This window comes from Ischnura elegans, chromosome 7 (genome assembly GCF_921293095.1).
Source record: "Ischnura elegans chromosome 7, ioIscEleg1.1, whole genome shotgun sequence".
Lineage (NCBI taxonomy): Eukaryota > Metazoa > Arthropoda > Insecta > Odonata > Coenagrionidae > Ischnura > Ischnura elegans.
Window position 1 is genome coordinate 49,242,429 of NC_060252.1, and position 1,153,433 is coordinate 50,395,861.

Sequence of the window (1,153,433 nt, forward strand, 5' to 3'; positions counted from 1 at the left end):
ATATAATTAGTAATTTCTTAAAATAACTATTTATCTAGTGTAAATTGGATACCCCCGTTGTCCCCAATCTGTATCCACCACTGATGCAGAATAAGGCTTAATTAATTTCATTCTTTCTAAAAAAAGGATATTCTCTTTCTTCCCCTCCAAAGCTTACCTAGAATTCCTCCCTCTAACACTACTTTTAAGAACCCTTCCCCGCTCAGTACTTGGCAATCCAAATATTCCGTGTCCTTCCGTCTAGAAGTTTCTTCTCCTTACCCATCACGTCCACCACTTTGTCGTTCCTCCTCCTCTCCATAGAGAACTACCTGAATCGGTAGAGAACTATAATAATAGATGCATGTGATGCCAATTTATGGAATGATATGTATTTCGTGGAATAAGGAGATTTATTTTGTTATTCCTCCTTTTTTGTGGATAAAAATGTTCATTTTACGTGTCTCCTTATCCGTAATGGTGATGGAAGCTGTCGATTCACTCCCGATGGACTAATTTTCTCCTTATGTTGAAAATATTGATGGAATACTCCATTTTCAGAGAAAATTAGTTGGTACAAAGATCGAATGGACATCTTCTTCCATTCCTCCTTGATTGATAAGTGTACAGGGCAAAGAAATAAACACTCCTGACTATCCTTTCCACGCTCAATTTATTCTGCGATGAGAATAGACGACGATCAATTAATCACATAATATTCTTGTCTCTCTATCGCTGTTTTCTTCGTAGCGCAACGCTCTCTCGTTTATATCCTGTCGAACTGTCATTGGCGAACTTACACGCCTCTTCCGGCTCTTTCCTTCGTGCTTTGTTATTTCCTTCTCAAATCCCTCGATTGTACGCTATTCCAGTCGTTTCTTTTGGTGGTATTTCCTGTTTTCCTGCGGTGGAAATCTTGTAGCGCGAAATAACAGCCAATTTTGTTCCATTTACGACCCAACTCTCTATTTCGTGGAAATTGTTAACCAACAAAGTGTTTTTGTTTATTCCAAAACATATATATGGTAATAGTAGGTACTTCACGATGGAGTTAGACTAAAAAAATGCAACTTCAGTTTTTCCATTTGACTTTTACTCCGCCTGAGGCACGTGTATGCTTTCTAGAAACCTTAAAAGCTGCTCTTGTTTGGGCAACCCAACTATGCAAAGTTATTTGTACCAATAAAAAATAAATAATGTGTAAACTTCAGGCTTAACGTTGTGGAAATATACTGTAACTCAAATGAAGTAAATTGTTATCGCATATTTTGTTATCAACCGATGGTTTTAACTTTTAAGAGTTGAAATCTTACCTTAAATAGCCCTGAAAATAGGTCCACGGTAGAAACCATTATTAGTTAAAAAATACTCTTGTGTTATATTATGAAGTTTAACTATTATTTGCTTCGATTCACAATTATTCTCCTCGTTGCATTTCCATGATGCATTTCATGCACTGTATCACTCATCCATTCCTTCGTACCAGAATCTTATGCTCAATGCTTCGTGGTCTCTGTGATAATTAAAGCTCATTTTATGGCAAAATAAAATAGAAATAAGTTATATGTTTTTGGACGAAGTCCATTGATACAAGAATTTACAATTAAATGTCATCAAGGGGAGAGATATATCACAATATGAAAATACATGACGAAAAATGGAGGAATAATTATAAATATATTTATCATGAATAGCAAAAGAGACGGGTTAAAAAATAGATAGCTTAACAATACCGGGACTAGACACGGTTATAACTTTACGGAGTCACCCACGGAGGTTGTTCAATTGTTTACATAGGTAGTTTTGCAACAACTCATGAAGTCATGGTATGAGCTAGAGATGATGTCATTTTTTCTATATTATATTCGTGGCCCTTGCTGTGAGCAATTAAAATATCTACAAGTCCAGTCGTAGCGGTCTTTAGAACATGCTAGCATTACCCAACTTCAGCGTTGTGTGTAACGGAAAGGGCAAACTGTCTGTAGATTATGTTTTCAGTTTTTAAAAGAGTGTCATCATTTTTTCACAATAACGGTGATGGAAAAAAATTTGCCTTGACCGGAAATTGAGCGCGAGTTCTCTAGCCTTCCAAGCCTTTACATCCCCACAGATTCCGCAGATTACATCCCCATACACGCTCTTCACTTCCCCTGCTATGCCCTCGCGGTCCATCAAGTATTGTAACGCAACGGAGAATGAACTTCAGGGAGATCACAACCACTTAAAAATACTATACAAGCGATAAAACCATATTTGGCGTAGGTCAATACATGTGCACAGTAAAAATAATCTCAGTGAAAATAACGTTTGATAAAGAAATTTTGAAAGAGAAGGGTAATAGTGGCTGCGGACTCCCTTTCACATGGACTTGGAGTCTACTTCAAGGATCCGTGCTCATTGAAACTAGTCGCACCCACCTGGTGAGTGATAATGTGTTGGAGACCAGATGGTCTTCTGCTCGAAAATGTCAGTTTATATGAAAAACGAGATGAAGAGAGGAGAATGAATCATAATGGGGTGGAATAATAGCCAAGAGGTTCCAACCTTTCGTCTTATCCTTAATTACGAATCGTTTATAGCTCACCACTGCATACACGTGATCTGACCGACCTGGGTGTCGAACAATTTTATTTTCCATCGAATTTCGTCAAGGTTATTAAAATAGGGACAGTAGTAGGCTGAGAAGGTCAAGGACCTCATGCTTGCTTGTTAACGAGTCAGGGTATCTCCAGAACGTATTAACTATAAAGTTTAAGGGCTAATAAAAGAGATTTATTTAACGTCTCGTAGAGAGAAAGTTTCATTGCCGTTGCGTGGATGAAGAAATAGTCGCTTTATTTTATCGTCATGACGCTCATACATTTTCTCTTTTCTAATGATATCAGGTGTGTGCCACGCTCGTTCATTTTCAATCGTGCTAGTCACGCTTATCATTCCCACTTCTTCCATGACCTTAAGCTCCCCGCCTTTTCTCTTCGTTCTTACCCAATCATATGTTAGTTCACTCGGGCTGTATCCGACATGGCTAGAAGTCCTTCATGTTTCCAAGAATAATAATCGTAGTTAATTTTACTCGAAGTTGTCGGTAAAAAGACGATATTGATCGTAGTATGTCACCAGAATTTGTAGACATAGAATTGGTGCAATATATTTTACTACAGAATTGATTCATCCTTCTATTACTGAGAGTGTGGTAGTTATTCCTCATTACATTTTTTTTCCCTGTGTTCTTCCATCTTCACGGTACGACAGTTGTACTCGATTATTTTTGTATATTTATGTGGAAATTAAATTATTTTTTTGTCCCCGAGCTCCTTTTGGTTTCTTATTGGAATAGGGTTTAAGTTAGAAAGATTTCAGGTTAACCCGGTGAGTTAAGTTGTGTGATATACTCCGGGCTTCTTACCGGATGAGATTTGTATCCAAGCTGACGCACTCACCCCGCTATCGTCCTCAGGGGATGAAAAATTTTCACGTTTAATCCTTAGTCTTCCATTTAAAACCGTTCGGATGTGAGATCTGTGAAAGGCGGACAGTGTCAATAGGACGCCATTGGAGTTTACTTAGCCGAGTTTTCTTCACTCTAACACGCCCTATCGTAAAACTCTTCCATATCACACAAATTGCATACAATTCGGCCACTGGAAGTAGATTTACTTGTCATATTTCCGATGAATCCGTATCATTTCTGGGCAAAGCAAGCTAAGGATATTCTTGTTTTTTAATATGGAAAGCTTGTCGAAAGTCCATATACTTGAATAATCCCGGACATTATATTATTTCTTGATGGAGCATTTATTTGTATTCTTTCGTCCCTGCTTCGCAACAGAATGTATTTTATCCTTCTAATCCGTCGGAGGTAGAGCAGTAAACTTCAAGTAAATTGGGTTAGCGTCTTAGTATATCGCTCTTTAAGTACTCGTTGTTGCCCCTCCGAAGTATCCGTTAATTTCCGTATATTTATCTGCTGTCGCACTGTGTGTACATTTATTCTGATTATGCGGTAGTTACTGGGGGAAAAATGCCTCGGAGAACGATCTTTCTCGGTTATGAAAAACTAACTTAATCGGTTGCACAGGTCATAAATTGTGTCGCAGCTAGAAAAACGTCCGTGCAACGTCGAGAGTCTTAACATGAGACTTCTAGGGCTGTACGATTATTATAATTTTTTACGATTCTTCTCGTTAATAAAGTGCATTTGGGTGTAAAAATTCTGCAATTTGATGTCTCTTATCAGCGAGTACCTACTTCTTTGAGGCATTTTTTCCGGTTGGAGGTCACTTACCGCTTGAATGGGAAAAGTGGAAAAAATTTACCTACTGTACGGCCTCAGACATGAAAATAGCCTTCGTTTACCTGCTGATAATCTTCCTTCTTGTACCTTGGTTTCCTATGAGGGACGAGTTGTCACTTTATTTATAGATGGAATAAAAGGGAGTTGGTCTTGTTGTGAATGAAAGAGGGATGTCCGTAATGAGAGGGGAGGAAGTATGAATATTAAAAAAGTGCTTCATGTATGATAACGTATGTTTACTTCGTAACTGTTTACATTATTTAAGTATAAATGATTCGGAGCTTTTAGCAGCCTCAAAGGTACAAGCACCTGTATCGAGACTACCTTCCATGAATGAATACATGACATTGTTGGTGTTGTTGTACAACAACTGATATTTTCCGAACATATATATGAGTATACACAATAGGACCATTTCATTTATGCCAGTTTGTGAACAATGAAAGAATACATGCTTTTTTACAATACCTCAAGCTGTACCATATCAATGACTAAGTTCTAACAACACGTATCTCAAAATTTGGCCGGTTTGAAATAAATTTCTTAAACAAAGTGTAATGACATTTAAAAAATGAAATTCAAGCAAAAAACAACTATTTTTCTGCAAACGTACGCCTCTTTTTAAGTTTTATGACTTTTTCGTTTTTAATTTCATTGTACAATAAAAACATAAATCGTTTCTTATCGTTTCCTGAAAAGTTGCTATTTTTTATATACGTGTTTTTATAACTTAGCCATCAATATATACGACCAATTTATAATCAATATTTTCTCGTACAATTATCATGGCTAGTAAAGTTAACAGGTCACGTAAAACACAACTGCTCCCACTCCGTACTCCCTCTATTTCCCTGTCTCCTCCAATATCTCTAATATATACAGCCGCTTATGTTATATCTACCCAGTCCACTTCACCGGCACTTCGTCGTTCCTCTTCGTCTCCTACAATTTCCCCTTTTCCATTTTACTCCACACCCACATCTCGAACGGCTCCTCCTTTCTGTCGTCCTTCTTCCACGTTCTCACCCTGTGAAGAGCAACACTCTTCACTATCTTTCCTCTTCATTGCTTTTTCCAGTCTATTCTTTACACTGATTTTTCAACTCATTTACATCGATTTCTCTAATATTTTATGCTCGTTACCCTTTGCAGATGATAAAAGTCTGATTTCAGCATACGTGGATGACTTGAACCTCATGCTTAGGAAACTCAAGGATACGTATGAGCAGTATGGGCTCACTATCAACAAAAAAGACAGAATACTCGGTAGACGACGACATAGTGAACAGGTTCGCCTTGAAGCCTGCCTGGAATTACTCTATAATTGCTATTGTAATGTAATTTGCGGTATGGAGTAATAAATCCTATTATTTTTATCATTATTTGTTATATTACGATGCTCTCGACAGCTCTTTCGTATCATGAATGCCTCCTTTTCCTCCGCAAATGTCTTCCTGACGACCTTACATCAGTGTCCGTTTTCCTCTGAAGCCTAAATTGTGGAACTCATGATAGACAGAATACCTCTAATAATAAGAAGTCCGTCTGGATGCGACGTAATGTCTCGGGATCTGCCCATGCCTGGCACACGGTTATATTTTCCCCTCGCGCATGTTCGGGCTCCGGAAGTTAAGGACAAATGTCGGCGGTGGATTGTTTATAGTGTAGAATGGCGAACAGGTGGGAAGGCGAGACGGCCAGCCAGCCTTGGCGGTGAGTGCGTCTCCCGAGATGGAGTCTCTCCTGTCTGCGGGTTTGTTTTTTCTTCCCAAGCTTCCGTTTCCACGACCGACTCGCCCGCAGGCGCCGTATAAGCGCCGTGGGAAGACGCATTTGTACCAACCGTTGATTTTAACTTGTTAACTTCCGAATAAGTTCAACAGATTCAGGCTTCAATTGGTGGAAGTTAGACATGTTTAAATAAATAAAAATGTTTGCTAACTTCCATGGGTTTAGGCGCGCTTCTTTGGGAGATGGACGCAGACATGAAGTTTTGCTCTCAAATCTATTGACAAAAATGCAAAGGGTGAAAAAAAGTGTAACATATTGTCATCGTCATCTTTCAACAATAGTACGATGGGTTTGACGTTCCTCTCCACTCAATTCTCCTATCAGCTGATTAGTATTTCTTCTTTTCTTCATCTGTCTAATATATTTTATCTTAGGTATTTAATTTCCGTTCAAGCCATCCATCTGTCCCTCGACGTGGGTCTTCATCAGGCCATCATTCCTCAAGATATGTCCGATCGTGTTGTTCCGTTTTCTCCTCAAAGTTTTCATAAAATAATCACCCATCATACTCTTCTCAGTACTTCCTTATTCTCTTTTTCGTTACATTTAGTCTTCATCATTCTCCTACTGCACATAATTTTGAATACCTCCTGCTTTTCTTCTCTGCTGCTAACAACGCCATTGCCTCAATGCCATTGAAAAGCGTGCTTTAGTTCTAGGTTCTGATGAATTCCTTCATTATTTCAAATTTTGACTAATAGTATTGGTATGATTTCAAAAACGTGAGGTTTATTTAGGAGAATGACATTCTGTGAATGAAGTCTGTCTGTAAGCTGGTAATGAATAAGAAAACGAGAAATTTCAAGATCTCAAAATCCAAGAGATTGGTCTGGTGGGAGAAAACCTTGAGCAAGATAATAGCGTAAGTTAGTCGCCAGAGCGTACCGAGGATCAAAACATGGGGGGGCAAACCATGGTTGTTCAAGTTATAGGTAAGATTTTAGCATTGAAAAAGGGAATGAAATAAACATTGTAAGGAAACTGCAACAGCTCTTCATTAGTTTCTTAAAATTATTTGCTTGAAAAAATATTTTTTTCCTTAAAGATATTTGCGATTTTTGCTTCTAGGCCTGGTCCTCGCTGGGTACGCCCATGAGTAGTCGGTCACCGAAGAGGACCGGTTGGGCAAGAGCTACATATCATCTGGACCGTTATACTTTAATAGCAACAATGTCTTTGACTCTGAATGGTCTAACGTATCAAGTGTGATGTATTTGTTCAATTTTCTGAACAAGTGTGGCGGAGAGAAATGATTCGGACTTGGAGCCTGTGTTTGGGTGTCGTCGGCAGTGGGCTGTAACCTCTCTCTTTCTTCCCTGTTTCCCCTCCTTTCCTTTGCTTTCTCTCGTCAACCTCCCCAGCCATCCTCCTCCTATCCGTCCCTCGCCCTCCCCTCGTTTTCAAGGTCTTCAAATCTTTCCTCTCGCTCGAGGCGACTTGTGTCGGTGCCTCGATTCGTCTCGCAGCAGATGCCACCGTCTGTTCGACGGAAGATCTACGTTCCATACTGTATTTGAAGATAATTTCAACGTGGGACTATGGTATGTTATTCTGGCAGTACGTAGGGGTAGAATCCAGCTAAATCTGAACTTAGTAACAGGATCCTAATGCTAATATCTCGTTTAATTACTTAATTACCCAATAGGATGGTTTCCTATTATTTTTTATTGCCTAAATCGAAAGATTATTACTCCTGGAGTACGTATTTCACGCTTTTAGATTTTTAAGTAACGATATCTATTTTTCGCGGTTAAATGAAAAGTGAAAATTTTCAAGCGCTCGAAAACGCGACGGGTACCTAAGTATGAATGCCGGGAAAAACTCCGTGTGACGTCGTTCTGGTTCCCGCTGCCGCAACTGAGGTGACCTTGGGGCGAGGCTCTGAGCGCTGATGCGACGCAGAATGCTAGCAGGTAGCAGAGTACCATGCTAGCTGGTAGCGCTTGGCTTAAATTAGGATTATTAAAACCTTATCAACCGAAGAAAACTTACCGACCTTAGCCAGTTTTAATAGGTGATTATTAAGACATGTTTCCCTGAGCTCTTTGCCTCATGCATGAATTGGTAATCTCAGACGAGGTAAACTACTATCTACTCGTATAGAAACCAGGTCCCTGTGACGTCACGTGGAGTGGCATCGCATGGGCGCCAATCTGGCCTTTTTCAAATGAGGATAAAATTGACCCTTGCCATTCGTCTAAACCGGTATTTCTAAAACCAAATAATTTCTATATTATGAATACACTAATGGTGGGTAACGAATCGCAATCAATGCCTTTCGTTTTCTTTGATGAAGAAAACTACCCTATTGGGGTCATCATTTTTTTTTCTCTTCAGTTTTCACGGAGTTTTTTTTTAATGTGCAGAGTACGGATTCTCACCAAAGTAACTCTCTTTACTGTTCTGTTGAGTTGAGAAATTGTGGAATAAATCATTATGGTTATTATTAGGTATTATCATTATCACTGTAAATTAGTGGTAGTTCACCTTAGATAGTCATTTAGTCTAATTCAGTAGTTGTTAAGTATCTGTTATTATTAGGGATAGATTACACAATTAAAATATTAGTTTAGTTTTTCGTAAACACCAGAGAGGATGTCAGCATTCTTGCTCGAACACAATCTAATTAGAGGAAAAATTTAATATAGTCTGTTCGTTGCTACTTTTGTCCTGCGATGAATACTAAACCATGCAATTGGATTTGTAGATAATAAGCTCACCTAATCAGACATCCGCAATCCGATATCCGTCATTTAATTCAAACCAATACTTAAATAATGGCCCTCGATGGTGTGTGGTAAATGATTATTTATCGTTTTATGCTGGTATGAATATGTTTTTGGTCGTATACTAAATTATAATTATGTATTTATTTCCCCAATATTCAGCCATAGTACTTGATTAGTCCTTCACAAGATGGTCAGATATGCAATTTCTTGGCTTTACTGAAAGATTATTATTGCTTAAGTTTTCTGCCGATTAAAGTAGACTTCCATGGAGTACTTAATACGTAATCTGGCAGCCATTCTTTTATGTACTTCCCTATTCAATTCATAATTAGGCTTTTTGCCTTTCCCTGAAGTATATCAGTGTTAATGACATGTTAAGTTTTGAAAGCAGTTGGGTGGTTGTATGGAAAGTTACTGAGCAGTTACTACTTCCATCATAACTATTCCATTTTTTAGAGTACTGACCACATACCATTGACTGACCTTGCTGCGATCACAATCTCCGATCTATTCTTCGACATTTCATCTACCGCCATCGCATGCTTTTACTAACTTCTCTCTATCTCTGCCCCACCTTTCATGCGGTCATTTGTCTTCCGAGCGAAAAGACCTCGTAATATTTCTGTCGGACTCCTCGGCGGAAGTTGGGCGTTCTCTCAGTTTTCCGAATGAGTCTCTTCTTTTTACTCGGGAGGGGCGCTCAATCGCCGGAGTCTGCAACTTTGCCATCCATGTCTTGCGTTCCCTTTCTCTCCCAATTCCCTCTTCCTCTCCACCGAATAAAACGAAAATGTTTCCTCCCGAATTCGTATCCCTCCAAACCCTTTGTGTCAGTCACTTGTTCCGTGTTCCATTCCCACTCGAAGTACCGGGATGAAAAGAAAGAAAGAAAAAAAAATTGCCGAGCACCACCGAAGTGGATGCTGGCGAGTTTGGAAATGTGTTTGTCCCAAGTGAGCCGGGATGCAAAGCTAATATTCGGAAGATAAAGGACCCCTCGCGGGTTATTCGAGGGTTTTTTTTTTGGTCGCCGGATATATTTTTTTTCGACAGCCATTGAGAGGAATGAAGGGTATTTTTAGACGGGATTTGCGAGTGACGCTCGCAATGAACCCTTTTGTGTGACGGATTAAAGCGAGGAGTAATTATTTGATTCCCGTCGGGGAAATGCGTTGAATTAAATGTTTGGAATTTGAAATAAAAATCATATCATTTTACGTATTGCATTCAAATTCATATATATGGGATAGAAGACGAGGCGCACAGAGGAATAAGGACAATAGTTAGGTGTAGATAAGAAAATAACGATGTTGGAGGTATTGAACTCAAAACCCCACCAAATGCACACTTAAATCCCCACCTGTAGATGGGGAAATTTTTTCTCAAGAAACACTTTTTTTAACTACACCGATGAAATGTTATTATTTTTTTCGGCTACAATGAAGCTGATGTAGCAAAATACATGTGTTAATATATAATCAGAGCAGTGTTAATAATCAATATGGTATTTACGTAGTAAAATTTTTATCTTGTCACCATTATTTTCCAAAATCATTCTCTGTTACCGATGGTTACAAACAGTAGAACCAAACTAGGAAAGTGTGTATAAAAATTATTTTATAAATCTTAAAATAAATTCGGTGTGTTATGTTTATGTTATTCAAAACAAATTTGCAGAAATACTTGCCTCCATTTCGTAGTCATGATAATTGCGGCTATGTTGATATTTACATATTTTCATAATGAATTAGGGAGAGCAGTTTCTCATAATTTATCCATAATAAACCCTCCAAAATGGTGTAATTAGAATTATGTTTTAAATAATGTCTGCAAAAATGTTTACTAATATGAACATGTTTTTATCTCTCATTTCAGGTAAGGAACTGAAAGGAACGAGAAAGGTCTCCTAATTTCTAATCGGTGCGGAACTGAATGGGATAGTGGGCGATTCGTTACAATGCTTGATTGCGACTGCACCTACTGCGGTAAGTGAATTACTGTTCTATCTCCCCCAGTAGCATATCCTTCGTTTACCGTTATACTTTGGAAGACGTGATAACGAGAAGAATCGTGACTCAAAAAAGTCATCTGAAAAAGACCAGGGGAAGTAAACCGAAGGGTTCCCGTGACTCTGTGATGACGATTTTCATCGATTAAGCACCATTAAGGTATTAGCAACCACAATGCGTACGATTATTGAATGTTGCCGCTCTTAGTTATTTGCTATCTTAGTTGTTCATTTTTTTAAAATACTCAAACCACCGAATACAGCTCCTATTGGCTATTTTGTATCGGAGTATTCAACAAATTTAACAGTAAAATGTACACGAACAACCATGCCCTGGACAGGGGAAATCTACCCAGGCGGAACTCGCGACCTCTTGTTTGGCAGGCGAGGACGTTACCCCGCCGCCACCGAGGCCGGCAAATCTCATCATCAACTTCACTTTAACATTCACGGAACGCTTATTCTGTCATATCCAAACGTTTTACTTCGCGTGGAGTATGCCCATGTTGTGAAAATTCAAAGACTAGAGGTGACTCGCCGGGTAAAACGTAGAAATAGAAATACTTCTTCATTCTCCCTCCTAATTCTCATCAAGTCCTGCTTAACATGTGGTTGGTGTTTTTGAGGGTAGAATGCCCCCTCCAATCTTACCGTGAGACGAGAAATCGTACAGTTTGTCGTTTATACATCCCCTATATCCACCTGCTACCAGGTTATTTTCTTTTCCTTTTAATCGTCCGCCCTGTTCTTGCGCACCTTTTTTTTCTCTCTCCCATATGTCTCCACCTTAATATTGGATTACAACCGTTAAAGGTTGGGCCCTCTGCGGAAAAAATATAAAAATGTCAGTGGCATGTGATGGTTGAGTTGTTCGTCGGCCCAGCTGGGCCGGTTGGCGCGATTCTGGTTTTCGTTTTCCGCAGGACGCCCCCCCTGTGAGCGACATTCGGTACATATGGTATCCTCCCTCGGTCTTCGCTTCATTCGCTCGCGTGTGCGCTTATATCATAACCTTGAAACCTTACGGGGAGAAATTTCCCGAAAGGAAGTTCACTGGAGGAAGGAGTACCATCGTGAATTTCCTGTTTTTACCACCGTTTTGCCAGTGACTTTTTTGATCGCGAAGTCAAGCGAAAAACCGGTTTATTTTTGCTACACATACCTGTTTGCTACATATATTGATATGATAAGCGATTTCGTTTTTTATTTTGATTGTAATTCTCTTATCCTTTCTTCCAATATAAAAAAATAATATTGGGATTATGAATGCCGGTATTTTGGGACTTGGTTAAGTTACAGCTGCAGCTGAATAACCATTTTGCCAGTTCCTATTTCTATTGCGAAGTCAAGCAAAAAACCGTTTGTTTTTGCTGCATATATTGATATGCAAGCAAGCATTACGTAACCAATACGTTTAACAACCGGTAAAATACTTCAATAAAAAATTATCTCTTGGTGGAAAATCGGTGAATGGGGAAAGAAACGGTGCTTTGTACATTCTTCACCTCATTTTTACGGGCTATGGTTAAAGCTTTGAAATACTTCAATAAACATTATCCCTTGGTGGAAAACCGCTGAATGGGGAAAGAAACTTAGCTCCGTACATTCCACACCTAGTTTTTACTTACTATGGTTAAAGATTTTATAAGTCTTGATTACTTCGACTCCCTAAATGATATGAAATGTCTAATAAACATAACTTCACCCTTGAGGAAAGCTACATATATTTAAATGATAAGCAATTGTTTTTTTGTTATTTTAGTTGTAATTATCTTATCCTGTCTTCGAATATTTTCAAAATAGCATGGGCATAATGAATATTGTTACTATCGGGTATGTTTAAGTTTCAGCTGCAACTGCGCAAAAAAATAAATTGTGATATTGATGAAAAAGTAGTGATTATATTTGAGGATTCGAATCTGGTTTGTTATACAAAGCCTACGCTTTGAATATTAATTCGAAGTAATTGCTGTGCACCGGTCTGTAGATATTTTTCGATTCCAACGGATTTACGCCCACAAACTCGTCCCCCCATTGTTCTTGCGTTGCTCTTTCCCGCCCTCTGCTTTACCATGTGGCGTGACTTCCCTGCGTAGGTTTCGCTTGGTCGGTCAAGCTTGGACCATTGCATACGTTGCCGCCAGCGTTTTGGTCTCCTTATTAGATCCTCTCCGATTTGCTCCCATCGTAATTTATGCCATTTTATCAATACTGCTCGCCTGCGGGAACTATGCAAGCAGTTTTTTTTTTACGAATATTCCATTAGCCTGTACAGAAGCTTTGTTTTCTTCTTCAATTTCCTCTAGGCATTTCGATACAAACGGTTTTTTTTGTTTAGTAGTTCTTTATTCAGTTGTAGAACCCCCTCGCTAATTATTTATTACTGGTAATAATAAATCCCCAGGGTTTTTCTGTCCATATGTTATGGTTCTTTTTACTAAAGGGCTACTACCAGTTAACCTGCTGAAAGAGACTGCAAAAGTCATACTTTAAGGAAAGACAGGCGTTTTTGTGAAATAAAATAATCTATATTCACTCTTTTTTGAATGGATTGTAATACCAATGCAATAGTCGACATATGTGGAGGACAATCTGAGGAATATAAATTTATCTTCGTAAATGCTTGGCAGTGTGAGTTTTTGAAGTAGTAGAGCAGAAAAAATCAACCTTAAATTTTTGGCAGTTGGTCGCGCTTTTTGTTGGCAGATTATTTTATCTGCTTGAGTAGTGCTTCAGGTTAAAAAGTGATCGAGTTGAAATTATTTAAAAAGTTTGTGTTCCTCAAAATCCTCCATAGAAACCTATCTTAACCGTTGAAATACTTCAATAGAAATAATTCCCGAATGAAAAAATGAATAGAATGAGAAAATTGGGACATATTAGAATGATTACTTTAGGAATCATGCAGAGTGCAACTTGGAGCTTCACTAACTCCATATTTTAAGGTTTGAGGCCATTTTTGTGGAATCTATGGATGACGAAAGAAACTTTTTTCTTACTTTCCTAGCCTCATTTTTGCTGACGATGGTTAAAGCTTTGATTAGTCTCGATTATGATTAACAAAGTGAAATTACTTCTATTTCCTAAATGTTATCCAATTTTTAATGGGCATAATTTCACCTTAACTTCGTAGTATTTAACTACCTAGTCAGTGGCGTAACTATGTGGGGGATGTATCCCCCCCAAACCCTCAGAGAAATCAAAAATATATTTAAAATCTTGTCTGGATTTGATGTTTAATAACTGCATCTGCTTTAAATTGAATTTTATGTGCCAAAATGATGTAAAATTCATATTCAGGCATGTTATTTTTCAATTTTTTTCCTGAAATTCCCGATTGCTTGGGGGGGGGGGGGGATTAGCCCCCACTTACTCCTCTCATCCCCCTCCAAAGCATATTACTAGTTACACCACTGTACCTAGTGGTGTTTTTACTGTCCTGGTCTATTTTATGCGCCCTCGTTCTGCGTCTCGTAAAAGAAAATATCGATATTCCAGGAAAATTAGCGAACTAAAGGCTACTCACTTCTGTGAACTCAAATAGTTATCATTTGGTCCTTCTTGAGTGAAAAATACCATAGCCTTCTTTTTCCCAAATTGCAGTGAAATCCAATCTTATGAGAGCACCATTCCGCTTACCCACGCGCCTTTACTCATGAGGTATTTTCATGCGAGATGGAAAATGTAGGCGGATTATCCCGTGGCAATTGGCCTGCCCTTAAGGAGATAAGACCCATTGGGTTTATCGCTGAGAACCAATATCTTGTGCATCCCTCTACCCCGTCATCGTTTTAAGGTCCCCTTCGGTCTTATCCAGGTTTTATTCTGATTACTTTTCGTAGCCATGATGATTTTTATCGATTAAGCACCAAATTTTAGGCGTTGGCAACCACATTGTGTACGATTATCGAATATTTCCTCTCTTAGGTATTGGTTGATCATATTCACTTCATTCATATTCATTAAATCCACTTCTACTTTCACGAGACTCTCATTCTGTTGCATGAAAACGTTTTACTTTGTGTTGAGTATGCCCAGTTTTTCATACTTAGTTACTCTGCAGTTTGGAAAAGTAACTTACATTTCGATTGCTATTTTTTGCGCGATCAAATTTCCTCTCATTGTATGGGCTGGTGTTATGTTATTCTGTTGTTCTAGGAGCCTAATTAAACGATAGCTTTGAACGAGAATCAACAATACAATTAAGCCATCTCACTTATTTTGAGATTAATTGTTTCAGGGAATTGTAGTCGCTCATTTTCGTCCAACTATAATTATTTGCGACCCCTTGTGTATTGGACAAAAAAAGCTTAAAATTGTCTACCCTACCTCCTCCTGTGGTATTGTAGATTCATCCTGAAGCGCCCTGTGGAAAGATAGGCAACAAGTCTAAATGGTAGTTGAGGTGGGAAGTAATATTGAAAAGGGGGAACAGGCGGGTTGATTCGAAAAATGTTTCATGTAAGCGCAACCTAATCGGTTGAATGCCTTCAATAATAATCGGGTAATAATCGTAAATAACCGCATTTACAGGTAACTACGTGAATAATATTAAATAATAACCGTTTACCTCTGGTTATTACTCAATCATTTTTCTTTTAGTATTGCCCTCCAAAACGAAGAAGTTCAGGGCATGGTGAGTGAGGAGAGTTAGTTTCTAGACGAGATATGGAGGAGACAGAAAGTATTAATTGAAGACGTACTTCGCGAGATGAGGATGTTTCAAACAGTGTTAGAGGGTAGATTGTCAGGTAAGCCAGGGAGAGGAAGGAAGAGAATTTTTTTAGATAGAATGAAAGGTAGTAGGCCTTATTCTGAATTGAAGAAGAAAGTCCTTGAAGAAAGGGGAATTTATCAACATGATTCTCAAGTACTCGGTGGAAACCTACTTTAATCGATAGAATACTACAATAATAAGATAAGTTTTTGTTAGTTAGGTATGGATGGAGCGAGTACTTAGCGGAAAGGGGATTTTGAAAACAGTGTTAGAGGGTAGAATGTCTGGTAAACGAGGGAGAGGTAGGATAAGAATAGGGTATTTAGATAGTATGAATAGGCCTTATTGTGAATTTAAGAGGAAAGTACTTGAAGGAAAGGGAGGCTGCCAGAATACTTTTTAAGTACTCCATTGAAACTTACCTGAACCTAACCTCGGTAGAACACTTGAATATACTGTCCTCTAATTTTTCTGGTCACTTTTCAAACCACCCCGAATGAGTCCTTCTCCTTCGCAGTGATTTATACTCCCCCTCAATCCTCCACCCCACTCCAGTTGCCGTTGCCATGGAGACAGATGCTGAGTAGCTCGAGGGCCTCCTTCTCCGTGCTTCCCTCTCGTACGCTCTCGACGGCCGGCTTAACGGGATTTCCGAACCATCGAGGTGACCACTCACCTAAGGGCTTTCTCCTTCAATAGAGAACTGCTCTTTTATTCCACCGACTCTTTAAACTCACAAGCTTCGCGCCTCATTGTCACTGCCATCTCGTTCACGCAATGTCCTTGCTCTGAGACACACACAAGCTTAGCAGCTGCACCTTAAGGTATACATATTATGATTTAGGCCGATTGATTTTATCGCGGTCGAATATTATTTCATCAATATTCACTCTATCGCTGGACATCGTGGGTGAGGAGAGGCAGGTTCTAGATTAGATACGGAAGAGACACAAGGTACGAATCGAGCGAGTATTTAGCGAGGAAGGGATTTTGAAAACATTGGTTGTGGGTAGAATGTTGGGTAAACGAGAGAGAGGAAGGCAAAAAAAGGATTTTTTGATAGAATTAAAGGGAGTAGACCTTACTGTAAATTGAAGAGGGAAGTGCATGACGGAAGGAGATGCTGCTAGAATGCTTCTTAAGTACTCCATGGAAATCTACCTTAATTGATAAAATACTTTGTTCATAATAATAGTAATTCACTCTCTCTCTCATTCGGTTAATTACCTAACCACATTGGCTCAACATTCCCCGCGTTATCAACGAATTTAAACGTCATTCCTGTGCATCTGGCGGAGGCACATCTAACCCTGCGAATTTTTCCTCTCATTCGCAATTTATACGTAGTTCCCTATTAGGCGCATTTAAGGCATGGAATGAGTTTTTTTGTGCGATTTCCTTTTCGCTTAAAAATAAATTTCTTTGAGGACCGCCAAATTAAGACGTGTTTTGGAATGTCTGGGTTTATCATTTGTTAGTCATATTGTTGCCTAAGAAAGTAGATCCCGCGATGGCTCACGAACGGAAAATGTGCTTAATTGTTAATTTTTACTGATAATAACTCACCCATGCATTTGAGGTAGATTTTTTCAACTACCCAAATGTGTATTTTGAGTGTTTTTTGAGTGAATAATGAACATGTTTTCGTACAAGCTAACACAACCAGTGTTGGTTCTGTAGTTGCACTGCAATGTTAGTATTACTGTGCGCATTATTATCCAATCTGAAGGTGAGAACTTAACCAGATGAAATAATCTCCCAGTGAAGTAGAGGACATTTGTCTGTGAATCTATCTCTTCCTCAACAGCTGCTGCATTTTTACTGTGCCTCCAGGCTAGACACGGACGATATCACCTCGGTTGTTCGAGTTTACATTATGTGCTTGATTTCGTTTTATGGTCGTAGCTCGAATTTTTCCTCCGGATCTGTTCGCCTTTGGGGCTAAGGCGTAACTCTTACGTGAAAGAAGGAGAGTAGGATTGGATGGTGTAGCTGATGCACCTGGTCCCCGTGGACGATATATAGTCATCGGTTCCGCAATCTCTACCACCAGTCGGTTGGGTAATTCGAGGACTCTCTCGAGATAAAATTCTACGTGGTATGAAGATGAGGTGGTATGTATTTTATCATGCATGGTCTTCATGCGTCAGGAAATGTCTGGTTTTGATCGTTTTCCCCGTATGGTTTTGTCTGAATGACTGTTATGCGATATTCAATGCTTAAAACAGGTGCATTTTCATTATCTCAGTTTTTCAACCTCGGTCGCTCAATGTCTCTTAGCATTCTCTAGGTTTATATTCTTGCTTGACCAGTGTCATTGTTGTAAATCTCCGTGACTTTCAACATAGTTCCTAGAAACGAGGTGAACATGGCATTGCAATTAATGTATATAGCTGTCCCTATACCTCGCGTTCTTATACTGAGGAGAGCCTTAATATCTTTGAATAGGTGTCCATCAATTATCTGAAAAAAGCCATTTTAAAATACTACTACCATGATTTTATGACACTTATGATAGTTAAAATTTATATATATCCCGCTGTCTTGTTATCCTGCAGCGGTCAAAACTTCTCTCTTTTTATTTCTTATCAACGGTAATTAGAGATTTTTTGTTGCAAGTTTACGTGAGGACATCATTTTGAGCAACGATTCGATTCAAACTTTTGATAATGGACAATACTTGGGTTGGGTTGCCAAAACAATATCACGTCCTTACAGTTATTAGAGCAAATCTCGCGTGGTCTACGTCAATCAGCTGGTCCATTATTTTGAGAAGACATGATTAGAGCTTAAGAAAGCTTGTCCCCTTAATCGTATGTTTTCCTCGGCAAATGGGGGATATCTCTACCGTCCTTCAGCCCTTGGATTAACACGCAGTCTTCCGTTTCCCTTCCTTGAGTAATCCTCTTAGCTTCCTTCATCTCGATTTTTCTTCGCACCCAAATGGCATGCGGGGATGAGAAAAGGACGGAAAGCCAAGGGGACTGCGCAGAGAAGGCCCAATTCCATCATTTATAAGGCTTATTTCTGTTGCCACTTCGGTCGAATTTTATCGAATCAGCTTTCAGAAATGTCCGCGACGTGATAATGAGTGAAATGCGATCCAACATTTTCCAGTATAATGTTCGTACCTAATTACGAGGAATGGCATTGTAAAGTTATGAATTTGATGTATCACGTTTTCATTTACATATTTTGGTTAATACCCCTAGCTTATATTACTTGAACAATTGAGGAAAGGCGACACAGAGAACATCATCTTATATAGATCCCCACCATATTTCCAAGTCCGACAGAAGCGATACATTTCTTGATATTTTACCGAACGGATAGATATAGGGATTCGTTTTTCCCCCGAACCATGAAGGGCTTTAATAAATACTAGTCGTAATTGTGTTTGAGTATTTGCTTATTATATGTAGACGGCTGGTGTCTTAACACCCTCTGCCACACAGTAGCGCAGCGAGGATGGTTTTGGAGGATTACATCTCCCCAGACTTCAGAGAAATTTTAAAATTTAATCCGTTTTACTAAATTGGATAATATTATTTTTAGAATAGTCTAAGGATTAATAAAATATCCCTCAGACAGCCGTAAAACTCACCATTTTTAACCATTTACCTTAAAAAATTTCTGGGGGAGAGCACCCGCACCTCCTGTATTCCATAACGCCCAGTATTAGTAGTTCCCAACTCCCCCCTTCACCCCGGTCTTAATTCCTCGCTGCGCGCCTGCTGCCACACGCCTGTTTAGGTGGTTTGCGGGGTAGTATGTAGATGTACTATCATAACTTATTTTCCTGTAAACCTTGGATCATTATGTCCGTGAGCGACGCGAGTGGCAATTTTTGTTATACCATATAAACGCGCGGTGGGTGGCAAAACATTTAGAGGCCGACTTTAAAGGATCCTTTTGTAATATTCGTGCGAAAAGCGGAAAATTACGCCGTGAGATGACGAACACGGCTTGTGTTTTGGGATGCTGGACCGCTGGGCGCAAATGACTGCCTCTGTTTCCTGGACTAATGAGATTTTCATACCTCGAGATCTTTTTCAATCCCGCCCGCTTCTTCCATAAGCGGAAGCCCTCCCACGTGCCGGTCTAAACATTTGGATTCGAATTGGAAAACGTTCCGTCCTTAAACGTGGTCGGGCCGAAATAAAAACGTCCCCTTTAACCGCTTATTAAATCTTAGGGAGCAGCCGATTTCGGAACGGCGACCACCTGGTAGTCCACACAGGAAGGGATAAGTGCACTCGACGAACACCTGTGCAAAGCTTCCCCGTGATTGATTGTAATCGTATGCCGGATACGAGAGCCTGTTTCTCGAGGATGGTATTTTCCGTTAAAGATGCGTTAGCGTGCAGGTTGAATTAATCGTACGTATTCCCTTTGACTCCTTCGTCCTATCTCCATTAACAATGAGCGAGAAAGCATTTCATCATAAGCCTTTGAGGTCTTGTGCAAAGGAATATGCAAAGAATTGACGCTATGAATTCTTCAACATCTCAAGTCCATATTGCTAACCACTTTTAAAGTGCATCCTCTTCTGAGCTCCCCGAGCCATCAAGTTGACTTTTCCCCTTAACATAAGGATTAAATAGAAAACATGCGCGAGAAAAGAGCTAATTAAATTAGTGAAGAAGCTATCGATTTGAAGATACTGATGCATTGATTCTCGTACGTTTTTGTTTTCTTGCTTGAAAATAATTGTTTTAAAAACATTTTCCAGAAATTCTTTCCCCAGTTACATTGTCAAATTTTTTCTGATATTCATATACATTTAATATTAATGAAATTTTGTCTCTCTACAATTTGACTATTCCTATCACAATTCTTTTTTTTCGTTATCTACTTTTCTAGTTTGGTTCATAAACCAAGAATTTAAATAATTCCGGCATGTCGTTTTGTGCTAGATATCAGATGCATTTATTTTATTTAAAACCTTTTGCTCTGTGCCAGAAATTGAACGGAGCTGAACGGTCCATTATCCTGTGTTTCATTCAATGTTTTCAGCTAAAGATCTGGCCTATCTCGCTCCATGGGAACGCATCCGTCCTCTATGCTGCTGGTGATGAAACACTCTCTAAAAGAGAGTTTTTCTATTCAAGAATCGGAGTCGAAAGAAATTTTTTGATCTCCTATCAGATAAGCGCTTCTCTGTGCTCCTCTTTGTGTGGACAGACTTTTTTGTGTAGACACCGCCTCATGTTGACGCTTCTACACATTTATGGGCTGCGTGTGTTTTCACGCAGGTATTTTTTACTCTAAACCCTGGTCGCTTCCTCCAATATATGTGTCGTCATTTGTAGACAGTGGCTTGCCCAGCCAACGCCCACAATTTTGACGGTCGAGCCCAGGGAATTGTCGCTTTCCTTCCAGTCAAATGGCGCTCCCCAGCCACCGGCGCTGCAGAGCCCCATTTGACCACTGGTATGGTAACAACGAAAGCCGGAGCATCCGTGTGGAAGCGGGAACTCCTAGACGGCAGTCTCTTCGGGTTGGGACGCAATAAAATTGTGGGGGGAGTGGGGAAGGAAGTGATGACCCGAGAGTTTTTTATTCCTTTTAAGGCATCCTAGGGCGATGACAATTTGTTTACCCGAAACGGCAGTTTGGTGTCCGATCCAAACGATCGCTTCTGCCTTCCGGAGGGGAGAGCGGAATCGTTACCGCCACTGCTGCTTCTACGACCCGGGTCGTTTCTTCCAGCCGAGACTACCGGCCGTGTGGGCGTGGTTGTCCACGCCGACGATTGAGGTGTGAATTACGACAGAAACAGCTCTGAGCCGAGCCGGAGTTTTTCCTATGTAGGTAGCACTGTGCGTAGAACGCCTGACCTGAAGGCTTGTCAAGCGTCAACGAGTTCACAAGCCAGGAAAATATCACCTGTCGGGAGTTAATTTTATTGCGAATGGTTTCCTTGTAATTTAATGAATTATGGGGGAATAAGGAGGAGACAGAAGGTATGAATGGAGTACTTAGCTTGGAGGAGATGTTGAAAACAGTGTCAGAGGGCAGAGTGTTAAACGAGGTTGGCAGGTAAACGAGAGAGAGGAAGGAAGAGAATAGGATTTTTGGATGGAATGAAAGGGAGAAGGCCTTAATGTGGATTGGTTTGCTAATATATTTGATCTTCTATGCTAACCACCTGGAAATATCTCTTGATCGGTCTGTTTTGGTGACAGTTTACTCTCGTAAAGCTACCATTTTCAAATGTTCAATATTTACGGAGGCGACATAAGGTCGAGTAGGTACTTAGCGGTGAGGGGATGTTGAAAACAGTGTTTGAGGGTAGAATGTTGGATGAACGAGGGTGAGGTAAGACGAGAATAGGATTTTTAGATAGAATGAAAGGTAATAGGTCTTATTATGAATTAAACGGGAAAGTTCATGATGGAAGAGGGACCTACCAGAATATTTCTTAAGTAGTGCATCGAAACCTACCTTTAATTAAAATAACGTCATGAAGGTAAAAAAAAACTACTTAGATCTATGAGACATAATGGTCTGATGAAAACCATTGTAGAAGGACAGGTGGAAGGGAAGAAGGGCAAGGGACGCCCCCGAAGGAGTTACATAGAACAAGTTATAAACAATGTAAAAGGGATGAAATACTTCGCTGTGAAAAGGTTTGTTTACATTAGAGAATGATGTACAACTGCGCCAAACCAATCTAAGCATTGTTGACTAATATGATGATGGATGGATTATATGGTGATGATTAAGAAGATCTTGATTTTGAGGACACTTGCCTAGTTTACGAATGCGCCAAGGGGTTTCATCGAGCTCCGGAGCAACCTCACCTGCCTCATCTTGTGTCGTGACCTCCGGACTTTCCCAGTCGCCCACTCTATTCGTTCAAATCCTCAAGCGTGTTTCATATTTGCTTGTTATTATTCCAGCAAGGACACCAAGCGTGCATGAATTAGCGCGCGCAGATGTCACTCCACGCGCGAACTTTCACTCGTGCCTGCCGACCTCCAACGCCTTCGATTCAACTGCATTTTACCCGCTTCGTACCGGTGACAGTCATCCATTGCGTCGCCGTCATAATTTTTGTCAATGGTGCTTAGTTACGCATGCTCCAATGAAAGAATCCAAGGATGGCCGGAGGTTGGTGAATGGAGGAGAATGATGGAGACTAGAAGGATGGAAAAGGGAAGACCCACGAGAATCATACTCGTATCGATGTCGAAAGATTTATTTTGCAAAGCCGCAGAAGCTTATGTTATATGAACCGGTAAGCCCCGTAAACGACAAATTTAATTAGCGTAACTTTACTAATTATGAACTGGACCAACTATGAACTCGCAAATCAATCTCGATCTTTCGTGTGTCTTTTGGTGACGTAACTTCCTCTATCACCTTGAAAATTTTAGACTTACAGAGCAAAATTGCGTTTACATTTTCCTGGTTGAAAAAGAAATTTCCTATGGGAAAATATTGAGTAAAAGTTTTCAAATCTGGGATTCAGGCAAATGTTGAGAAGGGTCATCTTTAGATATATTCCCAGAGAATTTCAGCATGAAAGCTTATGTTTTATACAATTAATCCGTCACCTAGGATGACCAATCGTGTCGTAGGCAAGCGTTCTTTTACATACGTACTCACGTCTTGACTGTATACTCCTTCAAAGTCAGGACAAACCATTCATCAATCGATAAAGTTGATTTTAGAGGAATCAAGATAGTTTTTGCATCTCTCGGTACACCAATATATATTGGTTACAGTAATTTTCCTTTTTACTTGTTATTTTCGAGAAAAATGTGGGTATTTCCTGACTAATGAATCGCTTTCCTTATCGCTACTCTCCGCTTTGTTTATCCTTGTAACTAATACGTTTATGCTAAGAAAGGAGGTGTGACCTTTAAATCAAAAGAAACTCGGGAGTCGAGTACTTTACTAGAAAAATTAATTATGAAAAAAAATCTCGAATGCTTTTTCTGTATTAGGTATGAAAGTATTTATAACACCTTGCCCGTCTTATTACAGCTATCCTTCATGTGAGACCTCGTCGCTAAACATCATTTGTGTTTTTATGACAACCTGTACAAGGGTGGATATACGATATCCTGTTGGGGTAAAAGTGATTGGTAGCTTGTGTCACGACTATAACCGTTGTCAGTCAAGGTTTGCATGGATTATTCTCTGATTGTTTTCTCCCAAATCGGAATCTTTCTCCCCAGGGTATGTTTTATAGGCTTTTGTTCCACGATGCACGTACGAAAGAAGTGAAAAGAACTTAACCCCTTAATCGCCCAGCTAACCCGCAATACTCGCTTTCACTGCTATTATTACTTTTTTGAGAGGAAATCGCTTCTCGTATTTAACCTTTGGTTTTTTTATTGTTTCCCTTTTTACGTGGTGTAATCAATCAAAGGATAATTTGACGTTTCGCTCCTAACCGGAACTATTTCTCCGGGCGCTGTAATTACAAAGCTCGATTCCCAGCAACCCCTAACGGTAAACTCCGATGCCTGCCAGTCCGATTTGCGGTGAGGGCTTGCTCATTATTGGGCAGTTTGAGAGAAGATGAATGCCTTTCGCGCATCCACTAGCGGATCTGCATAAATCGGTCAGAGGGAGGAGTTTCGGAATGGCGTCGCTTGGATTGCGCCGTTCCGTGGAACGTTGTGTTTTGAGTGCGAAGCAGTTTGGGAATTTGGATCGGTGGTCGGAAATGATGTGACCGTCGACCGGCCGCACAAGGAAAATGGCTTGCTGGTTGTTTTGCATGTGGTGGTGATTATTTCCCATCAGCCCCACGTGAAGATCTATTTTTTTATTCATTTTTTTGTACGACTTACGAATATTTAGTATGCTCGCATTGGCCTCAAAATTCCTCCGGATAGAAGTACCCATATTTTTGCCTGTTCTGGTTACGACATAATGCCAGGTTTGGGAATAAATTTGCGTAATTTTTGCAACGGTTAGTTTCTTTCCTAATCCCCCTTGTTGCATTTCCCATCAGCCCCACGTGAAGGTCATTTATTTTTATTCATTTTTTTTGTACGACTTGCGAATATTTAGTGTGCTCGCATTGGCCTCAAAATTCCTCCGGATGGAAGTACCCATATTTTCACCTGATCTGGTTACTACATAATGCCAGTTTTGGAGAGGAAATTGCGTAATTTTTGTAACGGTTAGTTTCGCTTCTAATCCCCCTTGTTGCATTTCCCATCAGCCCCATGTGAAGGTGTATTTTTTGTTAATTTATTTTTTGTGCGACTTGCGTATACTTAGCATGATCTCATTGGCCTCAAAATTCATCCGGATAAAGATACTCATATTTTTTCCTGATCGGGTTACTATTTAATGCTAGTTTTGGAAAGAAAAATGCGTTAATTTTGTAACGATTGGTTATGCCTGAGGCATATTCTGTTATTAATCCACTTATTCAGCGAGTAAACCCAAAGGTTGGCTTGTAAAGGTGTAGGTAGAGCCCTACCCCAACAGGCGTGTGGATTACATGCATTTATTGATTATCGATCCATCGGCCCTACATGAAGATTTATTTTTTTTAAATCTATTTTTATTTGAACCATTTGCGAATACTTAGCATGCTTATGCTTGCATTGGCCATAATATAAAATTCCTCCGGATATAGATACCTAGATTTTTGCCTGATCTGGTTTCCATTTAATGCCAGTTATGCAAAATATTTTGATTTTCCTTTATGACGACACGTTGTGTCTGCAGGATATTCCGTTATATTTGTCACTCAGTCAGTGATTCAACCAGAAGGTTTGTTTGGAAAGATGCAGGTAGAGCACTCCATATACTAAACTACTATACTGATATAAAGGCCGTATTATACGGGGCACGTGCTAGCGCAATATGACGTGTGTACTAAATGTGGGCGGGCAGTCAAAATTGCGTCGTGTAAAGCGGTAAATTGCTAGAACAAATGCGAGAATGCGTGGACGTGAGATGGCAAAACAGCCCCTGTTATAATTTCTCTCTTGCATTCGCGCAATTCCACGCCATTGTAGAAATTAATGGAGTTGTAACCTGTGAAGTTCCGTGCCCCCGGTCAAAAGTGCCTTAACAGGCGCAGGGATTTCATATATTCGTTGGGTTGTCCGAAGGCTTCACAGGGGACTTGGATACGGTACCCCTTGATCAGCCGCCCAACGCTGTACCTACTGGGCTACCGCACTCTCCATTGCTGTTGTAAAAAGAGATAAACTGTGTACCATAGTTATTCCCTTTAAGCGGAAAAGCCAGTCACAATCTCAATGCTAATTGTAAATCAACTATATTCATATTTTGTGAGTGGCTGTATACAGGTCCGTGATGGTGACACACGACATACCTAACTTCAATCCATCCAAACTTTTTAATGATACTCTAAATCCTAACCTGTTTACTCACCAACCTTACCTCTGTAGCATTTGTTTGGCTTCCTCCTATTTTTAGTGTACAATCCATCCACACTTTTTGTTTCTGTTTTTCGTCATCAACGTCCTTTTCTCACACGTCTTGTCGAACATTTCTTCGCTCTTTGTCAACTCTATCCACCTCACCTTTTCCTTCCGCCTTTTCCTGTACTAACATTTCTTAAACCTTACGGCCAAGCTGCTTTATCTGACTTTAAGGTACCCTTTTTCGAAATTTTCATCTTTGAAAAGGCTTCATGGTTATTTTTTTCTCGGGTTATTTTTTCACCCCTTCCCTTACTCTTCTTTGCTGAACATCTGATGCGTAAAATTATATTTCCTTTCAGACGCTGATGAAGCTTTTAAGGGAGTTTCTAAGAAATTATTTTTGTCGCTTGTCATTTTTGCTTAGTCGAGGCTTAAATATAATTTTGTTTTTATTAGGAATGACTCTTTTCAGTAGAGCTCGCATTATTTGATTGGAAAAAAATACTGGTAGTTTTTCTTTTCAACCGCGAAATTCTTCTGTAATCTTTCAATTTTGGCGGACGAGTTTCAATTTTTGCTCTAATCTGTAGGACCATGAGAAATATAGGTACATATTTCAACCCCTCCATAATATTGAATGGTGTGAAAAAATGTTAATGCCATAATTTCATTCTTGCTACAGTAGTATGCCTAGATTGAACCATAATTGACATTAATTTATATGATAAAATATCAAACTTGCATCAATTAGTTTTTTTGGGAGCATTTCTCAGTCTAGGGCATAGTTTTCCTCACTCTTCTACTGTACTATTGAAAAATTTATTTTATCTCGGATGCATTTCCTCAATTGTGGGGAATCGCGTACGTCGCCGAATTTCTCGTAATTTTAATTTTTTTATTCTTTCCTTCATCTCGGTAAAATCATGTCTAAAGTTTCGAAATTACTTTTTATATCCAGATCGGAAATTTTAGGAAGAATTCGTGAATTAAAACTTCCCCATAGGAATGTTGAATTGGGCTACCGCGATCGTTTTTGGGTCACCGTTGTCTTGAAACTGATTCCGTTATCATCATCTGTGGAATTACTTCTTCTGTGGACTTTTTACTGTTATTTTTTGATCCCGGGAAAGTTTGGTTTCTTTTTTCGTGATTTTGGATTTATTCTCCCTAGGAACCGATTCAAAATTGAATATGTTCCATCCTCGGAGTTTCAACATTTCAAATCTACTTATATCCGAGAAAGTTTTTGGCGCTGGCATTCCTCGAGAGATGGATTTATGTAGCTGTACTTACATGCCTCCCTTTGGCTAACAAAAGGAAGTGAAATGATTTTGAGAACAATCCGCCATAGTGATAGGCATTATGCCTTACTATGTAGAGAAATACATTTTGGAACTTTTAGTAGGACTTTACTATGTAATGTTTGAGAAGGTGATGAAAGATAAGATATTGCTTCTACTGCTATTATTCGCTCGCTTACTAGTAGTCCCAGTTTACCTTAGAGTAAAATTAAATTGTATCCTCTTTTTAAAGCCGCTAATCATCATCAAGAGTCAACAATTCTAAGATTACTTTGACGAATTTCTCTATTCCGCTCTCCTAACAACTACACTTTACATAGTGACATCTATTCTCCTTTGTATACTTGATAACATGTGTTTTTTAACTCATTCGGGGCCGTCCCTTGTCCTTTTTTCTCATCAGCCTGTAGTTGGCGATTGCTTTCATTAGACCATTATATCTCAAGATTATTTTCAATATTTGAACCAAACCTAATCGCAAAAAAAATTCTTTCGTATCTTTATGTGACTTGGGGTAAGTTCGGCCGTGGTTAATTTAATGTCAAGCCTCGCATTTCTTATCATTAATTAAATGAGACATTACAATAGTTCCATGAGATTTATTTGAACTGGACGCGGTTCGTTGTTACAACAACATTATCAATTTTTGCTGAAGTCAACGAAACTCGACGTGTTCAAATAAATCCTTTGGAAATATTGCAATGACTCATTTAACTAATATTAAGTGCTTTCAACATATCGTGCCACATATCATACAAGATACTCACATTCATTGGTGGATTTAGGGGGGCCAAGGGGGCAAATTCCCCCCACCCCAGACGCTTAAAAAAATAGGCTAGATTTTTAATACGGTTACCTAATTTTTAATATTTTACGTTCATTTTTTTGTATATTGCGGAGCCTTAATCGTTTAACTTCATATTCATAACTTTCATATTGCAATAAAGAGAATATTTCGCATAGTAATCGTTGTATGTTATTAATAATCTCAACAATATGAAGGCCGTCTGCCTGCCAGGCCCTTGTGCAACAATTATGGATCCGGCCTTGCTCACAGTCCTTGTTCGCGACTCTCTGCTTAACCCCATTACTTTCGCCTAGTCAACTGTTGATCAATTTGCTAATGGGGAAAAATCCTGAAGATTATTTTGAGGATAGTCAATGTTGACGTAACTAAGAGGTTCTGCTCTATTTTCTTGTTTCCTGTGTCCTCGCGGAATGACCTCCGCTGTTGCGTGTGACTTCTGGCAGTCGCAGAGCGAGTTGTGCTCATGCAGCAGGGAGGAGAGCCGGGATGAAGTACTTAGGCCGAGTTTGTCCGCTCGAGGTCATATCGATTAAGGGCTTCTTCTTCGTCTTCACTTCGGCAGCATTCCTTAATTGACGGATGTTGTGGTCTCGCCCGAAGGTGCCAGACGACGTGAATGCTAAGCAACGCGTTTAGCATGTCGAAAGGTCAAGCCTCTGTTCACGCAAGTGGACACTTTTGGGCTTCAGGTCTGTCGTATAGAGATGTCGAATTTTTATGTTTTTTAAAGATTGTTCTCATTTTTGCGCCGCGTAAACAGCTGTGTGTGTGTACAAAGACTGTTCTATTAGTGAATGGTTCATGTTTATACACTTCTAGTTCCTTTGATTGATGACCTACAACTTGTTAGATTTATTCAAATCTGTTTGATAATGTGTGTCTCTAGTTCAATTGTTTATAAGTTTCTCTTTATTATGGTTATTTGAGTATTGCGCCGGTCAAGGTTACACGAAGCCATTTATGAATCATAGGTATAGGTATTTGGAGGAGGCGACCGACAGCTGAGGTCATTTGCGCCATGAGGAAAGGGTGTGGAAGGAAGGATGGAGAGAAACCCGGCGTCGGCATTAGCCTGCTCTTAACGAAAGGCGCCAAGGAGACCACGGCTTTACGTCCCGTCCGACGGACGGAGTGTTGCGCTTGAAATGTCCTCCACACAACATTCAAGCAGGGATCGGGCAGTCTCTGAACATTCTCTGCCACTGTCGGGATTTGAACCCGAGCCCGCCGGGTGGGAAGCCAAAACACTAGCCACCACACCAACCCGATCCCTCTTATGAATCATTACAAAACGGCACGTTCTCTTCGTGTACTTTATTCATTTTTTTCTGGGCATATCCCGATACCAATTGCTCTCCCTCCTCCATCTCTGCTTACTTATCATTCTACAAATAAATAGTCTTCATCGCCCCCTTGTATCACCTCCCATATTATTACTCATTCCATCTAAACCGTCAATCTCTTGTGAATGGAATCTAAAAAGTTATTGAGTTAGCAGGGGTAAAGATTTGTAGGCATCTGGTGAACTGAAGTGATGATAGCAAAGGACGTATTTTCATTTTTGCCATGCAAAGTAATCGACTGGTTGTATACTAGGGTGCCTCGTTTTGGCACTTAGGAGCGAATCGTAATATCCGGAAATAGTTGCGTACTCGGATGGGTATTAAAAATATGATTTTTTTTCAAAATCGGATCGAAAATGCAATGTATACTCAGCCAAATCATTACGAATATCAGGGGAACTCATCGAATAAATAATGACTTCCACTGTGACAAAATTGATCTGAAGTACAAGTAGCAAGGCTGGTAGAACCATAGCAGTTGAAAAATGAGTTAAGAAATGTTTTGTCGAATAATTTCATGAATGTTAGTGATTTGAAGTAAAGCTGGGTATTTTTTTTTACTTAAGAAATGCTACGCAGTCGATCACCTCCCATATTATTACTCAGGAATTTACTCTTTTTTTCAGGAATGTTTCCCTGATGTGATTGCCTTTTTTAGGTTGATTTCAATGACTTCACGAATTTCTATATTCTCTCTTATGTCATAGTATCAGGGACCATCCTGAAAGAATTTCATTCCTCTGGCATATATGTAGGTACGCAATGCGCTGTGCGTTTTTTCCTCTCTCCTTTTTCCATCATTTCTGCCTCCATCGAGGCTTTCCTTGAGTACCCTTGAGGGGTCTTCTATATTTATCTTTGGATTCGAAGGCATGAACTTCCGATCACAATGGTGTACGCAGCGACGATTGCTCCAGTATGGTATGTTTACTCAAGTGCTTTAAATATCCGAAAAGATAAATATCAACCTGCTCTCTTATTCATGAGACTTTGATCGGTTCCGTGCGTAAGACGACATTGGATGACAATGCATGTTTCGTTGTGTACGGAGTGCATTTTAAATTTACATTAACAGCGCGCACGTACATGGGGGTATGTCAGATTCTCATATATTCTCAATTTCGTACACTGGACTGCATGAACGGAAAGTTCAGACAAAACTTTGTGAAAATTATGGTTGATCATCTTTCTGTCATGAGATATCATGGTAACATACTGGTAACTCTTATGGCCGGCAGGATGTTTACTGTTCTCGTGTCAAAAATTCGGAAATGAAAAGCAGGAAAAAACAAATGTTTGGGCAGGCAATGCTTTCCTTGAGAACAACTCTGCCATGTTTCATCAATAGGAAGGAGCTGATTAAAGGGTCATTATAAAAAAGTATGAAGAAATTAGAAGTGAATATTGTTCTGAAGCATAGCACTTTATGGTACAGAAATATGGACGCGGAGAGAAGTGAACCAGGAAGGACTAGAAGCGTTCGAGATGAGAGAGTTGAAAAGAATGAAGAAGGTGAAGTGGTAGGATGGGGATAGAAATGAAAAAGTGATAGACACGGGGGGCAAGGATATGATACGATTTGTTGAGATACGGAGGAGTGAGAGGGTTTTGACAAAGTGAGTACTGAACGGGGAGGGGGTGCCAAAAACCGTGTTGGATTTAAGTATATCAGGTAAGCAGGGAAGGGGGATAAATGGGATGGGATTAATAGATAGGCTAAACGGTCATATTGATTTCTCTGCTGCCGTCTTCGTTCAAGCTTCTTGGACATACGTAGCCGTTATAGTCTCTTATTGATCGTGGAGAATACGAAATACTGAATTTATCTGTTCTACAGTCTATCTCCCTTATTTTATTTATATGATCTGCTCTACCGTAGTATGTTGGCGTATACACGATATGGTTAACTTCGTTGAAAAATACACTCTTTTCATGCATTGCAAAACATTGATGCATTTTGGAAAGCAAACAGTGGTTGCGCTACCTGCACGGCAAAGAGGTTTCTTCGCCTTCGGAGTGAGCCGCCTGATTCTTTTTGAGTCCCATGTGGAAGGGACAATGATTTTTTCTGCATTTTTCGCCTCCATAATCGATCCGTCCCTCACGGAGCCGCCTACATCCATCCATCCCCACTCTCCCGTCGTATTTACGGCTCTAAAAATATAAACACAAACCGATAGACTCACCCGCCGGGCAGAGAGTTCTTTCTGATTTTCACCCCACCCCGCCGCAGTGCCACCTACCCGCGGGCTTGGGAGTTGCGTGCGGAGAAAATGAGTTGCGGCAGCGAAGTCGATGAATCATGCGATCTATCCCATTTTTCCTTTGATTTTTTCCTTTGCTCCATTAATGTGTGTGCTGTTCATATACGCTTTTTTTCAATGTCATGTAAATTTATTTCCATCGTGAAATGATCAATAAGCGTCACGGTGAATTATTTCCTTGCATCGGGAATCGAACCTTTCGAAATTTTGTCTTACGCGGATAAGCAAAGGTCCCTGGTTCGATTACCGGTCCAGGGAAATTTTCGTTTTTTGCAATAAAAATATCAGGAAGATAATTGCGTTTGCAAAGGAGGCACTCATAAACAGGAAGGAGCTTATTGCGATGATCATTATGTGATAGATGGATATCGAGGTTATATGATAGAAGATGATCGAGGAGATAGAAGGTATATAGGGAGCAGGTACTGAGCGGGAAGAGGATGTTGAAAACAGTGTTAGAGGGTGGAATGTTAGATATACGAGAGAGAGGAAGGAAGAGAATAAGATTTTTATATAGAATGAGATCGAGTAGGCCATATTGTCTTATGAAGAGGGAACTCCAAGAACGTAGGGGAGGCTACCAGACTGCTTCTTAAGTACTCCATGGAAACCTACCTTAATCGGTAAAATATTTTAATTATAACAACTTATAATTTCTCCGCCGTTCACGCAGCAGGTTATGCATATATCACCACCAGTGAATTGACCGAGAAGAAAAATCCATGAGGAGCGAAGACGGAGAAATATATCGATAGAGAAGACGAAATTGGGTGAAGACATCCTGGGTTTCCCACTGATTTTTTACTCATTTCTTCTTCCTACGTTATGAATGGATACTCGCACATCGCTTTTAATGATTAATAAAATCAAATTCCTAGAAAAATAGACTATTCATAAAATATCAAAATTTTCTAAATGCATAAAAATTGAGCGTCTATGGGAAAATCTAAGGATATCGAGTGTTATCCATTTCAGAAAAACCCACAGCATGAATTCATCCACCCAAAAAGAGTTGAGTGAAAAATCTGCTAAATATTATTAAGAGAGAAAGCTATTATTGCATACATTTTTGTAAAAACAAAACAGGTACAACTATTTTCTGCAGAATCAATAGAGAAATTGAAATAATAGGCGATGTTATTTATTATGTCTTACTACTTGTGTTCGAAAGATGCCACATACCACGTTGTTGACAGCTAACAAGTTCTTGCCCCAGTTTCCCTCATTCATGCTGGCATTACGTAGGATGAAAGAATTTAAATATACTTTGAAATTCATCCTTTGATTATTAATTACTTCTCACGAACAATGATATCATTTATATTTTCGTTCTATTTTTCCGCTTTCAGTTTTAAGCCCGCGTGAAATATGCCGCCTTTTCGGTGTTTGAAAAATAAAAATGCTAAACGCCACGATCTCTGTGCTCTTACCGCTGCCTTCGTACCGAGTGTTCCATTCTAATACGCCGAACTTTATTCATACCAATCCGCTTACATCCCCCGGCTTCGTTCCTCGTTTCCCTCCATGCATAATTTTTGTGCATCGCGTTCATATATATATTTTTTTCGGCTAAAATAAGGCTAGGATAGCAAACGCTCCATTTTCAAGGCAGCGCGTTCTTGGGAGATTCATTAAACTTGGTCCACATCGACCCGTAAAAGCTTCTGTTATGTCTAGGTTGATTTACGTTACGACGCGCTTCCTTTTGGCGATCGTCATTTATTTTTATTTTTTCATATTTCCCGCCATTTACGGTATGGATTCGGCTTCCCGAAAGTTTTTTTTTTTCATTTTTTTATTCTGCCGAACGGAATATCTTCTCGGGATGCATCGCTAGCTACTATGCACAAAGGACATTGCGAGTATGGAGTGCACATTGCGTCAGTTGTTGTTTAGAATGCACGGGACCATCTCTATCATTTGCGATTGCGGATGCTTTTTCCATATGACGCCCCAGACTTGTGCCGTAGGTTTTTATTGTCTTCGCGTGAATGTTGGTTGAATAAATAAACCTCTCCCTTCCATTGCTAGGAACGCATTATTCCTCCCTGCTTTATTCCGTGAATCGGCTTGTATAGGTGCTATCTTTTCGTTTTATTTTCGTTAGACGCCGGATTTTTATCCATTAAATTTTTTTGCTTGCACGATAGAGTGTGAAAAATGTACATATAAGACTATCAAAAAGTGTTTTTATTAACATTGAAATGGATGGGCTTGAATATAAAAGACCATGAATATTTGATTCTGTCATATCCTCTCTGTAATGTGTTGGGTCATTTTAAAATGTAAGTTTCCGTGTCGAGACTTAATAGGATATTGATGAGGTCGATAATAGCGGTGCTGTTTTTATCTGTGCACGTATTCCCCATGCGAGAGATATTTTGTCTGAAATGAATGGTTTATTTTTTTTATTTTCATAGTTTCAACTCTCTGAGTAATAAAGTGATAATGCTGACTAGCTGATGATGTGAATTCCTCTTCTTTTTACGACATTTTTAAATGTGAGTGCCACTCTAATAACGTAATTCATGGAGTTAAAACCTATTCATTTTGCATTTTGAGAAAACTTTTAAAAATATTGGAAGGAAAGGAAGGCTCCCAGATCACTTTTTTAGTACTCCATGCAAACCTACCTTAATCGGTAGAATACTCTAATAAATAATAAATCTCTTATGTGACCAGACTATTCTATGCAATTTTTACCGTGTAAAAATGACGTTTTCCGTAGGAAAAAAATCATTTTGCACACACTATCGTAGGGAAAAACGTTGAGAGGAGTGAAGAAAGTGGCTATTACTGCTGAAGTATGGTTAATATGGGAGTAATAAGGGTGGTTATAAAATATCAAAATTTATCTTGCTATATGAGATGCATTGGTTTTTGATTCATGCTATGACTTTGAGAGGGAGATGTAAAATACGTAGAAGAGCAAGGGTCTTGACATATGATCAAGTTTGTAGTAGTTTCCGTGACGTTGGTAGAATATGAATGCTGAGAGAAGACTGGAAACATTCGAGATTAGGGTGTGGTGGAGAATGTAGAATTGGACGGAAATGGAAAAAGAACGAAGAAGTGCTGGGCATGGTGGGTGAGGAGAGGCAGCTTCTAGATGAGATACCAGGGAGACAGAATGTATGGATGGCGCAAGTACTGAACGGGAAGGAGATGTTGAAAACAGTGCTAGAGGGATGAATGTTGGGTGTACGTGGTAGGATAAGGAAGAGAATAGGATTTTTTGATAGAATGAAAGGGAATTATGAGGACCTTATTGTGAATTTTAGAGGGAAGTGCGTGAAGGAAGGGGAAGCTGTCCTACCTTAATCGGAGAATACTTTGATAATAAAAATAATTATTATTATTGTATTTTCTATTAAAAGCTGCCTGATTGTATGTTATTTTATATCCACAGGTGTTTTTGTGTCACGAATTAATGTTTACTCGAAAAAATTCGTATCAATTACCAATTTTCGTGTGGTGCGTGAAACAATTAATGATTACTTATCAATCGTTCAGATTCACCTATCTTAGTTTTACGACATTTATTTTAGATGCATCTACTTTTGTTCTAAATGCACTCAAGGATAGTAGAAATGTAACGGTTCATTCATCCTTCCCATTCACGGTCATCCATCGAGCTTAGCGTACATTTTCGTGTAGTCTCTGAAGTATCCATTCTTTGACCATATGTAACCAATGACCGTATATTCGAGCCCAATTCTAGAACTCCGACACATTTCCTTGGTCATGCTCTGTCGCACGTTCACGGAGGAATAATAGGCGCCGATGCAACTTTTTTCGGGACTAAACGCTCATACCACCGGGTTTCTTGCTCGAAACGACTCAAGAGGTTCCCGTCCTGCCCCTCATTTCACGGAGCCAGTGATTTCGGGCGGCGATCTATGAGATCCTCCCGCAAGGCTCGTCGGCAATTACCCTGAGTGCTGCTCCGCTTCGATTTGGAGTGCTATTCGATAAGCCCCTATTACCAATCCCCTTCCCTCGTCTGCGAATGCATTCTGTGCCATCTATGTCCAACGCGGAAGAACCTGTGCAACGGACTTAAACGAAAGCTATTCGCTTGACAATTGTCTTCCGCGGTGTTCTTCTCTGCACAGTTCCTCCTTTCTGTGTATAACATCCGAAGATCCAATCATGATGGAGTGGAAATGAACACTTGAAATTTTCCGTGATTATTAAATTTATTCCCGACCTAGGCTTCGATATAACTACCTACATCATCGTCTAGGTACAAAATGGTTCCAGTACCATTTTGTTTCTTGGTACCTTTTCATACCACGTACCAAGTGGTACCATTTTATACCTTGAATAATATGGGAATCTACATCTACATACTACCCCGCAAACCGCCCAAAAAGCGTGTGCGTAAAAGGCCCAGGACACCAGCCGTTTACACATAAATAGGAAATGCGAAATTATGATTAGCATTTATTAAAGTCATTTATGGTTCGGGGAAAAAACGAATTCCTATATCTATCCGTTCGGCAAAACATCTCTCTTAATTTATCGCTTCTGTCTGACCTAGAAATATAGTGGAGCTCTAATATTATGTCCTCCGTGTCACTCTTAAAGATATCTATTCTCTATCGTTCAAGCAATCTAAGCTTTTCTCGCAGCCTCCGAGTCTCTAGCGACTCCCAGCCTAATTAGCTTAACATCTGGGTGACGCTCTCTATACACCCGCAGCAGTTTTGGACGATTCGCGCAGCTTTCCTTCGTATTTTATTCAGTCCACAGATTTAGTCTTTCTGCACCGGATTCCAAATGCTCGCTGCATATTCAAGGTGTGATAGGACGAGTGCGAGTCGTTCTTGCATTTTCTCATCCGAAAATCTTCCCACAATACGCTTGACGAATCCTAACTTCTTCAGGGCGCTGCGACAAATATGTTTTACATGTATTTGCCACGATAAATTCGAAGTTATCGTAACTCCCAGGTAATTCACTTCGACTGTTGCCTTTATGTCAATACCATCCACAGCATAAACATTGTAAATAGCATCCTTCCCACGTATCGCCAAAATCCTCTCTTAATGTGATGTTATAACTCCCTCCTCAACTATTGTAACTCCCTCACTTTTGTTGGTTTTCCCTTTTCCAAAGCCGCTTTTTTGTATGCTAAGAAGATGGTAAGAGGTGCGTGAGATTATTTAACGGCTGGAGTTTAAATGGTGCTAAAGATACTTAAATCATTGGAGCTCGCGGATGATCAGGTGATGATTAGCCTGTTGACGATAGGATTGTAGGCTCTCATGGATATGTTACGTCAGTGGTCAGTGGTGCGAATTACAAAAGACGTACATAAACGTTTTAATGTTTTTTTTAACTTGGGATGTTGAAAATGGTGTCAGATGGTAGGATGTTAGGGAAACGAGGGGGGAAGGAGAATAATGGGAATTTTAGATAGATTGAAAGGGAGTAGGCCTTACAGTGAATTGGAGAAGGTAGTGCTGGAAGGAAAGGGAGGCTCCCAAATCACTTCTTTAGTACTCCATGGAAACATACCTTAATCCGTAGAATACTATTATAATAATTCTTTTGAAAATTAGAACCTAACGAGACAACCTTAAAGTACTATAAGTAAACTTGGACATTGCAATATTTCCACTGAGTTTTATTTTGACACTACGCGTTTCCTTTTTACAAACAACGTTATCAAGTGCAATATAAGTCTAAAGAGTTCTTCCTTACATAGGTCTTGGTGCAGGGGAGGGGGTTAGGTGGCAGATAAGGTTTGGGTGTCGAGAAGTGGGGATATTGAGGGTTGTGGGAGAACGGGTCGTTTTTTAAGGGTTTCGGAAGAGAGTAGGGTGGTTCCAGGGTGTGTGAGGGTACCACGCACGTCTTCGCTGTCTTCTTTCGCGTTGTGCTCGTTCAGATGTAGTCCTCGTCCAGATGATCTCCTTCTCCTGGGTGGTTGACCCCGTGTCCTTCTTCTATTGCTCTTATATGATACAGCATTTGGGAGAGGTTATGCGTAAAGGGTTTGTGTAAAATTTAAAACCCTTTGGACTGTAAAAAAAACCTCGAAAATCTCAAAATTTTCCTAACCTCCCGGACCCCTACTACTGCTAGGAGGTTACCCTCCCCCCCTGTCCCCTCACCTGTCACCTCCCTTGTCTCTTTCATAGATCCGCCACTGAATGGAGTGGGTCACTATTCCCCAGGCAGTGTTCCTTGGTCTCTTCCTCTTACGTCAGTCCACATTTCGAGAGATATAGGGAGAAGTTCTCTCTCGCTGTCCGGGCAAGGTGGGAGCACATTGGTCTCTCTGCCCACCCCCTAACATTTCGTTGGCCGTCGTGTCGTCGCTGGGAGAGATCTTCTCTTCCGAGCGTTTACTCCGTCTCCGTCCTCTACTTCAATCCCTGTCCGGAGAGGCTGGGATTGTAATTTCGAAGGCACTCTGCGGAGATATCCCTCCCAGCCCTTGCGTCCGGCTTTGAAGCGACCTCCTTCCTCTCTCCCCATAATTCTCCGGGACCCGGCTGCAGGTTTAATATCGTCTTAAATCCTCTAGCTCTTACCCCCTCCCTCCCTTGCATTTTATATCCACTTCCAAGGGCCGGGCGTCCGGGCGTCTTTCTCCCTTGCATTACCGGACCTCTCTCTCTCTCCATCGAGCACCTCCACCTTCTGGAGGAAGGTATTATCGCTGTTCCGATTAATCGACACCGAACTTCAATAAAATCGGTTGATCGAATTATCGCATCACTGGTGACGCATGTTAAGTGTGATATATACCTACATATTTTTATTTTATTAGATTGTTGTTGACGAATATATTTTTATGGTCGACAGTACTTCTAAAGTAAACGGTCATTTATCAACGGTCAATATCATCGTTATTCAGTTGCTTGTGATGAAACAAATGTCGTTCAGCAATCAATATCTATTTAATTGGGGATGGCGACAATATTTTCGTATTTTATTATTTTCATTTCATTTTTCGTGTTTTGTTCAATGTATTATTTCATATCTCTGATTTCAATTATTAATTTTAAAGTAAACCATCGCAATTTTGCCCCCGACTTCTTGAACTACCATATGTACACTGCCACTCTTTGCTGTTATTTGATAATACTGTTGAATGTCATTCTGTTCATTGTTGTTTACGTTTTGCTAACTATTTATTAATGTTTTTTTTGTTACTATGAATCCTTTATAAATGTCTTTGTGCTGTTTTTTTCACCGCATTCATTTAATAAATAATCAATGACTCGGAAATTGATTGTTCGATGCCCAGCATCTCCACCGGGTTTTTCTGTCAAAAATCTAAGGACAAACCCTTCGTCTAGAAGACCCTCTAGGAGTGCGTTATGGCCCATAGATGCATACGAGGATGATTTATATCCTTCTAGTACGCACCATAGGATGGATGAGTCCGTATTATAGTTCCTCCGGCAGAATTTCAGGTTGATCCGCGGAAACCGTGAGTAGAGAGCGCCCGTCTATCCTCTTTTCCGAGAAGTACGGAAGTCATTTTGCTCAACTGTTTCATTTTTTCACCGTTTCCAATACCATCCGGCTTTCTTCATGTGTCCCTGGAAGTCCATTCGACTCCACTTTTATCCTCTTGCCTTAAATTGTCCTAGCGTAGCATGCAAGTGTAGCGTGAAATAATCTGGCCACTCATTCCATCATGGCCGATTCGTATCCATATAGCTGTGCCTTATGCAGCAGACCGTTGTGTAGGCAGATGAGCTCCGAAAAAAAGAGAGGATTATATGAGTTTTCCATATCTTGAATACAGATTGGGACTGTATAGTTTTCAGAATATATTTTTAACAAAGTAGTCCTAACTTATTGTCTGTGAGTGCTATGGTTTAGCATAGGAGTATGTCAACCTTACTGAAGTTGAAATGAATAGTGGAGGCTGATACTTTTGGGAAGTCCATTGTGGGATATGAAGTAAAGATACTTTGCACTTTTCCACATAAATATTTATTTAAGAATGAGTCAACAAGTGTCATTCCACAGCCGCGTCGTCAGTTCTGTAACAGTAAAAATGTTGACTCATTATTAAATAAATATTTTAAAATGGCGGCTCCGATTTCTATTTGGACTAAAGAAGAGCAACGTTCAGTGATCCGTTTTTTGCGGTCGGAAGGCGTGATATTAAATTCATCAGAGAATTTGGGTACTGTACGGGAATAGTGTTTTGCCACAGCGGAATGTCTACGAATGGATTGAAAAATTCCAAAATGGTCGCAAAAGTGTCACGTTAGATGAAGGAGCCGGACGACCGTTTACCGTCACTAATGAAGAAAACATTGAGCGTTCACGTGAAATGAATCTATTGCACAGACGAGTAACTATGGAGGAATCGGAAAATCGTCTGCAAATTAGTAACGGTTTGGCAGTAATGTAGTATCATATATGTAAAATTTTATAGCTACATTACGGATAATCGCAAGCAGGAAATTTGAGACTCAAGGTAAAAGTAGGTGGGGAAAAACTTGAGCAAGTACATGAATTCAATTATTTGGGCAGCACTTTAGAAGAAAACGGTTACAGTAGTGAGGACATCATATGGAGAATTGCATTAGCAAAGGAGGCGTTCGAACAGGACGGAGCTTAAGAGAGGGTTGTTGAGTAGCAGTTTAAAGAAAAGGTTAGCGAAGAGTTTGATCTGGAGTTTTGCTGTATACGGTTCGGAAACGTGAACATTTAGAAGAGAGAACTATAGAATACTGGAGGCATTCGAGATGTGTGTGTGGAGAAGAATGGAGAACGTGAAGTGGACGGAGAGGATGAGGAGGAACGACGAAGTGCTGGACACGGTGGGTGAGGAGAGGCAGCTTCTAGATGGGATACTGCGGAGACAGAAGGTATGGATGGAGGGAGTACTTGCAAATACTAGGAATCATCGGTATAATTAGATTCAGCTAGAAATCGTCAGCACAAATTGCACCACGAACTGAGTTCGTAGAGCCAGGGATGTTGGAGCGTTTTGGTTGAAGGCTCATCATTCCAGTGGCTTCAATAATGAGGGAAAGTTGCGAAAGAATGACTGGTGGTACCTACTCCACGCCCCACCCTCGTTCATTTTCATATCCCGCGGACAAAGGATGCGACCTTTTCGCCCTCATCTCCTTCTCTCGCCCTCTTCTTTCCTTCTTCATTCTTCCTCCTCATATTCCTCCGTCTATCTTTCTCTGCCTTTCAGCATTCTTCCACTTCGCCGAACTCGCTCCCATCTCTATACCGTGAAGATTTCGCTCCCTTCTCCTCCAGTTTTCCTCGAGTACCCTCCGCAGTTCTTCTCATCTTTAATGATCATGAGGGCTGCCCTCCCTTCATTACGAATCTCCTCTGGGAGTTTGGGAGGCGGGTGGGTGAGCTCCCTCCGCCTCGATGCCTTTAAGATCCTCGCCAGCATCGATTTCTTCATCCGTTCACGTGTCTTGTATAGATGTGCCCAAGTATCCATGATCGCTACCAAGGGCTCGGTACTTCGGATATTATTCGATACTTCAAAACTAAAGTAAATTCTGAGTACAAGAGATCGTCAGTGCCGGCGGTGAAGTCGTAAAGTATTCACACCTTCTAACTGAAGGTTGGGGGTTCGAATCCCGCCTGATTGGTTTAACCCCTTATCAGGGCATGAATGTTTGCGCTCGTCCATTATTATTTGCTGTGGACAATGTATTTAATGGTCCATGAGGGCTATTTTCGGGGTGATGAATATAAATAATTAAATAAATAATTAAGTGGAGGTAAGGATAACTAGGAATCGCGAGTATAAGGAAACGTCATTGGGAATAGTTACAGATAGGGATTGCAAAGGCAAGGAATTTTTCCTGGACGTGAACACATCCAGGTATTGATAATACAAGGAATCATCAGAAGCATTAGATTTAGCAAGGAGTCGCCAGCACAAAGAATTTTTACTCAGTAAGTTCTTAGTACTAAAATTTACAAGGAATTTTCGATGGAAGTGAAATACATTTAGGAATCGCTAATACCGGGAATCATCAGTAGAATTAGTTTCAGTTTGGAATCCCCAGCACAATAATTTGTTTCTTAGTTGTTACTTAATACTTAAATGTACCAGGATCAATGCACTCCTCAGAGCACACAAGCAATGATCGGACTGTCTCTGAAAAATCTATGTCGCCTCTGGGATATGAACCCTGACCCACGGAGTGGGTAGCCAAGACTGTAGTCACCACACCAACCCGAACCCCAGTTGCCGACTTCGTATATAACCCTTTTATTAGCACCATCCAGAATATTAGAGAAGGAATGTGTTGGAAGAAAAGTATAAATGGTTGAAGTAATGGAAACGTAGCTGTAATCTTTGTTAAAGGGTGTTATTATGACTAGAGATCGGAAGCCATTTGGTGTGAACGTTAGTAATTACGGTGATAAATGTATTTAAAACTTTCCACTACCATATAACTTCTGCTATATTAAGCCTTGCTCGTATAATTTTAAATACTAAAGGCGTACAATAAAGAATAACTTAGAGTTTTCTATTTTTTTAAACATGAAGTAAAGGGTTTCGGAAAAGCGTGGAAAATTAGAGTAACTTCCCTTTGCAGTTTTAAAAAAACGGTGGATTAACTAGCCCTACTGAGTCATTAATGATGATAATGAGCCATTAATGGTACTCCTTTGAATTTTTTTTCACTGGTTAAGTGATAATTAGAAAGCTGTTGAAGTCACGAATTAGGAAGTAGTTTGGGTAAAGGATTTCTTTGGTGAATCTGGTGTACTCAATTTTCTAGTTAAAATACGTGTAGATAATTTATTTTGGGTGTGATTTAGTCACCTTAAAATTGTTAAGACAGATTTATAATGTTTGCATTTGTTTTTTTTAAATGAAAATTCTTCTACTTCTAATTTTCCTCATTTCATCATGAATAATTTCCATTCCAGAATCACTTAATCTTCATTGCGCAATAGATGTGCAGTTGTAATGGAAACTTGTTTTTAGCCCCTTCCTGTTCAATTTATTTTCTGAAATCATGCCCTTATCCTATATTTATATTTTCTGTGGTTCTTTTCAAATTGAATGGTAGGTAATGAAATAATATTTTGTAGTTTGCATACAACTTACAACTGAGAAATAAAAAGTGATAATTAGAGAGCGAGAACACAGCTATCGCTACACGTATAAAATCATTTTCTTCCTTCTAATCAGTGGCGCAGCGAGGGGGGGGGGGGCAAGTAGGGGGTTTGGGGGTTAAAACCCACCCAGAGCTCAGAGAAATATTTAAGCTTTACCCATTTTACTTAATTGGATTGATATTACTAATATAATAGTGTAAGGATAAATAAAATATCCCTCAGAAAGCCGTAAAGCTCGCCATTTTGAACCGTTTATCTTAAAATTCTGCAATTAATTAATCTCGCACTGCTTATCCTGGTGGGTATTCCATACCTCGATACACTATGGTATTAGTTGCACCTAAACCCCCCCAGCCTCAATTCCTGGTTGCGCCCCTGCTTCTAATGCATCGTATTTCTTCAAACATTAGTTCTTTATGCACATGGATATGGATGACATAGTATGGATTTCTTAACAGTGCTAAATTTTCATAGTAAATAGTGCTAAAATTATGAAAATCTGTGACGACCTACCCTCGTCATTGCGAGATTCGGCCTCGGAAGTTCATGACGAGCTCAACTCGTTTCAACGCAAAGAGTTACCTCATATAAAGAACAATAGGGTAGTTTCTTTCATCAAAGAAAACGAAAGGCCTTCGTTTGATAGGGTATTAATAATCACTATTTAAGCCAAGCGCTACCTGCTAGCAGGGTACTCTGCTACCTGATAGCAGCTTGTATCTTTGCGGAGCTCATAGCCTCGCCCCAAGGTGGCCTCACACAGCGGCAGCGGGAACCAGAATGACTTCACACGGGGTTTTCCCAGCATTCATACTTAGCCGTCGTGTTTACGCGCGCTTGAAAATGTTCACTTTTCATTTAATCGCGATATCGTCATTTAAAAATCTAAAAGCGTGAAATACGTACTCCAGGAGTAATAATCCTTCGATTTAGCCAATTAAAAATATAGGAAACCACTCTATTACCATTGTCCCATAATATAAATTTCTGGTGAGAAAATTAATATCGATCAGTCGTCTGTTTTCTCATATCGATAGCTCGAACCTTTCTCTCCCTCTTTTCGACCACTCTCTATATCCCTTCCTTGTGGAAAAGACGAAATGAGGCAAAATGGAAAAGGCAGCCTTTATTGAGAGGGATGGGACAAGTAAATAAGAGGGAAGGACACAAATGGGTTGAGGAGATTGGATGCTCGGATGAAAAGAAGGGTAATGGTCTCGCTGGTGTATGTGGGAAAGATAGAGAGAGAAGGGATCCTTTGACAAAGGGAGAGCAGAAATAATTTCTTTGCGCCGGGTTAAAAAAGTCACTGGGGCGGGGTCACGTGACTCGATCTCCAAAGATAGATTTTTTTTCCTCGTCTATGGGCTAATGCGTGCAGGATTTACCCGATCCTGCAGAGGCATAATTGGGAAGGGCTTTAAAACCTAATTCAGGTGGACTCTTAAGTGTGTTTTCTCCGAAAACGATAAAGCTTCTAAAGGTGGGTTCAAAGGGGATGCTTCATTTCGTCGTAATAAGCCGAGATGATGTTGACTCTAACACGTCATGGGTCTTAAAATGCATGTAATTGCTACAGAAATATGGTCCATCAAAGCCGCTCGGGCGCACAAATATTGGATCTTAATATCTCCTTTTATTTTCCCTTCCCTTTCTTCGTGGATGCGTCTTTGATTTTATGAGGACATCTGAAAAATATTTTATTTCCCATGAAACCGGTTTATCTCATGGGATCTCTCGTGGTCTCTGGCTGAATTTTATGACCATTCTTTTCAAATCAAATAGTCGTGAATTCATATCAGGATGTTCCATGTATCTTAATTGTTCAATTCGCTAAAAGCTCGGTTCGTGATCATAAAATAATGTAATTTACATACCGGTGTTAAGAAGTAGCAAATTCATTCACCCGAAAAAAAGAAAATAACTGTTTCTCCATTTCCTTGTGCCGTATAGCAAGCATATTGTTTCCATTAGATATAATTCGCATGGGGTGGGTTTCGTTGGGAGAACTAATCAATAATAAGGCCCTGATAGTCACCAGTCGCTAATAACTAGAATCCTGAGTTCTCGTGTATTGAATTATAATTCATCGTTGTGTATATTGGACATTTCTACCCAAGTACAGAGAGTGCGCAGGCCTTTTGCTTTAATACAGATTTAAAAAAATCATAATGGGATGTCATCCACTATTAAGGTAAGGTACCTCGAAGCAGATTCTCAAAATTATTTTTAAAGTGCGTCCCAATTCTTTTTACCAAAATCTACGAATAATATGCTATTTTGCAGTTTTTAAATAAAATTAATGAAGGCGAATCCACTGTGTCATCTTTTGTTATATTTTGCTGTATTATAAGTGAAAAGTTGCATCATATTCACGGGTGCTGAGGCATTACAACGATATAAGTACATAACTATATATGTATATATCGTACATTAGCATATCTTTATTTGAATTTGATTATGAGCTTGGCTCTCTACTTGGCTATCTGCATAATAAATCTAAGAAAAGAGTAATTCCAATGTATCTCAAATCTAAGTATTTGATAAAACCAATCAAGCTTTTAAAAAATAAAATATAGCTCCGCAAGCATAGGAAAAACTTAAAGAGGAATGAACTATTAAAGAATTCGTTCAATTGTATTAGGCTCAACTATGTGGAAGTTAAAACACGAAAATAAAAAGAAGACTTCTTTGATTACTTCCACTCTCTCCCCTATCCCCTTCAAGGATTATATATACTTGCTTACCATTCAAATTTGTTGTACTTGATAATGACCTCTACGGTTCGAAACATGTCGATGGAAGAAATAAATCAGTGGAAATCAACGAAGTCTCCTTTTCATTTTCATAACTATTAAAGAAGCTAGAAGGTTACGTAGCCGGACGAATAGGCATGGGATTTTTCCTACTCCGAAAAATTAAGAACTTTAATAAATTCTTACTTAAACACTCAAACTTAGGCGGTCAAATTTCTTCATGAATCCCAAATCTCTTCAAAAATCTCTTTTACTTCGATTTTCCGAATGAATGCGTACCCTGTCGGTATCAGTCTTGTTATTTCTTTTAGAGCATTAATGTTTATTTTACGACTTTTGTTTAGTTATTAATTTAGTCTTAGACTTTAGTTTAATATGCCCAATACTTGCTAAAGATGATCACATTAGTATGAAAATTGGTTAATTGCGTTACATGGCGTTAGGTTTTAATACACTTTCGCAGCTATTAAATGTCTTATGCGTGTGATTTGGTGAACGATGGAGAGCATGTAGGCTGTTACAGGATGAAACGTTGGCTCCTGCACCATGAAATAACCCCACGCCGAAAAAGTTCCAATTCCCCTGGGAAAGACCTCCTCCACTATTTCCCTTTAATCTGCTTCCCTTAGTCGCGAACCTTTTACGAAAAAATCTGCCGTAATTTCCCGGAAGGAGCCATGTCCCTTGAGTGTGTCAGGAATGGGTCTAGATTCTGTGTTTTTTTTCGGTAATTTGGTGCTTAGCAAAAATTTGGGCCATGTCGCCTGGTTCAATTTTATTTTGATACGATTGTCCCATATAAAGTGTTTTTTTGGGCATTGTTTGGTTTTATGGATGACATGTATAAATTAAAAATCAAATAACGCTCTCTTATTCTTGGCTTTAAATACTTGGGCTTAAGTTTTTCGTGATATGAGTGAATTTGAGCGCTGTTGACATGGTTGTTGGTAGCAATCTTTGTAGTAGGGGGTAAAGACCTTGTTTGCTGATCGGGGGTCTCGGTTTTAAGGCCTAGGTGAAGCTTTTGTGCTTTTCAGATCAAAATCCTCATAGTGCGATGTGTTCTGGGGAAAGGAAATTGCCGTCATACTTCGAATATGTGAAATTGGCACGTCCAAGGGTCAGTCTGGGATGAAGTCTACGCACACGTATAACAACAATGTTCAAGTTGAATAACTAGAGTGCTAACATTCTTAGTCAATGCTGGCCTCGGTGGTGGAGGGGTAAAGTCCTCGCCTGCTACACTGGAGGTCGCGGGTTCAAGTCCCGCCTGGTTGTACCCCTTATCATGGGCATGGTTCTTTTTGCACGTTGAATTGTTAGCATGTTAATAGCCCGGATGTAAAAGGCCGAATAGAGATGTTTACGGTGGTATGAAAATTAAAAAATGTTGTAAAAACAAAATTCTTACGGCTATTATCAGGCATCGCTTAGTTTTATTTCTTTTTATTACATCAATTTTTTTGTAACGCGGCGATCGTTTTCCCACAATTCTCCTCTTCCTACGTGGCACTCCTCTTACTCCACTTTTGAGAATTATTTTAGCGAAAATCACTTCATTTAATTCCACAGTAATTGAGAAATTAAAGGTAATAAAATTGAAAGAACCATAGCTAAAGGTACATGAAAGCTGTCTTGAATATTTAAAGACGAGCCATTTTTATTGCCACTTTCCCCGAAAGCATGTTTTGCACCCGTTTTAATGCATAAAATTTCGGTTTCTTCACTTCGCCATTTCGTCTGCCGTGCTGAGATCACAAAGATAAAAGCGTCTCCGTCCACTGCGTGATGAATTGTATGTCTCATTAGTATTCTCTCTTGGAGCCATGTCCCGGGATTGTAACTTTTATTATTTTACCAGCCAGGTAACAAGCTTTGGTCTCGTTTATAGTGCAAGCAATAATGATGCACGCGTTGGTATTGCTCGTTCCCACCTCTGGGTACTGGATTCTGGATACACTTTACGGAGTGCTATAATCGCTAGAGTAATTGGAGGCACTGTTTGAAAAAGGTGAGAACGAGGAGAGAAAGCCATTAAAGATGAGGTCTCTCGTTTGTTCAGCGCCAACAAAATGGGGAAAATGGCAAAGAGCACGGAATAGTCCCTATCCGTGTCTCGCTGTAAACGAGATGGGAGCGGCTTCCTCTCTTTCCGTTCCGTGAGCCATTATTTTTCAACCGATTTCGAATCGACAATTAAAAATCCTTTTTCTTGCTCCTGCGATGTGTTCCTTGGTGTTCGAATCCGTTCTTCCGATTGATGGTGGGGTGTACTATAAGTTAAACCATCAATGCATCTTCTTCCAAGCCAAATTACTTGCATTGCTTTACCTTCTTCTCTGTAATACGTCAAAGATGTATATAATTCGCAGTGTCCGGCGATATCTGGTGTAAATATTTTATATCCATGAGAATAAAATAAAATGGTAAACTTCCCATCCTTGTAATATTGAGATATTCTACCTTATGAGCGGCGCTCATTGATTGGTGCGTTTATTGATTCCTCGAAGCCGAAAAATATCGACCGGTTTCCCAACATCTCAAGTAGAGTGGTGATGTAGCCTGGAGTAGTTGAAAGAAGTCAGGATAGCTTAGTAGTCAGCGTATTGCCCTGGAAAGCAAAAAATCAGTGATTCGATTTTTTCTCATGGCCATTCCTGTGATTATTAGGAGTGATTGGCTTTATTTACTTGCATTGGATATCAGTTATGGTAAACTTTTTTCCATCTGAAAGTGAGGCAAATGACCTAGCTGTTAAATTTAATTCACCGTCCATCAGGTTGTTGAAAAAGTTGCTACTGTCTCTCTTGGCAAGAAAGGGAATTTAAAGGTGGGGCGACGGAAATATTACCATCTGTTGGTTGTACCTGCTTCTCTCGATTTGAATGAAATCTTTCAAGTTTTGATTCCATTTTAGCGTAAATTATAGCGGGGTGTTTTGACGGTATTTGATTATAAACATACTTCGTGGGCAGTGGGGTAGCGAGGAATTTCGTTCGAGGGGGGTCCAAAACTGGGAGGGGGGGAATTGTTGAAAAACAAGGTAGAGGGTTTTAAACTAATTTTAACACTCTTCATGATCGAATTAACTTCATTTATCCAAGAATTCTTTTTTAAATTCATGACCTTTCAATAATTTGTTTTCTTTTAAGAAGGAAAATAATTGTGTTTATATATTCCAGAGGGGTAGGGGTACAGACCCCCGGGCGTCCCCCCGATACGCCGGATATGCCACTGTTAGTGGGACTTATTTTTGACAACTGGATTCTCTGTACTGGATGATGAATATTGCCGTGAACTAATTTCATTGATTTTCATATTGAAAGATGTGGATTGGTGAATACCTGTTTGTGAAAAGTTGCATGATTGTGATGGTATCAATGTTATTTAATTTAACTTCATGTATTAATGTTTTCTTTCTTATTTTCAGGTAAGGATCCTTTGATTTCTTCACTGATTGGTATCCTTTTGGCTATGAGTTAATTAATTAGCCATGCCTTATTCGTAAGTGGTTACTCTTTTTATATCTTAAGTATATTAATCTTTTTTAATTTGATCTTTTTGATATTATATATTATTTTACTGCTGTTTTAGGACTGGTTTTTCTATTCTTATCTTTTCTTCTTACACTGGTACTTTTCAAATTCCTTTTTTGCTGTTCGATTAGGGCCATATCATATGCATGATGGCTTGTATTGCCACATAAATTTGACCATCATCTGTGGGTACCATCTTGAAGGCAACTTAGAGACAACTAATTGCCATACTTTGTCGTGAGACTTCTCTTATAAATTGAAATTATACAAAATATTTGGTTTTCACCCATTGATGACTAATCTTATTGAATGTTAGGTATCAATGGCGTAAATATGGGGGATGAGGGGATGCATGGCCCCCCAAAGCCTCAGAGAAATCAAAAAAATATTTAAAAACCTTATCTGGATTTGATGTATAATAAATGCCTCTGCTTAAAGTTAAATTTTAAGTGCCAAAATGACGAAAAATGCATTTTCAGGCACGTTTTTTTTTTTTTAATTCTCCGTAAATCCCCGTTTCCTAGGGGGAGGGGGCTGCCCCACATCCCCCCCAAAGCAGATTCCTAGTTACGCTGCTGTTAGGGATTCATTGCAAATTATAGAGTCCAAAGGGAAGTCCACGAAGGAAGCGGAGAGTGTCCGAACGCTTTTTAAATACTCAATGGAAACTTATCTTTACCGGTAAAATACTTTAATAACAATATGTCTGTGTTACATCTAATTTCTTTAATTGACGGTGTTCATAATTTATTATCTTCATTAGGGAAGGATTTAGGTGAATATAGGCTCTACACTTGTTCTCGCTAAAATTTACACCGAAGGACTAAGTAGTTCAGTATTGAAACTTCGCTTTACATTTTTACTTGCTTGATAATTTTATTTTGAATCAACCTGTTTTTAAATACTCATTTGCGATTTAGAAGGTGATTATTCCGGTGGAGACTGACGTAAGAACTAAGAAACCGGTTGAGGTGGCGATTAAAATTTGTTCTATTCAAATACAGGGCTTTTTGGCTTATACAATGGAATCATGCGTGACGAACCCGTTAATCATTGACGTCGTGGATTCCTAATACTTCCAATCCATCATCATGTCATCCCAAATGCCTAAATTTTCTCCGTTAAAAATTTTGCCTGTAAAGCGGTCATACTTTTTTATTTTTTTGTCTATTCATGTATTATATTCTCCATTTTTTTAAGTTTAATTTATTTAAAATTTAGTTTCATTCGACATCATTTCGCAATTCTCTCAAGCATTTCACAGATTCTTCCTTTGACTTAACGAACTTTCATTCAGACATCCAAGATTCGCTGTTAGGTCGGTATGTAATTTTAAATTCTAAAGTCAGCATTTTCCATTAATTTCACCACTTTAACGTGATTAAAAATGCATTTAAATAATTTAACTTTACCCATATGCATACCCTAAGAAGCCAGATAAAAAAATAATTGCCTCGCCTTATTTCCTTTGGTACATGCGTGTTAATACATGTTTATTTACCAGAGTTTCTTTAAGAGTTATAAATCTTCTTCTATATATTTAATAATCCAACTTTGCTTCTATTTTGAACTCCTTCTACTCTCCGTCTTCAGTTCCTGAATAATTTATTTTTTTCATTCTCTATCATGATTCTTAAAAGCCACAAATGACAGACCTTTGTCCCGAACTCTACATCGTTCCCTATGATAAACAACTTTTTAAAACCTATTTCGCTCCGTTTTACCATGGCGTGCGCTTTTATTCCCCCCAGCTGTGCGTTTTGAATGCATTTTTACTAGTGCATAGTGGGAGGTCCTTGTTTCTTTTTGGTATCTTTTACGTTTTCTCTGGTGACCGCACAATCGTCTGGCATAGCGGGTGCATCTTGCGAGGTTTATTATAAACACGGACCGGGATATTTTCCTGCGGCTTATGAGCCGACTGCATTCCTTCATGTGAACCGCCACTAAATATTTAGACCAATAACAGTAATGGAAGAAGGACCTCCTTGTACTCATCCCGGGAAAGGCTAGCCTTATTCCCTCAAGCTGGTTACGAGAGCCAATTCATCTCGCTGAGCGCCTGAAGCCTTTCCTCTGCTGAAACCTCGACGCGGGACTAATATTTTCCTTCCTCCGAATCCAAACTCAAGTGGCATAACAGAGTCGCTTTATAGCTCTCTCTCTTCCGCACGAGGCTGATGTAGCGCGCTCCTAATAACCAGCGATCCGTTTCATCAAGGGTTAATTATTGGTCTGGCTCAGCTTTATAAAGGGCTTTTGAGAGAGGCCCGCTGTTGAGGAATGCACGGTGCGATTGCAGCGTTGAAGGGACCCTTTGATTGTCTGGGCGTCCTTCTGAGAAACGCCTTCCATCTCAGCCACCTCGAGGAGATCTGTGATGCCCACGAGACGCTACGCTCTGTTGTGTCGGGTTCCAAGAAATCCTAGCTATAGACACGGTGCGAGCGATTTCTTTCCTGTCAGTTTCAACCTTAGCATTGAGGATGCGTTTACATCCTTGCTATGGTTTGGCATAGCTCCTGTTGATTCCTATTAACTGCTTTTTCAAATCGATTAGGGTAACTTTGTTTTCCCATACAAAGTTATCACAAAGCCACCTAGATATCGACGAGGTTCGTCATTATCAGACCTTCTATTGAAACCGAAACATAGAGGGGGAAAGTAACGTCAATTGTGGTAACTTTGGTCCAATGTTTCATGATTTCTTGGAAACAAACAAACAAACTAATTTTAAAATTAATAAACAATGTTTATAAAGTGGTAAAATTTTTGACGGGTCATGTACCTTCAATTTAAGGATTTCTCTACCTTTTACTATTTTAAGTTATAATTTGTTTTATTCCGGAAATACAGAATAACCCCTTCGGGTGTAAAATTGAGCGAGAGTGAAGTTGAAGTTGTGCGGTGTGAGTGAGGGTCGCACCGTATGACTGAGACTCGCTGTGTGCGGAGGGCGCTCTGTAATTGCGTACGGGGACACTCTGTGAAGGTCCACGCTTATCTCCATCCCTTTGAGAGCCATCTGCCGACGGGTTCCCCCACATTTTGCTCGTCTTCCTTCTCTATATTCTCGGCGTGCATCGAGATTATGTTAGGCGGAAGAGTGGTGGCATGCGAGATTTGGTTGTGGAGAAGAATTGTGAAGGTGAAGTGGACGGAGGGTAGGAGGATAAAAACGAATTTCTGGACACTGTAAATCATCGAGTGCTAGGACTGAAGGTAAAAATTGGTGGAGAAAAACTTGAGCAGGTAGAGCAATTCAAGTATTTAGGCAGCACATTAACGTAAAATGGATTCAGTAGTGAGGACATCATAAGAAGAATACAATTAGCAAAGGAGGCGTTCATGAACAGGAAAGAGCTTTTCAGAGGATCATTATGAAAAAGTTTAAAGAAAATACCAATCTGAAGTGTAGCGCTTTACGGTGTGGAAACATGGGGATTTAGGAAGGAGGGCGAGAGAAGACTGAATACTTTCGAGATGTGGGTGTGGAGAAGAATGCAGATGGTGAGGAGGACAGAGAGGAGGAGAAACGACAATGTGCTGGAAATGGTGTGTGAGGAGAGGCGGCTTTTAGTTGAGACACGGAGGCCATAGAAGTTATGGATGGAGGGGATGTTGAAAACGGTGGTAGAGTGTAGAATGTTTGGTATGTGTTCGCGAGGAGTGATATTAAAGCGAATTTCATCGTATGTTGAATCGGCTGGATGAGTATTACCGAGAGAGAATTCAATTTCAAGAGCATCAACGCGTGTTAATTTTGCTATGTGATAAAATGTTTTTCGTAAAAAAAGTCACAAATTAAAATAATTGGGGACATCGCGCGAGTGGAAAAAATCGGCAAATCTTGAAATTTGTAAAAGCGCGTTCAAAGTCAGCTCAGATTGCAATTTCTCCATGTTTCCGGTGCAACCGCGTCGGTTTGTTGGTGATGACAACAGTTTCGCTGGCACTGCTGCCAGCGTCTTCAGGTCATCTTCGACCTGAAGACGCTGGCAGCAGTGCCAGTGAAACTGTTGTAATCACCAACAAACCGACGCGGTTGCACCGTAAACATGGAGAAATTGGAACCTGAACACCGCGGAAATCTACGTAGTCACATCAGCTCAGATTGAATGCCGAATTCATTGCAAGTCGAACCCATTTCCGCCCACTGTAGCCATATGGCCAAAACTTACAACCTGCAAGGACATACAAGTTTTTTTATTTAAAATATATTTTAAAATATCTTCAGGATAATAATGTGTTCACAGATATTCGGTTCGTTATTTAGATGAGATACGGGTGAGACAGAATGTATGGATGGAGGAAGTACTTAGCGGGGAGGGGATGCTTAAAATGGCTTTAGAGGGTGGAATGTTAGGGAAATGAGGGAGGGGAAGGAAAGAATAGAATTTTTAGATATATTGAAAGGGAGGAGGCGTTACAGTGAATTGAAGAAGGCAGTGCTGGAAGGAAAGGGAGGCTACCAGATCACTTCTTTATTGCTCCATGGAAACCTACCTTAATCGGTGGAACACTATAATAATAATAATAATTTCAAACAGAACTGAGAGTAGGCGGTGCAGATAGATATGGTTATAGATATGATCTCTTCCGGTCTCCTTATATTTTCCTCCTCCTCAGAGGTCCCATCTTTATGGAACCACCCGCAGTGTCGACTCATCTCTTCAGCTCACCCGTCTCCTCCTTTCAGGGACTTTCTCCTCGAGTCGGTCCTTATTTTCCTTTGCCCCAGCATCTTCTCCTGCCTTGATCTCTCTCTCTCTGTTTATATTCCCGGTCGGCCCTTGTGTCTGTTTGTACGGGTGATTTTATGGCTAATTACACCTCCACTTCCGCGAATGGGAAAGAGGGTAGATGCCGCTTTAGAGATTGGGAGCGTTCGCGCTCAAAGATAGCGGCAGGGTTTTCGTCTCGTGATGCGATGGAGAGAGAGGAGGATTAGATGCACCCTAGGCACCTCGCCTTGAAATGATATTAAGGCTGATGAAATGGTCTCAGCGTATAGAAGAGACGTAGCTTAATAACATTTCCAATGGTAATTGTGATCGTCAAATATATAGTTTTGATACATTTACGGTTTTAACTGATGCCGAGGGGTATATCTAAGTTCTATCTATGGCTAAGTTCTAACAACACGTATTTCAAAAATAGCAACTTTTCAGGAGAGCAAAAAAACGATTAATTTTTTTTACTTTCACACTAAAATTAAAAACCAAATGTTCATAAAACCGAAAAAGAAGCATTCATTTGCAAATAAAGAGTTATTCTTTGCTAATATTTTATTGTTTAATGTTATTACACTTTTTTTTTTAAGATACCCGTCTCAAAACGGCCGAATTTCAGATACGTGTTATTAGCACTTAGCCATCGATATATCTTAAATTCTGGTAACGCACATTGCTTCGAAGTTTCTGATAACGTCAGAATTTACTCAGGGAAACCTTTCCATTGTGGAAATAAAAGTAAGTCACTTCGTCAAATCACTTTTTTTTTAATGGTCACGATCCTATGTTCAGGATATATTACTTCGTCAGGTTACCGATAGCATTCAAAATTTGCTGCGAATGCCAGTGAGCTCATTGACTAAGACTGAAATAGGAAAGTTTCAATTAACATTTTTAACGTGTTACATCACGTAATCAGTTTCGAGTAATAACCAAATGACGTTTTACTTATTTTATTCGTATTTTCTTTTGTGATTGAATTTTATGTTCTCATTTTTTGTACAAAAACGGTCAATTTTTCCCGTCCTTATTTATTTATTTTGTTGTTTTTAATTATATGTCGTAATAATCTAGATATATTTTGTCTCCAATGTCAATATAAGCGATAATCGGAGGAGTTACTTTTATCTGAAAGATATAGGATAGGCACAGGGGACTGATCATGGTTACATCCGTATTTATACAAAATCGTGAGTATGTTACAGGGAATGTGCGAGTAATATTGCTGGGAAGGAGCGATCTGGAATAATCGTGGCGTCCGAACGGGAAACGGAAAAAATATGGGTCCATTTATTTTACCATGTTTTATTTTACTTTATTTTACTTTCTTGTTTGTCCTTCCGGGAAAGATCTTGCCACTCAATTTTCGACCATTCCCTGATCACCGATAGCGCTGAAATTTACAGGATAGGTCAGAACTGGATGATTATGCCATTTTCTCTTTTACTACGATCGGAACAGTATTTCGTGAACTATTTAGAAATAAAAATTAAATCTGGAGTTCCAAAAATGATCACCAAAATGCTGGCGCTGCATTTGTTATAGCTGTATTTAACTGACTTTAGAGCATAACTAGAACTACATATGCCGTCGACTCTCGAACAGCCTTTTTATGTCATATTTTTGTTATTTATCTTTAATAGAAGGCTGTGATTTGCTCTTTCTTTTCTGATTTGCCCTGAAAATTGTTTTTTGCTGAGTGGGTGTTTTGTTGCTTATTTTTAATAGAAATTACAAATAGAGAATATAAAATTAATAGTTGCTGGTCAATATACATAAGATTTTTCTCCTAGCGAAAGCGAATGTAATCTTACATGGGCACCTAGTTTTTCGTTTTAGATATCTGAAATATTCTTCTAAAACTTATTTTACTTTCTCATCAATCATATTTGAAATGTTCAATAATTTTAGAGGCCGTAGGGAGTTATTTTCATCTTTTTAGCAAAACGTGGTTTTGAATGCACGTATTAACCGAAAATAAAAATGAATTGTCAAGCGAGCACCTTCCTGCCAGGCTTGTCATTGCGTCATCTCTTAAGAGCTCGAGTGAAATGGTTGCGTACTCATCGTATTGTAAGGAGCGATTGCGTGGTTTGACTGCCGGGTCTTATTCCTATGATCTCGTCCGCCTCTGTATGAGGTGCCTTGGGGTTTTTTCGTTCGAACGTGAGGTTGTGTCGATCCATTACTCCAATACCGCAGTCCTTGAAATAGGTACAGATGCAAAGGGTGGATGTGTTTATTTGTCGGTCGGATAAAAGGTTCGATACCGCCATGAGTAGCATGCTATGTAATATTTATTTGCCCTCTTGTAGTATCGCTGGTTCTATCGAGTATCTATGCTTTCTTACGCAAGTGCCCCATTTTTCTACATCCGGTGTCGTGGGATTTGTATCGTGAAATGCCAACTCGAAGGCAGTCTTAGAATACAAATTGGTTGCTTTACTGAAATAGCCGACTCACAGGAAAAAAATGCTCGCGTAATATGCTACTTAATCGTAAGTGCTCTCAAAATTGCGACTGCTGCAAAAGAAAATTGCCCTAAAAATGCGCTCCTCTTTTTAGTGAAGTATTGAGCTATCATGTCAACGATATCTTTATATACGTAAGAAGAAAAGAACCTTTACTTTGATCTTTACTTGATTTTCGTTGGACATCTCATTGGAGTTACGAGAGAGCTATTTCTTCACCGCTTTGTTTCTTTCCCACTTCGTTGTTAAGCCATCGTACGAATTGGACCCGTGCAATTTTTGCATTGAATGAGTTAATTGATCAAAAGTAAACTATCGGCTTTTGTAAGGTTTCATTAAATCAGTCCCTATCATTCCAGTAACTAGTGAAAGAGACTCACCGGCATAAGAAGTTTTTAATGAAGGGCGTGCTTTTCTCGTTGTCCTTTTTAATACATATTTATTACAATTATTCATATTTCTCCGAAAGGCTAGGATATTTTCTAGTTTTCTTAGACGTAATATGTATAAGTGAATGGCTTATTTCTTTAATTTGCCTTGTGGAATGGAAACTAATTTTTATGGTTATTGCAAGCTGGTTGGACCTAACGTCTCGCTTGTTCGACTTCTTTAAAGTGTTCAAAGTTACAGTTATGACCATCATTCCTGCATTCTCCTCGGCAAGGTCTATTTTTCCTACTCTTTCATGATATCGCACCCATCTTCAGGTTTATCGGAAAAGAGACAGTGATTTTCGCGAGTTTCCCTCCGCGTTTATCAGTTTTTACTGAAGCGACCTGGGGAAGAGGGCAGGAGTTCACTTGAGTGAACCTGATGAAGCCAACTGGCACGCTGGCGAAATGTATATTCATAGAAAAGAGGATGCCTGTTTGTAAGTCCGCTATGCGTTTCCATACGGCTGCTCGGATTGGGACCAAAGTTGATGAGTAGATGTACCTCATGCTTGCGGACGCCTTAGTTCTACTTTTGGTTGCATACGATGCTTCCTTTTCGTCGTATCTTCAATACCGTTTGTTACGTCACGTCCGTCGTACAATCTTTGCGGATGGGCATCCTGACGGATAGGCACACCTCTTGACACGCTCAAAGAGCATTCGCAAAAATTCTATGTGCTCATGAAATCCAAGCTCCAATTTTCCACTTCTCTGAGTACTGCCCTTCCCGAGCAACGTCGGGTGCCCTGATGGTTGTCCAGATAAATGGATAAACGCAGGAGGAAACATTGAAGAATCACTGCCTACAGGCAAAATCTCCGCGGACGCCTACATGGAAACATTATCGGAAAGGAGTCCAGACCGATTGTCACCGGAGGAGAGGTTTTTAATAGCGCCTTTAGCACGGTGTCAATATCCACCGCTCACGAAAGGATTCTGAAAACATTTTCGGGCAGAAGCAAAGCTTGGGTGGGCGGTAAGTCGCGCCCAAGTGGTGAGGAAGGGATGGCATTCTTTTTTTTTTGGCGTCGCACGGTCTGAGCCAGTGCGACTGGATGCAACTGGTGGGTCTCTGCGTTCGAGGGTGGAAGACAGGTTTCGCCCATGGCCTCCAAAGCAGTCTCCCGATTCTTCCCTCACAATTTCACCCTACCCTCATTTCTGGCGTTGAAGTTGGCTGTTACGCTCGTACTTTGCGAGTGAACACTGTTCTAGTGAGCTGAGGAAATTTTTACCAAAATATTATTTTTTGTTAGAATTTAAATAGTGATTGCATTTTGACTTTGTTTGTGATTCTGAGCGTGAAGTGGCGATCCAGATGAGGGCTAAGGGAATCTGTTGCTCCCTTGGATATCTAATTCACAATTCACTCTATACATAGATATAACGGTCATTTTGTCTTGAACCCCACTACTGCTGGGAGGTTAATCCCCAGTACCCCCACCTAGACCTTATTCTGGATGACCCTGTGAGCGTATTATGTGCCGTATTATTATTATCATCAGCACAACACCACTATTCTACCACGTAAGATAGGTTTCCATGGAGTACTGAAGCATCTGGGAGCCTCCCTTTCCTTCCAGCACTACCCTCTTCAATTCACTGTAAGGTCTACTCTCTTTCAATCTATCTAGAGTTCCTATTCTTTTCCTTCCCCTCCCTCGTTTCCCTAACATTCTACCCTCTCACACCATTTTAAATATCCCCTCCCTGCTAAGAACTCCCTACATCCATCCCTTCTGTCTCCTCCGTATCTCATCTAAAAGCTGCCTCTCCTCAAACACCAAAACAGCACTTTGTTGTTTCTCCTCCTCTCCATCCAACTCACCCTCTCCATTCTTCGCCATACCCACTTATCGAATATCTCCAGTATTATCTCCTCCTCTTTCCTAACCTTCCACGTTTCCGCACCGGAGAGCGCTACACTCCAGATCAAAATCTTCACCAACCTTTTATTTAAACTCTTACATAATGGTCCTCTCATAAGCTCCTTCTTGTTCATGAGCATGTTACGTCTAGTGATGGAAAAATGTATTTCAATTAAAATCGAAATTCGAGTTATTATATTTATAGATCGAAGAAATTGATATCGAGCCTTGATCCTTCGTGTTTCGATCCAAACTCGATTTTTCAACTTCGACCTTGAGCATTTAGTTGGATATCATCAGCGTCGCTACCGCCCTATGATAACTTCATCAGTCCCACGTCAAATGTTTTTCTTTAAGGTTTGTAAAATTGGAAAGGCACGCCTTCGATCATCAAGATGACATCTCAATCAGTTGATCTTTCGTAAAAAAATTATCTGAGCCGAGTAATTATGAGCGTTGATACCAATACTTCAATGTTCGTACATTTATAAATGTTATTCCTAATAATTCAATAATTTTTGCTGAGGAGACACTTTGGGATTTTTTCTACCAATCAAATGTGTATTTTAGGTGTGTTTCTGGATTGAATAACTAACATATTTTTGTAACAACTGTATTTTTTCTAAAAAGATAACACTCTATTTTTCGGTTAATCGATGTATTTGTTAAAATTTCGATTTCTGTTGAAAATTCGAGCTTTCCATTTGTGATTAAAAATCGACTTTGACGACATTTTACCTTCGCAAGTGCGATCCATATTTAAACTATAGATTGAACGTATCTGAAAATGATTTAATACTAGCAATTGTTATCGTTAATTACTCTCTGACGGGCGTGAATAAATCAAGATCAGTATTTCCAAGTTTGTACTCTCCTTCATTATTCCCTCATTGTCCATCCTGTTTTATTCCAGCGTTTCTCCTAATATCAAAAATTATCATCGCCATCCCAGGCTCGCAAACACCATCTTGCCCGTATAGCACCTTCGTAAATTAATTTATGCGTTCTTTTTTTTGCAAATTCTCTGTCCTGCGCTTATCTTCTTCGCTATCACCCCATATGACGGCCCAGAAGCTGTCTTGGCGTGGTCGCGTTATAATGGATGAAATTTTTATGCAGATGAATGCGTTACGATAATTTTGAAAACAACCTTGCTTCGGGAAACGGGAGCGAAACAACTAATGGATGGAAATTCCAAGTTTCACTGAATTATTAATGAGGAATCTTCTTCTAGTTAGAAAGAGCTTGATTCCGAAATGAGAGCCTGAGTTTAGCCCTAGACCTTCTTGTGTAAACGTGGGAGTTGAAAGAGTTTTGAAATAGGTGTCTGCCTCTTGGAACCAAATAGTATTTTTGGTTTTGAGTAGTAGTTTGCACATATACATCTGCATAATACCACATTTACAGCCTCAATAGGTATGTTGTGGGAGTTGTTAGGAGACTAACTGCTACCCTGTAAAATAATGTAAAAAAATGAGGTCTGCATTTTGAGATATTTTACTGCCCAAGCTCGACCATGGCTTAGTTAAGGCTTTGCTTTATTCATTGTGAGAAATAAACTTGTATGAAGGAGGTAGGTTTGAGATTTCACACTCTCTTCTTGAATCCTTTTTGTCTTTATTATCGTCAGAGATGAATGACGTCTATCAAGGCCTATCAGTAAAATGAGATACAGAGGATGGGGATAATGCAATCCTTTATATTTTCACTATAATTTCTCTCAAGAAGTAGTTCTGTAACGTGTGAACATTTTACTTTCATCCTTATAATTATGTCGAGTATTATTACATGCTTTTGTCAAAATCTAGCATAAATTCTTTCAGTACTTACTCTTTCATCCGTGCTTACGATCATTCGTGCGATCGTTAGCGGAAATCGTCGGTACATGCATGACCGGACAGCCCTAAGCATCTTTCGTATGTTCAGACAAGCGAACACATTAGAACCTGTATAAAATTGATGATTATTATGTGTAATTCCTAGAAAAATTAGCGCGGAAAGTCTATTATGTAAGGTCGTCAAAGTACTTAAGATTAAAAATTTAAATTTTGAAGTTTTTGTTAAAACTACAAAGGACGGTCACAAATGAGTTGCATAGGATAGGTTATAAAGGATGTAAATTGACGAAATACGTTGCCATTAAAAGGCTAGCGGATAAGAGTGAGGAATGAAGAGCTTCATCAGACCAATTTAAGGAAATATTTTATAATTGTGGAAAATTGCAAGTTCATTTCAACAAGGAAAAGTTCCACTCCGTTACTTTGAATCTTCGGATTTTAATCAATTTAAGAATTTTTGAGTGATGGCGATGACATATACCTTAGTTTTTTTGACAAACGCCCTTAAGAAATCGTTAAACGCGTGAACCAACGTCACCATCGACCTGGTTTGCTCATGTAATGCCTCCGCCTCCGTGCGATGGAGTTTTTCTTGGTTCGTGCTTACATTTCGTGCCTACACCGCGCGAAAGTGGGTACTGTTGTTCTTGTGTGGCTTGCCTACGGATTTAACGTCTGCGGAAAGTTTTCCGAAACCTTGGGGCTGCTTGAAACTCTCAGTTGTCGGCGGGGCCGGAAGCCTAGAAAATCCCAGGGGGGGTGGAGAACATCTCTACTGTGGCGGATCCGGCTTATCTCGTGGCGCGAGCAACTTTGGTGCGGCCGCGAAAATAATTAGAGAAGGCACAAATCAGGCGCGCGGTTCGACGTATTAATCCATCCCGTCTAGGTTGGCGATCTTTTCTCGGGGCGCCATTTGAGGGGCTTTGTATCGGCGAGTAGTGGGGGGGGGGGGGGGGGGAAGTTGCGGCGGCGAACATTGAAGCCCTGCTAATTGCGCCGTCGATGTTGGTGTGCAGACGTGCCGTTCGCGGATGCGCCAACCGGGCGCCTCGCATGGCTTCCGTCCGGGAGGGATTGATGAAATCCATAAGACGCGAAAGCGAACTATCGCTGAATAGAAATCATTTCCCTAGTCACAACTGCTCGTACTCCAAACTGAGTGATCGTCCAGGCTGTCAGGCAATATTTAGCACTATTACAGGCACTTCCATGTACAAACTGCCTCAAATTGCTCTTCTTTGAGTCTTTCGTGAGTCTTAACCTCCTTCTAATCAATGGTTATAAGTAATACCTCCGACTCCGACACCTTCGACCTGAAGACGCTGGCAGGATAGCCAGGGAAACTGTTGTCTACAAACAAGCTGACGCGGAAGAAAACCCTGAAGAAATGCAGTGGTTATAAGTAATGTTTTATCTTAAAATAATCTGAATAAATGCAATAAAAAATTACTACTTACTCTATGATGCAATGAAAAAATAATTAAATGAAAATGAAATTGATAGATTGGTAAGGCAAGGAAAAATAATAGAATTGCCCCAAAAAGAATGAATCTATTGATTGCTTGCTTTTAGTTATCATTGTGAAATCATTTCTTGATTCTGTTCTTACTCTAGTGATTTCATTTTCACACAAATATTACATTTTGCTCCCAACGGATACATACGTATGATATTTTTATTATCTTTGTAAACTGGCTGGTTGCGGTGAGTTTTATTCACCGCTACAGCAATTGAAAACGCGCCTTCGTCGCGGACAATGACGTGAGAAGATGAATATGGCATGCGGAAAAGCGATTGAACTTTGTTTTCCCAGAGAACGTCCACGGGTTTAGGCACGTCAACTAACAGAATTTTAAAGGATTATGTGAGAAGAAACGGCCGGAGTTGTTAGCAAAAGATCCATGCCTTCCAAAATTACCTTAACCTGTATAATGCCTTTATAATAATGACTAACAAGAAACATAACATAATTTGTTAATAAAGTATTCTACCGATTAAGGTAGGTTTCCATGGACTACTTAAGAAGCATTCTGGCAGCCTCCCTTTCCTTCTTGTACTTCCCTCTTCAGTACACAATACAGTAAGACCTACTTCCTTTCATTCTATCTAAAAATCCTATTCTCTTCCTTCCTATCTCTCGTTTAACAAACATTCTTCCTTCTAACACTGTTTTCAACACCTCCTTCCAGCAAATTGCTCGCTCCATTGATAATTTCTGTCTCCTCATTATATCATATGGGCCTCTCTTCGCCCACCATTTCCAGCACTTATATCAATTATAGATACTTACAATAAATAATGAAACAATAGGGAGGAAACACATTTAAAGGCGATATGATCTGCGAATGACACTCTGAGTCGGTGGCATAATTATGTGGGGGATGAGGGGATAGGTTCCCCTCCAAAGCCTCAGGGAAAAAAAAATATTGAAAACTATTGCCCTTTTCGATATTTAATAACTGCATCTAATTAAAGATAAATTCTTGGTGCCAAAATGATGTAAAATTCATTTCGAGGCATGTAACGTGTCAAAAATTTATTTCAAATTTATCAAAAAGCGAGAAAATCCCTGACCCCGTGATTTTCTCTCTTGGGGTCGCCACCCCAGACCATCCCAATCCCCCCAAAGCATATTCCTAGTGACGCCACTGCTCTGAGTACTCCTCAACGTTTTAAATAAGTCGCTAACCTAGTGCGAGCGTGGGCTGTTGACCAATTCCTCTTTGGCAATTAAGTGCAGGGATTTCAGACGGAATGGGAGCGCTACAGATCTCAGCGGGGCGTCGGGTGAACCATTCAGCCAAACACGAGGGCCCATTTCCTCATTCGCTTCCCCTCTGGCTCCCCATGATCGACCTAATAATCTCCTCCCCAGATTCGCCCCTAACCTCTCCCATTCCACAGTTTCGATTCGGTGGTGACGGTTGCGCAACGTGGGCAAAAGGAATGGAGTTCAGAGGACCCGAAAAGGCCTCGTTTTTTTTTTATTTTTGTCATATTTTTTTGCCTCGTTCCGGTGCGGGAAGTCGAGAGGCGAGGAATTTAGTACTATATCCTCTGATGGGCTTTCATTTGCCTGCAACCGCCATCTGACTCGTGGTAGGCTCTGTAAAAGAGTCAATTGTTTCTGACCAAACTTTGTGGATTATCGTCATTATAATGGGAGTAATATTATAAATGTATTCTACCGCTGCATTTAAAGTGAGTGAGGAAGTCCTAAGAAGAGTAGTAAAGAATATAATCTTCATTAAAATCTTGAAAAGATCACGGAACAACCATACAGGTCATATCTTGAGACGTGGTGGCCTGATGAAGACAATCGTCGAGGAACAAGTAGATGGCAAGAACGGAAAAGGAATACCTCGAATGTTATAGGATAAAGATAAGAAATATTTAGGTGTAAGAAGTTTAGCTGATCGAGTGGAATCAGATCGAGAATTGAGTGGAGAGCTGCGTAAAACTAATTTTAGGATCGTGTATACGTGATGATAGTGATTCTACCGATTAAGGTGCCGGAACGTATCGTAAGTAATTCTACTGAATTACTTACGAAGCGTTCCGGCAGCCTCCCCTTCCTTCGTGTATTTCCACTCTTCAATTCACAGTAAGACGTACCCCCTTTCATTCTATCTAAAAATTCTATTCTCTTCCTTACTCTCCTACATTTCTCCAACATTCTACCATGTAACACTGCTTTCAACATCCCCTCTCCGCTGAGTACTCGCTCCATCCATACCTTTTGTCTCCTCCGTATCTCATCTAAAAGCCACCTCACCTCGCCCACCATATCCACCACTTCGTCGTGTTATCTTCCTTGTAGTGCATTTCACCTTCTTCATTATTCGCCACTTTCACATCTCGAACGCCTCCAGTATTCTCTCGTCATCCTTACATTTTTTCCATTAATCATATCTTTTTTTCATTATACACGACATGGTTTTTGGAATTCCTTCGCATTATTAAAGTATTCTACCGATTAAGGTAGGCTTCCAAGGAGTACTTACGAAGCGTGCAGGCAGAGCCCAATACTTTGCGTACTTCCATCTTTAGTTCACAATAAGGCCTACCCACTTTCATCCTATCTAAAAATCCTATTCTCTTCCTTCCTCTCCCTCGTTTGCCCTACATTCCACCCTCCAACACTGTTTTCGACATCCCTTTAAGTGGAAGTAGTGATGGCTTATCTTAGTATTTTTCCACGCGGCGTTCATAACCCAATCGGTTTCGACACTTTCTGTGTCATTGTCTTTGAGGAATCCACTAAGTTGGTCTTGAAACAAAATATATTCCGGGAATGATACTGTTTATTGGTATAATTCAGGTAGTATCAGTGGTGTAATGGTGCCGGAACGGGCCGGAACGCCGTTCCGGCACTGGTTAACAAAAGATATAATAGTCAAATAACCCTTTAAACAAATTTATTGCCTCAAAGTTACTAATGTATACATTCGTGACCAAAACAAAAATTTTAGTAACAAAATTTAAATAATAAATTGAAAAAAAAACAAACAGAGTTTCTAAAAACGTTAATGGAAATGCGTTCCGGCACTGACAATTTTGCCATGACACCACTGGATAGTATGAAAATTAAGCCGTTCTATCGAAATGATCTAATATGTCATGAAAAGTGCTGCCCATTCTCTTGCTTGTCTTAGCGCTATTCGTCTGAATTAGTCGCTTATTATTCTCCTATTATTCCTTCTCTACTTATTGCAGACCGTGTGACACCTCCGTGTCATTAATCATTCTGAGCGGATGGGTCCACGGCTAATATGACCCAAGAATAGCGTTTACATTATTTCTCGCCGATTCAGCAGATAAGATGCACGAGTAAACAAGCGCTCTTTTATACTGTTCTATGCTTTGCATACGACCCACAACATGCCGGAGATGAATACTTACCTTTGGAAATTTTCACTTCATGTAGGTACCTATGCTTTAGAATGATGAATATAAATCTTTGTTTTCCGCCGATTTATTTGGTTGGGGAAAACAAGTTTGAGTCCGTGATTAAGATAGGTGCACCAAGTGTAAGTATATTGCTGAAGATTTAAACTATATAATTTCCCGATATATAAGGCTAATGTGTGTTGTTAACGGTGGTTTGTAAATGGAAAAAAATAATTGTAAAGTTTTTGTGCATGCATGTTTTATTTTAAGCTGAGGTTCATTATACTCTTGAATACTCTAGTGTGTTGTGCATATAAACAATGGATTGAAGATTTTGCTAGTTTCCATCGTGTCATAGGACAACGAAGTATCCGTTATAAGGGTGGTCGATTGGAAATAAAGGATGTTGATTTGACTTTTAAAATCTATTTTCCATCTTTTGCTCTGGCTGTAGGTAAATGTTGGATTGATAATTGCTTGATAAACAAGCTGTTTTTTTGTTTACCTATAATTGGTACTTCCAAGCATCATCAAATTTGTGGATCGGTCATTTAAAAATATCTGTTCACTTTCATCTCTATTAGAGATAAATCTGAGCTAAGAGTTATGTGTTTGGTATAATGGAACTCTTGAATGCTATATATGCTTCATATATATCTCTTAATTAGTATAGGAAAATTATCATCATCATCATCACTAGTCAACAATCCTAAGATTGGTTTGAAGCAGCTCTCCACTCCATTTTCTTATCAGATAATCTTTTCACACCTACATATTTCTTCTCTTTCACATCCTTCTTTACTGTTTTATATATTTTGGTCAAGGTCTTCATCAGTGGCGTAGCGAGGGAAGGGGGTCCGGACACCCCCCCGAAATATAAAGGGACCCTTACTTTGCATGACGAAATCTTGAATTTAAAAAAGATTTCTTTTGAAAAATGAAGTTTTTTTCGATTATGTAAAGAGTTAAAATTAGTTTAAAACCCTCAACTTAGAACCCTGTTTTTCAAAAATTCCCTCACCCCCCTCCCCCCGAACAAAATTCCTGGCTAAGCCACTGGTCTTTCTTATTTTCTTTTCATGACCTGGCAGTTTATAGGTGCGTACCAGCTTTCGTTGAAGTCGATACCTTAGTACAACGAGGAGGTACACCATTATTATAGTTACGTTTATGAAATGATAAATGGTCAAATTCGATTTTTCTTGCTATTGACTCTCGGTTATAATGGGTCAATAATGATAGCGCGTCTCCTCCGACCTTCAAACTATCCTATCCTTTCCCTATTCTGGCCAGCTCCTCGTATACCTCCTAGCCCTTTTTTATGCCGGCTCACCCTTTTCATTGCGTCATACCTTTTTTTTCTCACTTTCCCTCCTATCCGCTAACCCCTTACTGCAATATGAATGCGAGGAGGCATCATCCTCCTATCCTACCCCACCCTGGGTCCGTCCCCTTTCCTATTTTGGCCCACACAGAAGAGGAGAGAGTGGGTTTGGAACTAGGGACGAATCGATTCCGCATCTCGATTCTCGGGCACGGAATCGAAATCTAGGATCGATCGCCTAAAATCGATTCCGATTCCATTGATTTCAGGAAGATCAATATTTTTCGAGAAAAAAGAACGTAAATCCAAAAGGTGTTAAAAACGTATCTCATTGCTGGCCTAACTTGCCTGTCATACTGAAGGTCGTGGGTTCGAGTTCTGCCTGGGTAGGTTGCCCCTGCGTGCGAAATACTGTGATAGTCGTTGTTTTATGTTATTTCCCATGGTGTAAAAGTCCTTAAATGAGCTATTTTTGGGGGCAATGAAGATAAATAAATAAACAATGTATTTATAAGACTTACAAATGTAGCATTTAAAAGTATCCAAGTATTCCTCTTAGCTCCGTGAAAGACTATTCAGGATAGCAGTGTGTATATGCGATACAAAAAGAATTAGAATCGAGCCTTACATAGCAAAGATGCTTGTTTTATTCAACAAAAATATGGAATAGATTGTCATTTTCATTGAAAATTCTCATCTAATTTTCACACTCATGAGCTATATGTTTTATCTATAATAAGGCGTAATCGCCTTTGTAATTTTATTTTATTCAATGATTAAATTTTAATGGCAGAATTCCTACTGATAAGTCAATATTCCACCTGTTAGTAGGAATATATAGCGATTTGATCGTTGGATTATTCTTCCTCGTAAGATAATCCTATAAAATTGCTGGCACATTAATGGCTTTGCCTGGTTTCGCTATTTAGTTGGGCCCTTTTCGCTTCTATTGCGTTGAGGTGTTTTTCCCCGTCCCGTCCCTTCCAACTCTTTCCCTACCCCAGAGGCGTCGTCGGGCTCCTATTGCGGCGGCGCCTCTTTCCTTTTCCCTCCTCTCCTCCCCCTACCCGGGTGATCGGGCGTATAAGTCTCTGACTTGGTTCCCGGCCCCGGTGTGCTGTATCCTCGAAGGGCTCCCCTTGAGCCCTCATTCTCTTTGTTAGTAGGAATATGAATCGATTGAATTGAGAATCGATTTGAAAGAATCGTTATCGAAAAAAGTTGAATCGACTCGTCCCTATTTAGAACCAAGGGTTCGTTCGGCAGCGCGTGCGAACGCTTTTTTTCTCGCTCAAGGACGGAGGAATGCGGTGGAAAGGGAAAGTGCGTACGTGTTGGCACGTCCCGCCCTTTCTTTAGCTCGGCATTAATACCCGACCCTGGCGGCGTGAATGAGTTGGGAACGAGGGAAAAAATGGTTCAGCTCGGATGCATGGGGTAATGATAAACGCGTTTTTCGGCCGGCATTATCGTCGCGGACACGCTTTCCGTGGGTGGTGGGTGGGCTGAACGATGACGCTGAAGTAACGCGTCCGTGAACTTAAATAGGGACGTCCGTGGTATAGATCTCGTGATGGGAAAGGATTCAACGAGGTAAATGATGCGGAAGATGTTGATCGATATACCTCTGAAGAGGGAAGGTAAATACTGGACATGGGGTCCTTCACTATAAGAACTGAAATAGCAATTCTTCTTTAGGATTAAGTAGATGTAAACGGAAGATCAGTTAATATTTTTTTCGCGGCACTTTTGATGGTTTCATGTGAGATACGGGTTACACCAAGCACTCTCGTCTCTTTATTCAGAATTTAAAAGTTTTTTACTACTCGCTTAGTATTTAAAATTGCTGATTTCTGTATCGTAAGGAACAAGTTTTTTGGTAACCCGATATTTTTGAGTCCTTGATAGATTGAGTGAGGCACTTCACCTGTATCAGAGATAATAATTGGTATGATGTGTACTTTGTCTGATATCAATAATCTCTTAATTTATTATTACTATTATTATTAAAGTTATTCCTAAGCTTAAATATAAAATTAACATCGATTCCTTTCGCCTTTGGCTGAAAATTCAATGTTAGGTACACTTGGCAATAACCATGGGTACTATAAATAGTTTTTAAAAATGGGCCCATTAATGCGTAATGACTGGAATCAGAAAGAAATTTTACGATATCCCTTGGCTATCCTAATTTGAGGCTTAGAAATTTTTCACGGCAGTATGGCCTAAAATAATAATTAATCATACAAAGAGACAGTTGTGTCCGCACGTGTTATTTGTTACTTGTTACCCTCTCTCTAATTGCTTCCATCAAATGAAAGGAAATACAATTTTGGCTAACGATGGATCTGGAGTAGAGCCAATAGTGAACATGTACATGATGCATGAGTCACCCTACGTATATGCCAATTTGTTTCCACGCCAACGTAAGTTCAAGGTCAGAGCGTGAATGGCAGATAAAAAGCGAAAACTGAACGAATACCGTTCATTCTAAATTATATCATCAGCACATTACGTTGACAGAGGACCTTAATTCTGTCTGAGAATAGCTGAATCGTTCTACCCCTGAAGATTATGGTATGACTTTAGCAATTGAAGCGTTGGGACCACATACCCAAATCACCACCCGGTGGGAAACCTGAGAACATTACCTCCATATTTTACGGTTGTTTCTATATAGAATGCGAGGCAAAATATTGAGTAAAATTTCAAGCTTGAAAAACAGCAAACTGTTATCAATGGTTTACTCCGTATCCGCTGAGAAATTTAGTTATTATTTATTATTATTAAAGTATTCTACTCATTAGCGTAGATTGTATGGAGCTTCACGAAGCATTCCGGGATTCTTCCCTACCCTCATGGACTTAACTCTTCAATTCAAAATATGGTCTACTCCCTTTCATTCTATTTGAAAATCCTATTCTCTTCTACTTCTCCCTTGTTTCATACCTTCCCACCCCGTACTTATCCAACGTATTACCCTCTAGCACTGTAACCCACATGCCCACCTCGCTAAGTACTCGCTCTATCCATGCCTTCTGTCTCCTCCGTATCTCATGTAAAAGCTGCCTCTCCTCGCCGACCATATCCAGCACTTCGTCGTTCCTTTTCCTTAGAATTTTAATAAGGTAGCACAAATTTAAGCTACTTACGCATCACGAAAAAAGACTCAGATCAAGTTGGAGGGATGTATCTTCTTAAGCGGGCGTTCTAATCCGGGAGCTACCCCGTTCCATCGCTCGGTAATGAACCGATGAATTATTCCCAACCGATCCGCGGATTCCTGACGCACGCCTGCCTCCAGAATGCACGACAGCCTTCGGCCGCAGACCGCCTCGCGCCTGCTCTATTCGAGACGACTCCTTGGCCCAACCTGTCAATACAACAGCGCCGCATCTAAACCTCGCTCACGCACGGCTGGGCTGCCAATCCCATCGCGGAGGCATTAAACACTTGGGGTAACCGACGCATCCCAGGGCTCGAAGAACGTCGCATCCCGGGCGAGATAAACCGGAATACCCCGGAGAGAATTAGTCCATATCCGAGCTCACCATCGCCTGGGCATGGATTAAAGACCGGGATTATCGCGGGTGCTGACCGATGAACTAAGGGTCTCTCTTTGAAGAGATTAAAGCTATTGGTATGAGAATCATTCGTATTTTATCGTCCTCTTTCCTCAACGTATGAAATAGTAGAAATATAGAAAAATCTGAAGAGGGGGAGCGCAAAAGATACCTTGAGTTCTCTTTACTTTTATCGTAATGAAAAATAATCAAGTTACATGCAAGAAGTAAGAAAGTTTTACTTGAAATGATTGTTCAAACATATAAGACAATTCTATCTTATGATATTAAAAAGTTGCAATTGTGGTTATGCTATGTTCGGCAACGCGGGCGGTGCCCTTGCGCCGCCCATATGCACCGCCACTGTTATGAAATACATGCCTTAAACATTCCCTCTTCCGAGTGAGTTAAACCGATTCAGACTTATTTTGGTGGAAGTTCGACTTATTGAAATAAAAGATAGTTTCACTTTTCAACAATATTTTAATGCGTGCGACGTGTTTCTTCTCACAAAACCATCATCTGGTACAATAAATTCCTCCACCTCATCCTTAAATGTATAACTGTGATGACGTCATCTTCTGTGATATTTTGTACTGATAGTGAGCCGAAACGCGTCGTACGTATTAAAGAATTTTATGAAAAAGTGAAACTACCTTTTATTTCAACATTTTCCGCGTCAGAAAGTGTACGCAGTCATATTAATCGAAATGACATTAATTACGACTAATAGGGTACCTTCAGTGGTGTAACTAGGAATATGCTTTGGATAGGATGGTCTGGGGTGGCGATCTGGGTGGAGGTCAACGGCAAATTTTTGAAAAATGACACGCCTGGAAATATATTTTACATCATTTTGGCACTGCATATTTAACTTTAAGCGGATGCAGTCATAGCATGTTAAAACTAGACAATATCTTTAAATATTTTTTCATCTCTCTGAGGCTTTGGGGGCGATCGATCCCCTAATACCCCCTATAGTTAGGCAATATATCTGAACAAGAATAGCGTTAGCAAATGTGTCCTCTTCAAACTGGAATACCACAAAGAGTATTAGTGCACATATCCACGCTCGAAATTACCTGGATTAAGATTATCAAGATTAAGGACTGGGATTGTCAAGGGTCCTGGAGATAAACTTAATCTTCCCTTTAAAGTTATTAACGTTAACCCAAATCAACACCCGGTGGCAAACCTGAGAAACATGGCTGCACATTTTAACTTAAATTGATAAATCAGGTAATTTGTTCGAATTATTTTGGAAAATTTGCAATGGAATTTCATCTTCCATTAAAATAGTTTTAATTTATAACTCAAAGTTTTCGCTGTAATTGAATATGGCTTTGTAACGAGAATATTCCACTTTTTCCGGATTTAAAACTTTGATATTAAATCAGCACGTATTTTTTTAAAACAAACTTATTTTAAATTTATGATGACGAATTAGATGAACGATTTTAATTGAGCGTGAATTATTGATTTCGTTATGAAAGGGTGAAAATATTTAGCGAGTTATTGAGGGGAAAAAGGTGACGAGATTGATTGGTCATCACCGTTGGCTCGTAATTGGTTTTACGTAATTTCGGTTTTACGTTTAGTTAGAAATATTATTCTTCTCCATGAAACTTCATTTATAACCGTTTTTACCTCCCGTATGCTGTTGGGAACACTTTTTTGGTTTTGGCTTTAAGTGACGCTATTTTTAAACGAATAAACTTGCCAGGAAGGCCATTTTTATTGTGATATTATTTTTAGATTTAATGTATTGTTTGAAGCTGTGAGCACGCATTACCTAGAGGTCATTGTCTCACATATGTACGACACGGGTCTGAACATAGGTAGAATCTAGCTGTTAAAAGAATCTAAGTTAGGTTGATTTAGGTAGTTTTAAACTTATCGCGTACCTGGTTTATTCTCATTGAAAATTGAGTAATTTAGTTTGTAGAAATTTAAGGAATGTGACGTTGACTTTGGTTTATCTGTGCTATTTTCATTATCATCATCATCACTCGTCAACAATCCTAGTATTGGTTTGACGCAGCTCTCCATCAAATTATTCTATCAGCCGATCTTTTCACACCTACTTATTTCTTCTTTTTCACATCCTTCTTTACCTGTCCCAAATATTTCATTCGAGGCCTTCCTTTTCCGTTCTTGCCATCTACTTGACACTCAACGATTGTCTTCATCGGGCCATCATGTCTCAAGATATAGCGTATGAAGTTGTCCCGTCTTCTTTTCAAGGTTTTCACGAGACTTCTCTTCTCTCCTACTCTTAGGACTTCCTCATTACTTACTCGTTCTATCCATTGGTTCTATTCCATCACCCAGAGATGGCGTGTGTGTAATTTTTTTCAAATGATTGCATTGAAATATTTTTCTGTACACAATTTTGAAGTGTTACTATGTTCACAGTAAGCCATAGTCGTCATATTTGATGCTACTTTTTAATTCGCATTCTCAATCAACATTTTCGTCACGCGTATGTTTTCTCCGTTTTGTCTGAAACATCAAAAGTGCGCTGGTGCCTCGTGAAAAGGTATTATTCCTACAGTTACAAGAAGTTCTTCATAATTAACTTTTAGCAAGGGTTATAGCTTGATGGAAGATAATCGGCCCGTGTGAGTGTCTCTTTGTTCTGACAGACTCTCGCGAACGGAGCGTCCCGATAAGTGGTTGTGGCGTTTCATGGCCCGAGGAATATAGGGAGCCATACAGCGGACGAGCTTGAGAGTGAAAGATCCCATACACCACTTTTCACGTCGTGCAGGGGGAGAGATCTTCGTCCTCTCTCCACCTAGCGCTAATGCACCTCTTACATCTCCGCGCCTTCATCTCGTGTGGTAAGAGATGATTCTGCCGAGTTTCATTCTGCTAGTAGCAATGGACGAGAATGGAAATTTCTTTTTTCAACTCTTTTCATATTCGTTTTGGCTATCATTGGCACCTTGCTGTCCCTTCAATACCCTCTCTGCCCCCCCCCAGTCTTTTGTGTTTTTGGTTCGAATTTATTTTTGGGGGCTCAGTTTAACCTCCTTCTTTTTAATGACCAAGAAATTGGTGAAGTACGATATTGTAAACCCTTTCTTTCAGCGGGCGATAATAACCCATGTTTTTTCGACCCATCCAATCGATTGCGAGAGGCGTTGGAGGAGATGATATGACCCACTCATAATTTCACCCGGAGCATATATTCTCGAGTTTCATTGCATTGCTTTGAACTCAAAGATATCTTACTATAATAGTGATCGAGGATATCTACTCATCAAGAGAAGCTTCTCTACCAAAGAATAGCATTCACGTGAGAGAAAATATTATAAATCTGATTGTATTTTGATGTATTGGTATTTCAGCAAATAAATATGTATGGTCTACATGAGAAGAAAAAATTAACTTCAATGCGGGGAGTGGATAAGGATCAAAATGACCAATAGCCGGCATTACAGCTGTTGCATCTATTAAAAAAATCCATGTAAAAATGAGCATAAAAATCAATGAGCAATTTCGAAGATTCCTTTCTGCATTATTAAAATATGAGAAGTAGTACATGTACACATTCTCTGAGTTCGGAAGAATAGGATTAAAAAATTAGTAGTTTAATTGGAAGCCGAATGTAATGTGTCAAAATGATTGTTTCTGCACTTCCATTGGTAGTTTTATCTAAATTATTTTGTCTTCCCATTTGTTTCCCCAGTAACTTTCTTTCACATATTTCCTCCTCGCACTCAGTAGCCGTTTTTATCACAGGTTCCGCTTAATGAGTATAATTTTTTATATCGTTCCGTTCGAATCAACCGTATGCTATTACTTCTTTCGTTTCTTCAGCGCCTCCTCTTGATAGGACGGCAGGTTTTTAAGGGCTTTCCACTTTTTTTTTCATTTCATCTTCGTCAAAAAATGTTGCCGTTAATAAATTTTTTTCAATCTCGTTTATTCTTTGTGGAGATCTGCGAAAAAAATCATTATGATGCAGCATCTCTGTACCCTTTCATGTCTCCCTTTAGCGCCATTTCGCGTTGCAATTATAAAAGCCTTTCGTTTGAGGCGTCAGACGTATGCTCTTGAGTACCAATCCGTCTCAGTGCACTTGCTACGGCTTTACTCTTCACAAAATGTTATTTTTTGTTTCCCTCGCCGACGTGAACGCAATCCATTGTCATCAATCACTTTTCGTTTCTTGTTGAAGGGTTACACTGAGATTATCCGAGTTAGTGTCGTCTTTGGGAGGGCTTGGCGATAATTTCTCCGAAATTTTTATCTTTCAAATCGATTACTTAGGTCGAATATTGAGTTTGAGATAACTATCCATTGTCATTAATGTCGTTTGTATTGGATTTAAAGAGAAAAATCCCTATCGTCTTCACAAACTCGGCTCTATCTTGCCTCTCTTATCGTACGTAACATCACTTCCTAAACATTTCTTGCCATTCTTCCGATTTTATTTATGTTTATGTAGCTACTTGTTTTTTGTATTTGATTCTCGTTATATTTGATGTATTTGCATGTTATTTTTCAATTATGCACACTCTAATTGGGAAATATTGATCTATTTTCAATGAAATTAAGATTTTAAACATCTCACACTCATGCAATCATACGAAGAACCAGCCCCAGTCTAAGACATAGGCGTTTAAATAGTACACATTGACGGTACGTACTCTAATTCAATTGATCCTTCATGAATGCTGGAATGAGTGCAGTCCTCGAGAAGTTTTCGGGATTGTAAACATGAGCACGAGCAATTCACTGGACCTTTCTTTTCCCATCGATTCTAAGTTTGGTTGGCGGCATATTTCCGTACGTTTCGGTACGATGTCACTGTCTAGTTCACATCTATCATACCTGTATTCTTCTGATAGAGATTTGAATGTTACGAGAGCAGTTATCCCCATAATACGATGTGGTGCTTTGTGACCTTAAGTAAACTTATTACTCCCGGTCAATAGCAATGGTAGATTTTAATGATAGCCAACAATCACGCGGTTTTCCCCAGAGCTGCGATTCTAGTAGATCAATCCATTTACGGTCAATATTTATGGTATAATATAATCCAACCTCGAGGAATTAAACTGTAAAGTAATGCATGACATAGATCATACAGCTCTAATGTTGTCTTATTTCCCCGTAAAAATTAGGATTCAGCTACGCGATTGGTGACTTTTGCGAATCCATTTAAATGCGCGGCGGATGACGACGCATGTCCTAGCCGTCTCTAGCAGTGACCTACTGGAGAATCCCTTTATTATAATAGAGGATTCTACAGTATGTACGCTGCGGAGCTGTAAAACATAGCTACCAGAAGCTTCCGCTCGCGGTAGATCGCCGTCAAACAATTTAAAATGGCTGGCTGGAATCTCATGATTGCTACGCCCTCATTCGGGTCCAGTGGTACACTAGAGGGCGTGTTTTAACTTCTTCGAGAGTATCCTACCGTGTGGTCGATCGCCAAGAATTCAGCCCACCCAAGGGCGTCAACCAATGATTCCGGCTAGTTGAAGAGGGCTCACTGCTTCGATAAAAGCGTAGCTGACGACATCGCAATATTTATGGTCGTATCCCTAGGTTGGCCTTTAGGCACTTATTATTGTGAAAGTACTCTACCGGTTAAGTTAGGTTTTACAGATCACCCCATCATGGTGGTGTTCCAAAATCTCCCTCAAGACCTCATATTTCGGTAGCTTGCGGGGTAGCATGTAAATAAAGATGAAGTGCATAATTGAGGGATATTATGCCAATAATTGATTCAATATTTCGCAACGATTCCCGAAAATAGCTATTATTTATAATGGAGTCTCACACAGGATTTAAAATTTGAAAAATAATAAAAGATATCGTTCTAGCTACACATTATTTCTTGAATGTATCATAAATCGTATGCCTGCACGAGCAAAATCATCTCGTGAAGAATGGAAGCTGTAGAAGCATGCAAAATATGGTGAGTACTGCGTCCTCGTGTGGAATACGTGAATGCATGCGTCATATATTTTTGACTTAATGTTAATGGATTCTTCCGCGCAGTGGTGCATTAGGCGCAGGTTGGCTTCCGGGTTGTCCTCCGCGTCGATCCATCTTCGTAGGCGACAGATTCGCCGGCGTTGCAGCAGGCGTCTTCAGGTTTGAAGTGGAACTGTCATACTAAGATGAATCGATGCGGAGGAGATCCGGAAGTCAAGCTGCGCTTTTTGACTTAAGTTTCCTGAACAATGATAATGAAAATATTACTCGAAACACAGGTCCGTATTTTCAAATATTTATTTCACAGCATGCATAGTGATTAGATAAGATTCAGAGGAGACAGCGGGTATAAATGGAGCGGGTGCTTAGCAGAGAGGGGATGTTGAAAATAGTATTAAAGGGTAGAATGTTAGGTAAACGAGGGAGAGAAAGGAAAAGAATAGGAATTTTAGATAGATTGAAAGGGAGCAGGCCTTACTGTGAATTGAAGAGGGAAGTGTTTGATGGAAGGGGAAGCTCTCAGAATTCTCCTGAAGTACTCCTTTGGAACCTATCTCAATTCGTAGAATAATTTAATAATAATAATGCATATTGAATGCAGATTGTAAATTGCTTCTTGCACGGTTATAGGAACGATGTTTGCAGCTACTAATCGAGTGTTACACTTTTTGCCGAGGTAACGTGTTCCCCTTGAGGCTCTGATGAACGATGCTTCCGTGGTAGTAAGAAAAATGATTGGACATATCTGAAGTTTTGGCGGACCATTATTACCGTGAGGCATCATTCTCTTTTCGAAGGAAGTTCAAGTGGTCGTAACGTTTGAATGTAAATTGGAGAACTTTCCCATGAGTTATGGCGACTCCAGTCGTTCAGTGGGTTTCCCAGAAGGAGCCGTAACTCAGTTGACATGCAGACCAATTTCATATCTCGCCGAGTTGAGGTGAAGGGAGATGGATAAAATTTATGAGTCCCGGTAATTATTCTTTCCCAAGCCCTTATCCTCCGTGATTGATTTTAAAAGCTCGCAATGCCGATGACGTTGTTAAAGACTGCTGGAAAGTTGAGATCGTACCGGAAAGTTTTACCAACCTCTTGCACCAGTCGTAATAATTTTATTGCTGCAATGCCTGTGCGAACGAAGTCTTTTAATTTTTTCTTCTCGAATCGGTGCTTTTAATTATTTTTTTCCAGGCCCAATTAAAGTTCCTTCATCCATTTCTTCCAGCGATTGTCGCCTGGAATTGGATCACAACTTTTTTTTTTCTCCGTTCGTCTACTTCGCACAGGGCTCTCATCTAAGGGCCGGAAGGGACTTAATTATCTTCAATCTTTAGGTCGTCATTAATCTCGCTGCAGAAATCCAATCCATGTCTCTCCTGGTTTGGTCTCGCTAGATACGACCTTCTTTTCCTATTAAGTCTTCCTAATCATACATCCGCCTCGGTCTAATTTTTCGGTGATAATGCTATCGCAGGCTGCACGGACGCTTGTCGTTTTCTTACGGAACAGGAGAATGAGATTAATGATCAGTTTTGAAATCTATTGCTGATGATTTCCTAATGCCAGATTTAATTATGTTTTGTCGCGGTAATTATCGTTGCCGATCCCGTTGAGATATTTGAAGTGGATGTTAAAGAAATTACCATCACCATTATCATCTCTGGTCAACAAACGTAAGAATGGCTTGACGCAGCCCTCTACTTAATTCTCCTATCTGCTAATATTTTCACACCTTCGTATTTCTTTTCTTTCACATCCCTCTTTACATATTTTAACATATTCCATATATTCCCGTGAAGGGTGGCTGAAAATTAAGGAGCGTTGAACACTTGCAGTGCTGCAAACCGGGTGGAACATTTGGAAGCACTGTGTTCCATCCTTCATCCACAACAGCATGGCTCTGCTAAGCGATATCCACACGTGATACACGCAACATGGAGGAAATAAATTTCTGGTTCCAATCCATAGGTCCTCGCGTATGGCGTGATCATTCATATGCACCTTTGCCCGCTGATTTAACGCCCTGTCGGATGACCAGATACGCGACTGGTCAAGAACGAAGATGATCCGACAGCTGGCAAAAAAATACAATGTGGCCAAGCTACATAGTAATATTAACTATCGGCCATCATATAAATTTTTTTCTGATGACTGTATTCCTTTATTTCCGTAGCTATAACCTTGTAAAGAGAGCCCTGATCCAGAGGAAGAGGGGGGCGGATTGTGGCCTCATCTGGGCCAGGTAAAAGAAATAAATCAAATCAAATATTTTGTTCGAGGTCTTCATTTTCCGTTCTCACCTTCCTTGTCCATCGACGATTGTCTCCATCAGGCCATCATGTCTCAAGATGTGGTCTATAAGGTTGTTTCGTCTTCTTATCAATGTTTTCATAGGAATTATCGTCTCTCCTACTCTTCTTAGGATTTCCTCATACTAACTCGGTCGATCCATTTTAAAAGTTACTGGTTGAAAGAAAATGATTCTCTTCTTGATCGTACTCCTAACTGAGCATGCTAGAAGGTTGAGAAAGAAAGGGCTGGCTGGGATATAGGTCAAGCAGTAAGCCAGAGCTAAAGAATACAACAAAAATAGACTCAATAACAAAAGAAATTTCAAACATGTACCAGCTTACTCGTTTATCGAAGATAAACGAATGGGTCAAATTTCTACGTAGGTGTAAAACACGCATGCACTCCGATTTACTAGGTTTTTACCCACGTCAGCGACCGCATTCGCATCTATGAAAATACAGAAGAAATAATGTCACACGCTCAATCGCACACCTCGCATATTTGCTCTCAGGAACAAATTTTCACCTACGCCATTTTCCTCCGCACCAACGCCCCTAATCCTATCGTGCATCCTTGCATTATTAAAATTTCTTTTATTAAAGTATGTTACCAGTTAATATTGGCTTTCTTACGAATTTCGCGTATTAACCTGGTATGCCTCCCCTTCCAGTCAGAGCTTTTGCAAGGCTTCCATTTTATACTTTTCCTCAAGCACTTCCTCGTCATTTACTCGCTCGATCCACTTCATCTTCATTAATCTTCGGTAGGGCCACATTTGAATGCTAATGAACCATTTATTTATGTTAGTGTCTTAACGTGAGCTTATATTTCCTCTGAGAGTCTCAGGTTATGGCGTAAATAAATGATAAGTCTTCAGCTCAGATCGATTGACACTTCATCTAAAGACAAATTACACAAGAAGGTATTTTTACCGAGAGAATATAAGCAAATAGTTAGGTCGCCAGTCAACGACGATAAAACATTAAAGATAAAAGTAAGCATAGAACACAGCTGAAAATTATAAATTACTACAATTTACTCTTTAACACAATGTTTTGACTCTTAAAACCTAAGTTATGATATTTCACAATGCTCTCCGAATAATTCCCCTCCCACCATTTTATATAAATCAACACACCAATGCCTAAAGAATTTTTTTGACAATTTTCATCAAACCTTACAATGTTTCTCTCCAAGGTACCTTATTTCGGGAAAAATAATGTTAAACATATGATGCGAGTGGAAAATTAAGTTACCATCAAAGATCCACAGTTTAGATAAGTGTCACAAATACAATACGCGAACAGCAATAATTTTTCACTGTGGCATTAAACGTAAGCGCATACCGCAGCAACATTCAAAAATACGAAAGGCACGAAGGTACATTTTCTGTCAAGCTCGAGAATGACCGCTTTTGTACCCTTCACAGACTATCAGACAGACAGATGTGGTTACTCTAAAGGCCTGGTTACACGGTACATTAACACGTACAAGTTAATGTACGTTTGCGTGAGTGATTTTGGTGGACCGGAACGGAACATGTACGAATGCATGAACCAAATTAGAACAGGTTCTATTTTCCGTTCATGCATTCGCACAAGTTGGCTGTTCACACGGTACATTTTCGTGTTCATTCAAACGTTCATACATTTAGACATTAAACCGTACGTGTTGATGTATCGTGTAACCAGGCCTTAAGGTTTAATAGCAGGGTAAATGCTGACGTACCTCGAGAAAGGAGAGAGTAGAAAGCATAGAAAAGAAACAATCGGTAGTGTAAGACTCATATTGGGGGATATTATTATTATAGTACTCTACCGATTAAGGTAGGTTTCCATGGAGTACTAAAGAGGTGATCTGGGAGCCTCCCTTTCCTTCCAGCACTGCCTTCTTTAATTCACTGTAAGGCCTACTCTCTTTCAATCCATCTAAAAATCCTATTCTTTTCCTTCCCCTCCCTCGTTTCCCCAACATTCTACCCTCCAACACCATTTTCAACATCCCCTCACCGCTAAGCACTAACTCCATCCAAACCTTCTGTCCCCTCCGTATCTCATCTAAAAGCTGCCTCTCCTCGCCAACCATATCCAGCACTTCGTCATTCCTTTTCCTCTCCGTCCATTTCACCCTCTCCATTCTCCTCCATACCCACATCTCGAATGCCTCCAATCTTCTCTCGTCTTCTTTCCTCAGTGTCCACGTTTCCGCACCGTAGAGAGCTACACTCCAGATCAAACTCTTCACTAACCTTTTCTTTAAACTCTTACACAACGATCCTCTAAGAAGCTCCTTCCTGTCCATGAATGCCTCCTTCGCTAATGCGATTCTCTTCCTTATGTCCTTACTACTGTATCCGTTTTCCTCTAACGTACTGCCTAAATAGTTGAATTGCTCAACCTGCTCAAGTTTTTCTCCACCCACCTTTATCTTGAGTCTCACATTCCTCGCTCGTGATGCTTTACAAAACCGCATTACCTTAGTTTTCTTGTGATTAATCCTCATCCCAAACTCCTCGCAACGTTCGTATAACGCATCCACTAGGGCCTGAAGCCCCTTTGCTGACTGACTGATCAACGCCTGGTCATCCGCGAATCTCACTGATTTGAACATCATTCCTCCCACTTTTATCCCAGCTTTTAACTCATCCCACGCTTCCCTTACCATCTCTTCAGCATACACGTTAAAGAGCAGTGGCGATAGAGGACAGCCTTGCCTCACACCTCGGCCAATGCTTGCCCACCCAGATTCTCCGTCCGCTATCCTCACTTGCGCAGTCTGGGCCATATACAGATTACAAATCAGTCGTCTATCCTTCCAGTCAATACCTATTCTCTTGAGAATATCCATTAACTTTACCCAGTTCACCCTATCAAACGCTTTTTCAAAATCCACGAAACACACATATACGTCCTGCTCATATTCTAGGTTCCTCTCCACGAGGGCCCTCATTATTGCTATTGCATCACGAGTTGACTTCCCTTTTCTGAAACCAAACTGATCTTCGCCCAAATACTCGTTTGCCCTCGCCTCCATTCGTCTGTTCAATATCCTCAGCACTACTTTAGCCGCATGGGATATTAGGCTGATAGTCCTATAATCTCCGCATTCCACAGCTTTCTTCTTTTTCGGAAGCGGAATTAAAACCGTCTTCACGAAATCCTCCGGCCAACATCCCTCCTCATAGATCTTGCGCACTAGTTCGAAAAACCTTTTCTTACCTTCCTTCCCTAGATTCTTCAGAAGCTCACACGGGATGTTGTCCACGCCTACTGCTTTCCTAGCCTTCATATCACGGAGTGCTCTCTCTATTTCTGAATTTAATATCTCCGGCCCAAGATTATCCTCCTCCACTGCACTTTCATCCTCTAGAGTCAATCTCTCTGGTCTGTTCGCTCCGTCATACAGGTCCTCCACGTATTCCTTCCACCTACCCTGTACCTCTTCCCGCTCGGTTAGCATCCTCCCATCTTTAGCCTTAATTTTAGACATGGCTTGTCCTCTTTTGCCGCCCGATAGCGACTTAACTTTGGCGTACAACGCGCCTACTTCTCCATCCTTCTGGAACTTTTCCATTTCCTCGCACTGTCTTTTCCACCAAGCCTCCCTTGCCCTCTTAGTTTCACGTCGTAATCGATTATTCAATTCCCTATACATTCTTTTGCCCTGTTCTGTGTCCACGTTCTTCCACTTCCTCCTCTCCTCCATTTCATTAACCATTGCCTCCGTTATCCACGGCTTCTTTATCCTTCTACTGTCAACGTAACCAATTGACTTCTCCGCCGCTTTGACTATTCCCGTTTTTATATTATCCCATCTTTCCTCTACCGTCTTGGTACTTTCAATCTCCCGTATACTAATGTCCACTAGCTCCTGATATTCTCTCCTCATACTCCCCTTCAGGGCTTCTACGTTCCATTTCTTCGCCTTCCTAACTTTCATAAGTCTTTTGAATCTTACGTTGCATTTCATGAGCACTAGATTGTGGTCCGAATCCGCATCCGCTGCAGGGAAGCTGCGCGAGTTTTTCACACTATTCCTAAACCTCTGTCTTACCATAATGTAGTCTATTTGATATCTCCCCGCATCCCCTGGACTTTTCCACGTGTTCCTTCGCCCTTTATGATGATTGAACCACGTGTTTGTGATGAATAATTTGTTTCTCCTACAAAATTCTGCTGCTTTCTCTCCCCTGTCGTTCCGTATTCCTAGACCAAAATCTCCTATTTCGTTTCCATTCCTCCCTTCCCCGACTGAGGCGTTCCAGTCCCCCATCACTACCAGATTTTTCTTACCCGGTGTGTCTCTAATTATTTCCTCGAGCTGTTCATACACCTCGTCTACTTCTTCCTCCCTATGATTGCTAGTGGGCATGTAAACCTGGACCACCACAAGGTTGGTGGGCCGCGCCTCAATTTCTACCACCACAATCCTATCGCTTACCTGGTCTATACCTACCACACGCTTACCCATCTTCCCGTTTATTACTAAAGCTACCCCTCGCTGGCTTTCTTCCCCTCCACTATATATAACCCTATACCCATCACTCCAATAATCCCCCCCATCCCTCCACCTCACCTCGCATAATCCTAAGATATCTATCCTCCCTTTATCCATTTCCCTTTTGATATTTTCTAACTTTCCCGCCCTCATCATAGTCCTCACATTCCACGTCCCCACATTTATAGCAGACTTCTTCTTCTCCATCTTCTTGGTCTTCTTTTCTTCTTTCTTCCTTGCTGCTGCCACTGATGTTGATGATGATAAGTCTCTGCAAGGATTTCGCATGTTGGCGACCCCGAGGACCTTGCCGACCTCGTTGCCGTGCCCGACACCAGCCCTTTGCGGACGGGTCCCGGGCGATGAGATTCCGAGGCTCATTTGGTTGTACTCCATGTGTTCAGGGAAGAGATAGTTGGTAGGGTTTCCCACTTCCATTCCAACAGTGTTTTTTACGTGACACCATCACGCGGACTACCTTTCGTCTGGCTCCTACCCTTCGACCTATCTGGCATGGGTGGCCCTACCGGGAATAATTTAGAATTAATCCCGCCAGTGCAGCTCTAGGGGTCATAGGAGCGCGCAAGCCTTTCCACCGCGACAAGGTTGTAGCCCAAGGGAAAGGATTGGGGGATAAAAAAATTTAAAAAAACTAGAAAATATTTTGGTAACTTAGGTTGTTAATGCGTGCTAATGGGTTGATTTGATGAGTTCATTTCATAATTCCAAATCCTTCTAATACCCCACCCTAATCCATTGCTTATGATTCACAAGTGATTATAATATGGTTGCCAAAACTGTACGTGATGCAACTCTTCTCTGCTTTCCTATCGCTATCTCTCTCTCCTGCGGACTTGATGGATTAACGCATTTTCGGTGCGCAGCCATCGTTACTCATGCCCTTTCCGCATGCAGTTAATAAAATAATAAATTTGATTTCCTCTCTTACTAATTTGAATCGCTCAGGTGTAATTTGCGGTGATTCATTTCCGAACTGGAGAGCTCATCTTGGTTTTTAAGCTTAACAGGCTGTGAAATCGGAAAATAAAAATTATTCGTGACCAATCAGTTATAATGTCAGCAAATTTAATTACTTAAGTTTGGCCCCTTTTTCATGGAGAGACGGTGCTATGATTTTTATCTGGTTTCCGATTTACCGAGCGTGACATATTATTGTGCCTGCTATGTTCATTTGACCGTCCGTCGCTCGTCGGATAATTAAGTCGTCATGAGTTCTCGCGCATTTAATAAAAATATTTGTAATTAAAGTTTGGTCCTTTTATATCGTTTTTTCTGTTCCGCTAAATATTTTTGATGACCTTTCCTAGTTCAACTCAACTTATTAACGTTCTCAGAGGTCCACACAAGATGTAATTTATTCCATTTTACTGAAGGTATATTTCATGGTAATTATCCTTTTATTGGGGAGCGTGGTAACCGATTGGGTAGACCGATTTGGTGACAATTGAAGGATCCCAGGTGCAAATATTGTGGTAACTTTTCAATTTTTATTGTTATACTAGCTGACCCGACAGACTTCGTCCTGTCAAAAAAATTTGTAATGTGGCAGTGTTTTGTTCCTACCTTTTTTATATTCTTTGCACAAAATTATCCTGAACAGAACCGTCACCCTGGTAATAATTCTGTGTGAATTAAAAATAATTAAATAAAACACTATAAGCATTTAAAAGTAAGTAATTTTAATCATGTAAATCATAATTATTAACAAAAAAAAATCAGTTCTATTTTCATTGTAGTGCTTTGTGATAAACGATGTTTTTTGTTTGATTACCTGGCGCATAGACAAACAAATCTGATGGTTTTCCAATACGGGAACAGGCAACATACAATTGACCATGTGAGAAACATGGGTTTTCCAAATTAATACCACAAACACTTAATGATTGCCCCTGGGACTTGTTTATGGTCATAGCAAAAGCAAGCCGCACTGGAAACTGTAGTCGTTTAAACTCAAATGGCACATCAGTCGGAATCATTGGGATGCGCGGTATGAGAACATCTTCTCCTTTATACTTTCTTTTCAATATAGTTGCTTCTATCACGTTGTTTAGTAGTTTTTTTATCGCTAACCGTGTGCCGTTGCAAAGGCGCGGTTGGTTGATATTTCGCAACATTATAATTACCGATCCAACCTTTAATTGAAGATTGTAAGGTGGCAATCCTGGCAAATCCAGCGAGTTTAAAAATTCCGGTGGATAGTTAACTACATCGTCTTGGTTAGTTGCCGAATCAACTGATTTATATATCCTCGATTCGCCTGTAATTTGTTCTTGAATTTTGAAATTTAATTCATTTACATCAATGTTTTTGGCTGCCAATATAGCTCGTTCGCTTAACCAATCATGGTTTCTGTAATTTTGAGTAACATCTGGAAATACCTTCTGAATGAGTTCTTCTTTTGATTGAGTTAAATGACAAAAACTTTGAGGAAAGTTAATGCATCCAGTCAACATGTCAATAGGAAAATTGCCATTACCAATGTCAATGAGTTGTTTAGAGAATATGTTTCCAGATTGGTCATTTTGCAACTCAACACGCATATTCTTGCTTAAATGAAGTACTTTGACATATTTCCACAAATTGGATGACTTTAGACATGCGTTGAGTTCATCAGCTGGCGTTGATCGTGGAATCACTGGCAATGTTTGACGAAAATCTCCTGCTAATAAAATCATTGCACCACCAAATCGGTTCTGATTGCTCCGTAGATCTTTTAAGGTTCTGTCTAAAGCCTCCAAAAATTTTTTATGTGCCATCGTGCATTCATCCCAAATGATCAATTGACATTGCTGCAAAACCTTTGCCATTGCAGAGTTCTTCGAAATGTTGCAGGTTGGAGTTTCATTGCTTTGCATATTTAATGGCAATTTTAGTGCTGAATGGGCTGTTCGACCACCTTCAAGCAAAGTTGCTGCGATTCCCGACGAAGCGAGTGCAAGTGCAATTTTATCGCGAATCCAATCAAGTTGTTATTATTATATTTTGTGACTATTCAATTTGGTCGGGTCCGCGATCACTTTTTTTTAGTTTCGGAACGCGACATTAAATCCTCCAACGACGTATTCTGTGCTCCAATGCACACACGCACACTGTTTTGATAGATATGATTGAATTCGAACTTTGTATAGCGGTAAGAAAGTGCAAATTTACTTTTTGACGCTAGGAACACACCTACATGTCTTAGATAACAGTGAGTGCTTGTAATTTAATATGAACTTTATATAATAGCAATAAAGCTCAATTGATTCTACGTTTTAGTTAGAAAACGTTTGTATGTGAAAAAGAAAAGGGCTGTTTTTAGGGTTTTCCCGGCAATTATTCGATTTTTTCTCGCCGTAAGAACCATCCTTGGACTTCAACGAACATTTTAAAAAAGAATTGGCCAAATTGGTCCAGGCGTTGTTGAGTTATGCGCTTACCAACACATTTTGCGATTCATTTTTATATATAAGATTATCCTACCGAATAAGGTAGGCTTTTATGGAGTGTATAAGAAGCATTCTTGAGCCTCCCCCCTTCTTTCAAGCACTTTCAAATCACAATAAAGCCTACTCCCTTTACTCGTTCTACATAAAAATCCTATCATTATCCTTCCTCTCACTCCTTTACCTAATATTCCACCCTCTAACACAGTTTTCAACATCTCCTCCCCGCTAAGTACTCGCTCCATCTATACCTTCTGTCTCCTCCGTGTCTCATCTAAAAGCTGCCTCACCCACCATGTCCAGCATTTCTTCGTTCCTACACATTTCCGCCCACTTCGACGTCTCCATTCTTCGCCACACCCATATCTCAAATGCCTCCAGTCTTCTCTCCTCCTCCTTTCTAAATGTCCGCGTTTCCGCACCTTAAAGCGCTACACTCCAGATCAAACTCCTCACTAACCTTTTCTTTTAACTCTTACAACGCGATTCTCTCATACGATCCTTCCTTTTGACTTTTCGATTACACACAAAAACATAACCTCGAAGTTTGGGGTGGCTCATGGAAAGAAAATTACCCCCTGAACTTAATGAGGAAATGAAAAACACCATGTGACATTGTCCGTGGTGAACTGAACACTCACCTAGCTTTACCAACTACTCTCCTTCGTATTAGAATATGTGTTAATATAATTCAATTATTTTGAAATTTACCACAAGGCCTATTTCATTTTAATGCTGCTTGATCCCTTTGTAATATACTTTATCTAATCATTACGCTATGAAAGGATCTTGGTGTGAGTCCATTCATATTTTTTCCTTACGGTTAATATATATCCCATCCTTCATTATTTTACCCTTTCATCCCCATTTTTTCATTGCAGCGGCTCTAATTAGTCGCAATTTTTTACCTGTTTTTATCGTATTTTTCTTGTTTTTAACTTGATGATTTAATTCCCTTTGAGCGCTAATGCCTTTTTTCTTTCATTCCAGGTGAGTAGCGCTTCGTTGTCCATTGCGGGAATTCCGTGTTGGTATGTATCTAATCCATTTAATGAAATTTTTTAGCCGTTAGGTACTACGCGGATATTTGCCTCTAGGCTTTAGTTTTTTTTCGGATTTGGATTGAGGTCAGGTAAAATTCTGTGTGGGAGGATAATTTCCACGCTTTTTATCTATCATTTCATGAGTCCTTCCGCTTTATTTGGCATATGATGTAACAATAATTGTTGTTGGCCTTGTCCACAACCATTTAACTTTCTGCAGCTTCCGCATTGAAGTAGGAAACAAACTGCATGATAAATTTCTCTGTGGCACTTAATTTCCGACCATCGCTTCGACACTGTTATGTCAGATGATTTCCTCGTTTTACTTAGTAAAGTCACTAACTATAAACAGTGCGTGGAGTTGAAAACTCGAAAAGAGCGCATGTTTCTGTCAAGAACTTTAAATGGCGCTTCTCGTCTTAAGGTAGTCAAAAGATGAGAAAAGTTCCTGTTTTCTGCTTGGTAGAAAAAATTGGGTGGTGCACTACTAATAGCTCAAATAATTGTAGATATTATAATTACTATTATAAATAAAAGAGTTTGATCTGGAGTGTAGCTCTCTACGGTGCGGAAAGGTGGACACTGAGGAAAGAAGACGAGAGAAGATTGGAGGCATTCGAGATGTGGGTATGGAGAAGAATAGAGAGGGTGAAATGGACGGAGAGGAAAAGGAATGACGAAGTGGTGGATATGGTTGGCGAGGAGAGGCAGCTTTTAGATGAAATACGGAGGAGACAGAAGGTATGGATGGAGTTAGTGCTTAGCGGTGAGGGGATGTTGAAAATGGGGTTAGAGGGTAGAATGTTAGGGAAACGAGGGAGGGGAAGGAAAAGAATAGGATTTTTAGATAGATTGAAAGAGAGTAGGCCTTACAGTGAATTAAAGAAGGTAGTGCTGGAAGGAAAGGGAGGCTCCCAGCTCACTTCTTGAATGCTCCATGAAAACCTAGCTTAATCGGTAGAATACTAATAATAAATAAATTATAAATAAATCAGCAGTCTGGCTATGTTCACATCAAGGAAGAGCCGGCCATTTTCGCTATCAGTCTAGAGATTTTGCCATCGAAATACGATATGTACCCCGAGCATCGAATAAATCTCTTTTTATTCTTACTCTTCATTCGATGGGAAACGAAGGTTCGAGTGTTGCGAGGAAATTTCCTACCCTTCAACCCTTGGTGTGACGCGTTTAACGAATTAATTCCTCGCTCTCATCAGCTTCTCCGACCACGCAAAATCATCCCGCCCACGCTAATTTCCGACTTTTTTTTTGCTGTCTCTCCCTCCGAAAACACTTGATTTTTTTCACCAACTTTTCACCGCCCACCAGACCTTTACCAAAAAGCACCCCTACAAGCAACTAATTCTCGACCATCCCTCGCCGCTCACCACCTGTGCTGTATTCGTGAGGTTTTCTCACGAGCAACCTCACTCGGCTTCTTATATTTAGACCATTGGGTGAAGTTGTGTGGCGGGCTCTCGTGTGACAAGTGTGGTCACCTCCAACAATTTTGAAAGGGTGTTCTATCAGGATAAAATATATATCCATGATAAAATATGAACGACAAATGGTAATTTTCTCAATTTACATGTCAAAGTGGAAAGTGTGGAAATTACTATTTGCTGCTTATAGTTTATGATGGATACATCGCATTTCCACCGTGTCAAGCCTGAAACGAGTTATTATGATATATCAGAGCCACTGGATTCCACTTGGATCGGGTTATGATAGATTCATACATCAAACAATCTGTAATTAATGTGGGGGCCGCCGAAGGAAATGCTTTTCGCTTCCAGTTTTTTTGATTTTTTAAACTATAACTATATGCCTATCCGACAACAACGCTAAAAACAAAAGTGTTACGGTATAGTGAAAATTTTATAAATACGAGCTCGAATTGGGTGCTTTCCCACCCAGAAAGACGAAGTGCTTGACATGATAGGCGAGGAGAGGAAGCATATAGACCAGATACCGAAGAGAGTGAACGTTTAGATAGAGGGAGTACTGAGCGGGGGGGAGATGTTAAATCCCTGTTAGATGGTCGTTATAATGTTGGGTAAGCGAGGGAGGGGAAGGAAGAGAATAGTAGTTTTAGGTAGAATAATAGCGAGCTGGCCTTATTTTGAATTAAAGAGGTAAGTCCATGAAGAAAGGGGATATTGTTTTATTACTTCTTAAATACCCAATGCAGACCTACCTTAATCGGTAGAATAGGTACTTTATTATAATAATTATCCCTATAATTGGTATGTCAGGGATGATGCTTTATTGCTTCAACGAAATGAAGATTATGTTGCCATTTTCCATTGATGAATGTGTTCATACGTTCAGTTTTCATTAATGCATCTCATCGATTATCTTGAAAATTTCAGTTCAGTATTGCTACGTAGACTCATTTGGTGCATATTCCTGAAAATCATAATTTAAAACTTTGCATTATATCCTGGCAAAATGTAAGGGAGTCGAGCTTATTTTGAACAGAAGAGGGTGCTCCATTCTAAGCTGATTCAGCTAACTCTAAAAAAAACACCTTATGTTAACCTACTCCAACCGGTAGAATATTAAAATAGAATATTAACTTACCTACCTTTTCTCTCGTTGACCCCAAATTGGCTTTTTTTCACGTGTGGTAGCGCCAATGTCGACGCTCAAAATCTCTCGGGAGCGTGCCAAATGAATCCCATTTCACACCATTTGTGACCAGCGGAAGTCTGTAACCAATTACTCCCGCATTTGCCTCTAGCTCCAATCAGCTCGCAAAAACCCACACGCCTACATCCGCTAATTTGCTCTCGCCACCAGGGCTCGCGTGTGAGGCCTTGCCATTCGTGTTGTGTGCGTGTGGACCTTTTTTAATTAGGATTCCCGTGAGACGATGAATTTTTCGGCCAGGAAAGACCCGTTGACGTCCCCTTCCCCTGCTGCCATTCACTGCTGGCTTCCTTTACTTCCCCCTCCCCTCTCTCTACCTCCCCTTCTTCTCACCTTACCACAGCGAGCCACCCCGCTCAGTCAGGCCGTCGCAAGGGCACGGTAGTATGCTTTCGCGTCAAGAGCGAACAACACGTGGTCTTCCTCTGCCGCTTTTCCCGCCCATGCGGTGCCCCTCCAGCCCACCCGCGGTCTCCCAGACTGGCGTTCGCTTTCCTCCGTGCCCGGCGTCGAAGGTTTATTCTTGTCTTCCCCGCGCCTTCGTTGTGTTTCAGTTTTGTTCCGCGTGATCCAGCCGTGCTAACATATAGCCTACAAGATGGCCAATACGGTTGGCTGATATGCTGATTTACCTTCCCCGCGGATGTTTATAGATTTCAGTGTGAGAGATTCAATCGCTGTCTGTGTTTGTGAGAGGAGTATCTAGGTTTGTGTGTATACGGGTTATTCTATTGACAGTACTGTGTTCATTTTGGGTTCGTCTATTTATTTCGTATGAATTCACCTGTATTTGGACAAATGGTTGAGGCTGAAGCATTGTTTCAGCTTTGTCCCACCTAAATCAACGGTGCTAACATAGGGAAGATGACCTATCCGGTTGGGAGTGTGAGTTATGTGCTGATGGTGCTGATATACCTACACCATGGATGTGCATTGTGAGAGATAGGATCCTTGTCTGTGTCTGTGGGAGGAGTGCCATGGTTTTGTGTGTGTTCGGATTCTTCTTTTGACAATATTGTGTTTACACTTACCGTGTTGACCTTAACAGTGTGGATATATACCCCAGTGCTGGCCATTTGCAATACTTCTGTGCTGTCTTAACAACCCACCTTTGATGCGAGGAATACGTGTTTGGTGTACTTTTAAAGAATGAATTTGGCTTTTGTTTTTTCCATTTATTTATTCAGATCATTTATTTTCCATTTCCATTTATTATAATTCCATTTTGTTAAAAAAAAAGGCGAACTAATAATTTTAAAACAAGACGGATGGCGTAATATTATGCCCGTAGAAAAAGCGAAGGATATCACGTGACGTTACATTTCGCTCGTAGCACGCAAAGTGTTAATTTTGGGTTAATTTATTTGATTTTAATGCTCTCACCTATATTTGAACGAGTAGCTGATGCTAAATTGTTGTGTTAACCAACTACAGTGTTTGCTGTGTAGAATGATTTGCGGTGTTGCGTCTCATTGAAAGTACGGGGGATATTTTTATGAAGATACATACAGTTTTTTTAGTGCTCCTTAGTGGCTATATTTGCTGTGAAACAGTACCAACGCCACTGGTGCCCTATAAAATATTCAGTGATCTTATATGAAGTACTTGTACGTACAGAATCGAAGGAAATGTGTAAGTGTTTTGTTATCTGATGAGAGTTTTTGTGTAACAGAAGAGTTTGCAGTTTTATGTACCGTTAGCCGGTTTGGCTGATTCTTTATGTGATTGGCAATATTCGGAGATGTAGATATTATAGAGGACGCACTTGCAGTGAAACTGTACTTATGTTGAAATTGATCGCGTAGAAATTCTGCGATCTCTTAATTGAAGAATAAGTCAATGGAGAATTGAAGAAAAGTTTTAAATATATCATTCGGTTAAGACCTGATTAATGATCATTCAAATTAGCTCTTCACTCAAGCCTTCTATCGGTTATAATTTTGGATTTTGTGTAAGCATATCTTCTCTTTTACAGTGACTCGATCAAATGAAGTTTGTTCACTTGCCTTAAAGTTTATCCAGTGATTTCACTGTGTTAAGAATTGTGTTTATGTCGTTACCTATAGTGCTACTCACCTTAATACGCCGTTGTATCACATATTATCTGCAGCTTTCCCTATCGTCTGCTTTACTCCTCCAATCTCCTCTGGTTTTCTACCCCAAATCCTCCGGCGGAGGAGACCGCATTGAAGCTATTTTCCCGTCCACATTCAAGATCGCCCGCGTGGAGTCAATTCGTCGGTCTTTTGTGTCGATCGAGAGGTGCTTTTGCGACGGTTTGGCGTGCCAGTTGAGGAGTCCCGCCGTGAATCAGCGTCGGTGAAACGGAGTGAATGGCGTGAATCCTGCTTATCCTGAATGGAAAGTGCGGCGATCTGACCATCGCTCCGGGAGTCCCTCCCATTGAAGGCTCTAATCCGCTGTTAAAGGCTATGAGCTTGTTTGAAACTGGCGTTCCTTTGTGCTATCTCGTGGTGACTAGTGGTGCTAAGGGAATACTTCCGTTTGAGGTAAGTTCCAACGGTTTTCATCCACATACTCCGATTTTCCATGTTTAGAAGCGTCTTGTATGTACGTGAGAGCTCCCTGGTGAATAGAGGACTATTTTCTTTTATAGCAGTACTTTTTCTTTTGTAAAAAAGAGGCCCTGCCTGAAAATCTGCATTGACTCACAATCGAATTGTTACGGAGTCATTTCCACTATTACTGGTATCCTAATAATATCGACTGTTGTTCTCGTAGTGAAACACAACATCCTCATCTACGTATTTCTGTGCTTAATGGCATTATTAAAGATTCCTCAACGAATATCGTATCGTTATTAAGGTCGGTTATCGCAGAATGCGAACTGTTCAATAGCTATACGGAAATGATCACAATAATGGAATATTTTTATACATTTTTGCATCTTGCCGTATTTATTGGATCCTAAATTAGTGTCCTTATCAGCCATTTCGGTATTTTGGTGTCCATAAAATGAATTCGACGTGAGTTTTCACACCTTAATGGGATTTAATCTGCTACCAAGTACGTATTAATAAAGAAAACACGAATAAATGGAGTGAATAACTCCCTACGTCTCGTAAGAGGGTAGCCGTGGTCTTCTTTGCGCCTTCAGTTTGTGGTCGACTCCCACATACAAGGGATTTCTATAATCCCTTTCTTTTTATTTCTTATTGTCAGGTGACCTTCCCCTATCGTCCTACTCACCTGTCCTCAATGGTGTCAGCTCACTCACGTCCACCGTATCCTTGCAATTGCCCAACATCCGCGCTCATATGTCACTTCGAGTTAAAGTGCGTTCTGCGTTACTATATGTATCTTCTCCATTCATTACCACAAGTCTCTCTTATCGTTAGCCAACATTCTTTCTAAAATTAGGCTGAATGGGACGACGCTTTATTATTTCAAAGAAATGAAGATCACCTCGCCGTTTTCCATTGATAAGTGGGCTCATACGTTCATAGTTGACATGATGGTATCATATCCATTGTCATTGAAAGATCAGTTACGGCTCGGTATTACCTACTACGTGGACTCCTTCATTGTGGCCTTCCTGAAAGTCACAATTAAAAATTATTGATTATATCCCTAAAAATTTAAGATTCTTTCCCCAAAACCTCTAAATATGCGTAGGATTTGAAGAAATTGAAAGTTCGCTATTTCTTCTACAATTATTATTTATTTCCGGCCAAAATATATCCTGATAGGGGAAGCGTGTTAGCCTAGTGCGTGGAATGCCTGACTGCTGATTGAAGGGTCCTGGGTTCATACCCCGAGCGAAGCCCTCGGACACCCCGGACAAAATCCTTTAAGGAACTTGCCTCCCCAACCCCGAATGAGTGATATTCACGCTCCTCCGGCTTACTTCGGGGTGATCTCCACCCCCATTCACCCAAACTAACCTTCTGGTCGTATCAGTGTGAGAAAGAGGAAATAAATTGGTAACTTTTTTCTGCTACGGAGCCATGGTCGGAAAGAATAAAATCACATTTAGTAATTGCCAAGTTTTGTTTGTCCAAATTCTATGATAATTTCTACGAAGCCCCGTCCGACGCCATAACTTATACTAAATAAGCTTTGCAAATAAATTGGTAGTACAATAGTTTGTGTTACCGTACATAGTCTACTAATTTATTTGGAGAATGTGTGCGTAAATCCTAAGTAGAAATAACGATCGCGTATTTGGCATTTACCTAAGATTGCGTTCTTCAATAATTCGATAAAATTTACCCTGTGGTGGATGACAGCCCTTTACACTTTTTCGAGAAAATCGTGACTTCTCCTTCGTTAAGAAGTTAAACTTTGTCACTGAAATATTAACATCAGGGTGATGTATGATAACTATTGTTTTGTTGTGAAAATATTATGCCCCGCAAAATACAGTGTGCCATCATTATCGTAGGATGTGTTGGAGGGAAGGAAATAAGAGAATGTGAAGGGGAAGATGTGAGTTGATCCCCGGGGGTATAGAATACTGTCGACTTCTCGAAGAGGCTAGTTTCTTCCCACCGGAAAATCTATTCAATCGCTCACAAAAATAAATATCAATTTCGTTTAATCCAAAATGTTTCCGTGTAGATAAGTTCGACGTTTTCACTCCAATGAGGAGAATGAATTTGAGCGGAGTAGCGAGGAAGACAAAAGAAATTTTGCCTTTAAAATTAATGGTGGAGATTTGAGGGAGAGAGCGGAAATAGGTTTTAGGCGTAGGTGTATCTACTGGGGTGTGAAGCCGCATGGAAGAGGAAGTTTGTATTGGAGAATTAGGATTTTCAGCCAACATTTTCCAAATTTTTAGGCCCAAGGGAGCCATTAATTTTGAGTGGCTGCAATTGATTTAATAGAAAGTATGTCTATGCACATTTCCTTGAGGTAGTGAATACGATCTATTGTAAGTATGTTTAAAAATAGATTAAATTGAAAGATTGGGGCTTAGCTGTTATAACGCGGTTCAATGGTCGCCAAATATTTAGTTGAACGCCTAAGATCTGCTTCAATTTTTCCTAACACAAGGCCGAATCTCTAGTCGGTAATTTGGGATGGCTTATTTGGTATCCCAAATCTTAGCTGGTTATAAATTTTGTTTGAAATATTAGCTGGTTATTTAGAATGAGCACAACAGATTCCACACGTTCAATTTTCACTTTTATTTTCATAATTAATTTAGGACTGAAAAGGAATCGAGGCAAATGAATTTTTAAGGAATGCTAGTATTTCCCACGTTTTAGTTACTTACGAAAATTTGTTATTCACTACGAGTTTCGACAAATAGCGTTATCATCAGGTCGATTAAATATTTTGTGAATCGCAAATTTTCGCAACAATGAAGTGTTGAGTACGGAAGAGTTATTTAATTCTTTTATCATGTTTTTTCGCCCGCATTTCCACTGTTAAAGTTGATTTTTTTTAAAGTTAGCGGAGTTTCATGAAAACTTGCAAAAATAATCCATTTGAATTAGGCGGGAAGTGAGGGAATCGCATAAAACTGGTTATTATTATTAAAAGTATTATCCCATATAAGGTAGGTTAACATGCAGCATTTTGTCACGAATAGCCATGGTATTTGCCCTTCCACACTGAATATCCCATTCATTTTCTTAATTGTTTCAATACCTCCTAGCATCATACTCCCTCTTACCTTTCGCCCAACATGTTCGCCTCTAACACGGTGTTCAATACACCTCCCCGCTTAGTACCTACCCGGCCAGGCCAAACCTTCTGTCCCTTTTCCTATCAAAGATATAACATTTTAGTAAGTACGTGAGTGGAAAGGTATTACAGAATCTGAAATTAACTTCGTCATCGTTGGAAAAACTAAAAACAAAAAGAGCAAACCGCAGAATCACTGCATAATGGACACAATGCCATATTGCGTGTGAAGAAAAAGGTGTTTCTCAAAAGACATACGGTATGTATTTTGCCCAGTGGGGCATTCGGGTGTAATTTCCACAGTGATGTCAGTTCCTCTTGAAAGATCTCATTTCAGCTAGGATCCTATTAAAGGTACTATATATCTCTCGGCGGTTTGTCCAATGCTATTAGTTTAAGATTCTTTGCAAGCCTGTGCTCGTCGATGGGATTCGTACTTTGTACAACCGCGTGGCACAAATGCGGAGGGAATGACGTTAATTCCATTTGTCCGTCTGACCTTATTGAGCCGATGAATGGGATCACTGGTGCGGCGGAGGAATTGGGACGAGAGTTCTTCTTCGTCTCTGCCGCATCTCCCTGCAGCCACGTACCAGTCCCACTCACACCGCCCGCTCTTCTGTGAAGCAGGCGATATGAAATTCCTTGGCTCCCGCGCGCGCAAAAAACCACGGGGCACAAACAAGTGGAGGTAGGCCGTGCCCCATTTGACGAGGGCTCGTTGCGGTCGCGTCTGGAGAGAGCATTGTCGACTCCCTCGCTTCCTGCCAAGTCTTCCATTCATTCTTACCTTCACGTCTGCGTGATCATGGTGTTTTTGAGAATGCGGGGGTGTTATGGTCTTGCTTTCGTGCAAAGAATGGAGCGTATGTTGAAGGCTTGGAGGAGAGAAGGCGGTTCTGAGCGTGAGGTCGATATCAAAATGAAAATTAATTTCAATGTTAATTCAAGAGAAGGTGTGAAGCCAGTGATGTTTTTGAGGACTTGGAGAATGCTGGCGTGCTATTGTATTGGTTTCGCGAAAATAAAGGAATAATAATTGATGGCTTTAAGGAGAGAAAGTGGTTTTCTGTACTTGAGGTTGGTATTAGAATGAAAATAATTTCAGTATCAATTCAAAAAAATTGTCATCAAAATGAAGATGGGATGTTAGCAGTATTCTGAGGATTGGAGGATCCAATCCTCAGAAACAGTTTCACGATAATTGTCAGAATGTTCAACGTGTGTTGAAGGCTTGAAGGAGAGAAGGCGGTTTGCTGAAAGTGAGGGCGATGTCCAAATGAAAATTAGTTTCAATATCAATTCAAAATCAAAAGTTAAATTAAAATGAAGGCGTAAAGCTAGTGGTGTTTCTGAGGATTGAGGAATGTGGGTGTGTTATCGTCTTTTTTTCACGAATTCCGAGTAAAATTTTGTTCGAAATCTAAAATAAAAATGTAAACCAACAGGTGTACTTTGATGTGATCGAACGAAAGATTTACGATGGCTTTTTGCCACAAACCATATGGTATTCGCAACGCAATAACAATGTTGTTTACACCTAAGGAAAGATTTTTCATTGCAAAAATCACTTAGTTTCACCGGGATTCGAGCTCAGATTACCCTTTTCGGCCAGGTAAGCTATCAGTAGCACACATATATTGCAGCACAACACTGATTTGTGATAATATTTGCCATGTGATTGGTGCTCTCTTTCTATATCCTATTTGTGAGTTTGTTTTATTTTGAATCGTTCATCAATCCATCGTGAGTGTTTCCTGGTGTCCCCGCTACTTGAAAAAAAAACTCTCATTCGAATAGCAGAGCAGGTCATAGCCCAGGCGTAATCGTCGCAGATGACCAACTGGCGGGCCTGGTTCGTGTAATATCGTTTTCGGTCCAGCGGTCGGGTCGCTCGTCAAACTCAACCGCCCTGTCGCTCCGAATGGACAGCAGGTGTCATTAAAGGGATCCCATCCCCCCTTTATCGGCCATACGGCCATCGCAGCCAATGGGATGGCACTTCTGCCTTGGGTCCATCCCATTCGCATCCCAGCGTGCTTCCAGATTCTGAATATTTCGATCGCCCGGAGGAATATTTCCAACGATCCATCCTGGGACCAGAATTTAATTATCTGGTGGTCCAATGGTTTCTTCCATGGTTGCACGCATACCTATTGCTGCTCAAGGAGCCTCAAGGGTGTTTGAAAGGGGGTTAGTCATCTGTGACACAAACATGCACTGTTGTATGAAAGGTATTCGCTTTCGCTTGCCACCGGAACCCCTCCTCCCGGGAAAAGGCTTGCGGCCTTTTCTGGTCACTCTGCCAGTTTTTACTATTTTTGTTGAACCCTGTGACGAAAAACCGTATCTACCTCCGTTGTTGATTGTGAGATAAATTACGAAATAGTGAAATTGCTAGTTTTAGCCGAAATGAAAAATGCTCCGATCGGTCTGAAATCTGTTTTTTTTTTTACTTTGAATTTGAATTTTGATCTCCAAATACACAAAAAGTAGAGGTATAGATGGAGTTAAATCGATGTATTAGGTAGAAAATTAAGTGTTTCGACTACTTTTCCAAGGGTTTCAGACGATTTTAAGGGGGTTATTTTATGATTGATTGTCCTATCTCGTCTCTTCCACCTCAAACCATGGTAGAATATATGTCATATTTTATGTTATATTTATGTTTTATTATGTTAGAATGGCATATTTTATTGATGTGGTGGTAAAGTAACGTGGAGCATTGTGGCTCTCCGGACGATGTGAAGTCGATTTTTGGCCAATGCATCAAATAAGGTTGAAGACCCCCACTTTAGTGAACGAAGTCGATCAATTCCTTTCAGATAATTTTGGGATGGAAAATAGTTTATTGACGTATATTTTCGCCATTTATTCAAATATTGTGTTTAAATTGTGAGCGTAATGTAAGGTTTATGTGTCATACGAAGTTTAGTAAAATTCCTTCCTGGGAAATAAAAGGAATAAAGTGGAATTGGCGGACAAAAAGGGTTATATCCTCCTCTCCGGGCATCTCCTACCGGTCCCTTCCACAGGCCTTTCTTCCGCTGACCTACTTCGCCTGTCACTCAAAAGTCCCTTTCCCGTAATTCGGCATAAAACGGTTCATAGAGTTATCAGGTCGGACCCGTTTTTCCCTTTAGCCTTTTCCCTCTTATTTTCCCTGTGACGAATGGAAAGGGTTTGAGTGGTCGAGGCCGCGCCAGTCAAAGTCTTTTTGAGTGCGGTCGAGCGTTTTCTTCGAGTGATGTGGAAGAACAGCCTCTTTCTCCCAATCCAACCCTTTAAAACTTCTCTTAAGAGCGTCTCTCTTTGTTTCCAGTGGGCGGGCCTGCGATTGATTCCCTTCTTGAAGTGCTCTCTATCTCTCCGCGTGCGAATAATCTAGCTTTCAAAATTGCGGGGCAAGTACCTCTCCGAGTTTGATGGGATGGAGTACTCAGAAATATTCTTGGGGTATTGTGGATGGCTAAGGAAAAGGAAGCTGCCACGATGCTTCTTAAGTGCTCAATAGAAACGTACGTTTATCGGTAGAATGCTTGAAAAATAATAATTGTCGATAAATGGTATGGTATTTAGAGGAGGCGACCGTCATCTAAGGTCATTTGCGCCATAAGGGAAGTGTAGGGAGGGAAGGGTGGAAAGAAACCCGGCGTCGGCATTAGCCTGCTCTTAACGAAAGGTGCCAAAGGGACCACGGCCTGACGTCCTATCCTAGGGACGCAGGGCTGTACTTGAAGTGCCCTCCAGAAAGCGCTCTAAAAGGGATCGAGCAGTCTCTGAAATCTCTGCCTCCGCCGGGATTTGACCCGGAGCCCACTGGGTGGGAGGCCAGTACTCTGGCTACCACACCAATCCGATCCCCTTTTGGATGGAGTAAAGCTCTGGAGTGTAAAGGAGGAATCCGTTTTTGATCTATCATCCGTATCTGTTAATGAAAGCGGAAGGAATCGATATTTTTTACATCGTTTATTGAAGGATATTTTTTGTATTGTTTATTGAAGGGAGTTAGTTACAACCTAACTCTTGATTTTACCTTTCATTTTAACAATGAGTATTTCAAATGAAGAGTCATAGGCTCGACCGATTGTATTTGTTTTTTATTTGTTGACGCATATTGTGCATCCTTTCCCTTGGGCTGCATCCTTGTCGCAGTGGAAAGGCTTACGCGTTCCTATGACCCCTAGAGTTGCACTGGCGGGAGAAATTCTAAATTACTCTCGATAGGGCCTTAATTACGTGCATAAGACTTACGATACTATTTTGTACTTTATTTATGGAGATCTCATGTCAATAATCTACCGTATCTGAAGTGTAAAAATTTACACACTGATGCAAAATTTTAAATATCATCATCATAAATGGATGGAAATATTGATAAGAATGGTCTGTTTCATCCACTACGCAAATTTAAAGATCATTACGTAATCTTTAAAGAATGCAACGAGTTTTGAATGTATGCAAATAGTAGTACGACATGATAAAAGGCCGTACCAGCGATAACGACGCATCTTCTCAAGCATATTTGAGGCTACGTGGCTGTTGCTTGGGAGTCCTGTATATCGTATATAGGCAACGAGGAAGACAACGACAATTCTACCCTCGATGTGAAATCCCTCAGCGATATGAAATAGTAGATTTGTAAACAGCCGTGGGTTGGACAGTGGGACGTGGGTCGGTGTTATATGTAGGACTCCCGCTTTAATAGGTCATCCCTCTCACCCATGAAGGAAAGTGTCACCGTCTCGCGAAAAGTCACGATGTAGAGATAGTGAGGTCGTCAGGGTGATGAGCAATGGCCACAGTTGTCGCTCCAAGGAGACGAGTCTCGACACGGGCGACAATGACGTTGGGGCTTGTTTGCCTGTCCTTGGGTTTCGATCGAGGTAAACATTTCGCTGGAAACCAACCACTCTACAGCTTCCGGAAACTCAACAAGGCGAGTGCATTGCTAGTCATCTCCCGGCCTTGGCTCGTTCTAGCCATGCTCGTCCCATGTAACCCTTTCATCGTGATTTAATGGCTAATTATCATTCATGCATTCGCTTTTACTGTCTCTAGTTTTGTGTATGAAGCTGCTCGAGTATGATGTCATGGTGGACGATCCATTTTTCCGTTCAACATATTCATTGGTTACTACATGTGGACATTCTGTTCTTGAATAAATAGTGATTTTGCGTTTTTTCCCTCGTTTAATTTCTTATCATATTTTTTTTAGATTTGTTCCGTTGAAAGATAAGAATTTATTGCATTTCTGTGTATAAGGAAAGCATTCAAGGAAAGTATAGTACTTAGACCCATTTGACGATCATTTCTGCCCATTATTGATTTTTCAACTCAGGAATATCTATTTGCTTTTCTATAGTAATGCCAATTTCATCTTTGCTCTCATTTATGATGCCATTGTATGATATGGTTCACTTTTGGTTTCTTCTAGGCAATTATTTAGAGAAGGACGTAAGAATGTCAACATGAAAAGGCATTATTATAGAAATAGCCAAGGAATAGAAGAATTTACCTTGAGTATTGGGAGAATGCTTTTTTAACGACTTTAGAAAGAATGAATTATAATTTTAACCAACTACTGGTTCATTATCCGATGCCGATTAACTATCGAGGACATTATGATTTTGTTATCACTGGATGAATTTCGCAAAATTATGTGGCTGAAACTTAGAGTAAATAGGATGTTAAAATCCGAGGTAGAGGAAAAATACTTGTTAGACAGGGTAAGGGGAAGAACAAAATAGGTGTTAAGAGTGAAATATGACTTATTGTAAGGATCTTCCCTCCGAAAACGAACCTGCGAAACGGCTGGAATTGTTCGCAAAATCTCCATGCAAACCTACCGTAACTGGTACATTATTTAAGTATACTACCGATTATGGTAGGTTTCCTTGTAGTTTCTGGCGGCCCCCTTTTCCCCATTTTCTTCCCTCTTCAATTCAAAATAAAGCCTACTCCCGTTACACTTCAATGTATGTAAAATACGATGTCTGTTTGTCTGTCCGCTACGCATTTCCATACGGCTGCACGGATTGCAGCCATAGTTAATAAGTAGGTGCATTTCATGTTCCCAAATCTACTACTTCTGGTTAAGTGCGACTCGTTCTGTGCGTCGTTTTCTCATTACCATTTTCATTTCACACTCGTTTCTCTTTTTTTTCCTCCTTCTTATTGGTCCACATCTCCGCACCGTAAAGCGTTACACTCCACTCTTCGCTAACCTTAACTGCTGGATTACCGTAGTAATAATGACTCATCTTTCCCTTTCAATCAGAGGTGTCATGGTGCCGGAACGCCGTTGCGGCACTGGTTAACAAAAGACATAATAGTCAAATAACACTTTTGTTGCTTCAAATTTTCAAATATGTACACTCGTAACCAAAACAGAAAATTGGAATTAAATTTAAATAATAACTTAAAATGAAAAAACACAGTGTAATATTTCACTTATAAAAAAAGTTAACGAAAGTTCATTTCGGCACTGCTTATTTTGCCATGACGTCACTGCTTCCAACTACCGAATTATTTCAACAAATTGCGACTTCGGGTTTTTAGTTAACGATACCATCACTGCATTTATCCTTTTATTAATCTTACTTTTGGTAGGCATAGGTATTCCATCTCTTTATCTATTTCTTCGCTCATATAGTGACTATTCTCATCATTACGTTCTATCTCCGCTCATTCCGCCCCGCTTCCCTATTCTTCGCTTCGACCTGAAACTTTGGAGGAGCTGGGGAGATCCTTGTACGTTTTAAAAACAAACTCGACTCCTCAGCCGCGCGAACTAGAGTGGGCCCTTCATTCCTCTGGATTCTATTCAACCTGTGGGAAAAAAGGAGGAAATGAAATTGTGAAGGGGATTTTTGGAAGCCTTGGGGTGCGGGTGCCCTGGCTTACACCCCCTCCGAATCCGTGAGTGGGTAGATTTTTTTCTCAATTCCTTTTTAAAAGTTTTGTCTTTCCTTAAAGAAGATAAGACGAGTTTACGAGCTGTTGTTTTTTCTTCTACCTACGGGAATACACTAAATTAGGATGGGTGGTACCAAAAGGCGTACAGGTATATATTTTTTTAAATTAAAATTTTAAAATTATTTTCGAATTAGGACATTAATAAATAGATATGACAGTACTCGCCTGGTAGTGCCGACAAAAATATATCGCGTAACTAGTTCTCTTTCATGATTCGTTAAACATATTTATCAACCAGTTACTAAATGATTAATACCAAAATCTGATACGAAAAGGTGAGGATAGAGCTCACTTCAAACTAAGCTACAGGCGTGAGAATGAAACACATTCAGGGTAGGTAGGCCTTTTCTTTCCTTAAGCCCTGTTGCACTTCGAGGATTTTTGTTTGGGGTGTTCATAGGCTTCACATTGGATTTGAACCCGGGTCTATTTGGTTAGGAGCACATCGCTTCTCCCTATTTGCTACGTACCACACTCCCATTGATTTATTAATTTTAAATTGATTTTATATTTTTTCGGTACATGAGTATATCTATCTCTTTAAATTTACTAGAATATCTCATGTAGTTTGTGAATCACATTATCAGGAAAATCAGTTCTGCCGGTTTGATCTTTTCCTCTGATTCAATTCTTCCAGACATTGGCTCAAATACGCCATCGTAGCTAGCCATAATTGTATAAATAAGGTACGTTCGGGAAGTAATTTCCATTTTGAAATTAGAAAAGAGAAAGTACAGATATTTCAAAGAAATTTTTTGCACTCATCTATACTTCTATTACACTATTTTTGACGTCTAAGATCCTATGATTCTCCATGTATTTGTCATACCGTGGCACAACTTTTTGTACACCCTCTTCGTTGAATGTTGCCGCCAGTGTAGTCATCCATGAGGTAACATGTTCTTTTAGCTCCTCTTCGCTGTTTGTCGATGTTTTTGACAATCCTCCGTACAGCCTCGAACTTGCTCGCTCGACGAAGGGCTGAGAGAACATGTCACCTCATAGGTGACTACACTTGCGGCAATATTTTACTTCAAAAATAGTGTAAAAGTAGAAGAAATGTGTGATATACATTTCTTTGAAATATCTGTACTTGTTCTTTTTTATTTCAAAACGGACCGTACTTTCCGAACATACTTCGAAGTATTTGAATATATCTTGTGCTACTTCTGAAAAATAGAGTTGATTTTAAAGTATTTAAAAGTCGATGGACTCTTTATCATCTTGTATTAATCTCCACAGACATGCACCCTTCAGTATCCACTTTTGAGGCTAATATTGCCTTCTGAAAAAAATTCCGATTACTCTCCTGCTAACGGATCAAAATCAACCTATTACCCAGCACTTACGAATATCGTTGTCTTAGTCCATCCAGAAATAGACATTGAGAGGAAGATCTCATGTCCGCTATGAAAAAGAGAGTATTACTTATCTTTAAAGAGAGAGATAGTGACTGTGTACGATGAATAAGAAGAGTGGTACGATTTTACTGGAGGGACGAAGGAGAGGCGTCTTATTTTGTGTAGTATAGAGGAATTGTTTTGGCCTTCGGTTGTAAAATGTTGGCGAAGTGTTTCTTCAAGCTCTTGGCTTTGGCTTTTAACATTGGCTTTCGTTCTGCCGCCAACATATTTTTGGAAAATTGCCTCGTGCGGAGGTAATTTTTCGGTGAATGCTGTCTAGTACTAGTCGTAAGTGATCGTGGATCTATTCTAGACGTCAAAGGCATGTATAAAAGCCTTATAGAAGAAACGTATGCTTGCATTCAATAATAAAAGAATTCTTGCATGACCCAGGATGCTGGGCAGTTAACCCAGGATGCTGGGCAGTTAACCCAGGATGCTGGGTAGTAGATGTCAGTCGCTTGTGCTCGTGGAAGAAATAAGAGGATTGTGATTGGTTGGCGATATTAGCCCTCAAGTAAAGGGTCTGTCAGGACTTTATTAGATACAGGGTTTCAGGGTGGTCGTGGTGTTACGGTGATTGAGGACCTTTGTTTATATTTCACTATTCTAATGCCTGTGCTACTTTTCCTGATGTGTTATATAATGGTGAGCAGAATGTGGGACTTAATTGATACAATGGGCGCCTGGCGACGTGAAGATGACTAGATATTCCATAGTAATAGGATTATTTATATTTGTGCTTTATTGTGATCTATTTTTCCTTTATTAACAACACTATCGTCTTGAAAAGTTCGGGTTATATAGCGTACACCGTTGAAAAAATATACCAATTTCTCAAATGTATAAAAAATTACATATTAGAAAATACCGAGGTACCATTTTCTCCTCTTGGTGCAGTAAAATGCTGAGGTATAGTACTCTATATATACCCTGAAAATGATATAATTAGTGTTTAGCATGTTACCTTTTCATTATTTTTTCGTACTTAATGTTTTAATATATCTTATCTAAAGTTTTTGTTTCTCATCCCCTCGTTTGATTCTGTTTGTTCTTATTGTTTATTTCAGTTAGTTTATGCATTCGGTGTATTGTTTTTGGTTTTTGTTGAACATTGAATTGTGCCAGGTAAATTTTTTATTTCTGTTTTTTGAGCAGAAAGGTTTATGTTTTGTATATTCTATTATGGGGAAATCCAGAGCATTAATAAAGTTAAATTTATTCGTTCATGCAGGGAGATTTTAAGTTGAATATTCCTTCCTAACCTTGAAAATGTCAAGATGAAGTCGTACGTTTGATGGAAGTAACCTGACGCCTGAAAATGCGGGTTAAGAGTAAGGTATAGAGCCCTCATAACAATATCAGCCAACGCGTTTGATATCCCTCCGAATTTCTAACTCTTGAAAATCACTCATTTTAATGCAATTAGATCTCTTTTACTTTTCGTTTCGCTCACATCCTCGCACATCGTCTTAAACTCGTGCTGCCAAGCTTAATCGCGCCGCGAAATGCCGCCCGGAACGGTGCGCGATGCTTTTTTCTCTCCGCCTCGCTCCGAAATAACATTTCGTTGGCTTGACTACGTGCCAGTAATTGGGAAGGAAAGTAATTCCAGTTCCCTCTTAGCCCTCCTTCGACTTTCCTCCTTTCTTTGCCTCTCCTCTCTTTTCGCACCCGCTACTATCCAAACTCTCTCTCCTCCCTCCCAGCCGAGTCCCCCTCACCCCGCCACTCGGCTTGTTCAATTACGCTGTGACCCATCTCGTTGCTCCATTCCCTCCGTCTGAATCTTCATTTGGACCCTTGTTTCCACCGACTCCCAACTCTGCTTACAGCTCCCTCCCAGCCTTCGCCACCCACCACCGCCCGGCATAGTCTCTCGGCGAACTTTTTTTTCGGCCCAATTTTTTTTTCTCTCTCTTTGCTTTCTCTCGCAGGCTATTAATTCTTCTTATTCCTCTCACTTCTCTCTTCATGTTCCCTTCCCATGTTGAAGAGCATATATTATTTCTACGGTATATATTGTTTCAATCGATAGAATGACAATGAGTTGACCTTATTTTGAATTGATGAGGGAAGAACCTGAAGGAGAGGGTGGCTGCCAGAATGCTTCCTAAATACGCCATGGAAACCTACCTTATCGGTAGAATAATAAAATTATAATTATATGGTTACAGAAATTCCATTATTTGTGCTGCACATTAGAGGATGACAGATACAACTGTGAGGACATCAGGAAGAGAATTGCGTGGTAAAAGGAGGTGTGTGTGAACAGAAAGGAGCAGATGAGTGGATCGTTGTGCAATAGTTTAAAAAAAAAGGTTAGTGAAGGGTCCGATGTAAAGTTCTACGTTTTATGGTTCGGAAACATGGGCACTTAGGAAAGACGACGAGAAAAGACCTAAAGGGTTCGAGTTGTTGGTCTGGAGAAGAACGGAGATAGTATAGTGGGCAGAAAGTTGGAGGAACGAGGAAGTGCTGGGCATGGTGGGTGAGGAGAGGCAGCTTCTCGATAAGATGCGGAAGAGACATAAGGTATGGGTGGAGCGTGTACTGAGCGGGGAGGGAATGTCGAAAATATTATTATAGGGCAGAATGTTGGGTAACCAATGGAGAGAAAGGAAGAAAATAGGGATTTTAGTCAGAATGAAATGAAGTAGACCTTATTTTGAATTAAAGAGTATGAATTGTTGAATATTTTGTATAGTAATCGCTTCTTTGTTATGTGTAAAATTGTTTACGCGTTAATTTACAAGTTTTTTATATTTTTAGGACTAATCTTTATTAATCGACGTCTTTATTGTAATTTTTCAACCAGGTGATCAGCTATATTCTTATTTTCATATCAAAGTTTCAAAAGCTCAAAATATGTTTTCTTTAATTCCGTGAAGGGAGGGTAGACTGCCAGAATGCTTTTTAAGTAAGCCATGGAAACCAACTTATTATCAATATTCACTTAACAGTAGTTGAATTCGTGAGGAAAACATCATTGAAAACCTATGAATTCGATAGATCATATCATCCTAAATATAATAATTTAGTGCAATGGATTTAACTTAAAAATTTATCTGAAGTCTGTGTGGGGGTTTCATCCCCAAAAACCTCCCCCTCGCTGCGCCACTGATAGTGTTAGTCTGAAGCCACTGTCGAGAACTATTTAAAATCCTGCGTCAAGTTTTAGATAGTCTTCCATTGGATATCGCTACAGGATGTTTCCAAAACACACTTGCCCCTTCTTGAAGTCCGTGAATATACCCTCCACTCCGTTGCATTTCGTGAAGTTCCAGTGAAACGTGAATCTCTCCCACGCCCCTTTTTTCTCCGCGACTCTTTTTCTGACGACTGGACCTCTTTCTCTCTCACTCCAGCGAATCCTCTTCCGCCACGTGCTCTAACGTGGAAAAAATAAAATAAAATTGACGGAAAACTTATGACGAAAAGGTCCGTGATTCTGTTCGATATTCGAAATGGAATCGGCTGAATGGCTATGAATCAGAGACGGGAATCGCAGGACTTCCACTGAATACACTTATTGGATACTTTGAGAAATGTTAAATTGCGTATACATAGAATATGATTGAAGTAAATGGAACTTTCTTCCCTTAAACTCCATAACCCCAAGAGTAATTAATTTTATTCATTAGACCAGTTTTATTTTGTATAGCATTCGCTTCATTTTAATGTGTAAAATTATTTACGCGTTAATTTTTCAGTTTTTATTTTCAATATTTTTTGAAGACTAATCTTTATTTATCGACGTCTTTATTATAATTTTTAATCCATGTATACAGCTCCTCAGTCTCATTTTAATATCAAAGTTTCAAAAGTGCAAAATATGTTTTCTTTTGAAACTAATTTAATTTTTTTTAGGACCAGCCGATGTTGATCATATTTTTGTACACAGTTTCCCCTTATTTTAATTTAAAATGTTCAAATTTAAAATCAATATATTTTACTTATATTTTGCGGGATAAGCTTGTCGTTGGACTCAGGGATGCTTCAATTCTCCTTAAAAAATGAGGTTCCTCAACTGATAATTTAGTTGGGTAAGCTTAGTTTTGAAATTTCAAAAGATAAACTACGTAGTGAAAAAGTGAACTCCGTTGTGAAAAGTTGCAAACATTGTAAGTCTCAGGTTTAGAATTTTTCTGCGGCGTAGGTCTTTTTAAATGGTTGAAGTGTACTCACTCTGAAACGATGTAATAGTCAGCCTTCACATAATTAGCGTTTTGTAATATTACCTAATGAACCCTATTAAATTACGCACGCTATTGCTTCTTATTAATCTTCATTCACCGCTTTTTCTGAAGTTTCCATGTAAAGTATACTGACTCCTGAGATTTTTCTAAGCTATTGCCAATTATGGAAGGCATCCGGAAGTTTTTCCTCCCGGAAAAGTTTCGCAAATTCGTCTGGATGGTTTTGATTATTTTTCTGGGATGGCATAGGAATGGAAATGAAAACGAAAAATCCAGTGGTCCGTGAGGCATCTCGATAGTTGGGATATGATCGGTTGAATGGTTCTATGTGGAAGACGCGCGCTCTTCCTGAGTCCCTGAATGCACGCCAGTGCGGACTAAGGAAGGGAAAATACCTATATGTAGAGAAAAGAAGTTGGTTTTAGTGATGATTCCCATCGATAGGAAGGTCTTCCCAAGTCTCGGAAGTCTCTACTTTTTTCACAGCCGATCGGTTCCAAGAATTCGCCTATTCCTCCTCCGATTTCCTCTCCCGTGGCCGACGAATAAGCGAACTTCCAACTCTCACAGACCCGCTCTGTACCCTTATCCAGGGTTGATCGATGTCTCCACTGGACCTCTTCCTTGTTTAGCTTGTTTGAAAGCTCATAAAAGAATTCTTAAGCGTAATAAGTAAAAGAATCCCTTTTTCTACCTCGACGAATACATTTCATTGAAGCACATGTAAACGGAATGAGGATGGTGATCCACGAGTGAGGCTAGTCACCGCCACCACGCGGCCGTGTATTGAGTGATAGACTCATCGGTATCGATATCGTGAAAACTATTACGCATCGATGCCTGAAACAGTCCTGGGACAGGTTTCCATTAAACGTATCATGCATTCATGCATAATTATCGGGGCACCTTACCTTGAAATGCTCGTAAACCTTTGACTAGCTTTATTCTGAAAGATGACAAACATACTACATATCTTTGGTATATGATGTGTATAGATACATCGCATCTCATCCTTGGATAGCAAAAACGTATCTTCTCGTATGTATCTCCCTCACGTCTCCCTTTCATCCCTCTCATCATCGAGCGAATATCAATCCGCTCCAGTGACATATTTTTTCGATGTATCGTACGTCATATCGGTATATCGTATCACATTCATGATTCGCCAAATAGCGGTGTATCTCCCTCCCGCCTTCCTTCTATGCCTCTCATCATCAGGCAAATCTCCATCCACTCCAGTGACACTCTTTCGATACGCTATTAATATCAAATCGATGCATGTAAATTCATCGTAATCATTCATTCGTTCATAATCGATGCATCATATCTCCCACCCACCTTCCTTCTATCCCTCTAATTATCGGTCGAGTCTCAATCCACTCTCACACTTTCGATACGCTATGTAATTCGAATCGGTATATCGTATATTACGTCAATATATCGTATCTCACTCATGTATCGCGAAATCGTTGTCGCATCCTCCCACCCTCCATCCATCCCTCCCATCTTTTCGGCCGAAACCCATTCCGCTCCGGCGGTCGCGTTCGTTTTGTTTTCGTAGTATTTTTTTCCGCAAGCGCGCGCTCCCCCTCGCCTTCTTTCATTCTCCGCATCGTTCGCTCGCTCTTTCTCTCTCCCGGCCTTAGTTTGCCGGGAGGACTTCTTAAGAGTGTGAGTGAACGGGCGGGAGAATGTAGAGGGGGTAGGTATGTGAATGGAGGGAGTTGGGGGGGAAAAGGCCTTAAGGAGGGTGGGTGGCACGCGAAGAATCATCTCCCGGTTGATCTTCATCTTAAAGGGGATGGAGCGTCTCCAAGCGTTTTCTGTGTGCGACTCTTCGTATGCTCCACTAAGTAGTCTCAGAACTCCCGCTCCAATTATTTTGTCTTGAATTACTTACATACAGCAAGCTATACAACAAGCTATACAACCTGAGAATTTCAAAAAACAAAACAAAGACTATGGCATTTTTAGGAAGCAACCCGATAAGAACAAAAATTGTTATTGAGGATCAAGTCCTGGAGCAAGTGTCGCACTTCCAGTACTTAGGATGCGACATAACATATGACGAGGAAAAAGATATTATGAATAAGGTTAACACTTTCCAGAGAATATGTGGCACTATCAGAAGAACTCTGAGGAACAAAACAAGAAAAGAAACACAAATAAAATTTTACAAAGTGATGGCAGTCCCTACTGTACTCTATGGATCAGAATGTTGGGTAACAAAAAAGAAGGAATTAAGGCAGATAGAATCGTCTGAAATGAAATTTTTAAGATCAGTTAAAGGTTGCACAATATTGGATAAAATAAGAAACACTCAAATAAGAGATGAACTGGGTGTCCAAGCGGTCACTGACAAATTAAAAGAATACAAACATAGATGGAAAGAACATCTACTTCGAATGCCAAATGAAAGAATTCCAAAGCAAGCAATGGAATATCAACCATTTGGCAAGAGAAGTATAGGAAGACCAAGGAAAAGATGGTGATGTGGAGCCGGAACAGGCTTAGTAGCCTAATCCTGGAAGGAAGAAGAAGAAGAAGATTACTTACATATTTGAGGGCGTTCATTATACACGTTAGTTGATTTTGGGGATTTTTAAACCCCCCCCTTTCCCCTTTGGTGAGATTTCTTGAGCTTTTCCTCGAGCTCCTCATTCTAATCTCACGTGAGATTTTTCAGAATGCGTATTTTCGGTATAAATGGTTAATCTATACTTCATTCCTCTGGATTGTTTAATTATTTTTATTAAAGATTAGCTAAGACTAGTATTAAAGATTGCTTAGGTCGCATTTTTACCCTGTTTCTTGCGGAAAAAATTACGTGATACTTGGCAGCAATCCCCATCTCCCCCACGTGAGATTTAGTGAGATTCGGTATGACCTCCTCCACCCCCCTAAACGCCTCACGTAATCAATGGATGCCACCTTATGAGTTGAAAATTATGTCACCATCTTGAAATTTGGAGTGTGCAGGATTTATGGATTGAATATAAAGGAGTATGTATTATTTACCACTTTCCCGTCCAAGAATATTATTATTAAAGTATTCTAGCGATTAAGGTAGATTTCAATATAAGACACGGTCTCAGGCGTTACTTTGTGGAATTTCTTCATCATAGAATTAAATAAAATAAAATTAATTTATTTTATTCCATACTATATTTTAAGTAGCACGACCCGGATTTCAGCATCTAATGCTATCATCATGCTATCATCAGACCTGATGATAGCATTAGATGCTGAAACCCGGGTCGTGCTATTTAAAATAAAGTGCGGAATAAAACAAAGTAATTTTATTTTATTCTATAAGATTTCCATGGAGTACTTAAGAAGCCTCTTCTTCATGTATGAATCTCCCTCTTCGATTTATTATAAGCCCTACTTCTTATCGTTCTTAATCGGTGGAATACAAAAATTAATTATAATCACCGTTTTCAGCTTCTCCATGGAAACTTTCTCCTTATTTTTTCTGTCTTTATTTTCCTTTTAGTCTTGAAGGTAGACTTAAGTAAACTTTTAAATAATTTCTCTGTTATGTCTTTTTTAATTTAAAATGATTCTTTTCCTTTTGATCTTCTAATGCTTATAATTTGTTTTTACTATATCCATGACACGTTCTAATATCTATATAATAATTGCAGTATTTTTTCATATCACTTACTGCAGGAGCGTATAAAAACATTTGCAAGGGAGCAAGGAACTACGGAACTTGGTCAAAATGTTGTTTCCCTATCCCTTCCCTCCTCGTTGCGTATGAAACTTCAAGGAGCTCGTTAACCAGTGCCTCAGAACTGCCGCAATGACTTTCATGGGGAGTTAGTACGTTGAAGATATCACCGAATGCTCGTGGGACAAAGTTCGTGCCTGGTCTTCGTCTCTCTTTGCGGAATTGACTCAGGCCTTTGATGAGCGCGAACCGAACCTCAGCAGCGTTCCTTAAGGCTCCTACCCTACTCGGAGATCAGTGACTACCATTTTTTTCGCCTCAAGAGCCCGTACTCACGTCCCCTTTGATATCGGGAGAAGGCTACAGCCTCTTCCTTGGAGACGTTTGATACCAGTCACCGTTCACGTTCAGATTTTCCAAGAACCCAAGTTACTTTTCGATATGAGTGACTTATATGACTCACCAGAACAGCCTTTAACTTCAACTCATACATACAGTAATAAACTTAGCGCTAAGTTTAGAGAACCATACTTTTTAAATGGTCCTACGGTAATTTTTATAAATATTTTTGTGGAAATTTTCCCATTAAAACAATGAATAACGTACAGTTAGTAATAGAATGTATGAATATGCAATTTTAACTTGGCATAACGTCACATTGACATCAACGACCCTAAATTCTCAAGCATAACGCGGTAGTTACGCATAGTGTTTTTGCAAAGTTATTGTTAGAAGTCATTTGATACGAATTGAACAGAAATATTTTAAAGTCCTCAGAATTAATTATTCCTATTTACATAACAATCAGTTTTGAGACATTCAATAACGAGGAATTTTAATTTTAGCGATTATTTCCCTTAAAGGATTTGTTGGCGGCCTAAAACTATATCTTTTTCATCTGTTCTGATATTTGAACCAATTTTCATTACCGTTTATCTTCTGAATTTGGTGCATTTAATGGAAGCTGGTAAAATTATGCATGATCCTTTGGTAACAAACCTTGCAATGTTTTCGTAGAATCGGAAGCATAGCTAATGCTCTGCCACCCACACATAGTAAAAATAGTACCCGGAATGACTGTGCGTGAATCTACGACACACTTATAAGAGAGCATTTTTGGTGGTCGTAATCACTTAATAACGAGTTATATATCTGCAAAAATGTCCTTATAATAAAAAATATATTTTTATTTCGTTTTCTAAGCAACGGCTTCATGGAATCGACTTAATACAATGAAATGTAAAAAAAACTTTCCACATAAATTTAATTCTGTACCACTTGGGTATCGACGTGACTCGTCATCATCTGGTGATTTAAGCATCTGGTAATAATTAAGTGCCACATAGAAATCTTACGAAGTATATTAACTTTTCATTATATATTTTTAAGACTGATGGACTGAACGAGAAAACGCGGTCTTTCCTCACAAGCAAGCGAAATTTTATGCGGAATGAATTGATTGGTGGAAGTTTTGTGTGGCTGGAATTATTCCAGGTGGTCATAAATTGAAATTTGCTGGTTGAGAGAGGATATTTAAGACAGGGGTTTAGAATATGGGAATGATTAACTTGAGTTGAGAGTGAATAGGTACACGAAAGGATATCGATTCGTTCACAAGTGACCCTAAAATGACGATGCAGATTATTGTGACGATATGGTGCTGGCCTCCTTATTGATTTGGCACGCTTTTCGTCACTTTGTTTCATGTACGTGAACTTATTTTGGCCATCGCATGTCATCTTTGGTGTCGACAACTTCCTACGTATTGTCTGAAACTGTTATTATTGCTCGCTACAAGCATCTAATTGAACTGCATCAACTCGTATGCTCTTCTTTTTAGACTTCATCGACTGATGCCCACAAAAAGAAACATTCCGTGGTAAAAGACCTTTAAGAATTTGCAAATCCGATATTAAAGACGAGTCCTCATGGTCCCTCTTCTGTAATAAAAGGAATTGATTTCTGTTATAGATGGTGTTATTTTATTATTATAGTTATCACATATATTTGGCAAAAACTAATATATTGTTCGATATATCATAGGAGTCAAAATAAAAATTTAATACAAACACGTCCTCGTTTTACTGGTTAAGTCATTAGCCTATAAGTACTGTAATTGAATTGAAATTACGGTAGTTCCGTGAAAATGGCGCTAAGGTCGACTCTAATAACTGGGAAAAAGTATTACCTAAGTAAATAGTGATTGAATCATCTGCATGCTCTTTGCCCTCATTTTGAATTTTGACCTCTGTGGGTGTCTCCTACGATAGCTAAAGATTTTTCAATTACAAAAGCGTTAAGTATTTGTTTTGAATCGCGCATCTGGGTGTTATTTTATTATTATAGTTATCACATATATTTGGCAAAAACTAATATATTGTTCGATATATCATAGGAGTCAAAATAAAAATTTAATACAAACGCGTCCTCGTTCTACTGGTTAAGTCATTAGCCTATAAGTACTGTAATTGAATTGAAATTACGGTAGTTCCGTGAAAATGGCGCTAAGGTCGACTCTAATAACTGGGAAAAAGTATTACCTAAGTAAATAGTGATTGAATCATCTGCATGCTCTCTGCCCTCATTTTGAATTTTGACCTCTGTGGGTGTCTCCTACGATGGCTAAAGATTTTTCAATTACAAAAGCGTTAAGTATTTGTTTTGAATCGCGTAGTTGCCAAACGTGTCCTTATGCGGCGAGATGCACTTGAGTAAGCCTGGGGAACCCTATTCAGAAACCTTCTGTGAGTATTCTCGCGTGTTTTCGCGAGGACTTTTGACTCTCGGTAATGCGGGAATCGATTCTGCATATCTTCTGGGTCCTCGAGATTCATGATTTTCGGAGTTCCTTTCCATCTCTTTTTTGGTTTCCATATTTTTCGCGTTCCCCCGACACAATAGTAGAGTCCTCGAGATGAGAGAACCGCTCAGCTGCCGTGTCTGGCGAATATTTACGGATTTTCGTTCGTCATTTGGTTTTTTTTTTCACTCTCCCGCGGGCCGCGAGAGTCAACAGTCATCGGGGAATGGAAACAGTTTTCGTTCAAGTCGTGTGTCCTTTAAAGGAATACTCTGAATGCACTCGGTCTTTTTAGCGGGCATCTTTCCGTGATAGTGCTGGGTCGTTCTCGGCTGTTAGATGAGGGCTTCGAGGTCTGCGGACTTGATTGGAACCTTACCACCCTACTGCAAGAGTACGGGGACCTGATACCTGACCTGCACTCTTAGCCAAGCCCCGGGCAGGTTGACATGTGCTCTTCCCGTTGATGAATGCCTGAGGCAATCGGAAAACAGTTTTTGGAGATTTTTATCCTCCTAACTTTAATTTTCTTTGATTTCCTGTATTCAGGCATATTCATTTAACCCATTTTCGTCTAGAAAACGTTTTGCCAACGATTGTAAAGATATTTTGGCAAGCTACTCCTATGGTCTTGGACTTTAATATGCATTTTATTAATTTAATATAAACTTTAATAGTCCGCTGAAATATTATTGTGAAACATCAACTTGTTTCTTCAGAATGACCCGTAGCCATGTGTGCTACACTGGGTGGTAACGTGGTCTGAATCTAATTTTGTACAATTTCTGCGAGTGATCTCGATGGAAAGGATAAATGTTCAGGGGTGCAGTGGCGCCGACTCCATGGGGCCTGAGGGGGCCCGAGCCCCCTCAAAGATTCGTTTGGGGGGGCGGAGCCCCCTCAATAATTCAAGAAAATAATTAATTTATATTATGCTTTGTGAAATCACATAAATATATTTGTTATTTTTATTTCCCATGTTTGACGATAGTTACCTTTTAAAATAAATTCAACAATGTGTGTTGAAACAAATAATTATATGGTTAAGCAGGTTAACTGAATCAAGTGGTGTGAATCATGGTAGTGTTTCGGTGCTGCGACACACTTTGAATTTAACCTCTTCCCGGGGCAAGACCTCCGATATGGGCCCCCCAATATTTTTTATAAGTCGGCGCCCCTGCAGGGGTGGTCTGGCGAGGTTGGCTGGTCGGCAATCGCCGAAGGCCCCAAACTATGGGGCTCCCACGACGCTCGCGTCTATTGTGCAGCGTAAATGAAAGGTGTAATAAAAAGGACTTACAATTAGATAACTTGAACTTAGGTTTTTTGCAATTATAAAATTCTGTAAAAATAATTGAAGGTGTCATAAAATAAAAGAGATCGTCATGATTTTTGAAAGGAATAAGCGAATTGGTTATTTTATAGTTTTTTAAAAGATTTATCTAGATCATTCAGAACATTTATTAATATTATTACATAATATTGCAGAAAAAGCACTGTTCGTTCGTTTCCCGAGTGCTTTGTTGTACCAATTTATTCATTGGCATAACTACCGTAAAATGTCACTAGGGCAGAACGAGCGACAATTTCCCTTAGTTGAAAAAATCGTACGCTGCTTATATAAGCAAGTTTGCATACCGTTTGGGGTCATTAGCCGTGGCTTTCTGCCTAAATATATTTCCTTTGCATGCGTTAACCACTTAATTTCTCGCTTTATTTCGTGAAATGCATGAAAGTATAAATATAGGAAAGATTGCGGTCGTTACGGCGCAGGATTCCGTGCTTGTATAATTCTGCACTTAGCATTCGTGCGTTGTTGCGTTACGGGATTATATTTCCGTCGTGTTATTCGATCAGGAGGGATAGATTTTTTCGATAATTGTTCTTAAATTTCTCCAATCCTCGTGAATACCCGTTTTTTTTTATCCTCCGCCTTTTTCGTTTATTTTTTTGGGCTGATTCATCGCGTAAATGCTTCTTTTCTCCCCCATCATTCCTTACGGTGAATTATTTTTGGATTGCGGTAGTCACGCAATACGAGCTGTATAATGATGGAAAGAAAAAAAATACCCTGGAAATATACGTGTTGACGGTGGAGCGTTGAGGAAAACTCTCCTGCCGTGGAATAAAGCTGCCGTTTCTCGAGAACATAACGTTTAAGCTGCCCACTTGTCACTGTATTTTGTGTTTCAGCTATTCTTTCGCTTTAAAAGCCGATGCATGTATTTATTTCAGTATCGCGGAATGTTTTTCTTTAGTGCTCTCGTATTGTGCTGTGACTTGCTGTCGTGCATTTGAGTTTCCTTCAAGTTTTGCAATGATTTGCACTTAAAAGTAAATAAGCGCGTGACGGAACTGTACTCCTTGTTTCATACCATTATAGAGGAGGATACTTAGGGACAATGCTCAGGGTAGACCGAAACTTTTGGTAAATAAAAGAAATCGATTATGAATAAATCAGCGTTCTAATATCAAGTGCATGTTCCGGCTTCAATGCGAAGTTATCGTGGCTACTAGAGAAGGTTATGTTGATGATTCATGAAGTAAAAAAATGTAAATTAAAATTAAAGTTATCGGCTTTTTGGAGAGAAGGTGTTTTGAAAATTTATTGGTCTTTTTGTAGAATTTGAAAAAAAAGGAAGTGGCATTAAAATTTATTGCTATTAAGTTGATGATAATTATGATTTGATGCTCTACAAGTATGTAATATTAGGAGAGAATAGTTGGAAGACATGGTAATAGAAACAAAAAAATGAAAGGACAGGTGATGTAGAAGGAACTATTTACGGTTTATGTATATGTTGAAGAGATTTAGAAAATATTCGTATGAGTGAAGTGTGGAGTGTTTTCGCAATTCACGTCCTTGAGGAGGTCGTAGAATAAATGCGATTCCGTCAAATCCACCGGTACCGATCGATAACTACTTGACATGATATTTTCTTCTCAAAATATTTGTATGCGCGTATGTCTTTCGGGTAATTTCCTCTGTTACGTGTTTCTTATGTGACACCACCGTGAAAAATGCTTGAATCAGCCCTTCTTGAATATGCATTACGATGGTAACTCAGCTGACACAAATCCACGCGACCCATACCCTTCCCTCCGTCTCCCCTCCATTTCCTCCGCGTTTTCATTTCGAAGCGTTCTTGTTTTCCGCACCCGAATTGATTTTCTTCCGGTGCGGCCTTCTCTTTCCTTGGCGTGACCGTATGCCACCTTCCCTATTGTGTTATACGAGAGCTCCTACCTATCGGTTCCAGCGATGGTAATAGTATGCATAGCTCAGGGTTAGTCCTCTTCCATAGTAGCAATATAAATATTTGTCGTAGTCGAATTATTCCTTACACCTTATTTTCTTTATTTTATGTAAGATTCTGTCAATGGGGATTTAATCTTAGCTATCGTCCTGTCAGTTACCTTGCGAGAAACCTCTTCGATTCGTAGGCTTTCACTGTACATTTATCATTCCTGAGTTCAAATCCTTAATTCGAAACAATTAATGGAAATTTTGCTTTGTAATCACTGTTTTTTCCCCGGAGAATGTAGGTAGTGAAGATTTCTCGGGCTTCACGTAGGGTAAGGTTCTCCTTATCTCCTTCCGACGTTTCGATGTGCTGCTCGCCCATCATCCTCAGGGATTGAGGAATACAATGATGTAGATAGGCTCCAGTAGATGGACTGGTACCTATTCCTGCATCCCTGCATTATGCATTTCTTTGTATTCGACCTATGCATTTTATTCATACTTAATGAAAAGGAAGACTTTTTAATTTGTTACTAATTGACTCAAGTATTGTCACAATATGAATGTTTATCGCAGTCTATTTGTTCCTAATACCTGATTTTCTTCCTTTTTAGGTAAGCTCCAGAATCTATCAGTGGGATATAATACATGGATCTGTTGTCTGAGTAAGTCCTGGAAATATTTTTTTAGACAAATTTAATCTTACAAAGCCAGTTTTACAATATACCAACAGCAAAAAATGAAATCAAAACCTTATTATTAACCATAACAGCCGAGGAAATAGGTTTCCATTACGGTGTCGTTTTAATGAATTCATTTTAATATTGCTTGCTGATACCCTTTATATTCTTTGGCATAAAGTATTGTAACGTATATAAGTTGTTACTAAGTCATATGCTCACTAACAGGAAGCATCTTTTAAAGAGCGAAATCGTTGGTTTAATTGGATGTAAACAAAATATATATTGTGTCTTAGAATATGATTTATTCCTTAGAGTGTTTAAGTTTTCTCTTCGTTAATAGAAAACTCCAAGAAATTTATAGATTTATTTTGCCAAATATTATCTTCCATCAATTATTTTTACCGGCTCGGATTTATTACCGTTTCGGAGTTTGGCCCGGATTGATTAACTTAACCTTTCATAAAAAGAATAGTTACTTATATTATGGTTATAGTAGGATAACCAGATCAAGATATGTAGGTTCGTTACAACGGTAAATAATGTTTTCTTGCAATCATAGTCACTTTTGATAATATTTCGTACACATTGAAATGCGAGGCGTGATGTAATACGTGCATGACAATTCACTGCGTTTGCATAAAAAATCGGTATTAATGAACATTACTGAAATTTTTTTTGTTAAATCGGTTGTTCTTTCAGCATTGTATGTCTACTAATAAAAATGCTAACACTCATGAAATAATTGCCTAAAAGAATTAAATGAACGATAATCTAGCTCGCACTAATCGAGTCGCAGCGCTGGATGGAGGGATGCCAAGTATTCGTCTATGTGAATGCGTGTTTTCGTTTTTGTCTTCTTTCATTGTTTCCCGCTCTTTTCATTATTTCGTCTACCCGAGTCATTCTCGCGCTGAATGACCAGCCGGGTCAACCTCCGTGACGAATTGGTGCGGGCCCTTTTCCATTAATTACTGCGAATTGCATCGAATTCGTTATTTTTGTCTTATTATTTCAATCTACATTTCTCTCTTTCTCCCCTCCTACGTAGCGCCGACTCGTTCAGAAGTAAAGGGAAATTTAGAAATAAAACAGTGGAGAATCACGGAAATCGCATCTGCAAACATGTTTGTCTCGCCTGGGGTCAGATTTAGTGGAGGGTCACAGGGGGTCATGAACCTCCCCCCGCAAATTTTATGAATTTGCAAAAAAAAATATGGTTTCATAATTATTATAGCCTTCAATGTATAAAATTATTTTAGTTCATCTGTTAGTTATAATGGAAATTAAATTTTAGGCTCCAAAATGCGTAAAAAATGGATATTATGAAAAAAATGCTCACGGGAGAACGCCCCGGTCCCCCGGAGGGTAATACACACTATCCGGACACACGCTGAACCCCTCCCCCAAATCTGATGCTAAAACCTGTGTTTCGTTACTGGGAGATATCTTAATCAGGACTTCATTTAGGTCTTTTGAGGATTTTTCTTTTTTAGGGATTTGAAAAGGATATAGTAAATTAAATAGAATAGGTAGAATATTATCATTGGTATTGGCGTATTCTGAAAGAACAACTTTGAGAATCGCGCAATTCAGTGTCCTACATATCGGTTAAAATTCTCCTTCTTGACTATAGTTACTGTGTTGCGTGAGTACGATTGCTCGTAGACCTTTCACGTTTATTCTCACCAGTAACGCTGCATAGTACTTTTTTGCAGCCATTTTCCAGTTCAGTCTCTTGTTGTGCTTTAACTGAGAGGGTTTTAATGTACTTGGAATAGAAACTAAGGAATGAAAGAAAAAAGTGTTTCTTCGTACTTGATTTTGTGAAAAGTATTCAATTCTTATAGGTAACATTTAGTGGTTGCTTCAGTTGGTGCATAGTTACATGAAGTGTAGGTACCCAATCATTAATCAAATCGAAACTTGAAGCTTGCACTTGGTGGAAGGGCTCCATATTATCAATAAAATAAACTTTGCTACTTCCACAAAATATTTATGAAAATTTCTATATTATGACCGATTTCGGCAGTTACACCATTATCAAATACAGAAAATATTGCTTTGATAATGGTGTAACACCCAAAACCGGTCATTAAATAGACATTTTTATAAATATCTTGTGGAAGCAACAAAGTGTCTGTTATAGATGAGTATTAATCAAGTTTCTCAGGAAATATAAAAACTCGAGTAGGATGCTGAAAAAGAGGATAGTACTTCAGCGAGGCAAAATGATTTAATTTCGTGGAAAAATAATATACACCAACTATTGAATAGTGCGAATGTATAAATTAATTAGAAAAGCGCGATATTGTAAATACAATATTGTAACACCTTGAGTAAAAATAGCTGAAATTTTACTTCCATTCTCTCTGATCTGACCGTGGGGCTTGCTGCATGAGAAATTTCATTAACAAAGTCGCAGCGGCAGTGGTTTCATCAAATTAATTACGGGAACTTTTATCTCTCGGCCATCAACGTGAACAATTTTTGCTCTTCTCATACGTTTGCAATCACATTATTTTCCTGACTTCCTGGTCTGCACTGTACTTCAATCTTTCGTGTTGCATTCGCAAACCATGCACATACCTCATAAATCCAAGTGCCAGAACGGAAAATTTAAAAAAATAAATAAAGTGTCTTTGTGCTAGGAAAATGCCGTGCTCTCTCTGAGATTGTTGTTTTTTTTACTGTTTATACCTTCGTACATTGTATGTGTGTCTCTCGCGGAGAGATGAACTCCTGCCCCGCCGTGTGTGGACTTGAGGGAAGTCGGTCAGTCAGTTTGTTTAGCAGAAGGGAGTTGTGAAGCGGTGTATCCCTCTCTCGTGGGGGGGAGCAGGTAATTTATATGTATGCGCGCCCGTTTCTCTTTTTTTCCTAATCCCTTCTCTCCTCCTCTTCCTCTATCTCCTGACGACCCTCAGGGTCTCCAAGGGAGGAGATGAATAAACAGGGGCTGTAGCTGTTGCTAGGAATACAGCCACCTCGCTCACTCCTCCTCTGTCTTTTCTCTGTGTACACACACATACAAATTCACCTTCGCTACCCCATAGTTTTCCACGGGTGGTTGTCGCTTTTACCGCCGCGAGAGCGCCACCGTACAACACGCCGGGGAACACAGAAAGCTTCAAAAGGCAACTGCACAAAAGGACTCAGGAGGAGTGCTCCCTCTCTTTCCTTTCCCTTTGCGTCGCGGGACAAAAGGACTCCGGGGAATTCGAGAAAAAAATGTAAAGCCCGAGTGTAAAAAAATGGGTCGGAGTATTTTTTTTAACCATTCTGGTCTGCGGGAGAGTATAAGGTGCTTGTTTGTCAAGGGGCGAGCGGGGAGATTTGGCATCGAATAGTGTTAGCGGATGGAATGGAAGGACTAGGGGAAGGACCAGGCGGGTTTGTCCGCGCCTAGTTTTATTTTTTTTAGTTTGTGTACGAGGCTTGTGAGATGCGGCTTTATTTGTGGGAAATTAACACTCCTCCTCTTCCTTCATTCTGTTCGCGAGCTTCCCTGCCTTCGTCTGAAACCTCTTTCCCAGCTCCTCATTATGCGCCCGACCCGTCAACTGCGCTGACCGCGCCGTTAATATAAAAAGTTGGGGAAAAAGTGACGCGCCTTATATATATTTTTTCGGTGCGTTTGGGTCGTCGCGAGGTCCAGCCTTCTGCGGAGCGCCTTTCCGGCGAGGAATCCGGGAAACGTTTTTTCCGAAATTCCCCTTGCGGAGTGTGATTAGGGATGGACCTTCCTGTTGTTTCTTCGTCTTTTCATCCTGAAAAATTATTCCCTGTTTCCTCTTCGTATGTCGGACTACCTTATTATTCGCCTTGGTTTGGGTCACGCTCGCTTCAGGTTTCGCCCGAAATTTATGCGAAAATACATGCTGGAGAAAATTGTGTGGCGAAATTATAAACCTGTGTAGCTGATGCAATTCATCACCATCATTACTCAACAATCCGAAGATTGATTTGACGCAGCTCTCCATTCCTCTCTCCTATCCGCTAGCCTTTTAACAGCGAGGTATTCATTCCCTTCTAATCCTTTATAACCTGTCCTATGTAATTCATTCGGGGCCCTTGCCCTTCCTCCCATCCACCTGTCCTGCTACGATTATGTTCATCAGGCCATAATGTCTCGTAATGTGGCCAATTAAGTCGTCCAGTCTTCTGCTTAAGGTTTTTAGAAGACTTCTCTTTTCTCCCACTCTTCTTAGCACTTCCTCATTACTTACTCGGTCGATCCATTTTATCTTTATGATTCTTCGTTAGCACCAGATTTCGAATGGTTCCACTCCTGACTTCTCTGCTGCTGTCAGCGTCCAAGCCTCGCTTCCACAGAGAAACATATTCCATATGCCGCTGATGCAAGCAGGAATCAACATTATTGATGATGTTTAGGTCGATAACGCACCATTTTCAAACTACAGAAACGTTGAGCGAAGCGCTCCGATTGGACGCGAGTTAGCCCTGTTTACGGATGCATAGGATGTATCGTGATCTCCAGCGGGCAAAGCGTTCAAGTCATGAGTAGTCGAGAGCATTCAGCAGCAGAGAAGACACGCGGCCAATTGGAGCGCTTGGATCAAAGGTTTCGTTGTTAAGAAATGATGCGTTTTCGACCAAAACATCGTTTGTATTTATGGTTCCTACTGGCATCAACTATGCTTGCAGCTTGCATCTAGCGAATTGATCGTTGGATTATTCTTCCTCATAGGATAATCCTCTAAAATCGCAGGCACAGAAATGGTTTCGCTACTACTAGGACTCGCCCGCCTCTATGACAGTGCGGAATTCCTCTTCCCCATCCCTTCCAACCCTATCCTATCCCAGGAAGCGTCGTCGGGCTCTCATCGCGGCGGCGCTTCCATCCTTTCTCCTTCCTTGTCCTCCCTCTTCTTCGGTGCAGATGTAAAAACCTTGCTCTTACACACCCTGCCCCAGGACTGTAACCCTGCGAGCACGCCCTGGAGTCTCGTTCCATTTGGCATCAGCTATCCTTTTCCACTATCCTATATGGTTCCTACTGGCATATAGTGGGCCCTTTTCGCTTCTATAGCGGTGAAGTGTTTACCCCGTTCCTCCGTTTCAACCCCATCCCTATCCCAGAGGCGTCGTCGGGCTCCTATCGCGGCGGCGCGGGCGCCTCTTTCCTTGTTCCTTCCCATCCAAACCCCTCCCCGGGAGCGCGGGCGTATAAGTCTCTGACTTTGTTCCCGGCCCCGGTGCGTTGTAACCCTCAGAACACTCCCCTTGGGTCCTGATTGGTGGCATCAGCCATCTATTTAAATTTAAAATTTCCTGACAAAATTATTCTCCAACCTGGAGAGTTGCTCTCTATGGTGCGGAAACGTGGACTCTGAGGAAAGAAGACGAGAGAAGAATGTCAAGTAATTCTCTATTCGGTTTCTTACCATAAGAGGACTCAGATTATCTTGAATTATTCAGGGTAACCATACCCTTCTGAAGTCCAAGTGTAGTTAGATTCTAATTAATTGCAAGCCAATTTCATGCTATGAATAGCTCATTACATTAAAGTGTTTTTGCTGCAGGGAATAAATGCTGAGTACGAGAAGGAAAAGTTGCTATGCCTGGCTGAAAAAGAAAATTCAACTTCGGAACGGTGATCTGTGATACAGGTTTTCTGTTTCATTTTGAAACCAAGTATCCCAATTGGTCGTTGCCTTTCTTGCCAAAATCTTTGAATATAAATGTAATTTTAAGCATTCTAGTAATTACGAAAAATGAAGTAATTTCTGTAGCCAGTGGATAAGCTTTTAATTAACAGTTTTCAATCACATAAAGCCATAGGACCCAGCAACATCTCATTTGAAAGCAGTGCAACAAAAGTTCCATCGCCTCATGCATAATGTTTTGTTTTCTCGGAAAATAAATGGTTGATTTGGATAAGTGTGTAAGGTAATGCTTATGAAATTTCATTTTAACATCATTTTGAGCGGTTGATGGAAGATATTTTCAGCAATAGGCTATCTTGACACCAACAAAAATAAAAAAAGTATTTTAAGGCTGTGAATTTTCATCGCGCATGGAAAGAAAAAAAATGAACGCTACCTCTCCGACTGCGAAAACTCCATCGCCAGAATTGGGTCGTCTGTGCCGTAAAAATTTCGGTGATGATCATGCCGCGCTTCTCCTCTGCTGCTCTTCTTTCGGTTTATGACGCGAGGTGCAGGCACCCATAGAGGCAGATAAAGAGACTAGCGTCAATGAAACAAAAAAATAAAGAAATTAATGGAAGCCTTAGCTAGGGAACTTGAAAAAAAGAAACGGAGAAGAACTGCAAAAGAGCAAAAAAAAGGACAGTATTTCAGCGAGTTGGAATCATGGGGGTACATAACTGGGTCAGCCAATTAAAACCTGCTCCCTGCGTTGTAGGATGAGTCGAGGAGACTGACAAATATACCCGGGGAAGAGTAGTGACTGTTGTGTATGCGAGTACCGTTTGTTTTATTGTGAGGAAATCCTAGCAATTCATTCTATTGGCTCAGTAGGCTACACTTTTATAAAAGTGCTTGGTATTTGATTATATAAATGCAAGGTAACCTACACCTTTTCATGACATATTTCAAAGCATGATGTCAGCAAAAAAACTCATTCAATGAAGCCATTCAGTAATACAATAAGTGATTATAGGTGGATAAAATGACAAAATTTGCTGATGTTACTCTTAAAAATAAGAAATTTTATGTAACGCTTGGTGGAAAATTATGTAATAATGCACCTACTGAAGTATTTCAAAAAATGGTGGCGGAATATATTGAACATTTGTACGGAGCTTAGGGAGTGGAAATCCCAGGAATTGGCTCGGTGCGCTACAATTCCGTAGTAGTTCTTTAGCAGTGCCTAGTGTTAGTTTAATTATTTTTATTTTATTTTACTTTTCTTGGCCAGCTTTAATTAATTAAGTAGTTTTATTGATAATGCGGAACTTGTTCTCTGACAACATGACCCAATCTTTTGCTGGCGTTTGGGCATCTTTAAAAGAAATCTTCAAATATACATTATTAGATCTAACTTTAAATTTGGTGAAGTTTCCGAATAGTTTGAGGCATGGGTGAGTTGTGTCAAAGATTAAAAGTCTCAGACCTTTCTAATACGCTTCTGTAGTGCGAAATTTGGGCAAGAGAATAGGTTTATTTGATGAGTATCCGAATTCCAAAATAAAAATAAAGATAAAACTTTATTTTTAAGGCCAATAATCTAATGAAAATTTTGCCAACGTATTCGATTGCCATGCAATGGGCGTCTTATGAGACCCATCTAGAACCCTAAATAACCGAGCGTTTATGCTCCGGCTACTACCACCTGAGCGGATTCGTATTTTTGGGCTACAAGATTGTTTAGCGTTTTTGAAGTGGAGGTATCGACGAGTCGCCCATTGCATGGTAATTGAATGCGTTGGCAAAATTTTCCTTGGATCCTTTGCCTTAAAAATAATACTTTATCTTAATGTTATTCTGGTATTCGATTATTCATAAAATAACATTTTCGTTGCTTATCAATCATTCCAGTGTGAGTTGAAGTTCGATGTGTTTGTTTCTACGGGGTAAACTGAGGTCATATACACGTGCGCTGTCGTTCATCTTGCGTAGGCGTGATAAGGGCCCGCTGACGTCATCCAACTCATCTCCTCTTGGACCCTTTCATGTGGCCTCGAGTCTCGTACCTCGTTTGCAGCCGAACGATCGCACAGAATGACGTCAAAAGACTGTTTCCCTCGCTGACAGCAAGTGGGCGTTGGACTAATGTATCCGTAATTGTTTAGGGTGGGCGAATATGAGGAGATGCTCAATTATTTAGCGAGAGTTTTATTTCGGCTTAAAATATTGAAATTATTTTTGAGTTAATGTGGAATTCATGTGATGAACTAATGAAGAAATGCAATGTGGGAAGAGGGACAGGGGAAATTGATTTTAAAAGAGGCGTGTCGTGTTCCATGTGAATCTACTTCCGCCGGTCGATTTTATTTAACTGCATATATGTTTCCTGTATTGAATGCATCAGGTTGCAATTTACACAGGCTGTACATCAGGCAGCAATTAGCTTAATTATTTAGCCAGAGATTTATATTGTCATAAATTATTTATTTCATTTATGAGATAATTAAAATCAAATGTCCGTATCGAAGATGTACCTATTAAAATGATAAAACTATTTTCTTCACTTTGTAATTCTGCATTGATTTATCAATAGAAAGTCAGACATTTTTTGGTATTTTTGTATTTGGCGTATTATTTGCTTAAAACTTAGCTATCTTAGTGAAATTTTCAGGGCACGTAGAATAGACACTCTTCAATGTGTATTTTTATCTCATATTTTATCTGAAAAATTTCTCAATTGGCTATTTTTATGCTTGTGATACAGTGAAAATGTTTGCAAAGTCTTACTTTATATTCCCTAATATTTTTATGATGACAGCCTTGTTTGGAACAAGCTATTAGTCGCGAAAGAAGACAAAATGCGACCGGCTGTTCGGTAGCGATGCTTCCTCTTTCATGTCTATTGCCTGCTCATTTATCCGAGCGAGCCGAATTCGCGTTTGGACTGCAATGGGAAGTCCTCCTATGTTTATTCGACGGTGCATGAATGGTTAAGGGCGAAAGCACTGGTGCAGTCTGAAGAAATTGAGTCCATTTCAGTCCAGAGGGGAGAAGAATTGGGAGACATCTGTAGGCAGAGGAGGGAATCATTGAGGGCTTGAGCCGGAGGGTCTGGGAATGGTATCTGGAGCGAGGCTGCCTGGGTACACTGGTTGCATTTTATTGCTCTACTTTCGACGATATCGCTCCTCATTTGTTTTTATCCTTCGAATCGATGCATTTAGATGCTCCGAACTGCGTGAGCCTCGTTATTTTGCTCTCTGCTTCGGCAACACGTGGCCGCGTTTCGGTTTTATTGGAGTCATTGTTTCGTACGTAATTCGGAATCGATAGTCCTCCGTTTGGTTGATTCGTTCATTTTTTTTCCTTTTTCCTTTCATCCTCGTCAGATTTTTTTTCTTCGCATTCTCTCTCTCTCTCTCTCTGGGGTCTTTCGAAAAATCGGGAGATAGGAGAACGCGCCCTTTCCATAGACTGGGTTCCAAGTGGAACGGTATATATCGCCATTCGATCCTTTGGAGCAGAAACTTGGGTTTTCGTTCCGTTTTATATCGATGGAGAAAATTTGTGTGAGTGGGAGTATCCAGGTTCTTTTCGCCTGATTCACCGGTAAAAGGTATAGCTGGGATTGGAATTTTCGAGTTCGGACGCGTAGCGTGAATTGGTGTCACGCATCAATGTCTGGGGTGATATCTCATCGACAAGTTTTCCGTTAATGCGAGTTCCTGAAACGATCGCTTTCATGTTGAAGTTCGCGGATATCTTTTTTTTCCCATGCTTAATCTTCTTCTTATTTACTCGGCTTCTTTTAAAGAATTTTTTCTATATTTTTATGTTTCCATTTGATAATTGCATTGATTTGGGAAATATTTTTAATGGCGGAAAAGATATTTTTTCAATAAAAAATGGGCGCTTCATTTAATTTTCTTATGAATTGGTTATTTATCATTTATAAAATTTAGGAGTTCAACTCCTCAATAAACACGTTGGAAGGGCAATATAAAACGGCTTTTAATATTTTTACGATTGCTTAAAGCTATTGGGCATGGTGTTTTTTCTTGAATTACAACCAAGTTTTCCTCTTCATATTTCATGAATGTGTTAACTGTAAGTTAGTGAAAAGAGATTTTTATTATTCGTGGATGTCAGACAATTTAAAGGCCAACCAATAAATCGTGAAAAACACAAAATGTACTGTAAAATATTTGCATTGTTTTTTTCATTTTCACTTCTCTATTATGCTTTACTCTCACGATTCGTGGTAGAGTTCTTCAACTTAATTTCAAGTGTATAGAAATCCACAGTAACAGTCTTTTTACTGCTTTGGGAGAAAATTTTTGTGATCTTGGAAGCAAATTCCTTTACTCCTCTAATTTAGGAAAATGACAGAATAACTGTAATATTTGATTTCCACCGATTTGTAATTGATGATCAATGGGTCAAGGAAATATATTACATACCTAACCAGGTTACTTCAATGCCTTTGGACCGATATTCTTCTTCGGTTGAAACTGCTAAGTGAAATTTTTAGAGCACGTGGAATAGAATAGAATAATATAATAGAATAGTATAAGAGAATAAGCCCTAACCTAATTACTCCATTCATAATTCATCGTTCCTACTAAAAAATGGATTATTTTTTTGCTCACATCTAATATTCTTGACGGTAACTGTCTTGTCCATCGCATTTCGTCGTATTTATTTTTTATGGAAAATATTAATTTCTTTTTAAATTTTAAATTATGCGTGGTTGTTAGGGTGGATTTTGTGGATCTTCATAAATATTTTACGGGAACAAATTCATGTAGGGCATTTATAAGGAAATGATTTCATTAATTAGGGAACTACTCAAATTTGAAAGTAAAGCACGTGGTTAATCTCTCAGGAAATGGAAAATCTCAGCGTGGAGAAGGTGTTCCCTCCCAAAACTCTCTTTGCTAACAGTCTTACGCCCTTTGCCCTTATTAAAATGAATTAATGAGATTAAAATCCAGTCGAGTTTGTTCTTAGGATTCTCTTTAAATAAAAAAGCACGAATCAATGAAACTCCCGCATGTACACAGTTCTGCGTATCAAATTCAGTCGACGCGGCATGTCACAATGATATTTTATCTTCCACCCTTCCTCTCTCACGCCCTCATATACGACGTGCGTTATCGTGTTTTTGCCCACCCGAGGGGAGTGTTTTCACCCTTTTATCGGGTGGCTTCGCGAATTTTTAAAAGTTTCCCCAACCTCTACACTACTCGTCAACTGCCTTTCTTTCGTGCATTTTTCTTAGGGCCGCTCTACACAGTGAAAGCTGAATAATGCTGAATGATCGCGTGATCATTCACAGGATCATGCGAGCAAAATAGAACATGTTCTAATTTTCACTGAATGATCATGCGCATGACGGTTCATTCGCGAATTTTTCTGTTATACAAGGCGAATGATTTCATTCGCATGATCATTCTTATGATCATTCAGCATGATCATTCACCGGGGAAAGCGGCCTTTAAACTTTTGTGAGTAGTAGTAATTCGTCGTCTCGGTCCTAGTGAAATGTAAAAAAAAAATGTGCTTCCACAAAAAGTGAATGCTGTACAACCTTGTATTCGGCATTTTGACTTAGGCAATACTATCTTGTGATCAGTTGATGATGTGCTACATTGAAACCTAGGGGAACAGTAATATATTAATGTGGAATTACAATTTTTTTACATTTCATTATGTAGTGTAAAAGTAACTAAGAGTAAGTTTAAAAGTAATTAAGTTTTTTCATCTCTTATTTATATTTAAAATGGTCTCTATATTAGTAATGCAATTAATGAAATTAAAGGGAAAATATAACGCAGCAGTAGCGTCTTACGTCAACAGTAGCGTAGCCAGAAATTTTTTTCGAGGGGGGGAGGTGGATCCAAAACCGGGGAAAATTTTTGAAAAGCAGGGTACTAAGGAGAAGGTTATAAACCATTTTAACACCTTTCATAACCGAAAAAAACTTAATAAAAAATATTTTGTAAAGTCATGACCCTTCTGAATTTCGTTTTCTTTCATGACGAAGCAAAGTAGGTAGTTGTGTACTTAAATTTCGGGAGTTCCAGACCTCCCGAACCCTCCCCTTCGCTACGCCACTGTTCGTATGGATCGTTTCTGGGATTTTTTTCTGAGCATTGTTCTAAAGAAAGTAAATATACTTGATTATTTCCGCGGATATAAATGAAGCCGACCGTAGTCGATCGTTTTTCGGTGTCATCGGGAGTACATCAGTATTGATTGGCCGGAATATATACAAATGAGAACAGATGGGTAGAACATTTATGTGATAACGGATAGTGGTTGAGAAGATAGGAGGGTCAGTGGAGCATAGAGGAAGGAGTGAGGGAGGATAGAAATGACGAAGTTACCCGCGTGGATTTGGGTCATATGCAAGAGCAAAAAGGGTTTCAGAGGAGGCGATGCCATGAAAATGTCTGCAAATGATCGAGCGTAAATGTATGTTGTTTTTATTAGATTCTTACCTTACAGTAGAGGCTAGCACTATAATAGACTTCAATTTAGGGTTTTCGGTGACTACATCCATTCCCTGGATAGGGGCAGCCTATCCGTGCTGGACTTAAACCCGCGATCTTCAGGTTGCCAGGCGAGCACGCCGCCACCGAGGCCGGGAAATGTGTGATGGCAAAGATGACCAAGTAAAAGAGCAATTTCAAAGCACAAAATTTATTAATTTATTAATTCTTATTTATTTATTTACTATTTATTGATTAATTCTACCAAGTTTTCCAGCTAACCATTGAGTGCATCATAGCCTTGAAGTACCAATGCTCTTTTCCCGTCACCTTCAACTCAGGAGCGCCGAAAAAATCTCAGGAAACCTTGACTAATGCTTGATTAAAAATTGTACTTATTCTCATCCTCAGTCACCCCACCCCTAAGCAACTACGTGGTTGATATGCAATGGTTCATTCCTTAACTCACCCAGCCCACGCTTGTGTATCAAAAATCGACTCTTCGTAATAACACGTAACGATGCATTTTCTCTGTCAATTGGAGTCGTCCTCCGCTCATGAGATAGAAAGGGAATATTCCTAGAGCGCTATTGCTTTTGATATCTCGAAATCGATCCTTCCCCTCAGCAATAAGTGCTGGTGATTTCTCTGAGGACGTGTTGGTTATAACTATTCAGATAAGCGAGCTAGCGAGAAATGAGCTCTACGGTTATGAGTGCGGCTGAAATTTTACCCATATCTCTCTTTCGGCGCAGAAAACGGTTCGATAAGGGAGGGGAAAATGTGAGGGCGAAGCTATAAAGTACGAGGGAATGGGTAAACTGGTTGCGGGGTAAGTAGAAAATCTTTCAAACGATGTGCCTTCAGCTGTAGATACATGTTCCCTTCCATTATCATCGTAATCCATTATTGTGAAAGATAATCTAACAGTCGATGTAATTTTTCTTAGAGGTGGTATACCGCAGCGTTTAAATCACTAGAAATTTCTTGGAGGCTAGAGGTAGTATACCAATAAATAACCAAGTTAATTTAAAAACAGACTTTTTTTCCGAATTAAAAAGATTAAAGTATACCACTCTGCATCTACCCAAGGCTTAAATTTTACTGATGAGAGACTACATTTTCTAAACCAAAAAACGTTGTACGTATTCGCTTTACATACCTACATTGGAGTGAAGTCATCTGAGAAAAAGTTAAAATGGAGCCATGAAAGGAAAAAGTTTAGCTCGATGAAAGAAATTTTCTGCCCACTTTCGTATTTAATTACTTGTTTATTTATCACTTACTTCGTCATACACCTGGTGACGATGCCGAAGCGTTGAATCGCGATTAAATTAAATTATTACGGTGGAAATTTATGTATCTTCGTCATTTATTATTTCATCATGCAGTTCCACTATTTATCACCAGAAACCGTAGAATGATCAAGATAAGTACTAAAGAGGATTGAGCTTTAGGTGGCGTTTAGTGTACGGGACATATGGAAAGTAATGGTGGATAATGGGAAGACAATGAAGGCGATTCAAATTTCGGAATGAAGCGTGGAAGAGGGATACAGTTTTTTCGTTCAACTTGTATTGGTGGAATGGGAATGTAGGGGTAGGAGGCAAATTGGGATTTGGAGGGCGGACAGTAAGTACGTGAGGGGAACGTGATTGGTGGTTAAATGCGGATTATTTATTATAATATTTTCTTTTCAAAGAAGATTTCTAATGGAACCCAAACGGACGTAGTTTTTTTGTCATCTCTGGGAGGTTGGTTCGTTCGTTATTTGATTCTAGGTGGATTCCAATTTGCTGTATTTTGGCTATATAAGTATGCATTTTTACGAAGAGGTAGTATTTTAAACTTATCTCTACGTTGGTAAGGATGCCATTTGTTTCCTTGTACACGGAGATAGCCATAATTTGGACCTAGATTCAGCGATGTTGAACATTAACTAACCCATTCGGGTTCACTCTCGCCGAAGCTCGTTTTGATAGTTCAATCTTTCGGAAGAGAACGAAAGCCTCCGCGCTCCGCCGTCATTTGTCTTTCATTCGAAACTCACATAAGTTACACCCTTGGCGTGTGGATGGGTACTTAAATTTTATATGCCCATCCAGTTATTCCATTTACCGCAGACCAACACGGAATTCTCCCTTCGCTACAGGCATAAATTCTTCCTTCTCCTTTCCGCAGTTGTTCCTGCCTCTTTGAGGGTGTAAGGCTGAAATTGGAGGCAATGGGAGACTAAAGAAACTATTCCTGTATCCCAAGCCACCAGTTCATAGTTGCGTGTACCCAATGGTGGATACAGGATACGGACAAGGGGGGATAAGTGGAGGGTAACCTCCCAGCAGTGCTGGGTGTACGAACTAAATTTATATTCTATATAGTGTAAATTGGATACCCAAAGGGGGCGTAGCCCTTCTCTGATCTGCCACTGGATTGTATCATACCAAAATCGTGTAAAATAGGCCCTAAGTTTAGAGCTAATTTGTATTTTAATTCGCTAAATTAGGTAAATATATCGGAAAATATAACCAAATAATTTTGCAGAGTTGAAATGGTAGTTATTTTCACTTTTCTACAGAAATTTATTTCCTATGACCCGTTTTGGCTCACAGAACTATAAGTCTTTCACTGGATGATAGCTTAGTGAGCTGAAACGCGTCGCACGAATTATATTATTGCAGAAAAGCGTAATTTCCTTTCATTTCAAGATGTGGAGCTTCTACTATATAATATATGAATCAGTTGAACTTTTGCACAAAGTGGCAACCTTCAAAAATTAATTTTCTCTAGTGTGGGTTTCGACCAAATTGGGAAGGGGCCTTATAGCCCCCCCCACTCCCCATAGATCCGCCACTGCGTATTCCATGGACATCAGTAGGATCTTGATTCCTCACCGCAAACCCCCATGGTTCCGTGCCCGGGAACATGCCAGTCGCATTATTACGAGTTTTCCGATTCACGGATAGCTGCACAATTCCCCCTCTCTACATTATTCCGATAGTGCGACGGTCGTGGGTGATTTAAGAGGGTGCTGTTCTCGTTATTGTTGGGTGTGGAGCGACCCTGAGGAAGACTCCGGGTTATTACGAGCGGGCTGGAAAGTGATGCTGGCCCTGAAAAATGCTGTAGGCGATCATTTAAGTCGGAGGGAGCGTTTGCCGGGATATAAATGCGACGTTCAGAATGGTTTCTTCGTTATCACAACGAGTGTGAGCACATCTCTCAATCGTGTCGTAGCTTCTAATATCTAAGCAGTCGCCAAGATGTGTTCTTTGCTTTTGAGAGGGTTGTGGAAAACTTGCTGAGCTCTGGTGGTAGACGTTTGGAAACGTAATAATTTATGTGTGTGGTGTAATCGCGTCGAGGCTTTTAATATTTAAGCAGTTTTCTTTGTTTTTATTAAGATGTGGTCTTTGTTTTTGAGAGGGTTGAGGATTACTTGCTGATCTCTGGTGGCAAATGTTTGGAAATGTGTACGAATTATTATCTGGGCGTTGCCTGAAGGAATACCGTTTCATTATCGACGTTGAACGGGGATGTGAATCTGGATACTTATTTACTGGTTTCATTATCTTTACAGTGCAAAGAAATGTAATTATAGCTATGAATGTATCCCGTGATCTTCAAATTACGTGTGATTCACAAACGGTGTAAAATTGGTGTACCAGAAAACGGTGTAAAAATTCAATGTGGACCAGATATGGTATCCATAAGGTACTCTTTTGCCCGTAACCAGTCTCAGTAGTGGTGGTATCAAGTCCTAGGTTGCTTATTGCGGAAAAATAATGTCCTTTCTTATTTCATACATTTTCTCTAATATCAGCTGTGTATTGACGTCGTATTGTATTTTCCAAAGGTCTAACTAATTACATAACAAATCGCAGCAAAGTATACCTATTGGAATTGCACCCTTTTCTGTCTTATCATATGTTCACGCGTTTTACGTCATCTAGCCTTTACATGTGAAAGTAATCTCCTTTGTATTGCTCAGAATATCATTGCACGAACTGAAAGTGAAATAGGGAGGTTGATGGATGACGGCATCATTAAAACGCTTAGTATTTTCCAGAAATTTAAATATGCTAAAGAAGAAATCGCACTTACTAGTGCGATTAAGTGCGTAGTAAGTAAACGCTTTGAAAGTATGCCCTTCATTGTCTATTTCATATGATACATACGTAAGTGCAACGTCGCTCAGTCTTTGTATCTCGTAGGTAATCCCTTTGATACCGCTCTTTATGTCACTACTCTTCTGCCTAAAAATATGTATCCTCTTCCTTCCTCTCCATCCTTTACCTAAAATTTTCTCCTCCAACACTATTTTCAACCTTCCCTCCCCGCTGAGTCCTCGCTCCATCCATACCTTCTGTCTCCTCCGTATCTCATCTAGAAGGTGTCTCACCCACCATGTCCTGCACTTCGTCGTTCCTCCTCCTTTCTATACACTTTACTTTCCCCATTCTTATCCACACCCACATCTCGAACGCCTCCGGTCGTCTCTCGTCCTCCTTTCAGAGTATGCAAATTAAATACAGAAATATTCGTATTAAATTCATGATGGCTGACATAAATCAAGGCTGAATACTTTCAACTCATGATGTATGGATGTAAAGGTATTCCATTAGTTAAGGTAGAGTATTTACGAATCATCCTGGATTTACGAATACAGCATGAATCTTTCAGAACAATGCCCTTCACTACCTCTGTCCTATGATGTATTCGTACTTTCGACGTCGCTTAGTCCTCAAATATCCGAAATACTCTCTGTTATACCGCTCCGGATAGCACTATGCGTGTCGAAAGTGAAAAAAGGGCGGCTTTAGGACACAGTAGGCCGAGGAATCCTCCGATATACGACTCCCTCTTCCCTCCAACGACCTTTCCCTGCCTCGTAGCTGCCCGTTCTGATATTTGAGATAGGAGATCGCTCCCATACCGGAATTGGATTCCCTCGCCCTAAATCAGAAATCTTCGAGACCTTTCGCTTTTTTTCACCGCCCAAACCATATTCCCTGTCCTCTTCTTCACCAGGCGCCGTTGACCAAGGCGGCTCGGACTTAAGGCGTCGGATAACATGGAGATGAGAATAGGAAGGTCGCGTTGCCAGGCCAAATTCTTTCCGCGAATATCTGACGTGCTATCGGAGCTTGAAAAGAAATCAATTTAAACGGCTCCTTCTTGTTGCTGAGTGTTTTTATCTCTCCTGCCGCAGGGCTACATCTTGGGTCGGGGATAGCTTTTGTGGAACAGCTCTTGATCCTGAGTGTTTTTGTCTCATCTCATCTTCATGCCGTTTTCTTCCTATGGTATATATGAAGGTTATAATAGTCGTGGAGTTGAGTTAAAGGCGTTTTATTCTTAATCTATTGAGGGTCACAAGCGTGGATAGCCGACGAAGAAGTAAGAATTGGCCAAGGGGTGATACAAGTCTATTCACTATAATCCCTACCGTGTAACGTAGTGATACAGGGATAAACTAATAATAATAATAATAATAAGATGTCTTTATTCGGGCGAGGTTAAGGCTAAGAAGTCCCCTCTTCCACTAACCCCTCGAGAGTGTCAATGCAAACATATTTAAAAACGGTAGATTAACGTTTACAATACAAAAAATATACAATATACACTATTTGTGAAATTTAAAAAAAGATTAACAAGTATATGTGAAAATTATGTGTAAAAAAGGTTTCTGTTTTTGAGAAAAAACATGAGGATTATGGTGTAGTATTCTTCTGCGAAAAAAACACTACAGGAAAACGCCCACACAAGAAGAGGGGCGTGAAAAACCTGCGAAAACCTACTGAGTGAAAGCTAATGTTATGTTACATGTAAGTACATAGTAAGTAACATTATGGGGGGAGGGGGGAAAAACATCGAGTTTTTTTATTTTGTCAATATATCCATCTTTTTCATCAAAATAACTAGAGCAAAACATCATTCAAATTGAACTATTGTGTAATACAATCTAAACGGTTAAGATAGGTAGTAAGTATCATTGGTCATTTGAATGTAACCAATGTGGAATTCAACAGGCCTAAGATTAATTCAATATTTTGCGTTAAATCTTGCTGAACTCTGTACGGAAAAATCAAACTGAAGAGTTTAATTTCCAGGATGGTCCCATAAATGGTTTTAAATAAATTAAATAACTGGGCAGGGAGACCGTGGCGTAATGGTTAGCGTCGGTGAAAGTGGGACTAAGTTGTAAGGGTATGTAAGGTTTGATTCCATTTTAAAGCAAGTAGGTAGTTTGCTCACAATAACCGGTAGAATACGTTTATAGATGGTACACAAGATTTTTGCTGAAGTGGAATTCAAGGTTAGTGAATTGCTGAGAAAGTCCATGGTGGGTGGAGAGAGACTGCCAAAATAATTATTAAATACTCCATCAAAATCTACCTTAACTGATAGAATATTTTAAATACATGCACCTTAAATTAAAAGTATTCATACTTGCTTTATATCGGCACTATATTTAATTATTTAATCGAGCACTTTTCTGCACCTATACATCGTTAAATATCTGAATGCGGTCGTATTTTAAATCTGTTACCAACTGTCCGCTGTCAAGTTAGGCCATGGTGTATTCTAATTCACTTCAAGGTGCCATGAATCTCTCATTTTATGTGTTAATATTTCGTCCCTAGAATCCCAGAAGCATAAATTTCCCAATCATTCAGTATTTATAAACTAAAAAGAAGTAAATGGGATGATTTATATTCGCTAAAAGCAATTGTTTTCTCTTTGCGCATGAAAATATTTCATCGAACCGTATTTTTTATTTACGTGATTTAAGTCTGTTTCGTGATGCTGGAATTATGATGCCGGTTGGCGTAATCTAATGATGATAATTTTCGTAAACCGAAATTGTATAAATTATTCATTACTGTCGTGAATAACGGTGCTTTGGAAAGTTTATGTGGGCGAATGTTTACCGTTTTTTTCGCGATGATGCAGATTTAGCCGCAAAAAAGGAATGAAACCTGCAATAATTAACCGTTTTGAGCCTCTTAAATAAAATGGTCACTTTTTCATCGACTCTTTTAATGGATTGGTCAATAACCCGCAGTTCATTATCATATCCGTGAAAATGCTGATGTGATGAATATTTTTGCTGCTGCTGCTGAATGAAATCCTCTACGCGATTATTTTTATCAACATGGAAATATAAATCCCCGTGGAATTATATTCCTGCGACCTATTTTATTCCTCTGATCGTTTCATCACTTTGAAAATTCAATTTTTTTGTTTTTGAATTTTAAATCACGATCTTGGAAATTTTTTTCGACCTCGTTATTAAACTGGCCATTGGAATTCAAGTACTATTTATTATAAATAGGGCAAGGTTTTTTTTATTTTACGTAACCCATTCTGACCTTAGTATGGAAAGACCCCAATGAAGAATTTTATTTCCAGATCGGTCTCACATAAGGAAATGAGACGAAATTGAGGAAATAAGTAATTATTTGAAGTTTCTGTAAATTGTACGTTAATGAGGCCAATATTAATGTGTTCAGGTGAGTACTCTATTCAAACTAGCGGATTAAAAATTTTAAGCAATCACTTGCCAATCAGCATTCAGTTCATTCGATCGCTATACTTTTTTATCTCATAATTCGGTTTCCTCATTCCAGTGGACTTGTTTACCAATTATTTTGTTTAGATCATTGATTGTGATTGAGTTTAAAATGTTAAAAGACCGGTATTTATTCGTTTCTTGATCGGACATCTACTTGCCGAGATATTCGTGATGAAAAAATGACATGGTTAATCCTTACGGAGATGATTTGATGACGTCACACAATATGACCGAGCGGGCCGCCGGCCTCAGCTACTCCTCGATTCGGTCTCGCGTGGTTCGTTGTTGTTAACACTTTTAAGGGAGAGTCCTTTCCACAATGGGAGCTTATACTTGAATAAATTAATGAACTGGAACAGAAAGGACGTCACCAACTCATAAAAAATCGGAGTGATTTTCGTGTTTGTGTTCGTTTCAAGCGCGTGAGAGAATGGCTACGAACCGTTTTACACAGGGCACGTAATTGCGCCGGTTATGACTGAAATTTTTCCTCGGTATGGCGTGGATTTGCGCGAATGCACAAACGAAATTAGAACGGCCTATTTTGCCATCTCACGTCCATGCATTCTCGCATGCGTTCTAGCATTTCACCGATTTAGGTGACGCAATTTTGACTGCGCCTTTGTAGTGATTATCAAGTTGGTACACACGTCAGATTGTGCAAGTAGGTACGTGCTAAACGGAGCGTTATGCTTCGTAACTACCTTCCATTCTATTTACCGAATCCTTTTATTGCAGATAGAGGTTCCAGTGAACGACATGATGGTGTATAGAGGCGGATCGAGGAATTTTTTTTTCTGGGAAGGGCACAAGAGTCAGACAGCAACGGTCTTCTTATACTTGAGAATAGAGACAAGCTACAACTACTGTATGAAATATTGTATTTATTACAGGATAATATGAAAGTTATTAATGTGAAATTAAATGAATGAGACTCCGTTATAGACTAAACAAAATGAGCGTGGTGATATAAGTATGAAAAAGCTTTTGGGGGGGGGGGGGGGGGTGCTCACGTGCACCCCCCTAAATCCGCCTATAGTTGTCTAGGAGTCTATCCTTCTCTCTCGCGCGCCCAAAGTTTGAGATGTCCCCACTTCCATGCGTTTTGCATCGGGCGAGATTGGTGGCATCTCTCGTGACGCGCGAGCTCGCAGTTGACCGCGGCTTTATGCGTGGCGAGAATGACTGTCGCAGGTCGGGGCGCGGTAGGTGGCGCGGGAGTGAAATGGGACCAGGTGGGAATGCGCTCCAGGGAGTGCGAGAGCAAAGAGATGGCGTTTCCAAATTTGCGTCGAGCGGTCATGTTTACGCGTCGATGGAATGCGTGGTCGGAACGAGCCATATTATCCCAGGGGGCGCTTCCAGGCCAGGAAACGGCAGGGTCCCGTTCTGCTAATTTTCCTTCTTAGCACGGTGACATTCTAATTACTATCAAAGTATTCTACTGATTAAAGTAGGTTTTCATGGAGTATTTAAAAATCATTCTGGCTGTGTACTCCCCTTCACATACAAGTAAATTTTAACATGAATAAATGCAATGTCGAGTTGATTTAAAGAAGGTTAGTGAAGAGTTTGATTTGGAGTGTAGCTCTCTACGGTGCGGAAACGTGGACACTGAGGAAAGAAGACGAGAGAAGATTGGAGGCATTCGAGATGTGGGTATGGAGAAGAATGGAGAGGGTGAAATGGACGGAGAGGAAAAGGGACGACCAAGTGCTGGATATGGTTGGCGAGGGGAGGCAGCTTTTAGATGAGATACGCAGGAGACAGAAGGTTTGGATGGAGTTAGTGCTTAGCGGGGAGGGGATGCTGAAAATGGTGTTGGAGGGTAGAATGTTAGTCGGTAGAATACTATAATAATAATTTTAACAATCTTTCAATGATATCGATTATTTTATGTTAAATATTTTTTAACGTAAGTGTTAAGTAAAAATATTGTCACTGGTGGTCGATGAAATTTTGTCAGACAGTCTATCCTCAATTTATCATATCAGCAATGATTGAGGGATTTATGTAATGTTTATTGACATTATCTCGAAGTGATTCAATCGACATCTTAGCTACAGGGTAAATGTGATCGTAATACATTGCTTTTTAAGACAGAATAACACAGGGGTCATGCATTTAAGAAATGTCTGTAGCCTCTTAGTACGAGGGTGGTTCTTTATACTTCCGGTCGCCCAGAAAAAATACTATGCAAGCGACAGGCGGGTACTGAGCGAATAGGGCAATTGCGCGTCCTGCGCAACACACACTCAAGTAATTTCTGATCGTAAGTTGTTAGTTTAAAGATAGCAGCAACTTAATTAATTACACTGCCTCAATTAATCGCCCGCCAAGTGTGCACTGCGGAGCGGCAGCCAGAAAACTCGCCGAATGGCTTCAGTATTGACATGTCTTGAGCTTCATGCCGATAAAAGAGAATTTTTGTAATGCACTGTGGCTAGAGTGTGAACCAGGATGAAACATTACGCGTATTCCCATTCAAAACAAAAGAAGAGACAAGCTGACTTCTAGAAATGCTCTGATGCATCACAACGACCAGCACTAGTGCAGCCCAACCGCTCCTGGAGCAATCTCAATGGGACATTTTCGATCACCCGCCGTGAAATGCGAATCTTGTGCCATGTGACTTCCATCTTTATGCTGAAATGAAGATGTGTCTAGGAGGGAAGCGTTTTTAAACGGACAATGAGCTTCAGCGCACGGCCAAATTCATTGGAAGTCATTGGCGGCAACATCCTATGAAGAAGGTATAGTAAAGCCTGACCTCAGGCACGACCAATTCCTCAATGGCCGAGGCCATTATGTCGACAGGACAGCAAAAATGTGCTCAATATTTAGCAAACAAATTATTTATAATCAATCACTTCGTATTCTATTCATGATCCATCGGAGGTTGAAAAAATCGCCCTCGTAGATTAATAGATATGGAATTTATTTCTTGGAAAATGGCAATAGGATACCAGTGATGCGATCTGTGAGGGAATTTTTGCTTTGAGAATATTTCGATTTCAAATCACATTTACAATTCTCCTTATTGAATATAATGTGCTGCCTTTTGTCATATTGGAAAAAACATCTCCTCCCTTATTTCAATCCGTTATTGCTTTCAGCTTAAATCGAAACAGAAAGGCGCATAGCATTGAGTATTCCAATATAGTAATCACGAAACTCCTTCAATTCAGCGACTTTGTGCCCTCCGAACGGTGTTTTAAGCTCCGGCAGAGTATTTGAAGTTCTGTGCACATTCACAAAGGACGGATTCCCTATGTGATCCCTCGCTCTCATGAAGCGATCCATCCTTTTCTTTTTATTTTCCCTAACCTAGAGTAGCGGAATCCTCATCGTTTCATGTCCCCATGACTCTCCGCCGAGAGAGACTGAATCTGGGTATCGGTAAATACCACTCCCCTTCCCCGGGATGAGAGTAACTTGTGCCGCCGGGCTCTCGGAGTCATAAAAACCACGACCCCGGCAGAAAACGATATCGCGCGTCAGAAAATATCTCCATTTTTGCCCGAGATCCAGGGGAAAAAGGAGTTACGAAGGATTACTTCACGTCGGATGGTCTTCCCCTGCCCCTTTCTGCGGTCGGGAGGCAAAGACACAATATCTCTCGTCGGGTTGACGTCTCGACGGGGGAAGGCATCGCTCTTGGGGATAAACTCATTGCCCCCGGGGCATCATCCTGTCCTGAACCTCATCTCGTGAATCCAATCCACCAGATGGAGCAGCCTATTCGTGAATTCAATGGCCGATGGCCTCAGCACCTTCACAGGCGAAGAGTTGATTGGGTGAAGTCGCCCTTACCTTTTGTCGACTGTGTTTCTTTCCTATTAAAAGTGAGCAATGGCCTCGATCATTGGCGTAACTAGGAATATGCTTTGGGGGAGATGAGATGGCATGGGGAAGGGATGAGATGGCCTTAGGGGGGGATGAGATGGCCTTAGGGGGGGATGAGATGGAAATTTAAAAAAAATGACATCCCTGAATATACATTTTACATCATTTTGGCACTAAAAATTATAATTTAAGCAGATGCAGTTGTTATATTTCAAAACTAGGCTATCTTTTAAAATAACTTTTTTGTTTCTTTGATGCTTTGGGGGGATCTATCCCCTCATCCCCCCCCCATAGTTACGCCACTGGCCTCGATAATTGCAGTATTTATGATTAAATTATTCTGCTGGTTAACGTAGATTTACATGGAGCATTTCGCTGACAACCCTGCCTGTTTCATGTCACAACTTGGACTCTTCAATTTAAATAAGATCTTTTCCTTCTCATTCTACTTGTAAATCCTATTATTTCCTTACCCTCGGTCATCTAACATTCTTCCATTAAACAATGTTTTAAGAATTCCTTCTCCGTTCAGTAATCGCTATATCCATGCCTTCTGTCTTCCCCGAATCTCATCTGGCAGCTGTATTAGAACCTTCCTCCCCTCACCCGCCATCAGTGATGGAAAAATCGATTTCGATTAAAATCGAAAATGGAGTTTGAGGTACCTAAGATCGAGGAAATAGAGATCGAGCCTTGATCTAAGATTTTCGATGAAAACTCGATTTTTCGATTTCGACGATGACTGTGTCGTTCTCAGCAGGGTCACTACCGGCCTTTTATAATCCCATCCGTCCCGAGTGAAAGACTTTTCTCAAATGCCGGTAAAATTGGAAAGTACTCCCTCGGTCATCAAGAAAGCATCGCAATCAGTTGATCTATTGAAAAAAAATTATCGACGCCGAACGGTTCCAGGCAGTGCACCCAACCGCGGTTATCCCAAAACTTTAAAGTGTGTTCCTTTTTTTAATGTTTACTACTAATAATTCACCCATATATTCCAAGCAGATTTTTTGGAATTTGTTTCTATAACTCAAATGTGTATTCTGAGTGTTTAAAAAAATATATAATCAACATGTTCTTGAACTAATTGTATTTGAAAAAAGAACAGCTGCTTTTTTCGATAATTCGATTTTTGTTGTAAAGTCGATATTTTCATTTCCATTGGCAATCGATTGCTCGAAAAATCTATTTTGAGCGAAATTTCACCAAAGCTGCCCGCCACTTCTATTTTCCTCCTCCTTTTCGACCAACTTTCTCCTCCTCCTTTTCCCTCTCCATTCTTCTTCACACCCACATATTGTCTTTATTAATTCGGCTGTTTTTTTAATTTTATTTGTGATGTAAAGTTACTTACAGGCATAAAGTGAACTAATGCCTTCAGGATAAGCTACGTAAAAGCATTACGGGAATAATGTTTTTTTCAAAGTTTTTTCGCCAGCTTGTGTCACCCTAGAGAGGAAAGGAAAGTAGGGACTGAGCTATTAGAGGTAACGTTGTGAGGGCCAAAGGTGCATGAGTTGGGAGGAGGTGAAACTCAATTAAGATCAAGAGATAAAAAAAGAGACTTTCGACTCCCGTTTATTCGGCCTCCAGCTCTTAGAGTTTTAAATTAAGTTTTCCTAACTCGGTAGTTTCTGAGAGGAAAAAAAAGTGGTCTTGCAGTTTTCATGAGTGTGTGTAGTGTATTATGTCTCTCAACTCAGGGCTCGCCGGTTCACCTCTTGTGCTACGGTCGTGATACGTATTTTGTTTTAAAAGCCATATGTTGCTATCGCATGTTTGAATAATGCTTCTGTATCATCGAACCTTTTAAGCTTTTAATGTCTATGCCTGCATGAAATGTTTGAGTGGTTTTTGAGAGGCCTGTGAATAGCCCGAGTGAATAGCTTCTTAGTGCAGGCATTGATTTATTTTCATAGTTATATGTAATGATTTCAGGCTTAACTATGTGAAACCTTTCCACTATGGAAAATGAAAGAATAAAATTTGTTAGTATCACTAATATATTTGTAAAAGCTCGGCCTGGGTTTCATAACATAGCTACTTACATCGTCAGGTCATAGTATAGATTTATTTTCGCAGGTGTAACTGTTGATTTCAGGCTTTACTGCGTGAAACATTTCCATTTTTGAAAATGAAAGAATTAAATTTGTTAGGTTAATTACTGAGTATATTTGTTAAAGCACCACCTGGGTTTTATGACATATAGGACTTGATAATGTAGCTAAGTTATGAAACCTGGGTCGTGCTTTCACAAATAAATTAGTGAACCCAACAATTCATATTCTTTTATTTTCCATATTTTCGTAGATATTAGCTATAGTTTTGAAATCCTGTCGGGCCATCAATTTAGACCCCATGACCTGGAAAATGGAATGAGGGAAGAAAAATCTTCAGGTGTGCTCGGGAGAGGAACGAAAACATTTTGAATTAAAATTCTACGCATTGAATTTTCTTTTTCCTCAAGGAGGCTATGAGTGACCTGGATTTGGACGGTACTCTGGTTGACGCGATTGATAAAAAGCTGGTAGTAATACTGCAGTGCAAACGAAATAGTCCCCAACATGGTGGGATTAGTAGTATTTGATATTTTTGTAAAAAACCTCTTAAAAATATTCAAAACAAAGAAAGCGGAATTTTAATTCGGCTGGTTTTAGTAAACTGCATTTAGGTTTTTGGGATCATTGGAATTCATTAAAAAATATCTCTAATGATATTAAATGACTCCATTTGCTCTTTAATCAACGTTATGCATTTTGCAGTATATTCTGACAGTCATACCATTCCGTTCGTTTTCATTGTAATTAGTTCTTCTTTTACCCCTTAAATAACTATTAGCCACAATATTAACGTAAATAATGATCCTATTAATCTCAAATGATACAAGTCGTTGTTGTCTCTTTGACTGATCGATCTTATCCTGTAACTAATCAACAACTCTTGGCCTTTGACAGCCCTTTTGCTTATTTTATTAATTTAAATTAGCAATTGATTAATTCATTGACTTCAACAGATTTTTTTTTGGGAAACACTCCTTGATTATCGGCACCGGGTAATTATTTAAACAGGTGAGGGAAAGACGAGTTTTTGCGGTTGATTTGTCATAGGATTCCTAAAATACGTATACTCAAACAGCCTTTATTATAGTTTGCAAACATGTTTTTCTTTCTTGCTGGCCTACTTTAATGGTGTTAGAGGATAACCTAAAGAGTTTTGATAAATTTAGCGCAATCCCCCTCCAATAAAAATGACAACCCTTGCCGAAGCCATTTGGGTCAATACGGGGGGTGGGTAATCTTTTCGCAGAAGCAGTAAACCGAGGTTTGAATGGATAAATCTCATTGGCAGGGAAATCCTCCCGCTTGGACGTCGGCAGAAATCGCCATTCCTATGTCTGAATGCGATTTATTTCATTGCTGCCTCGCGCTTCTTCTTCCGTTTCGTTCTTTTGCTCGTCCAGGCAGTCAGGCCGTGCATTCGCTTTATCGGAAAATGCTTCCCGGAGAACGGAATCGGTGGCGTGACAAACGCTGCTTGGCTCGGTACTTCTCGACGGTCATCCTAGGTGTCTATCGTGGTTTAACAAATCGCACTCTTACCAAGTTTGTTCTGTGTGGTGCACAAGGGTAGGCATGTGTACCAACTTCATGGCATAGGATATGGAGTTATACACTGTAGAATTAAAAGCGATACATGGGCGCTCAGGAAGAAGGACGAGAGAAGACTCGAAGCGTTCGATTTTTTGGTATGGAGGATAATCGAGAAAGTGAAGTGGAGGGAGAGGAGGAGGAACGACGAAGTGCTAGACGTGGTGGGTGAGAGGCAGCATCTAGATAAGGTACGACGGAGACAGAAGGTGTGGATGGAGCGAGTACTTAGCGGGGAATGGTTGTTGTTAATAACATTACCGGGTAGAATGTTGAGAATACGAGGAAGGAAGAGAATAGGATTTTTAGATAGAATGGAAGGGAGTAGGAATGGAATAAGGAAGAACATGAATGAAGAGGAGGCTGCCAGAATGCTTATGAAGTACTCTTAGGAAATCTACCTTATTCGGTAGAATACTTTAGTAATACTCAAAAGCGATACACCGGTTGAAGTTTGCCGGCCTCTGAGGCGTCGGGGTAAAGTGCTTGCATGCCAAATAAGAGGTCCCGGGATCGATTCCCGCCTGGATTGGTTGCTCCTGTCTAGGAAATGGATGTTCGTGTACGTTTGTTTGTTATGTTAAAAATCCCGGTCTGTAAAATCAATGGTGCCATTTTCGATGGTATAGGAGTAAGTAAATTATAGTCCTGTCCTGTCATAAAAACTTACGGTGAACTCTGGAAAAATGTATTAAACTGTTTGAAAAGATATTCCCTGAAGGAGGGAAGGGAAGATTTTCTGCTGATTTCATATATATGGTTCATTGAAATGCCAAAATATAAGTTTGAAAATCTTAAATAATTAAGAGTGAACTAACTAGTGACTTTTTATAGAAACAGGATTATTTATGTTCCAGTGCAGGTCTTTTGACAATTTTCTTTTGTATCGAAGAGTCTTCTTTGCAGGCCTACGCTGGGGCTCTTGCATTTATTCTGCTGTGTTGCAGTATACCTCCTTTAAAGACGAATCAATAAACTCGAGCAAAGAGCGCTGGAGCTAGGAAAGGCGTTGTAAAAAGAATGTACGCGATAATTTAGTGTACGTTGGGCACAGTGAATAACGAGAAAGCGCGCGAGAGCGGTAGAATTGAATGGAGATTTAAATCTACCTATAACATGCGAGCAACCTCTTAGGTGTGTGGCGAGGGGTATTAAAACATAGTATTTATTGTGGGGAAGTTTGTTGAGTTTTTAATTATAGCCATAAGGTATTTACGTTCTGGTCTGTGGAAAAACATGGATTCCTCCACAAAAGTTGGCGTGTATAGCAGGGTAACTCTTGTCTTGGGTTGTACGTAAGAGGATAATAGATACATAAGTAACGGTATCAGGAAGAAAATGGGTTAGCGAAGGAGACGTTCAGAAATAGGATGGAACTCATCAGAGATTCATTTTGCAAGAGTTCAAAGAAAAGGTTTGAGAAGAGTCTAATCTGGAGTGTAGCGCTTTATGGTGCGGAAACAAGTGCTTTTAGGAAGATGGATGAGAAAAGACTAAAGGCGTTCGAGATATGGGCGTGGAGAAGAATGGAGAAGGTAAAGTGGACGGAGAGGACGATCGACTTTATGGTGGACATGGTGAGTGAGAAGAGGCAGCTTCTGGATGAGATGAGGAAGAGACGGACGGTTTAATGAATTGACTGAATGTGGAGCAGGGAGGGGATTTTGAAAACTGTGTTAAAGAAAAATGATTGATGAACGAGGGAGTAGAGGAGAGAGAATAGAATATAGTATAGCTTTATTATAATTACCACCAGCCAATAACGTCCCGTCGTGACGCGTCGGTGGGTTTACGTTACTTTCGATGGCACCACATAAGTTTTCACCCATAAAATAACCTCATCGAATTTCATAATTTTGTGAGATGTGGAGGAAAGTTAAATTTCATGTGGAATTCATGCTGGGAAAATATTTCGATCTCCGAAAATGCCCCATGTCTTACAAGAGCATTAAAATCATGCCACAACAGATATATTACCTTGATTGAATATTCCTTTAGCTTTAAAGTTCCCACTTAATATTCATCCTAATATGGTATATTATTCACTTTTCCGATTTGAAAATACATCTCTAAAAGTGACGTCGGGTACTGAGCGGGGATGGGATGTTGAAAATGGTGTTGGGGGTAGTGTTTTGGATAAACGAGGGTAAGGAAGGAAAATAATGGGATTTTTGAAAGAAAGAATGGAAGGGAGAAGGCTTTATTATGAATAGAAGAGGGAAGTCCATGAAAGGAGGGGAGACTTCCGGAATACTTAAAAAAATATGCAATCCTACCTCAATCAGTAGAATACTCTAATGATAATAATTGTCTCCCATGGCCACATCTTACTTCTAGTCGCACCACTTAAGTAAGCTTTCTTAAAATAGACTAAGCGAATTTCATAATCGTGTGAAGTTCGAAAACAAGTTCAGTTTCATTTGGGATTCAGGCTGGGGAAAAGCTTCGAATTCAGAAATTGTTCCATATACTACCTTTATCGATAAAATCCCTTGCATAAATATTACAATCACACCCCACCCAAATAACCTTGATTGATTATATCTTTAGCTCCAAAGTTTACACTTGCTATCCATCCTAATCTGGTATATTTTTCACTTTTCCTCTTTCTCCTTGCATGCTTCGTAAATCTTCGACTTACCCTGAACTTCTCCTCTTTTGCTTTCCCGGAGGGACTGCTGAGCTTTTTCTTCTTGGGCCGTGCTGCGAGATGCTGCTTGCAAATTTTTTCTCCCTTCGCGCCTGAAATGAGGAGTTATTGCCGATCCTCCGTCCTATTCATGTGTCTCACCCGCATTCAGGCCCGTGCCCTGAGACTTCGCACTGCGTCTCCCGGAGACAGCGGTGGAGAAGGGGGCCATAAAGTCATTTTTAAATCGTCTCCCCTTTCTTTTCCGAGGTGTGTGGCTCGTGCATCCACGAAGGATGTGTGCCTCATCTTAGATTTCTCGACGCGAAGTAGAATGTACTCGAGGAGTCCTTTAAGCTGCTAAGAGATGGATAGTAAACATTAGTTCAACCGTTTCAGGCGTGATATTGTGGAAGTGATATTGAAATGAATGTTAGTTGAACTTTTCCACAATCATTTAACGCGTACGACGCGTTTTGGCTCGCAGAGCCATCATCTGGGACTAGACAGTTTAGTACTTGATAACATCACATTAATGCCTTTGAGGATAGGGTGGTGTAAGATTTGACAAGTTAGAGGAGGGGATGAGAAAAAAGCCTACAGTGGGGAGACAATGAAAAAACATTCCAATAAAGAGATACGGAAAAACCCTGGTTAGAAGGAGGACTCTATTCATAACTGTAGAAGAATGGCTCTGGGGAAAGAACCTCAGACACGGTAAAGCCAATGAGACGAATATATAGGGCAAGGTGACAGAGAGGGAACATACTGGAGTTCAATGTAGTAATAATGCTGGATGTGGATGCCATTTTGTTGAAGGAGCCTGTCAATCTGTTTCGTCTGTGGCATTGAATTTTCGTGATTCAATTTTGTTCCCTTGACAGGACTTAAACCAGGTGTCGTAAAGCAATCGCTCCTCAGTTCACGGCCCTCCGCGCATGCAGTGCTATCAAAGCATATGCTATGCCTTCTAATAAAAAAGCCAATATATGGGACAGATATAAAAGAACAGTATCGTGTCTTGAGATTTAGGCAGGGGAAGGCTACACGCGGAAATGAAAAAAGAAAGTCATTGCGAAAAATCGATAAAAATTCGATGACAGCAAATTGAAGCTGATTTTCTGCAAGACACACACGAGCAGTAAAAAAGCTTGATGATGCACAGGGTTGAAAATGGTCGCAACAATTCTATGTTGTGTTGAATGTCGGAGTTTTTCTTTTCTTGGACTCTTGTTGGAGTTCATACTCACACGTTTTTTTAACGCTAGAGTTGCAATGCGATTTAAACCACGACCTGCATTTTCTTCTTTGCCATGATGGTTTAATTTTGCATTTCATGCTTTCATTATTGAAAGATGGCGTTGCTCGGCGTATTAAAATTATAATTGAGTATTTAATTTACTATTAATGCCGCAGCGTCGGCGGTAATGTGCCGTGCAACGTCGTAGGGTTATATCGACCACAGAGTTTTTCAGGCTTAAAATGGTTGTATTGTATCATAGCTCATGGTTTTTCGAAATATACTCCACCTGTATTTTTCAACCAAAGTTGCAACATCGGCGTCCTAATCGACTGGCCTCCTTTAAGTTTCGTAAATAACATCAGAACTTCTTCTGCGCTCTTAGAAAAGGGAGAAGTACGTATACAAAGTTATGGTAGGTGTACTACCTCGCGGGGCTTAAGTGATTGAATTATCACCCTAAGATGATAGACTACCTTTTGTGCGTTGGAAACTTCCGTTGAGTACGAACTAAGCACTGCTCTCCTCATTTCCAAAGTAGGGCATAGACATTGTTTATGGGCTTCATTACTTCTTATCACGCCACACTGTTTCACATATTGCTCAATATCTAGCTGGCAGTGTTTTAAAAGCTAGAGGCTTTCGAGAGATAGAGAGGGTGAATTGGACGGACAGGAAGAGGATCAACGAAATGGACGACTGGACATGGTGGGCGAGGAGAAGAAACTTCTATAGGTTATACGGGGGAGAAAAAAAAAATTGGCTGAAGAGAGTACCAAGCACGGACGCGATATTAAAAGCCATTTAGGAATGGATAAGGTTTATAAAGCATTAACGGGGAGGAAATGAATACGATTTTTGAATGGAATCTAAGATAATATGGTTTATATCCCAAGTGATTCATTTGGACACCCCAAAACAAGAAATTCCGAAGTGCTAGGTGGCACAGGTAAAGTAATTGGTCGCTTACCCTGAATTTGTTAGGTGTTAGGTCTAACTTCGCCTATCTATTCCAACTTTTGAGTGAACCCATGACTAAGGTTGTGAATTAATTAGTACTGGTATATAAGTACTCTTGATTATTATTTAAGTACTCTACTGATCAAGGTAGGTTTCCTTGAAGCACTTAAGAATCATTCTGGCAGCCTAGCCTTCCTTCATATTCACTTCTCTTTACAATGACGCCTACTCCCTTTCATTCTATCCAAAAAACCTATTCTCTTCCTTCTTCCTGGTTTACCAAACATTCTACCCTCTAGCACCGTTTCCAACATCGCCTCACCGCAAATTAATCGCTCCATCCATACCTTATGTGTCCTTCTGAACTCATCTAGACGATAGTAATCGTGATAGTGTTTATAATTACTCCCGGCCTTTGGCATCATGATGAAGTCGCTTGATATATCCATGAAGTAAATCAAGGAAATAACTTGGTTCATACCGGAGAGAGAGGTTTTAGATATCCAGGAGTGGTTTCCCGTCAACTTGGTAGTTTGGTGACACGATTTTCTTTTGATACCTTCCGGATTAAAGGCGCTGGCGTGCCTCCATTTTTTAAGGGGGAGCGAATAATGTGGAAATGACCTCAGGGTCTCCGGTTCCGCAGAAAAATAGGGAGTCGCGTCATCCATGAGTGGTGGCCAGTCCTTAGCAGCCCAGTTCCTCTGTCACTCTCATAATCCGCACTTGCCTCTTCTTCTTCTAGGCGGTGTCGTAATCCTTTGTTTTAACGCTTACATCCTCCTTCCTCGCTTCAGTGTGGGACTGTATGGGTCTTGCGAAGAAGTCAATCTTTACTCAACTATGTCTGTAGGCCCAAACGATATATCTAGTTGCCATATAACGTAGCAAGAACTTCTGATAAATTTTTTCCTTCTTTTAACTGAATACGAACCACGCCTGTAATGTTTTAGTTACAATTTTCATCCGGTTTTCATTAAATGTTTTCTCATATTTCTCCACTCTGTCCTTTCGTATTGTATTCACGCTTTCAGAGGATAGGTCTCATGAGAAATTTGGCTATTATTTTGTACCTACTTCATTCGATGTAACCTCATTTAAAATTTTTCGTTGATTTGTATACATACGAATAAGTACCATATTTTACTTGTAATTGTGCTATGAATATAATTAGTCAACGACTTTTCCTTGCGATTTATAAAAATCATTATATAATGTCCTGTTAGAATGATTTTCTGTCTCATTTCATTCATTTTCAACTCTACTTATTATTCCAAATTGCATTTTATGCACCGTTCCCCTTGTAATAAAATGATATGTACTCATCTTTCAAATTGTAAACCAGTTTATTTTAGCTCGATTATTCTTGCGCTCCCTGGTGAGGTAGTTTTGAATGAATAAATTCACATGCAATTCCATTCATGCAGCCTGGCGAATCCAGTGAGTAAATTCAGTTGAAAAATGTGGGCAGAAATTTTTGAATTTGGAATTTATTTTTATTTCGAGTTAGTGGACCTACTATCAATTCCGCGTCGAAATGCCTATCTCTCTGTTTTTAACTACATTAGATAAAATAGTGAATCTGAACGCACTGTCTAGTACCTACAACAACTAATGCCATTTAAATGGTAGAAAAACTGCCGCGTTGTTCAATTCTTTTCCATTTCTTGAAAATCTCATTTGCTGAATTTATTTTTAATGAAAATAGCGACTGGATTAAATCCCTTTTCCTCTGGTGAATTATATCCACCACGGTCAAATGAGTTTTCCGTGAAGCAGAAAATTTCACAGTTGGATTAAAAAAACGTTGCTATCTACTGAATTCAGAAATAAAGAAGCACTAGGGATTACTAGATTGCTTTATCCTATAGGTGGAGATGACATGTATTATTTTGTGTGATTTTTATAAAGCATTCCAACTCATAATTCCTCATGGGAGAAGAAAAAGACTTCAATAATGAGGTGAATGCCAGCTCAGACTTGTATGCTTCCACTGAAATATACCTAAATGCGTAAATGATATTTATTATTATTATTATTATAGTTTTCTACCGATTAAGGAAGGTTTGCATGAAATATTAAAGAAGTTATCTGGGAGGCTCCCTTTTTATATTCATGGTTAGATATAGATATAACGCCTATTTTCATGGTTAATAGGGTGGTTTCCTATTATTTTTTCATTGCCTAAATCGAAAGATTATTACTCCTGGAGTACGCATTTCACGCATTTTGATTTTTAAATGACGATATCTATTTTTAGCGATAAAATGAAAAGTGAAAAATTTCAAGCGCGCGAAAACGCGACGGCTAAGTATGAATGCTGGGAAAAACCCGTGTGACGTCAGTCTGGTTCCCACTGCTGCATTGTGAGGTGACCTTGGGGCGAGGATGTGCGCCGCTGCGATGCAGGCTGCTAGCAGGTAGCAGATTACCCTGCTAGCAGGTAGCGCTTGGCTTAAGTAAGAATTATTGATACCTCATCAAACGAAGGAAACTTTCCGACCATAGGCAGTTTTAATAGGTGATTATTAAGAGATGTTTCCCTGAAGTCTGTGCCTCATGCATGCATTGGTAATCTCAGACGGTGTAAAACTCATATCTACTCGTATAGAAACTAGGTCCCTGTGACGTCACGTGGAGTGGCATCGCATGGGCGCCAATCTGGCCTTTCTCAAATACAGTTAAAATTGACCATTTCCATACATCTAAACTGGGATTTATGAAACCAAATAAATTGTATATTATGAATACACTAATGGTTGGTAACGAGTCGCAATCAATGCCTTTCGTTTTCTTTGATGAAGGAAACTACCCTATCAATCAGCTTTCCTTGGCTATTCTAAGTCACTTCAAATGTACGTTTAAGACAGTTTTTTTCATGTAATTATACATTTGAGCACGACTAATTTTATTTCTTTCACTTACAGGTAAGAGCTATGATTTGCTGTTGACATTCTGACGGCGCGTCATCTTCGTGGTCTCGACATAGAGAATAGAAGTAAGCACTATTTAGTACATATTACATTTTCATTGACTAATCCGTCATACTGCACTAATAATCGTATAAGGACTTTCTGTATTGTTTCTGAGTAAATTGGGTAATATTCAATTACTCTTGACGGAAATAAATTTCGAACGGTGGCGATAGAGGCTAGAACTGTCGCAAAGGTATACAATAATTTCCTCCCATGTCGTTGGCGAAGGCAGAGCTGGGAAGTGCTCTAGACAATCCCTTGAAACCGTGTTGGAAAGGTTGACCTGGTTGCCGTGCAATTTGCGGGGGACGCAAACTATAGTCGGCGGAAGCTTTCCCGAACGCGAGTACGTATGACACCTCGCCGCGATGAAGGTGTGGAGACCGGCTCGTTTTAATGTCTCCGCCACGCCCTTATGCCAGGCAACAATTGCGAAGGCGGTCTCCCTTGGTCTGCCTTCTGCTTTGTCCCCTTCCCTTTGTAATCGCCTCTCTAGTGGAAGTCCTCGTCTTATAGTTAGTGGCTCTATCCTGCCTACAGCCCTTCTTTTTACTCATAGTTATACCGTCTGGTACACTAGATTTTTAGCTATGAATTTGTAAGAGGCAGAGGAGTTATAACAAATTAAGCAGTGCCGGAACGCATTTCCGTTAACTTATTTTCCAAGAGAAATATCACTCAGTGAGTTATATTTATTGCATACTACGTCTGCATTTTTTAAAATTTATATGCCTTTGTTTTATCTTTATTTAAAGTGGTTTATATCATTTCTGTTCATAAGTATGAGAAAAGAAGACAAATTAGGCTAATTTAAACGTTTTTGAGGCATAAGCGGAACCCTTTGTTGTAAAATTTAAAACACACAATTACAATGAACAGTTTTTATTTACATTACCTACTATCATATATACCCTAAAGGAAAGATGCGGGACGCCATGTTAAAAATCGCGTAGTAACCTCGATTGTAGCGGCGCCAATCGTTCCAACATGACAACCATATAAGACATAGTAACCAAAGGTAACCATATTAACCATTTGCTCCCCTTGCTAAGGGGAGGAAATGTTGGATGCCTGTATATGCTTCGGATGCTGGACTGAAATATGAGGATTTCCGTCGAAAATGTTGAACAGAAACCACGATTTCCATGAGAATTAGAAACATTTTTGTCCTTTTCTCGGTTTTCCGTTCTTAATTTGGTGAATGCGCACATGCATTGTCGAATGATATAATAAGGTGGGTAACTATTCCTTTTCTTTTTTAACGGGTTACTTGTTGCAATCTAATGTCTGTGCAATCCTACCTACAGCGTTGTATTTCTAATCAGGGCGTGGCGTCGTCGTCCACACGATTGTCCCTTTGGCACGAATTGGCCACGAACGAGTTCCAAGTTTGCGTTTCAATAATGAAGAAGTCCAAAACTACGATAAAATATTAAGTGTGGTTCCAAAAAATGAGTATATTATCGATATTTACGCTCTTAATTTCGACAGACTGGGCGTCACCTCCACGGCTTATACTATATATTTTATGGTCTCGGCAGGGTCCACATCTACTTCTAAATCCATTGTATTGGATAGAATAGTCATGGTGTTGTCCTTCTGATTATTATCAGTTTGCTTTTTCGTTCATTTTCTTTGTAGAAAGGGGTATCTTTTGTATGTGCCGTTCAGTGAGGAATTGCTTTCTCGAATGATCCCACGGAGCAGTTGTGTGAACTTGAGGAGAAGAAAGAGACCGATAGGTGTCCAGCTTTGTCGCTCACATTTGTTCCCCGTCCCTAAATCCTAAGTGGCTCCGAGCCGAGCGTGTTCGTCCTGTTTGTCCGCTCCGTCGTGTGTTTTGAACCCGTCAGGCGCGTGGGCGAGGGCCATTCGACCGTAAAATGGATCGCAGCCCATTCGGGACGACCAACCGCGTCGTGTGTGCGTACGCTCGCGCGGGAAAAGGACGGGAACAAATGACACGCGACATCCGTCCGCCCACGAGGCATATTCGGTATCCTCCCGCTAAATGAATATTGAACCGGCAAAATGAATGTGTGTGTGCCGGAGGATGGAGTCAGCGGCCATAAGGAAACTATACGTAGCAGTTAGGGAAGAGATTTTGCTGTGGGTGAAAATGAGAGATGGGTATCATTTGTGTAATAAAGGCATTTGTTTGTATCATTGGCAACATCTGGCAAAAGAACTGCTTTTATTTTTTTTGGGTGCGATGAAGTCAGTCTGGGGAATCTTCTGTCACCAAACTCCTAGTTCTAGTCATATACTTCGCATTTTGTGTGGATTTCGAATTTCTCCTTTTTTGAACAATATGAATTGAAGACCGGATCGTTGGCTAAATTGTGGTTTATATCCATGTTGCGTACATATTGGCGTCCTTTGCTTATGCTTACTTATTCACATTTTTTTGTGATTGTTTCTTATGTCATTGCGAACTGTATCTCTGGGAAAGGACACCAAATGCTAAGCATTATCCCATGCGCATTCATTATGTCTTTTCATCGAAAATAAGAATAAGTCGTGCACTGGGATTAATCAATGTATTTCATTTCGCAAATCCGCAATGTGTTTCGATTGATCATGCCTGTTGGCTAAGTTAAATGTTGCCTATTGAAATTGTCACACAGATTTTAATCACAAGTTATGTTATGAGCATAACTAATGTGGACGATTGTTGAAATTTACAAGGCTATCGATCCTCCTCTTCCCTGGCCCAGAGGAATGGCCAATTTTTTAATCTATCACTATTTAAATACCGATACATTACACATATCCGTTCGTACGCAAGAGCCATAAATGTAGTGTATCGTCAAAATAAGACGCTAAATGCAAATTTGGTGGGAACGAAGACACAAACGAAAAAAATCACTTCAAAGTGACTTCAAATCACTTTTGGCCTGGCCCTGGTTGTGGCCTCATCTGGGCCAGGTAAAATAAAGCTCTAGTCAAGTCTTCTCTAGAGTCAGTTTTACGAATCTAAAGTCTATTCACCTCAACCCGTGTCTAATATTCACTGAAAGGGCCAATTTTCTACGCTCTCTTTGCCTTTTGAATGGCTTTCCTTTAATCCGCAGTGGTCGTCAAACCATCTATTCCTACACGAAATGGGAATGTCTGAATATCAATCGTGTGTACCCTCTGGGTACTACCCAGCCCTCTTTTTGCGTCTTTAACGTCACCCTTGATGCAACTGGCGGATCAATATTCCTTGTGCGTCCTAAAATTCTTGATTCCTTTTCTACTCGAGGGTCCATTTTTTTGATTTTTAGGAAAAAATCAATACACTCAAAAAAAGGATTGGATGTGGCATCCAATTTTTATTGGGTAAGTGAAAGTTGGATGCAGTATCCACTGCAAAAGACACGGCAGCCAACGCGATTGGGTGTACTATCCAACTAAATTGGACGCTCGCAACTTGGTTGTAGGGTCCACGTGTTGGTCCCTACACCAATCTTGAAGAGATCGCTCATCCAACAGTTGGATCCCACAGCCAACTCAGTGGTGAATATTGCTTCTACGCCAGAGCCATCTAGCGATAAAATGCCATACAGTTCTTAAGTGCACATGTTTAGCGTGCTTGAAGGTAAGTAAATGGTTTTTCTGTTTGCTCTAGCATTTGTGAAAATATAGCCATCCATTGGCATAATACTTTTTAAATTCTTAGAACACTTCTTCTTAGAACAAGAAGACGAGAAGATATGGATAATCAAACTAGGGATTTTCTTGATACTTTGGACCTGACCAGTCTCGCGGGAAAATTTACTGGTAAGCTTGCTAATTGTACTTCCGTTACTATGCGCAACTCTTATTATATTTCGCCGTTAAAGGTTTTACTTTGTTATTTGATGTTATCCTCAGGTTGGATTTTGTGTTTTTAACCCTTGTTTTCTCGAAAATAATTCCGGTCAATTTTCAACGACTGCCATATAAATTATGGTTTTTGTTACTAAATGAATGAATACATTTTAACTTGCATTTAGTACATGTGTAGCACTATTACTAAATGATACATTGGAATTCTCAATTAATCCATTAAGGAAAATTTTCAAGCAGTTTTCCACAAATTCAATATCCACTAAATGTGTGTCAACTCGAGGATCATCACCAGAAGCCAGACTCTCATGAAAGATGTGATATCATGTGACTCAAAAAAGGCTATAATGAGATAAAAATTTGTGAAAAAGTACTTGATAGTTATCATTTGGATATGGATTTCATTATCAATGATAATTTCATGCAAACTATAGCTTGAGTATCACTACGCAAGGTGAAATGCAGACACTTGTATACTAATTATTCAAGGCCTGTACTCTAAATGCATACAATATCATGCGTATGAGCTGCAATTCAGAACTGTGTATCACGAAATTTAGAACTCAGGTCGATATAGACCTTTTCTGCCCGTATTTGAAGCTGTGTAACATATCACAGAATTTTATCTATAATTTTTCTCCTGATATACTAACTCTTGATGTTTACACGTGCAAAAAATGGATGCTGATTTATCTAATGCATTAATGGCTTATGCTAAGAGTAGGAAGTTGCTGTCTTTTCATGTATAACCTAGGCAACTAACTGTAAAAGAGGAACCAATAAACGAAACACGTATTTAATGGTGTAGAGATTTTAAGTATGGTCAATAAGACTATTTAGCAAGAGTATTACCTTTCTTTGATCATCATTCATTCATTAAACAGCATTCTTTCTTTGATCTCAGAAATAATTAAAAATGGAATCTTAAATAAGCTCTTTTTCCAGCATGAGTATTTTTAATGGCATAGTTATTTCTTTTTGCAGATGAATACATTGACTATACAAACCTAATGATGTTGACGAGAGAGGACGTTGAATGTCAAGTGCCTCCCATTAGGCCTTCAGAAAAAGTAAATGAAAGGTGATAAAATACTTCATGTTCGGAAGCACGAAGGTAGTATCATTTTAAAAGGATATAGACTATCATTTATTATTTGAATTGACCTTAATGTATTTATGAATTTTGTGACTATTGAAAATCTTTCATCTCTTGAAAATCATTTGATATATGTACGTGACTATATATCATCAAAAATCTATTGTGAGTGTGTAAGGCAACTGATTTTTTCTGCCCCTTGCCAAGATTTGCTACATGTCAAATTTGAATATGCTCGCGATACAGTGATGGCTACAGTATAAATTATGTTTTCTAAGAAATTTTGAGGGACTACGATGTTTGCGTACACATACGTCTTCATTTATGTTTAGCCTCTAATAAGTGTCCTTAGCAAAATATGCGTTACACGTGCTCATACGTTGCCTCCAGTATTACATTAATTAGATGTATTTAAAATATCTTGGGTAATTTTATGTGATAGACATCGGAAAATTAGTGAAACCTCCAGCTCTAATGTTTATAGCATTCTAATCATTATTCAAAATTTATACCATGGAATTTGGACTACCACTTATTAAATTTGTACTTACATTTTGCAGAATTTTCATCTTCCTGATATCTATTCCCGATATTTGGCTGTTGAACTGTGTATATGTCGAAACAGGGGTTGGAATGACCGGGTTTTTGGGAAGTTGTTAAATATTATGTTATTCACTTCTCCCTGAAGTTATAGGAGGTAAATATTCCACTTAAGAAAGAAAAGGACTCTTTTGAATTACATTAACTAGAGGTGACATAAAATAGGGAGTCTAAAAATGCAAACAAAAATAACAGGCTACCTGAGAACAGAATGGGCACAACTTTTGCCTATTAAACCACACTTTCAAAGAAAACGATAAGGAACACACACAACTTAAAACCATTTGATTGTACAAGAAGCACTGAAAAACTTCATCTTCGACACATGAATCCAAAGTACGCACAGTTAATTCCTTGAAAATCGAGTGTGAACTCATTTCACTCCGTTCTTCTCGAGAATCTTGCCGTTACTAGAAGGAGGATTCAAGAGAGATATTCCACTAATGCCATGGTCCACTAAGACTGATTCAGCTGAGGGACGAAATTGAGGTCAAAAAAATGCATTTAAGTAAACAAGAGACGTCACGGTCCATCTCCTTGAGAGCCTAATATTAATGTGTGGTAAACTCACGAGACACTAATGGGTCTCATAGGTCCCATGCGGATATAAATGACCACGCCTGGAGCAATCACGTCTTAAGTAGTCACGCCTTCGTCATAGTTGCCATGATGAAAAAGAAAATAAATTCCGGATATTAAAAGTAGAAAACATTTAGCCTCAGATGGAAGCAGTTAGAATACCCGCTCTCATATGAGCTCTTCGAAGCCACTTAAATCATGCCCAAGTGGAAATGTAAGATAAAAGTCCCTTTGCCGTTAGGGAGAGTGCGTCACAGGAGAATAATGTAGATTTTTTTAAGTTGATGAACATGAAATTAGTAAAAGGACGGCTAGAAGGTGAGGGGCACTTATACTTCTATGTCTCGCCACTAAACACCTCATTATTAGGAAATATCTTTTTAGCCCTCCTTTCTCATTGTACAAATAGAAAAAATACAAAAACTCTAAGGTCTTTAACATCCTTGTGGAAGGCATAAATTGTATGCATAGGTATGGAAATGCCTATGCATACAATTTGCTTATGCCTATGCATACAGAGGTTGGCAAGGAGAGAATTCTTTTTTCTCTCTTTGGAATTCTTGAAGATAATTTGGGGTTAAATGACTTATTGGGCTTTGTTACTACAGTTTAAAGCCAATTATTTCTGTCATTGATGTAAAAGTCAAAAGCAAGTCACACATATTTGCATGATAGGAAGGAAAGTGTACGGAATATTGATAGCTATGATAATGAAGATGTCTTGGCAGGATTGATAAATCTGGCATTGTAGAATGTTCTGTTTGGAAAAATGCAGAAAATTTTCTTCAGTACTTTTGGCATATGTATGTTTTTTTTAAATTTCTTTATAAAAAGTTTCTTCCATTTTTTAATAAAGGCGTATATTAAAATATCATTGTTATCTTTTATTATATAACCTACATACAATATTTAACTGGTGTCACTAGTAATAATAATTATAATATCCGCTAAAATATTACCCATTCATAAACGCTACGGCAACAGTTTCGCAAAGCTGCGGCATCCAATATAGATGGGCATAAGACGCAACGACGCTGGCTGTGGTATCCAACGATTTGGTGGTCACAGCCATCTCTTACCCAGCCATTTAAAATGGCTGCCTCATCCAACTAATTGGATGGCGCCCCAGCATCCATTTAAATTGGGTGTGGGATCCAACTCTTGGATACCACAACCAATTTTTTCTTTCAGTGTAGGTTTTGCATGTATCATTTCAATGTTTTTGTCTTTACGTGATTCGCCGTCTTAACTACATTTTTGAATGTTATCAATTTATGTGCTACAGTGCAAATAAGTTTTAGAATTCGTTCCTTAAAGCATCTTTGAAGTGATTTTTTTCGTTTGTGTCTTCGTTCCCACCAAATTTGCATTTAGCGTCTTATTTTGACGATACACTACATTTATGGCTCTTGTGTACCAACGGATATGTGTAATGTATCGGTATTTAAATAGTGATAGATTTAAAAAATTCTGTTTCGATAATTATCCCTTCGCCATCGATAATTCGCTAATTTTCAAATGTTGGTGATCAACAAAATAGCATGTATTTTGAAACGTTAATTTATATTAATTTCCACTTTCCACTTCTGGGAAAGGACACTAAATGTTTATTGTAAGTATTATCTCATGCTCATTCATTATGTTATTTCATCGAACATAAAAATTAGGCGTGTACTGGGATTAAATAATACATTTAATTTCAACTTTAATTTATATTAATTTCCATTTGGGTAATGGAAGTTAGGGCATAACGGAGGTAGCCAATTTCTTTGAATTAACACATTAACTTGTATCAGTTAACCTGGCATTCATGTTTCCCTGTTGTCCGTGTCATCCAAAACCTTTAACCATGGATAGCGCCTTGGTTTTTCTGAAGTTGTCGTCAAGTTAACAGTAACGCCGTTCCCGAGATAAGGGTGGCGAAGGTGGCTGCGGGATAGGACGTTTAGCGCTCAAAGCCAACATTTGAGGCAGCTCAGGTAGTTCGGCTTTAACGTTTTATAGCGGTAGGTGCTCGGTAGAAGTTTCGCCCGCGTCAATGACGCCGTTGCCGCCAACGTGGTAATTAATGCGTCCCAACTACCTTTAGCATGATTTTATATCTCCGCGTGGGGTAACATTTCACTCCATATAGTCACTGCGGGACCCGTATACCTCACACTCCCCGACTAGTATTGCTCGGGTCGGGCCCTGCTCTCGTCCTATCGCCTTTAAACCGATTCCAGGGTTTACCGCGAGAAGGCGATCGGCTTCCTCAGGGGCGTGCCTGCCGCTTTATTTGCAAATGGAACCAAACCCTGCCCGTGATATTTTAGCGTCGTTCTCGAAGCTTGATTTCTTCTTGAGAAATAAACCACATGCATCACTAGTAATCTTTTGCTGCTCATACTGTGGTTTTATTTATAAAAGAAAATTTTCTCAATTTTGGTGCGATTACTATACGTAATAATTGAGGATAAAGACCAAACGGTACACCTTTGTTCGTTCTTCCTCAATTGACCAATCGTTGCTTGCTGTACAGGTATTTTTACGGGTATAGATTTTGACTGCTAGTGTGTTTTATGACTTTGTGTTCTTCAAAATTTTAAAAATGGTTTTAATAAAGAGCTGAATGGCAATAAAGATATCAGTTGACACTCAGGCATTTTTAGTTTTCAACGCTTGGCTATGTTTGGATATTACCGCCGGCAATCCATTTTCTCGATTTAAAACATTTTAAAGTATGTTACTATTGAATTTTTCTCTTCTTACGGTGTTATTTCTTTTGTTTCTGCAGTTTCACCGCAGCATTTAACTAGTAAATTATCATGTGGAGGCTACCTTCAAATGTAGTGTATAATATTCAGTGCTTCGTTTCACGCATAATTATGCTACCAACAGAAGATTATTTGGCGCAGTATAAGTATTTTTCACTGTTTCTTCGTCTTTCCTGCGTAAAGATTCCGCTCTCAGACTTTATGGATCGAAAATTTTCATTTCGCTCATTTACTGAACTTCTGCCTGAGCGAGAGCATTTATTTATACTTTAGGCTCGAAATAAGAGCGTGCCGTTAATCGATTTGTCGAAAAATGCCCGTACTAGCATTCGACTTTCTGATTCGAGAACTTGTTAGCTCACGGCGAATCTGATAGTCAGTCATTTACCCAACGAATCAGGGGTCCCGTGGGTAATATATCATTTGTTGACTTTGCGAAAGCCGAAAATTTTTCAATCCAAAACGTTCCCTCCCCCTTAAGGTTACCCGGGAGGATTGGTCGAAAGTTTCATCTAGATATGCGTTAACTTTTTTTTGTTATTTATGCGTGTGCCTTAAATTAATTTTTGGTATCAAGCGAGTCAATCGCCGGAATAATTCAAATCTCTTGCCTTGTCATCCTCGCCCGATGCCTTTCCTGGCGATCTTTACAGCTTAGTTTTTCCTTCCCCCGTGACTTCGGCGTGTCGTTGGGTCCATTTTTAATCAACTCCCGGCGTCTTCTTCGATGTTGACCGTGGGTTGTCCTGTTTTTTCCCCTCACCGTTTCGAGCGTTATTAAAATTAAAATGGGACAAAGGGCACGCCCCTAGGTCTCAGCCCTACAGTTTGTTTCACTGTTGAGAATGGAAATCCGTGTGTGGCCGAGATATTTAGTGAGGTTCGCAGTCCCCCGGGGCCCCATCCATTGCAAGTTCCTACTTCTGTTCCCTTTTACGGTTTTCTCAGGGAAAAGTACATATAATATTTATCCAAAGGAATATGATAATAATTTTTTGCTGGTTTTTTATGTTTTTTTTCCTTGCTGCAGAATGAAATCGTTCAAAAAGTGGTGTTGCTTCTAGTTTTGAATCAATCGATATTTTCGTAGCATCCTGCTGGCTTCATCAGGTGTTTGTCTATGTAAATATATTTGGCACGTTTTCAATATTCCCAACCGTACTTACTCTACGTCACACCTATTGCTATGAGAGGTATTGCTCCTATGCATAAGACTGAGTTGAGCTAAAACTATTTCTTGAGATAGAAAATGATTTGACAATCTATCTTTTGTTTTTCTCCTTTAACGCTGACAAGTGACTCGATTTTGTCACTTCAATGTGCCTAATACCCCTTCTCTATGCATATTTAGCGCCTTGTCTTAAATGATGATGATACAAGGAATCTGAAACTGAATTCATTCCGAATAGTTGATTGGTATTAACTTCTCTGACAATTCCCAAAATCACGAAATCATCGCATTAACTTACGGATCGCGTACATCGGAAACCGGTTTATAGAGGTAGCGCAGTGTGTTAACGCGTCTGTTTTACGTAAATGAAATAAGCTATGCATCAATAACATCCGCTTTCACTTTTCTTCCGTCGCAATCATAAATGATATTTACCAACCTGAATTGAGTTCCATGGTTACCGATATTGATAAGTCGATGATTGAATTTAAAGCTATTGTTCTGAAGTTATCTAATTACTTGACCTGTATTATATGTACCATGTAATCCCGTACTAATTCATAAAAATGCTCATAACAATATCAAAACAAAAAATTTGAATGCGCCAGTTACTCAATCACTTCAACAGTGTATGAATAGCTCTGCCTCTTATAATATAGTTTTATCGATGTGAAAATATTTCGTTATTCGCCATTTTTATTCCACGACTTGTTGAATGAGTGAAATGGAATTATGTCTATAGAAATAACTGAGGCATAAATAATTAGCGTTGTTGAAAATTATTGGGACATGCAATTGGGGGTTTCACCGTTGCAGGGAAATTTATAATTGGCAATTGTGTAAATTAGCGAATTTAATATAAGTGGCATTTTCCCCTTATAAATGTGGGGAAACTCAATTACTGAAGCATTAAAAAAAAGCATTTAGCTGTGCTTAATCAATGAAAACTGATTCCATTGAGGGTGGAAATGAATTCACTGCTTAAAAGATTTACTTTTATCTTTTCATTGTCCTGGAAATTCCTCAATGTCACGCTGCAATTGATATTGTTTTTATAAAATCGTTTCAGGCTTGATTTTGTGGAAGATCTATGTTCTATATCCATGATAAAAACAGAAATGGTAATTTCCACACCTTGAGTGTGGAAATTACCGTTACAAGTTTCGAGGACCTTGAAAATGACACAAAGTGTTGAAACCATGGTCGGTCGTTGAGTGTTAAATTAAATAGCGTGGAAATTACCCATTGTGTTTTATCATTGATATTGTTTTGTTATTTCCAACAAAGTTCCATATCTATTAGTACTCGGTCAGGTATATATATAAGTTCCTTCTAAATCCATTGATTTGATTAGTTTATGTGTTGCTTGAAGCTATCCAGCATATTTTTGACGCTGACGGAGGGCCAGGAAATTTCAAATTACGTAAAGCAGTATTTTTTAAAAGTTGATTTATCTATCCGAATTCATACGAGTTATACAAACCTAAGTGAGTTAGTTTAGCGTCTAAAATTTAGAGTTTTTTAAAGGTAGGTGCACTATTGTTTTAGTATCAAAGCAATAACTTTAAAGTTTTCAAAAACCTGATATATTCAATGAGCTCTTACAGAAACAATTTGTGATGTTAACGATTAGTGGATTGAATTTTTGCAAATGATCATGGGCTACGAATCTCTATGGTAACCTCCACCATTCAAAAGTAATTACTCTCGACATTGATTTGGAATTCCTAGGGCGAATGAAAATTTTATCTGATGTATTCTGATTTTAACATTTCTTTTTTCCCTTAGCTTTAAAAACTTGTAAGAGATTCCCTGCAGTTCACACCTAATGATGGTAAAAAAAACGATGCAAACAACAACTTACGTGAGTTGTCATGCTGCCGTCTACTCTCTTGAGCCCTGCAGTGTAGTCGGTTATTCCAATGCCATTAATTAGCAATTAATAGGCCAAAGCGTAAAGCCACCTTCACAACATAATTATCAATACTTGAATTATCACGAACGAGAGCATTTAATATATTCCTTAAGTTACAGCGCTGCAACCATGTAATATTTTTTAGAAGACCTACGATTTTTATAATACCTCTCGTTAAACAAAGCTATCATACTTGGCTATTGGTAACTTCAATGAATTATTGAGCTTTTCTCGACTAATTGCTATCCTCAGTCAAGTCAACAACATTTTAAGCCGTAGTGAACCAGCAAAACTTTATCTGGTCCTTCTATTGGTAGAATTGTAGTCCCTTTCCCATGTCCTACTCTTCGCATCGTTGAAATCTTTCTCTCTTTTTCCGGCCTGGACGTATTCCTGCGATGCCGTTTCGGTATATCAAAGTCTCGTGGGCTCCCTATCCAAACGGCGGCGTCGGAAGACTAATCAATCAATCACTTTTCTCTCTTCCGCCTCTGTGTTTTTCCCCGCGGTTCTTCCGGCTACCAATCTACCAATCCATTCTCGTCTCTCTTCCATTCTCGTCATCCGCTTCAGTTGTCTACTCTGTCGATGCAGTCTTACTGTCTTACTTTCCCGTATTCCGAAATTTGAAATTTTGGTAGGGGAAGAGTGTTGGGCAAACGAGGGAGAGGAAGGAAAAGAATCGGATTTTTAGATAGAATGAAAGAGAGTAGGCCTTACAGTGAATTGAAGAGGGAAGTGCTTGAAGGAAGTGGAAGCAGCGAGAACATTTCTTAAGTACTTCATGGAAACCTACCTTAATTGGTAGAATACTTTAAGGACAATAATACTTTTTGGGCCTCTATTTCATTCCATTCAACTCTTAAATTTAATGACAGCAAGGCTACGGATGAATCAATATTTCACCTTTTAGTATGAAAAATAATCGATGGAATCGGAATCGTGAATCGATTTGAAAGAATCGAAATTTGAATCGGAATCGACTCATCCCTACTCGGAACCAAGGGTACTTAAAGGAAGCGGAGGCTGCCATAACGCTTATTAAGTGCAGTATGGAAACCTACCATTATCGCTAGAATTATTATTATTATAGTATTCTACCGATTAAGGTGGGTTTCCATGGCGTACTTGAGAAGCATTTTGGGAAAATGCCCTTTCTTCAAGCAATAATGCCTTCTCTTCAATTCACAATAAGGCCTACTCATTTTCATTCTATCTAAAAATCCTATTATCTTCCTTCCTCTCCCTCGTTTATCTATCATTCAACCTTCTAACAGTGTTTTCAACATTCCCTCCCCGCTAAGTACTCGCTCTATCCAAACCTTCTGTCTCCTCCGTATCTCATCTAAAAGCTGCTTCTCCTCACCCACCATGTCCAATCGATAGAATACATTAATACAAACAGATAGTGCCCAACATGAGTGCGGAGCTCAAGAATGTCGCAAATTCCTACATAAAATGATCGACTAAAGTTGATGGTCTGGTTTATTATCCCGGTTGTAATTGTCAACGTTCCGCGATCCAACAGCCTACGTCAATAAAGAAGAAGTTTTTTTTTCGTTTAAAATATACGTAGTGTGTTGCGGACTATGTTTGTGGCCGACGATCTCTAGACTCATTTTAATCGAAGATGATACCTATTTGTCCCTGCGTGAATAAAGTAGCCTAATATTTATACCCACCTTCTGTTTCCTTCTTATGCCCTATATCAGTTCCTTCTCCTCTTCTTCTGCGCTTAGCTTCCCGTGATCTGGACCGACTGGGTTCTTCATAGGAAATATTTCAATTATATTATTTTTAGGAAAGTTCGAGTACTCGAAAATTCGAGTCGATTCGAGTAGTTGGTACTCGACTCGAGTGATTTGGGTAGCATTACGAATGTCGAGTCGAGTCGTTTCGGTTACAGAATTATCGAGGCCAGTAAGTTCAAAAATCTGCCGACAGGAAGCACTATCATGAAGCATTATTGCATGATTCAAATGCTTTTACTAAGGGCGGTTTCCGGTAGTTTGGATACATTTATATCAATTAAATTGACCACATATTACTAGGAGTAAATTCATTTCAATTGTGCTTATGGAACTTTTCAAAACACGTGAATTTTCATTCATCTCCTAATACAAACACAATTACCTTCAGCATTCCTCATTATCTTTTCCTTTTAACATCAAGCTAAGCATTCATAAAAGAAAATTCACAAAGGTATTTGAAAATGAGAATAAGTTGTGGCATTTATATTAGCAAATTGCCAGATCCAGAAATGATCAATCTCGACTCGACTGGAGATCAAAAAGCACTTCTCGCACATCCCTAATTATTTTTTTATCTTACGAAAAAATGAGGGATTACGTGGAAAAGAACCTCGCTTTTTGAGGGCTCATAATTTCGACCGGAATTCGCCTTTTACGTTTGATTATTTTTTTAATATTGACTATTATGGCTTCATTGCACACAATATATCCCTCAATGGATTCCATTAGTGTTTTTCCCCTCAAGAAATGTTTGTATTTTTTCCACACCGTGAGATGATTGACAAGTTCCGACGACTTTGTCCGCGTTCCCGTCCAATAAAAATGCGTTCATTTATGTGGTCCCAATTTTTAGCGTTCTAAATTTCGCATTGCTTCTTTAATTTAATGCGGACGGACTGGATATTTTATGAAAATTTTTCGTCTATAGGTGCTACTTAAAATTTTTATGCCGTACATGATGGGTTTCATTTTAATTAAGCCGGCGAGGAAATTGGTGACTACCTGTTAAATTATCTCTGCGCCGTGGTCAGTCTAAGCGTTCATGCATGCATTATTGCGGTGTCGGCCATACGGGATTTTTTATCCATTACAATTTCCATCAAGTCCCGAATACAGTATTTATATCAATACCAGTTTGACCGCAGCTCCAGTGGGACGATTTTCAATATGCTGGTGTCCATGATTTTTTGATGAAATGATTATTGGTACTCGTTATGTTTCGTTGACGTTGGTTGACGGATCGCTGAGCGTTTCAAATATAATTTGCATCGCCAAAGTTTTCAATCCCTCTTTCAAGCGGGAGAGGAGAAGTGGGATAAGTAAAATGGATGGCATGAGTAGAGTTGGGTGAAATATGGACGAAGTCAAGCAGAAGGCAGAGTTAATAGGTTGCAGCCGTTATAGTGCGGAAATAGTCGTTTTACTTTCAGAAGAGTAAAAGTAAAACTTTCTATCATGCATTTCGCAGACTGTTAAGACGTTTTTTCGTGCAAAATTGGAGTAGTCTGTGATGTATTCAGAATTTTTTTTGTGGAGGGTCAGCCATGCTCTGTGCACTCATTTCAATGGAGGATAATTGCCAGAGTACTTTGGTTATGTGTCACCGCGTATGTAAAGGATTCAATTATTTATATCCGCATTTTTTCTCCTGCTTATATCCTACATCAGTTTCTTCTTTTCCTCTACTGCGGGTAGCATTTCTTGTTTTTTTCCTCTGTCCATCATACTTTCTTCATTACTTTTTATACTCTGGCCTAATTATCTTAAAGCCTCACTTAACTTTCTACCCCAGTGTTTACCTTTCCGGTGCGTCATACTTTCGACTTTCATCTTGCCTTTTTTCACCTTTCCACACAATTCTCACAACTTCTCTACACATAAGTATGCCTTGATAAAGCTAATCTCTGCATGATATAGGCAAGTATTTCTTTGTCTGTTCTCCTTTAATGTATTCCCCAATTAATTCAATAGCTCCTCTGGTCAATATTCTTTTTTATGTTAAGGCTTATTTGTATACAGAGGCTTTACAAAGTGGACTTGTTAGGGCACTGACAAAGTTCAGGGATATTGAGAGTGAACACGAAGATGACAATTTATTTATTATAGTATTCTACCGATTAAGGTAGGTTTCCATGGAGTACTAAAGAGGTGATCTGGGAGCCTCCCCTTCCTTCCAGCACTGCCTTCTTTAATTCACTGTAAGGCCTACTCTCTTTCAATCTATCTAAAAATCCTATCCTTTTCCTTCCCCCCCCCCGTTTCCCCAACATTCTACCCTCCAACATCATTTTCAACATCCCCTCACCGCTAAGCACTAACTCCATCCAAACCTTCTGTCTCCTGCGTATCTCATCTAAAAGCTTTCTCTCCTCGCCAACCATATCCAGCACTTCGTCGTTCCTTTTCCTCTCCGTCCATTTCACCCTCTCCATTCTTCTCCATACCCACATCTCGAACGCCTCCAATCTTCTCTCGTCTTCTTTCCTCAGAGTCCACGTTTCCGCACCGTAGAGAGCTACACTCCAGATCAAACTCTTCACTAACCTTTTCTTTAAACTCTTACACAACGATCCTCTAAGAAGCTCCTTCCTGTTCATGAATGCCTCCTTCGCTAATGCTATTCTCTTCCTTATGTCCTTACTACTGTATCCGTTTTCCTCTAACGTACTGCCTAAATAGTTGAATTGCTCAACCTGCTCAAGTTTTTCACCACCCACCTTTATCTTGAGTCTCACATTCCTCGCTCGTGATGCTTTACAAAACCGCATTACCTTAGTTTTCTTGTGATTAATCCTCATCCCAAACTCCTCGCAACGTTCGTATAACGCATCCACTAGGGCCTGAAGCCCCCTTGCTGACTGACTGATCAACGCCTGGTCATCCGCGAATCTCACTGATTTGAACATCATTCCTCCCACTTTTATCCCAGCTTCTAACTCATCCCACGCTTCCCTTACCATCTCTTCAGCATACACGTTAAAGAGCAGTGGCGATAGAGGACAGCCTTGCCTCACACCTCGGCCAATGCTTGCCCACCCAGATTCTCCGTCCGCTATCCTCACTTGCGCAGTCTGGGCCATATACAGATTACAAATCAGTCGTCTATCCCTCCAGTCAACACCTATTCTCTTGATAATATCCATTAACTTTACCCAGTTCACCCTATCAAACGCTTTTTCAAAATCCACGAAACACACATATACGTCCTGCTCATATTCTAGGTTCCTCTCCACGAGGGACCTCATTATTGCTATTGCATCACGAGTTGACTTCCCTTTTCTGAAACCAAACTGATCTTCGCCCAAATACTCGTTTGCCCTCGCCTCCATTCGTCTGTTCAATATCCTCAGCACTACTTTAGCCGCATGGGATATTAGGCTGATAGTCCTATAATCTCCGCATTCCACAGCTTTCTTCTTTTTCGGAAGCGGAATTAAAACCGTCTTCACGAAATCCTCCGGCCAGCATCCCTCCTCATAGATCTTGCGCACTAGTTCGAAAAACCTTTTCTTACCTTCCTTCCCTAGATTCTTCAGAAGCTCACACGGGATGTTGTCCACGCCTACTGCTTTCCTAGCCTTCATATCACGGAGTGCTCTCTCTATTTCTGAATCTAATATCTCCGGCCCAAGATTATCCTCCTCCACTGCACTTTCCTCCTCTAGAGTCAATCTCTCTGGTCTGTTCGTTCCGTCATACAGGTCCTCCACGTATTCCTTCCACCTACCCTGTACCTCTTCCCGCTCGGTTAGCATCCTTCCATCTTTAGCCTTAATTTTAGACATGGCTTGTCCTCTTTTGCCGCCCGATAGCGACTTAACTTTGGCGTACAACGCGCCTACTTCTCCATCCTTCTGGAACTTTTCCATTTCCTCGCACTGTCTTTTCCACCAAGCCTCCCTTGCCCTCTTAGTTTCACGTCGTAATCGATTATTCAATTCCCTATGCATTCTTTTGCCCTGTTCTGTGTCCACTTTCTTCCACTTCCTCCTCTCCTCCATTTCATTAACCATTGCCTCCGTTATCCACGGCTTCTTTATCCTTCTACTGTCAACGTAACCAATTGACTTCTCCGCCGCTTTGACTATTCCCGTTTTTATATTATCCCATCTTTCCTCTACCGTCTTGGTACTTTCAATCTCCCGTATACTAATGTCCACTAGCTCCTGATATTCTCTCCTCATACTCCCCTTCAGGGCTTCTACGTTCCATTTCTTCGCCTTCCTAACTTTCATAAGTCTTTTGAATCTTACGTTGCATTTCATGAGCACTAGATTGTGGTCCGAATCCGCATCCGCTGCAGGGAAGCTGCGCGAGTTTTTCACACTGTTCCTAAACCTCTGTCTTACCATAATGTAGTCTATTTGATATCTCCCCGCATCCCCTGGACTTTTCCACGTGTGCCTTCGCCCTTTATGATGGTTGAACCACGTGTTTGTGATGAATAATTTGTTTCTCCTACAAAATTCTGCTGCTTTCTCTCCCCTGTCGTTCCGTATTCCTAGACCAAAATCTCCTATTTCGTTTCCATTCCTCCCTTCCCCGACTGAGGCGTTCCAGTCCCCCATCACTACCAGATTTTTCTTACCCGGTGTGTCTCTAATTATTTCCTCGAGCTGTTCATACACCTCGTCTACTTCTTCCTCCCTATGATTGCTAGTGGGCATGTAAACCTGGACCACCACAAGGTTGGTGGGCCGCGCCTCAATTTCTACCACCAGAATCCTATCGCTTACCTGGTCTATACCTACCACACGCTTACCCATCTTCCCGTTTAATACTAAAGCTACCCCTCGCTGGCTTTCTTCCCCTCCACTATATATAACTCTATACCCATCACTCCAATAATCCCCCCCATCCCTCCACCTCACCTCGCATAATCCTAAGATATCTATCCTCCCTTTATCCATTTCCCTTTTGATATTTTCTAACTTTCCCGCCCTCATCATAGTCCTCACATTCCACGTCCCCACATTTATAGCAGACTTCTTCTTCTCCATCTTCTTGGTCTTCTTTTCTTCTTTCTTCATTGCTGCTGCTGCTGCTGATGGTGATGATGATAAGTCTCTGCAAGGATTTCGCATGTTGACGACCCCGAGGACCTTGCCGACCTCGCTGCCGTGCCCGACACCCGCCCTTTGCGGACGGGTCCCGGGCGATGAGATTCCGAGGCTCATTTGGTTGTACTCCATGTGTTCAGGGAAGAGATAGTTGGTAGGGTTTCCCACTTCCATTCCAACAGTGTTTTTTACGTGACACCATCACGCGGACTACCTTTCGTCTGGCTCCTACCCTTCGACCTATCTGGCATGGGTGGCCCTACCGGGAATAATTTAGAATTAATCTCGCCAGTGCAGCTCTAGGGGTCATAGGAGCGCGCAAGCCTTTCCACCGCGACAAGGTTGTAGCCCAAGGGAAAGGGAAGATGACAATAATATAAGTTTTTCCTTGTGATGAGGATGATCTCTGTGATTTACATCGCTGACCATGGGGATCGTATACGCAAACGAGGAAAATCCATCTGTCACACCCCCAACTTGAACCTTGGGAAAGTGCACACGGGTTCTGAGGAAGTCAAAGAGCTCATAGGAACACCATGCCTCATAGAAGTTTAGGGGTGGGATAGGAAATGAATGGAAGATAAGGTATTTGATGGAGGGTCCGCGCGCTCGGCCGGTTCCTTCCACGCTATTCCCGACTCTTCGGCCCATTCAAACGATTTTACGTCCCCCCATTCAATTCCTCTTCTTCCCCATTCTCTCCTTTTACCCCTCTGCGTCGACCAATAGGAGCACGGCGAGAGAGTGAGAGAAAGCATGATTGCCGGCTGTGGAAGGGGAACCCGGAGAAATATTTCCCATCCCGATCGCCCCACCACCTGGCGGAGTGAGAGAGAACTAAACCTTTCGAACTCCATCTTGCTCTCTATTCCTTCATAAAATAACCCTCTCTTTCCCAATTTCATAGTCCTTCTCCCACACCTCGATCGTTACTCATCCCAACTCTTTTGACTCTAACTAGGTATAGCTAATACCGTTTATACTTATACTAGCACGCCATACGGCGTTGCTCTGGAATGATAGTACCGAGGGAAGCGGGAAACCTGAAAGTCATGGTCATATTACAGGATTTTGGTAAAGGAACGAAGCAGGTATGATGGTGGTATAAATATGTGATATCAAACAATGGAAAAAACGATTTCCGCACAAAGCGTATGGTATCAGCTTACACACTGCTCCACGGCATTGATCATTATGTGTGTCCTTAAGTGTAGAATCATTTTAGTTATGTTTTTCTCTTTGAGCGAGTGAAGAGCTGTACCAACCCGGCAGGATTTCTAACCACAGAAACTGTATGTCGTGACGTAACAAACGGTAATAAGAAAACGACGCAAAGGACGCTTCGGATACAACAAGAAGTAGTAATACCGGCTTAAGGAGCATGAGATGCACCTACGTATTAGGTTTGGTTGCAATCCGTTCATCCATATTGAAATGCAAAGCGAACTGACGAACAGACATCCTCTTTAATACATATAGAATATACTCTTAGGCCCTTCTCACTGCAACCTAACTTGGAGTAAACTGACTAATTTTACACCAGAAAATGGGATGATAAATTTATTTAATTACAGCAGAAGGCGCGCATCTGCTAAGTTGAGTCTAGCTATTTTAAACTGACATAGTGAACCAATAAGACATCTTTTTGAGTTTTTTTTTACTCCATAGTTACGTCTAGTTTAGTCAAGTTCTTGCGGCGGTGGTTTTATTTTTCCTCTTAAAGGGTATGCTCCAAGTACCTTGGCTTGGAGATAATAATTAGACCCCCCGGAACTCCTAGGCGCACCTGAGTGCAATGAACTCTCAGCGCAGTCCATGAGATGTACATGCTTAAGAAAGCCAACCCATGGCCCAGAGAACAATTCATGCGGCTTGCCTTGGGGTGAATATGCTATCTCATAGATATGACATTATTGGGTTGTCCTTTGCTAAGCAACAAAATTAGGAGCATTAGTTCTGAATTCAATTTAACACCGCTAGAGGGTAGAATGTTGGGTAAACGAGGCAGAGGGGAGCAATTTTCAACTTCAACGACCTACCAAAAATCGTCTAACCTTTACTATAGAGTGAGTATATATACTACATAGAGTAAGTATATATACGTACTCACTCTATGGTAAAGGTTAGACGATTTTAGATAAGTCGCTAATGTTTAAAATTGCTCACTTATAAAATTTGATTTCAAAGCATAGCCAAGTTTTTCCCCATGAACGTCGATGCATAGCAATAATCATGAGGTGTTGTATAGAGGGTTAAGGTGGTAATATTATCACAAATTTTTTAAATGAACTTGAAGGGATTTGATGGAGCGATTACTTGACAGAAATGGAACGTTTAAAATAATCTTAGTGGATCAGATATTCGTAGAATGGGGAGCGTTAAAGTAGGAGTTATAGTAGTTATAATTAAAGGGAATAGGTCTTATTGTGGATGGAAGAGGGAGGTTTATTTTGGGGAGAAGGGCAGTCGGGGTGTTTCGCAAATGATCCATGTAAACCTACCTTAACCGGTTGGTTATCTCTATTAAGGACAAGTTTTCCCCAATTGGACTTCAGTCATATTTCTCTGATGAGATAAAAAGGTTATTCCAGGAGGGGATCCGCGTAAATTAGACTTTCCATGGATAAAACTCCAATTTATTTAACTATCGCCGGCTAATAATACTGCAGAAAACTACATATTAATGGTACAAACGAAATTTATCTTCATTACACCTCTCACTCCGTAAAAATCAAACTTGATTCTTCAAACTGTGGCAACAAATTTCATTCCTTTAAAACGTTGCTTGTGCTGCCAGTTGTGGCCGAGGCCTGAAGAAGTTAAGATTCTATAAGCGCATTATGGGAAGATATTCGGATGAGAAAGTAAAAGAAAGGTGCTATTTCGCACTCGTCCCAACACAACCTGGATATGCATCGAGCATATAGGATCCGGTGCAGAAAGACTCAATCAGTGAATGAATGAAATACAAAGGGAAGCTGCGCGATTCGTCAAAAACTGCTACGGGCGTACAGACAGCGTTACCCAGATGTTAAGTGAATGAGACTGGGAGTCTCTGGAGACTCGGGGGCTGCGTGATAGGCATAGATTTGCTTGAGCAATTAAGAATAGATATTTTAAGGAGCGACGCGGATAACATCTTAGAGCCCCAACATATTTCCAGGTCCGACATAAGCGATAAATTAAGAGAGATATTTAGCTAAACGGATAGATATGGGAATTCGTTTTTCCCCCGAACCATAAAGTGCTTAAATATTATATTAAAAAAATAAAGGATAATAAATGCTAGTCGTAATTTCATTAGATAATTTCCTTTTATGTGTAAACGGCTGGTGTACTAAGGCCCCTACCACCCGCCTTTTTTGGAGGCTTGAATGGTAGTATGTGATGCAGATGAGCTCAATTGGACTGACAGTGGAATTGTTTTGGATGGGGGGGCACTGTTATCCAGGGAAATCTTGGAGTGATGTACGTTGCGAGAAGGAATATCATCCACGGCTGAGGGTCTTCAACGGCGTGTTGCGTTTTATAGGCGAGAATCTCGGGGACAGAGGAAGAAGGTTGATGAGGCGTTCGAAGTGCGAGTGCGGAGGGAGATGGAAGAATGATTGTGATGGACTGAATGGAGGATAATCGGGGGAGGACTAGATTCGGTAAATGCAGATTAGGACGACCTGGAGGGAATCGCTGAGAGGCTAAGTGGGTAATTAAGGTGCGAAAGGGCGCTGCTGAAAGCCTTGCCATAGTATAGGACTTCAAGCAGCCTAGACCAGGGAGAGAACGAAGATGTTTTTAGCCCTATTTGGGGTAAGAATATATAAACGGGGAAAAGGGAGGTAGGGAATAAGTTTTATGGATAGAATAAAAGGAAGTAGGCGAATTCTGCGAATTGGGAAGGCAATTCCACATTGAAAGTGGAGGCAGGGCAAGGTGATCGGCAAAATACTCCATGTTTACCTACCTTAGCTGGTAAAATACCTTAACTAATAATAAAAAGGGTAGAGAAATTGCTCTACTCTCATAGAAACCTGCATTAACACAAGTTCTAGGGCGCAGTTAAATTGACATACATGTTCCTGATACATCACCTAAATGAAGTAGAATTGGGGTCTTACAACGATATGGGTGGGTCTATTCGTACCTTAACCCAGGTACTGATGTGCGATGTCTACAGGACGCAGGCAGATTTCACATGTGGTTGGCACAGCTTACCTAGAGAGGCGTTAGTGCTAGGGAACGTGAAGAATTGCCCACTAATTGTGCAGTCTCATCTAATTTACTGATAGAATACTTTGAATGAGTATGTGGCAGAATACAAAGGAACATCGAACGGCAAAAAGACGTACACCTCATGTTCAATCAGTCTTGTTTGGTGATTTATTATTCTCTGAAGACTTCTGCAATGTTCTTGAAATTATCAAGGGTTATTAAGTAGACTGTTCTCAACATTTTTCCGTGATATGATTTTGAAAATTTAACCTTATAATTGATCTGTTATATGTAATTTATGTTTGCAATACATTTAAATTGTGAACTCTTGTTGAATGCTGAAATCTACTGTGCTTACCGCAAACATTTCGAGATTATGACCTACATTTTACGCAAGTAATCCGTCGCAAAAAATACCTGTCTAGCGGGTGGTATTTTCTTTTAAACGCGAGAGAAATTCGTAGGTCTTGCCATTACATGTTCCTCTGGCCTACTATTCCGTCACATACTCTTTCAAAGTATTCTATGAGTTAGATTATATGATTGCAAGGTTGGCTGGGGCTGTTCCCAATCACCCATGTGCTGTCATCCCGCGAATATTCTTTCCAATCCCAACCTATCAGCGCCCCCTCCTTTCCCACCCCACTCCACTCTCCAATATTGCTCCTCTTCCACCCGCGATGGTGCACGCTTAACTGCAGGCTCAATTTTCCTCGCCCATTTATTCGCAAAAACCCCTCATGCATATATACATGTCCAAGTGAGGCAGAGAGAGAGAGAGGAGAAACGGTCCCTGTCCTCATGGCTACTTTCTTTCCCATTTCTGTCTATTTCGCTGTACTCGGTTTCTCTACCCCTTCCTCCTCGACATTTTCACAACTCCCGACTGTAACGGATCTTTTATTGATCCCCAGCCCATATTCCTCTCTCCGTGATAACGCTATAAGGATCCCACTTTCTCGTTTCCATCCGCCCGGAATAAAAATGTTATTTTTTTTATTCGCTTCCCGCTCCTCAAATGTGGCCATAGCGCGCACGCCGTTCGTCATTTATTCCTCGTCCTCTCCATTTGCCTCCTCCTCCTCCCCTTCGTTCAGTTTTCCCCTCATCGCTAGGAACTTCTTCGCCTCCTTTTTCCCCTCATTTCCATTTCGGGAGCACTGTAAAGTACACCTCGCCTGAAGTGGTAAAATATATGTCCATCCGCCATGGTGTTGATGAAGGATTCTTCTTTGGGAAGTGGAAGTGAAGCAGGATAAGTATTTTTGATACTTTTTTGTGTGTAGGTACAAAATTTAAAATCTTTCATTAAATGATTCATTTGTTCATTAAATCTTTCATATCTGGTGTATGTCAAAGATTCTTCCTTGGGAAATGGAAGTGGCGTATAAAAATTATTTTCGATGCTTTTTAGTGTGTCATTCCTCTATTTAAAATCTTTCATTGAATAATACATTCGTTCACTAAATCTTTCATTTATGGTGTTGATCACGGATTCTTCCTTAGGAAATGGAAGTGATGTAGCCAAAGTATTTTGGATACTTTTAAGTGTGTAAATCCACTATTTTAAATTTTTCATTAAAATTATCATTCGTTTATTAAATCTGTCAATCATGGCCCGGCCTTCTCGTGTTGAAAAAGTGTGATGAATTGTTTTAATGTTTTAACAAGGTAGTGATAGAGGGTGATATATATTTCCAAACTAGTGCAATATGTAGTAAGCAAGGAGGGGAATAATCTTAATGAGATATGGAGGAAATGGAGGTTATGGATATATCGAGTATTGAGCGAGAGGGTCTGCCAAAAACCCTATTAGAGGGAAGAATGTTTGTTAATAGGTGAAGGGGAAGGAAGATAGTGTTTATCGATTGAATGAAAGGGTATAGGACTCATGGAAAACTTGGTGAACCGTTTTTGTGCCATCTACTTGGATTTGCAATGGAAAAAAAATTCCTTAGTTGTTTTAATTAAATGTAATATCATCGAGAAAAATGCTGTTACGTTATTTTTTGGTATTTGAAATTTTACTCTTATTATATTAGTTTTTATTTGTATAATTAATCCTGATTTATATTGAAGAATTGATATATAATGTACTTGAAAAATGAACTAGGTACCTCAAAGCCGATATTTCGACTCGTGGCATTTTTCGACTAAGAAGCAAAAGCCGATATTTCGGCCCTCGGTAATAAGAGGGTTGAATTCTTAGTTTATATGAGACGATAAATGGTTTTTGTCACTTGCTAGTCAACTTAAAAAGCAAATCATATTCAGGTCTTCGAGGAAATTAATTTCTCCGAAGAATTGTAAGACCCAAACTCGGTACTTGAAGGCTTTGCTCACCAATTATATTCCATTATTCCCCACTTCTTAAGTATGGGTATTGTGAGTATGGCCATTTTCATTTATCGCTCAGCCTTTTTCCTTCTCGCCGTTTCGCAGACTCCTAGCACACCCTGCCTCTCGTTCCCTACCGATATGGGCCCTTGACGTATTCCGTGCCGGCAACGGAGACAAATAAATGTCCATCATCCCAGATCCATCCTTTTTATTGTAAGCCGCTCGGAAGAGTTGGCAGTTTCGTCCTCTATAAGGGAAGCCCTTTTCACGCTCCCTTCCTTCCGTATAAAAAAAAGAGTGAGGATGGTGCCATCTGTGGGAGGAATTCCTTTCCAAAAATTTCGCCTTCGCTGTCTTCTTCCTTTTTCTTTCTCCGTCGCGCGCACAACCGTTGGTCACCGCGATGTGAACCGAATTTCTCAGTCGGCGATATCTTTCTGGGAGCCTTAGGCGGTCGTTTAGTGTCATCTGGATCTGTGGCAGAGTAGAGTGAGTTTTCTTATTTCGTGGAATCCTTATTTTCACTCGGATATATATCCATCAGGGTCCATCGAAACATACGTCGAGATGTGAACGTGAGAATGGATTTTGGATTGAAAATAAACTTCTTCGCCTCTTCGTCTCTGCTTTACAGGCAGGGTCACTACGAGCTCGTATTTTTGTGGTTCCGTTGTGTTTGAATTTTTTCCTGTGTGTCTAATTCACTTACATGCGTTCTCGTATTGAACTTCCGTCTCCTTGTGGAAATTACGGTGGCAGTTTACAGACCATGCAGAGTAATATTTTAAACATTTATGGACTATTTTTGGTGGGATAATCTCTAGTTAATATTTGGCATTTTGTATGTTTTATTACCTTTGAAGTTATCCCTGCCTCTGGGAATAATTCCTGGTTCAGCCCAATCCATTTTATCTCGAATTATCTTTTTTATTTAAGAAACAAAATTTCGAGGTCCCACATTTTTCACCTTAAAATCCACTTTGAGAGTAGAATATACAAATCTTATTTTGTTTATGACGGAAAACATCCAACGTATCTCACAAAATATCTAATGATCAATAGTTTCCGGAGTATAGGTCAAATGATGCGAAACACTTTTTGCATTATTTGACCCATACGAACTTTTGATCATTAATTAAACGAGGTCAAGACAAGAGGAAAAAATATTAATATATTATCTCATTTTTTTATTGTGTAGCCGTCAATTTTTCTTTAAAAATAAACGCACATGGTGTTGCATAGCCATTCGCAGCTGGTGGAAATAAAGATATTTTCTGATGAGTGCTACGGCGTGGTGTCTACCAAGTGTTTAAAGAACAATTGAAGCGGTTGTGCAATAAATCACGTTGGGGCTAGTCGGAAATTGTGTCCCTTGACTTGTAGAAGTCGTACGTAGACGGAAGGAAGTCTGACTCATTGCCACTTGTGGTTTGTTGAGAAATTTACGTGCCCAGGAATTCTCTTGGCATGCGTTTAACTACGGGTGCTTTGATATTCTTGCGTGTTTTTTTTCGGGTAAACCAGAATTAGGCTCATCTATTTCACCAGCTCTTGCTTCTCCTTTTTCTGACATTGAATGCTACTTAACCCATTTCCGCCCAGAAAAATTTCTTCTTGCGTTTGTGAAGGTATTTAAGTACACTGTATCTGCGGTCGCCATTAGTTATCCGGTGAAATGTTTTGAGGATTATCTTTTTTATTCAGCCTGACCCGTAGCCATATAGGTACATTCTCTTCGCTAACCATTTCTAGTGTAGTGCTGGAAAATTTTCGGTGAAAATGGACTTTTCGAGCGATCGATAGTCAAATGTAGAACCTCAACTTTTCAACGAAAAACGAAACTTTAACGGAAATATCGATTAACTGACGGTTATTTTTCATTAGAGGATAGTTATGCAAGAGATTAAAGGAAAGGTTAGTGAAGGGTTTTGTCCTGGAGTGTAGTTATTTACGGTGCGGAAACGTGGACGCTAAGGAAGGAGGACGAGAGAAGACTGGAGGCATTCGAGACGTGGGTGAGGAGAAGAATGGAGGTGGTCAAGTAGACGGAGAGGAGCAGGAACGACGTTATGGTGGACATGTTGGGTTGGGAATGTTGAAAACAGTGTTAGAGGGTAGAATGTTGGCTAAACGAGGGAGGGGAGGGAAAAGAATATTTTTTTTGGAAAGGATGAAAGGGGGTAGGCCTTATTCTGAATTGAAGAGGGAAGTGCTTGAAGAAAGGGGGTTTTGCCTGATCCCTTCTTAAGTACTCCACGGAAACCTACCTTCATCGGCCGAATACTATAATAATAATAACTGTCAATACAAGAACGTGTCTGTTAAACACTCAAAACAAACAAAATTAACATTTGAGATGCAGAAAAATTCCCAAAAATCTACTGGTAATAATTTGCAAACGCAAGCTCATTTAAGATTTGGGATCACCGCCTTTAACCATTCGGCCTCACTAAAACTTTTAAGAATGTTCAACTGATTACGATGCTTGATTGACGATCAGGGGGTGATTTTATATTTTTATCGGTGTTAAAGAAGAGTCTTTCACAAGGGACGGATGACGTTAACATAGGTCAGTAGTGACGGTGCAGAGATAGAAAGATACGGTCAAGATCGTAGTTCAAAAAATCGATTTTGAATCATAACTTGAAGATAAACTTGATCTTGATTTTATCCATTTTTGACATTTAAAACTCGACATTCGATTTGAATCAAAATACATTTTTCCATCACTTGTCTAGTACTTCGTCGTTCCCCTTCATCTCCGTCCACTTTTCTTCCATCCTCCTTCGCATCTTGAATTCCTTCAATATTTTCTCATCCTGATCCTCTTAGCGCCTACGTTTCTGCACCGCCATGCCCTAGAATCCAGATGAGACTCCGATCAAGCCTTTTCTTTATACTCTCGCTCGACGATCCTCTCTGCTATTCACGAATGTCTCCTTTTCCAAAATATTGTCTTCCTCACGTTCTTGCATATTTTTTCGTTTTAATCTAATCAGCTTCCCAAATAGTGAAAGTGCTCTACCTACTCAAGTTTTTTGGCAAAGTTCTTTTGCTTCTCGGCAAACGTTCCCTCCTCACGAAGCTTTATGATTGCGAAGTCTTCTTGTCATCACGAGAAGGACGAAGTCAAAATCAGTGGACTAAAACCGCTTTTAAGTATGAAAGAAATTCAAAATGGAAGTGGAGCATATTGCCGTTATATCAGGATAAATAGCTTCTTAGTGATGGGATTCATTATGCGAGTCTATTCAAATTATTATTAAAGTATTTTACCGATTAAGATAGGTTTCGATGGAGTAGGTACTTGTGAAGAAATCTAGCAGTCTACCCTTCCCTCATGAACTTCCCTCTTAAATTCGCAAGAAGGCCTACTCCCTTTCATTCTATCTAGAAATTCTATTCTCTTCCTTCCCCTCCCTCGTTTACCTAACATTTTACCCTCTAACACTGTTTTCAGCATCCCCTCCTCGCTCCGCTCAAACCTTCTGTCTCCTCCGTATCTCATCTAGAAGCAGCCTCTCCTCACCCACCATGTCCAGCACTTCGTCGCTCTTCCTCCTCTCAGTCCACTTCACCTTCTCCATTCTCCTTCACGCCCAAATCTCGCACGCTTCCAGTCTTCTTTCGTCCTCCTTCTTTAGGGCTCATGTTTCCGCCCCGTAAAGCGCTGAACTCCAGACCAGACTCTTCACACCTTTTCTTTAAATTCTTACATAACGTTTATCTCAACCATATTCAAATAAACGAAATGTTCATTTTTACTTTACTTATGGAGATACAGGGTCTGTATGGACCAAGCACGAAGTGGGGAGGGGTCGCAAAAAAATTGCATTTGAGGGAAGAATGTTTGGAGTGCGGGGAAGAGCTTAGGGTGGAATGAATGGAAATAGGTCGTATGGCGACTGGCGACCCACCCGGTCGGAATGTCCCGCCTATGAAATGTTAAGAACAGAACTGAGAATAAAATTACAATAACACCACCTTTCATGGACTCATAAATAATTGACAAATAATGAAATACTAAAAACTACCAGGAGAACCATGAATTAAAACCCTGTCATATAAAAGAAAAATGAACCAAAATGATAAAGAATAAACTATAGAACATCAGCCAAACAAAGAGAAGTCGACTTCCCGATGAGCCTTGCCCAATAAGGTCAGGGGAGGGGGCTTTGGCCCAATAATAATTTGGGAAAGAAACTCTAACACCGATTAACAGTCGATAAAATTCACTTAGTTCAAGGAAAGCAGCCTCCCGTTCATAAGTCCACGACTTGATAGCGGGAAGGGTGGATAAGGGTCTGCGGGGGCATTGCCCCCGAATCCACCATGTCCAGCACATCTTCGTCCCTCTTCCTCTCCGTCCACTTCACCTTCTCTATTCTTCTCCACGCCCAATTCTCTGTGATGGGATAAATGATGATAGACCTAGCTATCTAGGACATGTGTGCATGCATCTTCTCTCTTTCTGCTTTTGCGATCGATGTCGACGAAGCAATTATTCCTTCCACCGTGGAAGTTCTCGGTCGAGAGGGCTCGAGGCTCCCTTGCCGCAGCAAGCGAAGGAAGTTACCGCACACAGAGACGAACCCTGTCCAGGCACATCCTCAAATATCGCCTCGGGCATTACCCGTGTCCTTGCGCGGAAAGGACCGTACGCCGCGCCGGGCAAAAATCTTTTTGCTCCAGCAGAGAAGCTTCGTAGAGTGTGCGTCGGGGGCATTTCGTAAGGACGACTTCTCGAGTGTTACGCGAAGAGAGCAGTCTTGTAAACTCTGGCGCAAAACTTGTGCTCGGAAGCCCGAGTAACGAATCTTCTTTGTGGGACGCGAGAGAGATGCAACTCCGGCAAAGACCAATTTTATCTCTTCGGCTTTGCAAGCTTCAGCCAGCCAGCGTGGTCGGAACCCTCTACGGAACAACTGCTTACTCAAAGGGCGTCACCTTTGATGCTGCCGCTGTTAAATGTTTTAAAGTTCCGCTTTGACGATGACGAGGCTCGTGCCGTCGCGTCGTGAGTTATTTATCCTTCCACTGAACTCAAGCCGAGAAACCTCTGGATTTGCGTAGGAAATAGCTTTGTTTGAATTATATATCCGTGGTACGTTTTGCGCTTGGATCAGGGATGATATGCTAGTCAACTATAGTCAAAGCCGTCATCCATTATTTTAATTATAGTGTTTGATACGTTGTGTTCACCGATTTATGTTCTTTTTCATCGGTAACTTCTTTTTCTAAACGTAAAAAAACTAGTTCTCGTTAAAAAAAATCAGTAGAGGGCTCTGTCACTAGCAAATTTTTCATCGGTGAATGTAAATGTGAAAAAATCTTGGAAAATAAATAGTTAATCACTGGAGGATTTTAATCCCTGTCACATTCAGTAACTATTATTTTTACTGTGGATTAATTGAAAACCTTATTTGCGATGACATGATCTAGCAAATCCATAACTATGCTATTCCTCGTGAGTGCAAATACTCCATTGCAAATATTCAGCGTAAATGGATTGCTCTACACTCATAGCCGCGCAACATATATTTTGATTTAAATGCGTCAAGGTGGCAACATAAATCAAGTGTCAATGGGACAGACCTGGGCGTCCTGTACGTGGTCCTCTCCGTATCCTACCACCATACCTTCTTTTAGCCGGTCTTCAAATAGAGCATCCCATTCCGTGGATCTCAGTAGCGGAAAGTTGGCTAATTTCTACACTCCCTGTGATTCTCTGCTAACCTTTATTCTACGCTTTTCGCTGCATCTCCAATTACTCGCTCGGTTCGGCCTAATTACTCGCGTCTCTTTAATTGTTCCGGCGGTAACGGGGCACTCGTACAGCAAGTGATGGACCGACGTGACTAACCGCATTAGGCTGGGTTCACGTCCTTTGCACACTTTCTGTGGCCGTTTTGATCACTAATTCTCTTTAAACCGTGTCAAAATGACGCAAAATAGGGGAGAAGGAATTGATGCTCAGGTCCTTAAATCTATCAATGCGTTTCTCTTTGCTCTCGAAATTGAATTCTCCCGCTTCGTTAAGTGATCCTTTAGTGTGAGAATCACTACACCGTACTGTAGAGAAACTTCATGTCTTAACGGGGTGTGAAATAATTTTCAAATTGGTTTCAGGACATAGTAAACGCCCGAGCTGGCTCTAAATATGATCTTCAATACGTATTCCCTCGGATATATTCGTCAGAAATAATGGAGTTATGCAAATGTAGCACTTTAGAAGCTGCAAGGAGCGGGTAAATTGGAACAGTCTAACGATTTAAATAAAAGGAGTACTTATTTCATAATTATAGAATGCCAACACCCGACAGTAAACTTAAAAAAAAAACCTTCTCAAATTTTTTAAATAAATTCGTATTGGATTATTTTAGTGCAAAATTATTTGTCAATTGTGACATTATCGGGCTTTCGGCTTTCTTATTAAATATTTCTTCGGAAAGTTTGCTAATAATTCAGGTCACATCTCAAATTCATTATTTGTGAAAGCTTGGAAGAACTGGGACCTCAGCGATGAATCTGAAATAGACGAGGAGGGTAAATAAAAAATTGCGTCGCGCAGAGAAAGTTTTTTTTACATTTTAAGTCACGATTAGTTAAGAAGGTACATCATCATTTATTGTGTTCTCCTCAATTTTTATTTTCAAATTGAGTCACTTTCGTATAAATTCACTCTCCTCTTTCTACTTCTCAAGCCCAGGCTTTTTATGGCAAAGGCGAGCTTTGTCCCTCATTCCGCCGACAAGTGCAAAAGGCTTCCCGACAAAGGTAAAGCTCTTCAGGCATTCGTTTCAGGATTCAGTGCTCAGACGTTTCGTTCTAAATCCCTTCTCACATTACTTCTCTTTCCCTCTCAAATTTCCTCGTTCTCCTGCGAAAGTTGTTTCTCCTCTGCTTCGTCGTTTCCTTCTCCCGACGCACTTTCCTCTTAATCTCTCCAATCTGGATTCCTTCCTCTTATTCTGGCGTAAACTTATTTATTCTCGCCCGTAACCGATGCCTTCCTTGTAATCCTCGATCCCCGGAAGTCCCAGGGCTCAAACATGACTCCATTTCGAGAGGATCGGAATGTTTATGTATCCCTTCTGTCCTTTCGGAGTAAATATAAACAAGTACGAATTTCAGTTTTTGTGCGTGTGATCAGGAGCGAATTGAAAACTCCCAGTTTATTCAGTTCGTCTTTAAACGCCAATCCACTGTTTTCCTCAGGAAAACTTGCTGCTGTGCTGTTAGCGCATGATCGTAGGTATTCGTTCTTCGCCTTTATTTACGACTCGTGCAGATGTGTACCGGGTTTGAAAGTGAGTTTGAAATCGCGACGCTCGGGTTAGTTACCGTGTGGGACTGTCTTAATAATTATTTAAATACTCTACTGATCAAGGTGGTACCTCACTTGTTGTTTGATTAGTATCATATTAAGCATTGGCTCTGGTGAGTGCTGGGAGTATGGGAACAGTGAGGCACCTCTAGTTCGGCCCATGTGGTGGATTGGCCCCGGCAGCGACGTTGCCGCCGGTAGCCGCGGGTCTCGCCGCCATGTTTAGGCAAGCGGGGAAGAAGGCTCTTGGCCGTCATGGGTCAGCGATCACGGAGCTCGCGGATCCTCCCGCCATGATGCCAGCGATGCATTCGCAGTCGTCCTCGCTGCATTTCAGGGTTGCCTCCTTGTGTGGAACGAGCACCTTCGTCCCCGATAGTTTTTCAATGCGCGCGCCTGCTTGCTACTATTCCCATTCATGTCGTGCACATGATACCCTATTCACACGACGTTGGTACTCACGAAGGCTCTGCATTGCTTACACTTAGACCAAAAACGCCATGTGAATGGATATCCTTGCGCGCATCTCTCGTCGTTCCTAACTCTTCCGTATTAACATCGCAAGCGCTGTCATCGTAGGCCAAACTAGAAGAGGTAAAGAAGAGTGACACAATATAACCATTTTGCGACAGCATTGTGACGTAAGTTTCAGCGAGATACCACCATGGTTGAGATGATACCCGACCACATGGTCAGCTTGTAACTATTTGTTTAGTAATAATAATAATAATATAGGCAAGAACTATGCATACGAGGAGGTTTGTATACTGATATAGACTGATACCCTACTAAATGCAATTTCTTCATTAGTGCCCCATAGGTGAAGAGAAACTCATACTCTCCTATTAATTCCTGATGTTTAAAGTCCTCCTATAATCGAATGCAGATTGCGGAATCATTGTGTTCATTTTAAAGGTTTCTCAATAAGAAATATGGTTAATGTATTTCATATAAAAATGCGTAACGCTTAATATGCTTCAAAAATCATAAAATGAATGTATATGCATGATGCTTTATCTCACCACGCTGGAAAAGAACATTGTAGACTAACTTTTAGCTTGGACTTTGGTAAAGGCCAGAATTTAGTCGTTGGGTGTTAAATCCATTATGTCACGTTAAGGGCAGCACTACTATGGTAATCCCGAGGCGGCGGCTTATCACTCGCCAGGACAGTGTTCACACTTTGTGAGATTCTAGCTCTCTAGTTGGTCGTCATTTTGACTCAAACACATGTGCTTTGTCGGGGACAAAGTTCAGATATACAATGCCAGAATATGCCGTCAGTAATCCATGTGTATTTTGCGTGCTATTTCGAACTTTTGGAAAAAGCGGAAAATTCTTCGCTTAGCTTGTAACTTAGGGTGCATATTGAGGTCTTCAATTAATAATCTAAAGCGTTCGAAATTCACAGAAAAGATTAATTTCATCGTAAAAGGGTTTTCCCAAAAACAGAATTAATAATTCATAATTCACATGGATTTTGTTGCTGGCAATGTTCATTGTTCGGTATGGTAGCGTTATGCCACCAAAAATGAATTTAGGAACGCCTCTTAAAGCATGACAATGTATCTAAACTGTTGTCATGAGGTGATAGAATTGGATTGTTTTTCGTTAAGCTTCATGGGCGGGAAATCAAATGAGGCTTTAATGTTGGGCTGTGAAAATTTTGCGCGGAATAAATCGTGAATAATTCGCGACGCTGGAGTGAGATAGTAATTACCAGACCCATGTCGAGAGTTTATTGAGCAATGAAAGAAACCGTATTAATGCATATATATGTATTAAAAGCGTTCGGATGTTTTTTGAAGATAAACAATGAATTCGCGTTTCATGATATTCCTCTGGGAATGGGAACAAATTCTGTTCCTGCCACTAACTACATTAGATTATGTATTACTTATTTCATTAAATTTCGATCGACTGACAACCGATAGGCAATATTTTTTCTAAGTTTCCATTTAGCATTCGGATCTCGTATTTTTTTCTTTTTAAAATTTGTGATCTACCTTCAAAATACTCGAGGTCTCCTTCTCGCTGACAAGTTATGGTTCAAGAAATGTGAGATAAAAAGTGAATTCTTGTTATTTGATATTCTTATGGAGATGGGGAAGAAGTCTGCTCCTGTCATTAACTGCATTAGCTCATGTATTATTGATTTAATCAAATTTTTGATCGACTGACAACCGAAAGCCAATAGTTTGTGTAAGTTTCCATTTAGCATACTAATTTTCTTATTTTTTCTGCATGAAATATGTGATCCATCTTAATAATAAGCGAGGTTTTATTCTCGCTGTCAACTTGATAGTTTAAACCATTTGGTTTGAAACGGTAATAATGGCATATTTTACAAATAGCGATTGTCGTATGTCCTGGTGCTTCATCCAACTCCTTCTATATAGCTTTCTCTTGTCTAGGCCTGTATTCGGACGACCGGCATGGAGGAAGCAATTACAGCGTTGTGGTTCTTGGATCAATCACAGTCCCCATTGTCCCACTGGCCCAGCGATGGTTTCGCGACCTTGACCTGAACGCTGCGTGCCACTGGTCGTTTTCCCGGTTCCCGGCACGATCACTTTGGTTAGCCTCGAATGGAAGCATTCCGATGAGAAATAATCAATGAAGCAATTGGTACCGAGTTCTGGGTAAATCTCAACGTTTTGCTATAGCTACTCGTGGTATTCATTATTTTGCTCTGCAAATACCATACCATCTGTTTTAGATGAGGGAGTAAATATCCTGGAGAATATACAACGGGGAAATCGGATGTTGTGGTAGTTACAGCGCCTCGGTAAAAGTAAAAATTATTTGATGAAACTTTGGTCACATAATTTTTGAAAGACTCACTTCCTATTTCCAAGTAAAAATGGATTGCGCCGTTTTTGAGATATTTGACGGAAAAATTAGGATACTTTAACGTGGGCTCTTATGGAGAAATACAGTTTTTTTTTCGAGATAGCAAGCTGTTTGTATGAAGACGTTGCTGATACGGCACTCATTAAAAGCAAAATTTTGTGACAAATTAAATATGAACGGGAAGGTGTAAGTTCGTGATAAAATAAGACATAAATTTGCGAAAAAACTGCCTTAAACTGGCAAGGCGGCTGGGAATATCTAGTACCAACATCGCAAAACGAAAACCACTACACCGACATCGCCTAAATTACGCAAATATATTTGGTTTCCTGGCATTTGCATACGTCTTACATATCTTTTGTTTACAAATAAATATATTTATTTAGGATTTACCACCTAGTTTGAGAATATTTAGTCAAAGTGTGTCGTCAGCAGTTCATTGTGCGAAGGTTGGAAGTAGTGTTGAAACTAGTCAAGTTGACTACTGTAAATACCTTTAAAAAAATCTTTTTTGACGCTTTAATTGTGCTGAGGTGCAAAATAGCACTCATATTTCATTACTAATTATTTTTTCTTTTGTTTGATATTTTTTGCGACTCATTTGCGTAAATAATAGGTAGCCCAAGTGCATCACGTGACCTCATCTGATGCCGCTGTAACTACCTTAAAAGGCGGGGTTCAGGAAAGGACGTTAAGTTGGCGAGGAAGAGGACGAAGAGAACAGGGCGTTGATTCTCGTTCTCCTTTCGCCCGGGTCTACGCTTCGCCAAGGCAACTCGAAGCGAAGCAAACATAATCTCCGCGGTTATTCGCGTTCTTTTCGCCCCACCTATCGCCTCTGTTCGGGGAACTTCGTCCTCCTGGCGAAAGATTGTGACGTAAGCAATGACGAATTGCCCATAAGTCAATGGGCATAAGATAATTTCAACGATCAACACACTTCGCCTCCGCAGTCCAAAACAATTGAACGGAGCAAAGCACGCTGAAAAGTGGGCTAGAATCGAAAAAAGCTGGCCAAAACCTAAAAAACTATTTGTTTTAGCTAGGAAGTTAAAACCTCGCATGCATATGCTCAAATAAATTTTGCATAAGTTTCCAGATTCATTTTCTTTCCTGTGCCTTCACGTTTACAATATATTTGAGGTCTAAGTTGACCAAATTTGACTTGAACGATGAAGCGAAAAATGACCACCCTCAATTTTTATGAAAATTGCCAACTTCATCCTCGTGCAGTGGTTTCATGAATAGTTTTATCGGCAAAAATGTGTGTTACGGTAAGTGACGCCAATGGATTCAGTTCAATATGCTCTGTTATGAGATTCAAGTTCAAGAGTGTGTTAATACAAAGGTCTTCTCTACCTCTATTTTAGGAGTCTGACAAATTGTGACGATGAGTGCGGTACGGAGTAAAAAATGAGGTATCATCTCGTAACAGCTGTGGTACATTAAAACTCTTCGAAACGACCTTGCCGCGAAAATTGATTTACGGTCCAGGTGCAGTCATAAAATTTTGATGAACTTACTAGCCCCGCACCGCCATTTTGACACTAAAATATTTCTTTGTGGTGAGTTTGTAAGTCTTGCAGTCCTTGCCTCTCCTCCATTTTTACTAGTACCTTTTTAGAGGTAAAATGATACGTAGATCAAAAAATGTTGCACGGTTAAATATTTTAATGTGCCCAATAACTTATTTGTTTTAATTTTTTAAATAATTATTGTGAAGCATTTTTTTAATTACTCAACAGTGATATGTTTTCCGAGAGAATACTCGGTGCATTTCTTTAATTAAGTAGGTGCTTTACAGTCAACTCAGGTCGGGTGTGTTAGAAATTTAATAAATTGCTTGAGATGAGTTTCTCCTCAATAAACGTGCCACATTAATATTCACAATTGTGAGAAATTTACGAGACCATATCGCGCTGCGACGTCTCCTTGACATCTTTTCTCGTGAATGGATGTGACCTTTACATTGGCATGCGAACTAGTGACTGTGCTTTTCGCGGAGATACTTGGTTCTGTCTGAGCACTGATATTCATTACCTGCTTCTAACGCTTGTTTTCTGGTAAAACTTATTTAATGAATACCATTTCTCACTGGAGTAGCATGTGTTTGTTCGCTGGAGAAGTAGAGTGAATCGTCGGTTGCGTAAGGAATTACCGAAACAAAGAGCTGGAGGCCTGGTGAAAGAATTCCTGTGCGCAATGTCACATTCTCTGACGGACTATTTTGCTGCAGTAAAGTTTTCTCGGGTTTCGCACCGGGTCATGTCCTCCATATGTAGGGAGATATAAAGGACCTGACTGAGAAAACTTTACTACAATTGTTCGCCGGGAAAAAACCAAAAATGTTATTTTGCTGCATTTCGTAACAGCCTTCAACAAAGTGGGTTATAATAGATGGCTTGAATTATGTTTCTTTCGTTGCTGAAAATTAGACAAATTACGAAATCGATATTTTTGCCATGGTATGAATATGAATACGGATTTTAAGTTGAAAATACTAAAAATTTAGTCCAAAGTATATTTTGTTTAACCTACTCCGTGAATATGCGGAGCTAATGCGTTACGTAAGGCGGTGTCGCGAGGGAGTGACTAAAATCATGCTGATGGGCAAGGGATACTACGTATAAATCACGATAAGCAAAGAAGTTTTTTGTAGCTGGAAGAACAGCAAGTTAGTGTACTTATGCTAAAGGATGGGGTGAGAACAGGTTAGCTGCCCACGCAGGTGAAATCAGAGATAAAAGTAGAGAACTCAGTGCATAAATGGAAACCGGTGAACTTTCTTTATTTGAGACTTGTTGGATAACCTAGATGAAATCAGTCTCGAAAGTAAACTCTTCCTGAATTTATATTAATGCAGAAATGCTTATTGTTAATTCCAAGCAACTTGCCAATATATGTTCATAAGAATGCCTGCAAACTGCTGTTAGTGATCCTATTGCATGCATTTATCTTCGTCGTATTTTCGGTGTTCAGCTATAAGATGTCTACCTATCTTCAACCGTCTGTGAACTCCATTCTCCTGCTACCATTCGTGTACTCCATATTTTCTTTCACTGCTTCCAGTATCCCATCTTGCCTCAGTTTACAGGTCACCTGCGACCCCTGCTTCGTTTTGTATCACTTAGGACTAATTCTCCTTCCACCTCATTTCATCCGCACATGTTAGGAATTCTATTCTACTTACGGTAAGAATATAAATTTTTCGCAGCATTTGAATGGAGACCAAGATTTTGTTTGGTGATATTTCAGTTCTTGGCGGCGTATTATGGAGAGTGCACATGATTTATAAATCCTTCGCTCTCCCATCTTAATCATAAGTTGCCCTATCTTTACATTTGCCCGGAGACGCAGTAGATTCCTCCATCTCGGAGGGAAGCGAGCATTTCATTGTATGTCCTGGAGAGAAACTCTCCCTCTCTTGACTCCACACAGTCGCAAAAAAGAGTGGGTACAATATATTCCTCGTCATGGAGTCCATCCCATTAATGCGCGTGGCCTCACTAAAGGCCGATTGCCTGCCTGTGCTATTGTTACCTTTTGCCGCACTTCGCGTATTCCTGGGCACGTTCCCTGCCCCCTGGCGTGCTTGAAATTAAACGAAACCTCGGGTCTCGGGATGCTCGGAGTTTTTCCGTGACTTCCGGCCTTCATCGTTCTTTAAGGCACCCGGATTTGCAGTGCGCAGATTCGCATCCGTTCTTAGCTGTTTGCTCCGGCTCACGTGCTTAGTTTTGTTTCCCCTGGGATACGGTCCTTCTTCCGTCTAATTAGGACTTAGGATTTCGCTGCCCCGGTTAAAAAAATGAAACGATGTGAGATTTTGTAGGATTATCTCATGGTCTCTCATCGGCTTGTGGACAGAAGACTTCGGAGCGCTGAGCTAACTCTTAGCTCATCATCATTATCAGTCAACTATCATACCAAACTGGTAAAGACAAAAACTGGCATGACGCAGGTCTTCAGAGTCGGTTCTTCTAATTGAAAATATTTTCGCTCGTTTTTCTCCTCCTTCACATCCTTCATTATATGAACCCTTCCGCTACATTCTGTGAATTTTTAATCTCCCGGAAACTCTTTTCCGCTAGTTCCTAATATTCTCTCCACATAGTCCCCTGTAGAACTTCTCCATTCCATTTTCTTGCCTTCCTTATTTTCATAAGTCTTTTGAATCTATCGCTGCAGTTCATAAGCTCTTGGTTTTGATCGTAATCCGCATCTGCTACAGAGAAGCTGCGCGCGTTTTTCACGCTAGGTATTCCTAAACCTCTGATTCGCATTAATGTAGTACATCTTATATCTCCTCGTATCCTTTGGACTTATCCACGTATACATTCGCCCTTTATGATGATTGAACCTCGTGTTTGTGATGAATAACTTGTTTCTCCTGCAAAATTTTTCTGTTTTCTCTCCCCTGTCGTTCCGCATTCCTAGTGCAAATTCGTCTATTTCACTTCCCCGACTGAGGCATAGCTCATACATGAAAAACGTATCCGAGGCCGAAGGCGTGTTAGTTGAAGTCATGAGAGACCTGAAAATATTTGAAAAAGGTTTCTTTGCTGAAGCATAAAAAGAAAAAGTTACGGTGAATTAAATAGGTTGGTATTGGCTGGAAGAGCATGTGAAGGACTAAATTAAGTATTGCCTTCGCCTCCCTCCCCGAAGGTCTCGGGTTCGAGTCCCGTCTGGATAGGTTACCTATGTCCAAGGCATAGATGTTCGTGCACGTTTAACTGTTAAATGTTATGAATCCCCAATCTAAAAGCCAAATAGAGCTATCGGTGGTGTGGCATTAAAAAAAAAGCTTTGTGAGAAAGTGAGTTTTACGAAGGGAAGCGAAAACTAATATGAGTAGTAGGAATGACAGTAGTTTAGTGGTAGTGCACTTGAATCAGTGGTATAATTGAAATAAAATTGCTATTATTTTAAAATGTATATCCGCCTCCAAACCACCTTTATTTTTTGTGCGTGGATAATGCATCAAAATAGGTCGAAATAATTAGGAGCATACTCAGAAAATGAACCTATTTAAATGCTTGACCGAGTATTGAAACCTTGTGGAAGGCAATTAACTCTGTCTGTATATCACCCGCATGAGGAACAATGAACTAATTTTAACACCTAATCAATGTCCTAAATATTGCATTTCCATTCCGTATTAAATGTTGATATTCAATTTGTTGGCTTTCGTGGAAATTTAGGTAGACTTAATGGCATGAATTTTCCACCCTTTACTCGATACTCCTTTGCATTTTTTGCTATTCCGAGGCAGTTTCTTTGTGGATATTCTTCGAGTAAATATTTCAGCTCATTTCTGGAGCCTCGCTCCTATTTCCTTTGTTACTCATGTAATGTAAATTTGTTGTAAATTTCTTTCTCGCATTTTGATTGAAGACGCATAACTGTTTTTTTTAATGGAAGACGCGAATATGATATTCTGGAAAGTATCAGTCGCCGTAATGCGAAATTTTCCTTTGAAGTCGGGACAAAAATTAAAAATCGCTTGTTGGCGGAGGCTTGGACGCGTGCATATTTCTCTAAAAGCATCTGGCCTTTGGAACAACGCTGGCTTTCCGTGTTGCAACTCAAAATGTTTCTTCCTGGGTAAATATGCATCACTTGGTGGATGCCTTGCTTCGAGGGTGGGGTAATATTTTTGCGAAAAATGGAAACAGAGAGGAATCCCTATCCGTGAGATTATTCCGGAAGATTACTGCTTTTGGTAAAAAGCCTCGGAAAAAGACGTCCAGACTAGTGTTTCCATTCCGTATATCATGCTAATAATGCGAGAATTCAAAGTGATGTTACGTACCAGCAGCGTTCTAATGTTTTCCCCAAAGGAATATAATGCATCATTGCGAATGGTATTTTTAGAATTTTCTTTATCCTTCCCTTTATGATGATTGTCTTCGCTAGTGATGAATTTGCGAAGCAATAGATTGGATTTACAATGCTGCTTGCTTTACATATACCCTTAGAGAATTGTTTTTTGCGGAATTCATTTGCAAATACGCCATAATGGAATTCACTATTACCAATTATATGTGTAACGAAGTTTTCAGTCAAAATTTCTGTAGCCAAAAGTATTAGAACTACAGAAGGTTGTGATATTGAAGTAACGATTAATAAAATCTTTATATTTGTATTATATTTAAATCTCAAGTATTAATCCCGTTTGACTCCGTAATTTAAAAAAATGTGTTTAGGAATTGCAATTGAGATATCTTTATTTATTGTCCACCAAAGAAAAACAAATATTCATATTTTAATGCTTCTATATTCCAATTTGAGCGTGTCAGTAAATAATTTACCACTAATGACCCTAAGATGATGTACAAAGTGTGTATTGAGTGGATAGGTAAGGCTGAGTTCCTTGCATGAAAGAAGGACGTCCGGCAAACAAGGAAGAGAGTTGGGTTAGGCGGTAGAATGGCGAAAGGTGAAAAAATAGGTCCAATGAAATAATGTGTTTGGAGGCCAACCAGAATAATTATCAGTATTTTTCAAGCATACCTACACATAAATGGTAGATTTTTGTATACATTAAAGGTAATTCATAAAATACTATCAATAACAAAATTCACTTATTATTAACTTTGTGCTATTCCATTTTAAGTTTTCTTGGATATTTCACTATTACTATTTTACCTTTGCAAAAGTAGTGCTATAAGTAATAGTGATATATCCAAGAAGACTTACTATAAATAAACTTTGATTTCGAATTTATGAGATAAAAACGTTGACATTTCCACATTTTGATGCTATTTCCTCATGCTTTGTTATTTCCACATGGTCAACATGGTTCCATCACGGCGTATTTTACAAATAAATCGCAGAAAATAATTCCCTGAGGATATATAAATCAAGTGACATTGTGAATCTAATTTATTGCTTCACAAATTCATCGCTAGCAAAGACCGGCATGACATGGTCACCATGTCAAATATTTTTTTCGTTAAACTTCTGTGATAAAGGATTTACTCAATGACACGCCTTCTACTATTACTTTGATTTGGAGCTTCTAGATTCCGCAAAATCTAACACCGGTCATTCCTGGTAAAGTACCTCGCATTGATGCATCCAATTTTAAAAACCCGTATAAATAGGGGTTATTAAGAGATTTGGGTTCGGTGATATGGTGAAAAGTAATAAGGCTAATAAAAAAATGTGGATGGAGGCCAACCAGAGTAGTGAGCGATCTTTGCCAAGCAAACATACGCATCAATGGTAGATTATTCAAAAAAAATAAATTTAAGTAACGAAATACTATCCATAACCTTTGATTTTGCGTTGATTGACTTGCCGCAAAAAAACATTACCCCATACGTAGTGTTATTTTGCCGGCTCTTCTAACTTTTGTCTGCATTTATCTCGTCAAAATGTACTTCAATTCTACTGGGGAGGATTCTTGGGACACCGCGGATTCAGGAGAGGCCGCCGACACTTTAGTGGTTGCCGAGACCGCATTAAGTGTTGAGATCGTGCCCTTAATCCCTCCCTCGAAGACTGTCCCCATCTCTCGCCTTCTACGCGATCCTCCGTAAATGGAATATCCTACTTGAGTGAGTGATGCCCGGCGAAAGTATAGTGATGAAGGGAAACGTTACAACACCCCAGCTGGTGGGTGTGAGCCCGTTATATATATCTCTTTCAGCGTATTATTAGTAGTTTTTTCTTAGCCTCATGAAGTCACTGGACTTAACCATTCGCGGCCAGGAAGAAGTGCGGCAGTCAGACTGATTACCGCAGGAATTTCAGCTGCACCAGGGCAACTCATATCTGATACCCAAATAGTTTACTCATCTACTTTTTTACACAGAAGGTTTTGGCACTACAGATACCCTTATCGAGATATCCTTTATGAAGATTGTGTTAGTAGAGGATTCATCACTAGTAAGCCTCCTGTTCTAAGTCATATTCGTGCCTTTTGGTTCCCGTGGTAAACCACCACAGTACTTTTATAGTATTTATCAGCATTCCGACAGCTGGGTAGTTACAATTTTATTTCAACTGAGACTCAGGAATACTACCAATGACTATCAATGAGTATTCCTTCCGAATTTATTGGTATTTTTTCAATGTTTCTCAGTATTATTATTATTATTATTATTATTACATATTGCTGCTAGTAGGCCATTACCTGGTGGCAGCATTAGATTTACACACATGAATAACAAATCTTCGTATCTAATAAAAAAGTATGAAACAGAAAAGTCACCTATGGTAAAAAATACATAAATTCTAATATCACCCAGCTAACAATTGAACATTGACCTAAATAATCCAGTTTCAAACACTCCAAAAATACATTATTTATAGTATCATACAACTAAAAATGAACATTGACCCAATTAATTTAATTTCAAACTCACCCTAATCAACCACTATCTAATTAACCAATTAATGATGAGCACTTATTCCGAAAGAACTTCGCATTTGCGGGTAAGATCTTAAAAATAACTTCAGATAGGTCGTTTCTCTCTTTTTTTCCTTTTCTAGGAAGGATTTTTTTTTCAAAATTTCTGTTTTCTGATTTTTTTAACTTAATTTTGAATTATAATCTTTCCTTCTCATGTAGCAGGGTGAGTCCAGCTTTAGACTTTCTTTCTAACCCGCTCTTTTGTAAAGGCTTTGTACACCCCACATAACCTATTTATGGTTCTTCTCACTTTTAGAAGTTCCCATCTCAAACACGCTAGCATAGCTGTTACACTTTACCCCCTTCTATGTTTCCCTAGAGTATACCTGGGTACTTTTACCTGAAAATTTTCAAGCTTTAAAGATTCATTTTTACAATGGGAATCCCACACCGATCCCTATTCCTAGTGTATTCATTAAGTTTATATTATGAAAATAGGAAAAATAATCACGCTAAAAATTAATGTTTTCAGGGCAAACCATAAAAAGAAAGATGAATCATTTGCATCTGTGAAATACGAAAGTGGAATGGAGAATAGTGGTACGGTTGATGTGCTGACATGTTCCCCAATATTTTTGCATCGGATCCTTTTGAAAATTTCCGACAACCGTAAGATTGCTTTTGCGACGGTGTCTTTTGTGGATTTGGGGGGAAGAAGCGGTGTCCTTTTCGTCTTCCATCCAACCAGCCGCTTTCTCTCTCTGGCTTATATGGCGAGGTAAATAAATGTCGCCCTCTCGTTTCGAGGAAATAAATCCCTTGTCGATCTGGTTACGAGTAAGTTATCACCTCTATGGTAAAGACCGGCGGCGTTCGAGATGTGGGTGTAGAATGGAGAAGGTTAAGTGGAGGAGGAACGAGGAAGTGCTGGATATAGTATTTGAGGACAGTGTTGAATCAAGAGAGGGGTGAGGACGGGCTATCGCCCCCCCTAACCCATCCGATTAACTCTAGGTAAAAAGGTACATTTATTCATTTATAGAATACAAAAATGTAGTGCATTATAGAAAATTACCATGAGGTAAAATTATTAAGAATAAATCACCCAGTGAGCTTAGTATCACGGTTAGTAACGAAATTAGCCTAAAATAAGTGGAGAAAGTTTTCACGACTAAATTTGTGAATAAATAATGACAGATAAACTTTTTAGCTATATTAAATGATTTACTTTTATGAAAAACTCAGGAAGAGATGTCAAGCTACCAAAACAATACTAACGGTTGTCAAGGGGACAGTAAGCCGAAAACGCAAAAATTTCACCATTTTTATGATTTTTTTTTCAAAATTCACCGTAAATCGCGTTGAAAACGTAAATCAATTGCAAGCATAATAATGTTTATTTATTTTTCTCTCCTATCATATCGTGTAATATCGATATTGCATAATAATGTATTTCCTATGAAAATGATTTTAGAGATTTATGGGCCCTGCGGAATAATATTTATCACCTTTTAAGCATTCCCTAGACTTTCATGAATAGTTTAAAAACCAAAATTAGCCAAATCGGTCAATCCGTTCTTGAGCTTTTGCGAGACTAACGAACAGCAATCCATTTTTATATAGTTAGATGTAAAGAAACTTTTGTTTAAAATATTAATTCTTTGGAAAATTAGTAATGAAACAACCTTGCAGTGCTATCACAAGCCTTAGTAGGATAGGATGAAAGGTAATAGGCCGTATGACGAATTGAAGAGGGAAGTTGAAGTTGGAAGAGGAAATAGGTCGAAGCTATGTGAAAAATACTTCATACGTTAACTGGTGAAAAAATTTAGTAAGAAATATTTCTATGGGGGGAGTGTGGAAGAATTTAGGCCCCGTGGGGACCAATTGAGAAAATAAGATACCCTTTTCTGCGAAGAGCTTGTTCTCTCACCGGATTCTCGCTACGTTGCCTTCTGACAATTAACTCGGCTTAAGTGAGGCGTGGGTGTTGTGAAGGATACGAGAAAGGGGAGTTTCTTTGCTCTGGGTTTCTGAAAACCAAATGAATCCCCATGGAAAAAAATACTCTGGACAGAGAATCGAACCATGGACCTTTGGTTTGCCATGAGCCTCGGTACGATTGCCTTATAAGCTCCTTCCTGCTCATGAACGCCTCCTTTGCTAACGCAATACTCTTCCTGATGTCCTTACTGCTCTGGCCATTTTATTCTAATGCGCTGCCGAAATAGCCGAATTTGGATAGCGTAGCGCAGAGGCCCTGAAAGTTAAAAGTCCGTGGTTTTGATTCCCGGTTCAAGAAGTTCCTTTCCATGGACATTTATATGAATTTCACTCCTGTTAAAGCTACACAATCGAAATATTTCTCATGTACTGAAAATAAATAAATTAGGGAAAAATGTTAGTTAATTTGTTTCCCTTCTTACTAATGTATAGGTTAATAGGACTATTGCGAGGTGTTAACAGTGCACGAGGCCTATCATACTGTCACTGAAAAGTACAAGGATAAGTTTAACCTAATTAGGGGTGATATAGTGGAAGTTCGACGTATTTGAAATGAAATCAGTTGCACTTTTCCACAATTATTTAATGCGTACGACTCGTTTTTGCTCACATAGCCATCAACTGGTGCAAGATCAGATTTTCTACCAGGTACGAGAACGTGTAATGGATGACGGCTATGTGAGCGTTGTACGCATTGAATAATATTGTTAAAGTACTACTACATTTCCTTTAAAAAAGTATAAGAGCTCACGAGTAGCGTTTTCAGGAGGTCCACTTCGAAGGGGAAGCAATGTCTTTACTGTAACATCGGCCGTGGCAACGCGTTGAGAATCCAGTGTCTATAATCGTGGGCAGACCCCTCGGGGACAGTCGTAACGATTGCCAAAAAAAAAATACGAAGCAGTGGTATCGTTTTCTGCGAAGGGCCTGTTCCCCATCACCTCTACTCCCGATTTTGGGCTCTCGGGGGCAGAGGAGCCGTGGGTGTCATGGGATAGAGGATGTTTCTTCCTGAGGACCGTGTTAAACTTCCCCTTCGGTCAAGCGGACGTCTTTATGAAATGCGATCCGACGAGAGAGCGGTTTCGGAAGGCGAACGATTTTTCCCGTGGGAGAGGTGGGCTTCGTGTCCAGTCCGTGGGCCGGGCACGTCCGAATGCTTTTGGGACGTCAGCTCTGGACCGTTCTCTCCTGCCTCCCCATCGTCACGATCTCACGGCCGGAGTCGTATTTCCCTCGGGAGAGGCCGGGCCGACATTTTCGCTAGACTCCGTGTGGCTTGGGGGACGGTTCCGGAGATTATTATTAATAGTGTTCCGCCAATTTGTTCGGGATTTTTCCATCGCTCGTCTTCCCTCCGCCGAAGTGGTCGGAGACGAAGAAGAACGACGATGCCGTTCGCCGTGGTGGGAGAGGGGAGGAAGCTTTTATATAATATACGGAAAAGACACGGTTTGGATTGAAGGAGTACAGAGCGGTAAGGGAATGCTTAAATCCGTATTAGAGGGAGGAATGTTAGGTAAGCGAGGGAGAGGAAGGAAGAGGGTAGAATTGATAGGCAGAAGAATAGGGATTTGGCCTATTGTGAATGGAAGAGGGAAGCCCATAAAGGGAGGGGAGACCGCCTGAATACTTCCAAAATACTTCGTGCAAACCTACCTTAATCGGTAGAATACTTTAACAAAATTTGTTAGGCGGAGACTTACTTCTCCAGCTCCGCCTCTAAGCATATAGTGGAGGACTTTTCTTTACTCGCTTTCCTTCATCTCTCCTTGGAATTCATTCATCTAGCGTAGCGGAAACTTCTGCGAACTCTGGTCCAATTTCGTAGAGAAACACAGTGGGTGTATCTGATAATTCTCTATGTAATCCTGTAGAAACCGATAGAAGTCTTTAATTCGTAGGGATAACCTAAAAATTTGAATCCTATTATTTTCAAAGGTATTCTTACCTGTTTTGGTTGTTTGACCTGCATTATTTTGTGGTTCTCTTCGAATTACCGCCCTCTTACTTTGAAACTCTCTCTTCATTTCACGACGAGGATAATCCCCTTTTATTCAAACCATAAACACTATTCTCATCCTTTCGCAATGAAAAAGATTTAATTTATTTTGAGATTTCATATCGTGTACGGAGAAGTTCCCGCAGTTTTCGTGAAATCATCTCCTTCTTAAAGCGGGGGCTCTCTGTGTGTCATATTTATTTATATTCGCGTGGGCGTATACTTTTTTTGACAGCCACGAAGAGACGACGATCAGCGATATCTGGAGTGAGAGGGGGGGATATATACTGCAGGAGAAAGATGTATGCGAGTTCGTTCTCGAGGAGTCCTTGCGAGGGTTCGCTTTAATTCCCGAATAATGCCCATGCCAGGATTTTCGGCCATTCGCCCCGAAAGAATTTATTCCTCCGCTTCTTTCCCCCGAAAAAATGCTTGGAGGAAGTTCTTTTCATTCGCGTAGCGTGCCATTCAGGCGAAAAGCGGCGGCTGGCGGGCGGATCTTTAAACGTCCCCGGCAACTTTGGGAAATGGCGCCGCGCGACGTTTGAGCGATGAATGCCGCCAGTGAATTGGATGTAATCGCTTGGAGAGTGCGGAGGGAGCTGGGTGGTGTCGTGGGAGGATGTTCCCATCTTATCCCTTGTGCTCATTCCTATCTCTCATTCTCGCATCTACTTCGCGCCCTCTCAGGTGCTGTGATATACCTCGATATCTTTCCTTACCTCGATAAGCTCCTTTGCATTGATCTGAAGACTAGGCATATATTCGTAATGTTTCTCTATCGACGTCTACATACTACCCCGCAAGCTGCCTAGAAAGGCCTGTAGCAAGGGCTGTTAGGACATCATTCATCTACATATTAGAAGCAAATGCTCAAACAAAATTGCGGCTTGAATTTATTGAAGTCTATTATGGTTCGGAGAAAATATTAATTCCCATATCTATCCGTTCGGTAAAATATCTCTCCTAATTTATCGCTTATGTCCGACCTGGAAATATAGAGTGATCTAAGATGATGTTCTCTGTGTCGCTCCTAAAGATATTTATTCTCAGTTGTTCAAGCAATAAAAGCCTAGTGAGCAACCTCCGAGTCTCTAGCGTTTTAAGCGCCCTCCTCAGGTGATGTAATATACCGTCTTATCTTTCGAGAATTGCATTAGCGAAGGAGGCGTTCATGAACAGGAAGGAGCTTCTAAGAGGATCGTTATGTAAGAGTTTAAAGAAAAGGTTAGTGAAGAGTTTGATCTGGAGTGTAGCTCTCTACGGTGCGGAAACGTGGACTCTGAGGAAAGAAGACGAGAGAAGATTGGAGGCATTCGAGATGTGGGTATGGAGAAGAATAGAGAAGGTGAAATGGACGGAGAGGAAAAGGAACGACGAAGTGCTGGACATGGTTGGCGAGGAGAGGCAGCTTTTAGATGAGATACGGAGGAGACAGAAGGTATGGATGGAGTTAGTGCTTAGCGGTGAGGGGATGTTGAAAATGGTGTTAGAGGGTAGAATGTAAGGGAAACGAGGGAGGGGAAGGAAAAGAATAGGATTTTTAGATAGATTGAAAGAGAGTAGGCCTTACAGTGAATTAAAGAAGGCAGTGCTGGAAGGAAAGGGAGGCTCCCAGATCACTTCTTGCGTACTCCATGGAAACCTACCTTAATCGGTAGAATACTATAATAATAATCTTTCCTTAGCTGGATAAGTTCCTTTTGATTGATATGTAGACAAAGCTTTTATTCATTATTTCGTCACGAAAGTGACCGCACCGAAGGCGCGTCTCATAGGCTGTACCGGTGAGTACAAAACTCACTCCAACCAGCCAATTATCCAAAGCATATTAACAAAATGGCGCATGTGTACTATTGTCAGTTTAATGTTATGTTTGTGTGAAAAAGGAAAATTTAAAATTAAGTCAACTTGCACAATGTAGAAACATTTCAACTATGAATATTAGATCAATAATCCACAGGAATTATATTTTTAAAATTATTTTTCTAATTTTTATATAGTTTTTAACTTTTCTGATTGCATTTTGTTTTTTTCCAATGCATTATAATTCGCCGCTTCAAATTCGACTCTTGCACTCCAATGATTTTGCACTCTAACCCTACGGGGGAATGAACAGAATAGGATTTCTGTGTAGAAGGAAAGGGAGTTAGCCTTGGCCTAATTGTGAATTGGAGAGTGAACTTCAAATTTGGGGGGAAAACAGGTTGTGGTAGATCTAATATATCTCCCTGCACGGGGCGAACTCTAAATCCAAATTCTAAACATTTCATTAGAAATGCTCAACCAATATTTTTCATTGATTTCTTCATGAAAGGGAATAGGCATTATTGTGAGTTGAAGAGTTCCATTGAATTCCAAGTCGAGAAAAGAGAGAGACAGATGTAGTCTACGAAATACTCCATGTAACCTACCTTCCTTACCTTCACCGGTAGAATACCTCGTTAGTAATAATGTTCGAATATTTTAGGATTCAGGATTAATCTGGCGTAATTGTAACATATTAGTAAATTATAAATTACGGGATTTAAAAAAAATACCTACTTTATTTTCACCACATCTGTAATGACCGGTGTCAATACATTTTTATTATCGTCAGCACTGAAGGTATTACTTATAATTTATTGATTATGTATTCGAGTTTCTCTTTTTTCATACAATAGGGATTGGAATGGGGAGGGTAATTTAGAGGATAAATGAATAATTGTAGTTTTTCACCGGGCTCGGATATCTATTTTGTCTCAAGTCATTGACCTCCATCGCGGCCTAACGTTCGCCGTGTATTTTGAGTGGGGGTTAAGTAGGAGTTGCAGCAATTGCGACACCTCATCCCTTTTCAGTACAAGGGGCGACCATTCCATTGTGTCCTCGTGCCTTGCATGCTAATGCAAGCCTTGTATTCATTCGAGACCGTTACATAGTCTCGCCCGCTCCAGTTATATCCCTTCTCCAGCGACCCTTTCTGGCTTTCTTCGCCCATAATTTCTATCCCTCACGGTCTTCTTGATAATTCTTCCCTTAATCCCCGTCATACGTCGCCCTATGACTCTATCTCGGTGTTTCAGGTTCGGGTTAGACGAATCTATCTTTTCGTTGTGCGTGTATGTTCAGGGTCTTAATGACCGATGTGAAATAGTGGTGTTTGTATCGTCATAAAACATACTGATTATGCTATTATTTTTATTGTACCGTAATAGACATCAAATTGGTGTTCTAAAGGACCAACACAAATCGGATTGTCAATGAATGTTACTGTTTGAGTGCAAATGCTTACGCGAAGTAAAATTTCGCTCAATGAATTGTGAACTTTGAAATAAGAATCCCCAAAAGGGTTTAGGCTATGTACATGTGAATGTGATATTGATGCAACTGCAATAGCATCATCATCATTATGGTTGCGTACTAGAAAAAAACGGCAAGAAACATGATCAATCACATCGTAGTATCAAAATCACATTCATCAGTCGTAGCAATTAGAATTGGATATAATTGCCATATCTCACCATAAGTTTGCAAGCATAGTTGTATTCCCGTAATATCCTTAGGGGCGTAGACTACCCAAATAGAAAACATCAAGATAACTTTTTGCGTTGGAGAGAATTTTGAACACGATACTATGATATTATAATGCAAAATAAGCGTAAAGATAGGGATAAAAGTGCGGAATATGTGATTCCGATCAATTTATTTAGCTATCTAGCAGGGCTTGATGGAACATGTCATGTAATTATGTCACGTTTTTAAGGTATCTACCCTAAAAATGCTAATTTTTATACTTTAGTGAAACAATGAGTGGAAAAAAGCTTTCTATAACCTGCAAAATTTCCTTTTTTAAAAAGTTTCATCCTCCATCTCATCTTCTCTTTCTCATGGAATACCCTTATTTTCCCCGAAGTTGATACATTCTCATTCATTCAAAAGCTTTATTTCCAACTTCCTGGTTTCCTGCAGCCCTTTACGATATGTTATGAGATTAAAGATACCTATGGGTTAAAGATATGGATGATTTAAAATGCTTCATCCATTGAAAATCGAGAGATATTGCTTTTGATTGGCTCTTATCCCTACTGTGGCTGTAATATTATAAATCCTTGCTTTGTAGCATTTGAGTACTTAGAAAAAGAGTTATTCAGTGCAATAACTATTTTAGTAATGTGCACCCCGAAGACATTCAACGCGCTTGGAAGGGAGTTTTTTTTTCACTATTCCACCATTGGTTTATCGTGGGCTAATTATTTTATTCTTCGATGTGTTTTTCTCCCTCTGGCTTGTTTTACCTTTCTCCTCCATTCTAAACACCTTGAAAGCCTGGATTCTCAGCTACCACGCTGGGATACAGTGGCTACCCCGTCAAGCGTACAATTCTACGCTCCGCGCTAAAAGTTTACGTTGGCCATTCTCTTCTCCTCCGCATTAATTGAGTGACAGACAAGATGAATTCCTCTCCCCCATGCGTTGTTACTTTCCCCGTTCTTCCGCGGTCATTCCTCCGGTACGTGCCGTGTCCTTAATGTGATAACTCCACCGTTTTCCCTCCTCCCTGCTATCCTGTGTTCCTCATCCCTATTTTTTTACCCCAACCCCTACTTGAATAATTCCAGCCGTACTCGCTTCTTCCCTCGAATCCGTATCTATGTCCAATTATGTAGGGTCAATGGAGTAACTATGGGGGGAAGATGAAGGGAAAGATCCCCCCACAAAGCCTCAGGGAAGTAAAAAAAATTATAACTATTGTCTAGTTTTGACGCATAATAACTAAATCTTTTTATAATTAAATTTTAAATGCCAAAATGAAGTAAATTGTATTTCCAGGCATGTCATTTTTCAAAAATTTTCCCGGACCCCCGGGGTGGCGGGGGTGGCGAGGTTCTGGGCCCCTGAGTCAACAACTACTTGGGGGCAGAGGGTCGCCGCCCTAGGCCATTCCATCCCCCCAAACCATATTCCTAGTTACGCTACTGTGTAGGGCGTATCATGAGAAATCTGCAATATATCAGGAGGATAGGGATAATATGTAAAGCATTGTTTGTCCATAAACATGGGGTCGAATCTCTTTAGTTACTAAACTATGGCAACGCAAATTTTTTAAAATGCACTTTGCAGGTAGCATAAAGACGATTTTTCTTGAGTATCCGGTCTTTTCGATATTTTGATTCGTACTTTGGATTTTTTAAGAACGTTAAATAATTAAGGCTGGACTAAGATGTGCGATTATGATTTTCTGAAACAATTAATTTCAAAAAAGATTAGATTGCGCAATCGTAATGCTGGTACTCGCTCAAAGCTCTCGTTATATTTAGCTCAAATATTAGTTGTTTCAGACAATATAATCGCACATTTTCGTCACAAAATACTAGTCATTTGCAGCTAGTGAATTTAAAAAAATCAAGCAATTCCTAATGCATCTTCATCTCTGAATTAAGTATGTTGCTACGTTTTTTAAAATCTAACTGTGAAATTTTCTGCTCCGCGGAAAAATTGTCTCCCCTACCACGACGTGTGAAGTATTGCAGATTCCTCCTGAAACACCCTGTATAAACCGCATTGTATTTCCCCCCTGCCCTCTTACAACCCCGCTGTTTTAAGGGTGTCTCTTCGTGTGAGGAGTTATTTCCCCCAGGGGGTTGAATGCACACGTTTCTCGCGGGGGTGGCGAGGTTCTGGGCCCCGGAGTCATTAACGTCCAACCGCGGCGAGTGGTGGAGGTGCTCTAAAGGGTTTCTATATGTGCGGCTGGGAGAAAAATGGGGGTTGCTCGATGTACGTATTCGTAGTGCAAGGGTCTGGCGGAGACCACGGGAGGTTGGTCGTCATGGTAGCGACGTTGTTGTTGTTGTTGCCATTGTCGTCGTCCCCACCTCTCCGTCAGCAGTTCTGACAGCAGCGATGTGCCAGCACAAAAAGGAAGAGGGTGTTTGTTTGTTAGACTGGAGTGGCCCGAGGCGAGAAGGTGTGGTACTCGGCCTTTGGTGGTATTATTTTTTTCGCTCCTATTTTTTTAAATTTACTTTTTGATTGCCCACGTCAGTTTTGTCTTACTCTGGAAACTGCATTAATTATCGCATCTGTTTCGTGCGTTTTTTTCCAGTATGCAAGGGGATTTAATGAGGCTATTGCAGTTGCATCCACCTTTCACCGGTATTTTCCAGAATGTAACGAACTTAATCAGTTTATTGCCGTTAAAATTTTATTCCGTGGTGACTGTAATTCGCGTTAATTAATGAATGATGGAAAGGCGTCTGGAAAACGAGAAAGGGTGAAGGAGGACATGATTTAAGGTTTAATTAGATGAACTCAGGTGTGTGTACCTATTGGAAGGATAAAATTGTAGTGAATTCACTTGTTCAACGTGTTCAACTTCAAAATGGTATTTTGTGCTGAAACCTAGGTCGGTCAAAATAAAAGAGTATATAAATAAGACTGAGAGATTTAATTATATTAAAATAGCAATAATTTCCACAGCATGATCCCGGAAGCTGTATCTATTTTAAAATCGTAGATTGAAGAGTGAAACGTAGACTTCTCCGTTGTTAAATAAAGGGAAATGAGCTCTACGGCCTCTATAGATTAGCAGTTAAAGAAAGGGTCGCCAATGGCCGTAAAATTTTGGCGCCACTCGTCAAACCAAAACTAGAAAATCATCCTGTGGTTGTTTTTTTTCACAGCGTGTGGTATTATATTTCCCTACAAATCTTCATGAGGTAGTTCTCATTCAGGTGATGCGTATGTGGCTGTGGTAGTCCCTGGCGAAGAAGTAATATTTCCGTAAACTACCACGTAAGGGTTTTCTGGTTTTGGTTTAAAGATTGGAGCTCAAATTTTTATGGCCTTTGGAGACCCTTTCTTTGACTGTTATTCTCTATTCTTGCTCAATTATTATTTGTGCGTTGTCTACTGCCTACTGCGGTGGAAAGTCACCTTCCTGATCCGACCGAATAAAAATGTAAATGATGACCTGAGGAAGCTGTCAGCTGGTGGATATACGTCTTCAAACTCGAACGAACGTCCTTTTCAAGTCGAATGCAATATGTATAATATGTATTTGTTTACGCCTATGCGTAAATTTAGTACCTACTTAACTCTTATGAAATATAAAATTAGTCAACGCAGGAGATTGTTATGTTTGGTTCATGGCGGGTTTTTATCCGGTAAAAATCGTTTCGTGCTACTGGTCATTTTAGCTATATATACTGGTTTAAAATCCGCTTTTTTGCGTGCTTTGTTTTGGGGGGAAAATTAAGTAGATGTTAAAGGAAGGAAGATCAGTATTCAGAGCCATTTAGCGACGGTTATCTTTAGTTAGACATTTTCAAATTTCTTACAAATTTCCAATTTCTTATAATGACCGTAAAACTCTACCTATATTTACTTCGCAATATTGTTGAGATTCACTTAATATGCCATATTTAATAAGATTCAAAGAGGGATGGGTTGAAATTTATCCATTTTGCTTTGAAATTAGCTGGTATTTGAGTACGTTGCCGCCATATTTTCTGTAATTCCTTACATACTGTGCATTCGATCATGCGTATCCTTTGTATCCTTGAGGAATTGCACTATTTACCGTGTTCCTGTCTTGCTTATTCCAGCTTCCACTCTTTCCCCTTTTTGTGGGAGAGCCGCATTTTCTTCGGCGCATCTCGTATTCCGGCGGCGTGCGTTAATCGCGATGCCCTAAGACTTCATCAACACCATGCACACCGTCCGGGACGGAAGAGAGCCGCTTGGAGAGGGGGGGTGGGAAACATCTCTGCCGTGTCCTTGCGAACCGAAGAAGCTCCGCTTCACCCATTTCTGGAAGGGGAGCAGCGAGTTTTCTTCGCCCGACCCGAAAAAGGGTGAAAAAAAAACGAAACGGGGAGCGAGAGAGCGAGAAATTGGGTCACACGGTGCGAATACGTGGGCCTATTTGTCATTAGCGCCCGTCCCATTTACTCTCGTGTTGGGGGTGGGGGGGGGCTCGTACTCGCGTTCTTAAGGAACCACGCGCCTCCCAGGCTGGGCAACGCACGTGAAACTCCCCGGGGGGTGTAATTATCGGGTGAAAAACTTTTCCGTGAAGGTGCATATGCGCTTCCTTGCGGGGGGTCGGAGGGGTTAAGGCGGAAATTAATCATTTCTGGGCGGAAGTCTTTTGTTTCCATCCGACCCGGATCTCCCATCTTTGCCTTTGGTCCGCCGTTTTGCTCTCTGCTGTTTATCCTTCCTGTGTACCCACGCTGGGAGTCATCTCACCTTGAATATAAACGGTGGATCTACTTCAAAAGAGGGCCCTGCACTTGAGCGTCTGATTCTAAATCTTTCTACCACATTGTCCTCCACAGTTTTCTTAAAATTTTATATTTTTCCACCATTGCACTCCGCCATTCACCAATTATTAATATCATTTAGAGTAATATTAACTTTAATAATGTACTAATTTAATAAAAATTAAGTATTCTACAAGGTATGATAGTTTTACATGAAGTATTTTTCAGATAACTTCGGCCTGTCTCACCTTTTAACGTGGGTAAATGGTTGCCTCGGGCGTAATTTTATGGAATCTACTTAGCATGATGAAATGTAAAAACTTTATAATTACATAAATTTAATGCTGTAATACCTAGGTCACGACGTCTTCGATGTTAATGTACCAGACGATGACGTGCCACGTCGAAATGTAGGTCGTACAGTACTAAATTTATGTGGAATTACAAAGCTTTTTACATTTCATTGTCGTAACTTAGACTTCCTATCCAATTCACATTGAGACCTACTCCCTTTCATTCTATCTATTGTTCCTATCTTCTTCCTTCTCCTACCTCGCTTACCTCACAATCTTACCTTTATCACCGCAGACGCATGTATCTTGTCCTCAAAATTATCTTCCTGTAACAGAATTTAATTTTTCTCTTGAAATTTCTAGTGGGTTCGAGTATAATTGGAGTGTGATTCCTCGCGTCGCTTGGGGTAAAAAAGAAACGCTCATATGCCCACATTGAACGTTCATTCATTTCAAATGTTAATGGATCCACGTTCGTACTTTCTCCAATCACCATTATCGGCGTATTTTATTTCGCCATCATTAATTGAATCGTGGTGACAATTAATATAAAAAAAGGCGAAAATAAATATGGAAGCACTCTTTAGGTCACAGCCCCTGTGCTCGTATCTGAATGGTTTCTCAAAGTGCCATTAATAAGCCTGCGAACCAAATACGGCCGTGAGCTGAATAAAAAACATCCTTCATTTCCGTGTGAGCTTTGGGATAGTCGGTAAATTCCAGCTTCTCTCTTGGTCGCACAGCAGAAGTTGTGAGGAAAGTTTATAGCGTCCCTTTTTAGCCTGTATTGATACTGCAACTCGCTTGTGATATTTCATTTCTCTATCGCATTTTCCAGGTGCCAGTTAAAGGAGCCAGTTCTCCTGCAGTATTGCGAGACAGTTTAATGCTTGATGAATATGTATTGTTCTGAACATTTACCTTTGGCCGATAGAATACATGCAATGACTCAGTATGAAATCCATCTGAAATGTGTTTTTATGCCACAGGATTTGGATCCATGACGGGTTATTTTGTGGACGATAATATATATGTATATCGTGTGAATTTTCAAACGCAATTAAGTGCCTAATAACAGAGATTATAGCACTTTTTTGCTTACATTAAACAATAGTAGAAGTAAGTTCAATGGTGGCGTCGCCTTCAAATATTTAAATTTAATTTAAATCGTATATACATAGGTAGCTCAGAGTTTTACGTGGGAATGGTGCATACAAGCACAACGTAGACGGGGTTCGACTCCGCAAGACATTCTTTGAAAATTTCGAGGCCGTAATACCATAATTATACATTTTTTGTGGTTCAATGTTTTCGCTAATATTTTAAATCCCCTAGTGCGGATTTTTTAAAATTCTTCTTTCCTTTACAGTTATTCTTGTAGATTTAATATGGACATAGTAATCCAATAGTTGTGTCAAAATAGTCTGTTTTCTAAGTTGTATTTTTTCTCATTTCAGGTGAGGAATCTTGGTCATCACTTGCTGTAAAACCTTACTGGCTGTACTGCGATTTCAGTTGAACACCTAAGTGTGGTGAGACCATTTAATTTTAAATATTTAAAATTTAGGCTGATATTCTCGTTAACCTTAGTGGCAAAGACTGGTGAAAGTGTTGGATTACCTCCGTTACCTCCAAATTCACTTCAAGCTCCTAAAATTCACTCTTTCATGTCATGCTCTATCTGCACTATCATATTTTGAATTTCCTTGAAGAACTGTTGTGATACCGAATACGAGTGTAGGGTAAAAATTCGTGGGTATAGCATTTTGATTGTATAAAACTGCTTAATGTCGACTTTTTGGTACCTATGACGCTGAGTTAATTGCTTCGATTTTTAAAGTTAAAATAAAATCAGAGAAAGAATTATATCTATCTTTATGTGGAAAAAAGTGAACGCGATATGATTAAATATGGAAAAATTATTGATTTTATATTGATTATGATGTAGCTTTCACTCAAACACCATACATCAGGTATTTGAATTGAATGCTTAAAATTACTGTAAAATTAAGATTATAGTGACTCTAAACTTTTAGTAAAGGATGACTTTCCATTCCTATGTTGTGTTACGCCTTTCACTGATATATTGGCATATTTAGAGCGCATAAAAGTACAGATGTTCTGACGAAATATATTCCATTCCACATTTATGAAATTTTCTTACGTAACATACGTCCTAGCCCCTTTTCTCGTCCCGAAAAAATAGCCTTAAAGTTTTCCTTAATGCAAACAGGACTGAGTAACTGAAAAATCACACATTCTGCGAAAAGAGTATGTCGGTACTAAGGTTTCCTGACGACATCCATCTCATTGCGCTGTTAAATTTTTTCTTATGTCTGTATTCCATCCCTTCGATGTCTCTATGGCGGGCCCATTGTCGTTAATGACGGGGGACTCTCCCGTTAATTAGACGGATTTGCATTACCTCATCGAGCGGCGAAGACTTGCGGTAATTGCGGTTTTGTAAGAACCTTTCAAATTAAGGCGATAAGGACATGAGAGATTGAGCGTTGGAAATCTCTCGGGTCAGAGTAGAATAGTTGGAGATGTGGAGAAATGTTCGACTATTTTCGTGAAACCCTCAGGCAATTAGACGAGGTTGAGCGAGGCTGGGCGGAATGGATTTTCCGTGGCTTTTCTGCTATAAATTTTTTTGCCTTAGCATCCAAACTTCTCGTTCACCTTGATTTGTAGGGTAATTAGGTAGAAGTATCTACTCCCTGACGTTCTTTTTGGTTTAAACGCATTTCCTTATCGCTATCTTGTTTTCCCTTAGCTTTCTGCATTTTATGCTCCACGCTATCGTGCCCTTTACTCCTGTATATGCTTGAATAAATTTACTGCAACTCAAGGTTTCGTGGAAAATAGCTATGATGGAAGGGAATTTGAATGTTAGCTAGATTCATAACTTCTTCATGGAGTCAAAGGAATCGTTGAAATTAGAGGAATCAGCACTGAAGCATCAATATGTTGGGGTTTATTTCTTTGTTGACTTTCTTTTTTTCGCTCAAACCAGCCTTTCAACGATCATAATTGACAAAAAATAGAAAAATCGCATTTTCTCTGACTGGTTTTTCGTTACTAGACGAAAGTTAATTTCACTCAAGTATTCTCACGACGAAGTGCTGGACGTGGTGGGTGAGGAAAGACAGCTTTTTGATGAGATGCGGAGGAGACAGGCGGTATGGATGAAGCGAGTACTTAGCGAGGAGGGGATGTTGAAAACAGTGTTAGAGGGTAAGATATTAGGTAAACGAGGAAAGGGAAGGAAGAGAATAAGAATAGGATTTTTAGATGGAATTAATGGGACTGGGCCTTACAGTGAGTTGAAGATGGAAGTGCTTGAAAGAAGGGTAGGCTGCCAGAATGCTTAAAATACTACTTATGGAAAACTACCTTAATCGATTTAATACTTAATAATAATTCTCGTAATAATTTTGAGAAGGATAACTTGTTTTATCTACTTATCTGGTATCCTACAGGTCTGCCAAGATGGCCGCCAGAGTGAAGACACGCGTTTCTTTCTCTCTCGTGTTTTTATATCTTTTTGGGTTAAGTTTACCTTTTCTAGTGGTTTTGCGCACCCATGCGAGTGAGAATTTTCGTAGTGAATCGCCCCAATCAAAAGTGGTTCCGGTTCCCGTCACCAGCTTCAGTTACAGAAAATTTATATTTTCTGGCTTCGCGTCGTGTGGTTTGTCAGCGGCCTCCCTGCAGTACCCCATCACCTCGTCGCCAAGGTCCCGGCGAACCCCTGGCCTCTCCGCCGCAACCTCGACGCCGTACCCTGGAAACGGACTCATCCTCCTGCTTCTAGTGATCCTCTCTGGTGATGTGAGTGTAAACCCCGGCCCTTCCAGCTCTTCCCTAAGCATATACTATCAAAATGTGCGAAGTATCAAAAACAAATTATCCGTTTGCAATTCCCACGATCATGAGCTCTCCCCCTTCGACATAATTGCTCTCTCAGAGACATGGCTGACTCCATCTGTCCATGACGATGAGCTATTTTTCTCGAGATCTCATTCTATCTATCGCAGAGATCGTCATTCGAGAGGAGGCGGAGTTCTACTCGCCATCAATTCTGTGCTCCCATCCAAACGAAGAAAAGACTTAGAAACTGATTGTGAAATTTTGTGGAGTGAAATATCGCTACCTCGTGCGAAAGCCGCCAAGGCCACCAAAATACTCATTGGGTGTTTTTACCGTCCCCCCGCAAGTGACATAAGTGTTTTAGAAAAGTGTCTTGAATCAGTGTTTCGAGCTATAAACCTGTGCCCTGTGATTCTAGTTGGTGACTTCAATCTCTCCATTCGCTGGGAATCTCCCTCTAACGGCCATCCACTCAATCCCCATGATAGATATTTCATTGAACATTTCACCAATGCTCTCCAACTCCCCCAACATTGTCTTCAGAGCACCCGCAATACGGCAACCCTGGACTACTTGCTCTCAACCACGGCGCCCGAGGCAGTCATCCCCGGCCGAAATATTTTCGAGTCGGACCATGAATCCATTGATGCTCATTTCCTTTTCCGTGGCCCGTGGAAACCCCGTGGAGCTCCCCCCTCCTCTCCAAAACCCTTTCCGTCGTGGTCGAAGGTTCATTGGGAGGACGTCAACCGCGCCCTAGACCTTATGCCTTGGGGTTTATTATCCTCTTTGTCCCCCGAAGAAGGAGTGGACTTCCTCCACGGTGTCCTCGAGGCCGTTGTAAAAGATTTTGTTCCTGTAGTAAAACCGAAGACAAAAAAGTTCCCCCAATGGTTTAAACCGGACACTATTCACATTCTCGGGAACAAAAATCGCGCTTGGTACCTCCACAAGGCCGTCCAAAATGCGGAAACTCGCCGTTGTTTTGTTGACCTCCGCCGATACTCCAAATTTCTTATCCGGCGAGACTACGAAAATTACGCGCGGTCTGTTTCTTCAAACATATCTTCCAGTCCCAAAAAATTCTGGACCTTTATCAATCAACGCCGTAGCCGTCCGCAGATTCCTGAAGCAGTCTCCTACAATGCCAGAAATGCCTTGGGCTCAGAGAGGCCTAATCTCTTTCTCAAATTCTTTTCCGATTGTGTACAGCCTACTTCCTTCCACAATGTAACCCCTCCTCAGTCCCTCCAACCGCTGTCTAGCGATTCCCTATCATCCATTCAGACAGATTCCAGGGAAGTTTATAAATTCCTTTGTAAAATACCCCTTCACCGCTCACCCGGTCCTGATGGTCTCAGCCCTAAACTCATTCGCAACTGCGCCTCTTCCCTTGCACAACCTCTAACCCTTTTGTTTAATCGCTGCTTTTCATTAGGATCCTTTCCTCCTCAATGGAAATGCGCCAACGTTATCCCGATACTCAAAGCGGGAAACAAAGCTGACGTCACAAACTATCGCCCTATATCTTTGCTTCCAATACTTTCTTCCGTCTGTGAGCGCATAATTCTCAATAGGATTTTCTACTTCACCTCTCCCTTTTTATCCCCCCAGCAGCATGGTTTCCTCCCTGGGAGATCATGCCTAACAAATCTTGCTGTCTTCCAGCACCACGCCGTCACTGCAATAGACAACTCTCGTCAACTTGATACCATCTTCCTTGACTTCTCCAAAGCTTTCGACACACTCCATCATCAACTCCTCCTTCATAAACTAAACCAGCAATTTGGCATACATGGTAAGTTCCTTAGCCTTCTCACAAGCTTTCTTTCCCACAGAACCCAGCGTGTAATACTCGCTGGTGGATCTTCTTCTTGGTCTCCTGTGACGTCAGGAGTTCCTCAGGGCAGTGTCCTAGGACCTTATCTTTTCAATTTATATATTAATGATCTTCCGTCCCACCTTCTGTCCTCCCAAACACAAACTCTTTTATATGCGGACGATTGCAAGATCTACAAGGAAATAAAAAACACCTCTGACTGCAGAGATCTCCAAATTGCCCTAAATAAAGCTTCCCTGTGGTGTGACACTTGGAAATTAAAGCTCAACCCTAAAAAATGCAGCATCATGACTATTGCGTTAAAAACACAGCCCATCACTTTCAACTACACCATAAATTCATCTCCCTTGACCAGAGTGACGACGATGAAAGATTTGGGCGTTATAACCGACCCCAAACTAAACTACTCCGACCACATTCAGACTGTAAAAAAGAAAGCCATGTCTCTGTTAGGCCTTCTTTACCGCTTCACGGAAATTAAGGATCCCATTGCACTTCACTCCTATTTCTCAACGATTGTCCTTCCCATAGTTTTGTATTGCTCTCCAATTTGGTCCATGTCAGCCCCGACTAACCTAAAATCCCTCGATTGCATCCCCCACTTCTTTGCCAAAATAGTTAGGCATAGAATCCCTCACTTACGCAATATGTCCTCTGATGCTGTATTGTCTTCTCTTTCCTTGTCTAATCTGCAGAATCTCAGACTTAAAACGGACTTCAACTTTCTACACAACATATTGAACTCGACTTTTGACTGCCCTGAACTCCTCTCTCAGTTGAATTTTAGAATACCGACTCGTTCCACCCGCTCGCTCTCCCTACTCCACCTACCGATTCCCAGAATCTCCCTGACCAAGCGCTCACCTTTATATCGCCTCTCCTCCCTTCTAAATTCGCTCCCTCCTTCCATAGATCCTTTTTACCTGTCACGTAAAAAATTCACCGCACAAGCTTTGACCCATATGTCTGCTAATTGAATGTTATACTTCCCTACTGGTTAATTCTTTGTTTGTTTTTATATTGTTATTGTATTGTGTCTAATTCATGTATGTCAATGTTAAAAGTTTCACTGTAAATTGGCGTCACGGCTGTATGTGAAATTTACTTAAATAAATAAATAAATAAAATAAATTATAAAAATATGCTTCTCACTTTCTCCGTACGGGTCTTTGTTTTTTTTTTGCATCCATGCTAAACATCAGTTTTAACGTGTAATCCACGCTCTATCAGAGTGGCAGAAACATCTCCCAGTTTGGAGACAAAGGAAGTCGCCACCCTTAGGTTGTGTCTGTTCCTTTGCTTCTCCCCTCTTGTTCCTTTCACCAAACCAAGTCCTCGGTTTGGGCGAAGGGGTTAATGTGAATGCTGGAGAGGAAAGAAACAGTTTCGTCTTGTTAATTAACGTGAGCAAAACCGTTGAGCCCCGCTCTTGTGTAGATTTGTATCCATGGAGATGCGTAACACTTCACGACAGTCTCTCCTCTATGTAACGCTTCGGCCCCTCCTCGTGTCGTCTCGCTGCGAGTTTTGTGTGGGTGAGAACGGGGAAAGGATAGCGGTGTCAGACGAGGGAGCCTCGCTCTCGTATTTGAGGACGAAAAGCTTTTCCTTATCTGTCACGCGCAGGGGTGAAGAGATCTGCGAGGCTGGAGGCGGCCATCATCATCATCCTCCTAACCGCTTCTGACTTTCTTGTCACCCCGTCCCGTTCCCAGTCCCCAATCCCCGTCTTAACTGTTCCTCCCTCACTCTCCTCCCTCGAGAACCTGGCATTCTCCTAATTTTTACCGTACTTCCTACCTCTTTCTCCTTCGTATCCATCTTTCTTCAGCTCCTCTTCGTCATACGTTTCAAATAATTATTTGAAATGTAACATGAATATACATGTTGCCAACCAAAATCTCTCGAGTTTCACTTCGACGATAAATTCCTTTGTGCCAATTTAATTAAACCGCTACTAGCTACGGAGATAACTTTACGGAGTCACCCGCAATCAGGGATGCCGACTTACAAAAAAAATTGGGGGGCCCAAACCAGGGATCTTGCCCCGGGAAATTTGATAAGTAGTAAGTTTTAAGTTTTTTAGGCATTTTAGGAGTCTTATGATCAACATTAGAACCCTTATAACTCGAATCTCGATATCTGGACACTTTGGGGAAAATCAAAAAGCCTGACACATTTTTCCTCACACACATAACGAATTTTTGAGTGGGCTCGGGCCCCCTCAGGCCCCATGGAGTCGGCGCCACTGCCCGCAATGCACAAATTGTGAGAAAAATGCACAGAGAAAAAAATCATTCGCGTTGACATGATATCGAACCCGAGTTCCCCGATTTTCTATCGAGTGCTTTAGCCGGTTAAGCTACGTCATTATACTCTGTGGAAATTTGAGGACTATACCGGACAAGGAGGTTTGGACTGCTGATCATATGATGCGACAAGCAGTCCAAATCGTGCAAAGCTCGAATTTTGAACACATAGAGGTGATCGCTCTTGACTAATTGAAGTATACCGGGATAATCTTCCAATGTAATGAATTTTAAGGAGCTTCGTCAATATATTTCACTTGCTTGGCTCAGTTTGATTGTGATCGACTTAATTTTAAAGTGACCATAAGTCCCGGTTTGGCCGGGGCATTCTCGGTTAAGACCGCTTTTGTGGATGTCCCTTTGGTTTCCGAAAATTTCTCCACAATGTTTTGGTTTCGCGTAAAAATTATGGGAATTATGTTTTAATGATTACAGTTAATTACAGAAAGCGTATCACGATACGGCGATAAGAGTTTAGAGTTTTGTTTAGTAGAAGGAAAAATTAAAATAATAGGTGTTATCCTAATTTTTATCGTATTTTCTATCTCTCGATGTCTCCTTCGTATCCAACTGTCTTCAGCTATAAATGCCAGGCTAGCTGCTGTTATTTATTCAGACACCTGGGTGTTATGACACAAGCCGTCTACTTAGAAAAAGCAAATGCTTCCAAAAAATTACGACTAGGATTAATTTTAAGTCTATTATGGATTATACAAATAAAAAGGAAGTGCTCTAAGGAAATTACGACTAGCATTTATTGAAATCCTTTATGATTCGGGTGTAAAACGAATACCCATATCTATCCGTTCGGCAAAATATCTCTCTTAATATATCGATTTTAATTTGGCCATGTTTTCTTAGATTGGGAATTTTACTATCATTAAATTGAATACTCATAAAGAAGGAAAATAATCAGGTTTTTAAGAATATAGACACGAACTATTTGATATCAAGCCGTTTCCATTTCCCATTTTGTATTTACTTACTTATTATAACATATTGCTACAAGTAGGCTATTGCGTAGTGGTATCATAAGATTTAAAATAAATTAGTGAAAGGTCCTACCATCTAAGAGCAAATAAAGCACAACTGTATAAGAAGATACACCAAAGGAAAATACACCTATTATAGGATACAAAAAAATTACTTTAATTCGAACACCATACAACTACCATATCGATTACTAAGTTCTAACTACACGTATCTCAAAAATAACAACTTTTCCGGAGAGCAAAATAAACGATTTATTTTTTTATTGCACACTGAATTTAAAAATCAAAAATTCATAAAACTGAAAACGAAGCATGCATTTGCAAACTAAGAGATGTTTTTTGCTTGAATTTTATTTTTTTAATGTCATTACACTTTGTTTAAGATACCTGCCTCAAATCGGCCAAATTTTGAGACACGTGTTGTTAGAACTTAGCCATCGATATGTATCAAGTTTGAACCGAATGACCTAATTACCAACTTTCCCCAATAAATCACTATGACAGTTGTGGCCTTACGGTCTCGATGTCGTCCTTGGCTTTTGGTTACTATGTAGCCACCTCGCACGCTTTATAGTATTCATTTCTTCTGAGCAACCAAGATATAGTTCCCTATGCCTCCACCGCGTGCCCTGGTGGCGCCACCGCTGTTTTCCAATATTTCTCCTTCCCGCCACGCTTAATTGGATCATCCGTGGGGATTATGGCGCAACGCATGTACCCCCTCGCCATTCCTGTGTCCTCTTGCGTGCGTAATCTCCTCCCCCACTTCCTACTTCTCTTTTTCTTCCCTCAGTTGCACTTGCGTTTTTCTTTTCGCCCGCTTGGCTTACAGCGTCTCGTTCATTCGCTTTGCCGGCTTCCTTTCCTCCCCTTCCGATGCTAACAGCCCCAGTGCCAATGGCCTGGAGTGCATTGCACCCCCCTGTGGTGCAGTGGCCCGACCACCGAGCGACCACCCGCAAGTGGTAACCCTACTCTGATGGTTTCCTCTGCAACCGTCTTCGCGATCCTTCATTCCGATTGCCGATCCATCGCATGACCTTAATTTCCTCGTCTACTCCATCTTACAGGGTGCCTTACTTTCCTTGGGCGCATCCAAGAAATGAAACCAGTATGGATGGAAATGTTGGTTTCTTCAGACGAGGTGGTTACACTAGTGTTTGATATTCGCGTCACAAGAGGATTTTCTTTCTATGTCCTAAAGAGGGCATTGAGGGATTTGCTCCCTGATGGCAATTATCAAGCTCTCTCAAGTTGCGGCCAAGTGCAGACGGAACGAGAGACACCTAGTATGATGGTTTCTTCTGCAATCGTCTTGGCAATGCTACATACCGAATGCCGATCCATCGCATGACCTTAATTTCCTCGTGTACCCTTTCTGCCTGGGTGCATTATTTTTCTTGGCCGTGACCAAGAAACGTATGGATGAAAAAGTTGTCTTCTTAGGACGACCAACTTGGGTGGATGGCGAAGGCTGGATACTTGGTGGAACATTGTGACTGGAAACATAATTACAGATACATTAATATTATTGTTTGTCCCACAGTATTTTTGATTGTGTGTCCCAGGTTTCGTAAATATACTCTATGTAATTCTCAAAGGTATGTTCCGTAAATGTTTTAATGATATGACTAGGGTTTGGACACTTTGGACACTCTACTCTCTATATGTCATTCTCGAAGACCATTCTTAGTACTTACCTCAGTATACCTTTGAGAACGTATACCTAAGGGCATAGTAGTAGCAAAACTGAGCGTTAGGGTGCGTCGACGGCTAGGTCATTCTGCATTGCTTCTCTGCATTTGATTCAAATGGTATAATAAAGGGATCGTCACCGGACAATTTTATTACATAAAATTGGCAGGAACTTTTAAATTTTACTAAACATACCTATTTCCTTGAGAAACAAAATTGTACTATTTAAATTGGTAGGGTGGTCTCCCAGAAGGGATTCAAGGACATTAGGGCATAGTGCATTGCGTAGAAAGGTATGTGAAAGTCGTGAAATACAAGTAGTTTTCCCTTTAAATGAGTGAAATAGAGTTAGTCAATGGTAAGAAGTAGTCGCGGTTCTCATCTTCAGTTATTATGTTTGAAAAACTATTTTTACCGGCACCCCAAGCCCTTAAATTGTTATGCGCATCCGGAATAAATTACTCGCGCTGAGAATGACGTTTCATAAGTGACGTCCCGTCAAAAGCCTTTTATTTCTCCTTTCACTGAACATGTTATGGCGTCTGAAGTCATCTTTCTTCATTTAGCTCTTCTCCGCCGTAAACATATAGATTACTCTTGCAAACTTCCCTGTAGGATCTTCTCTTCACATTATTATGATTTCTAAGATTATTACCTTCAGCCACTTATACTTTCAGTTTCATTCTTTGATGCTTAGTGTCTTCCCTCGTGTTCAATACCGTATCTTTTGGCTCCCAACTTCCCAAAATTTTAGGGTACATGAATGAGGTATTCGTAAATATTTGCCTGCGTATCAAATATGAAAAATTACGAGTGGGAAACTACAAGGTAGAATATTTAAACACTGATAAATATTGAATTTATTTTGTGTAATTAGTTGTTCCATGGGTGACTTTATGGAATGTACTTAACATAATGAAAAGTAAACTTTGTAATTTCACATTAATATTTAATGTACAACATAGGTTATATCATGGCACGTCATCATTTGGTACATTCCTATTCCATTCATTTATTCCTTCATTCTATGCATTAATGTGGAATTGAAAAGTTTTCTTTACTTTTTATTGTGTTTATTTTATATCCCTTTGAAATTTCAATGTGATAGTATACGTAATGAACAAGTGATCAGTCCGCATAAATTGCCTTAAGAAAAAAATCCCCTCGACCGGGAATGGAACCACGGATCTTTGGTTTTCTGCGAGGGCCTAACGTATAGTACTCTTAGCCTTGGTACAAATGCCGCGGGAATTCATGAAACTGATTAGCGTATTGGTCTGCGCAGTTTTCAGGAAAGATAAAGGCCCGTGATTCGATTCTTGCCTACTTATATTGTTTGAGGACGAGTTCACTATGTGGAAATTCTTTGATAGTTATGATACAAACACTAGTAATTTTCCGAACTCTGTAATTCTCTCAACTGGTTTCAATGTTTACATATCATTACTATTAAGTCATTATTCTTATGAGTGGCGTACCTATGGTGGGGCATGAGGAGATAGATTCCACCTCCTCTCAAAACCTCGGAGAAATAAAAAATATTTCAAACTATTGTCCAGTTTTGACATGTAATGTAACTGCATCCGCTTGAAGTTAAATCTGTAGTCCCAAAATGATGTAAAATTTATTTCCAGGCTTGTCATTTTTCAAAACATTTTCCGGGATCACCAACCCAGATCATCCCATCCCTCCCTGTTTTTATCATTACCAGGTCTAGGTAATTCTTTCTCATGGCAATTCATGTGAAATTCAACGTCGTTCACGCGGCATACTTCGGAATATTACAAAGTAATCTGTCGTTCAAAAAGACCTTTAGAGCGATAGTGATCAGTCCTCTTAAATTTGTTTCGTGCTCCGGGTATTCGATACATTTCTGTAGTTAGGGTGACGCTAAAGTTTCATTTCTCGCTATTAAAGCAGCCATTTCGCTCTTTTAAGGGATATATGTAACGGCTAAATTTCAATTTTGCTCCCCACAGCAAAAAAATAAAGGTGGAACCCATTCCTGGAATGGGCTGACGTATTTGACGTTTCAACCTTTCCGTTTATCGCATTATCCTCGCTGGTTGAGCCCAAGAGAGTTTTGGAAAACTTAACAACCAGTCTAATGCTTGAGTTTTTGACGCCTTTCTCAGCCGCTGATTTATGAGATGGAAACATAGAATAAGCTATTATGGCGGCGGAAAGGAAAAACGGCATCGATATCATGGAGAAATTCCCCAATATCCCCTGAGTTATGTGGATGGAGGGTTGAGGTTTATGCTGGAACTTTTTGGAAAATGAGGGTAAGCCTACCAAGTGTCAAAGAGGAGGGAAAGAGGAATTGAACTGCCGAATATAGAAGAATTTCAGCTCCTGTAAGGTTGTCCTTCTATCATTATACGACGTCACTTATATTTATTTAAAGTACTTCCAGGCCAACCGGCGTTGCTCGGGATGGATAGTGCCAGTCTTATCTCTCTTCTTGAACTTCCCTCTTCAATTCAAAATAAGGCTTGCTCCGTTTCATTTTCTATAAAAATCCTTGGATTACCAGATTCCCACTGGTTTTTTCTCTTCATAGAAAAATCTATCAATCTCGTTTGTAAATTAAGTTATGGTTTCGCCAGTAGTGGGTTCCGTTGTCCCCATGGAAACTCGGGTTTTTCCCTGTCCCCTACCTTCAATCCCTATCGTCTCCCTGGAGGCGTAGTCGGGCTCTCATCGCGACTGCGTACAGTGGGCTAGAATCGTAAAAAGTTGGCCAAAACCTCAAAAACGATTTTTTTTTGAGCTAGGAAGTTGAAAATTAGCATAAATATTTTCAAATAAATTGTGCATAACTTGCCAGATTATTTATTTGCTGTACCTTCACGTTAGAAATTTATCGGCCTCGCGGTGCCTACTATCCTTTTTTTCCTCCGTAGTCCTTCCCCTATTGAAACACACAGGCATAAAAGTCGCTGACTTGGTTTCCAGCCATCAGGAGCGTAACCGTGGCTGGCCCGCCCTTGGTAACCGTTCCCAATGTCTAAAAATCCTATTCTCTTTCTTCCTCTTCCTCGTTTACCCAAAATTTTACCCTTTAAATGCCTGGTTACACGGTAAATTAACACGTACAAGTTAACGTACGTTTGCATGAATGATTTTGGTGGATCGGAACGGAACATGTGCAAATGCATGAACCAAATTAGAACAGGTTCTATTTTCTTTGCATTCATTCGCACAAGTTGGGGGGTTACACGGTGCATTTTGGCGTTCATTCTCGCGTTCATACATTTAGACATTAACCCATACGTGTTACTGTATCGTGTAACGAGGCCTTAACACTGTTTTCAACATTCCCTCCCCGCTAAGTACTCTCTCAATCCATACCTGCTGTCTCCTTCGTACCTCATCTAAAAGCTGTCTCCCCTCACCCACCATGTCCAGCGCTTCATCGTTCCTCCTTTTATTCGTCCACTATACCTTCTCTACTCTTTAAATAACTTATTCCTTTTATACGTTATGATAGTGGGTATGGCTTCATGGAAATCCTTCGTTGTTCGAGCTGTTTGTAACTTCACCATGCCAGCATGAGATATATTTTTCCGACCATGGTTCCTTTTCGTAGTAAAATGAAAATTCAAAGAAAATGAAATTTGTATACATTGTCTATTCACGTGGAGGAGAGGTAGTGATATGAAGGGAGAGTGAGGGTTTTGTGAATTATCAGAAGTTGAGGTAGGTGCTTTTACTCGTGACTTATATAACTTCCCCCACTCCCCGCAAAGTACTCGACATCAAAGGTATTTTCAAATCGGCATTTCCATCAATCAGTCACTTCCGTCGTCGATGCTAATGTTTTAAGGAACTGATCGTACTTTCATATTCATTGCCGCCATTGTTACATGAGGGGATTCTACATTCGGCCTCGAGGTGTGTTGTCATACATAGTGCATTTAAATGGGTTTAATGAAGTCACCACTGGCGTCGTTGATTGGCAGAGCTATCGGAATTTCACGCGGACTTAAGCTATAATGCGGGCCTGAGTTGAATGATCAGGTAATAATTTGTAATTATAATACATATATACCCTGTCATATGTGTAATTTCGGCTCATTTTGCAAGCTTCCTATACCAGTCATTATAAAACTGACCCTGGGCCGTTAACTGAAAATGATGTACGTCACGATATTATATGCCTTATTCATAACTTTTCAATGCTATTCCTCGCGGTTTCAAATATTTTATGGTTAACATTGAGAAGAAATCTATCTTTCTACCCTCATCGCCTAGCTGTGAACATTTTTGAAAGCAGATTACAACGTGCCCACAGTGGCAGCATAAATAAATCTTATACGGGGTGTAATGGGGACTCTTCAATATAGTCCCTTTGTGCGCCGCCATCTCCATTTCAGAGAGGAGGTCTAGTTGTTCAAAACCTTGAATGCAATTCAGCACGCTAACGACCAACCTTCACAACCAGCGCTCATTGAGAAAGCATGCAATGTGTCTTCGGGATGCTCTGGTCAGTGCATTTTAGTCTCTTTGTTCGCGTAGACCTCCCGCCTTGCATCCTGGGAAGTTAGCTCCCTCCCGTTAATCTATCCCGCTAATGCTCATCCCATTCATTATCACATCACACCAAACCTCTTTTTTTTTATCTCTTTTCTCGAAACCCGACCTCCTACGCTGTCGCCATGTCCGGCCGAACTTCCCCGCGTCAAACAATGACCTCACTGTCGCCTCAACTCCCTCAAAGGCATAAGGTCGCTGTTTGAACGTTTTGTTTTCTTGAGACCACTTGCGTGCCATGTAATAGCGTCCTAGCTTGTGTAGATAGCGAGAATTTTTTGTCGGGCGTGGAAATAGAGAGAATTTCCAGGGACGCTGGAAGAATTTGTTTTCAGGCAGGCATGTTTTAACGTGGAAATTTATAATATTGATGAAATAAAGCTTACTGGTAGTTTTCCCATCACTACTTTTTATCAACCATAGGTTTCAATGCATCATTCACGGAAATAATCGCAGATTATCCAGCGCCGTCTTTAAGAAGCCACCCGGAAATTTACTTTAAGTGTCAAAATTATATAGAGGAAAAATTGATTTTTAATTTTGTGATCAAATCATCCTGTTTCAGTACATTTTGCATCGTGTGCCGATGGCTTGTATTTCAAATACTCTAAAGTTCCAAAATATTTCGTTTAAGCACTATTCGTGCTTCTCCTTCTGAGGATTTTAACGAAATGTTTAAATTCATTATGGAATAATCAAAACATTGTTATATCGACGTTAATTTATATTTCAAGCTCTCATATTGTATTTCACCACACTGTAGAACGATTTTGTGCGTTTCAAAGTTTTTATCTCGTATCATCTTGAATCCTTGAATGTTCAACACATCCGAAGAGTTGATCCTTAGGAAATTAGCAGTGGGTATCGGTTTTAAAGGGCGCATTCTTTTTATTGTTACACATAATTTAAATGACTGGATTTATTGAGTTATGGGATATTATACCAATGTTGTGGGATATATTTGCTTTTTCGATTAATATATTGAATCGACTAAAAATTTTTTTTTCCATTATTTTTTTGTATACAAAATCTGTGATTTTAGATGGCTTACAGAAAAGCATTTTCTTTTCAATGTTTCCTAATTATATTTTCTTACTAATACATGACGAATTAGTCAGCTGCGGTATCCCGTTTACTTCTTGCGTTGTTAGTTCTAGCTTAGTATATACAAGCTTGTGTTTAAACTCTCCTCATCGTATTTCCTCCCACGCTTGCCTCCTAAGGTGACATTCGATTCACACCTTCAGCTCAATGGAAGCCCGTATGCACGGATTCTAAGCTCCTATGATATTCGTTTTATTCGTTCGTATCGGTAACTTTCAGGAATATTTTCTATGAAGGTCTTTTCTACTGTCAAATAATAATGAAGCCTGTTTGAACGAACGAAGCATGTACGATCATTTTTCTAATATCGTGTAAATACGACTTATTTAAAGTTTCTTTTCTCAACATTTTTCTTACTCTTGGAGAAGGATGCCCATGAAGGTCTGTATGAAAACTCAGACATGTAAATTGAAACTTCCCAAAAGTATATCACGAAAAGTCTTATGGGATCAATAATTTTCGTTTTCTTCGAGGAGTATACTCACGAGGGTCAGCATGATAATTTTTATTTAATTATTTCAATTACTCCCGGAAACAGCACGAGGCCTTTACATCGGGAGTTTGAGCAATCATCAGTAGACGATCACACCCACCCATGTCCTGGAAGGGGCAACCTATCCAGGCGGGACTCGAACCCGCGACATTCGGTATAGTAGGAGAGGACTTATCCCCGCCGCCACCGAGGCCGACAAATTCGTATTTTCATTGTAATATCCCGAAAATTTAGCACCAAAAGTCTATTTATTATGGCCGTAAGTCTATGAAGCACAATTCCTTAGCATATTTGGAGATTTCACGAAAATTACATGTACTTCGTATCTCGGACCAAACCTTAAAGTGGAATAGGAAAGCCGCGCGATGTTATTAGACTCGGGAGGTGGGGATTTTGGAGCTCCATAATGTGGCGCCAGTGTTTCTCCATTTTCCCGCGCGGATTCGTCCCGTATTGCGTGCTGAGGCGGGGGAGGGGGGCAAGGATACGCTGGTGGTCGACCTAATTAAAACTGATGTCATTCTTGGATCATAAACAAATTAACCGAGGGGTAAAAAAAATACTACCGCCTTCGCAAGGGGCCTCCTGTATCCGCCCCACATTATTTTTTTCAACCCTCCGGCGGCTTCGCTCGCCTCCTCTTGGGGCTCGTTAATTTCGAGGCTGGTATTGGAGGGAGAGGCTGGCTGTGTGGGTCACTTCGCTACTGAGGCGAGCGGGGTCGATGTATGGGGACAAGGGACCTAGTATGGTCTCCTCCTTTTCGTGGAAATACCATTTCGACCCGCCTAAATACATTTCCCTCCTCAATTCTTGCCCAGAATGAGCATTTTTAAACCTGGTACATGTTTTCGATGCGTTCATGTTTGTTCCACTGTAGCTGCTCAACTGATCCATCGATTTTGTTAAACTAACTATCGCTTGTTGGCTTGTAGTCTTACGTGGATCGTGGATCTCTTAAAATTTATTTATCTCCATATTACTCCCCAAAATGAGCATTAGATATGGATATTTTTTATGCGTTTATTTTTGTCACTATAGCTACTCTAGAGCCGTATCGATTTTGTTGAACTACCTATCGCTTGTGTACTTATATGTTATCTCCATATTACTCCCCAAAACGAGCATTATGAATATTTTTCATGCGTTGATGTTTCTTTCTGTGTAGCTTCTTAAGAGCTGCAATGATTTTGTTAAATTATCTATCGCTTTTATGCTTATATATTTCCGTATCTCCTATGTTGTAATAAGAGTATAGGTTACTTTTTAGGGAAGAGATATTTGGTAGAATCTCACTTTAAAGGAGGACAGGAGAATCAGGGGCGCAGCTAAGAATTAAGGCTAGGGGTGGATTTAGGCGCAACTAATACTGGGGGGTGTAGTATACCCACAGGGTAAGCGAGAGGTGCACGGGCCTTCCCCCAGGAAATTTTTTGGATAAATGGTTCAAAATGGTGATTTTTACGGCTTTCTGAGGGATATTTTTATTAATCCTTACACTCTTCTATAATTAATATACTCAAATTAAGTAAAATGCATAGAACTTAGAAGTTTCACTGAGCTCTGGGGGGGTTTATCCCCCAAAATCCCCCCTCGCTGCGCCACTTTAGAGAATCTGTCTCTCTCTTGGTATGGTCTCTTTCTTGTCGTGGAAATACCATTTCGACCCGCCTAAATTCATTTTCCTCAACATTCTAGCCCAAACTGAGCATTTTTTACCCTGGGATGTTTTTCATGCATTTATGTTTCTACCACTGTAGCTACTCAACGATTGCATCGATTTTGTTTAACGAACTATCGCTCAAATATGATGTTGTTCTTTACCGGTGAATTATACTAGTGGCATTTTCTCGGGCTTTCCACCGGGTGAGTTTCTTGTGGGCCTACACCTCTCACAAGGTCCTACGAGCAACTCACCCGGTAGAAAACCCAAGAATATTTCACCAATATCTATCGCTTGTTGGGTCAAATTCTTCCGTGGCGTTCTGGATTCGTGGATATCTCATAATTGATTTCTCTGTATATTTCTACTAAAATAACCATTTTTAACCCTGGCATATGTTTTTCATTCCTTTATGTTTCTACCCCTGTAGCTACTCAACGCCTGGATTGATTTTTTAAACTAATAATCGCCACTATACCTATATTATACCCCATTTCCTATGTGATAATAAGTTTATGGGTTATTTTTTAGTGAAGAGATAGTTGATAGAGTCTCTCGCCTTTAAGGGGGGCAAGGGACTCCATATGGAATTGCGTCTCTAAAGCCCTTTCCTGGAAATTCTCTTTAACCCTGCTAAAATTCATTTCTCTCTATATTGCCTCAAAATAAGTATTTCCAACCCTTGGATAAATTTTCTTATGTATGCTCTGCCAATGTAGCAACTCAACGGTTGCATCGATTTTGTTAAACAAATATCACTTGTATACGTATATACTTTTATATACTACTTTTAGGAGAGCGAGGGACTCAGTATATGAGATTGCGACTCTATCGTTCTTTGCCGTAAGTGCTATTTAAACCGTCCAAAATTCATCTCTCTCTAAATTGCTCCCCAAAATGAATATTTACAACCCTTGGATGTGTTTACATGCGTTTATGCTTATGCAACTGTAGCCACTCCACAGCTGGATTTATTTTGTGAAACTATTCATCGGTAGAGTTCTTATTTTAATGAGTGCTATATTTTTCAGGAAAGAGATAGTTGGTACGGTTTCCAACACTTTAGGGATACTAGCCATGAGATCGCTCCACGGTCTTTATTTCCTGGAAATGCCCTTTAAAACTGCCGAAATTCATTGCACTCCTCATTGCTGCCCCTAATGATATTTCCAACCCTGTGATATATATTTCCCATGGTTGTAGTTTACTGCTCTGAAGTTTCAAAACGATTGCCCTGTATATTTACAATCCTTGGATCCATGCGCGTATATTTCTTCCGCTCTAGTTTCTTAGCGACTGCATCGATTTTTTGAAAATAAATATCTTTCGAAAAATTATCTTACTGTCAGTGTTGAGGGACTTTAAAAATCAGGAAAGAATTTGTTGCAAGGGATTGAAAGGCCCATTGCAACAGAAATTTTCATGCGACACTATCTACATAGCTTCGTCTCATCTGGTACCTTAATGACATAACCATAATGACGTCACTAACTCATGAAAAAGTTGGTGGTATTTTTTGGGTTTTCTTATTTTGAACTTCATAGGGCATGGCCACGGTCTTAGAATATGAGAAGGTCTGGACACTCTCCGTTCAGGCATGGTCATTTAATGAAGCCGTTTCCCGTTGAGGCCGGTAGGGGCGCCACCTATCCTGAAGGGCAAGTTTCCTACGTATCTGTATACGATACTTCAGTAATTATGAACTAATTTATGGCAAAAATGAATATAAACACATCGACAGTGGTTATAAGTTAACAATTTCATATGCACTTAACATCTTATAGCGAAAAATACCTATAAATCGTTCTCATACGTGAGCATTAATCAAATGGAAGGCGTTGGATTTCAGCTTCGTCTGCTTCCATACCTTTGTAAAATCAGTTACAGCCATAACGAAAGATTGTCAGCAGTTAAAACCTTTTGTAGTGAGGAAAGGTATATTTAAGGAAATAATTATTTATAGCTATCTTGTGGTAAACGTTAATATAAGTTGTCATAGAAGCTACGTACGCACCATTGCCTCTGAGCCCATCGGCATGTTTCCACGGCCTTATAAGAATATAGATGTTATTCCTTGCTTTCAAACACTATTAACAAATATAATATCAGAAACGCAAACGGCTTCTTACCAAGGCCGAAGTGAAATACTTCTTATGAAGTGACGTGTGTTAATGTTTTTAATCTCCTGAGTCTCGATCAAGTGATAATAATAATGGCAGGGCACAGCAAACCTAAAAAATGATTCTATCCTAGGGACGTTTTGCGGGTATAGAATAGGCATATTTAATCGTTGAACGGGGTGAATAATTTCCGGAAGTACCATTATTACCGTTAAAGGCTATTTTATAACGATGCTTGCCTACTCACCAAAGGAATAATTTGAGATTTAAAGAAGTAAAATACCATATGAAAGATAAGAACGAAAGAGATTTTGCAAATAATTTCCGAATAAACTTCCACGAAAACAGTGCAATGGATATAATCCGAGGGATTCGCGGATGTCTGATCACTTTCAGGTGCTGGAAAATCTGAAATATTATCCCTCGCCCAAAAATAAGATGAGTAGTACGACAGCAGGGGTGCCGACTTACAAAAAATATTGGGGGGGGGCCCAAACCGAGGACCTTGCCCCGGTAAATTTTATAAGTTGTGAAATTTAAGTTTTTTTTAAGCATTTTAGAAGAGCCATATGATCAACATTAGAACCCTGATCACTCGAATCTCGATATCTGGATACTCCGGGGAAAATTGACTAGCCTGACACATTTTTTCCTCACGTCTGTTACGAATTTTTGGGGGGGCTCGGGCCCCCTCAGGCCCCATGGAGTTGGCGCCACTGTACGACAGAAACCACAGGCTAATACTGCTAATACGCGGTAAATGTACTTTTCATGAGAGTTGCACGCACCATCGATAACAGCTGCATTAAAAGAAATCATCGAAAGAGGTATTAAGAATGAAAACGATTCACATTTTACCAACTTATATAATGTACACACACATCAAATCTATATTTCCAGAATGATTACACAATGCTATTGAAACTGAGATTATTTATACAATCAATGCAAGGTAATGTCATGAAAAATTAATTTTAAGTACTCACAATTTAACATTTCTATTAATTCTTTCTATTACTAATTTCTATTTCTAATTACCAATCATTCTAAGAGATTCAATTTAGTAGGAGAGAATGATGAATAATTGATGAAAGCCGTCGCACATCTTGCATTTTCTCAGTGTTACTTCATTCCTCCACTTTGAATGACATTGACCACTGGAACAGCAGAACCTGTAATTTAAAATATGTATAAATTTTGGAGCTTTAGCACACCAAAAAAAGGAATCGTACAGCTATTTCATCGCTTCTCAGGGTCCTTGGGGACTCTAAAAAGCGAAATCCCCGAAGTCTTGTGGCCATAACCAGTGGTGCAACGCGGTACCACACACGTCCACGGCATTTTCCTTTTTTCAGTAAATCCGCGATATATATCCACGAAATATTAATGTAGAACAATAAGGAAATAATGCAGAAGACTAACATTCGAGAATAAATGAAAACTAAATCTTAATCAATTACAAAAATGACTATTTCCACTCACCTGTAGTATGCGCTCAACAATACGGAAATTAACTTACCCGCTAATTCTTGCCCTCCAGAATACGTGGCGCCGCCCCGGCAAACGTGCGGCAGGTTGAGGAAACGACTTCAATAAAAGACCATGGGTTCCCAATGGAGTGGGATAGGAAGTGTCATGGGGCTGGGCATGGCTGAATGGGATAGATTATTCTTTCGTCGGGAATTGTATATCCCTGCCATTTTCCAAATTACTTATATGAATTACAATTTAGTGTCATTTTAAATAGTGAGCATGCCATGGAGAATACATCGGTTCGATGGAAAGAAATGGAATCGAAGGATCGAATTTGTTAGGAATTGGAAGTAACTCCTCGATTCAGCCTTGGCATCGTCCAGTCCCGAATCGAGTCCGGCCTGTGTACGAGCCCTCATCTCACCAGGCCGCTTCCGGACTCCCGTTCAAAAGGCCCGATTATGAGACGCGGTCTCCCTCGACGCGCGTCCACGGAACTATCAAACGAATCCTTTGAGTGAGGGAGTCACGGGCGGATGGCCTAAAGCGAATAGCGGCGACCACCACCGTCGACTATATTTTTTGTTCGAAGGAGCTCTAAAAGATTAAGCTCTTGGGCTCTCAGCAGAGTGATAGATTGGGAACGAGGCGCTCTCTTAGGATGAGGAAAGTGCTCAGGCTCTTATGCGACGGATATCGAGTGGGCCCTAAGGGATCTTTTGATGGCGTTATCTGCACAGTGTACGTCCTCCGGTTGGCAGGTGAAGCGAGGAGTCTGCCATGATGCCCCACGTCGGGTGAAGCAGAAAACCCCAAGCTATTATGATACATTTGTGTACGAAAACTAAATATCTGTATACTATATAACCCACTTCCTACTACTCATCTGCTGACTCGATCCCTCATACAAATGTTAGGGGTGAGCGAGACGAGGTGCGACGAAAATTCGAGTTTAAAGAAAAGGTTAGTGAAGAGTTTGAGATCTGGAGTCTCTCTTTACGGTGCGGAGAAAAGGACATATAGGAAAGAGGACAAGGGAAGACTGGAGGCATTCAAGACGTGTTTATGGCGAAGAATGGAGATGGTGAAGTGGACGGAGGGGTGAAGGAACGAGGAAATGCTGGACATGGTGGGTGAGGAGAGGCAGCTTTTAGATAAGATACGGAGGAGACAGAGGTATGGATAGAGCGAGTACTGAGCGAGAAGGGGATGTTGAAAACATTGTTAGAGGGTAGAATGTTTATTAAACGAGGGAGAGGAAGGAGGAGAATAGGATTTTTAGATAGAATGAAAGGGAGGCCCTTTCACATTCCAGTTCACATTATTTTGAATTGAAGAGGGAAGTCCATGGGGGGAGGGGAGACTGCCGGAGTGCTTCGTGAATCTCCATGCAAATCTATCTTAATCGGTAGAATTCTATAATAATAATACTAATGATAATCTATTATAGTGTTGCGTCTTTGCCTCTACTTTTTGAGGGAATTTGGGGTTCGAGAAAGCGATGTTTCACAAATGTGATTTTTTAAATCTAGACCACATGATACCTCGAGCTCTAAAAATTTGACAATAGATTTTGCGCGGAGGACGAAACATTTTATATCATTTATTCCATCCCTAACTTTTACGAAGTTGAGCTACCCAATGCATTAATATGATCGATATTTTATAATGGAAATAACTTTCGGATTTTTTCAAGCCATCTAGTCCATTTTTTTCACAATGCATGCTTGTTGGACGAATAATTTCCAGGAATGCATTAGTTTCTTTCCTAGGTTTAGAAACAGTTTATTTTTGTGTAGGTATGATTAACCTTTAAAATTTCATCTGGTTTATAACCTCGTTAAAAGTATTCGTTAGCAATATTCATATCTGAAGTCAGCAAAACGCATGAACATAATCAGAAGAAAAATCTTTCAGTAATGTATTCATTGTTGATTTCCTTTAGTAGATGGCTGACAGTAAGTGCAGACTTTAAACACTGCCTCTCCGCGTCATTGGTTGCCAAGGATAAGTAATGCACATTCATGAATATTGAGGAATGGCGCGGCTCCGCGAGTCTTCCCGACTAATTATTGCCTTCACGTGCAGCGTAAGCATCCGCCCCTTCATTCATAATCGCGGAACTATCCTTCCTCAAAGGCCTTGAATAATTCGCGTTGGTGACGGAGGGGCATAGAAAGTCGTCTCGTCTGGAACGAGCTAGCCGCTCCTTCGTTTTTTTTTAACCGCGCCTCCTACGCGCTTTTGCAACAGACGGAATGCCATTCATAAATTTCAAACTCTGTTTAATCTAGCCGTGGAGTAATGTCCCACGCGGGGTCGTCTTGTGGGTGTTTGTCTACGTACGCAGTGTTTGCGGATTCATGGTGCAGAGCCGTATGGGGCTTGTATGAGTATCCATCTATATATACATAATACAAGCCGCCTAAAAAGGGGTGTGGCAGGGGGTGTTAGGACACCAGCCGTATAAATATAAAAGCAAATTCTCCAACAAAATTACGACAAGCATTTATTAAAGTCCTATATGGTTATGAGGAAAAATCAATTCCCATATGTATTCGTTCGGCAAAATATCTCTTTTGATTAATCGCTTTTGTCTGACCGGGAAATATAGTGGGGCTCTAAGATGATATTCTCCGTGTTGCTCCTAAATATGTCTATACTCAATCGTTCAAGCAATTTAAGTATAGCGTGCAGCCTCCGAGTCTTTAGCGGCTCCATGGCTAATTCACTTAATATCTGGGTTACGCTGTCTGTATGTCCCTCGCAATTTTTGACAAATCGCGCAGCTTTCCTTTGAACTTTATCCAGTTCGCGGATTAGGTCTTTCTGCTTCGGATCCCATATGCTCGCTGCATATTCAAGGTGTGGTCGTGCGAGTGCGAAATAGCACCTTTATTTTACTTTCTCATCCGAAAATCTTACCATAATCCGCCTGACGAATTATAACGTATTCAGGGCTATGCCGAAAATTATCCTTATATGTGTTCCCCACGAGGGGTTCGAAGTTGTCGTAACTTCCTGGTACTTCGCTTCATCTGTTGCCTTCATGTTCATGCCATCCATAAAATAAACATGGTTATAGTAGGGCGGATTCTACATAAAATGTACCCCCGTACATGTGCTCAGATTAAGTTGCAGCCCCCACTCTTAACGAATGCCCAGCCGCTCCTTCGGTTTTTTTCGTTGAAAAAAAAAGAACTGCGCCTCCTTCGCTCTTTTGCAACCAACCATTCATAAATCTCCACCTCTGTTTAATCTAGCCATGGAGTATTGTCCTGCGCGGTGTCGCCATGTGGGTGTTTGTCTACGCACGCAATATATGCGGATTCATGGTGCAGAGCCGGAGGGACTCGCATATGGGTATGCATATGTACCGGCGGATACACACAAACATCTCTCTCTCTCTCTTCTTAGCTCTCCTCGGCGTGCGATTTCACTCGCGTAGTCACTGGATGGGCTCACGGCACGGCTTGCATTTGGAGCGCATTGCCGAGTGGCATAATGAGCCCAAGTTTGCAGAATCCATCTTAATGAAGGTGCTCGCAAGAATTGGTCGGCGCGACGCGGCGCGCTCAAAAGCGGCGCCTCTCGCTGCGGGAGCTCGAAGGGTAAGGAGTGCCTAGAATTATTAGTCGTGCGAAGTACTCTGGGCGCCGACTATGTTTGCCTCGGTAAGGCAAGGAATGAAATATATACGCGGCATTTGTGACTCTTGCCTGCGAGTTACTTGATTGAAATATTGCACGAATCTGGTATTAGGGTCCATTAATTATGTAGAGTGATTTTGGCGATTTTTAGATCCCTCCTACCCCCTTAGTGAGTTATCGTGAGATTAGGCTCGACCCCCTCCCTCTAATATCACGTGAGATTGTTCAAAATGCGTATTTTCGGTGAAAATATGTTAATCTATGCTTCATTGGGTTGGATTTATGGAAAAAACAATTAGTTTGATTATTATTATTATTCAAGATTAGTTAAGTCTAGTATTTTAGAGTCTTAAGATCATAGTCTAGAATCAAATTTTACACTCTTTCTTGTGGGAAAGATTACGTGGTACTTGTCAGGACCCCACCTCTCCTCCACGTGAGAATTGGTGGGAATAGGATTGAACCCCTCCACCCAAAACGTAATTAATGGATGCCCCCTAAGTGATTATAATGATCAGGCCCGGAACTGGGGCGCCAGAAATCTGAGGACCACAAAATTTGAAGATTTTATTTTAAAACTTCATTTCATTTTTCTAATTAAATTATTTAGCACTATAATTCATTAGTAAAATTGATAGCTTGAGGCTTGACTTGGTGATTACTTCATTTTGAATGAAAATCTTTGTAACTTTCACATAAATGATTTTAATAACGATCAGTTTCGTCGCTGCGGGACATCGTCTGGTGCAAATACAAGATACAGTGATAGTAGTATGATCTTATATTCATTGAGTCACTAGGGGTGGTAGGATGGCTAAGGTGTGGAAGCTAGGAAGCAGGGTACGATGGTCCTTGTAAGTTATTGAACAACAATAATCCTTAATAAATAACATATAGTGTGTAACTTCAACTACCGCATCTCGAAAAATAGCTTACGGGTGTTTTATATTTTATTGGAGAGTGTAGGGAGAGAGCGAGGGGAAACCAGGGATAGGAATCGGAAAATTAATCTTTGCCCTCCTGACCAAACTCCTACTTCCGGCTCTGATTATGATCACCAAAGTATATAGCATCAAAAAACAGTGCGACAGGAATTGTCGCAGGAAAGAAAACTTGGAGTACCCAAAAGGGATGGTTAATTTATTTCTAATGCTCCCGCACTCGCAGAAAGTTATTTCTTCTTGTATCAACTCTTGCGAAATGTAGAACACATACGGCTTTCGGGAATTATTATGAAGTTAGTACCAGAGGATTTTGAGCGCATGTGGAACTGAGGCGAGAAATTCTCAGGGAATAGTTTATTCGTCGCGAAGCGAGTCAAGCAAGTACAGCGAGTAGTGCTTAGATACGATAGTGACTCAGTTAAAATATTTCCATGAATCTCGTAAGTGATGATTATCCCCAAAATAGGGCATCAAACGTGGGCTAGATGTTGTTGCAGAAGGAAAATTTGGGCTGCATACAGAGATGATTAATTTATTTTTATTAAAATTTGTGGCGCTTAAGTTGATGTGGTTGAATTTTTCCTTTCGCTAGTGGTGCAAAATGGATTGCTTCTTACAAATGTGCATTTGGATTTAAAGCTTAGCATTTTGGATAAAAAAGGTTGTAGAGTTCCTGACTGGGTTTAATCACCTGGAATTGTGCTGCTGAGCACGAATGAGTGTGGAGTTCATTTATTGCAGGTTAAAAAGAAATTGATGCTGATTTTTTGGATATGTTTCTTTATACGTATTAGTACGTATTTTAACATTCATAGTTAGATTTTATCTCGTTTATTTTAATATTAGAATCTCGCAATCTTCTTCTCAGAGGGAGAGGATGGATAAGTTTTTATGGTTATGTTGTGGGAGTAAACATTTTGAAAAAAAGTTTAATCCTACGAGAACACTAGTCCCGTTGGGAGCGGTAGATACACTTGTTGTTTTAATAACTTGGAAAATCAAACGTACCTAAGTAGTAAGTACTGTCATGCTAACTGGTAGATGTCAGGGGTGGATCCAGGATTTTTTCTGGGGGGACAAAAGGGTTTGAAAATCAAACGATCTTCTCATACTTCAGATTAAATACAAGATACAACAATAACTGAACGAAATATTCTCTTTATTTAATAGGAATGTTATTAGTATGATATTAAATGAAATGATTGAGGCTCCGTAATACACAAATCACAGCGAACGTAATGATAGCAGTATAAAAATGTTTGCCTAATTTTTAAGAGTCAGGGGACATGTGCCCCCTTCCCTAAATCTGCCCATGGGTATCGTCTCTTACGGAACTACTGAAACAAATATATTCGTATCACTCATCTTATTTCTTGAATGGCGCAAACTTTGTGTCTCTCTTCGTCCTACTTCTCTATCCTGTTTTTCTGTCTTCCCCAGTCCCACTTGCCTAACTTCTTCCTCTGGCTGAATTCAGTAACTACTATCCACTCCAGTCATCTGCTTGTCTTTGTCTCCATCTTACTAAAGTTTCCTTGAGTATCTCTTTGTTTGTCTTTCTCATCGTCCATCTCAACTTCTCTCCATTCTCCTCTCGCCATTCATGTGTGCTATCATGCCTACTTCCTGCTATCATCATTCTTTCGTTGGGACCGTGGTAGCGTAGTGGGTACAGCACTCTGCTAATGACTTTTAAGGACCTAGAATTCGATTCCCGGTTGAAGTCTTCGGACACTCCCTCAGCAAGTAAAACTACCCGAAGTGCGAGGTGGCCCAGGGAACAACCCTATAACACGAATATGCAAATGTATTGCATTAAAGATCAACCGTTTGAGGCGTGATATAGTGGGAGTTCGATATATTGAAATAAATTGTAGTTGGAGTTTTCCATTATAATTTAATGCGTACGATACGTTTCGGCTCACGTAGCCATAATCTGGTACAATGAAAAATATAGCAATATTTGCCTCAATCATAATTTCATGGTAATAATTTTCATTTTAAAATAACGAGAATATTTCGTAAAGTAATTGTTGTATCAAATATTGTAATTGCAAAATTCTCGCTTACATTCGATACCGGTGATTTCCAGCCATACCATGTTCGAGTACCTTGCCTGCCCGTGTGAAAGATATTTGCTTTAGTCCATTTATCCATTGCCCGTTGTTTATTCTTTATCGGCGCTGGAGAAAATGCCTCTGCTATTACATTTATGCTGATTCCATTTTCATCAGCGCCGACGAGCGCTTCTATAATGCTGTTTTCCATGTGTTAACAAGTTTTTTGAAAGCAATCAGACCTGAAGCGGTTCACTGAAATCAACGTGAGATTGTGCACGAATTCCAATTGCATTCCACCCATTCTTCACAATGAAGTAGAATTGGAACTTCTGGTCAACAAATATTTTTTTTTTTTACTGAATTGTAAGCGTGAATGCGTGGCTGTCTGTTTTTATCTCCTTCTCCATTAATGTCTTGCCTATTGTTCACGTTTTACCTCAAACTATTCATGCAGAATCCAAGATTCTCAATATTTTATTCGATTGTCTATTATTTCAATTGCTTTTCTGAGCCCTTAAGATGTAATCTCATTTGCATTTTTTGGTTAGATTTTATAGTTTTAATATTTTAGCTTGATATTTAATAATTTTTTTTTACTAGATGTGTACTTATATCGTTATGATATAGGTCATATTTTGTAATCATCAATTGTTCATAATTTTTAATGATTTGTACATATTATTAAAACTATTTTTCGCCGGTTAAAAATATTTGAAATAGATATAGGTGATGTTGTGATAGCTCTCGGCTCTTACTCTTATTCAATTTTTCTGTTTTTTGTAGATGCTATGAAAGAGTTGAATATAGATTACATTGATGTCTAGAGAATGTTAATAGGAATTCGTTGACATTATTCCTCACGAATATAATTTGAGTAAATATTTGCAGAGTGGATATAACTTTCGCTAGAAGTAATTTCCTTCTTTCTCCATGTGATTTATGCAGCTGTATTATTCAACATTATGTTATACAAAATTGCGGAGCAGGTATTAATGAGCCAATGGTAGGATAATAGAGGTTCATTTTAAAAGAAATAGTATCCAATTTCAAGAAACCTAGCATCATAAAATAGCTCTCTTCTTACATATCGAATTTGTTCCCTGAAAAATGAGTATTTTATGATTCGTTTCTTCAGTTTTGTTTTTTTGGATCATTGACATTTTCCTTAAGCGTTTATAGGCGTATTATCCGTTCCCTTCCCACGGAAATAATTAAGTCATCTCTTTTGTAAATGCGCGAGTTTATTTCCAGATATTTATTATATCTCTGGGAATTCTTTCCCTTGAAATTATTTTGGAGAAATAATTCCCCCTGAAAAAATTCCAAGCAGAAAATTTCGCCTTAAATTGATGGAAACGTCAAGAGAGTCCTGAAATTACGGATGAAAGGATTTCTTTCAGGAGGAAGCCTTCCCGTATTATTTTTTGATATCACCGATTTAAATATCTTTTTATTTATTTTTTAAGACCATTATGCTTCGGTAAAGTCCAATATCTTAAAAATTGGTAACGTGTATATTTAACCTGTTTTTATTCATTGATCAATTTTTATGCTACTTTAATAAATGGAGTAATCTAGTAACATTCTTTTCTAAATATTCTTGTTCTGAGTGGTGTAATTCTGTGCTCCTAGTTTCATTGATTTATTGTGATCGAGTGTAACCACCTGGTTCACATAACATCATCTATATTTCATAATATCATCGATTTAGGTATATTTATTTTTATTTAGTCCATGAAGCTTCGATAAATTCCAAGTTATTAACAATTGGTAACTCGTGAATACATATATCCTGTTTTTATTCAGTGATAAATTTTTATGATACTTTGATTTATTGAATAAATTGGTATTATTTTTTTCTGTATTGTCTTGTATGGAGTGGAGTAATTGCTTTTTCCTAGTTAAATTGATTTATTGTGTTCAAGGGTACCAACCTGGTCCGTACTTAAGACTATTCTGAATGAGAGGTAATATTTGGGGCATGCACTCATTCCTAAACGCCTTCAATTAACAGATGGGAATGTTCAATGGGAGGCGAATCAAATCAGGCTCATTCACTTGTGAGGAAGATGTAAATATTTCATGGGATTTTCTTATCCCAACAATTCAACTTGTTATTGTAATCTTTCTCAAATTGAGGAACAGCTCAGTAGATTGAGATCTCATTTACATCCAAGAATCTGCGGCTGGAAGTGTATTGAGTGCTAGTTACCCCACCTGTCGTTTAAGTCAACATAATTTCAACCTTATTAGCTCAGCGCGAAATCTCTGTAACTGGCTTAAGTAGGAGTAGGGAGAGCATATATTTGCGTTCGATTTCTGATCTTACGCTCGGAAATTATTTCGTGAGAGCTTAAAAGGTTTCCATGAACGGGATTGCTGAGGCTTTGCGGTAGGCGAGTTAACTATAAATTCAGCATCTCCTACGTATACGAAAGGAAGGAAATGGAAGGCTATCCCGGAAATGGGATTTATAAATGTAGTTAATCTGATTGAAAGTCGTGGTTGCTGAAATTAATAATTTTCTCTCCTCTTCGAAATGTGATTTTGTCATCAAATCATACGCTTAAGTCATCCCATTTAGTGACGGTTTAGAACGGTGTCAGTGACAATGGTAAGCAAAGTCTTAGATTAGATTGAATTTTTGTCCTGTGATATCTTTTAAAAAATTTCATTCCCTGAATTTATGTACTCTATTAGGTGTGTTGTTGAGGTTGTTGGACAACAAGACTGCTTCAAATGGCGGATAAATATTACTTTCAAGCGCGGTTAATGCACCGGTCTAAGTTTAAAAAAGATATATTTATTTTATCGATTTGAATTGAAACCATCTCCTTTGGATTTGATTTTTATCAGCAGCCAACATCGTCGCTTTACGGGATTCGTGAGAAGGGATCATAATTTGTTAAATTAAATTTCATGAAGAATACAAATTTTTTTTTGAAATTCTGTACCGGTCGGAGATGAAATGTGGTGTGAATATAGCTATTCATTTGGTATCATTGTCGTCATCATTTTGATTGCCTCTAAGGAAATGATACGCTCTATTCTTATCCACCTCATGTTTACTATAACTTAGCATCAACATTTTTTTCAGTTATTGTATTTTGGGTAATTTTCCTCATTAGTTAGATCATGACCATTATATCAAAGATTCTAAAACCCAAAACCACAGCGGTGTATTTTTTTCGCGTTGAAGCTCATTTTTTTCAGGTTAATGGTGTAGAAATTAAAGCTTTACCGTAGAAATTTTCATCCTTTGAGAAATTTGCATTGAACAGTTAATTATTGTGAAATACCTATATAGAATAAATATGAATTACCTTTGTAGAATCGATGTTCAGTTATTTTGTGTTATTTCACAAGGCTTTGACCGTAAACGATTAAAAAAATAAGTGGTGCGTGAATTTGATATTTTTCACTGCTGTTGATCTGTCTTCCATTGGGAATCAGAATTTTCCGACAAAATGGGAAGATTGCGTGGCCAATAACAGATATTGTGAGATAACTCCAAAGGATCTACGGTTTCTACCGGTGGTGGTTTATTTTGAATTCGTTTTTCCCAGCTTGAAGCAAATAAAATGTCATTCCAATGCGGCAAAACATTCGCTTTTATGTCTTTCATTTTTTGGGGCAGGGTCGATTTCTGCGTGTTTCCCTCGGGCCTTTGTGGGGAAAATACATGCCCGAGTAAAAATGGAAAACAAGTATCACTGATCAGAATAAAAAATTAAGGGATTCAGTATTTTTTGTTAATTCCAATTTCTTTTTTTTCTTAATTCCTGATTCGGTGGCTAGAGACACGACCGTTGCGTGATTTTATGAAGTCCGTGTGTATTCCAATTTGTTTTCATGCGTTTTATTTTCCGCTTCCTCGGCCAAAATTTTGTAAGTTTAGTATTCCTGTTTTGCATGTACTCAATTTATAGGCACTGTCTGTAGTCTCTTTGGGACATTATAAATGAATGGAAAGGATAATATTTTTATAGAATGCATACCTCATATTATCGTGTGTGGGTTTTGGGAATGTACCGTACAATAAAGGTTTAAAGGTAAGAATAATGTTTTTTTGTTTAAAAAAAATATAAATCAAATTTCTAATTTGTCATTTTATGTCTTTGGAATAAAACTGATTATGCCCTATTGTGAATTGAAGAGGGATTTTATTGAATCGCGAACTGTAGAAAGACATCATGTCCAAGTTGAACTATTATTTTCTTTAAATTTGTTGCTAGGTACAAGACTCAACGTTTCCTATTTAGAGGAAACATTTCCGCTCGGTGTTATTAGCATGACATTTTACTTTTAGTAGGAAACTTTGACTTTTGCACGTAGCGATTACTTAAAGAAAAAAAGAGAAAAATCGTCCGACATTATAAAATTATGCCTTTCTGAGGTTGGCGATTCAAATATGGAAAGGAAGGCAGCCCAAAGTTGATTCGTGAAATAACTCTACGCGTCAAACCAATCCTAGGATTGTTGACCAGTGATGATGATACATATTTATCTACACCGGATTTAATAATTTTATTTTTATTATTAGCGTGAACATAGATTTTTGTCCCTTGTTTTGTAATGTAATTTTATTGTCGACTTTTGGTGACCTCTTATGTTAATCCATTTTATAGTAAGTATTTCATATTTCAAGAGACTGAAAATTTAACTGCACCAAGATTACTTTGATCGCAAAAAACTTAATTCATCGTCAGTTTACTGACAAACTCATAGCGGAACTGTTAATAATTAAACTATCGAAATATCCTCCTTTTACCCCAACCGTGTGCACACCTGTCTTATCCCCGTCCCCATTGCGGGTCAGGTTACCCGTAGGGAGAATGTAATATTCTTAATGCATGCCCGCTAATATTTTTCCTAGGTGACATTTCAATACTTAGGATCGTGCGTATGGAGTACGCTTACTTATGCTAATATGCGTAGCAATTTCGAATTGAGAATTTCCAAAAATATTTATCAATGGAATGATAATTTTTGTATTGAAAGTCATCAATCGAAGGTTAATTTCTGTTTTTATTGCAAATTTTTTATCATTAGTGTGAAAATAGTGTCTAATTAAGACTCCTTAAATGAATTTTTTATCGTCTGCTGCTGATGATTCTTCATGTTAAACCATTGAATATGGTAAAAAATGCTATTTTGCGTTTAAAGTTTTAATTTTACGATTAATTTAATCGCTAAAGAGTCATTATCGTTGACCTACCCTATTCATTGCGACAGTTGTGCTATTAGATCCGTTTACCCTTTCTTTTTCCCTGCCTTAGTCTTATCGTCATCCCAAATCCGGGATAGGGCGATCTAAAGGGAAAACGAAGTATTTTTTACAGCTGGTTAATTTTTTTCTTCTCTCCCCAAGATCATCAGTCACTGTCTCCAACCACGATGCCCCTTCAACCCCCCCCCTCCCTGAGCCGCTGCTCACTTTCCCACCCGGTGTTCGATCGAAGTAAAGCCTCCTTACCCTCTCCACACTTCCCTACCTCGGTGTCTCACACCACTCCACCTTCGACGCGAGGTTTTCAATCGAAAACGGAAAATCCCCTATCGGCAGGTTGACGGGCGTCGCTGTGTGGTGCGGAGTGGGAAAGGTGCCCTCCACATCCTTGTTCTAAATTCATCGTGAGTGACGGAAGGGTCAATTGACGTGGGAGTTTTTCACGAAGGGTATTCTCTTGCGGGATCTCACTCTTCGAATCTCTCCAAGTTTTTCCTTCGCATTCCTAGCTCGCGATGCTTTAAAAAATCGCCAAACCGTGATCTTCTTGTGATTAATTCCCATGGGTATGGCATGAAGAAGATTCGGAGAGAATAGAATTTTTTAGATAGAATGGAAGGTATTAGGACTTATTATGAATAATCTAAGAAGGCTGGAGAGACAGCCAGAATACTTTTTTAAATTCCCCATGCAAACCTACCTTCATCCGTAGAATACTTAAATGATTAGCCTCTCATGCTGTTACTGAATTGATGTTGTTGAAATCTTTAGGCTTCCAAAATTTTTACCATTTATAAGTGTGATCATTTCTCGTTTTCAAAAAACATGCATGAAAAACGCCATGGTCTCCATCTTTTTTATATACGTTTTAGGTTAGGTTTATGTTTTCTCGCTGCTCTGAAAGAACGAAAACTCACTCGGTAAACGGATTTGTTTTTTTTTACCGCCACTCAAATGATAATTCTTGATAAATGAATGGATCTATAGTCGATGAATTTTGTACTAATCAGGTTTCTGTTTCTGCTTTTTTATATTTTGAAGCTTTTCTCTAACCATTGAGCCTTATTTCTAATATCATCCTCTCTTTCCATTACAGGTGGGTCGAGTGCACTGCTTAAACCAATTACTAAAATAAAGTGCCGAAAACAGGTACTTGTACTATTAGTACGTTTAGTTTGTGACAATATACAATTGCGCATGTAGTCACAATAACTAACTCCAAATGAGTTAGACTTTAATTGTTGTGTTTTATAAGTCCCCTTGTATAGAATCCAAAACGAGCATAACCTTAAATAATTGTGGCAAACTCGCAAGCTGTGCATTTAAATTCACTCAACAGTGCTATCCATTTAAATTTTCGTGCTCTATGTTTGTGTAGAAAAGCCATGAGCTCTTGTGACCTTTGTATATTTTTTCTATGGTCTTTGTTTAATGGCACTTGTCAGTTAAAAAATGTTTATCTGCTATTCATAAATTATTTTAAAGAGGCATTTATTTTAAATTAATTTTAATTCGCCTACTATTAATGTCGCCTAATTTTCGGGGACTAATTATCGGTGGTTACTCATTGAAATAAATCCCAATAATAATGTATGTATTGCGGAATAATATCCGTAATTTTTAAGGCATTCAATTCATGCTTTTTCCTTTGCCTTGTGGAATTCTTTTTCGTGAAATGATACGAGGCCAAAGTGCAGCAATAGATTAAAGTTACTCAGGTTTAAAAATGGATCAAACTATAATAACTGTGAAGGTATCATACGAGTAGGAGAGAAAATTTAAACGCTCGAATGAGAAATTTAAGGGATAAAATTAAAATATGATGACATATGTAAAATTAGAAGTATCATAATATCCATGATGTAATAGGAAATTACATGATCCTAATATTGTCATAAAAATATTATGCGCACTAACGGACTATAGCGATTCCTTCTCTAACATTGCGAAATAGTTATCAAGGACCGCATAGATTATGAAAGCGAATTTAGCCGTGTGAAGTTGATTTTGTTCCAAGAATCAGGTGTTCTCACCAATGAAGGTTGTATTTGGTGGGCAGTATAAAAATTGAATATAAGAAAATGGGCTTGAATGCATATTCAAATAAATTTGTTTGCCGAAGTCCGTGTGAACCTGCTTTAACCAGTGTATCAACTCTAATTGTAATAGTGAGCTTCTTCTTAACTCTTTGCGATCCTTCGCAACTCACCCTTATGGCTCTATCTATACCCTTTCAACCATAATTCCTTCCCAATACGTGCATTGCTTCCCGGATCCCAGAGATTTTAAAAATTCATTGGAATAGTTTCGTGTTTGCTCGATAGGGGGAAAGTTTGCGGCGTGCCGATAGAGCCTTAGGTCACACCCTTGCCCAATGATAAGCTCATGAATTACCCATCGCAAATATTTGAAGAGCTCCCCTCCCCCTACACCCATGGGATACGGCTCCCGGTATCACGGCGAGGTATTGTTGGGAATATCATCGTCATAAAAGCGAAGAATCGGAAACGTTTCCTACTTGATATCATTCCTTTCCTTTTCATTTCCACCTCTGCTGTGTGGTGGCCCTTTTGTTTCCCCAAATGTACACGTTCGTTCTCATGCCCACTCACCTGCCTGGACTTGTTTTCGCTTTCCATTCACCGCAATCTCGTTTGCTTTACTTTCACCCTAAGTCCACACACACTCCCGTAGGTATACTCTCTACGTCGGCCGCCCTACCCCTTCTCCTTTTCGGAACTTTTTACCTCTACGTCACCCCTCTCTTTCTCTCCAGAGAATCCGCTTGAGTGGAGATACTGTAAGGAGATTTTTGAAGCTATTTCATGCGCAAAACATTCCCAGTATTTCGCGAATGAATCTAAATTTAGCGCATGCAGGTTAATGGTGACACCAGAACCGTATCCAGTGTTTTGAAATGGGGGATTCAGTATGGGGGAACCGTATCCAGTGTTTATCGGAGATTTCGGGGTCCTACCGAGGTGTATGGAAAACACGTAGGGCTAGCCTCGGTGACGGTGGGGTAAAGTCCTCGCCTGCCGAGCCAATGGTCGCGTGTTCGAGTCTCGCCTGGGTTAGTAACCCACATCCAGGGCATGGGTGTTTGTGCACGCTTGATTGTTAAATGTTATAACCCCGATGTAAAGGCCGAACAGTTCTGTTCACGGTGGTGTGTGAAATAAATAAATGAAAGGGTTACGGGGATTTTTTATGTTGAAAACATGATTTTTATGACTCAAAAACAGTAATTTTGTAGGAGAGTTTATTAAAATAATGTATTTTTTATTTTCTTGAGGCCATCTTACTCGTTTTTTGGCACCTCTTTTAAAGTCTCGAGGGGGGGTTGCAACCCGTAAACACCCCATCCTATGTATACTTATATGTATTATAGATGATATTTTGTTTTAATAAATGGCCATGGGTGTAAATTGTCTCAGGTCCAGGTAAATGTTTGTATCCTTAGGTTAGGGGCAGTCTAATATCCTTACGATTTGTATCAGCGTTTTATTTCTTCTTATTTTAACCTTTCAATTCAGTTCAAAAACGTTTATTTCCTATGCTGCCAGGGTACCCAGATGAATATTTTCCATAGGACGCTGTGTCCCACGCATGATAGTAAATTTACCACTTTAGGTATTGCCAGTAAGTTTTTAACTATTTATACGCTGCGTGAGAGAATGCATTAATCACGGTGAAAAATAGCGTGGTTATATTTTCTTCCGAGATTGTGCATGGTCCGGTATTTCCCCGAAACGTGAAGGATACAGAAGAGACTCCACGAAGACCGCCATATATACATTGATGATGGTGGAAAGATAAGGTTTATTGCCAATAATCACTGAAACCGACTATTTCATATATCCTTCAATGGATTTCTCTTCGCCTCAAATTTTATGATGATAATGAAGACAAATTCTGTTCAAAAAACATTTGGGCTTAGCTTGTTCCGTCTCCAGTAGCTACGCTGAATCTGTGGGAGAGCTGGAGCATTATATTTCACCGTATGAAGTTAACCTTAAGAGAGCTGTTCTGTCTCCTTGCTTCACGCCGCGTGTTAACACCCGACTTCATAATTTCCCCGCTGAGCAAACTTCTCCCGTGCTCGTCTTCTCAGCGATGTTATCTGCAAGGAAAAAAGCAAAGTTTTCGCCCTTATCTTGATGAGATCTCTCCGTGTGCTTTTCATCGCCTCAGCTGTTTTGTGACTTATTCGGGCCGACCAGAACACCTCACTGGGGCTTTGACGGCTTAATTATTCTCCTTGAAGAGGCTTGTTTTCAGTAATGATTATAGAATTTTTGCTGAAAGAAACGTGCGTGGGGCGTTTTATCCCTTGTAGATGGCCTTATTAAAGTTTCTATGGCGTACACAGTATTTAGTTTGCATGTTTCTCAAGTAACTTGAGCCAAAATGCTTGCATAACCGAAAAATGATGTAACGTGGCTTCTGAGATTTTTAAAATTTCTCATTTAGCTAGATGCGAATAACTCGGCAGTCAGTTGTGTTTTGTATTAATTGAAGTATACCGGGACTAGCCACGGTGATTACGAAGTCGCCCGCAATGCACAAATCGTACGAAAAATCCACAGAGAAAAAAATCATTTGCCTTGATCAGGATTCGAACCAGGACCCTCGGGTCGAGTGCTTATGCCAGCTACCGAGGCGTCATTCTCCCCGGTGGATATATGAGGACCATACTGGACAAGGTGTTATGGAATGCTGTTGTGTTTTGAGTTTATCCGTGCTGAATGGTGAGGGAGAAATGTTGATATTAAAGAAATTTTTTTTATTTAAAGATTAGGTGGAACTGTGATAATATGTTTTGTAATTTTGTCCCCCCATTTCCAGGGAGAAATTTAAGAAACTAAGAATTATTACCTCAAGGTATTTATTGATGGAAATCCGAGGATTTACCGTAAGCCCTTCCCTCAGTGTTATTCATCTTGTATCCTAATTAAAACTTGAAATATCACTTCATGCGTAATTTCCTCGCGCATTTGATTAGCACCACTCTGCTACTTTACTTTTAAAATTTGAAAGGCCTTATCGAACTAGGAACTTGAATTCGCCAGTAATAATAGAATTTTTGCTAAAAATCGTGCGAGGGCAACATAATCCTTTGTCCTGAACCTTTATTTAATTTTATAGAACGACTACGGTACTTTTTTATGTTCCTCAATTTAACTGCGTTAATCTTTTTGTTATCTTGTGTAAATTTAAATTTCGTTGTGTTAATCAACGAAAACTGATTTATCCAATGTGGTTCTGAGGCTTGATTTTCTCACTCACTGTAATGAGTATGATTTGGCAGTCAGTTTCATTTTTAGTTAATTTATGTTATCAAGTTGATGGACTCAGGTGTTACCTTGTGGAGTGCTAGTGTATTATGCATAATTAAAAAAACGCAAAATTTCATGAGTCTCGTTTTTTAATATAGTTTAATCATTTATTTATTTATTTTATTTATCATTTATTTTTGTTCATTTACATTTGAGAAAAGTTGGAATTGAAGCAATGTCTCTGTAACGATCTTACAAAAATTCGTAAATATGTTATGCATTAGAGTCATTCCATGTCCGCAGGAAACTAAGCTTAATTACCTCTAGTTATTTTGTTTTTGGAAATCCAGTGATTTACCTTAAGTCACTGCTTCATTGCTATTCTTCGTAAATCCAAATGGAGCGTTGGAAAATCACTTCCCTCATACATTAAAGTTCCACTCTCTGCCTTTATACTCCTAAATTTTGGATTTCCTTATCGAATTTGGAATACTTTGAGAAATTCGCCCTGCACATTTCCAAGTGAGTGATTCTAATTCCAAGCTCGAGCCCTATTCACGTTCCCGTCAAAACACAAGGAAAATGGATGATAGAAACTTCTGGTAGCCTTCCGTATCGGAGAGATTAATTACGTGTCGCTGGAGATTTATCCATGTGGAAATGTCGTGCATCGTGACTGTTAAAGGAATATTGCCATAGATGCTTCTCCCGTCGGCATATTTACCAACCACTGCGCATCTAAATGCATTTTCAAAAGTCGCCATTCACGTCGCTAAAGGGAGAGTGATCAAAGTTTCACGAGGAAATAAGCGGTAATTATGACTTTGTTCCGGAATTTGCATTCGCGATTATGTGATCTATCAAGCTTAATCTTTTCAATTCCATTCCTTTACATTGAAAAGTCTCGTTTGTATGTAATTGCTCAGCGTCCCATCCGATGAAGGGAGTACTGTGCCCTCCATAAAGCTCCCTAACAGGAATCGGAAAGTCACTGAAAAATCTCCGACACCACCGGGATTTGAACCGTGCCCATAGGGTGGGAAGACAAATGCGCGTGTAGCAACCGGATCTCCTAAAATGATGGAAATATCAATTACTGTTTAAGTACAGTTAATGAGAACCACAAGAAAGGGGAATGAAGGCTGATTGAAGCAATCAATTCGTATGGAAAGCAGCTGTTTTCTTTCTTTGCCTAGAATGGAAAATCAGGAAAGAATAAAAGTTTGCTAGTTCCACAATATTTCAATTACTTGCGACCTATTTCGATACAGTGTACATATTAATCTTCTAGCCAGTAATGAATATGAAAAGTAAATAAATTTTAGTGGAAGTAGCAAGGTTTTATTCTTTCCTGATAGTCATGCTGGAGTTCTATCAAGTAAGGCCTCAAACAATTGTATTTTAATGGAAAATTTCTACCAGAAAACCCGTTGACGAATAATTTGACAACATGTTGCTTTAAATAATGATGAAAACAGAGGATTAAAGAGACTATTGGGGTATTCATGTCCTAGTGTTCCATTCGAGATGGGAGGGAAGTATTGGAGAGTAGTGTGTCCCCCTCTCTGTTCCCCGCTGTTCCCGCAGCGACCTCCTTCCAAACGCCCACTCTTCGGCCTTTTCCACTCCGTTGAGGGCAAATAGTGACATCATTTCCCTCGCATCCACCCGGACGGCCATTTGCTTATGAATGGTGTGTAACTTCTCCCCACCCTCTCCCACCGTCAACGCACATATCTCCTGTTTTTTGTCCTGCCCCCTTCCCCCCTCCGAAATTCTGCCTTATCTCCTCGTCCTCTGGGCGTCGCTATATGACGCTCCTCAACGTCGCCAACACCCAGTTGATAGCAATTTTTTTCTCTCGCCGTTCGCATCGGGTTGAGTGAGATTGAATTGATGGAGCGTCATCATAAACATCCGGTCCAGCAAATGACCGGCCTCGATGACGGTTTCCACCGATAGTTTCATGGGCCTTATGTTGACTTATTCACAACTTCCCTCTCCCAAATCATGTACATTTTACCACCTTCTTGTTTTGTCCTCAACCTGTCGCGCAGTGGGATATAAATCGATGAAAGCTGCCTCAATCCTAAAAAAAAGTCAAAATATATTTGAACAAGGGAAGTGACGATTCGCGTGAAAATTCTTCAGTATTATAAGTGAAAAAAGAGATAGTAACTCCACAAATATATGAAAAATTACGATCATATATTTTCATTTACAACGTTAAGCAAATTTCACCATGTTACCCCAGAAACAATGACTTTAATGCATTAATAATTTTAGATACCGCATGCATATTTTTCTTGCGCTCCCAAGTTAGCAATATTGATGGAGTCAAAATTGAACAAGTTATGTAAAATTTGCCCTACTTCACTTTTGGAATCGGCAAATTTTCAAATTTTCATATGATCGTTGATCATAAATCCCTGTTTTTGGATAAATGTTTTATGCGCGAATGAAGGACAACTTAGAGAGACTTAATTTTTTTACGACCGTGATCACATTTTGTTTTTGATTCGTAGTTTATTATGAGCTGTAAAACGTAAATTCACTGGATGCTATTTTTTGTAATAATTTAAACTCCTGAACGATCGAGAAAGATTGATTGAGGCAGCGAATCTTTTTTAGGTAAACGGTGAATGTTTCTTCGATTCTTTTGAGCTGTTACGTGCATATTCCTGAGCATAGCAACATTTAGTCCCTGCATTCATTACCAGCCTTGATCAGTTGGTTAAGCCAGGTTGTGGAAGCAGAACTTTTCTACCTCTTCCAGCTGTAAGTTTCTTCCCGCAGTATGTTTTCGTCTTTTTTTTATTCTTCTACTGGATTTATCACCAACCAAATCCAGCTTTCACGTAGGATATTTCTATCATTTTACTAAATGTGCATGAATTGGATATAGAAGGAAATCGAATAGGTCTTACTTGGAATTGAAGATGGTTGGGGCACAGGCGGAGTGATTCTTAAAATTGTCCATCTAACCCTATCTTAATCGTTGGAATTCATTTAATAATCGCTAACAGAGGTTACTATAGAATTTAGAATAATTGACGCTTTACCATGCCCACGTATCGGCATTAATAATCAATAGCCTATATTTTATTTTTTTATTTCATTCACCTACCTAATATTGCTGGCAATGCAGAAATAGGTCTTAGCCTTAACATCCGTAATCTTCCGTAGCCTTAATTTTAGGGTCAATGGCCCAAAAATATTTTCCGATAGCAATGCAGAACGTTCTTGGATTGGAAAATAAATATCGCTGCGTCGACTCTTAGTGAATCTCGCTATAATTAATTCCACTAATGATGCCTTGAGGCGTTAGTTCCTCGTGGCGGTGTTTTTGGATCCTTGGGAGCTGTCGCAATGCCCTCATCGAGATCATTCACGCTCTACTTGGCGGATGTCGTCTTAGCACAGCCCCGTGGCCCTGGTGCGCCTGGTACCAATCAACCAAGAGCCCTCCGTTCAATCTTCTGAGAGTGCGAAAGCATTTCCTCAGGAACCCTTACAGCCACGCCAGCCCATCGCTGGGACATCAGCAAGAGCATTGAAAAGTGTTACCCAAGATTAGGAGGAAAATGGAAGAAATATAAGAGGGAAGAGAAAAATTCGGGAGATCAGACTCTTTTTTCACTTGACGACATGAGACCCTACTAAGAATGATATTTTATTGTGGATAATAATTTTTTATCGTCATATTCATCATCATAATCGTATTTATGTTAGTCATCATCTATTATGACGGTTCGTTTGATAATACCCACATCCACGAAGAAGATTACTAGTAGCAGAGGAAGTAGTCGTTTGTCGGACGCATCGATAAGTCGAAAAGGAATGATAGAATAGGTCGGCACCAAAAGGTTGAAGCTAATATTCTATTTTGTACCTTTGGCTAGTAAATTTAAAATAGATTTGCACAATGAAAGGAACTGCTTCCTTTTCTCAGCCGGTAGATATTTGTATCATGATTATCACTCGTCTCACTGAATTGTCAATGAACAATGAATGTCTTGAACTTATGTCGGTGGAGCGTAAATTAATGTAAAGCTCCATTATGTTACCTGGTTCATAGCTAATTTAATGAAACAACCTTATTTTGTGACTGTTGCTGTGGAAGAATGGATATATTTGCAATTATCACTGGAGAAAAAGTTTTTCTTGCCTGAAAACTTTGCATTAGAAATAGTGCAAAATGTTTAAGCTCTAATTATTGCATGCTTTTTAGTTTCTATATTTTGCTAAATTAATGAGTGGGATTTTAATGATACGTAATTAGAAACAAAACAAGTGGACATAAGTTATACTAAAAAAACTTAGTGGTTGGAGATATTTCAAATCGATGAACTAAAGTCGTAATCAATTTGAACCAGTTCCTTTAAAAAATGCTTTCATTCTTTCTTGAACGAGTGGGTTCTGCCACTTTAATGTGATTTGTTGTCACTCTTGAAGACCCCGGTGAATTTCTTCCCGTTCTCAGCTGTGAGAAGGGGGATGATATCTTCGAGGATTTGAGGGAAAATTTCCCTCCCCCCGCCTTACTCGGCAAAGATCCGGCGGCAAACTTTCCTAGCAGTAGATTCTTGGTCGTGGGTGGGTTCGCGCCAGTAATGCGGGGAAACAATGGATGAGGCGGGGAAAACAATGCTATCTCAGCTTTTCGAACCCTTATCCCGTTCGGTGGAATGTGAAACTTTTTCCTTCTCATCTCTTCGAATACCTCCTCCAGCAGCGCCACCAATCCACCATCAATAAAGACAATTCGATCTGGATCTTCCTTGTCCCATCGCCATTCTTCTCGTCTTTCGCGTTTATATACTATATATCACACACACACAGACGTATTTCCGATCTTCGATTGTTTCACTCTTCCCTTTCTTCGACGGCGGAGTCCTCTTTCAGTTCTCCTTTTCTTCTCCAATCAAGCGTCACGCACCGCCAATTCAAAACCCCCTACTTTGACCCCGCCCCCTCCGCCACCAATTCGGCCGTCGACTGTTTTCGGCGATCGTTTTCCTTTTGTTTTCCCCACCGTATATAAAACCTTCGACTTCGTAGCGGGAGGGATTCAATCCCTTTATCTGCTGCGCATGCATGTACCCTGAATGTCAGGGAATGAGGGCTCGCAAATTCGGAGAACTTGAATGGATCCATCGTCGAGATGCCAAAATTCATGCTGTCAGCTTCCCGCATCTTTTTCATCACCATGGGCGTATAATGTTGTAGTCTTTATCTGACTGCTTTAGTCAAAGTATGCTTTAATGACTTGTTAGTTTCTATACACAATTATTATTTGTTTTTCAGTAAAGTAATGACAAAGCTTCCTTACGCCTTTGTTGAGCCAGCAATTGCTCTGTTATTATCATAATGGCCTCTTTCACCAATTACTTAAGCTTTCGATTTATGTTATGGCTAGATTTAAAGGGACTCTTATTTTCTATTTCCTTCTGACGCCCAATTCTCGAGTTTTTCGAGGCGAAAACTCGGAGGCCTTAAACCTTTCGTGGATAATTCGGTGGCGTCACTGGCACCTGCAGATCAGGTCTCCGCTTCTCTGTTATTTCTTCTTCCTTCGCTTCGTCCTCGCCTGGTACGTTGTTGTATAGATTTTGATTCCACCCTTCAGTGAATTATTTTCCCTGAACGAATGAATTAACCGATTCTCTAGCGACGTCATCGAATCATGAAACGTGGGCGGAATTTTTCGCTGTTTTATTTTAATTTCTGGTTTTTGAGAGAATGGATTTGTGAAAAAGTTTTATTTTCGTCTTAAATTTCTCTGGTCAGAAGTTTTTATTTCCATACAAAACTAACGATTGTCTTTAAATTCCTTATAATTATGTTTGTGTTCCACATTTCGTTCCACATTTGTGTTCCACCTTTTTTTAATTTTCCTCATGTTGTGGATATGGAGAAGAATGAAGAGGGTGAAATGGACGGAGAGGAAAAGGAACGACGAAGTGCTGGACATGGTGGGTGGGGAGAGGCAGCTTTTAGATGAGATACAGAGGAGACAGAAGGTATGGATGGAGGGAGTACTTAGCAGGGATGGTATGTTGAAAACGGTGGTAGAGGGTAGAATGTTAGGGAAACGAGGGAGGGGAAGGAAAAGAATAGGATTTTTAGATAGATTGAAAGACAGTAGGCCTTACAGTGAATTAAAGAAGGCAGTGCTGGAAGGAAAGGGAGGCTTCCAGATCGCTTCTTGAACACTCCATCGAAACCTACCTTAATCGGTAGAATACCAGAATAATAATAATAAAAAAATTATTTTGAATCTTTTGATTTCGTTTTGGAATTGGCAGGTAGTTATATTATAATAGGCCTCTATTATATTCATCGTGTTTCCGATAGTATTTTTCGTATCCTCTTCTTAACCCTTTAATGTCTAAGGGTTACAATATATGTCCCAATTTTTTTAAATTCTCTCAAAATTAAATGAGAACGCGTGTGATTGTAACAAATGGTTCTATTAAAGGATAGGCTATTTGCTTCTAGTTTTAAATTATTTTTGTGATATCCTTTAGATATTGTAATTCCCACCTTGTTAAGAACTTTCACTTAAAATTCAGTTAACGAAGTGAACATTTGATATTTTATAACAAATCAATGGGAAGATCAATTATATGAGGACTTTCGGTTTATCCTTTATGTGTACCCAGCCTGTGGAGTTCTTCACTTTCGAAAAACTTCGCTTTTTTGCTTTATATTTCGCAGAATAAGTGTTTTTATGCCATGGGACACACATGTCCCTATAGACCATAAGGGAGCGAGAATTGGTATTTTTTCACGTCCCCGGCTGTATCCCAGAAACTATTAGAGATATCGCTTTCGTTTAATTGTTTTGTAATCTAAGCATTAATATTAGCCTAAAATGTGTTTTGTTATGCAAACAATGGCTGCAATCCTAATGGGCCTTAACGGGTTGAGATTTTATTTAAAACTTCTCTTTCGATTAACATAGTAATTTCTAAATGTGGCTTGATGGTGCTGTGTGAATTTTAAAGATTAGGTACTATTGGAGATGATACCATACACGCAATAGGGTGGTTTCCTATTATTTTTTTATTGCCTTAATCGAAAGATTATTACTCCTGGAGTACGTATTTCGCGCTTTTAGATTTTTAAATGACAACATCTATTTTTCGCGATTAAATGAAAAGTGAAAATTTTCAAGCGCGCGAAAACGCGACGCTTAAGTATGAATGTCGGGAAATATCTCCGTACGTCGTATTTCTGGTTCCCCCTCCCGCCCGGTGAGATGACCTTGAGGCGAGGCTTAGCTCTGATACGTCGCAGGATGCTAGCGGATAGCTGAGTACCTTGCTGAACGGTAGCGCTTGGCTTAAAAAAGGTTTATTAATACCTTATCAAACGAAGAAAACTTTCCGACATTAGCCAGTTTTAATAGGTGATTATTAAGACATGTTTCCCTGAGCTCTGTGCCTCATGCTTGCATTGGTAACCTCAGACGATGCATAACTCCTATCCTCTCGTGTAGAAACTAGGTCCCTGTGACGTCATGCGGAGTGGAATCGCATGGGCGCCAATCTGGCCTTTTTCAAATGAGGATAAAATTTGACCCTTGCCATTCGTCTAAACCGGTATTTCAAAAACCAAATAATTTGTGTATTATGAATACACTAATGGTGGGTAACGAATCGCAATCAATGCCTTTCGTTTTCTTTGATGAAGGAAACTACCCTATTTTCATCCATCGTTTGCGTAATCCCTTCGCTTCATGTACTCCCAATTCAGCGTCTTCTCTGAAGTATTTCTTGTAAATATTTTTTACTATGTAATTTTGTATCCTCCTTACTGTTTCTTTTCATCACTATCGCTGTTTTCTATCTCGACAAAGTCGTTTCCTTATTCTTCTTATTCCTTTGTCCTTTGATGTGCCATTTTTGCAATCGTAGGAGGGGTAATGGAATGCGATTGGTTTCGTCTCGATCGGTTCAACTCGAATCCCAGAGTCGGATTTCGTCGCGTCTCACTAAGCGAATCCTTGAGGCAAACTTCCTTAATCTTTCTCGGCTCTCGTGTCTTTGCACCGCAAATAGAGCTGAATGTCAATTCAACGATTGCTATATTTGAATATATTTTCGTCTCGTTGCAGCGTCTTATTCTTTCAGGCTTGTGTATTTTTATCGATTCGTCTGCGCATATTTTTTAGCGCATTACTTGCGAAATGAAATGTGTTCGAATACCAATATAATCAAGGGGCCTGTCGTTTTACCTTGTCTTTCTCTTTTATTGTGGCCAAATTCTTCAATAATTCGAAAAAATGGGTGTTAATACCCAAGTTTTTTTTCTCGAGCGTGATTCCCGATCACTTGACAAATTATATATATATTTTATCTTTATCTCCGAAGCCTTTTGTTGTGCTGATAAGATTGCCGCGAAAAAATGAGTAGGTGGTTTTAATGAAACTTTAAATGCATAATGAAAAAAAATCACAATCTTCCCAGTTTCATAGTCTTCAAATTCAGTTACTCAAATAAATACTCATGGACAACCAATTGTTGTGCCTTTATAGATCAACACACAATGTACATTTAAACGTGATAATTTCACATGCTTAGGAAAAATCAGGAAATATATTTCCGGTAAAGGAAATTGATTTATTTCTCTGTGGAAATTTCACACTCAAATTCACTTGAACAAATGTGCGTGAATTTTTACGAGCGTATTTTGAGTATTAGGAACTAATTAGAGTGGTTGTTAGAATCCGTTGCTACCACGCGAAGGGCCCACCTTCAATGCTTCCTGAAGGTGAATATTTGCCAGCCTCGGTGGCGGCGGGGTAAATTCGTCACCTGACAAAGCGAAGGTCGCGGGTTCGAGTGCCACCTGGGAAGGTTTTCCCTACCCAGGTCATGATTGTTTGCGTTAGCCGTTGTTACACGTAAATTCTCCCGATGTAAAAAATCTTAAATGACCTGTTTTAGGTCATTAAGGCCGTATTACACGGGCAACGGAATTGCGCAGGTTAGAGCTGCATTTATTTCTAAAATGGCGTGGATTGCGCGAATGGATGAACGAAATTAGAACAGGGGCTATTTTGCCGCTCGCATCCACGCATTCTCGCATTTGTTCTAGTAATTTACCGCTTTACACGACGCACTTTTGATTGCGCCTTCGCACGTACGTCAGATTGCGCAATTCCGTGTACCGTGTAATACGGCCTTTAGAGGTGATGAAGATAAATAAATGCAAAGAAACAAAAAATCTTACTCTAAGTAGTGCTTCAAATAGTAAAATGGCTACGTGTTTCTTGCGATTTACTCGAAAAAATTGAAAACGGTGATGTGGTGTTTACCTGTCATTTGCCACCTTGATAACCCCGTGGAAACCCAGGACCCGTTCATCAAAACCTGCTTCAAACGGTAGATAGTGCACCTTCATTAATTCCCATCGCTCATCAAGTGCGTGTTTGAATCCTCGGGAACTATCTTCCATCCACAGCAGCCATTGCCATCTCATATCCCTCGTCGAAGGGCCTCAGTAGGGTTTTGGCGTAAATCACGAACGAGACTATATAACTGTCATCGGGGTCGTCCCGGCTCTTCCATCGTTGCCGCAGATGATGAGGGAGGGTTGCAGCGATCGGTTTCTTAATTGCATCAGCGGGATCGCCGGGGCCACGGCTGTCGTCGAAGATCAATCGGATTATTGCCCTGCTCCTCAGGTCTCGTCCACTTCAAACTTTCGCGACCCGCCACCCGTCATCTTCGAGTACCTACTGCTCTGCTCCCCGCTATCTCAATCATATTCCATTTCCTTCCTCTCCTATCCTGAATTCTGTCATGAAATCGTTATCGACATGGCTTTAGACAGTGGTGTCATGGGGCCGAAACGCGCCAGAACCCCGTTCCGGAATTGGTTAAGAAAAGACATAATAGTCAATGGTATTCAATGCCAAAACATTAATCCAGAATTAAAATATCTATTAAACAAAGGCATATACATTTTATATACGCAGACGTAACCTGTAACGAAAAAACAGAGTAATATTTCACATAAAAAAGTGAAGGTAATTGCGTTCCGGCACTGCTTATTTTGCCATGACACCACTGGCTTAAGAGAAAGTTTCACTCATGTTCTGTCATTTTTATTTTGCAGATTTCTCAAATTACTTGAGCCAAACTTTTAGTATAAACGGAAAATGTTATGAGTTATTTCTGAAAATGTTATTTCTGAGATTTGTTGATTTTCTCAATTATGTATTTATGTATAACTACGCCCTTGTATTTTGAGTTTATTTGTGCTGAGTGGTTTACGATAAATGTCGAAATTGAAGCCATGATTTGGTAACGATCAGATGGAAATATGTGAGTATTGTTTTTTATTTTACTCACCCCATTTTAGGGAGTATTGTAAGAAACAGCATAACTACCTCGAGTTATTTTAATAGTGTAAATACGAGTTTTAACCTTAAGCCTTTCCTTCAGTGTTATTTTTCGTAAATCCAAAATATCTTCTATTCACAGAAGTCATTGCCATCTCAACTCTCGTCGAAAGTGTGGGGATTAGGGGTAAATTACGAACAAAACTAAAAAAGCTGGTATCGGGATCGTCATATTTCTTTAAAAGTGAAGCTATCGATTTGAAGAAGTATTCAGTGCGTAAAGAGATAATTTTTATATATTTTATTTATCTCAAAAGTAGGTGGGGAAAAACTTGAGCAGGTAGAGCAATTCAAGTATTTAGGAAGCACATTAGAGGAAAAGGGATACCTACAGTTGTAAATACATCAGGAAGTGAATTGCATTGGCTAAGGAGGCATTTATGAACGGAATGAATAGAGCTTCTGAGATGATCATTATACAAGAGAGTAAAGAATAAGTTAGTGAAGAGTTTGATCTTTAGCTCTTTGCGGTTCGGAAACGTTGACACTAAGGAAGGAGGACGATAGAAGACTGAAAGCATTTGAGATGTGGGTGTGGAGAAGAATAGAGAAGGTGAAGCGGACGGAGAGGAAGAGGAACGAAGAAGTGCTGGACATGGTGGGTGGCTTGAGGCAGCTTTTAGATGAGATACAGAGGAGACAGAAGGTATGGATGGAGGGAGTACTTAGCAGGGATGGTATGTTGAAAACGGTGGTAGAGTGTAGAATGTTAGGGAAACGAGGGAGATGAAGGGAAAGAAAAGGATTTGTAGATAGGATGAAAGGGGGTTGGCCTTATTCTGACTTGAAGGGGGAAGTGCTAGGATAAAGAATATTTTCACAGAATGCTTTATAAGTTTTCCATGGAAACCTACCTTAATTAGTAGAGTACTATAATAAATAAATGAATAAAATTTATCACATGCCAATCCACCGAAAACTTTACATCGGGGTTTTCAAAACAAGTAAAAGTTAACGGTCACGAACATTCATGCCCAGATAGGAGCAGCCATTATAGACGGTGCTCGATCCTGCGATCTTCCTTTTGGCAGGCGAGGACTTTACCCTGCCACCATCGAGTTGACCTTTGTTAATATTTGACTAATCCGAGTAATTACAAAAGTTTGTAAATACTCGGATTTAAGTTTTTCACATTGAAGTTCTCCAACATTTAAATCTCTGGAAAACTGTAATATGATAGTACGAATTACTAACCAAAAATATTCCGCGAAAATAATTCTTAAACGTGAAAACGGGGGTAATTCGCAAGAATGCTCCGCGTGTACCTTCCTCCGGAGCAATACCATATTGCGATTGAATACCTTCCTACCGGTACAGTACCTTATTGGCACTGAGATTTACCTGTCTTTCCACATTTTCAATGTCTAGGTTGACTTGTAAAACTAGAGACAAGCGGTACAATTGTTGAGGAGATGATAGTGTTATCTTTTTCTGGGCGCAACTGGGAGCCTGTTACTCCCGCACTTCTCCTCGCCCATCCTCTCAGTTGCGAATCCCAGTTAATTATTTATCATTCGCGACTCCTCCTCTCCTCAACCTTTTGCTCATCCGATGCCTGCCATCTAATTAAAACGAGCCCTGTTTTCTGCTTTTTTTTTCTCTCTCCCTCTCGTACGCTCCTCTACCTGGATGTACTTCCTCACCCCGAGCAAAGCTCACTGTCTTTCAGGCTCACTCAAGCGCCTTGTTAATTAGGATGCCAACTTCCCCTTTTCCTCTCGCAATAATCCTGGGCGCCCGATCAACGCTATCCCACCTCTACAGTGTTGTTATCCTCGCACCCAAGTGGTTATAATTTCGCGTCTCCTTTGACCCCACGCCCTACCTCCCTCTCTCTCTCTCTCTCTTCCTCTCTCTCACCTCGGGATGCTCAACCGACCCTTCAAGCGGTCCAGGCGAAGTTGTATCTACCGAGCTGAATGTATAATTGAGACATCCGAGGGGTGCCAAGAGGTTTCTTACTGGTCAAGCTCTCTCGGCCTAGGGGCAGTGTCCTCGTGAATCAGCTTACGTGCCTGATTTTCGACACAGTTGACGTTTAAATGGTGTTCTGTTTATCCTAGCCGGCCCAGATGGTGCACTAAATGTTATGTGTAAACCTATATTTTGAAGGTAGAGTATAACTTACCCCATTAAGTGATTGGAGAATCATAGAATTGGTGCCTCGTGATGATATATGTCGTAGAATTGGTGACTCATGACGTGCAAATTCCAGTCATGGTATATTATTTTTCCTATTTGGAATGTGATCAGTGTTTATTAGTGGGTGGCTCCGTAGAGGTAGGCCGCTTGCCATTCGGCTGTTTTTCTCTTAGATAAAAATCCTAGGATTGGTATGAATCGGATTTTCACTCAGCTCTCTTATCAGATTTTATTTATTTTATTATTTTTTATTTAAGTATTCCTCCGGTTCAGGTAGGTTTACATAGAGCGTTTTGCAGATAACCTCAACTTGTTTTCCTTCCAAATTTTTAATTCCTTCTTGAAGTCACAATAAGGCCCACTCACTTCATTCCATCCAAAAATATTATTTACTTCCCTCCCATACATCACTTCCCTAACATTCTTCCTTTTAGCTCTGCTTTTAACATCACCTCCCAACTCAGTAGTCCCTCTGTGCAAGCCATCTGCTTCCTCCATATCTCATATAAAAGATTTGTCTCTTTACCCACCATGCCTAGAACTTCGTCGTTCAATCCACTTCACCTCCTATCTTCTTCTCACACACGTCGAGTGCTTCCAGTCTCTTATTATCTAATATTTTCATATTTGTACCTTATGGAAACACTCGAAAACTATAGCCATTGAAATTATTTTAGTTCGAATGATAATTGAAAGCATGAAAGTTTGCAGTAGGATTAGCCCATGGAATCATGCAAAACTCGTGGGGGAAGAGTTGGGGACATTGTATAAGCCATTCTGTCCGGATGTTTTGCTGTATCGTATATCTTATAGGAACCGTAGTATATTCAAAGTTTTAAATATGGGGTGTGGTCCAAAGGATATACTGCCGCCTTTTTTTTAGAGAAAACAAGAGCCAGTACTTAGTTGAAATAAAACAGTTGCGAATGATACGAACATGTTTGGCAATTTATACGGTTAGCTCAAGGATTCAATCGTTTTTTTTTAGTGGAGTGAAGAAAGACCGTCATTTACTCAATATTTATGTCAGTTTAAATAGAGACAGTGGTTTTCATTGGCATCCAATTTATTTTATGAGGGTAATTGATTAATCATTAATTTGGTGATAAATACGAGATTTTTGCATTGTTCTCACGGGCTCTACGTAAAAGGGATTTTATTTTCTCATTCATAACTGAAGCTATTCGTTTCGCAGTAACCTTTCTATCTCTTCATCTTTTTGAGCTGCTTTTCTAGGCCCTGGTAAGTTATTAAGAGCTATTTTATCGGTGGTTACCCGCGAGGTATCGGAGGTCTGTGGATATATGGCGTGGTCGTGGGCTGTCAGAGGTTAACAGGGTCGGTAGACGGGAAGGTCATGTGTGGATTCCGTGGATCGTATGCGTAAGGGTTGAGGCGTTTAAAAATTAATGCCTCGAGGGGAGGGTAGTATCGAGTGTACCATTTCCCCAAGCAAAGAGTTCCTCACCCTCCAACCCGTCAAATTGGAATAAAAGGTTACGGATAGAGGCAAAATGCTGAGGTTGTTAAAGTGAGTGAGGCTTTTCAGGAATTATTGAGAAGTGCATATAGCATTGACTCACTGCGAGTGAGAGAATGGAAATTTCTCTCATTAGAGAGGTCACAACTTCATCTTAACCGGTCTGTTTTAGTGACGGATTGATAATGGAAAACGCTCGCTATTATCATGGAAGGTTTTTGAATTAAGAAGAATAGAATAGATTCAACATTTGCTTTTAACTTAAAAGATAAATAAATCTGAGATTTATCTTATTTAAGATTTATTTAATTTTTGGGATAAGGGATATTTTAGAATTATAAGATATTTTTGTGATGAAAGATATTTTGCATTTAAAATGTAAAATTTTCAAATTTAAGGTACTGAAAAATATCGGAAACGGTTTACTTTGAAAACCCTGAAAATTTCAAGATGGTGGCCTAAGTTTGAAGTGTGTAAAACGTCACAAAAAATAGACCAATCGTGCTCAGGTATGCGTCGTTCTAATATTCTGATTATATTTCCGCGTAACTTTGAACACTCACGTATCCTTGCTTCTGTATGATAGTGAGACATGGACGATGACAGAAGTAATGAAGTCACAATTCCTTGGATTCCGTCATTCTGACGTTTTGAATGTGCTTTTACACTCGAATGATTTTAATGAAATGGAATATACCGAATGACGAAAAGTGGCTAGAAAAAGTGAATAGAAATGATCGAACGAAAGAGCGTTGTGAAAACCTTAGCACTTTCTAACGCAGAGCCGCTTCTGAGAGAAATTAAGCTTCAGGACTTCTTATTTAAAAAATGTGAGAATTTTCTACTAATTCATAATTATTATAGCGGATATACATTTCGCCATTAAACCTTACAGCACAAAAGAAGACGTAATTTAAATCTCTCCTGGATAGAGCTGAAAATGTTTACATTTTTGATGTTACTTAAAAGCAACATTGGGTTATAATGGGTTAATAAGGTGGTGTTTAAATTGAATTGGCGATACTCAAAGAAATTGTGACATGATGAAGGCAATCATCGAGGGGCAAGTGGATGGATAGAACGGTAATGGAGTACTTCAGGCTAAGTATGTGGAACATGTATCAAAGGATAGGAAAGTGAAGAAATATATAGATTTGAAAAACTCAGCAGACGGAAGAATTTAGTGAAGACGATTGTTCATGATGTGGTGTTGCATTCCCATAACTCATAGCTCTTAATTGGTTCGTTATGTTTCGACGGATTTGTGATATATTTCTGAGGAAACTGGCCCGTCTTGCAAGAATATTTTAGATTCACTTTCCCTTGAACAAGCGAGTTTTAACTTCACACAATGAAAAGTTCTTGTCTATTTCCAACGTATTTATTCCAAGCGACCCAAGTGGTATTGGAAATGACATTGTGTGCCGAAATCTGGGTCGATTAGAATAAATAAGAGTGGAATTAGACAAGTAGTTTCCAATGTGTTGAACAATAAATATTTCCATAGAATTATGCGGGAAACTGTATCTTTTAACATCGCCTTCCCGCTCTAACCTTAGAGATGAAAGCTTTGGTCCGTGAGCAAACAGCAACCGCTGAATTTCACGGTAATGAGACTTTAGACACCAGTTTAAAGAGAATCATTGCGTCCATTCATCCCATCATTGGATTTGTCTCCGTTCCTCATGGTCGCCGTCACGAACGTCCTCAAGTGTTTCACGCCTAATGATCGTCTTTAAGATTGAAAGTGAATTATTTCGAGGAATTAATGCCTGGAGAAATTCGAAATAATTCGAGCGAAATCAGTTCAGGTGGATGATTTTTTTAAATTCACTACTTTCCGAATTTCGAGCATCCTTGCGAAATCTCCTCCTTCGCGTATTGAGCTAATGAACCCGCGATGCCTCAAATTAGAAACAACTTTCGTTAGGGAGCCGTCGGTGCGAAACTTAAGCCGCCAAATCGCTGCTCTCAAATCTTCAAGTTCCCGAAAGGATGGGGGAAATGACAGTATCCGAGAAAACGAGTGTTCGAAATTCCCTTTCGACGTGGGTGCTCTTCGGTTCACTCCTTACTTACTTACCCTTGAGTGAGCGAATTGGGGCGCCTGGATTTAGTCCGCCCACCTTTCTCCGAACAAAATTTGATCCTACCACCAGCAACCCCCTCAGAGATCCTCAGTAGGGTTGTGTTTTATGGTGCTGGTGGTATGGGAACGGCAAGAGGATATTTTCAGTACGATTAAGTTGAAGACTGAACTGTAGGGTTGAGAAGGATTTTAGTCTGGGATTAAAGGCTCATATCAAGCAGCAATAAATAGCAGCAGAGGCACCGGATTTTTGCGGATACCGATAATGAGTCGGTCCAGTTCAGCAATGTTTACACCTGTAATTGTGATATGGAACTAAAAATATTTCTACTACTATTTATAAAATATCCATGTAGGGTTAGTATTATAATCACGTTAGCAAAAGTTGTTTCACGAAACTGCTCGGTATGGCTTTTCACGCAAATACTGTGCCATTAGTCATCAAACATATAAATTTCTTTTTACTAAAAAGGTTGAATCTCACGTTTCAATAAGGTTAATTTTTGACAGAAGCGTAAATAATTGCCTTGACATAAGTGGAAACGCAACTGCAAAAAAAATTCTTCGAAAGGAATAATGCAGAAAGTGTCGGACTGAAGGAGTAAAACCAAGGTATAGGGATGATGCTATAATATTACGAACTCTTTCAATCATAGGCTATCCGCCCCTGGAGCATCATCAAAGACAGCACGGTGCCGTAGGAGTTTTCTACAGTTTTTCGGTTATTTAAATGTAGTATTGGACTGTTGTAACTCTAATAGAATATGGAACAACCTTATAGGCCATATCTTGAGACATGATGGCCTGATGAAAACGATCGTCGAGGGACAAGTAGGTGGCAAGAAAGGGAAAGGAAGACCTCGAATGAAATATATGGAACAGGTAAAAAGGGATGTGAAAGAGATGAAATAATGAGGTGTGAAAAGATTGTCTGACAGGAGAATTTATTGGCGAGCTTCTTCAAACCAATTTTAGGATTGTTTACCAATGATGATGATAATTGTTGCATCAATTCATGCTGCACGATTTAAGTTCAAATCTCATATTATCGTAGAATGCCTTATGTACTTAGAGAATTCTTTTATCAGACTCGGGATACAGGGGCGGTGCTATAAATTAAGGCTAGGGGGGTTTTAGGCGCAACTAATACTGGGGAGTTAGGGGGTATGAAACCCCCGCCAAGGTAAGTGAGAGGTGCGGGGGCCCTTCCCCCAGAAACAAATTAAGATAAGTAGATCAAAATGGTGAGTTTTACGGCTCTCTGAGGTATATTTTATTAATCCTTACCCAAGGCTAAAGGTAATATTAATCCAATTAAGGAAAATAGATCATACTTAAAAATTTCTCTGAGCTCTGGGGGTGGTTTTATCCCAAAAACCCCCCCTCGCTCCGCCACTGTCGGGAGATATTTGAAAATTTTCATCTAGAATGTTCTACCGCCGCTATACCTTATGTGCTTTTTCCTTCCTCCCACATAGTATTCGAATTTCTCTGTATTATCCGCCGAAAAACGGTTTTTGTCCGGCGGAAATATACTCTTTAGTTACTCTAATTCTAGATTCCGACGTCCCACGCCTTCTACGTACCAGATTGGGGCGTAGGTCTAATCGGATTCGTGAAACTTCAATCCTGCGGCGTATCGTGTAAAGATGCTTGGGCCCATTCTCCACTCCTCACTTCCATGGGGGTATAGATAGGGAAGGGTATAGATTTAAGAGTGGCGGACTATTCCTCCTCTTGGCTGAAAAAAAGTTCGTTGAATCACCGCGCCCACTTTCGTATACGCCCCCGCTATTCTCTGGTATCTACCACCTACTCTGCCGCGTCGGCAAAGTTTAGGAGGAGCAAAATGGGGTCTTTCCCTGCGACCCAAAATCGCTATTCATCAAACCACTTCGGCGGATGGGACGAAAAAAATAAGTTACAGCGGAAAAAACCTTTTTCGATCAGACAATTTATAATAATAATTCTAGCAAAAAAAAATCGCAAAAGTTGTCGCCCACTCTTCGTGAGTTGGTGGCATCATTAGAGTTAAAGTTCGTTATCTCGTACCCAAAAATCGAAATAAATTCCTTGGTGTAATTCAGTCGATATCAGACAAAAATAAGTTACAACGAGAAAGGTCTCCTTAGTGAACACAACTTACATCGTACGTGTACTCAAACCAGTTATTTTTATCTAATAATTTCTATCATCGGCACCCTTTTTGCTAGCAACGTGCTTTGTGAAGTCCGTTGATTCAACTTGCCCTAAGGAAAGTATAAAAATTGAAATCATCTAGGTATAAAGGTGGGTTACTAATAAAATGTAAATTTATTGTATTTGGACTTAATGTCCTATGGAACATTCAGTTTATTGCAGAAAAAAATTACTATGTGGCAGGAGCGCGAAATAAAAAATGTTTACAGAATGTCATTGCAATACCAAAATTATACTTTTGAGCTAATTTTCTGGCAAAATTTACGGAGTAAATCATTTGAAGTTTTGCTATCGCTATAAAGGCGTAGGCAAAAATATATTGATCAATATTAAAATTGTATTCTTTGAAGATGCGGTAGAAGAGAATCAACGAAAAACGTTGAACGATGTATTGAGACATATTCAATTTCAGTTTAATTAAACAAGCAGCATTCAATATACAGTCAGTAATGTTATGCCCTCATACATGATTTTAAGGCCGTTTTACACGGGGCACAAAATTGCGCAGGTTAGAACTGCATTAATTTCTAAAATGGCGTGGAATTGCGCGAATGCATAAACGAAATTAGAATAGAAGCGATTTTGCCATCTCACGTCCAGGCATTCTCGCATGTGCTCTAGCAATTCACCGCTTTACAGGACGCAATTTTGACTGCGCCTTCGTACACACGTCAGTTTGTGCAAGTACCTACGTGCCACGTGTAACACGGCCTTAAGAGTGGTTGAATCAATGCGCTGTTGTCCTGCATTTATAATTTGTGAACTATTTCCTGACTCGAAGGGACGTATATGCGGAAGCCTTTGCGCTGTGTGCAGAATAAAGAGCTGCTTGGATTTTTTAATGAAGTCTCCTATGCCGTCTCCGTCTCTCGCTAAAACCTTGCGCCAAGGGTCTTAGTGTCGTGTATCCAAAATTAATTTTTCTCCCTTTCATTCTTGAACTCCTCTCATTTTTTTGCGGCATCGATTATTATGTGGGCGTGACGCTAATCCTTTTTGGAAAGGAACCAGTGTTTAAGGCAATAGGCTTTGAAGTCCTATTCATGGTGATATTCGTGGGAGGGAGGAAACGTGGTCAACGGGTCTCTTGGAAATGAGGTTGACACGAAGCTTTTCAGTCCAGATGGCGCAATATTTATCATGATTGTTTTATCGATTAAAAAATAGGGAGAGCAACTCAAGTTGTGAGGTCGTTGCAGGACTCCAAATTTGGCAAAGGAGAAAAGTGTTACCCAGCTTTTTAAGTCGATGAGCAATGGTGTGTGGCAATGTTGTCAATATGCTTCTTTATTTTAACCTTTTGCGTCGAAAAGTCGTCCGAGTTCATTGACCTTTCAGATATTCCTAATTTCTTATTTAAACTTCTAATTTATTTACCTGAAACGTTTTAGTGAATAATTAGGCAGAAATATTTCTCCATGGTCGAGTAAAGAAACTATCACGATTTCGCTACGAAAAAACGATTGAAATTAGAGGTTTTTGATATGAAAAAGTGTGTCCAGTTTGCTAATTCGCCATTTCTAGGGCCATATTAATTTGTTGGTTCTCTTTTGCGACAGGTTACATACATTTAGAAAGATGCTGATCTATTTCGGTTTTATACAATAGTATAAGGGTCATGTTTCGATGAAGGCAAGGAAAAGGATAATAAGACAAAATAAAGCATGCTTCTCTTTACTATTATTTTGAATAAAACATCATCGCGATGATTCAAAATAAGTTTAGAATGAGATTTTTTTATGTAGAAAAAAATATCCATAGATAATGCAATGAAAAGAGATGTAATTTTAATCTCGATAAATGAGTTCACATTGCCTAAAATAAGTGTCTTCTTCAAGCCTTCTTTCTGTAACTGGAAAATGAAGAATGGTAACCACCGTTTAATATTATATATTGATCTTATTTTTAATGTTGAAACTTGCACATTGTGAAATTAATCATCTATGGGCTTACGTTGTGGAACTTTTACATATTTTGGTAAGAAATAAAACACCTGTTTTCCACACTTAGAATAACGTTATTTTCAACCATTACGACTCATCATTGCTCTCAATAAATTCTTAAAGACTAGTTTTTCCCAATTATTATTATTTGAAACCTTTTAAAAATACCGATAAGGTGCTTAAACCGATTGAGAAAACAGAAATCGTATTGTGTGAAATAACTGCAAATTAATATATCCATGAAAACAACGACATATTTTCTCTTGTAAGCTATCTCTACCTCCTGCGTACTCTACAGGGTTTTGAAAAGGGGTTATGGTGGCCTGTGTTACGATGTGGGCAACAAGATCATCGTTTAAAGCCTTGCTCTCGCGTTCATTGTACTAAACTTTTCACCCCTTAAGTGGCCGCCCTCCTGTCCTTTTTTCGTCGTCTTTGTCCGGTGATCTTCGTTGCTTTCACGCGGCGAACGACCAATAGAGGGAGAAAGTCTTATCGCTCTCCGTCGTTTGTCATCGGCGGTCGTTCGATAGAGATTTCTTTGAGGGCGAGGTCTCCCCTTAACTCCCTTTTTTCGCCGATAAAGTAGGACGCTCTCAGTGTCATCTTCCGAGGTGCTTCGAGGGCACTTAGACGCGAACGTAAACTTCGGAGGTTTTTGGTGTGTAACCAAGGGGTATCAGAAAACTGTTTGTAATCTCTTCCCTTTTTTAGGTAACGTCTCCTCTCCGGGAGAGTTCGTATATTTTTTTTCTTTACTGAGTTCCCTTCAGAGAATGGGCGCCGTACTTTATGAGGATTAGTTCATACTTATATGCATGTTTTTTCCTTTCTGCGTGGGGTCAGTGATCTCAAGAGACATTTTGCTCATAAATATATCCCTCAAAACTTCTATTGATTATCGTCAATGCATTACGATGCTTCAAATAGGTTTGGAATGAGCTTTTGGATTTAAAATAATTAATGCATTATGGTGTGATGAAAAATGATACATTCCCTGTCTTCAGAGGTGAATTTAATTTTTTCTCGCGCTCTTTTTGATACTGTGGTAAGTTCCCTCTTGGACATATGCAAAAAAATACGAAAAAAATTGTCCCATACTTGACTTATTTATGGTTGATCCTCAATGGTTTTACTTTCAATTCCAAATGCTTTAAATTTCAAATGTAACTCCGACTCAATAATTTATTTCATGGTGCCAATTGAATGATACGGAAAGTATTTTTCTGATGGGCTAGCAATTTGTTTGCTTTTACGGATTATATACGATAGGATAGGGTTTACCGCATCTTTAGTGCAAATAATTACGCGGGCTATATGCCTTGTCGTGGAAAAAAATAATGACCTCTCGAGCTAGCTCGCTTGCTCCCGCTATAATTTGAATCAACGTCCCTGGTTTCGTGGTGGAGTTCTTGTCATCAGGTTGATAATACTCATGTAATCAATTTTGCGGTGAATCTAGTACCTCTTTCATCCTAGGCCTCGTATTTCTTCCGCATGATGTCTAGCCTAGCACGGCATATATCCGTGACATCATTCCGCACATGAGCGCGTCTCCTGCATGTGTTAATGGGCGCATCTGACTCGAGTAAAGCGCACCACATTAGTTACCGTTCATGCGCGGTTTTCAACCCTGATAGGAGCGGCCGAGCGTCTTCTAGGTGGCACTCAGAAAACCTTTTCCCCTCGCGTTATATCCATGAGAGTTAAGTGTGCCTCCTTGTCCCACCCTTATCTTCTCTGCCTGTCGTCATTAGGTCTCGTCTCTCTTCCTCTCGTCTCCTTAGCTTCCATTTCCTTCTTGGCCCTGCCGACATTAAGCCAACGTCTTCCCAGATTTTCCTCCCCCGCTACTATCCGTGCCACTTCCAAGGGTTACACCCCCTTCTGCACTCAAAACCTTGCCCCCTTCAACCCCTGCTCTTTAGCTCGCTGCGGAAAAAAGAGAAATGCGAGCAGAGGAAGAAAAAAAAAGGAAGTCCGATAAGCGTCTGTCGCGCGGCTTATCTCCCTGGGAGCTATTTTCCAAAGAGGTCTCTCGCCCCATCACGCTGTCATTTGCGTCTTCTGCATTTTTTTGTCCTCATAGTCCGTGCAAATATGCAAGGGGTACGCGAGTGGTTTTTAGGTTTGAAAAGTGGTCTCCTGTGAGACGGATCTCAAGGGGTTGAGATGTTGGCGGTCAGGGTACGTGCGTGAGAGTTCCAAGACGCAACGGAGTCAGCCGCCTAAGGGATCCAGGGGTGGTCAAGGGGTTTAAGGACTGGTCCTCACTCACTTCAACGAGGTTTCCAGACAGCTTCGACCTACCTCCGGGGAAAGTTGCATAAAAATTCAGGCGAAAAACTTTTTCACGCTAACGTTTGTTTAAGTCAGGATCACTCAAACAATATATAATTACTTTAAATCTGAATTTGGCATCGACCCTATTTATTACAAGTGTTCGCTCTTAAGCTTTATTTAACAATCACCTTCTTTTTATCAACAGCACTCAGCAACTTTCTTCCTAATAAACAATAATCAATATAAAACATGAGCCTAAGAAAACATTTATTAACATTCAAACAGTACAATAACAAATTCATGTAATGAACAAAATTAAATAAAGAAAGTTAAATAAAATAAATAAAAACGGAGTTCAATATGGGACGACGTTACACATTGTGGTAGGGCTTCGGATGTATAGATTTTCTTTCTTGCATCCCAGTGGAATGATACGATCTCATGAAAGTAATATAATAATTGTGTATGTATGACCAAGCTAGTCGCAGATTATCGTTTGGTAGTATGGTTGAGCACAATCATTTTCTTCTCAAATATCATCACCATGCAATAATGCAAGGAGCTCAGTTCTTCATATGAGGGTTCAATTCAGTATTCTTGGCCATTGCAATTAAAAGCTTGTGAAAATTGTTCCTTTGAGTCGTTCAATTGTTTATATATGTTTTTGTTATAGATTAAGATTTCTGTGGTGGACAAAAAGTGTGAACAACACAAAAATGGTCTTCGGCATTGTAAATGAAGTTTAAAAAACACAAATTTGGTGCTGGAAAAACTTCAGGATAACAAATCTTCTATTTTCAATTCATGCATTTTTATGTTTTTTTATAATTACGATGAAAATAGTTTAACCAGCTTTTAGACATTTCATTTGCAAAATATTAATATATTTCTGAAAACTTTCTTTTGTTATGCTCTCCCTTCCAATAGTCTTTGGAAGATCTTATACAAATGGAAACGTTGCCTTAACTAGTTGTGATAACCATTATGATAATTTTTTTCCTTTTCTTGACCTTGTTTAATATATTATATATACGATATAATATTTCCTGGAGTTTAGGTCAATTTTAAAACAAGTTTCAGCCAACGTTTCGATTTATTTTTAAATCATCATCAGGGCTATGTAAGAAAAAAGTATGAACAATATAAAATACAAAGATTAAAACGATATACAATATTTATACATAAAAAAAGTACAATCGAGTTTTTTTATGCAGACCATTATGATGATTATGCCGATCGTAAAAATTCTCTTGAATACTGTCCGTTACGTTTTAATCAAGATACTAGGGCGAGAGTTGCTTGATTTTCCTACCACTCGACGTCTACTTATTGCAGTTCAACTATGGCGTCTATATGTATTGACTTTTGTCTCGACAAAGCATTCCCAATCCTATTTTCTCCCTTCTTCTCTCCCTCACTCCGACCAACTCATCCAACCACCCTTTTATCCCTTCCTGATTGAGCCGAGTAGACGTGTCGCCAAGGAAGCCGAGTCATCTGACTCTATTTTATTGCCTTCAATACACCGCTAATGAGACGGGATGTGGTTCGACACCTTGAAATCGTTAAAGATGTGGAGATGAATAGCCTGGACTTAGTAAGGCGGCTGGAAAAATGTCGAGTCAAGGCAAAAGGAAAATGAATAAATGCCAGGTAAAGGTCAAATCAAAGGAATGAAAGGGATATTTTTTATGCAAAGGGCACGACTTCATTTGTGCCAACTATCGATTTCCATTTTCTTCACCTGCTTTGATTAACAAATGTTTTCGCACAGAGTTAGCGCCTTCTCGGAAGAGGACTTTCGTTTTGCATTGATAACCTTTCATACGTTGTCATATACTAATGCAGGAGAGCCATATCTCTAAGCCGGGGCTCTGGTGCTGATGGCTAAATGACGACTTTCGGCAACGTGCCCATTCGTGCCCACCAAAATATTTTGAATTCTCTGTCGTCGCTCGGGTGAAATGTGAAAGACTAAAAAGAATTTTTCATTTGCTACTATAATTCTTGGCCATTATCGTACTTCAGCGTTACCTTATTCTCATTTTCCTGTGCCGTGTCAATATTTTAATAAGCCGATGTGCTATACCTAGATTTTAAATAATATCTTAGAAAGAAATTAGCCGCCTGCTCCTACCCACAGGTTTGCTGTTTTTTCAACTCTTAATGCAAAAGAATATTATGTTAAGAACAAAGATTGCAATAGAAATGAGCGCAGAGTTTAATCGTTTATTTTATCGTAGTAATCTGTTATCATTATCATGCAATTCTAGCCTTATCCTGCATAAGTTGAATGTTATAGAAGGGAAAGCTTAGGTTACCTTCACTACGAGATTACAGTTTAAAAATTAAGTTAGGTTATGTCCTTCGAGGTAATATCATTGAATAATTCGAGTTCCTCACGGTATCATCTCGAAGTGTGACAATTTCTTTCATTCAATGTATAATTCCTCGCTGACCTTAATGTGTAGTAATAAATTATGCATCGCAAATCAATTTTTATTCACAGTAATTTATCTCTTGAGTTTAAATTTGCCAAGATATTGCTGACATAACCTTTCCTTCTTTTCTTTCCAGAGAGCGTAAGGATCCGTTCGACATGAGCTGAGGGTGCGCCCCACCCCTTCAAAGCCCCACATCCTCCTGCAGAGATGGAGGATCCCCGTCATCACTTCCGCCGCCGAAGGCTCCGGGCGCCATCGAAGAGTCAATGTCTTCTGCTGTTGCTCATGTTGGCGGGCGCCGCATCCACTCCGCCCGCCACCTCCAAAGACGCCTCTCAACCCTCGCCGGGTGCCAATTCAGCCGGGCCGGAAGATCCGCCGCCCGACGTGGAGGACTCGAGCGTCCCGGACACTGCATCTCCACCACCCGCGGACGATCCGGGTCCCCCAGCCTTCCGATTCACCAAGGAGTCATACAACGTCACCATCCCCGAAAACTCTTTCGCCAAAACCTACGCCACGCCCACCGACAGAATGGGCATCTCATTGGGCGAAGAGGACTCTGACGTGGATGTTAGGTACAAGATAGTGGCCGGGGACAAGACTTTCAAGGTAGAGGAGCGGGTGGTTGGCGATTTCTGCTTCTTGCTCGTTAGAACTAGGCAAGGTGGTGTTGTGCTCAACAGGGAACGGAAAGAATGGCACCACTTGACGGTTAGAGCGACAGGAACGAGAAAAAATTCGACGCATAGAAGTGTATGGAGTAGGACGGACGAGGTTCTCGAGGCGGAAGCGAAGGTGAACGTGATGGTGCTGGATGTGAACGACCTAAATCCCTTCTTCCTGAACAAATCGTACGATGCCGTCGTTCCCGAAGACACGCCGTTACACAAGAGCATCCTTAGGGTCCAAGCCGAAGATCCAGATCAAGGGAAGAACGGCGAGGTGTACCTTAGCCTGCGCGAGCCCTCCCTTCAGTTCGCCATCCATCCGGTCAGTGGGGAGATCTCGTTGACGCGTCCGCTGCGGTTCTCGGATAGGGCCATGCACGAGCTGACGGTCGTGGCTAGGGACAGAGGGTCGCTCGCCAAGACCTCATTCGGTTCCCACTCCGAAGTTACGGCCAAGGTGAATATTAGGGTAAAGCAAGTTAACCTGCACGCTCCTGAGATCTTCGTCCACCCTTTACCGGATCTGGTAGAGCAATCGAATGCTCACGTTTACGCTATAGTCCGTGTTGCTGATCGCGATTCTGGTCCTCACGGTGAAGTGTGTTCGCTCGAAATTGCAGACGGGGACCCTGATGGACACTTTCGCATAAGACCCGCGGGTGATCCCACCGCAAGGCCGGGAGAGTTCACTGTCGAGGTCATGAGGCTTCTCGACCGGGAGAGGTCACCTAGGGGGTATAACTTGACTCTTAAAGCTACGGACTGTGGCGTGCCTCCTCGGCAGAGCTACCGTGCACTACCGGTTCGTCTTACGGACACAAACGATAACGCACCCGTTTTCGACCGAGAGATTTACGAAGTCGACGTGCCTGAAACTACTCCTCCGAATTCACCGATCATAAGACTGAAAGTTACGGACGCTGACGAGGGCAAGAATGCCCAGGTCTTCCTAGAGATAGTTGGTGGAAACGAAGGAGGGAATTTTAGGTTACACCCCGACACTGGAATGCTTTACACTGCCAAGCCGCTTGATGCGGAAGATCGAGCGTTCCATACATTGACGGTCTCGGCTATTGACCAAGGAAACGCCGGAACCAGGAAGCAATCGTCCGCCAAAGTCAAAATTAACGTTAAAGACACGAATGACAACGATCCACTGTTTGATGCAGCGGAAATGAAGGTTGAAATGGATGAGAATGAGCCCGCTGGCAGCTCCGTAGCGAAGGTGACTGCGAGAGACCGCGACTCAGGGGAGAACGGTTACATATCCTACAGTATCGCAAATCTTGCTCCCGTTCCATTTGAGGTAGATCATTTCAGTGGGCTAGTAAGAACTACGCAAGTATTGGATTACGAATCGATGAAGAGAGAGTGGGTGTTGAGGGTAAGAGCTTCGGACTGGGGACAGCCATACAGGCGGGAGACCCAGATGACGCTGAGGGTGATAGTAAGGGATGTAAATGACAATAGACCACAGTTTGAAAAGATCGCTTGCTCCGGACATGTCTCCCGACGTTTGCCCATTGGAGCCGAGGTTCTTACGCTATCTGCCCTAGATTTTGATGCTGGGAACATCATAAGCTATCGCACCGTTTCCGGAAACGAGGACGGCTGCTTTGCTTTGGATGCGACATCTGGAGTTCTCTCTGTGACCTGCGACCTTACCGACGTTGGAGCTAGTGAGCGGACGGTGAATGTGACTGCAACGGATGGAACTCACTTTGCTGATGTAGTGTCGGTCCACATGGTACTGGTTAATGCTAAACCTAGTGAGACTAACCCTCTGGAAGCCGCCGCTTTCGACTGCCGGGATACTGGAGTGGCGCGTAGACTAACGGAGGTGCTGGCGGCTGCAGAGAAGAACAACTTTCCGAGTGCGGCTCGAGAGGATTTCGCCATGATGCCCGGTCGCTACGGAGACAACGTCCATTCTCCAGAGTTCCTTGACTTTCCCATTCAGCTCCTCGTTAACGAGTCCGTGGCAATCGGTTCTTCGCTGCTTAAGCTGAGAGCGCGAGACAGAGATCGTGGGTACAATGGGAAGATGGTGTTTGGAATATCCGAAGGCGATACCGACTCAGTCTTTAAGTTGGACGCGGAGACGGGTGTCTTGAGAGTGGTCGGTCGCATGGATCGCGAGAGGGAGTCGGAATACATGCTCAATATAACTGTCTGGGACCTCGGCAGACCACCCAAGTCGGCCTCGCGAATGCTTCCGGTCGCTGTCTTGGACGTCAATGACAATGCACCCAAGTTTGAAAGATCCGTGGTCAGCTTCAACGTTCCCGAGAATGCCACTAATGGCACCATTATATTCAGAGCCAACGCGACGGATGCCGACATGGGGGATAACGCAAAGATAACCTATTCCTTGGAGACTGACACGGAAGAATTCAAAGTGGATCCGGTAGCCGGTGTCTTGACCGTTTCTGGTCCATTGGACAGAGAGAAAAGGGCTACATACGAGCTCAGGTTGCGGGCCACCGACGGCGGAAAGGAAAAAGCCCTGTGGACGGATGCCCTTGTCAGGGTAATCGTGGATGATGTGAACGACAACCCTCCCCTTTTCTCTCTTCCGGCCGGGCACTCGGTTAGGGCACGGGAAGATCTTCCGGTGGGAACAGTCGTGGCTGTCGCGGGTGCTACAGACCCGGACCTGGGCCCGGGCGGGGAGGTACGCTATTCCCTGGTGGGTGAGGGTGGTTTCCCTGTGTCTGCCTTCTCTGTCGACCCGTTGACCGGTACCATCCGCACGGCAGCGACCCTGGACTTTGAGGAGAGACAGTCGCACTTGTTGACAGTAGTTGCGCGTGATAGGGGCTCCCCATCCCTCTCTTCCGAAACGACTCTCCTTGTGGAAATTGTTGACGTAAACGAGAACAGACACGCTCCGCGTTTCGAGGATTTCGTGGCCACAGCAACAGTTCCGGAAAACCAACCTGTTGGGACTGTAGTGACCAGAGTGATGGCCAAGGATGCGGATCCTCCAGGCGACGACAGCAGGTTGGCGTACTCCATCAGGGGCGGAGACGGCCTGGGGTATTTCTCAATTGACGATCAAGGTAAGAGGAACCTTTCATTTAAGTTATAATTAGCTCCGAATTCGTAGATATTTGCTCACATGTCTTTATCAAGGAAAGTATTTTATAAATACTGGCCTGCAGTGGCGAATCTATGGAGGGGGGGCGAGGAGGCTATAGCCCTCTTGTCCCCCCCCCCATAGACCCAATTTACATCATATAGAATGGTAATTTTTGTTCAGACCCGCAATACTTCCGGGGTTTACCTCACTTAGTCTACCCCGTTGTCCCTATCCTGGATCCGCTACTGCTGGGCTGCCGGTTGAGATAAATTGAAATGGAGGAACTTACAATAAGCGATCACTTTGATTGTAAGGTAATTTAAATTTTTTTGAGATCACGATAAACTTATGTGACTACCCTTCGTTTGTTATTGTTAGTGAATCTAAACAAGAGCTAAGAAACCGCGAGATACTTATTGAGATACTTCTTTCATTTCGTCCGTTGATTTAAATAATTCTCATAACTTAGCTGATTATTCCCCCAGTAATATTATCATCATATCCGATAGATGGTCACCTTACCGCCGGAGTTTGGGAACCATCTTTGTCTCTTGATTTGACTACCTCTTACATTCCTGAGACTTCCATGCTCTCGGTCTCTTGTTAGTGTATATCTTGTGATAATAACCTTTTTATTGCCCATTCCTCTTTCAAATTTAATTATTTAGCTCCGTCATATTTCGCTTCTTTACTCTCAACGCTGGGTTCTCTACTCTAAACTCATTTGATACCAATTGCGAATATTTGGTGAATATCGTATTAAGTTCTATGCATGGGAAGGTACTTATTTGGGGAATTTAATATCGCATGCTATACCATCGTGGAGGGGAAGAAAGTAATATTGAGGTGAACTTGAGTTGCCCTTTGGAGAACTTTTTTGTGTGTACTTACAAAAATGATCTCAAGTTTCCCAAGCTATATTCTTATATTATGAAGAATACGGAAAAGGAAAGAAATAAGCATTTAACTTTTTTTTATATGTAAAAAGTTTGTTTCCTTTTTCCTTATAGGCAGGTGTTATCATAAATTTTTCTTTTCATTCACCAATTAAAGAATGTCTTTAAACTCTTCTTAATTATGTTTTTGTTCCGCATAATTAATCTTTTTTAATTTTCCTTGTGATAATTATTTTGAATCTTTTGGAGAGATAGTTGGCAGGGTTTCCCACTTCCATTCCAACAGTGTTTTTTAACGCCACGCCATCACGTGGACTATCTATCGTCTGGCTCCTATCCTTCGAACTATCTGGCATTTTTTATCTGGCAATTTAGAATTAATCCCGCCAGTGCATCTGTAGGAGTCATAGGAACGCGCTATCCTTTCCACCGCGACAAGGTTTTAGCTCAAGGGAAAAGATATTTTATTAATGAATGCATAATTCGTCTGCTGGTGATGGAAAACTGTCGGTTGAAATCTATTTTTAATCGAATTGAAAAGGCTCAACTTTTCAACAAACATAGGAATTTGAACCAAAAGATCGATTAATGAAATAAATTGACATTTCTTTAATGAAAAAAATGTACAATAACATGTTCATTATTCGTTCGAAAAACATACTATGTACATTTGTGTATTAAATTGAAATATAGCTATAATATACATGCTAGAATTACTAGCATTAAACATTTTGGAATGCACGCAAATTTTGTAAGCGTTCGATTTCTCTAAAATTTTTAAGAAAGATCTACTGAATGGGATGCTTTCTTGATGATCGAGAGCGAGCCTTCCAATTCTGCCGGAATTAGAAAAAAGTCTGCCAAGTGAAACAGATGACGTTATCACTGGCCGTTCGTGACGTTCTGGCATTAAACGAAACGGTCAAGATCGAAGTTGAAAATGTGAATTTTGAATCGTGAAGTCGAAACTCGATAATCATTGCTCGATCTCGATTTCCTCGATTTGATTTACTATTAAAACCCGATTTTCAATTTTGTTCGAGATCGACGTTATTCATAACTACCTCTAGCCTAATCGGTGGTATCGTATGGAAGTGGTTCGTCCAGTAGGCATGCACAGGGCGTGTGTGGAGGAGACAAGGTGTTGGGTTGTAGTCTTGTCCTTTTTTTGTCGGAGCTCGGTCGGTTTTTAGACGTTTGATTGCCGATATTATCTCCGGCACAGCTACTCGCTCCGGAAAATGACTTCCTCCGCTACTCCGACTCCCTGCTTTTTCGTCTGCCGCGGCTTTTCTTTGTCCTTCTTCCCGGCGCGCCACGCGGCGTCTCGTCTCTTACCTTCCCCTACCTGCCCTAAACGCTCGCTTCTCCCTCCGGCAAACGCGGGTCCTCCGTGCGCTGATCTCTGCAGAATCCGGTGTTGCCGCTCTTGACGGATTTTCTCGCTGCTGGGTTCACCGAAGCATAAAAGAAATAATGTATCCATTTAATGCATATGTACTCCTACCTTCGTTGACAGCTACTGCGATGCGTTTCGTTAGTTTCTTCATTTTCATGCAAGGTTGATTCCCCATCGTTTTATGTAAGGTGCTCCTTGAAACACATCTATGTTCTCCTTAATATTGATTGTATTTTAGCCAAATCGTTATGTTTATTTTCTGCTAATAGACATATGTTGTTTGAATGGATTAATTTCTGATTAGGTATATATTGCTACGCAAATATGCGGCCGCTGTTTCCTTGCTAGGTGGTTATGATTAAGCCATTTGAGTATTGTTTTAAGTTGGTGAATTAATACTTATGAGTTAATATTTAAATACGTGAACGGTAGAATGATCTCGAAAATGCACCTTAACCCAACTTATGAGAACTGATGAATAGATAATAGAACCTGTTCTATTTTGGTTCATGCATTCTATTATGATCCGTCCCGGTCCATCAAAATCACTCTTACGGCTTAATATTTAACTGCATGAACGAGAGAATGATCGCGAGAATTCACCATGTAACCACCCAACTTATGTGAACGCATGAATAGATAAATAGACCTGCTCTAATTTTGTTTTTGCATTCGATCATGTTCCGTTCCGGTCCACCAAAACAGCTAATGCATTCTCATATTCGTATAGATAAATGTATCGTGTAACTAAGCCTTAAAAATATACTTGCTGCTCATATAATTTACTCCTAGTTGGGCTGCTTCCAATGTTCAACTCGGCGACCTAGCCGTGGTACTTTTATGGTTATGGCAGGCATAAATGTAGTATTTTTCTAATTACACTGGCAGTCCTAATCCCTGAAGTTAACTTCCATCGCAAATTTCTTGCAAGACCTATTATCTCCTATTTTCTTTCATTGTCTCTTTAAATTGTATTGTTTTCCACCCCTCCCCATTCCGTTCACCTAGCATAAATCTCTCTAATACTATTTTTAGCATCCCCACCCCGCATAGTACTCCCTCAATCAAAGCCATCCGCCTCCTCCGTATCATTGGAAGTTTCATCTCCTGGACTATCAGGACTAGCTCTCAGTCTTCAGAATAGGCCTTTATGAATCATGATATTCCTACTGTTGAGTTCGTCTGCTCAACTGTTCCTCATGTTCATATTGTTTGGTTTAGTAGTACTGCATCCTGTGATGCAGCACGCTGAAGTACTTCCGAGACGCCTTTATGACGGCTTCCAGCGTACCCCTCCACCGTGACTCCCCGTGTGAGTTGATGCTGCAAATCGGGAAGTTGGCAACCCTGGACCTTGCCGCCCCAGCCTCTGCGAATCTTACCGACTCGACCATCTTCACCCCTCTTCCCTCCGCTCGAGATCAACGCTCTTCTCGTGCACCTGCCATCTGGTGGCCGACTCAACCGTCGCACTCGTAAACACTCGGGGATTATTGCCCAGACGGATCGAGTCAAGGCGTGTGTGGGGGAAGGAAGTAGTGAGTGGGGGAAACTGTCCTCTTCTGTTTTCATCCTTACGCGTTTTCCTTTTTTATTTCATGCTCACCCTCACGAATATAACATTGGACGGTTCTCAAGTCCGCCGTTAGAATTGTTGTCGCTCCGCATGCATTTAAATCGGATTTCAAAATTACCACTCGCGGCTCTACCAGTCATCGATATCCACTTATCATGTGGAAATACACGACTGTAATAAGTAACTTAGCCTATAGATCATATATACCACTCATTTAACGCATGAGAGACTAGTGCCATCTAAAAAAGACCACTTCCACTACGGTTAATGGCAAAAGTCACACTGAACGCGATACCACTGCCTATTGGCGCCTTCGAATAAAATGCATGCGATACGGCAACAGATAGAACGATTAACCGTCATGTTCTGGGCCTCCTTTAATGAAGTCCGTGATTGAACTTCTTGATTGCCCTATGGGTTCGTTCACCACTAACTAAATTCCATTGTTTAACGGAGTTTAAAGTAAAGGAACCGTATTTTTTCGTTTATGAATATTTGCATACTTCTCAGACTATTTGCAAGCGAAAAAAATCTCTATTAAGCCTTTTGGATATGAGCTGCTGGCATCACTAGCTCATGACGTTTGGTTCACTGCTTCTCAGCTCCTCCTTGACCTTTTGAATTGACATCACTTGGTTCGTTGTTATTTGCACTTTCATGTGCGATTCATTTCCTCAATAAAATGCTTTCCCCAAAATAGTTCATTAACATTAACTATAATGACGTCACCAACTTATGTGAAGTGAGTGGCTTTTTCACGTGTTTTCATTTTGAACTTTTGAACGAATGGTTGAATGGATAAGATTTTTGTCGCTATTACCTATCTTTCCCTTGCAAAAACCTAATCATTTTTATGAAAAGCGATTCCGTGGCTGAGTGAACGGAAGATTAATGATTCATTAATTTCTTCGGTTTCGTTCAGTTCCTCACCAGCCTTCACGATGAGCGATATTTTTTGCCTGCACCGTCAGTATTCTGCCTCGTGATTTCCGCCTTTGTTCCCATCTCGGCGCCTCCGTAGCTACCTACATCTTCGCAGCTCCCCCTGCAATGTACCCGACTTCTGTCCCCGAGACATTCTTTGTCTACCTCGTTCAGCGTACTCATGTCTGCCCGGTCTTCCTCGTGTACGTCCTTCTAATCGCCTGAATTCGATTCCGAATCGCAGCGCGAGGCATTTTCTCTGAGATATGTGGATCAAATTGCCAATAACTATTCCATATACCTCACCTAATTTGCAGTCTCTGACCTGACATAAATTAGTGTTTAAAATGCGATCTGTCTATTTTCTTTGTATTTGAAGTTCAGTGTTGGAATAGAGGACAGAGTCAAGGTGATTTCGTAAATTAATATTTGGTAAACTGGGAAAGGAGAGGAAGAGATTATAATTTTTAGATAGAATGAAGGCTTATGGAAGGATATGAATAATGAAAGAATAAGACTCACTGAGAATTTAAGAGGGATATCCTGGGATTCGATAATCGCCCATTTAAACCTACCATTACCGCTTGATTGCCTATAATAATAATAATGAGACTACCATTTTCGATGATTTATATTAATTTTCACATTATCATTTACTATTAAATCTCCGTGTGACGAAATGTATCGTTTCATTGACTAGTTACTGAAGATAAAAAAATGCTATTACTCACCATTGCATAATAAAACAATTTTAGTAAAACAATCTAGGTTTTTAAACTTTCACCACGCATTACAGTTACATTTTTTATCAATCTTAGAGTCTTTAGGTGAGTTAATATGGTATTAAGGTTCTTAATTGTCTCGATAACTACTGTTTTTGACTTTGGTTTCCTTCTGTATGAAAGTAATTTTCTTAATAAAGAAGCCTTCGTAATTAATATATTGGTGCACAAACATTAGCTGATGAGGTCTAACATTGGAGGTAAATTTCCTAATCCCAATTAATGCATAAAATGGCTACACAGGGCAACACTTGAGCAAAGATTAAGGTTCGAGGAATTCTAGACAATTTCTGTTTGTCTTCCTTACTTCATTTTTAATAGCTTTCCTCCAAAGCCCACTGTCATTTTGTGTGTGCGCGATCGAATTAAATAGTGTGATTGTTTATGATATTTTACCTCCAGATTGTTCGAAATCCAATTCCTTCTCTGTAGGCATTGATTTGTTCTAATAGCTACGGTTATATTATTTTTACCTAGGTATACAGGTAGACTGTATTTATTGCAATCGGTACTTCAACGTTGATATTGCAACCGCTCTCAATTTCTTTGAATGGCAGGAGATTTTTTTGTACCTCTTGATGGACATAATTGAAACAAAGTACAACAACTTTTTCATCTAAAGGAAGCCCTTTCTTTTCCGTTTTCTGCGGATTCCTTTATCTTGTTGATCCCTTCGGACGTCGTTTTCTCCAGTAATCCCGTTAACCTTTTGGTCTTACCGCGGTAACGTTTCTTTCTGCTTTGCTCGCAGAAATATATTAATGTGTCACATCTTTCTTTATATCTTTTCGTTCGCCGATAAGGTGTCCACTTTTCTCCGCAGGATATAGCGCAGTTTCCTCGAAACGACGCCGCACGACGTCACCCCTTGTCTCTCGCGATGAAATCGAAAGCAGTCTGCCAATTTTCCCGCTTAGTGGTCCCTTTCATTGTTCCTTTCACTTCTGCCTTCGGGTTAATGCGTGTGTTCCTATCGATTCTAGAATTTCAAGGGATACGTTATTCCACCATTCGTAGCAATGCCTTTACCTGCTGGCAACACATACCGCTAACGGTACACTTATCATTACACTGAATTGTTGTGGCCTTAAATTACAATATGCATTGCAGCATTTTTATCAGTCATAGAGATTTCAGCGATATTGATATGGTGTTTAAATTCTTAATTGTCTCGATAACAAACGTTTTTGATATTGATTTCCCTCTCTATGAAAGAAATTCTCTTATGTTAGTAAAAATGCCTTTATAAGAAATTTATTGGTACACAAACAGTAGCGAGATTTGCGATTGAAGCTAAATTTCCTAATCCCAATCAATTTTTTAATGGCTACTCAGAGCAACGCTTGAGCAAAAATTAAGGATCTCTCGGCGGTTTAAGGTTAAGTTGTAGAAACCAAAGCTTGTTATTTTCGTAAGCTTCTTACTTTTTGCGATATTTGTAGATACTTACTTTTGTTATTTAATTTTTGTACGAAGGAAGCTAAAACACTGTCCTTTTTATAAATAGCTGGGTGTTAGGGGGAACATCGTGAGCAATTTTCATGATGGATAGGACACAATATTTCAATTACACTTAAATTCTGTTTTATTCGTGGTGATATGTCATCTTCAGTTGCTATCTGAAACTTATTCTTGCACACCTTAGTACAATTTTTTTATCGAAACCAGGTCATGAACAAAAAATAACTTGGATTAAAGCTGGCTGTCCTTACCATCGTAATTGCCTTCTTTTATTCATAAATCGATTGAATTTTAGCCTGAAATAGTTTGTATACCTTTTAAAATTATTTTTATACTCCAAAGCTTGTAACATTTATGCTTAGTATTTTATTCGCTATACATAAGTTGGAGTAGTTATAGGACATTTTCTGTTGGCACATCCTCCCCTGATCAGTGCACGTTATTTATATGTATTTAAAAACCTTGTGAATCTCGAATTTAGCGGAGAGATAATGTTACAGGGAGTAGGCTTTAATGTGAAATCCAACTTGGTAGGGGAGAGAAACCAATGTTAATTGCAAAATTTACGATACAAAACCCACATTAACCGGCAGAAAACTACAATATAATAATACAAAATTCGATATTTAGTAAATATTTGATGGGAATATTATCTTGCAAACTTCCCCATAGACCAGCGCAAAAATATTTATGTTTTTAGCCATTGTATGAAATTTGATGTAGATATCATGAAATATTATACATTTGTCTCATTTATTTATTTTAAAATATTTGATAACTATTTGTAGCCAGAGTGGTGAACTGATTAAGCCCATAGCTTATGAATTTATATCTAATAGATGGCCAGGTATGCCTTTATTATAGGTTAGTTATAGGCCTGGTAGACGTATCATCACCATCACGTCTCCAGGATACACCGTAGTGTTGCCCTAACTTTGTAAACATGTTCATCATGCCACACCCAAGATTTTCCGGTTACGCTGGGGGAGGTATGACTCTTTTACGCGCGCTGTCTGCCCGCACTGCGCTGCATTCACGTCAAGCGAGGAACGAACTTGCAATGCGAAAGGGAAATGTAATGACATTTCGTGTGAAACGTCGTGGTGGTGTCGATACGTCATGGATTTAGGTCTCGCGCTCAATTTATTAATCGCAGTGCGGCGTTCGAATTCGGCAAGTGAAAAGGGTAAAATGGAATTGACGGCATCCTTTTTCCCCCTGCTTTTCTCTTCCCTCCGCAGCTCTTCCGTCGCATTGCCTTTTTTTTACACCAAAACGAGTACTATATCCAGTGAGAAGACCAAGTTATTGGATGGAAGCGTGTTGTAAAAGGGATACGGGATGTATAAAAAAGATCCTTTTAGAAGAGGAGTCAGCCAGAGCAGTAAAGGGAGTTAACGTGATGGATAGGTGAGGGAGGTGCTGGGTAAAAATTGTTATCCGAGAAGATCGTAAGAGATTTGCTGCACATAGTTTAGCCGTAAACATGCGAGCATAAAAGGCAATTTTATATGGCCAAGTATGTAATGATTATCGGTTAGTTTCGAGAAATTTGAAAAAAGAAATTGATAAAGTGGACTGGGTAAAGGCGTATATATAAAGGCGCATGAAAAACTGAGGATATTGAACAGGCGAATGGAGGCGAGGATAAATGAGTATTTGGGAGAAGATCAGTTTGGCTTTAGAAAAGGTAAGTCAACTTGTGATGCAATAGCGATGATGAGGTACCTTATGAAGAGGAACCCAGAATATGACCAGGACGTGTATGCCTGATTCGTGGATTTTGAAAAAGCATTTATGGATATTCTCAAGAAAATTGGTGTATATTGGAGAGATAGGCTACTCGTTTCTATTTTGTAATCTGTATATGACCCAGACTGCGCAAGTGAAGGTGGCAGACGGAGAATCTGGGTGTGCAAGCATTGGCCGAGTAGTGATGAAAGGCTATCGAGGTTGGTTTTTATGTGTACGCTGAGAAAATTGTAAGGGAAGCGTGGGATGAGTTGGAAGCTGGTTTAAAAGTGGGAGGAATGATAATGAAATCAGTGAGGTTCGCGGGTGATCTGGCGTTGATCAGTCAGTGAGCGAATGGGCTTAAGGCTGTGGTGAATGCGTTAAACGAGCGTTGTGAGGAGTATGGGATGAGGATTAATCACAATAAGATCAAGCTTAAGTGATTTTGCAAGGCATCGTGACCGAGGAATGTGAGACTAAAGATAAATATGGGCGGAAAAGACTTGAGCAGGTAGAGCAATTCAACTATTTGGGCAACACTCACAGCAGTAGTGGCATTAAGAAGAGAACTGTGTTGGCGAAAGAGGTGTTCTTGAACAGTGGCGGATCTATGGAAGGGAGGCTATAGGGAGCTATACATCCCCCTTGGATATCCAATTTACACTAGATATACTGGTGATTTTGTTCGGACCCCCACTACTGCTGGGAGGTTTCCCCCCTTGCCCCTATCCTGGATCCGCCACTGTTCTTGAATAATAAAGAGCTTATGAGAGGATCGTTATGTAAGATTTTAAAGAAAACTTAGGTAAAGAGTGTGTATATTTGGCTATTAAAGCCGAATTATGTTATGTTAAGTTATTGTAAACCAACAAAAGCTCCTTATTGTTTCTTAAACTTCATAGAAACACCAATTCAAGTAAAGTTTAGTTATTTTGAACAAGGTTTTACACCCCTGCCTTACGCCAATGTGGTTGCGGCATATAGATGCGTAACATAACGTCGTAAGCCTGGAATCCCGGTCATTCGCGCCGAGCGTGTCGGATCCCACTCAGCGCTAACCCCACTTCGTTCACCCCTTTCCAACTCAACACCGCGGCACGAAAGGCCGATTCTTATTTGGCATAATGAGTTTCGAGTTGCCGCACGGCAGGCAGGCTGCCACGGCGATCGATCACGCGTCGTAAAATGCGGCGATCGGCAGCTTTCGTCGACCTGATTGAGGCGGAGAGAGAAAGAGAGATCTCTTCGGAGATGCTTTGCAGGGTCTCGTGAGACCCCGATTGGAAAAATGGATGTCCTTGCATCCAATCACATATCCATTCCGTATCGCTCGATACAGTTTCACCAGCTTCCTGCTTCATGCTACCCGGCGTAATTAATGTCTCTTGAGATTTAATCACGTCAACTTTCGCTCTCCGAGCATTTGTAAGACGTCCCCGCGTTAAGTGAACTGCGTATGGTGGTGACGAAACAACAGGTTTTGGTGATATACATATGTAATCTGTGTATATATCTCTTTTATCAAAGTAGCTCGCGTTGGAGTATTGAAAATGTTCGATTTTGTGAGGTGAGGCGTTCCTGTTTGAAGCACTATGCTTTCTAATTGAGTCATTGGCGTTGAAAAGTGGCGAAGGTTATATTTTTCGCATGCATACAATCACCGTTTAGGATTAAGCTGTTCATAAGCGTAGAAATTTCGGGGAGAGAATGAAGGTCGACATGAGGGAGGATGTCGGGCGTGAAAGGGATAGGGAACAAAGAGAAATAATGCTTTCATTTGTGATTGACTTTAAAATGCTTATTGTTAAGAATACTCAGTAAAAATTTTAGCCATGTGGAAGCAGATGTCCTATGTAGTTGACTTTCGATAATAATAATTATAATAATATCGAATGCCTTTAGGATTACTTTCCTTTAGGATTATACCTTTGACTGCCTTGATAATGCCTTACAAAGGACAAATTCCTTTAGGATATCTGTCTAAAGGAGAAATCTAATTGCGCAGAAAATACTTTAAAACTGAGCATGGAAGCTCGATCATAAGCCAATGTTATCTATAGCTTTGTAGTCGATAAATCTTAGACATGCTGGAAAATATTTGTACATTTCAAGAGGCCATGCTCGAAGAAATGAATGAAGGTTTCACAGCACCTGCTAGAGTAGTTCGTGTTGTCATAATTTGCACGGGAGATGGTGATGTGCGTAATTCGTTTTTTCTCAGTGGTAACATTATAATGACGTGATCGATTCCTGCCATGTGATGTCTGAAGAAATCTTAAGCATTTATCGCTACTCATTCTACATTAAAAATGAATTGCGAAAGTATGTGATGGTGGGTGTTCATTAGTTCAGATTAATGAGTCGGATTTCATCAGTGCATTAGCATTTTTATTGACTCCTAAAAATCTTGATTTATGTGCCCTATTTTTATAATTTGACATAATTTCTTCCCTACCATCATCAGTGGATATGATTCTGAGGTTTTCAATAAGTTGATTTTTGATGATGTTACGCCATCGCGATTGATAATATCTTTTTCATGACTGTTTTAGGCTATTTCCCCTTCTTGTATTTACTAGTGTGTGTGTGTGTGTGTGTGTTCCAAATAAATCATAAGACCGACGGGATACAAACTCATGATTTTTTATCCTCAGTTAATCGGAGAAGATTGCTGGTCATGGTGGGCGAGAAGAGGCAACTTCCAGTTGAGATACGGAGTCAGAAGTAAGGGCATCAGGAAGAGTATTGCATAATGAAAAGAGGCGTTCATGAAGAGGAAGTAGTTCATGAGAGAATCGTTATGTAAGAGTTTAAAAAAAAGTTAGTAAAGAGTCTCATCTGGAGTGTAGCGATTTACAGTGCAGAAACGTGGAAACTTAGGAATGAGGACGAAAGAAGACGGAGAAGGTTCGAAATGTGGGTGTGGTGAAGAATGGAGGAAGTGAAGTGGACGGAAATGGAAAAAGAACGAAGAAGTGCTGGACATGGTGGGTAGCTTCTAGATTAGATGCGAAGGAGGCAGAAGGTGTGGCTGGAGCGAGTACCTAGCGAGGAGGGTAGGTGGAAAACAGTGTTAGAGGGTAGAATATTGGGTGGGGAAAGGAAGAGGATGAGATTTTTAGGTAAAATGAATGCTTCTTAAGTGCTCCATAGAAACCAACCTTAAACGGTAGAATACTTTGATAATAATAGGTTTGGTCGTTAGAAAATAAAAAATTTAAAGCCTGTGGACAAGCTTCGTTTAATACACCCTAAAAAGCTGCAGTTTTTAACAGTAATAATTTAATTAAGTACGCGGGGATCGTGAGTCAGATGTTAGGCGCGCTCACCACCTGTGTATTTACTGAGTGGCTCGCTTGTGCCGTCTCTTATTTATATACAGTTGGGGAAGTTCGATGTCCTTCGCTCCTCCGTTGGGGGTCTTTCTCCTTGTTTACTCCCCAACGTGAGCACCTCAGGGTCTTCCCATTCGTTTTCGGATCGCTGCCCCGACTCGGGGGTGACAGACGCGAGTCTAGAGGGGAAGGGTTTGGCCCAAGGATTGGACTGAGTAAGAGGGAACCCGTTGAAGGGTTTTATCGGGCCTTCTGCCTTGTCTCCTCCGCCCTCAAAAAAGATGCCCCTCACGGAAGCCGTGGAGGAGCAGCGGTGTCTATCGTCGGGCTGGATGTAATTTTGCGCATTAAGGGTCGTTCACTCTCACCCGAGATTGCAATTCAGGTAAAGAATTTCGTAGATGGCAAATTTTACGGCGAAAAATTTCTTGCTCATTGAGGTATTCTCGTTTAATGTATAATAATTATTATAGTTTGATAATTGATAATAGTTTTATCGGTAGGTAATTTATATAATGCAAAATTTCACAGAAAGATTTGAAGTATAATTGAATTTTGACGAAAGGAACGAAATAAACCCTTGCCCCCAAAAAAACCACACCCACCCTGATCAAACCTTTAAATGAAGTTACTACCAAAATTTAAAAAAATAGGGATAACTCCACGAGTTCTAATATAAAGTATGAATAATATACTACCAGAAAAAAGCTTCAAGTTTAACTATCAAATACGTGAAATTTCACCGCATTTAATCGTGATATATTTACACGTTCCAATAAGACGATGGTCCGTAATATTAGCTATTGTAATTCAAACATTATTGTTATCCAATGGTTAATATTCAATAACTGCATAATAATGCCAACAAAGGGGCATTGTGACTTCCACAGCTTATTTAACATAGAACGACCGGTTTCGGCTATCAAGTTTTTTTTTAAGTTTTATATTAAATAAACTGTGGAAGTCACAAAGTCTCTTGATCGCTACTATGGTGTCCCTCCTCCATGTTATAGCTGCCAATTTCGATTAAATGTTCACAAAGTTTCCCTTTTTCCCTACACAATGTTTCCAATAAGTTCCTTTTTAATTTCTCTCGCCTTCACGTCTAATAGGGGTTTCCTTCATCAAAGAAAACGAAATGCATTGATTGCTATTCGTTACCCACCGTAAGGGTTTTCATAATATACAAATTATTTGGTTTTAGAAATACCAGTTTAGACGAATGGCAATGGTCAATTTTAACCTCATTTGAAAAAGGGCAGATTGGCGCCCATGCCATGCCACTCCACGTGGCGTCACAGGGACCTAGTTTCTATTCGATTAGTCAAGAGTTTTACATCGTCTGAGATTACCAATCCATGAATGAGGCACAGATCTCAGGGAAACATGTCTTACTAATCACCTATTAAAACTGGCTAAGGTCGGAAAGTTTTCTTCGTTTGATAAGGTAGTAATAATTAATATTTAAACCAAGCGCTACCTGCTAGCAGGATACTCTGCTACCTGCTAGCCGCCTGCATCGTATCAGCGCTCAAGCCTCGCCTCAAGGTCACCTCACAGGGCGGCAGCGGGAACCAGAAAAACGTCACAGGTCCTTTTCCCATCATTCCTACTTAGCCGTCGCGTTTTCGCGCGCTTGAAAATTTTCACTTTTCGTTTAATCGCAAAAAATAGATGTCGTCTTTCGATAATCTAAGAGCGTGAAATGCGTACTCCAGGAGTAATAATCTTTCGATACAGGCAATAAAAAAATAATATGAAACCACCCTATTCAGACTAAATGGGATAGAAACCAAGGGACGAAACATAAAATCCTGGCATTGCTAGGTGATGCTCTGGAATTTAAATTTTGGAAACGATGAAGCGTCTCCTGTCTCAGCGCTATTACCAACAGCAAATACTTGGCATTATTAAAAGAGAAAGGATATTTTTGCCAGCTGAGTTTTCGCATGCATTGAAGATTGATGCATTGACCTGTGAGGGATGCTCTAAAGTTAAGGTGCAAATATACTTGTATGATACATGTCATCTCTATGGCTCTGCAGCACGCTGTTGAGGAGCTGAAAAATCAATATAACTCGAATGTGTGTGACATGAATAAGTGATATGATTCCATGGATCCAATCTCGATTGATATATCGATGGCGGAGTTGGACGGGAAATCAAAGATGAGTAAGGGAGTGCAGGATTGTCGTGGACTGGATTTAGGGTCTAAGTGCTAGAAAATTCCGTTTATTTTGTTAAATTATTATTATTTGTTAATTCATCTACCGGTTGAAATAGGTTTGCAATGAGAATTTGCGAATTATTCTGGCCGTCTCCCCTTCCTAAATGGACCTCTTCCGTTCATAATTCGGCTTGTTCCTTTACACTCAATCTAAAAATTCTTTTCTCTTCCTATCTCAGCATCGCTTTACTCGCTCTTCAAGTTTTTTATTTCCAAGACCTGTAGATATGTTTCCCGGCCTATTCAACCTGTAACAATTTGATGCCTTTGGGTGTAACAATAGCGCTTTAACCGTTGCAAAACGTATCCCATTTTTGAGCTGAAGAACTGATGATGAAAGTAAACGTCGAGGAAAGATCCAGAATAATGAGAGTTTGGCGAAACTTTTTGAAAAGCGAAAATAGCAGAGCAACACCTAATTTATTACTTAAAGTTTTTGGATGGACAATGTCAATCCTCTGGATAATTGGAACTATTACATGGAGGTGATATTTTGACCTATTAATAGCCCTGTTAATCGTTTCCGCTGCCATCGTACCGACCTAGCAAACTTCCTCCTCTGTAGCACAGTTTTCAACATACCCTCCCCGCTCAGTACTGGCTCCAAACCTCTGTCTCTACCGTATCTTGTCTAGAAGCTTTCTTCCCTGCCCACCATGTCTAACTTTTCGTCATTCCACTTCCTCTCCGTCCACTTCACCTTCTCCATCCTCCTTCACACCCACATTTCGAACGCTTCTAGCTTCTTATCGTGCTCATTTCTCAGCGTCCACGTTTCCGTACCGTGAAGCGGTAATCTTGGGAAATTATGGTAAAGGAGTATCTATTTTTACCATTATCATATTATTTTAAAGTTACCGATTTATCATAGCCAAGGTGGATTAATTTCGCTTTTTCATAATAGGTGAATGAATATCTTTGTTTTTGTTGATAATGGCTTCCGGGTGCAGCTGCGTGTTGCGCTTTGTCGTGCGAGCTTTCGCGACCGTTGCAGGACGCATCATCGGGCGATGATGCGTCCTGCAACGGTCGCGAAAGCTCGCACGACAAAGCGCAACACGCAGCTGCACCCGGAAGCCATTATCAACGATGCCCCTCGCTGCGAAAACCTACGTTCAAAGCTGTCTTTGTTTTTTTTATTCTTTAAAAGGGTTTCGTAGGATATGCATTTAGGTATAAACTCCCTCCTAACAAAAGGGGACCCAGCTATTTATACATAAGAAAAATAAGAGAATCCAGGCGAAACAAGTAATATGCTATAATCCTTTCTCGAAGAGCTAGATTTATAAAGAACTCTCTTGGTTCTTGCTCAGTAAGTATTTTTGCTGCTAACTTTTCTACAGAGCACTCTTCTATCGTCTTCAGACCTGTAATAACATCGTCCTCACTACTGCTCCGAGGCCGATGAAATAGTGTTATGTGGAGAACTTGGCCGCTGAAATCCCATAATACCGAGAGTTATATATAAACATGTAGCAACGTGGTATATTTCGCAGGTGGAATAAAAGCTTGCTGAGGAGAACCACATTAATGAATGCCGTTGAACAATTTCTTCAAGAATAGCGGGGAAAAATAATTGTTAGGCATTGCAGTTACGTCGTCGTATTTGTAGCATTTATAACGTTAGTAATATAAATTAAATACTCCCTTACGAAAACTATCGAGGTAAGAGGTAGCCAGTAGAAAAGAGTTATTGTCCCTTCATCCAGAGTGAGTTATTTTCACGCCTGCTGCTTATTCTGGGAAGATCTTTACCCACCCACATCCTTCCAAACAAACCCTCCGGTTAAAGAACAATGCATGTTACTGCTTGAAATTACGTTTCACCCTTTGTATCACTAGAAATAACTTCGAAACACTGAAGGCGTGCTAGAATTCCTCGGGGTCTGATCAAGGTTGAGTTTGATGGGTAAATGTCTTCGTCAGCTACTACTTCGGCTTCAGATCAATTGCTCTCGAGTTCACTTTGTGGAAATTCATTTGAACAAGATTTAAACAGCTGTCGTAATCGTCCACACTATTTAAAACAGCGTGGAACATTACTACAGATGCTTTGAATCTTATTAATTCAGCTTCGTTGGTTACAGAACTATCGCGATCATGCACAGAATAAAGGAAAATCTCAGAGATACTACATACTACACTGTGGGCATACATCGTCTTTTTATGGCCGTGGAAACGAACAAATTGGTGCAAATACGAAACATGATATTATTTGTTTTAGGGGAGGAAATAGGTAAACCGCGAGGAATGAAGTATATCTCGAATTTATGCTCAAGGCGAGAGGTTTTTATTTGGAATTGACCGAGGGAAAGCCCCGCAGCAGTTGGTTCTGGCGGGTCTCTGGTCAAATCTGTGCGGTCGTCTCCCGTGGGAATCCGCCGGACAGATGTGTGGTCACGACGGGGAGTCTTCGGCCGCCTGCAAGCTACGTCGGTTTCGGGAATGCGCGCGGTATCCATGTTCTTTTGTTCCGCGGGCTCCGAACTCAACTTCGCCTCGTTGGACCCTGGTGGTGGTGTTCCTTCCCTTTCGCCCTGGTGCGGCTGACCGACGTCAGGTTGCCCGCACACGCTCTGACCCGCAGCCGCTAAGTCAGTGGCCAGTGGTCGCTAAAGCCCACTGGCCACATTACCTCGTCCTTTCCCCTCTAAAGGTATTGTATGTCACTGAGTGTAGGGTGTGCTCAGCGAGAAGGCGACATTGAAAACAGTGTTAGAGTAATAATTATTGAGGCGGGCGATACATAGTGGAATGATATCCTGATTAATGACTAAGAGAGATGGCAATTTTCCACAAAAGGACGAGTTTCGACCGTCAGATCATTCCCAAGAGCAATGTACGTTGTACTTGAGAATGTTACGTGCAATGAATAAAGTAATGAAGTAAATTAAGCAATGGAGTAAAATGCACAGAGAATGAATGAAATACAATTCTTATTATACTTCAGAATGATCTGACGGTCAAAACTTGTCGTGCTTTGTTAAATAAATTTGTGGAAAACTTCCACCTCTCTTATTCATTAAACAGGGTAAGAGGGTAGCAACTTGGGTAAACAAGGGAGATTAAGGAATAGAATATGATTTTTAGATGCAAGCTAAGGGAGTAGACCTTATTGTGAATTAAAGATGGAAGTGCATAGTGGAAGGGGAGGCTGCCAGAATGATTCTAAACGTGGACGGAGGACGGAGAGGAGGAGGAACGACAAAGTTCTGGATGTGGCGGGTGTGGAGAAGCAGCTTTTAGATGAGATACGGAGGAGACTGAAGGTATGGATGGAGGGAGTACTTAGCGGGGATGGGATGTTAAAAACTGTGTTATAGGGTTGAATATTAGGTAAGCGAGGGAGAGAAAGGAAGACAATAGTATTTTTAGAGTAGTCCTTACAGTGAATTGAAGAAGGCAGTGCTGGAAGGAAAGGAAAGCTCCGAGAATACTTATTTAGTACTCCATGGAAACTTACCTTAATCGGTAGAATACTATACTATTTATATATATCATTTGCAATAAGGAAAGGGTTTATGAGTTAGTGAAATAGAACCACGGCTTGTACTTGAATTGGTTGCACTAATATTCAATTTTAATATAAATCGAGTCGTGAAGAAGAAACTGTCACGAGAGTGATGTAATTGCGAAATTCTTGCAAGTAATCTGATATTTCAATTGAAGTCACTGGGAAATGAACTGGCCCAAGACCCCAAATGTGTGAAATAAATACGCCTTTGTCTTAATACTAGGTGAGCTCTATCCTAATCTATCCTAATCAATCTTCGGGTCGTCTTATTCAGTGAAGTTTTTGATGCTGAGTTTGAGTTAGGAACCCCACCTAATAGTTGATCGAATCACCGATACACAAGTTCAGGAAGATACCGACGTGATGAGAGGTAACTTCTGTAGCCAACAGCCGTTTTCTCTCGTGCAGCTTGTATTATTCCAGTTTTTATTTGTTCGCCAGACGTCTAACCCCCTCTTATTAACTAGTCATCTTTTCTTCTGGTTTTAGACCATCTTTTCCTGTTTCAATATCCGTTTGCGCTCGAACACCCTCGTAAATCACTCTGCTGAAATGAAATGGCAATACTAAACACATGATGGCTCCAATTGGGGTAGCATCCTCATCTAAAGTGATGCAAACATTCGACGATGCTGTAAACTTATCCACCGCAACTGGTCAATGGCAGGATTTAATGATTACGCATAAATTATCCCTTGCCCTGATTGGATGGCAATCAGGGTAAATTGAGCGTAGTTTATGTTATTGAGCTGTCAATGCCGATCCTAAAGGCAGTGTAACGACTGAGCGAAACGTTTTAAATTGGCATGCAGTTAATTATTCGCTTATGTGCCCGTTACATGCTATCGTTTATCATTTTATTGTTGCGTAAGTAGGTACCGAGGAAGTCAATTGGGAAAGGTAAAGTGAATATAGGAAACCGAAAGAGTTGATTTATTGCGAATACTCAGTTCCTCATTGTCTTGTTTAGCACACCTCTATTGGTAAAGAAGAGGGATTCGCGTTAGAACTAAATAATTGATTTTAGGGACCTTGAAGGCCATTGATTTCCACGAGAGATCAAATAAACGTGGAAACTTTTATGACGTAGACATCTAATCGAAGCAGAAATAAAAATTGTAATTATTCTTCCTAAACTACCGCCAAGCAGTTTTTAGTAAATTATCAACCACCTTTAAACAATATTATTTTCGAATTACAACCAATACTGCAACTTATTTCCTTTTGCAGCATTGGGCGCACCATTGCTTTATACCGCGGGTTTTCTCCTTCCGAGGCTGTGTTGCCCACGATGTCCGGCTCGATCACCTGTTCGCTTCATTCGCTGCTCTCAGTCCACCGCCTCGTTTTGTCCTTTTCCGTCTTCCCAGAACGGAATCGAAGACGCGTCCACATCGTGTCCTAATTGCCTGAACGAGTCGTCTCCTTGCGTTACTCCCACATCAAACCGTACACCTCCACAAACCTTTTGGATCCAAAATCGAGTCCGAGGGGACTCCATTAAAGGAGGGCCAAAAAATGGCGGTTAAGCGTTATATCTGTTGCCGTTTCGCGCGCAGTTTATTCCGCGGCGCCACCAGGCAGCTGTATCTCTTTCAGTGTGACTTTCTCCATTAATCGTAGTGGAAGTGGTCTTTATTAGTTGACAATCGTTTCAATTGCGTTAAATATGTGGTTCATATGGTTTATTGACTCAGTTACATATTACTGTTGTATATTTCCTCGTCAAAAGTGGATGTAGATGACTGGTAGCGCAAAGAGTGGAGATTGTGCAATCTGATTTTAATGCACGCGGAGCGGCAACAATTCTTGCGGCGGACTTGCAAAACCTATAATGTGAAATTCGTGATCGAGTCTTCCGAGATGCTTGGTCCCTTTTCCCTTTTTTCAGAGTTTGCGCAGGCGAAGGGAATCGTTGAAAGTTCTGAAAGAAATTAGTGCAATTTGTTTTAGATTAAAATCGAATAGTTTCTGCTATCAAGAGTCAAGTTAAATAGTACCCATTTGATGGCTCTGCGCCGGAGAATTGTGTGACGGGAGAAGAAAATCAATCCTGTGGTACGTTTACATTTTATGAGTATTAAAGGAGTAACTTCAAGATAGTTGAGCGAAATTCTATACAAATTCGGTTATTCTGTCATTATAAGTTTTAGTTGTGAGGTACATGTTTTAAGTAGTTGAAGGAAATAGCCATTAAAGTATCCTCACAAGGGAAGTGTTACAAAAGTGGGTCTCAGATTTCAATTTCAGGTCTCAATTTCAATTTGTCTTTGTAGTGTTATGGTCTATCGAGATCTGTCCACGAATCCATATGGTGTTATAGTATAGCCAATAGTTTAAACAAAAAACGCAGTCAAACATTTACAAGTTTTATATTCCCTTAGAAATACATTATTACAACAAGGAACGGTAGGCTGGTGGTTATGTTAATCGACTCCTACCCGGAGGTGCAAGGGTCGATTCTTGGACGCGGCAATTTTATTTTCAATATTTGTTTCTACCTTTCATTTTACAAGAGCCTGATGTCCATCATATTACAAAATATTCCCATTGTCTTCATTTCCTCACCCAACATTCTACCCTTTAAAACTGTTTCCACAATCCCCTCCCCGCTAAGAACTAGCTCCATCCATACCTTCTGTCTCCTCCGTATCTCTTCTAAAAGCTGCCTCTCCTCACCCACCATTTCCAGCACTTCGTCGTTCCTCCTCTCCGTCCCCTTCACCTTCTCCATTTTTCACCACACACACATCTCGAATGCCTCCAGTCTTTACTCGTCCTCCCTCCTTAGTGTCCGAATTTCCACACCGTAAGGAGCTGCACTCCAGATCAAACTCTTCACTAAACATTTCTGTAAACTCCTACGTAAGGATCCTCTCACAAGGTCCTTCCTGTTCATTGATACGAAGGGAAAAATCTAAGATTTCACATATGTGTAAAATGCCCTGTTTGGTTTTCTTGTCAAGGCCTCCCCGTTGTCTTCCCATGCAATAAAGAAACGTACGTGAGTGTCAGGTCACCATTTTTGGATCACTCTTAACCGCGGTGTGTGCTTGCTTTTAAGAGTGCGTCCGTTTTACTTCGTTGAGTTCAACGCCCCCATCCACTCTTTGCCTTTTCTATTTTCCACTAGCCTTTTTCCAGGGAATAGGTCGATTCTTTGTTTTCCTGCCGGAAGTTTGGACTTCAGATTTAGTGGAATTACAGCAGCGACCAGAGTGCTTTCGGACTATTTTCGGAATCGCTTGCACGTTTGTCGCTTCAACGGGCGTGAGCAATATATAGCGCCCCGGATTTGGAAGAAAGGTGCGTGGGTGAGGTTAGCCAATCGGCGGTTATATACAGGGTATATCAGGAGGAATCTGCTATACTTCAGCAGGTGGTAGATTTTGATGGGTAGCACTCCATCGCCAAATCCTCCAGCCACCCCTTGAATATGCAGCGAGCATATGAGATCCGGTGCATTAAGACTTTATTCGTGAATACATTGGAATCAGTGACGTCATGGCAAAATTAGCAGTGCCGAAGCGCACTTTCTTTAACTCTTTTAAGAGGTGAAATATTAAGTCAGTGTGTTTTTTATAGCAAGTTATATTTTACATTTTTTTTTGTTTTGGCTACGAATGTATATCTTAGATATTTTGAGACAACAAAATTGATAAATGTTCTATTTGACATTGTTTGATATTGTTATGTCTTTTGTTAACCAGTGCCGGAACAGCGTTCTGGCACAATGACACCGCTGAATAAAATGCATAGGAATGCTGAACGAGTCGTCAAAAACTGCTCGGGCGTTCAGAATGTGTTACACAGATGTTAAACGAATTAGGTTTTGAGCTACAGTAGACTCGAAAGCTGCGCGCTAGGCTTAGATTACTTGAGCTATTGCGAATTTATATTTGTGAGAGCGGCACGGAGAATATCAGATTATAACCTCTACATTTATTATACTACATTTATTATAATTATTATAAACCCCACTACATTTCGAGGTCCTACAGAAGCGATAAAATAAGAGGTATAATTTGCTGAACGGATAGGTATTCGTTTTGCCCCCGTGCTATAAAGGACTTTTCTAGGTGTAATTTCGTTAGAGCATTTACTTTATAAAAGTAAACGGCTGTTGTCCTTACACCCCCACTACACGCCTATTGAAGTGGCTTACGTGTTAGCAGCTAAATGCAGGTGTAGAGGGTTCGTCAACCCAATGCTCAAGATCCTCGGTATTGAGTGCCAAACAATTCATAATCGTATTCGTAATATCATATTTTTTGCGAACATACGGAGTTCTTTTTTAATCCTTTGAAATAAATATTGCTTCTTCATAACCCCACGCTCAACGTTGGATAGGAACAAAATAATAGCTTCATAGTCATTACAATCTTGTCCTGAGTGCTTTAAATTTAAACCTAGAAATTTTCTAACCCAGAACTCATTTGCTGGCAGCGGAGTAAGTATATCGAAGTGCAAAAGGACATTCAATGAGTACTTAATGCCGAGTAGAGTCGAAAAATTGATATAAAAAATATATATAAAGATATGATGGATATAAAGAGGAAAAGAAACATCACCGGTCCTTGGCGGCTACTGTTTTAGATGCAGGCAGTAGCTTCGGAGAAAGTTGATAAGTGTGACGAAATGTTATGAGTGTCAACTGTGAATGGCCATATCCTTATCGGTGAGACGAAGCTATAATGATAGATTAAGGCTATATATGGTGAGGTGGGTTCGTGTAAAAATAGCAGGGATTACGAAGCCGTTTTTAACTTCTGAGGCTTTCAGTTAAACGACTCATATAGCGTGAATGTTGCGTAGTGTGGGTGTCTAGTGACCGGGAGAAACAGGAACCATGTGAGAATTTTTAGTCCCCTTGTTTAGAATATGAATTTTCGCTCCAACTTGTAATTTCAGTGCCTTTAATTTCAAATAAATTTCAAATAGAATTTTGTCAATTCAACACTCAAGTTTTCTGGCCAAAAATATGTTTTCCGTAATTTAATGGAGACATTTTTATATACATGTATGCTTTGCAATGCGTTGATTAAATTTCCAATCACAATTTATGAAAACATATACTTTTGTTTATAACTCTTTAAAGTATGACTAAAACCATTAGGGGCCAAGTGAAGCATTAACAAATTAAGTGCAAAATTTGTATTACTGAGTGTATGTTTTTAAATAGGGAACGTAAAATAATATATAAACATAGTATTATTTAAAAGTATTGGAGTAATTTTGGGTGTTTTTAAATTAATGTCTATCGCAGTAATCATGTAAGATTAACCGTTTAATTATGTAAAATTTCTGCTTTGATTGGCTGGATACTCTGGTAGCGCTTATTAAAGGAATTAAACTGTAATACTAATGAATAGTGTTGTGCATGGTGGTTCCATGTTCATGATGGTGCAACCCATGCCAAGCACCAAAGATGGCTTGCCGGTTGGCAGGTTGGCAAAGAAAAAAGCCTTGGAGTAAGTGAAAATTTTTTGACTTACTGCCTATGACATATTTATTTGCTTTTTTTATATTGATTCCTTGCAGGGTAATGGGTAAAACTTCGTTTTCCTCAGAATTCGATAGCAAAACGACTTGAGTTTCGGCAACGTACCGTAATTGGGAGGATAAAAAATTAAAAACAGGTACTATCATCGAAACTAGATCTTATTAAAAAATAATATGTGAAAAAGCATACTGAAAAGATAAATTCATTCACAAAGTATGCCCCAATTAGCTTTCCGTAGATTTTAGGGAATTTGAAATATGGTAAAGTGATAGAAACAGAAGGTTAATCAAGAATGTAAGACGCCGGTCATCTCAAAATCACTTTTCTGCATTTGATATTTTTATTGTTAATGCGTATTATTCCCTGTTAGTTTTATTTGTTATGATCAGCCAGTATGAAAGCCTGTGTGCCGTTTTCGTTGGTGAATTTAATTTTAGGTACTGCTGCCATGTCAACCCCTCTACAAGTGTAGATAGCCGAAAATAGCATAATTACTATTTAACTGTCGTAGTTCATTTGTTCTTGAATTAGTTATTCACCGAACGAGGCAATATTTCCATGTTTCTTTTCCTTTATGTCACCTCCTCCCCCTACCTTCCTTTCCACGACGGGTAAGTATGAGAGAGTCTTGGCATGCGATATTGATTTGCCGTCTCCACACGGACCCTTTCGGTCGAACGGAGAACTGTGCCGCCTGTTTAATTTATGAGCCTTCTCTGAATCACGGTGGCTCTAATGCGCTCGGTACGGGAGCGATTTGAGCCGTGCATTGATTACAGCCCTCGCCTTTCTTTCCCTTTGGCCCCTTGGGGGAGCTGACATGTCAACAGGCTTATTTTATTTTTTGGCATGGTATCTCCTGGTTTCTGATTATTTCTTCAATATGTAAGCCTCGATTAAGGAAGAAAACAAATGCGTCTCAGGAAACCGGACCGTCGCGTCGCCCTGATTGAAGCTTTATGCATAATAAATTATACTTTATAAAGGAGCCTAGTTGGTATTTTTTGTTTGTTCACTGAAGAATCATAGCAAAGCAATTGATTTCGAATGTTGATGAATATGATGATAACGCACAATATTTTACAAAATTTATATGCTTCAACAAAATAGACGTTTATGTTAGTTTGCGAAATTGCACCGTTAATTTTATTTTAATATTTTGAAATTCAATTCGCTTTGCAAGACCCTTTTGGTGATACATGGATGGAGAAGATAGCTGGAAACTTAATTGCATGCTGGTTTCAATATTTTCCATGTAAACTTAACGAATGAATATCGCTTAAAATAATCTTTTGATGCATGCTAGTTGCTTTAGAAAGTTTACCAGTGATACTGTATTAGGTCGAAGAGTAGTATTTATCATTCTTCATTATATCGTGGAAAATTTTCAGGAATATATTGGTCAAGTTATCACTCACCTGGACTCTTGCCTTTCATAAACTCAAGGTTCTCCATAATAGGAGGACTTCAGCTTTGTATTAGTGTTTCTTGAAAGTTAATGCTTGCTATTGATGCTGTAAAATGCCCATTGTAAATCTTTCTTAGTTGGTATTATTTTATTTTTGGCAATAATAAGTCAAATCTCTGGGAAAAAGTAGGAAACTGAGGAACGTTACAATTACTACGTAAAAAAATACTCGAAACGTTCAATGAATGGAAAGTTTTTTTTCGCTTAAATACTAACCTAAGCTCCTAAGTTACAGTTCTAATTAATTGGTAATACCACCAAAGATTAGCTTAACTAGACAAATCTAATTTTTAGGGAGGGCAAAATTTTCCTTTAGCTTTGCGATATTTTTTTGCATTTTAATCCACGATTCCCAATTTATATCCGCGTTTGTTTTCTTTCTCCACGAGCAAAATTCATGAAGCGTAGCCTTCCAACCAATAACCTTTTCCAAGGGATGACTGATCGTGTCCCGAAACCAAGTCCGTGTCCCGGTGGAGAAAAGTTCGATGATGAAAGAAGAATTTCAAATTCACTTCGGAAGGTAATTAGGGCAACGAGGTTTTTCCCCTCCATCCACGTGGGCATGCTTCGGTGTTCCCAGCAGCGAAACTCTTCGTTTTCTTGGGCCGACGGAATTACAATTTCGTCCAAATTTGGTCACGAACTTGGCCGTGTCGCAAACTCCCCCTTCCACGTTAGTGGTGCCCTGCTGTCGATGGCTTTGACTGGTGGGTGGCGGCTCGTATTTTTGTCACCCGTTTCCTGTTCCGTCACTCTAGTGCCTTCATCTTGTCGCCGAGGCGTGCATTCCGCTACTCATTTGTCGACTTTTCTTCCGCGGATAGAAGGGAGGGAGAGAAAACCGGCCTCTCGCGTATGGTTTATTTTTTTACGACGACGTTGATGTCCCATCGATCAAAAGTCTTTCTTTTTCTCCTGTGCCACAGTCAGGACGAAAAAATGTATACATCTTGTGGATGAAAGGGTCGCGTTTTTTTCTGTTTCCCTTGGCTACCGTGGGGTGAGAACTCATGGGGGGTGGGACGGAAAAAAAATAAATACGTACTCCCACCGCCCACCCAGCAACCCCCACTAGTTTTCTCCCCATCCGAGAAAGTTTTCCTCCCCGATGTGATGAGTTTATTTTTTTCATTTTCGTTTTATCGTGCCCTTGTTTCTTTCCCCGAGTCTATCTCTCTTTCTATAACCCGACCGCCCTCCTGCCTCGTGGGGGCGCCAAAGTAATCGAATTACGTCAAGGCGACAGTTTTGATTGATGGATTTATGCATATATGCATTGCCGCTAACCGTTCTCCGCCATTCCTCTCTTCCGGGTTGCCATACCTCATTTCTCTTTACCTTTTCGGAGGATTTAATTTAGGGGCCCCCGCGTCGGAGTCTCGGATTTCGCAAAGTGGTGACAAAAAAATATACACTTTTTTCCGTCGTTTTTCATTCATTTCAGCTGTGAGTTCCAACCGATTCTTCGTTAACCTTTCGATACCGTGGTGTGAGAGTGATTTTTTGGCTGCTATATTTTCCCGCTTCTTTTTAGCTTGGCCAGCAGCTTATGTGTTTCTATGATCCCTAGAGCTGCACTGGCGAGGGAATATGGAAATTAGGGCGATTTTGGCATCCCATGCCAGAAAAGAAATACTGGTCTGAGCTAAAAATTGAACTAAGTGATTTTATGCAACTCTGAGTTCGATCCGATTTGCCGTTAGTCCCTCGCACCCATGTCGTTTCAGTATTTCTATAAGTTTTGCTGACATGAACCTATGTTCCCTTTGGAAGACACTAGTTATAGTTATGATGAATGACCAGACTTCAACTGAGATCGGTTAGCGCTTCATTTTTTAAAGAATGTGCTATCTTAAAAAAGATAACTTATGGATATATTGTTATTGGTTATATGAATTAATTTTTTTTATCGCCAACCAATAGGGGCAACATATCAATAATAAAGAAGTAAACATGTGAGTATACAACTGAAATTAAAAATATCAACAGTTTCTGACTACTTTTTGGCTCCATTAAAGAAAAATTCTTCTTTTTGTATGCATATGTTAGTAAAATCTACGTTATGGTAGATTATGATAGAAAGATATATACTTACCACTGCTGCATTTGCATCACCGTATCGAAATGCTCTCTACCTCTTTTTAATCTACCCATAAAACCTATTCTAAGCTTCCTTGCTTTCTGAGCAGCCTTAAAATTCGTATTTAAATCATCTCTCCCATCACTTTATTACAACCAGTCCGTACTTAACCCCTTTATTTTCTCATGTGGTGGATTCGTACATTGCAACTGATATCGTTATTCTCCTTTTATTGTCTGCGTAAATTTCTCTGAAACTGGTTAATTAGTGGCAGTTATTTGATATATGCCTGCCATCAATACCGAATACCTCCATAATATCCTCTGCTGTTTGGGTTAACACATTGCAACTGAGCCTATTGTTTGTTGGCAAGTGCTTACTAGGTACGTGGAAAGCCGATAGGAGCAGAATATTTAGCAGTAATGGAGATAAATTTGGTCAAAACCATCGCGAGGACCCAAGTGAAGCTTGCAGAAAATGAAAGATGTCCACAAAATGGAATTAATCTACATTTATTGCCAGAGACATCGGTAATGTTTCAATTTATCGAATCACCAGGCAAACCTCTCATTCACCCCTTCCACCTTGCAAAATCACCACACGACTAAAATATTTCGGCTATCCACCACCATTCCAGCAGCGTTCCAAATGACCGGAGTGATTTGCAGAGTTTTTATCACTCGTAAGGCTACTGAAGTGGGCGACAAGGTGAGAAACGGAAGGTTTCGGAATGGATAAAAAAGTCCCCTATCAATCGAAAGCGGACCTCGAGTCATCGTCCTGAGTCACTTTCTCCTCCTTCACCTTCCAAGACGTCAATTCATCAAAGGGAGTACCATTCGTCACCATAGGTATTTTGCCGACTGAATTGATAGGTCGCCTGTCAATGTGAATGTCATTAATATCCATAATAAATAAAATATGAATTGCGGTGTGGGAGGTCTAAACCTGGGAATCGGATATCATAGTTAATATGTATTTTGGATCATTTTAGAAAATATTTTGTGTGTTTCAATGATCCCTATAGCTGCAATGGCGGAAGTAATTGAAAATTAGGTCAATTTTGTCATCCCACCCCAGAAAAGGCAGGGTGGTGGGACATACTCATTGGACTAAGTGATTTTATGCAACTCTGGCAATGAGTTCGAGCCGGTTGGCTATCAGCCTTTCGCAGCCTTATTGTCTACGAATTGTTTTCTTTGCTACATTAGAATGAATAACGTATAAGATAGACTGAATCCATTACCTATGGAATGTAGTGTATTGAGCTCACATTGGCGGCAAGGTGCGGATACTACTCAGAGAAAAAAATTACTTTCCCCAGACAAAAATATCGCTTAGATAGTTTTGGTGTATTTTGTTCTTTTAATAAAGACCGCGTTAAGCATATTATTCTCCTTGTTGCGTGATTATGTATCGCTTTTGTCTTTAGTTTTTTTATGCTTATGCTACTCTAAAATGGAATATGCTAAATTTATTCATAATTAATCAATAAGAAGTTGATTTTTTAACTTATGCTTAGACTTAACCTATTAAGAGGAACCTCGAAAAGCCTTCGCGACGAGTTAGTAGTTTGTATTTTATATCTATCATCTTGAAAATTTCAGTCTTTCTGAGTTCACTTTTGTCAATATTTGATTGTATAACATAAAAAAATATTGAGGTGAAATTTAAAGATTTTATCCCAGTATTTTCTCGAATTTTTTTTTGAGAATAAGGAAAATTTGAAATGTGAATGAAAATGTGAAAGTTCTTTGTTTTTTTTCTGAAAATTTCACGACGGTAATGTGCGTTTCAAAAGAGGAATTGATCGCGAAAAAGAAACGAACTAATTCGTCCTTTTTGTTCCTATGCAAATGTACACTCAAGAATCACCTCATTTTAATGTATGCCACTTTTTTTGCATCCTTACTTTGCGACACGTTCGTATTGATGAGCCAACTCTTTCCGGGGGTCATCGTCTTGTCGGAGACTTTCTCCTTTCCTCTAAGTCTTTCCAACACGTCGATCCATCGAATCCGCCTCGGTAACCCGTCTACGTATATGTTTGAGTGGTAGAGAAAAAAATTAATAACGGGAACAGTTTTAGTCTCTTTCTTCTTTCGTCTTGTCACCCACTGACGGTTGTCGCGTTGAGTGTGGAAAGTGGTCGCCCATGAAGGTGCCTTGACGTGTGAGAAGGATAAGGCTGTGGACAAGCCGTAGTGGTCGTTCAAGAAAGGAGAATTAGGTGGCGCTCTCATCGCCGATATTTTCTATCAGTTTTTCCGCTCAACGGTTTGATACGCCTTGAAGGGAAGGTGACACAATATCTCACCGGCGATTCATCGAAAAGTGTGTCGATAATCCAAACTGGATTTCAGTGCGGTCGATTGACTTGGATTTGGAGGTATCGTCTCAATCAGAGAGACATCGAGTATTGAAGTTAATTTTTAATGGTGCCCATTTATTTGCAAAAATTTCGCTCAATGTTTCGTTCTATCCTCAGTAGCTGTTTCTCCGGTATTTTAGGTAATCTTCATTATGTTAATTAACTATAGAGCTAATTCAAAAACCAGGCATACCGTGCACCGAGTTAAAGTTATATTTTCAAGATGGAAAACATTCTCAGACCTTCATAAGCCTTTGCAGCCGCAATCTTTTCGAAGCGGAATATTAGCGGTGGCTAAAAAATTTGGAAGGTCTCGCCGAATTTTCATCAAATGGTATCTTTTTTCGAAATTTTAGTTTTCAATGAGTTTTTTCGCATGTGGATGAGGCGAGTATTTAGTGGGGAGGGGATATGGAAAACAGAGTTAGAGGGTAGAATGTTAGTTAAGGAAGGGAGAGGAAGGAATAGAATAGGGTTTTTAGATAGAATGTAAGGGAGTTGGCCTAATTGTGAATTGTAAAGGGAATTACATGAAGGAAGGGGATGCTGCCATAATGCTTCTTAAGTACTTCATGGAAACCTACCTTAACCGGTGATTTACTTAAATAGTAGCTGGTAGAAGCCATAAATTAAGAGAGATATTTTTCCAAACGGATAGAAATGGGAATTTGTTTTCCCCCGAATCATAAAAGACTTTAATGAATTCTAGTTCTAATTTTGTTTAAGCGTTTGCTTTTTATATGTAGACGGCTGGTGTCCTAACACCCCCTGCCGCACGCCTTTTTAGGCGGTTTGCGGGTTAGTATGTAGATGTAGATGAATAATAATGTTAACTTCCTTGGAGGATGAATGCGAGGTATGCGGGAGAAGGAGAAATAAATATGTTAGAATGAAAGAGAAAACGCCTTAATGGCAATTGCTGCGGGAAGTTCAATTCAGATGTCAGGGGTGATAATACAAGAAAGAAAATAGTGGCGAAATTTTACAGTAGATATCATTTGGTGTTTATTTCAAGTGTATTCGTTTTATTATAATCGTAGTTCGGTGCGGAAGATCTTAAGAGGTGCACGGCGCGTGTATTTCGTTGACGGATTCTGCGGGTAGAGTGTTGTAGCTGAGTGAATTCGTGGTGGCGCATCTCAGGGTCCAGGCGGCCGCGCTGCGATAAAAATCCTTTAATAGTCTTCCTCTCCCGTCGCTCGGCGAGACATGGAAGCCCGTGGAAATGGGTCACGATAATGCCACCGGGAGAGAAGAGGGACTGTGCCCGCCAATGCTTTTAGTCCCTCTCACCCGGGCCTTTCCCTGCTGTGACCGACCGCGTGTCGCAAGAACAGCCCCTTTCGTTCTTCACCAATCGATCCCTTCTGAAAATGTTCTTACCTACGATGTAGAAATGAGTTTTTCCCGGCGTAATATTTGATGGAATAATTCTCGGGTTTCCTACCGGGTGTGGTTTTGAGTGATTGGTTCCAACGTTTCAAAGGATGCGTCTGCCATCGTCTTGAGGGGTAGAATCTGGAGCCAAATTCTTTTCGGCATTTTGCTCACTTATTTATTTATATCCTTGGTTACCTTGATTGTTGTTTTGTTATATATGCGGATGAGAAGCCACGCGATGCAAGTGATTTTTTTCTAAACAGAGTAACTGTAATGTATTACTGTAATTCATATAAAAAATATAAAAAACTTGATGGCCAAGAGATACCGGATAAAACGTAGCCATACCGGATTAAGTTTCCTATTGAGCTATTTATAATTGAGGGGGTTGAGAAGCCAAGGGGTTCAAGTGATTTTCTTTCTTACGGTGTTAGGTGCAGAAATTGATTAAAAATGTACAACAAATTGGTGGCATAGGGATACGAGTGAGTCTCTCTTCTGTGTTGACATCGAGTGGAAAATCAAATGCACCTGAAAACTAGTTTATCTCGTTTGTTTTCTTCTACTAAAATCTGTAAATAAAAATGTGCCGAAAAAAATAGTCTTACCTCTTGGCTTCTCACCCCATCGTATATAACTTTTGTTGCTTACCTTTGTAAGACAGAGCTGCGGAGATATTATATTTAAGGTGTTTTAGGAGGAATCTACAATACTTCAGGAAATGGTAATATAGACAATTTTAAGCATTTTTTTGTCCATAAACATGGGCTGCTACTCCTTAGTTACTGAGCTATGGTGACGCAAACATTATTTTGGATACTCTTTGCAGTTACCATGAGAAATGTTTTTCTCCGGTATCCAACCTTCTCGGCATTTTATTTAATATCTTGGATTTGAAGGACATTACATGATTAGGTTTTGGGGGAAACGTGCCATTATGATTGCCTGAAACAATTAATCTTTGAGCTAGTGTAATTGATAGCTTCGCGCGAGTGCCAATAATACGATAGCGTAATTTCACCCATTTGGAGGTCAATTTTTTCAGAAAATTCAGTTTCTAGGTAAAAATGTTTCTTGCCCTTCGCGCCGGTTTAGTGTCGTTGTTTATTGTCACCGTTGTTATGTTTAGTGTCATTGTTATGTTTAGTGTCACCGTTGAAATTTCTAAAAACTAATATCTTTTCGTCATGAGGACGTATTCTCCTTACTCTGTTTGGATACACACAAATTTTATTATCTCTTCAGGCATTCTACGTATTAAGATAAGTTTTCATTGAGAATTTTCACACTGCTCTGCCTGTCTCCTTTCCCATTTCGGAGCTCATACTTCAGTTCACAATACGGCCTATCCTCTCTCATTCTGTCTACACAGGTATTCCTGCAAATCCTATTCCCTTCCTCTCATAACTCGCCTACCAAGCATTCGGGATTATTACAAAGTAACACACGGTGTGTAGCTCTAGAGACGTTTTTACTATTTAAATTCTTGTATGGCCAATCAACGCTCACGTCTCTAATCGTGTCGGGATTAATTAGGCGTCGCGGTTGGATTCCGCATCGGTCCTGGGATTTGTCGGAGAAAAAAAGTAGCTTTTTTCACCGCGGTTGAAACCTCTTGATTCTAATTAATCGCCTTCTTTCTTTCTCTCCGGACTCGACGCGCGTACAATCTCACCCGTCCCCGCGGCGGAATGCGGTCGGCCTAATGACGTTCTAATGGCTGTCATTGGTCGATGGGTAACGTCCATCGCCGCCACTCGGTAATGAAATTTAAATGACGTTTAGTGTCCGCGTGATTGATTCCCATGAATACGCGGTCGCTTTGTCACGGCCATCGGCACGAGAGATGTGGGCTGAGAGAACGCTAATGTCTCTTTCTCATGTGACGAAGTTCTCTATTTCTTTCTTTCGTTCGAGTGTTATTTTTATTTTATCTTTCTTTCACCCACCCTTCTCGGGCACACTTATTACCGAGGCGGGAAAAAAATGTCTCCCTCTCAATTCCTCGTCTTATTCTGCCTTCTTTTCCGATTGAAATTCTCCTGTCACACACTCTTTCGTTACCTCTACTTCCAAACGGACGATGATGACGTGATTCGGAAAGGTATCTTTTTCACAGTTTGGAGTGGCGGGAATAATTATCGTTTCCTCATTGAAATTCATTTTTCTCTGTGTGTTTTGCTGGACTTTGATTTTCAATGTAAGTCACTGATTCGTGTGTCATTTTATGGAGGTTCGTTACGTACCAATTGAGGACCTCAGAAGCAAAGGGAGATAGAGGCAAAATTTTTTGGAGGCAATTGCAGATAATGGTTGGTGGTGAACACATTATAGCTTTAACAAAGAGATGCATGTAAATCTCTGAATCTACATGTATATGATTTGTATCCGTTATACTTACCTGTGTTTATCTCCAAAAGTAAGACAAATCAACTTATCCCCTTTGGCTTCTAGGGCCCTCAATTTATGTAGGGACTTCGTTCAATTCCGCTGCATTAATATCAATTTTTAGCAAATATTCGATGGAAAACCGCCTTCGATTGGCGTTAAACGAAATAGTGCAGAAAAATTAGTTTTCGCTGATTGCGGATGGAATATTCAGACATTGCTCCAGCGAAAGCAGTGCTGTTCGTGCTGTTTTTATCCTTCAAAAGCTTCATGTAAGTAATATATATCCATCAACGCTTTAATGTACTGAAACCAAATTTATAGCTTGTAATAAGTCTTACCAGCGCTGCTTACGGATCTTTCTTTTAATATTTTGTCATGAAGATGCAGACATAATATACGTATTACGTATTTTTCTCGAAGAAATGGCGTGACATCTCATTCATGATGTAAAGTTCTCCGATCGGAGAAATTTCTTTTTCTTCCAATGTACGGAATCATACGTACCGCATTTCCTCGGCTCGATTTTATTTCATGCATATCTTTTTTAAATTGAGGGTTCCGTAAGGGTCGGGGTGGTGAGCGGTGCTTCTCTCCGAGCAGGAAAATATAACTAGGCCGTGTTGATTTGCCACTCTTCCGTGCCGTTTTGCGCCCTCACGCTGAATATTACCAGAATGCGAGCCTTCGTGCTTGCTTATCTGAATTTTTTTTTCATGTAGGAAGTGAAAGCGATGCAATGAACCATCCTTATCTCCAGTCACCCAAATGAGTTGGCTCCCTGTATTTATGGCCGTAATTATTCGTTTGAATGGGGTGGGGAAAGTAGTAATTGAATGCGTGTGTTGATGCATGTTTTGGCTCGCTTATCATCAAACGCACTACAGTGAATGCATCAGAACGCTCTTATTCTCTTATTATTTTTTATCCAGCTGTACGATTGGGTAGTAACATTTGCGATTACATCAAAGTATTGAGTAGTTTCATAAATAGCTGTCCTGTTAATTAAAGTAAAGGATTGTTTAAGAAAACTTTTCGTCGAGCTAGGATCGAAATTAAAATCGTGAGAATCAATAAAAGGTTCCCCTACCGGTTTTCTATGTTTTTTTCCATTAGCATATATCTGAGAATCATCTTCAGGTCTAGACTTGAATAGAACGACTTAAACAGTTCTAGATGCAGTGATTGTAGTAGCTAATTTGGATTGAGTAAACTTTCGATTATCAGCTGTTTTTGTTTAAAATAGACGAAGCACCAGTGGCAGAAGTAGTATTAAATTGTTTAGTTTTTCATTATTTCTCTATCGCATATGTTTCACCTTTTATGTCAAATTATAGGCATAAAAAACTAAAATTTGCATTACGTGTTCCTAATTACCCACCTGCGTAGTATGCTATCGATTTTTATGCGTCAATTTAATGTGGTGATTTAACTTCGAAACGGATAAAGAAAGGGACTTTCTTTTTGCAGTGTTTTTTTTCAACTCCGGTTAGGCGAAAATCTAATTTTTCCGTGCCTAGGAAGATTTTCGGAGTGGATTCCCAGCAACCTCGTGTAAATCTTACCTTTTTTTGCATCGCAGTAATTTACTTCTGGAACGGGATTTTGAAAAATGAAGGAAAGAAATTGGATCAGATTATTACCTCACTTCTTGTCACGCGAAATCGGTATCTGATTTTCACAAAAGAAGTTACCTTTTTTTACCAATCGTTTTCGAGAAAATGGGCTCACTCCGAGGGAAAGCCACTATCTTTAGTCTATCGTGAGTTTCTTTGAGCAAAAATTTGCTGAAGTTACTGTCGCAAGTTCGTATTTTTCTTAACATATCTTCTTTCAATCTAAATAAGTGGTTATGTGGTATTTGAGGAATGGGATTACGTTTACTTGCTGAATGATAAGTGTCGATTGATTTTTCAGTCGTTAGGGCGTGCATTGCTCTCAATTAGGTCAACATTTATCTGATTTCTTTACCACTCTCTCCATATCCCTCTAATATGCTGCCTAAATAGTAAAAAATCTCCACCTTCTCGAGTTTTTGGTCATCCACCATTATCTAGAGCAGGGGTCTCCAAACTACGGCCCGCGGGCCGGATCCGGCCCGAGGAGGGTTTTCATCCGGCCCGCACGCTCGTTTCAAGTAGCGCGCGATTCTCGCTCGTATAACTCTGTGAGACGCCACTAGGAGCATTGCAGCGCTGTACTACACGTCAAAGTCGCCTTCAACTGTTCGTAAATAAGAAATACGCCACTGGATACTTCAGTAGACGTTGGAATCGAATACTTCAGTCATCGGAAAATTTGCATATCCGCCCCGCGGGGCGATTCGGAACTTGGAATGTGGCCCTCGTGGCATAGTAAATTGGAGACCCCTGATCTAGAGCATCATATTTCTAGTTTGCAATGCTGCATAGTTATTTACCTACTCCCTTTCATTCTATCTTAAAAAGCTAATGTCTTCCTTCCCCTCCCTTGTTTACCCAAAATTATACCCCAATTACACAGTTTTCAATATCCGCTCCCCGCTAATTAATCGCTCAATCCATAACTTCTTTGTCCTCTGTATCTCATCTAGAAGCCACCTCTCTTCCTCCATGCCCTTCACTTAGTCGTTTCTCCTCTTCTCCGTCAACTTACCGTTTTTCCATTCTTCTACGCACTCACATCTCGAATACATCCTGTCTTCTCTCGCCCTCCTTCCTTAAGTGTCCAAGTTTCCGCACCGTTAGGCGCTACACTCCAGATCAAATGATCCTCTCAAAAGCTCCTTCCTGTTCATAAAAGCCGCCTTTGCTAAAGCAACTCTCTTACTGAGGTCCATCCTATTGTATCCGTTTTCCTCTAATTTGCTGCAAAATAGTTGAGTTCTACCTACACATACGATGGGAAAAACTAAAAAAAAATTCTATATTTCGCCACTCTGTGCTCATCCATTTTTTAACAAAAACGAAGATAGTCAAAAGCGGACTTAAAACTACAACTACAGTATCGTTTAGGTCTATTGTATTTGGCTCTTGATCTTCACCATTCTTCCCGCTAACCAATGCCGCCATCATCCTTCACGGAGTTTTCAGAGCGCCGTCCTTCGTGGGCGACTCGACCCCCGGAGGGCCCTAGTGGATTGCGCCCCTCCGATAACCCTCCCACGCCGCCCGGAGCGAAAAGAATCAGCGTCCGAGGGCGCGTCTGTGAGATGAGGAGTCGGATTAATGGAGTTCTCAGACCCGTCCACCCTTTATACCCCCCTCAAGGGTAAAGATCGGGAGTGGAGATTTTCTCTTTTTCCCTTAAACCACCATCCTTCCCTTTTCCTTGACGGACACATCGCGGAAATATGAAAGGATCCCCAGATCTTGTCGACACATTCGCTCCCTAATGTATGCATTAGGGTGATGCCTAAAAGTTTTAATTTTTTACTTCCAACTTGTCATAGTTCGAACATTTTTCGATTGGTGAATGCTTTCGAAGCAATTGAAGGAATTTTTTAAATCGGATAAAATCTTCCGATCGCGGTGAAATCAAAGTTTTATTCTCGGGATGTTTTTTATATTCTTTTTCGTCTTTGGCACTCATAAGTTTTCATATCTAAACATCACTTTTAAATCACCCTAGAGATTGAGTTAAAAGTGATTTTGGTGATATTAACTTGATACTTTTAGATATAAATATGACATTTGTTGCAGCTGATGTTGGTAAGCTTTTCTTATCCAACGTGAGTGTGCTGCCTGCATGAATTGAAAAATTATTTACAAGAATCGGAATCCGAACGCGCGTGTGAGTTCCTGACTGTCTATCCTGTATTCAGACTATGGAGAGAATGAGTTTGATACACCAGATGTCTGAGGGTAGTGACTTTGTTCTTTAGGTTTGGCGAGGTTTATAATAATCAGATACATAGATTAGAATGCAATGGTTCTTCATTTTGCCGAACGGAGCAATTAAATTCCTGTTAACCGCTCTGTTTCGGCGGTTTTATAAGCATCACTGACCAAATCTTCCGCCATAAAAAATGCCAAGCTGAGATTGCCAAAATAAGTGCAATGTGGGCTAACTTGCTTTGGTTTAAGAATTAAAGGTTACAATATAACTTTGCCTAATCAAACATTACAATCAGTCCACTCATAATGAGTAGCTAACAACGACTGAAAACTAACTACCTAAATACCAAAATATTGCTTTGAAACTGTTTAAGTTGGTGACTTAAATGACGAGAGCCTTTCTTATCCGTCCTGAACATTAGAGAAAAAAATAACGAAGATACTCGCCATCCGTATCCAACGAGTTAAGTAGCCATGGACATCCGTTATGTATACAGAACTGACCGCTCTGTTCCAGCGGTTTTGTAAACATCACTGACCAAATCTTCCGCCATAAAAATGCCATAACTGAGATTGCCAAATTAAGTGCCTATATGGGCTAACGTACTTATGTTTAAACATGGTTTAAGAATTAAAGTTTACCATATATAACTTTGACTAATAAAACATTACGATCAGTCCACTCATAATGAGTAACTAACAACGACTGAAAACTTAGTACTTAAATACCTATAAAATGATTTAAAATTGTTTAAGTTGATGGGCCTAAATGGCGAAAACATTTATCATCCGTCCGGAACGCTAGAGAAAAAAATAACGAGGATACTCGCTATCCGTACTCAACGAATGAAGTAGTCATGAACATCCGTAATGTATACAGAACTGAGGCATCTTTGGCATACTCTTCTGGAACGTAGTTACCTGGAATGATTCCTAAATATTGAAGCATTCATGAGCGACGGACTTGGCCTGTGCTCTCTGTGGAAAATTTTACGAGCTCTTCGGCGAGCGAGATTGTAACAGAGCCTTAATTACTTCCAAATATGCCAATCGCCCATTTTACGAGCCTGGCACATGCCAACCTCTCGGTCTCTTTGAATAAAGGCCAAGAAATTCTCTCACTCGCCGTGTCGGCAAGGTAAAGAGAAAATAAGATTATGGAAACCATAGCTCTCTCGAGATATGGCTTTTCCAGTTAGTGGGCAAGTTTAATTGGATCCGAAGAAATCCTTCGCAGATGGACGCAAGTCTCCGAAGGATTTGGCCTTTCCGCGATTCATCGTCCTAATGCTGTAACGAGAGTGCCTTGCTCCACCTAAGGTAGGCCTTAGGACTCAGGTGTAACCGTAGGCGTGAAGAGGTCGCATAAAGCGTGGTCGAGTAACTTTGAGTAATTGTATCATTCACATTGGAAATCATGACTTTTTTCAAATAGTTTGATTGTTCCTATCGTGCTTGATATATAATTAATTTTTATCGTCTAGTTTCCATGGGAAAATAAATGTGGATATGGTGTCTTGTATTATTTGTCTTGAATAACTTTAAAAGCAAGTTTTTTCCAACGGTTCGGAATATATTAATACACCTTTACACACCTTAAAATGAATAAGAGTACATAATTGTCATGCATAAAAGGGATTAAAGGATGCAAAAAATGTTTTTTTACGATAATAAAATAAAAAATAAGTATTCAGTTGTAAATTAACGAAAAAGAAGAGACTAGAAATTTGGCAAAGTTTTACAATGATTTTCATTTTTTTAAATTGATGATATGTAAGATAATACAGTTCATAGTTACTCTTCAATATTGATTAATTAAATAATCGAAAAAAATCAGATATCAATGATGAGCATGGAAAATCAATAGCAGAAATAAAGGCTCTCGTTTAGGGGTGATGGTCGATTGTAGCCAATATTTCTAACTTTCCCGATCGCCTTTCCACTGAAGCCTGCGACCAAGTTGCAAGCATGACTTTCAACCATCTCTCCATAGCCACTCGCGTTTTTACTCGTCTTCGGAGATATACCTCTTGAGAATTGATGGAGTAAACGACCATTTCCCACTTTTCACTCAGTGTCAACCGCTATTACTATTCACTCTTTTGTAGATAATTGAAGCCATGAATTCCTAAACCGAACATGTCATTTGGGAAGGAATTTGTAATGAACAGCTTTTATGCATGTTTTTTGAAGGTCCTACAAATATTTCTTAGATTTTTTCAATGAATGGATATCGCTGAGCGTAAAATAGGTATCTGTTTATGGGAAAAGTCGAACTAATGGCTGTGGTAGCTTTTAAAATGTACATTAAAATTAGTTTCATTGGGCAAGAATTTGAAATTAACAGCTTTTATGCATAATTATGAAGGTAACTTGCAATTATTTCGCTTTTATTATTATTATTTATTATTTTCGCTTATTTTGTAATGAATGGATATCGCAAAGCGTAAAATAGGTATCTGTTTATGGGAAAAGTCAGGCTATGGTTGCTTATAAAATTTGCAGTAAAAGTAGTTTATTTCAAAGCTATGCTTGATCGACAATCGCTGCTTTGAAATGAACGGGCTTGATGAATTCCTGCATCCACAAACCTTTGGACTTTTTGTGGGCGTTTTCCCAATCCTGGCCAGTGGACCACAAACATGTTCGTTTCTTTCATCCGCCTCCCACGTTTTAAATATTTTTTTTGCTCACTAGTCGTATGTTCGTAGGCGTCGGTTCATCGTAAATCGCCTCCACTCCTCAATGGATCGGTCATCATAATTCCCACCCACGACTAAAAATATCGAAAGGTAAGAGAAGCGCGTGTTATTTCTAAAAAAAAAAAAATAGGTGATGCAAAGTTTTTCGGAAGAATTTCGTATAACTTCTCGTTTTTTGTTCAACCCACAAACGCATTGATCATAATTTTAAATGGAACCGCTTTCAGTAATCAGAGTGTCACTTATCATGATCGCATTTATTACCATACAAGGTACGGATGTTTCATTCGCATGAATCTGAAATTGCTTTTTAATTGATGTAATTTAATCTCAAACTTTCTCTTTTGAGTATCGCCGAACCTCTATGAACTCCAATTTTATTTTCTGTTCCTCTGGCTTTATAAATTTTTCTTTTTCCTATCCATGTAACCTAGGCATTACATTTTCCTCAAATACTTTTGAAAATTACCTTTGTATATTACTGACGATTGCTGTAGACGACAGAAAGTAAAAAAAAAATGCAGTGGCTTATTTCATTCAATTGACATAGGAACTCGCTTAGGTTTAACCATTTTTCCGTGACTGTTTAATTATACTAGAAGAAGTCTGCTGCTGTTTTCTCTCTTATTTAAACTCTATCTGGAAAGTTATATCAATTCATTTATAACTGTATGTTTATTTTACGTAAGTGGATTGGCGGTGTCCATGATCAGGTCCATACTTGAGTAAGCATCCTCAGTTATTTAAAACGTAGTTAATGTGCTTATCTTCTTATTTTCTTTAGTTAAACCGTAGTTCTCTTTATTCGATTGAAATAGTTATTGGTCTTATGATATTTATCTACAAATATGTTGAGTTAAGTTAAACGAAAGCATCAAAGCTTTCCTGTGAACTTTTTTTGTCAAAGGTTGGACAAAATGAAGGCTCATATTTGTTTCAATGATGGATGAAAATCTCCGGATAAAAGCAGGCTTGAAATAGCCTCTTATAATGCAGCGAAAACTTTCGCCCTCTTTGCAAAGTAAACAGTCTCTACACGCCCTATTCCTTATTCAATCCAGTGCCTTGGAAACCCCCGTCTTGGCCCTCGTGGTGATTTTATGGAATTGGCTTCTACTCGTGCCCCGTCTTCGTCGACAATGCTTTTCTCGCTGACACGAGCGAGTGAGTTTAGACTTTCACTTCTGTGTCACCAGGGAGCCGTTAAGCCAACTCAAGGGTTTCACTCGGTTAAAGTATTTACTCCGAGGATAGTAAGCGAGCCGTTTAGCGAGTGCGTCTGAGTTTTCATGGGAAAGTAAAGTTACTGCTGCAAAGTGATTCGCTATTTTCGGAAAAATAAGAGAAAAACCCAGAAAACTACAACCCCCTTTAAGAAAACCTAGTTATTTCTTCTTCCTTTAAACACAATTCGAAGTTTTAACTGTAATTACCTCAGTAGTTTTATGGAACATGGCATGGGTATAGCCTGCTAATTATAACATGATAATATGAGTTGTAAATACGTTTATTATTAATATATTCTACCGATTAAGGTAGGATACTATGGAGTACTTAAGAAGCATTCTGGCAAATTCCCCTTCCTTCATATACTTCCCTCTTCAATTGCAATAAGACCTACTAGCTTCCATTCTATCTAAAAACCTTATTCTCTTCCTTCCGTTTACCAAATATCTACCTTCTAACACTGTTTTCAACTTCACCTTTTCCTTTAGAAAATAGTAATGAATACTATCGGACTAACGGAAGTAATACATCCTCTTCAACTAAATTTATACTGTTGGTGTATGATCATGCATTGATAGCCAGTTGGTGAAAATTTTGCAGGCATTGGTGATGCGTTAGATAAACGGTTCGAGAAATTGTACGAAGGTTAATTATATGAAGGATTTCGGATGTAAGGGGTGAGTCCACTCCGCAATTGATGAGACGGGAAATCATAAACATCGAAACTCCGTGGTTTTAAATCCCACCCAGGCGTAATTCGAACCCGAGTTGCTAGGATACCAGGCGAGGACCCCTTGTCCTATCGCAGTCGGACCGATTAATTTGGTAGAACATGGGGAGGGGCGAGTTGTGGGCGAATATTCAATCCCCTCATTGAGGAAATTTGATTTGCTCATTTACACTTGCGCCCTAGCCCCTTGTAACGTGGTGATTAAAGAGACATTGCATCGCGTGGTAGTCTAATGGGAAAAGGCCTTGGCTGCCGATGGAGGGGTCCGTAGTTCTTAGCCCGGATGAAGCTGCGGCATCCCCAAGTCAATATCCTGGCAGTGCGAGGTGGTACAGGGAGAGGGAGTGACCCCTACCCCGAATTCCTGTGCCTGAGGATTAGGCCATGGTGAGCTCTACTCTCGCCTTTCCAAACCATCCTTCGTGTTGAATGTCCGAGGGAGTATATCTCCCACCTCCTCGAAGTGCGAGGTGACGCATGGAGAGGCACTGACCTCTATCCCGTATGCTTGTGCCTGAGGATTAGTCCATGGTTAGCTTTATCCTCACCTTTCTGAACTAGCCTTCGGGTTGAATGCCCAAGTGAGTATATCTCCCACCTCGTCGCAGTGTGACGCATGGAGAGGGACTGACCCCTACCTGAAATGTCTGTGCCTGAGGATTAGTCCATGGTGAGCTCTGCCCTCACCTTCCCAAATCATTCTTCGTGTTGAATGTTCGAGGGAGTATATCTCCTAACTCCTCGAAGTTCGTGGTGCCACGGGGAAAGGGACTGCCCCCGCCCTACCCTGAGTGTATTGGATGGATGAGGCAGATACTTTGTGGAGATCCATTATGAAATATGAAGTGAAACACTTTGCACTTTCCACATAAAATATTTTTATTACACACGAGTCAACATGTTTCACTGCACTGCAGCATTTTCAAGACTGACCAAGAATTTAACCATACCAATATATATAATTTGCACACTCGCAACATTTGAGAAATGGGGGTGGAATGGAAAGGAGGGTCGGGATTTTAAACCGACCGTTGGTCTGGGTTGAGGTAGGGGAGGGGGGGAAGGTGACTGTTTTCAGGTGCTCGGAGGGTTTTTTCCCCGATTAGCTGAGGGAGGTCAAGGATCGGAGAATGGAAGGGAAAAACATGGTCATTAGTAATAACCTCTTTCCTACTAATGGCAGAAACGATATACAACTGTTCCCAGATATCCATTTTTTTCCCTTTATTAACTCGTTGCAGCATTTCTGGGATGAAGTCAGCCCGGTGTCCATCTTCTAGGAGGTGTGCCGCGAACTGGGATTTTCCTTCCCTGTTTTCAAAGTCCCTCTTATGCTCTGACCTTCAGACTTCTCCCCGTCTGTCCAATGTATGACGCCGTACAATCCCCACACTTAAGCCTATAAATTCCACTTTGGTCCCTGATATCCACACGGTCTTTTACACTGGGAAGCAAACATTTTAGATTTTTTCTATTGTGGAAGGCTGGTTTGATGCCAAGGTGATTAAGAAATTTACCTACTCTTAGGGAAGCATTTCCAATATAATTTATTTTTCTCCAGCGTTGAGCTTCTCTAGGGTCCAACGAATATATCTGCCTAAGGGAAATTTCTTTTTTCTTTTTCGCTACCATGTTGTCTATCATAGCAGCCGTGAAACCATTAGCTGTAGCTATAGCTTTAATGATGTTTAACTCCTTATGGTATTCCTCATTTGTTAGGGGAATGACAATGGCTCTGTGGACCATATTGCGGAAGGCTGCTAGCTTCTGACTAGGAGGATGTTTTGAATTAGCATGGATCACATGATCAGTGCATGTTGGTTTGCGATAATTACCAAACATGTGTTTACCATTCTGAATGGATATAGTTAAATCAAGAAAATTTATTTTGTCACTGTCCTGGATTTCCACTGTAAACTTAATGCTTTCATAAAATTTTTCTTGCTTCATAAAATGCTTTCATAAAGTTTATAAATCAAGAAAATTTATTTTGTCACTTTATGAAAGCATTTTATGAAGCAAGAAAAATTTTATGAAAGCATTAAGTTTACAGTGGAAATCCAGGACAGTGACAAAATAAATTTTCTTGATTTAACTATATCCATTCAGAATGGTAAACACATGTTTGGTAATTATCGCAAACCAACATGCACTGATCATGTGATCCATGCTAATTCAAAACATCCTCCTAGTCAGAAGCTAGCAGCCTTCCGCAATATGGTCCACAGAGCCATTGTCATTCCCCTAACAAATGAGGAATACCATAAGGAGTTAAACATCATTAAAGCTATAGCTACAGCTAATGGTTTCACGGCTGCTATGATAGACAACATGGTAGCGAAAAAGAAAAAAGAAATTTCCCTTAGGCAGATATATTCGTTGGACCCTAGAGAAGCTCAACGCTGGAGAAAAATAAATTATATTGGAAATGCTTCCCTAAGAGTAGGTAAATTTCTTAATCACCTTGGCATCAAACCAGCCTTCCACAATAGAAAAAATCTAAAATGTTTGCTTCCCAGTGTAAAAGACCGTGTGGATATCAGGGACCAAAGTGGAATTTATAGGCTTAAGTGTGGGGATTGTACGGCGTCATACATTGGACAGACGGGGAGAAGTCTGAAGGTCAGAGCATAAGAGGGACTTTGAAAACAGGGAAGGAAAATCCCAGTTCGCGGCACACCTCCTAGAAGATGGACACCGGGCTGACTTCATCCCAGAAATGCTGCAACGAGTTAATAAAGGGAAAAAAATGGATATCTGGGAACAGTTGTATATCGTTTCTGCCATTAGTAGGAAAGAGGTTATTACTAATGACCATGTTTTTCCCTTCCATTCTCCGATCCTTGACCTCCCTCAGCTAATCGGGGAAAAAACCCTCCGAGCACCTGAAAACAGTCACCTTCCCCCCCTCCCCTACCTCAACCCAGACCAACGGTCGGTTTAAAATCCCGACCCTCCTTTCCATTCCACCCCCATTTCTCAAATGTTGCGAGTGTGCAAATTATATATATTGGTATGGTTAAATTCTTGGTCAGTCTTGAAAATGCTGCAGTGCAGTGAAACATGTTGACTCGTGTGTAATAAAAATATTTTATGTGGAAAGTGCAAAGTGTTTCACTTCATATTTCTACCCTGAGTGCATAAGACAGACTAAGTCAGTGTTGAACTCTACCCTAACATATTGAAACTAACTTTTGGGTTTAATTTCCGATTGAGTTCATTGTCTATCTCTTCACCATACGGGATTTTCCCCTGGATACCACTCTGGAGACGGCTCTATGAAGGAAATAGACTGCGCACCGCACATCTGTTTTCCCATGCCATGCCTTCGGGGGCCATTCTCAGGACCATGTTCGAGAATAGATTTTCGATAACACGCTTGGAAGATCTGTTGTGCGAGTTCGGTGGCAATCTTCCACTCACTTGTCCTCTCTTTCTCTTAGGTCCAATATGTCGTTCTCCTTGTGTTTTTTCGTCATTATTCGTGAAAGGTATCAAATTTATCACTCCCTTTTACCGGTCATATTACATGGCGTCGTAAGGGAAATTGTGAGATGGGAAGTCAGTATGTAAACTGATTCATGAACATGATTCATCATTTTTCCCATTCATGAACATCTTCCTGAGTTTCTCTATGCTTTTCCGCCATTCGTTGTGAAGCTCTCGTTCCCTGGTGCTCCTGAACATTTTTACTTAAATTCCCCATAGATGACTGATTTGATATTGAGAAAATTTTAAGGGCATTTTAAAAACGTCTGGGAAATTGCAAAGTGGAAAGTCGGTATGAACCCTGATTCATGAACATCTTCCCGAGTCATTGGCTGCTTTTCCTCCGGTTGTTGTGAAGCACTCGTTCAGTGGTGTTCCTGTGCATTTCAACTTTACTTACTCATTAACGAATGTTTTGAAATTGAAAATTTTTCTGGGAAATTTTAAAAAAGTCTGGGAAATCGCAAAGTGGAAGGATAGTATGAGCCCTGATTTAAAAGCACATTCTGAGTCGCTGTCTGCTTTCCAACCTTTCGTTGTGAAGCCTCTTTCATCGGTGCTCTTGATAACTTTTCCATAAATTCCTCATTAAGACTGATTTTAAATTGAGCGATAGTCTCGGAAAATGTGGAATCGAAAGTCGGTATGAACCCTAATGCATGAACCCTAATTCCTTAAACTCTGTCTGCTTTCCCGCATTTCGTTGTTAAGCACCCGTTTGTTGGTGCTCCTGATTATTTTTCCAGAAATTCCCCATTTAAGACTTACTTGAAATTGCAAAATGGATAGGGAAATTGAAAAAATAGACTGGGAAATTAAAATATAGTCAGGGAAATTAAAAAAAGATGGAAATTTATAAAATTCAGGGAAATTTAAAAAATTCACAGAAAAGTAAAAAAGGTCAGGAAATTTTTTAAAAAATTCGGGGAATTTTTAAAATCTGCGGGAAAGTTAGATGATTTTTTTAAATTTCCCTGACATTTCAAGGTGGAAAGTCGGTATGGACCCTGATTCACGAACATCTTCCTTAGTCCTTGTCTGCTTTCCCGCCTTTCGTTGTGGAGCATTCGTCCGTCGGTGTTCCTGAGATGCGTGGGAGACGGAAAACAACGCGGAATATCCCATGCAAGCACTCGCATCCTTGACGGTGCTTTTTTTTCTCTCCCGCAGCCTTTTTTCTAACCCGCTTCCCGTTTACCCGATGGGAAGAGCCTTTTAGCGCGGGGGAGGAGTCCTCCTCGTGCTGGGAAAAACGACGAGTGCCGTGCCTTTCCCTCCATTTAATTTCGTCGCACGCTTACTTTCCTCGCCTGCGGAATTGAAGGCAGCTGCGTGGGGATGGAGGAAATAAACATCGGAGAATTTTCGCTCGGGGCGTGCACGTGGATTGAATTCGTTGCCTTCACTCGTGGACGTTGAATGCAAGATGAAATATTTCGCTCTCCATAGTGGATTACCGCGTTCATAACATTATCGCCTCGATTTTCTCAACAGGACGACACGTTAGAAAAATATTTGTGCACTTGCGTCGTTCTTTGGAGTATTTTCGTGTTGGGAGTTGGGAATATTTGTTTTACAGCCATCAGTCATAGCTACTGGAGCTGAATTTACGGTGGAACATTTTCTTTGTTTAGAAAACGTTTTAATGGCGACTTCCGATGTGAATTTCGTCTATTTTCTTGAATCTGCGAAACTGTGAGAGGAAGCTAATGGTTTTTAGGACACGGTTATTATTAAAGCTTCTACCAATTAAAGTAGGTTTCCATGGGGCACTTAAGAAGCAATCTGGCAGCCTCGCCCCCTTCATGAACACTCCCGTTGAATTCACAATAAGTTCTACTCCCTTTCATTCTATCTAAAAATCCTATTCTCTTCCTTCCTCTCCATCGTTCACCCAACATCCTATCCTCCAACATCCTATCCACCATGCTTTCATAATTCCCTCCCCGCTAAGTACTCGCTCCATTCATACCATCCGTCTCTTCGTGTCTCACCCAGAAGATGCCTCTTCTCACCCACCTTCTCCAGAACTTCGTCGTACGCACTCCTCCCCTTGCAGTTTACTTTCTCCATTCTTCTCCCGACCCAAAGTTATTTGTGAAGGGTAACTATCTTAAAATGCATACTACCATCTTCAAATTTTTAGGGTACATAAAGAAGACTATTGACAGCAGTTGCAAGTATTTCGAATTTGATAATTCACTTGAATTATTTTAACACTCCTAATTAATTACTATTTGAGGCTAAGGAAAATTCTGAACTGTGTCTTAAAGTTCATGCAGGCCGCATGGAGTCGATATTCCCTCTATGTACATACTGCTGCGACATTGCGATGATTCTTTGATCAACTTCTTCCTTCGATTATTGTCGATAATACGCGATGACGGATGGTTTTGGGGGCGGAGGAAAAATATTTTTTTTAAGGTGATCACGCTTCGCGTTGTTTCTCGCCTCCTACCCCCGAAGTTTCACGTTCTCCCGTCCTTTTCATAACTGCTGTCAAATGTCGTGGCGCCAACGATTAAGCCATCGGGCCATACGCGATCGCCTGGGATTGCGTGCGCCGCAGTGAAAGCTTAGGCCCGATGAATGAGGATTAACGCTCAAGCCGACATAATTATTTCCCTCCACTTTAAGTCCACCGTGGTGTATGTGTAACGCGTGAAAAGAAGGTCGATGTTGTCGGATAAATCCAATGATTGATGAAGTCCGGAATGGGAGGAGTGAGGGGTGTTGGCACTTTGAATCTGGAGGAGTTTGTATTGATTTTCTGAGTCCTGTCAACCAAATTTCTCGTTGGAAGCAGTCGTTACAAGTTTCGGTTTGGTCACCACACCCCGTTACTGATTACGATGAAATCAATAGAACCTAGTTCTTTTTCAATGCCTCGCGGTACCATTCCGTCAAATATCTCCCGTATGTTGCAACATTTTTCATTTTGTACATTGCGTTGTACATTAGGTATACATCGTTGGCTACGTCCTAACTACACGTATCTCAAATTTTGGCCGGTCTGAGTTAATATGGCTAATACCGTTAATAAAAAACAACTATTTGTTGGCAATTATATGTTTATTTTTCATTTTCATATATTTTTGGTTTTTAATTTCAATTAAAATTATATACAATTAAAAAATAAATCGTTTTTTAAGAAAGATCTTCGGTTTGTATTGTACGTTTTTTTTTGCTCACCTGAAAAGTTGCTATTTTTTATATACGTGTTGTTAGAACTTAGCCATCGATATGCGAAGTTGTTTTGTACCCATTGATGAAAGCGGTCTTAGTGGGAAGAATGTTGGGTAAACAAGGTAGGGGAAGGAAGAGAATAGGATTTTTAGATGCAATAAAAGGGATATTTATATTTATTAAATGGTGTTGTAAATTGAAGGGGGAAGTCCATGAAGGGAGGGGAGACTGCTAGACTACTTATTAAATGCTCCATGCAAAACTTCCTTAATCGGTGGAATACTTTAACAGAAGATATAGTGTGTGAAAAGGACCGGGACTAAGCACATCTATCCTAATACCTGTAGTTATCCTATTCCCTCCTGAAAACATTTTGGTTTTCCTAGAATAGTGTTTTTCGAATATACCTTCATTTTCTGTACATGGTGCACCTGATATACTCATCCTTAAACTACTAATGATACCTTACTTTTGCTGCTAAATTCTGTGTAATGTTTACGAAATGAACTTTACCTTGAAACATTTTAAATGTATTTTTCCAATGTACGTATACCTATTATCACTAATTCTGTGGAATGTTTGATTGCACCTATTACCAAGCCTCGTATACTTCAGGGCCACGTTTATCTTTTTGTGTATAGTAAGTTATGTGTATCGTTGAAATGTATGCTGTGGACCTAAAAGTTTCTTTCTTTCTTGTTTCAGGTAAGGAATAAAGTTGCTGATGGTGAATTCCAGCTCTCTGGTTTGTAAGTATATTTTCACCATGTATAAAAACGTAAAGCATTGCCCCATATAATCGAACATATATCGAATGTAAAACGCTATTTTAAGTCTGAAGCAAGGGTAAAGACGAATATAAAAGCCGAAAACTTACGTGCATAATCAATCGTCATCGTTCCATTTTGGAGAATGATATTCTCTATTTGTCTTCGTCAAACTGCTGAATTGATGATGGGTTCCAGCAAGGCGCGATAAATGTTAAACTTCCGGACACCCGAGGGTATCATTCCATAGCGTCATTGATAAGTGCTTATTAAAATTACCCTGGTCGTTGAAAGTATGATTAGAATTTATACTGAATTATTTTGCTTGAGATTCTTTCACACCACCTCCATTCGTCCCCATCCACATCTAGAATGCCCCCAGTCTTTTATTTACTTCCTTCCTCAGAGCCCAAGTTTTCGCACAACAAGGCCATGACTCGGCGGAAATCCCGAGTAACCTTTCACGATACAATACGCCTGGAAAGGCCTGCCATCATTCAATATAGAAACCTGTGAAATCAGTCTTCGACGAGATTCGTGAATACGTTTAAAGGAAATAAACAGTGTTTGAAACTGGTTGAACGAGATACAGCGAAGGGGGTATGGGAAGGATGGGAAGCCAGTAAAGATCTATCGCAGTGGAGTTGGCCGAAGCAGCTGTAATGCGCGGTCTAGCTCGCTCGCCCACACCCCGTTACGAGGGCTTTACCCTCCGGTCTTTGCCCGCCCGAGCGGTAATTAAAGGCGAACAAGCAGCAACCCCCTTGCAAACCATTCTTTCGCCTGAGTGATCATTTCCTCTTGTCTAACTCCCTCCCGTATGGCGTCCCAAACCTTTCCCCGTTTTCCTCGTACATGTTCCGCTACGCGTTACCAGATATAAACCTCCCCGTTCTCGCACGTAAAGAGGGGGTGTTGCCACGGTGGTTTTTTTTTTCTCACGCGATCCCCAGCGATTCCTACGGTTTCTTCCTCGCGTGCGTTCGTCGGAGAATCGGTGCGCGTCTATCCGTCGATGAAGACCACGCGGTTCGATCACGTCTCACGCTTGGACGGTTGTGTTGACATGTAAGCATCACGAGAGCATTAGGATAAAAATAGTTATAGATAAGACCATTTAGAGAAGGGGTTGTTTCCTTGGACCTGAAAGCACATCTTATTTTAAGGTTTTAGTCTATAAAAATGATTCTAGATGAGGTATGGAGAAAACAGAAGGTATGGATGGAGTGAGTACATACGGGCAGGGGATGTTGATAACAGTTTTAGAGGTTAGAATGTAAGGCCAACGAGGGAGAGGGCAGCAGAGGATTTTATTTGTAGATAGAATGAAGGGGTGTAGTAGGCCTTATTGTGAATTGAAGAGGGAAGTACTTGAAAGAATGGGAGGCTGCCTTAATGCTTCTTAAGTACTCCATATACACCTACCTAAATCGGTGGAATACTTTTATAATAATGGCATGGAGCTGAAATTCAAACTAAAACGAATTAATGCTCTTCATTCACTAATGTTTTCCTTTCAATTCCTGAAGCCCTTACCAGCATATATTTCAACTCTTTTCAACTTACCGCTTTTATATTCTGGAATTCCCTGCCGCTAAATATAAAAAAAATCAAAATCATTCAAAAAAAAAAGCTTAAAGGTACAGTTATTTGATGAGCCGCATTTAAGTTTGTGAACCATTTCTCTTTTTTGGTGTCATCAAAACTTTCAATTCTTGTAAGTGTTCGGTACGATTTCTGTAAACCTTCAGACATATATTTTATGTATTACTTATATTCAATTTTTGTGTTGTTGCCAAACCATTTCATTCTTACGGGTACAGTTAAATAGAATAACGTAACTTATAAGAATATTTGTAAGTAACAATGCATAAAAATATACAATTTGAAAAAAATGAAAGAAAATATGAAAAGTAAATAAAATAACCTATTACTTTTCCGTACTGTTTTATTGTTATCCTATGGTTTTGATGCGATAGTGTCATTTTTAAAGGTTAAAAAACTCACAAGCCAACATTATCTTACATTTATACCCTGATGTGAGGAGAGCGAAATGGGGAGAAAGATTTGGTATGGAAGTAAGGTGAATATTTGGAAATTTAATGGGAGGAAGCAAGTCTTAAAAACATAAGCTAGCGTTTCTAAAGGCTAGATTTCTACTTACTTATTACAACTTGTTAATTCCAGCTTGTTAATATGTGTATCGTCAATTAATATTCATCAAATGACGATTGCTCGTTTTTTTCCCCTGTGATTTATAGAAACTCTGTCATTTATTAAGTAAAAATAAATTTTTATGTTCCTAGTAAATAACTTTAAATGAAAAAGTACCTCCTGTAATGCCTGCAACCGCTTCTTCCGGCGTTGTTCTCACGGTCAGCCTATATGCCTCGAAATTTTCATTGAATCATTGTTTTCTGTGAATTACTCTCAATTTATTCATTTAGTGTATTTTTCATTCTTTCTCCCCATGTCACCACCACTCTTCTCTGGAGTTTCCTCTTCTTTTCATCAAACCTCCAGTTCTCACGATTATGAAAATAATTTTTTCTCTTAATTGTCCAAAATTGAAACAAATTTTCACTTCATTGTTTGCAAGGAGTTATTTTTTTTACTTTTTTATTTCGAGTTTTTTATGCTAGAAACTCATTTTTTTCTTGGAAATGAAAGGTTACGTATTAATTTTGCGCTAGGTTTTTTTTACTCCGGTCCTCAAAAGTCGCCGAAAAATTTATGGGGCACGTAAATTGAATCGGCGGCCTTTTTTTTATTTTTTTCACTTTAAATATGCTCCCTCCGGATGACGCATTCTGGTTGGCCACTCCTCTTGAAGGCATGAAAAAAATATTTTCCCAGTGCCGAGAAAAGTTTATGTGTATTACCAAGGACACTGGTTGATGGTGTGGCTATAACCGTCAAAGTTAATTTCACTGATGAAACGGGAAATTCATTTTTCGTCATTCTTTTCTCAGTATTAGCCCTTGGCTCTTGGTAATTTTGATGTACTCGTTTCCAACAGGCCGTTAAGTTATAATCTAGGTCTATTTGGCTCATCTGTCGCTGGAGGGAGGGGAACTAGGTCCCATCAGTTTAGTATGTTCTTATATACACCGAAGATAAAATTCACTGTGAAAAAATATTAGGCACAGTCGAGATTCGAACCCAAATTTCCCGAATACCGGTCAGACGTTGAAGTTCGCTTTTAGAAGATGACTTGGTTGTGTAATTGGGTAGCACCCTTATCTACTATCGGGAGGTCCGGGTCCGATTCCCGGGTAAGCCAAATACTTTTTCGTGGCGAACTAGGTGTATATAAATTTGTACCCGTGGACGTGACTGCGTACAATGTCACTTAATTCATGCAGTTCTTTGGTGTTTTCTGTTGTAGTGAATCTGAGAACCCATGCATACACTTCGCGTTGACCTGTAGGTTTTTTAGGTTTTGTCGCGGAGAGGACTGGGAAATATGAAAGTGGCAGAAAAAACAAGGGATCATTAAACATTTCAGGAGATTAGAAGCAGATTTTATTCTTTTGAAAGGTTTTAGTGGCATTACCAGGAATTTTGTCCGGCGGGGGGTCCAAAACCATGGCTTAAAATGTTTTAAAAACAAGGTGCTAAGTAAATTTTAACTAGCTTTTAATTATAAATTTTAACCTTTTCTTTCTCCAGTCTTCAGAGTATGCTTGTTCATCAATTTTTTGTTATTTTTTTATTGTGATCTAGTTAAAAAAGGCCAGTCAATTTTATATAATACATCAACTCCGAAAAGTTTATTTTATTGATTCATTATAGACTAATATAGTTGAACTAACTCCCTTCTGTATTTCCTCTTCGCCGCTGCTGGAGTCCATGGGGTATCCCGCGAAAGATGAAGGGTAAGCGAGGTCCTTAGCTCCTTCGTGTCCTTGATCCATCCTTCTGGTGTTGCCCGCGGGCAAGACGGCTGGCGCCAGAGGTCACGTGAACGCCCCCACCCTCTTCCTTTACCGCCGCCTTCCCTACCTCTCCTCCTACCTCTCGCCATGAGTCCATCGCCACCAGAGATGGAGAGTAACTGAGTACAGGAATCTAAAATACCGGATAAAGTTTTCTGTTGAACAATTTATAATTGTGATCGTTCAATTTTCAAGAATATCCATATTAATTTTTATATACTTCGTTTTATTTTAAATAATTTTTTGTTTCCATTCGTTCCTTAAATAATCGTACCTATACTGCTGTAGTAAAGGTTATGGGCAAAAAATTGTAGAAACATTGTTTGTGCGTTTTACTTTACTATTAATTTTATAGGGAACTTACTAAAAGGCTTGCTTTTTTTCTCCAGTACAGTAGGAGAGACGGGAAGAGGTGGCTCGCAAAATTCTCTCTGAAAACCTACTAGTACTCAATTAATAATGAATCAATAATTTATGAGATATGTTAAAACCGTGGCTTACAGAAGCCAAGTAGAGATTCATGTTCAAATACGTATACTCCAGAATATATTCAAAATGTTTTATCAAAGGCATAAATGGCTTTTCTTGTAGCTGTAATTATTCCTTGCAATTGAAGTGCAGCAAAACTTTGCAATCCCACAGAATTACGAAGCCGGTCATGGTTTCGGCGTAGAACGTCATCATCAGGGGCGTAGAACGTCATTAAAAGGTAATATTACGCCTATGTGTTTCTTACTTTATGGTCCATTTCTTATGTACTACTTGACATTCTCTTGCGCCTGTGTGCTTGTTACCATGTGTTCGTTCGTCGAAACCATGGTCGATTAGTTACATAGTTATGCGGTAATTCTAAGCCCTTGATTTTAAATCAGAATTATTAGCAAATTCTATGAATTCACACCTTAAGTAATTACTTTGAAACTAGTTTTTTATTATAATGTAATTGCGAAGAAAATTATCGCCAATACTACTCCTTGTCCTCTTTCTTTTTTTTCTTATTTCCTCGCAGACCTTTCTCCTCTTGGCTCTCAGGCTAACGCCCTCTACCTCTCCCCCCCTCTCCGTCCAACGACTCATTCCGCAGTCTTACGACTTCTTCCGCCCCGAGCTCCCTGTCTTACCCTCCAACGCTGGTCTCCTCTCTCTTCTTCTTGTTCTTCCTTTTTTTTCTCACCGCCCCCAGAGAGTCAGTCGTCTCTTGACTACCCATCTTACGCGTCTTCATTCTCCGCGTTCGCTTCGGAGCGACATGTTTTTAAGCCGTGTCGTTCGCGTCATCGGTGACAGTGTACCTGCTGAAGCTCGAGCACTGCAGGGGAGGCGGGTCTACATTTTCATCCCGGCCCTTTCGAGCTGACAGTAATTGACTCTCCGGCGCACCGTCTGCTTACATCTTGTACTCCTCTATATCTTACTAACATGCTTGTCGTCTATGAGTCATTCCGATGTCTATCAGCACCACTTCTCTTTATACTCTGTTCATTTTATCTCTGCGGGTGAGCTGGTGTGGCCAAAGCAAATGGAGATGAGGGGAGGGAAAGTTTCTCAACGTGTGACTTTGCCTTAGCCAATCAAAAAACAGTAGGCGTGGCCTCAGTGAGTCGCTCTCAGACCTCCGCCGTGTGAATCTGCTCTTGGAGCAGTGTTGCCAAACCTCACGCGTTCTCCTTGCATGTGACTAAGTATGCCTTCCACGGGCTTCTGTGAGAGGATTATCCCCAATGCCTTCCAAATGAGTAGGTATATTGTCTCGGCGCCGGGGCCAAAATACCTGTGGTCACCTTTGACTCACACGTTTTCAGTAACAAAGTAAGACGGCTATGTACATTTGGCAACGTTAAGTTTGCTCCTCCTCTCTCTCTCTCTCTCTCTCTCTCTCTCTCTCTCTCTCGGTACTACCCCTCCCCTATCAGCGAAGCCATGCGAGAGTGTCCGGGCTCTCACAAAAGCTCATCCGCAGACATAAAGTGAATAGACTAATTAATATAATAATTTGTAATTCTCATTGGAAATAAAAGGATAAAACTTTGAAAGGTTCACTTGTGCATTTAAATATGTACAACCCGGGTTTCGTATCCAATATGGAGAGGTTTCACGTAGTCAAGCCTGAAGTTATCAGTTGTAATTCTCAACTGGGAAGGCATAAATAGTTAAAAGCTTAAAAAAGAAGGAAATTCGCTTTGTGTGTTCTTCTAGAGTTGTTGAAGTAAAAATTTTACTTAAATAGCGAAACAAAATTAGAAATATGGGGCGTTAATTTTTTCGAATACCTTTGCGGTTTACTATTGTCTATTCAACTTTTTCAAACATTGTAAAAGTTATGTTCCTTGTTTTACATAAAAAAAATCCCACTGCACCGAAAACGTATAAGAATGAGGAAAATGTTTTATTTTCTATGCTATCTTACTGTGGGGGAAAATCACTGCCTTATCCGGGATATCGTCTTAATGCGCCTTTGCAATTGCTTCGGGTGCAATCTGTAAACGTTCCGTAGGGGGTTTTGGAGTTGGTTGAATTGTATTCATAGCATTGTATTTAAGACACGAAGTTAATTTCTTCAGTTGTTGTTCCCTACACACCAAGCGTAGGAAAAACTGAGGTGAACTCTTTCAAATATGCCCATCTTTTACGCTGTAAATTTTTTATCCAAAGCAATTTGTGTTTCTAATATTAGACATGAAGGAAAGTTTGCATGGGGCTTTGTGCTTATCACCTTAGCTTCTTATGTTTCCCGCATTGAATCTACTTATTCAAGTCCTATAGAAGTTATCATGTATTGTCAATTATAAAAAAAATCGAAATAATTTGAGGTAGATATTAATTTAAATTGGATCATATCTAAATTCCGTTTATAATACTGGCGAATTTTGTTAGTGTCAAGGTTCTACAAACCAATCTGACAAAGAATATGGTATCCTTTCTGTAGTTGTTAGACTTTACTTCCAGTTTCAGCTGATCGCTGCATAACGATGAATTCATGTAGGTACTATAGATTGCTGATAATAAGTTTCTGTCAAAGGATCACTATCTTTCACCGAAGAGAGATCAGTATCTATCGCTTCTTGGAAGCCTTTTAGGAGTATTATTACCGTCTAATAAAAAATATTTTATTTTTACTTACATATGCTGTAAATTCATTGAATATGACTAGTCAAGGCCATTATCGATGAAGAAAAAAGTTACCGTAGTCGTATCGAGGAACGCATGATATAATGGGTAAGGAGAGGAAACTTCTTGATGGGATATAGAGACAAAGGGTTTAAATGGAGGAAGTATTAAACGGACAGGGATGCTAAACACCATGTTCGAGGGAAGGAAGTTGGGTTAACGGGAAAGGGGAGGATTAGAATAGGGGTCATGGTTAGAATGAAAGTGAAGCTGGCCTTATTTTGAACTTAGGAGGAAAGTTTGATGTGGGTTGAGGGACAGGCCATTTTGATTCGAAAATATTCCATACAATCCATCTTATCCGGTGGAATAACTAACTTACATAATGATTGTGGTGAACCTTAAAGGAGCAAGCGCGAATTAAAGAGCACGTATTATCAGCGAATTGATCACCTTTGGACGATTTATAGTTATTGAAGTATTATCCACGCCCCCTATATGTGCTTTTATCAAAGCATGCAATTGGTTTAAGTAGCATTTTGCAACCTTTAGAAAATTACACTGGACTGCCTCCCCTCCCGAACTATCCTCTTCAATGCAAACAGCAGTTCCTTTTCATTCTATCAATCAATCATATTCTCCTGCTCTCCCTCGTCTGCACAATATTTAACACGGAGTTAAAAATCTTCTCTCCGCTCAGTACTCGCTCCAACCCTATATGGTTCATCATTTCATGATTATCCATTTTTTAAGTGTTTTATTCCGATCACGATGGCAAGGGAATAATATCCTCGCTGGCCAAGTAACAGTTCGTGGGTTCGTCTTTGCTGATCATTGTGATTGAAAATCAAGGACTTTGTAGTTCCACATATTTTTTTAACGACCATGGTATTGTATTTGTTGCTAATTTTTTGCTTTTATATCGCAAGAGAGGACTTAAAAATCCTTATTTTGTAAGTGCGATAAAGAGGATATTATTATTAATAATTTATGTGTTAAAAATAAGTCATATAGGTGTTCTAGTGACATCTTGTTGTCCAACAGCTCCGGTCATGGGTGGATTAAGTTCATTGTTTTTGTGCGGGGGAAGAAAAGGAGGTACATTACTTTCTGCGGCGCCTTCGTGGTATGCAATATTTCCCAGAGATTGCATCGTTAGACCTAATATGCGTTGAGAATTGTATGTTAGATATTATTTAGATATTAGTTATTTCCAATGATTGTTTATTTAGCTAGTGGAATAAAGACTTTCAACTGAGAGCCACGGTAAAGATAAGTACTGTTTTATTTTTCCGCAATTTACCCCGCCATATGTTTGGTTACAGAGTGAAGGGCCGGTTTCGCCTCCCGTGTCCACCATGTTTCGACTCGAGCGCGCGCTTACCCCACGAGCAGCGGCTCGTCGAGGAACTAAAAGTTGTCCCGTGATTGACACGGTCTTCCCTCAGGGAGGACTCTGACGGAAGACATGAATGGAGAGGTTTTGCGGCGAGAGCGGAGTTGACGGCTGGAGAGAGAGGTGGTATTCGCGAAGGACGTGTTATCTCCACGGCTTGTTCCTAAAAGGAGCGATGGGGTGTCCCCCTTGCGGCTCGACCATAAACTTCTCTCTCATCTCCACTTCCCGCCCTTTTCGCCCTGCGGACTTAAAGAAGAGTTATTTTTTTTATTATTTATACGTTCCCTTTTTCCAAAAGACCCCCCACTTTCGTTGAAAAACTATTTCAGTCTCACGAAGTTTGCGGAAACTGCAGGCAGTTGAGATTGTTAGGTTTTAAAGAGTATGCGAGCGGTTTTATGAATGCCTCCGCGTGTTCTGCATGGTAACATTTTCGCGCCAATAGCCTCGGGGGTGGATTCTTTGTCAGGGACGGTGCTTTGCAACGGCGTAGGACTATAAAGGTACAGGCGATTAGGCTTTGGCAACTTGTTTCTCGTTTGTTTTTTTAAGGACCAAATTATGACTTTTTTCAGAATGCCTACCCCAAACTGCGGTGAATCTCTCTGAGTCACGGCACGGGTCCGAGTTCCCTTTGAAAATAATTATAAATATGATGCTTATTTCAATCCATATCATTCGCACAAAGCCGGTGCTTAGTACTAGGCCGCTGGTGAATAATTTTGAAAGAACTCCTCTCTGCTGTGTTAGATTCCAAGTTTTTTATGTAACGTGTAATAGGTCGCTGTAATTCTATTTTTCGAGCAAAAACAGGGAATAAATCACTAATCTATGCATATTGTGGAAATGGGCGCCATGTGAAACCAGTTTTATCGTCATAATTGCGGATATAATCCATCATAATGGATTATGTTAGTCATAATTAACTAAGAGTAATTTATCGTAAAAATATATAAATAATAGTTTTATTTTAACAACCTTGTGTCGTTTATTGTGCTGGCAATTATGAATTAAAATAACCTATTTTCCTATGAAATAGCAATTTAGTTATTTTTTACTCTTGCATCCATTTCTATTATTTACTTTTATGTTCGTTGTTAGTTTCTGTGTAGTTGTGACCACTAGAGTATTAACTTATGCTTTCCTCCCTTTCAACCAACCGTGTTTTATATTTTTCACGGCAAATGTCGCTAATAATTGGCCTTAAATTTTGATACTAATAATACCAATTGTAATTGGTATTATTAGTATCAACATTTTTGACCAAAAATATACCGTTACCTGTACCTCGGAAGTTAAAATTTTATATTCAAAATAATACTAACGTAAAATGTTCAAAATACGATGGCAGGAAAATTTTTTCTTGAATTCTAAGATGATAGAAAAAAATTAAAGAAAAATGTTCGCTTCGAAAGAAGGCCATCCGAGAGCTAAAGTGATGCTCTCTTAAATTGTCTGCGGATTTAGGGATAAAGAGCCTTAGAAAAGTAAGAAGAGAATTGCCTAGGGGTACGGGCAAATGAAGGATAGGATTGAACCGTCGTAGGATGGTAGCACAACATATATATCTCCATTTCTATCTCCCTCTCTCGCCTACTCTGAACTGGGGAAACTTTTCACGGATTCCGAGGAAGACGTGTGTTTACTCCGCGACCCTTTGCAGGGATAAGAGGAGGAGGAGGAAAGTTTAATGAGAACAGGGAAGGGATGAGGGAGTGGGGTATTGGGACAGCCAGTAAAACCCTACCCTCTCTCTTCCTCTCAAAACCTCCCCTTTCTCCTGATCGCGGGGCTCCCCGAAGTTATATTGGATTTAGGGAGCGCAATTAGGCGGAACAAAAAAGTCTCCATTTAAGATACGACGATCGGGCAAAAGTTACCGCGATCGTTCGTACGCCAGGGTGGGTCGTCCAGGAGTATTTCGGGATTCGTAAAAGTCATATGGGAGAGAGTGGACAAGGGTCTTACACGTGTTTAGAGTTCTTGCATGTAATTATTTAAGTTCTAGTTTTCATGTCACGTGGAATGTTTTCACAGGGCAATTGGAAAAGAAGAAAAAAAAGAGGAAAAAATGTTTAATTTTAACAATGAAACAGGTGAAGGTTTCTAAAACAATTCAATAGCCATTATCATTAACAACATCTATAAGCCAAAGAATGAACACGTGTGACTCGTAAAAACTTGTAACAAGGTTGAAAAAAATACAAATTTTGTTCACATTCGAGCGATAATGATATATATTTTGAAAAGTGTCATCGCAGACACAGTAACCAATTCCGGAGCTGTTGTCAAGCATTAAGTAGATTTAAGTCTTAGTACAATTATATTTACAAAAAAGGTAGCAAGGTTGAAAAAATGGAAATTTTGTTCGCATTCGAGCGATAATGATATATATTTTGAAAAGTGTCATTACAGACACAGTAACCAATCCCGAAGCTGTTGTCAAGGATTAAGTAGATTTAAGTCTTAGTACATTTGTATTTACAAAAAAGAAATAAATCGCTCATATGCATAAGATTTTTTACTATAACGCAGAGAAAAACGGTGTTTCAGATAATAAAATTAGGTAAGCGGGGAACGGAGAGGAAGGAATAGCATTGGTGTATAGAATAAAAGGTAGCACGCCCTATTGTTTAAATGATAAGTTCAATTTGGGAATGAGGGGAAGACGCAGTGATTCCCTAAATGATCCATTCGTATTAACCTTAGCCAATTGAATATATTTAATAATAATAATAATAAACTGGGATAGACCGATACTTACCGATAAAACCATAGATTACAATAGGCCTGATATTTTATTGATCAACAAATTACAGCAAAGAGCAAACATAGTTGATGTAGCAGTGCCACACAATCACAATGTTGAGTCTACGGAAAGAGAGAAAATACAAACATATCAGAATTTGGCCGGTGAAATAAAAAATATTTGGAAGTTGAAAGACGTCAGCATACACCCACTGATAATCTCTGCGGAGGGAGTCTTGTCTAAAAGATTCAAAAAAGAAGTCGAAGACCTGGGAATTAAAAAACAACTGATTAACCTCGGGCAAAAAGCTGTTTTACTACAGACCTGCCAGATCGTGAGAAGATTCCTGGGTCGGGCATGATCGGACAGTGTAGGAAAGGGTGAATTCTCTTCCTTAGCATCCGAGCCTAATCCTAAATTGACCTTGGGATAGGTGAATATTTCCAGCTGGTTTTAATCAGCTGAGAAAGATAAATTTCAAAAAATAATAATAATAACAATAACAATAATCTTCTCGTTGACCTTCCATTTGATCTAATTTCAAATTGAATTCTTTGGTATTATAGACCTGTCTTGTCACGTATTATATACGAGTCTATATTTAATTTGTGATATTTCATCTATTTCATGGTTTTCCTAAACTATCTTGTCGATTTGACGATTTTTCTGGATTTTTTCCGACAGTTGTACGACGGATTCCATATCGATGACTAAATTCTAACAACACGCATCTCAAAAATAACAACTTTTCAGGACAGCAAAAAACGATTTATTTTTTAATTGTATAAAATTTTAATTGAAATTAAAAACCAAAAATACATAAAACTAAAAAAGAAGCATACATTTGTAAGCAAAGAGTTGTTTTTTTGCTTGAATTTCATTATTTTATTAACAGTATTAGCAGTATAAACTCAGACCGGCCAAATTTTGAGATACGTGTTGTTAGAACTTAGCCATCGATACAATGAATGGACTATGAAGTCGTGGTATAGTTATAGCCTATCAGATATCCAATTCAAGTAGTCATTCATTGCCGTGACTAACGTAACTACAATTGGGATAATAATCTACCAAAACTTTTAAGCCACGTGGCATTGCCGTTATTCGGATTACCGTCCTAGAACGTAACCTATTAAGTTGCATTATTTTATTTTGATCCGTTATTCATTGTGAACCGCCTTTAAGCAACGTGCAAATTTTTTCTCCATCCAATTCCTCCCTCCGTGAGAGAAGAAGGGCTTTCCCTTTAGGAGAAAGGCAGCGTTTTAAGGGACCGGGAAGAAGAAAGAGGCATTCCCTTTTTTTATTGCACCTTCCCTTATCCGCCTTAGAGGGATTTGGAGATCTTCGCCCGGCTTTGCATAATCAATCCTCCTCGAGCTCTCCTTTTCGCAAAAAAAAGTAAAGTGGAGAAGAAAGAGGCAAAAATATAATCGTTCTCCAAAAAATCTATTTTTCTAACATATTGGACCATTTTTTCCCTTGTCTCGACTGAATCCGTATGATTTAAAAATAAGTCGTTCGCATTAATTCATCAGTTATTTTTTTTCGGACAATTTCTTTCTTTATTTCCTCAAGAGAAGGCGCGTGATTTATTTCTCACTAACTAATTCCATTTTGACTCATTTAGCCCCTTTATATGCTGAGTAAAACGTTCTCAATGTTTAATCCTTTTAAACGCCAACGATACTGTTTGTTTGGCCCCTCGGTCTTAAGCTGTATTTATTTAAGTCAGCATCGAGAAGCACCGTTTTTCAGTCAGCACAGTTAAGGTTTGTGCGCTTACTGCCGCTCGTAGTGCTATAGCGCACTTGCCTTCCTCTATTTCTGAATGGATGATTAGATTGGTAGCCGAAATCCAGTATGCTTCCCTTGAACAATGGGATGAAACAACAAGTACTATATGTGAGGACTTTCTGTTTTTTTCTGAGTCTTTCTTCTTTGTTAGCAAATAAGCAAGAGTTAGATCACATTCTTTTTGGTTCTCCTGCGTTGAAGTGGTCACGTTCCTAGTATTTCTGTGTTGGGAAATCCCAGGGCCATTTTGAGGGAATAGGCTTGTTCACCATACATTTTTCTGTCGATTGAGGTAGAATTTAAACAATAAGGAATTAAGTATTCACCCCAAATTTAACGGATTCTGGGGTAATTTTTTGAAAATTTTCCATCATGAAAGTACACAATGCTTGCTGAATTATCGTATTGATCACTTGAAGATGAGACAAATTATTGAAACTCGGGTCGTGTATTTTTTAGCATTCAAGAAGTGAAATCAGCAAGTTTTTTTTTATTTTTCCATCATATATTCATTCGTTTTTCGATCTGTCACCTACATATTAAGCCATTGGCGTAATAAAATCGACCGCCTTTATCTCTTTTGTAGTCAAGTTGATGACGTCAATCGCCCCTACCAAGTGGACCAGGGATTCTCAGATAATCTTTTCATCCATGCGAGGGCCACTCATAGTTCATTGTTGATTTCAGTCTTGTGCGTAATTTCTCATCTAAACGGAAGGCTCTACCTTTACGGTTTTATGAACCAGAAAGTTTTGTGGCGAGCAGCTCGTGAAAGGTGGACATCAACTTACGTTTTTTTTTTAATTTTAGGTGAACGAAAGAATGGATGAATGAAGAAGAGTTTTGTTTCGTCTTATCTTATCTTTTCAAATCATCTACCGAATTGTTTTAGTTAATAGCGATTTCTATTCTAACAATCAGTAGACAGCCTCGCCGTTAAGATCCCGGTCGAATTCGAGCCGATGGGATGCAAGTTATGTGAAGTCCATGAGGTTGCATGCTAGTTTCACGACGAGGCGTCATATCGTCGGGTTGAAGCGGATTATCCGTGTGTACGCTGCGTGCCGGGGGCAGACGCGACCGCCGCAAATACCGCTCGCGTAATCGATTGGCGACGCGTGTCATAACTTCGCAATCGTCGGTACTCGAGGCGATGCTTGAGCGTGAGTCAGTTAGGTAACCGCCTCGGGATCTTCTCTTCGCTAGGTCTCAAACTGCGGCGGATTTGCCTTGAACCGCGGTCGTAAAGCGGGAATCTTCCCCAAGCTTTTCTTGTAGCATGAGCTCACACATAGGTAGAGAACTTGGTTCGTCTGGAGTTTCCAACGTTGCACTTCTAGCTGGATTATTGTTGAATTCCCTCCTGGATATCAACCTTCCAGAAACCGTGGCTTACAAGGCTGTAAGTCGTGGCTTGCATTACTTGTGTGCAGGACCGGATTTAGTTGAAAACAGGGTCTAGGCTATTCAACTTATGAAGGTCTTTCACCACTGATTTTAATTTTGTACGCAAGCACGCAACGAATTTCTTTAACTCTGTAGATTCCCAATCTTTAATTTTGTAAATTACATTAGAGGTAATAAAATACGTACTTACTGTGACATGTATCAATATGCTAAATGAAATATGTCGTTTTAACAATAGCTTAACGTTAATTTTGTTTGCAACTTGAATGTAGGCCCCTCCTGATTTCGAAGCCTAGCGTTTCTCTGGGAAAATCCGTCCGCTTGTGTGAGGGAAACGCACGACCAAAGGGAGTAAAAGAGAACATTAGTTGATATTATTTAACGTAATATGGATGGAAAACTTTATTCTTGCGTGAGATTTTGATGGACGTCGTTGTGTGGGATTAGATAAAAATGGAGAGAATATGTTGTGGCTAGAACCATAGAAGTTGTGTCACGAGGTTGGATTGTATGTTGTGGAAGCTATAGAATATGGAGGTGAATTCTACTTAAGGCATAGAAATACGTATTATGTATCTGTCGTAAAGGCAGCAACACACTATGAAAAAGGAGATTTTAAGGCATTTTGAGCACAGCAGTTGAAAGTTTAGTGGTGGCACACCACCATGCACACCATGCTTATGTTAATAATAAGCCGCATAGGATGGCATTAGGATCCATCTCTAGATATATCAATGGTTATATTGTTTTTCAATGTTGTGAGAGGTTCCATGATATACAAATGAATTGTATGCAGTAGTGGAGCTTCTCCTGTGATATTTAAACTTAATTCTGATGCTCCAAATGTGTATTCATCGTTAATTTTGTGGGAGCTATTTCAAGGAGAAATGGTGCCTCATTATTCTATTTCCCGACTGTGGCGCGTCAATTTTCACTTTCGCCGTATGGGTTGGTTGAGAGAGCTCGCGGAAGTGACTGTGACGCCGAGAATATTTTATGACCGCGTCATTTCCATTTTTCCCGGGGGTAGAAAGGTCATTTTTTTATACGTTCCAACCACTTTTCCTTCGTCGTTTTGTGCATGGGGGAAGAAAAAAATGAATAAAAAAAGCCTTTCCCGTCTCGTTTCGCTCATCTGCCATCTTTTATTTATCTCTTCCCCTCGCTCGCTGGAGCTCCCGCGCCGAGTTTTCCCGCCAAAATGCGCCCCGCGATCCTCATTTGCTTCCATTTTCTCCCCCATTTGACACCACCACCACAACCACGCGGCGTCACCCGTCTTCCCGCCAGGTGATGTGTTGCCTCGCGTCCTCTCCCCTCGATACACTCCTCCAGTCCATTCATTCCATTCCGCTTCCTCCACCTACTTCTCCCTCGCCCAATACTGCGCTGCTCCACACCTTTGCATTATACCTCTCCCCTACCGTCATGCCTTTTGTTAATGATCCTTGCCTGAAATGCTTCGCGTGGAGAGTAAATGTCGGTACCCCTTCGCTTCATTGTCATTGCGGTCCTCCGCTCCTTTCTTTTCCTTTGTCGTAGTTTAGTGGGTTAATTGAATCTGGTGCGGTTATGGGATAATTTATATGGAATCCAGCAGAACTCGCGTGAATGCCTAACTTGGTATAATATACACATCCAGTGAAAGTGAAGCACTATTGATCGATCGAAGGAATTTATTATTATTTTTTCATCAGGTCTTTTTCACGATTATTTAACCTCGTAATTGGCCGGCGAAATGAACTTGTTTTTAGTGCATTTATTCAATGTAGTGTATAAATGTGATAATTTACCTGAGATCGCATAACCTGAAATTGTATGAATATCTGAGAGGTTATATTTAGCGTAGTGGACGTGAAAGAGTGTACACTGGAGTGTATCTTTTTTTAATGGTAATTCACCGCAGCTATTAACTTCATGGTGGAGTTTGTAGCTGGTGGCTTGCGGGAAACGTGCGATTTTCTGAGTAAAAATTTTGAAACATTTCAAACGTGCTTGAATAACATTTGGTTCATTCCAGGCATTCTGTGTACAGATTTTGAAATATTTCAAACATGCTCGATTAACATTTTTTTCATCCCAGGCCTATTCTCTTTCACTTTGTTGTCCTCAGAATATTTCATAATGTTAACCATGGAAAACATGCTTTCAGCTCCGGTCTAATGCATTATTTCTCTCGGTTTCGTACTCTCTGATTCAGACTCCGAAAAGAATATAATTGCGAGGGACTTTCGAACGTTGTTTGTCATGTCATCTTGGGTGAAAAGTGTTCCCCTGATTGTTCTTTCCATGCATAAATAATTTCATCTAAGGCGGCAGATCTTTAAGGATTGATAGATAGCTAAGTATCGGTTATAAAAAGAAGAATACAATGGTAATTTCCACACTTTTAATGTCACAGCTCAGCAACCGACCATGGTTTCAACACGTAAGTGTCATTTTCAAGGCTTGAAATTGACACTTACGTGTTGAAACCATGGTCGGTTGCTGAGTTGTGACATTAAAAGTGTGGAAATTACCATTGTGTTCTTCTTTTTATCATGGATATAAAGAGCTTCCACGAAATCGAGCCGGATACGATTTTATAAGTATCGATGGATAGATAAGTATCGATATATGTAAAAGTATCAATGGATCTAAAAGTATCGATCGATCGATAAAATTTATTGAAAAATTTATATTCTTTGTAGTGCCACATGCTCCTGAGTTTCCTTTTCCCTTAGGTGCTTGAGTTTCGTGGCTCTTCATCTCTTTTCATTCGTTTTCGTATTTTACGTCTCAACTCCCTCACACTCTCTTGAAATTTGTCGGATTGTCCCGAGTAGATAATGTCTTTCTTCCTCCGTCATCTCCAAATTTATCTCTACCGTCAAGAGGGAGATACAAAGGTTTGATTCCTCCGCGAAGTTTCATTTCCTTCAAATTTGGAGGCATTCACACTCTCTCCTTGTTAAATCAAGGTGGATGATTTTCCCTTCGTCAGTTAGCGGCTGGGACTGTCATCTAAAGGATTTCAGCTCGTAGAGTGGTTGAGTAGGAACTCTTTGGAGTGAAAAGCGGTGGGTTAGGAGAAGGACTTTATTGACACCATTGCGGCGGTATTCAATCAGCTTTTCTTATTGTTTATCGTACGGTAATTCTCTCACGGTTACTATTCTACCCGCATACTACATTCATTCCTCCTAGTATACGAAAAGTTGTTCCATCTTCTTCTTTGAATCCACTAGGATCCAGAATCAGCAGCTACAACACTCAGGGTACAACTGGCTTCGAAAGCCTGGCATTCTTTCACGCGAAAGACATGTACGACAATGCATTCCGTATGGTTGGCATAAGTTTCTCTGTCCTCATGAAATATCCGTCACAATTACCCTGCGTGGCGGAGCAATGTTTTTGACCCCACTGTTTCTATTTCGTCTTGAATTTGTAGTACGTTTGCTATTGAAATGAGTCAGTCACGGCCATATTCCCTTCGCACTGCATCCAGGGAAAAAGAATACGATTTTTTGGAAACTCGTTTATTTATGTTTAACTGCTTTTTATCTGGAAGGACATTGTGAGAGGCATTTGTTTATTCGTTTCCATGGTTTCGATAAAATTTTACCCCATTCCACGTGCAATATAAGGAGCCATAATACCGATTTTTATTCTCTTCTTTGGCATATATGTGGCCCTCCCCTAGTCTGGAGATTTGAATAAGAAACGAGTCGTGTGTCTTTTTCTATTAAATACCAAATATAATGTTTCAACTGTATTTCCTCTAATGATGGCCAGGAAAAAATAGGCTTTCAATGCTAAAATTTCTGGCAATTGCCTGAGAAAATCTGCTCTTGTGGTAGGACTTTTATAAGCATAGGAAAATTTTAATTGGGGTAGAATACTTCTCATAAAAGAACTGACGTTCTTTGTTGTTACGTAATAAGGTGATACAATTAGTATGCGACCACGTAACCGCAGTGCATTTTGAGATTTTTAGCAAAGGAATTATTTTCTTTGAGGCAAATTTAATGAGTTTAAGGAAGACGGCACTAATATTGATAAGAATTATTTTTAAGGTTTGTTTTATTTTGGCAAATTTTTGTAATAGCATCTGCAGCCACGAACATATTCCCTTAAGAAAATACTTAAAGAAAATTGAGAAATTGAGTTCGTATTTGCGAAAATTGTCCATAAATCGATCTCTTAACTGTAAGTGTTTGTTCGTATTCGTCAATGGTTTACGTACGTTGTGCAAGTGGCTGCAGCGCCATGCAGTTCGATGGAGTGCATTTCGCAGTTAAGCGGGTTAACCCGGGAGTGTTGCATAAGTTTAGGTGGTGGTCCTGAGTACATTTCCTTGTCCGCCAAAAGGCTCTCATGATCGATCCAAATCGTTTTTTGCCACCAGGGATTTTCGATACAAAGTCTTCGTTCTAGGGACCCATTTGGCTTCCAATGGCACCCTCCGAGGTATATTGACCTCTTTGGAGAAATGGCCCCGTAAAAGTTTTTGTAACAAAGTTAAAGTATCTTTCAGACGTGGATTTGTTTTTAAGCTGCATCAATGAATGGAAGGCAAATGGTGGCATTGATTTGAAAGAATTGCCTTTGTCACTGAACAATGTCAAAATTGCCCTTGTTGAGCGATAACAGTGGTTGAAAAACTGAAAACTTACGGAATGGGAAATATCGAGGTACAAATCCTATTTGTTCTTTCTTTTCAATTCTTCTTGTCCCTGTCAATGTTATGCTACATGCGCTAATGTAAATTACGGAAAATTGTGCTTGGTGGCTTTCGGTTTTACGTAATTATTTGTATCATAATCTTGATGTCACAAATTTAATTATAAATTGCGTTAGGGATCTGTCTCAAAGTCGCTGAAATATAGGGTTATTGCTACATTTATGCCTGTTTTCAGTTGGTAACTACAAAATGTCCTTTAATTTGAAATGCCATTTTACCCCTTTTTCGATCCCAATCTCAATTCTGATTTGAAGGCATCGCCTTGGTCACTGAAAAATGTCAACTTTTCTCCAGTTGAACGGTAAGTGTGCCTGAAAAACTGATACCTTTGGAGAAATAAACTATTCGTCTCTGAATTAATGATCGGTGTTACCAAATAAAAACTAGGAAATTTGCGGCAAGTGTGTCCCACCCTTAAAATTGAATGAAATTCGATAAAATTAGTTATTCATAATATTATTTTGAGGACAACATTTGTGACGAATTGTATGTTACACGATGGCAATTGTTTTTTGGCTCAAAGATAAAAGGATTTTTACCCTCCAGCAGCCGTTTTTGAGAGTACTCAACCAGAATTCATCTCGCCATTGACCCACTCCGCCACGTTGTTCGCTTTATGGATAAAATACTCTTCGAGGCGTGGTAACCGGGTAATTTCACGCTTCGCTTTTAGGTGTATATTGTTCTCCACTCTCTTTAAAGTGGATCTGAGTCATGCCACAAGCATGTTCTCTTCACACGCTATTTAGTTCCATAAATTCACCATAACTGCGATATTTCTCCTACCCCGTAAAATGATTGTACATACATGTGATATCATTTCGCTCCGAAAAGCGACGCATCTAGTTTTATCCCCCTCGCAAAGACGAAATTCTTTTTCGCGAAGAACATCTCGAGACACTAACCGTACGGAGTATTTTCTCATGACCCATATTCCCATACGCCCGCGGTATGGTCCCAGCACGAGTCTGCTTTTTACGGACAGATGTTCGACTCAAGAGTCTTTTCATATCCACGGTTTTAAGGAAAGACAGGTTGAAATTGTGGTGTTGAGGTGAATGGTCGGAATACCTTGGCCATTGAATGCAACGGAAGAAATTTGATACTTCAGGTATTTGCGTGAAAGCTACTCGAGTGCTGTGTGGTAAGTGATGGAAAAATAAATTTCGATTATAATCGAAAATCGAGTTTTAATGGTCAAAGATCGAGGAAATCGAGATCGAGCCTTGATTTTCGAGTTTCCAACAAAAAATGAAAACTGCAAGACGTGGAACACGATTTTACCCTAGTTATATTCCAAAATTTATTCTAAAATTGAAGTGTGCGTCCATTCTCTGTTAACGCTACACGAGTAAAAATTACATCTATCATCTTTATTAAGGGAAATCCAATCAATTGAATATACCTACATCGGAGCGGTTACGTAATTTAATAGTTAGTAAAATGAAATTTTTGAAACTTTATGGTCAGAAATAATTTGTAATCGCTATGTCCATGTTACTCACTACGAAATAGGGTGGTTTCCTATTATTTTTTTATTGCCTAAATCGAAAGATTATTACTCCTGGGGTACGTATTTCACGCTTTTAGATATTTAAATGACGATATCAGTTTTTCGCGATTAAATGAAAAGGATTATTAATACCTTATCAAGCGAAGAAAACTTTCCGACTTTAGCCAGTTTTAATAGGTGATTAATACATGTTTCCCTGAGCTCTGTGCCTCATGCATGCATTGGTAACCTCAGACGATGTAAAACTCCTATCTACTCGTATAGAAACTAGGTCCTTGTGACGTCACGTGGAGTGCCATCGCATGGGCGCCAATGTGGCCTTTTTCAAATGCGGTTAAAATTGACCCTTGTCATTTGTCTAAACTGGGATTTCTAAAACCAAATAATTTGTATATTATGAATACACTAATGGTGGGTAACGAATCCTAATAAATGCCTTTCGTTCTCTTTGATGAAGGAAACTATTGGGATAAAAACAGTGAAATCTGCTCAGTGTTCCATTGCGTGCCAAATTCCGAGGATAAATAGGCAATTAACGTCGGAATAAATTTCGTCGACATGCTGTTTCAATGACAGGAAACGTGGGGAGTCACAGTTTTCTGTGGAGATTCAACATGTTTTTGAGTGCGATAAAATCGATGGACATCATAATAGGGCGTCGTATAGCTGCTTGAAATCCACCGAAAAAATGTGATATCACTTTATCGAAGATGAGTAAGATTTACTGCGGATCATTCTTGCGATGCGATCTCGATGCGGGTAAGTCTTTAAAACATAGTGGTACTGTCTTTCACTTGTAACTCTTACTGTAACTTATGTGGTCTCTTTCAGTTCATAACAGTCACCCACCCTGTTGAACTCGCAGTTGCGTCGTTTGTGGGATTGCAGTCCAGCTTGCCATTGAAAAATCTCATGTGTTTTCGACGCGACGGCTGGGTCTTCGGAAAAGCCAACCGGACCAAAAAAGTAATTTTCGGAGGAAAGGGAGTTCCTTCCGCGTAAACGAGGCTGTTATCGATTTCCTAAAGTCGATTCACTTTCAAGTCGGTCCGGCGGCTATCGAAAGGTGACCTTTGGTTAAATATTTGATTTTCATAATTGAGATATTTGTTTAATGTGAAATGATCCGCAGTAAAGAAGGAAACTTACTGAAGAGATGCTTAGTTAGAGACTGAGTCTGGTTGGGGCCAATATTACGAGGGGAGGGGATGCTTAAAATCTCCAGATTAACCCAATGTCTTCTGAAGAAGCGACCAGCAAGGGTCGCAAAACGTCGGGTTAAAACCTGAAGCATGGGCCTACTTAGCGAGGGGCAGGTTGGGGCAGCTGACCCCCCCCCCCTAGAAGCAAAAATCGCTTAAATTCTTTAAGCAAAACCAGTACGAAATTGAAACGAAAGTTTTTTTTTTTAATTCTTTAAACCCACGAATAATGATATATATTAGTATAAGATATGTAGCTAAAAGACAACTATTTTTTCAAGGAAATAATCTCATAAAACCCATGGCTTGCCCCCCCCCCCCCTAGATCATGGCTTGCTCCCCCCTAGACCATGGCTTGCCCCCCTAGTTATGACCCTTGACCTGAGTACTCGGTAAGACCGGAAAAAGTGTATAATTTTCATTTATCTCCACCGGGGACCGCGAAAGCCTCAAAGAAGAATCCTGTGTATCATCAACAATAATAATATTGCGGTTGTATATCGATTTTTGTTTCGCGCCCAGCGTGATACCTCCGTTTCAAGGGAACGCGTCCGCGCCTGGATTCGGCCGGGGCGTGGTGTCGTCACTTCCGCCTCCATTTCTCCCTCCGTCCCCTTCCGGTGGCGGTTTTCAAGTTTGATTCGCGTGCGGGGCTGGGGGGCGTTCGAAGGGAGGGGGGACGAAGATGGATGGAGGGGAGGAATGACACCCGTCTCTCCCAGTCCGCCGCAATGCGTCCACGTGGGCTTCCCATCCATTGCGGAGCGTCGGCCGCGCGACCCCGCTCGCTGGAGACGCGTAGTCCTAGGATGTCCTGTGGCTGTCTCTGCCATTACAGCACCCTCTCCTTTCTCCAAATACTTCCCTCATCAATTCACAATATGACCTACTCCCTTTAACTCTATCTAAAAATCCTATTATCATCCTTCCTCTCCCTCATTTATCGAAAATCCTACCCTTTAACACCCTTTTCAACATCCCCTCCCAGCATAGTACTCCATACCTTCTGCCTCCTCTATATCTCATCTAGAAGTGGCCTCTCCTCACCCACCATGCCCAACCCTTAGTTGTCCCTCCTCCTCTTTGCCCACTTCACCTTCTACATCTATCTGATCTGGTCTTGTTTGGAGTGTAGCGCTGTAGTAATACTGTAGTCTTCCGCGATGTATATAAACACATAATGGTTCGCTTACGTATTAATAGTATTTGTTTCCACATCCAGCGATCGTTGTCCGGTCACGTATTTTTACGTTTTTTTATTAGTAGTTAGTGACTACACTCCACGCAGTTATTTTGGACTATTTGCACAAAGCTATTGTTGTGGCAAAAAATAAATAAAAATGAACAAAAAATATGTTTATGATAAAAATGTGTATTTAAAACCAGGATTAGTTCTCTAGTTGTGTGAGTTTAATTATATACTTGTACTTTCCCCCGTAAATATCCTATAAATTGCCGGCCTCAAAAGGCTAGGGCGCCGGTAAAGGGCGCCGGGACAAGAAGTGTTAACGGCGTCCATCTCCGTGGCAACTATTTCGATCCAAATTTGATTTTTCATCTTCTATCTTGACTATTTCGTTTAATCTCAGCAGCGTCACTACCGGCCTATGATAACCTACTCCGTCCCATGTAAATAATTTTTCTCCGAAGGCCTGCATACACGGTACATTAACCCGTAGTATCCACGTTTCCGCGCCATTGACGTCATGGGAAAATTAGGAGTGCCGGAACGCATTTCCCTTAACATTTTTAGAAGTGAAATATTGCTATGTTTGTTCTCATACTACAAGTTCTTATTTACACTTTATAACGAAAAAAATTGTTTTGGTTACAAAAGTAAATATTAGAAATGATGAGGCAACAGAATTGATAAAAGTGTTACTTGACTATTATGTAACTTGTTAACCAGAGGCGGAACGGCGTTCCGGCAACATGACATCACCGTTCCGCACCGTAAAGCGCTACACACCAAACAAGACCAGATCAGATAGATGTAGAAGGTGGATTAGGCAAAGAGGAGCTAAGTGCTGGACATGGTGGGTGAGAGAGTTAACTTCAAAATGAGATACAGAGGAGGCAGAAGGTATGGATGGAGGGTGTACTAAGTGAGCAGGGGGTGTTGAAAACGGTGTTAGAGGGTAGAATGTTCGATAAATACGGGAGAAGAAGGATGATAATAGGATTTTTAGACAGAATTAAACGGAGTAGGTCATATTGTGAATTTATGAGGGAAGTACATAGAGGATGGAGAGGCTGCTGGAATGCTTCTCAAGTACTCCATGAAAACTTACGTTAATCGGTAGAATACAATAATAATTATACGCAATATTTTACACCCCACCACTGACTTATGTGGTCGACTTGTATTGCAAGCTGTTGAGTTTTCATCGTACTTCCATTCCAAGCTCTCTTCTTCTTCGGCAATATATTGGATCTGTTTGCGCTCTAATTTTTAATAGGTAAAGTTATGTACTGGATACTATGATTTTGTATGCGGATACATGTTTGAATTTGCCCATCTATTACTTCCTTATTTGTGCCGCTATATCAATTACGTTTCCTGCAAGAGGACTGTAGTTTGGAGGGATTTCGATTGTGGCTCATATTACTCAAGACCTATCCCCTTTAAGGGAGCTACTGTTTGACCTCTGTGGGAAGGACTTAAATGTGGAAATAAAGGAATGGTTCGAATTATGGTTTGAGTATGGGAATGATGTTTAATAACTGAAGACAAGATTTTCTGGTTTCTAAATACTGTAGGTATGATGTATTTGTGTACACGTCTGGCGTCATATATCAAAACGTTTATTAATTTTTGATAGTCTCTGGTAATAGAAATAAGATATGTATTTAACGTGGATTCCAGTTTTATTAGCATGTATCCCTTCCTTCGGCTCAATTGTTACGTAATTTCATGCCAACCTACACACCTTCGAGTACATATTTCCCTATTTTATTTTGTATTAGACGTGGATTTGGGCGGAAAAGATTTTCAGTCTTCATTCGTTGTATAATTTGCCTTTCCATTTATTTCATTTTAAATGTCCATAGTTGATGCGCGGATCTAGAGAAATTATGTTCAGCTTTTCCGTGTTCAATTTTATGGCGATGGAAAACTCGAGTAATGGACGAATGATATGGGGCAAATTAGTGCCCATTTTGTTTGTGCCCACGACTCCATTATTACGGATATCATGATAATGCCCTTAGAATATTTTCATTCACTTCTCTCAAATTATCTTTGAGGGTGAATCTAAGCCGAAATATACATCAATAATTACTGGAGCAGTTGAACTGATAATATTTATTGGTGTAATGTAATGTATTTTAACTTTAAGGCAGTGTTCACTTTTCGTTAGTTATATTTGTAGGTCAAGGTAAAAGAAATTGGCGTAAAGGAAAGGAGCGGCTCATATATATTCATTTGCTCATTTTTAATCAGATTCTTTTCTTGGAAAAACGACAAATATAATTGTGATTTGTCATTTCAATTCGTAGTTTAACAGTGGAAGATTCAAAGTATATGTTGCTGATTTAGCCATTAAGAATTACTAACAGTGAATTACACCAGTAGGGTATGTGTTCATGAAGCATTTGGTGAAATGCCTGTGTAACCTCCCTGATTAGACTTCCCTTTTCATTTCGGAGTAAAGCCTTGTATCTTTATATTCATATTCTGTAATTAATTTATAAATTGTATTCTCTTCTTTCCCCTCCATCTTTTATCTTACAGTCTTCCTTCCAACTCGGCTCATATCATTCCCCTCCAGCTCAGCACTCGCTAGGAACATACCCAAGGGGTAACCCAGGATCAAAACGAGAGGGGGGCGAGCCGTAGTCGTTTAAGTTGCAACACACAATAGCTTAAGGAAATTTCAAGAAAATTATATCAGCGCCTTTGTAGTATTTCAAATTATTTGCTCGGATGTAAAATATTTTTATTTTAATTACAAGTTTTACACAAATATCACTTTTCTTAGATTTAAATAATATTTGTTCAAAACTTTCGTTTTGAACTAAATTTACGTTTGCTTCCAGTGGGGGACTGCTGCCCCCAGCTGGGTACGCCTGTGGATATACCTCTCAATTGCAATACCAATTCACAGTATTTCGAACGAGCGTCTCTTCATATTCAAATGAGTTTCGTACTCTGCCGCTCCGAGGTAATGCATTTAATTATCCTCATCTCTACTTCGGACGATATCCTACTCTCACATTTGCATCCTTGATCATATTTTCCTTCCTACCTTCGCATTAGCGGCGTAAACAATGCCACTATTGTTTCCGACCCTAACCATTTTTGCCTTTTCTTCGGCCTTTCTCCCATCCTTTAGTCTTTCCTTGCCCCCAGGTCTCAAATTGTTCCCGCTCTGCCGACTGCTTGTGTTCCCCTAACCCCGTCCAGTTATCTTCCATCCACCCTATCTTGACCCCAGGCCACGGCGTTAATAAAAGGACACTGGACTAAATAAAATGCCCCCGCGGGCCAGGTGACACTAATGGGAGGGCGATTTCGGAGGTTTTTTTTTTGTCCTTCGCATGGAGAGACGGTTGGCGTAATTTCGCCGGCTTGCTTTCGAAAATGTTGGTCCAAGGAAGCAGGGTTTGGAGGGTAGGGAAATTTAATGCATCGGTTTCAGCCTATGAGTCTGAGGCTCGTAGCCGCATACATGCAAATAAGCCAGAAAAAGTTGATGGTGAAGGTGACTGAGTTAATGAAGGTGGCAGCAGTATGGGCATGCGTTGTCAGGACAGCTGGGACAGCTAGTTATGCTAGAGAGAGAATGGAATGCACATTGCAGGCAGAATCATTATTATTATGATGGTTATTTTCCTCACTGATTTACTCGACTTCCAGTCAGGAGTTTACGCTCGGCTCCATCACGAAGGTAATCTTAATGTTAAGATTAGCAAGGTCTATCATTAATAATTTAGAGCTGAGGCAAGCTTCTCTCTTTAGGAAAGTTTTTGATTGAACCAGTGTCAAAAGTTTTATGTTTGTTTCCTTATACTCATGCATATAGCAAAAAATTTTATTTATACATATTTTGCTATACATATTGGTCTATTGTGTATTATATCAAGTAATTGTATAGTATGTCAAGTATAATATATATATTTTTGCTATATACACTGGTCAATTTACCTGTTACTCCTCACCTTGATAATGTACACCTTAATAATACAATGCTTTTATTTCTTCTATTCCTACGATTACCATAACAAATTCTAAAGTCAGCCTCTAGATGTGTAATAACCCCTTCGCATTTAAATGGGTTGAAGGAAGTATGCAGTCCGATTCCAAGTATAAATAAGCTATTATTTGTGCTCTCTTCTTAAATTTACCTTTGTGATGATGTAATACATCAACTTGATCACTTTTAATCCAATTCGCCACGATTTTGAATAAACATTTCAATAAATTTTGAGAATAAATAGATGGCTTACACGTCATTGCCGCGGTGCGAACATTTTTGATAGTGGATTAAAAAAAAAGCACCCGAAGTGGCGACAAATATCAAGCTACAACGGGACACGCTGGTGCCACCTCTATGTGAGTCCTCTTGCTCACAGCGTCCACAGTCGATAGAAATCTCCTCCCTCGCCTCTCGTAATTCCGATATAGGTACACAGCACCGGTTCCTCCGCAGTTAAGTAGTTGACTCAGCTGTCACGTCCTTGAAGTGGACGTGGTAGGGTTAGATCCATGTGTTCCTCGCGCCCGGAAAGGCGAGATGCAGCCTATTTCGCGCAATTCCCTCGCCCTCCCGGCTGGACGCGTCGACTCCGTTTGTGCCAAATCCCTACGGGCCCTTCGCACGGTCGCCGTGAGCCGTTTGCGACCGCATCCAGGCGTCGACGAGCCGCGCGCCGGCCGTCCAAGTTCGTTACGTGCGGGTCCACCTCGAATGTCAATGGTTTTGGCTATCCGAAGGTCAGATGGTGCGTGGCAAATCGATGCATCATCCGCGTATTCTCCAAGTCGGCCCGGAAAGGTATCCACCACGGATAGTTTTGGATGGGGATCGAGTACTGAGCAGGGAGGGGATGTTAAAAATTCTCGTGTTGGCAAGAATGTTCGGTTAGTGGGGGAGGGGAAGGAAGAGAATGGGATTTATTGATCGGATGGAAGTGAGTATGAATTACTGTGAATTGAAGGGAGGAGCATCTACAAGTTAGGAGGGGAGGCGGACCTGGTCAATCTGTGTTAACTTTCCTTGAACAATTGAATACTTAAATAAACGCTCTCGCTCCTGATGGAAGTGTATTCGGTATATTAATGGGTATCCAAATATCCGGGTATTCAAATCAAATTTTCTATTTTCCTACCACGAAGTGTTTTTTTTCGCATCACCATGTATTAAAATTAGAGCTAATTCTAATTTACGGAAATGGGAAAAAAATTTAATTGAATAATATTTTCGTGAGTTTGGCGATTGGATCTTTAATCACGATAGCCGTGGGAAAGTCATTATATTGAGCTATTCTAGTAACGGGTGTGTTTTGAAGTAATTTGGTTTAAATGTGAGTTACTGATTATTATTCATCACAAGTATCACTTCATTGCTGTTGAATAGGTTGTGTTATTGTGCGTTTCAACTGTTAAGTATTTATTCCATGGGCTATTAGGTACCCTAATAAAAATTCCCTTCAACTCACCTGATCCTTTCCTCGTCTATCATTCGTTTTCACCTCAACATTTATTGTGTGATTTCATGGAGGACAGAAAGTGCTCTTGCATCTACTTTTTCCCACTCATGGAGCATTTAGGAAATATTAAATTCCTCACCACGCTTAGCCCCAATACATTTTTTCCCGGCCACTAGATATAGGTAAAGCACCTACCGCGTCGGATTTATTTTTCTTCCTCCGTCGTAATGATGCATTGTTTTCGCCCCAATTTTTCCGGATTCCAATTCGCCCGGACTTTGAGGAGACATTTTATTGACGTAGCAGGCTACAGAGACTGCCCTTGGATCTCCGTTTTTCAATATTTCAATTCCACTTCTTCCTTCAATTCTATGGAGAAAAAAGCTAGGAAAATCTCATCGACGCCAGCTCCGAGCAAAGCCTTTTGTCGGCCCTCTGAATTGATTTTTTTTCATTCTTCTTTTGTTTTGTAGTGTAATAAGTTTCGGCCAGTTGCACCAGCAGTTACAAGAGCTTCTGCAGGCACTTCCGTCTCCCTCTTTATTCTCCATTAACAGCTTTGTGCTTTACTTCCCCTCTTCGCGAAAAACCGTTCAATTTAGGCAGTTATTCATACATTTCATTCTCTCTTTGGCGTTATTATTATCATTTTCATATGCCACCATCATTGTCGGAGCTTATGAGAGGGTCGCTATGTAAGAGTTTAAAGAAAAGGATTGTTAAGAGTTTGACCCGGAGTGTAGCTCTCCACAGTGCAAAATCATGGACGCCCAGAATGAAGGAAGAGATAAGACTGAAGGTATTCGAGATGTGGGTATGGAGAAGAATAGAGAAGGTGAAATGGACGGAAAGAAAGAAGAACGAAGTGCTGGACGCAGTGGGTGAGGAGAAGCAGCTTTTAGATGAGATACGGAGGATACAGAAGGTATGGATGGAGCGAGTACTTGGAGGGGAGGGTATGTTAAAAACAGTTTTAGATGGTAGAATGTTGGGTAAGTAAGGGAGAGGAAGGAAGAGAATAGGATTTTTAGATAGGATGTAAAGGAGTGGACCTTATTCTGAATTGAAGAAGGAAATGCTTGAAGAAAGGGGATTTTTCCAGAATGCTATGGAAACCCACCTTAATCAGTATAATACTAATATGATAACTATAATTGTCACCATCATTGTCATTAAGATTGTTATTGTAATTCTCATAGTCATTTTCATTCTCTTTTATTTTCACTAGCCTTGGTCTTGGTACATTACACGGTAGTATAATGTTTTTTTAATCCTTTCATCCATTGCAAAATTATTGCCATTGTCATTAATGTTCATTTCCTTTATCATTAGTATATTAGGTTTCTACGGTTTAAGTTTAATTTACCTGAAACATTCTGTCAATTACCCAAGTCAGTCTACCCTCCCAAATATTTATTCACTTTTCAATTCATTGTAAGGTATAATCCCTTTCAGTCTAGTTATAAATCCTATTCTATTTCTCCCGCTTCCCCGCGTTCTTGACATTTTTCTTTTATTTCAAGGTTTTAAGCATTCCCTCCCTACAAATTGCATGATTCTTCCAGACCCTCTGTCTCGTTTAAATAATTTCTTAAATGCGTTTTTGTTAGTTTCCATGGGGCATACATACACATAAATGAAATAATGGCTAATAGTCTGATAAATGGTGTGGCACTGAATGGATTGTGAGCAATGGCATCACTGTGGGTACTTCTTCGATTCTTGTGCTGTTTCGCAATAACTATGAGACAAATGCGAAATATACATTAGGAAATATGGTTTTTTTTGACTTCACAATCGTGGTTTCTATATTTGAATTAGGTATCATGGGGAAAATGTTTGAAATATTCCTTAATCGGTAGAAAACGATAATAAAAATTATGATTCGGGAGCTTTTACTTTCATCATTGGTATTAGAAGTCACTCTTTTCGGAGAAAATTGCACAAAAACTTATCAGAAGGGAGAATTTCACTACCGTTCAATTTTCTAGTTAATCTGTCTCCTATTTTTAATATTTTCATCTCTGTTGCTCGTGGAAGAGATAGTTGGCAAATAAGGAAGTGCGTGTTGTAGGGCATTGAATACTGGTATTTCACTTGTTCATGGACATTTTATGGCGGCGACTTAGATAAGAAAGCCGAGAAATTACCTGAAGGGACGAATTCCGTCGAGGTAAGGTGATAAAAAGTTTAAAGTCTCATATTTGAATTAACTAGTCGTTATGAAGTTCACAAGTGCCGAGCAACTCTTCAAACACCTCGGCTTGCCTCGTAAGAGTAATAAAGAAAACTTCATGAAGTCATGTCACGAATTTAAGCCATCCACGCGTCCTTTTATCAACGATGTAATCCCTATCTCGTTTATGTGCTGGAGAAGCAACAGAATGTGCACAATAATCTTTCCACATTCAGCGTGTTGGAAGTGGTGAATAATGATTTGAGGCACGGGAAGGTGGAAACTTTAGTGCCTTTTTTCACCTCCTGAGATTTTCTTCCACCAAATCGGCGATATTTACCCCTTCCACCTTATTTATTTCTAGTTTACCACAGACAAATCACGTAATGTCACGCAGGACTATATTCGTTGGCATCGCGAGAGCCTCTTGCTCAACGCCTCACTAATGTTGTGTGACCTCTTTTGTTCACGAATGTTGATCATTACTGTTTTTCAAGTTCTAGAGTTCTAGAAAATCTTTCGAAGTGTATGGAAACTCAATGATCATCTGCTATGTACCCATATATTTTTACTCTTTCACTCTTAATTTTTATTGTACCTCTAGTCTGATCTGGGCTTTAGCGCTTTACGTTGACGCTGAGGATAGAGAACGAGAAACGACCGCAGGCGTTCGAGATATTGAAGGGAATGTAATATGTGAAGTGAACGAAAAGAAAAAGGACGCTTACAAGCTAGACGTGGTATGTGATGGGAGGAAGCTAAGCTTTGAGAAGAGATACGGAGAAGACAGAACATCTGAAAGAAAAGAGCACTGTTCGCGGAAGGTATATTAAAATTCATATCATAGGAATGAAAGTCAGGAAAGGTGGAGAAATTAGGAAAGGATATTCGATTAGAATGAAAGGGAATATACCATACTGTACATCGAAGCTGGAATACCAATTGGAGAATGAAGGACACTCAGGGTGATCCGTACATTGCTCCATGTTAACTGTTCTCGACCGGTAATGTTCTTATTATTCCTATTTTCTTCTCCTGCTCTCTAGTTGCTGCTTGCTTTAATGAATTAGGATCTCAGCCTATCCCTACACTCCATTTAAGATCAAAATTTTGTATTTTTTTGCTTTTTGCGAAGTCTCTTTGCCCTGTCACCCGTGAAATGGGTAGTAATAAGGCAGCTAATAAAGCTCCATAAAGCGAATAAATGGCAACGCGGCCACCATCGCCGCCTCTCCCATATTCTCCATTTCCTCAGAATTGCTTAGGGTGGGGCTGCCTTTATCCTTAACCTCCACATCCCAAACCCATTCTCCAACCCTCTAATCCCCTTCCCCATACAGCCTGTGTCCATATGTACGAAGGTTGACCAGGAAGTAATGCACAACAGTTTTTTTTCAGCCCACAACAATGGTGCGAATGCTAAACGTCACATATGCATTATCTGATGTTTTATGGGTGCTGTCGCCAAATTTATGTCTCTTACAACAAATAGCATAGCTGCAGGACCGTTTCATAATGCCATCTGTAAGTGATGTGCATTGTAAGCAACGTGCCGTTATTGAATTTCAACACGCGGAGAAAGAAACTTTACGGGAATATTCAAAAACGTTTGTGCAAAGTAAATGGAGTACCTGCTGTCAACAGGAGTAGAGTTAGTCGCTGGTCTCAGCGGACGAGGACCACGGAAGGCGGTTCGGCGGTGTGCAACGCTAACATATTTTTGGTTGCACTTTGCAGTTACTATGGTAACGGTTTTTTTTGGTATCTAGCGTTAACGACATTTTAATTAATGCTGTGGATTTTTAAACACGTTAAATAATTGATGTTGGGCGAAAATGTGCCAATAATAATTAAAACAGTTTCAAAAAGGGTGAGATTGCGCAGTCGCATTGTTGACACTCGCTCGTTTAACTCTTTAAATATTGAACTAACTTTCGAACTAATTTTTATTATATTATGCATATCCCATTTATTTTACAATTAATTGAGAGATATTATGAAAGAAAACCCGTACAAAATTTTTAAAATACGTTCTCTAGCGTATTCCCTTACGAATACTCCACCAAGTTTGCTATTGCTTGAAAAATAAATATACTCTTGACTAAAAACTAAGTCCAACAATGTAATATACACTGGTCTTTTAAATAAATGAGAATTTGTTGCTGGAGAGTGAGTGTAGGGAAAAGTATCGAATAAGCAGCATGCTAGCTACAGAGGTGATGAAATTAACCAATTTTCAAAAGGTATGACTAACGACCAATGTATACAGAAGTCATGCGATTCATTTTAAAATATACTTCCATACTTTATTTGAATAACAAAAGCTATAAAAGTGACCGCAGATACGAGATATTATTTTCATGAATTTTTATAAATCTGTTCCCAATGGGGAAAATTGGACTGTGAACGGTTAATCAAGGTCAAAGAGTAATGTTACAGTCAGTCATAATCAATCAAATTCCTCCAGCATTAATTATTTACTGTCCTTAATTGTGTAGAATACTAAACAAAATTCCGGAAAGGCTGGATACCGAAGAAAAACAGTCTTCATGGTAGCTGAAAAGTGTACTTTGAAAATGTTTGCATTGCCGTAGCTTGGTAATTAAGGAGTTGCGACCACATGTTTATGGGGCAAAAAATGCTTAAAATTGTCTCCCGTAAACGAAAGTCAAAACCAGTATAAGTTTCCGTTTACAGGAGCGGAATATGGAAACAAAACAAAATGGATTTAAATCATGGGAGCTAAACTCAGTGTCGAAACGAAATCGGAGTCAAAACTACTTAGGTCGAAACTAAACTAAAACTCTGGGACGAAAGAAAAGCAGATGATGTTTCGTTCCGGAGGGACCACGTGCTTCACCTTCGAACAGTGTAGTTTCGACCCAAACACCGAGTACGAAGCATGGTTGAATGAAGTGGAGGTTCGGCCTACCACCATCAAATGCATGGGGCACTCATATTTTTACCACTAGCAGGGGAACGGTGAACGCAAACTGGCTATTTGATTTTTAACCTCTCTGCACGTATTTCAAACGCAATGGGTCAAAACTATTCCCTCTTATCCCGCTCCACTCAACTTTTGGGATCGAAACATAGCTCTGAGCAGCGGAGTTTCGATTAATTTACTTTCGTTCCTGGGAGTAAAGTTGCAAAAATAAACTCCTTGGTCATTTTAATTTCGTGCGGGAAGGAAACTAAACCTAGGCCTCGAAACGAAACATTTTCGTTCCGTTTCACTTGCCATCCCTGCCTCAAACACCCTGTATATACCATCCTTTTTACCCATTCCCTCGTCCTCCTGTGCGACAGATCCATCTTCGTTTAACACTTCCGTACCCCTTCCTACATTCTCCATGCTTATCTCATCCAGTGCTCTCCGCGTAAGCTCCCTAGTTTCGACCCTTAACATGACCTCATCCTTCTCCCACTCTCTCTCTGCTAGGGACGGAATGTTGATTACCATGGTCGCCTGTCCCTCTGAAGCATACTTGGCGTAGTGCATTAGTTTTGCTAAAAAGACCCAGAGCGGTAGTCCCCCCCGTCCACGGCTGGCACCGGTAGTGGTCGTGGGTGCAGTTTTGGAGGTGGAGAAATTGATGAAGCCATGTAGTTCACTCGTAATTCGTTATTAGTTGTGAAATTCTAATATTGGTATACTTGAGACCTCTATTTCTTTAAAATTCACCAACTCATTCTTAATTGTGTGGTATTCCAAGATGAGGTTTCTTGGATAATTCACTTTACCAAAAGCCGTTTTACACGGAGCACGTACTTGCATAATCTGACGAGTGTACGAAGGCGCAGTCAAAATTGCGTCGTGTAAAGTGGTGAATTGCTAGAACACTTGCGAGAATTCGTGGACGTGAGACGGCAAAATAGCCCCTGTTCTAATTTCGTTCATGCATTAGCGCATTCTACGCCATTTTAGAAATTAATGCAGTTCTAACCTGCGCAATTCCGTGCCTTGTGTAAAATGGCCTTAATACCATCTATTTTTTACATAACGTGACCCGAGTTTCGATGGGTAATCGTCATATTTAGGCGTTAATTATGATGTATATATATCATTATTGTTACCTAGTTACCTAAAGGAGGAAGGGTTAAATTTTAAATCGGTCGCCAGAATAGGGGGAAGTATAGCTAAAGAATTAGTCTCTTTAATAAGATAAATAAATCATAATTTACGCCTGAAGGTTATGATCACTCACCGAAACCCGGGTCGCGTTGTATGAAAAAGTATCGGTATAAGTAAAAGTGAATTTTTCAATAAGCATCTATTTCTTCCTTTCTGGAGCTAGTTCCTATATGTTTTTACACGTTTTTTTCACTTGCTTTGTATGTTTGTCTGTTTTACGGATAGTATGTTGTTATTGATTTGTAACTCATTTTCCAATGTCGGAACTGCTGGAAATTTTGCACACTGGCTGGCTAAGCCAAACGATGCTACCATGGCAGCTTAGCGACGCAAAGAACGAGCGATGCGTAGGAAATCATCTTGGAACTCTGATATCTTTCTAGATCCAACAGAAGCGATTAATTTAGGTTTAAATTTTTCCAACGGTTAGGTCTAGGGATGTTTTTCCCTGAATAATTATTATTATTAAAAGTATTCTACCGAGAAATACAGGTTTCGATGAAGTGCTTAAGAGATTTTCTGGCAGCCTCTCCTCTCTTCATGTATGTCACTCTTCAATTCACAATAAGACGTGCTCCTTTTCACACTAAAAAGGCTATTTTCTTCCTTCCTCTTCCTCGTTTACCCATCATTCTATCCTCTATCACTGTTTCCATCATTTCCTCCCCGATGAGTATTAGCTCCATTTCCTGGAAAATAAATAGCTTAATTTAATGCTAAGTCGAAGTCAGAACACGCATTCTCTTTTTATTTTTAGCGGCTTGTGTCCCATCCCCCATCACACGCTGGCTTAGACAGCTTGCTAAGAGGGACATAAACATACCACTGGTAACTTCGTACAAAGTAAATGAATAGGAGCGGATTCAAATGGGCAATTTTTTTCCTTATGACACGCGTCTTCAGCTCTATGCCAATCTTGGAAAAAAACTGCCTGTTGACCCGAAAACTCGGGAAGAATCCGCGGAAGATATTCTGGAGCGTTCGAAAGGCGATGGACCTTAATCTCTCCCTCGTTTCTTCTTCAGCAGTGGGTTGGCCGCCTCCTTTTTGCCCATATTACCCGTAAGCGGCCTTTTATCATCCATTCCTCCTCCGACCACCAGGACATGTCCAGCTAAATGGAGTCTCCCACAGCTTGGTCGTATTTCTTCGGGGTTTGCGTCGATACTCTCCTCGGATCGGAGCGTTTTTGCGAGAAAAATGCTCTATCGGCATTTTTCCCTGCCAAGAGTCTCACTCGCTATGGCGTAGTCTCTTTTGTATCCTGTGGGGAAAGCGTTTCGTTTCCCGAGCAGATCAGTTCCGTGAGGTTCCTACTTTGAATGTGTTCAATCTGGCTTTCTATTTGACTCAGCTTGATGCTAGAATGAAAATGTTCCCATAAAATTCGAAGATTCAAGCGTGATGGAGTGAAAATTTTCCATATTGAAATAAATTCTTGCAATTTCCCACCATTATATTTATTACAACCTAGGTTTAAATGTTACTAAATGATGCAGTAAAATTGACACCTAAGTCATAATAAATTTTATAATCATTAAAACTACAATTAGTAATTTAAATGAGATAATATTTAGTTTGCGCATTATGGAGTGTAAAGATGAACCAATCTCAGTCTAAGTTTTATTTTTTTCTCCATCTTGATGAAAGATGAATGAAAATCGTACATGAATAATGGTTTAGCTCTCACACATTCTTTTCTGATTTCCTGCTTTCAATTGGAAGCGCTCATCGAATTCCAAAAAGGTGATTTCGATTCTAGTTATTCCAAAAACCTTACCTGTGAAAAATTATTCATTTCCTTTCACGAAATATTATCAGGACTTGAGTTATAGTCTTTTATTTAGTTGAGTCTTATAAACCCAAAGCATTTAAAAGTTCATCATTTCATCTTGTCATCAAATAAGTTACAACACCTTATTCATCGTAATAAATAATTAATGATTGATGGAACTGATTGGCTGACTAAGACGACAAAATTTGTTTTCGTGATGTCTTTTTCCGATTGAAATGTATGAAAGATTTTACTGTGTCATTTCCATCGTTATTAGGAAGTTGAAGTTTCACTGTTGGCCTCTGTTTTTGGTCACTGTGTAGCAATCTTGCGCGATTTTATGTGTAGTTCCTCTGAGCGTCACGTGCGGAGTGCGCCCTGCGATTCATTTTTTCTTCGTTCTCCCGACTGAGGGCGTGCTCCAGGGTGTGTGTTTGTTTGCTTTGCGGCTGTGCGTGTCGGACGTTGGGTATCTCCGCTAACGCCCATTACCCTGCTTCATGTTGCGTGGTCATCTTTGCTCTCCCTCCTTGCTGTATGCCAATACCAGCTGGGAGAGATGTTCTCGGCGGAATTTGGGGCAAGCGACTTAGAAGATGCCCGTGTATAGAGATGGAAAAATCAATTTCGATTAAAATCGAAAATCGAGGTTTAGCACTCCAAGATCGAGGAAATCATGATCGAAACATGATATTAGAGTTAATGCTGCTAATTCAATCGTATATTTTTAGTAGATGTTTTAGGATATTTATCAAAGACTCTTATGTGTATTTTGAGTGTTTTCGAATGAATAACAATAATTTTTGTTAGAACTGTATTTTACTCGAAAAAAAGTACCGTCGATATTTTTCGATTGATGGGTCTTTTAGTTCAAATTTTGATTTTGTTGAAAAGTCAAGCTTTTCATTTCCACCAACACGACGTTTAACATTCTGCTAGAGTAGATATGGTAGACCGCTGCTTAAAATCTAGTTTTTTTTAGCTATCATGGGAGATATTCTGGATTTTTTATGAACGCGTCGTGATATATTTCAGAAAACAAATCGCAGACCCTTACCGGCCCTGGCCTGGCCGTCATAAGCCCCTATGGGTTCACTCCACCGCGCGGGGGAGACAAATCGACCGAGATTTATTTATCGCCACATAACTTTTTCATAAGATTGTACAAACCCCCTCTCCTCCGACCCTCCGGCTTGAACGCTTCAATGAATTCGCGATGGCCATTTGTTTGGTGCGCGCTTTTTTTTCCTCTAACCCGAACGAGGAGGAGTGGATAAATGATGATTCACTAGTACTATGAGGTCACCTGGTTGACCTATATCGTCTTTTTAAACTACTCATAAGCCCCATTCTCCACAGCTTAACCCGGCGTAATTTGACTTATTATAACCTACAAGTGAACTATTATAATAATCAAAGCTCGTGTCGTGTATGAATCTCGGTATTCGGGAACTCGGAGTCATATGGCTGTCGATAGATGTTATTTTTTTTGATACTTGTGTTACTGGATATAACTTCTTCGATTCTGATGACAATACAATATTCAGTAATCAGGTTTTTTCCCAATGTGCTAATGAATAACCAAAATTCTCATTTTATTTTATCAATAGATGGCGTTGGCAGTTTCGATTTAATGGGAATACATGATTCACCTGTAAAAAGTAGGAAATAATTAAATTAAAAAGAAAACACGTTTTTCAAAACTATTAAAATGGAAGGGAATCGATTTGAGGTAACTTTGAATCATAAGGCTAACTTTAGGAATTATTAATTTTTTTGATATATACTAGCGTTGCTGGATGTAACTTCCTCAATTCTGATGACAATACAATATAAATTATCAGGCACTTGAATTTTTTAATGTGCTCTAATTAATTATCTAAATTACCATTTTATTTTATCATTAGATGGCGTTGGCAGCTCTGATCTAATAGAACGCATGATTCGCCCATAATAAGTAGGAAATAATTGAATTAAAAAGAATAAAAAACACGCTTTTCACAACTAGTATAAGTGCATTCAAAAGTTATAAATTAGCTTTTCATCACTCGGGGATATGATGCGTGGTTGACAATTGGTAGTAATCTTGCTAACCTATCCGGCTTTTCGAATCTCATTTCCGATGTACATAATTAGCACCCAAGGTTTATATTGCGATTGATGATAATTATATTTTTAACTCTTTCTGCTTATGGTAGAAGTGGGTTTTATTATTATTTTTTGATTTTTTCCAACTAATGATCTGTTTAGGTACTCCTCATTAAGTTAATATAAAATGCTATCCGCTATTTCAAGTTCTCAGCTTTGTAGTTACGCCCAGTTAAGTTGCTATGGACGGGTATATAAGCATACCCGGAGATTCATGTGAGTTTCCGAAAAGAATAACAGAATACACGATGGGGCATGGTGGCTCCATCTTTGTAGCGTTGAGCTATTAACCGTAAGGTTCCGGGATCGGATCTTGGGTGAATCAGATCGATTGTCGATCTGATTGTCGATTGATATTTATAGACGCCTGAAGAGACAGCTCTTGAAAATGACGTGTTAATGTTGATGCCGATTGAGTTAATAAGTGCGGATAATTACTGCGGCTGTTTCACTCTTGTTACTTGGGTGAAGAATTCGAACTCCACCAAACAAAAATATTCGATGTGCGAAGTGGTAGGAATTATGGTCAGAATTATTTAGATGCGTTGATTGCGATGGGGTAGCAACGCTCTCGGAATTATATTTGTTTGAAAATTTCCATTTCAACGCTGGTATAAGTCCCCATAAAGAGTTTTGGATTGAAAATTTTCAAACATAGCAAATTCCAATCGCGTTGCAACCAAAAGGAAGCAAATATTGGGAATTGAAAACCGATTTGAATAATTACCATCCGTGTCTGGCACACATCCCGTGGGAAACTAGCTTTACATTCTACCATGGATGCGTGAAATTCACACGCCTTTAGCTTAGTCTAGGACGAGCTCGTCCCTCGATTATTCAAACCAACCCTTGGATTCAATCGCTTTTTCAGGGTTCATAGGACTAGATTGCAAGAGTGTAATTTGCACCCGCATCAAAATATGTGAGCTTTTAAATGAGGAAATCATTTCAATTATTTTTAAGCAATGAGAAATTGGATCTGGCATTTGTAATTTTTACAAATTGTTTACTTTTCATCACCGGAAATTGATTTAGGAAATTTCCAGTTAATTAATGAAGTTGCAATCTGATTCCGACATTTTGAAAAGTTTTAATGGAATTTAATGGTCAATTAACCTGAAATAGAGTTTTGCTAATTGAATAGTAATAATTTCTGTGAAATCTGAGTTCATTTCCAGGTTGTTTTAGGAAGGTATCCGAAACTGTGTATCATAGCCATATATAATAATTATTAATTCTCTTTTTTCAGGTACGTACGGTCGGAAATGAATTCGTTGGAAGTATTTACAGCTGTTGAAATTCTTTGCTGGTATTTTCTCTATTTTTCAACGCCCTGGAAATGTCTGGTATGTGATTGCATTAATTTCTACTGTTCGGGCTTTGGGATAGATGGTAATCCCAGTATAAATCTCTGTATTCTTTCTCATTTTTGCCCAATATACTGCAAACATTTCTAGTGAGGTTTCTAGCACTTTTATGTCTATTAATTGCCCCTATTGCCCTAAATGCCTCCAACATGTATAAAATTTTCTTCTTCAGTTCCACGTAAGATCTCTTACTCTTCATTCTTTCCTGTAACTCTTTTATCTTCTCTCGTCCCTTGCATTCTCAGTATTATCTCCTATGTCAGGGTTTTCGTCATGCAAGAACTACTTAAGAGCGTTCTTCGTTATTTTCAGGAATTATTTCTCTACTGACTACAATGGTAGTATATCGATGGCTAAGTTCTAACGACAAGTATCTTAAAAATAGCAACTTTTCAGGAAAGAAGAAAAGCGATTATTTTTTTTACTTGTACGGTGCGGAAACGTGGACACTGAGGAAAGAAGACGAGAGAAGATTGGAGGCATTCGAGATGTGGGTATGGAGAAGAATGAAGAGGGTGAAATGGACGGAGAGGATAAGGAACGACGAAGTGCTGGATATGGTTTGCGAGGAGAGGCAGCTTTTAGATGAGATACGCAGGAGACAGAAGGTATGGATGGAGCTAGTGCTTAGCGGGGAGGGGATGTTGAAAATGGTGTTGGAGGGTAGAATTTTGGGGAAACGAGGGAGGGGAAGGAAAAGAATAAGATTTTTAGATAGATTGAAAGAGAGTAGGCCTTACAGTGAATTAAAGAAGGCAGTGCTGGAAGGAAAGGGAGGCTCCCAGATCACTTCTCGAATACTCCATGGAAACCTACCTTGTGCGTTTTTTTTTAAACCTACCTTAATCGGTAGAATACTATAATAATAATAACACTAAAATTAAAAACCGCAAGTTCATAAAACTGAAAAAGAAGCATTCATTTGAAAACAAAGAGTTGTTTTTTGCATGTATTTTCTTTTGATGTTATTACACTTTGTTTAAGATACCTGTCTCAAACCGGCCGAATTTGAGATACGTATTGTTAGAACTTAGCTATCGATATGCATTATTGTTTCAAGCGTATTTAGGCTATGCAAGAATCGAATTTCCTACATAATGAAAATTATGGGATATCCTCGCTTTGATATCAATTCCCACACCTTCATTGACTGATATACAGCCAGGGATGTCAAGATTTTTATTTTGACCATTTTATTCTCACACGGTCCATCTACTACCCCTATTTCATCCCCCTATTTATATATGGATTGAGATTCCAAAAATGCCCTTTGCATTTTTCATAAATTTGAAAGCTTCCTTTGTCCATGGCGTCACTCCATGCTCCATTAACAAAAACCCAGATGAGGATTCGGAACTTTAGAGCCGCCATGAAATATGCAAAAAAAGTGTCGACACGCTGAGAGCCGTCGAAAAGGCAAAGAAACGTCAGGAGTGAATGCACGGGGTGGATAAAAGGATTGAGTGGAATGTTTTTTCATTCCCACCCGTCCGTCCGCTTCGATCCGCACTTCTCGTCTCTCTTTGATCCCCATTGGCCAGCTAAACATCCTCCAAAATTACAACTCTCGAATGGCGTCGAAATGATACTTATAATACCGATTATCCTCTGCAACAATACCCTCAATACACTCTTATTAGCGATCCCTTCCTTCTATGAGAATTTTTCCCTAATCGAGTAAGTGAACCGGAACCCTACTGACGTCATCAACTCATGAAACTTGGGCGGCTAGCTAGGCGTTCTTTTTAATTTTCAACTTATGGGGAAATGGCTGAATGGGATATAATGCCGATAACATTCCGCGACAAGACCATCAATACACTATTATGAGCATTCCTTTCCTTCAAAGAAAATGTTTCCGTAAATGAGTGAGCGAGCCTTAACTATTCTATGTAATGACGTCACCAACTCATGAATAGTGGCGGCAACTTAGGCGTTTTTTTATTAGAAAATTGTGAGACAATGGCTGAATGGATAAGGTTTTTTTGCCTTAATTTATCTTTCCATGATAATACTCTCAATGCAGACTTATAAGCAATTCATTCCGTCATAGAATATTTTTACGTAAACTAGCTAGTGAAGCAGAACTCTAATGACGTCAGCAACTCATGGAAAGTGGGCGGAAACTGTGACGTTATTTATTATAAACTTGTTAAATAATGGCTGAATGGGAATGATAATTTTTGGCTTCAATTATATATCCCTTTCATCAACTGAATTCTCTACATGCATTGATATTTTGGGTCTGAATGAACGATCCCATTAACGGGTAAGGCAAATGTTCTCAGTAGTGTTATTTCCTAAAGCAGATCTAAAAAGTCATTGGAAGTTTTACAATTGTAATTCATTATTAGTTATCTTTATCCGTCATATATCCTGTAATTTAGAGGGGAAATTCCCTCAAGGGTTGCGGAATGGTTAAAATAGTATAATCTACTTGCCCTATGGTAATTATGATGGCAATTTGTTTTGAGGATTTAGTTAGTAAAATAGCCATTTCTCTTATGATGGTATGCATTTTACACTTAAGTCTTTGGATGATGTACCAAGCAGTCTTTCCCTTAATTGGCTATGTACTAATGTAATATTTGTCCCTTTTCTTTTTTTGCGTCCTTACATGAAAATCATCGTTAATTTCTCATCAATCCATCTCTTACCCCTTATCATCAACTCTGTTTCTCACCTCAGCGTGTTGTATCCTCTCATCAAGGCTTCCATTTACTATTATAGCAGCCTTTTGGGGTCGTAAACTAACGTGCCTTGGCATTACCTACTTTTAAAATCATATTACCTTAAGTATAGACGGTGAAAATTTGCATTCCGTGAGTAACGGGTAATTTTGGCTGTGGCTATTTTTCGCTCCAAGTGTCGAGCCCTTTTAACGGCCGTCAAAGGCTTGATGCGCAAGTAGATCTTACAAGCGCGGAGTGTGGAGTAAATTACCGGACATGTAGTAATCCGCTTATGGCGACGTATGGAGCACGGCTCGGCCTGCCGAGCGGGGTATCTCTTGCAGAAGTGGCCCTTCTCCGGGCGGACATTAACTCCGCAATGCAGCAGGCGCGGGAATTATCCCCAAAGGCAGCGGGGAAACCCTCTAAATTTTGCATCCACCTGGAGAGGTCACGGGCCGCTCTTATGTGTCTGCGGGCCGTTTCGTGTGTCCAAGTGTCAGGAATGACTTGCGGAGGGGTAGATGTCAGGCGTCTCTTGCGTGCATAAGCGCTTTAGAGTCAATTTCGTGGGTTGGACAGCAGGGAGTGGTGGATTTGGTTGGTATACAGCCGACTTCTGCTGATAACGGTTGATGGATGTTCTACCATCATCATCTCTGTGCTCTCTCTTTAATTTACTTTTAGGCTGGTTTTGTTTTGGAGGCAGCAAAATTGCCACCAATTTGTTCGGTGATTTTGTCCGTCGTTATGTAAATAATATAAATATGGAATATATATCAAGTTTTCAGGCTTCACTTCGTGGAACCACATATCTATAGTACAAAAAAATAAATCAATTGTAATTTTCCACAAATACTTTATTGTTCGGAATCTAAAACTCTGTATCGAGACCCTGGGTTGGGGTAAGATGGGGCTATCTGGCCTAACCCAACTCAGGTAAAATAAATTAAAATCAAGTCAAGTTCTTGGTTTCAACTATGTATTATATTGTCATTATCAAGGTTCCCTTGACAATGACTTTATAGTATACAAGGTTTATACTACAACTAGTTTATAGTATGTACGGTAACATCTCCAGTTGGTGCAGAAGTAAACAACTTCGTAATGTTCCACAAAAACTTTATTGTTAGTACCCTGGTTACCCTGGTTTCAACTACATTATAGTCATTATCAAGGTGACCTATAAATATGGAGGTTTTAAATGAGATACTGAAGATGCACAGAGTTAGGATGGGGCGAAATCTAAGTGGGGATTTAAGGGATGTCATAAGTCTTAAACGTTTAGTTAGAGAGAAGGGTATCAGCCGTATACGATAAGCGATGAAGGGGAAAGAATAGCGTTCAGGGTTTATAGATGCAATGAATTGGAATAAACCTTAATGATAGTTTAAGAGGGAAGTTCAATTTTAGGAAAGAGGATTGGCGGGTTGGTTTGATAAATACCATGTAAATCCAGCTTCTCTGCCTGAATTCCTTAGTAGTAGTAGCAGAAGCAGTAGATTCAGTCACCTATCTTCATAATTATTTAGGTTTTAGCGTCTCTTTTCTCCCACGAGATTACGAACGTTCTTAGTCATTGTCGCGAATAATTTCTCTACTGACGACGGAATTGGTAAATGTATTGTTTCGATCGCATTTAGGTTAGTGAAGGAATCGAATGTCCTACAAAGTTTATTCATTTCCCAGATCCCCCCTAAATAGAACTTTACGGCCTTTTACAACGGTGTTACCAACACTAACAATGCACACGGCATATATCCATGCCCTGAATTGGTATGTCCACCGACCCAGTCGGCACTTGAACCCGCGACCGTTTCTTAGTCGAGGACTTTACCCCACCGTTGCCGATGCCAGCAGAAATAATGAAGTTTATGGGATTTGGTTGCAGGTGTACACCATCATTAATAGAAATACAGCTGCCTATGTTGGTATACCTCCTTGAGTTCATTGCTTAAGTGGCATTGACTAATTCATATGAGAACTTGGGTCAAATGAGAACTCGTAAAAAAATTTCAGAAATTTTATAAATAATGCTTTTTAGCTGCGAAAGGTATCATTCGTTATTGTTTGTATTCATCTATTTTACATTTAATTTATCCGGCCTTTTATGTCCTTCCTTTGATCCTCAAATTTTTGCATCCGTATTTTAATAGGGATTGGCTATCCATTTGAATACGAAGACAAATATTTACGTTGTTCATCATTAAATCGAGTAAAAACTGATAGTAAGCAATATTAGGCAAAGATAACATCTGCTATTTCTATTCAGACATTGGTTGTCTTTTTTTTAAATTGCTGAGTTCTTTATGACACTCGCATTTTAACGAAGTATTTAAATCTGAATTAAGCTTTTAAGGACTGTCCATTTCAATTAGAGGACGGTTTTTTTCCTGCTATTATTCCTCAGGAGGAGCACTCGTGTACGTAGGGAAAACCGTTTATAGACTCTGCTCTTAAATTCCTCTGTTATTCCTAAGTAAACAAAACGAGATAAAATAAAATCTGACCTCTTGGAATTTGACGGGGGAAATTCCAACCCGGGGAGAAAATGTTTGCTTGGCAAAAAAAAACGTCCCGTGCAACTTTATTGCAAAGTCGAGCGTCGCGTGTGTCAAAAAATGTTCTGCGTTTTTTCCTCAAACTATTCCAATTTTGTTTGCTTGGCCAAACAACATGAAGGCACCCGATCTTCGCAATTAGTGCTTAATTGTGGCAACTCGCCAGAAGCGAGATGAGTGAATTTAGAAAAATCTTTCCCGAAATGGTTACCGTGAAAAAGTTTCTTAGTTGATTGATGTTACTTAATGTCGCTGCGGTAGTGGCAAAAATATTTCCGTGCCATGAAGCTTCGAGTAACTCGTGCAGTTTCAGCCCGTATGCGAGCTTCCTCTCCGTTGCTGGTGAATTAAAAGTCTTTGGCGTTCCGAATACCAAGCGTTTTGACGGAACGTCCGAAGTAATTAACGTCGTTGTCAGTTGACGAACGCGATGAAGCCGCTGCCGGTCTTTGTAACGAGAAAAACAATTTGCGTGAGTCATGAATAAGTTCATATGTCGACTGATTAGTCTTCCAGTATTACCGGGGTTTGGGGGACGATTAGGCCCTTCCCAGGTGATGGGTTCGCGAGCAAAAATGGGGGGAAGCCCGCGGAATAAATTTGGCTGCAGCAGCGCGAATTTTCATTTCCGCGTGAATTTTCATTATTGTATTCTTCCCCGTCTCCTGGTGGCGAAGCAGTTGGAGCAAAATTGTACTCGTTTGGTTCAAGTGAGTGAAATGAAAAAGTTGGGGGAGGGAAAATCCATTTAGCATGTAGGTAGTCAGCGTCGTTGGTGTTTCGTAGTTCGTTTGTTTATGTCACCTCGCTTCGTTCCGCTTTTGATGACAGATTTTTGTCCCCTGTCAAGTCAACGAGTGGGCGGGTTTGAAAAATTAAGGAGGATTCAACGGTTGAGTGAAAATGAGGCCATTTTTGAGGAATGAATGGATCTCACTCCGTATTTATTTCAATGTGGAGATTCTAGCTGGATGCTCTCTTCTAAACAACGTAAAAATATTTCACATCTTCATATAATAGCGTAAAATACTTACAATGAGATATTATTTTTTATAACAGTGGAGGTGGAAGTTTCCGCTCTATAGAATTTCCCTTGGTAACTGTTCTTGACATTTTTGTCAAGCTTAAAATATATTTAATTAAAATCGTTCTTGGAATTCGCTATGGATTGACGTTTTTCCCTTCAAATCTGGTGCTAGTAATAGAGCCAGAGGAAAATTCAACCATTATTTAGTAAATATAACGAGTGATATAATATATTTACCCGTTATGGTGAATAGGAATCGAACAAATATCACTACTGGTTGTACCGCAATTACTGCTTTGGAATAAAGGAGCATATAATTACCATTATATGCTCCTTTATTTCAGCTACCAGATCGTGTCGACAATGATCCGTAAAATAAGTTTTGCGAATAAATTTCCCATATGCTGTGCCGAAGAAGTATGGCTTCCTCAGCTTTCGATTTAATTGTCGTGTATGTCCTTCCTTGTCATATAATTATATGTCAAGTTGGTTGTTGTAGTTGGTTCATGAAATGCTCGTGTCGGAGTGTGAAAGGTTCAACATGAAAGTGGTGCTTCTAAAAATATGTGTGGAATTTTTTGTATGTGTTTGGGGCATGAAAGAGCTGAGAACAAGGTTCGTTAGTTGACTCATTCTGGAAAAAAATAAAATTTTATTAAAAAGCATTATCCACCCATTGGAAAATCTTTTGTGGGAGTACTTTGGGGGCTTTCTCTTGTAAATTTTATTTTTTCACCTTCGAAGAATTAGTCGCTTTATCAAATTCTGTATAATTTTTTAATTAAAGGGGTTGATTTTCCAAAAATGAATTTCATATTACTTAACGCCTAATTAAAAATTATTACCTTATATTAGTTCGAGCATAAAATGCTGCTTGTATCTTTTAAGCGATGTACTTACTTACTTAATAAGCTGAGCAAAAGTAACTTAACGTTGCTCTTGGAATACGTTCATAAACTGAATTAACCAAGCCGATCCGCTGAAAACGAAACGCTCTTAGTGTTATTGCAAAATCGTCATTTATTACGTGATCAAACGGTTTGCCATTCATTTCCTCGATGACTGTATTTTGTATTGCATTTCACCAGCCATGATTTTGCTTTCAGTTCGATCACCGATTGTAATGATCGGCTCATTAATTGCGATTCAATCGGTAGGCACAAACGCACTCGAGAATGTATCAATTTGAATGGCTACTCTCTCGGTGATTTTAAGTCTAAAATTCAGTCGTGTTTTAACCGATGGATTTTCGGCCTCTCTAAACTTAAATCACTAATGAATCCCCCGCAGGGCGAAGGGACTGCGGAGAACCGTCCCATATGAGCATCATATGCAAATGTTGCCTCTTCGGTCACTTTTTAATGGGTTTTCTAATATGCACAAAGCGCGGTGATGAGTGCCAAGATATCAATTTTTGCAATAGTGTTTTAAATCGCGAGTAATTGCATTAAAAAGATAACAATCAGATCGATTTTATCATCAGTGATACAAATTTTGGATGACAGCATTAATCATGGTCAGAGCGTTTTGACGATGATCCAGAAAAATGCTCTGAGGTAATAAATCCCCCATAACCTGTGTTAAAAGCAGAATGGCAAACTCAGCTTTCGATTTTTTGCCATGGATGTAGTATCCTTCCTTGTCACATAATTGGAATGGTTGGTGCTTGAAATGCATCTGCCGGAACGTGAAAGGTTTCGTGTAAAAGTAGTTCTTTTTAAAAAAACGTTTTGTACTTTTTGTGTTCATTTCCGCTTTAAATTTGGATCGCTCTGCCCAAGTTTTGTAAACCCATATACAGAAACCTATGTATACGAACACCTCTGACTTACGGACACCTCAGAATTAAGGAGATTATTAAATCCCCCGGCAGAAGAATATGCGTTTGTATAAGGATAGAGCCTCTAGTATACGTACTTGCGGACAAGGACGCTTGTTATACAATTTCACTCTTTTACGGGCATCAACGACATGGGTTTTCTGACTTATCTCTAAAAAATTGAGAGTTTAAAAAAATTATTAATATTCATTGAGTATTACATTAAACTGTCTTAAAGCCCTACACCATAATAGTTGCGGGGTAATATTAGGCTTAAAAAATAGGTTTTATTTAGGTCACCTTCGACTAACAGATACCTTCCACTTACGGACACATTTTCGAGGACCGTTAGTGTCCGTAGATGACAGATTTCACTGTAAATGCATGGTGGGTGACAGCAGCAAACTGGGGAATCCTTTATTGTAATATTCGTGGTCTTGGGCATAGCACCTCGAGCGTCGGCGGGTGCATCTTTTGATTCCCACTCTCTCCCTGGCCGCCGGTCGGCGACCTCAAGTGTCTGTCCCCACACAAAACCAACCCCTTTGTCCATCCTCCCCGAGAACATATCACGCCGACCAAAACGACCCCATCACGTAAACCGCTCGGCCGGCCGCGGCGGCGGCGTCGTATTCATCACCAACGCATAGAAAGCGGGCGGGCATTGCTCAATTTCATTCCGTGCTCGGGGGGCCCGCCTGCCCTGACTAATGGTCGGAGATATCTCAAAAGCGAGGCGGGCTTTGTGGGTCGCCTGGGATTGACCCCCGCGTTCGGGGGTCTCTCTCTCTCTCCCGCCGAGTCCGCGCCTCTACTCCGCGGAAGAACTCAAACCACCACCGACCGATTATCCCCGGTTATAGCGTCCAGCTGGTCCTCGATTAATGTGGAACACATGGTACTGTGGTTACCGCGCCCGTTTATACCCCCCTCTTCCGTACTTAAATCGGGATCTTATTTTGGAGAGAAAAAATTAAGCTCCCTGTATGCTTGGCGGCTTCAAAGAAGGCATTCCTCGGAGCTTGAAATATAGCGTAGTGAAAAGTGTGCTGCTGTAGAGTTTGGTCTTGGAGTTGACCTACAGACAGCTGTGCTAATTATTCCATTTTTCTTGTTATTACTTAAATATTCTACCGGGGAAAGTTTTATTTAGGGCAGTTTTTAGGTTAACTTTGGCCTCCTCCCAAACTACGAAATGCTATTACTTATCGTACAATGCACCGCGGTGGTTTAATTCTACGAGAGACATTTGATTGATAACTCCTGAATCAAATTTGTACGTCTCTACGACCTTTTTTGTCTTTTGGAATGTTAAATATTCGTTTTTCGTAATAGAAACTGCGTTCCCACAAAAATTCGTGAATGGTAGATTATTGATCCCCACCTCCTGTAAATTAGTTTCTTCTGGCTTAAGGAATTAACATAACTCGTCTTCATAATTTTTTTCATCGTCTTGTAATGAGAGAGATGTTTTCTCTGGAAATTCTCGCGTAATTAATTCCAAATGATGCAATACGTTCCAGAACGACGCAAGTCCAATCAGCGAAGTATGGAAACTTGACACTTTTTCCATTTGCCTTCAAAGCTACCGAAGATAAAACTTGTACTTTTCCCTTCCAATTAACACGTTACTGTTTGTAGTATTCAATCACAGAATAAAACATGGACGCGATTTCCATAGGAGATCTAAAAAAGTTCATAAACATTTCCTGTTAAGCAGGCTTTGCCGTAGTTAAAATCATGGCTTTGACCCTGGTAGTAGTGTTTTCCCGCTCATTCTACGTAGCATATCAACCACCTTTGAGCGCTGTTGGCTCTGCGGTTTTCCGCGCAGTCTAGCGACCGACCACGGTCAATAACCAAAGCTTCCGCTGGATCTGCGACCCTGAAAAGATTTAAAGGAGTTCCCATTGGCTATTTCGGCCCGTTTTATTTTCCTCTCGCTCGTTCCCGCTTATCGAACTTCCTACTTCGAGGCGACTGAAGTGGTAATTCTAATTGGGCATTCGCCGGGTTCTAATCGGCTTGTCCCTTTAGAAACCGCTCCCTTGTACCCACTCCTCTGCCCAAAAAATTAAAGTTTTAGCGTCAGGGTATTTATTCGTGGACGCGTACTTACTACATCGTCGCAGTTCGACTTCAGTATCGATTCTACTAAAGTCGTTTGAATTGTTACATACAAAACCTTGCAAGGTCGACTACTCTGGCGGGATTAATAACTGCAGGCGTCTCTGAATACTAAACGCCTGGTGTTTCTGATTATTTAGGTCAGTTGATGCAAGTAAGATCGCTCAAATTCATTCGTTTTTTAGTATAATTTGCGACAAATTTCATTGAAGTTGTGAAGTCCTTGCATAACTTAAGGGGAAATAAAGTATCCCAATAAAATTTGTGATGCCATCACCAGTCGGCTATAAAATCCTTTTTTTTCCTAATGGTACGTTTTTTAAGCGATAATCCGAAAAGGGAGATTCCAACACATCATCGCATCTTTTCTACATCTCTTCTTCCTTATTTCACTGTAAAATTCGTTGTCGGGTTCGTGCACAATTCCCGACCTGAATATAATGTGTGCTGATTCCTGAAAGATATGATGCAAGATAAATGTTGGACCTTGCCTGAGATCAAGAAATTGTGTTAGATATGAAGAAATAAGGGAGGAGAAATGCTGAGAATTTTTAATTCGAAAGTGGAATAGTCCGTTTCAAAGCCATTAAAGAAGGACCATCCCGTTACCCAGCATTTGGAAACAGCATGAATTACACTCTGGTCAGATAAGGTGAACGTACTCAGTTTCTGACTTCCTTCACTCACTCAGTGATACAACCCGAAGGTTGGTTCGGATAGGTGAGGGTAGAGCTAATCGCACACTTAGCCACAGGCGTGCATCCCACTCATTCAGGGTCCTTTTCCTGGGCCACGACGCACTTCAATGTTTTTTTTTCCAACTTGAAGAGTGAATGATTTCTATAAGTTAATGTTTTCACACCTACGTGAATGAGATGAAATGCGTAGGTATGAAAAGATTAGCTGACGGGAGAATTGAGTGGAGAGCTGCGTCAAACTAATCTAACTATAATTGTTGACCAGTGATGATGATGACGGTGAATGACGGAAGGCGGTAAGGCTTGTTTGAATTTTCCTCTTCGTAAATATGGCCCAAGAGAAACGTGCATTCAGGGAAGAAATCGATTTTTTTGCTGACGGTTCATTACATTCCAGGTGATGGCTCAAACTTGCCGCTGTACACTTTTAAAACTTGATGCATTTATCTTATTTTGGCAGACTTACGGTGTTAAATGCTTGATAAAACTCTTTTCCCTGTCTATAAACAGTATTGTCATTATTGGTAAATTTCCAAATAGTTTGTGTGCATCCAATTAAGCTGTGGATGAAGTTTCCCAAAATTTCGGTATGGTATTGCCTCACACTTTCATTTAGGTAAGGTTTTCCTTTTCGTTCATTCTGCGAGTATTCTTATTTAAAAAGGTTCCTTACATTTTGCGGCTTGGAAAGATCAACATATGTGCACTGTAATTTATGCACCACCCACACATCCGTTTCTTAAAACATATTCTGTTCTCTTTTCTTTGATTTATTTCTCTTTATTTTTATGAAATTAACTGTTATAAAACCTATGGCATAATTCGTTTCCGGTTATATCTGTTATTTTAATGTATTTATTATCCTTCAATGTATTCATGCATGAAGCTAGTGGCTATTTTGGAAGCTAGTGCCGCCATTTTCTCTATCAGGAAATATGACGTGATTTCGCAGACTTAAATTTATTTTCCTAGATCCCTGTTTCGACAGTCTCACTGATTAACAAAGTAGTTACACTGTGTCGTAGTTTACGTGTTTATCGACTCTGAAAACCAATCTTAACGTATTTAGTTCACTTTGACTTGATGTTTCTATGGTTTTTTCTGTTTCTTTTTTGCTAAGTCTTGTTTTTTCCTCATCCCTGTCTTTTTGACCACAGTTTTCCCTTTATTGGCAACTTATAGCTTGCGCGAAGCTCGTGTATTTTTTGTTTGGTAATTTTTACCCCATTCGATCATTATTGAGGAATTTCCATTGTGCAAAACCAGGAAAATGTGTATTGAAAACTAAAAATGTTGTGATAAAAAGTTTTCTATCCACTCTTGTAATTTAATTCCATTATGCAAGGCATTGTAGCTTTCCTCAAAATGTCTCGATTTTTGCTCATCCTTGACATCTTTATTCTCTCAACTGAGGCGTCTGGCCTTGGCCGCTGGAAGAGAATTTTCCTAGACGATGGAATAAAGGTTTTTCCTTCGTTCCGTTAATTTTATGTTTCTGCGAGTTTTTTTTTCGTTCATCCTATACAGAAAGAGGCCAGCGATGACACATATTTCCCAAGAACCATAAAATGTTACGCTTGCCATGAAATCATCTCTTTGTGTCCCCAGGAAGGGTGCGTGTGGTATTTCCTAGTATCCAAATAATTATTAATTTTTTTCTACATTTTACGTGTTCCTGTCCCATATTTTTTTAACAAATTTGGTTGGAAAAATTAATATCAGTTGCTATGTAAGTTCCTTACTATTGAATTGAAAATAATTATACACTTTTTAATGATGTAAACTCTTCCCACGAGCTATTTCAACTGCATGAACAGTTTAGAAGGATAATTACGGCGATATCTGATTTCGTTATTCCCCTATCTTTTTTCTTTACACGGATTATGACTATAATTCCTGATAGGGAATGTGAAGTAGTAATAAAGTAAAATTAAAAATCTAGCAATAATAAATTCTCAAGCCCTGAAGATGGAAATGTAAATCTTGCTATCCTACCGCTAGAGACATGGTTAGTTATGTGTAATAAATTTTTAAATTCATAGTAATAAATTTCAGGATAAATAATAAGTTAAATAGTTAACAAGTCATTTAAAGTATTTACAATAGTGTGTAATAAAGTTGTAGTATTGATATGATACGCCTATCTGCTATTCACTAGGAGCATTTGTTTGGGTATCTAGTTCAAAATGAAGAAGTAAAGTGTACTCTTTGCCCTGGAAACTGTTAATGACTCCGGTTGGTGCTCAGTGGCATTTATCTGAGTAGCTTCCTATATGTTGATAGTGACTTTCAAAAATAACAACAAGATATATGTTGCTGGTTTCCGGCGATACTGTGTGAAATTTACTGAACATTTTGAATGAATAACTTTAACTTTGTTTTTGAATGTTTTCCTCAACAGAAGATGACGTTAACCGACGATAGCATATTCGTGACTTAATAAAATTTAAGTTTGAATGAACAAATTATGCAAAGTTATTCATTCAAACTTAATATGTTATTATTAATAATATTTGCATATACCTGACGGCGAAGTGAGGGACCGTAGTAAGAAGCAAAGATCTTCACTCCCATCTTTAATTTTCTAAGCTAATTAACGAGTCTTGAGACCAACCAAACGGACTGCTGACCCGCCAGTGTAGATTCCTGTGCGCTTTGTCTTAAACCTTCTAATGCTCTCCCTCTGCCTCAGCCACGCCCAACAAACTCTACCCTCGGCCCACGGGACCCATTGTCGCGAAGAATAGGGAGCCTGGGTCTGCTGGCCACGCCACATTTGCTCCTCTCACGGACCCTGCCACGTTATCTGCATCCTCACTACGCCACCTACATACCATATATACGCCGTCCTCTCCCCCCGCTCTCTTCTCCAGGGTTCTCTTTGTCTCCCCGATGGAGTTACCCCGACGAACGCAGTCCAAAAACCCTTACCACGACCCCCTGCACATACAATTTTCCCTTTCAGTGCCATTTCTCCCGTTCCGTCTCCTCGTGAAGCTAAACACTTAAACAATCCCCGTGTGTCCCCTTCCCTTACAGAGGGCACAAGAGCACACAATTCCCCTCTTCCTACCCATAAGGTCCCATGCCATTATTCCACTTTAACGATCCCTGTGACAAAGGCACCTCGCGGTTGAATGTGGAACGGTCATAATCATATCTTTGCCCCTACATAGCGTATGCATGTGCCTTCTATTCTCTACGACTTTCTCCTACTACATATCCGCCCTCGTCTATGCGCCGAATAGATCGGAGCTTTTTTTGTCGTAGTTCCCCGTCTGTGCCTGTTTCATTGAGGAAGGTGCGGTGTGCGAGTTTGTTTTGTTTCAATCGGTGACCTTTATCCGTTCCGTTTCGAAACTTCTGCGGTCTGGTCCACCTCTTCCTCCTCCACCCAGTGTGGCTTTTACCGTTGCGATTGGAATGTTAGGGTACCGCTTTCGGTTCCGTCCTAGGCTTTTGTTTTCACCACACTATGGGGCTAAGTAGCAGGATACCAACGACGGACTCCGAAAAGGGCTTTTGGCTCTGCCTGCCTGCTTTGTGCCGTATGTCGCGGTCTGGGTGGAGGTCGAAACCGCATAGAGAAGTGCGGAAGCAGTAATTGGACTCACTGATTAATGGCCTGGAGTCATGAGTACGCTGAAGGCGGCGGTGTCTCAAGCCCGCGAGTTTGATCGTTGGTTTCCTCGGGTTTTCTTGCCCCGTGGGAGTTCTTGCGTCCTATGATGCTGCGCATGTGAGACGGATTTGTGTGACAAGAACTGTTGAGTTGCTGTTGGTTGCGATGTAATTACGGGGTAGCAGAAGAGCGGCACTGAAGTGCGAAGACAGTACGCTTACGTCGTGATTTTAAGTCGAGTTTCGGCTATGTTCCACTCAGAGTTGGGATCACTAATCTCTCGAGATAAAATTTAACACTTCTGTGGGAATGGAAAACGCTTTTTTATGGTTTAATTGCCGTAGATGCAAACCTTCAAAGGCAAAAGTTTACAGTTTATCGCCTACCGCCTCGTCATTACTTATCAGTGACATGAAGAAAAACGCATTTTTTTATATTTCTTTGGATGTTCTTAGTATCAAGTAACTTAAAATTGCTCCTATAACTTCTTCCTCAATACTTCTGCTCTCTGTGTTTTATCGCTGGGCAATTGATGGGCTGTAATGATTCTTATAGTTACTATGATGTAACAATTTTTTTAACTTAGTGCATGATATTTATTTCTTTTTTATCTTTGTATAATCGAACTCTTTAGCTGTATTGTCCGGCTGGTTCATCGATCAGAACGAGTAAGTTAGATGATTTTATGATTCTATTTTTATCTATATTCTATGTTTATATTTATTCTATAATGTTTATGGAATAATTTTATGTTCTTAGAAGGCATAAGTCTAAGAACAATAAATATCTAACTAAATCTATCGAGTCGCGCTAACGCATTCGCCAGATGTTGGCGTGTTTAAGTTAATCTTTTACTCGTTTTCATCACGGCTGTGTTATCTTTGATTCGATTTCGGATACATCTCGAGTGTTCTCGCCGTTATCCCTCAGTTCTTCGTCCGAAGGAGTCCTAGGCCAATTGCGTCGGTCGAGTGCGTTCGTTGAATGGGTCGACTCGAAGAATCACGCGCCCGGATGCATCGCACCGTGAGGGGTCCCATTGCACTCGAGTCGGGTTGCAGCTGTAACAGACTGTCCCACACCACTTGATCTCATCGTAACAGTAGTGCAGTCCTTATGCCCTACACGCCAAATCAACTTCGATCGTCGAGCTCATAATGTCGACACGGGCGGGGGGAGGATGACATAAGTCAAGATTATTATCGTCGGTTTGATCTTGACATCTGTTGGGAATGACTTCGTGTTGGTTCATGAGAAGACCTCAAGTAACATCATTTTGTAGTTAACTTTACGTCAACTTTACCGGTGGTGCATTAAGATAGAGTTTTGAATATCGCGAAATTTGGCATTTTGATTCGGCTCTCTTCCGTCTATATGGTAGGTCTTTTTAGGAATGAAAGGAATGCAGCGGTTAGTGGCTGACAATCGTGTTTCTATTTTTATGACTATAATTTGCGTTTATCGTTTAACCATTAATCCGGACACGTATCCAGTTTCATATTGAATAATCATCAATGGTCAACAATCCCAATATTGGTTTTAAGCAGCTCTCCACTCAATTCTCCTATCAGCTAATTTTTTCACACCTATGTATTTCTTCTCTTTCACATACTTATTTGCCTGCTCCATATTCTTTTCATTCGATGTCTTCCTTTCTCGTACTTGCCCTCTTCTTGTCCCTCGACGGTTACCTTCATCAGGCCATCATGTCATATTGCATATTCGTTTATCAACACTCAATGATAAATGTAAATTACACGTTGAAGATCTAAAATTACCAGGATTTTTATATCTTAATGGCGTATAATATTATGGTATTCATTTTAGTGATCTTGTAAATAGATCTAGTGGAAAATTTATTTTCCAATGCGGTTTGGTTCTAATCGTTTCGCTAAATATACAAAATTTTAGGAAACCATTCCCCTTCACCGTATAGATAAAAAATTGACTGCGTTTAATTTTTTTAACTTAAGTTTTCTATAAAAATATGTGTGATGTCGCCCATATAATTCAGTGCTTGGTTTCCTATGGAGTTCTGCCTAATCACCGTGTATCAAGATTCCTCCCAGTCTTCCTCTAAAAATTTATCAATTTAAAAGATGCAGTTTCCGGCTTAATTATTTGGAAATCTTTGATGCTTAACATAACGAAAGCATTTCTCTATTTCCACAATTCTTTATTTCTACCGACCCAGGTTTTGGCACGTAATACCGTTTTCAAGGTGACGATAGAAACAAAGAATTATGGAAATAGACCAGTGCTTATTTCAGTATGTTAAATATACAATTTACTTCACTTCCTCCGCTTATGTCGAAGCTAATACCTATTTTCTCCCGCTCTGACGTTGGTCTACTCTCAATGTAACACCCCCTCCACGCGGTAATCATCTCGGAAGGGCTCTTTTCGAGCGAAATAAAAAATCCCATTTCTTCCTGCCCTCTTGTCAACCACTTTGTTTCGTTGTTTGCACCTCCCCCGCCCGGGCAGCCAAGGTGCAACTTAGCCACAAGTCGAGCGATAAATACTCCGGGGTTTCCACGAGCTTTTGTGAAAACCAATCGAGACTCCTTTGAGGGGTTCGCCGCGGGGTTGGGTGTACCGTAGAAATTAAAGGGTGTGGAAGGAAAATGGAGTGCAGTTTAGTCCTTTCAACCCCATCTGCCACGCTTTTGTTCCCCGTCAATAGCGAAAGGCCTCCCCCATCGCGTTCATAACACACATCACTGGCAGCGCCCCCGCCGTGGCCAAAATTGCAGCGGACGAATCACTCCATCTTACGGCGCTGGTGCACACATACCCCTCCCACGCATAAATGCGCGAGGAGAATACGCCCCCTCAAAGAAGGGTGCTGGTCCCTTTCACCCCTTCCAACCGACATCCAAACTGCCCCATGAGTCACTCGGCCGCGCGTTGACCTCCCGGGGTCCAATGGTCCCTTTTGACCCTCCTCCGGCTTAATCTCGTCCCTACTACACTGGTCCAGTCCCCTTATCCTGGGCGGTTCCTCCTCTTCCCAAATTCTCTCGGCCTTGGGCCCTGCTTTGCTTTTGCCTGCCCTGCTTCGCATTTGGTCCTCTCTCTACGGCTTCATCCTTATCGGCTCCCTCTCTGTCTCTCTCTCTCTACATTCCGAATATGCTCTGCTTTGTGTCGGACTTCAGTGTATACGTAATTATTTATAGAATTCCCATTAGTTAAAAATATTATATATTAGTTAGAAATATTATATATTAGTTAGAAATATTATTTATTTTTCGATTGAAATGTTTGCTTCTCATTTTGACAAAACTGACCTACTCCTTCATTGTTGTTCCGTATAATATAATGAATCGGAGAGTCTTTTGGTGTTGTTCTGTTTAGCATACGATTGTAATAACTCATAGAAATGCATCTTCCTTATCGGCACCCTCTAATCTCCATTCGGGACATGGTCTGTCTGATGTTGAAGTTCAGGGTTTGCGTAAGTAGTCGTAAAAATAAGTGTTGTACCTACTCCTCCATTGATGTTTCGTATTATGTATTGAATCGGCGAGTATTTTGTGCGGTGCTGTAAAACACGATTGTATAAATCCTTATCCGGTTGGTTCCTACTCTCCGATATTCTCTCGGCCTTGGGTCCCGCTTTGCTTTTGCCTGCCCTGCTTCACATTTGGTCCTCTCTATGGCGTCATCGTTATCGGCTCTCTCTTCATGCCGAATATCCTCCTCAGTCTCGGGGTATATCTTCCGATATTTTTGGATTGAATCTCATATTTTCTGATTAATTATTTGCTAGCAAACAAAGTTAGCGATTTATGTGAATTATGCTTCGGTATGATGTTGTCAACTGTCAGGAAGTACTGAACTAGTTTCAGTAACAACACTTCACTTACAATTAGACAAGCGGGAAAAGATTCAAACTTCGATGTATTGTATGCAATACGCCTCGACCGAGGAGGATATGCTCTGCCTTGTGTTGGAGTTGAGTGTTTTCGTAATTAGCTATAAAGATAAGTGAGTTATTTCTCGTTTGAAGTTTTCGCTCCTAATGTTTACAAAACTGACCTACTCCTCCATTGCTGTTCCGTATTATATTATGCATCGGAGTCTTTTTGTGCTGCCCTAGGAAACATACGATCTTATTATTCCCTAGAAATACAACACTTGCAGCGGAAGAGGTAATTTTCTTGGTCTTTATTGATATTATCTACCTTATTTTGTATTTCGATTCTATTACTCGTGCTGGGCATGGTGGGTGAGGAGAGGCTGCTTCTAGATGAGATACGGAGGAGACAGAAGGTATGGATGGAGCGAGTGCTGACCGGGAAGGGGATTTCGAAAACAGTATTGGAGGATATAATGTTGGGTGAACGAGGGAGAGAATGGAAGACAATAGGATTTTAGATCAAATGAAAGGAAGTAGGAGGTATTGTTAATTTATGATGGTGGCAACGAAGGGAAGGGAGACTCTCAGAATACTTACTAAATACTTCATAGAAACCTAACTCGGTAGAATAATAAATATATTATTCAGTGGACTAGAGTTCATTCTATGAACCCTGGAAATTTCAAAACATTACCTTAACGTTTATTATTTAATTTTATTAGTTTTATCCATTTTCACATCGTTAAGTACCGTTATTGATGTATTTGAATGTTAGTGTTTTCCCATCACGTTCTATAACTCCAGTTTGAAGATATTCCCATTTAGTTTCTCCTTATTAAATAAGTAGGAGGAGAGTCTTTTTTGTTCTAACGTGTAAAATTGACGATCGCATTATCCCATAGCAATTCAACGTTCTGAAACTGAATAGCTTCAGTTCCTTGTTCTTTATTCGTATTTTATAGGTATTCTGTTTTTTTATTTCATATCTTCTCTACATTGCATATTACCAGTTGTTATTTCTAGCTCTCGGCTATTAGTTTAAATTGCTTTGAGTTTATGATATTGGATCGCGTTGTTCTCCACGCCAACGCTTCCCCATTTCCCATTATTTTTTATGTATCTTTTTGCGTAGTCGTAGCGCTAGAAAAATCTCAATCTCTCCCGGTGAAATCCTTGCAAGTTACGTTGGGGTATAATAGTTTCATTATTAACACTTTTCCCCGTAGGAAGTCATTGGCGCAAGTAGGTGTTCGATGGAAGGCGCAGGTGTTGTTTCTTCGAATCAAAATCATTCCCTTAGCCTGCGGGCGCGATTAGCCGCAAATAAATGTTTTCCCCACTCTCGCATCATCAGTCCTTCCAATCTCTCCACCAAACTCCCCTTGCTTATTTTTTTTCTCCTTTATCCCGCCTCGCCTGCAAACCTCAACGGCTTCTTCGATGTTTGTTCCCTCCTCGATCACACGCTCACCTTTGACCTTTATCACCCCAACTCATTCCCTCAAGTCTTTATCAACAATCTGTATCCCTCCAACTGCTTCCCATCGAAGGTCTCTCTTTTCCCCCCGGATACCTAATGGTGGTTTTCCCGTATTTTTCGCCGGTCTTCTCCCGATTTTCTCGCCAAGATTAAGGGCCTCTCGGGGCTACAATATACCTTCAACAATAAGGGTTTGCGGGCTTACTTAAGGCTGAACGTAACTTAAGGGGGTTCAAATCAATGTTTCGCAAGTTCACTTAGTGGAATGGTGGCATGATCGATTCAAAATTTATCTTTGTTGTATTCCACACAATACTATGTGGAATATTGTGTGGAATTATATACGCTGCGAAAAATATAAAAGTTTACTTTTGAGCCCCTTAAGGGGTTTGGTTCTACAAATGAAATGTTTATAATTCCAAGAATATTTCGATGTGCACCTCTTATTGTGCCTCTTCAACTAAAGGTGTCAAAAAGTAAACAGTAATTGAACTTACATTTGAAGGTGCGCATTTTAAGAAGGCAGTTATGGAAAAATTAGTCAAAGCATAAAATAATTTGTATTAATGCTGGATAATACATATGTTGAGACTACAATAAACTGATATAATACCCGTTTGGAAGGGAATAGGATTTATAAATGGAATGGAAGGGAATAGGCCTTGCGTGTGAATGTGAATAGAAAAGTCCATAATAGAAGAGTAGATAGTCGGAATGAAAGGCAAATGCCCTACCGCAACCTCTTAGAACTTGACCTGTGCTGATAAATAAATTAAGAATAAAAAATGGAATTTTGGCACGTTGAGAGAGTAATTTTTTAGGTCTTAGCTAGGCAGTGCTGTAATTTTAGCCAAAACTCGTTAGTTACATGAATGTTAGTTACAGTCGGCTCAAATAGCTGAAAATGAATGCTATATGAATAATAATAAATTTTTCTCAAGGAATGACAATACTAATAAGTGTTTTCGCTAAAAAATTCGTTAACAGCTCTGGTTTAATCGATAACATGATTCACCACTAAAAAGTAGGAAATATAAATACATTAAAACACGCTTGGTTCAAAAACAGTATGAAATGCACTAAAAATTTAAAAAAATTAACTTTTCATCACTCAAAGGATAAAGCCTGCCATTCCTTACTCATTTATCAGAATTTTCTACGTTCAATTCTAATAAACCTAACCAGAACCTATGTTATCCTCTTAGTGACGAAATGTTCATTTCCTACGTTTTAGTTCCTTTTTCTAATGATTTAGGAAAATGCGTGTTTTTGCAAGTATTTATTTATTCCATCATTTATGGAATGTTAATAACTCCTAAGGGACCTGAGAATGATGCCGCTATGTTGTAACAAGTTGTACCTTAAATTAAATTGGTAGAATGCAGCGAAGTTTTCCATGTCATTAGCATTAAAATGGACTTCAATATAGTTGATCCTGAGACGATAATGATAATGTATTTATTCCATTTTCACCTTAGTATACTCGAGAAACTAAGGGTTGCATGCAACCTATTTCCGCACAGTGCATTCCAATACAATATGAACAGAGCATTCAAGGTGTGGTGCATTGGAAGAAGGTGGCCATAGAGGAATGGCTGGGAAGCTTCCTCGACTGGAGGTCTTTTAGGCGCGAGAGGGGAAGCAAGGGAAGGGGGTGGGAGAGGGATAATTGTCGTGTCTTTCTCGCCTTTTGTCGTGGGAGCCTGTCGACGTAATTGTTGAGGACCACGGGGCCGATAAAAGGGTCTTGCCTCCTTTTTCTCTTCTCACCACTGCTTCCAAAGGATTTATTTCACCAAGTCCTTAGAAGACGTCCCCTTCGCTCGCCAGCTCCTGCCCATACGACCTGGTGGAGGTGGTTGGTCACTTTCAGGGAGATTTCTATCTGCGCTGACCCCTAGGTCGCCGCATCCTGGTCGGCAGCGCTGGGTTCCCTTCTGGACCCGTTGTCAGTTGTCCAGGGCCGTCTACCGTCTGTTTTTTTTACTCGTTTCCTTCTATGAACTGCACAAAAAATCGATCCGCTCGGCTGCATTGCCTTTGATGCGGCAATTTATTTTCTTTCTTCTTTTGAATTTTGTGGGCGGGATGCCTGTGCACGACGCTTCCGAGAATGGTATTCATCACCCCCCTCCGTAATAACTTTATTATTTGCTGACGTGTTTGCAGTTTCCACGAAGAATAATTTCCCATTGTGATGCCAGGAAGGAGCGGGGAAAGGATGTTAAAAACAGTCTTAAAGAATTATGTTGAGTGAGTGAGAGAGAAGAAGGAAGGGAACATGAATTATAGATAATATAAGGAAGTGGGCTTTGTTGTGTAGTGAAGAGGGATTTTTATCGCTGTCCGATTCCTCTTTATCCATCCGTCTGCTCTACCATTCTTTTTTTAATATTTTGCAACCGGTTCCGACGTGTTTTTTCGTCATTTTTAAACTAGATTGCCATTTCAAAACAAGTCAGTATTCATTTAATACTGCAACTTGGGTGGGAGGGAAATAGGTAATGTGAATACTCCACTTTTTAAGCAAGTGGAATTGAAGGAAACCGTGAGGTTTGCAGATCGGAACTTTATGGTGAGGCTCATAAACAATTTAACCTTTATCGCTAGACTGGCGTTTCTAAGGAAGTGGATGGTGGGTGAGGGAAGTACAAAGTGCTTTTCATTTATTCTATCATGCATAAATTTCACAAAGTTAATTCGCCCACCATCAACATCATTAGAAACGCCAGTATAGCGATGGAGGTGAAATTTGTTGTGAACCTCTCCATAAGTTCCGATCTGCAAGCCTCAACATTTTCTTCAATTCCACGTGCTGAAAAAGACGAATATTCACATTACCTACTTCCCCTCCTTGCAGCATAACATTAATTCTGGCTTGTTTGGGGATAGCAGTCTAGCTTGAAAATGACGTGGAACACATCGAAACCGGTTGCAAAATATTAAAATTGTTTGGAAATTACAAAGTGCTTTTACATCATTCTATCATTCATAACGTCCACTAAGTTAATTCTCCCAACATCTACTTCTTCCATTCTGCATCCCCCTCAGTTCCTATGCCCTGCTTATCCACCAGACCCAGATTTCCTCGTTCCAAACACCTCCAGACACCTACTGCCAACCGCCTCCTTATGCCACTCCAGTCAAGTCCACGTCTTCACAATCAACCTCATTAGGGTTCCACTCCTAGCCGCCTTTCAGCGGCCCTGACTCTCTTCAAGCCCGTGACGCCATCATCATCCCCCCTGAGGGTCTCCTTCAGGAAGAAAATGATTATTCCCTTTGCGACGCGTTATGCATTGTCGCGTGTGCCACTCTTAATGCTACCCTCGCACACCGTTGAATGCTTCCAACGCTCTAAGCCCATCTCGTATCCCTCCTCCGTCTCGTTCCTTTTATCCTTAATCTTATCCTGGTGGAGGTTTTCTCTTATGCTTAGTCTTTCCTTAAAAACATTTTCTTAGAAGTTTTTAAAATATTTATTTTGCTTAGAGATAAAAGGGCATTAGGAAGAGAATTGCGTTAGAAAAGAAGGCGTTTTTGAATAGGAAGGAGCTCATGAGAGGTTCATCGCGTAAGATTTTAGAGAAAAGGTCAGCGGAGAGTCTGATGTTAGCGCTTTATGGTGCAGAAATATGTACGCTAAGGAAGGAGAATGAGAGTGGGCTGGAGGCGTTCGATATTTGGGTGTGAAGAAGAATTGAGAAGGTGAAGTGGACGAAGAGGAGGAGGAACGACGAAGTGCTGGTCATAGTGGATAATGAGTGACGGCTTGTTCATGGGATACGGAGGAGACAGAAAGTATGGATGGAGAGGTTACTAAGCAGGGAGGGGATATTGAAAACAGTGTTAGAGGGTAGGACGGTAGAGGTAGTAAACGAGGGATAAGAAGGAAGAAAATAGGGATATCTCTCCACCGTCTCGTTCCCTCTATCCTTAGTCTTATGCACATGAAGGTTTTCTCGTATGCTTAGTCTTTTCCTATTAAATATTTCCTTCAAGCCTTTTAATCTATTGTTTAAACTCTTCGGTCCTGGCATGCTGTAAACAATACATCGACGTTTGAATTTTTTCCCGCTCGGCTAAGTGATGTATCGTTATTGCAACTGGTTTAGTGAATTCTGACAGATGACAGCATCATTGAAAAGTTGCTGAAATTGCTAACGTTTTTTGTTAACATTTAAATGACCAGAAAAAATTAAGATCAGGCCATAATAACGATACATATGTTCTGGGACTGAGGAGGTTAAGTGATAAATTTGGTGTTGCAGAAAAATTGATGAAGATCTGATGAATAGAGCTTGTTAGTGGTGTGGAAATTTTTAGAAGAGTTAGAGAGATTTCTTCTAAAAACAATTAGAAGTAAAAGGAGAACATAATCTGATGAAAATATTGAAGAACGGTCTCAGATGAGATACATAAAGCGCGTGAAGAACAGTGGAAAATAGTCGAATCATGTGAGTGCTGAAGACTTGATGAATGGAGAATTGAGTTGAGAGCTGCATCATAACATTCTTCGAATTTCTGAAGATAATGATGATGAGCTTCTGCGAGACCATCAACGGAAACATTATGAATGGAAACTCAGAAACAGCATATTAACTAATCAAGAGACAATTCGAAGGCAGGAAACCAAGATTAAAAAATTTAAAGATTCCAATGGGAAGCTGTACATACATTGGGAATAGATGGAAACATTATGAAAGTCTGCGAGAGTAATTAAAATTTATACTATCAGAGACTCTTCCTCGTATTAGTTAAATACCGAGAATACTACAATGCTGATTTTGATTCAATATTGCACCAAGCGGTAGATTTCTGCACTAAGACTGGTAGATGGAAGAAAAAGGAGAAATATTTTCCTCAAAAAATCGACCTCCATTTCATATATTCTGAAGAAATTGAACGCAGCAAGATTCCCTTAACATAAGGTTATGCGTATGAGAGGAGAAATGAAACCTTTCCGCTCGCCTCAATTCTCTCTTAAGATTTCAAGTCGAGTGGTAAGGGCTGGGAGGACGGAAGTTACCTCTCTTAACCGTCCCTCTGCCACGCTTTTATCCTAAGTTTCCGTTTGCAGCTCCGTGATCATATCTGGGTCATAATGCAATTCCCATCTCTTAGGAGAAGATTAAATGATTTCGATGGTAAAATTAGTAACGCTTAATTCCAACATGAGGTCATTTCATAGAGTAATGTTCTCAAGCAATTATGCTGGAATCAGTGTTAATTATTCGTATTTTATTCAATGCGTTAAAATTTCGTGAGATATGATGGATTCATTTTGCATTTTCGGAATTAATAAATGAGTTAGCGCTTTTCTGGGTAGGTAAAATTATTTAGTGGAGAATTATTGTTATATTATTAAGGGAGTGAAAATATTTTTTTTATAATTACGAACATTGAGAGTCATCGAGAATTCAAGTCTGTTGTCATTCCTCAACCCAAGATTTGATTGCGGTCTTTCAGCGTAGATAGCTTGTACGTAATATGTGACGATGAACTTTAGTTTTCGGCTATTATTATTGGCTGTGTACTAAGTTTATTATCGATGCACTTATAATTAAAGTATTCTACCGATTAAGGTGGGTTTCCATGAAGTGCTTGGGTAGCACTTTGGCAGCCTCACCTTCCGTCACGTACTTGCTCTTTAATTCATAGTAAGGCCAACTCCCTGTCATTCTATCCATAATTCCTATTCTCTTCCTTCCTCTCCCTCGTTCAATAAACATTCTACCCTCTAACACTGTTTTCAACATCCCCTCCCCACTAAATACTCACTCTATCCATACATCTGTCTCCTCCGTAACTTATCTAAAAGCTGCCTCTCCTAACCCACCATGTCCAGCACTCTGTCGTTCCTTCTCCTCTCCATTTTACTTCACCTTCTCCATAATTCTTCAGATCCACATCTCGAACACCTCCAACCTTCTCTCATCCTCCTTCCTTAGTGTCCCTAGATAAACTAAAATACCAGTGCACTTTGTTTGTTGGTAAGTTATTTTCCAGGGTATATTATATTTTTCTCTAATATGGGAGATAATCCTAACTGCACGATTCACTGCTAAGACCCACATTTTTTCCATTTCTTATGCATGAATTTAGGGCTCCCTTCATGTTTAGCCTCTGTTTGGCTTTAATTTTTGATTCGTTCAAAAGTGGATCCACTCGAGATTAGGGTGGATTACCTACCGTATGATTTCAAGCTTTACGTTTTCATCTCTTTGTATTCTGAGCACGGTAAAACTTTCCACTCGGCAGATATCACCGGGTAATGAAAGCGAGTCCATTTCGGTAAGTCTAGCATTACCTGCCTCCCACCCCCTTTTCCATTTACCCCTGCGGCTGTTCGGGCGCTTTGCAGTTGTCGCGAGTGAAAAAAAAGACGAGCGAAATCAACCATCAGCGGAGAAAATGAAGCGAAGGGGTTTTATCGCCGCAAAAACAGCTGGGAACCGCGGGGAATAATTCCGCTCCGGGATTTTGCCGGTTACGAGTTTTCCACCTAATGAGATTCGAACGTAATGAAATTCATGATGGGGGAAATGGTGGTGCTTTGCGTTGAACACCGCCGACACCTCACGGCACATCAAACTCAGAAGTGATTGCTAGCCCGTGAAAGTGCATTTTTTGTTTTAGATTTTTTTTGCTATCCTATTTTTTTAAAGCATTGTTTGTGTTTTATCTGCCTGGTGAACATTTTTATAAATATTCCGCAAGCTTAATATTCGCTTACATTTACTTCCAGTACTTTTTGTCCTTATTATATATTGATTTACGAGTTTTGGTTACCTGCCCAATGCATTAAGTTCAAAAGCCGATTTTCGTGTAGGTATATGAGGCATGCGAAATCCAAATCCGAATTTTTAATATCTGTATCAGATCATGTCATGTCATTCAAAATCACTCTCATTATTTTACACAAATAATGGGAAAATGTGAAAATTGTCCCCATGTGTACAAAATTGTTGGATATAGTAGGAGTTTCAAACCATGAGCATAATAAATACCGTGTGTTGCTGAAATCTATTCTAGGCGATGCCAGCTACGAAATTCGTACTCTTGATCTCTGACTTAAAATGTTAACAGGCTAAAATTAATGCCGCGCAATATATTGAAACAATTGAAGGTGTTAGTTATTGGAAGCTGAAAATAAAGGATACCTTATATAAAAACTACATTACAATGCGTTACAACATGGCACTCGGTGGCGGTTTAGTGTATACTTTCCTTACCAAAAGATACTTAAGTTAGTTACTAATGTTTCGCTCAGATAGATGCAGCCTATGATGATCTTTAAAGATGGATTTCGTGGGTTTCTTTGGTTATACATTGCCTCCGGTGTAATTCTCACCGATTTAAAAGATCCTCAAATATAAAGTTATGCAAACAAATAAATAATTGTGATAAATTAAAAGCCAACCTGTCTTTCTGCTATCTGCATTCCCCATGTGTGTGTGCAGATCGTTATTTTGAAGGGCAAAGGTTTTCCCCTTTTTTCAACTTCTCCTTACTCTTTGGTGGTTATTGTGCAGAGGTTTGAGGCTCTCCTGACAACCTTCCCAGGCACCTTCCCGTCTCGAGACGAAAAACCTTCTCCGCTGCAATTTCATTCCTCGCTCTCATTCTCCTTTCCGTGAAAACCGACCGGGGTTTCATCCACGAGCTCTGGCTTCATTAAGTGACTGCTCGCCTTCCTCCCTACGCCTCGGATACACCTTTCCCGCCTGCCTGAATACCTCAATCCCTTTTCACCTCTCAGAGAAAGTCTCCTCATATTTTTTTCTAACTTGGAGACTTGGGTATCACGTCAAAACGCAAACGGCCAAATCGTAAACCACATCTCGAAACTGGGTTTTTCATAACCGAAACGTCGTGAACGGATGGTTCATAATCGACACCTCGCAACCGTAGTCTCGTAAACGGACAGTTCGTAACCACGACAATTGGCTACCAGACAATTCGCAACTCGTTCTTAACGTAACAAGACAGTTGGTATAAAGACGTTCCGTAATTGGAAGTGATGAAATCATCTCGTGGCGGGTATGAGAAATATTAACTTAATAATACTACCATGTGTGCAACAGTAGCTTAAGCTTGCGAATTTCAGAAAAATTTTTCATCCTCTGAACATGTTTTTGATAGTTTTCTAACTTTCTCCCTGTCTGAAATGTTTGTTTATGATGTTTTTGATCCCCGGAAGCCGAATATGTAATTATTCATGATTATTAGTAACCAAAAATGAATAACAAATTGGCAATACTATTGGTAGTTAAGAGTAGAACCTACTGTAACTGATAGAAAGTAGTAGTTATGTATAGTTACTTTGTAATAATGGGATTTACCCCCTCAGAAAGCTATTGCATGAATGCTGGTAAATATAGTAGCATTGCTTTCGTTAAAAAGGTTGATCTAGTATAGAGTGTGCTCGAGTAGATTGCATTGTACCGTGTACAGATCGCCCAAATAGTGCATAGTGTTACGCTTTTTAATAAAAATTTTATAGTAAATGCGACGTGAGTACACGATTTTCTACTGAACGCGTATTAAGTTTCTATGACAACACTCGATACATAGTGAAATATTTGTGTTTTTTTAAGCCGAGATAAAGACATCAAATTCTTACGTGAGGAATTGATGATAGGGCGGCTTTCAACAAATGTTAGATTAAATACATTGAAGGTTGAATATTTCACCATGGGAAGTAGAGGGAAAATCGAAAGAAACTTTTCTCAAGGAGGGAACAAAGTACGTGGCGGGTATTTGGGCAAAACATGATTAAAACGCTTTATTAGTTTCAGTGTACAACTTAATTTTAGATTATTTTCACTTTACAATTTAAATTTAGACAAATCTACCCAGTCTTAGGACCTTAATTCCATTTCAAAATTTTCTACTTCAAAGATACAATTATCCCGGCGTGTGTGTGCATATGGCTTTTCGTAATTCACGCTTATCTCCTATGGTAGAAACATATTCCTTGGGAGAATTTTATCACAAAATGAGGGTGAGCTCGTGTGTTCTTTGAAGTGGGTGGGGTCGGAAAGCGATTTAACGCGTCTGTTCCGGAGATCTCTTTACAAGACCCGTTATCGTCCCCACTCATTCCTCAGATCTTTTGTTTCGAAATTTCCCCAAACTGCCGTTCGCTCTCTCTCCCTCGAATACGCTCGCATACTGTCTCCAGTTTTCTCTTCATCTCCTTTCGTCCGCAAAACTCGTTTCCTTCCCGTCTTCAATCCCCGCAGCATTCCCAAAATGCTCTCACCTCCGTCGCGTCAGAACCTCTCAAGAGTTCCGCGTGATTACGCGACTGTTTCCATCTCGACGAGCCGTATTTACTTTTTTCATCGCTCGCCTTTTGTTTTTGTGTGTGTGTCTGCTCTGGAGATCCTGCTTCCCAACCACCTCGATCCGAGCTTTTTGTCTCCCCCGCACGCATTCTCCCGTCCGATTGAGGGGGTGACTTTTTTCGGGGTGCTCGTAATAGTGGCGCGACGGTTCGCGTGTCGAGAGTGTGTTGTTTCCATCTCGAGAGAATTTCTTCGCGTCGTCGTCGTCTCCGCGACCGTCGTTTAACCACTCCAGTGCGTGCGAACTGGTTGAAGAAAAGCGTCGGGAGACGTTGAAGTGGAGGTGTGTTGGGATCGTTCTGATGGGTGCTGATTATGGCGGTTGGGTTTTGTGGAGGATCGAGTATTTGGTCGCAATTCAACTCGCGGTTCATACTCACATGGAGGAATTACAAACTCGTGAGAAAGTGGAATGAGGATAAGGGGTTTGACGGGGGAAGGAATGAGGAAAGCGGATATTGCTTGTGTTATTATGTTGTTGAAATCTGGCGCAGGTCTACTCAATATGGAATCTGAAATCCAAATTTGAACATTTAAATAATTCAATGTAAAGGCGCTTGAGCTAAGATCTTTAAGCGTCAGTAGCTTTCTAATTTTAGGCTCCTCTTATGATTTTTGTACCCTTTTTAAGAATTCGTGGAATTTGTTAGATTGATTGCGTCTCCTAAAAGGTATTTTTTCATATGGTTAACGAATTGAGGAGAAGAGACTTTTTTACGAGATTCGAAGGAGGAAGGAGGTGGGACTGTGATTTGGGCGAGCCCTCAGAGGGAATTGGTTGCTAATAACTAAGTGATTGCGTATAATGTTTGCAAGGGATAGGGAGAAAGAGATTAAGATTTTAATATAGATGAAAAGAGATTGTAAGATTTATAAATGAAATGGAAGAGAATGTCTTTTTATTGTTTATACGCCTTTTTGATGGAATTTAGAGTAAAGTGCTTAGGGAGTAATGATACACCGTGTAATGATAACCTTCACTGTTGAGGAATAACTAGAAATGAACTCACAATCGAAGATGTAATAAGAATATTAAATTCAATTTTAAAACGGAACCCGGCTTTCGGCGGAGACAAAAATTGTGTTCTGGAGAGGACATATTTAATTGAAAGAAATAATATTCTAAATTTGTGTGGCCCTCTGTTACCGATGGCTTAGACTGAAGGAAATTGGACAATGAATTCAATGCCTTGTTGAGGCTTAAGATTTTATTGATGTAAGGGCGTGGCATTATGAGTAAGTAATATGCAATCGGCGATGTGGCGTTGATAATTCTCTTCATACATTTCCATCATCAGGACAAGGAGGGAGGAAAGATGAAAATTGTAGACTATATATGGAAGCAGTTGGGGTGATAAAGATTGTTCAGCCTAGAGGACAACACTGATTAATAGCCATTCATGCCTTGTTATTATTTGTGTTAAAACTACTAGTTATACTTGACTCTACCAGGAATACAACGTTCGCACGCAGGGGCACTGAAGTTTTACGTATGCCACTCATCACCGTACGCCCGAAAACCAATATATTTATAAGTTTAATTATTGAGAAGAGGAATTGTTATAGGGATCTGATTTAATGGATGGTATGAGGAATTTGGGCTTATGCGGAGTTGAAGAATGTTCTTCCATTTGTAAAGGTGGGCAGGCCGGGATATTAGGAAAAATATACTCCCATAAATGCCTACCCTTGAATGATAGATTATTAGAGTGCCTTGTAACCAATCGGAGCATAAGGAATTACCAAAAATTAATTCTTACAGTATCAGCCCTAAAATTTGCACAAATAAAATTTTCAAGATATTATGTGACTACTAACGATGAAATTCTGGCCTAAATCCATCTATAAATCCTCCCTCAACGCACAGGCGCCGACTCCTAAGTTGATTTCAACCATTCCCGCAAGCATAACCTTTATTAAACCCATGAAATGTAACAATTCTATGATTTTATTTTTAAAAAATACAAATTTTGAAACTAAGCAACTTAAATGAGTACGGCGGTATAATGAGAACTTCAATGATATCTACTTGGATTTAGAGATTACTTTAACAGTAGTAGTAACACCTGTGTTGAGCAGCTCTCCGCCTTCCCCTTCTAATGCCACTATTACCCCGAAAATGAAGTTGGCTGTCGGTCACCTCGCCGAAACATTTTATATGTAAGTTTTTCGAATAAATATGCACCTCTGACAATGAAAACTAGTTCACGCCGCAGTGCCGACGCTTAGGCTGCTGAAATTTTTGCCGTCTTTCTTCATACTCATTACTAGGATGTATATTCGATATTACATCTTTATTTTGCATTTTGTGATCCCCATAATTAAAACTTTAACCGTTGGTGACCAATTCTCGCCATTGAGAGCATCTGCATGGATGCCGGCGCGCGCCGCAAATAACAAGCTGGGTCGCCGCCACCATCCATTTCATACCGTCGGCGCGCACCCTCAGTTTGTACTGAAAATGCATGCACGTTTCGATAGACTCTAGATGTGTGGGGTATGCAGAAGGGAGAAGAATAGCTTGAGGAAGGAGACAATTTAAGAACGGAAAGCGGAGCCCTGAAGGGTCCATCAACAATCCAGCCCATCTCTTCCACGCCCGAGCGACCCCCAGTCGTCGCGAGGAGGCAAACTTTCAAGTCGCCTCGCCCGGTTTATTTTGTTTTCCGGCCCCGCCACTGTCGGCCTGAATCGAGGAAGTTCCCTCTCCGTTTCTGGACCCTTTTGTGCGAAGATTCTAACGCCTCCCGTCGCGACGGCATCATTTCTGGCTACACCTCTGCGCTCCCATTGTCCTCCGATATGAAATTTTCTTCTCCTCGGAAATTTTAGAAGATTTCTCTTCCCCGACCAACTCTTCCCTCCCTCGCAGGGGTAAATAAAAGTACTAACTGGCCCATTGTCGCGTCCCAAATGGCTCCGGTTTTTATTCTCCGATCGAAGGCGCGCTTCCATTCGAGTTTTATCTTTCGCTCCTTCTTTTCGTTTTAACGGGTCGACGTGCCATCTCAGGATTTCCTGCCGTAATTTAGGACTGGTTCTCTTCTTGGATTGAAGTTTACCATCTTTTTCACAATTATTGTATAGAATTGCGATGATGCAGTTGAAACAATGAGTATTTTTTACAGGTTTCTGTATCGTCTTTTTCCTACTAAAAAGCATTGATATACGTGTTACGTATATTTTGTAAGAAACCCGGTGATTATTTTGTTTTTCTACTTTTTGTTGTACTGTCGTGCTTTTTGTTTAAATAGTGCGATTATAACAGATGAATTTTAGTTTTCAATCTTATGTTAATGCTCCTGCTGTGGTATTCTTTCTGTGATTTTAATACGAAGCTCATGATTGAATCAATGTTTACGTAACTTTTTCTCTTTTGAATGTCTGTATTCAGTCCCAAGGACTTCCGGTGCTATATGAATATGAATGGTAATGAAGGAAGTGAATTAAGTGTTTACTGTTCAGTAGCTAATTATTTCTGTGCCGTTTATTCCGGTGTGCAGTTGGTAATCGATTCCTAGTTTCTATTTAATAACTACTTTTCTTCAATTATAATAACTTCTACTGGTGATTAAACATTATTACGGTTAAGTCTAATTGCGTCCTATTTATAGTATATAAGTATTGGAATTTTTATTTCCTTTAAATTGAAAAATATGCGATTGTCCTATATATTTGCTGATTTTAATTAAAAATATAATCTTATTTTTATACCTATAAAATTATTTGATTTTCTTTCAGGTAAGGAATGCTTACATCGCTCCTTTTCCTTGAGCTGCAGTAGAGACCTTTTCTTTGTAAGTAGAAAAACTTATCTTTTACCATGCCATTTCCAACAAGCTATCGTCGGTAAGGAAATGCATCTGTATCTATTTAAATAAAATAATTGTCAAGTCTGATCATTTTGCCAATGAAATAAATTATAAATGGCAAGAATCCCATGATTGATAATCATGTAGGTCAAGCTTAAGCGTTTCTACTATGTTAGTTTTGATGGAGGGGAATGTTGAATAACAAAATTTTTTATGACTTTACGATTCACAATATCAAAATGTTTTAGTCGTCATAATGAGTAAAACTTTTAGGGGATAAAGGTTCTTTTCTCTTCTTTTATTCCTCTTTATTTTGATCACATTTAAAGTATTTGAAGTAATTCTTATTTTTATGCTCCATTAAAGTATGAGATCTTTGTTTATTTAACATTGCTATACTTTTTGAAAGACATTTCATCTTTAATTATTTCCCCACTATTTATCGACATTAAAAGAATTCGTGTTCCGTACATGGATGCAATTTTCACATCTTCTTCAGGCAATGTTTCCGGTTGGATTATTGCAAACCACCGTAGAATTTTTCAAGTCTCGTCTCCCCACCTTACGCCAGAGCATCTTCCCTTTCACCGCTGTCGAAGACTTCTCGAATCGCCGTTTCATATACTTCGCCGTCGTACCGTTTATTTTTCCCTCCTTCGCGTAAATATGAAATACGTTCCATGCAATGGTCTCCTGTATACTCTTCCTTCTCACTCCGGTTCAGACATGCTGTGCGTGGTCTCATTTTAATACGGTGGCAACGCACTCTTTCATTACCCGCCGCGGTTTGCTCTGCCCATATTCTTCCCTCGGGGATATCTGCGGAGTATTTTTATGGCCTACGTGGAGACGGAATGCCCCACAGACTTCTTCGCGTTAAATCCTTTGTATAAGGTGTTCTTACCCTTCCCCCTGTCATTCTCGCGCTCCAAACCGTTTCTCTTGTAATTCTTGCGTAAAGGATCTCCCACTCTTTCAACTTAAAAAGCTTTGATACGAGCTTTTTTACGAGGCATCGCTCCCGGGTCATTCCTTTACTCCTCGCTATTTTTCACGGACGAAAGTGTAGGTGTTGGAATCTTTTTCTCGCCTATTTAATCGTGCAGTCAATTAAAAGGCCGTGTTCCGTAAAGAAATTTTTGTGAGGGCTTTATCTTTTATGTTTACGACAGATTTGGACTTGAATATTACAGAAAAAATAGTTTCTAGACATCCTGTTGGTTGAAGATAAGTCACGAGAAAAATAATACTTCCATCTACCCTGCTAAACTTCGCAGTATTATGATTCCAAAAATTATGAAAAATGTGAGATAGCAAACCTCTATTTAAACATTATTCTTTACCACATTGTGTCAAGGTAGATGGAAGATGTACTTTATTGAGAGGCAGCTTGGAAGAGATTGAAATTTTGAAATTTTACTCTAACGTGCTAAATTTCTATAAAAATCGATGATTGTAGGCCCTACTTTCAGGGAAAAGTTTTTCTCTTATATAATATTTTTTATGTGCAGTTTCAGTAGATGGTTTCGCGAGAATTAAAATGGATTTCACGAACTTGAACTTGCAAATTTTTTTCCTTCCAAGTGAAAATATTAAAAACGCCCTAGAGTGAGTTTTGCATTCCAGTCACTATCAGTATGTTTACTTCAGCTATTAAACGTACTTACAACTTGTGTCTTATGCTTCTTTATCGAAATTTGGTCACAAATTGAAATTTAATTTTATAGCGATACTACTTCGATACTACTTTGTATAGTTTTGCTTTAAATTTTATTATTCTCTAGTACTGGAAATTATATCCGAGAAATTGGGAAATAAAAATTATATCATACGTAAGGAAGTGGCCGAGAAGAATATACCAATTGTTTTATGGACTGCTGCAGGGTCCCTTTTAGGTACCATTTCATTGCTATTCAGTATATTTTCAATGGTGTTCAATACTTATTGCCGGCTAATTCTGTTCAAACAGTCGGCAGGAGCTTCGTCTGAACGCTTTTTGTTTCGCTACGGTACTCCTTGCTTTGCGCCCGAATGCTCATTAAGCATTCTCCCGAATTCGTTCAGGTTCTGGGCCCGGTGAAAAAGAGGCAGAAGGAAGCACGTTGCAGGTGTGAATCGGTTGGCAAACACGGTAAGACGCGGGGGAGAAAAAATAAAAGCGTCACTCGTTTCGGGAAAATGAAGTCTCAAACAGAGAAGCGTGGGAGGGCGTCGGCTATAATTCTTCTGCTTCCCCTCGGGGCGCTTCAAGTCTCAACCTTCATTTGGTCCTTCATCTTTCCTAGTCGTGTGCTGCATTGCCTTATTCTCTCTCTCTCCCCTAGCATTCAGCCATTTTATAACTCGCTTTTATTTCTCTATGCTATAGTAATACAATGTTTTTGTTTTTTTTTACTATCTACCGAAATTCCTCGCAGTTCTCTATGGAAGGTGAGAAGAACTATTTGCAACCCTTAAGTTTGCGTACTTAATATCTGAGATGGATGAAGAAAGTTTAAGAATGACTCGAAAGTTCAACCGATTCAGGCGTGGTATAGTGGAAGTTCGACTTATAAATAAGAGCTAGTTGTATTTCTCACAATTATTTAATGCGCACGACGCGTTTCGGTTCACAGAACTATCATTTTCTGTAGAGCGGATGTTTCGAAACGCGTCATTCGCATTAAATAACAGTGGAAAAGTGCAAATACACTTTATTTCAATATTTAATTGAACTATACTTGGAGTATTATACCGGTTAAGTTAGGTTTATATGGAGCATCAAGGAAACTACCCGTGCCTGTATCTTCTTCTAATTGGATTATACTTTTCAATCCACAATAAGGCCTATTGTCTTTAACTATATTTATAAACCTTATTTCACTTCCTCGCTTCTCCAACATATATTCCTTGTAACGCAGATTCTAGCATCCCTTCCTCGCAAATTCTCGCTCATACTTGTACGCACACATTATAAAACAGGGCCTTAGACTTGGGTTATTTATTATTACGAAAAATTTCCAGTCATTGTTGGCTTCTTCGGGCCCTTCTTGGTTGCTGATATGTACTTTTGTAGCGCGAACATAATGCCTAGCTTCTCCATCACCGCCTCCGATTCTTCCTTCGAACGTGGAAATTCCTTCACCCTGCGGACAAATGCGGGAAAGGGTTGAAGAGCTACAGACTCAAGTGCCGCCGCCTCTTTCTCCTCTTCTACTCCAATAATCACGAGTGTGGAGAAGGGTAAAATGGAAGGCAGAGTCGGTTTGTTTTACGAGTCGTCTTGTTCGCGCCTGGCTTTCTCTCTCGCCCAGGTTTTTTACGACGCCCATATCTCTCGGATGAACTAACTCATATCTCCTGGAAGTCTTTCGCCTGAATCGCGTTTTAAATCCCCTGTCAAACTGTTGTTGTTCTTGTTCCGCCTTTTATTTTTTTCCACTTCTCCCTCTTTGCGCACGCGGAATAGTGATTCATGTCGTCGTCACCTTCTTAAGGTGCTCTTGAAATCGCTCCGCAGTTCTCACATTTTCGCGTGGAAAAGATAAAAGTTTTTCCGAACGCTGAAGTTTTCAGCTACGTGGTTGCGCTGCAGTATTTCGTTAGCTATAATTTGGGATCATTCTTTTTGGGTATGAAAGATCGATTATGTCCTGAAGAGAGAAGTGGGAATTATGAGTTAAAGTGCGGAGGCTTACGTTTTTAGCGCACATACCAAACTGAATGTAACGTTAAATTCAAATGACGTTAATTCACCAATGGTATCCGAGTCTCATCTATTTTAAAGCATTTATGTGACGGGAACTAATTGTAAGTTTCAATTTTCAAATCAGAGTTTTGGTGCTATGGAAACGAGGGAATATTTTTATGGTTAAACTTGTTACCAGCTTAGTGGTTTTAAATTGGCTTGGATAATAGGATTTATTTATATTATGCTGATATTATCCTCCATTTCCGTTTCTTGAAATCAAAGGAATAACCTCAACGAAGTTTTTGATTGCACCCCTGACCTCATGTCTTTTTCCTTAATTTTTATCGTCACACATTAAACTTATCTTCTTTTCTTCTTATGATTTATAAGGAGATTATCCACGGATAGTAGTACTCTAACTTCCTGCTATCTATAAACAGTGGAATTATGCAAATAACTTATTTTTTAATGTGCCATAAAACATTTTTAATGTATCACGAACGAAATGGAATGGCAGGTTAAAAAATACGGGGTAGGTTATGGATTTCTTTTAGGAAAATGAGCGGATATATGTATAATGTTACCCTAAATGGTCAACTGTGTCTCTATCCAAAATACTTACAAATGAAACAATAGTCGTTAGTCTTTTAAAAGTTTTTTATCGCCGCATCTATATTTTTTTACTGTTTTATTGATTTTTATTTATCAAATGTATCTTGAAGCACTACACTGAAAGGTGATGGTGTTTGAAAAAAGAAGCTTAACCCTCCCCAACTTCTTGAGAACAAGAATCAATGTGCATAAAACATTAATAATTAATAATAATGTTCATGTGCATATACTTTTCAGGTCATGAAAATGCAAGAGCTATTAGAGAAAGGAATTGGGATACATCACAGTGGTATTCAGGCTCTTAGGTTTTCACAAGTCACATTAAATTGATGTGAAATAAATAATTGAAAACACTGTTGATATGAAGTTTTAAATTGATTTCAGGCAGCAAAATAGTGAAAAAGGTTGTAGGTAAATTAAAGGGGACTAGATGACGTGCCATGAGTGCGCCTTTTGGTGAAAATTACGAAGGAAACGCTTATATTTTGAGAAATTGTTTAACTGTCCGAAAATGATGAGTTCACCGAGCAGATAGCACATTGAAGGATCCATAAGTTCCCTGTACGTATTATTCTCCTGCCGGATAATCCATTGGCCCGTTCTTAGAACCGAGAAATAATCGTCAGCTTGAGCGCTTCTCGAAGTCTCGGATTCTAGCCCGCCAGAATGGTAAAAAGAAGAACTACTGGATAGAAACTTGGGTATTTTCCGGCGCAATCCGCCATGAAACTTTCTAGCGAAGAGAAAACACTCTCCGATTACGATATTATTACTATTTCTTCGCGGGCCGTACTCGACCTCTTTCTAAAACGAGAAATGCCTTTCCAACCAACTCCGGCGCCGGAGAATAAAAAAAAAATGTTTCGAACTTGAACGTTTCGCACACCAAGGCGCGACGCCCAATGCCAGGTTAAGCGGAGGCTTCCATCTCTTGCTTTCCCCCTCCGACGGCGGGTGAGCATCTGGCCGAGTTCACTCGTTGTGGACACGGCCAAGGTGGAAGGCTAGTAGCGCTTAGTCTGTTTGCTTGTTTTTACCTCGTTTTTCCGTGCCTTACCAAAAGGAGGGAGGGAAAAAAACGACGCCAGGGATTATCTACGGGATGAAGACCAAGCACTTCTCCCGTACGAAATCTCCAGTAATCCGCTAAAATCCTCCGTTTGGAGTGAAGCCTGCGAACTTCACATTGTTTTTCTGTTGATTATATCGCCATTGTGGGCATCATTCCAGAGTGATGTTTGGTCTGTGGATAACGCTGTGTATTATTTCCTTACCGGCGAGTGTGCTTCTATTGTATCCTTTATTATTCTAATGTAGAATGGCGATGATCTGATCGCTCATTAAATATGCATATCTTTTGAGTCCCTCCAAACGCTTCAGGATTCCGTTTTCTTTCTTTCTTATCAAATAATTATCATAGATTATGCCTGGAGGTGTATCCATAGAAAAAATAATACGATAGTTAGTGTGGATACGTTATTTTTCGTCTGTATCAAGTATGCGACTACGGTGATGAGTGAGGCCACATATGGTTAAGAGTGGTGATTTTTGGAAATGAATGGTGTGGGATTCACCTACTGATGCAAGGTTATTGCTTCTTTGTTTATTTTAATTGGACGCGTCATCATTGCAAATATTCCATGCCTTAAATTTTTTATATGGTTAAGACAAAATTCTTATTCTACTATAGTTTTCTCGTATTTCATCATCTATTTGGAAGTATCTTTTCTCTTTTTTTCGTCTGAAGATTTTCACAGCTTCTTTTATCGATATTAGTGGTGGTTCTCATGAAATTCCCATTCTCTTGATAACGCTCCCAGTAGGAGGAGTGGAACGTTGGGTGAAAATATGTTACCTACACAGCAATACCCGAGAACCACCACCAATATGTTGAATGTTATTGTTACACATTTTACATCCTTCCTCTGAATCTAAACGTTTTCAGTTGCAAGGAATTAAAATAAACAAATAATTTTTAACTTTAATCTTTTCTATTAGTTTACTCAAATTTTTCCATTTCATTCTCTTTGTCAAGTTACCTTACATCAGCTTTTCCACCGCTTTTATTCGTCTGTGGGAGGTTCAATATTTTCTTGAAACGTTTTATTTACTTTTCGGTTTCGGTTCTTTTGAATTGATTTTGATTCACTGGTCATACTTATTACCTGAGGCATATATTGAAAATCAGCCACTTTGATCCTATTGGTATACATTTGCTATCCGTCCTCCGCATCTTGCTCTTTTTAGTTGCAAAGACTTAAATTAACATATAATTTTTAACTTGGGTCTTTTCAAATAGTTTTTCAAATGTTTTCTTCGCTACTTTCGTTTCTTCAGCTTTTTTGTCGAAATTTTCAACATTTTTGTGGAACAATGTAGTAACTTCAGTTCGTTTGAATTGCTCATAAATTGCCATGAGAAAAAATTTCTCTGGAGTGGGAATAGAACCGCTGACCGTTGACTTCCAGGCTTCTGCGGGAGCCATTACGCCATACAGATTCCTGATTTCCCATGAAAATATTACCGAGGCTCATCGTACTAGGTGTTAGTTACATTGAATTGATAATAACTCGCAGGTTCCACATATTACTGAGGCGTACTTTGGGAATACTTGAACCTATGATCTCTCTTTCGTGATTTTTTTCTCCGCTCATCTCCATCAATCCAAACCATCCTCGCGCCTCATCCTTCATAATTCTCTGCTCCTCTCTCTTCTTATGGTACACACAAGGGAGATAATCCCAATGAGAGCAATGCCCCCCCAATCTCCCGGGGATTTGTGGCTAATCTCACCCCATCCTTCATTTGGAGCGACGGCCTTTAGTTTTCGTGCTCGAGTTTCTCTTATTATGAGTTCGACCGTGTTTTTTTTCTCGCTTATTATTCCGGCATTATTTCACTTTCTCTTTTTATTTTCAGTCTCAACATTCCTCTAACCTTGTAATTCCATTCCTGAGTCCCCTTCGCATTTTTTTCTGATTTTAAGGTATAAAAAAATTTACCTGTCCATTAATAAATAGAGAGTAGATAAGGGTAGCATTATTGTGCAGGTGTGTTAGACAAAAACTAGCGAGGTAAGATCTTAGATTTTCCAGGCCTATCAGGCGCAGAAAGGACTATCGGGTTTTCCAGTGGGTAATTTCCTGCATGTCTCCTGACGTTCCGAAGAATTACTAGTTCTTATCATCAGGGGACCTTATAAATATCGTCTCTCAAGGTGGTACGGTAGATATCGAATCCGGTCCATCGGTCAGTTGTGATGAAATTGGCTCTGGCTATAAACCGAAAAGAGTATTAATATAGATGACATCAATAATTTAATCCCCTATATCATGAATACAGGAATAATCAAACTCTTGTAAAATCAAACGAAAGGAGACCCATCTATAATGATAACGAGGAAAAAAAGCTTCTATTTACGTTAGGAACAATGAGCGGTGCAATTGACTTTGAAGTTGACGCACTCCTCAAACGTATTTCTGAGGGAGGTGAAGTAATAGAATACGATATTTAGATGAAATGAAAAGAAGCAGATCATCTAGTGATTTGAAGAGGGAAGTCAAAGTTGTGAGGGGGAACAGTCTGGGGTCATCCGCGAACTGAAGTGTAGATCTTTACGGTGCGGAAACGAGGAAAATTATAATGGATGACAAGAGAAGACCGGAGGCATACGAGATGTGAATGTGGCGAAGAATTGAGAAGGTGAAGTGGACGGAGAGGAGGAGGAATGACGGAGTGCTGGACATGGTGGGTGAGGAGAGGCAGCTTTTAGATGAGATAAAGAGGAGACAGAAAGTATGGATGGAGCGAGTACTTAGCGGGGAGGGGGGATGTTGAAAACGGCGTTGGAGGGTAGAATGTAACCGAGGGACAGGAGGGATCAGAATTGGATTTTTAGAGAGAATGAAAGGGAAAGGGATATTGTATTGTTTTTTTTCATGCTCTTTGCGATCTGCACTGGTTGCATTTGTCTGTAACTATATTTATTTACTTTTTTATTTCTATTTATCTGCGAAGATGGAAATGTAGATAGCTGTACTTTTATTTTCTCATGGACCCCAGAGCATACGAAAATAAACGACATTATTATTATTATTATTAGAGTACTTTGATAATATTATTCCGGGCTTATTTCACTTTCCCTATTTTCTTTCACACTCTCGTACCCCTACCTACTTAATTCGATTCAAATCCCCTTTGGTGATTGTTTTTTGTAATCGTGGGAGAAAAAGATACCGTGTCATGTGTGGGGCAGTGTGTAAGGGAGGGTGACTGACGAGCTGAAGAGGGAGGTGCGGAGGTCCAGTGAAATATGGGCCTGTATCTCCATCTGTGGGCATTATGCAAATGGCATGTAAATCTCACTTTTTTTTCCTCGATGAGAAATGTCCCGCGTTTTCATTCGTTGACACCGTCGTCTAAGTCCTTCGCCTTGCATGTCCTTTTTATTCTCCGAATCCAGATTTGTCCCTTATCAACGTTTTTTCCGTATTTTTTATTCCCCTGTCTTTATCCGCGCTCTTTCACGAGTCGTTGATTCATTTTCTCGTCGAGGTCTTAGGGACTTCAGCGGGATTAATCTCGTCGTATAGGACATTCTTGCCTACCTGATGGACTTCGTACCACCTCTAATTGTGCAAACTGTAGTTAAAATAGGTCGAACACGTATGGCCCTTTTTATGTTCCGCTTGAAAACTTTATGAAAGACACGGCTATTTTTTTGTTGTTTCATCATAGTCTGGTATGTCGCACTCTTCTTTTGAGATGTATTGCTAGTGGTACTAAGGTGGAACTGTCGCGGTTGACATAAAAAAACGCATCTAGAGGACATGAGGGATCGGATTGATGTATTGGTTAATAGTGCTGGCTTCTCACCCCGTTGGCCCGAGTCTAGATTCTGACGGTGGCAGAGTATACTACTACTTTTATTACTTCAAAGAAATTATTTCTCTTTGAAATAAATAGATGCTTCCCTCTTCACTTAACAAGGGGTAATTGCTGCCGAAAGCCATGGAGTGTACTCGACTATGAGTTTGAAAACCACTAAATGAAAATAAACGTCGTTTCTGCGCTCTGCAATCCGTCCGTTTATGGGGCATTAGGCCGTGGCCCCCTTGGAGCCTTTCGTTAGGAGCAGTCTAATGCGATGCCAGGTTTCTCTCCGCACTTTGTTACATACCCTTACCTCATGGTGCAAATAACTTCAGCTGTCGCTCGTTGGTCGCCTTCTCCAAATATCATCCCATACGTGATTGGTCACCAGAGGTGGTTAGCTATAGTTTGGTGTGCAAAAATGGGATTGAATGTTAATGCGAAATCTTGCCAGATGTAAAAAGAGAGTTAAGAGGATCAATTAACCAAGTTAAGTGGTTTGCCTACCGTGTAAAATTTTCTTGAAAACTGGCGTATCCATTTCAATGCTGCTCGTCAACAAATTCTTCATAAGCTTCATCGCAGTAATAAGATCGAATGCGTGAATATCAGTATTTTGCGGCATCTATTAATGGAAAGGATCCATGGCGGTGTGTTGCACATTTGTATTTAAATGTACGTGATGATAAATATTGTTGTGACAATATCTTTGAACATTTTTTTATGCGAGTTTTTCTCTGATTTATTCCGAATTTTCCTCGGTCGCTTTCTCTAAGTATTAACTTAAGCCTTATTATGGTTAATAACTATTCACTTCAATCTGGTGTGGTTACTCTAAAAGTTTATACTTTTGCCTTAGTTTCATGCGGGTCCCATACCATTTTTAAAACCATTGCATGCGTTGGAATATTTAAAAAAAATATAGGTTTAACAATTTTAGTTTATAAATTTTGCACACAATACTGTTTTTCAATGCAAGTGAAAACAGTTTAGAATTCCATGGAAGAAAAATATTTAAGTTTTAGTTAAAAAATAATGCTTTTTCTCCCCTAATTCCCATTTTAATGGTATCAGGGTTGAAATGGCGATAAATTTACGCAGTATTTATTCTGATGAATTTCATGTCTCAGGTGTAATTTTTCCGTTGTTATTCCGGAGAAATTGCTTGTCTTGTTCTTGAATTCGTTATCGTGTCCATAATCGCTCATGCGTTGCATAATGTATCCCTGCGAATATATTCTGGGAGTGCTGATGTGTAAGGGGATTTATTTAACGTGTAGGTATTCATGGCAGAACTTTGAGGAGAAAATAATGTGACATTGTGCTGTGAGGGGGTAATAATGGATCGGATATAAACTTAAACGGGATTAGCAGTCCATTCCCCCATGTAGTTTAATCTTGCTCATGAAATGCGTCCATGTTTAGATACGCATATTCCTCTTTCCATTCCACATGGATTATTGTTCTAAATGAGATAGCAATACGACAAGCGAATTACAACAGGGTGTTTGTCAGCGTCGTATTTTTGCATTAATTGACTGCCGGACTGTGATGATAACTTTTCATACGAACGGTATGCTTTCTTTGTATACAGCTCCCTGAATCAATTCCAAAGCACTCTCAGATGTGTCGCGGGAATATTAATGTACATTTCACAATTAAACGGGAGCCTGGCGATTTGGATGCTGCATACTTGAGCTCATTTTGGACAAGATCAACGTTGATCGCCGCGGGAACACCCAGCTGCCCAAGTTTATTATGAAAGGTATTCTGCCGATAATGTTAGGTTTGCATGGCTTTCAGGATTATTTGCTTTCATTGTATCTATAAATCCTGTTCTCTTTCTTTGTACTTATAAATTGTCGGGTTCATTATGATTAAGTAGACCAAATTTCATGATTATTGTGGTAATGTGAAAATCTCGATTCATTTTATCAGTCCAAAATCATTTATAATTCAACAACGTGCCGAAACTGAGGTGTGTGACATCAGGCTCAATTGCTTGGAAGTTGCACTAGAAAATATTTAGGGTACTTTTCCACTAATAAAAATATTTAATGCGACCGATGTCGCTATTTACAGCATCATACCGAAAAACCGTCGAAAATATGTGTCGTTGAAGGTCACCGTGCATTTTTTCACTTAATTCCTGGACCTGATGGAACTTCCCCATTTATCCTAAAATGCCGACGAAAAAAAAGTTAGCCCAGCTGGCCATGATGGTATCCCATTATTCCCCAATCTCGCCCACTGTTGTTGTTTAGTTCCCCGAACAACCACGCGGGGGCGCTGCGATGCTGAAACTGCATTATTCCATGACAGCATCAGCGGTGAATTTTTTTTTACCGTTCGGGACGCTCTATGCGCGAGCGTTAAAATTCCCCCGCTTTTATCGGCCAACCGCCCGCCCCACCGATGCTTAATGTAGTCAGCACGTGAGCGTTCCAGTGCCGCTATTTTTTTCCCCAATTTGCTTGCGGGAGAGAGATCCCGAATCACGGATTAAAATCGATACACGGTCGAATAGTTGATGCGACTGGCGACCGTGGAATATATGTATTTATATATATGTACAAGTATATATATTTACAAATATATATTTATCCCCGTCCCCTCCGTTGGATGTACATTTTCCACCATAAGTACTCTTGCCGCCTATCAAATAAATGTGGCCTCGCGTTTGGATTGTGTTCAAACAGCTATGTTGGCGAGTGTGAATAAAAAAAGGAAAGAGAAAATATTATCCTGCCTGGCGAGCTTCGGCGTTTTAGCATAATGACCGCAGCAATCGGTGTCCATTAAACTAGACTGTCACAGCCTCACCGGTTCCGGGCGCTTCCCAATTTTGTATTGTTTGAGGCATGATAGCCCTCTTGGGGAAGTAGGGTTCGTAATGCGGAAGAAAAATAGAAAAAAATGTTTAAATATTCCAGGCCGGTTCTCAATCTAAACGTGGGGAGTAATCCCCAGGTTAGGTGGGGTTCACAGCATGGTTTAGCCATCAAAAGAATTCTTTTCCCGTCTGCTCCACTACTGCGCTATCGGGAGATCAATAAGTGATTAGAATTAACTAATTAACTGTGAAAGCCAGCATGTGTTTTACCATTGATCCCTTTCCTGCCCAAATGTTTTCCATGAGTCGTTGGTGATAGCTGTCGTTGGATTTGATGTTTGTTTTCTCGAATGTCCTGTGCGTGTTTGTTTGCTTTCCTGCTTAACTCGTGACGGACAAAAGGGCAGTTGCTTTGCCAAGAGATGCTCGTATGTGTATGACGGGTCTGGGAGATAGTGAACAAGCCCCTGTATCAATGATTTGCTTGTAATTGCTTTGTTTATATCGCCACTATGGATATTCTGTGATGATCAGAGGTTGATTACCAATTTGAAGAAAGCCTGCAATCTCTTCTGGATGATTTAGTGGGATGCTGGAAACCGTTATTGAGTCCATGAGGTTATTTTTTTTTGGTCTAGCATTAAGCGTGGATGGGATACTAAAACCGTATTAAAGTGATTAATGTGAGGTAAGTGTGACTAAGGAACGGAGAATAAGATCATTAATTAATAAAGGCATTTTTGATCCAACCAAACCGTTAATATATTTTACCTTTAATAAAGAAAAGTCGGATCGGATCAATCAGAAAATGAATGCAATAGGTAATTGAAATCAAAAGTTAGCTGCATGAAAAATGGCGCTCCAGTCGCGTCAAATAATTTTGATTAAATATATCTGATTGTAATTTTTTACGTCCCCTCTATTCATAGCTTGATCTTTTTCTCAATGATTTCCTTTTATGGTAGCAAAACAATTTTTAAACTTTCATCGAAAAATTTTCTTTCTGAATCGCTCACCAAATAAAAATCCTTAAATTGTTGAATTACCCCTCTTAATGTAGGACTAGGAACACCTATTTCTAGCGAACGTTGTTTACAGGAAAACATATAACGAGTTTTGTTACCTGGATCTCTCACCTTCTTCTCACCCAGGCTTAAAAACCGGGGAAGATTAAAAAAATGAAATTTTATCCTCTCTTGCCTCGTCGGAATCGAGTTAAGAAGTCTCGCAGTGGAGCTTCGGGTTTAAAGGCCGCTGGTTGAAGGAATTTCTATTCCCCTGCGACCCTTTCGCGAATTGAATTTATTAATGTGGCAGACTGATCTGATAGGATTACGCCGACTTAGTGAGTTGATGGAATTACGCCGGTACTCGGTGGACTCATTATAGATATCAAGGTTTCGCTTATTGCATTTTAGAGCTAGCATTGGGAAGTTTGGAGTTGTCGTCCTTATGAATTAAATTTTGGTGCGTGTGAATACCGCGGTTTTTGTTGACGCTGGGAACTCAGTTTTTTTTAGGCGACTTAAACGCTAATCTTGCTTGTCTGCTCGTAAGAGGTTATTTAGGAGCCGTTTCTGGGGGAACATTTCTCCTCTGATTTTTATCGGTACAAAAATGGGGAAATATCTAATAGAAGTTGTTCATACAATAGTGGATTTAATAAAACGGCAGGAAACTCACCATTTTGTATGTCACTTATGTTGATGATTTGTGGAATCACCTTCGTTTAAGTAAAAAAGGATTAGTTCATTACATTTTCATAGTACTTAAATTTTTTTCAATCAAATGTAATAAACATCAAGGTCATTTTCTTTAACCTGAACTTAACATATTCGCGTAGCCAAAAATGTTATAAAGAGGTGGATTCTTACGCTAATTTCATCCTAATCTTATACCTTAGCTACATCTCTATGCAACGCCATAATTTAAATACAAATCAATTTTACTGAATAACAGCTCTGTTATTAACTTTCGAAGGTAGTTTGAGCTTTGAAAAGGAACTTTTTCAATTTTCAAGTTAAATAATTTGGTTGCATGTTAACGGGCCACAGAAGGGATTATTTCTTAATTATAGAAGTTTCTATGAAGGTAGACAGAAGGGGGCCTTGTCATTCGAAATACTCAAAGGATTTAGTAGTGAAATGGATGGAAATGCACTCATAATATTTTCAATTTACCTTTGCCAAATAGGAAGTGAAAATAATATTTTTAAATGAGATGTGAAATATTTACCTACCTTTGCAAAGTAATGAAAATGAATTAATGCAATGAAATAACCAAAGAATACCATGCTACCTATGCGAAGAAAAATAATTTTCCTTGTCTGAAATTCTAATTCCTTATTTTACGCAAATGTGGGGAAAATGTGTACCTACATTTAATTCAAATTAATTGTTATTATTTTTCCTTAGTAAGTTTTTCTAGCATGCTTAATGTTTTGTGAGAATTTACTCGTGTATCTATTGTTTGGCCTGGGAGGTCATATAAATTTGAAGAAGGACCCATTTATAATGTTAAAAATTAATACAAGTACTTAAAGTTTTATTTTTAGCTCCAAAAAACTTTAATTGATTTGGGGTAATGTATAAAAATTGTTGAAAGCGGGGATTGGTGTATGAAATAATGTGGCACGTATAGGGGATAGTTTTCATGTGTTATAGCGGGCACAGGAGTCAACATCATGGCTTCGTTGCTGGGAAAATAATGTAAGGTTTAATGCATATATTTGGCCCTGTGTTACTTTGATGGTACTGAGGAAGGAATTGGCGAAATCAATTTTTACATTTTCTGAGGCGTCGTATTTATTCCATGGGTTAAAAAAGTTATAAAAATATAAGGATTTGGGAAATAAGGTGTACATGAAGTGGAAAATATTTGTAATACCGTTGTAGTAGTTTTATTCAATGAAGTTTGGTGAGTTTTTGGTGGTTGTGGTGGATTAAATTCATATTAATATTGTATTGTACGAGAAAGTATTTAAATTTCTTTTTTTCATGTGCTAGCTGTTGCTATTCTCCCTGTTTATACCTGGAATGATAAACATAATGTAATCAATAATATTGCAATCTAATAATTGTCCTTTTGAATGTCTTATTTCACCGATTATTTTTATTTGCAATGCAAATATTTTATTTATTTGTTATTTATTTTCTACTTTCCCGTAAACAGCTCAGAATGGCCTTTACAACGGGTGTTTCAAAATTAACAATAGAACATCACAATCATCCATGCCCTGGATAGGGACCACCTACTCAGGCGGGATTCGAACCCGCGACCTACGGATTGGCAGGCGAGGACTATACCCCACCGCCACCGAGACCGGCAAATATATTTTAGATGAAATAAAATTCATTGATTTAATTAATCGTCAAATACCTGGTAAATAGAATACGATACGTCACACGTGAGAATTAAGTTCGAGTTTTGTACTGAAATTTCCAGCACAAGATGTTGATGCTTACATATGAAAACCCCTCTCCCAATATTGCTTCAAATACGCGTCCCACTTCCGATTACTGATTACGCAATTTTTACCATGAACGGAATGCCTCGAAGTCAATTGAATTTGCGGAAAAATTTGCGGAATCGGCGGCGAAGTCGCGCATTATTTTCCTCGGAAATGTTTTCTGCGAATGCGTGAGGAGGAGGGGTGGAAGGAAGGGTTTTACGCCCTCCTTGTTTGCATCTCCAACCGCTCCGAATCGACTCTTTTATGGCTTTTAATCAACTGTCGCGCCTACCACTCCAAGGAGCGGAAGTAGACCATTTTCTCCTCTTTTCTCCTCTCCCCGACTTCCGCCGTTCCTTCGTCGAACCTCGCAATTTCCTGCTCGCCGCGTCTCCGCTGCCTCCGAGATTTCCCCGCCTTGGAGACGTAGCTAAATTAAAACTTTTGTGCGCCCAACTTTTCAAGGAGGCAGAGGAGTCTGGCCTTCGAAGGGGGTAAACACAGACAGGCAACGGATAATTTCCGCGGTTATTCAAGATTTCAGATTACCTTTTAATGACGAAAAATAATAATCTTTGGAGAAGAGGAGCGACGAAGTCTGATTCGTAGCATTTGTACTTCCCGGCAACGCGAGTGTTGTATTTGAATGGGCAATCTTATCCGGGGGTGTGATAAATTGGTGGCTATTTTTGCCTCTTAATTTTATAATTCGTGTCGAGGGAATGAAAAAGGAGACCTTATACGCTTTGTAGGTGTTTCGAGGTAGTGATACTTAGTTCCCTATTTCTTTGAATGTCAAGCCTTGCTTGGACGCTAAAAGGAATACTGACAACTTGGGTAGTAATTCGTGCCATTAATGCGAAAAAGAGTTTAAATTTAAATTAAATTGGTGAGTGCTTAGCAAAAATGATAGGGTTAGGAAAATCAGGTTTATTTTTATGGGAGGAGAATAGTTTATGGGGAATGGGTTAGCTGTTAAACATTTGTTTACACTTTAGAATATATTATCTATTGTTAAAATTATCGTTTTGTGTGTTTTATTGTGCATAATATTATTTTTGTCGGGTTTGATTGATGTGTTTGCCCAATTTAAAGTTGTGGTTTTTATGTAGTACGACGCTGTCAAGATTCTGCGTATGCTTCTTTGTTTTTCTTAACGTTAAAAAGGAGATAGACGCCGAAAGTACTTACTTGTTGATATGTCTTCTCCTCCGACTAAGGTGGTAAATTATGAAAAGAAAATAGCTGAAAACTGCTATGTCCTAGATCTGGGAAATAATGTAGACACACCAGAGAACTTTTCTTTAACTTGAGCTCATTATATAAGAAAAACCTGGAAAATGCATTATTTTGTTTTTCATTATCGCATATTGCTCTTGAACCTTACGCATAATTTTTTTCACCCAATGGTCTATTATTTTTGACAGTATTTTCATTAGCCTTGGATATTTATGGCATCATTTTATATGTTATTTCTTTTATTCCTAAGGACTTTTACATTTTAAACTTTTTCTGCCAAAAAAAGGGTGTAAAATTTAGGGCAGACACATGTCTAGTTATTTGTTTATGCAGTGAATGCCACTGTGCAGAAGACAATGTATATGAATCAGTTTACACACTTTTCTTGTGAAGTCGCTTAACTTTTTGCCTTTTATTTTTGTCAGAATATTTTTCCAAAATGGCCAATTTAAGGTTAATGTCGGCCATTTATCGTAATTTGCCGGCCTCGGACGGCAAAGCCCTCGCCTGCCCAACAAGATGTCTTAGGTTCGAGTCCCGCGTGGGTAGGTGGCCCCTATGTAGGGCATGGTTGTTCTCACGCGTGAAATTGTTGAATAGAAAACACCCCGATGTAAAATGCCGAAAATGAACCGTATTCGATGGTATGTGAATGAATAAAGACATTTCATTTATCATCGATAGATTCGCGGATGATCAAGCGTTGATTAGCCAGTCAGCGAGGGAACTTCAGGCCCTAGTGGATGCGTTATACGAGCGTTGCGAGGAGTATGGGATGAGGATTAGTCACAAGACAAAGGTTATGCGGTTTTGTAAAGCGTCACGAGCGAGGAATGTGACATTAATGATAAATGTGGGTGATGAAAATCATGAGCAGGTTGTGCAGTTCGGCTATTTAGTCATTGTATTAGAGGAAAACGGATACAGAATTAAACACATTAGGAAGAGAATTGCATTAAAAAGGAGGTGCTCATGAACAAGAAGGAGCTCATGAGAGGTTCGCTATGTAAAAATTTAAAGAAAAGGTTAGTGAAGAGTCTGATCCGGAGTGCAGCGCTTTAAGATGCTGAAACGTGGACACTTAGGAAGGAGGACGAGAGAGGACTGGAGGCATTCGAGGTATGGGTGTGGCAAAGAATGGAGGAGGTGAAGTGGACGAAGAGGAGGATGAATGACGAAGTACTGAACATGGTGGGTGAGGAGAGGTAGCTTTTAGGAGGAGGAGATAGAAAGTATAGATGATGCGAGCACTTAGCGGGGAGGGGATGTTGAAAACGGTGTTAGAGGGTAGAATGCTAGGTGAACGAAGGAGAGGAAGGAAGAGAATAAGATATTTATATAGAATGAATGGGAGTAGGCGTTACAGTGAATTGAAGACGGCAGTGCTTGAAGGAAAGGGAGGCTACCAGAATACTTTTTAAATACTCCATGAAAACCTACCTTAATCGGTAGAATACTTTATTAAAAATAGTAGTAAATGGTTAACTTGGTGAGAACCCGTGCTCTTTACACTAAAACAACTCAGTGAAAACTGAAGAAAATTTAAAGGAAAAAAAATTATAATAATAATGGTTGGAAGGAAGGACTGATTGCCTGTTCCTCCTTCGAATCTCTTCCTTGCGAAGGTTCCGTCATGTTTTCGCCGAGTGTGCTGGGAAGGGTTGTAAAGGTCCTCTCTGCATTTCCCACGGCGAGCACATGAAATCCGTCCGAAATTTCCGGCGTCTGGATGGGCGGGACCTTCTCCAAGGGAATCCCCATAGGCCGAGTGCCGAAGATGGATGCGAAGTGGCCGCTCACAGGAGTTTGTGTGCGTAAATGACAGGGGCCGGACGCCTTCGACCAGCCGGGGGGGAAGGGAAGGGTCAGTGCCGTAAGGGTCCACTCTAATTAGGCGCCTGCTTGCTCTCCAACCGCCCCGAAAGGAAACGAGCAGAGACGGCTGCAGGTTGCGCCACGATTGACGGAAAGTGTGTTAAGTCTGCTCTGCGGTATCGTCAAATGAGACCAATATTGCGATACTCCGATTTTATAACTAGTAGAAGGATTTATATTTTTTAAGTATTCCTGTATAATTTAAGTAGATGGCAAGAATTATATTGATAATGATAGATTTTCATGTAGCGTTTTGCGACTTATCGTCGACAGATTCAAACTTCTATCATTGCGAAATATGGATTTTTTTATATTCAAGTCGAAATATTGCGAATTCTTCCTCATTGCGAAATATGGCCTTATCCCTTTAATGATATCTATTAATGTTATTCTTTTCCTTCCCTCCAGTCCCTTGCGGATGTCATGATTTAAAAATCACTCCATTCATCATCAAAGTCCATTGAGTAACTATTTTAGATGAATAGTTTTTATGATTAACTATAAAATCTTAGGGACCACCATAGCCGTTTCTTCGTTGTTCTTCCTATTAATGATAATGAAATGAAGTGAAATATTATCAATTGGAGAAATTTTTAGGTGAAAGTTACTGCACCCTTGAAGGTGTACAGAGAAAGTTTTCTGTCTCTAATCTTCATGGAATGAATTTGTGTAGTTTGGAAACTCACGGCTTCAATTGTATTCTATTTTAGGTTTATTATTTCGTTCATTCATATTTTTTATATATATTATTATTTTATTTATACTAACGAAGACTTCGATGATGAGTGTAGCGCTGTGTATTACAATATGGTTGAACTTTGGGGTATCGGTTGACATTTGGCTAAAATCGTTCGAAATGGGGGGTATGAAGTGGTATGAAAGTGTGAGGTGGATGGTAGTTGTATGATTTTGTTCCCGTGGGAATCGCGCTTACGACTTAACTTCTTTAAAATCAGTGCTCTCGTGCAAACGCGGTGCGTGTTCCTATTCTCCCAATGGTGTTTATGTACTATCCTTCATTCACTCGACTTCTTTTATTCCTCGTATTAACATGCTTTAGAAATGGCTATCGATGAACCTTTGTGTACTTAAAACTTGTTTTACTAAGCAGAGGCGGAAAATACACGGCTCAGTCGTGGAATCCCTTCCTGTTTGTGGTGGACGAAGCGAAATTAATGTTCCACGAGGGCGCGTGTTAACTCGTTCTTGTTTACGTGGTCAGATGCACAGTTCAATGATCCCATCCTGAACGTGCGGTCTTTTTCTGGCTTGGATTGAATGCTTGAGCAGATGTTAACAAAAAATCCTTTCAGCCATTGTCACAGGGAGAGATTATCGGTGCGACCTACCGGAGAGAAAGTGCATCAAATGTGTGTGGCATCGTTGTCAATGCCCTTTGACCCCGTCTAGGGGAAGAAGATACCAAGCTCGATACCGATCGCCTTGTGATGGTATTATCGACGGTGTAGAATTTTAAAGAGCTTCTCCAGCATTTGAATGTGTGAGAAATATTTTAATCGGCGAATCAGAGTTATGTCGTGGCTAATTAATTTTCAAGTGGAGAGAATGACAGGGTAAAGCCATATTTTTACCGAAATAATGAATTGGTGAAAGTCATTTTAATGGCAATAGTTGTTAATTGGCATTGTTTATGAGCTTGATTCACAAAAAATTAGTGGAGTAGGAAAAAAAATATTTTTTGGTTTTCGAATTTTATGGTGCAGAAAGGTTGACTGTTGAGCACGTGGATAAAAATACGCTATATTATGGCCGAGTGCTGGCAGATTACACTTTTTCATTACACTAAAAATAAATAATATATACTTCGCAAAACGTTCGCGAGCACTTAAAATTACAATATAAAATGACTACGATTCGTAATTTTAAGCCGAGGATATATTTTTTCTTTAATATATCTAGTAGTGCAAATGATTATCTTAGGAGCAATGCTTGATTACTTGAATTTATTTACCTTTAATGTTTTAGAAAAATATTTGGCTCTCCAACAAAGGAAAATAATAGGATACAATACTGCGGTGCAGGCGTGAAAGATAATGATAAATGCGAGGTCTGATTTGGTTATAGTGTAACTTAAGTGATCACTGGGGTATAGAAGGTTAATATCTGCGTTTTTGGCAACCAATTATTTGGTTGGCAGGGTTTTATGCGTTGGCTGTTATCTCGTCAGTGAATATTGTGTCTCCCATCAAGTGACGCTATTTTCGAAGCCGATTTCATGACCTCTGAATAATTAATCAGACCTCTCATTTCAGTGGTACGTCGTGTCCATTATATTCCTGCGTGTGATTGTTTTTATGTGAAAACCATTTGCTTCACAATAGCAGGGTTGCCCATGTTTCCCTAGCGAAATTCGTGTATTCACTCTCACGGAACTCAATTCTGTCCGTACTTTCTAGCCCGCGTGGCTTCTCACTTAACCCTCAGTTTCACGACCTTTTTGTTCTGCTGCTTTACACCCTGGCTAAAAATGAAACCTCCCCGAGAAAACGGACCACTAATGAGAGTTGAGCTTCTGTTTGAGTTTTTTTGTTGGACTAAGCACCTGGATGCTCTGCTGAGGAGAAGAGAAAAGGAATGAGAGAGTGAATGTGGCGTGGACATCCCTGTCGCACTAATGATCGGCAGTAGGTGCGAAAGTGATTTTTTTGAGCACTCTAATGAGGAAATGCCTCATTGCCGTAATGCAGGAGGATTAGGTGAATGGAATGATTCCATTTTCTGCGTTGAAATAGATTTTTCATTAGATTTCTTTCCACTACGGCTGGATTAGCGAGCGTGGTGGACTAATGCCTGCTGATCGCTGGATCACTGGTTCAAATCTCGAGTGAAGTCTTTGAGCTCCATTATGAGGAAACATCTTCGAGATGTCTCTGGGAAAGGAAATTGGCTGTGCCCTTAACACTTGTGGCTTTATCAGGAGTGAGCTCTACTCTAGCCTTTACAAACCAATCTTAGAGTTGAATTATCGAGAAGTGGGGAGGGGATTTTGAACATAGTGTTAGAGGGTAGAATGTTAAGTAAATGAGGGAGAAGAAGGAAGAGGCTATGTTTTTTTTGAAAGATTGAAAGGAGTGGGCCTTATTGTGATTTGAAGAAGGAAGTTCACGAAGGAAAGGGAGGCTGCCTGAATGCTTCGTCAGTACTCCATGGAAACCTACCTTAATCGGTGGAATACTTTTATAGTAATTAATTTTTCGGCTATTTCAAATTAAATTAATCTGGTCAAGTGTAATATACGTAATAGCGGTGTAAGACTTCAAAGTTTTTAAATATTTTTGTGTATAAATTTATCAGTTTTCAGTAACATTTATCTTATATTCATCCACTATGAAGAATTACACTATGAAAACCTAAGGTTGTACTAAGTTTCAATAGGATATTATGAATAGGATAAAGTAATTACTATTACTGTATCAAGTTATTTCTAAAGGCCCTTGCTATTCAGAAAAGGTAGCTTTCATTGTTCTTGGATTGCGTCGGTGAGAATACAGTGAGAGTAGAGAAATGCAACAACTGCGATAGAATGAAGAGTTATAATAATTGGAAGAGGTAATATAGCATCAATGAGAAATTCTACTGTAAATTGGATCCAAACGGGGATAATTCCGTGTTTGTTTTGGCAATTGCGAATATTTTTACGCCATTCATTTCGCCAATGATGGGTTTGAATGGACTTTGAGAAAATAATGGTCATTTCCTGAATTTCGCGAACGCTAGCGAAAACTGAAATATTTTAGTGGAACTTCAAGCCCTGCATTTGGTAGGGAAATAATGCCGAAGTCTGTGCTTCCGTTAGCATTGTGTGATAGAAGTTTTTCATGTTTCCCTGTGTTTGCTCACCTAGTAAAGCATTCCACTGCGTTTGTGCATCCTTTTTGCTCCAACTTCTCGTTGAGATGACCCAGTTGGATGGTAATAATCTGTGAAATTTTACGTGCGAATAAAACCGAGTTCATGAGCGGAGGCTATCTATTGTTGTATCCCACTATACTTTGGAAGTGATATAAGATACACCTTTCTGTGTTCGCTGTTTTTGTTAAATTGTGTTGAATCGTCAGCATCAAACGCTGGCCTATTACTCGCTTTTAATCAGCCGTCTTTTACTTACACGTGCTCAATCTCTCGTTCCTGCAGGAACTTCGTGCATTTGGGATTTTTTTATTAAGAACCATGATATCGCGCTCTCGGTAATTCTTCCCATTTTTTTTCACTCCACGATGTGGTCGACTTAGCTCGTGTGCTGACTTATTGAATGGCCTACATTTTCCTTCCGCTCTAAGCCCATGATTTTTCTCGTCTCCTCATTCATAATTCGTCCAAGAAACCGGGTTTAAAAAATGGGAAAACGTGGGAGAAAACATTGCCAGTTTTTCGGAATCTTATGTGCGGGGGAAGACTGGGAAAGAAAAAAAATGAGATGCGATTTCGCTTAACCGGATTATTTCGTGTTATTGATGTCCATCAAACCGTTCAGACAGCGTGGGCTCAATCTTGTCTCACATATTTCACGACTCCTCCTGGATTTTTTTTGGGATGTATGTGTAATCAATCCCTTTTGAGCGATGGGAACGCCTCTTGTGGAAAAAAATGTGGAGGAAAGTGTATGGTTTGGGCTATAAATGTGACGCTCACTCCTCAAACAGGAAAAGAAAAATAATTTTCAGGCACGCCGCACACTTCTCTATCCCTGTTGCTCGTGCTTTTGATGGATCTACGCTCTCTTTCGTGAAATATTGGCATCATCCTTTCTATAATCAGGGAAATGAACTCTTCTACTCGTGCGTCTTCTTTCGGACGCAAAAGATAAACTTCGCTTCGAGTTTTTTTTTTTTGCTTTCATTCAGCATCCTCTGTCTTCGTGACGTCCTTCGCCATCATCGTAGAATTACTACGTGTAGTCAGTGCTTATTACCTATTTGGGCAAACATTGCCTATTTATTTTTAGTCTCTCCACTACACCAGCTGGAAAAAATCTTATTTTTTTCTTTTATGATTCTGCTGTTACTGACGTAAGGGTGGTCGATGCATTTTTCATTTGGCCTTGAAAAAGGAAGCAATATGCCAAAAGATATGCAGGGAATGTTTTTTCGTAATTTCTTTGGATTCTCAATTATTAGCCAAGGACCAAGCGTTTAAGATTTGGTAGATACACTATTTAAATATAATTGTACAATTTCGTAGACTTATAAACTCGAAATGTTCTGTAAATGCATCGCATTTTGATCACAGTTTTCCCGGCAGAAACGTAGCGCTCCCCACCTCCAAATCATTGCATCTAATTGTTGATTTCGATATTTTAATGTTATTTTGGTCCCTCCACCTCTTTCCCTTGCAAATATGTTGAATTCCTCATTTTCTTTCTACTAGATTTTAATTCCCCTCCCTATGTGTCCGCCATCTCGCGCCCTATCCTCAAACTAATTTGATTGATGATTCACCCCCCCCCGGCTAACCTCCGTCTTCAAGGTTCTTCGCTTCGCAGCGGTAAGTTCAGTTTTTGGAGACTACGATGTAACGTTGGGCTCGAGTTCATGGAATATTTTTCTCCTTACTGATAGTACGTTTCCCTTAGGATTACTCCATCATCTTTTTCTAAAACGGAGTGTTTTCCTCCTCGAAACTACAATGAAAACCTGAGGAAAAAATTGAAACCGCCTCAATCAATGTAATCTCCTCAGTTCGTACATCTTCCAATATTTTCTTCCTCTGCCCCTTGCTTTCTGTGTGTTTCTTGGATGATCTATCTGGAATTATGAGCTCTGTTCGGAAACTAATTAAGAACCTCATCTCCTGCGACATGACTGCAGATGATTCCAATGTCCAAATGAATGATGATGAATATCCCTCCCGAGACACTGAAGGCGTCAAGACAGTCACTGTACATCTTTGAAGTTAAGCTGTGGAGCCTAGCGCCATCAAAATGACAGATGTTTTCGCAGAAACTTAGCACCTATCCTTGGGATTTTGTGAAACCACATTTATGCTGAACTTCTGATTTTCCTCCTTCGAGGAGGGAAAGAACGCAATTCGTAAGTTGATTGAAGAAAATTGGCCTTACGCCAAGCTGAAAAAGGAAATTTTATTTAACATGATTATAGGTGTCATTGACTGGAAGAATTGATATATTGTTTCCCTCTTACCGAATTTTTTCGGCAGGTCACCTCCAGTCCTGTCCTACACCTTATGAGGGGTGTCGAATACACATGTTAATGTTTATTTTTTGATATTTTTATAATGAAACACAGTAGCACACAGTGGTGCCAGTAGAAACAGCACTTTATTCGACAAAAATGGGTTTTTCTGTGTCATTTTCTAGTTTGGGTCCAACCTAGAAATTGGTAATGCACTGCCGAAATTCAAATTGGTCGATACTAAATTAAGTATGGTGTGTACCGGAGTTTTTAAATGAAAATAAAGTACTGTTATTTATAGTCCGTTATCTTTTCCTTACATACACTGGAGTCATGGACGCATTATTATTTGCTGGAGTTGAATAAGTTGAGTATACATATTTTTCTCTTAACGAGGTAACTTATCACTTAAGCAGTCGTTAGAAAGACGATGACGGAGATGTGCTAAGGTCATTGAAGGATAATGTAAAAATCTGTTTCTAGAGTGTGAAAAATTGCTTTTCCACTCATACTATTTTTTCAAACACCACCGAATATTTCAAGGGATATTTGTCCCAATTAGCCAGAGAAAACTCTAGGTAATTCCTTCATTGGGTTATATGCTGTTTTTCCCAAATAAGCCTCTGCCCCTTGTAGCCAGTGGTCCGATTGATCGGAATCTTCATAGTGAATATAAGGTCTACTTCCTTCCCCAGGGCCCAAAACGTTCCTTCAACCTTATTCATTTTGCTATTTTTAAACAGCATTCACTGTCATGCAATCTCGTTTAATGCTCACGCGTGATTTCTTCTTTCCAATCAATCGATCGGAGATAATGCGTTGAAACCATAACCATCCGTTCTCCTCCTGCCATTCCAATCCGTCGCCTGTCTTTTGTTTTCTGCGGGTGTTTCCCAATCCTCGAATCTTCTCCTCTTCCCAATGGTCTACAAACCCCTTCCCCGTTCAGGGGATTGCCATTATCCGTGGCTCCGGGGGGAACCACTCAATCCGCGTCACCCGAGCAAAATGAACGAGCATCCTGATATCTGGAAGCCCAAACCCTTTCGTCACTCCTTGGCAAATCTGTAAGCTCCGAGTGATGATGTGACTGAATGTGTTCGGAGCGCAAGATAATGTAGCACCGTGAGTTTATCCGCACGAGATTGTGGCATTTCTTCTTTCGTTATTCTCTCCCTTCAGAATCATGTGCTATTTGGGTTTTCGTGGTTAATTCTCTTTTAATTTGTGGCTTTCTCAATTGTGATCCATGGGGGAGCTTTACTCCTCCCAATTCTTTGTGTTCGTCTTCGTCCTCTTCTTCATTTCATTTCCTCTCCTCCTACTTCATTTTCTCGATTCTCCTCTTTAACCGCATCCCTAACTCGAATTTAAGGATGTATTTTTGCCGTCACTACGAGATATTTTATCATTTGCCTCGAGGAATTGCGGTGCTAAGATTAACGATTTTCCCCGGTTTCAAAACCAAAAATCATGCAGTATCGACCCCATTTAACGATTATTTTGGCGCAATAGGAGCAAATTTTAGTCATTTGCGGTCGAATGGAAACATTTTATTCCAAAGGTTCATGTATAAATAAAATTTATGTAGTTAAAATGATATATTGAGGATTACTCCATATTTTTAACAGGTGTTTGCACTGCGTTTTCGACATAAGTGTCCCAAAATTGGCCATTCTATATTCTCTAATGTCTATTTACATGATGAGTGCAGAAATTACTCGATTTTTTCGCAAATGTGGAGAGCCATTCACCGTTATCACTGTTCCAGCGTTATACTTTTGGTGTGCTCCCTTAACTTGGCCTAGATAAATTTCTCATAAGTAAATCATTATAAATTTATCGGTCCTAATTTTCTGATAAATCAGTAATAATGAGAGTAAATGAGTTACTCATAAGATATGATGTTTACTTTCAGCAGGTACTCTCGTCCCTTTAACTAATAAAATGAAGAATGTTTCAGCGAGGCGTAATATTTTTATTGTTTCTTGGAGCATATTTTGTCGAAAATATTTTCACTCAGCGAATAATTCCCATTTATCGGTGCTATCCACTTGATTAACCTTCAAAGCGTCCTATACACTTCACTTAATTTGATGAGTTAGCTTATGATGTACTCAATATCTGTTAGCCTGTGTACTGGACTCATCAATCACCAGAATTGGCTTTGACTAGGAGCATATATCGTCGTTTGAATTATGAACGACTTCGAAAATGGCTGAAAGCATACTCTCTTCTGTGGGTGGCTAATTTCTCGTCTCGTTCATCACATTAAAGCATGCGACTATGATGGTGTCATAATTTCAACGCGAGCGTATCTGGATGGGAAATGAAATCCTTGTGTGCGTGCGCTTCTCTAGTTTTATTTGAGTGCTAACTAGCCCATTACTTGTAATTTACGTTCCAATGCCGGTGTAGTATCTCTCATCCTGCAGTTCAAGTTGAGTTCCAAAGTCATATGATACGTTTTGTGAGATTTTCATTCGCGATCATTCCCAATGGGCTCTCTATACATTTTGCTGGAAGAGCGAGCGCATTTATGAACGCTATGAAACTGTTTTTTTGTCTACCCATCATACTTAGTCTTCCCCTGCATCATTAGTAGTTAATAAGTGTCTCTATCAGAACATAACTACCACCTTAAATAGTGATCGTTAGCTTGAAGTTGTATTCAATGATGCATATGTATTTGGGACTAACATGAAGGATTTGCGTATAGGGAATGTTTTTCAGGCATTCTGCCGAAGAAGGTAATCCTATATAATCAGAATGGGACTTTACTCTGAAACAATACAGATGTTCCATATTTTGTATTTTCCTACAACATGGTGTACGCATTTATTAGTTCCTTTTTACTCCATATTTTCTTATGTGTTATTCTGTTATTCTCAATTGTACACCAGTTCATGCTATCTTTTCGACTATTCAACGCATAATTGCCAGAGAATATAATAGCTAAATCTCTTCACCCTCTCGCTGCAATGCAAGTGTGCGTTTTTAGTGCCTTTTCATGATTTTACCCACCGCGTACCTTGAAAAGCATTGGGGGCATTGGGCACCTTTATCATATTCCCTTGCCCGTAAAGTCCTTCGTTAATTTTCAGCCACCTCACGTGCACGCTCTGATGCGTGAAAAAATTAGCATGATTTGTTTAATGTATGCTCTGCGTCTTTTTTTCATTTACAAACTTTATCATAGTTAAAGGGGCCGGGTTAAAAGAGTGCCAATCATCATTTCCAGTGTTTTGAGATATTCTCATTTTAAAGTTTTGCTAAATACATATTAAATCTTTGTAATTATTTAATTAGCAATTTCTACACATAAAGTCTATTTAAGTGCTAACTAGTCATTTAAGTTCCATTACCGGTTTAGTTACTTCTCATCCTGCAGTTCGAGTTGAGTTCCAAAGTCATATGATACGTTTTGCGAGATTTTCGTTGATATCTGGCGATCATTCCAAATGATGTCTCTAAACATTTTCTGGAAGAGAGCGCACTATATACATGAGTGTTGAATCACACAATAAGTTTAATCCTGGCTGAAGTGATATGGCTCCTGTATTTTTTTGCCAATCCAGTTTGGCCAAAAATGATGGTTGGCACTCTTTTACCTGACCTCCTTAATTCATATAAACTTAAAAACAAAAAGAATCCTCAACAAAATTATTACACTTTCTGTTATAAGAGAAGCGTGTTATTTGTACATTTTCTAATAGTGACTTTCCATTTCTCTCACTCAGTTACCCACTGTCAGTTTTCTCCGCACATTTCCCCGTAAATCAGTCTTCAGCATTCCTTCTCCCCGCTGTGTACACGATCCATCCACACCTCCGTCTCCCTCAAACCGTGAAAATCGTGTATCACCACCGATGCGCCACGATATCGCCCGGACCCGTCCTTCAAGGAGGGTGGAGACTTAAGTCTTCCCACCCCATCCCCCGCCGGTCCATTACGGTGGCTTTCCCCGGGGGAGAAGGCTCAGCTCACGCCGCCCCCTTCAACCACTTCCCGCCCCCGCCACTTTGATGGATTGCGATATCGCCCCAGCCACCACCCCCGGCTTCCGCACCAATTTGCCACTCTCTCCCTCTGCACCCTCGCAGAGTTATCTTCTCTCCAAACCCCTCCATCTCAGACATGACTCACTGAAATCTTGGGGATAGGGTAAATTCCGTAGCCGTAGTGCTGCTGCTAGGGATGGAGATTAGAGTAACTGAGAGAATAAGAAACCGAGTACTTAGTGGTAACAATTGAATTTTAGGTATTTTTCTTTCAACATTTACCTTTGTTCATGTATTTAATGCAGTCCAAAAACAGCACAAGGTCAATTGCAGAGGACTCAATAAGACAATAACAACATAATAACATCATGGTGGGTAAGGGATGCTGAAAATTGTGTTCGAAGGAGGAATGAGGAAACGTAAGCGATAGAGGAGGAGGAAGAAATGGGATTTATAGATATTATGAAGGCTATTGAAGAAAATCTTAAATGCTTGTACGAATCAGTTGGTCGTACAAATTTTCAAGTTAAGAAATGCATACATGCTTTTGTGAAGAGCTTGCTCTTTGTACTCTGAAATATTTCATTTCCACAGAATATTGGATTTTTTCTGAGCGGAAAAGGTAAGTCAAATTTGGAATGGTAGACTGTCTTGGTTAATACACAATATGATCCTTGCCTCTTTAACCGTTAATTTACTTTAATAGCATTATTCCTAACATTTTTACTTTCTTTTCACTCGGGAATTTCAGTGAAAATTTATTCATTAATATTTCATGCTAAATGTAGTGTTGTCACTGCGACATAAAATTTACCTTTTCTACCCTAACCATACATAAAAATTTTCGGCACGCTATGAAATATTTTATTAGGGAATGGACCATGAAATTTATCATGAAGAAAGTGCACCGTCGATCCTGTTTGTAACTAATTCATTTTTAAATTTTGATTGGTTTTCGTATTTGATTTCAATTTGTAAAAATTAATTCTTATTTGGCGCAGTTACTTTTTCTTGGATTTCACCCGTCTCTGGAAGTGACTCGTGGCCATCTGGGATAGAGGGGAGATCCCCTTGCCCAGATGGCGTCAGAAGGTTGAGAATGCTCCCATGGGATTGACTTGGGCCCCACCCGAACTTCTGGTCCTGCTCCCAGGAGAATGCTCGTGGGCAGCGCCTCTATTTGGGGAGTGTGTCAAAACACTGGGCAAAACACTTGCGTCAAAACAAAAGTTAGTCTATATTTTTGATGAGTTGCCACATTTTCCCTCGTGTCCTATCTGCTTCGATGCGGAATTTTGCGTGGAATGTTTAGGTAAGCTCCAAAGCGCCCCGTTTTAGTGATTTTTTTAAGAGGACGAGTTACTTGCCACAACCTATCGACCGTTATAATTTCCTGACATATTGCTTGTGTAAAAATCAGTCATAATCCTGAAAATTTCAAGTTATTCAGAGTGGGCTCTTGTCATGGGCTTGCTTCATATTGCCGGAATGATTTCATACCTACTTACCATAAAAGGTCTCGAGTATGTTCCATGCACCCTGAAAAGTCTAATATGAAAATGCACTCTAATTATACGATTATTAAAATAGATTGTCTTGTATTCGATTGAAATTGAAGTTATTCCGTGACAGTATTCGGAAAAGAAACGTAACTTTTTATTTCCTTTTATTTCTTCTTCGCCAGAAAATATCATTTTTGCTGAAAATATACTTAATTTCCCTCTGCGCAATACTTTTTTTACTGAAATGAAGTACACATTTGGGAATGCGGAGACAACTTCTTTGTCCCAAGGAGTGTAGTGTATATCTAAATGTGTACCAAATGTTGTTTGACTGTCCCCGGAACGCTTCGTGCCTGGTTATTTAACTTTGCTGTCATGAGTATATCCGGCCCTTTTACTTAAGTCATTTATTTTGCGTAGGAAATATCGCTGGCAGTATGGAATTGTTTCAGGCTTGACTTGGTGGAAATGCCATATATCCATGATAAAAACTAAAAATGGTAATTTCCACAGTTTTTCAGTGTGGAAACAATCTGTAGTTTTTATCATGGATATATCGTTAATAGGTTTTTTTTAAGTATTAGCATCAATGTTTCGCCCAGAAACTGCTTCTTCGAAAGCTGACTCGCTTGAGAGAGATTTTTTCGGAAATTTCCTCGTAAATTTTGCTTATAATTTATGAGACGTGGCACTTGTACCTGTCATTAGGGCGAATATGAAAAATGGCTCAGCTTTTATTTCACTGCCTTGAACGCATTGGATAATCTTGAGACTTTGCTGAATTCCACATGGCCCGATAGGATTTTTATGGAATGTAATATACCCAAGTTTTAAGTTCTTTCGGGTGAAAGGCTGTATCCGGAACGCATTAGGTCACCCCTTTATTTTGTTATTTTATTTACAGCCAGGCAAATGTCTAGCTGTCGCCGGCTGTTGCTCACAAGATGTTACTCCATCGACTGACGTAAGATGATTTCCATCTCCCATTTCACCCTCTAGTGGTTAAAATTTCATGACAAATAGACTTTCATATTTACCTACATATTAAGAAGTGGTATGCAAATAGGTCATAGTGGATATCTAATTACAGAAGTATTAGTTTCTCGGTCAAAATTAAATCCCATTCTAAGGAGTACCATATCGTGGTTAATGTTTAATTTACTGGTATTAAGTATAAAGCCCAGGAAAATAAATTAAATTTTCTGTTATAAGTGTCATACGGTGCCCCATCATTTTCCGTCTTCCCCATTAACTTTTTCTTAATCGAATCTTAGGATATATTTCCTTGTAGAGAATATTTATGCATGTTTCACAACTATAATGAAAGCAAGTGCTCATTATGCGGTTGGTAAACCTTCTGGTATTCCGTGATGCCAAAATCAATTAATGCTGATGTTAAAAATAAGCATTTAGGTAATTTCATATTTGCCATGATCCATAGTTATTTCCAATTTTATTCTTAAAATGAGATCTCCCTTATATGCGAGTATGGCACCTAGTTGCAGTTTCAGTTACCTGATATGTATATGGTTACGCTTGTTACGAAAATAGTGTAATATTTACCTGTGATTAAAAGGGTAATAATTTGTAGTCTAAGTATTTATTGCATTCCTTTTTTCTCTTCAACAATGTATTTAAAAGACTTGCGTATTACTCTGGATGTTTCAAATTAGGATAAGGTTTGTAACCGCATTCGCATATATTATATGAGATATTGTCACCAATTTTTAAGCATTGGTAAGCTATTGACTGTAATGGCTACAAATATATTCATAGCTTGCATGGGCAAGAGAAATTATCGGAGTAATCTCAAAGTACTGCAGCGCAAGAGCCCATGATAGAAGGAAGTTGTTATACAAACAACGCAGGATTCATGGGTAGAATGGAGAATAATAGAACTTAGTGGAGATAAAGAAGTATATTCCAAGTGGTAAAGGGAAGAGGCCATGGCGACTAAAATATATGTCGCATAAACCTACTCCTAATAGTGTTTTAATAAATAGTTAAAGCCATCGATATTGTTCATGGTGTAGTTTACCTCAGAATTGATTTAAATGCTTTACAGATATTGTTATTTTGTTTCGGCGACTACTTAGGAAAAGGAGAAACTTTTGGATGAGGGTGAAAATTATTTTCGTAGTTATTAATAGCACTTAATTATTGGCCAATTAAGTGTAATTTCGCATGAGTGTTTTATTATTTGTCATTCAAGTCACAACAGGTATTACTTCACTCAACGAGACAGTTCACTTGAAATAAAACAAGGGGAGAAAGGGCCTAACCTGCTACTCCTGTGGTGGCAGCCGAATGCGGATACACTCTCTCATCTCGTGGCTTCCAGTGATTGATCCCCGTACAATAGATCTTCCGAGCCAGAATGGCGATTGCCGATCGATTTTCGATGCATCGATAATCGCCGACTTGGATTGCAGCGTCGCCAGAATTGCTTCGGAAACAAGCGCTTCGTTGGAAATGACATATCGGCATATCGGCGTTCCATTTTTCATCCGAACCTCGTCTATCTCGTACCCCATCCCCGTCTTAACCCTTCAACCCCTTGCGGCGCAGAATAGCCCCAGGATGGTATGTCAGTATACACTGATTGGCGTGTAGCTAGGGCTAACTCCATCTGTTGTTCATTTCAAATGACTTGGAGACTGTGAACTCTCGTTTTCTCCTCGGCTGTCTACGACTCTTAAGGAAGAGCAGATGATTTGGGATGACAGTGAAAATTGTCGTCATAGTTACCTGCCTTATTGCTCACATTTTCACCCCCGCACTCACGTCAATAGGAGCTTGCGAGAGAGATCGTATAAGCCCGTTCATCGCAACTTAACTTTATATCACCTCGATCACTTAGTATCGAAACTTGACTTAATATCCCCCAAACCTGTACTCAATTATTTCACCAATTATAACCCAGACCGTATATCGATCGTGAAATTGATTTAAAAGAGCACTGGATAGTTCATATGACTGCTGAGAGATATTATTTTCCCTAACACTGACTACTTTTGATAGATATTTGGTCTTTTATCTACCAATGACTATTCAATTTCGAGTTGCGCCAATTTAAGTTGTTGTGAACGCCACGTCTCAAGTGTTTATCTCCATCATTACGCCAAGTTAAGTTCAGTTAATTTGTTGTGAACGAGGTCATATTCACCCCCAAAGTCATTTGAACCGAACCTTTGTTGGCTTGCTTCGCGGTTTGATTAATGGAAACCATTGGATTGTCGATATGATGGTGACCCTCGATGGATGGCAAGCATAGCTTTGTTTTGATAGAGAATGAACACCTCTTTCCCTTACTATTGTCTGCTACGCTACAACCGTCAATCTTCAGCGCTGGTGAATACGCACCGGCGGTAATGTGGAAACAAACTCTGTTTTCAAATGCATTCTCATTTACATCGACGAAATACGTTCACACGTATTTTTTGGATTCCATTGCGTAATTCGGCACATTTAAATGCATTAAATATCAAAAAATGAAATACACTCCATCAGGGCACCCAGGTTTTGGCGTTTACCGCCATCATTACATGTTTATACTTATCGATGTAATATTTGCTGATTTACTCCTGTACATACTTTTCTATTTACCTTCATCTTTCTGCTGTATCGTTACATTTACCATATTACACAGCAATACTTTTTTCAGCTTTTTACAACCACAAGTTCGAATTCATTAACTTATACTAATTCTGAATCTTATTCGCTACTTTTATCCTCTGAGATAGATAAAAGACGTCCTCAAATATCTGTATCGAGTCAATTATGCGGCTGATTTGTTATTAAATAGGGTGTTACGGAGTACAGATATATCTTCGTAGTCCACGTTCCCAGGATAGGTATAAGTTCAGGTAAATGGTGGATGAGGGTTAATATTAGCGCAGTCAATGCAACACGATACCTGACCGAGAAAGCTTAATTTTTCCCGGGATAATCCTCGACGATTTCCCGATAAAGCCGTTCTTTATCGAACTTTTACTTTTAGTCTTCGATCCGTTAGGTCATTTGCCTTTTCCATCAGTAAAGGCGTAAATATTCCGCTCTCTCGTCGTCTAAATTATCTCTCAAAGCATATAATTATCTCGCGGAATATGTAATTAAGTGATGAATCAATTGGAGCGCTGCGAGACTCAATTACTTCGCCTCTTTGAGACGTCTCAGGCCGCCTTGTAAGGCTTGTGCTCCTCCCAAGGGCAATTGCTGGTGGATGAACCCATAACACGTGGATTTGAGATCGTCTGATGGCTTTCCTCGTGATATAACAGTTCTTGAGTTCGAGGCAGAAGGGATAGACCAGCCGTCAATATCAACTTCACCGCTATGAATCCCATTAACTTTTTTAGTGCCTTCAAGAAGGTGTTATCGACTTGATCGGCCGACACCTGTACCCATCAGATCGAGTTAAAAATTCGTTTCGATTCGTATATCATCATAATGATGATGCAATTTTTTCAATTTTGCGCATTTTCTAAAGCCGTTAAAATTCCAATTGATGATGGAGGTTTGCGACTGCGTGACACAAAACAAACATTTTTTGCGTACGGCATTTGAAAAAGCTTTTTATCATAGGCGACATCCGTCGTGGTTGAAATTGAAAATTAGAGTACCCAAAATGTGGATCTTTCAATCATTATACTTTTAGTCTATAATTTTTTCTACAGTAGGATAGCGCAGGCTAAGAGGGCTTTCCACAAAAAGAATAATCTTCTTACAGCCGAGAATACAAACATATTAGTAAGAAAACAAGCATATTAGTAAGTAGCAATTCATCAAATGCTACATATGGAGCATGTTTATCAATGGAAGCGTGGCTTAGACGTTGAGAGCGGCAGAGAGATCAAAAGTGGAAGCATTCGAAATGTGATGCTACCGAAGGATGATGAAGTTAAAATGGATCGATCGTGTGAGTAACGAGGAAGTGTTAAGAAGAGTGGGAGGAAAGAGAAGTCTACTAAAAACCTTAAGCAGAAGAAGGGACAACTTAGTTATGATGGCCTGATGAAAACAATCGTAGTAGGACAGGTGGAAGGGAAGAAGGGCAAGGGACGGCCCCGAAGGAGTTGCATGGGACAGGTTATAAATGATGTAAAAGAGAAGAAATACCTATCTATGAAAAGGTTAGCGGATAGGAGAGAGGAATGGATAGCTGCGTCAAACTTCTTAGGTTTGCTGACTGATGATGATGATGATACTTTTTCCAGTTATTTCATGCGATCGTAGCACCATTTTCATCTAACTTACTCGATTTGACTTCTTTGTTAGTATGCATTCACTGAGAGCTTAAAAAGTAGTCTCGTAACGTGATCTATCTATATCATGATTGCTCCGCCATGACGAACACAATGCTATTATGTGTAATATTTCAAATCTTTCGCGTGATTGGCGGTGAAATATTCATAAATTGCCATGAGAAATATTTCCCTGGATCCGGAATCGAACCGCGGACATTTGGCTTTCCGGGCAAATGCGCAGACCACTACGCTGTCCAGTTTCCTTAATTCCCATGACAATTGTACCGAGGCTCATGGTACTAGAAGTGCAAGATTTTTTCTCATGGCAATTCGTGAATATAATATTAATATTTTTAATTACACATACATTCTAGCAGCAAGCCAGCGTTTTCCAATGCTTTGACGGTGCCTACTATCATTAGAACCTGAGTAAAATGCAAATTTTTTAATACTTTTTCCTGATATTTTAGCCTATTGTCGTGTCCATCTGTCGATAAAAGCAATTAAAAGTCATGTTAGCGTGTTTAGGTATAGTTATTGTAACCGCGAACCGTTCAGTTAATCTCGGAAGCTGTGACAAAGAGCAGTGCGGCAGATAGGTGGATCATTAGCCGAGGTTAAAGGTGGCCGACTTCGTATTTTAGTTAAGTGACGGCAGTGGTTGATATCGACAGTTCACACCCTGCAGGGCAAACAACATTTCAATCTGTCGCAGGTACTTACCTCAAGTGTGGAATCATTAGCAGGGAGGAGGCCACGCCCAACTTTCCACACAGTCCCATCCGCCTGAATATATATATCACAACCTACGCCATCCCCCGAAGCCCGTCGCTTGGCAATGTGACCCATTAATCATCTTTCCCAAACCTCCATCCACATTTCGTCCCCAGAAAACTGAAACTCCGACCCTGGTGTGGTCTTGTTCGATGGGTGATTTTGGCCATTCATATTTGATGGTTAAAAAATGAAAAATTACTGTCTCGTGTCCTTTATTAAGGTTTTCGTAATGATTTTGATTTTTTTATTTTAGATATTTTACTCGAATGTTTCATATTTTTTTAGCGCGGGAATGTTTTTGATTCTGACGATTTTTTTAATAATGCGAATTGCTGGACTTGAGGATTTGAGAGAAATAGTCAGACGTTATGACTAAGTTAGAGATTTATTAATACTAAAATATTTTATGATCTTTAAATTGTGACTTAATCATTTTTTATGATGTTCAGCTAATGAACTAATTTTACCGTTAGAAACAATAAAAAATATGCTAGTAAAATTAGGCATTACAATATTTCCACTGGATTTTATTTTAACACGACGCGTTTCGTTGTCACAATATTAGTACTTCTATTACTGCCCAGAAACATTAATGCAATAGGAAATGGCTTCATAAAGCTAGCTCATTCTTCTTATTTTCTTTGGACATTTCATCGCAATGATGTGAATACCAATTTGTCTTTTGTTCTTAGATATTATTGATGGCATGAGAAAGAACGCGCTGATGCTTTATATTGATTATGCCACCGCCAGCCAGCGATTGAGTTTCAATCAATAAGGGCTCACCTATCCCAGTGGTTATGGTGGGTGGGTTTATTCATTTATTTTTTTTGACGGGAGATTCGTGTGGTTGAGTTTTCTCTCGCCAAAGATCGATTTTGAGGCGTATGAGGTGTTTTTCATCTTTATACGTAATCACCCTTCCCCTGTGGTGGAATGTATAAAAGCAAACACATTTATGTGAGGAAGATAGTAACCCAATGAATCGAAAACCTTTAAATGATAGGTAAAAAAAGGGATTTTTACCGTCTGCGTCTTTCATTTTCTGAGTAGTGTGGCTTGAAGCAGTAATGAAGAATACTTTCCCGTGCCGTGAGGGAGATTGGCGTTATATCTGTGGTTGTTTCACGTGCATTTTATTTGGCGGCACCACTAGGTAGAGGTATCTCTGTCTGTGTGACTGCCGCTATTTACCGTAGTGGAAGTGGTCTTTTTTAGTTAATAATCGTCTCGAATTCGTTAAATGTGCGGTTTATATGATTTATTGGCTTAGTTACTCATTACCGTCATGAATTTTCCTCTTGAAAAGTGTATAACGATGACTAGTAGCGCCACGAGAGGCGATTTGAGAAATCTGATTTTAATGCGCGCGTAGTAGCAATTCTATCGGTGGACTTAATAATCCTCTAATGTTCCTGGTTTCCTCTATGCAAGAGATCGCGAGAGCGCGACGCTTTCAAAGGGGAATACAGAGTGGCAGGCGGCCAGCCTCTTTTACGGGAGAGCTTGGCGAAGAATGGTGAAGGTGAAGTTGACGGAGGGGAAAAGGTACGATGACATGCTGGGCATGGTGGGTGAGGAGAGGCAGATTCTAGATGAGATACGGAGGAGACAGAAGGTATGGATGGAGAGAGTACTTAGCGGGGAGGGGATGTTGAGGATAGTGTTAGAGGGCAGAATGCTAGGTAAACGTGGGAAAGGAAGTAAGAGAATAAGATTTTTAGATGAAGCGGAAGGAAGTGGGCCTTACTGTGAATTGGAAAGGGAAGTACATGAAGGAAGGGGAGGCTGCCAGAATTCTTCTTAAGTACTCTATGGAAACCCAGCTTAATCGGTAGAATACTTTGATGTTGAAGTTATTTCGGGTTTCCCGATGGGTGAGGTGCTCCATCTCTGCCGACGTTTCGATGGTCGTGTCGTCCATCGTCATCAAGCCCTGATGACGATGGACGACACGACCATCGAAACGTCGGCAGAGATGGAGAACCTCATCCGGTGGGAAACTCGAAATAACTGCAACATCATCATACGCCGGGAAAACCTCAGATCTTTCTTCGGTAGAATACTTTAATAGTAATAATCACGTGAAACCCCTTCATCAGAGGAGCTTGCTGGTCGGGGCATGAAGGCCCTCTAGAAAGGGAAGGGGAGAAGAGCTTAGGTCCCAAGCAAAACGTAATATAATAGAGAATAGATAAATTAGCGTTTTGGAACTAGAGTATTGTTATATTCCTCTTAAACCCTTCTCCCTCGCGACGGCCACTACAGCAGGCATCCTTTCCATCCGCCGCTATATGCGGAAATATAATATTTCAGCGACAGTTTTTTTTCGCTCTGTGTGCTCAATATGACCTCGGTCATGGAGTTTACTGTTCATTGAGGTCATTCGAGCATCATTAACGAAGCCGATGCTTTCTTATGGGCTCCACTGTTTGGGAAAGCACTGGGACGTTTTTTGGCGTAAATATGTTTTTTTTACTACTCCATTTTCAGGTTGGGTCGGAGGGCATATTTATTCGCACTCGGATAGTAGGAGAGAGGGGTCGTCGCGTTTGTTTTATGTTTTTTTCTTTCGCACATATACGCGAAGTTCGCCTTAATTGCAAGCCCGGTGTGTTTTGCGTGTAATTGGCCAATTAAACTTCCGCCAAGTGAGGAATCCGGGAGAGGAAAATAAAAACGAACACACCCAAAAAGTTGCACGTGAAAAGCGCGCGTATAATATGTATGTGCTCGGCTCGACTTCTAATAATTGCTGGCAGTTTTCATATAATACGTATGTTTGGCCTCGTTAATTATTCCTGGGGACCCGGCCAGAAATAAAAAAAAATCTATATCCGGTGCACCGTTACCTTTTTTTTTACATCGGTATGGTAATTAAAAAAATGTTGTTGGGATATTTTTAGTAATTATTTAATATGAATTGTCAGTCTCGCTCTCTAATCGGAACTGCTTATCAAATAACAGGCGAATGAATGTTTTTGAAGCTCTCACTCTTTAGTGTATTAATCTCTCCCCGTTAGGGAATTTAAGCAAAATCGCTTAATCACACTTTTTTATGCTCGTGTGTGCTTTTTGAGCGAATTTAATGGTCTTTATTAAAGTGCGGGTAAATAATCCTGTTTTGAGACCTCTTCCAATACCTTGTTATCCTCGATTTCATCCCATGTGTCAATAAACCTTGAAATCGAATTGTTATATCACAGCTGAGGTGGGTAAGCGGTGGGAAAAAGAATAAAAACAGTCAACAAAGCCCATTCAGTGTTATCGGTTGTCAATTATAGCAAGGGAAGTATGTAAATAATTACGTCGTTCATTAAATTGGGATATCCCGCTCATCGATATAATTGCATTGCATCGGCGAACTTGACTTACATTGATAGATTAAATTTTCAGCATCAAATTTAAGTATTTTTCACGAAAGTGACCGTTATCCTTTCATTCATTACTCATATTTTTGTCTGAGACTGTACTTGAAATGATATTGGCAAATTCAACGAATAAAATTATTAATTCATCTGGTTTCAATATTAAAAGTATCATGATGCTATTTAAGCAGCAGTCGTATTGAAAAATATAAAGAACTAGAAGTTTCCTATTTTTTTCAAATGAAGTAATGTCTCGCTTCCGCATTATTTCGCCTGTAGCTCAAATTGATTTGATCGATTGTTACATTCGCTAGGTATCATGAATGATGGCGATAATAATGATAATACTTTTTTAAGTTAACAGGCGCGGAAAGAGTTTTTCTAGAATTGGTTGGACAAGCCCCTTGCTCCTTAATAACACCAGCTTCCAAGCTTTCTTCTCTTACTTAGGAGTTGTACACAGATGTTAAACGAATTAGGTTGGGAGCCGCTTGATACGCAAAGATTGTTTGATCAGGCTTAGATTGTTTGAGCAATCGAAAATGGATACCTTTAACAGCGACACGAAGAACATCTTATTTGAACACCACCACATTTCAGGATTAGACAGAAACGATAAACTGAGAGGGATATTTTGCGCGAACGGATAGGTTTAGGAATTCTTTTTTCCCCCGCACGAGAAAAGACTTCAATAATCAGACTTCTACGCATAATTTCGTCGGAGCATTTCCTATTTATTTGTAAACGCCTGGTGCTCTAACACCCCCTGCAACACGGTTGTTTATGGTGGCTTGCGGGGTAGTTTGTTGATGAAGATCATTAGCCAAGCGCTCCACCCACTAGGCTGTTACGCTCCCCTTGGAGTGAAAATGAATTTTGGCCAATCTTATATTTTGGACCTCTTTTTGACATAAGAAAAAATAAATTAAATATGTAGGTAGATGTTCATGATGTGGTAGTTTAGACAAAACTTGGTAATGTATGGGAAAAGGTCAAAATAACATAAAAATCACAATTTGGGAATATGTGGTGTGTTCTCCATGAGATGTCATCAATTCACGGAAAGCATAGATGCACGACGGGTTTTTGGCAGGCTCTCCTACAACCCATTCATTATGCACTGGAAACTCGTGTATCAATCGGTTGGACCTTTCTCACAAACGAATGCGCGCGCAAATAGAAAGGGCTTGGAGAGTTCGGTATCTTTTCTTTTTTTTAATTTATCCCCTCCTGCGATTTTCTTTCATTTATTCCGAATCCGAGTGCGCGGGGAGGTCAACGGAGGTCAAAGCAATATTGTCGAGGGCGCGAGACACGACCGGACGATTTCCGTCGATCGATTAATCACTCGCTTGTCGTAATGTTTAGGCTGGACCCCCCAAAAGGTAAACTTTGAATTACGTGGGACGCATATCCATTCCCTCGCTTTGGCTTTCGACGGCCCGTGCCGTTAATCACGACGTTCCCCGTGGTGTGCTCGTGGAAAATTGCGATCATTATATCGGAGGATGCATCGGGACGCGGTACGCGATCAGCATGGAAATTATTTAGTGCATAAATAAGTCAATTGCATCAGTGAAAACGGCGTTTCAGCAAGGCGCAATATACCGTGATATGAAGAAAACAAGTCTTCACTGAATGCACGTAGGTTATTGCCTCGTGGTGTCATACGTGGTCAAAATGTTGTCTTCGTTGTCCTTCTTCCTCAGATTCCACGTTTTCGCAGCGTAAATCGCTACAATCCATATCAGACTCATCCCCGTCATTTCTTTAATCTCTTAAATTATGATCCCCTCGAGAGCGTTGCATATATTTCCCTGATAATAAGTACAGAACTATGCTATTGGTTACTTCGAACGAAGAGGTCTCCCGCTGATTGAGAATCCATGAAGACAGTGATAAGTATGTATTTTAGACTTCGAGTCTCGAGACTTCGAATTTGGGTAAAATCTTTTTGATAAATTAACAGCATGTTCATTAGTAAAATATGTTGGGAAAAGAGCCTTTCTATCCGGGAAAAAATCTATTTTTCCCTTCTTTTTGCTTAATGGGGAACATGCACAATTTTTTCAAAGTACTATAATAAGCGATATTGAAGCACTTTTAATTTGCATTTAGTGATGTTTGTTGAATACTAGGGGAGTTTTAGCTGATGTATTTGGATTCATGAGAAAATTGTCTATTAGGTGAGACTTACTAGCATGGTGAAAAAATTTCATGCATGTTCCCCATTGTGAGTTAGGGTCCCCAGCCATAAGCGTGCTCCTCATGATGATGCCAAGAGAAAGTATGAGTTGGCAGACATCAGAGCGCTCTTGCATTAATAGCGAGTTCCGAAGCTTCGCGGCCGCGTCGCCAGGAAGCGTGGCGAATGCTCGGAATGGTTAGGGCTTGTAATTAGATTAGCGGAGTCAGCATCGCGTTAAAGAAGTCGCAATTCGTTAGCGGGAAGAGAGCGTGCACATCCTGATGTCATCCCAAGCGTTGAAGTCATCCCGGAGACTGGAATTCCGAGCCGTTGGCGACGCTCGCTTGTCTCTTTCATGGCCTTGTGACAGTGCTCGTGTTCACTTTGTCACGAGACGTGAATGTGTAACGGACATTGAAGGGCATTTATTAAGTTTTAGGAAGTATTACCTCGACTTCGCAATCCAAAACTGATATTTTTAGGTCATATTGTTTCTAATAAATGTTCTTTCGTTCATTGAAAATTTGATGGTTATTATTAAAGTATGCTACCGATTAAGGTAGGTTTCCATGGAGTACTTGAGAAGAATTCTGGGATCCTCCCTCCCCATCAACCACTTCCCTCTTCAATTCACAATGAGGCCTATTCCCTTTAATTCTACCTAAAAATCCTATTCTTTTCCTTCCTCTCCCTCGTTTACGCAACATTCTACCTTCTAACACTGTTTACGACATCCCCTCCCCGCTAAGCGCTCGTTCTATGCATGCCTTCTGTCTCCTCCGTATATGATCCAGAAGCTGCCTCTAGAAGCTAGGAACAAAATTAAATAAAAAATACTCTATTCATGCAAAGGTCAGTACAAATAAATTTTTAATGAACCCCTTTTTGCAGCAGTTTGGGTCTGTTGTGGCACCATTTTCGGCACGAATCTAATGTACTTTAATTTTAGCAACAGTATTTACGCTTCATCTGCGAGGAAAGTACATGTGCGCTTGTGCAAAAATCCTGCGAGGAAAACGTAATTGTTCGGTGTGTATGTAGTCCCTACGGACTTACATAGTAACCGAACACACACATATATGGGTTTGGAAAATTTTGTAAATTTCCCTCGGAGAAATCACTCCCCCAGTGATTGTGTTTGTATTGGATAATTGGTGATCGACGCTCTCGCGACCAAATATTCATTATCTCGACTTGGCGATCGCTGTTCCGAGGATGCGGTCGTAATTGCTTCCACCTCCTCGTTCATCTCCATATCTTATCAAAACTTTGCCTCGCATTCTTGTGCGTGCATCCTTAGAGGTTGTACATAATTCAGGGCGTCACACTTTAAAGTGCTTGCGGTTTTGCGTTCGGGGTAAGTTGTCCGTGGCGAAATATTAGTTTGTGGGAGTAGTGATACGTGCATTACAGCCACCGCATTGGCCGTTCCAACTATGCGCTTTCACTTCCGCTGTTTAAGGTGGGCGGTGTGCTTGCGGTACTTCAAGCAGCTTTCGGGAAGCGTTATTTTTTGGTTTGTTAAAATATTTTAGTTGTAGTTTTCTGGAAAATCTCTTAGCAGGCGAGAGATCTTCGAGATATTTTGATCTAAAAGCTTATAAGAAACATGTATTTTTCATTCTTCAAGAGCTAGCCTATTTAGAAGCATACTTTTTCATTTATTCTGCCTTTTTTTCATCCAATGTTTTTTCAATCAATATTTTTTTAATCTACCGGGAGATATTTGACTACGGATTTCTTCTTTCAGGTACCATTTAGGTATTTAATACTACATAATTTCATATCCAAGCTCAACCGAACTTGGCATGTAAAACTACCATAGCAGGTAGCCTTTGTTTCCTTCGCATTTCGTGTAGGAGTACGTTCTCCTAGCCCACATGTTCAGCACTTCGCCATTCCTCTTTCTCTCCGACCACATCACTTCTTCATTCTCTTCCGCACCCACACATCGAACGCCTCGAGTATTTCTCGTTGCCTTTCCTCTGATAAATAGTGTTTTATAATGAGTTTTAAAGTGAAATATTACGAGTATAAAATTAGTTTGTAGCCCTTAAAACAGTAAATCGATGGCTAAGTTCTAAAAACACGTATCTCAAATTCGACCGGTTTGAGACAGGTATCTTAAACAAAATGTAATAACATTAAAAAAATAAAATACAAGCAAAAATCAACTCTATGTTTGTAAATTCATGCTTCTTTTTCAGTTTCATGAACATTTGGTTTTTAATTTCAGTGTACAGTCTATAAGTAAAAAAATAATCGTTTTTTTGCTCTCCTGAAAAGTTGCTATTTTTGAGATACGTGTTGTTAGAACTTAGCCATCAGAATGTAACTTAACAATCACCGTATATATTTTAGAAAATATCTAGCTTTTATGCGGTGGTTCCGAAGCGTCGTGCATTCATTCATCTTTTCATATACATGAAAAGAGGCCTTGGTATTTTGAATTATTGCCCTTGCGTTTACCTACGTAATCCTCACTACTTCCTGCATTTGTCCGGGTGAGTGGTTTCCCCTCTCAGGCACAACTGATTTCATTCATTACGGCGGGGCCGTCAAAATTGGATAAGTTAATGCGCCCTAACGACTACATCATTCGCAGGCAAGGGCTCACCGAGTCTCTCTCTCTATTCGTCCAGTAACCCTTCTTACCCATCTCCATCCCGTCCTAGAGATTTCTCGACACCTTACGGCCTTAATCCCTTTCAACCCATCCCGTTTCCCACCGAGATTCGGACTTAAAGGGGTGTAGGGGGAAACGAAACAGCGAAGATCGCCGGCAGTTTTGGGGGGTCGAAAAGAGGAGGGATAAAAGTTCACCGACTGAGGGAACGTGTAGTATACGCACGGTTTCTCATCAATCCCTTACCAACTGTTTTTGGGGGATCGCCCCAAGTCCCTCTCAAAGGGAGCTCTGAGTAGCTTCAAGCCTTCTCCCCCCCAAAAGCGTCCGCTCAATTCCCCTCGAAAACGCGGTGGCAATGACATATCGCGCCATTCAGTCTAAATCCTTGGGTTCGCACAACCCCAGCTCATTCGTCCTCCGACACACCCGTTGGCTCCCTCCTCACTGCATAACACCCACGCCGAGACCTCGGCGGTGGATCGCATCATTCCCGAGCCATCCATCCAGAAGCCACCGTGGACCGTTCCACCCTTTCGCTCCCTTTCCCGGGCAACGCCCCGTTCGGATCGTCCCTTTGCAATGGACGGAGGCACGTGGACGGTGATGAGGCTTCGGAACTATATCTATCATGAAAGTCAATGATTTCCTAAAATTCATACCGTGATTGTTTATTTACATTATCTGTATATCCTATGTATCTAGGTGTATTATTTTGGGCAGTGAAATAAATATCTTTATTATTATTTACTATTTTATTAATAACTCAAAATTAAAATGTACGCTCGCAACGTTTACTTATTAACTCATTTAACACTATCATTATAGGTATTCTACCTGTTATGGTAGGTTTGCATGCGACTCTCTGCTAATACGACTAAATTTCATGTACGACTAAGTTCATTAGAGCTTGGATTTGGAAGAACACCGAATTAAATTAAATAAATGGGTGACCGTGCCATGAGAATAAAAGTTATCTAAATTGAAATATAAAAAAATCGAAAGCAATGGGGAACAATAATAGACTAGTGCATTCTAAGAACAGGTAGAGAGAGATCTCGGAAGATAATTACCCTATGGAGGGATGCATTAAAACACTTATAGCATTCAACCCTATGGTAATTTTTCCTACGGTTTTTACCACTTATGTCATTTTTTCCCGGAAACGCGCTCAAAGAAAACAATATCCCCTCTTTAATGTAATAGGTATAGCACTCCGACAGCTCATAAGGACGTAGCGTGGAAAATAATTAGGCCACATATTATCCCTGACTATAAATATGAACCCATAGAATAAGCGCATAATTTAGAAAAATCGTTTTTTCTCCTCCTGCTTCATGAAATGGACCCATCCACCATTCGAGTTCGACCCACGTCTATTGCATCTCAGTCGGAAATGTCTTGCTCGTCATCCCCGAAAAAATCTATCATTTCTATTCCATTTTCAGGTTGGCGTGACACAATCAGCTCTTATATATGAGTAACGAATATTAGTGTATGATTATATTCGACAGATTGAGTTGCTGAATGTGAAGGGAAATTTTTTGTCTCTTCAAATTCAATGGCATGTAATTGGGTTCCCTGAGGTAATAAATTTGGGTTCAGGGAGGCGTGGTCAGAGGGGTGGTTGGTAAAGCTCTGTGGGGTTGTATCGTATGCGTCTGACTGTAGGGGAGAAGAACGTGTCGCTGAATACATTGTCACAGCAGCTTAGACGTTCTCTGGAAGAGCGCATAGGGTACAAGAATTGGTTAAGAATATTTAAGAGTTGGTACTCTGAGAATTGTAAATTTTCTAAGAAACACTTGCTCTAAAACTGTCGCAACCTGATTGCTAGCTTTTGAGCATGGATGCATCTTATTCTTCTCAGCATTTAAATTTTAGTGTAAATTGTCTAAAGGAAAGGAACTATCCCCTCCCCGGAGTGTGCTCTACCATAACCTATCCAAACAAATACTCTTTTCGTCTTAAATCTCAGTGGGCACGTGAGTAGAAATATGAAACAATTTAGAAAACGTTGCGGCAGTTAGTTTCTATACGTTTTATTCTGTAAATGAGGGAGGTATTTTTATGGTGGACATTCGTTTTTAAGTGTAAAACATCTTTAGGAGGGATGAGGGAAATAAATGAGGGATGTCTTAGTAAAAAATTGTGTCGGAATTCTTTCTCATATCTATTCCGTTTTAACCTGTATATTTCCCGTCCATTCTTACAACCATTTCCAAGCAGTGAATCTTTATTCCCCCGCAGTTCTCTCCTTTGTTTTTCGGGTTTGCTGCATCGAAGTTGATTTCAGATGACGTTTCGTGGCCTATACTGGCCACATCTTCAGATCAGGTGGGAGTGCCGATATATGGAAATGACCCTTTGTTTTTCCTCATGGTGGTCTACCATTGGCGTGACCAATCAGCGTCGAGGACCTCGATTATTGCGTACTATTGCCTATGAGTCTTTTTCGGAAAACAATGGAGAGAACTTCAATCCAGTGCTGGGAAAGCCTCAAGCAGGAACTTTATTCCTCCGATTTGAATGTTAAAAAAGAAGCCTGTGAATGAAGGCGGATTTTCAAATACGATTTGCCGAAAGCATAGAAAGAATATTTATTTTTGAACGTCAGTAACAGTGACCATTAGCCGATGAAGAAATGTGAGGTTGCATTTTCAAATCTCCATGAAAATGACATGTACCCACTTCGTTTCTCGCACTCACAACCTGAAATCAATCTATAGTGCGAAATAACTCACAACTTACTTGTTAGTAATTTTCCACAAAACTTATTTATTCCGATACTGGGTTTTAATTACTAGATAATCATTATCTAGGTCACTCACTAGTTGAAACCGAGGGCGGAATAATGAAGTTTGGAGGAACATTAAACAGTGAGTTATTTGGCAATATAGATGTGGGGTCCCATCAAATGAAGCTTAAACACTGAATATATGTGTATTTGAAATCAATATCTCCACATTTTACATTTTCTCTCTACAAGTTTCATTCCGTAAGCCGGTAAGTACCCCCTACCAGTGGCGTAACTAAGAATAAGCTTTGGGCGGATGTGGGGTTCTGGGGGGGATAGTCCCCTCCAAGCAACGGGGATATTGTCCAGGATAATTTTTTTTTAAATAACGTGCCTGGAAATGCATTTTACATCATTTTGGCACTTAAATTTTAACTTTAAGAAGACGCAGTTATTATATATCAAATGCAGACTATAGTTTTAAATATTTTTTTCTGGGGCTTTTGGGGGGACCTATCCCCTCATCCCCCCCCCCCTCAGTTACGTCACTGCCCCCTGCCACACACCCTGTGGCGAGTCTAAGTGTGCGAGGTCGGTGTTTGCACCCACCTCCCCTTCGATGACCCCAGAACGTGGCGACCTGTGACGCTGAGGGGGTTTGAGACGTAATAGGGGGTTAGTCTCGCACGAGCCTCTTCATTCAGAGGACTCTCGACGAGGTGTTATTACGGAGGAAGGTGAAGTGCTAGGGTGCGAACCCCCTTTATTTTCTTCCTTCGGGAGGGGTTGCGAAATATGAAGATATCTCTACCCTCAAGCCCTTACTCTCGACCCTTGCCATTTCTTCTCCCCAAGGGTGGAAAAAATATTTACCCTCCCTTTTTATGGTCGCAATCCCCTCTAGGGAAGTGTACTCCCCCTCATTCATGTCCGAGCAGGGCGGCCAATCGCTTAGAGAAATTATGTTCCCTACCTTTTTACTTGGTTTGTTTCCACGGGTGTATTTTCATGTTCTCCTCATAATTCCGTAATGAAACAGTGTTAGAGAGTGAGGTGTTGGATAAAAAAGGGAGAGGTAGGAAGGAACTGGGGTTTTCAGATAGAATGAAGGCATTAGACCTCATTGTGAATTGTATTGTACATGTGCCTTTCTTTCGGGCTTTATACTTTCTTGAAACTATATTCGTTCTTGATGAACTGTCTAAAAAATAATTAGAAATTTTTTCACGATCGTAAAATATATTATTAATGCCTAGGATTTAATGTTACTGCATTTACACCTAGGTTTAATGTTAATGCATCATGTTCAAGGTGGTTACCTCATCATCTTCAGTGGTAAAATTGAAACCTATCCTAGGTTTCAATTTTACCACTAGGGTAGGTTACCTAGGTCGTAATACATTTCACAATCGTGGAAAATTATAAGTATTTATTTCAATATGCAAAAAATCCTCTCCATCGGGCTTGAACATTCGATTATTACATATACTTTCTGTTTTTACTTTTTCAGTTTTTCTCAGTAGCTGGAGGAAATACCTGATTTTTTTTCGGTAGCTTCATATCTCCCGAGTTTTTCTCTCATTTCCTGTGGGGTTGGCCGCCCTGCTTTGGGGTACTTCCTCCCCTCGTTTTCGCACGTTTATCCCCCGCGGGACCACTCCGAAGCCTTGATTTGAACGCGCCACCCCTACCCTAACCTACCGAAGACTGCTTTATTGAGTGTGGCGTTTTGAGCTCCCCATGAGCCCTAACCCGTATTCGGCGCTTGTATAATGAATGAGGACCTTCCTGATGGCAAACCCAACACCCTTTTCAGCAAACCTATTATTACCGTATTTTTTCCATTTCAATATTCCCTCTCCCCCATCTGGAGACGAGGGTGGGCGTTTCCGTATTTTTTATGGCCTTAATTTTTCTTTTTATTTCGGGTTAATAACCTGGTGAGGAGGTGGTGTCGTTGTTGGTTCAGTCTCGTCGTGCATTCAAATCAGAATCGGGTTTATTAGGACGGCATTCATGGAGATTTTGGTTTCAGGAAGATTTATATTTTGGATCCGCCTTGAGTGTTATTTGAGTGAATTATAAATCTTTATCTCTTCGGCGAAAGATCTGGTGTGTCCCCGGCGAATTTTAGTGGATATATTCCTCCCGGGTTTGCTCCCGGGTGTGAGAACCCATGCGGTCCAACGTTTCGAAGTCTTTCACGTTTTCGCGCTCTTCACACTAGCTCTCCTCCTAAGTCGAGAATTCTTCTCCACCTCGTCTTCCGCGAATATTCTTAAATTTTCTTCGCCCTTAGTGGTATAATTTTCTTATATACATGGAGCTTCTAATGATGGGAAAGAGCCAATGTGAGCATCGTTATACGATAAAAATGGAAATCACTAGAGAATTAATATCATTCCGTTTTGCAGTGCCTCAAAATTATACTAATTAACGCTAAATGTAAATGAGGGAATATCCTCGTCCAGTTTTTCTCCTGGCTTCAGAAATATTTGGTTGAATTTGGAATTTCAAGATCGCTAATCTGCAGATGTCTGTGTTTGTTCTTAAATACTTTACAATTAACTAAATTCAATAATTAATATAATGCAATAATTTGCATGTAGTGATATAATTATTATTGAGGCATTTAATGTAACAAACATGCTCCTGAATATTTCGCTAAGAATATTTTGCTAGGGCTAGGAGAGAATGGTTTCTGGATTGAATTGAATTTGAATGATGGGAAGTAAGACATTGGAAAGAGCAGCATTGGAAATATATAATCCAGGAACTGGAAAATTCTGTGACATTATGTAATATATGTTTGACGTATTCTATGTAAGCTTGCTGTTGAATTAATTTAGTTAGGATTCAGTTAAAAGATTAATCTATGAGTTGGTGTATATTTTTGCCATTAAAGTTGTTTTCTTTTATTTCTTTTTATTGCATTTGTGTACGTTTTGCTCCTATATTTTTTTAACTCCATCCGATTCCTAAAGTGTTCATAAATGTTAAAATAATAATGTATTGTCTACGGTATTTTTCAATACTTATGAGATTCACAAGCGAATTCTAGTGTCTACTTTCTTATAAATTAAATATTTTTTACCCGACTTTCACCATTATTCACTTCATCACCAGAACTTCATTAGACAGAAACCAAGTACGGTTCCGCAAACTTTTTATCTATTTTCTGTCAGATAATTTCAGCGTCTATACCGTCATTATCAAGACAAACAGTATCTCTCAAATCAGTTGATTTTATTCATTAGACAGTGTTATGTTTTGTCTATTTGAAGTAACAGCGAATTTTGTTTGTTGGAGACAAAATTTCACGTTCGCAAATACGCTAGTTATCTTTTTTCCTGGAGGAGATTGCGTACGAGGAAGACTGAGTTTGATTTCCCTCCTCCCATGATGTATGTACATCTGCGCTCGTGTTTGGACGAGGGTGTGAGATTTAGTACCCGAGCGAGGTTGTTCATTGCGTGTATAGTTGACGCTTGTTCGATACGATTCCCTCCCTCTGGATTGAGAGTGTGTAAATAATGTGGTTCGCGCCGTATAATTTGACGCCGCATACAAATGAGTGATGTTAAATTCAGGCATCGTGTGTTGTCGTGGGACCGTCGCGAATGGTGTTAACCAGTGCTTGGAGGTGACCGTGGACTTGTCAATAATACTCTTGACGCGCGCACAGACGCTCTCCCACAGACGAGAGTGCGAGGAGAATTGGGTTAAAAAATAAATGCCGTGCAGTACGCGTTGGTTGTTAAAAGTGTGAGAGGCATAGATGAAATGCGTAAGAAGCATGTGAAACAATTAAAGGATAATCGAGCAATCAAAGAGATGCATCAATATTAAGTAGTTGGTATTGAATATAATCTGAGGTTTCAGGCGAGATGGAGTGGAAACGTGATATAATGAAAACTGAAAAAGCAGGAGCAATTTCCACAATTTTTACCACCTGATGATGCTGTAAAGCGAAACCGGTAGTACTATTAAATTTTAAAATTGTGGAAATCGCTCCTGCTTTTTCATTTTTCATTAGTTAGTATTGATTGAAATCTTTGTATATTTATAGTTTATCGGTTTTATTTGAGCTAGTATTGATTTTCAGCAAGCCTGCTCCGACTCCTCTGGTTTTGAAAGTTTAATACCGAATGTTTGCTAGCCCATTCTATTGATGATATTGACAGGTATTGAAACCATGGTATCCATGCGGTGAATTCTTTATCATTCTTTGCCGTCGCCTTGAACGTGAGCACTCTCGAAAGGAGTAAGCTTCTTATACGCTGCTATTAAAATTCTTTCATCCTTGAAAAAGAAGTCATTACATACCTGAAGAATAGAATATCCGTACGTTGGAATGTTAATTTTCTAGTTCCTAATCCTAATCTTTCTTTATTTAAAGATCGTTTCTTTATTTGGGGCCGAAGATTTTGAATAAATTACCTTCTTCAATCAAAGAGTTAAAGAGTATAAATAAATTTTATAAAAAGGCCAAAGATTTGTTGTTATCCCATGATAATATAAATGTTCTTTTTTGATGTGTTTGTGAATACATACATATTATTATATATATTATTTTTATATTTTTGTGAAAGGAGAAAAAAGAAATTTATTTTGTTCTGTCCACATACTATACTTATTTCTTGTTTATTGTAAGTTATTGTCACATATATGTTTCATTATGATAATTTTTCAAAAAATTGTGTATACTTTCTTTTGTTTTCTGGCCTGCCTTGAATTTACTTTTTAAGATGGTAGCTTCCATGCTGGTTTTTTATTTTAACCATTGAAGCTACCTAAAGCTCCATTAATTTTCTGTTGCTAAAAAAAAGTGTGCATTCAAGGTTGGAGTAATAAATTTATTCATTCCTCATCGATCATCCATCAATAGATCGATCCATCATTTTATTTCGAAGTCTTAAGATTTTAGGTAATCCAATGACTTTTCTCCAATCCAATGAATAGTTGTCATGTTATTACCGCTGTTATGTTGCCAATAATACCGTGTGCTGAGGTCATGAGGACGCTGATACATATCTTGGGTGCTCTGATATGAGTGGGAAGGTAACCTCTTGATTATTTTAGGATTAACGGTATTTTTTACTTCCCATGCACGCTACTCTAACGTAAAGTTCTTTGCACCTTCCACGTTCTAGTCTAGAGATGTAATCGGTCTTTTTTTGTGGGTGTGAACTATTCGCACTCAGGTGAGGAGCTCACGAACACTGGATCTTTAGTTTACCACCCGAGGAACTGTTTTGATACCTGCTCACGATTCCGCCCCGGCATCGTGATCGCTATTCGACTCACTAAAAATATATATTTATCTGTAGCTGGGTGGCGGTTGTAGGTACAAGAACTGCAGACTTATACAGCTTTGAGTCGAGTTGTCTTTGCAATAATTTAATAGGATACATATTCACTATGGTTTATTGCGATATATTTTTTATAATTTTTTATATAACTATTCTTAAAGTCATTCCATCAATATGGTTCGTATGGTACTTAAATAAAAACTTTCAATTGAGACTACCATATTTAAATTATTCTGGGGCGAATAAAGGATGTTAATGCCCGCCTTAATGTGCCACTGCACTTTCATGCTACTAACTTCCGGGATGTTAATCCTTCTCAGGATGAATTTGAGCATATGGTGCGGTTTCTTTGCGGAAAAGTGTTAGGGAGCACCGTTATAAAGTGAGCGATTGAGGGAGAAAGCTTGAAATTAAGTTACCGTCGGAAAGATGAGAGGGCCCAGAGTGTTGAAGGCGTGGTGAGTTGAAGGATTATCACCCCCGCTTCGCTGAAATTTCTGTTTGAAGTCAGTATAATCTTAAATATTCAAATTTTTTCTTTTATTCCCGTTGCGTCCGACGTGTATAGCATAGCTCGTCGCACCCTTGGCCTCTCTAAAGTCTGCCACACCGCGGGAAATATATTGCCATTTTTCTCCATTCATTCCAGAATGGTATTTAGTGTCATATCGCTTTCCTCACTACCTTGATATATGTCTCCCGCCTCCAAAATCGAGAATTTTTTCGCCACCACGTCTTTTACTCATATTTTAAATTTCTCTCCGCTCTTTAGTGGCAGGTATTTTTTATATGAATACATTTCGCGAAGCTTCAAAGAATGGGGAAGAGCCAATGAGGGGTTCGTTGTGTAATGGCGAAGAAAATCACTTGAAGATTAATGTCATTCAGTTTTTCCAAGCCTCGATAGTTAGCAAATCAAGGCTTAACATAATAGTCAGTGCCTCACTGGAAGAGGTAGAATCGTGGTACATTAAGCCGTGATTCCCCTTACACCGTACATTAAGAGCAGCTCATTGGCGCGCTAGATTTCTCGCCAAATGCTCTCCTATGAAGGATCGCACATAACTTAATACCTATTTAGTTATATTGTACGGTATAACATTAAAATTCCAACGGTAAAAATTTTGTGACCACTTTTTGCGACCAAATGTCGACATTTTAATCAACGTTTTTCATGCTTGAACTAAAGTTGTGTTGTTTTTTCATTGCAGGTGAGCCTAAACGTGAACCGAAGATAACATAATCTGTCTCCTATGCCTCGTGCATTCCTAAGAAGGCGTTAAGCTAAGTATTACATTATATTTGTCTATTTCGTAATATTTTCAAAGATCGATGATTATCATCAATGTCACGAAGTAAACTATGGTTGCGGTCAGTGGAACAACCCCAAACTTGATTCCATAAGATTTGTCTATTGCTCATTGTGTTTATGGTATTTAATGTCACTAGGCTTTCCTCACTACCTTGATGTGTCGTCAAAATAAAGAATTGGAAAGTAATGAATTCAATGTAGGCGGGTATCCAGGAAGTAACTGTCGTTTGTGTGTAGCACGAGGAGTGGGGGTAGCCCCGCTTTATATTTCTTTGGGCAAAAAGTCAGGCAGCAGCCGAAATTCATCATGAATTGCATGCGGTATATGGACCAAACATTAGGAATGAAGGTGCAGTCCATCAGTGGGTACGATTTTTAAAAAATGGAAGGGCAAAATTCTAGACGAAGAACGGAGTGGTAGGCCTTCTCTTGTAAGTGATTTTGTCTCGTCGCATCAGCAATGACGGAGAACTTCAAAATGCCGTGAGAGGTTGGCTCCATTCACAGACGGCAGATTTTTGTGAAGAGGGGACTGCTAAGACCGTTAAAATATACAAGTGCGTGAATCGATTAGGTACCTATGTGAAAAAATAAAGTAAAATTCTAGTTCTACGATGTTTATAATAAAATTGTTCTACCATCGCTGGTTTAATTTTTATTTCAAAACAGAAGTCACTTTCTGGATTACCGTCGTATTATATCGCTAATATTGATATGGATTTACAGCCCTAACTAAAGCTTATTTCCCCACGAAATTCGGATCGCCTACCGTCAGTGACGGAAGTGGTTATTTTCGTAAATTCATTTAAATGCGCGGTTGGTGACGACGCATCTATCGGCCTACTAGAGGTTCATCTATTGAGGCGTTCTTGGAGAAAATATTCGTATATGCGCAATCGCTGGCGGTCATTTAAGAGTGTACCTTTTCATTTGGCACGACTTAAGCTCGTGACATTTTTCGCTATACGTCGTATTAAATAAAGTCATGTGGAACGCTTGAGAGAAAGTGGGGATAACTTCCTGTGACGTGAGATGATACTGTATGAAGAATGCCGGCGGAAGGTCCCGTAAAATTAGGCAATTATTCCATTCACGAAGTATTCTCGTCCGGGAACGGCACATTGAATTCCCGGGCCGCGAAAATTTACGTTTTAGCTGGGAGAAAAATTTATGGCCCCTAGGATCCGAGCTTTTGGCACGTAATGTGTGCCTGTTCCCTTCGCTGTTTGATTTACGTCTTGTTCTCCGGTTATTGTCGTGTTCCGTTGCTCGGCATGTTGCCATATACCGTCGCGGGCAATTAAGGGCTATATAGCCTCGCCGGCTGTTGTTCTATTCGCTGGTAGCCGTTGCATTCGAGTTCTAGGTGCTTGCTTCATTCGATCAAGTACATCATTTTAGTCTCTTCACTTAACATAGTAATTAACTTTTCCGGGTAAACTGGGTTAAAATTGTGTAATTTCATTTCGTCGCTGTTATTTCTCTGTTAAACGCAACAGTGGGGGGCTCCCCATGCATTATCATGTCCATCGACCGGGATAAAGCTATTTTTCCGAGTTGTTTCTTTTCCCCGCGTAGCATATTGGAGGTGCCTCTAGATCCCAGAATATCATTTAGCAACTGTGTTTTTACCGAGGTTCTTGAGAAAAATTAAGATCGGTAAATTGATCAAGAAATTATATTACAGTATAAAAGTAATTAAAAAGTAACGTTTATGTCGAGACAATTTTTCAATAAAGTTTGATGTAAACAAGTTTGTTGCTATGCTTTTTTATCATTCTCCTATCGTATAATGATCACATCGTCGCCATCGGATTTTGGTGGCAACTTTTAGAACTAACCCCCATTTTCACAGTTAAATTATGAATTAATATCTAGATACAGTTCCAATTATAATAAAAGTGTTAGAATATTGGCTTGTCATTAGTTCTGAGTTATTCTGAAAATTTCAGCTTAGTATCTTACCGGAAAGTGGGTTAAAAATGGAGATTGATGAATTAAGAAAGATGGATTGGAAGATTTGACCAGGGCAAGACGACAAAGAAAAAACCGAGTTTATAAAAGAGATGTAAAATGCACATTATTGGTTTTGCTTTTTCATACGAGGTGTGTTCAAAAAATATCGCGACTTTTGTGTTTTTTCAAAAATTATTTATTTATTCATGAATATCTATTTTGTCCCCTTCAAAGTAATCCCCATGAGATATTATACACTTGTGCCAACGGTTTTTCCAATCTTCGAAGCACTTCAAAAAATCATTTTTTTATATCTTGTTCAGCTCCTCCTTCGATGCCGTCTTTATCTCGTCAATCGTAGAGTAACGTCGTCCTTTCATGGGTCTCTTCAGTTTAGGGAACAAGAAAAAGTCACAGGGGGCCAGATCTGGGGAATACGGTGGCTGCGGCATCATTAGTGTGTTGTTTTTGGCCAAAAAGTCGCGCACAAGCAACGATGTGTGAGCAGGGGCGTTATCGTGGTGCAAAAGCCAATTTTTGTTCTTCCACAAATCCGGGCGTTTCTGGCGGATTGCATCGCGCAAATTGCGCATAACTTGCAGGTAATATTCCTTATTGACCGTTCTACCCTGTGGCAAGAACTCATAGATATTCATGAATAAATAAATAATTTTTGAAAAAAAACAAAAGTCGCGATATTTTTTGAACACACCTCGTATATAATCTACTTTCGTTAGTAAGTTGATTTTAACTCAAAACACTCGGGAAGTGTACCTAATAGTTTCGCCTCGCTTTTTAACTAACGCTGCCCTAATATTTCCGGCTTCACGCTATTTAGTCAACTGGAATGAAGATTGTAGGTTCAAATTTTTTTAAACCAATTAGTCAGATTTCGGAAAAGTGGACTTAGTGGAATATTACCTGCTGTCTTTCTAAACGATATTCTAAAACCAAATGATTCGAAAAAAAAAGACAATTGGACGCCTTCTTTGATAATTTCTAGGGTTCATTTGGCGCTGTATTTCACAAAAAAATAGAAAAATGATATCCATGCTGGTTAAAACGACATAATAGAAAATTGTATTCGCAACTCACTGTGTGAGAGCACGCATGGCAAGGAAAAAGTTGTGTTTGACGAAATTAGCTATGATGCAATTTAAGTGACTCACACAGAAGCGTGTAATGGGCCCACTTTTTTAATTACCGTAATTTATTTAGGTTTTGTCTAGGTCGGCCCCTACACGCATTCGGGAGTACCAATTTGGAGCAGCTTACGGAGTAGTCTGCAAAGGACGATAGGGGCGGAGTTAGCATCAAATTTGGGGGGATCATAACCTGTGTCCGAGGAGTATGGAATACCCCGCGGGAGTTTTTGCAGTAAGGAGTGCTACGCTCTACGATAAATACAACTCAAACTTCCCTCACCTTTGGGACTTGTGGCTATGCATTTATATGTGCGCTCCCTTTATTTCTTTACGAGGATACAAAAACTATTAAACCAGTTAAAATTATATTTTTTCATAAAACGTTGTTGGGGTCATGAAATGTGAAATGTTTTATGAAACATGTAACTATGACTATTTTTAACATTTCTCGAAGTATCGAACAATAAGTATTTTATGAAATATTCATCGGCCCGGTAAATATAAAAGTGATAAGAGGTTTGGGACTAAAACCAATTCAATACACTCACGCAACAAAAAAAATAATTCCAATGTATCACCTGAGTCGCATATCGAGAACAGGATGAGTAAATGTCAAAGGTACGCTCAATCATAGGGGAATGATAAAAAATAATGTTTGAAATTAACATAAATTACCATTTTATCCGGAATTTTTTCGTAATCATCCCTGACATTTCTTAGCTTTCTTGACACAACGAAATCCCCCTGATTGTAGACACCTTCAAATGCGAGCGATTTAAATTATGACTAGCTCTTTACCTTGACCAAATAACGTTGTTCGCATAATATGAAGTTCACGTCTTCCCTCGTGCATTTTCTCCGTTCTGCATAACCACGATTCGCAGACTTAAAAATATCCTGCACCAAGTCGCCTGATTTTTAGATATGTACTCTGAACCCCCTCGGGGCCAAACAATACGTTTCTCGAGTCGTTTCTGCCCTGGTAATATTAATTATGCACTGGTCCCGTGCCTCGGTGGGGGCAGATTTCCTTTTCATGAGCGGTGCGATAGAATCTCCCGGGCTTAGGGACGCTCACCCTTCCCCTCCCCCGTGCCCTATCCAATGTTGAGCGGAACGATGCCGCTGGCTAGTCACGTTCTGCGACCGCGTCGTAAGCGCACAACGTCCAACTCCAAGATGACCCAGATTTTGGTCGAAATCCGTCTATCTGTATCTGCCCAAGTGTGCTTTTGATCTTGAGGATCAGTGCAGTACCCTTTTTTTCCCATCATTGAAAATATGGAAGTTGTTTTTTGTGGATTGAATGATCTTTTGGCCGTTTTATTCCCTTAACATTGGTAAATTAATTAAATTGGGCCGTTGATGCTCTTTTGATCTCTCTCTCTCAAATTGCTTAAGAATACTTATGATGAAATCAATATTCTCAATCCCTTAAGTAGTTACTGGCCTCATCAGGGTTTTCTATATTTGCTTTGTGCTCCTTGACACCAGAAATGATTTAAAGAGAGGTAAATTTGCAAAATGGGCTTCCAGTTCAATATTTTATGGAGGAATTTATATATTTTGAGTGAAAAAAGTGACGATGTTGTTACTTTTACATGAATCTTATCGAGGCGAACAGCAATCAACAACAGGAGATAATTAAATGCAAAAAAAGTATAATTCCACGTACATTTAATACTGTACGATAAAGGTTTCGAGGGGGGACGTCATCATCTGACGCGTCATCACCGCCAGATGATTGTCTACAGATCGTAGGTCGTACAATTTTATATTTATGTGGAATTATAATTTTTTTTGCATTTCATTATGTCAAGTCGATTTCATGAAGTCACGCTCGAAACAAAGCATTATTTCAAGGATGTGGTGGAGATTTTATGACTCTTATTTATGATGAAACTATTAAAATTAAATAAACTAAGGCCTTGTTTTCGGAATAATTTTTTTATCTGAGTTTTCCAATACATTGAATCGAAATACCCTAATATCTATATTATCTAAGAAGTCTTCTAATTAGTATGATACGTGAATGTTTTCTTTCGTGTGCCGCAGTAAACGCTGTAGTGCGTTTTGTCGATCAGTTTATAACGATATCGAAATGTTTTTTCTTCATTTTTGTCGCCGTGAGTTTTTCGAATTTATGATTGACATTATTTTTATAGCTCAGTTTTTCTTAAATGTCAATGGTAAAAATTATTTTCGGCTAATTACCTTGGTTGACAACAAAGATTCAAAGGAAACTACGAAACTGGGATATTTTAAGATTTACCTATTGAATTTCGAGTATTGACTTGCTGTTTTTTTTCTTTCGCCCGTGGTATTTCGTGAAGATTCTATCTGGGGAAGGAGGATTCGATTAGCAGGAAATTTCCTTAGGCACGAGGAAACTTTCCTCGCTAGTTTGTATCATTAAAAGCAAAGTGAAAATATTTACGTTTCCCTGGGTGCGAAGTTTTTCTGTTATTGGGGAATTTGTGGGTAAATATGATTCCTTGCGTCAACATCAAAATGTTGTTTCGATCGAAACTTGGAAACTTGGCGTAGTCATGTTGGCCGCTCATTCTGCCTCAGCCGAGGCAAGATTACCTTGGGGAGAGTTCTCGCCGGCATTCAGTGGTGGCAAATATTTGGTCTTGTGCCAATCTTGAACCACCGCTTCTCGTGGTTATTGGATTCATGATTTTGTTTCCACCTCGACCAGAGTTACATGGACTACTGCAAATCCTTAGCCCTCCACCAGCAACTCCACCTAGTCCTACTCTTGGAGGCATTGGTATTAGCCGCATTAGCCGATTGTTTCCATAAGTAATTTAATTTAAAGACATCATTTGATCATGATTGTGAATAAGACAATTTTGAACGATAAGATACAAATTGGAACTGTGTCAAGCATGAAATGCATTGAGTGAAGATGTATTTCTTTCTTCTTTTCGACGTAAAGCTTGTTCACACCTTCGTATTTAGTCCTTATGAACCCTCCTCCGATGGTCGTCTCTGCATCCTCAAAAACTATATGAATTGTCTATTGATTTTTAAAACTTTTGCCACTAATTATTTCGGCGAGTACTAAGCGATGAGGGGACGATGAAAGCAGTGTTATAGAGTAGAATGTTGGGCAAACGAGGGAAAGGAAAGGAGAAAATAGGATTATTAGATAAGCCTAGTTACGAATTGAAGAGGAGAGTCTATGAAGGGAGAGTAGTCTGACAGAATACTACTTAAATACTCCATGCAAACCTACCTTAATCGGTAGTCAACGCTCAAATATCAACGCTCATTATTCTCATGTTTTTGTTAATTACTCTCTCATTCAATCTAAATGTCATATTCTTCTTCCTTAGGGGAATAGAGTTGGAAGTAGGCGTTTGATATGTGTGCAGCGGGGTGAATAGAGAAGATGAAATTATATGAGAGGGAAACCTACGTATGGTAGACATGGTGGGCGAGCAACAAGGAAGGAAATGGGGTATTTCGTGGGAAAGTATATTTGTCGATTGACTCCAGCTAAGCGGTTTGATTAGCAGTAATGGAAATTACACTCTATGAATGGGAGATCTATTTTGGCTGGTGGGATGAAAGAGGAAGAGTTTACGTAGGCTTTACGTGTGGGATGGAATGTGAGAGAATGTGTGCTGACCGAACGATAGCAATCACGTAGGATGCTAGTAGTTATACCTATAACGTATCATTGGTATTTCAGCCTCTATCCGTAATTAGTGATCAAATGAAATAAATTCTAGCTCCAAAGCCTTCTGCTTGTGTCAGTGAGTACTTATTATTTCAATATATTGCGATGTAGTGCTGATAGCAGATTACTATATGAGGTGTATCCTGAAAGTAAATACCGCTTTGTACTTCAGCGTTGCAGTTAGTGCTGCCTGTTACAGTTCCCTGAAATGAACATCATTTTTTTTGCTCTCTACAATGTATTTTCTTGTCTATGTGCATTTATGCCCGGGGGTAATACTGATAAATAGTGGTAATAGCTTTACTTTTATCTATGTACCAATAGTAATTACCTCTATCTTTTGGGACTAATTTTGGCTCTTTTCTTAAGTTTTTATTGTGAGAAAGTATGTCCACATGCAATTTTGGCTCTCATAAAAATGTCATAATCGCCACAGTTATTCTACGACCACAGGATTAAATTTTAAGTTGGTGTTTTGGGATCAAGCGATGGAGGTGGGCTAGTCCTTTCAGGGGCACCCGCCCCCACGTCAGAGTATTGCCTTCCACTCCTCGTTCCTCCTCGACTGCCATCAAACTAGTCTCCGCCTCGAACCCTCCTCACACTACTTGGACCGACCACGGCCCAAGTTAGCCTCAAACGGAGGCAAGGGTACAAGGGGCGCCCCCTCGCCTCACTAGATCGAATTAATCCACTCGGCGGGGGTGGGTTGGGGGGTCCTCGGACGTTGCAACACGTCTACCCTGCCATCACCCCACACCATCACCGTCACAGCCACCGGACTTATTAATTCAATCAGGTTCTGAATACGCAATGAGACGCGATGTTCCTATTCACGGCTAACCGGGTCTGGCAGGGTGCTGAGGGAACTGGGTAAATGGACGTGAAGGCTTGGAGTGCTTTGTCGTCCCGACAGGGGCCTCAACCACCCCCGGAATTGCATGGAGGCGCCTCCGATATGAACACCCAGCCTCTCTCTCACGACATTATTAGTTAATGGCCAAATCTGCACAGAACCGAGTGAATGGCGCTTATCAGTAAGACCAACAAATGTGGACGGTAACAAACTGCTTAATCCAGGAGCCCAGGTGACTGGGATGCAGGTATTAGTGCAGAGGATCTGTAGTTGTTGCACACGTCTACGTGATGCGGAGGGGTTGTGAAGTCCGGGACCGCGTCAAGATGAAGATGCAAGGCATGTAAGCAAATTTTACGACACTGAAGAATTAGAGCTCGCATTTCAAGCGTAGAAAACTGGTTGCTACTGGAAGTGATAATTTTTAGTCGTATATTCTCTCCGGTTTAACTAGGAGTTACTTTAACTATCATGAACTAAACCAGTTAACCCATAGAATAAAAATGGTAACAGCGAAAAACCGCGCATCAAGTGTAAAATCAATTTTAGAGGGTTTTCGATATTTTTTGTGTATCAATTGACGAATGAATCTTCGTTGCAACTGATAAATTTCGAGATAAATTTTAGGTTTTATCAATTTAACTATCCTATGCTAAATTATGGATAATTAAAGTCGTTGTGGACCAAAAGACGCTCTTTTTCAGTTTTTTTAGTCATTAGTCACGTTAAGTTATTTTGAATCAGGCTGCACTAATAGAAATAACGCAATAGTCATTTCGTTGGAATGTTGCAATCGATATTGTCAATCGTCGCTTTCATTCCGACTCGAAACGGGTAAGCAAAGTAATGGTGTCCATTTGTCTTCCTAGTTTTACATTCAAAGATTCCACGTGGTGTACCTACCATAGAATTTCAATGGAAAAAAAGACTGGAACGTGCAAGCAGTGACTAACACTGAAGCACCGCCTTTTTTCTAAACTACTCCAAACGAGTTGCCTTGAAGAAAATCCTATGCACATGTTTCAACTATATGTGACCATCATAGCTAATTTAAATATATAAAATTAAATTGATCAACAGATATTGATAACGAACTTTGATGGTATTTCTTGTGGAAATGAGTCTGGGCCTCATGGGCCTCAGGGCATGAAGAAATATGTTCACCGTTTAAATCTTCCCTGAACATTCACGAACATTTTATAACCAAAATTAGTCAAATTGGTGTAGTCATTCTCGAGTTTTAGCGAGACTAACGCACAGAAACTCATTTTTATTATGTAGATGTTTATAATATACCTTTTATTCGTCAAAGCTCGAGTTTATAGTATTTTTGTAAAATGCAAATTTTTTTTTATGCGTTGCACATAATTTATCTCGATTTGGTATGTCACTTGTTTGAAGGTGGGATCGAAAGCGCACAACTCAAATATCCACTATCGGCTCAAGTTATCGAGGAAAATACAAGATATAAAGGCAACATCACTCTTGAAGGCGCGTACCCTTTTGACCCGTCGTAAATTCATTGCACAGGCCTGTGAATTATCTCCACCCGCGCTTACGGTCCGCCAGCATACGAAATTTGATGAGACAGAGCCACCAAAGAAATGTTTACGACGACGAGAAGAAAAATATTTATTTATTTTAACTAAATTTATGCATTATGTCAAACCGACAGACACATTCCTGTAGTCGTCAAGTGGCAATTTTCTCGCGATTTTTTCATTCATTTTTTAGTAACTGTTATTTTTGCCGGTTGGTCCATTTTTGAATCGCCATCCAAAGATTATCCGCCTTCAGAATTTCAATTAATCATCGCAGTATGAATCTATTATGAATTGAATATTAATTTTTTCATCCATGTGGCGTGTCTCGCTGTCCCAAAAAAATCCGGTCGAGGTGAACATTGGGCGAGTGAAAAAATTGTCCCTCTCTCCAAACTTTTCGGATCGACGACCCGACTTCTCTTGGTGCAAAAAATATGGGACTGACCTCCTGAGCATATGTGCAATTTATAGAAAGTTTATAGCCCGTTGGAATTGTAATGAGGAATTCACGAGAAGATTGGAAAAGTGGCAGTTTTCTGAAAGTCCTTTGCTAACTTGACCGGCTAGAACATAATACCTGGTAGCCTATTGAAAAAACAATCTTTGTTTGACATTTGGACGCTTGGAGCGGCACAAGAAGGCCTCGCATTAGCTTTGAGGGATCATTTACCAATGATGCTAAAGAAAAGAAGTATATGGTAAAGCTTGCTGACGCGAGAATTGGGTAGATGGTATTTTCGTCAAACCAATTTCCGGGTTGCTTACCCATGATGGTGAAAAACAAAAGACTCTAAACAATGCATAGATAGACCGTGTCAAGTTTTCTCAATTTCAATCGACTGTTTTATTTCACAGAGTGCGAAATGGCCGTTTGATATTAATGATGAAATTATTTTGAACCCCAGAAGTGATTTTCTTATCGTTTGTGGGCGAGTGAGGTGTAGAGGTTGAGTTTACTCTTAAGAGTGTCTGTAATTTTGCCGGGAAGTTATTTAAATTTCGTTATTATTTGAAGTTACCGATTCTCTTCGTGAAGTTTTAATTAGGTTTGTATGGTAACCCTGGTCAGTTTTTTTAATCAGTGGCGGTCTCAAATATCAACATTGACCAAAATATTCACTATTTTTTCATGCCATTGATATGCATCTTGTGTAATCTTTCTTTCTCCCTCCTTCTTTTATCGTGAGTTTTGGGTATTTCTATATTTTGTGACCCATGTCGAATTTTAATGTGAAATCCGCAATATTCGGAATGCCCTATTGCATTATTTTTTTATGCCAGGATCTCTCCTTCATTTTCTTATATGAGTCCTCAATTATATCTTATCCTTTCAAGTCATGACTGTCATTTAACTATCCTTATCTTTTGAATTCCTCCAACTGAAGCCCAGTAAACGAATAAAAAATGAAAGAGCGACATCACTTTGCCACCCATTTCGGAGATCCCTCGGCACTCCAAACTCTTTGGACATTTTCTTCCATTCAACGCGGAGGATTTTGGCCAATCTTCCACGGTGATTGCTCGCGAGAGTTCTCTCGCCTCCCATCATATTCCATCGGGAGTCACTTTTTCCATTCGCGTCCATTTCCCTGGTTAATGGCTTCGTGCCGAGATGGTCGGTGCTCTCCGCCCATGGAAGTGTTGGCAGCGTGCGGACGATAGTTCGCTGGGATCGGAAATAATTGGGTGACGCGATCTGGAATCTGTACGATTTATGTCACTGGGCCGCCAGTGTCCCCATAGGTCTCGATTGCGAGATCTCGATTGTTCCCTCGCATGTGCTTGGTGCTTATTGTGATTGTATGCACTGCACCAACCCCCATTCACTCTCGACAATTAATCATCATGGAGCATTCTGCCGGCTGATTGTTTGGTTATGGCACTGTACTCGTCATAACGCCCTCATACTGCCCCCTCTTTCGACTTCCGTAGGCGTTGATGGGTCTCCCTATAATTACTCCTCAGTGTATTCCACCAATCTTAATTTCCTACGTACTTCTTGTGTTTTTTCCTTAGCAAATCTTCCTTCATAACGGCTCCTCCTCACTTACTCCTCCTTTCTTTTTGTCTCGCTCATATTCAACCATCGATGGGTCACTATAAGTCAGTGGCGGGGGGGGGTCCTCTGGGGTCCGAACCCCTAATAATACCGAATCCCTCCCCCCCCCCCCCCGAAATATAAAAACGCAATTATTTTCAACTTCATAAAAGAAAACAAAATATTGAAAAATTATGAATTTACAATTTATTTCTCAAGCAAATGAAGTTATTACGATTATGAAAAATGTTAAAATTAGTTTAATACCCCCTACTTAGTTCCCTGTTTTTTCAAAAATTTTCACCCCTGATTTTGGAGCCCCCCGAACGAAATTCCTGGCTACGCCACTGCTGTAAGTTATTTACTGTAAGAGGTAAATTTTCATGAACTGAGATACCCTTACTACTTTAAGTACCTGCAGAGTTTTGGAATAATTCCATGCCAGATGGATCACCAATGCTCGAAAGCTCTTCGATATTCTTCAAGCACGATTTAGAATCACCATAGTAATGATAAGATTACTCAATGTTAGCATGTGTCTTAAATTTCTGATTTCAGCAATAAATATTTGTTCCAGTTATTCGTATTTTAGCTATTCCATCGCTCTAAGTGGTGTCAGATCCTCAAAATTACCGCATGATATTCTTATTGGAATATTTTACAGCAGGTGCGCTTATATCTAGTGACTGTATCTACATTGTTGCTCTTTCACTGAATGTCACTCATTTCACTAAAAACCACGGACGTCATGGCGAAATTAGCAGTGCCGGAATTAGCACTGCCTTTAATTTTTTTAGAAGTGAAGTATTGCTCTGTATGTTTTTATTACAAATTATGCTTTATATTTTATTAAAAAATGTTTTGTTTTGGTTAATAATGAATATATTAGAAATTTGAGGCTCCAAAATTGATAAAAGTGTTATTTCACCATGATATTGTTTGGTAACCTGTGCCGGAATGGCGTTCCGACGCGTTCCGGAACCATGACATAATTTATAAAAACTATCATATTTTTGTGTAAAAAATCGATTCATCCCTCTAGTGTTGTGAATTAAGCTAAGATGTATGGCTTGGAAGTGGCTGTTGAGGCCACTGAGTTAAGCGGTTGAAAAAAGCCACCTAAATAACGTGGAGATATTGCTTATAGTTGATAGTAGAGTCCGACTAAAATAGCTGATTATAGCCATAACTAAAACTACGCGGTATATATCTTGAGGAGAGAAACAAGCCTTTTTTGTATCAATGGGCATTATGCACGTTAGCCTTTTAGATTTGCGTGATTTTGTCCCATAGTCAGTTTCTATGTTATCCTTTAACTTGTGCCCATTGCGCAGGGGAATTATTAAGGCCTTTGTTACTCAACGTCCTTGAATATAGCTAAGAACCTAATGCACTGCTGTGGTATTTTGCAGAATTTCATGCCTGCCTTAAAAGTTAATCATCCCTCTAATTTCCATATCTGTCGCAAAGATAACCGTACAAGAACTATCCAATGCACTCTAAACTTCCACTTACTTCATCTCAGATATGAACTCATTACAATTTTCTTACACTCACACAAAGAATGAGTCTAAATTGACTGCCTTTCCTTATTAACCGCACCATAAAACAGTTATGACTGCGTGATGTTATGCAATCATCCTATTAGTAAGTGCATAGGAAACATGCTCATTAACATGCAAGTTTTTCTTTGATAAAACTTTGAGTCTTGTTTGGAAGGTACCGAAACGGTTCTTTGTTTTGGCTGCGAATTCTTCAGCGTATCTCTAATTACATTGAGGCAAGAATATAATTTATTCATTATCTTGAAGCGTTTCAACTTGGAGTGTATTTAAAATTACTAGAGATTATAATTATACCTGTGTGTTGGACCCTACCGATAGTTTTGCATGTCTCTTATTCTTTATGTCCTGTATGTGTAAAGACATTTCTCATTTACTTGAATTCGGAGAGGGAAAATGGGCTCAGCGGGTTGAGTTCTTGTTTTTTATTTGAGGGTCCTGGGATCAACTCATAGGTGAATCCTTCAGACTCTCCAAGCACGATATTCTCGAAGGGCTATTCGGCACAAGGAAAGGAAATGGCCTGCGAACCCTTAATGTGTAGTATTTACACACCTGTGGCTCAGTCTAGGATGAGATTTACCATCACCTAACCATACTAACTTAAATATTAAATTACCGAGTGAGTAAGATTTCATAGATACTTAGGTTTTAAAGTGGACTCTCTAGGTTTGCATGCTACCACCTATTGACCTAATTTATTGCGTCAGTTGAATTATTAGCGGGCCAACTAAGGCCTGAATCTTAATATTTTTATTATTTTGCCGTTTGGGCGTAGTCAGTGGTGCGGGCCCTTCAATAAAGCATTGATTAGCTTCCCAAATGTGCTAATGCCGCCCTGATTTTTTTAAAGTGTCTGTAGTTTTTTTCCTAACTGCGGTGAAATTGAGATTCTTCAGAGGATTGGGACTCGGCTCGGAACATTTCGCCGACATGTTTTTTTTTAATCACGTTGAGCTCCTGCCATCATAGGAGTACCCCCGAACTACTAATATGAAATTACGCCAGGTTTTGGGGAGCAACCATCGACGAACATTACTTCGAATTGCAATCTAGTCAACGAGCACTTCGCGTTAGCGAGGTGAAACCTTTCTCCCCACCTCCCTTGTAAACTCTGGCCTGCTGATTCTAGGCCGCTCATTAGTCGTAAAAAGAGGCGGGTAGTTGGGTTGGGGAATATCGTCCTACTAGACCCTCTCAACGGCGCATCGTCATACTCCGTGCCTGCGAGTGTTATTAGACGAAGATTTCCTGCGCGGGAGGGGAGTTTACGCCGTGCTCCCTCGTTATAGCGAGCTCTTATCGGTCGAGTGCACGAGTCGCGTAATAAACGGGGAAATTCACGCCATCTCGTGGTAGGGGTACGAAAGCTCTCGCGCGGGGTGGGGGTTAACGCTGGAGTTGTACGTTAGGGTGGGATGGGAGGGTTTTTAAACACGTGTGGCCGCTTGTTCGGTAGGATTTTTGCACCCACCTTGCTGCTGTGCGTGGGATCGGTTGAAGACTCGATCGTTCGCGAAAGGCTTTTGAGTAATGTTGTCGGCGACGCGGTATAATCGAATATTTTGGATGCGGCAAGGTCCGCGCGTTAGTTTTGCGGGCGGGGGAGCTTTGTAGTTAAATGGGGGAGTCGAATGGGGGGCATCACGGTGGTTCGGACGATTCGCTCGAGTTCATGCGCGCTTCGCTATAATGCCTGGGCTCATAAGATAGAAGTGACGGTATGTCATTATCCTTTACCGATATCGATCACTCATTTTTAAGTCATATTTCTTGCTATGAAGTTGCGCAGTCATCACCCTTTTCATGTGATATAGCGTAATACGTTGTTCGAACAATCATAGATAGCATGTATAAGGTGACTTCAGTATTGGGAGTCTATTCATCTTAATTATAGATGACATTCTAACGATTAATGTAGGTTAAGGTCAAAGGCGTAGCCAGGAGGGTAGCCAGAGCACGTGCCCACCCCTAAACCAATTATTTTTAGCAGAAAAATAATAACCTACAAAACAAATTTATTCTAATCCACTAATATGTTTTAGCAAAACAGTTTTCTAACGACCTATCAGATTTGTTATTTAAGTGCCAAAATAGCATAAAAAGTACCCTAATATTTATGCTCGTTTGCTATTAATAGAAGAATGCCTCTTTCGCAAGCGGTGTTCACCGGACATTATCTATGCATCTTTGTGCGACGTTAGTTTTTCTCTGCCTACTCTCTTCATTAGTAAATTCAATTAATGTGCTTTTCGCCTGAGCGGGTGAGTGTGGAGGTGAAAATGCTATGGGAAATGAAATAACGAATTGGAATGAATGGTTACGGGGAAGAGGGATGAATTTATGCGTGAAAACACTGGGAAAATTCATGGACATAATAAAGGGAATAATTATCGAGTCATGCCGAATTAAAAGGGGAAATTCTACGTGGTTAGGAAACCAAAGAGATGATCATTAAAATATTGTATGCGACATTACCGTAGACTACTTCGCGAGGAGGGTAGGAGAATCGCGTTGTGTGTGCTAGAATTAACTTTAGTATTGCTACTACATGCTCTACTTCGATATGAGATCCCATCACTCTCTTTTAACCGATTGAATTTTGTTTTTTTTTCACTAACAAAGGCTCACTTAAATATTACGTTATAAATTAAATATTTCATGGTGTATAGAGTATACCTTTGTCAGCATTTAGCTATATTTCAAATTAAGGAACAATTTTACCTGAACAAATGCCTAGGCAAAATGTTCAAATATTAGGTTTAGGCAAATATTGAATGGGATATACGTAATGTCTAATTACGATAATATCATGAACTTTTTTCGAGTAACTTGTAGTAAAAAATACCGAGAGAGCGGGATTGATACGTCGTCTTAATCAGTAGCATAGAGACAGCTTCTAGATGAGATATGAAGCAGACAGAAGGTATGGATGAAACGAGTACCTACTTAGCGAGAATGGGTGTTAAAAACAGTTTTCGAGGGTAGAATGTCGAGTAAACGAGGAACAGGAAGGAAGGGAATAGGATTTTTATATAGAATGATAAATATAATGAAAGGGAGTGAGCCTTATAGTGTATTCAAGAGGGAAGTACTTGAAGGCAAGGGCCAAGGCTCCCAGGATGCTTCTTATATATTCCATGGAAACCTACTGTAATCGTTAAAATACTTAAATGGTAATAACCATCGGCGATTATGATGACTTACATGCTTAATTTCGCTTTTATAGTTTTTCTCAATGCTGCTTTTCGTTTTCCTCCGGTTAGAGGACCTAATTTTTGTTGTTCCTTGCGAAGGAACATGAGCTACTGCCGTTTTTTGCCTAGACTACCAAATCCCTGGCGATCCATTCATTTGCCCAATCACCCCTTCGGTCCCTTAGTGGTGCAAATGGTCTTGTCTATGTATTGAGTAGGTGCCCCGGTATAATGGTCGGCGCGATTTCGACCCGTTACCTCGATAGCTTGAGGTGTAGGGGTCGCTCAGAGGTTGTGAGGCCTTATCTCGTTCCGGTCCACGCACGCATGTCGGGGGAATCTCCCACCTTTCGTAGAAGTCTCCAGGCACTGTGAACGTCTCGAATTACCCTCTATCGTCGGCCCATACATCATCGCGGGTTTCCCACGAGTTGCTCGCCGTAATTGCTCTCCGTTCTTGGCGTCTGGTGAAGGCGCCTTAAGGGCGAAGGGTGAGGGACCCTCCCCGGTCGGGCGAACTGAGGTTTTTTGCCCAGTTCTCCCCGGCCTTATCGGCCATCCTGGTCCTATCTTCTCGTCGAGCATGGCATAGGCCCCGCGAACATGAGTATCGTCGCCCCTTAAAGCTATCAGCAGGGATGATATTTTTTGTGGGTGAGCTGTCTGCTTCGTGGGCTTCCGTTGGTGTTTTTCTGGGTCTCCCGTGTAAGGGAGAGTTCAGGAGGCTACTCTCCCTCTCCAATGGATGAAAACACGCGTAAATCTTAAAATAAATAATTTATATGGTGAAAGTGTTAAGCAGTGTACACACTCTAAGTTTCAAAACAAATGCGGTAAGGAGTTGAGAGAGACAGAGCCATGATTGATTCTAGCAATTAAATTTTGTATTAAAAAGGCTTTGCATATTAAAATGATGTTGGAAATGTTGTTAACATGATTGATTGAAATTGAATCAGGATGTGTTTTTGCTAGTATTAATGTATGAAAATATCCATAGCTATCGAAAAATGTAAGAATAAAATTATTCTACACCAAACTTTCTAAAAATCAAAATATTTTGATAAGCCCCGTAGACAGGCTGATGGGACTTGTGCACGAGTGAAAAAAATTATGATAATCATTCGTAATATGTGTGTTTTAGAAATGTTTAAATGGTATAAGAAAACAAGCCATCAGTGCTCATGCCTTTTACGTGCATATTTACTGCTCTGTTCCTTTCTTAATTTTGACATACCTCTCTTCAAATTTTCAGTTAACCTTCCTTTTATTCATACTTCTCCATTGATGCAACAACCTGTTTGGAGCATTGTTGGGTTAACGAGGGTGGGGCAAGAACGTAATCGATTTTATGCGTGGAATGAAATTGAATATTTCGCATGGCGCATTAAGAAAGTGAGTGCAGATTGTGAAGGGAGTCAGGCCGGGGTGTTTCACGTACTGCCTCATGTAAAACTACAGCTTCAATAATAGTTTTAAAGTGCTCTTACCATAATATTATAAGATTTTGAAATAAAATATTTGCGATTTTATTTGGTGTCTACCTTTCCTGCGAATAAGTTAGAGCGTCATTTGTTCGGTCTTCACCCTCTTATACGAATTTTATTCATCCCACGCCTTGCGCCATCTGGGCGCTATAGAGGGGTAGATTGCGCGTAGCGATGCGTCCATGTTATTTCCAGAGAGAGTGCGGTAGGAGATGTCCTTCCAGGTGCGGTTAAAGTCGACGAGAAGAAGGGGGTAAGTGAAAATGGAAAAAATAGTGGCTTAAATTAATACTGCCGTTATTTCTTTGTACTCGCTCATTTTTAATTCGAAAATTAATACATTATTAAATTTCAAAAATGCCATTCATTTAGAAATTTCATGCATGGGAGAAAATTATTTCACTAGTCACGGTATAGATCCGCAAATATTATTACACTGATCTCTATTTTTTGTGTTTTTATTCATTTAAAATGAGATGGTCGATGTTTTTATTTTATTTTGATATGTATTCGTTTCAAGGGTCATCACATATACGCAGTTGTTAAAACTGTCGTTTCCTAATGGTGTGGGGAAGCTAAATATGGTTTTAAAGTTATTTTTGCCGAATCTGATTTCTGCGTATTAGTATTTTAAGTGCTTTCATTATTTTTTTTGCTATTTTTGCAAACCAGGCTGTGGATTTTGGAGTGGTTACCGGAAAACTAGCTGTTTGCTTGAATCCTACAAAACTTTAGGATTTACGAAAAAATCTTGATTGAAAAAAATAATAATCTTGTTTCTTTTTCAAAGTTTCTGCTCCACACACGTAATTTGCGTGATTCAAACCCGTGGCAATCAGCTTGTCCGGCTACCTACCCTATCAGAAAAGCCCAATCAATTAAATAATAGGTTCCCAATATTCGATTAGTAGCATATAGTAGATAGATATTGGAAAAGAAAGTACTTCGAAGATTTCAGTCACATTTTCTTCTACCATAAAAATGAAATTTCATTGGTTTCGGCTGGATTGTTTTTCGCCTTGGGTTGAAGAGGTGTTTTCAGGTCTGGGAGAGGTTCCGCTACATTCAGATCCCCTTCTGGCCGTGGTTTGCAGCCGGCGCCTCCCGAGTTATCATTTGCTCTTGGCTCACCGTAATGTATGGCCTCGTTTTGTCTTCGCTCCCGCCTGGCTGTGCCTAGTCTGCTTCTGAAATCTCATCGGAGCTTTCCTTTACGAGGGAAAGTCCTACAACTTCCAAAATATTATAGGATAACCTGCGTCGATTAAAATTCCCGGTAGGTGTATACCGAAAAGTGTCATTCTTCACGAATATATTACTGGTGCGATATGCTGGTATCTTATTAAATTTAATGATAGCTAAAAAAATCCTCATTTTTGTTGTGAAATTTATAATGAGGGAATATAATTTCTTTGATTCTTTTTAATATTTTTAGTTCCCCTGTCAAATGAAAGGGGTTATCTGTTCCATAATAAAATGATCTACCGTTTACAATCTAGGTTTGAACGGTAGCTTGCATGTCACCTATACAAGGGTCTGCTACGGTGAATAAAATTTTTAATTTTCTTTTAGTGTGGTAATTTTTAATTTACCTCATCCTTCCTGCAGATGAAAATTCACAGCCCTAACCCACTTCGGTGTCCCAATCACTAGAATTAATGATCTCAGCATTCCTTTATACCTTAACACCTCTCTAATTCTGACAATTCAGTCTACATTTATATATTGATATAGCGTCTTAATAGCCGAGTTATTTTCCATTACGATTAGTTATTTGGGGATTAGGTGGCTGTGGTGTCTAGAGTGTTGGCTTCCTTCCCCATTGGTTCGGATTCAAATCCCGGCGGTGGCAGAAAATTTTCAGAGACTGTCCGATCCCTGCTTGAATGCTGTGTAGAGGACATCTCAATCGCAAAATTCCGTTTGTCAGATGGGACGTTAAGCTGTTGTACCTTTGGCGCCTTTCGCTAAGAACAGGCCAATACCAACACCGGGTTTCTCTCCACCCTTCATGGTAAAAATTAGTTGTCGGTCTCATCCTTCATACCGATTAGTTATATCGCTGAAATCTTGTAAAGGCATTATTTTCCTCCTTTTCGTAAGTCCATTGTTCATATCTTGACCAGTCTAATGGCTACGTTTTATGTATTATTAGTAGTGACCGTTCAGTTTACGAAGGTCTTGAAGCTATCAAGAATATCTACCGCCTTCAGAAGGCTGCGCCAAATGAATTAATTATAGTGGCCATAATGAAAAGTCGCAGGCAGCCCTTATTATGCGGAAGCACGTTTATTAGTAAAGTTATTGTGGTTTTATTCTCATTTTACCCTTCTCTTCCGTTCCTGTGCTACATTTTTAGAGAGACATATTTTCCTCCGCTGTTGCGCGCAGCAGCGTTCCGAGATTAAAGATTCGAGTGGAAGGCGGAGGTAAATACAAATACGCCGAGCAATTTGTTCCACTTTGGTGGTGGGCGTTTTTTGTGTGGAAAAAAATGACTCTGGACGAAGGGATGCGCAGACCTCGAAGTGCTTTCTTTGTGCGCTCTCGAGCTTTTAAAATTAGTAATTTTCCTTGGGAAAGGAGTTTGTTAACTTTTTTTTTTTTTTTTTTTTTTTTTTTTACCGAGAAAGACTCGCAAAATGCGAAATTTCAGGAAACTCCCGTCTCTATCTCCTCCTCCTCTCTTCATTTTTTAATTAAATGGAATTAACGTTCGGGCTCCGGTGGAGTGGCTACTCTTAATCGAGGTACCTCATTCTAATTCGTTTCTTTTGCAAATGCGGGAGTCGGGAGTGAGGGGCTCACTTTCGACTCAGGAGGGTGGGAAAGAAAGCAAGGGACGTCGTCTTTGTTGTGGTTCCGACTCGTGACTTTGTGCCGCTGGCCGGCCTCAGAAACTCAGCTCGGGTCCCAGCGAGAGGAAGGCGACCATGGGAAATTATATTCTTATGGAGGTCGTTTCAGGATGAATCTCTGGTATGTTGAACCTGAGCATTACTTTCTCGCGATGATTTACTGTAAAAGTATTCTTCGGGTCAAGATAGGCTTACATGGAGTATTTCCCGATCATTCAGGCCCGTATCCCCTCCTTACTTGAAGATCCGTCTTCATTTTAATATAAGGCCGACCCCCTTTATTATTATTAGTCTACCGATTGATATAGGTTTGCGTGGAGTTTTTATGAAGTATTCCGCCAGTGTCCTCTCACTTCATGGACATTCATCTTCAATTCACAATAAGGCCTACCCCTTTCATGCTTTATAAATATCATAATTTCTTCCTTCCTATCCCTCGTTTACCCAACGTTCTACCCTCTAACACCGTTTTCAACATCCCCTCCCCGCTAAGTACTCGCTCTATCAATACCTTGTCTCCTCGGTATCCCATCTAGAAGCTACCTCTCCTCACCCACTATGACCAACACTTCATAGTTCCTCTTCCTTTCCGTTCCTATCCATTCTTCGCCACGCCCATATCTCGAACGCCTCCAGTCTTCTCTCTTTCTCTGTCCTAAATGTCCACGTTTCAGTACCGTAAAGCGCTACTCTCCAGATCGGACTATCCTATCACCCCCTAAGAAAAACCTATTCTCTTAGGATTTTCTCTCCACCCTTTCCCCTACTAAGAGGAAGGGTGGAGAGAAACCCGGCGTCTAAAATAGGCGCCAAGGGTATCACGGTTTAAATTCCCACCCAACGCACGGAGAGGTGTACTTGAAATGCCATCTACGATCATTTTAAGCAGGTATCAGATAGGTATGCATTAAAAAAATCTCCGCCTCCTCTGGAATTTAATCCCGCGTCCCATGGGTGAGATACCAACTCTCTCGCCAATACACAAACCCGAGACTCCTGGCGTCTACCGCGTCCCGTGGGAGTGCGGAGAAATTTATATTGAAGAAACTTGTCGCACCATCGAGACTAGGCTCAAGGAGCATAAGCGCCGCTTAAGACTTTGGAAATTGGAAAAATCTGCCGTGGCAAGACCAAACAATTAATTTTGAAAAGGCGGAATTACTTTGTCACGCCAAAGGTTTTTGGGAACGACTCACGAAGGAAGCTATAGAAATAAAGCTGGAGGAAAATAATTTCAAAAGAGATTCTGGTTACTTCATCAGCAATACCTGGAAACCCGTTCTACATAAAATATTAGAAGTTATGGAAAGGTCGCGAAGACGAAAATCCGAAACTTGAGCAATCTAGCGTCACAGAGCTTGCCAATCATGATGCAGTTGACCAAATTTGCTCGTTACTACAGTTAAAGAACATAATTTTTTGAAAAAAGTTCACATATGGAAATAAGTTGTTTTATTAGTTACATTATTATAGTATTCTACCGATTAAGGTAGGTTTCCATGGAGTACGCAAGAAGTGATCTGGGAGCCTCCCTTTCCTTCCAGCACTGCCTTCTTTAACTCACAGTAAGGCCTACTCTCTTTCAATCTATCTAGAAATCCTATTCTTTTCCTTCCCCTCCCTCGTTTCCCTAACATTCTACCCTCTAACACCATTTTCAACATCCCCTCACCGCTAAGCACTAACTCCATCCATACCTTCTGTCTCCTCCGTATCTCATCTAAAAGCTGTCTCTCCTCGACAACCATATCCAGCACTTCGTCATTCCTTTTCCTCTCCGTCCATTTCACCCTCTCCATTCTTCTCCATACCCACATCTCGAATGCCTCCAATCTTCTCTCGTCTTCCTTCCTCAGTGTCCACGTTTCCGCACCGTAGAGAGCTACACTCCAGATCAAACTCTTCACTAACCTTTTCTTTAAACTCTTACATAACGATCCTCTTAGAAGCTCCTTCCTGTTCATGAACGCCTCCTTCGCTAATGCAATTCTCGTCCTGATGTCCTTACTACTGTATCCGTTTTCCTCTAACGTACTGCCTAAATAGTTGAATTGTTCAACCTGCTCAAGTTTTTCATCACCCACCTTTATCTTGAGTCTCACATTCCTCGCTCGTGATGCTTTACAAAACCGCATAACCTTAGTTTTCTTGTGATTAATCCTCATCCCATACTCCTCGCAGCGCTCGTATAACGCATCCACTAGAGCCTGAAGCCCCCTCGCTGACTGGCTAATCAGCGCCTGATCATCCGCGAATCTCAGGAAACCTACCTTAATCGGTAGAATACTATAATAATAATTAGTTACATATGCCTAGGTGCGAAGTGCGATAAGAGAACTGGCATCATACTTTTTAGTTTTTAAAATATATTTTGATTAACTAAATTTATTGTAATAGTGAGACTTAGCAACCAAAAAAATAAAACAACATTCAGTAGCCCTGAGAATGAGCCCCGAGTCGGAGCTAGAAACGTTGTCCATTATGGAAAAATTAACCTGGTGGGAATACCGAGAAGATTTTACCCACACCAACCCGAGCCATACAAAACGAATACTTGGATGAATTTTTTGGCACGTTTGATTGGGTAGCTTTTTTTATATTGGTTTCGCCCAGTCGTTATATACATATATTCTTGTTTCAAAATTTCTTTCAGGAACATACGCCAGAGTGCAGATAGGGCGTTTATTTTCTATTAGTGATTTTCAAAATCATAGTCGAGTGCACTCCATGAAATTCTGCTGAAATTACCCCTTGTTACGTGAAGAGGGAAACGTTCATTTATTTCGAAGAGAAATTCCTGGCTGTTTTTTCTTTGAAGTAATAAAGATTTTAGTGTTCACAAAACAATTTCAATATATTGTAGGTACTCTGTCGTATTATTCATATGGTTGCTGTTTATAGATTTTTACTTTAATTGTATTATTTTTTACATATGCTGACAACACCCATAGCCTCTTTCCTTTACGAATATTTAGTCAGCACAACATTCGAAATCCCTCCGAAATTATTTGTTTCTCCGGAGAATATTGAATATTAAAAATGTAATTGTTTTTTCATCGAACGAATAAATATTTTTTCGCATGTCACGGGCAATTTTTTATTATTTTCAGGATGGTTAAAAGCTTTTAGGAAGCGTTCAAAAATATAAATTTCAATACTGTTATGATTTTTTGCGCCTTAGGGGCATTTGCCTCTACCCTGAGTTTTGAGTCCTGTCAGTTCAATGTGCAAGCCTTTATTCAACAACCGATTTAACCTTTTCAAATGATCAAGTAGGCGTTTTTATTTGTACTCCTGTAAGGTGAAAAGCAAGGCATGTGGTTTTAGAAAATTTAGTATGTTGGCCTGAATTGATAATCCGTAACGTAATGTCGAGAACTTGAGAAGACTAGTGATATAATGCACTAGGCGAAATGAATGAGAAGAGAATATAAAATGCTTCATCCAAGGTCATGTCAATTGTGATTACTGCTAGCAACTATGAGATGTGAATGAACGGCGTGTGTTTTATGGTAAGAACGAACTGTTCCTGTGAAAGAATAGTAATCGCGGAAATGGCTATCGTAATTGAACGCTTGTCATGTTGATGAATTGGGTTTCAGGATGAATCAACGTAGGTGAACCGAATCCTTATCTGCCTCGAAGAGTCTCAACACATAAGGCTGACTTCAAATTATTTGTGGCCTTTTGTGTAAAACCTCGAAGAGTCAAACTTTTATGGGTCATTAAAGTAATCACTCATTGAGGTGGGCTGGATCTTCGTTATCGTCCCCTTTTTTTCTCAGAATCCGATTGTTACTAGAGATGATTAATGCTCGCGCTTTGTTCGGAAATCCCAGGGTTAAAATTCTATCATCCATCAAATAATTGACGTAACACTTTTATCTTTTTCTCTCGTGGGATATCCTAGGCGTATTTAGCTGACGGAATCTTTATGGATTTTCTGCCCTGATTATAAACTACTTAAAATGAATTGTCATGAATTGACATCTAGTTCAAAAAGTCCTGCTTTCGTTGATGAATGACATTGGTGCCAAAAAGTGAAGTAGCGAATCAAACAAATCGAAAATTTCAATGATAATATTTTTACGCCTTCAAATCTTAAATTGGCCGCTTGATAATTCGATGCCGCATTAAGGGGAACTTAAATAGTGATTTTTTTCAGTGCCGAAAATTTGAAAAATTTTCCCATTTTATCCTCAGGTGTGTTTTAAAAGTGATATGCATGCTCTGATCTGAGATACGGGTGTTCTGACAAAATTTTTCATAATAGTCGACGCTGATGGATGGCGGTGGGATTAAGTTTTCGCCTGCTAATCCTGTAGTCTAGGGTTCGGTTCCCGCTTTATTGGTTTTTTTCCCACTCAGGTATTGATTTTATGTGTGTGTTCATCGATTTAATGGTAAGACAGGGCTTAATATTCCTAAACACGCGTGATTTATAAAGAGGAAATTATTATTGACACTATTATCTTGACTTATTCATGATGGTAAGTTAGGGATTAAACAAGTAATTCTTTCGATAGAATTCTGTCTCGGGCGTGACTTCATGGAATCGACTCAACATAATGAAACGTAAAACAGGCTTTGTAATTCCATATATATTTAACCATCCTTTGGTTGCTTTTCTTGTCCATATCGTATTTTAATGTTTAGGAAACTCATTTTACTTTTTTCTTATTATTTTATGATTCTGAAATATCCACCAATATGATTATGTGTTTTGTCACATATATGTAATAAATTTTGATATTTTGTTGAGTCTAGTAGGCTCCGCGCAACAACTTGAGTTACTATGTGTAACTTGGTAATGGCTTCGTGATATTTATAGTAAAATTTTTGAATACGTTTATAATTTAAACTAAAAACTATTAAACTATTAAATTGTGGACGTGCGTCTTAATGCTACGAATTTTTATTGCAATCAATTTGATATAATTTCAATAAAAAAAACCGTAAGCAACGTCAAAATAAGTAGTATTCAGTATTTTATTGATACAAATATCTCTATCATCATTAAGCATTAATTTGTAGGCTATTCATGAAATTTTGTATTCAATGAATGAATTATTGTAGTTAAATAGTTATTTCTACTTTAATGCATTTTGTTTAACCATTTCTAAATGGTGACTGTGATATGCCACGCGACAAATAGCGTTCCAAAATGTGACGTGAATGACGGAGGGTTATTACTTTATTACCTAGATTTCGACGAGGGGCGTCATCATCTAGTATGTACATATGCATCAAAGGCAGAGAAGTAATTCTCTTTCAATGTAAGTATCATTCTCCTTCGAATGTCAATTTCATGAAGAATGCCTTCGTACATTATTAACTTCATTTGAAAGGCAAAGTTTTTTTTATCATTTCATCATGAGTAATTATTAGCGTAAAATACATAATACGAACGGCTTAAAGGGATTGATGCGTTCTTTTTAAGATCTCATTTGTTTTTCTCTACTTGCTGCAGGGGGTTTTCATTCTCTCACCTGCAGGCCGCAGTCCCTTTAGCACCTTGGACATTTATTTCTTCTCTGCCACCTCATATTCCTTTGTCCCACCCTTTTGCGCCGGCAACACCTTCCCAATGTTCGTTCTCACACTCCCCCCTTCCCCGACATTCACCCCACCACCGTCCTCACCTCACCGGGTCCTCTACTAGTCTCCTGTTTCTCCCCCCGAGGACAATCTCGTCGTGTCTGGAATAAAATATGGGGACAATTTTTCTTTTCCTCTCCCGCGATGTAATTAATTATTTTCATTTGTTCTAAAGGGTTAGCACAAATGTGAGCTAGGCTGCCGGGAAAATGGTAGTGGAGCTCCCTGCCATGTTACAGTACCTTCTCGCTCAAATGGTCCGAATGGGAGAAGAGTACAAGAATTTCTCGTTTTGTAATTAATAGGCCGGCTCAGTTCCTCAATCCTTGGTGGTAGCATTATGCATTAGCCGGAAGATATGAGACGGCGGATGAGGTTTCACGGTTGTATGTGAACGTTAAAAATGAAATATCGCCCTCTTTATCTTTAGTTGAGGACCGTTGTGTTTGCTAGTTTCAAGTTTATAACGTCTCCCTGGAGTTTTAATGTGGCCTTTCATCATTGCGATCAGAATCACGATGGACCCGTTGTAAGTGAATTTTCGTTTTTTCCAGACGTATATTTAGTGCAGGCGAATTAGTCTACTAGACTGTTTTGACGGTTTAAAGAGTTCTTTATTCACTGCTTGCCTAGGTAGCCTAGTAGTTATGAAATTCCATTCAGGGAATATTTTTGTGCGACATGGAACACATTAGTATTACATCATTATAAGTGAACTGTCTACTTCTTACGAGTGTTTTTTGTGTGTGTACATGTGGTGGGTAAATATTGTGCTAGAAACAACTATAATTTTAAACGATTTCAATTTCTCCTGGTGAATACTACTGATGAATCTTTCTCCTTGAGGATGGGAGACAAGCCGTCTCTCGAAACGTCGACTTATGTAAAAGCATTTACCTGGCTGAGAACCCGAGAAATATTCATCAGAACTATAATTTTTTTGAACGCGTATTTGCAGATATTTTGCGTAAAACTCATAAAATAATAAAAAGGTAGAATACCTCCAATTAAGGTAGAAGTAAACGTATACTGTGGGAAGAACGAATTGGAAGACTTTTGGTGAGTGTTTGGAATTTTAAGTTAAAGAACTAAAACCTTAAAGTTATATCGGTTGGTTATTCACGGAAATAGTTACAGAGCAGCGCGGCGCGGCGTAGCTTCACGGAGTCAACAGCTAGTGCACTTGAAGTACTGAAATTCCACTGGTGAAAAATCATTTTCACTGTCCGGGACTTGAACTTGGATCCCCCAAATGTGCGTCAGGTGCCCTAACACTAGTACTAGCGAGGTATCTTCTTCTCCTGCGGAATTTATGATGAGCCGGAGCAGGTGGTGACTTGTGACGTGATCCTTAAGGGTATGAGTGAAAACATATTAAAAACCAAGGAAGTGAAAGGATGTGACCGTGTTCTATGAATGTTTTAAGAGGAATAGGGCACTTTAAATGTGCTTACGCTGGCAATGGTTTGTGAAAGTTACCCTCTAAAAATGACACATCGTAAAGTTCGGAACTTTTTGTAATATCTGCGAGTATTAGAGTTAATAATGAAGGTAATTAACAGAGGCAATCAATGCTAATTTCATAAATAATTTTCTTTTACTTGAATCAATTCGCTATTTCTTACGGAAATATACTGCAAAATTAAAATGTAAAGTGGAAATACCGCTAAAGTACAAAGGCTTTTGAAGGTGAAGTTCAACGATAGTTCCAGTGAAAGAAAAATATATCAAGTAGGATGACATGTACTAAACTCGAATCCATTACTTTAATTACGGAAGTAATTTTTTATATAGTAATCTATTTTTACTTATTTCTCTGTCCTTTTGCACGATTAAAGTCCGTACAATAACCTCACCTTCCCTCGGTGAATCTTGACACTTTTTCTGCGCTGTCTGAGGTCTATTTCCATTGCAGCCGTCAAGAATCTGGGCCTCAGCACCTTGTAAATAGTGTTCTATGAAAAGAGTGAACTAGGTCATCTCTCTTAATTAATCAGTCGCCATAGGTTTGCAAGTGATGAATATACTTTCATTTCAACGTATCCTACCTATCAAAACTTTGCAAGATGATCTTTTCAATATTTTCCAAGTTTTTAGCGAAGAATTGTTTCAACCAAGGCCACGTTTTAATTACTGAGTAGGAGTTTTGAGCGTTAATTATGTACTTGGTCTCATGCCGCATTCTAGGAGGAAATGTAAGGTGAGAAAGTGAACAGTCTTGGGTTGTTTATGATAAAAATACTTTGCAAACATAATTTTTATGGTAGAATAACTATTTATTACTATGTAAATATTTGTTTAAGTGCGAAATATGGTCGTAATGACGAGGGAGGGTTTGCTTATTTCAAATTATTGTTGTTGTATTTTTATAATTTATGAAATAATGAAATTTATGTGTGTTTTAATGAAAGATATGTATGCTTTACGTCCTTCTGTGTCATAGTAGAAATATGCCAACGTATAATAAATTATCGATTTTCAATGATGGATTTTTCACGGCTCTTTAAATACCGATAATTTTTCTTTCATCCATTTCTATGATAAACCTTAATCTTCTCGGTATTGGTATTTATTTATTCATTATTAAGTTTTCTCACCCTTTTGATACATTTTTCCCTTATCTATAGGCCTTAAGAAATGATGTATCCATTGAAGGTAGTCAGTTCTACCTAAAAAGTTTCCGATTCAAAATGTAGCCTTTTTTGTTTTTTGTCGGGGTTGATTTATGTATTTTATTTTCCTGTCAAGAATTCATGTTGGAGATATCCTTTATGTAATTTTTCTTTAGTTTTGCAGGTGAACCCCCTTTTTATTTTGTTATTATTTATTTGTTATTCTTTGACGCATATATCTTCATAAAAGTCATTAAACGTGTACGTGCATTTTAAGAGCGTTTCGAACGAACCCGTTTCGAATTAACTGTGTAGTATTTGAGCCTGGTAGAGGGTAGGGTGACACATTGCATTTGGATTCGGTCGATTCAGTAAATAATTATATAAACTGTAAAAAATTGCTTCTAATTCACCAGTGGATCATGGAACAGTTCAACCACATCGAACTTCATAAGCATCTTAATATTTCTACTACATATTGACGTAAATTATTCGTTTCAGTACTTGCGCTGTTAGAACCTCTTTAATTTTTATATATGTAGCAAAGTAAATACAATTCCTACATCAAATCCTCGCTTTCAATGCAAACCTCGCCTCCAGTAGTTCAACAATAGGGTGCATTCGAGGAGGAAATTGCCGAAACAATGCGATGTAACGCCCTCCACCTATCTGATTGCATAGTGTTAGCAGTAACCTGTGTGATTGACTCGGGATGACCTTGCTTAGGTTCTTCAGCACAAGGAAGAGGAGACGCAGGCATTTACCCTACATTCATGACTTTGACCCATTTCCATCACTACTTCCCCGTTACCTTTCTTTGTGTTCCTCATTATTTTATCTTTCGTTTACCAATATTTCATGAGCCTATTTTTACTGGAAAATTATTATGAAAAACGCCTGTCATGTACACTAGCGACTGGTATCATTATTAATAAAGTATTCTACCGGCTAAAGACATCAGGAAGAGAATTGCTCGAGCAAACGAGTTTAAAGGATAAGTTTGTGAAGAGTCTCATCTGAAGAGTAGCGCTAAACGGTGTGGAAACGTGGAAACTTGGGAAGAGGACGATAAAATACTGGAGGCGTTCGAGATGTGGGTGTGGAGAAACTGGAGATGGTGAAGTGGAGGGAGAGGAGGAGTAATGACGAAGTGCTGGACATGATGGGTGAGGAGAGGAAGCTTCTAGTTGAGATACGGAGGAAACAGAAGGTATGGGTGGAGCGAGTAGATGGCGGGGAGTGGATACTGCACGCAGTGTGGGAGGGTAGAATTTTGGGTAAGCGTGGGGGGGAAAGGAACAGAATGGGATTTTTTTAGAGAGAATGAAGGAAGTAGGCCTTATTAGTGAGTTTAGCTTGAAATAATTGTATCGAGAATAGAAACTTGTAAACTACTGTTAAATTACGAGTCCATCCGTAAGTATAATTTTTTCCGTAAGCGATCGCGTGTCTGTATTCTAGAAGGAGGTATTGCTGAAACAATGCAGGCGAACGTACTTCGACCAATTGATCGCAGGGCAGTAACCCGAGAGATTGACTCAGGATACGATGCTCTACCCTCAGATTCCGCGGTATGAGGAGAGAAAGGGAGGAACTGGGGTATGCTGGTGCGGAGGATTAAATTTCTGTGGGAAGTTTCCCCCCGTATAATTTTACCTTGAGTCTCAATGAGTGGGTATTAGTTAGGCATGTATCATGCTTTAAATCAATTAGTTAGGAATGAAATAATTTTATTTATAGTAGAAAGTTGTAAACTACTTTCTAACTATGAGTCTATAAAAATTAGTATTCTTTTCCGTAGATGAAGCTGTCTGGGTTCTGGAAGGAGGTATTGTCGAAACATTACGCGCGAGCATGCTTCAGCCACTTGATCGCAAAGCAGTAACCCGATAGATTGACTCAGGATACGATGCTCTTCCCGCAGATTCCGCGGTATGAGGAGAGGGGGTCTCAGGTATGTAGGTTCGGCGAATCCACGAATTTGATCCGCCCCACCCCACCCACGCCATAATCCGGGGAATGTCGCCGCGCCACCGTGGATTGGCCCACGCGTTGCGAGAAGGAGCCGTACGGATTCCCGGGAGCTGTGATCGTTCGCCGTGGGTGCCGGAAGGGGTTTACGACAATCGCCACCGTCTTGCCGCGTGGGAGGGAATTCACCCCGTAACAGTCATTCATCTCTCGGAGGACTCACTCCCTGCACCAGCGCTATCCACACGAAACCCCGGCGTGGGCGGTTTACGCGTCGCCTGCACCTTTCCTGCAGCGCTCCGAGCCGCGCCACCTGCTCCCTCATTTCATGTGCCTTCATGCCCCTTCACCAAGGAGTCAACTTGCCTGGCTGCTGTTCATTGTGTTCCATCGTGAATACCGACCCATAAATGATCTCTAGAGCGACTATTGCCGGGAATGCCCTTGTTTCGTGCATGTAAACGGGTTTAAAGGTCGTTTTACACGGGGCACGGAATTGCGCAGGTTAGAGCTGCATTAATTTCTAAAATGGCGTGGAATTGCGCGAATGCGTGAACGAAATTAGAACAGGGGCTATTTTGCCGTCTCGCATCCACGCATTCTCGCATGTGTTCTAGCAATTCACCGCTTTACACGACGCAATTTTGATTGCGCCTTCGCACGTACGTCAGATTGCGCAATTCCGTGTACCGTGTAAAACGGCCTTAAAACTGTCCATATGAAGCAACATTAACTATTATGACTGAAATAAATTGCCATGAGAAAATATTCCCCTGGTCCGGGAATTGAACCACGGACCTTTGGATTCCCTTAATTCTCATGGCAATTGCATTTTTAGGAACCGGATAGCGTAGTGGTTTGCGCAGTGGTTCGGAAAGCCAAAGGTCCGTCGTTCGATTTACCGTCCATGCGAATTTTTTCTCATAGCAATAGCTTTTCACACGTTAGGCGTCGAAATAATACATAATATGAGTGGGCTTTAATTAATTTTTCTCGGCCGTTACTCAGTGGAATTTGCGATTCATTTTGTAATTGAAGAGTGAAGGCTTCGTATTTATGCTACATAATGTCATATGGCAATGCTTTCGACTTAGAACTTAATGCTCAGGTTCAAATCACAACGGAACCAGTACACACTATTTAGAAATTATGTAAAATCACCAACATTTGCTTTATAGTTGCTTTATATTAGTGAGTTGAGCATGGGATGCGAACCTAAGCTTCAGCGGTAGGTTTTTTAGATATTAATTTATAAGATGCACCTCTAAATTTTACGCAAGTGCTTTAACATTTCTTCTCCATACACGTCACACTTGAAATGATTCGAAGCGTTGAAGGAGGCATTTTCGAGACATTACGAGGGAGTAATCTTTATCCACTTGATTGTATGGTCGTAAAGTAACCCGACAGGTATACCCCTCACATGAAACATTTCCCTTATCTTCCCTGGAAATGCACTGTGCCTATGAAATACTCAAATTTTATTTGTTACATTATTGTAATTAAATGCTTTCAAGAATACAGAAGTGAAAAGTACTGATGTATTCAAAGTCAGAGTCCAAGCGAAATAGTCTTCTTTTACGTCAGCGCATATATTTATCTTTTACGGTTCGAGTAGAGACCATATTCTCAACCGCAATTATTTAAATACGAATATTAGTGATTGAAATCATTTTATCAGTGCAAAATGTCTGTGACATGCTGTTATAATTACCTCTATTTATGTTATTGGCCCGTGTGTATGAATACATAATGAATAATCTGCTTTTTTTAATGTTCAAACTAAATATTGAATTCCAATGTAAGGCTTGTCTTTACTGCATTTTGAAAATATATATTTTTTATACAATGAGCTAATGTTATAACTCAAGCAACATTTTGTCATAAGATGTAAATATTATTTGATTTACTCTGATTATAATTAATATTTTATTATTTTCTTCCAGGTAAGCAATCTGAGTCTGTTTTTATGCAACATTCTTTGGTGCCATCGCGTAAGCTTGGAAGTGGGCATGGTGAGTTTTGGACCCGTTCTTGTATGCCTATTCCCTGTGCTGTTTTTATTAATTATGCTTATTCAATTGACAACGTTTTGTTTCTAATTTAGTCCAGAGTAAGTATGTGAGACGGAAACATTTAGGCGATCAGTTCGCTTTTCAATACCGCGCAACTTTTAATGGATAAATAGATGGCTGTGGTAATAAATTTACTCTACCATGCGTATGGTCTCGCATTTTTATTTTGTCGCGTGTTTTATGTATCTAAACTTTCTCTTAAAATCCTTTTATCTTTAACTACTGTCTCCGTCTCTCCAATGTGTCCATGTTATCTTTAATGAGTAGTTTTTCTCTTGAAAGCGAGACATGGCTCGTAATAGTGCAGTGCTATTTAAAGGTCTTTTATACAGGGTTTTACAAGAGGAATCCGCAATACTTAAGGAGGTGGTACGGGTGACAATTTTAAGCACTTTTTGTCCATAAATATAGGTCGCAACTCCGTAGTTGCTGAGCTATGGCAAGGCAAACATTTTATTGAATGCACTTTGCAGTTAACACGAAAATGATTATGCTTGGGTACCCAGTCTTTTCGACATTTTAATTAATATTCTGAGTTTTTAAGGACATTGAACAATTAAGGTTGGACGAAAATGTGATATTATTATTGTCTGAAGCAATTAATCTGTGATATTAATTAAACGATAGCTTTAAGCGAGTATCAATGATATTATTGCGCAATCTCGCCCATTTTGAGATTAATTGATGAGCGACTAAGGTCGTCCGTATTGAAATTCATTAATTACGTAATATACTGTTTGCGACGACAAATTAAAAAAAAATTAAAAGCATTAACTGTAATTAATGGTTTTCATTCAAGCCATGCTCAAAATCAAACCGTTCTGTGTGGTAACCCAGCATTTGGTGAAGGAACTAGAAAGTTCATTTTATGCCAATTTGCATCCAATATTTAGCATAAACACGTTCAGCCATCACACGCAGCCTTTCATTTACTTTTCGCCTTCGTAAAAATGCCTCCACATCTTTAATCTTTTTTTTTTGTCTTGGCTCGAGTTCTATCTGCCTTGTCGGCGCACGGCGCAGGGCAGTGCAGCGTCCCGAAGCCGATACATCCCGGGCGCGCCGTCAATACCTACGGGAACATCGGCAGACCGTGTTTAAGGGAGCAGCGGTGGTAACTCGCAGCCTGGGGGGCCGTGACGGAGCGGCGTGGATTATTTCGCTGCCGGAGGAGAGTTTACCGAAACAAATAAAAGGGAGCTCTTCTTTTTTTCCGCTGCTTCTGGGCCGGCGAGAGTGGTTGGTGGAGATTTTTACGGCGAGTTCAGCTGTCGTTGTATATTTTCTTGTTTCCCGCCTTCTCCATGCAACCGAGAAGATCAATGCTTTATCCAAGTTGAGGTACTTGCCGCTGAAAATAGTATTTGATACATTCAGTTTAGAGTTTTCGCTCCCGAAACTTAAAAATTCGAGGAACATCTACGGTTCAGTCTGTGGGTGAGATGCGGCGTTTTATAGTCTCTTTTGAGGCCGGCTCCGTTCCTTAATATTCATGCATCTCTTTTATTTATACGTGTTGATTTTCTAAGCCAAGTCCATTTATAGAAATAGTTTTTCACTAACATTCAATTCGGTAAACTTTTTGGGATAGCCACCGGTTTAAACCTCCATTTCTTCCAACGCATCGAGCTCCGACTCGGGTCTCATTCTCATGGCTGCTGCATAGGTATCGTTTTATTGTTTCTTGGTGGCTATGTCACATTGTTACAATTTCTTTAGCTTATCAAACTATAGTAAAACTAAAATGCTTCATGTCACTTTGCAACGCACTCACGTCGCGAGAACGAATTGACGAGAATATAGGTGGTTAGGAGTGAAAAATTAACAAACAATATGGTTGATTTCCAACAGTAATAATACATTTAATAACCAAGTAAGCTTTAGGAGCACAATACATAAAATACTAAATTGCCTGAGGATAATGTACTCTTGCCGATGGGAAGAAGCCGGGCCCGAGAGCGAGAGTTCCTTCCTTGTCTGAGGTCAGTAGCAGAGAGAGAGCGCCAGACCGCTTGCAAGATTCGCGGCGGCGGTCGAAGCAGGCGTGAGAGGGGAGGTGTAGGCAGAGGAGGGGAAACAGGTTTCAGGCTGACGATTCACCTTACAATTGGGTAGACGGTGGCGGAGGGTAATTGAAGTTCACACATGCCGTAAAGAGGTCGACACCGTTGGGGAATTCACTATAAATTGTGAGCAGTTCACAGGACGCGAGGATCAGCGGCCCGCGTGGGTCAGCCAGGCACGACGTACTCTGGAGCTTCGCGAGACTGGTACTCAGGAGCTCGCGAATCGTCTCCTCGTGGTGAAGTCTCAGAGGGGTCAAGTCTCAGAGGGGTCAAGTCTCAGAGGGGTCGAGTCTCAGAGGGGTCGAGTCTCAGAGGGGTTGAGTCTCGGAGGGATTGAGAAAGTGCCCATTATGGCACATCCACCCACTGATGTGTTTTGAACAAAATGAACTAAAGATGGGGGTGAGACTTTTTCACCCAGAACAGATATCCCTTCCAATAAAGAGCTTCCCCTGAACAATAAGCAAATAAGTGAATTAATAATATTGAAAAAACATTTATTTCTGACCAATCCAACCCCTCGATATATCATATTACATTATTGTAGAGTTCCCATATGTTAATCAGCAAATATTAATTGTTCAACAGACATTATTATTAGAATTACTATCGTTGCACTCATGATACAATATTGGCAACGTAATCATTCATTATCAGAGAAACGATAGTTTAGAAATTACCAAGAAACCCTTAACATACATATTATTTAGATGCCTCCATCTCTGCCTAATTTTACACAATATACTGCTTTGGCAAACAACAAAGATACATGATAAGGAAATAATCAACTTCTGACTTTTAGAGAAGTCCTTAATATTGTCACAGACTTCAATAATCATGACAGATCAAACAAATCTAACAATAACATTAGTGATAAATCATTACATAATAGATAGAAAATAGGATAGACGAGTGTGGACCTTGTTATATTATTATTTTTTTTTTTATAATTCAATCTTTGTAATGATATTTTCTTATATTTTTTGTTGTATTTTTTTTTTTTTTTTCATATTCATTCATATTTTATTCCTTTCATTTTTTAACCAATTTTGATGAATATACATTTTTTTTTTTATTTTATTATATTTTTTTTTTCATTAATTGTTATAACATTTTTTCTTTTCTTTTGTTGCTCCATTAAGGAGATCTTTTCTGATCCACACTTACCGTCTTACAAACATTTTGGATAAGAATTCAAAGAAAATATTCACTGGAACAAGAGAATTAACACAATTATCAACTTTTCTTCCATGTCAGTGAGACACAAACTAATTAGAATGAACCATAAACCTTTTTACTTGATTAGGCCAAAGCATGAAAAACTAAGGTTCACTATACCAGACATCAAAAAGCATAGACATCATAAACTCCCCATGATAACATGGATGCAAGGGTGAGAATATAAAGAATTCAAAAGTAGTGATGCAGTATAAATACATCACTGAAAAATTACACAAGGTAACCATCGAGAAACTAGATGAGATGGTACCAATCAGTCGTGAACCAAGTAGGAGGCAGTGAGAGATGAAGAGTGCATCTTACCCATTTACAAATGACATTAACTATCTTGTCCACTGCTTAACCACATGTGGATCAGAGAAAACACAATTGCCCACTATATGTCGTAGACACCAGATAAATAATTGCATTACAAGCAAAATATAAACAATTTGAATAAAATCATCCAGCAAAATGCTCTAAATATTACTTAGCCAGTGCCATACTGGGTTTGAAGAAACGTGGAAGTAATTTTGCATGTTAAAGAATCGAAAGACAGAGAGCATTCAGCTAAATGTGGGACAAGAATTAAATGAGCTTTACTGAGAAGCTCGCAAACAGGGGAATAAAACAAGTCAATGGCTGAGGTTAAATGGTCAATTATACAAACAGCCTTATTCAACATTCAAGTATTCAGTATTTCAATAATTCATATTTAGAATTCTTCTGTCGACAGACAGGATAACCCCATAAATCCCCCCAAAATACCAGCCAGAATACTGCTGGGTGCTGATAATTCATATTTAGAATTCTTCTGTCGACAGACAGGATAACCCCATAAATCCCCCCAAAATACCAGCCAGAATACTGCTGGGTGCTGACTGCGGAAGGCAAGCCAACCGGACGATGGGAACGCAACCCCCCTACGCCAATCTGTGGCTTGACATAAGCCATCTGTGCCAGGAATTTCAATTCCATCAGTGGCAACAGGTCCCATTCTGGGCACTGCAGGTGTTCAGGCCATCAGCCATGAACAAATATCATCTTCCCGAGCAAACAGCTGACTCGGGTTAGTAACCAACTTGGGTTAACACCATCCCTGGGTTGCTCCCATCACTTCAAAATCAGGCCCCCAATAACTTGGGTTGGCGAGTTGGCTGCAGTATTGACCATGAATAAACTTGGGTTAAAGGCATGACCCATAAACAGCAAATAATGAATTCACCATTTGGCAAACAGTGAATTTTCCCACTCACAGGATGAATGCTCTCATAAATTTGTAAAAAAATGGAATCAGTCAAGAGTGACTGGCAAGTGACATCTGGTGTATGTGACGACATATAGATGGGTAACACAATACCAATTGCACACCAATTCGGTGTAGAGAATACTAAAATTCATTATATTATTCACTTATTTTCATAATTATTTGAGATATTATTCATATTTTCAGTAAATTATTAATAGACCACTCAAACATATGTTTTTTTATACAATATTACAAGTTGCCAGTAACACAAATTGAAATCGGTAAACATGACATCCGATAGTTTTAGCCAAGTAGACTGGATTAATTACAGTAGGCCTTCAAATGAGAAACATGTGCAATTTTCTCCTTTTTTGATGACACCTTCAAAGCTACTGTTACAGGAGTAAGCATTTTAACAATTGAGAAAGGGCCTTCCCATTTTGGATATAGCTTGGCAGTTTTACCTTTTAATTTGGAACTCAAGTGGTGAGTTTTGAGAAGTACCTGGTCTCCCACCTTGAATTGAACATCACTGTGCATCTTATTGAACCTTACTGATTGTCTCTGATGTGCATTATTCAAATTACTTAGTACCTCAGACCAAAAGGAAGACATATTGTTTGTATCAATACCATCATTGAACATTTCAGGGGGGATTTCCCAGACATTATTCAATGGGTGTGGCAACTCACGACCCAAGAACACCTTAGCCGGAGAGTGGCCAATACTAGAATGACGAGCTGAGTTAAACGAGAAAGACAGATCAGGAAGAAATTCCTCCCATTTATTGTGAGAATTATTACAGAGAGACGAGAGGGCGCATTTCAAATTTCTGTGAACCCTCTCTGCTTGGTTTGCCTTCGGATAATATGGTGAAGTGCAAACATGAGAAACACCAAGCTTAAACATTGTATCATGAAATAACCTTGATTTAAAAGCAGAACCATTGTCTGACACAAGAAATTTTGGATATCCAAATTTGGGAAATATTTTCCTTGACAACAGGTTAACAACCAAGGAGGCACTTGGACTCCTGATGGGTTCAATGAAAGTGAATTTTGAGAATCCATCAATTATTGTGAATGCATACTCATTGCCATTCTTGCTACGGGGCAAAGGACCCACAAAATCTACATAAATTCTCTCCCAAGGGTAAGTTGAAAGAACAGAAGACATTTGCCCCTGTGGGAGACGATTTAAAGGCTTCGATAATTGACAAGAGTGACATCTTTTGACCATATCAGTGACTTCCTTCCTCCAATTTTGCCACCAAAACTGACGTCCAATTTTCTCACAAGTTTTGGCAATACCCATGTGGCCACTGGTAGGAAGGTCATGAAAATATTTAAACAACATAGGCCTTATAGCAGGCGGTACAACAATTTTGGGCTTTTCAGCTCTGTTTGTGACATGGCACAGAAGGTGGTTTTTTAACTTCCAGCCCGGGTGTGACTCTGGGTCTCTAGATAAATCCTCAATAATGGTCTTTAGACCAGCATCCGAAATTTGGTGCTCACGAATATTTACAAAGGAGAGAGGGACATGATGCAGAAAGAGAGAGCTCTGGCAAGCCGTATCAGACTCATTGGGGCGAGATAAGCAATCAGCAACACTATTTTGCTTGCCTTTTACATGGTGAATGACAAAACGAAAGGCAGATAACTTTAAGACCATACGCCCCACTTTTCCTAGCTGCTTAGGATGTTTGAATAGCCAAGTCAAGGCATTATTATCAGTATACAAGTGAAAAGGTTTAAATTGGACGTATGACCGGAATTTTTCAACAGCCCAACAACAACTCATAGATTCTAGTTCATAAGAGGGCAGACGTTTTTCATGATCATTGAGCATCCTACTAGCATAAGCAACTGGCTTTAAATGACCATCATAATATTGATTTAACACAGCCCCTAGGGCAACTTGGCTGGCATCAGCATACAAGTGAAATTCTTTGTCAAAGTCAGGGAGAGATAGTACTGGTGGATTAGTTAAACACTCTTTTAACTTTTGGAATGCTTCCTGCAGCTCACCGTCCCAACGAAAAACAGCACCCTTCCGTTTCAAGCGAGTCAACGGTGATGACAATTCGGCGAATTTAGGGATGAATTTGGAATAGAAAGAAGACATACCAAGAAAACGTGACACCTCCTTCACCGATCTCGGAGTGCGGAACTCTCTGATTGCTGCAGTGCGATCTGGGTCCACCATAAGTGCCCCTTCAGAAATTCTGTGGCCAAGGAATGCAATGGATGTTTGGGCCATTTTTAACTTGTCAGGATGTACCGTGAGTCCTGCCACCCTCAGTTTGGATAGCACTGCTTCCACGTCCAACAGATGTTGCTCAAAGTCCCTCGAGTAGATACACAGATCATCAATATAAGGAAAAACACAAGCATATTTAAGGTCACCCAATACCAAATCCATCAACCTACAAAAAATTTGGGGTGAAGTCGTTAGACCGAATGGCAGCCTAGTATATTGATATAGACCGAGTGGTGTAATAAAAGCTGTGTACTGCTTTGCCGTTGACGAGAGAGGAATTTGATGAAATGCAGAATTTAAATCGATAATAGAAAAGAATTTAGCCTTACCCAAATACTGGAAGGCATTTTCGACATTGGGCGTGGGGAAACAATCCGCCTTTACCTTCTTGTTTAACTTACGATAATCGACCACCAACCGATCAGATCCGTCCTTTTTGGGAATTAGAAACGCAGGGCTTGCCCATTGAGAATTAGACGGTTCGATAATTTTATCGTCCAACAGTTTCTTCAAGTGACTTTTCAATGCTTGTAACTTCGGTGGCGATAAAGAATACGGGGACGAGCGAATTGGCTGATTGTCAGTCACCTCCAATTCATACTGTAACAGGTGGGTCGCGCCGTGAGAATGACGGACTACATCGGAGAAACGAGATAATACGCTGCTCATTTGTTTTTCAAGTTCAAACGGCGAAGCGGGAGCGTCACGAGCGAGCAAGTGCGAATTAGTTTGGCGTAAATTACTATTTTCGCCATCGGTCATTGATTTTGCCACACAAGTCGAATTGAAATCATGCTCACTGCCGTCGTTTTCAGAAATAGTGGAATCCAAATCGTCTTCTATCAGTTTTTCACGAAATGGAAATACGCGATCCGGAGACGACGCAAAAGAAAAGCCATTCGGGTGAATAGAAATAGACGCCTTCTTAATGAAATCCTGTCCTAAAAGACACGGAAGCGGGAGAGAACACACATAGAACGGATGTTGCCATGACAACGATTTAATTTTCACACGTAAAGTCACTCGAGTGCGAAGTATAATTTTATCCCCGGCGATAGAATGTAATGGAATTGAACACCCTTGTCTACGACTTCGTCTGCATTTATTAATATTGTTCCAAAATCGTTCATCAAGCAAAGACAGAGTAGACCCTGTGTCAAGCAACGCATCTCCAGGCACGCCCTGAATTTGAACTGGGATATGAGCAAGGCCGAGGAATGAGTCACCGCAAGCAAAAGTCAGCTGTGGCCGAGACGGCCTGTCTCGAGCGTTCAAATCACGTATTTTCTTTCGACATTCTCGCTCAACGTGACCACGTTTTCGGCAGTAATGGCATGTAAGAGTAGAGGATTGAGGAGAACGAGGAAATTGAACAGTGGGGCGCGATTCGGAAACAGAATTTGAGTACTCAGCTCGTGTCATAAGAGCTTTAGCGGCATGAATCAACATTTTTTCCAAGTCGACCAAATTCGTGGGCTTTTGACAAAAGAGCAAAACAGACTGCGTTAGTGGATTGATACCATCAAGAATGACTTCCACGAGTTCGAGATCGGTAAACTTTTTACCTAGTGCCTTATTTGCAGACACGATAGAGTAATAGAAATCACGAGGGTTTTCGTTAGGAAATTGAAATCTTTTGAGCTTCTGAGAGACCAAACGGTCAAGCTCGCGATTGGAGACGAAAGTGTCCCAAATTTCGGAGATAGTTTGCTCCCAGGAAGCATTCCTACGAATAACACCCAGCCAGAAGGGTCGACAATTTGGTGGGAGCTTACATAGTAAAAGAGTAAATAAGTGAGTTTGAGAGGTCAGAGCCAAATCTAACAACTCTGAGGTTTTACAAATAAAACTAAACCATACACTAGAAGACGAACTTGACGAAGTAGGAATTTCGTCAATCAATTGACGTACTACACGCAGACCGTCCGCGTTATCCATGTTGACTATGGATTCGTGTTGCTCGAGAGAGTTAGCTGAGCCTACGTTTGACTCTACAGCATTCAAGGAAGTTTGGCGAGCATTAAGACGATCACGCCGGTCTGACGACGTGGTGAGATACTCTACCGCGTAGGGGTTTTCTGGATTTTGAGACATGAACGCAGTAAACTACAGAGCACACAAACACTGATGCGAGGAAAATGATTATCAGAGCAAGAGACCCTAAATAAGTCACACCACAAGGCCTGAGTCGATGTCACGACACTCTTAGAAAACACAGTAAATACGAAAACAAGTGACTTAAGAATATGCACACCAGAGAACACAGTGAATAAACTAAGCAAATCAGTAATACATACGATATCAATAGCAGAAAATACCTCGATCAAGGTGCAGTGAAAGACAAGTAAACCATTTAAGAGAATATAGTGGAAATCAGTGCCCAGACAACTTAAAGAATACAAGAAATGACACTCCATTAGTTAAACCACCTGTCAATTCGACCAACATCCTGGTCACGGCACCATTTTGCAACGCACTCACGTCGCGAGAACGAATTGACGAGAATATAGGTGGTTAGGAGTGAAAAATTAACAAACAATATGGTTGATTTCCAACAGTAATAATACATTTAATAACCAAGTAAGCTTTAGGAGCACAATACATAAAATACTAAATTGCCTGAGGATAATGTACTCTTGCCGATGGGAAGAAGCCGGGCCCGAGAGCGAGAGTTCCTTCCTTGTCTGAGGTCAGTAGCAGAGAGAGAGCGCCAGACCGCTTGCAAGATTCGCGGCGGCGGTCGAAGCAGGCGTGAGAGGGGAGGTGTAGGCAGAGGAGGGGAAACAGGTTTCAGGCTGACGATTCACCTTACAATTGGGTAGACGGTGGCGGAGGGTAATTGAAGTTCACACATGCCGTAAAGAGGTCGACACCGTTGGGGAATTCACTATAAATTGTGAGCAGTTCACAGGACGCGAGGATCAGCGGCCCGCGTGGGTCAGCCAGGCACGACGTACTCTGGAGCTCGCGAATCGTCTCCTCGTGGTGAAGTCTCAGAGGGGTCAAGTCTCAGAGGGGTCAAGTCTCAGAGGGGTCGAGTCTCAGAGGGGTCGAGTCTCAGAGGGGTCAAGTCTCAGAGGGGTCGAGTCTCAGAGGGGTCGAGTCTCAGAGGGGTCAAGTCTCAGAGGGGTCGAGTCTCAGAGGGGTCGAGTCTCAGAGGGGTCGAGTCTCAGAGGGGTTGAGTCTCGGAGGGATTGAGAAAGTGCCCATTATGGCACAACTTCCTTTATCATAGCTATTTGTGTTTTTTTTAAAGCATAATATTTCCTTATTTAACCTTTTCGTAAAATTATTTCCTGTATTTAAAATTCGTTTCGAGGGAATTGAAAGAAAATAAAAAATAAAGCGACAATCATCTGAGAAAGGTTTACTCACATAATTTGCCGGTCATGTTTCACAGATTTCTTTTTTGATATAAAGCAGCAAGTACAATTCCTTACACAATTATTAACTAAAGGAAGAGAGTAAAACTTATAATGCAGTGAAGAGGAAAGTTCTTTTAGGAAAGGGAAACTGCCGGCATATTTCACAAGTACTCCATTAAAATCTACCTTAATCAGTAAAATAATTTGGTTAAAAATTATTTTTTTTTAATATTTTTTTATTTTGTAGTTCTTGAAGAGTTTCCCGTGAAAATAAAGAATACTTTGCTTCTACCGCACCGCTCAAGGCCTTCAGTATCAACATTTTGATTTCTTTCCCTATTTTCTAAATTCCTTGCATTCGCGTAGTCTTTGCAGGGCGTGGCAAGGACAAGGTGAGCATCGCGGTGCGGGAGCTAGGAGGTCAGGTCGGGGAGTGAGGAGCCGTGACTGCATTGTGGGAGGCGGAGGCGCGTATATAGCCAAGGTGGGCATGGAAAGCGAAGTTTTTATTTCATATATCGGTCGGCAGGGAGCGGTGTCGCCACGTTGCGGACGTATTATTTTTTTTCTCCTTACCCCCGCGGGGGCTGGTCGGTTTTCGCTTGCTCCTTCCTTTTTTTTTTAAAGCAAGGGGAGATAGAACCCGGACTGTACGATTGCCGTTTATCCCGTGCACGAGGATTTTTGCTTTTATTCCTCAGAACCACCCACCCTACGTAACTTTCCTATCCCCACCTTCCTCCCGAATAAAGCGCTCCGTGGTTGCAGGAATATATTACGCGATGTTCTTTTGCTCTTTTTTTTCATTCGTTTTCATTCGTTATTTCATTTTTTTCTCCAGTTTTATCGCTTTTTTCTCTTCTTCTTCGTTTTTCCAGCCGCGTCATGATAAGTCCTCTTTCTCTGCTCCCTTGTATATTTCGCTTCCTGCTTTGTTTCTTTTTTTCCCCCGATTTTCAGATTGCGCTGCGCGGGGGAGAGAGTTTACGGCTATCGATTCGGAGAAGTTCTCCGGGATATATCGGCTCGAAGCTCGCGCGGTAACCCGTGCGCTGTATTGAGGCTAGTCGTGTTCGTATCGTGGCCTCGAAAACCTCGGTCGTTTATTTATTTATGATTTCATTGGACGGATGATTCTTCTTATCAAACGCAAGATAGGTCGATCATCTCTTGCTTCCTTCTACTATCATACTCGAGCATGATTTGTCGTATGGTTACCTTAACTGTTCAATAAAACGATACACAGAGTCACGAGCTTATCCTGATAGGTAGCAGGCAACTGCAGAGATTCCAAATGGCAAAAAATTATAACAGCTAGTTTTGTATTCTACTTTTCTAACTCTTCTATTTGCAGCATTAAGAAATTGGTAAACCAAAATTATATTAGGGCATTTCCATGAAAATGTCAACTTTTTCTCACGAATTAAAACTTAGGCTGGAAATATTTTATCTTTATAAATCAACAGCTAATTGATTGAATATCAAGAAATCAATGCTTGAAATATTATTCACAGCCTTGCTAAAAGTTTTCAAACTATACTTCGATTCACAGAGCTTTGAAGATGTTTAAAATCATTACACTTAGGAGGTTGAACTCGCAGTAATTCCGTCACATGTTAATTATGGGCTTGTTTAGAAGGTATTTCGATAATTAATTTTGTTTATGTACATGAAAATCACCTTCATAAATGTTTTTTGATCATGCACAATTAAAATTTTTACAATTTTTTTGTATTTTACAAATCAATCGAAATATCCTATTCCATAATTTTATCTAAAGGTAATTCCGTCACAAATGGAATTGCCCATTAAACTACTTTTTATCATGTACATGCTTATCTGTTCGTTTAATGTATGACTTGCGTAAATAGCCGAGTCACGCCACTAGAAATTTGCGACCCATTTCTGTCCAATAGTAACTGTAGAGATATTGGGGGAAGAAAACGAAATGTATATCAGCTTTTTGCTTTTGCCGCTCTTTTACTGCACCATAACCATGCAAATTAAATAAAAAATCAGCTAAAATAATATTTCAATAATATTTTTTACTTTAGCTTAAGTAGATATGATTTGAATTATGTTTTTTCGCATCAATTTGCTATTTATTTCTAGTCCTGCCAATTGGTAGTACATGAACATTACCGTTTTGAACCAAAAACTGTGGAAAAAATCATTTGAATAAATAGATTTGGAACTTATTGCTTTGGATTCTAAATTTATGAGCTGCAGCCGGGATTTCTTTGCAATTTCTTATTTCTATTTCCATTTCTGTTACGGAGAATAATTTTATGTGGAGAACGCACAGGTACCCAGTGATGTAAAATTCGACTAAGTGATTTAGTAATAATTTGCATATCGTTTTTAAATATCTTTGCACAAACATCGTTACCGCTAGTAATTCCTGCACTCATAGGAATTTTCCTTTGTTCATTGTGAGGACACATAGATAACAGTAATGAAAAAAAGAATATAAACCTTAAAAAATATTTTCATTAATGCCAATATATATTCAGACATATTCAACATAAATTTTAGTGTGATACCGGTGGATTACTTTAATAATTAACTTACATCAGCTTTTGATTTTTGTTCATGCCCCTTACGGGAATTTAAAGCCGTCTTTTCAGTTTTTTATATTTGGTGTGAAAACTGAAATCGCGGATAACTGGCACAGTTAGCAGTATTCTGTATTACGCCATCCCTCTTGTTAAGTGGTAAAGTGGTTAAGCCAATTTAGAGGTCCCGAATAATATTTACTCCAAATCGTTGTTACTTATTTTTTTAAAGTTCCCTGTGTTAGACTATAATGGGTATTCACTTGATACGGCGGGTTCGTTTCAGACTATTTTTTCCCTCTTTTCCTCCTCTTATCAAAGTTCATCCATGCCACGCGCAACAATTTAATATTTTTCCGATCCCTTTTCACCTGAATTTTTATTTGAAGTTGAGATGCACCGATAAACCTTGACCGAGGATCCTCACAAATTTTATATTAATAGACTGCATGACTGGAAAATAACCATGCCAACCGCATCTCTAATACGATAAATGAAGTTTTGGCCTCTAAAAATTGCGTATAAAATGTAAAATAATGTGGTGCCAATTATATATTATTAGAATAATTTACTTTTTAATTATGAACGCAAATGTTTGCTCATATTCTTAATTTTATAAAATATCCTCGCTTTTACCTAGTTTTGTGCTCGTTTAATTTTAAATATAAACGCGGCTGCTTGATCATATTCTTATTTATATAAAATATCCTCCCTATTACCAAGATTTGAGCTCGGTTTCTCCGAGTTTTTTGAATTTTTTTCTTTGATATTGTTTAAGAATATTTCTGTATGATACATTCTAGTGAACCACTCCGACCTTTTACACATTACCATCATGTGCACACACGCTTCGCATGTAATAATGCCTCATACTATAAATTTAGCGTGAAGGGTCAGTATAATTTCTTTTAATTGAGCATCGGGCCAACAACTCATATATTTTTATAATACGTATTTAAAATAATAGGTACTATTAATGCTTTGAGAAGGCATAAGTCAGTTGGTTGTGAAACTCTTAAAGGTTCGGCCCGTTTAAACAAAGGATATTTTGCTTTAGAAATGGCAGAAGAGAGAAAAAACGCGAAGTGGTTTGACCACAAAGAATGAATGAAGACAAGATATTCGTTTCAAAAAATTTCGATTTCTTTCCCTTGTCTCTCAGTTGGCGATCCAAAATAAAACCCGTCCTTAACGTAAGCTAATGAGTAGAGCGACGGAACAAAAGGCTACTCTTCGACGATGGGGAGAGAAGCGAAGGGAAGAGATTGTTGGCTGAATGGAAACTTCGGAGAAAGAACAAACTGTGGGAATTAGACAGTCCAAGGGCATTGGAGAAAACGAACAATGGGAGTGGAAATTCGAAGAAGTTTGGGGAGTGGAAGGGGGTACTTGCAGTTGCCTTTTCCTTCTCTCCCGAAAGAACAAAGTACGAGGAAGAGGATTGGGGGATGGTGTGAGGAATGGTCTAAGAAAATATCACTCCATGAAGATAGGGAGAGGCTATGCCGGAAAATCCGTTTCCAGACCGTTGATTTTTACGTCACCATTGAAGCATGCTAAAAAATAATATAGCTCCAGTTTCCTAACACATCAATTGGAGCAAGTAAAGTATTGGGTAAAAACCGAGCTTCGGCGTGGACAAAATAGGGAAATTTCAAGACCAGCCAGCATACCGAACGAACGTATCATCTATGGAGGAGGTCCTCATTCTCACAAATAAGACAAACTAATTAATTCCTCAATAAATGAATGGTATAAATGATATAAGTAACAGTTCTACCCTTCTTTTTTTAAATTTGGGAGAAAATTGGTGAGAAGGGAAGGCATGATGGTGATCTGCATGTACTCTTAAAACTTAAAACTCAGGACGTTGAATGTAAATCATTTTCACCTTTTATTGCAGAAGAAAATTTTGTATGGAATGAAAATCCATTTATTTTATTGTAATGAATTTCTGGGAGATTAACCTTAATTGTTTTCTATATTCATGCCTTTCATATTTGTTGTAGCTTCATATGTAATGCCAGGTTTAGTCACATTTTTCATGAAGGCTGACGGGGTCGAATTTCATTTCATTCGCATTTGGTATAACTTTAGGTTTAACTATCGTTTGACTGGTCGTATCTGAGATTTCGCTTGGAAAACTTTATATTAATCAGGAGTTAATTTCATACCACCTTTATTCCATCATGAATTACATTCTAACTCTTTACTCCTACCGAATTTGGGCGTGAATTCGATGTAGTTAAACTTTCTTTCCTCAGTTTCATGCCATTCCTTTTTTTATTTATTCCGAAAAGTCTCTCCTATTCCTCGGGGGAATATTCTTTTTCCTTCCGTGGAAAAGTTCTTTTAAGACCTCAACCGTTCACTTGATTACATCGAGTCTTCAAGTATCGGTCCTAATGCGTATTCCCTTTGTATCCCTTCCAACTAGGGCGCTTTCGGAATGCTGCGTTTCTTTTATTAATAACGGCAAGGATTGGATGACGATGAGAGGGGATCGCAATTCCCTAAGATCTCTCTTTATCTCTCTCTCTGGAGTTCGGAGAGCATAATGCTCATCGAGAACTCGCTGTTGAGTATCTCGTTACCTCTGCGGCATTATTTTTCTCCAGCCGAATGAGTTTCCATTCCTTCAGATGAAAATGATACAGACGCACAAAATTCACTCACTCATTCTGAATTGTGTGGTGTTCCATTATAAGGTATATTTAATATAAAATTTTACTATACCGCTGCTTTTTTATATAAAGCGACCCGGGTTTCGATGAGGTATTATCATCATCAGGCGCAAAATATTATGTATATATCTTATTATTTTGACCTTGTTACCTAACGGAATAAGAGATGAATTTTGAAACAGATGCCAGAATAGTGGAAATAGGATCGGTAAAGATATTCATTTATCAAAATGTTGTTCTGGTTTTCATTAATTTTTAAAATTTCCAAATGCTCTCTAGAATTTAATTCGCGATGGTCGTCGCATATTTTTAAAGTATTCATTTTAAAATCACTCCTCTACCAGTTACATATTAAGTGTTAAGAAAAATTACTTTTATCATCTTTGTTATATTGGTAAGGACTTAAATTACTGCTACAGACGTATCAGCTGGGATATTCCTCTCTGGAACTTCGCTGACGGAGTAACGTCGCTGTGTAAATTTTTTGCAGGCTTCTCTCTTTTTAGCGCAGTTGTCCGATAATAATTTTCTATGCTTAATAAAGTTTCCGAATCGAAATTAAATTGAAACTTGAAGCTTATACGTGATAGAGGGACTCCATATCAGCAATGAAATAAACGTCGTGACTTCCACAACTTAAATTGCCAATATTCCAAATCGTGGGTGGTGTTCTTGTAGTTAATTCCTCCTTACTTCGTAGATAAACAGTTGTTTTTTTTATCACTAGTTCATTAAAGTTTCAAATGAAAGGAACTTTGTGGTGCAAAAATGTTTTCTTTGGTTAACAAAGTTAAGTTAATCTATTTTGTTTCGCGAGTAGATATAAAATATTTTGGACCGTGATTTTATGGGAATCAATGGATTTAGATATTTCTGGCTTTATGACTTTTCAAAATTTTCTTGGTCTTAGAATCAGGCTTCATAACAATTTGTAGCCAGATTATTTGTTACTGACTCTACTTCCATCCTTAGGGTGTGTAAAGATTTTCGGATTTGTCTTTTCCCGAACTTTGTTTTAAACATAAGTAAGTAAATATTTAACTTTTCTTCTGTTAACCTTCTGTATTTAACCTTCTTGTGTGGGCGTTTTCCTGCAGTGGGTTTTTTCGCTGAAGGATATTACACCCTTATCCTCATGTTTTTTCCCACCAACTTAAATCTTTTTTTCACAAAAATTTCACATATAGTTGTTTATATTTTTTGACATTTCACAAACAGTGTATATTGTATATTCTTGGTACTGTAAACGTTTGTCTAATATTTTATAATATGCTTGCATTGACGTTATCGAGGGGTTAGGTGGAAGAGGGGACTTTCCAGTCTCAACCTCGCCCGAATAAAGGCATTTTATTATTATTATTATTATTATTAATGGACTGAGAAAACTATTCTCTTGGTGATAGTTGGTCTCAGAACGTTTTTTTATGCTTCATCGAACATTCACGAACAAGATAGTTACCTCAAAATTTATTGTTAATCAGCAATTACTTGGAAAAACCATATAGCCTCGTGTATGCTTGTGAAAATATTTTTTGTTGACATATTATTATTATTTATTAACTATTATTATTTTTCTTTTAGTTATTATTTTCTGTTTGTGTTTAGTTGCACTGAAATAAATTATCCGCGATTAATTAGCTTATCTAAACCGTTCGTTATATTCCAGATCACGATACATTTCATCTATTTTTGGAAGCAGAGATTGGTTTATGCGCTTTTGATGCCTATCTTCGAGGCTATCCATGTGAACGAAAGGGTCGCTTCTGGGCACGAAATATAAAAATATATATCCGTTTTTCTCATTTTTAGGATCCTTTGATGGGTCGATTTGGATCTCTCGTCTCGTTGCGGTTGTGATAGGTGTTCCGGGAAGGTATCCGACTCGATGAGAAACCAAGGAAAACAAATTTCTTTCGTCCGTTTTCGTTCTCGAAGGAAAACATGCTTAATCGCTTCCCGTCAGGGAATGCACAATATCTCGGGGGCTCGCTGACAGGGTTTCGTGAGAGTTTGACATCCTGTTTTCGGAGGGTCGGGCCCAGCAAATGCGTGGGAGAATCACATTTTACACTGATGGCGACCTGTGTAAAAGCACAAATGAGGATCAGATCGATGGAGAAATGGGGGAGCGAGTTACGAAATAGGATAACCGCCCCTTCTCCTCATGAATTGGTTAGTTCCAAGTGGCGGAGGTATTGTTATTATTCGGAAAATAATTGCATTCGTGTGTTGATGTCATTTCGGTCACGCAGGCCCCGTCGTAAAACGCCCATTATATTGCCCATAATATAGCACTGATGTTTCCTTCTTCCTTTATTTTCTCGCCATTTCAATGTTGCCATGCTTTATTTTAATGCTTTCATATACTTGTCATATTTCAAAAAATGAGAAGAGTTTTCTGTTAGACAGGGATATTTTTCATGTTTGACCAAAACACTTTCGTTGATGGTAACTACCAAATTTTACCAACTGCCAATTTTGCCGATTCTTTTCTTATGATTATAGTACTCTACCAATTACGTTAGGTGTCCATGGAGTACTTAAGAAGTATTCTGGCAGCCTCCTTTTCCTACATGTACTTCCCTCTTCAATTCACAGTATGTCCTACTCCCATTCTCCCATTCGTTCTATCTAAAAATCCTATTCTCTTCCTTCATCTACCTCGTTTACATAACATTCTATCCTCGAACTCTATTTTCAAAATACCGTCCCCGCTAAGTACTCCCTAAGTACATCCATATCTTTTTTCCCCTCCGTATCTCATTAAGAAGCTGCCTGTCCTTACCCATCATGTCCAGCACTATTTTCGTGTGTTATTTTTAAAACGTTTGATATTGGATGCATAGAATATAAATTCTATCTTCCCTCCTGCCTGGACTAGAAAATGTCTTGAAATACAAGCTGTGGAAGATTTTGCAATTTAGTTTATTAGTATATTTGAGACATTTGAACCAAAAAGTTACTCAAAAATTGCCAAGATGAACTGCCTTTTTCGAATACTTCGACTTATTCTCTACAAATAAGTACTCGCTGTAATAGCGTGTGCAGACTTTAGGGACTCATATAAATTCTCTTTGAAAAACCTAGCTTAAACGGTAAATTTATTTAAGAAAAAATCACAAATAGCGACGTATAAAAATTGTATAAGTTAAGGATGGCATTTTTTCAGTTTTTTTAAATGTAATGTCTTTGATGACGTTCTAAGTGAGTTTTTTTCTCTTTTTGTTCCCGAAATTATCCCTCGCGGCATTTGAATCTCACGTAATCACAACGATCCATCGGTAATGCCGCTAACACATTCCAAATGTTTTTTTGTCATTTACATGCTGGAATTTGGAATTTATCCGTAATGACAATTTCCTATTTTAATCCATTTCTCTTTAACTCAGTTTTAGTTGAGTTTGCTTGAATGTATTTTAATTTTTTTCCCCGATTATTTCCGGTGAAATGAATTTGTGGTAGTTGGGTTCCAAATCAGGTCATGATATCTCAGAGGGTGTTTTTTTTTTACTCCATGGTATTGCATCCCATCTAATGAAGTTTGGATTACGTTATTCCATGAACGAGCGCGTCGCTTAATTGCATTTAAAATGGATAATATTGTACGTGGGCCAAATTAATTGATTTTTACGGGTAGTACTTCGGTATTTCAAATGTATTGGATGCATCACGCTGAAGCGGAGATACGTCTAGGAGTGATTATTAGCTTCGATTAAAATCCATTAAAGGTTCCCGCGTAATCGAAGGGATTGCATTACCCTTGATTCATCTGCGCTCGTGACCGGAATTGGAATCTTGAAGAAAGAATTTTGTATCAAGGAGGAGCAATTTTTATTATGGTAATTAGATCACTTGCAATGTGGTATTCCCTTCCTAATCTTTCTTGGATGTATGTTATCTATATTTTTAGTGCTCAGTCAAGAATATCATTTTCTCTCGGTGAAGTTCAATTAAAACTACTAAGGAAAGGAGTGTAGAAGTGATTTTATTGAATTTCTAGGTTGAATTGCGAGATGTTTGCTAAAATATTTTATGCGTTATGCTGGTGTATGACTCCGTTCTCAAAGTAACCAGCTGTTCTCCAGCAGAGACCGTCCATGCTTCCCTTTGAGTACTCCAAAATATACTTTACTCTTAACGCTCAGAGTAAAGATTATTTTCTCTATTGAGAAACGGGAAACTTTCCTTTAGAGTGAAAAGAAATGGAAACCCACCAAACAAATGAATCCGATTTTAATCAGCACGGGTATGTTTTCACCTGACCAATGGTCAGGTGAAAATATACCGGAAGTCAGTGACCATCCCATTTTATGTAGAATATTTTAATTCATTCATAAGTTTCACTAATTTAATTATCATCATCATTATAGGTAGACAAAATTAAGATTGGATGTATGTTTTTTCCACTAATTCAATGTTTTAAGTTTTCATTTCCGTTCTTCCCGTTCACCAGCGGACGTTTCCCTGTGTACTTCAAAGTTATGTTAATGTTCTAAATTAAGTTTTTAATGGAAGTGATGGAAAGTATTCGCTGGCGTTGTAACTCCATATGGCGTTTCGACAAGATCGCCATGCCAAAATTTACGCAGTGGGAAACAGGAGTGGCTTCCGTAAGTGATATAGTTTCAAATTTTTAGTCGGTTTAATGTTAAAAACAGCGTTATTTTCCTAATGCTTGTGTCTTGTGTTAGTATTATGTGTCATCCGTTTACAATTCCTAGAAGACCTGTTAGAATGGGGATGGCGATTGCCATCATGGTATCTCAATAAATATTCTAGAAAGAGATTATTTAATAAAGCGGTAATATTTGAAGGGAAATATTTTTTCCCATATTTTAAAAGACGTCGATGGCATTAAAATTCGAAAATCAATTCTCCTCCTTTGATTTAGTTTGAGGCCACGTTTAAAAAGCCTGTCGCTATTGTAGTCAAACCTATAAGTTCGAACTAGATCATGTTTTTTACCGAACGAAACTATGCATACGTCCCTCAAACTTTGGAAATTAATGCTTATTCATTACTTTTTGTTGGAATATTATACAGGTAAGTGTTCGATTCCCGTTAATGGGACCAAATTCCCTTTGAGCCAAGTATATATCTCGTTAAGGGCATTAAATTGGAGTTCGTCTTTGTAGTAAGTAACTCCTCCAATTAAGAACCATTTTCCGACGACCTATGGTTTTCAAAATAGAAAAATAAATCTTTCCTTCCTTGATGTAGATAAGGATAATTTGAAAAAAGATGTATCATGTGGATTATCAAACTCGAATATCGACGCTCATTTTTTTTTTTTTTTTGACCGTGCGTAAATATATTCTTCGCTTGGAGAGAATCTCAGATCGGAATGTTTAGTCATCAGTTGTGAGTGGAATATTATGTATGTACTTTTACGATTTCCATTAATGGGCACCAACTCCCTGTGCCAAGAGTGGAGCTCGTTAAGGGAATTTAGCTGGAATTCGTCCTGGTGGTAAGCTGCTTCTGCCGTCATCAACCATTCTCCCACGACCGTAATACCCTTATCATTTTTTTTTCTTTCCCTCCACCCCGTGTTTATCATTGCCATTTCTCGCGCTCCAGAGCCCATTTTAGAGTCCTCTCGACGCTCGTCCTTCGCGCATCTCGATGCTTTTTTGTTTTCATGCTTAATCGGCTTCGCGACGTTTTTCGCTCCGGAGCTGCGGTCGCGAGGTCGCTTATGTCGCCATAAAACGCATTCGATTTCCCGCGGCCGACCTTCTTTCATTTTGTTTTTCTTATTCCTCCGGGAGAGCGTGAAATCCAGCGGCCAAGGGAACCTCATAGAGGAAGCTCCAGTCCGTCCTACAGGAGCTATAATAGGGTGGTTTCCTATTATTTTTTTATTGCCTTAATCGAAAGATTATTACTCCTGGAGTACGTATTTCGCGCTTTTAGATTTTTAAATGACAACATCTATTTTTCGCGATTAAATGAAAAGTGAAAATTTTCAAGCGCGCGAAAACGAGACGCTTAAGTATGAATGTCGGGAAATATCTCCGTACGTCGTATTTCTGGTCCCCCCTCCCGCCCGGTGAGGTGACCTTGAGGCGAGGCTTAGCTCTGATACGTCGCAGGATGCTAGCGGATAGCTGAGTACCTTCCTGAACGGTAGCGCTTGGCTTAAAAAAGGTTTATTAATACCTTATCAAACGAAGAAAACTTTCCGACATTAGCCAGTTTTAATAGGTGATTATTAAGACATGTTTCCCTGAGCTCTGTGCCTCATGCTTGCATTGGTAACCTCAGACGATGCATAACTCCTATCCTCTCGTGTAGAAACTAGGTCCCTGTGACGTCATGCGGAGTGGAATCGCATGGGCGCCAATCTGGCCTTTTTCAAATGAGGATAAAATTGACCCTTGCCATTCGTCTAAACCGGTATTTCAAAAACCAAATAATTTGTGTATTATGAATACACTAATGGTGGGTAACGAATCGCAATCAATGCCTTTCGTTTTCTTTGATGAAGGAAACTACCCTATTATGCTGCCCACGAATTTTTCATAAGAGGATTTTCAAGTCCGCCTCTAGAATTTTTGTCGCTCCGCGCGCGTCGAAATCAGATTTCAAAATCGCCACTCGCGGCGCTACCAGTCGTATATATCCACTTTTCACGAAGGTATACAAGGCATTAAAATGTAACCGGGCCAATAGATCATATGTACCACAAGTTAAACGCGTGCGGGACGATTTTCAACTAAAGAAGACCACTTCCACTTCAGTCTTTCTGCACCGGATCCCATATGCTCGCTACATATTCAAGGTGCGGTCGGGTGAGTGCGAAATTGCACTTTTTTTAATTTCTCATCCGAAAATCTTCCCAAAATACGCTTGACAAATCCTAATTTCTTCAAGGCTATGCCGCAAATATTCGTTATGTGTGTTTTTTTAACTCCCAGCGAGGTTTTAGTAACTCCCAGCTACTTTACTTCTTCCGTTTCGTATATATTAATACCATCCATAGCATTAACATGGTTATCCTTGGACGAACTTAGCAAAAAATGCACCGCCGTGCATTTGCTCAGATTAATTTCGAGTCCCCACTCCTCAGATAAACGTTGTTTAAATCAGTTGAAACCATTTGATGCTGCCTCTTGAGGTGATTTAAATTCGGTTTACAAAAACATCATATCACATTCAATGTATCATTTTGAGTATGAATTTCGGTTAAAAGCCGTAATGAAAGCAAGTTTCCCCGTGAAATTAGGATCACTTCACCATAAAGGACGCGATTGGAGGCCTTAGTGCCCTCATTTTAAATAATTTTTTAACCCCTTCGCATATCACGATGGTGTTTTTTTATTGATATTTCGGTTAATCGGCATCGGGACGATATTCGCTCCAGACCTGCGGTCGCTTGCTCGCTTATGCACACCGTAAAATGCATTCAATTTTTCGCGACCGGAGTCCTTCATTTGTTTTTTTTTTTGCCTGGCATGGAATCCAGCGACCGTCAAACGTTCACTCCTCGGCGGAGACCAAAGGAGATTCCAACCGCGGCGAGATATTTTTCTCCCGTCTCGACTCGATCGCAGTAATCACCATTCCTCACCTATGCGAAGGCAAAAAAAGCTGTTTCGAGACGCGCGGGATCCCAGCTTTCTTTATAAGAATCGCGGTATTATTTCTTTTTGGTCTCTTTTTCTACTTACGCCTATATCCCTCCTTTCTTCATTTCTCCGATTCTTCTTCGGTCAACCTCTCCTACTTTAGGGACCCCGATTTTCCAAAGTAAGCCTGGGGTAGATTACGATGGTCAGGTATGAAAGTTCCTACCTTGCTCTTCCATTTTGAGACCTCACAGGGTAACGATATCGCTGTAGAATTCCACCCTTGCGAGAAAAATCCGCTTTCAGTTTATCGTGTGGATGTTAGCTTGAATTTTTCCGCGGGGTAGACGATGTGAGGTCTGCGAATACGGGTATGCGTTCGAATAAGTTGTTTTTCAGGCCACTGATACACCGATTATCATGCCCATCGACCTGCAAAGGCTGATTTCAGTCTGAAGTGACCTGAGCCCTCTATTATCCCAAGCAAACTTTATGTAGTAAACTATGGTGACTAGAGTAGTCCCTGTAACATTTTTCTGCTTCTCAAATATTAAAATGCATCTGAGAAAATCACTATGACGTAAAAGGTAAATTTTTAAAATTTGAGGTGCAGGAGAATGCTGAATAGCTTCTATTCTAAAATATCGTAGGTTTTTCCGGCGAATACAATTTATAAAATTCTATCAAGTTTGGCACCGAGTACTATTGTGTAAGGGCAACGTTTCGATGAGAAAATCCCATCGTCATCAGTGATGAGTCAGTCTAAGATGAGGGAGTTTCTCATCGAAAAGTTGACCTTAAATAACCTTACCAGGTGCCATGCCCAGTGGCGGATCTATGTGGGGGGGATAAGGGGGCTATAACCTTGCTCCCCCCTCTTGGGGATCCAATTTACACTAGATAGAATGGTGATTTTTTTGCGATCCCCACTACTGCTGGAATTTTTACCTCCACTTAGCCCCCCATTGTCCCTATCCTGGATCCGCCATTCGCCATGCCCAAGAAGATTTTATCTAATCTGCTTACCCTAAAAATTTTCTATATTTGCTCGGTGGCGGTGGGGTAAAGTCCTCGTCTGCCAAACCGAAGGTCGTGGGTTCGAATCCCGCCTGGGTAGGTGATCCCTATCCAGGGCATGGATGTTTGTGTTGTACTTTGTTAAAATTCGAAACCCTCGTTGTAAGAGGCCATTATGTGCTGTTTACGGGGGATGTGATAAATAAATAAATAAATAAATAATTTCATGCGAGTAATCCGTCGCCAAAAAAGACCGGTCGATCAGAAGGCATGTAGCCTCTGAAGAACCTAGATAACCAAAGAGACAAGGAGCGGATTTTATTAGACGTGGGTATTTTTATTTCATACTAGCGGATTTCTTCAGGCTGGCAATGATGTGGGTATCTCTCTTTCTCGTGCCACCCCCATTCTGCCTTTCCCAGTGGCCTGTCAATTTGTATCCTCTAACGTCCTCTCTCTCTCTTCGCAGTCTGTTCCAGCCTCTCACTTCTCCGCTTCGAAGCACACACTCTCTCGCTCGCATCTTTCCGCTCATCGCCTCCGTTTCTCAGAATTTCCCATCGGCTCCCCATTCCTAGCTAATGCTTCCTCGGACTGTTACCTACCTTTTCTGATACAGGAGGAACTGGAGAGAAAAAAACTCACTGAATCGTGGGAAACTTTTCTTACCTATGACCAGAGCGAAGGTACTAGATACCCCGGTCAAAGTAGACTTTGACCCTTGCGTAAATTCCCAGCAAGCTGAAAGTTTAAAGGAACGTTAGGAATACCACTCTTATAAAATCTTGAAATGTCCCCGTGAGTGCAAAAAGTTTTATTCAAGATTAAAGGTTCCAAAAAAAGGTTTGTTGCATTTTTTTGGCCATACGGTTGGTTTTACCATAAACATTTTTCAGAGAAAAATTGTAAATCAGGAAATTATCCACAAAACTGTGTGTAATTTTTTTCTCACAAGATTAAGTATTTCTGAGAAAAAGGCATTCGAAAGTTATGTGGAGTGGTCTAATAATGTTCAGAGAGCGCAACAATATAGTTATGCATATTACGGAGAACATAGCTCCAGCTAACTTTCGAATGGCTTTTTCTCAGAAATGGCAAATCTTAGAGAAAAAAGCATTGTGACAATTTTGTAGATAATGTAAAGATATGCGATTTTGATCCGAACAATTTGTATCGTAAAACTAACTATTTGGCCAAAAATTGCAAAGAACCTACTTTGTGACCTCTGACCTTGAATAAAATATTTTTCACACACGGGATCGATGGGTACTTTTCAGGATTTCATTAGAGTGGTATTCCTAACGTTCCTGTACATTTTTCAAATAAATTCAGCTTGTTTGGAATTTATGCAAGGGTACCCCTATTTTTTGGGCTAATTTGACCGGGCTAAGGGGAGTTACTCAACTTGCATTGCTCGATGTAATGTTAACAGACCCTTTGAATTTCATTCATTGGTGACTTCCAGTTTTGATCCATTGTATAATTTTCAATTATGCAGGTTAATTCAGGAGAAACCTGCAATACTTCAGCAAATGGGAGGGGAGGCAATTTAAATCGGGGTCGTAACACCTTAGTTACTAAGCTTTGTTAACGTTAACATTTTTTGGATGTACTTGACGGTTATAATTTAAACGGTTTTTCTTCTATATCCAACCTTTCAAATATTTTATTAAATAGTCTGGATTCTTAAGGAAATTAAATAATTAAGATTGGGCGAAAATAAGCGATTATAATTGTCTGAAACAATCTCAAAATGGGTGAGATTGCGCAATTTTAGTGTTGATACACCATGAAAGTTCTCTTGTAATTAAGCTCCTAAGATGCGCATTATCAAGACATTTATTATTTGTTTATTTAACATCAGAACAGCAAAAATGCCTATACATTGGGTTTATAATCAAAATAAATTATGTAAATATAATGAAAAATAAGTATAATAATAATCTTATAAATAACAATCATTTTTAAATTATACAGTGCACACATAAGGTGGGTATCATAAAGAATATGTTGCCCTGCTTTAATGATGTTCACTGTATTAATATGTTACACTGGTTAATTCAATATAGAGGATGGGGGACATGCGGCTTGATTGGTGAAACTCTCCATGTAAACCTACCTAAACCGGTAGAATACCCTTAATTATATTAATGACCGATTTCCTCTCTCCGACTTATACCAATGCATATCTGCTATGCCTGTTTCTCATGTAATCCTTGTTTACAGCATTGGAGGCGAAAAAAATGCCCAACGCGTCGTGAGATCTGTGTTAAGAAGAAACGTTGGTCGGAAAGGTGGCTGCAATGCGAGGAGGTAGCACGGAAATGAGTGTAGTGAATCCTTTCGTGAATGGTTTTCTCCTTTTTTCTCATGGGCGCCTTGTTAATGAAGGAAAATCACGGAGTCGACCTAATGGCGTGAGGGGAAGGAGAGAGATATTTAAGGCAGAGAGAGACATCGGTACACGCGGGGGTATAGTTTGCAGTAGTCTTGGGGATTAAAGTGGTAAGCACCTCTCGGGCGCAGTCAGCGCACTTTACGCGGCTAATGAGGAGCGGACGACGTCTTCTTGAGGGCGGCGGGAAGTATGCGAGAGTGAGGAGGGAGAGGAGAGGGGGCAAAGGGCTGCCGTCGAGGGTTGTGCAGCGCTGAGAAATGGTGCACGCTTGCTACGTTTACGTTTTCTACGCGTTCTCAATTATTGCGTTAAGTATATTTAGTTGTCATTTCAATCATTTTTGTGTGACGCATGTTTAGGATAACTAAGAAGATCATTAGGAAGAGAAGGAAGGAAATAAAGATGTTGAAAAACAGGAGGACGATGTTACTTCAAATATTGGGGAATTTTACTTCAAATGGTTGAGGAAATGGTTGTGAGCTTGCTACGGTTACGTTTGGTAATCTTTCACTTTTTTGTGGGAATTCTCTTTAGTTGTGATTTAAATCATTTTTGTGACACACTTGTTTAGGAAATGATGAGGAAGAGAAGGAAAAAAAGGAAGCTTGCAGTTCTCTCCATTGTTTTCTGGATCTAAGTCAGACCTGATCTGAAGATGTGGCCAGCATAGGCCACGAAACATCATCTGAAATCAACTTCGATGCAACTAACGTTACGACCCCAATTAGCTTCCGGAGAGAGAAGTAGTTTTCCTCATTTAAGTTCCGTCGGCTCGTTTGTACTGTTCTTCAGCATTATAATTCCAGATTATAACGAAGGTCATTTTCTCTCTTTAAGGTTTGATGCCCTCGTGTATATTGGTTCTGATTATTATTTTTTTATTTCGCTAGTCTAGATTCCATCTCTCTTAAACACGTTGGGTGAGGGTGCATGGTATATTTAGATCGTCATTCTGGCAAATTCCACTTTCCTAATTTGAGTCGCCTTCTTCTTCGTCGCCTAAAACCTGTTGTTCTTCATTATATTCATAATCCCTATTCTTGTGTCCTGTAAGTCTGTTCACAACTTCCCCTTATCGTTCAATTCTCTCTCCATTCAGACTCTATGCCTCCTTCTCCTGCCCTCTGAAATCATATCGCGCTCATTCAATTGGCTTTTAAATGCAAGACATATACCTTGTTCAATCATTTTCATATTCGAGCATATTCGAGAAGACGGTGGGAAATTATGGGAGAGGAAGCCAAAAGACGTTTCCCAAATTCTCGCAGTCGTTCGTCATTAATCTTCAAAAGGCTTCATTCCGCCGGAATGCTTCGAGGAAGCGCTGCGTGATTATGGAACATGGGATACATTGTTGACTTCGATTCCTCTCTATCGGAGAAGTTTGCTTCCTTTGCTAGCCCTGTCTTCTGTTTAAGGCAGAAGAATATTATCAAGAAATGTATTTTGATCATCTGTGAGATCTTAATAGCGGGTGAAATCTGAATTTTAGTGATAGTAATAGTCGTTAAAAGTTATTTATTATGCAGTTCCGTTCATTCTTTACTGCATTACAGCAAGAAAATGTCTTCACAATTACTTTTAATTTGGATATTTTACGTATATTAATATTGAGGTTATTAAGAGGCATAGTAATTTGAATACCTTTCGATTTATGAAGATTATTCTTTTTTAATGTGTCCCTAACCAAGCACATTCTAGATTTAAATTATTTTGAACCATTAATTCGTTATAGGATTAAAAATTCGACGTGGCCTGTACAGAAATTATAAGAAAAGGAAGATAATCCGCTGCTCATGAAGCTTATGAATATTAACTATCTTGTTTGTATAATGCTCCTGGTATTCCATTCTGGAAATGAGTCTTATAAAAGATAACACCATTGTGTGAATAAGCTATTAGCAATTTAAATCGTTAGCATTTTATTACGCCAACATTATGACATCATAGAGCTTCCTGAGAGGGAAGTAATTTTCACCATCGAAGTTATGTTGACTCGTGTGTATCGTTTGCATTATAACTCCAGTGTATCACGAAGGTTATTTTCTGTGTATAGAGTTTGTCGCCTTGCCTATACTGGCTCTGATTATTCATTTTTTTATTTGGACAGGTCTTCGAAAGTTAAACAGCAGCTCTTCACGTGTCGTGTATTTCTTCCGTTACACTGTGCTGCACAGCCACTTCAAGGTTACATGAAAATTTGATTAATGAGCGGCTATGTTTTTTTTAGTCTTTGTAAAGATAATTGAGGTGTATATATACTTATCAAGAATTAATGCTTCACGAAATAGGTTGTTCTTACCTATCTCCATGGTGTATTTAGATAGTGAGGTTTATTGCTTGAGTCGCTCTTACCTTACCTTACCTTACCTATGTGGCCACTCAAACCTCAGGAGGTTTTTGGCCTCACCAACAACATGTCGCCATCTATCTCTATCCGCCATCCATTCTGCATCTGCTCTCATCTTCCCTAAGTCCCTTTTCACTTGGTCCTGCCATCTTAGTCGGGGTCGCCCAAGCGGACGTTTTCCTCGGGGTTGATTTTCAGATACCATTCTTAGCATGGACTCATCTTTTCTCCTCTTTACATGACCGGCCCATCTTAATCTCCTGCTTTTTATTTGCGCTATTATATCCGGATCTGTATATAATTCTCTGAGCTCTTTGTTGGTTCTGATCCTCCATACTTCATCTTCATTAATAGGACCATATATTGTTCTGAGGATCTTATTTTCAAAAACTATCAATTTCCTCTCCTGGTTTTTTGTTAAAGTCCAGGTTTCGGATCCGTAGAGTATTACTGGTTGTATTATTGTCTTGTACAGTTTTGATTTAGTTTTTCTTGACAGAAGTTTGCATTTTAGCAATGATTTAAGAGCCCAATAACAGTTGTTCCCGAGAAGTAACCTTGCATTTATCTCTACCTCCTCTTTATTTTCCTGTTCTATGGTTACTCCTAAGTATTTAAAATTTGTTGTCCTTTCAAAGGTATAATTTTGGACTTTTAAAGCCTCTGCTTCTATATTTTCTGCGTGTCGACCAACAATTAAGTATTTTGTTTTTTCTTCGCTAATTTCTAATCCTACTTTTTTGGTTTCTTTTATCAGAGACTCTGCAAGAGTTTTTAACCCATTTGCATCCTCCTCCAATAAGGTCACGTCATCTGCAAAAGCTAGCAGATTTATCTTTTTGCCGACTTCAATCCCCGGTTGTTGCTCCTTTACGACTTTAAGTGCATTTTCTAATGACAGGTTAAAAAGCAATGGTGAGAGTGCATCTCCTTGTCGTACCCCCGTGACTACATCAAAACCTTCTGAAAATTCATTATTCATCTGTACTTTGCAACTTGAGTTTTCTGTACATATCTGAGCCAGTTTGACTAGTTTGTTTGGGATTCCCATTCTCCTGAGATATTTCCACATTTGGTTTCTGTTGATACTGTCGTACGCCTTCTTAAAATCAATAAAGAGGAGGTGCGCATCTCTATTGAACTCCCAATACTTTGATAAGATTTGTTTAATGATATAAATTTGATCAATCGTAGACATTTGTTTTCTAAAACCTGTCTGGTGCTCTCCTATAATTTCTTCCGAGTATTCCTGTATTCTGTTATACAGTATTTTGGACAGTACTTTGTAAGCCGTGTTTATTAAAGATATTCCCCGATAATTGCTGCATACTAACCTGTCTCCTTTTTTATGCAGCGGGACTATTATAGAGAGGTTCCATTCTTTTGGTATTTTTTCCTCGTTCCATATTTTCACTATTAGTGCATGCAGCTTTCTTAAGAGAGCATTTTCCCCGGCCTTGAGGAATTCTGCTGGTATACCATCCTCTCCAGGAGCTTTGTGGTTTTTTAGAGCTTTTATCACGTTGCATACTTCCTCCTCAGATGGATCTTGGATCTGTATTTGAGGATATATATATAATTCATCTTCTTCTTCTGCTGGGATCCTGCCCGCATTAAGGAGGTTGCTAAAGTAATCCTTCCATATATTAAGGATATCTTTTTGGTTACAGGTAATTTTACCATCTTTACCTTTGACCCCAAATGTTATAGGTTTAAAACCCTGTTTGAAATATCTCACCGAACGGAAAAATTCTCTAGAATTGTTATTTGTTCTGTCTTCTTCCGCTTTCTTTAACTGATCTTTCACAAAATTTCTTTTAGCGGTCCTCAGTGTCTTGTTTGTCTTTCTATTAATTCTTAAATATTCTTCCCTTTTTTCATGGTTGTCATCTGTAAGTAGTCCTGCCTTGGCTTTTTTTCTCTCCTCTATCATTTGCCGGCAGTCTTCATTGAACCAAGTTTTGAGTTTGAGTCGCTCTTACTCAAATGAAATTGGTAAGCTCGAAATACTTTTATTGCACTTTTTTTTCTCGACCCTGTCATTCTTTTAGCGGTTAGTTGTTAAAGCCAGCAATGTTTCCTGGAATTTGTTTCTAAAACAGATATGTTTATAGAATTATGATGTCTAGCATCAAATGTTCTCCAGCAATTAATCGGGAAAGGTACGATGTACTGGGAATAAAGGGAAACAAATCCGAAGATGGGGATGGATAATTTGCCAGGGAATTTGATACGGTTCCAGCAGGAGAGGAAAGGTAGAAGGATACTCGAACGCGTCCTTAACGATTTGAAATTTAAGGAAACTGTGGCTAAATACTATAGCACATTATTGATTCTAGGTTTTAGGTAATTGCGGTATCCGATCCATTTTATGCATCACCATATAATCTTTACGATTTACATTTTTGTTTCAGTTATGGGAGACTTAAATTTAGAGGTAATTGGGAAAACATTATTATGCATGCTCGTTAGCGACAGTGTTTTGAGCGCCCCCATTTGATTAGTCCGGAATGGTGGCGTTTTCCTTGTTCAATTCATTGGCTAAACCCCTTCTTCCCTGGCGCTTTGTTCCATTTCATCCCTGAACAACTTTCTTCCGGATCAAGTAATCTTGGATAATAATCTTACTCTTCACTTCATCCTATGCATTCTATATCCAGGTCGCTTGTTGATGATGTTCGCAAATTATTCCCGCAGTTCATTTTAACGTGTTAACGCAGAGGCGGAGGATAATGAACAGGTTTACGAAGCCCTGATAGCTTTTCCGGAGCAGGGATGACAAAGTAGATCTTTCATGCGGAAATGAAGTATGCTGTAACGGAGGTTGGAGATGTTAAAATTGATTCAATAGCACGTCTTTCGGATACCATGGAATTCAATATTTGGTTACATACTTTGAGCATATTTAAACTCGTAATTAGGAAAATTGCCAATTATTCGCTGTCATTTAGGTACCTTTGGTGTCATTTAGGTAGCTTTGATTAATTTGCCGTAAGTATTTCATTTTGTAATTCCAGGAAGATTTCTTATTCTTCTTCCTTTTTTATTTAATGTATTGATATTGATTTCGATATTGACTAATTTCCTTTGTGAAATTAGTCAATATCGAAATTATTATACTGCTCTCATCCTTCGTGCTAAACTATGTGATTGTATATGAAGGCGAGGACTCATTTTAATTAGATCAGCACTGATACTCAAATATAGCGCTCGGCTGAATTATTTCATTCCATTTGAAGTTACTGTTGCTAATTTTATCTGGCTTGATGTATTTTTTTAAGTGTTATCCGAAATAGCAACTATATTTAGAAGGTAGGATCTACGTACACGAATTTAATTATGCGAGAAAACTTATGAACCCACTTAGTAATACCTCGTTTCAATCCAATCCCATTAAATGTTTCGGCAGTGGTAATGGCGTAACCGATTCTGATTTAAATTTGATTTTATTGAGGATTCTCTTTGATCTCAGATCATAAGTATTGCTTTTAAAGTGTAAGTAGCTCTTACTTGTTATACACTCGAAATGTATCATAGCTAGCTGTATTATTTCCATTTTTTCCGAGCGTGCACTTAAAAATAGCTGGAATGCTGTCGTGCGTGGTGGTTAATTGGGTTCTAGCAGAGAGCCTGCTTGAAAGTCGCACGGACGTTTCCCCGTAATGGAAATTCTATGCATTTCTCTCTCGAAAAAAAATTGTACCTGCGTTTTCATCTTTACTGCGGCATCCTCGTCTTTGATGAGGCGCGGAAAGGAAAGATAATTCCAGCCCTTTTCGTCTCTTAGTCTGTGCCGCTTGATGTTGTTATGCCTGTTATGCGTTGAAATGGCTCCAAAGGAAGGTGGGAAAATGGTGTCTGAGAAAGTGCCCTTTTTTTTATACATCCCTTGACCTTACCTTCCTTTCGCTCTCACTGGCTCTCACCCTAGGCTGAAAAGGACGGCGGAAAATTCTAATAAAATGTGTTACTCTTCGTTTGGAAAAGATTATACGTCTTTTTCCCGTGCGTACTGGGGAGCCAGTCGGAAAAAACAGGCTTGATGTAATGACGAGATAGGTGTGGAAGGATCCTTTAAGAGGTTGGAGTGGCGAGGGAAGAAAAAATAAAAGGCTACCATGAAGGCTTAGGAAAGAGATGGGGAAGTCTGGTGTGAAATGGGTTGAGGAAGTCGTTCCCAAGCTACCGTGCAACGACACTTAGTAAGCGGCAATGGTAATCCTAGCGTCCAGCTCTAATAACTTGAAAATATTCCAGGAGTCCTTAAACTACATTGTTTGCTACTGACTAGTTTCAACGGCTATACCGTCATTTTTAAGACAAACATACTTTGCTCCGTTCAGTGATACTTGGTATTACTTCGTTTTTACTATTAACGCCGAAATTAGTTAATTTGTGTATAAAAAATTATTATGAGATCGATCAATGCTTTGGGTTCATTTTTATTTCGTCTTAAACTTTTATGCGTTAAATTTCATACTTGCAGGTTGTTACATTAAATAAGGTGTTACATTGCAGGACCGACCGATGCAATCCAGCTATAATAACTTGAAAATATTCCGTGATCAAAACTTATAGTTGGAACAGCAAAGAATTGTTCCACGAACTGCTTGTTCCTGCTGACTAGTTTATACGGTTATTGCGTCATTTTAAGGCACACATACTTTGTTGCAATTGCTGTAGGTGTTGCTTCGTTTTTAGCAAGTGACGCTGAAATAAGGTGATTTGACTATATCATTTTTCTTGTGAGAACGTTAACTTACCTATGAATCTTTAAAATCTAGGATCCATTTTTATACTATTCATACTTTCATGCGTTTATTTTCACATTTTTCGCAGTTTCTACGAATGAATAAGGTGCTACATTGTAGCACAGCTAGACCTGATCTTTTGGTAAGCGAATGTAATGTGGTATTCGTGGATATGTTGGTAGAGATAAATGAATCTTGTTCAGAAAACCTTGTAGCCCAAGCACTCTGGTGAACAGTGATTTTAGAGCTAGAATGATTTAGTTGTTCAGTGAGAAATACGCGATTTTGCTGCCCAGAAGTCATTTTTCTGTATCCAAATTAATCCGTACTATTCCTTTCATCCTTGCTCCATTTATACCATTTAAAACTACTTTTTCCGCGAGGAAACGATTTCCAAAGTCATTAATATTCATTACTTTCAATCAAAGAATATATTTTAGGATTGTCTCCTCTCGGTGCGACTGGAAAACTAAATTAAGGGTAAAACCTTTTTATTTAGCCGTTAAGAAACTGTCACTTCAACTTCAGTTAAGAGCTGATTTGAAAATCCTGAAAACGGATACAGTAGTAAGGACATCAGGAAGAGAATAGCATTAGCGAAGGAGGCGTTCATGAACAGGAAGGAGCTTCTGAGAGGATCGTTGTGCAAGAGTTTAAAGAAAAGGTTAGTGAAGAGTTTGATTTGGAGTGTAGCTCTCTACGGTGCGGAAACGTGGACGCTGAGGAAAGAAGACGAGAGAAGATCGGAGGCATTCGAGATGTGGGTATGGAGAAGAATGGAGAGGGTGAAATGGACGGAGAGGAAAAGGAATGACGAAGTGCTGGATATGGTTGGCGAGGGGAGGCAGCTTTTAGATGAGATACGGAGGAGACAGAAGGTATGGATGGAGTTAGTGCTTAGCGGGGAGGGGGATGTTGAAAATGGTGTTAGAGGGTAGAATGTTAGGGAAACGAGGGAGGGGAAGGAAAAGAATAGGATTTTTAGATAGATTGAAAGAGAGTAGGCCTTACAGTGAATTAAAGAAGGTAGTGCTGGAAGAAAAGGGAGGCTCCCAGCTCACTTCTTGAATACTCAATGAAAACCTACCTTAATCGGTAGAATACTATAATAATATTATGTTAGCAATTATGTTTCAACGTTCGATGACGTTTAATTGAATCATGATCGCCGTGATTAGGTGTATTATTTCAAGTTTTATGGTAGTAATTGATGAATATTTGGAATCTTTATCTAAAGATAGTAGGAGGTGAACACTACCGGTTCACATGGAAAGGGAGCATAATCTGTGAAGGATTTGGTATGTTGGCAAAGCTAAAGTGTTGACGCCACCTTTACAGATTTAAAGAAATGCCTATTTACTCCGAGATGATTTTCATAAAAAAAAAACGAGAGATGACAGCGAGAGGTTGAGGGCTTTCTGGAGAGAATTGGAGGAAAGGGGTTCACGCAAAGAGAAGAAGTGAAGAGGAGGGTGGGGAGTGACTGAGGTGGTAGCTTGCCGTTGTAAGCAGCTAAGATGGGATGAGACGTTGTTAGCGCTAATGAAGACAAACTGCGTTTGAGGAGGGAGAGGTGAGGGTGGGGTGGGAAGAAGGGGCTGATGGGAAGGATGGCGGTGTGAAGCGCGAGTTTTTACGAGTCTCAGGCGTATACCCCGGTTCCACATCCACGCTTCGTGCACCGTGTTTCCGCCTTCCCGCCACCCTCTAGCGGCGCAATTGAGTACTAATGGAATGATGAGAGAATAAAAAATTGAATAACGGAATGCGGTGATTTTTAAATATTGATAATTGACGGCTGCGATTACTAATAAAGGAAATATAACTACAATCTAAGGGGGCACAACAACGGTATAGGAAAAAATATCGCAATATGTCCCCCGAAAAGTATCACGATTCATGGGAATATATGTACGTACATACATATATGTTGACATTTCGCGATATCGGATATTAATCGGAATTTTTATCGTGATATTTACGCGGCGACTTTTGTCAGATGATGAACATATCACGATGTTTTAATGTGCTATAAATCACGATATTTTTACCGGGAAAATATTTGTATTTTTAGCGCATCACGATTTCTATCGGACAGCACTTATCGCAAATGAAATATTTAAACATCATGATATTTTCAATGAATAATTTAAAAAATGTTTTTCCAGAATTTTGTTTATTAAATCACGACCATCGTTTCGACAGTTAAGCATCTTCTGATGAGGAATACATTGGTGCACCATCTTAAATACTGGAGGGGTGGCACCCGAGATACTCCTTTCTCTACTAGGGACTATAGTTTTCGTTTGGTTAGTTTGTTTTTTTTCCCAACTAGTCACTAGTGGAGTGAAAGTGTGTATTCATCTCCAGAGGATGACGTTAGCCGCGAAAAACATGGTCGTAATTCATTTTAAAAATTCTGTGGAAAAACAAAGTTGAAGTTATTTATTCATAATTTTTAGCAAATTCCACAGTGTATCGCCGAAAACCACCAACAGAATGATATTTTGATATCATCATGATGTTGGTGGCTTATAAAATAAATTTTCCGATATTTCGATATATTTTCCCGGTTTAGGGAGAGGGTTGTCGGGTTAAAATTCCGCCTCTGCCACAGTTGGAGACATTCCGTCTTTGTCGCCCCTCCTTTGCACTCTCAATTGCCGCTGTCACATAATGTTCTTCTAGGGCTTGATTACCGGCTCCCTCCTCACCCCGTAAACGTCTCTACTGACGCTGAGTTATTCCAGCCCCTCGTGTCTAAGAGCTGGTCCAAAGCTGATTCTTTCTTTTTCTTCTTCTCCCTCGCCCACTTTGGAGATAATCAGGATCTCTTGGAAACGTCAAGGTAAATTAATCATGACGTTCCCCAGTTTTTTCTCTAATTTCTCACTTAATTGAGCTCTTAAAATAAATTGAATCCGGTACTCATTTCTAGCCTCCCGGACACTTTTAGTCATCTTTCTAAAATGGTAGCATTCAATTATTTTGTAGAATGTAGATAATTTTCGAACTTGTTGTTGTCGAATCTAAATTGTTTCGAACAATGTAGATAATTTTGGATCAGTTGAAGTTATTAATCCAAAATTAAAGAAAGCGTATGAGATAATAATAACAATATTGCTCGTAATTATCGCAGGTTCCCCTGCTTACAATCATTTTAATATATTTGCGCAACACACGCAACTTTTTTGGACTCGAACCCGTCACTTTGGCAGCCGAGGACCTAACCCCGCCGCCACCGAGGCCGGCAAAGTAGCAATAAACCCTCATCTTAATTCTTTAAATTACACCGCCTATATTTGTTTCTATACGATGATTAATTAATTATGAAGAGGCACATATTCTTCTTTCTGGCAATGACAGACAGGCAACCATAATTTTCAGTAATTAATTATCAGTGTATATTTAATACCTATAATTATGACATCAGATGAATACTCAGGTGAAGGGCACCACTGGAGAACGAAATAAAGGGCTAATGTAATAGTTTGCATTAGTGTTAGAGTATTTAGAAATGTTTGGTTTTAATGGAAAGGCTCCTTATATTTGTCCCATATATTGATTAATAGTGAAATGGGGATCGAGTTTTAGTAAGAAATCCACATTTTTGTAATTGAGAGGTGTTATTCGTGTTATTCTATCTCATCTCTGCAGAAAAGACAGTCTTTATTGAATCGAATCCCATAAGTGGAGACAAACATAGTTGGTAAGCTTATTTGAGATGATTAATTGCCCCTGTTCTGCTGTTGACGCATCCATGGATACTTAGTGTTCACACAAGCCGGGAGCCATAATCCCATAATTGGCTCACTGAGCTGGGAAATTCTTGGTTCTCAGTAAAGGAAGAAGACAGACCACATTGGGGTCGATCACTCCGATCAGAAAACTCAATGTATTTAAATAAATCGATATATGGTCGGGAGAGTTAAGTTATGAAGAAGACCTGCCTTCCTCAATCAGCCTTTCTCCCCTAACTTAAAAATGAAAAAAATGCGAAAGTTGTCTCCCATTTTTCATGTGCTGATGCCGTCATTTAAGCTATTTTTCATTGAGTCGTTCTGAGAAACCCGACCGAAACGGTGATGGCATAAGTATTAGCAACCGTCCATAAGATATGAATAAATACCGGTGGAGCTGATGTGATGCTTCCCCTAATGAAATTCAATGTATAGGGACTCCACTTAAGGTTTTTCCATTTCTGTTCTTTAATAAAATCGTGTGAAAGTCCAAAACCTTTCATGAATTACCTATGCTGACATCTTAAGATACATTGTGAGAAGCAGAAATTCGTGCTCAATCTTGGTAACAAAAGGAGAAGTAAGAGAAAATTCACTTTGCACACTAGCACTGACAATTTTTTCGGCATTTGTATAATTTATCATGATTATGGCATTAAAAATTGCAAAACCACGGTCAAAATTATAGTTTCAATGATGAACGCACCCAGTGAATACTTCTTTCTTAACCCTTTGTTTTATTTCACCAATTTATAAAGTGGTGGAATATAACAAACTTTTTCTTTTCAATTCCGATAAAATGAACTTGCAAAATATTATCTGAGACGAAATAGATAATTACTTTCCTTTATCGCAGCCCGACAAAATGAATCCGCAAACGTTACACAGTTAGGTGAAAAAAAGTGTACCCCTGTTTAGATATTATTTATAGTGATATTATTTTCTGATACAGAATATTGGTGTAATTTATTGAAATTGAAAGCTCATGATGAGGTGGTGTCTTAAATGATGTTCTCCGTTTTTTTTGTGGATAGCATAAACATTATTTTTAGTGATATTTTTTTATTCAGAAAATCGGTGTTAATTAAGATATTTTTTTGAGATTAGAAGCTCATGATTGCCGGCGTTTAAAATGATGTTCTTCGGGGTTATTTTTTCTTTCCCTTTAAAAGGATGCCTTTGTGATGTCTTTTGTGTTTCTTTGGTGGTTTGCTTTGATGTTCAAGCTCGAGTTCCTCGCGTGGAAGGGAATGAGACAAACGCGTGCACTTAACATCCCCTCGTGATCCTCGTAACGAGAGAGAAAGCCTCGAGAAGACCACTTCTTGACTCTTCCTACACGACTTTCCAACCAAACAGCACCCCGCTCGCTCGTCCGTCACTCCCGGCCTCTCCGCGTCCTCCTCCCCGCCTGCTTCCGACGCTCCCTCCCGAGTCCCGTCAGGGGCAGCCGGTCGATCAGTAGCTCTTTCCTCACGCAAGGGGACCTGAAAGGGATTGTTCAAGTATTACATAAGCATATTTTCAGCCATTTTTCATCCCTTACCGCGTAAGCAAAAATAAGTATATGCCAAACACCTCTCCGTCCGCCACTTTCTTGCGTTAGATATTTCAATTATTTATAAAGTGAAAGAGATTTGGCCTTACAGTGAATAAAAGAAGGCAGTGCTGGAAGGAAAGAAAGGCTCCCAGATTGCTTCTTGAATACTCCATGGAAACCTACCTTAATCGGTAGAATACTATAATAATAATATTTTTTCCATAAAGAACACAAAATATTTTATTTCTTGAGTTGCTCATTTCACATGACTACTATAAAAATGTGCTATCAAAGTACGCCTTGATTTTTTATCCATAATGTATTATTTTCACGCGTAATGCTCTTTTTCTGGGCGTATTGTATGCTGTTGAGAATTAATCACAAGAAGACAAATTTTAAGCGGTTTTTTTTAAGTATATCGAGCAAGGATGGTGAGTCTTAAGGTAAAGTAGTTAGGCAAAAACTTGAGTAAGTAGAGCAACTCAACTGTTTGGGCAGCACGTGAGAGGGAAACGGATAGAGCAGTAAGGACATCAGGAAGAGAATTGCGATAGCAAAAGAGGCATGTTAACTCATTAATGCTTTAACTGTGCCTCCTTTGTTCAATTTTATGAACAGTAAGGAGCTTATGAGAGGATCGTTATGAGAAAGATAAAAGAAAAAATTAAGGGAAGAGTCTGATCTGAAGTGTAGCGCTTTACGCTGCGTAAACGTGGACACTAGGAAGGAGGACGAGAGAAGACTGGAGGCATTTGACATTTGGGTGTGGCGAAGAATAGAGAAGGTGAAGTGGGCAGCGAGGAGGAGGATCGACGAGGTACTGGGCATGGTGGGTGAGTAGAGGCAACGTTTAGATGAGATACGAAGGAGACAGAAGGTGTAGGTGGAGCGAGTACTTTACGGGGAGGGGATGTTGAAAGCTGTGTTAGAGGGGAGAATGTTACGTGAAGGGGGGAGAGGAAGGAAAAGAATGGGATAATTATTAGATAGAGTAAAAGAGAGTAGGCCTAATTATGATTTGAAGAGGGAAGTACATGAAGGAAGGGGAGGTTGCCAGAATTCTTCTCAAGTATTCCATGGAAACCTACCTTAATCGTTAGATTACTGTAATAAAAATTAATAAAATAAGACACGTTCTGGGTATGCACAGATCTCAGGCTATGAAAATAGGTAGGAAACACGGAATTGACTTCAATTTTTAATCCGTCTGATACTGATTGACTAAGCTAAAGTTAAGAGTGGGTAGGATCAAGGCTCCTTTGGATAGTGACGTCGAGATATGAGTGTGGATAAAATGGAGAGTTCCCGAAGTATTTGTGCGGACATAGAGGCATTCATATGAGAAAACAGTAACCCTATAAGTCCTGTGATAAAGCAGTGCTTAATGGTGGAGTGTCAAGCGTCCGGAAGGTTAAAGAGGAATGCCGTGTCTCGGATGTATTCCCAGTGGCCGAAATAAATGCGATGGGCCGATTCCCTGGGGCACTCATCTTCTACCGCAGGCCAAGTCTCCTCCCAAGCGACGGCGATCTTTCTTTGGGTGTTTTCTCTCTGCAACCATCGAAGTTGTCCCGACTCTATCCCCTTAACCTTCTTAAAGTAGGTGCTTATCTTTATGCACGGCTCTGGGTGGAGCTTTTAATTCTACCATTAGGAGATAGGTCCCCGAAATTCGTTTCCTTGTTTTCTTTGGTACTTCGGCTCCTTTTGCTTCCTGAGAAACACGTATCTTATGTTTCTTTCCTTTTCTTATATGTTCGAAGTTTTTGGTAGATTTTATCTAGGATTTGGTTCGGATGAGAAAAATAAGCCTGTTTTTATTATTGATGATAAGATTTTTATTTTCCCGTGTGCAGCTTGGGGTAAATTTCTGGGTAGAGCCACAGTATCAAATGTATTGCTGTGGCTAGTAATTTTCATTATGTTTTTTCATAAATAATGTATTTCTTAGAAATTTGAATGAGTGTAATTTACGCCAAATTTGCAATGGTATATGGATTGGTGTAGTGGGAAAAGCTTTTTGATTAGATTTTAACTCAGTCCAAAAATATATTAACCAATAAATTGAATTAATATTAATTTGATAATTGAATGTAAAATTATTAAAATTCAAGTTAAATTGCTTTTATACGTCAGTCATATTTTATACTCAATCCAGAAAAATATGGCATTTTGTGGTAGAAATATAGCGGTATTGTGGTAGTTTGCAGACGCTTATGTTGTGACTTACAGAGGTTAAATATTTCAATCATGTTGATATTTAATAGCGTTTCGTTTCCGTTCACGTCCCAAATCCTTAGAAGGTAAAATGTAATTTTATTTACCTTTTTTCTTCTGTTCCTAATCTGTTCCTGAGTCCACTCGTGGCTTGTATGCCCTTTCAGAGTTTATATCAATTCTGTCAAGCCTTTTCGTTGTTATATCACTTGAGAAATCCCATATCATATGGCAATATAACTTGGTAGCTTATCGTTGAGACCACTTTTCCTCGTTGATATTAAACTTAATAATGAATCCCAAACGTTTAAATATTTATGTAACATTTATCCTAGTATATTTTCGGCGATATCGAGACCAACTCCGGTCCATACGGACTCTTCATAAAAGCATATCTACGGCATAAGTTATTACTATGCTCACTTTTTACTGGAGTGACTTCCTGCTTTGGCGAAGGCATGCAAGGGTAGCTGATCAAAGTCTTTGAAGTATGCTAAAATTTGAAAATTTCATCTCGCAATATGGTTTCTGATGTTCCTCTCTCTCACCAAAGCTTGCTCTCTAATATAATTTTCTTTTTCTTTTACAGGTGAGACCTTTTTCCCTTAAATGGTGTATGGAACAATGTATTGTACGTATATTCATCCCAGAGAATGCAGGCATTGAATTCGTGAGTATGGTTTGTGAAATTACTACTCCTTCTAAAACCGAGTGGTTGCTAGGATTTTTTTATGGGCTAGGACACAGTTCAATTAAATTTACCATATTTTATCTTTTTCGGGTTATTTCAAATCCTTACTTGACTTCGGAATAAAAAATTGATATTCATTCTTCGTATTCATTCATTATTCGTTACGTTTACATATTTTTCAATTCGTCGGAATCAATTTTTTGAGCTTATTTTCCAGGCTTGTAATTATCACTCCATCCTTTATATAAATATATCATTCGTTTAATGATAAACATCTGCATTATCCTTAAATGTATACAATTTACTTAAGGATTAATAATTTCCATGTACAGTCCCCGACATAAAAATCTTACCACCCAAGAGCCGACGATTTTCTGAGTTCCAAATTGAAGCCGAATTTGAAATGCCGCTGGACCACGCTTCTGCATTTAAGAGCAATTTACCATATGGGTTGGGAGGATGGGTATTTCATTCAGTGCTAAGGAAAAGAAATATGTAGCTAATCGAAGATTTTGACCGGAAAAGTGATTTTTATGATGGGGCACGCTCGAGTATTGGCCTCCAAGTGGGCATGAATTCCTCACGGAGATGAGTTATGAAGTATTTTGAAGCCGTCAAATCCTACGCATAGGCAGTTTTGTGCGAATTTCTGGGTAAGAAATGGCAAAATACAATTGGAAAGCCATTTTGCTGCAGCTATTAGATGAGTCGTAATAAATATTAATAAATGCCCTCGCGAACGCGGTTGTGCGGGATGTCTCACTGCTATGCTTCGAGTTACATTGAATGAAATTTTAGCTATAGAGACCCCTCGGCAAGGACTGATAATGAGGTCAAGAATGATCTATATAAGAATGCGCTTGAAAGTCATGTAACGACTCCTAAGTCCGGGGTTATTTCAATAAGGTTTTAATGCCCGCGCCGGACATCCTGGTGGTGGAGATAAATACATCTTTACAGCTTAATTTGCTGTAACGGCTTTCAAATTGTATTCTGATATTTCTACCCTACAATTTGCACAAAAATGCTTTCCGTGGATAAATGACGGCTTCAAAGTACTTCGTAACTCAAATCCGTGAGAAATTCATACTCGCCAGGAGGCCAAAATTCGTGTGCACCCAATCATAAAAGTCACTTTGCCGATCAAAGTCCCTCCTTCGATGAGCTACTTGGCCATTCTTTCGGCATCATCAAAGTATAGTGCATTTTTCACCACCTCATAACAACCAAAATCAATCTCTTTGGGCATAAGCGCCAATTATGAGGATTATGTATTGCTATAAGTGATAGAAATTTTGCTAGAGTTGGAGAGGATGTAATTGGTTTTTATTGTTTTGAGATATTTAAAAATAATCATTTTTTGCTAATTACTAAGCTGTGAGGAAGTATTGAAATATAATATGTAATAGTGATAGTAATAAATATGAAATAGAGAGATACATAGGGAAATTCGTTGTTAAACACAAATGAGGAAGGAAGAGAATTTGAATTTTGGAAGTCATAAAGTGAGCTAAACGGATCAGGAAGTTAAAATCATATTCAAAGTCGGAAATGAAGATTGTTCTTCTGTGGAAAATTGATGGAACAGAAATGAATAGGATGAGGAAATTCAAATGATACGGAGAGAGTCAGGGAGAGAATTCATCGTAGACATTCTTAAAGATACGCTTTCGAATAATGTAGAAATTCCTATGGAAACAGACGCCAAGCTGTGGATACTCCTAAGATGTCTAATTTATATAATTGAAAGTGTTTATACCGTCAAAGTTATTATACTAGGAAGGGAAATTTTTCATTAAGCATTTTCTGAATCGCCTCCTCCACGTTTACTTCAAAATTCCCAACCAAATCTATTCCCTTTTATTCTTTCTATAAATCCTATTCGCTTCGTCCCCATTCAAATGTTACTTTAAATCTTTCTTTTCCTCTTGCATTGCTCCGAATACCTATTTTTAAAATTAGAAGGATGTAGGTTTGCGAATTATCAAGAGGTCTTATCCGCCCTTAATTATGGTATATTGAACGACAATTGACTGATAATATAATTCTGGGTGTAATGACCATTATGTTTTCGGTGCTTTGCATTCATTTAAGTATCTGAATAATATGAACAATCTATGCCTTTCGGTCAAATCTCCATACTAGCTAAATTGTCTTGTTTTATCTAGTTTGTGCTGCAATGCAATACAAAAAGTGATATTTTATCGATAGTGACATTTATTCATGTGGGGAAATACGAACGCAGTGAATACACATTCTCACGGTGGATGGTAATTCGTGGATGAGATGAATGATTTTTTTGCCTGCCTCACGCGTTCCTCTATTTGCCTTTTAGCGTCGGAAACCTTTAACAAAATGCTAAGCAGATGAGATTTGACAATGCGATTCGCTCTTCGTCCTTTCACTGATACTAACACACTCTCAAATTCCCATATTCGCCACTCTCGACAAATTGGCTCTGCTTTCCATTTCTTTCGCGCGATGTCGCCGTGTTTTGTTATTTTTTTTACTCTCTTTCGCCACCCAGTTGATTTATGATAATGAAGTCCTCGTGGGAGAATTTTTATTAAAAAACAGCGAGGCAGGGTTCCCTTTTCGTTTTACATTTCCTCCTCTCCGTATTATTTTAATGACATTTAAGTCTTGTGACACGTGCCATCGGGAATTTGGGAAACGTACGTATGTCAAGGTTAGTTGCTTTGCCGTATATTTATTCAATTCCTCCTCTACCTCAGTTACATTTCTAATTTTTCTTAAATTTTAATTCTTCTCAATTTTAATTCTTTTCCTAAAAAGTGGTGCCCTTGGAAAAGGGTTATATTATTTTGTCTCTATTATTATGCAACCAACCGAAAAAAGGTACAATCTGAAGTATTTATTTGAAAATACCGACTCAATTTCAAAGTAGATGCGCAGCTACATAATTTTGGCTTGGGTGCTACTACATAATTTAAGGTTGGGTGCTTTCCCTTGCTTTATTTGGTTACTGGTTTGCAGGTCCACTACCTCAATTTCACATCTAATTATATTTTTTCCTGCGCTAAAGAAAGTTTTCGGAAATGGATTTTTATTGCGTCTTTTAAAAATATGTAAGTTAGATAGATTGAAAGGGAGTAGGCCTTAGGTACAGTGAATTGAAGAATGCAGTGCTGGAGGTAAAGGGAGGCTCCCAGATCTTTTCTTTAATATTCCATAGAAAACCTACCTTAATCGGTAGAATACTATTTTAAAAAAGTGCGAATTCCTTTGGAACCGAAGGTTTTCTGGTAATATTGCGTTGTTATATTTCGTTTGAAGTGATATCCCAGTTAATTTAGGCTTTTATGGAAGCAAAAAAATTTCACTCTACTTTAGTTCAACATCTCGGGATATGGTCCACCTTCCTTAACACTTTCTATAAATATATATTCTTAATTCGCCTCTATTTCTCAGTATCGTTACTTTATGAATTTTATTTCCATTAAGCCCCTACCTATCATCTTCAGCAACAATCTCTCATCATTTTACAGTATTTTATTCGGCAACTTTGTTCATCATTTATTCACTTTCGTCGCCGGTGCAAGTGCACTTCTCGAGCTCTTATTGTAGTTGTGAAATGCACTAATATCCTTGCCACAGTATCCACTTCCTCTAGTGAACCTTTCAATATCCTGTTGTAGGAATTTGCTTATTTCACTATAAGTCTCACTTTCTTTATTTTGAAAATCACCCTATCTTCGTGTACTTGATTTCAAATGAAGTAGCATTATCATTATATTAGTGCTACAATAATTTAGGCACCGTTTGTGATTATTCGTTTTTCTGAAATTATTTCTGAGGTACGAATCGATTTTGCTTGCTTTCCTCACGTATTTTTGGAATCAGCCATAGAGCAGTGAATTCAAATTCTTTTTTTTTCCTATCTCGCTGTAATTTCCCACGTAATCTATCGTGCTGAATTCAGCTCACCATGTAGCTCCCTGTTGCTTTCCGCGGGAATGGAAGAATACGACCCTATATTGTGTTTGGGTGTGAAATTTTCTGTCGTCAAAATTTCAGCGACCAGTGAAATGCAATCGGAATTTCGACGCGTGTGTATGCACGCCTGCGCTTAAACGAGCTGGGATAATTAATCACGGTTAACAAAGTTTCGACGCTTTCAGTTTTTGGCTCGTCGCTTCGATGTTCACGGAGTGTTGTAGTTGCTTCTGCCGTCAGTCATACCGTTGAAGGTTTCTTCTGTATTTTTTGGGCTCGTTTAGATTTTTTTACGACAGTGAGTTTTGTATCGTTGAATTTGTTTTATTTTTTTCAAATCCACGCTTCGTCAAGCATTTGATGGTCCAGTTCGGCTGAAGTAATGTGCCAAGGGTTTTTATTTTTCGTGCGCCCTGCGTTTTCACCTTCCCGTTGCTCCGTCGGGGTTACCCTTTCAGTGCATTGCTTGAAATACTTCCTATCCTGTAGTAATCTGGACTTTCTCCTGGACTTTAGAAAATATTCTATAGTGCACTTCGCTTATTTTTCAATTTTCATTTGGTTCAAACAGCTTAATTTTATCCTCCCTTTTTTATGTCACTGTTTCTCTGGTTTCCATCAAATTATTTTAAGTGAAATTTAGAAATATTATTGTTACTGGGTTTGGCTTTGATATTCCTTGCTACATTTTAGGTTATCTTTGTTTCACAAATTAACTTTGGCTAATTTTCACAGCTTGACAAGTATTTTATTCTGTAAAAATGGTGATTTTCCTCGATTATCTGTTAATTAAAATGATTTTATTCATGTTTTCATCGTTTGGAATCATGCATATTGACAGAACCTCTTATTTTGCATTGGTGTGCGCATCTTATAGCTTGCCAATTCTATTTCATTCAAATTGCCATGCCATATTTTTCTCTTTCTGATGGTTCTAATCTGGGTTGAGTAGTGAGGATAGAATACACGCCACTTCTCGACAGGAGAGCAGCAGAACGCTTTTCTATCGGGCTCACTCGGTCGACAGGAAGCTAACCAACGAGTGCTGCTTGTGAGAAGTATCTGATTTCACGTGTCAAAACCATTCGCCCGGTTCGCAAATAGAAAGCGGGGACTTTGCTTGTGATTCACTATGCGTGGTGGCCGTAGTTCACTCCGCCTCCGTTGACGGCCCCCGGAGGCAGGGAGACATCGCGGACGAGATGATTAATGAACGAATTGTTGCCATGGATTAAACATCTCGGATTGTAGACACCGAAATGGGACATTATTCCCATCTGTAATGGAAATCCAGGGCTCAGGAGTGAAAGGGGATATGATTGGGGAATTAATGATGATTCGGTCGGGATTTTGAATCGGCGTCGAGGACATTGTCATGATGAGGATAACTAGATTGTGACAGTTGATAATTTCTGATCATGAGGGTGTACAAGTATCGTCAATTTTTGATTCCTCCCCGACGAAATTTTTTATCAATTTTTGAAATGTAATTGAAATTGATTTATACAGGCATAAACTTTCGTGGCTTTATTTGACACCTGCGGTGATTCTTCTGCTTGATTGCGATTGATTTCGAAAGGCAAATTGTTTTTATTAGTCTGATTTGGTGTAGAGCTAATGAGACAGATTGATTTTCCATTAATGAAAGGAGATTTTCATTAATTTTGCGTGGTTTTTATGAAATATTTTAGCAAGATCACCGGGGATGATGCTTTTGTTCCGTTGAAAATTAATGCGTCGTTTTTTAGAAATATTAGTGCTATAAAATAGGTACCTACCTTTTCTGGCTATCAATAATCCTGGGGTAAATCAACGATTGAATTTTACGAGAGATATTCTGGTGAGCTATGTAACTTGTAGCATACCAATTTTTCGACTATTTTTCTTAACAGTTAGAACGAAATTGTGCATTCCTGTGTAACAGCACGTGTTAATATAATGAGGTTCTACAGCTGTCACACCGCCTGGATATTTTTGTAATGTAGAACTTTACCTGTTTTTTTTCTATGAAGATAATACCGCTGTTAATCGGTGCTCCTATATCCTCATCTTAACTCATTCAATTCAACCAAAGAACCATTTTACGTTGTCGAAAAATTCCCCTGTAATGCGAAAAGGTCCAAAAGACCCAATAATGATGCCAAAGTATGAACAAATTTTTAGCACTTAAAAACCAGTAAAATTCAAGGCTATCATTTTAAATGTTTATTGAGGTTTTAATATGCTAAATAATTTCTAAGCCTTGTCAGTAGCAAGAGTTTTTCTAATGGATTTATCATGATCTAAAACTCATTATTTTCCAAAAAGTAAAAAAAGTCAGCTTTTCAATACCATGTACCTTTGAAGAAATATCCCTTGTTCTATTTATTCTACTTTGTCTAAATAGTATCAAAGGGTTGAAAAAACTACAGATTACGATAGTGTCCGTCGTTTTTTCACGCATCTTCTCGTATGTTATTTAATGAGTTGATAGGGAATTGTGGAGCTCTCATAAGCAGCTTTATTATCTTTATGGAAGAGAGCCAGTCGATTTTCAATTACAAAAAATATCTACGCGGTTAATATAAGGTTCTACAGCTATTATTCAGTAAAGCACAATTCTTACTTTACTCATCAATTTCATACTAGTTGCCAAGGACTCGGGAATTTAAGCCAATTTGATGATGGGTAACATTCCTCCCAAAATTCGTGGATTGGATTCACGCTAGAGTTACTCCATCTCATTCTTTTTCGATAGGTTCGGGTCAGGGGACGAAAGTTTTTTATTTCTCCTTTTGCTTCCCTGCGTAACGGGCCGAGGAGGGATTCTTTTTTTTCCGGACGGTCTGTTTATTTGAAAGCGGCCCTTACTATTGAATACGAAGACAGTCCCTTTTTCGGCCAAAAGAATGCGAAAACTCGGACCAGCAGAGAAAGCGAAGGGCCTCTCAAGGTCCACTTCATCCTTCCCTTCCTGATTTTTCCCTTTCTCTCCTCCTCCCAAACCTTCGTTCCGGACGCACATATTTCCCATCTCGGTCTACCCTTTCCGCTATCACAGGCCTGTTCTTCCACGAATGGTGGTGACCCCTTGTAAACCTCTGCCTAAAGTGTTTCAGAAAACATTCGTGGACCAACCAGTAGGCAAAAAGTAACGAAATCATCCCCATGCGTACCAAAGTTCGAAAATACAGAAAAAATCATTCGTGGAGAAGTAAACTTAGGTAGCTCAGTTGTTTAAAGTACTTGACTTGTATCTGATGATTCTTAGTTCGAGTTTTGGTCAAGATACTCAATTGCCCCTATAATTTTTTTCTAATTCTCTCAAATTTCCCCTGTTAATACACATAATTTATGGCTAATAATTTATCGCAATAAAAAACGGTCGTCCATGCACGCATTTCACATAAATATCAATTTCAATTCTTTTGCTCATCATTTAAGGTAAGCTAAATCAAAATATTTTTTGGTGCAAGCCTGGTGACAAATTAAAGTGAGAAATTGGTCTGTAAAGCTGCTGTCTGCCAATTAATATTAATTCTTAGAAACAAATTGTCCAGACTCTCTTTGATTTAGTACTTAATATTGAACCCAAATGTTTCGTAGATAAACGTATTAACTTAATGCCACGGCAGTGACTATCTTTGATATTACATCCTTATCAGTACCATACTTGTAGCCTAGGATATTAGGATATGTAGCGAGCAGTGTATCCATTGCTTTTAATTTCCAAATGGGTCTACCTAAGCCGGTATATTGCTCCTGATGTTGATTTATGTTGTGGTTCCCTTTTCATCATCTGAACTCTTTTCCTCAATGGAAATTTCATAACTTCGGCGTCGTGCTATCCTGATTTAATGAAAATTAGGGAAGGCAGTATTCCCACGAATTTTTAATAGTGTACTTATATGAAATTACATACATACGTTATTACACAACTCTAGGTACATAATTCAATATTTTTGTGTAAAATGTGCCATACTTCTTTTTCATTAAATCAGGATGTCATCCCGCTACATCTAGCCTGCCTCGGTTACAGACCTATCCATTATGATTCTCTATTTTTCCGACTCAAGAAAAAAAACCTAGTAACTGTCAAAGTAATGGATGTTTGAAAGAGGAACACAGATAGTTTATTTTCCTTCGGGGCAGTTAAGTAGTTCTTTACGTATTGTCGAAAGCGAATTTGCCGATGTGGAATGGGAAGGCCCATTCTTCCGTGATTGTAGCTCCCCCTCGAATCCCTTAGTCCCATTCCGTCCCTCTCCTTATACTCCCACTTCTTTGCTGATTTGTTTGTTTATTTCGGGTCCCAGATGCACCGTACTTCTCCCCGGACCTCCCCTTCTTAGTTATCCCTTCGCTGAGCTTCCCACGTTTTCTCTGGAGACCATGGATTTATGCACGCGGGGGTGTTTACGATCTCTTCCGCTCCGCGCGTAGTTTAGGGCGTGGAGGTTTAAGTGATTCGCGCAAGTTTCCGGGGTAGATTTCCGATGGATGGGGCACTGGGTCATCTTACAGCTAGTGGATTACCAAGCATTTTTTCCAGTTTCAGTGGCTTGGGAGTGCACAGATTCTTTCCGTTAAGTACTCTCAATGTAACGTCTGTTTTTTCCCGGCGAACGTTGACACTGAGGATTTCTCGGGTCCCATACCGGGTTAGGTCTTCCATATCTCCTTCAGATGTTTCGATGTGCAACTAGCCCGTCGTTCTCGGGGATTCAGTAATCCAATCGTGGTTGGTAGACCATTTTGTACACAGCTATAAAGGATGTATATTGGTCATTAAAATAAAATGCTGAAAGCAATGAACAATATATATCCGCTGATTGATTATAGCATTTTATTTCAATGACCAATATAGAGGGAGGAAAAGAATTGTGCCACGAAATTTTAACCCTGGATACCTGATGCCATTAGAGAGCAAAATTACCTCAGATTTGTATTTCGAAAACGCACCATTTTTAAACTACAGTAACTTTTTGCCATGCGTTCTGACTGTCCGCAATTTTGCGCTGTTACCATGCTGCCTATGAACTAGCAAGCTGCCTTGGGTATATCGCGATCTCCGGCAGGCAAAGCATTTACGATTTTTGCCGAAAAGTTTCGATTATTCGATCAACAGCACAAAAATTGTTTTTTAATAATCAAGTGACCATGTTTCTTGGTTAAGAAATATAATCATTGAATACCTCATGGATTTAAAGCCTCAATATTTCAGTTGCTTCACCATTTTCAATACTTAGGTAGCTTAATATGGTGCATGACCAAGGCCAATGGATTAGATAGCCCGTAGAACGTGTTTAATAATCATATAAGTAGTGGAAATTATGGCATAAATGTTTTTCAATGAGCCAAAGAGAAGATAAATTCTCTATATAATGATATAATTTATCATTTAATATGAAGTATGAAGTTTTTTTATCAGATTGAAGAGAAAAGAATTTCGAAAATAATACCAAGAGATTGTGAAAATCAATCGGTACTGATATGTATCGATTTGGATTGGTATATTTTCCGGATATTATTATTCAATCTGAGAAAAAAGTGCCTGAAGCCAAACCTCGTTCACCACAGCGTCTATTGACTTTGCTTGGTGTAACTGTGGTGGTGACAACATGAGAAGAGCGTCTACCGGGTAGCAACAACTTATGATAAGTCAGAATAATGATTGAATTTAAAAAAAACATTTCTTTGAAAGATAGCATTGCCTGCCGGCTGTCATGTCTACCAAGGAAAGTTATCTAAAATTACTTTCACGTTTAATATCCAGTCTGAATTTTTTATTGGGGGCATATTAGACTAGTAGGTCTGAGTTATATTTAGCCTAGTGTTAGGCCCAACTCCTTACATCCTAAGAAAATCACGCACTTCCTGTATCAATTTTCCGCGATACACTGCAGAATCCTAGCTCCGTCCCTTGGGCCATGCGCGCGGTAATGCGAGCGTTTTAACGTCATGGTGAATAGGATGGGCACTTGAATAGTGCTCTTCGTCCCAGTTCCGTATAGTAGGCCAATACGCGAGTTTACGGTGTATATTGCCACATCCGTGCTCCGTGGCTCTATGGAAATTTATGATGTGTGCATTGCGTTTGCTCAATATTCCGGGAATAATGAATGAGCTTGTTTGTTGTTTAATGCAAATTTTCGTGTACGAACCTCGACCTCTTCTGATTTATTAAGCATGGCGTGCGGGAAATCGTCGAGTTCGGGTACCGTACTATGATCGATGTTGAAAAAGCATTTATGCTTTTACTACTACTTGGTCTCATGAAATGTGGCCTATGGAAAACTATGATGACCCAATTTTGCGCAGACGCAAAGACTTCTTAGGTCTTCAATGTTCTGCTGTGCTTAACTCTCGCTAGTGAATTAAGGCATTCCATGAACGCATGCTCGTACAGATCACATATTTTTTTAAATATATGCATTTTAGTAATGTCGTTTTTTGAGATATTGTCAATTCTCCTCGATAAAATTTTTTTTATAGTATTTTAAAATATTCAGGGGCAAAAAGAGAGTGTAAATAGAAAGTGTATATATTCGTTATTCGTACGTTCTCTAATCATGAAACCGTGTATGCATAATCTTGTGCATTAACAATTTTATGAGCTATTAGTAGAGTACTCAAAAAATAATTCATTTTAAGGCCGACTTACGTGATATCTAGCTAATCTGGCCACCTCCTTTTCTGCATTGTATCTCCTTCTCTAGTTCTGCATAAAGCCTATTTTGCATTCTAACCATGATCGGTGGCATTTTCCTGCCAATTCCTCACCTACTCAACAACATTCCCTCCTCTTCCATGCTTAGCGAACCAAAGGTTGCCGGTTCTAATCCTAACTGTGCACGTAATACCAATTGAGGCGTGGATATGATTGTCTATCCATATAAATACTAAAATTGGAGTATAAAGTCTATGTTTTGCTTTAAATAAAGATGATATCATCGCTGTGCTGTCTTGTATTTCATTGATATTTTTCTCCCTCCATTTTTCACCTATTTTATTCTAAAAGCTTTAATTTAAGAACGCAGACAACATTTTCTAGTGCAGAGATGGAAATTTATTAGTTTAGGGTGAAGGCCGAGCGGGTATTACCGCACCCAACAGCTGTATCGCGTCGCTCTCTCCATGATTTTCCAGCAATAAGCACTGTGCCCTTAGGATTTAATTCGAGCACCAAATGCGGGGAGCATGTGAGGTCAGGGGCGAATCCCATTGAGTAGTGCTGCTCGCAGAACTTTCTGGAATTTTTGAACCGAAGGTAGTTAGTCGGCCGTGTCCTGCATAACAACCTGCCCCCTCCATGCCTCGATTCAACCATACTCTCCCCATCCCCTCCCCACGATTGCAGGGATGTCCCGCGTGGCGCCTTTCATTAATTTCGTCGGCTCCCTCATTAAAAAACCACGAGGGATGGGTGTTGTACTGGCCGGGAGAGTCCAGCCAACGGGTGTGGTGAAGGACAAGGTTGTAATTGCTTTCGAGGTATGGGTGGGTGGCATTACTGAGTCCCCCAGACTCCACCCCAGATGACCGCGCGTAATACGGTATCATCCGCTATCTTTTCCTTTTGTTCCGTATCCTTGGGTACCGGCAGTCCGCATAACTGAAGAGCTTGATGCATTGCGTGCCTCGAAAATCCCAGGGGAAGGTGGACGCGGTTGCTCCGGGCATTTGGATGCGGACTCAAGTCACATTATTCACTTCCTTGAGAGACTTTTTGGAGATTACGCTATGCAATACAATATATAGATCTGCATGAAGTGCGAGTAGCTCTAAATGGTGAACCTGATGATCATTAGCTTCATATTAGTAAAAATAAGACTGCAATATTTCCACTGACAATGAGTGTTATTATGACACTACGCGTTTCGTCGTTACAAACAACATTATCAAGTGTGATACTTTGATAATGTTGTTTGTGTCCGTCGAAAACGACGAAACTTGTAGTGTCATAATAACACTCAGTGGAAATATTGCAATGTCTTATTTTACTAATATTAAGAACTTCCACCATATCGTGCCCAACATCATACAAGACTTAATTTCATATATAATATAATAACTAATATATTCATATATTCCTTGATATTTCCCGTTGAATACATAACGTTCTTGATTCCTCTTGTTATTGTAACGATCGATATATCTTTAAGGATAAGGAACAGTTTTTCAATTATTTTTGATTGATTTAGATAAATTTCGCCATATAACTTAAAAAACAGGAATTATCAAGTGTAGCAAATATTGTGAGCAAACTTTTCTTTTCTGTTGCACAGTTAAGAGAAAAAATGTTTTAAAATATTGAAATTATCCGTTTGCGATGTATTTAGGGTGAGTGCCTACATTTAAATGATAATCGTCGAAGGAATGCGTGAAGAAAAATGGCTATCCCCAGACAATTTCTCATGAGCATAGATTTCTAGTTGCACGGAGATTGTAACGATAGCGTGAAAAAAAATTAATATAAAAAGCTCTAACTCGGGTTACATCGCGGTATATTTTTGACGGTATCCCGCGCTCTAGTTCTGAGGACGCTTACGAGGAGAGGTAGCGATTTATTCATGCTGCCCAATGCAAATAAAGGCTGAATGATGCAGAACTCATCCATGCATGAACTTCGCAATTCGGATCGTTCGTATTGATTTTCAAACCGATCACCACCATTCGGATTACTCTTTCAATTGAAACGGTCCTGGCTTAAAAATTCATACCATCCAGAATGCTCACTTCCATTATTACTGTATGATCTCCATAGTCGGCAGGGAATCACATCATACAATTCTTATAAATGTCCTAATTCGTATCATGTTCCATTCGGAGGTATTCTCTTTTTGTTTATTTTTTTAATTAAAACATTGTAATTGTGTTAAAGGATTGTAATTGAGTGCATCACAAGATGACCTCGAACGGACGGCAATATAATTCCTGCAACCATTTCTTGCTATTGATACATCGAGGTCAAGATCGTTGCCCATTCCTGTACATCGATACATTATGGCCGATATGCTGCATTATACTGCGCATTGCTCCGTCAAACTATACACCTTTCTCTTTCTTTACAAAGGAATCTTTTTTGATACACCTGCAGGTATTCCTAATCTTGTGTCAGCTTTTAATTCTGGCTAAAATCATGTGTAATTGTCTAAAAATTTCTATGCTTCTTGAGCGAGCAATAAAAATGAGAGTTAAAACTATGTATTAAGTATTTCATTTCCCCAGGAGTTAGACCAAAACATTTTTTATGGATTTGCTTCCAAATTTCTTATACAATTGTGAGTCATCTTTGGACTAACTTGGAGCATATCATTATCAGTGTAAGCTAATATTTACTGACTTATGTAGGCTACAACAGAAGAGTGACTGAATCTAAAAAAGCAAATTACCTACAGTAGGTACTCAGGGACTTGAAGTTAACCTTAGGCCAATGCATATCAGTGAAATGAGTAGTGTAATTGTCGATTACGAGCAAAACAAAAGTAACGATTCCTCTTTCACCGTAAGGAGTAAACTACAAATAAAAATTTGCATTTCATAAAAAGTAATCGTTACAAGTAATACGATTACTTTTACTCGATTACTTACCAACAATGCTCGGTGAGCTATGTATAGGCATTCATTTGTTCGCGAATAATTCGATAGACCTTGGAGAGACTTCCGAAAAATTTGTGCTCTTTGAACAAATTCTTTTGGCTCCGTTTCCGCGATACCACGATTAACTACCTTTTTTCTCCCAAAAGGTTCCCGGGCCGTTGGCATGCTGAATAATAAAGCACGGATCGGCGGGCTTAGTTAGGCCCACCCCGGCTGCTGGCGTCTCAGCGGCTGGGCATTTCGCCAACCAGTCTAGCCCTCCCCTCATGGGTAATTAATCTGGGGTTAATGATAAAGGCTCTGCATTATCATAGCGCGATCAGATATTTTTTTCTAACCTTTCTGTGGCTCCTCACACCATCGAGGCACGTGTGAAAAGAGGTCGTATCACCGTAAATGTGTTGATTTAATAGCCTTTCTTTAGGTGGTTCTAGGAAAATTATCTCAGGAAAGGTATTCATCATGAAGAATCGGGTAATTAAACTGCCTATTTTCTCTCGAATTATATAAGTTGTTTATTTAGTATTTAAATATATAAGTTGGTCATTTCCATTATTTATTTTTTGGCTATTTTTCACAAAGCATGTTCTTTTCGTGGGAATATCTAAAGACTTCACCGTTACTACCATTGAAAAATACTCTATTATTTTATCATATGAAATAGATTTGGTATATACGTGCAATATACTGCATAAAAAGTAGCTTATTAGCATATTATTTAACAGAAAAAATGCGAAATATTGCATATAATGTCGAGGAAGGGAATAATAATAGTAATAATTCGTCTTTATAGGGCGAGATTGGGACTAGAAAGTCCCATCTTCTATCTAATCCCTGATGGGAATTGTGTAAACAAAGGAGGCATTAATGACATGATCGCTGTGTAAGGGTTTATAAAAAAGGCCAACGAAGAGGCAGATATGGAGTGTAGAGGTGCGGAAACGAAGACACTTAGGAAGGAGGACGAGAGTAGATTGAAGGCATTCGAGATGTTGGTCTGGAGAAGAATGGAGAGGATGAAGTGGACAGAGAAGAGAAGGAAGGAAGAAGTGTTGGACATGGTAGATGAGGAGACAGGGCATCTAAATGAGATACAGGAACGGGAGGTATGGATGCAGGGAGTACATAGCGCGAAGGGAATGTTGAAAAGAGTGCTAGGTGATAGAATGTTGGGTAAGCGAGGGAGAGGAAGAATTTATAGATAGATTGAAATAGTGGGCCTTGTTGTGAATTTAAGAGGGAATTCCATGCAGGGAGAGAAAACTTCCAGATTACTTCTTAGTTACTCCTTGGAGGCATACGTTATTCGGTAGAATACTCAATAAAGATAATAATGATCTCCCTCTGATAGGAGCTTAGATATGAGCCCGGAGGAATTAGAGAAAGAAAAGAGTTCCAAGTACCATTTCCTTAACGTCACCATTAGCCAGAGCCTCGAATCGGATCATGGAAGCTTCTTTAACAGACCAACGCAACGGAAGGCGAAATACACGTGTTTCTTCCTCCTGGGATTGAAAAAAGAATTAGAATACAATAGAACCGTTATTCTCTATCCTCGTGAATCGATTTGAAGTGTCTTGAGAGCTTAGCTTTTGTGTTTAGTATCTTCATTACTTTAATCGTGCAGTTATAGTCCCTCTTACTCAAAATTGTATCTTCTGCCGAACTCAGTTTCATTTTGTGATATACGTCTTATATGTTGACAACTCCTAAATAGGAAGGCTTTTTTTTAAGGATGTTTGTCTTAGAAGTGAAGTCCATGAATTTTTCTGAAGGTTTTTAAGAGTGATCTCATAATCATTTTTTCATTGTACTGCATTGACTGAGAGCCGCAAAATTCTGGCTTCCTACCCTATGTTTTCAGGAAATTGTATTTTCAAATCCGGATATTTAAGACAGCATGGAAGCTTTGGAAGAGGATCCAGGATTTGCGCATTATTACTCCTCCTCTCCGTCCACTTTACCTTCTCCATTCTTCTCCACACCCACATTTCGAATGCCTCCAGTCTTCTGTTTTCCTCCTTCCCAAGTGTCCATGTTTGTACACCGTAAATATGCTGGATATACCTTGAAAACTTCGAGATGACTGCGCATGTTGAAAGAAAGTAATACGCCAGAAAGAAAGACCGGACTGGCGGGAATGATGCGTGTCCTGAAGGGTGTGAATAAGCGTACAAGAGGCGAGAAGGAAAGAGACATATTAAGCGTGGAGGGAAAATCATGATGAGAATGTGCGCTGGTGAAGGTGGCGCTTCCCCGCACCCCTACTTCCACCCCAGGATCCGACCCGGATTTCCCGCAGAATCGACATGAATCATACATGAACTCATACAAGTTTCATAAGGGAGCGACGACACGGCGTTTCTTGAGGGCTCGTGTGGGACGGCAGTGTATGTATGGGGGATGGGACAGCGACGTGGGAGGTATGAGGAGGGTTGGGAATAGTGCATTGTGGGTGGGAGTGAAGATGTCCTTGGGATCAAGGGGGGCGGGGCCCGTGCGCGGGCCGGCGACCGTGAACGGAAGAGTCCGCTAATGTGACACGCACGTGTGGCAACGGTGGCGATGGACCGTTTGGCGAAAGACGAAACTATCTGTCCCTTCGACTCTTCCTCCATGTCGATGATTCTCTCACATCTTCTGTCTCTCTTCACTTAAAGCTGTTGTTAAAACTTTTTGGTATGGCATGGTATTTGGAGGAGGCGACCGACAGCTGAGGTAATTTGCGCCATCAGGGAAGGGGTAGGTAAGTAAGTGTGGAGAGAAACCCGGTGTCGGCATTAGCATGTAGATCTGAAAATTCTCTGCCACCGCCGGGATTTAAACCCGAGCCCTCCGAGTGGGAAGCCAATACCACACCAACCCGATCCCCTTAAAATTTCTACCTCATTGGTTATGCTCTCTGCGAATTATCGCTGGGTAATTGATGGGCTGTAATGTTACTTATATTTACTATGATGGAACTAATTGTAATCTTTTGGAATATTGTGTATGATATGTTTTTCTTACTTTTTTTGGAACTTTGTACAATAGAGCTCTTTTATTGTATTGTCCTGTTGGTTAATCGCTCATACCGAGTGAGTTTATTTCATGATTCTATGTTGCAGTTTACTCTATGTTTATATTTATTCCATGATTTTTGAACAGTAAATTTCTTTATGTTCTTATGGGACACAAGTCCTAGAGCAATAAATATCTCTTTCTCAATCCAAAATCTTCACGTTTTCGTTTGCCCCTTAATTTTCGAAATTTCCAGGCACACTGACTATCAAAAGGAACGCATGTTATGTTTGTACTAAATTTTTTTCTAGTTTTTATGGCTCCTTTTACGAAGGACATGATTCAGAAGTACTTAAGATTTTGTTATTTGAAACATAATCATATTTCCATTCTTATTCATTTAAATATAACGTTATAAGTCTGCTGTGTCGATGATTCTCTCTCATTATCCCTCTATCTTGACTTTTGTGTTTACTTCTCAATTTTTGTGTTTTGCATGCACACTGATTACCGAAGTGAGCGTTTTTTATGCTGGTATTTACTAAGATTTTACTAGGTTATATGGTTTCTTTTACAAAGAACATTTAAGAGGATTTAGAAACTCTTCATTTTCCACTTTTTCTTATTTATTTCTCCTATGAGTCTTAGGAGTTTTGACGTATGGCGGTCAATAAGTTAATTTAGGATTGAGTCTTTATATTCTGTTGTTCTACTTGTTTTCATGATTTAATTATGTTGTGAAACTATTCGTGATACTTTTTCTATTTTTCTATTTTTAATCTTTCCTTTTTCTTGAGTTATTTTCATAAGAACTCCCAAAGAATGGATAATATTTTACTTTTGGCCCATGCTGACCATTTTTTAACACCTACCCTGTTAATTTATGATTGAAAAAATAAATATGATCTCGTCATATTAATGGAAAAGGTCACATTGTGCTTGAATAAGTCATGGTAAAGGTACTTAATTAATATTATGTTTTTTGCCAGCTTCCTTTTTACTACTTCCCACCTTACAGTTCCTTTCAATTCAGCAGAGTAGCCATTTCTCTCTACTCCGTCCAGCGTGGCTATCCTCCTCCTTTCCTAGAATTCCTCCGGAAGCAACGGTCTTTAGCCTCTCTGGTCTCAATAATCCCTCGTTCCGCCCGCCGGCTTTGTCTCCTCGTTATCTCTTCAAGGGGTTTTCGGCGAGAAAAAATCATTTATCCCCTTTCACGAGAGTTGTTTTTGGTAGGAACGAATAGAGAGACTCACGGCTCATTTCCCGCCTCGGAATACACTCGTCCCTAATTCCTTTTTCTGCTCCCGGACTTCCAGATTTCCTCTTCGTCTCCTTCGCAGGCGAAATTTCAAAGGTGGACGGAATTCTGTTCGCTTTCGCGTTCGAAAGAGGAGGTGGGAAAACTGTAGAGAAACGTTACATATCCTCCTCACGCCGGCGTCTCCATGTTCTGTGCCTGTGACTCTAGCCATGAGATAGGGCTACTTGTTCCGAGTGGAACAGTGATGACGGCCGTTCTAATATACACGGTATTTCTGGAGGAATATGTAATACTTCAGGAGGTGGCAGAGGTGACAATTTTAAGCATTTTTGTCCATAAATATGGGGTTACTTAATCCTCCTCAGTTACAGAGCTATGGCAAGGCAAACATTTTTTGGTGCAGTTTGCAATTACCATGAAAATGTTTTTCCTCGCATTTTCAGCCTTTTCGACATTTTATTTAATACTCAGGATTTTTAAGGATGTTGAATAATTAAAGTTGGAAGAAAAAGTGTGATTCTAATTATCTGAAACAAATAATCTTTGAGCTATATTGAACGAAAGCTTTCAGCGAGTTTCAACTGCGCGATTTGCGCAATCTCTCCCACTTTTGGGATTGTTTCAGAAACTGTAAATTTTATTTGAATGTACTCCACCGATTAATGTTCCCAAATAAAATATAATTTTATGGTCATCTGCTGTCAATTCATGCTTTTTCCATCCATGACTCTTTAATACCAGTTAAATAGTTGATAAGTTCCTGCTTATATTAGGCAATTGTCGTTTTCACCAGGCTTTGCAATACTATAAGAGTGCAAAAACACTCGCAATGCAACCGTTGCAACGAAGTACGCCGAGTTTTACAGTCATTGGGACACTCACGGTTTTACCCACGGCGACGGATTCGGAAATGGCCCGCTTGGGAGGCGGCATTTGGAGAACTTGCTTTGGGGAAGCTAATGAATTCGAGCGGGATCTCTGAAGAGGCTGGAAATCCAAGATAATGGACCATTTTACGAACTCCTCCGCCGGGAATCGGCGCCGGGTGTGTGAGGCAGAGGAGGAAAGGAAGTTCTTTGGCTTCGTGTGTGTATTTTCCAGGAAACAGGACTTCGCTTGCATCCACTCTTTTGTATGGGAGAGACGCTTGCATAAACAAACATCCAGCAGTCCGGAAATATCCGCCCAGACCGCCCTTGGACTGAATGGATTCACGTCTGTTTCCGGTCATACCTCAGTCTGCTCTTTGCTTTCACCCAGCCACAGTTTTAAAAAGGTCTACAGTTTCTATGAATTACCTGAATAACTTCTTTCCTAGACACCACTACGTCCGCCCTCCTGTTGCCAGCTTCTCTCGCGTCGTCTGCCGTGGAAAAGAATAGGTTACCAAGGATATTATTTTCGATAATGGGACTTATGACCTATTCTTGAGGGGGGTTCATTCAGTAATCGAGACAGATAGGGATGATTATCAAATGTACCATGTGAACGTGTCCTGAAACGATTGATTATTTTGATAATAATATCCTTCTCTACGGTTCTCACGCTTCGCACGGTACGCTTCTCACCACGGTTCATTTTAAGCCAAATATCTGGTAGGTACTGAAGGAAAATATGATAAGTGCGTGATTGTATGAGTGTGATTTTTTTCCTTGAAATTTTATTTAGTTAATTTATACCATATTTTTGATTGTGACCATTAGTTTAGTTAATTTAGTGACCATAGTTTTGCAAATAAAATTTCACGATTGAATTTTTTTTGGTAGAATAATACCCACTGGTGTGGAAGAAATCCTCGACAATACGAGTGAAAAGTGTGTGCGTGAGACCTGCCTGCGCGGAAAATTGTTCATCAGGTAAAATCTACCTTGTGATTGAGTATTCGTGTGCGAATTTTATTTCCATTTTTTCACGTTGACTTCTTTTCTTTACTATAGACAATCCCTTTATATACCTAATCTCTTAACTTGCCCACTTTAAATTGCGGCTCTCGCTAATTCACGTCTAGCAGTCTTTTGTATCGAAAAATTCTCGAAGTTAATCATTTTCGTAATGAAAGAGGTCAATCGTTGTTATTTTACCTGAGTAAACACGCTTTTTGAGCACATTTTTGGATCACTTCACAAAGGCTTATTTGGGTCTAAAATTACCCGTCAAAGGCTTTGTCAATTACAGAGGATAATAGTAGGATAGAAAAAGGTGAAGTCAGCAAGGAAAGGTAGGGTGAAGAGAAGACGGGTAAATTGAGTAGGGGAACAGCATTATTGAATGGGAAGAAGAGAGTCAGACCGTATGCCGATAGGTATAAGAGGGTTAGTGAGAAGATAATAGTTTGCAGCTTGGAAGGGTTGAAGAGATAATCTAGTTTCCAGAGAAGTCTCTCCTAGCCGTTAAATTACCTCTTATTGCATTGTTTCCTCCTGGTTTTCTACGATAATTTTTCTCTCTTTACTTCTAGCTGATTTGATATATAACGCTCAGTTGTGGTTTAATCTCCAAGTAAATTCATTCCAGAACCATTATTTATTATCCACATATTTTTTCAGCGTCTGACTAATAGTGACTTTCAAGCCCTTAAATTCTTGGTGACCGCAAAAAGACTTTTTTATAGAGCTATCTCTCGAGCATTTTCTGTGAAATCGAATGGAAATTTCAAATTAGGTTTCCTGGGAAAACTTATATTCAATATATTTTCTTCAAGTACTGCGAAAATGAAGTGTAAAATAGTCGAAATGCTTTTTTCGCCAGTAACTTTGGATCATAAGGTAAGTATTTTAACTCCCGTAAAATTTAGCATAATTTGTTGCGAGGTCGTCAACATAAATCCAACGTTAAGCATGATATTTAGGCACAATATAACGCGTTCATTGTATGTATCAATATTGACGGTGCAAGCTACTTCTTCGCAAGCGAAAATAAAACCTCAAATAATATTGCTTTATTTGTCTTTTGGAATAGCTATTTTATCAATTTCACTGTTTAAATTTGCGAAACGATGGTTTTCTTACATCGCACAGCTATTTTCATGCTCTCATTGTACCTTCTAGCTAAGTAAACAAACGGTGAAGTATACTAAATGTAGCGTGGAAAACTTTATTGCAGCCAATAGGCAATAAGATATTTTTACTTGGGAAACACATTCAGGCGTGATATGATGGAATTTATTCTAAAGCATTACTTATTCACAGCAAGAATAATTTTTATGTGAAACTTACAGCACTATGTATTTTTTGATGTACTAATGCTTGCATATGTTGATTCAATTTCACTATAATCACCAAAGATCTGTGATCAAAGCAAATCAGCTCAGTTATCGAGAGGGAATGCTGCGTTTTACGAGAAAAAAAATCTTCTTTAGAACGTGGTTAATATGAGGAATGCCTCTTCCTCCATCTATCTTCTCCATGATCAATAAATATTAATTTTAAAAAATGCTAGCGTTACCAATCCATATATTCTACGGAGTAAAAGGGAAAATTTTCTGTTAAAATCAAGAAAAATATCAATTTTTGAATATTCTAAAATATTTTCGGGTAAAAAAATTATACATGTGAGCGTTTTTGAGAAAGTTTAAAGGATCACTATAGTAATACTCGTCAATTATTTTCATTTCAACCAACCCAGGTTTCAACAGCTTAGTGCCATTTTCTGGGAGGATTATAATTATCTCTCCCTCAGAGTAAAACTTAATAGGTAACTAAAGTATTACACCAAATAACCTCAGTGGATTATTTCCACTGTTGATAGTGGTGTGATTTGAAAAGGTGGGACCTTCTGGATGTGGGAAGCCTGTTTGCATTTGCGAGGTACACTGGCCAAAATACTTCATTCAGGCTCTCTCACATTCGCAGACGGTTGGATAAAGACTAAGGGTTCATCCGTAAGGTTTTGGGGATTGTGGAAGCAGTCCTATTCTCCTCGCCTATTGTCTTTCCATCGCCTGTGTTTCTGAGACCTCACTCTTATCCCTTGCTTCGGGCCCCTTCTCCACCTCGATCCAATTGTCTTGTTTTGGTCTCCCATCTTCTCCTCTTCCTTTGCTTACATTCTCCCTGGCCGCAACACGGCTCTCTTTCGTTTTCCGCCGAGCCAGCGACCCTCCTGCCCGGTAATTGAATCCATCCCGAATGCTTCCTCCTCCTCTTCCTCATTTTCTCTTCCACTCACGGTTATCTTTCTCCTTATCCCACGCCTCTTTCTGATTCCTTTCCGTCGTGCTTATCCTCCCACTTCCTTTCGCCAAGATCGTGAGATGTACACATATCGCGTCGGAATCTTTGATTAACATGCCGGTGACGTACTTGGTGTGTAGGTAACCTTGAATTACACACCCACTCACTCATATCGCTAAAATTTTTGGTAAACAGTCGGAGATATGGCGAGCAAACTTTTAATGATAAAAGATCTTAATTCTGATAAATTTACCGGATATTACTATAATTGGATGCAAATTTTGATTTTCAACCCTCCTCCCTATAAATGGCCGCGGCTCGATGGCCCAGGGTTGACGTAGAGCACTCAAATTTTCGACCTTGTTTTTAGCCATTTCCGCAATTATTTCTTATATCCCCTATAATATTCGTTTTTTCTTTTTCCTCTCCACTCTAACGTAAACCTCCGGAGTTCGCGTTTCACTTATTGCCAATAAATACGCGGTAGACCACATTCTTAATGCTAATCTCTCGATATATCTTGCACTCGCGTCTCATCTCTGGAGGAGTTCCAAAAATTATTTACTCGATCTAACGAAATATTCAACTAATGAAAATCATTTAAAATAAATTATATGAAACGTTTCGATTGCAATGGAATTATCAAACCATGCCAATGTTGTAAATTTGCAAAAGAAATGCGACCACATCTTTCATTGAGAGTTTAAAGTTTTCCTCTGCAATTTTTTTTCTGCAGAAGGCCGTATCTCTACTGTGCATCAAGAATATTATTATTTCTTGGAAACGATATCGGGAGTAATTTTTTCCCTGGTAAGATGATGTTATATTCAGTGTTTATTTTGAACTCGAAGTATTTCATAAATGAATTATCAGTATGCCCTATTTCACTCAGCGGCTTTTCTTGGTTAACGTTTATGCAAATGACTCGATGACGTTGAAGTGCTGACTACGTTGTCTTTTGCAAATAGATTTTCTTAGAGGATGGAATGCTGGAGTAAGTTGACAGAGCAGGGAGATGATAACTTCAGAGCACCGTGATGTTTCATGCAGATGAAATTCGAATGAGCGATGACGATCCCATCGTTTCTAGCATTTTCCCATCGCCTGAAATGCGAGAGTCTACATATTGAAATGAGGTTTTAAGTCGAATTCTCCCTCGAGGTTTTTTCCCTCCCTTCGCTCTGTTTCAAAGGCACCATATTCGAAGCACAATTTCTCCCCGCTCTCTGCGGAGGAGTTTGTGTGCGAAGAAGAGCGTGAGAGAATTCCAGGAGTTCAGCGGGTCGAGGGCACGTGATTGCAGCAAGCATTCGATCGTCTTACCGTGGAGGCTTTCGCTTTAAAAGATTCCGCATTAATTCAGTCGCGTTTCCTGTCGTTTCCTTTCCGCGCGAAAATCTCAACCGACGCGACGTCTCTGCTTACCCCCACAGTCTCGTTTTCATTTCTTCGAATTCTCCTCGTCAAAAGCAGCGTGCTCCGCTTCCGAGAGCCTTTCAAGTTCTTTTTTATCGCATGCTTCCTATCGATTCATGCTCAAATAGGGAGAGTTGAGACGTAAATCAGAAATCATTTCTAGTTACGGCATCTAAATTCTGGAATTCTCTCCCTTAGGATCTAAAACAAGTACTCCAACCATGCATTTGAATATAAATTATGCATGATTTTACTCAATGGAGAGCGGAAATAAACACCTACATAAAATAAGGCCTACATATTACGTGTTTTGTTAAATTTCAATCCTTGTTATACGTGTAATTTACTTGATATTTTCATGTACGTCGTGCTTTTTGATGAGTCAATTGTTGTAAGTTGTGTTTTGTTCCAAGGGTATACCCAGAGAATGATAAAATATATATTCTATTCTAAATCTAACGTTTGAATAGAATTTCCTTTACTCTCTAAATGTATACTTATCAATTTTCTGCACAATTCATGGTCCAAATCCTACCTGTATAGAGAATCAACTTATGCCTCTCCACACGTTTTGCTTGAAAAATCCTTGAGAATATCTGAGTCAGCAGTTATTAGATGGTGAGATTAACGTTGCTTCCCGGAAATATTAACGACGGTTATAAAATGTTAATGTAATATAATGGTATTAACAAAGTACATTTGGAACTTATTCCTAGGTATTGTTATTGAACAAGTCTATTCAGTTACTGATAGCATTGTTTAAAGTTTCGATCGTCGTATTTGATAAATTTATACCAATTTCGGCAGAAGTTTTGCCCTTTTTATGTAGGTTTCCCCAGGGCTCTAGCGACGTCATTTTCCCCAGGGCTCTGGCCGGGAGAAAGTAATTATAGAAGAGGGATAATTCGCCCTAATCACACAAATGCTATAACCAAAATTCTATAAACGTTTCCGTCTCTAATATTTGGTTCCATAGAGCTTTACATTGCAAATTCCACGCTTGGTAGGAATATTACTTGCCATGATTTCGACATTATTTGCAAATATTTTATTGCAGAAAACGTAACGACAAAAAAGGAATTTGATCTTCCTTATATTCCTCCTTAATACCAATGTATTAGATTAATTAAATTGAGCATTTTCAGGAACGACGGAGTGCCAGATATGATGGATTAGGAGGTGAATTACCGATCAGTTAGGATAGAGGGAGCACTGAACGATTAGGGAATGCTTAATAGCGTGTTTAGGGTAAGAATTTTAGGAAAGCGGGCAAGGGGAGGAAAGGAATAGGATTTATCGCTAGAATGAAAAAGAGTCAGCCTTTTTATGAAATGTCAATATAGCTCCAATTATGAGGTATTCAGGCCGTGGTAATTCGCAAAGTCGTTCAAAGTTATCCTGAAATGTCACGGTCCAAAAACATCACGAGTTCAATTTCTTTCAATGATTTTCCAAACAAAATGTATGGAGAGGCATAATCTATACCGATATGATTTGGATCATGGAATTAGCAAATTATTTATTGGTATAAATCTAAAGGGCGAGATAAATTCTGTTCAAAGAATTCGGAAGAAAGATTTAATAATATTCCTTTTTCCAGTTCTCGTCACATGCGAAATCGTTAGTCGTGTACATTATAATTAGGCTCTTCCCTTCATTGCTCTGTTGCTGTGACTAAACAGAGTCAGATGAGCGTAGTTAAAGCCTTTGGGATTAAGCTCTCCGATGTTCATTGCACGTGGATTCGTCCGATATCCGCAGATAGAGGGCATCACCCGATAGGCGCCAATCGAAACCTTTGGAAGTGGTGTGGGTGGATCGTTTAGGAGGCAATATAAGGCTGAATCCTACTCTCCACTCTCGGTATTTACTTTCCATTTCGACTGATGACTCTAATCATCCCGATCACGTGATCCGCATGGGTGGGGTTAGACAAAGCACAGTGGAGGAGCACTGAAGTTGGGTGGAATGGCTCGGAACTGCAATCCCGGGATCCCAGTGAGAATCTTCATTCCCTAAATCCCAGAATGAGCTCGTATAAAGCCCACGGTTTCGGGTTTTCTGCCATAACTCCTCTTTACAAAATTGCTTCAGTGCAAATGGTGACTGTGTTTACAATCCTCAGTTTGGTAACCGGAACGAGGCGTAAATTATCAAATGGCTTAAATTTCAATTGTCGTGAGGGCATGCTATAGGTATTTCCAGTAAAAAGAATGCCTGGCAAGAGAGATAACGGAAGTGAGATGGTTAATTGATTTATCATTTCTAGATGGACTATAAGGGAAAAGTTCTTATTTTAAATGAAAATGAAAGTCCAGGTTGGAAGGGAAGAGCGGACGGGGTAGTATGTAAAATATACCATGTAAACCTATCGTAATATGTAGAATACGTTGTCAATACTTGTATTAATGTAGAAATTATTATCTCTTTCCTTGAAAATTTTTAGATTACTTATTTAAGCACCATTTGGGCTAAAATTATCCAAAAATAGGTGACACAGTTAAAAAAGTAAAAAAGTTTCAAAATTAAAAAAATATATATGTGTAAGTTGAGACTTCAAGCAAAAATTAATTCCTCACCTGACCTAATGAAAGGAGAATGAGTATTTACTAAGCGAGAAAAATTCAACGAACTAAGGCCGAAGATGAAAAAATTACTAGTTTCTTTTGGCAATAATAATGTCAGTTCACTCCAGTCGCGAGTAAAATGCGTAGGTAATGATAATCTCAGTTTAATTTTTATTGCGTTGTTACATAAAATATTCTCTTTCCTTGCGCCAACGTTTAGCTGAATGATTTATGAACCAATAGTGATAAAACTATCCAACATCAAGGGAAGTAGTTAAAAAAAGTTTCAAATTGTTATAAAATATACTTGGTAACTTCATCCAAAAATTAATTTGATACCTTAATTAATGAAAGTATGATGGCTAAGGTACTAAGCGACAAAAATATAACGAAATAAGACCAAAAATGTAAAAAAATAACAATTTTGAGGTAATAACAATGTTATTTTACTCCAGTCCGGCCCCTACGGGATTCATGGAAACACATTCCCGTAATCCCGGGACTGGTTACTTCCTGCATAGGATTGAAATCCACGAGATATCCATCTCCGCTCTTTCCCGTGCCCCCAATGAACTCCCTCCCTCCACCAGCAGTGCTCATGGGGCGTTCAATAGAGTGAATCGGCCTCCGGTGATTGATTCTGACCGCCGCCGACGTCTGCCAAGGGTGTGGGAGAATGTTTGCGTTATATTGCCTCTCTGCCCCTCCCACCATCCGCCTATCCTGAGGTGGCGGCTCATTGATGGCTGAACGATGTTAACCAACTTTATCAAAGTGCACGGGTGGGAGGGTATTAGCAGGCGGAAGGCCAACTGCTATAACTCTTGAATTCGTGATGAGCTCGTGAGCGTTCGGTTTATTTCGCTTCTTGCGAGCGCTTCAGCTGTTTCCATCGAGTGGAAGGGGATTTTTTTTCAAATCGAATGGCATTACGTGCGGTAGGTGGAGTTTGGAGAGTTTAACGGAGGTTGAAGGCAATGAGAACGGATTATTTTGTAGGAAGAGTGTTAGGAAAGTAGGCAATAGGCTAATGAAAAATTTCTCGGGTTTCCCAACGGGTGTTGCATTGGGTTAACTCTCCCAACGTTTCAACGGCTTAGTCTCCCATCGTCTTCAGGGGTATACTCTTTATATTAAAAAAAAGTCTGACGGAGCGTGAAAGATGCATACGCCTGTTTTATCCATTGAAGTCGGCGGTAGCGGAGCATTACTTGGACCTCGGTCATAGATTGGACTTCCGAAGTACGAAAGTTTTATGCCGCACTAGTGACTACTGGGATCGAATTGTAAATTGGGTGATTGAAATTAGCCAGCAGGAGAAGAGCATAAACGGAGATAATGGCTTCCAACTAAGCAGTGCCTGGAATGCCATTATTAATCGCTACATCCGCACACAAAAATAAGGGCAACCGAGGATATGAATAAATAAATACCGTAAAAAGTACCGTAAAGAGTAAACCCCTGAAGACGATGGCAGACGTTGGGAGAATTAGCCCAATACACAACCAGAGAAATTTGTTTTATCAATCTGCGTGACTGTGTACTGTGTACGTGACTGTCAAACTGTGTACGTCGATCCCATGGAAAAACTTGCATTTTCATTTCCTTTTGCTGTTCGTCTTGGTGGTGGTATTTGGAGGTATTTCAGCAATAGGCAATTCAGAGATTTCAGCAGTAGGCGGTTCAGCTATAGGCCGTCTAAAAGCCTTCCCGTTGATGGGGAAATAATTAAAAGCTATGGGCGTCGATTACATGAAAAACTAAAACTCATGTTTTCATTCCCTGTTGCTGTTAATCTTGGTTGTGGTATTTGAAGGAGGCGACCGACAGCTTAGATCATTTGCGCCATGAGGAAAGGGTATGAGAGGAAGGGTGGAGAGAAACCCGGCGTCGGCATTTGCCTGCTATTAACGAAAGGCACCAAGGGGACCTCGGCTTAGCGTCTCATCCGACGGACGGATTGTTGCGCTTGAAATGTCCTTCACATAGCGTTCAAGCATGTATCAGGTAGTATCTGAAAATGTGCTGCTACCGCATTTGAACCCAAGCCCACGGGGTGGGAAGCCAGTATTTCAGACAGCACACCAACCCAATCCCTTTTGCGGTTTATCTTGTAATGAGTGTATAATGAATAGAATTATTAGTGAGGGAAGAATTTATCATTATTTCTCAAGTTATTCTACCGGATTAGATAGCATTGTGGTGAGCCGACCTCGGTGTCGGCGGGGTAACGTCTTCGCCTGCCAAATACGAGATCACGCGTTTCGAGTGCCGTCTGGGTAGGTTTCCCCGGTCCAGGGCATGGTTGATCGTGTACGTTTACTTGTTACATTTGTTTAATACCCCGGTATAAAATGGCCAATGAGAGCTGTATCCGGGGGTTTGAGAATAAAATTAAATAAATAAATAAAAAGTGTTTAGTACTCTCTAGTTTATGCCTCTTCCCACGTTGAAGGTCGATTTACTTTCTCTCTATTTATAAATCCTATTCCCACCCATCCCCGCCTTCTCATTAGTCTTCCCTCTACCATTGATCAACATCCTTTCCTCTCTTAGTACTTGCTTCAGTCAAAACCCTTTTTTTCCCCGTATCTCCTATGAAGTTTCCTTTCTTTGCCCACCATTCCAGTACTTCGTCGTCACCCCCCCTCTTATTGCCCTTCACCTTCTCCAATCTTCCTCACATTCCAAACACCTTCAGTTTTTTCTCTACCTCTTCCTTCAATGTCAAGGTTTCCACTTATTGCACTTCAGATCAAACTCTTCACTTCCCTTTCCTTAGCACTCTTGCGTAATACTCCTCTCATTAGCTCGCTTTCACGATTTAAAATTCTCATCATGATACCTCCGATGTCTCTATAATTGATTTTCGTTCTCTTTCACAGGTAAGCCCTGTCGATACTCTGTGCCACGTGGCATCTTATGGTGAATTGAGTGAGTAATCAGTTTTTTCCTTAAAAATTGTGTTCCTCGAGGTTCCTTTAGCTCATAAGTCGGATGAAAATATCTTAAATTTTCACATTACCTTCCAGGTTATTTGCCCATAATGCGCGTGATTGACTATACCACATGAAAAAAAAAACAGAAATATCAGAAGTGAAAAAAACAGGTTTACGGATAGCATGTGCGATCTAGCGTGTCCATATCTGTCTTCATTCAGAAATTTTCAGTCGAACACATAAACACGATCTAAAACAGTAGTTTTTTGTAATTTGGATGCATAACGGCACAAAATTTTAATGATAGAAGTGCTTTACTAACTTCCTATCGCAAGAAGTTCAGTACTCTCATCCTCATCTCATCTAAAACTACCTTAATCGGTATAATGTTTTGATAAGTGCCAATTGGTAATTGCATGGAAATTGAGGAAAACGGAGTTGAAAAATGCGCTCTTGGGGTTTCAAACCCTCACGTGGGAGGAAGACACTACGTCATCGTAGACCCTTAAAACTAATTGATGGGATGACGAGTGGAGATTGACGGCACATGGAAAGAAGTTGGGAACTCTTCTGAGGAGAATTCCGAGCGATGCCCGGGCAAGTGGAGGTCCCGAGAAAGATTTTAATGATCGACTGACACCAACTGTCAGAAAAGACTAAAAGCGTGGAAAAAGGAAGGGCCGAAGAATGAAAAAGTACCCGAGAATCCCGTCAAGGCTTCGTCACTTGAATTTTCGGCCGGAAAACTGGATAGAAGTGGGAAGAGAAGACTGTTTGAAGTTACTTCAGGCGTCGGCCTAGAGTTCGAAGCATAATTTGAAGACCTTGAGGGCACCGCAGTTGTTTCCAGAAAACTCTCGTTATTTGCGAGAGTGCGTCTCTAAAATGGGCCGCAGACGACGGATGACAGTTTTTCGAAAGGGCGTTGACTGATGATGTCGCGTTTTTGGCGGTGAGTAGACGCATACTTAACTTATGTGATCGCTTTCACTATGAAAAATTATACCTTATTCTCATTCAAAATTCAATCTAATGAGCAATATAAATTTCTATAGAGTGGTAGTGCCATCTTCAACGTTGTAGTAGTCCCCAGAGAGTAGCAATACTTCTTTTTAAAACCCGGGTTGGATTGTAAATTGAATTGCGTATTTTTTGTTTTGAATTTTACAAGTTTCCATTAAGTTAAGCCTGAAGCAATTATGTAATTTATCTGATCGCAGTTAATGAGGCTCCACTCTGACATCTTTAAAGATTCTATTATGTAATAAAGCTCTTTCCGCATTTTTAGTGAAGGAATATTTTTCTGATGATATGCCATGGTTATATAATATTAAATTAATGATTTAAGTATATAGAGATTGGGCTGAGGATAGATCGGGAAAAGTTATGGGTGAAATGGTCTAATTTTTGTCTTTATTTAACAACAATATTTGTTTTTCAGATATTCTAGCTACATCGTCAGATGGCATTCGCTTTTCTCGTAGTTATTTTTCGAATCCTTTTTTGATTCAATTAATATTGTAAATGTCCTGCTCTGCACTTGCTGTAGTCTGCGAAATTTTTGCTTCACCGAGTCATTTCATATTTCGAGAGTGCTCCGGAGTTTCATCCCTCTTCTTTTTCGGAATTATGTCTCCTCCGCGATGTCATCTCTTTTTTCATCCACTTCAGTGCTAAGCCACTCAAATTCTGGAGAATACACACCCAACTCCGCATGAGAAACACTTGATTTCTGGCCTGCAGTTAGTTTTCTCATCTCGGCGAACTTAATTTACTACCCGGTCGTCCGTCACCATCTGCTACTTCATTAATCGAACGTAATTTGGGCTCTTGTTTTTCCACGACCTTCATCAAACAGATTGCCAATTTCTTTCGCCGCCCGATCATCCTCGCTTCGCTTGTCCAAACTTCCTCGTTCAAGCTGTCGCGAAGTCTCGTGCCGCTTGAATAATTCTCGTGCAAAGTTTTTAGTCTTTCGGGGCAAGAGTGAAGAAGTGAGTGATAAGGTGCAGGTTGGATAACTTCGGCAAAAGTGCATGCACGAAGGGAATTGATGAATATTTTAAGCATCGCAGGGACCTCTCTGGGGAGGAAAAGTAGCAGTGCCGCAGTGTTGGCGACCTTCCTAGCACGGAAGAGAATAGCGTGCTACATTCTTTATTGTTCTGAAGGACAATATTGACATAGAAAATTTTCGGATTAAACTTCGAGCAGTCGATAAAAATGTATAGCGAAAAAAGTTTCCGAATATTCGGAGGGAAATGTTACAAACTCTGACTTCCAAGAGGTTTTTCTACTTTTTACGGATCTTCCCGTATGAATTCGGAACGAAAAATTAATTATAGAGCTATATCGTCAATTGTTGGACCTTTACATATTTTATCATGGAAAACTTAAAGCTTACTTTGCTAATTTTTAAGCTGTACAAAATTAATACTTTGATTGAAGCCAATTAGAAATTGCACATCAGTCGACACATGGGATAAAAAAGACATAATAGCAGAATCGATTTTTCTATATTCTACGCAATCTAGTTGCTATTAATTATTCAACACTCGAGGAAATATTTATGACCGAATTCCGGGAAAATATTTTGGAAAAATGTTTGAAGTGTTTTTGGAAACATTTTTGAAAATTATTTCTCTAATAGTTAGCGCGAGCTGTTAAGAAAAGATACAGTGGTAAGACATTGTGCTGTTAGTCTGCACTTTCATACCGTAGTGTACGTGAATATTATATCTTTAAAAAAAGTAGATCTCCGTGCTCTGGCGTTAGAAACGTAAAGGTTCCAAATTGAAAATTTGATGTTTCTTTTGGTATGACTGAAGTATTTTTGAAACACAGACATGCACAATAAATTCAAGTTTTGAATTAAACTTCGATGTACATTGTTAAATGAACGAGGAAATGGTAAGAAGAGTGGGAATGCGATTAAAACTGAACAAGCAAACCAGCGTGCTTTGGTCCTATGAATCTTAAGCAGAGAGGAAGAGGTTTGCGTTGGCGGGTTGAAAGATGAGATGATAAGGTTGGGATTGGAAGGAAAGAGGAAATTAGACGGGCATGAACGTGTGTCCTCAAGTATGCACGCTGGTGTATTATTGTCACGGCAAACAGTCGAGTTTTCCGCGAGGATTTTCCCCCCTACCCTTTTTGCGGTCGCTCGGTTATTGTCGGTCCTTGTTGCAGGGAGGGGGGGACATCTAATGCGCCTTATCTCCCGTAGGTTTCTCGGAGTCATTCATTTGTTAACCTCACGTGTCTTTTCTACCCTACCTCTGTTTATTTTTTTTTTCCTGCTCGGAATTCCCATATTCGTACAAAATTATTAAGACTGGTGGAATGCTAATGAAAAAATGAAAATGTATCTTTTAACGCCTTTAATATCAAGTAATATGTGTGCCTTAAATTCTCTATTATTTATACATAATAACTTGAAGTAGTTGGTTTTTGCTGAAAAGTAACTCACCCTGCGTATATATCTTTTCGGAATTTCCCAATTTTTTGCTTGGAGGTAAAATTTATAAATGTGTACGGTCCAAATTAATATTAGTTACCAATAGTTACTCATAACTTGTGTGATAAAAAATTAAGTAAATTGAATAGTTTATTTTCCCAATAACTTACTATTTATATTAAGAGACAATATTGTGATTATAAGAATGTTTGATAAGTGGGATACAGTGGAAAAACATAATTTAAATAGAAATATGACAGTTTTCTGCATATAATTTCTATTGGACTACGTGTTTCGACTTTTACGTCATTTGACTTTTGTTAGTGTACTTAATAATAACGTCAAATGTGACACGTGACCTGCACCAGCAAAATATATGCGGAAACATGCTATTTTTTTTATTAGCATTGATCACGTACTTGTTTTGTAGTGCGTACTATTGGTGGAAAATTCTTCACATTGCCCCAATCTGCATTAGAAAGCCTTGACTTCATATTATCTCTAGTACGTAGCCCTTTGCTCTCTCCCTACCTTTTTTTCACTCTGCAAAATTTGTCACTTTTTCAGTTTAATAAAACCGCCGCCTTCTTTTCATCCAGTGAATGCTAGGCATTGCAATTTTTCCCGGGAAAGTATGTTTTGCAAGGCCTGGCCGTTGATTAGGAAGGATATTGCTTTGATCCGTGTTAGTAGTACTGGCTCACGTAATCTGCCAAGGTGTAAATTGACGGAATGTTATCTTCCCGGTGGTATGAATCTGTATGAACGCTTTTCCTCGGAGAAGTTTTAAAAATCGATCGAGTAATGATTCCCGATTCGATTTTTTTATTACAATGTATGTCAAAATAGCATTTTTAAACCTTGAATTTCCTGGATTTATGTTGCTTAATTTTAAATTATGACTGATGTTTTGCATCAATAAACTTACCTACAATAAAATAATAACTGCTGGAATCCATAAGATTTTCTGTGCAAGAGCGTACTTTAGGTCAAAAATCCTCTACATTGCCCCAATCTACTTCACCAAGCAGTGACGTCATGCCATCTCCAGTGCGTAAACCTTGGTCTTTCCCTACCATTTTTTTTTTCGCTTTCCAAAATTTGCCACTTTTTCATTTTAATAAACCCGCCGCCTTCTTTTCATCCGCTGGATGCTGGGAATTACAATTTTTCCCTTCCATCCTTCCAGCAACATCGCTCCCTTACGCCTTTTCCCTTCCCTTCGCCTTAAATATCTTTTCCTCCCATCCCTCCTTCAACCCTCTCATTTGCATCTCCTAAACTATGCAGATGGTGCATTGCGGTTGTTCCGGCCTCTTCCTCCTCTCAGTGTGAGAGCTCAATGCCCACCTTCTTATCGCCACGCTAAAAATTCACTTTCCAAGGTTTTGACCCCTTTCCGTATTGCCGCGGTTATTACGGAGAATGATATGGGGAGGGGGCGAAAAAAGTGAGGCAGTGGAGTATTCTCGGTCGAAAACGTAGTGAGAGGTAGATAGGTACTGTGCAACTCGTCCGCCCTGCACCAATTACCTTTCCTTGCCTTCATCGAGGAGTTTCCTTTTGAAATTAATCCCCTGCTATGCCGTCCTCACACTCCCCCATTTGACTGCGCCAGGTTGTGGGCGCATTCGAACCGCCCGGGGCGTGGTTCTCCAATCTTTTTTCTCCAACCGGCTCCACATCCACTCCCGCCAAATTTTCTTCGAGTTTTTTCATTGGATGTTTGAGCCAAACTGGCCGTCGGACCTAAGTACGGCGCTAATGGCATGAAAAATGGCGTCAGGGAGTTATTCATCGACCGGATATCATTTGAAATTGACCTATCACTTGGACTCCTTTCTTTTCGCTAATGCTAATTTTCATAGGTTCATGTTGTTTAGAGTTTTTGGAAGATTTTTGTGCACGAAATAGTGGTTCCTGAGCATGGGAATTTTTGTGCTACGTGGTTTGATTATCTTCTCCTCTCGACAATCAATTCACTTTGTTCCAATTCCATGATTAACTCGGTTAGTTTTTATTGTTTACCCTTTTTTATTAACATTGGCTCTTCCTATCAGCAGCTTATTTGATTAGACTCTTTGCTTTCCAATTTTGCGCTCGGGAAAAAGGTGTTAATGAATTAATTTTTATAGCGCTCTTTGATGGCATTTAGCACTTCAACTATACATTTGGAAACTGTTTAGGGACACATCCTGGGCCATTTGGATCCTATGATTTTTATAATTATGTTTTCTTTCTTTCTGTGTCTTTGCAACGCATTAACTGACATTAATCTTTTTATTTCCTCAGAAATTAACGCTACCCCTTTCACGCAAAAACCCCAGTTGTTTGTGATTCGGAAAGATGTTTTTATGCCTAATGAGAACTTTTTTTCAGATTGTGCTCTGGTCTTGTTTGCTAAAAAGATTGGTTTGGAAGGAAATATTATAAATTTGCATCATATTGGCTTCAATATCTGTTTTTCAGCATTTGTCTATCCGCTCTCCAATTAATTAACGAAAATATATTTTTTTCGACTCAAAGGTGCAAATTTTTAATATGCACAGGTGAAGACACAACAATCCGAGTGGAATTTTGGTACACCAAAATGTTTTTATGCTTTATAAGTAAGAACTCTGTTGCCGAATTTGCTATGATGCTCTTTTCTTACGAGGTTGCTTTATAGGGATATTGCCTTTATGTTTTATCAGATCGCCTTTTATTTTTCCTCCTGTTAGAAAACATCGTGCGTCTATTCGCACTGCCATGAATAAACTAAAATATAATTTTTTTCGACTCAAGCGTAACTGCTTTTTAAATGTTCGCACAGGTGGAGAAAATCAATCTTCGGTCGTGGGAATGCCTCCAATTTCCTCCGACCCAACAACTCTTTGCCCTCTCGCCGTTTCTTCCGTCTTCGTGGACCAATCTCCTCTCCTTCCGCCGATTCGACCTTTACCCCATCCACCCTATTCCATTTCCTCTCTCATCTCCTCCACTTCCTCTACCTTCCTATCCCCATCTTTCTACGATTATTCTTGACTTGTTTCGGCAGCCGTGAAAGGTGAAAATATTGGTTGGAATGATTATAGCTTAAAGGTTTGTTTCAATTTTTCAAAATACTTTAATTTTACTTAGCGACCGGTTTCAGTGATCTTTATAAGATTACACATTTTCAAGTTTATATTTTACATCTACATACAACCCCGAACGCCGCGTAAAAAAGGCGTTTTCGTAGGGGGTTTAACGACTGTTTATATATGTAAAAATCAAATGCTCAAGAATAATTACTGCTAGCATTTATTGAGGTCCCTTATGGCTTGGGGGGAAAACGAATTCCCGTATCTATCGGTTCTATCTATCCGAAGGTGAAGTGGACGGAGAGGAAAAAGAATAAGGAAGTGCTGGACATGGTGGGTGAGGAGAGGCAGCTTTTAGATGAGATACGGAGGTGATATAAGGTATGGATGGATCGAGTACTTAGTGGGAATGGTGTGTTGAAAACAGTGTTAGACGGTAGAATGTTAGGTAAACAAGTGAGGGGAAGGAAGAGAATAGGATTTTTGGATGGGATGAAAGGGGGCAGGCCTTATTCTGAATTGAAGATGAAAGTGCGTGAAGACAGGGAATTTTCTCAGAATGCTTATTAATTATTCCATGGAAACCTACCTTAATTTGTTATAATACTGTAGTAATAAAAACAATAATAACTATAATAATAATATACATTCGACGAAATAGTTCTCTTAATTTATTGTTTTCCTCGGACCTGGAAATATGGGCCTGGAAATATGCTGAACCTGTCTAATTTGTAATTTACTTGAAGGTAGTACGAAAGGTAAAGGTATTCCTCACGAAGTATTAAAGTATTTTTGGAAAATGCCGCCAACGTTTAACTTTGTGATATGCAATTTTTCCACCTGTTTAAGCACTAAATAATTATCAATATTCAAATGCATACCTTTTATATGTGTAAGTAAACATTTAAGGGTTTTTTGAGGCTAGGAAATTCAGGGAAATATTTTGGGATTTGGCCAGGACATCAGGGAAAATCGGAGAATCTCGTGCATGGGTCTTGGAAAATGTATCAATCTAAAGTATTGCGACGCTGCGATGGGCTATGTGAGCATCCCCTCCTGCCATTGCACATACGTTTTAAAAAGAGGCATGGACTCTATATTACTTTGCTCATTGCCCTCGCCTATAATTCGGTGTGCGACACAGCCTCTCCGTTTTCACTCTTATATCTGATTTGAGTAAAAATATTTGAATGTATGCAAACTTTCTACCTCTGGTCAAAGAAAATAAAACAGCCCTTCAAAATTTGAACTATGTTTTTCTTCATCTTAAAAACTCATATTTAGGGAATACATTTATTTTCGCTCGCAGAACTTGTCTCTGTTTCGTTATAAATTTTTGAATGATATGTTCCCCGCTTCTCCAACATTTAATTGCTTCTTTGGTCTTGCTGGAGGCCATCGTATAAGGGAACCTCTTTAATGTAACAGCTCTGCTTTCCTTTCTCATTTTGTCTCTTTCCCAAACTTTCTACTCCTCGAGATTTCCTCTAACTTTTTCTGCGTCGAGTTTTCGGGGAAAACTTCTGAAAAACACGCTAAATATTAAGGTCTCTCTTTCTCTCTCCCTTTGGGCTGAGAGAGAAAGCTAGTGGGTGTATTATTAATTGAATTAGCTCAAAACTTGTTTATTTAATGACTACTTGAATATCCTTCGCATGGAATTCAATTAGAGGCCGGATTCTTGTAGATGCCGTGTGTAGTGAAGTTACCAGATCCATTTTATTTCCCATGAGACCGTGAATGCCTTCTGAATGTGTTGTTAGGCGTGACCCTAGAGCTAGAAAGAGTATTGGTGAATTCGTGTTGATACTTCTGGGAGTCTAAGTCACTTGTGATGGAGAGTTTTTGGTTAATGAAATTTGTATGAATGATAATATTTTTCCAATGCGCTATGATGTTTTTTGAGTTCGTTCACATTTTAATTGCTTATTTTATTTTAAATACATTACTTATTTTCTATGACCTCTAATGCATTTTTATCATTGTCGATGGATGATTCATACTATTGACCGATACTATTAATTGATACTGATGGCGAAGTATACCTTAAAGTGAAAATGTTTCGAATTAAATGTCTCTGTTAGCGACTAAATATTTCCTTTTACTAATATTCTATGCTCATCTGAAAACTTTTTACCCAACATTTGGGATCACGTTATCTGCAAACATGTACGTATCGACAGAAATGTCATCATTGCTGTGGTTGCCTCTGTATGAACGCTTTTCGTAGGAAAAGGTTATAAAACAATGATCGATTAAGTAATGGTTACTGTTTAATAAGGACCATCTTATAAATCTTTCTAATTTTCTCTACCATGTATCTATAAAAATTAACCTTGAATTTCCTTGATTTATGTTGTTTAATTATAATTTTTTACTTATATTTTGCATCAATAAACTTACAAAAAATAACATTATTACCGATGCAGACCGTGCTTTTGAACAACTTTTTATTTGCAAGTGTTGATTGAGGCGATATTAAGAACGAGGATTTGGCGTGCATTGTGAGTTTAACTCTTTGCCACTTGTCCTCTTACTAAACTCCTGTTACCTAATGTCTTTTACATTTTGTGTCATATGTACTTGTACACTGTGTACCTTAGAAAGGTTTTTCTGCATGCACATAGTTGTATCGGGTTGGCTTCCCACGCCGTAGGCTCGGGTTCAAATCCCGGCAGAGGCATAGCATTTTCAAAGATCCCTGTTGTCCAATCACTGCTTGAATGTTGTGTGGAGGATATTTTAAGCTCAACGCTCCATCCGTCGAATGGGACGTTAAGCCGTGGTCCCCTTGGCTCCTTTTGTAAAAAGCAGGCTCATGCCGACTTCTTCCCTCAAGGCGCAAATGACCTCGGCTGTCGGTCGCCTCCTCCAAATACCATATGCATCGTGTGCGGCGATGAAGATTGCACTAAATAGTGTATTTCCCTACACATCAACCTACTTTACTCCACGTTCTCTTGTCGCTTTAGGCCTCATGAATTTAAAAAAAAATGACCAAATCATCCATTAGGTTATGAATGACCTGCTTTGGGCGTCGCGGCCGACGTTGAAATCGCTTTTCCGCCCGCTAATGTGAGGGATCCGGGATTAGTCTCCGGTGCTATATGGTCTTACGCAGCGTTCCAAAATAGAATGATACACCGTGATAGTGTGGTACGAAGGGCGGGAATTAATCCGGCATCCGCACCGAATTCATCGTTCCTCTCTCTCCGAATTCATAAGCGACCGCTTTCCTCCCTCTGGGCTTGCTAAGGAGATCTTGAATACCCAGTGGCCGGCCGCTGCCATTCAATAGTGGCCATCACGAATCAACTTAGCGTAAGAAGCAAAGCCGCTCTTCACTCGAAAGCTGTTTCAGAGTAGTAAAGCGCCGTTAATTTTCAAGATTTGGAGTCGGCGGTAAGTATTATGAATTCAAAGGGAATATTCTCGTGAATCTAAGCCGGCCAAGGCCGTAACGTAAACTCCAGTCCATAAGGGAAATAATCTCTTTCTGATCTGGCTTATCCGTCAATGAAATATCAACGCTCGCTTTTCAAAAGAAGATGGAATTCTCACAAATACACTACGTCTTCTTGGAGATTCTCGCTGGCTAATTTTAAGGCAGGAGCCTTTTTAATGGATTCCATAAGTTTTGCAAAGGCTAGCTGTCGCGGAATAATATGTACTTGAAAAATTTAACCGAGATCCATTATGCTCTAATTGTCACATTTGAGTAATATGCAAATCCAATAAGTAAGGCATGTTAAAAAAATAGTTTTGATAAATTATCCTTTTAACTAGGAATCTTTATCCAATTTCATGATTTGGGGTGATTTTTCTCAATCCATGAAGCTTTCAAGAAAGATATCACAAAATCGTCCATTATTTTTCAAATACCTACGGCATGCCTTGGTATTCAAGTGTATTTAAATGGAAATTTTTACTTATGTCCAATCTATTATCTGTATCTAATCTGAGGAAAAGGATCTCCAGGTGCACGTTTTCCAAGGATTTTATGGTTTATAGTAATCCATCCTTTGAAGTAGAAACTCGTCGGAACAGAGCATTTTGTTATTATATTGGATCGTAAGTTTCAGGGGAATAAATAAAATATATCCATAATTTTGGATGGAATGCAATTGGTCTTTTGCCTTAATTTTTCTTTTGAAAATACAAATATTTGTGGAGAGGATAACAAGCCAGGGAAAGCGTTGAATTTATTTCCCGTTGTTATCACAGCTAATTGGCGAAAATCTGGCAATCAACCTTGTTGATTCAGTAAACTTGCTTTTATAATGGAATATTATATGTTTGTCTCAATTATTATTTGCAGAGCTTGAAGTTTATTACTGAAGTAGTGCCTGAAATATCAAAATTTTAATATGCCTGTAGGCTTGCGATATTAAGCTAATGAAAAGTAGACATTTAATTGAATACTTAAAATTTCCTGTCCTTTCCTATTCCCGTGGATCGCTTTCATCATCGAAAATATTTGTTTTAGCTATTTTATGTGTCCTTTTCCTGACTTTTTTATGCATGCAACTTATATTACCCCTGTTTATACGTTCTCTCCTTTCGTATATACACATGTCGTTTCTATTTAAAGTATGTAGTATACTACCAATGGTTTCCTACCTTCACTATCGACGAAAAACTACCATCTGGTTGTAGTTTATATGGCGCGGCATGCTTGAAGAAATTTATAAATCCGTTACTTTTCAATTTAAAGAAAAAATATCGAGCGATACCTCGTACTATTAACGTTTTCATTCTAGGCCTATCTTTCGCTTGCTACGAAAGAACAAAATTAAAAAAAAAAAGTATGGGTATTTCTCTCAAACAGAAATGCAAGCCTCACATCGTCGTTTTCCCCCTATCATTGCCATCTTATATCGTAGGTCACATTAACATCCTGAGCGTAATTCCTGCGTGATTAGGAGATCCGCAAATTCTGAACCTTTCGTCACCATTTTCATTTTCTGTTCTCGCTTATTTTTCCCGTGGAGATCTTACTCGATTCATAGGGTCATGAAAACGGCTGGTGGTCGGCTCCGGAGGAGAACAGGTTTCAGTGAAAACGGTTAAGGGCAGTTTTTAAGCGTAGTGTGTATTTATTGCGCAGCGAAGAATGGAGTAGGTGAAGTGGACGGAGAGGAGGAGAAACGACGAAGTGCTGGACATGGTGGGTGAGGAGTAGCAGCTTTTAGATGAGATACGGAAGAGACAAAGTATGGATGGAACGAGTACTTAGCGAGGAATGGATGTTGAAAACAGTGTTAGAGGGTAGACTGTTGGGTATACGAGGGAGAAAAAAGAAGAGAATAGATAGAATGTAAAGGAATAGGCCGTATTGTGAATTGAAGAGCGAAGTACATGAAAGTAGGGGAGACTGCCTAAATCCATTTAATCCATTGATCCATTAAAACCTACATTAATTGGTAGAATACTTCATTCGCAATGCAGTATTACTTATAATACCTTAGCAATTACATACCACTCTATGATTCCCAACGTAACCCAGATGTCTTAATTCCTGCACCTTCGCGACGACTTCGCTATCCATAAAAACCTGTCATGAAAATGCTGGAACCTCGATTACGTAGAGATCTACGTAGTGTCCCGGAAGGCCAAATATCGTGGCTCGAATCCCTGTGCGGGGTAAATTTTTCCCATGGCAATTGATATAAAAGTGTTGAATGTGTTTACTTGAGTCGTTGGCCTTCGTGCCCCTAGGGTAACCCCTTCGTGAGGGTCCCCAAACCCACAGCACCCTTCATCACCCTCATCTTTCCCGCTCATTTGTTTCGGGGGAGGGGGCACCCATTGAGGTGTTCTCCCTCCTTAATACGCCCAGGGGATCATGAAAATGGCAGGTGGTCGGGTCGGCAGGAATAGCTTCCCGTAAAAACGGGCGAAGGCGACGGTGGTTTCCGCGGAGGAGAGACGGGGAAGGGAGGGAAGATTGCGTTTACGACCCCGGGAGCCTGTTCTCGGAGATAGCGAAAATCTCGCCGGATCCGCGATGCCTTTACGACGTCGTTGTCGGCAGTGGCTGAGTGGGCCACTAAGTCGGCTCCCGAATGACTCCGGAGGCGCCGTAGGCACCCCAGTCTTCCGTACCGCTCTCCAGCGTCTCCGGTACGTCTAAAACTCGCATTCCCTTTTGCTTTTCAGGCACCCATGTCTTATTTTGGGTGCCTCGCGTGGTTCGATTGAATCACCAGCTGTTGTAATCCGTTTTGTCAGGCGTGGCTTCATGGAATCGACTTAATACTACATATTTGCATCGAAGACAAAGGATATTTTATGTTATTACTAGTTTAAAGTATACCGGGATTAGCCAGGGTGATAACTTATACTGGAGTCACCCGCAATGCACAATCGTGCGAAAGATCCGCAGAGAAAAAAAATCATCCGCCTTGACCGGGATATCTTTCGCACGATTGTGCATTGCGGGCGACTCCCGTTTAAGTTATCACTGTGGCTAGTCCCGGTATACTTTAAACTAGTCAAGAGGGAACACCTCTGTGTGTTCTATGTCCGGGCCTGCTCTGCGGCTGTGGTGCTGTACGCACGATTTGGACTGCTTGTGGCATCATATGCTCAGCAGTTTAGCAACACCTTGCCCGGTAATGTCCAATAATATCCGCAGGGAAGAATGACGCCTCGGTAGCTTAACTGGCTAAAGCACTCCACCGGAAATCGGGGGATATCGGTCAAGGCGGATGATTTTTTCTCTGTGAATCTTTCGTATGTTATTACTATTTATTCTGTAAAGCGATGCAAATTTACATGATGATGAGGCGCTACATCGAAGTCTATATCGAATAGCATTACATTTATGTGAATTATAAAGATTTTTTGCATTTTATTATCTCCTTTTGTTGGTTGCTGTTTGTGTGAGTTATATCTGTCACAGCCATATCTAAGTTACAACACAGTTTGTTTTCTCTCAAAATATTTTAAATAACTCCATAAAATATTACAATGCAATGAAGTCCATTTTGCAAATTTACTTCTCATTAAATCAACTCTGCTGTCAAAGAACTCGTGGCACATAAATAAAATCGTGATTATTATTGCTATAGTATTCTACCGATTAAGGTAGTTTTCCATGAAGTACTTAACGAGCATTATAGGAAAATCCCCTTTTTTCAATCACTTCTCTCATCAATTCAAAATAAGACCTATCCCATTTCTACCTGTCTAAAAATCTTATTATTTTCCTTCCTCTCCCTCCTTTACCCAACATTCTACCGTCCAACACTGTTTTCAACGTACCGTCCCCGCTAAGTACTCGCTCCATTCATACCTTCTGTCTCCTTCGTATCTCATCTAAAAGCATTCTTCTCAACACCCACATCTATAATCCCTTCAGTTTTCTCTCGTCCTCCATCCTAAGTGTCCACGTTTCCGCACCGTAGATCAAACTCTTTACCAACCTTGTCTTTAAACTCTTACAAAACGACCCTCTCATAAGGTCCGTCCTGTCAATAAACAACTCCTTTGCCTATGTAATTCTCATCTTGATGTCTTTACTACTGTATCCGTTTTCCTCTGATGTGCTGCCTAATAGTTGAATTGCTCTACCTGCTCAATTTTTCCCTCCTGCTTTAATCTTGAGCCTCACATTCCTCTCATGCGATGTGAGGCCAGTAGATGAGACTGGGAGGATAACCTCATCAAAACTTGGTAAAATTATCCCCAGGAAATTTGAGAGGAATGTCATTAGAGAATCAATAACCCAATTAAAGAATAAAAGAGATGAAGCATTAGAATGGAAATGTTAGTGAATGTCCGGGGATTTTTGATGCTGAAAACGTGATTTTTAGGACTCAAAAACTAATTTTGCACGAGTATTTATTAAAGTAAAGTATAAAAATTTGATGAAGTAAAAGCTTTTAAGGCTCAAGGCGGGGATAGCGCGGAAACGCCCCTCCCCGTGGCTACAGCACTGTGTATTCGTATGTTGTTTAATGATCCACAACCGTTTCGCCAGCTATTCTGCTGGCGTCTTCAGGTAAATGATGGCAAGAAGATCGTTGCCCTCTCTTAAATAGGGAATTTTATTGCCAAAACCGGGAGTTTTCATCGGTCAATCAGATAGCATTCTAAAATTTGCGCTAAATAATTCTTTTCCGTGGATAATTTAATTTTTCTCTATTTTTTTCGCAAATGGGAGTACGACAGCGAGAGGCGGTTGCCGGCTCGGATGAAATGTTTCTCGGATGGGGGTTCGCCTGGTGCGGGGAGGATACGCAGCAATTTAAGGGTTTCGCCATGTTCCGTCATGGAGTGGGCGGTCTTTTAAGGAACCGTTGCGTTTTATACCCTCGCCGTAATGGCTACCTCTCCTGCCTTTCGGCGCGGAACGCAGCCTTTAATCCGATTTATTCCTCTCGAAACTGGCAAGAGTGGGAGCATTTTGGAACCGATTTCTATTATAAGGACAGGGTTTTTTCTCCTTTCTTCCTCTGGATGGCGTAGAAGGGCTGTTTAAGGTATCATTTCCGTCCATCAAGAACGTCTTAAAGGTCTTCCTGCCGTTTTATCTGACGTAGACGCCGGCATATATATCCCTATTCTCTTTTTTTTATTTTCGCCGGAAGCTAAGCTCTCAAAACGTTCCGACGCGCGCCTGCTTAATTTCTTAATACGTTTTACAAGGAGCGGATCCTTTTTTCATGCGAGGATTTCCTTGCTTTTCGGGATCCTTTGATTTTTCTATGCCCGTTTTGAAAAGGAATGCCATTTCTCGTTTTTTTTTTCTTCGTGATTTAGTTTCCGAAACGAATTTTTTTGCTTCTCTTTTAGTGTTTCTGTAATACCTGGCGGATATTATTGCTCATCAACGGATTTCTTATTAAACTCTTCTGTCGGTAGTTGATAATTATGTGTTAGAATTTCGAGGAACAAGCGATTTAATTTTATGAGAGGAAGGGTGAATAAATCGTCTGAAACTTGTCTTGGCGAAACAAATCCCCATGTTTTACCATTATTGCAAATACTGATCATTACTGCGGCATCCTAGGTGATCCTAATTAATCCTGGGTGATAATAATCATGAATTTTATTTCGCGATGCTTAGGTGCTTTTCTCTCGCGGCATTACCTACTAGCGAATTTGTATCGCAATTTTTGTCGAAAAATCTCCTGTATCTTTAGAAGCTCATCATCGTCAAACAGAAATATTTATACAGGTGTAGTCAGTAAATTAGGAAGGAATATCATTTTGGGCAACATTCACTGATACCAATCGAAATTGAAGCAAATTGACACATGAATGTCGACGCCATCGATCTATATTCATAGCTTTTGTATGAACCCCTACTCATTTCATGTTTATCAAGTGATAATCCTTGTGAAAACTTTTGATGATTTGAATTAAAATGGTTACAACAGATATGAAAATTATTCTATCATGATTCTTGTTTATTCTGAAAGGTATATATTTTCTTGAATTTCATGTTGAATGGATATCGATATCATCTGTTTTCACTTCCATGTATACTTTGACAAGAAGTTTTGTTAAAATATGCCATAACCTACCAATCCAGTTAAGCTGAATATTTCATATTTATCTTTCTTCTCATTCTTTATAGGTATGCTATAGTAAAGTCAAATTTTTTGAGTAAAAATTTGCAATTCCGATATAAATCTCGACTAAATGTCAACCTTGCACTAATAAGGGCAATCTTTTGTAAATCACTAGCAATAGACGACACACAGAGTGTAAAACGCTAAGTATCTAAAATGAAACATTGACTATATGATTAATAAGAAAAAGATTTAATAACGATTGTTGCCACCTCTGCAACGTTATGTATATTTAGGTATGCTGAAGGTAGTAAAAAAGAACGTGTGAGCATTGATTTTCAAACTAGAGGAATCGATCGTCTAATAATTTTCATCTAGAACTTATGATGTTGTTATTGTTATTCATCATGAATCGATGACATCGATTAGCACCTCACAATGGAAGTCATGCCCAGCATTTAGCCGAGAGATCGTAGGTACGTACCTTCTAGTAACTCATACATTCCATACGTATTATTTAAGTTACGCGTGAAACTTTTGACGTGGAACAGGATGAATGCCTGGCTGAGCGAGTATCGTAAAGAACCCGTAAAATCCTTTGGGAGATATAACTCTGCGCTTGGGCTGAGGCACCTTCACTTCCCAATCTTAAAAAAGTCCTCACGACGTGGCACTCATTGTAACTTTTTTCTTCCGAAGAATTAAGATTTTTTTAAAGAATAGAAGCCAACCGATGTGTCTTAGCTCTGAGTTCGTTTTAAAACTCTTCGTGGAAGAAATTGTTTTGGGAAAGGGAAAGAAACTGAGTGAAGGATGCACGTAAGAACTGCTATAACCAAAACAGCATGGATTTTCAGCGAAGTTGACGGCGATCGACATCCGTTTCTGGTTTGAGAAGCTCAGTGTATCTCCAAAAGTGTGGCTTGTCTCGCTGTCTCGAGGAGGATTGTAATGTTAAGGCTAGGTACGAATTCTTACGTTAAAAACGCTACTGAGTATTAAGCATTGTGAATTGTCAATGTCAGCGCTTTGCTTCCCTTTCTGCATGCTTCGATAGAATGGCATTTTTCTCAGCATTTGCATGTGATAGTTGTAGCCAGCTTAAGGTTTTCCAGCAAAACGTTTAAACAAACTGTACATTCTCAAACTCTGTACATTTTCAAAGTTGTCCATTCTGGCAAACTAACAGAAGAAGAGCTCAAGTGCATAGGTTGGGTTCTTTGCTTCTGAAAAATCTGAATTCTTTGTTACTTTGTTACGAAAAAGTTACTTTCAGCGAGAACGTGAAAATTTTTTAAGAGTGGGAAGTGAAGGGGCCCGATAGGTGCGTAATACCAGTGCCAGCTCAAGTTCATCCTGCAAACAAATGTAAACAAACTCGTGCTCTGTACACTTTCAACGTTACCTAAGCTGCAACTTTTCCCCATCAATAAAAACTTTACACTATTAAATATCCATTGATAGAAAAATATGAAAACAATAGCTTTTATGCTGCGAAATATTAAAACGAACTCGTCATCCCTTATTCCTACCAAGAGCCTTGCGCCTTTCTGAAACCTTGGCATCCATTCGTGAACAGGGAGAAAGTGAGGAAAAGACAGGTTGAATGGATTGGTTGAAAAGGATTATTTCTTGAGAACTAATGAGGGGAAAAGAAGCAGACAGTAAAGGCTGGTGAAATATGAGCTCTAAAATTATTGCTCTTGCGTCCATGTAATTTCACTTAAATAGTAGACTGTCTACGATGATTGTGAATGATCAACTATGGTGATACAACGGTGGAAAGTTGTTTTTTATGCATCTTCGACTGCGTTTGTTTAGCGAATGATGGTGATACTTCTTCTCGATTTCGAAGTTGCTACCTAAGAAATGAAGTTCAGTTTTCTTTAAATATAGGTAACTACGGATCGATAGGTCTTAGAAATAGAGATAGTATCAAAAATAAGTTTTGCTATATTCCACTCAGTATTAATCAAAAACTCTACCGGTATCGATATTTTCTGGTCATTAGCAAAAGGTAAAAATCCTTAAATACCTCTTGATAAGGTCGAGACCGGTAGAGTTTTTAATAAATACTGTGGAGAATATAACACAATTTATTTTTGATTCTATCATGTCTCGAAGTTAACTCGCATACCATTGATTTGGTACTTTGAAATACAGGTTTTTTCGATGTGATTATCACTTTTTCTCAACTTATATGAATGTTCCTTTGGCCCCTGATGACTTCTGCTCGTTGAAAGCCACCAAGATGCGCTCGCCAAGTACATTTTCCTCTTATCAAGTTCCCTCGACGGGCTCTCTTTAATCGTCGACGGAGAGAAAGTGGAGGAAGAACAAGATGGAGAGTAAAAAAAGAGTTAAATAAAAACTTTCCTCCTCAAGACGTGAGAGGAAGCAGACGGGTCGCTAGTGGATGGGGTTCCATAATAACTGCCTCTTTAACGGCAAAAGTTCTTTCCTTTCTCTCGCTAGCAAAAAAAAGCTCTGAATTCACCAGTTATCTCTGCTTTTTTTACCGCTCGGTCTAAAGACGTTGATCTTTCAGCGCTGGTTTAATTTAAGCTCTTACCTAGAATTGTATTCAGGTATTCCGAAGTGGCTACTGACCGCTTGCACTGTATTAAAGGGTAAGGAAGGGAGGATTGAGAAAAACCCTACTTCGGAATAATGCTGCTCCTAATTAAATTAAGGTTCCTTGGGCATCATAGCTCAACGTCGCATCGGACCGACAGGATTCCAATGCTCACCCTGGCCTCCACAAAGCAATCAAGCCGGTATTGCTCCGTCTATAAATCTCTGCAACCGCCAGGATTTGAACCCAGGGCTACGGGTTGGGGTGCCAAAACCATAGCCACAGTACGCACCCAATTCCAATTAATTCGAATGATCTTATAGACTTAATGTCGTCTTGAATTTTTTCAGAATTTCCTGATTGATTATGTAAGTGAAGGTTTCTCGGGTAGCCTCCCGGGCTGGTTTTTCAATTTATTGTCGTCCTCAGGAATGTGAGCGTCGTATTCATTGAGTTTACTATTAACGCAGTTTTTCATTGATCTATGCCATGTATCATTCTTCTTATAACTAAAAAAAAAAACTAATGGACACCGTGCAATGGAGTTGATTTTAGTTGTTCCTTCCATGCCTTTTTCTGAGCTTATTTAAAAATGCAAATATAGACTACCTTTTAATCCTGAGTTTTATTCTTCTACTTTCGATTTGAATTACTTAAAACACTGAAGAAAAGTGCTGAAATAAGTGACTACTGCTGTACACACTAAATAATATTCAAGCTTTTTCAAAGCGACCAATTTTTACGCTAGTTTTTTTGTTAACTTTATTAGTATTTACGCTAATTTTGTTTATGAATGTAACCATTGACCTAAGGGCACTATAACCTTATGTGAAATACTGCGTACGATTAATTTTTATCTAATTTTTTCCATAAAATTTCTGTATGTGAATACAAGACCTTGACTCACCTTTGCACAAATTATCGCCTGATACCATAAAATTCTCAGGGTAATAGGATAACATCGAGAGGCTCCCTCGCCGGCCAGCTTGGTCATGGACTTTGTCGAACCTTCTTGGGCTGGTAACTTTTGAGAGGCGAGGGAAGAGTTGAAGTGGATCCCGCGAAGTTTACGGCGAAGGAGCGAAAGTGCTACCCCTCCATCTTTCTCCCTTTCTCAACGTCTTACTTCAACGACTTCCTTGAAGAGCCGGGCTCCTGCCTCAAGTTTTCGACTCCAAACCTCTCTTGTGTTTGCCACCGCGCTTCTACCGGGAGTTCTGACTGAAGGATCCTCTTCAAAAAGATTCTTCATTCCGCCGAATTAAAACTGTATTATTTGGTCTCTCGTGAAAACTTCCTTGCTTGCCCATCCTCGCTTTTCCTCACACTTTGTGGCTTTTTTGAGCACTTGATTGAGCGCAAAGGATTCTAGACGATGAAGTGATGGGGTCTTTGGTTTGACGCCCACCACAAACTTTCACTCCTACATTTGAAGCCATTATTTCCAAAACGGCACGAGTCTACTTGAAGGGTATTCGAGATGGAGGGTATTTTTTTTGTGTATATTTGGGTCTGGTGTAGATTTTGCTTCAATTTTTTATCATGAATGGGTATTGCATCGCGTGGCGTAGATATCTATTGTTAGAATTAAGGAATGAAGTTATTAGTTATATCTATTGTTAGAGTTTTATGAATTAAAATATGGCTGGAACTTATGATAAACGGGCAGCTAAAAGGAAACGAAAATTATTAGCTTTTTATTCGGGGTCGAATACGCAAGGATAGTGTCTTTCAGGCCAGGGCTTTCATTGCTGTATGTCGCCTCCAGACAGGTACGGTGGTCCTCTCCGTAGCGCTTGCTACTTGTCCTTCTGTGTCGTAAATAGCTTTGGACTGCTAATCTTCCGCTTTTAGCGCGAATTCGAAACCAAGAGAAGGCACACTCGTTCATTCCCTCCCCTTCTCCTCCTCAAGGTGTACTAAGGTGGTACTTGAACTTTCCCTCCGAAACTATCGAGAAACAGTCATGAACTGCTGAATAGGCGTCGGTGATCTTAATAAAGCTGACGATATCCCCGTGGATTAATTTTGAGTTCAAATATCGACGGTGAAATCGCCATGGGAGCCTGCCAGATCTATATGCTCTGCATTTCCCCTACTTCTCCTCCCCTTATCTCCACCACTGACCTCTCAAGCTCTCTGCGTTCGAGTATTTGAAAAGCCAATTCATTTCCTCCCGATGGTTTGATTTTTTTCCCTTGATTTTGCGGGCGTTCGATGCCCGAGGAATGATTGAGGAATGAGTTTTTGATGAGTTGACCTCGGTGGGGATGGATGGATCGGCGAAATTACTCCGTCTCGGCGGAAGAAATTGGTTCCAATGGCTCTCAGATGCCCGTGGCACACTCAGTCCCTCTAGTTCATTCATCGGCCTTTGCATTCCATTAATTCCCGTCGGTGTGGTTTGCGGATTTTACTGGGCGGGAAACGTCTCATTTTATGCTCAAAATACTATGTTCCCCCTGCATCTCAGATAACGTCGTACCTTTAAATTCAAAATATTCCGGATAAGACTTCTGTCAACATTTGCCTGGATTTGAAACATACAATTTTTCATGTGAGAAAATACTCGCGTAAAATATTCATGATAAATATTTAAGAAAACTTTCACAAGAGTAACCCGATAATTTCATTTTACAATTTATCTTACCTGATAATTTCAAGATAATGGTTTACTTTTTTGACAAGTTATGCTCGGAAAATATATAAGCCAAACAATACATGGAAAAAGTAATGCCACGAAAAAATAACCGATCGAGATGCAATGATGCTTCTTTGAAAGGTGTATATGTTGGTGAAATCCATTTCCCCTACCAAACATCTTCGTCGATGCATTCAACGGTGTTTGGCGAGATGTTGTAGAACATATGACAATCATGATTGAAAATTAAAAAACTTTGTGTATGTCCACAGTATTAACTATTGTACTACGCGTTTCAGCGAATCACCTTCACCATCATTTGGTTCAAAAAATGTACCTGATAATTTTTTTGTACCTAATGATGGCGAAGGTGATCGCTGAAACGCGTGGTACAATAATAAATACTGTGGACATACACAAAGTTTTTAATTTTCAATTATCATCTCCGTTGATGCTTCCACGAAACGTAGATATTCGTGAGATCAGATATACCACGACGAGGTAGCCAACCTAAGCGAGTATTCCGGTCGGGGACATCCGAGAGGCGATGAGTGCTTTAAGGGTAGAGGGTCAAAGGGTTTTGGGGATACGGAAGAGGCGAGAAAGAGACCTTTAACTGAGCGGAAAGGGAGTTGAAGGGGGAGGGGGTGTTGAGGCAGAGGTCATGAGAGGGTGATGAGAGAAAGGGTTTCAAGGTGGCGAAAGGCGAACCACACCTTGATAGCAGCGAAAGTTAATCAAACGACTGCCCGAAATACGCGTCTACACTCGCTGCACGGGGCTTAATTGAATTTCGGCGAGCTTTTCGAATTTCAATCGGCCTCCGCGTCGAGGTCATCGACACGCCTTGCTCGTTTATAGGAGACTGTTGCAAGAGGACAAAGGCCAGGGTCAGAGAAAAAAGGGCAGTCTCAGGAACCGGGTGTGTGACTCCTCTTAGCCCTTTCTTCAACGGCGTCGGAGAATAAAGGTAGAGTTTTTAAATCCTTAACGAGGATATCCGGTTTTCTTCTTTCGGTCCGATTGTCAAGGCTGATTTCATTACAAGGATGAAATTTAAGGACGCGCAAAGATGCGACTATCCTATTATGCCAGACAAAAGATCAATCGAGAGGCAGCTTCCCTCCTGGAAACTTTCAGGCCGGGAATTAAACAAGATTTGAAGCTGTGCGTTTTTAATTAGGAGCAATTAAAGAAAAATAATGAATATGCTATAAATCGTCATAGGAAGTACAAGATTCTCGCCCCACATGACAAAAATAACTGGCGAAGCTCTATTTAATAGATCAACCGTTGAAAAAATCAAATATTATTACAAATTTTTAAGCCCCTAATTACTCGTTGCTCATTTTATCTCTATACCAATAATTTCAAGCGTAGGACTCAATATAAAGTTTCTGCTGATAACCACGAATGTATGTATGGATTATATACCGATACCTAAGAATCTTATGTGATATACAAATAAGCATGAGCAAAGCTCTCAAACTCTGGTTTATATATCATGTGTATACCGATTCCTAAGAACCTAAAACGAAATACAGATAAACATAGGCAAAGTATTAAAGACGAGAGAAAATATATGGACAGATTATATATACTTTCTCAAGTACAACAAGGATATGACCTAATGCTGGCGACATGATTCGCGATTAATTACATATTGAAATTTGAACTACTGACCAATAATATTAGTATTGTGTGATTAACAATGAGGCGTCTTTCAATGTGCAAAGGAAATCCTTACACGTTAAATGAAAGTATTCAACCCGCGTAAATAAAGAAAATATACAATAAAAGGATAATGAAGCACATTCTGAAGAATATTAATTGCGTGGTAACATCACCATGGGCCAAATGTAAAAGAAGATGCCTATTAAAAAAATTTTGATGTGTATCACTAGTCTTGAAAATGGTACAGTGTAACCGAAACTAGTCGGCAATAAAGTGTGTGTTTTTGTAGAAAAGCTAAGAAATTTCCTTCCAAACATTAAAAAGATAGGCTTGTAAAAGCCATCCAATCATTCAGACTTATTTCCTTAGGGTTAATTCTGAAGGATCATTGGTGTGATTTCCCCAGCAGAGGGGTGAAAACATGAATTGGAGATACGATTGATAATCAAAGATATCTTCTTGCCACTAATTTTATTTAACAGTTTGCAATACGTGTTTCGACTGTTTTACAATCATCATCAGTACCTAATTGTCTGATCTTATACACAAGCTAACCAAAATTTTCATCCACCACCAGGCAAATTATAAGGCTGTACCATCTTATGATTAACGTTAACCAAACATAAACTGGCCCTTGATAAGTCACAAGGTGAGAAAATCGATGCACTTCCACAATGCTTAACAATCATCATCAGTACCTGATCGTTAGGTTTTGATCATTGTTAAGCAATCGAAACACGTATTGTGGACTATTAAATAAAATTAGTGGGCGGTACGACATCTTTGTTTATCATTTGATATGTTATTTCACGATATCCCTCTAAAATTATTCTATGAGAACATTGTGTGTATTAAGCCTCATTTCTCCCCTTTACTTATCACAAATGATGAAGGCGGATTCGCTGACCACCTAGTCTTGAATTGACATTCTCTCCTTTGCCTCTAAAGGAGTTGATAATTATTTTTAATATGGTCTCAACAAATCAGATTTCATTTATAATTAATAAAATAAATTAGGAGCATGAAGTTATATTTTTTTAATTAAAGCGAAGAGACATGACTAATTTTAGAATAAAGCACATCGTCTATCAGGCTCATACGTGTGGACACATTTAACCCAGAAGTTACAGGAACACGAGGTGTTCGAAAATAGCTGATAAATTGGTCAAAAATCGCTCCACTTGAAACATTTCTTCTCTGGAAGAAGAATTTTGGAAATAAGTAGCGCTATTAGTGCATGGATTTTAACTCACTGGCATTGCATTCAAAGATAGCGTAACTATTAGTTACGTAGGAATTATTAGAGTACATATCCCTTTGCTTGTTTACTCTATCGAAGCCTTTAAGCTGTTCCAATCAATTTTGTTGTGTGACGACTCTTAACAATCCTTTGGTGGTTAAACTGCATATATTTCTATCCAAATGAACATATTATCGTCATTTTAGTTATTAAACATTTTTGTTGTTGCGTTCCTGTAACCTTTGGGTGGAATTTGGCCCACCATTATCATTAGTTAACATTACGAAGATTGGTTTGATGCAAACTTGCCATATTTATGTATTTCTGTAATATATATGCCTAGTAACTTGTGCTATTTAAACTCTTATGTGGTTTTCATTTGTCTTTCTTCGATTCCACTTGCCTTTTGAGAATTTCTTTCATCAGGCCGCTATGCCTAATGGTGTGGCCGATTGAGATTAAGTCCGATCTCTGCATTTCTTCTGGGTTTTCTTCCGCGTGGAAGAAAACCCTGAAGAAATGCAGAGATCAAACCATCGCCGCGGAAACCTACGTTCTAACAAGATTAAGTCCTCTTCGAAGGTTTTTCTCCCACTCTTCCAAGCACGTCCTCATTAGTTACTTGGTCGATATCTTTTTTATCCATGGAACGTTTCTTGTTAAGGCAGTATAAGAGTCCCACCTTGTTTTAATTCATCGCGCTCTTGGACGAGCGGTGCTTCCTAAATCTCTGCCCTCCCTTATACGACGGCATACAAAGGACCTCTTTCGGAAGCGTCTCCAATTTGTCCGTTAGGATCCACCCCCGTGGCAAAGAGCCCCTCCTGGATAGCATGCATATTTATCACGAGTTGCTTGGGGAGTGCTTAAGCCTTGCCTCTTTTCTCCCGCAACCCCGTCGTGTTTTGCTGCGTATCGTTCGTAATCCTCTCCGAATCCGGAGCGTGAAGGGGTTGTTGCGTCAGATGAGCGAAAGGCACATCAGAGACTCCAGTACGTGGCTCGAGTGCGGGAGAAGAGGGGACAAGGATTGCGAGACAGACAGCGGATTATTCCGTAAAGTGGCCGTGTGATATACCATGGGTTTTGGGAAGGGTTTGTGCATCATCTATAGTCTGTGTAACGTAGGGTGGCGCACGTACCCGCCGACTACCAGAGTCGGTCCAATAGTTTTTATGGTCGGTCCTTTTCTCCCCCGGCGCTCGAGGCTCGCGGGCCGACTCAGGTAGCTGACGGGCCGGTGCGCCACCCTACGGTATGGTATGGTATTTGGGGGAGGCGACCGACAGTTGAGGTCATTTGCGCCATGAGGGAAGGGTATGTAAGGAAGGGTGGAGAGAAACCTGGCGTCGGCATTAGCCTGCTCTTAACGAAAGGCGCCAAAGGGACCACGACTTAACGTCCCATCCGACGGACGGAGTGTTGCGCTTGAAATGTTCTCTACACAACAAGCAGGGATCGGGTAGTCTCTGGAAAATTCTCTTCCACCGCCGGGATTTGAACCCGAGCCCGCCGGGTGGGAAGCCAACACTCTAGCCACCACACCAACCCGATCCCCCATAACCTACGGTATACAGACTATAAGCTATCGATTTGGATGGTAAGGTTCGCCTTTGACGCTACGGTAGATCACGAATATTACAAAAGAGGATCCTGAAGACAGCTTCTAAATGTGTTGTGACCTACCGCGCATTTAAATGGGTTTAAAAAAGTTGCCACTCGCGTCGCTGACCGGCAAAGTGATCCGGGTTTTACGGGGAGATAAGGTATAATTAGGGTAACGTAACTTATATACCTGATGATGTGATGTATCAAATTTATATTTTTTCTGTGCTTCTCCTTGCAATTGCAAACATTTCACTTCAAAATATTGGAAAAAGTGGATCGCATTACACTCATCACCACGCCGCGGACATCTTTGATTGCGGATTATAATTCGGTCGAAGTGGCAACAGAAATCAGCCTTGAATGGGATGAATTAGGGCTACTACTATGCAGTCCCCTTGAGGTAGATCATGAGAAGAAAGGAGAAGCTCATCTAAGATAAAGCATTGCTATTTCAGTCCACCCGTTCTCCTGTAGGTACTTAACTTATAAGAGTTTAAGAATTAAAATTAAGCGTTTCAATCATGATTGCGTTGCGTATTTAAGTTGAATCATTTCACTATTTCTTATGCCAACTTATTCCGTAAGAAGCGGAAATAATTACATAATTTATGGGATCAACCCCGTATCTTTACGTAGCATTATTTTATTATTTTCTCCCTCTACGATGTGCAATGGAAACCATTTAGGCAAACTCTAATTGTAAGGCATGGAGTGATGAGTGGAGATGCGTTGGTGGTAAAGGATAAGGAAAGAAAATTGCAATTTTCGATGCTAGTTCTAAACATGCAATTTTCGATGCTGGTTCTTTATTTCGGGACTCCTGACACGCTAGAGTGCTTATTCCTTTTCAGTCATGGAACATATATCTTCGTCTTCCTTATCTACTTTGTATATTTTCGAAACAAAATAGCCTACTCAGTGGGCTCAAGTCCTCGCCTGCCAAACCGTAGGTCGCGGGTTCGAATCCCGCCTGGGTAGGTGGTCCCTATCCAGGGTATGGATGTTCGTGTAGTGCTATGTTCATTACTCCGTTGTAAAGGCTTCTATGTGCTGTTTACGGGGAAGTTGAAAAATAAATAAAGAAATAAATAAATACGCCACGACATAATCCGTGCCTTTCCCCCTCGAATAAATAAAGGGGCGAGTCTACCTCCCGTAACTCAAACCCACCGCCTCCCTCATATCTCTCCTCCCTCCTGAAAAAAACGCGCACTCGATCTCAAATGTAGAAAATATTGTTTGATTGAAATATTCATACCTAATGACTGCTTTTTTCCTGGAGTTATTCTTTACGGAGGATGAGAAGGGGAAAAAATCATTGTGAGCGGTAACTAGGTTTATGCAGAGCCCCAAAGAGACCTTCAGGGTGTGTGTTGCTTTTGATATGCCACGACATAATACGAGCCGAATGGTTCCCATCGGCCTACCTTCCTCCCTCGCGTAAAAAGAGGGGCGGGTTTGGGTCCCGTAACTTTCCCCTTCTCCTTCCCTCCTGCAGACGGAAACAAAAGCGTTAAAGCCCTTGTCGCTTAATGAAGGCATTTTGAGTGAGAGTGTAACGGGGACCTTTCCAGCCGAAACTTTGCTTACTTTATGTCCTCCCGTTTTTCGGATACTTAAAGCGAACGACACACTCGGTGCGTTACTTTTTAGATCTCCAGAATGGAGGAGCTTAAAGGGAAGAATCTCTGGCTCCGTCCCATTTTTAAAGTTTCATGCCGGCCTCATTTGGTTTTGGTTTTTATATTAGTCTAGCGCATTACTTTACTTCATTGAATAGTGTCCGCAACAAAGTGTTGCACGTATCAGGCTGGAAGCCGTTAGAGACTCGGAAGCTGCGCTGCTCGGAGGCTAGGCTTAGACTGTGTGAACAATTGAGAATAGGTATCTGCAGGAGAACATCATCTTAGAGCCTCACTTTATTTCGAGGCCCAACAGAAGCGATAAATTAAGATAGATATTTTTCCGAACGGATTGATATGATGATTCGTTTCTCCCCCGGACCATAAAGGATTTTAATAATTGCTAGTCGTAATATTGTTTGAGCGTTTGCTTCTTGTATGTAGACGGCTGCTGTCCTAACACCTCCTACCACTCGCCTTTTTAGGCGGCTGTCGAGGTAGTATGTAGATATATAAAATTCAGTTTCAAATCTAAAATGTGTTCCCAAGTGCTTCATGCGGGAAACACTTGCCTTTATTGACTCATATCCCCTGCATTTCTCACCATCACATTCATTTCACAGAGTGGCTCAGATTTAGGATTGCTTTTTGATTTTAGAATCTTTTTGAATGTGATACTGTTGAATCGGTATTTTTGCCTCGTGATATGCAGTGTAAAGTAGATTAATGAAACTTAATTTTGGGTTTAAAGTATACCGGGACTAGCTGTGGTGATAACTTTTACGGGAGTCACCCGCAATGCACAATCGTGCGAAAGATCCACAGAGAAAAAATCATCCCGGTCAAGGCGAATGATTTTTTTTCTGTGGATCTTTCGCTTAATTTTGGGTGCCAGGAGTAGTATATACTGAGATAGGAGGGCGGTAAAAAATGCGGGGAAGGTATATTTTAATGAATACGTGCAAGCCGGAAGTGCCTTACTTACATGAGCTGATGCCGATCTTAAGATATTGTGACTTTCTTATCACATACTGATCATTTGGTCAACATCAAATGTTGATGACGCATAGTGAATGAAAATTTGGTTTGGCTGACGCAGGTTATCGACATGTAAAGCTATTTGTATTACTGTGAGCAGGTGGCTTGGTCAACGCATTTTAGAATTACTGTAAACGTTGAAAATAAATTCGGGTAATTTTGTTCACTTACATTAAAAGTTGGCACTAAGGAGATCACGTAAAGAATCGTTCTCTACGATGGCATTATTGAATTCGAATATATTAGAATATAGAATTACTCTTTTCATTTGGAAATCTCCGTCACCGTTAGTACTTGAACTCCGAACCTCGAGAAGGAAATCAAAGCCACCACTCTAACCAAACCTCTCCACCATACCAACAGATGAAATTAAGATTTTATTCTCTTGGAATTATGGGTACCTGCTAGATTTTCCTAATGGATTTTCTTTCTTTTCAATATATCTCTTATTTATACAACCCCAAAGTTGCTCCTTATAGGAGAGGGTAGAGCTCACTAATGACTAAGCCAAGGGCGAGTGAAATTCATACATTCGATTTATGGAACCAAATCCTTTCAATGGGCTTGCTTTCAATTTATGATTTTAATATTTTGTAGTCTCCGAAGGATTCATCCGGAATGTGAACCCGGCATAGATACTCCAGTCATTAGCCCAACGCTCAACTCACTGAGCAACTACGTACCCCTATTCCCATTTTTCATGTTATGAGTTTAAAAAATACTGGATCAGTTGGATTGGATATTTTTCTTTGTAATATAAATTATTCGAACCTGAGTAATATGATCTATAAGAGTCGGTATCATATCAATTACATGTGTTCGATGAGTAATAGAATGTTGTTGGCAGGCAAAGAAGTTCTTCCTTTCGTGCAGCTACAAAGTTCCAATTTCAAAGTGATCCTTTTTACGTGCTCTTCGTGTTGGGAGTAAGGAATTTGAAATGGATACCCCGTGTTATAGAGATTCCAGAGGAGATTCACGAGAGCACATTGAGCTGAAGTGGGGAGTTGGGAAAGGATATAGAGCCGATCTGTGTCTGGTTTCAGGCTTCAGAGGAAATAGAAAGTATTTTAGTAGCAAGAGTGAAGGAGGAGGACGAATCTGAGCTGGCTCTCAACCCATAAAATGGCATCTCGTAGGAATATCGTAGTCCTATCGTGTTTGCGAACCCTGCCCTGAAGTGTGGGTGATCGTATAAGTTCTCGTGCTTCTCATGAGGAGGAAGCAATCGTTGCTTGGATTATCCCGCTAGATATCCTCCCTCACGTGTGCTGTTGAACTCCTTCAGCTAACGGGAATCATCCGCTCCGGATCCTAGGTTGGGGTAGAACCTGGGCTGTTGATTTTTCAGCCGATGGGGAGTCGGAGAAAATATCTTGCGTCCAGACCTGTCGTAGAGCTACCGGAAACCGATATGTTTCTTCCCTTTTTCAAGTCGTTCAACCTATTTGCAGGTGTTTTTGGAGCGTGAGGTGGTGAATGAGGCGTCAAATGTGGGCTATCGAATGGGAATAGCTTTGTAACAATGAATTATATATATTGGTGGTAAGCTAAGCTGTGGATAATCTTAGCGAAAATACTTTTCGTCATTCTTGCTGCTACTAAGGTAAACGTTGAACCCGGGAGCGTCTATGGAGCCCTATTACCCTTTTACTCTCTCAATCCATGCCTTTCCTCCTAGTAATGAAATCGAACCCTAGCTCCGGCTTTTACTTCATTTTAGAGAATAAAACCTATATGGGGACCTAAATAGAAGCTCTGAAATAGATCTATATACTTAAAACCCTGGTTAGTTACTAAAAATTTAGTCGAGTATAACAAGCACTTATTTCAATATTATTATTAGATGTTACCATTATTATAGTCCATAAATATGTGGTGAAGAATTATATTGTTTCGATTAGTTTTTTCTCGTCTCGCCCAAGATTTTATTATCCCCGTTTCCCACTTCGAGACATATCACCTAGTTTTCCTCCTCTTCACGAATAAGCCCCTCCCTGGTATGATTAATCGGTTTTGATCAAACCGGAGAGCTTGCTATAAGAGGACATATCAATTCCGCCTGACTGATCTCTTTTCATGACGGCTTGCTTGTTTAAACATCCACCATAATATTGATATTGTCGGGTTAAATGAAGTGGCATCTTGTCAACATTTGTCTGTATTTCAAATTGGAAATCTTTATTTCAGTAATTTAGTAGTTTTAATATTTTTGGATGTGACATCTATGCGAAGTTCTACTCTTTATTCCCTGAGTATTTTTAAGTTTGAGTTAGTTTTAAGTGAGTTAGTCATTGATGTATAAAATAGAATGCGATTGGTAGAGAGTTGATGTTTCGTCAACAAAATGCTCTCTGTTATTGCTGCAATGATAAAACTTCGTGACTGCCACAATTTATAAATTTTGGAAGTAATAAATAATAAATTGTGGACGTCACGAAGTGTTATCTTTGTTAATATAGAGCCCTTCCCCCGCGTTCAAGCTTCTAGTTACGATTTACTCCCTATTGTAACCAATTAGATCCTTTCAATGTCCATTTTACGTGAGTGTTATGCATTTTTTTATTTTCTACGCTCGGCCTGAATGAAATAGAGGGTCGAGGTAGCTTCTTTCCGGCGCTGCGAAGTCCGACACGTTTTGTCATCACCCTCCGAAGACCTTCCACTCACGCTCCATTCACTTTTGCAGAAGGCATCGGAGAGTGACTTCCCGGAGTGAAAGACCGTTTTTCGGAGGCGTGCACCTGCGAAAGGCACAGCGGGGGATGAGTGCTCTCCTGCGACGACATACTTTGGAACCTTTGAGGAAAAAGTAGAAACGCCGGCGTATTGGGAAGCCTTCCTTTTTCTCACCTCGGGCTGTTTTTTTCCCTCCCTTCGCCATTCCACGCTCTTGGTGTGAAACACCTTCTTTTCCTCTTCCTTTCAGCTTCCTTTCGGATGTGTGTGTGTGGGGGACAAAAAAAATAAGCGAAGTGATTGGGCTGCGAGTGAGTAGAGCCTTTAAGATGGGCCCTCCTTATTTTGCCCTCTCTTTTCTTCCTCTCTTAGGCCTGGGCGGCGTTTTTCCATTCCTTTGCACTTGGGCTCGGGGGCGGGGCGTCGATAAATTTTCGGGACGTCTCTCGGTCGGATGTGCAGATTGGAGCGGGGACTGCGGGGTAGAGATTTCTCGTGAGACCTGCCTACCTACCCCCTATGTCCTCCTCTTTTCCTCATACATTCCCCTACCTGTGTGTGTGTCTCTCTCTCTCTCTCTCTCGGCTTGCGGTGAATGGTACGGAGTGGTCCCCTCCTTCCTTATTTCGCACGAAGTGACTCCTTTCACCTCGACCGTATTCCCAGGCCTTAAAGTGAATCCCGTCTTTGGCTTCGTTTGGCTCGTGGTGTGCCATTTAGCTAAAATTTTAAAGACCGGATGAATAAAAAAGCTAACTTTGTTGTCTTTCACACATTATATATTTTAATACTCAACCGATTTCGACCTTATATCAGGTCAAGAGGTGAACCACTTCCTGATGAGAACCTGAAAAGGCCGAAATTGGTTAATTCTTTAAATAAATACTGTGTGGAATAAAGCAAAGTTTACTTTTGTACCTATCGCGTCACGATTCGTCAAAGTAAGCTCGCCAACTATTGATTTCACTGTAAAGACCTGTTTGCACCAACTACATTTGGCGTATCGACACATTAATACATAATCGACACATGATTCATAACTCCATCAATAACAGCCCAGCCCTCGTGGGGGAATCCAGTGAGGGGCTGGGTCAGCTGCCCTCCCCTGGAAGCAAAAAACGCAAGTCTTTAAGCAAAATCAGTGCTGAATTGAAATGAAGGTATTCAAAAAAATTTCTTTAAACCCACGAAAAGTGATATGTATTAGTATAAGATATGTAACTAAAATAAAACTAACCTGGATGCAAACCCGAGAAATATTTGTCAGCAGTATTCACCAGGAAAAACTTAAATCGTTTAAAATATAACTATTTTTTCAAATGCCACAATTTGGCTTGCCTCCCCCTAGACCATGGCTTGCCCTCCCTCTCCTCCCGTAGTTATGATCCTGGGTACGCCCTTGTCAGCTCTCACTGCAAAGTAATCATGAAATCGATTGAAAAAATCTTTCGGAAATTTTCTTGAGTATTGATAAAAATATTACCATCGTCAAAAGTTTATTATTCGAACGTTGATGATACACATCTCTTCTTAAATCTCCCATCAGATAACCTTTAAATACTCGCTATTGTTTTTTATCCTTCATTACCAACCCCATGTATCTCATTAGAGGCTTTCCTTTGCTCTTATATCCTTCCACGCAATATTTAACCAAGTTTTAAACTCGTGTTTGCTAAAATCCGTCATTCCCACTCCCGCCATCATATGCATTCTGTTGGCAAATGATTTAACTTTAGAATTAAAAATGATGAAAAGTCATTATTACAATGATTACTCTGCGATTGTACTATTTCATTTTTCTCCCTAAAATTACGTTGTATTAACTCTGAATTGGGATCGTTAGCAGGTAATAATTCATGCAAATAGTATTTTTTATCGCCTAAATATTTGCATTCGCAAAAATACCTTTGGTTTGCATGTGTAATTAAGTGAGATGACCTAGTTTTATGAATGTATAGCTTTTTTTGTTGCCTCTGACTTCTCGCATGGTAAAATATTATGAAAACAAGTAGAAACGAGGGTTATTCTTGTTCTACAATTTCATTACTAATTCTCTCTCTGTTAATCTGCATAAATTCGCGACGCCCAATGGCTGCTATTGGAGGAATGCGAAGCATGTACTCCATTTGCCTTTAAAAAAATCCGACATTTAGGCCAAATATCATTCTGGTATCGCCTTCTAGGGGAGAAGTAATCTCCCAGCGGACAGTCGAATAAATTAGTGCAAAGAGACGATATAAGGTTTATTATCTATAGCCCATTGGTAAGGTTTTATAGCAGGAAGCTATTACTAAGGGGTTTGGAGCTACTAATACTCTTTACAGTATTCATTTCATTTGTCATCGTAAGAGTTATCTGAATATTTTTTGTCGTAACCAGATGGAGTCAGTGATGATCAAACGGAGTACTTATTCACCAAAAGTCCGTATTTGCATATTTTCGGACATAAATTACAGATTTTGAAATAAGTTGAATGCATTTGAATTAAAAGGGGAAAGTTATAATTATAAAATGTTCGTTTTATGATTTGATGAACAAATAAGTGCCCCTACCGAAAAAAGAGAATGACTTCAGAGAATGGATTGGCGGATGGAGCAATGGGAGACTGTGATAAAGGGGCAGAGAGGAGATGTCTGGAATATAAAAAAACTACGTTATCTAACGAAGATATGCATCATTGAGAATAGAAATACACGTTACGACTGACTGCTGTGGAGAAAATGCTTTAACTCATTACCATGTTCCTTGAATAATTGTTGGTTTATTATTCGCTTGGTCTAGCCATCACCTTAAAGGGAACAAGTTAGGGCCGTTCGTATTGTGGAAGTGGTCCGTTCTATTCTCTTGCATTTCTTTTAATTTTATTCAGTAGGAGAAATACTAAACTTCAGTTCGGATTCTGAGGGACTAACCAGTCACCTCCAATGACGTCGTTTGTCTCTTTTTCTGTCGGCCTTCGCGCTGGGAATACTGACTAATCGTGGATGTGAAGCCTGCCGGCTTAAAATAATAAATAAAGCATTCCTGCCCGCCCATCACGAGAGCAGTCAGGAACACAGCTAAAATCGCGCGGAGGAGAGATAATAAAATAATAATGAGGATGTAGGGTCGGTAAAAAAAAAAGAAAGAGGCTGTGGGTCTTATTGGATCAGCGGATGATTCATCTCCGACGTTGCTTTGTTGGCGGGAATTTTCATTTCGGACTTCTTCTTTTTTTGGCGGGAACCGTTAGGCGCTGTACCAACACCCTCTCGCGGCGCGGCGGAGTAAACGAATGGATTTATAATGAAGGACACCCGCTCTGAGGGTGATGAATGAGCGGCCAAGGTAGAAATGGGCAATGCAGCACCGCAAGATGGGAGCGGTGTTGATGGCCATGATCGCGGTGCGTGAAGGTGGCGTTGCCGGCGGAATAGTTAGCAGTCTTCACCCGCGTGATGGATGAACGACGAGGTCCTTCCATCACTTTTGCTCGCGCGTCGTCTCCTCTGTTTACGCGAGGCAACGGGCGAGTAATCCTGACATTCTCCTGTTTGCGCCCATAAGACACCCGTTGATCACCTCATGAGTTTGAGTCATGATTTCTGAGCCGGGCGGGGACAGGAGTGTCATTGCACGTGGTCCTAGGAGGCTAGATGAGCCTGGAGCGGAGATGTACACCACCTCGAAACTCTTGACTATTACATTTTCTCCTCTTTATGTGTGAGGGAAGTTTTTGAATACGCTGGAAAGGAGACGAAGTTAGTGACAGATTGACTGAAATACAGTGTTGAAATTTACAGCTCTTATAGATCTCAATTTCAAATTATAAGTATAGGCCTGCTTGAAGACCGTCCTAATTCGGCTATCGTTATTATTTTGTAGATTTAAAAATATGACCTTTTGACTCCCTCTTTAGAAAGACTTTAATGGATAGAATTAGATGCTCGCTTTGTGGTGTCGGTTAAGAAGAGAATAGAGGGGTTTGGATACGAAAAAAGAGAAAAAAATCGAGGAGATGCTTTAAAAGGCCAATGAAGAAACTTGCATCATAAACTGATGGCCGTTCTGTCACACTAAAACCACAATTCGTCAAGCGTCTTTTTTTCTCAGTCAGTTTTTAAATAGATATCGTGATAGCCGTTTTATTATCGTATACCTACGGGGCATACTCTTTTTTATTGAAGTAATTTTGTTGCTTGGTAGGCATATCATTGTAAATGTGGTAAATATTACAACACATGATTTATAATTTTGGATCGTTAATTTAGTCCTATTATGGTGAACTCCACTGTCAGGAAGCTTTTTGTATCTAAAAACCGCTAATTTAAATTTTCCGGGATTTTGGCGCTAGTTTTTGCGCTCTGAGACACTCGTTCTCACTTCCACTTTCTCTCTTGACTGCGTCGAATTTTTTTTCCGCGGATGTCATTATAATCTCATCAATGTCAGTGCTCCCTTTGGATAATGTCTTGGCGTCGCTACGAAAATCGGTCACTTTTTTCCCCTTCAAATTTCCTCTTTTTCGCCTACTTTGCGAAAAGCATTCAAAATCTTGGAAGCGCGTAGGAGAAGAAAAAAAACAATTTGCGCAGTGTCTAGCTTTCTTACGCCGGGAGATAAGTTGAAGTCTTTCCTCGGGGCCTTGACGCCTTTGGCAACGGTAGACATTGCAGAGATGGATCACTATTCTGGCGCATTCGGATGGTGCCGTCATTGAACCGCGGCAGTCGTTTATCTGACTCGCGCCGAGTGAAGCCGTTTCCAGGGACTCCCATTTGCCGTATTTTGCGCGGGAAAAAAATTGGCGCGCCCACGCTGAGTCAGCCCCGCTCCGATTCTGATCCGACTTCGCAAGGAATCGCAACGACCGTCTCGAACTCGACGCCAACGCGTCAACATTGAAAGGAATGGAGGTCAAATGCCACTCCGGTGTGAATTGTACTCGAATTCAAAATGAACTTGGAGAGTAAATTATTTTACATGCTTGAAACCTTTCCGTTTTTCAGTTTTTTTTCACCTTCAATATTTTATACCATTTAAGGTAGGACCAAATCGATCACTTCACAAATTACCGCGGCATACCTTCTCCCCATGCTTAATTTCCTACTTTAATTCGTAATTAGGCATTTTTCCTTTGATTTTCGTGAAAACTGTCTTCTCTTCCTCTTCGTTTCTCGCTTACCTATCCATTTCTTTTATAGAGTAAGAGGTACTTAAAATCATGTAACAAAGGCCTAGTAATACTTTACATATTATTAAAATATTGTTTTTAAGCGACGAATTTGTCTAATCTAGCCGATGAAGGAACTTTTTTTTGCTCTAAAAACTCTGTTTCATCTTTCCAATCCATTCTTGTATAGCAGCTTGATAATCCAGGCTGAAAAAATTGTAGGAAATAGGTACTTGCTCTACGAATACCGTGGCTGTTTTTGCGATAGCAGCTCGTCAAAGTGAGTAGGGCTCAATGACGATCATTCGCTGATATTTTATTGATGCAAAGGCAGTGATCATGGCTTTCATGGAAGCGTATCGCATCCATTAGAATGCGCTAATTGATTGACTAGCGAGCATGCTTTGGTATTCTTTTTGACTGCGTAGCGTTGAAATCGATTAATCTCCCTACACGTTCATTCAATTCCCATGCCACTGAGAGAGCGTATTACCTTCTCTGAGGAGGAGATGGGAAGCTTCGTGATGTGTGTAAAGGGAGCTAAATGAAGTGCCTCGGAAGATCCGAGCCTCAAACTTACTCGTTTCGCGTATGCACTCGCTCCGTCCGATTTTGCCTCAAACCCATCTCCATCGTTCAGTTTCCTTGATGCCCTGATTTCGCGAATCCCATAATGCTGTGCAGTCAGGTGAGTAATTAATAGCGCGACACTTCCGATCCCAGTAACGGGATTATATCCTCCTCGCCATGGTGTGGAGGAGCAAAGATACTCTTCCTCTGTGACACGTAGGTACCTACTCCGTAGACAGAAGTTATATTTGCGCACGGATTGCTTATGCCAGCCGCACGAGGAAAGTAATTGGTGAGTCATGCACGTGTACTCATACGTACGAGTATATTAGTGGATATTTCTACGTAAGAGGGCTTGTGCCCAGCTTCGTGCTCATGTAGCATTATGGCTTTGATGATACAACGAAAAATAATTTAAAAATGCTAATGGAGGGATTTTAAAGGATAGTAAAGTCAAAATTTCCCCTCGGAGTCAGTGTTGCCATTAACTTCCGCGATTTATCTTGTTTAAAAAAAAAGGTGTTGCTGTTAGTACGAAATAAGGCCGCTATTCGAAAGAAATTCAAAATTAATGTATAATTTCATAATTTCGTGAGTGTCTTTTTTGACATTGCTTTTTGAAATAATAATCTTCAATATTTCCGAGCAGAAGTTAGATCAGTTTACTAATTGAGAAGATTAGACGATTAAGTTTTGTTAGCATAATTTTATTTTTCACGATTTTTTCTCACAATTAGACTCCCATTTTATCTTACACAATGTATAATTATTTTAAATACAGTATTACCGTATTCCTCCAAATATAGTCCCCCTCTGAATATAGCCCCCCCCCCTAATTTTGAGGCTTGAGTTTCGGGAAAAATTAAAAAAATGGGTTTGAATATAAACCCCCCTTAACTTTTATCACGGGCAGTTTTGGGAAAAAGGGGGGACTATATTCAGAAATATACGGTAGTTGGCTAGAAATGAAATTATTTTTTTGGTAGTTGAAAAATTGTTTTAGCTTTATTATGGCGTAGATTTATGTGAAACGTTTGATATAAGCTAGTTAAATTGATAAACTGACTTTTTCGGAAATTTTAAGAATCAGCAAATCAGAAAGAATGATTTTATCTGGAATATCGTGTTAACAACTTCAGATGAGACTGCAAGTAAATATGTGCTTGAATCTCTTTCTTTTTATTAGCTTTCTGTGTGGAAGCTTTTAACGGGAGTAGGAAGCCTCAGAGGAACACAGATGGCCTTGCCAATCAATGGGATAACGTTCCGGGCGTTTCCAGTACCGGAATCTGATTACTCCCGTCTTCCGAATACAAATGTTTTGAGTGCAATTCTCGCTTTGGCTCTCCGACTTCGTGAAAGTCACTCCTCTCTAATTGATGCTGCCTTAACTTTACCGGGCTCCTTACCTAGGTTACTCAGGTCTTAGCAACTTTGAAAGAGTTACTTTCTGGTGGGTAGAATTAGTGCCATGGCTCAAAAGCTGATCTGTTACCAGCCGCAGAACTTGAAGTATATACTGGTGATTATAGCGATACAGTGTGACTGGTGGATATTTCGTTCCTGACGGCTGCTGTTTCGAAAATTACGCGCTCCTAAAAAAAAAAAGCTTGCGTCTCTTCTTTTGAAGGGCTTTGTGGAGAACGAAGTTTTTATTTTTTCCAACAAATGCCGATCTTTTTAATGCTTTCTTTTACCTTATATAATTTCGGCATTCATTGCCATAATTGTGGAGGTAGAAGTAATAGTAATGCACTCATGTAAGTAAATTATGAGAAATTACAATACGTAGGGGCATTTACAATAATAGATACATTCTCAAGTGTGACCATTACATGGTGATAATTGGTAATCAAAAATCAAGAAATAATTATCGAGTATATATGTGATTTGCAACTTGTGCTCAGATCAAAATATATTGTAAAAATCTTCTAAAGCAATCTATCAGTGAAGTTATTTAAACATCATGACTTAGTTGAGGTTACAAAAAAGAATTATTGCATTTGGTGGCATTGATTGATATTTGGTGGCATGAATTGATATAAAATACAACGCACGAAAAATATAATACAACGTAAATGACTATGATTTTTTTGCAGACTATTACACACCCTAATTTTTGCGTTCGATTAAATCTCGTAGTCATTTACCGATAAAAAAGGTATCTCTGTGGACAATACCAAAAATAACCAATTAATAATGTCATTTCTGCTGCCGAAAAATATGGGATTCGTAATGAAAGAGATTCTTCACTTCCGTTCAGTTTTGTTCTTTAAAGTTAGAATGAGATGATAAATTCCACTGCAGTTTTGAAACCCCGCCGTTGATTAATTAATAGGAATTTGTCGCTTATTCTCTCTGCGTGGCTGTTCATCATTCACATGGAAGTCGTAAAAATAAAGTTATGGAGCTATTACCCTCCGCATATAAACTGTAATTGGAGTTTGGCGTTATTGGCGTGTTTATATTCCTATCGGGACGTTCTTGGAATCATCCGAGTGTGTAATGATTGGCTTTTGGCTTTGAGTGCTAGGATTTTTCAAATTTCCAAGCTGCAATTTATCAGTTCCCGTACTTTAGGGAATAATTAAACGTAATGAGTTCGATTTTGGCGAAGAAAAAAATTTCCTCGCTGTCTTTGATGAATCCCATGGGTAATATTTGATGAAAATAAAAGACATTTGAGGATTTAAAACTGATATGGTTGCGATAATCCTCCGAGGTGTAATTTATTGCAATTTGAAAGCTCTTCTCTTATACGGATGTCATACTAATAGTGGTATGCGTTATATTAAAGTGGATTTTTTTTACAAACGGGAAAACCATTACTAATGCACCATTATACTGCTACGCTTCTTTAAAGACTACGAATTTTTGTAGTTTATTTTTCCATTCGATTTTTTCTGATTCATGCGGTTGTTCAATTCCTATTCTATTTCTGTTTTCTTTTGAAGTGAGAAGAATTAAGGAAATTTAACCGAAAATCACAATAGAATCATTGAGCAAGACTTGTCTTCTGCCCGTCATTTATGATGCCCTCAGAATACTTTTACCCTCAATAAAAATAATAATAACAATTAAGTCCAATAATATCGTTTTCCCTTGCGTGTACCAGCCTGCTCTGTTTTCTCATTTTATCGGGCGTCTTACAGGTACGTCAAAGCCGTAAAGTACCGTAATCACCATGGCTGCCGCGAGATTTTATGGCAAAATATCTGGTAAACTCTGAATGAGAGGCATTTCGGTGTGCGTTCGCAGTCTCCGGGATGACGAGACACTTTTATGCGTGGCACTCATGCCTGCGACTGCTGGGAGTGGTAGACAGCGTCACCCCCCTACCTCACAATCCTCAACCATTCCGAAGAGATGTCGGTTAACCCGCCGGGAAAAATTCGTTCAGCCACGTGGAAATTCCGGTAAAAAAATAAGGGAAATGGGATTGTTTGGAAACTTCCGATTTGAAATCGGGTCAAACTCCGTGGATTCGTTCAAATTATTGGGAATTTTTTTCAATTATATTGAGTTTCTGCTCCCTCCTATACTTGCTAAAACTATAATAAATGCTGTGCATACTGCTGGATACCGTGTTAATGGTGGTTCTATGCGTTCCAAAATCATCATCATCGATCATCGTAAGCTTAGTTTGATGCATCTCCAAATTCCTCTCTCCTATCCGCTAGCCTTATCTCAGCGACGTATTTCTTCTCTTTTACATCCTTAATAACCTGACCTATACTGCAATGTAACTTCTTATTTTCTAATATATTTCTAACATATCCGTTCCGATGTATTATTTTTTCTCAGAATAAGCATTTAAATCCCACGATTTCTGGCATTTAAAAGCGATTTTATCGTGTTTTTATAATATTCAAATGTTAAAACTTATTGAACAGTGAAGATAAACTTGGAATTAAGCTTAATTTTAACACTTCTACTTAAGTGAACATAGTGTAAACAAAAGTCATGCTGGAATCAACGGGAAAATTAAAATATACGCAGACAAATCGGGAATAACTCGGGAAATTAATCTACGTGGAACCGTGCTGAAATACCCCTGCCCCTGCAGTCGTCAAAGATTTGAATAGCACTCTGGAATTCCGAGAACGCCGGACACTCGCTGCGCTTTGCATTGACGGATGTGTTAGCAGAGCTGAACACAAGAGGCTGACGGCGTTTTCATCGTGTTAAATGCCTCAGTGGCTATTTCGTTGGGCATTGTTATATTTCATCCCATAAGGTATCTCTTGACTCTATCCCAAAACCTCTCCTCTGTCCCTTTCGGAATGTCATCCAAAATGTCTTTTTATCTCTTATTTATATTGCCTCGCATCTCTGCATGACCTCCGTTGAGTTGTAGTGTAAAATTTATCACCCCTTAAAGAAGTCAGATCGCATTTATACTCGTATAGTATACTCGTCTTCTGCTGAGTTTAATTGAATATTTATCCGCTATCTCATACATCCATCCTCATTCAAATAGCAAGTGATGTACGACTCTAATATTTCGGCGTGCTTCACGCTTTAATGCGATGCCAGTATTAATTCGAGGATATGATTTACAGACATTTTTACTCGCATCTATTTGGTAAAAGCATATATTTGGTTTGGTCTTTCCTTGATGAAATTTATTTGTTCTTGTTCTGCCTGCTGATTTTCCTTAAGTGGATCTTTATAGCCATTTCCATTTCTTCTGTGGGTGATGAGCCTTAGTCGCATCTTTTACCATAGTAATCCTAATTATGATGCGCTGCATGCATTTATAGAGAAACCAATGATGCAAAATGTTCAAATAGTATGTGATGGTTATATTTCAGAAGGCTGGAAATCATCAATATCAAGCATATAGATGGCTTGGAAACATTGATTTATTTTTCACAGGCTAAGGTAAATACATGTTTTCTTGTTCGCTTTTATCTTGAATATATGCTATTCATAAAAAATCTCTTTCATAAGTTTATTCTTATCTCAATATATATCCATTTTTTGTTGAGAGCAGTGATGAAATTGAAAAAGCAGTATCTATTTTAATAAACATAGACGAGTACACTATGTCATGAAATATTGAAAAATGAAATGAAGTTTCTTTCAAATATTTTTACATATGATTCTTATCGTTATGATAAGCTGAGGATCCATGCAGTTTCATAAATTGATTTTTTTTCTTTCCCTTGGCATGTATGTGTAATGTTGATTCATAGCCTTGGCACGCAGGCTCATAATTAATCGTAATGGCATGATTGAGAGACGAAATGTCGCAGGGAGCATGGTGGTTCATTTAAAAATAACCAGTGTACTTGCGCCGGTCCGTGAGAATGCACGAGACAGACGGTGTGACCCTATTGCAGGGGACTTTTGGAGTCGCTTCGTTTACGCTATCTCTGCGGTAAACGTCCCTTGCTGCGCCGTATTAAAAATGCAGCCCGCAACTCGAGTGTTTTGAGCACCCCGGTCACACGCCGGGAGGTCGTGGGTGGGTAGTTTGTTGGGGGGCAGGGGGAAGAAGGGGGGTCCGGTCCCCCCTGAGGGGTCGCGCGTTACGACTCCCAACCCCCAGAGAAACTCCCGTCCGAAAAATCTTCGAAGGTCCTCCGCCGAAAAGTTTATCAGATGCCCCCACACCTACTACTACTATCTGCTGCGGAGTTCACAAATCCGATCACGAATCCCAACCCCTTCCCCCGATATTTTCCATGTTATATCCCCCATCATCGCCTATTTTCTTCTTCTCCAACCAACCTCCTGTGTCGCTAGGATCAACCAACCCCCTCTCACTCCTTTTATCAGTTGGGAGAGCTTGTTTGATTCGCCAGCTAGAAATAACATCCGTGAGATAGTTCGCAGGTTTTCTTCGTAAGAGAACTCCTACTCTAACACTTGTTTGCTCGGATTGCTTTCATATATCACTAAAAAAGAGAATATTTGTCCTTTAACTCCTGTTAAGTTACCTTTAAAGAGTCGTGGATGAATACACAGCCATGGATTTCTGCTAATACTTGCTTTTATATAGTTCAGAGACCTCTTTTGGTACAAGTAAGTACCTATTTTTTCTGCTTTAATGTTTGATACTGTGCAAATTGGACGTTGTTGCAGTAATGAATTTAATTCATTGCTTGTACTTTACTTACTCCGGGAATATGGAAGTGTTATTTCAAAATGATGGAGAAAATAGAATGTTTCAAGCCATTAGGCAGTTAATATGTCGTGTTTCTTTTTTCATTCCGTCCAACTCAACTGCTATGTACCTAATGCTCATATCTCCAGCTCATAGGGTCCTTTCTCGTTTAACATAATGAAAAGTACTTCAGTATTTCCACACTTATTGATACCAACCAACCCAGGTTTTGGCACATATTATTCATTAATCTGGGTAGGTTGGAATTAATAATTATGAAAAATGACTAGTCCTTTTCATTATGTTAAACATATATTTCCACAAAATTACGCCGGAATTCGTATCCATTAACCTTTCTCGTTCTCTGTCCTCCGGGTCTGTGTATTCGCATCTTGCATACTATTAGGATTTAAGCACCACCTGATTCTCTATCTTTTCGCTGGCGAATGTAAATTATCCAATGTAAGAAATATGGAAAACGTGGAGGGAGTAGGATATTCAAAGTACCTTTGTTTCTCGAGTTGACGACTAATGCTATTTCAAAATGCCCTTGTTTCTTAACGATATCGTTGACTGCCAATTTTATGTCATCATGTGTACTTCTGCAAAAGATGTATCGTATTTTGAGTCATGTTCTTACATTATTTTCCTTTTCATTTCAGGTAAGCATGCTGATCATATTCTTTGAATGCTTTATGTTGGCTGATAAATCTTAAATGACCTTAATGGCCAAACGGTGAGTACTACATTATTTGCCTGGAATCTTTCCCACTATTATAGTGCCCAGTATTCCATAGATAACGTCATAAACTTTAAGTCCCTTCATTCGCGAAATGGTGGAAAGCAGCATGAGGAAAAGAAGAGTGATTGCTTCTGTATAGCATTACAATAAATTCATTACTTGCTGAGATTATGCTCATGGACCAAATATTATTTCTCGCCATTGATAAAACACAAAATTAATGCTAATCAGTCATTGGATTGTCTTTCACACGCTACCTTAGGATATTTTATTAGCACTGAATTAAATTTGATCGTTCGACAAAAATGTTTTTCATCCTTAATTTTAGCGTTTTGCCCAAAGTTTGCAGCTAAAACCGCAGTCAGCGATATCCGATTTGGCCCTTTATTTCTCCGTTAGCGATTCCCTTCAGATCTAGTAATTGAAGTAGATGTAGAGAGTATATAAAATGATTAAAACTTTTTTATTCAATATGTAATAGCCCTCGTACTCATATGTTTATGATGACATCATGATACCGAAACTTATCTTTTATTCCATATAAGTTTCCGATAGTTTATAAAATATTATCTTTAACTTTAATAGCGACTAAACATCTGTTGAGAGAAAAAATAATCTCTCTCTTCAAAACCCTTTAGGAGAAATTAAATTATTAATGGTAAGTAAGGCAATAGGGCTTTTAGATGAACTTGTAGACTTGGAAGTATTCAAAGGAAAGGGTGACTGCCATAAGGCTTCTTAAGTACTCCATGAAAACCTACTTTGATCGGTAGAATACTTTAACAATAATTTATTTTTCACCTTCCTTATACATATCTCTAGCTCCGGTACCCAACCTCTCAATATAATGGGCGGCCACTCCTGAGAACACGAAGGAAAGAACATAAAAGTGTGGCATCGAAATATTTTCAAGCTAATGCACGATAACTAGATGAAGATGATTCTGTCCCACTACTATATATCTTCAACGTTTTACAAGAGCGACAAAAGAGCGTAATTGATGGCAAGGACAAAACCTTTCGGCGGAATCCGGCGATGGACATTTTAATGCCGAGGGAATGCCTTGCTGCACTTACGGAACCGTTTTCCCACGAGGACACCACGTTTATACGTCCGCTAGCACTCTTGGAAAGATGTATGCTCTTGACGGCTTCCAATTGGACTCTCCTGGGTCCTAGTCGAATCGTCCTGGGGTGATTTTTTTGCGACCGTCTGGGCAGCGTGAAATTCATTGTCGACGTGTTAGACGAATAGCGTTGTGTCCTTTTTTTTAGCCTTTTCGTTTATTTATTCATTGTTAACGGATTTGCCAATAACAAAACAATTATCGGAAACGCAGAAAAAAGCAACATATAACAATTAACTTTAGGAATAACTCAAAATATTAAATGTTGAACTCAACAAGCAATAAATAGTTGATAAATGTAACGATTATATTTGAGGGGGAGAGAATACAAAGGGTACGAGTGATTTTTCTCTGAACAGAGTTAGACATAGAAATTAGGTAAAGAAAACGAAAGAGATGAATTAGATATTCAGCAGTGTATTAGATTTTCCACTCGATGTCAGCAAAGAACAGAGACTCACTCGTGTCCCTTGGTCAACAATTTTTTAAAATTTTATGTTACAGATTTCTCTACTTAACTCTGTTTATAAAGAAATCATGGTACCTATTGGCTTCCCACTCCCTCGTATAACAATACTAAAATAATTGGTAGTTTAAATACAAACGCACCCAATCAATATCACCCCAGGATATGGTGAATAAAATTTAAGATGGAATGAATCTTTCTTGTGGGTGGAGATGTAGCATCACAAGTTAACTTTTCTGGAATTAGTGCTACCAAGTTCAGTGGTGAAATTTGAAAGTTATTGCTATTAATGATTCACGCATGTATTCCAAGTAGATTTTTGGGGATTTTTTCTTCGTCCCAAATGTGTACTTTTGAGTGTTTTTCAAATGCATAATAAACATACTTTAGTGCGAAGTATATTATTTGAAAAGAACCGTCTTTTTATCGATTTCGGTTCAGATTTCGATTTTCATTGAAAAATCGGCCTTAACGTTTCCATTATAAGTCGATTGATTGAAGTATCGATCGGTCGAAAAAAAAAATCGATTGATCGAAAAATCGATTAGTCGAAAAAATCGTTTTCGGACGATATATCATCACTAACCCAATTTTCTAACCATCACTAACCCAATCTTCCCTGAGGCAAAAGGCGCCCTTCTCCTTTCCCATCCTTTCGAGCTGAAGAGCGTCAACCACGGACCATGACGTGTGCTCGCCCCGTTTCGGTCGCATTCCCTCGCCGTGTTTCGCGCGCTCTCATCAAATGCGCGTCGTATATTGCTTTGTCCCACTCATTTGTTTGCAATCGTCGCTCTCGGCTCACGGAAAGAGGCTCCATGGCCGCCTGACGCATCAACCAGCCGTCGCCTTGGCCGGTAATGCTATTGTAGAGCCGAGGATCGAGAGGCCCGTTACACGTTTTGCATTCACTGCCTACGGTAGTATGCAGAGGAAATGTCCATTCGGCATTCCACCCTTGTAAGTTAGTTCCTGAATGATGGTCTCTGTCCGAATGTATTTGCCTAGAAAGGATACTATTGAAGGGGAATTCTGAGTTTAGTGGGCATTGTTGCTTTATTTTTGCTGTCGGGCAAAAGTGTTACTTCGCAAAGAAGGGCTGGAAAGCAAGTTCGCGTATTTTTCCTTTCCTACCTCTACCATCTTTTAAAAATAATCGTAGAATTTGTTTTTTTTTAACTAAAACACTGCTTAGGATTCAAAACATTGATCGCAGGAGACGTGGATGGGGTTGGGCACCGCGGACACCTGTAACTTCTCCATACCACAGCGCCGATGCGAAATCTGTTGAAAATAAGACCGTGAATCTCCCGTAAAATATTGTTAGTGGTAATATTTTGTGGAGGCGAAAGTCATCTGAGGTCATTTGCGCCGTGAGAGAAGGGTGAGGGATGGAACTGAGACACCCGGTGGCATTGCTCAACTCTTAACGAAAGGTGCAAAGGGACCACGGCTTAGCGTCCCGTTCGACGGACGGCGAGTTGCGTTTAAAATGTCCTCCACATAACATTAAAGCAGGGATTGGGTAGTCTCTGAAAATAACACTGGCCAACAATGAACAAACTTTTTTACTGAAAATACCTTATTCTTATGTTTTTAAAGTTGCTGAATCCAAATATGATGGTTTTAAAGTTGTATCACCCACAATTAATTCCCATTTTACAGTTCAAATTATTAAATCAAGCTATATTTTTAGAATTTAACAGCTTTTTTATTATTATTATTATTATAGTATTCTACCGATTAAGGTAGGTTTCCATGGAGTACTAAAGAGGTGATCTGGGAGCCTCCCTTTCCTTCCAGCACTGCCTTCTTTAATTCACTGTAAGGCCTACTCTCTTTCAATCTATCTAAAAATCCTATTCTTTTCCTTCCCCTCCCTCGTTTCCCCAACATTCTACCCTCCAACACCATTTTCAACATCCCCTCACCGCTAAGCACTAACTCCATCCAAGCCTTCTGTCTCCTGCGTATCTCATCTAAAAGCTTTCTCTCCTCGCCAACCATATCCAGCACTTCGTCGTTCCTTTTCCTCTCCGTCCATTTCACCCTCTCCATTCTTCTCCATACCCACATCTCGAACGCCTCCAATCTTCTCTCGTCTTCTTTCCTCAGAGTCCACGTTTCCGCACCGTAGAGAGCTACACTCCAGATCAAACTCTTCACTAACCTTTTCTTTAAACTCTCACTCAACGATCCTCTAAGAAGCTCCTTCCTGTTCATGAATGCCTCCTTCGCTAATGCGATTCTCTTCCTTATGTCCTTACTACTGTATCCGTTTTCCTCTAACGTACTGCCTAAATAGTTGAATTGCTCAACCTGCTCAAGTTTTTCACCACCCACCTTTATCTTGAGTCTCACATTCCTCGCTCGTGATGCTTTACAAAACCGCATTACCTTAGTTTTCTTGTGATTAATCCTCATCCCAAACTCCTCGCAACGTTCGTATAACGCATCCACTAGGGCCTGAAGCCCCCTTGCTGACTGACTGATCAACGCCTGATCATCCGCGAATCTCACTGATTTGAACATCATTCCTCCCACTTTTATCCCAGCTTCTAACTCATCCCACGCTTCCCTTACCATCTCTTCAGCATACACGTTAAAGAGCAGTGGCGATAGAGGACAGCCTTGCCTCACACCTCGGCCAATGCTTGCCCACCCAGATTCTCCGTCCGCTATCCTCACTTGCGCAGTCTGGGCCATATACAGATTACAAATCAGTCGTCTATCCCTCCAGTCAACACCTATTCTCTTGAGAATATCCATTAACTTTACCCAGTTCACCCTATCAAACGCTTTTTCAAAATCCACGAAACACACATATACGTCCTGCTCATATTCTAGGTTCCTCTCCACGAGGGACCTCATTATTGCTATTGCATCACGAGTTGACTTCCCTTTTCTGAAATCAAACTGATCTTCGCCCAAATACTCGTTTGCCCTCGCCTCCATTCGTCTGTTCAATATCCTCAGCACTACTTTAGCCGCATGGGATATTAGGCTGATAGTCCTATAATCTCCGTATTCCACAGCTTTCTTCTTTTTCGGAAGCGGAATTAAAACCGTCTTCACGAAATCCTCCGGCCAACATCCCTCCTCATAGATCTTGCGCACTAGTTCGAAAAACCTTTTCTTACCTTCCTTCCCTAGATTCTTCAGAAGCTCACACGGGATGTTGTCCACGCCTACTGCTTTCCTAGCCTTCATATCACGGAGTGCTCTCTCTATTTCTGAATCTAATATCTCCGGCCCAAGATTATCCTCCTCCACTGCACTTTCCTCCTCTAGAGTCAATCTCTCTGGTCTGTTCGTTCCGTCATACAGGTCCTCCACGTATTCCTTCCACCTACCCTGTACCTCTTCCCGCTCGGTTAGCATCCTCCCATCTTTAGCCTTAATTTTAGACATGGCTTGTCCTCTTTTGCCGCCCGATAGCGACTTAACTTTGGCGTACAACGCGCCTACTTCTCCATCCTTCTGGAACTTTTCCATTTCCTCGCACTGTCTTTTCCACCAAGCCTCCCTTGCCCTCTTAGTTTCACGTCGTAATCGATTATTCAATTCCCTATACATTCTTTTGCCCTGTTCTGTGTCCACGTTCTTCCACTTCCTCCTCTCCTCCATTTCATTTACCATTGCCTCCGTTATCCACGGCTTCTTTATCCTTCTACTGTCAACGTAACCAATTGACTTCTCCGCCGCTTTTACTATTCCCGTTTTTATATTATCCCATCTTTCCTCTGCCGTCTTGGTACTTTCAATCTCCCGTATACTAATGTCCACTAGCTCCTGATATTCTCTCCTCATACTCCCCTTCAGGGCTTCTACGTTCCATTTCTTCGCCTTCCTAACTTTCATAAGTCTTTTGAATCTTACGTTGCATTTCATGAGCACTAGATTGTGGTCCGAATCCGCATCCGCTGCAGGGAAGCTGCGCGAGTTTTTCACACTGTTCCTAAACCTCTGTCTTACCATAATGTAGTCTATTTGATATCTCCTCGCATCCCCTGGACTTTTCCACGTGTACCTTCGCCCTTTATGATGATTGAACCACGTGTTTGTGATGAATAATTTGTTTCTCCTACAAAATTCTGCTGCTTTCTCTCCCCTGTCGTTCCGTATTCCTAGACCAAAATCTCCTATTTCGTTTCCATTCCTCCCTTCCCCGACTGAGGCGTTCCAGTCCCCCATCACTACCAGATTTTTCTTACCCGGTGTGTCTCTAATTATTTCCTCGAGCTGTTCATACACCTCGTCTACTTCTTCCTCCCTATGATTGCTAGTGGGCATGTAAACCTGGACCACCACAAGGTTGGTGGGCCGCGCCTCAATTTCTACCACCAGAATCCTATCGCTTACCTGGTCTATACCTACCACACGCTTACCCATCTTCCCGTTTAATACTAAAGCTACCCCTCGCTGGCTTTCTTCCCCTCCACTATATATAACCCTATACCCATCACTCCAATAATCCCCCCCATCCCTCCACCTCACCTCGCATAATCCTAAGATATCTATCCTCCCTTTATCCATTTCCCTTTTGATATTTTCTAACTTTCCCGCCCTCATCATAGTCCTCACATTCCACGTCCCCACATTTATAGCAGACTTCTTCTTCTCCATCTTCTTGGTCTTCTTTTCTTCTTTCTTCATTGCTGCTGCTGCTGCTGATGTTGATGATGATAAGTCTCTGCAAGGATTTCGCATGTTGGCGACCCCGAGGACCTTGCCGACCTCGTTGCCGTGCCCGACACCCGCCCTTTGCGGACGGGTCCCGGGCGATGAGATTCCGAGACTCATTTGGTTGTACTCCATGTGTTCAGGGAAGAGATAGTTGGTAGGGTTTCCCACTTCCATTCCAACAGTGTTTTTTTACGTGACACCATCACGCGGACTACCTTTCGTCTGGCTCCTACCCTTCGACCTTTCTGGCATGGGTGGCCCTACCGGGAATAATTTAGAATTAATCCCGCCAGTGCAGCTCTAGGGGTCATAGGAGCGCGCAAGCCTTTCCACCGCGACAAGGTTGTAGCCCAAGGGAAAGGAGCTTTTTTATAGTCATAATAAAATTGAAAAAGTAGGTCTAATGAACGAAGATAATGAGAATTGCTGTTGGTACTTCATCGAGAAGTTCAGCAAGCGATTCATCGCAGAAAAAGCTACATAAGAATCTTCAAGGAAAAAAGGGAAAGAAAATGTAGACCAATTCCTGTTGACAAGTGAACCCTGTATTATCACGATGCAGTAAATACAAACAATTTTATGATGTAACACAGTGTTTCATTGATTTCCCTGTATACCGTATAGGGGTTTAGACTAAATATTAAATAAATGTTGCTTGGAAACTATGAGTGATACAAAAAAACTGAGGCCAGGTTTGGATTCGGCACATCAAAATCTATAAAGATCAGCTATTAAAATAAAAAAGTTTCCAAACAAAATTTTTTATTGGCCTGTGTTATCTATCATAGCTGGGATATGAACCCGACCGATATGGCAGACCAGCACTCTGGTCTGCATACCAACCCGAACCTCTCTCGTGTTATTATTTCAGTCTTTATGTAAAAATATCTACTTCTTCTATCCTTGCATTTAGCCTATTCTATTCCCTATACCCACACTACATGATCATTTGTAATCGTGATACCCTATAATGAGCTTAATGAGGGCAAGCGAAGCAAAATCGTGGCGATTTGAGATTCAGATTCATGATGGAATTGAAGCTTTGTGTAGGGTTAGTCCCGGAACGTATCGTTATTGTTTGATGGAAGGTCTGTGAATGCATGTGAATCGAAATCGACCCCAAACAGCCTCTGAACCCACTTCTCGCATCGTCAGTCGATCCTGTTCGGCGTAAGTGGTTGATTACGTTGTGTTTTGCGTCCATCGAATACTCCATGCTCTCGGACCGCTTTGGCGGGGATATTTACCAGCATTCCTTTCTGAACTTCCTTTTGATCTCTCTGCGAGCCGAGCCCTCTGAACGAAAGTGCATGGCAAAGTGATACCTCATAGGCCTCTTTTGTGATCCATGTTCATCTCTCCCAAATCGTCCGATACGTTTGAGTGAAACCGCAGATGTAGTTGAGCGAATTGGACGTCTTCTATGGACCGGAACATTTCATCTGCTGTCGGAGAACTATATTCTCCTGGAGAGAATATTTTATCGAAGTTGACGAATTGAATTTCACAGTCATTGACGGAACCCTTTTGGGTAGTTAATTTTTCTATCATTTATTTTCTAATTCATTTATATCTATATCTACATCTACATAATACCCCGCGAGCCGCCTAAAAGGCGTGTGGCAGGGGGTGTTAGGACACCAGCCGTTTACAACAAAAAAAAAATTAAGTGCTCCTACGAGGTTGGAACTAGCGTTTATTAAAGTCCTTTATGGTTCGGGGGAAAAACGAATTCCCATATCTATCCGTTCGGCAAAACATCTCTCTAAATTTATCGCTTCTATCGGACCTGGAGATGTAGTGTACCTCTAATATTATGTTCTCTGTGTTGAAGGCATTTGAGTGTGCATTTTGGTTCGATCAGGAGCTACATCCCATATTTATCCATACATACATATCCAAAAGAGGCTTTTCCATATAAAAAGTAGTACCAATTTAAGTACACTACCTCTTTCTTGACTCCTCATATTTTTGCAAACATATCAGGACATTTTTCATAAAGCTCTTTGTAAATGGTGCGAAATATCAACAGTAAAATGATTGACGGATTAATTTAGAATTTCCGTTGAAAATAACAAAAATATCTATCTCCAAACTTTGATTTAATTCGGAAGGAAAGACGGTCACACTAATGTGGTTCAACGGACACGTGCCAGCCAGTTGGTTGTGTCTAAGCTACAAACAGTCTACTTTCACCAGATTATGACTGGAAGCACCACGTTTGCTAGTATTTCATCCTGTGCAATAGGCTTCTTTCAACTCAGGAGTGTGACGTATGGCGGTAGGTAATAAGGAGTCCACTAATTGTTTTCAAAATCACAACAAAAAAATTATGATTTTAACTGTAATAAAAATTAAATTGGAATAATTTTACTTCCGGTTGCTGTGTCTTTTACCTTGAATATTTGACTATTTTTCATGCAAATAACATAAATAATATTTTTTTTTAAATATTTAAACGTGGTAGTTGCGTATTTGGGAATCTAACATTTCTATTCTTTTGAGGTCGTCCTTTCTTTCTAATTTATCCCTTCAGCATTAAGTTACGCTCCCTTTTCGTACACTCCAGCCCTTTATTCTTATCTCACCTCTATGTTGTTAATTTTCCATTTTTTCGAAGTTAGTTTTCATTGATAGAGCTTATCTAAGTCTACAAGCGACAATTGAATCTAGCCATTGGCGTAGCCAGGAATTTTGTTCGGGGTTCCAAAACCAGGAAAAAATGTTTTGAAGAACAGGATACTAAGTAATGGTTTTCAAACTAATTTAAACGCTTTTCATAATCGAAAAAAACATCATTTTTTAAAGAAATATTTTTTAAATTAATGATTTTTCAATATTTCGTTTTCTTTAATGCAGGAAAATAATTGTGTTTTTTTAATATATTTTGGGGGGTCCGGACACCCCGGAAATTCCCCTGGCTACGCCACTGAATCCAGTGATGACGTTTGCTGTATGAGCAGTGAAAAAAAGAACTATTAAAAGTATATACTGACTCTTAATTAGGAATCTACAGCAAAAATCATCTTGCAATTAAATTGCTATTGAACTAATTCCCTGGATACCTTTCTAATTGTTTCTAAAAAGTTAGTGTGTTTCCAAGGAGCTTCATTCAAGCGAGCTTCCAAAATATATTTCCTTGTAATTATTTGCAACTTGGAGCGAATATTCCTGAAATAACTTCGCAGATGTCATATTTCCAAAAACGTCATCCAATTTTCCCTTAAACAACCGCTTGTTTAGGAATACCAAATATAGGTAACAAGCTATCTATGAGCCATAAATAGCCTGAGATTGCTATCTTGCTCCGTCTTCTTATTTCCGTCGACAGTTTGACGTCACAGATAAAAATCTCTCGTTGGATAAGAACGAAAATCACGAATTTGGATGGGCTTCAGCAGAAAGAGTCTTCTCATGTCCATAGCACTTAAATTGTCCCCCTTCTATTTCCATTTTAAATTCAGAAAGAGAGTATGTGAGAGTATGGCTGAAAGGTGGCATTAAGTGGCAATATATCCTGGAATTCTCATGCCATTTGAACTAAGAATAAGGATACGAGATCATCATATTATCAAATCATATGCACTCGATATTTTTACTTCCTCTGGGTATGTAGATCTCAAGTCTCTGGTGTGAGTGTCTTGGTTTGAAGTTTCCTTTGCAGAAAAAGGTGAAGTAGTCAATGTGATAAAAATATTCCCCATCATATCTTATTTGGTTATAATTAACATATCCAATCGCGATTTTTTTTACCACTGTTTCGATCGATAGCTCATCGATTGTTTCCGCCTTGTCGGAATGGTATTACATTAAAGCACATTCCACCTCCTGTTATCGTGACTTTGACTCAATGCTTTTAACTTGTATTAATTTTCCTCTTTTCTTGAAGCGAATTTAATAGAAGTGAAAATATTTATTATATATGTATACTATCTGATGGACTTCTCCGAGGTCATCGCCGTGGCCAGCTTGAGCTTGATAAATCCAATCTTGCCCCTTCCGGTATTAATAGGATAGGAAATTCCAATGCTAGAATATAGTTTTTGAGGAACTTAATTGGCATAACAATAGTTTGTTCATAGAAGTACGTACAGCTTTAAAGTTCGATTCAGATTTGATAGATATCCTTTTCGTTTTTTCATCACTACAACAACCGTATCAATGAATAAAACACCGCTTGACTTTCCAAGTTCTTACAAATGCCTTTTTCAATGCATAAATGGAAGATAAAATCCAATTATTGAATCGAAGTGGAATTATATCATGCTCGTCAATGCGACAGACTGGATAGCGAATAGTGTACTAGATAGCGAATACGATACGGATTATTTTATGGGCTGAAAACGGAGATATCTACTTGAATCTTGAATAATATTCAAGAATATGCTAGACATTCTTCTCCTTGATATACTACGAATACGAATATGTTACAGAGTATATTATGGGCTGAAAACGAGAAATCGTCTTTAGTCTTAAATATATTAGACATTCTTCTCATTGACAATCGAGTCATGAGGTAGTTGAGAGAGAAATAGACATTGTGATTAGTTAGCCGCGTACCTATCTCCCAGTCTGAATAACCCTTTCGCTGTACCTCACCAATGCCGACTCGAGAGCCACCCACAGCCAGTCGTACAGCTTGGAGATGGTGACGTTAGTGCTGAGTGGGTAAGTCGAAGGTTGGATGGGAACGGGCCGAAAGACAAATTGCCTGGGATTGCAAGGATTCCTTCGGAGGAGGAAGAGGAAGTGGTAGGATGAGGTAAGAAGAGAATGTGAGGAAGTGAGTGGAAAGAACCTTTGAGAAAGTAGTTTTTAGGTGGAATTGCCAAACGAGAAAAAAGAGAGTGGGAAGTTGAAAGAAATGGTAGAGGAAAAGAAGTGTTCCTGGAATGTTTGCGGAAAGAAAAGGGAGGAGAATCGTTTTCTGAAGGGGATGAAGGATTTGGGGTCTGACGAAGTGAGGGAGACAAGGAAATAAGTGAACGGTACCGATGATGGTCTTAATTTCTCGGAGATCCGAGAGAATCTTCTGGATTCTTCGTCTTTTCCTCCCAAATACTCGCTCTGAGATGGGTGAATTGTCAAGGACAAAATGCTGTCACTGAAAGTTTTAAGTTTTCGAAAATTTGGATAAGTTACGAGTCCCGATTTCAATTTAAGCCTTGGTTTAAAAAACGGCGCAAATCAATTTGGTACGAATTTGATATTAGCTCTTGTATTTAACGAGTCGCGAATGCCGATTACAATTTATGTCATGATTTAAGAAAACAGCACAAGTGAACTAGGCATGAATTTCATATAAGCATATGTATTTTTGGGAATACTAAAGCTATAATTTTGAATATTTTCGTGAATGGATGTTATATATGTTAGCATAGCTATTCCTAGAAAAAAGTCTTAATAATGGGTAATTGGCGGAATGGAATCGTGTTAAATTGGAATATAATTTAATTAAAATTTAATAAATGGAATAGTTACTGACATAAATATATTTACAGTCACATTTCATTGATTCTGTGAATAATTAAGGCTTTGATGTTGTTAGTGTGAACTGGCTGAAATTTTTAACACACCTGGTTAATTATTAAAAAATAATTAACGCATTTTAAATAAAATGTAGTTTATGATGGGAAACTTTAAAATTTCTAGTGTCGTGTTGAGCCATTGTTCAGTTTTTTTACCGCCCAAAATAAATTATATATTTCAAGTAACAATTTCTTTATTGAAGGTGCAGGACTTATTAGTAAAAATATCCTCAGCTATAACATATACTTATTACTTCGATAATTTAATCAGTTACTACCGGATTCATTTCCTGGTCTTATCTCTCTTTAATTTTGCACTGCCCGGTGGATAAAGAAAGATCAAATTTGTCGCAAACCTTCGGCTTTTAGTGTCATATACACGATATAGTGTATATTTCTCGTATATAGTGTCGTATGTATGGTATTTTAGTGTCATATATTTATAGGTACAACCCCGCCGCTATTCCTTTCCTGTGCTATTTTTTCCGGTACATGCTGATAATAATAAGACGTTACTCTGCTCCAAACCTTTCCCATAACGAAAGTCTCTTAAATAAACTCAGGGCAAAATCAGAATTAGAACCATGATGGAAGAACACAAATGGTAATTTCCACACTTTTATTTCTAAAACTCTACAAAACCACCCAGGTTGAGACCCAAATCTTGAAAATGACACAATGTATTGAAACCATGGTATGTTGTTGAGTTATGGAATTAAAGAGTGTGGAAATATCCATTTGTGTTCCTTCACCATGGATATATCGAACTTACACCAAATCAAGTAAAAACGATTTTATTCGTTCAGAATTAGAAATTTGTTTTAAAAGGGTGCCACAGTTTATTAATTGTTCTCTCAGAGCTTTGAATAAAATGTATTAGTTCAGCGTATAGAGATACCATATTGTATCATTAAAAAAAACAGGAAACTGGTTTGAAAAGAGGGAGGTATCCAGTTCTTATAATGCCTTAATTTCTGCGTTTGTAAGAGTAAATATTTTGTTATTCAAAATGGTTTCCCTTAAAATAGGCAATTATAGCAATTGTGTAGAGTGACTATTTTTAAGAGATTCTGCAAGTGATCTTGCTCCGCTTAGCCGTAGAATGTAACGATCCTGCCTATTCATTGCTATCCATATGATTTAAGCACAGAAGATAAGGAGTTGTAACTTACTCAAGTAACAGTAAAATAAAGCAAAGTTAAAATAGGCAATTATAGCAATTGTGTAGAGTGACTATTTTTAAGAGATTCTGCAAGTGATCTTGCTCCGCTTAGCCGTAGAATGTAACGATCCTGCCTATTCATTGCTATCCATATGATTTAAGCACAGAAGATAAGGAGTTGTAACTTACTCAAGTAACAGTAAAATAAAGATTAATATATATTTATTTCGATACCCATCTTCATTATTGGCGGAATGAAACTGTTCAATTTGCACCGGATGGCCGTGTAATATCTTCCAAACATTCCTGAGTGTCTCGTCTCGAAGAAAGTTTTTCGTGTTTCAGAAGTGTCTTTTCGAGTCAATCCAGGCGTGTCCTGCCGGCATTATAAGGGCCCACCGAGGCGCGTAACGCCATCTCTCCGTACAAAAATGAAGCAAATTTTCCCCTATCTCTCTCTCACTCGAATAAAAAAATACGATTCGTTCGGGGTGAATATAAGCCCGTCGGGAGTCACATTCGTGACGGTTAGTTGAAAAGGGCGGGTAGTGGGCGGAACGAGGCTCTGTACGTCGAGCTGCTAGGGTTTATCCTTTGAGGTTTCGCGGGAACGGAAGTAAACGAGGCGGGCAATGAATAGCAAACAAGGGAATTCTGTGGAATGCCCGCGGGGGAGGGACTATACTGTTGGGTGGGACGAGTCTTGGCGAGACTAGCTGCGACGCCTTTACTGTACCACCCCCCTGCGAAGGATCTCCGGGACAGAATGCGTCCTCCGTAAGGGTAAAGAGGGATTGTGGCGGGGAATAAGGGGTGACGAAAGGCACGCCGGGAATTCTGAGATTCAATTTGTGGCGGATTTAAGACGGCGCGGTGCCGACGTCACAGACGCCACACTCTCGTGCCTGCTGTCATTTTTCGCCTAAGATGTGTGCACAGTAAAGTATCAGGTCGTTTGATCAAGCTGGTAGTTATTAATTGTATTATAAATATCGATTAACCCTCTAACTACCGCGGGCCGATGTATCATCTTTTGCTTATCATTCTATAAGCGCCAAAGGCCGAAATATCGGGTTTGAGGTACCTAGTTAATTGTTCAACTTAATAATTATGCAGCAACTAAACTCTTGTATAAAAATCAGGATTCATTTTACAGTAATAAATTAATTTAATAAGTGCAAAATTTAAAATAACAGCATGTCAATATGCCAAAAAATCACTTATTAGAAAACTTTTATTCCTTTTCAAGCCACAATAAGGCCTACTCCCTTTCATTCTATTCGAAAATCCTATATTCTTTTTCTCTTCATTACTATGGAAAAAAATCTACTTCGGGTAGACTCGTAGACAGTAGTTTAAAAGTTTCTATTCTCGATAAAATTATTTCAATCTTAATTCTTTAATAAGACCTACTTCCTTCATTCTATCGAAAAATCCTATTCTTTTCCTTCCTCTCCCTCGTTAAGTACTCGCTCTATCCATTCTCCTCCTCTCCGTCCCCTTTACTTTTTCCATTATTCTCGAGGCCCACATCTCGAACGCCTCCAGTTTCTTCTCGTCGACCTTAGTTGCAGGACACCAACTGCATATATTGAGCTTAAAATTTATTTCCTCGTAGCATAACTTCGCTATCCTTCGTATCCCATGAAAAACCTCTTATACCTTTAAATGTTCCTTTCGACATATTTTCCGTCATCAACGATGCTTTGCGACGCTGAACCACTCATTAAATAGCTCATTAGAAAATACTAAAGCTCTTCAAACGAGACCATTTTCACTTATTGTTAGTAATACCGAAGAACTCTTCTGACCTGCTGGGATGCACTCACGAGTCAAGCCTAATTCCGGCCTTTGTGGAAATATTCATCTTTCGTTTTTGACCAGAATTAGTGATGAAGCTTCTAGTTTGTTGAAAGGCGTGTTGGGGATCCGTTTAAAGGTTTTACTTGTGGTAGAATTCCTTCTAGGGTTTTCCTCTCCTCTCCTCATATATTATTTTGACTTTCTCATAACATACTCTTGATTTGGTTTGATGGACTGCACGAAGATTATAATTCTTGCTTAACTTGTATGAAATTGTCTTCTGATGAGTGCCAAGACTTAAATTTACCCTACGCATTTTCTGTTTAAAAATAATCACCTTTTACCATCAATCTGAAATAGCGAAAAGAGTCTTGGATTTTCTTCACCTCCTCGAATAGTCTTACCTTTCCTTAATGATATCCGTTGATCTTGTTCCTGTTCTTTCTCCTTTCCCCGTCGATTTCAATTTGGTTTTTCTACGGGAATCAACTATGGAATTTTTTTCATTCTTCTGTTTTGTGGGCCATCTTCCAGCGTAAAAAGGAGGCTGTTAGCATTTAACTTCGTTTTCATACTATCTTGCGACGAACTTATCCTCGTCGCTTTTTTTTAAATAGCCGAGTCTTAGTGGTCTTGGTTATTACAGGAAAAATCGAGCTATCGAGCAATCTGATGCTCAATGCATGTATTATAGAGTAAATTTTGCTTCCCGCAACCAAACAGTATTTATGAGATGCTGCAATGTAAAGTGCTTACGGCCAAAAATTGTCCACCAAGCCGTTCCATTTTTGTCGGTATTTTTTGCTGATTTCGTGGAAAAATCTTCCCGGGTTTGTCGCGTTAATTGGTGATAGACCTTGATTTTATAAAGGTTCAAATCGAGTGGAAAAGTGCTGCTTGTTCATCTTTATGGCTTGTTCCAAAGATTAGATCTAATTTATCCAATTTGAGTCGACAGTGTTCTGGAGAAAACGGAGTACAATTGGCAGCTGAGGACGTTGAAGTGAATTTAGAAATGAAGTAATTCTCATTTACACTTTATCCCCTAGGCTACCTCAAAACCAGTGTGGAGGAAGGATATAGACACCAACCATTTACCGGTTCGAACCTACCAAAAATATAGGTGCCCGTTTTGAGAGATTTATTTGTCTGGCACTGTTGGAGGGAAATCCGAATCTTTTAGCTCCTTAGCATTAGGTTAGTTTAGATGTGGAGAGAGGAAAAACAGGAAAATAAAAGCATGTAATGTGTCATGATTATGTGAATTTTTGTTGGACCATAACTTGTGGCGATGCGTATTAAAAACCTACGATTACAAGTGGATTAGTGTCTCCTTGTGCGTATTATTTTCGATCAAAATGAGTTTAGGGGTGAAACTGCTCGTTAGCAGGCGAAGTTAACAGAAGTTGAATGGTGAGCGGTCATTTGAAACATGGAATATAGAACTTTTAGACGGGGAACTATATTAGAAGGAAACAGGTCCACTGAAATAAATAATAACGTCTTCGTGTTGTCTATGAAATCTCGCGGAAACTGGATTTGCTCTTAATATAATTGTACTGATATTGTAGCGTCAGCATTTTACCGAATTCATGCCATTTGACGCTGGGATTTTGGGCGGAAAACATTTCTCTGCTAGCCGAAATAACGGAAGAGTGGGGTCAGCAAGCAATTCCCGATGTTCGGGTGCATAATCAGCGGATCCCGAATGAATGCGATCAGCTTGTTATGCGATAACCACCGTGATTATTCGCCGAGTTGAATAGCGGGCGGGGCCGCTCTCGCGGAGACGGAAGCTATGTCCTCTCATCCATCGGGCGGCCCAGCGGCTGAAGCGGTCATTTCCCACGGGTGCAACCGGTTGGACCGCCCCTTTGGCCATCATAACCGTGGTTTAAGGTTTAACGAGCTACGTGGCCGGGATTCACAAACGTGGCGGCAAAGCCAGAAAGCCCCGCTGCGGCTCCCACTCCCGGTCTCATGTACGGGCACATAGCATACTGGGCCCCCCTTACACTCCGTATCTATTACCACCGGTCTACAAAAACTACTTTTACGTTGCCTTCCGCCGAAATTAGGAAAAATATCGAATCAATTTATGATCGTAGCGGCGTTAAAGTTGTCTACCTCCCGCCGCTTAGAGCTATCGTAGTGAATCTGTACTTCCTAACCCATGATGGACTTGTTCGACGTTCCTCACCTTCCATTGCATGATAGAAGTTAAGGTACGATACATATGCAGGAAAATTATAATTTATAGGTATTTTTGTATGGGTTCTTAGAAGCGGTATCATTATTATCATTATCATTATTGATTCATGTGTTATTTGGATGCAACTGCAATTACTCCATTTTTCATGTAGTTTATTTCACTACTATCTTACTTCTTGTTTTATTTTATGCTTTATATTTATTTTAGATATAAAATATCATGGAATGCCCTTCATTAAAGTTACTCAACCTAACCTTGCTTTAATTTCCCCCCCCCCCCTCACAAAGATATCATCTGTATTCGCCAAAATAGTTCTTTCGCGAGTTTCCGCGGGTTGAATAGGTGAAAGAAACATTTTCGGGCTTCATACGCGTAGGTTGACAAAGGTTCAAAACAGTTTCCTTCACCTTCAAGCTTGATCATGGTACAGCAATACTAAATTATAGGAAGAGGAGTAGTTTACAGGGAAGTAATTTCTTTGATAATATTTCCATGCCGTGATTGAGTAATGGGCAGACCTTTTTTAAAAATAAATCCTTCTCTAAACATGTATCATCCTAGATTAAAAACCTGCAAATATTCGCTTTATTAAGAAAATCCGATCTTAATGCCTTGTCTCAAAGACCTCAGTTTAAGCGCAAAATTAAAGTTAATGAGTTATGGGACCTAAATGCAATGGAAGGAAGGGCTACTTATTAGATCAACTCCATGCTGCATGAGATAATCAGCTTTTTTAAGCCAGTATTCCTCATTTAAGATGCATATCAACTTAGTATAGTAGTGTCCCACTCCATTTTTTTACGAGGAATAGGCCTTCTTGGCACTCTTTTGGCTCATGTAAAGAAATAAAAATATAGTTTTTCCTTGAAGTTGTTTGGCGGAAAACTTGAAAAAATAAGTATTGCTGATTTTCCCTTAATATGAATTGCGTGCTTAACGGTCTGTATATCATATATGCCGCATTGGTCTCGTCTAATTCGGAGCCTATCTCTGCACAGTGGCTTAGAGTTATCTATTAAACCTCTCAGCGTAATCCTACTTAAATTTTATGCTCATGGCTGCGAATCTGCCGAAAAGAATCGTTAATCCTCGCATTAGATCTTAAAGGGTTGGGTAGGAAACATATCTGCTACTAACTCGGACCAAAATATCCAAGTCCATAAAAGATTACTCATGAATATTCCTAAAATTTGCACAGTTCCATGGAGCGTAAATATTTTTTAAATCTGAAGTTGATTTTAGTGAAGCCTCTCGAGGGAACAAAGCGCCATAAAGTTATCATTAACATGTGCCTCGCTTTGGTGAATGTTTTCATGCTTCTTTACACCAATCCTTCTTTATATAATGTAAGATATTTGCCTCATTTAATTCTGGTTGTCATTAATTTTCTCCTCAGCAAATATTTCGTCCATAATGCTTCTGCCATTTTAGTTGTAGCTGCTGATGTTTGTTGAAATGAGTTTTATTGAATTCATAATCATGATACCCACTGATAAGTGAAGATGTAATAGGTTCTTTCACCAACTTTTTATTATATTATATTATATTATATTATATTATATTATATTATTATTATCATACAGGTTACAATTTGGCTATTTGCCAGGTGGTAACAGTTCATACTTAAATGAAATGCATTAAATTAAAAAATACATCACCATAATGGAACTAGATCAGTGAAAATTTAAAATAGCAATTAAATTAATTTTCCAAGATAAATTTTTTACACCTCTTCTTGAAAATCTTTATGTTGCTAGGATAGGGCTGAAGCAGTTCTGCTGGGAGTCTAATCCATTCGTTAATCGCTCTTTTGAGGTATGGGAACTTTTTTACGTTAGTCCTTTGAGGCCGCGTCGATTGCGATGATTTTTACAAGTGAAGAGACCCTCTAAGCTTAGTGCTCACTATGTCAAAGTTGCCTGCCACCTCCGTAACGTATTTAAAATATCCTCTTTACGCCCACCATGTCTAGCTTTTCGTCGTTCCTCTTCCTCTCCATCCATTTCAACTTCTTCATTCTCCTCCTTACCCACACTTCGAGCCCCTATTCTCATCCTCATTGCTGAGGGCCCACGTTTCCGCACCCTAGGACGCTACATCCCAGATCGTACACTTCACCAGCCTTTTGTCACGCTCCACTAGGCTCCTATTAACTTAAAAGTAGTATTTAATTCATCTGGTGGCGGTGATGAAAGAAGATCCGAGAAAATTTGGCTTGGAGGCCATAGGAAACTTTGGAGTCCATTTGCTTGCAAGCGGATGACATTAAGAGGTTAGATACCCCACGACTGAGGCTGGACGCCCTGGCGAAGGGCGAAAAAATACCGGACACACTGGAGGTATCCGTCCCACCTCCCGGTAGAGTCGAGGTGGCTCCGGAATACGGAATGGAGGAAAGTCGTCAGATAAAAGGAAGAAATGAGGCGTGGACAATGACCGCCGCGGATAAATGAGGGGTAGAAGCCTTCGAAATGTGGTGCTACAGAGGATTGACGAGGATCAAATGGATCGATAGCGTAAGTAATGAGGAAGTCCTGAGAAAAGTAGGGAAGAAGAAAAGCCTCTTTAAACCTTGAAAAGAAGACGGAACAACCTTATTGGCTATATCTTGAGGCATGATGACCCGATGAATACAGTGGTTGAGGGACAAGTAGACTGTAAGAACGGAAAAGGAAAACCTCGAATAAAATATTTAAGTAGCCGGTAAAGAATGATGTGAAAGAGAAGTTCGTGGGTATGAAGAGAATTACTGATAGGAGAATTTGATAGAGAGTTGCGTCAAGCTATTCTTAGGATTGTTGACCAGTGACGATGAAAAAAAAGAAGAGTTGGAGAAATGTTTGCTTGATTATGTAGTGTGGGGCACGGAAGAACTATGGTGCAATGCGCTAGTGGCGAATCTATGGGAGCCTAATGATCCGTGTCCTGACTCAGAGAATGGCGATTTAGCATTGAGGAGGATTTGCATTGCATTCATCGACGTGTTAGAGACAACGATCGTATTGTTTTTCAGACCGCGGTCCGTCGGAATGCTCCGCCCACTGCAACACTGCACGCGATGCGAATGAAATTTATTGTCTATGGAAATTTCCATCCGCAAAGCGTCGCCTAAGTCATAATTTATCGTTTATTACGCGAATAAGCTATGAGTATTAGAGGCATGACATAACTGGGACGATTTTAGCGCATGAAATATCATCGGAAAATTGCAAATTCCTTGGGGACCGAGCGGAATTCGCCAATTTTTTTTAGTGTCAATTGTGATAAGAGCTATAAAGGGGGGATAATTTTTATTCCTTTTTTTATTCGTAGCCTATTTTTAGAGGAGCACAAGTGAGAAGTCAGCAGTCCTTTTGGAATATGGATTCAGTGGAGAATTTTGTCCGTCCCCCCTCCGCCCCCCCGCGTAATTCTCGGGAAAAAATGTTTAAGATGATAATATCTCTCTCTGGGTGTAATTAAAGTTTTTATTTCACCAGCTTAACGAGCAATCTTTAAAAGCAATAAATGAATATTTAAAAGTCCTCCAGATGAAATACAATTGAGACTGAAGGTATGGATGGAGCGAGTACTTAGCGGGGAGGGAGTTCTGAAAGCAGTGTTAGAGACTCAATCGGTAGAATACTTTAATTATGATCTAAAATCCGCTTGTCTACACATATCAGACCTAAGATGAATTACAGGTGAGAGGTATACTATCCAGGCGCCGCGAAAAGTATTGAGAAACGGCCTAAAATCTGGTAACTTGAATCTAAAAATAACAAGACTCTGATCGCCGGAAACGTATGTCGGCCATTGACCGTCAATATTGCCATTTCGTTTATTCAAATAAAATTGCCGCCCGTTATCAAGTTTATTTTGCGTGATTGGTCTATAGCAACAGCAAAACGTAGGAGACATTTCTTTCTCAACTTCGCGGTGGTTGAATCAGCAATCGAGTAAGATGTTGATTTCAATTGGTCCCCATCTCCCAATTCTACGGTCGTCCTAATTCCTCCATGACCTCACTTCCGCCATGTCCGGTCAATCCTCCTTTGAGCGACGGCCATAGAAGAATGCCGTTTGATCCCGTGTGTGAATCGAGGCCGCCTGTTTTTTTTCATCAGCCCATTAGTAATCCCCTTATCTCACTTCTTTTTTCACTCCGGAGTTTTATTGCGTCCGACGCGTTCATTCATCTGTTTATGGTCCCCTCGCGACTTCGATAATTTTATTGTCGCATGTTTTCGCTGGGTCGTCACATTCCCCTGCGTAATACCCATCATTTTTCCCGACCGTAATGGTGTCATTCCCTAAAGTAATTGCTCACGCAGCGAGCTTTCATTTTTATTCCAAGTGTTTTATCATTTTGGATTCATGGAAGTGGAAAGATCCATGAGGGCTATCAGCATCCGTCACTCTGTTTCGGAAAATGTGTCATGGATTTTTTATTTTCTCGGTCACAGTCGTTGTTGTCCTTTAATCTCGCTTTGGGATCATTATATTAATTATAATATGCTTTTCAACTAAAATAGAGATGAGTTTTTCAAACATTGAGTGGTGAGCAACTCTAAATGTCGCTGCAGAAAAGTTTCTCGGGTGTTCCACAGGTTGATCTTTTCCATGTCTCCCGACGTTTCGAGCAGCGACTTGCTGTTCATCCTCAGGGGATCTTCCGAAGATCCCGATTCAGAATATCCCCTGAGGATGAACAGCCCATCGCTGCTCAAAACGTCGGGAGACATGGAAAACATAAACCGGTGGAAAACCCGAGAAACTTTTCTGCAGCTGATACGTCGGGAAAACCTAAAATCATACATCGATATGTCGCTGTTCAAGAATTAAGTACCATTATCTACCACTTTTAAATAATTACATCTGCCTGCCAACTTTTATTGTAACTAAATATGAGATGAGATATTGGTTTTATTTTCTCTCAACTGTTTCGAGTGAATATTTATGGATTCATCATTTAGCTCTATGATATACTCGAGCAACCTTGTATTTTCGTAGTATAGCGCCGACTTAATTATTCACTAAACTCAAGTCTCGCTCTGTTATTTCATTTTAAGTAATTGTGCAATAATCATGATGGTGTATTTTTATTGTAAAAAGTCTCCGTAGTCACAATTGTGGAAATTCAAGCTGCGAGCGGGAAGCCTAGAGTAGCTTCTAATAAAATTTTACAGTGTGAGTGAAATTTTCAGTATCTTCAAAGATCAATTTTAGCTATGAATATATTTAATTATAGGACTATAAAAATTAGTACAATAATAATAATAATAATAATGCATTGATTTATTTTCTTTAATAGAGCTTTCAAGACCCCAAATTTCAATTCAAATCGACGTTGTTTTAGTTGCCCTGAGAACATATTAATCAAACAATGCCTAAAAATCAAATAAGGGACTATTGATAAATAGAAGTTATGACAAGAGGCCCTTGATTAATGCACATACCATTCGTAATTAGCATGTATCATTGTATCATACGTTCACGTACACACAATTTTCTCCTCAAATGTCAATCAGAAGATGCAACATCAATTTCATTAATCGAAAAAGAATTTCAACAGAAAAAATTAATCTTTTAAAACACATTACATTTTGTAGAATAGTTAATTTTGGAAATAAAGTTTCAGTACTTCTATGCATTATGTATAATATTGCATTACATGGAAATATCTTCAGTATCACAGCGAAAGATTATCTCGGTTTAAAAAAAAGATATTTTCTCGTTGTTACACAAGACTAAAATAAACCAAAATTATTTTGAAATTTTGTAATGAATAAGGTGACGATTTCTAATAGTTTATCCTAAAGACTAGGTGATCGTAAAGAATGATAAAGGGAAATGGAATGAAATAAGCCTGTGCTTAGGTCATGGAGAGATTTTTTTAAATCGGAAATGAGTTTGTTGTTGGAAACGTTTTATGCCCCGGCATCTGTGCCCCTAATCCATGATTAGCGTTTTTCGCGCGTTTTACGAACTTTTTAATTAATCAACTGACCTCGCCAGTTACACAAGCTTTGGGGACGTTTTTTTATGCCCTACTCCGTGGGCGGGCGAATTCCACTCATTTGGTCATATTGGAAAGTTTACGACGCTGTCGGCAGCACGACGCGGCTTCTGTGTAGGTAATTTAAGATGAGGCCAGTCATTAATTTTTTTTTGCTATCATTGCTAGTGGGGTTGCCTTAAGCCAGGAAATGATTTACCCAAGGCAGGGTTCATTCTGAAAAAATATCCAATTCTCTTTTTACGTAGGTGGAGCATCACTAACTTTCTGCGAGTGAATCCTCAAAAAGTATCTAGATTAGCATTTTGAACTTCTCTGTATTTTCTGACATGTCTGGTAATGTTCATATAAAAAAATCTCGTTACGATTATTGTCTTGTATACAGACCGTAGAAAGATAGTTAAGATTAAATTTAATTTTAGCTGACTTAATACTTTAATTGGCCAACGTTTCACTTGTGTTAGCATCATTCTGTGCAACATCGGATTATATTGAGGTGAATATGTTGTATCGCGTTAATGATTTCTGTGATACACATGTATTTGAGGTTAATTTTGAAAAAGCCACTCGGGAGCTCCAGAACTTTATCAAACAATGCCAAAAAATCAAATAAGTAACTGTTGAAAAATAAAAATTATAAAAAGATGATATTGATTTATACTCATACATCTAAACATGTACCATTTTATCTTATGTTTACGTTTTCGAAATTTCAATCAAGTGTCAATTAGTACATGCTTTTTTATCAATTTCATTCTGCAAAAAAGTTTGAACAAAAAATAATTATTGCCTTGTTTCCTCTTACGCAACACCATATGTTGAAGCTCTTACACTGCACCATATAAAGTCTTCTGCTTGCCCACTATGTCGAACATTTTTTTGTTTCTCTCCCTCTTAGCTCACTTAACCACATTAAGAAGAACATAATATTGTCACATATTCTTCATTCTTCCCCAACCCCTTTCTTGAACGCCTCAAGTATTTGCGCGTACCTATCTTCACCGTCCACGTTTCCGCGCCGTAATATGTTACACTCCTGATCAGGTTACACTGGATTGAGTTGTATATTTTACCAAGCGAAGCATTTTAAAAAGAAAACAGGGTTTATGGGAAAGATAAAGGGAGTAAATGAGGGAGAATATTCACACTTTCATTTCCAAAAAGCGTTCTCGTGTTTATTTCTTATCATGTATGAAGTAAATTTTATTTTATGAGTACTCTCCGTAGAATGCAGCACCGTCAGCATGGAATTAACACTATTTTTCTTCCCTTCAGAATGCAACATCCCACCATAGCTATAAACGAAATTCACATTCTTGTGGATAACACTGACCCACTCCACAGACATGATGTAAATTGAGAAGGAAACATAAAATCTGGAATGCATTAAGAGGCCACCTGTTTGGAGCAGGTGGTCATCCTGGATTTTATGCACTCGCATCGGCTAAAAACTGCATCCGAGTTGTGACTCTGTCGTCGAGGTCATAAAAGGCTGGACGCTCTTCACGAAGCGGTGGACATCAAGCCCCCGGAGACGAAGCGTCCTTCTGCCGGCATTAGCTTTCGACGACGTCGGGCGATAAGCTGAGGGAAATGCTTATATCAAGCTCTGACTTGATTAACTCGTGTTCCGCGTCCTTCTCCTTCCTGCAAATCTCGCTATCCTCTACGGAATGGTAACGTGCAATGGAGGAACTTGGGGAAAAGTGTGAAAATCGTGGACTTTTTACATTTACTTATTTACAATTTTAAATTTTAATTACATCTACATACTGCCCTGCAAGCCGGCTCTATTGGCGCGTGGCAGAATGTGTTTAAACATGAAAAATGTAAACTCACGTTATTAGGAATGCCTCTATCTTCATTACTTTTGCCTTTTCATTTATTTCAGTCTTTCATTCCTTTGGGGAAATACGAGTTCTAATCCCCATGAATTCTGGGAAATATGTCTCTGAAATAGTCATCTGTTTGAACCTTAATATATAGTGCGTTCCCAATGTGACTATCTCCGTCTCTCACAATTATTATCTCACGATTCATCAAATCAATAAATTTTTAATGCATCCGGTTGATTACGTGAGATGGAGATATTTATTGATTCTGTGGCAAAGCCACATTGGATTAAAACCTTCCTTCGCGGAAATAAATTGAGGAACCATTGCATCATATGATACTATTGGAAATACCGTCGCCGTACCTCGCTATAAATATACGCAACGCTACGAATTGTGAGCGCAAAGACGATACTATTGCAGTACCTATGCAAGATCGGGGAGATGAATCAGGATTTCTGTATTCCGACTCTCATGGATCATTTGTTTTGTTACGGGTCTCATATGAAGGAAATGTAGGGAAAATGCACAACATCTGCATGATCCGGGAACAATTTGTTCGCAGATGCAGATAACAAGATCCGCAATCTCCACCGTACTATCTGCCTCGTCCATCCAGCTCAAAAATCATGGGCCCCAAGCGCTGGGACCGCTTTTAGAGGCTAAAAGGGACAGACGGGAGACATCAAGCCCAACGCAGCCTCCATGCACGTGACTCGCCGTATTAATGCCGAGAAGATGAAAGGACTCTATCCCACTCTCTCTCTCTCTCTTGCGTCCTAAATAAAGCTGAAAGTCAGGGTCGGGAAGAAAAAAAAGCAGGGCACGAAATGGGCTGGGCAGGACTCGTCCATGACGCGGGTATTAAACGGATTCATTAGGGTTTTGAACTGGTAATCTTTCGACCCCCGTCCCCGGGCAACGTATTACGCGGCACTCCGCTGTCAGCCACGAAGCGCGGAATAGAATTAACGCGGTCGTAAAACATACGTATCCTATCTCGTGTCCATGTGCGGTCTTAAAGCCTGGATGAAAATCATCACTCGTTGCGATTCTCATGAGAGAAGAGAGAGGAACTCGAAGAGGAGACTGGAAGGATATATATCTCGTGTTTAGTTTTGAAAAAGCCACGACATTGTAAGATGACATGCACTTGTGTCTGTGGGGGTAATGAAGTATGGGTAAACAGTGCGTAATCCTTAGTCTTCTTCCACAGCTTCTGAGCTATGGGATTATGATGTTGTTGCCAAACTGTACATGTATCCATTACTTCATTATCCCTAGCTACTTTTCTCGTTGGGAAGTTATGTAAGAGCTTAAAGGAAAGGTTAGTGCAGATTTTGATCAGGAGTGTAGCATTTTACGGTTCGGAAACGTGGACAATGTACAAATCTACATTCATCTAGACTACATTTAATATTAATGCGCCGAAATGGCTAATTTAATTTACTTATGAGCAATTTGCCAACTCTGGAATTCGGCTTTATTTGGCTTTGGTGGTCAGTCATGATGCATAAGCGTGAGTTTATTCTTTCACCCTTTAGGATAAAATGTTGAGTGTAAACTACCAGTTTTTTCCATACATTTATCTTTTCATTAACTTGAATAATATAGGCAGATTAAATTACTCATAGTGGTGGTAAGTGCAGTTAATCCCGTTGTTTTATGATATTTATTATCGTATTTTATCATGTAATGTGTCAATAGCTTTCATTATTTACCATTTCATGGAGCTAAATGAAACTTCTTTCTTTCCAGGTAAGGAGGTCGTGAACCTTTCTTCTCCCTGTTTGGTGGTCATTCATGATGCATAAGCGTGAGTTTTTGTCTCTTTTAAGTTTTTATTCGTACTTTCTCTCTCATTGGGCATATTTAATGTGAGCAGGCGAGCCAATTCTTTCATTGATTAATCTCTTAGGAAAGCACCAGGAAACTGCGGATCTTTTGCCGGAGTCCCCAGAATGTGTCGATTATTTCGTAATTTCGTCCCATTCTTTGACACCTTTCTAAATGTCTTCGATGCCATCTTGCCTTTAATCTTCGGGAAAATATACGTCAGTGTTGCTGATTAGGGAACAAGGGAGCCGAGAGATTAGAGCTTGAGAAGTTGAGCTCTGAACTGCCTCCCCTACCTGGTTTAGTGATAACTCTACGCCTGAGGCTTAGTCTGAGGTAAGCTCTGCCCTCACCAATCTTAACCAACCTTCGGGTTGAGCCACTAATAAGCGAGTTAAATGCTGCTAGAGTAAATCAGGCCGTAGGTGAGTATTATGCCTCTGGATCCCATTTTTAATCGAAGAAACCTGCTATTCACGCTGAACTCGGATGCATGTCACTGTGGAGTAGAAATCTAATCCGCCTTGGTCTATTCCCTCTTTAGAAAAAAAAATAAATCAGTCCCCTCACGTGGCACGCTGTGATGAATCACTCAGGCTTTCCTGTGGTATTTACGTTTATAAGCGTACGCAAGCGTTCCTCGTTTTTTTAACCCTCGTAATCCCTTCACTCTTCCCGAGGTCGGAAAGGGATAAAAGAAGACTGGAAGGCGACACCGCAGCGAAGTTATTTCCTGACGCCGTCTCCGCTCTGTTTGGCCGCTATCGCTTAACATGTGTAACAGGTGACTGGTTCACTATATCCCTCCTCACTCTTTTTTCTGCATTGCGAATTTAATTCCGCGAAGACGAAAATAAATCCAAACTCCTCACCTTGCTGTCCTTTGGCCAATGTTTGTATGCCTGGCGGCGGGGCCAAAAGGAGCTACCTATTTAGTATGTGGCTGGCTCAATAGTTGATTATACGTAAGAGTGACCACTCACTCTTTCTGCTTGAACCAAAAATACGAGAGACAGGTGCCTTCTAGTGACTCGTATCCTATTATCCCTGGACAAGATCTCATGATGATGAAGCCGATTCGTGGGAATATTGGCAAGGGTACTATTGGGAGAAGCCCCACTTAGCACTTTAGATTGCGCGGAATATCTTGCCGGAGAGTATGGGGAAACAAGTTAGGTTACACCTGTCCGGAAATCACTTCACATGTCGACAGTTTATTTTAGTCCGTGCTTACTCGTAGAGTAGTTATGGGCTAGTGGCTAGATATGCATGGTATTTGGAGGAGGCGACCGACATCTATGGCCATTTGATGCGTAGCGGAGAGTAGAGAAGAAAAGGTGGAAAGGAACCCGGCGTCGGAATCAGCCTGCTCTTAACGAAAGGCGCCAAGAGGATCATGGATCAACGTCCCATCTGACGGACGGAGTGCTGTATTTTAAATTCCCCCCCCGCAAAGCACCCAAGAAGTAATCGGGCAGAGTCTGAAAAATCTCCGTCACCGCCGGAATTTTAACCAGCCAACACTCTAGCCACCACACCCAACCCGAACCTCTAGTGGCTAGAGTGCATGGCTACTTATCAAGGAGTCCCGGGTTCAGATGTCGGGTGAAACCCTCGGACATCTCAAAACAAATATAGTCGTATGAGCGAGACGATTCATGCCCTTCAGGGAAACTTCTTGAACCTCAGGATAAGAAATTGGCCCCTCCACACAGAATACGTGAAATTCGCCTGCCTGTAGCTCAGTCTGGAATGAGGTCTGCTCTCACCTACAGAAACCAGCCCTCAGTTTGACTCAGTGAGTGAAGACTCCCGCATATTCCGAGGTCATGATTTGGTGGATACCCGTAATTGTCCAGTATTGTAAGTTACGAGAGTTGGCTGTTAAAAGAGGTAGCAAAAAGACACTTGAAGATGCTTCAGATACTTTTTTTTGAAATAAGAGAATCCTGAAACTCCTAATGAAGGGAAAGATTCAATGTAAACATGAAGGGGAGAAACTTAGGTTTAAATGGATGAAATAAGCACGGTCTGTGCCTTTCAATTCCGTTGTCAATTCAAGACTGTCTGTTCCTCCTCCTGAAGGCTTTCAGTAGCCACATTGCGTTGAACAAACTGTGATGCGATGTGCGAGGCGCTATTGGGAAAGTAAAGGGCGGAATAAAGCAGTGAGATTGATACGCTTTACTGCTGTTTCTTTTGTTTCAATCTAAACCTTATTACCTTTGAGAAAAAAGCTCAAAGCAATTCTTTTTTAGTTGAATGTGATCGGATAATTTATTCATCCGCTTCGAAGCTCTTTAACTTCTCTTTCAGCTCAGCTCAAGCTTTTAATGCAGTTACTTCATTCCTATTGGAATTCCACATGAAGTGGGTTTACTGCTTGTTTTTAGATTAAGCACTGATTTTATTTCTGAATTTTTTAAAATTTATTCTTTTTAGTTCACTAATTCCTCTTCAACCGGAAACAGCACCACGGGCCTTTTACATCGGGATTTTTAACGATCAAACGTTCACGAACATTCATTCCCTGGATAGGGGCAAGCAATCCTGGTGGGACTCGAACCCGCGACCTCTTGTGTGGTAGGGCCTTACCCCATCCCCACAGAGTCCGGCAGGCATTACAGGCAAACACGTTGATTGAACGCTAAATGATGTGAAAATTGCTACTTTCAATTTAAAATTATCGATGGAGTAAGTATAGCGATTTTAATGTCCCTTTATTTACTTTATTGCATCTGCCCTTGAAGTCATAAACTATAGCAAATATAGTAGCCGCTTTAACGTTCAACCTAACCTACCAACATTTTTGAATGCCTTACTAGAGTGAACGCGGGCAGTTTATTGCCCTCCTCCGCGCCGGACCCAGATGAAATGTCACTAAAGACTAAAGTCCTGGAGGGACATTCTGCGTCTCCTTTGAGAGGTATCCAATTGCAATATTGTTCCCCTCTTATTTTTTTCCTGCCTTTTTCCCGACTGGCACTTTTTCGATGGGAACGAAGCGTTGTAGCTTTTCTCCTTTGGCCCATAAAAAGGTGCATCTTTGTACGTAGCTGGTCGGTCGGGGCTCTTTTTCCATCGCCTTAAAAGCGGAAAGAGCTGATGCGGCGGGAAGAGCTCGTCTGGGGTGGAGGGGAGCGGCACACGATGGTTTTATGCGCCTCTTCGGGTCCCTCCAAGTTCCCGCGGCGGGAAGTCACTTCGACTTCCGGCCTCACTGCGCCCCTAAGCCGCGTTCGCGACAACTTAACTCGGCGCAACTTGCTGAAACTTGTTGAAACCTAGTTGGCTGAAACCTCCAGGAATGTGCGGTGAAAATTGTAGTGACTAAAGAGGGGAGATCATTATCCCTTGATAGGTTTTTTAGCAATGTACTATTCGTTCAAGGTGAAATAAAAACTGTATGTAAGAAGTACTGTTCCACAAACTTTTTATTGATTTGCTATCAACTAGTTTCGACAAATACCGTCATTATTAAGACAAACAGTACTACGTAATGTATTTTTCGTTTAAAAACTTATGGTATCATATATCTTGTCTATAATACCGTGAGTACAAAAATACAAAGATAATCTCCTCAGATTGGGCACCGGGTAAGGCTGTTTAAGGCCAATGTAGTATGTACTTACCGCACGCGTACTTAAGCTATCGAGGCGTCATTCCCCTTTGTGCAAATTTGTTTTCGTTTGCCAAAGAAGCAAGTTCTGACCATGTTATTTTCTGCATAACATGAAATTTCCATGAGTAATGCCGTCTGGTATGAATAATTAATTCTCCGCGATTAAAGGAAACGTCCAGTAGGCTTCCTGACTCTTTATTTGTTTAAAAGTACGCTCCAGTATTAAATTTTTTGTCAATAAAAAATAAAAAAATAAATATATTTATCAATAAGTTTTAAACAAGTTATGCATGATGAAATTATATCGTCCGAGTGGGAGTGACAAGTCTCATCGAGGAGATTCAGTCGATACTGAACTACTCTGAGTAATAAATTTCCGCATATCAAAAAAAAAGATATACGTTCATAGGTGTCCTCATACTCAAAACGTCGTCATAAAAAATATGGTCATCCTTAAGTGTCGATATTTTGGATTGCAATTTACTGATTCATTATCAACTGCAAGTTTTTAGAGAAATCGATAGTTTCAACGAAGTTAAAATATTTTATTATCGAATGAAAATCGTCATGTCCCATTCCACGGTAAATAACTAAACCTATTTCGCTGAATCCCTTTCCACGTGTCTTGTATTTGTGTTGTTTACTATTTTTAGCCTCTACTCTTTTTGTTTTGATTGTTAAATTTAATTTTTAATTTTGTTACTGAGTCACTGTAAATTGGCAGAAATTCTGCATGTGATCAATTACGTTAATAAGTTATTAAAAAACTTAACGCGCGTAACGGATTTGTGGCTTAGTAGAGTTGAGTTTTTGTGAGCGTGGCTTTGATCCTACGTCCTTCACAGCAGCACCCATTCCATCTCTTCCCTCTCTTCTGACTTTCTCAGTCTTCGTATACACATTGCTATTCCTTGAAAGTGCACTCGCCAATCCTCTCTAGCAAATAGGATCATCGCCTACGGATGCCAACCCATTTTGTTCCCTTAGGGGAAGAGCGCGAACTAGACCGAATAGAAGGTTTTGTGACCCAATGTCACTTACTCATCCAGCTGAATTAAGCTGAGGTGGAAAACGAATTTGTTGATTAGAAGTTGAGTAAGTCCGTGCGACGTGTTTATGGTGCACAAGGTGTTGAAAGGAATGGGTCGATAAACTTTGAAGGTGGCTGAACCTATTGTGTCTGTTAAATGGAATATGGTCCCAACATATTAGATTTCTCACAAATGTTGGGCCAATGCAGAAAATTCGGGTTGTTTTGACCCCTGGATTTTAGAGGGAGCCGTTTTATTTGGGAAAAAATTCTAGAACAGAACACAACTGTGGAATTCCCTGGATAGAGGTTTCTCCAATTAATTCGGACGAAGAGTCTTAAACGGGCCACATATGGGTGGTATTTTCCTCATGCTTAGGTATCTCTAGGTTAACCCTATCCAGGGCACGAATGTTCGTATAAGTTTGACTGTCAGGTTGAAGACCTCGATGTAAGAGGCCAATGGTGATGTTTTTGGTGGTACAATAATAATTAAATAACGCAAAAATTGTGCATTTTAATCCTCATGTAGTATTTTGTGTCAAATTCCAATTTTCATTCCTGCAATGACATTTAAAGTACTAGTGATAAGGTTATAATAATTTAATTTAAAGTCATCAGTTTAAAGTTAACAGTAAACTTATAAAAGGAATTGAAAAACCTTCACCCATTGGTGAAGGCTATGGCAAAATTATTTTATCAAAAAGTCTAATCAATGAAACGTCCAAGATAAGAGGAAAATAAAAATAACCTTCCATGTTTTTTATTTTCTTCTCTTTATGAAGCCAGCCTTAATGTAAGCTGTAGTCATAGCTTTTTCATTAGCAATTCCAACACAATGAGCAATGTGATAAATGGTTATTGGTATGCCTGGATGGCTTCGATGAATGGGGCAGCTGCTTGCTTGGCGTCATGTGTCCTCCAATCAGAGACGTAGCGAGGGGGTGATTCTTCGCTTAAAAAAAGCTTAAAATCATGAATATACGAAAGAATATTTTGAAAAATGTAGTTTCTTCGATTATGAAAAATGTTAAAATTAATTTAAAACCCTCTTCTTTGTACCCTGTTTTTTTCCCCAGACTCTCCTACGAAATTCCAGGCCACGCCACTTTTTTATATCAAGCGTAAAGCATTGCATTATGCCCTACCCTCGCCTCTACTATCAGGGTGTCCAGCGAACGGCAAAAACGGGAGAATCGGGAATTATGCGCAAATTATTCATGAATTTTTGCTCTAACCTGGAATTTCAAATCTTTTATTACAAACACATTTCACCTAAAATTTGCCATTTCAAAACCCATTTTCAGCCCTAAAAGGTTTTTTTTTCATGATTTTAAGTGCAGTTACGTATTATAATATTTACAGCCGCGTCGAAGCGTTGAATGTCAGACTATACAACCGAATTCAAATGTCTAGCACTCTTTACTCTAGTGAGATTCAAAAACACGAATAATAGGGTCGAAATATGGGGTCGAAGCAGCTTCTTGGCTTGCATTGAATAAATTAAAAACAATGTGTGCTAACTGACCTAGTTCTTATAAATACATAAATATAATATGATTTAAAATCATTGAAGAAATTTTGTGTGCTTTTAAATTCTTATCTATCGCAGTAATCACGTAAAATTAACCTGGAATTTTATGAAAATCCCCTGGAAACCCATGAATTTTTCTGCTTTGATTGGCTGCACACCCTTACCATGCACACGAACGAAGTCCCTGGGAGAAAACATAAGTGTTCGGGCATAACATCGAGTTCTGTCGTCGACCTCTCCACTTCGGGTACTTTCTCCTCTTTGGATACACTTAATCCATCTTTCCCTCCCGGTCTCCGTTCTCTGAAGCCGATGGTCAGCCCTAAAAAGGTGGTCTTTCATCCGCCTCACTCGGTGTCAAGATAGTACCTTCTGCACTCTTGCGATGGATGTGCCCCGAGGGACAAGAGTGACTTACGAGGTCGACTTTCTCGGACTCGCTACCGTCAGTAAAATGACGCCTCTCGCCCGGAATGAGAAGTTCGTAGTACAGCGAGGGCCGGACCATGATAAAATTTTCAGGGAGGGTGTTCGGGCGCATCCTTATATCTACTGCATAACTTGGCACATATTCACAACTTATCAAGTTGATGAAAGCAGCGGATACTATTCATGAACAATTTGGGTGAGTTAAATTAAGTATATGAGACTCTCTCTTGGCATATTTCAATGAAAATTTTTTTGAAACAAAATCCGTAAAATTTCACTTACGAATTCTAATCGTCCCAAGTCTCTGGTTTCGATACTACGTTTCATCTCTAGGTGATATTAAATTGTATCTATCATATATACTATTATATATTCCAAGCGTGTGTAGGAAATGGAGGCGGAAGGACGGGGGCAGGTTTCGATACTTTGTATCATCTCCGGGTGATATAACGTTGTTTTATAGCATTCACGTTACATTGTTGTAATTATAAAATTTAATATAAAAAGAAACCCCAAATAATTTTTTTAAAACTTCTCTGTGAATTTACCCATTGCAGTTTCATTGGCTGAACTCCTTTTCAATGGGATTTGATTGATAAATCTACTATGACAAGGGATTTGGAACGAATTTTATTCTCATCTTTCAGTATTTTTGATTACATGGTAGGCGAGAGGAATTTTTCAAGTTATCTTTTCCTTGAAAGTTAAATCAAATCAAAACACCTGCCTTGCGCCTCAGTTGTGTCACTTGTTGATTTTGAACAGAGCCTACAGTGCTATATGTTTCTGTAGTTTTAGTCGTTCCATCCAGTCGATAAACAGCAGGAATATCCAATTTTCGAACTGCTTTCACTTTTGCATTGCAAAGGACCCTTCGCTTAGGTCCTCACGAACGCATAAGTTTCGCAGGGAGTGCATTAAATTGTAAATTGCTGTCCTAATATATGTTAATCATATGCGGCAGGTCCCGTGGAATTAAGTTTCTCCATTCGCTATTTTGTCTCACTCCTTATATTCCTCGCCTCTTTCATTCGGAGAAATTAACCTCCATTTTCTTCCCAGCCGTCTTTCCAAGAGAGCACTCCAACCTTAAACCAAGTAACCATTCTGTTCTCTTCATTAACGCCAAAACTTTTCGAGACTCTTTCTTCAGTCAGGCAATGGGTTCAACCCTCGTGTTAATGTGCCATTCCTTTCATTGTACCGCATCAGGCTCCTATTATGCATCCTATATTAAAGAAGAAACACCCTTCGGTGTGGATTTTCTGTGAATGTAAGTTCCTTTTTATTCGGATTCATGATCCAATAAAATTTCCACGCTAACCCAGGAATATGGATGGTGTGGTGGTCTGCACAGTAGCTTGGAAATCCAAGGTCCGCGGTTACATACCCAATGGTGGTGAGGTATTTTCACATGGGGATAATCATAAATCATCATTCAATAGAAATTGAAAATGCTTTGTTTTACTCGAATAATCACTTATCTAAGGAATGTACTTCTCCCTGTGAAAAGGCCTTGTCTTAAATCAGGTATATCCATGTCATAGGTATTTCCAAAATATTTTCCTCCTTTAATTTTTCCCTTGTCACTTATATTTACTTTTTTGCTTTAATCGTCGTCATTATTTTGTAAAAAATGTAAATAAGGAACTTCGGTTTTACTCTTTGGAATGTACGCCATAAATAGCAAATTTTGATCATCAATGTAGGTAATAAAATATTTAAGGTTTCTTGGTTGAATGCCTATGAGTGCATGTGCATGGAATGTTTTATAATATCCAATATAAATAAAAAATAATGAAGTACCAATAAATAAAAATGAGTGAATTGAATTTAAAGTGGAATACAACATAATTAATCATGAGTCAGTGGATTGTTTGACTGCGTTAGTAACGTGGCTGACTGCATAAAATGTGCCTGAGCGTTCCTTCATAAGCCCACTTTGAGCCGTATTATGTTAAATCCGTGGACATTTCCACTTCGTTTAGTTAATTTGCATATTATTATAAAATATCCATCATAATAATATCTTTATCCTTTGTTCAAACTGATCCTTGAATAATGCTAGCTTAATGCACGCCAAAGTCGTCCACTAATCATTCTGTGATAAAAACAATGGTCATGGAAAATATACTAAGTCAATAAACCATGGTATTTTTTATGCTTGGAACTAAGTATGTTTACTGTTTTCGGTTCATTATTTTATTCGTGGTGATAACACACATGCGGAGTCGTTATTAGGCCATTTTCTCGAGGCGTAGCGTACTTTGTTAACATTTATGTTGGATTTTATAAAAATCTTCCATGCACTCATATAATTTTGACTTACACCTGGCCATTCAAATTTGTGTTCATAGTGTCTCGTTTTTTACTCTTATCTCGCTGGAATGGTCACCAATTCAACTCGAAAGTTTTTGAATTTGTGGTGCATCAAGATCTTTCTTAGCTTGACACCGGCACTTTTGGACTCCGACTATTGGGATAAAGAGTAAGAAAATAAATTTTCTCGCGTCTTCATCACGCTAAGTGAAGCCTTTCCCTAAATGCACCGCAAATTGTTGCGTGAGGTGGAGACCAGCTGGCTCAGGGTGATGTTTCACAGCAACTGTTGGAAAAGTGGAAGGAAAGTCGGGTGCATACATTTCTTGTGGTAATGTTGGGGTACTTTTACCTTCTTTCTCGTCTTTAGTTTACTTGAACTTTTTTTTTCAAAGTATTTCAAGGTTAATTTTTCTAGAGGGAGTATTTATCACTTTAAATGAAAATTAAATTATCACATAAAAATTAAATCTACCACATCATGTCTTCTTATTTTAAACAAATTCTACCATCAATGTCTGTTCTTGAATTAATTTTATAATTGTGGCAATTTGCTTCTTTGTTACGTCTGTCACCTCGGACTTTGTTTGCATTTTACACTTCGCAAGGTTCGCCTTTTAAGTAAGGGGTGCAAAAGTGGCCTTGGACCCGAAACCATTAGTAAAAATTGTAGATTTAATGATAAAAACCTAAGATAAGGACTGGCAGGAAGCTAAAATATTTTTTTTCAATTCTTTTAGGCTTATTTTTTATGTTCAAATGTTAATAAATGGAAAGTTTGCATGCAGGAAAGCTTGAATTCTTTGGTGAAATTTTTGGCAGCTTCTCCACCTAGCGAGTCGCTTTTAGGACGACGTTTCGATCTTTACCTCTGCCATTGTCCTCAGGCATGCATCGAAACGTCGGCCTATTAATGGGCTCACTCGGTAGAAAACCCTAGAATATTTTACCGGTATCATACGCCGGGAAGGAACAAAATCATACTTGAATTTGTTGCTTATATTTTCCATATTTAACATTCATCTGGGCACGTGCTTCATAACAATTCACATAGCACACAAAACTTATTGGGGGTCTTTATGAGCAATTTTAATTCACGTGATAATATCCTGAACACGCCAATGCTTGTGAATCTCTCCGACACGAAGATATCGCACTGCTGTGTAGCACTGCTGAAGAAACTCTATATTTGTCCTTTCAGATAGACTTCCGATCTAGTGTTTTACTCCGGTGGAAGAGAAGAATAATGAGACGAGGGTCAGAGGCAGGTTTTTTTTCCATTTCAATGGACTACGGTCCGCCATCTTGACCAGCCCCTCATACCAACCGGTTCACCCCTGTGGCCCAACTTCAAGGGGACCTTCTAAAGGTGGTGGGGGTGAGCCAGGCGAAGGGTTCTCTCGTTCAAAATGGGAGGGGAGTGTACAAGGAGAAAGCCAAATCCCTCCACTCCAGTTTCCTTCCGTTGGAATACTGATTCTCTGACCTCTTCCCATGTGTTCCCACTTGAACCCCGCAAGACTTTTCTTCGGAAGAGGCCAGGTGGAAGAAAGAGAAAAATTGAAGGCCGGAGATCGCATTTGGTTTGAATCCTTCTTCTTCCTTTTTCTCTACTCTACCATTCTTCCTCCTCCAATTCTCTTCCCCTTTCCGTGCCGGGATATTTTCGTATATACTTTCTCGTTCTATCTTTTAGACTTAGGTAGTGCTGTGGCTATATTTGTGGAGTACTTCAAAAAAATTTTAATGCTACGCATTTGGATGGGTGCACGTGAAATATTTTGTCCATCATTCATCACTTGTACAAGACTTTGTACCAGTACTTTGACACAGCTCTCCACACAATTTCCGCATCAGCTAATCTTTTCACAATTACCTATTTCTTCAATTTCATATACTTCTTTAATTGTTCCATATTAATTGTTTCATTCGAGGTCTTCCTTTTCCGTTCTTGCCATCCACTTGTCCCTCGACGATAGTCGTCATCAGGTCATCGTGTCTCAAGATGTGGCATATCAGGTTGTTCCGTCTTCCTATTAAGGTTTTCATAAGACTTCTCTGTCGCTTAGGACTTCTTAGGACTTCCTCATTACTAATGCTATCGATTTGATCCTAACTATTCTTATGTAACACTACATTACGAAAGCCTCAACCCTCGATTTCTCTTCTAATTGTCTATGCCTCACTTCCGTAGAGATGCTTACAACAAATGAAAGATAGGATAAACTGTTTCCTTACTACTATGTTTAAATTTCCCGCTGTAAGTAGATCTTTCTTTTGATGGAAGATGATCTGTCTTCACCTGGGCTATCCTGCTAATAATTTATTTCTTGCTTTTCACATCGCTAGTTAATTAAGCCAATACCTACTGTAATCAGACTGCTGCAATTAATTATATGCAATGCTAACATTTCGGTGGACGAAAACACCCTCAATTACGATAGGCTTGGAATAGCAGGAAGAAGATAAACGGGCTCTTTCATTTTAAGTTATTTCAAATTGTCACTTTTGATTGAATTTGAAAAATAAAATTACCCATACTTTTCCCTAATGCGGAACTATTGCGTGATTCTCGAGATAGTCACGGTTAAAAATCGACGGCCTTAACCCTTTCGTGGATGAATAAATGTCGTCACGGACTCTTGTTGAGCGGGTCACCTCGTTGTAGCTACTCCTGCCTCGCTTGATTCGTTGTTATTCACGCTCTTTTGAGCGATTATTTCCCTCATTGAGCGGTTATCCGTTAAGGAATTTACGAATCGAGTTACCACTGACGTCACTAACTCATGAAAGATGGACAGAAACTTTCGCGTTTTTTTTTCACTTTACATTATGAGAGAATGACTTATGGAGGTAGATTTTTTCTACTTGACTTTCTCTTCCATATACTGAGTTCTTTTTTGCTTTATTATGGTTACGGGTTGGAGTGAATAACCCCTTTAAATCGTCCACGAGAAATTTGTAGATTCGTGAGAAAAAATTACCACTATCTCCACTAGTATGTGACAACGTGGAGTTTGGAAGACATTACACTCTGAGAATTTTTTAGTGCGCGCAAGTGTTCTGAGATTATCGAAAGGTGTAGGTATACATGAATTAGTACTGAACATTTCGCCCTATAAAAATATAATTTAATTTATTGCCATGGAATTCCTGGAAACATACTCACTCCACCTTTTCAGCAACTCACCGCTTTCGACGTGACCTTTTAGTTCGTCGTGACATGTACAGGTATTTTACTCTTCGCCTTCCATTACGTAACCATCCTTAGGCCCTTCCTTTTCTACTCAGGAAGAGAAGGCTTGATAAGACGAAGATAGGCAAACCTTGGCGGAGACCTTCGTTCTGCTATTCCGTTTCCTCCTTGGCGTTATTTGTCCTCCCGCTAGAGAGGTCCTGTGGAGCGTTTTGTCCTCTTTACTCATTCACTTGGCGATTTGTTTGTGACTGCTCTCATGCATGTGACTTAAGATGGAAGAGAAGGATGGGTCAGGGGTTTCTTTTTGTTGCTTCCTCTTCGACTGCGTGTCACGCTCGCATTTCGTATGGGCTCTGTCAGGATCGGGACACACACCAATCCACTCGTAGAGCTTTCTCATCAAGAAGAAATAGGAAACAGTCGAGTACATGCTTCTTATCCGAGTTCTGAAATAACAACTAAGCTCAAACAGCCAAAATTATATTAAGAATAGCCTCTATGACTCATCGCAAGTTAAAAGGTGGTGGCAATCGTGGAGAGATATTTCTCAATTTTTTTAATCGCTTTAAATCCTTTTTTACCCATATACTTGTGAGAATCTTCTTGAATTGTGCCTTAGCGTGAGGATTTAAACGCAAAGGCACTCGATTCACTTACTTTGCTAACATTGGTTGAAAACACTAATGGGTGTAAGTTAGTATTATTCATTTTCAGCTAAATATTTTGAGCTAGAAAGATGCCGATCATTTCACGGGTAACACGAATGGTTTGAGCACTGAAATTGTTTATAACATTTGCAAAAGTTAAACTTTTGCTTCCGTGATAACAATAACGAAAACTAAGACGGAAGACTCAGGCACGACAGATGCCTGTTCATTTTCGTTAATATATGAAGTACAACAATTATAGCAAAATTCACTAACTCTTGCTTTACTTTGTGGTATTCCATTATAAGTTTCCTGGATATCAGACTATTACTTATACCACTTATTTTTTATCAAAGCACGACCCGGGTTTCAATCAATGAAGATGATGATAATTCATTGAAACCCGAGTCGCGCTCTGATAAAAAATAATTTGAATAAGTAATTGTCTGATATCCAGGAAACTTAACAATTTCAGCAACAATTTCTGTAAGAAACACGAAATGAACAGCTATTTCATTGATATTAGGAGAGGGAAATTAAAAAGAAGCAGTACGGGTACAAAGGGTCCCTTCTTGCCCGGCAATGCTGTTAACTTTTAGTACCTGGATAAGGGTAAAAATGTTGAGCATATTCCTTCATGCTTCGCCTGATACAATCAATTCTTTTAATATTATCCACGTCCTCGTCTTGTACATGTTAGCTACTTGTCTATCAATCCACATTAAATTCAATCATATGTTCAGATTCTTAATTTTTCGTGCTTAAAACCCTGAAATCATCACCTCTCCGTTGCTAATCCTTTGCCGTCTCCAATTTACGCTCGCCTCTCCGCGAGCATAAAAGGGAAGTTCACGTCCTCGCCACAGTACCTACTCGAGGGCGCCACATTCCCAAAAAGGCCTCCTCGGATTTACATTATATGTTAATCGAAATGGCTTTCAGCTTTTCGCCCTTCCTTTTTGGGGCGAAAACTTTTGCTCGCGAAAATTTTCGTCAGCCAACTCCAGGGTTCGCATTAACGCCACAACGCCTTTTGAAGCCCTTTGCTATCGCGTGTTCTTTCGCGAGAAAACGGGGGAAGTTTCGGAAAAAGGGAAATTTTCTCGTGAGGTGGCGCGCTTAACGCTCTTTATTAACGTCTGGGAATGTGGTGGTGTGGGGTGTTGAGTGGTTTGGGTGGGGTGAGGTTAATAAAGCGGTGGGGAATTCCTCCTATTTCCCCCGCATAAAGGCCTCCCTCCTCTCAGCCTGACCTCTTAACCGTTTCCCCAGGATCCTCAGGATTCTGACGTATCTCCGCCGAGGGAATATAGTGAGGGGTGAATGCTCCGTCCAGTTCGCAACGAATGGGAATTTTTCTCCTCCATTTGTTTGCTTGTCGGGATGCAACAGATCGATCATCATCTCTGGTTAACAATCCTAAAATTGGTTCAACACAGCTCACCACTCAATTCTCCGATCAGCTAATCCTTTCACGCCTACCTATTTCTTTCCTATCACATCCTTCTTTACCTGTTCCATACACTTCATTCGAGGTCTATACCTTCCTTCATCAGGCCATCATGTCTCAAGTCACGGCCTATAAGGTTGTTCCGTATTCCTGTCAAAGTTTTCATGAAGCTTCTCTACTTCCTCCAAATTAGTAATTCCACATTACTAAGCGGTCGATCCATTTGATCCTCATCATTCTTTTGTAGTACCAGACTTACGTTATCCGGTGGAATACTCTATGAAAAATGTTTATGGGCTCGATCACTAATTTTCTTTACTTTTCATTGTTTTTAATTATCATTTCAATTATCATTCTCCTTCGTTAAAGCTCTTCTTTACTTAATCGATGAAATTACTATTACATAGCGCATTTTTACAAACAATTTCTCTTCCAAGTATTTTAAAAGAATGAAAAGTTGATATATTTTTATAATTTTTGGCTTATTTCCTGTATTTCTATCGACATGAAATCGAAAACATCAAAGCGTCCCAAGTGAAAAATGTACATCGTAAGCCTCTTTTTTGATCAATCGACGCAATAATCAAGTTAACTTCCAACATGGAATTTGGTTTGAGTGTTCCTATCGTGGTTGGAAAAAGTAGCTACGAGTAGAAAATGTTAAGAACTCTCTCATGCGGTCGACTGCAGGTTTTCGGAAAAATTAATTCCCCATATTTCATGAGGACTCTCTCGGGGTTTAATATTTTTCAATCAATTTATACGTATATTTTTTTACATGGTGGATTTCCCGCTTTTCCAAAGTTTGATACTTTTTTCACCCGAAGCCGGATAGCGTTAGCTTCTGTCGGGCGATATTTTTTCTCTTGATAGCCCTCGAGTCTCCTTCCTTCTTAAATAATTTATAGCTGGTCTCAGACTCCCTGATGTATTATAATGCGTCCGCCACCATTTCATCGTCCTGCTCTGATTCCTCTTATCACGTGATTTATTCGTATTGTTGGTGGTTTTGCTGATCCCCGTATTCAATAATTCATAATCCTGGGAAAAAAATTTAAACTTGTGTCATTTTTTTTTCAAAATTCGCGATTCTTTTTCATTTAATTTCTGCATCATCCATTCCAGCTTTTTTATCATAGAATTAGTGTTTTTTTATTTTCAAAGAACCAAGTGTGAAATAGGGCCATATTTGTGAGTATTAGAGTGTTGCCACAAGTTGTTTTTTATGGTCATTGAGGGTTTTTTACTCGCGTGACCTTTGTAAACTGCGATCTTTTTGTCCCTAGATGGATTTCTTGGATATGCATCACGATTGAACTACGACTTTAACGTTTATCTACGCGAGCGAGGTATTTTAAATTCTGAATTTTGCCAAGCACACAGCATACCGTTGATGACCAATTAATAAACGCTGAATTATTGAAAGGAAATATTTTTCCTGAAGGAGCAATGTGAGCTGAAATTAGTTAAAACTTATAAATATGCATTCATTGTAATGATCCTCTGAGACGAAAAGTAATTAGTACATCAGTATTTTATGATTCACAGATTAAAATTTGTGTGCAAATTTTTTTTTCTCTCGTTCCAAAATAAATATCCACTGTCGTTAAATATTTAATTGTTCTCTATCTCTATAAATACCATGTATTTGTGTCTTCTTATCGATGTCATTTTAACCTTCGATTCGTGAGAATTTGTTGCCCAGACTTTTAGGACTCTATTCCAAACATATTTTATGGAGGTGATTATGCAGCTTCTAATGTTTCATGATAAAATAATAGAGCCATTGAAATGAGCATCACCAACTAGCAATGAGTACTAGAAATGACATAGGTATACTTGCCTAGGTTTATAGAGTTGTGTTTTCACTTAAGTTGCTGGATCCGAAAACATTCACCGAGAATAAATTAGCTGTAGAAATGGCCATAAAATGCTAATAATTGCAGAGGAATACGTTTGACTGCAGAGGAATACGTTTGTGATTTCACTTGTAACTATAGGCTGTTGGCATAAAAATTAACTCTATAAATTTTCTTATTGGCAAAATAATGTATTAAAATTATTTAACTCGGCACAATAATACTTTGTCGTATATATGTAATTTTAATTTATCCATCGTTGCTGGCTTTGGGTATCTATCTACAGACGCTAAATGCAGAGGTATACGTACCTAGAGTTGAGAATTATGTTTTTACTTTAGCTGCTAGCACAAAAAGTATTATTGGAGCTCAAAAAATGCTTATAAAATGCTAATTTACTGCAGAGGAATACGTATATGATGTTACTTGAAACAATTCGATGTTGATAAAACAATTTACGATAAAACTTTTCCTAATGAGGAAAATTTATTTAAATTACTTAACTTGACACAATTTTGTTCTGACACCAATGTAATTTTAATTGATTCATCCCTTCTGGCATTGGATATCTATTCACAGAAGCTTTGGTTCAATCGCATGGAGGCTGGCTTTCATGTTTAAAACATCGCTCTCGGCATCGCATCCGACTCGTTTATCAATCCCTTGTGTTCGCATCGCGGACTTTCCCCGCTGTTCAATCCTCTAATGAATATTCGGCCGAGTTGTCACTCGCAGTTTTCATCCTCGAGATAGCCGGGCATAGTAATTTTTTTGGGACTCCTCCGTACGTCGGGCAAGAGTTGTAGCGCTACTGGGACGCTCTTGTCACTTTCCTCTCCCCACTTCCTCCCACAGAGTGGCATCTAGCATTTGTCAGCTGCAGAATTAAATTCACTCTTTTTCCCAGTTTCTCCGTGCATTTTTTTCTCTTGTTTTGTAGCAATGAGTTTTTACGCGTTTTTCGTTTTTCATTGTGTGAGTTGAAATTCTGAAATTACCTCGATTGGCCAAAAATATAGATATTTATTTCAGTTTTCGTAATATTTCAGGGGTAGGTTAATTCGGGGATTAATTTCCCGAAGTAATATTTTAGCATTACTACCCGAGGATTGTTTTGCTTAAGCCTTATTTTTATCATTATCAGCGGATAATTGTTGAGAATATGCTTTCGGGATAGTCTCCAGTACGCAAGGCACACACAATGTTTGCAAGGTGTTTGAAAATTTCCTTGGAGTTCAAAAGTTTCATTTTTTAGAGGTATTTCATCGTTTTAGGTAGATTTCAATGAATATTTCAATATTTCAAATAGCCATTCACGAATTACCGTGGCCTGCCTCCCCTCCGACACACAACTTCCCTCTTTGGTTCAGTATAAGGTGTATTCTTTTCCATTATATCGAAGTATCCTTTTCTATTGCAACCCATTCTGCTTCCTTATCATTCACATCTTTGACACATTTTTGAGTAGAGTTTCCCTTCCCGATAACTATTCGTTCCATCCCATGCTTCAGTCTCCTCATCCACCGTGTATTCGGGACCAATTGATGTATCCATCTAGTAAGCAAGTGACTTAATCAAAGAAAAAAATCAAGTTCTTCCTTTTTAGAAAGAATCCTCAGCCTTATAGTAACCTATTTCCGAAGAAAGATTCAGTAAAAAAGTAATAATTAAGTGAACGAACCGATTTCATTGTTGATATGCTGTCCTTCTGCGCATTTACCCGAAGATAATTTAGTTTTTGCAACTCTTCTAATGTTTACGTAATGTCAATTACTTGAAAATATATATTTTATAAAGCTAAAAGTTATCAGAATACTTTTTTATCAAAATTATAGTTTCGCTATCATCCCGGATATCAATTTGAGTAATGATATGTATTAATTGACTCAGCAAACGCAAAAATTGGTAATAGCACAGAAAACGTGAGAAAAATGCCTGTTTTTTCCTGTATTTTCAAGACTTCCCGAGTGGGTAGCCACTCTATCTGCTCCTTCTTTTCCTATCAGGACGGAGGGAAAAAGAAGGGACGATGTAGATTGTTGGTTCGCTGCTGGAGGGGAATGAAATAGCGTCTGAACCTCTGCAGTGGCACCGGAAAAAATTGAGTTTCACCCCAAATCACCGTGTCATTCATTCCTCCCCTGAGATCGTTTCCAGGCTGTGAATTATTCCGCGTGTTCCTGAGGCATGGTCTAGAGCAGCAGTCGGTATTCGCCGTCCGTAATAAGATTCAGTGCCACGCGAAAGAATGATGATGTTGAGTATGAGAATAACTCGTAGCAAATATTACTGTTAAAGCTGTTGAAAATGTCGAGATAATCGCTTGAGGTAAAAAATGAATAACTAGCTAAGATACTATTATCCAGCAAAAAAGGTGTGATCTTAATTAACATTTAACTAGGAAAACAAGAGCTGGAAGAAGTGAAAGAGTTTTGCTTTTTAGGAATCCGAGTAACTGATCAATGGACGAAGCAAGAAATATGTAGTGGAATATCACAGGCGAAGAGTGAATGCGACGTAAAGAAGAATTTACTCCCAGCTGGGAATACAAGCGTACAATGCATACAAAACAAACAATCATTAGATGCTACATATGAAGCATGTTTCTTTTAGGGAGCGAGGTATGTACGATGACAGAGGAGTTAAAGTTGTTGAGGTCAAAGGATTCTATACATGTACGTCACATACTCTATTTCTGACAATATTTCGATGCACGTGTCCTAAATCTTCGACTAACCCTGAAGACGAGATGCGTCGAAACCGGCAGAAATGCTGGATGTTAGTAATGAATCGGAATATAAATATTCGGAACGGTGCGTCCGAAAAGCCCAAAATCATTATCCAATGGCTTTTAATTATTTGAGCAAATCAGACTGTGAGAGTGTATATAAATTGTGTAAATGGATTATTTTTTAAACCTGTTTGTGAGCCATACCAAACCCAATTACCCATTCTAATATGAACATGAGGCCTTCGGGTCTGAAAAATTGTCAACTTCTGGTCTAATGACGTAGGGTTACGAATAAATTATTTGGAATAGTCAAGAGTAGCCTACAGGAGTTTTTCATACACAAGTAACTCCAGTATTAAGATTTTGCGATCCTTAAGTGAAGAGTTTGATCTGGAGTGTAGCTCTCTACGGTGCGGAAACGTGGACACTGAGGAAAGAAGACGAGAGGAGATTGGAGGCATTCGAGATGTGGGTATGGAGAAGAATAGCGAAGGTGAAATGGACGGAGAGGAAAAGGAACGACGAAGTGCTGGATATGGTTGGCGAGGAGAGGCAGCTTTTAGATGAGATACGGAGGAGAAAGAATGTATGGATGGAGCGAATAGTACTTAGCGGGCAGGGGATGTTGAAAATGGTGTTAGAGGGTAGAATGTTAGGGAAACGAGGGAGGGGAAGGAAAAGAATAGGATTTTTAGATAGATTGAAAGGGAGTAGGCCTTACAGTGAATTAAAGAAGGTAGTGCTGGAACGAAAGGGAGGCTCCCAGCTCACTTCTTGAATACTCCATGAAAACCTACCTTAATCGGTAGAATACTATAATTATAATAATATATCAATTTGTGCAATCCCGATGAAAATAAAACCCAATATAAATTAAAATGTTAATCAATAGTTCTCCTTATTTCATTCTCCTTCCTCTTACCTTTTGCGTATTAATTTGAGCATGATTGAATTTTCATGGAAAAAATTCGTGAAAACTTGCTATACTAATTTCTACATGCAGAATTATTTGACATAATGATTAGACATTTTATGGTATAAATTCTGTTGATGACACGTTCCTCGTCTTTTTTTAGCGTTTGTTTTGAGGGTGTGTGTTTTTTTCGTGAAACAAAGATAATTATACTCCCCTTTAACATAAATATTTTAATCATATCACATTCTCCCGTAAATATCTTGTAATTGCTTCAATTTTAGGGTGATTGTAGTGGTAGTAACAGCATTCCACCTGCTTAGTAAGGATAAAATAAAGTGCTGAACTTTTATGAATTTTTATTCGATTAGATGTCGCCTATTTCTGTAACTATTTGCTCACAAATTCTACCTACCCCCGGCATAGAATTTCATGAAAATATCATAATATTTCTTCCCTGCCCCGCTTTGTAGAATCATCTTTTTTTCCACTCGTACTCTTTACCACATCTTTCTATTTTTCCGTGTCCTGGCTGCCTCGAGGTCCCTCATTTCCACCGCCTCTATTTCATCGTGACGAGATTTTAGTCATTTTCGCTGACTTCCTTCCGTGGAAAACCTCGTCGCCGTTATGAAACACACCACTCAACAGCCCCTCTTCTCTTGTCATTTTCTTATCTCATTTTCAGGACATGGCATCATATTGTGCTGCGCTCAAGTCCTCCGGTATTCATTTTCAGAAATATTGTCCAGAAGCCCTCTCCGTCAGTGCCTTTTGGCGGTAAAAAATATATTATATTTTTACCTTCAATCACGAATCCATATGTAGCTGAAATGACAAGAGTATAGATGCTTTTAGCTCTTTAAAATACTAAACATGGAGTCGCGGTAAAGAAATATTTTCAGCTCCTCTTGTTTGTGAGAATAAGCATTACAATTTTAGCTGTGGCTGCTCCTTCATAAGTTATTGTTAAGATAATCTACCGGTTATGGTAGATTTGCATGCAGCATTAGCGAATAACTTCGACCGACTCCCCTCACATCTTTTCTGTTCGTAAGGAGGCATCTTTCCTTTCATTTTATCTATAAATCTTATTCTCTTCATCCCACTTCCCCGTCAGCCAAGCATCAATCAGGGTTTCATGAATTCAGGGATTAGGTAGAAGAGGGGACTTATTTATCTCAACCTCGCCCGAATTAAGGCATCTATTATTATTATGCCCTCCAGCACTGTTTGTAACATCCTAGTCCCGCTAATAAATCGGGAAATATAAGCTGAGGCTACGCAATTTGATTGCGAAATTACTTTTGCCGCTTGAGTATTGCCGTTAGAAAACCAATAAAAATGCTATCAATGATTTGGGTAATTTAATACTATCTTAGACTTAGGAAGAGCATCGTTACGTCTAGGTAAGTAAGGAATCGGAAGAACACCCATGATTGATGACCATCTTTAGGTGCCCTTTATAGACTTCGAGACCAATCGATAAAATTATTGTAAACATGTGTATATGGTTGCCATGAGAGCGTATAGAAAATGAGCTGATGCCCTGAACCAACCCCTCTACGCGTTATAAGACGTCAGCACTCGAATAGAGGAGGAGGAAGTGTTTACGACCGATACGACTAGTCACAGGCAAAACTGCCGGGTCGGGTAGCTCGCGAAATGACCCGAGGACAAGGAAGGTGATATTCGTCGTGTTTTCGAATAACCGGAGCCGTGCCCTCCTCATATCCATTCAGCGACGCGTGCGTAAAATACGAAATGTTCGGCAGGGGGCGTAAATGATTCCAATGGACGCCGGATGGATGCGCGCTTCCCTCATCGACTTGGTTGGCGCGGAAAGAGCCATAGGGGACGGGCGGCCTCCTTCCATTTTTTACGGGCCGAACCCATTCGATGGCCGCCAGGACCATAAAACCGCAGAGCCCGTAAAGCAGCGGGAGAGGTCTTTTTGGCAGCAGGTAGTTGTTGTGCGATATGAGCAGGCCTTTCTCCATTTGGTTTGCAAGGAAAGTGCCGGCCCATCCGTCACGAAACTTGCCCAGCCTCTATCTACTCTCTCCTCTGCTCCTTGCGAAGTTTTTGCGAAGAAAATTACTGGTGTACAACGGAATTTTTTTTAAATTTCTCATCTGTTTTCCGGAGGAACTTGTTCGTAATTTCACATCGTATGGTATTATTATACGTAAAGTATAAGGGCCCTACAAGCCAAGGGGTACCTACAGTGCAATTTTTATACTTATGGAGATAAATGCCGGTGTTGGTGGGGTACACATTACTGCTGTGGCATATGGATACAAGTGAATCACATAAGTATATATTTCTGCAAGCATGATTTATACAGGGTCATTAAGAAATGGAATTTTTTCTAAATTATCTGTTTTATTTAATGTCCAGTGATTCAAACTGATAGTAATGTAAATACAAGTCTGCTTTATAAATTATACGAAATCTCCTCTAAATATCTAAGATTCGTTTTGTTTTGCATATTTTTAAGTTATAGAAATAGACATTATTAATGTAAATCTACTAAATAGAACAAGTCAATGCTAAAAATAATTTGACCTTGTCAAACAAAACTGGGTACAAACCAAAATCTGTCCCAAACTCAAAACAACTGCGTCATCATTAACCGGTCTCCAAGTTTCCTCACCACTTGACTTCAGGTCAAAATGGAGGATTACTTTCATAAAAACAATACCTTTACCGGTAGTTTTTAGTGTTGAATGACATAAGGAGGTTGACTCGGTGACATACCCTGGTCCGTACCTACGTTGAAGACGGCCATAAGTATATATTTCTGCGCCTGTCCCATCCTCCTCCGCCCTCACCGTGGTGGTCCCATGGGTTTTAACCGAGGAGGTCGTATTCCGTGGCCCGCCTCTTAATCATTCACCTCCCGCGGGAGCGGGCGGTCCCTTCTCCCGGCCAGCCGTACTTGCGCCGATGAGATGCCATCTGGCGGCTCTCCCGCGCCCCCCGGCGTGACGTCTCCATCTCGCGGAGGACCATATTCCCCTTGCCGCCCATATCTCACGACTTCTCGTCTCCTACCTCTGTCTTTCTTCTTTTCCGCGACCCCTGGCCTCTTCCTCGGTCCCTGTGGAGCTCCAGGAGATCATAGGGCACACGGCGTAGAGTTTCCAGACATCACACACACCTGAGGGGTAGAGAAAATGAAGTACCCGTGTGGTGTTCTCCCATTGTGGGATGCTGATGAAATTTTCTCGGGTTCCCTACCGTGTCAGGTTGATGGCGAGTGCTTACGTTTCAATGTTTTAATCTGTTGATGTGACAAGTTGTAATTCTGATGAAGTTTTTAGGTCTAATTCTGCCGACTTTTTGGCATTGGCAACTGCTAACCTTACGGTGTCGTCTTCCGTCGTACTTCTTACTATTCTGTTGATTTTTTATCCAAATTTTATGCTTAGGTGTCAACTTGTAACTCTGCTGAGTTGTTAACTTCTAATTCTGCTGATTTGTAAACTTTTAATTTTGCTGACTTGTCAACTTCTAATTATGCTAACGTTACGATAAGCAATTCTTCGAACGTTTCGTAATGTTTTGCGGTTTGGCGTTCAATTCTGCTGACATTTCGAAGTTCAATTCTTTCGACATATTCCCATCGCCGCCCATATCTCGCGACTTCTCCTGTCTCCGGCCTCCGTCTTTCTTCTTACCTTACAATTCTACTGACGTGTCAACATCCTATTCTGCTGACTTGTCAACATCTAATTCTGCTGAGTTATCGAATTCTTACTCATCTGCCTTGTCAACTTCTATTACTCCTAGCTTGTTAACTCCTAATTCTGCAACCGTTTCGACGTGTAATTCAGCGAACGTTTCGATACCTAATTCTGCTACGTTTTGACTTGTATTTCTGCTGACAGTGCTGACGTTGCGACGTTTGATTCTTTTGACATATTTCCGTCGCCGCCCATATCTCACGATTTTTCGTGTCCGACCTCGTCCTTACTTCTTTCCCACGACATCTGGCACCCTTCCTCGGTCCCTGTGGAGCTCCAGGAGATGATAGGGTTTCCGCCGCGCGTAGAGTTTTCAGATATCACATACACCTGAGATGTTGAGGAAATGAAATGCTTATATGGTGTTCTCCCACTGTGTGATGCTGATGAAATTTTCTTGGGTTCCCCAGCATGTCAGGTTGCCGGCCAGTGATGACGTTTCGATGTTTTAATCTGCTGACTTCTGGGACTGTTACTCTGCTGACGTTATGATGTCTAATTCTGCCAACTTTTTGATCTTTAATACTGCTTACATTTCGATATCGAGCTTCCGTCGTACTTCGTATGATCCTGCTGACTATTTCCGGTTTATAATTCATACGTGTCAACTTTTATATTTGCTTTCTAGTCAAATTCTAATTCTGCAGCAGTTTCGACTTGAAATTTTGCGAATGTTTTGGCATTTAATTCTGCTGACGTTTCTACTCTAAATTTTTCTGTCGTTCCCATGTCTTAATATGGAATTACCCTCGGGGCTTACAAATAGATGACGTTGGCACAGACGTCGAAACGTCGGAGCTTACCGTCTCCCTGACCCGATGGATGACCGGAAGAGAAAATGGTTTTCAGAACTTCAAAAAAAAAAAGTCGATGAGGACATCGAATGAAGGTGAGCTGCGAGTTTACAGTGTGAAGTGGATGACGATATCGAAAGTGATATGAGACGTCTGATAACATCGAGAGGGATTTCGCTCCTCTGTTTGAGTGCTTCTCCCAAAGTGACGTACGATCCCACTTGAGAGTGCCTTGTGGTATCAGCCTTCATCGAGTAAAGATAGCTGCTTTTATCAGGGCACACTTAATAGTTCACTCAACTGTTATAATTACATTTATTTATCACAATTGCTAGCTCTGCGAGAACAAGATACGAAACCTCAGTACGAGAATTCTTTTCAAAAATTTAAAATATTCTTCATAAAGCAGAAACTTTTATTATTTGACTTTATGATTCTTATGATTAGCTGATCGAGAAATTTTAAATGCTGAATTTTTCCAAACACAAACGATTCCATTGCTTAGGATGTAACAATTACTGACATTAAGAATGAGTATTCTTCCTGAAGCGTTCCTGCAAACTAATAAATATGCATTTGCAGTTATAATCCTGTGAGACGAAAATTAAATACTTACATTACAATACATTTGCAATGATGATGATATATTGTAAATTTAAGAGGGAAGTCCATGATGGGAGGGGAGACGGCCATAATACTGTTTAAGCCTCTTCAAAATGGTGTTACTGGCGCAAAGTGTCATCGTAAATTTAAGAATTATGTAATGAAAAAAGACAATATGAAGTTACTATTTTAGATATTAATGTAATGTTTATTTTTTATTTTACTAAAAGGAATCATTTGTTGTATGTAATATTTTAATGCTTTTTTAATAGTTTTTAAAATTCGGATAAAGAATAGCAGTTTTTCCGTCGATTATGTTGTCAATGCAAATTTTTAAGTATGCCGGGACTAGCCACGGTGATAACTTTATGGAATCACCCGCAAGGACTAGTCCGGAAATTGGGGAATCCGGGTTCGAATCCCATTCAAGGCGAATGATTTTCTTCTCTCTGGATTTTTTGCTCAATTTCTCAATGGAAGTTATTTTTAACAGAGGAAGTATGATAATATTTTGTTACTTACGTTTAGTGGTTACAAGGAATGATACTAAAATACTATGCATGGCTTCACGCGGTGGTACATAGTAACTTAAATAATGATGATATGGGGTAAAACAAAATGTATTACTATATTTTGATATTTAATTCTGTCTACTCTCGAGCCAAATTTTCGGCCCGTGGGATTAAGAGGGTTAATTACTCCATGGAAACCTACCTTAATCGGTAGAGTACTTAAATAATAAATGATATTTCAGGTGTGAGCTCTAAATATTTCCTCCGAATCATGCGAAGAGGCCAAGGCTGACTCGTCGCCGGAATAAAAGTGACGCGGCACAGTTTCTGCATTAATGTTGCTTCATTTCGCTCTCCGGGGAGTGGACGTAAATGATTTCAACGGAAAGCGCGAGGTTCGTCATTTCGTGATGGACGAATAAAAAAGAAGAAGAACGAAAAGAATGCTATCGTTTGGTCCTTTCATTCGAATGCTTCTCTCTCTCTCCGAATGGCGAGACGTGAAATTGAGCACAAAAGGAACAGGGGGTAGGGTACGGCTCGTTTTAATTTCGGAAATTGAAGTCACCCCTTGCTTATAAAAAGCCGTGTCTTCGGAACTGGGACGTTCTCTTTTACCCCACGAGGAAGGAAGGCGAGAGGAAGACATGTCTTTTTTTTTTCTTCTTCTTCTTCTTCTTCTCCTCCTCTCGAGATTGCTCCTGATAATCTGGATCCGTGGGATGGGAGGCGGTTACCATGGTAACGTCCTTCTCATCACTCCCAGGGCGAGCTGGGACCCGCTTTCAAATCCATCGCCAACAAGTGGTCTTCTTCTCCCCTCTGCCTTTTCACTACTAACCTCCAAGACTGGTCATTCCCTCCGAACCTATCCTAACGTGGTCCACCATTATCCTTTCCCTCCACTCGTTTCGTTATCATGTCCTTAAGGTAGTTTTGGCGGCATCTGCTGAAGTCAAGTGATGCACTCGGGATACCTATTATTCACGCAAAAGGGCCGCCAAAAAAATTGAACAAAAGAAAACAAAAAATACACCAAAGGATGAAGATTGCCTTGGAAAAATATTTGACTTAGCCGAGAATCGAACCCGGATTTCCCGATTGCCGTTCAGGTGTGTTAGCCAGTTACAACACCAAGCCATTTTATCTGAACGGACTTCGGAATGGGTTTTACCGAACAGGATGTTGACGACACAGGTCCACACTGTGGCACATACGGCGAGGGTCGTGCTTACTAAGCCACTATTGAAATATTTTTTCATGGTGAACTTCGTCCTTTGGAGTATTTAACTTTGCTCCCATGCGCGTGACTGCGTTCTAAGTCACTTGTTCCTGCAGTGCTTTGAAAGTAAACAGGAGTGAAATTTGAGTGCTATTCTGTACCTTAGCATAATATTAACGTCAAAAATGATATTTTAAAAGGTATTTACGGTATTCAACTTGACCAGTTTCAACACTGTTTCGAACCTTTGCACACGCAACTCTTGACGACACACCTTGACTAATTATTTACAATACAAGTGGTAAATGTTAATTTATATATTCATTTATTAGCTAAAGATATGTAAGAGGTATATAAAAGCCGGGAAACTAAATATATTTGCATAATTTAGGTGAAGTCGGTGTAGTGGTTTCCGTTTTGCGACGTTGGTGCCAGAGATCCCGGCAGGCATCTTGCCAGTGTAAGGCAGTTTTTCGTAATGCATTTCTTATTTCATGATGGACTTATAATTTCCCGTACGTATTTAGATTCGCCTTATAATTTTGCTTCTTGTGAATGCCGTCTCAACAACGACTTGTTACAAACAGATTCGCTGGCTCGAAAACACCATATTTATCCATATGAGCTCACGTTATAATACCCTAATTTTACCGTGAAATATCTCAAAAATGGCTCATGGGAATACCATTTTCTGAGGATCATTGAAAGCGCGTCTTTCAAAGAATATGTGACCAACGTTTCATCATATTCTTGCTACTTTTATCGAGGTTCTCTAATTAACTTAATGGTACCCATTCAAGTTTTTCATTCGGATTAACATTACCAGGGACTTTTTTAATTATGTTTAGTAGTTCAATGAAATTATGCAAAAATGTCATGCCTGGCTTCTCTTAAAAAGTTAAGCGAACCAATTTCTGCTTTACTTTGCTTCGTATTGTTTGGTGGGAGAGTGTATAAATGACTTCCCTGAAAAATCGTAGCTTTTTCTAAAGAAAAGAACATGAAAACTAACTTTTGGGAAGGTTGAGCTCTTAATGAATTAAATAAATATCTTCCAAAAATCAAATTAAGAAACAGGATAATGATGCATTTGAAATATTTTTTTAAAACTCTGATTTTAAACACGACCAATTTTTTTCCTCCTTATTTATTTATGGAAAATCGATGGGAGCAGATGAAGCATGAGGATTTTTATTTCATACTTTGAGGGGTTCTAAGGAACTGCACGAAGCTATAGTGAGCGTGACCTCACGCGGATGTATAACACATGCATTGCAATGACAAAATTAATTATGTGTCGAAATATTTAAAGTTATCGAATTGGATTTATTCTCCAGAAAATTTACAAAATGGGGTTACATAATATTTCATGCTGGAATATGAACATGATTTTAGGTGTTAAAAATGTATCCGTGTGTGGCGCTGTCACAAATTTTGGAACTTCTGAACTCAGATAAATAAGCAAACAAAAGCATGGATTGCTTTTGTTTGCTTATTTTTAAATGCTAAAAACATTTTGTTCATATACTTCCATGCTATACAACCGTAGCAACAGAATACTAAAAAAAATTCTCTGTCAACTCCTAAACAGTAACAATGTTATTAGGTCTACGTTGGAGAGGGAATTTCACTTTGCACTCCTATCACACAAATTTTTTTGCAAAAACTTTTAAAAATAAAAATAGTTTTAGCATTCTTACACCTCGCAACAGGAAAAGAGCAAACTTTGCGGAGACATTTGCACTTTGAATTTACCCCACAGTGTACCAATACAAATGCGACAGCCAGAATAAGAGCCATAACAACATAATGAATGTAGGAGGGTAAAATATTTGTCGAAAAGATTTATAAATGACTTGAGGTATAATAAATGTGCTTATAGGACTTAGAGTGATTGCTTTCCAAGGAGAAAGTGAACGATTTTGAAAATATAGCCACTCTTTCAAGTGAAGATACACCTAAATTATAATTAAATACAATCCAAACAGATTATTATTAGTTAGCATTTTGTCCACGAATTCAATTGATTACGCTGTAAAATACTTAAGCTTTATTGCAGATTATTTTCTATTAAAAAAGAGGAATTGTACCTAAATCTACCGATCAGTTAAAGAAATTCCCTGTCGACGATGAATACCTCTTATTTATCGGGTTATTAATATCTGAGAAAAAGTTGTTTTCCTCCTCCTTTAACGAGGTTTCACAAGATTATGGCCAGAACTTGTAACGTAAGACGTATTTCCTTTTCCAGGAATAGCGAATACTTATATTTTTTAACACTCACCGGAATAAATCGCTTCAATTTCCTGCCGTCAATGTGTGTGTATTTCAATTCATTCTAACCTGGAGCTCACGTCACAAGTGTGAATTCTTCCTGCAGGAAGATTAACGCCAGCACGAGTGGCTTTAACGTCAAAATTGTTTCCTCTCTTCTTGGAAAGCTCTCATTTGAAGCCCCAGGGGGTAACTAATTGAGATTTGTCTTAGATAGCGAAGGAAAAGAATGTAGGTCATTCTTGACGCTTGATGAAAAATACTGTCCCTCGGGTTGAGAAATTAATCAGGCTGGCTGTAAGTCCGTTGGTGGTGGTGTGGTGGTAAAGGTGATTGGTTAAGTTGTGTGGAGTACCTATTTCAAATCCGAGTGAATCATTGGGACACTCTTAAGTCAACCTCATACCCCTATTCCTGTTAATTAGCGTTCTGAGAGTGTGGAATTCATTCTCCGAAAGTTTAGACCTTGTGGTATTGTTATTGTTTTAGCATTCTTTTGTTATAGGGGTAAAAAATTTGTGTGATAGGAGTGCAAAGTGAAATTCCTTCTCCAACGTAGACCTAATAACATTGTTACTGTTTAGGAGTTGACAGAGAATTTTTTTTAGTATTCTGTTGCTACGGTTGTATAGCATGGAAGTATATGAAAAAAATGGGCTTGTTTACCAAATTTTTAATTCTGTTTTATTCTTTTATTTCTTGAATCTGTTAAGCTGATTGTGTAAGGCCAATATCAATTTTTTCAACGTGCATAAAAGAATTCTTTGCGGTGATTTAAGAAACTAATTTTAAGGACGTAAGAGGTACAGATTGTGTTCATGTGTCGAATGAAAGTTTATGAACAAAATGGACTTGTGAAGCAAATTTTTAATCCTGTTTTATTTTTTTAATCTGTTAAGCTGATTGCGTAAGGCCAATATCAATTTTTTCAACGTGCTCCAAAGAATTCTTTTCGATGAATAAAGAAACTAATTTTAGGGAAATTAGAGGTGCAGATTGAGTTCATGTGCCGCTTATTACTTTTATTTAGGGAATGTATTCAAGATTTTCATGTTTTCCTGCAGCTAAATGGCATTCTAATTGGAATGTAATTTGGAATTTTGTAAAATCAAGCTAATCGAGGAAACTTGGAAATGGGATTGGTATGTTTAATTTTGGTAAATAAATACTAATTTTTTAAATAAATGATTCTGAGCACCTCGATTTAAGACTTACCCATTCTTTGAAGAAATGCCAGTCATTCTGTTCTCCATTAACCATTCCCTCCACTCATCCGTACACAGAAACTCGGGAATTAAAATTCCATTCAATTTCACAGAAAATGACGGAACTATTTTGGGCGTGGTTTGCTACTGGTGGGAAGTATTCATTAAAAATGAACGAAGACTTCGTATCCCCCCCAAATAAAATCATTGAGAAGTTGAATTCCTGAATCTTTGATGGCCCGGGGATCGGAACTGGACCCTTTCCGAGTATATGTGATATCCACACGCCCCTGGATAAGTCTGGGGTGAGCTCTACCATCACCTATCCAAACCAATCTTCGTGTTAAATCACTGAGTGATTGAGAGTATTCTTCAAATGAGTGGGTTGGTAATAAATGCGATGCTACGTTCGTACAGATATAGAGAGGTCCTAAGGCTATGTTTGTCGTTCTATTACTTTGCAGGCGCGCTCGAAAATATTTTTCTGTTCTTCGCCCTTATTTCTCTCGAGCTAAAGAAATCCTCTTGATTTATTCTCGTGTCAATTTCCCTTTTTCTCCGAACCCCCCACCGGCTGAATTAATACTCTTTCGAGTAGCTGCTTTCCATCCCTTCCTATCTTCATCCTTCACTTCTCCCGAGATTATAATTTTTTTCTTGGGGATTTTTCCTCTCTCTCTTTCACGGTGCTCAAGCCGGATTTAGTTAGTGAAATTGATGTTTTCGTAATTGCTTGCCGATGTCGAAGTTTTTCGTTTCCTTCCAGGCATTTAATGCATTTGAAGGAGGAGAAATTTCGAAATTCACTTTTCCACGGGATCCTCTCGAATTTGCTCTCGCATTAAAGTGTGGTATTATTACTCTCGCGATTTTTATGAGGTCTCTTCGTATTTTCGTGGTTGGCCTGTTTGCTGGAGTACATTCTTCGTACTCCTTACAGTCTCTCGTTGATTATTATTCACAATTTGAATACACTGTGGATAAATATAGTTATTTCGCCCGTCCCTCGGAATAACGTATTGGTTGAAGAAAACATTATAGCATTTCTTCAAAGGTTTTATGTTGGTACCACGCGTTTCAACCTTTAGATTGTCATTAGGCGCATGCCTAGTGGTAGTAACGTATTTCCCAGCGGTGGAAACGCGTAATGCCAAAGTAACATTTATGTAAAACCAACTTATCTTTCCACCACATCTCGCCTTCCTCAGGCATTTCGATTAGCATATTGTTATTATTATTATCTCATAATTTCCCATGATATTGTCATGTGCTGATGACGGCTTACGATTGGATTGCGAGGCTTATCTCAGATTAGGGATCTTCATACCGTCGGAGATGGTTGAAGTAAAGAAAGCAGTCATAATTCAATTGGGTAAAATCCATTTAATTCATTATGAATACGAAATACAAGTTGGCTTACGTATCGAAGAACATGGTAGAGCGGCCAGGCAGGTTCAGGTGACGAAGTGACAAGCGGCTTGGGGGCGGCTGCGATGGCGCCGAGTTCGAAGCAGACAGCTAAGACGGCGAGGACGGCCTCGTGAACCACCTCTGACGGTATGAGGATCCCTAATCTGAGATAAACATCGCAACCGAATCGTGAGTCCTCATCGGCACACGGCAGTATTATTATTTCTCAAGCGTCCGTATTTTCATTTATTATTTCACTTTGAGATTTTTTATTCTTCGTTTTTGCTAAATAAATAAATATACACATTGGCGAGAGTATTTTTAGACTGAAAAATCCGTGCTTAAAAAATTTAGCTGATATTATCACATTTAATTTGAGGCATCATTTTTCGTATCGTGATTGAGCAAATGAGTATTGTTGGATATGTTTCCTTTGTGTATTTTGAATTTATTCCAGTATGAATACTCACAGTGGATTACATTTATGTTTATTTTTTATCTTTGTTTCCGATCGATTTGAAATAAGCTGTAATAGTCCCTTCCAATCACTTTTTACTTTGTCAATTCTCCTATTTTATATTCCGTAATCCTTATCATATTGCTTGCCTATACTCTCCGCGTGACTAATGTGTTATGGCGCGTGCGCAGATAGCATTGTTTATTTAATTCTCCAAGGATCTTCTGTATTTCAAGGCAACTTTTACTCTCCTTGTTAAAATTTGTTTGTTTCCACTTAAATATGTAATAATACTAATTATGTTTCTGTCACTATCATCTACTCCTATTAGTAACCTATTGTTCCGTAATTTGCTCAATACGACTTCAAGAAAACGAAATGGTATGTTTTCCTAGTTATTTAGGATGTTTATAGTGTGTTCTCAATCAATAACAATTAAAGTCGATTATAGTTAAATGGCGTCGTAGATAATCTGACGTCCCTCACGCGTGGCCTTACTTCCAAATTGTTTTATTTATATGCTAAGTACTCCCAAAAATTCAAAAAGTCTCTTAGATCGTTTTTATCGTATTTCAAACTAATTTTTCCTATTCAGAAGTGTCTTTACCGCGGGAAACCTTGGCTTTTCAATAAACGAAGGTGTACAAAATAGGTGTGTTATTTATCTCTATAAATGTCAGAAGGAGATGTATTTTATTAGACTGTAGAATTAAAAGTGATATCTGTTTGCGCAGCCGTACAATTCTTTCCTAAATCCACGGAGAAAAAGTACAGTGGGTCATCAAAAAAAAAGAGTAAATACCTCGCCCAATTACGATCTCCCTGGGTCCATTTGATCCCTTCAAGTGACAGACTTGTTTGAGACTTTGCGGAGTTAAAATCGATTCCTGATTATGACACCATCGATTGTTTTTCATACAAACAGGTGGAATACTGATTTTCCAGTAGCTTTGCTATTAAAATATTTATCTTCTTGGAATCGATGGTATCATAATTGAATTTAGACGATCGATTTTCGATTCCGATTCCGTGCCCAATAATCGGTGGAATTGAGAATCGATATTTCGAATCGACTCATCCCTGGTATAGAGAGTCGGTAGGTAGTAGAGTGGTTAGGGCTACGTAAAGGTAAGGTATGGTAAGCTTATAGTATATTTTTAAAATAAATTTTTCTCCCTGAAATCGATGGAATCGGAACTGACTTTTGGCGATCGATTCTCGATTCCGATTCTGTTCCTTATAATTGGTGGAAACGAGGATCGACCTTTGAAATCGACTAGTTTAAATGCTTTCATTCGTTCCTCTGTGAGGGGAAGATTCAAGTGAAGGCCGAACTGTAAAAAACTATTTCCCTCGCTCAGAGCTTGCGCTATACCAACGCCGCCCGATGCGAAAAGAGCGCCGCTTCGCTGGGATATAATCTTGTTTCGGGAGAGAATGTCCCGGAGTGGACTTAAAAGCACCTCGTCGTGATGCACGGTGCCTATTTTTGGAAGTGCACGGGGCCAATTTCGGACCGACCCGGCCGCGTATGTGTGCATGTGAGAGTCACGATGTGCACGTGAACGAGGCGAGGGGGGAATACACCTCTCCTCGCTGGCTGGACGCAGTGCGCTACATAGCCGCCGAAAGTAGCGTCCTGGCGCGAAAATTACTTCTCCGCGAACAGGGCGGGGAGTTGCGTCCGTTTCAATCCCACCACTACTTTGGCCCTTTTGATCGAAGTGAAGTTCTATAAACAAAGGTGTACAACCTAAGTAGTGTGTCATTTATCTATATAAATGCCAGAAATAGATGTATTTTATTATACTGTAGAATTGAATCGATATCTGTTTGCGAAGCCTTTCAATTCCTCCCTAAATCTTCGGAGAAAAAGTACAATGGGTCATCAAAAAAAAACCTCGCCCAGTTCAGATATCCTTGGATCCATTTGATCCCTTCAAGCGACAGACTTGTGACAGCCTTTGCGGGGTTAGAATCGATTCCCGATCTGGCTTGGAATGAACTCGACTTCATTTTTTTCGTTACATTTTTGAATTTTCAGATTCATATTCTTTTTCACTTTAAGAGGACGTATGGCCCTACCGAATGGCCATATTTTCAACCGTTCCTCAGCTCAACCTTTTTGATTTCGTGCGAAAATTCCAATCATTCGCCTTGAGCGGGATTCGAACCCGGATCCCCCGATTTCCGAATGCTTTAACTAGTTAAGCTACCGTGGCTCCGTTCACGAATCTGTGGAAATTTGTGGGCTATACCGGAGAAGATGGTCCGGATTGTTGAACATATTTTGAGGTTGCATATTTGAGCTTGTGCAATTTTCGCACAATTTGTGCTCTGCGGGTGTCTACTTAAAGATGTCACCGTGGTTAGTCCCGGGATACTTAAACTTTATAATTTCGTCGTAAAGACGCGATGGGAGTAATAACGATTTTTTTATCTTCCACGCCACTTATATTCACCCTGCCGGTTTCCTCTGTGTACCACCATCAAAGGTAGTGTGTTGTCCGACGAATTGTACCATTAATGGCATCTTCCACATTCAACCGAATTTTAAGTAAAGAAATTTTAGATCAGAAAGAATACAAAACTCCAATTGTGAAATTTAAGGCATAGTTAAATGTTGAAAAGTTTTACTGCATATTCCCCGCGACTTTCAGAATGTAAGAATAAGGTTTATACAAGTTATGTGACAAGAGAAATGACCAGTCGAGCGGGAGGGATGCTTTATTATAACATGAAGTAATGTTATAAAACAAACGTAGCAAATGTTTTTTATTGCTGTCGTCATGGCTATATTTTGCCTTGTTTCCAGTCGTGATAACGATTTTAATAATTTCCAGATGTATATTAGCAATTGTGAATAGCCCAAGGACTTATGAACTGTTCCCTTCAGCATTGTTGTGTTGAAATTGGTGCAATAAAATCGAATTCTTAGTCTTAGTCTTGGCCTCAGGCACACTCAAAGGGGATTTATTGTATCATTAAGTTAAGTGATTTTACTTGGGGGCCTACGAAGTCTTCATTCATTTGATGAATTCTTTCCACCAATTGCGAACCATGCACAAAAAAGTTGTATCGTTTTCTGTAAAGTTGAAAGATATTATAAGTCCCGATTTCCTATGTGCGGTAGAGTCGAAGAAATGGGCAATGGATAACAGAATGACTAACATTTCTTCAAAGAATGGATAAGTTTAAAATCGAAGTACTCACAATCATTAATTTAAAAAAATAGTATTTATTTACCAAATTTAAACATACAATATATTTATAAAGATATGGGTATTTGAATATGAAAATTGAAATTAATGTTTATTAAAAATAATTCAATAAAGCATCAGATCTGTTAACTATAGTAATTGACGCGTATAATATTCTAATTTATTTCAGCACTAATATGACCAGATTATAATAATGCCAATCGTTTAAAGTATTTAAGTTCAAATCTCACATGTAGTTACTCTCAAAAGAATGCTGAGGTACATTTTCCACTTTTGCGATTTATTATACGTGCACCTTACAAATAATTATGCCGTATAACGATATGAAGAAGAGTACCTACTCTTTGTTTCAATGCCTCAGCGAAGCCGTGTTCTGAAAAATGTTCCTTTTCATCTCGAAAATGAAACCATGCTTCCTCAACTTCGAAAGGCACTTTTATTTCATCAACAAAAAGGCGCTTGGTAACCAGGATAGCTTAGTGTGCTTCCCGCTTGTAAAAGGAACCGTTCTTGAAATGGAACGGAAAAGGAGCAGATGAAAGAAATTAATTTTTTCTTCAATTTATTTTTTCTGGAGCGCACGCGTAGAGAAGAGCGGCCCGGGTATAATTAATTCGAATCGTGAGAAGAAACCACCTTCGTCTTGATGTTTTTTTTCCTTCTCTTCCATTACGGATGGGCTACGCAAGGGTAGAGGTGTGTGTATAAATATATTCTCATAATACAAATAAAATGAAGAGACGAAATACAAATTGGAGAGGGAATCTCATTTCAGAGGTGTAGAAACTCTTTCCTTGTTTTGTTTTATTTAGTTTTCTCCCCACTCAAAAGAGATCATCATTCGCGAGCGCCACTAACGAAAGAGCGGCGGAGAGGTGTAACTACCGAGCCGGAGTACGTGGAAACAAAAGACTCGCGGCCATTGTCCGCCTCGTCAATTCTCCGGCCCCAAACTTCCAGCTCCCTCCTCACCCTCTTGAGTTCTTCTCTTCTCCCCAGAACGGAACGGAATGGTGCGAGCGATAAAGTCAAGTCTCGAAGAGAAGGTGGCAGGCGTGAAGGAGGTGTGGGACGTTTTTGACGTCTCTGATATTAGATTTCGATAGCGTTTTGTTTTTTCTTCCCGCGCATTGAGTCCCAGACGCCTCTGGTTTGTGTGCTCGCTTGAGCGTCTTCCCGTTTCGCGCCGCGGATCTTTTAAGAAGCGCGTCGGAAAGGTCTTGATTGGATATCTAGATAGCATCAAGTGAGGGAAGGAGGTGCTGCACCTACCTCCTTTTGTCTTCAGCTTTTCATCTAGAGTCTCGCATTATCAACAGCCGGTCTCAGACGTTCCTCTTTTGGTCTCGTCATGGACAGCTCTTCCCTGTTCCATGTTTGATAGGGGATGACTTACGCCAACCTTGCCTCTAAATCATGTGCGGTGCCGTCAAGAAATCCGGATGGTTAGCGGATGATGGGTGCGAATGCAAAGGACGTCTCTCTGCTTTGAAGGTGTTACTTTGAGAAGCTCGCCGTAATTAATTTTTTACGCTCAGGAGGTTAAACGTTGTTTACCTCGTTGACGCGTCGTTTGGCAACTCATGGTGAGATGTTTTCCAATGTTTTCATCCTGAGTTGAAGAGATGAAGCTTAAGATATTGCAAAGGATGTCATTCAAGCTGAATAGAGAAAGGAATATCGTGATTTTTCTACAGGTATCGTACCTAATGAGCAGATGTTGAACTTATTCCGAGCAGATTGATATAGTTAGGGCTCTTTGGCTGAAATGTAACTAATTTATCGCTAGAGTAATAATTGAACCGTTGTGGATTTCAAGTTTCTTTCATCGTGGTAGGAACTTTTGTATGATTGCTCAACATATTTCGGTGTAATTTCGGCGTTTATTTTTCGTCTTTTGTTTCTACACGATGCTAAAAGGCGTATTTAAGCTTTTAGTTTAAGATGAGGATTTCTATTTTAAAGTATTAACTAACGCTTGCGGAAAAATAAGCCCACACTATTATTAATCATCTATGGATACGTTGTTTCCTCACATAAATATCGATTGGCCTGCATTTTTCTCAACTTTTCCGTCACTGGGAGGTCATGGTAAATCCAGAGTATTTAATTCAATTTATATATTTATCGGCGATTACTCATTGATTGTCATTGTTATTTTTTCCCAGCCCTTTTTCATTTTCATCGCGGAAATACCTCTACAATTCCGCAAGAGCACTAATATCTTCCCCTCGATCCTTATTTTTTTGACGCATTACTTGCGTAAAACGGACGTTATTATTTTGAGATTTTCAGAGCGTGTAATATAAACCGTATTTAGCATTATTTCGAGTTTAAATTTGGTAAATTTTACTTCTGCTATTTTTCTAAAGTATATTTTTTGTATTTTAAAAACAGTTAAATGTTGACTATGATTTATTCAATTCTAAACGAAAATTTCAGTGCGATAACAAAAGTTTTTAACGAGCTATGCCTTTGTGCCCAGCTTCGTCACACCTTAGCACTCATCCCCTCACATTTCTTTCTTTTTCGCTTTCAATTTAATAAAGAAATATTTTATCATTATGTGACAAAATTTAACCGGTCGAAAGGAGTGGTTCGTCCTTTTAAGTGATAAATGGTCCGTATAAGGGAAAACCGCAAGAGTGAATCACAATTCAGGGGCAGAAGTTATTTTTTTATACCCGTCCACCTTGATAAGAATTATAATCAGCGAGTACACAAACAAGCTCAAACATGACCCCGGCGAGGCGGAAGAGCCAATTCGTTCTTCTTCTTAACTGTGCCAGACCCGCTCTGATTTCGCCGTATCCCCTCGACAGCTCGACCCTTCCTGGAATCACGTTACCATCTCCACGTGACCTTTAGAAAAAGGAAGCCCCACCACTTCTTCCCATCAAGTGAACTCACGTACAAACCCTGCAGGATCGCTGCGCCACCCAACGCTGTTGCGAACTCTATTCAAGTTCCTCCCCCTTACATTCCTGCGGTGAGTGGTGGCTAATATCCCAGCCTAAGCGGACTTCACGCGATCCCGTGCTTATCGTCGTAAAGATGTGGCTGATCTTGAGGTGGGCGCCACCGTCACCGTAAAGGCGTCCACGAAGGCGTCTCAGATAAAAACAAATTAGGCATCTCCAGTAATTATACCACTGTATTTTAATGTAGTAAATATAGCACATTGCTTTGCGTTTTCATAAAATGATCAATTGCTACAAAATACCTCCACTTTCCCACAGCTCTCGCATCTGTCTTTACAAGAGCGTCATTCGCCCGGTGGTACTCTACTAATGCGAAATCTACGCCGTAAAAATTTTTTTAAAATATAAAATAGTAACTAATCACAAAAAACTTGAAACCTTTCAAAATAAAGCGATCCGTTCCCTCTTCCATCTCAGTAGGTTAATCAGAATGTCCGATTTTAGATCCGCCATAAACACTTGTTTTCTCATCTGGTTGATAACTTCAATCCAGGTAATATCAAGTTGATAAGTCCAGGCTGAAGGGCACTAATAACACACTTTTGATAGACATATAATTGCGATCCAAGTATCCCTCAGCATATACACTTCCTCATCAAGTTACTCTTCTATGAGTCTTTCGTATGTCGAACCTTATTCTTATCATAGGCATTGATTAGTTATGTTATTGTTTTTAATTTGAAATTATCTAAGAAATATATCAAAAGAGAAAAAAATACAAAATAACCAATAATTTCGCAGCAGCGATTTCAAGTGAAAATAGAAAAAAAATGAAAAAAGTTACCAGATTGCTACAAAAAGTATTAAAAATTAGAAATAATATGAAATCAGTCCATTTGAATGCGAGTCCGCGAGTTTGGCTGTCTGGTTGGGAGCCCTTTTTAATCATAGGTTATTAATTAATAATGTTATAGTTTTCAATATTGAAAATATTTTACTAAAATATCAAAAAAGAAAAAATACAAAATAGCCAAGAATTTCACGTCAGCGATTTCAAGTGAATATAGAAAAATAATTTGAAAAAAGTTAAAAAAAACCTGGATTGGTACAAAAAGGTATTGAAAATTAAAAAAACAAACTAAAAATATCAAATCATTTTCATATCAAATCATGCATTATCAAATCATATCATATCATCGAAGGATTATTTTGTGGCGCGGCCCGCATTCTAGTAATTTGGCTGCGTTAGGAGGGTTAGGTACGAATGTAGCAGCTCCGTCGCACCTTAGCGCTCTCCCCTTCGCTTGTCTTCCTTTTCCTTTCTCTAAATATAATGCAATGCGCATCCCGTTCGCTCTTTTGGACTGGAGCCAACGCGGGGTGGCGAGAATGATTCCTCAACCATACGCTCCGCCCCTCCTACCGTTCGATCACACACGTAGAGGTATATGGAGAAGAGAGGGTAGTAGGTGCAGTACGTGTTCCCGCACTCGCCTAAAGGGAGAGTGGTTTGAGGGAATTTCTTCTCCCCCCGCCACATCCGAAGCTCGCGGCAGGGGCGCAATGAATCACGGGTGTACGGAGCCGACGACCCCGGGGGTGACGGGGTGGTTACCTTGGGGCGATGGTAGATGAATTTTCCCGGAGCCGAATGTCATCGGCATTACCGCCCCCCTGTTGAGATACTTCCTGGAGGTTTTTCTGGATGCCACGTGAGGTGAAGGAGGGAATTCACTGTTGCGGGGCTGATACATCTATTTTGATGCGCGTTATACATCTAGTTCAATTGGTAGTAAAGGCTACTCGGGTGCTCCACCGGGTAATCTCCTAAATGGCTGTCGACGCCATCGGTCTGTTACTAACGTAAATACGATTTACATAATATTAGCCGGAAATCCTACGATTCATAGGGCAAAACTCCTTTATTATGGATATAACGAAATCCCACCTATAACGAAATAGATCGATGGCCCCCGGACATTCGTTATAAGAGAGTTTCACTGTATATTGCGTAAATAAATAAGATTTACGTATTATTAGCCGGGAGTCCTGTGGTGCTCAGGGAAAATTACTATGGATGTAACGAAGTCCCTTTTATGACAAAATGGAACGATGGCCCCCAGAAATTCGTTATAAGTGAGTTTTACTGTATATCGATTTCTTTGCGATGCAAAATTTACGTAGCAACGCGGGTTGGAGCGAGCATATCCTTGCTAAGCCGGAATAGGAGTGATTTGGGTTCCGTGGGAGCGTGATTGGTGGTTTATGTGCGTCCACCGTCTGACTGCTGTTGGCTCCCGTTAATCCGTGTACTGCGCTTTCAGCTCCCAAATCACGCCGCGGACGCTGTAAATATTTATCGGCCTGCGTCGCCGTCCCCTTGCGGACGTGTGCTGGATGTGGGAACAACGTTGCTGGCCGATTCGTCACCCACGTGTCTCTCCCCTCCCAAAGGATCGAGCGCTTTTGGCGCTTTGCATTCGCGGGGATGGCCAACGAAATGAAGGGAAGAGAAGGGAAAAAAAGCGATATTTTGTCCTGGTCTACGAGTCTCTCCCACAGAGGATAAATGGGTTGCACCTCTCCGAAAATTACTCAGCGTCGAGTGCTGGATTAGCATGGCGGCTTTCTACCCGGAGGGTCCAGTTTCAAATCCCGTTGGTGCGCTACTTTGTTTAAATTTACATTTTGTATCATTAAGTTCTTGTGAAAAAAGTTTCTTGCGCGTGCTTATTCTTCAGAAGTTTTTATCGATTTTCTTCTTCAACAATGGACTTAGTCGCATCGAAAAATGTACTATCTAATAACCTACTTAATATTTGTCTCAGTGTATTCAGCTATTGGATTTAACCCAGTGCTACGCTGTCGACAGCCATGGGGGTGAAATTAACATTTTAAACATTTTTGGAAAGATTTTTGGTATCGCTTTCTATTGTAAATTGACGATTTTGCGGAGACTCCTCGATGTTATGGAATGTGATGTTTTGTCCTGGATTTTCTAGGTGCTTTTCGTTTAGAGCGGACTAATGCCGACGCCGGGTTTCTTTCCATCCTTTCTCCCATTAGCTGACCTAAATGACCTGATGTTGTCTGACACCTCCTCCAAATACCGACCTTTCATCGATTGAGCATCAGCAGTGAATCATTTATTTATTTGGAGACTATTATCTTATATATTATCTATAGGTCCTTCTGGTAAAAATGCCTTCTGATTGTGGATTTTTACGGTATTATTGAAAGGTATCCACCGGTTATAGCAGGTTTTCATTGAGAATTACACGAATCACCCTCATTTATTCCCCTTATCTCGTTGAACTTTATCCTTTAATAGGCTTTATGGCGTGTCCCCTTTCATAGTATCCATTAATTCTATTCCTTTCCTACCCCTTTCCGGCTGAACTAACATCTTTCCCTCTGTCAGCCCTTCATGACGTGGTATTCTCACCCACTAAACCCGATTGTTTTCTCATTTAAGTCCTATATAGTTTTCTTGTCCCTCTCCACACTGTATTACCAGCGACTACAGCCCTTTCACGGACTTAGCATTTTCATGTCGATCCGGGCTTATAAATAAGTGAGGCGATGTTCATGACGAGATACCTAATTAATGCTAATTCATCCTCCGATGACGGATAATTTGGTTTCTAAATCGGAAAATGCTCCAATTAATGACTTTTGCATAACTGACGCCTGTGTGTAATGGAGATCGAGGGCATATAACTTAACCCTTCATGGCTGTCGATAGCATAACGCCGTGTTGAATCCAATCGCTGAATACTCCGGTTAAGACGACTTCCATGCGCGGGTACATTTTCATTTAATGGCGCCTCGTTCTTTTGCTAATTTGATACCGATCCGTAAATTTTGAACTGTTTGCTTGCAGTTTGAGTCGGGCTAACTCTTGGCTACTAAAGTGCAAGTTTGGACTTCAGTAACCTATTTGTTTGTCCTCTCCATGCTTATATTCAAACCTGTCAGTAGATTCTTCTTTACGTGGGTCACCTTCTTCGCTTGTGCTATTCTACTCTACTATAATATTTCTATCTTACTGCACTCATTGCTGGTAACTACGCATGCCAGTGGCATAGTCGTGAATTTCGTTCCGGGAGATACAAAAACGGGGAAATTTTTTTAAAAGCAGGGTACTAAGTACAGGGTTTTAAACTAATTACAACAAATCTCATAATCGAAAATACTTCATTTTTCAAAGAAATCTTTTGTGTATCTATGCTTTTTAAATATTTTGTTCTTTATTATTTGATTTTTTTGCTTTACTATTTAAACAAATGGAACAAACCTTTTTTAACAACGGTATGATAATTTATTGTTCATGTACTTTCCCCTGCTCTATGCTTCATTAATTTTTTTATATACCTTAATATTTCGGGGGGGGGGGAAGGGTTTGGACCTTTCCCTTTCCTTCGCCACGCCACCGACGTGTGCACATTTAATCACCGCCCTAGCGATGCAACTAAGATGAGGAACCCGTGTTTTGGTGGTGCTGCCCAGCATCCAGCGTTGCGTTGGCAGTTCAGTCGTGGAGGATGTCTGAGCCAACAGCCGCCCCTTGCAAATGGGCCAGTTATGGCAACCCGGGCTACTATTATTCGAAAACTTGGGAAACCGCGAGGTATGCAGGTACATACCAGTCCAACCTTGCATGCATGCATAACTGCGGCGGCTATACGATCCGTTCGCTGCAATTATCGAGGGAAGCGTGGACTATAATTCTCGAATTCATAGCTCCAACTGTATACTTATGCGTTTAACGAGCCTTTTGATTAGGCATCTAATTGTGCACACAGCTTGTAATGGCATAAAATAGATTGTTGGCGTGGTAAAAGATATAATGTAAGCAACTATAGTTGAGATCGTGGATGTTCCATGACTAAGTGTTTTGGTTAAAATGCAATTTTTCTATTTTTTCTTAAACAGGCTTGAAAAATAATACATAGTATCGGAAATAGTCGTTTACTTGAATCGCTTTTAGTATTTTTCCTTTCTTGGAGACAATTTTACTTCTTTAGTGATAATGCTTCTCCTTGAAATTTTAGACCAAGTTGAGTAGAGCTATGCCAACATTTGCTGGTTTCTCAAATAAAAAAAAAAGAAATTGGAAAATCTTACGCATAATTTTCAAATTTGAGGTGCAGGCATGTTTTCACCATGGTCTACTTCAAGTACCTTGAAAATGTCAACATTTTAGCACTGATTCTAAGCTAGTTATCCGTCCCTAGAAAAAAAGTCAGGAGGGAAGTCTCGTTTTCTTTTGTTGCAGCAGCTGTCGAAGAGGATGGCGGTCACCTACTGGGTCACCAGGCGCATGAATTAATACCCAACGCACCAAGGGAAAGTATGAATTGAGAAAGAAAAACTCAAATCTCGAATCTTTGGCATCATGACATCGAAATGGAACCAAACACTTTCTTTAAATGCCAACAACGCTCATAGTGACGTTGATTTTTTTCTTTTAAGTGCCGGCGTCGCGTCGTCTTGAGTGACTCCTTAAAATTTTCATCATATTAAAATAAGTTTTCCTAAATAATATGCTTTGCAATTCAACTATTTGGGCGACACATCAGAGGAAAAAGGATAAAAAAGTAAGGATATCAGGAAGAAACTTGCACTTGCGAAGGAGGCGTTCATAAACATGAAGGATCGATTGAGAGGATCGTTATGCAAGTGCGTAAAAAAGAAAAGGTTAGTGAAGAGTTTGATCTGGAGTGTAACGCTTTACGGTCCAGAGATGTGGATACTTGGGAAAGTGGTCGAGAAAAGACTAGAGGCATTCGATATGTGGGTGTGGAGAAGAATGGAGAAGGTGAAGTGGTCGGAGAGGAATAGGCACGATGAAGAGCTTATTGATCGGGTTGAATCACCGAAGGAGGAAGTGAATGTGTTTTTGCTTGATCCCTAAGAAAAAGAAGAAAACGTTTTCTACACACACATTACTAGGATTAAATTTAATTTTCAGGATGTCTTATGTACATTTTGCATGTGGAATTGCTTTCTCTTTTAAATAGTATGGAAATTTTTGCATGAATATTGGTAATTGTGCATAGCACACAAAGGGTTAGGCATAAAGGCACTGTAGGACCCTCCCGTAGGGCTGCTTGAGAAGACATCTTTTCCCCGTGAACCGTATCGAGTCTCTCTTTCTTGGCTTCGCCCGTCTTCCGGGAAGCCTGCAGGTATGTATGCTAAAGCGAAATGGCGGAGACGATTAAATTACCGGCACCACACAGCGCGAGCATCCATTATTTAGTCACCCTCCTTTCCCCCTTGCCGCTAAGGCATGAGAGCCGAACCGCTTGCTTCCAGATCCATCCCCGTGATAAAGGCGAACTGATGGGGTTGATTCTGGGGACCGATACCTCATGTCGAATTCCGTTGTACTTGGAAGTGAAATGCGGTTTAACCTAAGAGGGGTGAAGTTCCACATAACTGAGAAAATCACCGTTGAATATGCTCTCTGATGCATCAGAAATGTCCTTTTTAAGATATCTTTAAAATGTAAGGGGCTAACTTATAGCACTATTTAGATCACTTTACTTCGTAACACTTTACTTATAGCACAGGTATTTATTGAAGTATTCTACCGATAAAGGTAGGGTTCCATGCAGTACTTAGAAGTATTCTTGGAGCCTCTCCTCCCTTCAAGCACTTCCCTATTCAATTCTATGTAAGACCTACTCCCTTTCATCCTATCTAAATATCCTATTATTTTCCTTAGTCTTTTCCTTAGTCTCCCTCGTTTACCTAAAATTCTACCCTCAACAACTTCTAACACCATTTTCAACATCCTATCCCCGCTAAGTACTCCATCCACTTTAATTTTTAGATTTGGCACTGCCCCAAATCTTACTTTTTCAAAGTGGCATGCTTTCGTATTCATCTCATCATCACCTATGGAGTCTATTGCCTCGACTAATAAGTTAATGCTGGCTTCCACTGCTAATTTGTTCTGTAGGTCTATGAAAAGTGATTAATTATATAATTAAGATGTAAAAAATCGATAGATACAGGAATGATTAAAAATATAAAGCGTTTTAATTTTTGAAAATTTAATCCCTTATTAGGTGTTTGTATGTGGCGAAATTCGGTTTCACTACGCACTTTAGAATTATTATAGGCAAGAAAATGTTTTTATTCCATCGGTAAACGCATAAATTAGCGAGATATTAGGAAATGCATTTTATTTTTCAATCAAAGTAGTAGTCTTGGAGGCGAAACACTTCAAGCTCCGGTGACAGAATTTTGTAACGGAATGTCCCAAAACCGGTGAGTTGTCAGGTACTAAAGTATTTGCAAATAAATTACCAGTTTACATTTGGTCATGAGCATTGTCTATTCCCCAAGAGGGTGGGCTAAATACGTTAATATATGCCTGCATGGTGCCCACACCCTGCTGCCGCATGGTGCATAGTTTATGTTCCGATTCCCCCTAAGGTTAAGGGTAAGGTAAATTAGCGAGATGACATGATTTTATATTTAAATCAAAGTCTTTGTGGGAAATAACTTTAAATCGGATGACAGAATTTAGCAATGGATAGTCAGTGCCAAACCGTAGTTGTCAGGTGATGACATATTATTTGGGTACAAGTTACCACTGTTTTCAGTTGGTCATGAGCATTGCCAATTCCCCCAAATGGTGGGGGTGTCAGAATATTGCAACGGATGGTTAGTGCCAAAACCATAAAGTTGTCAGGTATTGAAATATTATTTGTAGATAAGTCACCACTGTTTTCATTTGGACCTGTGTATTGTTAATTCCTACAAAAGGTGGGCTCAATGCGCTAATATATGTCTGTACAGCGCCCACACCTAGGCGCCCGTGTGGCGTATGGTTTGTGTTCATAATAGGTGGGTACAGCAGCTGTGTCCACTCCGCCGTGGCGTCATGTCCGCGTAGGCGAACGGCGTCTGGGGAGGAGGCTAAGTGGAACATCGCGCGGCCTGGGTTTCAACGCTTCAGGTGTGCCGAGGGCCGCCTCGCATAATAATTTCGATGGCACATAAATCAGCGCATCGCCGGAAACGAACGCTCGGCCTGTTCGCGACGGCGCCCGCTGAGGCATGGGCGCACGGCTCCCTCTGGGTCAGGCACGGTCAGCTCATCGCCGAGTCCACGCGAGTACTCCCCATCCGTGGAATATCGGCAGCGGTCATGATTGTTGGCCTATTGATTCAGAGTTTCACTAGGGGTTTGTTTTATAATGTCGAGTTAAGTTCTTTTGGAGCATGAAAATCAGAGTTAACTATGTTTCCCAATTCAGGTCATCTGATCTACTAACTGTTATCATTAACTACTTTTAATTACTTTAACTTTCAATATGTTTAATCTCAGGTTACGACACTATCACGTTCCAGTAATGCTAACTTGGCATCATAAAACCGGTCCCAAGGATCGCGTGCGGCTTAGATGCGATTACCGACGGTTGGAACAAGGGTGCACCAGTGCAACAAATTCAACGGAATAATCAATGATAAAATTTGAACAGCAAATGGTAATGCTAGTTAAAAACATTTGGGCTATGTCGCCGCGTCTGTTTTTGGGCGGCCTCTACGTTTCCTGACCGATGCTGATCAGATCCCATTGAAAAAGCGGCCAGCATCGGTCGGGAAACGTAGGGACCACCCGAAAATTAACGCGGCGTCATAGCCCAAAAGATTTTTTAACTAACACGACGAGTACCCGTTAAAGTTTCAACGAAGAATAACAAATGGTAATTTCCATACTGTAATATGTATCTCCACTTCCGGCTCTGGTTTCGACGCTGTACCTCATTTTCAAGGTGATGAAACAGTCTCTCTCTCTCATGTATTTACAAGTGACAACATGTGAACAGACACTCTTCGTGTACATACATGAGGGAGTGTCTGTTTCCCATTCATCAAATATTCTTATGAATAGTGTGACTGACACTCTTTCGTGTGAATACTTAAGGGAGTCTGTTTCATCACCTTGAAAATGACATAGTGTGTGTTGAAAAGGGGTCAGTAGTGGAGTTATATATTAAAAGTGTGGACATTGGCATTTGCTTTCAATATTTTATTATGGGTATGTCGCATTTCCATCACGACAAGCCTGAAATGATTTAAACCGGATTAATGTTCTTCATTCTTCGCTAATTATTAAAATTCTTATAAATCTTATCGTGGACGGCATATCTCGGTAGAATTTTGTCGCTGACGTTAGGGAAATATTCACTAGGGTTATTCCTCGAGGTTAAAACTTAACTTCTGATTTCATTTTTCTATGCCCAGAAAATATTAACGTGGTACAAAATGTATTTATTACGACAATGGACTAAGAAAAGGTGGGGAAGGTGGATTTGGGGTGGTTATTTGACGTCAGAGCCGCGAGTCATGCCCCGGTTTGGTCATGGAAGTTGGCGATGACGAGAGATGTTTAGACAATGGCGAAGAATTTGAGAGAAAAACAAATTTTCACTTCCGAATGCCAAGCGCTTCAGATATTAAGACGAAATAACTTAATTTGCCCTACCTTGAGGCATGATGGCCTGATGAAGACAATCATTGAGGGACAATTGGAGGACGAGAACGGAAAAGGAAAACCTTTAACATAATATTAAGAGCAGGAAAATAAGGATGTGGTAGAGAAGATGTACGTGCGTGTGACAAGAGGACATTTAAGTGGAGAGCTGCTCCATACCAATCCTAAGATTTTTGACCAGTTATTATTATAGTATTGTACCGATTAAGGAGAATGGAGTACTGAAGAAGTGATCTGGGAGCCTCCCTTTCCTTCCAGCATTGCCTTCTTTAATTCACTCTAAGGCCTACTCCCTTTCAATCTATCTAAAAATCCTATTCTTTTCCTTCCCTTTCCTCGTTTCCATAACATTCTACCCTCTAACACCATTTTCAACATCCCCTCCCCGATAAGTACTCCCTCCATCCAAACCTTCTGTCTCCTCCGTATCTCATATAAAAGCTGCCTCTCCACCCCAGCCATATCCAGCACTTCGTCGTTCCTTTTCCTCTCCGTCCATTTCACCTTCTCTATTCTTCTCCATACCCACATCTCGAATGCCTCCAATCTTCTCTCGTCTTCTTTCCTCAGTGTCCAAGTTTCCGCACGTACACTTTTTATAAGTTAAAAACTCGGGAGCAAAGACATCCGCACGCCACAACTTTTACAATCCAACTTCTCACTCTCCCTCCCGCGCCGTCAACAACAATTGATCCATTCCCTTCTGCTGCTCATTATTGCCCGCTTTATTGTCCTCCTCCCATCAATCGTCACACCAACATCCAACTCAAAACAACTCAAAATTATGTGTTACAGCTACTGTGTCCGTTTTCCTCTAATGTGCTGTCCAAATAGTTGAATCGCTCTACCTGTTCAAGTTTTTCCCCACCCACTTTTATCTTGAGTCGCACATTCCTCGCTCGCGATGCTTTACAAAACCTTTTGACCAGTAATGATGACGAATTTGCCAGCTACATGCTCGGTACACCTGAGGTCAGAGCGTACGAGGATTGTGTCTTGTCTAATTCGGCGGCGGCACGGGTAAAGTAGGCTTTGTTGTAAACGCCAGGGTGAATGGGCCATTTGTCCTCCCACGATACTTCTGGAAAGGTTTGATTTAAATATAGGCGCCGTTAATCAGGTAGCGTCCCTATCCACGTGCCACGACAACTGAGGAAGCGGGCTCTCAAAAATACTACGCGTCAGTGGATGACTTTATAGAAATAACCCCTTGATTTAGTCGGCCTCTGGTCCGAGACAAAAATAAATTCTCACCCAGACAGCAACCGATTTCAAGGGCTCCGTTTGTTGTGCTAACTCCCATTCCAAACAAAGGGATGAGATTAGTCCCTTCATCGGTGTGCTTCCGTCTTTGGTCCCTTCGGGCGAGCGCTCATTAAGGTTTTCTCCGGAGTGTGGACCTCTGAGGAATAATACACGCTCCATCAAATCCTTTGACGTCAAGTCCTTGGACCGAGACGGGCGGTGTGAAATACGTAGTTTTTAGCTTAGAATGGAAATAGTACAATTTGGAGTGCTAGGGATGATTTTATCTTTAAGTATAGGAATTTGTTCTCCCTAAAAAAATAGAGGACTTTAATTCTTTCACAATGAATGCCTATTTTATGTTCAATTATTTTGTCGTTAAGACTAGTGTCGTATCGCATATTGCTACAGGCCTATGTTTAAATAAAAACCGGCGAGCCACCTTTAGGGTTTTTGGCAGGGGGTGATCATTCATCAGTATACAGCATGCAAGAGGACTCCTACGTACACACCAGACGGTCATGAAAATGTTACATATGCTAACAAATTATACTTTCACATGCATTAAAAGGCAAAAATTGCCAAATACTCATGATGGCAATCTTCCTATGAAGCTAAAACATGCTGTTAGAAATACATGGAAAATTTATAAACATGCTTTATGGAATACTTAAGTTATTAAGGTACACTACAATCCAATTGAGGTAACTTACAGCGTAGGATGAAAATGTTGTTTCCCGTGACTTCGTTAATTTTGATAAAAATTGGCTGCAAATGTCTTTTATTTGACAAACTTCCTTTATTTATTCTGCAAAATTCATTGCAAGGCATCGAGCTACTTCTCAGCATAGCCACTGCTTGTTAGCACGCCGTACGCCTTTCTCGTTACCTAGCCGCTAACTTCCGAGTACTATGTGAAATCAAAGGCAGCGGGTTCGAGATACATCGAAAGATTGTACACATCAATACGAGGTCAATGTCATCTTTCATTTTTTTGGTGCGAGATACTTTATAGCTTATGTTTTCAATCCCACCCTTTAGAACATTCCTTACAATTTCTTTCAAGTCATTATTTTTGTTTAATTTTTACGTTGTAGTTGTATTATTCTATATGTTAGATCATTCCTTACAATTTATTTCAAGCTATTATTTTTGTTTTATTTTTACGTTGTGGTTGTATTAATCAATATATTGGTCTATCTTCGTGCAACTTGTTCACCATTGCATTTAATACTTGAATGCCTGTACCTTTGCATGCATTGCGTATTTATTAATATTTTAATTATGATATTTTTCGTTTTCTTGCAGGTAAGCACCTCGTATGCTACTCTTTGCCTCATCGATCACAGCCGTCCTGGTGGTGGTGAGTTGAATATAATGTCTTGTCTCTGACAATGAATGTACTTTTCACTACTGAACGAAGTTTTTCGGGGTTGGATTGCAAGAAAAAAACATCAATTTGTAATATAAAGTGTGAGAAATATCATATTTTCGTTTTTGAAAATTCTCCACTGGTGTTGTTTACGTGGAGTTTATTTCGACAGTGGAAAACTAGATTTGGAAGGAATGCTTGGTTTACGAATACAATAAAACGGTATTTACCGATAGAATGAAATGGAATAAACCGTATTTGGAATTAAAAAGGGGAAACTAATTTGGAAGGGAAGCCAGGTTGGGATTATTTGCAAAATGGTCAATCTAAACCTACCTTAATCGGTAGAATATATTCAAAATGGCTATCTATGAACACAGTTTTCTACTTTGCTTGCTTAACATCCTTATAGCTAATGTTTTCACCTAGTACTAAGGGGAGAGGGTCTTTTCTTTGGACTGCAAGCCTTTTTAATGCGAATATGTTGCAACCCAAAGAATTTTTGTTGCTTACATATCATATCTTACCGATCCATTCTGGTCAACCATTAGATCAAGGTGAAGCGAGAAATTCATTCCCATGTTTTTGTATTAATATTATTTTATTTTATCAGTTTATGAGTTACAATTTAGTTCCGAAAATTCGTGAAGAGAAAATTTGTAAAAAGAAAACACCAAGGCCGGCTCATAACTTCGAGTGAACGGACGTAATTAAAATTGACACATTATGGTTACAGTAAAACAAATATTTTTCATTGGTTTTTCGCTCATTCGGACCTTCTTCACCATGCACAAGCCAACTGTATGCGCTCTCGATAATTTTTAAAGAGATCTGCTTTTATGCACCTTCGCGGATGCAATCGGGGCGAAGTTCGAATGCAAGGTATCCCCTCGGGCGGGAATCATCCATCCCCCAACAGGTTAACCACCCCACAGCGCCGCCGGTCGGGCAACTCCGTGCACGCTCCATTGGGTCTGCCGTGTTCGCGGGCGACTTGCTCGGAGCAGGCTGGCCATTCACCCACGTTACCGGAGAAATAATGGGATTTTCCGGATTTTAAGTATTGCATCAAGTAACCAATTAAAGTTCTTATGGTAAAAAATATAAAAATTTTATATTTCAAAGGAGGTATGAAAGTAAACGATGCAATTGTCAACATTTCTCATTATCGAAATCAACCAATGCTTTTTAAGTTAAACCTCTTGAAATCCAAAAAAAATTATATCCTCTTTAAGTTATTCCTATTAGTTATTACTACATATTTGAAACCGTGTTAGAGAAGAGAAATCTAGGTTTGCGTTAAAGGGGAAAGAATAAGACTTTAGGTTGAATGAAATGGAATAGATGTTATCATAAAATGAAGACCAAAGTCCAGAATGCTAGGGTTGGCAGCTTGTATAGTTCGTAAATAAACTTCGTGCTTGAAAACCTATCTCAACTGATATAATTATTAGTATTGAAGAATTATACCGATTAAGAAAGGTTTCGGCGGAGTTCTTTAGAAGCATTCCGGGGGCCTCTCCTACCTTCAAGTACCTCCCTCTTCAATTCACAATAAGGTCTACTCCCTTTCATTCTATCTAAAAATCTTTTTCTCTTTCTTCCTCTCCCTCGTTTACCTAACATTCTAACACTGTTTTCAACATCCCCTCCCCGCTAAGTACTCCCTCGATACATACCTTCTGTCTCCTCCGTATCTCATCCAAAAGCTGCCTCTCCTCACCCACCATCTCCAGCACTAACTGGTAGAATACTTAGATAAATAAATTATGTGCGATCAAGCGCTGACTGTCCATTTCGGTCTGCTCCTTGTTCAAGCAGTGTTCTGTACGCTTGGTGAGAGGGAGGAATCAGACGCTTGGCTGACCTCCCTCCCCTATAGCCTTTGCATCCTCCCCTCCATTTGCGGATCGCTTTCTTCTCTTTTTCCGCTCTCTCGAGGGCAACTGCGGCCGTTGAATCCACCGAGGGAAAAGGCCGCGGTTCGTGCATCGCTTCCAGTCGCTAGCGTAAATGTGAATCACATGGCTGAAAAACTTCTTGTGAACTCTTGTGAAATTACGAACTAGGTTTCTTTGGCCGTAAATAGTTTCATAGGCATCTAGGTCGTAATAAATTTTTAATCGTGGAAATTTTCAGGTATTTATTTCAACATTTTTGTGTAGACCCCGCGACTCTCATAATTAGGTACTCAGACTATTGATCTCATTACTTAGTTCGCTATTCATATTTTTTCTTGGAAATATGAATACTGTACTCTAAATATCATATTATTTTATGGTTTTCTAATGTTTGATGGCCAATTCACCATCTTAATTATCATGACTCATTTAACTGAAGACGAGCGTGATGCGCCCGCTCCCAGCGGTCTTCCCCCGCTCTTTTCAATGCAGGTCCACAGAGGGATAGGCGCGTTTCTAATTTTAAAATGTAGAGAAAAAGGCAGGGTCTTATGTACAAATTTAATTGGAATGTTCATGTACAAATTGAGGTCACCTCTTTAAACACAACATTGGAAGTAATTACACTATCCTCTGTTAAACGCACATGATGACTCAAATTTACGTATCAACAGGAGACTTGAATGTGGAATCAGCCGCATTTTGATAAAAGTTATTTAAAGAATGCGAGATATTGTTGCAAATGAACAAATGTATCAGTTTGTGCGCCGTTAACGTCAGGAATATTTACCGGTTTTTGTTTTTTTTTTGTTTTTTTTATTATTTAAAAACCAATTGTAGGAAACAATAGCAATATTTAGGAAGTAAGATATGCCGTCCCATGTTCTCTGATAAATTCTGTGCATTTTGGTACCTCATTTGTAGAGTTTGGTTGCGTATAAATTGAGAAAAAGGTATCTATACAGTAGAAATAATATAGAAGATTATTTTGACGCACTCAAAATTATCCTGTCGGCTTAACTTTCGATTCTCACAAAATTCTTTCACTTTCATCCTTATTAACCTGCTCATTCTAAGATCACTTGATACACCAAATTCCTTCCTTGGAACCTATTCAATTATTCCTACTGTTTATAAAATAATGGTAATTTTAAATTAAAAACATCCAATGTTGCTTGCAATCTGTTCTATCACATAGTGTAGGTCTCAGATGTAATACCTTTGTATAAGGGGCACATCTCTAGACGGTGAAATTATTATGTATTACAAACTTCATTTTTTACGAATGCAAAAAGGATGAAGTTTTAACGGAAAACTTAAATCAGTCGCTCTTTGTACGTTCTATAAGGAATTGTTGTACTTTTATCGTCTTCTATCACTGTAAAAATCAATAAATTTTTCAAAATGATCGCTAAATAGCACATTCTTTCTCTCCAACTTATAGTGTATCAGATATGATACACCCCGTCATTATACTATGTGGTTCTCGATGCAGGTGGTTGGTGCCAAAGGCGATTAGCTTCTAATTATGTTGAAGGAAATTAGCTCCAGCGTGAGATATGAGTGAGAGGATTTACCCGAATGATATCTATAGATGTAATTAGTAAAGGTACGTGCACCAATGAGAAGTTTTCAGTGAGTATGTGTATCACATGTGCTACATATCCATTTAATGTAAAAGTTGTCCATAATACAGTGGAACTTGGTTATAACGGCATCGGCTGTAACGTCAACTCGGGTTTAACGTCACATTTTATACAGACCAGCCAAAATTGAACATTTTATGTTGTACGAAAACCCGATTATATCGTCATCAAATATTGCGACACTCGGGTATAGCGTCAAAAATGTTGCGATTCTTAGGTTGCAAAAGTGGTAGTGTGATTGTATTATGTCACAAAGTTCATAGAAACCATGTGTAGAAACATCAAAAGCAAAAACAGGTCACAAGCTGGACGTTGAGCTGGTGACGGGATGCAGCTCTTTTGTTTAATTGGAGTCTGGAGGGAGCGGGGGGCTGTCCCGCATACCTGGGTCTTATCCCTTCCCACCCCTACATTCTACAAGGTCACTGACACAGGCACGCTGTATTGTATTGTATTCACTCAGATTTAAGGCTGCTTTTTTTATAACGTCACTCGGATATAACGTTAAAAATCTTCTGGTCCCTTCGATGACGTTATAACCAAGTTCCACTGAATATGCTGTCTGTTCAATATGCATCATATTTTGTGATAGATATTAAAATGTAGTCATTTAAGCGTTTCTGGATATCTTTTATAAGGGAAAATATTTTTCGTTTCAAATTTAGAAATTCATGTAGTTAAGGGCTAAGTTAGTGGGAATTAGAAACGAATAACGTCACATCCATGTTGAAGTTTCGGCCGAGGCCGTAAAGACCAAGTTTCAGTGTAATTCCACATTTCTTACTCATCCATCCGCTCTCCTTGAACTGGATGGAGCAAAACGCCTTACATTTCAGACGCCTGTCACCCTAAATCTCCAGTTAGCCGTCCGGGGATAATGTGCACGCGATTCTTGCAGAGCTCGCATCCGGTGACCTTTCGACAAGTCTCTAATCTCTTCGAGAACTTCCTCGCCGCGAGTTGGAGGATGTTTGCCCCAGTCACCGCTGAATCAATTGCAGGAAAAGTAGAAGTCGTCGCACTCGGTCCCTTTATTCTCCAGCAATTACTCATTGAGCATAAGATAAGAAATACGATAAAAACGGGATGGCGATTAATTACTCACAATCCGCGGTGACAAGGTTCTCTGTGACAAAGAAAGGGGAGCATAACAGAATACTCTGGGGTTACAAATTGAGGATGGTAGAGCATTTTACTTATGTAATGCCACCCTGAAAATAGTCATACTATCAAAAACATTATACCATTAGTAATAAATTTATTCCATTGAGTGTTAACGTATTCAAAAAATAAAAAATTAAACATAAGGAATTCTTTTCGGTAGAATATTGAACCCCAATTTTGCCCGTTTCGGGGTCTATAAGTACAAATTATCTTGCAGGAACAAGAGAGGCTATAAAAATCAAAATCCGCTGGATTATTTTTTTAATAATTCATTCTAACCTTCAGTGCTGCTAGCATAAAATGCCTAGAATCTCTTTTAGCTTTGCATTTTTATGATATCATACCTGTACATGCGAACAAAAAAGTCAATCGCTTTGGTGCAAGTTCTCTTTGCCCATTCTTTGTTCTGAAATAGTTACTAGGGAAAACGAGTATCCACAGAGAAATGTTTGCGCACTTTTTTTAATAATGAGTAAAATTTTATTCAGATGTCGTTAATCTCATGGAATTGAATAGGTTGGAGGAGGAGGTAATAAAGAGCAAGGTATCGAGTTCAGCGATTTATTGCCCGCAGACTTGAAAAAGGCGAAAAGAATTTTACCACAATTTAAACTGCATTGCATTTTGATATCCAAGTGAACGATAGTCGTGTTTTTCAATATTGTGTAATAATCAGTGGCATATAAAATAGGAGTGTATGGAAACTACCTGTACCCCTATCACCCGAAATCGGAAAGTGAAGAAAAAGTTGACTTTCGTAGTCTGAATTAATTACGGTTAAGTTAAATACGTGCGATTTTAATCAGCGATATGTATTATTGTTTACATGGAGACAGTGTTGCTGTGGTGGCTACAGTGCTGGATTCCCACCCAGTCTTTTCGGGTTCAAATCCCGGCGGTGGCAGAGATTTTTCAGGCTGCTCGGTGCCTGCTTGAGTGCCTCGTGGAGGGCTCTTCAAGCGCAACACTCTGTCCGACGGATGGGACGTTTATCCGTGGTCCCCTTGGCGCCTTTCTTTAAGAGCAGGCTAATGCCGACGCCGGGTTTCTCTCCACCCTTTCCTCCTTATCCTTCCCTCAAGGCGCAAATGACCTTAGGTATCGGTCGTCTGCTCCAAATACCTTATCTTCTCGTTTACATTTAAATATAAAGTACCATGGAAAGTCCATATAAAATATGAGTTGAATTTATGGTCAATCTAATTTTTAGAATATAACTAATAACTTCAGGCTTTACTTTGTGAAACCTCTCCATATTGGAATTACAAAGTTTTATTTCCTTAATTCTAATTTTTAGAGTAGCTAGTAGTAGCTCCCTCTGTGGCGAGGAAACGGGTACTCCTCCCATCCCCAAGTCGGGAATCTACGTACACCACTGGCAATAATTATATTACCAAGGTAATGCCACGCGCTGCTTTCCTGCCTTTACCCTGTAATGACCGCATACGAGTATTAAGGCATATTTGCTGTTTTTTTAAATTTCATTTTCAGTTAATTCATTTCAACGAGCGCATGTTAGTAATACCTTTGGTACCTCGCGCGTGACGTGAAGGATTAACATTGTTCACATCAAACGGGAGAGTTCGTGGGCCATCGCCTTGTCGTCCTAATGAGATACGTCCCTCAGCTGAGTGGTAGCTGCGCCGTCGCAATTACCTAAAGAGGTTGAAATATCTTCTGTCCACGAGATCGTTAAGCGTGTGTGTGGGGGAAACATCGCGTGCCGTGTCTGTGCACGGCCCTCAGCGATCGCTAACGAGATAAGCGCCTGTTTTTCGTTCGCTTCCGCTCCCGTGAACTCGCTGATACCGTTGATTAGGTTCCTCTTAATTACGATGTACATATTTTGGAGTTGCGGAGTCTCTCGCTAAGGATTTCAATTTCGTCCCCCTAGAGCTGCGATCCCATGCCTGCGCTGCGGGTTAAGAATGCACCACCCATGCGACACTCATGTTTGGGCATATATAAATACTGTGAATTTTTACCGTAGTGTATTAAATCTATAGAAAGAACATAACTGATAACTGTAATGATGAGAATGGGGAATTGGATAGAGCATATTTTAAGAGGGAAGGGGATTTTAAGTAAAGCAGTCGAGGGAACATCTACATACTACCCCGTAAGCCGCCTAAAAGGCGTGTGGCAGGGGGTGTAAGGACAACAGCCATTTGCACTTAAAAAGGAAATGCTCTAACAAAATTACGACTGGCATTTATGAAAGTCCTTAATGGTTCGGAGGAAAAAGGAATTCGCATTTATATCCGCTCGGCATAATATCTCGGTTGTAAGTGCGGCTTTCATTAAGTTAATTAAAAAGTTGCGAGATGGTGTAGATTCGCCTCAAAATGGACTTCGTCCGAAACGCAGCCATCATCACGTTCGTGTTGTCATTGGCAGAGATGCTTGGGAAACGATCTCTCTCGGCGACTCCACGGATGTTGGGTAGGGGAGTCAGTTGTACTTGGGAAGCGGAATAGTAGTGTACGACTTGGTTGTAATAAAGTTGACTTGGTTTTGTGTGAGCATTTGGACTTGTTCACTGCTTAGTTTCCCCCGAACCCATTTGCCGTCGGCGAAGACGCCTTACACTCTTAATTTATCGCTTCTGCCGGACCTGGAAACATAGTGGGGCTCTAATATTATATTCAAACAGTGGAAGGAGAAAATAGAAGAGGAAGAAGAAGGCTGAAGATGATAGACGCGGTGAGGTTAGGAAGAAGCTTTAGGGAAACCTAAGTGGATGCCTAGGACAGACTGAGGTAGAGACGACCTTGGTGTTTGGTGTCTGCCAGTTAAAGGCGGAAAACCAAATGGTGTGGTGGCTAGAGTGTTGGCTTCCCACCACGTGGGCTCGGGTTCAAATCCCGGTGGTGGCTGAGAATTTTCATAGACTACCCGATCTCTGCTTGATTGTTGTATGGAGGACATTTCAAGCGCAACACTCCGTCTGTGGGACGGGACGTTTAACCGTGGTCCCCTTGGCGCCTTTCGTTAAGAGCAGGCTAATGTCGACGCCGGGTCTCTCTCCACCCTTCCTTACCTCCCTTCCCTCATAGCGTAAATGACCTACTTAAGCTGTTGGTCACCTCCTCCAATTACCATACTAACTATTATTTGTTATCAATTTACCTCATATAGAGGTTTCTTCTCCTCACCCACGATGTCTTGCACATCCTCATTCATTATCCCCTGCGCATCCATACCTGTTTCTCCATTCAAAGTCACATCTTGCATCCCTGTTGGTATATTATGCTGCCGAATGTAAATGTAATCATGCTACCATTTGGTAAATCACTGCGCGTGCTCCTCTTTCTTGTGAAATTCCTAATTTTCCGACTGCCTAAGTGGCTTATTAGTTGCCGTAAGTTCGATTTAACGTAGCTTATTATCGATAGAACCTAAAGAACCCCGTTAAGATCATTCAATAGATCCCATGTTGGCGTTTTTTTTCCGAGGATGGAGGACGTTTTTGATTCTGGGTCCGGGATACTTGCTGCTTTAAAAGGCAATAGCCAATAATGTAACAAAACCACGGCCAAAACTAGTTAATGATTGATGCTTCGCATGGAGGGTTGAACCATCTTTTCCATATCCAAAGAATTCTATCCTCAAAGGTTATTTCTTTTATATTTTGATCCAGATCGTTCAGTACTGCATCTTAATATCCCCTCCCCATTTGTTAGGGCATCATTTTATAACGTATTTTTATCTACTCGCCAATTTCTTTTCGCAATTACACGTCAGAAAACCCGATGAAATCTCCATTTCGAGGAATATACCAGTGTAGAGGTAATGCTTTGAAATGCAGTGAAAAATTGCATTGCAGTTATCCTCAGATATAATTTTTAGAATAATTGGAACTTTTAATCAATCATCCTACTATGTTTTATTCCTTAATAGACGATAATTTCTACAATATTTTCATTTATTCTGAGAATCGTTGTTGTTTGACGGCTTCCTCCAGCTGCATATTAAACAAATACGTGACTGGTAGTTAGCTGCACGTCTGAGTAATTCGGAGAAATACGCTCACTACGGATGAAATTTATAAAATTCAACAGCACTACTGCAACGCATTACTTAGCGTACTAACTACAACGCTTGGCATCTACAATTGTAATTTAATGTAATTATATGTAAAAATTTTAATTAAAAAATAAATTTTATCGTATTACTTCTCGTATAACTGCTCTACTAAGGAGACCACTTTCTGCATTCCTTGATCTTTATTATATACGTATTCATTGACGTATATTATCTTCAATTTTTCCAGCCCCATCTTCCCAATCAATTGCTAGACTCACCGATCAAAAAACCCTTTCAATTTCTCTCTACCTTTTACCTCGAAGTCAGTGCAAAAAAAAAGTGGCGCTTCGAATGAATAAAAAAAGAATCCTCGTAAATCTTTTCTCCCATATCCGAGCTCGTGTTTTGTAAAGCCAGGCAGGTTTCATATTTTTTATTCCTCACGGCTGCCATTCGGGAAATTTTGTTCTCCAGGAGGAATATACATCATTCAGTGGATGGTTTGAATCCCGATGAATATCGCGGCCCAGGATTTTTCCTCGCTCCACAGATTTTGCTAAGATGCGGTTCGGAATAATCAGCTCGGATAATCCTTTCAGAAACTAATGATGAGGCCCAAGGTAAGGGGCACGATCCCTCCTCAGTGGATTGGGAGGCCCTCGTGCTATTCCGCGTGTTCCTAAAAAAAAAACCTACGCCCACCCTGGTGGCGGAAAAATCTCTCGGGAGCTATCCGGGGGGAATGTCGTACGTACGTATATATGCATTCGACACGGAAGTGCATTATCTCGTACCCACCTACTCTTGGGATGATAAACAAGACTGTTGATGTCTCTTGCATTAGCATTTCCCTAGTCTATTTTCATCGATCTATCCTCATCAGCTGTGCTCATGCCTTTAGGTCGGCTATCTCTGATGCTCCATCAGTTGTATTGCTGGATGTAGGTTCCATCAGGTGTGATATAATTGCTGGATGGCTATAATAATCGGAATCATCGTCGATGATTTTCGCTGCTCAGCATTAAAAAAATTGAATTCCAATGTTCCCTTCATGAGGTAAGCTAAGAAATTGCTCATCTGGACATCCTAGGAGTTATCGCGAGCATGCCCAAAACAATTTTCATATCGATCATTTGAATACTTGGGAAACCGTATAAATTTTCATTTATTTCTCAAATCATTTAGTTCGGTTGATATTGCGACTCGAAATATTTACCTTAATCTAAAATTATTTTCATATCCATCATTTGAGTGCATGAGAAAACGTTAAACTTTGAATTATTTCTCAACTCTTATTATTTGATTTACGTTTTCGATTCCACACGGAAGTGCCTTCTCTCGTACATACCTCCTTTGGGTTGATAAAAAGACTGTTGATGTCTCCTGCGCTAACATTTCCCTCGCCCATTTTCATCGATCTATCCTCATCAGGTGAGATCATGCCTTTAGGTCGGATGTCCTAGCTGTAATGTTCCATGAGTTGCTTCCCTCTCTGTGGTATTTTTGGATGGTTGAACTTATAGAAATCAACATAGATTATTTTGACTGCATTTCAGTCTTAAAAATGGAATACCGATTGTTTGTAATCTTTCTTACGAGTATCAATTATGAATCCCCACCAAAGGTGTTTCGTTATTCTTCTGTTGACTAAGTAAGTCAAATTTTGACCCTGCCCCACTGGTTCCGGTGTCACGAGAAGTCAGTCAGCCGAAATTTGTTCCTTTAGTTTCGTTATTAAGCATTAATCTCAATTTTGTGTTTAAATTATCGTGATCCGCATGGTCCTTGGGCGGAATGAAGCTAAGGATTTGCGCATTTGGCCATCTTGGGAGGTAGGTATCCATTATACGTGGAATTCAGTGTGCAATGGCCGCATTAAAAAGGTTATATTAATGATATAACTTTATATACTTCAACAATTAGTATTTGTGTAATCCGATTCTATTTTTTATAAATTTTGTGGAAAAATACTAATTATTTATTTATTATTATAGTCTACTGGATAATATAACGTACATAAAAATCTTCCATCCGGTGAAGTCTAATTTGCTTCATATAGCATTGAAAATTTATTCAATGCTCTCGAAACTTTCGAAAATCTAATGCCATCATTCCTAATCTACTGTCGAAAATCTATGGTTATTATTGCTGATCAAATTACGCGTACTAGGCATAGTCAAAAGCCTTTGAATTCTCTTAACTCCTTATCATTTTCAGTGTATTACTACCCATGGAAAGTGCTGGGAAAATTAGAAGGTAGTAATTTTTTAATCACACAAATGTGGATTTACAAGATATATATATGTACAAGGAAGCGTAAAATGAGTGTATGATAAATTTTTAAATATTAGATTTTATGATATTTCTTGGAGTTTAGGTCAATGTAAAACAAGTTATAGCCAACGTTTCGATTTATTTAAAATCATCCTTAGGGCTCTTAACTTTGTACATATTTATTGATGTTGTGTTACTGTGTATATTTATTGATGTTGTGTTACAGTAGCACAACATCAATAAATATGTACAAGGTTAAGAGCTCTGAGGATTATTTTAAATAAATCGAAACGTTGGCTATAACTTGTTTTCTATTGACCTAAACTCCAAGAAATATCATAAAATGTATTAAACAAGGTCAAGAATAGAAGAGGAAAAATAATAATAATATTAAATATTAGAAATAGAAAATCCTAATTACACATGTTGTGTAATATTTTGCTGCGTTGAATTCGGAAAAATTTCTGCCAGCATCGTATTTCCAACTGAAATATCGTTGCTGTTGACGATGCAAAATGATGGCTTAACTTTCAGTCCGCGTTTATCTTTTTTTGAATATTCAGAAAGGATGGCATTTTGGTGCACGAACTTGGGAGTAATTGAGAATTATAATCGAAAAATTTTACCGAATCAGCGCATAAAAAAAGACGAAATCGCATCACACACTCGTTTCAAATTTTTAGGTTACGGGATGAAAATTGCATCGCCGCCATCGAGGCAATTATTTCACGCAAGAATTAATTCAATCGTATTTAAGCCTCCAGTCCGCTCATTTTGCCGCGCGGAATAGCGACGAATCCCATTGCTTCCTTTCCTTTGAAGTCTGTGGGTTGAAAAAAAATAAAAGAACCAAAGCCACGCGGCTTAGTGAATGCGCCCCGCAAAAACGTGTGATATCGTGATGTGTCCTTTTGCGTTCCACTTTTAATCCGCTCTAATTACTACCTTTATTATTTTGTTTATCCACCACGTTCCTTTTTTTCTCCTGTTTTTGGGATTGGCTTTGAATCCGGTTGCGCATCACCTGTACTTGATGCGATCGCTGAATTCGGCCCAGAACCAGACTCTTAACTCCCTCGCATATCTATCCCTCCACTCGTGCAGAAAGGATCCTCGGGTTCTCTACCGGGTTATTGGCCGTATGTCTCCCGACGTTTCGAAGAACGACTTCTTTATCCTTATCTCCCTCGCGCATCCATCCCTCTACAAGTGAAGAAAGGATTTTCGGGTTCTCTTCCGGGTAATTGGACGCATGTCTCCAGACGTTTCGAAGAACGACTTCTTCTTCATCCTTATGTCCCTGGCGCATCCATCCCTCCACTAATGAATAAAGGATTCTCGGGTTCTCTACCGCATGTCTCTCTCATACCTCTCTGTCCGCATGTCTCGCGATGTTTCCAAGAACGACTTCTTTTTCAACCTCGGGGGATGTTTTGAATGGTGTCTCTGAAGGTGGTCCGGAATATGCACGGTGGAAAGTTGTATCGCGAAATTTTAACACTGGGTAGCTGGTACCAGTAGGAACCAAAATTACCAATGATGTTTGGGTCGAAAACATACTATATTTAAACTACATTAACTTTGAGCTAAACGATCCGATTGGCCGTGTGGTTTACCTGTTGCCAATTGTCTAGGATACGTCGCGAGCAAAGCATTCAAATTCATGAGTTTTCCGGAGCATCTGGAAAACCAAGAGTTCGGTAGATGGAAAGGAAACATAAATCACATCGGAAACACAGATCTTCTCCATTCAACCATTCGCTGGGAAGGGTAACAAAATGAAAAGGAAAAGTTTCCGCCCACTTTTCGAGAGCATGTGATATCATTGGAATTCTGGTCCATTATTCGTACAGGATAAACTTTTCACTGGAGAAAGGACCCTTTAACGTGAGTGCAAACAGCCACGTGCCACGCGAGAACCATTCACAATGCGAAGTAGTGGTAGAAATGCGGTGAACCGTTCAGAATGACCTATAATAATGTGAGTTCGTGGCGTCATCGACTTGCCTACGAAAGGGTTAAGGTCGTCGATTTTTCGCGAATAGCTCCAACTCTGGGCAACGCATCAACAATAGGAAACATCGTCATTTTATTTATTTTTCAAACTCTATCAAAATCAGTTATAATATAAAAAATAGAGTTCGAGCCTTTTTTATTTCATCTAGAAAAGTACGATATGTGTTGTATCACCTTTGGGGACAAGGGTCTCTACCATTTTCTAGCCACATTCAGTGGTTTAGAGTCACCTTCCCGTCGCTTTGGTGAAATACGTGTCGTAGAGTGCCTGTCAGGATGAGGCCCCTTGGGAATGGGATGAAATATTTATCAGGGTGCTGGTGGTACCCTTTTTCTTTTATCCTTACAACGGCTTCCAGAATAGATATGCGTATCGCGGAATTTACATCATCCTGAGAAGGTCGGTTGACTAGTGAGCGTGTTGGTTTTTCCTCTTCCCGCTTTTTTAGATAATGATAAAAAATGAAAGCTTGTAAAAGGGATGGCGAGTGCTTCTGTTGGTTCTCCATTGTGATATAAGCCCATGCATAACACTTCAAGCCGCTGTTGGAAGCGTGTATCGAAGGTTATTGGTCACCGCTAGCCATGAAAAAACACGCGTTAAGGAAGGATTCTGTGAAGAAAATTATTAAATGGAGGGTTGATTTGCCACGCTAGCATTATGAATGGTTGTATTCTAAAAAAAATAAAAATTGATATGGTGTACGAGCAATGTGTATGGCCTATTGCTGTCGTTTCCATATTTTTTTATTTGTGAGTGAGAGAGTAAGTACTTTATTGAATAGTGCGAAGGGTATTCATGTGCGGTAATTGATTGAAAATTTTTAAATGCTATTTGTTGATTCAATTCTTTCGTGTGTCGTGAGCCAAACATTTTTGTATCGTCGATGGTGAAAATTATGTTTTTAATGACATTAAAATCTCCTCTTTCACTCAAAACATTAAAAAATTTATCAATACCAAGTTTTTAAATCGAAAGACGTAATTTTCCCCCCGTAGTTTTGCCTTGCATTCGTCATTTTTTCTGTTAATTCCATTAATGTGTCGATTACTTTCTCTGCATTTTTCACTGACGAATAATTTTGAGATAGAGTGGAAAGCCGTTGACTTATGCTTTCATGAAATTTTCATTTCTGAAAAAATGAAGTGAAGATACCCACGGTCCTGTAGATTCCCAAGTTAAAGCTGTCATTTTTAATTAATTGATAATCTATTCCTTGTTTTTTAATCCCTCGTATCATATTTTTTGCTTTTCAGAACAGACATTCTTCTAGGAAAGGGAGAAGAGTTAGACAATGAGGGTTTCTTGGATGGATAATTGTTACTTATATCACTTCTTATTTTTAAAGAAAGCGACCCAGGTTTCGATGAACAATCACCATTATCAGTTGTACATTCTTAGCCATTTATCTTATTATTGTAACCTTAGTTTTGTTACGGAAGGAGAAATGAATTTTGAAACGGACGCCAGAACTTGGAAAAAAATATGGGTAAATGTATTCGTTTATAAGAGTGTTGTCCTGGTTAATATAAATTTCTAACTGCTCTCTAGGATCTGATTCACGGCGGTCGTGGCAGAATTTAAAAATATTCATTTTAAACCACTTCTAAGGCAGTTAAATATTGTCTAGAAAATTTTCTTTTATCATCCTTCCTATTTCGGTAATAACTTAATTGTTCTTTCTTCCTGACACCGAAGCTTCTGCCTGTCTGCCCCACGTAGACGCCATTGCAATCGCTGCATTGGATATCACATACTTTAAAATGAGTTAGTGAATAGAGTTTGAAATTGTTTGGTCGGAAAGGGAAGACTGTGGTATGCGTCTTCAAGAGCTTGAGGGAGTTGAAATATCGAGTCTTTATGGAAAAAATAGGCCACGAGGCGAGGGTTGAAGTTAGCGTGAGGTCGAAGTAGGATTCATTGGGGAGGGGTTAGTTCCAAGCGCCCCATTAAATTCTGTCGTTGTTCTCCTTCCGATGACATGTTCCCGTGCATTCCGGCCGAGATGAGCAGCCAGGAAGCGCTCATAAAGTCATGGAGATGTCTCAAGCACGTCCTTCCCCTTCACTGAGCCTCCCAAAGAGAGTCGAGGGAGGTACAACGACGTAGCTGCTTCAGCCGGAAGCTATGAGGAAATTTCATTTATCGATCGCAGCCTTAAAAGCTGGCAGATCTCTCGCTAATGACATGTCAAAGTTGCTATGATGAAAGTATTCCTTGATATTAATTGCGGGGAATAGTCGACGAGTTTGAATTGATTTTTCATAAGTCGAAATGGCTCTACTATAATCTAATTGAGTTAACGCCGAGCAATCACCGCAATGCGAATTGAAAAGGTCATGCATTTATAATTACCTCTCCATTTACTTATCAAAGTAACCTTATCAAATTCGAGTTTCTAATGATTATTATCAACGGTTGTCAGTTGGATATGCAATAGTTGATTTGGGATAAAAATACGAGACTTGTCGGATAAAAACATGGTTTTGAGTCGTATGAAAACCGCTAAAGAAAATCGGAGGTAAGCTTTATAACTTCATTTATTCAGACATTTGATTAGGAAATCGCCGGATTCTATCTTGAGTGGAAGTACTCTTGAAAAGGAAAAAAATGAAACCAATGCATCTAACCCAATGTTTACCTTTGAGGGCCTTAGCCTTCCGTAGACCGATGGCCTTTTACAGCAAAGTAGATATATTTTAACCTTCACCATTAAAAAATAAACTTTGCCTACTTGCTATGGTGGTCGGTGAAAGGATGTCGATCTGTGTTGATATCGGGTGTATTAGTATACATTTTTGTACACTTATTGGTTTTAACTACTGGTCATCATCATCACTGGTCAGCAATACCAAGATTGGTTTGACGCAGCTATTCAATCAATTCTCATATCAGCTAATATTTTTACGCCTACGTATATATCCTCATGCACATCCTTCTTTACCTTTTCCATACATTTCCTTCGAGGTCTTCCTTTTCCGTTCTTTTCCTTTCTACTTGCAATCCGATGACTGTATTTGTCAGACCATCATGTCTCAACATATGGCATATAAGGTTTTTCCGTCTTCTTGTCAAAGTTTTCATGAATTTTCTCTTCTCTCCCATTCTTCTTAGGACTTCCTCATTACTTATTCGGTCAATTCACTTTATCCTCTTCATTCTTGTATGTAATTTATATCTGTATAACGAAGTAAGTGAAAGGCTTGGCATGAGGAAAAGACAAATGGAGAATTCCAGTAATCCAACCCTAGGGTTATACCACTATGTCACTCTCATATTTTTATTCCTGTTAAATGCGACCGTTGGCATGAAACTCATTTCTTTAATATTTGGTTCGTTTGTTTGGTTTTTATATCAGTTATTATGCATGAAACTCATTTTTTATATAAGTATAAAAAATTTAAACTCTTATTTTTTATATTTATATTTCATAATTTCCCTGTGAAAATAAATTATCTCTCTACATATCCTCTTCATGGTCCTGGTCTTTCTCGCCTTCTTGTCAGATATTACCAGCTCTTCGAGATACTTCGTCCCAGATACCCTGTGGAGTCCCACTTTATTTCACCTCCCTTCAACTCAACCCACCTAACTCCTTCCACGGCTACGGTGTCTTTCTCATGGAACCCGGAAATTGCTAATTCATTCCAGGCCGTGGTTGATAGAGCGCCGACGTCTATTTATCGTGACATGGACGGTGGCGGTACTACGGCCGTCCGTATCACTACTATAAATCTGAATCTGGAGATCCTGCGGATCTGGAAATCTAAAGATCCATTTTAAAATGTCAATGCTTTGGCAGTCGTTTTAATGCATTCTGATTTTTTCATATTATTTTTCTTGCTTCAGCCCCATAGCTTAAAGTGTTTTAAAGTCTGGATACTGGCTTTGTTGTGGTTGATATCTTTTGGTTTTTGTGTTTTGGTTGTATTGTGTGGTTTTAATGTTTGTTTCCTTGATATTAGCAATTTTTCCGCTTTTTTTGTCATCCTGAAATATCATTATAAAATAAATAGCACCCGTGATCGCTGATTAAGAGTGTTTAGCACTGATTGCGATTGCAGCCCTCATAGCTAAATTTATACACGTTTTCTTCGATCATGGCTAAAATCGTCGATCACTTTGATGCGTGGTTGATATTTTTCTGTGTTTCTTTAGCATGCTTTTCACCTTTGAATGTTCAATCGTTGCCCCTTAATTAGTGTTTCGAAACTGCGCCGCTACCTAGCTGTAATGTTCATCTCCTGTTCAAATAAACCATAATTAGAGGGTGAATTACTGCACGCTAGATCCTTTCAATCAGAAGGCTGTAATTACAATCCACATAGATCTTGCATCGCGTTCTATTTGTTTCCTTCAGTACTTCAACGGCTAGTTACGTATTGCTCTCCAACTCATTCTTTTTGTATTCTCTGATGAGAGCCGTGACCGATTTATGGGGAATGCCCTTTCAATTGAATACATTAGTGACGGTGGTTCCATTCGGATCCTTCATTTGCCTGTGACATGCCTTGTCTGAACTAATTGGTTCATTTTTCTCCACGCGTTTTGAACATTCATTAGGGTACTAACAGGTGGTTGAAAACTAACCCAGCATATGCCACTATGGCTGGGTATAAAGAATTAATTTACCGATGTTGGTTGTGTGAAAATCAGTGGAAAAGTTTTCTTGTGAGCCGTGAGAAGGTAATTGTGCTTGCATTGCCTTGAAATATATTTTTTTCAATGCGTGTGCCTTTTCTGGACTTCGGAGTTCATCATTACTGGTCAACAACCCTTCGATTAAAAAAAATACCTATCCACTCAATGCCCTTGCAATACGTAATACAGAGAATAAAGGTCGCACTGTGATTTAACTTAGCCTGAACTCAATTGTCCAATTATAATCATGAATGTATAGAATAAATAATTAAACATGCATTAAAGTTTTATAAATTCTAAAAATCGCACCTTCTACAGACCGCCGTAACTATGGAGACAATTAAATTTAGCAAAAATGTCAAACAAAAAATAATGTTCATAAAAAAGAAAGATCACTCTGTGATATAGCAGAAACCAGTGGCGTAACTAGGAATATGCTTTGGGAGGGGATGGGATGGCGATCACCCTCCCCCGGCAACGAGGGGTCCGGTAAATTTTTTGAAAAATAACTTGCCTGAATATACATTTTACATCATTTTGGCGCTAAAAATTTAATTTTAAGCAAATGCAGTTATTAAATTTCAAAAATAGACAATGCCTTTAAATAATTATTTTATTTCTCTAAGGCTTTGGGGGGATCTATCCCTTCATCCCCCCCCCCCCCCCCCCCCATAGTTTTGCCACTGACAAAAAACATTCCATATTATGCATAAAACAGGGTTTCTGCTGCCACTTGAATTGAAAATCTCTGTATTTTTTTATTCTTAGGTATCTTATTGGGAATAGCTTTGTGACCGATTGAAAGGATGTTTTGATACATATCTAGCTCTGCGAATCCTTTTTGCCATCGAGTCATCAAACCACATCAGACATGTATATCCACCGAGTATACTCTCGCTCACAATTTTCTCCGCATCCCGGTGACCTGAGACCTTTTTCTATATACGTAGCCGATCAATCATCCGGCATTCAGTGTTTTCCGGATAATGGACCACGGAGTCTCTCCATGCAGTATTTTCTATCACGCCCACCGCCCCATGCCGCCGCCGGCAGTAGTTCGTGTCGCTTCGGTTTTCGACCTGGTTAGAAAGGCATCCCATTCCCCGCCAAAAACCTCCGACCCTCGCTCGCGCCTGCCCTGGAAATATTCTGTGCTCTGCTCCATCGACTTCCTCCCCCCGTCCCAGAAAATCCTCCTCTTTCAAATCTCAGTCCTGCGTTTGTCCCCGGGGTATTTAGGTGAAGCAATCGGATCACTCTTCTTCCGCTTGACTTTCATGCTCGGGAGTAAAGAGTTTCCGAAGTATAAAATGGAAACTTATCGAGCAAATACTTTCACGTAGCTACTGTCCATTTCAACATTAAAGTGAATCGAACTTTGAAGGATCATTTCCTAGTAAAACTACATGGCACGAAGACAAAGCATGCGTCAACAGAAAGGTTGTTGTTTCTCTGAATGTTTCATGTCGCATTCTTTTCATAAAATTTGTAGCTCTGCGGTATATGGTAATTTTGCTCATGTTTAATTTCACTGTCGGCTTTTATGCCACAGCGTCCTTTTTAATTGATACAAATTATATATCATTAGTAAATTGGCTCGGTTTTGATTAAATGTTCTTAATATATTTTTATGCATTAAAAAGATCTATTGAATCCATCGGTGTTTTGCTACGGGATAAAAATTTGATCTCAAGGGTAAAACGATGGTGACAAGAAACCGTTGAAAAACTTACCTCAGAATACAAAGAATCATCAGTACTGAATATTTAAAACGTATATAATTGTATTTTTAGACTTAATAAGCGGAAGTAGACCCTATTGTGTATTGAAGAGGGTATTGCATAAAGAAAGGAGAGTCTGCCAATATACTTCTGAAGTACTCCATGGAAAACTACCTTAATCAAAAGAATACTTTAATAATAATAATACAACTTGGGGGTTACCGATGAAGAAACCACCTGCTTATTTCGACGTAATTTGGAACTAAATAGGAGCCCTTCATGTAGAAGCGCTTAAAATCGTGAATCTCTCATCGTGACTAAGTAGTCACGTCGGGATGCGACTTGGATCGTGCCGGTTTGTGATCCTCCGTTCCCATTTTCTGGGCCGAAAAACTTGCGAGCTAACCTACAGAGGAAGGAGTACTATTTTTTTAACCTCTTTCCGTGCGTTTCAAGATTACCTCGAGACGGAATGAGTGGATAATCCTCCAAGGCCGAAATTTCGAACCCTCCTTTTCTCAAGGGTTCGCTTGTATCCCGACCATTTTCCTAATCCCTGCGAGCCTCATCCGCTTCACCAATAGCTTAGACGAGTCTAGGGAAATTATGGTGTTTGGACTAATAAATCCGTTCTTCTATGCCAACTTTAAGGAGGTTCTCCAAGGATTATCCTCCTCCTCCGAAGCCATTTTGCCCGACTAGAGATTTGGAAATTTCCTCATTTCCATCCCAGACAGTAGGTTCATCCTTGAGCCAAACATAACTCTTCATGCGGTGTCCCAGAGGACTTTGCTCGGATTTATCTTCGATGTCGGCGCTATTTTCGGGCGACCATCAGTTTTAGGCGCCAGTCGAATCCATTGAATTCGTCATCTGATGACTCATCGCCTCCTCGTCTGATTTTTCTAACCCTATTTCCTCGTTATAAGTTGGTTTTATTATGATGTTGAGAGGTTTTATCATTTCTTCCGGCGCTTAATTTCTAAAATTTTAGGTACCGAAACGCGTACGTGTACATTTGTCCACACGATTTTCAAATATAACCCCTTCCCCCCCAAAACTTCCGATTTTTTACACCTTGTAATAAAAGATACAAGGAGAAATCATGTTTTACCAAATATAAAAATAAAGGTTTTTTTACAATACCTATTGTAACCTGAGTGGTACCTAAAGGCCGTTCCGGCGCGTTGCGGACTTAATTAAGCACTGTTGTCTCTTACTATGGTTAGGAAGAAAAGTTAGGACTTAGAGGGAGAGATTATTTTACTTAAAATGGGTGCACCCCTTAGGGATGGGGAGTAAGATGTGTATGGGTCATGGGAACTTGAAGAGCTTACCGTAGTTAATTCGGTTTTCTTCTTACCAAACATCGAATCTGAAATTTTAAATGCAAGCATGGATTCTTGGATTTTTAAGAATGCGTTAGTTGATGAGATATTTTCTGAAGGAAAAGTAAATTATGGAATAAGGGGGATTAAGCTTTATTAATTAATATACTTCCACTTTTTCTAAATTTGATTCTATATAATTTTATTATTATGGCTTTCCGCTACTTTTACATTACTAACGTGTTTATCATCATGTACTTCGACGATGTGTTGATTATTTGTATAATAGTCCATTGGGGTGCATGTGTTTAATTTTTTATACCATTTATGCCTTTGCCACTGCGCATCCTAAATTGTTTTTTTTTTTTTTGGCGGTGAAATTTATGTATGTCTTAATTTGTGATGAGGATACAAGCTCTTGGAAATATACGTCTATAATTAATTTTTTAACGCTTTTATTTTGTTTTTTTTAACATATCGTTGCTTTTAATTTCGTGATATAACTTCAATATTCATTTTCCTCCGCTTCTAAAATTATTTTCATGAGAGCATATCGATTTTAGTGGATTTCTAAATGCAACTTCCTAAAACTTTGAGTAGAAATCTTAAAATTTTGAGTACTTTAAAAGGGTACGTTTTAAAAGCTCTTAAAATAGCATTTTAGTCACTTCCAGGCAAAACTACATACTGGGAAAAATATCCTGATGGAATAAACTTTGGATGGCACAGGTACTATAGCGAGAGGATAATAATGGAGAGAATACTCACAGTTATACAAAATAATTAAGTTCCGACTTGCCCCCTGTTTGTTAGTTATGCAAATGAGAATACAATTTTCTGTCGTTCGTCTTGCGTTAAATAAAGCCTCATAAACTTCGTGACCGTTAAATCAGATCTGTCTAAAATTAAGTACGTTACGCCTTTGCAGAAGGTAGTTGCTAAAACGGAAAGTTAATTAGCTTACCCTGTTGTATCATTCCCGGCGAGAATTTCGTATTTTTGTTTCAATTAGTCGATGAATCATCTGCACGGAGTTTACACGCGACGTATTTGGAGACATCAAAAGCAATATTTACCTCGCAATGAAAGCAAATTATGTCACCTTATGTGATCACTTTGTTGGGAAATGCTGAGTAATGATTCACGCGGGGAATATTTGCTCATTAAAATTCTCTCCGCCGTTCCATATTTCGGATTTTCCGAAAACTGTCGCGATTCTGCTTTTCTAAACATTGACTGGAGTTAAATGTCACTGGATTGTATAATTTAGAACGAGAAAATGACTCAATTTAGGCAGCTAGTACGCTTGGAGCATTATTCTGCTCGTGTTATTCCATCTATTGTCAAGCGTTTATGCATAATTATAGAAAAAATTGTATCAGTCATTGTTGTTTTGGTTCTGTGCTAGAATTTTACGCTTTAGATGAGATAACGTGAAGACAGAGGGTGTGGACGGAGTTTAAGGGGATAGAGTATGTAAAAACCGTGCTAGATTCATGGATTCAAAGAAGTAAATAGGCCTAATCAAAAAAGATATTACAATGTGGCAAAGGGGAAAGACATGATTTTTAGTGGCAAAGTCCACGTTGATCTACCTTAAGCGGTAGATAATTTGTTGACTGAATGATATCTTGAGCACAACTTGATAGACTTATGATGATATAAATGACATAAAGTCGAAGCCATGGTTGGTAGTTGAGTTTTGTATAAAAGTGTGGAAATTACCACATGCAGTTTATTCATCACGGTTAAATATAAAAGGTGGATCGGGTTGGTGTGGTGGCTAGAGTGTTGGCTTCCGACCATGTGGGCTCGGATTCAAATCCCGGCGGTGGCAGAGAATTTTCAGATCCCTGCTTGAATGTTTTGTGGAGGGCATTTCAAGGACAGCACTCCGTCCGTCGGATGGGACGTTCAGCCGTGGTCCCCTAAGCGCATTTTGTTAGCAGCAGGCTAATGCCGACGCCGAGTTTCTCTCCACCCTTAATTACCTACCCTTCCCTCATGGCGCAAATGATCTCAGCTGTCGGTCGCCTCCTTCAAATGTCATACCCTTAAATATTGAAGTGTGGAAATTACCATTTGGTTGGAGTGTAGCTCTCTACGGTGCGGAAGCGTGGACACTGAGGAAAGAAGACGAGAGAAGATTGGAGGCATTCGAGATGTGGGTATGGAGAAGAATGGAGAAGGTGAAATGGACGGAGAGGAAAAGGAACGACGAAGTGCTGGATATGGTTGGCGAGGAGAGGCAGCTTTTAGATGAGATACGGAGGAGAAAGAATGTATGGATGGAGCGAATAGTACTTAGCGGGCAGGGGATGTTGAAAATGGTGTTAGAGGGTAGAATGTTAGGGAAACGAGGGAGGGGAAGGAAAAGAATAGGATGTTTAGATAGGTTGAAGAAGATTAGGCCTTACAGTTAATTGAAGAAGGCGGCGCTGGAAGGAAAGGGAGGCTCCAAAATCACTTCTTTAGTACTCTATGGAAACCTACCTTAATCGGTAGAATACTACTATAAGTCGTTTATATTTTGTCATGGATATTTATCATTTGCCGTTCTAGATTATCACCCATGCTTTAAGGCGTGCTCCCGATTCCCCGAGGTCTTTCCATTGTGTCCCGGATGAGGACAAACCTTTCGTCTGCATTCTTTGTGCGCTCAACTTTTCAATCCCTCCTCCTCACGTTCCACTTCCCTTCATCTCATCCACCCTTGTCTTCTGCAATTCCCTTTGTCTCTCTCATTCTCTGCCGCACTGTTCCTTTCTCTTCGCCAGTTAAAAAAAAATGTGCCTGCAGGCCCCTGGAAAAGCCTCGAGGAGGCTTTGATTATGGCTCTGTAGTAAGACCGGGCTGCACCCATGTGCCCGAAATCCTTTCGCTTGAGGTCGCCTTTTTTTCTTCTCCTTATTCTTTTGGGCCCCCTGGGCTTCGAAGTCAGAGCGTTGAGATCGAAAGTTGGCATCGCATCGTCTGTTATCTATAGCCAGTGGCGATGATAAAGGAATATGAATGGGTATTCTAGCCACCTGGACCACGGAAAATGGCCCCTGAATGTGGAGAAGAGAAAGAAAGCCCTAGTTTTATTGGAAATAATGAAGTTAATATTTGTTAATGATATTTATTGATAGTGGTTATTCCTAGGCCACGCTTACCCTCGGCCTGCATACTTCTTTGAGTATGAAGGCCGTGGGTAAATGGGAGTGAAATATATTTTTTAACCTACATATTATCAGGCTCCTCAAAAAAATAAATAACTTCATATTCACTACATTCGCGCTAGAGCGCTTAAATTCAACACGCCGCACAGTGGGCTAGAATCGAAAAAAGCTGGCCAAAACCTCAAAATCGATTTTTTTTGAGCTAGGAAGTTGAAACTTCGCATACACATTCTCAAATAAATTGTGCATTACTACTCAGATTATTTTGGTCCTGTGTTTTCACTTTAACAGTATATGTGAGGTCAAAGTTGAGCAAATTTAGCGAAAAACGACCACCCTCGAATTTTTCTGAAAATTGCCGACTTTATCCTCGTGCAGTGGTTTTATAAATAGTTTTATAGAATAAACTGTTATACCATCTTAATTCGCACTTCTTATTCTTTCATTTGAAGGGTTTTTAAAGATTTTGTTTCATCAATAACCATAGATACATAACAAAATGGCGGAGCCTGTTTTCAACCCATTTTTTTACATAAACGTAGAAAAAAAGTAGACATTGTCACCGGCTTACACTAAGTAACTTATATCATGTCGTTCTTTGAAGCTTCTATATTGTGAATCTAAAGTCAAACCTTGCACCAATTTGCAACCCCGAATTTTAAATCGTTTTTTCGAACGCACGGACGACTCCGGTTCTGGCCGGCGGCGGCGGAAAGTACGGCGACGCGGCAAGCGAGTGGATGCAATATGGTCTCATTCACTTTTATGTGTGGATAACAGTTATATTAGTGACAGAAAATAATCACCAGAAAGTAAAATTAATAAATATCGCTACGAATGACTCTCATTATGCAATCGCTGGGCACTGCAAGAGGTGCACTGAAAGGTTTCTTTCTTTGAGTGCATTCCGTGGAGAATGGACTTAAATCACGTGCTTTAAGTGGGGAAACGGACTCTTCGCGCCGGTTCTCATTTATGCCCGAAGGTGAGATTTTTTGCTTCTTTCTGGAGACGAAGGATTTTTCAGTGTATCAAAAACGGATTATTCTTATATTTTTATGCATATATATTCATCAATTATGCAATTAGTATACTTGATAAGGACTTGTGTTAAATAAATACGTTTAATTTGTGAAAATGTTAATTTCTTTTAATTCAGCTTACCGTCAGAGATAGTTTTTCATGAATCTTGATGGTGTGTCATATTCATTTTCCGCACCCTCTCCGAATCATTTGCCGAGATTCGGAATCGTTCCACAGACTGGCCTCTCTGTCTCATTAATCACGTTGAGTCGGATGTAGGCGCGCAGCGGCAGTCATTTTGGCTTGCATCGTCCGGTCATTTGCGAGTCTGCCTGAAGCCAGACTCCCGAGCCTCTTTAACACTTCTACTCAACGGGCTTCTTGGAAATTTAGGAAATTTACGGTATGCCCTGCATTCTCGGAAACATAAAATGAATATTAAGCATAGCAAATGACACCAAATTTTGTGCATAACACTCAGCTTTATATAGTGGAAATTAACTATAACACTATGTTAGCTCCACCTAGAATATAATAGTAAATATATGTATTTTACTGCCCAAAAATTACACCACTAAACGTAGAAAATCTTAACAAAGTGACACCCCTGAGGATACAATCTTGTGCAGGGTTTGCCATTCACCGAAAATCAAGCAAAGCTCGGCAGTACATTTCACAAATAAGATTTTAACAAAACTAGCTCATCTATAGCTCGTCATATATCATGAATAAAGTATATGAACAAACCTGGAAACATTGACCTCGGAAATATAACGTTTGGTCGTCGCCAATGATTGGGGAATATAGACCGGTTACCATTAAAAAAGAGTGACATACGGGTGTATGCTGCGTGTCATAGTGAAGGTTGCCACGATGTTTTGCGACTGACTGCTGGTCACTTCTTCAAGGGAATGATTCTGGGATTTGGTTTTTGCTGCCATTTTATTTCAGGTGGGAGGGGTAGGCGGAGGGTGTGAGGAGTGAGGACTGGAGGGGGAAGATGACAAAATGTTGCGGATGACTGGGCACCAAGTACTGCTGATTCTCAATCCGGTACCTCTGTTATAGTTGTTCTTGTTCTCCTTTATTTCTATGGCCTTTCGGATGAGTCGGGCTTGGAGACGATGAGGCCTTTTTAATTCTTCTTTTTGCTGTTTATCAGGCATGAGTGAGTTTAAGGACTCAGTGGTGCAATTTACGAGAAAAATTATGGAACTCATAGACCAGAACTAGAGTAAAATCTCCGTCTCTGATAAAGAGTAGCAATGCATGTATGATAAAAACGACTGTATTTGTTGGGAAATATTCCAGATTTTAGTACAAATTATAACGAGGAACCATATTTCCTAGCCAGTATAATTTTTTTTGCCTGCTATAGTCAAGTTCGAAGCCGCAAATGTTAGCTATTTTTTTTATAACTATTCTCATGCGTGATTGCCAATGCACATGTGAAATGATTACTACGACTACTGCCATCATCTAGGACGATTATTTTGATTTATTAGCACTCCACCAATGAGCGGTAGAATCCAACGGGCTGAAAACATTTTCTAGCATGTTGCTCAACCCCTTTAAAGCTATGGATTCTTTCATGTCTTTCCGTACTGCCCAAGGCAGCGAAGTCTTCCAGGGAATAATATTCCCTCGTGGAATGAGTATTTGATTTAATCTCCGTTATGTCTTATTGGAGATTTTTAATCCCTCCCTCAAACCATTCCGGGTATTGCTGCTCTCTCTAGCGGATAAAATCTGGAGTTTGGTCCTCATCTTCGCCTGGAGGAGAGATTACGATTATCTTTTTTTGTCCTCCGGGTTTCTTTATGGGAAGCGATTTTTTTCCTTTCTCATCTTAATATCGCCGTCAACAATGTTATGGAACATCCTGAAAAGATTTAGTGTTTTAAATAAGTGTACTGCAGGTCTTTTTGGACAGTTAAAGTTATCGTGCAAACGTAAATATCAAAATGTTCTATTTTTTCCGGCGTGGAATAAGAACAGCCTCTATTTCTATCTTAATAATTCTGGAAATTGTTTTCTTAATTTGCTAATGCTAATTTCAAAATGAGGCGTCAAAAGAAGTACACTAATAGCCGACGACTCGCTGAAGTGTTAGCGATAACTTTTCCCCTGTTATTTACTAAAGTAATTAAAATCTTTGGTAACAGAAGTTTTGGTTTTCAGATATGGTCTTCAGGATTTTTTCTGTCAGTCGTAGTGAGTTCGTTCCACTCATGACTTCGAATGCCTTGCTTGCCGGAGATCGCGATGCATTCAAGGCATCGGGCAATGGGGCGAGTTCGCGGCCAATCGGAGTGCATGGCTCAAAATTCCTGTAGTTAAAAAATGGTACGTTTTTGACCCAAACATCATTGGTAATTTTGGTTCCCACTTGCATAAGCTGTATATGGAGCATGTTTCTCTGTGAAAGCGAGGCTTGGACGTTGACAGCAGCAGGCAAATCAAGCGTGGAAGCATTCGAAATGTGGTGCTGCCCAAGGGCGTACCCAGGATCATAACTGGGGGGGGGGGGGCGCAAGTCAAGTTGAGAGATTAGTTTATGAGGTTATTTCCTTGAAAAAATAGTTTTATTTTAGTTACATATCTTATATTAATACATATCATTTTTCGTGGGTTTAAAGAAGATTTGTTGAATAATTTCGTTTCGATTCAGTAATGATTTCTCTAAAAGACTTTTGCAATATTTGCTTCTAGGGGGGGCAGGTGCCCCCCTGCCCCTCGTTGGGTCCGCCCATGGTGCTGCCGAAGAATGGTGAAGATAAAATGGATCGATCGTGCTAGTAATGAGGAAGTGCTAGGAAGTGTGGGAGAAAAGAGTAGTCTTCTAAAAATCGTAAGCAGTGGAGGGGACGACTTGGTTGGCCACATTATGAGACATGATGGCCTGATGAAGACTATCGTAGAAGGACAGGTGGAAGGGAAGAAGGGCAAGGGACGGCCCCGAATGAGTTACATAGGATAGGTTATAAAGGATGTGCAAGAGAATGAATACGTCGCAGTGAAAAGACTAGCGGATAGAAGAGGGGAATGGAGAGCTGAATGGGGAGCTACGTCAAATAAGATTGTTGACTAATGATGATGATGACTTGCATCAGCTATACAGGGTTAAAATTTCGTGACATAAGTTTTCTCCATCCTGTATATTTGAGTTACTCAACGACGCTGGCTGAGACTTTTTGGGCTGGCTTTTACGTTCTTTTACTTTCTTTTAATGTATCGAGACCGTTCCCTCCCTCTTCCTCCTGTTCCCTCCCTTCAGCTGCCACGAGGCAGGATGTCGTCCCCCACCCCCTCCTACCCTTCCTCCCCCTTCCAATCCCTTTCGCTATTTTCGCGCTCACTTATTTTGTCCCCTTCGTCCTCCCTCCGACCGCCTCCCAGTCCTTCCGCGACCTCCGCTTCACCCCACTCGCGGCGTCGGCCGGGGTGTCACCAAAAGATGTGCCCGCTGGCACGACCTCGCTAAAAATATACGGCCGCATAAAGATTTCTGTTCTTTTCTCGGGGTTTCAACTGTGTGTCCCCTGCAGCGTCGTTCGCGGAATGCCGATGGGGAGACAATGGGTAGCGTTGGTATATTGAACGAGTGTTAACTAAGCGTAACGCTCGCACGCATGAATGGTTGTCGAAAGCGGATGTATTTTCGAGCATTTATGGATGTTACTATTATCAGTGAATATCTCGGCTTTTAGATGGTGGGTGCGTCTTGTGCGATGTATTTCACGTCATTTGAAGCACCGAAGGAGCGTTTCAGCCATCCCAGTTAACCGAGTTCACCACTACCAGCCAGTTTACAATAACAATAAATATTGTGCGCATACGTTTGTGTTTTATGTGTAGTGTGTTGTTTGGGCTAGCAGAAACTTAATCACTAAATTGATGATAATTGAAAACAAAAAGCAGGACACAATGGTCTCTTTTGTGCAATCCTAAATAAGTAATAAGAAAATTAACGATGTAAAATTACTGATGTCATACGACAAAAAGATTTATTGATAGAATGAAAGGCAGCAAGCCTTTATTGTGAATTAATCGAAATCGGATGTATTTCCAAGCATTATTGGATATTATTATTAAATTATACATTCAATTATTATTATCAATTACTAGGGAACATCTAGGCTTTAGATTATGGGTACATCTTGTGCGAATGTGTGTCGCTAAATAAAAATTATATTTACGAAGTAAATCACCAAGCTTATAACATTTTGATATAATAAAAGGGAGTAGGCCTTTATGGTGAATTAACAAAAGAAGCTGGCACGTAATGATAATCTGCAAAATTATCTATGTAACCTACCTTATTCGGTAGAAGACCGAGGAGCTTTTAAATATAATTCATCTACAATTATCCTTTTATTGATTTGATTCACATTTATTGTGCTCAGTTATGCGAGAAATGGGTCTATAATTGCTATCGGTTTTTAACCACCTGTATTTAAAAAATCCATATTGCGTTTGTAAATACATATTATTATACTATAAATTAATGTCGAATCATTGTGATAACTCGTCTTTCCTTTTATTGCTATCATCTTTTTACTGCCATCGAGTACAAATAATAAACTTTAAGTGTTTTTGTATGCTAGTTTCTGGGGGAATTCCACAGAATTGGAATACAAGTATTAAATGTTAGCGTTAGAGCGTAGGATGCTATGATTCTAATATTACAGTGCTTCCTCATCCGCATATCTGCATCCACTTAAGCATTCATGAGTACCATCACGTGAAGAGCCTTTCTTTTGATTCGCTAATTATTCGCTTTGGCGTCCCTTGTCCCTCATTACCATTGCCTCCATGCTTCACTTTTTTTTCACTCGCCGAGCATTGTGTCTTTACGGCCTTTGCCCCTTGCATCTTCCCTTAAAGTGCTGGCGTCTGTTTTTCGTGCGATACATCTCCTCCACTTCCGCTTCTTTTAAAGGCGAAGAAAGGAGAGACCCGTTTCTTCGTATGATTCTTAGCATAGCCTTAACGAAGTGAGTACATATGTGCATGTACTGCCAACACGCTTCATGGAGGATCGGGATCTCAGTGCCTGTTTCTCCGGCTTCAAAATATCAATTTCTTGCCCCAACAAATCTTCGAGGAATGTCTTTGAAAGTTCGTCGGAATGCTTCGTTTGGGAATAAAAAAGGAGTGGATTCCACATTTTAGCCAACGGAGTTGCATTATGCCGCATTAGAGAAGTCGTGAAGGTCTCGAGGTTGCCAAACAAGTTAACAGAGCTATTGTATCCGAAAGAATGTTGAGCGTCGCTTCTCGAGGAAGTATTCTGTAACACCTCGTCACGAATGGCAGTCTATTTTTGCTGGTGAAGCTTAAAACCCCCTTGCTATCTCAGAAATCCAATGAAGCTACTGATAACTCAATGCTCGGACTTTACTGGAAAAATCCCAAAAGGATGTCCTTCACGTTATTCTGCCGAAAACGGTGATATTTTCATATCAATTCGTGTCCTGTCTATGTCAGGATTAATGAAAACAGTTGAATGTTACCGTGGTATAGGTTATTACATTAGGTGTGATGGCAAAGAAAAATAGGGTTACGGGATAAAATGAAGAAAAACCTGCCCTATGACGAACTGAAGAATAAATAACACCTGGGAGTGAGGACGTCCAGATTACTTGTAATATCGTTATGGTAGTTTCCGTATTGATGCACTGCAACCAGTTAGTGACCTCAAAAAAGACCTAAAGTGTTTCGGTAATATTTATTAGGAATTCGTTTAGAAGAATGAGAGAGTTATGTACTTTAGTGGAAAAAATGAGATATTTTTGCATGATTTCAATATAATATTATTAGAGGTCAGAAAGAGTGGTGATTTTGGGATTCTGATATAGAATGCCATGTTCGAGTGAGAGATGCTTAAATTTTTCGGGATCTTTCTGCAAACGTGGTGGTATTTTTTGTCCGATTTTTGTATTAGGGGATTATCGGAAATAAATATGTAAGTGCCAAGATAAGTTTAGGATATTGCATTTATGTACGGGTATAGATGGTAGTAAATACAGAAATAAGTTCAACTGATTCAGGCGTTATATAGTGGAAGTTTGGCATATTCAAATGAAAGTTAGTTGCACTTTTCCACAATAATTTAATTAGAACGAGGTGAATTACGCCACGTACGAATTCTTGTAAAAGATGATGCCTCTGTGAGCCTAAACGCGTCGTAAGAATTAAATTATTGTAAAAAAAGTGCGACATCCTTTCATTTCAAATAAAGCAATCAAAAAATGTAATGCCCTCATACAGTAATGTCCTCATACAGCAATCATAAAATGTAATGTTAAGACTTGCCAAAGACTGGCTTTCCACGTAATAAATAATTGAAAATTTATTTTTATGTTATTTATTTAAAACACTCATGTATTAATAAACGATTTAAGTTTTTCCTGGTGAATACTTCTGACAAATATTTCTCGGGTTTGCATCCAGGTTGAAGCTTTTATGTAAGCCGACGTTTCGGAAGACGACTTGTCTTCCATCCTCAAGGCTGTGTTACTCTATCGAAGTTCAATTTCACACTGAACTGGATCGACCGTTTACGGAGACAACAATACGGCTCAGGTGTCGTCCGATTGGCTGTAGGTCTCTTGATTTCTTCTTCACGTTTAACCCTTATGTTTTTCATACAGCTGATTACAGGTCTCCATGTAGTGCTTAGATGATAGCCGGTGTCCCGATTGAAATTTTTGGGATTGAGGCGGATCTCTATTGCTTCCTTAACTACGCCGGTCGATCCAGTTCAGTGTGAAATTGAACTTCGATAGAGTAACACAGCCTTGAGGATGGAAGACAAGTCGTCTTCCGAAACGTCGGCTTACATAAAAGCTTTAACCTGGATGCAAACCCGAGAAATACTCATGTATTATTTACTGCAACATTATTTTTTTATTGGCATACATTTCGTTATTTGATGGTGGCTCAATTCTGGTCCTATGACCTTGGAGACCACCTAAACCTCCTTCTCTTTGTTATTTCTGTATTCAGATTTATAAACAAAATTTAGGAGTAAATAAATTAATATTATTATTATTTTTTTATTATTATTAATCTTATATATTCCAATGGAAGGGTTTTGATGATAACCTCACCAATTTCACATCGATTGAAAAGCGAAATTTTTCAGCTATCCCACTCTTTTCAAAGTAATTTTATTTCAATATTCTGACGCTACTTCTGACTCATCGAAGACGCCCCTGTCATGATGTCGCTGTGAATTAAAATTTCACCATTTCTCTGGACGCGCGCGCTTATATCGGTCGTCATCCAACTTGACATTTTTCCTGTTTTTTTTTGTGCTCCCGCATTCCGATGTCATCATGTCAACGATTCGACATTTGGGTTTTTCTTTCTCAATTTATCGATCTCGACAGCTCACTTTCTCCCGATGCGTCGGCTACCTTTTCATACGACTCGAGAGGAAATAATGTACATCTTCATTGATGATTGATTTGGCAAAAATGTTTAATTGTATCGTGGAAGGATAGGCTAGGATTGGCTGTCTTTTACTTTCAAATTTACTAAAAATGTTATCCATTAATGCCGGGAAATTTGCAGACTGAATATTAAATGACACCGTATTTTTCCTGTAAACATTTAGAGCGTGGTAGCACTTTTCTTTCGTGGTTGGTACCTCTTTAGTTTCCATTGAGTTTATTTATATATACCTCCAAATTCAAGTTTCTAACATGCCTTAATTTCACGATCATTATCTGTACCTACAACAGGTTGTCAATCTCTTCTTTAAATAATCATTTAGTTATTTTTTAATGGTCGTTCCACCTCAGGTAACGTTATTCACGTGGCTTGAATATAAATGCAGTATTCCTCTCGTGGGCATCTTGATTAATAATTCCATTAAAACTAGCGAGTAAAAGCCAGTTTAGGTAATAAAAATATCATAATTTTTCAGCGTTTCTGACGTAAATAATTCCGCTATCAAGGCTCAGTAATAATGATGACGAGCCCTCACATAAAAATTCTGAGCCCTGATGGTGGAATTTATTATGTTTGAAACTTTGGCAAAGGATTTTGTAATGACACATACACGCTATTTTGAATGGATTAAATATTTCAGCGAGTATTTTCTTTTCGTGGAATACTAAGGATTTGTCAAAGCCTTTTTAAGCCATCATAATGCCATATTATTTCTTCGTCATTGGCGCTAAAATAAATGACTCTTTCGCAATTGAAAGCTGCAGTTATACGCACGAATATTACGAAATTTGAGGATTCTTCAGTCGGCCATTTTGTTCTACCAACGATTTTGATCGCATTCAGCCTCTGAGAGACGGACTGAGGCCTCTTCTAAATATTCTCAATGGTTTTAGCAGGAATATTACAGAAGAAGATCCTCAAGTCGGCCTGTAAATGTGTTGTCAGCCACCGCGCATTTAAATGGGTTTACAGAAGTCGTCACTCGCGTCGCTGACGGCCAAATTGATCCGACTTCAAAGGGGAAATATGGTGTAGTCAGGGGAGTTAACCGAAATTTATATACGTGATGATGTGATCTATCATATTCATGACTTTTCATTGGTATTAGGCTCAACTATGTGGAAGTTAATATTCGAAAATGAAATGGAGACTTCGTTGATCTGACATGAATGGTTGCCGTACAGTGATCTCTATGGATCGAAACATGTCGGACGGACGAAATAAATCAGTGGAAGTCAACGAAGTCTCCTTTTCATTTTCGAGTATCCTAGAGCAAAATATTGGGAAAAAAGGTGGATCGCATTGCATCCGCGCCGCAGACATTTTTGAAAACCAATTAAAATGCGACCGAAGTGGCAACAGAAATCAGCCTTCTATAGTATGAAATTTGGCCTCCTCTATGCAATCCCCTTGGGTTTTAGGCTATATTCAGTGCCACCTCGCGGATGCCGATGTAAATGCCTCCGCTCTCTCGATGATTTTTCCCGCCACTACACCCTCCGACTCCTTCCCCTTCTCATAAGAGACTTTAATCTGTCGTCATTTTTTCCCTTCTCCGCTTCCCTTTCTTTAACATCCTCTCTCGCGTTTATTTTTACTCCGAGGGTGTCTCCCGTGAAGAAGGGGCCCCCCTTCACGTGCCGTGAACTGGATCCTTGAACCACATCTACTCTTCTTCTCATGCTAAAACTCTCGCCCTCCAAATAACGTGCAGCTCATCTCTTTCACTTTTTCGCTAAATATCCGCGAGGCGAAAGGGGTGCGCTCCCGTCTTCAAGTGCACCTGTGCCCCAAAAAGCCTTCCGGTGATTTCCAGCGAAAGGCTTTCCGTCTCATCTTTCTTCCAAAGTCCTTGTAGCACGCTATGAGGCTCAAGAAGGTAACTCTTATGTACGAGTAGCAGTATTTATTTGATAGAGTGCGTCGGCGGCTAACGCCATTTTTCAACACTTGCTGATTGGAGCAGGAAAAAAGTAATGATAGTTCTAAATGAAAAAAAAAGTCCGATCTTAAAATATGATTGTAAAAATGTTCCGCATTATCATTTCGGTTGGCCACCCCTGGGGGTTATTCTGTACCTCCTAAAGAAAATGGTCGAATGCGGAGAGCTGAGGTTCTTGAGGCTCTTTTCGTCCTACCCCGTAACCTCCTACCCTGTATCTGGTGGCTCGTCATTTTGTTATATCCCGGAATGAATTGGTCACGTGACCGCCTCTTTAACGAGCTTCGGATAGTTCTTCAAAGAACTTAATCACCCCCTGGGAAAGGGACTTTCTTAAAATGAAAATTACGACACCGGAGGCATGTTCCTGGCTTTTCCCCCCTCTGGCGTGTCCTTGGCGTCTTGATATTCCATTCCCCTGGGCCATCTTAGCATTCCTCTCAAGTCTTACGTACTCCCCTATAGTCGCACAAACCCTTATAACCGACTCGCTATGCGTTTTTTTTTTTTTCATCCCGACCTTCTTGCTTCCTACCCTTGCTTGATCATTCTTCCCCCTTGTCCCTTCCTTTACCTCTTCCCCCCTCCTTCTCCCCTCTTCAACATCTATTTATTCCCACAACCGTCCCACCCTTTGGTCACGTGACTTAACCACCCCGCCACGAATGCTTAACAGCCGCTAAGGGCTTGGCCAATGCCCGTTTCCTTCGATTCCGTCAGGTATCGATATTATTCGCCATTTTGGTCACTGCTTTTTAGTGGAGTCAGGTTAGCATTTCTGTATCTAGATAGACAAAATTAGCTTCCCTTATGCTTGTTAAATTCTAAGTGGGGCTTATACTTTTTATCAATTAATGGCTCTATTTCAATAAGTTCAACAGAATCAGGCTTCAATTGGTGGAAGTTAGACATACTTAAATAATTAAAAGTGCTACGATCTTTTATTTATTTAAGTACTCTATTTTAAGTTGTTGTGAACCAACAGACGCTCTTTTTGTTTTTTTCAAATCCATTGCCAGGACATTGAAACTTATTGAAACTTCCCGCATCCCTCCCACCCTTTGGTCACGTGACTTAACCACCCCGCCACGAATGCTTAACAACCGCTAAGGGCTTGGCCAATGCGCGTTCCCTTCGATTCTGTCTGGTATCGATATTATTCGCCACTGTAGCAATTGCTGACCAGATTCTGACGATGTACATGTGATGTGGTCGCAAAATTCACCACTTACGAGGTGGACTTTACAGTAATGCATGGTGTGGGCTTATACAGTAATGCAGGTTGCAGAAAGTATGCGTTTCCAGCGACTGAACATCTTTTGTCGCTATGACCAAGTGTACATTGCTCAGAAAGTATGTGTTTCTTGACCAAGGTTTAGCAGACCTTTTTTCTTGTTCTGTTGGGCACTACCACCTCTCAAAGTATAGGACACTTTCTTAGAACATCCTGCACAATAGCATAACTTATTTCTAAAAATGGAAATTTTTTTATTTCAAACTTCTACACATCGCTAAATATATCCCGAAGTACAAAAGTAGCATAAAAATTATTATTATTGCATTTAAATGACATACCGCGGTGGCTTATTAAATAAAATAGCTACTGGTTCAGCAGCGCATTAAAAAGTAAAGTGAATCTGTGTTCGCTATAAATTAATGATTTTTAAATTTTGACCTAAGCTTATCCATTTGTGATGCATAGTCCTCTTGTGACATTTTAAAGCATTTTCCGATTATTATTAAAGTATTCTACCGATTAAGGTAGCTTTCCATGGAGTACCTATGAAGCATTCTGGCAGCCTCCCCTCCCTCCACGTAAATCCCTCTTTATTTCTTAATAAGACCTAATCCCTTTCATCCTATCTAAAAATACTATTATTTTCCTTCTCTCCCTCGCTTACCCAACATTCTACCCTCTTCATATTCACATGATAAACTATGGGAAAAATGATAAATTTATACCGAGAATGATATCATACGGCAATGTATACTGAATATTCAATAATCGTAATCGATTTTAAACAATCCTTGACGAACAGTGATAGTAGATGATAGATAATTGAAATTATAGTTTGAGCATTAAATAAGCCACGTGATTTTCCGATAAGCAACTATTATTCTATTTGTAACTGTAACTATTTACTTTTTAAATTTGACGCTGGTTACAAATTTGCTCTTAGGTCGGCCCTGGTCACATTTGGAGTTCAGGCATTTCACATTCCCAACCCACATCTCCCCTGCTCATTCCTTGGGTTCTTCTTCTTTAAGACAGGAAGTGAGGCGTCGCTTCATTCGGAACCCTTCATGCCTTGAGCACACTCTGTTCTCAGCCCTGACTCATCCTTAACTTCCCCTTCTCTTCATTCTGTCCTTCTTCTTTCTATCCTCGCGCTGAGGTAATCGACGAATAAGAACAGATTTTTTTTAATTCTGATATTGTTACATGCGCTGAAGTATGGAAGGGAAGAGTATGCGAATTAAATGATCCTTATGCTTCGATTGTTTGAAATATTTTCTTGCAGAAACTGTTTAAAGCGCTGCGTATCTTGTATTTCTGCGAGTTTATTTTTGCCTCTAATATAATTGAAATTGAAAATTAAAACTTTTTGTACGTCCACAGTAACACTGTGGACATACATTTTTTTTGTTTTAATTTTCAATTATCATTAATATGTTCCACAACATCTCGCCACCACCATCTCTTCCACAACACCGTTGAATACGCCTCTAATATAACTTATCTCCTCTGTAATTATAAATTCACTATTGCGCTATTTTTTCATAGTTCTAGTCACAAAATTGATTCGGTAATTATTATCATGATTATCTGATGATTAAAATACTGAGACGTGACTCATCAGAAAAATTTCCTTGTTGGATAATGAGATTTCGTGAATTTCCATGACCTCTCTTTCCTTAACCTCATCACCTCACGTGATTAATGGAGACCCCATAAGATGCGGTGCCTGCACTTAACGTGTCGAGTTTAAAATGCTACCTTTGACCAGGTCTATTCGTTCCCATTTCGTCAGCGGAGTGAAAAATTCTCCGATCGCGGCTCGACAACTCTTTCCTCCGCTTCGTGATGGACGAGAGGGTAAACCGCATCGACAGGCGACGACGGGAAAACTTGCGAAATCCGCGGGCCAGAGCCGGGAGAGAGCTCGAAAATTGGAACCGTTTGAAGCTTTTGACCCCAGAGGGGTACGTAATCCTCTCTGCCTCCATTTCGAGTGCCCCAAGCAAATTCCCAGCTCGCTCCAGACCCGTCAGAGCATGCTCGCCTCCCTCTCCATTGGTCCTATTTTTTTAGATGAAAAAATATTTATTGTCCAGGAAAAATCAATAAGAACAATAATAATATTAATACAGCCTGCAGACACATCGATAAATACAAAAACGGACAAACTTTTCATTTTTTTAAATGTCTATATGTAATTTCTTACCATTTGATAGAATAGCAAATTTATATTATTTATTTAATTCTCAAACTATATTTCAACTATCTTCTACTATCTCTGTTTGTCAGCGCTTGTTTAATATCGATTATTGATTAATCACTATTCATATCCGGCTGATATCATTCTTGGTATAAATTTATCATGTGATTATGTAGAGGGTGGATGCCGGGTAAGCGAGGGAGAGGAAGGAAAAGAATAGGAGAATAGGATTGTTAGATAGTATGTATGGGAGTAGGTCTTATAGTGAAATGAAGAGAACAAATTATTTGTGTTTTTTGTCTTTTTGTAATTTATCAAGCCTTTACAACATCCCTGTCACTGTAAAGAGTTGTGTTAAGCTTAATCAGGTGGAATTCTAACAAATTAGTAAATTTTTCAAAGGTAAAGGGAATTTTTCATAGAAACTTAAATTTCATTTCACGACCAGTCTGTGGTATCACCTTAATCATATCATCATCAGTTTATACAAATACAAAATGCTCATCGGACTATTTATGCGATTTTGGTATCAAACTGCTGTGATGTTCATATAAATATAAGAATCGTGGTTTAAAGTAGAATATAGGCATGTTACCGTGTTAAGTTTATATTTATTAGATAGTCAATGTTGCAAATGGAGTCAAAACTCGTTAATTAAGTTTCAACTTAAAAATGAATAGTAAAATGAAAGAAACATAGGAATATATCATAAAAATTCTGTGTAACATGATTTTGTTCATTCATCTCATTGGATTTGGCGGCAAAACCTTTTTTTTTTGGAATACTCGCTTTAAGTATCTGTTTTTGACCGCACAGTAGCGAACATACCTCTTAAGCACCCCTTTGTCTGCTCCTGTTATAAGTACTTCAAGTCCGTTTGTTTGCAAGCTCTTCGCCCTCCGCGTCATACTTTGTACATCCCCGATTGTCCTTCTCCGCCCCTCCCCCCCCCCCCTGGCTTCTTGGTGTCCTCGCCTGTTATTGGGTTTCCCCGCTTTTCCCAGAGTCTCCGTCCCTTTCGTGGGAAGTTGGTCGCGGTCTGAACCCTTTACGAGCTCCCTCGTAACCACAGGGCCTGTCTTCGAGGCCAATCCTTCCGTTGCAGAGCATGAGACGCCTCTCGGTTTCGCTAACCTTTTCTCCAAACGTGAGTCTGCATCTAAGTCGGCGTGTGGTGAAGGTTGACAGGACCCCAGTCGTTAGCAAAAAAGGAAAACCTGTATATATAGACACTACTGAGACCTACCTAGTGTTTACTAAGGTACTAGTGTTTCCGTCATTTGTCGTGAGAAAAAGAATTCCTACGCCTATCCGATTGACAAGATATCTCTCCTATTTCATCGTTTCTGTCGGGCCTAGGAACATGAGGTTCCATGATATTCCTTGTGTTCCTCTGAAAGATACCTGTTCTTAATATATCTCGGTGCTGCTAACATTTTCTCCAAAGGAGAGTATATAATTATCTACATAATTCTCCGTAGGTCATCTCAGTAGGCGTATATATAATACTTATAAATAAAGTTATACTTCTATTGCTCAAGCAATGGAAGTAATTTTTATCAGCTGCTCATCTTGAGTAAATAGTCTGGATCATCACTGCTTATAGTGTGGTTCTCTTTACTTATTGGAATATTAGATCGCAAAGGTTTTGGTAATTGTAGTTCGTGCCACACTAATGATGGCGCGAGATTATCCTATCCCATACCTTCCGAAGTTATAGCTCTGAGGAGTAAAAGACTCTTGATTGACATTCTCTTGCAGTCACAAGTTACTATTATGATTAATTTGATCTTTTCTCAAAGAATGAAACTTTAAAGTCGAGTTGCTCCGCTTTCAGTCGTTGTGAACCAAAAGACGATTTTCTCAAGTTTTCAATCCTATATTTTAAAGATAAGCCGTGTTAGGTGGTTGCAAACAAGGTTTAAATCCGCCTTCTGCAATCGGGGGAGGATGTCAAAAGATTCATCAATAAAATGAAATTGAAAAGTGTTATTATGAATTGAAATGAATAGTCCACTTTGGGAGGGAAAACCGGCCAAGGAATTTCTAGAAATACTTCATGTAAACCTACCTCAACAGGTGGAATACTTCAATTGTAATTCGAGAGGAGATTTAACTTTTTGCCAAGGGTGTCAAATTTATTAATTCCTATCGCCAAATTCCAATCACTCTGTTCAAAGCTGGAGAAACATTCATCGTTATTTTATCACAGGAACCATCTTTGTGTGAGATTTCGTTTTAGAAAAAGAGCAAAACGGCGTCAGAAATCCTAGAAATAGGGAAAGTTGAATGAGAGAGCAGATAGCAAAATTGAATAATTCCTGTCATCAACTTCCTATCGCAGAGTTCAAAGCTCGTGAAACATTCGTCATCATCTTATCGGAGGAGCCATCTTTGTGTAAAATTTCGTTTTGTATAATGGGCAAATCGGCGAAGGAAATCCTAGAAATAGGAAAAGTGTAATGGGAGAGTAGATAGCAAAATTTCCTGTACAATGTCAACTTTCTTTGCCCTCTACATTTTCTTTTCCTTGTTTTACGCTCACCTTCGCGATGTATTCAATGTTGAGACCTTTTCCTTGCTTCCATCACGTCTTTTATTAACTTCTCGCTTCCATCAGAGATTTCAAAATCCCTTCAAAACTCAATATGCACCTCTTTCTCTTCCCATGCCTCCCCCGAGCGTCCTGATAGAGCTTTCCTTCGTTCCGTCTTCTTCCTGCTTGACATTTCCTGCTCTCGCCACTTTTGTCTTCTCATCTGATTTTATTCGCATCCTTCCCTAAAAGAACACCTGGCACCACTCTTGCTTTGATGCGATGGTAGGCCTCTTTTTCCTGGTATCCTATTTGGGAATTGTCTAAGTCATATCCGAGTCGGGATTGTTTTGCTCACGCTATCTTATTTTCTCTGTCATAAGTTCTCAAATTTTCCTTTCCTGCAGAAGTAATTTCCCTGTATTTTTGTCGTTCGCTTCATTTCCATCTAAATCTTCCCTATCTTTTTATTTAATCACTTACATTGAGTGTTTTTTATTGTTTGTTGGAATGAATTCAGCCGCTTCTATTCTACTTGTTTTGTTTGTTTTCGAGCTCTGGGTGCAATTTATTGTTTTTCTGTGCTTAGCGGACGCATTAGAGTTCAAAAAAAAAATATAATATTACTATGAGGTTCTTTTTGCTTAGCAAATAGGCTTAGCTGTCGAATCCTTGGTCTGCAGGTAAATATTATTTGTGGAATCAAGTCTCACTCACTTATTCAACCCGCAGATCGGTTTGGGCATGCGAGGGTAGATCAAGCCTCCGTGAGCCATATACGCGTGAATTACTCACATTCAGGGTAGGGGTTCCGTTTCCTTTCCCTCTGCCACATCGCCCTGGGAGAATTCTTGTTTGAGAGTGTCCTCAGGCGCCACTGGGGATTTTAACTTGGGACCAGTTGATCAGAATTCATGTGCTCTACCCGCAAGGCCACTGCGCACCACCATCGTGGAATAGAACCAACGTAAATGCAGAGCTATGACTTTTTAGTTCTAAATAATTTATTTTATAATTATTCATTTATTTATTATCCTTACGCAGGTAGAAACACACTGCTAAGAATCAAGTTTTTTGTCTCTTTTTATCCCTGATGATGAAGCTCCTCTTCGAAAATATGGTTGGCTAAATATTTTTTTAAATCAAGAAATCATAGCTTTCCATTCGCAATGACTAGCGAATTCGACCAAGTCACGCCGGAGACTACGACTTAGAGCAGTATCAAGTTTTCATTTGGCTCTGTGAAGAACCCTTTCCTTCAGTCAAAATGAATACTTCTTAATTTCTTCGGTATTTTTTCATGAAATTGCCGTGACTTAGTATGTGTCATAAAAAAACGATGTTGCTGACAAAGTAATCTCTTCCTTAACCCGAAAATGATGAGTGTATGCTAAAAAAATAGGCAATGAAGCCATTTAGAATGAAACTATAAGAAATGAAGAAATTTTCATTTTCATTGAATGGAATATTTTTCTGCGTTTCCAGTGGACTTATACCTCGGCAGACTGAAATGTTGCTTCATAGCCACCGTTCCTTCGCCACACGTAATCTCTCCTATCGCCGCTGTTCCTACCACGAACCAATGTGAATCCTAAGAATGAGGGACACGATGGTGTACCCTAGCAACCGTTCTGTATCATCTCCGTCCACCCCCAACGGACGCCGAACGTGCGTACAATGCGTGGGTCCTCTTCCCACCGTACAAGAGGAGGGAATTCAACCGGTGTGCGGTACGTGAGACGCTATCGGGCTCCGATGGAATCCTCGGCAAAATGTCCCCGCAGCCACCGAATCCCGGAAACTCGAGACGCGACGCTTTGTGTGGCTTTTATTCAACGCTTCTTCAGCCAGGTCCTTCGGCGCAGATCCCCAATAAGCTTTAGAGAATCCAGACTAAGGCGTAGAAGAAAACATAAGGAAACAATAAGTCTTTCTTAGGCCAGATATATTATTATTAATGGCAGTAGTGGATCCAGGATGGAGACAAGGGGGTGCTAAGTGGGAGTAATCTCGCAGTAGTAGTGGGGATCTGAATAAAATGTACACTCTATCTAGTGTAAATTGGATGCCCAAAGGGTGGGGCTATAGCTCCTTTAGCTCCCCCCCCCCCATAGTTCCGCCACTGACTAATGGTAGTTTACATGTCAAGGTAGGCTTGCATGAAACATTTTAGGAATTACTCCGGCCTGTCTCCCTACCTGAATTGGATTTATCTTTTCAATTACAACAAAACATTTTTAATTTCATTCAGTCAATAAATACTCTTCCATTCCTCTCCCTTTTACATTTTCCCAGCATAAAATCTCTGAGTTAGTGAAAAAATAAAATTCATGCAGTGCCAAATACGGAGCGTATGAAAAATTGAGTTCGCAATATGTATGTGTTCACCGTGCTACCAAGAATGTACATACTATTTTAAATGTGAATCACTAATGAATTTGGTGACATGAAAAACATATGGTGGAAGTTTTGCTTAGATGATTTTTTCACTATTTTTTAAACTAAATGATGCTCAAAGGAAAAAAGGAGGAAATCAAAATTACCTTATCAAGGAAGAAAAGATCATAAAAAGCTGATATATTTGCTTATATGTTTATGCTTTTGTCAAATCTGTAGCCTTTTAAGGATATTATATTTAAATCCTTGAAGAAAAATGATTTCCAATGTTATTATGAATTTGTTCTTTCTCTACGGCGCAAATTCTCATGTAAGAATTATGTCAAAACCCTACCCGTATTGCTTTTTGCCATTTCGGAAATCAAAATTACGCTATCAAGGCAGGAAAGACCTAGGGCAGCTGATATATCTGCTTATATGTTGATGCTTACGTCAAATCAGTAGCCTTTAAAGGATTTGATATTTAAATTCTTGCAGAAAAATGACTTTAAATGCTCTAATGAGTTTCTTCTTCCCCTCTGGCGGTGATTCTCATGAGAGAATTATGGTAAACACCTGCCCGTAATGCATTTTGTCGCGACGCTTCGACTCTCACGCCAGGATTCGTAATGTGCGCACCGCGAACTAATCGGCTTTTGATTGGTCTTCACCTCGCCTCTCGGCTTAACCGTTTTACCTCCTGGCACCGTCGGCATGTATTTAGAATACACCCATTTCCCTCAGTCAACCGCGGCGTTTAATTGAAAAATTAGCTTGTTTTAATGAAACGACTGAGTTAACGTACTTCATAAACGGTTTCGGAACCACCGTGGGAGTTGACGGGAAAGGTTTGTTCGGGACGTGGTAGTGTGACTGAGGCTGCAACGACGCCGTCGTTCCGCTTAAAATGGTTCCTTGTAGCTCACTCATTCCGCCGCGGAAAATAATAAGCGGATTTTCCGCTGCGGAGAGGAGGAATCCATGAATACCGAATGGGGTCATTATTCGCGCGGAAGAATTGGCTGTGTCGTGCGCGAGGAAGCGGTCGTAAAATTGGAAGTGAAGGAAGAGGCAAGTGTAGTATACTTGGCCCAAAAAATCGTGCACTCGTCACGGCATACACGAAAGGCGATGAATAAATGTTGACTTGTAACGATATATCCCAGGTATTTTTTGAGTGTGATGCATTCCTGCTATTCGTGTAGACTGTGAGTTATATTTATCTGATCTTCTGCTGATTGAGTGTCTTAATATGTAGAGATGGGTAAAAAAGAACTGAACTGCCGTAACGAACTGGTCTCTGAAATGAACCGGTTCGAAAATGAATAGATCCCTAAAACTCCTTGTTTACTAAAGTGAGCTTTTTCCAGAGGGATGTCGCGGAACAGCATATCAAATGATAAACAAAGATGTCGCACGGCCCACTTAATTTTTATTTACAGCTCTATTAAACGTATTTCGATTGACTTAATCTAGGATGGCGGTTAGGATATAGATTGTATTTACTCATTATTTTCGGATTAATTAATGGATAAATAAACCACATCAATTTTATTTGATGGCACATGTTTTTTTCACGGCAATGGCATGAATTGGTATTGTAACCACTTCACATAATTGCGCACAAATAAACCTTCAAACGTTAACTCCTTTTTCAAGTTTTTTACTTCACCACGTTAGAAGTTATGTGAATTCAAATTATATGTATTACACAAAAGTGAACGAGCTGTAAAGGACCTCTGATGACTTTTACGGATGCCACAAGTAAGAGTTTTGCAATATCAATGTATTATTATTGTATGAAATGTGCTGATATCGCATCGCGGAAAAAAATTCGAAGGTGAAATGTATTCGTAGAATTACCGATTGAATTTGAGAAATCGCTTCCCCTATGGGTAAATTCCGTCGTCACTCAAAAAAAACTGCGGAGGAAAATGTTACTGTTTTTTATGTATAATTTTATTTTTTGATGGTGCAATCCTTCATGTTGACAGTGAAAATTAAAATGGTGGAAATTCAGTTCAGAAACACGCTTTTGGTTTTTTTGCTCCTCTCCGCTACAATGCAGCCTGCATTGTTTCCAAAACGGGCTTACTCCCTTAAAAGGGTAAATAGAGCAACGCTAACGCTGGGGGCCTGGTCGATAAATTGGCCGTGCTCGGCAAAAGAATCGTTTTGGTCAGTCCAAAGCGAAAAAGAAAAAAATTAAGCAATCAGCCGTTTTTGGCACAGTTATTCTCAGCAACGATTCCCTCTACCGCTATTTAGCTCTATAAATATATCAGCTGTAGAACATGCATGAACGCTCAAAATCCAGGGAGGGTATGTTGAAATCGGTGTTAGAGGGTAGAATGTTAGATAATGAAATAGGAATAGGAATTTTACATACGAGGGAGGGGAAGGAAGAGGATAGGATTTTAGATATCGGAAGGGAGAAAAAAATGAAAATTCAATTCTGAAGCATAGTAATTATGCTTTTATTTTTCGGGTTTGGGGGGAGTTCCGGACCCCCAGGACCTTCCCGCTGGCTACGTCACTGGTCCATTTAAGATATATTCTTTTTTTCCAAATCTGTGTGATATTCGATTCACTTATCATATTCATATCAATGTCTTCCACAATTTTTAACGAGTACATCCTGTAAAAATGCTGAAAGTCTTGTTAATATCGTTTTGTCCATGACTGATCTTGATTCAAAATGTGGCAGTGAAATTGTAACATACTATTTACTTTTCTTGAAGGGTAAATAGTATGTTACAATTTCACTGCCACATTTTGAGTCAAGAGCAGGGTTAAAAGTTAGTTTTCATATGGTGCATCTAATCCAGTAATTTCAATAGTGAAATTCCTTTTCATGTATTTTATATATCTAATTAATATATTGTAAGGTGTAAACTCGAGCTCATGCAACAAATCCTGGGTCAGACAGTCCTTAATTTTTTCTAGTCTTAGTTGCAGTGTTGCTGCTCAGAATGTGCTGTTATATTACAATAATTAAGATCATAGAGATATATTTTTAGAGAAATGTGGAAATTGTGAGAAGAATAGTATTTTGGAAGGCTTGAATAGAAGACTGGACAGCTTAATCGGCTACAGCATGAGACACGTTGGTGTGATTAAAACAAACGTCGAAGGACAGGTGGAATAGGAGCATGGCAAAGGATGGCCTCGGATTGGACACATGGAGCCGGTAGTTATGCATGTTAAAAGATTAGATGATAGTAAAATTGAGTGGAGAGCTGCTTCCAGCCAACCTTTGGATTGCAATGGCTGTTGAATACGAGTTGCAGAGGCTCTCATATCCGCAAGCCAAGTAAGGGAGATATTTATTTTTGAGAGTAATACTCAGCTTCTTGGCATCATTAGCTGTTATTCATTAATGCTGAATGCCTTAATTTTCTCGCAAGAGCCAATGAGAAGCATTCCAGATGTGCTGCATGTCTTTGAAGAAATTTACGCCTTAACGTGGTGTTGATGCAAATTTGAAAATTATGTGGGACGCCGTATTGACTTACCCGAGGTAGTGTACTCAATATTCCGCAGAATTCTTTATTAAGCCAGGGAGAGACCTCACAAACAAGGAAAAAAACTACTCTTAGGCCGCATTTCATGAATTATTAATATCTGACCCGCTTCATCTCGACGGTACTCTAAATAACACATGCGTGTCAATAATGAATGGTGTGTTTGATATTCGTGGGGATGTTTTCAATCCCTGGTGCTCGGAAAGCAGGAATATATTTTACGCCAACTTTTTTTTTTAATTTTCGAAGTTTGGAACGAGTGTTTCTTCAGTCATGATATTTATCAGACATCTAAAGGAATATTTGATTCAATCATCGCATTGAAGTGCTACATTTAAATCTTGTATTTAGTGAAATAAATTTCTTTCCCTGGAAAAAAACAAGGCACATAATTTATTAATCGCTTTATTTCTTGGACGAATATCTGTCACGTATACCTCTTTTTTTTATTTATTGCGTGATATTTTCATTTTTGGAGTTTGAACTGCATGAAAATATGTTAAATAACTGGGGGATATTTCAAAAATTAAATTTGTACCTATATGTAATAGATATTCATCCAAGAAATCTTAAAATGGAATACAGCATAGGTAAACATGAATTAATGAGTTTTAAAAGTATTGACTAGTTTTCAACTTCTTTGATAAATAAAATTAGAAATATTATGTATAAAAAAATACTTACAGTTATTAATATAGAATTCTCTGAATTACCATCTCCTTCTCTAGTGTCACCAAAAATTCTCATGATAAAATTGCTTAAATTGATTTCTTCATATTTGACTCGGTAAGAATTATATCTTGGTTAGAGTCTGGGTCGAGGAAAATTAATTTTTTCCTGTAGAAATTTCGCGCCTGAAAGCCATATTTATATAGTGGGCATGGATCTTATTATAAGCTATTGAAAAATTCTATTTACGAAAAATTTATCCGCATTATCTCCTCGGCAGACAAAAGATAGGGTCTGTAAAAATTAAGTCTCTGTAAAAATTAGGGATGGTCGGATCGGACACTTCGGATCCAAATATCCGCGGATATTGTCCTTCATCGGATACATCGGATTCAAAGTCGCGGAAGACATCGGATCTGTATCCGAAATTTTAAATAATAGCTTCAGTGAATGCAACGCCCCATAAGGGAAGAAAGAGTTACGATTCTATCTTCGAATGCGCCGTCGCATGTGATTCATGAACCGTTTTGTTTGAAAGCTCTGGCAGAGGTTACGTAGGAGAATTTCAGCCGTGGAAAATAAAAAAGGAGGAATACGACTGGCACATAGTGTGTCTCTTCCCAAGAGATTGTACAATCATCGGGGGGAGTCTTAGCGTTAGGAATTTGAAAATGAATTTGGATCCGAAAATATCCGATCCGAAAGATCCGGCTACGAAAATCAAGGATCCGATCCGAATCCGGATCCGAAAAATAATCCTGGATCCGTCTATCCCTAGTAAAAATAAAAAAAATATATTAAGTTTTCAATATATATTTTTTTCTATAAAATAATATGACGTTTTCATTGCTCATAACAATTTTATCACTGGTTTGAATGCCGTTTCAAATTTTCAAATATAATTTTCAATATTTCAAAATTTCAATAATTTTGAAATATCGAAAATTTTCAAACAATTTCAATATTTAAAAATTGTATTTACTTTTAAAGAAAGGTTTTAATTATTATCATGATTATAACCACGATAATTACATTACACTTTTACTAACGGATCGTCTTTTCTTATATTGTATTGCACAATTCATCATATAAATGCCGTTACAAAGATTTTTCATGCATAAATTTGAAGAACAGTCGCTGAAATTGCTTTCCGCCGAGGTCGTGTGCCCCCTTAAGCGGACTCGTGGGCGAATTCCACGCCAGCGAGAAAGTCGGGTCGCTGGGCTTCAGACGTCTTTTTTTCGTCATCACCGCGTCACCTCTTTTGTGAAGCTCGGATACATCATATATATGTGTGTGTGTGTGTATGTGAGTGCGGGTGTGATCTTTCTATTGTTTTCAAATCCTCCTCCTAGCCTTCCCGTCACCCTGTAATGGCTCGAATCTTGAGTTTCGGCTGGTGTTGATAGCCTCGGCGAGAATTTTTCCACTTTTTATTCACCGACACATCTGATCTTTCAGTGTGTTGACTCCAAGGTCTATGAAGAAAGAGTGAGGTCTAACGGTTTGAAAATATAAAAATTAAATAAATGGAAAAATAGAGGGAGAACGATTCAGTGCGGGCTTATAATGCTTTATGCTCCCGGGGTCCTTTAGAGCATGAATCAGGATAAATGCTGTGGTGAGAAAGGAATGATGAAAATTATGCTCTGTTCATTATCTTATTCATCACTGGTTAACAATCCAAAGATTGGTTTCACGCAGCTCTCCGCTCTTTTCTTTTGTGAGCTAATCTTTTCTTATTCGCGTATTTCTTTTCGTTTAAATCCTTTATGTTGAAAATGGTGTTAGTGGGTAGAATTTTGGGAAAGCGAGGGAGAGGAAGGAAGAAAATAGGATTTTTAGGTAGAATGAAGGGGAATAGCCTTATTTTGAATTGAAGAGGGAAGTGCAAGAAGGAGGAGAGGCTTCGGGAATGCTTCTAAAGTACTCCATGGAAACCTACCTTAATCGGTAGATCACTAAAATAATAATTACAATTGTCATTAAGATTGTTATTGTTATTTTTATTCCCTTTTATTTTCACCAGCCTTGGTCGTGGTACATTACAACGGTATTTTATTTTATTTCTAATCCTTTCATCCTTGATTACAAAATCCTGGTTAATAATTACCCGCTCTGTATATTTAATTTCCCTTTCCGTTCTTCTCAACTAATTGTTAATTTTTTCTTGTTCATTCGTTAATCAGACTCGGAATGATTATTGAAACGTTGGAGCCTTTTTTTCTGGTCCAACTTCATATCGAGCACATTATCTTATTTGGCACCCATAGATAGGCCCAATCTGGTTAGGCAACTTTTTTCTTGCCTCGCAATGGGCCATTTCATTAGAAAACCATTCATCATTCTGAAAGAAATGGCCGATTTAGCCATTCCTTCTTCTTTTTAAAGTTTTCATCAGATTTCTCCTCTTCTGACCCACAATTCCTATGACTTGCAGCAAGCTCGTATGCTATGCTATCGGTCGAATTTGGAATTGTAATAGACGCCTGCCATCGTATTCCTTTGAGCAAGATTCAGACTGGGAAACGCGAGATAAAAACTTATTCCCAAGGCGTCCAAGTTTTATATGCTCGCATTTGTGTAGGTATGCCGTTTTCCTAGATTTTCAACCTAGTTTTTTTTAGAATTTCGGAATTATGTGCTCACCGAAAAGTATTAAATCAAATGTTAAGCTTAGAATGAAAATATTTAGGCTTATTGATAATGTGAAGAGTTAAAGGTGAATATGTGATCAAAGATTTTATCTCTAAAGGTTGTCTAGGAAACCAGCTTAACAATGTCGAGTAATATAATAGGTTTTTATTTTTTCACCATGCTCAAATATCTACCTTACGCAAAATATTTTGGTTGAGTTTGGTAGCTTAACTGGCCAAAGAACTCGACTGGAAATTCGGGCTCGAATCCCGGTCAATGGGAATGAATGACTTTTCCTTTGTGGAATTTCTCATATTTTGGTCGAGAAACCGTTTAGTTCGCTGGCCACCATGTCTAATACACCGCTGTTCCTATTCCACTCCCTCCACTTCAATTCCTCCATTTTTCCTGTTACCCTCACCTCGTCCGCATCCAGTGTCATTATTTAAACTGTCTCAAGATAGCTCACACCTTTTTGTTCCTTTGAACGCGTTTCGGACATGGGGAGGCGAGCTAAAACCATTTCCCGAGAGGTCAGCGCGTCTCTTTTTACATGGTCGCACCAACTTCGTTGGCCTCCCATGTTCTGCGGTTTTTAGGTGATTGTCTGCATCTGTGGATAGGGGAAAAAGTACTCTAGGTCGGCCTGGTCCGCGCATTTTTTTATCCTCAGCGACCACCTGCAAGGCCGGTGTGGAAAAAGTGGGGAAAAAAGCTTATTTGGTCAGCAGACTACTCCCGATGCATCTTTGAGGTAAAGAGACCGTGATGGCAAACGATTTTTCCGACTTGTATTTTTATCCCGCGTAGTTCCTTCCGAGGGGTAGGATAAATAAATAATGATAATAAAAATTATTGCAAAAAATTCCCCAAAAAAACTCCAACCCGGTTTTTGGATGCGTTATTTGTGTTGCGTGAAAGAATAGTTTTTTCCTTGTATCTGCAGGATTTTCGTAGAATTGAGGTTTTTCGCCCAGTTTTCCTTGATTTTATTTCTAGACGTTGCCTTGCTAGTAGGACGTGTTGTTTATGTGCTCGAAAGTGGATGAACGGAGCGCTTTGTGGAAAATTTACTTCGCATTCACCGTGGCTGACGCCTAGATGGCTTTATTTTTTGCTGAGGTGCTTGCTGGCTTGCAATGGAGTGGAAATTTTAAACCAATTACTCGTTCTTTTCCTTGCGAGTTTGTTTAGCCTGCTTTTCCTCTGTTAACTTTGTTATTGGTCATATTTGCAAAGCGTTTATCTTCTGCAAATTCCTCCCTTCCCCTTATTTGCTATTTTCGGATGTGTGTTTATGCGTTGGTAACATCACGTTCCGTGTCCTGAAAGAGCTAGATACATTTTATAATGCCGGAGTATGGTTAACAAGAAGGGGGTCAAATGAATGGTGGAGGCTAATACTTCGTGGAAATCCATTGAGTCCATTGTAGGATATGAAGTAACTTTGCACTTTTCCACATAAATATTAATGTAAAATTAAGTCTACATGAATCTTTGGACTTCAGCGAGACTTGCAGAGCTTTCTTCCTCTCAATCTGAAAATAATCAGCTGTGCTTAAAGATGCTGCAGTGCAGTGAAAAATGTTTACTCATTTTAACATAAATATATATGTGGAAAATAATCTTTACTTCGTATCTTAAGAAGTGGGTCCTTCAAAAATTATATGGAGCTGTAACCTCATTACCACGTGAAAAATTTTGGCTGGACAGGGAATCGAACCACGATCCTTTCGCATTGCACCAACCACTACGTTCCTGGATTCCCATGGAAATTTTATCGAGACTCATTGAATTAAATGTTAGCCTCTGTATTATTGAGAATCCAGGAATCTGGATAGCGTTGTGGTCTGCGCAGTGGCCCAAAGCCACTTTGGTTCATGGTTCCATTCCCGGATCAGGGGATTTTTTTCATACAGCAATTCATGTATATTTCACCGCCGTTTACGCGGCAGGCTTTAGAAAAATTACCCTTATATTTGGCACTTTGAAATCGCCTTCATTAAAGGTTTTCTAATTATTTAGATGGGCTTACATGGCGCACTTTACTGACTACCGCGGCTTGTCTCTCCTCCTAACTTGGAGCCGCCTCTTCAGTTCATTACAAGGTCTACTCTTTTTCATTCCATCTATAAATCCTTCTCCTCCTCTCCCTTCCCCGCCTACCCAGCACCCTTCCCTCTAGCATGGTCTTCACGATCTCATCTTCTCCTAGTCTTCACTCCATCCAAACCCCCAGTCGCCTACGTATCTCCTCAAGAAGTTGATGAAAACAACAATTTATGTGGGAAGCTTCTTTTTTATTCTTATGTCTGATATTATTCTTCTATCTTACTTACTTTCTTCATTGCAAAAGTATCAACTCAGCTCAATTTTTAACAACTCATTAACAACTGCAATTCAATAGTAACCGTAACCGTAGTCAATATTGTAAATGTTGACTTCTTGATTTCTGCATTAAAATGCTTTCCCGTCTCCTCGAATGTGTTTCTCTTGTAATTATATTAGCAATCAATTAGCTGATACGAAGTTCGTTTAATGCCCTCTGTGGAATGTATTTTTCCCGCGGTGACCCCTTTGCTGGTGAATTATGAGGTTATGCTTCCTTATATCCCTCAGTTCTTAATTTATGTCTCGCGGACGGAACGTATTTCGTTCTCTTTCGAATGACCCCTTCCTTCCTTCCTGCTTCCTCTGGTTCCGTTTCCATCCACTTCCACTGGAGTCGCTGCACGCAGTCATCCTCTCGTGTCACGCACTCCCCATGGGAACTCCGTAATCCCTCAAGTTCGCTGGAAACATCTCGTCTCTACTCGGTCGGGAATATATATGTATATCTATTGCGTGCACCACAAGAGGGAGAAGAAAAATTTCTTCCTTACCTCTTGCGTTCGTGAAATTAAAACTTTTTTCATCGTACTGAGAAGGGACTCGGTTATCTTACAGAAAATGTGAGCCAGGCTCAATGCTTGGGGCTGCTTTCCACCTTCGGAATATCGCAAAAAACTTTATTTATCCGCTTCCTTCCTCTCGATCTGAAAAGAATCAGGTGTAATTGGATTTATTTTTTAATTAATGTAATTATATATAACTGTGTGGTGCTGATGCATGAATTGATTAGAAGGGAAGGGATGCATGTTAAATTCAATCGGTGAATAGATGAATTTTTGAAGTTTTGAAGTGAAAATTGAAGTTTTAATGAATTTAAAATATGGTGTTTTTTTAGCATTTTAACTCTATTTCTTTGGTTATTCATTAATTCTCGGTTCTTCCCATTAATATCGTTGGCAATTTATCATTTTTATTAAAGATACTGCTACGGTTATGGTAGATTCACAGGGAGATTTTTGCGTATCACTCCGGCCATTTCCCCTTGCAAAGTGGAGTACCCTCTTCAACTGGCGATGAGGCCTACTCTATGTATCAATAATAGCAGTCTCTATTCTCTTCCTTCATTTTTCGCAATTACTTAGCATCCTTCCCTGTGTTTGGTAGACTTCAAATTACTTGCAAATAGGAAAGAATGAGATGACAGGAATTGTATGAATTTCCTATCTAAAACAGCGAAATGTCCCCCCTACGTTAAACACTCTACCAAGCCAGTTAAAGTTTGTTTAGCAAGAAGCGAGTTTTCTTCGATCTTAAGGCACTTTTTACTAAGATGGAAAGCATAGCATAATCTTTAGAACGTATGGGAAGCTGGTGTGAGCTAGTATCAAAAATATATCATTCAATTCACCGCGTAAGATAAAGGATCTACCTGCTAGAGAAAATATAAATACCTCTAAAGAGTGACAATTTGTAAAAACAGGCTAACCGTAGAAGCTCATTGTATCCTTTCTATTTTAAAACCAATTCGACCCATGCTAGTGGGATTGCAAGTAGATTTACACGTTTGATATTAATTTCATTTGCCAATCGCCATACACAGTGGAACATATTTCTTTCCCTTTTCAGTTAATTCTGAAGAAGTGAGCCATCAACGAGTAATAAATCGCCCATCCACCAGAATATTCTTCAGTATTTTTCGGTACCTCGGCGATGCGTTTCATGCTAGCAGTGACTTTTCCTGAGTGATTCAGATTAGTTTCATCTACCGAATATTTTAATATTTTTGCGAATTATAATATTAAAATCTAGAAGTGCACATCTTCAAATGACCTACTTTGGGCAAGTGTCCTTGAGTCCAAGAAGTAATTTAGGAATTGAATTGAACGGTGGCCGCAATTTATGTTTTTTCTACCATTCTTGTGCTGCTGTTCGAAAGACTGCAATTTATTCTCATAATTAGAACGAAAATTAAGGGCTTGAAAACTTTGAAATTCAAATGTGGTGCGATAATGAACTCTTACGGCTCATCTAAAAAAAATTAATCTCGGCGGTGAGTCATTTGATGGCATGTGAACGTTAATGACTCCATCTGTTATTTGCTTTTGGCCCCATTTGTCTCAATGTACCTACCCGGAAACCCCTAACTAAATAACCAGAAGCCCTCTCACCTCTTTTTCATATCTATTAGTAAATATGTAAGAATTGAAATTTTACCAGTCGTATTAGTCATTTACGAGCAAAAATATATTTATTAATAATTACTTCAAAATGATGGATCATAGGGTTGGTGTCTCTGTTGAGGATTCTTTGAATCTGCCTTGATAAAAATATCAAGTGTAGTTGCGTGTTATTAATATCCTTACTTGCTCGCATAAAGGAAATTTCATTTAAACTGTCCCATGCATGTTTGAAGGAGATTATATTTTATGACATGAGGTACATTTTAAGGTCCAAGTTGTCTAAAAAAATGATTACTTAGTCCTGCCTTTTGCAAGAATATTTTCTGTTTTCAAATGTACTTTTTCGCATATGGCATGGTATTATTTCTTATATTTTTATAGGGTTTCTTTCATTATGAATGCAGCTGTGGCAGTCGAGAAATAGTGAAAAGTATACTTGAAGTCAGTAAAACAAGGTGCCACTTTTCCGCTATTTTACTTTTGCACAAAGCGTTTCAACTTTTTAAGACATCAACACGTACACTGATCTGTGTACCTGATACTATGTACCACACAATCGAAACGATTGAAAGGCGTCTTACCTCTTAAGCCTGCGTATTTGAAAATTGCCATCTTAGTTCATTGAAATTACATTCATCGTTCACTTTTCTTCTCGGGGGAATGAAAACTTAATTTGGGAGTATCAGTTAATGAAATTTTCCTTGAAATGTGTGGAATGTGCACAAAACAGATTTCGAGACTCATAAGAAGTGAGAAATATTAGTCCTGACCCGGCGGAAAAAAAGTGTTTAATGCGCGAAGCCGGAAGTTTAAATCTGTTTTTCCTATAAGGGGTGATCCTCCATTTATTTCAAGATTAGGCACGCCTTCGGCTTCGAAAATTTCGGAGCGGGGGAAAAAATCGTTCCGCTCCGGAATGTTGAGAGGAAAAAATTCAACCTGTCCCAACTTTTGCCCCGTTCGCGAAACGAACAAAAGCAAAAATAAGTGGAGGGATATAGAAAGAGAGAAAAACTGGGAGTCTCAGTCTTAGAGGGGAGCAAAATTGCATGGATATAACCCTTTTTTATTATTATTTTTTTATTCATCCCGAGCTCGTTAAGATCTGACTGAGATTAATGTTGTTTTCCCCGTGTGTGCAACTTCGTGTTGTTTTTTTTTTTTTTCTTTCGAGTACAGTATACGCCGTGGCGCGAAAGACGAAGATGGTAGAAAGGGAACAAAAATTTATGTATATATATGCACGCGACCCTCCTCTCGCGAGAGTTTCGAAAAGGGTTACATTCCAATTAGTCCGGAATATTTTTTTCCATTTGAGCCCCTTTACGCGTCGCATGCTGCATAGCTGGAAGTAAACGTCCTGGCGAGAAAGTACCTAGTGGCAGAGATGAGACTCGCTTCTGCTTTAGAGAAAAGCATAAAGCGATAGAATTGAGGATGGAGAAGGGAGGAGAAAAGGGTGTATATTTATATAAGTTTTCTTCCTTTGGAGAGATAGCGTAGCGGGGCTAAAGGAAGAAGATAGTGTTGGAAGAGTATAGTCCCCCTTGAAGGTAGCCAAAGAATCCTGCTATTTTTATTTTTTAATTCATTTTTTTGCCAAAACTCTCTCTCCGTGCGCTAAACTCTATCCACCTACCCGCCTCCTTTCGCGAAATGGTGATTCTAATTATGCAAATGAAGTTATACGCCTTTTAAGGAAGAGACGTGATGGGCATTCTTTCTCTTCACGCGCTCATCTTCTTTGCTCGGCGGGGTGCAATAATTTGGACGGCGCATTCCACTTTAAAGAGGAAAAATAAAAGTAATCACAGAGTATCCCTTTAGCTAGGTTGATTATTCTTTTTTTTATTTTAATTTTCGAGTCGCGAGTCCCCAAGGAGGATGGGATTATATATTTTTTCCGTCCCGATCTCGACAAAATATTTTTTCCCTCGCCTGGTCCCCGAGTATTTTTGAGAGTCTAAAAAAAGGGGGGTTCTCCTCCTATACGCCGAGTGCTGTTTGTGTTGTTGACTTGGACTTTTTTCAAAATGATCCGGACTAAAGTTGTTTAATCACGGAACGTTGATGAGCAACTTTCTGAGATGTCTTTCTGAGGCTTTTTTCGCAGAAGCGATCCGTGTCGTCGCCATTAGCTTTGACTTTTTTCCTCCAATAGGATCATGTTTATACGTGCATTTTTTTATTTTAATCCTCGCCCCTATGAAAGACCTGCAGTGCATGGGTTCCGTCTCTTAAGTACTTCTCCTTCGTACTTCCCTCGTCTTCCTGTATCCCTTAAGCACACCGGTTATTAAGTCCCTTTTATGTGCGTGGGTCATGTTTTATTTTTTTCAACTTTGCACCCTCATGGTGTTCCTGCCGTTGCATTTTTATTCATGCACTTGACCCGCGTCCTTTTTTCTCAAAATTTTGTCTAAGAATCAAAGAATGCAGATATATCATGTAATTTTTGTGCCTCTAGCCAATTCTTAGCATCCGACGATATCATTACGATAGATTTGTTACCATAGATCATAGTGTTATTTTAAAGTATTCTACCGATTCAGGTTGGTTTGCATGGAATTATGAAGAGCATGGTAGCGTGGTGGATAGAACGTTCGGCTGCTGATAAGGCGGTCCCGGGTTCAACATATAGGCGAAACCTTCGGACACCCTCAAACAAAATCCTCGAAGTGTGACCAGGGGCGGATCTAGAGCCATAGGGGTCATGATCAACCCCTCAAATTTTCGCCAAAAGTTTTCATTTTTATTGGTTTAATAGTCATTGTAAAGGGAGTTCATATGCAAATGCACGGCTATAAGTCCCAAACGTGAGAGAAGTTTGAGTTGTATTTATCATAGAGCGTGGTACTCCCCTCTCTCCTGGAGGTATAACATACTTCCCGGATCCAGGTCATGCCCCCTCCACCAAATTTGATGCTGAATCCCCCCCTGAGTGAGAGGTAGTCCAGGGAAAAAGCTGGCCCCTTTATCCTGAATGTGTGATATTCACACGCCTGCGGCTTGGTTCGGGGTGAGCTCTACCCTAATCAATCCAAACCAACTTTCGGGTTGGATCACTGAATAGCTTATTAAGACTTATTTATTTGTGAAATTCGGACCACCTTATCGTCAACGATGCGAGTGGCGACTTTTGTTAATGCTTTTAATTGCGCGGAGAGTGACAACACATAAAGTGGCTCAAAATTTTCCTCAAAATTCTGTCTACGACTCAAAGGAAACAGCTATGTTAATGTTTAATTTTTTGTGCCTTTAGCTAATTCTTGGTATCCGACGATATCATTACCATAGATTTCCAACGTAAAGGTATTATTGTAATCCATTCTACCAATTCAGGTAGGCTTCAATCTTTACATTTTTAGGTACATCCTCTGTTTAGGCAATGAAAAGCAAAGGAGTATAAGGGAAAACACTTAAAATTTAGATTTAAGTACTTCATATGATATAGGAAAATCTACTCTGGTGCCAAAAAGATGTTAGTGGTAGCTTTGATAGGTGCAGCTATCTAGCGGAATTTAATTCAACTACTTGGTAAAAAAACTCCATTTTGTCTGAACTTTAAACCAGTTTTACCCAAAAGTTAGCTTTTGTCACTTACATCCCTTTGCTTTACACTGCCTAATATTCGTGGTTCCAACCACGTTTAGCTCGTGCCGCCAAATATCTCCCGCGCGGACCAGTTCCCCACGCGTCCGCTTGGAGCGCCTCCCATACACAATCGGGTCACGTGCCGTATGCGTCCGCTTTCTTTCCAAAAGTTTTGGTCATGAGGGTCAAACGGAGAATCCTGCTTTCTCTCACGGGTCACCACGGTTCCTATACATATGCAACTTTTCCCCCCTTTTTTTCAACCTCTTTCCAAGCGGGGATCGGCAAAGCACAGTCGGGATTTTGTGCGAACGGGCCGAAATCGGTAGCCGTGACACGTACCACGAATGTCGGCCGCTTGACTGAAGATGTTTCAGTCTTTTTCCCTCCGCGCCATTACTCTCGACTTGGCATCCTAATGCGGCCCATTAATTTGACTTCCGGGAGGCGGAGGGAAAAATTCGTCCTCCTGAACAAAAATGCAGGTCTCATACCCTCGTCTCAAGCTGCTCGCGGCAAATGAGCGATGTAGATTAAATATTCCCCCACAAGAGGCGTTGTAATTATGTTCTTAATAAAAGTGCGTTGAAACTTTTTTATTTTTATTTTGGGTAAAAATTCATTCAAAAGTTTAGGAACTAGGCCCATGAGATGAAAAATTTATGGGGTCACCATTCGTAAATAGTTTTCGAGATAGGTAGCGACATTGGGGTAGCCTGGAATTTTGTTCAGGGGGGGTCAAAACCAGGGGAGAACATTTTTTAAAAACAGTGTACTAAGTAGAGAGTTTTAAGCTAATTTTAGTACTTTTCGTAATCGAAAAAACTTCATTTGTCAAAGAGATATTTTGTGTTTCAATATTTTGTTTGATTTTATGAAGGAAAGTAATTGCGCTCGTATATTTGGGGCGGGGTCCGAACCCCCAGAACCTCCCCCTAGCTACGGCACTGGAGAGCCCTGGTATAGTTCTATCAGTTGAAATGTTTTTGAACATAAGAATCATAGTGATTATTTACCATTACATGCTAAATAATATATTTAACCACCAATATATTCTTATTTAAAATGACAATTACATGAATAAAACATTTTTAAAATTATTAATTCTATAACGTGTTTAATGATAACTTTATATTGATTCTTAGGATAATATATTCTCCATGTTTAGATGCATTGTGTCCATTTCAATTGGCAATTAATGAAGTGAATGCTCGGGTGCCAATGAATATGTCATTTTAAAAAATTAATATTCTCGCGAAATATTCAGAATTTTCATAGACGAATTTTTTCGTGAAATTCATAGTAAATAATGAGTGTATTTTATTCAGTCTTCAAAATTTCAATACATTTTATTTCTTTCCATTTTATTCTTATTTTTTACTATTTGGGAATGCCATAGGTATTTCAATAGTCTCATTATAGTATGAATGTATATTTCCGCATTTCCTCTCAGTTTACGGTCTTCTTAGGTTTTAAGCTTGACTCGGGGCGACAATGCATCGAATAACGGAGAAAACATTACCTGGGGAACCAATACAATTATAAAAAGTTTAGTGATATTTCTCCGCTATTAGAATTTTATATTCTCATTACTTGGAGACTGTAAATTCTAATTCTTTTTTTTTCTATCCTTGCAGGTGAGTGTTACCACATCTCCAGAGCACATCTTTAGATGCACCTGCCACTATTTGGAGATTCAGATAAATATATCGCGGTTGACATCGACAGATAAGTATCTCCATTCCCGCAACCGTATTGGCTCTTCCTTCTTCGTGAACGTTCCAAGAAATTCCGTCCCGAGTGCTTAGTTTGGTTCGTGACCCCACGAAGTGGATAGCTCGGACTCTGAATGGATAATCGGCCTGATTTTAGGTTTCTAAAGATACTTTTGTTAATATATTTGGCCGTCTAACAACTACCCTCAGCGGGCAAAATTTCATACAGGAAGTAGTTCACCTCGGCCTTAACTCGAAATATTATCTCCAGATTTTGTGCCAAATACGTGAACTAATTAAATAAATGAATCATTTTTACATTGGAAATAATTGCGTTAGAGAAGCAATATCTTGGATGCCGTCGTACTATTATGTGGCAATTCAATAGAATGGTTCACATAGTGCGATGGAAACGATATTCTAATCAGCCTTATTCGTATCTTAAATATTCGGGGCAAAATATCATCGTATTTTCGCTCAATGTCAGGTCTTGAATGATGATAGTTTAAGAAATTTTTTCTTTGACATTTTGCCTATGTCCTTGCGAAAGACTATACGAGCTTATCTCCGTCCGTATTTCTCTTACCATATATTGCGAACTCTTTCCGCTCCACAATTCTTTCTTTTTTTGAGACGTTGGTAAAAGTTATATTAAGCTCCTGTCGTGAAATACCAACAACCGGAACAGAAAATAAATAACTGTGTATTCAACATTCTAATGACTCAAAGAAATCTAATATAAAATATTCAACTATTTATGAATTGTATCTACTTATATTAATTAATATAAGCATTTATTTCTTTTAATCGATAGTTGTTATGTACTGCTATTTAGTGAATGCAGATATTCGGTTTCCGTAAGTGTTACCTTGGTTACTTGCATACGCGTTTATAAATTGTGGATCCTTACGGATTGGATGGAATTATATCTTTCATTTTACAATTTTCTTATGCAGTATTGTTTACGTAGGAATTTTGGATTAACGGTAGTATAAATCCCCAAGCGACCACGTTTGATACAAATTTCAAAACCTATTTCCTGAACAATATTTTGAATTTCGTCAAAATCTTCCACTATCTAAAGGATTGTTTATATTCCCTGAAATCTTATTTTCTTTTGCGTTCATCGTATGAGACAAGAGTTTTTTGCTCCCTTCCGGAGGTTGTGTAAAGAGTGAACTCGATCATTCGTAAATAAAGCTTTTCGCGTGCAGAGTAAACACCTGCATGGAATAAAAACGGGTTTGTCGTGTGATTCTCACGGTTCCCGAAATGAAAATTTCCATTTTTCTCTCGTTTTCGTGGGGAAAAACACGCTCTCAAAGCGTTCGCGGTCTTAAAATCGATTCCAACGCTTTCGAATTTTCAAAGTTTTCAATGCGTTCCCGTTCTTTGCTTCGATATCACTCATTTGTTCGACAAAGGGTTCTTTTTTTCGTTGCAAATACATTCGGGGAACATTAAAAACGCTCGACACAAAACGCTATATTTGTGTAAATAACACTCGTCGGACAGTGTGTGTGGTTAATATTTTTTTCGTCCATTTGCCTTTTTAATACCGATCTCAAGGAGAGAATTCTTTAACTCCGGGAACAAAATAATCCCGGAACTAATGACGATGTGAACAACGGCTTGTAAGCGAAACCCTCACTTCAAAAACAACTTGAGTGTTCAAATTCATGCCAATCATCAAGAACTACCATGATTATGTATTTGAATTTCAGACTCCCATTTTTCATAGTATAAATAGGTCTCGAAATAGCAGCTATGGACGAATGCTTGTCATTACAGGAATAGAAAAATAGATAGATTCGTAGAAAAATTTATTCCTAATTGTGTTTTATAAAACTAAATTTTTGAAATGACTTTATTCATCAAATTTCGTATGTGGATAAAAACTATAGTACGCGCATTACAAAATCTCTCATTTCAGAGATACACGCGACTCATGCAAAAATCAGCAGTCTATAACGAAAGTGTAGATTTCTGGCAGAGATTCTGATTCATAACGGAGTGTCCAACTGCATTTTTTATTTAGTCAGTCAGTGTGACACTCACGTGTAATCACTCGTCTTTCATTGTTTCTTTAACCCATTTTCGGCCGCCGTAACCATGTGGATACACCATATAGTGCTTGGTGAATGAAGCTTTTGATTCACTTCGCTCTATTTTGTTTTAAAATTTTCAAAAATATGCTGCTTGATTTTGGGCTGCTTAAGGATAGATTAGGCTGCTTAAGCAACCTAAACCATCTATTAGTTTATTTTTGAAGGTGGTAGAAATAATCTCTCTTGCTGTAATAAACAGGTGCAAATCGGAATTTCAATATTGGCCCCTTCTACTTGTAAAGAGGATGCAAGTATAATTGAAGTTAATATGGAGAGACATTGAAAAGACGATTTCAACTTTCCTTCATCCAAAACTATGCTTCCCCCTACGATTTAATCTTTAATTATATCTACGATTATGCGGGCAGAAAATAGACAGTATAGGCTCGTCACTGTACCTCTTTTTGGCTATTAGCAATTGAATGCTGTGGATGAAATCAAATATGGGCAGTGAAAAAAAAGGATGCTACGATTTGCTCAAATAGCCGGATAAAATGTTTACTTAAAAACATAAGGAATGCATTAATCACATTCTTTGCTCCTTAATCCTTGGTATTTATCTGCATGGGTGTCGTTTATTTTATTTTAATTATTAAAGTATTCTACCGATTTAGGTCATGTCTAAGTAATGCTTAAGAAGCAATCTGGCAGCCTCCCCTTTCTCTATATACAATATATTTCTTCAATTCACAATAAGGCCTAGTCCCCTTGATTTTATTTTAAAATCCTATTGTCTTCCATTGCTTTTCCTTGTTTACCCAGCATTCTACCCTCTAACACTGTTCTCAATATCACCACCCCACTAACTACTCACTCCATCCGTAACTTCTACCTCCTGCGTATTTCATTAAATCGATAAAAGCTGTCTCTCTTCATCCACCATATTCAGCACTCCATGAAAAAGAATATATGTTTATAGTTGCATACGCGGAAATGATCTGTTTTGAATGTCGCAGTCATAAACCAGCACCTTTAATGCGAGAATATCTCCTCACAATTCTAAACATGTAGAGAACTGAAGGGTAAAATCCCACGCCCTTTTATGATCCTTCCCATATCACCCCGCATCCTTGGCGTGCCTTCCGGTGTGTCCAGAAGCCGTACACCACACCCTACTCCTATCTGGGAAGTCGCGGAAACCACAGATTTCGGGAAGGGAATCCCTCTAGAGCTTCAGTGCGGTCTCTCTTGCCTCCAACCTCGAACGCTAACACTTTATGTGCAGATGTGAAGCTGGGTTTTGGAAAAGAATAGCGGCGAATCGAGAGTAGGGAAAACTTAGTATGATATTACAGTACCCTTGGTGATGAAAAAATATCAGTATACCGAGTTTTTGGAGCAATCTATTTTTAATGGATATGAAGAGTTTTAGGAAACTAGCGTGATTTAACTTGAAACATTAAAGGTGCGTTCCCTTGATTGGTTCTTCCTGGGGCAAATTGTCTGCATATGTCTTCCTATAGACAACACGAGAATTGTCTACCATATCTGGAGAATGATAGAAAGAGTGCCTTATTATAGGCTTAGGCTTCGACTTCTCAGCAAAACGAAAAATCCACAGAGAAAAAATCATTCGCCTTGACCGGGATACGAACCCGTATCCAACGATTTTCGGTCAGGTGCTTTAGCCAGTTAAGCTTCTGAGGCATCATTTTCTCCTGTGGAAAATTGATGACTATACCGGACGAGGTGCCATGGACTGCTGAGCATATGATGCCACAAGCAGTCCAAATCGTGCGCACAGCACCACAGCCGGAGAGCATCCCGAGCATCCCGGTCAAGGCGAATGATTTTTTCTCTGCGGATTTTTCGCACAGTTTGTGCATTTATTTAAATAAATGTGCGTAAATTTATCACTGTGGCTAGTCCCGGTATGCTTAAATTTTCAACAAAAATTGGAATTTGAACCAAAAGATCGATTAATCGAAAAAATCTACCGCTGTTTTTTTAAATACAGTTCGTACCAAAATATGTTTATTATTCATTCGAAAAACACTCAAAATGCATTTGTAGGAGCAGCGGAAAAAATTCAAAAAAAATGTACCCAGAATGCATGATTGAATAATTAAAAGTAAAATTTTACAAATTCACCCACATTAAAGTTTTGGGGTCACCGCGTGGAACCATTCAGCTCCGCTAAAACTTTTAAGAAAGATAAACTGACTGAGGTGCTTTCTTGGTGATCGAGGGCGTGACTTTCCAAGTTTTTCGGCCTTAGATAAAATTTTTTCACATGGGACGGATGTCGTTATCATAGGCTGGTAGTGATGCTGCTGTGATCAAACCGAATGGTCAAACTCGAAGTTGAAATAACGAGTTTGGATCGAAAGTCGAAGATCGTGGCTCCATCTCGATCTTTGACTGTTAAAACTCGATTTTCGACTTTAATGGAAATCGATTTTTCCATCACTAAGTATCCTGAGGTCGGCGTTCATGGAAATGAATAGAACTGAGATCCAATCTAGAAGGAAGAATGCTGGCCTAGAGAAGGAGGCCGCTTTCACACGCACCGGCCGTAGACTATTTTCACACACAGGTATTACCGGTGGCGGTAGCCAGTTCGACTTTGGGCGTGATACAAGAGAGATTTTATCTGAATGTAAAACCACTTCTCGGGCACTGATAGTCTTTTTATGCGTGTGAAAATGTGCGTTTAAATACATAAAAACCAAGATTCAGGTGTAACACGGCATCCAACTTTGCGAGTCCATCACCAGCTGTAATTACATATTGGCAAAAAAAACTTTTATAATTTTAGTTATACCATTAGGATAATGGCAAAAATATAATGATGATCTGTCCCTCATCATCACTGGTCAACAATCCTAGGATTGGTTTGACGGAGCTCTCCACTCAGTTCTCCTATCAGCTAATCTTTTCACACGTACGTATTTCTTTTCTTACTGTACGAATTGAATTGTTATCACATGAATGCTGTTATTCGAGTTGTATCACTTTAGTGATTCATAATAGTGAATAACAGCATTATTTGGATCTCTGCAAAAAAGATCTTACAATTAGTGAAAAAAAAGAGCTCATGAAAAGATTTAGTGAGGAAACATGCGGGACATTTTTATTCCACTTTTTCAAAGAGTCATTCCGAGCGCTTTCCTGAAGCCGTGAGGCACTACAATAGCGAGACGAAAAAATCTTTAACCGATTCCTGAATCTATAAACTCGAGTTGAGATATTAAAATGTCTATCACAGTGGTAATTAACGTTTTTCTTCAATATTTTAGGCTAGTCACGAACTTACTACCTAGAGTAAACTACTCATTTTTCTCGGTTTGGAAACGGTTCTCTCTACCGTGCGGAAACGTGGATACTAAAGAAGGAGGGTGAGAGAATATTGGAGGCATTTGAGATGTGGGTATGGAGAAGAATGGAGAAGGTAAAATGGATAGAGAGGTGGAGGAAGGACGAAGTGTAAGACATGGTGGGTGAGGAGAGGCAGCTTACAGATGAGATACGAAGGAGACAGGAAGTATGGATGGAGGGAGTACTTAGCGGGGAGGGGATGTTGAAAACGGTGTTAAGGCCGTTTACACGGTAATCGGAATTGCGCAAGCTGACGTACGTGCGAAGGCGCAATCAAAATAGCGTCGTGTAAAGCGGTGTATTGCTAGAACACATGCTAGAATGCGTGGATGCGAGCCGGCAAAATAGCCCCTGTTCTAATTTCGCTCATGCATTCGTGCAATTCTACGCCATTTTAGAAATTAATGCAGCTCTACCCTGCGCAATTCCGTGCCGCGTGTAAAACGGCATTTAGAGAGTAGAATGTTAAGTAAACGAGGGAGGGGAAGGAAAAGAATAGGATTTTTAGATAGATTGAAAAGGAGTAGGCCTTACAGTGAATTGAATTCGGCAGTGCTTGAAGAAAAGGGAGGCTTCCAGAAAAACTTCTTTAGTACTCCATGGAAACCTACCTTAATCGGAAGAATACTACTTAAAATTGCCGAACATCCACATTCCCGGCGTATTCCGATGAAACCCCATGTTCTCGCCGCATCCTCACGCTCCTTGGTGTGAAATAGCGCTCATGTAGGTCGGCCGCACCTTTTTGGGAGGGGGGATCAAAGGCTTCCGAATTCTAATCGTGCCGTGGGAAACCTTATCCGATACTTTGTCTGCTCATGGCCGATGGCGGTGGCGTTCGGTTGCCGCTACTACCGCACCCACAAAGGGTGGTTTTGCGTCGGCCGCCGGTGGGGTCGTGACGGGCACGAAAGTCAACACTTTCCGGCCGCACACCTGCCCGGGGCGCAAACTCGTCGGAATCCACAGCGGTGCGGAGGGACTGTTTCTTTTTTTTCTCGACGCCGAACGGTTTACCTGAAATCGCAAAGGTTTATGTATTCCGCTACCACTCTTTGGTCGTTTAGAACATATTACTTTAATAATTATATAATAATGTTGATAGCAGAAAATCTTTCAGATATAATAGTCAAATACCAAAGTATATTTAGATGAAAGAAATTGTATCTGCTATGTAAATTGTACCTATAACATAAAATTGTAATTACTATTGAACTAATTGAGTTTTTTCTTTCTTTTGACCTCTATGTTTAATGTTGATTCGGTGTCTCGAGACCTATGCTCCAAGACACTGAATCCACATTTGGAAGTATTACTTTTTTGCAATGGTAGTGTCAATTTAAGTAAAGAGAATAGTGATAATGTAACATGTACACATTATTCCCGCAGTAATATTTAGCTACCGTTATAGTACTTAGCCACAAAATAGGCATAACTACTACACCAAAGTACTACAAATACTTTAATAATAATATATTACATTAGTAAGAGAGCACTAATTCTCTGCAGACAAAGCAAGGTATCAAATTGTTCCACTGCCTATAATTGAAAAATATTCTTTTAATCCTTATAAAAAATATCTGGAAATGCCATATGGGAATATTTTCGACTGAACATGAGACCAACTACTACTCTTCATGGGAAACAAGAGAACAATTAAAACAGATACTTACTTGTTGCAGAAAAGTATATAGCCTCCGAAGGCCGTAATGATTTAGGGTACTTTTATGATTCACTATTGGGACCGTAGAGAAAATGAATAAATGTGGTCATATTCGAAAAGAAATGAAACAACTTCGTAACTAATACTTTGTTATTATTTTATCAGTTGAATTATCAATTTAAATACAGAATATAATTAAATTTTTCCGACACCATTGCGCCTAGCTTGTAGCTTCCGTGTCTTCATAGGGATTATTTAAGATTTTCAGTTTCTGAGGGGTAGTCTGCTACCACGACTTGAACCCAGAACATCTTTGTTCGAAAGTTGAGACACCATCCCAAGCTGTGATGCAATGAACGCCTCAGTAATGGTCTCTAAGCTACCCTCGCCTGAGGAACTTCTGATGCCCCCGCGTAGGACCTACCCGCAGAGTTCCCGACGCGTCTCCGCTGTTATTCGCGCCGTTTCGCGTCTGCGTCCTCCGGGAACGGTCGCTGGGGACCCGGCCCAGTCTGCTCAGAGAGTGGTTATATTATTTGGCTCCGAGAGGCTTTCCTTCGCCCGTAGGATTTCAAGTCCCCCGCGAGTGCGCGTGCCGACTGCGGGCCGTTCTCCCCCCGGTGGAAGAAGCGGGTCTCATGCGGCGCCTATTCAAGTAGCGACTCGCGTACGCCGCTCCTCTCGAGTTATGAAACGGGGTCGCGGGGGAAATTTAAAGGTCAACTCCGAGGAGGTTACCAAGGGTGAATTCCCCAGTTCGTCCCCTCGCGGTTTGTGATATCTTTTCGGTGTTTCTAGACAAGCGTGGCATTGTGTTGCCCGGAAACTTCTAGTCGCTGTGACGAAGGGATGCGCTTATAACTGTCGACTCAAACATTTTGTGAAATTGAGGTTTGGTCATCCATGATAAAAGCACAAATGGTGATTTCCACACTTTAATTCAAAGCTCAAATACCGACCATAGTTTCAACGTGTTGATTCATTTAAAGGTTACGTAAATTATTTTTGAATATTTATCAATAGTTTTTGTATCCTTAAATGTCTAAAATTGATCAGTTTCATCTGTTTTTAAGAATAAAAATGAAATTTTAGCCTCCAAAATCCGTAAAAAATGGGTATTTTAAAAAGTTTTACCCGGGAATTGCCCCTCTCTCCCGGTGGGCATTCCTTACTCCCCGGACCCAGGTCATGATAAACCACTTCCCCCCAAATTTGATGCCGAATCCACCCTTAGAGCGAGCAAGTATTTGGGTGAGCGTTGGTGGCCTATATTGATCTGTTAAAGATGAATAGTTCTTCCCTAGATGTTTCAGAGGGTCGTTGGATTTTTCCGTGACCTTAGGTCAATTTTAGTGGGAATTCTCGATAACGTATCCCGCTTTTGTGCTCTCTCATTCTCTTTGCCTTAGTTCAGCGGGTGAATCATTTTTCTGCTGAACCGGTGGAAACGGAAATTAAGTTTAGTTGAGCTCGCTTCAGAGCAATTGAAATAGGCATTGAAAAATATTTTCAACTTAGGCTAACAGAATTCTGAAAAAATGCCAATAAATAAACCAGTGCAGCTGAGTTATTAAGTCAATCAATAGTTTAACAAAAGTTTTTGCATTATAAACTTTAATTATCCGTCTTCCTCTCTTCTCAACATTTTTATGCACGTATACAGGTTACTTCGCCGAGTTGGAGCAGCCGCTTAACTGGTACAAAGTGACACTGTCCCGATATGTCCGAATTAAATAGAGTCTATTATATTTTAATCATGTAGCAAACGATTTTTTTTAGTTATGCTAAAGCTAATGCTCTGGCCTAGATTTACTAGGATTTTATCTTCCATGTATCATTGGTTCAAAATAGTTTGATTGTAGACTAAAACTTAAAGTAATCTGTTAATACTGACCCTATAAACTCTTCTCAGTACTGAAATATTGTTTACTTCCCTTATTAAAGAAAATTTACTTAAATTTTTGAGTTTGATGAAAATTATTTTTTTTAATTCTTAGTAAACATTCATTTTCTTTTTTCTCTCCTCACAATATCACTCAAAGGAATTTGTCGAACATTATCGATGCCGGAGAGAAAAAAATGTCACATTTGGGGGATAATGCTATTACATTTTTTTAAGCATCAATAGCCTGTGTAAAGTTTTATGGAAGTCGTCTGCAAAAACCGTCCTTGTGAACTGGAAATGTTATCCGATGACCCCATAGAAGTTGACTACCAGTTCTTTGTGGCTTCGCTCCAAAGTGAAATTCCCAAACTCGAGAGGCTTTTTCCATCTAACTCATACGACATGGCAACTACCGGCGTTGTGTTCGGAATCGCAACGTTCGGGTTGAATTCACTATTCTCCATTCTGCGTCGTCCAATCGAAAACTGGAAATAACCCCACTTGGCCCTCACTATACCGCCTGACTTCCAAACTCCTCCAATTCATTACTCCGCCCTCGCAAAGAATCTCACCGCACGTTTCCCAGACCGGAAAACGTTCCAATTCCTTATCATTTTTTTTATTCATCCGGGAGCGAAGATAGAACTTCACAGTTTGGCACGGTGTGGCGCAAAGTTGCATCGGTAAAAAGGAATGAGAATTAAATGGAGAGGATACATCATCGCTCCGCGGTGAGGTTAATTTATGTACCGCTGCATCCCGCTATAGCGCAGTCTCTTTTCGTAGTTGTTTTGTTTGTTTGCTTGTTCTGTATTTTCTTTTTAACTCCCGCGCTGCGTCTGGATGAGTTTTGCCTTTTTTTCCTCCGTATACCGGGCTTCCATGTAATCCAAGCCCTTCCATTTCTCTAGCTTTGGGTTTATTTAAAATGAAATAATGAATATTGTCTCTTTTCCTCCTGGATTGAAAATAGTAAAAAAAGGAAACATCTCTTACTGTGCTCCTGGTCTAAAAATTGTTATTTTTTTCTCTCTCTTCACGCACCTCTGGGAACCTTTTCGCCGTTGTTGTTTTGTTTTTGTTTTCGTTTTTCTCTGTCTTGCGAAGGAGTTTCCTGCGCATGCAATTATCGTAATTTTCGCTGTAAATTATACCGAGGCGGGTCTAGATTCTACTTCGTTTTTTTATTTGCCAGCTTCACGTCTCCCACCACCAGATCATTCCTCTTTCCGTTTTGCGCGAGTGTGGGTAGCGGGGATGGTGAACTCTTTTCTATTTTCTCGTTCGCCTCTTCCTGTGGGCGTGCCATCCGTGCACGTTTTCTGTACCGTTCTTTGGAAGAGGAAATCCATCGTATTCCGCCTCGTTCTGCGTCCTCCCACCTTTGCCTCCGCTTTTCGCGCCTCTTTTGTTTTGCGAGACGCGTTGCGTTCTTCCGTTCTTTTTTCCTCACGAGAGTTTAGTCTCGAGGGAAACCTGTGCGAGTGTTTACATATGGTTTCTTGTTTGGATGGAAGGTAAATTATGGTCTACGCAAGAGACTCGACATTTATCATCGGATTCATCATCGAAACTAATTATCGCGGGATGTTATCATGGTAAACAGATGAGGACGTTATTTCCTGCGTCGTCTTATCATTTCTCAGGGTATATCTTCGGTGGAATATTTTACGAAGGTCATGCGCATCTCTGCTGCTCACACTATCCAATTCACAATGATGGGTAGATACGCAACAAAATACTCATCTCTCTTTCCTCCGGTTTGATTTTCATGTATAACCTTTTCACTGAAAGTTGGTCTTCCCTCTATATTTGCAGTACTCGTATTTACTCATATTCATGGACTGCTATTACCAAGTATATTTGGTTTTTAATTTCCTAAGCAATCATTTTGGGATAATTTGTCGAAACATCCGAGTAAAGGGAACATTTTTTTAAAGTTTCCTTCACAAATAGATTCATTTCAAATAATTCTATCCCGGTCTACATTTTTCTTTTACACCTTCAACAACTCAAGCTGAAGTTTTCTCCTCCAAAATTTCTCGTATTTATACCTTCCATTCACATTTTTCACTTATTTTTTTGCCGAACGTAAACGTCAAAGCAAAAGGTTAGTCTTAATACGCATTTGGGATGCTATGAAATACGTGTGGCATAAGGCGTGTGACACTCCGTAGGGAAACATTGCAAGCCGAAAAAATCTCTGGATGAACGTATCAGAAGTGCATGTAAAATCGAAAACACATGTATTTAAAAAATAACGTAAAAACCCTAGGTTGGGCAGAATCACAGAACACACTAAAAAAATATAAAAACACTCACAGTAAGTACTGAATTTTCGGTGGCGTGGCGTGGTTCGGAGACAGTCTCCTACCTAACTCTGAGGAAGGTGGCCACGCCACCGAAAATTCAGTTCTTACTGTGAGTGTTTTTTATCCTTTTTTGTGTCCTGTGATTCTGCCCAACCTAGGTTTTTTTACGTTATTTACCTCGTCGAGGAACATTTCAAAGTGTGTATTTAAAAAATAATGTTTTAAACCCTAATGATGCATGGTTCAACGAAGATGCCGTAATCGTTTTGCTCCTCAACTTAAATCTACGGGTATTTGATGACATTAATTTTACTCGAAGTATTAATTACTTTTTAATTTCTCTTAAAATTTGTCAGAAGTAATTGGAAAATTTCGACCATCTCATGGTCCTCCTCCTGATGTTCTTCCATTATTTCCCTGCGCTGATGAAATTCATGCTGAAAGGAGCCTAAAATAAACACAATCGTGAAGTTGATTACCTAAAAAAAAGTCTCTCATTTTATCATTTTTTATCGATTAATTTACTAGGAAAATAATGTCACGATTTGTTTTTCATGAGTTTGCTGGAGGAAAATGTTATTTCTTCCGTACCTTTTGTTACGCTCTGTCCCTACGGTCAACTGCATCACTGTGAAAGACATATCATACCCTAAATTGGGAAAATTAGTTATTTTGAATTAATTACCATGCAATAACGAAGCTCCCAGTCTGTTCGTAATTCAAATAGCTTTTTATTAGCCATGTGTCTCGTTTCAAAGCTTGCAATTAAAGATGCTATTTTGCCCTAAAGCTGTGTACGCATTGCATCGTTATTATGTCATTGATTAAATTTACGGTTCTATGTTTTATTCCAAGAAAATCGACATCTATCGTATGTCAGGCAATTCATTCTTGTAATTTGAATGCAATCATGAAAAGGAAACTTATGTGGGTCAGTCAGATATCTGAGGGGCCATTTTTGCCATCGAGTACATTTGTTTCTTAACCTATTATTGACCTTAAATGGAAATGCGTGAAAATTTTCACTGTAGTTTTTCATTTTTAGTTTTTAGACTTTTTTCAAATTTATCTCACTGAGTCAATCGATAACATAGGTTTTGTAAACATTTCTATGGATGTCAAGGTGAGAAAAATTGTGTATCAGAGTTCGTATTATGTTAAGTCAACTCAAAAATTACAGCAGCCTTATTTATTTCCTCCTCATCTTCTGGCTGCTATCCGAAAACTAAGTCGTCCCTTTAACTTTTCACTTTGATCGCCTAATCGAGACTGAGAAATGTGCAGAATATTTTAACCATGAAATTGAACGCTTATCGATGGCTTTTACACTACCTGTCATTTCCCTTCAAGCCAACGTCATTTCTTGGTAATTACGAAAATGTATTCGCATTGCATAATGAATAATAACTCTGTTTCAATGCATATCGCGGTAAAATTTATTCCCCTATTTTTTTCTTAGTAAATGCTAATTTATACATTTCTTATGAGTTCCATATCGTTACGCCAATCATAAAGTTTTTAAATAACCACAATTGTATTTTTTTTAACTACTTAGTATACAAATATCCTGAATAATTTTGATGAGTTAAATATATTAGGTTAATTTGTGGAGGCTTTGAATATTCGTTAGTAATTTTTAAGTTGTGGAAAAAAGTTAGGTTATCATCATGAATAAATTCGGTTAATTTCCAGCGAGTCAAGTTGCTGGTAATTTCTTACAGTTTTATTTTGTTTGTTTCTGTTTAATGAATATATAGGTGAAGTTGATCGCGGTTGCAGAAGGTGGCGATCGGTGCTAGACAGGGATCTAGGGTTGACGGATTGGATACTGGTTTTGAGGGGTCTCGGGTGAATGGTGTGACAATAGGGATGAGGGAGGGTGGGAGACAGAGAGGGCTAGACCCTAAGTTTTTTCTGGTCTTGTGAGATAAGCTCTCCGGCCCTGATCAAGGGGCGTGGGAGTTGCGGTTTCTCGGGTTTCGGCAAACTTGTCTGAGATCCGAGCGCGTCATGTCAAAGTGGACCGTTGTAAGTGGAGATTCTATTACAACTGAATGTCCCAAAACAAATACTTTTTGCATTTTTTTAATAAAAGACTGTTGTCCATCCTGACTTTTTCTCTATCGACAAAAAAATAATAAAATTGTTCAAAAAGAAAAAAAGATTAAGAATATCATTCCAAGAAAATGAAAAAAGAACAAGGCGCGTAAATATGCACAAAAAATCATAAAATGGTGAATATCAGCAAAAAATTGTACCTGTGAAATTTCAAATATTTGCAGCCAATCAGGGCCATTCTCGGCTTCCAATGTCGGCTAGGTTTAGTCTTGTCAGTTTTAGTGTGCTTTTGCATGCGCTCACTAGAAGCCTGTCTTTCTCATTCTCCTTCACTAACTCTGGAAAGGTTACACTGGTCCCTATTACACTTATGTCGTCATTATTTTCCCGCGTGAGCACTTTGCTCACATTTCTCGCCGCTTAAGATGTGGTTTATATACACACTGGCAGCTGGCCTCTTACCGGGTATATAACCCGGGCCATTTTTTGAGGAGGACGGACGGAAGGCCAGACTTTTTATTTACGTACGTATAAACTATTCCTGGCGTAGTTTTAATAATTAACCGATTTGGTGTTTATGAGCGGCTTATTTTTGTAAGATTTCTCATAATTTTTTAAATGAATCTATTCGTTACACGACTGTTTCGTTGTCAGACTACAGTCAGAAGTGCACTCACCGAGTTAGCCCTTGTATGATAAAACAAAACGAGATCGCAATAAGGGAAAGAGGGAGCTGGTGTAGTTGGCCGCAATTGCAATGGAAAGCAGTTTTTTCCAGTAGAATGCAGCTATAATTATAAGCAGGATAAGTTTCTTTTTATTATTTCAAATACCACCGTGGATTTATTGGGAGTCATATTGAGAAAGCTCTTAAACTGCTGATAAAAACTGTAATAAATATGTATGTTTCAGGGAATTCTTCCCATTACGTTCCGAGAGCTGAGTTTGAAATGATAGCTTTACTACTAGCCAGTGGAGTAGCGAGGGGGGAGGTCCGGGGGGTCCGTACCCCGCCTCCATCCCCGAAATATAAAAAACACAATTACTTTCTTGCATAAAATAAAATATTGAGAAGTCATGAATTTACGAAAGATTTTTTTACAAATGAAGTTATTATCGATTATGAAAAGTGTTAAAATCAGCTTTAAAACCTCTGCTTAGTACCCTGTTTTTTATTCCCCCCCCCCGGTTTTGGGCGACCCCCAAACGAAATTCCTATCGCTACTAGCTCGTGGATAATATTAATTTAGATTTGGCTATGTTTAATTAAATTGTAGGAACACTAGGAACAGTGATAAATAAATAGAAAAAAGTGATTAAAAGAACGCTTTGGTAATATAATCAATTCAGCAATAGCATGCATCTCTCCCATTCGAGGGGTCAGTTTTCAACATTTTTCCTTGTGTCTAAAACTTCATTTCAAGTTTTCGTCATTATTTAATCAAGTGTAAACAATTGCTATGTTTTAGATACTGGCAAATTTTGACAAAGGTCTGCTGAATAAACCCCAACATTTTCTGGATTATAATGTAAGTTTAAATGATTAATTCATCACGAAAAACGAAAATAATAACAATATCGATCGAGGGGGCCCTTTTCGGATTGCGGTGTAAATTCATAGGATCCGGGGTCGAGTCTAGGCGAAAGCGAACGAATCTTTTTACCTGGAATAATATTCCATATGAACGCTACTTGCGCAAGCTTTCTTTGACGGTTGCTAATTAAAATTCATGGCTTTGGTCCAATCTTATGGAATAAACGTTTACTTTTCACCACCCTATTGACGTGTGTGACAATTTTTATGTGATTAGCTTGCTAGTGACCGTGCTATTTTGTGCGCTATTACCTCCATTAGCTGTGACACAAAACCATGAATTTCTCATCACAGTTTGCGCCAAGGGTTTGCACTAATCTTTTGAAGCTGCTCTTGTTTTCATCTTTGAACTCTCCTGTGATAACATGGACTCCATTCACCACACGTGGTGCAACCGTGAGTCCGAACCCTAAAAGGTATGCTCTCAGAAGCGATCACGCCAGAGGCCGCTATTCACTCGAGATGGAGTGGCTTCGTATCAGTGGTGGAGTGGAATATATATCTATGCCTCGTAGTCATCAAGTAACCCCATCATCTATGAACACTCTCAACGTTGAATCCCACCGTATATGAGACGTGAGCTTGGCAGTATGCTGGGGTAATGGTGGAGGAAGCCGACCAAAAAGTAATTACTTCGATCACAAGCAAGCAGGAACTGTTTGGTAAATATTTTCGCGTTTGATTCAGAGATGATTCAAGGGGCGCGTTAATTTCGCCACACGCTCAGTGAGCAAGTAAACTTCCTGCGGTAATGATTGGACCTTGGTAACGTAAAGATAAATATCACGTGTGGTGAATATATGTAACGTACATGGTATGAATAGACATGTGCAACTTTCTCATTTATCTCCTGTGACTTAATGAAAGGTTTCTATTTATCTGTTGTCAAATTTCTCCATTCCTTGCCTACTTATCCATTAGGTACGCGTTATAAATGTACCTATTTTCTTTTTTATTTTCTAATGTCGTTTGCACCCGCAAAATTCAAAATACGGTTGAGAGTGAATCATTTGGATTTTTTAAATGAAGTTTGCTATGCTTTTTCTCAAAGCAAATGCATCTCTTTCATCACCGTAATCCACCAATTTGTCAACCGTATCTCCAAGCGTTCTTTATATAATTTTATTCTCCCATCCTCTTTTGCTTATGACCCCTATGAAAAAATTGTATAAACCTGTTTCAAAATTTTATACAATTTATACAATTACCATGGTAATTGTATAAATTGTATAAAATTTTGAAACAGGTTTATACAATTTTTTCATTGGGGGAGCGTTCTTTACTCAACGACGATTTAAAACTCTCCATTTACAACATACGATCGCATGTAATAGATTACGGCTCTCCATTTACAACATACGATCGCATTTAATAGATTACGGATATATAATGCGATTTCGTTATGGTATATGTGTAATTATAGCTTGTGGCTATATTGGTGTGCAAATCTAGGGACTTGCACATTGGTTTTTAAGAGGTATATTGGTCATTAACTCATCGAGGTCGCTATGGGTGTCCTTATCCTTGACGCTATGCATATCTGCGTTTCAGTTATGTTTACGCGATTGCATACGTACCTTTTCTTCACATAGCAACCAGCATCGTCCCTTGAGAACAAACGTAGCCTGTGGCTACTTCCCGTGAACCTTCTCTTCATTGTCGGAAAATGTTTATATTTTTTTTTGGATTAAAAGGTTTTATCTATTTCTATCCCTTTATTAGCTCTTTATCATTGTTTTCTTCACTCAGTTTTTTTCTTCTCTTCGACGAATTCACCCAGAGTTCTCCTATTTTCTCATCTACTACCCGTTCGGAAGGATCTAAAATAACCTCCACAGTTCCCTAGATAGTCTTTTTCCTCATCACTCCGAGAACCATTTTCTTCCCGTTTTACGGATTTTAAAGATTATTCGCGAGGACAGTAAACTGTCAATTGCAGTTAAAATGACGCCAACCATAAATTATCATTGGTGTTATTTTAACTGCAAGAAAATGTTCTCAGATTATGACTTTAAATTTATTTTTCAATTATTAAATAAATTATTACTGAAAAAGTTTTTTCAATGATTAAATGCACGAGAAGACAGAATCGAGCTCAACCATTTTTGTTAGTAAATTTTGAAGACTACAAATTGTTACTCTCAACTAATTTAGCTGACCTCCCCGAAAGAATACCGATGTGTTTTGTGTCTTCTTCCCATGTAGATGAGCGCTTTTACTCCATTCTCTCTAGTGCGATATTCAATAAAGTCTTCTCGTAGTAGTGACTTAGACGGTGACGTACAGACGTTTATCATGAGATATTTCTTCTGCATGCTTGAACTTCTATTTCCTCGATGCACTCTGCGACCCGTATTTTCAACTCGTCGGCTGTAACACTCAGTAAGATTCAATAACTCTGGTTCAAATCCCCGAGTGCATTACATTTCCTTCATCTCTCTTTTTCTCTTGGGCCTTCGCGCGTAACGTACCGTCTTATTTTCGTAGCACGTGTGTCTCCTTCTAGCCCATCTTTGAATGGGATATCAAATTACTTGGTGCTAGTGAAGTGAAAGAATCGAGTTTTTCTAGGTTTGGAGTGGATAAAAGTATGGATAAGAATGAAAATATAAGTAGATATTCATTATGTTTTTATTGCCGATTGTGATAGGGTTTAAATTGCAAAGAAATTCATATTTTTCCGTTTCTAGATTGCCTTCTTCTTCTCCAGAAATTCGCGTAGAAAAATTTACGTCATAAACTTTTTTTTCAAAGATAAGTTTATGACGTCACGAACTCATGACGAGCGGGTCACCGCTTCTCCGTTACTTCTCGATCTTGTCTATGGTCCTTGAATGGTTCGTTGTTGTTTATTCTCTTGTGAGATTCCTCGTATAGTATTAATAAAGAAAATATTAATTATTTTTATTTATTTATTTAATTTAACATTTTTTCTGTTCTAACTGGTTTCTTTTTTCCCACACAGGAACTATTAGAACTCTGGCAGTCCTAGATAGAGAAAGCCGACGACATTTTTGGATCACTGTCTATGCCAAAGACCATGGAACTGTTCCACTTCATGCAAGACTTGAGGTAACATTTTAACTTAGAATTGATGGCAAAATTTAGTTGTTAGACTAATTAATAGTGTTTATATATCAATTTGATGCCTTCTGCATGAGATTATTATTCACCATAATTCTTTACTGCTTTGTTTTTATAGTTGTCACTCACTCTTCATTAAGTTAATTTCAGTTTGTGTAAAATATATATGAAACTGTGAACTTAAAAAGTGCCGGTTACGTATCTTTTCTTCAGGATGGCGAATCAGTCGACCCTCACTGATGTCTCATATGTTTGAAATTATATGCATTTCAGCGTCAATAATATATGATGTGTAACTAACTAATTTATGGAAACTGTGATTAATGTTTGGACTCATTCAAATTGAAAATTCATATTTTTATTTTATTATTATTTTCATCTTTATTTGCCTCAAATCCTAAAACAGTCAAGGATACCTTTTACATTGTATTTATAAACAAAGGATTTAAAATTGAAGTTCAGCAAAGAAAAAACAGTAACAAAACTCTCATATAATAAAGTATATTATCACATATTATTTCACTTAGATGGCTGCCTCACCCTTCTTTTTTGTAATTCAGGGAGGGAGGGGAAAAGGAAGAGGGTTGTATGTGTTGGAATTGATTTTAATCAGTAATATTACCTATCGTAAGTAATTATATGTACATATTATTTTTACAGGTTTTCATTTCCGTACTGAATGAAAATGACAATACCCCACTGACGGATGAACCTGTCTACTTCCCGCACATTCCTGAGGGATCTCCCTCTGGTCTGGTGATTGTTCAGCTACAAGCCACAGATGCTGACATCCCTGATGTGGTGGTATCCTCTGATGGAGGGTATTTCCCCAAGCTTTCATACCGCATAACAGCAGGGAATCCAGAAAGTTTTTTCTCCATTGATAGTGAAACAGGTAAAGTAGATGGTTCTCTTGATACAAACTATTATTTTTATTCTAGTCAATAAATGCAAATGAAAAATCACAGTTACTGCATCTATTAACAAGCCTACACCAAGTATTAATCATAGTATAAATTTCTCTTTTTTAGCCTTGAGATTCATTTATAGTTACATATACATAGTTTATTTATATTTACAAAATCATTTCTAGATTACCAACTGCAGGTTATTAGTGTTCCAACTAGTAATTATATCAACAGATCCAGATATACTATATTTACATACTTATACTAGAATTAAAAGTGTCAATAAATGTAATGCTTGAAGCACTAATGCAGTTTTATGTCGCCAATATGAATTTGACTACAAATAGTATACATACATTATTTTGAGCTGGCTGTGGTTCATTTTGCTATTCGTTTCCAGTATCTTTTTTTATTAAATATTTATAAAGAACTCATATTCCTTTTTCTAGCAATAAAAATTTTAAAACAATTCCAAGTACATTAAATAAAAGTTATTACAGTGCATTGAAAGCCATCCTCAAAGTCATATATGTAATTGCCTGTTTTAATATGACCTAAGTATTAATCATCGTATAAATTTCTATTTTTTTAGCCTTGAAAATCAATTAGAGTTACATATGTATGGTATACTTGTATTAACCAAATCTTTAATAATCTTCTGCTCTTGGATAAATTTAGGTACCATTTTGACAACTGGTAGGAAATTGGACCGTGAAAATCAGGCTGAGCACCTTTTGGAGGTAATTATTTGTTTTTTACTTCTGAATTTCAAATGTGATCAATTCATAAAATAATTTAACCATCTTTATTTGGCTTTGATAAAATCCATCCCTTGAACATGACAAAACTTTGACAATCAGTATACATTGAAATGTTTAATAAAACTTTTATAAAACAATATATTTTTCATGAGAAATAGGAGGGGCACAACCTTATTTCTTGATACTCAAGTACAACAGTGTATGAATAGCCGAAAACCCACAGTGCTCCTCTGCAATATTGTTTTATGAAAATATTATTCACAGATGCTGTGAATATGAAGCCCATACCTGGTGCAAGTAATTATACGGCATCATCGTGATGAGTGGGTTGTGTGTTTACAAATTTTGATCACTAATATCTTCACTCTTGGGTCATGAGGGGACTTAGAATTTCACAATTTATATTGCCCTACTGTAATCTACAAGCCTACCAAGTTTCATTGAAATTAGGGTATAACACCTCGGTAATGTTCCTTATGAGTCTAAAACTGATAAAAAGTTTCTAGTGCATCTTGAAATAATGATTCTTTTCCATCACCCTTTTAGGTCACTGTAAACGATGGGGGACAACCACCTCTGTCATCCACAACGCGTGTTGTGATAACTGTGGATGATATTAATGACCATGCTCCGGAATTCGAACAAAAGTTTTACAAAGTGAAGATACCAGCCTCGATGAAGGATACACTGAATGATAGACCTGCATTTCAGGTAAAAGGCATTCCTATCAGTAATTTCCCCTGGAGTTTTATATCCAGCAAAAATATTGATGGAAAAACATTTTTACTTAGAAGTTCAATTAGATATTATCTCTATTTCCAATTTAACAATCGAAGAATTCTTTGAGCATCATGAAAAGCAATTGGTCCATACTATGTCACTTCCCACCCATTCAGTGATATATTCACACTTAAAAATTAGCTATTCAACAATTTAAAACCTATCAATTTCACATACTTTTCTTGTGATTCATTAAAATTGGTGTATTTGACGTTCTCCTAAAAAAATAGACTTGGGTAATCAGTTTCATTAGAATATGGATGAATGGCTTTGGCAACATTGGCTATAATAACCAGATTGATGAATTGATTTATCTATTTGATCTCCCTTAGTGAGTGTTGTAATTTTAGATATAAATGATTGCTGCAATGCTCTGACTCCTAATTCTCCCGTGGTAATAAGTTAGTTGTCAAAATTCCTCTGATGTCTTCATTGTGAAAGATGGTTATTTCCACCCTCTTGTAAATGTTTTAGCTATTTTCTTAGAATGAGAAGTTGTGTAGTGGATGACTTGCCTATTTTCTTAGCAATAGTTCATACTTTAATATCTCTAGGTTAGTTTGTAATTATGGGCTCACTGATGGAAGGAATTATTTCTTTTCCTTTTTTGCATTTCTTTGAGTGAGACGCTTGCGTATTTAATTCCTACCTCTTCCGAGGAATCAACTGTCAATGAAACAATTAATCTACCTCTTTTTATCCCTTGTTGCTATTTAGTTGTTTTTTTCTAAATATTATGCTGGATTTTTTCATTTGATGATAGTCTTAGGAATTCTATATGTAGTTCAGCTCACGGTAGCCATCTTGCATGAACATGCCCTTCTTTTAGGTTTTGAATGCAATGTTAAATGTTTCAGATTGAAAATATGGCTCAGTGGACTAGAAACGTATATACTTTTATGGTTACATACTTTAAAAAATGAACATGAGATTCTTTCTATACTTTTATTTGGCTACACTTCCTGTTAGATTGCAGTAGCTCAAAAGTTGTGCTTCCAGTAGCTAAGGGGATAGTTTTTGCTAGTGTTTTTTTTTCCTTCGAATGTGCTTGTGGATAAAATGAAAAATCAGATTTCATTTGGATTTTTTAAAATAAATAAGTTTCATGAAGCTCTTCTTATATTTGCTGAGGGGTGGAAGATGTAAAATAGCTTAAAAACTAGAAAATGTGCATGGTGTAGACACGATAAAGTTATGAACTGATAATGAAAATAATTTTTGCATGCAAATTGTTAGAATCATTGTTGATAGCCTTTATATCCTTCATCTTTTACATTTTATTTGGGTGGTCCAATATAATCTCCTTAATTCAAGAAGTTAGCAAAAGTCCTTGATGCTCACAGTTTTCGAATGTGAATTTTATGATTAAACTTTACACAATCTTGATGTTCATGTTTTTCCATTCTATTGCATGTGCATTCTAAATAAAATTGTGTTTAATGTTATCAGGGAAAGGTATTTAATTTTGTATTAGTGCCTTAATCTATTTTTTACACTTCCTAAGAATGAAATGAACATATTTTATAATTATGTATTAGCTCAGTTATTTTGTAAGTTCATGATGATGCTATCGAATACCTACTCTGCCAAAGGAAGATTTATTCTCAAGTGGAGTTGTAATCTATAAAATTTAGCAGCTACCATGTATATACAGATATTATATTGAAATTCCATTGAAACCATTGCATTCATCATGATATTTTTTATTGAGCCCGTTATTTTATAGATCCTGTTTGATCATGCTTCACATATAAATTATTTATTCTAACTGGGTACTTAGTTTTATATTTTAAGCATTTTGCTCTTGAGAGGTGCTTTTGAATTTATTGAATTACTTCATATAATTTAATTCCTAATGTGTGTTAGCTTGTAAAGGAGACATTTTAAGGCATATTGGTGTAATGGGTTATCTGGTTACGTACCAAAGGAATATTGTCACAATATTTTTAGCTGTACCTTGCTCCTCTTGCTGTTTTAAGAGAAATTTTAGATACTTTGATCCTGGAATGGAAGGAATTAAATAATTATCTTGTTTGCATTGTGCCAAACAATACCATTACAGTAATAGATATACTACCATTTATACTATTTATTTATCATTGATGAACTTATGCTTTCAAGTTGATCACTAAGTACACAATGTTCTTTTTTTTAATTCTGTTGAAAATACTCAATTATATATCAGATGTTTTACTTTTTATACAAAATGACAGCTTCTTAGCTTATTTGGTGATTATAGTTTTAGATCTTTGGGTGGAGATTGTAGACTGACATTTGTCTGCTAGCTAAGTAGTTCCTTTTGATGTTTTGTATGATTATATTATACATGGGCTAGCCTATCCCAATCTCATGGAGCGTGAATGTGAATTTATGCATTTTTCACACACAAAAAAGCCTTCCTTTTCCATGTCCAGGCTTATATATTAGAGGTATAAATTTTAGTACTTTGTGCATGTTCTTATTGATTTTTTACTCATGTTAGTGAGATGCATGGGGAATCATAGATAGAGCTCATATTATCAAATCCAGAGGTTTAGAAAACAGTGCACCCATTGGTATTGCAACCTGAATGGAATAGTGCTTTATTCTAGAGCTTTAGTTTGGTCACTTAACATTGGAGTAAGGGATTATAGCCATTCTTTCTCTATGATGAATAAATTTTAGAAAGTAAAATTTTGATATTCATGTGAATTCTTTTGATGTTTTCCTTGATTTGCTAACTGTTGTGAAGACCTAAGATTCATTATTTCAAAATTAAATCATTTTCTTAGTCACCTTGACTAGCAAAATGATTTTAACATCTTGGTGTCTTGGGTTATATCCCTTGTTTCATCTCAAATAGTTTGTAGACACGCATATTAAATTAGTCTATTTTTAGGTCAAATGTAAATACATTCTGGATGGCCACCAGTCTCGGTGGAAAATAAGTAAAATGGCATTGTGCTGTCACTAAGTGTGCTTGTCAATGAGTATGTCCTCTGTACCTGGTGTCACTTTGCAATTGTCCTTCAGATGTTTGTGCAATTGTTTATCTGTAATGTTGAAAAAGTTGAATTACGTTACATGATTGATTTTGAACTTTTTTATTTTTTTTCCTATAGTTTCTGAAAATTGAATCTTTCATGTAAGTTTTCTTAATCACATTGCATACTTTGAAATTGCAAACATAGCACTTCTTATCATTTCATATTCTCACCCATTATGCGTACACTATTCAGCCTGATTTAATTCAGATCTTCATTTGCACACTAAAAAAACCATAGATACACTTGCCAATTTAAATATTCAGACTTTTATTAAATTTTTCTGATGATTTTTCATATTTTATATTTTTATTGATATTTAATGGAGTAGATATGGGTGTTGGCTAGGTTTCTTTGTACACATACACACTCACACACAATTATTTTCAATCCTTTACCACTTCTATGATTGATCTCTTTACCAAGTAGTTTTGTTTCGAAGCTGTTTTTTATCTATCTTTCTGTCTATATTCCTTGGGATCACTCACCCTCTTCATTTCGTGACAACATTCTCTTTATGCCACAGAATGGCACAGTGGAAAACGAGCTCGGTGTTGATACCTTTCTTGAAAATGGAACGTGGGAGAGTTTTGAACCTGATTCGCTTGCCGGAGAGCCATTATTGAGGGTAAGGAAAAACTTCTGCAGCTGATATGTAGTGCACCTCATTAATCTCATAATATATATAATCTCCAGCTTTTTTAACCCTGTGGGTTTCTGCTTTTTTCTTATTCTCTCCTCATATCTACAATAAAAATCCATTGCTTTTCTAATGTTGCATGCTTGAATGGAGCTGTACAATCAATGTGAAAGATTACACTTTATTGAGATGGGGATTGGCTTGTTTACAATATGCCTGAGTGCATTACTCATGATTTTTTGGCATTATTTTTTTTTTTGGTGTGTGAAAATTTTTGAAGCTGTCTAGAAGAGTTTTTGCCCCTACTTATTGACTGCCTATTTTACTGTCTCATGGCAATTTTATAGGGCAATGATTTTGATCTTCGCAGGAACCGTCATTGCTTTTGTGTGTATGTGTGTGTGTGTGTATGTGTTAGAGATTTAATCTTCAGGTAAATTTGTATTTTTTAGATTGGTGTTGACAATGAATTTTTTGGTCTTGTACATACATACTAATATTTATAAGTACTGAGACTTTTATTTTTTTATCTCTGAATGTTGAGGTGAATTTCAAGAACTTATTCTGTAATGCATTTTTTTTCCTTTCAATACTAACATCTTTATATGTTTGCCAACTCTGGGTCCCATGAGCGTCTAATGCATTTGGATGGTAAAAATTTTCTAGGTGTTGGCCTTCGATCAAGATGTTGGTCAAAATGGAGAAATAACATACAGCATAAAATCAGGGAGAGGGAAAGGCAAATTCAAGATTCATCCAAAAACTGGAGTTGTTTATGCTCAGCGAGGATTCCAGCCCTCACAGGAATTTGATTTACTGGTGAGTATACTCTGATACAGTGAGTATGCCTGTCTTTCCTTCATCAGCAAGTAATAATCCAAAGATACTTTGCAGTTCAGTTACTGTCAATGATTGCATTTCATGGAATTTTTAATTTTGTTACTTTTTTTCTTTATCTCTTTATTGGTGCAAAATACCTTTTTATTCTCCATTCAATCCATGAGCCTTGCTCTCTTCCTCCCAACATTCTTCCTTTTGTCACAGTTTTTAGGATCCTCTCCCTACTCAACACTGGGGCTATTCAAACTCTCCATATTTACTTTTAACCCTTTCAAGACAGTGGAGTCTTCGTGTTAGCATGACTGCTGTACTGAGCCACAAGAAACTCTTCTTTCCCCTGGTATGGAGCATTTTTGCAAGACATTCGTTAAGAAGGGTCACGCAGATAATCACAAGCTCTCAGCTCCAACCTTTTTCGATCCTTCCTAGTGGGACTCTGCATTATCTCGGAGTCAAAGAGTAGTTGTGCTCCCTCCTTTCCGGGATTATGACCCTACCTGTGGCATTGGTTCGCGGTCAACTTATGGATTGCTCATTCGTATTTGGCTCATGGATAATTGTTGCTTGCACGTAAATTGCAGACTTTGAATTGATTTCCTCATTTTTTTTCTGAGCATTGTCAATTTTTAAACAAAGTTCTAAGGTCACTATTAATGCATTTAATGCAGCTATAATTTTCATGTTGATGTTTATACAGAGCTCGAGATATAAGTTAACATTTATCGTAGAATTTCATTTAAAAATTGTGAATGCTGCTCAAAAGATAAAGAATTCAATTCTCAATTTATAATTCTTGAGAAAAGAATAAATATTTATTTCGAAACAGGACTGGATAATCAATTGTATGACCGCAGTCCCTTACCGCCAAGAGGGGTAATATAAGAGGAGGAGTCCGGGTACCGGCTCCCGAATTTTGAGGGTAAAGCCTAACCCCTGCAGTGTTGGGTCCCGAAACAAAGACATCTTACACCCCCGACCGTCATAAAAGGGGGAGAGCTAAGAAACGTATATAATCGGCATTCATTCATTTGCGTAAGAAAACCTCCAACGAAAATATGTGGCTTTCGTCTCCCGGGTCAAGAAAAGTCCACACGTATATTTTCGTCTTTAGTATGGAAAAGGTTAAAGTTTCCTTTACTCACCCATCACATCTAGCATTTTTTCATTCCTCTTTCTCTTCATCCTCTTCACCTTCTCAATTCTTTACCCCCTCACATTGAATGCCTCCAGTCTTTTCTCATCCTCTTACCTCTAAGTCCACGTTTCTGCACCATAAAGTGCTACAATCAAGATCAAACTCTTCTCTTACGTTTTTTTAAGCTCTTAGGTACAGAACAATGTCTCCTTATTTACTGAAAAATTTTTGTTGTCCACTACGTCTTGCACATTGTCATTCTTCTTCTTTTCCATCCATTTTACCCTCTCCAGCCTCTTTCAAGCCAAGGCCTTGTATTTGGCCAGCCCATCCTCATCTCCCTTCCTCAGCATTCATGTTTCTGTAGTATAGAGAGCTAAGCTCGAGATCATGCTCTTGACCTTATTTTTTTCTTTACTATAATGGCCAGCAATCCTTTCAAAAATTCTTTACTATTCACAATGGCCTCCTTAGCTGAGCAATTTCTCCTCCGAATTTCTTTACTGCTGAGCCTGTTTTCTTTTAACAAGTTCTCAAACAGTTAAATTGTTCAAACTCTTCATATGTGTGGCAGTCAAAACCTCAAGTGATATATTGAAATATCATTTGTAACATCTTCTCATCAGGTGCGTGCGATGGATGGTGGGCACCCGGCCAAGAGCCAGACAGCAAGAGTAGCAGTTCAGGTGGTCAACGTCCCAAAATCTTCACCACATCCTCCAGTCATCAGGAGTCCAAATCAGAGGGTGCATGTTACAGAGAATGATAAGGTTGCTTTCCTTGTTACTCTAGTACTTGCTGATGATGAGGACGGAGACCTGTTGTGGTATGACATAACTGGTAAGTGAATGTATACCTGATGTGCAAACCTGAAGCATTCATTATACATAATCGGTATTGTTCAACTTGAGTGAGGCAATAGGATAATTTAAATGATCAGGGAAATTATGAACCAATGGATTCTTGCCTTCATCTTTGTCTGGATTTTAGTTTTTAATTACTTTAACATTAACACTTGTTATAAATGGTAATTTAAAATATAAATGGTAAATTTATATAATGATTGAAAATAAATCACTTGATAATTACTACAGTTTAAATACTGTTTTAATCCAATTGCAAAATAAAAATAAAACAATCCCATTTTTGGTTTATACATAGCAACTCTAAATTCACTCTCCAAATTCCTGTGCCATTTACACTATTTGGTTAAAGGATTGCTATAGGACTGTCAAATATCCATGAATATCAGTGGTATACCGGTAAAATATTTTTTGCCATGGTAACTATTATTTGCTCTTTCTATGTTTACAATAGATGGTGATGCACGGAATGAGTTCTTCATTGGTCGAGATAATGGCAATGTCTTGTTAGCCAAGAAGTTGGATTGGGAATTACAATCAGAATACAATCTCACCATCTCAGTGACTGATGGAGTGCATGTTGTGTTTACTCAGGTAAGATTATTTGTATTAGCATTTACTGCTATCATTAAGCCCTCGGGTTACCATAGAAATGAGACACTATCTCATCTCAGAGGGGAACTTTGTCTCAGATAAAAAAACTCAAATATCACCTATGGTAACCTAATATGTATAGTTTTGTATATTTGTTCTCAACTAGCCGATAGTGAGAAAAATTTTCTCCCCAATTTTCTTGAAACTTAAATATCTTTTATTTTCTTTTTTAGCTGTATGTCACTGTGCTTGATATAAATGACCACCGCCCAAGTTTTTTAGATAAAGTGTATCGAGTTGAGATATCTGAAAATGTGGAAGCTGGGACCAAAATAATGCAATTAATGGCAACTGATGAAGATGAAGATAAAAGAGTATTTTACAGTCTTCACGCAGCGAGGAACCCTGCCTCTTTGTCCATTTTTATGGTTGATTCCATAAGTGGAGCAATCACATTAAATGAGAAATTGGACAGGTAAGCACATGCATTACTAAGAACCTCAGATATTTTAGGTGACTCTATCATGCCTACTTGAACGATGTTCGAGTTGTTATTTTTAGCTCCAAAAGTTTAGGTACTATGCAGATAATTTACTTCTTGATGGTAAAATTCTGTATGAAACAAATGCATAGTGATTTATCGTGTACTAATTTTAAAGAAATGTACAAATTGGATACCATCCATTCATATTCATCATTTGATTTAATATTATATTTCAATTTGAGTCATTAAAATTTTTCAAATCCTCTGTGTCAATCTAAATTGCGGAGTATGTTGTTCATGTTGTTATTTTACACTCTTGTCACTACTGAAACATTTGTGTACGTATGTGAAAACATTTACTAGCTCTTTAATTAGGAATGTAAATTAAAATGTAATGAGATGAATTTATGCGTGAATATTTTAGGTATTAATACCATCTTTTGTTTAATTTAGGGAAAACATTGAAGAACATGTTCTAACAGTTATGGTTCGAGATCAAGGCACACCATCAAAGAGGAACTATGCCAGGGTAATAATCACCGTCCATGATTATAACGATCACAGTCCTGAATTCACCAGCGAAATTGTACAAGGAAAGGTTTACGAGACAGCAAGTGTTGGAACTGCAGTTGCTCAAATTTTTGCTATTGATCGTGATAGAGGGGATAATGCAAAAATAACTTACTCTATTATATCTGGTGAGTGGTGAAAGCCCTTTACGTGGATATATTTATTCTTGTGCTAGAAATGGATACATACTTCAGAGAAAGGAGCTGAATATTTATACTCAAATGCGTGACCTCATCTTTTTTTTTTGCAGGAAATGTAGGGAATGTGTTTGCTATTGATGCAGAGCTTGGTATGGTCCAAGTGGCACGACAGCTAGATTTGAGTGTGATGTCAGAATATATGCTCATCGTAAAAGCCACAGATAGTGGTTCTCCACCACTGTTTTCAACGGTTCCACTGCACATAATGGTCACAATGGCCGACTATGCTCCTCCCAGGTATAGTATTCCATTTTGGTTATATTTTATTTACTCCATTCTTGGATTTGAACTTTTTGGTAAGCATTGTGATTCTCGTAGACCAAAATGGAATGATTAAATATTTTTCATCCATGCAGTTTCTTAAAATGCCTCTTGTTTTCAGGTTTACCATTCAGGAACATGCGGCAGAAATTTATGAAAATCAGCCAATTGGGACTTATGTGAAGCATATTGCTGCCAGAAGTACTTCATCTTTATTCTTTGAGATTATTAATGGCAATCAAGATGACATGTTCTTCATAACACCCAGCACTGGAGTTATCATTACAAAGCGAGAGCTGGATTATGAGTTGAACAAGTTCTACAATTTAACTGTTCAAACTACTAATATGGTAAGCGGTGTGGGACATTGCTTGAAAATCAGCAGTTGAAAGTAGCATATTCCCCCTCACTTTGTTTTCCTGAGTGTTAGTCTTTGATATTTATTTGTTCAAAAATCAAGTAATGAATTAATATTTTTTTGATATATATTATATTGGTCTTGCACCGGTAAGACTTAATAGAATGTGCCAGTCCTGTTGTAAATGGCTTAAGTGATCAAAGGTATAACATAATTCAGTTCAGTTATGTATACATAGATGTGGAAACTGAATATATCAGCCACCAAGTAAATTTTCTCCAGCAATTTCTTCTTATTTTATTCACTAAAGAGCCTCCAAAAATACAGAATGTGAAGTTATACATAATTCTTTCAAGTTTACAGTCCGACCCTGTAGACCCAACACATATTTTAATCAATGACTCCTGTCTTTTTCACAGGCATCTGCTAAAGCTACATGTTATGTTGTAATTCATGTCTTGGACAGAAATGATAACGCTCCAAAATTTTTGCAAGATCTCTACATTGGCACTATTAGCGAGGCTGCTGACATTGGATCTCTTGTCCTGACTAACTTGAGTACACCTTTGGTGATCAAGGCTGAGGACAATGATTCTGAATTGAATGCTCTTTTGGACTATGACATTGTTGAGAGTTTGCCAAGAAAATACTTCAGGATTGATTCAAGTACAGGTATGCTATTAAATTTTAATTCCTTTTGCATTTAATGCCTCAATGATCCTTTTATAATGATCAATGAGCTAAATCATAATATCTTAAGCATAATTAATCCTCAAACTCACCTGTTACTATTTCTATAAAGCATTTAATATATCCTCATTAAGATGGGTCCACTGCAGCATTGATTCATGTAATGATCTGAAGTCTTATCAATTTTAAATTATGCTTTTTACGTGGATGGCAATTTTTTCCAAGATACAGATGATAAAACTTAATGATTATATTTGCCTAATAGTAGATTATTACAGTGCCAGTATTCACTCTGTTTTCCTGGCAAGCACTTATGTTGATTTCATTAAACTGATCTAGTATGGCACATATTATTTTTGCAAGACAGTGGTAAATATAGGTCAGCTTTGTGAGACCCAGACCAATGTAAACATAACCAACCAATAGTTAAGCCTGTTACCACTGACATGCCATGCAGGATTATTTTTCAGAGGGAAGAGGTTGAGCCTACTTTGTTACTAGTTTGCCAAGCAATCTAAAGTAATAAGATACAAACAGCAGTAATTTTCTGCTCTATTTTATTTGCTCAACTAGTTTTAACATTTACTCGTCATTATCAAGAGCTGTCTCACAGTTCTTAATTAAATAGTGAAGGTTGAGCAAATGAAATAAGTGGTGTGGAATATTTATACAGCTGTTTTTCTCTCATTACTATTGACGAGTTACCACACAGTGAACATGTCAACAATCGATGACTAGCTATTTAATTTGAATTCAAATCATATGATAAATAGATTTTCATCACAAAGTTGAAGTCTAATGTGTTGACTCCTATATGTTTCTCTGGATCTCATTTCAGGAGCCATTCGCACAGTGTTGAATTTGGACCATGAGGTATGGCCAGAATTCAATTTCCATGTCAAAGTTTCTGATCTAGGCAAACCGAGGCTTTCCTCAGAAACCACTGCCAATGTTCGTATAATCGTGGGTGATGTTAATGACTCACCGCCACGTTTCCTGGAAACTTCTTACAATGCCACTGTCCTGCTTCCCACCTATGGTGGAGTAGCAGTTGCCCAAGTCTCAGCTTATGATCCTGATTCTGCCGAGGAGACAGAGCTTCGCTACGACATCATTGAAGGGAACGAAGGACACGCCTTTGCCATCAACGAGCACTCTGGCCTCATAACAGTGGCGGACCCAAGAGTCCTAGAGCATGCACCATCTGTGAGACGCCTACATACCCGAGTGTCAGACGACAAGTTCTCAAGCATTACCCAGGTTGAGATCAGACTGGAGAAATCCAAAAACTCGGGCCTGAGCTTCCAGAAAGGACTCTACACCGGAACCGTTTTGGAGAATTCGACAAAGATTGCTCCAGTGGCAGTAGTGAATGTGATCGGGGGTGCCTTAGGGGAACATATAATGTTCTCCATCTTGAACCCGACTGACCTATTTGAAATTGGTATCACATCTGGTGCGGTGCAAACGACGGGTAAACGCTTTGACCGGGAGATGCAAGACTATTACGAGCTCATAATCGAGGCAAAGAGTGAGGAAGGGGAGAAGGACAGGCCGAGATTTGCCCACACTAAGGTGGGAGTGACTGTTTTGGATGTGAATGACAATTGTCCACTTTTCGTCAATCTTCCGTACTATGCAGTCGTATCGGTGGATGCCAAGAAGGGTGACACTGTGACCAAAGTTCATGCGATTGATCTCGACAAGGGAGAGAATGGTGAGGTACGATATGAGCTCATTAAAGGGCATGGGGAATTGTTTAAAGTTTGCCGCAAGAGTGGGGAAATAACCCTGAAGCAGAACCTTGAAGGACACAACCGAGAATATGATCTCATTATTGCAGCTTATGATGGAGGTAAGCCCATTGTTTTCTCGTTTAATTTGATCTTAATTTGATTCTGAGTGTTTCTCTCAAAATTCTGTTCAAATTTTAATATTATTATAGCCTTAGAATCAATCGCATGGCCAGAGTTTTTAAAATGTGAGTTTTTTAAGTGTTAGTCCATTGGCCAAAATTTGCATCTTTAGTTGAATCATTGAACTCTCTCTCTCTCTCTGGGAGAAATGGAGTGTTCTCTGACTACTTTTCAATTTACTAACTAGAAGCTTTATAATCTAGTTTTATGAAAAAACCTACTTCATTGCTGAATATGGCCAATTCAAAGGTCTTTTAATTTATATCTGACTCTGTATTGCTTGATTTACAGGGATGACACCATGTGCAACGGAAATCACTGTCCACATCAAAGTGATTGATAGATCCATGCCAGTTTTTGATAAGCAGTTCTACACTGATCGGGTCAAGGAGAATATTGAAGTTAATTCTCCCCTCTCAGTTAGTGTTCAAGCACGCTCTCCTCTTGGAAGAAAGTTGATCTACAGTATAGTTAAAGGAAATGAATTTGAAGAATTTTCCCTCGATTTCAACACAGGTAAGTAAATGAAAAAGTCCACCCTCAAACTTCAGGAACTTGAAGATATGACTGCAGCCCCTTGCTCAAAGTTGATAGGTGGAGACTTAGCTGCAAAGTTATAGTTTTAAAAGGCATAACTCAGGGACTTGGTCTTTCATATTGGAGGTTTGCGGCTCTATCGCTTAACTCAGTTGTTACGTATACTTCTTATTCATATTCCGTGAGCACTTTTTGAAGAGCTGTTTATCATGTTAAGAAAATAAATTTATCTAGTTAAAATCTTATTGATGATTAATGAAATTGTGTGGATTTTTTAGCACAATGGCTCACTTTAATTTTTCCAAGCCTATTGTGTACTCTATAAGATTATAGAGTGAGGTTTGAATAATGCTAAGCATTTTCATATTTTATATTTATATGGCATCCTATGACTGTAACCTATAGAGATACGTTTGATTGTTTCTATAGTTATAGCCTACAGTTAAGAATATGAGGCAGTTTCCAGCATAATTCTGTGGAAATTTTTAGTTTTCAACACAATGAAATCAGTAAGTCTTATTTCCACACTTTTTTACTTTGACTAGCCTAGATATCAGCACATAACGCCATTTTAAAGGTAAATTATTCATGGATTACAGTCCATATATATGCATTATTGGTAAGTATGTTAATTTAATCGGATTTTTCACAAAGAATACTTTTGCAGTAATTTTTACTTGTAATAATTAATTTTTACAAAGTGTAATTTTTATTTGTAATGTACTGCTTTTGGTGAAGAAGGAATCATTAGTTTCATTTTAATCATTACATGCTTGTAATTGACCATTACTTCAATGATTTCACTGATTTACCTTGGCCTACAGATCAGTGGTGCAGCAAGGGGGGGTTTTTGAGGGATAAATCCCCCTCCAAAGCTCAGAGAATCTTTTTTATAAAAATATTTTAATGTCACAAATTTTGTAATTAATATTAGGGGGATGGATGATTCACAAACAAAACATAACACTATGCTCACAGCCGTAAAACTCACCATTTTAAACCATTTTTCTTAAAAATTTTCTGGGTTAGGGCTCCCGTGCCTCCCGCTTATCCTGGTGGGTATCCATACCCCCCAGACCCTTCAGTATTAGTTGCAAGTAAAACTATTAATTCCCTAGACTTAATTCCTAGCTGCACCCCTGCTACAGATAACTTCGAGTTTGTGAATACCATAATTTGCTTGTTTAGGTTCAGCCACTCCTATGTTGCAGCCTGCTTATGATGGGTACAAAATATAACATCCCTTGTATTGTTACACTAGTTATAATTGTATGCATCATTAGAGAAATTGCAGTTTCTATGGCTCAAGTATTCCACATTTTTACTGCAATATTTCACATTTGCCAGGTGGTTTCTACAGTCTATCTTACGAGAGGTACATACATAATTTTTACTGTAATTTTACTGATTACCTTTTAAAATCCGTTATTTTTACTCGTAATTGATTACTTTTTGAACGAAGTAACTGTAATTTAGCCTAGTTACTTTTTCTCAGTGCTTTCACCAACACTGAATATATGTAGGCTGTCATCCATGAATCATGTATCTTGAAAATGGTACATATTAAGTGCCGAAACCTAGGTTAGTCGAAATAAAAGAGTGTGGAAATAAGACTAAGTGATTTCATTATGTTAAATAAAACTACAGTTCAGAAAATAATTTTGTTCATCGATATATTACAGTACAGTCATTAAAAAGAAAATTGTTTTATTCTAAATGCTTACTGATACATTCACAAATAATGTTCTATTGGGCCTCTGGAATCACTGTATACTCTAAGAAACACATGCTGTTTTTGCCTTAATAATTGATAACTGGTGGTACAGCACAGCATACTCAAAAAATTACTACGAATAAATTTTAAGACTGCCATACATATGCATGGAGTAAATATATATTACTTTTGGCTACAAATTGTAGCTGTTGCATAATTCTTGTAAAACATTCTCACAAAAATGTCACTCATGCCATTCACTAGAGTATGACCAGAAAAATAAATATAGAAAGGAAAGATAATTACCAAGATAAAGTGAGACGAGTTATCTTGAGGTAACTTGATGGCCATGAGATCCTAGCATTTGGTTGCAAATGCTTCCATCATTTGGTGACCCTGATATCTGGTGGGCCATATTTTACCATAGGTGCCAAATATTTAATTTCAGCATTCATTAAATATTTCCTTTTGGAAAATGAACTAACTGTGCCCCAACATTTTCATTCCCTTCTTTATATTGTATGACTTGGACTGTAGCAAACTTGGCATTAAATGATTCTTATAAATTGCATATTAATTTATACTGAGAAAATTCTGGTGGAGGTGTAGTGACTGAAAACATTAGAGTATGCAAAAGTGGAATTTGGATGAAAATTAACTTAATTTAATATTATTTAATTAGGGTTAATATATATGCATCATATACATGAAGGGTGGAGTAAAATAGGTTTCAGTGAGACTTCTTTGCATCCAATTATGGATATGGTGATATGATATGGTTCCCATCAACAGTGGAAATTTTCTATAATTTTTAAAATGACACTTTTGTTCAGGAAGCTTAAAAATACCCATTCCCATTTAATGCTGTTTTTTATTAATTTTACACAAATAGATGGTGTCAATACAAGTGATTGTAACTGTGACTTATGACTAGTTACTTTTTGAGTAATTTTTTTCTCCGACTTCGTATATCTTATCTTATTTTTCACCCTTATTTTAATTTTGTTAACCAAAATACCTGTCTGATTAGAAGAAGTATAAGAGAAAAATTCCATCTCTTCTGGAGGTGAATTTTATTGGCTGATAAATGCAATCAAATTTTTAGTTTCTATCAATGGTTTCAAAACATATGTATGCATGTTGTGAAGAAGTCTCACTACCCTATATCAGAATATACTATACCTTTGATATATAGCGATAAATACCTAATTCAGTTATCCTAATAAACTGATTTTTGAATCCATTGCTATAACCATCATATGTTTAACTCACCATTCATGGGCATTTTTAATTTTTTTCAAACTGTTTGAGAAATTTTTATTAGCTTGAAAAAAATTTTTAATAGCTCAAAAATTAGTGAGTAAGGTGGTATTGGGATTCTCATTAACAGAAAATCTCATAATCTTTAACATCATTCAATATGAAAGCATGCTTATTTCTTTGAGGGGGAGTTTTGGTTTTGCTATCATAGGTAGGTTACTTCCCTTACATTTACAATACTTATTTACACTAGTCTTCTATATCTCCATTCACAGCCCCTGACAGTAACAATGGTCCCTGTGAGTATTTCAGATTTTATATTTTTGCTTTTTTCTTCATGCTGCTGCATGGTTTTAGAAGTAGTAATCCTTTCCTTTCAATTAACCTGCTACTAACATTAATCCAAAAATTTTGAAACATCTTTTACCTTCACACCTGAATGACAAAAATGACATGCAAAAACAGCACCAGTATTGTGAAATAGCTGCAGTTTTTTACGTTATATTCTTATTTTCTGTCAAGCTTTTCTTTCCTCTGTGAAGGCAGCCCCCAGGTTATGAAAAACTCAACTTTTTGTGCTTATGGATGAGTTTTAAATATATTTTTAGGAGGATAAAGAGATAAATTCAACATTTAAAATATTGCAAGCAAGAAAGGAAAAGTTTATTTGATGAAAACTGGCAAGTGAAGGTTAGTTTAATTGTTTGAAAAAGGCCATCGCTAAAATTATGAAAACACAAGATGAATTCATCGTGCACTGCATATTTTCCTTAAGCAACAACACAAGATGCAGCTGCAGCAACTACATGTAGTTCTTTATAGTCTAATAGTAATATACAAATGCAATGTATGGGCACTTTCAGGAGCCAATCTCGTTCATAACCTGGGGACTACCTGTTTCATAAATTTTTCTTTTCTGAGGATTTTTATCACCTATTGATTATTCTGAGAGAGATTTCTCAGACATAAATGATACTCTGATCTATGTTTCTGCTTTGTTTTCCTCTCTGATGCTTTTATTTTCTTTTCCTGGTTGAATTTGAGTTGCATGTCTTGCATATGCTCTTGAAAATATGACCAGACACTCTTGGAAGAGCTCTCAGCTGAACTTGAAATTTTATTGATAACTCTTTTAAACAGGTATGATATATGTTGTGGATGAACTGGACTTTGAACTGAACAAGGAGCATGAAATGACAATCCGAGCCACAGACAGTGTATCAGGAGTTTATGCAGAAGTCCTTGTCAGTATACTTGTTGAGGATGTCAATGACTGTCCCCCTGAATTCACTCATGATTCCTACAATGTTTCTGTGTCCGAAGCTGCTCCATTTGGTACATCTATTTTGAAAGTTCAAACCAGAGATAATGACACAGGTATGTAAATATTGATGGCTTATTAGGTGTTCGCATAATTTTTAGTCTTTCAATTCATGTTTCAATTTCATTCATTAGATGTGGAGTACAAATTATAAGGTTGCAATTTGTAAAATTAAAAATAAACCTAAATGATTCAAAAATTTCATGCAATAAAACCTTGATAGGTATCTACTTTAGTTATTGTAACCATACATCAACGATGACATGGCATCTCACGAGAAGGAACTAAACAAGAAGTGTACATATCATAATTCTGTGATATTTGTTTTTATATCAAAGGCTCGTATAAATATGAACTGAAAAAGATGTCCTATTATACAGCATCATAATCTCCTTTTCTTAGGTCTCATATTTTCTTGAATTCCCCACTGAATTTCTTACCATGTACCACTAATTAAATGATTCAGTTGGTGAGCCTTGTCTTAATGCAGAGTCAATGCTTCTTCATTTTCAGGTGTTAATCAGAATGTGAGGTATGTGATTCAGCACAACAGTAGCAATTCCTCAGATTACTTTCACATTGATCCAGAGGATGGAACTATTTATCTGAAGAGATCATTGGACCATGAACTGCATAGCTCACACCATTTCACTGTCCAAGCCTTTGATGGGGGCATTCCTACTCTATCCAGTACTGCACATGTCTGGATCACTGGTAAATCATCATTTTTTGTGTTGAAATTACTGTCACTAGCCCTAGAAATAGTATTTTTGTTTTGGTGATAGAGCTGTATCAAATAATTGTCATCTTATTATATTAATACCTTTTTTTATGGCATGTGGTTTTATTCATATCACTTGGCCATCTTATAATTTATCGATTCCTTTTACAGTGATTGATATGAATGACAACCCTCCAAAGTTTGAACAGCCATCTTATTCATGCTTCTTGTCAGAGCATGCAAGAAGGGGACAGTTTATCATGCTGGTGGTAGCCAGTGATCCTGATGATGTGGACCAAGGAAATTTAATATACACTATAGTGGGTGGGAACGAGCAACAAACATTTTCCATTGATCCAAGAAAAGGTAAAGAAATCTAGAAATTTAAGGAAGATACACGACTAAAAACTAATCAATTAGATTTTAACAAATGAAGGCTTCTCAAATAAGTAGTGTACTTGAAATGCCCTAAACAGATTGAGTTGAACCTGGACCCTCAGAGTTGGAAGCCTACACTCTATCAGCCGTACAAACCTGATTCCCTTCATCATTTTTTTACTTGAGATAAAATGAAAGATGGAATGAAGTTATTTCAATCTCTAGATGAAGAGAGAAAATGTATGACTTTTTCCACAAAACAAGCTAAAATTAGGACCTAATTCTCTCCCAATAGGAGTTTGATGTTAAAGTTAATTATGCATTTAGAACATTCAATCATAGAAATGAAAGTGGTAACTGAATTTATTCTGTTTATTTCAGGAATACTGACTTTAATAAATCTACAGAATTTTGCTGATCATCCCATGTACCTTCTTAATGTATCTGTAACTGATGGTGTTTATACCAGCTTTGCTCGAGTGAAGATTGACATACTTTCAGCAAACAAAAATAATCCTACTTTTCCCAAAGTCCAATTTGATGTCAAAGTGTTAGAAAACCTTCCTCCTGGCACATTCATCACCAAGGTCACTGCAACAGACAAGGACCGTGGGTCTTATGGCACTGTCGTGTACTCGATAGCCTCAGACCGAATGAAGGAATATTTTGAAATTGACGCATTGACTGGTAAGTTATCCATGCAAATATTTAGTTATTCAGTTCTCGTGCAGCAATTATTCTGCTTGAGAAATATGGACTATACTCATGATTAATCATTTAATTTTTATCAGGTGAAATCATAACGAAGAAAAAACTTGATCGTGAAACACAAAAGTTGTTTGAAGTTTTAGTCATGGCAACTGATGGAGGGGGAAGGTCAGGTTTTGTTACATTGAGGGTAAAGGTTGGGGATCAGAATGACAACCCTCCAAAATTTTTATTGAAGGAGTACAAAGCATCTATTTATAGCAATTTGACGGCTGGGACTGGATTCCTCAAGGTAAGATATTGTTAAAGATAAACTGATAGTGCAGTAATTATCAGAAAATGATGATGATGTTATGTAATTCCCTAGTTTTTAGGCATTAATATTTTCTCTATACATATTTACGTCGAGATAACTTTTCTGGGATTTGAACTTAAGGAAGTGAATATTTAATGTAACTCTTTGTAATGAATCTTAATAAATATGATTGATGCAATTCTTTCAAGTATCTATTTGGTTAAGAAAAAAGTCATGATGTGTGCAATCTTTAAATCTTCCTCAAATTTCATTATTAACCATTTGAATGATCATTTCAGGTGAAAGCTGTTGATGCTGACGAGGATTCATCAGCAACTGTGGAATACAGCATTTATGAGGTGGGCTCCTCTGGAGTGAAGGATTTATTTGGAATAAATCGTCACACAGGAGAGTTGTATTTATTGAAAACTGTTGCTTCCAAAGGTTTGTAAATTTATTTCTGGGTAAATAAATAAGATGACCCGATTACAATCTCATTGTTATAATAATAATTGCTCAATTCATTTTGCAGAGAATCAAATGTTCCAGTTTTTTATTCGTGCTCAAGATCGTGGATCACCTTCCTTATCTTCCGAAGTGCCTTTGGATGTTTATATAATGGGTCCTCAAGATGTTGCTCCTCTTTTTGAGCGACGGGATGATAAATTTTTTATATCTGAAAACTCTCCTCCAGGTGAGCATCTGTATATTTATTGATATTCAATATAAAAGTGATATACGTGTATAAAGTCTGTCCTGATTCCAGTTTTCACCATGAAGCATACAATTATGGTAGCATTGTGTGACTTACTAGTTCCCTTCAAAGTACCTTTTTCTATTCACTGCAAGTTTGTACATGTTTGAAATGCAGTGATAAAGTGAGGTTTGAGAATTAACATATTTGTCTGAATGAATTCCTGCCTTAATATAACCTGCATTTCACATTTCCATCTCAATGACTAAGTATACAGGCATGTAAACAAGCATTTAACTGGTAGGATGACGGCATGGATAGATAAAGGTCATTGTTTTAAAGAGGTCAGTTCATCACTTGCCAGTGTATCCTTATCGGTATGCAATATGTGGTGGTGTGGTTGTATCTGAGGTATGAAATTTTATGTGCTATTTATAATGTTTTATATATATGTAAAAAATTAGGTTTAAATTCGCAAGTGGCTTGTGGATATTCATCAATTATTTTTAAACATTGCTTGTTAAGCTGGTGAAATTAAGACTTTAATTAGAGAGTCACCTTAAAAATTGCCATCTTTTAAATTTTTTCAGAAATTAATTAAATCCTATTACTAATCTGCCACTGGTTGACTGATGACCAGAGACCTTCAGCAACCTTAACTGCTGTGTTTATTGTGCTTGGTCTTTGAATTGAATAGTGCTGTCTGCAAATGCTTGGTTGCCTTCATTCACTCCAAAAAGGTTACTAATGAGGCAATGAAGAAAATTCCTTACTAATGACTAAATTTTTTAGTAGTCCTTTTAGGTTAACAATCTGGGTGCTGATAACTAACATATCAGCACCCAAAGCAATTACACAACATTGTAATCTGTACTAGTACAGAGTACAATATTGCTTAATTGTTTTGACTTTTTTTTAAACTAGTTTACCCTTTCTTTTTTATAATGTACAAACATCGTGTCTCTTCAAGACCAGAGGGAGCAGGAAGAGGGGTATTCAAGGGGCTCAAACCCCTCGGAATATTTTTCGTCCAGTGCCTTGTGTCTCTTTCATTGCAACCCTTCGGAGTCTTGTTGGGTTATTTATTGATGAAAACAAAAATTAATCCCTTGAAATTTGGCTACCATACCAATTTTATTAATCACAGTTTCTTGTTATTACCGTATTTCTCCGAATATAGTCCCCCTTTAAATATAGTCCCCCCCCAATTTTGAGGCTTCAGTTTCAGGAAAAGTAAAAAAAAATGCGTTTGAATATAGTCCCCCCCTTTACTTATACCACAGGCATTTTTGGAAAAAAAGGTGGGACTATATTCAGACATATACGGTATTTGCTTAAAAATTTTGATAACTTAAAATTCATGACATGATATATAGAATATTTAGTTGGTATTTATTATGGGTATATATCTCATGTATGTGCTAATTTCTTCTCTTAAAGGTGAAATTATAACTAGACTCAAAATGGTGACTAACGGCACTGTCAAGTTTCGTATCATATCTGGAAATGAAAATATTGACAATCCTCTTTTTGATGTCAACGACCAAGGCCAGCTCTTCTTAGTTGGAAAGCTTGACAGGGAAGTTCAGGACACACACATAATCGCTATAGTGGCTGAGACTGACTCGAGCCCACCGCTCACAGCCCTGACTGATGTTACACTGATGGTTTTGGACGAAAATGATAACTCTCCTGTCTTTGAAAGTAGCCCCTACAAACTGACACTTGCAGAGAACATTGAGGAGGGAACTGCAGTGATGAAAGGTATTTATTCATTTATTAGTGTGATTTTTTTATTCACATTTTGTTCAAAATTTTCATTCTTGATGATCTTTTTATCTTCAGTGACTGCCAATGACAGGGATCTTGGAAATAATGGTGAAGTGAGATATTCTTTTGGGTCTGAAATTGGTGAATTGGCTAATGTCTTTGCCATCGATGCATATACTGGTTGGATTACAACATTAGTGCAGTTGGATGCTGAGAAGAAACCTCACTACGAGTTTCAAGTGATTGCCACTGACAATGGGAAACCAAAGCATTTTGCTCGTACCAATGTCTTCATACATTTGAAAGACTACAATGACAACCCTCCCATTTTTACTAGCAGTCACTACATGGCTGCAGGTAAGTACTACCTCCTATTTTAGTGAAAATAAATATTCAGCCCTTCCATGGCGGCAATTAAACCCAAGCAGCATAGTGAATCTTTTTGGTATTATTTTATTTCTATTTTTCATCTCTTATCTCTCCATTAAAAGCCAAAGAGAAGAAATTGTTGCATTAGAAATTTCTGAAAACTGCCTCAGTGTGCTGCAACGAAAAATATAAACTGGTCGAAGTTCAGCCATAGTAACTATTTCTTTATCTAGTGATATTTTATTGGCATCACTTATTCATCATTTGCAATGTCATCAAATTGTAATATCCTAAAGTATTCAGTTAATATCGCTATCATGCCACATAAGGGATGTGGACTAATAAGTGATACATAATGGAGATATAAAATTGATATCTCAAGATATAAATTTGACACATGATGTGGTATGGGAACAGGTAATAAAAAAAAACTATTAAGGCTATACACATCTGAAAATTTGTGGAATTTTTTTTGCAGTGAATGAAGATGCCTTGCCAGGGACTGTGGTTGTTCTGTTATCCACTAAGGATAAAGATACTAGTTTGATATCACCAGTCCAGTTCTACATTACCAATGGAGATCCCATGTCTCAGTTTCAAATCAGACAAACTGGTGAGGTATATGTGGCAAAATCATTAGATCGAGAAAAAGTTAGCAACTACGTCCTAGATGTCATCTGCACCGATGGAACGTACATTGCAAAAACTTCAGTCACCATTGATGTTCTTGATGCAAATGGTAAGCTGACTGTTATATACAGACTTGTTACAGACCTTAAAATTCTCCTTGACAATGTTTTGGCCAGAGCATTTGTTTATGGTTTGATGGGAGGTATGGATATTAGAGGTACAGATGCAATATTTATATAAAATAGGAACTGTACTTTCCATTTATCATAAATAAACTTAGTTCATGCGTGCAGTCCTTGGTGGAAATGCCACCGAAACATATTTTATCTCACCTATCATAATCTGCCTCTCTCTCCAGATAATCCTCCATACTGTTTGAGGTACCGCTACCGTGAAGTTCTTTCAGAAGGTTTACATCCTGGCAGTTACGTCCTCACGGTGTTGGCCACTGATATTGATGAGGAGCCCAATGCAAATTTGCGCTATTACCTTACTGGAAATGGAGCAGAAAAGTTTATTTTGGACAAAACATCTGGTAAGCATGTAAAACAAATTAAAATTCTAAATGTACATCATTACGCAGCAGCAAGAGGCATTATTCTTCTGGTAGTTTCTCATAACAATAATATTTAATGGCTTTATTGATCATATTAATATGTGGTACATATATATATGACCAGTCAAAAATATATTTTAGGATACAAAAGACACAATAAATATGAACAGCAAAAGTTACTTATAATACAATGGCAGTTGATATTTGAGATAGCTGAGCATTACAAGTTGACACTAAACAGAAATTCATCAACATTATACAAATAGTTTCAAGAAAATATTGTTTAAGCTTCGTCGTAAAGTAGACAAGTGTTTGTTCTTTTTTAATTGCTCTGTTAAATTGTTGAATAATTTGCATCCCATTGGAGTGCATTGGCCTTTTGCTGTATAATGAGAATTTTTTATATCAAATCTTTAAATGTTATGGTGTAAGTAAAATGTCTGGGTTTTTGACTGCACGTAACAATAATATTGGAGACTGCTGTACGACAATATGTATCTATAATATTGAAAAAAGTGTTTAATGTTCAAATCTGACTTTTTATTTTTTTTAAAGGGCATTTGAAAACAGGTGCTCGACCACTGGATCGGGAGAAGCAGTCAAGGTTTCGGCTGATAGCACATGTTCAAGACAGAGATAGAACGGATTGGGAATGCTCATCTCTGATTGAAATTATCCTCTCAGACCTTAATGACAATGCTCCAATTTTCTCAATGTCCTCGTACAGTGCCACTCTGCCAGAAAATACGGATATTGGTACTCTAGTGGCTAAGGTGCATGCCACTGACCTTGATATTGGTAAGCCATCAAATTTGTTAAGCATTTTCTCATGTTAATTCAGTTACAGCATATGCTGGTGATGTTTTAGATTTCTCTGAGATTTTCATGTTTGATAATTTAAGGATGGTTTGGTTCCAATTTTTCATAGGCTTCAATCCTGGTTCAGTTCCTAGCGTCGGTTTTTTGTCGCATTTCATGGTTCTGGTTCTCAAATGAGTGCTTTGTTTTCATTGTTAAATTTCCTAAAGCTATTGATGATTTTCATCCTGGCATTATGAAAACTACCTTAAATTACACATTAAGCTATCACACAACTGATTGGTTCCTTGGTCCCCCCCCCCCTGAAAGAAATTCCTGGTTACGCCACTGTTCCTTGGCATAATTCTATTTAAAGTTTGTAATTTAATCTATACTCATTAAATTTTTTCAGAATATGCTATGGGCCAATTATTTTGACACTAATCCTTTTGGCTTTTTCCCTGATTTTAAGCTCAATAATCTGTGGAACAGTGAGCAAAAGAACTGAAGCAAACCATCAATTACATATAATTTTTACCGCCTTCAGGGCTGCCTGTGCCCACTGAGTCTCCTTTTACATAAAAAATTAACCTCCATTTAATTTCATCCACATGCCAAAGTTGTGTCCCTATCTCCTCACATTAAAATACTTTTCTTAAATTTTGTGTGTCCTAGTAGCTATCTCTAAAAGTAAAATTTTAACTCACAGGATATAGACAGCATCTTATTCTGCTTGAGCCAATTAAAATATATTTTTCCCATTTTGTAGGCATAAATAAGAAGATAAACTACTCATTCATCAACTCTGCCAATCAGCACTTCAAGATTGCCTCCGACAGTGGCATTGTGACTTTAGCCAAGCCATTAGACAGGGAACAGAGGGCAGTTTTCAATTTGACTGTCAAAGCAACTGACCAAGGGATTCCACAGCTGTCCAAAACTGTTCCTTTGGTAGTAATAGTCTTGGATATCAATGACAACCCACCAGAATTTGAGAAGAAATTTTACTCAGGTGTAGTGGCGGAAATAGATCCAATTGGAACTGAAGTTGTTAGAGTTTTGGCAACATCAAGGGATGCTGGCATCAATGCTGAGATCACATACTCAATTGTTGGTGGAAATGATCATAAAAAGTTTGAAATACACAATAAAACAGGTAATATTTCCTTGCACTGCTATTATCATTGACATAAATTTATTATACATGTGTTCTAGTGGCCTAAAGTTCTTATTAATAACGGGAATAACTTTTTCACCACCAGGAATCATTAAGGTAATTGACCACTTGGACTACGAAAAGGCAAAGGACTATGTGTTGACCATACAAGCAGTTGATGGAGGAACACCTCCATTGAGCAATCATGCAACAGTAAACATATCAGTTACAGATAGCAATGACAATCCCCCTGTGTTTACTCAAGTGAGTTATAATGCTCGAATAAGGGAAGATGCTCATGTAGGAGACAAAATACTGCAGGTAAGTTAACAAAAAATCATATACTAATTTAGGTATTTTAAAGGGGTTATGAATGTTTAAAGCAATCTATTCTTGCTGTTCCATATTTACTACTGTACCTCACTTAGGGCAATAGTAGCCAGCAGATAGCCATCAATTTGTGTCTATGGGTGTAAATTATAATGTAAAGTGTTGAAAATCAGCCTACAATTTATGGGTGCAGAAAATTTATAAATTCAATTGGTAATACACCACATTATTGAAATGCATTATAGTGAGAATTCTATGATTGAATATAATAAATCAAGATTAATAATATAATGTAATAATAATAGTTAACTAAGTTTACTGGGTGTGAAATAAGCTCATTAAAGCAACATATCTGAAAGTAATTTGAGCTGGAAAGAATTTGTAAGCTAGATAATGTCTGTTGATTTCAGTTCGTCATGTTACAGTTAATTCTAACAAAGAGGTAGAATTTTCCTTGAGGCATAAGTTTGGGGTTAGCAATTAATTAAAGACAACCATTATGCACACATATACACAGATATTATTCCATTGCATTTTTTTTCATTTCTCATAGGTCATAGCAAATGATTTGGACAGTAAGAATAATGGCAAGGTAACCTACCACATTGAACGAGGGGACAGGCACCAACAGTTTTCCATCAACGAGAAAACAGGCTACATATCTGTGGCTGGACAGCTTGATCGGGAAATGGTAAGAATGGATATACATAGCACCCAGAAAGACAGGGACTTTTTACTGACAGAGTTGGTGGAACTAAATGTGAGCTTATTTAAAAAAAATATGCTTTCTTCTTTAGGTATGCTTGCAAAGGAAACATTTCCCCTGGAATAAATAGTACTAAGTTTTATTAGTGCCTAGCACTTGCCACCCCAATGACAGCATGAATTTCTCATTTTCTGACTGCTTTGATCCCTTATGATCTCAGATTTCGATCAAAATTTCTGAATAATTGTACGCTACCCTCAAGCCAAATAATCAATGACCATTTTGCAAAAAATATTTTTTATGCAATTTATATGTAAAGAGGAGATTACGGTTAAAAATAAGCTAGTATGAATTGATTTTCAATACCTATCATAATGATTAAAAAAGAAATAGAATATCATTGGATTGGGGTGGAATGGGCCAGATATAGCATTTTTGAATTTGAGATAAAGGCAAATGTTGACGGGATTTACTCCGTATGACCTGATATTTTCAAGGTGATAAACTCTGTTTTAAATGCACTGAAAGTGGCCAAAAAACAAAAAAAACAGCCAGTCATGCAAAAGTGATGTGTCTCTGCTTCAGGGGCACAACTCTATGGAGTCAGAAGACTTGTGATTCTAAATGCATATACTGGAGGGTTCTATCTGTAAGAATACATTAGATTCAGGCACACTATCATTCAATAAGCTGCACGTAATAAAATAGCTGGTTTCCTAAACAGATATTATGAGCATTGATTGTTTGAACAAGTCTCAGCAATATGTCATCCAAAAAAGTGTGTCAGAATATAGTTCCACCTTCTTCATATGCATAAAATCTATACATACATCTATTTATGAATATGTACATATGTATATGATCAAGCTCTGTTCATTAAATGGATAAAAAATGTATGTTTTATTTTTGCAGACATCAAATTATGTCCTGGAAGTCTACGCTCAAGATCTTGGCGTGCCTAGCCTTTCATCCTCTGTTATGGTCAACATAGAGATTTCAGATGCTAATGACAATCCACCTTTGTTTTCTCAGTCAAATTATACTGCAATAGTTCAGGTAAGGGAGATTTCTAGTCTTTGTACCATTACTATATCATGTATTTTTTGCTGTAATTCATACCATTTTGTAATCAACACATCGTGATTTATTTTTCCTATTCATCTTTAAATAGGAGGATAAACCCCTCGGGTTTACCATTCTGAAGTTCATGATCTCTGATGCTGATGGTCCTCCTAATGCTGGCCCTTACACCTTTGACTTCCGTTCCGGAAATGAGGGGAATGTTTTCAGGTTGGAGCAAGATGGAGTCTTGCACACAGCTGCTAAATTCAACCACAAAATCAAAGACAATTACCAATTACATCTACGTGTTTTTGATAATGGGACACCCCCTTTGTATTCCGATACATGGGTTAATGTCAAGGTAAATTCTGAATTTGCTTTCCAAATCTTTACTTTTCTTAGCAATAGTCATGTGCTCCAAAATGAAGCATACATTTTAATGTTTTCACTATTTCATATGTCTCTGAAAAAATGTTTCAGGTATTTTTTTGGAAGAGAAAATTTTTTTTCAAACCACCTGTAAATTTAAGCACTAAATTTCTCAGTGAATTATTGGCTTCCATTAATATTTGTCCTCTTCATCAATGAGTGAAACCTTTTCTATTTGGACAGGTCATTGAGGAATCTCAGTATCCACCTGTGATAACACCATTGGATGTTGTGGTTAATGCCTTTGAAGATGAATTTCCTGGTGGTGTCATCGGAAGGATTCATGCCAGCGACCAAGACCCATATGATGTGCTATCTTTCCGTCTTGTGCCATCAACCACTCTTCCCAATCCGAATGAGCTTTTTGAAATAGACAGGGAGGATGGAACAATTGTTGCATTGCCACATCTTGACACGGGAGAATATCGGCTCAACATCTCAGTTTCGGATGGGAAATTTGTGTCATACATGATTGTTTCTGCCATGGTACGTCCAATAACAGAGGAAATGATTGAGAATGCCGTAACTCTACGTCTAATGGGTGTTAGTCCAGAGGAATTTGTCATCAGTCACCGGAAGGGATTCACAAGAGCAATTCGTGATGCTGTTGTGGCTTCATCCCTGAAAGATGTAGTCATCATCAGCTTGCAGCAGCCAAGTGACTGGACTGGCTCACATCTTCATCGAGGATCAAGGGCTGCCGGATCAAAGGACCTTGATGTTCTTTTTGTGGTGCGGGCCAAAGGAGGTGGATATTATCTAGCAAAAATGGTGAAGGAGATGGTCTGGGGTCGGCGTTTGGAGGTGGAAAACATGCTAGGATTCAGTATCAAGGAAGTTGCTGTAGAGCGATGCACCAATACATACTGCATTCATGGTATTTGCCAAGACAAAATAGCCCTTGACCCTAGTTTAGTTGTCACCGTGTCAACAGATCTGGCAGCCTTTGTCGCACCTCGGCACCACCACAAGATTGAATGCAAGTGTAAAGAGGGCTACGAAGGTGAGCATTGACGACTCCTTTGAATCTTTCCTTAGATATTGAAGATCCCATCAAGAACTTATCAATTCACCATTCTCAATAACCTCCACATTTAGAGACCCCCTTCCTCTCGAAGCCCACAATTTTTAGTCTAAGCATGCATCACACTATCTTTCACTTTTTCTATGTTCTATAATATTTTATGCGTGCTGCAATTCTCTAAGTGATGGGTGGTATACAGCTTAAAAGCTGAAAGATTTCCTCATTTCAAGGGCTCCCTCTCATACACGCTCCCGTTGTGAAAATACAAGCATCTAATTTTATTTGTTGAATTAAATAAAAAAACTTATGAAATCCAATGTTTCTGGAGATGTATTCACATATGAACTTCATTTTCTTCTGTATTGCCAGGTGAGCGCTGTGAGACGATGGTGAATGAATGTGCCCGAGACCCTTGTGTGCCTTTCAAGGTGTGCATTCCAGATGCTTCACCTCAAGGCTATTCCTGTCAATGCCCTGAAGGATTTGCTGGACCAATCTGCAATGTTGACATTTCTAAATGCCATGATGAATCATGTTACATACCGAGAAATCCTGTATCATTCAGTGGAAAGAGCCATGCTCACTATAGGGTTGAAAAATCTCATGTGAAGAGAGTGTTGGAGCAACGACTGAATCTCTCCCTACGCATCAGAACAGTTCAGCCAACAGGAAACCTTATGTTTGCTGAAGGGAAGGTGGATTATAATGCACTGGAGGTTAGTCTATATAATCTACCTTATCTTTCATATGTTATGGAAAAATATTGTCCAGCATGTGATTTAAAAATTGATGCAAGAATGAAAAATTGTAAGGATTATTCTGTCTCCGATTATTCAATCACACATTCCCTGTAATAGAATTCATCTCCCTTTCACCCTTGTAAATATGAACAAGGTTCATTTATTGCATTCTTTATGCTTTATCATGCAATTGTTATTGTGGTGAACTGAAAAAATACAAAACTTTTTGAAGCAACGAGGACTATAGTTTAGACTTCATGGTGAATTCCTCCTAACTTGTCAAAAACATGCATATCCATTCAGGCTGCCTTATTTCAGTCTCAGTCAGTGTGTCATCCATTTCACACCTCTTTTTTAAATTCAGTGATTTAATGTAATGAACCAAGTATGGTGTAATGAATGACTTTAATGAGTTGATTTTGCCTAAAATATTCATTCATATCTCTTCTCACATATTTTAGTTTCTGGGGAAATTCATGATTTTCTGTCGACAGTGAATGCATTAAAGAGCGTTGAATATTATTTCTTCTTTGCAGGTTGTCAACGGAATGGTCCAATATCGATTCGATCTTGGTAGTGGGGAAGGAATGGTTCGTGTCAGCAGCATTTATGTGAGTGACGGCCGCTGGCACGAAGTCTGTCTTGAAAGAGAAGGAAGCAATGCGCACATTGCTGTGGACGGACGGCATGTGGCCCATGGAGCCGCACCTGGTGCAAACGATTACCTTAACCTACAATCGGAGGACATTTTCTTCGGTGCTGAAATACGTCGCCACCCGACAGTGCTGGGATTCCAAGACACTCAAAGGGGATTTTCCGGATGCATGGATGACATCAGGCTCGACGGAATCCCAGTTCCTCTGCACATGAGTGGAGGGGGGATGGGTGCTGGAGGCAGCGTAGCATTGCTCAGACAATTTGCCAATGTAGAATTCCGCTGTGAAGGTCAGATGACACCTCCGGGACCATGCGGCTCCCAGCCCTGTCTCAACGGTGGTACATGTGAAGAATTCCTGGCTGATGGGCTGCCGACGCACCGTTGCCTATGCTACGGGAGGTTTGTTGGTCCAGCTTGCGAGATCGACATGGATCCGTGTGCCTCCAGCCCATGCTTGCACAGCGGTAGATGCCACGCAACGCCAGGTGGTTACACTTGTGAGTGCGTGGATCCACGGCTGAGTGGGAGACGGTGTGAGTATGGCCAGTACTGCAACCCCAATCCTTGCCGTAATGGAGGAGTGTGCGAGGAGGGTGACTCTGGACCAATTTGCAAGTGCCGCGGTTTCACCGGTGAGTTCTGTGCCATGGACATTGACGAGTGCATTGAAGGTGCACCAGGGATGGCTGGCCCATGTCTCGGAGGTGGAACTTGCATCAACGAGCCTGGAGGATACCGGTGTGTGTGCCCGGCAGATGCCACTGGACCCCGCTGCGGTAGTCCCCTTCACTCGACGAGGGTAACTTCAAACCAGCACAGTATCACCATGGAGGAGTTGGTGGGAATCATCGTAGCCCTCTGCGTGCTCCTTTTCCTTGTCATCATCTACATACTCTTCCGTCGATTTCGTGTCAAACACTCGCGTGAGAGGGCAAACAACATCAACAACGAGACCAGGAAGGACATGGTGTTGAACTCGACGAGGCCAGAACCTGACTTCAAACGCAGTTCCAAACTGAGCAACCTGGAGATCAGCCAGGTACGTGCTGTTTTTGCTGGACAATAACCTCATATCCCTTTTCATTATTTCTGTACTTGCATGCTGATGAGTTGTCATTAAACGTTGAACAGTATTTAAGAGTGATTAATGTAAGTTTGCTCGATTGTGTCTCTTTTTTTAATAATTTTTATTTCCTTTGGCTCTGTGAGGCATGATACCCTAAAAAATTTGCTAACTTTCAATGGTTCTCCTTTTTTGTCACAGTATTAATGTTGCCAAAACCAAGTACCATAATTTTTTGTTTGCCTTTGCAGAGTTTGTATCTTTTTTGTTTGAATGATTGTGAACATAGGATCTAATTTTATTCATATCAGTTTTTCACCTCTGTTTTGTTTTTCACCACTATTTTCATGTTTGATTTTTTTGAGTGGCAATAACCGTATCAGATCTAATGCATAATCTTTACAATATCCATCTCCTTGCATTTGCTCTAACATATTTAGTGTGTGACCTAAGTGTGTGCTTTTTTTGGTTTTCCTCTCTTTGAAATACACGTGACCTCTTGACTGGATCTTTGGCTGCATCGGGAAGGTCCCTCCCCAGTGCCCCCCCCGTCCAGCCTCTTACACGCCAAGCGGCGCCAATGACCCGACAACAGCGGCAGCCGTAGCCTTCACCACCCTCAACAATCTCGACACCCTAAGAAGCTATGGCTCAGCGGGTGACGAGCTGGAAAGCACAGTCCCACCAGATTACCTACGTAATCTCAATCATAGCCACACTCGTGGGGGGCTCAGTAATGGCGGTGGGACAATAGGGGGCGTGGCAACGACTCCGCTGCTGGTGCCAGTGACCTCCCCAAATAGTGTTGGAGGGTCGGATAGCCTCCAAAAGCCTTGGGCAACGGAGACGGCCAATTTGGGGATGGGGGATATATTGGTAGTGGGTGGTGGGGTACAGCCAAGCCCTCACTACCCAGTGGACAACAATAAAATAAAGAATGGTGAGTTAGTTAATCATGACAAGGAGACGTTCTCCATATGAGTTATATCTCCTTTATGGTATATTTCACTTATTTTTACTGTATTAGTTATTTTTTTTTGGATGTAGTAAGCTTGTAGAGTCGACATTAAAATAGATCAGTATTATTTTTGTGATAGAAATAGAGTATTTGTGCTCAAGTTCATATTTGCTACTTTCATCTCACTTCTGTTAATTATTACTCAAATTTAAGTGTTAGCTAGTAACTTTCCTCTCTCACTCTTTTCGTTGAATTTTCTGTTATTATTTATTTGTGAACTCTGGCATGGAATCTATATAGCTTATTTCTTTAGGCAATGTTGCTATGAAAAGATTACCAGAGCTTATAAATCTGTTATGATCATGTAGTTTTGCTAAATTGCTATGAATATTTAACACCTGACAAATCACTTGTTCATTGCTGTGTATCTAAAATTAAATACCTATTAATTGAAAATCTGGCCTGAAATATGCAACAGTTATCAACTAAATTAATGGAATTGCCTTTTCTTGATAAATGAGCTGAATGAGTAATTTTTCCAATTAAGAGCCATTTCTCCTTCTTAGTGCATTTTATAGTTTCTCAAGAAATAATTTGAAACTTTACCAAGTAAATTTTCATTGTTGCCCAATCAATAATTTTATCCAGTGATCTTAGTGAGTCTGGTGAAGATTTCTTATCCTTCAAGCATTATGATGATTAGCATTCCTTTTCCATCTTAGTGATTAAATAAATAATGACAATATCACATCCAAACTGACGCTAACTTGAAAATCTTATGATGACTTTTATGACCGAAGTGCATAGTCCCATGTTAATTTCTCATCAACGTATGCCGCCTGGTAAAAAAAATTCACCAGAGAACACAAAATTTCATGAAAAAAAAGAAAATCCACGGAAGAAATTCAACTGTACCAGGAACTAAACCATGGACCATGGGCTGACTGGGCCACTGTGCAGATTGCTATTTAGAATTTCTTGATTCTGATTGGCATTTAATCTAGGGACTACATTTCATGCTATTGCAGTCCGTTGAGGAGGATAGCTATGCTCAGGATCCTGAAGTTTATCAAAACTGATATAAGAATTAAGAATAGAGCCATGGCCTCCACAGTGGCCAGAAAAGCCAATGATCCAAGGTTTGCTCTTTAATTCAGGTGGTTTTTATCTCACAGCAATTCATGAGGATTTAATCACCGCTTGCTTGCACTAACCGCAATTATTATCTTCATTTAGGAATCAGAACCATGATTGGGTTGCAATTAGAGACTTACTTGGGAAGACCTGCATTTTTGTTCGGAATTTTTTTTGGAGAAATATTTTTATAAATAAAAGCATTTTTCATGCCAGAAAAATCCCTTCAAATTTTCCCTAGGATTTTTGAAATGTAACCTTTTGTTTTTCTTTCACAAACCTTGTAAGCATTGTTTTTAGAGTTATTTAGAAAAGGACAACTTGAAATACTTTGCAGACTTGAAGGGCCCCTCGGACGGAATCTATTCTCATGAGGTAACTCCGAGGGCATTATTGGGTGGGGGGGTTGGGGCGAACGTGTTGCGGAACGGGATAGGTGTGGGGGTGGGTAGAGCCGGGGTGGGAGGCAACAATGCTCCCCACATGGGCATGGCCGGAACCTCTATCTCCTCGCTCAGCTCCATTGAAGACGATCCCCGCATGCTAGGGGGTACGTACTCATACACCCCTCTCTTACCCAAACCCCTCATTGTTCCCGACTCAAGGCGTTTCTCCTCCACAGAGCATATCCCCAGAGTTGCATTGGCATGGTTGATTTGTGGTTGTGTGTCTTGCGTGGAATGTGTGACACACTAATATTATCCCCTTTTTTGCTTTGCCTTTCTTACTCATTATTTTGTAATTTTTGTTGATTTAAATCATGAAGTTCCCAGCAGCTCCATCCTTTAACACTTTTAGTGCCAGCCTATTTTTCCCGGTATGCTGAAGAATGCCAAGGCTTTTTTTGGCAAATTTGTAGGTTTGGGCTTAAAAATTTACATAAAGCCTAATATGTATGCATTTTCAGAAACTATTTTTTTTTATTTGCTCCCAAAACTTACGGGTTTGTTCATACGTTCCCTGCCGTGGACTTTTGGACAAATTCGCCCATTGTGCCGACGTGTTTTTCTTTTTTCCTTCGTTTTAATACTTTGATCCTTTCCAGTTGAGTTTTTGTGCGCATTCGGCTATGCATGCCACTTCAGTCATGTCAAATACGCGTTGCTGAAGTAGCTGTGACCGATGGCGTGCTATGGGCGGCCAAAAGAAAGGCTCATTCTTCGGTCATAATGACAGAAGGGGCGTGTGGGCGAAGTACATGTTTCAGTCAGTATAACCGAAGCGGTGCTGATCGTGTTAACCCTTTTACTGTCACCGGGCCGATATATTGGCCCTCCCTGGTTGAGCGAAAACTGCCAGGGGCTGATTTATCGGCCCGATTTATTTGACTTTTTTCCATCATTGTGGCCTTTTCAATGGCTTTAATTTAAGTAAACCCTCATAATCTATGTATGATTATAAGATATAAATATATATCTTTAGTATTGGGAAAAAATCTAGATGCATTATATAAAATTATATAGCTGAAAAATTTTAAAATCTGAAATGTTGCAAATTCTGGAAAATAGCCTTGGCAGTCTTCGCACATCCCACCTGAAATGGGCTGGTAGTAAAAGGGTTAAAGCATGACAGATAATAAAAATTGTTACCAAAGGTACATGAAACACAAAAAAAAGGTGTGAGTATAAAAAAAACCCGGCTGATGGATCGGCCTGCTGGCACTATAAGGGTTAATTGCATTTGAGCTGCTGTCTTTCCCTTTGGTATTTGTGTCAAAACTGCCAACCTCCAGTGAGAACCTCTGTGCAATGAGAGCATAATTATTCTCTTTAAATTTAACGATTGTTAAAAATCAATTGAATTAATGAGTTGCCGTAGATAATCTATTTAATTTATATTTTTGAACCCAATTTTGATATTCCCAAGATGTTCAATTTACTGAGTTCTTGTCAGAAGTTACAATACTTTCCATAAAATGTCAGCAATGTAAATAAACTTGGACTTAAGTTTTTCAGTTTTCAACACCTTTCATTTGCCTAAAAAGTCAAGTCAACTGATAATAATGTTAACTTATGCTGTTATCGCACCCAGGTCCTTGATTGTTCTTGTTCATGGCCAAAATCAGTAAATCACATTGAGGTAGTGAAACTTCTTTGTTGGCAAATTTGCAACTGCAGTAAGCTGTCGTGTATCATAGCAAATTAAAGAGTGTCAGTACAACATTCTCACAATTCAAAAATTAGGGCTAGATAAAGATATTGCTCCTATATTTACTAATATGTATGCACTTATAGAATATTTTCATGCAATCACAGTATTTTTTCATTTTAGCATCAAAAATTGCAGTGTGTGGAATGAATGTCTATGCATGGAAATGGATCAAAACAAAATTTTATGTACTGGCTCTTGAGAGGCATCACATGTGCAATCATGGGCATTTATCCAACTTTATACTATTGCAGTGGTTGGCAAACTCATTAGTTAATGGAGCACATTAGTCACAAGAAAATAACTTCCGTCAACTCAAGAAAAACAAAATTAAGAGTTATAAATTTTTATACTAGAAAAGTGGACCTTTTTCTGAGCATTCAATTTATCAATGACATAGGTACTAACCATGCCAACAGCCAGGGAAATTGAAAGACTAGCTAAAGGAATGTAGGCTCGGAGGGTATTATAATGTGAAGTTTCACTTCCATTGGTATGAACAACTCTACTATTTTAATTTTTCACGAATCAGATCGTTTTCAATGATCTGGAAATTTAAAATTTCAAAATCTCACTGGAAAAAGTGTTGGCAGTTTTCGCATGTCCTGCCTTGGATTTCATGGTCATGAAAGCTTTACCACCAGACAAAAAGCTCGCATTTTCCCTCCCCTGCCTGTATGCTAAGTGTTGATTATTCATAACATATAATCCTAATTTGAAAGAGTGGCTTGATGCTTTTAATCTCTGTTTCAATTGGCTTAAGTAACCTTAATGATTTTTGTTATTCTTGATGCAATTTATTCCTTTGATCAATTTATCACTTTCATATTTTCATTCATCATCTTAAGCTTAAAAAGATTTTTTGTGCACTCTTTATCTGAGAGATCGAGTATTCAATGGTTCAAAATCTCTCCCAAAATTTAGTTGCCACGCCAAACTTTTGTACTACAAAAATATACAAACCTCAAGTTTGTGTTATGAAACTTCAATTCTTTGATGTATAATACTGATCATTTTTTAATGACAAAGGGTACTAAAAATTAATTTTCAACATACATATAATGAGTCTGTTACTTCAAAATTTTTATTTAAATTTCAATAATTAAATTGTTTTAATTTTTAAAATTGTGAAACTGCCAGTTGACTGCCAGAAACTGCCAGTCTGCCTTTCCCACCCGAAAAGAATATCTGGTTTTTATATGATGTGTCCTGATGAAGTCAAGCATAATTTATTTTTTCCTTCATTAGTATTCCAAGAGATTTATGTCTCGTGATGGTAATTAGTCATCATTACTTTTCACTGTAGCTTAAGTTTAATCAAAACTGCTTTTTTTGGTGAGGTACCTTCATTTTGTTGTGACTGAACAGCTTTAGTATCTAAATTACTGCATATATAAGTATTTTAATTGTTTATGCATAGATTATATATGTACTTTGTGGCATGTGTATTTTAGACATTAGTAGGATAAAATCAAATGTCTCTATATAGATACTGTTGTAGTACTCCACTGTGGTAGCAGCTTTCTTGTGTAGACTACGTATTTCATTTAGTGTAATTTAATTATTTCAAGTCAAATGAACACCACATAAGTTTGTATAAGTTATTCACCCTCATATTTTCACCAAATTTTCTATCTGCATAATTAGTCACTGCATTTTTAAAACACTTGGTGGCCAACTTTTGGAGAACATATTCATTCTAACTCTTGATGAGGGTAAACTGGACATTATACAAAGTATAGACTGGACATTCCGTGTCCTTTCAAAATTGCCAATAAATAATTGCCTATGAAATTATTCACTCTGCTTTTAATTGGCATAGTGAGATTTAGAAAGGTAAAAGATATTTGATGACGATGAAATAAAAATGAGTAATGAGTTTTTTTTCCAAATTAATTAAGCCATTACAGCCATTTAATCTTTTCTAAGTATGTAAATGGGGTCATTGCTATGTTAAATCACAATGGGCTAGTTCATAATTTTTTATCATTGTCCATTATGATAGAGTTTGAAAAAAAAGAGACCTATATTTTCCCTTTTTTTTATCTGTCGCCTACTTCTTGAGCTGTTCGTAGCGTAAAATCAACTGCCGTAATCCTTTCATGTATAAGTTGATGACATCACGATCACCTTTTGGGCATGTCATTGTGTCCACTCCTCAAAATTTTTCTGTTCTATAAAAAGACAATACTAAAGTAGGAATATAGGCATCAGAAAAAAAATATTTACCCCTAAACATTTTTGTGATGCTGAAAGGATGATAGAGGGATGAAGTATACTCAAATACAATTATGTATATACATGTCAAAATTAATATTTTCTGGTGAACGGTGAGGTACAGTGAAATTTTAGCATATCAGTGAAACTTCAGCAAGCATAAAAATGTTTTAGACATGTCATTATCTGTATGACCTATTCATGAAAGCTTTTCCCACCCTGATACCTACATGTATAGAGAGATTATGTATTTGATTAAACTATGTCTCAATTATAGGAACATAATATTGACCATTTGTTGCTTTTACAACCAGTTGCTTCTTTGCCAAATTGCTTATTTCTCGCTATTGTCCTTGGGCACGGTATGTAGGCTACCACTGGGACTGTTCAGACTGGGTTCGTCCAAGCCAAAACCCCTTGCCCAACATCACAGAGGTCCCTGGCAGTGAAATTCCCGACTCTTCCAGCTTCCACAGCAATGAAAGCAATGAATCAAACACTCACCACGGGGGAGGAACAATTGTTCCGGGAGGTAATGATTAACATTTTGTTGAAAGAGGTTTACTTTTAAAGGAAGTATATTTGGTCCTTTCCAGTGTGATGTCCAAGTGGAGATGTTAGGTTTGAAAGAACTGAAGGAGAATGAGAGAATTTACCTTTTTACGCCCTTATTCAAAAATTATACTTGGATACGGTTGACATGGTTTGATTTCTGCAGTCATATTTGAAGTATTCAAGTATGGGAGATAAGTCAAGTATCACAGGGCATATGTATTAGCCATTTATAGTATTTTTATCCTTGGTAATTAGTCAAAAGTTTGACTCTAGGGCTCTGCCAGAGTAATCAACTTTTGAGGATTTGATGGGTGTCCTAAGCAATTTATGTAACCATTATCAGAATCTTAAAATTCAATTTCACCTGATCTATAAAGCAGCATCTATATATTCCAGCATCCCTGAATAAAATCCAAAATATTCCTCTCCAGAATCAATTTGCCTAAATTTCCATCTAGTAACTTGAGAATCAAATCAATAATTTGATTCACTTTCGGCCATAATTGGCATATTTAAAAAAATCATAAATCTTGCGTTCGTTCTATTCCAGCATTTCAACCCTTGTACCATACCAATATCATTCTTCTCCTGTGCTTGTTTCCTTTTTATTGCTGCTAGGACATCATTCCCAGGTGGCTGTTAGCTTTGCAGAACTCAGGAGGTGTATGTGTTGCTATGAATGGAGACTTTTGATGGCCTTTTTCACTATTTTGTTTCCTTTTGCTCTTATCTGGTGATAATTTTAGGGAGCGGAAACTAAGGGAAAACCTGATTAATGGTGGATTTTAATGTTTTAACCATTCATACTCTCTGGAGGAAAAGTAAAACAGTTGGGCTTGAATTCCAGTATATATCTTCATTAATAATAAGAAAATTATCTCTGCATTCCAATCCCAATGTTTACAATTTTATTCATTGTTTGAAGGAAGCGACTTAAGTTCTTAGATTTTCGTTCATATCACCTTCATAGGGTATTCCTTCCCAACAGCAACAGAGAATTCATTTCAATGAAGTTTTAAAGAATAAAATGAATTACTCAAATTTAAAACCTAGTAATTTAGAAGTAGTGATTAATTCATTTCAATTTGTTGCTTTCTAAAACTTCATCATTATTTACCTGTTGATGCATCCTTGACTGCAAAGTTACTTTTTGTGTCGCTTTTAAGACTTCACTTCACCTATCACTGCTGACTTCCCCTGATAGTAAACTTTTGATGTATCGTAAAAAACATTTTCACTTCATTGCTGGTGCCATCACTTATTTTGCACACAGTAAGGAGCAATATTTGTTCAACTTTTTTTTACAATTCAGCTTTTTATGAAAGTTCATGGTGTAGTTATGGTTGCCTTCTGCAATTATTTTACTTAATATTCTGTAATTTTACTTTATTGGTTTTAATATTTCTCATGAACACCAATAAAATGTAATCAGCTTCTTAGTACCCTCCTGGTATAAGTATCTCCATTCTATTGTATTTTAAAGTTTCATGAAAGTACTTATAATTATGGGTTAAAAAGTGAACAACACACTGTTCAACTATATGATGGACAGGTTTCAGAATTATTTTCATCACTTATTGATTTATTTTTTTATGTTGATGTTGTTTTAAGTTTTGGACTTTTGATCTCCAAAATTAAGCAGGATCATTTCATTTATCAGCTGATATTTTTGAAAATTATGTATAATGAAACTTAGAAAATTCCACCATATAAGCCAAAATATAATGTTGCTTAAAAAAATATGCCATCTTATGGAATTCTTTTGAAAAAGACCACTCATAATGATTTGTTGGCACTAAAAATTTTTAGTTTACTTTTCATATTTTAATATCTTTGGATTTTTGATCCTCAAAACAGGAATATAACATAAAAAACAGGTCCATTATACTAATCAGCTGATATTTTTTAAAATTAAAATTAAAAATAATAATGCCATGAAATTATGGATTTTTTTTTCAAAATATTTCTCAAAATTATTTACTTAGTGGCACTAAATAATCTTTATCATTGAATGATTTATCTAATTATTTTATTTCAATTGTAACCCAAGTGGATACTTCCTACCATGTTGTTGCATTTTCATTTCCAGTGGCTAGGGGCAGTGGGATGGCCGACTCAGGGAGAGACATTGAGACACTGAATGAAGAAGAAGATGGAGAGTCGGAGTATGTGGTGGATTCAGAGTGTGGGACTGAGTTTGAGGGGGAGTGTCCTGATAGTCCACTTTTGAATGGTGGTCGGGATGAGGGTGGGGGAGTGGACAGTGGCAGTGGTGGGGAGGAGTACCACTTTAAGAAGGACGGCAGCTACCTTCGGCATCCTAACCAGTACCTGCCAAGGTACAACGTTGGAAGTGAGACTGAGACAGATGAGGCAATGGTTCCCCTTCGTGGTGGGGTGGCTAATTCACGGCAGTTGAGTGGGGGAGCCGCGGAGGGTGACGATTCGGGTGAGGAAGACGATGCCGTGGTTGTTTACGGATTCCCGAGACCAAAACAGACTACACGTTTTGAGCCCGAGAGGTTGTCCAATGGTGAGCTCGGGACCAGTTTGGGGGTTTCGGGACTAGACGAGCAGATGTCACTCTCGATGGGGGGTTGCACCAGTGCTAGCGACCTCTCTAATGTGTGCGACATTGAGGACTCTGAGTTTGAGACAGACATAAAAAAACTGAATGAGAAGTGGCCGGAGATCACACATACTTCCGTTTGAAGGTGGATGGGGAGTGTTAACTTTGGCCAAAATTCATGTAATCACCTAAGAGGCTGTATCTGGGGTGTGAAGGTGTTTTAATTTTCACACTCCACTGCTCAGGTGGTGACTGGAGAAAAACCCAAGCACAATCCTTCTGTGATCTAAGAATGCCATGCATATGCCGGCTTACTACCACTGCTTAATGGTTTACTTTTGGTGCTATGAAAGAAGACTGCTATTTTGGGAATGGCTATTTATAAAGTGCCCATATCTTCGTCTCAGACATCCACCTTCAATTTTAAAGAGAATCGTACTGAGAAAATTAAAGATCCTTTTCAAATTGGCTTGAGAAAAGGCATTACCATGTGTTCCTTTTGTGCTGAGATGAACCTGTGGATATTTTGTGATAAGGAAGTTACTCAGGATAAAGGATATAGGGGGCAGCACGGTGACTGTCACGCAAGTGTACTTCTCTCAGGTGGAAATTATTTCAAACGTCCCTTTTCTCACTGTTAAAAAAAATGAATATGATGCAGTCTGTCTCATGCATTTTCATTTGCTATCTGAGTGAAAAGCATTTTTGTAAAACCTATTCGAGGTATGTGGTATCTCTTGTGAAGGAATGATTTTTTTCTAAGAGACCATTCTTTTTTAAGTGCTACGTTTTTGTCTCCTAATGTACTGTTTTTATTTATTTATTAATAAAACATCTGACAATGAAATTTGAGAGTGGATGAAAGATATCAATCACAGATTGAGAATAATGTCTGTAAACTTGTACAGAAAATATCTTTGTACATATGAAAATGTTGAATATACATTGCCATATTTTTAAATATCCTAATGTTGTCTCCTTTAATACCTGAGATAAAGTCCTTCCTGTTTTAGTAACCTCTGTTTCTTAATTTAAAAAATTATGCCCTGATTAACCAGTTCCAATGACTATATATGTAATGGCCTTTCTATGTTATTAATGTCTTACAACATACAGGCCATGGTTATGGTGTGAATTTGAAGGCATTGTGATTAAATCATGACAGGGATAATTATTTTCTTCGAAAAAAAATAATAGGATCAAACTACTTGCATTGACTATCTATAAGGTCCAAAGCAATCAGTTTTAAAGCTTTAAAGATCAAGGAGATAAAGGTCAGCTTTAAAGAAAAACTTTTCTGGAACATTTTTCTGCATAGATAGTTACCCCTTTTTATACTTCAATCACTCCAGAAAATTTCTAAAAGAACGCAGGAATGAACCAGGCAACATGACAAATAGACTAATTTCCAGATATTGCCCTGGATCCACAATCAAACCACGAACCCTTGGACTTCATGGCCACGGCACACCCCACTATGCCATTCAGGTTCCTTGATTCTCATAGCAATTTACCAAGTTTCAAGGACCAAGGTGTTAGGCCCTTTCAATTCATCAAGAATGGCAACACAAAGGAATATTGCCTTCTAAGTAGCCACTGCCAGTGGTGAACTTCATGCCAGTCCTAATGTAAAGCTTGGCAGTAGCTGATCAAAAAATCAAGGAACCTGGATAACATAGTGGTCTGCACTGAGGCCGAGAAAGCCAAAGGTCTGTGGTGTGACTTCTGATCCAAGGGATCTTATCCCCCATGAGAATTAATGTGAATGTCACTGTTGTTAATTCAGAAGAAATAGAATATTCCACAATATACTTCTGAATATTTAATTTTTATGCTCAATTAATTTCAATATGTACATATCCTGACCATACATTCCCCTTTAATTACCTACTTAGTGGTGAAGGTCTAAATTCACCATTGACGAGCTATTTTAACCATTTTTACTTCTGGCAGATCCACACATTTGCCCTTATTGGACGTGCAAAAGTTGTCACAGGCTGATTTATTACCTCAACCTCCAACAATAACTATAACGAATTGTAATTTTTTCCTTCATAAAAGTAATATTCAACGCGCATAATTCTTTCATTTTTTTAAGTAGACCTTTGGTGGCTACCTCAAAAATGTTCTACCTGCTGCCACCAATGGTAGCAGATGCCACGAGGCCGCTAAATGCCACTTAAGCTCTGTGCCCTTGGCCAGTGGCAGCCAGTATCTTGAAGGTTCAACTACTGGCCAGAGAAGGGTAGATATAGGGCAACTTGGATATCACTGAGAAGGCCCTGTCAACCACTCCCAGCCGGATAACAGTCACAACTTCATATTCACTGTATCTAACTTTCCTGCCCTAAGGTGTCAAATATGTGTAAGTACATAGTTAATATCCAGCGGCTTAAGTGTATGATGGGCATACCCAGCAAGGGGTAGCTGCCCCCCACCCCCCTTCCCTAGAAGCAAAGATCGCAAAAGTCTTTAAGCAAAATCAGAACTGAATTGAAATGAAAAAATTCAAAAAATTTTCTTTAAACCCACAAAAAATGATATATGTACATACATTATTTTAAGATATGTAACTAAAATAAAACAATTTTTTGAGGAAATAATCTCATTAATCCCATTTGTTGGATGTGCAGCATTCCACTTCTCAAAGTAGGATGTCCAAAAAAATGCCCTCATCGAGGTTCCATCCAATCTTACTTCCCTTGGCGCAGAAATGACCTTCACAGTTAGTCTCCTCTTTAAAACGCCTTTAGCATGGAGACAGGTACTACCTTTTGGCCAATGGGGATATGTAATAGGTAGATTTGTAAAAATTTCTGCAAGCATAGATACACGGGTAGGTACTGAAGAGTGGCAGAAATTTAAGAAATGAAAGTGTGCTGAAGATTAATCCATCTACAAATTTTTACATCGCTGTATTTAAAAACTTAACACATATAGTAGCGGGATTGGACATTGCACACAAAGAATTTTCATTCAAATTATAATTCACACGTGTGATTAATTGTTTTTCAAGAACTATATCGCACTGTTTCTACGGTATGCTGTAGTACCTATCAGACAGATGATAATAATTGGAAGTGAAGGAAAATTTGAAGCAGGGAGGACAAGGGAATACAAGGCATTACCCTTCTTTTTCGAGTGACCAAAATTCATCTAACTTCACTTAATTCTAAAATTGTTGCCACTATCGTGGTAAGAAGACATTATCATTATCAATATAAAACTCTATACCGAACATAAACGTTATGCAACAAAGCAATAGGCTCAAAAAGAATTATTTTTTACTACCTTTGCGGATGCTTCTTGAACAACATGGTGTGAAGGCCGATGATATAGTCCGGTTCGCATTCGGGGAAGACTGCTACAGTCACTTCGTAGTCTTGTTAAACGATATTTTTCCTTTAAAAAAACCGTAGACATATGAAAGTGAAAATTGGCGAAATACTGGGATAAATTAAGATATCTAAGAAAATATTTTTGCTTACCAAAATTGTCTATTCAAAAATTTTGCGCCATTGGCGCTTTTCTACTGTTAATTCATTAGTTACCAAAAATATTCGGATCCGCGTAGATGTCACTGGGTCAAGTCAGCTGATGTGGCATCGAGTTTTCATGGAGCGCTTTGAGACAACTTCGAAAGAGCCGGCAATAATTGCGAATTATGATGCCTCCTCTTCATTTCTGTGTAGCAGTAATCATATTTTCATGTCTGAAAGCTCTCTTCATACCGGCTTAGTAAGTGGCTTGTTCTTGTTCTCTCATCACAAATCCGGGCATGTTGTTGTATGTCTGTATTGAGTGGAAAATATTTGTCTTATTACTTACATTAATTTTGTTACAGCAGGTCGACGGACTTCGAAGTCCATAGGAATTGGCTAGCAATAACCTATAGCTTGCCTATCAGTAAATGGTACTTCGAAGATACGTCAGAATGGACTTTAGATTATCCACCTCTATTTGCGTGGTTTGAGTATGGATTATCTCATATTGCTTCATTTTTTGACCCAAAAATGCTGGACATTAAGAGATTGAATTACGACTCCTGGCAGACTGTATACTTTCAGAGGTTTTCAGTCATATTAACGGACTTGGTTTACGCCTACGGAGCGTACGAGTAAGTACCTACGAACTCAATTTATAATTTTACGCTATGCTGGGCCCTTTCCATAAAAAATAGTAGCCCTCAATTCATATTATTAAGTGAGCTTTATACATTCCTCTTCTGGAAGTAAGGATATGTTATTTTCGTGTATTCTCCACAGATGCTGTAAATATTTAATGAAAAGCAGCCTGAGGAAGAGTAGTAAATGGGGATCACAATGGGCCTCTCCTTCAGCTGTTTTAGCTCTCCTTTTGTTAGGGAATGCTGGTCTGCTTATGGTGGATCACATACATTTCCAGTATAATGGATTTCTTTTTGGAATCATGCTGATATCGCTCTCGAGGATGCTTCAGGTAACCTTTGAATTATCTCAAACTCGTATTGTGGGGCTAAGTAGTCAGTCGAGTGCTTGAGCTAAGGTCTGCTATAGCTATTGGTCAACTTTATTTTTACCTTGGTCGTTTAATTTTGTCAACCTAGTTTTGTTTAAAGGCAGTATTAGCACTGTTAGTGGCAGTATTATAGTTCGTACAGGGGAGACCCTTGTTGATAAGCTGTAGGAAATATTTTTCATTTAGTTGTACACATGACCTTCGACTTTGTCTTGTGCAATATATTTTTGACTTGAGGTTGCTCTCTTCATTACCTTATTTCACCGAAGAGGTCTTGTCAATTTTCATGTAAGATATTTGTTACCCAAGTTCAGAAAAATGATGCTAGAATTTTGAATAAATAATGCTGGCTAATTGTTTCCCTATTTTTACGGCTCTCCCAATCTTTTTTTGGTACTATCTCCTGAACTTTAAATTTTTCTCTTCTTCCAGGATCAATACTTGGCATCATCATTTTGGTTTGCTGTTCTGCTGAATTTAAAGCATATTTTTCTTTATGTATCTCCTGTGTACTTCATTTATCTACTGCGAAACTACTGCTTCCAGAAGAGGTATCCAGGCACTCCTTTCAAGCCTTGGTTCCTTCAGTCGTTGCGTCAATTGGTGAAGCTTGGCTTGGTGGTTGGACTGGTGTTCTTGGTGTCCTTTGGACCGTTTATTGCCATGGGGGAAATCAAGCAGGTAAATGTGCAATGTAAATGCTCTTGTAAATGTGCAATTTAAGCTTAAGAGATTGCAAGAATTTTTATTATGTATTAAAGCATTCTGCTGGTTAAGGTATAGTTGCATGGAGCATTTTGTGGATCTACTTGCCCTACCCCCCAAATTGAAGCTCCGTCTTCATGCCCCTGTTAGAGATTATTATTATTATTAGATGTGCCGGAACGGAGTTAGGCGGAACTGTTATGATAGGTGAACAGTGTCAAGGGACTTTTTGTCGGAAGTTGTACTGGCCACTCGCCAGACTCATTTAGGGATCTAAACTGAACTGATTGCTGGCTTTATTCATTGTTTATCTTCCCATGCTACTTCACTCATGTTAAGCTTGCTGTTAAGACTCAAGCAGTACAGTACATCACCATGTACATTATTATTTACTTCATTTATATAAAAACGAAATACAAGTATGTACTTAGATAAATGGGTTTTTATTAAAGATTGATAATAATACTACACAATACAATTGTTACTATATAGTATATATATATTCAATGATTAAAATTAAATTGTAATCAAATTTTGATTGAAAATTTAAATGAAAACAATAGTCAAGAGAGCAAAAGTATAAGTCTTCATTTAATCATCTTAAAATATGGGAGTTCGAGTTGAAAAAAACTATTTTTTGTACTTTTGATGATGTAAGTCTTTCCCAGGGACAGCCATCAGAGTTGGAATTACTGGAGTTTTTGGGCTCATGTTATGGCACACAATTCCTCAGTTTGCCAGCCACTCCATTAAAAATAGGAACAATTGGGATCAGAACAGCTATTTCTTGCAAGTCTTTCAGAGCTGTTCTGCTCGCGAACTAGCTCCAATAAGACTTCCATTGTTTCGAGCACTTCTCTAGTCTCTGTTAGGCTTACTCTGGGCTTCCATTGCATCTATGAATCGTAAATCTCTACCTTTCCTATCTTCTCTATCATGGCTTTTAACATCCCCTTTCTGTGTAGCACTAGCTCCATCTAAATCCTCTAGTCTCTGTTGTATCTCATCTTAAAGTTTCCTCTCTTTTCATAGCGTGTCATTGCTCCTCCTCCCCATCAACTTTCTGCATCCTCCTCCTTCCACGTTTCCACAGATCCTTCTTCCAAGTGCCCTCATTTCTACTCCTTAAATCTCTACACTCCAGATCAAAGTCTTTGCTAGCCATTTCTTTAAACTCTTTCATAGAGATCATCTCGATAATACTTTCCTATTCATGAAAGCCTCCATCGCTAATGATCACCACTAGATTGCATTCTAACCTCACAGTATGTTAAAAAATGAAATTTTAAGAGATTGGTGGTTTTGCTCGAGCCTCCCATGTTCCTTTGTATTAGAGATATTATCGATAGATAGGTATTGCAATAAATTGATAGCCACTCTGTACTCTTACTCAAGTATTGCATCAGAAGAAGGGTCTCTGTAAATGTGAATTGGGCTATATTGCCATTATGTTGTGGTATCGTTGTATAGTAGGCTGCATAATTTTAGCTAATTTACTCATACATACGTATTGCTAATATCTTGAAAACCAAGGCCAATTGGATGCTCAAGCAAAAACACCTGCACATTGGTTTTTCACAGCATACCAATTTCCAATTTCATCCAATCAAATAAGGTAGTTCATTGCAGTTTTTCTTCAATCAAGTGCTCTGTCTTTATTGCACTGATAGTTAATTAAAAGGCATCAATATTTCATCAAGCGATTTCTGTTAATGATTTTGATTAGTATTTTCCATGTAGTTCCATAAAAGCTATAGATAGTGGTGGGTTAAAACATAACTATATGTAATGATCGTCTAAGTTTAATGTCTTAATTTTTTTCTGCAGGTTTTTTCAAGACTCTTTCCTTTCAAAAGAGGTCTCTCTCATGCATATTGGGCTCCAAACTTTTGGGCCCTTTATAATGCTGCTGATAAGGCCATACTAGTCATAGGTATGTTGTTCACTGATATCTTGGGGCTTTTTATTTAAATAATGTTCTTCTGGAGAGCATAATACATATGTATATTATTTCACAAAATTTTATGACAATTTAAGATGTGAAACATCAGCGGCTATGTTGTTGATGTTTAGACATTAATGAAAACCTGTGCCCTCTAAGAGTGAAGTGAGGGTATTACCAGGGCTGGGATAAATATAGGCCGAGGAATCTTTTAAATACAAAATATCGCTCCGAATGTATTTGAAATACAGCATACTCCCGATTATCCGGGCTAATGATGGGGAGAGGCAGCACAAATAATCCAAAATTTTACTTAAATTTCATGTTATTTTCAGAATTGAAGTAAATCAAGGAATGTAATATTATTTATGCACATTTTCTGCTATTTTACGTTGCTTTCGGGGATCATTCACTGCTATTTTTTCCCGACTGTGATCTTTTTAGTGGCAATAACATGATTACGCTTGGATTCCCACTGTTCCATATAATGTCTGGTTTCCAAAAACTGTGCACCCATGTCTACGAGATTCAGAAAATTGGTTTGCACGAAATTCTTCAAAACCGCTCCTCAAGGGGGAAACTACACTGCCAGGCACCACGCTGCATAGTCACGTCTCGCGCAAGTGGCCAGGTATGCAACTGATGTTCTATGATCACTGAACGTAATCGCACACCACCATGTTTGGATAACAGGTACATGGAGCTTCCATGAACGTAATGGGGGCACAATCACCCCATCGCGCAGCAGGGGTTATAGGAAACCAGGACTTTTGGCAATTTGTCTACACAGGCAAGTGCCAAGCTATGACTCAGCTATCTCTACTTCCAATTCCCCTGCTACCTTCACTTCTATTATTCCCTTCCTCTCCAGTTTGACCTTGACTTGTAACGGCATAAATTTATCTGCATGCGACAAAATCTGCGGTTCCTCTGGGCCATATTAAACCAAATGCAAACAATAGCGAGAATCATAGCCAACATTTCTATTATTTAACGATTGGTTTACCATTAAAGAATCTTCTAAAATTGATTAAGAGTTTTCTCGCCGCTGATCGTGATCCGTATGCTAAAGCAGACGTCCAAGTTAACTTGAAATATCCCTTGACAAAAAGTAAATAAAATAATTCCCTTTTACAAAGAAGATTGTACTTGAAATAATAAGCCTGGTGTAGCCTTGAATATCTGAAATACTGATTACAAATGTATTTAAAATACGCATTTACAATAATTGTAATCAAAATACTGCCCAGCCCTGGGTATTACCCATAGTTATGGGAAAGAGATTTTGTCTTGTAAAATCCTAAAAAGTTTTCACTTGCAAGAAGGACCTGAAGGACGGAAGAAAGAAGGATTCTGGTTATAAAGATGGGAAATTATGTATTTGACAAACAAGGAAAAATAAGTTGGTATACATACACTAAAAGAAAAATATGTACTCACAAATTTGATGGGGGACTGTTTCGGAAAATTCTGATATTTTCTGACCATCCCGGCCAAGGAAGGCATAAGACCATGGGGGAGAGTTCTTTACCAATTTTGTGAGCATTTTTATATTTTGTTTGTTTGTGTGTACCAAGTTATTTTTCTTTGCTTGTCAAATAAGTTTTTAATTGCTCAGCGGAGCCAATATTCCATGGTAAATAAAATATTTTATTTTTGATATTATTTAATTATTGATTTACTCATGATTTGTCTAACAGTGTGAGAGAAAGCCTCTTATTACTATGCTAATATTTGAGAGAAAATTTATGTATTTCAGTGTGTTTTAGTGAATATATTTAAGAAAAAATTCTGTCGTGCTTTGCTTAAATAGACGTGTAGAGTTTATAAAAGAATTCAACATTGAGTGAGTTTTATGGAAGTTGAATCCCAAGGTTAGAGGTTTGTCAAAATTAAGTAGGTTTGATGTGAATAGGTGTTTATAGTCCCAAATCTTTACATTTTATGTCCTCGGTGACTGAAAATTCAATGAATTATCTAATATTTTCTCTGGAGACTCTCTCTCTATTTGTGTTATCATAATATGTATGTATTTTGATATTTTGTGGAATTTCCCTAGAATTTATGTGACAAAAATTTGTTGCTCTACCCCTAATTATAGAAAGCATGCTATTAATAATAATTAAAATATCATAATTAAAATTTTGTTTATTTTAATATCTTTGAAGTTTATTTATACTTTATATCTTTTCAGGTAAGAAGGCTGGATATTTTCAGAGTGCAAATTTTTCTGCCGCCATGACTGGAGGTCTTGTGCAAGAATATGAACATTCTGTCTTACCATCAATAATGCCACGTACAACTTTCATCTTTGTCTTCCTCTCCATATTGGTAAGCATTTTTTTAGTCTTTATGGTAAGCAAAGTGGGCCAATATGAGGATTATTTTGTATGTATGTTGTTTAAATACTAAATATAAAATTTCCTAAACTGTATGTACCTTTTTAGTACCTTTAGCACTTGAAAATATGTATATTCAAATGTCTTAATTGGATCATTACTGTAAATCATTTTTATCTAATGAATACAGTTCTTAAAAATTACTCATTAAGTCACAGAGAGTGATTATAAATAATATCTATAGTGAATAATTCCTGCCTTGGTGCAAAGCTCTTTACAGCAGGTCCATGATGTAGCAAATGCAGATTTAATTAAATTTTGTGTTTACGATTTGGCCCGAACAAAATTTTTCATGTTTAAGTATAGGGAAGCTTCATTATTATGGAATTTCACAAATACATATGAGGTTAAACCTCAGTCAGTTTTCATATTGTTGCATGTTGCGGAGAACAATGAAAAGTCATGATCGGTTAGGTAATTTAAGGTCACTTGTTTTCAGTTATGTACATCTTTATGGAGTTCTTTGTTGAAATGACACTGTTATCCCTTTTTCAGCCTGCTCTTCTGAAGCTGTTCATGGCTCCAAAAAATCCTCTCCACTTTGTTCGCTGCTTGGTTCTGTGTGCATTTGGATCTTTCATGTTTGGCTGGCATGTCCATGAAAAAGCTGTTCTTCTCATGATAGTTCCTCTCAGGTAATAATGAATACATAAGTGGAAAATGAAAAGGAGTCTTTGTTGACTTCCATTGATTTATTTCGTTTCGATTGCAAGTCAACAGAGTCTCCTTTTCACTTTCAAGTATTAACTTCCACATAGTTGAGCCTAATACCATTGAACGAATGAATAAATGTTTTTTACTGTATTTATCTGGATATAGTCCCCCCTTTTTTTTCCAAAATGCCCACGGCAAAAGTAAAGGGGGGGTACTATATTCAAACGCATTTCTTAAAATTTTCCCGAAGCTGAAGCCTCAAAAATTAGGGGGGGACTATATTCGGAGATATATACGGTAATTCCTAAAAAGCTAACTGTCATTGGGTACAATCTAGAGAAAAATCTATGAATGATTCTTCTTGTGTAATAATCTTCCCATTCTCAAAAGACCAATTTACCCGTGGAATGTAATCGCACAATCTGACGTTTATTCAAAGATGCAGTCAAAATTGCATCATGCAAAGCGGTGAATTGCTGGAATGCATGGATGCAGGCAAACTAGCCCCTGTTCTAAATTCATTGGTGCATTCACACAATTGCACATCATAATGAGAAATTAATGCAGTTCTAACCTGCGCAGTTATATGCCCCGTGTAAATCGGCCTAAAGAAGATGCGATCTATTTTTGCCATTAATTTTTCAATCTAAGTTTCACCCTAATGACGGCATCAGTTTTGTCCTTCCCTTTTCTTTCCTCTCCTATTCCTACCCAGGATGCATCGTTGGGCTCATAAATAGTGGTGGTAACTCTTTCCTTTATTCCTCTCCATCCTCCTCCTCCTTAAAATCAGCGCCTGAAAGTGCAATCCTCAACATATTCACTTGTAGACCAGGCTACAGGAGTAATATCATTGCAAGATCCTGGCATGATCCTGATCCACCTCTCGGGTGCATCAGGATCAGGTGCAATTCAATTAGAAAAATAGAATCTTTGGCTGGTGGCGCAATTAAGAATTTTCAAAGCACTGCATTGAACAAGTGACATTCTTCACAATCACTTCCACAGGTACAAACTTATGTACTCCAAGGATGAAATAAGCCAAACAATTTTTTCATGGCAAACTTCATCACCTGCGCATGTGACTGCTTACAAAGTCACTTGTTCCATTCAATGATTTGGAAAACTTTGTTGCGGAATAGCAACTAAGGAGGTTTATACTCTGACAGTGGCTTTGTAAGCACAATCTCCTCCTCCTGTCCCACATGGCAGACTTGAGATGTCAACACCTTGTTTGGTTAACCCAGTCCAAGATCTGCTTTGGAAGAAGATGACTCGGTGGTGTAAATGGTAGCCTACCTGTCAGGCAATCTGTAGATCTGGGTTCGGATCCCGGCTAAGCCAAATGATTATTTCATGGCAAATATCATGCTCCATGTACATTAGAGTTATGTGTTATCTCATTTGCTGTTACTATTAATATCAGTAGTCTAATTGTTAAGCTAATTTCACATTGAGGAGACTTTACTTAACAATGCATCATTTCCCTTGATGCCAATGCACATTCCAAAAAATATTTTCTGTATTGCTGTGTTGCCTGCATCCAGGTAACAGATCTATTCACTGGAAATATCGTTGATCCAGAATGCGTTTGGTTCCAAGCATTCATGATTATCATTCTTCTACTTATTTCTTATGTATGTTCCCTACGATAGATTTGAAATTTTCGTAATTCCAAGATACAGTGGAACCTTGTTTATACTCGAACCTCGCGAGTACGGCCTATTGCGAGACCCCCACCATTACGATAGAGAGCCGATGCACCGTCAATTGACTCTATAATAAGCATGTAAAAAAATTCGTATTTACGAGGCCCTTTTGGTGTTGCCACTCGCCATAGCGAGGGTTTCGCCGGAGAGATCGCCGGAAAACCTTTACCAAGAGTACCTTATCTCTGTAATTTCTTGCGATCTGTTAGAAATGAAGTTAACATGGAGTGCTCAGTCTCAAATTCATGTAGTAAACTGTTGTTCGATATAAATAAGTTGTTCATTTTGGTGAAAATATTGTGGCATTAACATTCCCGAATGCTTGATCTTCTTTTGTTCCTCGGGCGGCAGAAAGCAGACGGCAGCATACCCGCACGTCGGTGAGTTGAGTGAATAGAAAGCATTTGATGGCAGACACCATGACCAAAAAACAATGCTTTGCATGATTTTTATTCAGTGCGGCGCTTATAAATTGTTTGAATAGTTAGTCATTGTTTGAGTAAGGAAATTTAGTGATGCAAAAAAAACATTGCCTTTCGTCTGGATTTATACTTACGTTTATCATTAATAAATTTATCTGTCGCCGCACCACTCCTGTTCCTGTATAACTGTTCGCAAAGGGATATATTGGCTGTTATTTGCTCCACCTCCGGTAAAGCAACAATTCGCTATAGCGAGTGTTTATTGGAGCACCGTGGGGTCTCGTTTTATCGAGGCTGCACTGTATTTACCTGGTCTGACACCTTCATGTTGAAGCCATCCTCAACATATTCATGGGGATAATTAGGCATCCTATGAAAGAAGGTATGGAGTGACTGTAAAGGGAAATATTAGTGAGCTTTTTCGTTATTGCTTGGGTAAATAATTTTGTATTTCAAAAATTCTAATTAAGTAGGATGAAATGAAAGGGTTACAAGTAAGTTCATACTTACCTGCTTTTCCTCTTGCAATGCATTTCTTAGTGGTTGACTGTCACTGCTCCAATCCTCAAATTAAAACTGTAAGCAGGTTCACTCATACAGTGATTCAACTCTAAGGTTGATTTGGAGAGGTGAGGGTAGAGTTCACCCCAGACTTAGCCGAAAGCATATGAATATCACACATTTGCGGTAGGTGGGCCAGTTCCATTCTCTGGGCATTAGTAAGTAAATATAAATTTTTGTCTTGATAATGACGCTATAGCTTACAAAACTAGTCGACAGCAGATAAAAGTTTGTGGAACAGTACTGCATTTTTGCTTTACTATAAATATCCTATCGTTCCACCAAGAAACGCCAAAATCAGTTGATTTGATTCGTTGAAGAAATCCAAGAGTGTAGCAGCTGCACTACCTGTTCTGAGAAGTCGGGAGAGCCCACTGCGATAGGCATAGTAGAGAACTGTCAGGGAAAGATGGTCATTGATCAAAGATCCCTTGGCACTGACAAGTCAATACTCTCCCGGAGTACTGGACTGTCGACTAGGCCATTCACCAGTCAGAAAAGTAGAACTACATCAGCATGTTGGCACCCCTGTTGAAGGCGGATAGATACAAACGACTCTGCAAATAGCTGTCAGGTGTTGTGCAGAAGGTGTAGCCAAGTCAGACACCAAGCATTCTTATGAATTTCTTTTGTAGGTCTTGCTGCTGACATATTAGAACACAGTCAGAGTTAGAATTATGAAGAGAGGCTGAAATTGATGTCACCCAAGGATTTTGCCCTCTATGCCCTTCATATACCAAATGGTAATTTCAACTGCATCGTTCCTCCTCAGGATAGGAATTCAAATTCATTTTTTGAATTTTAAGGAGAAACTGCTTTCACTGAAAAGGAAGTTCTAGTGTTTCACTCATTTTTTACTCAATATTTCATTCTTTTCAGCTTGTTAGCTGTGGTCTGGAAGAAGGAAGCTGAAGTGTACCTCCTACTTGCCACGGTGGGTCACTATTCTCTGTTTCCACTGCTCTTTACTACATTCGAGATACCTCTCAAGGCATTGCTACTTGTCATGCATTCCATGTATAGTTACATCAGTCTTAGTAATTTATTTCACATTCCGCGAAAGTTATCATTGGTACCATTCGTATCAAGGCTCGAATCTTTGTATCTGATGGGCCTGTTACCTCTATTTTTGTATGAAAATATTTTCCATGTTTTAATGGGTTTTGATAAGAGGTACCCTTTTTTGCCTCTCATGATGACTTCATCGTATTGTGCGATAGGCATCACTTATTGCTGGTTGAAATACTACTGGCATTTTGTTACTATGAGTGAAGTTATTCACAAAAGGAAAGCTTATTAAAAATAGGCTGTGATATTGTTTGTGATTGTAGTTAACTTCCTTGTTATGGAAAAGTCTGAAAGACTAGACATCTGGAATAATGCAGTTTTGGGCTGTTTGCCAAAAGTGCTCACACACTATGTTGAAAAGCTGTTTAACTACAGTTGGTATTATAAACTTCATCATATGAAGGGTCATTTATGTATGAATTTTTTCATATACTTTGAATAAAGTGCAGTGTAGTTGCTCCTTTATGGAGATAAAAGATTCAAACTGCAATGCATTTCGGAAATATTTTGTTTTTATTCCTTCGTCTATAAATCAATCATGTTCCTTGTCAGAAAAATATCTAGAGGATACATTTTTACCCTCTTTGTAATGCTAGAAAAAGCAAGTGCATATGATCATTAACTGAAATATGTATCATCAAATGACAACAGAAATATCCAATCAAAATCATGTATGTTTACTACACATATTTTTCCTAATAATATTGCATATTTTGAATTTGTTTACACTCAAATGAGTGTAAGCTAAAACAAAATACACTAGTGTTTGATAAAAATGATACAAAAAATATAAAAATCTCAGACCCTCAATCTTCAAAATGTAAAGACCAATCATCCCACAGTAAGACAGTACAGTAGACTCTCGCTATTACGAAGTTCATGGGACCGAAAAACCGGAGGTTCGTAATAACGAAGTTCGTAAGAACGTTTCTTGTAGGAATCGTCGAAAGAAATAGTGTATTATAAACGCGATTAAATTACGCGGAAATATATATAAACAGGAAAATTCGTTTCCGTTTTTCAACAGAATACTGAGCCATGACGCAATCGGGAGTTGATATCTTCCCAAATACATGAACTCCGATATTCAAATTAGATGTGTCCCAAGACCTTGTTCCTAGGTTGATAAAATTACAGTCCGGCCAACGAGAGTTGTCCAATAACAGACAAAATGGTCTAGTTCTGGGTAGGGGGCAAGGCTGCCAGGTAAGAAAGGGAAACGCTTACAAAGTGTTCCGTGAAGAAAAGAACCGGAAGGGACGAGGAGCGTGAAGGACCTAGAGGAATAATCACTTGTTCTTGTGATTCGAAGAATGGGCTTATTTTGGTGGATCAGGCTTATTTCGGTGCTCGTTTATGCATTTGACAACGTTGTATGACTAGGCGAGGGTGTGAGGTGCGCTTGGGGGACAGCGATTGGCTTTAAACCGTGCTGGCGCAGGATTATCCGCCCCTCCTATTGTGCCGTAATCGGACAACCCTCGCCAGCCGGACTGTATGTAAGTTATCGAGGAGTACTGTTATCCTGCAAAATGCAACACTGTATTACACGTATGCGCTAACTTATGACTGTGGCGAACTGATCTAGCGGGGCCTGCGATGCATCCGGAGCCGAAAAAATAGCTCCCCGCGGTGACGAAGAACGGGTGAAACGCTGAACAGTTGCTAAATTCACACCGGATTCAATGATACCTTATTCAGATTGTGATCACAATGAGAGTTTCCCAGCGCCACCCCGCGTAGAATCGGCCATATTCGAAATTTGAAAATTTTGAATGATCGCACTTCTGAAAATTCGTAAATCGAATGTGCATAGGAAGAGGATTGACTGTACATCCAATTTACAAACAGTTATGAGTGGGTCACTATGACTTCACAGGAATGAAGCTTGTTATATGATGTAGCGTGTAAACTGAATAAAGAACCATAATTGACGCTCTTAGGCACAACACGAGAAGAACTTAATTGTGGCGCGATTATTAAAAACTTAAGTGTAGTGAATATCCACATAAATGCCGTGACTTATGCGTGGAACTTCGTAATAAAGTCCATATTGTAACCGCCGGGACCGGGACTTAGGTTCGTAATTTCGTTAAAACGAAAATTTCGTAATAACGTTTCTTTTACTATAGCTTGGATAGGCCTTTTCGACGGGACCAACGATGTGCTTCGTAATAACGAGAACTTAGTAACAACGTTGTTCGTATTAATGAGAGTCTACTGTACCAGGTCAGCCCATATGTGAAGCTAATTTAAATGGCAAGTAAGAATTAAATCTGACAGTGAAGTGCGAGCACTGGGAATTTACATTCGACAGCCCTCAACTTCAATACTGGCCATTTTATTTTATTTTTATAGCGAGAAAGAAGCATTTTAATCGTAATTACATGTTTTATAAATTTCTTTGTCCTGAAGATTTTACGGAAAATAACCCTGGAGTAAGACAACACCCAATATTCTGAGACTAATTCAGTGTTGAAGCTTATCAGGATTTTTGTCCTGGCATCAGAATTTGCCGCAATTAGCTCATGGGCAGTATGCTCCCACTATTTTTTTCACCTCTACTAAAATGAACAAACTGAAAACTTCAATCAGCCTGTGGCAATTTTTTTATATCCTGTATGACCTGATATATCGGCCCTTACGGGCAAAAATGGTAAATGAGTTTAATTACAACGGCACTTTCTCTTAAGTCTTAGTTCAGCCACATTTAATTTTCGTTGTCCAACTCTGTAGGTCAATCGCTGAGATTCAGAATGTTCAAGAGAATTATGTAATTACATCATGGTATGACTAGCTATGGAATACCTGTAGTTATGTACATTGAAATGGTTTTATTCCTTTGGTTTCTACAGAGCAGGTGGTGCCTTTCAATTTTTATTCACTTTCCTGACAACAGTTTTCCCAGAGATGTAACTGACATCTTCAAGACCTCTCTGATAGCATGCCCTGTGTGGATGTTGGGCCTTTTGTTACTCTGCGGTAATTGGCCCTTCAAACTGAAGAACTATAAAATAATGACAATTAAATTGCTTCTTTCCCTGTATAAAAATAAAATTCAACCCCCAATGTTCAAGTTTATGGCTGCTGGATTTAAATTATTTTATATTTACAATATTAATAATTATATTGAGTCAAATTAAAACTAATGCCAGCCTATAGGCCAAAGGGTGTTGCACCATTTTGTCCTTTTGGAGTTTACTGACTTCCAAGAGCTGTCCAATCCTTGCACTTCAGCACTATTTAGTGCATGGGAATATGGGAAATGTATTATTTTTATTCACCTTCTCGGGAAAGTTTCAATACTCATTCTCCCCCTTCTCTTTCACTGTTGAATTGTTTTGGGTTTTCTCAGTCTCTGAAGATTATGTTCTTTGAACCTTCGCCACAACAAAATATGCATGCATTCTAGTTCCTTAATGAAACCTTCACTTGATATCTATTAACAGCCAGAGAAAAATTTCCTATGGGTTCATCTGATGGAACAGGATGTCCTTCTGGTACACTCAGGTTATAACGCTGAAATAAGGCTGTGAAGATGAGGAAGAGGTTGTTCCTGGCCATACCCTCTCCTGGACATCCTCTGTTACCTGAAAATGCAAAATATTCGATAATTGCAATGATCAACAAGAAAGCCATTAAGCTCAACCTAAGTAGTAAGGACGCCATTTAATTTTATTCTCTTAAGTTTAAAATTATTAATACAGCCCTTTATAAAAATACCATTACTAACACCATCATAAATTGTAACTAATAGCGTCATGGTCTGATAGTGGACCAACAGTGGTGTACCTGTAGTTATGTATGCATATTGAAATGGTATTGTTTTTTATGATTTTACCGAGCAGGTGATGTATTTCCAATTTTTGGGTTGGCAATGCACTGTTCACTTTTTTGCCAAGAGTTTTCTCAGAGATCTACAGGACATCTTCAGGTCAAACGTGATTACAATCGCAATATAAGCTGCCACTATACATATAATGGTCAAAAATTTTGTTCTATTACGATATTTAATCAAAGCTCCACTGAACATGCATATATTACTTGTCAGCTGCACAACCAAGCTTCTTACCAATACTCGTGGGAAGAAAGGCATTTGGACGAAATAATTTCCCATTGTCATCCAAAAATCGCTCAGGAGTGAAACTGAAAGGATCCCTCCAAACATTTGGGTCATGATGTAAATCATGCAGACCAAGTAGAACACGGGTATTCTAAAAGTAAAAACAACACAAATTTTTCTGTATACTTTAAAAATTATACCATGCAGTTGCTAGGGCATCGTAAAAATCATAAAGTAAAGCAAATTTTTCAGCCTGCTTAAAATATTTTTGTATGTACATATTAAGCAAATAAACCAACCAACTATTAAAACAAAAATGTTCACCTCAGGAATGTGGTATCCCCTTAGTGTCACGTACTCTTTGTTTGTGAATGGCTTATGTGGCACTGAGGAAACTGCTATGGCACTTAGACGGAGAATTTCACAAACTGTTGCCTCCAAATATGGAGCCCTATAATTGAAAAATTGGATGAATTGAAATTGATTCCATCAGTGAAAAGACTTTTCAGAACAATGCCATCGCATTTACATTTTCCACAAGAAAAATGCTGAAAATCTTCAGAAAATCTTTGAAAAAATTAAATAAGAGAACATACGTGAAGTTTTGAGCTACCAGAACTCTTCACTTTTGATACCAATAAATATTCTAATGGTACATGGTGTGTTCACATACATATACTCTGCCAATTTAAGTTTTGGCTAGCCAAGAAGCAATTTTTTTTGCAGTTAGACAAGAACTTGTAATACTGAGACCTAGTTATGGGCTAACCTTGTCCAAATTTAAAGTAATAAAAACTAGAGAATAGGACCTTTAACTTACTCCGTTCTGTCCTTTAAAGAAGGCAATCTATCCCTTCCTATATGCTCATCTATAACTCGTTGAAACTTTTTCTGAACTTCCGGAAATTTTATCATGTACAGAAGACCAAAAGTGAGACTGTTGAAGGTGGTATCTGTACCACCAATAAACATTTCAGCACATATCTCTCTCAGTTGCTTTTCTGAAATAATAGGAATAAAAGTCCTTCGGTTTGATTTTATTTTAATTGACGTGCATTACAGAACCATCTCATCACATTGGCTATGAATATGAAAATGGCCATTTACTCACCATTGAACAATGATTTGGGGTTGTCCTTCTGTCTCTCTATTTCATTATAGTAAATGTCTATAAAATCCCTTGGGCTTTCTGGGTCAATAGACTTTTTGTGAAATTCCATTTCGTCCTTCAAAAGATAGATGTGCTCTTTTCAGGTATTCAAAAATATGAGAACAGTGTGAACAAGTACTTGCATAATAAATTACATAGACATAAGGTTCTGTTGTGCCAGTAAAATTGTGGTATTATAGCTCTTATTAATTTAAAAAAATGATGTGTGAGTGAGCAAAGAAAAGGTAAATGGTTAAAATTTAACTTTAGAAAATCTTAGAAAAAATGAAGAAGAAAGAACGTTCATAAAATTTTGAGCTTAGGAAATATTTTCCATAACTTTTAAATTTTTGATGCCATTAAAAGTTCTAATGGTATGTAGTGCGTTCATAAAAATACACTCGGGTAATTTAATCTTAGATTAGTCATTGTCTTTCTTCAGGAACTAAAATATAAAGATCATATGATGTTGTATTAGGCCTAAATATCTAAATTCTAGTTAGTTAGTTGCTCAATTCCTGGAGAATTTTTCCCGGGAGATTTTTTTGCTGATTGAAGCTAAGTTCACTGCTGTTCACTCAGCAGAACCAAAATATGCCGCACTTGCATAATGTCAATTTAGATGTGATTATGTACTATGTATGTAGTAATATTATCATACAACGAAGCATTTGAAATAATACAATGCCTCATGTCCCTTTGCACACAACAATAACGACATGAAATAATGGATAAGAATTAAAGAAGAAATACTGGTTGATATTACCTCTATGAAACGAAATAATGGTGCAAAAGCCAAAGTCAATTTCTTTGTGGATGTCAAAAATGGGAGCATTTTCACCAAACGAGGATATGCTAGGAAGAGCCCTCCTTCTGGGTCATTCCCTTGGAAGAAGACACTCGCAGACTTGACTAGCTTCCTGAATTCGGGATCAGTGTGCTCATACCTTCTACCAGCTATCATGTGCCATAGAGTGTTGATGGCTACACAATCCAATATGTCATGGAAACATACCTGTAGGAAGAGAAGGTGGAACAATGCATTAAGTGGCATAATCTTAATAGACACCAATTTTTTTCTTTTAACTGATTGTGGCATAGTTTTGAAAATAAGGAGTCCCATATTTTTTTCCATTTTTCTAACCCTCACCTACTTCTTGAGTTATTTCCAACAAGAAGCTGAATGCAGCCTTTTAGTATACATATAAGTTTTAGACATCACAAGCTCATGCCTGATACATCATTGCTTCTCAGTCACCGTATGGTCTCACATGGTTCATCGTTAAAACGCAGGGGAAAAGACATGCACAGGTATGCAAAACAATCAGCGATATGTACATGACAGGAAACACACGAAGAGACTAGAAGCAGCAACATGGGAACACACCTGAGCCTTATGAGAAGTATAACAAGATTACAACATCTCTTATGTATCTTTGCAGCATCTAATGAGTAGATTATGCCTGTGGCATAGTTGGGAATTCCGTTCGGGGGATGGGGGGTCCAAAAACAGAGGGGAAAATTTTTGAAAAACAGGGTACTAAGTACAGGGTTTTAAATAGGGATGGGTCGAATAGCAGATTTCTCGAACTCAAATATCAAATTGGAATATTAAATCATGGCTTGAATATTCGATTATCTCACTTTTCGAATACCTACCTCGGATACTAGAATTGTGCAGAGCATAGTGAATGCTATTCTTCTATTTCACATGATGATTGTATAAATAATAAGGAATATATCAAATACATTTTAAAAAGCAGCTTTTGTATTCTGAACGAATTCCCCACGTTGATTGTTGTTGCTCTACTTCAGCTATTTTCGGTTGCACTTTTCCAAAGGTATCTGTTGTTGTTGGGTGACATTGCTAAGACAGACTTGTCATCCCTAAAGCCAATAAATTTTTTATCATCTCAACTTTATTTGAACCTTGAAATACACTGATTTTGAAGTGTGGATCAAGAATTGTGGCAAAAGTGAATAATTGTTCTTTTTCCAGAAATTCATACTGACTTTTAATGGAAAACTGCAAATCATTGACGAAACCTTGTAGATGAGTATGCAAAAACTACTTATAGTTTTTAGGAAATTAATAATGCTATTTACAGGGGAGAAAACTTAAGAACCTGTGACTGCACTTCCACTTGCAAGAAATGTTGCTTCTTCAAAAACATCCAGAACATTAATCGATTGCTTGTTAGCATCCCACTGTGGTGGTTTTATGTCTACATTGAAACTCAGGTTAGAGGCAGCTAATTTTATTTGTTGCTTCTGTTCCATCATTTTCTAGAGCGATTTCCATCTTGTGGGTTCATCCGGAATGAGCTTGGATTGAAATGTGGTGAAAATAATTTTTTGAATGTTTGTGTATTGATGGTATGTGTTCACTGTTCAGCCAGGGAATAGTTTGGGAGCAATAGATGAATGCGTGACATAAGGTACCCCAAAAGTCGATTTTTTGTTCCACCATTTTCAATTTTATTTAGGGGTTTTAGGGGAAATCGGGGGTTTTCAGAGTATTCCATTGATCATTTTCTGTCCCCCACACACAACGATATCTATCTATTCACCGCTTTAGACCGTTTTATTTCACCGTTTCACATGGATGCGGACGGTCCGCGCTACGCGTCCGGATAAGGTCCCACTGACATTAATGGAAGCTTACACCTGAGTGCAAACCATCCGCATGCTGAGGAGCCAACAGCGTGGCCCCTCCGGCCCATGGATCATCCGCGTACGTACGGGCCACTGACACAGGTTTTTATCCACGAATTTCATGGTCATCTTGCCTAAAACAGTGCTGCATGCACCAAACAGCTAGAGTCCTCTGCGTTATTTCTAGCCGACTACAAACGACGTGCGTGCGACAGTGTATGGCACGAAATTCAAAGTATTCGAGATCATACTTTAAGCATAATTATTCGAGATCTCGAATATCGAATACTTTCAAGTATTCGAGGTATTCTTTATGGCAAGGAAAAATAATCAAGTTACACACAATGTATAAGAATTTTTTATTTAAACTGATTGTACACGTATACAATACAATGCCATCTTATGATATTAAGAAAATTGCAATTGTAGTTCTGCAATTTTTGGCAATGTGAGTGGTCCTGCAAGGAGGGGCACACCCCTGTTCCCCCAATATGTATCCGTCACTGGGGGCCACCATGGTCTGACAGGAAATTGGTCTTCTCATATTTGAGATTAAATACTACATGCAACTATTGCTTTACAAAATGCTCTTTATTTTAATATAAAAGTTATTACTGTATAAATATTTATAAATATGTATTTATAAAATATTCAATAATATATTAGAATATAAAATTTATTAATATTTGAATTAAAATGTTGTCTATATCTAAATCCGCCTATGTTTGTAAAGTTATCTATACATCTCTTCGTGGATGTTACAAATAGGATATGTATCTATGTAATGTACAGTCAGAATATCCATCATGTAATAACAATTTGTTTTAGATACGTCAACCTTATGTATTTAGATAGCCGATGGATATTGTCATGGAAAAATACCTGAATTATTCAGATGCTTCTTTAAGGTAATGAGGCATGAATGATAACAACACGAGAAAATTCATGGTTGGAAGCTTTCGAAAAGAGGTTTTATAGAAGAATGATGTGGATAAAAATATGACACATGAATATTGGATGTGTACACATGGATGGGAAGAACTTGGGATGATAGCAAAACTAGAACAGGATATAATATTTACCATAAACATAAGGTGTAAGAATACTAATGCTCTTAGTTGACCAAATGATTTTTATGATGCACAATTAGTGAAATACTGGGAGTCTAAGGGCTCATGAAGCAGTCACCTTGGACAGGCTTTTTGCCCTTGAGGTTTTAAAGAAAGAATTTGGATTCATGTTATACAATGGACAGGAAGCAATTAACCCTTTCACTGCTGTTCAATCTCCGGAAACCTTCTCCTCACATGTGGCGAAAATGTTAAAATGCGTTTCCTGGGCCCATGGAGCAGGTACTTCCAGGATGGGTGTGGTACACCCTCCGAAGGGTCACTAATCCCCGACCCTATCCTCGACGAACTCACCCTCGCAGGACCGTCTCATCGGCCCTACCAGTGGGGGCCCTACCTCCGGAAAAGTGACCGCTCTGACTGCAATTTGAAAATCAATCAATCAATCCGATCATCGAAATATGATAGTTTTCATTGCACTCCTGCCAATCAAGCAATCAAGTACGTCTTTGAACCGTGTCTCTGCGATAAAAAATAACGATTTTGTTAACTTTACAACAAAACGTGGCTGCGGACCACCGGAAAATGGCCATTATATCAAAGTTAACAAAATCATTATTTTTCATCGCAGAAACACGGTTCAAAGACGTACTTGATTGCTTGATTGGCAGGAGTGCGATGAAAACAATCATATTGTGATGATCGGATTGATTGATTGATTTTCAAATTGCAGTCAGAGCGGCCACTTTACCGGAGGTAGGGCCCCCGCTGGTAGGGCCGATGAGACGGTCTTGCGTGGGTGAGTTCGTTGAGGAAAGGGTCCTGGATTAGTGGGTCCCTTCGAAGTGCTTCGGCGAAAGTGCTGACCGTATGGCAGGAAGGAAGAAAAAGTACGTCCACCGCAGTCTGCCGTGCGGACGTACTAGGTACGTCCACAGCAGTGAAAGGGTTAAACTTCTAGGCAGTGGTGGATACGTATGGGGGATGCAGAGAGCACGTGCCCCCCTTTGCGGGGCTGCCCACATTGGCGAACATTGTAGAACTGCAATTGTAACTTTTTTGTATCATAAGATAGCATTGTCTTGTATATGGGTGTAACTATAAATAAAACTATCTAAAACTTTGCATGTAACTTGATTATTTTTCAATACAATAAAATTTTAAGTACATATTTAGCTCGAAATATCTTTTGCACCCTCCCCTTGAGTTTTTTCTGCATGCATTACTGCTTCAAGGCAAGGAAATTTCATTAAAGATGTTGACTTATGTAAACCATGTATCAAAAGATAGTTTTTACTTGGATAGGAAGAATTTGAAGAGGAAAAAAGGAATACACAATGCAATATGCTATGGAAACATGGGGATATGGATTCAAGACTGCATTCCCAGGTTATAAAGCTTCGAATGAGCACTCTACCAACATAGCACGCTTGGTAACTCATCATCAAAATCTAGAGATTTTCAATTCTTTTCAACACTTACTGGATCAGGTAAACCATTTTTTATTCCACCCGCATCTCTTTCAATGTGCTCAAACATAGCTTGAATCTCCTCATGCGCAGTAGCTTCCACTTTCATTCTTCCCAATCCCAGGTCACGCAAATGTTGCAGAGTGAATCTTCGCTGCACCTTCCAGACCTCTCCATCAATATTAACAATTCCTGCATCAAATTATGGTAAAAAAAAATGAAAAACATTTGTAACGGATTATTGCGTAAAAGTAAAAAGTACTTGAATGGGAATAGTTCCCGATCCCATCCATTTCTAGTACTTTTTCAAGGTACAACAGTACGTGGGAAATTGGGAAATGCAATCGTCATGTCTAAATTTTTTGTTGTAGCATTTATTTCGTAGCATAGTCTATTTTCATGAAAACAGTATTATGAATCATGATAAAACTAAAGCTTAGTCCGTGCTGTGGGAGGAATCTACTAATGACTGGAATTGAGAGAAGGAAATTCCTGTGGATAAAAATTTAAAAATAGCCTTATGATGTACTGAAAAGAAACATTTAAATGTGTATATGTAGTAGTACTTTGTAGTAAGTTTTATAGATGATATAGTTTTCCTTATACATACATAGTATGGCTTTTTTTGGATACACTATATTGAAAATTTCAATTCTTGAAATGAGTTTTATAAATAATATTGCAATATATTTACAAAATGATTCTTAGTGGAAATACATACCTAATTTTTCTCCTTTGTTCACTTGAGTGAGGACGATGTTTCCTTGGCGACCAGAGAAGTCATCTCTAAAACAAACTTCACGAATTGCATCCACTCCACAAACTATTATCAAGGGATTATTTCCAATAAAAAGACCAACGATGTCTCCATATTTTTTCCGCATTCGGCTAATGTTCACCCTTTGACCTCCAAGTCTCAGTTGATAGAGATTTCCCACAATCGGCCATTTAGGAGGACCTGAAATAGAATAAGAAATTTCACCCAATAGTTTTAACATTTTTCCGAGTTTAAAAATTATAAAGATGTATAAAAATAATTAGATATTGAATAGTATTTATTTATTTCCCATTTCCCCGCACATTGGGGCACATTGTGGCCTTTACAATGGGTTTTTCAACATCAACAACTCACAACACAAGCATCCATGCCCTGATTAAATTAAAGAAGAAGAACTTTGTGCTTTCACATTAATATTTATTCACGACCATGGTTTCAACGTTAGACGTCATCATCAGGTGAACTCTACAGAGGTCCATCACATCCTTTTATACCAGGCTAGGAGGGGTAGGGAGGAAGGTAATTAGGTTGAACGGATTGGTCAACAGAGAAGAGGGTGGGGGAAAAAAACTTGGTCATAAGAACATGAAAGAAGTTAGGGGGAGGAGGCTCCCTTAGGGAGGGTCTGAGTCTTTTTTTCCCCCTCCCTCTTCTCTGTTGACCAATCCGTTCAACCTAATTACCTTCCTCCCTACCCCTCCTAGCCTGGTATAAAAGGATGTGATGGACCTCTGTAGAGTTCACCTGATGATGACGTCTAACGTTGAAACCATGGTCGTGAATAAATATTAATGTGAAAGCACTAAGTTCTTCTTTTTTAATTTAATTATGAATCGCTTTCACCAAGTTACGCCTCAAACAATCAATCCATGCCCTGGTTAGGGATCACCTACCCAGGCGGGATTCGAACCCATTACCTCTGGATTGGCATGCGAGGACTTTACCCCACCGCCACCAAGGCTTTAAATTTCCCTTTTTCCTGAGTTATAGTCTGAATAATTTTTAATTCCCTGAATTTATATCATTCGTATTTTTATGAGATCATTCTATGGAAAAATAAAGCAAGGTGTAAGGTGAAATAGTCAAATAGCAGAAGTGTTAGAAGAAATAAAATGAAGTAATGTCAAGTTAGCATTTCCACATGCCAGCAGTTCAGAATTGCAACAAATTGCCCACCTCACCGCTGAAATGCTCAGCTCGTTCAACCATGATTTTCATCTTTTTGTTGAGCCTCTAGAGTTTTCCCAAGCTATGTATAATCTTGGCTGATCAGACGTCAGAAGAACTGTTAACACAGTTATTTTAAATAAGGTAGTTTCCGTCATCGAAGAAAACGAAAGGCATTGATTGCGATTTGCTACCCACCATTAGTGTATTCATAAAATACAAATTATTTGGTTTTAGAAATCCCAGTTTAGATGAATGTTAATGGTCAATTTTAACCTCATTTGAAAAAGGCCAGATTGGCGCCCATGCAATGCCACTCCACGTGATATCACAGGGACCTAGATGCTATACGAGTAGTCAGGAGTTTTACATAGCCTGAGATTACGAATGCATGTATGAGGCACCAAGCTCAGGGAAACATCTCTTAATAATCACCTATTAAAATTGCCTAAGGTCGGCAAGTTTCCTTTGTTTGATAGGGTATTAATAATCCTTATCTAAGCCAAGCACTACGTGCTAGGAGGGCACTCTTCTACCTGCAAACAGCCTGCATCGCAGCGGCCTTCATAGCTTTATACCAAGGTGACCTCACACGGCGGCAGTGACGTCACACGGGCTTTTTCCAGCATTCATACTTAGCTGTCACGTTTTTGCGCACTTGAAAATTTTCACTTTTCATTTTCAAAAATAGATATCGTCATTTAAAAATCTAAAAGTGTGAAATACGTACTCCAGGAGTAATAATCTTTCAATTTAGGCAAAAAATAATAGTATTGTATATTTGTATTTGATAGCATGAATTTGCATTAAAAATTTGTTAAAATCGGCAATCTGTTAAAGTGGTGAATAGAACATCATCAATTCTTTCAGAAAGTGCTACTATGAACTATCTCTACCCTGAAAACGTGGAGCTTATTTGAATGATCCTCGGAAAGTAATGTGGGACCATGCCCTCGAAGAAGCAGATATGGCAGCAAAGTAGGAGAGGTGCTTGAAGTCATGATCAAAACTCTCGAAGAGACTTATCAGCAGCATTACCAGCATGCAAGAAAGGGAAAAAAAGAGGATGGGGGAGATGAAGAATAAGGCTGTAATGAATGTAGGGACCTAGAATGTAAGGACAATCAATGATTAGCTAGAAAATATAAATAGGGAGAATGCCTCCAATTCAGGCTGGCTGGTCTTGGGACAGTGCAAGGTGAGATAAAGAGATAGTGGGGACTAATGGAAAGATGGGTACAGTGTTAAAAATATAGTGATGGGAGGAAGGTTGATGAGGAGTAATAAAATATAATTTAAGAATATGTAATAATAATGCATGATTTAGAATGACATTCAGACCGAATCTCTTCATTTGAAAACTTCAAGTAATAGGTAATCATGAAGCAAAACATTTACACTTCTGAAAATTACGGGGCCCTGTTAATTGTCAATAAAAATCTCTTGAAATATCACACATTATTATTATTTGAAAACCTCACTGCCATTCCAATTTGAACACAAAGCCCTCAGGACTTGTGGACTCATGTTATTGAGGACTGACTTACCAGGTGGGAAATTAGGGGGCTTTTTCATCATTAACCAGAGTATCAAAGCCAGGACTGTGAACAGTAGGATGACATCCATACCAATTGCCATTGTTGAGGAGGTTCTTCAAATACAGCTACAAAAGAGTATTTTGCTGAAATAGAGTCAGAAACTTATCCATTACCAAGAATCCTATCTTCACCCTAGAATTAAATTTACAAATGTCTACCAAAATTTAAAGTCAGAGAAGTATCAAAGCAAGAAAAATATTTCCTTCCTCATAATCAAAGTATCATCATTTAGGATTCAAAAATTGAAAAGGTATCAATGCAAGTTTACTATGGAGAATAATATGAGTTTAGTGGCCTAATAGGTATAACTTGCACATACGTACTAGGACACAGACCAGAGAATTCTAGACTGAAAATACAAGATATGGTATGGACATAGGAAAATTTAGGGGAGGGCCAGGGGGCACATGCCCCTTCCCCCCACTGGCTTAAAAGAGAGACAAGATTTCTAATACAGTTATCATTACATTTGTTTTTTTTTGTATAACATAGCATCAATCATTTAATATCATATTATTAACTTTCATATTAAAATAAAGAAAATATTTTGTATATCAATTGTTGTATGTTGTTTTTTATCTATAATATGAGAAGATTATTAGCCTGTCAGACCCTTCTGCCCCCCAGAAAAAATCCTGGATCCATCCTTGCCTATGGATCTTATCTTTCAGTAGTTTATACAACTTAATTCTTTCATAAAACCTATTGCATCACTCACAACAGCAAATCAGCCACCCTTCCAATTTATACCAGAATTCATGAAGTGGTAAGGTAATTCACCTACCACACCAAAAGTGGGGACACCGGGGGTGGGCCAGGGCCCATCCAACTTTTTTCAGCCCACACTCTGATTGCCTAAATAGTACTGATAAATTTCAGAATCGAAGTCCAAAGCTAAACCTTATTTTATAAAATTAAAATAAATTGTTTACAGTTACAGGCATATGGAAAACCACTCTGTTTATTTGCTGAGAAATATTGTAATGGCCTTTTTGCCATTTTACTTAATTGGATTGATATTACTAATGGAATAGTGTAAGGATTAATAAAATATCCCTCAGAAAGCCGTAAAACTCACCATTTTGAACCGTTTATCTTAAAATTCTACAATTTATTAATCTCGCACCTACTGCTTATCCTGGTGGATATTCCATACCCCCACACCCCGGTATTAGTTGCACCTAAACCCTCCCCCAGCCTTAATTCCTTGCTGCGCCCCTGTGAAGGACTATTAGCCTAATATCGCACACAGCGAAAGAGGTACTAAGAATATTGTGCAGACAAATGGAGGCGAGGGAAAACGAGTATTTGAACGAAGATCAGTTTGGTTTAAGTCTACTCGTGGTGCTATAGTGATGAAGTGGTTCCTGGTGGAGAGGAACCTAGAACATGACTAGGACGTGTATGCCTGCTTTGTGGATATTGAAAAAGCATTTGATTGCGTGGATTGTGTAAAGTTCATGGTTATTATCAAGAAAATAGGTGTAGATTGTAAGGATTGGCGATTGATTCATAATCTGTATATATTGCCCAGACTGCGCAAGTAAGGGTAGCAGGCAGAGGAAGAAGGAGAGGATGGGCATTGGGCAAGCATTGACTAAGGAGTGAGACAAGGGTTTTTAACTTTAATGCTGAGGAGATGGTAAGAGAAGTATAGGATGAGTCGGAAGCTGAAGTAAAAGTGGGAGGAATGATGTTTAAATCAGTGAGGTTCGTGAAGGATCAGGTGTTGATTGGCATAGTCAGCGAGGGGGATTCAGGCTCTAGTGGATACGTTAGACAAGCGATCCAAGGAGTATGGTATGAAGACTAATCACAAGAAGACCAAAGTTATGCCGTTTTGTAAAGCATCATGAACTAGGAATGTGAGATTCAAGGCAAAAGTTGGTGGGGAAAAACTTGAGCAGGTAGATTAATTCAACTGTTTGGGTAGCTTATTAGAGAGAAATGGATACAGCAGCAATGACATCATGATGAGAGTAGTAATATACCACTTCATTATCTTTCGGAATGCTATCAGTGCTTTCGATCTATCAATGGGAAGCAGACAAACGGAGCAAGTCATTGATGCCCTTCGTTAATCTCTGATAGCAATGAGTACACTCACTTAGACATTGTCTGCACAGTTTTCTGTTGACAATACAGGATTTGATAAGGTCACAAATGACAAAACGACTTCGTTTTCTTCCGCAGATTTATTTTTTTTGTTTAGCATGTTTCAACCTCAAGAGGTCATTTTTAAGTATTAGAAAACGACCTCTTGAGGTTGAAACATGCTGTACAAAAAAAATAAATCCATGGAAGAAAACGAAGTCGTTTTGTCATTTGTGAACTTCAGCTTCCACAAATTTGAGCTGGAAACATTGAACGTATTTGATAAGGTCTTGAAGAATAAAAAACCACAATTAATTGAATGCGCCACTTGAATTTAATTAATTTAATTTAATTCAAGTGCCTAGAATACAGTAGATGGTGTTTTCAAACGTTCAAGCATAGGAAGTCTGTAGAGCCAGCATGATCTGTAATGAGGACCAAAATGAGTGGTCGGTCTCCAAACAAGCATCCGTGCTTACAAAACTTTAGTCTGAGGAGATCGCAAGAGGCTCCATAGGTATTTGGAGGAAACGACCGACAGCTTTGATTATTTTCGCCGTGTGGAAGGGTAAGGAAATCGCTGAACCTGAAATCACCAGCAGATACAGAAAATAATATCTCGAGGTATCCAAAGTTATTTACTCAGTTTTTTGTTATTTTTTGCAGAGAAACCCAGACGCATTAAACCTATCCCGCTCAATACCTCGCAAATGAAGATGTGGATCTTCCGGGCTTTACTCCGCGTTGGCCCATACTTATTCTAAACGACAGTTTTGCCGGCGTTGCAGTCGGCTTCTTCAGGTTTCCTCGGACGGCTAGGATATAAAAGGCGGATAAGTTGCTGCGTATTTTTTCAATTTTCTTCACTTCAGTGACCTGGAGAAGACGACTATAACGCCGGCGAAACTGTCGCACGGAAGAAATATGGATCGAAACGGGGTAAAGCCCGGAAGATCTGCATCTTCAATTACATCAATCAGCGGAAATCTTCATAAGGATCCCATATCCAGCAGTTTGCCCTTGACAGTGCTTCATTGTTTGTGTTAGTGACCCTATGGGGGGTTTCGACCACCTTCTCCACAGCTCAATCTTTTTTTCTCGAATCATGAGGGCGACAAACCTGTCAACAGACAAATATAGTGTTCCCCTCTACCTCAGGAACATAAGCCATTGGAACCAATAAGTTATTGAAATGGCACTCATAACATCTAGGGGACTAATGCGTAAAGGCCGTTTTACACGGTACACGGATCGCAATCTGACGTACGCGCGAAGGCGCATTCAAAATTACGTCGTGTAAAGCGGTGAATTGCTAGAACACATGCGAGAATGAGTGGATGCGAGACGGCAAAATAGCCCCTGTTCTAATTTCGTTCATGCATTCGCGCAATTCCACGCCATTTTAGAAATTAATGCAGCTCTAACCTGCGCAATTCCGTGCCCCGTGTAAAACGGCCTTAAGAGCAAGACGTTTATGTTGTTGAATTGAGGAGGTGGAAAGCTTCATTTTCATTTGATTTGTCGTTCCCCTAATGTACCTTTGATGGACCCCGAGCGCTCGCAATGTTTTATTTGACACCAATCTACTTGATATTACCATGCAAGTTTTCAAACCGACATATTGCTCCTAGAGAATTGGTAAATATCCCTGAGAAAAGATTTATGTGGAGATTTTCTCGAGACGGGAGAAGCAGCAGTGAACAGAGGGGTGAGCCCAATTTAGAGGGCCGCTAACATTCTTGAGGTTTAGGGGAGGGCAAGCAGCGAAATATGGGGCGCGCCGAGGCAGTAGAAACTCAAAAAACGTATAGATGGGACGCGGTTGGCGAAACAACCATGAAAGCTGTGGTTTGATTTAATCCACCGTTCTATTCATTGACCCTGCATGGACCCAAGAGCGACTACACCCATATTTCCTCATTCTTGGTAGTAACATCGACCGACTTGATTTCTCATCAGTTTCATGTGGTTTGACGGCATTGCGGAAAAAGGATGGTAGCAAGTTCAGCTCGTAGTGAATTCACCTTCGGCAGAGCTTTAAGAGAGTAATTTAACTAGTTGACTGTTTTCATCTATACTAGTTATATCTCGCTTATTTCCAAAAAAACATTATTACTATCTTTAAAGCGAACATGAACTGCAATGAGTGCCATTCTAAGTGGCCAAAAATTTTAATCCCGCGTGAAATTTGAAATTTCACTTCTATTTGCGGCAAAGTCCGCTTTTATTTGTACCTTATCAGTGGCGCCGACTCCATGGGGCTTGAGGGGGCCGAGCCCCCTCAAAAATTCTTTATGGGAGGAGAAATAGATGTGTCAGGCTTGTTGATTTTCCCCAAAATGTCGAGTTATCAAGAGTCGAGTTTTCAGGGTTCTAATGTAGATCGTATGACTCTTATAAAATGCTAAAAAAAAAAAACTTTAAAACTCATTATTTATAAAATCTCCCGGGGGAAGACCCCCGTAAGCCCCCATATGAGACCCCCAATATTTTTTTATAAATCGGCACCCCTGTAACTTATATTAAGTAGTTATGTCCAGCCTATTTCCTAAGGCATTATTCTTATGTGAAGGAAAAATAAAGGGTGTAACAAATATGGTATGGGTAACGCTCGCACGACCAAAATTTAATCGTTCCTGACGGAGGGTCAAGATAGAGGCTCCCACACACCTGCGAGGCCGCGGTGGCGGCTGCGGGCATACTGGCAGCTCCCCACAGAACTGTGCTCAAGCTAAGCAATCGCGCATCCAAACTGTTTGACCAGCATGCTAGGGTTCGCAGATGACAACGAAAACCCAAGCGGAGAGCACGTTCGTTCAGAAAGGTATTTGAGTTTTTATTTCTGCGGATTGTGATTCGGTGATGGACGCGACAGCTGATTCAGAAGAGGAAGCCATTATTCTGGCAGCTTTAGAAGACGATCAGAGAAATAGTTAAATTACTCTCCACACGTTTCCATAGAGTATTTTAATATTTTTGTACATTTACCTATATTTCTATATGGAAAATTTTCGAAGAAAAAGGCACCGGATTAACATTTTTTATATTTTTGTACTTGTATATTTCTGTATGGAAATTTTTCAGAAAAAGGCGCCGAATATGGATATATGACATTAATATCTCCTGAGGGGAAGAAGGAGAATTCCATTCACTCTATTTCCAACTGAGGGTACACGAGGAGCACTTCTATTTGCAGAGCAGAATGAACTGGGAGTGCTTTGATCATTTGCTGGAAGGCGTCAGATATGATGTTCGGAAGCAACATACAAAGTATAGAATGCATAGTGGACCAGAGGAGCCCTTGCTGTTGCATTGGGGTAAAATAACTTTTGATTCCAATGACGATTCTCACGATAGCAATATTCTCTTATCATTTTTGATTCCGCAAATTAAAACACATTAACCAATAGTGCATGACTCAGACGAGAAAGTAAAAGAGAGGTGCTATTTCACATTTTTCCGGGAACACCTTGCATATCCAGCGAGTATATGGGATCCGGTGTAGAAAGGTTAAATCCGTAAAATGAATAAAATACAAAGAAAAGCTGCACGATCCGTCAAAAACAGCTACGGGCGTACAGAGAGCGTTACACAGATGTTAAACGAACTAGGTTGGGAACCGCTAGAGACTTAGACGATACGCGCTAGGCTTAGATTGCTTGAGCAATTGAGAATGGGTATATCTTTAAGAGTGACACGGAGGAAATTATATTAGAACCCAATTTCATATCGATGGCTAAGTTCTGTACCTCAAAATTTGGCCGGTCTTGAGTTAATACTGTTGATAAAAAATAAAATTCAAGCTAAAAACAACTCTTTGTGTGCAAATGTATGCTTCTTTTCATTTTTATGTATTTTTGGTTTTTAATTTCCATTAAAATTATACACAATTAAAAAATAAATCATTTTTTATCTCCTGAAAAGTTGCTATTTTTGAGATACGTGTTGTTAGACAGCGTTACACAGATGCCATAACTTTAGAACTTAGATTAGAACTTAGCCATAGATTTGCAGGTCTGACACAAACCATCAATTACGAGAGATAGTTCGACGAACGGATAGGTATGGGAATTCGTTTTTCACAAGTACTATGAAAGACTTTAATAACTGATTGGCGTGATATCGTTAAAGCATTTCCTGTGTGTGTAAAGTGTATGTGTAAACGGCTGGTTTTCTAACATCCCCTGCCACACCCTTATTGATATGGCTTGCGGGGTAGTGTGAAGATGTAGATGAAAATTATATTGCATAGTATGGGAGGAACTTAATTTCAATTAGGTTCCACTCAATAAGTCTAATTGTAAGTAAGTTAAGGTAAGTCTAAGTTTTCCCTATTACCAAGGAATTTCTTACTTTGCCGGAAATCGATAAAATTTAATGAAAAAAATTACCCACTCGTAGTATGCATTGATATTAATTAATGAAATTCATTTTTGGGTACCCAAAAATGTTCTCATTTATCGGAAAAATATCAATAACGGCTTAAATTTGAATAGAAACCTCTAGAAGCAAAACAGAAATTTCCATTTTCAAGGTGGAGCTAAGAAATTCGAGGACACAAAAAATTTTCCATTTAATTATGCATAGGTGATTGTGAGAGAGATTTGCCTTCCAAGGATAAAAAATAGTTTACCCGAAAACGTCTATTTTCGTGAAATCTTTGGTTCTAATCTAGAGGAAGGGAATAACTTCCGCATTATAGGTGAAATCTTTTTGTTAGGAGTTATTCTCGGACGAAGAATTGAGTAAGATAATCCAAACCAGTATTATACAACCAAATGCAGTATCATCTAATCCATTACAACTTTATCCGACCCGAAACAATATAAACCAACTCATTCCAGCATAAAAAACTCACCTTTACGTACACCAAACGTATTATAAGCGATTATCCGGCATAATCCAACATAATCTAATCCACGCTAGAATTATCTGACTCGCTATTTACACATTGGCGACAGTAGGAGTTGATAAAGTTGCTTATTAATTATACAATTAAAGATAGATTATTCACTTGGAATTTGAAATTTTTTAAAAGTCTACCGGGACTAGTCACGGTGATAACTTTTACGGGAGTCACCCGCAATGCAAAAATTGTGCGAAAAATCCACAATTTTTAACTTATATTACAGGAATCCCGTTCAAGGCGAATGATTTTTTCCCTGTGGATTTTTCGGACAAATTGAAATGTTTTATTGACTTAATGCTTTCATTGTTCCGTTAACATGCATGGATCAGCAATACTTAAGATAAATTACAAAATTCGTTACAAAATTCAATATAATATTCTATATCAAAAAGATTAATTATGAGCAAAATTATTTAGGTGATAAAAAAAATAGAACGACGAAATAACTCGACTGAACGGAGTTTACAATTTGCTTACAGAGGGCACAGAAGGTACTTTTAAAAATACGTACCTACTCGCCTTCCCCGCCAAATAGATTCTAATGGCGACGATCCTATAGCAAGCGACAGAATACCTTTGCAAAAGAAGTTGGAAATTCAGCTCCTGCTTATCTTCTTATATCATTTCGCGTAAGAGAGAGGGGATGTAGACTGTGCGTAGGAGATATAGAAGATTAAATTAGGGTCAAAATTCAATGAAACGGGAATTGCCACTGGGAATGCAGACGGTATTTGATGGGATACCAGACAGTCGGAATGCGGGAATTATCATTATGAGGAATGCTATTGATTACTACAGCAAGCGATAATGATTCAATGCGAAGTACTTTTTTAAATGGAGTGCTGAAAAGAACAAGCGATTTATAAAAATTGGAACAAAATGTTAAAAATTGAATTTAAAAATTTAACTAAATACAAAAAAAATACGAAATGTGTAATTCATTATCGTTGGCAACAGAAAGAATAAGTTCAAGTTAAGGTAAATTTGGAAATAAAATCTTTTATTCGCTTGTTTTTCTGAGGACTAAATCAGCCATTTACTGGGAGGAGAATTTGAAAGCGTTAATATGACGCAGTGTTAAACGTGAAACTACTACACTTATTACACTGTTATTACATGTATCAATTGTACTTATTACACTGTGCTGACGGGCGTAATAACCTAGAGGAAATCCTTGTGAGAACTCGTTTTATTGCAGGGAGCGAAAAACAGAGTAACAGTCTCGTAACAGTACAACACGACAACTCCCCGCTCCGCCGTCAGCCCGCCGTATTTATACACGTCGGCCGACTCCCCGGGATGAAGGTCGCCCTGTTCGGCCAACAGAGCTCGAACTCGCCACATCTCTCCTTCTGAAAAAAAACAAATAAAATGTGTGGCGGCAAAAATGCCGTTACTGTATTTGCAGTCTTTGTGGAGGACGAACGATCCGCCCGTATCTCGTTCGGTACTCTTGGGCGGCTCCGTCTGCTCTCTCCGGCTGGAACTCTTTTTCGCGAGGGTCTGCGAACGACCTCGAACTTAGCATCGGGTTCCCCCTCCAATTCTGCTGGTGCCCAAGCCGGAGTCAACGCTGCTCTATTTCTTCTCACGACTCCATGGCCGGTCTCAAGAAGATATGATCAAGGATGACCTGACTCTCCAATGATCGTTCCATACTCCTGGCGGTCTTTCACCCGCTCTGTCACCCGTTGCCGGTGAGGGCAGCTCTCGGGCGCGATGCCGTCGTTGTAATGTCTCTCTGTGACGAAGTGGTTCTTGCGCCGGAAGGCTTCGAGGTCGGGTCGGAAAAGATTAGCTATGCATGACAAGCCGAAAGAGAATCCATCCGGCCGTAATGGCCGCATAGCAACGGGTAAACTGTAATACAAACAGAGTCCATTAAGATATTATTATTTTGTAATGAATGAAATTTGCATGCATTATATATTTTGTCTACTCATAGATGCAAGCGGTGAAGTTTTCTACACAAGAGCTGAGATTTTGAAATGTAGAGAGGCCATTCCCGAGGCTCCCACCCTGTCGTGAATGAAGTGCTCGAAAAGGTTATTTCCGTTCAACTGAGGTGTACTTATTTGATTCCGTAATGCCAATTTAGTACTTTTTTCACTCTCTTCGCGCAATAAACCATATTCTTTTTTATTTTGTTTTTGAAAGTTAAAATTACCTCCTCAATGCAGTATTTTCTTTCTTTGTGTATTGGAAAATGGGACATGCAAACTTAAGAGCAAATCTTTATTTTTCTATTAAGCATGAAAGTTTTTTCGAAGATATTGCTAAAATAATTTTGCAAATTTTATATCAGATTTTTTCTGACCACTAGGATTATTAACGTGAACTTTTTATTTTTATTATTTCAAATTTTTAAATTTTATCCATTTTTACAACTAATCAAGTTACTTTTCAAATTCTAAAAGATATAAAATTGAAAAAAAAATCAAAAAATCGAAAATATTCAAAACTTAATATTGGATTTCATTAAAGCAGTCTCCAAAACATATATATGAATATTTTAGGGTTGTTAGTAAAAGTTTTTGACTTTTGTCCGTCTAAAGTGGGGTTTGGTCCCACTGTGCGGCGTCGGCAATAAAGGTTAAATTAAACTCTTACCGAAAGGCTCCAAGGGGACCACGGCTTAAGGTCCCATCCGACGGACGGAGTGTTGCGCTTGAAATGTCCACCACGAAACACTCAAGCACGGATCGGGCAGTCTCTGAAAATTCTCTGCCACCTCCAAGATTTGAATTCGAGACCACGTGGTGGGAAACCAACACTCTAACCACCACACCAACTCTGCATAGAATTTCTAGAATTTATATGGCTTACCGCCAATTTCAATGTGACATGAAGATATTATTTTGTATATAAATTTTGACTTTGAGTACTGCGCTCGGACCGCAAGTTTTGGGAAAACTCTACGAAACGCACACATTACGAAGTAAGGCCATTATTCTCAAGAGCTGCTTGTGAGCTGCAAGACTGCATTACTGTTGTTTTCTGCATCAAAACATTTCGTCGAGGACTCGACTTTTTGTTGTAAGTGATAGTTTATTTTCAGTTAAGTTTTAAGTCACCACTTTTTCTTCGGATGCTAAAAATAACGGAAAATAGCAAGTTCCGTTTTATCTACGTTTCGCGATACTTTACCGTTGATTCAATTTTGATGGATTTTACGTATACCCAAAAAGTCGACGTAAAAGGATATACTCTCCCAATATTGATTTAAATGAGTAGTAGTCGTGAAATTGGTTTAAAAAAACAAAAACGTCCAAAAATGAAGGAAAAGAATATAAAAAGATGAAACAGATGGACTGAACGATTAATGAGGACGTGCTAAGAAGAGTGGGAGAAATAATAGTCCGATGAGGACCTTAAGACTGTGACAGTATATTCGGCCATCTAATGAGACATAATAGCCTCTTGAAGTCAATCATCGAGGAAAGAGCAAACATGGGCTTCGGATAAAATATATTGAACGGGAAATTATGAATGAGAAAAAGAAGAAATACGTTAGTATGAAACGATTAGCTCATAAGAGAATGCGGTGGAGATCGGTGTCAAACGAATGATTATTGGATTAAAGGCAGATGATGTAATAGCAATGGGAGATTGTAAGAAATACTTCGAACATTTTATTTACGTTTCAGATAAGATAAGTAAGCACCGTAATCTGGATTTGTTTCATGAAACATTCGCGAGGGCATGGCCGGAGTATTTACTTATGCTCATTCATGTAATTATTATTCGTGAGAGGCGTCTTGGAAGTCGCTGTGTATCGTATGGCACGATAAAATAACATACAATTGGCTTTGTTATTAAAGTATTGTATCGAGTAAGGCACGAGGGCACAATCATTCTTTAGAAAAAGGTATAAAAACAAATTACATTGGGTCATTTTTTATATTTCTCATTATAGTCTCCTTTCAGCTCTATACATTTTTTTAGGCATTTTTCCATGCATTTAAGCCGTCCAAAAATAGAATTTCGGCATATCCTCAAAATAGGCACTATTCTGCGTGAGGACCCCCCTCCTTAGACCTAACCTAAAACGTAGAGGTAAGGTTTTCGAGATTTGAAGTAAGAAAAAGTCACTGGAAGCCAAATATGGTGAATGCGGTGAATTCGGCCTAGGTATATGGAGAAACTTCCATATACCTAGGCCGACGATTGAAATTTATCGACAGTCATACAATTACTTAGGGCCTAAATTGTTTAGCATGTTGCCAAGCAATGTAGCAAACTCTGAAAAAAGATGGGGATTTGCGTCCGCTGTAAAAAAAATGGCTTATGAGGTGTGAGGAAGTAGAGTTTCTACTAAGAAAGGTGGGTTAAAAAGTTTACAATAAAAGGTATATTGTATATTCTATGTATGTATAATTATGCGTTTATATAAGAAAAATAAGAAAAATAGTTATCCTTGTCCAAATATTTGAAATACGTTTTGTAATAATGAATGCAATCGGCAATAGAACAAATAACTGAATACAAAGAAATTTTACTTCTCATGTGTGCTAGCACCAGACCTATGTAAAAAGTTTAAGATGGTAGCCCCAAAACTACTCTAAGGGGTACCTATATATTCCAAAATTATTTAAGTATGTTCTAAAATGTAATATTTGATTGTAAATGGAATAAATTATATATTATTATTATTATTATTATTTTGTAATAATTTCAATTTTGATTCCATAATTTTGGCTAATGCAACTGAACAGGTGTGCAACCATGCATTGTCTTGTTGAAGGTAGAATAGTTTCTGTTTCAAATGAGGACGATTTTCTTGATTTCTACCATCAACCGGTCCAATAACGATACATGATACTCTCTTGTTATCGTTTTTCCCTTTTCCTAGTAAACGATGTGCATTATTCCGCAAACATTCCAAAGTATCGTTGCCAAGACCTGACCGGCCCATTTCACCATCTTTACCTGCTTTGGAGATCGTTTATCTTCAAAATTCCATTATCTTACCTATTATTTTGCCTCTGTAGTGTATTGATGAATTCATATTTCATTCAAAGATTAGTATCGACGCGGAAATTCCCCAGGATTGTGGAGGAAAAGCACCAAAACATTCTCTGAGTTGATCACACGATTGCGTTTATTCACCACTGTGGGCAAACGCGGCAGCGATTTTGCCGAGATTTTTTTCACACCCAAATTTTCGAGCAAAATTGAAGCAATTGTGCATTGCGATATACCTGTCACCTTAATTATATCGCGAACTTTGATTCATCTATCACTTAAAACCATTCCGTGGATTTTTTCAATCATTTCAGCGTTAGAAACTTCCACAGGGCATCCGGAACGATGTTCATTTTTATGGATGTAAGGCCTAGTTTAAATTGATTAACCCAATTTTAACTTGTTGCAAACACAAAATCAGATATGCCACAAACTTTATGCAACTCAGCTTTGATTTCCTTCAGTGTTTACCCTTTCAAAAACAAGTGTTTGATTACCGCACGAAACTCCCTTTTAAACCATTTTAATAAAAAATTGTTCACGGTAACAACAATGAAACTATGAGATGGATACCGCTGAAATTTTAACTGCTGAATATTCACGAGTGCTGATTTCTGGTTACTATTAATTTTTGATAATAAGAGAGCAATTTCTCGGAGATTCTTAGAACTTATCGAACGACCCTCGTAGTTTTCCATGAAGCACTTAAGAAGCATCCCGGCAGCCTCCCATTCCTTGGTGTACTTCCCTCTTCAATCCACAATTAGGCCTACTTTCTTTCATTCTATCTAAAAAATCCTATTCTCTTCTTTTTCTCCCTATTTTACCCCCACATTTACCCCTCAAGCAGTGTTTTCAACATACCTTCCTCGCTAAGTACCTACTCGTTCCATCCATACCTTCTGTCTCCTCCGTATCTCATCTAGAAAAAAATTCCATATTATGTAAGTATTGAAAACTTGATGTCGTATTTGATTTAAGCGGTCTATAAAACATATATATGTATAGTCTTGAGTTGATGGTAAACAATTCGGACTTTTGTCCTTCTAAAGCGAGGTTTAGCATCACTGTGCAGGGCAGTTGTTTGCGCTGTGAACACGAAAGCCGACGCCGATCAATCATCGAGGTAAATTTTAACTTAAACGTTCAGTTCCATCAGAGTAGGTATATAGCAAAAGAAAGGTATCGTCGTGAATGGTAAATATCATGAAAACCCATATAAAATATCAAATATTACAAAGAATAAACCTCAAGAGTAGGTACTTTGATTTGGGGAATGAAAGAAATGCGTCGAAAATAAAAAATGAATTGAACCAATTTCTTTCCGAGAATCTTACCACTACTCCAGCAGCATATTTGAACTTTCACTTTTACTTGTCAGCCTTGATTATGAAAGATCAAGGCTGAACATTCATGGTCAGCCTTGAATTCTTGCTAAGAATATTTGCTATAATAATAATTTTTAACAACTACAGACAACTCATTTACAAGGATTAAACCCGTAGGCTTTTAGTGGCGTACTTCATGCTTAAACTCCACTTTCCTCAGTTTTATTCCTAGTCAAATGGAATTTTTTCATAAGGCAATTATTATACCTTTAGCTAATAGGGTCGTTCACTGGTTATCACTGATTCACTAAATGGCAATTTATTACCAGAATTCCGTAGATGGGAGGGAAAGATTAATTACGACGAAAAAATTGCTCATTATGCCACTCCTTTGAAAATTTAAAATTAAGGAACGCACAAGTTGGTGCCCTTTTTAATAGTTTTTGACGTCAATAGAATTCGGGTTAAATAACTCGTATAGGGAGAACTGTTCCTTCAGGGAAGGAATCACGATTAAGTATAAATAACGTTGAACCGAGAAAATCCGGTGGCAGGAATGGAAAAAATAGCTGAGAGGTATATCTCCCTCGGCAAGAGTTTGTGACGTCATCAAATTATTGAAAACTCAACGGAAAATGCGGGTCTCTTTATGATTATAACTCTCTAAGAATCGAAAATATAGTTAAATTGGTGAGTAAGCACATAGCTGAATCATCGGGATTCATACAGATGCCAAAGAAGAAGGAAGTCCAGACGGAATTTCAAGTATTACACTGCAAAAAACTAAGAGACTAGCAAACCGGAAGAGGGGCAAGGATGAGATATTTCTGGTTTCGAATGAATTCTCATATCATTCTCGAAAGCCTGCCGGTCGCGGGGAAAAAAATAGAAAGTTTAGCGCGTGGACCACATCGGCGATGAAAAGTATACTCACGTCACCAATGGAAATGAGGCCGCATTAGAAACTCAGCAGTTTTCGGCACCCAACGAGCAGTGACTCCGCTCCAAGGTGTCAACTATGATTTTTCCGTCGTAGACAAGGAAGCGAAAAATCCTTAACCCTACCGTCATCATCATTAGTCAGCAATCATAAGATTGGTTTGGCGTAGCTCTCCATATAATGGTTATCTAAAAGTATAGCAACTGTTGTATGTAACCGTGAGAATGGGTGGCGAGTCGGTACCCGAAACGTCGGCGCTCTCATATAATCTTACCCGCGCGGTATCCCGAGAAGAGTTTTTACAACTGTTGTATCTTTTTCATGACATCGATTCTCAATTTCCACAAGGCTTCGCCAAAGAAATAAAAAACTATTTAAACTCAATTCAAGTAACTCTTCAATCCTCTCTCCTATCCGCAAGCCTTTACATATAAACATATTTCTTCACTTTTACATCCTTTATAATATATCCTTTGTAACCAGAGGCCTAACTATGAATATGCTACGGGGGGAGGGCGGATGGAATGGCCTGGGGAGGCGACCCCTCCCCAGGCAACGGGGTCCAGGAAAATTTTTGAAATATGACATGCCTGGATATACATTTTACATCATTTTAGCACTAAAGATTTAACTTTGAGCGGATGCAGTTATTACATGTCAAAACTAGACAATAGTTTTAAATATTTTTTTATTCCTCTGAGGCTTTGGGGGGGATCTATCCCCTGATCGTTACGCCGCTGTATGTGCTGTCCCTTCCCTTCCACCAGTCCTCCTACAATTGTTTTCATCTGGCTATCATGCCTCTTAATATGCAGCTAAGTTGTTCTGTCTTCTCATTAAAGTTTTTGGAGTACTTCTTAGCACTTCCTCATTACTTACTCGGTCGATACATTTTATCTTCATCATGCAACCCTACAGTAATGACGTAAAAGACTGCGGAATTAGTGATGATTTGGCATTTAGTGGTTTTAGTGGCGATATTGGTTTCCGGGACCGATATATTCACGTCTAACAATGAAATAACAATTAGATGGATGATGATAGATTAGAGGCTGATAAGCCTAGGGGTACAAGTGATTTTTTTCTCAAGAGCTTTAGGTAAAGTTGATTGTTTGAAGAAATACACAAAAATTGGTTGCCAAGGGATTGGAGTGAGTCTCGGTTCCATGCTGACATCGAAAATAAAAAAAATGTGGAAAATAAAATGCACTACTAAGTATCTAATCGATCTCGTTTGTTTTATATACCTAATTTCTGTACCTAAATGTGCATAGAAAAAAGAAATTACTCGTACCCCTTGGCTCCCAAACCACCCAATTTCCATGACTGGTCTTAAATGCAATAGTCTCAAAATGAATTAAATTATGAATTTAAAAATATACATCCAGCTCATTTTTTATCTCAGAAGTAAAATAATCGATTTGTTTATGTATCGTCAAAAACTTGTGGCCTCTCAGTAGTACATGTAAAATTATGATATATTTTTTACCGAATCGTTAAAAAGCCAATAAATTAATGTTTTAAATTAAATTAATTTTAAGTGTTAAAAATTTCGCATTTGCGTTGAATATAAAAAAATCACTCATTTGTATTTTATTTAGCACAGTAACCATACTTGGAATATATTAAAGGAAAGAGAGGTAACATCTGGTCTATGGAATCGAAAGTGGCTTCTTTCGTGAAAATGTCGACGCGAAGTAAAATTTAACTCTATAACTACCGATGGAGTCATTTTGACTTCTCGCGATGTCTATTTCTCTGACCTGACTTATATTTTCCGAGTTTCGGCCAGAAATTCCGTGATTTTTTTTTCATTTTTGACACAAAAGAAGGCTTTGCGATAAAAGTAGTTTATAAAAATATTGTATACATTGTCAAAATTTACCTTTGACTACTAAAGAGAGTCATTCTGACTCCCTAATGTATGCGAGTCTTTTTGCCTAATAGTAATAGTTGTTCAAGTGTTTATTTTTTATGTTAATAATTAATTTGAATCAGTTGAAGGCAACATCTGGCTATCATGCACCTTATAATTATTACCATTTCTGGCAAATATTTGCGAGACTTTGAAGGCAATTCTAATTTTACGGGTCCATGTTTGGAAGTACAAACCATGTGAATATCCTGATGGTAGGAAGCCCTCCCCCAAGAAATTAGGAAAATTTAAAAATGTAGGTACCTTCAAATGAATCTTTCCCGGGGGTATTGCTGCGACATGCACTGATACTCCGTCACATAATTTTTATCTGTGTATATTTAAGTTTGTAAAATTACGATGTATCATTTCATTTAAAATGAGCTGGCCTAACTTAAATTTGAACTAAACCCTCACTTCTAATACCAATCTTAAACCAGTCTTAAAATCTTATAATAACTTTAGTATTAAATTATAAGAATAGTAAACAAGTATAATAGAAATAGGAATGTATGGTATGGTATTTGGAAGAGGCGACCGACAGCTGAGGTCTCTTGCGCCATGAGGGAAGGGTATGGAAGGAAGGATGGAGAGAAACCCGGCGTCGGCATTAGCTTGTTCTTAACTGAAGGTGCCAAAGGACCACAGCTTAGCGTCCCATCCGACAGACGAAGTGTTGATCTTGAACTGTCCTCCACACAACATTTCTAACACGTGCAATGAGCCCACATTCTTTTAGAAGAAATAGGCCTCGTTTTCATGGAGTTATCTAACTTCGACCGGGAGTTTTATTTTATCCATAGCCACCATTAATTTTTCTTCAGGGTCCTCTTTTTTTGAGAAGATATGAATTCCATTAGGAAATTCAGCGTGATGTAACGTATCTGAGGTATATTTAAATGACTGGGGAGGAGTCGACTACGAGCAGGAAATCAGTTGATAATTGGGCCCATTTCCATTTCCGAAGCCGTGGCAAGCGTCACGGAATACCAGTTATCAAAATTACTTACATCTCACGAGCATGTAGATCAATTCCAAGCTCCGATGAGAAATTATATGCCCTCATCAGAGAAACTGGCAATTTATTGATATGATGTAGGACTGTTAAGAAATTTATGGAGTTTATAATTGTCAAGATAATAGTTTTAAACTTTTCACTAATCCAAATCAAAATAATCGCAAAATAGCTAAAATTTTATTTAGGAAACGTCTTGATGGGTCTGCCAATAAAATAGAGAAGCGAAATTACAGTACAAATTACAGTATTTATTGCTTTTCTTAATAATTGGAGTGGTTTCCATTTCCAAAGCTGTCGTAAATGTCATAATTGTTTTGCGGCTGGTCACTAAATTGAAATCTAGAAAACCGACGCTTGCTAGGGAAACGTAGGTTTTCTAGATTTGCAATTACTTTGAGATTTAATTCAGCTACACTTGTTAACTAGCTTATCATAAAAAAAAAACATATCCACCTTCCAAAATAATTTCTGTACTGCTGGAAGTTCACAACCACCTTTCTTCTCCTCTTATGAATAAGCAATTGCCTAAAAAAAGCAATATGCTATTAACAAAGATAATTCGTCACATAAAATGCGATATTCTAATTCATTTGAGAATAAATACAGCTTGACATGTAAATAAACCAAAAAATATGTTTTTTTCTCTCCTCGGAAGTAGAGCTGCATGTTAAAATATTAAATATCTATAAATATATAACATCACTAATTGATTTACAAACCTTTCTCGGTATTTTTTGCGGCTGAATCTGGATTTTTGAGGCCGAAATAGTTAATAGTTAATTAACTCACATCAAATGATATCAATAAAAGTACAACCTTTTTGTTTCGTTAATGAACTGACATGAATCGGACATTGTCTCATAATAATGAGTAAAGAAATTACTTTCAATTTGGATAATAATAACATGAGTTCTTAGATGATATGGGCGCCAAAAAAGACTATTTGAGATTGAATTCTAGAATTAATAAATTTTTCGAGTGTCCATTCGTCTTCAAAATTTTGTGTTATCTTAAAAAATCAGAAAATTTACAGCAAAAAATAATAATGTCCCAACAAATAGGCGACTCTTGAAACTTTAAACTTGCTGCAAAGGACCAATTGCACACGATTATCTACTTTCTCCAGGCGGGAAATATAGTGAACACCAGAGAATGTATTCGAGAATTATTTAAGAGATATTATCAGCAAAGAGAAAAATAATGTGAATAGACTATCCCACATTTCTGAGTGGAATGGATTTATTTAAAAAAAGAAATCAATTCCTGTCAGAATTTTATAAAAATATTCGGTTAAGATGCGTTGTGTGGGGCCATGTCGCAGGTATTCTCAGGTTGTCTGTGGTACAACCCCGGAAGTGTTGCAAATTCACTACCCTTTCCTGGAGTCGCTCACCTTCGCTTGACTCTCTCCCAGACACTCCCAAAAATCGACCGCTTTGACTGCAATTTTAATTTTTGCAACAACGAAACGCAAACATTATTGTTTTTATAAAAGTTAATGATATTGTTACCTTTGCTAAAAATGTGGCTGTGGAACTCCGGAAAATGGAAGAGTTAAGCCATAAGGCTATTTGAGTGAATTTCGAGCATGATTTGGCCGTCTCGTACTGCACGTTCATATCCATCCCTGGGTTTCAGTTACTTTACCCGAGAAGCTGTTTGTGAGTAACAAGCGCAGATTTGAAATCGACCCTTTTGGCATGGGTGAGTATTGGATTAGTAGCAATAAAATATTCATTGGTTTTTCACGGGCGTCTGGAAATTTAGGTGCTAGGCTTCACGAAATTCGGACCTCTGGGAGTGGCTTGCGGTATTGCAAATGTGCCCCTTACCCAGAGTATCCTCTCCACATGTCAGTTAATAATTTTCCGTTTTTCTGTTAAATGTTGTTATTATCTACCTTGTATAGGTTGGATGCACCTTGTTGCATTGATTTTTAAAAGGTTATCCAAAAGTTATTGACTGTTTAAGCCAGAATGGCAAAATTGTATGCATTACAATGAGGAATAAATAATTAAACGTAGGTAAAATAATGTGTAAAAAAATTACATTGAATTTGAAGATAATAACGACATGAGTGCTCAGATGAGATGGGCGCCAAAAAAGACTATTTGAGATTGAATGTTAGAGTCAAGAACTTTTTCGCTCATCCATTCGTCTTCTAAATTCTCTGCTAGTTCCAGGAGAGCGTCGACTTAAACATAGTACCCCAGACCGCCGCGAGCCGAGCTCTACACGTCTTTTGCTACCGGTGTCCTCTCTTTGGGGAATGGTTGGCAATCAGGAGAGTGAGACCAGTTCTAAAGCAGTTCCCACTTCCTCCTCGGTGACCAGAGACTTGGATACTGGGCCTAAAGGCCGTTTGACACGATTCACGGAATTGCGCAATCTGACGTACGTGCGAAGGCGCAATCGAAATTCCGTCGTGTAAAGCGGTGAATTGCTAGAACACATGCGAGACTTCGTGGATGCGAGACGGCAAAATAGCCCGTTCTAATTTCGTTCATGCATTCGCGAAATTCCACGCCATTTTAGAAATTAATGCAGCTCTAACCTGCGCAATTCCGTGCCCCGTGTAAAACGGCCTTAAGACAGGAGGGAGAAATAAAATGTGAGGTATAATTTGCTAAAGTAAACCATGCCGAATATGGGAAATTCAAATGTCACTCGTATTTACCATGCATCTTCATCTACACACTACTCCGCAAGCCGCCCCAAAAGGCCCGTGGCTGGGGGTGTTAGGACACCACTCATTTACATACGAAGAGCAAATGCTCAAACAATATTACGACTAGCATTTATGTAAGCCCTTTGTGGTTTGAGGGAAAAAAATCTCATATTTATGAGGAATAAATAATTAAACGTAGGTAAAATAATGTGTAAAAAAATTACATTGAATTTGAAGATAATAACGACATGAGTGCTCAGATGAGATGGGCGCCAAAAAAGACTATTTGAGATTGAATGTACAAGCTACATCTACATAATACCCTGTGAGCCACCTCTATGGTATCTGGCAGGGGGTGACCAATCATCAACATGCAGCATGCAAGAGGACCGCCACATTCGCACCGCACGTTCATAGAAATATTACGCATACTACTAGAAAATATACATGCATATTTATAAAAAAACTTGCCAATGGTTCGTAATTCCTATAGCAAATACTTGCAAGGTTAGATTTTATATATAAGCCTGTGAAAATATTTTGAAAGTTACCCCAACTATTAAAATGGTTAGTAATTCCTATAGCAAATACATGCAAGGTTAGATTTTATATATAAGCCTGTGAAAATATTTTGAAAGTTACCCCAACTATTAAAACAGAATTATAGATGGGTTACTAAAAAATCACGAAGACAATGCGCAGTGAGATGCAGCTAGCCTGTACGAGGTTATGACATTTATCAGGAAAACGGAGGATATATAAATTGACATAAGAAGAAGATACTGTAGGTTAGGGGTAAATTCACAGTATCGCAAGCTACTACCAGAGGTCATAGTTTCGTTAAGTCTCGCACCTCAATATTCAGACGTACGTGAAAAACCAATGAACATTTTATCGGTACTAATCCATTACTCACTGTTGCCAAGATGGTTCATTTCAAATCTGCGCATGTAACTCAAAATCAGTTTCTTCGGTGAAGTAACTAAGGCCTCGGCAGGGAAATGAACACTACGACACAGCCATATCATGCTCGAAACTCACTAAAGTGACCCGATAACTTGCCCATTCCAAAGCACTGATGCCACTTTTCTGAGTTCCACAGTCACATTTTAAGCAAAGTTAACAAAATTGTTAATTTTTATCGCAGAAACACGGTTCAAAGACGTACTTGATCGCACGGTTTGCGGGATTACGATGCAAACAATAATGTTGTGTTGTGTTTCGTAGTAAAGAATGTTAAAATTTCAATCATAGCGGTCGGTTTTCGGGAGGGAGCCCGGAGGGTCAAGGAGAGTGGCCAGCGAGGGTGAGCGAATCGAGAAAAGGGACTGAAACACGGTTCAAAGACGTACTTGTTCGCACGTTGTTGTAATAATGTAAGTAATGTAAATAAATAATGTAAAAAAACAATAATGTTGTGTTGTGTTTCGTAGTTAAAAATGTTCAAATTTCAATCATAGCTCACCATAATGGCAATATTTTCAATCCCATCATGTAGTAATTGTGCATTTGACAAATTTGTCCTTTTGTAGATAAGCGATTTTATCAATATCTCTCCCTAGTGGATCAACTCCATAATAGATGACGGAAAAATGTGTATTTTATTTGAAGGAGTGAGGGAAACTGGAAACCGGGTCTAGTCTTTGAAGTAGAGAAGCTGATAGTAGATGGAGAGATATTGATAAAACCTAAACTGGCAGTGGCTGGAACGCAATCCGAATAAGTGTGGATGATAAACAATAAATATATCGGAAAATAAACATATCGATGGCAAGTTCTAACAACACGTATCTCAAAAATAATTTTCCAGGGGACCAAAAATACAATTTATTTTTGAATTGTATATAAATTTGATTGAATTAAAAAACCAAAAATATATAAAACTGAAAAAGAAGCATATATTTGCAAACAAATAATTGATTTTGCTTGAATTTCATTTTTTATTAACAGAACTAGCAGTATTAACTCAGACCGGCCAAATTTTGAGGTACGTGTCATTAGAACTTAACCATCGATATCGTAAAAGCTCTACACAAAATAAATTAATCGTAAATTTACTTGCACTAACCGCCTAAGAAGTGGCCATGACGTCAACATGCTAAAAGAATACCATTGGTTGGATTTGTAGCAAAAAATACATAATCGGTAATTACGGACTTCTAATCCAAATTTTCCACCATAATGGCAATATTTTCAATCCCATCATGTAGTAATTGTGCATTTGACAAAACATAAAAATATAGAATATCCATGAAAGAATAATACCACTGATTGATAAATACATTGCTGCGTCTTGCTGTCTCTTAGGTTCCTCTGATTTTTAGAAACCGATGAAATAACTTTATTATCATGAAATGTGTAAAATTTACTATCATGAAAATAAAAAACCCTGTTGATAGCCTGAAAAAAGAGAAAGAAACTTGTCTTTTTATTATTCAATCCCTATCAAATTTAGCAGTAAATTAATTTCAAATAGGTACATTTTTTAATACATTTTAACTTCGTCAGGAAACATTTGTGAGATAGCCGAAATCAATCTAGAGAGTGACCGATAACCTTATCTACGATATTAAACAATCATTGGTATGTATTGCCTCACTGGAGTGAGTCACCACGCTCAGTTTCAGAAGACAAACGGAAAAACATGGTGAAAACTGAACTTGGTCGTCCTCTAAGAAATTTATGGGTCTAATCTTAGTCAAACTGCGATTAAAAAGCTCGAGAAAAAATCTTATCAGAATATACACCTTCAAAAAGATAGACAAGTGAGCAGTCTCGACATATCAGAAGACATGATGAACTTGACATTGAGAGATTATGATACTATTCTATATCTTCAATATACATAATGACACAGTGCATCTAATTGACATCAAGTGTAGAAAAATGATTCAAATGAGGTTAATTACATCTATACGGCATGTGTTTATAAAATATGACAAACTTGTTATCTGAAGTTTTTAAATTAAGTGCGGATAGTACTGAAAATGAAACCCAGACTCAACGGAACTCGTTATTAAAAACCTAGGCGCATTTGTGTGTATTTATTACTGACAAGAATAGCTGGCTCAGTTCATACATAGCTAACCAATATTTCGAACTTTCGTGAGAATTTTTGTAGGTGCCATTATTTGATTGCATGTTTAATTATATATATTATAATGGAAAGGTATTTTTCTGTCATTCCGTATATGCTCCGTTAATACTTTACCAACAGTGATAAATCAAGTATCTTTTTTAACGCACAATCACCGGCTTCTGAGAAAAAATTACAATCTCAATCTCAAAAATAAAAAATCAGCACTATTTACCTATTGATTTGATTTTAAAATTTCAATTTTTTCATGCCGATTACTCTCTCGAGGTATGTTGACTCCTCATATATTTTATTCTTCACTCAACTTCAAAAGAAGTTTAAAAAACCGTTAAATCCTTAACTAAACCAAAGAAACATAATTTAAACAGACGAAAATATTAAAAACAAAATCTAAGAAGTATGAAGAACGTTTTCTAAAAGAGACATCGTGCGTAAGAAACTTAAAAGAAAACGTGCATCACGAATATATAAAAATGTCGCGTTGAAAGTATTCAAGAATCCACGGGAATGGACAATAAAAAATGAAAATACTACGAAATACACTTACATTTGAAACCCAACTAAACTTTTCCTTAAAACATTTATTCACTGATAGAGTAAAAGTGGGAAATTTTCGCGGGGGCTACCTAGTTAGGTAGTATTTCTGTAGTCTTCTTTAGTTACTACAGGTAAGAGGTATAATCCGTATTTTCAGCTAGTGATCTTAATTTATCATCTTAATAGGACGAATTATATCCTCACGACTAGTGGGATTTGATATTACAGAATAAAGTTATCATCTTGAAATTTTTCGGAAAACTGAAAAACAGTGAAAACTGAACTTGGTCGTCCTCTAAGAAATGTATGGCACTTATCTTAGTCGTACGGCGATTAAAAAGCACGAGAAATTAATCTTATCAGAAGGTACATACGTAAAGAAATTTTTTCTTGTTTTCTTAACGACTAAGTAGTTAATTAATTTCAAGCAATCTATAACAATCAGTGGTTGCTAGATGTGCAAAAGCGCAGTGAGAGATTATGTTTGAAAAATATTTCAAAAGAAGATTGTGGACAGTTAACGAAAGTGAGTGTATCTAAGTTAAATATGTTTTATCAAAATTATGCCTGGAGTAATAGAAATGTTAAGAATGGTTGTACTGATCCTTTTATTCTTAAACATGATAATAATCGTAATTTTTTCAAAGTTATGTTTATGAAAGAGAAAGAAAAAAGTGCCATCATTTAAACGCTTTATATCATTAAGATCTTTCCCGCGGGCTGTTTCCTAAACTACGTGGTGGCATAAATAGATAAATTGTTGGTATCATAAAGAAGAGAATTTATATTTGTCTGGTTAAAAAATTTGCGGAAAAAGTACTTTCGTTAACAGATTAATTGGTATAGAAAATTTAAAATATTTTTTATGCCGATGTTGGTAAGATTGCTTTTGGTGATGTAGATCCTAATTTTCATAAAATTATTGTCTATGAAGAGTTTGATATAACTTATCATTGTGTAAACATGTTGAAAATATTCCTCGAAAAGTACTAAAGTAAAGGAAAAAAAGAAAAAAAAACAAAAGGAAAAAGAGCATTAAAAAAATAAAAAAAGGAGAGTAGTTATAAACAAACATTACGAATAAGAATATAAGTCGAATCAAAGTACAGCACAATTGGAGGTACCACGTATTTAGTTTCATTTTCTGGTTCAATTCGAATCTTATTTTTTCAGTGCCAGATTTTAATGCAACACGGAACAATGAAATTAACAAAAACTGAAATTATCGCGATCTGCTCAAAATTTCTTGTACTAAACGCTCATCTGTGTAGTAATGCAACAGACTTAGATGAAATTTGACTCTACGTAAAGTCATCGATAATGATATCACTGAGTGATAAATATACCGCTGTGGCTTGCTGGGTCTTACGTTCCTAAGATTTTTAGAGGCTGAAGGCGTGAAAAAAAAACCTTTTCTTCTAGATATAAATGCTATTTTCAAAGTGAAAATTAAATCTGACAACGAAATCATTCATTGAAATTCACGTTATGGGGTAGTATATTCTTATAAGGCAATATGAATTGTTTTAGGTTGTAGTATGATTGATCAGCACACGAAGTATAATTGCCTTGTTATTTGAGAGAATGATGGAGTTCTTCATTCAGACCTGAAATATAATGACTTTCCTCGGAAAATATTCCATTCAGCCATTTTCTCATGATAACATAAACGCGAAATTTGCCTACCGCTTCGATGAGTTGTCAACGTCATTAGAGTTTCAAATCATGAACTCGTTAAGCATCGGTCATTGAGGGACGGAATAAATCAGAAGATTGTGAGATCAAAGAACTAAACCCGGGCGATGCGCGAAGCCCCAGAGTTGCCAACATATAGTAACCTTCACGGCAGGAGCAACACATGCTCAGCGTTGACGCACCTCCGAATGTGACCGAAGCCAGTATTGAATTCACAGTAAATCTTGTGGTAAATCATATTCACACTAAGCAGTACCTGTACTGCAAGGGAGGAAATGCGGTAGGTGCCACATTTTTTTTTCAGAAAAATTAACACCTAGTGTGCACGTGTTTATGATTAGTATCAATGGATCCCCACACAAAGACGTGGCCTTGCATCTTACACGCCTTGTCAATTGCACAATATCTACATGATGTGCTGGAAAATATTGTCATTAGCGTGGAAAAAATTGGATTAGAAGTCCATAATGTCTTTTTTTGCTACAAATCCAACCAATTGCATTGTAGAAGACGTAAGCATGTGAAAAGGGCGGTTAGTCCAAATAAATTTACGTTCTGTTGGTTGCGACGTAGAGAATTTCGGTGATAATTAAGGAGTATCACTTTTATTATCTTTTGATATTGTTTTCTTTAAGAGTGAAATAAAAGATTAATTTTTTTAAATCACTGCATCAATAAAATGTAAGTATAGTGTATAAGTACTGTGTGCCGAACTGTTGAGAAAACTACTAAAATGAACCGAAAGAGTTCGATTTTTGTAATGATACGGGGTTGAATAAAGAGTGGATTTCAGCTATTCACCGCCAAGATTTTCAACCAGCAAAGGCAAGGAAATTAAACTGAGTAATTCACTCCTAAAGCAATTCTTCCTTGTATCATATATATTTTTCGGTCAGAAAAGTATGCAGAAGTTTTATGCAATTATGATGTTTTAGGGAAACTGTATTTTTTTGCGCAGGAAAATACTTCTTGCTCGTGTAAATGCAATTAATAGGAGAGCAATGCCTTTGTTTTGCTACAAAATAAACCAATTGCATTCTAAAATGACGTAAGCATTTTGACGTCAAGACCACTTCCAATGCAAGCCATAAGGAACTTTCAATGGGTTTTATTGTGAAATAAATTATTTCGGGAGCATCATGCTCATTTTAAAACAGGTGTTGTCATTTGTGGAACATATTACTTTCACGAGAGAAGTGGAAAAAAACTGACAGCACCTTTAGAAAAACCAAGACTGAAACAGGATGTTATTCCATGCCTTTTGCCTGAACGTTCTTCGTCTTCATCGAAAGTTGCACCTGGTCGAGAATCTCCTAATGAGAAAAGGATGAAACTGGAAAGTGAGTTTGTGGAAAGGGCTGTGAAAGAAAGTTAAAAAGGTGCCTGCAAAGCAATTCACGGAAAAATGCAACTTTTCCTATTTAAAGGAGTTCTGCCAAAAGGGAGATTTTTTTCATTTTGGAATTTTGTCAGTAATATAGACTCGGTTGTGCATCTATAACTATTAAGTTCGTCGCGTGTCAATCTGCCTGTGTTGAAGATAAACTTCGTGTTCCCCTGTTCCTGTGCACCCACGACAGTGAGTGCGAGAGCGGCGGGGAGTAAATGGGGTAGTTTCCTTCATCAGAGAAAACGAAAGGCATTAATTGCGATTCGTTACCCACCATTAATGTATTCATAATATACAAATTATTTGGTTTTAGAAGTCACAGTTTAGAGGAATGTTATTGGTCAATTTTAACCTCATTTGAAAAAGGCCAGATAGGCGCCCATGCAATGCCTCTCCACGTGACGTCACAGGGACCTAGATGCTATACGAGTAGTCAGGAGTTTTGCATCTTCTGAGATTACCAATGCATGCATGTGGCACGGAGCTCAGGGAATAATCTTAATAATCACCTACTAAAATTGCCTACGGTCGGAAAGTTTCCTTCGTTTGATAGGGTATTAATAATCCTTATTTAAGCCAAGTGCTACCTGCTAGCACTCTGCTACCTGCTGGCAGCCTGCATCGTATCGGCGCTAATAGCCTCGCACCAAGGTGGCCTAAGACGTCGGCAGCCGGAACCACAATGACGTCACATGGGCTTTTCCCAGCATTCATACTTAGCCGTCGCGTTTTCTTGCGCTTGAAAATTTTCCCTTTTCATTAGATCGCGAAAAATAGATATCGTCAATTAAAAATCTAAAAGTGTGAAATACGTACTCCAGGAGTAATAATCTTTCGATTTTGGCAATTAAAAAAAGGGAAACCACCCTATTCGTGGATTGGAGTCGAAGTGGTCATTGAATGCGAAAATAAAATGCAATCCGTCGACGAAAGATAGAGCGACGCTTGGGCGATGGACGTTCACCACATCACAGCAGCAGGGAAGTAATTTGTGGTTGCAGTCGAAGTGGTCGGTGGCATTGAATGCAAACGAAATATTCTCGCTCGTAGGTGCACGCCTTTAGACGATGAAATTTGTGCTCGCATGACACAATGGACGTGAGTTCAGAATCCTTCGCATAGGCCTGTTGTGAAGAAGGTGTTGGCAGGAGTGCGTGTCATCATCAACTTATCTACGAAAGGGCTAAAGGCATCGACTTATCGCTGCGAAAAAGAAGGAAATTGATCAAAAAATGGTAAAGTTCCTCTTCACAATCCAAAATAACAAACACTTGGCGAACAGAGTCTTCTTATACCAAACATACTTCTCATTCAAAATGCTAAAAAATATAAATTTGGAAATACTAAAAATATTTATGAATAGCAGCTAAACAAACATCATTGGTAACTAATTATCCTACGCCCGCTCGCAACAGAACCTCTTAGCACAGTTAGTACGATAAAAAATTGAGTTATTTATCAATTTTGAATTTAAGTGTCATTTTTAGAAGCACTGAATACTTGGGAATGGGCTATTTATTTCATTTCTCCATTATTCCTAGAAAAGCGTAATAAAAGCCGATTAGACGAGTAGAGACGATTTTTATTGTTCGATTTCTATGTCAATATTCAATCAGTACAATAGTACTAATGATTGATGTTATGCATTAAATTTTAGGCTTAAATTAAATGTCATTTATCAGCATATGCTTTTAAGAATTTTTAAATTAACTTGTGGCGAACGCATTATATTACGCTGCCTTCTTCGAGAATAGACCGCAAAACTACCAATCATGTAGCAATATGCAGCAATTACCGTACCTGAGTAATAAAAACAATGGAAATCAAACATGTAATAAAATAATTTTTCTAATAAAGCGTAATTTAGTGTCACATTACTTATATTATTTATATTAGACTATTACGATACATATTTTAATTTATAGGATGGGACTCCTTTGTACAGGCCTGTTGTCAAGAAGGTGTTGACAGGGGTGCGTGTCATCATCAACTTATTTACGAAAGGGCTAAAGGCATCGACTTATCGCTGCAAAAAAGACGGCAATTGATGGTAAAATTCCGTTTTCAACCTCTATCACTATCCAAAATAACAAACACTCTCTCTTCCTCTCGCTTGAGTAATATATATTATTTTTAATATATCCAGTATATTTAGTCAAGAAACATGTTCTTCCAAACTCTCTACAAAACGAGATATGATATTCATTAAGGAAATAAGCCAGCAAATAAAATATGGCCCTGAAAATGAAGTTCTCTAAGTAGAAATGGATTTACTTGAACAAATTAAGAGATATGTAAAGCAAACTGAGATAGGTCAGAAAAGTAAAAACACAAAGACCTCAGGTGTAAGACGCCGTTTATGGCGATGGTTGAGTAATCGCTGAGAAAAATGTTTTTTAGATGAATTTATCTACTAATGTTTGGCAAGAAACAGGTTCTTCCAAACTCAATGGAAAACGGCACGATATTCATGGCATAACGGCAATGACCTCTCGTTTCCATATTATGGAATGAGGGCTTTCTAAAATTCGACCACTCTTTCAAACAAATTAGAAGGTTGAAGCTCGGTCAGCTATACATGCGGAACTTATTAAGAAGCTCACACAAGAATTAGGGTCACTTCAGTCTCAATAGTCAGTTAGCAATACAAGTACCAGCACAGAGTAAATAATACGATCGTGCAAGCTAAAAGCGTGATACGACAGCCCACACCGGAAGACCAAAGAACCTAAAGATGGATATTTCGCTAAATTGGGAACTGTAAAAAGCAAACTACTGGACATGATGGTGAACACGGATCACTGAAATGAAGTGGTCCGAAGGTGACTTTCGAAATAGAATCTACAGGGCTTTGAGTCAGTAATGCTGGGTTATACTCTACAGTTGCTGGGTTATACTCTACAGTAATGCTGGGTTATACTCTACTCTACTCTAGGTTATACTCAGACAGCGCCGTAATGCGTATGATAAGCTTCCTGCAGTTCAATAACGGTAATGGTTCCGTTCGAGATAAAGTATTTACATACTGTAGGCATAAATAGAATGAGCCAGCCAAATTAAATATAGCTCTAAAATTGCAGTTAAGGTTTAAATCCTGAGATAAAGTAAAGTGCTCAACTATGATTGGGGAATTAGCTAAAAATTATATAAAAACCAAGTAACTGAATTATTACGGAGGCTTCCGCGGTGAGTTGATTGGTGATAGTTTTCCGGGTTCATTCCGTGTTGATTCTTATTTTGTGGACGACAGTTTCGGGCGCGTTCCAGCTCCCGTTTTCGGGTCGCAAAAAAAATGATAAACGAGGAAAAAGCGTAAATTTTTTTCACCCCTTTCTTATATACTTGCCTATTTGCAGCTGCATCCAGTTTCAGAACCAGTTACTTGGTTGGTGATAGTTTTCCGGGTGCATTCCGTGTTGATTCTTATTTTGTGGACGACAGTTTCGGGCGCGTTCCAGCTCCCGTTTTCGGGTCGCAAAAAAAATGTTTTTTTGCGACCCGAAACTGTCGTCCACAAAATAAGAATCAACACGGAATGAACCCGGAAAACTATCACCAACCAAGTAACTGGTTCTGAAACTGGATGCAGCTGCAAATAAGCAAGTGTATAAGAAAGGGGTGAAAAAAATTTACGCTTTTTCCTCGTAATGTTCAGTGTTTTCAATGAGAAATCTATTTATGAGATTTAAGCGGAAGAGCAAAAAGTGAAAAAATCCGCGGTGAAAAAAATTAGTAAGCTGCGGTTCGTTGAAATTCGTTCTGAAAAAAATAATAGTCGTAAGTATAGAGGAGACAGAGGCCAAAAGTATAGGCCGAAAATCAATCGAAACACGAAACGAAAATATTAGTCAGCAGCCAAATTAAAGTGATATCTGGTGTAAATAATCAACAGTTGACTTGTAATCATAGAGTAAAATAACGGTGGTGTGTATTGAACTAGTCAGAATAAGAGTGGGAATCCTACCACTACAATCGTCATATGGCACTGCAGAGGAATGAAGAAGATGATATTGATAATTCATGTTAGAATAAAGCTTTTTTTAATTGCGGCATGATTTTAATAATAATGATGGTCGGATAATGGACGACAGCTGAGAAGTTATGGCTAAAGCGTTCTGGATATGACGCAGCAAAAGAAAGACGAAGGCCATATTGATCACTTATTTTTGAATTTAGATGACATTCTTCTACGACTTTAAATTTTCCTGACGTGTCTCTGTCAGGATATTACTCAATAATATTACAAAATATATACTGAAAAATTAAGGTTATTAACTTCCAAGAAGTGTAGTATGCATGCTTCACGAAGCCGTTAGGTATGTCAAATAAATCGTTCAGTTGAGGAATGTGCAAGCCCTGTCCGCAGCAGGATTTTATTTTTTTGTATTTTGAAATTGCTGAGAAGAATAGAGGATAACTTAATTGGTCACATCAAGAGACAAAATGGTGTGATGTAAATAATCGATGAGGGACAAGGGACAACGACAAGGGACAATGGCCCCGAATGAGATAAAGTGATGAAGGATCTCAAATAAAAGAAATGTCTAAGTGTTTAAACCCGGGTTGACAAGTGAAACAAAAATGTTTCGTTTCAACCCGGAGGGAAACTAAAGTAAGAAACGTAGGTTTAGTTTCGCTCCCGCACGAAATTAATATCACCAAAGAGTTTAGTTTCGACCCGGGACGAAACTTTACTCCCGGAACGAAACTTAATTAATAGAAACTCCGCTGCTCATAGTTAAGTTTCGATCCCAGAAGTTGAGTGGAAGGGGAGAAGAGGAAATAGTTTAGACCCATTACTTGTGACATACGTGTAGAGTGGTTAAAAATTGAGCTAAAAATCTAATGGCCAGTTTGCGTTCACCATTCTCCTGTAAGTGGTAAAAATATGACTGCCCCATTAACCCATGCACCTAATGCCGCTAGGCCAAACCTCTACTTCATTCAACCACACTTCGAACTCGGTGTGTGGATCGGAACTAAACCGTTCGAAGGTGAAGCACGTGGTCCCTCCGGTGTGAAACATTATCTGCGTTCCGTTTCGTCTCAGAGCTTAAGTTTACTTACGACCCGAGGTAGTTTTGACTCCGATTTCGTTTCGACCCTTAGTTTAGCTCCTCGGGTTAAAATACATTTCTTTTCGTTTCTAAATTCCGCTCCTTGGAACGAAACTATTGAAATTTTATTGGTTGTGACTTTCGTTCCGTTTCACTTGCCAACTCTGTTTTACAGGTGAATTTGTAGAAGAATTGAGAGGAGAGTTGCGTCAAACCAATCTTTGAGTTTTTGACAGTTGAAGACGTTGATGAACTGGACGAGAAGAACCGCTGGGAAAATTTGCCGCAGATTTCTACAGAGGCAAAAAATCTCGAAAGAAATGAAAAGTCTGAACAAAAACCAACCGGTGATCTGCTGATCCTTTAAGACTACTACTGATGAATACTCATGCAATTCCAGTAGAAAATAGAATCCCATTTTATTTAATAAGTCCCTGTCTGCTCCAATGATTATACACACCAAAATAAGCTATATCAGTACCTGATGATGATTGTTAGGCAATCGAAACACGTGTTGTGAGCTTTTACATAAAATAAATGGGCACTGCGATATAGTGCGAGTGGTTAACCTACACTCAGGCATTTCAGCACGACTGGTTATTTTAATGAAGGCTATTAAACTACCTGTATTAAGTGTTTCATAATGTCTATTCTCATTTTCGATTCGGGACCAGTCGTGAAGACACATATTCTGGGCTCGGGGAAGTATAGCTCTTTTCGGCAAGGTAATTTGGGCATTTCTCTTCTCCCCTTTCACCGAATCCGTCGCGGACCGGTCTTCAATAACTTTCACTCTCTCCCGACACGGATCGCCCCTTGGAACTGCCAGTGCTAGCGGCGCTGTCTCATGAGACGGTTTATTCCCACGGACCAGCGGTCTTCTGTTCAGCGGCGTATGAAGTGCATCTCAAAGTGTTTGCATCGGGCGATGGTGCAGCGTTAAAAGCTATTTCCAGAGGGCAAGCTCAGACCCTTTTTATGGATTCGATCTCATAATTTCTCATAGTTTGATCATCACTTCAACACCGAAAATCAGACAAGGCAACGTGAAATAACCAAAGAATACATTCAAACAGAAGAGGAAGAAGTCGTCCGTATAAAAATTCCAGTTGGACGCATATCGTAATCACAGGCAGTGCAAATCGGTCTTACTGTTGTCCAGTTCTTCAGGGATTGCACTAAAACTAAAGGAATATTTTTCGCGAAACCAAAAGTGAGTATTTTGTCAAAGTTAGTACCTATTTATATTAGTGAATATTTTAAATGTACTTGATAATATCATAACAGCCGAAACCGATAGTAATTTTTAATAAATTGTATAAGTAACGAAATGTTTTTCATTGCTAATGAGTGTTTGCGCATTAAAATAAAACTATTTTCATCTTGGTAAATGATTTGGGACTTTCCCGGAGTAGCGCCTGCTGGTAGTAAATTTCCATTCGGGTAGCTCCTTTGAACTGAAAGAAGTTTTACGGCAATCAAAGAGTTTAAAGAAGATATCTGTGGGGATATTTATCTATTTTTTTTCGTGTATGTAAATGAATCGCAAAATTGGGAACATTCCGACTCCAAATCGGAATAATGTTTTATCAATTAATACAATGCATGCCCATTCATGAAAATCTTTTTTTTTTATAAATGAAAATTAAGTCGCATTATTCGAGGTATATTGTTATACCTCGAATAATGCGACTTAATTTTAATTTATAACGCATGAAGAAAAACCAATTCCTATTCTTAGAACTGCTATTGATGAATACTCATTTATACAACTCCAGTAAAGTATATAAACCCTTTTATTTAATTACTTCCCACCTGTTCTAATAATTATAGAGACCAAAATAAATCTCTCGTAATTACCTCTCTACTACCTCAGCAGAAAGGTTTGCACCAGTAGAATTAATAGTTAAGTATGTAGTTGAGTTATGTTTTTCCTTGGAGTTATGTTTTCCCTGAGAGCGCGTCAAGAGGTGTGTCTTCCCGGCAGGATATCCATCAACAGAAGCTGCATGACGTGACGTAACAAACGGTATTGATCAAAAAAGACGCTAGAGACGCATCGGACATAAGCAGAAGTAACACTGCGGGCTTTGGAAGTATTAGATTCACCTTCACACTAAATTTGGTTGCAAACCGTGCAGCCGTATGGAATTGCACAGCGGATGGACAAACAGACAAACTTGCTCTTTTACATATACTACAACTAACATAAGCACTCCCTTTGTTTACCATTCCTCTTAAAATTGAATATTTGTAATTAAAAGATGGAAATACATACAGCAGCATTCGTACAAAACTTATTTTTATTTCAAGGGCCCTTAATTTTTGCATGATTCGTTCGAATAATCCACAGAGATCTCTGTGAATTTTTCGCACAATTTGTGCATTGCAGGTGACTTCGTGAAGATTTCTCCGTGGCTAGTCCTGGTATTATTAAATTTGCATAATTTAATTCCATTATTATCATGCAAAAAGCCACCATTACAAAAGCCATTATCCGCTTCGCTATTCACATAACTTTCTGGCAAAAGTCATTACAAGGATGATGTATCCAATATCTGGAGTAGTTACTCTAAAAAGTTAGGTGATAAGTGCCCCTTCGAATAATGGAACCTTTAATTCCAAAGGCCTTCTAGAGCGCCTTACTGCGAAAAACTGTAAAATATCGCATTCGTTCCACAAAAATGATTTTATTACGCTGCGCTGTAATAGATTTTAAAACAGTCATAATAATTTTTAATTTGGCAGAAAGTCACTCATTAGCTATAAAACCGCACCTGATTAAAGAATATGCAATTAAAATTTTTTTTAAATTACTGAAATTTTTAAGACAAATTATCAATGATTTAAAAATTGATGTCCAAAGGAAAATGTGTTGAAAGCCAAAACATAAATATAAATTAATGGTAACGGAACCACAACCAACAACAGGATCAATTTGCAATAGCGTAGTTTGAAATATCCTCCTACTTCTTTGAAAGGTATTCATACAAATACTTATCATTTTAAAACCTACATCTGATGAGCATCGTCCATGAATAATTCAACACCCTTAAACATACACAATGCAATACTTAACAACCGGTATCTTCTTGGTTGCTGCTGTCATGACCCTGACATATCTTTAGTCATCATATTCATGTCATCGAAAAACATCCTTGGCCGTATGCATTTACCTACTTGGTAATTAAATTTCATCGCCCTTCAAATCATGTAAGAAAAAGGCCATTAAAAATCATTAGAAAACATGAGACATAAAGGCAACTTACATGAAAACATGAGACATGGTAGTCCGCAGAAACCCTGCGAACATGGGTCGCAGAGAGAAAATATGTTCCAGATGTTTCAAATAAAATCTCTAGCTTGTATCGCCCAAATATTAAAATGTCATTCGAACGCTGGCTTTTGAGGTAGCTATGGCGGTGATAGCTTTCTCGCAATTTCATAGCGCCCTAAACCTATTTTCTTTTGAAGGAGCTTTCAAATTTCTCTATAATAGGACTCAATTGCACAAATTTTCAGGAATCATTAGTTTTACAAAAGATTTCTCTTACTGGTAGGATTTCTTTTGAACATTTTTTGGATTAGCAATGTTGCATTGAGGGATATGCTTCACTTCGCAATTGGGCTTTCCTCCTCATATTGAGCAATTATCCGGGCAAATTTATATATATGTATATAAAACCCGGCATTTCATGAGCACTAGGTTGTGGTCTGAATCCGCATCTGCCACTGGGAAGCTGCGCGAGTTTTTCACACTATTCCTAAACCTCTGTCTTACCATAATGTAGTCTATTTTATATCTCCCCACATCCTTTTCTTTGACTTTTCCATGTGTACTTTTGCCCTTTATGATGATTGACCCATGTGTTTGTGATGAATAACTTCTTTCTCCTGAAAAATTCTTTTGCTTTCTCACCCCTGTCGTTCCGTATTCCTAGTCCAAAATCTCCTATTTCGTGTCCATCCCTCCCCTCTCCGACTGAGGCGTTTCAGTCCCCATCACTACTAGATTTTTATTACCCGGTGTGTCTCTAATTATTTCCTCCAACTGTTCATACACCTCATCTACTTCTTCCTCCCAATGATTGCTAGTGGGCATGTAAACTTGATCCACCACAAGGTTGGTGAGCCGCGCCTCAATTTCTACCACCAGAATCCTATCGCTTACCTGGTGTATACCTACCTCACGCTTACCTATCTTCTCGTTTAGTACCAAAGCTAGCTCGCTGGCTGTTTCCCCTACCACTATATATAACCCTATACTCATCACTCCAATAGTCCCCCCATACCTCCACCTCACCTCGCATAATCCTAAGACATCTATCCATTTCCCTTTTGATATTTTCTAACTTCCCCGCCCTCTTCATTGTCCTCACATTCCACGTCCCTACATTTATAGCGGACTTCTACTTCTCCATCTTCTTGGTCTTCTTTTCTTATCTCTTCATTGCTGCTGCTGATGATAATGATGATAAGTCTCTGCAAGGATTTTGCATGTTGACGACCCCATGGACCTTGCCGACCTCGCTGCCGTGCCCGACACCCGCCCTTTGCGGACGGGTCCCGGGCGATGAGATTCCGCAGCTCATTTGGTTGTACTCCATGTTTTCAGGGAAGAGATAGTTGGTAGGGTTTCCCACTTCCATTCCAACAGTGTTTTTTACGTGACATCATCACGTGGACTACCTTTCGTCTGGCTCCTACCCTTCGACCTATCTGGCCCTCCCATGGCCAGATATGTCGAAGCTTTAGCCGGGAATAATTTATAATTAATCCCGCCACTGCAGCTCTAGGGGTAATAGGAACGGGTGACAGTATAGTTTTATCGAATCTCCAATTTTCGTCGGATCTTCACCAAAATTAGTGTACATAACTTATTTAACATACAAAACAATCCTAGGGGTGGGCGAAAGCGGTTCGAGGACGAATAAAAATTTAATAATTCATTACTTATCTTGGTGTCGGATGGGTAACTTATACATTGCAGGAGCCATCATAGATGAGAAATGACGATCGAAAACTGCACATGTTTGGAATTGTAAATAAGAAAAAAATATCCCTCGAGCTGGTCCAATACATAACAAAGTGGGAGGTAGAAGTGGGTAAATCACTTTCCGGGCACATGTACGGGCTGGTCAACTAGAAAAAATATTCCTTGAGCTGGTCCAGTTGGTAGGGTGGGAGACTATAGGAAAGTGAAGGTTTGAAGGCGAAATCCGGATTGTACCTCTTGTAAAGTAATACCCTAATTAGGTTGTATCAGAGGGTTTTGATTTAATTTTGAGGGACGAGTTAAAATAATCTCGCTTATGCCGTCATAAGTCCGTCTGTCGGAGTCAGTCGACACATAAATAAGAAATGCTTCCGCCGTGCGCTACCCAACCCACCCCTCCGGTCCTACGACCGTACACTAGGAATAAGCCGTTCATTTGCTAGGATTTTACAAAATGTAGAGAGGAAAATTTGCATCCTTTACAAGACACATCATGCCCCGTCTATACCCAAGCCCAAACCTTAGCAACAGTTTGTTTTCGATCGTCATTTCTCATCTATGATGGCTCCTGCAATGTATAAGTTACCCATCCGACACCAAGATAAGTAATGAATTATCAAATTTTTATTTGTACTCGAACCGCTTTCGCCCACCCCTACGATTGTGTAGTATGTGAAATTAGTTATGCATACTAATTTTGGTGAAGATACGATGAAAATTGGAGATTCGATAAAAGTATACCGTAGCCTAGGAACGCACTAGCCTTTTCACCGCGGCAAGGTTGTTGCTCTATGGAAAAGCATAGCTGAATGAGAGGGTGAAAAGTCCCCCCTCCGGGATTTTTTCCGTACTTAGGGCATGCGATTTTGGATCAAATAGGACTAACCTCCCCACACTTTCAGCCCGCTAGAGGCCCACCAGGGCCGGCTAGCTCGAAAATACGATTTTACTGTTTTTGAGATATCTCGGTCTGGAAAGCTTATTTTTTAATGCGGTGTGCGGCATTGAAAATCTTATTTAAGGTAGAAAATGTCCAATAGTTTTCAACAATTTTAAGCGGGAAAATGAGAAAATTTTTAATTGTATACTATTTAATCAGGTGCGATTTTTTGTTTAATGAGTGAATTTCTACCAAATTAAAATTTATTATGACTTTACTATGACGCCATTTATTTAGGTGCTATGAGGCTATATAAATTAAATTCCTTAGTTTTGAAAGTGGGTAAGTTTAAAGGGCTTCTATAAGGAAGTGCTGCTTGTAAATAGAGACTTTAAACGGCTATATCTCGCCATACATTTATCGTAACATTTTTGAAAATCGTTTTTCACTTTTAGCTCATTTTTTTCAAAATTAAGGATATTACATTGATCAAACTTTTATGATTCATTTATAGTATCTGAATATAAAGAACTGCTTTAGGAAAACGATCGACTTTAGTTAAGGGGTAATTAGGTTCTTTTCACTGATTTTTTCGTAGAAAAAAGTAGGGATTGACCTCATTTTTATCATAACTTGCTCAAAGAATTTTTATGTTTCTAAAGAAAGGCTTTAAAAAAGTATAAATGGCGTCAAAGGTTTCCTCGAAAAATGAAAAATTTTCCCGCTACTTGACATTGAATCTCTAAAATTTAGCGTTTGAGAAACAAAAGCTATCCATTAACAAGACGTATTGCATATCCGAGTATTCATATTGGTCATCCGGGGGAAACAAAAAGAATTCTATGTTGCTGTATAAGCTACAATTTTATAAATTACAGTTATTTGATAGATGCACATTTTTCAAGTTATTTGCAAAAAAAAACGATAAAAACGTTGATTTTTTCGTCGAAAAACTGTTTCTTTCCTTCGCGAATAATTCGAAAAATATTAATTTTAAGAAAAAATATAAAGAAGACTTTTAACAAGCCAAGGTACTTCGTTTTCTGTACTATATTTGAAAACATTGCATTCAGCGCCGGGGTCGGCAGTGCCAGCACATGTGAAAGAGATTTGAATGACGCACTTTCGTTGACATAAAGATATAACCCGATATTAATCGGTGGCACATTAAGGGTGCGGACCCGCGCAATTTCTGGAAACAAATTAATAATGAAAATTTTTACGATGGCTCTCAAAGATAGTTTCTTTTCACTATCTTAATAAAACATTAAAAATAAATGATGCATAACTACCAGCCGATTTTCTACGAATTTCGCATCTCAAGGCTACTTTTTTATTTTTTTACGGACTTTTACGTTACCCACTAACACATTTCACGTTTCGTAACCTCTCGTGAATCTTCGATCACATCAGCCTACAGCAATGGAATAATGAATTTAAATTGAATCCTACAAGAGAATCCTACAATATTCTTAATACCTCTCTCTTCAATCGTCTCCTGATTTCGAATATCTCTGACAAAATATAAGCACGGATTTTTAATGAAATAAATACTTCATCCTAGCTAGATGAAAGTATAGGCAAGTTGCTAAAAGCATTATTTCCTTACTTTAATTAAAATTTTAAAAAATGTATCACGTAAAGTTTCAATTCCTTCAATGCTTTATGAGTAGTAACACAGTAAAAAATGAGGGAAGACTACGGCATTTCCAACAAAGGTTTCAAACTCGAGGCGTGAAATGGTAACTGAGATTTCAACTTTTTGAATGGCATTCTCAGAAATTTTTGATGCCCTGATTCAAATGTATGTTCATCATTTTCGTGGCTTGAAAGTTTCCAGACCGCACTATGAGTATTTCCTCGTTGTCGACATAAATCCACGAAAAATACCATCGTCAGGAGAATTTTATCAATAATTCGCTGAAATAGTTAAAATTCATTTCCTCAATCACATTTGCCATTTTTTTTAATACGATCAATTTTCATTAAGATTTCATTTAGAGCCGTGGACGTTTCCCGTTGCGTTTATCTAAAGAAATGATTATCTCTTCCGATACTGTTACTGTTAAATTATTTCAAAAAACTATTTCTTGAGTTTAGACAAAAAATCGTTCAAAATACGACAAGCTTCTAGAACCTTCTCCGCCCGGAAAATCTCAGATAAGCACTAGCTACTGTGGCCTATTTGATGATAAAAGTAATCTCCTTTTACGTTACCAACTCATTGCGCAACCTCTAGTGTATCTCCGATTACATACTCGCACAGATATGAAATAACGCACCTTACTGATTGTGAGGGATAAACAACGGCGAGACTGGCGAGTGCATTGTTTTTGATTCCGCATTTTATCTACGCTTGAAAAAAGAATTTCGAGTGGGTTGTTTTGCTTCGATTGTTTAGGATAACAGATTGGAATAAAATATCGAGCAAAAAATTTGCACTTTTCCGCATTACTATAGTTAAAAGTTGAGAATGCCGCTTTCCGTCTTCTCATTTAAACTATCAAAATTATGAAAAAACACGCGATGTGCAAAATCTCGCTACTGGCCGCGCCAATATTACAAAGAGGGTCCTCAAGTCTGCTTCTAAAAGTGTTTTCATCCACCGCGCATTTAAATGGGTTCACCAAAATCGCCACTCGTTTCGCTGACGGACAAATTTATCCGAGTTTTACGGGGTAATAAGGTGTAATATCCAAATATATTTACGGGTAATAACCAAATTTTATACACATTTTGGCGTGATCAATCGAATTCATTACTTTTCATTGCCATCCCTCGCAACGGCAAACGTTATAATGCAAAATGTTGGAAAAAAAGTGGATCGCATTGCACTGATCAATGCGCGCGCCGCGGAAATTTTTGAAAACCGATTAAAATGCGACCGAAGTCCGAAGTGGAAAAAAAAATTCAGCCTTCTATGGGATGGAATTGTGCCTCCTCTATGCAGTCCCCTTGACTGGCAATTATAAACCTTCAGATGCCCTGGCCGCTGTGAGGAAGACGCCCTTGTATGATGGAACGTTTCGCGTTACCTCAGACCCTTCGCTAACTTGGTTTGACAAGGTTCTAACTGACCACCAGCTGGTTTTGAGAAAAACCTTGTCAAAGTTTTAAACTGCTCTATTTCTATTATTAATAGGAATTTATTTTTGATTTTTGGCACATACACTAGTGATCCACTAGATACACTAGTAATTATTACTTTAAGAAAATATGTTATTTATTTTATTTTTTTACACGTTTATATGAGTAATAAAATAAGTAAAATGCAGTCAGAACCTTATCACACCAAATATTAGTTTTTTCTCCTTGAATTTGGAACTTTGTCACTGTTCTAAATCTGTTATTATTTTACATAGAGGAATAAAAACCGGTGCAACACATAGAGAGACATAAACTTAGTTATCTTGAGTGAAAACACCAAATTTTGCAAAAATGTCAGTTAGAACCTTGTCAAACCAAGTGTCAAGCCTTCCCTCCAGTGGCGTAGCTGGGAATATTCTTTTGGGGGGAAAGTGGGGGGATGGGGAAGGGCGACCTCCCAACCCGTTTGGGAAAATTTTGTAAAAATGACATGCCTGCAAATACTTTTTACATAATTTTCGCACTTAACCCTTAACCAGTGACGTGAAACATTTGTTACACTACCAGTGACGTGCGGTCTGGGAGACCGCAATAAATCAAAAATTCATAAAATGTTGCAAGGCTATTGTTATTGTTTTGTTTAATTTTTGTTTGAATGCTTAACTATTCTTAAACTTATATTAAAATTTTTACACTCTCAATACGAACCAATTTGTGATTAAAAATTGTGATTTGAAGCAGGATCAAAAACTGATTCCCGAAACACTTGAGTTATAATTATTATATTTATGCATCCATATTTCGTCAGATTCAAAAAAAGCCTTAATTGTTAAAGTTGGAAGGCTAAGTAGTAAGTAGCTATGAAATTTATCCAGCCTTTTCCTTTCTTGATGCTTTCTTATGTTAGTGAGGTGTGGTCTCACAGACCGCTAATCGAATTCAATTGTAAATTTACAGAATTTAATAAAAGGAGCATTAAATTTTAAGAGTGGGATGTCCTTGTTACGCAAAAATATGAGGCTAATGAGAATTATAGATATTTTGAAATATTAATTTAGAAAATATTCAAAATTTTAATAACGCAGCGGTCTCTCAGACCGCACATCACCGGTTTAAGGGTTAAAATTTGGGTTTCATTAAAAGGTTACGTTAAATTTGACTATATGTCAAAACTAGACTACAGTTATGAATATTATTATTATTTCTCTGAGGCTTTGGGAGGGGGGATCTATCCCCCTCATCCCCCGCGATAGTTATGCCATTACTTCCCTCCATTTTATTGACTATCAAAGGTGGTCTGGCCTGGTCGGCTGATTGGCAATCGCTGAGGGTCCCGAGCTTAGGGGACCCCCATACAATGCTCGCATCTATCTTGAAGCTTATATGAAAGGTATTATAAAATAATTCCCAAAGTTCTTGAATCAAAGTTTTCTGCAATTACAAAATTCTGTGTTGCTCTATTCGCAACATTCTCAGCATAAAAAACTATGTAAAAAATAACTAAAACATAGATAGGTACTAGAAGATTTAAGGCATTTCCTGGGAATTATCCTATATTGAATTTAAACATTTTGAACATGGTTAATATGTAGGAGAATATATATCCGTATAAATTCAAGGAAATCATCCTTTGTCATCATCTTTCATGAGTACTCATAGTAGTTGCAAGACAAGTTTTATTTCATAAAATACCAGTGAAAATAATTGGACATAGAATATAATATATGCACAGAAAAAATGAGAGCACTCCAGCCTAATAAAAAACATGGAAGGAGGACTATATATAAATACTCCATGGGTTATATCTGTATGCTACGTAGAAATATGGAAAGGTAACATTTCCTGGTTAATTCAACACTGCCATTATTGATGCAGAAGAATTCCTTCCATTTTCATCAAGCTTTAAAACAATTTAAAATCCCTCCTTTCAGACAATAAGGCTCTTCATAATCTTCAAGACCCTAATACATAAGATCAAGCCAGATTGGAAGGACAACTTTTAAAGATGGAGATTAGTCCAGATTTAATTATCCTGATTGCTGCCATAATAGCAATTATATGGATGATGATGAAAAAACCAGCTAATTATCCTCCTGGTAAGAGAGTAATTTATTGGATTAACTTCTCTAATCTATTACAGGAATAAAATTTAGTTGAACAATGGATGAAATTTGAAAAAAAATTACTGCTTTTGAAAGGTCCATTTCTAACTGAATGAATTCCAAGATGAACTGAAATCTGCCACTATCAAAATGAATGGGATTAATCTCACTGACTGTTCTAAATGAAAACGACATTTTTACTCACAACAAGAACGTTTATCTCCCCAAGTTTGACCATTTCAGTAGTACATATGAATATCTTTGTCCATCCTAGCACCTTTTGACCTTTCATTGTACGCTCATACAGTATTGGTTAGAAGGAAATCAAGTAAAAGTAATCAGCTTACTTGCTACGATAATATTAGCAGTAATTTGTACTTGTAATGATTACTTTTTGCGGAATGTAATTTTTATTTGTTATTTACTCCTTATAGTGAAAGAAGAATCCTTACTGTTATTGTATGTAATCGTTACTTGTTTGTGATTGGCAATTACTTTGCAGATTTCACTGATTTACCTATGCCTTCAGATAACTGTGAATACCTGAGTACCATAATTTGCTTGTTTAGGTTCAGCCACCCTTTTTTTCCAAGTTATAGCTTATGATGGCTACGAAATATCAATGTTATGTTGTTGGAGCAGTTACAATTGTATGCATCGCAAGTGAAATTGCAAATTTAGCAATTTCTATGTATTAATTATTCCACATTTTTATGGCACTTTTTGACAGTTGCCGAATGGTCTCTAGAGTTGAAAATCTTAGACAGACGGTAAAAATGCCATTTTCATTTAGAACTGTCTGTGAGATGTTACATTAATCACAATGAATTTGATGGTGGCAGTAGATAGTAGGAGTGAGGATTTTTCCAATCTTCTTCTCTCATCTTGCACAAAATTTAGTAGGCCTGATTTCTCTAATGTAAAAAACCATACTTAAAATGGCAAAACCTTTAATTGAGTTTCTCTAAAAAAAAATCTAATGAAAGTGGCCATTCTTAGCCAAATACTCACCAAAGACTTTTTTGTATAAGCTTTTAGATTTAAAATGTAAAAAAATGATTCTCATTTCATGTTCTCTTAAACATTTTAGGTCCACCAAAATGGCCAGTGGTTGGGAATCTCCTCCAAATGAAGGTGAAGGGCCAAATTTATCCAGCAATGACCAAAATGCACAAAAAATATGGAGAGGTTGTTGGAATGTTTGCTGGGGATAAGGCAATAATTCTAATTTCTGGTCACAGTGCCATACATGAGGCATGCTTCAGGGATGATATGATAGGAAGGCCAGAGAACATGGAACTAAAACCTCTCTATGGTGGTGAAATTTATGGTACGCAATCTAAATTTACTAGGTATTGTAAAAAGATAAATAATGCCCTTTACCACATCCCCTATTAAGACTTAGGCCTGAATCCTATTTTTCACTTCTAATTTCAACTTAATCCATAATTCACAACATTAGTTTGGGTGCAAGTCTGAGCTGAATTAATTTTTTCACCCAGAATTCAACAGGTACTCAAAAATGAAAAGTTAAAGCTTAGCCTGCTGAATTGAATATAACCCTTACAATAGTTTATGTGATGACCTGACATAGTAATCACCACCATGCATTTTTTAAGTAAGTACTGTTTTGACATGTAAAAATGTGTAAACCCTTGGTAAAAAAAAATTATTTTTACATAAAACTTTAAACTACCTTCCAATATAATTTCCATAAATATTAATTCACTTATAGTATGGAACAGCAAGGTTTTGTATACCATTGTTATAGAAAATTTCTGCCTGGGTTGACAGCCACTGCAAAACTGTAATTTTTACCTAATCATCATCTTCATGGCACTGACCTCCTAGGTGTCAAATTTTTCTTAAATGATCAAAATATTCCAAAACAAAGGGTGCAATGAGATCGAGTTCCATTGGTTGCATGTGGATGGGCATCGTCGACCAGCAAAACAATCCCTTGGCTCAGCATTCCTCGTTTATTGCTTTCAATTGCAGGGCGCAATTGATTTAAAGTCGCACAATGTCTTGCAGGATTTATTGAGTCACTATGAGGAAAAAAATTCAGTAAGCACAACCCCTTTTGTGCTAAAAAAATGTTCTATGATGGTGGTAAACAAAAGCTTATTGTTTGATATGGTAAGTGCCTCAATATTGATGGAAATTAGGTGGAAAAGTAGTTTCAAGTGTAGGCTTTTGTGTAAAAATAAAATTATTGCAAAAGGTTTACTGTTTTTTTTTAATATTTCAAAATGGTACTAACCCTACAAAAACATGCCTAGTATTATAAGTTTCAATAGGTACTCAAAAATGAAAAGTGAAAGCTTAGCCTGCTGAATTGAATATAACCCTTACAATAGTTTATGTGATGACCTGGCAAGTAATCACCACCATGCAGTTTTTAAGTAAGTAATGTTTTGACACGTAAAGAAAAATTAAAAACGAAAGAAATGATATACATTATCTTTGCATAAAAAGACAAACACTATATTCATGTGAACCTCCAAGTTATTCTGTGCATAACATTGAATTTATTTAGGACAATCGTTATGTATGAAGATATATACATATTAAAATCATTTATTCTTGCTGCACTATGGTACCACACACTTGCTGTAGCCCTAATGACTAGCAATTTCTATAACTTTGGTTTTAAAATAATATATGAAGGATTCATCCATTAAAAAGTGATCAGGTGAGCATGATGGCACTACAATAAATCCAGAAGACAAGTTTTATGAAGGAAAATGGCAACATAACAAGCTACATACCCTATCCTGAGTGATGCTCAAGCTTTGCGCACATGGAGAAATTGTCCCACCCAAGTGCCACTTGGGCATTGAGTATAAAGGTACCCATAATGGCTAAAATGCCTTAACCCTTAACCTGTGACGTGCGGTCTGAGAGACCGCTGCATTTCTAAAATTATGAATACTTTCAAAATTAAGATTTCAAAATATCTATAGTTCTCGTTAGCTTCATATTTTTGCATAACAAGGACATCCCACTCTTAAAATTTAACGTTCCTTTTATTAATTTCTGTAAATTTGCAATTGAACTCGATTAGCGGTCTGTGAGACCGCACGTCACTTACTAAGAATGCATCAAGGAAAGGAATAAGCGGGATAAATTTCATGGCTACTTACTACTTAGCCTTCCAACTTTAACATTTAAGGCCTTTTTTTAATCTGGCGAAAAATTGATACATAAATATAACAATTATAACTCAAGTGTTTTTGGCATCAGTTTTTTGATCCTGCTTCAAATCACAATTTTTTTTATAACAAATTGGTTCGTATTGGGAGTGTAAAAATTTTAATATAAGTTTTAAAATAGTTAAGCATTCAAAGAAAAATTAAACAAAACAATAAAAATGGCGTAGCAATATTTTATGAATTTTTGATTTATTGCGGTCTCCCAGTAGTGTAACAAGAATTGCACATCACTGGTTAAAGGGGTTAAGTACCCATGATGGGTACCCCTAAATTTCTTTAATGTATTTTGCAAAATTTATAGTGCTTCTGAAAAGTTTCTACCATTTAAAAGTTTAGAGCCATTATAGATGATACACAAAAATTCTCTAATTAGCAAGCTCATTTATATACTCACCAGAGGGAGTGTTTTTCTTTAGGAGTAGCAGGAGAAGCCAAGAGGGCATGCAGAGAAAGAAAGAAGGACTGTGTTGAAGGTCAGGGAGGAGGAATGCATTTAACATTTAGCATAAGCATAAAGTCAAGTGGGGACAAGTTAAAAGGCACGGCTTCCATTCAATAACTTTGGTCTCTAAGCCTAATTTGATGCTAAAATCTTGAAGTGTTAAAAAGATATGAACTCACCCTCTTGCATATTATTTAGACATACCATTAAGAAGAGATTAGTAGGATGGAAAGATGGACTTTATGTCACCATGGAATAAAGAATTAAAAGCTACTTTGAGCTTGTGTAAAAATTTCTATGCCTTCCCAATATTAAAATATTATAGTCCTATGTAGCACCTCTAAATTCTAGAGGGTCCAAGTCCATCAATTTGACAACTGGACACCCCTAAAGGATCTCCCATACTCCAAATTTCATTTTTAAGTTTGTAAATTATTTTCTGGTCTTTAGGGTAAATCCAACCATTAAAACATTCTTACACAGCTCGCCAAACAAGTTAACGCAAAAGCCTGATGTCAACCTTGCTGTGAAACCTCAATATTTTTCTTTCATGTTGTGATATTCAGAATACATTTATAACAATAATCACAAGAAGGCGGTTCTTTTTTCCTCAAAAAACTGTTCTCCAGGCATAGTTATCTAGCCAATATGGGATAAAAGACTAAAAGAAAAAGAATAATTAGAGAAAATTGACAGTACATATATACCTACAGGGTGGAGAAAAATTTTGTGCCACAAAATTTTAATCCTGAATAGCTGATGCCAGTAAAACCAAAATAACCATAGAATAAATAAAATGTATACAAAAAAATAAAAATAAAATGCATAGGTCGAGAGCCATTTTTTAATTACAGAAACTTAGAGCCAAGCCCTCAAATTGGCCTTGAGTTTGCCCTGTTGCTGGATGCTCTGGACATCTTATGGCTTAGAATGCACTGCCCTGCATTTGCCTTTGTGCACTTGTAATGAGGACTTGGCTCTAAATTTTCTGTAGTTTACAAATGGCACATTTTCGACATAAACATCATAAGTAATTTTGGTTCCAACTGGAATCAAAATGAAAAACAATGGTTTCAAAGGCCAAAGGAATGAAGTGATACCATATATGAATACTACACTAAGCAATAAAACCCTGGGATCGGAAACCTAAATTTACCAGCCGCACACGCTAAAAACTAGAAAATGTTAGATTTTTATATCAACCATCTTTGTTCATAACAGTATAATTAATGATAACTCTTATTCTCTTCACACAAGGAATTGCAAACACTGAAGGTGAGGTTTGGAGAGAACAACGTCGTTTTACTCTTCATCATCTGCGGAACCTCGGATTTGGTAAACAGATTTCAGAAACAATAGCTCTAGAAGAATCAAAGGCCATCATTGACGAAATTGATAAAATAATAGCCGGATCAAAACCAGGCCAGCCAAATCTGGTAAGTTGATCACTGGATATTAACCCCTTAACTGGGGAGAGCGACTATAGTCGCAAGCGGACTCCGCTCCCCATGTGGGGAGCGCGACTATAGTCGCGCGTGCCGTCGCATCGCAATGTTGTGCGGAGAAGGCGTGAATATTCATTCTTTATGCATCATTGCATGTTTTTTGCTTTGTTAGAGGTTCTATACCAATATATTTTAAGTATATTGCCATTTTTGTGCAATAGCTTTACTATAAATTTTTTTTCGAAAACGGCATCTCAGAAAATCGGTGGATTTGCTCCCCACCAGGTAAAAGATAAGGAAATTTCTACCCCCAACCAAGGGGTTAATACAAGTCAACTTATGACCAAAACTGTTATTATTTCTTTATGGTGGAACCACAAATTATTTTAAAAAATTTTATTACTTGCAATGTATGTTCATCTTTTACTGAAATATGCTTTAATAACAAAAAAAATTAGTAATTTGGAGAATCACAATCTCAGAAACAGAGCAGTAGGAAAAAGGCATTTCAATGTACATATTAGTTTTTGCATGTAAAAATATATTTCTGAGTGGAAATTTTAGCTATAAGCCTTAGATGTTATACTTTGGGTAGGGATAAAAGTTCAAATCAATTTTCTTCTTGATGTGAAATTCCAGATAGATTTCAACAAAATTCTAGCAGGTCCTAATGTGAATGTCTTGTGGCATATCATGGCTGGAGAAAGGTTTGAGATGGGAGACCCAGATTTCCTGAGGATAGTCAATGGAATCATGGCATACTTCAGATCATCCAACCCAGATGGAGGAGTCCTAAGCTCATTTCCAGCGATAGCCAAGCTTTTCCCATCATTGACACCTATGAATACTATCAAAGAGGCATATGACGATATTACATGTGCACTTATAGTAAGTAAACTTGATTATTTGCATTCTTATTTCCATGAAAAGAGGTTTCAAAATTCCTAATCCACCAATTAAGTGATGCCAATTGGTGCAAAAGCCCTAAATTTAGCATTCTACCAAACACATTCACGAATATCCACTAAATTCGATTGTTCAGTTAAAGGGCTCACATTCATAATTTATAAATGGTACATAGTAAAAAGAAAAATGATAGTGCATTTGAACTGTTTTCATAACATATTATGTACCTGTTTTCATTTATGCCAATTCAAATAAATTCATAACCTGTACACGTGGGAAATGGAAAGGGGGAAAATTTGGCTGCCTTCAAAACTTTGAGCCTGCATTCCCAAAAGAGCTCTGCTGCAAAGAAAATCTTTATTTGAATCTAGAGCACTGATTACATTTTTGGTAATTTTCACTCGCATTCCATGCAATTTTCAAAAAGTAATTTTCACTGATAATCTAAAACACTCTTTAGCTACACCCATGTACCTTGTATAATTTGGGCACACACACTGAAAACTATAAATTAATTAATGTTCAGTACAAATTGAAATTCATTAATGAATATTTTCCAAAAGACATTCCAAGGAACAGAGATTGCAGAAGCCTAGAAGATAGAAATGCATTTCATAAATAACGGAAAAAATACAGCACATAATAAGCAATTTACAATAAGTTATTTGCTATGATATTTGGTGATCTTTGGGTTCTAGGAGGATCATTAAAAAAATTATATATGACAGTGTCAAGGTGCTCTACTGCAAACTTAATCAGGCATTTAGTCACTATAGGGATCTAATGGTTCATATTTTTTCTAATTCGCACAACTAATTCACATGAGAAATGCTTGCACCTGTGAAGTAAATATGCATTTCTGTTTCCCTGTTACAGGAGACTATAAATGAACACAGTAAAACTATTGACCATGAACAGCCAAGAGATTTCATTGACCTATATCTGACTGAAATCGAAAAACATAAGAAAGATCCAGGCACCTCATTTCATGGTGAGTCAAAAACTTCTTTTTCAAGGAAAAAACTTGCATGAATATTAAAGATTGTAAATATGTATGACTGATTAAAATAATAAACTTACTTTCTTTACAGCAAAAAATCTTCTTGCAATATGCAGTGACTTCTTTGCTGCTGGAACAGACACAACAATAAGCACTCTTAACCATGCATTTTTGTACATGATAGTACACCCAAAAATTCAGAGAAAGGTACAAGATGAAATTGATAGGGTCATCGGAAAGGACCGAATGCCTTCACTGGAGGATAGAATAAGGTGAAAAGTTATACCACACTTATTTCCAAAGAAAACAAAAATGTTTTCCAGGAAATTCTGACAGGAATTCAAGTCCTTGAATAATCCTAGCAGCACCATTAATTTTCTAAGATTCAACATAACCATGATCACAGTAACAATTACGAGTTGGCAACCAGCTAATATAGCTACAATCCTCAAGGGCAACAGATAAAATAATACATAAAACTAAATTGGATGCACATGAATAACACTGACTCCTCATACACAGAGGCTTGTTTTGTGTGAAAAATGGCTTCGAATAGTAAGTTACTTTGAATTCAAACATAATCTATAATTAATTAGTACAGAGATAATCTTAGAATGGGCTCATCTGCAAATTTGTTTTTATAGCCAATTGGGATAGAGTTTGAAAAATAAAGAGATCAGTAGTTTTCCATTTTTTGTAATTCCTTCTCTCAGAATAATTTTGGCTGACCAAGTGAATGAATCAGATATTTAATGATGTCACCAACTCATGAAAACTTAGCATTATCTTTTTCATTTTCTTATTTTAAAATTACAATATCATTGTTATTTGTTGATTTGATATGATTTTTACATTATGTGTTGAATCTGAATGTCCTTAAAAAATAGTGGTGATCTTTGGATCCTGGGAGTATTAAAAAAAATTATATGTGACCGTGTCACAGTGTTCTACTGAAGGCTTCGTTGAGCGTTTATCACGAAAGGACCAACAAAGCCTACAGCAGAGTATGGCAAAACTGTCACGTATATTTATAAAAAAAATACAGAAGCCATAAGTTTTTATTAGCCACAATCTTGAGAAGGGAAAATCTACAGGATAAGTTGACAGGAGAATGACCAGAAGGGTAGGATTTTTTTGTGTCATAACTTATCTTTCCCTTTCATTTACCAAATTCTTCTGATGAATTAAAATTTTGGGTCTGAGTGTATGATGCCTTATGCACAACAAATTCAAAAGCACAGGGTAATGCAAAAAGTTCTTGTAGGCCTGTAGTTATAAAATGAACGCAGCATGCTATAATACGTCTTCGCATGGCCACATCAACTAAATGATGATTTTTTTGTAATCTAATTTAGATATTAAAGGATAAAATTTTCCTTACATTTTTCCCCAAAAAATGTCTGTTCTTCTGGATAGATGTGGACCCCAGGATTAAAGGCCTGATCAATGAGAATTTTCTTTAATATTTCACTGCAGTTCAACTGAAGAAGAGTTGAAAATAATCATGATATCAATGAAGCCCGATCAACTGTTTCATTGGGATTATTAGGTATTTGTACGTGATTTTTCTTCACAAATGTTGGGATATAACTTGCCTCAATTTAACATACCAGAGGCTGGCACATAGCCGGGAAGATAGCTATACAGGGAGTTATGCATCCCCTGAAATTTGTTTAGTATCCCAAAAATAATGCATACAACTGACTGAACAGAAAGTTTTGTATTTAGCATGTGATCATTTGATGTTCAAACATTTTTATTAATGAATGCACACTTCAACAATTATGCAGCCACCTCTCAATAAAGTTATATCCCAATTAATTAAAATTCATTCATATGTTTAATAGGGATAGTCAACTTGTATTAGACTTGGACCCTTAAATATAAATTTCTGGCAATGAGTATAGTTGGAGGGCTAGAGGTGGCTTTTATGCTACTACAGTGAAACCTCTATGTAGTGAACCTCATTACGTCATAAACCTCCATACATCAAACCACCCCTACGGTCCCATCAGATTTACATGTAAATTTATAGGCAAACCTCTTTGTAGTGAACCTCTTTATATTGTAAAAACTCCACTTATCTTACCAAGGATACGCCCCCGAGACGGCCTCACTACCTTCGCAAATCGTACTGACAACAAGAGACCATTAATGCAGCTGTGATTACGTACATGGAATGTCATTTTCAGCAATAAATGTTTCACCTTTTTTTTTTCTTATATACCTTATTATGCTGCAATTTTCACGTTAATCATTAATTGTGGCCATTTTGTTCAATATGAGAGCATACCTAACAGTAAATAAGAAAAAAGTTATCCAACTATCCCAATCATTTAAGTGGCTGTTGAATTGAGAGAGATCACATAATTTTCTCTCGAATCATGGTAAAAATCATATGATAGCACTCGCTTTCTGTAATCATTAAATAATAAATATATGTTCACTGATGCATGCATGTTTATTTAAACACATAAATATAATGGTTTAAAAGATAGTAGTGCCTTTCATTTCCAAAGGATATGAAAAAATTGTGCTTTTCACTAAAACCTCTCTATAGTGAACCTCCATACATCAAATTGCCCAAATTTTGGTCCCCTCCATTACGATGTAAAGAGGTTTTAATGTATCTACATGCATTCAGAAAACTAGGAGATGAGGATAACATGGCATGTAAAACTTTCATCCGAGGAAAGACATCAAATGGAAATTGCCAAAAGTTTTAACACTTCCAACAAAATACCCAATAAGTTTCTGAAATGGTATGGAACTACATGATGTTTCTTCCCTTACTTTCAGACTCCCTTATGTGGAGGCCACTTTGAATGAAGTTCTCCGTTTCAGCTCTATTGGCCCTGTCTCAGTGCCACATTCTCCATACACAAGTAAAAGTGAAATCTCATTCCGTGGTTACAAAATCCCTAAGGTAAGACTTTTGATAACTTTCCATTTTACACAATTATTCTAAATAATGGACCCATTTTGAAAACTTCGTATTTATTCAAGTACAAATCCAAAATGGACAAGCTTTATGAAAACGAAGAAGAAGCTTCAAAAATTTTTCATAATGTGTGATACCAATTTAATTCAATAAGCTGTGACAATCAATTTTTGATAATTACTTAATAACTAGAATTGTGATAAATGTTATAAACATTCAATGTAGCCACTTTAGGTTGCACCAAAAACATTGACAAGGTAGTCAAATTCTTTATGGAAGTGTATCTGGTGTTAGTTTTCTAAGACTGAATACTGAAAATGGAATAATTTGAGGAATTCACCCTTTCAAGTGAAAATATTTTAATCCCTTAAGAGATAAAAAAACTAGGAGCATTAATAACATTGAAGAGATCTGAATTTGTTAGATATTGCAGACAGAAACTTCTTTTTACAGAATGCAAGAATTTTTCTAAACATGTATGACCTGCACCATGACCCTCAGATATGGAATAAACCATTTGAATTCATACCAGAACGGTTCCTAAACGAGAATGGAGAGGTTATCAGGCATGAAGCATTAATACCATTTGGAACAGGTTAGTAACCCACTTCAACAAAAAACAATGAAATGTGCACTGGGAGCTCACCGCCAAATTTGTAAACATCAAGGACGTTAAATGTGATTTGATGATTTCCCGGCAAAATATGTGGGTAAACCTTCAGCCAAATCTGCAGTGTATTAAATATGTATGAAATTTTAGGGTTTGAGAAAACATAATGACCTGCATCAATGACCAATCAGACACCTTATAATGCAACTTGGGAAAGAAACACTCCAATGGCCGTAACAAGGGACCTCGTCACAGGTATAAACAAAACACTGTGTGGTATGCTGGAACGGGAAAATTCGCAGCAGTGACCAACCCCAGCCTCTCAACCGGAAACCCTTCACTAACACACGATCAACAGTGTAGAAACCTTCGCGAGGGTTTTGGGGGACCTCGCTAAGGCTGCTTACATTGAAACCAATCACTCGCTTAACTATGAAGGAACCTTCGCGAGGGTTTTGGGGGGGCCTAAACTTTGGGGGGCCCTCGCGAAGGTTTCTACACTGTTGATCGTGTGTTAGTGAAGGGTTTCTGGTTGAGAGGCTGGGGTTGGTCACTGCTGCGAATTTTCCCGTTCCAGCATACTGCACAGTGTTTTGTTTATACCTGTGACGAGGTCCCTTGTTACGGCCATTGGAGTGTTTCTTTCCCAAGATGACCTTGAGGTCGTAGAGCTCACCTTTTTATCTACCGTATTTTCCGGCGTATAAGACGACTGGGCGTATAAGACGACCCCCAACTTTTTTGTTAAAATATATAATTCGTGCTATACTCTCCGTATAAGACTACCCCTTTTCCAACGCACACTACCGGTAAATAAAAAACATCAGATTTGATTTCAATATAGAAATTTTTAATTACTATGCTTATGACATCATGGCATGACATGATAGCATGAAAACGGTCACTAATAAACATAAGTCAGTTCCTCATAAAACATATAAAACTAAAACAGTGCAAGTGGATTAAACTTTTCCTAAAGCAGTCTGATACAAGGAAGTTAACAAACGATAGAGAGAGCTCGCAAGTCACTGCGAGTCAGCAATGCAGTTTCCATTTAAAAACCTTTAAAATCCTCCTGTTCGTCATTTGATATCATCAGTACATCAATAACGTCTTGTTCTACATTTGTAAGGCAATCATCATATGGATCAAATTCCGTATCAGATGGTGTGGTCTCAGCTTCGACTTCCTCTTCATTTTGCCACAAGTAGTCGTCCTCCATACCATCTAACGAATTTGATATGCCACACTTTTTGAAAGACTTGATTACTGTTTTTGCATCAATGTCATTCCAGGCTTTTATAACAAATTTGCACAAAACATCCAACTGTGGAGCACGCATGTTTCCTCCTTTTGTGAATGACTTCTCACCGCTAACCATCCACTCATTCCACTGTTCTCGAATGCGATCTTTAAACGGCTTGTTTAGGCACACATCCAGTGGCTGTACCAATGATGTCAATCCTGCAGGAATAACTGCTGAATCTGTATTTAGTCTCGCAAGCCTTTCCTTGGTGCTGGGAGTTAAATGAGCCCTGAACATATCCCACACCAGTAGGCTACGTTTTTTAATAAGTCCACCTGGTCGCCTGCTCCATACGTTATCAAGCCATAGCTTTACCCCTTCTTCATCCATCCAGCCTTTTTCATTCACATGTACAAAACAACCAACAGGGAACTTGAGTTTCGGCATTGTTTTTCTTTTAAAAATAACCATTGGTCTCAGTTTGGCGCCATCAGCTGTGCAAGCTAGTACCACTGTAAAACTGGACTTCTCATGTCCTGTTGTTTTAATTAAAATAGTTTTTTCACCTTTTAGATGGAACAACTGTCCTCTGCTGATTGTGTTGAAGTGCCTCCGACCGTTGGATTAATTGTCTTGCTTGGTTCTCCCTTGGCCTCCTTTTAACATGGAAGTTCACAAAGCCTGGTATATTAGATCTCAGCACTGGGTTAGGGTTAGGGTTCTGCAAATGTGTGAAGTGTTTGTTCAGTGCGGCCACCCCTCCTCCTTGCTGCCACATTCCCGGCGTATAAGACGACCCCGACTTTTTAAAAAAGATTTTAGGTGCTAGAAAGTCGTCTTATACGCCGGAAAATACGGTACCTTATAATGCCCCTAACAATTGCTATTCACTTTCAACAGTCATTAATTTAGTCCCAATATTCACAGATTTTGCACTCTTTGAATTGGTAGACCATGCCATAATTACCAGAGGATAACTAAATCTTTTATTTTTTTTTAACCCAGGAAAAAGGCAATGTGTTGGGAAGTCCTTGGCGCAGATCAACATATTTATTTTCTTTACCTCAATTATGCAGAGATATACTTTGAGTGTACCAGAAGGACAACCTAAACCCTCAGTGATACCACAAGGAAATTATGTGTTGCACCCTGTTCATTTTGAAGCTGAAATGAAACTACGATCATGGTGAAAGAGGTTGTCTGAAAGAATTCCAACAATGGATTGAGCAAAAAAGGCAAATGCAAGAAATTAATACCTAGCCAAAATTAATGATGACCGTGATGTGAAATTATTCATGGATTGAAAGATATACCGTAAAACAAAAAAATGAGCTGTATTTTCTGTACAATATGCATGATTTTAAGATTTATATTGTTATAAGTATAAAAATATTAATGTTCACTTGAAGGAGTCAATTAAATATATTTATAAAAAATAGGTGTTTTGTAGTAATAAATTTAAAGGTAAGAGCATTTGTGTAACTAAGAATTGCATGGTGAGTGAAATTATATTATCAATGAAAGATAAACCATACCACTAACCATATCTAAAGCTGTTGGAGGTAGCATTGGTGTTTAAATTATCAAGCGTTCCTTATTCTCCACTAATTCACCCAATTTATAAAACTTTAATTACAGTAAATGTGTCAGCAATACAGCCGAAAGTTAGCATGCTTGTTACAGTTTTCAGTGTTTATCATGAATACCTCATCTTAATCATGATAACATACTGCAATATGGCCAATGATAAATCATTCAGAATTGTTTATTGAAATTTTCAGACCTGATTATTCTGGCAAACTGCCTAGATGGTAAAGTACAACCAACATGTAGTTGAAGAATCACATTCAGAGAGAAAACTCCAGTGGCTGTGACGATTGTGACCTTCATAAAAATGATTATTAATATGAGTGCCATATCTAATTCTCCACTAATTCACCCAATTTATAAAGCTTTAATTACAGTAAATGTGTCAGCAATACAGCCGAAAGTTAGCATGCTTGTTACAGTTTTCAGTGTTTATCATGAATACCTCATCTTAATTTTGCTAACACACTGCAATATGGCCAATGATAAATCATACAGAATTGTTTATTGAAATTTTCAGACCTGATTTTTCTGGCAAACTGCATAGATGGTAAAGTACAACCTACATGTAGTTGAAGAATCACATTCAGAAAGAGAACTCCAGTGGCTGTGACGACCCATGTGACCTTCATAAAAATGATTATTAATATGAGTGCCATATTTTAAAACAATCAAAATTCTTTAATCATAACAGGTCAAAAAGTTGGCAACAAATAGCTTTATACATGGCCACGGATATTTTAAACTTAAATATCTTATTTTACTGAACCACTTTTGAAGAAAAAGGTTGGTGAGGAAAAGCCATTTTGATGGACTTCACTCAAAATAACCTGCAATATTTATGGGACCTATAGTATTCCTTATAATGCAGAAATAAAATATTCAGCTTATACCAGAAAATTATAATTTATTATGTGAAATAACAAATAAAAAATTTAATACAGTTAAACTTTAAAAAAATGTAAAATTCTAAAAAAGATATCTGAAAACACAACCAAATGATTAGACAGGAAGTCAGTCTTAAATACTATAAGTCATAAATGAGACTGCTATGATGTTCCAGACCTACAGCAGGCATTTCAACAACATTAGCACAAAATCCCATTTACTTGTGCAATAGCAATAGAATGGCAATGTGATTTAGAGTGCAATTTGACATTCAGATTGACATCTGTTATGATTTCAAAAAACAAGATGAAAATCAAAACATCTAATAAAATTGGTATACCAAAAACAGATGAACAAACCAATATCATTTTAAATGTGCAATAATATCAATTGCTATAACATTCTTCATTATTCAAATAAATAATACGTAGTAGAAATTTTAAAATAAATCAATTATTGAATTCATGAAGAGATTGAGAACACATCTTCCACAAACTCCAAATCCAGTGAAATTTGCTAATTAAGCCAATCCGATTGAATGTGGACTTAATATGGTCGACAGGAATATTAACACTCTATGGTCGTCATGCTCAAAAGTCAACATATAAATTTTAAACACAACCATCTCTCAAGGTAAACAACATTTCAGTCAGTTATCTAGCAGTGTTTATAACATTTTAATATGTTTGACGACTTGATAAAGTCAAAGAGTACAGAGAGTACATTTGGAATGTAGGTCAATGGAATGTAAATTGTTTCAAATAACAAAAAATCGTTTTGAGTTTTGAATTTCTGTCAGTGGAAAATCATTGTATATTACGAATTAAATGCAAAAACTTTATGTGAGTTGTCCACGAGCATAACATGCATAATATCAAAAATACCTCGTAAAATTTTTTATGGACCTCTGAATGATATAAAAAACATTTAAATGAGCCAAACATCAATTCTCACATAATGCCATTGTTAGAAAAATATAATTTTATCACAATAAAATATGTATTATAAAAAAAACCTGACAATTCATCCAATGCGAATCACATATCTTGAGGAATGAAATTTTCAATTCCTAACAGATTGCACGTAAAATCAAAAAGTTCTTTGGCTTTCACATCGTCACGAGCAATTGCTGAAGGAGAGCAGACTCTACAATTACTCGTGTAAGATCCACCAAGAGATTCTGCATCTGGTGCGACAGCAGGGAACATAATGGTAGTGGCACCACCAGCAGGATGCTGAAATTATTAACAAATAAGATCACAAAGTTAGATATGGCAGCAACTTGTGCATTGGAAATACACATTCAAATTGGCATCAGCTCAAAAAGAACAAGATGAAAGATAAAATACATCCCATAAAATTGGTATACCTCAAATAAATGAAAAAATAAATATCATTTAAAGTGAGTAAAATTATCAATGGCTATTAAAATTTTTGGTAAATATAGTAAAAATTTAAACCTTTAAATCTAAAAATTTAACACCACAAAGAAAAAACATTTCAGCACTTAAGACTGAGAATCTAAAACATTGAGGGTTATGCCAATAAAAATTACACTATAAGAATTACTTATTAGACATCAAGTCAATTTAAGACATTGACATTCGTTCATTGAGCACCTTCTCTGTCATTTCTTGACATGTATCATGAAATAAACTGTGCTGTAAAATGACTTTTCAGGTCTTTAAAAACAAATATAATTAAAATACTAAAGTAAATTTCATGCTTGGCATCCACTATTCTATGAAATGATATCCCCAGAAGTTCCTGAATTATCAGGATATGTATAAGCAACGATATTTCATGATTTCAAATCTATTTTGTTTCCTACATCATATGACAGACATCCATGTCTATAGGAGGCATTTGAAAAACCGATATTTTTAAATTTTAAATCAATACATGCCCACTGAAATGCACAAATCACCCTAAATAACATGGGAACCACAATTACCCATGTACAGCAAACTCCCGATTATCTGTGTTAATGAGGGGGAGAGGCGGCATGAATAATCCAAAAACACCATTAATCCAAACTTTCACTTTATTTTCTTGTTATTCTCATAATAGGGTGGTTTCCTATTATTTTTTTATTGCTTTAATCGAAAGATTATTACTCCTGGAGTACGTATTTCACGCTTTTAGATTTTTAAATGACAACATCTATTTTTCGCGATTAAATGAAAAGTGAAAATTTTCAAGCGCGCGAAAACGCGACGCTTAAGTATGAATGCCGGGAAATATCTCCGTACGTCGTATTTCTGGTTCCCCCTCCCGCCCGGTGAGGTGACCTTGAGGCGAGGCTTAGCGCTGATACGTCGCAGGATGCTAGCGGATAGCTGAGTACCTTGCTGAATGGTAGCGCTTGGCTTAAAAAAGGTTTATTAATACCTTATCAAACGAAGAAAACTTTCCGAACTTAGCCAGTTTTAATAGGTGATTATTAAGACATGTTTCCCTGAGCTCTGTGCCTCATGCATGCATTGGTAATCTCAGACGATGTAAAACTCCTATCCTCTCGTGTAGAAACTAGGTCCCTGTGACGTCATGCGGAGTGGAATCGCATGGGCGCCAATCTGGCCTTTTTCAAATGAGGATAAAATTTGACCCTTGCCATTCGTCCAAACCGGTATTTCAAAAACCAAATAATTTGTGTATTATGAATACACTAATGGTGGGTAACGAATCGCAATCAATGCCTTTCGTTTTCTTTGATGAAGGAAACTACCCTATTTACGCAAGACAAATTTTCATTTTAGATGTCTTTCCAGACACATTGAGAGTTTTCTTCTACTGACCGCAATCTTTTTAACCCGTTAACGCCTAGCGGTACCAAATGGTACCGGCTATTAGTGCAGTGCTTAACGTAACTTTTTTGTCATTTATCGTAATTTATTAGGTTTTTGAGAGTTTTGAATTGATAAAAATATTTTTAATAACATTTTTCCGAAAAGTTTGCTATTTTGAAGCCGTATTTAACGCATTTAAGAGCCGTTTGAAATTTGTGAATTATCAACTAGCCCAAAAAAAACTGAATTTTCAGACCAAGCATTTCGATTTTCTTTACTTACACCTTATGTACTGTTAATTTAAAGGTTTTATTATGAAATTATGATTGTTATAACATGCATATCTCATGAAAATGAAAAAGCAGGAGCAATTTCCACAATTTCACATTTATTAATACGACCGGTTTCGCTTTTCAGCATCATCAGGTACAAAAATATCAAGTGCGCTGTGCTTAAATAGGAAGGTAGGAGGGGGTGGTGGGCGGTAAGGCGGGGGAAGGGGATGGAGGGAGGGTGTACAGTCACGGGGCTTGGGAAAAGGGGAGGAAGAAATTAAGGACAATTAGTGCATTTGTCATACTCCTCTCTAACCCCATCCTCAGTTTTCCCAAGCCCCGTGACTGTACACCCTCCCTCCATCCCCTTCCCCCGCCTTACCGCCCACCACCCCCTCCTACCTTCCTATTTAAGCACAGGGCACTTGATATTTTTGTACCTGATGATGCTGAAAAGCGAAACCGGTCGTATTAATAAATGTAAAATTGTGGAAATTGCTCCTGCTTTTTCATTTTCATTATGTCACGTTTCCACTCCATCTCGCCTGAAACCTCAGACTATATGCATATCTCATATAAAGTGTAGTGTAGTAAAGCTTATTTGATGTAAGCCTAATATTTGGGTTGTAATGATGCAAAGCATTTTGGTGGTAACACAGTTACCACTTATCTGTTACCAAGGCGTAACTATTAGTGGTAAAAGAATAAATTTTGCACCTAATGACACCTAATTTCATTGATATTTAGGTACATGATCACCACAAAAATCGCAGAAACTTTTTAATTCAGGCGTTACCGGGTTAATGACGATAACTTGATTGTACAGTGAGTCCTCGTTCTTAGTCACCCCGTTTAACGTCATTTCGCTATAACGTCACGAAAATTTTCAGACCGTCATTCGTTTATCGCACCTTCGCTTCACGATAACGTCAAGGCTTTTAAATTTCGCGCGAGAAAAAAAACGCGAAGCGGCGGGCGTTGAAGGTTGTTCGTTTTGTGGGCGGTAATACAGTCAGTCTAAACGAAGTGTAAGACGGTGTGTTTATTGTTAATTGCGATTACGGTTTTAGCAAATTTTCTGCAAAATGAATTCTTAGGTAGGTGCGCAAGGTTTTACTTGACATAATGGTTTTCAGGAACCTAAAAAGTGATTTCAAGGAATTTTTCCGTGTAGAACTCGAAGTTTTTGTCGTCACTTTTTTGCCGTGTTCACAATAATTTTGGTTCCTGTTAACTGCGACGATGTTTCAGCGATGGTGATGCCCAGGCGACCACCATAGCGAAGCTGAAAAGCAAATGCGGGAAGATACAAAAATGGAGAAGGATTTACGTCAGTGCTGCTATTGTCGTCGATGAAGACAGGAACTCGTATTTATGCCATAGCTTGGCATTCCCATCGTAAAAAAAATGCCCCAGATATGATACGCTAAAATTTTTTCGCGTAGGAACTGTGAGGTCTAGGAGCCGATATTCACTTTTTACATTGTTTCTTATGGGATACTATGTTTCGATTAACGTCATTTCGTTTATCGTCACATTTTTCAGGAACGGCAAGTGACGTTAAACGAGGACTCACTGTACTCATATTCCTACTGCTCCACAGTAGACCTGGTTTCCGAAATTCACGCATATTTCTGCTGCTGCGAGGTCAAAAAGTCAGAAAAGTGGTATGCTCTAATATGCAAAATTTTATTTTTTTATAAAGATTCCGGAAAACATCAAACGAGTGTGAACTTGTCCACGGATAATCCGCAACACGAATAAACAGCAACCGGATAATCAGGAGTCTACTACGCAAATCAGTATACTGAAAAAGTTTCCAATCTATTGATGATTTGATCGTGAAAAAAATTCCAAATCTGAAATAGCAGTCTGCTTTCAAGAAGAATTGTTCCCTCAATTTTTGTGGAGCAATTGCAATTAATGAGACTATGCATTCATAAATTACCCAATACAGGGTAGCTACTCAAATATCAAGCTAGAATTCATTGAATTTTCTCGATTTTTCAAACAGAATTTACAAGTTTTCATTATGTTTTGAAAAACTTATTTTGCGGAATCACATCACTGGAATGGCATAATTCTATGCACCTGCAAATACTAAAGTTTACGACTAACAAATAATATACTGAAAATGGCCACATTTTTAATAAATCTTATGCACCTTGAAATGCAGCATTTAAAATTTTATTACACTGGTCAGAATTAATAGATGTTACACTCCAAAAATATTACTCACACAGTGTTGGAACACATGATAAAAAAATAGGTCAGTACTCACTGTAGTTACATACTTCCATAGTTATTTACACATACTTAGTTATTCACACTTACATACAGTGCATTTTCTCTTGTATAACCAGTATTTTACTGCAAGTAGTATATTAAACTGTGATAAATATATCAAACTGCAAATGGTTTATTATGCTGTGATATGTATAACAATAAAATTAACCAAAAAAAGGGGGAATTTCAAAGGAAATTCTAAGTCTGATTTTTTCAGCAATAATTGCATTACACTGCTGAAAGTAAAGATAACTACAAATAACATTTTTCAAAGGCAATTACATATTTCAAAGAAATCAGTTTTTCACAAAACTGTAAAATTAATGGTATGTTTACAGTAAAAATATTTCTATCTAAACTTAATAAAAAAAATAGTGAAAAATGAAAAATAATTAATCATGTCAAATCAAATAAAGCCTCAGACTAAGGCCATGGATTCAAGACCTGGGCATCATCACATGTTTTTGAAAATGACATTCCATGGTAAGAAATGTGGTACACACCTAGAACCACTATCGGAACCATGTTATATTGCAGTATGTTCTGTAAATTGACGTGAAAGTGAGAATAGATACACATATGTATGCATACAGACAAACCAAATACAATAGTACTTTTTTCTCAAGCATGAGAAAATGGGCTAAAAATAGTTATACAGGTGTAAAGGAAATATGCAGCAGTTGTGGAAAGTTGAGAGAGAGAATTCCTCATCTCCAATTTGATATGGAGTGAGTTAACAAATCAGCAAGATCCAGTAAAACATACACTACCGTTGAGAATTAATACATACCTTGAATATAAAATTGATTATCCACGGCACTGCTATTTTGAGATAAGTTCCTTCAAACAAGTCAGTGTTGCAGACACCAGGGTGAACAGCATAGACATGAACAGGAACATCAGATTCTCTAAATAGCTTTTCCAAGTGCCTTGTGAATAGCACCTGTGCCAACTTAGATTGAGCATAAGCTGCACTTGGCATGTAGCACTTCCTGCATGAAAATAAAATGGAGACGTTAGGCCATTGCTGTTAGTCTTTAAGGAAAAAACAGAACGTTTCTGATAAATCGATTTTTTTCATGACCGAAATTATATAATAATTAAGAAAGCCTATTATAATAACAACAAATAATAATATGGTCTAGACCTGTACCCCAAGACGTTATAAATTATTAGAACGCTTATGGAAAACAGACTAGAAATACCTGTGGATAGAAACAGACCCACCCGCTGCTACCTTTATCACTGAAGCGGAATAAACAAAGTTTATACTACTGCAGTCATTTTTGGGAAAGGAAATTTTTTCAAAGAAAAGGACATGATGGCTGGAAGGAGAGTGGCAGAAAATATAAAAATAATAAAGGAAAAATACTGCACAAACTGTTCCAGCATTGTTACAGAGGCCAAGACTCTACAATGGCTGTAGCGCCAAAAAGTAATTAACAATAGCCAAAAACTAACATGCAACTCTTTCAAGGTGGAACTAGGTCTACCATTTATGAATTTCCCAGCTCTTTCCAGGAATGGACTTCCAAGGTGAACTTGGGTTAACCCTTTCGTACTGGACGTCGGGTGGAGCCAACGGGCATTTTCACGCACTAAAGGCCTATGTCAGGTATAGCTGTCGCGGATTTTTCAATGCAAACGACCGGACGTTGGCTCTGGCCGATGCAAGAGTAGGGAAGTGACTGCTGGGGTAGCAATTTTCGGATGCATTCAGGCCCGGCCTGAGACCCAGCTTAGCAAGTCCTTTGGGCCACCCCTCCCACTCATCCTCACCGCAGGAATCATTTGCGAAGTGGTTATATTGTCAATAGTTTTTTCCATGATATATTTTGTTGCATACTACAACTTTTTTACACTTTAAAAATGAATTCTTTGCTTTGCTCTGTGCACAAGTAATTTTTAAACCAACTTTTAGCGTTAAAAATAACGTATCTCCGGACTTCTAGCATTACCTTCTATTCACTAATTTTGTTGTTGTTACTAAAAATCCACAGCACACAAAAAATGTTGGTAATTTTTTTAGAAGAGTAAATAATAGAAAATCAAATACAATCTTAGGTTGAAAAAAAAAAAAAACTGATAGCACAATAAGTTGACCGTGGATTCATGCAATAATAGGGAAAGGAAATTTTTCCAAAGAAAAGAAAAAAATGTACAAGATGGCTGGGAGGAGAGTGGCAGCAAAGATATAGATAATAAAGGAAAAATACTACACAAAGTATTCCAGCATTGTTACAGAGGCCAAGGCCAAACAATGGCTGTAGCACCAAGAAGTAATTAGCAATAGCCAAAAACTAACATGCAACTCTTTCAAGGTGGAAATAGGTCTACCATTTTTGAATATCCCAGCTCTTTCCAGACTTCTGACGGACTTCCTAGATGTACTAGAGTTAACCCTTTCATGCTAGATGTCGGGTGGAGCCAACGGGCATTTGCATACACATAAAGCCTGATGTTGGGTATAGCTGTCGTGGATTTTTCAACCCAAACAACCGGTTGTTTGGGTTGAAAAATTCGAAGGTCGAAGGATTATCCCGGGAAGGGATGTGACCGCTGAGGTAGCAATTTTCAGATGCATTCAGGCCCGCCTAAGCAAGTCCTTAGGGCCACTCCTCTGCAATTAAGCCTCCCACTCATTTATGATCATCCTCACCACAGGAATCTGTTGCGAAGTGGTTATGTGTATTGCCAATAGTTTTTTCAATGATATATTTTGTTGCATACTACAATTTTTTATATGTACTTTTAAATGAATTCTTTGCTTTGTTCTAAGTGCAAGCAGTTTTTAAACAAAATTTTAGCATTAAAAATAACGCACCCCAGGACTTCTAGCCTCATTACCTTGTTTTGTTACCTCATTACATTACATTGTACTAATTTTGTTGTTATTAATGCTAGAAACCCGTTTACCATTCCACAATGCTTAAAAACTGTAAAGATAAAGTAAGTGCCTTCAAATAATTCTGTGTTGCTTGTGCATAATGTGTTAAGTCACTCAATCATAGTTTTGAGATAATTGCATTTGAAAATTCACTCGCCCATCATAAATCCAAGCGTATGAATTATTGTGAGATAAATAGCTCATAAGCGACCTCCTCATGTGCTGTTACTATTATAATAATCATTTAGGAAACGATTCTATATGATTCATTTGATGGTTAGGTGAGATAGTCCCATTTTGGGGTTTTTGGACTTAACACATTATGCACAAGCAACACAGAATTGTGTTAGATACAAAAAAATGATCATCAACCTATATCTTGCTTAACTTAAAATGAAGAGAAGAAACTACAGTGCAGTCAAAACGTAGATTGTGTGTCGATAAATATTAAATCTGCATTAGAAATGGGATGATATAAATGTGCCCAAACTGAAACGATCTACATCTAAAACTGCCCAATTCTTAAGGGACAGTAATTTACTATCAACATTAAAGTCTCATCAATGAAGGAATGAATACCTCACTAATGTGTAAGCAACAACATACCACATGAAACCCACCCAAGAGTAGCAGAAAGCCAGTTCGGAACACACGGAAAAAGCTACATTATCTTTTAAATTTTAGCAAACGAACAGGATTTTAAAAGAAAGATACACAGAAAGTTAAATAATTAGGAAATAGTAATAAAAAAAATGGCACTTACTCTGAGTGTATGTCCTTAAAATTGATATCACCAGCAAAGTGTGCAATTGAGGATACATTCACTACCCTAGAATGCTGTATACCATCTTCACCTGCAGCTTTCAAATTTGGCAATAAGAGGTGTGTTAACAAGAAATGACCAGCGTAATTAACAGAAAAATGAGATTCCATAACTGGATTTAATGGATCATCTCCTCCAGTTAATTTAAATGGCGCAAACATTATACCGGCTGAAATGAGAAAAAGCAAATAAAAATTAATATTTCATATTGTGTACAGAAAGATAATTATGTAGCGACAACTCATTACTTAATTCAACTACCTGCACATTAAGTAGGTACACAGAAAAGTGGTTCTAGTTATATCTTACCATGAAGGCCAAAACGCAAGCAAAACATATCTACCAAAGACTCATGAGAAGAGCTAGTCTGATGTGACATGCTTAAGCAAAATCTTTTTACAGAATTTGTGGGGCATATATTATGAACTAAGATTTATAACATAGTAAACTTAAAATACCACACACCATTATTGATGAGGACATCAATTTTAGGATAAGCTGCTTTCACTTTATCGGCAAACTGTCTAACCGACAACATGGATTCCATGTCTAATTGAAGGACTTTCACATCTCCACCAATAATTCCTCCTTCTCTTATTTTCTTCACCACTTCCTCACCAGCAGAAACATTTCGACAGCCTTGAAAACATAAATAATTAATTGACATACAGCTCAAACAACATTCCCCTATTCATTCCAATTGATTCTTTATTGCTGAAAATATGCAAATGCAATAATAGTCTTTTAACACCTTTCTTACTCAACACGACACAAATAACACTAAAAATGGATATCAATTGACACAGCCCAGTAGAATTATATCATTTAACTTTAAATGAAAATTTATTGACAGTTTTCATAAAGGGCAATAAAGATCAAAGCTTTCACTTGATCACCATGCATTTTGCCCACGAACCCAAGTTGTCCATGGATCTATTAGGCTAAGTAAATTGATTAATACATATATTAGAGAGTTTATTTTTAGTAGGCAGATAGCAAGAATTGATTAGTGTTTTAGAGGGACGTACAAACCTATCACAACATTCATTCCACATTTAAGAAGCTTCTTTACAACCTCAACGCCTATGCCTCGAGCTCCTCCAGTTATAACAGCAACTTGATTGCTTTTCTGGGGCAGAACTGTAAGAATTTTCACTATTATTAACAAATAAATTCGATAATGTTTATCGCTGATACTTGAATGCAAGAAAAATTCTTTGCTTCAGTAAAACATTGATAAAACAGCTCAGATATTTTATAATTGTATAACTTATTGAGTTGACTGAAAACACTCACTCTGAGTGTACTTCCTAAGATTAATATAATTAATTAAGATAAAACCACTCACTCGCAATAAATTAACCATCTCACACACTCCACAAAAACGATAAATTGAAATGTTGAATTCGTCATACATTTTGCACACTCACAGTACATATGACAAGATCTAAAAATTCAAAATTTATCAATCCCACTTACGGAATCTGTTCCTTCGACGACTGATAATATCATCCACCATGGCAAATACTCCCATTAAGTTGATCAAACAATTACATTTTGCTGCTTTTATGAAATCACTTCCCTGTAGGCCCCTACAAGGCGCTCCACTTAATGGAAGTACCAAAATTATGATGATAGCAATCACAACAGCAGTGATAAAAAACATGTTGTATTAGCCGGTAAACCACATTCAATGAAGATACACAGGAGACAAAAACCTCTCTGTTCGTATTAACTTCACTGACCGAATGGCTTTCTCCGGCAACGGACCGTTTGGTTTATTCTGAGCACATAGCCGCATAACTGTTTATCCAAAACAATCCAAAATGTGGGCCACCGTCCGAGTTCGGTGAAGTTCTCGTCGCGTGTCGTTCGTCCCCGTCTCCCCGTCGCATCAGCTGGGCATCGCGGCCATCGCATATCGCATTCCGCTTCTTTTGTTCCTGTTTTTCCACCCTTTGGCGGTAAAATTGAATCTCCAGAAGATGAATCAAAGTTACAACCGACTGAATGGCAATAATTCACGGATTGTTGCCCTTATACTTTTAATTTTCCCCTTTAATTTCCTTAAAAAAAATAATGAAGCGTAGCACATAAGCGTCAACGCCGTAGGTTATCACGAATCTTTCTCAGAATTACATGACCACCAATTGCACCAGTTTTCTTTGTCAATTTCTTACCCTATTCCAGGCAGAAATTAAGTATGGTTGCTTATCTCAAGGAGACGCTTATATACCACGCTTTCATTATCATTTTCAACGGAAATTAAAGGATTAGTATATCCCAGGAGTAATAATGGTTTTAGTTAGAAAAGCCTATGTTTAATATAACGATATTTATTCAGAGGCATACGGGCATTTGTGTTTTACGTTACTCATAACGGGCTCATAAATCACCCAAGCTCGCTGCAATGAGGAAAAATGCTCAATCCTGCAGCTATCTGACCTAAATACCTCCTTTGCTGTTTGCACTTGTGGTAAGTGGGTGGACGAAAGAAATGTCTTGGGGAAATGTCTTACAGATGCCATTTATTGGCTTGTTTGCTATATAGAGGAATAAAAACTTAACTCGATTTGAAATCGATCGTCGTAAATGCGATCGCGCACTGATTGAAAAATTTTCATTTCCTGCCATACATTTGTAAAAAAAATTGCATGATTTGACGCTCGAGCTTCGAAAACGACCGCGTTAAACTTTTTAAAAATCTAAATCATAATGTCTTGAAAACTATTGATTCTTCATTGTTTAATTAATTGCATCTGGGTATGTTCATTGTTTTCAATACTCATATTTTGCGTCATATTTAAGGGTCATTGGAAGCAATGTCAAGTCATTTTGGCTGATGATTGGGTGATAATTTTTAGACCTTCATTGTAAGTTTTTATCACACCAATTTAACAACCAGTGTTTAAAAATAGTTGATGAATATCTAGGAGCCACGATTCTCTGATATCGGACGCATAATCGCTGCGAGCGTTATATTATATCGCTGCGAGCTATTATTATCTCTGCTGTATTGAATACCATCAAAACAGCGACCTTAATCCCTCATGAGGAGGCATCTCATTCCTCCTCGCATTCTTAGCACTCCTGCGGTCGGTACATTTGAGCTTCAAAATTCGTCAAACATTTTGAATGGCTCCAATCAAGATATTCCAGCTGCTCTCAACACCCAAGCTTGCTGCAATGAGGAAACATGCTCAAGCCTGCAGCTATCTGACCTAAATACCTCCTTTGCTGTTTGCACTTGTGGTAAGTGGGTGGACGAAAAAAAATTGATTGAAGTGGGCTAGAGAGAGAAAGTGGCATGGCACGGATGGAAAGGCTAATGGCGCCTTCATCGGTTTGCTTACTTGGGGAAATGTCTTCGTGGGCACCCGATGAGATCAACATTCTTTCTCCTGCGACCGAAATTTAATGATGGCAAATGCGATTTTTTGAGAGAGCTACCTCGTCGTACACGCAGTTATGATCCAATGTGCTGCTCGCACTAAGAGGCTGCGATGAGTCTGAAGCCGTGTTAAATACACGATGAATTTACCCGTGCAAGTACATACGTGGCTAGAAAAATGATCGAATGGATGCAAAAAATTAGAGCAGGAGCTGCATGGGGAAATGCATTCGTGATGTTGCGGCGCAAATTCAGGTGTTTAAGGCCTTTTTACACGGGACACTTACTTGCACAATCTGACGTGTGTACAAAAGGCGCGGTCAAAATGCGTCGAGTGAAGTAATGAACTGCTAGAACGCATTCGAGAATGTATGGATGTGAGATGGCAAAATAGCCCATCCTCCGGCCATGAGGCCGTGTGTACGGGATACATTTACCCGAGCAAGTTCATACATGGTTGGACAAATTCTCGGATGTATGTAAGAAATTAAATCAGTGGCTATTTCCTGGAAATGTATTCGTGATCTTGCATAATTTATGGTGTTTACACGGTGCAATTCTGATCGTGAATGTGTAAATGCCTCTATTCATGCGGGTAAATCCATTTTGTAAACACGCCTCAATGGTCTCGGGGATGAGGAGAGAAAGAAGAAGAGAGGGAATAAGGTGAAATTAAAAGGGGGAATGGAAATGATAAAGGATTGAGGAGGCAATGGAGTGGGAATTACGATGAAAGGACAGAGCTACAGGCAAACTATTGGCATGGACAAGTTTTGCAGTTTGAAAACGATTCATTGATATCTCTGAAGACCGATTTACACGAGGTCATTGCGAAGGTTAGCACTGGAAGCATGTTAAAATAGGGTAGTTTCCTTCGCCAAAGAACACGAAAGGTATTGATTGCGATTTGTTACCCACCATTAGTGTATTCATATTATACAAATTATTTGGTTTTAGAAATCTCAGTTTAGACGAATGACAATGGTCAATTTTAACCTCATTTGAAAAAGGCCATAGATTCGCGCCAATGCGATGCCACTCGTGACGTCACAGGGACCTAGATGTTATACGAGTAGTCAGGAGTTTTACATCGTCTGAGATTACCAATAGTAGGAGGGTACTCTGCTACCTGCTAGCAGCCTGCATCGCAGCGGCGCTCATAGCCTCGCACCAAGGTGGCCTCACGCGGCGGCAATTGGAACCAGAATGACGTCAAATTTGCTTTTCCCAGAATTCATACTTCGCCGTCGCGTTTTCGCACGCTTGAAAATTTTCACTTTTCATTTGATCGCGAAAAATAGATATCGTCATTTAAAAATCTAAAATTTAAAAATCTAAACTCCAGGAATAATTATCTTTAGATTTAGGCCATAAAAATAACAGGAAACCGCCCTATTGCGAGGGTGCGAGCAATTCTACTTTATTCTAGATTGGAGTAGAGTTACTCTGTATTTTCGTAAAGTTTTATTCATTTTTTCATTCTAGCAATTCTCCGCTTTACACGAAGCAATTTTGATTCCACCTTCACACATATCATCAATGTACTTGAAATACGTTGTGCAATGACGTGCGCCGTGCAAAACGGCCTTTAATAATAATTATTTTTAAGTAAGAGGGCTAACCTTTTTTTATATATCTGTGGTCTGAATGGTCATAAAATTCAAACCACGGAGACAATTCAGTTTCTCTCTTCACAGATGTGTTGCGCAGTGCGTCCGTCGACCGCGTCACGTTGCAATTGTGATATCTGAGTGCGCAATAAGCACTTAAACCCTATACCTATAACAATATTGTTTCCCGCCAAATGTGAATAGCGTTCAATGGTTTGATTTCTTCATGGTGAGGTGTGCAATGCTGCGGAAATCCTTTAACGAATGAGTAATGTGTTCGGTGAAACTTCCTTGAGAGATAGTAACGAGCGGTAAATTTTAGACACTTTGGAGCAGAACGTAGAAATACTCGCGATGCAGGCGGTCAGTGAAGGATGCGAGTGTCCACCGATAATCTTGCTCAACTAGTGGATCGGGTGAATCGAGAAGACAGTCGATTCACAATTTATAAATCGATTTCTTTTTCTTGACCTCGATCCCTTGATCAATGAATAACGTAATGGCCTCCTTTAATACCGATTAAAGGAGGCCATAATAATACCGATTAAAGGAGGCCATGATAACGTCTTGGAGTATAGGTCTGAGAGCGAAATGCAAAATTGTTTGCCAACATTTCGATATATTTCTTATTCAGAGTTATTAATCATAACGGATACAATTAATTAATACAAGAAGGCATGGAAGATTGCTACAATGTTTTTTACAATAATAAAATAAAAAAATGTGAAAAGAACTCAATTATACATATATGAAAAAAGAGACAGGAATTTAGATATACCTTACCAGCACAATTTTTTTGTCAAATAAAAACTTTTAGGCTCTGTCGCCGCGTGAATGCTCGGGTGGCCCCGTTTCCCAACCGATGTTAGTCGCTTTTTCTAGGGAATCTGATGAGGTGGGAATTTAAATTCATATATTTTAATTTCAATTATAAAAAAAATTATTTATAGATTCCCATACAAAAAAATCTGTGCTGTGGCTGTACTAAAGCTGCACTGTAACTGTGCTAAAAGGGCTGTACTGTGACTCTACTAAAACTGCACTTGAATTGAAACATCACAGTACAGTTATAGCACGGTCAGAGTGCAGTTGCCATAGCACAGTCACAGTGGAGTTGTCATAGCACAGTCACAGTGGAGTTGCCATAGCACAGTCACAGTGGAGTTGTCATAGCACAGTCAGAGTACAGTTGCCTTGGCACAGTCATAGTGCAGTTGCCATAGCACAGCCACAGTGCAGCTGCCATAGCACAGTTTTTACTGTAATACTCTTTCCATGAATCAATAATTGAGTCTTGATGTGGCTATTGCATTCCCTGTATATCTTATTGAAAACAAGATGCAGAATTAAATCAAGATAGGCCAATTAGCAGAGATATATAGTTCCCTTTTTGGGTGTTTGAAGATTGGTTGCCTGATCCAATCAGAAAACCGCAAAGAGATAACAGTGGCCAAAACGACTACACTCATTCGAATGTTGACTAGTCTAAGGAAAGATAAACCATATTCCTAACAGACACTCACTGAATTTGTTACGTTCCACTTCCTTAATATGAACTAAGTTTATGGTACTAAAAATATTGCTATCGAAGCACTTAGGTTCTATGAGAAAAATTGACAAATCCTATTCTGCACATCAACGGGCACTCAACATAAAAACCACCAAAATTTCCTTCAGTGCTATTTGTCTAGTTGCCACAAATATGCCCACCTCGATAGTTTTTGTTGACGAAGTTTCAGTACTAACGCCGTGGAGCACAATAAATGACAATAAGATATGAAAATAAAAGAAATTTATTAAATACAAATATACTCATGATTATAAACATAAAAATGAAAGTCTTGTTAAGGCATGGCCGCTCAATTCATTTGCCTCTTTGGCTTCCTTCCTGAAATTAAAAGGAAAAAACATTACATACTGATATCTAATAAAGTGTTACTTCAAAATTTGACTGTTTAAGTTTGTCTGAATTTAATTTTAGAGAAGTTGAGTACTTACCTCCAGCAGCAGAGTATAAATAAAGATATGTCTTTTTTCAACTCTCTCGTGCTTCGCAAGGAGTAGATTGCGAGTCGTCGAAATCAATCGTGGAAAGTTGATTCATCGCGAACCACACGGATTTCAGCTAAATCGACGATATCACTTCACCCGCAAGAAAAATTCCCGGCTAAGTAGCTAATTTTGATGTAATTGAAGTAAAGTTCACTTCTTCATGTTCTTAGCGTCGATCTTACATCGACGTATCCATCGTACAGCGTAGAATTCAGAGCACGTAAACAAGTAATGTTACAACCGGTTCAACACCAATGCCAACCAATGCTCTAACAAAGATGGCTGAGTATCGGCGGAAGTTCTTCTTTTGACCATACTTTACCAAAATAATAAGCAAGCTGGAGCTATGCATTGCCGCTGTAATGTCAACATAAAATTTTATATAATTTACGCATTCATATTCTCATGGAAATGATAGTTGATCGTAATATGAAATAATATAGGAAATACTTTCTCCTGTCAATGACTAGTTTAAGTCCAGCCCTGTCGCAGTGGTTTGAGCCATAGTACAGATCCAGTCATGTTACCCAGCCCAGTCACAGTCCACTTTTAGCCACAGTACACTTCCAGTAATGTTTTCTAGCCCTGTCACAGTCCAGTTTGAGCTATAGTACAGTTCCAGTCCAGTTACCCAACCCAGTCACAGTCCAGTTTGAGCCATAGTACAGCTCCAGTCATGTTACCCAGCCCAGTCAAAGTGCAGTCTGAGCTCTAGCACAGTTCAAGCACAGTTCAAGCACAGTGATCAAGCACTGTTACAGTACAGTTCTTCTCAAATTCTAGCTGCCATAGTACAGTCTAGTACAGAAAAGTGTACTGTGACTGTGCTAAACACAGAGTTTAGTCCAGTTAGAGTGCAGATTTAGTGCAGTCGCAGCGCAGATTTTTTTGTATGGGAATTGTAACCAACAATCATATGACCTTACGGACTAACTAGCTACTAGCTAAGTTAGTTAAGCTAGTAAAATATCTTTGTTACCATCAATGTTCACAATTTATGTACTGAGCTTGGCCAGGCTTGGCTCTTTCTAATTGTCACCTCATTGCTCACATGAAACCTTGCTAGTTTTGGCACCAATAAAGAGCTGAAGAGCACGTAGAGAATTGGCTGAGAGCACCGGCTACTAACATCTACAACGGGGTTTTTGGAAAATTGTTACCATGCTACAGCTAATGTCCAAGTAGGAACAAAGTGTATGTAAAAAGTAGTTAGATGGTGTAGCTAAATGCTGAAAAAAAAGCATTTTTAAATTTCGCAGTGGTTTTTCATGACCGATCGGACCTTGAAAAAAGAAAAACCCTTGTAGATTAACATGGATTGTTCACCACAAGGCCCACTCATTTTCACCGAATGAAATTGCGTACAATCTGTTACAAGCGGAGAGGGCATTTATACAATACATCAGCACTGATTCGGCTGGAACTTTTAGTTACGTCTGCACTTTCCCAGCAGAAAAATATAAATATCCATGTTTCCGGTCCATTAAAAAATCGATCTTATCGATGTATAAAAGGGAAAACTGGCGTTTTTTTATTTTTGCCAACATCGGAATAGGCATCAAAACACTCTGCGTGAGATTATTAAAGATAAACCCAATGAGTGAGCGAAACGGGTGTAGCATGACATCTTGGGAGAAAATGTATCGGGTGGGAGGGCCAGTTTCCATTCAATACCCTTTTAAAGCCAAAAGACCCAGCATCTTCCTCATGTAACTTCCAACGTACGGGAAACCTTTGAAGAAATAGGATGAGGAAGTATTTCATTTCGCTTCATTGCGGTGAAGCGAATCAATCACTCGCTGTTTGTTCGCTTTGCTGACGATAGTAATTTTGGCGTTGAAATGTGATGAGCCTGCGATTGTCTTATCCAAGGCAGGGGTCACACTGGTCAATGGGACTTCCCAAATTACATCAAAAATTTTAATTTTTATCAGTTTAATAGTTTTTGTATCATTGTAATAATAAATCGATTTATCACATTATCAGAACCACTTTCTCGAAAAATATTGATGTTTAGAATAATTATTAGCATTTTAAATAACTCATTTATTTTTTTCCATCCATGTTATCACAATAATGTATTGTGTTATCCATGTTATCACAATGTTTTATGTGTAAACGGCTGGTGTCCTAACACCCCCTAACACACACTTTTAGGCGGCTTGCGGGGTACTATGTAGATGTAGAATAATTATTTAATCTTTATAATTTCTCAAAAAATACTCTCAACATTAAAATATATTCAACGGAACACGCTTTAAAGCCTAAATTCCAAAAACATCCAGATTTAACATAAAATATAATAAGGTCCCTAAAATTGATGCCACATATATAGGAAGTGTATATGCGAATGTATGGCTGCACGTCCCAAACGTGAGAGAAGGTTGAGTTGTGTTTATCGTAGAACGTAAGACTCCTTACAAAATATTATAAACGGGAGAACGCACCTCTCTTCCGCGGTGCATACACATTCCATTCTCTCCAAACCCAGGTCATGACCCCTCTAAATTTTGGTCGTAAATCCGCCCTTGTCCAATGGGGCTGCACTGTGGAAGCACCCGTATGTCCCATAGAAGCTTGTTTTTGTTTTCACTTTTTGTATCATTGTAGTAATAAATCGATTTATCACATTATCAGAACCACTTTCTCGAAAAATATTGATGTTAAGAATAATTATTAGCATTGTAAATTACTCATAAATTTTTTCTATCCATGTTACCACATCGTTTTAATGGTTGTGAAAAATATCAGCGCGGCGATGAATTCAAAGTGAATCAATTTTATCAGTTTTCTATATGTACAGCGTAAGTAATAATAGCGGGCGTGACTTTGTGGAAATAGTTTATCGTATCGTATCGTAGTTGAAGGGATAAAAAGTTTGCTTTTCCATATTGTTATTTATTTTGTAAGACCATGGTTTCGTGAAAGCGTAACATTTTCACAACCCAATTCTTATTAACTCCTCATCCTTGAAAATGTTACGCTGTAACAAAATCATGGTCGGACAAAATAATTAGCCACATTGAAAAAAACGCTTTTATTCTTTTATATTTCTTACTAATTATTATACAATACATTAGAGGGGGCAGCAATGGATAATTATGCATTTGATGCATCACATCTTTTTCATACATACCAGATTGAAGTTTTCCATTTATATAAATATCGATTAACAGCGCTGATTATAGCTTATCTATTCATCTGTGCAACTCGGATCGTTATGGCAGTCCTCAACGAGTCTGATCGAAGTATTGAGGACCTTACCAGGTGTGAAACCCATGTAATATTCACTGCCATTGTTCGCCGGGAAAAAACAGACGAACCAGACATTACATCGGATCGCTCTGCCCATCAGGGACGCGATTGGCTTGTAGTAAACCCATTAAATTGTGAAAACATATCTAGAGAGCGACTGGACAATGCTCTGTTGTCATATTCGTGGCCTTGTCTTTGTGTTCATGTGCGAATCGTTGATTCCACAGCATTCTTCTTTAGTAAGGATGCTGATCCAAGTCAATTGTTATTCCGTTTAGCACCGCTGAACAGGGAAGTGCAAAGTTCTCCTATCGTCCACGAAAGCTCAATTCAATCCAAAGCCTCGTGTCCAAATAATAAACCTTGTTGCAGCACTTTTAGAGGGATTCTGGATCCGTTGTTTATACGCGTTCGTTGAGATCCGCGGTGGATTTACCATTTGGAAGGCAAATTAGTTCACGCGGGCAAAAGCTTAATTTTCGCCCTCTATAATACTACCCTACCTCCTCCCCTGAAGCGGATGACAAATTTGCTCGCCCAAAACGAGGTGATTATCCGTCGTAATCTAAAACCGCGAGAGGGAAAATTGTTATGCTTGGTCGCCGACAAATCGTAAATTCACTCGCGTAGTGAAAGGTGTTATTTTATATAATCCCCAAACACGATGATGGAATTTTCCTGTAGCGCGCGTACAATTCATTCGGACAATCTGTTGCTACCACCAAGCTAACTTTTGAACAACAATTTATTTAATATTAGGGTCCAAAGCTATGGCATCTACACCTACAAAGTACCATGCAATCTACCTCCAGCGTGTATGGCACGTAGTGATTCCATGCCAGGCATGCAGCACTCATCAAAGCCTTTATCTGATACGATCTCGCTTGCCGGACACAGGCCTAGCACACAGCAAAACTACACGCGGTCAGACCAGAAACTAGGAGAGTGCTAAGGGCACGAACAACTACAAATGCCATGCAGATAAAGCTATCAGTTAATTATAAAAAACGAAAGGTTTACGTAGTAAGTTATTCATGCATGAGTTATGTCAAGAAATGAATTCAGATAGCTGATTGACAATTATGGTAAGTAATTAACTATACAAGACTAATCAAGCGCACTCACTTTTATCATGCATTATATAAAAACCTTTACGGAATTCGAATTGTTTTGGCAACTAAATTTGGGTGCCCACGGCCATAGACTTTATATAGCTACTAATAACAAAAAAGAGTGTTTAGACACCACAATAAGTCTAATATTTATAATCCTACCGCTTGAATGGCGGTGAAATATACATGAATTGTCAAGAGAAAGAATTCCCCTGAACCGGGAATCGAACCACGGACCAATGGATTTTCGGGCCAATGCGCAGACCACTACTCTACCCAGGTTCTTTAATTTCCATGGCAATTACATGGCCTAACACCTAGTACGATTATGGCAATTAAAGAACCTGGATAGCGTAGTGGTCTGCGCATTGACCCGGAAATCCATTGGTCCATGGTTCAATTCTCGGTCCAGGGTAATTTTTTCTCATGTCAATTCTGGTTACCAAAATAGTTGCATGTTCTTTGTTTTTGGCTCCAAGCTCTTCGCCATGCTAAGTCATGCCTGTTCTATTAATTCCTTTGCCCTGCCCACAGTATGAGGGGTCCGGATTGTGGCCTCATCTGGGCCAGATTAAGCAAATAAAATCAAATACTTGTGCTACAAAACAAGAGGACTCATAGTATACTATTTGGACAATAAATGCCCACACAGAAAAAGTTATAGATAAGTTATAGATAGTTAAGAGATATAGTGGCGACACGTGAAAAAGTATGTCAAATGGGCGTGAAAAGCCTTAATGAGAATCCTTTTCTAGAAAACCTGGAGCGAAATAGATTTCTGAATCAAATAATTAAAAATTTTCCGGTTATTTGGAAAGCATTTCGTTAACGGCATTGAATATCGCTATTCCACGATGTATTTGTTTTAAAGAATCTAGTAGAGGCTAAAATAGACCTTAATGATTGAGAAAATATAAGCAAATAATGAAGGAAAACGAAACGTTAGGACAAGGATGAGAGCGCGATGGGGGAGCGCAGCTGAAAAAATTTTTATCTGGAAATTGATCCTGGCAGACAAAGGGTAACCAATTAGGATAACCAAGAGGTAAAGGATCAGGGTAAAGGGGAATAGGGTAATATACATGGGAGGCGGTGAAAGTCAACGAAGGGTAGCTCTTGTATTCGATAGGAATCCAACAAGGAAATAGGCAAACTCACCTTCCTACTTAAATATGATCATTTCTCCAATATTCGGTATTCCCTTGTTGGCCTAGTGCGTATAAAAAGTAGGTACATAGATAAACGGCACTGTATGTTGCGGCGAAGACGAGCCGGAAAACTCTGTATCCCCTCTAATTTGAGCGAAATCTTTTAATTTTTTCTTGACAGTTAAGTCAGAGCCAATGAAAGTGCATTTTAAGGATATTTACCACATTTACTCGGAAAATAATAGCAACAGGGATCTGAAATAGATGAAAAACTGACATTTTTAAAAATATAGCTGATTTGTTGATAACTCTATAAACTAGACATGTAATTGGTGATAATAAATGCCTTCTTCTATTCGTAAAATCACCTCAGCAAGTTACAAACCCACCAGAATTGCTGGCTGACTAAATGCCTTAATCTAACATAATATAAATATAAGGGAAGAAACAAATGACAGGGAATAAAATACCGTAGTGAGACCTGTCATAAATTGTGTAGGAGGGAAAAGACTAGAGAATTTCAAACCCAGAAAGTTACTAGAAACCTCGTAGATGTAAATACTTCGGAAGATTGCTGACAAAAAATTTATCGACAGAGAAAGGAATGAGGAGATAAGAAGAAAATGCTATGTTGAGGAAATTAATCAGTGGGTCTATCTAGGAAAGTGAAATTGAATTAATACATAAGCAGGATGGAAGATCAGGGAATAGAGAAAGTGGTATGGGAAAATATTCCATAGGGAAATGGAAGTGTAGGTCAACTAAAGTGGAGGAATAATCTGAATGTGAGCTAGGGGAAATGTTTAGAAGGAAACAGGCAAAAGCTTGGAAGATAATTGGAAGGAGGAAAAGTTTTCGGATGAAAAGGATTATCTATTGATCTATACCGATTGAAGCAATGAATGAATTGACGTCAAAACTGCCGCATACCAAGCTTAAGCCGTTTTCGTGATGTTCCATTCCCGCCAAGTATATGGTTCAGTGGCGCCGACTCCATGGGGCCTGAGGGGGCCCGAGCCCTCTCAAAAATTCGTCATGGGTGTGAGGAAATAATGTGTCAGGCTTTTCGATTTTCCCCGGAGTGTCCAGATATCGTGATTCGCGTTATAAGGGTTCTAATGTTGATCATATGACTCCTCTAAAATGCTTAAAAAACTTAAAACTCTCTACTTATAAAATTTCACGGGGCAAGATCCCCCCCAATAATTTTTGTAAGTCGGCATCCCTGATATGGTTACATCATTTATAGTAGTTTTCGAATTTCAATACAATAATAATAGTTCAGTACGTTATTTTCTAGAACTTGGGAATATCTAGGTATTATTATGCACTAATTACAAACTTTAAGAAAATTTTATTTTTGCATGCATGTGCATTCGTGCCAAGAAGCAGGCATATCTTGGAAGAAAATTGGGAAGTGAAAAATTTCATACGTCCCACGTGCGACTCACGATACTTTATTGGTATACATCGAATGAAGAAATTAATGATATAACGTCAAAACTGCCTTCTACCAAGCGCAAGCCATTCTCGTGAGGTTCCATTTCCAATAAGTTTAAAGTTTCATTATTTCTAGCTTCGCAAAGAAGTTTCTTGGAGCAATTTGTGCTTGGTGGGAGCTCATAACACCTCCATGAAGAGTATCAATCTGGAAAATTTATTCTTGTATCTTATTTTTTATCACCATGTAGTATGCATGCGGGGAATCTACTCTATGCTTGTGACTCGTCATCCCCTGCCAAACACCCAAGAGCTTTATAATTAATAATATAACTACATCTGAGGGTATTACCTAGACGTGGATTATGATAAGGGCTCACTAAAGCGGGAGTCGACAACCTATTCATATCTGCGGGCCGCAGCTGCTGCGTGCAGGTTCAAATGATAAATAGCTGCAATTCAGTCGCATTCTCCATATGTTACCTGATTAGGCTGAGCAAAAAATTACTGTCAGCTATTTGTGGTGTTGGTCGAAAAAATACCCGGGGCCCCATGGGGCATGTGGAACGAAGTTGGGCTGACCTCTGTCCTAAATGACGGCATAGTAAAATATTTTGATTAAATCCGACTATTCCCAAATTTATTTTTTCTTTACGAATTTTATCCTTAATCTAAATAAAGAGTAGTACAGAAAACTGATTCCAAGGGATTAAATTGCCAAGATACAGGTATCACAGGTTATTCTCTAACCTTAACTGTAGACGTTATCGTAGTTATGGGATGAAAAAAAACGACGCAAGGGTGTAAATTAATTTCAATATGACTACTTAAAAAGATTAAACGCATCCTATTATTTCAATAAAAATTTCAGAACAACAGTTCACCCAACCCGCAGTTCATGTGTATCCAGGCATATTTTAAATATATGCATATTTTAGGTGTAATTATTTTGGGGTCAATTTTATCGTGAGAACACAATTTTTTTTATTGAAAAGGAAAAAGTGTTGCAGTAATTTTCCCACACATTCTTTGGTTGAAAATATTTTTATTGGGAATTTCAAAATATTCAGTTAATGAAAATTCTTATATCTATTCATGAATTAACTTAGGAATCTTTGGGAGAGGAGCTATGTTACTCAATAGAGAAGAAAATAGGATATTTACCACATTTACTTGGAAAATAATAGCAACAGGGATCTGAAATAGATGAAAAACTGATATTTTTAAAAATATAGCTGATTTGTTGATAACTCTATAAACTAGACATTTCATTGGTGATAATAAATGCCTTCTTCTATTCGTAAAATCACAAAATCAATAAAAAAGTAGGTTGGCCGCTAAAAAAAAGAACTTTATTAAAATATTTGGAATATATTATGAGAATGAAATAAGGAAAAATAATATTCTCGCAAATATTACGCGGGGAAAATATAACAATACTCTCAATAATTTAAAAAAATTGATAATGATTGATTTATATGCACCTTTGGGGCACAGACCTCTGTGTTTGAAGTAGAAAAGCAAAATTTAATTATTGGGGCTAATTCATTATCGAATGTATGCGAAAGAGGGATACAAATTAATTAATACCTAATACTCTAAAAACAAGCCCAATTTTCGTCATAACTGGCCCTACTGCTTCACTTCTAGGAACAATAACAAAAACAAATGTTCCCCTAATTAAAACGACCATGTTAAGCAGAGATTCAATGACCTAATTATTTATAACTCCATGGTAATTAGCTCTAAAAATCAATAACTGTATATTTACTATTGGTCAATCCATTTTTCATCATTTTAGAGGTAAAACAATATTTATATCATCAACTATTGCCACAAAGAGTAGAGAGATGTCATAACAGCATACGAGAAATACCTACCGGAAACATTTATGTATGTTTTGTATACTTATAAGTATTTTTTGAAGATTGTAGGGATCGTTAAACGTGGCGAATATAGTTAAATGTCAAAAATAGTGGTATTCGGAATCAAATTTATGCTACTAAATTACAATTCTTTCGCTTACAGAGCAGAATTCATCCAAAAATTAACTCAACTTTATTTTTTCTCATAGGCCTTTGGTGTCAAGGTAAAGTGAAGAATCCCACCAATTTTTGTTTTTACCTCTACAGCTCCCTCATTAGGGCAATACTGAAACGTAATGCATTGCCCGTTCACTCTATCAATCAACCCGTCGATCCAATTCTTCTCTCACTTCTCTTAACTAAATTATGAATTTTCTTGGACAAGTGAGGGCAAAGTTCACCTCAAAGTAAGTAATTATAGTGAGTTTCACACATTGACAGTATAAGGGGGCCAGTATCTTTCCATGGGCTGCTTCACATTAGTGTGGGGTATTCGTGGGCTTCACCCCGGAGTTTTAACCGAGAACTCTCTAGATAATAGCCATACACATTACCAACTTGGCTGCCAACCGCTTTATATGCTGAGTATCAGTGCTTAATTTCTAAAATTTCAGGTAACTACCGGCACCCATACCAACACATTTAATCCTCACGATTTCCAAGTATAAGCAAGGCCATTAACACTTCCGATTTTTTAAAATTTGTTATAAAAGTTACAATGAGGCATCATGTAATACCAAATATAATAAAAGCGATGACATTTTTTGACACAGCCCTATTTTCCCTGAACGCCGCGGCGAGCCGTTCCGCCCTATTCCAAACGAAATTAAGGACTGCTGACTATAGAAAAATGTGAGAATTGTATGCTTTTTAACATACGGCGACTAACTATACAAACAACCTATGTTTGGCCTCAAAGTTTGCATGCATCGCAGAAAAGAAGATGTAATGCCAAACTTATACGCTGTTTGAATAATTGGGATAGTTTAATTCAGGGATGGGAATATCTTTAAAAGATATCTACAAGATGTTACAACAAGAAAGAGTACTTTCACACGAAGGATAGAAAGAAAATCACAAAATAAAATCAAAAAGCTTTGGCTGTTGTTAGACAGGAGACACTTTTGAAATTCACCCATTGTTAAGCAAAATGCCTATAAATTGGCAAGAGCAAACTCTCTTCTCGTCTCTATTCCCTCAAGTTACAATAATTGTATTCTTTCAGTTCTATTAATTAATAATATTCTGATACTTAGTGTTAATCTCAACATCCCGGAAAAATTCTCAACATAATTTAAAAAAAATCATTTAGTTCCATTCGAAGGTGTGATTATATTTGCCTTCAGATAAAAAAAAGCAAAGTATTTTTTGCAGGCCATAATTTCTAAAAATCCCTTATTCGGGGATAAAATTATCCCTTGGCCCAGTGCCCAGTCTCATGACTATCAATCAGGCTGCCTTGTCACTCTCCAGCAACATTCGCACCGAGCGAGCACCGAAATTTGTGTCGAAAATAAGAAACATTAAATCACCTACAACGTGGACAGGTTGAAATGATAAATTTTGGCTGGTCACGTAATTAGGTCACGTATTAAGGTTTTATAATTCAACTAGATGGACAGGGGACATATAAATTGGCTCGGAATATTCTTGCACATGAAATGGGTCCATTAAGTCCAGCCTGGCAGTTAATAATAATGATTATACGGGATTATCGATTTATCGAACAGCTCGTATTCCTATCGAGGCAGAACTTAATTTGCTATAAGCTTGATAGATCCATTGTATAGGATGTAGTTGATGAAATTCGCAGGTCTATTTTTAGGACCATGGACTTGGGTACAATGGACTTTATCTTCCTTCATGCATCATTCTCTGGGAAAAACTATTGGGAAATACGGGCGAAAGGCCGATAAAAGCTAACGTGATACACGGTTAAAGTAGTCGAACAAAATTTCCCTTTAAGACATACTATTTTGAGGGCTTGTCAAAGGAGGTAGAATTACGACTCAATTATCACAAAAGCTTTTATTTTCTTGGTTTTTAAGGTTACACAGATGCTTTAGATTGATCATTATATAAACGAAATGGACAGATAAATAATCGCATTATAAATGCAGCAAAATTATCTTTATATAAACACTTATTTTCGTAACGTGGCCAAACTGAAGAAGTAAAAAGTAAATTTGGGCAGAGAGAAGCCACCATATTTGTCTCGTCCATCTATCCTGAATCTTTTAATCACACGTCTTCCATTTTATCCTAAGTCTAATAATGTTGGTCGTATAAGTAACTACTTGTAAAAGAATTTCTAAGTAGGAAACTTACTCATAACATCAATAACTAAAGAGCATGGTATTACTTAAAATAGAAAACTCGCCATTCTTCCTTTATTTTCCTCGTATTCCATTACTAACGCAATTGATAGTTTTCTCATTATAATAACATTCGTGTGTAACTTTCCATCTCTCCTATATAATGTGAAAATTAATATAAAGAAATAGAATCACTATTGAATTAAATAGGTTTCCACACTGTTTTCATTTACGGAAAACGTGCGATCTTTTGCATGAGGATGTCTAAAAATTTTCCCCTTTATTCACTAATCCCTTCTTTTAAACTGCATGCACGTTCCATTTAGAGCGAGGAGATACAAATTGGAACAGCAAATGCTAATCCCACTTCGACAACCATTTTTCAAATGGGTCGAGTCAGGGGGGTGTGGTGCCTTATTGGGGCAGGAGATAGAACTACTTAGCCAAGGTTAGGGGGGTGGAATCAGGGTGAAGCCTATGAGCGGGAATATGACATTAGAGGAGTTTTAAGTCCGTCACTAGAATTATTGTCACTCCGCGTGCATAAAAATCAGATTTCAATATCGCAACTTACCAGTCATCGATTTCCACTTTTCACGAGGAAATACACGGCAGCAATTCGAAACTAAGCCATATAAACCAAACATTTAACGCATGCGAGACGAATGTCAGCTAAAAAGACCACTTCCACGGCGGTTAATGACGAAAATCACTCTGAACGAGATACAGCTGCCAAGTGGCGCCGCCGAATAAAATGCGCGCGAAACGGCACAGATAAAACGCGTAACCGCCATGTTCTTGGGCCTCCTTTAATGAAATCCCCTTGCCTATGAGCCTAAGAATACGAATCCTCGCAAAGCGATATATCCTAGAGGAAAGGATTGGCTCCCCTACTCTGAATGAGTGAAGTTCACACTCCTGAGGGTTTATCAATGGCGAACCCTATCTTCTAAGAAATATTCAGATTTAAGCACCGGGAAAAGGAAGTTTATAAATGATACTGGAATGAGGAATATTTAATGTCAAATACCATATCCAGGAATAAACAATTTTTATTCTATAATCTATGAACACATTGATTTAACTTTTAAGTACTTTTTTTCTTGGGCTAAAGAACACGGCAGCTACTTCTGCACAAAAACAGTATGATCACTTAAATATACCTTTCCAATTTCTTTCGTTCCCGTGCGTGACGTTAGACTCAACCAAGCTTCTCTTCATAAGTTTATTTCCGGTTAAATTTTTATAGAAGGAGTAAACGATGCACGCTTGTCTCCAGATAATCCTTTAATTCACCCGTGGCTTCACATTTGATGTTTGTGATATTGTATTTTATGTGAGCTGAAGGGAAAGTAGAATCAGCATAAAGACTCTTAAATACTCTCCTATTTTTAAACGCAAGAATTTCTAATATTTAACGTGCTATATACTCTCTATTTTATTGATCTTATAGGAAGTTTCCATAACATCCTCTAATTTTATTCCCTTTACATCAATTTCTGTGCCGCATTGCCTCGAAAAAGTTTTATTTTCTGGGAAGAAAATTGTTTAACTAAAATTTAAAGCAATCCTTCTAGCAGTATCAGATGACATTAAAGCTTATTCTAAATTTCGGTGAGAAAACCTCGAGAATAAGGCGATTGAGAAACACGAGACGAAAACCCGCCTGGAGTTGTATTGAAATTTCTATTCTTCGCGTAATCTTGATAGAAAGTCCTTGTATATCTTCATCCCTGGCATAGAATCACCACTCGAATCTTCCTTTCACTTTTGTTCCCTAGAGTTGCCGCAGGATAGACATGGAATAACGCTTTCGCTTCGTAGAAAAAGCACCCGATTTCGTAACGATGCCATAAAACAACTTCGAAGTGGAAATGGCAGATTTTTGGAGAGTTTAAAAAATATTTGCATATAAATATAAATTACTCACAAATAAAAATACCGCGCACAATCTCTGTTCAAGAGAAAACATCTCGTACTGTACTTACATCGATTATCAATGGAAATCTTGATTCTTTCTTCAACATGAATTTTGCGCAAGTATCCTACACGTAATTTTCGGTATATCTCGCAATGGAAACAATTGAGTACGACGATCCGCGCGTTGTAAATGTGGAATTTGATAACTAAAAGTTTCGTGAAAAAAAATCAAAGAGAAATTTATTATCAAAGACTATAGTTCTGTATACGTTGGTCGCGTTTCTTTTCAAGCTCTGGATCGTCGAAAGATATACCTCTAGTAATTTATCTCATTTAGTCGGGCACGGAAATCCAATGATGACTGACATACAATACATATGTTGTAGGATGTAACGGCACAAGTGCTAATGTAGGTTAGAAATTTTTTTATTTCAGAAACTCAGTCTCTGATGGTCGAATTCTTCAGTAAGCCGTATACGCATTGCATTTTATTGAGTTAGCTTTCCGTCAAAATTTTGATCTGAATCTGAATGGAGAATCAACTGGTCCTATATCTTCCTGTGAATCAACTGGAATGAATCTCATTTTCGATGAGAAATAGCTGGGAATAGATTGTCAATCAATGTAATATGCAACTCCAGAAGTGATGACCAACTGTTTTATTTCTCGTAATGACTAAGTGGATTTTCCCACTCATCCAAAAGAATGCGTTCGTTACTGACCACGAAATTTTATAGATAAAATTTTTGATGAGAGGCATAAGAGTTTGTGCTGAAATAAATTTTAAAATATCGACTTTTCATATTTTGAAAGGCAAAAATATAAGAAAGACTGTTATTCCAACGTTAAGATTCCAAAATTCTCATTAAAAAGAGATAATTGATTGAGATAACGTCAATTATCTTTTCCATCTTTCCTCAGAAATTAAGTTACGAAGATATAAAATCTTGCATAACATCAAGGGTTACACCAAATTTGGACAAAAAATATTCATCTTACACAAAAACTGTATAGTGATGCGTAAAGCTCGTGACGGACGCTTCGTTTAAAGTATGCGAATCATCAGAATTACACGAGAATCGAGTTCGCTAATGCTCGTTTTGCCAAAGAAATTATATTACCTGATCGTTTTAACGAGAAAAATATGAAATAATGACAATAATTAAACAAGAACCTTAAATAATCATTTAATGGTGCCGTTTTTCCAGTAATCAATATATATTAACAAGTGAAATGGCACAATATTGGTATGATTAAGCGACTAGTCTTCATACATCACACACACTAACGCATCATTTTTTGGTCAAAGATTTAAGCAAAGTCCATAAGCATAAATTATGAATTTATCAATGGTTTGCAAATTTAATAGAGAGCGCGCGAATTACGATTGATTAGATGGCTGAGCAGCTATAGTAGAATTACAAACGATGCTCTGTATCACCGCGCGCCCAATCCGCAACGGTCCTTTTTTGTGAGCAGCCGTTTTAAAAACGCGGTGTTTGCAATTGAATGGTTCAATCGATCTCAGGCTCTTCAAAGGGTTACTCATTAAACGAGGAGTAAATTGGAGTGTTGCGATGTCAATAGGAACGAGGCAACGAACTTTCCCCACTCTCGCAACGAATTGCTCCACACGCGAACTCTTATTTTGGTTAGCACCCAAAAAAGAAAATGGGAAAATACAACACCATTTCAATCTTTTTTCACCATACTCTCTTACTACCCGTGGAAAAATCCAATCTCATAATTATTTTATCGCATCGATCCGACTCGAAATTTACGCGTGGGCCAAATTCCATTATTCCAAAGTCTAAAGCTATTCAGGAGGGATGTTCGGTCAATTTCATCGGCAATAATGAACACGCAGCATCAGTATGATAACATTGGTTCCCAAATTTTATAGCCAAAGTCGTGGTTACCTCTCAACGGGTAATCCCCACGGAAAATTCTAAATATAATATCAAGTGCCATTTCAATCTAGGATCGATACGTATGGGAGGTGAGTGTCATTAATTAACTTTAATATGCTCCTCTGCACTCCTGATTGGCAATCATGTAAGATAATTGATTTCTTCCCTTTTTAATCTGGTATATTAGTGGGAATAGAACGCAGATTTTAAAATGGTTTTCAAACACATTTTTACTACAGTAGGAGATAAATTGTGTATAATCAATTAGTTGTCAGCTTCGAAAGGCTGTGAATTACCTTCTCCTTTGCTATGAGCAGAATGATCCTTAATTTAGTCTAGGTAATTAAAAGTATAGATTTTTTGCAACCGAAATTTCAACTTGCTATCTTGTATAAAAATTTTCACTTCAGCAGTTAATCCTTTGCCATTCTTAATACCTATTGATAAATCAACGAAAGAAATTATATAGCCACAGTATATTTTTATTGAAATGAGAGACATATTAGGTATTCATAAATTTCTACCAGCATTCGAGGAGTGCTTATAAAACTTTTGCTTTATTCAGTGTAACTTATCTAATGCAGTTCTTCTAAGAATCCGGCAGTTCCTTGTCCTAAAACAATAATCACCAATGCGGTTGAGTGGCAGAAATAATGTTTTCTTTGTGTTGACCGAACGCAAAATTAATCCGGAAATACATGGAATTTCGTTCATTAATGCTGACAACACCGAAATACGAATTTAAAAGTTAATAAGAATTTAAAAGTCAGTAACTTAGATCGTTTGAAGTTAATAGACGAAAAAAAGTTAATTTAGACCACAATGAATTGAAAACATTTGAGTTTTTATAATTTTAAGCTATACGACCATGAATACTTCCTGAATTTTCTCTGACCCATTTTGAATTAAAAACTGTTGATTTCTTACTTCTATTGATCATAAGTAATCTCAGCTGTGAAACAGTACTTTGAAACTAAATTTTGTGTTTGGAAAAAATTAAAAGTAGCCATCGCAAAATACATTTGGAATAGCTTGACTTTACATTTTTTGGAGTAAATGCCACAAATTTATTTCAAAGAGAAGAAAAATACCATAAAATTATTTGAATTTACCATTCGGGGAATAATGTGGTACTTCAAAGTAAAAGAAATTGAATGCGCATTTAATGATTACAGCGAGGAAAAAGTCACTAACGTTCTGATGGGGGCTTTTGGATTTTAACGGGAAATTATCATGAAGTAAGTCTAATGAAATCCATTTATACGACTTCTCCTGGGGACTTATTGGCGCTTTTTTGATGTTCCGAGACTTTTACCGGAAATTCTTCGAAATTATCTGTGAATTTGTGTAAAGATCATATGATAAATTTTAAAATTTAACTGCTGAGAACAATTAAGCTCAATAGAATTAAGGCATTAAGAATTTCCAACCCTAAGATGCTACATGGGATGGAGGGCATTATAAAAGAATTCCTGCTAGCGTAGCTGGGCATTATATAAGTACAAGTATTTTTAATTCACATAGTGAAACAACCGGAGTTATTCGGAGAGATAGTTGCCTTTCGGATAAAGAGAGGGCGTAAGTAAAATGAAATTTTTGGAGGTGAGTTAAGGTTAAACTCAAACAAAAAACTGTCGGAAGTCCAATAATTTCAAAAAAGAACCAAAAAATATTTAAATTCGTGATTAAAAATAGGTATTTATTAGGAAAAAATTGTCTACAAGATGTGTAAGAATTTATAACATAATCATGGAAAGTAGTTAAAATAAAAAATGCAATTATTAAAAAATTGCGGTCGTTTTATGTAAGTATATTTCTCATTAGATATAAATTCTTCTTCTTTTCATGTTCAATCTCACAAAATATTCTCAGGGAGAAAATAAAAAAAAAACTATCGAAACTTTACCTGTTGAAATATCAATATTTAAAAAATTGGAGCATTTGTTTTAATATTAGAGTGAATTTCAATATTACGTGTCGCTAGTTTTTCTAACGAATTTATTGACAGAAAGTGGGATAGTAGGTATAGGATATTTAAGAATTATTCTGGGTGAAACTATGGATTTAGTAGGACACATTAAAAACCATTGGGCAAGTAAGGATATTTGACCTGACCAATTTGATAGTTACAGCTCGTAAAATTCACCATTTTAATTATTTTAACGGTGAGCTTCAGTATATATTATATTCTCGGTATTGAACAAAAGAATTTAATCTGGGAAAGAAGTTTTCACTGAATATATTACAAGTTTTGACCGAAACAGTTGAAAATTTCAATCTAAAACAATACAAAAGTCAAATTATTTTTACGGTCCAAATATTTCCATTTGTTGCTGTTAAATTTACAGAATTTATTCGTTGTAAGTAGAGGTTAGAGAATTTGTCTCGTTACTATTTCGGGTCATTATTTATTATTATAAATATTTGATTCTAAATGCATGAGGAATCCTAAAATATGATCCTTGAACTTCATAATGGCCTGTCCTCGTGAATGTTGAAATAATAGTTGTATGTCGAATGAATTGAATGTTCACAAAATGTATTACAAGTTTTGACCGAAACAGTTGAAAATTTCAATCTAAAACAATACAAAAGTCAAATTATTTTTACGGTCCAAATATTTCCATTTGTTGCTGTTAAATTTACAGAATTTATTCGTTGTAAGTAGAGGTTAGAGAATTTTCTTATTTTCTTCCAGCATATTTCTATCAGAGAAACTCAGTTTAATGAGTAAAATTTTTTCGTGGAAACTATATTGGTTATGCTGATTTTAAAGCTATTAAAACGTTTAAAAGCACATAGAATTCACAGCTTGAGGAAATACTGGTTAATTGTAAATGAATGCACAATTCATACGGTCAGCGTGAACAACGTGGATTAGTATTAAAACCGTATCATTGTGATTTTTTTCAATGCACAACTCGCAGCAGATATGGGAAAACATTTATCCGTGAGGAAGACAGAGAATGTATAGCATAGGTATGAAGGAAAGTTGTTGAAAGTTCACTCAATGTACCCACCATTGCTAAAAGGTAGGACTGGCTAGGCATCTTAGTCGTTCCTCCAAAGAAAATATATCGAAATGGTGAGAAAGAGGCGAACGTAAAGTTGTGAATTCGTACCGTGAATATCTCGGTAAAACTCAAGTGTTGTTATGTGCAACTAGATATGAAAAAATATATTCATATTCGATAGAAATTTTGAGAAATAATTGATGTTGATATGAAAAGTGATGAAAAGTATAACTGAAATTTTCTGTAATATCGATTTGCAAATTAAAACAGATTTACAATATAAGTTTTTCGTCATGTAATTAATGTTTTAAATCAAGACGGAAATTTCGAGTTTCTCCCTCTAATTCGCTCCAAAGAGATATTCTGCCCAAATTGTCGAACCTGATTTGTTACAAGATTCTTAAGAGTTGAAAGAAATACGCGATTCAAAAGTTCACATGCATCACTACTCTCAGAGTTCTGTTCCCCATTTGGAACGGTTGCCTCTTTAAAAAAGTGTAATAAAACCTTTTAATGCTTAAGTTACAATATATTTCAACGATTCTAAAATCATAAGAATTCAATACGACATTATGGCCATTACTTACATAGTAAATGATTACGATTGATTTTCTGAGCTCAACAGCAATAAAACGCTGCCAGTCTCTCTCCATATTTAAGCGTTCAGGACAATATTTCGGTGTTTTTCAGTTAAAATAAAAAAGAGGTTTGAAAAACATTTGGAGAAAACGTTTATACTGTTTACGCCAATCTCTTTGGAAGCTAATTGAAATTGCGGTCCTCAGAGTTTTAATTTTCCGACTCGATGACAGAATAATATATCAACGATGAAGTCAAAAACCAGTAGCAGTCGTAACTGTTGTTTTACGATCACTCTTTACGGCAGTAGCCTGGAGAAACTTCAGTCAAAATACAAACTGGCAAAAAATCAAGCCTTTCACAAGTGTCTGTAGAATAACTGAATATTCATCTAGACCATTGAATTGGAGGAAGTGTCATTTTTTAAGTAAAGAAAATATGAAAATTAAAAAATCCTAATTTAACTTTCATTCTATAATTGACAAAATATTTTATAAAAATGAAAATGTGTGGCAACATATGGTATGCACTTAACCAAATATATTTTGAAATTCCCCGTAATGCATTTGTGACCGCTCTAAATTAATTAAAATAACAGGAAAAATAAACTCAGTTATAAAATTAGATTTTACAAAGGCAAAAATAGAAAATTTAATGCGATACGACATCTACAGTACCTATACTTCTTGCGAAACATTTATTTGTAAAAAGTCACAATCTGGTTGTTTGGAAATTAATAATACTTGGCCACAGATAAATTGCCCTTCGCTTATGCAACGATAAATTTTTCTGGACAAAAACTGCTACTGCAAGTTGTTGTACGCAGGCTCACACAGGTTAAAATTCTACAGTAAAGAAGGATCTGTCTTAGAGCCGCAACGTGTGGCAGTAGTCTGGGTGTTAAATTAGTAAAATAGAATATATCTTTATTCTTCTGAGATCTGTCATTTCTGTCAATAATTACATACTTGAATATAGAAAAGTAAAAAAATAAAATACGATAGGGAAAAACACTCTCGGTTAAAGCATTAGATTTCACCAATAATAACTAAAAATAGGATGCAATACCACATTTACAATGGATTAATCACTAAAATTCATTGGTAACCCAAGCAGAAAAATCTTATGAATTTTTTTAAAGATGATGTGTAAGAAAATTTTGAAATCATTTTAAAATTATTTGGAAACTATATTACCTCTCTCTGTTTAAAGTTGAATTTAAAGAGTTACGATCAAAATGGCAAAATATTAACAATACTTGCCCACAAATAAGTTGTTCTTCGTAAATTATCGTGGCATCTTCTTTAAATACATTTATTCTCTGGGTAGCATGTGTATAAATTTTCCTCCATTTGATAACAAAAATTTACGACCCCTAAGTTTCTACAATCGGCCCCGCCATATTCTTATTACCTTGTCGGGGTTCTCCTGTACGTGTACAAAAGTTGGGAGATCATTGCCTCGCAACAGCTGGCGTAGAGGAATGGATGGTGGCTTTGGGATTAGGCCGTAAATTTGAAGAATAAGGGATGGGCGACAGGAGAACGTTCGGCCGGGGTAAAGTCTATACAGGGCGCTCGCGGTTATGAATCATAATGAGCATCAGAAATTGCAAAAAGAAGGGCTCAAAAAACATAAGATAGAACGAATTGTTTTATTAATAAATAATTTATAACACTTCCTCCATCGGGGAGAGGTACAAGGAACACCAATATTTTTAAGCTCAAAGATTGTTATTTTTTTGGTGCGTGGTTTTTGCCTAACCTGGGGGCAGCGATTTATTTTCCGTGTCCTAAAGGAGGTCAACCTTAAACTTACGGCAAAAATTAATTAATTAAAATTGATTTTCCGAATTTTTTACACTTAATCTCGTAATGCTATCTCGTAATGATAGAAAAATAGCAAATTATCGGTCTAAATAAAAAGGGTCTAAATTGGTCTAAATATAAAACTACGCTTCGCAAAAGCAGAAGATAAATCTACATCAAGTTGCAGTTCTAACACTAACAAATCTATACACACGGCGTTCATAGCAATTCTCTTCTCAGGAAGGACACTGAGGTTGGAAAAGTGAGAATTTATTTTATCATGCTTACGTTTTCACGATTTAAAATTTCATCCCTATATTACACGAAAATACAATGAACATTCTTTACGAAAAATCGGGCAAGGAATAGTATTTACGGAGCAACTGTACATTTATATTTGATGGAATTACCAGAAAAATGGCTAAGTGTATAAAACGAATTAATTATTCTCATCGAAGAAACTACGAAGGTGATGGATTTTAATGGGTCATAGTAGATGTAAAAATCTATAATACGCAATACTAGCCCACTTTGTACCATTTTTTTTACTGATGTTTATAATAAAACGAACCCAAAATTGGTGGGTATATAAAGTCAAACATGATACAAAAATGCTTCTAATGCATACAATACTGATTTAAATTACCTTCAACCAGGAAAATGAAGACTTAGGAAAAAAATTATTCAGCTTAACACAGGCTATGAAGAAGATCAACCAATGTGGAGTGGTTATTGCGATTGTTACCTATAGAAAAATAATATAATTTAAAGTCACCTATTTATGCGCTGGACTAGAAATAAAATAAAAATTCTTTCATGGAAATAATGAAGAAAACCTATTTGAAATTAAAATAAATAAAACATTTAAAATAAGATATGAATATAAATATGTTTTTTCTATTTACCCTCATTTTATCACCTCGTATTTGCAAGGATTTTATCTCGCTGTACTTGCAAGCATATGCATAAACCAAAAAGAAATAGTTAAGAGTCTTCACTACCATAGTTTTAAAATACACCTTTTTGCCAAACATTTTCACATGTTATTCAACAATATAATTCTCTTAATGCTATCTAATGATAATACTTTAAACGCGATTGATTTCTATGTTCTGCATCTTGTTTGACGTATAGATTTGTTGATGTGACATTTGGAAACATTTTCTTCTTTGAATATTTACAATAAGTATGAATCTTGTACGCACTTATTTTCATTTTCGTAACCGTGACGTATCCTTCGGAGGATTTAAACTTTAAAACGATGAATATTCACGAGGCTAATGAAAGGCAATCACCCAATTCACTTCAACGTCTGCACTCTGCGAAAGTCGAGAATTGTCGGAGGGAGAAATTTTCACGGAAATGCCAAAGGGGGTATCGCTTTACGTATTCATCGGGGTCAAAGGTCAAGGGCGTAAGGACGACGCGCCGCTGTGGTCACTTGATATATATATAAAAACATCGAAAATTTCGTGGGTGAGAAAGGCCGTTTTACGCGGCAGATGCTCTTGGTACGCGCGACGGTGATGACTCGCATAAAGGTTTGACAGACGAAAAAGCGAAGAGCTTGACGGGAAAGGGGAAAAACGTAGGAAGGAATAAATTAAATGGGAAAGCGATGGGAAAGAATGACTGAAGCAAGAGAAAGAGAATGGACTTGAGAGTGAGAGAGAGAGAAAACCGTTCGTAACGCAAGTGCTGAGCGTCGAAAATTTATTTATTTTTTATTCGTGTTGTGGAATCCGCGCTGTCGAATGGAACGGGAAGCATTGCTCTCCGCCGCGATCGGGCGAGAATTTTACGCCTGAGTAAATTATTTTCGCGAGACGATTCTTCACTCATATATTCCCCCTTCCACGATGCAAGAAAAAAAAGGGGAGAGAAAAAAATATGTCCACGGTCTATTGTCACTGGAGGTTTTTAATTTCTGCAGAAAGCTTTTCTCGAAAGTCTCCTCCAAACTGATGGAAAAAATTATAACAGCGGAACGGATGATTGATTCCTTAGGTTTGTTGAAAAGTGTTCGTATCGCCTTTAATTTCTGCATCACTGTGAGATGATGCACTCATAGCTACGACTAGAGGTGTATGTGTAGTTTGAAAAAGTATAAGTAGCCTTTTCTGTTAAATGCCAATAGTTTTTTTTACAGATTAAATGGCTCTAAAACGAATAATCTAACGACCCTATGGCAGCCAATCCAAATGTACCTTAGGAGTATAGTCTACAAAAGCCTATATCTGGCTGAATTTCTAAAATATATCTCGAAGGAAATCGCTTATTTTAGGATATAATTAAGAATTATTATATTGGATCATTACTAATTCACTGTAAAGATGAAAACGTATACTTGTCCATGTGTTAAAAAATTCATAGGCAATCTAAACACTGTTTAGAACCGTTTGCATTCTGAGAAAAAAGTTACATATTTTTAGTTGTGCCATTCAAGAATTACGATTTCAGGCTGTTATTTTGACTGGCTCCTCCACATTTGACTTTGAGACGAACAAAATTAAATCCTTCGCTAAAGCTGTGGCAACGGCACTCAAGTAAACGGATCAATTGAACATAAAATGTGAATTCAACATTGACAGTGTACTCGCATGAATTTACGGAGAATAGCATGAAGCGGTCACTAGTAAGCGGGAACGAAAATTATTTATTCTTTTCAGTATCTCATTTAGCCACTCCTTTTTAAGTATGCCATTTACCTTGCAGTTTTATCTTATTCAACATCAATTAAGCCAATTCAGAGTGCGACCATAATGCATCGTAACTCTGAAAATTCATAAACCTACAAGCTCCAAAATTTATTTTCTCACTACGAAGCCAAGTAACCTACTTAGTAAATGGCTTTTAAGTGGAAAACAGGAAGAAAAAAGGTTATAAAAATTGACAAACGTGATGAATTATTTTAAATTAAATTCATTAAAATTTATTTTAAAGAAATAGAACGATTATCATCCAATATTCGCTGCAAAATTATATTGCATTTCTAACTTATTTGGAAAAGTGATTTTATTAGGTTTGAAATACAACACGCAATTATTTTGCAAACTAAATAACTCAATATTTTTCCAAAAGTCGAGAAAGATATCAAAATTTTGAAAATTTCGCAACATCTTCGTGACCTTAGATTCTAAACCATTCCGAGGATCTGTGCCATTTGGTCCTTTTACCACTTGATAAGCATGATTTGTAAAATTATAAATCGCGTCATTAAAATCATCGCAATGATTTCGAGAGTATTGGAGGAGGAATGTATCCATTAAACATTCTATCGCCAGAAGCCATGACCAAACAGACGGGTCTACTCAGCATTGATTTGCCTCCTCGTCGGAATAATTAAGTACCTACTACTACAGAATTAAAGCGATGGTGGCATCGATTTTAAAAGCTGCTTATGCCATCATATCACGACTCTTCAGTGGATGGAGTTGCAAGCATCGTATTAGGACTGAATACACAATTTTCTTCGGGGTAGCCCTACGACAATTCTCTTTTTATGGCTTCTTCTTTCACGCAATGGTGAGTAAAAATGTGCTACGATTGCGTTCCAAGCGATACAAAATTAAACCGCGTAACCACGCCGCATTGATGAAAAAAGAGCTGGAATGAGCAGAAACCTGAATGATAACATAATTATTGAAGTAAATTAAGTTATTGGGCTTATGAGAACAATCACAAGAGCTCATGGCGTGAGTAACTGCAATCACTCAACTACCGTTTGATTTTTGACCCTGGTAACCAACTTCCCAGCATCAACTAAATCAGGTAATAGTAACTTATGTTACAAAAATTCTGTCAAGCGACGTTTATTCCTTCGTTTCATAACTTAATTCTTTGAACTTGCGTCATGCAAAGAAAATAACGCAGAATTTAATTTTTAGGTACTTCACTCTTAGCTAAGAGACGAGATGTAAGTATTTAATTTCACGAAAAATATGACTAGTTATATACCTAGAGATATCAAAAAGAAGTGTAGCTTATCGCAACAAAAATTACGGAATGACGATGTGGAACGACGGTTTATAGAAATATGCCACCATGATATCTCCTTGAATTTTCTAGGATAATACTGAACTTCATCAAGTCCAGTAAACAAAAAACCTTTAGTGAAGTGCTCATAACATTATGATGCCACTAAGTGGAAAATTGTAACGGTCTTATTCACTTCAGGTGACAAATGCACGTAATCTCGGATCCCGCTGAAAGAAATAAGCTATTAATCCCTGTTCGCCGACCGTGCCGTCATTTTGCCCTTTCAAGACGTGACCTCGATTTTCAGAAATGATTGCCAACCCTTTATTGCTCACCCATGTGACAAAATAAACGTACGCTATCGCCCTATCCTGTTTCAATTGATCATGATTCCTCATTTTCTACCCGGCGTATCCATGCCGTCTCAAAGGGTGAAAATGATGATGGAACTAGTCTGCGTAAAAATTAACAGGAAGGTGAATTGAGTGGAGAGCCACATCAATCTATCACCATGCCTAAATCAAATGATGTATGCAGCAAAAGGTATATTGAGATTGTTTTTATACTATTAAATGAGAAGCTTTGTTTTAATCAGGAGGGAACGGATGCGTTGATGAAAATATGAGTGCACAAAAATAAAATGAAAACAGGTAAAAACACGAAAGAGTTGATCAAGAGTCACTCGTACTTTTCACGTCGACTAGTCCCTAAATGTTTCCTTAAAAATTTCAGCTAAATATTTAACCTGAACCAAAATCTGTTTAATAATAAGTAAGTAATGCGGACTGGACATTTTTCTACATTGTGTAAAATTGCTAATAGACGATATACGAGGTAGACAGAGAGTATGGATACAGCGAGTACTTAGTGGGGAGGAGAAGTTAAAACAGTGCTAGAGGGAAGAATATCGGGGTAAACGAGAAAGAGTAAGGAAGAAAATGGGAGATTTTTTTTATATAGAATGAAAAGGGAGTAAGTAATTCTGTTAGTAATCATGTAGATAAGGTTTTTTATTTTTTAAATTTTAATTTTCCAATTACATGGAGTACTTGAGAAGCATTCTGGTAGTATCCTGGACTTCCCTTCCTGGACTTCCCTTTTCCCTTCACAATATGGCCTACTCCATTTGATTCTCTCTAAAAATCCTACTCTCTTCCTACCTCTCCATTGTTTGCCCAATATTCTACCCTTTAACACCGTTTTCAATAACCCCTCTCCGCACAGTACTACCTCCATCCATACAATCTGTCTCTTTCTTATCTCGCCCATAATCTACCTCTCCTCACCCACATGTCCAGTACTTCGTCGTTCCTCCTCCTCTCCGTACACTTTACTTTCTCCATTCAACTCGATACCCATATCTCAAACACCAACATTCACCTACCAAGAATTATCCTATCATTTACTTTATCATCCTTTCCCAAATTTCAAACGCCTTCCTCTCCTCCTTCCGCATCGATCCCTGAGCTGATCTTTCTTAGACCTTAAATCTGTTTCCTACTCGCCTTTCAAGTCCAATCCTGGGAAAGTTTAAACTGTCAATGGGCACAAATTCTCACGATCACGGGTTTTATTTTTATTCAGAGATCTGTATTCTATAGCCATTACGTGAATTATAACACTCATATCTATGAAAGAATATGTAGTTCCCTAAATATTTTTCTTTTTTTCCCCTTATCTTGACCTCGTTTAATTCATGTTAAAATAATAATAAAATAATTTAAATATTATCAATAAATATGTACAAAGTAAAGCCCTGATGATGGTTTAAAATAAACAGAAACGTTGGCTATACATTTTTTGCATAACATGTTGACCTACACTTCAAGTAATAATTTAACATAAATATTTTTCATATTACATAATTTTCCTCGATCAGGAACTTCTTTTTAAAGGCTTTCGTCCTCAAAATTAGTTTTCATGGTGAGGGTCAGTGACGCAGGAATGATTGAATTGAATATCCATGTGGCATCATCTTACTATAGGAAATTTAGGAAATTGCGTGCACCGCATAAAAAAAGGAATAAAATATTTCCACGCTGGCGAGTCTTCGCCTTATTATTTCATGTGAAAGCGTATAAAAATGATTTCATGAAATCCTGCGGCTTCAATCTTGAAGCAGAAAAACCCTCGTCTTCCTCATCCTGCGGCACGAATTACGTCAAGGATGAAGTAACGGGGCGAAATCTTCATTATGGACCAGAAAAGCCCTCGTATTCCTCCCTGTGGCGCGTATATATTTCTTCACACAATCACGTGAAGGATGAAGACCATATAACGGTCTTCACCACAGAGCTGAAAAACTCTCTTCTTCCTCCCCCTGCGGCAAGGATGTATTTCTTTTCAATAACGTGAAGGATGAAGGCTTAATAACAGGGCGCGATCTTCATCAGAGACCAGGAAACCAACGTAATCCCCCCCTATGACATGGATATATTCCTTCACTCAATGATGTAAAGGACGGAGGCTATATAGCGGGACGTGATCTTCATCATAGACCAGAACAAACCTCTTATTTCTCCCAGTGACATCCTTCACACAATTACGCGAAGGACGAAGGCTAAATGATGAGGCGCGATATTCATCATAGTAAAAAAAACTCTCGTATTCCTCCCTGTGGCACGGATGTATTTCTTCACACAATTACGCGAAGGAAGAAAGCTAAATAACGGGGCACGATCTTCATAATTTTTCGAAAGCAGAAGGAGAGAAGAGTTTTAAAGAGCTGGGTCTTCGAGGAGGAGATTCGAACTCGGTTGGGGTGACGGAGGGAAAAAAGGGACCCTGCGATATAAAAAAAGGGAATGGCGGAGTATGGGCATGGTTTTTGAGTGGGTGGTTTTTGTGATTCCGCTCAGGGCGATGAAAGGGGATTGGTAAAAAGCGGACGCAATAGGGGGAGGAGGAATGGCAGGGGGTTCGATTCGGGGTTTTAGGCGAGGGACCAAGTGAAGGGTTCAGATGGCGCCCCCTTGTTCGCTCCCACGAAAAAAAGGGTGATTTAAAAAAAATTAAAAATCATTGATAAATTCTCCACGGTCCCTTGAAAATGCGTAATCTTTGGAGGATAAGGAATTCATTTCTAAAGCTATATAATCTCTGACTTAGAGCTGGGGGCTGCTCATTAGCAAATAATCGTGCATCAACATTCAGAAATCCCTGAGCCGATCTTCCTTGGGGCCTAAAATCTGTTTTCTACTCTCTTTTCCAATCCAATCGCTGGAAAGTTTAAAGTTACACTGGGCATTGAAACACTTTAGTCTTTGTGGGATACATTTAAAGTCGTATATAAGTAATCCTCACCCTAAAAAATCCATAAGTAGTGAAAAGCAAAGAAAACTTTGTAATTCCACAAAAATATATAATGTAACGCCGACAAGATTCATGTGGAATGACTATGTTTTCTTTACTTTTCACTATATCAATTATATTCCATAAAGTCACACCTGAAACATCTAATTATATTAAAAAATCTAGTCATTGCATGAATTATATGCATAGCCAACACAGTAGGATGCTTATAATGTTAAATGTTACACTCACTTATTTATATTTGTGATGAGGAGTTAGCATTAAAAAAAATACCCTTGTGAATTCATTTTAAACACTTGTGGCACTGTTGGAATGGAAATAACTAAAATTTTCATCATAATCCCTTGAAAATGCGTAATCATTGAAGGATAAGGAATTCATCTCTAAAGCTATATAATCTATGACTTAGAGAGACTATTCTTTGGCAAATAATCGTGCATCAAAATTCAGAAATCCCCGAGGTGATCTTCCTTGGGCCTAAAATCTGTTTTCTATTCTCCTTTCCATTCCAGTCGCTGGAAAGTTTGAAATTTCCTAATCTCTTCCTTCCTCTCTATTCTACCCTGCAAGACTGTTTTCAACATCCCCTCCCCACTCTATACTCCCTCCATTTCAGTGGCAAGGAATTATTAAATAAAGTCACCTTTTTGCGGATAGATGTCGTGGAAAACTCATGTAATTATCATCTAAGATATCCTATTGCGCACAACTTTTATTATAACAGCTTAAAGCACGTGTTTCGATTGTTCCGTTTCCTTATCACGAACCAGTATCATCCTCGTATTCCTCCCTATGGCACAGATGTATTTTTAGCACAAATACGCCAAGGATGAAGGCTATAGTAATAATAATCAAAACACGCGCTTGTAGCTGTTATAATAAAATTCGTTGGCTGTACGATACCTTAGTTGATCATTAATTGATAAATGTTTCATTCGAGACTGGAGGCGTTCGAGATGTGGGTCAGCGAAAGAATGGAGAAAGTAAAGTGGACGGCGGGGAAGAGGAACAACGAAGTGCTAGACATGGTGAGTGAGGAAAGGTATTATCTATATTCGTGGGTTTCATTTAATTGCTGAGATAGCTAAACCTCGAATTGAATAATGTAGCCATTGCATGAATTATTTTCACAGGCAACACGATAGTATAATTTCATAAACTTTTCATCTTATATATAACACCAACCGCACCAACCTATTCATATCCGTAATGAGGGCCAGTTAGAAATAAAAAAATAGCGTTGTGTAATCATCTTAACCACATTTCGCATAGTTAATGAAAATAATAAAATATTCTCCACGGGCTCATTTAAATACGTAATATTTGGAGGATGAGGAATTCATTTCTAAAGCTACATAATCTCTGACTAAGAGCTGGGGGTGCTCATTAGCAAATAATCGTGCAATAACATTGAGAAATTCTGAGCTTGGGGCAAAATTTTGTTTCCATGTCGCCTTTCCAGTCCACTCTCTGGAAAGTTTAAATTTTCACTGGTCACAAGTTCCCATGATAGTGGGTTGTATTTTAATTTAGGGATAAATAACTCTCGTCTTAAATAATATAACCATTGGATGAATTTTTATCGCAGCCAACACGATAGGATAATTTTATAAACTTCTCACCTTTTATGTAACATCCGGTGGCGGATCCAGGATTTTATTTATGTATGTTACATTATGCTGTACAAAGTTAATAAAGTTTTTTTCAAACAAAAAAGGGACTAAGTGGGAGTTAAAATTCCAGCAGTACTGGGGGTCCAAAGAAAATTACCATTCTATCTTGTGTAAAATGGATATTCAAAGAGTACTATAGTCCCCATAAACCCCCCATAGATCCACCACTGGTAACACCCACCTATTCTTCTTCATGAAAAAGGGCTAATTATAAATCAAAAAATATTCTTGTGTATTTCAGCTCTCATATTTGCCTCATTTGCCATAATTAATGGACAACATAAATTATTGGATAATAGTTTTACTCTTAATTTAGGCAGACATTGAAATAGCTGGAGATGGACAAACATGATACAAAAAAATGTTCTTTTTATCAAAATATTTAAGATCATCGATCGTAAGCTTATTTGAATCTCACTATGACACGTATTCTGAAGTAACAATGAAATATTATAGAAAAATTTCCGTTTTGGTGACGATGAAATACAGAATTCATTCACGTAATGACCAATTTTTTTTTCGCAAGAATATACTGTGAAAATGTAAAATCTACCACCCGACATAAGATAGAGGGACAAGAGAATTCTTGAAGGATAATAAGGGACCAGCACAGTAGCTCTCAGAACCCAATTAGAGAAATTGAATCAGATTACTTGTTAAGGAGTCATGATTCCATTTCTATTAAAAATTACATATCCACGAAATTTTGTAACATCATTGCACAAAGATATCTAATATAGTCTTAGCCAAATGTAGTGATACAATAACGTATAATAAAAATCGTTAAAAATATTGAACTATTACAATACCTCCAATGCATAAACGCTCAAAAATCGCCCATCGAAACTAGTAGCCCCAGTACTAGTTTTTAAATGAGCGGATTTGATTCGGTGGGCGATTGTTGAGCATTTGTGCAGTGGAGGTATCGACTATGTGGATTCCTAAGTTCAGCAGGTTCGTAGTGAGTTCATTATTGCATTTCAAATTGATGCAAGGTTTGGACGTGAAGAGGCTACCACGTGATAATAGCGCCAAAATCGCATTATGAGAACCAAGAGGACTGCATAGAGGAGGCCCAAATCCTTCTCATTGAAGGCGGATTACGATTGACATTTCGATTTCATTTTAATCGGTTTCTAAAAATGTCCGCGGCGCGGTGATGAGTGCAATATGGTCCACTATTACCAATATTTTGCAGTAAAATATTTGCCATAGCAAGGATTAGCATTGACAAGTTAAAAATTTTATAGATCACTTCAACAGGTATATAAATTTCGGAAAACCCTAGTTATACCTTATTTCCCCGTGAAACTTGGATCACTTTGTCTGCCAGCGACGCAAGTGGCGAATTCTGCAAACTCATTTAAATGCGTTGTTGGTGACAACACATTTAGAGGACGAGTTGAGGATGCTCTGTTATAATATTCGTGATGAAAGCATTCGATGCTTCTGGCATGTGGAATTTTTCACCGAAGCTCACGTGAAGTATATAAGGCAGTGATGGGAAATCGCCGACTGATTGCAATCAATAGAGCGTGTTTTTTTACAACCGGATTCTCGTTCCACCATATCACAATGATCTATCATCAAGCACATGCACAAATTACTTATGAATAAGTCTATAAGGGAATTTTACGAGTGAAACTGAAGAGAGTGAGAGAAATTAAGGCACTCCATCTAAAGAGATGAGCTAGAAAGATGTCAAAAGAGGAGAAATGGGGGGCTAAATATAAAAAAAATGTTATACTTATTATAAATCGTTGTTATAGTATAAATCGGGTATCTTGGATTGACTGAAGATAATGTAATGTAAACAACTTTAAAATTCTACATTTATTTACATGAAATATATAAAGTTTTTAAAATGTCATTGTTTCCTAAAAGTTGATGCATACCTGTATTTTTTCATGGAGACGGCCATTTTACTATCAACTTTATTTTAACTGGACCTCAGGACCCCAACCACCGTTGTTTTCCCTTTTCAGCTGGCGATAAGGATGCATGTTGTTGTATGGATTATGTGCGACATAATTTAATTAGTGAGACAATAACTATGTATTGCTCGGTAATTAGTGAGTAACTTGCACTATCTTTTCAAATTAAGATGCGTGAACTGGTTGACGAGCATACGAATACTCTCTCAATTTGTGTTTTCTTATATTTAAGCTAATGCTATAATATATAAAATGAATTTAATTCTTATATCTAATTAATGAAAACGAATTATAGTCTCACATAAATGTGTTGCTGTGCGACCAAGGTCGCGACGTGATGAGGCCTACGTCGAAATCTTGGCCGTAAGTAGTTTTATGTGGAATTACTAAGTTATTTTTACATTTCATTATTCCCTTCTTATATCAGGGGTGACTTTGATAAGACTAAATTTCACCCAAATTTCATGCGACAAACCGCTACGTAATAAAATGGCATTAGATTACAATTACAATTTGGTAAGCTAAAGTCATAGTCTTGTATTTGGGAGGAATTTTAGCTGGGAGAATATGATAAAATCGAACACGGTTGAATAGGATATTATGATCTTTTAACTCAAATATATTCAAAATTTGTATTTTCAATTCGTATATTGAACACCAGTAACTCACCACCTAAATTACAGTCCAACTTGAGTGCACGAAAAATGGAAAAATGTTTACAGGTGCCTCATTTTAGAATTCAAAATCGCGGCCATTCGCAGGGTCCCCCGTAAAATGGTAATATGCGCAATTTTTTGGCATCTACTTTATAGTGTTTATAATGATTTCATCGTATTTAGCTCAGTTTCCTATGGAAAATGCGAGGATATCAATCGAGGACAAATTATTCCTTCACACTTGTAATAACCGACAATCCTTCATATGGACTTTCTTGGTGCACTTCTCAGCCATAAGCAAAGAATCTACGTGTAGTTTAAACGCTCATTCACTCGCATTGAAGATGAATTTGATTGATGATTATAAAAAAAAACATTTTAATGAAAATTTCTTGATAATACTTATAACTAATAATTTCTTATTATGCTCTACCGCTCGTCACACAACTTTCTAAATATTTTTTTATGAAACATTCAGAAACGTTTATTGGTTATCAAGATGAAACTTACGTATTGGGCAAAGACTGATAGTACACGAGTCGTAGCATAAAGGAAGTTGAAAATAATAAATAATAAATGTGTTTCAGCTATTAATTTTTAAATGCACCCAGCTGATTGTAAGTTTTACTTCAGTATTCTTGAACTTCTGGAAAAAGTTTTATAAAAAAATAACTACATTGACACAGCAAAATAATAAATATTCCCATTTCAAGCTTTGAAAATGGAACATATCAAGGGCAATCGCAGTGCTACATTAAAAACTATTTCATAAATTGCTGCTTAAATATTTCTACTGAATACCGTAGTCACGACAGAACATCCTCAATAGCACAAGCAAAAGGATAATTCGCTTCATGCGATCCAATATTTCATCCAGATGCCGTTCAACGTGTGATGCATTACTTTTTATCGGCCGGTAGGTACATGTTACGCGAGGGTCATTTTCTATGCAAAATTCATAATGAATTCAAGTGAAATGCATTTATGCCAATACATAAGATGCTCAATAAGGCAGTTAGAACGGAGATTAGCGCGAAAAGTTTGGCAAAGAATGCCTGTCTAACATTAAATGTGGTCCTATTCCTTCCTAGTAGATGTAAAATATAGGTCACAATTGGACGCGCATTAAAAAAAACATGGCAAATATTTGAACTCAAGCAAAAAAATGATTCGATTTATAAAATCGTTTTAGGCTTGAATCGGTCGGAATGCGATATATCCGTGAAAAAAAATACAAATGCAATACACACAATACACTAGCAAGCAATACAAAATACAAAATAATACAATAAAAAACACAAATATAATATAAATACTGAGAGTTCTTGTTGCACAATAAATAAAGGTGACTATGATAAGGCTAAATTTCAGCCGAACTTCATGCTACAACACGCTAGCTAATAAAAATGACATTGGAATATAACTACCATGGGGTCAACTGAAGTCAGATTCCTATATTTATATATTCCTATATTGAAGACTTAGTCACCAATATATAAACAAAGATATTACAAAGATGATTCTACTAGCATTACATGTACAAATACAATACACATGCAAGCAACACAAAATACAATAGAAAATAATGCAATAAAAAATATTAGTACCTACAATATAAATACTGAGAGAGTGCTTATTGTATCAACTTGAAAATGACATAGAATATCGAATCCATGGTCGATAGTAGAGTTTAATATTGAAAAGTGGAAATTGCCATTTGTAGTTTGTATCATGGATACATCGATTTATGCTACGCATGATTCCATCCAGGTGTCATTCAAAGTGTGGTGCAACACGGGGTATCGCGCGGTAGGTGATACGCGAGGGTCATTTTCTATGCAAAATTCATAAGGAAATGGGATTTTGAATGTCGCTCAGCCTCGCGGGGAAGGCGCGAGGTTTATTGTGAGGGGAAATTTGACGATGGTATAGAGGGGGTTGGGGTGGATGGGAAAGTGAGTGGTTGGATGGGGTTGGGGGACGAGAGCATTGGTGAAGTGTGCGGGAATCCGTGTTTCAGAGGGTGCGGGAAGATCATTAACGCGGCTTTTGATTTACGGGTGTGGTATTGATGACATCGACTCGATCGCGGGGAGGCTGGAGGGCGCGAAACAAATGCCGGCTGCACCCCGCTCCACCGCTCTACTTCCCTTACAACTCCCCCCCCCCCCCTCTTCTCAGCACACGCCGAATTCTCGCACCTTCCCCCTGCCTATGCCATTTCAAAACCCCTTTCCCCTTCTACCACACTCTAGTCCCTTTACATATTTCTCTTTCATTTAATTCTCTCTCCCCCATATCTCTTCATCTTCACATGCCCCACTAAAGGGTCCGTTGAAGTACTGCTCTTAGGCCGATTCATAAGAAGCTAAGTTCGGTAAGGTGCTTAGAAACAGTGCTGGTAAAATTACTGAGAAAAAGTAAACGGGCTCAAGTACAGTTACTTCGTAAAGAGAAGCAATCAATTACGAGAACGAATTACTGATTTAAAAAAGTAATCAGTAAAATTACGGTTACCATGACAAGCGCGCAGTTTCAGCACTGGTTAGAAAAGACATAATAGTCAAATAACTCTTAATCAATTTTGGTGCCGCAAAAATATTTAGAAAATACATTCGTACCCAGAATAAAATTTTAATAATAACTTCTAATTAAAAATACACGGATTAATATATCAATTTCAAAATAAAGTTAAGGAAAATACGTCCCGGCATAGCTTAATTTGCCATGACGTCACTGGTTACGAAAATTCAATTACTTTTTGTTAGATCGTCGAATCTATCTGGCACTGTCAAATTGTGCAGAAAATATTTTGGTATTGAATAACAGAAAATGCTAAAGTTGCAACTTCACTTGCGATGCGTACAATTATAACTGCTATAACAACACAAGGGTTGTCATAATTTGTATTCTTCATGAGAAGGCTACAACCAGTGGTACCATGGTTAACAACATACATAATAGTCAAATAACACTTTTATCAATTGTTGCCTCAAAATTTCTAATACATACATTCGTAAACGAAACAAAAAAACGTAATAAAAGGTAAACAATGACTTGTAATAAAAAACACATAGTAATATTTCACTTCTAAAAAAAGTTAAGAAAAGTGTGTTCCAGCACTTCTCATTTTGCCATGACGTCACTGGCTGAAGCATACGGGTGGCAGAATCTATACAAGCAAATTATGGCAGTCAGGGATTTGAAGTTATCTGTAGGTCTAGGTAAATCAGTGAAATCATTAAAGCAATCCTCGATTACGAGCGAATAACGATTGCATCGAAATTGACGATTCCTCTTTCAACGTCAGATGTGTATTACAAGTATAAATTACATTTCGTAAAAAGAAATCGTTGAATGTGCAAATTGATGAAAAAGTAATCTTTACAAGTAGTCCGATCAACTTCACTCGATTACTTACCAACAATGGTTAGAGCGGAGATTAGAGAGGAGAACTCAGGGAAAATTACCAGAATAATATAGAATGATCATATTCTTTTCTAGTGGATGTAAGAAAAATGTTCCAATTTTGCTTGCAATAAAAAATTGAGGCCAATATTTGAACCACGTTACACCACAATATTACCATTTCTTTTATTGGATAATATAAGAAAAGTGGAAATCAAACGTTAACAATCAATCAATCGTTTCCGTGAATAATACCTACGATGAATGCCCTAATATTTCAAAGTTCTGGCTTTAGCCTCGGGCACCCTGTGCACAAAAATACTGCACTGATACCTGGTATCATTAGCTATGCTAGCCTTCACCCGTTGCAAAGATTTTGCCTTTTCATGAATGTGGTAGTGAAATTTGCTTGTATGCGTAGCATATTTATGACCGTGTGGTGTTGAGGGAATCCTCTTGCTAGCTCGTGATTGATCACACTCTGCCAAACACTCTAGACCTAGAGGCGACTGCAGTACAATGGCGCAGCGAGGGGGGTTTTGGGGGATAAAACCAGCACAGACATAAGGGAAATTTTAAAATGTAATCCATTTTACTTTATTGGATAAATATTAATAAAAGAATAGAGTAAGGATGAATAAAATATCCCTCAGAAAGCCGTTAAAATCACCATTTTTAACCATTTATCATTAAAATTATCTGGGGAGGGCACCTGCACCTCCCCTATTCCGTACCCCCTAGAATTAGTTGCTCCTAAAACCCCCCTAGCCTTAATTCCTAGCTGCGCGCCTGCTGCAGTGTGTTATGTAGATGTATATACTATCCACCAAAGTCAACAAAAGATTGCAGAGGAATAACATGTCATGGTAGTTCAAGTAGTAGAACGGTCAGTGCGAATTCGTGACATCCTGGGTCGATTCCCGATAAAGACAAATAATTTTTCTGCCAAGTTTTCGCATTTTATCCGTACCTGCCGGCAGTGGCGGATTAATGGGGGGTGGCGGGGCTAGGATGGCTATAGCCTCCCCTTGTGTATCCAATTTACACTAGATAGAATGGTAATTTTTTCCGACCCCACTACTGCTGGAATTTTTAACCTCACTTGTCCCCCCCCCCTTTGTCCCTATCCTGTATCCGACACTGCCTGCCGGTGACTTCGTAAGGGCACGCTGCTGAATGATCTGCACTTAGTTAATTTAATAATGATCTAAAACTCTTTCAGTTGGCACCCCTGTAACTTGTTTACTAACGACGCTTTGTATCCGGTATTTGAACGAGGAAACGAGCGTTCATGAAGTACAGTTGAGGTATTAGGTCAGAGCTGTTACGCCATCTCCCTTACATAATTCTCGTATTTGCTGGTCAAGTGGCAGTTTTATGGAAGTCGACCGTTTTGATATCGACTGAAGATGTATCAGGATTCAAATGACGACTGGTGAGATCCAAAACACGCTTGATACCTAATACATGACTCTCAGTCGGTACAAATGACCAATTTGCTGTCGAAGATGAATTAACTATAATTAGAGGGTTGGCATATTACCAGGTGAGTTAACATTCTCAATCAAATATCTAGAGTATCCCGAGAAAATCCAAACTACATTGTGTTCACGTGCATAACAAGCTGGATTTAGAGATGGACAACTTTCTACCAACACTTCATCTAGACCTACATTATCCCGTTAGCCACCTCAATAGACGTGTGACGTAATAGATGTTCCCACCTCAACAGGGTGGAGGATAATTTTCTTATGATGAGTATCTGATGTGTATTAGTGTAACTGACCTCTTACATAAACTCGGATGGGAATCTCTGTCGGACCGTAGATTGAAAAATAGACTAAACCTTTTAGATAAATTCAAGAGCAGTGTCTTTTCTGACGAAGTTAACCATATCTTGCGGACGCCAACGTACTACGGAAGATCAGATCATATAAATAAAATAAGAGAGATAGATTGCAGAACAGACAGATTCCGAATGTCATTTTTTCCACGATCAATAAGAGATTATAACGGCAGCAATAGAACGCGTAAATAGATTGCATGACTTGTAGTGTAGCCTACTAACCTATGTAAAACTTACTGCATGTTTCTGAATTTCTATTCTATATTCTATTTCTAACAGCATATAGTAGTATAGTTTGTTATTATACGGGACGTTTCTTGGACGGTGTGGTGTGCATGTGGGAGTCCAAATGCATGCTGCATGCTGGTGATTGATCACCCCCTGCCAAACACCCTAGAGGTGGCTCGTAGGGTAATTTGTAGATGTAGATGTAACGATCATTTATCAATAATGCAGATTATGGAGATGCAGTTATGGTGGGCATATATTTATAAAGAGCATTCAGCAATCAATTGCACACTTTGTACCCATGGTGAAAGAACACAAATTGTAATTTACAAACTATTTAATTCCAAAACTCAACAATCGACCAAGCTTTCAAGGCCCTTTCCAAGGGCATTGAAAAAGACACTGTGTGTTGAGTTTTGGAATTAAAAAGTAAGGAAATTACAATTTGCGTTCTTCCATCATGGATATATCGGCCGTCCACAGCATCAAGCCAGAAACGATGTTTAGTATATGTACACACTTAGCGTTGATTACGATGGATTTTATAGAAAATATCATCATAGAATATCAGGTCGAGATCGAGATTGAAAATTATTGAGTTGAGTTGAGAATACACATTGATTTTTTAAATCCTAGTGGCGATACGGATAAAAATATATTCCTAAAATACATAAAGCATGTGTGATCGGTTACTACATATTCTGTTAAGGGAATTGACGTCATAAATGAGTATATTCAATTCAAGGTCCTCATAATCAGAGTCGCCTACTATTTTGACGAATTTTATAAATCAACTCCTATTCACTGGGTGAGGAGGAATGCAGGTTAAGTGGCAGAAATCAAGGTAATCAAAAATAATTGGTAGATTAAATTTTGAGTTTCAGATAGTATAAGGCTGGAAGTAGCGAGGATATTTGCAAAATTAGGAACTTGAAATGATAGATGCTGCTGAAAAAGAAGAAGACACTTTAAGAATCAACTTTTTGGAAATTAGTTTCGCAGCTTAACCCCTATTATGAGCACTTCTTAAAACGTGCAAGGTTTATTTGACAGATCAAAAGGCGAAAGATTTTCACAGGTACCTTCCTATATCGTGCTATCCCAAACTTACTCATGCTCCTTGGTGCAATGAAGAAATTTGTCAACAAATTCAAGAACGCAAACGCCTCCTACGCCTCAAACGCCTTACCTACCTTCGCTCAAGAACGCTTACAGATTTTCAATTATACAAAGTTTCACGGAACTTGCTTAAGACTCGCATTTCGGAAGCTAAACGCCAATATTTTAGCTCAAAAATTTCGCAAGTTAGAAATCAACAGACAGCATGGCGTGAACTAAGGAATCTGGGGCTGGTACGAAAGCGTTCAAATGTATTGCCTAAATATTTGAATATACGAATTGAATATATATGAATTTTTCAATTCCTTGCCCACCAGTGGAAGCACCGAGCCAATATCTGCCTTAAATTCTGTCGATTTTTCTGTCCCATTCGATGCTAAAAATTTCTTCTTCCAATACATCACCCCAGAATGTGCTTTGAAGCACCTGAAGCTTATATAATATTATGTTCTAATGTAATGTAACATTTAACATGACTAATACAAAGGTTATTGTCAAAATGCCTTTTTATTAAGAGTTGAGCTTTTCCTGTATTTTCTATTTTTTGCTGTTATAGGTTTTACCTAGAGCATAATACAAATATTCTGTTCTATTCCATTCCTTATGAAGAAAAAAATTGATGTTTCCATATTACATAGTAAAAGATTGGTTTGTACCCAAACTTCCAAGTATCGATCCGAACAGTAACGAAGGAGATTGCTAGATAACCAGAACCCGTTGAAATACAAAGATTCACGTGACAAATACCCCAATTTCAGAAGTAGAACGTATTTTAGGAAAAAAAACGTTATGAAGTAAGAGAATAATTTAAATTTGCGCTAAACAGGGATCAAAAAGTGAAATGGGTACTGATACTAACTCATTTCTGTGAAGCTGCAATAATAATATATCGATTTTGAAGGTTATAAATATTTACTGGCGTATCCAAAAAAAGCTACAGGATGACATTTAGATCAAAAGCATTCTAGGCATTACTTCAACTCTGTCAGGCATATGACCGAAGTGATAATAAGGTGGTTTCCTTCATAATTAGTGTATTCATAATACACAAATCATTTGGTTATAGAAATCCCAGTTTAGACGAATGGCAATGGTCAATTTTAACCGCATTTGAGAAAGGCCAGATTGGCACCAATGCGATGCCACTCCACGTGACGTCACAGGGACCTAGTTTCTATACGAATAGATAGGAGTTTTTCATGGTCTGAGATTACCAAAGCATGCACGAGGCACAGAGCTCAGGGAAACATTTCTTAATAATCACCCATTAAAATTGCTTAAGGTCGGAAAGTTTCCTTCGTTTGATAGGGTAATAATAATCCTTATTTAAGCCAAGCGCTACCTGCTATCTGCGTACTCTGCTACCTGCTAGCAGCCTGCGTCGTATCAGCGCTCAAACCTCGCCCCAAGGTCACCTCACACGGCGACAGCTGGAACCAGAAATACGTCACACGGACTCTTCCCAGCATTCCTACTAAGGCGTCGCATTTTCGCGCGCTTGAAAATTTTCACGTTGCGTTTAGCCGCGAAAAACAGATACCAGGTGTAATAATATTTCGATTTAGGCAATAATAGGAAATAGAAATAATAGGAAACCACCCTATTTTCTGAGGTCAGGTTTTGGTGCCAGAAGATATTTTTCATAGTGAGTCATGAGGAGCTTGTTCCGGACCACAACCGTCACACGTCTCAAGAGTCCATCTACGCATAGGTAGACCGAAACAGCAAGCCCGAAACCATCTCATGAACGGTGTCCTCAACTGCTGATACAGTAGACAGGATAATCTTAAAATTTAACATCATAATTTCTTAAACTAAGGCTCCCGTTTGATAAATTCATGTGACTGAACAGAAATATCATCAGCAGACCTTTCCATCTTCAGTAGCCAACTTTTAATAAGAACGATATCTAGTGTGCAAAAATTGAAGGAAAGATTGAGAGCAATTTGGGGAGGACGATTACTTGTTTTTTTCGCTGAAAATGATCGTGGTGAAAATTTTATACATTGTAACTTACATTTTTCCTGGAATCAACTACAGCTTATGTATTGAACACCAGAGGCTATAAAAATAATTGAGATGGAATGAGAATTTGGCAACTATTTTTGATTTGTGAAATTTTACACATATGCTGACGTAGTGAATGAAAAAGAACGTGGGCACGGTAACGTCAACCGCGTTTTTCTTTTAAAAAAATCGCTTTAAACAAAATAAAAAACATCAAAAATGGAAACACAAATGAAATATCAGGAAGTATGTTTTGGCACATTAGCTTGGCGACATGCAGTATCTCATTGCACGATAAAAATTACTTTGAAGATTACAAAAAAAAAGTTCAAGGAGAGGGAGGAGAGCAGCAGCATGCTTTCGTACCTAACCATAAAAAAAATTTGCATACCATTTTAATCCATCCCTTGACATCGCCTTGAAATGCAGGCAAGAGAAGAAGAGGAGAGGAGTCTTTGCCTTCCAGGAGTTTATCTCTCTTTCTTCCTCGACTCATCCCCGCCCTATCCACAGAGAGCTTCCTCCTCCTCCCGCCCACGTCATCATTCTCGCCTCCAGGGAGGACCCGGCACTCATCCTCCAGAAATCCCATTAAAGCTTTATCCGCGGGGAGAGGAGAGATAGCAGATAAACCCGAAATTATCGTCATCCCTCCCTCACTCCACCGTTCCCTTCTCTTGCTGTTCAATCCTCATCCTCCTTCCTCTCCCTGACAATCTTATTCCCCCTCCCTCCAAATACTCGCCCGAAAACGCCAAACCCATTCCACCCTTTCACGCCTATAGCATCCAACCCCCCTCACTTACTCGTTCACTCGAGAGTAAAAAATAATGCTTTAGCCCGCCATACGCTTCTTCTCTTACTCAGTTACCCTTATTGAAAGTTGTTTTTTTTCAAATCAGGGTCGTATCCATTCAAACTGCAATACACTACAAAATTACTTAGAAGATAAAGAAGAAGATTGTATATAATTTCCTAAGTTAAAATGTAAAAATTAGAAATTTCATTGAAAAAAATCCGGGTATCTGTGCCCCGGTCCACCCCCTGTATATTTTATAAAGAAAATGTCCTTTCTAAATAGCCAGTGTAATACTTGTTTTTGTAGTTATATTGAAAATATTTCTTATTTTATTATAATAATTCAAAAATTATTCAAATGACTATAGCCGATCATGATTTATAAATGGAGTAGCTAAACTGTTCATTGATTATTAGGCAGTATGAAGTTCGCCGGGTCAGATAGTTATATATCTTTATTTCGACATGGAACCAGTTTCACCAACAGAAAAGAAATGAAATGAGCAGACCTCGGCTGCATCGGGGTTTAGTCCTCATCTACCAAGTGGGTTCGAGTCCCGCCTATATTACATAGTGCCATATTGAAAGTATAAAAGTCATACTAAATTTAATATTTTAATTTCATAAATAAATTCAGTAAAAATAAATCGATATCAAAAATGTTTAGGCATATTTAAAGGTTGAACAAAAAATAAAGATTATTGGAAGAGAGAAGCAGGGGATCGGGTTGATGTGGTAGCTGGAGTGTTGGCTTTCCACTATTTGGGTCTGGGGTGTAATATCAGTGGTTTCGGTCGAGATATTATTCCAGAAATGGCATTAAGTACGCGAATTGAAATGAATAGACAGCTTGAACGGTTTGTGCTCAATAAAACCAGTAATGTTATTCGCGTCAGTTGTGTCATCCAAACATCCCTGCTCTCCTCCCTTATTAAAGGTAATTTTTTTCAAATCATGGTCGTATCCTTCAATACTACAGTGCAGTACAAAGTTACTTAGAAGGTTAAAAGAAGAACGTAAGAAGAGAGAAGCAGGGGCTAGGGTTGGTTCAGTGGCTAGAGTAAGAGTCTCGGCTTCCGGGCGTTCTTCCGCGTTGCATTGCCCATAGATGACGACAGTTTCTCCAGCAATCCTGCTGGCGTTTTCAGGTCAAAGTAGCGATGCATAAAGGCCGTCTTATATAGGTTTGACCTGAAGACGCAAGCAGGATAGCTGGAGAAACTGTCGTCACCTATGGACAACTCAACGCGGAGGAACGCCCGGAAGCCGAGACTCATAAGAAGAAACGCCGCGGAAACCTCAAATAAAACAGTGGCTTGAGTGTAGGCTTCCCTAATGTAAGTCCGGGGTCTACTCCTGGTGGTGGTGGTTATTTTATCAACAATACAAATGATACTTCAACCATATTTTTGATTTACAAAAGTTGAAGACAGAAGGATGGGATATTTTACCGTATAACTGAATAAATGCTGCGTTAATGATATCGGATATCTATTACATTCCTATAGAGGGGACATCTCGAGGTCTACGCAGATTTGAAAAATGAACATAAAATTTTCAATAGCACCCATACCACCGGCATTATTAACGCGGCTTTCTAACTTGTGATGGAAGTGCTTTTTCCTTCACCTCGCTGAACAGGGTCACTTGTGTGCCGAAATAAATATTTTACCTGTTTCTCGTTCCCTTTAAAAAAACAAATTTAACCTCGGAGGATAGCGTGTGTGCTGTTAATGATTATAAGAAATAAGTGTAGAAGAGCCTTGCATATAAGTAATGATTGACATCTAATATTCATATCTACATTGATCATCACCAAGCTTTATTATCTGACAATGAGTGATAAAAAGCTAATTTTTCACTTAGTGCTTTCATGGTAAAAGCGATTTTATAATAAATTTTATTTTTATTTTCCACTTTTAAGGGTTAAATCATAAAATCAATTGAATTAAGCTGTTGAAAATTTTTCGGCCAAAATTTATAAGCAAAACTATCTAAAGAGATAATTTTAAACTATTTTTCTATATAGATATTTAGTTCATTAATTAGAGCACATCCGAAAAAAATTGCAAATGCCTGATTATTGTATATTTCATCGTTATCAGAAGCTAGCATGTGTGTAACTTTCAAGCCGATCCGACAATGGGAAGACGGTTAAAAATATTAAAGTATAAAAATAACATTTAAAAAAAATCACGTTTTGTTAAAAAGAAGAAAATAACTACCTACGGCCCCCTATGCTATTGAAAATTTATCTCTTGATTGATAACAAAGTAAAATGAGTTTTAGAAGAACATTTGTGATATCAAAAACGAAAAACATGGTGCGCATGTAGATTAAATTTGCTTTGGCTGGGAGACAAATCTGATGCATATTGACCGGCAATTGTTAATTTACACGTTGAGAGAGTAATATTGAGAAGGCAATCTAGGGAACTCTGCACCTACTGCGATTTCAGCGCCTCCATTGGATTTAAGCGGCCACTTTTAGAAGTACACATTTAATTTTTATTTCTGAATATTACCGAGGAACTCGTATAATGGTGGTTAAAGTGTAAGAAAATGTATTGTCATCCAGTTCTGAGCTATCCTGAAAATTTCACCTCCCTACCTTATCAGGAAGTGTTCGAAATTTGAGTCGCAATATCTTTCCCGGGAGGAAAAACAAGAAAGCGAGTAGTGTATAATAAAACGTGGTAATACAATCGATTGCAATGTTCCATCGATAATTCAAATAATATATGAAGCAAGTATGTAAAATGCGTGTAAAAGAGAGAGGTATGGAGCTCCTTTCCCCGATGTACCTTGATCACTAAAATGATAGAGTGTCGAAGAGTGCGAGAAGAAAGATAGACGGGCCGTAACCACTTCAGCGGTCTCGGGATATCTTTCGTTTTACAGTTCACGTACTTGCAGGGCCCAGGGAAAATGGAAGGCGATGAAGGATCCCAGGACTCACCTAGAATGTCCGTGGCCTCCGGTCATTTGGCCCTGCAGGACGGAGGGCCCCGGTCGCCCCAGGTTATAGTGAATTGAAGTTAAAATATATATACAAGACAAATCACTTCCTTTCCTCTCCTCTATCTTAAGAAGATCGCTGCCAATCGAAGCAAGAAACGAAGGCAATCTAGGCAAGAAGAACGGGAAGATGAGAGGATCGGGTGAAAAGAGGGAAAAATCGTAGAGCACTCGTTATTTCGATAGTATCGCATGACATGGAACATCACCAAATCATTATAAAGGTAACCTCGACGATACGTGGATTCCGAGAAAAGCAAAATAAATAAATACGCGATTTATGAAGTTTCCCTCGAATTCCAGCCGCGTTCGTCTACTGTGAGTGACGACAGTTTTGAAAGCCATCCTGTTTTTGTCTTCAGGTCGCAGATGAGAAGCTCGTTATTTCGCCACCTTGTATAGTGCTATCCATCGTTCCGCTGAACGCTGATTGGCTAGCACTCACTCCCACACGTTACTGATGGTGTAACCATGGTCTCTGTTGAAATTTTATATCTTGAGGATTTCCAAGGTTACTCTTATCTTTCTTGGATAGAACGGCTCTCGTTTACCAATAACTTTGTCATTTCAAGATCATTCGATCTGCCTCAATCTATAATGCTCTGCGAGTTATAACGAGCTTCTTACCTTACATCTGAAGACGAAAATAGGATAGCTTTTGAACCGCTCGTTACTCGCAACGGACGAACGGGACTGGAAAAGTGCACTTATCATGAATATTGACGTGGAATACTTCGTAGCAACTAAATAATAAGTGTTTATTTTTGCGGAACGCACTTCTACACTTGTGTGCTTCATGCATTTTTTATTAATTTTTTAAAGGTACCTTTGTACTTCACCTCAAAAAACATACCATTTTAGGCCTGTATAACTGGGGAATTGAACGAACAATAATTTAGTACTTTCAAAATCACCAATGCCCTGGAAAGGGGCAACCATCTCAGGCGGAACTCGAACCCGCGTCCTTCAGCTGGGTAGGCAAGAGATTTACACCGCCGAAACTGACGGTGTAAATCCCTTGATCGACGGTTTCAATTATTTCTTAAAGTGAGACTGATAACACTGTCGAAATATAGAACAGCTGTAAGTCTCTTCATTTAACTAATAACTCATTATTCGATCTAAATTTGACGTTTTACTTTCTGATGAATTTGTCTTCTATTCTATTTGTAAATATCTTATAAACTAGATAAAGTCTTTTCTTCTCTTCTGCTTGCCAAATGCAGTTAATTTCTAAGAAGATGAGTCATGTAAAGCACGCCAGTATATATGGCATAGGCTCAATCTTCCGGGCACTTACTCGGGGAAATACAATAAATTCATGAATACACTGTCACCTGGGTACATCTGGCACTATGGCGAACAATAATGTAGGTCGGTCACAATCACCAATCTGGTTAACAGTGATGAATTAACTCCCAGAATGTCAACCATGACAAGGGAGAGTAGTAAAGCGATACGGGCTATGTGAAATTAGTAAATTTGTAGAAGGCACGATTTGTATCCTTTCACGATATAACAAAATACTTTTGGACCGCATAGTCTACTTGAATTAATCTTAAGTGCATGTATCACATTAACCTTAAAATATACTGCTTATTGCAAAAGCCTGGGAAATCATAAATACCCGCCCTATGATTTGCATAGCACTAGTCACCTCTAATCAATACGCTATACTATGGGGCCTATTTTCCCATAATTTTCTTCGCGATCTACATCACCATTCATGTCAATTAATTTCAAGCTTTATTTCAATTGCAAATGCGATTGTGAGATTCAAATATCGTTTTTCTCCAATTCAGGAGTGAAATTATAGTTTTTCCAAGAGTTTACTCGATTAGAGGAGTCTGCTCCCCTTTCCCTTGACGCACCTTTGACTAACTCAGATTGAAGAGTCGTCGGCAGTCTGAATGCTAATTGAGTGAAGGTGATTAACGCCCTGATCAATGGGTATTTGCAACCCTTCAAAGATCTCTGACATCTGAGACGCGCCTTTCAAATTCCCACCGACGGATTTCCACCCCCCTCTTCTCGATCTCTTTACACTTTTAACACGTCCAGAACTTTACCGAAAAACAAGTCTCCCTCACAAGTCTCACTTCATTGCATTATTCTCTCGACTGCGGGTGAGAAAGGGTCGGAAAGCGCTGAAGAAGGGTTACTGAATGAAATGGAAGCGGTTGGGAGGGTGGAGACTTAGTAATCGAGGGATGCAGTCATAGGGTGAAAGGAAATGAACTGAAATTTTGCATGATGATATAAAACACTTTGCAGTTCCACTTACATTAAATACCATAAGACCTAGGTTTCGACATGTCGCGTAATCACCAGATGGAAAAGTCACTCTGGTCGTTGATCGTAATGCTAATGAAAACATATTTTCCTTAAATGTATCAGACTCAGTCAATCGGGAAGCCACGGCTCTGGATTCTTAAAACTTTTTGTCAAATTGCACCCCTCCTTCCCAAGTGCATATCTATAAAACTATTCTAACCCAAACAGCATTTGATGATGATGTCCCACGTTGAAAACTAGGTCGTACAGTATAAAATTTATGTGGAACTGCAATTTAAAAAAACGTTATTATGCTAAGTCGATTCCATGAAGTCAACCCCTGCGACAACGAATTAAATGAAATTTTGCAAAAATATCACCAGATGACATGCCACAAGAAAGAGTAAACCTAGGTCATAGGATATTAAATTTACTTATTATTTATTAAAATTACGGTCGTACAGTAAGAATACTGCCGTTATTATATGACCTGTTATTTGTAAGTATTCGATTGGGCAGTGCATAATATTCAAGACAGAGAGTAATAGTCAAATTGGTGGTTTTCAGTGTGCGGGACGGGATAACGAGAGAGAACTCGTTTCAATTTCTACCCCCCTGAGATCGCTTATATTAAGGGGTTGGTAAGGACCCTGCGAGGATGTGCGAGGGAGGGAAGGGATGCGGAAAATAAGGGGTTAGGGTGAGAAATGCATGTGATGTGGGCGTTTGGCCGGATTGAGTGGGTGAGACATTGGGGGAGTCGCTGTCTTCGGTGAATTATATATTTTTTTCCGCCTCCTCCGCTGCGGTTGATGATTTCGTCTCCACTTTTTTATTCGGGTGTCTGCCATGCTCCGGCTGTCGACTAAAGGCTTCCCGCGAATGACTGCGAAGCCCTCTCTTGTCGCTCGCTTGTGTGTGAAGAGATGGGAATCTCATACCACCCACCCAGGACTGGGTATTATACAGGACGAGGAGTATTCGAAAGACAAAATACCGCTCCAAATTTATTTGAAATGCAAAATACAAATTATCATACCAGAGTATTTGAAAGAGAAACTACAAAGTAGTGTTTTAAATAATTTTTAAAATACAAAATATATTTGTTCCTAAACTAAGAGATCTTGAAAGAAGTGACAATTGTGAATCGGCACACGCAGTGCCGGTTAATTCTGAAGGCCACAATTTTTCCTCTCTGACATATTGTGTATCAGATATTACACACCCTGTTGTTATACTATGTGGTTCTCGAAGCAGTCAGTAGGTGCCAAAAGTGATCAGCTTCTCATTGTGTAGAAGGTCAGCTTCCCGCATGAAAAAGAGTAAAAAGTTTTTTATGCGGGGTTTAAAAAAAAGTGATATCGGTGAATTAATTCAAAAAAGAATGGAAGAAAAAATATTTTATTGTTAACCAAGTATCAAATTATAACATGAGAATTTATTGTACTTATTGATGCGCACGTATTAGTGTTACACGGAAAAATGTGCATGTATTATGCGTGATACTAAATGGCTTAAGGGTCACCTGACAAGATGGTACATGGCTGCATACACATTTGTAAATAGAGCGAACGTATTCGTGGTGGTTCCCTTACGATGCACACGAATTTATAAGGAAAAAAACTATATTTGGCACGTATTTAGAAATTCATACTGTTAAGGGTTAAATTACTTGTATTTGAAATACTGCCAAGCACTGCACCCCCCTTTCTAGTGGCGTAACTAGGAAGATGCTTTGGGGAAGATCTTGCTATGTGTAGCATTTCATTAAAATGAAAATGATAAATAAAAATAAATGTGCACGCACAAATGCACGAGTTTTTCAAATCAAAATTTTATATTCTAATTACAGAAAAGTACTTCAAATGAATGTTACCGGGTGATAAAAACAATTCTAAATGTCGGGAAATATTTAATGGAATTATAAAGTGAATAATTGAGTATATAAAGTTTAATGAGGGGCAACAGGGTTTCCTGAAAAAATATTTGAAAAATAACTGGAAATAAATTTTACATTATTTTGGCACATAGAATCTAGCTTTAATATCAAAATTAGACAATAGTTTTAAATAATGTTTTTAGCTATCTGAGGCTTTGGGGGCGGATCTATTCCCTAACCCCCCCCCCATAGTTACGCCACTGTACCTCTCTTCTCCAGTCAATCCCCAACGGAGCATATTTATTTCACACATTCGTTTCTTTTTCATCCTTCTCACACATTATATTCCTTGCGAGAGTTCACTTTTCCTCGCGTCATATCTTTCACATCCTTGCTGACTCCACAACCTCCCGCTGGTAGTTCCCACCTCCTCGCTCTGACGTTTCGTTCCTCTTCAAACCCCATTTTATCCCAACACCTCGTCATCCCCATCCTCGTCTCACGGATAAAAAGCAAAGATCCTTGTTCTCGTGTCTCTTGCCGAGACATCTCTACCCCACCGCCCCTAACGTATCGAGATGCATACCTCACTCTATTACTACCGAATCCTCTCCAGATGCCTCTGTTCTGCCTTTCCTTTCTTACTCTTCTCATGTACCTTAATTTTTGAGATTTGAGCCGGGGCTTTGTAGATTGAAACCTTAACCCATTTATGAGCGTATATTTTAATTGACAACTCGCGGGAATTCATGAGATGAAATGTAAAGCAGTTGAGTCCAATAATCCGCAATGTAATTGTGGATTTGGTTTGGTTTTTATTTGTTTAATTTTTAAATTATAAAATAATAAATTTATTGTTATTTGTTTAATTTTAATTATTTTTTAGCTTATCTTATTTTTTCAAATTTTATTTTTCATAAGCTCACTTTAAATTGGCAGTCATGCTATATGTGTAACATTTTATTTAAAATAAATATGACCAATAAAAATAAATGTGCACGCACAAATGCATGTGTTATTTTAAATAAAAATTTTATAATAAAATTACACAAAAGTACTAAAAATTAAAGTTATCAGTTTATAAAAAGCATTTTTAAACGTAAGGAAAGATTTAATGGGATTATAAAGTGAATAATTAATTATATAAAGGTAAATAAAGGCATTAGTCGAGGGACAAGGAGATATCAAGTAGGGAAAAATAAATGAATTAAAGGAATTAAATACATGGAGCAGATAAAGAATGATGTGAAAGAGAAGAAATACGATAGTGTGAATAGATTACCTGATCGGAGAATTAAGAGTAGAGTTGCGTCCAACCCATCCTTACACTGATGATCAGTGCTGATGGTGACAAAACCGTAATTTTCAAAAGTTGTATTCACAGAACTACGCGTTTTGGTGAGGTTTAAGTGAAACGTAGGTGGAGTCAATGTCCTCCAGTTGATATGATCTGCGTCGGAATGCATTGCGCTCCCATGAGAACATAACATGTAAACTGACACATGCATTCCGTACCACCGTCTCCCACTCTGAATGGATATTCCTGCGGCATCATACTCTTGCTGAATCCCTCAATTCTCGCGATTTGTCCCAGTAATTGAGAGAATGACTTCTCGCACTTAACCAGATCGATCGGTGTTTGATACTAATGTAGCAAAGTAAAAACAAATGTGCACCGTCCTATTTAAGCACTGTAAATCAACACTTAATATAAACATCATTGAAACTTTATTATTCATAAAAGTATCGTATCGTTTATTTGACGTTCGAACTTAATGGAAAACGTAGGAAAAAAAGGCGAAGGAATACAAAAATGAGTATTGAGCAAAGTGAGAAAATTTTTTCTAATTAAATTTAAAAAAAGCGCAAGTAGATATAATATATGTCATAACCAGGTGGGGACAGAATCCACCAGATGATTATGTGTACTGCTTAAAAAAGGAAGAAACTCTTTTCACTTCAATGGTTACATTAGGCAGTAAATAACATTCGAAATTTAGGAAATCAGCGCGCATCCCTTCAAGTCATGGCTAATTTTGATACAATACAACGTCATTAGGGTACGTAAACGGTCTTTTGAGCTAATAAACAAAGGTTACCAAACCGAAACTGTTATTTGAAGCTCCACATTATATTCAACTGCAGTTGGCATCCATTGGAAAATCTTTCTAATTGTTGCCCTTGTTATTTTTTATAAATACTACGAAAGAGATTGTAATAATGTAAGTAGAGGCTTGTATACTGGAATTTTATAACCTACCAATAACCATTCATAAAATGAGTCAACAATTCCTTGAATGGCATTGAGACTATTTATGTTATTATAATAGAAAGAGAACATTCCAAAGACGAAAGCAAACACGAAGAAAAAGTGCTAAGAATCTCAATGCTTGGCATGAAAATGTGCAATTGAGGACTCATAAAGTTAGTTATTGATCACAGGAAGAGTTTGATGCAAGAACGTAAAGTATCACGTCAATACTGCCGTTGATGTCGTTTACATTTTTCGATGCACGGGTATGCCCACACTTAATCACCGGATGTTGTGTGCATAACAAATTTAAGATTATTGAAATTATGATCGTAATAAACATGAAAAATACACAAATAAATTTTCGAAAGATAACTTTTTATCGAGAAATAATCAGCCCATAAATTAAAATTCTTGGTAAAGAATGCGACTTAAAAATGTTACGATATATGATAAAATATGAACAACAAATGGTAATTTCCTTGTCTTTCACATATAGCTTCACTACCAACCATGGTTCAGCATATTATGTCTTTTTCAAGGAGAAAATATCTTCCTTAAAAAATGAAAAAGACTATCAAAACCAAGGTCGATAGTGGAGTTATAAATCAAAATGTTTAAATTACCTTTTGTTGTTTACATTATATAATAGATGTATCACATTTCCAACATGTCAAGCCTGAAACGATTTTATAATGTTGTGATATTTAAAAAATCTCTCGCATTATATCCTTTAAAGATCCCACCAAATGGTCTAAAAATGAACTAAACAGCTGGAATCGACCAGGGATGGGCTAATACAAATAAGTGAAACTAAATGGCCAACGTAGAAGATACTCGGGCTGTCTTCTTTTACACCCTTAATTCCGCCTGAATGAACTGGAATAGAAGCTGGGTGGTTAGAGGGTAGCGAGGTTGGATAGGAGATGAATGAGGGTTAATTACAGGGCTGCTGAGACATCGCTTTGGGTGTTGGCCCCTAACTCCTTTCTGTTGCCACTGCCGATAATTTGCTGGAAAGGAAATAATTTTCCGAATGGACCCGGACTAGAGCGAATACCTCCCAAACGATAAATATACCCACCTACCACTTCAACGGTTGAAAATTGGTCACACTCGAGACGGAAAAGGCCCTGTATTTATCATTCAAGGAAGGTTTATTTCGTGCTTGTCGACACTTTTACGGGATCTGCCGTGATACGTGAAAGTAGCCATCCCATTAGTTTCATCTCAGTGCCCTTGTTTTCAACTTTTTAACATCAGTCTATTTAAAACGACAAAGTAAAAAAAACATTCCAAATATCGTCAATAGACTCTAAATTAGTTTCAAACAATAAGATATTATGATGAAACATCTCAATTGTCGACAAAAGTATGAGAATTCATTTAACTCAGTATCCAAGGATGAAATTGCTCCATTTATCGGGGTTAGAGGTCGTAAAATTCTACTTGCAGGCTTAAGTTGTGCACTACATCTAGTGCCTCAAAATCACATTTTTATTGGCTAAATTTTGAAATAATAGTGATAATATTCCATTATTTCATAATTTTCAAGTTCAAATAGCAACATAATTATTTTCAAGTATCCTCTCTATTTGGAAACAGTTCCGGACATGATCGTCAAATATATGGTTATACAGAGCTACATGACCGACAAATCTGCATTTATGCCTTTAAATTTTCTAGAATTCCTTTACATTGCCTTTAATTATGTCACAACAAAATAATGTTGTCCTAAAGAATGAAGACTTTAATACGTCATCTGATTTCTTAACTTATCATTATGGCGCGCAAAACGAAAGTTATTACGGATGTTAACGATCCGCATGAGTACTGAGTAGGTGTTTTTTCTTATTTCTTTACACACAGCACGCAAGCTGAGATCGGGACACCGAAAACTCTAGATTTAAACCAAGACCCAGGAATGAGAAGTCAGCGCCCTACTTTGATAAATCTAGTGACAGAAATATATAAACACTGCACTTAATTCCCTTTATTACTCCCACATATTTTTGCATTAGAATTGTAACTCATATTATGCTAAAAGCTGTTAAAAATATATTAGGAACGTTTCAGTTATTGTACAACAACCCCGGCATTGGTATTTATATATTTTTTGGAAAGCAGTCTACACTCTACAGGTGCCTGTACCTTTGAGACTGCCTAAAGCTTCGAATTATTTGTACTGAAATATAATAAAAAGCTATAGAGTAAACGTTTAATATGCTTTTACTCGTCATTGTTTACAGAGAGAATAAGATAAAACTCTCAGAAACAATAATGCATACCAAACATCCGACACGGGCGTGAATAAATTATGCGATTTTGGTTAATTTTTTAAAACCCGGAAATGTCAACAGCATTGAAAGAAAAGTTCTTGTACTTCTTAAAGTTTTTGTTGACCACAGAACCTGTAAAAATAATGGGTCAAATAGGACTACTTAAATTATTTTAGATAATCTAGCATGACTTCATGGTACAGATGCATCACGTAAATGATACCTGTCGAAGAAGTATTATCTTGAAATCCGGGTCGTTTGAATAACATTTATGTTTATTTATTTCCTACTTCCTCGTACGCAGCACATAACAGCCATTAAAAGAGGGATTTGAATATTAACACAAACGTCCTCGCCCTTGATTGGAACTACCCACCCAAGCGGGATTCAAACCCACGACCTACGGTTTGGCAGGCTAGAACTTTACCCCACCGTCACCGAAACGAGTGGATCTTATAATATTCATAGTATTTCATATTATACTACTTTTTAGTAATCTGCCATGAAATGTGCACAAATTTATACAAACGAGTATCGAGCAACATCCGAAAAAAACTGCCATCACCGGGATTTGCTCGCGGGCCTCCATGAATCTTGTGCTTTCAAATATCGGAGATCTGTGAATATCAAGGCACCGCGCCGAGGCAAAAGAGTATACTAGAAGTGATGACAAAGAAGCCATGACGCGGTCTCGCACTCATCTTCAGTGGATGGGGATAAACCTTGAGATAAGCCCTCGAGGCTCGGATAATCTTCCCCGCATCGCACCCACTTCCTTCCTTCAAAAGCACCCCTTTCCCCGCCCACCAAGACGTCGCAAATCATCTCGAAGGTAATTTGCCGATACTTCACTCCTCCCGCCGAAGACCAATTTACCCACCATTCTAAGCCGTCAATCACGCGAAACAATATCAACCGTTCGTTCCTATCACTCTTCAACATCTCCGTCTGCTTTCTGAGTGATCCGTAACTGATTTAACCATAATGGGTACGCTTCAAGCATTTTTTCGCGAATACTTACAGCCAACTGTGAATATGGATCCGGATAAAATGGAGGAAAAGCATTTCATAGCACTGTACAGTAGGGCGGGTCGGAAAAATCGATTTTTTTCAAATCCATCTGGCCCAATGAAAAAAAGTTGTGGGACCGATCAAAAATAAGGCCTGAAAAATTTGAGACCTCTAGGTGAGCCCCTGACCCTCGCTCAAATGGAATTTAGGGGGGGAAGGTCGAAATTCGAAAAATATAGTATTTTATGGTCATTTACTATAGATTTTGCCGAGTTACTGTCCTTTAAGACAAAAATTTCATGCATTTTGACGTATCTGCCACCGTTTAGCCACAAAATGCCTAATTTGAGTCCGCGTCCGCGAAGAAAATATTCCAACGCCCACGCAGCGTCGCGGAAGCGTAAAGGACAAAACTCGGCAAAATCTATAGGAAATGACCATAAAATACTATATTTTTCGAATTTCGACCTTTCCCCCCTAAATTGCATTTGAGCGAGGGTCAGGGGTTCATCTAGAGGTCTCAAAATTTTCAGGCCTTATTTTTGATCGGTCCCACAACTTTTTTCATTGGGCCAGATGGATTTGAAAAAAATCGATTTTTCCGATCCGCCCTACTGTACAGCTGAATGGTTTTTAGTAGGCTAAAAAATGCCAGTGAAATTAGTTATGGAATATTAAAAATTTCTAAAAATACGAATACAATCTTCTTGGAAGTATTTATAAAAAATTATATGGACTACAATTGGCAAGGTTTTCTAATTACTTTTAACTCCAGTCGAATATGACAGGGAGCTTGAAGTGGTTCGATTTGAAGACTTTTGCATGTTAGCTCAAAAGACCGTATACATATTCTACCTTCGGTGTAGGTATCATTCGAATTGTATTCATTAAAATTTATTTCCATTTAACAGTGGATATGGAGACGAATACGTTATAGAGTAATTATTTCATAATCTATTGTAGAATTGTGGTTTTTGGTAGGCTATAAAATGACAGGAAATATTAAAAATCTCTACTAATACAACCACAACCATTATTTATGTTATTTAGATGCATTCGAATGGTGCATTTTCTTGTATCTTGGAAGTAAACCTCTCTGTTCATTGATCTGTGGGATTAAAGATTCTGAAATTGCAGCATGTTTTAGGAAGATGAACCTATTATACTAGAAAGTTTATAAAAACTTTTGCGTTTAAAAGATATTTCTTGAACAATCTGCTACAAGCTAAGTGTCTAGCTCATTTCCAATGGTAAGGCTTTAATACTATGGATATAGATGGATAAAATACCAATAAAAGTTACTGCGTTGCGTCACAGCTAGATACTTCTTAAAATCCACAATCTATAAATGCAAATAATTAAACGTTCCAATTGTAATTAGTTACAGTCACTTCTCTATTTTTAATAATATCTTAAGATGTTAATTCGCAAAAATATATTAATAATGTTTTTTTTAATGCTAATACAATACGTTTCATTTAGCATTTAATAACAGAATTTTACAATATTCTAGTGAAGGAATAGTTCAATCATAGCAAACAACTTTGCTCAATCACACGACGCGATTTTGGGCTAAAACATTTTGAGGTATTTGAAATGAGAAGTTAGCTATTACTTTCAGAAAAAAGATTAGTAAATTATAAGTACAGATGACATAAAATGGAAATGTTACCAGCTATTCAATTAATCTTACTCCGTAACTACCCACACCCTTTTAGAATGGTGGACTAGGGAAGACTGGAAGCGGTCGAGATCTGGGTATGGTGAATGATGGAGAATATGAAGTGGATGGAGAAGAGGAAGAACGACGAAGTGCTGGACATGGTGGAAGAGGAGGGGCAGCTTCTAGATGAGATACGGAGAAGAAAGAAGGTATGGATAGAGCGAGTACTTCGCAGGGAGGGATGTAGGAAACAGTGTTGGAGAGTAGAATGTTAGGTAAACAAGGGAGAGGAAGGAGGAGAATGGGATTATTAGGTAGAATAAAAGGGAGTAGGCCTTACTGTGAATTGAAGAGGAACCCACGTTCACTACGTTGAATCCCTTGAACGTAGATCAGTGCGAATTCAGCGATGATAATTAATTGAACCTCTTCAACGCGTGGGAATTCGCGCCACACTTCCCACATTCTCCATGATAGCAGCATTCCTCCCATTTAAATAAATCTAAGAAAATCACCAATTTCTCCACTACCCATTGTTCGATACTTAGTACGCGTCTCCAAGCCGACTTGTCCAAGGGTGGTAACTTTATAGAAATGAAAAACGCGTAAAGATACTTAGTGGACTGTATTTACAAATAGAAATGGTTCACATCACAGAATAAATACTTCTCGGTTGATGTCACGCCGAACACTGCCCTTGTCTCTGTCTCTGAGCCCCCGAACCCCCGACCCCACCGAAGGCCCCTAGCCCAGTCCTCCACTCATAGATCCATCATCGACCTCCACTCACCCCAACCCTAAGGTCCAAACACCCATTCAGTTCTTTCTCACAATCCCTATTCTAAAACCGACCAAATATTTCTCTCAAACAATTTCTAGTTTAAATTCAAATTCCAGGAGATTTAAATTTTGCAGAGGACATGCTCATTTATTTGAAAGTCTCGATAAATTATCCTTCACCATTATATTAGTGTGATTCGTGATGTAATGACAAAAAATCTCACGAAAAATGGGGATAAAGTAATTATGTTCATGTTTTTCATTAAAATATGGGATAACTTCAAGAGCCAAATGAACAAAATAACTAGTCCCAAATATTTTAAATGGAACAATAGATCAATGAGAGCATTGGTTGAACTATATACTCGACCAGCGAAAAGCTCCTTTGCTAAGTGTCTTTCACTTGATAACTACCGCCTAATTAGTAAAAAGACCCCAAAAATATTCTATCTCTCGTTTTTATACATTAATGAGCAAAATGAAGAGAAATAAAATAGAGAATAACATTGAGCCACTCTAGTTAAAACATGAATTATTAGAAAATAGAGCGAACGCTTAACTACCAGCCATTATTGCGTCATTGTTGAGAATAGCTCTGTGCGTTTCTACAAATCAATGAGCTAGTAACTGAATCACTCTGCCAAAAGAGACATTCAATGATTAGAAAAGGTACACAATTTCTATAGCTTCATTTTACAATTAGTTTTTTTCGTCAAAGTTCAGAAATATTGCGATTTTTACAGTAGGCAAACGAAATGCCTCAAAAAAATTATTAATGAAGATAGTTTTTAATTCACTTATTGAATGAGAAAAAGATACGTATTGAAAACCGAAGATAAAGAAATCATAAATATTTTTTTCATAAAAAGATTGGTTTATTACCAGCACCTAATATATGAGTGAATTTATCCCATGAACGTTTAATTTTCATAAATGAGCTAAAATGGTATTAATGCGTGAGCTTCAAAAAACATCCGCAAAAAAACAAAATATTTTCCATTGATATTAACGCAGACAATCGTATTGTATTATTCAGGCTCTTGCTGGAAAGAAAGTCAATTATAATTATTACGAAAAGTTACTTTTAACACTTTAAATCCCAAGCCCGACTATATCTCGGGCTGTTCATTTTCTCCCACTGACCCGAGCCCGAGTAGACCTCGGGCTGCCTAAATATAATTACGTTCATGTTTTTTTTTAGGCAGGCCTTATTGAGAATTGAAAAGACAAGAAAATGAAGGAAGGGGAGGCTTCCAGAACGTTTAATCAGTACTCCATGAAAATTTAAATAATAATTATAAATACCTACGTGCTCTTAAGTCCCTTGAGAGATGACCTGTTCGAATTAAGCAATGAAAATAAATTGAATCACTTGAACGCGAGGGAATCACCGCCTCTCTTCCATAATCCTCCATGATAGCAGCACTACACCTACTTCAATCAATCTACGGAAATCAGTGACGGAGCTAGGGGGCTGTCCGAGGGGTCCGGACACCCCCCACCCGAAATATAAGAACAAAATTACCTTTCCTTCATAAAAAAAACATTGAAAAATCATGAATTTACAAAAGATTTCTTTGACAATTTTTTTGTATTATGAAAAGTGTGGAGATTAGTTTGAAACCCTTTTTTTAGTACCACATTTTTAAAAAACTTTTACCCCTGGTTTTGGACCCCCTTCCCGAACGATATTCCTGGCTAGTCCACTGACGGAAATCATCAATATTTCCACTTCCCATGCTGTACGATCTCACAATTGTTCTTAAGTACAGGTATTTGATTCCGTGGAAAAATATTGCGAGTGTTTCTTCTGTCTCCGGCCATTTAGCTTCTTCATTTAGCTATCTGATCTTCTAGTGTGGAAGGTGCTGTCATTTAGCGGCTCCTAAATGTACTCTTTCTGATAAGGAAATGATTTTATAAAAAAAACAGAAGCCATGGGTTGCTCGCAATTGAACATGAAAATACCACGGGATTCAAAGTGTTAATGATTCAGTATTAATGAGAATAAAAATGTAGTAAAATATGTCAAGAGTAGTCACTTTAGAGATGAGACCAGGGATGAACAATGAATTGAATCACTTTGTCAGAACGAATTCTCTCTCGTCCTTACGACATTTCACTTTTCAGCGACACAGCTCTTGCCCTCAAACACCCTCCGCCAATCACCAATCCTCCTCTCCTACTCACCCCCGCATTGCTCTCCTCCCACCCAAACCACCCCCTTCCTCGTGCAGTCTTCGCTCCCTTTCAATAGGCATCGCGATGAGACTCTTGTCGAGTGCCTCGCCGGCTCCCGAGCACAATCATAACGAGGCGATATATCCAGTCTCCGAATCGTCTTTCGAGGCATAAAGGGGTGGGGAGGGACGTCTTGATAATAAGGGGGAGTGGGAAGGGTGAACGTCAAGAGGGGAAGGAATTGACAGCGAAGGAGATGGGACGCGTCACCCGTATATATCCCGACACGCCAAATACACTTTCCCTCTTCTCCCCACGTATTCATCCTTGTTCCGTAGGTAAAAATATCAGATTCATGAATAAATGAATTTGACTGATGATTCCCATGGATTTATTTAAAAGACATAGACAAGTCTCAACAATATCGCAACGATGTTAATTTGAAATGCTTAACAAAACAGGCGTAACCAGGGTGACAAGTATCTCTTAATCTAGGTACTGGTTTTTGATCAATTTCATTACACTGAAATCAGATATATTGAAAGAAAGAACTGTCATTGAAATAACTTATCTAAAACCATTTTATCCTCAATAATTTAAAGCTCAGTGCGATATTACTTACTACGATAATATTAATAATGTTCTTTGTTTTTCTTAATTTATCACTGTCTTTTACTTACACATTCTAAATCGACTATGGCAATCATGATGTGAGATCTATTTCACAAATTCCGCAACAAGACGTTTCTTGGCAGTAACAATGAAACAAATGAAGACCTAAATTAACATGCTCGTATGGTTATCTAAAATTTTCCTCTAAAACGTTTTGGTGATGCATTTATGTAACACTCTTTTTAGAATGACCCGTAGATAAAAGGCTACATTGGGCTGTATCGTTGTCAAAATCTAATATTACCTATTTTCTACCTACATAAAAACAGATTAAATCGTCTGGGAAAGCATAGTTTGGGATGAAAAAAAATTGAAATCATATCTTCAACGCCTTTCTATTTTTACTTTTATTATACTTGCATCTTTTTTTCTGCTTGAGGCATTCACAGCGCTGGATTGAATTACAAAACCAAGAGGATTCGCAATTCTACCTCTCATCGCCGGCACCACAGAAAAGATCGGTAGAATTCTCAAGAGACCCGACATACTGGGATACACCGGGATACTGTGCTATGAAGAAGATAGGCCAACTTTTTCCTAAATGCAAAGACGCAATACCTGATTTAGAACATGAAGGAGTGTATGAGATCCCATGCAGCTGCGGACAAAAATACGTCGGGCAAACTAAAAGAACTATCTCCGTACGACTGATCTAACAGACACATAGAGACACAGAGTAACGCAGAACATGCGTTCAATAATCCCAGACATAAGATCATGATTCACGAATCAAAGGCCCTGGCCAAAGAACGATTTTATTTTCCTCGTATTAGTCGTGAGGCTGTTGAAATCGAAAAATCAACAGAAAAATTTGAATAGTGTCACATAATCACCGCGAACATTAAGGCTGTACCGGTGAGCAAAAAACTCAACCGAACCAGCTACTTGACAAAAGCAATTTGAAATTGGCGTATGTGTACCGTTGGCAGAGTTGTATGTTATTTGTTGCGTTGAACTTAGATGCATTATTATTATTATTTAATAATTTCTTTTTCCCCAATTGAAATGGGTTCAATTAAAATTATCCCTCTTTTTTTGAGATGATGGACACACATTAAATACTACCTGGAAAAGTCTTATTCGCAAAACAGAACGCCAAAAATCGAGGTCCTCGATGCTAATTGATCGAACCACCTGTAGGCTACCCTGAGGATGGTAAGTATACATAGCGGGCCAATTTCATCCATCGATACTCAGACCTGATCTGAAGATGTGATCAGCATAGGCCATGAGACGTCATCAGATCTCAACTTAGCAACGCAGCTAAGCCGAAAAGCAATGGAGAAATCCTTCCACCTTATTAACACACTGTCCATATTGAAATTCCGATTTGTACTCCTCTCTCTGAGCAAGTGTATTATATTTGGTGGAAATGGGTTGAAAGAAATCGATATCGTTGATTGAATGCGCTTCTTGTTAGAAGATGATGGTATTTACGTAGAGAACTTATGATCATGTGCAAAATTTTGCCTGTCCAAGGGATATTTGAATGCATTATCGAAGTATAATCCTTTTGTTAATTCATGACGACTTCAAAATCCCCTTTATGATACATGTAGATAAGATGTAAATGCAATAAAATTTCCTTTGGTAAATTCAGAGGTAAGTGATATATTAAATCTTAATCATACCTTAAATTCTAACGAAAAAATAACTTTCTGTAACGATCAAGATTTAGACATTGTCATGGATCGATAAAAATATTCTACTTGGGTAATGCATTCAAATATCCCTTGGACAGATAAAAATTTACACGCGATCATATGTCCTCTACGTGAATGCCATCATCTTCTAGCCAAAAGTGCATTCATCCCACAATACGGGTTTAAGGCTCGATATCAGCCTCAAGACGGCTTTTATCCAATACCTACTCATCGTCTGTTGGAGGGGGAGAGAGATTTTTACACGGCACATATTTCGTCGAGGAAAAAGAGAGAATGAATATAGACGGCAATATTCATCTCTCACATCGTCGAGGAACTCAACGGAGTGAAGTATCAATTTCATGAAGCTACGCTACCCTGGTGTCGCTCAATGGATCCATCATGATGACACCGCAATTCTAAAAAAAAATCATAATGAACCATACCGTTGCCAGTGACCATAATAGCGAAATGCTATTGAGAGAAATAGCAAAATGGAAACTAGGAATGTCTTTCTCGAGTGATATATTCTCTGTGAAGAATGTAACGGGTACTTACTGTAAAAGCATATTGAAGTGATCTCGATCAAAAAAACGACATAGGTATTAGAATGAAAAGTGTTTAAAGCCACGAACTAATTTAATGACCCGTGGGTAGGGCGAATAATACGTATGCTGATAATAGCCATTAATCGTCTAAAATTGAAAGATTTTTCTATTTTATAAGATTTATTTCTGTGAAATAATTTTTTGCCTACGTTATACAAAAAGCACAAAAGGAATTAGGATTCTCGATTATTTGCTTCATAAGGACATTTTTCTGCTGCAATGAAAAAAATAAACTTCATGAATTACAACTATTCATTTTGGATCTCTTCAATTCCGAAACCTGTTTACTTTTCCACCTGCTACCACCCCAAGTATAGAGAGGACTGAAATAAAGACTGCTATAACGAATCGAATATACTTCTTCAAAGTAAGGGATGCTGGCGCATTTCGTATATTTTTTTCTTAAATTTAATCTTTGACTAATAGATTTAATTGATTTATGATCACTTTTTAGTACACGTTTTTATAGCATCGAATGTGCTCATTGTAAAATTTAGATATAATTGGTTTTAAATTTTAAAAATAAAAAATAATCAATATGCTTACATTCAATTAGAATGATATAATACCTTGCGCATGATTTATTTTCAAATATTTACACCTGCCTAATTCAAAATTGATTGAATTTGGATTAACATTTGTCAAATCCGAAATTTAGCGTAGATCCGGGACCTGAGGCTTGATCCTTAGTATCTATAGGGAAATATATGTGGATAGGACTGAAGCTGCTGGTAAATAAAATTCAAGAAGGTGGATACATGCATTCCTCGTATGGAGAGAGAAATGAGGGAGCTACTTCGATCCAATCTCCGAGATTAATGATACTCTTTTACTGGAAACCGACTCTTTAAAAATTTGAGTTCTTCTCGACCCCAAAGAAGCTTCAAATTGCGAAAGCACGAGTCATTAGAGATGGGATTTACGAGAGGGTTGAGATTCACCGCTTTCTAAGGAGTTCTCTTTGAGCGCATAGCGGAGAGCTGCAGACGGGCTGCTTACCAGCCGAGAGTACCCTCGCAAAGAGCACACTACAGAATTCAAGTGAAGATTGCGAGCCTTCTTCCGACGCAATGCATTCCCGTCTCCTGCTTGAACCACCATTTCCTTAAAATCTTGATGTTTCTCATTCCCTTTCATATGGAGCATGACCAAGCTACCATCCTTGCTTATCGATGAGAAATGTCGTGGACTCTGTTGGTAACATTCTTTTTAGCGAAAAATATGGACGCACTCTTTAAGGAGATGCAAGACGAATCTCTGCAGAAAATCACGCAAGAAATTTATCTGAACTCCTTGTAGGTTCACGAGGTTTTACTTTTTATATATTCCGAATATTCCCTTTAAGGGTGATGGTGGCACAAATATATTTGAACTCATTGCTATAAACCACTGTTTTAAATGCCTATTGCTTCAATTTAGAAAATGAAAAAATGTATTTGTAATTCATCACCGTTACAAACACATCATTTAACCCAAAATAGGGTCAGTCTTGTTAAGAGCAATCCGAAAAAGATGCAAAGTCCATTGTAGAATGTTCGTAAGACTAAAGCAGTAAGAGAAACAAAAGGAGCCTCTGACAGCCGTAATGTTCTGTCGTTAGAGATGAGATCGTGTCTCAAATATCTTAGGTCTTAAGACAGGGAAGGGCTACCTGAAAGAAACATGCCATGGCCAGAGCAGTTTAAGTGTAGAGTTACTGGACATACTTCATATATTCCTTGCATAGACTATAGTTACACAATCGCAATAGATGCACAACAAATAATGTCTGAAAAGTTTACTTAAATGTGTTAAGTTGAGCGCCAATTAACAACGGCTTTCACTCTCGTGAGAGCTTCTTAACCCAATCCATAATTTAATTACGTTTTAACTTAACATATATTATTAAATCTAAAGGACTGACCAGAATGATGTTTTAAAAATTATAGTATTTTATATATATTTAATTCTAGTATTTTAAAAATTATTACGTTTTAAAAATTATAGTATTAAAGTACGATTTCGAATTATAATGCAATTCATTAATGCCAGAGAGCCATTAATATATCAACAAAAAATACTATATAATTCGAATATGATATACATGGGAAATATACAGAGCAAAGAGCTGGTATTTAGCTAGATATCCAAGCTAATCGAGTTCAATGTCTACAATAGTGATCCTCTGAACGAGCATCGAAAATTTTATTTAAATTAATACAGCTCACATTTTGCTCAGAAAATATGTAAAGTATAGTCACATTGAAGAATAGTCATATTAAAGTAATTGACTAAAATGTTAATAATTATGTTTTGGTATTTTTTAAATTTCTTTGAATATGGATCTAAATGATTCCGTTATAAAAATAATAGTATTAAAGTATGATTTCGAATTATATTATAATTCATTAATGCCAGAGAATCATTAATATATCAAAAAAATACCATATAATTCCAATGTGATATATATATATATATATATATATATATATATATATATATGTATGGGAAATATACAGAACAAAGAGCTGGTATTTAGCTACATTTACCTCATTTTCATGTGTCCTACGCCATATTTCCAGGAGAGTCCTTTTTTCCAGGAGAAATGACTGGGGTATCTCACTCAAAGAGATACGCGGCTTACACGGAAACTTGAGCTAACTCAAAATAGCCAAGTGAAAAGTTTGAGCATTAATATCTAGCTTCAAGTCGCTTCTTCATTCGTTAATCATGAAGACCCGCCAAAAAAACCTCTCCATTTTAGAACAAATATTGCTGTTCTACTGTACGTATCAAAACTCAACGATCAGCTTTAAAAAAAAATTATCCTATACGAAAACTTCTGTAGTAGTCAAAAAAAGAGAAGCAAGTCTTGTACGAGGGCTTCGTTCACGACAGTGCATGTGAATGAAAATTTCAATGAACCGTGTAGCTGAGATAGCAGACGACTTGTAATGTGAGGCGAGAGAAGGCATTCGCGCGAGGTTTTACAGCGGCATGTTGAACAAGGTTTGCTCCAGCCATCAATGGCCCAGAAACCAGTGTTTACGGGAAGCGGCAAGCGGCCAAGAATGAGAAAACACGTTTGCATGGGGCGGATGAAACAATGATGAACGTAAATGTTCTGATGGGGCGGTCGAATGACCATATTCCGCGATCAAGACCACATATTACTCGTCAAAATTTGTGATACAGTGCAGCGATGATGCGAAGCATCGGCCAAGAAGAGAACCAAGAACTGGTCTTTGGAAGTTATGAAAAATAGTATAACATGTGCCTCCATCATTACGAGCAATGTCTTTGATAAAGCTTTCAACTCCATTGTTACCCAACACAGCCGCTACACCTCCATGCACCATCCTTTTCTGTCATTATTTATCTGTTAGAGTGTGTAGTGTATTTATTGTCAAGGCTACCAAATTAAAGTTCTCTTATTCAAATCGTGGCAAACCTTCTGAAACATATTACTCAATAAAATTATAGCAATATATCAATACATGATGTGTTAGAAGTTAGTAAACATTTAAATTAATGGTTGGCGAGGTTCCTTCATGGAGTCTTGACATAATATTAAAACATTTAACCTTGTATTCCACACAGATTATCAAAACACTCGACCAGTTCCGACCTTTACTGGTAATTATCAGGAGATAATGGGCCTGGAAAAGTTGAAACCGGTCGGGTGTTTTAACAAATGCGTGTGGAATACGATTTAGTTTCATTTTTATCTAACTAAAAATTCCCATTTATGCTAATAAAATAAATGCAGAAAACATCATTTCAATCATTTCTTTAAGTAAAATGAATTCAAAGGAAAAAATGAATTGTACTAAATAAAATAATTTCCCAGTATTTCCCGGGAGTGCAGGAAATATTACTTTAATTTACTGTAACAAATATCTATGACAGCGGGAGAAAACAACGGAAGTCAAATAATAGTGGACGATTATTTCTGTTGACGACGCGAAAATGAACAAAAAAAGGGTCATGAAAGATCCATTGTTTTCATTATATGACGTGAGTTCGGTCGTGTGCGTCGTCGCTCTTGATTTTCCGTCCTGAATCCTTGTAAATTGTTTTTGCAAATTGTGTTAATTTGATTTTTGAAGTAAAAGTACGTGTCGTCGTTCCCAATTTTTCTTCGTGGGTTACGTAAGATATGCAGGGCAAAGAGCTGGTAAGGACCCGTTAAGGTAAAGTGCCCGTGAAAGTTACGTTTGTAATTTGTGTTAATTAGATTTGTGAAATAAACGTATCCTTTTCAATAAGTGGATCTCTTAAACATGAGCGTAATTCCAAAATAGTGAATCACCTGGAAGTGCATATTTGATAAAAAGTTTAGCATCAGGGTAGGCTAACTGGTTCGCCTTTTTAAATATCCATTCTTTACATGGCATTCCCCAGAAAACATCAAAAAGAGGTTTGTTTATTTATTTAATATCCACAGCTATCCACTTTTTAGTGGTTTGAGGTATAGATTAGGCGTAACATTTAAAAAAATATGAGATGTCTAAGCGTAACATGGTGCAGCAGCTTAACTATAAATTAATATTAATAGGCACTACAGATACGTATCAGTATATCATTTGATAATCCTCGTTCCTAGGGTCTGTTACTCCCGTTTATGTTCACAAATTTCTTATTTTATTGGCCAAGCGCCCTTTCTGCGACGCAGAATTTCTCTCCTTATCCCTAGGTAATGTTTTACCTTGACCTCATCTTACGCCAAAACCCACTTTTATCAAGAAATGGCCCTCGAGAATCCCAAGGAAAATAAAATTCGCGGCTTTTCGCACCAACCGCCGCAGAAAATATTCCAATAGGTTAGCGTTTGAGGCAAAACATTTTCTACTAAGTATTTTTTGGCGACAGGCAAAACAATCAGCTTGCGAAAAATGCATTTGCAACTGTTTTTCATCCTCCACAGAATTAACCTGGTAAATCTACTTACGTTAACTTTTTGATCTGTTTTTCGGCAAGCAGAGTTCCCGCACAAAACCTTGCAAAACTCATTTCTTCCCCATAAAGCATCCCGTGGATCGAACATGAAAAGTAATTTTCTTCCGAAACGTAACATCACGTTTTTGACCCACGTAAGTAGGTTGTGCTCTGGCGTTAGAGACAGGAACCTTGAGGAAGTGTAATGCATTATCAAAAAGACCAAAGAAATCCTCAGTTCTCGCGAGATGGGATTTTATCTTCTTCGGGGCATTTTCCCGCACGGCTTTAGTTGAATATCTGCGTGATTTCCGCGTTCCTAACTCCAGGGAATCGAGTGAAGAGAAAAGGTTTTACCAGAGTGCTTTGAAAGTTTGGGGTCTGGGAGTGCGGCTCAAAAAAGGGACCGCTAATCCTAATAATCCCGAAAACTCTCGAAAGTAGTGAGGTCAGATGAAGATCAGTATTTAAAACGTGAGCTCGGCCGGAATAATTCGCCAGGACTGGGTTGTTCCGAACATATGAGAGCAATTTCAACATACTGAATGACCTAGAATTGTATACTCGATAAAAAGTATGAAATTAGGGTGTTCTTAATCATTAATCTGATTAAATATCCTTTCATTACATGGAATTCCCCAGAAAACAAAAAGTGGTATAACATTCACTTATGGTAACCAGTTTTTAGTGTTAGATATTAGGTCTCGGAAGTGCATAAAATTGTTTCCATATATATGTTATGTTTAATTGGAATATGGTGCTGCAGCTAGGTGATAAATTGTCTCTATTTTTTAATCGATAATATGTTGAATATATGTTTATTACAGAAACTTTTTAGTTACAATACCGGATTTTATTCCAAGTTTCATAGGGAAAAAAGAGGAACGGCCGAGATACTGCAACAAGTAGGATGGATTTATAGGTATGGATTTTCCTGAAGGATCTACAGATGGATGTTAGGCTTTCCTCAGGCGGTGTGTAAAATCTTGGAGGGCTTACATTTGGCTCGAACCTGGGGAATACAACAACATGAGTACGTGCATGGCGCTTAGTGGCTTTAATTGTTCATAGCTTCTTACTGTCTAATCCAAAATCCTGCAAAACTCCGCTGGAGAAGCTCTAGTTGTTACAGCTAAAAGTTCAAAACAGTCACGGGATTCTTATCCTTTTACGGCCATGACAAACGATGTTTCCCCAATGGAGTTTTCGTAAAGCCATAAATAGAATTCGTTCTACCACAATATATAACTATGTTCAACTAGAGTTCCAAAATTGCTAGCGACTGGTTATTCCGCGATTACATCCGGAAAACCTTCTACAATCGAAGCCCAACAATCTTCTGGCTCTAGCCCGAGGACTGACGCGATGCGCTTGAAAGGCTCTTTTGAGGAATTGAACTATAAAAACTCAACTTTAATATAAACTCTATGGATCGGACCATACATTTCTGGAAGCATGAACCACTTTTTCCGTAAAATTTCATGGTTAGCAATCCTGAAGAATTTTCCTAATGTAACAAAAAAGAAAATGTTTTCACTTGTTTTGAAGATTATTCCCGCTGAAACGAAAAAGGGGACCTATCCTTCAGTAGCCTAGCGCTCTCTCAGCTGCGCCACGATTTTTCAGAGGAATTAATTTTTCATGCTCTCGGATAACGCACTCACATACGTCATTCGTCAAGAGGTAAAAAATAATAGTATAAAGGAGACAAAAAACGGAAGCTTGAAGTGTGTCGTTGCGCCGCCCGAGGGTGGGGACGTTGTTTACCACGAATCAAAAGCCTTTGTGCCAGCATACCAGGGGCACATATTTTTCGAAGCTGCGTTTCACTCGCCAAACAGCTGACCAGCCGAACAATTGCTGTTTTCAACGTATCATGCATCATGCGAGCGGGAACTGAAGAGAAACAACGCGTTTGGTTTAGGGTTGCGGGCTTCGCCAAGGTAAGATCGCTGTCCACACACGGGATTGTGGAAAGGTAAAAGTCTCCCTTCTCTGATTACTCCTACTAATAGGCTTGTATAGGATTATTACGCATGGGACATTATCCTAAGATTCAATCGTGATGGAGTGGAATTTTTCCATACTGAAATTAACAATTGCAATTTTCTACAATTACACATACTTACCCATAGAGCACGAGTCCAAGATTTTGGAAAAGATTAATTTTTTATTTTAAAGCATTATCATTAAAGCTTTATTAGCATTACGTGTTATTAGCATCAAAGCATTGTTAGAATTAACATTGAAATTTCCAAGATTATAATCGTGGGAAATTGCTAGTATTAATTCTAATATTTTGTATAGGTTATAAGAGTGTTTAAGAGTGCCCAATAATGTCATTAAAAGGTTAAGGCTGGCTTTACAACGTATGTCTAACGTTGACGGATAAAAGACTCTCTGTATCCTGTAACTATGACAGTAACCTTTACATGAAAATCCATAAATTTTACAGTAAATATAATAATTATTATTATCTCAGGATAGCATTTTGGTGTATATTATGACCAAAACCAAGGGAAAATTTTCGTATTCCACATCATTTTGACAAGATATTATGAAACTTGGACTTCGTCTCTTAAATGATGAAAAAAAAATTCCAAATGAATTCTGAATATTTATATTCTCTGAAATACATTTTTCCATTTTTTTAAAATGAAATTTAGCTAGCAATAAGAAACTCACGGCCTTTCTTTCTGCCGTTTATAAATTATAGCTTTTGCCTTTTTCTCGATATCTCGGGGTTTTAGGATAAAAGCTGACCTTTTGTATAACGTTGTTTGGCTTCTTGAGGCTACTTTTGCGTCCTCTGGAGATTGATCGTGGGTGCCATGACACCCACTGTAGACACGCCTATGATCCACCCACATCTATCGGGATTATTCCGGGAAAAGAGTTCCCTGCTTTTCCTCATGTTTCTCTTGAAAGTGAGATTTTATCCTTCGTAGAATAGCTGTACAAAGAGGGAAGTGAGCCATTAAATATTGAATGAAAAGAATTACGGAGAAAAAATAAATGAAAAATCAGTTTTCTCTCTAACGATTAAACATGAAAAGATTCCGAGGTTACTGCATCACGTATTTTGAAAATAAACTTTAGGCATATACTTCTTTCCTCTGACCTTAAGCGTTACTAAGAGATTTTTAATACTAACCTTCTTTTTCTTTTGAAGACCGCCACCGATACGAAGGCGGTTAAAATTTAAGGTTTGTCATGATAAATAAGATTTGAAAGTATTTATAATTATCCTATTAATGTAATGGTTTCGGCATTTGGTGATCATGATTTAAGACTTGCTCCAAAAACCAGAAAAAAATAATGCCTCGTAATCAATAAAATGTATCATGATTGATCTTTAATATAAGATCTTAAATAAGATCCGTAATACAAGGCTAAATTTAAGGATCAGGAATGATACAAAAAACATTTGAAAATGACTTGTAGGCATCATCACAACTGAATGAGTCAACGAAGTTTCTTGAAGCGACCACAATCACTTAGAAATAAGAAGATGAACGTAAAACTCTAGGTGTGGGCGTGACCATGTTTTAAGGTAAACAATTGTAACCAGCTATTTTTATTTTGTGAATATCGCTAGGTGTGTTATTTTACTTGAAATTTTACCATCCGATTCTCGACTTACGACTCTTTCATAAAGTAAACGTGAATACACCCTCGGGCTATATTTATGTAAAAAAACACATGACCTAATGTTTCGCGGTAGTTGATAAGCTGATAGCATTGAACAAAGAAATTCTACACTAAATCGAATAAAACTAAAGAAAAAATAAATTGCGAGCATTATAATGGAAAAATAATAATAAGATCATTCATGAAATATTACTACTCCATTTATTTTGAGCCTTCTATTTTTGCTGATTTTTATCGATGAATACGTTATTTTCTGCTACTTTGAAATCTTCCCATCCATAAAATTAGCATTAAATTCATTGAAAAATTGTTTCATTATATATCACCATAATATTCATATTGGAAAAATGTTTTCATTGAAACTTCGTTGCGATAGATTTCGAGAAAAAGTTTCCCTTTTCTATTGAACTGGGTACTGGTTGCTGTACGTAGAAATAAAATATTAAAAAGATTGATGTGCTTATAAATTGGCTATTGGGCTAAAAATCACAATCACATGATATGCTGCTCCACTTCCGGCGAAATGGATTTTAAGCGTAGTATAAACAACGAGAATTAATTCGCATGATGTGCCACGAAGACAAATACGGGGAAATGACGGCTAGTGCAAATTGGTCAGGAAATGGAACTTTTGTCACTGTGCACACACTTCCATCACAGGAGAGGACAATTTTTTCTAATTAAACCATGAAAACCTCGAATCCATCCCACCGATGACCTGAGTCACGCGTGCTACGGTGAAATATGACTATTTTTTCCCAGCAAAATGTGAATATGAAGCCCGAAATTGCGAATAAAAAAATATAAAAATTAGGTCGTACGCCAAGGAAGAAAGAGGTGACGTTTGGATCAATACCCAACGCTATTTTTTCTCCTTTTCGCGGAAATAATAAAAAGCTTTCACTCAACTTTGGCGAGGCAACACATCGACGAGGAAATTTTTGTCATCGAGAGTGACCAATAGAAGGACAACGTCGACTGAAGCCAACGGATGACGGCACCAGGCAGAAAAAATAGCTAAAAATAATGGGTGATAAAAAATAAAAAGTGCTTAATGGAGCGACTGACAATTGTAAATAAAATTCTCTCCGCGGGCATTAATCAAAGTCACATTTCAGCTGCTATCAAACTTCTCTTCTCCCTTTCCGAATATGTTCATTTTTTCAACCAATTTCAGTTCACGTCTATTTTTAAAATCTTCATTGGATAATCCTACCTCTAATATTATTCGCAGTTGAAGTTTTACGGTCGAGATCAGGAAAAAGCAATGATTTACAAAATATTACATGGCTAATAAATGCGATATGGGCTCCAAGTTGATAGGTACCGTGCAATAAATGATAGTAGCGACTACAAAAGCGGTTCCTGGCATTAAAAATATGCTGAAATGCTAATTTTTTCTTCTTTAAGGATACAATTTATAGCACCTTTCGCATAAAATAGGGGTCGATTGGCCATTAACCCATTTAAAATATTTCATGGGGGAAATAAAAAATAAAGGTAGAGAGATTTAAATATGAAGGGCAGTTAAGTGCGCTTGGACCGTAAATGACGCATGCGTGTACAATTACAACGCTGAAGTTTAAAATTACCATGCTCTCAAAGTTAAATATTGTAATTTCCCTAAAAGAGGAAATATTAATCTGAAGCTTGTTAGAAATTTAATACCTATTTAAGTAGGATATTTTCATTCAGGAATGATTTTCCTTGAATTACTTCCTAAAGTTGTATGAATCGACAAAAATTGCCAACAGAAATTGTAAATAAATTTCATTTCGAGTCCTCATTGGAAAAAAATTGAAATTTAGTAAATGAAATATTTAAAAATTTCAAAAGACTATGGAGTATGAAAAGAATGGTATGTGGAGGAAATGTAAGGAATAGGATATGTCTTAACAAAGGAAATTTGATCCATCTTATCGTATTTTCTTTTACGCAGAAAAGAAAATAAATCAAATTAAAAAATCATGATATACAGAAATCCAAAATCTATATATATAAAAGAAAGTCGAAAATCGTGTTAGTTAGAACACTTATAACTCGAGAACGGCTGCACCGATTTCAATGAGATTTGGTTCTTTGTATTCGTCACAGGCGGGGTTAACATATAGGCCTTTAAAAAAAGGATAATTTCACAAAAAAATTTCATCTCTTTCCTATGGACATGCATTTAGGAGTTATAGTAACACAACAATTGATAAGTCGGTCAAAACTACAAATTAAATAATTAGTTTTGTTTTTACCACTTTAATAACTGAATTTAGTAACAATATAACATTTTAATTACTAAATATATTCAAAATATTAATAAATTGAAATTACATTTAAAAAATTTAATTCGAGCTAATTGTAAGCCCAGCCGTGGCCCAGCTCGAGTTGACACTTCACTACCGTGTTTGTAAACAAATCTCCAAGCAATTGTTGACAAACGGTAATGTCCGTGTTCCTGTCGAGGAATCGAGTAGTTTTAACTCATTTCCTTGGAATGATTGCAAATTAGTATCAGTGAGCTCATCAACAAAGATTTCCAGCATATGATTGATCACCAAAAGAATCAAAGATGGTTGATTTAGCGAGCAAGAACGAAGATGTGGATGACTAAAACGAGGTAAATTCAAATAGTTCGTACTCTGCATGGATTCGAATCTTTTAAATGTGTAACAAACGAAGACGAAATCACCAACTATCTATCTGAATATTTTAAGTCCTTGGACGTGCCTGGCTTACCAAGGCACGATTTACAGAAAAATATAGTTTCTGTGCTCATGATCTTTCGAAGCCTAAACCAACCATAACTATCCAACGGAACGTGTTTGATCATTAAAAAAATTGGTGATGAATGTGATTCACGCAACTTTACTCAAAGGAAAATTCAAAGGTTAGGAAGTCCTCATTCCGTAGATTCCATGATCTCAACTCATATACCCTTTTGAGCGTAAACGTATTCAATTTACAATTCGTGTTGCATTCGTGATAACGATTAAAAAATCGCATGGTCATTCTTTCAGTTTTTGTGTTGTTTGTGCTCATGTGCTAATGAAAACCCATGATTTTCTCATGGTCAATTTAGCGTGCTATGTTCACGAGTCGATAAACCATCCTATGTATTTCTTCCTTCGCTTCAAGTGCGTAGCTAGGATAGGGGGTTTTGGGCGCAGCTAATACCACGGGTCTGTAGGGTATAGAAAACTCGCTAAGGTAAGCGGGAAGTGTGGGGGCACTTCCCCCAGGCATTTTTTAAGATAAATGGTTCAAAATAGTGGGTTTTGTGGCTGTGTGAATAGTTAAATATGTTTTGTTTGTTACTCACCGTGGTGCGTTTACGCATGCAGTACGTTTACGCAGTGCATTTTTTTTATACAGAGATACTAAAACTGGCGCGCCTTAAGTCATTTAATGCGAATGCTGCTTCATAGGGGCTTTTCTTGCACGATTTTGAGCATCAGTCAAGCGTCGGTCTGGGGTCGTGTCAACCTGCCCCCTGAATGGGCCAAGTGTATGCAACAGACTTGGACCTAAAAACATTTTTTTACAGCTAATAACGCAAATAGCCAACAACTGAATGCGTATTATTTTTATTTCATGAACTGCTTTATTAAACCACAATGCCCAAAATTTCTTAAGCTAAAACGTAATAAAATTTGTTGAAAAAAATCCGCGTAAACGTGCTCCGATTCACCCTATGTAGATTCAATAAAGAAAATGTCTTTCTGACAAGCAATTTTGGTACTCATTTACGTAGTTTTATTGAATTAGTATCCTTATTTTATTATAATAAATTAAACATGATTAAAAACGATACAGCCGCTCTTGATTTATAAATGGTGTAAGTAAACTGTAAGTTCATTGATTGTTAGGCGGTACGAAGTTCGCCGGGTCAGCTAGTTTGTTATAAAATAGAGCACAATTTAGGATGAATTAATTTTTAAGCTACTTTACGCACATTTCTAGAATGGTTAATTCTCCGGAAATGTGGGAAACAGAATTTGAATTGTCAAAAGATAAGGCACACAAATTTTCCGGAAGCTATCAAATGTAGTTCCTCTTTCGCGACGTTGACCATTTGTAATTAATCTATCTGGAAGTTGCGAATATAAGTTTTTGTAAGAGCATAAGAATATGCTGTAAAATATGCATTTTTTAAAAATATTTTATTTTAAAAATGAATTGAAAATTTGAATCTTTATCTTTGTGAAAAAATATGTGCGTGTTTTCGATTGGCTTGAGCTGAGATCGAATTTGAGTAGAAAAGTTTACGATAAGTGTATTTCCCAGACAAACGCGAGCTAACTTGATTCTTCTCCCCGCACTTCAACACGTACTCCTAGTTTTTCACTTGATTCCCTCCCTGTTAGTCTCGGTGAAAGACTTCTGACGTCACTTTACCGTTTCCAGTCACGACTTTCGCCTAGCTGCCGGCTGTTGTCGCCTCTTTTGCCCATCTTTCACCCGACCTGGAGACCTCGGCGACCTTAAAACAAAAAAGGAGGCATTTTGTTGTCTTCATAAATCTCGGGCCTCAAGTCTCTCCGATGCGAGTGGAAATAGTGGGATAAATTTTTCGGACTGGCGATTTACGAGCGCAGATTTTTATCAACCGGAGCAAAGTACGTGCGTCGCAGTGACGTGTAATATTCGCAAATGGTGCGGCAGATGACTTGCACGTACGAAAACTTGTCCCGAAACATACCAATATTTCAAAGCGTAAATGATTTGGAGATCATCAGAAATATTTCATCTGAAGTACCTACAAGGGAGAGAGAAAAATGACCAGGAGCCCACACGCTTGACCCATTTTCCACACAATTCCCTCGTGGAGGTATTGAATAATTTTATTTTAAATCAATTACATTCATTTTGTTTCACATAGTCATGGTAGGGATTGGAATTTTTAGAAACTATATCTATAAAAACCTAGAATCGATTTTCGACATAGTGTTTGTGAACTTTTACTAATCATATGAAGGCTTCTTCCATTCCCTTTAATGTAAGTATTATTTGACAGAAACTTATTGAACACTATTTGTATCTTTATCTTATAAGATTAGTTGCAACTCTAAGGGAGCGAAGGTTGTCTCTTCATTTCATTCATTTATCACTAAGTTTATCCTAATTCAGTTGTATTCTGCCTGCCTAATCTCTGAGTATATTGCAATCAGGGGAATAATTTCTAGTGGTCCCAGATCCCATAGAATATAAAACTGTCAGAATCGATTTTCCATTAATTGTTTTATGTTAGACTATAAGTTTTATTTAATTTCAATTAGTCACTCTATTGAAATATGATTTAATGCTTTCCCGGCGAATAATATGGGTAAACTTTTCTCGGGATTCCCACCGAGTTAATGTTTTAATATCGGCCAACGTTTCAAGTACCGTCTCGGCACTCATCTTCAGGGCTGAATATGGTCAAGCGTGTGTGCTCTTGGTCATTTTTCTCTCTCCCAGGTAGGTACTTCAGATGATATATTCAGCCCTGAAGATGAGTGCCGAGACGGTACTTGAAACGTTGGCCGATATTAAAACATTAACCCCGTGGGAATCCCGAGAAAAGTTTACCTAGTCACTCTATTACCTGCAATCAATGTGGAATTTCCCGTGGAGCCCTTTCGGGTTGATTGACAAATTATTCTGTGCACAATTTCAGGCACGGTAGCCTTCGATTCAATTAACCACTACACCATATCCAAACAGCATTTTCTTTACTTCTACATTCTCTCATCAATTCTTTCATAGTTAGCAACCGTTCACAGTCCAATATTCCCAATTGGGAACAGATTTATAGAAATTCATGAAAATAACATTTCTTATCTGAGAATACTTTTATAGCTTTTATTATGTAAATAAAGTATGGAAGTATTTCTTTATGAGAATCGTATGATTTGTGTATACATTGGTCGTTAAGTGTAACTTTTCAAAATTGGTTATTTTCATCACCTCTGAATGCAGTTTATTCGATATTTTTCTCTACACTCGCTCTCCAGTAACAAATGCGCATTTATTCAAAAGATTAATATACCTGTATATTACATTGTTAAACTTAGCTTATTGGTCAAGTGTACATTTTTTTCAAGTGATAGCAAAATGTTTTGGGGTGCTCCTATTTGGGAAGATGCTTGAAAACGCATTAAAAATTTTTGTTCGGGTTTTCTTTCATAACATCTCTTAATCACTTGTAAAAGAAATAGGACATAATATAATAAAGATCTGATGGTAAGTTAGTTTGGCCTTTAAAGGGTTAACGACGCTTTTTTAGTGCATTATTATTCTGTTATTCTTACCACTTTGATTATTTTTCTTTACCGCGGATGCCAAATTATTCAGGAAAGAAATAATACCTGATATTTTTTGTGAATACATATATGTAGCAGATACAGGGCAAAAATGTTTTGCTTGCTCGTCATTACAGCCAGAAATTGTTGAAACCAGAGGCAAGCTAAGGGAAACGGAGAATGGACGACGAACTGCATCCTCTCCGTTGGTCTAGGGCTCCTCTTCCTTAGCAAAACTATGCTAACATGAGAGAAATTTGCTACAGCAATCAATTCACGCTCAAAGCAGGTCAATTAGAGGGAGAATGTAGTCGTTTCGTTCGCATCTGAGACCCTGAATAGGCTAAAATGGAAGCAAGAAGTATGTAAGGGAATCTGCGGGTTAGAGCGAAGAGAAAGAGATGGCTGAGAAAGGAAGTGGATTGCGGTGGCCGTCGGGATACTCTTCCGGTCGTAAAAGCATGTTCCGAAATTGCGCGGTCTTTAACGCCTGCCACCCCATGACTGCCAAGTGGCCTCAATTCACGGATATTGGGGGCGTGCTTGTTGCTTCACGAGATTTTCAGTTCCGACATTTCACGGTGGAGGTCTCTACTTTGCACACAATATATCCGGTATTCAAGAATTCCTCCCGGCATTCCTGGTCGTAACACTTATTCCACTGCCCAGTTTACTTGCCTTATCTATATTATCAACAGTTAGTTCAATCTGGCCTTGTACCTCAACGCTCAAAAATGCCTGTTAAAGTCTGTTTCAACATTTAAATCGCACTGACTTGTTTTTATTAATACCAATAACGACATTAAACTATTCACAATAGGTATTTCGAATATGAACTTTACATACAAATATTTGCCCTCTGTATGCTAATCTTATTGATGCATTGAATGCTATGCTAATCTAATTGATGCAACGGTCTCACTGAGAAACGAGGCAAGTTTCCCTTTCTTAATGCAATAATCTGGAAAATATGTATAAAAACCCATCGTTCCAATACAGGTTCTGCATTAAGGATATAAAAATTGGCGTTGAATGAAAATTTTTGAGAAATTGGTCATACCCTAAGGATCACAATTAAAATGAAACTTAGGGTCGTTGCGGCCCTACATTTTACATTATAGGAAAATTGATACTGTATTTAAAGTAATATCGTGATGGTTATATATAAAAATGGTGCTACGATTGTCTCAACTGAGAAACATTTTTCTTAACTAAGAAGGGAATATCCTTTACATTGACATATAGCAACGGTCTTTCACATTAGAAGATCTAACTATCGGACTGAGTACAAGAAAAACAACCTTTTGTCGGTAGCATGAAAATGCCCGATTTTAACAGAATATTCATTATATTGTACTAGATTCTCAATTCTCAAAACGATATTCTATTTTAAAGGATACTGGGCATTATTCAATGCTAAGGGAATATTCTTAACTTAAGTTTATTTTATTGATCGTAAGATGATCCCTTCTTCAATTAAGAAAAAGGTCTGAGCAGCGATTCAATCGCGTATTTGATGCTGTATCTCCTTTAAATAGATCCACTTCGCCGACAGAGTCTCGTAGCTCCCTACTCAAATTTCTAATACTTGCTACAACACTTGGTATCGCTTTGGAGTTCAAGATATTCAATAGGGAAGGGGGTGATTCATGATAAAATTCAAAATATTTAAAAAATAAAGGAAATGCTCTGCGGAACATAGAAAAGTAAAACATATAGCCAAATCCAACTAACTTTGGCAATACTTTTGGAAGTTTTCGCCTATCTCCACTTTGATTCACACTTTTAATTAGATTGAAGAGCGCGCCAGTCAAAAAAAATAATGAAGACTTTAAATGCTCTACACCCCTTGTAAGCCCCAAACGATGGAATTCATCTTCAACACATTTTCTTTCAGTTTATTACTTCAATGGTTTTCAAAATACACGAAATATATATTCAAAAGTGACGAAAATGAGAATAGTGGCAGTTTTATTTGTTCCTCATATACACACTAGAAAAATACAGAGTTTTCCAAATCTTTTTTTGGTCTAGCAATAATTTATTTTTTGGTGGGATAATGAATCGGATAAAATACAACTCAGAGGAAAAAACTTAAACTGACATAATGCAGAGCTATATGAAATTAATTCGGTGTTTGAAAACCTAATATAACGACAATAATGTATCGATGAGCAACAGAAAATATACGTATACCGAAACGTCGTTAATGGATCAAGAAAAATAGCTTCCAATAGCAAGAAATGTGAAGGGGAATTACAAACGCCTTCCACAAAATAGAATAAACGTCGATATCACCATTGCGGGAACGCGCAAAACGAATTAATGATTAAATCCTCTTTATGGCTACTATCTATGTTGGTGGTGGTGCCTGTATACGAGTACCTTAAAGTCAGCCATTCATTACTTCACCCGGTGAACACCGCGAAAAGTAATACTTAAGTATTTTCAATGGGGAAACCAAATATCTTACTTCAGGTTTTTATTAGGTTCTTCTCCACAAATGTACATATTTTTCACATATTGTTTTACTATTCAGTGCTATTTTAGTAGATTGTCATCATTCATATAATCGATTTTCTCTGTATCACATTGTTATTGCTTGAATATAACTTTTTTAAATATCTGATCGTCTTTAATATTTATTATAGATAGCTTTAGCTGAAGATGAAAATATTTGTAAATAATTATTATTATGAATGGAAGAAGAGACTTTCTAGTTTCAATGTCGCCCTAATAAAGAAATTTTAATACAATTTTCTTTCCAGTTGGAATCCAGGTCAAGGCAGTTTTTTGCTCTTGGGCAGAATTTTCGCACTAACAAAGCATGCACATAATGGCACGGTTGGGCTTTATCCTACGCGAGTGGTGAAGGTGTTATACATGCGTGACCAATGTGCAAGAAATTTGAAGGGGAATTGCCGAAAATACTCCACTATACTTAGCAATCCCACACCATAATAAACTCGGTGGCGCTTTAAATGATGTGGGTGGATAGATGTAGATCTTGGATGCGCCCACGAGTTTGGAGAGAGGCCGTCCAAATCCGAATCCCGAGCGAAAGAGAAATGGTTTTCATGGACCAGCGCACACTACTTCACTAAGGACGCAAGAATGAGCGCCGAAAATAACTGCCGACTGTTTTGTATCACCGGCGAATGTGGATAAAGAAACGCAGCTTAAAGAGCTACGGCCAAAGCTACACATAGTCTCACTATAAGAGTAAAAGTAAATGAGAAAACATTCATACTTGTCAAGTAGTCGGCTGAAGGTCTTACTCCAAAATATTGTCTATGGCAACTCATTCGAGTAAACCAAGTGCGGGAAGGAAAAGACGAAATTGTATTTCCAATTTCTGCTTGAGTCTTTTTCAGTGGGAAAATATCGATCAAGACCAACAATAGGCTTTTGATGCTTCCAAACAGATCTATCGCACTTCTCAAAATGTTGCATGTCTTATTTGAACTATTAAAATTGGTTAGTTTCTGGATGACATTTCGTGGCCGGTGCTGGCCATATCTTCAGATCTGGTCTGAGAGTTTATGTGCATAATAATATTCTTACATTAAAGAAGTACCATAAACGATAGAGTCATATCTTTTAGATTATTTTAAGATCGCAGGCCTGTTCTGTGGCCAGTATAGGCCACTAAACGTCGTCCTGAAAACAACTTTGACGCAGCTTACGACAAAACCATGAAGAGAAATTTATCTTCAATATTGACTACTGACCAATTTCAATAGCCCAAATAAGGCAAGAAACATTTTGAGAAGCATCAGAAGCCTATCGTGGGTTTCTATCGATATTTTCCTATAGCAAACTATTCATTCTTATTCTTGAAGTAGCCTCTAGGATGACCAAAATGTCACGACGAAGGGAAATACCAAATTTGGGTAATTAAGTTTCCAGCTCGATACATTATTGGCCATCAACCATAGAGATTTTCATTAAAATTTACACCTGAATAAATATTAATTGGATATTACGTATTAGGAGACTGTATTTTGAAAAAAAGGTTTTGAGTGTTTATGTGCATATTAATTTTCTCAAGTTGAAGAACTGCCGTAAACCGTACATCCATGAATTTGAGATCATTAAATAATATTCTAAGTTATATATTATTATTATTAAGAAATAAGTTTATAAGTAATTAAGAAAGTTAAAATTCATCACAATGATTTTCATCATTTCCTATCTTTGTTAAGTTTTAATGTTTGAAAATGTATCAATTCAAATTTTTCAAATGCTCCTTTTTCAGAATTTGACGAATTGTAGTTTTCATTCGCCTTCATCCTAGGTAAACAATCGTAGGATTAGCTCTCCATACAGTTCCCATATGAGTTGCAAGCTGGAGTAAAAGTGGGAGAAATGATGTTTAAAGCGGTGGGCAGGCTGCAGTGGATTCATTAGAGGAGCGTTGCGAGGAGTATGGGATGAGGATTAATCACAAGAAGACCAAGGTTATGCGGTTTTGTATAGCTTCGCGAGCGACGAGTGTGAAACTCAAGATAAAAGTAGGTGGGGAAAAACTTTAGCAGGTAGAGCAATTAAACTATTTTGGCAGCACATTAGAGGAAAACGGATACAGTAGCAAGGACATTAGGAAGATAATTGCATTGGATAAGGAGGCGTTCATGAACAGGACGGAGATTATGAGAGGGTCGTTAGGTAAGAGTTAAAAGAAAAGATTAGTGAAGAGTTTGACCTGGAGTATAGCTCTTTACGGTGCTGAAACGTGGACACTGAGGCAGGAGGACGAGAAAAGATTGGAGGTATTCGAGATGTGGGTGTGGAGAGGAATGGAGAAGGTAAAGTGGACGGAAAGGAAGAGGAACGAAGAAGTGCTGGAAATGATGGATGAGGAGAGGCAGCTTTTAGTTGAGATATATGCAGGAGACTGAAGGTATGGATGGAGCGAGTACTTAGCGGGGAGGGGATGTTGAAAACAGTTTTAGAGGGTAGAATGTCAGATAAACGAGGGAGAGGAAGGAAAAGAATAGGAGTTTTACGTAGGATGAAATGGAGTAGGCTTTATTCTAAATTGCAGATGGAAGTGGCGGAAGGAAAAAGGATACTCCCAGGTTACTTCATTGGTACTGCATGGAAACCTACCGCAATCGGTAGAATACTATAATTATAATAATAATAAAATAAGGATTTGTGTACTAGGCAGTGCGTTGTTACCTCATTACAAATACAAGGAGTACCTAACCGTGTAAAACATGTCCATTAATGTATCATGTGCTCCAAACCGTTATGGCAAGAGATATAGCTTCAGTGATGATGGACCAATCCGCCAAGTATCTGTTATTAATAATGCTAGCAAAATGGTTTATGCTGTGAAAGTATAAAATTGAAAATCTGGATTATTAACTTGCTGTTTTGTATTTATTGTAACGTAAATTAAATCAAAGTAAATAGCGATTAAATAAGGCAAATTAAGGCAATGCAATTAAAACTATGACGAAAAATTATTTGATGAATCACCGGATGAAATTATGTGTGTTTAATGCCTTTTTAAATGAATGATTGTCAAAATTGACCGCTTGAGTTGCCTTAACTTCTTGAAAACCGCGAGAAAACTTGTAATATTTAAAATCTTTATTGAAAAATTGACTCAAACGATAATTAATAGTTAAGCTACGTTTTTATTACATTTATACCTTCATATTATCTTTCGGTATAACGCTTACAGTTCATTGTGCTTCGCAAAGAAAGTACATAGTTGGTAAACTCATTACAGTTGTTCAAATTTCATTTTTGTTAGTTCAACCTTGCATGCCCGCGAAATTATGAATTGACAAAGGATACATATTCATCTGTATGTTTTATGAAAGTAATCAGAGAAGAAAAAACCAAAGAAACATTCATGTCAAATGTTGAAATATAAATGGTTCATCCAAACTCATTTCGTTAGCCTATAGCATTTGCATAATTTATCCGAACGTCATGATTTCCGAAATCATATTTGTTTCTCAATGAATTTTTCACATGCAGTGTGAATTTAGTTTAACCTTTAAAATACATTTGTTTTGCCTAGAAAAATGCATACCATCAAACTTATAAAAACACATTCCCCAGGTTACGAATTTATTGTTCTGCATTTCTTGTAGTGGGATGTGACTTTAAATGAACTGCACTTTAATTATAAAATAATTTACACCCAAAAGATTTCACTGCAGTTGAATTAAAAGCTTGTGCATACATCATTACGACACCCATATGAAAACACTGTCCTCAGGGCACACGAGGAATAAGGATCCAACTCTCAATCTAGTAGCCATGAAGAGGGGTTCTTCGGTGAGGTGAACGAGTCTGAATAAGGGTGTGGGAGGAAAGAAAGGGTGGTACGATCGACGGTTAATAGCTCCACGCGACGTCTGACGGAGAATGAGAAATTCGCCCTTTCAATCCAGTGTCGAGAAAAATATTGATGGAAAGCGAAGTTGAGCAAACGTGTCGGATGGGGGAGCTTAAAGCTAGAGATTAAAGAAGAAAGGGGAGATCCTGAAGCGGTTCAGCAGAATATTGAAAAGGAAAGTGGAGATTTTTTCCAATTACCACCATCGAGGATTAGATAATTTTTTTTGTAAATATGCTTCATATGGGTAAAATATTTTTCATTATTATTTCTGCTTCGATCATTTTTCATAGTTTATGAGCAAGAATATTAGCTTTTTATACTATTACGTCAAAATTTATGAAAAAGAAGCCAATAAAATGCATACAATCAGCCGTTGAGCAGCGTTTATAGTTAGTGCTGTATACATAGCGTTAGTTTACCTCGACGCCATGGACTGAAGTAGAATAGTTCTCTGATGAATAGCCTGCGAAGAGACAATTTTACTATAAAGAGTAAATATACCACTAATATTTAAACTACCAGAGGGTCAATTCGTTTCGCTTCGTTTCAATGCTGTATACATTTGGTTTTTGATGGATAATTTTGTCATATCGAGGGATGTAGCGTTCCATAGCGAACGACGCTGGGTGGGATTGAACGATGCTTAGTGGACACCTCTGCCTAAGAATCATTGGCAGAAGTCTGATTCCTGAGCAGGTCGAAACCCGAGATGCCTGCTGATATGAAAAACATTTTTTTGGCAGTTTTTGTATGCTATTATAAATAGGGGAATGGATTGGTTGGAGGACTATGGAATAGAGAAGGACAGGTAGAAGGATATTCGGCAACTTTATCGATTTTCACTAGCAACACAAATAAAAAAATATATGAGTCATTCACAAAAAATGATACGGGCTTTGCGCTGCCCGTGAAAGCATCTAGCCGTGTAAGTAATATAAATGCATATTTAATGCGGGTTTAATGAATTCGCGCCGAAAATAATTCGAAAAAATAACGTCCCTATAAAAATTTTAAGTACCTCCTCAATATAAACAACAGCAATCAATAAATCTTTAAAAAAGTTAAATTCGATACCTGCATTAAACCAGAGATACTAAAATTGCGGCGATACCAAGGCATTTCCGAAAAAACAAAATTGCAATTGCAAATGAATTGAATTTAAAATTTACCGTAAAATTAATTGTTTGCCCTTGAAAGTATGGTTTGTAAAGGAAAAAAATCCGAACAAATTTATTAAGCTAATATGAAAAAAAGTCAACAATTGTGCACTTTAGACGTCATTTGAGACAGAATAATTCGAGGGGAAGTTTATTGAAGAATTCTCTATTATGAGATTCTCGAGAATTAAATAATATAAATATTATATTTGGTCTATTTGTAATACTTGTGAAAGAGATGTTCACATATCTCCAGTTAGGCTTTATAATAGTTAGGGCGTAAATGATGATCATTGAATTACTTCCAGAATACTTGTATACTTCATCACTCCAGAGAGGTGAGAGGGTGTCTGTGCAACTATAAAAAGTTAAAAAATCTTCAACATTTTTCCAGGAAGATATTTTATGAATCAAGGATTTTGCCATAAATTGAACCGAATATATCGAGGAAAATTCCTTGCTTACAAGAAACCAATTCACTCCCGCTTTTAGTACGAACCGCAGCATTACGGCGCTGTGACAACTCATAACTAGACCGTACACATAAATGCTTCGTACACGACTTCGGAAATTCATAAAAGTCCACTTCATAACCAGCAACATGATCGCTATCGGTTTATTATCTACCCACTTGGCGCTCGAGAAAACACTCCGGTTTACGGGATCGTGAAGACTCGGTTTGGGGGCATTGAGGTTGAGGGGATCCCGGCAGAGAGACTGGGATTTGGTTAAGGGGCTTTGGCACCGTGGTAGGTGGCGGGACTCGGAAGCAGTTTAGCATGAGAAGCCATAAGGGAGGCAACCTTCGAGGCGTGTCGTAAAAATACCCTGGCGCCAAGGAGAAACGTATGTCCTGAGGAACAACCTCTGCGCTCCGCAAAGCCTGCAAGCGTTGTCATCGGTTATAAAGCGAGCGTTTTTGCAGCGGTATGGATATGCAAAACACATTACATAAGCCCTTCTTGATATGAGGTGTTACCTCATATGCTTCCCATTGACCTACAGCCGTTTTTAGAAGCTATCTAAGGAAACGAGCTGAAAATTTTCAAATGAGAATCTTGAGAGTCATGATATACCCCGTGCACTTCCCTTCAAAGTAAGCATTAAAATATTATAGTGGTTTAAAAAAATAAACCATAGTTTACCATTTCTCCATACTTTGGCAGTGTTCAAAAATGAATTTATTTTGATAGGACGCCATATTTATCATCGCTTTTTGTTCATATTTTTGAAGGGACTGATAATTTATTTATAAGTATAAATAATGTGTTGAACAACACAGGCGGATTTAGGGGGGGCACGGGGGCACGTGACTTTTGATACGATTATCATTACGTTCGTTTTATTTTGTTTATTACGGAGCTGCAGTCATTTTATTCAATATTAATAACTTTCATACCCAAATGAAGAGAATATTTTCTACAGCAATTGTTGTATTTCGTTTTTAATCTCAAGTATGAGAAAACCTGTCATACCCTTGTACTCCCCAGAAAAAAAACTCCCGGGTGTACTCCTGTTGAACAACATTTTTGAAACGTGAGGCTCTAACCAACCACCTTCCGCTCTCTGATTGCAACTTACTAGAGACTGAGAACAAATATTTCATCTTATAGAAAACTTATTTTCAATGTTAAATAATTTTATGTAATTGCATTATCCTCACGAGTTTATACTCACTCGCGGGACATGGGAGGAAATGATATGTTTCATATATGTTCCAAACTAAGAACATAAGAGCAGTATAAACAATTTACTAATATGATTACATCAGTCAATTTATTACTTTGAAGTAAAAATAGATTTACAAATAGTGAAAGAGGATTGAAATTCATATTATTTTCATATGCACGAAGCTAAAGAGGGCAGATCCGCAGACCATCATGATTTCCCATTTCGTTTTCATATCCACGGCGCACTGGGATATTTTAAGGTTATGTTTATTATATGTTTTAAGAAATGGAAGAGTCATTACGAAACATAACGTTGAAACATTACGAAACGTAACAACACTTTAGCGTTGAAATTCAGGGCAAGTAGAGTTAAAAATAACGATTTACCTCAGTTTTACGGTAGATATATGCTGCAGTTTCAACCCTAAAAATAAAGGTATCATAGAGCTGTAAACGCTGATCCTTTATCGCTGATGCAAAGATCGAAAATGTTTTCGTTTATGAAAAAATTCACGCTGAAAAAAGCTACATTAGTTACAGAATTCAATGATATTTCAGGATGTTTTCTTATGATTCCATGACGGAAATAACGAAACTCAAAATAGGCGTTAATATTGTAGTACATATATGTATGATAACTGCAGTGACGCATAGAGTTTTAATGCATAAACTGAAGACAAATAACTTCTATTTCTATTGGAACGTTACGATTTACACTGTGGCAATGTGCCTCCTTAAGGAAGCGCGCAATTAATTTCTCCATGAGAATAACGAATAAAGAAATAATTTTGGATTAAAAAAAATAACGAAAAAATTCAAGGGCCCGTCATAAGAGTCATGATATATCCCACTTATTTCACACCAGCAGGTGGCCATATTGCACTGAAGGGGGAAATAAGCCTGGTGGATATCTAACGCTGCAGGAGTCTGAATCGAGACGGGAGGTCATGGGAGCGGCTCAGGCAGACTGGGTAAAAACGGAGGGAGTGAAAAAAAGGAGCATCACGAGTGGGTAGGGCTGCCAACTTGAGTGTGCATGCCTATTCTTGCAGGGAGTATAACTCCTTGCTACTTAGGCAGGGCATTCTCCTTTCGATCAACATAAAATTTTCATGTGTGCGCTTTGGATTCCAGCGCTTATGTTTTGCACGAATGATACCTTTTTCCATTAAGTATAGCAAAATCTGAAAAAAAACGCTTCATTAGCTATAAGTAAGCTGAGTCTGACTGATTTACCGGCAAGAAAAAGGGTTAATAATTTCATTCGAGGCCAACTATTTCCGGTAAGTATATCTATATAATTTGGAAATATGAGGGAAAATCTACTCACAAACGGTAGATAAACGACACAAATAACTACCCCTGCTCTACCCAGTAGATATACTGGTGAGAAAATGGAAAACACAGGAAGGAGAAGATGGGTGGCATTAGAGTCGTAATTGTAGCTTCCCAAATCACAAAAAGCCAACCAGTGTTAGCTGTAATATCGTAGAAGACGCGAAAGGCAATATGGGCAATGGCGAAGAATATCTCGCCACGGGCTAACATGATAAAGAAGAATTGAGAAGATAAGCATGATTATTTGCTGCGGCTTGGCATAATTTAAACCAAAGTGTTCATTAAAAAGTGACGTACGGATTTATGTCACGTGGTGTATCGGATTTTTCCCTGACGTTTAGTGATTTACTGCAGGTCACTTCTTCAAGAGGATGGTGTGTTTTATTTACAGCTGTTGGCTTTTTCTTTCGAATTTGAGATGTGGGCGAAGGGAAATTAAATAATTGAAATAAAACGCCAGCAGTGCAAATCCACCACCATTCCCTTGAAGAAGTACCATCAGTCGGTCACGACACGTTGCGACATTTCATGACGCGAAGTTTCGTCATCCGACGTTTAGTGGCACGACGTTTCATGACGCGTTGCGGCAAAATTTGATATACTCCACGGCATACACCCTTATGTTACTTTATAATCATCATGAGCCGCGATAGCTTCAATCAAGAAAAAAGGAATTCAATTGAATATAAATGAAATGAATTAATAGTGAAACAAAAATTAGGTATATCTCGCTCTTAAAAGTCTGAGTTCCGGGAATTTTTTTTTAACCTATTGCGGGGGCAACGGAGCCAAAATGGCCACTTTTTCCAGGAAATATCACGGAATTCCGGAAGAAGCGGCAGCAGCAGAAAAATGGGAAGGGTAAAGCTAGTTGAAAAGGGAGAAGAGAGGCCTGCCTTCTCCTGCTGCCCTCTGCACGTGTGCGTGGCAATAAATTCTTCTTTGTTAGCGGGGGTTCATATTTTGCGTGGAGAAAAAAAAATGAATGCATACATACACTCGCGTAAAACACATCTTGCCACGTATCTCACCCTTCCCGGCGCGCACCCATCTGTCGCGGTATTTGGGCGGCTAACTGGGAAGAACGGAAAGCTTTATGAAACACTTTCAGTTTTTTTTTGCGTGGAGGAAATACGTATTTATTACATATATTTGTGTCCCATCTCTCGCAGGTGGTAAAAATCTTCAACCGAAGACAATGTGATATTCAGGCGACCAAATCTTCCACTAGCCACCGGAAAAAAGCCTTTTGTATCTATCCCTTTTTAAAAAAAAGGGTGGAAAGAAGAGATACAATTTACATCCCTGATGCTGAATATCTGTTGACTCAATCAAGTTTTTATTCAAATATATACATGATATGGCATGGAAACGTTGGGTTTTAAGAAATAGGATGGAGGTATTTCAATACCTAACTTTCGCATAGAGATAAATATAGAGGAGCAAATAATTAAATATAACCCTAACTTAAAATAATCTTCTCGCTTAACCTGAATGTGTACATTAAATGCGCTCATGAGTAAATTTTGTAGGCATAATCAAATATAAGTAACATAGGGGAAAATTTTTAATGTATAATTATATACAAAAAAGTAACTAAAATGAAAACGACACACACGACTAAAGAGGAGAAAAATCGTTCAAAAACCATGATAAAAACGGCAGTCTGAGAAGAATGCAAATAAAACGAAGTGTATAGACTGGCGAGGAAAAATAGCATAGCGAAGAAATGGATAATATGGGTGGAATTAGAATCGTAATGGTAGCTCATGACAAAAAACAACCGGTGTAAGTAGAAATAGAAGGCCAAAAAGACATGAGGTGGTCTGATATTCTACGCCGTTATCCATATCGTCACTTCATGCCTATTGGGTCCTCCCAGTGCTACCCATTTTTTCCACTTGGTTGCCCTGTTTTTTTTTATTTTCCTTTTTCTGAGAGGGAAAGAACGAAGGTATAATCAAAATTCTTCAAAGTTTGGAATTTCACTAAACGATAAATTTAATTTAAATTCGGAGCTAATATAAAAATTCTCAACCTAGTTTTACCTTAGGGCATCGTCATATTTTACCGTTGGGTATGTTGACATACGGTAGCATGTACGAATGTTTTAGTGCTGGATGCTATCAGCAGCAATATGCTTAGTTTTAGGTGTTGACAAACAAGGATTGGTACATAAACTACCATTATTAGATGAAGTACGGGTTTCATACAAATCTGGAGATAATAATGCAAAAGGGAGAGTTAAAAGAGATAGTATCAGAGCCACAAACCTATAATGTCGGCTTGCGGAGTAATACGTAGACGTAATTATTGTTTCCTACAGCATGGCATCTCCACTGGCTATTTTTGTTGTTTATGGTGCTCAACAGTTCCCTTTTATCACCTTTTCTTAGAAACTATCCATTTGTTTGATCTTCAGCACCCATTAATAGCATCATGATAACCTTTCCCGATCCCTGTTTTGATTGTTAGTGTGGTATTGCTCATACGAATAGACTTTATTAATTTTATGGACTTGTGAAACTTTGCCCGCGCATTCACATTATCTTGGGTGACGGATGGTGTCCTCCATCGACGGCGTGAAATACACACATTGCTATATTGAACCGATTAGCCAATAGCCTACAGCGTCATGGTTATTGAGGCGGCACGTGGGGTAGTACATATGTCGGCGTAGATGATGAATGTATTCTAACATTGTTTACTGGTCTTCAGCATAATTTTTGTATACAGTATTTCCAGTACAATCATTCATAGAGAGGAGAATCAGGTCCAAGAGTCTTGATATTTTAGTTTTGACATTAAGATTGCCTTATATTGGGCAACAAGAGGCTAAGGCTACTTCTTCCATCCTTAGAAATGGTGCTCCCTAGATACTTATTACAGTGGATGGATCCAATTGCTCCTATCTAGCTCAAAGTAATTTTTTTTTGCTAAATGCCATTGAATCACACTTGGAATAACTTTTATTTCATATAATGTATATCGGAGGATAACACAGGTCTGCGACATAAAATTGTTTCAAATTTAATAAGTGATTTTCATAGTGTTTTCAACGCTGATTTCGGGAAAAATAAAGAAAAAATTCCATCAGGCACAGTTATTTCACGAACTGCATTTCTAGTTTTTGCGCTTTTAGATATTTTTATAAATATTTCAGCACTCTAGTGAGTTTGAATTACGGTTTTTAGGATTCCCATAAACTTTTATTTTGCCGTTTTCATACTAGATTACGTAAAATGAAGAATTATTAGGAGAAACCAGCAGTATTTTCATGTCAGCACTTGTCCTTGCCGTCCCCCTCCCCCATGTACTTGCTGGCTAACTTGCTGAAAAAGTAAATTTCGACTACTTTGGTATAAGGTTAGGCTAAATTATAATCTACATAATTAGTCGAGAATTGTTCAGGAGCCAGAGGACAACAACCGTCGAAGCACTGCATGAAGAAAGTGACTTTATATGTAGTCAAGCGCACAGGCGCAAATTCATATACACTAAGGATGAAGTTCACCATGAAATAATATTTGGCTTAGCCGGGATGCGAACCCGTATCTTTGGACTGCGTGAAAAGTTACTCGGTTTATGCAGTGCTTTGGTTTTCGTCGTCGCCGAATAGCGAAAAATTAGGATTTATTTCTCCGACAGTGGCTTATTAAGCACGACCTCCGTCACATGAACCACAGAGTGGAACTGTGACGTCAACACCTTTTTCATCAAAATCCATCCTGAAGTTCGCTCTGAGAATGTGTTGCTATTGGTTAGCACGCCTAATCCTAAATTGGGAGATCGGAGTTAGAATTCAGGCTAAGCCAAGTATTTTTTCATGGCAAACTAAAGCTTGGGTGTGGACAACAAGTATGTTCCACCTCAAGACACAATCCAAAATTGTGGAATGACAACGAAATGAATACCTTCATACGAAGTGTGATGAGTCATACATGTCACGGTGAACTTTGGAGGAATAGGAAAATCTCATCCTGAGGAGAAGGAAGGCCAAGGGCGTGGGATCACCCGCGGAATAATTCATGAAGCGACGGCCGCGCCGCATAGCGGTGGCATGTCAATGCTTTATGAAGGCGTGTGTGTTAACTCCACACCTCACGTCTTGAGCGTTTCCTGGCGAGGCTTAACTTGAAACTCGAATCACCTGGCTCCTACGCCTCCTGCTGAAATGCAATTTTCCTCCACATGGCCCGATATAGGACACTGGTTTTCTCCCAGCTTGCTTGCTTGCTTCAGTCGACGTGTTCTCGCAAAAATTCGAGATGGCCGCAGCATAAAAGCGAGAGAGTTTTATTTGTTGAATTTGTGCCTGAATAGGCTTATTTAAATAGCAGTAATTTTTTGGTGATAATTATTGAGTAACAGTTATGAGCTAAAAGGCTTACTTTTCCTTTACTTTATTTTTTACTTTTAGAATGGGTCCTAACTGGTTAAAATATATCTCGCCGGTGTTGGTTGTCTCAGTAATCCGAAACATTGATGTTTGACGTTGTATATCCCATTAGACTTAACTCTCAGGTATCTCTTTCTAAGGAAAGGCTTACTAACTAATTTCCAGTTCATCAAGATTCTTCTTATTATAAATAATTATTACTCGGTTCGTTTTCTCTGCATATTTTTAACCCTGAAATTAAAAGAGATAATAGGTCAAAAACGCACAATTTTTAAACTAAAGAAACTATGATTCAAGCGTTCCGATTGGCCGCGAGTTTGCCCGGTTGCCAGATGCTCTGGACAGCTCATGACTTCGAATGCTTTGTCCGTCCGGGACCACGATGTATTCAAGGCATCCGGCTACAAGGCAAATTCGCGGGCTATCTGAGCGTTTGGATCAAAGTTTCCGCAGTGGAAAAATTGTGCGTTTTGCACCTAAAGATCATTATTAATTAACCTAAACATCATAGTTAATTTTGGTTTCTACTTGAATCACCTACATCCAACGATTTTATCTTTGGATTTTTCTCCTTTATAGAAAAATCTTCCAAAATCGTTGGCACAATAAATTATTGTTTCACTAGTAGTGGGCCCTGGTCGCTTCCGTAGCGGCGAGGGTATTCCCTATCCCATCCTTCCATTCCTATCCTTACCCTGGAGGCGTTGACGGGCTCCTATCGCGTCGGCGCCTCCATCCTTTTTCCTTCCCATTCCAATCCCCTCCCCGGGTGCGCGGGCGTATCAGTTGTACTACTGGGTCCCGGCTCCGGTGTTTTTGTCCTTCAAAGAACCCCCCTTGGGTTCTTATTCTCTGAATACTTTTACAAAAATTTCGTCTTACTATGCGGCAATTAATATCAGAAAAAATATAATATTTATTAAATGACAAAAATAATAGTAAAAAAAGAAATTTAACAATAAAAACGAATGTCTTATCTGTTTCATGTACTTTAACCGCTTCTTATTCTGAAAATGTTTAGAAGTAAGCTTTATATCACACATTATTATATTTTAGATTACACCGAAAACGTAAACATGAACACGATTTCGGAGCGTGAAGAATTTAAGGTATCTTGAGAGCGTTTATTAATTTTCGGGCAGAAGAATTAATTTATTTGATTAATACCGAACAACTTTACCGAAAGCTTGGTTAATAAACGCAAATGCATTCAAACCACAATATATCAATGCGTAACGCAGTAATTGAGCAGATAATGGAAAAATGATTCCTCTGGTAGTAAACGTCATCCAGACACATTTACGTAAAACTACCCACTCAAACGAGGGTGGAATTCTTAGCAAATGCACCTATGCTCTACATCATTTTAAGAGACTAAGAAGTAGTTGTATACATCAATTTGAAAGTATACGAATCTTTTTTTAAAGTAATTTTTGCAAGAAAAGGTGAGTATTTAATATAATTAACGTAAGAGTTCTATCGAACATAAGATTTCTCAAGCTAATATGCTTAAAAAAATTAAGGACATCTCGATATTCTCGCGATGGAATAAATTCCAAGCAAATCTCATTATAATTTAAAGGAATATATTATGAATTTCACTTTATAACCATAAAGATCGCTGACTTTTCATTTAAGATAAAATTTAGGCATATGTGGCTTTGCCTGACTTCCCTATAAAAGAAGGATAGAAACTTAATCAAAAACACAATGCTATCACATGTTCGACAATTTTTTTAATCTTCTGGCTTAGGTTTCTATACTAAACAATATTTCATTCTTACCATTTGAAAAATGACATGGCGTATATTGTCCAAACCTGGGTCCGGCTATTAAAAAAATTGCGGAACATTCAGTGTTAGTGCACCTGTGATAATGTTTCCTTATACACCGTTCCACCAAATATCGCCATCCACCCTTAAGTTGGAAGAGGGATGGAATTACATGCACCCATTTCTTTTCTCCCTTATCCGAAATTCTCCCCCTGGAACATCGTGGCTGAACTCTGCACGACCCTCGTGGTGTCTTTTTCAGAAAATTTTCCACCTCCAGACTTCGCCTTATAGGTGTAGATAGCTACACTAATCTTACAGACAGATATATCCTTCGACAGATATACTAATAAATCCGTAATCACAGAAACACTATTAAACATGATCACAGATAAGCCAATAATCACTATCACAGACACACTAATATTCTATGTTCCAAAGTTATGTAATGGTCTGACCTAGGTTTCGACATTAAACAATGTGTCATTCTCAAAAGTTAGAGATGTACACTGTGTAATTTTCACCTTTTGAGAATGGCATAGTTATATTGTTGAGGGATGGAATTACATAAACCCATTTATTTTCTCCCTTATCTCAAATTCTCCCCCTGGACCATCGCGGCCGAACTCTGCACGACCCTCGTGGGTTTTTTTCGAGAAAATTTTCCGCCTCCAGACTTTGCCTTATCTTTGGGACCGAGGCGAAGAAAAAATACCGGGAGAGTGAGGGGGGAGAAGGGGGGGAACTTCTCCCCTTCGCGGCAAACCATATGATTCAACTCGGTCCTCCGCTCCCTACCCACCTGTACGCCTTCCGAATTCGACCCCTAGCGCCTTGTCCTGGCGCAACCCTTTTCGCTCCTTGTGGGGTTGGGAAGGGTATAAAACCTCCTTCGCGCTACCAACCAACCCTCCCACCGCTCCTGCCACTTTCCTCATCCTCCCGCCATCTCATCCACAGGTGCCCCGGTATGTTTGGGTGGTGGAGGAGCGCGCGCCATAACTGTTCACAGTAGTTCCAGGTTCAACCGTCGCCAGGCGCCACCTGTTCGCCTCGGACGTTTCGCGTGCACGGATCTTAACGCTTAACTCCTGGCGCGGTTTTTTGAGACGTTAGTACTGGCGTGGGGATATACTAGATAATTATTCATTTAATTTATTGATAACTGCTGATATTTTATCAAAACAACCATGCATTTTTGAAAGTTAAATTAATTCAAGAGTTGTAGATAATTAGACTTTGATATTTGAAATAATCAACATTTTTTTAGTATTTTAAGAAAAAACCTTGCATTTTATTGTGAAAAGGTAAATTCATATATAATTTTCTCTTCATTCAGGTCCTGAGAACTCATAATTCAATTATTATAACAAAATGCAAAATAAAGTAATGCACTCCACTTCACTTCACAATGGTAGTTACTTCAATGCAAAAACAACGAGGTATCTATAACGCAATAGTGGCGCGGGGACATACCGAGTCCCCAGATCACTTTGCACAATGTTTACACTTCACAAGGGTGAGATAGAACGACAAAAACCAGTTTGGTGGGAGGGGGGAAGAAGACTTGAAGCTTCTAAGTAGCTAAGCGATGCAGCCAAATCAACCTGGAAGTAAACAACAAATTTACCAGCCCATCTACCTAGGGAGCTACCATCATCCCGCGCCAGTAGTGAAGGGTTAACGGTTGGTGTATAGTTTTTCAACCTTAAGAAAACGTACGAGGCGGGGATATATTTTGACCCTTTTCCCTATGCTATGAGAAGGAAAAAGAAAATAGTTCTCTGTACAATGACGTGCCTACGATCAAAACTAGAGGGGGGCCGTTCAAGTTTCAACACAGAAATGTTGAGGAAACCATAATTGAAAAATATTATAACTGTACTTTATTAGTTTTAAAATTATTCGCTCGAAAAAATGATTTTTTATTACATTACATGTTTTATACTAACATCACTTTTATTGGATTAAAAAAAGACTTTCGTTTTGAACTAAATTTACTTTTGCTGAAAGGTAGCTGCCCCCTGCTACCTCTCGCAGGGTACGTCCATGTCTCTGTATGACAATTAGAGGTGAATAAATTCACTTTTCCGAATCCATCAAGTTATCATGGAACGTCATATCAAATGATGCACAAAGAAATCGTACTAGTAATAGGGCGGGGAGGAGGGCGCACATGACCCGAGTGGCAGATTTCAGGGAACAACAAAATTCGAAAAGTTTATTTAAAAAATAATGGATTCCTCAAATTAAATCATTTGACAATAATATTAAATTGTAAATTAACTATCAATAATACAAAATTATTCACCAATAATTTAAGTAAAATACTTAATAGCAAACACACAGTGTGTAACTTCAAAAACCGCATCTCAAAAAATATCTTATGAAATAGTTATATTTTAGTGTTGGGGGTTGGGAGATGGAGGAAGTGAGGGGGGTATGGGGAGAGGGGGGAGAGGAAAATTTATCTTTGATCCCCAGTGGCAAAACGCCTAGTTCAGGCTCTGTAAGTAAGTATATTGTATTCCCGCCAAAGGAACAGATGCGAGATGGGAATATATTTTGGCTCTTTTTCTCATGCATGTGAAGAAAAGGGAGATAGGGGAAAATAGTTATCCGTATGAAAAAAAAGTGAATCGCGCTGAGTGGTAAAGTGTATATTACGAGACAAGTGTTCACTGGCACAGTATTTATTTAAGCTTCGATAATCTTAAAACATCTATGCTACACACGATACTTTTACGTGATGAATTGTGAACCACTCGAAGATCGAGAATACCATCGTATCCTCTCGATGCAGTTACAATGGTTTAAAGTGGTTCCGCAAAGTTAAACTAATTTTCGCGAATCATAATCATAAAGGAATGAAAAAAGTCATGGTATTATAATATTCTTAAAAAGATTGCTAAACATACGATGCATGCCCTAAATTATAAAAATGTCCGATTGAATATTGCATTCGAAGAAAATATTTCAAAGATTAAGAATTAGATTAAACCATTTACTTCACGTTTAAACGCGTAGATAATTGACAACCCTATTCATATTTTCCCACGTATCTTCATTGTACATAAAGACATTTCCCATCGTGACGGTCAAGAATGCATCTTTGTAAATAAGTTAAAATAAATTTCATCATTTATACTCACGCACTTAATAATGAATTTTTTACTACAAATTTGTGGGTTTGTGGCCTTTTAGGCTGCAATTGTGGGGGAAAGCGATGAATACGAAAATATTTCGAAACTACTAGATATCACTACCCTATCCGTGCGTAGGAAACAGAAGGGGATAATATTATTACACTCATATTCACATCATATGCTCTTATTAATTATCTTTAATTAATCTAAGGGTTCCATCAGTTCACTATAGATCTCACTATTATTTTTATATCCCACTTGTGGGAAGACATAAATAATCACATGTATCACCTACCACATTTTAGAATAATAAAAGATTTCAAGGGACTATTAAATCAACAAATATAATTCATTAATCTTATAAAGCATTCCAAATATTTGTACATCAAAATGCCTAATTTTATAAATTTTTCTAATGTAACTATTTGTATTTCAATAATTTGAAAAAAACACACTGGTCCGTATTATAAATATTATTATTATCGTTATCATTTAATTTCCTTCAGTTTTCACTGAGTTTTTCCTTATGTTAATAGTACGGATTCTCATCAAGACAGCCCTTGCAGATTCCATTGAGTTTAGATATTTTCACGTGATATAGCGAGTTGAAATTATTGTGGCCTTTTGCCGGCCAATGCATGTATTTAAAGCACTGCATGAAACATACGACTTTGTACACAATCACGCGGACAGGTGCAAAAATAAATACTTACCTCAAAGTATGACGTTCGCCATGAAAAGAACAGCTTCCCCGTACACTTATAATTTTTATGAAATGTTAACTGGCAAGCCGACTCTAAGAAGAAGCAATCAGCTGACCAGGAGCACCGGAAAACCACCTCAGACCCGACTAGGGGCACCTTGACCCCGAATGGTCTACAACCACACATAAAACGTGTGATTTGCAATAAGCATACCACTCAGGATGATAAAGAATGCAAAATTAACCACTCTCGGTGAGAATGCTAGCACATGTTCGGTGTCAAAAAAATAGTATTGCCTATTACACTCATTTAAATGCAAGGATTCAATAAAAAAAATCGTCGAGGCGAGTACAGTCCTAGAACTAATACGATGCATGGAACATATATAACATAAGAAGACGCTAGTAATGTAAAACTAATAAAATAACAAATAAATGTAAAAAAGTAAAGCTAATACACTAATAAATCACTGCAGCAAAAGGAAGAGGGAGTCTTGACTCAATTGAGACCCAAGCAGGCATCATCGCGGTGAAATTCGATGAAAATCGAATTACACAACTACCCTGCTCCAATTCCTTTGTTGAATGCGCAACTTAGAGTGCCTGCCCTCATCGCATTATTCCACTGACATAAGCTTCAAAGCATTATATGAACTAAATGTATGAAGAAATATTCGACTTAGCCGGAATTAGAACCCGGATCTCCCGATTGCCGGTCAGGAGAGTTTACCAGTTACACCACCAAGCCATTTTCTCAGAACGAACTTCGGGAAGGGTTTTACTGAACAAGGTGATGACGTCACAAGTCCACAATTGGGCACATGTGGCGAAGGCCGTGTGCTTTCTAAGTCACTGCCGGAGTGAAAAACTCCCCATTTTGTCGCTGGTCGGCGACGAAGAATTTCTTCTTCGTTTTCGCCGAATTTCGTCTTCAAAGTACTGTATGAAACACCTTAAAAAAATTGACTTGCCTGGGTTCGAATCCCGGATAAGTCAAATATTTTGTCTTAACGAAACTCCATCCCTTGGTGCACTTATTTAGATAAAGGTCGAGCATCGTAAAAGTATTGTTATTGATGTTATTATTATCAATCAGGAGGGAATTTACTTGGTATCCATCAATTCCAGGAAAATTTCATCCAGATCTTCCTCCAGATTGCTCCGTGCATGGAGGTTTACCTTCAACCTTTTATCCTACGACCCAGCCGTTTACCCTCCATTTCCGGCGTACAAGGAGGCTACTCCCTCCAGCCCGTGGGGGGAAAGTGAATCATTTATTAGAGGGTCAAGAAGAAAGCGCCCCTGAGGGCCCACTTGACATGCATGGAGCCCTACCGCTCCTCGCATGGGATGGCCCTATCCCGGACCGCAAACTGGTCATATCAACTCAAAAGTCTCCATTTCCGGCACGTCGTAATCCTGGTCAATACCTGTCTCCCGACTGAAATGAATTCAACTCTCATCCCCCTTTGGCCACAAGACTCCAAGATTAATGCCCAAGTTAACAATGTCCACTGATATTTCCAGTATTCTACAGATCGGAAAGAAATTAAATATTTTGTCGTGTTTGTTTGATTCACACGGGACCTTAAATTAATGAATAGGACGAGAGAATGATTTTTGGAGACTTGAAATAATTTTTAGCAATAGAGCAGACTGGAAGAAAGAATTGGAAGAACGAATACAGCTGATAATGTTTAACGAAATTGGACTATTTTATTTAATCAGCGGGAGGTTGACTCGTAAAAGAACTATAAATATATTTTTCTGCTTATTATCTATCCGAAATAACCTCGTGAATAAATTACATAATTAAACCAAACATTATGCCATTCCTGTGACTCTAAAAGATACATATATTGAGAAAACATAAGATAAGAAATAGGAAACCGTGAAAAGAGAGGACAATTTTTTCTAGAGCGTCTCGATAAAACTTAAGTTAATAATATCAAGACATGAATTCGATGAGCATTAATTTTTTAGTAAAAATATGCTAAATCTGTGTTAATTAAAATTGATATCGATGAAATCCAACATTTTTTATGGATATCAATCATTGCAGCCTGTAAAAAAATTATGGTTACATGAAACATGAGTGTAATGATTTTAAACCACAAATTTTCAAGTACTCGTACACCGCGTTAGATGTCATTAGGTGATGAGGATAAAATTAAAGGTTTTGTAATTATATTAGTCATCAATTACGGTAGCAAGCATATGGTTGCAAGACTAATAATTGTAGTCTAGGCCTTTCATTTAACTATTTGAATACAAAAATGAATAAATTTTGAATTTTGTCTCCTTTGCAATTTGCTTTCAAGAAATTTCTTTAAATTAATCTCATAAGCGAATTATTACAAGTGAATATTGATATAAAAATATGATTTTTCTTTCAATATGTTTTGACTCTATTCATCATCATAAAGTCTCCTGTTGATTAGATTTAAAAAAAGCTATGGATTACGCCCTTTCACGTGTATCCGATCTTCAGCTAAGAGTTTTTCCTGTCGCAATGTTTTCAGCAGCAATTACACACATAGCTTGGGAAGAGACTAATTTGTATCAACACGATACTACTAATTTGTTCTTTTCATACCCGCCAACCGTCTTAACTTTCTTCCTCTGAGTTTTTTTCAGCTCTCAACTTTTGCCATAAAGACGGTGAAAAAAAAGCACTCGTGACAAGAAAGACTCTTCTTGTAAAAACTTTACCGTGGCAAAAAATATTCATGGAATCGTAAGTAAAGAACACCACCTATTTCTCGGCGTGGGCGTTATCACTTAGCTTCGTTAACAGATCCCTTCCATTCCCGAAACTTTCTTTCCGACACTCAGCCGTGGATCGAGAGAAACACTGGTGTAAGGCTCAGCAAAATTCCCAAGGTAAAGAAACAGTATTTAAAAAAAAAAGAGATTTCTCAAATATTTTTAATCAAATTGTCAGGATGAAGTAAGAGTTGGAAGACAGGTGAACATACTGAAAATAAAACTTTCGTAATGAATGATAGTTTTTGTTTCCATTACTAGGTGGTGTAATTCTATATCGAAAGAAGAAACTCTAATTCATTCCTTTGTGACGTGACTTTCCTTTGATACGTGTCTTACAAGTGTGGTATCTCTGGCAATTATTTCTACATTTTATTTTAGCGTATGTTTAATTTTTACTAATTATGAAAAATATCTCTCATGCTGATTTTTATTTGTAACAACGTGAAATCTTGAGAAAAAACTATTACGTTAAGTAGTGGAAAAACATAAACGCAAAGCTTATTGGCATCTAAATGCGGCAAGCTCAGGAACTACTTTAAGACGTCTATCTTCCAAAATATTAAGCAAACTCTTGAGTGGTTTGATGGGGTCGTATTTGATTTGATTAGTAATCGTTTTCCTCCTAAATTAAACAATATGAATCATTAAAAAAATCGGTAATATCAATATGGAGAATGTATCTTTCCGTGGGATCTATCAAAACCTAATTATGGAAATATTGTACTTCGATAAAAACGCTAAAGAAATTCTTGAAATTTAATTGATACTTTCCTTCTTACTCAGCGATGGAGAATCTCCATCAAATTACTTTCCGCTTTATAAGAAGTTATCTTACTATCCTGGTCCTCTAAATGCTCTCTTAAAACGGGGAATTTTCAAACTACATACCCCTTGCACCGTATTCGATCACATGAGTCATGCGTCGCAAAATGAAAACGCTGAAAAGAAAACGCAACTAAAAACTCTTACTTACATTTTACTAAGCATACTTCGCCCACGTTTCTGAAATTCGTGAACGCTACCGACATATTAGGAATTGAAACTGCTGTAGAGTGCAATCGTATCAGTCATGTAGTGTGTATAGTTTCACATTACGGAAAAAAAGGATCTACGGATCAACTCACTACGACAGATGATTGAATGCAGCACAAATTGGTGCTCAATACTCCATTTCCAGAAATAATTTCCCAGGGATTACATTGGAATCGCTCAAAATAATGTAACTACTAGAGACATTTAATTACGTTGAAAGTAAATTGAAGGAAATTGACTGCACTATTGAGTAAATAGGAGTGATTGAATTTTATTTTTAGATTTTTTTATTTCAATTTTAACTTATAATTTTTACCTAATATATTTTTTGTGAAAAAGTTTTGATAGATATTATTACTATTATATTATTATAATATTATTATATTATTATTATTATATTATAATAATATTATTGTATTATTATTATTATTATATTATTATTATAATACTAGCTGACCCGGCGAACTTCGTACCGCCTAACAATCAATGAACTTACAGTTTACTTACACCATTTATAAATCAGGAGCGAGTGTATCGTTTTTAATCATGTTTAATTTATTATAATAAAAAAAGGGTACAAATTCAATAAAACTACGTAAATGAGTACCAAAATTGCTTGTCAGAAAGACATTTTTTATTGAATCTACATAGGGTGAATCGGAGCACGTTTACGCGGATTTTTTCAACAAATTTTCTTACGTTTTAGCTTAAGAAATTTTGGGCATTGTGGTTTAATAAAGCAGTTCATGAAATAAAAATTATACGCATTCAGTTGTTGGCTATTTGCGTTATTAGCTGTAAAAAAAATGTTTTTAGGTCCAAGTCTGTTGCATACACTTGGCCCATTCAGGGGGCAGGTTGACACGACCCCAGACCGACGGTTGACTGATGCTCAAAATCGTGCAAGAAAAGCCCCTATGAAGCAGCATTCGATTCGCATTAAATGACTTAAGGCGCGCCAGTTTTAGTATCTCTGTTTGGAAAAAATGCACTGCGTAAACGTACTGCATGCGTAAACGCACCACGGTGAGCCCTACACATTCGGGTTTAATGTCTTGCGTCAAGCACCTTCTGAGAAACAACAGTTTTTGTTTTGTTATCAGGCGCAAGATGAAGCGGATGAAGCTAAATAAATATAGCGAAGCAAAGCAGTGACGCAGCGAGGGGAGGTTTTGGGGGATAACCCCCCCCCCCCCAAGAGCTTAGAGAATTTTTTTATGAAAGATTTTGTTATTAATATTAGGGGGACGGATGACTAACAAACAAAACATATTTAACTATTCACACAGCCGCAAAACCCACTATTTTGAACCATTTATCTCAAAAAATGTCTGAGGGAAGTGCCCCCACACTTCCCGCTTACCTTAGCGAGTTTTCTATACCCTACAGACCCGTGGTATTAGCTGCGCCCTAAACCCCCTATCCTAGCTACACACTTGAAGCGAAGGATGAAATACAGAGGATGGTTTATCGACTCGTGAACATAGTACGCTAAATTGACCATGAGAAAATCATGGGTTTTCATTAGCACATAAGCACAAACAACACAAAAACTGAAAGAATGACCATGCGATTTTTTAATCGTTATCACGAATGCAACACGAATTGTAAATTGAATACGTTTACGCTCAAAAGGGTATATGAGTTGAGATCATGGAATCTACGGAATGAGGACTTCCTAACCTTTGAATTTTCCTTTGAGTAAAGTTGCGTGAATCACATTCATCACCAATTTTTTTAATGATCAAACACGTTCCGTTGGATAGTTATGGTTGGTTTAGGCTTCGAAAGATCATGAGCACAGAAACTACATTTTTCTGTAAATCGTGCCTTGGTAAGCCAGGTACGTCCAAGGACTTAAAATATTCAGATAGATAGTTGGTGATTTCGTCTTCGTTTGTTACACATTTAAAAGATTCGAATCCATGCAGAGTACGAACTATTTGAATTTACCTCGTTTTAGTCATCCACATCTTCGTTCTTGCTCGCTAAATCAACCATCTTTGATTCTTTTGGTGATCAATCATATTCTGGAACTCTTTGTTGATGAGCAAACTACTCGATTCCTCGACAGGAGCACGGACATTACCGTTTGTCAACAATTGCTTGGAGATTTGTTTACAAACACGGTAGTGAAGTGTCAACTCGAGCTGGGCCACGGCTGGGCTTACAATCAGTTCGAATTAAATTTAAAAAATGTAATTTCAATTTAATTAATATTTTGAATATATTTAGTAATTAAAATGTTATATTGTTACTAAATTCAGTTATTAAAGTGGTAAAAACAAAAATAATTATTTAATTTGTAGTTTTGACCGACTTATCAATTGTTGTGTTACTATAACTCCTAAATGCATGTCCATAGGAAAGAGATGAATTTTTTTTGTGAAATTATCCTTTTTTTAATGGCCTATATGTTAACCCCGCCTGTGACGAATCCAAAGAACCAAATCTCATTGAAATCGGTGCAGCCGTTCTCGAGTTATAAGTGTTCTAACTAACAAGATTTTCGACTTTCTTTTATATATATAGATTATAGATATAATGGACTGATATACCAGGACTTCCAAACATGAAATGGCTATTTCTAATATCAACATTTTCTCTGTCTCAATAAAAAAAAATAAAAAAATGTGTTTTATATTTAAAAAAATCATGCTGCATAAATAGTATTTTTGTGAAATAACAGCAACGGTGAATTTGTTTTCGGCAAAAAATTTCAGTCCTCATAATATATGTATTGTGCCTCAACAGTTAATAGCAACAACTATAGCTACGATTTTAAATGTTGGTATATTTTCACAGTTTATCGAAATTGCAATTATATACTTTTACGACTCATTGTATAGTTTAACGCGCCTCAGCAGTAAGGCCAAAATTTCAATGTCATCTTCGGAGTACTCCCAATATGAAAGTATCACCCCAGTAGGAGACACGAAATAGCGTTCAAGAACTTTCTTTGAACTAAGTGATTAATGGTCTTTAGTAAATTCTCTGCAGGAGGTATCTTCTTTCAATCGGACATATCTTACATTAACTCAGCTTTATCTAGTTATTGCTACAAATGCACGAATGTAAGACAAATTAAGCAATAATTATAGTTATCGTATTTGGAGGCATCATGATAAAGAAAGAAGAATTGAGTGAGAGAGAACAATTAATTTAAAGTCAGCTTCATGCGCATAAGTAATCCATTATTTTCTTATCAAAGCCGTCGTGATGGTGGGAAAAAAGACTTTTTCATTTTACTAATCTGTTAAGCTATATTTTTCTCTATTTTTTCGCCTTATCTGATTCCTTTGAGCCGTAACAACTAAAATAACTTACTCATACTCCTGCGAAGACAATATTATTCCACCTGCTCCCGCTTTACCCGAGGCTTGGATGTAAAATACCTCTTTCTTCCAAACTGGGGGTGATTCTAGATGTTTACGTCGGATAAACAAAGACTTCCCGGGCAGGCCACAAGGGTTTAACAGAGCAAAACAGTTGCAACACAGGCGAGAGAGGCCTTGAAGCCGGAAGAGGAAACGTCCTCCCATCGACCTGTGCGGATCGATAGGGGTTTAATGCACTCCCATCCTCCCTCCCCCTCCCCTATCATAACCTCCCCTCCCCCCTTCCGCCAACCATCTCTCAGTTCTTTTCCAGGGGCGCGTTGGGGGTAATGAGACAATTGTTGCTATGCATATGCAGCGGGAGCAGATGTACCCACCCACCCACTCGACCTTCCACTGTACTCCGCACCGACATAAGTTATTCACACTAGCTAAAAGGCGGGGAGAGAGAGCTTCCACTTTAAATTCCTTCATTATCCTATTGTAAGCTATCACATTACGCTCTTTTGAAAGTTGCATGATTAATTCAGGCCCGATGTGGGTCAATGCATGACAAGCTTGTAATAAAGGGTGGGAGTAGACGGGAAGATGTATAGTGGATGAATGAAGTGGAGAACAACGAGTAAGAAGTTTTACCCTCGTGATATCACTGAATTAATTATTTAAAAAAATTGAGGAAAAAATATTTTATTGTTACCAAACCCTTAAATTATAACCTGAGAATTAATTGTATATATATTGATGCATTCGTATTAGCTTTACTCGTAAAAAAGTGCATGTATTATACATGATGCAAAATGGCTTTGTGGTCTTGTGAAAATATGGTATACTGACTGGTTTCATGAATGAAGTGGAATTACAAAAAAAACCTCGATTGTCTCCACATTACATCACCTCTGCAAGCAAGAAAACTCCATAGGAATTTTCATCCTTTACTGCGTTGTGTATCATATATGATACACTACATTCAGTGTTGGTTATTTCTGAAGGGCACAATTAATCCTCTCTAACGCAGTGTGTGTCAGGTATGATACACCCCCTCGTTATACCATGTGGTTCTTGAAGCAGTCAGTAGGTGTTGTAGGTGATCGGCTTCTCATTGCGTAGAAGCAAATCACCTCCCCACGAGAACAACGAGTAAGAAGTTTTACCCGCGTGATATCACTGAATTTATTCCAAAAAGAATGGAAGAAAAAATATTTTATTGTCACCAAACCCTTAAATTATAACTTGAGAATTAATTGTATATAAATTGATGCATTCGTATTAGCTTTACTCGTAAAAATGTGCATGTATTACACATGATACAAAATGTCTTTGTGGTCTTGTGAAAATATGGTATACTGGCTACATAAATTTTTATAAATAGAGGGAGCATATATATGGATTACAAAAGAACCTCGATTGTCTCCACATTTCGTCACCTGTGCGAGCAAGAAAACTCCATAGGACTTTTAATCCTTTACTGCATTGTGTATCATATATCATACACTACATTCAGTGCCGGTTATATCTGAAGGGCATTCATTGTGATGTCCTCACGATGCACACGATTTTATGAGGAAAAAATATATTTGGGACGAATTTAGAAATTCATACAGTTAAGGCTTAACGGGGCATTTGATTCAACTCCTATCCTATTCGATCGAGTGAATGCAAAACCATAACCTTGTGAAATGATGTAAAATGGCGGCAAGTTGGCTCTCTGATCGATCGGGGATGAGTCGAATTTTCAAGGTCGCAGCTGGGAACCAGAAAGATTTTCCCCGCGCCCCGGACGCAAAACGATCTCCCGCGGCCGAGCGACACAGAGGAGAATTTTCCGAAAAACAAATGACGGATGGACGTGGGCAGCGCAGCATCGCATCACCCGTTTAATGAGCGACACGAAACAAATGCATGCGTCGGGAGCGCAACGTAGTAGGCAGGCACGTCGTCCATGATTAGATTCACCGCGATAAGCAGCATTAATGGAGGGATGTATTGGCGCAGTGACTAATGCTCTCCCTCACTCCGTGAGATAATGCACTGAGTTGACCTAGCTAGCACCTGAAGCTGCTCACCCAAGCGGTCAACGCCATTCTCATCTCCACGCACGTGTTTCACCTACTATGTGTGTTTCTGTTGCTCTTTAAATAGTTTTTGAATTGATTCTAGGAATGAATTAGTCATTATTACAGATACTGGCATTGTTTTCTCGTATTTATGTAGGTATCAGAATATCATTCGAGATTCATTTTAATCTTAGTGTTGTTTCCACTGGCTATTATTTTATAAAACAATTAATTTATTACCTAATTTTTAATCGTCAAGTATGTATTGGAATATCATTGGAAATTCACTTTAATCTTAACGGTTTTTGAGTAGTTTTCTATGACTTATTAAAAAAAAAAAATTAACGCTCCATTGATAATCAATCTCTGAGATTTTAATAATTCTTCAAATGCATCTCTTACCTTGCCTTGTCAGTTTATTATTAATCGCATGTAATTGAAAATGCTAACAGTTATATTTTATTTTCTATAACGAGCACATAAAAAACCAGTGAGATTCAAAGTGATAGCAACAGAAATAGAGGAATATTTTATTAAAATTGTGATTTTTACACAAACGTGGCGTAGTGTTGGTGCCAAGCTACCTTTAAATACAAATTCTGGAAAATTATTCTTGGAATAAGTATTTTGAAACAGTATTGGTAAAAAATATCAAAAAATTATTATTCAGCCTATGTAATATATAGTAGGATTTCTACATAAGCATATAAAACTATGTTCCAGTTACTTAATAAATATGATAATACAATATTTAATGGAGTTCTTTCCTGATTTTATCGTAATTTATGATGTTTTAAAATGGATATGTATAGTAAAATCGCTAGTTATTTAGGAAAAGCGCAAGTTACTTTGTAAATGAGTTTTGGATAAAAGTAAACTCAATATATATAATTCAATACAAACACATTTTTTTACTTTCTATTCCTATGTTTTTTTAAGATTTGAGGATACATATTTTCAATAAAATACAGGGTACAATATCAATTTGCACTGGATTGTCCTCATGGCCTTACTATTACCTCCTGATTAACGAAAGGGTGTTAATACCATAAATTTGATGTATTTTTTTTAGTCTAAATGAATGTATAACACACAAATTAGCGATGAAATGGATAGTAATACTAGTTTATATAATAAATATATAAAAAATAATACGATACTAGTTTAAGCCAGTTCTCCACCCTGAGTGCATTGTATCAATTTTTGGTTAAAAGTGATTTTACTGTAATTTGGTGACTGCATAATTTGATCATTTATATCGTTTTCAAAATGGCTATTATGGAGGAATACATAAAAATATGTTGCTTGGAAAATTTCGTAATCTGCTAAGAGTAGGTGAAGGATATCCCCAAAGGAAATGACGCAGTATGAAAGTTCACAATATTTTAGACTACTCTCTAACAACCCGAGAGGATTCTAAGTAACAAGTCACATTTGGGATATTTGAAATAAATAGTTGCAACTATCTGAATACTTAATATTTAATTCTTATAACAAAATAATTCTTTTCTCTATAAAAATTCCTCCGTTAAAACATTGCTATAAATAAGCAAATGTTGTTGCATCATCGTGTCTACTAGATCATTTCCCTGTTTGCCATTTTATTTATACTTTTCGAGACATTGTAACATTAATTAAAAATTTATAACTGATGCAGAAGTTTCTTAATGCTTATTATATATGAGTGGGTGAGAAGCAAAGGGGTACAAGTGATATCTTTTTTCTTTCCAGCGTTGGGTACAGAAATTAGGTATAGAAAACAAACCATATCAATTGGATATTTTGCAGTGCGTTTGATTTTCCTCTCAATGTCAGCATAGAATAGATACTCACTCGTATCCCATGGCAACCAAGCGATGCTTAAGATAAGAGGAAACTCATTGAACTTTCCAGCTTTCAAACATAGTTGACCCTAGTAGATTATACTACCACGCATATCTTATCTGAATTGTCAAAGACATAAGAGTAAGGATAAACATACAATGGGACCACGTTATTTGAACTGGATACTTCGAAGAAAAAACATGTAAGCACTAAATAAGGTATACAAATACTTCCAATTTTCACCGGGATTACACCTACAGTAATAATTAGCCTGATTTTTAATTGCTCAGTAATTCCAGATTAAATATGGAAAAGGGAAATGTAACAGTAGAATTAAGTCAGATAAGATGAGAGGATGAATACGATCCATATTTTCAAAATTGCAATTCAATTCAATTGCATTTTAAACGTATTCTTTCCCTGGTATTAGATAAAAAATATTTCATACTTCAATAAGGTCAGTCGGTACAAGAAAGAAGGCGTGGACGCTGAGTGGCTAAAGCAAAAAAGAAAGATTTATTAAAAGAAAATGTAATATAGTAACAAAATATAATGTTATATAAATAATAGATAAGAAAAACTGTACAAAATCATTCACAAAAAATTTGAGAAAGTCGAAGAAATGTCCTTAAAAAGCATATCATGAGAAAGCATTTGGAACAATAAGGCTAAAATTAAGATAATACTTCGAGCAGAGAATGCTATTTTGTTCACAGAAGTGGGAACAAAAGAACAACATGAAAATAACTAATAAAAACGCTAAAGAAGAATCTGATCTCACGGAGCAGAAATGTGGATAGTGAGGAAGGAGGATGAGGTTGAAAGACTCGAGGATGCCATGATGGCCGGCAATGTAAAAGGTCAGACTGACGGAGATGAAAAGGAACATGACCAAGGTAGATGAGAAATGAAAAACTAGGAAATGAACGAAAATACTAAAGGAACCTAAAAGAGCACAGAGAAAAGAGTAGAGCGTGTAATGAGGGCATAGGGATGCTGAAAATTATTACGGAGGGATAAGATGCGGGAAGAATAGAACAGTTACAAAGGAAATAATGGAGATAAATGAGCCTTATCTCAAATTGAAGGAAGAAATTCAATGACTTAATCGGAATGAATGACTTGTTTAAAAAGTATTTTCTGTTTCCTGAAAGCCCAATGCCCAATCATATTTATCCATCACATTTATTTCAACTCAGCATTTCAAATGATTGATTCATTCCGCTAATTGACGGAAATATCTTTTTAGTTTATGCACAACCTTCCTCTCCCTTCAATCCCCATTTTAAAAGCTGGACTAAACTTTCCAACCAAATGATGCCACCACGGATAAACAAGCCTCACCCGCCCCCATCACTTAATTTTCTTTAATTGATATCAAGAACCAAAAAAAAATCGTCTGGATGACATTGTATCGAACGGTAACTATATTCAACGGAATGAAAAAACCTATTCTGGGAAAATTCTACAACCTAATCAGGAAATAAATAAGTTACTCCGTTTTTATGCACATTTGAACCGTATTTTAAACAAAGTCAGTTATCAACCTCTGAATTTGAAGATACTAGAAGTTAATGGAATTTTCTTACTCATATAAGAGAATACTTAAACTCTGTTTATGCGTAACGAGTTAAATTATTCAGATATCTGCCCGGTTTATTATTTTCTTGTTGGGTTGGAGTGAAGATTTTAATTGCATAATTATTAAAAACTTGCAATGATAACAATGCATTGATTAGTTTCTGGCATCCCTTGGTAAACACCTACACATGGAAACTAAAACTCATACTCGTAATACTCCACACTTATTTCATAAAAATCCTTCCTGAATTTTGGCATCTTACTGCCATTTTCTGGCTAAAAAACCTAGGCATTGACATATTGTAAGATCTAAAAAAGGATATCAAAAGCAATAAAAGAGTTAATTAACGTAGCAATAAGATGCCTAAAAACTAGAAGTTGTTTTGGTACAAAATATTTGTAGAGCATTGCTAAAGTTTTTTGTACAAAGGATGATAAACTATTATATATAGATACATATGATATATGCAGATAGACTATTCCAGGACTTATCATTTTTCTGTATTTATGTATACAATAGTTAAATATTACTGGAGTCACCCAATTCATGTGATGAATGGAAAGCTCTGCTATGACGTGCTAGTAAGTCATTAAAGCATGAGAGCTGTTTCACAGGGTGTATAGTTGAGCAGTAAATGTAGACAGAGGAGTAAATTGTTCGTACAACGCCTGAGCTTTGCACAGGCTGACACGAGTTAAATGTTGGCGCTAGAGAGAGTCAGTAAACGGAGGAGACCGCAGAGCAAGCCAATCAGGCTTCCTAGCTGGAGGATGGTTGAGGAGTGCTAACTAGGGCACACCCTCCGAGTTCCTCATCTCGGAGTTAATGTATACTATCAAGACATGCTTAACATCTCACTGCTCGCTCATTCTCCTTAAACATGATCTCCGTGTCGAACGCATGTGAGTCACGCAGTTCTACAATAAGGAAACCTCCACTCTATGCTATTACATGATGCTAGCAGGAGAAATACGATAGCGATGATTAATATGCAGAAAAGATCAGGAGACCACACGAGAAAAGAAATAAATGATAATTAACTGAAGTTATTATATTAAAGGAGTCATTTAAAGAATTATTTACTACTCACTGCTTCTAAGAACTAAATTTCAAGACAGATAGTGATATAGCAAATACAATGGATAAATGATTTTGTAAAATCTTCATCCAAATTAATTGATATGACTTTTAAGATATCAAAATTATTTACATCAAAAGAACGAAATTTCGATGAAACTCAGGACCGGTTTACCGACTTTAGCGAAGAATTAAGCTTTCTACAGTAGTTAGGCCTTAGTATTAACTTTAAAAAATAATAAATGGATTGGTATATGCAGGCTGGAATCGGAAATAGAAAAGGAGAGATTCGAGGCATGTTAGGCTCAACGAATGCATTATTTTGTCACCTTATCATCAACCTCTTTTAAAATAAGTTTTTGTTTTCCATTTTTTTGTAATTAAGTAAGGAAAACGGGTTATCAGTTCAAGATAGGGAGTGATAGTTTAAAATAGATTGCGAAATAGCAAATAAAAAGATAAATGATTTCGTAAAATCTTCTTCCAAATTCAGGAATTTGGCAGGTAATTACTAAAATTAAAGTAAGAAAAAGTATTTCATGAAGCTTTTTCCATCTGAAAATCTTAGTAGTTAATCATATATAAGGAAATATTTTACGAGAAAAGAACAAAGTTACTTAAAAATTCTGTAAACTATCAAATTTGAGTAGGAACTATATTTGTTTACATTCACGAGATGTATATTTAGCTGATTGATAAATTGGTAGATGCAATTAGGAGACCGAATATAACACGAAGTTAGTAAGATGCATGGGGAATAATGATAAAATTACTCCAACGAAAGATGAGAAGATGTATGTTTTGATATATGTTAACGAAAGAGAGATGTATATTTAGCTGATTGATAAATTGGTAGATGCAATTAGGAGACCGAATATACCACGAAGTTAGTAAGATGCATGGGGAATAATGATAAAATTACTCCAACGAAAGATGAGAAATTGTTTAACTCTTATGACGACCAAATACACACTATGAAAAGTAGCTGTAAAATTTACTATGCAGCAGTCTATGGAAATACGTTGAATGCAATAAAAACTCTGATATTCCAATATAACACCATATTCATTAGCATGATAGAATATCCATGCAATATGTAAAACAAAAAGCAAACCATTCCGAAGACTGACGTCCATGCAGACATTGAATCAACAAATCAAAGATCCCACAGGAAATTGAATTCTAAATAGGATGTTTAGGAAAAATAAAAACTGCTTTGTGAAGACAAATATTTTGATAAATTAGCTGAAATGATACGTTTAAAAATAGTAGTGACTAATTAAATAGCAAAGGATATGATTTAATCTTTGCATATATTTATATGAGTAATTGATAGCAAATATTAAGTCACTTCGATCAGAACAAACATTCACCGAACTGAATTACTAAAAAGAAATTTATAGCATATTTTTCAATAACATTTTGTTCGATAAATGCAACTTATATAGCTATAATACAACGGAAATCACTGCAGTGATATGGAAGTAACTCGAAATTACAAAAAGGTATGAATTACCAAGGCTTCATGTACGCAATTATTTCCATGGCCAATGAAAGACAAATAACACTCGATTGGATTCAGTAAATTTGATATTGGAAAGCGACAAAAATGCTTCTATCAACTAGGTAAACAACTAAATTTCGCGAAAAGAATTCTGTGAAATGGACAATATGTTTGCTGATGTATGAGTGTGCAAATATTAATATCGAGAAAAATAACACCTGAATAAAAGCAGTCCCTTAGGGAAGAGAATTTGAGGGGACAAATTTCACACAGGTCATTTAATAGAGTGAAACAATATAATTTGCTGATGAAAAAGAAACTCCATAAAAAAAGTTGACAATCATATATCATAAGCGTGATCAATTTTTAACAGAATTAAATTCAGTAAGTGAATACCTATTCCTCTTTTTTACATCTTTCTATACCTGAAGTTTTACATGGGAGGATTAGTATTAGCTAGGATTGACTGCGTAAACTCACTATTGATACATACATTGATTGATATATTCATACAATGCAATGGTCAGAAAGGCGACACTAATGAGCGAGAGGCAAAAAGCTTATTAGAGATGCGAAAAAAAGTTGCACACGAGTAGTAGTAAGATAATACTTCTATGCATCTCCATTGGACTTTTTCAAATGGTTAATTAAGTAATTAATGGCTATTTTCGATATTTTTTGGTAATTGCGTCATAAAATTGTTTGACTCAGAATATTGGACCAAAAAAAGTGATGCATATGGAAAATTGCCTATTTCATGAAAAGTCAGGCGTACTGATTTAAAGTTACCCATAGTTTGTAATCATAGGCGGATTTAGAGGGCGCGTGCCCCCAGTCCCTTATAAATAGACAACATTTTTATGCTGTTATAATTACTTCAGCTTTATCTTGAGCATTATGGAGTCTCAATAACTTAATTTCATAATAAAAATTTTCATATTAAAATAAAAACTAAATCTTGTTCAGTAATTGCTGATTCTTGTTTTTAATCTCAAGTATGAGAAGATCGTTTGCCTCTCAGACCCTAGTGCCTCCCCCAGAAAAAAGTCCTTGATCCGCCCCCTGTTTGTAATCAATTTGGTTATTTTGTTAGCCATTAACACTTGAATGAAAGTACATAAATAACTTACCATCTATGAAATAACCGAATATATTAAAGGCCGATGAAAGCGATATTTCGACAAAAACGTGCCGTTTAAAACTATGTTAAGTAGGAAAAAGTAAATGTGGAAAAATAGGCGACATGAGAATGTGCATGCAAAGAATTAGTACCACATGGATATGATAATATTAAAATATGTGCTCAATTATGACTCTTTCACAAAATATAATAACAATATTGTCACTTTAACAAAAAATATTTTTGACAAAGTGACAATAACCGTAAACTAATCGAGAAGAATGAGGGAGGTCTTATGTTATGATATCATATGGCTGGGACTAGGAAAATGAAATGTTTTTCCCTATCTTTTCAGATGATCCTACAATAAATTGCAAAGAATTGAGAGAATAACCTCTAAAAGGTCTTATGCTGCATTAACTCTATCATTATAGAGTAAAAAGCGCTTCCCGTAAACGCCAATCTGCTGCTGGCTATGGATTATATCCTGCTTTTCTTAAAATTTCTCAACCGCTGACTTTCATATGTATCCTAAATTTCGCAAGTTAAACCAGAGTAAGATCGGTGAATCTAATCAGCAAACATTGTAATGCGTGGGTAATTGAAATATTACCATTTTATGCTGAAACCATTTTACTAAAGAATATAAATAATTGCTTCTTATTTCTAAAGATTACCCCTTTCTTTCATTTGAGGATATAAGGTCGGATTTTTCCTCATGAAACCATTTCACTGAAAATTTTATCCGCAATCCAGCCAGTTCCCCTCAACCTTAATTCTCTTCTGCTCCACAAAGGGAATAAAAATTGCTAAATAAATTGGCAAAAATGGATTCCAAACTATCTTAAAAAACGATGTAAAATATCAGGTTTATTATAGATTCGAGTAAACATCCATAAAATTAACCCAAATAACAACATTTATCAAAATTTAAACTTCCATGCTTATCATACACTTAAAGGGCATTTTTAACACCTTGAAAATGTTACGCTGCAACAAAATCATGGTCGGACAAAGTAAATCACCTTGCAGTAAAAGCAAAGTTTTCATTCCTTCAACTCCTACGAAAAAGGAGTAAGTCGGACCAGCGAAAATCAAAGAGAGAGCGTGGTTGAAAGCGATTGGTAAGGGATGGGGACGGGATGCTAGTTTTATGAATCAATCCTATATTCATTGAAACCACCCTCGAGTGCTTCCAACTATGCCCGCACATCAACCGGTGGCGCTCCCATGTGCGGGCAGAGCCGACCGTAGCGCCGAAGCCGGCCGGAAAAACGCCGCTAGACTTGTCAACAGATCATGGGAGCCGGGATGCCGGCGAACCGAACCTCCTTCTGCGCATGCGCGGGGAGAACACATTCCCATCCAGAGAGTTTACCGCCTATCCCTCTCCTCTCTCCCGGGACACATCCAGGGAGAGAGATAGAGAGAGGCAAAAAAGGGGCCGGGAATCGCACAGCTGATTCCTCTCCTCCAAGCTCCCCTCTTCACCCCTGGAATGGCGGAATCAGCTGTTCCGCCATAAAAAATAGTGCAGAGGGGAAGCGAGGAGGCGGAGGGGAGGGAGAGTGTTTAGGTTAGCAGGGAGAGAGAGGATAGGAGGAGTTGCTCCATTTGCGTCACACATTCACGCACGCACACACCGAGCACCAACGCACGCACTTCGGGCGACTTCGGGCTCGCTCGAAAGGGGACAGCGAAGAAGATGGAACGCGCGTGTTCATATCGACCTGCTTGGCGGATGGATACACGCACACAAACGCAAAATCTCAACGTGCATACCTATACGCACAAAAACATGGGATTCTTTTTATTTCCCGCCGCTAATCCGCAGAAATGGCGGGAAAACGATCGCCAAAGTTTTCTCTGAGGAAGTTTTAATTCGTGGCTTAAAATATGTACCAAAAAACTTTTCCATGCCACGCAGATTTAATTGGTAAAATCTCGAACAATATCTGTACTGGCGAGTTTTTCTCAAAACTAAATTTTTCCTTTTTAGAATGACGCACGATAGTTCAAGCCTGAAAATTTACATGTATTTCACATTACTGTCCTCGTGAAAGCTGAGTTCCTATGGATGGCTAGATATTTTTTAGGAATAGTCCAAAAGTCCATCAAATGTTACAAATTTGGAAAGAAAAAAAGACAGTTGCTTGCAATGAACCTCTTAATGCTCACTGCCAACCACTATTTGTTACGTTAGATTTTCAAGCACCCATAAACTCTAACATCTATGCCATTGTAGCAGAGTAAAAAAAATTATAACTTGAAATGTATTCGGAACTTTAATGGTAAGAAAACTTCTGATATTAGAAGAAACTGGTGACCACGGCTTAGCGTCCTAGCCGACGGACGGAGTGCTCCAATTATACTGCCTACCACACATTACTAAATAAGAGATGTAACAAAACGCCACCACCAGAATTTTGACCCGGCTCCACGGGTTGTGAAGCCAATGTATTTGCCACTATATCAAACCGTGCATAATAACGGATGCGCAATGTGTAAGACGGGTAAGGAATAATAAGCTAGCTAGGCAGTGAGCTCATGGTTGATAGAATGGTCAACATTCCTCAAAAAATAACAAATGGAATTCCAAGCCGAATAGAACAATTGAAGGGGTGAGAAGCCAAGGGGCAACAGTGAGTTGTTTTATAAATATAGTTAAGTGCAGAAATTAGGTAAAGAAAGGAAACGAGATCAACTTGATATTAATAGTACATTTTATATTCCACTCAAGGTCAGCACAGAACAGAGACTTCTTTCGTATCCGTTGGCCACCAAGTTTTTGTAACAGTGTTATAGTTTTTATGGAGGACATGGGGCTGGTACGCAACACTTTCCTCCGCTGCCTTTGCGCACAAATCCGACAATGAGGGAAAAATATCCATCCATTATATACTGTAGGTAATATCGTATTTTGGGTCTTCAAATTCATTGATGGCATTTGAAAAATTCTTCACCTTGTCGACGATAATCGTTAAAAAGAGCCCGTCCAAATCCCGCGTTAACCTTTGAAAACCAATTATATTGGGTATATAGATTTTCATTCTCGGAATCGTCTTATGTTCAGTATTGTAAGCTTATGCTAAGGCTGTGCCTACGAACCTACGGACTTGAATCACACACTGTCATTACTGCGTTTTTTTTTTCAATCGAGCTAAAGAAAATTACTTTTCATGGTAGATTCACGATTTCTTGGCTAATCATAAGAGTCGAAATTTGTAACATTTTTCATGGCCTTAAACCAATTTATGATTAACTTTTCAGATTTAAGGATAATTAAGAGGCTTGAAAGAACTTTCAAACACGGAGTTGGCTAGTGCAGTCTCAGCATAAAAGAAAAAGTTATTTCTCCATTGTGCATTTATAAACTAACTTATAAATCAGTGATAAAAGCACAGCTCCTGTTACGAAGACTTCAAAAAACTTATTAGATTGTATTGCATTCCAAACAATCTTGGTAGGTAGTTAACCAATTATTTTTAACAAAAGAACGCTTTTATATTATTTTTTGGGCATCATTGCCCAGTAGGAAGTTAAATAACGCTTTAAAGTGGATAAAACTGTAAGAAATATTTTTTATGGCTTCTTCTACTCGCAGATCAATGAATATAATACTAATTTATCTTTACTTGTATGTAACATGGACTTGGTATTTATCGACATACTATAATACTGGGTCTTAGGCCGCCTAAGATTACAGTTACATCCATCTCACTTAGAATTAATCCTAAATTTTTCTTATGCACAATAAAATTTGAAATATTTGAGCTATTACCTCGTTTTATGAACGGAAATGATGTATCAAAATTTAAGCATTGAATTAAACAAGTGAATTAGCTCAGCAAATAGTAAAAATTATATTTTTTATCCAACCCTAAAACCTGTGAAATGTATGGCAGTGTGTTTCGCAACTAAGAAATATTTTCAGAGAATCCTAACCCTCACGTCTTCTCATAAAAATGCATATTCTTTAAATGGATTAAGCTAAATTCAGGCAAAATTTTAAATAATACGAGCGTCATGCTCCTATACGAATGTAATAATAAAATTCTAATCTTAGATCAGCACTATGCCATGTTTTAAACTACTCTTTGGATTTTGCAAGTGCGCGTTTGCTAATTCAAACATTTGACGGAGACTGATTCAGGGTTCAGAGATGCTAGGCATAAGATGGAACAGTTTCAGCAGTTGAGTGTTACACAATGGCAGTTGATTTCCATGGCTGTCATTGACAGGCTTTATTGTGAAGGTCGATGATTAACAACTGTTTGATGCTCGATCGCCTGCCGAACAAGATCCATGAATGAGGTCATCTTGCACGTCCTCTTTCGCCCGCTGTCCAGCAGCTTAAAAAATTCCTTTCATAATGATTTAAAAAATATATGTTTAGTATTGCTTTACAATTTTTTTAAACCTGAAAAATCTGACTAATTTACCAGAAGACTTTTGGAGGTAGATTTTTTCTTAGTTCTATTGCCTTGCTGCCTTAAACCGTACAGAGTGATATTACATTTTTATGCATGGTTTTAGACTATGAATATGAGCTTTTAACCGCTAGCAAAGAAAAATCGAAAAGTGAAACATATGAACTGAAAAAGGGAATTCTGACAGGAAAATCGCTATGTAAGAAGACGAATATGGATTGTAATCCATAACTATAGTTAGAATTCTTACTTTACAGCAAATTGCAAAAGCAAAGATGGCCATATTTTCAGAGAAATTAATTAATTCACTTTTATCAGCCTGGAGCTAATGTAAAATTGTGAATAAGTGACTAACAAAAATCGTTCAAAATATCGAAAGAGTGAAAGAAGTATTTAACAGATTCTTGTGTAGCTTTTACTTGATATGAATTCCTATCCAATTATATGTCCATTCCTTTGATACAAGGTACTAGAATTTTCACTAGTGCAGAGCATTTTCAGGATAGCTACCCTGAAGAATATCTAATCAGCTCGTCGGCGCTTTCTTGATTGTTTTAGATTAAACGGATTAATAGGCTAAGCTTGATCCTTCATCTGTGTTTCGTTGATCATTATCTGCGTTTTAGGATTACTATTGTTTACCATGTATTTTATCATGGAGGATGGTTCATCTAAAATCCTTTGTCACTCCTCTCCTTCCTACCTCGTATCTTACCCGCGACGCGTCGACCCAAAAGATTTTATGACTTCGTAGGCCAACTACGGTAACGCGTTTCCCTTGAAATTCTAAATATTGTAAAGAAAAAAAAGCACTTCATGGGAGCCGGTGCAGCTGGATAAATGAGATTTTTAGAAAAATTCGGGATTTCAGTCTTGTTAATATTTGACGTAGAAACAATACTTATTTATATCTTTGAACGGAAAGTACCTCATTCTGCATTCCCTTAAAGACATAAAACGGGAAACTGAAACATACTTATGATGATAGTTTAAAAATTATGATTAAATTACTCATGAGATAATACGAAAGTAAGGTTGCGAATACGAGATTTTTGGCGATCTAATTCTAGCCAATGAGTCCGTGGTCAGAAGCAGTGGGAGAAGAATTGTACATAAGTTGAGTATAAACCCAACGTCTAGGGTAGATTTAAATGAGCATTATGCATAAATATCCATTTGCTCATTGTATGATAAATGGGTAGTGAAAATGGATATTTTCTCATTGTATGAGCAAACTCTCAAAGTCATTATACAATATTCAAGCAGAATATTGTAGATTCTTATGTAATATATTGATTAAAAAATATTTCAAAATATAGCATTGAATTACCTGCATCGATATCTGACCAACTTTGTGAAATAAAGAGATAACAACAAAGAGGTAACACCTAGCCCGCTGAAGATATCACATGTGAGGGAAGTTGTAGTCTGAAGGGATAGAGCGCTTGACTACTGATTTCAGGGCTCCTGGTTCAAATCCCGATTGGAGCCTAAATATACCACCAAACCAAATCCGTTTTTACAGTGAGGAGTGCTACCGTCTACGATAAATACAACTCAAACTTCTCTCACGTAAGGGAGTTGTAGCAATGCGTGCAATTTGCATGTAAATTCTCCATACTCTTTTAGAAGCATACAAAAACTATTTATACTCTGAATATAGATTAAGATAGAAAAAAGAGTAAATCTTTATACTTTGAAAAATGGACGTACAAAAATCATGGGGTAGATAGAGTGAGGTTGATGGATTAGCTGATTTCAAAGGTACTGGAAATGGGTGACATATAAATACCAAAGGGCTTTTTAGGAATCATCTTTTTAAGTATTACAAAGAACCCCTTTCAGGGGAATTTTCTATTTGCTTCACTCAAATGATATTCATGGGGAGACCTTAAAATGCATATTTCTTGACACAGATAATGTCAGCTATCACGCTAAAATTAAGAACAAAAATTACAAAATATATAAATCACATGGAAACTGAATGGCATTTTTTACAAATATTTTACATCTTTGTACACAAAAACCATCTCAAATTAAGATACACACCCTTTTCCTAAAGTAAGAGCTAATAGTTGGTGCAAAAATTAAAAATTTTCACTTCCATTTTCGCTAAGTATTGTATCAATACTTACAGTCCCTGAACTCCCCTCCAAAAATAATTACAGTTACCTTTTCTTAATGGGGAATATGTTATTCCCAATAGGTCCCTCTTACCTTGCAGGAATTTTAGTCAAGCATTTTCTCATGTTCTTTTCCACTGACCCCCTGAATCTTATTGCTTTGACGAGACATAATGCATTGCCAGCAGTTGTCAAATAAAATGATATCATACTGCGATGTATATAATTGTTAAAAAATAGAACACACTCAATGGCAGCACTGGTAATGAAGAATGCAAAAATGTAATAAAACCCTCATTTTAAAAAACTATAGAAACCCTCTTGTATTTGTGTGGCAGTAGCAAATTTAAGTCCAGGACTTCTAGAAATGCATGACTTAACTTTGACCACCAAGGAACATGTAATTGCGGAAACCATACACAGTGGTACAAAACTAGATTCTAGGCATTAAGATTCTTGAAAAATATTGGTTTAGAATATTCAATGAAACTTATGCACTGAAACAGAAACTATTTGACATAAAATTCCCAGGGAAAACGAATATGAAATTTATCCATATGTGATGTATGATATTCATTACTTTTCAATACTATTCCTCGTAATTACAAACATTATTATGCAAAATACTAGAAAAAAGTGGATCGCATTGCAGTCATCACTGCGCCGTGGACTTTTTTGAAAGCCGATTAAAATGCGACCGAAGTGCAAACAGAAATCAACCTTGTTTAGGATGGAATTTGGCCTCCTCTATGCATTCCCCTTGGTCCGTTTACGCAATTTTGACTATCTTTGCTGCGGTGGTTGAGCTTGCACACGCAATAACTGAGAGGGAGTTCGAACATCGATTTGTGCGGCATCCGCTGTCCAAATTATGACTAACCGGCAGAGGTGAGTCATCATCGCGTTATAGTGGGGCGTGCTCCCCTCCTTGATCATTTACACGCAACCGGTGTATTTCATTCCCTGAATAGGTCAAGGTACGAGATGAAGTTATTTTTCCTGGTCCCGTTTGAGTGAAATGAGTCAACCTGAACGTTACGAAAACCTGTAGCCATTGTTCATGGGAAAAATGGCTGGTTACCCAACTCTCTCGAAAAAACCTCTGCGTTGACGCATGGCTGAAGGATGCTTTTAGAGACATGACCTTTCCATCCCGGCGAGTTATTTGTTATGCGATCGATCGGTGGTTATTTAAAAACATATCTTTACAATGTTATAATGGTGCCATTTCGTGACTTGATTTATGAACCACACGTTCAATTAACGAAGGTATGGAATATTAACCCTTAGATGCTCAAGATGCCGATATATTGGCCCTGTATTTAATCCCATGTAAAATATTGGTTTACAATATTCTGTATTAGTTTTACTTTTATATTAGCAAAGTTCATGAACAGGATGGAGCTTCTGAGAGGTTCGCTTTGAAAGAATGTAAAGAAAAGGTTGGTGAAGAGTCTGATCTGGAGTGTAGAGTTTTACGGTGCAGAAACGTGGACACATAGGATGGAGGACGAGAAAAGACTGGAGGCATTCGATATGGGTGTGGCGAAGAATGGAGAAGGTGAAGTGGATGGAGAGGAGGAGGAATGACAAAGTGCTGGACATGGTGGGTGAAAAGAGGCAGCTTTTAGAAGAGATATGGAAGAGAGAGAAAGTTTGGATGGAGCGAGTACTTAGCGGGAAGGGGATGTTGAAAACAGTGTTATAGGGAAGAATGTTAGGTAAACGAGGGAGAGGAAGGAAAAGAAGAGCATTTTTTAGATAGGATGTAAGGGAGAAGGCTTTATTCTAAATTGAAGAGGGGAGTGCTTGAATAAAGGGAATTTTTTCCAGAAAAATTATTAAGCACTCCATGGAAATCTACCTTAATCGGTAGAATACTTTTTAAAAAACCGGAAACAACATGAATTTTATCACTGATGAAATGGTATTTCTTATACAGTATCTAGTATTTTATATAGGCGGAAGAACTTGTTTTTATAACGCCTGACGCGGTCATTAATCGGGCTTAAGCTTTCTGGGAGTGAAAACAGCAAATTCGTGAGAGCATAAGGGTTATAACCCCCATAAACCCTACATGTATAGAGCTCAATGAACCCACCGTCAACAATTGATGACATTGTTTACTCTTTGAAAATTTTATTCTTCTCGCTCTACCGGTCTATGAATGAAATCGATCAATACATATACGAAAGAAATGTCGCAAAGAAATGCGTAAAATTCAAAATAATAAAAGCAAAAGTAATGCGATTGCTGTAGTTTGGGCAAAAAGTCAAGATTAACTTCCAATATCACTAAAATAATCATGAGAGTTTAACTAGGTTCCCACTCATAATAAGAAATTATATATTGGATTATAATTATTGAGGTAATGGAGAATCGTACTAAATAAGCATCAAGTGTTTATGCTTTTATCTATTCTTTAATTACATAAGATGATAATAAGATGATAACCGTTGTGATTACATAAATATGCTTCTTACAATGGATTTAATAAGGTATTAAACCTGTACATTTTCAACAACGTTGAGGTAGCTCTTGTGAATAATTATTTATTTAATCTATTTCCAAATTCCTGTAAACGGCACATAACGGCCCTTGCAACAGGAGTTCCAACATTAAAAATGCCCAAAACAAACATCTCAGTCGACCACCTACCAGGTGGGACTTCACCCCACCGCCACCGAGGCCAGCCAGAATAATGTAGACCGAGAAAACAAGTAATAAAATGCGTAACTTATTTCTGCACCTACATCTTAGAGAAAAGGTAAAAAAATTAATGAAATACCTTTATGAGTAACACCAAATACTCGCGGTAACAGTATCCGCGTGAAAAACTGTGTTTCATGTCAGAATCACATTAAAATCCCTTTAAAAGCCACTGCCATTTGAAAATGAAAGCACAGAAATTCTATAAACGAAAAATCGTATACCATGAACCGGAATTAATTTCGGTACCTTCGACCGCTTTGACTAAGTATGCTAAGAGTTTTGATTTTCGCGGTGTGTTGAATAAAAAAATGATCCTCGGACTTATAATGCTTTATAATTAGCAAATTAATCATCATTTAGTACGTAAAACTTCGTAGAAAAGCGGGCAACGTAGTATTACGCCAGTATGAATTCGATCGTATTTAATATTTCTGCCGTGATATTACGGTCGGATATCTGCCTAGATTGTTCTCTAGACGAGTAAGTCCATAGAAAGTGCACTAAATGGTATAGTCTTAGATGTGGCAGTTTTTATTTGAATTTTTTTTGCACGGTAGTAAAATTACTAGAAGATTAAAAAACTTGGCAAAAATGTCCAGCACAGGAGAAAGGCATTAGGTATCCAGAGCTAGCACTAATAGTGTTACATAGACATTATAAGTATTTGTTTAAGGAAAAGTTTGGTGCCAACATACCCAAGCAATTAGTTTGATTCAGACGATTTTATGTAGCGAATAGAGATGTAGATCACTAGCCCATCAATACCAATGAAAAATCGATCGAATAAACGGGCATGAATAAAGTAATCAATTAACCCAGCCCACGGGGGAAATCCGGGCTATCTATTACCGAACGAGCGACCTAAGCGGGCATAAAAGAAGACCACGCTGGATCCAATCCCTTAGGTTGTGACCCCGTCACCAGTGAGGACGTGCCTGTTGAAAACTAGGCCGGCCAAGAGCAACTCCCGAAGAGAATAAAGGAGGGGAAGCCAAACAGCACGCACGCAGGGGACCCCTACAATGCTCCAGGGTCAAAGGACAACCCCGAAGGCGGAAGGGTACGGTGGACGTCGGGTGTGGAGTGGGTTTTGGGTCCGATACAACTAGCCTGAGGGCTAAAGGTGGGGTCTTTAGTGGAGCCAGAGGGTTGCAGATTGAAAAGGTTGGGCAGTGGGGCAAGAAAGAGAGAAAAGTCGAAAGTTGTGATAAGAGGGTTGAAACAGTAATCGGTCTAAAATTAGTAACTCGTGCTGTGCTATTTCCACGTCCACCAAAAACACGTAATGCCCGCTTAGATACGTTGTTTTTTCGCAATATTCTCAGAGATATTAGAGACCCGCAAAACGGCCTCTGCACTCGTCTACAACCGGTAGGCTGCTAATGTGTTGTTTCCTATTCAAGATTATTGTCATTGAGTAATAGATAAGTATCTTAGAGCTTACTATAACATAGTTCTGTTCACTTTAAATTTGAAATAAAGCCTGTAATTAATTTTCTGTATTTTATGTTTGGTAAGACATTAAGTTAAAAACACAATTGAAAAGCTATTTTGCAATCGAAAGAGGGTAGAAAGAGTAGAAGTGCTAGATGTGCTATTTCTCACTCGTCCGGTCACACCTTGAAGATGCAGGGAGCATATGGGATCCAGTGCAGAAACACTTAATCCGTGAACTTAATACGATACAAAGCAAAACTCCGTGAGCCGTCTAAAATGGCTACGGGCATGCAGAAAGAGTTACACAGATGTTAAGCGAATTAGTCAGCAAGCCGATAGAGACTCGGAGGCTGCGCGCTAGGCTTTGATTATTTGAGCAATTGAGAATGGATATCTTTAAGAGTGACTCGGAGAACATCATATTAGAACCCCAAAAAATTTCCAAGCATGACAAAAAAGATATAGTAAGGGAGGTATTTTGCGGAATGGGTAGGAATGGGAATTCGTTTTTTCCCCCGCACGATGAAGGACTTCAATAAATGCTATGCGTAATATCGTTAGATCATTTCCTTTTTATATGTAAACGACTGGTAACCCCGCACCACACTTATTATGCCGCCATGCGGGGTAGTATGTAGATGTTGAAGGAAGGATTTGGATTGAGAAGAGGGTGAGAAACAAAGGAACGTGGAAGAAAGCTTCCGCGAACACTGTTGTCACCAGTCGTTTATCAGTTTCATCAATTTTTTCTCCAATGGCTTCCGTGGTTTTATTGCGCTTTGACTGTTATTTATTTATTAATAATTCATGAAATCTCACGTATATATCTGACTACAATTGCAGTATTATTGCATATAACCTTCGTCACCGAACATGGGAATCATCATTTGCCTCAGGTGTCAATCGCCTCCCTTCTACCCCACAGCAGGACATAAAAGGCAAGAATCATGGACGAAGAAATAGATCAAATGAAGATTCGTTAGGGTAGAGGGCTCAGTGGAGAGGTGTATGAAGGGTGTTTCATGGGGAATCTGCAATAGTTCAGGAGGTGGTAGGGGAGGCAATTTTAAGCATCTGTTGTCCGTAAAAATGGTGTCACAATTCCTTAGTTACTGAGCTATGGCAATGCATGCATTTTTAGGATAGTTTTTGTAGTAACAAAAAACGGTTTTACTTGGATATTCGGCCTTTTAAACATTTCATTTAACACTCACGATTTTTGAGGACATTAAATAGTAATTAAGGTTGTACGAAAATGTACGATTATAACAGCCTGAAATATACACGTATCGTGTAGTTGATATCCACCCTAAGATCTCGTTGAATTAAGCTCAATTATAAGTTAACGGGATCATTCAGATTCCTGCCATGCGTTGCCACTACCAAAGTAGATAGTTTCTAATACGTACAGTTTTTACTTTTTCATGGTCGTAATTATGATAGGTAACTTTAATTGCAAGGCTAATTTGATGTTTGCAACTATCTTTTCACAAAATAGTTCGATATTTCTGTTAGAATTTTACCTCTTACTTGTATTTATATTTAGGCGTCCCTGAGTCACGTTTACTAGCTAAAATGGTGATCGATGTATTAAGTTGCAATTTTAATTTTTCTATCATTTTTCAAAAAAGTTATGCGTTTTTTGTAGAACATTCACTTATTAAAAAAAAAGCAGATTTATTCTCACATTTTGTCAAATGCAATATTCCGTCCGACAGATGAGAGGCTAGACTAGGGCCTCCTTGACTGCTGTCTAAGATTTGGTTAAATCTGATGCCAGGTTTCTTTCCGCCCTTCGCTCACTCCTTGCAGTATATTTGCCCTCCTCCAAATACTGTCACTTTATCAGTACTTCAACCCTGAAGTTAGCTTGAATAGGTGAGGGTAGAGCTCATCCAGGGCTAAATAAATACGTTCGAAGTTCGAAAATTCATGGTAGGAGAGCTAGTACCTTTCCCCGGTAGTTCTCTAAGTCAGAGGTATTTATATTGATCACGTTTCTACCGAAGAATGATGAAGATAAAATGGATCGACCGAATAAGTAATCAGGAAGTACTAAGAGGAGAGGGAGAAAAGAGAAATCTTCTAAAAAACTTAAAGAGAAGACGGTCAACTTAGTTGGCCACATTATGAAGCATGATGACCTGATGAAAACAATGATGGAAGGGAAGAAGGGTATGGGACGGCCCCGAATGAGTTACGTAGGACCGGTTATGAAGGATGATAAAGAGAAGAAATACGTTGCTATAAAAAGGCTAGTGGATAAGTGAGAAGAATGGAGAGCTGCTTCAATCTTAGGATTGTTACGGTGGCTTCCGCGGAGATTAAATTGATAATTGATTTTGGGTTAATGCCGCATCGACTCATTTTTGACGAACGACAGTTTCGGACGCATTCCAGCTCCTATCTTCGCGTCCAATCTGCGCGCGCATGATTAGCTTTATATATAAAGAATAGAAGCTCAGCATATCATTTGAACCCGAAAACCGCGAGCTGAAATGCGCTCAATAAACCCGATAATAACCCGAAAAACAATTGTAAATCTTCGGAATGTTCAGTAATGATAATGATGATGATAATGTCCGAGGACTTCATCTAGGATTTGACCCCAGGACTCTACGATCAGCTGCTCAATGCTCTACCCACTGAGCCACCATGCTCCCTCAAAAAACCGCATCCGAATTCAATAGGAGAAGAAGTACTATGGTCAAAGGAATGGAAGGAAGTCAAAAAGGGTTTCGGGAGAGGAAAGGGTTGGCAGTGGAGGTGTGTATAACTCGGTCGCCCTGGCTCCTGCTAACCCGCTGCCACTACCACCATCAACACCCGACAGTGCCTTGGTCACGTACGGCGTGGGAGCCCTCATCAATATTCAAGCCTATTGCCGTTCCGCAGAGCGCCTGATTTGCTGAGGGGTGGGGAGAAGGGGTAGGAGAGAGGGAGAGAGGGTGGGGTGAGGGTTAGGGCTTAGGTTAGAGAGGTTAAAAGAAGAGGGGGGCAGGGAGAAAGGACATGAAAAGTTGGTGGGGGAGGAAATACGATAAATATGTAATGAACTCGCTCTCCTTGCTTAATGCGAGTATAGCAGGGAGGACAGAGAACAGGTGAAATAGCACTGGATCGTGAAAAGGTGGGAGTAGAGGCGGTGGGAGGAAGACGTCGGAGGGGACAAGGAAGTTTATAGGAGTTAGGGGAGGGGAAAGGACGGGGTATTTAGCGGGTCGATTGGATAGAGATGTAAAGATCAAAGAATCACCTATCAGTGACATAAGTGGCCCAGTCAGAGAGAAGAGGCAATGAATCTCAGAGTTAAAATATGGTGCCGTGAGGATAATGGGGATTTTATCGAGATTACATATGAAGGTAATTGAAATCTATATGCCCATAAGATTAACAGTTAAAGGAAGGACCTCTAATTTCCGTAAAATTTGACACCACTTGTCAAACAAAAAACCAGGAAAATTGTTCTGCCAATTATGTCCACGAAATACCCCAAGTTTTAACCACGGTCACCTTAGCAAGATCACTAAAGGCTCTCAAAGGATAACATCTGGGTCGCTTACGTGGTCTGTGGTGGTCCCTAGCGAGGAAGTAACATTCCCGTAAACCGCCAAAGACGTGTGACTGTGGTATTGACCTGACATCCTTAGTGGGGTCCCAACAGCTCTAAGAAGGATTCAATATTACAACCCAGGGTTACCTTATCTAGGTCCCTACAGCCTTGCATAGGTTTGCAGTCGTTTGGCTGTGGAAGTCCCTGGCGAAGAACCAATATTTCCGTAAACAACCACAGGAGGCTTTATGGTTTGACGAGTGGTGCCAAATTAAATAGCAATGAGAGACCCTGTCTTTACCTGTTAAGAGATTACGTACAGCAAATGAAAAGCTTTGGTTGATTTACTATGCTTAATATTCATAACATCTTACGAGTATTTCTTTCATGCATTCATTTTATTCGTCAAAATGTCATACATCTGCATTTTTACAAATGAAAATTCGAGAATGTCGTCAATATTATGGCCAAAAAAATAAAATTATTATGCATTGGTAGCGGAGCTTTTGAAACGGTGCAGCTTTGTTTCCGCGATTTAGCTTCAGTCAATCTTATAAAGCCAGTGTCGCCGGCTTTCCAAAAGACACCTGGTGATATTTGAAACGAATTTTCTTAGATGACATTCGAAAATTTCCTTTTCCTTTGATAAATTCACACTTATCGCTGAATAAAGCTTAACATCATGCAAATTATGGTGCATGTTATGCAAATAAGTGCATGATAAGCCTATGTTAGGTACTCAACATGGAGCATTTCACATGTTGATTAGCAAAGATTCGGAGGTTTCGGTATTTAGTGTTAAGGAAAAATATTGGATACAAATGTTAACGTCTTCATCTCGTGGAAGTTATTTACATCCACATATAAATCGTACTTTTTCTCAAAACTGCAATATTTTTGATTGTTTCACCGCTAAGTTAAAGCAACAGGCATATTTATATTACAGGATCGTTTGTTTTTGTTGCATTATTGCTTTACAATTTTTAAGTATAATATTAAAAAAATAATAGTGACAAAAATGGATCAATTAACTGTACAAAAGACTTAAAATATTACCTTAAAATATATAAAATAGCATCACAAGGAAGTTAGCAAAATACTAGTATGTTTTTTTAAGTTTGTAAAAACACATTTGTTTTTCTTTTCTTTTGTAACTTCTTGATTTAGTTTTGCCTTATTCATTTTGATGCTACTTCATTTATTTATAATTCTTTATTCTATTGTGTAATGATTTGAAACACGTTATTTTCGCAAATAAATATTTATAAAAAATTATATATTTGTTCCCCAGCACCGAGCTGAGCCTTATTATTACTTGAACTCGGGAATGCATTACTATTAGATCAAACGTTTCGTGGAGGATTGGTTCTCCAGAATTTGATCATATCATACCAAAGCCACCAAAAACTCATATTGGAAAAGGGCACCTGGGTGTTATTATCAGCTATAGCCCTGAGCGTTCGGTGATCCTGATTCGAATCCAGGTGAATTCGAATTATTCATTCTTTGGTTAACTTCTTGTACTTTTAGTACTATTATTATTTTCTTAAGGAAAAAACGTGGATAAACCAGGGGTGTACCATTGTATAATCACCGATATGTGCAAAAAAAAGGTGCCATAATTTCGCAGGGAAAAACTTATTACCAGACCGGGATTGGGACTCGGTTTCTCCAAAGCAACCACTAACGCGACCAAGGCATCTACCATTCGTATGGAAAATGGCGAGTAAGGAGGCCAAGATGGGAAATGCTGCCGGAGAGACAACGTCACTATGCAAGGGAAAAATGAAGATTACTTTTTGAGGGTTTTCCATTTATTGAGTCTCTAACTAGAGAATTCTTTGCAAACACAAATCAATTGCATGGATAGTGGGAAAGATACCAATGAGCCAGTATGATGTATTTGTAACCTATATACTATAGTATTCTACCGGTTAAGGTCGTTTTTCATGGATTTCTTGAGATTCATTTTGGAAAATCCCCTTTCTTCATGCACTTCCTTCTTCAATATAGAGAAAGGCCTGCATCCTATCTAAATACTATTCTTTTCTTTCCTCTCTCTCGTTTACCTGACATTCTACCCTATAAAACTGTTTTCAACATCCCCTCCCCGCTAAGTACTCGCTCCATCCATACATTCTGTCTCCTCCATATCTCAACTAAAAGCTGCATTTTCCTCACCCACCATGTCCAGCACTTCATTGTTCCTCTTCCTTCCCGTCCACTTCAACGTCTCCTTTCTTCTCCACACCCACATCTCGAAAGCCTCCACTAATTTGCAACCTAAATTTGTAACCTGGAGCCTGAATTTCCATGGGAAAAATTAAGACCTGATTACACAATATGACTCGTTCGAGTTAATGTCAAAATGCATGAAAGAAGACGAAAAAACACGGTGTAACCTCCAAATTGCGCGAATGCATGAACAAAAAATAAAGCCTGCTCTAATTTTGCTCATGCATTCGCGCATGTTCTGTTCCGGTCCACAAAAATCGTTTACGCATTCACACATTAACTCGTACTAATATACATTAACTCGTGTTAATATATAGTGTAAACAGGCCTTTAGACCGGAAATCGAACCATGGACCTTTGAATGCTTTTCAGGAGCTTTCCAGGTTACTGCGCAGACCACTGCGTTATCGAGATTGCTTAATTCTAAAGGCAATTTTTATTGGAAAGGCAAAAACACGTGGTCCGATTTTAGGCCTAAATAATTTTTTCAAATACCAATTATTGAGGATTGAGCCATCTGAGTATGAGCCCGAACCTCGCAAAGTGAATAAAGTGCTTGGGGCAAGCATTGTGCATAGAGATGCCATTTGGGAAGACAAATGTTGCGAGAACAACACTGTCTCTCTCGACTTCAACGGCAACACAATTATCTTCCGGAAGCAAAACATTGAATATCTAGCGGTATAGAAAAGTCTTCGACTAATACGAATCACCTTACTCTAGAAAAGGATAGTCATGTCACCTTAAGAGGCAGTTTTTTCTAGCGAATATCCCAAAACATTGGAGGGTTATCCCATGACGTCTCTGCAATATGCGTGCTCTAAGGCCGTGCGCGCTAGCAGCTGATGATTGGCACTCAGTCCCACGAAGTGAAGCGGAAATACTTGGTGAGAATCTCTTACCAACGATATTATTACTTATTACGATCAAAACAGAGAAAAGCAATGCTAAGATGTTCGCCTCGTTCTGCTTTTCCTACAGTTCAGCATACAGTTAAACGGGCGATTAACGAACACGTATAATGTGGAGTTTTTAGTATAAAGTTCTGGTGCTTAGCGATCTAATAATCTTTCATATTCCCTCATTCGAAATGTGGTGAAGAACAAAATCTAAATTTAGGTTGGAATAAAAGTTTATAACCGTAAAAATTGCAAGTGTTTCTTTCAATTAGAAAAAATTCCACTCCATCACGCTTAATTCTTCTGATTTTAATCTTAGGATTGTTAACCAGTTATGATGCTCATTATCATTTAATTGGTGTAATAAGATGTTCATAAGAAAAAAAAATAGTTGCGCTCGCATTTTGCTGACGGAAGAGAAGAAGTGGAACAATCTCACGTCAGCCCGCAACAATACTTGGTCATGACCCTATTTTACCGCAGAAGTCAAATACGCCTGGCGGGAGGAAGAGGTAGGTTCGACAGGGGTTTTCAAACTCTCCCACCACGAGGTTCTGGATGAATGGTTCAGTGGTGTGGGGCGACGAGTCAAGCCTGTTCGCTCCCGAGCCATGTTTGTGGAGCAGGAGGGATATGGAACCATGCTGAGGTTTGAAACGCACTCAGCTCGTGAGGTGGCTGCTCCGGGCGATCCGTTATTTTTTTTGCAAGCGCGGAGGTTGGTCAAAGCCGTGAAGTTTGCTCTTAAGGGGAGGCACTGCTGGTGTATCCTGGCCGGGCATTTCGCTTCTAAATGAGTGAGAATAAATAAAATAGTCCCGGGATAAGGGATTAAATATTTACGGATGAGAGAGTGAGGTTTTATCGTGTTTTCGTCCGACGTGGGGAAATGCTTGGTTGCTTGGTGTCATCGCCAGCTCTCCCATTTAAAGGGAATTTGGGGAAACACGACTGCTGATCGCGAGGCAAGATCATCGGATTTCAATAATCATCGCAACCCAAACGATTCCAAGTATTTTGATCATTCTCTTGAGGGAGAGATAAACGAATCGGTAAATTTAGAAAGGCATCTTGTCCAAGTTGGACGATTTTTGACGATAGCGAAGTCTTTTTCTTAACCTTTGTGCATCATGAAGAAGTTTCACCATGTTACGCCAACCACCATCGCATTTAACATACTTGTTGTTATCAGCATGGAATTTTTACTTTTAGTAGTAAACATTTAGTCTTGCTCCTTGCAACAACTTAAATAAAAAAAGATAAATCGTCCAACTTGGACATGATGACGTTCTGTGGTTAGCGATTCATATCTGAACGAGGTTCAATATTTTAATGTGCGTGACATCTCAATCTCGAGTGATAATCCTTAACCCTTTCACTGCTGTGAACGCACCTGATAAGTTCGCACGGCAGGCTGCTGAGAACGGTACTTTTTCTTCCTGCCTGCCATGCACTTAGCGTTTTCGCCGCATGTGACGGGTTACCGCATGTGACTTTAGGTTTCCGTAGAGTCCGCCGCAGCGAAAGGGCTAAAATATACAATGATATGGTGGGAAACAACATTTTGGCAATAAGATACAAACAGCTGTGTTAATTTTCCGCTTTATTTTATTCGCTCAACCGGTTCCAATGTTTATGCGTCTCTTTCAAGAGCTATCTTATTAAAGAGCAGCTAGCCTGGTATATTTATTGCTGGGGTTTTCAAACTCTCCCAAATCGAGGTTCAGGCTGAATGGTTCAGTGTTGTGGAGCGACGAGGCAAGCCACAAGGCAACCAGGATAGCTGCTCTTTATTCAAATAGCTGTTAATAATGACATGCAAACGTTCAAACCAGTTGAGCGAATAAATGTCATGGAAAATTACTACAGCTGTTCGCATCACATCACAATAAACTTTCACAAAGTGAACTCGAGAAAAATCAATCTGAATCATTTTCCCAAATTGAAAATATTACCCCTTCTTCAAAGGAGATCGAGAAAATTACCAGCAGTCAAAATAGCAGCTTTTCCTTCCTCGAATGGAAAATATTTAACACTGGGAGGTGGTTGGAATTCACGGTAGAGAAATGACTTGTCCCTATTCTACCTAGGATAACAGAGAAGAAAAGGTGTAATATGCAAACGTAGATCCCTGAACAGATTATGCTGAGATTATTAGCTAACATTCTTTGTGAATTGTGGCACATGAGAAAATAAAAATTTCCGTGATCTAAAGTGTATCACAAATCCAAAAAAAGTGAAAAAATGAGCCTAATTGCTAATAGGTATCTATAGGCATTCACTTATCTTCTGAGGAAAATTCCCTCATTATCATTTTCCTTCTTATCCACCTTGCGGATTTCCATGAAGACTTAACTGAATTTTTTCTAAGTCATGGGAAATGAACATTAAAAACATTACATCTACAGATAAAATAAAAAAAATAGAAAATAATAATGATAATAATTAGGTCTATTCTGATCAGGTATGCAATGTATCCTGGACAGTAAGTAAATATTTAAGCAATCTAAGACATTGGAGAGGTATTGTAGACAGCTAGCAAATATAAACTATATTTTTTTGCGTGCAGGTTAGTCGAATTATGACGTTAAAACCTCAGTGGGTGGTTAAAATTTGAATAGGGGTCACAGGGGCATTTTGGGAGCCACGCGCTGCTATGTTTGGCCACATGGTTGACCTCCACTCCCTCCAAGGTACCTCCCTCCGCTTTCCCGTGAGGCTTTGAACCCCTGCCGCCGCGATACGCAGTTTGGGATCTGAATAATTGACCCCTCTCCCTTGGCGTTCGACGGGAGGCAAAAGGATGGCCAAGATGCATGGGTGGGAGATATCAGAGAAGAGTGTGTACGTGCTAGAAGGGCTTTCAAGGGAGATGACAGGGGTGGATATAGAGAGGTTAGCGGAAGGCTATGGACTACGGGTTAGAGGCGAGAAGAATGGGCGTTTCCTGACAGCGATTGTTTGGTTTGGGAAGGAACACGGAAGGTTGCGAGGTAAAAAGGGCTTAAGGCGTGCTCATGTAGAGCAAGAGGGAGATAAGAGCGGGGTTACTAGGCCTAGCGTTTGGAGCAGAGCTGATTGAACCACAGAGCAAGGTTAACGAGGATAGCGATCACTGCCGGTGCCGGCATATTCGATAGAAATCTACTTTCCTAAATAAAAGTTTATATGCTCGAGTATAAAATGCCATTCCATCGTGCATAATTCTTCGATTTCGTTGCAATTGATAAGATGGAAAGGAAGCGAAGTAAAGTTTTCGCTTAGTTTATTATTATCGTTAATTTATCACTGCATTAAGAAATTTTTATCCGGCTTTGTATTGAAAACGTTGAGGTTTTGGCAGAAGGAAAAACTAGTCCTTATTTAACCCCTGGTTCATCAAAAACATTTCATTCATTAAAATTTAGTCATGGTTGAATCTTTAACAAGGTAAAATCTAACTGTCATAAATTCATGTCCTAAAGAAAAACTTTTACTAATTATTTTAGCAAGAAAATAGTTGTTTAATAAGACTTCGTTATTTTCATCATTTGGAGATCTCACTCAAAGAAAATAAAAGGTAGCTAATACTCACACCATTGAAATTTATATTATTATGAAAATTATCATTGGCCTCCCCCTATAGATCCGCCACTGTCTATGATCAATCGTTATCTATTATTTATGAGACAATGCTTCATAAATTCAAAATGATATAATATATTTATCTATATCTGCAAATAATTAATAACAAACATCATTAATTAATTCAAGAATAGGAAGCTATAATATCTTTACATATAAACGTTAGTTGGTGTCCATACTTTACATACATGTAGTCATGATATGGATGTAGTATGATAATATTCAAACACTGGAAATACCAATATAATGGTGGTATGTTGACTGTAAATCGCTATTGTTTTGACTGTTCAGTAATCAAAAAAGAATTAAAATTTAGAGGACGAAGCAAGTAAATACAAACAGCAGCTTCTACGTTGAATGAGAACAACAGTGGAAGGTAAAAAAACTCTCAGATTTTACTTATTCAAGGGTTATAATGCAGAATATTATAGAATTTAAAGATTTACATGAAGAGAGGTGGGAATAGGAATATTTTAGAAGTACTGTGATGTAGTAAAAAAGACATCAAGTTATTTTCAACATGAAGCGTGCTGAAGTAATGAAAGGATATACAACGAGGAAAATCTGGGGGTGCTTTCCATAAAGATATCATAGGTTGGTAAATGATGAATAGCACATATAATTGTATTAATGAGAGTTATAGTTACAAGAACTGTATATATAAAGAGAATTTATAAGTAGATAGGGAAAATATTAGGCTATTTTCACAATCGGAACTTAAATAATAATGTTAGGAGGGAAAACAAAAGCAATCTTCCGGAAAATATGATTGATTTTTCACTAAAAATAGAACTATATTCCTGTTTCTCCTGGTACATGCTTACTTTAACGACCCTACAGCATTTTTTTACGAAATTATTTAGGAGTACCCTTTCCATATAAAATTATTGGCTATTTTCTATTGAAATTTACAATTTTAAGCTAATTTTATTATAGAAATTTTGAAATCTTGAATAGGGCCCTATGCCACCGTCATGTTGAATATTTTAGACCTTATATGCAAGCCGAAATACAATCCATTGGGGATCAAATGCCGTGCGATAAATAAAATCGAGGATTTAGGATATGCAACCATATTTTTAACGCTGTTCATTTGTGAATTAATCACATAAAGCATTTATATCTCCGATAAAAGAAAAATGATTATGGCACTTACATTAACATGTCCATCTGAAAATCAGGAAACAGGTGGAGAACAGATTTGTAGGTTAATTCACCTGAAAATCAAATGAAATAAAAATCAACCATCACTTATGCAGGTAAAATGCGTGCGTATTAAATAAGTAATAGTGATTATTATAATTTTAAGTGAACTCTAAAATATGATACCGATTGGCCGCCTCGTACTTCTAGAAAGAATTCGACGTAGGAAAATGGCACTGTTTTGGATTAAAAATTTGGAAGTGATAAATAATTTGATGGAAAATATTCAGTTACTTAATGGCGAGTTAATTAGATAACTCAAGGATAATTAATACTTGCGTATATCAAATTTATCTGAAAAAGTGAATAAAGAGAACAAATTTAGAACTCAGATATGGATTTTTTTATACAAAATATCAATTATTAAAAGTTTATAATGTTAGATATTATCTCTACGAGAAGAATTAATATACGCAAAGGTCAGCTAAAATACATTATGTCAAAAAACTTGTACCTTAATCCCGAGAAATAGACTCATTTGAGCCTTTTCATTCAGAAATTCCCTCTTCAACTACGCGTGCCTTAACTATGGGATGTACGAAGATAACTCTTCACACAAAAATCACCACAGGCAAATATGTATGTGAAGGTGCAAATTTTGAGCGATTCCTGGAATTTCTGGACGCTATGTTAGCGGCATTAATTGATCACAAACCAAAAGGGCTCCGTTCGCGGAAGGACTGAAGGACGAAACATATCTCTGAAAGGGTTTGTGGATAAAGCGGGCTGTGAATTTTGCATAATATTTATCCCCAACCTGTGTACACGCAACTGACGAACAGGTAAGTTATTGTGACTGCATATCTCTCAGGATGAAAACTTCCTCGTAGGCAAACTCTGAGAATTACCGATCACATGGTATGATAAGGAAAGTGTTTAATACATTAAACGAAATGGAAATATTTTACTTAATATCAGGTTATAATAATCATAGATGGAAAATAACGAAAGATAATATATATTAGATAGATAGATGATAACCACAGAATATCGTCTGAGAGCGGCACAACTACAAAAATGAAATAAGGTAGGTTACTAAAGTAGCTGTGCTCATTCCTGAAATAGGAATCCACATAGCGCGGTGCTACTCAGCGCCTAATTGGAAGTGCGCTGAAACTTTTAAAAAGAGGATCTGTGTTTCTTTAAAAAATGGTTTGATTTCAAAAGGTCAGAGTTAGGAAAAACACGAAGTTTGTGTGTCATGGCATGTGTAATGCAAGTATGTTTAATTGTAAGTTTGTATATCATTCTACAAATTGATTTAATTGCCACTGTCAATATTTAGAAAGTGAACAAATGAATGATATATTTGGGAGTAATTTTGGGTAGTGTTAAAGGATGAGATACACATTTCCTGTGAACAAATATCTTAGAAGTCCCTTCTCAAAATTTTACTCCTTGCGAAACAAATGTCCACTAACGGCCAAAAAAATTTATCATGCTCTTGTTCATTCCAAAACCTCTTTTGGTACATGTAATGGGGCAGTGCGTACATGAACACACGAAAACAAAAAAAACTAATTCGTGTAATATTGTTCAAAAATTCTTATAAACACTCATCTCCGTTGTTCGTGGCCCTCAAATTGTTTACACTTAGGCATATGTATTTATTCAAGGTCTTAAAATAGTTTTATGCCATTAGTGGCAACATGTCGAATGTATGCCGAGTGTGAAAAATTTTGCTAATCATTGCAACAAACAGATTAAGACGCACTTACATATATGCACATTGCTTTTTTTACATGGGCAAAAATAATCTACTGCCCGCTGAAATAAAAAATAATTCCAAATTAAATGTTAAAACTTACCAAAGACTAACTTTTTTCTTGAGAAAAAAGTTAGTCTTTGGTAAGTTTTAATTGAACATTTATTTTGATGCGGTTTCATTGTAACCATACTTATGTAATAGTTACCACGTCTTTTTTTTTGTGGGATACATTTTTTTATTTATTGGTGGCTCAATTGACCTTGGAGAATAGCAACGGCTACCATTCCTTTGTTACTACCAGTTAACGCAATCAAAATTTTGGCAGTAAATAAATTATCATTACTATTTTCTTTTTTCCCTCTTGCTATCTTGCAAGGTAGTAAATGGACTAAGCCAAGTTCAACGGTTTTTTGTCCAGTTATTCTCCAGATAGGAACCATCAGACGATATGACAGGTGTCCAGGATGACTGATTTTTGTATTTTTCCTAATATGCCTTCTAAGTTTAGTTTTCTAATTGATGAAGAACTGCACATGGTGTAATTCCAGTTGTTATGACAATGGGATATATATCCACATGCATTTTCCAAATGTTTGTACTCTCTGCAGCAAGTTTGGCATATCAATAAATTTTGGAGGAGTGTGCTTTCTGAGCTTTGTTGTTTAATGGAATTGTTACGTTTATGAGTGTGGTGTGTCGCTGTATTTTGCCTACTAAAACTATGTCTGGTCTACTGTTTTGAATTGTTAGGTCAGTTATGATTCCAGAATTCAAGTATATCTTGCATTAAATTATTATTATTTAATATTATATACACATTATATGTATTTGTTAATATTATAATATTTCATTTCAAGGGTAAGCCTAGTTGAGAGAAAAATGTATGGCAAAATAATCTTTACTTTAAAAATATTTAATGAAAACCATACCGTACGCGAATACCGATGCTGGACAATGAGCAGCAGAGAGTGAAGGTGAAAGTTGGGAAGAAAATGATATGAAGCGGTCATCGCCCACGGACCCCTTGGATTTATTGCCTTCGTAAAGAGGGGACTTGCTAAGGGCCGACCGGCTCAGATAACAGGGCCATCGAAAGATTCATTATATTCCAGGCATGAGGTAAGGGAGAGAGATAGAGCTCTATACGAAAGGATAAATTGTGCGGTGATTCCTGTGGGCATTTCCGATGCTAGGTTCACCAATATGTCGGAGTAAAACCCCATGACCCTAATGAAGGAAAACCTTCTTTGATCAATACAGCTAAACATATGTTTTTCCGTTTTTACGCTGAGCAATTCACAAATTTGCATGGCGATTCCAATGATATGCCTTTATAAGTCTGCATAAGGCCTAAATAATTAAGCAATTATTATATCAATAGAAGGTAGCCGTTTATAAAAAAACAAATGTATTTGATAAATTGGTAATTTTGAAAAAGTTACCTCTTTTTCATTGATTTCATGATTAGAAATGCAGTAATAAAAGAAATGAAAATAACTCAAAAGATATATAGATTTAGCTAAGGATATTTAAAAGTTGGTATGTTTTTGCCTTCAATTTCAATATTCCACATCAGTATGGATAGACCAGTCATTTTGATCACTGGAAAAGAAGTTGCAGAGATACTGATATAGTAAACGATCGGAAACACTTTTCCATGATACTATCGGCACTTAAGGAGAAATATGTTATTTGAACTATAAACATAGCATAGACAATTACATTATATTATTACACAAAAAATCAGATTACATTAATATCTTGGAATAAATTTTGCGCATTGAATATTAAAAATTATCATCTTCCTGCTTCAACACAAGATGTATTCAACACAAACAAGTATTCTAAGAACATTAGCTGATACAAATAATTTTTTCTAATAATTGAACCATCTACCAGCAGGTTAAAACCATGGAAATGACTTTGTAAATTGACTCGTTGGGAGTTTAGAAGTTGAGATTTTATGGGATATAATAGAATCAATTGGATAGAATGAATTTGCTAGCTGGAGAGAATCAATCGTGGTTTCAGTCTACCTTGTACGTAATTAGAAAAAAAAAATAAAATCGGTCTCCAGGTAAGCTAGTAAATAGAGACATGATTTTTCAACTGCTATTCTAGGAAGCAAGGCAATAATAAGCAAAGATATGGCAGCTAAAGTCAGCTATTTGTTTGATTTCATACAGACAGATAAATTCTCTTTCCAGGAAAAACCTCAGTTCATAGATAATGCTTATTTCCCTTGAACGGCACGGAAATCTCCAGTAAACTAGAAGAACCATATGAATTTCATTTGAGGTAAAACCTTCTGCATTAAAAGGAAAAAAAAATCATCATTCATCGAAATGGCAAAAAAACAACTTTATCCGCCTTTGCGCTTTATTCTGCTCCTATTGGTTATCAAGAAGTAATTTCTGCTTTCCCAATCCAATCTCTCAGCGAGAATTGAATCTGTTACTCATCCTAATGAGCAGAAAATCAGGTCAGACTCTCCTGAGAAAGGCGATTAACGTCAAAAGCAGAACAATGCAACTGGAGTACCTGTCAAATTACGCCGCCTACCTTTGTGATGAGAAATCTCAATGCACGAATGAGAAGCACTCCAACTGTGCATAAACAACCCTTTTGAGACAATCACGATCATCACCAGCTGATGCATGGATCCACTTGTCCTCCCACGAAGACCGATAACTGCGCTTTATTGAACGAGCTAATCACACTGACTGCACGCACTCACGGTATCGATTAATACCTTTGAGTGTAATATGAATGGCGTACTCATTTTTAGAAGGAAGAAAAATGGAACCATTTATTTTGCATAATCGAACCACTCTGAAATCGGCACAACAATTTTATTGGGTATTTGGAGCACGAAACGAATATTGCATCACTCGTACTTCAAAGAAAAAAACTCGAGAAATAATTCTTTACTCTTCTCAATAATAGAAAATCTGTGGTGCAATAATTTAGTAGTGCATTGAAGTCTATTTCAGAAATTTTAAGCTTGTCTTTTTTTAATTTTCAAATCAAAATGTCTTCTCACTTTTCTACCAGAAACGTATCTTGTATAGCACCTAAATGGAGGTGTAACTAACAATGTTTGCAAGACAATCCAGCACTAGAAAGAAGATATCAATATTTTCAATGAAGCTAAAACAACGAATGACACAATCTTAAAATTGACGGCACTGCTTTGAATTCTAATTAATCCGTAAAATTTTGCTGTATGACCGTATATACGTGGTGGGAGCCAATACTAGTGCTAATTTTTATGGCGCTAACTGTTCTTAAAATTTTTCTTTAAAAATTTAAATGAACCAATACATCCGCAATATTGACGTCATATTGCTATCCTATGATTGATAGGTAGAAATTTACACAAAAATCCCCATCCCCAAAAGCGAATACATCACACTATATCTTAAGATATGAAGGTCCAATGAAGACAATCGCCGAGGGACAAGAAGATGACAAGAATGGAAAACGAAGACCTCGAATTAAATATGTGGATACAGGTAAAGAAGGATATACGTAGATTTGAAAAGATAAGCTGATAGGAAATTTGAGTTGAGAGCTGCGTCAAACCAATCTTTGGATTGTTGACCAGTGATGATGATGATGCACGAACCTGCAGTTGGCTCCTTTCAAAGAATTTCACGGCTACGGTATCAATAATAAAATCGAGTATATATTAATAATTTAACTTATTTTCGTGATCACCGGGCCCATGAGAAAATAATTATATACAACTTTTAACAATGTTGGAAATGATGCTTGCATAAAGTAAAAGAAAAAATAATTAAATTTTTTTAAATGCACTCTATAAGGACCTTCGAGAGTATGGAGGCAATGCAACATAAAAATATTGTCAAGAATAAAGAACGATTACATTTAATGTAACAAAACAATTGTACATTACACGCAATACAGAAAATAATAATGGTTGCACCGTAATTCAACAGAAACGGGACTCATTTGTCTTCAATTAAAATTTATGACAAGAAAAAATAATAAAAATGCACAAAAAATAATATGTATTCAAGCAAATGCACCTTAAACCGATTAATGATGTTAAGGTGATAATTAATTGTAACAATAACGTCAAAAAAGCAATATTTTTTGCAAAATATAAAGATCAAACAGTGGTTAAATAGAAACATCACACAAGGCATAAGAAGTGTACGCATATTCATTAGGGTATCTTGAAACTAAAAGCTCTGGGCTAATTTTCCTTGCTATAAATGGAAGTTTAGAACCACCCCTTATTCCCGCATGGTCTGACCCCCCCAAAAAACCCACACCTTAGCACTCCCGCGTGCTCGCGATAGTGATGACGAAACCACCATTTCAAGGGACGTACTCGTCCGCCAAGGTCTTCTCTCTGGTGTGCTACCGCCGCTGTGGAAGCGAACGAAAGAATTATTCATCGCGCTTGCCATTGTCTGGGGTCCATAATTTCCGGGAAACTTGAAATTCACCGCGGTAAATTTTATTTTTCCTCCTCCTCACTCACCAGCACTTAGATCATTCCCTTCTCCTTTGTTACTGGGTCACTGTGCTCGCTGCAAGCCATTGATATTTAAATAATCAGATGGCTAGAATTAGCGTGAAATCTCCGTGAAAAGAAATGATCATTTTTTCACCTCTATTTCAGTTTTCTTGGAAAAAATTACAGGATAGCTGCTAAGGGAAAGAAAAAATTCGGCTGATTGTGAAAATGCAGCGTTTTGACGATTGCAGAAGATTATGTTGCGTTTCAATTGTTTCGAATTAGGCTGTTTAAATACACGCATTTCATGCTACACTTACCACTATGGTGTTATAAGCACTCAGTAGGTCTGGTATTGATCTATTTTGCTGACTCCTTGGAGAGATAGTTTAATTGGTACAATTGGTAGCTTAGTGGCACGACCTAAAGACCACTATACAATAAATATTAGCATGCGTAGTAGTAATATTTATAATTTAATTTGATAGCAGAAACACAACTTAGATTATGACCTCTTGAATCCGTATTGATTGAGTTTCTGATATTTAAGTGGTATCCTTCATTGTTTCATTAAAAAATTGATGCATTTCACAGTAAGCACAGCGAATTTCCTTCATAGCGGAAGAAGTAATAAAAGTCATAAAAGTTTTAGAAATTGATACCCAGTACCTTTCCGAAGATCAGTTGACACAGATAGGTGACAGCAAGGTATCAAAAAAAAAAGAATTTGCACCATCACAGGAGAATGAATGAGAGTATATGTAACCAACAAGTGGAATTTTAATTTGCAAGTCATTTTCACAAACTCGAAATAATATATGCTATCATGTATCCCTCACCATTAAACTCTACATCAAATTGTAAAAAATATTAATGGTAATTATGATTTGTCCTCAGGTTTTTTGTTCCTCTCCAATGTTCACTTTTATTGTTGTTTGAGATTCGCAACATCCGAGATCATTGCATCTGAGTAGAGACGGATTACAGGTAAAAATATTACATGGTAAAAGTCGCCAAGAAAGGAAAATATAAGAGAATTACTGATTTAACTTTATCTTTATAACACAAAACATTTAGAGTTGCTTGATAGCACCTATATATTGGTAGAGAATGATTAGTTGCCCTACCTGAGACTATAATCTATACAAAAAATTAGTCTCGTCTATAAAGCATGTGAAGTTTTACTTTTTGGTTACCAGAGGTATAGGCGATGGCTTGCGACTTACGCTTAGGATACATCATCTGACGGAAAATCCTCACAAATGGATTTCCCCTATTCGGCAACAAGCTACAAAATACGGCAATAAGAACAACGGAGTTGACAAAAGAAAAGCAATTCCAAGAAATAAATCCGTGCGATCTTAAACGAGCAATTCTGATCGATATGCTGTTGAGTACTTCTACTCATATAACAACGTGGAAAGGTTGATGGAAGCTTTGGCTTGAAATAAGCCTTGTTTCGAGAAATGTGCCGCGTCCATTTCTTTTTATATGACTCTCGCTTTTGCAGGATGCAATCCGATTTATAGTTTCTCCTTACGCGATCCGCGCGTTACGATCCGTTACGCCGAAACATGGATGCCAACCACACGGGAATCAAAAACGGGATAGTCACTTGAGGGGACAAGCCGATAAAATGGTCGTCTCACGGTATTGATACGAATAAAGTTGTGAAAGCAGCTGAGGACTGAAGAGGCAAAGGAAAATGACCGATAAATGTGCGATCACATATGATTGACATAACGTAACGGGAATTTACGTTAAAGGAGCTAAAAATACAACTTTTTCCACCAGGACATAGCAAATTCTAAAAATTGATTCAATCAATCAAATCTATTGGATTCATTAAATGATGACGATTGCATAAGGCACAAGTCCCTTTGGCAGAAATGTAGGTTGAATATTTTGTACAGTTCGAACACTTTGTGACTACTACAGCTTTTTCTTTGATTCTCTGCTTTTAATAAACATTGGATATCGTATGAATTGAATCAACTCGAGCTTAACTTACCGTGTTCGTTATAAAATAATTCTACGTACATCATAGCATAACAAGCTGACTGAAGAGCAGAGTTTCATTAAAAATAAAATAAACTACTACAAATACAATTGCTTGATCTACTAGTGACTAAACTTCATTGGTTAAAAATATTTTCAGAGGAGTTTCAAGTGACCAGAGATGGTTAAAAATTTAACATTTCAATTTAAAAATGGATTAGTATTTGTAAGTAACATTTATAGTCAGAAAATAAAGCCAAACTTTGCAATTTTCATACCATTGGTAGCATGATGTGCCCTTTTGGGACATATTTTACAGTCCTTTCAAAAATTTAATTATGATTTTTTTTTGTGTTGGAATAAAAAATGAAGGTATACAATATGGCTGAAACAAATAATCTATCAAATTCTTTGCGGAACCGAATAACTTATGCATAAATATCACGAAGAGCTATACAGATGAGATCCTATACTAAAATATATATATTGGATATACATAAATATTCAAGTACATGGCAAACAACCATAACAAGCTAAATTATGAAGAGGGCAGATTCGAAGGAAAGTTTAAAAACATAGTACTATTACATCTCTACGTAATCACTTCCATGGATTAAAGAGATACCAGAGAGCAAAAATAGAATGTTAAAGGAGCTTATGCAAGATAGAGATTCATTTCCTTTGATTCTAGGCGGGAAAGGATTCATAATAAAAGGAAAGACGATTGCAAAAAGTAAAATAGTAAAAATAAACTTTTAATAGGATCTATTCATACGGCAATCCCGAAAATTGATGAAGCTTTTCGTAGCATTAAAATACATTAAATTTCACAGATTTATTTTCATCCTCCAATTGGTTCTAATCCTCCAAAGTGCATAAGACAGCAACTAAATAAATAAGGTTGCCAAAATTGGCAAAAAATACTTTACGCACTCCGAAAAAGATCTGGAGCGCGTTTTGCATGGTGGACGCCTCATTTAGCACCAAATAGCGAATAACTAAATGCATAGTATGAATTGGAGAATAAACCGATAATTGGCCGCGGAAAGAATTTTTCACTACAGCTGCCTCTCTAACCACGAAAGGTGTTCCTTTGGGTGAATCAATGACATATTTTGCGAAAAGGGCAGAGCGGATGAGGAATGCTCCCAAAATGGAAATTTATTGGCTCAAACGGGATTGCCCTTTAAAGGGCAGGGTCACGCAATCGGTGTTCCTCGGGTGAAACGAGACCAGATGACACGTTCTAGTGGCCTTTGATGGAAATTTCACATATCTTTATTTAAGGCTGCCACTCTTAACACAAATCACGCGGATTAATTAGCCTGGATACCATGAAGATTGACCTTGAAAAAAATTATAGCTCATTTCCACTTCCGGGAACTACAAATACCACGAGAGTTCTGATATAAAATATATATTATGTAATGTATCCTACGCATATGTTGCTATGTTTCTCATAATTCTGCCGAATTGACTAGGAGCTTTAAAATAAAGCAAGAGAAACACACCAACAACGGATGCTTACCGCAGAAACACGTATTTACCCACATGCCATGAACACATGTATAAAATTGATTAGTGATTCATTAAACCATAGGAATACTTAAAATTTAAGGCAACTACCCTTGATCGTTTTCCATAAAAGTACAGTCGGATAAAATATATTCATAAAAAAATAAAAGTATATTTAAAAAAGTACAGTGAAAATCGAAATACTAATAGTAATGAACACACAAAATAGTTTTAAAATTTTTACAAATAATTTTTTTATTTGAAACCAATTTTAAGCTAAGACTACAAGCAAAACAAGAATTGCACCTAATTGTAAATTTGAATAAGAATTAATAAAGAGGTTTCGATGATGATAATTTATTACAGTTCCTTTTATTTTCAGTTTCCTCGAGTGCAATACCATGTTAATTTTTCAGGATATAGTTTCGCAATACATGTTTTTAATCAAATCAATGTTTTTCTCCGTAACAACGGAGTCACGAAGATTGATGATCCTGTGTTTACGATCACATAACACATCACGATTTTTTCTGTATTGATAAATGTCATCATCTTTTTTTGTGTTGTCACTTTTAATTTGATTATCTTACGTTTTTTGCCTTGCCAACTCAGTGGATTGTAAGTTAATTTGACGATTCATCATCTGTATACAACATCTAAATTCAATTTACTAACCAAATTTCCAGGAAGAATGATAATACATATACAAGGATAATAGTCGGTGAATAGAAAGCATTACATTACGGGGATTACCGCAATACTCACTTTAATGGGGCCTTTAATGTGGTGGCAAGGATGAAATTCCTAATCTTTCAAAGAGGAGGATTTCAAATGGGAAAAATCATTCATGAATGAGGTTTCTAATTTCAGAAAGCATGAAAAGTTTTTTTTAACTTCCTTCACGAAATATCAAGAATTTTCAAGGAAATGCTTAAAAGCTATATCTCATAAAAGCGTATTCTACTGCCATTTTATTTACGATGGATTTCGATATGTATCTGTAGCTATGTTTATTTATTAATCCGCTACAGCCTTTTTATTTCCCTGGTCTCAGTTAAAATTTAAAATCCCCGCTGTAACAGTAACTTTACTTTATAACCAATGAAACGCTTAAATTTCTATTCGGAGAATAAGTTCGTATATTAGCAATATTTGGCAGATCTTGAGATAAAACTAACTATAATAAAAATATGCCTCTCAATACTTAAGCTCATCATCATTGCTAACTCACTTTTAGTTATTTACAGAATTTTCTCGTAAATACTTTGTAAGTCAAATTAGCCATGGTTAAAAAAATCAATCATGTTTACAAACAAAAGTAGTAGATCTTAAAATAGAACTAGAAGAATTATATTTTGTAAGTCTCTCTTAATAATCAATCATCCATTTTTTTTATGCTCTCGGAGCCTTGCCTTTAAAAAACTTAGTTATTTACTTATTTAATTTATATTACTAAAGGTCAAAGTAAGTAAAGTTACACATTCATTAAATTTAATTTCTAAATTATCTATTTTATACTGATTTCTCATAATACGTTCTAATTTATTTTCATGACCTAAACACATCCATTCTATGCCCAAATGAGTACGAAGGCAATTCATCTCGCTACGATTTAGGCATAAGGAATATTAGCCGTGAGAGATGGCACTACGTTAACTCGTGCTCCATGACATGAAGTAGAAGAATATTTCCCTTCTTAAATAGATATGCGAACTGGTTTTAATGATATTCAATGGGGAGAAAAAGTTTAGACAATGTTTGCCGAGTTCCACAGACTACAATGGACAACGAAATAGATGTATTACTAGTCTATATCATAGACCATATAGTATAGAATAAAATACAGAATGATATACGAATAATAATTTTACATAATCCCCGGAAAAAGTTGAATAAATGACTTTCGATTAGTTTTTTTACGAATTGGGACCACTGTGGAACACAGTAATGATTGTGAGAGGCTGAAAAAGATAAAGGTGTTAGACACGAAGCAAAATATTATAAGAGGATGCTAGGAGCGTCATGGAAAGGATGAAAAACGGAGACGGTGGAGTTATTGAGAGGCACTGGTATAATGACGGCTGAGAAGGAAGTGAAGGCGCTGTTAGGGTAGAAAAGACGAAGGAAAAACTTGTATATCACAGGTAGCGGTATAATTTTTCTCCGGCAAGTTATTTTTTGATACGCTTTCAAGAGGGTGCACGCTAAATACTGCTTCGTAAATATAAATTTATTTATATTTCTCCGTAAATACTCCATGCATAACTATCACATTCAGTAGAGTAACGTAAGAAATAAATTAAGCAGGATACATTTTTGAAAATAAATTGTAACAAAAAAATTGGACACAAAAAAATACAAATGTAACTTCTCTAAGAAGTTTGATTCAACGTGAAAAGGATCGGATAGCACATTGATCAAACGGTTTCCATTCTAATTACCTGCGTAATGGTATGCATTGTGCAGTAAATTGGATCGAACGCATATAACACATTGCAGTATATTACTTGCGGCATTACACTTCCAAGTGTAGGTCGAGCAAGAAAAATAAATTGATGATTTATACTAATTGTAATTCTAAAAGAAACACCTGCTCATGTTTAGTCAGCGACATTATTATCTGGTAATTGATTTGTCAATGCTGTACACAATCCGTAAAATCCCACCATACTACGGTGATGCGATTTAACATTTATCTACCATCAGTACTCAATATAATTTATGTTATTAGCAGATTTTGATAAAAATAATTAAGAATATTTGCGATGCAAAGTCATAGAAGCCAAATATTAAACTGAAAGAATACTCACGTTTCCTGCCGGAGAGAGTGAACCTGTGGTATAAAAATACACAGAAATTTTGAATTTCAGCAATATTGGGATAGAACAGGTGTTGTTTGTGAGAAAAATAGCAAGTTAAGCGTACGCACGGTATCAAATCACGTTGGGAAAAATAAGCGCCCATGCTTAAAAAAAATTCCAACTTGAGATGAAATTACTTTGGAGCGTCACATCGGAAAAAGAAAGTGCGTCCGGCAATTTCTGGGGTCACAGGCTTTCCTCTTCTCCTCGCCGAAGAACTTTAAAAGAATCCGGGCGAGATGAAAACTCAAAACCTGCCTCGGCGTGGCAATTTTCACCGTGGATGAAACGGGACAAGGGCACCGGGGTCAAATATGTTGAAGACGAAAAGAAAGGCTTCCTGGAGTTAGCAGAGAAAGAGTGCAAATGGGGGGTGGGGTGAACGTAGATTGCGAAGCACGGCTGCCACCTTAGGAGTTTTTTTGTCGTAAAATTTCCCATCCTTGGCGAGATATATTTTTTAAAGAGGAAACATCAATCCCAATTGGCAACACCATGTGGATTAAGGTATTTATTCATGGACAATAATATTTACATAAAAGGATGTAGGTAAGCACTGGGAAAAAATGATATGAAATTCTTGGAATGTGATTTCAATCATTTACGTAATTGAGGAAACTAGAAGCGAATAGATACCAATGCAATTTTTATGATTTTGGAAACAAGTGCAGGCAATGGTTGATGCGGTAGGTACACAATTTTTATGTCAAAGGATTACAAATGAATCACTGAAAACTATATACGCATGGATTCAGTTATTCTCTTGCATCCCTCTGCCAAAATGATAATATGTTTCCCACCAACCAAAATAGAAAAATTGCAGTTGAACTCCTTCCCTTTTAGGATCCTCCATTATGACATAGAAAAAATAAAATTTTTAGGAGGATATAGCATTATATATAATCATAATAATTTAAATTCGCATGATTGTATAGAAAAATATACTATGAAATATGCATCCAATAATTATTCAGTTGCATACATATATTTATACTATGCGAAAAATTTTGGTACTATTTTATGCATTCTTGTCACAATGAGTAGATTATACAATAAAAAAATGAACTTTTAAAAATTCACGTATTTAAATGTTCTTGCTATGCCCCTAAATTTCATTTGACAGCCGTTAATATTTTGCGTAGATGTGATTTTCCAGAGACTTTTATGATAAAAAATTACAAAAAACTTCTAATTGAATCGGATTCTAATACAAGTTTTATGCACAAATACCCCTTTTACAACATTTAAAGGAAAAACCGACAGTTAAATACATTTTTAAGGATTGCATTCTCTCTTTCTGCATCCCTGTAAGCGGAATATTGACTTGGTTCATCACGTTTAAAAATTCAAATATTTGATTTTATTCTTCGTCTTTTTGATTTTATAAACATGAGAGTAAATGTTAATATTGCAGACCACAAGATATCTCCGAAGCTGAGTAATGCACACTTTAATCACATACATTCTCTTTTGTAAGGAAACATTAAAATAATAAAAAGAACAACCAAATCTATAGCAATATTCTTAATAATAAAATTAGTAATAATGTTGCCAGTTCTATCACCGAAACGGCCCAAGAAACAATTATGCCATCATTTTTTCCCTAGTCATCCTCTAATACCTAAATAATACAATATCCCTGAGGTGTTAAAATTATTCGCCATGGTTAAGTAATGACAGCATTGATTTCACACTAGAATGCTGCGAAACAATAAGTTTTACTCTTTGTCGCTGGAAGGGAAGAAGTAATTCAGTATTTTGAAAGAAACATTCCAGCTAAATTGAATGTACACGAATCTACTCGTGATGCCGTAGTTCATTCGATTCCATGAATTCTTGGAATTGTTCGCATTCTATTGAAACATTTGCGTGAAACACGTCAAATGATTGGAGCAATCTCCATATTTTAGAGGTAATGTGGTAATTACAACACCAATGGAAATGGAATATTTGCACGGACTGAGCATTTTGAAATTTGAGAATTATGGTTCTTATCTTAATTGGAGAATATGGAATCTCAGTTCGCAACGTTCGTTGAACGTTCAAATAGAAAGGAGAAAAATGGCTGCATAGTTCTATAAAAATAAATATTTTAGAAGTAGCAATAATGTTTCATACTGGAAAACCTTATTGTAATTCATCAACTCATATGTAGCTTTTAGGGCGCATATATACTCTTTTTATGTATTTACTATTTTATTCGCCCTGAATTTAGGTTCTATCCGCTTTTACTCCGGCGATCATATTAGTTAGATCTAGTCATCCAAAAGTTATGATATGTTTGTTTAATTTTTTTCATTGCAAGTATTTTCGACATTTTGTCTATTTTTATTTGATCGCTCTACGCAGACCTAATTATCTTTTTCTAGTCACTCGTTTGAAAATATCCAATTAACTAGTACGCAACTGGATGTGAAAGAAAAGAAAATGCAATCAAATTTCTCAACGAATATTTGAAATTTTGGAAAAACGAAGAACAAACTTATCACACAATCTAGAAGAGATCTAATTAATATGATAGTCGGTATTGTAGTGAATAGTAACTGAAATGTATAAATAAATATATAGTCGTGTATATTAACATACATAAATAATAGTGCGTAATATATAAACATGTAGTCGTGGATAATTGAAAGTATTTATTTCAATACGGAAAATTTCCACTACATCAATTTTGGGGTTTTATTCAATCAAATTTCTTTCCACGGTTCCACCTTGCTAGACTCCGAACAGTTTCCCTCACAATATATGACGTGACTCACTCAATTTCTGATTCAAGGCGAAGGCTGGATAAGTAAGAGTAGACTTCACACTAAACTAAGCCAAGAGGGCGTATGTTTTACAAATTCACGGGAACCCAATTTCTTCCACAGGGACACCTTTCTTTCCGAGGTTTTTATATTGTGTTTCCGAGGTTTTCAGCTTAGATTTGATCCCGGGAACTTTCAATGAGCAGCCGTGCGCTCTATATGCTAACACTCTTCCCTGTTGTAACTAAAGGGGAACCTAGGTAAGCAAAAGAAAATACCCAATCTTATAATTACTCTGGTTTTCTGTCATAATTTTTGTCTCGTGGTTATCACTCACGCCTGACGTTTGTTTGAATTTTTTTAGACGGCACCATACGAAGATTTAGTATTAGGATTAACAAGATGATTTATTTATAGGGGGATAATTCCTACCTTATGTTTTTCATAGCGTACACAAAAATTATAGAAAGAAACACCGTACCGATCTGGTTTTACGTATATCATAATCACCTTCACTTAAACCTTCACTCAAATATTTCGGAGAAATTGTAATGCGCTGCAAAGAGGAGGGTAGCCCTATATTAAAAAAGGTTGAGAGATACATTCTTTTAGGACGTTATCTTCTCTCAATAAATTATTCATATGGTCACGGAGTGGATAAAAAAGTGTTTGCTGCGACCTACCTATCTCCCTGTCAAATTCCTCTCAACCCCTAAGTTTAAGTCACTAATCATATGGCCGTGAAAAAAATACAAATGCAAAAACTGGATCACAACTCCATAACTCATGTGAATTGCTAAGTAGTGCTCTAATAATTCTCCCTTTATCGAAAATTCGACGTACGGGAAGCCCTGTCAATAAGATGTTTAGCGGAATAATTTTTAATATATGAATAGAGTCACCACATTAAGGCGTTAAGTTCATTTAAAAGATGACGTGATTGACTCACGCGCCTATGCCGCGGGATGCTCCTGAAGATTGTCCGGAGTTTTGAGAATTATTGCTGATGACTTGTTTATGGGAAAAATGGAAAAAATTATTTATTACCCACGTTTTCCAAAAGTGACATAGGGCATACACCCGTATCAATTTTTACATCAAGAAGGCAAGAAAGTTTCACTCAAGATATGAAATAGATATTAACGTCCAAAATTTTAAATCAGTCAACAAACTGCATCCAAAGAGAGTATAAATTTTAATAGCCTGCTCAAAAATTATGGAAGGTAAAAATAGCGACGTTAAATACGCATAATTGCTATCCGAAAAAGTCCGGTTCTCGCATGCACAGCAAAATCCCCGTGGTTGTAACCAAGTTGTCGTAAAATTCCGGTTTGGAAATGAAAGTCGAGTGACAAAGACGGCAATCACTTGAGATCCCCGCGTTTCCGTGATACTGTGATTTAGGTGATTTTCACTCCCACTCTGAGCCGCTAAAGGTTTGCGAAGAAAGAGATGGGTGGATGAAGAGTGTCGGAACTAGAAGTCGGAGGAAGAAATTTTTAGATTCAGAAAGAAGAGAAAGAAGGTCCCACACAGCCATTTGATACAAAAGGGAACGGATGAAAAGACGACAAAAGCGAACCACTGATGACGATGATGACGAAACATTTTGTAAGTAAAGTTTAACGGTCTTCGCGTGGGCCGGGGGAGCAATGAAAGAAGTGAAGGGGGGAAGTTTTATTTTTTGGGGGAAGGGAGAGAAAGATAGGGGTGTGTGGGGAGGAAACCAAAGAAGATGGGGGAACCGCGGGAGGTTGAGGAAATTAGAGAGGAAGAAAAGAACGAGAAAGCGGAAGGGAATTTCGGGGGGGGGGGGGGGGTAAAGGGGGTAAGGGGTAAAGCGGATGGGAAAGGAAGCCTTGTGAAGGGTACATTCGGAGGGATGGAAAGGAGAATTTGCCAAGTGGGAAAGGAAGATGGTGAAATATGGAAAAAATAATACATCCGCAACTACATGCTACCCCGCAAGCCACCTCAATAGACTTGTAAAATGGGGGTTTAGGACACCATCCGTTCACAAAAGAAGACGAAAAAAAGGAAATGCGCATAATTTTTAATTCACAACGTAGCCCGTTATAACCCAATATTGCTTCTAAGTAATATCAGAAATGTATACATTTTCAGCGCTATTCAGGAAAGGTTTAAACTACATGTTATTTTTTGCTGTAAATTTTAATGGTGCAATATATAGCTCCTACTACAATTATGATTGAGTAGAAAATTTTCACTTTTTTTCAAATGAGAAGTGTTGAAATTTATTTCCTTCCGAAGCATGGGGATAGATATGGGAATTTGTTTTTCCCCTGAACCATAGAGGAATTTAATAAATGCTAATCGTAATTTCATTGGAGCACTTTCTTTTTATGTGCTAACGGCTGCAGTCCTAACACCCCCTGCCACAAGCCTTTTAACGCAGCTTGCGGGGTAGTATCTAGATGTAGATGTAGATAAGGCAACTCTGGGTTAGAAACTGTAAACTCAATAAAATACGCATGAAATCGGTTCAGGCTTGACTCGGTGGAAATACTTCCATGATAAATATAAACGACAAATGGTATTTTTCAAACTTTTATATCAAATTCCACTATCGTCTATGGTTTCAACATTCTAATTAATTCACCTTAAAAATGACATAAAGTTTTGAAACCATTGTCGGATGTGGAATTTTGCATTAAAGTTTGGAAATCATCATTTAATCATCCACATCCACTCATAATCATCCACTTCAGACTCAAGGTACACTTACGTGCACCTCCACATTTTTATTAATATATTCATCAAGTGTGAATTATCGTAGTTTAAACCCGCCGCTACACTTCTTTGTTCCTTGTAGTGCGCGATTCTGCCACTACATGACAAGTGTGTTCTATTTTAGAATCGTAAAACATGATGGATCATACAATAGCAAGCAAGATGAATTTGCGTCGTCAACCGTTTTCATTTAGCTACGTATTCAGTTTTTCGAAACTAATAAATAATGTTTATTAAGATTATATCTAATGAAAAATAATGGATAGAAAGAGAATAATTACTTTGTTTTATCATTGTGCATAAAAATATTGTCGTAGAATCCGAAGGTATGGCACATACGTGTACCATACTGTAAAATATTTGTTGATAAATATTTCTTTCAAATTTCACTGTGATGTTATTTTTTACATCCATCTTGCTTATGTAAGGAGCCTGAAGCCTTAATAAAACAGCACAAAGACTCATGGGCCTGATGTGGTTAAATTCTATCATGGACCAATGAAATACACTGGAATGATGAGCAATTCGTCAAAAAGTGCAACGAAACAAATAAAAAACGTTACACAGCATTTGAGCGAATTAGGCTTAAAGCAATGGGTACCAACAAGTTCTCATTTGTTCGAGGGAGAAACGAATCCCTTTGCTTATCCGTTCGGTCAATTAGCTCTCTTAATACGTTTTGCCTCAAAGGGGATGTTCTCTGTGTCGCTCTCAAACATATATATTCTTAATTGCTCAAGCAATTAATTTTAGTTTACTGGGACTAGCCACGGTGATAACTCTACGGAGTCACCCGTAATGCAAAAAATGTGCGAAAATTTCACAGAGTAAAAAATCATTCGTCTTTGTCCGGGATAAGAAACCGGATCCTCCGATTTTCCTTCCCGATTTGCTCTCCGGCTGATGGCAAGGCGTACGTCTTGGTTGCTACTCGCATAAATTTGCTCAGCAATCCAGACCATCTTGTCCGGTATAGTCCAGTCCACAATATTCCACAGAGATCAAAACTGAGCTAGTTAAGCTACCGAGGCATAAAACTAGAGTTAACTAGGTAGCTAAACTAGAGTTAACGCACCCGACCTGAAATCAGGTGACCCAGGTTTGAATCCCGTTTAAGTTACGATTTTACGAAATAAATAACGATTTTATCATGAAATGATGATTGATAAATACGATCGATATAATTTTCTTACTCTAGAATTTATTTATCAATATAAAATTATGGTTTATCAAAATTTTTATTGATATTTGTTTTTGAAACCCTCAATAAAATAAAATGGGAGAATAAAGCTATCGTGTATGGTAACATGCGATTTTATGTTTGCGGAATGATCTCCTATCCACCACAACCCCCTTTTTATAGCAGTAACTTATGAATTAGGCTTAATCTAATTAGCTTTAATAGCGACACGGAGAACATCATATTACAACCCCACTGTTTTAGCAGGTCCGAGAAAAGCGATAAATTAAGAGAGATCTTTCGCCTAACGGATATATATGAATTTAGGTTTTTCTCTAAGAACTTAAATAAATTATTGTTAAACTACTCCACGGATTAAGGTAGGTTTCCATGGAGTGCTTAAGAAGCATTCTGGCATCCCCCTCTTCATCCATGTAATTCCATCTAAAATTCGCCATAAGTGCATTCTCCTTTTATTCTATCTTAAATCATATTCTCTTCCTTCCTCTCCCTTGTTTACCTAACATTCTATCCTATAACATACTGCTTTCAACATAGGGGATGTACTCGAGTACTGTACCCCGCTACGTACTCGATCCATTAATGCCTTCCATCTCCTTCGTATATTTTCTAGAAGCCGCCTCTCCTCGTACACCATGTACGCACTTCATCGTTTCTCCCCCATCCCGTCCACATAACCTTCTCCATAATACTTGAATGAATGCAAGTCGGAATTTTGTTTGAGCATTTGTTTTTTATATGTTAACGGCTGGTGTCCTAACACCCCCTGCCATATGCCTTTTTTAGGCAAATTGTGATGTAGTATGTAGATGTACTCTTTGTATTCTAAAACTATCTCTGTTTTTTTTCAATAGAGCTATGATGTATTCGCCACCTCATCAACTTACAAATTCCTCATAATTTTGAGGCGCGGATGAAGGAGTCTTTAAGTCATTATCGTCGCCCGCCCTCCCCCTCGCGGACTCCGGCTAAATTTGCGAATCTCGCCGGAGAGGAGGAGGAGGAAGACTAAGGGCGGGGGGAGAAAACGATGGGGTGAGGTATATAACCATACCTTGCGCCCGCGCGTTCATTTTTTTCTTCTCCTCCTCCCACAGCTCAATTTCTGTAACTTTTGTCCAAATCTATGACTTATTAATTTGTTGGGCCGTGAGAGAGGAAGGTACGTGTCTGGGAGAGGGAGGCTGTGGGGAAGGAGGAGGGGTTGGTTCAGGAGGAAGAAGATGGAGGAGAAGTTCTTAAAGCCTTAAGAATCGCTTCGGCGGAGCCAATTATCTCCAATCCTCCCTCCAGTTTTCCCGTCCTATTTTCGCCCTACCCCCATCACCTCCTTCATCCCCATCCTCCCGTAAGGTACCCCGTGCCATGAGGGCTTGCACCCCGACCGAAAATTTCCACCCTCTTTCTCCTCCGCAGCCTACCCTCTCCTCTGACCAGGGAAATCCCCCACATTTCCCCCAACCCAGTCGGGACCCACATCTCTTTCCGCGAGCTTCCCCGTATTCTTGGGGGAACTCGGCTAGTAGGCTCAACACCACCTATTCCGCCCCGCTTACCAAGCTCGATCCTCATTTGTTCCTTCTCCTCCTCAAGGTACCCCTACTCCTCCTTCATCCCCATATAGTCCCACCTACCAAGTTACTTCCTACGTTCACCCCCCCCCCCCGAAATTCCTCCCATCCCCCTGCTCCCTCATTTATGGGCCAACTTTTCCCCTCTTAACCTTTTGTTCTTTTTTTTCTTCTTTTTCTTCTTCCTCTCTCTCTTTTCTCCGGATTCTTCCGCCAGCGCCTCAAAACTTACCCCCTCTCCTCTCTCCGTCTGTCATTCATTCCTTATTGCTCGCTTCAACCGCCCCTTTTCCTTATACAACTTGCCGCTTCAACCCGCTATAACCTCCGCCCCGGTTCCCACCAACTACCCGCTTATATGTTCAGTCTCTCTCTCCACAAAACACACGAAAGTTAGGTTCACTAAAGTACAATAATGTTAAATTTTCACATTGGCAGAATGCAATTAAGTCAAACATGCAACGAGGGTTTCCCAGAAAGTAATGCACCATATTATTTTTCTTCGGCATTTATTCATTGCACATCAACTGTGTGAATATTACACACACGACCGAATAATGTTTCAACTACACTCCATATTTTTCCACGTAATCTCCGTCCCGTTCTATGGCCTCCCTCCAGAGCGAAACAAGGGCATGTTTTCTCTGCTGCTTTTTCTGGACACCGACTCTTACAAATCTTGCAGCACCGCAAAACCGCCTACTGATGCCCTTGTTCTCTGAGACCAGCGACTAACTTAACTTCTATTGATAGCAAATACTCCTTATTCTATTCCACCACTATTCACAAACGTTTTTAAATATTCCCAACAGTTTCTTTCTCTGCAGTGAAAAATTCAATAACGGCACGTTGCTGGCAAGATACATCACTTACAGACGCAATTTTTGAATGACGCTGAAGCTACGCTATCTATCGTAGAAGCCATAAATTTTGCGCGTATTTTTTTAATGCCCATACATAATCTTTACTACAGAAAAATAATGTATTTTCGGATCAGGAGTTGATGGGGAGCAGCTCACGGGTTCTCAGCTTTCCCCAGTTATAGCGCATTAAAATCACGTGGTTCGATGAGATTAATTCCCTTAAAGAAATGTTCTCCCCGAACGAGTAATTGAACCAGAAATCGATTACGTCTCCAGACCATTAAAAAGTGGGCAGGAATGTTTGCAATTTATAATTTTATACATATTTGAATTGAAATGTATATAATTTAAGAAAGAAAGGTGGAATTGGGAAGATCTATTTTGTCTTGTTACCCTATCTTCTACCGACTTGTATTCATGAATTGCAATTTCTAGCATGTGCAAACGAAACTAGCCCGTTACACACACAGCAAAAATCTAGACTGGAACTTTTTTTATAAGGAAAAAGAAGGACTCGATACATTTATCTTAAACATGATGAATCGGATTGATTGGTTGATTAGGGCATGATGAAAATGTATTAGCATATTAATCCACTGGCGTAATGCTGTTGTCGTGAATGGCCATATAGAATAATTATTGGATAAAGGAATCAAATATTCAAGAGATGCCTGATGTTTAGGGTTCAAATGCAAAAATGAGGATCATTTGTTCCGAGGTTAAATTGGCGTACTGAAGTTCACTGGGGATGGGTGGAGTAAAGAGGGATGGGACAAATCCTCAAAACAGTTACCTAAAAATGTAAAATGCAGTTGCAAAACGTTTTTTTTTAAAGAATTTTGGTGCTAGGTACTGCAATTAATCAGGATTTATCAAACATTTATGATTTTTTAATATAATTTTGAAGGTGTAATGCCTCTATTAAGAATTTTTTTCCTACAAATAAAAGTTAGGAAATTAGAGAAAATAATACCATTAAAAATAGCTATTGGGATTACTTAGTGGAAGGATTGTAAATTCATGATATTTAGAATTTTTTGCGCTTGGTTGAGAGGTTATAGTGACTGCAATGATAATTGAGGATCTACGACTATCATTATCATGAGATGGTTTAGTAAGAGGACCTGTTTTTCTATAGAAATAGTGCGCATGTGTCAAAGAAAATTTGCGAAAACAATATCATAGAATGTAAATTTACATACCCATGCCTAAATATGTCTCTCTGACTTATATTTCATAAACCAGTGTATGAGCTGAAAAAATTGCAATTTTTAAGCTAGGCCAATATACTTCATCATTTTTATTCAATGTATAATGACCTTAGCGCATGATTTGATTTTCAGGGCAGTTGCGCAATACTTCTTAACCCTTTGTAATAGCTATTCTTTGAAGTAATACCATAGTTACGCTCATCATAACACCAATGAAATAGATTGTAACTCACTGCAAACCAACACGACGATGAAAGATTCAATTTTTTAAAGCTTCGAAGCGTTTGTCGCTCTTATATGCTTTCAATGGCACCTTTAAACGACATCGTCTACAATAATTTTTATAAACTCTTTGCATTAGTCTTCTAACTATTTTACCTAAGGAATGCAAATGGAGAATGTTAATGAATAATAGTATTTATTACGTTTGTACCTCAGCTGAGGTACTGGTACCACTCCCGGGTGGGGAATAATTTTTATATTTCTTCATTCATTAATTTTTGTAGGAATTTTTATTGAGATCCTTTTCAATTCATGACATAAGTAGGATGCGTAAATAGTGCCAATGGTGAATAAAAATTTAATGCGCTAGTGAATTTCTCATAATTTTCTCCAGCCCTGCTTGTTCTCCTCTTTTCTTCCTTTTGCGAGGCTCGAGAATTTTACGAGCACCCGTGGAGAAGGCAAAAGGGAACGGAGGAGAGGCAGAAAATTGAGGTGGATGAAGATAATGACCTGAGGACTTCCACATCCGCGCTTCAAAAATATTAGGAATTTGAAAGTTGATGGAGTGACGGACATTTAATAGCTCAATTATAAACAGTGTTGAATCGATTAAGTGCGGAAGGGTTCGGATGAGATGAGTATGGACCAGGGAACGTAAAGAGCAGATCAAGGAAGGCCCCCTTGTCGCTACGGTACCTACTCTGAGGAGGAAATTAACAATACACTGTTTGCAAGAATAGATGTCAGTTAGCGGTATACCTGTCACCTATTGTTTAGAATATACGAATAACTGAGTCGGGTTCATCTCCACCTTTCCTTCCTTAACCTTATTACATGGCTCGCCAATTGTATGCAAAAATTACGAGATGGTTCAGATTAAATAATAGTAGCATATATTGTAGAGTACAAAAACTATGCAGAGTTATGTAGCCAATGAAAAGTACGGATTTTGAAGGTCAATTATTACTAAACACAGCGACTAAGAATAAAATGGTAACAAGCTATGAAAGACTCTGCCAAAGTTTGAACAAGTGACTTATGACTTCGCTCTGTCATTGAAGTAAGAGAGAAATGAAAATATTATCGCATGAATCCCCTCAGTTTTGTCGCTGCTAGTGAAATTTTAAAGAGTTGGGCGAAGAAACTTTATATAAAATATCCAAATTCACTAAAAAGAATTTGACAAGGCATACTGTGAAACCAAGGATATGCTTATTTCGATTGCATAAAGAAAGACAGTTTAATTTCCTGATTCACGAGGGCCTAAACCATCTTATTGTCCAGTCATATTTTAATTAATTTCGTGACGGATAAGTCAATTGAAACTTAAACTCTCACGTGTATAGAGAATTGCCTTCAGGCTTTACCTTATATATTAAAATGCATGCATGTAACTACCGAGTCATGATTAGTGATTCCAAAGGTTTCTCATTGTAGAGTTTATCACAAAATTCTGTAATGTTACATTGTGAAATATAAATTGGAAATTAATGAAATAGAATTTTACTTTGAAACGTGAAAGATGCACGAGGAAAATACGAAGAATACGCGCCGTAATGGATGAAGGGAATTTTCGTTTACTTCAGCCTAACAGGTAATTACGTTACAAGTGAATTTTAGATGATTGAGCTTTGGAGAAAAATAAATACAAATTAAATAGATATCGCTTTACCTGAATATAACCCAAATTTTATCATCTCCTCTCCACCAAAATTTTCATATTTTGACGGAGCCCGAGGTGAAAAAAGAGGAAATCTATCGAGAAAGAAGTAGACTACGTTAATGCCTCATCAAAATACTTAAGAAGATTAGAACATCCTGAATTTTCAATAACAAACATCTCGAACTTAAACGGAAAATGCATAACAACCGGATGCCTATCCGGCGTGATTAAAGCCTTTTATTGAAAAATTGGAGTAAGTGAAAATATGCGACGGAAGATACGTCCTAAAGGATGCACGTAAAAAATGAGATGCATGCACAATTTTTCTGGACGTGAATTATACGATCAATAAATTAAAAAGTAACATAACCAATTCTTGAGAAGGCTTTACGTTGATCACACATGGATTAAATAATAAACTCTAAATAATGAACAAAATATATAACATGGGTAGACAAACAAAAACAAAGCGAAAGTATTTCAGATCCAGAAGAACCAAAAGAGTTTTCTAAATTCAATTTAAAATATCTTTACAATCTTTAGTCTCAGCTATCGGTAGTAGAGAAACTTTCCCAGTCAAATGTATGCTTGGGAGAGCTCTTGAAAGCCTTTTTGTCGCAATTAGGATGGGTAAACATTTTATTGAAAGTAAAGCTTGTATATCCGATGGTAATTATGATGGAATCTCCGTAAAAGAAGAGGATTGGTTAAAGAATACCGGGACTAGCCTCTGTGATATATTTACAGAGTAACCCCCAAGAAATCCTGGCCAAGGCGAATGATTTTTTCTTTGGGGATTTTTCGCACAAGAAGAGGATTGAGATTGCAGTAACAAAGGATAGCTAATAGAAAATATCTGTACTTCCAGTGCTAACTATTTGCAAAACAATTTCATGCAGAATTTAGTAATAGTTACGTAATAACCACAAAACATTTCTCAGTTAACGGAAAATGTTCTTCCGACGATAGTGTTAGGGAAACAGGAAATTACAGGGTTACTGACGGAATTGTTTTCACAGGAACTGCTCACAGTTAAGTCATAATCTCTTAAATAACCGGTAAATACGTTTACTTTTATGAAATCAACGTGAGGATTTGGAAAATAACTATTTTTAATCATGAAAATACGCATACATGCAGTTTTCCATTGAGAGATATAGAATTAGAGATGTATATAAAGTATTTTAAATTATATTGTATGGCCTAGGAGAATCAATTTTCTGAAATATTTTAAAGTAAAAGGAGCTCAGAGAAAAACGATAAGGTTTATTTTTGGACTCCTGTCACTTTTGGGGGTGCAAAATAAAGGGAAGGAAACAAAAAAATACAAAAGGAGGCGGGAGAAAAAAATGCGCAGCGCCTGACAAAAGATTTAATTACTGAAAGGCATTTATAGAAAGGAAATTGATTGAGATTTAGTCCTCTGTCATTAAAAAAAATTGAATGAGCTGGAGCGGAGAAATCAGGGTGGAACGGTGCTATTTTTCACCTTCAATGCCTAGCACTGCGAAAGAGTTAACATGTCTAAAGGAATTCATCACACCGACATTTATCTACTTAAAAGGGATTACGTGATGTTTTTCGACGACATTGCGAAAGCTCATAGTCTAATCTCATTTTATGTCAGTGATGTCTTCACTTCTATTACTTCAGCTTATAGAAAAACAAAATACTATCGATATCCATTATAATTAGTGTACTTATGACGATAAATGAAATATAAAGAACTAGTTTATGAAATTATAATATAAAGTTGTCACCGTGGTTTTCGACTATGTCTCCATATTGCGTCGAAGGAAGCTCATATCCTCAGGTCTAAAAGGACGCTCGTATCACTCATAGCCATGAGGACGATGGCCGAGTCGGACATCGAAACGTCGGTCGTAATAGAATTCCTGACCCGGAAGTGATCCCGAAAACTCTCAACGCAGTCAATTCGCCGGGAAAGCGCTAAATCAAAATCAGAATGGTTACAAACTTCCTCGTTTTCTGGCTTAACTGCACCTGGTGGCGATCGCGAGAACTCTTCAGCCATTTTGATTTTGACATCATAAACTCACGCAAGACTGACCTACACAGAGCATGGGATGATGGATACGTGATGCAAGAAGCCTGCTGTTTCAAGCATTGTCGGTTACATCATGAGGGTTTCGATCATGAGGATCGCTGGTGTTGCGTCGGTAGGGGAGAAAAGGAGGGAGACTGAGGAGGCCTCCGAGTGATGGCGCTGCTCATCTAAGATACACTCGGGAGAACTTCCCGAGCACATTCAATCCCGTTGGGGGAGGCGCCGGATGTTCGCAGCAGAAGGGAAAGCCCTTCCTACCTCACTATTACCCTTACGCACTCTCAATCCAGATTCCGAGAAGCGGATGTAGTCTGCAGTAAGTGGAAACGTAGAGAGAAGGAATGGGTAAGGAATAACGCTCCCGCATTGTATGAGATAGTTTCTGAAACCAAAAGATGTACCTTGAATATCATAATGTAATTATATACGATATTTTTTTATTTTTGGGCTCACTCTCCATTAAATTTTAATATTTTGGAATGTTCTTTAAAAAATTAAGAAACATCATCCCACCATATCATCATTATAAATGAATTTCGGCGACAATAGAACGAAAATAACTTAAACTGTCAGTGAGATGATAAAACATGTTTAACGGTGCTTTAGTGCGAATGTGTAGGAAAATATGAGCCAATTGCACCGGCAATCAATCTACGTGCGTTTAATTTTCCCAGTATGCGTAAAGAGAATCATGTAGAGCAACTAAGAGTGGGAAAATGGTATAAATCAATCGCTAAATTGATATTGGTAAAATTTAATGTCAATATATGATTAGTCTAATGTTCATTAGCTTTGTCCCTGCATAACTAAATGCAATGAAATTCATACAATTTGTTACGATAACAAAATTTAGTCCTTTCAAAGGCATACTGAGTTGAAAATACATAAATAATTTGGATGTAATAACAAACATATATATTTTACAGCACAGAAGTTAACATCAGCACGAATTTTCCATAGAGAAAAATCATAAATCCTGGAAAAGAATCATTGACCTATCGCTTTCTATTGCAATGAATAGGCTATTATGCAAGTCACGGATCCCCGTCATATTGCAGTCTCCTTCAGAGAATCACAATAGATTGTTCGCGAGCAAAAGTAAGATTACGTGCATTAATCTCTTTACGTCAACTCTTTAAAAACAAATTCTCGCATTTCCAAGCATGCGTTATTGACATTAGGTAAGTCCAGCTAAAAATCCTTGTCTTTGGCAACGGCAGCGAAGTAACAACAAAAAGCATGCCTAAGTATGGTTTATTTAGCCTATGGGAATTTTACTGAGAAAAGGTAAAAAATATGGCTTTCTATTCTAAAGTGACAAGTTTTGACACTACGAAACACATTTCCACATTGAAGTAACTCTTGATCAAAACATGGTTGTTTTGCATACGACCGGCAATTTGCCATCATAGCCGGAATAAATCATTTCAATTTCGAAAAGAGCATAAATAAAAAAAACTACACTCAAATTGTGGGATGTTAGTGCCTTTCATTTTGCTCGTTTATTTTCTTAGTAAAAGAGCATAATCCCACCAAGCCAAACTACTAAGAAATAGCTGAAAAGGAGCGGCAATAACGTAGATAGGACAACCTACAAAAACATTGTAAATAGAGAGACTATAGTTTTGCATAGTAAATGGTGCATAGTTTGACGGAGCACCCCTTCGTTGAAAATAGGTATTAATTCCCTACTATGGTACGATCGGGAAGAATACGTCATTTATTCACCTAAGTAGGCACTTTTTGGATTAAAAATATCCTATGCTAAACACTCAATAGAGGCTCAACAGAAAACGACTTTCTTGTAGATAGTACACTCATACAAAAATATTGTGCATTAAGAGACTCATTTAAATCTACTACGAGTAAAAAATATTATGAAACTCATTTATGATATTCCCATAGTAGTCTCCTTCATAGAGTCATAGTACATTGTCCGCATGCGGGAGTAAAGTTGCCTGTTAATATTAATTATTAGTTTGTGATATCTTTCTTTACCAATGCAAGGTCTATTTTTAAAATTATAGATGATATCCCCAAACACGTAACAGTTTAAAAAAATGTCATCATGGAACAGAGGTATGTGCAATCCTTACTATAGAACAGTCTAAAAGAAAACATCATTTAGTCACATTATCAAGTACTTTACTACTGTTGATGACGATTTTCGGGTTTGACCCGCGTACTTATTGGGTTGTTTGCCCGACACTTCGTGGTCACTTTTTCTGAGGGAATTCCTCACTATAGTAGGATCGAAAAGGAAGCATCTTCAAGTCACCTAAGTAGGTACCTTTTGGGTTGAAAACAGCTCGATACAAAACACTCAAGAGGAACCTTCAACGAAAAAACATGAGTGACTATAATTATGTACAGTAAATGGTGCTCATTTAGATGAAGTACCCTTCGCTCTACATAAGTATATGCAATACTTACTATAGTAGAATTGGGAAGTAAATATCAGTAAGTAACCTAAGTAGGTACTTTTTGCGTTAAAAGCATCACCCTATGATAAGAAGTCGAGTGAGGCTCAGCAGAGGACGACGTTGATGTAGATGGCACACCCTCATGAAAGAATTGGCTGACGCATACAATATGAGCCACTAAATGTATGTGCGGCCGCGTAAGGGGGGAAAGAGGGGGGGGAGGTGTCTTGGGGAAGGGGGGTGTGGCAGGGGGGGGACTTCGTAGGAAATTGCCGGAGAAGTTGATAAACTTCATATGCCCTGGGGTCGTGTAATCGTCAGATTCTCTCTCCGCTCCCAAAACTGTTTCCCGAACTCGGGCCTTTTTCCGGGAAAGCGTCTTAAACATCGAATACCAATTTCCGCCGGGGTGATGTGCACGGTCGAGAAAATGAAATTCATTCGCCCTCCTTTTTCTCTTGATCACGAATCACTTGAATAGATACCGTAGTTCAACGAATATATAAAACTAGGAGTATAAATCAACCGCTTTATAAGTACACTTTTATGACGTAGAGTTAGACATTTATGCATCACCTGTAGATGGGTTGCAGTTTGATCTTTACAATGTGTCACTTTCATTAAATCTGGCTACTTATTAAGAAACTTCCATAATGTGGAAAATGGAATGAATCAGCATAGGTACGTAGTTGTTTCGCATTAAAAAAAATTGTAACGGGGTTATTTTTGAATCGAGTGAACTGACAAAGATGAATGGCACACAGATATCAACGTAACCCATAAAAATACATTGTCATTGGAAAATGGCCTAAACTAGATAGCATGCCAAAAGCAATAAAGTCATCTCGGGTTTTGCACCGGGTCAGGTCCTCCATATCTCCTCCCAACGTTTCGATGAAAAACTCATCAGGAATTCAAGAATCCAATCGTTCATTGGATTCTTTAATCTCTGATGACGATGGAAGAAGATATAAAGGACCTGACCCGGTGCGAAACCCGAGAAAACTTTACTGCAATTGTTCGTCGGGGAAAAAAAAACAAATATTATATCAGCATGCCAAAATATGGACCCGGAGTAAAAGAATAGAGAATTAACCACTCGATGTCAAAACAAATTGAAGCAAGGAATTATGAGAGTTGCAATTCAACCCTCGCACATATTTTGTACACGTTCTTTGGTACGTCTCCCGTATCCATGGCAAGAAAGAGTGTCATGCCATTAAGTGCATTCCTCAGCTTTTCCATAATATTCTTATTGAAATATTCTTAACAAATTATGTATCAGCTGTAATTGTTATCTTGTAAAAAAAAGAGGTTATGAAGCCGCCTAGTTTGAACAATACTATGCAGTTTTCACTGACAAGAGGTCGTCACATGTTTTTCATGAAATACTAAATTTTTATCCGCACATGCTTTACTAAATACACTTACAATAATCTAAATGTTCTCTATGTCTGTATGCATTGCCTTCATTTTTCTCATTGCGCATGGATATTTTAAAATAAAACACAGGAAATTTCCCCGGAAGAAAAATAAGCGATTAAAGTTGCCCTATCAGGTAAAGACTGAAATGAAAGTAAATTTGGTGCCCATATTCCTCCGTTGATATGCCATTAAATTGCCTTATGTGCTGGTTAAAATATTACTTTTTGAATATCTGTAAGTATTATATCAATTGCAATGCATTGTACATACAATATTGCATAATATTATATTATATTACATTATATCATATCATAAATAATACACGGTGAATTTCCTTCTTCAACAAATTAATTTTTGGGCTTAGTTTTATCACACCAAAATGTGATTGAAAGATGCCTTGGTAAGTCATCCCGACAAATAACATTCTTACTTAATTTAGAAATCCCATGGGTGAAATTAATCTTCCTCAAAGAGACAAAAAAATGCTAATGAATCAACGAAAATTTTAAAACCACCTACGCTAACCCATCTTGGCTAAATTCAAAATTTTGATCACTCGCATATCGTTCAATCAAAGTTTGCAATCGCAATGAATCATCAGAATTCGGTCAGAATTCTATGACAGAACGAATTACAGGTTAGGCACCATAAGCATGCTCGTACATGGATACCGCGGTTCACTTCACACACGATCGTCTCACATTACGACGTAATTACCCCAATGAACACCAAGGTTGAACTACCATTGCCAATCTTTACGAGTGAGTTGCTGGAAATTTTAAGCGAGAACATTACCTTACGCGCAGCATACCCTTTTTAAAGCATAACGCACGTATCGCGGCGTATCCCCGTTCGGGTGTATATTTTTAACTCGCAATCCCTGCCGGCGTTTGATTGCTAAACAAGTAATTTGTCCAATGTGATGGGAACTTTGCCTCGGAAATTGATGTGTTATTTCGGGAGAAGGGAGTTGAGGAAAGGAGCGATGCGGTACGGATGGTAGGGGATGGGAGAGGCCTATAATTTCACAGCAGGAGGTGGGTGGAATGAAGGGAGATCTGGTTTAAGGGGTTCGCGAGAGGTGTTAACGCGTGTAATGAACGCAATGGGGGAACAGGGGTCCGTCGCTTGGAAGTGGAAAGGCGTCCGGGTTAAAGGGAGGAACGAGATCCATAAATAGGTTCAACTCGGAATTCTCGAAATTTACGTGCCGATGTTTTTGATGATGAGCATAAATTTTTTAAAGCACACATTATAATTATATGTCCACCTCCAAAAATACTACTAATACGATGTATCTCAGAAAGTTAATACTGAGTAATAAGTAAAAATGGAATTTTTTTATTTATTGATTGATTTTATCGTTTACCCGGCAACATAATGACTGGGAAAACTTAATTTGTAAAAAGTATAAAACATACTTACACGTCTGCTAAGAATAACAAAAATAATTATGCTTGGAAGTGGTTTTAATGAGGAATCCGCTTCTCGTAACTACTCATGCTTTCGCTGATATTCTCTAATGCACGAGAAAATATGCTAATAGCATAGTTATCATGGCCAATTTTACGTGCTTAGTGACGTAGGTAAGAGAAGGAAAGTAAAAAAACTTGGTAACCATTCCCAATTCACGCCAACTTTATTTCCACCTATGAGTGACGTACCGATGTTTATATGAAGACCGGCATAAATTTGTTAACACAAACATATAAAATTGAAGTCCATCTTCGAAAATACTATCAATACGATGTATCTTAGGATGTTAAAGTTGTGTAAGAAGTAAATATAGAACTTTTTATCATTTATTGATTTTATAGTTTTCCCAGCAACATAATTACAGAGAAAACACTATGCATACAAAGTGTATAAACATACTTAACTTCGGCAGAAAATAAAAAAAATAAGGATGCTTTGAAGTGATTCGAATGAGGAATTCACGAAGCTGCTCATAATTAGTTGAGCTCAGGCTGAGATTCTCTAATGTAAGAGGCAATATGCTAATTGCACAGTAAGGGTTAAAGAGAGGAAAGAGATCCATAAAGTGATCCATAGGTTCAACTCGGAATTCTAAAAATTTACACGCCGATATTTATGAAGACGAGTATAAATTTGTTAACGCACACATATAATTATATGCCCACCTTTAAAAATACTGCTACTGCGATAGATTCGAAGATGCCAATGCTGTGTAAGAAGTAAAAAAGGAATCTGCCAAAAATAAAAAATGAAGATACTTGAAAGTGGTTCGAATATGCGTGGCTGCTCCTAATTACCCATGCTCAAAGGCCTTAGATAGTAACTCCTGGGCGTTAACGCTACGTTAACGCGCAGGAGTTACTATCTAAAGGTATGAACGAGAAAATGCATCGAGTGGTCCCCCAACTTGTGGAAATGCACGAATAGAATATAGAATCTGTTCTAATTTGGTTCATGCACTAGTACACGTTTCGTTCTGGTCCGCCAAAATCGTTCATGCATTCGGAAATTAGCTCGCACATGTTAATGAGCCGTGTTAACAGGCCTTTAGGCTGAGACTCTCTAATGAATGAGAGTTGCACAGGTATCAAAGCAAATCTTACGTACTTAGTGGCGTAGATAAGAGTAGAAAAGTAAAAAACCACTAAATAGCAGTTTAAAATTTACGCTAACTTTAATTCCAACTATGATTTACATGGAATGTGTTTACGTGTTACCGAACGGGGACATGAGGTTAAGATGGTGTCTAGGAAATGATAGGTACCAACTATTCTTTTATGAGAGCACCCTTCTAAATGCGATAATCTTCTGGAATTTTGGACGAACTGACACTAAGGATAGCCGACGTTTCGATATATTTCTTAAGGTCTGCTTACACGATACATTAGCACGTACAAATTAATTTCTGTTTGCGTGACTAATTTTTGTGAACCGGAACGGAACATGTACGAATGCATGAATCAAATTAGTACAGGTGGTATTTTCCGTTCATGCATTCGCGCAAGTTGTGTGGTTACAGGATGCATTTTCGTGTTCACTCTCGCGTTCATACATTTAGACATTAAATCGTACGGGTCAATGTACAGTGTAAAAAGGCCTTTTTATTAATATCTTCTTTTGGAATTTTATATGTGATACGGGTCCACTTGCATTATTGCTTAAATGTTCCATTCCAAAGGATGCGTTTCTGTGTGATAGGTGCCGTCAGAAATGTAAAATTTAAGAAATATTCCAAGAGGACCCTTAGCACATACTAATATAAGATATTGAATTAAATAAAATTGAATTTTGAGGGCTTTAAATCGTATATTTTTTTAAATTTGGCGTATCTTGTCTTTTTTACTTTGGTCTTAGTTTATTATTGTATAAAAATGGATTTTGAAGGGCATGTAAATGTAGACATGTATTGTTTTTTTTTTGCTGATTTGGTGCTATGTGGACATGCATTGTGTGAAATATTTGGTGAAAAATTTGGTGCTTTGAGGACATGTATTGTGAGTATGAAAAATGGTATTTTGAGGGCTTTAAAAAAATTTTTTCTACTTAGTATTTTGTTTTGTATTTTGGGTTATATATATTATTGTGTCTTAATGCACTTCCTAAATCTATGTTACCACCCGACTTCATGGCCGACTTGTAACTAAATATTTTAATAATGATAAAAAAAATAATAATAAATTAATCGAAATGTTAGCAAAGAATTTTGAGTCTCTTTGAATTTCCGTCTAATTATCCGAGACGTTAGTCGTCATTAAATGATTGAGGCCAAGAAAAAGAAGTCGATTTATCTAGTCAATCTAGGAGAAAGATGAACCCTACTTGAATATTATCATCATCATCTAATTCAGCAATAAAGTAATACGAGGAAAAGAAAAATAAGCTATGTAGCAACGTCAAACGCATCTATTGGAACGTCAGAAATGGAAAATTTAAGCAGTAATCCAAGTGGACCCTAAGCACATATTTAAAACCTGAAGAAGATATGATAAATATATCAAAATGTTGGCGAACAATTTCTCATATCATTCTCAGGCCTATACTCCGAGGTTTTAATAATCATAAAATAATTGAGATCAAGAAAAATAAATCGATTAAGGATAGACTAATTAACAATTGAGAGATAATAAGAAAAACTATATTGACCATTTATAATCATCCAAAAAACTTATGAATTATTTTTTAAACCAAGAAGGCATACATTTTTAGGCTGCCATCGACGCTGGGTATGTCTTCTATCTAGGTAAAGAGAAACCCTGCCGGCCGATTACCCCTACTCATCACAACCTCCTTACCGTGAAAATGATCTCCACTGTCAGACAACTTCTCCATTTACCTCTCATCTATTAATCAAATACGCTTTTATGCAAATGCTATCAAAATCAGGCTTACGTTTTTCTGCCTGAATATATTGCCTTGCCTTAGTTTCCTCGTTTTTGAGCTATGGTTATTGGAATAGAAAGTTCAATTCGTCGCTAACGTTTCGATAAATTGATTTATTATTGCCAGGGCTACTAGAAATCCACAAAGAATTTCAGCAACATTAAAAAGTGATAAAGGTTTATAACAGTTATATATTCCAATTACGACATAATTTTTTTCTTATACAAATCACGGTAGTATTGCTATTTATTCCATAATTATGATGCATATATAACTTGCTAACTATGTTTCAAATTTTTTATGTTTTTATAGAAGTCCTGATGGTGATAAAAATTTGCAGCGTTGACGTAGAATTAAACTCTCAATTTTAAATAAATCAACTCAAAAAGATGAAGCTGACAAAATTACCTTACCTTTGTGGCCAACAATTAAATTTATTTAATATTTCCATGCCTCAGTATTGCCTGAAATTAAAAAAATCACAAACTGACAGAGGGATTCATATAATGGTCGAAGACGACACGCAGTAATATTTGAAATGATTGTAGGTACGTTTCAAATATTCATAAATTACAAAACAATCACAAGCCTGTGGCATTAATGTATTTAATAGGTTTTAACAGCATTTGCCACATTTGAATCAAAAGCAGTACGCAAGTTAACTTCACAATAAAATCCCTAGATGGTTAAAAAATGAGGCAAATACGATTCACAAAAAATATCGATTGAAAGAACTCAAAACTACATTTATTCAGCTATCGCATAACCACGACTTTGGCTTTCTTTCTTGAGTGAGGTGACTGTTGTAAATCAAAAATTAAAAGGCTTCACCAAACCCAATTTTTAGTAAATAGGGATCATTAGAGCCCTGAGGTTGAGTACAAATCAAATTGATAATATGATAAAATGCGAAGATTTAAGCGGAATGGAGTGGAGTTTTGAATATAAATAATTGCCATTTCCACGATAATAAAATTTATTACGACCTAGGTTTCCATGTTACTAAATTATCATAATATTCATGGTCTTGGTGATGGTCTTGGTCATGGTCATGATGGCCGTCTCCTTGAAAAAATACGTTGATGCATCAAATTCTCGGATATTAGTGAAAATGTGCCACCATCCGTTGATAACAGAAGTGCACAGACCCATTTTCATCAATGGGGATATATGTTACATTGGGAAAAACCTGGTAAATTACTGAGGCCAAATTTTACAGAAGAGTAATTTTAAGCTCCAACGGCTTATCAAAAATTGCCATAAATTTACCATAGAACGAGTGTCTATATATACTAAATTGTATTATATATCTACTCACCCTATGGTAAAGGTTAGACGATTTTTGATGTGTCTTACCAAGTCTTACAATGACAAACCAAGTTTTTCCCCGTGACCGTCAATATAATCCACGCAAAAACTTGCTTACTCATTGCCGGCTGAAAAGGGGAACAGGAACAAAAAGAAAACAGCACGAAAAAGAAATGTAGGAACATTGAAACCTGGATCGTGAATTTTACAATCGTGGAAAATGGCAAGTATTTATGTCATTGTGGAGAAATTTCACTTGAATCTCCGTATTTCATTATATTATCAATTTGATTTTAACTCGTAATCAGGGCCCTACGTTCTCCATTTACTAAGAATTATGTTTGGTGCAGCTTTAATTTTTTTGCGATGCAAAAGTCGCTTCAGTCAAGACATAATGCACCAACTTTTAGGATATTGGTGAAAGTTTAGAATTTATGTGAAATTATAATGCTATGTATAAAAAATTTTTACAAATTTTCATAAAAGAAGGAATTTTGAAGAAATGTTAAAAAAAAACTTTATTATCCCACAGAAATAAATGAGTAATTATGAAGTTTTTTTTACATTTCATCATCTCCTAAAAGTTGATGCGTCAATGTATTATTTCAAGGAGACGGCCATTAAATTATCAGCTTGACTGAACTTCAGGTCCCTTACTTCCCCTATTTACTAAGAATTGGGTTGGGTGCATCTCTTATTTTTTGCTTTACAAAAGTCGCTTACATTATTTTAAGTCGATTCCATGAAGTTACGCCCAATACTACGAATTAAACTTTAAGGAGATGGATGGAACTGTGCCGAAGTCTATTATCATCGGGTGTACACAGATCCATTTTCATCAATAGGGATATATGTCACACATAATCCAGGCCAAAACATGCAAACTCATTGCCGGCCGAAAAGAGAAAACAGAGCTGTGGTAGCGCTTGTTGCGTGCGGGAATTCCAGAGGGGTCGGGCCTCCCGGAATTTCCAGCGGCAGAACATTTAAGGAGAAATGGACGCGAGCATTACCAGGAGCGAGTAAATCACTCTCCCTCTCCACCAGGCTTTCGGATTTCGTGGAACGGAAGGCGGCGGTGGCGGCGCTGCGGTGGCGACCGTAGCGCACGCAGCGGCGTTCGGGTGAAACAGCGCAATTCCGCGCCGCTCGTATTCTCGCTTGACATTTCCGAAAAAGAAGATTCGTGGAAACGGGTTCGACCCGAATCACTTCAACCGGCAATCGCCTTTGTCCAAGCGCAGGCAACTGCTCTCATCCCACGGCTGTGGGTCAGAGAGATAAGCATTATGAGGCAGCGCTACGCAGTTACTACGAATTCAGGGGATTTAGTGCGGAAAAATAATTGAAAAATCACAAGATGGAAATAGAAAGTGAAATTTATTATTCCGGGAAAAGTGTGTCCCTTAGGAACATACATGATTATACACAGGCGCGGATCCAGGATAGGGACACGGATGGGCTAGTAAGGGGGTTTAGGAGGTAACCTCCCAGCAGTAGTGGGGGTACGAGCAAAAAGTTTTTTCATCTACCATGAATAGGATACCCAAGGTGGGGGTCATAGTCTCCCCATGTCCCTCTCTGGATCCGCCACTGATATACACATCTTAAAGTCAACAACTAGTAAATAGGAAGATTTACATGATGCATCAATATCACAGATTCTGACATAATATTTAAAAAATATGTAACAGAAAGGCAAATGTTTGCATACGCATAAAAACATTTCATTTTGTATCGTTTAACGCAATATTTAATATATTTAGTCTCTTAAAATATTTAGTTTACTTTCAGTAATATTTCATGGTATTTCTTCTTCGCAAGAGGTGACATGGAAAGACCTAGAGTAGGCAGATGATCGATAGTGCGGTATATGAAGTTGTTTCATGCAACGTGTTTCGTGCTTATTTGTTCTTGCATTATATTACATTTCGGTGTAAATATATGGGATGTTCTGTCGTTATTAACTTGTACATGAATTAAAGTCAACTTTTTGAAGAGAGATGTCGGGGAAGAGCGTATCTTACAGTCAATCAATACATCGTATTGCCCACAATTTTTATTATAAGAGATTACTACACGTTTTTTTATTGCTAGGAAATCTTCATCAGGCAATGATAGGAAGGGTACAGATGATGATTGTGTAACAATCAAAACACGTGTAGAAATCTGTTATAGTAAAATTTGTGGGCAATATTATCTCAGTTGATCATTGTCCATGAATGTTTCCTTATAAAGTAAGCGGATATTTTGTATTTTTAGCCATGTATGCTGTTCAAAATATGGTATCACATGATCATAATGGGTGATTTCAAAGATATATGTATATCTCACTCTGGTGCTCTGAAAGATCCGAAGATGGACAAAGTCTGTCTAAGAATGTCGTATCATTATTTAAAGAATATTCTCTGCTTTATTCCTGGGGTACATCGTCTTGGAAGGCTACTCAGGTTTCCCACTAGGTATTATTTAGCATAACTTCGGCAACTACGGCCTGAACTGCGATTCAAACCCGTGATGCTGTAACAAGTGTGAAGCGGATTTTTTAGCAACTTTTCTTCCGATTCTGTTTCTTTTCTTTTTTTCTTTAATTAAAAACTCTTCCATTAATTCTTAGTACGGCTATCAAGTATAGAAAGGCTATGAGCACCAGGGGTGGTGCCTATCAATCTTCCATAAAATATTTATAATAAAAATATATAAATAAACGCATAAATATTTTAATTCAAATTCTGATGACTAGATAGCATATTTAGTCAAAGTTCAGAAGCAATACATGAAAATAACCCTTAGTAATACCAGTAGTAATAGACTTGCGTTGAATGAGACGTGTTACTACTAAATATCAGATATGTGTAAATATTCTGATAACTCCAGATGCAAGTTTTCTTATGTTTATTCATGTATTTGTAGGGATAAACGTTAAAAGGAAATCAGATTCAGGAAGAGATTCCAACAACGCAGTGGCTACAGTAGGTACTAATGAATCTAAATATAAGAATTTACTTCTATATTTTTATGGATTAAATAAACACCGTTCTCAAGGTGGTACGCTGAATATTAATTCCTTCATGACATATTATATTTTTTTGCCGATACTAGTAATGTATGGCTCAAATATAATATTAATATCATGCGTTATGATTACTTTATTATTTTATTTCAGTTTCAGCGCATTATTATTCAAATGGCTTGTATGCACTCATACTAGAGTACAGCAGAGAAGAGTACAGAAGGGTACAATGGAGAATTGATGTATAATTTAGTTTAATCCATTTTTACATAACCAGCAGAAGTCTGTTCCGGAGTGTCTTTAAAAACAATGCTTTGCTCATAATAACCTCTGTTAATACAAAATTTCAGCTAATTGAATCGAACAGTCCAGGTAATCATGCCTTACATTATTATCGAAATAGAGACTAAGACAATATTATTTGCTTCATTAAACTTTTCCAATAAAGCTTGTATTTTCGGATTCCAATTTATCGGATACATAATGTGATTCAAGCAACGGAGAATATCGATTTATGAATTACTTTGAATTTAGTGAATTACTTTGCGATGGAAAGGATATTAATAGCTCAAGCTCTATAAAACTCAAATATTGGATACACCGCCATTATAAAAAAAGATATGGCACCATTTTATGGAAGATATATTTTAGTTATTTTATCCTATTTTTACCCTACATCCTTCCGATGGATTTAGGAGGAAAATGGGTAATGAAGTAAACAAAGTTTCATTCAAAAAAATAGCATCGCTATTTCCATCACCGCCGAGGAAAATGTAATGTAATCATATTTCCGGATGACCTCATAAAAGCAGCCTCCTTACGGGGAAATAAAGCGTTACTATGCGGAAATATTCATGACTTCATTATCGGAGTCGGGGAAAATCTCACGCTTCACCGTCGAAAAGGCATAAACTGCTTCGACCTCGTGGTGGAGAGGTTTTTCTTTTTTTCTGAATACGAAATGCTCTGGGGAATCATATTCCACGAAGCATTCCAACGCCACTTGTCCCCCTCCCCTTGCGCGCCCAACGGAAGAGCCCACCGCGGAATCCGTACCTGATGCTCGAAAGCGAAAGAACAATACTTATTCAAGCCGCCATCTGTTTGTGCATCAAAAAACACTTGGTATAAACGGATGGATATTTGAAGCACTCGCTTATCACCTTAAATGACGAATTATTTACGATGAATGAAGTAATATACCGGAATAAATGCAATAACTTAAGTAAAAGTTTATAAATAGCCCTACGCTGATTTTGATATTGATTAGATTGAATATGTCTCCATTTCAAGCTAAAGTCTAGAGGCTTTATTGGTTGAGAAAACACTTGCGAGAACATATAAATCGTTTGAGAATCAAAAAACACTCGGTTAAAACATGGGGAATATTTCAAACACTGGCTTAAAGCCTAAAAAGATAAATTGAAACGATTTGAGTAATGTTCAGGAGTTAAGTTGGTAACTTAAGAAAAAGTTCAGCGATAGTATTACGCTGCTTTTGATATTGATTAGATTGAGTATATCTCCACTTCAAGCTAAAGTCTGGCAGCTGAATTGGCTAAGAAAACATTTCAATGCATTGAGGCTAGACACCGGGGAGCTTTTAAAATCGAAGAAAGAATAATTTTCAGCCGATTTCAAGTAAGAATCTAATCACAAGTTAAGTCTGCACAGCACAAAATGATAGAATCAACACACAATCTACACTAAAAGCTACAACCCACACGTATAAAACTTTTAAATTCTATGTAGATAATTGTTAGAGATGGTAATCATATTTTAACCTTTCAGTTTCCGTGCGGGGTACCTCAGTTTCACAAAATTATGTACGTAAATGTGGCATATTTTTTTATTTTTCGTTTTTTTCCTTTGATTTTTTTTGCATTTGAGCTTATCTATAACTTTGTCGTTTACAAGAATTGCCATGAGAAAAAATCCCATGGACCCATGCTATCCAGGTTCCTTAATTCCCATGGCTATTCCCGAGGCTTATGGTACTAGGTGTAAGGCCCTTGGGGCCCATCAAGGATGGCAACGCGAGGGAGAAAGGATTTCCAAGAAGCCACAACCCGCGGCAGGGTTAGAAATATTACACCAACTTTGTGGTTATTTAGGCTACGAATGATTTTTTTTACATTTAAAATTTTTTAGAAAACTTCAATTTTTATTGGTGGGGTGACTGAGTTACCCCGCATAGCTACTAGTGGGAAGAATAAAGACTTGTTTGTTTTATGTGTGCAGGGATAAAAGTTGAATTCAAGAAAAATATGCCATATTATAACTGAAATATCACCAATATTCTACATGATGGCACCTTTGTACTTGTTTGTTCATAGCATGTTAGTCAATGCACACTTACAAGAGCAAAATAAGAAATATTCCTACCATTTCACACAAAATCAGTGTATCAACCTAAATGCAGCATGCAATGTATTTATAAATTATACAAAACAAAATATTTTATTATTAAGAAAAGAGCCATGGTGTTGAATTACAGGAGAGACCAAAATACAACATGTAATTTATGAATCATAAATTAGGTTCATGAGAAACCCTATACAGTCGTACGCGTAAGTTTTCTAAGCACAGTCAGGGAATGGTTAATGAGTAAAGGTTAACTCGTGATATTATTTTAAATAATACGATGAAGTCGTCAATTAACTCTCTATAATAGCTTGTAAACTGTAACTAGTATTTTTTATTAAAAAGCGCATGAAATGCAATACAACGTATTTGGTTTCTTGGGTAATGGATTTTTAAAAATTCTGTTGGCTCAACCATTGCTCAATTTTTATTATAAATGAATGGATTACACATTCTCTTTTAAAAGGATATACCGTTTCATAAAATGTCCTCGGGGCTTATTTGTGTATCAAATTACACATCTTCCTGTAATTTTATTGCGTCAGTAAAATCGCAGGCATTGAAAAAATATCAGATTAGTAGTCTTCTCCCTTAACCAGAAACGTTTATTACGTCAGAAAAATAAAATTCTGAGACTCGCATGAAAGCAATCTATGATGCAATACAACGAGGAAGTAGAGCACCATAGCGTAAATGGTCGGAGTGTATACAATAGGTTCAATGCCATTGTGTACAAGGTTTGCGCGAATATTAAATAAAATATCATTGCGACTCTTATGACAATGCGGCACACTTATAAAGATAATATTTACTGCCACTTTTTCAAAAGAACGGCGACTCTCATTTTCCTGCGGAGGGAGAGGAGCTAAGTCAATTAGTTCTGTAATGTAAATCCGCATGCTTGACGATAAGGGAACCGGAAGATATTCGGTAATGCTCTTTCCACAAAACGGCCTGTCTGAATCCTCTGCGGAACAATGCTTTTCACGGCATCTCTTTTTAGTGAAAATACTCGCGATCGCTGTGGTTACATGTGAGCAAAATTTTATGCCGCAAATGCAAACTTGAGTATTATACCGAGGTAGGTGGTATGGACTGCTGAGCATATGATGCCACGGGCAGTGCAAATCGTGCGCACAGCGCCACAGCCGGAGAGCAAAGCCCGAACTTTGACCACATAGATGTGATCGCTCTTGACTATTTTAAGTATACCGCGACAATCCACGGTGATATCTTTACGAAATCACCCGCAATGCAAAAATTGTGCGAAGAATCCACAGAAAAAACTGGAAATCGGGGGATCTGGGTTTGAATCCCGGTCAAGGCAAATGATTTTTTTCTCTGTGGATTTTTCACACAATTTGTGCATTGCGGGTGACTACGTAAAGATATCACCGTGGCTAGTCTGGGTGTAATTGAATGGGTAAAAAATACTACAATACATCCAGATGTGTCGAGAAGAGATGTAACGAAGTTGATGACGTAAATGAAATGAATATATTAAAGTGACCATGCGTCCGAGTTTAGATCGATTTTTAGGACGTTTCGTGCAAAAACTATGTGAATTAAGTTTAATTATAAAAGTTTATAAAGCGTTTCACAATATGGCAATATGGGTTTAGAGTTTAGTTTGTCAAAGAAGGAAAAAATATAAAAAATAAAAAAAATACAGGAAATAATCTTAGTTTTGATTTCATAAATCCATTTCCATGGACCCATTTCCTCACCCTGGTACTAAGATGTTCCGGTCTAGGCAAAAAAATTCATAGCCACCTTAGAATAAATAGTTAAAAGGAAGGAGGAAGGGTTGAAGGAAGAATTGGGGAAATGAAAGTTGGTTTGAATGGTAGGGAGCAGATAAACGATTTGGCGGACGTGGAGATAAGGGAAGGGCCAAGAGAAGAGAGGGTGAATAAAGGTTGTGGCGATACAGAGGTCGGAAGATGAAGGCGAGGGGAAAAACGGAGGGGGCGAGAAGAATATCGTGGAGGAGGGGAAGCATGAAGAGTTTTTTGGAAGGGGTGGGGTTGCGTGCATGGCATGGGTTGATCTGAGAGGGAAGAGGGAAAAAAAGACGGCTGATAAGAGGCGCCCCCACTCGGCCACACCCGGTACCACGCCGCCATGAATAAATGAAGTGAGTCAGCCGCCTTTTTTTTGGCCGAGGATCGGGCCTCCCCGGTTTTCTCGTAGTGTGTCACGCTTGCTTTCTCGTACCAGGCTTCACAACAAAGCTCCCATTCTCTGCTTACTTAATATCTTCCCTCTTTTTCGAGGACTTTGTCCCACTGTATCGTCTAGGGTCGATTCCGATTTCGATGCTTTCAGATCGATTCCAAATTCTCGATTCCGAATCCAACGATTCTGATTCATACTAACAGGTGGGATAGTAATTTTTCAGAAGGATTTTATCGATTGTATTTAGGAATTGAACGGAATAAAATAACAAAGATAATCATGCGGCCCAAAAAGAATGATAAATACTAAAAAAATACTATTTAAAATATTATATAATTTATAGTCGTTAAAAATAGCGAATTAGTCTAATAGCAATATATCGTCAGCTTCAATAAAACAAGAAACACTTTTAAACTTTCAGATACAAAGTGTTCACAAGTGTAAGATACAAAATGCCCAATGGCTCAGATGTGTGGCGGCCTTAATGCCCTTAGCTTATTGTTTATTTTCAAAATATTTATCTTCTTAGAATCAATGTTATAGGAATCGACTTAAAGCAATCGATTCCGATTTCATGCCCGAGAATCGGTGGAATCGATACTCAATATTTTAAATCAACTCATCCCTAATCAACTCGGTTAATGGGAATGGGATCCCTATTTCTATTCACTTTTTCAAAATAGAGTAAAACTCGCCTATAACGCTCACGTATATAATGAATCTGGCCTATACGAGGTGAGTTTCTGGTTCCTTGGAATTTCCTACGATTGCCAAAGTTAATTTCCCCGCATGTAACGAGTTCGGATGATACAAAATCCCCTGAACTATTCTTTGGCGCATTGGGGAATAATTTCTTCTTTTATAAAGAAATTCAGGCCATTTTCACTACTCAACCGTTTAATCGTAATCGGTTGTTAATGATTTTAACCGTATAAACAGTTCTCACGGGTGGATATCACCATATATTTCTACTGATAATCCTAATATCATTCCGTTCACAGCCGTTTGCTGGAAGGGCTGGCACGATGGTTGATTGTTACTCATCTGTTGATTAAATAAAGATTTAGGGAATCGGTTGTTAATCGGTTCAGCCGTATAATCAGTTGTCTTCACGGGTGGTCATCACCACATATTTCTACTTTTGATCCTTAAATCATTCCGTTTACAGCCGTTTGACGGAGAGGCTAGGAAGACGGTTGATTGGTACTCATGTGTTGTTAAAATAAAGACGATTTATGGAATTTAAGCCGGCAATCCTGTGATGATAAGACAAAATCAATTATTACGGATGCAAGGAAATCCCGTTTATTACAAAATAGAACAATGATCCCCTGAAATTCCTTATAAGCGAGTTTAACAGTACATTTTTAGCGCGTCCTTCCCCACAATAAAACGCAGCTTCTTGGGTTTCCTTTAGTTTATTGATTACACTTATTTCTCTTCGGTCCAAGTATCACTTGTATTGGCCTGAATGAAACTGTTCAGTGATCCGTAAGAAGGTCTATTTTAAAAGAGCTATATTGATGCTCACAGTCATTTGCATGCTCTTATTTTTCTATTTTTAGCGCTTTATTTGACGTTAGCGTTTCTGATAAATAGGAGGGCATTTTCCGGTTTTCATTCATGCATATTTGTGTCATTGTCCCCGTTTTTTAACATTCGAAAATGTAGCTCATATTAAACTTCAGTAGGTGGATCAGACCGAGGACTAACAAAGATATCTCGTATTACTCGGCTGTAAAGATCTCGGGTCCTCCTCTATGGGAATTCGGAGCATTTATAGTTTTCTTACAGTTTACGCTATTGTGGTTAATACAAAATTCTACTACCGGCCAGGGCTTCGACATTCTATGTCATTTTCACGGAAAAGACAGAATGTCGAAATCATGGTAGTTAGTTGATTTTTGTCAAAAAGTGTGGAAATTACCATTTGAAGTTTTTATCATGGATGTATCGAACTTACACCAAGTCAAGCCGGAAACGATTTTATTCATGGTGATTCAAAAAGAAAACCACAACTTCTACTCTAAAAATCTCTAACTCTGTAGAGACGAAAAGGAGAGCCAAGCACTATCTGTCGTCGAATTATGGAAGCTATAAAGTTCTAAAACTATAAAGTTTCATTTAGTTTTATTCCCTTGAGGTGCTGTTGACGTCAGCCTATGACAATGCACTTCATCACTGGCCTCCAAGAAACTCTGACCTCATCCCATGTGATTTTTTCTCATTGAAGTATGTCAAGAATATGGTGTTTCGACCACCTCTAGCACTAAGTATTGATTATCTGAAACAAAATGTAACAGCAGCTATCCAAAATGTTACGCCCGATATGCTGTTTAGAGTTCGGAGCAAGTTTGAGTATCGGGTTGAAGTCGCTTAAGCGTCTGGAGCGGGTCCCATTGAAAATTCTTAATTCTTAACTAATCTGTATAGCAATGTATAATAGAGGTTTCTATTGTATTTCCTTGATTGAAAACAAAATTTTAAAGTCGTGGTATTCTTTTTAATAACCCTGTACATTAAAAGTGGCTGGTAAAGGGAATGGTCGAAAACCCACATCGTGGGAGAGAGAGTAGAGGGAGTAGTCATATCAGATGTTTTTAGAGCTTCTTTGTGGATTTATCACCCGGATGTGCTATGACTGTGTACATCTAATATTTGTTCTTCTCAACAAAAATGTGCGATGTATGGATGAATTTACATGAAAAAGATGATGAGTACTTAGCGGGGAGGGGATGTTGAAAACGGTGTTAGAGGGTAGAAAGTTAGGGAAACGAGGAAAAGAATTGGACTTTTAGATAGATTGAAAGGGAGTAGGCCTTACAGGGAATTGAAGAAGGTAGCGCTTGAAGGAAAGGGAGGCTCCCAGATCACTTCTTTAGTACTCCATGGAAACCTACCCTAATTGGTAGAATACTGTAATAATAATAACAGAAGTTAACTCAAATTTAGTTTGTATTAATTGGTAAGAGATATTAAAATAAAGAATATATATTTGAGACCACACTGAATAAAAAACGGACACTAAGCTGCGCAAGTAAGACAAGAGGAGAGTGTAGCGTTTATAAGGAACCCAAATCCCTTAACCCATACCTCAGACCATTGGTATTTCTTTTTTGGAAAATTTGAAATGAATTTGTGTGATACTTTTTATTTTGTGTCTTTGATGTACCAGGTGATGGCGTGCGACGTCGAAACCAAGATCATACAGTATTAAATTTATTTGGAATTATTTTAACGTTTTTTTTACATTTAATTATGCTATAAAACCTCAACTCACATTCAACAAGCAGGTGGAGACTGAGATATGCAGGAAAGGCTGGCATTAAGTGGAGCTTGTAAAGAGAATGGTTGTAGAGTGTATCGTTTATATCGAACTACCCCTCAACCCACACCTCAGACCATTGATTTTTCTTTTTTGGAAATTTTGACATGAATTTGTGTGTGAGTATTAATTCTATTTCCTCGATGCCAAGGTACCAGATGATGGCGTACCACGTCAAAATCTAGATGATACAGTATTAAATTATGTAAAATTTAAAAGTTTTTTTCAACATTTCATTATGTTATGAAATTCAAAATCACATTTTAAAATCAGATGGAGACTGAGATGTGCAGTTAAGGCAAGCATAAAGTGTAGTTTGTAAAGGGAATGGTTGAGAACTCAAAATTTAGAGAAAGAGAGATGGAACAGTCTCATCAGATGTTTTTAGAGCTCCTTTGTGGATTTATCTCCCGGAGAAAAATGCGAGTAATGGCACTCGGAATCCCGTCGTCTCAATTTCGACCCAATAAAGGAAAGGCCAGCGAATCAATGCATCAATCTCTCCGACTCATTCAATTTCCCTATCTCCCGCATGTGCTCACCATCTCCCAAGCTCCACCTTAAATCTCTCTCTCCCTCCCCTCGGCTTTAACGCAGCATTTTTCCCCTCCTCAACTCTACTCCTACTCTTTCCTAAGTCCTCTCCCAGCCTACGTCCTCCACCCTACACATCTTCCATCCTTTAAAACCCCTGCCACGCAGCCTCCGACCCACGCTAATCCCTCCACACTTCCCTTTATTGTCCTCCTCCCTTTTTACCTTATCCTCCAGTGTGTCCTTTACTTCTACCCCTCTGACACACTCTCACTATCTCGCTATCAAGCGCGGAAGATGATCTTGAGAGCAGGGAAATTCATTTTTCAAGACTGCAATACTACAATTATTACAACAGAAATTGGTTAATATCATATCATGTTCTTCTTAGTTCATGGTGAAACAAAAACTAAGTACCTATCGTTCCACAAAATTTTTATTAGTTGCTGTCAACTAGTTTCGACGTCTATACCGTCATTATCAATACAAACAGGTAATGACGATATAAACGTCGAAACTAGTTGACAGCAAATAATAAAAATTTTGTGGAACAGTAGATACTTAGTTTTTGTTTCACCATGAACATTTCATCGTTCCACCAGATAATGCCCAAATCAGTTGATGTTCTTCTTACTTTTGCTTCCTACGCATGCTTAGGCCAAATCTATTTACATGGCTAAAGAGAGGTACGACTAATATTAATGATGAACAAAATAGACAAACCAATAAGGATGATATTGAGAGTAGGGAAATTTATTGTTTAAGTATATACTACAATTATTTCTACATAAATTAGTTAATTTCATATTCTTCCTACTTTTACATCATCATCAATCGTTAACAATCCAAAGATTGGTTTGACGCAGCTCTCCATTTCTTCCTCCTATCCGCTAACCTTTTTATAGCGACGTATTTCTTCTCTTTTACATCCTTTATAACCTGTCCTACGTAACTCATTCGGGGCCGTCCTTTGCCCTTTTTCCCTTCCACTTTTCCTTCAACGATAGTCTTCCTCAGGTCATCATGCCTCAAATTTTGGCCAACTAAGTTGTTCCGTCTTCTACTTAAGGTTTTTAGGAGGCTTATCTTATCTCCCACTCTTCTTAGCACTTCCTCGTTACTTAAACGGTCAATCCATTTTATCTTCATCATTCTTCTTTAGCGCCACCTTTCGAATGCTTCCACTCTTGACTTTACTTTTACATACTTTGGCTAAATCTATTATCTTAGTTTAAAAAAATCAAGATAAGCATTTGTTATAAATTATTATTAAAATGAGTTTTTTTCTCTTGACGCTTATGTTAAAACAGTGTTTTGTAGTGTAGGCTATCGTGGTACACTTACTCGCTACCAAGCCCAGAGAATGATCTTGAGAGAAGTGAAATTCATTGTTTAAGGATATACAGCGATATAAATTAGTAAATATCATAGTCTTTCCAACTTTTCATACTCTATCTAAATCTATTAGCATAATTTAAGAAAGTTACTGAAAGAACTTACTAGAAATCGTATTAAAATGATTTTTTCGTCTTGCACTTTGTGTTTAATCCAAGTACACGCGCAAAAGCATGTGCTTTTTCATTTCTACAAAGCAACAGTAAAAAGCTATGTAGCACGCTAGCATAGTCTAAAACAAGAGAAAATTACAAGATCTAAATTACACAAGTACACGCGTAAACTTGAGTGATTATTCATGTCGAGAAAGCAACAGTAAAAACTTATGTAGCACGCATAGGATATCATAAAAAACATGACTACCCCTCGTTTCACATAGCATAACCTAACACACACTCTCGCTGTCAAGCCCAGAGGATGATCTTGAGAGCAGAAAGATTCATCATTTAAGTATGTACCACAATTACTACAACAGAAATTATTAAATATCATGTTCTGATTATTTTTGCTTCCTATGCATACTTTGGCTGAATCTATTGACATACCTAGTCAATGAAAGTTTCAATAAGCATGTACTAGAAATCGTATTAAAGTGAGTTTTATTTCTATTGACCTTTCTGTGTAATATTAAATCAGTGTCTTGTAGTGTTGGCTATCGTAGCACTCTTTCTCGCAGCCAAGCTCAGAGGATGATTTTGAGAGCAAGGACATTTCATTATTAAGGGAAGGGTACCCATACTGCTACAAAATTTCTAACATTATGCTCATCTTAATTTTTCTCTATATGCATACTTTGAATAAATCTATAAGCATAGTTTAAGAATTTATTTTTAATTAATGCCTTAAAATTTGTTTCTCCACGGAATTTTTTATTAAATCACGACCATGGTTTCGACGGTAAACGACATCCTCTGGTCCGAAGATAAACTGTCCACGGTCACCAGAAGATAACATTATTATGAACCATGGTCGTGATTTAATAAAAACATTCTCTAGGAAAACAAAGTTTAAGTTATTCATTCAAGATGCTCCATAAATTCTACAAAGTATCACCGGAAACCACTAGATTTAGCTTAAGAAAGTTAGGACTTGCATTTATTAGGCAGCGATTTATAGTTTTTTCTTCCTGCTTAATAATTTTGTTTCGACGTAATGAAAATCTATATGAAAATAGGTGACGAAATATAAGTAGTACAGGCAATATTGATCACAGTCGTCATCTGGGTACATATTTAAAATTTTATCCCTTGCTGGAGCGTCTAAATACCGTGAAGCTTACGGTTTCTAGGATTACCTGTTTGAAAGTGCTGTATCAGCATATTTATGGCGCGGAGGAATTAAAATTTCGAAGTCACTGTTTCAACAATTATGGGCTCAAAAAGGATTCCATCAGCAAGATTTACCATGATTTTGATGATATACTAAAAAAAATGATCAGATTATTATTAAGGAGCTGAACTAGACTTGTAGATTGTAGAATTGGCGGTTAATGAAAATGTCAGATGGAAATAAGCGGTGGCGGGCGATTTTGGACAACTGCATCGTTAATGTCGCATCCCAACATATAGCTTGTAATTGTCAAAAATTTGAAAAAATAGAAATATTAGTCCATTCCTTGCTGCTATGCCTATTGAAAGAAAATGAATGATGATAATTAAAGAGAAGCTTAAGATCAGCCATCCTTGTGGAGGAAGTCTAACAAAGACCATTAGGCAGGCTAATGTTGTTATCATTGTACTTAAAAAATGAAGGAAAGAATGGAAGAAAATCGTATACCGTAGTTTGTGCCTTAGATGCATAAAACAAAAAAAATAACTATTTAAAAGAAGTGAAATCTCATTCACCATTATTACTGCTTTTACCATTCCCATCAGTTGTTTTAGTGCATCAGATGTTGCAGTTTTACACAATTGTGTAAATAAAAACATGTTAAATTATTATTTTTTGGTTCAATGTATCATATAATGAAGCCACAGAATACAACTTCACCACTCCGCATTGGAAACCATTGGGTAAAAACAGTCAGGATTGCTCACTTACTCGGGATATGGACATGTTAATATATCCAATCCCTTTTCTTTCCCCTCTTGTGATGACCATTCTACGTTTAATACTCGTCAGACTTCGCCGAAGATTTCCTCGGAAAAGTTGAGACGTCGTACCAACTTCCCCTTTACGTTTCCCATTCACGGAGGTAATCCCAAACTAGAAACTCCTTACGGAAGAAAGCTCTGGGTGAAGAAAATCACCTCTGAGCTTAAACGAGACCTGATCTTATTTCTTTAACAAGCGGGTAGAGGCCGGAATTTTCCGCAGCGCTATCTGGAGAGAGTAATGAAACCTTTTGGATGAAGTTCCGGAAAAAAGGCGCATACTAGTGGCAGATATACTCAGTCTTCGGTTCCACCTTCGCCAATCTAGGCTAGGGAGAGTATGAGCGAAAAATATAGCGGTAAAAACAAGCAAAAACAATTTCCAAACCCCTCAGAGTCCAGGTAATCAGCAGAAGAACTAGGGCATAAGGGCTTGTTTGAGGATTAGAACACCAGCCAAGATGATAATATAATGTGGGATGCACGGAGAATTTTGGCGCTGAAAAATTTACTTAATTGCGAAAATAGTTTACTTACGGGAGGTTTTTTACTTTGCATCCGAAGTATAATCAAAAGCAGCTCTGAGAATGTTTAAAAAAAGATACTTGATAACCGATTACCTTATACTTGAAATGTAATATTTATCAGTTAGTCATAATTAGTTATCATAAAGAACTAAGAACACATTTTCGTATTAAATAACTGGCAAATAACTGCTGTGAGAAGTAGATGTAAAAGCGCTCGTAGATTTTATCAAAAATCAGTAAACACATCAAAAAATGATAGGATTAAACATATGAATAAAAATATAATTCCCTTTTCTTAAAAGATCATTCAATTATCAATATTTGAAATCGAATAATTTAAAATATTTAAAAATAAAAATTGATAAAATAAGAATATTGCAATTGCCTCTTTAGTATGTGTCATTGGTTAGTAGTCATTACCCCTTTGAAACAATTTTTCAACAAGAATGGGAGAGGAGTTCCTGGCTGCACACTGATTTAGATTCACAGAAGGCAAGGAAAAATAACATCTAATATTGGCCCTTAGATTGGTCACAGAGAATATTATTGAACTTATAGACTTAGAGAAGACCACGTGGATTGACGCTGAATTCTGGTAAAATTGGAGTGATTTTCAAATACGTAAGAGTTGTGTAAAGTTAATTTTATAGTCAAGCAGCTCTGAGTTCTGGACCCAGTTGTGGAGAATCCAGAATAAGTAACGGAGTGAGACAAGGGTAAGAACTCGTCCTTTTAATTAATTATGTTTACGAGAGAATTATGTTTTGGAGAGGATGTACGAGTCACATCCAATACAGCGAGGCCCTTATAGAACTCCAACAAATGTGGAAAGGGCAATTGCCAGGTATCGGCTGAAAAATTATGCAACTGAAATATAAGCGTGCAGCAGGTGAGAGGTGATCAAGACCTACGTAAGACGATACGAAAGAATTCAAAATTACCGACACCTTGGAAGAATTCATTTATATTTTTTTCTCATTTAAGATAGAACATTCTTCCATATGTTTTCACTTGACCGCTTACATAAAGCATGACCGATTATCGGGAATAATATCATGCCAATATTGAAAATATCTATTTGAAAAAGCATTCTAGATACAATAAATATATTCCTGGTAATCCGTGTGAAATGTGGAAGAAATTCTACAATATGATTTATCTACGCTATTTCAATTTTGGCTTGAAATAATTTTGATGGATTTTGAGCTTCAGATGATTACTGAAAATTGGAATTAAAATGCCGGCAAAGAAGATTAATTCTGTTACAGTTTCATATTAAAAGTTTTTTCAGCTCACCATAGAATATAATCAGCGGTTTTTTTCTTTTTTTACACAATAACAATTGAATTTTAGTTCTCCCACAGAAATTGTTTGGCTATCATGAAAATGTTGTCCAGAAAATTATTCTGCAACGGATTCTGATAACAAATTTATAAATACGACGAACAAATGTATAAAGAAGAACCAAAGCTTCAATTCTTATGAATATTTATTGATTCTAAATTTTAAGAAATTAGTTATTGATGAAAAATGAAAATGTTAATAGTTGATGACCTAAAAAAATCAGGCAAGCACTCTCAGTAATATCTTAATGGAGGAGAGAAAGAGAGTACGTTTTCATTCTAATAAATATGGATGCATAAAGGAACCTATCAGCGGGAAAACTAAACTGTTTTCATTTATAGACATTGTGTTCTATCATTTCTTATAGAGAATTGAATCCACTCCATCACCAAGAAGTAAATGAATATATACTGTACTTCAGCTTACTTATACGTTACTCAATTCCATGTCATTTGTTCAAAAACGTAGTACACGCCTCTAAGCAAGGCTAGTATAGTTTTCAACAAAATTACTTTCTAAATATCCTATTTCTACGGTATGTGAGTAACGACTTAAAATATAGGGTTATATATAGAGGGTGGCACATTAATCATTGATATATTGAAAGTCTGTTTAAAAAGGGCGCAGCTTACAGAAATGAGGTTTGTTTTAATTTCTTCAATAAACCAGACCGTTTTATGCACTGAAACTGCGGTACATGTTCCCTCTGCGCCTCGTCACTTTAAGGCAATGGCGTAGCTAGGAATATGATTTGGAAGTGGGGTGGATGGAATGGTGGGTGGGGTCCCCTCAAGGCAACGGGGAGTCAGAAATTTTTTTGAAAAATGACATACCTGGAGATACATTTTGCATCATTTTTGCACTAGAATTTAACTTTAAGCAGATGCAGTTATTATATGTCAAAACAAGCCAATAGTTTTAAATACTTTTTGGCTCTCTTTGCTTGGGGGGGTCCATCCCTTCTTCATAGTTATGCCACTGCTCTGAGGTGAGATGTGAGTTGACTCGAGCGCTCACCGGATCTGAGAATTTCTGACTTCTTGTTTTGAAAATACATGAGGCAAAAGATTTTTAAAATCGGTCTCACCAATAGGAAGAACTGAAAGAGCGTATTCGGTAGAAAATCGCCAGTAAACCATGAGCCGTGAACTTCAGTAATCGCCTTCATCTATGCACCACTACTGACGGCCATCGTCTTTCTGATGTCAATTTTAAAACTTTAGGATAAACCAGCTTTACATCAGGAGCGGGTATAGGAAGAGATTCTCAGGGGTCATGGTCCCCCAAATTTTATCAAAATTAAAAAATATTTTTTAGTTTAATATTTTTTTGTATCCTTATCAAGGGAGTACATATGCAAATGCTGCTGCACATACCAAAGGTGAGTGAAGTTTGAATTTTATTTATCGTAAAGCGTAGCATACTGTCAAAACACCCCTTTCTCCGCGGGAATATTCCATACTCCCTGGACCCCACGTCATGGACCACACCAAAATTAGATGCTGAATCCGCTCCTGCATGATGTACTGAAGAAAACAAGAATACTCATTTCTGTAAGTAGTTTCTCTTTTTAATTAGACATTCAAAGCAAAACGGTCTAATTTTCCTCACATTGTACTTAAAATATTAAATAAATGGCAGGCCTTCAATGTAAAACATATTTTCTTGGCTAAGAACTATCATCACTTTAAGAGATTGACCTAGTAGTGAAAGTGGTCGGGTGCCGGAGTCACGAGAGGATATAAATGAAGGCGTGACCTGATCATCCAGCATCTCCCAGCTCCGTGGGGAATGGAAAAGTATTTCATCGCAACGTCGGCAGAAATATAGAGCCTAACCCGATGGGAAGACCGATAATTAGATAAATGAAATGAGATAATTAGAAGCATTCACAACCGATAATTAGATAAATGAAATGTTTTCATGCAGCAGATGAGAGAGGTGATTATGACCTTCGTAAAAAGTAAGTGCTCAGACGTGAGGGATAGAGTGAGCGAACCAGTTAAACTACTTCCCACCAATGTTCGCCATGCCAGACATTTTCTTCGAGTTGATATATTCGACACCTTAAGTGTCCAAAGAGTTAAAATCTCCCTCGGGCAACCTTCAAATACTCACACTGGTTTAATGGAATCTCATCGTAATTGCCGCACTTATCCTTCCGCCGGACGGAAAGGAGGGAGAAAAAAGAAAACAACGGCCAGCGCACACGCAATTTCAAACGGGTTAAATAACCGTGCGGTCGGCTTGCCGTCCCGCAATACATCGCCCTTATTCGCCCTTATCTCTCGAACCCTTCTCTCCGTATCTCCCCCTTCCCACACTCCCTTGCTCCCTCCCCGCTCTTTTCTTCCGCCTTGTACTCCAAGTTCATCCATCACACTCCTCTCCTCTTCCCCGCCTCCAAACCACGGAGGATCCAAACTATCCCACCACTCCCCCGCCGAATACATCGGGGCAAGGGAGGAAAGAAGAAGCACGCCCAGTTTGCCAGTTTCATCCCCCTTCGAGATCCAAGCGAGCAGAACGCACTCCAGGGATGGAGAGAGAGAAAGGGAAGGGTTGCAAGGAATTGGCCGGAGATACATCTGCATCTACAAGCCACTCCGCAAACCACTGTCATAGACGGGTCCAATACAATATCAGTTTACCCACCCGTAACCTGGAGATTAAAAACAAATTATTTTTGGTATAAATTAGGGGTTGATTTATTTTATCCCGTTCATAATGTTATCAGAATTTTTAAAAAGATATTTTACATAGTAGGTATATGGTGTATTTTATTTCAACACGGTGATCTTTTTATGGTCTTTGGAATATTTGAGGTTTGTTTTATTTTATCACAATGATAAGTAATACATTTTTAAATTTCTCTAACCCCACCGATTGAATATTTTGATAGAATATTGATTCTTTTCGTCAATATCGTTATTTTCGGAGACCAAAATTTCAATCTGAAATCTACACAGTAAGCTTTTATCTAGTTGTTTATTTATGCAACACTCCATAATAAATAATACTTTGCTCACAATTACGATAATTTTTGAAACGTATGAGAGACTTGTTCTCGTTTAAAATTATAAAAAAAATGATATAATATAGATTATTTCGTCAAGATCCTTATTTGCAGAAACCAAATTATCAATCCAAATTCTACGGAGTATGCTTCTATCTACCTGTTTCCATGCTAAACTCTACAATAAACATTGCTTTTCTCGCAAATACGATAATTTTTTAAATGCATGAGAGACTGAAATTTATATAATGAGCGCATGCTATTGACGATACTTCTTCTGATAAAGGCTCTCAAACAGCACGATATAATATGCCAACAACCTTGATTTATTCTAAAAAAGCGTATTTATTCCTCAGCTCAATTACGTCGAGAAAAAAAAAACGCAAAATATTTTTCAATCTCTTTCTCATTAATTTCGATTTTTTGGTGAATGAAATGTAAAATAAGCAATGAGAGGGAAACCGTGGGTTGGTGGTTCGGGTTTTTTTCACTCTCCCTTTTACATATCTCTTGCCGCTCATCTCTCCATCTTCTTCGTCCCCTACTGTATCTCTCAAAGCCAAACCCCTTCGTATTTCTCGAAGGAGGGAAGGAAGGGGTTAAAAAAAGATGGCAGGAACTGGGTTGGGGGGTGGAGGGAGGTTAAACGCCCGCGCGTGGGCGCGTGAAAAACGGCCGAAACAAAGGAGCATCGGGGAGCGGCGACTTTTTTTTTAAGGCGCACTTCCGTTCGCTATTTTTTTTATTCCCCTTTTCCATTCTACTCCTCCTGATTTTGTTTCCTCTGCACTAAAGCCCTCAATTCGCCACTTTGCTTCTTCCACGGCAAGTGATTCAAATCCTGAGAGGAGCTCTTAAAAAAAAACACTCTTTATTCCTTCTGATAATTGCCAAGAATACCGCCATTTTGGTATCCATTTGCGTCTTTATTTTTAAAATAAAACGATATTAAATGTGAAGAAAAAAAAAACAAAACAACCATCATGAATACGGAATGCTTTTCGATTGCTAAAAGCAGAAATGAGAAAAAAAAGATATTTTTTCGACATCATTCATCAATTTTCTCAGATCAAGTCTGAGAAAATAACACCAACTTTCGGTTAATGAAAATAAACGTGGAAGATATAGGGTAAACATGATGACGACGTTGTTGGAGTTGGGTAGGGGAAAGCAGATGGAATCGATGCAGAAAATTTTGACCGACGCAGTGATTTGTTACCGTAAGCTGTTATTGATGGATAGATAAAGGCAAAGTTTAGATTTAGATTAGGTGGAGAAACAGACTTTAACATAACTAGGTTGTATGACCTTAGTTAATTTAAAATTCCGCATATCGATATGAAGAGAGAAATAAATGCGAATTGGAACTGGTAGATTATAATAATAACGAATGAGTATACCTTTATACATTAAATTAACTATTCAAACAGTTAGTTAACATCTTATCATTTTTTTACCATGCCATCATCACCACATAGTAAGGAAATTGCCGCTATGAAGCCACAGGGAAACTCCTACTACCAAATAAACTACATCAAAGTATTTTTTAAATTATTTATGGATTTTAATTATATGAACTAGGTTAATATGCACTAGTTTTGATAAGCCTGAGTTGAAAAAAAATCCTTGCACGAATTCCGTGAACTTTGTGTCCACATTTTTGGGGGAAAATTCCACATTACTCCGCTTTGTACGTGAAGACTGGAACCCATCTCAGATATTAACTAATTATTGATATAAATTATTGATACTGCACATACTGAGCTAATAAATAAGCAAAATTATATTGATAATTTATTATACGCTGCGTAAAATATTAGGTTGAAACATTTGAATATTTTCATTGGCCAAATGCAAAACAGACCAAAGTTAAACCCAAATTTGGCAAATGAATATATATTTTCTAATATATTTTCATTATATCTAGCGCCATACCTAGGCGTCATGTAAAAATTAAATGCCGATCAGGTTCTTGGAGTATAGGTCTTGTCCAAAACACTGAATCAACGTTAAACAAAGGGGAAAGAAAAAGGAAATAAGTAAAAATTAAAATGAGTAATCATAACTTAAGCTGGAAAAAATAACAACTTTGCTTTATACAACTTACCTTCAATCGTTGACTAGTTTCGATACACTGCACGGTTTAAAGAAACTAGGAGACGCTTAAAGGTTAAGTTGCATAAGGCATGGTTGTCATTTTTCCTAACTTAAAATCGAATTCCACAAGGTTAAAGCCTCAATAATTTAGCGCATTAATTAGAACTTAGTGATCTACATAGTTAAAAAATATTACTGATATAGTCCTCATCGTTTCCTTGATTTGATTTTTTTTATTAATTCCTGACTGTTAAACCTGCAAAGTGTCGCGGGCAGCTAAATCAACGCGGAGGAATGGGACGCTATCAAAATAAGCGGATATATCCTCACGCAACGAGCGATAAATTAAATGGTAGGCGAGTCCAGAGTAATGGTGAGCCCAAGAGACAGTGTTGCCACATCCGAGGCAGATTAATGGGAGCTCCCCCGCTTGTATCGTGGGAGAAAGGGGAAGAACGGGACGGAGAAGGCAAAGAGGAGGAGGGAGGGTTTAAAAAAAAAAGAAACGAGAGGAGTGGAAGAATGAGGTTAGACAGTGAAGAGGGAAGCGAGGGAAGAAAAATTGAAAGGAAAAGGGAGGAAAAGGAGGAACTGGAAGGTAGCGTAGTGCCAAAAAGGGAGTGCGAAAAAAACACCTTTTTTCTGGAAGATTAGTTCAGAGATTTGCCGTCAGGGAGAGACAGAGGGGGAAAGAGATACTGTCGCAGTCTTGCAAAGAAAAGGCATGTTGTAATTAGCGGAGGATTTAATCTCCCGATAGCCCAAAAACGAGCGGCGTTGCCAAATCGGCGAGAAAATTAGAGGTGAAATTTTCTCGTTGAAATGATTTTTTCATGCGTTCATGTAAAAATAAAGGATAAAAGACAATAACAAAAATATCGATACAATTTATGCTTCGAAACTCTTAGGGGTCTTCAAGCAATATACGTTGCTCCTAAAAATCACAGATTGAAACCCTGTCCCAGTGTATTCCATTTAAAAGCGCTGTTGTGCCCAAAAATAATGTTAACCACAAGCCTAGATCACAACAAATAGATCAGATAGAACAAATAGATCATGAGTTGCTGAGATAATATTCGTGCCTCTCACTCGGACATGGAAAATTCCTAGTGCCACAATGCAATTGTTACTTTTTCATGAGCGTTTGCTTTACTTTAACCAACGGCATGGGACTGGTCTATTTACTGATCTGTCCAACCATATTCCGGAACCATTTATTTTATGGTGCCATTTTTCAGCTTGAGTATTTCATATACTATATGTTCCTCTGTTTTTATCCGTTCGCCTCAATTTCTTGACCTAATTTTTATGCAAAGTTTTTATTTTACTTCCGCTCGTGAAAAAGTAACAATTGCATTGTGGCACTAGGAATTTTACTTTATTGTACCCTCCGTATTTACCTCGACTTATCCTGCCCCAAGTACGAGGGTAAGCTGAATCACCATATACGCAAATGGAATTATTAACAGTAATGGCTTTCACCCGTCGTAATATGGTAATAAAGGTGCTAGTTTTACTAAAATACCTTTAGTGGTCGTACAGATGCAATTGAAGTAATTATCAGAGCAGGAGCACAATGATGAATAAAATTTTCAAAGCAGAACAAAACAGTTCTGAGTGATTTTATAACGTATTTTGCTAAATAAAAAAATGGTGGCTAAGTGAAAAGTAAAAATATTTTCAGACGCAAATCAACTCCCTTGCATGAGAATTACGATCAGTATGATCCGTATCCTCAATATTTTATCTATCCGTATGTTGGATAGATAAAATAATGAGGAAATACACAAATGGTTTATGTAGGTACGCTGTTGTATTATTTGCCGCTACCACCTGAGTCACTACGACTACCACCACTCAAAGGGCCACTACCATCCGATCACGCTCACTGATTCAACCCGAAGTTTAATTTGGATAAGATAAGGGCAGACATCACACGAAAATAAGCCACAGACTTGTGACAGATTCAGGATAGAGGGCCTGATATATCCCCAGGCAACGACGCGGTCAGAGGATTTGGATTGTTTGATTGACCACCCGATAAATAACCCGAAAAAAATTAACTCCCTTGAGCGAGAACAACAGGCAATAGCGCAACCAACACTGTGGAGGACCTCGACTCGATGAGGGTCACCAAATGTGCACGGGACCCGGTGAGGCGTTAACATAGACAGGGTAGGTTACTGTTGGATACTTTTGGAGGGGTGAGCAAACATAAAGGCAACGTTTATGTTGCGGGCGTTTCCGATCAGAGACTCACGCTTTGACCACGAGTTTACTGTTTCCCTGCAATCAACGCGATCTGTTTACACGGGATCACTGAGGCCAGTGAGACTCGGCGTGGCTTTCGCCATTAGTAATGGATCAGGGATTACAATATCCCAAAATGTAGTCCGGCACATTAGTTTTGCACGTAATTAATAGAATAAAAAAAAAGGTGCGAAATTCGTCAAAAACGGCTACAAGCGTACAGATAGCGTTATATAGATGTCAAACGAATTAGGTAGGGAGCCGCTAGAGATTCGGAGGCTACGCGCTAGGCTTACGTTGCTTAAGCAATTAAGAATGGATATCATTAAGAGCGACACGGAGAGCATCATATTAAAACCCCACTATATTTCCTGGTCTTACAGAAACGATACATGAAGAGAGATATTTTTCCGAACGGATAGGTAAGGGAATACGTTTTTTCCCCATGCTGGTCCTAACAGCCCCAACCACACGCCCATTGAGGCGGTTTGCGGGGTAGTATGTAGATGTAGACGTATTACGGCAATAATTAATTGGAGACGGCTCTTTGCATTACATGCTCAACATGTTTTGGTAGAAACAGCCGCCTCTTATAAGAAAGAAGTACCTGGGAAATGGCTTAAACTTACGGAAATTATCAGATTTTAAATCAAAATCCACTCCCAGAGAGAAATCAAATTAAATTTATTTAATAATTTTATATACTGCAGTGATCTAACAGTTATGAAAAGCTTGATAGGACAAGAGCTGACTTTTTTTACAACATATATTAAGAACATAATTTTGTCCTTCTTTTAATCTCAATCAAAGAACACGAACTACCTCTCTCCTTCCACTTACATTTATTTACAAGCTTGTATCTCACTATTTTAGCTAGAGTGTAACAGTGCTAATATGTGAAAATATCTAAGACTGATTAATGCTACATGAACAGGGAGCGCATAAATGGCATTGAACTACACACTTAATTAACTTATATTCAAATATATTTATTTTTAATGGATTTCAATTTCATCATTAAGGGAACCCAACTCTCCCATGCCAGACATTACTGGCGTATTAATACCTTTATATTTACGGTATAATCTGACATCTATTTTAAAACATTGATATGTTTTGAAGTTATCAGACACGATGCTCTTCAGATGATTTTCAGAGTAGGTAGAAAAAACCGCAATCAAAATTTTCCTGAATCTGATTTTTGAAAACGCTATCTAAAAAATTTGCCTGATATGAAATTTTTACATTTGATATGCACTATTCAGGAAAATATTGAATAGCGTTTTCTTGGAATGCACATTAAATATAATTGCATTAGTTCAAAGCGAGTACTACGCCAAGAAAAAATACAACTGCTCGAGCAAGGGAGATGATTAAATTTTTTATATCAAATATTGAATATAATTGTTACATTTTTAAGCTGTCCTGCATCGGCTATCCTATTAAAATACAAATTGTTATTGAAGTATTTCTCATCATTTGGCACTTATTAACGACGCCTTAGTAGACGCTGATGTCAAGGTGTATTTCCAAGGATCACCAGTCATCGCAAAAGACGATGGAAATAATGATCGAAAATTGATTTTTTTTAAATTTATCTAAATATTTCCTAGATGTAAAATTTTTGCATTTGAGTAAATACAGAAAAATTCTGAGAAGCATTTTCTCGGAATATACTGTAAATTTAAAAAAATCATAAGTGTAAAATAAATATCGCATCAAAAAAAGAATAGAACCAGTCGAGCAAGAGAGATAATTCCATTTTATAATATTAATACTTGAAAATAGCGGCCATATTTTTACGACCTCTGCCAGGTACCTATATAATTCAAATACAAATAAAAAAAGAGTATGTATTATCACGACATAATGGGGCTTTCATCAAGGACACCATAGCAGACGCCAATGCCAATGCGTGAGAGAAGTATTCCCAAGGCTCACCTTTACCATCAGAAAAGACGATAAAAAGAAGGATCGCACACAATCCCAGTCGCGTAACACGAGAGGAGACGTCAGTTGCAAAAAGAGCCGAGTCGACTCCCCATTGAGCTTACCGTTCCAAGTACACCTCCAACGCTCGCACACATATATGGATCCGTTAGTGGATTGGAAACTACTTGCCGAGGAGAGAAGTTGCAGAGGCAGGCGGCCGGAGGAGACGAAGAAGGGGACGGGGCATGAAGAGAGACAGATAAAGAAACCGTCGTAACACGCCTTGCCTCAGCCGAGAGGAAGTTTCCCACTTTAAGTGGATATAAAGTGCCTCGGAGAGTTCCTGTGAATTGGAAATCACTTCGCATAACCATACGATAGAATGGCGAAGACGAACTTTATATCACTCTTTTAGTACTAAGGTCATCCTCAATTATTACTTTACCCTTGGGGGACGTTCATCGGATAAATCATTCCATTCCAAGGTATTATATTTTTTCAACGTGAAACGATATCACCGGAAGAGTTTGCAACTCAATCGTCTAAAACATTTTCGAGCGAATTCTTCGATAGGTGCATTCCTACCGTTAATATTCTTTCGGAAAAATGAAATTCAAGTTCTTACGGACCTCAACGAGAAAACTATTTGCATAGGACATTTTTATCCTTCAAATTAACTCTAAATTTATTTCCCCCATGTTCTACTCTAGCCATTACTATCATTCCTCCACCGATCAGAAGGAACTTAGATAAAAATATTGCCTTTTCTGAGACTAGCTACTATCATTGGAAGTTATTTGACTCTATATAAAGACATTTCATTCCTCTTCAAGTCAGTATTTGATTTGAAATTAGTACTATGGTAGAATTCTCATTCTAATATTTTCTCTGCAAAAACAAATAGAAAATGAAATCATTGCAATTGTTTGATAATCCTAATGGCTATTGCCCTAATTATTTCAATATATTATCTTTGTGAATATAAAGTCAATTTAATAGAATACGAAAAAATCAGTTTATAATTTTAGCCAAACCTTAAAAAAGTTTAGCCAGTTAAAATCGTATGTTCTCGTTTGTGTTTACCTAAAAAGCCGATCAGAGCTAATAAATAGTATTTTAGGTGGATGAATTTTAAGATAAAATGATCAATTGAAAATTTAATTGACCAACCCCGACTGTAGCAAACATCAATCGGATGATCATTTGATATCATGAACTAAATTATGAACAAGCACCTTCTGTATCAATACAAGCAAATTGCGCACGTTACCGGAATTTTACGATTACTAGTCTTGGATCAATTGATTCATCATAGAATTGAGCAATAAATTCATTTTTATGATATACAATAAACCTCAAAAGTTTGACTAGATGAAATAAGAAAAATTTTACGATGTAGTAATCTAAGACGTAGATTATGAACTATGATAGGAGTTTTTACAAGCGTATGTAAAAGGAGACAGAGGGTACATAAAATACTCACTGCCAGAAGGACGTTATGAGGTTATGAGATATTATTTACGATGCCAAGTGATATAATACGATCATACGTAACGCCAAAACTAATGCAGATCCGAGACGTTTGGCGACGAACTGTTAGCACGGTCAAAAATCTGCTTACGTCGAAGTGCCCAAACAAATAAAAAAAGCTTTTCAAAACTATTGAAACAAGCTTAAAAAAGTCAAAAGTAAGTGGACACCATGACGTCCGGGACCAATCAGCATTAGATTAAATCACGCTTATGTTAATTTTGGAGTGTGGAGAAATAGTTGGAAGGGGTTAGGGTTTCTCTTTCAAGGAAAAAGGAGGACAAGATATCTTGCGAATTCGAAAGTAGTCGGTGGAGAGTAGGACAAATGGAGAGGGAAAAGAGCCATAAAAGGTTTGATAACTAAAGGAAGCAAGAAGACAAAGACGGAAGAAGATAAAAGGGCATGGGTTGTAAGAGAATGAGGCAGGTTGAAAGGCTTACTACGAGACGAGACAAAACATGGATTAAGGAAAAGCACAGCTTTTGATGAAAAATACCTGGGTGATCATTATTCAGTTTAAAAACCACGTACTAATTATTGACTATAAACTCATGCGAATACACAATTTACACAATAGATCATTCCACCAGCCATCTCATTTTTTCACTAGTTCTCTCATTTAGGGTTTAGTCCATGGGTATATTACCATTTATAAATAGCCTTGGAACAGGGAATTTGCCAAATCAACATCGCAAAGAAAAAGAGAACTATGAAAGGACGGGTAGCTGAGAGAAAAAAGAAGGAAAACAAAAATAGGTGAAGGAGTGTGTAAGATTAAAGAAGGAAAAAAGCCAGACATACAAATTATATTGAAATAAACTGGACACGGCTGTCGGTAGTGAAAAAGCGTTAGAAGTCTCAGGTTTTCCATGAAGAAATAGACCTAAATAACTAATGCAGATGGTTTAATAATAAACCTCGCAACTTTATGCAATTTTTAAATGATCTGTATTCGGCTCATTCATTGATATTTACCAGGATAAATACACCATTTATAATTATCCTAAATCATTATCGCTGAAGAAGGTAGCTGAGAAAAACTTATTGTTTGCAGGGAATATTAGGGATTTTAAAAGAATTAACGAATGAGGAAAAATATGAAATTAGGACTGACATAAATTAAGATGTATAAAATATTCTGGCCATTATATTTATTGTTAGCTTTGACACCTACGATTATTTACCAAGTACCTTAAAAGCTCGTACATTAAAATTAATAAACCTCGTATATTTGGTTGAAAAAATTTCCAGCACTAATAAAACATCAAAAGAATGAATATTTACTCACAAGGAGAGATCGCCATAGTGATGTTCGGGATCTGCATGCGGATGTTATTAACTGAAACTATATAAGGTAAGGTAGAAAAAGTGTCACGGCTTTCTTCCACATAGGCCCGGGTTCGAGAGATATTCGCTTGTAAAGATTTCGCGCAGCATGATATCCCTTAAGTAATCGCTACCTCTTAACTACGGCCGTGTTTTTCTCTCTTCTAATTTTTGAAATCACTGTTACATTATATCCCCATTCGTTTTATTTAGTTACTTCGCGATTTTTTAAATTTAGTATCAATTTATAGATTTTAAACGACTTGTGCTTTACCATGACGATTACTCAAGGAATGTCATCCTGCGCGAAGTCTATACATGCGAATATCTCTCGAACCCGGGCCTTTGTGGAAGAAAGACGTGACACTTTTTCTACCTTACCTATACAGTTTCAGAAAATATCGTCCGTATCCAGATCCTGAACATCACTTTGGCGACGTCTCCTTGTCAGTGCATATTGCTTATAAACTATACACACGCCCTTTTTTTAGTTTTAATCCTCACGATGTTGTACAATCAAGTTTGGATAATTACTCCATTCTAATTGGATTCAAAGAGGAAGCAATCCTATTCCTGACTTGTTCCCACTCCAATTTGACATTATGCGACACTCAGGATAGGACTCAAAAGTAAAAAGGAAACAGTAAATAGTGAGTAAGGAAGAGAGCAATTAAGGGACTGGTATTCGAGGGAAACAAAGAAGAAAGAAGGGAAAAGGCTGTAAGGGATTCAGGGAGATTGAAAGGGTTTAATACGTGAGATACACAATGGAATGGAGAATAAGAAGGAGGAAATGAGGTTGCTAGGAGGTTGAAAGAAGAGACTTTCAGAGGGTTGGCACAAGAGATGCGCCCAGGGAATACTGCGGGAGAGCGCAAAAGATAAGGCGAGGTAAGATAGGGAGCTTTGAAAAGGTGGCGCCAATATAAACCGCTATCATATGCCGCGTATGGTGTCTTGGGCAGAAAAGTAGTGACCTCTTTTAGGTTAACTGCGGTAGTCTTGAAATTATTTGGGGCTTGAGGCCCACATTACACAACTTATCACTTGGTTTTTACAAAATCCGATTCAATGCATTAAAATGTTGAATATGAAAAAATGTTTAAATTTCCGTGAGTTTCAATATATTATTTATTAAAAAAACTATATACGTAAAAATAAAAGAATGATGAATTTAAACAAACTTCATTCTTATAATTAATTTGATAATAATTTCCTTAAATAAGAATGAAAATGCTTTTTACCTGGTTGCCAGACATATAAAATGAGTGTATACTAACAGACGAAGGCATTCAAAATCATAAAATAAAATAACGGAAATATAAAATGATACTTTCTTGCACAACGAAACACATATGAACTATGCCGATTATATTTCAAACCTAGAAAATTACAAAAATCTCATCTGAACATATTTCTTGCTCTCATGACGAAATTTATTTTTCAGAACGGTAAACACTCTTCTTTTTAGATGAGTGGCATATAGGATATCGCCGGTTGAGTGGTGTGAATTTCAGGAATATCAATAAAGCATGTGTGTTACCAGTCTTGTTTCATTCACATTCAGAGCTTAACTGCCACTTTACGTTTCATTTAGCAAAGATTAAATCTGGTGAGGCGTGAGAGATACTAATTTTATTGCTACTGTTAGTATTAACACTAGGAGGACGGAATTTCCGCGCTACCTAGAAGGACGGCTAGGGGTCATTTGACTCCTAAAATGTATTTTGGAATAAAACGCCTAATTTTCAACCAATATTCAGTTTAATCGTATTAATTGTTGAATCAGTTCATTAAAAACACTATTTAACATTATTAAATACTATTTCCAACGTCAAAAGTTAATAACAATTATTTTAAAGAATCATGAATTTAACCGTATGTAGTAGTCGATTGCAAATCAAATAATGAAAATACATACACTCAATACAATAGTTGTGTTACATGTTTAAACAATAGGGGTATTGGGTTTACAAAATTTGCATTAAAAGTTTTAAAACTTATTACTTGGTTGTAAATCTCAAACAGACAGTATTTTTTCAGTGCTGTTTCCACGAAATATTTTTTGCACTTAATGCGTACATCGGACAATTTATTCATCTACATCTAAATATACACACTATCCCGCAAGCCGCCTTAAAGGCGTGTGGCAGGGGGTGTTAGGACACCATCCATTTGCACATGAAAAGAAATTTTGAAAATGGAAAGGAAATTGATGCAATTCGGTGATATTTTTGGCACCATTTTCTTTTTTGTGCCCGTGGAGATTTTCAAGGAGCGTTCTGTAAATTCGTGGTAAAAGAAAATTTATCCCCTACCATTCCGAGTGTTTTTCTGGTTTCATCAATGCCTCATAGTCAGTAGAAACGGCCGTAATTTTCAATACTTTGATTTCCTCAGCGCAGAGCTCATATTGAATCCAGCAGAGCTCCTATCAGCGCTTTTGGTTGTGTAGCTATGAGGCACATCCTTCAGGAAAAGGTGGAAAATTGTCCCTTGAGGACCCCAGGGGTAGAGTGTGGAGCCAAATTCTTGTCGGTATTTTACTTATTTACTACGATGGGTACTCTACCCATGCAGAAATACCAATATCCACCAAACATAACGATGTTTAAATTAGTTTAAACCAAGTTTATTATTATTATAATGAGCTCTCATCTATTTTCAATAAGACTAACATCATAAATACCTGTTATCTGAAAGTGGAGACGATAGTGTTCTTTTAAAACCGTGTAAATTTAAGATCCTTTAACACTAATTAGTATGTGTCATTATTACTTACTTAATTCCATGTTTCTAACCCTCTAAGCGAGCTCTGTATTACCTCGCTCCGGTTCCACAACTCTTTATTCACTTTCGCCTTAACATTTTCATCTCCTGGCCTTCATTCTTACCACTGTCTTCCTTCCTTATCTGCGCATGCCATTCCATATCAATGTTCGTTATTTTTTTCATTGCGGCAATGGTAAAACTTTATTGTTGATTTATTTATGAACATGGAATTTAACAACGGTTGTACACATATATTTGACTGCATAACAGATGATCGTTCAAATATCCAAATTCATTCATATTCAATGCGATTGATGTTCTGATAAATACAAAAAATCAGCTAAAATGCGAATGGTCTAACTTTTGACCTACCAAAGCGGGTAAAAAAAACTTACGCTGAGAAAAAACCTAAAGTATTAGGTATTAAATTTTTGACTTAGGATTTATATTTCTGATTGTGACTGAGAGGCACTAAATTAATGAAGTACCTATAATATAATTGCACTCATAATGTATGGACCTATAATATACATGTAATATAATTTAAATGAAAACTACATTACAAATTATTTTTGGCCTGGTTTCTGACCCTCAAAGTGATGCTCTACAGTGCTCCAAATCTGTTCCCCTCTTTATGTCCTTTTGCGCCTTCACATTTTCACGTCCTGGCCTAGGTATCAAAGTTACGACGGAGGAAAGTTAGTGTACTATATAACATATAAAAAATAATTCAAAATTAAAAGATAATATAATTTATGTTACAAAAATATATATTCATCAGGTTTCTGGCTCGCTAAGTTAAGCTCTACTGCGATCCACTCCTGCTCTACTGCTCTTGGTCCACTTGCTCCTTCATATTTCCATCTCCTGGCCTTCGTTCCTATCACTCCCTTCCTTCTACCCAGTCCCTACCTTCAAAAATCCGTACCGCGGCCGACGAAGCCCTAACATTCATTTCCCAATTCCCTCGCTCCGACTCGGAAAAAAGGACAACACGCCAAGTCCCCTTTTCCTCTCTTCGCCAAACCCTTTTCCTTCGCGTACATGCCGCTTGTTTATATTTCCCTTTTCCGATTCCCTTTTCCTCTTCTCAGATCCCTTAATCCGTCCTTGTCCTTCTGTTTTAATATTCCTCCGCTCAATTGCACACCCCTTCTCTCTCGCTCTTCTAAACCTTCATTTTCAGTCATCCCCTCACTCGTTCATCTCACTCTACTTCATTCCACATCTCTCTTATTCTCTCATGCCCTTGATCCACGCGATGGGAAATGTCATGGAGCCAGAGCTGGTTTTCCTCTTTAAATCGGCATGCAAGTATGTGTCTTACTCTAATATTTTCCATTTAGCTATTCGGGCAAAAATACCGTGAATAACTATGCTAGGATTATTTTAGGACTAATAAATAGGATTTTTTGGGGGCACCAGGGTCAGACAGGCCAACGGTTTCCTCATCTTTGGGGTTAAAAACTAAGAGCAAAAATACTCTACGAAATAAATATACTCTTAATTTTTAATATGGAAGTTACTGATATGTAAATATTTATAACTTCTATATTATATTATAAAATGATTATTATTTCTTTTGAAATCTCGTCTATTTTATCCCCTCTAAATCCACCTATGTTCATGTACACTGCAGAAGATGCGAAACTAGTAATATGCTTTACGGGGGGGGGGGGGGATAAAATGGCCTGGTATGGGGTCCCCACCAAGGCAACGGGAAAAGTTTTGAAAAATGACATGCCTGGAAATACATTTGACATAATTTTGGTACCAAAGATTTTAATTTTATCTGATGCAATTATTACATGGCAAAACAAGACAATAGTTCTAAATTTTTTTCTCTGAGGCTTTGGGGGATCTACTCCCTCATCCCCGCAGTTACGCCACTGCACTGCAGTATGGAAATAAATCTTTTTGAACTTGAACCGATGAGATTCGTTTTCGGGCCTAGTGACTCTGCCGTAAGAATTCAACTTAATTCCAAATAAGCCACTGTTTAGAGGGCAAGTGGGTAGCGAGGTAGAGTCAACGTGCGTTGTATAATCAGCAGATTTCAAGGCGTGTTTACCAGCGGATGTTTCTTTATACGACTCTAAGGAGTTTTAATTGGTCATAAATTTGTCTGCCAAATAAAAATGGCTGTTTCGGGTGACTTGCAGTGGAACCGTTTCATCATAAATGAACGAGATTTTACAGCTTCCACTGAAAAATTATATTCACTACCTATCTTACGCAATGCGTTTTGACGATCTTTTCGTCATTTTAATGCGATTATATTGTAACAAAATAATAATTTTGCTAATAGAAACCACCAGGTCTCTTTCATTTCTGTTGTCCACGAAAAATTTCGAGGTTTCAAACTTTAACTAACTTCTTCGGCTCTCTTTTACGAGAAGGGTAGTACTCAGATATATGCTGTTGTGGGAGCATAGCCGATTTACCCAATTAAAACCGTATGCTATTATGGTATATGTTGTTGCATTAATATTTTCTGTCGTGGCTGTTCAACTAAATTCAATATAAATCTCCGTAAAGAGATATTGAGTTATGCGGAATAGAGTCAATCTGCGCTGAATATTGCAATAATAAGGTAATATACGATTTTTCTGCATGCAACTACGAGAATGCAGTAATAGGTACTGTATAAAAAAATCAGAGGCTTCAAAAAGTTTTTTAAAATATAGGTAAGAATCTTCTTATCGTGAATTAGTTAGCAAAGAAAATAAACATATTTGTTTGAATGGAGATGATAATTTCCTTCTAAAACTACTGAAAAGGCTGAGATTATTTTTCACACCAATTGCTTTTGTCTTGACAATTCGAATGTCAAATGATCGTGTGCAAATACGTGAGCGACCGACAAAATAGTCAACCTTCGCCGAACATTCATGTAATACATACCTACTCCGCTTAATTTTATCCAAAACGTGCTCAAGTAACACTTTATAACTTTGAATTTGTCATTTTCGTGTTACACGTGGCATCAAATAATTATTTAAATCTTTGGGACTCTCTCACTCAAGGTTTAGGAAAATATAGATTGATATGTTAGTGGAGATGAGTTTCTCCTTTAAAACGCCAGGCAAAGATGAGATTCGTTTCTGCCCCGATAGAATCAGACGCGAGAATAACTTAGTTACAAATAATCCTTTGTGAGGAGGAAAAGTTGGTAGCAAAATAGAGCCAAGCTGCGTCGAGGGCTCCACTCAAAGAAGATCACTGAGCGATTTTCTACTTGTGACTGTTAGGAACTCCATTTGTCTCTGAAGTCAGTATTTCTGAAGTGTGAAAATCTTGTTGTTTCCATTTAAAATGATCTCCTTCTCATCAAGTAGGTTAAATACCTATGGTATTGGCAATGAAGAGGAATCCCTTATCAACGGGAGTTGGATGAAGTTCGTTTTCGTGCCTTCGATCCCATTCTACGGATTCAGCTGAATTTCAGTAAATTTTACATCTTTGCTAAGTTGGGAAGCAATTTATAGTCAAAAAGTTGCTTATAGGCTACAAAAAGGAAATATACAGCCAAAGATTCTCTGAGTATGTGTTTTAGAACCATACTTTTTCTTAGAATTTGTCAGCTAGATATTCTGAGCCGTTAAACTGTTTTTAAATCAATTTAAAAAATTGAGGTTACACTCTAGTATAATGCCTTAATTGCCACAAGTTTTATGTTCCACATTGCATCGGTATAAAATTATTAAGAACCATTTTCGCACCAATAGTCCTTGTAGTGGAAAAACACACTCGGAATGTTTAATAATCAATGAGTGGGTGATATTTCTCCAAGTTTATTTGGAATGTCGACACCTGAAATCAGCCAAAATATTTTATCAAAGGATAGTAAAAATAAATAATCTGTTTTTTTCTGAGTCACTGAGAAGTAATTTGTGTATTACTGTTAAAATCCTACGATTTTCTTTGATTAAAATGATTTTCTCACTAGTTTCACTGAGGCGTTCAAATGACTCAATATCATCATAAAAAATTGTTTTAGTAGACCATAAATAGGAAAATGCCATTATCACTACCATCATGCCTATTACCATGATTAATATTTAAAGAAATCGTCAGAAAAAATAAATACCTACTGATTATACTGACAGGTATCTAGAGAATTACTTCGTCAAAAAGTTGAGAGCACTAACTCAGGTTCAATTTTCATTAGCTAAATTGAGTAAGTCATGTTTCATTACTCACATCGCGTTTTTAGCATCACATTTTATTTCATCGCATCACACTAAATGCATTATGAAATATTTATTAAGAAGTTCATTGAACTCAAATACTTAGTTACATTTCAAATGAACGTTTTAAAAACTTCTTTTTGACCACGATCTGGTTACACTGGTTTTCCTGGGATTATCTGAAATATATATTGAAAATGTATCCAAATCGGAGTAAAAATGTATTTAATTAAGCGTTAAAGCATTTTTAACTTTTATTCCTGACCAAGGGAAGCTAATAATGCTACTTTGTAATGATATATAAAATAGTTGTCTCCGGTATGACAAACACGATGTAAAAATAGAAACAGTTTGCATTTCAACAAATTTTTCTGTTTGAGGCAAATTTAGCACCTTCTAAGAAAAAAGCTGAAAAATTGCTTAGACTAAATAAATCAGCATGAAAACGGGCAGCAAAAACTCAAACAGGTATTTTGACGACTACCAAATGCATTTTTCTCGTCATATTCACATTTTGCTTAAGTAAAGTTTAATATATAACTGATGACTTCAAGCTTAACTGTTAATGAGTGAAATCTTTCCGCTGTGGAAAATGAAAGAAAAAACTTTGCTAGGTTCGCTTATACCTTTGAAATTCCCCGGTTTCATAACATAGTTAATTCATGAGGTACCAAATTTAAGTACCTGACGATGTAACTACGTTATGAAATCCGGAACGTACTTTTTCAAATATATATAGAAATGTTTATTTTTTCATTTTCCTATAAATAAATTTCTAAGAGAGTTCGAGTACGAACTGTTTACGCAATTAGAATTAGCACTTTAAAGAGTCATTACAAAAATTAAATGATTAGATATTAAATTACGAACAATAAGTAATTCATTCTGCAACGTCGTACCTCGTCCAATTCCATTTTTATTCATTTAATATAACTTTATTCGTTCGTTATTTAGGTTTTTATTATATTTATTTAATGCTAGGTTGTTTAGTAGAAGTTTTATTGATGTTTATTAAAAAGAACGTTGCAATGTGTTGTTGGTAAAAAGAAGGGAATTTTTAAAATGAAAATTCAAGAGAAAAGACGCGTAATAAAGAGAGGCAATGCCAAATTGAGATTTCAAGGAATTTTATGTATATTTTTTGAGGGATCCCGGCATCGCAATTTCAAGTGTGTTTCAGTGTGTAGTGTGTGATAAACTTGAGTTTACAAGGTTAATGTAAATAGTCGCACGCCACCCGGAAAACGCTCCCTTATCTCGACCACAGGTCCCATGATCCCTGACGCAAACCCAGGGTGACAAGAACCCTCTCTCATCTTGTTCCAAGAACTACTTCCAAAGAGGCCAGTGTGAAGGATCTTTCACCCCGCGTATATCGGGGGTTGGCCAATAGGGACCTTTAGTTCCACCAGCCTGCTTCCCCTCCCATTGTGAATGCTTGACCTCCTCCTACCCTCATCTGACAGACGACAGTTCTGCATCTGAGCACCAGCTCACCATATCCAATCGCCTCCCAGCCACCGATTTTCAAGAATCCCCTGAAGCAAATTTCCTTGCTCCCATACGCTCGAGGTGAAGATAAATATAATATAACCTCTTCCTAGGGGCTTCAAAAGGGCATCGCAAGGAATTTGGATAAGGGCGTGCGGGTATCAGATTCGTCTCAGAAAATCCATTTTCAAGAATTAGGTGTGGCCTATTTTTTTCTTCATCGTCTATTGTAGAGAATTTCAAATACTAGCTTTCCTCATCGAATTGGGCAAACTTTTCAAGGGATTGTTATCATTGTGAGTGGACATGGTGCTTAAAATGCAGAACGTCGGCAAACAGAGTGACAAGCAAACATGAGTTTTCTTGAAAATTCATAAATTTAAGTTTAGTTGCTCAAGTTTTCATTGAAGTATAAATGTATAATGTTTTATAGAAGTGAACGGTCCGCTTTATTTAAAGAACTTACCAAGTCAATTTCTGAGTACAACTTAATTTGCTTTTATTTGTTAGAACTAGCTACTCGGTTCCATTCTCACCGGGTTCAATTTTGTATAAGCATGTATTTAGATAACTTTCAGCGAGTACAAACTCTTGCAACTATAAATAATACAGGAAATTGCCAAAATAAACGTAACACAGCCACACTTAAGGTACCATGGATATTTGTCACATATCCTAGCATTTGTACTAATTGATGCTCTGTTTTCCTCCTCTCCCCAATGGATTAGCACAAAATCTATAATTTTCACTAAAATCAACACCGTTAATAGCATTGTTCATGGGGCACGGACATTTTATCGACCAAATCCGAGTACTACTTAAAAAAAGAGGAGGATTTCTTTTAGAAAAGTTCGACTTTGATGTCATTTATTTTCAACCATTCACTCAAGATAGAATCAATCAATTGCGTAATTTGAATTCGCTAAAGAAATTACGATTGCGGACTACTTTGAAGGAGTAAGAGTAAATTTTATCAATGACAAAATGGATTTGAAGTCCGATACTTGGCGGTCAGTTTCCTTCACCAATTGATGGAATGTGATTGAAAAAACAATTCTCTTCAAAACTCGTATATGTTCTATGCAACGTCTGAAATTCACTGAATTTGTGTGGTTCTCAATTGTCTGCCAGATACATGATTTACATATTACCGATCTATAGCCCACCATGGCCTAAATAGAGCAGTCTTAAATCGAACGTTTCCAACGGTATGCTTCCAAAGGTCGCTACCCACGCAGTTAGAATTACCGCAGCCAAAACCAATATCCAGATTTTATCGTACCTTTCACATTAATTAAATTGCTATGAGAAATTATAACGGAAGAAAATAAATTTTACTCAAACCACCACTGAAATATTTGATACCATTAAATAATATAGAAAATAACTTAGGTCCTGTAATTGAATGGGGCTTTCTGACATTTTCGTAGCTAATGGTTTTCTCAAGAAATGGATGAGACAGAAGGTATGGATGGAGCGAGTTCTTAGCGAGGAGGGGATGTTGAAAACAATGTTAGAGTCCAGTATGTTAGGCAAACCAGGGAACGGAAGGAGGAGAATATGATTTTTATATTGGATGAAAATTAGTAGGCCTTATTCTGAATTAAAGAGGGAAATGCTTGAAGAAAGGGGATTTTCCCAGAAAACTTCTTAAGTACACCATGGGAATCTACGTTAATCGGTAGAATGCTTTAAAAAAACCTGAGAAAGCTGAATTTTATAACAGATAAAAAAAGTATTTCTTATACAGTATCTAGTATTTTATATAAGCAGAAGAATTAGTTTTATAACGCCTGACGCGGTCATGAATCGGTCTTGAGCTTTCTGGGAGTGAAATCAGCAATACCGTGACAGCATAAGGGTTATAACCACCATTCCACATGCATAGCTCAATGAACCTACGGGAATAGGCCTTACTGCGAATTGCAAAGGGAAATACACGAAGGAAGGGAAGGCTGCCAGTATGCTTCCTAAATACTCCATGAAAACCTACCGTAATAGGTAGAATACGTAATAAAAATTATAATGGCTCAGATATAAGGTTCAGAAGATACCGTTCTATCGCCCGGAACACCGAAATATCTCACTTTGCAGGGGAAGGAAAATTTCCTTCTCCCTCGCTTCTTTCAACCCCGATGTCCATGTATCATTGTCCAACCCATATGGGTTTAAATAATCAAATCTTAATATGCTCCGGTTAGGAGAGGGTTTGGTCGACCCTTATTTCACCAGAAACCTTCATTCCTCCCCTCTCTCCCTCTCTGTCAGTCCTTTCGCCAACCCCGGGGGCCCTTCCAACCCGTCGCCTCCGAACACTCCCTTGCAAAGGGCCAGCGCCGCCACTACTTCCTCCAAACCCACACACCCTCTCCATCTCCTCAGGGCAAAACGCCACCTACAAACTTCCGCTTTGGCCATTTTTTTTCTCTCCCCTCCCTCCTCCTCTCAGGCACCGCCAGTCCTGTATGAAGAGAGCCTACTCCACCCGGTAGGAACCCCTTTTCCCCTATTCGCCCCCCCCAGGGGGTTAGGGTCGAGAGGGGTCAGGTAAGACGAGTGGGATGGGCACCACTTCCTCTCCAAAGGCCTTCCCTTCGCGCTCCCGTCATTATCACCCCAAGTGCCTGCCGGACATAATGTTAACGCCCGGTCTATGGGAAAAATAAGCGAAAAATCAAATTAAATCCGCGACGAAAAATTATCTTCACACCTCTGGCAACTTATTAAGGGTGGAGAAAAATTATATCACGAAATTTTAACCCTGTATAGCTGATTATTACTAATTATGTTCAGGTCGAAATGCACAGTTTAATATAACAGAAACGTTGAAACAAGCTCTTTCATTGGACGCGAGTTATTTCTATACCTGGATTCTTTGGATGTATCGCTATTCTTGGTAGACAAAGCATTCGGAGTCATGAGTTGTCCATTGCACCCGAAAACAGGGCGAGCTCGGTGTTAATCTAAACGTGTAGCTCGAATTTTCCTTAGTAGTAAACCCTACCCGGAGAGGATCCCGAGAAGAATTCATAAAACTAGTTGGAATGGAATTCAACAACCCTTATAGACAATAAAAAAAATAATGTGCAATAGTGGCCATCTCCCAATTGTGCGAGACTAACAGCAAAATGCTGCATACAACAGAGTTCAGTAAAGAGTTTCAAAGTCACATAATTTGAAAAAAAAATTGGCGTCGAGAATTCCTTGACAAAAAAGGAGGGATAATAAAAGAATAAGGAATGTATAGGAATGACGGTGACGTGACGTAGAAATTAACAATGTTATTCCGTAAAAAGCGGGTTATAGGTTAGAAAAGGAAATTGTCAGGGGTATATAACCACGGCACAACAAGCAAACGTTTGGCAACACAGCTAACTTACTCACGATGCGTACACTACGGCGGTCTGGAAGTGACTGAATTTCCCAGAGACCAAGCTCCGCGTATCACATTATGGTTGGTTTTCACGGAGTCACGTGCCCTCCGCCCTCCCCCCCAAATACTTGGCCTGCCTCTTAGTCGCAGACATATCTGAAATAAACATTAGTGGAAATCAAGGCCGTAGCCAGAAAAAAAATTCGATCGGTTTCATTGAGAGGAAGTGTCAATCTACCGATTCGATCGATAGATTTTTCTTCCTCATAGAAAAATTTACTAGAATTGGTAGAAGAATAATTGCGTATGCTTGGTTTCGCTAGGTAGGGCCCCCTTCGCTTCTATAGCGCTGGGGTGTTTTATCCCTATTCCCCTCCCTTCCATTCCTATCCTTTTCCTGGAGGCGTCGGCGGGCTCCGATCGCGACGGCGCCTCTATCCTTTTTCCTTCCCATCCAGCCCCTCCCCGGGTGATCGGGCGTATAAGCCACGGGCTTGGGTCCCGGCCCCGGTGCGTTGTACCCTTAAGAGGGTTCGCCTTGAATCCTCATGATTCCTGAGAGGAAGTGTAACCACGATTGCTACTACTCTCATATTTGGGTGTGGAAACGTCTTAATTACCCCGCCTACATAGTATACATTCCTCATTGCAAGGAAAAGAAGACATTTTCTATACTTTTACATTGTATGTTACGTAATGACAGAATCCACTTTTGAATACCAATTTTCCTTCAAGAAGATTTGAGAAGCACGGTTTTTTAATGGCTCTTCCATCTCTCTAACATTCTTTGATCTATGAATATTTATTTTTGCTCTAGAGGCAGGATAATGAAACGTAAAAACTTTATTATTCCATGTAAATTTAAAAGTGCGCCTTTTATACTTTAAAAAAGTAATGTGCAATGGAAGCCATCTATTATTCCTACAGCAAAATGACGGCGATAACAAAATTAGTATTAAATTTATAACTTCATTACACTATTAAATTTATGTGGATTTGCAAATTTTTCTGCATTTCATTATGTTAACTCGATTCCATGAAGACCTTTCAGAGACATCGAATTACACATAATCATATTTTACCCTATATTTTAACGAATATATAAGAAAGGGACTGCTCGGTCTTATTTCGAGGGAACGATAAAGTTAATTGGCTTCAGACAGGAGCTTCTGCTGCTATATCTATCAGGTCTGGGATCGTCACGGGCTAAAATAGTGAGTATATCCAGCATATGCCTTTGTACCTTCAATTACAATACAAGAACGAGAAATAATTCATACGTAATTCACTACAATGCAATTAAGTTGGTCAAAATGCCCGTCTGTTGCTCACAATCCAATTACCCTAGAGACGTCCGGCGTAAATACATTACGAACTTCATATTCGGTGATGAAAATACGGGACCTTTCCTCATTCTATTCACATTTCCGTAATTTTACTCGGGTAAACAAGCAAACCTGATTTCCCACATTGAATTTTACCAGCTCCTTACGTCCTACATCTAAGAACAATGAAGCCGCAACGTCTGAAAAATACTTGCGAACGCACAGACAGAGAATTTAAAGAGCTACGGCTCCAAACTCGGGCCGTCACGTTAAATTAATGCATATCAATGTAATACTAATGGCTGCAGAGGGACGTGCAATTCAGCTGACCTTCCGCAGAGAATGGGGTTTTCATTTTCTTTCCTTCCCGAGGAGATAATATTATTTCGCGAAGGTGTTTCTCTGGCGCCATGGGAGAGACAACGAGATCACGAGAAAAAAAGACTTAAATTGGAAATGCTGCAACGCCAGTAAGATTAATGACCAACGCTGCCTCACCGCGAGAAATTCATTCTGCTTTGACGTCACAACGTCTCCCGTGCTACAAGCTGAAGGAATGGAGGTGAGCCTTATGTGGAAGAAAAGTAGGTGTTACAAATTGAGAGGGAACGAAATATTCGCAGAATAAATTACATCTCACCTCAGCCCTGAGAGCACGATACCCGTTTTCTTCCGCCTTCATCATCGTCTCTGCGGTTTCTCAGCGCCAATCAGGGGCTAGGTTCACTTTGAGACGGCTCTTTACGAGATAGCATGGCAGGAAATCTAATTAACTTTCGCGGAAATAATTTTAGCATCCAAAACAGAGCCTCGAGGGTAAAGAAATTGGTTCGATATGCAAACAATGATAAAGAAAGCAGCCGAATCTCAATTTATAAATCAATGAAAACAAAATTAATAAAAGGTAGACTCAAAACGTATCTCAGTGTGTAAAAATAAGGCCCGAGATCCTAAAAAAATTTACAAGTCTTTATTTCCCTCTATTGAGGCAAATTTCCTGTCATATTTCGTTTCCAACTACGTTTTTCATATCCTGTTGGAGTTGGATACGCATCTTTTTCCTAGATTTTTCTTACTTAACATTTTTATGTATTTTCAGCATTTACCCTCCCTATATGCAGTATTATAGCAGGCCACCTGAGTTTATTCCAAAAATATGTAAAATATTTACTAGCTAGGTATTTCTACCCTCATTTCATTCCTTTCGCAACCTATACCTGAGTATCCCTATATGTCGTTTAGTACCACAAATTCGCTACATTTCAGTGGTGTTCCCTCTTTTTCAACGAGCCAGGGTAATGGTAAGACGAAAGCCTGGCACCCATCTAATGGAATTTAATGGCGTGTCATTAATATTTCTGGCTTTTTACTACGTAATCAAGTTTAAACTACAATAATTTTATTTTCGAGCACCTGCTCAAGATGGAAATCAATTTCACAATTTGTATTTCCTAAAAAATTTGAAAATGTACCTCTTCATCCACAGCAAATTTTATGAGTGACATCATGGATGTGAAATCTAATCTTTGATGGTCGATTTCTTTCACCAATTTATAGAAAGTGCCTGGAAAAATTTCTCTTCATCTTTTTAAAACCAATATTTGTTGTACGCACCATGCGAAAATCACATTTTAATTGTGAAAATTTATGTAGCTCTTAATTTTCTGCTATACATAAAATTTTCCGGCCCCGGTGGCGGCAAGGTGAAGTACTTGCTTGCCAAATAAGAGGTTGCGGGTTCAAGTCCCATCTGGGTAGGTTGTCCCTATCAAGCGCATCGATGACGTGTAAGTTTAATTTTTAAGTTCAAACCCAGATATAAAATGCCAATGATGCTGTTTTCGGTGGTATGGGAATAGATAAAAATATACTTCAAAATATGCTGCTCTCTCTCCTGCTCTCATCTTACATCCCACAGGTATGTTTCAAAGGTTCGCTGCCCACGCCGTGAAAAGTACAGCTGCCAGAACCAATATAGGCACAGATCGAATTGTACCTTTAACTTTAATTAACTCATTATAAGGAAATTTTTAGGGAGATCAGTAATCTTACGTAGACCATCAATTTATTTCTCAATGCCAATAAATAGTATCCAAATTAGTTTGCATAGAGAAATTCATTAGGGCTTTCTCACTTCTTCATGCAGCTTATAACTTCATCATGTCTGAAGTGGTAACCGGCTAAGTTTCCGAAACTTCGGCCACAACTACCCGATGAAAAACCTGAGTAGCCTTAAAAATGAAGCTAATGAGTTTTTCAGTAGGTAGCCAATTGAATGAAAATATGTTGTATTGTTCAGTATCAGTTTTTACTCCGCATGAAAAATATTTTAGTCCGGAAAAAACTTAATCTCCATGAAGACGAATTTCCATGGCTCGTCCAACTCGAATGTGGAGGCAAATTATGGAGTCACCGCGATATAAATGAAACATGCATCCGACATAGCCGACGTAATCTTGCCGATTGGAATAACGGCCTAGGGGAGATGACTAGAAACGTTAATCGCCACTGTTATTCCACAGAAATGGTGATCACTCAGCCAGTTCCGAGCTTTGCGTTCTCACTCGCATGAATGAGCTCGAGTAATAGTCCTCGGTTTAATGTTTTTGACCGCGTCTGAAATGTTTGTCGTCCGGATTACTTATCTTCAGTGCATGGCTACCCACAGTACTCGTTGTGATGAAATAGGAAGGTTGTCATTATCCGTTGCAGATGCTCTCTCACGGGATACACGCCGTTAGTTCTTGACTTTTTTTCATTCTCTTTGGACCATCTGTGTTATAATCCCTGGTGGACGGTACTTCGCAAAGCGGTCCAGGAGTAATCAGATGTGGGAGTTGATGGGAATTGTGGATAAATCTCTTAGATATAATATATGTATATTTTTCCATTTCACCGTTTCACCCTCACATCTAGGAAAATTTCCCATATCAGGCACCTTTCTTGAGCTAGGGTTCCTTGTACCGTCATTTTTTTCTAAATCATTGCTGTCTTTTTACTGACTTCATTTACATTGCAATCACCGCTTCTTTTCCATTATTCTAACGTTGCCTTTCCTATCCTTTCTTACATCTCACTTTTTTAAGCCATCCCAAAGGAGATGTTTTAACATTGCCGTCAAGTAGTTTGTATATTTTTTTACACATGGCCTTAATTCTTATTCAATAACTCCGCTTAGGTTTCCATCCGAGTCAATGCCTCTATGGCCCCTAGCGTTTCTATATTTTCTGAAGACGGAACCCGTGTCAATAGCCGAAACGTTGAAGACCGTAAAGACAGTAACCCAGGTGGAAATAGGATAAATTTTCTGAGTATCATTTTCCGAGAAAGCATAACAACATACAAACGCTCAACTTTATTTATTGCTAATTTTAAATGAAAAAAATAGGAGGTACATACATAATAGCAGCCATAGAAATTTACGAAATGGAGTAGTGTCATTAAATGTGAATTATTATTCCGATACCCCGAGGGAATTAATACATTTGAGCCATAAAAATAAACCCATGAAGGTGTAGTCGGTTAAGTATAAATAGCATGAATAGAATAAATGTACCTGATCATGATTCTATTAGGACGAGTAGACTATAGTCCTCCATCATTAGATCGAAACTTGCCACAAGAAAAAAATCAAATATTTTAGTGGCTACCACTTTGTATGAGTAATTAAAAATATTCTCTCTCATATCTACAAAATAATTATCGTATAACTTCCGTTAATGATGCTAAATTTTTAAGCAGAATAAACAAAAATACAAACCATTCGCCCAGCCCCTCCGGTTAGTCCCCCTCCTCATTGAGTCAAACCTAGATTCGTCCTTCAACGAAATCATCGATGAGATTACCATTTTGTTCGTTCCTATTGATGCCTATTGCAGGGCAAGGTTTTCAAGTAGCGAAAAAGTCAAAATTTCACCGGAGTCTATTTGGAAGGTGTTCTACGTGGAAGGCTACAATTCCTTCCACCACATTTATTCCATTTCCACGCTCTTAATTCCGTCGTCACAATATCATCCAACCAAATTCGCTCCGTTCCCTTGTACATTTCACTGCCCGCATCTCCATCCTTCCCTCGGAAATCGCCTATTATGTGGGCGCTCGCTCGGAATAATTGCTAATAGCTTTTATCGCGTTTCTGGTCCACTCAGCAGTGGTTTGCATGGAAAGAACGCTCGTTTTCCATCGTCGAGACGCCTTCCTTTCCCTCGTTTGTCATCCAGATCAACGTGCAACCGGACAGCAGACCGCGACTGCACTGCGGGAGAGTCTAAGTCGCCTTTCTCGCTACCCACCTTAATGCTCGTCGGATTTTAATAATCCAGTGTTCAGTCGCCGCGTCGCGTCGTTTTAAAAACTGGCCTCCACATCCACGGTTGTCTTTTTTGTCCTCAATTTTTATTTGTAGATGCCTCACAGAAGAAGATTGACTCCATGGTAATGACCAGTGGCGCAGCGAAGGGAGGGTTTTCGGGAATAAAACCCCTCCCAGAGCTTAAAATTTTTTAAAAATTCAATCTATTTTACTTAATTAGATTGATATTACTAAAAGAAAAGCGTAAGGATTAATAAAATATCCCTCAGAAAGCCGTAAAACTCACCATTTTGAACAATTTATCTTAAAATTCCGCAATTTATTAATCTCGCACCTACCGCTTATCCTGGTGGGTATACCATACCCACGCACTCCCCGGTATTAGTTGCACCTGAACCTCCCCGACCTTAATTCCTGGCTGCACCCCTGGTAACGACTATCATACATTTGAACTTTTCAATTCCCATTGTCAACTCTTTTCGTTAATAAATCATCGGCAAAGAAGTACTGATACGAATTTCAGCTATGCCAACTAAACCACTGTGTAACTGATGCTAATCTCTCATTACCAAAAACTTACACATTCACCTTTGGGCTCCGACACTCCACCTTGGAGAATGGTCTTCTCCGTTTCCCGAACTAAGAATTGTTTTCAGGAAATTTCCGAAGCAGGAGAAGATACCATGACCTACTGCATCACCTCCTTCCTGTACCAGGCGTAAGGCAAGAGGTGAATTGAAAAAGAGTTGGCGAGAGTTTGAAAACATTTCAAGAATAATATGATGGTTACTTACGATAACTTATCGGTCAATTTCCACCGGACAATTTTGTTCTAATTTCATGACAAATTTGTACTTTACAACTTACGATATCATCGTACAAATTTCAGAGAATGCGAAGCAAACCTTTTTTTATGCATCTTCCCGTATCCTAAAAATTAAAAAAGTTACATCGGATAAACATCTGTAGCAAAATTTTCAAATTTGAAAGACAGAAATATTACAATAAATGTTTTCATGCATTTATTAATTAAACTTGCTTATATAAATTTAATTAATTTTTATTGGAAATTGTAGCTGCACAAATAAAGAATCTCAAAAGAAGGACCCGAATACGCATTGATGCCTTCTATCAAGTTTTAGTTTAGTCTCGCAATGACAGAAGATAAGATTTCACATAGCACAACAACCGATTGTGTTGGACGTGAAAACTGTAAATAATGAAAAACTTATGCTTTGTAACCATCCAGAATTTTTTCCTCGTGGGTTATGTCAGAAATGTAAATAGTTTGCTAAGCAACAAGCGATGAAAAAATATTCATATCGTGAATCCGGGAGCTTTGCTTGAATATTCAAGTTCGTTGAGCTCAGTCCACGATATGAAAAGGCAATAAATCAAGGCAAAAAACCAATAATACCCTCACTTTTAGCGATAATTCAAATCAGTAAAAGTCTTGCTAAACACATTTAAAGGTTCCCTATTCATTAGGGACGTAAATGGTCTACATTACCTAGTGAAAGTAGAAATTCATCAATTTGTTTGGGATCCTCCTGGCATTTCTCAACTTTCTCTGCCGCATTTAATCACTGACACGGAATTTCCACCAAGATTATTCAACTATGCTCAGTTAAAGTGATTCCGGTAGCAATCAATGCAGTTCATTTAATCCGAAGTAGAATGAAAATCTGGTGGAAAAAATTCCCCTGGTTTTAGTGGCATTTTCATTTAAAATCCATTCTCTATCTGAGGATTACTGATAACTCGCCATCGTACGGTCCCTATAATTTAACCAATAATCGATACTTACACCTATTACAGGAGATCTAGTTATTTTATATCGGAGAAAATATCGGAGATTCTTCGTTTCCACTGTTTTGAAAATAATGACTCCCTACTCTTGTATTGGATATCGATTAGATTGATTTTCGGTGAAACCCAATGCGGTACTATTTCATTCAGGAAGGATTAACTGTTGTCGCGATTTTAATTATTCCACTGGATATGTTTTATGGAAAAAACTTTGATGTGGTTGTTAACTTGCCACCTGTACGAGTTATTTTTCAGAGGTACCATTCTATTCTCTCACATTCACTTTTATGGTAGCCATTTTGCCTTCCTGCGTATATCGGTCTAACTTTATGTTCGACTTACAGAATAATTGAAGGAAATTTAGTTAATATTGCGACTTGCGGTGCAATTATATAACTACGATTGAGTAAAAATTATAAAACAGTACATGAAAAAACCAAATTCTTACCTAGAGCCTAGTTAGATATGCAAAATGTGGTCTCATATAGTAACGAATAGCATTATATATGTAATAGTGAATAAAAATGCAGTAAGTAGTAACAAATCTAAACTTGAAGCTTGTACGTGATGGAAGGGCTACATGTAATCAATAACACTTAATGTTGCTTCCACAATATATTTTAAAATTAAAAATATTTTGACCGGTTTCAGCTGTCACACCATTATCAATAATTTGTGTACTTGATAAAGGTGTAAAAGCCGAAACTGGTCAAAATATTTTTATTTTATAGATATATGGTGGAGGAAAATAAGTGACTGTTATTGATAGCAAGTAGCAACAAATTCATCCCGAGAATTTAAATAAATTTTAGGAATATTGACTTAGGATAATACTTAGGATAATAATACATAGGATAACAATACTTAGGATAACAATACTTAGGATAACAATACTTAGGATAACAATACTTAGGATAAATATGTCCTCGAGTTTTTCATGTAGGGGTATTTTATATGAGGATATGGTCGACATCTCCTATGTATTGCATTCCATTTCTTTACTAACGAAAAAGTTACTAAAAATAAAAATAATTTGTCGTAATTTTGCTGCAGCTGGAAGTATGTTCATATGCTTGAAAAACTTGAAGGGTAGCTGGTTGCCTATTTGGCTGTCAAAGCAGTCTTAGGTAATCCGAGAGGCTTTTGAAAAATAATTTAAATCAGTCTTTCCCAGAGATGAGCACGAATTAAATACTAGCCACCACCGATAAATATTGCTATCCCGATCCTTGGATTATCAAGGACATTATTTTAAGCATTATAGTTAACATAATGGTTAAACTTTGGGCCTTGGTAGCTAATTTTATACATTAGATAAATGGCCTACATTGAAAGGAAAGTATCCCCGAAGGGTGAAAACTGTACCACCATAAATGGAATTATCAATTTATAAAAAGAAAATATTCAATTCCACTGGTACATTTACCTCTCACTTTTTAATGTATGAGATCAATGGGATAATATCGATTCGGCCAGAACGCTGCACATCAAGTTTTAAATCAGGTGTCAATCTTCATTAATTTGTGGCATACCTGTAAGTAGGATATTGTGTGACATTTTTCGATGCATGTACCCAAAGGGTTTTATAAAAATTACCGCTATGTAGTGCATTCTATGCATTAACCGAGCGTACTATAATAGTTTTGCCAAGTTTTAGTAAGGATTAGTGTAGTTAATGATGATAATAAAGTCAGATAGCCCTCGACATAATGATACCCCGATCATACCTTTGGCGGAGCAGTTTGAGAATGAAAACGTATTTTTGAACAAGGAAATACACCGTAAGGATGAATATTATAAGTGCTAAAGCTTTCTACCGATGAAGGTGGGTTTGCATGGAGTATTTAATAACTCTCCTCCTTTATGAAATTTCATCTTCGATTCATAATAAGACCTACTTCCTTTTATTGTTTATATAATCCTATTCTCTTCCCTCCCCTGCCTCGTTTGCAAAACATCCACTAAGTACTCGATCCATCAATACCTTATGTTTCCTCCGTATCTCAACTAGAAGATTTGCTAATACTTTAATAATAATTACATTCATCCTCCTGGTGTATTTCCTCATATTTGTCACCTTCTTGCCCAAAAATACGTTCTCATTCTCCAACTTCTCCGCTAATAAGGATGATTGGGATACTGTTATGAGGTAAAATGGGTATTATCATGAGATGAAATTATGAGATAAAAAGATGAATACGCGTACGCAAGTTATTCTTAAGCTGTAAAGTACTTTCGTAAACCACTGACCCACCGCGTGTATTATGCAATTCCGTCCACGTGGTAGTAGTGCGATCGAAAAAAACTATCTCTACGCTACCGTTCGGGCGAGGAAGAAATCACGATTGGGTCTGTTCCACTTTCACATTGAATGAATCCTCTATCATTCTTCCCCCCTTCTTTCTCACCCATATATTTTTTTCGTTATATTTTTTCCACAAACGGGGTGGCCACTTTTACTCCAGGTTCTGGAATCACTCGAGCGAATCCAACTCCCCCGCAGTGGCGTGATCGAGTCACAAGCATTGTATTTGGGACTGAAGGGGTGGAACGGTTTGGTGTAATAGCTAGGAAATATGGTAGGAACTTGAATTAGGGCCTGTTGTCTGGCAAAGGGAAGAGTAAATGGCCAAGAAAAGAAGCCCTATATATGTTTACATACGTAAATTTTCATTTTATTTATTTTTTTGGCAAACAGCGTTCAATCGATTAGTCCAAATTTCACGCTTCACATTTCACCATCCGCCGGCAAAAATCGTCTCGGAATCAAGGATACGAGTGGTTCCTTAAAAAAAAACATGCAAAAAAACTTGAATAATGCGCTGGTTTCGTACTCAATGAACTGAAAACTGGCGGCAAGCCAGAGTCATTCTGTGTTCCGAAAGGAGGTTAAAATTAAGCCGTATATTTTGGGTTCCATCCATATGTTTTCCTCTAGGGTCCATTTATACTCTTCTAATTTCCTTTGATACATTCTTGCCGTGCTTTCCGCATTTCAATTTTTTTTCATCCCATCATTAATGATCCAATCACTCGGAGTACTTGGCGTATTCCCGGCGTGCGATAAAAAATTAATCTCAAAGTCTGGGACCACTCGATCGAAAGTAATTCTTACTAACGTAATAGTATATTTTTCAAGGAAGAAAGCTTATTGATTCCCTTTTTCCTTTCCAAGGACTTCCTTGAAAATTTCCTGAAAGTGAAATTCTAATTTTTGAAATTAAAATTACGGTCAAAATTGGACCACATTAACATTTTCATTACTCAATTTATTCACCGATCAAAAAAAAGAACATTTTATCACTTTAGCATGATACATGCATGCATACACTGCGGTAATTTCAGAGTATAATTTTAGCTGACCTGAAAAGAAACCTCAGAATTTCTTATCATATTTATTTCCTGTTTTAGCATCCAGAAGTGTACAATTCTTGGTATGATGTGGTGAAAAAATTAATTCATATAATTCTAAACTGATTTGCCATTTCAACATCGAGAATTCTCATTGAATGGATGCTCATAATCCATTCAAGATCTACTCTGAAATTTGAAATTAACTTAATAATTACACCACGCTAAGTTATCAAGATTCATATTTGATTTAGGCGCAGTACCAACACTATATTATTTTCCAGTTTAAAATCTGTTTGGCGTAATAATGTCACAAGGAACAATACCTATTGATTTCATTTTGTTTCTTTCTAAAGACTTCCTTGGAACATTTTTGCATGTGAAACTCCCATTTTTGAAGTTAAAATGACGATCTAAATAAGACCACAGACATTTTTCATATTCAACGTATCCACCAATCAAAAATGAAAACAGATGACCATGTACCCATAAAAACGATAATTTGAAAATAACGCCAGCTTAACAGCTTTTCTAGTTTATGCCATATGCATGTTCTTAAGTAATTTTTGCTCAAACACCGCCTGAATTCTATATTCCTTTCAGCGTTTCATTGCACAAGAATATTACCTTGAGCCGGTATGCCAAAACTGTACTGAAAATTTAAAATTGATTATTCAACATTATCACATTAGTGCCGTTTCAACCAATAAATCAGCCGGAGGAATAATTTTTAATCTCACCCCGACACTCCGTTGTTACTTAGCAGGAAGCATTAATGCTAACCCGCTAACTAACTAGCTGCTAACCTGCTAACTAACTAACTGTCGTTATTAGTCTTTTTTTGTGACGAAATCTTGCACTATAATTTTGAAAATTTTAGGATAAGAAGAATATTCCTATTTCTACATTTTTGTGGAGTCTTAACCCTATCTATGTCAAATTTTATCTTAGCAATTTAATCTTAAATATATTTCAGTTAAAAAATGTCAATTTTTTCGAATCGATCATAATAATAGTGGCAGTATCACATCAAAAATTTGCAACATGAAACAGCAAGAAATTATTTCAAAATGCTGAAGGCGCAGGTACATTTTAAAACGGATGGTCTTCAGAGTAAATGATGCTTAGAGGCAAATTTTTTTTATAAAAAACTAGAATTGACTATTTGATCCGCGGGAAAATAATAAGATATATGTTTCTTGCTTTAGATACAGGAAAATGTTGACAATGTCTACTCAATTACTAAGAAAATTTCCAGGTGATGACGTAAATTTTGAACAAGTAATACGTTACGGAAAAATACCAGTTGAGTAGGAGTAAATTATCCTCTTCATAACGTTTTGTTCTCAAATTAACGCTTCTGTTACATGCAATAAATTCACCTCTTAAGGTGGGATGAATATATATTGCTTAAGAGAATAATGTGATGAAAAAGAAGTGATAGATAAGGAAACTAAGCGAAATCAGGAGATATCTGTTATAAATTCTTATGTGAAGAAACAAGATTAGGAGTAGCTATTGCAGCCGGTAATCAACAAGAAAAAGGAATCGGACCACTCTTAGTTACAGCAGTAACAATTACTACAAAAGCTATCATCTTTGCTTATAAAAGTTCAAAAAATTAGGCATACAAAATAAAATTTCAAGAACCAAAATTAAATGTTCAATAAATAGAAATTAAAATGGCTAGGCCAACTAAACTATTAGATAAGACAGTCAGTATAGCAAAACTAAAAATTTGGCAATGAATAACTAATAAATAAGAAATTAATCGAAGACTATCTCGTATAAAAGTATTTGAGGCTTGATTTGGTGGAAGTTCGTTAAAATCATGATAAAAACACAAACGCTAATTTCCACATTTTAATTCATAACTCAATTGCCGAGGATTGTTTCAGCATATTATGTCATTTTCAAGGTAAGTTTTTTCCTTGAAAAAATTTTCTTTGATTAGTTATTATGTTTATCATGTCTATAAAACTTAATTATTTGTCATAGTATAACTTCAATTTTATTTGATTGTGATACTCTTGTCCATGATAAAAAATACGAACGGTTTTTTCAACACTTTTATTCAAAGTTCAACTACCGACCATGGTTTCAACATGTTATGCCAATTTCAAGAAAAAATCTTTTCAAGAAGAAACCTATCTCCAAAAATGACATGATATGCTGAAACCATGGTCGGTTGTTGAGTTTTGCATTAAAATGAGAAAATAACCATTTGTGTTTTTATCATGGACTAGATTATCTCAACCAAGCAAAATTGAAATTATATTACGACTAATAATTAAAGGTATTATTAACATCACTAACATAATAACTAATAAAATAAAACGTACAATAAAATGATCTCCGAGGCAACGATAAAACTCACGTTTCTTCGCATCCTCTAAGTAGCATACATCATCGTCATGTGAGCAAGGTGCTTTCCCAGCCGTATGAGGATTACCTCGACCACCGCCGGTGCGCCGTAGGGAACGGAAGGTATTTAGACAAGCGCGGAGAAGTGCGGTTGAGAGCGCTATTACTCAACTCTCGGAGTACTTTGTCTTCTTTCCTACGAGGATAACAGAGCCGTATCCACAGTCTCCTTGGTGAGAAGGTGATTAGCTACTAGCCGCATGTAAGTACGAGCTTTACAGGTAGGGTTTGATGTAGATGAAGCAATGGAGACCAAGAGAAGTTCTAAGCGAAGTTCTTAGGGGAGAGAAAGTGGGTAGCAAGTTAGGAATATACGATTACACGTGAGGAAGGGCACAGTTCTAACTCTAAATAATAAATATCGGGAAATAGGGCGAGAGAGGATAATGGAAGAATAGAGAGTGGGATGATTTAAGTGTTAAGGAGCGAGATGAAGGAGATGGTGGAGAAGACAATTTCTGATGAAAAAAGTTGAAGTGGACATTGTGATGGTGGTGGCCTTCGAAGGAGGCGACAGCTGAGGTCATTTGCGCAATAGGGAAAGGTATGGAAGGAAGGGCATGGAAGGAAGGTCGGAGAGAAATCCGGCGACGGCATTAGCCTGCTTGAAAGAAAGGCGCCAAGGGAACCATGCCCTACCGTCCTTTCCGACGGACGGAGTGTTGCGCATTATGTGACCTCCACACAACATTTAAGTAGGGATGGAGTAGTCTTTGAAAATTCTCTGCCATCGCTAGGTTTTCAAACCAAGCCCACGGGGTGAGAAGCCAATGCTCTGGCCACCACACCAACCCGATCTATGATATTTTAATCAGTGAGTCAGTGACGGATGAAAATTTTGTAGCAACTTAATCCCAATGGTGCGCTACTCTGTATCTTGGAACTCTAAAATATGAAAATCACTCTTAAATGGCAAATAGGAAATTTGAACTACCTCTATGAATCTTGTGCGCTCAGTACTTATAACTAATTTGAATGGAGTTCCTCACCAAGCTAAATATAATCAATTTCTGTACATAGCTGCCAAATTTTCTTTACTTCTACCATATTTTTTATTCATCAACTCATTTGAATTGCCTGCATCTATATGATTATTTGCGAAATCTTTAAAATACATTTATCAAGGTTCCTTGAAAGAGAATTCAAATTGCCAGACTTTTCCCTGAAATAATATTAATTTCTACTGAATTTACTTAATGTTAATAGTGCTATATTTGATGGACTCTCCGTTAGATCATTACATATCATTTTCGCTCGTTTCAGCCAATTACGGCGAAATTCACCTTTGAATCGACTTCTCCTGGGAAATACGGAATCTTATTGGTTAGACGAAGATCTTGTATGGGGATTTGATTTTTATGAAAGAAACATGACAATGTTGGGCATGAAGTTTGGAAATTTACTGCAAGAATTTCTCGGAGGGAAAATTAAAACAAATTCAATAATTTGTAGCAAATCATGCGAAATGATCTAAGAATTGGTAAGTAAAAAAATTGAACTTTTCTTTAAATTTTCAAATAAAAGTGGAGTAGAATTAGACTCCCTCGGGACAAAGAAATGAAACTTTGCATTCCTTGAAGCTATTTATCGCATTGGGTAATGCGGATTTGTAAAAATATAATGCAAGCCATTACCGTGAATTTGCGAACAAAAAAGAATGAAATCTTATTTAAGGATTTGAGAGCATTCATAAATCAAATATAATGAGTTTTAGTCTTTTTCCGCATTTATCCAACAACTGGGTTAATTTTTTTTTACGTTTAAAATACGTTTTACAGATGACTTACGACTTTAAAGAAGCTAAGGGGAGAAGTACTCTCAAGGTAAGAAAAGCGAGAAAAATATTCAGAGGGCATTATCTACGTCAAGTGTTATGTTTACCGTATTTGGTAAGCTATTGCATGAATTCCACCGGAGGAAGAAAAACAGGCAACCTAGCTAACAACGCGATGGCAACTTAGTGGTCAAAGGAGGATAGACGTTATGGTGCATCATTGGCTCTCCTATTACCGAACTGAATTGTATCTAAAATGTGAAAAAAGATGAAGCAAAGCGAAAGTGCATAAAAAAACGCTAGATGTGTTTACAAAAAATAGATTCACAGAAGCATTTTTCATAAAATTTGAGCTACATGGATTAAAACTTGATTAAAATTTACTCACGCGAGCAGATATGTTCATAAAACATAGAGAAAAAGCCGTACATTAAGTACATTGATTCCTATTCATTCGTATCAGTTAAAGACTATGGAGTTTAGTTTGAGCACAAAAGTGCATTTCACCAGCAGGGCTCAACAGTACCTACCTACTAACCATGTCTGAAAAAAGGCATCAAGCACAAGAATATTCACGATGTTAAGTACCCATTAAGTTTTGCGGAACGGCTCGGATCTAAGGTCTTCAATTGTTCAGCCAACTAATTGAACAGTAAAATTAATTCTTGCCCCTTCAAGGTTTTCTATGTGACCCTCCGCAAACTATAATAAGTTATACTTTACGGTTAATTTTGCTTAATAAGACAAAGATATGCAGTGAAGGGGCTCGGAAGAAAATGGGTTTTATTTAAAGATGGGCAAATAAAGACGGATAAGTTAAAAGGGGCAACCTCATTACTTACTACAAAGACTAGGCGATTTACGCGTTTTTAGAATCTGATGAAACCGGCAGGTATGATCTTCGAGAAATAGATGAAGGAATTTATCTGTATTTGAGCCTAAAATATTTAATGGTGGAGTTATTCCCATGCTACTGACTGTATCACCAAGATGGAACAGAATACGAGAAAGAGTTCGAGATAGGAGAGCTTAAAATGGCAGATAAGGGGAGTAACATAAAGGAATACGGCTATTAAAGAAGGAGAACAGCAGATAAGAGGAATGGCAATACGAAAAGGAGACACTAATAAATCCACAGTGATGATGAGAGAAGGAATAATGGGATTGAAGAATTCCTTACAATATATCATGTATCTATCATGTAGTACTCCACTCATACTCTCCCTATATCCTGTATTTGCACCTGACGATGTCGCACAGCGATGAAACTGGTTGTTATTCAAATCACATGTGAAATTTACAAAGTTTTTTTTATTTAACATGAAGCGATCTTACCAAGTCACACCTCAAAACATCAATTTTTTCATGTAAACATCATTTTAAAAGCTCAACTTTGGTCAAACCTATTACATTTGTACAAAATTAATTTTTAAAAATGTATAATATTACCATTGGAAGAGCACAAAATATATGTAGGTTTTGGAAATTAAAATCACGAGTAGGTATTCCTGTCCAATATTCAAATGTCACCTTATAGTATCAAGGTAGATAGGGGCGAATATATGTTGAGCTAATGGCATGTGGCGTTAGAGAATTCTACGCGCAAGAACTTATCTAGTAGGTTTCCCGTCCTATGGCGTACCAAAGTACACACAGCATCTTTCCTAGTCATCTGGAAGTACTAATCAATAGATTAAGCCCCTAAAATCTCATACAGACTTTCTCACGTAGGAAGCAAAGTCACTTACGTTCGTGCAGTGCTTCATTATAAAGGTTGTTTTTGGATAAAGTAGGACTATGCTCACTCACGCATGAGCAACAGGCTGGTCAATGTCTAGTATTCCGGGTAGGTGAGGCGGTTCCACCCAAGGCGGAGATTTAACTGAAAGATAAAGTTTCTTCATAATTGTCCTCTTCAAATTCTCACCAACATCAGCAAGGGGACTTGGTTACCAGTAGAGTATTGAAAACCTCTCTGGTGGACAAGGTAGAAGTCTGAAAAAATACGAGATTGGAATACATTTGGTTACCGGTTTGGTTCAGTTCCGATTTCAGCTATAACTCATTATCTTTGATTCCACCTTGAATTTTTACTTATTGACTTCTAGCAACACAATTTTGACTATTGCCGACCGAAACAAGCATAATATGTGGCCGTGTCGTCCTTCGCAGTTTATCCATAGCGTTTCAATACTAATGTTTATGTACTGCAGGCCTTCATTTATCCCTTTCCCAAGCTAGTTCACTCGGGTTCCTGATATTTTTATTCCTTGAGCCCTTTTGTATACGCCCTAGTATTTTTACTTTACTAACAAGTATTGTAAGTATTTTTACTTTATACTCTTCGGATGACCTAAAATTTTTCCCTTCACATATTTCTGAAATAATACTTAGCAGTGATCACGTTAATGCGGATTTGCAAAATCATTCGTATATTTTCAACAACATTTAGTTGGAAGTGAAGATGAGGAAATATATGAGAGATTTTCAAGGTTAAGACGGGATTAAAGATTGAGAATAATTTATTATTTGGTAATATTCCTCGCTCAGAACTTAACAGAGAGCCAGGGGAGAGTATCGCACAATCTCTTTCCTATCCCGAAGTGAACGTTTTTAAAAGAACTAAGAGGGATGGGAAGAAACGTTTAAGGTTTGGACAGTATTTGGAAAACCTTTAATACATTTGTTGGGATCGAGTAGAAGGGAAACTTAAAGCGACAGAATAGGAAAGACTCCAAAGAAAAGGAAAGTGGGAAACAAAGATGGAGACAAGGACAAGAAGGAGGGAGACGGAGAAAGACAGGTATTGCCACAGGGAGGGAAGAGAGAGAAGAGATAATGAAGAGAGAAACGGCCAAGAGGAAGGAGGGTGCGAAGAGATGTCGACGAAAATAGCGAGAGGGAGACAGATAGGGAAGAAGATGGGAGCCGACACGAGGGAAAGTGACGAGAGGAGGAAAAGCCTGGAACGACGACAACGACATCTGCGAACGAGTGCGCGAACCAGAAAGCACGGAGGGAGGGGAAGACAGAGGAGTTGGAGAAGGGGAGAAGATTAGAGCAGTATGAATAGGAATGTAAATGAGGGTAGTAGAAGTCTGTGCGGGGGGAAGTTGGGGTATGAGGAAGTTTTGCACTGTAAAAGAGAGATGGAGAGAGTGAGGTGGATGGGGAAAGAAGGTTAGAGAACAGGAATGGGGAACGTTATGGCAGAATGGAACTCGTCTTCTCGGGCTCATCACATGGATTTTTGGAGGGAGAAAAAAATTCAAGTGGCAGCAGATCTTTCCAAATTGCTTAAGCAGGGTACTTAAAAATGAGAAGGCGATGAAAGTGTCCCGAAAAAAAAGCTCGATTCAAGGTCACTCAGGCGATGATTGATGACAGTTTTATCGTCAATTACGAGCAATTAAAACCTTCTCAAATGGAATCGCTCGACTTCATAAGGTAAATTAAATTAACGGCGATGGAGCACTTTGGATAATGGTTTGTCGGTGACATCGCATTACACTAGTAAATGAAAGGATAGACGCAGTAGATAGATTTTTACTCATTCAGGGAGCCTAGAATAGAATCCACTAATGGTGAGGGTGGAGATAAATAAAATATTTTATGTATCCCAGCCTCCGGGTCTCCAATGGCTCCCAGTCTAATTCGCTTAACATCCGGGTAACGCTGTCTGTACGCCCGTAGCAGTTTTTGCAGCAAGGCATTATTTTCAGCTGAAATGAATGCAGTGATCTCCAGCACAAATTTTAAATGTAATGGCCTTATTACGAGTATCATATTAGCGTGGCAATTCCTACATTGGCGCTCTATTTTAAATCCTCAATTACATGAGTCTATAGGATACTACATAATCTACAAGACTCTGCCGCGTATAGGTATACTTGTTAGCAAAAAGTGGACACAAAAAAATGGAAAACACAAAAAATGGACTGATGTGGAATTGTAAAATCATTTTTCTGAAATAACCAATATTAAACGCAGAATCTAAGAAATTATTACAAAAAAATGTGAATTTAACATGGAAGTAATTATTAAATATGAATGAAACATTTTTGGACGGAATATTTTACTTAAAGATATTGAATAATATGCTGAATCGCGCCAATCATAGCAACAGCAAAGGTAAAATCGGCGGGTATAAAAATAAGATTTAAATGTATAAATGCAGCAGCAGAAAATTCCAAAAATAAGATTGGAGAAATTCCTGGAGAATTAATTGAAGAAATTATCCTCAGGTCCTTCACTTATTCATATTTTCCATGGTCGAGGCTTCGATGCTCGACTTGGGTATAGCCATCAGGGATGATGAGTGGCTTAGAAACGTCAGCCAATGATAATTTGACCAGTGGGGGAACCCAAAAAAAATCTTAACTTGTAATTGTAATCCAAGATGTAATGCCTCCGTTTTATTATAACTTGTACAAACGACTACTATCTTACATTCGACTAAAAAATTTACTTTTATCGGATAACTAGTATACCCTATTTATAAATTTTGGAATATTTGGACCATATGTGACAATGTCATTAACATTCTACCTTATCTAAAAGAGTAAGACTGCCTAAAAAGAAAATACACCTCACTTTATTAAGAGCAAGAATGCCTCCACTCGGGGGTGCTAAGGAATAGCTAGTTAGGGCTTTAAGATATTACGTGGATTCAACTCGAGCATCCTCATGAAGGTAGATGAGTAGCATGAAAACGTTGGTCATGGGTAATTATACCAGTTGGGCAACCCGAGAAAAATTATAACCTTGCGATATTAATCCTTTAAATTGTAATTTCATAGTTTTATTATGTCTTGTACTTAATTATTTAATATATCTTATATTTAACTAACATAATTACGTGGATTGTACTCGAGAATCGTCATAAAGGCAGATAATATCAAATCCGTTAATGGATAATTGGACCAGTTGGGTATCCCAAGAAAAATTGTAAAATTGTTATTGCAAATCTTCAAATTGTTATTTCACTTTTTTATTATAACTTACAGAAACGACTAATACCCGGCGCATAACTGGAAAATTAACTTTTTATCGCGTGAGTACATCCCAACTTTATAAATCTGGAGATTTTTGGAACTTGTGTGACAATGTCATTAACATTCTACCTTATCTAAAAGAGCAAGACTGACTTCACTTGAGAGTGCTAGGGAATAGCTAGTCTGGGCTTTAAGACATCCATTACGTGGATAAGTAGGACGTAAATTGAGCCCATTTTCGTGAGAGCGATACCAACTACAATTAAAGTCACCGAGGGACGGGGTTGCACGAAGAGGGCGCGGAGGACGAAGGACGAAAGCACTCGAGAGAAATAGGTCGTCGGAAATAGAGAAAGCAGAAGGACGGAATAGAAAGGGGAAATTCGGTCTTGAGGGAGGAGAGGAGGCAAGGAGGAAGAACCGAGGTCGTTGGAGGAGTCCTAGAGAGAGAGAGAGATAGAGAGAGAGAGAGAGGGTTGGAAAGGGAAATTGGAAGAGGGTGAGGGTGGAAAATCGCCGATGCGGGAGGAGAATTAAGGGGGTGTGAGGGTAAAGGGGGTTGTGATGGGATTGGTTGGGGGGTGGGCGGAGTGAAAGGGCGCTACTACGCCCGAGCTAAAAGTGAGAGGATGGAGACGTCAGCAGAGATGTGTGGTGGGTGGATATGCGTTCAGGGGATTTTTTGGAGGGGAGTTATGCATGTGGGTTGGTGGAGGGCCGAACGATACGTGAATGGACAGACGAAAAAATCGATGCTGCCGTCGATATGGATGGGCATAAGGTAGGGGTTTGTGGGGCGGAGCGATTGGAGCAGGTGGGTGGATATGCGTTAAGGGGATTTTTTGGAGGGGAGTTATGCATGTGGGTTGGTGGAGGGCCGAACGATACGTGAATGGACAGACGAAAAAATCGATGCTGCCGTCGATATGGATGGGCATAAGGTAGGGGTTCTACGATACGTCCGGCTTTCCATTCACAAATGATATGTAAATTCACACACTTTAGTATCGATGCTGACATCGTCAGGCAGCTGCGTGAGATAGGTGCGCTGTGGGTTGGATCAGGGCCGAACGATACTTGCTTGAATCAATACTGTCATCGAAATGCAAATGTATTGGCTGGTTGGAGCACGGACGAACGATGCTAGCGGCCGTCCGTTCACGAACGATGCGTGAATGGACCGCCGCAAGAATCGATGCTGACATCGACATGCAAATATATGAGGTAGGGGTGCTGCAGTTGGAGCTGGGCCAAACGATACTGAACGATAAGTGCGGCCGGCCGTCCATTCAAGAACGATACGTGAATGGACAGCCACAAAAATCGATGCTGACATCGACATTCAGATGAATGAGGTTGGGTGAGTGTATCGGCTATGGAGAAAGGCTTAACGATACTGGAATCGTTATCCGCAAGAATATGCAGCTATCGCAAGGCACCTACATTATTTAGGCACACCTTGGGTTAGAATAGGGCTGAGTGATATGTGAATGGAATCACGCAAGAATCGATGCCTACATCGGCATTCAAATGTATGGGATCGGAGTACATAGGATTGAGTCCGGGCCGAACTATACGTGATTGGGCACACGCAATAATCGATGCTGCCATCGTTATACAACTGCATGAGGCGGGTCAACTCTCTGTGAACAGCTGACAAGGTCATCAGCTGTTTAGCGTGTGGTGGGTGGGAGCAGGTCTGAAAAATAACGTGAATGGACAGCCACAAGAATCGATAATTCCATCACGATGCTACTGCAAGAGGCATTTCAAATTGCTGTGAATAGCTATCATGTTCAATAGTAGGGTGGACCGAAAAATTACGTTTATTCGAGATTAAATTTGTCCTATGTGGAAACGTTGTCTGCTAATATCATAGTCTCGTACCCAAAGTTTTTGTTCAAAATCTGAATACTATTATCCGAAAGTTTTTCTAATAGTATGAATCACTGCCACTCAGGCTATGAAGTTTTAAGTTTTTCGAAAATTCAGTCTGAATTTGGAGACATGCACATATGGATAAGTAACCACATAAATAATTCTATTTAGTGATAACCGGCGATAAGTATGACTTATATAAATATATTCACGAAATTTAATGCTGATTGAAAAAATCCATGTTTTGAGTTGTGAGGTAGCGTATCAAGGATTTTGAAATGGGTCGGGGTTAACGGAGATTTGGGGGCCCTCCCAGGGTGTATGGAAAACACCACAACAAAAAGGGGGGTTCAGGGGATTTTTGATGCTGAAAACGTGATTTTTAGGACTCAAAAACAGTTTCTACAAGTAGGTACCTATCTTATAAGTTATTAATTGACGTAATCTTACTAATTTTTAACGCCACTTTAAAAGGCTCTCAAGGGAGTGATGTAACCCTGATACACCCATCACCCCTCGTGGCTACGTCACTGGCTTTATGTGAGGATCATCAACTAATTTGCAGTGTAGGCAACCCGTAAGATAAGACATATTTGCGTGAGATATTTCTATTCATTTTGCTTTTTGGAAAACGAATTAGAGCTAAATTTAGGATATTTCCATATAGTAGCCCTTTTTAAATGTCTTAATGATAAAATAGAATGAAATAATTCCAATAATGAAGCCTGAACACAGTAAATTTCTCAATAAGTATGAACTTCGGTGGGGAGAAAAATATTTTATGATATTTTCCAAGTAAAAAAAATATTTGATTTATAAACCTTTCGTGCAAGTGAAGATCCAACAGCTCTCAGCAAAAAAACTCTCGAAGGTGCTCAACAAAATATGGCCTAAATACTATCTCTGAATGTATATGTGAGAAAGTGGTGAGATAATATTACAGGCCATATAATACAAATCGATAGTGAATGTTATCAACTAGGTATTTACCCGAATATGCCAAAAATAGGTTTATCTATAGCCAATATAATCTCCGTCAACTTACAATGCCACCGTTTATTGCATTTCAAGGTATCTGCCTTTTTCAAATTTTGATTATCTCTAGACAGAAGGTTACACTAGAGCCTGTATTATTAAATGTGAAATAAAGGGCTATGTGCAAGTTATTGGATGAATACGCCAATACTCTCTCCTTCAGGATATTACGACACAAAGAAGTGCGTCAAAAAGGTCTCTATTATGAATCCCTAGAGACAAGGTGACACCAGAGCCAATATTATTAAATTTAGTATTTCTAAACCCATTTATTACTTATTGGGTGAATACTCCAATACGCTCCTCTCCAAGATGCTGTGCCGCTAATAAGAACGTCACAAAAATGCATTTCGCTTTCAGATCAAAAATCTAGTCCATACTTAGACAGAGGGTGGTATAACGAACGAGTAAGGGTGAAAAGTTATTGGCTGAACGGAAAGGACCTATGTTCTTCGGCAGAGGAGCTGGCGACATTTGAGAAGAGTTCTGAGATGGGTGGCAGATTATTGCACACAGGGCAAGGGAGTGTAGAGAGAGAAGAAGGGAATTTCAAATAGTTTTATAAGGTTGAAATCGCTCTAGCACGAGAAACGAGGGCGTCTCCTTCCCGATCCCAAGGCCGTGAATGGCAAGGTGCGAGGAGAAGTCAGACTCGTAAAAACTGCTCCGACCCTCCCAGTCTCGTTGCAACTGTATGTCCCGTTCGTAACGTATCATAGCTTAGGCTTGCATTGCCGTCATCATATAACACCAATGAAATTTTCCACAGTTTCACTAGTCCTGTTGCAATTTCAAATCAAATTCCAGTCTCCTGTTTTATACGCGTTAGATTTTTAAAGCTGGAGTCCGCTATACATAGCGATTATAGATAGCTTCATATGTATTGTTCTTTGAACTAATTTAGCTACTCCATCGAATAATTATAAAACAGCTTAAAGTGACCGCTTCTATGCCTCAAGAATAGTGAATGTAATAGTACTTGAGCACTGAACCTTATTTCGAGTTTTAGCAAATATATCTGTAGTCAAATAGGTAACTGTAGTCAAATCATGTCAGTCACATGAAAATGGCTCTGCGGTCTCCTCCAAACTGTTGAGAAAAGAATTGGCTAAAATATAAAAGAAATACAATCAACTCTTTGTGAATACGAATATTCACCTTAAGTCTCATTGGATTTCGTAAATAGTTGCAAAACATTTTTTTGGTTGCATAGGCGAAAATGCTTGGACTGTGTAGTCAACTGGGCTTAAATTTGTAAAGTAATCAAGAAATTTTCACTCAGCGTAAATGCCGGAACTACTAACTACGGTTGAATTTCCCTTCTAAAAAATACTTTAAGAGAGATGTACATACCAATATTATGTATCAACAAACTCTATTGTGCCGACTTGAAAATGATATCATTGGTATTACTTAGAAGAGGATTGATAAAAAAAAATGAGGGAACGTTTACAATACTGAGACGGGAGAGACTATTAGATTTCTATTTTCATAAAAACCCGGACGAAACTGGAGCGAATAAAAATGTTAGAGCGTTTTCTAAAGCGATGATAATGATTTTTTTATCGAGTATAGATGACGTATGACCTTCCACAGGGTTTGACTCAAATTTCTCATCCTATACACGCAATGCTGAGCACGACTGGAACATTTTTCTTGGAATGAAAACACGAGTAAAACCTCATCTCCTCGAAACACCTAAATATTGACTCAAGAAAACTTCTTGCTCAACAGGAAAATAGCAGCGCACCTTTGTAAACAAGTCCCCTGCTTTCCCTCTCCATCAAATTCTTCAAATGAAATTCTACGAATTTTACGAATAGATCAAAGCATGACGGAGCCTCTGCAATCCTCTCACTTTGCTTTGAGCTATCATAAAACTTAAATTAATTCCATTATCAAGATATTTAATTTCCTTGTACTGTTCACGTATCGTTTTAAATAAATTGATAACGATTATGGACGTAATTCACGAGCCAATTCTGAACAGAAAAGTGACGTATAGCCAATAGCAAGAGGACTGCATAGAGGAGGCCCAATTCCACCCAATAGAAGGCGGATTTCTGTAGTCACTTCGGTCACATTTTAATCGGTATCCTAAAATGTTCGCGGTGCGCTGATGAGAACAATGCGATCCTCTTTTTTCCAATAGTTTTCAGTATAATGATTTTAATTGCGTGTAATTGCATTGAAAAGTAATAAATTAGATAAATCGCATCATAATGATTGAAAATTTCAGTAGGCATATCGAATTCTACCTTATTTCCCCGTGAAAATCGGATCACTTTGTCCGTCAGCGACGCGAGTGGCGACTTTTGTAAACCCACTTAAATGCGCGGTGGGTGGCATCACATTTAGAGACCTACTTGAGGTTCCTCTTTTGTAATGTTTGTGGCAAAAAGATTAAAATATGTTGACGAAGAAAATCTTTAATTAATTAAACAATTGGGGGAAAACAATTTATGCATGAGATTGGGGAAGCAGGAGCGTGGGTAGAAGTGCAACAAACCCGGATATGCTAAGGTTTCAGAGGTAGGGTACCAAGATAGATTGTTTATTGGTCTTAACCTTAGATTGCAAAGATTATACACTCGGGGTCATTCATGGTTTACTCTATATTTATGACCTGTAGCGGAAAAATACCTCACTCGCAGCAGGGCGATGAGAAGTAATGAAAATTCGTATTTCATTGCAAGGGTATTAAAAGGGGCCGCTTACAGAATTATTTAAATATGGTAAAATTTGTGGAAAAGGTCCTTTGAAAAAATAATACGGAATATTACCCTTTTACTATCAAGGGCCCCATATGGGTGTGTCGTGTAGCTGCGATGCTTTTCGATTCCTTCGATTCTGAAGGACCAGTTGGATCACGATAGTTAAAATACAAACTTCATATTGATGCTTTATAATAAAAGGAAGAACTCTCGGATATAATCGGTCCATAAGACGTCTTACAGCTGACTGCCTTCCCAATGGCACCGGAACACGTCGGGGAGTGTCGAAATTTGACTTACTTAGTCAACAGAAGAATAACGAAACACCTTTGGTGGGGATTAAAAATTGAAAACAAACATTTCAAACCACGGCCTTTGGCGGTATTGCGGTGAAGAGGTATGGTCATCGAGGCTAGATTATGAAGATAGTAAGGAATCTGTGGAAGGAAAAATATTATGTTGGAGCTTGAGAAAGGGCGAAAGAGGGTATGGTATGGGGTCATTTGGGTTACGGCATGACAAAAGTAGCAGTGCCGAAAGGCACTCTTATTAACTTTTACTTCAAGTGAAATATTACTCTTTTTGCAAGTGAAATATGTATGTTTTTTATTGCGTTCTTATTTACATTTTACTTCAAATCTTTTTTGGATATGAATGTATACATTAGAAATTTGGAGGCACCAAAATTCATAAAAGTGTCATTTGATTATTATGCCTTTGGTTAACCAGTAACACAACGCCGCGGCGTTATGGCGCGTTCCGGCACCAAGACACCACTGGGTCACGGCAAGTGAAAAGACGATGGCGAGTAGGCATGTACAGCGAGCGACAAGCGTAGGAATTCGGATATAGGAAGGAAGGGGAAGGAAAGGTTATATGAGGCCGTTCGTGGGGGATGTCATGGCAAAAGATAAGGTAAGGCTCTTCTAAGCGTTGAACAGTGAGTGGACGGGACGCTTGGTTGGGAATAGCATCAAGTGTATTTATGTGGGAAGGAGCGTGTCTGGAGCTAATGCCCATAACGCCCGAAGGAAACAAGCAGGCATAGAAGAACGTTGAAGGGAGGAGAAGGAAATAAGGGAAGTGAGGAGACAAAATATTTACAGATGCTCACGTTGGGGTCCAAAAAGGTGGCGTTTCATTGGTTAGAGGTTGGGGTGGGATGGTATAAGGGAGGATACGGAGGGTGGTGGCTTTCGTGTTATTTTTTTGTTTGCTTCCTCGGCGACTTCCTCGCAATTTACGGTCTTTGGTTGAGAAAGATGAGAAAGGGAGAGAGAAAGTTTGAGGATAAGGGAAATAAGAGGAATAAGGTCAAGCATATTTGGTTTGTGTTTCCGCCTCCTTGAAGGGTTACGACTTTGAGAGTTAAAAGCAAATAGAGATGTCGGGTTTTCATCATATATTGGTTTCATACTTACCGCCTTCGACAGCAATATACCTAAAATTTTGGCTAGCGAAATGAACTACTAAAGAAGATATACCACTCGGTCTCTCGTATTTTGTTGCCTGATCCACGAGGAAAGATTACGTATCCCCCATTATTTATTCATGATAAAGTCATCTTAGAAAATGTAGATGATGGGAAATTAGGTGCCTCAAGAAGTAGTCATTGTTAGCAATACGTAGCTTATTACACCTTTCCTCATTTTATTTAATTTTAAAATTAAAAAAAGCGATTACGGCGATATATTTTCGAGATGATTTCGTAAAATAAATTACAATAAAATTATTTACATAAGATATATAGATTAGATGACTCATGATTATGTAATACCTGGAGTGACATCGCAATCGGCTTAAGTAGGCTGCCTGGAAACGGTATGCTTTTCTTATATTTTCAATAAACCTTGACATTATTTTTGCTGAGGCTTTTAAAAACTTAATTGAAATATATATGTAGAAACAAATAAAGCCTAGAAGAATCTTAGATGATGGTCATAAACTATTCTAGAAAGACATACAGATCGTGTATCACTATCGATATTTAAAAGAAACCGTGCAATGAATATTTTAATCAGGCGAGGAAAATTTATTGTAGATGTAATATAATTATATCATTTTTATATAATTGTAAAAATACAAATGTTATTTCTGATCTCAGATGACGTCAAATTCACCGCCTTTTATAGAATTCAGTGTTATGAATGTGATCTGAGCGTTATTCATAGCCTTATTTTCATTTTAAAGAAGAGGTTATTGATATAATCACCGACATTTATCATAGTTTCATTTTGATTTAGCTATTTATGAAATTTTATATGCCTTATTTCCTTCACACCTAATACCAAGTATAATAATATAATAGGTATAAAGTAAATACAGAAAATAAAATAAAGGGAATACAGAAACTTATCATTTCCTCTCATACATGTTTACAAAGAAATAACTATTGAAAGAAATAGTTTTTTATTTGGATATGAAGAAATTATTCCCTTCACTCTGGTGGTTGACCTACCTCCATTGAGAGAGCCATGAACGCGTGTGGGGGTGACCGAAGGTGAAAGAAATGAATGAGATGTAAGGCAGGCCTGCGTGTAGTTACCTTTGCTATAGAACAAGTTTAGGAGACGATGAGGGATGGTAGGGAAGAGTTAAAATTTGAAAGGAAGGATTGATATGAATTAATTTTCGTTTGATATTTACAAGACGTATTAATTCTCGGAATGCAATGTAGGTTTTTTCTGTTACTATTGATGTGTAATAAAATTAAAATTCGCCACATTTTTGTGTTCAGTTATGTTTGTATATAAGTGATTTTCATCATCATTTTTTTCATTTCCAGAAGAAGTTTTATTTTAGCAGGAAGGTTTACCTAAACGACTTCTGCTTGAGTTACCAATAAAATGCTCTATCAATAAACCAAACGAAAATTCTCTCTGTAATTCATTACATTACAAATAAAAGTAGTACGTGCCAAATGAATTAAAATCATTTTTAAAGAAATAGAAACCAACCAAAATGGTGATTCTGTAATATTGTAGTTCCGTATTGTATGAATATTATGGATTAAGATAATTATTTTGCACTGCCATGGATTGACCAGCAAACTTACAGGACCTTTATGTTTAATCGTGTTTATTTCCAGTTCTTTTAATACAAATAAAACCAATATAATCTATATCGCTTATCTAGCTGCTGGGCAAAAAACAACCTTATACCTATATTTTTACATGACAATAATTTCTTTAGCTTCCCTTCTGAAATGTTGATTACTTATCCAAAATAAAAGGTAGGTACAACACCTCTCCACGCCCTAAATGTGAAAGCGTCACACGATGGCTTCTTCACTTGTAAGATTGAAGAAGACAGCAAGGCTTACAGGGGGTAAAAGCGGTCTAGGTCGCGAGAGGTCACAGAAACTCCCTTCAGGGGTGTTAGGGAGGACAAACTTTCGGTAGATGATGGGGGGGGGGTCCGAGATAGATAAGGGGTGGTGGATAAAGGTCAGGAAGGGAAAGGGAGGTGCTAAAGGGATGTATTGCCTCCGGGGTCGACACACACGTGGGAAAGCTACCAAGGTAGGTAACTGCTTTCTCCTCTGGAAACTAGGCAGGGATAGAGAGGTGGGAGTTATAGAGACGAGTGTTATCCAGTCATCGTTATCCCTAGGAAATAATGCCATCCCCTCGAGCTTTTACCGGGCAGATTAAAGCACACTATCTCATTTCTCACGTTACGCATGAAGTAGATCTTTTCCATTTTAGCGTAATGAAAGCACATGTCATCTTTATTTATACCAACCCAGATTTTAGCACATAATATTTGATGGCCGGCCTCGGTGGCAGTGGGGTAAAGTCCTCGCCTGCCAAACTGAAGGTCGCGGGCTCGAGTCTCTCCCGGGTAGGTGGTCCTTACCCAGGGAATGGTTGTGTGTGATAGTCGTTGTTTCATATTATCCCCCGGTGTAAAAGGCCTTAAATGAGTGTTTTCGGGGTGATGAAAATAAATAAATAATACCATTTTCAAGGTTTCCAATCCCTTTATAATGCACCGAAACCTGAGTCTCTATACATAAATAAGTATGGAAATAGACAAGTACTTTCATTATGTTAAATAACAAATATTTCCTTCGAATTACGCAGAAAACTATATCTTTCATCCAAATCGCTAGTCTGGCAGATAAGATACCTGTTTTTGAAGCTTTTCTATTTTGATTTCTGTGTACCGTTTTATCTGATAAGATGATTTAGTACTTGTTCCTTCAAATGCCGTTTACATAACAAGGTAAAGAGCGGGCTCATATAAAAATTTCAGTATGGGTGGAATATAGAAGATTTGTTTCATACGTACATATTCCAACAAATAGTAACGACGCTTAAACATCTAAGGCTCTATATATGCATAGCATACTCATAAATTAACCCGTTAACGCCTAGCGGTACCGAATGGTACCAGGTGGTAGTGCAGTGCTAAACGTAACTTTTTTGTCCTTTACCTTAATGTATTAGGATTTTTGAGAGTTTTGAATTGATAAGAATATTTTTAGTGACATTTTCCGAAAAGTTTGCCATTTTAAAGCTGTAATTAAGGCATTTACAGCCGTTTGAAATTTGAAAATTATCAAGTAGCCCAAAAAAAAAACGGAATTTTTAGAATAGGCATTTCGATTTTCTTTACTTACGCCTTATGCACTGTTAATACAAAGGTTTTATGATGTAATTATGCCTTTATAAATTTTGTACCAAATGACTCAGAATTTAGTAAACATTTAGATGCATGATTACCACAAAAATCTCAGAAACTTTTTAATTCAGGCGTTACCGGGTTAAGAGCCGTTTGGTCATAGGAAAAAATATTTTTCTGTGAAACACATTTTATTGGCACTTTTAGTTGGCAACAAACCTACTTCACTTCTCCATATAATCGCCGTTCACTTCAAAGCATTTTTCATACCGCTGCACCTGCTCCTTTAAACCCTCTGCATAGAAGCTCGCTGCCTGAGAGATGAAACAATTGACAACACCGTTCTTGAGTTCCTCTTCGATTTAGAAACGTAACGTTGTCCTCCGAGCCACTGTTTCAAGTGCAAGAAGAGGAAACTTTAGGTTCATAAACTAGGCATAACTCCCGTTTCAGCGGCCGACAATCCTTTTGCATACAAGAATAGTATTACAGAACGCATTTTGCAGCTGGCAGGATAAACGTATGTCGCGGATATTACAGCTTGCATGCATGGACAATAAAACGACTTCTGGAACAAAACAAATACAGCTATAGCTTCTCAATAAATCAGTAGATAGCGCTGCTGGAGTATAACTGTGTACCAATGCGCCAATATTTAAATATAACCAAACGGCCCTTACCTTCTGTGTATGCCTTGTGTATACATTAAAGGATTCATAAGGAAACATTTCATAAGGCAAAGGGTTGTGTTCGGCTTCATAAGTGATGAGATTATGTCTATTTGTATACCTATCCGTCTATTCCATACATTGGTTAGAGAGTGCTACTCTACATCGCAATGGTATGTTCATATATGAAGCGAATACGTCACCCATAGGTATTGCTCTAAGAAAGCCTTAAATTAAAATAGGAGATAAATATAGTAGTAGGCTTATAATATAATAGTATTTATAATATAATATAATATAATATATATATATATATATATATTATATAATATATATATATATTATATATATATATATATATATATATTTATAATATAATAGTATTTGTAATATAGTAGTATTATAGTAGGCTTCATCAGGACTCTCTTAAAGAAAGATAGAAAGGAAAGATGTAATGAATTTTATTATACTACGAAACAAATCAATGAGCTACGTTAGCCAATAATCATTCCGGAAGATGAAGTAACTGAATATATATACAAAATTCAACAAACACGTAATTCATCGTTAATTTAATACACTGGAATTCAGGGACTAAAGGAAAAAAACACCATTTAAAATAGCTCAAAACAATTATCTTACAACAAGATATTTCAAATCATGGAACTATAAAATTACAGGCTTACCATTTTGGCGAGTTTTTATGTCTTCAGAACTGACTTTGAAGGTTTAGATTAATTTGTAATTGAATCTAATACAAAACGGTGGAATAGATCGTTTACCGGAATTGACCAATACACATATTTTGGCGATCGTGGATTATTTCCTTTTTTTTTGGAGGAATTACTTAATTATTCGCCCCAAAACTACTCACTAAATATTGAAAACATAAGGCATCACGAAAAAAAAAGAAAACTTGCCGAAGACGAACCTATGCTGGGTGACGTTCTAAAGTTTTGAAAAAAGAGAGCTGATTCTTCAGAGGAAAAATAGCTAACTGTCACCGTGATAACATGGCAAATAATAAAATTTTAATTTTTGCACACCTATAGAGACAATAATTTTTTGACAAAATTTATTATCGCTGCTAAAATTTCAAATACGTGCCCAAATAGTTGTCTGCAGTCTGCGACGGTTAGCTTACATTATAAACAACATATTACAATCTAAATCACGAGTCACTAATATAACGAAAGATAGCAAATTATAACTATTAATGGGAATTATTGTAAACATATAAAACCATTAAAATTCTGGCTACATTATTCTTGTTGCAAGTTAATTATTTGTATTAATATATATGAAAATATATAACATGAAAACATTATAAAATTGTTCTTGCCGCTATCATCTACACGTGCTCGAATAGTTGTCTATAGCATGCGAGGGTTAGCTTACGTTCTAAACAACACGTTATAATATAATTCACGAGTCACTAAAAATATTCAAAGATAGAAAATTATTATTTTTAATGGGGATTATCGCAAATATATAGCGCGCTTAAAATTTACTTACATATACTGCTTGTGTATTATACTTGTTGCAAAAATTCTAGATACACGCCCGAATAGTTATCTGGGGCTTATCATATAATGCATGGGTCAAAAAAATATCAAAACAAAGCAAATTATTATTTTAATTGGAATTATTGCAATGATTTAGAGCCATTAAAATAAATGTAAACATTATTCTTGGTGCTTAAATTCCAGATACATGCCTGAATAGTTACCTAGACCCTTCTAGGGCAAGCCTACGTTCTAAAAAACATTATATCATTTATGGACGAGACACTAAATATAGAAAAAATAGAAAATTAATAACTTTATTGGGAGTTATTGCAAACGTAACACATTAAATTCATTTCAAATAATGAAAACATTATAAAATTGTTTTTGCTGCTAAAATTCCAGATACGTGCCCAAATGGTCGTCTAATCCCAATTAGGGCTAGCATAGTTTCTAGGCGACATGTTATTATCTATTGCACTGGCGTTCGATTGGAGGGGCGGGGGGTTATGACCCGTCCCCCCAGAAATATAAAAACACAATGACTTTGCTCCATAAAAGAAAACGGAATATTGAAAAATCAGGAACATAGAAAAGGTATCTTAGAAAAATGAAGTTAATTTCGATTATGAAAAGTGCTTAAATTAGTTTATAACCCTATAAATATCACGTTGTTTTTCAACCATTTATCCCTCTGTATTTGGACCCACCCTCCCCCGAGCAAAATTCCTGGCTACTAGACTGGCACGAGTCACTAAAAATAGCAAAAGAGAAATAGGGAAGAAAGGAGTGCCTACTAGAAGGAAGGGATGTTCTCGGGGCGTGAGTTGGGCAGCGCGAGGTGAAGGGTCAAGCCTTTCCCTTTCACCTTGCGGTGGCTGCCAAAGGGCGATTAAGGCACGCAATCTTCGTTACCTGGAGGAAATGCTCCCTTCCGGACCTCACCGTAACTAGGGTATCGCGCTTATTTGCAGTTATCCTTCTGTTTTCCACGTTTATTGCCCCATAAATATGCTCGTGTATACTATGTCCGACCGGATCTTTTAATCCTACCGACCTTCTGTAATTGCGAGCTTGAGGTAGGGATGGGTGAAAAAAGACCACCTTCCCCACACTAACACGCCGGCAAGCCTTTTGTTTAACCTACCTGGCCGCTCAAAGTTTGGGTCGTTAAGGCCCACAGGGAAAGGCTTTTATTTTTATTTTCGTTTTTTCCCCTGAAAATATACGAACAAGTTTTTTCCCTTGCGAAGGCTTCCAACGGTGTACCATTAAATTTCATTTCGAATGTTGAAATCCTTTGATCTTCTCAGCGCCTTACCTTGTCAGTTTTTATTTTTGAGTTCCGGTCCCGTGTAGTCAAACGCACTTTGGGCCTTCAAATGATTTTCACGACGGTAAAAATGCCGACTTCAAAACACGTAAAAGAGCTATTCAGAGGGATAACAAATTAAGAAAAGAAGAAAACACCACAGTACATCTCTATGAACGTATGAAAAGTTATTTTTAACTTTTTTCCCGACTTCTTTAAATGCCGGAAAGGAATTTGTGTCCTGCATCCTATGACATCCGAAATGAAAAAAATCGAACGTTCGCAAAATCATTATGTAAAATTAATAAGCCCTCACCAATATGTGTGTACTAATTTCTCTTCATCAGAAAGTGTAGCGAGCGCCATTAACAAGAAATGTAGTGTGGAATATGACTTTCAATTATGGTTGTTTGAGTGATATGGCAGTTGCGATTCCGCTATGCGATTGCGTAACGGGCTGAGTGAGACCCGTAGGAAGATCTAAGACGTATCATTATCCTCGTTTCAATTCGAAAAAAGTGAGAAAAATATCTAACCTATAGTGTCGGATATGATTACATTTAATATTTGCTAAGGTTCAGGCCAAAGGTGTTCCTTCTCTACTTCCTGCAATAGAGCCAAATAAATAATTAAATGTTATTCCAGGCAACATATTATTTGGCACAGAAGCAGGAAAAATTAAATTTTTCTCTTGATTTCATATTTGAACAAAGTTAGAAAAATGGGCAGTGAAGGGCTTTATATCCCTTTTAATTAGAAATAATAACAGCGAGGAAATTGTAAACTGATCACAAAATGTCTTCGCAAGTTAGAGCCTAAACGTGACTTTTTGTGTTTCAATGAATTTTGGAGGTAATTAATGAAAATCTGACTTTTATGACCAACAGAGCATCAAACAAGTTACTAGAGCCATGGGATAGAATCTTCCATCGAAAAATCACGTTATTTACTCTGCGAGAATCCAAAAATATTTTTGAAAATTGTGACCAATGATGTGTTTACCTATTTTAATAATGTTAATGCATTTCGCAACATACATAAAAGTTTTTGTTTCATTTACTTTATTGTGGAATTTTATTTATTTCAAATGATTTTTAAAACGTTCAATCCTTCAGCATGATTGTTGCCATAATAGGGTAGTTTCCTTCATCAAAGAAAACGAAAGGCATTGATTGCGATTCGTTACCCACCACTAGTGTATTCATAATGCACAAATTATTTGGTTTTTGAAATACCGGTTTAGACGAATGGCAAGGGTCAAATTTTATCCTCATTTGAAAAAGGCCAGATTGGCGCCCATGCGATTCCACTCCGCATGACGTCACAGGGACCTAGTTTCTACACGAGAGGATAGGAGTTATACATCGTCTGAGGTTACCAATGCATGCATGAGGCACAGAGCTTAGGAAAACATGTCTTAATAATCACCTATTAAAACTGGCTAAGTTCGGAAAGTTTTCTTCGTTTGATAAGGTATTAATAAACCGTTTTTAAGCCAAGCGCTACCATCCAGCAAGGTACTCAGCTATCCGCTAGCATCCTACGACGTATCAGCGCTAAGCCTCGCCTCAAGGTCACCTCACCGGGCGGAGGGGGAACCAGAAATACGACGTACGGAGATATTTCCCGGCATTCATACTTAAGCGTCGCGTTTTCGCGCGCTTGAAAATTTTCACTTTTCATTTAATCGCGAAAAATAGATGTTGTCATTTAAAAATCTAAAAGCGTGAAATACGTACTCCAGGAGTAATAATCTTTCGATTAAAGCAATAAAAAAATAATATGAAACCACCCAATTCATCACTATTTTATTCATTCCGTTGTTAATACGTAATCAAATCCGATTTTGTAATCTAATCCAAATCCATTTTGCATGCCATTAAAATATTAATGATTTGATCATTTTACTACCAACCCCTCTAAGTTGGGCGTTGTGAATAATTTTGCTTCCAAGGGAAATTATATTTTGTCCGCCGCAATTCCATAACAAAAGATTAAGTTATTTTGAAAAAAATTGGTTGATTTACAAAATTCCTGGCCCTATTCTAGCAATTTTTCGTCGATATTACATTATAAACCACACAACATGTATCAACTTATCTGTTCAAAATATTTATCTCGAATGCCAAATTTAATTTAGACATTCATTAATTCATCCCCCAAAATATAACACCTAACCTTGATAGTTAAGTTTTTATGGTAACAGTTGCCAGAATATGGAATTCACTGCCAACAGAAATGGATCTTGGATTTTTTGTCCCTCTATTTATTGATTTTTCTTTAATTTTAGTTTTATTGTAAAATATCTCATAAGCCAGAAAGGTCCATGAGACATGATGATAATAAATGAAATGAGATTGAAATATTGCACCCTTTACGGAGTTACTATTATACAAAATATATATTTAGAAAGGACTACATAAAAACCTGTCCTGTCATTCTCCTTCAAAATTTGAAATCCGCGATTCTCTTTAAAATCACTTCTCCCCCACCATCACGACTTTTTTAAACGGCCCATCAAATATCCCCGGCGCTACCCAATTTCGCCGAACACCACCGAGCCTTGCGACAGCCACCACGTTCGGAGACATCGGCATACTGCATGAGAGCGCTTAATTTCGCCACGGGACGACCAAAAGCTGCAAATGCCAAGGCGCCTACCCTAGGTCTTTTGTCGCGGTGGTGCCTCACAACGACGGGACTCATGTGTAGCTACCATTACCTCCAGAAATTTTGAACCGACCCCTGCATTGAAGAGGGAGTTCAAAAATGTTCCTGTGGCGGAAGTAAGGGGTGAGGGGGGGTTGTAGGGTCCTCGGGCACCCCTACATCACCATTTTCCACCCCCCCCTACCCGTTAGACCATCCCCCGGACCCTTGGTGTATCTGATCCCTAAGACGTTTAATGGTCTCCTGTCTGCGTGGATGGGCGGTACTCCACGGCATTGACGCGGAAAATAATATCATGGGCTGGGCTGTGCGGAGAGGCCTGTACGGGTTAGCGGGTCGGTTGACTGGGTGAGTGGGGAAAATTGGTCGGAGGAATGTAGGGGGGTGCAGGGACGGATGGGGTGGTTTGGGGGAGGATTTTTAAAGAGGCTGTGCCCTGAAGACCTCGAGACGCTTCACAGCTGTGGTTTGGGCGTGAATCGTCCTTGGACGGATTCCCGTGACTTTACAGCCAGAATAACTTGGAAATCGTACATAACAAGCCAAAATTGGAGGGAAATTTATTCTTGTCGTTTTTCAACGACAGATGAATCTTTAGTACTGCATATAGCGACGTCCATAGTAAAAACTACAAATGGTAATTTCCACACCTTGGAAACCTTGAAAACGAAATTTCACCTCGAAAATTCACCATGAATGGCATGTTTGGTTGTGGAGTTTTATGTTAAAGTTTGGAGACTGCCATTTTTAGTTTTTATCATGGATATATCGCATTTCCTCCAAGTAAAGCTTGAAATGATTCTATACGTGTGCAACAAATTATGTTCTACGCAGTCATGCGTGCGAGTGCAAATGTATTTTTGTCGAAGACGAACTTTTCCATGATCTTAGCTGGAATTCGAATTCGGAACTGGAGGATGATGGTTTGAAGGTGTAACTAGTAGCATGCTCACGCTAAATTTGGGAGTTCAGGGTTTGAATCCTTTTTTAAATAATATCTTTAGCCGTAAGGGCCGGCCTTTATTTTTGAATGAAAAGATAAATTTATGCTTTTATAGCCTCAAATGAATTATATGAATTGCGTGAAGGGATATTCTCGGGATTTTTACCGGCTAAATTCGTTGTATATCATTAGATTATAGAATCCCACGCATTGGTAAGTTTATACCCTGTGCTGCGATTAGAAATTATTTTACTAAGCCTTACCTCATGGCTTCCTTAGGTAGCCTGTACCGTAGATTTTTTTATTATGCGATATTCCATTTTATCCAGTGGTCCCTCCTGATGCTACGCTCAGCTACAGCATCTCAACGTTTTTAGTTCTGTCAAAATTAATCTTTCACCCTGATGGTGATGTACGAAATGGTTGAAACCTATGTGATATACAATAAATTAAACGGGCGGATATCTCGAGAAGATTTTACGCAGTTAATTCGAAGGGATTACCTCATGTCATATGTAATAGATTGAACTACATTTTATACTAGCGTGGTAAATTTTTTGCTACCTAAAATTAACAGGAACCCGTGCGCCAAGGGCCTTAACCTCGTCAGACCAATGTGTCTCTTAGCTATTTTATTAATGCTTCAGGCTTCTTTCATGCTAAGGGTGGATGGAAAAATACCATCATAGTGAAATTTGAAAGAAATATTTATTAACAAATATTTTACAGTATGGTACTCTTATGCGTGCCTTGGGATTATACGATAATATTTTTATGCATTACGATAATAAAAAGGAATTTATTTTCATCGAGAATACTTTATTATCATTCATTTTTTTTATTGATATAATATTTATAAACAATATTTATTAATTTTAAACAACCGAACACATAGCTTAATGAATACACTTGATGACGTACTCTCATCTTGTTTGCCGTTGTTTCATCCATCATGTTTTACGAATGCAAAATAAAAAATGTAGTAAAAGATACTGCTATGATACAGAATCGTGTACTACAAAGTAAAAAGAAGTGCAGCGGCGGGTTTTAACGACAATAACTCACACTTGAAGGAATACAATAATAAAAACGGGGAATTGTCGTTTGTGCACCTTTGGTCTGAAGAGGCTTAGGACTCATTAATTCAATGATTCAATACGAAGGATGGTTTAGATATGTGAGGTAAAGCTCGTCTCAGATTAAGCCAAATGAGTGTTTATTTCATACACTTAGTTTGGTGCATAATTTCACTCATATTTTCATGAATGTAGAAAACAGTGGTCTTAAAATGATAATAATGCTACAGACACCTGCATGTACCCATTCTCTTGATACATTATCGGTACAAAGTGTTGTTGTATTCTCGAACTATATCGTTTTATAAAAACTTGCAGCAATCCATTTCTTTCCAAGAACTCTTACTGACAGAAAGTTCTAACTTGGCTAATCACAAGGCGGTGCCGTAAGCAAAAAAACATACTCAAGCCCTAAGTCTGCTTAATTTCTCTACCACTCCATTTTCATGAAGTATGTGTTAATTTAAAGGCTCCATAGTACTTATAACTACATATATATCAAAATAATCGATCGAAACAGCAACTTTTGACTAGTACACACACGAACATAAAGCCAGTCTGCAATGTATCGTTTAACAAATAAATTCCCTTTCTCCAAATGCGGATATTCGACTCTTGCAGGAGTGGAATATTATGGGAATTGAAGGTAATATGTAATCAGATATCTATTAATCCCTCTTTGGTGTTTCGAGGATAGGAAATTATTATCCCTCAGCTTGGTTCCTCGAGCTCTGATTTCACACTAATGGCCCTGGAAAACCTACTCCTACGATTAAGGAGAACCCTTACATAATGGCTTTCCACTTGAGAGAATTGGCACAAGGCAAGCAACAATCTGAGATTCCTGTAGGTTGAGAAAAAAATTAGTCCAAAATCTTATTTACGAATCATGATTCACTTAAAGTACTACTTGTAACTTTGTGCGCTTTGACGCGTGCGGATGCTAACCTATTTACATCCATGGTAAAATTTGAAACGAAAAAATAATGTGGTGTAGCCGGATCTCGAATGCAGATCTCCCAAATGGGCGGTCTAGTGGTGCCACCGGTTACAACAAGCCATCATCCTCGATGCCAAACTTCAGACTGTGATTTCCAAAGAAGATGCTTGTGCCTCGAACAGAAAATTTTGTATAAGAGACGGTCATATACATAGCAAGCCACAATTGGAGGGAAAACTATTTCCATCACTTTTCAAAGGCGTATGAATCTTTAGTACTATATGCAACAAGTTAATTTAAGCGCAGTCATGCTCGCGAGTGCAAAGTCATTTACGTCCAAGACGAATTTTTCCATTAGCTTAGCCGAAATTGAAAATCGGACCTGTAGAATGATTTTTGAAGGTGAATTTTATGCTTTAACTAAACTTGAGGGATAAGGGTTATAATCCTGGCGAAGCCAAATGTTTTTATTACTATATTTAATATCACTCATGGTGAAATATGACAAATGAATAAGTTCACAGCAGTAGTTAGTCTAAGATAGTGTACTAAGCCAAGCAAACAGTTTTTCTTTATACGCGCTTTTAGCTCATTATAACCTAATGTTGCTTCTAAGTAATATCAAAATGTTTTGCATTTCATGCTCTATTGAGGAAATATTAAAACTATGTGTTCTTTTGTGCCGTATAGGTTAATGGCGAAATATTTAGCTGCTTCAGTAATTAAGATTGAGTCGAAAGATTTGACTTTTTTTAAATGAAAAGTCTATAAATGTTTCTCCCAGAAACTGCTCTGGGTTAATCAAGATAATTAATTTTTGCATCGGACTCAAATTATCAAATTACTCATGGTTAGAAGGTCATTGAAGGTAGAATTATGATGCTACCAGGTGTGAGACCTCCATTTATTAAGTACTCACTTTAATTCATGCTAGAAATAGAGGTTTACCAATACACAGATAGAGATTTACCATGAAGCAGCCTAAAGACTACGTGAGTTGACAATCTCAATGTGAATATGCATCAGAATTTGCCAGTGAGTCCCATTCCCGTTAATCTATTCTGGATGCCTCGCGTCTATATTTGCGTTCCTTTCCAAGCCTTATTTCTGAGTTCACGATGACGGATGATTAAAAAAGTGTACAATTATGCATAAATCTTTCTTGGCCCACTGAAGAGTGAAAAAAAATCACATTAAAAATTTTGCATTGAAATGTATTGTACTTCAATTAGGTAAAAATTCGAGGAATGAGTCATGGGTGCTACACCTGTTAAGCCTCCACCATTGAAAATTGTGGCGTGAAAACTTGTTAATTTCATTGTAATGTCATTTCACCCGCTTTAAGAAACATTACGGCGGGATGATTCTCTGCACTGGATGGAGAAAAAAAGCTCTTGGCATGTTCCGTATAGGCTTTCAGACATTCTGGCCGCCATAAAAAGGTCATCGGGGTGGGAAAGTACTTAAAGGAAAAAGTAAGTAGAAAAAGGTAAAAGAAATCTAGCGGCCTCCGGTATTTTTTTCGGTGTTGTTGTGCTTTAAAAATCTGGTAAAATTATTTAATTATTCACAGGGGCCAATAAATGAAATTGTTTTACTTTTTGCGTGGTGCTGATGTGGATTTATCCATATTTAATGTGTCTTATTCACCTATGTTGGATAAACGTGTCCTTTAGCTCTTTCGAACCCGGCATCCAATATATTGGGCACGGATATTCAGAAAACTTATGGATATCCATGATGATGCTAGTTGCCCAATTGTTAAGGCATTAGATGTTTATAAAGACTATTAACATTTACAATTTTTGGGAAATATAACAGATATATCTTTCGCCATCGGTCAGTAGGGAAAACCAAAAACCTTACGTTTTCCTATTACAAAATTAAGTCAGGCCTGAAACGATATAGGTTGTTGATGATTAAAAAAAAATTGCTAAAATAAATTAACTTCACTCAGGATTGGCGCTCATCACTCAAGGAAATTAATGGAGCCATCTTCATCGCAACTTCCTTGCCCCCCGTAGGATTTTAGGATTGTGGAAAAATGTAGAAAAATGAAAAGAATATGTGTCCTACTACTGAATATTGCTTCCTGCACCTCTACGCCATGACATACTTGCAGGGAGAAAGAGAGGAGATGACGCTAAATAGAACAAGTTTGGGAAAGGGAAAAATAAGCCTCGAATCCAAAAGGTGAGAAGGGCTCTACCGGCCTAAGAGGAATGATACCTAGATTTTATTAATTTGACCTAAATGTAGCAAACGCTACAAAGGAGCTCACTATGGATTTTGAGTCGATTATCCTTTGATAAAGACAGGAGTATAAAGGATTACCAGAGATAAAGTGCCTTTACCGTGGACAAGCATATTCAGAAAACTTATTTATATAAATGATAATTTCTGGTTGCCCCAAGGACCCTAATATAAGATATTAAATGTGTAAAGACTATTAAATTTAAAAATTTTGGCAAGGATTACAGATCCACCTTTTGAATTTTGCCATTTCTCTGAAGGAAAAGTCAAAGACCTTTCATTTTCCTCTTACAGAATCAAGTCAGGCCTAAAAGTGTAAAGCTAGTCGTTGATAAAAAATTGGCTGAAATTAATTAACGTCACTCAACATCGGTGCTCATCATTCAGAAGGAAATTGATAGGGCAACTGGAGCCATCTTCTTCATTACAACTTCCTCCTTCCTCCCGTAGGATTTGAGGATTGTAGAAAATTTCCGGAGGGGAGAGTAAGACTCAGGTTTACTCCCGTTTGATTCCGCATGAAACGACCGGGGAAAAGCATCCAAAGTCAACAAGACTGGCAGAGGGGAAGGGGGAATATAAAGAAAGCCTAAATCCACCCCCAGTACGAACGAGAAGTGCTTTCCCGAAGTATTGGGGTCGATACCAAAAGATCTCATCTGAAGAAAAGAGGTCGCCCTGGCAACTGTTTATTTTCTCATCCAAAAACGGGCCGTTTGAAAATTTATTTCCTCCCGATATTTGCTCGATGGATCCCACCCTTACCTTTTTTTTGCCTGCG

General features: G+C 38.5%; 5 protein-coding genes and 1 long non-coding RNA gene across 12 annotated transcripts; 3 read left to right on the forward strand and 3 right to left on the reverse strand.

Annotated features, from left to right (window-relative positions):
• The first annotated feature begins 274,382 nt into the window (after positions 1-274,382).
• Positions 274,383-798,403, forward strand: LOC124162166 (fat-like cadherin-related tumor suppressor homolog). 4 transcript variants are annotated; one of them, XM_046538584.1, is made up of 41 exons: positions 274,383-277,978; positions 754,797-754,903; positions 755,576-755,810; positions 756,502-756,563; positions 757,131-757,295; positions 760,914-761,015; positions 761,694-761,846; positions 763,629-763,842; positions 764,320-764,459; positions 764,693-764,934; positions 765,397-765,641; positions 765,764-765,950; positions 766,096-766,324; positions 766,752-767,004; positions 767,861-768,877; positions 769,230-769,454; positions 772,725-772,748; positions 773,590-773,826; positions 774,284-774,484; positions 774,663-774,857; positions 775,251-775,556; positions 775,661-775,869; positions 776,172-776,316; positions 776,405-776,566; positions 778,007-778,330; positions 778,412-778,693; positions 779,184-779,444; positions 779,694-779,870; positions 780,447-780,689; positions 781,459-781,845; positions 781,952-782,166; positions 782,729-782,866; positions 783,794-783,937; positions 784,053-784,304; positions 784,556-785,375; positions 785,766-786,112; positions 786,673-787,833; positions 788,386-788,797; positions 790,287-790,499; positions 794,685-794,846; positions 796,959-798,403. In XM_046538584.1, the coding sequence occupies exons 1-41, from the start codon at positions 274,453-274,455 to the stop codon at positions 797,579-797,581; spliced, it is 14,742 nt and encodes a 4,913-aa protein (XP_046394540.1). In that variant the 5' UTR covers positions 274,383-274,452; the 3' UTR covers positions 797,582-798,403. The 4 variants fall into 4 exon arrangements, with proteins under 4 accessions (XP_046394540.1, XP_046394543.1, XP_046394541.1 ...); XM_046538587.1 differs by lacking the exon at positions 790,287-790,499; XM_046538585.1 differs by lacking the exon at positions 760,914-761,015.
• On the reverse strand, positions 758,603-763,610 carry LOC124162169. The gene is made up of 2 exons (XR_006865503.1): positions 763,010-763,610; positions 758,603-759,365 (listed from the first exon to the last, which is right to left on the reverse strand). It is a non-coding gene; the product is annotated as an uncharacterized LOC124162169 (long non-coding RNA).
• Positions 798,404-801,016: 2,613 nt separating the features above from the next.
• On the forward strand, positions 801,017-811,898 carry LOC124162167 (probable dolichyl pyrophosphate Glc1Man9GlcNAc2 alpha-1,3-glucosyltransferase). Of its 2 annotated transcripts, none has more exons than XM_046538589.1 (8): positions 801,017-801,176; positions 801,283-801,555; positions 801,704-801,896; positions 802,368-802,616; positions 804,468-804,573; positions 806,777-806,913; positions 807,477-807,616; positions 811,207-811,898. In XM_046538589.1, the coding sequence occupies exons 1-8, from the start codon at positions 801,103-801,105 to the stop codon at positions 811,625-811,627; spliced, it is 1,593 nt and encodes a 530-aa protein (XP_046394545.1). In that variant the 5' UTR covers positions 801,017-801,102; the 3' UTR covers positions 811,628-811,898. The 2 variants fall into 2 exon arrangements, with proteins under 2 accessions (XP_046394545.1, XP_046394546.1); XM_046538590.1 differs by having other exon boundaries at positions 801,072-801,176; positions 801,286-801,555.
• A 2,067-nt stretch (positions 811,899-813,965) lies between these two features.
• On the reverse strand, positions 813,966-833,569 carry LOC124162168 (methyl farnesoate epoxidase-like). Of its 3 annotated transcripts, none has more exons than XM_046538593.1 (11): positions 833,487-833,569; positions 832,860-832,998; positions 825,295-825,410; positions 822,524-822,760; positions 821,816-821,994; positions 817,375-817,623; positions 816,570-816,684; positions 816,279-816,459; positions 815,783-815,909; positions 815,468-815,609; positions 813,966-814,985 (listed from the first exon to the last, which is right to left on the reverse strand). In XM_046538593.1, the coding sequence occupies exons 3-11, from the start codon at positions 825,383-825,385 to the stop codon at positions 814,804-814,806; spliced, it is 1,503 nt and encodes a 500-aa protein (XP_046394549.1). In that variant the 5' UTR covers positions 825,386-825,410; positions 832,860-832,998; positions 833,487-833,569; the 3' UTR covers positions 813,966-814,803. The 3 variants fall into 3 exon arrangements, with proteins under 3 accessions (XP_046394549.1, XP_046394547.1, XP_046394548.1); XM_046538591.1 differs by having other exon boundaries at positions 825,295-825,428; XM_046538592.1 differs by lacking the exon at positions 833,487-833,569 and having other exon boundaries at positions 825,295-825,428; positions 832,860-833,193.
• Positions 833,570-857,799: 24,230 nt separating this feature from the next.
• Positions 857,800-881,231, forward strand: LOC124162320 (methyl farnesoate epoxidase-like). The gene is made up of 10 exons (XM_046538821.1): positions 857,800-858,171; positions 867,853-868,017; positions 869,114-869,353; positions 872,938-873,116; positions 873,765-874,013; positions 874,908-875,022; positions 875,123-875,303; positions 877,831-877,957; positions 878,426-878,567; positions 880,834-881,231. Exons 2-10 carry the CDS (start codon positions 867,927-867,929, stop codon positions 881,016-881,018), a joined length of 1,509 nt encoding a protein of 502 aa, XP_046394777.1. The 5' UTR covers positions 857,800-858,171; positions 867,853-867,926; the 3' UTR covers positions 881,019-881,231.
• Positions 881,232-882,305: 1,074 nt separating this feature from the next.
• Positions 882,306-893,245, reverse strand: LOC124162536 (dehydrogenase/reductase SDR family member on chromosome X-like). Its single transcript, XM_046539110.1, has 6 exons — positions 892,843-893,245; positions 892,396-892,503; positions 891,829-892,002; positions 891,304-891,532; positions 888,444-888,645; positions 882,306-883,538 (listed from the first exon to the last, which is right to left on the reverse strand). The coding sequence occupies exons 1-6, from the start codon at positions 893,027-893,029 to the stop codon at positions 883,341-883,343; spliced, it is 1,098 nt and encodes a 365-aa protein (XP_046395066.1). The 5' UTR covers positions 893,030-893,245; the 3' UTR covers positions 882,306-883,340.
• Positions 893,246-1,153,433: the final 260,188 nt, after the last annotated feature.

Excerpts from the sequence above, each read along its gene's own strand:
- LOC124162166 (XM_046538584.1), top strand. The coding sequence starts at position 274,453 with ATGGAGGATCCCCGTCATCACTTCCGCCGCCGAAGGCTCCGGGCGCCA. Across the intron at positions 775,870-776,171 it reads CTGGGACTGGATTCCTCAAG|GTGAAAGCTGTTGATGCTGA; the intron begins GTAAGATATTGT and ends TGATCATTTCAG. Across the intron at positions 783,938-784,052 it reads ATTATACTGCAATAGTTCAG|GAGGATAAACCCCTCGGGTT; the intron begins GTAAGGGAGATT and ends ATCTTTAAATAG.
- LOC124162167 (XM_046538589.1), top strand. The coding sequence starts at position 801,103 with ATGATGCCTCCTCTTCATTTCTGTGTAGCAGTAATCATATTTTCATGT. Across the intron at positions 801,177-801,282 it reads GCTCTCTTCATACCGGCTTA|CAGGTCGACGGACTTCGAAG; the intron begins GTAAGTGGCTTG and ends ATTTTGTTACAG. Across the intron at positions 806,914-807,476 it reads TTGTCTTCCTCTCCATATTG|CCTGCTCTTCTGAAGCTGTT; the intron begins GTAAGCATTTTT and ends TCCCTTTTTCAG.
- LOC124162168 (XM_046538593.1), bottom strand. The coding sequence starts at position 825,385 with ATGGCAATTGGTATGGATGTCATCCTACTGTTCACAGTCCTGGCTTTG. Across the intron at positions 817,624-821,815 it reads AAAATGGTTTACCTGATCCA|GTATGTTTCCATGACATATT; the intron begins GTAAGTGTTGAA and ends CTCTTCCTACAG. Across the intron at positions 816,685-817,374 it reads CATTATTTCGTTTCATAGAG|GACGAAATGGAATTTCACAA; the intron begins GTAATATCAACC and ends TATCTTTTGAAG.
- LOC124162320 (XM_046538821.1), top strand. The coding sequence starts at position 867,927 with ATGGAGATTAGTCCAGATTTAATTATCCTGATTGCTGCCATAATAGCA. Across the intron at positions 877,958-878,425 it reads GTGGTTACAAAATCCCTAAG|AATGCAAGAATTTTTCTAAA; the intron begins GTAAGACTTTTG and ends TTCTTTTTACAG. Across the intron at positions 878,568-880,833 it reads ATTAATACCATTTGGAACAG|GAAAAAGGCAATGTGTTGGG; the intron begins GTTAGTAACCCA and ends TTTTTAACCCAG.
- LOC124162536 (XM_046539110.1), bottom strand. The coding sequence starts at position 893,029 with ATGTTTTTTATCACTGCTGTTGTGATTGCTATCATCATAATTTTGGTA. Across the intron at positions 892,504-892,842 it reads TCGTCGAAGGAACAGATTCC|TTCTGCCCCAGAAAAGCAAT; the intron begins GTAAGTGGGATT and ends AAATTCTTACAG. Across the intron at positions 883,539-888,443 it reads TAATCAATTTTATATTCAAG|CATCCTGCTGGTGGTGCCAC; the intron begins GTATGTATTAAT and ends TAATAATTTCAG.